This window comes from Dipodomys merriami, unplaced genomic scaffold (genome assembly GCF_024711535.1).
Source record: "Dipodomys merriami isolate MVZ:Mamm:240054 unplaced genomic scaffold, mDipMer1.0.p SCAF_6, whole genome shotgun sequence".
In the NCBI taxonomy this organism is placed as follows: domain Eukaryota; kingdom Metazoa; phylum Chordata; class Mammalia; order Rodentia; family Heteromyidae; genus Dipodomys; species Dipodomys merriami.
This window is the reverse complement of record NW_027206179.1, coordinates 67,716,542-68,745,438: the sequence shown is the minus strand read 5'-3', so window position 1 is coordinate 68,745,438 and position 1,028,897 is coordinate 67,716,542. Positions and strand designations below refer to the sequence as shown.

The following is a 1,028,897-nucleotide window of genomic DNA, read 5'->3' as shown; positions in this document are numbered from 1 at the left end:
CTGGAGGAGCCCCACTCTACCACTTCCTCCAGAATGTTTCTCTCTGCCCAGGACTGGCAGGGAAACCACAGCTTCCCGCATCCTATGTTGGTTGGTCTGTCATGGCTAGAGGTGTGGTTTACACTATGCCTCATGTGTATCAGGTATAAAGGAATCATGCCAATATAGTCATACAACTCCATGCCACCCTCCCTCCCCCCCCCCCCTGCCTACTACTCCTGGAACTACTGGCTGCTGTAATGGCTGAAGGTTTTGCCCATATAGGCTCATGGTGGCTGGGCCTGGCCTGAGACAGAGGGCCCTGACTTGAAGCAGGAGAAATCTTCTATTTGTAGCATTAGCCTCTATGTTGTACCTATATATAACTGGATAAAAGAGACTAAATGATAATGGTTCTATAGTTCTGAAGTGGAGCTAAGGAGAGAGAGGATAGGAAAGGGACAAGGTGTGGATGCAACACAAAATGAGGAAAGGCAGATTATGGGGTTAAGCACTGTGGCCCCTGGCCTTCCCTTCCCTCCCCATCCCTTTCCTTTCCTATCCTTCCCTTCGCTCTCCCTTCACTTCTCCTCCCCCTCTACTCTCCTCTTTTCTCTTCTCCATTCTCCTCTCCTCCCTTCCCCTTCCCTCTCCCTCTCTTCTTTCCTCCCTTCCCCCTTTTCCTGAAGATAGACCCCAGGACCTTGCATACACTAGGCAATCCCTCCACCACTGAGCAGTACCCTCAGTCCTGTCTTCCTTCCTTTAACAGACATCCTTTAACAGCCAGGGTTATTTCTTTTAACATCAATGCAATTCTGGCTCATATGGGTTTAAGTTTAGTGTCTGGAAATCTGAGGCTGATGACTTCTACACAACAACTTGTGTTCTGTCTTATGCCCTGAAAGATCAACACATGTCCATTGGGCAAATTTTAGCACATCAAGTAGACAAGGCCATAGAGCCAGCAATCCTGGCTAAGAATCAGAAGTCCTTGGCCTTTCTTTTGATTCAGCACTGAGGCTCCTCCCCTGTCATTTTACTTCCGGAGCCCATCAGATAAGACTGGTAAATACTAGAACAAACCCAGAGTTTCCTGAACACAGGGTCAGGCCTCCATCATATGTAAGCTCTGCCCAACACTGGTGGCTCAGGTCTGTAATCCTATATACTCAGGAGGCTGAGATCTGAGGATCATGGTTCAAAGCCAGCCTAGGCAGGAAACTCCATGAGACTCTTATCTCCCATGAACTAGCCCTCCCCTCAACAAAAAGCTGAGCTGGACACAGGTAGCTCATTCTTGTAATTCTAGCTACTCAGGTGATGAGAAGGCTAGCCCAGGCAGGAATGTCCATGAGACTTTAATCTCCAATTAACCACCTAAAAACTGGGAGTGGAGGTGTGGCTCAGTGGTAGAGCACCAACCTTGAGCAAAAAAGCTTAGGTATAGCCTCCAGGCCCTGAATTGAAACCCCATGACCAGCAAAAAACCCAAACAAACAAAAGTTGGAAGATGTAGTTTAAGTGGTACAATGCCAGCCTTCAGGGAAAAAGCTAAGATGCAGTACCTAGGTGCTGAGTTCAAGCCCCAGTTCTGGTACAAAAAAGAAAAAGCAAAGCTTTGTAATTTCCCCTCCCTCCAACTCCAGAAGTTTGGAGGCCATGAACCTTAGCTTTAAACCTCCCACAACATGCCTCCCCTTCCCCACCCAGCTCCATCTGTGCATTAAGCAATTTTTCTGTGTTAGAATCAAAGGTTCAAAAGATTAGTCAGTGCTCTGACTCTCGCTCTTTTCCACCTCACCCTCAGGAAGATTTCCCACTAATTCTTTGATCAAGGCATGTTCCCCTGACCCCTGGCATTTAAGTGTGGGCTTTGGGAAGCAGACCTGGCATTGAAATCTAGACAATTCCTCTTTTCATCTAGCTGCTATCACCCAGACATTGAAGTGAAGGTTCACATTGCAGAAGTCACCTCTTTATAATGTAAGTTCCTTACAAGTTCATACATCAGAGGGGTGCATCAGATTGGGGACCCAGTATCCTGTGTGCCCACCAAAGGGAAGGGTCAGTTATTTGTGTATGTGGTGTGTGTGTGTGTGTGTGTGTGTGTGTGTGTGTGTGTGTATGTGCAAGTCCTGGGGCTTGAACTTAGGGCCTGTTCCCCATCTTTCAGTTTTTTTGCTTAAGGGTTAGAGCTACCACTTGATTTAGGATGGTAAGACAAATCAAAGTTTGTTTTTTTGTGGGATTTTTTTGTTTTACTACACTCTAAGTAGATCAATTGATAGTAAGATGATATACGGCCAATGTAAGTGCAACTTAATTGTTCCAGAAATAAGACAAGAGCTAAGAGCCTGTGGATCATTCTTGCAACCCTGCTATTCAGGAGGCTGAGCTATGAAGACTGCAGTTCAAAGCCAGCCTGGGCAATAAAGTCTGAGAGACTCTTATCTCCAATGAACCACCAAAAAGCCAGAAGTGGAACTGTGTGGCTTAAATGGTAAAGCGCTAGTCTTGATCAGAAAAGCTCAGGGATGATACCCAGGCCCTGAGTTCAAGCCCCAGGACCAAAAAAAAATCTTCAAACTTCTCAGACTAGGTTAGTCAAATTCTCAAGGGACAGACATTGGGGAGAACATTTGTGGAAACTTCAGTTACCAAGTCATTTCCTCTCCCAGGTTTGACAGGTATTCATGTGAGATCTCTCTCTCTCTCTCTCTCTCTCTCTCTCTCTCTCTCTCTCTCTCTCTCTCTCTCTCTCTCTCTCTCCCTCACACACACACACACACACACACATACATACATACACACACACACACACTCTCTCTCTCTTTAACACACACACACACACACACAGAGAACATAGAAGGAATGCTCAGTGGTCATGGGTTTCTCAAACTATTACTGCAGCCATTTAGCACACGAATGAGAGTCCAGTTTACAAAGCAATTCAGACATTTGTCTGTAAATGTTGTTAGTTCCTGACACTGCCCTTCTGCCAGATAGAGAGTGAAAAGTCCTTGGGTATAAACTCCACTGGGGAGAAAAAGCTAGAAACATTAGAAAAGCTTAAAAAAGACTGCTACCGATGCCTTCTGATTTTATCTCCATTTGTAGTGTGCTGACAACACCATCATCTTTGAACATACTAGGCTTTAACTTTTAGTAGACTCAAATGCTAAGCTTGCAAGTTAGCTCCTGCCCCCAACCGCCCCCAACACCATTCCCAGGAAGCTTTGAATCTGGACCAGAAAGACTGAAGTATACATGAGGTGACTTATTAAACTGGCTCTTGTTTCCTGAGCCTTTCCTGTACTGGACATTTATCGCCTTCTTGGCTCACCTGTAGCTCCCCTTTTTCACTGGCCACATGGCAGGACCCTGTAGGGGCTACATTCAGGGGACCCAGTGTCCAGGGCACTGGCAGGGGGCTCAAAAGAGGGAGGCAGCCCAACATTGGTGGCTCAGGCCTATAATCCTAGCTATTCAGGTGGCTGAGATAAGAGAATCAAAGTCAGCCCAAGCAGGAAAGTCTGTGAGACTGTTATCTCCAATGAACCAGCAAAAAGCCAGAAGTTGAAGTATTGTTCTACTGGTAGAACACCAGCCTTGGGCAAAATGAGGCCCTGTTCAAGGAAGGAAGGGAAATGCTATTTCTCTGCTGTGTATCTTTCTTCTTTTCTTTCTTTTTTACCTCCCAGTCCTGTGGCTTGAACTCAAGGCTTGGGGGCTGTGCTTGAGCTTTTTCACTCAGGGTTAGAACTCTACCACTTGAGCCACAGCTCTACTTCTGGCTTTTTGGTGGTTAGTTGGAGGTAAGAGTCTCATGGACTTGTGGCTTTGAACCACAATCCTCAGATTTCAACTTTCTGAGTAGCTAGGATTACAGGCATAAGCCAACTAGCACCCGGCTAGTTGTGTATCTTAACTAAAAGTCACAAGACACCTTTAGGCAGCCCTCTTTTTCTTCAGGTCTGACTGCTTCATAGCTCTCTAAGCTAGAGTGTGTGACCCCATTGTCCCCATGGCTTCTGGTGGCCTGGAAACACCTTGTGTAAATGTTAGTCCCAGAGCGCTGAGTGCTTTCAACGGAAGGACACTCGAAGTTCTCAGAAGCAAAGTGTCTTTCCAGCCTTCTGACCTTCTTTTCCCTTCTTTGTCCCCAAGGCAGGCCACAGAAATTAGAATTCCCTTTTCCTCAAGGTAGTCACAGAAACAAGAACATTTGTCAGCCTTTGGACCCTGGAGTGGCCCTGAGGAAATCATTTGACCACCATGTCCAGTAGGAGGAGATCCTGAGACCTTCATGTCAGGGGTATCTATCCCAAGCTTGGGAGGCAGGGGGGAGGGGGAAGTGGGGGCGGGAAGAACGCCACCCAGAGGCCAAGAATGTCAGCAGGATCTTGGCTAAATCTCCCCTTGATCTGTTCACCATGAGATCATACCCTTTTGTTTCAGTACATTGTACCTAATCCCCGCACCTAGTTAAACACATAAATAGACTAAATGCCATGCTCAGCAGCTCAGGAGGCTAAGATCTGAGGAGCATGGTTCAAAGCCAGCCCAGCAAGTGTGACTCTTATTTCCCAATTAACCACCAAAAAGCTGGAAATGGAGCTATGGCTCAAGTGGTAGACTTGAGTAAAAATGGTAAGGGACAGCAGACAGTGCCCAGGCCCTGAGTTTAAGCTCCAGGACCAGTGTACACATGCAAGCACGCACACACACACATGCACACACAAATTAACTAAACAATGCCTTTCTCATGCTAACCTACTTTTTCTTATAGGAATGTCAGTGGTGACCCTTAGGATGGGGAGGGGGAGAAGAACTCTCTATAAGTATGTAAGAAACTCTTTTATTAATGTTCTTCCCGTTACCCTTCCACGTTCCACTGCCTGTCTGGCAAATGAAGTAAGGATCATTAACTTCATTTTCCACACTGCTTCTGAACTGATCTCAGAAAGGTGAAGGAATTTCCTCCAAGACCTCAGTTTAGATCATAGATGAGAGAGAGACAGAGACAAAGAGAGATGGAGGAGAGGGGGAGAGTAGGAGGGAGGGAGGGAGGGAGGGAGAGAGGGAACACATCTGTGGTACAGATTTATAAAGCACTGCACAGTTAACAAACCAGATAACAAAGCACACATTTTGCTCTTTCTTCTGTTTCAGCCCAGGAAAATTCTACAATGAATATAATCATCATTGGTTAAAAAAGTACTACCCAATTTCAAGTGAGGTGCAGTACAGGTTAAGATGTGTCTGAGAGTCCCTCCTCTTCTTGTCAATGTTACAAAAGATTTGTTTCAGACTGGCATTGGTGATTCATGCCTGTAATCCCAGGTATCATCATGGTTCAAAGCCAGCTCAGGAAGACAAATCCAGGAAACTCTTATCTCCAGTGAACCAGCACAAAACTGGAAGTGGAAGTGTGGCTCAAGTGGTAAAGCACCAGCCTTGAGTGAAAAAGCTAAGCAAGAAGGTAAAGCTCTGACTTCAAGCCCCAGTATAGGCAGACGTGTGCATGCATGTGTGTGCACACACACACAACTATTTCCACAGCCCACAAGATAGCTAACAGATACCCTACACCTCTAGTTACCCAGATACAAAACAACCACCATCAAAGGTTGCCAACAGCTCTATTACAGGGCTCATTGCAAGAGGGAGTCCTTACATTCTAGAAGGGCCCAGAAAAGGATGCAATTCTACAATTGTCCAGAGTGGAGAACTTTCTCCTGTCATTTCTAGGCTGGTTAGAGGAACATTGGAGAGACTCTATGGTCTGACGCCTGGCTCATCTGCTCTATTCCTATCTGTCCAGCAAGGACAGGGAAAGAGTCTGAAGCAGAAGAAAATGTAGCAGGTCCTAACAGCAGAGGATGCATGATCCTCTAGACAAAAAGGGTGTTGGAAATCCACAGTCCACCTTCTGCTCAGCCTTGATAATTCGTCCTGCCAATGGGCAGGGGCTCTGTTATTTCCAGGAACAGGGTTGGGTGTTCCTATGTACTACTGAATTCTGGCTGAAGTCTGGCTCCTTTCCTCCTCCCACCCCCCAAAAGTACACCTTCCCCTTTGGGTTTCCCAAAACACCTCCCCTTCCTTCTCCCTCATCCCCTCCAGAATGATCTCTGGCCTCCTTCTTGTTCCCAAGAAAAACTTGTAGCTCAGCACCAGTGGCTCACGCCTGCAATCCTAGCTACTTAGGAGGCTGAGATATAAGGATTGCAGTTAAAGCCAGTCTATGCAGACAAATTTGAGAGACTTTTATCTCCAATCAACCAGCAAGAAAACTGAAGTGGAACTGTGATTCAAGTGGTAGAATAACAACCTTGAGCGGTAAAAGCTAAGGGAGAGCTCTAAACCCTGAGTTTAAGCCCTAGTACAGGCACACCTGTGTGAGCACACATGCACACACGTGCACACACACACACACACACACACACACACACAATAAAACTATATGCAAACATTTAAAAATCTCAACTCAGGGCTGGGAAGGTGGCTCAGTGGTACAGCGCTTGCCTTGCATGCAAGAGGCCCTGGGTTCTGTTCCTCAGCACCACATAAGCAGAAAAAAGTCAGAAGTGGCGCTGTGGCTCAAGTGGTAGAGTGCTAACCTTGAGCTGAAGAACTCAGGGACAGCGCCCAGGCCCAGAGTTCAGCCCATACGACAAAAAAAAAAAAAAAAAAAAATCTCGACTCAGTCTAGCAAGCAGGGGCCCTGAGTCAGAACACCAGCAATGCAAAACAAAACAAAGGAAACCCCAAATCAGTTTATCAGCTGCCTTGTTTATAGAAACTCAGATATACACTACCAGCTTTTGTACTTTACAAACTGAGTCCCCAAACAGCCTGGATTGGGCAAAGGGTCAAAGGAAGCTGGTTAGAATTTGGACATATCCCTGGCTTGGAGTCTGCTTAGTACAGAACCCAACCCAAGGCCGTACCTAGCCTGGTGGCTCCCATAACCCCCTCCACTGGGGCCTTCCTTTCCCATGCGCTGTGCTCCCAGGTTATCTCAAGAGTTTGAAACTGGAAATGTGTTAGTTAATTAACAATGGCCATCTCTGGGTGGAGGAGCTTAAATAACTTATTTTCTGCTTTTAAACTTTCCGGTGTATTTCCCAAAGGGCCTCGGTTGCTTCTATCATTAAAACCCAAACAAACAAACAAACAAAACCACTCCTGTTATCCTTGCTTATCTTACTTTCTTCTGCCGGTGACTCTCTAGCCCAAAGCCTTCCACAATCTGTGCCTCTCACTCTCCAGAGAACACTCTGGCTTGTAGACTTTTGCCATGTATCTGCAAATGTCTCAGTACCTGTGTAGTCTCCAATACTAAACTCTTAAGAATCTAGCCAGGGACCAGTGGCTCACACCTAGTTACTCAGAAGGCTGAGATCTGATGATTAAAGGAAGCCAGGGCAGACAAATGCTGTAAACTCTTATCTCTAACCACCAAAAAGCTAGAAGTAGAGCTAGCCTTGAGCAAAAAAGCTCAGGGACAGAGTTCAGGCACTGAATTCAAACCCCAGGACTGACAACACACACACACACACACACACACACACACACACACACACACACACACACACACACACACACAAATCCTCTAAGAATCTGGTATCAAGGATGCTCAGACTCTACAAAGAAGCATATATGCAATTCAGCCATTCCTGCTTCCCTATATTTATACTGATACCCAAATCTCTGCATACTCAAGTCCCTTCTATGAAATGCACAGAAAATATGCACATCCTCTCATAAACATTAATTAATTTCTACTTGATTTGTACTTACTACAATGTAACTAGGATATATATGTACATATATGCCTATACTTTTTTTTGGTCTGTAAGAGAGCTTAAACTCAGGGCCTGGGTGCTGACCCTGAGCTCTTTTGCTCAAGGCTAGCACTCTACCACTTGGGCTACAGCATCACTTCCAGTTTTCTGGTGGTTAATTGGAGATAAGAGTCTCATAAGAACTGGCTTTGAACCATGATCCTCAGATTTCGGTCTGCTGTAGCTAGGATTACAGTCTTAAGTCACTGGCTTCCAGCTATTCTTTTTAAAATATTTTTTGGATGCTGGTAATGAGGCTTGAACTCAGGGCCAGGGCACTGTCCCTTCACTTTTTTTTGCTCAAGGATAGCACTCGACCACTTCAGCCACAGCTCCACTTCAGCTTTTTTGATGTTTAATTGGAGATAAAGACTTTACTGCTCAGGATGGCGTTTGAACCTCAATCTTCACATCTCAACTTCCTGAGTGCCTAGGATTACAAAAATAGTTGTCACACTATTATTTTAAGAATACTGATAAAAATTCCATACAGACACACGCTCAGAGCCCAAACTTTTCTATTCTCTGTTGAAATCCATGAATATGAGAGGCTATTACTTTTGTATTCAGATCTTAGGTGTTTTGGTTTTAGATTTTGCTGTTGTTGTTATTGTTATTTTTATCTGTCTTGAGGCTTGAACTCTAGGCCTGGGCACTGTCCCTGAGCTTTTCTTTTCTTTTCTTTTCTTTTTTGTACAAGGCTAGTGCTCTGCCACTTGAACTACAGCTCCACTTCAGGTTTGGTTTTGTTGGTTGTCAATTGTAGATTAAAGTCTAATAGACTTTCCTTGCTGGGCAGGCTTCGAACTACAGTCCTCAGATCTCAGCCCCTTGAGTAGCTAGGATTACAGTTGTGAGCCACCAGTGCCCAGCTCTAAGTATTTACTAAGCATTGACAGTCTTCTGAAGCACTTCCAAGAATTGGAGAGTGCTATCACACCCCACTTTACAGGTGAGAAGCAGGCTGGTGGTATAGTAATGCACCCAAGGTTGCTAAACTAATGATAAGCAGAGCCAGGTGAATCCAGGCAAGATGATCATGGAGATCTGACTCCTCATGGGAAAATGTGGGGCAGTTTATCTTACTTAGGGCTGCTGTGTATGTTCCAAAGGCAAAAAAAAAAAAGACAACTTGAGCCATAAATCTTCTTTAAAGCCAAACAACACAGGAGTAACCTGGGTGACCTCCCTAGCATGTCATTAGCAAAGATCAGGAGTTTTTCCCTTTCTGCTGGCTCTATTTCCTCCCAGACACACTCCACTCTCTCAATAACTATTAACCAGGAAATTATGCAGTGCCATAAAACCCTGATTAAATAAAAAATAAACCCAGGAGGAAGAAGAATCCTTAGAGTTTGGGAGAGGGGAGAGAGAGACAGAGATAGAGACAGACAGACAGACAGACAGACAGAGACAGAGAGAGAGAGCACAAGACAGGCCTGTAATACCAGCTACTCAGAAGGCTGAGATCTAAGGATCATGGTTTGAAGCCAGCCTGGGCAAGAAAGTCCATGAAACTCTTATATCCAACTAAAACAGCAGAAATCAGGACGTAGAGCTGTGGTCCAAGTGGCAAAGTGCTAGCCTTGAAGGAAAAAACTAATGGACAGCACCCAGGACCTAAGTTCAAGCCTCAATACTGGTAGGCGCATGCGTGTGCACACAGGGTGGCCTTAGGGCCTGGGAGTTGATCCATTTTCTTGCTAGACAGCTGAGATAAACAAATGGTGATTGTTTCTTGTTGCAGGGTTGAAAGGCTGGAGACAATTGTCTAAACACCACTCGCTGGAACATTCTCTCCAAGCATCCTTCTAGTTAGTTAAGGCTGGTGAACCTGCCCCATGGGGGACTCCAGCTGTCTAGGGCTGAATGATGTCTGCTTCCCCTGGCTTTTCCCTAGTGGCCTCTGGCAGACACTTCAGCTCAGCCCTGCTGTTTACAAAGCGGACAACAGATAAGACTCCCTGTAGTGATGGCTCAGCTTCAGACCAGCTTCAGATCTTAGTTAAAGTGCCAAAGTAGAAGAGACAGCTATTGAAAGCCAGCCTAGAGAAGCAGCTCCTTTTCTGAGCAAGCCATTGACTGCTGTTGCCTTTCTTTGTGTGTGTGTGTGTGTGTGTGTGTGTGTGTGTGTGTGTGTGTGTGTGTGTGTGTGTGTGTGTGTGTGTGTGTGTGTGTGTATGTAGGTCCTGGGTCTTGAACTCAGGGCCCAGGTATTTGTCCCTGAGATTCTTTTTGCTCTAGCTAGTGCTCTACAACTTGAGCCACAGCTCTACTTTCAGCTTTGTGATAGTTAATTGGAGATGAGTCTCAAAGACTTTGCTGCTGACTTCAACCCTTAATGCTCAGATCTCAGCCTCCTGAATAGCTAGAGTTGTAGGTGGGAGCCACTCACACCTGGCATTGTGGAGCCTATTTTTTGATGACAGTTGCTGGCACCATGCAGTGGCTACAACAAACACCCTCTCCTCCTGGTGAAGCAAAAGGATTCTTCAAAAATCTGGGTAAATAGCTGGGCACCAGTAGCTCATACCTATAATCCTAGTTACTCAAAAGGCTGTAAAACTTTTACCTCCAATAAAACCACCAGAAAACTGGAAGTGGCACTGTGGTTCAAGTGGTAGAGCGCTAGCCTTGAGCTGAAGAGCTCAGGAACAGCACTCAGACCCAGTGTTCAAGCCACAATAAAAAAAAAAAAGAAAGAAAAAGAAAAAGAAGAAATCTGGGTAAACACCCTGGAAGAATATTTCCATGGGCTGGGAATGTAGCTCAGTGTTAGAGTGCTTGCCTAGCATGCATGAAGCCCTGGATTTGATTCCTCAGTACGACATAAACAGAAAAGGCCAGAAGTGGCACTGTGGGTCAAGTGGTAAAGTGCTAGCCTTGAGCAAGAGAAGCTCAGGGACATTGTCCAGGCCCTGAGTTCAAGCCCCAGGACTGGGGGAAAAAAATGCCACAGCCTATCCCGTGAACCAGATGGCAGCTATTGAGGGGGAAAAAAGACTATTTTGGAGGTATATCTAGCTTATTTTTTGCTCACTAACAATTTGAAACATCTCTACTAAATTTATATCGTTTTCTCTTTTGAAGCAGTCCCAAGATTATCCTTGGCAAAATTTTTTGGTGTATGTGCCAGTACTGGAGCTTGAACTCTTGGCCTTGTATGCTCTTGCTTAAAGCTGGCATTTACATGAGCCATAGCTTTACTTCTGGCTTTTTGCTAGTTAATTGGAGATCAGAACTTCATGGACTTTTCAACCTGGTCTGGACTGGAAACTGGATCCTCAGATTTCAGCCTCCTGAGTAGCTAGGATTACAGGTGTAAGCTACTGGTATCCAGCCTTGGCAGGGATTTATAAGAACTTGAAAATAATCACCCAAATGAACATTGTTGAGGAATTTTATTTTTTCCAACTTCATTCCAAAAAGTATCTTTGCCTGATAGATAAAGGCTATGTGATTTGGGACAAGTTTACTTTTCTAAGGCTCCATTTTCCCCCTGTATAAAATGGAGATATAAATGAGTATAGGAATTCTGTGAATTAAATGAGGTGATCCAAGTCCTTCTTGGCATTGCTTAAGGGGTAACATTATATGTCATCCCCTCTGGCCAACAATTGCTTACCAAAGTGACTTTCCAAGTATGGCCTAGACCTGCAGCAGCAGCAGCACCACTAAAAATGATTGAAGATGATACTTTTTCTCATGTGGGTCCTAGGTTTGAATTCAGGGACTGAATGCTGTCCCTGAACTTGATTTTACTCAAGGCTAACACTCTACCACTTGAGCTGCATCTCTATTTCTGACTTTTTGGTGGTTAACTGGAGTCTCAACAGACTTCCTGCCCAGGCTGGCTTTGAACCTTGATCCTCAGATCTCAGCCTCCTGAGTAGCTAGAATTACAGCCACTGGCACCCAGCAAAGATGTCCTCTCTCTCTCTCTCTCTCTCTCTCTCTCTCTCTCTCTCTCTCTCTCTCTCTCTCTCTCTCTCTCTCTTTCTCTCTCTCTTTCTCTCTCTCTTTCTCTCTCTCTCTCTCTCTCTCTCTCTCTCTCTCTCTCTCTCTCTCTCTCTCTCTCTCTCTCTCTCTCACCTTATTTCCTTCCTGTCTTTCTGTCTTTCTTATCTTTCTTCTGTTGGTCTTGGTTGAACCCTGGCCCTGGGTGCTGACCCTGAGCTTTTTTGCTCAAGGATAGCATTCTACCATTTTGAGCCACAGCACCACTTTCAGTTTTCTAGTGGTTCATTGGAGATAAGAATCTCATGGACTTTCCCGCCCTGGCTGGCTTCAAGCCATGATCCTCAGATCTCGGCCTCCTGAGTAGCTAGGATTACAGGTGTGAGCCACCATTGCTTAGCTAAGATGTTACTTAGTCTTCATCCCTGAACACAGAATCAGTAAGTCAGGGGACCTCCCCCCCATGCCACCCCAGAGACTGAGGCAGGCGACAGGCCAAGAACCACATGCAGAGAACTTGGGGGCACAGCTGATGTGCATTTCATGATGGTTCTGAATTTTAGTGAATTGGACTCACATGCCTAGAAATTCCTTCCATCTTGAATATTTCCATGACTCACCCACACAGGCCAGAGTTGCCTATATTCCGGACAAATTTGGTAACAGCTATATCTTGAGCACATGCTGCTTTCCTGCTGTAAACTGGAAACAACTTATTGATTAATTAATGAGTATTTGTTAGAGAGTTCTTTCTTTAAAAAGGTGATGAAATCCTACAGTGGTGGGAAACACAGAACTGCTCGATTCAGAACCTGTCTTACAGTTGATGCTGGCTTTAATGTGCTATTCAGGCATCCTTCCAAGATGTTGGTTATTCTGTTTTTCTGTTTCAGATGTCTTCTCTCTTCTCTTTTCTTCCCCTTTGCCCTCTCTTCCCATCCCCTTCCCTTCCTTTCCCTCTCTCACTGTCTGCCTCTCTACTACTTTCTCTTGCTCCCTTCCTGTCTTTTTTTTTAAGGCAAGATTTCTCTATGTAGCCCTAGCTAGCCTGGAACTAAAAATCCTCTTGTTTCAATCTTCCCACTGCTAGAATTACAGGTATTCATCTCCTTGCCTGTCCCTTTTTTCTTTTTAATTTTTTTTATTTAAGGACCTGTCTCCTAAAGATTTTTCTGGTGATCCACTATTCTGTAGCACATCTGCATTATTAAAATCTACATTTGTCAGTCAACATTGCATGCGAGTACTTCTCCAGGAAGTAGAAATTAAATTATTTTCCACACCCAGTCTTGTGGAAAACATTTTTATGCTCAAGTAATCTGTATGAAAGATCAAACCCTTACCCACAGAGAACACTGCAAACCTATAATACGCCCTTGCTTATGTTTATATAACTGGATTTATTTGAAAAGATAGCATAAGTTGGTTTGCAGAAATAGTTCAGTAATCATCCTGTTCAAAAGAGAAATGAGAAGTCAGGTCACCAAAGAGAATTTGAACCAAAATAATTTTGTCTAAGATATTAAGGCACTGATGCAAATATATATTTACTCTTGGCAAGCTCAGATAATAGCCACACACAGTGGTTTACAAAACTCAGTCTTCAAGTGGACAATGTCCAGATGCCTTCTAAGTGCATAGTAAGAACATTATAGAGAAGAGGACCAGGAAGTTCCTCAGTGCCAGCATTTGAGTTACTTCCTGGGGAACATGTTTCCTGGTACCCAGGCTCTTAGGAAGCCAAACACTTATCTGTCACCCATCACACTAAGTAGCTTTTCCTGTTAAGTGAAGTCTGTCAACTTGAACTGTATACCATAAGAATTCTAGAAAGCTCTTACTATGATATGGATGTAATGTGTGCCTCCAAGATCCACAATACTAGTAGTTTGGTCCTCAGTGTAATAGTATTAGGTGGTAGGATCTTTAAAAGGTGAGACCTGTTGGTGGCTCACACCTGTAATCCTAGCTACAAGAGGCTGAGATCTGAGGGTCCTGGTTCAAAACCCACCCAAGCAGGAAAGTCCATGAGCCTCTTATATCCAATCAACCACCTAAAAGCTAGAAGTAGAGCTGTGACTAAAGTAGTAGAGTTCCAGCCCTGAGGAAAAAATGCTCAGAGGCCCCGAGTTCAAGCCCCAGGACACAGACACAGACACAGACACCCCCCCCACACACACAATCTATTGTAAAAGTGATTAGGTTAATGGGGTATTTCCTTGAAAGGGATTAATGTAGTTCTTGAGAGGGCCCCCAGTTAGTTCCTGCAAGAATGGGCTGTGTCAAAGGAGCCTGGCATCTTCCCCACATTTCTCCCTCTCACAAGGAACCATACACCGTGTTGTGATGTGGCCAGAAAACTCTGTAAGAGCAGAGTAGATATTAGCACCATGTTCTCTTTGATCTCCTATACTGCGAGCTAAGTGAACCTGCCTACAAATTACCCAACCTCAGGCATTTGGTTATTGCCACACAGAACCAATACAATACCTGTAGATATCTGCACTGTAGAACAAATGTCTTGGCAATCCAGCAGTGGAAATAGCACAAGGGAGAGTAAATGAAACACTAAGAATCTGGAGCAACAGAAGCAAAGACCAAGCACTTCAACAGCTAAATGTTAAGCAACTTCCAGAGGAAATGGAGGGCTGAGAAGACCCAGAGCAGGACTGAGACATTGGCGCCTCCTGCTGGGACACTAGTAGCTTACATACTATTTATTAGACTTGTAATGATGAACCATTTGCATTCAACCCATTGATTTAGTTAGCAAACACTGACTCTTATTTATTTATTTATTTATTTATTTATTTATTTATTTATTTATTTATTTATTTATTTATTTATTTATTATATTCCAGTCCTGGGGCCTGAACTCAGGGCCTGGGCACTGTGAGGTTTTGTGCTCACAACTAGTGCTCTATCACTTGAGCCACAGTTCCAATTCTGGTTTGTTTTTGTTTTGTTTTATGTTGTTCTGGAAGTTAATTGGAGATAAGAGCTTTATGGACTTTCTTGCTCAAGCTGGCTTCAAGCCATGATCCTCAGATCTCAGCTTCCTGAGTAGCTAGGATTACAGGTGAGAACCAGTGCCCAGCAACTATCTCTGTTTTAAATGTCACAGCACTGCATCTTTCCTAGGTGGGGGGATTTGCAGAATAAGCCTAAAGCAGGAGGCCATTAGTGTTCTGATTGGTGATAAAACATTGGTATGACTCATTGTACTTCATGTTGTGATTGCCAAAGAGGTGCATTGTGGGCACCAAGAGCAAGATGTTCACCCATCTGTCAAATTCAGGAAGAGGGAGCACTAGATGTGGAAAGTGAGTCAAACCACCTTGTTCTTCTGTAACTACAGAAAACTGTTTATTAAGATAGCATCTGGAGCCAGGTGCTGGTAGCTCCTGCCTGTAATCTTAGCTACTCAGAGGCCTGAGATCTAAGGATCACAGTTTGAAGCTAGCCCAGGCAGGAAAGTCAATGAAACTTACCTCCAATTAACCACCACAAAGCTGGAAGTGGCTCAAGTGGTAGAACACCAGCCTTGAACGAAAAAGGCCCTGAGTTCAAGCTTCTATACTGGCACACACACACAAAAAAATAGCACCTGGTCACAAATCTTCCAGAAGTATGCCAGGAGTGCCAAAAGAGAATGAAGTGAGGTTGAAAGGTGGAAGGGTAGGGGGAGGGTGAGAAGAGAATAGTTAACTGGCCAAAGGCACCTGCTGCTGAGAAAAAGACCAAAGAATGACCACTCACCAACCTTCCAGTGAGCCTTAAGTATAGTGTCCAGCTTATGATTTCAAGGCCTGGAGTTCCAGCCCCAGTATTAGCACTCAAAAGGGGCAGGTGCTGGTGGCTCATACTGGTAATCCTAGGTACCCCAGGCCCTGAAGAAAATGGGGGGAGAGGCTTAGAGAGAGATTTCTTTATTCTCTTACCCCAAGTTGGTTATGGGTTGGACGAATGTGTCCTTTCTGAGTGTAATCTCCTTTACGGCCTACAAAATTGTTGTTCTATTTTCATAGATTACATATCTATAAAACTCTTTCTTTTAGTTCTATGTCCACAGGATCCAGGATAGTGTCCAGCATACACTGGGTGCTCAATAAAGGTTTGATACATTAATAATAAAATTTCCCAGAAACTCTGCTTCTCCCTCACCTTTATATGTCAGAAAAGTTTAGGCCCTGGTAGGCAGCTGTGGCTCACCTGTAATCCTGGCTACTCATGATGCTGAGATCTGAGGACTGGGGTTTGAGTGCAGTCTGGGCAGAAAATTAACAACCCAAAAGCTGGAAGTGAAAGTATGGCTCAATAGGTAGAGAAGCGGCCTTGAACAGAATGCCAGGCAAGGGGCCCCAAATTCAAGGATCAGTACCAGCATAAACAAATACTAAACTAAACAATTGAAATTTGGGCCCAAGTCAAAGGATAGAGCAGATTCTAGTGAAGGATTTCATCCTTGCAGTCACCAGGGTAGGGACCAAGGGTTTTATAATTCACCATGGATATATTTTAACTTTTATTTGTGTGTGTATGTGGGGGGTCTTTTTCTGGAGATTGAACTTAGGGCTAGAGTGCTGTCCCTGAGCTTTTGTGCTTGAGGCTAGTGCTCTACCACTTGAGCCAGAGTTTCACTTGTGTGTGTGTGTGTGTGTGTGTGTGTGTGTGTGTGTGTGTGTGTGTGTGTAATTGGAGATGATTCTCACAAAGTTTTCTGCCCAGAGATTTTTTTTTTAGGCCAGTCCTGGGCTTGAACTCAGGGACTGGGCATTGTCCCTGAGCTTTTTGTTTGCTCAAGGCCAGCACTCTACCACTTAAGCCACAGCACCACTTCTGGCCTTTTCTGTTTCTGTGGTACTGAAGAATCAAACCCAGGACTTCATGCATGCTAGGCAAGCACTATACTACTAAGCCACATTCCCAGCCCACCAGAGATTTTTAATGTGATGTAAATTTGGACCTATTTTTACCTATCGTGGGCCTGCAATTGGGTCTCCTTCCTGATTTGCCCTGATTTTCCCCAAATCCCTATGGGATCCCTGCTCAAGGAGGGTGGTGGTGAGGGCTGAAGCCAGCTCTTCCCTATCGTTCCTGTGCCTTGATTGAGGTCTGGCTAGCAGAACTGAGCGGTGGAATGCTTTCAGAATAGTTTAGCAAAGCCTATACAACATGGACCCTGCTTCATTTTTCCCAGCCTGGCTTCCTCTGTGAGGAGCCCAGGAAGAGAAAGACACAAAGAGCCTCTGTTCCTCTTAAAAGCATCCATTATACAGTTAACAGGAAAGTCAGCCTTAAGTTGGAACACAATGGCATTCTTGCCCCCCTCCCCAATCAGATTTGCAAGTTTAAAAAGTATAATCTCCAGAGGTTGCAGGAAAATTAGTGAATAGAATATGTTTGGGAGAAAAAAGTATTTTTGAAAAATGGAAAAGCAATCAGCAATGTCTGCAAAAATTAGGAAAAAACAATTTAAAAAAACACTTTCATTCTTTTTTGTGTTTTCTTTTTCTTTTGTTGGTCATAAGGTCTGAACTCTGGGCCTATGCACTGTCCCTCAGCTCTTCAGCTCAAGGCTAGCACTTTACCACTTGAGCCACAGTACCACTTCTGCTTATGTGGTACTGAGGAATCGAACCCAGGGCCTCATACAAGCAAGGCAAGTACTCTACCACTAAGCCACCTTCCCAGCCCTAAAAAACACTTTGAGAAGATAGATTTGTTAAATCTGCTTTAGCTAGGCACTGGAGACTCACACTTATAACCCTAATTACTCAGGAGGCTGAGATGGAGGATCCAGATTAGAAACCAGCCCAGGTAGACAAGCCCATAATTCTCTTTATCTCCAATTAACCAGCAAAATACTTGAAGTTGAGCTGTGGCTTAAGTGATAGAGCCTTTATTAGAAAACAAAAAACAGATAAGAGTGTGAGGTTCTGATTTCAAGCCCCATTACTAGTGCATTACAGACACACATATACACACATACACAAAATCTGCTTTAACCATTACACAGTGTACATGTGCACTAACACATTACACAATACTCAGTAAGTACAAGTTTTTTTTTTTTTTCATTTTGTTTTTCCATTTGTTTTGGTGTCAGTACTGAGGCTTGAACTTAGGGGCTAGGTGATATTTTTGAGTTTTTCTGTACTAGGCTAGCACTATACCACTTTGAGCCACAGCTCCATTTCCAGCTTTTTGGTAGTTAATTAGAGATAAGAGTCTCACAGAATTTCCTTCCCCAGGCTGGCTTTGAACTGTGATCCTCAGATCTCAGCTTCCTGAGTAACTAGGTTTACATACATGAGCCACTGGTACCTGGAAGTACAAGTTTTATGGAGTTGCTTTGCTTTGAGTTTAGAAGAGAATATTAGGGACTAGACTTAGAACCTTATGCTTGCTAGGCCTCCAACCCCTTTTGTATTGGTCATGATTGAGACAGAGTCTTCTTTATGCCTGGGCCAAGCTGGGCTTCGAGCCTTCTACTTGTGCTTCTTCTTGATGCTGGAATGACAAGTGTGTACAATCACCCAGCCATTGTGTTTCTCTTCTAACAGGCATATGACACTGTGCCCAGCTCTTGATTAACATGAAGTCTGGTGAACAAAATTCTCTGATCTCCACCTCCAAGTAGCTAGTATTACAGGTTTCAGCCATTGTGCCTGGCCTTGTATTTATTTATTAATTAATTAATTAATTAATTTTATTTGAGTTAGAGTCTTGCTTTATAGGTCAGGATGACCTGAAACTCATATGAGGAGACCTTGGGATGGGTTTAGGGACTTTCTATCTCCCCTCTAGAAGGTGCAGGACTAGGCACCATCTTGGAAGAGAGCAAGACCACATCAGACACCAGACACAAAACCTGGTGGGACCTTGATCTTGAACCCTTACCCCTTGGAACTAAGAGAAATGAATTCCTACTATTTACAAGTTATCCAGTCTATAGTAATTTATCATTGTAGCACAAAAAATTTAAGTCAAGAACTTAATTAAAATTTGAGAGAGGAGCTGGTAACAGTGACTCAAGCCTATAAGCTACTATGTAGCTAAGAAGCTACTCAGGAAGCTAAGATTTGAAGACTGCAGTTGAAAGTCAGCCTGGGGAGGAAGGCCATGAGATTCTTATTTCCAATTAACCACTAAAAAGATGGAAGTGGAGTTGTGGCTAAAGTGGTAGAATACTAGCCTTGAGCTGAAAAGCTTAGAGACAGTGCCCAGATCCTGAGTTCAAGCCCCAGGATCAACACACACACACACACACACACACACACACACACACACACACACACACACACACACACACACACACACACACACACACACACACACACACACACACACACACACACACACACACACACACACACACACACACACACACACACACACACACACCCTAAAACAAAACAAAACAAAAAAACTTGAGAAGGGGCCCGAGATAAGGAAAGGATAATCTTTCATGCCTCAACACTCAAAAGATGTCACAGGAAATAAAATGATCAGAAGACAAATGCCCAGGCCTTACTCAGGCTTGTGAGCATCACTCAAATCCCAAACAGAAATGCCCGCCCTGGGACATCCATGGAAAGTCCCTCTCTACTTCCTGCTTGTTTCTGCCATGTATATAAATGATTTCAACTTTTAAAAAAGTCTAAAAATAAATGAAAAGCATCATTGTGCTTTTTCATTTCCCGTGTGGAACTCAAGGACCTGGAAATAGAATAAATACTTTTGGGGTTAGTGAAAGAGATGAATTTTCTCAGTGAACTTTCCATAAACTCAGACTTGACATCATTTCTAAAAAGGTATTTTTCTGAGGAAACCATTTTATTTAAAACTAGTGTGTTTGTTTTGATTCCTTTCTTGGACTTTGGATGTGTGTGTGTGTGAGAGAGAGAGAGAGAGACAGACAGACACGGACACAGAGAATATGTATGTGTATGAGTACTGGGACTTCAACTCAAGGTCTCATGCTCTCATTTAGCTAGTGCTCTGCCACTTGAACCATACTACACTTTCAACTTTTTGCTGGTTAATTGGAGATGAAATCTCTTGAATTTGTCTCTTGGGCTGTCTTTGAATCATGATCCTCAGATCTCAGCCCCGAGTACTTAGGATTACAGATGTGAGCCATAGATGCCAGGCTTTCCTTTGTTTTGTTTTGTTTTTTCCTTTTAAAATACTTGAGAATCATGTTTCTGACTTCTTGGGATAATTTAGTAGAGATTGTGTGTGTGTGTGTGTGTGTGTGAATGTGTGTGTGTGCGTGCGCGCGCACGTGAGCACACGTGTGTGTGCCAGTACTGGAGCTTGAACTTGGGGCTTTCTTCACTCAAGACTAGCACTCTACCACTAGAGCCACAGCTCTATTTCTGTGTTTTTAATGTCTAATTGGGGAACTTCCTGCCTAGGCTGGCTTTGAACCACGATCCTCAGACCCCAGCCTCCTGAGAAGCTAGGATTATAGGCTGCAGTAGAGGTTCTGATGTCATAGATATCTTCTGTCTACTCATGGCCTTCTCTGTGCCTGCATACCCACACCCACCAACACGGTGACTAAGCCAGAACTCTATGTTTTCTTTTTGCTTTCATTACACAAATTCTTCAGACGAACCCTTGAGTACCCAGCCATATTGTAATCATCTTCCATTACACTTTCCTTCCTTCCTTAATATATCTGCTTGATTTCTAGTATTTCCTTCTCTCAATAGAGCTGTAAGTGCTCTATTTATTCCATACACTGCTCTGGTAAGCATACATTTCTTCCTCCCTACCCTCTTCCCTTATCATCCTTTCATGTTGGAGCGAATCCGAAGTTTCCCAGAAATATAAACTCCAATGGAATCCCTATCAGTTAATCTGACAGGCCCACAGATATCAAGACATGGTTCCTTTGGGATTCATGATGTCCCGTTCATCAAAACTCACCCGATGGCTTATTTAGAATCTGTACTAAATGGAGGAACAAGATTTCTTCTTTCTTTTCTTTTTGTTGTTCCTTTCTCTACAAACTGACCCCATTCTTCTAGTTTCTTTGAGCAGCTCCTTGGTTATGCAGCTGCAGTGTGGAAATCTCTGTAATGTGGACATGGCCCTCACCTTGAACTTGTTTGTTAAGTTTGCTGTGGAGTGGGAACCAGCCCTGTCAACCCCAGCACCAGAGGATTTCACTCCGGGTGGGGTGCTGGAAACAATTATGGGATTGTTGATACTTAGACCAGGGCAGTACAATGTGACTGTTGTCCTAAGCGGCCACTGGCTGACCCACTGCTAAGCATGGCATTGGAAGACTTAGTCTGTGCTGTACAATCTGTCCATGAAGATAGGAAATGTGATTCCCATCCACTTCCATCAGGCCATTGCTTCCATTTTCAAGTACAAGGAAAAGTTAAGTATAGAGAAAAATAACTCTTGGTTTTAACAGATGAGAAATAAAAGATGGAAAAGATTTCTAAATAGCAAAGTCCCATGACCTGGATGGGTTTCACAACAGAAATTTATTTCTCATACTCCTGAGAGATTATGGGGGAAAAAGAAAAAAACGCTAGCTCAGGTAGACAAATCTGAGCAAAATCCAGAAGTGGAGGTATGGCACAAGTGGTAGAGTGTCATTGGTGAATAAAAAAAGAGAGCTCGAGGCACTGAGTTCAAGCCCCAGTCCTGGCACACACATGTGCGTATACGCACTTACACACATGTACACATGCACACACAGACAAATTCAAATATCTTTATAGTCATTCACAAAACCAAACTATTCACATTTCCATTACTGGAATTTTCTTCTTATCACTTATATACACAGTCAACAGCTTGTCCTGAACATTCTCAAACTTCCTTATTGCTCTCTGTTTCATGTTAAAATTTTTTACTTACAACTAGATGCCTATAATCCTAGCTACTCAGGTAGCTGAGAACGGAGGATCACAATTTGAAGCCAACCAGCCCAGGAAAGTCCGTAAGACTTTTTTTTTGTTGTTGTTGTTTTAAATTTTTTATTCCCTAGTTTCTTTTTTTTTAAATTTAATTTAATTTAATTTGTGAACATACTGTACAGAGGAGTTACAATTACATGGGCAGGATAATGCGTACATTTCTTACCAAGCATTGCAGCCTCCTCCTTTGTTTACCCTTCACATCCCTTCCCAGCCTCCCCCCTCTCCCCCAATCCTAATCCTTCTCCTCCCCCCCCCCACCGTTCTCCCCCCCCCCCCCACCGACGTTGTAATGCTCGTTTTGGACATGACAACTTGTACTTCTCATTGTTGCAACAGGTCCACCTGTATCCTTAAACAACTGGTTTTTCCCCATCTCCTTCCACAAGTTATACTGACATAAAATATAGTGAAAGCAGGGGTTATACTGTGGGGGAGGGACATACAAAGCAACAAAGAGATAATCTTATAAATGCATTAGAAACACATGCATGAAAGAAAAAAACATTAAAATACACATCTAAGGGTTGATTTTCCTGACATCACATTATCTGACCTTTTCCGCTTGACTCATACATATACTAGATATTACAAATAAGGGAAACCATGGGACCTATGTTTCTTTGGGCCTGGCTTACTTCACTTAATATAATTTTTTCCAAGTTTTTCCATTTCCTAACAAATGGGGCAATGTCATTCTTTCTGATGGAGGCATAGAATTCCATTGTGTATATATACCACATTTTCTTGATCCATTCATCTACTGAGGGGCATCTGGGTTGGTTCCATATCTTAGCTATGGTAAATAATGCTGCAATAAACATAGTTGTGCTGGTAGCTTTAGTGTGGTCTTGTTTGTAAACATTTGGGTAAATGCCCAAAAGTGGGATTGCTGGGTCATAGGGGAGTTCTGTGTGAAGTCTTTTGAGGAACCTCCATAGTCCGTAAGACTTTTTATTTTTTATTTTTTTATTTTTATTTTTTTTAGTCCGTAAGACTTTTATCTCCAATGAACCACCAAAAACTAGAAGTGAAGCTGTAGCTCAAGTAGTAGAGTGCTAGCCCTGAGCAAAAAAGCTTAAGGACAATGCCCAGACTCTGAGTTCAAGCCACAGTTCCAGCACACACACACACACACACACATATAAAAAAAATTTTTTTTAAAAGACCCTGCTATCTTCCACTCATCTAGTAGCTCATGTACAAAAGAGTTAATGGCCTACACAGTCCGCAGTAGCCAAAGCTCTATGTGTAAGGAACACAATCCACTCTGAGGTAGATACTATTTCTATCTTCATTCCAACCATGGGAATCTAAGGGATCATGTAGTCAAGCCAACTCCCTGAAAGAGTGCTTGTTTTGTGCCTCAATCTGGCCCTAGAGCTGAGGTTCCCCACGCCACCCCTACGCTGGTTGAAAAGCCTTCCTCGGCATAATGCTCGTTTATTAATGCAGCACCGGAACCTGGGAACCACAGCAGGACCCCATCACTCCCTCAACCTCCCCAGCTGCTCAGGACAGGGTCTAGCCCTGCAGTGCCACCCCCAGCTTGGTCCCCAGTGTCCCAGCACAGCTGTCCAGGGTCTACACAGGTGGTGGTGGCCAAGGCAAATTACAAGGCTGTCACAGTGTCCTGATTATTAGTGACATGCTGCAAACATCGGAGTAAAACTTGTTCTCAAAGATTGTCGTGTGTGTGTGTGCACATACACGCAGGCATGTGTGTGTGTGTGTGTGTGTGTGTGTGTGCAATGTCTTAAAGACTTTCTGTGAATGCTGAGTAACAAGTGGCAGAAGTGTACATACGTGTGTCTTGTTGGAAAACCGTATTTTAGCTCCTCTTCAATTCAGTAGATGAATCTGTTTTGATTCTATTAAATGGAGTCAGGCCCTATATGAAGCTGGGTGAAGTGCAGGGGTAAAGAGGTGAGTGGTGCTGCAGGATGGTGCCAACAGGGATGGGCAGAGGGCAGGCTGAGATGGAACCCAGTTGAGGAGGCTCACTTCTGGGGCCCAGCCAGCAGGAAGGCTCACTTCCGGGACCCAGACAGGAGAGAGGCCTACTTCTGGGACCTACCTAAGAGAAGGGAGGCCCACTTCTGAAACCAACCAAGAGGGAGGCCCACTTCTGGGACTGAGCCAGGACGGAGGTCCACTTCCAGGCCACAGCTGGGATAAGAAAGGCCTACTTCCTGTTGTTGGGTTTTAGAGGTCAAATCTTGGAATCTTTAGTTAAAAGGCAAGTGACTTCATGTTAGACTCCTGTCTCAAAGACCAGCAGCCCACAAATACGCTTAACACTATTAGGAAACTGAGCCATGAAGGCCAGAGAGGAAAGAAAGAACAAAAACAATACCAACAAACTAATTTGGCTCCAATGGAGGTCTGAACTGGGATGCCATGGTGACTGGAGAAGAGCCAGGAGCCAGGAGACAGGACAATGAACACAGAGATACATGGCATGGCGTAATGGTGCCTGAGCTGGGCTAGACCTAAATAGGTCAGGTCAGGGGACAGGGTCACGGGAAACTCCCAGTCCCAGGCACTGGACTGACAGGTTTAGTTTAGTAACCTATCATCCAAGTACACACCCCTGTCTCCAGGGATTCAGGTACGCCCATCACCTGGTGGGGGGAAGGGGAGCGGCTTCACCTTCCCCTACTATGAAGACAAGATGTCAGACCCTACCATCCACCATGTGGCCAAGATGGTGCTGGCCAGACCATGGCCCCATTTCATTCCAAAACCCAAGCAGGAGGGAGGCCTACTTCTGGGACCAGCTGAGAGAAGAGCAGGTTGACTTAAGGGCACTGAAATGAGAAAGGCTGGAATAAACAAAGCAATTACCCTAAACTGCTGCAGTCAGCCTACTTGCAGTAACTCCTGCTTGGCTAATGACTGAGGGAAGGGATGTCTATGACCTGTGACAGCCTGGGTGGGAGGACACCACCTCTGTTACCACCCCGAAAGAATGGAATTCCAGTTCTAGACATTGCTACTGTTCTGAAAGAAGATGAAACGTGGGGCTGGGAAAGTGGCTTAGTGTTAGAGTGCTCATATGCATGAAGCCCTGGGCTCAATTCCTCAGTACCACATAAGCAAAAAAAGCCAGAACTGGCGCTGTGGTTCACGTAGTAGAGCACCAGCTTTGAGCAAAAGAAGCTTGGAGACAGAGCCCAGGTCCTGAGTTCAAGCCCCAGGACTGGCCTAAATAAATAAATAAATAGAAGTTGGAAAGTTTCTGTGAAGAGATGGATAGGCTCCAGAGTGGTCTGCTCTGCTCTCCCTCCTCGTAGCCTTCCTCCCTTCCTTCACTGACACCAAAAATGTCACCACTAGCCAGTGTAGTTGGCTACATCTGTACGTGCATATCCAGGTACAGGTTCACCTCCAGTTAGGATGGGTTCTGTCCTGATTATATGTCCTGTGGAAATATCTCACATATGTGATATGTTGGAAAAATATGTAAATTATAAAATACATAAAATCATATATAATATATAAATATATACTATATTGAATTACATACAATATATAACAAACAGTATATAAAATAATATATACAAAATATAATAGATGTTAGGAAAGAACCTGCTCAAGATCTAATAGGTCAAAAATACATTTAATCCACCTACCTCATACCATGGTGTAGATGGCTGAGCAAGACTATCCACCATAATGAGAGAGGATCTGATTATCCATTACTAACCTGGGGCAAGAGCCAAAGCCAAAGTTTGAATTACAGTTTCTACTGAATGTAGATTGATTCCACATCATTGTAATGCTGAAAAACCATAAACTAAGTTTGGGATGTTCTGTATATAGATTCAGGTAGTGTGTTATGCATGTCATTTTATATCTATATATGCTCATGTAACCTATGTACTTAAATAATATACTTTGGTGTTCTGGTTGATGTTTTTGTATTATATGTTATGGAATAAATATAACACTGTTTTCAAATGATAAGTGTTTGAAAATTAGAAAAAAATACAGTAACTGTAACAGTTTAGTATCTGAAATATGTGATAACTTGATAACTACTCTTTTTTTAAATTTCTCATTTTGATATATTATCAAAGTCCTGGGGCTTGAGTTCAGGGCCTGGGCACTGTGCCTGAGCTTCTTTTTTTTCAAAGCTAGAACGCTACCACTTGAGCCACAGCTCCACTCCCAGTTTGTTGTTGTTGTTGTTATTAATTTGATATAAGAGTCTCCTTGACTTCTCTGCCCAGACTGTCTGCAGTAATCCTCAAATCGCAGCCTTCTGAGTAACTGGAGTTACAGGCATGAGCCACCAGCACCCAGCCTCTGTGAGCTGTTTTTGCTCAAGGCTGGTGCTCTACCATTTGAGTCACAGTTCCACTTCTGGCTTTTTTGCTGGTTAGGTGGAGATAAGAATCTCATGGCCTTTTCTGCCCAGGTTGATTTCAAACTGCAATCCTTAAATCTCATCCTCTAGAGCAGCTAGGATTACATGCATGAGCAATCAGCACCCTGTCAGGATTATTTTTAAAATGAAAATCATGACATAAGGGGCTGGGAAGGAGGCTCAGTGGTAGAGCACTTGCTTTGCATGCCTGAGGCCCTGGGTTCAATTCCTCAGCACCACATACGCAGGAAAAAAAAGCCAGAAGTGGCTCTGTGGCTCAAGTAGTAGAGCACTGGCCTTGAGCTGAAGAGCTGAGGGACAGCGGCCAGGCCCAGAGTTCAGGCCCCATGACCAGACCCCCCCCCCAAAAAAAAAGAAAGAAAATCATGACGTATTTCCTTAGATGATTACGCATAGAACATGAATCAAGCTAGAAGATTTCTCAAAAGGAGAGGGGAGAATGGGAAAAGAAAGAGGTCCATTGGAAAGTTTAATTACAATGTTTTCTCTTAGCCTTCTTGTAATTTATCCTTCATTTTAGATTCCTTTTACCTTTCCCAACGCTTATGGCTAACTGCTACCTATCACAATGCACATTACCATTACATAGGCTTTTGAAGAGGAAGAGACCTAGGCAGGCCCAAAGTGTACTCCTAACTTTGCTCACAGGAGCTCTTTTGGAAAATTATCCAATCTGCCTTTGGGTGCCTGTTTTTTGTTTGTTTGTTTGTTTGTTGTTGTTTGCCAGTCCTGGAGCTTGAACTTTGGGCCTGGGTGCTGTCCCTGAATTTTTTTGCTCAAGGCTAGCACTCTACTACTTTAGTCACAGTACCACTTCTGGCTTTTTCTGTTTCTGTGAGGAACCAAACCCAGGGCTTCGTGCACGCTAGGCAAACACTCTACCACTAAGCCACATTCCCAGCCTGGGCGACTGGGAATACGAGAAGAAGAAGACAGATGGACAGAACTCAGTTGTCTTTGTGTATCTGCTAGAGAAATACGGGGGGGGGGGGAATTAGAGGAAGGACAACATCTCTATAGACATATTTTAGGGTGCTTGAGAAGTTAATCTGAATGCTGGATTCAGAAGCACTAAGAGCAGGAGGGAATAGAAAGCTATTTTCTCTAAGTGCCACTCAAATCTCTAATGTGGATATAGCAGGAAACACAGAAGCTACTTAGGAGAAAGATTTGGTAAGGAAATCTGAGAGGAATCAGTCATAGAAATTAGCTTGTCACAGGCGTAATGTGCTGATGAGATACAACCAGGTTCCTTTGAAAACATTTTTTAAAATATTTTATTCTAAAGCACTGCCAGAGAAAGCCAGCCTTGAAAAAGAAAAGTCCAGGGCTCACTAAGTGGCCCTGTGAACAATCCTTTGGAACCAGTACTCAGACTGACAAAACAGAACTCCAGTATTTCTCCCCAAGTCACGCTCCAGCCCTTCCCCCTCTGTAACCATCACCTAGCTTAAAAAAACACTTTTGTTGGAATTAAGTGACTACATAAATTTCACAGTATTGTGGGATAGTGATACTTAGCTAAAGTCCCAAACCTCCACAGTTGCCATTATTGTGGTCTATAAAGCTTGTGAACTCTACACACTTTGAAAATACAACTATTTCTTCCAAATAGGGTGATGTGTACATTTCTTTCCTTTTGCCTAATGTAAGCAGTTCCCTCTTTCTCTCTCATTCCCTCTCTCCCATCGCTGCCCTTAAGCTGCTTAGTTCACATTCATCAATGTCTGGTACAGCTGATGGTTTCCTCTGCTGTGTTTTTTCACCCATTTCCCTCTGATTCTGTGCCCTCCTCCTAGCTCCCCTCAGGTGTGCATGAGTATACACCATATCTGAGGTAAAGAATGTAGAGTCATCTAAAAATGATGTGACAAATTAAAAAGAGGTCTTTTGTTTCTTTGAATTTAACAGCTGCGTATCAGGGAAACAATGCACCACCTGGCTTTTACAGTCATGTCTTTGCATTTCTTTGTAACTTTTTAAATTCAAGATCCCAGATATGAGCTTTTAAGCCTTTATTTTCTGTATGTGCCAGCACTGGGACTTGAACTCAGGGCCTCAAGTTCTCTCTTAGCTTTTTCATTAAAGGCTGGTGCTCTACGTGAACCTCCACTCACAGTAGTTTGCTGGTTAATTGGAGATAGGAGTATCTTAGATTTATCTGCCCAGACTGGCTTTGAACAGGGATCCTTAGATCTTAGTCTCCTAAGTAGCTACTTAGGAATGAGCTACTGGCACCATGCTGAGCATTTAGTCTTAATCTCTTATTTTATTTATTTATTATTTTTTTGGTCCGTGGTGAGGCCTGAATTCTGGGCCTGGGCACTGTCCCTCAGCTCTTCAGCTCAAGGCTAGCATTCTACCACTTAAGCCACAGCATCACTTCCAGCTTTTTCGGCTTATGTGGTGCTGAGGAATCGAACCCAGGGCCTCAGGCATGCAAGGCAAGCGCTCTACCACTTTGTCACCTTACCAGCCCTAGTCTTAATCTTTTAAAATGTCCAAGTTTCTTTGAATTTATGCAGTCCACTTTAACCCCCCCCTTTATTATTTGTCAATTTATTTGTTAAAACAAAACAAAATAGCTGGGTGCCAGTGACTCACGCCTATAATCCTAGCTACTCAGGAGGCTGAGATCTGAGGATTGCGATTCAAAGCCAGCCTGGGCAGAAAAGTCCCCATGAGATTCTTATCTCAAATAAACTACTCAAAAAAGCCAGAAGTGGCGCTGTGGCTCCAATGGCAGAGCACTAGCCTTGAGCACCAAGAGGTTCAGGGAGAGCACTCAGGTCCTGATTTCAAGCACCAGGATCAGCAAAACAAAACCAAACAAAACAGAAAAATGCCAAGGTCATATGAAAGTGGGTATAGGTAGGTCATGCCTGCAATCCTAGGTACTCAGGAGGGTGAGAATGGGAGGATTATGTTTGGAGGCCAGCTTAGGCAGAAAAGCCTCTGTAAACACAGAGAGAATCTGGGCTCGTTGGTACATGCCTGTAGTCCTAGTGATTCAAGAGACATGAAAATAGGCAAATTGCAGTTTAGACCCTACCTAAAAAATAACCTGGGGGCTAGAAAGGTGGCTCAGTGGTAGAGTGCTTGCCTCATATGCATGAAGCCCTGGGTTCGATTCCTCAGCACCACATAAATAGCCAGAAGTGGCGCTGTGGCTCAAGTGATAGAGCGCTAACCTTGAGCTGAAGAGCTGAGGGACGGTGCCCAGGCCCAGAGTTCAAACTCCACAACCGACCAAAAAAGAAACAAAAAATAACCTGTGAAAAACAGACTTGGAGGTATGGTGCAGTAGTCTCACATCAACTCAACAAGCATAAGACCCTGAGTTCAAACTCCAGTACTGAAAAGAAAAAAAAAGAAAGAAATGCAAAAGAAAAGAAAGAAAACCTGGGTTATAAGATACATAGAATTTTCCTGAACTGGAATTTTTCTAATCCACAGAAGGACGTCCAGGGCCTGGCTCGGGCTGAGATGAAGGCATCCTAAGATGCGGGGGCTTATCAGGACTGAGGACATGTCAGGATCCGCCATCCTCCAGACAGACACATATGTCACCTACTGTGAGGACTCCAGACACTTAGCCCCAGGCAGGCACATGGGATTACAGGCGTGCACAACCATGCCCAGCTACATCAACAATTAAATTTCTCTATAAAATTTTTTTTTATTACTGTACTAGGGCTAGAACCCTGGGCTCATGTTCTGTTTGACTTTTCCCCTCAAGGATGGTACTCTACCAGTCGAGCCACAGCTCCACTTCTAGCTCTTTTTTTGTTGGTTAAATAGATATAAGCATCTCATAGACTTTCTGCCTAGATTGGCTTCAAACCGTGATTCTCAGATCTCAGCCTCCTGAGTAGCTAGGGTTAGCCAGCATGTGGCTCTTTTTCTTTTCTTTTCTTCTTTTTTTCCTTTCCTTTCCTTCCTTTTCTCTTCTTTCTCTCTTCTGTGGCAGTACTGGGATTAAATTTGGGTCATCTGTGTTTGATAGTACTATCCCATTTGATCAACTGCCCAGTCCTAAACATTTTCCTACACCTTGACCTGGGACCCCAGAGTCACTGGGGTGGAAGGGATGGCACTATTTTAAGGAACTATTTCGAGTTTCAGTCATTTTCCATCAACTATGACATAATAAGAAATCCTCCATACAATTTGTGGGTGGGGATGGGAAGGGAAAATCAGGAGAGTACAAGGGAAGGGGTGACATTGTCTGGAAAGAAAAGTACTCATAACCTGACTTATGTCACTGTAACCCTTCTCTACATCACCTTTAAAATAACAATAAAACAATTAAAAATGAAATTCTCATTTGACCTAAACCCTTGGCTTCAGACACTCCAGCTCCTAAACCCCTGGATCTGCAGAGCAGAAGAGAGGCCTCTCGAGACCTTTAGCTGGAGTCTGGTCACAGGAAAGAACAAGCTTTAGAGGGAGAGAGGGCTGCAGATTGAGTTGATTACAAATGGCCACTGAGGTAACCCATCACCTCCACAGGAAATCTCCATAAAAGCCCAAGACAGGGTCTGGAGAGTATCTAGGTTGCTGAACCTTTGGAGATGCTGTGAGGGTGGTCCGCCTTCCCTCATTGCCCCTTGCATCCCTTAGTCTGGCATTTGTCTGCATTCTTTGTCATCTCCCTTCCAATGTGCTTCCTGGAGTCCCTCAAGCTGTCCTAGCAAATGAATCACACCCAAGGAGAAGACTGCGGGAATCCAGATTTATGGCTAATCAAGACAGTGTCAGAGCTGACATGAATTATGAGTCGGTGTTCTCTGGCTAAGAGAATTTCTTGATATATATTAGGGTGGGGGAGAGGACCCATGATGCAGTGACCCAAGCATTCATAGTGAATGGAGTGTGAATTAGAGAAAACAATTACCTTGTTTATTTGTGTTTCCATCTCTTAGAGAACAGTCTAATTAAAAAGCAGCTTTCCTAGCTAGGCATCATAGTGTATGCCTGTAATCCCAGAAATTTGGAAACTAAGTTCAAGAAAATGATGAGTTTAAGACCAGCCTGGGGTTAGATCGTGAAAGTATCTCACAAACCAACAAACAAATCCCTCCAGCAACTCCATCCCCAACCTTTCCCCCAAATTCTTTAGATTCAAATTACCCAAACAGAAACTCTATGGTAGGAGTCTGGGAATGTGTTTTGTTTGTTCGTTTGTTTTTTAACATCTTCTCTAAATGATTTCTATGTGTCTCAATGTTACTGAAAGCACCACACTGAGCTTTATTTATTTATTTATTTTCCCCTTCTGTGTCTAGTCAGACTCGATGACCAAGCTCAGGTCACTGGAGATCATTGAGAGGCGTGGGGTCTGTACTTCTTCACTTGGCCCTATTAAAGTCAGGACGGTGATAAGAGGAAAACAATTTGAGATGCCCTCAATTTAATTACAAGGGTCAGAAGATGGGAGGGAAGGGAGAGGAGGAAAATTAATTAGTTAACAAGCTGCAGGTCACATTCTTGAAGGTATATTAAAGCCTTAATGCAAATCCCATCATGACTGCTTTAGTCAGTGTCTCTACATCCTGTTCAAAACAGAGCCATCCAGAAGCAGCAATATCCTGTCCTATGCCAAAGCCTTTCCTGGTTCCTGGAGCTCTGTCTCTTTAGCTACAGCCACTATGGATTCCAACTTTCCCTCCTGCCTTTTCCTTATTTAAAAAATGCTCTCAGCCGTAGGGGGCTCACACTTGTCATCCTAGCTATTCAGGAGGCTGAGATCTGAGGATCACAGTTTGAAGCCAGCCCAGGAGAAAAGTACAAAGTAAATAAACAAATAGTAAATAAACAAGTTAATTAATTTTAGAAAGGAAGTTACTTATATGTGTGAAATAGGAATTTCATGGAAGTCAGTTAGTGGCTCTCAAGTCTTAGAGTGCATAATATGCTGTTAGGGAAATTACTAAAAGTTGAATCCCCCAAGGTGTTAGTGGCTCACGCCTGTAGTCCAAGCTACTCAGGAGGCTGAGATCTGAGGGTTGCAGTTCAAAGCCAGCCCAGGCAGGAAAGTCCATGAGAATCTTATCTCCAGTTATCCACTAGAAAGCAGGAACACTTTGAGCTGTGGGCTAATCTTGAGCAAAAGAGCTCAGGGGCAGAGCCCAGGCCCTGAATTCCACACTCCACAACTGACCAAAAAAATTAAAAAGTTGAATCCCAAATCTGAGATTTCAGTTTACCAGGGGAGAGAAAGATTCAGGCAGCTCTACTTTCAACAAGCATTCCAGAAGGATCTGACAGGTCCACAACCCAGGCTTTGAGAAGCAGCAGTCCAAGTGTTCTGATCACAGCCTGCTTCCATCTGACTATCCAATCCTTTCTTAAATTATAGCTTTAAAATAAATAAATAAATAAATAATATATTTAAGCTGGATACCAGTGGCTCACGCCTGAAATCCTAAATCTGCAGATCAGTGTTACAGCCTGGGCAGGAAAGTCCATTAAGACTCTTACCTCCCACGAACCAGCATAAAGCCGGAAGTGGAGGTGTAATTCAAGTGGTAGAGCTCCAGTTTCAAGCCCCCCCCAAAACGTAGCAAGAGCAAGAGGTTCTTAGTTTAAGCCCAAGTCCACTAGTACAAAGAAAAAACAACTGCCTAGAGCTAGTGGCTCATGCCTGTAATTCTAGCTACTCAGGAGGCTGAGATATGAGGATCATGGTTCCAAGTCAGCTGGGACGGGAAAGTCTGTGAGACTCTTATTTCCAATTAGTAACTAAAAAGCTGGACGTGGAGCTGTGGCTCAAATGGTAGAGAGCAAGCCTTGAGCATAACCGCTCAGGGACAGCACCTAGGTCCTGAGATCAAACCCCAGGACCAACACCAAAAAGAGAAAAAGAAAGAAAAGAAAAAAAGAACAAAAGAACAAACCTAAGGTATTGTAATGGTGAAAGGCTGCAAAGCACCCACTGTGGTATCAGCATGAGCACACCTTTGTTCAACTCAGGAAGGATGAAGAGTGTCCAGCCAAGACACAAAGAGACTGGCAGCTGTTCCCTATTGATGGTTTTCGGTGAGGTTGACCTTTTAACCCTATGAATTATAGGGGCTTGTTTATAGGGGTCAGATGGGAAAATGAGTGTACTGTTTATTGCTTTGGATAATAATTCAAGTACAATGTGACCTTGCTGACAAAATGGAGTGGTTCTTATGGTGTGATCTTCCCCAGAAGTCTGCAGAAAGAAGGATTTATTAGCCCACTCAGTCTGGTGCCCACAAATACGGTTCAGAAGGAAATAGATGTTTTTGTTGTTAGTGAACAGACAAAACATTTGAAAATTCAATTTTGCATGAGTGTTCTGGCTTATTCATACAGCTCTTAGTTCTTGCTTTCTCGGTGAATCCATACAATATTGCAAAGAGGGTATAACTCCCCATATAAAAATGCTCAAATCAGTCCAGAGGCACACATCTGTAATCCTAGCTACTCAGGAGGCTGAGATGGAAGGATCTCAGTTCAAGCTAGCCTGGGCAGGAAGGTTCGTGAGATTCTTATCTCCAATTAGCCACCAAAAAAAGCTGGTAATAGAGTTGTGGCTCAAGTGGTAAAGTACCAGCTTTGAGCAAAAACTCTAAAGGATAGTTCCCAGGCTCTGAGTTCAAGCCCCAGGACCAGTGTCCACGTATGTGCACGCATGCACACACACACATACACACACACACACACACACACACACACACACACACAACCTCAAATCAAATTACTAACCATGGCTGCCTTCCTTGTAAGCAACAAGCTAAAAACATAGAAATATTAAGCCGCAAAAATGGAGCAGTTTGAAAGGGAATACAAGAATAATAAATTTTCAAGAGTCAGAGGCCGGTGGCAAATATTCCCGGATGAAGATTCCTGTACAGTGTTATACAGAGTTCACTGCTAGCAGAAGCCAACAATGGCTAATTGCCACCGAAGGATCTTACTCCCTCATAAACTCTCTTTTAATTGCTTCCTGTGTTCTTCCATCATTACCACAAGCTTTAAAAATCCTGCCTCTCACTGACTTGTCTACTAAAATGAAAAGCATGATCTTTTCTCAGCATTCAAGTAGAACCAAGCAATTGAATTCAATAACTATGTTAGAGAACAAAGTAATAAAAGCCTAACTGAGGTGTGTGTGTGTGTGTGTGTGTGTGTGTGTGTGTGTAAACCCCTCCTAAAGTTGCCTCCCTTATAAAGTAGCCATGATGGCTAAAATTAAGACAATGGTTTCCTGTCGAAACCTCCCTCCCTCCTTCCCTTCCTTCCTTCCCTCTTTCTTTCTCTTTTCTTCCTACCTTTCTCCCTCCCGCCCACCTCTTTTCCCACCCCTCCCCTACTTTCCCCCACTCCCCCTTACTTTCTCTGTTGGTACCAGAGTCTCTCCCTGGCTCGGTTTTTTTCTCTGCTGGCTCTCTGCCACACCTCAGGGGACAGTGAGTTGATCCATAGCAGTCATTCCCTCCACCCCACCCCCGCCCAGCCCCTTATCAGGACCCCCCTCCCATCTCTAGCTATGCCCTGACCATGAGCTCCAGTACAGAGGAAGGAGCTCTGTGGACTCCCAGAATTTCTGGCTCCAGAGGAACCAAGCCAAGTTATAGATCAAAGGCTGGGGGTGTCAGAGGCCACTCCCCCACCTCTGGTGACCAGGACAAATATATAGGGAAATGGAAGATGGCAGAGTAGGCACAGTCCTGTCTGCTCCTGGAATGCTTTGGTTCCGCCCACTTCCTACAAACTCCACAGATGCACCTGCCCAAGGTCTGGAAGCCCTTAGGATCTTATTAAGATTGTAATAAGGTCAGGTACTTCTATAAGTGACTGGATTCTGCACATGCCCGAGGATCGCAAGCTATTTCTATTGCCTGCCTGCCTGCTGCCTGCCTTCCTTTCTTTTTGTGCCAGTCCTGGGGTTTGAACTCTCTGAGCTTCTTTGGCTCAAGGCTAATCCTCTATCACTGAGCCATAGTGCCACTTCTGGCTTTTTCTGTTTATGTGGTACTAAGGAATTGAACCCAGGGCTTCATCCATGTCAGACAAGCACCCTACCACTAAGCCACATTCCCAGCCCCTTCCTTTCTTCCTTCCTTCCTTCCTTCCTTCTTTTGGTGCTTGTACTGGAGCTTGAAATCTAGGCCTTGTGTTCTTGATTCGCTTTTTCATCTGGTGCTCTACCACTTGAGCCACACTTCCATTTCTGACTTTTTGCTGGTAGATAGCACAAACACAACACACAAGAATAAAAGAGAATGTGGAGGAGGAGGAAGAAGAGGAAGAAGAAGAAGGAGAAGAAGGAGAGGAAGAGGAAGATGACAGGGAGGAGGAGAAGGAGCAAGAACAGATAAAGAATTGGGACTCTCCACTCTGCAATGGTTTTAGGGAGACATCAAAATCCAGCCTCCCTCTTTCCCTGTCCATGCTTAGGAAGCAGCAAGTGAGGTATTTATCACAATCTCATCCTAGGTCTCATGATTAAGTTTGAAATTCTTTAGAATCCATCTCCAAAGTTTTGGTCTCGTGCATTGTCAAGCCCAGCTTCCTCTGACTCCCTGCTTGAATGTTTTTGCAAGAGGAGGAAGTCAGGGCTTTTGCCACCTCATAGATTATGGGTTAGCATTCAGCACTGTTTGAAGCATGGCTCTGACAACTCTTTTATTTTTTTTTAAATTTTTAAATGGTTGGTACCAGTACTGGGGCTTGAACTCAGGGCCTGGGTGCTGACCCTTTACCTTTCTGTTCAAGGCTAGTACTCTGCTACTTGAGCCACAGCTCCACTTCTGGCTTTTTGGTGGTTAATCACAGATAAGAGTCTCACAGACTTTTCTTTGTAGTCTGGCTTTGAACTGTGATCCTTAGATCTCAGCCTCCTGATGAGTTAGGATAACAGTTGAGAGCCACCAGCACCCAGCCATTCTATTGATCTTCATCTTTTCTTTTTCCTCCCTCCCTCCCTCTCTCCCTCCCTCCCTCCCTCCTTCCCTTCCTTCCTTCCTTCCTTCCTTCCTCTCTCTCTCTCTCTCTCTCTCTCTCTCTCTCTCTCTCTCTCTCTCTCTCTCTCTCTCTCTCTCTCTCTCTCTCTTTCTTTTGCCAGTTCTGGGGCTTGAACTCAGGGTGTGGGCACTGTCCTTGAGTTTCTTTTCTTTTCTTTTTTCCTTTTTTTTTGCTCAATGCTAGCACTCTACCACTTGAGCCACAGTGCCACTTCTGGCCTTTTCTATTTACGTGGTACTGAAGAATCTAACCTAGGGCTTCATGTGTGCTAGGCAAGTAGTCTACCACTAAGCCACATTCCCAGCCCCTTGATCTTCATCTTTAAAAAAAAAAATGAATTGTTTAAATAAGGATACAGGTGGACCCATCGCAATAATGAGATGTACAAGATGTTATGTCGAAAAATGAACTTTACAACTTTGGCGCGCGAGGGTGGGGGGTGGGGGGGCAGGGGGAGATGGGAAGGGATGGGAAGAGGAAACAAAGGAGGAGGCAACAATGCTTGATAAGAAATGTACTCATTACCTTGCCCACGTAATTGTAACCCCTCTGTACGGTATTTTCACAATAATAAAAAAAAAAGAAGCCTCTATGTTACATCTATCTGTCCCTGGTGGGTGAAACTCCCCTCTCTCCCTGAGTTTTCAAAAGAGGTTGACATTCATGAGCAAGGAGACCCCTTCCTAGCCTCCCACCCACCCGCCCCCACAGCAAACACTTCAAGGGGTGTCCTCGGGGTTCTGTGTGTGATCTCACCTTCTTCCCACCCACATCTTACCAATGAATTAAGTTGTTCAAGCTCCCTTTTTCCTCTAACACGTTGCTAAGTGACAGGAGAGAAATAGAACCGGGTTTAGGAGCTCATTACCATTCCAGGCACAAGGGACTCTTTCTCTCCCATCTCTTATTCCAAAGAGCAGGCGGGAAAATGCTTGTTCAAGTATGGTGGCAAGAACTCTCTTGTTTTCAGGACAGACAGTGGAGATGGCTGGCACTGAGCAGTGGCTTTTGCAATGTACACAAATGAGCACTGGTGGTAGAAATCCAGGGGACACATCATTCACTCGGTGACCAGGCAGATGTCCCCCAGAAGTGAGCCATTAAAGCTCCTGGTTTGAAAATAGCAAAAAGAATCGGCTCATCTCCATTTGGCTGGACTGGGAAATCACAAAGGAACCAGAGCTGGCTTTCTGTCTGAAAAATGACTCCTTGGATTTTCCCAGCAACCATTGCAGGACAGAAGAGAATGCCAAAGTTTTAATCCACTCTGATGAAAGCTTCAAAATAAGCTCCTTAATGTTGGTCTCTGAGCAAAGGATAGAAAAAGCCAGACTCGGAATTGAAATGGGGAAAGCCAGGCACCAGACACTCACGCCTGTAATCCTAGCTACTCAGGAGCCTACGATCTCAGAATTATGTTTGGAAGCCAATTCAGGCAGGAAAGTATCTCTAATCAACCACCAAAAAAGCCAGAAGTGGAGCTATGGCTCAAGTGGAAGAGTGCTAGCCTTGAGAAAAAAAAAAGCCCAGGGATACACCTAGGCCCTGAGTTCAGGTCCCAGGACCAGCACAAAAAGAAAGAAAAAAGAAAAGAAAAGAAGGAAGGAAAGAAAAGGGGGGAACTCAGAAACTTCCACCCTCTGCAGCTTTAGGGAATTCTAACCCGGATCTTGCCCGGAGTAGCTGTAGCCCTGTTACTCACCCGGGCACTTCAGGCCTAACCAGAATCACAGTGCCCCAAGCCATCATGGTTCTTTGTTAATGCCTTACAGGGTCTGGCTTTATTACACTGCCTGGGAGGTTGACCTTTGGTCACTGTTGGCCAGGACAAGGTGCTGTCCCCCACATCTTTTGTTGGGTGCTAAGAGTTGGTGTCACTCTACAGGACAAGCTGTGTCACCAGGCATCTGTTTGTGTCCTGAGATCTCAGGTGCTTGCCACTGTCTGGCTCAGGAATTTAACTGTACTGATGTTCTTAATACTTATAAGCACCTGGAGGATGGAGAGAAGGGGGTGGGTCCTGATAGCTGTAAACATGCTCCTTTTCTTTTTTCAATCCCCAGTACAGGGATTGAAATCAGGGCCTTAACACACTGTCCCTTAGCTTTTCATTGGTGATTAGGTGGAGATGACTCTCATGAACTTTTCTGCCCAGACTGGCAGTGAATTGAGATCCTCAGATCTTAGCCTCCTCAATAAGATTACAGCCATGAGCCACAGCACCTGGCTTAAACATGTGTTTTTTTTTTTTTTTGAGGTTTCAAATATATTTTATTCCTTCAATATATCACATTTTCATTAAGTATATAGGGCTTTCATTCAGCATTGATTATGAGTTGGTTTTGAAATAATTCAGTATTACAGAAGCTGGCATGATTACTGATCTCTCCATTCCTTTGGGGTGACCCTGCCAACTGGGGACAGGTTCCATTCGATTCCAACCTGTGTTGCTGTATAAGTCCATGTAGCAAGACAGAAAGCGATTCCACCAGCTAATATAGCATTACCATATTTGTCATGGAAATCAGGTGCTCTTTTCTGGTGACTCTGCCTTGCCATTGTTTGCTGAATGCTTCGAACTTGGAGACGACTTATAGCATTTTTGGCCAAGGAAAACATCGCAGACCAGTAGCTAAGACAAAAGCAACGGCGGCTGGGTTTGACCACGAGAATTCTCCTTAGGTACCCTTGCAAAGAACCCATGTGTTTTTGTTTTTGTTTTTTATGGTGGGGGGGAGAGGGTGTCAGTCTTGGGCTTGAACTCAGGGCCTGGGCACTGCTGCTGAGCTTTTTCACTCAAGGCTAGTGCTACTACACTGAGCCACAGTGCCATTTCTGGTTTTCTGGTGGTTAATTGGAGATAAGAGTTTCACAAGACTTTCCTGTCTGGCTGGTTTTGAGCCATAGACCTTTGAACCTCAGATCTAAGCCTCCTGAGTAGCTAGGATGATAGGCATGAACCATGGGCACTCAGCACCCTGTTTTTCAGATCTGTTTCCCTGCAAAGTGTGTGTGTGTGTGTGTGTGCGTGTGTTTAGATGTATATATCACAATGCAATATGCATATATATATATATATATATATATGCATATTGTGAGGCTTGAACTCAGGACCTTGGCACTGTCCCTGAGCCTCTTTGTGCTCAAGGCTAGTGTACTACCACTTGAGCCACAGTGCCATTTCTGGGTTTTGAGTGGTCCATTGTAGATAAGGAGTCTCACAGAGACTTTTCTGCCCAGGCTGGTTTGGAACCAAGATTCTCAGATCTCAGCTTCTTGAGTAGCTAGGATTGCAGGTGTAAGCCACCGGTGCCTGGCAATGTGATATATTAAGATAGGATCTTGCTTCTTGCCCAGGTGTGCACTTGGACCACAGTCCACCTATTTTGCCTTTAGTAGCTGGGAAAACAGGCATACCACCACACCTAGCTTCTTCAGTTGACATAGTGTCTTATGGACTTTCCTGCCTGGGATATCCTATTGTTATCATTCTCCTACATAGATGAGATGATAGACATATACCACCATGCCCAGATATTGGTTTTGAAGTCATTCATGTATGTTTGAGCTCGCCTTGAACTGTGATCCTCCCTTTCTTAGCCTCTTTCCCATATAGGTAGGATTGCAGGCATGAGCCATCAGTCTCTAGCTTATATTTTCCTAAGACAAATCTAATCATATTCACTAGTCCAGAGCTAAGGATAAATTGGAATTGTGTGAGTAATAGTTAATATTCTACTGTTATATCCATATTTGTAAGCACAGAATCTAAGCCTAAAACATGGGAAATAAATGCTGGACAAATGAATAAAACAAAACATTTATTTTTATCAAAAACTTTTCTTCCTGTACTTAGTGGAGTTTGCTAGAACTCTGGGTAGCAGAGATATCTGTAGAACAGGAGGAGAAAGAAAGGGGATGTTGGAGTTGGGCTTCACCCTCCAGACAGCTAATTTTACTCTTAGAGGGAGATAAGACTTAAAGCCAAATGCCAATGGTTCACATCTGTAATTCTGGCTACTCAGATCCAGAGGATTAAAGTTAGGAGCCAGCCCGGGCAGAAAAATCCATAAGACTCCATCTCAAAAATAACCAACAAAAAGCAGAGCTGGAGGCATGGCTCAGTGGTAGCGGACCAGCTGAACAAGTGTGAAGCCTTGAGTTCAATCCCCAATACTTCTCCCAAAAAAAGTCATAAATGAAATTGAAAACAGCCTACAATGTCCCTGGTAAAGTATAAAATTAACAAGTTCTGTAGGCTTTTATAATTCTATAGAAATTTGAAAGAAGATGAGTTTTGTGCTACCCGGTGGCTTCCAAAGTTAGGTCCATGGTATGTCAAGAGGTATAATTGATACTCTATGACACAGAAGCCATAGGCCAAATCCCAGACCTAATTGCAAATGTAAGGGCAAATTGCCCTCTGGAATGACAGATGGCATGTCTGAGCTAATGGACTCCAGAGCCCAGCCTCACAGCTCTTCACTGCAAACATGCTCAGAGCCATCCTTCCTCCCGTATCCTGTCTGCCCTGAGTGTTTGTAGAGAAAATCTGAGTATTTTCTTCTTTTTGTTGTTGTTTGGTGCCAGTCCTGGGACTTGGGCTAAAGACCTGGGCTCTGTCCCTAAGCTTTTATACTTAAGGCCACTGAAGCCATAGTTCCATTTCTGGCTTTTTGGTGGTTAATTGAAGTCTCATAGGCTTTCCTGCCCTGGCTGGCTTTGAACTGTGATCCTCAGATCTCAGCCACCTAAGTAGCCAAGATTATAGGCATGAGCCTCCAGGTCCTGGCTTAAACACAGCTTCATAAACCTTATAAGGATCACCTGTCAACCTGGAGAGGTAGGGACAGCATCCTGCTACAAGTTCCATAACATAAATACAAAGAATAGGTACTGAGGAAATAGGCCTTTCTTTACATTACTTTCTTAAGTGTCCCCAGAAGCCCAAGTATTAAATGTTTGGCCCCCATCTTGGAGCAGTTGGGGGGAGGTGGTGCCTTTAAGAGGTGAAGCCTTGCTGGGACCTCATGCCTATTCCTAGCTACTCAGGAGGCTGAGATCTCAGGTTTGAAACCAGCCTGAGCAAAAAAGTATCAGACTCTTTTATTTTATTTTTTTATTTTTGTTGGTTGTGGGGCTTGAGCTCTGGGCCTGGGTACTATCGCTGAGCTCTTCAGCTCAAAGTGAGCACTCTACCATTTGAGTCACCACTACTGGTTTTCTGGAGGTTAATTGGAGAGAAGAGTCTCACAGGCTTTCCTGCCTGGGCTAGCTTTGAACCATGATCCTCAGATCGCAGCCTCCTGAGTAGCTAGGGTTATAGGCATGAGCCATAGGTGCCCTGCTATGTATGAGACTTTTATCTCCATTTAAGCAACAACAACAAAGAAATGCAAGTGGATATGCAGCTCTAATGGTAGAGGGCTAGTCTTGAGCTAAAGAGCTAATAAGCAAGAACACTCCCAAGCTAGGTTTGAACCACAGTACCAGCAAAAGTGGGGCCTAGTATGGAAGAGTTTTGCTCAGTGGAGGTGTTTGACCCAAGGGCTCTCTCTCCTGCTCTTTCTCTCTCCCTCCCGCCCTCTCTTTCATTTTAGTCATTAGAGTAGCAGCTTTCTTCCCCCATGTGCTCTTCAGTATGAAGAAAAGAAAGAAGAAAGGAAAGAAAAAGAGAGAAGGGAAAGGAGGAAAGGAAAGAAAAAGAGAGAAGGGAAAGAAGGAAGGAGAAGAAGAAAGAAGGAAATGAATGAAGAAGGAATGAAGAAAGGAAGGGAGGGAAAGAAGAAAGGAGAAAAAGAAAGGAAGGAAGAAAGGAAGGAAAGAAATAAGTGGAAGTGAAGAGTTTTGTGTCTTTTTTTTTTGTTCTGCTTATGTGGTGCTGAGGAATCAAGCCCAGGGCCTCATGCATGCAAGGCAAGCGCTCTACCACTGCACCACCTTCCCAGAGTGTTTTGTGTCTTTTAAAACTTATACTTGAGTCTTGCCAGCTCCCAGCTAATCTCAACATGTAAGGAAACACCTGTTCCTGCACAACCCCCAGGTCCTGTCAGCTCCCAAGAATGGGAAGCCAATCCAGCCCCACAGGTGCCCTCTTGGGACACCTAGTGGCCATTGACAAAATTGCTCCCCTGTACTTGGTGGGCACTTTTATTTCCTTGTAAACAAAATAAAACCCACTGGGTCCAAGGTAAGAAAGGTCTACTCAAGCTCACAGTTCTGGTAAGTGATGCTAGCCCTTATTTCCTATAGATTATGTCCATTTAAATATTAATAATGTGGGAACTCAGGTGAGAGCTGAGCTCCAGTGGTTTATGCCAAGTCATCCTAGTTACCAGGAGGCTGAGATCTGAGGATCAAGGCTCAAAGCCTGTCCAGGCAGCAAAGTCTGTGAGACTCTTATCTCCAATTAACCAGGATCGTGGACCTAGACATTGTCCCTGAGCTCTTTTGTTCAAGGCTGGCACTCTACCACTTGAGTCATAGCACCACTTCCAGTTTTCAGAGCAGTTTATTGGAGATAAGAGTCTCATGGACGGGCTGGGAAGGTGGCTCAGTGGTAGGGCGCTTGCCTTGCATGCCTGAGGCCCTGGGTTCGATTCCTCAGCACCACATAAGCAAAAAGAAAAAAGCCAGAAGTGGTGCTGTGGCTCAAGCTGTAGAGCGCTAGCCTTGAGCTGAAGAGCTGAGGGACAGCGCCCAGGCCCAGAGTTCAGGCCCCACGACTGGACCCAAAAAAAAAGAGTCTCATGGACTTTTCTGACTGAGCTGGCTTTGAACCACTGGAAGTGGAGCTGCAGCTCAAGTGGTAGAGTATCATCCTTAAGTGAAAAAGCTAAGCAAGAAAACAAAGCCCTGAGTTCAATCCCCAGTATGAGGGTACATACTAAAAAGGAGCTCCAGGCCAGCTAGGCAAGGACAAGCGGTGGAGAGGCTGCTTTGTCCATGTGGTCATATCTAAACACAGTGATTTTCCAGCCTGTATTACTTATCCTTCACAGCTCTAGGACAGGCCTCTGGCATTGGAAATCTATGCCAATGTGTTTCCCATAAGACCTTATTCTGAATCTCATGATTATGAACTATAAGCAAGCAAAACTATTCTCACTGCTGAGACACTTGAAGTTTTATATGTAAAATAAGGACACCACAGGACCCATACGGATGGGTTGTATAGACCTAAAACAGGATGCTGAACCTTTTAGCCTAAAAAGCAGCTGGCAAAGTGAATCTAAGCGAATTACAGAGCAGGGCTGTTAGGCAAAGCAAAGAAAAAAAAATTAAAAGTCAAGGTTCTTAGTCCCAAAAATATCCTCACAGGAAGTTCAGTGGCAAATTTTCCTTGGAACACAGGAGACATGTTGTCTCAGTCAGGAGCTGGGCGGGGCTGTGGCTGAGACCAGGGGCCCAAGGAGGAAGATGGGTCAGGCCCTTGTGTTGCCAGCCAGCCCTGGCCCAAGGATGTGTCATCGGATCCAAAGGCGAAGTGTTGAATATTTATGTTACTTACAAAATGTCCTTTACACAAAGATGTGGTATAGAATATCTTTCTACATTTCCATCTCTTTCCTGTTATTAGGGCCCAGTATCCATGGTGAGGGGTCTTCCTGCACAAATGTCCCCATCTCTACCCCAGGAAGAGACGCTGTGGTGGAGAGTCCTAGCATCCCAATTGGGACATGTATATGCTACCTACGGATTAAAAAGGCAGAAAGTAACTGGGCGCTCCTGGCTCACGCCTGTAATCCTAGCTACTCTGGAGGCTGAGCTAGGAGGGTTGCTCTTTGAAGTCAGCCCAGGTAGAAAAGCCCCAGAGACTATTATCTCCAATTAACCACCAAAAAGCCAGAAGAAGAGCTGTGGCTCAAGTGGTAGAGTGCTAGCCTTGAGCAAAAAAGCTAAGGGACAGTGTCCAGGCCATGAGTTCAAGTCCTAGTACTGACACAAAAAACAGACAACTAGAAAAAGATAGAAAGTATCAGTAGTAAGAACTACAAATGTAAGCATTACTAGTTTAGAATTTAACATAAATATCAAAATCATTCTATGTGTATGTGGGATAACTAAAAATTGAACTCAGATATTCACATTTGTTAGGCAGATGCTCTGCCACTTGAGTCTTGGCCCCAGACTTTTGGCCTGAGCTATTTTTCAAATAGGGTCTGGCATTACCTCTGCATCCAGCATTTTACTGGTTAAGATGGGCTAAACATCTTTTTGCCTGGCTTAAACATTGGAGCCTCCAAATCTTTGCCTAGGATTACTGTCATCAACTACCATACCCAAACTTCAGATTCCCTTCCTTCCTCCCTCTCTTCTTCCCTCCCTCTCTTCTTCCCTCCCTCTCTCCTTCCCTCCCTCCATTCCTTCCTTCCTTCCTTCCTTCTATTTTCTTTTTCTTGTCTTTCTTTCTTCCAGTGCCAGTAATGCAGGTTAAATTCAAGGCCTCACATTCTCACTTGTGTTTTTCACCCAAGGTTCATGCTCTACCACTGAGCCACATCGCCACTTTTGACTTTTTTGTGCTGGTCCCAGGGCCTGAACTCAGGACCTAGACACTGTCCCTGAGCTCTTTTGCTCAAGGCTGGCACTCTACCACTTGAGCTTTAGCACCACTTCCAGTTTTCTGAGTGGTTTATCAGAGACAAGAGTCTCATGGACTTTCCTGACTGGGCTGGCTTTGAACCATGATCCTCAGATCTCAGCCTCCTGAGTAGCTAGGATTACAAGCATTAGTCACTGGTGCCCAGCATTTTCTTGACTTTTAAAGGCTCCTGTGGGCACTTCCCGCTTCTACCATCCCTTTAATAGTCGGTGCATTCATACTTTAGCATTAAGTTAGCATCATAACATAAATAGTACTGTTGGTATCCATGATTCTGCATCTTGGAATCCAATCTGTGTGTGTGTGTGTGTGTGTGTGTGTGTGTGTGTGTGTGTGTGTGTGTGTGTGTGTGTGTGTGTGTGTGTTCTTTCTTAAGCCTGGGCTGCAGTCTGCCTATTTGTGTTTCCCTTGTTGATGAAGATGACAGGTGCATGCCACCACATCCAGCCACTGATTGAGATGGAGTCTCAACAACTTTTATGCCCTGGCTGGCCTCTAACTTTGATCCCCTGATCTCTGCTTCTCAAGTAGTTAGAATTACAAGCTTGAGCTACCACATCCAGCTATCTCCTACTTTTAATTGTTTGTTAAATAACTTTACATTTCAGTCTCAACTTCCTCTTTGCTTTGGGGACATTCTGTGTGAGTGTCCCTCCCACCCCCATTTTCTAGTTATTAGCCATTTTCTAATTATTTAGACTTATCTTATTTTTTTTCTTTTTTGATGAGCACCAGTGGCTCACACCTGTAATCTTAGCTACTCAGAAGACTCTTATCTCCAATAAGCTACCAAGAAGCCAGAAGTGGAGCTGTGGCTCAAGTTGTAGAGCACTGGCCTTGTGCACAAAGAGGCATGGGGACAACACCCAGGCCCTGAGTCCAAGCCCCACAAGAGACCAAAAAAAAAAGTGTGTTGAGTGATAATGTGCCTTCCCTAGTGTGAATGGAAGTTATCCAATCCTGAAGGCCTGGACAGAACCAAAGGGGCACCATGTGAAGTGACCTCCAAGAAAAACACAAACAACAAAAGAGCCTGACACCAGTGGCTCGCTCAGGCCTGTGATCCTACCTACTAAGGAGGCTGAGATCTGAGGATCTCAGTGACAAGCCAGCCCAGGCAGGAAAGTCCTCAAGACTCTTATCTTCAATTAACCAGCAAAAAGTAAGACGTGGAGGTATGACTCAAATGGTAGAGCACCAGCCTTGAGTGAAAAAGCCAAGCAAAAGTGCAAGTTCCTGAGTTGAAGCCCAAGTACTGGTGCACACACGCACACACACACACACACACACACACACACACACACACGCACACACACACACACACACAAAATCAAAACAAACAAAAACCATACAATTCAAATGCCTGTCTTCATAAATCTTTGACTTGGAATAGAAGATGCAGGTGGAATAAATAGCTAAAGTGTACAACTGAAGATCCTCACAGAGAGAGAAGAGACACTGTAAGTAACACACACAGGTCATGGTTGAATATTAAATTTAGTTCTGCTATTTTAGGGAAGGCTTGAAGGTCATAAATCTCCTTATCTGATAAGAGGAAATAGGTCAGTTATTTAAAGAAGACAGGTTTTCAGATATGAATTTCCAAGGAACACTCCAGAAAAAACTTACACAAAAGTTTCATCCAAAGAGCTGGCATATGTGATATGAAGATGGAAATGAGAACCGTCACTTAACCCAGAGAAAACCTTACAAATTTAATTGTCTTAGGATTTGCTCCTAGAGAATGAGTTCAAAGAAAAATAAACAAAAGAATAAAAGAAAGAGAGACTTGGGACTTAAAAAGAGGACCAGGTAATGAGTAGGTCAGCCCGGGTGCACTGGCATAAGCCAAGCCTCTTCCTCTTCCTCCTCCTCCTCTACTTCCTCCTCTCCCTTCCCCTTTTCCTCCTCCCCCTTCCCCTGCTCTTCTTCCCCTTCTGTGCTGATACTAGGGACTTGAACTTGTGTAGTGTCCCTTAGCTTTCTGAATCAAGGCTGGCATGCTACCATTTGAGCCACAGTGCTACTTCCTCTGTGTGTGTGTGTGTGTGCGTGTGTGTGTGTGTGTGTGTGTGTGTGTGTGTGTGTGTGTGTGTGTATTAATTTGACATAAGAGTCTCATGGACTTTCCTGCCTGGGCTGGCTTTGAACCAGGAGTCTCAGATCTCAGCCTCCTGAGTAGCTAGAAGTATAGACTGGAGTCACAGGTGTGGTCCCCTGTTCTCTCTCTTCTTGAGCATAGTGTTTTCATCTCAGAAAAGCAGAAGCTGAGATCCTCTCCCTGCCTTCCTCCTTGAGAAATGAGAACTAACGTAATTTTTCTTTATATCACTTTCTCCTAGCAGACCATCAAAATGTAAAACCACCACAATAAAAACAGCAAAAAAAAAACCCACCTTTAATCCTAGCTACTCAGGAGGCTGATATCTGAGGATTGCACTTTAAAGCCAGTCCAAGAGGAAAGTCAGTGAGACTTTAATCTCTAATTAACCACCAAAAAGCCAGAAGTGGAGTTGTGGCTCAAGTAGGAAATCACCAGCCTTGCATGAAAAAACTAAGGGACAGAGTCCAGCTCTTGAGTTGAAGTCCCAGTATTAGATCCAAAACAGCAATAACAAATTCTCCAAAGCTTCCTTGTCCCTAAGACTGAGGGGCAATTAATGTGTCATTTACTTTCCTCCTGGTGGGGTAACATATTTATTCCATTTAGCATCCTTTCTAATTTTGTCAGGAAGGGTATTTATTAGAAAACCTCAACATATGACGAATCAACACAGAATTACAAAAAATATACTTCCAAAAAGTCATTTGGGGCTGAGATTATGGCTAAGTGGTAGAGTATGCTTGCCTAGTATACCCTGGGTTCAATTCCTTAGCACCACATAAACAGCAAAAGCTGGCAGTAGTGCTGTGGTTCAAATGGTAGAATACTAGCCTTGAGCAAAAATGTAGCTCAGGGATGGTGCTCAGGTCCTGAGTTCAAGTCCCAGGACTGTCAGAAAAAAAAGTCATCTTTCACTAGGCATTACACTTGCCCAGTATTCTGTCCTTTTCTTAGGGCAAAAGGTTATTAACAAGCTGGGTGCTAGTACCTCATGCTTGTAACGTTAGCTCCTTAGGAGGCCAAGATCTGAAGCTCATGGTTCAAAGCCAGCCCAGGCAGGAATGTCTATGCAACTCTTATCTCCAATTAACCACTAAAAAAAAAGGCCAGAAGTAGAACTGTGGTTCAAGTGGTCAAGGGCCAGCCTTGAATGAAAAAGCTCCCAGGGCCTGAGTTCAAGTTCTAGCGCGCACACACACACACACACACACACACACACACACACAAGGAAAAGACAAAAAGAGAGTGTGTGTGGCTTCTGGCAGTTGAGGACAGGTCCCCAATGACCTAAGCCTCCAGGAGACCCCGTCTCTTAAATGGTCCCCACAGGGGCAAGCTGAAGATGAAGCTTTATTACACAAGCCTGGATCAAAGCAACCATCATGGAAACTCTCTTCCTGTGTTCACCCTCAGCTGCCTAATTCCCTGTTTACTGCCATTGTCAAAGTGAATGTTCACAGCATGTCAACCAAGGCGTGTGAGCAACCAACACCATAGAGCAAGAACCATGGATCACACAAGAAATCCAGATGAGCTCACGAGACTTAAGATGAAAGATGGAAAGAATATCGCCAACAGCAAAATCAAATACTTGAGATTGAGAATGTTCCACCAAACTGAGCTTTTTCACTAACTGGTGCTCCGCCACTTGAGCCACAGCTCCACTTGTGGCTTTTTGCTGGTGAATTGGTGATAAGAATCTCATGGACTTTCCTGTTCTGGTTGGCTTTAAATCAGCATCCTCAGCTCTCAGCCTTGTGAGTAGCTAGGATTACAGGCACGGGCCACTGGTATCCAGTGAAAAACTTAATACATTTGTATTAGCATCCATTAGTTGTAAAAGGGAGCGGTTCACATGCAATTCAATGCACCCTGATCAACCTCACCCCCTCTATCATTCTCCTTCATTTCATTCCTGTTTCTTACAACAATTTCAGCTAGTGGCACACCTGTAATCCTAGCTACTCAGGAGGTTGAGATCTGAGGATTATGGTTCAAACCAACCAAAGGCAGCAAAAGCCATGAGGCTCTTACCTCCAACTAACCACAAGAAAAGCTGGGAGTAAAGCTGTGGTTCAAGTGGTAGAGAGCTAGCTAGCCTTAAGCATACAAACTCAGGGTCAGTGCCCAGACCCTGAGTTCAAGCATCAGGAATGGCACAAAAAGTGGCAAGTCGGGAGGAGGGGAAGATGGATGTTATACTCTTTCTTCTAGACAGAACAGTAGGGGACAAAAGAAGAAGGCAGCAGAGACTAAGGACCAAGCCGGGTGCCGGTGGCTCACGACTGTAATCCTAGCTAATGAGGAGGCTGAGATCTGAGGATCGAGGTTCAAAGCCAGCCCAGGCAGCAAAGTCCATGAAACTCTTATCTCTAATAAACCACCTGAAAAACTGGAAGTGGTGCTGTGGCTCAAGTGGTAGAGAGTTAGCCTTGAGCTGAAGAGCTGAGGGACAGAGCCCAGGCCCAGAGTTCAAGCTCAATGACTGACAAAAAAAAAAAAAAAAAAAAAGACTAAGAACCAGAAAAAGAGATAAAACATCCTTTGGTAAACAAGGCAGTTGCTGAGTTTCTAATTATTTTCTTTCTTTTTCTTTTTTTTTGGTCTGAGACTGAGACAAAAATCCAGTACCTGATGCTTTCAGTCATTGGCTGGCATTCTACCAACTGAGCCATGCCTCCGACCCCCTGAGTCTCCAATTCTAAATCCCTTCTGGCTTCGCAGATTCGCCCTGTCCTGGGGTGCAGGAGAGCTTGTGCTGTCAGTGTTCTCTTAGGACTGACTCATGACTCCTTGGAGAGTTCTTGTCTGTGACATCCCCTCCCTCCAGGGACCCTCGTGCTCCACAGGTGTGCTGGGGGACACTGTCCACACCAGTGGGGATGGAGATGGATGGGGCACCCCTCCCCCGTGAAAGGCAGAATGTGAAGTGAACAATCAGATTGTTTTAGAACTCTAATGACATCATAGCCTACCAAGCTTTGATTCATTGTCTGCAGAGGACAGAGAAAGTAAGGGTCCCTAATTACAGAGTGGCAGGCTATGGAACAATCTGAATTTTGTAGCAAGAGCCTGGCGCGTGTGTGTGTGTGTGTGTGTGTGTGTGTGTGTGTGTGTGTGTGTGTGTGTGTGTGTGTGTGTGTGTGTGTGTGTGCTGGTACTGGGGCTTGAATACAGAGCCTCACGCTCTTGCTTGGCTTTTTTCACTCAAGACTTGGCCCTCTACCACTTAAGACACAGCTCCACTTCCAGCTTTTTGCCAGTTAATGGGAGATAAGAGTCTCTTGGATTTTCTGTCCCAAGCTGTCTTCAAATGACGATCTTTAGATCTCTGCCTTCTGAGTTGCTAGGATTTCAGGCCTGAGTGGTCAGAGTCCAGTGTAGCCTGGCATTCCATGATCTCTGTCAGAGGGCATGTAAGAATCAGCCCTGGCTGCCCTGGGCAGCACTGGGCAACCTGGTCTAGATGGTTATCTGGGATGAGCTGGGTCCTCTGGATCCACATGCTCACCTTGAGCCAAGATTCAGATAGTTCATCCTGGGTAAAACACACAGTTTCCCAGATCACCCATGTCCACGTCATGCTCCTGATTTTAACTGGGCATTCCTAGGCCTTCATCAGCTTAAGACCAGAGGCTGGAAACTCCTGCCCATGGGCAGCCATCGCCTGGGTTTATATTTGCATAGTCACACTCCTACTGTCATTCATGGCTATGAACCTAGAAGATCATATGACCTAGAAGACCACCGAGCTTCCTGGAACAAGTCTGCTGATTCCGGTTAGAGGCTGTCTAGCCTCTCAACACTCAAGGAGACAGCTTGCTATAATGTCTGACAGAAGTTTCTCACTTCAGAAAGTCAAAAGGCACAAAAAGAAACCTAAGCATCTGTAATAAGTGCCTGTAAAATGTCTGAGAGAGCTGGGCGCCAGTAGCTCATATCTGTAAACCTGGCTACTGAGCAGGCTGAGATCTGAGGATCACAATTCAAAGCCAGCCTGGGTAGAAAAGTCCATGAGACTCTTATCTCCAATTAACTGCTGTAAAGACAGAAGCAGAGCTGTGGCCCTGGTAGTGGACCAGGCTTGAGTGAAAAAGCTGAAGAACAGCACACAGTCCTGGCACAAACAACAAAAAAGTATTCACTGGATTTAACTGCAGTACCCTAATTATCTACATAGGTTTTTCTTCTATAGCAATAAAATGATACCACTGCCTCCTACAATTCAAGTTAAATTCCATAGTCTAGATTCTCCAAATATTTCACCTCTAGATCTAGTGGTAAAGTTCAACTACATTTAGCTTAAGGACCAAAAGCACCCTCTTGTGGCCTTTCTGGGAAATAAGGATGATGGTTCCGTGAGAATACGCAAACCAGAATTTCAGTTTTATTGGTAGAAGTTAAATTTGAAGTGATTCTCAAGCAGCTTCCGTTTTGAGAATTTAAATAGATTGCCACACACTAGAAGTTTTATTTACCATAAGGACTTTATTATCATATCAGGGCAAAAATATAAACTGTTATTTCAAAATTTAGGACAATGGTTTCAATCATGAATCCCTTCAAATCTACTTTAAAAATATATGCCCAAGGCAAAACATGGTGTGCTGAACCAGCGTCACCCTTGTGTGGTGCACAGAAGACATGCCAACTGCCTCTGGGTGTTGTGCACTGTTAGCAGGGCACACAAGCCACTGTAAGGCCAGGCTGAGGCCCAAATGTCCCTGCCCTTGCCCAAACGGCCTCAGCCACCTGTGAAAACAAAACAAAACAAAATATATTTTGGTTTAAAGGTTAATAAAATATTCTGAGGCTTTAACTCAGAAAGCCCTTGGCTTTTTCACTCAAGTCTGGTACTCTACCATCTGAGCCACATCTCCACTACTGGCTTTTTAAAAATTGTTAATTATATATATACATATATATATATACGTATGCATATATATATATATATATATATATATGAATCTTATGGACTTTCCTGCTCAGGATGGCTTAGAACTGCTGTCCTCAGACCTCAGCCTCCTGAGTATCTAGGATGACAGGCATGAGCCATGTGTGTCTGGATAGGTCATTTAATAATGTGTTTACAGGCTGGACATGGTGGCAGGCACCTGTAATCCCAGCTCCCCAGGAGGTGGGGATTGGAAGACTAATGAGTTCAAGACCAGCTCAAAGACTTGGAGAACCTGTTGAAAAATGAAAGGGCTTGGGTGTGGCTTAAGGCACTTAGCTAGATTGTTTTTAGTCCCAACTCAACTCTCAGTACTTCACCACAGAAAACACCAAATCACAAAAACCCAGCAGAAATTTTAACTGGTTCCACACAGACCAAATTTGAAGTGGATTATACAGGATGTCATAAAAATCCATAGTATTTTTTAAAAGAAATAACAATTGTGTAACAGAGGGGTGCTTTCTTTTTTTTTTAACTGTATTTTTTTTGTCTTTTCTTTTTTGGTACTGGGGATCGAACCCAGGACATTGCACTTGCTAGGCAAGCGCTTTGCCACTGAGCTACATCCCAGCCCCAGAGGGGTGCTTTCTTTAGAAACACATTCATATTCATATTCCCTAAATATCACCCAAATTCCAACAAGTTTGGATCCCACTCAGATACACCTAGCTTCTCCTTCATCCTAACTTCTCAAAACATCTATGAAATGAAAATAAGTTTTCTTTATCACTAATTCTTGTTTCAAGCAAACTTGTTTTTTTAATTTTGAGGGGGGAGGGGGAAACTGTGAAGGGGATGCCTGTGGAATTGGGGGGCAGGGATGGACAGGGATGAAAGGGACAGAAGGCTTCTCCCCAAAGTACTGCCTGGGATCCCCGGGAAAGTTGGGGGAGACTGTCTCTCACAGTCCCCTCAGCTAAGCTCTACCTGTGCACATACCACCCGTGCACTGAATCGGAGTCCTAGGATCCTGATTGGCTGGGTTCCATTGAATGCTTTGGCATCTACCTGGTCGGGTAGTCCCTACCTCCATCAGCAAGTTTAAGTCCAGTCAACTCATGAATTCTTTTCTCACAACAAATACCAAATGATTCTGCAGGAGGATGTACAGACATTTGATTGGTTAACTGATTCATAAATATGCAAAACTTTGTTACCCAAATGCCATACAGAATGGTATGTTTTTTTCACAGGCAAACACAAATGCACCTATTAGCCACGTACCAGTGGCTCGTGCCTGCAATCTAGCTACTCAGACGGCTAAGATCTGTTGATCACAACAGTTCCAAGCCAGTCTGGACAGGAAAGACAATGAGACTCTTTTCTCCAATTAACTACCACAAAGCTGGAAGTGGCACTGTGACTCAAGTGGTAGAGACCTAGTCTTGAGCAAAAATCTTAGCAATGGTGCTCAGGCCCTGAGGTTCAAGTCAAACACACACACACACACACACACACACACACACACACACACACACACAATTAAACAATGTAGTTCAATGGAACCTGCAAGTGAAGGTCAATGTCAATGAAAGCCAGTGGTTGGCTCTACACGTGCATAATTCTTTTTTCCCCTTTAATTATTTATTATTATTGTAAAAGTGATGTCCAGGGGGGTTATAATTACGTAAGTCAGGCAAAGAGTACATTTCTTTGAGGAAAATGTCACCCCTCCCCTTGAACTCTCTCAGTTTACATGCACAATTCTTTGTTGGAATTGTAAAGTAACTGCCTTGCTAATACAAAGTGCATGATGGGTCTGTTAATAAGACAACTCTGGGCTTCAGAATGTTAGAAATAGCTCAAGATGTTGGGGTGTCGTGTAGGAATAAGGTTGCCAACTCCATATGACAAAGTTTACTTCCAGGCTGAGTATGTGACTTACTGATAGAGTGCTTGCCTCACGTGCATGAAGCCATAAGTTTTTTTTGGGGGGGGGTCTGGTCGTGGGGCCTGAACTCTGGGCCTGGGCACTGTCCCTCAGCTCTTCAGCTCAAGGCTAGCACTCTACCACTTCAGCCACAGCACCACATTGGCTTTTTTCTTTTTGCTTATGTGGTGCTGAGGAATGGAACCCAGGGCCTCAGGCATGCAAGGCAAGCACTCTACCACTGAGCCACCTTCCCAGCCCCAAAGCCATGAGTTCTATTCCTCAGCACCACATAAACAGAAAAGACCAGAAGTAGCACTGTGGCTCAAGTGATAAGAGTGCTAGCTTGAGCAAAAGAAGCTCAGGGACCGTGCCCAGGCCCTGAGTTCAAGCCCCAGGACTGGCAAATAATAATAATAATAATAATAATTACTTCTGCAGAAGGGTGCACCATCAGCCAAAATCTGGCAAGCAAGCACACAGAACAGGCAGGCTTTTTATGCCTAACCCAGCAGGCTCCACCTCTCTACTCAAATTGGCTGAGCCTCAGGATCACAATCTGCAAAAAGGTGTGGCCTAACTAGCAGGATGCAATTAAAAGTCAACGAGCTTCTAACAGGATGTCTTAAAGTGCTCAGGAAAAGGATGTATGTAAGTAGAATGTATTAGCAAGGGCCAAGCCACCTGACCAAAGCAGGAACTTTTCAAAAAACAAAAACAATTATCTAAGATTAACAGAAAGGAATAGAGCTAATTTGGTAGAAGGGATGCTTTTCTCACAAGAAGCATAATCCCATTTGAGCATAACAGAACACAAAATCAGTCATCGCTGTTTCCATGGGGATTGGTTCCTGGATTCCCCAAGCATACTGGTGTCTGTGGTGTGGGTGCTCAAGTCCTTCAAGTACACTAGAACAGCATTTACACAGAGGCTGTGCACATTCTGCCATGTTCCTTACATCATCTCTAAGTGGTTCATCCTAACGTAATAGGGAAACAGGACATGAAATAGAAGTCCACACTTACAGGCAGAATTTTTTTGCCGGTTGTGGGGCCTGGGTGCTATCCCTATGCCCTTCAGCTCAAGGCGAGCGCTCTACCACTTGAGCTACAGCGCCACTTCCAGTTTTCTAGTGGTTTATTGGAGATAAGAGTCTCACAGCCTTTCCTGTCCTGGCTGGCTTTGAACCATGATCCTCAGATCTCAGCCTCCTGAGTAGGTAGGATTACAGACATGAGCACCAGAGGCCGGCTAGGTAGGATTTCTTTTCTTTCTTTTTTTTTTGGGGGGGGATCCGGTCATGGGGCCTCAACTCTGGACCTGGGCGCTGTCCCTCAGCTCTTCAGCTCAAGGCTAGCGCTCTACCACTTGAGCCACAGCACCACTTCTGGCTTTTTTCTTTTTGCTTATGTGGTGCTGAGGAATCAAACCCAGGGCCTCATGCATGCAAGACAAGCGCTCTACCACTGAGCCACCTTCCCAGCCCCTAGGCAGATTTTTTAAAGAGTACTTTTTATCCTGGCTGGTTGAATTAGTGGGTAGAGGAACCCTCTTTTGTAGGTACAAATGGGAGGAGGGCTATCTATATACCATGTATGCTTAGGTGCATGCACCTAGGTGAACACTGAAGGATGGTCACCAAGCACCTGTGGTCACTTCTCCTTTGACCTTGTGTTTCCTGGAGAAATGTCATCTATCCAGAAGTATGAGCCCAAACAGGTGCTCAAGTAGCAAAGCAAGTGGCAATTACATAAGAAACAATGTACTTACTTGGCTTTCAGAACATCAGCTCTAAAGGTCAAGGGTGTGGAAGTCTTTATTAAGGAAGGGCTGGTGGGGGGTGGTAAATGCCAGTTATGCTGTTCTGCACAAAAGCAGGAATTCACTTCTCCATTGGCAAAAAATGCCTACGCTGTTCCCTTACCCAGCCTCAGATCCCTTTTTAAAGCTTGTTCTCAAAAATCGAAAAGAATGTGAATACACATTGGGACATGGCTCTCTATGTTTCCTGTGGCCTCAGATCCCTTAATAAGACATTCATCAGCGGCTCCTCTTCTGCTGGTTACTTGAAGGACAATCTTGTGAGCAAAAACCTTTCCAATTCCCTTACCAAGAGAAGGCTGAGATGCATGATTGCATTTCTTTATCAGATAAGAAGGCTAAGAAGTCACATTTTTTCACCTGCTAGCTTGCAAACATTGTTTCTTAAATATGAGCTCCTGGTTTAGATCTACCCTGGTAGGCTTCAACTGAGTATTTTTACTAGGAGCTTCTTCTATGATATAAAACAGTCCATCCAAGAGCCCCCCAATTCTTGTCTCAGAATACATTTAAATCTTTTAGGAGCATGGTGTCATCCATCCATCATCTATCCATTCACCATCCATCAATCCATCCATCATTCATCCATCCTTCATTCATCCATACATCTATCCATCCATCCATTCATCCATCCATTCATCCACCCTCCATCTATCCATCCATTCATCCCATCCATCCATCCATCCAGCATCCGGCATCCATCATTCATCCATCAATCCATCCATCCATCATCCATCTATCTATCCATTACCCACCCAATCACCTTCCATGACCCACCCATCCATTCTTCAATCCAGAGCTAGTAAATCTGTAAGAATTTATGAATTAAAAATCCTTTTGAAATGTGAGCATTCCATACAGGCAGACAAATAATAGAACTTCACTGCAATTGAATACTGGTGTTGTTTTCAGCATTCATTAACTCCTCCTCTCACAAGTTTGAGAAAGCAGAGGTCTTTCAAATAAAAGAGTGTTGTTTTTCTTTAAAAAGGAAAGCAAGTGGGCAAAGAAAACATACATGTACTACAAAGGTTGTGATGAAAAGAAGATAGGTAAGCTTCAAACACAGGACAATTCTTATTCATTTGATTCATCCTTGCATATAGCAGCTTGTAATTGTAATAATAAAAAAGCCAAAGTCTATAGGTGAACTTTACATTGTCACTGCTGCAAATCTGATGGAGAGATGAGGTTCTTATTCTAGCATGGGGGGTTGCAGGTGGTTGGCCTTTTGCTGTTTTCTGTTTTCCTATGGCACTCATTTGAAAAGTTTTGGGTTTGGGATAGTTTCAGATATTTGGATTAAGGATATTTAATATGTGATGATCAAAATGCCTGGTATATAATGTAAAAAAACAACATTGTACAGTTATCCTTCTACTACCAAAAAGTGCTTGAAGTGAATTATATGCAATTGAACCTGGGCTGGTGAATTATCAATACAGAATGAGAAAAAAACAGATTAAAAGGGCTTGGGAAAACAGGGAGCTAATGGCTCATGCCTAGCTACTCAGAAGGCTGAGATCTGAGGACTGTGGTTCAAAACCAGCCCAGACATGAAAGTCCATGAGACTCATCTCCAATTAACCAACAAAAAGTCAGAATTAGAGCTGGGCTTAAGTGGCAGAGTACCAGCCTTGAGCAAAAAAGTGGAGGGATAGGCCTTGAGAGAGAGAGAGAGAGAGGGGGGGGGGAGGAGGAAGGAAGGAAGGAAGGAAAGAAGGAAGGAAGGAAGGAAGGAAAAAAAGGAAACAAGGGTAGGTAGGTAGGTATGTGGGAGTCACCATGCCTGTAATCCTAGATACTCAGGAGGTTGAGGTCTGAGGATCATGTTTGAAGCCAGCCCAGGCTGGAAAGTCCATGAGACTCTTATCTCCAATAAGCTACTAAGGAAAAGCTAGAAGTGGTACTGTGGCTCAAGTGATAGCGTGCTAGCCTTGAACACAAAGGGGCTTAAGGATGATGCCAGGTCCAGTTCAAGCCCTGGGACCAGCGCAAAAAAAGACTAGGGGTGTGGCTTAAGCAGTGGAGGGTGGGGCTCAGCAGCAGGTGTGGGGTGTAAGTGGTAGAGGGCCTGTCTTACAAGTATAAAGCCCTGGGCTGGGAAGTTGGCTCAGTGGCAGAGCACTTGCCTTGCATGCCTGAGGCCCTGGGTTCGATTCCTCAGCACCACATAAGCAAAAAGAAAAAAGCCAGAAGTGGTGCTATGGCTCAAGTGGTAGAGCCCTACCCTTGAGCTGAAGAGCTGAGGGACAGCGCCCAGGCCCAGAGCTCAGGCCCCACGACCGGACCCTAAAAATAAATAAACAAGTATAAAGCCTTGAGTTCAAACCCCTACAACTCTCCTTTTCAGTCTGTTGCTTCAGTCTTAGGTTTTCTCAACTGCTCCTGGCTATTAACAAAGCCCCTTATGACTTCCAAGAAAAACTCCATTCTTTGATATATAACTCATTAAGTGAATTTAGGTCAGACTCTTTAGGAAGCTACTCATGCAACTCTCTTGTGTGCTCCCATTCATTGTCAATCTTTCGTTTCTTTCTTTTTTTTTTTTAATTGTGAAAATACCATACAGAGGGGTTACAATTTCATGGGCAAGATAATGAGTACATTCTTATCAAGCATTGTTGCATTTTCCCCTTCCCAACCCTTCCCATCACCCCCCCACCCCAAAGTTGTAAAGTTTGTTTTGTTCGTTTTTCGACATAATGACTTGTACATTTCATTGTTGCAATGGCCTTTTTTTTTTTTTTTTTTGTCGGTCATGGGGCTTGAACTCTGGGCTTGGGTGCTATCCCTGTGCTCTTCAGCTCAAGGCTAGTGCTCTACTGCTTGAGCCACAGCACCACTTCCAAGTTTTCTGAGTGGTTTATCGGAGATAAGAGTCTCATGAACTTGCCTACCTAGCTGGCTTTGAACTGTAATCCTCAGATCTCAGCCTCCTGAATAGCTGGGATTACAGGCGTGAGCCACCGGCACCCAGCTTTGTCAATCTTTCTTTAAGCTTGAATTCAGGACCTGGGCACTGTCCATGAGCTCTTTTGCTCAAGGCTAGCACTCTATCACTTTGAGCCACAGTGCCACTTTTGGTTTTTCTGGTGGTTAATTGGAGATACGAGTCTCACAGATTTTCCTTCTGGGCTGGGTTTGAACCATGGTCCTCAAATCTCAGTTAGGATGACAGGGATGAGCCCCCAGTGCCTGGCTTGTCAATCTTTTAGAAAGTTTGATTTACCTTCTCATGTAAAAGGGGTTTCCTTAAGGTTTAGTAATGAAATTGTTTTGGGTGTCAGAGAACTTACGTTTAGTTGGGGATTTCTATTACTGCTCCGTAAAAACAGTTTGAGTCAATGCTTTCCTTGAATTAGGTGGTCTCTCGTCTATACATGTACACCAATGAAAACAAATGGTGCATGGACACACACACACACACACACACACACACACACACACACACACACATACACACACACATCCTCTGTGAAATAGGATTTGGAATGACTGTAAATACTGCAGATTTCAAGATAAGACATCAGATTGGGACAACCGAGTCACCTCCCACTGCACTGGCTTCAGTCCACAAGCAGAGCCCATGGGGAAAGAAATCGTGGTGATTTCCTCTGCTCTCTCCCACATTCTAGAAAGGGAAGCATTTAGCTTTACCACTTCTAGGACTGTCTGTGGGGCTGCTGTGGCTTTGCATGTTCCTTTAATGGGGACCACTGGAGTTGAATCCTTGGTCCCCACAGGGTAGCCCTCTTGGGACATGTGGGAAGCTTTGGGGAGTGGAGACTGAGGTCCTTGGGTAATTGGGGGTGTGCTCTCGGAAGGCAGGTGTCCTGTATGGGTTATAAAAGGAGCAAGTGAGCCTAGTTACTCAGCAAGCTAAGATCTGAGGATCACCTTTTGAAGCCAGCCCAGGCAGGAAAATCCATACGAATCTTATCTCCAATTAAGCACCAAAAGAAGCTGGAAATGGAGCTGTGGCTCAAGTGGTACAGTGCCAACTTTGAGCAACAAAGCTCAGTGTCAGTGCCCAAGCTCTGAGTTCAAGTCCTAGGACCAGCACCAAAAAATAAAAAATAAAAACAAAAAACCCACAAACATACAACATAAATGTGGGCCTCCTGTGGTCTAATCCCGGGTGGAGATGGAACGGTTTGCTGCTTCTTGCTCATGCTCCACAGTTACCATTTGCACCTTGAGGTGAGGCCTCCCAGGGGCCACTGCCACAGAGCCTCTACAAGGGGGAGCTTAATGATCTTGCTCTCTTGGAAGCCTGACAGCTGTGTCAGTGTAGCAAAAGCTGAGTACTACAAAACCCAGCTTCCATGGGGACGGCCAAGACTGGGTCAGTAACAGGACAGGACTCCACACACCACCACTGGGAAGGCAGCGCTCAGGAACTCCTGGGAGAGTACAACCATAACCTGTGGGATGATCCGGGGTGTCCCATGAGTGTGTTCTCCCTTGACAAAGGGGGAGGGAGTCTTCCTTCAGGGACACTTAGGGGACTGGAGAATTGATGGGGCATGTGCGTGTGTGTGTGTGTGTGTGTGTGTGTGTGTGTGTGTGTGTGTGTGTGTGTGAATCCTGGGGCTTGCACTAAAGGCCTAGGTGCTGTCCCTGAGCTTTTTGCTCAAGGTGAGCACTCTACCACTTGAGCCACAGCTCCACTTCTGGCTTTTTGGTGATTATTTAGAGATGAGAGTCTCACAGACTTTCTTCCCAGGCTGGCATCAAACTGGGATGCTCAGATCTCAGCTCTCTGAGTGGTTAGGATTACAGGCATGAGCCACAGGCAATGGCTTACATTAGGATCTTTATAATGAGTTGAGGCAGTCTCCTAAAAGATAAAGTTCTATCTCTTAGGGCCTGTCAACATGAATTACTCTGAAGAATGAAGGGGTGGGGGAGGTCCTTGAAGATGACTAAGTTATGGTTTAGTGGTTCAGGCAAGACCTAATCCAGTAGGACTGTGTCCTGAAAGAAAGAGGAATGAGGACACACAGAGAGGGAAGAATGTGAAGACTGGGGAAAGAAAGGGCCTTCTGCAAGGTTGTCTACAGCTAAGAGAAAGTTCTGGAAGCCATCCTTTTTCACAGCCTCAGAAAGAACCTGATAAGGAGTAAATCTTTAAAAAAAATTTAAAAATACTGTGAGAAGAGAAAAATGTGATAATGTTCTCATGAAGCTAGTCCTTCCAGCTATGAGGAAGTGTCCTATAGCAGCCAATGGTCTTCTTAATAATGTATGGTCACCATGCCAGCTTTTGATCAATGGGGCTGAAAGATTTTGCTATTCTCAGGCAAAGCTTTTGCTTCACCTCCCAGCTGCAAGTGACTCCCACAGGCTGTGTTAAGAATGTCAAACAAAGGCATAATGCTCGCAACAGCCGGTAGAAAGAAAGATGAAAAAACCCCAATATCCCATCTGAGAAATGAACAAAAGAAATGAAGAGATAGTTGAGCACAGTAAAAGAAATATAATAGCTAGGTGTCTGTTGCTCAGGCCTGTACAGTCATCCCTCACAATATCATGGGTCCCTTTTGGCTTCACTGTATTATGGGTTTGGGTTTGTTTTTTTTTTTAATATCTAAGTAGTGATCCCTCACCTATTGGAGGAGCTGTGTACCAGAGACCCTCCCATGACAGGTGAGAGTCTGCAAAGTAGCAATAAGTGAACCGTGATATAGTGAGGGACAACTATCCAACGCTGCTATTTCGTGGATTTTTGCCTATGGCAGGGGTCTCTGGCAGTAACTCCTACCGTAGGCGAGGGGTTACTGTAATCCTAGCTACCCAGGAGGCTGAAATCTGAGGTTTATGGTTCAAAGCCAATCCAGGCAGGAAAGTTTGTGAAACTCATCTCCAATGAACCACCAAAAAGCTGGAAGTGGAGCAGTGGCTCCAATGGTAGAGACTAACCTTGAAAGAAAAGGCTAAAGGAAAGTGTGCGGCTCTGAATTCAAACCCCAGGACTTGCACACATGCATATGCACACACACACACACACACACACACACACACACACACACACACACACACACACACACACACACACACCACAGAAGAAAAGAAAAAACATAATGATCCCCAAACACTCGAGTTCATCCAAAATAAGAGAAATATAAACTAGAATTATACCAAGACAGGAACATAGATGAGGGAATTTGTGAATGCACTGTGTTGATGTAGGTATGTGTATGTGTGTGTGGGGGGGGGGGGAATAAATTCTCATAGGAAGTAGACATCAATAGTCTTCACAGAGTGCCCTAAATTGATATTCCAATTTGTTGGAATATTCCAGTATTCTAATAAATTCATATCAACTTTTGTTGCTTCAAATAAAATTTCATATTGATATGATTTTATATCCATATATACAAATATACTGTGAATATGAGTATACATTCACATATATGGATATATTATGAATGTTTTAAAATATATTATGAATATATGCATATACTTTTGCATATATTATGACTATATATTCCAGAATATTCACATCAAGAAATTGGGCCTGCAAATATCCTTACACATGTATGAAATATTTAAATTCCCAGTTATTCACTGGAACATAGAAAATGCCTGAAGGCTCAGGGGAATCACTCTGTGGTCTAGCTAGCTAGCATCACAGAACAAAATCCAAAGCTGCCAAGGGGAAAATCACTCACATGTTCACCAAAACAGATGAATGGATAAACAAAATGGGGAATATCTACACAATAAAAAGAAGTGGAATTGGGCTGGGATGTAGCTCAGTGGCAAAGCACTTGCCTAGCAAGTGCAACGTCCTGGGTTCAATCCCCAGTACCAAAAAAGAAAAGACCAAAAAAAAAAAAAAAAAAAAAAAGAAGTGGAATTCTGACAGATATTGAAACATGGATCAACCTTGATTGGGGACATTGTGATGGGTGAAATAATTCAGATACTAAAGGACAGATATTATTTGAGTTCATTCACATGAGCTACCTAGAACAATCACATTCATAAAGCACAGCAATGGTTGCTCAGGATTGCGCTGTGTGTATGTGTGTGTGTGTGTGTGTGTGTGTGTGTGTTAGTATTTAATAGCTGTGAGTTTCTTCTTTCCAAATGTGACACAGCCACTTATAGGAAAACTAATAGATAAGATCCCACGATTATACATTCTATAAACTAAAAGACACTCTTGGATTAGAAATCAGTGTTTCAGAGCTGGGTACCTGTGGCTCACATCTGTAATCCTAGCTACTCAGGAAGCTGAGATCTGAGGATCACAATTCAAAGCCAGCCCTAGAAGGAAAGGCTGTGAGACTAGGAAAAAAAAAAAAAAACTACTCAAAAAAGCCAGAAGCAGGGGCTGGGAAGTTGGCTCAGTGGTAGAGCGTTTGCCTTGCATGCCTGAGGTCCTGGGTTCGATTCTTCAGCACCACATAAGCAAAAAGAAAAAAGCCGGAAGTGACGCTGTGGCTCAAGTGGTAGAGCGCTAGCCTTGAGCTGAAAAGCTGAGGGATAGCACCTAGGCCCAGAGCTCAGGCCCCACAACGGGACCCCCCCCCCCAAAAAAGCCAGAAGCAGCACTGTGGCTCAAGTGGTAGCCTTGAGCAAAAGAAGCTCAGGGATAGCATCCAGGCTCTGAGTTCAAGCCCCAGGACTGTCAAAAAAAAAATCAATGTTTCATTTTACTAACAAGTTTCATTTCCTTTGATCCCTTAGTTCATATACAATGAATCTGCACACCTGTAATCCTAGGATCTCAGGATCATGGTGCAAAGCTAGCCCAGGCAGTAAAATCTGTGAGACTTCAATCAACTACCAAACAGCTGCAAGCAGAGATGTGGCTCAAATAGAAGAGTGTTAGCCTTGAGAAAAAAAGCTTAGGAACAGTGTCCAGGCCCTGAGTTCAAGCCCCAGGACCGACATGGAAAAATGCAGAAAGTAGAAATGGCTCTCTCATCTGTTCCTTCAGCCACGCTCTTTATTTGATGTCCTTCAGACCTGAGTAAACTTTCTCCAGGAAGCTTGAGGCCGACGTGCTGACAGCTAGATTCACTCTGGTTATGCAGAGCAGCAGTTTTTCTTTCAACTTTGGCTTATCCTGAGTGACTCCATTTGGGGCACAAATTTCAAGATAGAATGATGGTTCATCTAACATATAAAGTAAACACAAGATTTTAGGAGTGACCATTTGAACTTACTGGACTTCATCAAGACACAAAGTAGGGCAAGACAGTTGAAAAACAATCACCAGAAGTTGGACATTCTGAACGGACTAGACAAGAAACCCCGCAGGCAAATATTAGAAGAGGCACTTTTTTTTTTCTTTTTTTTGGTCAGTCGTGGGGCTTGAACTTTGGGCTTGGGTGCTGTCCCTCAGCTCTTCAGCTCAAGGCCAGCGCTCTACCGCTTGAGCCACAGCACCACTTGCAGTTTTCTAGTGGTTTATTGGAGATAAGAATCTCAGACTTTCCTGGCCAGGCTGGCTTTGAACTGTGATCCTCAGATCTCAGCCTCCTGAGTAGCTAGGATTACAGGCGTGAGCCACCAGCGCCCGGCTTAGAAGAGGCATTTCTAATTGCGCACAGCATACCACGTTGACCTGTTACTTCTTCATAGACCACCTGGTGTCCTTATTGCAGCCTCTGCCCAGGAGAGTGCCAGGTGACACATTCCCAAATGTCTTCAGACTCATCTCTGTGGGATCCCCTGAACCATCAATACTTCCCACTTGAATTTGGACATTTTGCATAGATATATCTCTGCAATTAGTGCATTAACTCAATCCCTGACCTCTTGCATGGATTCTGTCTCAACTACCGAGTTCTCTCTCTGCCCCTCTCCAGACTCCTGGAACCTATATATAATTGTGTGAAGTGTGGTATATGACCTTAGTGTTACAGACACTAGTAATCAACTGCCCATGTCCTGATTTCAAATGAAACCAGGAGAACCCAGCAAAGCAAAGTTGATGAGATCAACACAACCCTGGAATCTATTGGCATTCAATGAATTCTTACATTGTAGAAAGACCCAAGCTTCACGGTGTAGGTTTCTGGCAGAGCTTACTCAAGCAACTGGTTTAAAGACATCCACAGGTAGGATTTCTTGAGCCAGCCTTTCTGGTTTGAAGGAAAACCAAATTAAATAGCAGGAAAAGAAGCCCAGCAGTGTGACTCCATAGTAAAACATTTGCATAGCATGTACAAGGCCCTGGAGTCGATTCCCAGCACATCAAAAAAATAATAGTAGGAAAGAGCTCAGTTTGGGGTGTTGATAAAAAGAAATGTTAAAAGATAAATGTCCTGAAAATGAGAACATACAACCAGACAATGTGGTACCTTTTTATAATCTCAGCTCTAGGGAGACTAAGACTGGAAGATAGAGATTTCAAGACCAACTTGGGGTACATAGCACTACTCTGTCCCTGACACCTCAAAAAAAGAGGAGGAAGAAGAGGATGAAGACAGAGGAAAAGGGGGGGAAAAGGAAGAAAAGGAAAGGAGGAAGTAAGGAGGGAGAGGACAAAGGAAGGGAGAAGAAAGAAGGGGAAGAAAGGAGGAGAAAAGCAAGGAAGGAGAGACAGGAAGTAGAAAGCGAGGAAGATAGAGTGGTTCCTAGAGGAAAAAAGAGAAATGGTTTTCTGGCCATGATAACTCTGGCCAGAAAATAGAAAAGAAATCATCTGACTTCAGAAACATTTCAATCAAACAGAAAATATATACCATTATACACACACACACACACACACACACACACACACACACACACACAGAGTTATATATACCATATATATAGATATCACACATACATATACACCATTATATATACTATATATATAGATCTCACACACACACACACACACACACACACACACACACACACACACACACACACACAGAGCTCTAAGTTACCACTGACGAAGGTAAACAGCTCACTTCTCTGAACCTCCTGTGCATTGAATGGGCACACAGCCCTTCCTAGAGAGGGTGAGGACAACCACATGGCTAGTGAGCTGAGACTTGAGAGGTCCATCAGTCCAGACCAGGGTCCAACCATGCACTTCTAACTAGGACATGCCACAGGCTAGACTTCCCTTCTCCCTGAACTGTGAGGTGTTATTTTGCTTTGTTTCCTCATTCTCACTGGTCTTTTTTTCCTTTTGGTGCCAGTACTGGAGGTCCAACTCAGGGCCTGGGTGGGTGTTATCTTGGAACTTTTCCTCTCTCAAGACTGGTGTTCTATTACTTGAGCCACTGCTCCACTCTTGGCTTTTTGGTAGTTAATTGGCAATAAGAGTGTCACAGACTTTCCTGCAAGGGCTGACCTTGAACCAAGAGCCTCAGATTTCAGTCTCCTGAGTAGTTAGGGTTACAGGTGTGAGCCATTCCCCATGGCAGTATTGTTTTTCTCAATGGGTTTTTTTTTTTTTTAAAGTTTGTCAGTATATATTACCTTGAAAAAAAAAAAAAAAAAGGACACAAGCCGGGTGCCAGTAGCTCACGTCTGTCATCCTAGCTACTCAGGAGGCTGAGATCTGAGGATCGACGTTCAAAGCCAGCCCGGGCAGGAAAGCCTGTGAGAGACATCTCCAATTAACCACCAGAAAGCCGGAAGTGGCACTGTGGCTCAAGTGGTAGAGTGCTGGCCTTGAACTGAAGAGCTGAGGAACAGCGGCCAGGCCCAGAGTTCAAGCCCCACGAGGGACACAGAATACCTTTTACTTTTTCTTATCTTTTCAGAAAGGATCGTATAACTTTGTGATCTTCTATTAAATCACAATCCAAATTGTTGTCCAAAGCAGAATCTGATGGTATTAAGTACGTGGGAGCCTAGACGCCTGGTTACCTAATCATGGCTGCTACGCGTGGTGAGTTAACACCGCGGAAGACAAATGTCTAATTAAACCTCGACTCCTTGGCTCATCCTAGGGGCAAAATGTGGACAAAGAGGCCGGCTGTGGGGGCTCCTAAGCCCGAACTGGCGCCCGCGCGCCCCTGGTTGCCTGGCAACCTGGGCACGCTGCGGCGCGGCCCCGCCCCCGCTACCATGGCAACGCCACCAAGCTGGCGGGACTGGCTGGCTGTGGGCTCTGGGAGCCGAGAGCCGCGGGCCGCTGCCCGCCTCCTCCCCACCCGCTGCACCTGCTGCGGCCGCAGCAACTTTTCCAACTTCCGTAAGGAGCCTGATTGCATTGCCGGTTATCTCACTCCAAACCCGAGCATCTCCTCCGTGTTTACCCCCATTTCAGGAAAGGAAACGTTCCAACCACAGGTCCCGCGCAGCCCTGGCGCTCCTCCCTCACCGGTGCGCCCAAGGGCGGGGTTCCCCGGCCTGGGCCCCGCGCGCCCGAGTTCCCAGGGTCTCCCCAGGGCTCATGGTCAGCCCAGCTCGGTTCCAGCACCCGGGGCTGGCTATGGTGGGCTCTTCCCTAAAGGAAGTTTCCTTCTTTTCTGCTGGAAGGTCGGGGCGGCCGACTGGAGCCCCGGAAAAGTAGGTTGACTCAAGTTGAATTTCTTGCGGGGATTTCTCTGTTACTCCCTCCCTTATTGTTGAGTATTCATAAGGAGGAGTCGCTACCCCCCGTCCCCCTCTTTTGGCATCCTCCAGGATTGAGCAAAGTAGCAGGAAAATAACTGAGGGAAACCTAAATACTAAAGACATTGGTGTGTGTGTGTGTGTGTCTGTGTCTGTGTCTGTGTCTGTCTGTATTGGGGCTCGAACTCAAGAGTCTGGACACTGCCCTCTACCTTTTTCAATCAAAATTGGTGTTCTACCATTTTAGCCACAGCGCCACTTCTGGCTTTTTGCTGGTTAATTGGAGACAAGAGTCTCATGGACTTTTCTGCCTAAACTGTAACTGAACTGTGATCCTGAGATCTCTACCTCCTCAGTAGCTAGGATTAAAGGTGAGGGGCACCAGTGCCTGGCTTATCATTCTGTCCTTATACAAACATCGGAATGCTCCTTAATTCCAGCCTGTTGTCTTCCCTCCAGGGTCACAGCAGCGAGTGACAGGCAGAAAGGACAGACTTCTGTCCCTTTGTTCCCAGCCCTCCTGATTGTTCTGGGTGGGAAGTATATGTCCCTAGAGAGCTGAGCCCCACCTGTTTTCTGGGCAGTAGAAATTAGTGGAGAGGAACTTCCCTACCTCCTCTTCAAAATTGGTCTTCAGTCCTTCAGCAGCGCGCCCCCTGGAGGCTCCATAGCCACACAGCAACCCCACCTCTTCGCTATTTCTCTAATCAACATGGAGCATAAGGAAATTCCTCACAGCAGACCTCGTTGGTTTCCAATGCCTAGGAATATGTCACTCTAAATACAAACAGCAGAAACAATCACCAGAAGATTCTGAGGTTTCAAAGGCAGTTCTTAGCTAGATCAATCTTCAAATGCATAACGCTAGCCAGGCATTGGATTCTTGGGAGAATAAGAAAAATGCAAAAGATAGGACTTTAAAAAGTTTGACAGAAGAACGGATTTCAAGATGAAGTCACTCAGAGTGAGGGCGGCAGCCCTAGAATCAGCCTCTTTAAGGTATCCCCTGTAGATTGAGTGAGTGAGTAATTTGTAATCTTCTTTCTAGATTGGACCCCAGACTGTGGTTCTGTTCTAAGGACCTCTGCTAAGTTCTATGGGGTGATGCTATTTAAGGTGATTGAGTTTCAACTACCCATACTGGAATCCAGTTTTACTTTATATGCTTGGCAATGCTAAGTCATATCCTTCTAAGTGTTCTTGTTGTTCTTTTTACATCATTCTTTTGTCAAGAAAGAATTTTAGACAGCATGTGTAAATACATGCAACTCAAAGGCAAATGAAGCTGACGTCCGATGGATTACATTTGTAATCCTGGCTACTCAAGAGACAGAGATCTGGAGGATTACATTTTGAGGCCAGTCCAGGGTTTAAAAAAATTTATGAGATTCCACCTCCAATTAGCAGCCAGCAAAAAAGTTAGGCTAGAGGCATGGCTCAAGTGATAGAGCACCAGCCTAGCAAGCTAGCTAAACAAGAACACAAGGCCTGAGTTCAAGACCCTGTATTTCACAAGACCAACCAACCAACTGATTGGAAAAAAAACAATCTAACAAATAGATGAGGAAAATAAGACACACCTTAAAATAATAGAAAAATGAACTCACATGTAAATATCTTTACATCTATGTAAATTCACATATGTATATGTATTTTACATGATACTTTAAAAAGCAACCCTGAAAATGACTTCATAAATCTCTTTAGAAGATATTTACTTATAGATGGATACTGGTAGTACTCAGGAGGCTGAGATCTGAGAATCACAATTTGAAGCTAGTCCAGGCAGGAAAGTCTGTGAGACTCATCTCCAAATAGCTAGTAAAAAGCTGGAATTGGAGCTGTGGCTCAAGTGGCAGAGCGTTAATTCTGAGCACAAAATCTCAGGGATAGAGCCCAGACCAGGGCTGGTGCTGGAACGTGCACACACACACACACACACACACACACACACACACACACACACACACACACACACACACACTTTATTTACATTTTATTAGGGAATTTATTTGAGAAATCAATTTCCTTCAGCTCTTTTACTTCTTTTGCTAAAGTTTTATCTTCGTGACAATGTATTAAATAAAAATTGACTCCAATTATTACAGTGCCTATCAAGATCCTGAAAGACGGAATTCCAAATATATCTATGCTAATTACTTATCTCTGGCTGAGACAGGATGCCTGACATACACAAAAGGAGGAAAGATTGATTTTAGCTCACAAGTTTGGAGATTGTAGTTCATCATCACCCACTCCATTGTTCTTGGCAAAGAGCATAATGCCAGCATGTAGAAGAAGCTGCTGCTCACCTCCAAACAGACAGGAAGCCAAGAAAAGGAATACAGGGGAGGGGTCAAGGCAGAGCCCCCAAACATCCGCCTCCCAGTGACCTACCTGCCCTAGTGAGTCCCTATTCCCCTAGTAAAGTTTCTACCACCTCCTAAAATAGCACCACCAGCTGGAGACTAATTGTACAACAATATGAAGCTGTGGGAGAAAGCAGTAAATTTGGAGATTTCATCTTCCAGGATCTTGAGTTTTCAGCGTTGTGATCTGCACAACTGTGTGGCTTTCAAGTTCAGAATGAGATAATAGCAGAAAGAACCATGTCTAGGAGTTGTTTTTCTAGTGACCTGCTTCTTTCATCTACATTTAGGACCTGTTGTGGGGTGTTGGCTGACTTTTCTGACTTTGGCCATACATTTCTCTATGAACATAGTGCTTCTGGATTTAACATCAACTTATATTTACATGAAGGGTTAGGGAGCCACTGAAGTGGAAGAAGAAGGGGAAGAGGGAAAGGAGATTGAGTAGCTAAGATTACAGGTGTGGGCTACCCTCTCCGAGACAGCACCTGGGCCCTGAGTTCAAGCTGCAGAAATGGCTCACACACCCCAAAATAGCATGTTACTTATCCATAACTTACCTCCTCTGTTATACATTAAATCAGCTGTATATCTAGATATCTTACAATAATACAATGCAAATCTACAGGAAATCATCAGGTACTGTGTTATTTAGGAACTAAGTAAATAGTTTTCACATGTTCAGTCCAGATCTAATTTTTTTCAGCCAGTTCTGGGGCTTGATTTCTGGGCCCTGATGCTGTCCTTGAGTTTCTTTGAGCTCAAGGCCAGCACTCTACCACTTGAGCCACAGCCCCACTTCCACCTTTTTGGGGGGGGTGGGCTGTGGGGCTTGAACTCTGGGCATGGGTACGCTGTCTCTGAACTCTTCAGCTCAAGGCTAGCACTCTACCACATGAGCCAGTTCTGGTTTTCTGAGTGGTTCATTGGAGATAAAGAGTCTCATAGACTTTCCTGCCCAGGCTGGCTTTGAACCGTGATTCTCAGATCTCAGCCTCCTGAATAGCTAGGATTACAGGCGTGAGCCACTGGCACCCATACCTAATTTTTTTCTGAATATTTTCTATCTGTGCTTGATTGAATCTATAAAAATGGAACAGCTGTTGATGGATGTGAAAAGGCAATTTTATCATAAAAAGTATTTGTTCACCAGCCTAGAGATTGAAGAGTCTTATTATGGTAGGTCACAGTTACACATGCTTAAAATCCTAGGACTCGGGTCCTAAAGAGTTGGAGCCAGCCTGGGATGTACAGGAAGAGCCCTGTGTGTGTGTATGTGTGTGTGTGTGTGTGTGTGTGTGTGTGTGTGTGTGTGTGTGGTATGTGTGCATGCGCTCGTGTTAGGGGCTTGAATTCAGGACTGGGATGCTATCCTTGAGCTTAGTTCACTCAAGGTTGGTGCTCTACTACTTACTACGGCTTGGCTCCACTTCCAATTTTTTGTGAGTTTTTTTTGTAGCTTATTGAAGATAAGAGTCTCATGGACTTTCTTGCCTGGACTAGCTATGAAATGTAACCCTCAGATTTTAGCCTCCTGAGTAGCTAGGATTACAGGTGTGAGCCACCAGCACCCAGCTCAGAAAAAAAAAAAAGAATCTTGATACTATATACTACTGTATTGGATATTGTTGTCCATAAATCTTAACTCAGTTATCATTCTAGTTAGTTCTTTTCTGAGTATCTGTGCTTATGTGTGGTTAAAGTAAAATATATCTTCTATACTTGAAATAGCATGGAGGTGTATTGATTACTAAGTTGATGCACCAAGAAAATCAGAATAATTACATTTGAAGATCGTTTTTCTTTTTCTTTTTTGGGGGGCGGTGGTGGTCTGGTTGTGGCGCCTGAACTCTGGGCCTGGGTGCTGTCCCTCAGCTCTTCAGCTCAAGGCTAGCGCTCTACCACTTGAGCCACAGCGCCACTTCCGGCTTTTTTCTTTTTGCTTATGTGGTACTGAGGAATCGAACCCAGGGCCTCAGGCATGCAAGGCAAGCACTCTACCACTGAGCCACCTTCCCAGCCCTGAAGGTCTTTTTTCTAAGCTATTCAGACACAGAAGTCTCTGCACATGTCCAAAGGTAATATTATTCACATGAATTGATCTTATGATTGCTGGACCTGAACTTAAATACAAAGAAATGAAGGAGGAGACCATCAAAGTTCACTCATGTCTGCTGCACTGAATTCTTTTCAGCATCAAACATCTGCCTTGCCTGGGGACCTTAATTAAAGTCACCTTCTATCATTTCATCAAGTACCCAAGAGAAATAGGCACATAACCAACTGACAAGATCTGACAGTATTATTAGCTAGCAACGCCACACAGGATAACCCTTATACAGAATCCTCTCCTGATATTTGGCCATATAAAAACCTCCTGGCCCCTACCACATAGCTACAAAAGGAAGGGATGAGGTTTTTCTGGGATTCCTTAGTAAATTTGTCTCAAAAGGACTTAGAATTTTTTTTCTTCCAAAGCATCGATTATGACCGACTGCACATGTGGTCCCCTTGCTTTTCCTCCTTTCATTCTTGTTCATTTGTCCATCTAATAACTATTGATCCAGTAGCTATGTATGCAGCAAGATGTTCAACACCTGCAAGGTTTAAAAAAGAAAAGAAAACTCATCAGCTATAAGCCTTTAATCCAAATTATTTATGAGGCAGAAGCTACAGGACTGAGAATTCTAGGCCATCCTGAGCAAAGTTGCAAGACTGAAGAAGCTGGGCTAGGTGGCTCACAACTGTAATCCCAGCTACTGCTACTTCGGAAGCTGAGATCAGGAGGATTCCAGTTGGAGGCTAGCCCAAGCAAGGAAGTTCAGAAAACCCAATATCAACCAATAGAGAAGCTAGATAGTGGTAAGCACCTGCCATCCCAGCTACACAGGAAGAATCCATAGAAGGATTGTGTGGCCTGGGCCATCCCAGGCACAACAGGAGTCCTTATTTGAAGAATAAGGAATGCAAAGTAATAGGAGGCTTCAGTGGTAGAGCACCAGTCTAGCAAGTGAGAGGATCTCAGTTCATATTTCAGGACTGCCTGAAAAGAAGGAAGAGAAGGAGGAAGAAGAGGAAAGAAATATAAAGAAAAGATACAGAAAAAGAAAACGGTAAGGGCAAGAACATGGCTCCAGTGGTAGAGCACTCCTGTCATGTGCAAGGCCCTGGGTTCGATCCCTAGCACTGCACATTAAATAAAAAGAAACTGTCCAAACAGACATTGATAAATACTGGATGCCACTGTCTTCACACTATCATTGTAGCCACTCAGAAGCCGGTGATCTGAGGATCACTGGTTGAAGGCAACCCAGGCAGGAAAGTCCATGAGACTCTTATGTCCAATGAACCACCCAAACCCAGAAGTAGAGCTGTGGCTCGAGTGATAGAGTACTAGCCTTGAGCATGAAAGCTCAAAGACAGTGCTCAGGCCCTGAGTTCAAGCCCCAGGATGGCACACACACACACACACACACACACACACACACACACCAAACAAACAAACAAACAAACAAACAAACAAAAGTTCTGAGAAATGTGAAGATGATGCTACAAATTAAAATTACAGATCTGGAAGAAACCCAGGATTTTAGTGAGTGTTCAATTCTCTTCCCCTCAAGTGCTCAGTCCACAGCCTGGATGGAGGGGAAACTAGTCTGTACTTGATCTATCTGACTCCCGTCTCCTATCTAGTTACATAATACTATGCTTTTATTCTGTTGCCTGTCTTCCTTAATGAGGGAGAAAATGTATCACACTTTTTTTTTTGCCAGTGCTGGGGCTTGAACTCCGGGCCCTACTAGTTGACCCACAGCACCACTTCCAGCTTTTCCTGAGGAATTGAACCCAGGGCTTCATGAATGCTAGGCAAGCACTCTACCACCAAGCCATATTCCCAGCCCTTATCACACATTTTTAAGTAACCACATACCTCTTAGTACTTGCTTTTATAGTTCTACACTTTTTGTTTTGTTTTTTGGTGCTGATACTGGGGCTTAAACTTAGGGCCTTGTAATCTCAGTTGGCTTCTTCTCTTAAGGTTGACATTCTACTACTTGAGCCACCCTTTTGGCTTTTTCCTAGTTAGAGACAAAAGTGTCATGGCCTTTCCTGCCTGGGCAACTTTGAACCATATTCTCAGACCTCAGCTTCCTTTGTATCTAGGATTACTGGTGTGAGCCATCGGCACCTAGCTGAGCTAATTATTTGTAACTACTTATTTTTAGTCTTTCTGGTAGCTGATTTCCCTCATAATAAATAATACAGGATTTTTTTGTTTAATCACTTTTCAGTCTAGCAATGAATATCTTCCTGCTGCTGTAGATGAGAGGCTTTATTTATCTTCCCCACCATCTCTTCTGCTGGAGTATCATTCCTCTCTCTCTCAGTCTCTATCCCTCAGGAAATCCCTCTGGAGCACCTGTTACCTGTCCTAATAGAAGGCAGTTAGTGAATGATGGGAACAACTTGACAGTCCCAAGTGGCCCGCAGTCCCATGGATGACATGCCTGTCTCTGAAGAAAGGCCTGAAGCTCTGTTAGAACTACACGTCAGATCGGGTCATGTCACAGGATTCCCCTGTAGGTGATGCTAGCCAGTTGACATTTAACCAGAGCTGTCAAGCCCAGTCAATTCTAAAACATTCAAAAGGAAAGCAGTTTCTATGTACACAGGGACCACTCGCAAACCAAAAGATGGCCATTAATACTTATACATGAAACTGGTGCAGAAACCTGCATAAGCTTCTCTAAATTTGTACGTTGACATAAAGCAACTGAGGAAGCCAGATGTGGTGGGTATACCTGTAGTTCTAGCACGTGGGAGGCAGAAGCAGGAGGATCCAGAAATTCAAGGCCATCTGGGCTTCAGCCTAGGGAACAAAGTAAAAACTCATCTCAAAAATACATACATAGGTAGCTCAGTGGTAAAGTGCTTGTCTTGTATGCATGAGGCCCTGGGTTTGATTCCTCAGCACCACATAAACAGAAAAAGCTGGAAGTGGTGCTGTGGCACAAGTGGTAGAGCTCTAGCCTTGAGCTGAGGAGCTGAGGGACAGCGCCCAGGCCCAGAGTTCAGGCCCCACGACTGACAAAAAAATAAAACAAACAAACCATACATATATACATACATATGTATGTACTATGTACGTACATCATGGGATTCATGAATATCCATTTAGATTAATAGTCACTGTAATGAATAATTTTCATTGTGAAGAAATTAAAATGTTTTAGCAAGGCACCAGTAGCTACTCAGGAGGTTAAAGCCTACAAGTTCATAGTTCAAAGTCAGCCTGGCCAGGAAAGTCTCTAAGACTCTTACTTCAATTAACTACCAAAAAATGCCAGAAGTGGAGCTGTGGCTCAAGTAGTAGAGTACTTGCCTTAAGCACAAACCTCAGAAACAGTGCTCAGTCTCTGAATTCAAGCCCTAGGACCAGCGAGCATGTGCGCGCATGCGCACACAGCTCAGTTGATTGTAAATATAAGACTTTCAGATGGAACTCTCAGTTCAGTCCTATTGCGTGGTATATCTGTTTTTCCAGGAGTCCTGTGTTGACTCTATTTACTAGAGCTGTAAAGTATGCTTAATCAAAAGTTGAGGGTCATCCAATTTGTTCTCTTTTCTTTTTCTTCAAGATTTCATTTTATCTTGTTTGGCTATTTCAAGTTGTATGAATTTTCATGTGAATCTTAGGACCAACCTGTTAGGAAAGTATCTGGGCTTTTGAGAGGAGTAGTGTTAAATCTGTAGTTTACTTGGGAAATACCATTTTATCAGTATTAAATCTTCAAATCCATCAACAAAGATGGCTTTCCTTTTATTGTCATCTATATTAAGTTCTTTCAATATTTTTTGTAGTATCTCATATACAAAAGCTAGTATAAATATTTTGTGTATGTGTGTGCACACTGGTCCTGGGGCTAGAACTCAGGGCCTGAGCTTTTTTGCTCAGAGCTAGCACTCTACCACCTGAGCCACAGCTCCACTTCTGGCTTTTTGGTGGTTAGTTGGAGATAAGGGTCTCACTGGACTTTCCTGCTTGGGCTGGCTTCAAACTGCAATCTTCAGAACTTAGCTTCCTGAGTAGCTAAGATTACAGGCATGAGCCACTGGCACCCAGCCCTTTGACTCTTTTTGATGCTCTTGTGAATGAAATTTATTTATTTATTTATTTATTTTTGTGCTAATCCTGAGGTGTGGTATCTCTGAGTTTCTTTTGCTTAAGGACAGCCCTCTACCACTTGAGCCACAGCTTCATTTCCAGCTTTTTGGTAGTTTATTAGAGAGAAGAGTTTCACAGACTTTCCTGCCCAGGCTGTCTGTGAATCATGATCCTCAGATCTCAGCCTCCTGAGTAGCTAGGATTACAGGTATGAGCCACTGGCACCTGACTGTGAATGAAATTCTTTTAAATACTATTGAGATTTGAACTCAGGGCCTCCTTTTTGTTAGGCAGGTGGTCTACCACTAGAACCATACCTCTAGTACTTTTTGCTTTAGGTTTTTTTTTCATAACATACATTTTATTTTTTTTTATTGTGAAAATTCTGTACATCAAGCAGAAAAGGTCAGATAAGGTGATGTCAGGGAAATGAACCCTAAGATATGTATTCAAATGCTTTTTTTCTTTCATGCGATTGTTTCTAACACATTTATAAGATTATTTCTTTGTTGCTTTGTATGTCCCTCCCCCATGGTATAACCCCTGCTTTCACTGTATTTGATGTCGGTATAATTTGTGGAGGAGAAGGGGAAAAACAAATCGTTTAAATAGGGATACAGGTGGACCCATTGCAACAATGAGATGTACAAGTCGTTATGTCGAAAACAAACTTTACAACTTTGGTGGGGGGCCGGGAGGGTTGGGGGGGTGGGGGGAGGATGGGAAGGGATGGGAAGGGGAAACAAAGGAGGAGGCTACAATGCTTGATAAGAAATGTACTCATTATCTTGCCCATGTAATTGTAACCCCTCTGTACAGTATTTTCACAATAAAAAAAAGTCATCTGAACAAAAGATAGGAAAAAAATCAAATTAAAATAAATAAACTGTCCTGGTTTGTGTATCTTAAAAATAAAGAAAATACTGTACAGAGGGGTTACAATTACATGGGCAAGATAATGAGTACATCTTTTATCAAGCATTGTAGCCTCCTCCTTTGTTTCCCCTTAGTTTTTTTTGTTTTTGTTTTGTTTTGTTTTTTGGTTAGGTCTCAACCTTTTGCATGAGGACTCTTTTTTTTTTTGTATCACAATCTTTTTTTTTTTTTTTTTTTGGCCAGTTGTGGGGCCTGAACTCTGGGCCTCAACTCTGAGCCTTCTGCTCAAGGCTAGTACTCTATGACTTGAGCCACAGGACCATTTCTGGCTTTTTATGCTTATATGGTGCTGAGGAATAGAACCCAGGGCCTCATGCATGCAAGGCAAGCGCTCTACCACTGAGCCACCTTCCCAGTCCTAAATCACAATCTTTTTTTGGGGGGGGGAGGGGTCTGGTCATGGGGCCTGAACTCTGGGCCTGGGCACTGTCCCTCAGCTCTTCAGCTCCTGGCTAGAGCTCTACCACTTGAGCTACAGCGCCACTTCCAGCTTTTTTCTTTTTGCTTATGTGTTGCTGAGGAATCGAACCCAGGGCCTCAGGCATGCAAGGCAAGCACTCTACCACTGAGCCACCTTCCCAGCCCCCTAAATCACAATCTTTTACATATAACTTTCTTCATAATTGGGATCACAGGTGAATACCACCCCACCTGCTTTGTTGATTGAGATGGGGGTCTTCATAACTTTTGTTCATGCTAGCCTCTAACCAGAATTCTCTCAACCTCTATAGACTTTCCACATCCCTTGAAATTATTTTCTCAATCTTATATGAAAGAATTATTGCATAGAAAGCTGACCGATTTTTTTTTTGTCGGTCGTGGGGCTTGAACTCAGGGCCTGGGTGCTCAAGGCCAGCACTCTACCACTTAGAACCATAGCACCACTTCCAGATTTTGGATAGTTAATTGGAGATAAGATTCTCATGAGGACTTTTCTGCCTGGTGTGGCTTTGAACCATGATCCTCAGATCTCAGCCTCCTGAGTAGCCACCGGTGCCTGGTTCAATTGATTTTTATATTTGCTTTGGATATCATAGAGTCATACACATTTGTTGAAATACATTGAGTATTTCCCTTAAGAAACTGTGTGTGTGTGTGTGTGTGTGTGTGTGTGTGTGTGTGTGTGTGTGTGTGTGCCAGTCCTGGGGCTTGAACTCAGAGCCTTGTTGTTAATTCCTTAGCTTTTGAGCTCAAGGCTAGCACTTTACCATTTGAGCCACAGCTCCATTACTGGATTTTGTTGATTAACTGGAAATAAGAGTCTCATGGACTTTTCTGCCCAGGCTGCCTTCAAACAGTGATCTTCAAACCTTATCCACCTGAGTAGCTAGGATTGCAACTATGAGGTACCAGTGCTCAGACCCTTAAGATACTTTTAACTCAGAAAAAAAACCCTGATGAGCAATTTAAAAGCCTGAACAAGACAAGTCACTTTTTTAGAATGAGATGGTTAAAATAACTGAAAATACTAAAGGCTTATATCACAGGACCAATATGTCATTAAACAAGGTCCCATTCCTGGAGAGAGATGTTCAACAGAGTACCACCAATGACTGTCAATGGAAAAATAAAGCCATTTGATGGTTCTATTCCAAAGAGTTAAAAAGTGCCTCCTTAACTCTGCAGCTATAGTTAGGGAAGATGGTGTAGGCTACAACCTACATTCCACTGACATGCATTTCATCAAAACAAACTTGCCAACAAAAAGACATTTGTTTGCCTTTTTGAAACTTACCATGTCTTGTCAAATGCTTATTGAATTTGAACCTGTCATAATCAATGAGCACCCAAGTCCCAGACCCTTGGGCTTCACAATCCTGTTTTTGTTGTTCACATCTGGAGGACCACACCCCTCCTCCCTCATCCCTGCCCGCCGCCAGCCTGAGAATGAGTCTCAGCTGTCTTCGCCAAGCCTGTGATGTGAGAATTAGCAAGAGAGATGAGGTGCTCCATTTGTGTAGAACTTCTTGTAAACATAGAACAACCACTAGCAAGTTTCCTAACTCCTGAGACAGGCAGGCCATCTCTAGCACAAGTAAAACTCATTTGAGCCAGGTGCCTGTGGCTCATACCTGTAATCTTAGCTGCTCAGGAGGCTGAGATTTGAAGATCGAGGTTTGAAGCCACCTCAGGCCAGAAAGTCTGTGAGATTCTTGTTTCCAATTAATCGCCAAAAAGCCAGAAGTAAAGCTGTAGTTCAAATGGTAGAGTTCTAGCCATGAGCAATAAAGCTAAGGGACAGTGCCCAGGCCTTGAGTTCAAGCCCTAACACACACACACACACACACACATACACACACACACACACACACACACACACACACACACACACACACACTCATCTGATTCCTTCCAGAGAGCTCATGGCAGAGCAAATCTAAGGAACATTTATTTAGTAACTGCCTAATAGTTCCAGCAACTTCCATATCTAGATTTTTGTTTTGTTTTGTTTATTTTCAGTGCTGGGGATTGAACATAGGGCCTTTCACCTTCTAGCAATGTCCAGAACCCACAAGGCCCTTCCATCAATTTTCAAAATTCACAAGGACAGCTTTAAGCTTTAGTGCCTTCTAAAGACACTAGTGTTTGCACTCTTCGACCTGAAATGAAATGAAAATAGAGCAGAAAAGAGCAAACGTGTTCCACAGGCTAAATTCCTTTCCTTATTACCAGCACGATATGTTTTCAAAGCTATCAAGTCTCATCAGACCCTAGTCTAAAATGCTCTGAGTGAAACAGACCTGTATCTATTTAAGGCAACCTGCTTGTTCTTGGTCCTCTCACAGGAGTGGCTATGATGGAAAAAAAAATCTAGATGCTTCTGAGATTATTCATACAATTAACTTGAAAGAGCAGACCATTCAAATAGTATTAAGATTTGTTGAGTGACTATGCTCTCTGCATTGTCCCAGTATATTCTAACATGGTCCTCCATGTAATGAGATAATGAATCATTTGTAAAATTACTTTTAATCAAATTTTATTACACTGATCCTTTTACTAATTGATCTTGGGGACTGCTTGAATGAAACTTGATAAAATAATTTAATAAACCTCCCATATAGACAGGGTAAAAATAAAAAGCCATTCCTGTACATGTTCTGATTATTTTTTTCTTAACAGTTAAAAAGCCACCATAACAGGACAAGGAGCCCTATCTGTCATCTAGAATCCATTAGTAGCTACTTTGGCTAAGCCTTAAAACTAAGCTGTCATGTATCAATTACCTAGGAATGAGCTGACATTTGCCTCCTAGAAGCAGCACCATACACAGATTCAGGGAATTTGCTTGTCTGAATGTAGGTAGAGCACATACAATATTGACCTTTGTGGAAGCTGGGACTGTGTGTGTGTGTGTGTGTGTGTGTGTGTGTGTGTGTGTGTGTGTGTGTGTGTGTGTGTGTGTGTGTGTGTGTGTGTGTACTGGGCTCTAACTCAGGCCTCTTACTCTCATGTGCTTTTTTTTTGTTCAAGGCTGCTGCTCTACCAATTGAGCCACAGCTCCACTTCCAGATTTTTACTGGTTAATTGGAAAAATTTAATGAAATTAAAGGTCAGGCACCTGTAATCCTAGCTACTCAGGAGTCTGAAATCTGAAAATCAAGATTCCAAGCCATAGCCAAGTGCTGGTGGCTCATGACTGTAATCTTAGCTATTCAGGAGGCTGATAACTGAGGATCGAGGTTCAAAGCCAGCCCAGGCAGGAAAGTCTGTGAAACTCTTATCTCCAATCAACCACCAGAAAACCAGAAGTGGTGCTGTAGCTCATGTGGTAGAGGACCAGCCCTGAGAAGAAGCCAAAGAACAGCATCAGGCCCTCAGTTCAAGTCCCAATACAGACACATACATACACACACACACACACACACACACATACACACACACTGAAATTAAACTCAAGAAGTAGTCCTGCTACATAAGATCTTCATTTTCTATAAGAAATTTGTATCTACACAAACACTCTCAATAAAGTATTGACAGGAACTGACTACAGGGTATCATGAGGATATACAAACCAGTTGTGGTATTTGCATAGAATCTCCACACATGATCTAGTCTACACTTAATTCTCTCTAGATGACTTAGAATACTTACTGCAGCTCCCATGTGTTGCCTCATTGTGTGGGTTCAGCATAGTGTTTGGGGTGCAGTAGGTCTAAATTTTGCTTAGGGAGTTTTCTTGAGTCTCCTCCCCCCCAGACAATCAAATTGTGGTTACACAACTCACGTATACACAACCGTTACAGATACATATTATCATGGTATGTTAGATATTACATATTTAAATATATATCATGTGTTTCGTGTGTGTGTGTGTGTGTGTGTGTGTGTGTGTGTGTGTGTTTCCGCATGAGCCAGTCCTGGGGCTTGAACTCAGGGCCTGGGTACAGTCCTTGAGAATTTGTGCTCAAGTCTAGTGTTCTACAATTTGAGCCACACCTTCACTTCTGTCTTTATTTTTATGATTAATTGCAGATGAAAGTCTTATAGACTTTCCTGCATGGGCTAGATTTTAACTGTGAACCTCAAATCTCAGCTTCCTAAGTAGCTAGGATTGTTGGCAAGTATATATCTTAAATGTAAGTATGCATCTTAAATATTATTTTTGTGTGTGTGCAACTTCTATTGCTTGAATTCTTGCGGCCAAGCTATTGTGTGGCTTTTTCACTCAAGGCTGGACATTACCACTTGAGCCACACCTCCATTTCCTTAAATATACTTAAAGTAGAAAATATGCTAATATTAATAAATATATTAATATAAACAGGCTTAGATAAGCATATCATAACTTTATATTTCTTTGTATAGTAATTAGGTTTATACTTCAGCCATGGTTTTTTGTTGTTTTTAGTTTTTAGTTTTGTTTAGTTTTCTGCTAGTTCTGGGCTCAGACTAAGGATCTGAGCTCTGCCCCTGAGCTTTTTTACTCAAGGTTAATACTCTACCACTTCAGTCACAGCCCCATTTCTGGCTTTTTGGTGGTTAATTATAGATAAGAGTCTCACAGATTTTCCTGCTCAGTCTGGACTTGAATTTTGATCCTCAGATCTGAGTCTGGCTTTGACGAATATTGATCCTCAAATTTGTAGGTATGAACCACTGGCGCCTGGCTTTCAGTCATGTTTTATTTTGCTGTTCCTAAACTTTTGACTCAAGACCTTATGCTCACTAGACTAGTACTTTACTACTTAAGCCATGTCTCTAGCTCTCCTTTTTGCTTGTTATTTTGGAAACGAAGTTTATCAAAGTTTTCTGCTCTGACTGGCCTCAAGTCATGATCCTCTAGATCAACAGCCTCCCAAAGAGTATCTATGATTACAGGCATGAGCTACTGGTGCCCATCTGTATTTCAGTCTTTATATAAACAAGAACATATGCAGTCATACTGAGTGATTTCCTTCCAAAAATAAAATAAAGCCTTTAACAGTCATCAAAACAAACTGAATTTATCCTCCCTTGTCTAAGATAAAGGGTTGATATCTATTCTGAGACTCCTAAAATATTGAGCACCTCCCTCATCCAAGGTCTACATTCAATAAGAGGGACCCCATATTTCATAAAGTTTATTTTTATCTTGCATCAAAGGCAAAACTTCAAATAGCAAATCTTATTTCTTATTAAAGTAAGAGTTTCAACAGTGTAGGTAGTATTCATTTTCTGGAAATTAAGGCACACACACATAGCAATTGAATGAGGGGTTTGGGGAAGAGTGAGCTTTCCCACTTCTTTAAAATAGCAGGGTCCAATAACACTGAACAAAAGGTCATCCATTTCTTTCCATTCTACATAAGGGGAATGTTTTACCAGGCATCACAAAGCACCATAGGTTGTACTAAAACCTAGATACCTGCTCCAATCCTTTCCAGGCCTGCATCCCCTGCCTGGGTGATGCCTTACTGCTGCCACCTTGTGGACACCCCAGTCTCCACAATATTGATTAGAGGGCTCCCTTTTTTTCCCTCCCTTCCTCCCTCCCTTGCTTCCTCCCTCCCTTGCTTCCTCCCTCCCTTGCTTCCTCCCTCCCTTCCTTCCTTCCTTCCTTTCTTCCTTCCTTCCTTCCTTCCTTCTTTCTTTTTCTTTCTTTCATGCATGTCCTGAAGCTTGAACTCAGAGCCTGGGCCCTGTCCTTGAGTTTGTTTTTGCTCAAGGCTAGCTCTCTACCACTTGAGCTATATAGCTCCGCTTCCAGCTTTTTTTGGTGCTTACTTGGAGATAAGAGTCTCCTAGACTTTCCTGCTCAGGCTGGCTTGGACCAGCAATCCTTAGATCTCAGCCTCCCGAGTAGTTGAGATTACAGGCATGAGCCACCAGTGCCTGGCTGCTTTATTTTTGTGTGTAGGACTAGAATTGGGCCTTTCTCTCTCACTCAGCTTTCACTCACAACTGGTGCTCTACCAGTTGAGCCACACCTCCAAGTCTAGAGTTTTGCTGGTTAATTACAGAGTTAGACTTCTCTGCCTTAGGCTGGCTTTGAACCTAGATCTTTTAGGTCTTAGCCTTCTGAGATGCTAGGATTACAGCTAACTTGATTAGGTGATTTTAAACTCAATTACCTGCAAGTAATTAACCTCAGTTTCTGTGAGCCCCAATATGGCTACACTTGGGGCTATAGATGTGGCTTTTCCACACAGGCTGATGTCACAAAGAATGGCGCACGCTCACTGCTCTGTGTGTCCTGGAACAGCAATGACAGTTCTCTGTCAAGACCTCGGCCTGTCTCCCTCTCCACTCTGAAGATTTCAAGTCAGAAATAGGCTCAGAACCCACAGAACTTTTTTAATGGATATTTTTGTTGCTGCTGTTTGGGTTTTTGTTTTTGTTTTTGTTTTTGGTACCCTTCCATCTCTCCTCTCACGTTAAGCTTATTTCTTTACTTATTTATTTATTTATTTTTGTCGGTCATGGGGCTTGAAGTCCGGGCCTGGGTTCTGTCCCTCAGCTCTTCAGCGCAAGGCTAACATTCTGCCACTTGAGCCACAGCGCCACTTCTGGTTTTCTAGTGGTTTATTGGAGATAAGAGTCTCACAGACTTTCCCTCCCGGACTGGCTTTGAAGCAGCTGCTCAGATCTCAGCCAGCTGAGTAGCTAGGATTACAGGCGTGAGCCACCAGGGCTTGGCTAGTCTCTTTCTTTCTTTCTTTCTTTCTTTCTTTCTTTCTTTCTTTCTTTCTTTCTTTCTTTCTTTCTTTCTTCCTTCCTTCCTTCCTTCCTCCCTCCCTCCCTTTCTCTCTCCCTTCCTCCCTCTCTCTCTCTCTCTCTATCTCTCTTCCTTCCTTCCTTCCTTCCTTCCTTCCTTCCTTCCTCCCCTCCCTCCCTCCCTCCCTCCCTCCCTCCCTCCCTCCCTCCCTCTCTCTCTCTCTCTCTCTCTCTCTCTTTCTTTCTTTCTTTTCTTTCTCCATTGTAGGGCTTGAACTCTGGGCCCGGGCACTGTCCCTCAGCTCCTCAGCTAAAAGTGAGTGCTCTACCACTTGAGCACAGCGCCACTTCCGATTTTTTTTCTGAGTGGTTTATTGAAGAGTCTCACAGACTTTCCTGTCTGGGCTGGCTTTAAACTGCGATCCTCAGATCTCATCCTCCTGAGTAGCTAGGATTACAGGCATGAGCCACCGGCACCCAGCTGGCTAGTTTATTTCTTTACAATGGCATTATCTTTGGTTTCCTCTTCACCTTATGGTTGCCATTATAATCTTAGGGTCAGGCCGGTACCTAGCTCACTATGCAAGCAAGTTCCTAGTAATCTTTAACTCCAGGTCAAGTCAGATACCTGGCTTTGAACATGGACTATCGATAATTATTTTCTTCAGGTGGCTCAAGCTATTTATTTGGGAGGTGGAAATCGGAAGATCCAAGACTGGGCAGGGTAGCAAGTGTCTATAATCGCCAGCCACAGAGAGAAGCACAAATAGGAAAATCTCAGCCCAGCTCTTCCCAGGCATAAAAGGAGACCCCCCCCCACCTTGAAAATAATTGCCAAAAAAGGGAATGGAGGTGTGACTCAGGCAGAAGAGCACTGCCTGCCTGGCAAGCTCAAGGCTCTGAGTTAAATTCTCAATACCATCTATCAGTCAATACAGTAAAGACATTAGAAAGTCACATAGAGGTACAGAGTTGGGATTTGTGTGTGCGTAGGTGTGTGTGTGAGTGTATGTGTGTGTGCGAGTGTGAGTGTGCCAGTCCTGGGGCTCAAACTCAGGGCCTCTGAGGCTTTTTTTTTTTTTTTTTTTTTTTTTTTTTTGCTTCAAGCTAGCTCTCTACCTCTTGAACCACAGCTCCACTTCTGACTTTTGGGTGGTTACTGTTAGGGTCTATCACGATCATCCCAGGGGACCATGTGGAAGCAGGCGCCACAGGAGAAAGATTATTATAGGGTTTACTAGAGGAGCTCTATCTCCCCCTATGGCATCTGCCCCTATACAGCTGGCAGTTAGGTCTGGGGCTAGTAGTGAGGTAGGTATGTGCGCAGGTAGGTCTGGATGAAAAGAGGAAGTGGCCAGCTGTATGGCCAGAGCTCTAGGGCAGAGAGGAGTTCAGGTCTGGGGGGAGTTGAGACCCAGATGTGGGGATAATGCTATCAGTTACTTGGAGATAAGAGTCTCAAAAGCTTTCCTGCTCTGGCTGGCTTCAAACCACAATCCTCAGATCTCAGCCTCCTGAATAGCTAGGATTATAAACATGAGACTTCAGTTCCCATCTTGGGAATACTCTTTACAAAGGTAAGCTAAAGGTGTAGGGAATTCAGCCAATCAAAAACAATGCTCCAGGACTGAATTGGGAAAGCTGTCCTTAGATAAATTGCCAGGATAGGCCCCTTCTAGACCCCTTCCTTCTGAGCCATTAAGTTGAGAAAGGAGATGAGAAAGGAGGTTAGAGAAAAAGAGTGGGAGTGGAGAGGCAGCAAGAGGACTATAATACAACCTGGAACATCTTCACACCAGCACCCCTACTTTCTCTCCAAAACCAAAGGCATGTTTCCTTTTGCAGGGGGGGGGGCGAGGGGGAGGGAGGACGGCACGGGGCAGTACAGGGGCTTGAACTAAGGACTTGGGATCTGTCCCTTAACTTTTTCACTCAAGTTTGGAACTCTACTCCTTGAACCACAGCTCCACTTGTGGCTGTTTTGGTGGCTCATTGGTGATAAGAGTCTCACAGACTTTCCTCCCCAGTTGGCTTTGAACATGATTCTCAGATCTCACCCTCACTGAGTGGTTAGGATTACAGTTATAAGCCATGGGCACCCACCAGCTTTCCTTTTTCTTTGTCTTCCTGGGGATCTCAGCGAGCCACATTTCTATCCTAAGGTTGTAGAGCCCCTAAGTAACACATAATGTTGTGGGGCCACAGATATACTCAGGAGCACGTACACTGAAATTCTATCCATCAGGACTTAGGTGAGCTTTTTTCTTTTTCTGTTCTGTCCATACCCCAACTAAGAGCCCCTTGGAGCTCCTGCAGAGCCCAGTACTGCTTCTTAGCCATTCATTGTCCCTTCATTTCCTGTGGAGCTCTGCCCTCCTGTCTCCCCCAGGCTAGCCCTCCAATGCTCATTACTGGATCAGCCTCTCTGAGTTTGCATCCAACGCAATCAGTGCCAGCTGAATGCCTGAGCAGTCTCAGCATGTGGGGTCCAGCGCTGGCCAGGCCTTCACGTGTCACACCTCCTGCAGTTAAGAGTCGCCAAGCCCCTGAGGCCCTGGCTTCCCCCCCCCTCCCCCTTCTCCCCCATTTCCCAGACTTCCAAACAGATTTGCTGGCTCTACTCAGGCTTTGTTAGACAAGATTGCACATTGCTTAGCCTACTTCCTGCCATCTCTAAATCAGGCAGCATGAGTCTCCCCACCCCCACGGTCACCCCCAGCATCATCGGTCTCATCACTGCATGGGGGAGGGGAGGGAGGATTTTTCTTGGTTCTATCAGCTCTCCTCATCCATTGAGTCTATCGATCTGAGATTTTGAAAAAACAAACAAACAGAAAAGAAGCCACTTGTAATCCTAGCTGTTCAGGAGGTTGAGATCTGAGGATTGGGGTTTGAAGCCAACCCAGGGCAGAAAACTCCATGAGACTCTGATCTCCAATTAGCCACCCAAAAGACTAATGTAGATAGATAACACCAGCCACCAGCCTTGAACAGAGAAAGCCACAGAGAGTATAAGGCCTTGAGTTCAAGCCCCAATACCAGAATATATACATATATAAATAGTATATATATATATATATATATAGTATGTATATATATATATAGTATGTATATATAAAATTCATCCACATACTGAACACATGCAGACTTTTTTCATGTCATTTCCCAAACAATATTGTAGAACAACTATTTACATAGTGTTTCCATTATTGTTTGTTTTTGTTTGTTTTGTTTTCTTTGTTTGCTGGTCCTGGAGCTTGAACTAAGGGCCTCGGTGCTGTCCCTAAGCTTTATTGCTAAAGGGTAGTGTTCTACCACTTGAGCCTCAGCTCTACTGCTGGTTTTTTGCTGTTTAATTGGATACCAGAGTCTCACAGACTTTCCTGCATAGGCTAGCTTTGAACTATGATCTTCAAATCTTAGCTTCCTGAGTAACTAGGATTACAGGCATGAGCCACTTGGCACCCAGCCCATTGTGTTAGGTTTTAAACATCACCTGCAGATGTCTTAAAGTCTGAGGAGGAAGTATGTAGTTTCTGCATAAACAGTACATTTTTTTAAAATAAGGGATGGAGCATCCTTGGATTTTGGTGTCCAAGTGGATCTTGAAACTTAGTCTCTTGAGGATCCTGAGGGCCAACTGTTCATTTGTTTCCAGGAAACTTTCTATTTTCAGTTTTAAATGCTGCTGGGGAAATCTCCCCATGGTACCAGCTCCCTCAGATTGAATCCTTTCCATAAAGACTGTTTCTAAATATGGCAGTGACCTTGTTTCAGCAAAATTTATTAAGGAGAAATTGAAAAGCCAGAGGTTTATGGGAATGTGTAGATCTATATTTAGAAATCATCAAATAGATGTTTAGCTATCCAACTCATTCAGTGAAAAGCAACTGTGCAGGAGAAAGAGGCTCCAAGTAAGGGATTCTGATCCTGATTGTGGCGCCTCTGGGGTTGGATGTGGGGCCTTTCTATGTCTCTGCTTCTTCATTTGAAAATGACAGGTGTTGCTGGCTGAGTGCTGGTAGCTCAGCCTGGAATCCTAGCTAGGAGGCTGAGGTCTGAGGAGGAGGATATGAAGATTCTTATCTCCAATTAACCAGACTAATAAGAGTGGAGGTGTAGCTTGTGTGTTAGAGAGCCAGCCTTGAGTGGGAAAAGCCAAGCAAGGGTGTGAAGGCTCAAGTTCAAGCCCCAATTCTGGCACAAAGGAAAGAAAAGCCGGGCACCGGGTGGCTCACGTCTGTAATCCTGGCTACTCAGGAGGCTGAGATCTGAGGATCGCGGTTCAAAGCCTTCCCCAGGCAGGCTTTGACTCCTATCTCCAATAAACCACTAGAAAACCAGAAGTGGAGCCTGGAGGCTTCTGCCTGAAAAGAAGGAGGCTTCTGTAGGGTGGCTCCAGAAAGACATTTACAGCCTGTCCAGGTAAGGCTGGCCTGCAAGCAGACCACATATGAAGAAAACAGAATAGCGAAGAGTCTGATATTTTTTCCTAAAAAGGAAACATCTTACAAATATCCAATAAATACATGCAGAAACACCAAACATCTCTGACTAGAAAGGAAATGCCTGTCTAAACAGCAAGAGATCTCATCTCACGCCAGTGAGAATGGCCATCATTGAGAATGTGAACAAAAACAAATTCTGGTGGAGTTATGAGACATACTGTTGGTGAGAATGTAAACTAGTGCAAGCACTATGGAGGGTAGTATGGAGATTTCTCAAAAAACTAAATATAGAATGACCCTGTGATCCAGGGATATCACTCTTGGACACAGCTGAAAGAATAGAAAACGGGAAGTGGTGCTGTGGCTCAAGGGGTAGAGCACTAGCCTTGAGCAAGAAAGCTCAGGGACAGTGCCAGGGCCCTGAGTTCAATCACCATGACCAGCATCAAAAACAAAACAAAACAAAAAACAACAACAACAAAGTTTTATTTTCATCCCCAAGATTCTGATGTCATGGTTCAGAGGCTGAGATCAAGGACTCCAGTCTACATGAATACTTCCCATGTGATTCCAATATGAACCACCTGTGGATCGTGACATTAGGAAACCTGCAATTGGTGGTTCCTGCAGGGGTTTAGATGAGCAGTAAGTAAAAAGGATAATCTATATAAAATCGCTTTGTAACCTGACGATTGAAGGGATCCTTCACATCCATCCCAGGGGACCATGCGGAGGCAGGCAGGCACAGGAGAAAGATTATTACAAGGTTTATTGGAGGAGCCATATTTCCCCCAAGAGAGAGCACATGGCATCCTTCACTATCCAGGTAGCGTGAGTAGATGGGAGTTCAGGTGGGTCTGGGCGGAGAGAGGGCGGGGCCAGCTGTAGGGCAGGAACTCCAGGGCAGGGTGGAGCTCAGATCTGGGTGGAGCTAAGGACCAAAAGTAGGCATAATGCTTACAACTATACTATTAATCTACAGGATCATATAGAACTTCTATTACCCCCATACACCTTTTTGTAACCCCACTGAAACAGTCTAGATTCTTCACAAGTTCTATGCGTAATTGAGTAGTCTCATTATTTCGTTTGCCCCTTGCGGGTAGGTTTGATTGGCTTTTGTGGTGTTGGGGATAGAACCTAGGGCCTCAAACACACTAGACAAGTGCCCTACCACAAAATGGCCCCTCCACCCCAAGTCTTCTTTTTGGTCAGTTGTGGAACTTGAACTCAGGGCCTGAGTGATGTCCCTGAGCCCTTTTTGCTCAAGTCTAACTCTCTACCACACTGAGCCACAGCTCCAATTCTGGTTTTCTAGTGCTTAATTGGATTTAAAAGTCTCATGGACATTCCTGCTCAGGCTAGCTTCGAACCATAATCTTCAGATCTCAGCCTCCCAAGTAGCTAGGATTATAGTCATGAGCCACTAGCACTTGGTCATCCCAAATCTTTTAGGAAGTCTATAGTGTATTTTGTAGTCTAATTCTTACCATCTTTTTTGTGTGAGTGTTCTGGCCTTGAAGCTGGAACTCAGGGCCTAGACACTATCCCTGAAGATTTTGCTCAAGGCTGGTGCTCTACCACTTGAGCCACACCTCTACTTCCCAGCTTTTTGATGGCTCATTTGAGATAAGAATCTCACTGACTTTCCTGCCTAGACTGGGTTTGAAACTTGCTTCTCAGATCTCAGCCTCCAGACACTCTACCAGCTATGTATTATAAGGCCTTTTCAGTTTTTTTTTCTTTAAAACCCAAGGCTTGGGGCTGGGAAGGTGGCTCAGTGGCAGAGCGCTTGCCTTGCATACATGAGGCCCTGGGTTCTATTCCTCAGCACCACATAAGCAAAAAAGAAAAAAGCTGGAAGTGGCGCTGTGGCTCAAGTGGTAGAGCTCTAGCCTTGAGCTGAAGAGCTGAGGGACAGTGCCCAGGCCCAGAGTTCAGGTCCCATGACTGGATCCCCCCCCCCAAAAAAAAAAAACCAAGGCTTTCTTGATTTTCTGGCTTCACAAAGTATTTGTCAGTCACAATCAGTCCAGGTGCATTTTGCTTGCAACTAATTTTCTTCAAATCTTGGTGCTGTCAATCAAATCAAGAAAACTACTGTTGGTAAGCCCAGAGCTGTCACTAGCCCAGACTGGCAGCATAGTATCATGTAGAGTGTTCCCCAGGGGACTTTACTCCAGGCCCTGGGGCTGTGTTTGGTCAGTGCTGCTTTTCTTCTTGTTCTTGCTACTCCTCGTGTCACCCTTGGGAGACCTTCCCTTCACAGCGCCCCAGCAGGCAGATGCACTACCCGGATGAACTGGCTGGAGAGAAAGATTCACACAGACCTGGTTTTTGTCCTTCCCCATATCAGCTGTGCTTTGATGGATTCTTGTACTTGCCTCTTATTCCAAAGCAAATAGCTGTGCTGCTCTGTCAGCTCCAGCATCAGCCAGAGAACAGCCTGAAGTCAGTGTAAATAATTGACCCAGGAGACAATCATCCATATGGTTGAACCGTGTGCAGCAGAGTGAGGATAGAGCATTCCTGCCCCCACAACTGTGTCTGCACCCTAATTCAGTGGCACCAGCAACTACTCAGATGGGAACTTTGCAAGATGACACACCACCATGCTTTACGTTGCTGACTTTTAAAAATATATTGGCTCACATCTGTCATCTTCACAATTCAGGAGGCTGAGATCTGAGGATAGAGACTCAAAGCCAACCCGGGCAGAAAAGGCCATGAGACTTTTAATCTCCAAGAAACCATCAAAAAGCCAGAAGTAGAGATTCAGCCGCAAGTGGAAAAGTCAGGCAAGAGCACAAGGCCCTGAATTCAAGGCCCAGTACCAGCACACAAAAAGCTAAAGTAAAATAATATTTTTTAACAGTAAGGTTAAAAATTATGTCTCTGCACATTAAATATATATTAAATTATTCTACTCTACCCCATATATTTGTACAATTACTGTGTACCAACAATAAGAAAAACACATCAGGTGCTAATGAGACACCTGTAATCCTAGCTACTCAAGAGGCTGAAATCTGAGGATCATGGTTCAACACCAGTTAAGGCTGACAAATCCAAGAGACTTTCACCTCCAACTAACTAGCAAAAGCCAGAAGTGGAGTATGGCTCAAGTGGTAGAGCATCAGCCTTGAATGAAACAAAAAGCTAAGCAAGATTTCGAGGCTCTCAGGTCAAGCCTACTACCAGCACACATACGCACATGTGTGCACAAATAAAAAGAACAAGAATGTATTGGGCAGGTTGTATAACTAAGTGGCAAAGAAACTTCCTACCATCTGTGAGGCTGAGTTCCAACCCCAACAATAGGAAAAAAAGTATTAAAAATAATACAAATCAGCCAGCCATCTTAGGAGGCTGAGATCTGAGAATTTCAGTTCAAAACCAGCCCTAGACAGTCCCCACCAAGCCCAGCTTCTGACATTCTCCTCACAGGCTATTCCTGGGACCATAGGACCTGGAATTATCCACCTGAGGCGAGTAGACCAGTGGCTTGAAGAAGAGGAGAGGGAGACTCACATAAGAAGGCCAAGGAGAAGGAGAAGCACCCACCCAAGGAGACCCCTCTACTCCAGAGAGGGCAGATGTGTGGCATCAGGATAGAGATGCAATCTTGTCCCTGGGGCCCAAGGAACAGCCAGAGACTTTAGCATCCGTGGAAGAAGAACCACTAAGCATGTTTTCCCCTCCCTCTGGCCTCTGCTCCGTGTCCCCCCACCCTTACCACCTTCACACTCCACTCTCTCCCCAGTCCCTCTTTCCCCTTCCCCGCGTCGCCCCCTTGAACAGGGTCCTTCAACTTTGTCTCTTGAACCATTCCCCTCAAGAAAATATTTCATGTGATGCACTCACTTGTGCTTTGGCTACAGTGGCATCTCATAACTCAGGATAAAAGCAAAACAACAACAAAGGAAAACTAGAACTTTATGTTCAATAATAGCACATTGCAGGTTCAATTAAAAAGAAAACCAAACCAGCCCAGAAGAAAAGTCTGTAAGAATCTCCAATTAATCACCAAAAACTGAAAGTGGAGCTGTGGCTCAAGGGGTAGAGTGCTAGCCTTGAACAGAAAAGCTCAGAGACAGCACCCAAACCCGGAGTTCAAGTCCCAGGACTGGCACACATGCACGCACACATGTGCATGTGTGTGCGTGTGCGTGTGCACACACACACACACACGACGTCCTGAGGCATGAATGTGTTACATGTGGCTTGGGCATCCTGGAACAAACTGTAATATCCCGGGAATGGAGGCCATGTCGCTCCTGTGGTGTGGGAATGTGTTCTCCTTCCACGTTTATTAAAGATTGAGGACACACATTTATTTGATCTAGCAGAGTGAAGGTGTTTGGAGCCTTGTCTTTGTGAGATTATTGTCTTGAGAGGCAAGAGTCAATAGCTGAATGCATGATACCATGGAACTGAAGGTTCTGTTTTATCATATTTATTTTGGAAGGGGAAAAAAAGACTTTGCAGAGTAGCTATGGTGTTACTAGACTGGAAACAAATTTGAAAGTTCTATTCACATCAGATACTTACTAGAACACACCCACGGGAGGCAGTGTGGTCCTGAATGGTTCACAATGTTTCACAACTCAGATAAGGCTGATAGACATATCTGAAGTCTTGAATGTGGGGCTGTGATTTGACAGGGCTATTCATGGACTGGACCTGGTGCTAAAGGAGATGAGAGACCTCAGAAAGCAGGCGCTGGGGGTTGCAGGGATGGCTCAGGTGGTAGAGTGCTAGCCAACGAACAAACGTAAGCCCCAGATAGTGAGTTCAAGTCCTGATCAGAAAGAAAGAGTAGGTGAAGCAAGTAAGCTATAGGGAAAGAATATTAAAACCAATCCTCTCTCCTGGTCAGAGACACTCAGAAGTCTTATCTTCTCCCTAGCTGCCGTCATGACCACTCCTCTTTGGGGGGTAATTAGGGCTCAATTTGTAGTTAGGATTCTTCCTAGGGGCAGAAAAATGCCAGTTCTAACTAAGGCATAATCTATGCAGTCGAAACATATAAGTCTTTAGTTTGTTTGTTTGTTTGTTTGTTGCCACAAACTTGGAGACAACAAGTGGTTGGATCTTGTTTTGTTTATTTTTTTATCCAATCTGCTGCTCTATGTATTTTGATTGGGAAATTGAGGCCACTGATGTTTAATATTACTATAGAGAAATATGCTATGACAAACCTTAACTTAAGGCTTCACGCATATATGTTACATCTCATACTTAAAACTGTGGGATAGCAACCTTGTACATAAGCAACTCCTTTCTAAATCTCGGCCAAGTCATGATCTCTTATTTCCATAAAATCAATGCTCTAGCATTACCATGAACTGAATCCCACCCACATTCTCCAAGTCCTAGAAAACTGATTTTTTTAAAGTTGGTCCTGTGACTTGAACTCAGGTCCTGGGCTATATCCCTGAGGTTTTTTGCTCAGGGATAGCACTCTACAATTTGTGCCACAGCTCCTCTTCCAGTTTTTTGGTGGTTAATTGGAGATCAGAGTCTCATAAACTTTCCTGCTCAGGTTGGCTTTGAATCACAATCCTCAGATTTCAGCCTCCTGAGTAGCTACTACTACAAGCATGAACCTGGCTAAAAACTTGAGTCATCTAGCTCTAGCCTGTCATTTCCCTTGGCAGTACTCTCTGTCTGTCTGTCTGTCTGTGTCTGTCTGTCTGTCTCTGTCTCTCTCTCTCTTTGCTTTGCCACTTTACATTTGTGTATGTATCTTCATTCAATTCTTTGCTGGAGATGCCAAGAATCTGGGATCTCTACCTCCCTGGCTATCCACTAGTAATACTGGTATAGATCAGAAAAGATTTAGAAAATAATATTTTTCAAACTAGATGCTGGTGGCTCACGCCTGTAATCCTAGCTACTCAGGAGACTGAGATCTAAGGATCATGGTTCAAAGCCAGCCTGGTCAGGAAAATCTGTGAGACTCTTATCCAGAAAAACTGGTGCTGTGGCTCAAGAAGTAGTACCCTCGCTTTGAGCTGAAGAGCTCAGGGACAGCACCCAGACCCAGAGTTCAAGCCCCACAACCACCACCACCAACAACAACAAAAGAATATTCTTCAATTTTCTGATTCCTCAAAGTTGGTAAAACCTGGGAGGTTTGTAGCAAGCAACAAATCTCAGGTCCCAGCCTAGATTAGTAGAATTTGAAGCTGCACTTCAGCAAGATCTTGAAGGAGTCTGTACACGAATATCAGTTTCTATAGCCTGCCCTAGAAAAAAGATACAACCTACGGTAGAGACAGCAGAATTACAATGAACAAAATCCAGCCCAAGAAGATGCTGCTACAGAGTACCATCTGGACAATGATCATATCTTGTCTAAATAAACCTGCTCATTACTTTTTTCTGGAATTCTTCCTTACATAGAGTGTTTTGGTTTGAATGTGCTCTGAAGAACCTTCATGTGTTGGAAACTTAATTTCCAATTATGTCGGTGGTATTTGGAGGCGGGGCCCTTGAAAAGTAACTAGGGTTCAATGAAGGCTTGAGGGTGTGGCCGTGTGATAGAATTAGTGGCTTTATAAAAGAAGAGACTCACTGGGTGCCTGGCTCAATGCCTATAATCCTGACTACTCAGAAGGTTGAGATCTGAAGATTAGGGTTGGAAAGCAGCCTGGGCAATGCAAGTCAGTGAACCGCTTACCTCTGATTAATCATCAAAAAGCTGGAAGAAGTGTTGTGGCTCAAGTGGTAGAATATTAGCCTTGAGCACAAAAGCTCAGGGACAGTGCCCAAGCCTTGAGTTCAATCCCCAGGGCAAGCATTATAAAAGAGGAGAAAAGGAAAGAAGAGAAGAGACTCAAGCTGGCAAACTTACCTCCGTCTCTCCATGTGATAACCTCCACCAAGTAATAATGAAGCCAGAAGGCCTTTGGCAGAGGCCAGCACTGTGAAGGTAGACTTTCCAGTCTTCCAAAGAGTCAAACAAAACTCTATTGTTCAACCTTGCCTTAGGGGTTCAAGCCTATAATCCTGCCAGGGCAGGAAAATCCATAAGATTTTAATCTCTCATTTATCACCAAAAAGCCAAAAGTAGAGCTTTGGCTCCAGTGATGGAGAGCTAGCCTTGAGTAAAAAAGCTCAGGGACACAGCTCAGGTGTTGAGTTCAAGCCCCAGGACTGGCACCAAAAAAAAAAAAAACAATAAAATAAAACTTACCTAGCCTGTGATGTTCTGTTATAGCAGCATCAAGTAGACCAGGACACAGTCAGAAATCATCTGGTTTAGGAAATCTGATAGTAGTTCACATTTGTACAGTGCTAAGGCCATCTTCCAAGTGCTTTACTTGAATCATCTCATTTCATCCTCCCAACAATCCATAAGGGAGTCACTAAAATTCTCTCCATTGCACAGATGACAGAACCTGAGGCAGCCAGGTAAGGCCCACATACCTGGTGTACCAGAACTCAGATGAGGATAAAGAGAAGAGGCAAGGGTGTTCTGGGGTCATTCTCCTAGGTCTCCTATCCTCTCACTTTTCACCAAAACTTACCAACTGGTGGCTTAGGGATATGTCAGCTCATGAAGCTCAAGATGTGATCTGCAACTTCATATTTAGGTTCATTTCTTTTTAAAAATTACATATATTTACATGTATATATTTACATTTGCTCTCTCTAGCTTGCCATAGTCTCCACTGTTCTCGAAGGTCTTATTCCTGCTACCACTTTGTTCATCTTCTGCTTCAATCATCAAAGGACACACATCTCATTAGTCTCCTATGAATGACAGGCTTCACAAACATGAGAATTCAAGAAGGAGAATGTGTGCCTTCAGCTGGTCGCCTGGGTCACCTCCAGCTTCACATTGCCTGGGACCACCAGGTTGATTGCTTGTAGATTAGTACTTAGCTCATTGAGCATGCCAATCAATCAGAACTTAAAATACAGAAAAGAAAGCTGGGCACTGGTGGCTTATGTCAAATCAAGCTACTCAAGTTACTCAAGATCACCATCCAAAGAGTCCATGAGACTCTTATCTCCAATTGACCACCAGAAAGCCAGAAGTGATATAAGTTGGTAGAGTGTTATCCTTGAGCAAAAAAAAAAAAGCTCAGGGACAACACCCAGGCCCTGAGTACAAGCCCCAGGACTGGTGCATGCGCGCGCACACGCACACACACACACACACACACACACACACACACATTACAGAGTAGATATAAATATACAGAGAAGGTTGGGAAGCAGTACCCAGAGGAATAACACAGAAATGAGGACAGGAGAGCAACGTGAGAAACCCAGATTCCAGGAAGGAGGCCTTTCTGAAAACTCTGTGATTCACGATGATCCACAGACCAACCATTCCTGCAGAGCAAGCTGTTAGGAAATCCCTCTCTGCTTTGAATCAAACCTGTAGTTCCAAGTACTCTGGAAACTTGCCATGCTATATCAAGTAGCTGATTTCTTAATAAGCTAATTCATCTCCTTTTCCACCATAGCACTCTCTCGCCTTCATTCACCATCTGTTCCTTCTGAGTCTATACTGCTGGGTCCTTGCCAAGACATTCACAGGTTTGCCATGGGATACATGTGTGCAAAATGCTCCCCACCATAATCAGTGCCATAGAGATGTCTTTCCTCCTTTCTGCTTCTCAGATGTGTAAGCATTTGTGATACATGCATTGATATGACACTGAAATAGCTCTGTGTGTGTGTGTGTGTGTGTGTGTGTGTGTGTGTGTGTGTGTGTGTGTGTGTGTGTGTGTGTGTGTGTCCTGGGGCTTGAACTCAGGGCCTGGGCTTTGTTCCTGTGCATTTTTTGCTCAAGGCTAGCACTCTAAAACTTGAGCCTCAGCTCCACATCCAGCTTTGTGGTAGTTAATTGGAGATCAGAGTCTCATGGACTTCCCGGCTCAGGCTGGCTTCAAACTTGAATCATTAGCTCTTAGCCTCCTGAGTAGATAGGATGACAGGCGTGAGCCACCAGTGCCTAGCTAAAATTGACTATTTAAGGGGATAGAGCTGTGTTCCCTTGAAGGACAGTATCAATACAGTTTGATGGCACTAGAACTTTCTGTGGAAAAGATCAACATCTTCATATTTTCTACTTGTTAATTTGATCCTAAAATACAGTTATGACAATGAAGGATTAAACTTTTTTTGTTGGCCACTGGTAGCTAATTTGAAAAACAAATCTCTGTTTAAAGCAAGAGATTATGTTAGTTCACTTGTAAAAATTGTGAACGTTTATTTTATAGTCTTGGAATATTTTTATCTACTGGGAAGATAGCCATGAGAAAAAAAATAATCAAAGCTGAGTTTCATTTTGCGGATGAAGAAAAAGGTTTTCTGTTTTTCACTACTAATATCTTCATCAAGCATAAAATGTAACTACTAAATTCTGTCCTTAATAATACTTAATAATCTGGCTTGAGTATATATGTATGTGTAGGAAATAAATCCTATGTATAAAAAGAAGTTACTTTTTTTGTACTGTACTGGGGCTTGAACTCAGGGACTAGGCTCTGGTCCTTAGCCTTTTTGCTCAAGGCCTGTGCTCTACCACTTGAACCATATATTCATTTCCAGCTTCCTTTTTTGCCTGTCTTGGAGCTTGCACTCAGGGCCTGGGTGATGGGAATCTGCTTTGTTCTCATAGCTCCATGTTACTCCCCTCTCAGCCTAATTCTTTTTATGTATCCAAAGATCCTATATGACTTGTCTCTCCCCTCTTGGCCCCATCATTTTATGTATCTAAAGATGGAATATGAAGGATTGACCCCCTACCCTATTGTCCCAGGCCCATACAGACCTCAGGCAAAATCCCAGGTATGTGTGAACTTGTTTGAAGTGCAGGCAGGGCAATCCACCTAAGCCCAGCTGTAAACATCCCACTGTGGGCCCAAAAGAAAGGCCCCCACCTTCCTTGACCTAATGGGTTTTTTCATTAACCTCTGCCTTCTTGCTCTGACCTCCTATAAAAACCCAACTCCTGAGCTGGGTGCCAGTGGCCCTTGCCTGAAATCCTAGCTATTCAGGAGGCTGAGATCTGAGGATCATAGTTCAAAGCCAGCCTGGGCAGGAAAGTCTGTGAGATTTGTATCTCCAATAAAACCACCAGAAAACTGGAAGTGGCGCTGAGGCTCAAGTGGTAGAGAGCTAGCCTTGAGCTGAAAAGCTGAGGGACAGTGCCCAGGCCCAGAGTTCAAGCCCCATGACTGACAAAATAAAAACAAACAAACAAACAAACAAAAAAACCTAACTCCTGTCCCAACTCTTCGGCACAACCTCCAAACCCTTGGGAAGGTCTGTGCCCCTCGCTGCTCCTCAACAAACAGTCCTCACCCATTGATGATCAAGTCCAGCCTATTCCTTTCCCATTCTCCTCCATTTTCCTAACACTGGGCACTGTCCCTGAGATTCTTTTGCTCAAAGCTAGTGCTCTACCACTTGAGCTACAGCACCACTTCTGGCTTTTTCTGCTTATGTGGTACTGAGGAATCAAACCCAGGGCTTCATGAAACCACTAAGCCACATTCCCAGCCCTCATCTCCAGCTTCTTGATGCTTCATTGGAGATAAGAGTCTCATGAACTTCCTTGCCTTGTGTGGCTTCAACCACAATCCTAGATCTCAGCCACCTGAGTAGCTAGGATTACAGGCGTGAGCCACTGGCGCCCATCTTGAACAAGTATTTTAAATTTAGGAGCTAACCCAATAAGAGTAGCTATTCTGAGAATTTGGAATAATTTCACAATTGTTACATTTATTAAGGAAGCGTTGTCTTGTTATCATCCTCTCTCTTCCAGTTAATGTTATCATGTCATAGTTGCCATTTGTATATACACACACTGTATGTACAGTTTGTAAAACATCTGAAGGCACATCAAGTCTCCAGTTCTCCTATGTACTCTGTTTTATGGGGAAGAAACTAAGATGCAGCAACATAAAAAAATTATAGGTACATCCTAATTATTACAAATAAGGGAAACCATGCAACCTGTTTCATTGGGTCTGGCTTACTTCGCTTAGTATAATTTTTTCCAAGTCTTTCCATTTCCTTAAGAATGAGGCAGTGTCATTCTTTCTGATGGAAGCATAGAATTCTATTGTGAATATATACCACATTTTCTTGATCTATTCATCCACTGAGGGGCATCTGGGTTGATTATATATCTTGGCTATGGTAAATAAAGCTGCAATGAACATGGTTGTGCTGGTGGCTTTAGTGTAGTCTGGTTTGTAGTCAATTGGATAGATGCCCAAGAATGGGATTGCTAGGTCATAGGGAAGCTCTATTTTTAGTCTTTTAAGGAACCTCCATACTGCTATCCAGAGAGGTTGAACAAGTTTACATTCCCACCAACAGTATAGTAGTGTTTCCTTTTGGCCACATATCTGCCAGCATCAGTTATTGTTAGTTTTCTTGATAAGGGCTATTCTAACTGAGGTGAGGTAGTATTTCAATGTTGTTTTAATTTAGATTTCTTTTTCTTTTTTGGGGGGAGGGGGGCAGTCATGGGGCCTGAACTCTGGGCCTGGCTGCTGTGCCTCAGCTCTTCAACTCAAGCACTCTATACCACTTGAGCCACAGTGCCACTTCCAGTTTTGTCTGCTTATATGGTGCTGAGGAATTGAACCCAGGGCCTCATGCATGCAAGGCAAGCACTCTACCACTGAGCAACCTTCCCAGCCCCTGCATTTCTTTTTCTTTATGCCAATCCTGGGACTTGAACTCAGAGCGTGGGCACTGTCCCTGAGCCTCTTTGTTAAGCTCTACCATTTAAGCCTCAGCACCATTTCTGGCTTTTTTCTGAATAGCTTATTGGAGATAAGAGTCTCACGGGCTTTTTTGCCTGGGCTGGCTTTGAACTGTGATTCTCAGATCTCAGTTTCCTAAATAGCTAGGATTATAGGCTAGAGCCACCAGTGCCTGGCTAATTTGCTGATTTCTTTTATGGCCAGAGATGTTGAACATCTCTTCATGTGTCTATTGGCCATTCTTATTTCTTCTTCAAAAAAGTCTCCCTTTAAGTCTTTAGCTCATTTATTAATTGGGTTGTTGTTTGATTGAGGATTTGTTTTGGGAAAGTTTAATTTTTTTTTTTAGCTCAGAGTATATTTAGATAGGAAGCCTTTGTCTGATGTATAGCTAGTAAAGATCATTTCCCATTCTATGGGCTTTCTATTTATCTTGCTAGCTGTGTCCTCCATGCAGAAACTTCAATTTGATGCAATCCCATGATTTCCCTCATTTGTGATCATTAGAATGTGTCTATAAATCTGTCCGTAAACTCATTGGATAGTAAAAGGCTACAACTGGACATGATTAATTAAACAGCAATCAAAACAGTTACACAGTGAGGACAAAGGATATTCTTAGGAGAGGATTGCAAGGTCACAATAGCTATGTGCGTATGATCATATAAAATGATGCTTATCAAAATGAGCTCCAAGAAATGGAAGCAAGAGGTTTTTTATTGTACTGTTTGTGGTTCTTTTTTCATCTTCTTCTTTCCTTTTTTCTTTGTTTTATTCCCTTCTGTTGCTGTTTTTGTTTTATATACCCTTTGTCTATGTATATATGCTTATCTGATTTGGGGAGGGGAAGGGGAAGCATAGAAACAGTGGGACAAAGGGTGAACCAATTCAGCAGTGAAATAGACACTATGTTGGAAATGAACTATACAACTTTGGAGGGAGGAAAGTTGAGAAGGAAAAACAGGGTGAGAATGAGGGAGGGGGTGACACTGTTTAAGAGGAAATGTACTCATTACCTGATTTAAGTAACTGTAACCTCTCTGTACATCACCTTTATAATAAAAATTTTAAAGTAAAAAATAAAAGAAATTTTATAACTGAGCGCTGATGGCTCATGCCTCTCATTCTAGCTACTCAGAAGGTTGAGATCTGATTATCCAGATTCAAAGCCAGCTCAGTCAGAAAAGTCTGTGAGACTGTTGATCTCCAATTAACTCGTACAAACAAACAAACAAAAAGAAATGGAGGTGTTGCTTCAGTGGTAGAGTGCCAGCCTTGTGAAAAAGTTAAGGAGCAGTGGCCAAGCCCTGAGTTCAAATCTCAGTAGTGGTGCGTGTGCGCGCGCGTACACACACACACACACACACACACACACACACACACACACACACACACACATAGAAAGAGAAAGAGAAGGAAAAGAAAGGAAAGGAAAAGAAAAGAAAGAAAAGGAAGGGAAAAGAAGTCTACAAGGAACAAATGGCAAGTGACAGAGCTGAGATTTGAAAGTGAGCCATCGTATGAACTGTATTCCATGGTGGAACTGAACCTTTTTTTGTTTGTTTTTTGTTCTTTGATATTTACTTATTTATTTATTTATTTATTTATTACCAATCTTGGGCAGGCATGGTCCCTGAGCTTTTTTGCTCAAAGCTAGCATTCTACCACTTGAGTCACACTTCCACTTCTGGCTTTTTTTGGTGGTTAATTGGAGATAAGGGTCTTACAGACTTTGCTACTGGGGCTGGCTTTGAACTAAGATACTCAGATTTCAGTCTCCTGAGTCGTTAGAATTGCAAGCATGAGCCACCAGTGCCCAGCAAAGCACTGGACTTCTGAGCAAGAGTTTCCCATCAGAAACTGGACCTAAAGACTGGCTTGCCATTTACCACCGGAGATAGCCTTGGGCTCATTATTTAACCTCTTTGTTTCTGTTTCCTCATTTGCAGAATAGAAGTAATATTAGCTACAATGAAGAGTCCTCACGAGGATAAAATACAGTATATAAAGCACAAAAACTAGTTAGCCAAAGCTCTTACACTGGCCTTAGTGTGGATACAGAAAGCAGATCTTGATCTGTGACTGCCAGGGCATATTAGTGTAAAAGTAATGAATATATCAGAAAATCCTACCATCTAGGTCCATAGTGGAATGGCTATACAAGAAGGAAATTCAGTAGCAACTTTGAATATCTTCAAAACACCTCCCAGACTGGAAGCAATGGTGGTTTAAGGGTCTTTGCCAATTGCTTGTGGAAATAGCTCACAAACAGATTGGTTTTCCATTACTGCAGGTCTTATCTTTCCCCTGACTAAAGCTTTGTCTCCTTAGGCCTTATCATTAGCTCAAGGGATAACAGATAACTTTGGTTTACAATTCTACTTTAGTCGTGCCACACACACAAAAAATGTTTAAATCTGATAAGGCAAAATGCTACCATGTTTCAAAGCTCCCATTACATAATTCAAAGAGAGTTTAGAAGCTTTCCTTATTTGTATTAAATTATTCATAACATAACTCTTTTAAAATATTTAAACTTTCTTTTGGAGTAGTCACAGGAGAACGCTGATGGAAAAGCTCCGGGTGTGATGGAAAGCAATTTTCGAGATGCTGAGGCTAGGGGAAGTCAGGACAGAGAGGAAGTGCCCCCAACCCCCAAACTTCAAAGTAAAGCATTCTATATGCTCTACTTTATCCAACTAGGAGCGTTTCCTTTTGGGATTGAGAGTTTGCCAAGTGGAATTAATTTTTTTTCAAGTGTTGTTCTCAAGGAAGAGCTTTCCACAAAACACAAGCAAAGATATGAACTAGAGCCTGGCACCAGTGGCTTACATCTGTAAACCTAGCTGCTCAGGAGGTTAAGATCCAAGGATCACAGTTCAAAGCCAGTTCAGACAGGAAAGTCTGTGAGACTCTTATCTTCCAATTAACCACCAAAAAGCTGGTGGTAGAGCTGTGGCTCAAATGGTAGAGTGCTAGTCTTGAACCAGAAACCACAGGGACAGTAAATAGGCCTAGAATTTAAACCACAGGACTCAGAGAGAGAGAGAGAGAGAGAGAGAGAGAGAGAGAGAGAGAGAGAGAGAGAGAGAGAGAGAGAGAGATGTCAACTGGAAATGCCCTCCCTACAGCAAAGGAAAAAAGTCTCTCATTAGCAAAACACCAGGGTGCTACTAGCTAGACACTAATGCAGCTGGCACTAGTGAGAGAGGAGGATGATTCATTACCATGGTTACTGGTTCCAGAAATATTACCTTCAACAATCAGCATGCGCAGAGATTCTTTAAAGGGAGTGTCAAAATTGAACACTGTAAACAGCTCGTGAAAATTACTAATAGCTCAATGGTGAACTTACACAATGCTGCTTTCAGGACATGAAAACAGAGAGAGAAAGAGAGAGAGACAGAGAGAGAGAGCCCCCTGACAAATCCAGCATATCTCCCTGAGAATAATTGGGGAACAGTTACCTCCAGGGAAGGAGCTGCAGGCCCCTGGCATTGTGCAGGTTTGTGCACAGTGGATCTTGGTGGTATAAGACCTGTTCAGTTGGGAGTATTTACACAATCAACTTCTAGTTCATTAAATGAGCAGTCAAGTTTGCAACTGGACAGTCTTGAAAATGACTGCATAGGAATGCATTACAAAGTCCAGTGCTGTTACATATTGGAAACGAGAATGGGAGAAAAAAAAATCAAGAATGGACTGGGGTTGTAGCTCAGTGGTATAGCACCTGCCTACCATGTGCCGGGCCTGGGTTCATTCTCAGCACTGCCAAAAGAAAAGAAAGAAGAGAAGAGAGAAGATGAGAGGAAAGAAGAGGGGAAAGGAGGGGAGGGGGGAAGGGCAGAGAAAAGGAGAGGAAGGAGGGAAAGGCAAGGAAGAAAGGAGAAAGGAAAAGTAAGGAGGGAAAGGAAAGAAAGGGAAAGGGAAAGGGAAAGAAACAGGGAAGGAAGTTTAATTGTTAAGTGATGTGAAGTTTTCATCTTCAACTGCAGTGGATTCTTTGCCAAGTCTGGAAGCAAGAAAATAGATAACTGTCCCTGAGAAAGCTTTGATTTCGAGGATGGATCATTTATGTACACATTTTATTCTATTTCAAGCATGTCAGCAGCTTGAGGCAATCCACAGCACATCGGGCTGTCTAGTCCAAACTTGGCACATCCTAACGGTTCAGAGCACTCATTTCTAAGCCTCATTCATTTGAACATACTGCAATGGAAGCGTACCTACTGCTGCGTAGTTTCTTCATAAAAGGTCATTAAATTAATTAGTGTTATAAGATAGTAATCGGGATATCTCATTTAATTACAAGAACAGGAGAGTTTGAATCTTGAATTCCTCCACTTACTAATGAGTAGGTTTTTTAGTTTTCCTACTTGTAAAATGTGAATAAGATCTCCTCCCTGAAAGGATTATGGGCAACATCCACAGCCTGACACAGCACACATTCCCAACAAAAGTGAATTTTGTATAGAGCTAAGTGTGCCAGTACTCACCCGGTTGGCTTAATTGTGGACATCATCAGTCCAACATGGCCACCATGACTTTGGCCAAGATGGCCACCGTGATTTTAATGAAACAACAATAACAAAACACTTGTAACTGGGACATTTCTGGCTGTTACAACTGGATTGGGGAGTGCTATCAGCATCTATAAGGTGGAGGACAAGAATGCTGCTAACTATCCTGCAATAGGAAAGAGCCACCCCCACCCCCTCCTGCCCAAACACATACAGCAAAGGATGACCCACCTCCAAAGACCTTAGTGGAAAACTCTAAAGCAACCCAAATGGGTCATCTGTGTTCCTCTGTATCCTGAATACATATGCTCACAGATGTAATAATGTATTTTTTATTAGGTGGGAAAAAAGAGTGTTTGGGCTGGATGCCTTTCCCTCCTTCCTCTCCTCTTCTCTGCCCTTTTCCCTCCCTTCCCCTTCCCCTCCTCTCAACTCCTCTTTCCTCTCATCTGAGGATCACGGTTCAAAGCCAGCCTAGAAAGGAAAGTCCTTGAGACTCTTATCTCCAATAAACCACTCAGAAAACAGGAACTGGCACTGTGGCTAGAGTGCTAGCCTTGAGCTGAAGAGCTTGAGGGACAGTGCCCAGGCCCAGAGTTCAAGCCCCACAACCGACCAAAAAAAAAAAAAGTGTTTGGAGTAACCATGTGAAAAGTTACCTTTGTGGAAAAATTCTGTGGAGGAAATAAAAACAATTGTTACCAGGAGATTTCAGATGGTTTTTCCTTCTTTTCGCTTGCTTTTTGCAGTGCTGGGGATTGAATTCAGAATCTTGTACTGGTTAAGGAAGCACTCTATCAATGAGCTATGTCTCCAATCCTTAGTTTATAGAGATAGGGTCTCTATGTACCTAAAGCTATAGCACAAGCTTACCTTGAACTCACAATCCTTCCATTTCAGCCTTGTAGTACTGTAGGGATTACAGGTACCATCAACCCAACTGATTTCTCTTCTATACTGATTACTGTATTACTTTTGTAGCAAAGATAAAAGATGAATCATCCCAAGATTCAGCTGGTAATTTACACAAGTAACTTGAACAAAGGACTAAATGACTTTCAATTTCTCTCCAATTACCCAATGATCCAGTCTGTCTAGACCCAGTGCACTTAAAAATGCACGAGCTAAATCAAACTAGAAAATAGCATTTGTAAGGATAAGCAAATCCATTCATGTGAAAATAATTTAAGGAGAGTTTTTATATTTACTTTTTATTTTATTGTTCATTAAACCAGAAAATGATAGTAATTGCTGTAACTTACTAAGTTAGTACAGAAAAAAATTCTACTTTGACTGTTTTTACTTTTAAATAATTTTTTTTTTTGCCAGAATCTATTTTGACCTGCCCAAGTCATTAAAAATAATCAACCCATCTGTCTGTCTAAACAGAATCTATCAGAACAGTAGGGCTGAGGGGACAAAAAGCATTTAAAATTCCTTCTACACTGTAAGGAAGGTAACTTTCCTATCAACAAAAGAAAAAAATACATGCATTTACATTGAAATGAAGTAGTTGAACATCAGAAGCTATAATTGAAATGAGGTGAAAAAAGACAACACAAAAGCTTCATCAGCACAAAATGATTTTTAAAAAGAAAAGAAAAAGAAATCCTTTTCCCTGGAAGCCATTGAAAGGCTTAGATCCCCAAACACTACTAAAGAAGTAGTTATTCCCCAAGTCTTTAACGTGCAAGACACCATAAATGCATTTAGTCACTGTCAGCACAATGAGGACAATTTGCATATAATTTACATATAATCTTTTTACAGGCAGATTACAGCATTCACAAGTCTGTAGTAGTAGTAGTAGGAGGAGGAGGAGTTGTTATTTGCTCTTCCAAAGAGAAAGATCTATTGACTAATGAATTTCTTTCAGATGTGTCAGAGTTACATTGGCTCTTATTGTTTTTGCCTCTAACCAATGAATATTAGTAAGCTCATAAACTGATTTATATATTAACTCTCTGATCAGGATGAGGAGACATGACAACATCACCTTTAAAATGGTTAGAATGTGAGATTGAGTTTAGTGTGTTCTAGTAATAAATTCCAGTTATGGAATTATAAACTATTTTGTTAGTATGGGAAAGGTGTCCTGGCACAAATTAAAGGCAGCGTTCTGTGACAGATACAACTTATTCGATGTCTAATTTTTCTGTAATTATGTATTTATTTCTTCATCAATTCACTGATGCTGCATAGGAATGGCTCTGGGAAGCACAAATATAAACATACAATATGTTCACTTCTAGGCAAGCACATTGAAGGGCAATGACTTATGCTTGTGGGGATAAAAAGGAAGGAGCCTGAACCTTTAAATGATGGAACACTTCCCAGTCTCTTGAACAGTCAAATAAAACTCTATTGTATAAAATTTACCTTGATGGGGCACTGGTGGCTCACACCTGTAATTCCAGCTACTCAGGAGGCTGAGATCCGAAGAGTGAGGTTTAAAGCCAGCCCTGGCAAGCAAGCCTGTGAGACTATTATCTCCAATTAACTAAAAAATGCTGGAAGTGGAGTTGTGGCTCAAGTGGTAGAGCCCTAGTCTTGAGCACAAAAGCTTAAGGACACCTTCCAGACCCAGAGTTCAAGCTCTAGGACTGGCATAAAAATAAACAAAGTAAACAAATATGGTTTTTTTAAAAATCTAGTGCTCCATTATAGACCATCAAAAAAAAAAAAAAAACCCACTACTAATGAGCCTTCATAGTTTTGTTTATTTCAGACCCATTTGTCTTTCTATGTCAGAACTTATTGAATAACAATAAATCCACAAAACTGCATCAATAGCATTGACTTTAAGCCACCAAAGTCTTGATTCTACTTGATACTGTTAACAAGCACATGTTCTTTTATTCCATTTCAATTTTAAATACTATGATAAACTCTATGATACACATCACCCAATACTTCCCCTGAAGTAAAAAAAAAAAAAAAAAAAAGGCTTACAATACAGCTGAAGAGTTAAAACAGCTTCAGAGCTCAAAGAGGCATTTCTGATACATATTCCTACTTTGAAATGTAATGGAGCAGACTAAAACAAACTCACAAATTATATCTACACTGTTTTCAAAAAAGAACAAACTAGACAGGTGCTGGAGCCTGAGATTGAAGGATCCAGGTTCGAAGTCAGCCAAGGCAGAAAAATCTGTGAGACTTTTATCTCTAACTAACCAGCAAAAATCTGAAAGCAGAGATATGGTTCAAGTGATCAAGCCTTGAGCAGAAAAGCCAAACCACAGCTCTGAGCTTCACGTGCCATAATTGCACAGGATCTTACTGAAAGTAAGAGAAAGAGAGAAAGAAGTGGCACTGTGGCTCAAAGTGGTAGAGTGCTAGTCTTGAGCAAAAGAGCTCAGAGACAGAGCCCAGGCCTTGAGTTGAAGCCCTATGACTGACCAAAAAAAGAAAAAAAAATAACAAATTGCAATGTGATATATATAACATGATTGGTATGAAAGTTTAAATCTGAAATAATGCTATATGTTATATATGCATATGTATTATTAAAGGCAATATGTATTTTTAAAGGAAATATATGTATATATACAATTTATTATGTATAAATTTATTATACATAAGTTGTTATGAATGAATTATATGTAATTATACACAATTTACTTATACAATAGAATTGTAATTCTAGTTTTTCAGATCTTAATTGGGTTTGATTTGTGATTCTAGAATTGGACACTTCTCTGAACCTCTTCTGGTTGGAAAACAATTATGTACAGAAAACCAAACTAAGGCAGAGAAAAGAGAAATGGAGTAGGGAGACAGTGAGATCAATTATGCCTTAGTCTTTGCTTGATTTGAACGCTATTTAAACATTTGTCCTTCTAACACTGACTTGAGGCTAGACTGCTGTGATTGGCTGAAAGTTAACTATTTATTATGAGTATTTTCCTTAGGTTATAGTTCAAGTACAGACTTGAATATAGGTGATACATCTCAAGACACATTTAGTAAGGTTAAACAATATAATTAACAAAAAAATATACAAATATCACTACAGGATAGAGACTTTCTCTGGGGAAGCAGACATTCTTACATAATGGCCATGACCTTGAACTCCATTCAGACAAGTATGAGAGGCAGCAGTATGCTTCAATTATCTGTAAGATCGTGTGTGTGTGTGTGTGTGTGTATGTGTGTGTGTGAGAGAGAGAGAGAGAGAGAGAGAGAGAGAGAGAGAGAGAGAGAGTGTGTGTGTGTGTGTGTGTGCTTGTATTAGAGCTTGTACCCAGAACCTGGATGTTGTTCCTTAGCATTTTTGCTCAAGGCTGGTGTTAACCACTTGAGTCACATCTCCACTTCTGGTCTTTTGCTGGTTAATTGGGGATAAGAATCTCACAGCCTTTCCTGCCTTGGCTGGTTTCAAACCTTGATCCTCAGATCTCAGCCTCCTGAATAGCTAGGATTCCAGGTATGAGTCACCAGCGTGTATGTGACAAACCAATCAACAATCTAATATTGGTTTGGGGAACTGGATATCTATTAGGTTCATTTCTGAATTTTGTCATGTGTTGAAATATTTAATTATGAAAAATTAAAATAATGAAAAGAAAGTTTGAGGACAAATTTCTTTTAGAAGGACCCAGAATACCATTCCCAGGTTTCAAGTTTTATTAGCTAGACAGTAAGTGTTAGAGCAAGGTACAGCCTCCTTCTGAAAATTGCTCTCCAGCCACATAACCTGGATACAAAGGAAGATGCATCTAATGGTAGAAGTTGTTCTCTGACATTATAGAGAAATGTATAAGAATGAAGGTATGATGTGGGTAGCTCATGCCTATAGTCCTAGGTACTCAGGAGGCTGAAATCGGAGGATCAAGGTTGGAGGCCAGCTTGGGCAGACAAATCTGTTGAAACTCTTATCTCCAATTAGTCATCAAAAGCCAGAAGTAGAGGTATAGCTCTAGTGGTAAAGCAGCAGCCTTAAGCAGAAAAGCCAACCAATAGCAGCAGTACCAAAGCACAAAAAAACAATTGTTTAAAGAGTGGAAGCAACATAGTATAACCCTGCTTTCACTGTATTTGATGTTGGTATAATTTGTGGAGGGGAAGGGGAAAAACACGTCTTTTAAATAGGGATACAGGTGGACCCATTGCAACAATGAGATGTACAAGTGGTTATGTCGAAAACAAACTTTACAACTTTGGTGGGGGGGGGGGGGCGGGGAGGATTGGGTGGGGGGACAGGGGGAGGATGGGAAGGGATGGGAAGGGGAAACAAAGGAGGAGGCTACAATGCTTGATATGAAATGTATTCATTATCTTGCCCATGTAATTGTAACTCCTCTGTAGAGTATTTTCACAATAAAAAAAATTAAAATAAAAAAAAAAGAATGGAAGCAAAGCCCTTCCGTTTCAGTTTCTGAAACCTGATACTCCATCTCTGAGGTCTTATTCACAGACGTTCCCTGGGGATTATTGGAGCACTTTGTGTCCCATTTTACCACCAGGCTCTGGGCTTCATATGACTCAACTATTGATTTGCAGTAGAGAAGTTTCTGGTTACTGCAAGAGAATGAACAATAAAAACTGAGACCAGGAATGGGCTGCTAGTACTCATGCCTGCAATCCTAGTTACCCAAAAGACCAATGTCTAAGGATCTCAGTTCAAAGCCAGCCCAGGCAGATAAATCAAAGAGAGTACCTGAGAGTATCTCCAACTACCCAGACAAATCCACTTACCAGACAAAAGTCAGAAGTGGTAGGTAGTGTGGATCAAGTGATAGAGTGCTAGTCGAGTGAAAAAACTAAGCAAGAGCTTGCAGCCTTCAGTTCAACCTCCATACAGGCACAAAAATAACTATCTGGGTACTAGTAGCTCACATCTGTAATCCTAGCTACTGGGAGGCGGAGATCTAAGGATCACAGCTCAAAGCTAGTCAGGGCAGAAAATTTTCTAAGACTCTTAAGCAAGCAAGCAAGAGAAGGTGGGCAGACAGACAGGCAGGCAGGCAAAGAAAGAAAGAGAGAGAGAAAGAGAGAAAGAAAGAAAGAAAGAGAGAGAGAGAAAGAGAGAGAGAGAGAGAAAGAAAGGAAAGGAAGGAAGGAAGGAAGAAAGGAAGAAAGGAAGGAAGGAAGAAAGAAAGAAAGAAAGAAAGAAAGAAAGAAAGAAAGAAAGAAAGAAAGAAAGAAAGAAAGAAAGAGAGAGAGAGAGAGAAAGGAAGGAAAGAATATCTAAAATCAAAGTGTAGTGAGGCTCAAGTGGTAGAGTACCAGCCTTGAGCAAAAATGCCCAGAGACTGTGCCCAGGCCTTGAGTTCAAGCCCCAGAATTGGCGCACACACACACACACACACACACACACACACACACACACACACACACACACACACACCACCCCTAACTAAATAATACTAAATTTTAACAACTGAGGCCACAGAGAAGAAATCAAGCATCAAAAAAAATAAAACTCCTATTAAGAATATCCTATGGGAACAACATAAAATTAAAACTGAAAGCAGATTTTTATACAAATCTCATGGCAGTTCATCAGCCGTCCCTCTATTTTAAGCACTGGCTCAATTACATGTGATTACCATGAGCACACTCCCCCCACCCCCACACGGCACCCCCAACTGCAATGTGCTATGCTCATGCCTGCTTGAGAATCACTCCAAACCATGCTGTCACTTTTTCCTCTCCAAACTGTAAATGTGCCTGTATGAAAAGCATTTCTACTTCTTGGCTGTAACTTAGCAAATGCTCTGAGTAGGCCCCAGATGAGTCCTCTGGGGTAAGGCAGGAACCTCCTGCCTCTGTCAGTGCACCTTCAGTTCTGACTACCACTTCTGGCATTGGATATGTTTCTACTAACATTTACACATCATTCCACTACAACTCCCGGGCTGGCTAAGTTCTTTTTGTTGTGGTTTTGGTTTTGGTGGTACTGGGGATTAAACTCAGGACTCTGTATTTGGCCAGTCAAGTACTCAACCACACCACCAGCCTGTTCTTACATCTTTTCTTGCCATCTTTTCTTCCTTTCTCTCCCTGTCCCTCCCTCCCTTCTCCCTCCCTCCCTTCTCCCTCCCTCCCTCCCTCCCTTCCTGCCTTTCTTCTTTGCCACTAATGCCTGAGCACTGTCCCTTAGATTTTCTTTTTTTTTGGGGGGGGGGGTCCGGTTGTGGGGCCTGAACTCTGGGCCTGGGTACTGTCTCTCAGCTCTTCAGCTCAAGGCTAGCGCTCTACCAATTGAGCCACAGCGCCACCTCTGGCTTTTTTCTTTTTGCTTATATGGTGCTGAGGAATCAAACCCAGGGCCTCAGGCTTGCAAGGCAAGCGCTCTACCACTGAGCCACCTTCCCAGCCCCATGTCCCTTAGATTTTCTGTTCAAAGCTGTTGCACTACCACTTGAGCCACTCCCAATTTTTTGTTTGTTTGGTTTTGTTTTTTGTTTTTGTCGTTCGTGGGACTTGAACTCTGGGCCTGGGCACTGTCCCTCAGCTCTTCAGCTCAAGGCTAGCGCTCCACTACTTAAGTCACAGTGCCATTTCCAGTTTTCCGAGTGGTTGGCTTTGAACTGTGATCCTCAGATCTCAGTCTCCTGAGTAGCTAGGATTATAGGCATGAGCCACCTGGCACCCGGTTCACTCCCAGTTTTTGATGTTTAATTGAAGAGTCTCATGGTCTTTTCTGCCTAGACTGGCTTTGAACTACAATCCTCAGAATCCAGGTTTACAGGAGTGAGCCACCAGTGATTGGCTCATATTGATTATTTGCAAGGTAGTGTCTCTCTTTATGCCCAGGCTGTCCTGGTCTGCAGGTCTCCTATTTGTGTTTCCTTGTGTGGCTGGGGATGGGTGTGGGCGATTGCACTGAGCCACCGTGCGTCTCCTTGGAGCTGGGATCTCAGGCTGGTTTCATGGCAGTCCATACATGAGTTGAGATGGAGTCTTGAGAACTTCTATTTCTGGGGCTGACCTCCCAGGACAAGCCCCTTGCTGACCATAGGTAAGTAAAATGTCAGAACAGAACTATGACTAAAGAAGACTTTTTGTGTTTGATTCTAAGAGGCTGAGTCTGCTGTGGTCAGCAACTGGATAGCGGCAGCTGAAAATCAGAACCAATAAAATAAAAAGAGCAGAATAAGACACTCAGATGCATCCGGGAACCTTCCTGAAACTAGCCCTAATCCTTGGAATGACCACTACCAGAACCAGTGTCTTTCCTTTCCCTTCTAGTCAGTGAGCAGCATTCCGTCCCCTGCAGTTGGGAAGTGTCCCTAGCCCAATCCCCCTCCCATTCTCCATGGCAACCTGACCTGCCCTGTCCTTTCCAGCTTGTGTTACCCTCTCTACTCAGCCAAGAAAGAGGCCTCTTCCGCTCATTAGGAAAGAGAGAAAGCACAAGGCATGAAGACCTAAGCCAGTCACACCCCTGCCACTGCTGAGTGGCAAAAGACATCTTCCTTCTGCCCAGAGACATTCAACCACCTCTGTTCTCGACCCGTGTTCTTGCCTTTCTCTAAGACTTGGGCTTTTCTTCATTCTGTCTTCTGGCTCTCAATCTCTCCTGCTGCACAGTAGCTTTATTGTCAGTATTTGGATTTATAAGTGCCTCTCACAACAAAAGAAGAAAGAGGGCCAGGGCTGTCGTGATAGAGCATTTACCTAGCAAGTATAATACTTGGACTTCCACCCCCAGCACCATGAGATGAATAAGAATGAGGAAAAGGAGGAGAATGGGAGGAAGGAAGAAAAGAAGAAAAGAGGGAATGATGAAGAAAGGAAAGAAAGAAAGAGAGGAAGGAAGGAGATGGAGGAAGGAGAAATTAAGGGAAAGAGAGAAAGAAAAAGAAGGAGGGAGGGAGGGAGGGAAAGAAGCAAGAATGGAAGAAAGGCAAGGAGGAGAGAGGAAGGAGGGAAAGAAGGAAAGGGAGAGAGGAGGAAGGAGAAGAAGAAAGGAAGGAAAGAGGGGAATGAGGAATGAAGGGAGGAAGGAAGAGAAAGAAGAAAAAAGGAGGGAAATAAAGAAGGAAGAAAGGAAAGAAGGAGAGGGAAGAAGGAAGCAGAAGGAGGGCAGAAAGAAGAAAGGAACTTTCCTCCTTCTAGAAAATCAGCCTTCCATCCTTTTCTATCCTTTGCTTGGCCACACATTCTGTTCTCCACTGTTCTGTGTTCAGGGTACATTCCCATTATCCACTCACTTCTTAGCACACTGCAATTAAGATTCTGTCCCTCCACTTTCCTGAATCTGCCAAGTGCAGTAGCCTACTTTCAGCCTTTCCTTCCTCTTTCATGGTTGCCTGTGCTGATTTATCCGCCTCTGAGTAGCCTGGCAGATTCTCCCCTCATACATCTTACTGTTCCAGTCCAGCAAGTCTTCCTTTGCTTCCTATCCCTTAAGCCAGTGATGCAGAGCCTTTTCCAGATTAAAAAGCCTGCTGACAAGTTAACAAAGTTTAACTTTGGTTTCCATAGTGACTGCACTTTGCCTGGTACAGGCCAATGCACTACAGAGTACACTCCAGCCTGCCTGAGGGGGAACTCTTCTACTAGGACAAATAGTTCATATACTAGTGGGCAAGCCAGGCATTGGTGACTCATGCCTGTAATCCTAGCTACTCAGGAGGCTGAGATCTGAAGATTGAGGTTGAAAGCCAGCCAGGGCAGAAAAGTCTGTGAGACTTATCTATAATTAAGTACTAAAAAGCTGAAATTGAGGCTCTTAAAAAAAAAAGATAAAAAACCTTTGGACAGTGCTCAGGACTTGAGTTCAAGCGTGTGTGCATGCATGTATGTGTGTGCACATATGCTTGCACATGCATGCACGTGCGTGCACGGACACACACACACACACACCACACACACACACACACCAAACTGTGGGCAGGGTGGCAAACAAACTCCACTCTGCAGAATTGTTCTTCCAACTCAAATCTAACATCTTGTATCCAATACAAGAATGATTACCTCTACTAGGATCTGTGCTGGCAAATTAGGGTACCCTGTGCCCCACTATTCTTTCCTCCTGGTGACTCCATCCCAGATAAGTTTTCCAATGAGAAGTTTCTTGCTTTCACATGACCCATTTTCCAATGGAGGTGTCTCATGAGCTCATCTACCTGGAAGAAATTTCACCCAGACACTTCTCAAAAGGACTACAAATGTTCAATAAATATGTAAAGAAATGTTCATCATCCCTGGTCCTAAAGAAAATGCAAATCAACATGGCATTAAGATTCAATATCACTCCAGCTGGAATAGCTACCACTAAGAACACAAGCAAGCAACAACAAATGTTGGAGAAGATGTGTGGGAAAGGAACTCTTACACATTGTCAGTGGAATGCAAGCTCATGCAACCACTTTGGAAATCAGTATGGAGATTCCTCAGAGATGAGAAAAATAGATCTACCATACCATCCAACAATAGCACTCTTAGGCATTTATCTGCAGGAATGGAAGTCAGGATCTAATAGGGGCACATGCACATGCATGTTCATTGCAACTCCATTCACAAGAGCCAAGCTACAGAAACAGTCCAAATGTCCTACAACTGATAAACAGTTCGAAAAATGCAGTATGTAAATACAATGGAGTATTGCTCAGTCATAAAGAATGGAATCAAGTCACTTGTAGGGAAATGGAGAGATCTGGAAACCTTCAATATCAAGTGAAGCAAGAACAGTTTGGAAAGATAAAGGTAACCTGTTTACTCTCATATGTGGATACTAGGCCTAAAATACAAACACATATATAAACACACACAGGATTATATATACACACACATATATGATATATATGTATATACTTTGAATATATATGTATATACATATACATATACATGCATAGATGTATGTGCATATACATATACATGTATGTGTGCACATATGTATACATATGTATGTGTATAGCTGCACATGGATATGCACATGTGCATGTGTATACCTGTATGTGTATATGTATATTCACATGTACAAATGTGTACATGTGTTTGTATGTATGTGTGTGCGCCCATATGCATACATATGTATATACATATATATATATACAGACAAAAGCCAGGTATACACATGTCTATGATAACTTGGTGAACAATTAACATGCACTTCAACAAAAGTGAAAATTAGAAAGTTGAAATAGTCTTTGTCTGAAGTGTGGGTAGTTGAGTGGAGAGGGTGAAGAAGGGTGAATGGTTAAAATGCTTTATGTACATATGTGAAAGTACAGCAGTAAAGCTTGCTGGGACTGGTTTGGATGGAGGAAGGGGAGAATAGCACCCTCTGGTTCACTTAATTGATGCTAATGAAAATGGGAAAGAAAAGAAAGAAATCTTACCCAAAGTCTTAGTTGAAAAGAAGCTTGGACTTGCCTTCCATCTTTCTGACTTCTATGCCCTAAAGCAAAGGGGCTGTATATGAATCAATCTGCTGTGTAGACAGGTGATGTAAAAACAAAACCAGAGGTCAAAGATTAAGAGCCATCATCTAAATGTTAAATATCCACAGTACTTTAGAAAGGTGTTCAAATATTTTTAAAATTTGGCTTCTCAGTCTGTGTGTGTGTATGTGTGTGCCTGTCCTGGGGCTTAAACAGGGACCTGGGCACTGTCCCTGAGCTTTTTCACTAAAGGTTAGCATTCTACTACTTGAGCCACAGCTCCACTTCTGGCCTTTCTAGTGGACATAAGAGTCTCACGGACTTTCCTGCTGAACTGGCTTTGAACCACCATCCTCAGATCTTAGTCTCCTGAGTAGCTAGGCTTATAGGTGTGAGTAACTAACCCACAGCCAATGATTTCTAACTTTTAATAAGAAAAATAATTGATTGGCTCAGATAGTCAGCCATTTCAGGAATTGCGCTAGCTTTCTGACACTGATGTCCATGGGGACTCTGGATTGACTCCCTCGCAGTCAGCCCAACTCTCAGCCTTGCTCAGCAAATGCAGGACCTCCCTGCAGAGACTCATTGCCAGTGGCAATTTGCAGTTCCTTCTCCTACTGGAACACTGGGCACTTTCCCTCAAATATATCTAGCAACAGACATAGAGGTATGTGTCTTTGGTGCAATGCTTCTGCAAACCTAGATGGTACAGGTCAGTCACTCCAGGTTGCCTTGCCATTCAATTGAGAGATGCACTAAATACAGAACAGTTGTGTAAGGCTCCTGCTAGCCTGATGTGTACAGCAAATTTTTTGTTATATAAGTAGGAATACACTAAAATAACAATAAAGAACTGGGCACTGTTGGCTCATGCCTGTAATCCTAGCTACTCAGGAGACTGAGATCTGTAGATCATGGATTAAAGGAAAACCCATGAGACTCTCGTCTCCAATTAAATGCTAAAAAGCTAGAAGTGGCTCAAGTAGTAGAGCCTTAGCTTTGATTGAAAAAGCTAACGAATAGCTTCGAGGCTCTCAGTTCAAGCCTTAGTACTAGCACAAAAAATGAAATAAGTATAGTAAAATAACAATAAAGCACATAATATAGTAAATACAGGGACCAGGAGCATAGTTATCCTTGTTATTGTTAAGAACCATGTGCCACCCACCACTGAACGCTGTCAGTGCCACTGACAGCGTGTGTCTCTACTCACATAAAGAATGCATTGTGACACAATGTTACAATGGCTCCAGTGTTAGTGATAGGATTTTTATCAGATGTTATCATCTCTGTGTGTGTGTGTGTGTGTACTGTCCCTGAGCTTTTATTCTCAAGGCTAATGTTGTACCACTTAAGTCACAGTTCCACTTCTGGGTTTTGGTGCTTAATTTGAAAATATGAATCTCATAGACCTTCCTGTAGAGGCTGGCTTTGAACCACAATCCTCAGATCTCAGCCTCCTGAGTAGCTCTGATTACAGACATGAGCCACCAGCTCCCAGCTTAGCTATTATAATCCTATGGGACCGCTGTCACACATGTGGCCCATCATTGACCAGATCATTATTGTGTGGCTCATGACTACATATCTGGCTTGGTAGAAAGCATTCTTTTTTTTTTCAGATTACATCCCATAATTTTTGTGCTGGTCCTGGGGCTTGAACTCAGTTTTTTTCACTCTTGCTTCTTCACTGAAGGCTGGTGCTCTACTACATGAGCTATATATCTGCTTCTGGTTTTTGCTGATATCTTAGCCAAAAAAATCTTCTGGGTTTGTCTGCCCTGGCTGGCTTCAAATCATAGTCCTCAGATCTCAGCCTCCTGAGTAAGTAGAATTACAGGCCACTTGCTCTCAGAAGAATATGCTACCAAATATCAGGAAAAGAAAGTATCTAAGAAGGACTTTCTGTAAACTTTCTAATTAAACCCGTGGCTATTTTATAGATATACTTGAACTTCCTGCCTTGGGTGTGGTCTACCTCTCTCTGGATTTAGGATTCACACAGTTCCACTCTTCTAACTCTTCACAAAGAATGAACCCATCAAGGAGAAAACATGTTCATGCAAATGGGTGATAAAATATTGAAGACCATTTTGCAAAGCTTTGAAACATTTATAACAATTGAAAATAGGTTTAAAGAGTCAGCTAGCCTTTCCTTTTCTTTCTTGATAAAACTTTTGTGAGTATCTGCCAGGCCTGGGGCTTGAACTCAGGACCTCGGTGCTGTCCCTGAACTTCTTTTGCTCAAGGCTAACACTCTACTACTTGAACCACAGCTCCACTTTTGGATTTTGTGGTTAAATGGAGATAAGAGCCTCATGGACCTTCCTGACCAGGCTGGCTTCACACCTTGATTCTCAGGTCTCAGCCTTCTGAGTAACTAGGGTTGCAAGCATGAGTCACCAGTACCTGGCAAAAATGCTTATAATGAAGGCAAATGGATTTTTTAATCCAACAGAACTATTTTTTAATGTTTCACAATGGGGAAATCTCTTCTTCACATTTCACATCCATCAGAAACAAACACAGTTTGACACTGGGTGAGATGCACCTGACTTTCTACAACTCAGACAAGCCCTCTCCCACCCCAGTCTGGCTGTGGAGCCTTTCTCCTTAGATACTTCTTTTTTTTTAATCAGTCATGGGGCTTGAACTCCGGGCTTGGGTGCTATCCCTCAGCATTTCAGCTCAAGGCAACCTCTCTACTGCTTGAGCCACACCACCACTTCCAGTTTTCTAGTGGTTTATTGGAGATAAAAGTCTCATAGACTTTATTGCGCAGCTGGCTTTGAACCATGATCATGAGACCTCAGCCTCCTGAGTAGCTAAGATTACAGGCGTGAGCCACTGGCTCCCAGCTCTCCTTAGATACTTCTAACACAGGCTCCACCAGAAGATCTGCCTCCTTGTCCACCAAACGGGCAGTAGTTGTGCTGAGCCACCTTACTTGCCCTTCCACAAAGTGTTCAATGTGTTTCTCACTCATACTCAGGCCCAAGGGTACTATGGGAAAATACTGAGTGGGCCTCCAACCTCTTTCCCAAACCTGTCTCTGAGAATTCCCAATTAGGTGCTGACCAGTGGGTCCTGACCCCTCCCCAAAGTACTGAGATCAATCCCTAGCAACACTCCTTTGAGAAAACTCTAGTTTAAGTTTTGAGTATGGATTGATTCAGAGAGACCAAATATTCACAAAATAAACCAGGAAGTAAGTATAACAGGTAAATCAATTGAATATGCAAGCTATAGAACATCACACTGGTTTTCAAATTTTATTTATCTATTGATGAATAATAGGATGAATTTTTTTGCTGTTTGGACTGATAAAATTAAGCTCTTCTTTTCACCATATTCCAAAACTATTGCAACTTAACACTGTCATTAGCTATTTAAGAGTTAGCAAAGTGTTAGTATTTCTGGTCATCTGCCTAACCAGGGGTTTCCTGACCCTCTCAAAGTTTTAAAAATTCTCTAGAACAATGCCAAGAATGCAAGAAAGTACTATATAGTTACTAGGATAGTAATTATGAAGAACACAGTCAAAGACAAGCCAAATGGAAAGACCTATAAGGCTAGTTCTAGGAGGGTCCTGGGCATGGAGCTTCCAGGGCCCTCCCTGTGGAACTGGAAGATATAAACTTCTTGGCAAGAGGATATGTTCATCAACAGGGAAGCTCACCCGAGAAGCCTTAGTGTGCTGAGATTTTATTGTGGTTTCATGACACAGGCATGGTTGTTTAAATCATTGATCATTGACCATACCGTTTTTTGGGTTTGTCTACTTTCCATTATTGTAACAAATCTTTGAGATAAACCGCCTTATTAAGAAATAAGATTTATTTTGGCTCCTCATTTTCTAGATTTCTCATCATCTCCATGGTTGGTTGGCACCATTGCTTTTGGGCTTGTGGGGAGATGTAATGTTTTTGGCAGCGGTGCATAGAGGAGGAAGTTCTGCTCTCATGGTTATCAGGAAGCAAAAAGACATTGAAGGGTCCAGAGCCTAATATCCTTTCCAAGGCACATCCCCCAGTGACCTAACTTCCTCCCACGAGGCCCCACCTCTTAAACATACCAGCAGATACTGGCAACTAACACTTTAACAGACAAATTGAACTCAATCTCCAGTCCGCCTCTCCTCCCTAGAAGTTGAAAGACAGGAGGTTGAGCTGATATCACTTGGCTCAAATCCTAACCTTTTAATCACATTTTGATATTCTGGTATGACTAGCCCTATCTTAACACACCATGAATTCTATATGATTATAGTGTCCACTAGGGACCAACTAGATACTCTAGTTCCTTGGGAAGTTCTAAGAATTAGAACTGTCTCCCAGGAAACAGGAACAAAGACCAGACAAATACATTATTCTGCAATAATCCTCAAGAATATTAGTTCATCAGTATTAGTTAAGTGATTGCCTTGCATGAATCAGCACCACATAAGCAGAAAAAGCCAGAAGTGGTGCTGTTGCTCAAGTGGTAGAGAGCTAGCCTTGAGCTGAAGAGCTGAGTGACAGTGCCCAGGCCCAGAGTTCAGTCCCCACAACTGACAAAAAAAAAAAAGCCAAGTAAGAATGAGAGATCTTGAGCTAAAACCTCAAAGCCGACAAAAAAGAGACAGAGACACAGAAACAGACAGAAAGAGGACAAAGGGGGAACATATGGGGGAAAGAGGGAAGGAGAAAGAATGAAGAAAGGCAGAAGGGAGAAAGATGAAGGGAAGGAAGAAAGGAAAGAGGGAGGGACAGGAAAAGGGAAGAAGCAAAAGAACAAAGATGACAGGAAGAAGGAAAGATTAAAATAGAAAAGGCAATATGAAAAGAAATGATAGATTAAAAGATGCCAGCTCTTGGGCTGGGGGCCCTGTGGACCATCTGAAAGAGCAAAGCCAAATATAGCTTCATCTCTCATTGTTATTTAAAAACCTGGAAGTTAGTAAATATCAGAAGACTGTCACTGTCACCTATTTATCCTGAACAAAATAAATGCCGGACTTACTTGCCAGTCAATAGGGCTCTCCACCTAGCCAAAATTAAAATTTAAAAAAAAAATCCAGCTACCCCTTTGTACAACTAAAGGTGATTTTGAAAAAATAAAGAAAGGAAGAAAAAGAAAAAGAAATCCACTTGACACCCAATAGGAAGCTACACAATGGCAGGCAGAGCCATGTATCAGGCCTGGGCAGATCTGTAAGACTGAGAAAACAACATATGACATGTGCCTGCTGTCATGCAATCCCACGGGCCAAAGAAAGACTGAGAAGTTTTTTAAGAAACACATTGCCATCTGGAAAGATGTCCAAGACATGAATGTATGAGAAACTGGTGTCTTCTGGGAAATAAGGAGGTGCTAGCTGCTGACAGAAGCTGAGGACAGCATGGATTCATGCCTGCCAGCTTGTGGGGGTCAAGACAAGATGCGAAGATAGCCATGGTGCAGGGCATTTGCTTAGAAGATTATTTCACAAGCGTTTGCAAACACTTGTGAAATAATCTTACAGTCATGGCTCCCTGTGCATTCCATGAGAAGAGTGTCATTCTGGCTCACACCTCTAATCCTAGCTACTCAGGGGGCTGAGATCTGAGGAGCCTAGTTCAAAGTCAGCCTAGACAGACAAATCTGAGAGACTCTTATCTTCAATTAATCAGCACAAAGATGAAAGTGGAGGCATGAAAATGCTACCCAGACTTCCTGAGTTTAAGCCCTCCTTCCAGCACACAAAATAAAAGAAAAAAATTAAGTTTAAAGCAACCCATTCCTTGAGTTAGGATTGGGCACTGTCCTTGAGCTTTTTGGCTCAAGGCAATTGTTCTACCACTTGAACTACAGCTCCACTTGCAACTTTTGGTGACTAATTGGAGATGAGTCACATGAACTTTCTTACCTGGTCTGGCTTTCAACCTTGATCCTCAAATCTCAGCCTCCTGAGTAGCTAGGATTACAGGCGTGAGCCACTGGCGCCCAGCAGAAGAATAGGGGTTTTTACATGGCAAACCAGATAAGACCTACTTGACTATGAGCTATATAGTTTCACAGAACATTACATTCAGTTCTTTCCAATAGTTTACATGGAAATATTGAGTTCCATGACAGAGATGGCTTCCTAATTTCCTTGCTACTTTAGACAAAGCACTAAACAATGTTATCTCTTATCCTAGTCTCTTAAAGAAATTGTGCTGTATGGGTTGCAGCTGTGGCTGCGGTTCAAGTGGTAGCTAACCTGCCTAGTAAGTGGAGGCTCTGAGTTGAAGCCACAGTCCCATCCCCCTCCCAAAGAACAACCATAGTCCCACCCCCACCCCCCCTGCTAGAAAACAAGTTAGATTGGAATTGTCAAATCCATATGTTTGATGGAATCTTAGTTCTGCTCTCTGGGTTTTCTTAAAAAATTGTTTATTGAAATTAAGTCATTACATACATTTCACAATATTGTAGGAAAGTGATACTTAGCCAAAGTCATTCAACACATTTGAATCTTCACAATTGTCATTATCACAGTCTATAAAGCTTGTGAACTCTATAAACTTTGACAATACAATGATTTCTTCCAAATTGGGTGATATGTACATTATTTTCCTTTTGCTTAAGGTTCCCTCTTTCTCTCTCATTCCTTCCCTCCCATCGCTGCCCTTGAGTTGCTTAGTTCACTTGCATCAAGGTCCAATGTAGTCTATGTTTTTTGTTTGGTTGGATTGGATTTTTGAACTCAGGCCTTAGAGCTCACAAGGCAGGTGCTTTATGACTTGAGCCAAGTCCCTAGCCCTTGGTTTTACTGCTTTTGTTTTGCTTATGCTGGGCTTTAACTCAATGTCTCACACACTTGACTTCCTTGCGTGGTTGGTGCTCTACCAGTTGAGCCACATCTCCAGCTTGCCTTTTTGCTGGTTAATGAGAGATGGACTCTCTCAGACTGTTCTTCCTATGCTGTCTCGAATAACTATCATCCAGATCTCAGCCTCCTAAGTAGTTAAGATTAACAGGGATAAGCCAGCAGCACCCAACTTTGTCTGGTATTTTTAAGAAAAATATGTGCAAGAAAATTTCTTCTTACTCTGACCTTCTGAATTTCTATGAACACTTAATGCACGCTAGGTTTCCATTTGAAGTTGAAAGTAGTGATAGCTCAGGTCTGGCTTTTCTAGGAAACAACATCAAAGCAGTCACTTGCGGGCGCGGAGTTTATAGGTCGTCGGCATAGCTTTGGCAGAAGCTAGTGCCACATTTCACCCATTGCCTCCCAGCCTCACACAGAGCTTAGTATCTTGTCAGGCAAGAAGCCATCTAATGTCATATGTAATGAATGTGAGTTGTTTTTTGGTGTTTTTTGGGGTTTTTTAAATTTCCAGATGGAAAATTCTAACCAGAATGTGATATTCAGTCTGAGATCCTGAGAATCTGGCAGGCGCTGCCCCCTGAAAGGCCAAGAGAACCATCAGTCTTCTAAAAAGGGCCCCCTGCCAGGTGCAGAGGGTTCATGCCTACAAGCTTAGCTACTTAGGAGGCTGAGATCTGAGGATCCTGATTCAAAGTCAATCAAACAAGAAAGCCTGTGAGACTCTTATCTTCAATTACCTACGAGAAAAGACAGAAGTGGAGCTGTGGCTCAAGTGGTAGAGCACTAACATTGAACAAAGAAGCTCAATGAAGCTCAGCCCTGAGTTCAAGCCCCAGGAATGGCACAAAAAAATTTTAAAAAACTTAGGAGCTGGGAAGGTGGCTCAGTGGTAGAGCACTTGCCTTGCATGCATGAGGCCCTGGGTTCTATTCCTCAGCACCACATAAGCAGAAAAAGCCGGAAGAGGCACTGTGGCTCAAATGGTAGCGTGCTAGCCTTGAGCTGAAGAGCTGAGGGACAGCGCCCCAAGCCCAGAGTTCAAGACCTACAACTGATAAAACAAAAACAAAAAAACTTAAAGGCCTGTATGCCTTGACCAGCAAAGCTGATAATACTCAGGGCTTCGTGATATTTGGTTAGCATGCTATCATTGAGCCATATCTCTAGCCAAGTTTTTCACTGATTATTTTTAGGACAAGGTCTTGTTTCCTCCCTTTAGCCATGCATCAGTTTGCCCACATTGAGCTTGGTACACACTTTTATATCCAGCTTCCCTCTAGAGTTCACTAACTCTCCTGCTGAGCTGACCTGGCACCATGATCTTCCCTTCTCAGCCACTCATGTAGCTTGACATGACAGGTGCACATCACCCATATAGCTATGGGTTGAAAAGGGAGGGTTCCCAACTTTTCTAACCAAGCTAGCCTTGAACCATGATCCTCCCATTCATAGCTGCTTAAGTATCTAGGATTACAGGCATAAACCTAGGACAGAGAGCAATTTCAAGTGCCCTATAAGGACCTGCCATAGGAGTTATAAAGACAAGAGGACTTGAAATCAAACCAACCCTCAACTCAGAGATCTACAATGAGAAAGGGAAAAAAAAAGGCCTGAGCTTAGATGGGGATGTCCAATCAACTCCCTGATGCAGTACCAACACATATTTCACTTCTGGCTTTTGGGTGGTTAATTGGAGATAAGTGTCATGAATTCCTCACCAGGCTGGATTTGAACCTTAATCCTTAGTTCTCAGTCTCCTGAGTAATTAGGAGTATTAAGGAGATAGGGATCTAGTTGCAGCCACAAGCCCATCTGGAATGTCCCCCGCTATGGTTGGGATCTGGAATGTTCCTTCAAAGGCCCATATGCTAAAGGCTTAGTCACCAACCTGTAGTGCTATTGGGAAGAGGTAGATCATTTAAGGGGTGGAGCCTAATGGAAGGAAGTTAGGCCACGGGGGGGGGGGGCTGTCCTTAAAGGGGATATTGAACCTGGTCCCTCTTTTCTTTCTCACTTTGCCTGCCAGCTGTTAGGAGGTGAACAGATTTTCTCCTCCAACAGCTGAGCTGTACTGTGCTGCCTGCCTCAAGCTCAAGCAAGCATGGACTAAAACCTCTGAAATTATGAGCTAAAATAACATTTTCGACTTTTGTCACAGTAATGGAAAGTTGACTGATCCAATCCCTTTTCCCTTCCTTATACCTGTCACTCAACACTCCTGCTGACTTTGAGCACCTGACACGCCCTACAACGCTTTGTAGGAATCTGAGGATACAGAGCCTAGATGGTTGGGAAAATTCAAGGGCAAAATTTTGTGTGTGTGTCAGTTGAGGATCTTAAAATCAGGGCCTGGGAGTTGTCTTTTAAAAAAAAGTTTTTTTATTGTAAAGATATTGTACAGAGGGGTTACATTTACATGAGTAAGGTAATGAGTACATTTCCTATCAAGCATTGTTACCCCCTCTTTTGTTTTTCCCCTTCTATCCCTTTCCCTCCCACCTCCCCAACTCCTCCCCCCACCCCCATGCAAGTTGTAACCAGACACTATGTTAAAAATGAACAAAATGAACTTTATAACTAAGAGCTGTCTTGAACATTTTTGCTCAAGGCTAATGCCTCTACCACTTTGAGCCACCGCTCCAATTCTGGTTTTTGAGTGGTTAATTGGAGATGAGAGTCTCAAGGACTTTCCTGCCCAGGCTGGCTTTGAACCACGATCCTCAGATTTTCACCTCTGGAGTAACTAGGATTTCAGGTGTGAGCCACTGGCACCCAATAAGACCACTTTTTGTTTTTGTTTTTATATCCTTAGGTTCACAGTTGATACCTGAAGACTGAAGTTTTGTATACAATGAAAACAGCATATGAGTTCAAATCTACTCTGAACACTGCCTTAATTTGGCCTGCCCTGGCACCTGGCAGCTCCCCACACTCTCAGGGGCCATCTGTGTCAAATACATGGTATTTGAGGGCACAGTATCAGATAAGGTTGCGTTGGGACTGAGACCAATTTAAGAAGTGGTTATTAGCCAGGGACAGGTCTCATACCTGTAATCCTAGCACCTCAGGTGGCTGAGATCTGAGGATTGTGGTTGTAAGCCCACTGGGGTAGGAAAGTCCATAAGATACATCTTTAATTAGCAACCAAAAACAAAATAAAAAACAAAAATGGAGCTGTGGAATAAGTGGTGGGGTGCGAGCCCTGAGGTCAAGCCCCAGGACCAGTCCCCAAAATTAAAAATGAAAAAATGATTATTCAATTCCAGGATCCCACAGCCTACTAGAAGCAAAGCAAATCTCACCCCAGGTTTAGGAACTGAGGACAATCAAAAAGACAATACTTTTCCAGAACCCAGATCTTGCTCATTGGTTGCTCAAAATAGCAGATATTGCTCACTCAAGTGAATTCTTTTCTACCTCTGTGGACCACATAGTCTTCCAGAGTAAATGCACGATTTTGCCCCACGGTGCTGAGCTACCTGGTCACCTGAATTTAATTACAGTTGTGTATCATGGCCACACTTCTGATGGCTTGTGCAATAGATTCCATTCCAAAGGACTGTCATTGGTTTTTTTTTATCTGCCAAATCCCCAACCAAATCAGCCACTACCTTCCATATCTTCCACAAAGTTAGTCTTTTCTCCCTACCAGTTTTCTAATCATATATAGCCTTTTAGTGAATGACTAGTATATCTTGAAATAATACACATGCATATCTTTTAATAATACACATCATTTGTTTCTGCTTCTACACAAGCAGACTTCATTGTTTTACAACCTCACCCCATTAAGGAATTGATATCTACCCTGTACCTACTAAGCAAGTTCTTTGTTGAAGAATATTCCAGTCCCAACCTACAAAGATTTAATTTTGCTTTATTATCTTTAAGTAATTGTACAAAGGGATTTCAATTCAACAAAACAGTGTATAAGTCCAGTGCACCTTGATCAATGTTATCCCTTCCATGGTTCGCTTGAAGTTGTAGTTTTTGTAAATATCTTCCATATCTTGAAGTTATAATTTTTGTAACTGTCTTTTTTTAGGTAAAAACAATCATGGACACTCACCTTTCTGAAAATTAATATAACTATAAATTTAATAATAATATAATCAATATACTGATTAACATATTAACCAATGTATTCATATAACATATGATATATACAATACATATTTTATATTGTATTAATATAATAGATGCATTAATTATTATATTATAATTATATTAACACATGTGTCAATTATATATTATTATATAAAATATTTTATTCTATATTATATAATTAATATACTTATTAATTATAAATTAATATATTAATATAATTAATTATATATTATATATAATTATATTATATAATTATATAAAATATATTAATATAATATTATATAATTAATGCATTAGACAATTGATATAGTTATTAATTATAAATTAATAAATATATAGTATATAATATAGTATATGTTTATACTAAAATAATATATTAATTGATAATTAAAATAATATAACTAAAGTAGGCATAGTTACTCTAGAAATTAAATCTCATAATTTTCTCTCTCTCTCTCTCTCTCTCTCTCTCTCTCTCTCTCTCTCTCTCTCTCTCTTTTTGTCAGTTGTGGGTCTTGAACTCTGGGTCTGGGTGCTGTCTCTTAGCTCTTCAGCTCAAGGTGAGCACTCTACCACTTGAGCCACAGCACCACTTCTGGTTTTCTGGTGGTTTATTGGAGACAAGAGTCTCACAGACCTTCCTGCCCGGGCTGGCTTTAAACCATGATCCTCAGATCTCAGCCTCCTGAGTAGCCAAAATTACAGGCATGAACCACCAGTGCCCAGAGTTATTTTTCTTTTCTTTTCTTTTCTTTTTTTTTTGCAAGTCCTAGGGCTTGAAATCTGAGCCTGGGCACTGTCCCTGAGCTTCTTTGGCTCAAGGATAACCTCTACCACTTGTGCCATAGCACCACTTCCGGCTTTTTGTGGATAGTTTGTTGGAGATAAGAGCCTCATGGACTTTCTTGCCTGGGCTGGTTTCAAACCATGAACCTCAGATCTCAGCCCCCTGTGTAACTAGAATTATAGGCATGAGCCACGGATGCCCGGCCCATTAATTCTCATTTTATTTTATTTTATTTTTTTTGGGGGGGGTCCGGTCATGAGGCCTGAACTCTGGGTCTGGGCACTGTCCCTCAGCTCTTCAGCTCAAGGCTAGCGCTCTACCACTTGAGCCACAGTACCACTTCCGGATTTTTTCTTTTTGTTTATGTGGTGCTGGGGAATCAAACCAAGGACCTCGAGCATGCAAGGCAAGTGCTTTACCACTGAGCCACCTTCCCAGCCCTAATTCTCATTTTATAGGGTAGGAAACTATGGCTCACTGAAGTTAAGGAATTGACTCTCAGAGTTGGCATCTAACTCAAAACTCAAACCTAAATTCTCTTTGGTCCCAAACTTGATATTATTGTTTAAACTTAATTTGTTCCCAGAGGTTCTTGTACTAGATAATGTAGCTGCATTGAGTGGAATCTTTAAGAGACTAAATTTAGTGTAATTAAGCTGTGGGTCATCACCCTTGGAAGAGATTGAAGCAAGTCTCATGAGACTAGATCATTTCCCACAAGAATGTGTTGTTATAAGCAAGCCTGGCACATCTCCTAAATCCATCTTCTGTTCAACCTTTGCACATACTTCTGCCATAGCATGCCATTTGCCATGAAGTCCCCACAAGAGCCAAGCAGATACTAGCAGCCCATGCTTGTATATCTCCAGAACTGTGAGCTAAATAGACTTTTCTTTTTTTATAGCATGCTAGACCTTAAGTATTTTGTTATTGCAGCATACCACAGACTAATAAACTTGGGTTCTTTTTCTAAAATTATATCTTACTATTTCAAAGCATCTTTGAGCTTTAGTTTCCTCACTGGTCATTGAAGAAAGGGCAGATTGAGCCAGCTTATCTCCAAGTGCCTTCTATATTCAGTAATTCTAGAAAAAGGGGAGGAGAAAAGAGAAGAGGCAAGAGGAAGGGAAGGGGCAAAATAGAGGGAGTAGAAATTTTGTGAGCTTTCTCTTCTCCTGGGATTAGTGGCTCTCCTGGGATTAGTTACCATTAGTTATCACTTTGAAAGCTTTTCCTCCTCATGTTCTGCAGGCAAATTTTTTTCTTGGTTTTTCACTGTAAGCCTCTGTGGTGTGAACAAGCCCATTTTAAGGGAGGTATACTCAAAACAACCTATATAAAGTTCAACTCTTGTTTGTTTGCTTGTTTTTCAAATACGAAATGGCATAACCTCATTATTCCTGAACGGGAGTGGACATATACTATGAATTTGAACCTCTTTGATACAAGGAGTACACATCTACAATCAGAAACAACAAAGACCACACAAATAAATAAATAATTTGGCCAGGGGCTGCCAGTCACAGCATCCTGGCGGGCCCTACCCGGGACTGAAGACAGAAATATCCTAAGTGCAGGGCTCCAGAGCAGGGCTGGAGTAACACACACACTTTTCAAAAGGCAGCTGCCCACATCAGTCAGTTTTTCACTTGTTTACTAAGTGTAAGTAGAAACATGGGTCTCCCCTTGGTCTCTTCCAGACACACATTCATCACACACATCACACACAGAGGCACAATCATACACACTCATCACACAGACATAGACACATCACACGTCACACATGTAAATGCATTATACATAGACAAATCGCACACACCTCATGACTCACATACATGCACACATCACACACGTGTATATCATACACAGACAAATCATATATCACACACATTTCTCCCATCACACACATGCACATGCTATTTACATATATCAAACACATCCTATACATCACACACAGGCAATATATGCATACATCACACTCCTACATGGCACACACACACACATGCACACACACCCCATATGCCACATCACATGCTTGCAATCCATCACACACATTATTCACACACATCACACACAAAGACATCATACACAAATCATACACATACCACACATGTTGCACCTCCATCAGACATGACAGACATATACACATCATACATGCACACACATCATACACCTACCACATACCCACCACACACATCACACATAGACACATCACTCCACATACACGGCACACACATCATGCATACATGTCACATGCATCACACATTGGTATAATTTCTTTAAAAAATTGACCAGATTAGAAATAAAATTGATCCTGGAGAAATGAAAGGAGGAACAACATTTATTGACTGGATTCACCACCTCAGTCCAAACAGCAGCAATGTCCTTCATTTGAAGATGTGGAGGGAGATGCAGGTGTACCCTCAATCCCAGCTTCTTACATTCGTTAGAGACCAGCAACACAGCAACATGCCTGTGGCACATCTGCACAACGGGGAATTATCCCAACAAATGTACAAAATACCCAAAATAAAATATTTACAAGTTTAAAAATATAAACATTGATTCCTTTATCCCATTAAACCATTGGCATGGAGAAATAAGACCCTATTGCTATTTAGAATCTTATCTTTTAATGCAAAATAAGGTTTGAAAGAGACAATTTTGATGTTCATTTGGGGACAGAGGTGGGGCTTAGCATTTTATTAGAAAAATAATATCTATAAACCTACTAACAATTCTTCTCCTGTGCACAAAAATAATACAGCCAAAAGCTGGTCCACAAATGACAGGCCTGACTTTCGGGGAGGGGCGGGAAGGGGGGTATCTGAGGCTGGAAGTGTGGCCGAAGTGGTAGAGTACCACGCAATGAGTGAATCATCACATACAGCATTTGGAATCCTGGTCTCCAACAAAAGAAAGAAAGAAAGAGGAAGGAAGGAGAGAGGGAGAGAGGACCAAAGAGAAACAAGAAAAAGTCCTAATTATAGATATGGAGCCTTTCATTTGAATTTATCACTTGTGTGTGTGTGTGTGCGTGTGTGTGTGTGTGTGTGTGTGTGTGTGCATGTGTGTGTGTGTGTGTGTGTGTGTGTGTGTGTGTGTGTGTGTGTGTGTGCCGGTCCTGGGGCTTAAACTCAGGGCCTGGGCACAGTCCCTGAGCTTTTTTGCTCAAGGCTAGCCCTCTACTACTTGAGCCACAGCTCCATTCCAGCTTTTATTGGAGATATGAGTCATCTACCCAGGCCAGCTTAGAACTATGATCCTCAGATCTCAGCCTCCTGAGTAGCTAAGATTATAGGCATGACCCACCAGTGCCTGGCTCTTTATCGCTATTTTTTTTTTTAAATAACCTGCAATTGTTTCCATGACACTGATGAAGCTCATCTAAATTACTTGGCTGTACCAAAGTTGACAGGTGATGGGTGACAGGTAAAATGTTGGAACTGTGATGTCAAATCCTTTCTCTCCGATATTGATAAACCTTCCACTATGAATCAGCTCCTCCATCTTCTGCTAAATTTATCCCCAAAATTATGTGAGTGTTACAAAGTTCTTAGTCTCTCTACTTTATTTAAAAATAAAAGTACAGGGGAGGTAAACAGTTGTCAGAAAATCGAGAAAGAAGATCAATTAATTCTGCCTGACTACTTGTGGCTACTTCGTGATGTCTTAACAAGTTTTTGGTGTGTGCATACATTCCATGCTTTGTACTATTCAACCTGGTTTGTCTTTTTTTTAAAGGTATTTCTGCTGGAGTTGGTTAAACAAGCAAGTTCTGAAAATGTCTGCCAAAGTTTAGAGGGCTTCAAATAACCAGGAACCTGGGCTCTGTGATATTAAAAATGTGTTTTCTCACAGGGAGCAGAAAGCTCCTCAATTATTGAATAATTTCCAAATACCCCAGTTTATAACTCACCATAAAATAAGTAGGTATTTTATCTGGAAGTGTGGCATAGTGGTAGAGTTCTGGCCTACCAAGCACAATGATCCTTAGTTCCAATCCCAGTATTGCCAAAAAGGAAAGAAAGAAACCAATTACTGAGTTCTGGCCTTGAATTTCATTGCAGTAAGCTTTAATATTTTTAAAAGTGTCCAAATGTGTTATGTTCGTACACCATAAAATAATCTTATTAGTTGTAATAGCAATATAATTTCCAACTTAATTTTCCTAACTGCTAAAAGAGGTGTCAATAAAATCACATAGGAAAAAAAAAAAGCCAGGAGTATAACCTGCTGAGTTCAGTCTGAAATTGCATTGCTGACGATTTTGTAATAATAAAGCACTCATCAGAATCTGTAAGGATACTAGCTTTTGTAACTGGTAAATATAACCCTCAATTTTGACTGACCTAGGTAAGAAAAACATCTGCTTATTAAGTCTCTGAGATCATGCTTTTTAGACTTGTAGTTAATTTCGGTAATTTAGATGATTTGAAGGCTATGAACCAATTTTTTAAATTGAGTTTAGCTAGACACCAGTGACTCAGGTATGTAATCCTGCTCAGGAGGCTGAAATCTGAGGATCAAGACTCAAAAGCAGCCCCAGCAGGAATATCTGTGAAACTCTTATCTATAATAAACCACCAAAGAACCAGAAGTGGTGCTGTGGCTCAAGTGGTAGAGTGCTAGACTTGAGCAAAAAAGCTCAGGGACAGCACCCAAGCCCTGAGTTCAAACCCCACCACCAACAACAACATAAAATAAAATAAGCCTGACTTATGGAATCAGAGAGAATGGCAGTTATCAGGAACTGAGCTGTACATCATAAAATTTCTGCTATACCAACATGAATAACAGATATCTGTTCAACAGTGTATGTACAGAGAATAATAGCATTTTTTAAATTGAGAGTATAGATTCCATATTAGATATTCTTACTACAATTCAAAAAATAATTTGAAAATGCACACACGATACCCAGAACACACCTAGTCTAGACTTGAGGCAGGAAAAGAAAGGAATTGCATTTGGAATGATGGAAATCCAGTCTGGGAAGAAATAGTGCAGGGCACCATTGGTTCATGCCTGTAATCCTAGCTACTCAAAGAGCTGAGATCTGAGGATCTGATTCAAAGCCAGCCCAGGCAGGAAAGTCGGTAAGACACTTATCTCCAATTAATCACCAGAAAACCAGAAGTGGTGCTAAGGCTCAGCTAGCCTTAAGCAAAAGAGCTCAGGGACAGCACCTAGGTCCTAAATTCAGTCCCCAAGACTGACACAAACAAACAAAAGCAGAAGAGGTTTCTGTCTCTTCCCCATTGATCCCTGATGAAGAAGGATCCTGGGAAAGAAAGGAAGGCAAGTGTTAACTTGTCCTTGTGAGCACCATATATCTCTGATATCAGCTACGTAGTCTTGAGGAAGCTTTCCCAGTTAAAAGTATTAGGGATTTCAGCAATGCTTAGCTCTTGGGTGACCCACAGGACACTAGATAATTTGTAGTCCCATCCCAAAGACCAGAGAAAGAGAGTGAAGAAGAGATAGAAGGATAAAGACAGAGGAGACAATGATGGAAGAAAATTACAAATGAGCAACAACAAAAAGAAATGAATTAAAAGATGTCATAGTAGCAGGGCACAAGTGGCTCATGCTTGTCTTGTCCTCCTAGCTATTCAGGAGGCCGACATCTGAGGATTGTGATTTAAAGCCAGCCTGGTCAGGAAAGTCCAAAAAGTTGGAGGTGGAGGCGTGACTTATGTAGTAGAGCACCAATGTTGAGGGAAAAGATGTTATGCTAGAAAAGACAGAGCCTCCCTGCCAGGGATGTTAAAAAAATAAATATTTGTACAGCTACTAGCAGTTCCTGATACACAAATGTTAACCATTACTGTAATTACTAGGACTTTTAGAAAGAAAAGGACTTTTAGAAACAGAAGCATTATCACAAGTATTTAAAAAACAATTCAGTCACAACATAGCTGCCACATGAGCCCCAAGCTGAAAGGAGTTTTTTTTTTAATTTTTAACTATTAGATATAGCACATTGAATTGGGCAAATGTTTTACCTAAATGCTGCTCTGTTTCAGCTGGGTAGAGGGGCTTGACATTACTCCCCCTCCCTTGCTTCCTCTCTCTCTCTCTCTCTCTCTCTCTCTCTCTCTCTCTCTCTCTCTCTCTCTCCTTCCCTCCCTCCCCCCTCCCCCCTTCTCCCTCTCTTTCCCTCTCAGTTGTAAAAGGAACTGCTTTCCCTCAATCTTGAAGCTGGTGTTCTGAATCACCCCTAGAAATCACGTTCTGCAGAGAATGATCATGTTTCTTTTATCTGGCTCCTTTAAGCCATCCTCACTGTGGAAAGGCTTCTCAGGAGCAACACATACAGACAACTATCAGAAAGTCTTCAGATAGCTAAACATGGCTGGCTCACAACTGTAATCCTAGCTACTCAGGAGGCTGAGATCTCAGGATTGTGGTTAGAAGCCAGGCCAGGCAGGAAAGTCTACAAGTCTCTTTTCTCCAATTAACCACTCCCCACCAAAAAAAACAAAAAAACAACAACAAAAAAAAAACCAGATGTGGAGCTGTGGCTCAAGTAGTAGAGAGCTAGCATTAATGGGGGTGGGGAGAGCTAAAGGATAACCCTCCACACCCCAAGTGCAGATCCCCAGGCTGGCACAAAAATTCAATCTAAAAAAAAAAGTTCAAAGGAATCCTGTTAGAGTCTACTTTGATAACTGGGTCAGTGAAGGAAGGTCTATTTGCATACTCATTTAAATGCAAATACTTGAGAACTATTGAGACTGAATAAAACTTTTCAATGGGGCAAGTTATCACATTATTATATACTTATTGTATACTTGTATTTAAGTGGGCAGAACATTTTTTGTGGAAAATGTATGGAAAGAATGTTCTTCAGTTTCTATCTGGCTTCCTTGTTAGTGGGTAAAATAATAAAAATTTCTTCTATTATTTAAAATAGTAGGGAAGTTAATGTGATCAGAGTGTAATGTTTACATATATGAAAGATTTCATTGAAATACCTCACATTGTCGAATTAATGTGTGCTAATAAAAGCAAAAGGTATGGCAAGAAGAAAGTAAAAATGCCTGATGTAGAAAGACAAAAAAGATTTTTTTAAATGTTATAGTGAATAAAATTTCTCTCACTGGGTACTAATGAAAGAATAAATGCATTAACCACTTCTGCACTAAAGTAGAATGTTTTGAGTCACATTATGTCATAGATATTAAAGTCAGGCTTTCCTGTCAGCTATTAAACTGACAGAATTCCACCCAGCATTTGACTTAGCTTTTCCTCTCCCTAATTTTGTCAATTAAAAAAAAAAAGACACTAAGCCACTGAGTATCTTAGAGTCATACACAATGAGAAAATATTATTTTCTCTTATCTAATCTTTCCCTTAAAAACCCAGATAAACAATCCTCACAAGGTTTTTAGAGTATGCATTAGATAAAAACCACGGGTGACTCATACATGCAATCCTAGCTACTCAGGAGGCCAAGATCTAAGGATTCAGGTTCAAAGCCAGGAAGGAAAGTTCATAAACTCTGATCTCCAATTAACAACCAAAAAACTAGAAGTGGAGTTGTGGCTCAAGTGGTAGAGCACCAGTGTTGAGCACAAAAGCTCAGAGACCCTAAGCCCTGAGTTAAAACCCCAGAATTGACATTAAAAAAAAATGTAAATGTAGAAAATTCTAATCAACTATTCACAAACACAAAGAACAGCAAGTAGCTCTTGGCATAAGAAAGCAAATCCAATCCCTTCTATTTTGGGAAAAAGTAGGCCACACACCAATTCTGCCATTGAGAGACTTTCCATAAGGCCAGAAGGCCATTTAATTTATTTCCACAATCATTCATTTCACTGGTTGGGGTGCAAGTTTTAGAGATATACGCAATATAAAACAAGCCACAAAAACCATGGGAAAAAGAATTTTAAAAAGAAAGCACTTAAGTCCTTTATAATGACTTAACTGATGGGGAATTAAGGTAAAGTTTGCTAACATTTGCCTTGCAAAGAGAAGATGGTACAGTGGCATGAATATAGAAATTAGTCCATTTCTTTGGGTATGTCAAAAGGAACAGCTTTTACTATGACAGTATTCTTTTCCATGTACTCTTGATTATACAAGCAAACAAAAGACCAATTAAAGCTCAGCCATGGAGTTCTACACACACACACACACACACACACACACACACACACACACACACACACACATGTTCCTTGCAGGAAAATACATAAGCATTAAAGAGTCTTTGCTAAAATTGCTAGAAATAAAATACATCTTCTGTTTCATTTGCTAGGGGAAAATGTATTTTGAGTCTAAATAGTAGTACTGATGGAATATCAAATTCAAAAGCTCTCTCAAGGACAGAAACAGCTTCCAGAATATTTATAAATTGAAATAATTCTACATGTCTTTAATCTATTAATGTGTATTCAGTTGGGTGTCAACGTGCTTGTGAGCTGCTAGGGTAAATTCTTGATAAAGGGTTCAGAAAGCTTAAGGCTATGTCTACATGTAGAACCTCTTCTATAGATCTAAGGGAATTAAATATTACAACACTGCTTCGAAATAACATGAAGGATCTGAGACAATGTAATGACAACAAGCAATATAGGCATTTCGTAAACCTCTGTTTCCTTTTCTAACTGGATTGCATTTTAAAATTAGCAACATTATTTAAGCTACTAGCTTAAGCCTGCTTTTCTCTGATGTCTATTTATTTATTTCCTTTGCATTATTAAGATAAGCTTCAGTATATTTAATTTGGGATAGGGGGGAAAAGCCTCTAAAAACAAAATAGAAAAGCAACACAGGAGGCTGAGATCTGAGGATGGTGGTTTAAAGCCAGCCCAGGCAGGAAAGTCTGTGAGACTCTTATCATCGATTAAACTCACACACACACACACACACACACAGAGAGAGAGAGAGAGAGAGAGAGAGAGAGAGAGAGAGAGAGAGAGAGAGAGAGAGAGAGAGAGAGAGAGAGAAATTAAGCTGTGACTCAAATGGTAAAGCATTAGTCTTGAATGGAAAAAGCTAAGAACAGAACCCAAGCCCTGAGTTCAAACCCCAGTACACACACACACACACACACACACACACACACACACACACACACACACACACACACACAAGCAGCTCATTACTAGCAATCTTTCTGGGAAATGAGAGTTATAGAAATATTGGAGTCATCTTTACATGTATAGTGAATAATCTTTCTGATATGATGACTCAGTCCCAGTAGGAAGCACTGGCCTTTGAAGAATACACTGAAGTGCGAGGCAAAGAGGATATAATTTAAGCATTAGACATTAATAGCATTCTAGGAACTGTTTCACTTTACCATTCAAGCTGCTGAGGCATGTTAACAATCATATATATATATATATATATGAAAAAAATCTCGGTAGGATGGGTTTAGGATAATAAAACAAAAGTCAAATGACATTAAAAAGAATGTATTTTTCTATTGTTTTTCATCCTGTGGTCCTTATTCTGGCTCGCCCAACAGTGCATTTTGAATAGTTGAATTCAAAATTTTATAAACAAAATGTAAAAAACAATCTCTGCCAACCAATGTTTAGGGTTTGGGGGTTGGGGACAAACAGACTCTTAACTAAGACAAAGCCAAACCATTTCTCTAGGGTATTAACACAACATGTATATATTTTCTTGCTTTTTTGAGAACCAGACGATCCAATCAACCCAAACCAGCAGTGCTCCAGGTTCTATTACATAAAAGGACTTCCATGGTTTGTGGGGAGTCATCATAATGTAGCTATATGACCACATTTAAATTTTAGGTTATCGACAAGAGTATAAAAACCTTAACAGTGGGAGAAACTGTAAAATAGGTATTATCCACACACAAGAAAGTGGCAGCTTAGAAAGGTGAAAAAAAATACTGTACCTAATGGCATTTAGTTGAAATCTTTTCCCTGATTTTGATTTTTTTATTGAGGGAGGGTCTGTAGGGAGGGGCAGTTAGGGAGCGTTCTGAAAACAAAACACAGAAATCTACTCTGGGAACCTTTTATTTCTCCCCCAAATTATCTAAACCAACCAAACCAAAAGCTTGCCTTTATTTTCCTTGTAGCAGATCTTTACCTATTTGCATATCTAACCATTGGAAGTAGCAAAGTTTTCTGCCAATCAATAATTCCCTCTTCTTATGGGCTATGTACTACCTGGCTTTTTCTGCTTTCCAAATGTTTGTCACACAGTGATACAGCAAAGAGTCCTTTTTTGTGGTTGTTGTTTTTGTTTTTCCTGGAAAGAGAGGGAGGGAGGGAGGGAGAAAGGGAGGTAGGGAGAAATGGAGAGAGAGAAGAAAGGGAGGAAAGCAAGAGTGAGGGAAGGAGGGAAGGACTAATCCTCTGGTCTGCAATGATTACTCCCTCTGGCTCTAGCACTCATATTCTGGCATGACTTTTACTTAGATTTGGTTGCCTTAGTTTTTGTATTTTGTTGTTGTTGTTGTTTGTTTGTTTTTTTTAACAAGGGAAAGTAAAGGTGACTTCTGAGTGTTCCGCCATGTTGAAGGGGGGAGGAGGAGGAAGGAAAGCAAAAGGTTTTTAAAAAGAAGGAGGGGTGGGGTGGGGTGGGGAAAGTGCTTGAAAAGATTTCCCAGGGACTTATCTTGGATGGAGGATCATTGTAGCATCCCTCTTTCCAACGTTATCTCCCGCCCCAGTTTCCAGCCTGCCAAAGACCACCTGGGTCCCAGGCTGGGAAACAAGAGTAGTCCTATCTGAATTTCTTTAGAGAGAGCAAAGCATCCTTCCGTAGTTTCCAGGAACGAATTGCACACTCTCTGACACGTGGAACCTTTCATCTCCCTCTCGGAGCTCTCACAACTTTTTGGCACTGTCATGGCACGCAGCTGCCCGCACGGTGGTCCCAGCCAAGCCGCGGTTGCTCACCCTCCGGACCAGCACTTTAGAGACTGGGATTTTTGTTCTGGGCAGGTCGCTCCTGGATGGTGGTTGGGGTCCAACAGGCTGGCTGGATGGGAGGTTGGTGAGATGTTTGACGCTAATGGGGATCTTGGAGTCTTTCAGCAAACTGCCTGGTGTTCGCAATGGACAGGTGATGGTGCCTGGCACCACAGGCTTTAACCGGGACAAACAGGTGTTCTCCTCGCTGGCAGGAGGGGCGGCTGGGCTACCGTTGGGCTCCGTGTAGAGGTCATACAGGGCGTCCCCGCTGTCACTGTCCCGGGGCACACACGCCTTTTTGCTGCCGTTCACTCGGTCTTCCTCTGGACCAGGAGTGGTGGAGTCACAGTAGCCCTCATCACTGTTGGGGACCCCTTCTTGCGGCTCCTTCTCGGGGTGTCTGGGGTCCTCCTTGGCCTGGGGATCCATGGGAATCCGGTTGAGTCTCCTGCGCTTGACGGAGGACGCGTCCTTGGCGGCTTCCGCGCGCCTGGCATCTTTGGCTGTCTCTGGCACGATCGCCTTGGCTTCCTGGGCCATGGCTCCCTTCGCCACTCGGTCTTGGGGCCTGGCTTCTGGTGGGTCCTCCGTCTGGGAAAGCATGTCCCAGAATTCCTGCAGGTAAGTGTCACCCGCCCCGTCGGGGCTGGCCATCTCTTCTCCTCCTCCTTGGTAAGCAATCACGGTGGGGTTCTTTTTAGAGAGCAGGGCGGCTGCGGCGGCGGCGGCGTGGTGGCCTGACCCCGGCATGTGCTTGTCACAGCTGGAATCGGCCTCTTCTTCTTGATCTGCAATAATATCTCCACAGCCTGTAAGAGAGTCAAAGCTTTTCAGTGAAGTCACGTCAGAAAACATCAAACAAATACGATCGGCCGATGGGTCAGAGGGTGGGTCAACAGAGTAAGACAGGTCAGGGATGGCAGATGCCCGGCCACTGCCACACTCCGAGTCGACAGGGGGGACAGGCTTTATCAGAACATCACCTGTGCTGGGAGCCTCCTGAGCCGAGCCGACCTCATCCGCTCCGGGATCGGGGGGTGTCCAGGACTTCTCGGTGCGCGGGTGATGAGGATGGGGGTACCCCGTGGAGTCCTCCGCCCGGGGGTGCGTGTCGTGCGGACCCCGGGGGCTCTGGGCCTCGCGGCCCAGGCCGCGATCGGTGCTGGTGACGGTGGGGGTGGGCACCTCCTCTCCCCCTCCGCGCTCACCTGCGGGGTCTGGCGGGGTCTCCCGGCCGGTGGGGCTCTCGGGCTGGCCGGAGGCCCGGGCCGTTTCTTCCTTGACGCACTCGAGGCTGGCGGTGAGCGAGCCGGGGAGGAGGAGGCCGCCGGGGCTCGGGGCGCACGCCGCGGCCGCCGCCTCCTTCTCTCCATCCTTGCCGCCGCCGCCGCGCCTGTCCCTCTTGTGCCAACGCATACTGCTAAAAATCCCTCGCAGCCCCTTCTTTTGTTTGCCCGCAGCCTTGCCCGCGTCCGAGGGCTCGCCTCCCCGGCCGCTGTCCGGCCTGCCGCCGCCGTTCTTTTTCAAAAGGGAAAAGAAGCTGTGCGACTTGGCCACGGCGCTGTGGTGGTGGTTGGCCGGGGAGCTCCCGCCGCGCCCCTCGGGGGCTTTGGGGGCCCCCAGGCCGGCCCGGCCCCGGCCCGCCGCCCCATCCTCGCGGGCCGCCTCCTCCTCCTTCCGGCCGCTCTCCAGCACCGACACCGCCTCGGCTAAGCCGTCGTGCGTCCGGCTCTTCACCATCCCCGCCGGGCCCGAGCTTTTCCCATCCCCTTTGTGTTTGACCCCAAAAATGCTAGGCAGGGTGCTCCCCGTCTTCCTCTTCTTGAATAATTTGAAAGCTGCTTTGTTGATCTTCCCCGAGGGCTGCTCCGGAGCTGGCGTTTCCGAGGTACAATCGCAAGGTAAGTCCATGTCTGCCACCGTGAGACGACCCCGATCCCACCCCCGGCTTCCTCCGCCGCCGCCGCCGCTTTCTGCAGACCCCCGTGGACGCGCGCGCTCACTGTCAGCCGCCGCCGCCGCCGCCGCCGCCGCTCCCGCCCGTCTCCATGGCAACCGAGGGATTGGGGAGGAGGGCGGGCGGAGGGAGGGGCGGATAAGCAGCTTTCGTCAGCCCTGGGCTCCAGCCAGGCCACTGTCATCCGGATTCTAAATCAACCTGAGCCTCCCTGGCTGCTGCTGCTGCTGCTGCTGCTGCTGCTGCTGCTGCTGCTGCTGCTGCTGCTGCTGCAAGAAAACATACAGCAAAGACCAGCTCCCTCTCCACGCCTTCCTGCAAAAGGGCTTATATAATACCCTAACCCTCCCCGCCCAGCCCAGCCCAGCCCAGCCCAGCCGAGCTCACTTGGCTTTGACTCTACCTAGCAGGTGGGTGATGAGAGCCAACAACACAGCCTCTCCAGCTGACTGAAGACATTGAAATCGTAATTATGGCATTCAGAGTCCATCTACACTCACCCCAGGTCCTCTGACTCCTCCTCTAGATCGGCTCTTCCTGGGAGCCTCATCATGGATCTCTCTCTCTCTCTCTCTCTCTCTCTCTCTCTCTCTCTCTCTCTCTCTCTCTCTCTCTCTCTCTCCCTCCCTCCCTCCCTCCCTCCCTCCCTCCCTCTTTCCCTTCCTCCCTCCCTCCCTCTCTTTCCCTCCCTCCCTCCCTCCCTCCCTCCCTCTTTCCCTTCCTCCCTCCCTCCCTCTCTTTCCCTCCTTCCCTCCCTCTCTCCCTCTCTCTCTCTCTCTCTCTCTCTCTCACACACACACACACACACCACCACCACCACCACCACCACCACCACCACCACCACCACCACCACCATCACCACCACCACCACCACCAAAGCAAGTTAGGTAGCTCAATGCCCCCCCCCCAAAAAAACACATAAATATTCCTGAGCTGGGTGTCTGTGGCTCACTTGACATCTGAAGATTGAGGTTGAAAGCTAGCCTGGGGTGGGGGGGGGAGTCCACAAGACTTGTGGACTTCCCCCAAGACTCTTATCTCTAACTAGCAAAGTCATGGAAATGAATACATGGTTCAAGTGGTAGAGTGCCAGGCTTGAGTTAAAAAAAAAAAGCCAAGCAAAAGGCCCTGCATTCAAGGCCCAGTACTGCCATACACACACACACACACACACACACACACACACACACACACACACACACACACACAAATTTCCCATGTGTTAATCTTCATGCATCCTGGTGTCTTTCCCTTCACAAGCCTAGCAGGAATGAAGTGTACATTTACATCTTTCTGGACCAGGGCTCAATATGATCTTCAAATCAGTGTTGCATCCGTAATATTAGGGCTGTCATGTCTGCTACAAAAGCACTAGCCACCAGCCAGGCACCAACTTGCATCTCAGCAAAGAAAGCTCAACCAGCAGTTGCCTGGTCCTTCGAGGACATTGATGGCTTTCTTTCCCCAGACTCCAAGTGACAGAAGGCACAGCCCAGCTCACATTTGGTCACAACAGACTGAGCTGGCATTGACGGAGCTTGGAAACTGCACAGGTGGGCCTGGCGATCTGACTGGGGTTCTGCTCTCTCCTTTTCCTTTTAGTGAGATATTGCTTTATTCCTGATCGTTGCTAGTACCTCCCAAGTCTGACTTGTAGCTCAATTCCCTCTGTAGGGCAGGAAAAGCTGACATGGATCCTTGAGTGTCTAGGCACCCTTTAACAGCCCTGACCCAGGTGGGCTGGAGAAAAGGAAAAGCCCACCCAGGGAGCAGGCCCGTCAGGGTCTTTTCTGTGTTCTGACTTTGAAGGCAACCATTAACATTGTCATCTTGACATTTGCTTTCATGATCCCTGCTGAGGGCTTATAAGCAGAGAAAAGAAATCTGAAGAAGCACACACATCATTAATATATGTTGTGTATTATTCAACACTCGTGTTAAATACTATTCAATTATATATAGTACTTACACATAAACACAAATATCAGTCTCTTTCCTACTCATCGTAGGCTTTCTTTCCTTTCTTATTTCTCTTCCTTTCTCTTTCTCTTTTTCCTTCCTTTCACTTTCTCCCTTCCTTTCTTTTCCTTCCTTTCTTCCTTTACCTTTCTTTTTTCTCTTTCTCTTCTCTCTGTCTCTGTCTCTGTCTGTGTGTGTCTCTTTCGCCTTCGTGGTAATGGAGCTTGAACTCAGGACCTGGGCTCTGTCTCTGAGCTTTTTCACGCAAGTCCAACACTCTACCACTTGAGCCTTACCTCCAGTTCTGTCTTCTCATTGGTTAAATGGAAATAAGAGTCTCTTAGATTTATCTGCTGACCTCACATCATGATCCTCAGATCTTAGTCTCCTGAGTACCTGGAATTACAGGCATAAACCATTGGTGCCCAGCTCCTTTCTGTGGTTCTATTGTTTTTCTATCCCCTATACCTAAGGTACAGTGGCCTTCTAAACGTCAGCACATTGCTACCACTTACCAGTACCTCCCAAACATCCTCTTTGCTTCTGCTCTATTTAGCCAGAGCCACTCTGAGCAAATATCTCATTTCAGATTGCAGAACTGGATGGGGTCTTTTCAGTTGCCAGAATCAAAGCAGGCTTAGGGCAGCCAAAATGAGGGCAGAATGAGGCCAGATAGCAGAGGGTGAGCGGACAGCATGCCAGGGCTGTGGGTATGGATAAATGCAGGATTAGAGGGCAGCCAAAGCAGCAGTAGGAGTCATCTAATGCTAGCAGCAGAGCCAGGTGCTGGTGGCTGCAATCCTAGCTACTCAGGAGGCTGAGATCTGAGGATATCAGTTTGAAGCCAGCCCAGGCAAGAAAATCCATAGGAGACTCATCCACAATTAAGCACAAAAAGCCAGAAGTAGAGCTGTGGCTCAAGTGGTAGAATGTGAGCTTTGAGCAAAAGCAACTCTGGGCTAACACCCAGGTCCTGAGTTCAAGTCCAAGGACTGGCACCCCCCCACACACATATATATGAAATATAAATAAATATGAAAATACATATAATTTATATTCAAATATATCAATAAATACCAGCTCCTATATATATAAATTTTATATATATATATATATATATATATATATATATATATATATATATATATAAATACTAGCAGGATGCTGGGAAGATGGCTCAGTGGTAGAGTGCTTGTCTTGCATGCATGAAGCCCTGGGTTCGATTCCTTAAAAAGGCTGGAAGTGGCACTGTGGCTCAAGTGGTGGAGTGCTAGCCTTGAGCACTGAGAAACTCAGAGACAGTGCACAGACCTTGAGTTCAAGCCCCCGGACCGGCAAAACAAAACAAAACAAACAAACAAACAAAAAACAATACTAGCAGGAGAGGCAAGCAAGGCACAATGTGAAGTTGACCCACAGTGGTGAGGGAGGAGGCAAAGCACAGGAATTTGAGACAATGAGACTGGGAGAGGTAGGATTGATCCACCTCACTCTGGAACAGCGATTCAAAGCCTAAGTTCCAGTTCCTTGTCCTTAGGGCCCTTGCACTTTCTAGGCAAGTTATCTACCACTTGAGACCAGCCCTCCCTCCTTTTCACGTGGGGTCTTCGTCTATCTGGGCTGGCCTCAGACTATGATCCTCTTACTTCTGCCTCCTGCTTAGCTGGCATTATAGCAGTCTCTTACCAGGCTCTGCTTGTTTTCGAAGATAGGGTCTTGCTATCTTTTTAACTTGGCCTCCAGCCTCAATCTTCCTATCTCTACCTTCCCTGTAACTGAGATGAGAAATATCTGTGCTACCAGCATCTGCCTCTTGTACTCGTTTTATAAAGCTCTGCTTTGCCCTGTGCCTCCTCAGCAGACAGATGGCATGTGTTCACTATCCTGGGTAGTGCAGACTTGGGCCCTCTGCCCAAGTTCCTCATCCCTTTAGTTCCAGCAATTAGAGGAAGCCACTTTCTGCTTTCACATTTCCTTATCATAGTCTCTGGAATCACCCACTCCATCACCAGCTACTGTCATGGCTTTTGAAAACACACAAGAAGTCACTCTTGTGTCTTCAGGCCACTGTTGGTCTGTCCTTGTCCCTCATTTAAGTCCCCTGCCTAAGTCCCCATCATGATGACTCTCAGGTCCCTTAGCTCATTGGGGGACAGTGTCTCTCCCCACTCCTCTGGAGATTACCTCAGTGGAAGGTATGGAGCTCATTGTGTGTGTGTGTGTGTGTGTGTGTGTGTGTGTGTGTGTGTGTGTGTGTGTGTCTGTCTGTCTGTCTGTCTGTCTGTCTGTGCACATGAGCGCTAGTAATAGGCTAGAGCTTGAAGTCAGGTCCTCAAACTCTTGCTTGACTTTTTGGCTCAAGGCTGTTGCTCTACCACTTGAAGCACAACTGCACTTCTGGCATTTTTTGTGTGGCTAAGAGTCTCACAGACTTTCCTGCCCAGGCTAGCTTTGAACGGTGATTCTCAGATCTCAGCTTCTTCATTCAAGGCTGGTACTGTATCACTTGAGCCATGACTTCTTCTCAACTTGTTACTGGTTCTTTGGAGATAAGGGTCTTACAGAGTTTTCTTCCCAGGGATGGTTTTGAACACTGATCTTCACATCTCAGCCTCCTGAGTAGCCAGGATACTAGGTGTGAAACACCAGCACATCCAGCTAATCCATCCTTTTTCAAAGGAGAATTTGAGCGCTCCTGTGGGCTGGGTACTGACATGAACACACGTGACACCTGCCCTTGCCAGTGACCAGACCTCTGGCTTGGAGGTGATTTTTCCTCCTTTGGAAAAGAAAAAGACTCTGTTTTTCTTTATGATGGTGAATCCTCAAATAGCCAGGTTTTATTCTGCCACAGACCCTAACCACCTACTGGGTTTTCTTCACAGGCTTTGGGTTAAGACTCTGATCCATAGTCCTTCAGTTTTCATTTATGTTTCTTTTACCAACCATCCCAGCAAGGCTACTCTTTTTTTCAAAAGTCAGAAATCTCAGCCAACCTATTCATCTTGAATGGCTCCTGGATTCACACCACTGAGCTCACTAGCCACGCTAAGGATGGGACTTCTTTCCCCCCCCCCCTTTTCTTTTCATTTTAGCTTTCAGCAAAGACTGGAATCATGTGACCTGGCCCCAAGTAGCTCTCAATCCTGTATGTTGGGGGGCAAGGGGAGACAATGACTCAAATTGTCCCCTAGAAAGAGAATTGGGCTTTTCTAAACAAGCTTCCTTCTCCCAAGTGTCTGCTTTTATTTACTGGAAGATTGAAACTCTGAGTAGGAAATTTCTAGGTCAGCTCTACTTTGCTGTCAAAATAAAAAAAAAAATCTCTAGCCAAAAAGAACAGCAAAGCAATGGCCTGAGTTTTCTCGGTGTGACTTGTCTGATTACCCAATTATTATGGCTTAGATTAGGACGGATTAACCCCTGAGGTTGGACAGATGGAGAACGCTATTATAATGCCCCATGTGGGTTTTCAAAGTGGGGTATCAGTGAACACCTGTCCCCGTTTCTCGGGTTAGTCTGTCCTCATTTAGAGTCCTGAGTTTACCGGCTTTGAAGCTAGTATCTGAGGATACTGAATAGCCTAAGAAACAAGTGGAGCTCCCTGGCTGGCCCAGACATTCTGCCTTGCTGGCTGTCGGCCTCTGTCTCGTGCCATGCCCTAGATTGGCACAATGAAACAAAACATTTGGTTGAACTATAAGTGACTTTGAGGTTATCTCCTAGGGCCTGGGATATTTTCTGAGATCAGAGCAGACAGGAAAACTTTCTATTCCAAACCAGCTTTTCTTTTCTTCATAATTGAAGAACTAGCCAGTGCCTCCTTCTTAGAGCTTCTGTAATTAGGGGGCTACACTAGGAATTGTGTCTTTGTGATCGTAGCATCACCCTCTATGTCTGTGGCTCCCCCACCAACACTTTTGGGAAGATTAACACAGTTTCTGTATGCCCTTCCTGGGGGGAGGCCAAGGGACCTGTGTGTCTTCACCTTCTGGCATTGAATTCATAGGTAGAAAGGTACAATAAATAATCCATCAAATAATTGCTAAGACAACAGCACCTAGGCCCTGAGTTCAATCCCTAGTACTGGCAAAACAATTGGTCAAGGTGAGATATCTTCCTTTTATAGACAAGAAAAGCCTACTGGAGCTGGGCTGCACCAGTTACTTGCACCCGTGTCTCACACCCGTAATCAGGAGGCTGAGATCTGAGGATCAAGGTTCAAAACCATCTTCCACAGGAAAATCCATGCAACTCTTACCTCCAACTACCAGTGAAAAGCTGGAATTGGAGCTGTGACTCAAGTGGTAGAGTGCTAGCCTTGAGAAGAAAAACTCAGGGACATTACCTAGGCCCTGAGTTCAAGTCCCAGTACTAGCACATGATATCTGGACTCTAACAGCAAGGATTCTGACCATATGCCCACCTAGGTTGATCAGAATCCTTATATGTATACATTTTGTATATATATTCTTGATATATATATATATATATATATATATATATATATATATATATATTCTTGATCCTTTCGTGGGTTTTAGTGCATCTGAGCTATTTCCATGATTTGGCTATGGTTAATAGTTCATTTGTTTAATTAATTAATTTATTTATTTATTGGTGCCAGTCCTGGGTCTTGTACTCAGGGCCTGCACACTGTCCATGAGCTTTTTTTGCTCAAGGCTAACACTTTACTTGAGCCACAGCTCTGTTTCTGGCTTTTTAAAAGTAGTTTGTTGGACCTTGGGGAAGGAAGGGAGCGAAGGGATGGTAAGGGGAAAACAATGGAGGGGTAACAATGCTCAATAGGAAGTGTACTCATTACCTCACTCATGTAACTATAACCCTCTGTATAGTATCTTTACAATAAAAAAATTTTTTTAAAGTAGTTTATTGGAGATAAGAATCTCATGGACTTTCCTGCCCGTTGAGTCTCAGATCTCAGTTTTCTGAGTAGGTAGGATTACAGGCGTGAGCCCCTGGTGCCTAGCTTTCCTCATTCATTTTTTAGATGACCAAGAGAATCTTTCAAGGAATTCCTTTCTAGCTGTGTCTTAGAGCAGTCTCCACCTAGCTTCTGTTTTCCCACAAGTATTTGATGATTTTGTGATTTCTTGGAGTTGGGAGAAACGGCGAAGGGACTGTACATCGCAGATCTTTCGCTTACTCACCCTTCTTCATCGCGCAATGTCCTGAAGAAACTGACAGATTATTCCTCGTGCTTCTTCTCAAATCTTTTTTTCTCAAAAAAAAAACCCTCTATTTTCCCCCTAAAAGGAAGTCTTGTATCAATGGCTAATTATATACATTTCCTTTCAGATTATTGCATGAAGAAATTTTTGTGACATAGGGAAATGCTTAAGATAACAAGAGCAGAGGGGAAAAAGCTAGATAGTCTTAAAGCTACATCCAGTATAGTCTCGACTACAGAAAAAAGTATATTAAAAGGAAATTTAATCAAGTCACATGTTGGTGGCACATGCCTGTAGCTACTCAGGAGGCTGAGAACTGAAGATTGCCATTCAAAGCCAGCCAAATTAGTTTTCTTTCCCTTCCTTCCTTCTTTCCTTCCTTCTTTCCTTCCTTCCTTCCTTCCTTCCTCCTTCCTTTCTTTCTTTCTTTCTTTCTTTCTTTCTTTCTTTCTTTCTTGTTTCGTTCTTTTTTGTACAGGTTCTGGGTATTAACTAAGGACCTGGGCACTGTCCCTGGGCTTTTTTTGCTCAAGCCTAGTATTCTACCACTTGAGCCACAGCTCCACTTACAGCTTTTTGCTTATTAATTGGAGTTAAGAGTTTCACAGACTTAACTGCCCAGGCTGGCTCTGAAGCATGATCCTCACATCTGACTCCTAAATAGCTAGGATTACAGGCTTGAGCCACCAGTGCCCGGCCACAAAGACATTTGATGCAGCTTAAATCCTAGACTGATGCACCTTTTGAAATACTTGTTGATGACTACACATTTTATTTCATGAGTAGCTATTTCTATGAATTGTCTAGTATTGTATATGTGTATCCAGATAGGTCAAAAGGCCCTCACCTGGTAAATAATCCACTGCTGTGTGTGAAGTGTGGACAAAACCACAAAGACCATAACATAATTGTGCAGTTCAAAAGCTTGTACTAGGGCTGGTAATGTGGCTAGTGGTAGAGTCCTTGCCCAGCATGCATGAAGCCCTGGTTCAATTCCTCAGTATCACATCAACAGAAAAGGCCAGAAATCGCACTGTGGGTCAAGTGGTAGAGCACTAACCTTGAGCAAAAGACACTCAAGGACAGCACCTAGGCCTTGACATCAAGCTCCAGGACTGGCAAAAGAAAAATTGGTACTAGCTGGGTACTAATGGCTCACACCTGTAATTCAAGATACTCAGACAGGAGGCTAAAATCTGAGGATTAGGTTCAAAACCAGCCTGGGCAGGAAGGTCCATGAGATCCTTATCTCCAATTAACTCCCCCCACCCCCCCCCAAAAAAAAAGCCAGAAGTGGAAGTATGGCTCAAGTGGTAGAGAGTTATCCTTAAGCAAAAAACTAAAGGACATTGCCCAGGTCCTGAGTTCAAGCCCCAGGACCAGTATACACATGTGTGCATGCATGTGCACACAGAAACACACACACACACACACACACACACACACACACACACAGAGCTTTCACTGGTCATGTAAGTTGCACAGGGCCTGCACTGAGCTCATGTAGCTGGTCTTGCTGTAGAATTTTAACATGCATCAAATTAAAAACAAGAATGGTCAGCAGGGTCTCTCCTGAAAATAATCTTTGAAGTGGGATTGTTGGATGTGAGTCCTCTGGAAGTCAGTCTGGGAGGAGCCGGGCTTAGCCATGGAGAGCAGTCCTTTGAGACATGTCTGGGTGACAGATGTTCTCCCTGGTTGGCCGAAGAATTTAGCTGCAGAAATCGAATTTGGAGCTCCCTAATTAAGCTAATGAAGTCAACTCATTTTAATCTGTACTGGGTCTGGCTCTGATTAATCCTAGAATAAATAGATAATTGTGGTTCGGTGGCATATGTACCCCTTTTTATCTTCATACGCAAGCCAGGCAACATCTTTGTATGATTTCTTTTTTTAAAGAAAAAAGCAAAAAGAGTTGGGAACTTGGGAAAGGAACTGAATGTCCTGAGTCAAACTCAGAATTTGAGATGAAGGAAAATCAGTACACTAAAATGAATCAACACACTCCTATTTTACCAGTCTAAACTGTTTAAAAAAAAAAAAAAAAACCCACTCTTGCCTGTCCCTACAGCTATCCCTGCTTTATTTCTTAGAGGTTGCATTTGATACTGAGGTTTTCCTCCTTATTTTGAAAAATATAGATGAAACTCAGAGCCGATGGATTACACATATAATCCTAGCCACTCAGGAAGCTGAGATCTAAGGATCAAGGACAGGGCAGGAAAGTCTGTGAGACTTTTCTCTCCAATTAACCAGCAAAAACTGGAAGTACAGGTGTGATTCAAGTGGTAGAACGTCATTTTAGAACCAAAAAATGCTCAGAGACAGTGCCCAGGCTCTACGTTCAAGCCACAGGACCAGAACAACAACAAAAAGGAAAACACAAATGAATAATAAATGCTGTCACCCAGAAATGGCTCCTGAATCAGACATATAGCAAGTCCGGTCCACTTCCTTTGGCCTCTCAATCTATAAATTAGGAAAACTCACTAATTAACCTTTATACTCTTATTAGATTAATTCTCCAGATACATCTTCATAAAGTCAGAGAAACCTATAGAATCCTAACAACAAAGAGATCATTCTGTTTGATCCTTCCATCTTCTTGCCAGTCAGGATTATACTTTTAGGAAGCATTTTTCTTCCCTTTTCCTTTTCCTTTTCTTTCCCTTTCTTTCCTGTCCTTTCCTTTTCTTTCTTCCGTTCTTTCTTTTCTCTTTTCTACTCATGGGGCTTGAACTAAGGGCCTGGGTACTATCCCTGAGCTTTTTGTGCTCAAGATTCAAGACTAGTGCTCTACCACTTTGAGCCACAGCTCCACTTCCAATTTTCTGGTGGTTAATTGGAGATAAGGATCTCATAGACTTTCCTGCCTGAGCTGGCTTTGAACCACAATCCTCAGATCTCAGCCTCCTGAGTAACTAGGATTACAGATGTGAGCCACTGGCTCCCAGCTTTCCTTTCTTTCTTTTGCATTGGTCCTGGGACTTGAACTTAGGATATGGGAGAAGTCCCTTAGCTTTTTTCATTCAGTGCTAGTGCTGTGCCATTTGAGCCACACTCCACTTCTAGCTTTTTACTGGTTAATTGGAGATAAGAGTTTTGTGGACTTTCCTGCTCAGGCTGGCTTCAAACAGAGATCCTCAGATCTCAGCCTCCTACATAGCTAAATTAATAGGGATGGCCACCCACTGTCCAGCTTCTATCTTCTTTTCAAGTAATGGAAGCCAAGTTACTTATTGATTCATTTGCTAATTTTTTTTCTTTGACAGTATTGAGGATTGAGGATTGAACTCAGAGCCTTGTGCTTGCTTGGCTGATGATCTTTCTCTTGTGTCATAGCTCCAGCCCAAATCTTAAAAACAACAACCTAAATAAGCGTTTATCTAGTGTAGTCATCTCTCTTTAGAGAATCTTATTTCTACCTCCCCATTTGCAATTTAATTTCTAAATACCATTGTAAAATACAAGATCAGCTGAGCTACTCAGAAGTATCACAGTTTAAACACTGCCTGAGAAGAAAAGTACAATACATTCAATCTCCAATTAACCAGTTAAAGACCAGAAGTGGCCTCATATGGTAGTATGCTAACCTTGAATGAAAAAGCCAAGGGACAGCATCCAGGCCCTGAGGTCAAAACCCAGTACTTTTATGAGAGAGGGACAGGAATAAAGGGAGAGAGAGAGGGAGGGAGGAAGAGAGGGAGATGAAGAGAAGGAAGGAGAGGAAAAGAGAGAGAGGGGAGAAAGAGGGAGGAAGGGATGCGAGAGAGGAGGAGAGAAGAGAGGGAGAAGGGAGAGCAGAGAGAAGGGAAAAGGGAGGGAAGAAAAGAGGAAGGAAAATTGTTTCAAAACCACAACATAACCTCCTTCATTTTACCTTTAAAAGCTCTTGCCAGTGCTGGTGACTCACACCTGTTACTACTCAGGAGGCTGAGATCTGAAAATCATGACTTGAAACCAGCCCAGCTAGAAAAGTCTGTGAAACTCATCTCCAATTAACCACCGAAAAGCTGAAAATGGAAGTTTGGCTCAAGTAGTGGAGTACTAGGCTTAAGCAAAAACAGACAGCTCGCAGGCCCTGAATTCAAACACCAATACCAACACACACACACACACACACACACACACACACACACACACACACACACACACACACACACACACTTGTCTCCCTTTGTGAATTCACATATAGTTTGTGTCATGAATATTCCTATTTCAGATACATTTATCTTTGATGATAAATGTATTTGTTTGTTGCTAGTGTTTGCAGTTAAGTCTTTATGTACTTATCACTAAGTTCCAGGCAGTATTCCACAAGACCAACTACACCAACCATGTAGCTGTGAGCTGCTTTTTTTTTTCTTTCTTTTTGTGGGTCCTGGGGCTTGAACTCTGTCTGAGCCCTGTTCCTGAGCTTTTGCACTCAAGGCTAGCACTCTACCATTCAACCCACAGCTCCACTTGTAGCTTTCAATTTTTTATTTTTTGGTTAATGTGAGATAAGGGTCTCATGGACTTTTCTGCCTGGGCTGGCTTTGAACTGTGATCCTCAGATTTCAGCTTCCTGTGTAGACAGGATTATAAATGTGAGCCACCAGCAACAGCAACAGTGAGTTTTTGCTATAATAATGCTGAGTAACAAGTAGCCTCAAATCTCAGCAGGCCACAACCAAAGCCACTTCTACCTTTTTTTATGTATTTCTTCTGAATCTTTTTTTTTTTTTTTAATATCTGCCTGTACTGGGGCTTGAACTTAGGACTTTGAGGTCTTTTTTTTCTCTTGTGGCTAATGCTCTACCACTTGAATCATGTGTTGTTCTTGCTTTGCTTTTTCAGTCAACACTGGTGCTCTATCACTTGAACCATACCTCCACTTCTGGCTTTTTGCTGGTTTGAAATAAGAGTCTCTAAGCCGGGCACCGGTGGCTCACGCTTGTAATCCTAGCTACTCAGGAGGCTAGGATCTGAGGATAGCAGTTCAAAGCCAGCCCAGGCAGGAAAGTTCATGAGACTCTTATCTCCAATAAACCACTAGAAAACTGAAAGTGGTGCTGTGGTTCAAGCGGTAGAACACTCGCCTTGAGCTGAAGAGCACAAGGACAGTGCCCAAGCCCAGAGTTCAAGCCCCATGACCGACAAAAAAAAAAAAGACATAAGAGTCTCATAGACTTTTCTGGCTAGGTTGGCTTTGACCCATGATTCTCTGATCTCAGCCTGAGTGGCTAGGATAACAGATATGAGCCACCAGCACCTGATTTATATATTTCTTCACATAGAAACTTTCCTGGCACTCATAATTTCTGCATGATTGATGGGCTATCTTCGTAAGAGCCAGGAATTTGACTTCATTTGGTTAGCAAGGTCCTGTTTTTCCTAGTGTGGTTAGAGGCCCTCTGATCAGCCAGCCATAAGCAGCAGCTCTGCAGGTAGCCATGGGTAGCCTAGCTACTCAGGAGGCTGAGATCTAAGGATCACAGTTCAAAGCCAACCCAGCCAGGAAAGTTGGGAGATTCTTATATCCAGTGAAACACCAAAAAGCTGCAAGTAGAGGTGTGGCTCAAGTAGTAGAGCTCTAGTCTTGAGCAAAAAAAGCTCAGGGACAAGTCCCTGAGTTCAAGCCCCAAAATTGGTACACACACACACACACACACACACACACACACACACAAGTCACACAGCCCTCTAAACCAAGCCAGACATGCTTATTTCCTCCTTTTTTTTCCCCTCGCTGCCCAATCATGTGCTCATTATTACATAGGCTCAGGACAACAGCAGCAGGCTCCTTTGCTAAGTGTGTGTGTGATTACTGCAATTATCGCTAATGACAGCCCCTTCCTCCGGAATGCCTGGTGTGCTGTCTCATTAGAACCATCCATCCTGCAGGGCAGGGTATTTTGTGTGCATGTGCCTGCATGTTGTGTCCATGCCAGGCTTGGTCAGCTGTGCGGTGGCCTGTCCCCAAGGGTGGCCATCCTTTTGTAACCAACTATGGTGTTCCTATGCTGTAACAAGGCTGAGAATGTGGCACAATGCTCCATTCCCAGAGAGGACTCCTGTGGGTGATGATTTATCAAATTCCCATCAAAGATTTTGCTCCATGTTGAGCAACAGCTCCACTTCCTGTTTTGGTGGTTAATTGGAGATAAGAGTCTCAAGGACCTTCCTGCCTTGGCTGGCTTTGAACTGAAGACTCAGATCTTAGCCATCCCTAGAATTACAGGCGTGAGCAGCACCTAGCTTCTACACATTATTTTAAAACTAAGTATTAAAAGGGAAGAATGACAGTCTTCCTGTATAACAGTCAATGGGGAGAAAGTCTTAATAAAACGAACGACTCAGGTAATTAGTAGCAGAATAATTATATTGTTAGAAAATCTTGTCATCCCTAATGAAATGGTGGAGCTCAACAGTAATTACTAGTGACTCTTAGAAACTGTTAGGAGCAAAGGGGAGAGACAAGAAGTCTGTGACCAGAACAGAAGGTAGATTCTTTGTAGACTCCAGGAAAAAAAATTCAGACTGAAAAATTTGTTTTTAAGTCAAAGGGAGAAAATTGTGCATAGGGTGCATATTAGATCAGAGATATTATGGATATAATTTGGTTCAGTGTGGCAACGTTATGTTTTTTTTTTCTTTTTTCTTTATGCCTGACCTGGGGCTTGAACTCAGGGCCTAGGTACTGTCCTCGAGCTTTTTTTGCTCAAGCTTAGTGCTCTACCACTTGAGCCACAGCTCTACTTCTGGCTTTTTGGTGGTTAATGGGAGACAGGAGTCTCATGGACTTTCCTGCCTGCACTGGCTTCAAACAATGATCCTCAGCCTCCTGAGTAGCTAGGATTTACAGGTATAAATCACTGACACCCAGTTATTTTTTTTAATGATTTTATTATCTATTAGGTACATACTAAAGTACACACCCTGGCTGGGGGCAGTGGTTCATTCCTAGGATCCTCGTTACTCAGGAGGCTGAGAAACCAAGATGGAAGACAAATCTGAGAGAACTCATCTCAATTAAACTGGTGAACATACGACTTTCCTGCTTGGGTTGTTTTTCGAACCACCATCCTCAAATCTCAACCTCCTGAGTAGCTAGGAGATTCATCTCCAATTAACCACTAAAAAGCCAGAAGTGGAGCTGTGGCTTAAGTGGTAGAGTGCTAGCTTTGAGCAAAAAAGCTCACTAGCAGATCCCAGGTCCTGCCCTAGAACTGGCACCAAAAATTAAAAAAAATAAAATAAAACAACCCCCCCCAACAAATATAATTGAACAAATATACTGTAAGAAAATGTCTTTAAAGCTTATGAGCTTCTTTCTTTCTGAAATTGTTCATTTTGTATTTTCAGACTGATGGATTATGGGTATATAGGACAGCAGAAGGCAGAGCAAGGCTAAGGAAGGGCTATGTATGGTTGCTTTCTCTCCATACCTCATCTGTAGGACTCTGGTGAAGATCAGATGAGGGAATAAATAGCATTGCCTTTTAAATCTGGAGGGAACTGCATACATGAAGTATCTGGAGGTTTTTGTCCAGAAATCTCAGCAGGTACAGCCCCATTTCCTATTTAGTGACCACAGGACCTTGGTATACATACACAGCACCCCCCAGACTCTTTCTTCTTCATTTTGATCACCAGTATAAGCCTGCTCCTTCTAGATATTAAGAGAGTAAATGACAGGGAGTAGGAGAAGCTATGTACATAAGAAAGCTCTTCTCAAATGTAAGATGGGACCCTTCCTTGTTAGATAGATTTCTTTTTTCCCCCCTCAGTTGGCCCTCTTCCTTGCCTTACTGTGTCCCTAGGGCAGGAAGGAGAATTATGAAGGTTTCATGGGCTTTTTCAACTCTGTCTCAGACTTTTTCTCTGCTCATCTGCTGATGAAGCAGATGAGCCAGATTCCTGTCCATGGCAACTGGCCACAGAATCGCCATGACTACCATCAGGCCTCTGGAATGAATGTACGGCCCCCTATGTGAGCACAGAGAGAGGGTGTGACAGAGCGCTCTGCCTTCCTGACAGCCATTTTGGGGAGGAAACAGATGACTGATAAAATATTTCTGAAATAGTGATTCTGCCAATTGTGATCTAAAATAATATTTATGGAATATTCCAGGCTTTCAGTGAAAAGGGAGAGATGAGGGTCATAAATACACCATGGAAGCTCATTAGACGCCACGGTCCTGTGTCATAGCAAATGGGTCTGCAGCTCTGGGCTCCATTCATCACACCAACCCATGACTGTCTGGAGTACTAGAGTCCCTTTTGTGGGAGCCCACAAAAAGAGGACATTTATAACTCAGAAGTACAGAAGTCCGGTTAGGCCGCCAATATGTGGGGAAAGTGCTGGTGCCTGAAAATTTACAAAATGGTTTTGAGATGCTCCTCAACTATATGCCATGGGTTAAAAAGTACTGGAAAAAACACTGGGCGCACCTGTAATCCTAGCCACCTAGCAGGCTGAGATGCAAGGATCGCAGTTTGAAGCCAGCCAGCCAGGAAAGTCCATGAGATATGGTTCAAGGCACCAGGCTTGAATGAAAAAGCTCAGAGACAGAACCCAGGACCTGAGATCAAGCCCTGCACGCGTACACGCGCGCGCGCGCGCGCACACACACACACACACCAGTATTGGGAAAATGTAGTGTAACTTTCTCTTACTAGGCTTTACTGGATGAGCATTCTACCACTTCCCAATCAAGCTTGGAGTCCAAGCCTTTAGTACGTAGACTTTTGCAGACATTCCAGATGCAAAAAATAACAAGGTCTCTCATGACAACCTGTGATGCAAGAGAATGCCTCTCCCCAAGTGGTGACCCCCCACCCCTCCCCCGCACTGGTAACTGCAGAGGGGCTGATCTGATCAGCACCAACCCTAGATTTTTAGAGAAGTGACTGGGCCCGCCTGGATTTGGGGATCAGGGTGAGGGGGTCAGATGTACCAACATTGCATGGGGGTCTTTGCCATAGTGCTTGACTTCTCTGACTGTGTGTCTTTCCCAGTTTACAAGGGCACACATGGATCCCAGGCATATCTGGGTCCCCAGCATAGAGCCAAGAGGCCAGGACTCCCACAGAGCTGCCTCAATTTCCCACACATTTTGGAACTAGTAATGATTAATTACAGAGATGCCTTCAAAGGAAATGTATCCACACCACACTTGGGAGATGACTATTTATTTATATATTATTGTGTAATAGAGAATACCTAAGATGATTAATCAAAGACAATGTTCCTAATAAAGACAAAGGTCAGGGGTTGAGGAACCCTGTGTCAGGTCACAAGTATGGTCCTTTTAAGAGAGAGGTAAGCCATCCATTTGCTATTAAAAAGAACACCATGATGTTGGGTGCTGGTAATTCATGCCTATAATCTTAGCTACTTAGGAGGCTGAGATCTGAGGATTACAGTTTAAAAGTCAGCCTGGTCAGGAAAGTCTGTGAGACTTTTTTCTCTAATCATGAAAAAGCTGGAAGTTGAAGTATGGCTTAAGTAGTGTAGCACTAGCTTTGACCACAAAAGCCCATGGACAGTAACTAGGCCCTGAGTTCAAGACTCAGGACTGCACAAAAAAAAAAAAAAAAGGAAAAGAATCAGATAGTTGATATAGCACACTGATGTTGTGATAAATGTGAATGTAAGATGTGGAGAGTGAAAGAAATGGGAGATGGAGAATATAGAACTGTCTGAGCCAAGACTATTCTAGCCGGGCGCCGGTGGCTCACGCCTGTAATCCTAGCTACCCAGGAGGCTGAGATATCTGAGGATCATGGTTCAAAGCCAGCCTGGGCAGGAAAGTCCGTGAGACTCTTATCTCCAATAAACCACTAGAAAACCGGAAGTGGTGCTGTAGCTCAAGCGGTAGAGCACTCGCCTTGAGCTGAAGAGCGCAGGGACAGTGCCCAAGCCCAGAGTTCAAGCCCCACAACCGACCAAAAAAAAAAAAAAACAAACTATTCTAACATTACTGTAAAATTAAAGGCTTAGGGCCAGGCCTAGTGGTTCATGCCTATAATCATAGCTATGTAAGAGACAGAGATAGGGAATCTGGTTTTGAGGCCAGGCCACGTTAAAAAATATATTGAGACTGCATCTCAAAAAAAAAAAAAAATAAGCCAGACATGGTGGTTCATGCCTGTCTTCTAGTTACATGGGAGGCAGAGGTAAAAGGATGGTCCTAGATCAGCCCTTGGCAAAACTTGGAGACTACTTAAAGAATAACAAAACTAAAAAGGCTAGTTACTTAGGAAGCTAAGATCTAAGTATCACCATTCAAAGACAGCACAGGCAGAAAAGTTTGTGAGACTCATTTCCAATTAATCAATAAGAAGCCAGAAGTGGCTCAAGTACTGGATTACCAGCCTTGGACAAAAAGAAAAAAGCCCAGGGACAATACTCAGGCTCTGAGGCCCTAAGTTCAAGCCTCAGGACTGGCACAAACACACACACACAAAAATATTATTACTGGTATTAATTATAATACTCAAAAAAATTTTATAATACCATACAATTATATGTCATAGAATGATGTATATAATATAATACTATTAGTAATCATTATTATTAGTCTTATTATCTAGGGGCTGGGGATGTAGTATTGTGATAGAATACTTGTCTAGATTTGATCCCATATTTCTCTCCCCCCTCCATCTCTCTCTCTCTCTCTCTCTCTCTCTCTCACACACACACACACACACACACATACACACACAATTTAAAAACCTCAGATGAGCAGAAGCCAAAATAATCTTAGATCATTTACAGGGGACTATAGGGAACAGAAAATAGAAAAAAAAAGTCTAAGCCAGATGACACCTGTCACTTGTTCTTTCTAAGAACTACTAAGACAACACAAATTGAATGAAAAATAGATAATGACTTTACCCAACTCTAATTACCTCTGACTCAAGATTTGTGACAGTACCTGCCTCTATGTTCGGAGTCATTAATCACAAAAGATTAACTAGACACTGATTTCATTTAAATTTGGAGTGTCATTTTTGCCCACAGTTGAAGATGTCTCTGACCTGCAAGTCACTGTGTGTGTATATGTACACATGCGCGTGCATGCATGCATGCATGGGTGTGTGTGTGCGTGTGTGTGCGTGCACATGCCAGTAGTGGGGCTTGAACTCAGGGCTTGGGTGCTGTCCTTGAGTTTCTTTTTGCTCAAGACTAGCCCTCTACCACATGAGCTATAGTGTCACTGCTAGCTTTTTTTTGTTGGAAATAAGTGTCTCACAGACTTTCCTGGCCATATTAGCTTTGTACCAAGATCCTCAGCTCTTGAGTAGCTAGGATTGTGGACATGAGCTACCAATGCCTGATTTCCTGTAACTTTTTTGCTCAAACCTGGCATGCTATCACTTGAATCACAGCTCTATTCACAGACTTTCCTGCTTGGTCTAGCTCCAATCTGGGATCTTCAGCTCTCAACCTCTTGCATAGTTAAGATTATAAGCGTGAGCCACTGGTGCCCAGCTCTGCAAGTCACATTTGTATTAACAATAGAATAGAAATGTCCTTGCTATGGAAGAACTATGTTCATGGAAGGGTGATGAGTGGATACAAATTTCTCTCCAGTTCTGATCAGCAGAAAGAATGGTACCCATTAGCAACAGGACTAATCTTACAGATGAGAGCCTGTCTGCTGGGGATTTACAGTTCTAGAGCTTTGACTCCCAGAATACTGACTGGGGAAGACATAGCTGGGCACTGAGGACGACTGCTGTCTTCCCCACAGTAGAAATGACCTTGGCAACGGAGTGGCCTCTTTCCAAATCTGGCTACCATTTGAGTGACAGCTCAGCAGGAAACCCACTGAGCACAATGCAGGCCCTGTACTTCAAGGCCAATTTAGTAACCAACAGAACTTTTTTCCCAGGCCAAGAATGCTGGGCAGTGGCCCTTATTTCCGGCCCCCCTTTGGCTTCACTTCCCATTGTTGTCTTTCCTAATAAGCCAGCATTCACATATACATAGCATGGTCTTGATTGTGTAGTATTTGATTTTCACTTCTCAAGGAAGAAGCCATTTACCAAAGTCTACCATGGCACACAAGACAGAATTATGCACACAGGGAAGGTTACATCGTGTTAAGGATTTAGATTTGGTTCCGTTGCTTCCAGAAAGTCTTTGCAAAGTGCTGTCAGGCAAGGGGGAATTGAAGTCACCTGACTGGCACTGGAAAGGAGGTCAGTGGCTCTGTGATTGCCCTTGTAAATTTTACAGCATGGTATAAAACCGGAACCAAAAGAAAAAAATTCCTGAAAGTCCTGGTCTCCTGAAAGAGTTGCAGCTTTAAAAAAATGATTTTTTTTTCCTTGTATCAGTACTGGAGCTTGAACTCAGTGCCTCACACTCTCACCTGGCTTTTTCACTCAAAGCTGATAACCCTGTCACTTGAGCCATGGCTCCTCTTCTGGCTTTTTGTTAGTTGATTGGAGAGAAGAGCCTCACAGACTTTCCTGCTTGGACTAGCTCTGAACCATAATCCTCAGATTTCAGTTTCTTGAGGAGTTCTAAGTGTGACCACCAGCATCCAGCCAACTAATTTGTTTTCAAGCCATCCCTTAAATAGCACAAAGTGTACTGCACATTTTTTTACCCTTTTACACATTGATGCAACTATTTAATCTAAGGGACTCTTAGATCTTTTTTGACAGTACTGGGGTTTAAATTCAGATCCTTGCACTTGGTAAGCTGGAGCTCTAACTTGAGCCATGCCTCTACCTCAAGCCCAGCATTTTGCTGGTTAATTAGAGATTGGCACTAGTCTTGAGGGGGAAAAAAGCTCAGGGACAGTACCCAAGCCCCAGAACCAGAGGAAAAAAAAAAAAAGATTTGGTACTGGAACCATCGAAGCCATGAAAATATTGTCAATACTAAAGGTAAAGGAGGTGGGGCAAAATATCAGAGTAATCTACCTGCCTTCTAAAACATCTTTCCAAAATGTAAATCTGAAGTATAACTTGGACATGTGCTGTTTCAAATTCTTCAGATGGCTTAAGTTTCCCATCTAGCACCCACAACCAGCAGAATAAAGACCGCAGGATCTAGCTAACATCCATTCCCCACCTTGTCTTACAACTACCATTCCCATCAATGCCCTGGTACCAACAGTGCCCAAAATGCCCATGATTTTCCCAGTTCCTTTTTTTTTTAAATAACTAAACATTTATTTACTTTGCACTAAGACTTTATCTGAGTACATAACTAAATTGTTTCCACCACACCCCATCTTGAAGGGTTAGTTTGTGAATGTTATAAAGTAGATAGGAACCGTTTGAAGGACTGGAACCAACATTAACTAACAATGAACTACTTCCATCTAAATCATCATAAAAATGTTTAAGTAAAAAAAAAAGAAAAAGAAAAAAAAGATACAACGAGGGCCTTCAATAGAAAGATCCTCATTTCATCTAATATATTCGCTCTTGGTTAGACTGTAGCAAAATGGAAATAGCATTACTGTTAATACAAACTCCCACTCTAGCACATTGTACATACCTTGGTTCCAAGCCCATCCCCTGTGCCCTAATGCTTCCAACTCAATTATTTCCCAGCCTGTTGGGCCTGCGGACAAAGGAGTATGTAGATCTTCTCTTTGATATAGTCTTTGTTATAAGACTGGTATGTCTGGGTATCAGCTCGGTAAACAAGGCAACTGAGATCTGCCAGATCGTCGATAAAATCAAACAACTGACTGATATCATACGTGATCGAGGGGCTATTGGGATTCATTCTCTTCAGATGTTCTTCATACATTTGACAAACACCTTCCATGCATTCATTCACAGATTCATAGTCAGCTTTCTGGCCTCTTGGTAGGCTGCACCAGCAAAATGGTGTGAGACATCGCGCTAAACAACACCGCTGCCTCACACAAGCTCCTTCCCAGTTCTTTTGTGCTTATTCATCTCTCCATCCTGTGTCCTCCTTTTTTTTTTAACCTTTGCTGAATTCCTACTGGATCTCTAAAACTCAACCCAACTCCTGTTCTGCCTCTAGAACCTTCCTGACTCCTGTGCTCCTAAAGTGGATGATTATAGGGAAATGTTGCCAGCAGATTACTACTCACACTCTAATTTTCTTGTTTTATGTTCCTATTTCTGTTTTATTAAACTCTCCAGGGCAGGAACTACTAGTCTTATGTATTTACTTTTTCTTTTTCTTTTTGCTGGTCCTGGCTTGAACTCAGGGCCTAGGCACTGTCCCTGAGCTTCTTTGCCGGAAGGTGGCACTCTACCACTTGAGCCACAACACCATTTCCAGCTTTCTCTGAGTAGTTTATTGGAGATAAATGTCTCACAGACTTTTCTGCCCAGACTGGCTTTGACCCATGATCCTCAGATCTCAGCCTCCTGAGTAGCTAGGATTACAGGCACCTGGCCTATTTTTTAATAACATAAACAACATTTGTGCCATAGGTCATTCACTAAATAATCCTTCCTTCCTTCCTGTTAGTGTTATGCTCACCTTTGGTCCTCAGTTCCACCCAGACCTGGGCCCCCCTCTCATCCTGGAGTTCCCTCCATACAGCTGGCCCCTCCCTCTCTTTACCCAGACCCACCTGAACTCCCATCTACCTCACTTCCTGTCTCCCAGACCCTCCTGTTACCTGGATGGTGACATAGGCCATGTGCTTCCTCTTGGGGGAAAATATGGCTCCTCTAATAAACCTTATAATAATCTTTCTCCTATGCCTGCCTGCCTCTGTGTGGTCACCTGGGATGGATGTGTCTGATCCTCTTTCTCTCCCTCCCTCCCTCCCTCCCTTCTTTCTTTCCTTCCTTCCTCCTTCCCTTCCTTCCTTCCTGCCTTCCTCTTTCTGGGCCTATACTGGGGCTTGAAAGGACCTCACACTCATTTGGGTTTTTTGCTCAAAGCTGTTGCTCTACCACTTGAGCAACATCTCCACTTCCAGCTTTTTGCTGGTTAATTGGAGATAAGAGTCTCATGAACTTTTCTGAGCTGGCTTAGAACAGTGATCTTCAGATCTCAACCTCCTGAGTAGCTAAGATTACAGGCATGAGCCTCCAGTGCCTGAGCTATTCATTTTACCTTAAAGACAACATGAACTGGTCAGTTGGTTCATGAACCAGCCACTTTGCTAAGAATTTAATCCATATAGGTCTTAATTGTATGAGAGAATAGAAACCTTGTCAAAATAAAGTACACCTGGAACTGACATGTGGTCAGTCAAAAGGAGGAGAGGAACAGAGGTAGGTATAAATATTCTTTTTAGAGAGAGTAGCTTTCTCTTTTCCTTTTGTATCTTACCCATTAAATATATAGCCCTAGAAGGGCAACTGCTGCAAATTTTATTAGTTCAAATCAAAACCCCCAGAAATTCAAAAATGAAGGCTAAGCTAAAGGATTTGCAGTGGGAAAGGCTTTTTGAATACGTTAACAATGAAAGGTAAGAAATTAGGTCAGACTATGTGCTGTAGCTCACCTCTGTAATCCTAGCTACTCAGATCTCAAGTTGAGATCTGAACATTGTGGTTTGAAACCACCCTGGGCAGGAAAGTCAGGGATACCCTTATAAATTAAAATGGCAGTAGTAGAGGTGTGGCTCAAATGGTAGAGCACCAGCCCTGAGTGAAAAAGCAAAGGGACAGCTCCAGTTCAAGCTCCAGTTTTATTTCTGTGTTGTTTTAAATTGGAAAAAAATCAAGGAAAACAAGCACGAGGTCCTCCCAAAGAGAAAAGCACTTGGCTAGCAGCTGCAGAAAAATAGGAAAACATGCAACACTTTTGAGCATTGCACATTTTCTGAAAGCATTTGGCAAAGTGCCACCTGGCCTGGAACTGTCACCCAAGTACTCCTGGCAGGTGTCTTCAGAGCACAGGAACCTTTTTTGTTTTTTGTGTTTTTTTAAGTTTTTGTCAGTCATGGGGCTTGACCTATGGGCCTGGGTGCTGTCCCTGTGTTCTTCAGTTCAAGGCTAGCACTCTACCACTTGAGCCACAGCACCACTTCTGGTTTTCTGGTAGCTTGTTGGAGACAAGAATCTCAGGGACTTTCCTGCCCAGGCTGGCTTTGAACCGTGATCCTCAAATCTCAGCCTCCTGAGTAGCTAGGATTACAGGCAAGAGCCACCAGTACATGGCTTAAGTTCCTTTTTATTTATTTATTTTGTGTGCCAGTCCTGGGGCCTACTTCAGGGCCTGAGTCCTATCCCTGAGCTTTTTTGCTCAAGGTTAGAACTTTACCACTTGAGCCACAGCTCCACTTCCAACTTTTTTAAATGATTAATTGGAGATAAGAATCTCAGACTTTCTTGCCCAGGATGGTTTCAAAACACGATCCTCAGATCTCAGCCTTCTGTGTAATAGTGATTACAGGTGAACCACCAGCACCCAGCTTTAATATTATTAGTATTTTTTTTATTACTGTTAAGTAGTTGTACCAAGGGGTTTCATTTCAACATGTTAGCTTGTGAGTACAATACATTCCCCCACCCCCCCCATCACTTCAATCTACCTGGCTCCATATTCACATATCTACATTGAATTTTATGACTGCATTCATCCACCCTTCCTTTTTCCAAGCATCTGACCCCCTACCTTGATCTCAACCCCAACCCCACCTTGGCCAACTCATGTTCCAGCTTTCTGGTATTCATTTTGTTAAACTATATGATAGTTTTCAAAGGATACCATTGGATTCCTCTCCTGCTTATACCATATTTTAGTTAATATGTTGATGTATATATATGCATATGACTATATACATTTACATTTATAATTTAGATCTAACCTTTACATATGAAGGAAAACACGTGTCTCCTGTTTCTCTGAGCCTGACTTACTGTATAACATTTTTTCCAGGTCCATATATTTTTCTGCAAATGAACACAGGAGCCTTTAGTAATGCTACTTACCTTCATTGGCAAGCAAAAGAACAGTGAATGGACTCATTTAAGGGAATCCATTGTGCAGAAGATTAATTTGTGCGCTCTCCTCTTTCTTTCTTCCCCTCCTCTCTCTCTCTCTTCCCCTCCTCTCTCTCTGCCCCTCCTTTCTCTCTCTTCCCCTTTCTCTCATTCTTGCTAGTTATTGTTTTCTTGCCTCCTCCCCCTAAGGGCGTGTTCCTGTTCTGATTGGTTAAGGGGTGGATCTGTGTTGTGATTGGTTTTCTCACTTTGGAACTCAAGCATGGATTCTGCCCTAACCTATGATTGGAACACTACTGTGAACCGCACAGAAAGGACTCCTGATTGGATGGATGTCAGGGGTGGGGGCAGTACCCAGCTGAGTGCAGTCCCATCCCTGTTTCCTCCATGAAGAATCTGGGAGCCATCATGGATTTTCCCTGAGCTCACACCTGGGCCTTCTAACATGATGACCTAACACCAGTCTTGCTTAACCCCAAAGCTTAAAATTATCTTACTGAGTAAGTACTCAGGAGGCAGAGATCTGAGGATGGTGGTTCAAAGCCAGTCTGGCAGGAAACTCTCATCTCACATCTTCAATTAACCACTAGAAATATTGTAAAGTGGAGTCATGGCTCAAGTGGCAGAGTGCTATTCTTAAGCAATAAAAGCTCCAGGATAGTGCCCAGAGTCCCTGAGTTCAAAGCCCAGGACTGGCACCAAAAAGAAAAAGATAAGAAGTGCTAATGAAATAGAGAAAGCTCACTGGCCTCCCTTGCTTTATAGTCATTTTGGAATCACTTAGCTAAGCAATGTGTGACCTTCTGACATTTGGGTCATGAAGGCACCTCTGATTTGTGGGTCATGATAAACACGGAGGCCTAACTTGTTTTTCAGGAACTTGGGGGCCACTTTGGTGTATTTCAAATCCGATGAAACCACCAACTCTTCACTTGAGCTACACAGGTGTCTGAGGGAGGGCCTTAAACTCCACCCTTCTTGAACATTAATATACAATTTTTTGAACATTCATCCTGTGAAAAACCATGGACTTGATTACACATGTGCAGGCCCCAATGACCTGCCTTGTCCCCACACCTCAGGTCACACTGTTTCCTTCAACTCTGTCCTCTTCAGATTTGGAGCTTCTACCTCCCCATGTTTGTCTGAGTTGTCAATAAGTGACATTCACACATATCTTAAGTATTCATGTAACTGGGCAAAAAGAAAGCTTTGTATGACCCTTCTCTGGCTGTAGTGAGGACTTTTTTGTGCCTACACTCAAGCAGGACAAAATAAATAAAAGGCAACAACTTTACCCAGCACTGACCATTCACAATGGATCTCATACTTAAATGTTTGTAAAAATCAGCTGCAGAATCTGGTCTGTGGGGCCCACTCCAACATTTCAGATTCCTGTGATTTGGAGTCGGGCTCAAGAATCTACATTTTTAATGTTATGTCCTAAGTGATTCTAACAATTATTGAGGAACCTTCAGGAAAAAAGCACGGAGACTACCGGCTTACCTCCAAGCATCCAATACACTGTCAATCATTTAATATTCATAAAATAGCTTTTATCATTTAACAAACAAGTATTTGCACCAATATCATTAGGTGCCTCAAAAATACCGAACAACTTACCAGGATTGGTGGCTCATGCCTGTAATCCAAACTACTAAGAAGGCTGAGATCTGAGGATTATGGTTTTAAGCCAGTCAGGGCAGAAAAGTCCATGAGACTCTTACCTCTAATTAACCGACAAAAAGCTGGAAGTGAAGTCTGTTACTCTTCTCTATGTAGACAACTAGTATTTATTTATTTGTTTGTTTGTTTTGGGGTCCAGTTGTGGGGCCTGATCTCTGGGCCTGGGTGCTGTCCCTCAGCTCTTCAGCTCAAGGCTAGCACTCTACCTCTTGAGCCACAGTGCCACTTCCGGCTTTTTTCTTTTTTCTTATGTGGTGCTGAGAAATCAAACCCAGGGCCTCATGCATGCAAGGCAAGCACTCTACCACTGAGCCACCTTCCCAGCCCCCAACTAGTATTTATTTACTCCAAATTTTCCAACTTGGAATACTTTCGAAATTCTAAAACTGACCTGCAAAAAGTAAGTTTTTGCTAGCCTGACATCACATTCCTGCTCGGCTTCCCTACCCACCACATAGAATGCTTCTAGGAAAAGTTCCATTTCTATTTTTAAAATCAAAATTCCCTGTTAGTATTATGCTCATCTTTGGTCCTCAGCTCCACCCACACCTGTCCCCCTCCCATTCCTGGAGTTCCCTCCATACAGCTGGCCCCTCCCTCTCTCCGCCCAGACCCACCTGAACTCCCATCTACCTCACTTCCTATCCCCCAGACCCTCCTGCTATCTGGATGGGGGAAATATGGGTCCTGTAATAAACCTTATAATAATCTTTCTCCTGTGCCTGACTGCTTCTGCATGGTCTCCTGGGATGGATGTGTGGGTCTCCTTCATTTCCCAACCCTGCTTCATGCCCAGCTGACTTGTGCCAATCCTTACAGCCAATTTACCTTCTTCCGAGCAGTCCCTTTTCTCTCCATCTTGACATCAGACCTGTCTTTAGAGAGAAGCTCATCCTGAACCTATGTGGCTCAGTGGACGCAGTATTCCATGAAGAGGAAGCATTAATTGTAACAATCAAGTGAGAGGCTGTTGGTTGCATCCTCTCATTCTTTTAGCCCACAAACTACTATGGGATATAGGAATTACTTTTCTATCTACCAGGAGTCATTCATCAACAATCCTTAAGAGAAACGAAATGCTAAAAACTTACACTGTTAATGTAATGCATATGATCATTTGCGAGGCAGGGGGAAAGAAACCCACCACCACTACTTGATTCCCCCCAAAAGAAAAGCATTAGAAATGAAACATGAACATTTAATTGCTTTTAAATAATACATGAAATAATTTACATGCTATACATTCCAAGACACAATGAACACAAATCCAATTTTATAAGACATTGCTTTTTGCCAACATAAACCTTGTAGGTCACTTAGGATGCTGATTTTTCAGTCCACGTGTGGGCATGTAAACACATAAATATATTCTAAAGTTGAAGATTAAGGTAACTGATAAGCTGAATACAAGAAGTCTGCCATGAAGATTCTAAAACACAATGTGACTAGAACCAAGGCACGAAAGCTTCCCTTTGTGGTTATTCCTTTTCTAGGAAATAAGATGTTATTATTTGCTTACTATATTTTATAGCACACAGTTTAAGAAGCAGAATTGTTTCCTTATTACATAAGGTATTATAGAAATGAGCTGAAAAAATAAACAAATTAGAGAAGGTCGCATATAACATTGGCTGCATTCATATGGAAACGCTGTGTATGGTCAAAAAAACAGATATGGGTGGAATAAAGAGTCACTTGAGCAATCTGAGCAGATTTCAGAGTTTCTTGAATTGTACAGCCACAATGCCCAAACTCTTGAGTTGTAAAGTTAGCTGGGTAATACTGCTAATGCCAACTGACTTCTTTACTGTTAATATAAAGATATGGATTAGTAAAGAGTGTGAAAATACCAAGGTGAAATTAAACCCTTCCCAAGCTGCTTTTGTTAAACTAACTAGGCTCTCCTTAGTTTTCCTTCTACATTTAACAGAGAAGAAACAAAAATGTTCCACTTAAAAATTACTGCTTCAAGATTTATGCAACTAAGCAAAATCGGAACTATCTGTACTTCCCTTTTTACTTAAAAGTTTTTCGGCATACCAAAAGCTCAATGTGGGAAGACTACCAATATATTGGGAGATAAAGGGCATTTAAATAAAAATACATGTATGTACTATTCACTGTTTCAGGAACAAAAAGCTTAAGAGCTCTTCATACCTACACCATTATTAAAAGATTAAAGACAACCACAAAATGAGTCAATAGGATGCAGTAATCTATATTTTAAAAATCAGTGTGCTTATATGTGTCAATAATCTAAGCTGTAAATAAACCATCAAGCCAATTACAATCCAACAAAACCTTCCATTTCGTTCCTTTGAATCTGGAAGTGGGGTTAAATAAATGTACAACTTGTGCAACTGTGGATGCCAGAGAACGCAGTGTGTGGCCCCTGAAGTAATGACAGTGTTAATTCTGCACCCACAAAATAAGGCTGCCCAGAAGAGTAACAAAATATCTTCTAGTAGGTTTTCAAACTGAAGGGTAAAGAATACACTGAGAATTTATTTTAAGGCCCTCTTTAGAAATATTTTTCGTGGCACTTCAAAATTCACATCACTAAAAGGCAAAACATGTCACTATTCAGTTACACAGTCACATAATTAGAAGTACATGCCATGACAATAATTTGATAGGGATCATTTTGTCTGGTTTGCTTTCTAAAAGTTAAAATATACTTAGGAAAGCTATTCATGTTTGGCTGTAATTAACACAGAAACCATACAGAAATGTCATCTAGTGTACTGTGCAAATTGCGTTTTGAGGAAACTTGCCAAATAACACTCATTTCTTACAGAACTGATGGTCATTCTCCTTGCTAAAGAGATGTAATCAAACCTGACTTCTTTCTCTCACAACAAGGACAGTTATTATTCTGTCTTCAATTATTTACCTACTGCTAACCCCCAAGGTCATTATTACTTGAATCCCTTTGGCCATTTGCAGAGACCATCTTCACCATCACCTGCCTCTTGCACTGTAGTCAGTGCAGGACTAACAAGTCATTCTTGCCACGCCATACTCTAAGCTGACCACAGTAGGTTCTGACTTGGAAAACTCCTCGGCGTAGTCACTGTAGCGATTATCCGCGGGACTGCTGCCCTCTATGGTTCGAAGTGCATCACTCACAGGCAGCAGAGTCTGCTCTTTAAGACACAGGGAGGTTTTGAGGGGAGGTGATTCAGGATGAACTGAATGTAACAATTCTTTAGGGATGATGTCATCCGTTTGCTTATTTTTTCGTTGCTTGATTTTCTAAAACAAAAATTTGGGGAAAATATAACTACAAATATTATGTGGTCAGTCTAAACTAGGTGAAATAAAACGTATTCTTTTCAAATGTTCTACATATGATGCAAAAATAAATTTCAAAAACTTCATAATGGCTAGTGCACATGACAAGAGAATCATTTAAAATGCTAATCCAGAACTTTTGTAGTGGAAAATAATTATCTATGTTTTTATATTTATCAATCAAGCCGGCCAGACATGACTGTAAAACATCACCAGGCTTTCATATGTGAAAAGGGAATGTATTACACTAAAAGTCTGGCAAGTAAATATTTAAAAGACAGAAATGAACATGATACACTTTCCTAGCAGTGTCAACTACTAGCAATTGCAAGCTTAGCTCCAGGTCTTGCTACCTGGGTTTACAACGGTTTGCTAGCTGAACATGCTACTTAGAACACAAGAGAAGTATTTTTCTTTTTCTTTTTAATAGAATAGTGTTTAGAAGATGACATATATATCCTGTAGCAGGATATCATGCTGTTCCAATCTTTGTACTAATCTGGACAGTCTTCTCTTGTTACCCATATTCTGGGCCTGCTTTTCTTGAACACTCTTACAATTTGCCCACGTTGTTAGCTAAGATCACTAAGGGACATCTGCCCAAGGGGCAGACAAGAGTCATTGTCTTCAGTGTAAAAAGGTGTCCAGAGTTGGATTCTGGTGGCTATTACCTATAATCCTTGCTATTCAGGACACTGAGACCTGAGGATCGCAGTTCAAAGCTAGCCGGGGCAGTAAATCCAAGAGACTCTTACTTCCAATTAATCATCAGAAAACCAGAAGTGGTGCTGTGGCTCAAAGTGATAGAGCAATAGCCTTGAGCAAAAGAACTCATGGACAGTGCCAAATCCCTAAGTTCAAGCCCTATGACTGAGGAGAGAGAGAAAAAAAGAATTGTCCAGGATTTTTTTAAGCATAAAAATTGATAAATTTGACATGAAACTTCATAAAATCAGTATAGAATATATCATGAATCAAGTAGAAGAGAGTAGGCTGGACAGTTGTTTGTAATACACATTCACTAACAGAGAATTGCTATCTGTATATTACGAACTCTTGCAAACCAGTACAAAGCAAATGAACAAAAGTTTGATTAGTCCATTCACAGGAAGGGAATACCAAATGGTCAATAAACATGTTAAAGTCACTGAAATTCATTTGTAGTCATGGAAATCCTAAATATAGTAAATTAAACTAATATTAAAATTATATTAGAGACTTCAGAATACTTACAGATTCTAGATCTTCAATATCTTCCTCTAATTGTTTATTTTGCTCATTCATATTCAGAATTATATTGAATACAGACTGCCTAGGATGCAATGTTCGGTCAAACTGGTGATACATGTTTCTCCAAAACCTTTATCACAAAAAAAGAAGCTTTACTAAAACCTAATTAGACTGAAGTAATAAATTTTAATGTTTTACAATGTCTACAGTTCACTAGCCTGTTGTGTATTTTATGAATAATTGAGAAGAGCTCAAAGATTGCAAATACAATGATAAGGAGAAAAAAACATTATTTACCCTGATTTGATCATTATATAGTGTCACAGTACTAAAATATCACAATGTATCTCACAAATACATTTAATTATATGATAATCAAAAACATTTTTTTAATTTAAAGACTTGGAAATGGTAACTATCTTTTGGTCATTACACATTGTATATATGTATCCAATAATCACACTACACACTATGTATAATTTAAAAGATTCATTAAAATTTTTTTTTTTTTTTGTCGGTCATGGGGCTTGAACTCTGGGCCTGGGCGCTATCCCTCAGCTCTTCAGCTCAAGGCGCGCGCTCTACCACTTGAGCTACAGCGCCACTTCCAGTTTTCTGGTGGTTTATTGGAGATAGGAGTCTCACAGTCTTTCCCGCCTGGGCTGGCTTTGAACCGCGATTCTCAGATCTCAGCCTCCTGAGTAGCTAGGATTACAGGCGTGAGCCACCGGCGCCCAGCTCATTAAAATTTTTCAAGATTAAAAAAACTTTTAAAAATTAAAAGATTCATTAAATTATGTTTGAGAAAAATCAAATATAAAACTGCAATGATGCCAACTTACTTAAAATTGAAAGAGACTGTATTTGGCTCCAGAACCGTAAATTTCTGAGACTTGGAATTGTATAGAGGATTTAAGTATTTCTTTTCGTTATCCAAAAGAAATGGCCACAGGGAGTGAGTCTTCTCCTTCAATCTTAATAAGAGAAACAAAGATCTTGTTCAGAGATGCAAGTATTCATCTTTATAAACTAGAAAACTGCTTTCAAAGTAAAATTAAGTTTTAGGGTTTTCTTCAATCCACAGATTCATCTCCTGTCTATGAATTGTGTTTTTTTGTTTTGTTTTACTTTTCATAACCACATAATAAGGTGAATGCCATGTTTCTTGAACATAACACAGGTAGATCTTTTTTTTTTTTTTCTCAAAACCATATACACTTGACAGGATCCTCTCAGGCCACATAATTGCAAAGGTTGATCCTTGTTCTAGCTATTGCAGATAACTACACATTCAAACATGGGTTAAGACATTACTGTAGCTCCATTTGGTCTGATTTTCTTAACCCCCTATCTAGGGTACAATGTCAAGTATCATAGGGTAGGAACACAATTAAGTGGATACAAACAAGACAAACAGACGAAGTTAGGTCATGATGCAAGGTTCTAAGTGCCAGTTAAAATGCAAATCTGAGTGTGTAGTAAACCAGGAGTAGTGGTTCAGCCTGTAATTCCAGCACTCTGGAGTAGAAAGGGAGAGAAAGAAAACATGGGTAAAAGGCAGAATGGTTGTGAGGGACAAAGTGGACAATCTTCTCATTTTTCCATGATTCCAATAGGTGTCATCTTAGAGGAAGAAAACTATGAAATATTCATTTGCTTTTTCTTCTCTCTTCTTGTGCTGGTACTGGGCTTGAACTCAGGGCCTCATTGCTCTCATTTGGCTTTTTCACTCAAGGTTGGCACTCTACCACTTGAACCACAGCTCCACTTCCAGACATGAATGATGTCTGACAATCATATCTGCTGGTTAGTTGAAAATTAAAAGAATTTCACAGAATTTCCTGCCCAGACTTGCTTTGAACTGTGATTCTCAGATCTCAGCCTCCTGAGTTGATATGATTATAGACATAAGCTCCACTACCCTGCTCACAAACCAACACTTTAAAAAATCTACCACACGTTAAAACTAGTGATCAGTGTTTTCTTGGAAGCAGAATAATGTAAAGATTTGTCTGTTCTAAAATACATACTCAAGGAAGTGGCGCTGTAGCTCAAGTGGTAGAGCGCTCGCCTTGAGTTGAAGAGCTGAGGGACAACGCCCAGGCCCAGAGTTCAAGCCCCACAACCGACAAAAAAAAACAAAAAAACAAAAAACTAAAATACATACTTAAATTGAAAATCAGCATCACAGAAGTTTCTAGGGTACAGTAACAGTTTCTGTTCTTGGAGCTTGTTGCATAGGTGTGTGAGTCTGGAAAGACTAACTAGCCTGAACACTTATGCTATACATACTTTTCTACTGCTGTGAGGGTAAGAGACATTAGGAAGGTCCTTACATTCAGAAATAAGACAAGGGCTGGGAAGGTGGCTAGAGCACTTGCCTTGCGTGCATGAGGCCCTGGGTTCGATTCCTCAGCACCACATAAGCAAAAAGAAAAAAGCCAGAAGTGGTGCTGTGGCTCAACTGGTAGAGCGCTAGCCTTGAGCTGAAGAGCTGAGGGACAGCACCCAGGCCCAGAGTTCAGGCCCCACTACCGGACCCCCCCTAAAAAAAATAAATAAAAAGAAATACAGACAATAAAACCCATTAAGTTCAGTTCTATTTCATACTGTTAAGACATTTTGTTTAGACAACCACCATTTATGGTTGTAGGTCTTGTTATGAAGAAAATAAAAATAAATCTATTTAAATCAAACCATCTTACTTGAGTTCCTCTCTTTCCTTCTGACAATTTCCAAGGAAGTTCCCAAATTGACATGAATGAATATGTTCATGAATCTGAAGAAGAAATTCTTCATTGAATTCAAAAGCTTGTGGGAACTGTTCTGTCAAATGCCACACACATTCCAAGAACTGAGTAAACACTGGTGAGGCCTCCTTTGGGTCACCGTCCAAGTGGCCACACCTAAACCCCAGGAAAGCATAAGCATTCAGAAACATCTTGGAAAGAAATCCTGTATTAAAGAATCATAAATGTACACACCAATATAACACATAGTTATGTACTTAGTACATATATATAATACACACATAAAATAATCCTAAAACACTGTTACATAAGCACAAAAATAGCATTTTATTGAAGTCACTCATATCTATGAATTTTGTAATCACAATTTTTTTAATTTTACCAATACTGAGTTGAACTCAGGCCCTTCCGCTTGTTCAGCTTCCTTGCTCACCTAGCCCTCTATCAATTGAACCATACACCCAGTCCTATTTTTTTGCTGATTAGAGATGGAGTAACTTTTCTGCCTGAGCTAGAATGGAACCAGTTAGGATTACAGGCAAGAGCCACTAGCATTCAGCTTTGTAATCACAATTTTAACAAAGCTGTTACCTTCTAAATATTACAGAACAGGCCAAAATAATTGTAGCCATTTTTGGTTAATAACTAACCCTAAAAATTAATAAACATATTAGAAGTGAAAAAAATGAAAAAATAAATCTGACTTCATACAGCACTTTCATCTCCTGTTACACATGCAAATTCATAAAGGATAGAAACAGCTGGGCACTAGGGGCTGGGAAGGTGGCTCAGTGGTAGAGCGCTTGCCTTGCATGCATGAGGTCCTGGGTTCAATTCCTCAGCACCACATAAGCAAAAAGAAAAAAGCCGGAAGTGGCGCTGTGGCTCAAGTGGTAGAGTGCTAGCCTTGAGCTGAAGAGCTGAGGGACAGCGCCCAGGCCCAGAGTTCAGGCCCCACGACCGGACCAAAAAAAAGAAACAGCTGGGCACTAGTGGCTCATGCCTGTAATCCTAGATACTCAGGAGGCTGAGATCTGAGGACTGGGCAGGAAAAGTTTAGACTTTTATCTCCAATAACCTACCAAAAAAAACCCAAAAAAAACAAAAAAAAAACAGAAGTATAGCTGTGGCTCAAGTGGTAAAGCACTAGCCTTGAGCAAAAAAGAAGCACAGGGACAGCACTTACGCTCTTGGGTTCAAGCTCCAGGACACACGCACACATACACACCGACACAGAAATACTACAGTACTCTAATTTACATATAACCTTAGTGGTGCCAGGACTATCAACACACACTCGTGATCTCAACCCTGGGGAAGCTGAGGTAGAATGACCGTAAGCGTGAGGTCAGTCTGGCGTACACTGAGTTCTGGGTCAGTGTGGGCTATGAAACCCTACCTCAAAACCCACAAGGGAAAAAATGATTCTAAATATATTAATAGCCACTCACCTCTCTGAAAATTTATGTCCAAATGAGATCCAATCTTTTTCTATTAAAACCTTAACAGGAAAAAGAAAAAAATTCACTTTAACTATTTATAACAGAACAAAACAAAAACTACAAACAAAAAAAAACAGCCAGAGCTCAAGTTAGAGATAGGGCTAAAGAACAGTAGAAAAAGGAAAAAAACATAAAAAGTAATTTCATGACTAATTCAGTTGTATTTATACATTCTTAACTGAAGAGTGTACACTATAAAGCAGTATTACACTAAAAATTTTTTACATTAAAGATGACACAAGAAACCTACTCTAAGAAATAGAAACTAAAATGTTATAACAAGAGTTGACTCTGAGTAGAAGATGAAGGAAGTGTTTTAAACTTTTTGGCTCACTTGTACATTACTTGCATAAGCTTTTTTTCTGGAATTATGTTTCTTGAAGTGATTAAAAAGAACAAACATTGAGTATGGTGATAATCCCTGCACTGAAGAGGCTGAGGCAGGAGGATTTTAAATTTGAGGCCAACCTGGGCTACATAGCAAAATCCAGTGTCATTCATAAATAAATAAACAAGACCAATGAAAACAAATTCAAATCCAAATGTTATGCATCTACCCTCTTACATGAAATGTTTCCTCTGTCAAGGCTTCTCTACTTACCAAACTCACTGAAATATGTATTTTATATTTTCTTTCATTAGCTTCTATTAGTTTTACAAGGGAAGTTTCATTCTGACATATCCATATTTGTTTACAATGCACCCTAAATCATATTTACACTCTCCACTGCTCTCCTTCCTTCTCTCCCTACTTGTTAAAACAATTTCAACAGGTTTCATTATTCTATTCTCCTACATGCACGAAGTACTTCAATCATATTTGTCATCCTTCACCCTCACATTTCTTTCTTTTCTATGTCCACAAGATCCAGAATAGTGTCTGGCACACAGTAGGTGCGAGCTAAAGGTTTGATACATGATTAATTAATTTACCTGGAAACTCTGCTTTTCTATCACCTTCTTTTATGTCAGAGAAGCTTATAGGACTTACTTGCCATCTATTGTTCACACCTGTAATCCTAGCTACTCAGGAAGCTGAGATCTGAGGATTGGAGTTTGAAGCCAATCTGGGCAGAAAAGTCCAGAGACTCTTAATATCAATTAATCAGCCAAAAAAGCCAGAAGTGAAAGCACAGCTCAAGTGGTAGAGGCCCTGAGTTCAAGCACCAGTACCAGCATAAACAAATACAAAGCAAAACTATTGAAGAAAAGTTCTGGCCCAAATCAGAGGCTAGAGCAGATTCTGGTGAAGGATTTCACCCCTGCAGCAGCCAGGGAAGATAGGGGGCACCAAGAGTTTTAGAAATTTAGAAATGATTGTGTGTGTGCGTGTGTGTGTGTGTGTGCGTGTGTGTGCGTGTGCCACAGCTCCACTTCCAGCTTTTTGGCAGTTGACTGGAGATACGAGTTTCATAAACTTTCCTGCCCAGGCTAGCTTATTAGCTTAAGAACTACAATCTTCAGAGCTCAGCCTCCTGAGTAGCTAGGATTACAGATATTAGCCAATCAGCACTCTGCTTTGTGATTTTATTCCAATGCCTGGCAAACAACTGGAACCATATATGAAAAGAAAAACATAACTTATCTTATACTCCAAAAGTAAGTTGAACATTATTAGCTGTTTTCTTATTTGCATTTAGTCTGTCCCAAACTCAACATGTTAGCAGCACAAAATAATAGTGTGAAAAAGGGCTGGGGATTTTAAATCTTCCCTAGCTTTAACATGATACTGTATTTAATTATTGTATACTTAGGAAAAGTGTCTAATATCTTTTATTCACCATATATTAACAAATAAAGTTTGAAAGTTAATCTGATCATAAGCTATACTCAAAAAGCCAAAAATGTATGGTTGTGCTCATATGCAGAATTAGACCTAAAAGACATATATTTGTGGACATGTATATATAATATCTATAATGCCATTTCCACAAATATATGTATATATGAATATATATAAATAGATGTGAGTATATATATATATATATATGTACTTATAAACATACATACAGAGAACATGATTGTAACTATGGGATTATTTAGGAGGAAAGAAAAGGGAAAGGGAAAAAGAAGGATGGAAGGGAAGGAGTGACACTAATCAAGAAGCATTGTACTTATAACCTGAGTTGTGGAACTGTAACTTCTTTGAACAATTAATAATAATTTAAAAAAGAAAGATGGAGGCTAAATAATTTCTAAATACAGTGCAACTATATGTGAAAGATAGCATAAGGAATCTTGACCAATAGGAGGTTGGGGCAGGAAAAAAGAAAGCAACAGAGAAGATTATTCTGAGAAAACTAAAAACAATGAATGACAAGAAAGTAAAGTAGGCTGATAGGGGCATCCTTAGGAGTGAGGAGGGCAAATAGAAAGGCTGAACTAGGATGAATATGGTAAAAGTAGTTTGTATGCATGTATGAAAACAGAACAATGAAACATACTGCAACTGTTTCAAGTAGGGAAAGTGGGATGCAAGAGCATGATGTTGATCATAATATACCATATACACATGTAAAAGTGTCACAATAAAATCCTCCCTTGTACAACCAAAGTCGGCTACCAGGAAAGTTAGCTGGTAAATTAGCAAGTCAATTAACAAATACATTTTCAGAAAATTTTTGATAATGAAAAAAGATTTTAAAGGAAAAAAAATGTCCCATTTATGTCCTGAAAAAAAGTTGACCTTGGGTTGGGAAGTTGGCTCAGTGGTAGAGTGCTTGCCTTGCGTGCATGAAGCCCTAGGTTCAATTCCTCAGCACCACATAAGCAGAAATAGCTGGAAGTGGTGCTAGTGGTAGAGTGCTAGTCTTGAGCTGAAGAGCTAAGGGTCCCAGGCCCGGAGTTCAGGCCCCACAATCGACAAAAAAAAAAAAAAAAAAAAAACAAAAAAAAAAAAGTTAACCTGATCAGACATTAAAAATCAAACAAAAAACATTAGCTGGAGCTTTATCTTCACAATGGAAAAAAATCTGTTCAAAAAGAATTTTAAACTTCATAAATAAAATATGTCTACCATGTTATTATACTTAATGAATGGAAGTATTTAAGTAGAAAGTTCCCTCTAGAATATAACTTTCAAGTATTCTTATTTATGCCTTTTTGTTAGTATGTTATTTTTATAGATAAAAATGAGAAAATCTGAGTATTTCTATAGATACATTTTAGAGGTGGGAAAAAGGAAAGGCTTCTAAATCTTTATTTTTGCCACAGATACAGAAACCAGTGTGACTCAAGGTATCTCAGCCTCAGCAGTACTGATGTTTTAGGCCAGATAATTCTTTGTTATAGGGCCATCCTGTGCATGACATGATGCTTATTACCACTGTCTGCCAGCTGTACCACTGCTTTTAGTGTCTCCAAACATTGCCAAATGTCCCCTGGGGGAACAGAATCACTCCTGTCCAAGAACTACTGGCCTAAAACAATACATCCTTACCATGAATCCTTTAATTGTCCTGTAGTAGGAGTCCAATAAAAGTGAACCAAGGGAACAGACTTGGGAGGTCCTATCCCAACCGTCTGAGCAATGTACCAACACACTTGCATTTTCAAGCACTATTGCCTGAAAAGAAAGATAACATGCTTAGATTCAAACAGAATGCCTTTTATACATATCAGTAAATCTATTTACTTGAAAATCTATCAGGCATTGTATTTTTTAAAGTACTCTACCTGCAGTAATAATGTTACTATAGCATAATTCAAAAAGAAAAAGAAAAAAACAGAGATAGACAAGAATGTTTCAAAGAATTTGAGGATTTTAAGCATTTAGGGTAAGTGCTCCATGTTTTTAAAGCTCAAATTAAAGTGACCCAGAGTCAAAAACCAATGCCCAACAGGCTAAATCCACCCCTTCATAACCAATTTAAGTCTCCAAATCAAGTGAGAGATAAAGTTACTTTGGCTAAGAAGATTGCAGCATCCATAACAGCCTTGATATGGCGAAGCCATCCCGAGCTCTCCAAACCAGAATAGAAATCATTGACAGAGAGCCCTTTGGTACCATTCACTAAAAAAAAAATAGAGGTAAAAAAATTTCAATAAGAATGAGACAAGAGGATAATACGGTCCAAAAAGAAATACACTCTCTACCTCACTTATGTAATTATAAACCCTTTATGCATCACCTTTATAATAATAAAAAATTAAATTAAAAAATAAAGAATGAGGCTAGAAAGTTTCTACTTGTCTTATAGATTTTTCAAGGTGAGAAAATTGAGAAAGGAAAGGATAAAATAAATATGCAAGACTTTTTACAAAAGAAATATATTATCCCCTCTATACAGTATTTTCACAATAAAAAAAGAAATATGTTATTATTAGAATCTTAACAATTTGTTGGGTACACTTTTCTGTCCTTCCTTATGTGTTAAAAAAGTTCTAATACTGGGCTGGGAAGGTGGCTCAGTGGTAGGGCGCTTGCCTTGCATGCCTGAGGCCCTGGGTTCGATTCCTCAGCACCACATAAGCAAAAAGAAAAAAGCTGGAAGTGGTGCTGTGGCTCAAGTGGTAGAGCACTAGCCTTCAGCTGAAGAACTGAGGGACAGTGCCCAGGCCCAGAGTTCAGGCCCCACGACTGGACCCAAAAAAAAAAAGTTCTAATACTATTTAAAGCAATGTAAGAAATGTTTAATTAACATTTCATATTTTTAATTTTTAATTCTAAGTCATAATTGGAAAGATATCTTCATATTTAAGTGAAACAGTAGCATAAATATCCATTGTAATGATTACTCAAGAATCTCTTAATAACAAGTTTTTTAATAAAGCCATTAGAATTGTATTAATTAACAGATACTACCCAAATGTAGCTGCTGCAATGTGACCAGGTCAAAGTGAGATGCATTACAAATGTAAAATACACAATTGAGTTCTAAGACAATGAAAAGTACAATATCAATATTTTATACTGAATACATGTTAAAATTGTAATATAGTAAGAGACTATATAAATAATTTTACATGCTTATTTTTTAATGCAGCTTCTGGAAGTTTTAAAATTATATGAGAGGGCTGGGAAGGCGGCTCAGTGGTAAAGCGCTTGCCTTGCATGCCAGAGGCCCTGGGTTCGATTCCTCAGCACCACATAAGCAAAAAGAAAAAAAAGCCAGAAGTGGCGCTGTGGCTCAAGTGGTAGAGCGCTAGCCTTGAGCTGAAGAGCTGAGGGACAGTGTCCACACCCCAGAGTTCAGGCCCCACGACCGGACCCCAAAAAAAATAAAAAAAAATAAAAAAATAATTATATGAGATAAGCATTGTATTTCCATTGGACAGAGATATCTAAAAAGTAAAGCAATAATCATACCTTCCAACAATTTCTGAAGGCTGGATCTCATTACATGAATATTTTCTATTCCAACAAACTGAAATCTAATATTAGAATAGTTGTCTTCATTTTCATAACCTTTTCCAGCTGCTCTGTTGGCTATTGCATTCAGCTAAAATTTAAAATGTTAGACATTGAGAATCAAATTACTTTTATCTTTAAAATTAACTTACCAAAATGTCATAAAATCACTATATAAGACACATTTTAGCAAGAAGAGAACTTAAAGTACTCATCAAAAGTGAACATATTATCTGTTTTTTTTAAATAGGCAAGAATGTCACCTTATCAAAATACAAATAAAGTAATGATATGGCTGTTATGTAAAGGAAAATCTAGACAGGAAGTATCCACAAGTTCAAGAAACTATGTTTTTCGTCAGTTTCCCATATGTTTATCTCAATCTTAAATGACTTAAGAGTTAAGTAGAGTTGGAGAGCTTTTCATTTATAGAGTCAAACTGAGATTCACTTCTGAACAAGACTTGAAATCCCAAGGGGCCTGCAAATCCCATCTGAGATATGTGTATAGATTGGGGTCCACATGTCAGACATTACTGAAGGCGATGCAACTGTTTACAAAAGCACATATTTCACTAGCCTGATATACCTTTAAGAAATGTATAAAAAATGAACTTGTCTCTAGAGAAAATAGATTGCCATGGGCATTCATTATTAGACCATATTATGAGAGGTTCTGTGAGCATTTGGTATGCTTACTTTTTTCAGAATACGGTTTCCGATTTCATATAGTATGTTATTACAACTTATGAGGGTTATCTCATGAACATGGATAAAAATAAAATCTAAAACTAGAAAAGAAAACCCTTTCATTCTCTAGATGGGGGCTCTAAGTTTGTAACAAGTATAGTTAAGTTATATCTACTGACTTACTAGTTCACTGAGCACCTTTAACGATACTAAGGCAAATTAAGAGTGCTTAATTATTACTACTCAATAGCTTAGAAAAGCAAAGAAAGATATATTTTCTATGTAGAAGACAATTATTCATACAAATCACAATCAGACTTCATCTTCCAAAAGTTTGAGATTGCTGAGTGTGGCAGCTCAAGCCTGTAACCCTAGCTACTTGGGAGGCAGTTATTGGGGGATTGTGGTTCAAAAGCCAGCCTGGACAAGAAAAAAAGTTCACAAGACTCCATCTAAACCAATAGCTAGGTGCAGTGTTGCATGCCTGTTGTCCCTAGCCATGTGGGGAATAAGTAGGAAGATCAGTCTGCCAGCCTTAGTAATAAAGCAACATCCTTAAGAGTTATCAATGCAAAAAGGGCATGTGGAATGGCTTAAGTAGTAAAACACCTGCCTAGCAAGCACTAGGCTCTAAGTTCAATACTCAGTACCACCTTTCAAAAAGTTTTGTATTACAATCACATCTTATATCTAACATTAACTATTAATTAATCAATCCAGGTTATACAGAGTAGAATGACATTTTTCTTTTTTTCTTTTTTTTTGTTAGTTATGGGGCTTGAATCTGGGCTTGGGCGCTGTCCCTGTGCTCTTCAGTTCAAGGTGAGCGCTCTACCAATTGAGCCACAATACCACTTCTGGTTTTCTGGTGGTTAGTTGGAGTTAGTCTCACAGACTTTCCTGCCTGGGCTGGCTATGAACCTCGATCCTCAGATCTCAGCCTCCTGAGTAGCTAGGATTACAGGCGTGAGCCACCAGCACTCAGCAAAATTTTTCTTATAGAAGACATCACCAACACTTAACTCGTAGGAAAAGTCTTTTTTAAACAAGAGATGATAAATCACCAATTTCTAATTGTTACTATTTCCTACAATACTGTTTCAAATGACTCTCATCTTCTGTTTCTCTGTCAGCTCATCTAATGATGAAAATGACTCTAAAGCAACTATAATTCCCTCTGCAAGCTGCCTAAAATTGATTGTGTTCTATTTTGCTCACTCGCTTTTTCTCATCGCTTTCTCTTATTTTCTCATCATTCCAGATTTTTGAAGAAATCCTCACTATAATTCTGCCAATGTCCTTTTGTGTATCCCACCAGCTCTGCATGCGATGCTATAATAAAAATTAAAAGCAAAGTTAGCTATTACCATTTTAGATTTTAATGACTTTAACTGCAGATCCTACATGTATTGGCTGCTTAACTGTGCTCATAAAAATTAAAGAGGATTCTGACTTGGTCCCAGTGGTAAAAATTTATAGCCTTATACCATAGGTGTTTTATAGATTAACAATTTCCTGTCATTATTTTTAATGCTCTTGTTCAATGTTTCCTAGGCTAATTCACTGTTGTTACTTATTAAGATCTTATTATTTTAAAGCAAAGTATTTCACATTAAGAATGACATTAAAATTATAATTTTTCACAATACACAGTATTTCTTCACAATAACATAAGGTTTATACACTACCAAGAGTTCCCAGGGCTGGGTAGGTGGCTCAGTAGTAGAGTGCTTGCCTTGCATGCATGAGGCCCTGGGTTCAATTCCTTAGCACCACATAAGCAGAAAAATCTAGAAGTGGTGCTGTGGCTCAAGTGGTAGAGTGCTAGCCTTGAGCTGAAGAGCTGAGGGACAGTGCCCAGAGTTTGGGCTCCACGACGGGGTAGGGGTGGGGGGAGTTCCAATATGTCTTGGCACTGGTGAGGACTGCAGTTCGAAGCCAAACCAGGAAGGCAAGTCTGTGAGACTATTAATCACCAAAAGACTGGAAATGGAGATATGGCTCAAGTGGTAAAGTGAAAAAGCTAAAGGACAGCACTCTGGCCCTCAGTACCAGTGCATGTACATGCATACGCACACATACACATACATATTATATGTTGTAAATGAATATATATACATATATATACACATATATAATACATATATCGAATTCAGTTTTCTTAAAGTTATATAAATATATACCAAAAAAACATAATTTGCCACTGAATTATTGAGAACTGGTCTTCTAAGTTGGTATTCCTTAAAGGACTAATTTCTTTTGTATCATTAGCTTCCATTTATTTCAAACCAGGATTAAAGCAATTAAAGATAATGACATGAGCAGACTGCATGTATTTAAGATACATACTTTGGGCCTGGTATCCACAACGTACATGTAACGATTGACTGGGTTGGCTTTACTAATGGCTTGAAGCAAATGTTCATCTTCCAGACACCGGGCACTGAATCCTGACAGTGGCTGACTGCATCGACATATGGCAGCCTAATTTTAAAAAGACAGAAAACATATTATATAAAGATCTCTAAAATATGACTCAAAAATGCTTGAAATAAATGTCATCTATTTAAAAGTAAGATCACTAGAAGGTATTAAGTGTGAAATCTGATTTCATTAAATTCTATTTCAATACCTTGAGATTCCCTAAGTTTTCCCAATATCTTCTAAGAAAAGATATGACTCAAGCAGTACAGTGTCTGCTTAACAACACAAGCCTCTGAACTCAAGCCACAGTACTCTCTAAAACATAAGTGAAAGTCTCCACGTCGGTGGCTCACACCTGTAATCCTAGCTACTGAGATTGAGGGTCATGGTTTGAAGCCAGCCTACTCAGTAATTCCAAGGGACTATTTCCAATATCGAATACTACTCAGAGTATTACAAGTCAGGATACCATAAGGACATTTTCACATCCATGTTCACTGCTGCACTATTAACAACAGCCAAGTTATGGAAACAACCCAGATGCCCTACAAGAGACGAGTCAATCAAAAAAAAATGTGGTACATATACACAATGGGATTTTACTTATCCATCAGAATGAACATTATGCCATTTGGAAGGAAATGGACGAACCTAGAACAAATCATATTAAGTGAGGTAAGCCAAGCTCAAAGAGATAAATGGTTTATGTTTTCTCTCATATGAGGAAGCTAGATATAAAATACAACTGGACATGATAATTCACAAAGAGCTTTAAGCATTTACAAACAAATAAATTGACTAAAGGAAGGAGAAGGCACCCAAAGGTGTAACTTCTCTGAACATCTAAAGTACTATGTATCAAAATGAATTTCATGCTTTTTGTTGTTATTTTCCATAGTTGTTGTTGTTGGAGGTTGGGGGGTGAGGGGGGCAAAAGGAGGACATGGGAATGGAGGGAGGAAGGAGGAACAAATGCAGCCATTGTATTCAATATACACTATTGAAAAAAAAATGCACTACTCAACCTGTGGCAGGGACTGCAGGGGAAAAATGGAAGAAACCAAAGGAAGCTATGGCATTGTCCAAGAAGCACCATACTCATTCTTCGACATATGAAATTGTAACCCCTTTGTACAACTCCTTGATAATAACAACTTTTTTAAAAGGCCCGGTGCCAGCGGCTCGTGCCAGTAATCCTACTCAGGCATGAGATCTGAGGACTGAGGTTCAAAACGAGAGGTGGGGGGGGGGGAGAAGAGGAGAGGAGAGGACAGGACAGGGGAAAGGAAAGGGAAAAGGAAAGGGAAAGGGAAGGGAAGGGAAGGGAAGGGAAGGGAAGGGAAGGGAAGGGAAGGGAAGGGAAAGGGAAAGGGAAGGAAAGGAAAGGAGAGGAGTGCCACGCCACATACACTTGGTTGAAACTTTTGGAATGAAAGGTTCTGGACAGGAGTGGAGCCTGGCATAGACTCAAGCCCCAGGCATCCCCCAGGAGTTGGTGGAGAACTGGATTCCCTAAAAAAGACAATCTGGTCAGACTTAACCCATTGTTCTCTGAGAAAGAGACATTCCAGTGTGACTGCTGCTCACCACAGTGACCCAGGGCCCAGTGGCAGGATGCCTGCCCTGTGCCCTGACAAGTCCCACCTGGGAGAGCGTCTGTCCTGCCTCCAGGCCAATTCAGGCCTGCCATTGTATACAACAACTCTTGTTTCCTCCTCTAACAAGCAGCTCAGTATCCAACCACCATGGGAACCCAGTCCGAGAGGCACAATGGAGAGGAAGCTGCCGAAGCAAGCGTTTGGAAAGGAGCAGAGATCACAGCAGGCAAAGCAGCCATGAAGATGTGTCTGCAAGGAGTCCTTAGCTGGGTTCAGCAAAGAGAAGCCAGCACAGGTGGGCGGAGCACTTCCATAAAGCTGCCTGTGGTGGATAGATGGCTTCTAGTTTGACATGGACAACAGAATAAGGGACTGCAAGTTCAATGAACAGTCTCTGGCCAGAGAAACAAGGTCAAACACTTAAGTTTCTTCACTTCCAGTGGTTCCTGGTATTTCCAGCTGAGTGGACATCTTTCTGTGACCAGTGGGTGCCACGCCACCTTCTGCGGAGTCTGCGTGAGAGATTGTGTTGGACAAAGAGCTTCAAGGAAGCATGCCCCCAGGAAGGGGGTGTTGGTTCAAGGCTTCCCATACACTTGGCTGCACCTTTATAGCCTCTACCTTTATTCTTACTATACTCTTCTTGGCTGTACATTCGTTGCCTTTATTCTCGTTTTGGCTATTTTTCTATTGATCCATGAACAGAGCATGTTGTATTTTTCCAGTCCAATAGAGATGGCTTCTCTAAGTAATAAAGACTAAGGCCAAAGATTAAATGAGGGCAATCCCCCAATCAACCTATCATCTGATGTGAAGTTGCCTCCAGAAACTCCTACAACTTCACAAGCGGTTTTGCAGCTCACGAATAGTAAATATAGAGACTTAAAATTTCTAGATATGTCCAACAGACAAAATCAATAAACTAAACTAAGTTAGGAAGAGTTATCCCAGTAGTTTAGAGAGTTCTAAAAAAGAAGGGATCTCTGATTATAAAAGAAAAAGAAAGATTCTCCCAACAGTTATGATTAAGTTTAGTCCAACTTACGTTATAGGGAATAGATGGTGTTTTCACACAAAATATAAAGTTAGTGACATATTTCCTGAACCAACCAAGAACCATTTCCTTATACAGGAGCTTATAAAGATAAAATTAGTTGGATACAATTAAAAAGAGTATAATGTAAGTACAGCCCTGTCTTAGGTTTGTTAATTATTAAACATAAAAAAGGCTGAATAGATGACGTATTCTATTAAACAATATGCTAGACTTGTTTCGCACCACTTAGCTTAAACAGTTGGTGGGATAGTCTTTAATTTTCATGTAATTCATCAATGCTTTGCCTTTAAAAAATTGATTATGTGCTTAAATAAACAAAGAATCTATGTCACAATCACACACTGTATAAAAATGTTAATTCTCCTCAATAAAGATACACTCAGATGCAACTCTTTTGAGTCTGTGTCTGTTTGTCACTTCGCCGACTCCTTTGCCCACCTATCCCGAGATCCCTGTCCCGTCGGTCCCAGTGCTCTGGCTGAGCTGGTCCGTCGCAGAGGAGAGGAGAGGAAAGGAGAGGAAAGGAAAGGAAAGGAAAGAAGAGGAAAAGAGAGAGGCGAAAGGAAGGAAGGAAGGAAGGAAATAAATAATAAATGTGGTACATATGTACCATAGAATTGATTAGAAAGAATGTCATTTGTAGAGAAATGGATGAATCTAAAAAAAAAAATCATGTTAAGCCAGCCAGCCTGAGATAAATGCTGCATGTTTTAGATCCTATGTGGAAGCTAGATCTAAAATATAAATAACAACATGTACAAGGCTCAATGCATTTACACACAAACACACTGACAAAAGGTATACTTAGAGGTACAACTCCTCTGAACAACTAATGTACTGTTTATCAAAATGAATCCCAGGAAGTCAAAACATGTTTTGGGGGTATATAGTAAAAAGGGGAGTACAGAAATGGAGGAAGGAGAGGTGTGCAAATGTAGTCATTTTTTTTTTTTTTTTGCTGGTCGTGGGGCCTGAACTCTGGGCCTGGGCACTGTCCCTCAGCTCTTCAGCTCAAGGCTAGTTAGTGCTCTACTACTTGAGGCACAATGCCACTTCCAGCTTTTTCTGCTTATGTGGTGCTGAGGAATCGAACCCAGGGCCTCATGCATCCAAGACAAGCACTCTACCACTTAGCCAACTACCCAGCCCCGCAGTCGTTATCTTTAATGCACATTATGTAAAATTTAACTACATAACTTGAGGGTAGAAATCAGAGGGGGGAAAATGTGGAAGAATGAATGAAGAGGTGACATTGACCAAAAAAAAGCATTGTACTCATAACTGAACATATAGAATTATAATCCTTTTGTACAACTACTTAATAATAACCTGTAAAATTTTTAAAATTTAAAAAAGTAAGAGGTAATTAGCAGAACCTCCCCCTATGAAGAATATGTACATAGGGAATATTTAGCATGCAATAGCTTTTAGCCTATATCGTAAGTAGGCTAAAAAGATTAAGTTTTATTGCAATGAGTAATCCCTATACTGCCAATCCTGGAGGTGTAGAGCAATGGTGGCACACTTTTTTTATTATGTACAAAAAACTAGATTTGATCCCCAACAACACATACATACAAACATACATACACATACACACCACTAATAGTATCTCAGTATGAACATGCTTCCTTTCTACTACTTTCATTGAAAACTTTCAATCTTAAGAGCTTACTAATAAAATGGAAACCTTCAATGCCCTTGGTTGTCAAACTATCTGCTCTCCCACAGACAGACTACAAAGAGAAAAGAAAGGAAAACTTATCTTTTCACCAATTCAATTATTTTCCAGTCACTACTGAGAGGAAAAGGAATGATAAGGAAGATACAAAGTATGAACCTTCCTTTATTTCAGGGTAGTTTTATATTATAACTTCAAAAATGTAACTAAGTGAAAAGCCAGTGTATTTCTTTACAAATCTCCAAACAAAAGGTTCCTACCTTTTTGTCTTGATGATAGTAGGAAAGAACTGGGAATCTTCCCTTGCTCCGGAACTTGGAACTCCCAACAATTATTGGTTTGCTTGCTATCCAGGGTACATAAAGTTCCTTGGGGTAAGTTTCACAAATCTGCAAATAGCAAAACAAATAACTACTTGATTCACGGTTTAAAAATCATGAGGTTTAAAAAATTCCAAAACTTTAAAAACTCAAATGCAAGAACAGTTGTATATAGACAAATAGCACAATAAAGTATTGGAGGCATGGCTCCGGTGGTAGAGCATCAGCCAGACAAAGAGTGAAAGCATCAGATTAAGAATTCATTCAAATTCTAGCCTTGAACAAAAAAAAAAAAGAAAGGAAGGAAGGAAAGAAAAAGGAAAAACAAAGAAATACCATAACATGGCTCTTTGTACAATTAGTATATAGTAGCTTTAAAAAATCTTAAGAAAAGCATGTTACAATTCAGAGCACTTGCTACTATGACACTTTCTCTCTGGTCCTAACATCTTCTGAGTTTCTCCCAAAGGCATTAAGTTACCTTGTATTCTCTGTTGGCATCAGACAACTGCCAGTGTGAATTTGGCACTCCCATTCTCTTATATTCCTCAGCAAGGTCAATGAGGTGCCAACCTTGTAGCCGTTCTGAATCATTTTGTTTAGGATTATAAGAAAATGCATAGAGATCTTCATATTTTGCTACAGAATACAAAACACAAAACATTAATAATACACTATAAATAAAACCAAATACACTACAAATAAAAATTTTTTCTTTAAAACCTTCAGAGAGATAATATGTGAACATTCTTGAATTAAGTATTTTCTAAATTCTGTAATGCAAATGATTGCATCAAAAAGGCATACACATGATTCATTTAATCTGAGATTTAATTCCAAAGTTAAGGTTAATAAAGAATACAATTAGACTTGTATGCTAAATTCTGTATTGAAATTTTTCTTTTCTTAAATGTTAACTAAAAAATATACTCTTCCTATATACCCCTTTCCCAACATGAGATATGAAACAAAAACTGATACTAAAGCAATAAACTAGAGCTGATAAGGAACAATGGCAATCAATGTCCATGACCCCAGCATTTAGGAGGCTGAGACATAGGATTGCAAGTTCAAAGTCATTTTGGCTATACAGTGAGGCCCTATCTAAAAAAATAAAAGAAACAAAAAATTTAGAATTTCCAGGTGCCACTGGTTTATGCCTGTTACCCTAGCTACTAGGGAACTAAGATCTGCAGATCATGGCTTGAAGACAGTCCATGCAGTAAAGCCCATGAGGCTCTTATCTCCAATTAACCACCAAAAAGCCAGAAGTGGAGTGTGGCTCAAGTGATAGAATGATAGCCTTGAGCACAAAAGCTCAGGGATAGTACCTAGGCCCAGAGTTCAAGTCCCAAGACCACCACAAAACAAAAACCACTTAGAACTCTAGAGATGGCATACAGTACATGCTCTGTGCTGAGAAAAGATAAGTGAACATAAACCTGTTCTTAGAAACCCACTATTGAAATGTGCAATTTGTTGTCAAGAAGCTTTAAAAATGTTAACATAAATCTATGGTTCCTTTGGTCTACTATAAATGATTTATTATCCTTACTATTACCCTTACTTTGGATACCTTTCTTACAATTTAGATCAATAGTTTCTAATTATGTCTAGCCCATTTTGGGGAATGGAGAGTACACAAGAACTTGACTACCAGAATAACAAAGTATGAAATACTAATGAGATCTTAAAAGTGTCTTGGAGAACCCTTTACAAATTTAGCATGCCATGTTTCAGGCCCTAAGTACCATACCTTGTTTTGACAGTTGCAGTAGAGAGTTATAGATATCATGGCAATCTCTTTCCCTGGGAACAATGAAATGCACAGTCCTGAAATTCTTGCACTGAATCACAAGTGGGCATCCAGAAGTAGTCAAAGCAAGTTTCTCCACTGAGGCAATATGGTGATGTAATATCTACAGCATTAAAAAAAATTAAGAAACCAATGCAGAAAGGACTTAAAATTTATTTTCTTTCAGAGTACATAAATATTAAGAATGCCTTCCTCAAATAAAGTAAAAAATGTTATTTGGTGCACACTAATACTTAATATATCCAATAGCTTAATGTTTAAGCCAGAAATATGGGAGTCATCTGAGTGGATTAAAAAGTCCTACTATAAACTCAATATCTTGATGGTATTTTAAATGTATGATTACCATTCTTACTGCTACCAATAATACTTTACTACTAAAAACGTCTTTGCCAGTTAGGCACCGTGGCTCAGGCCTATAATCCTAACTACTTGGAGGCAGAGATTGGGGGATTGTGATTTGAGACTAGTCCAGGCATAAAAGTTCACAAGACTCAACAAATAGCTAGGTACATGGTAGAGACAATATGAGCCTATCATCTCAAACTAAGGAGGAAGCAAAATGGCTAGGCATAGTGGTATAAGCCTGTAATCCAAGCAACAAAAGGAAAGCAAATGCCAGTATCAAAGTCTAGGATGATTCAATAAAATGAAACACTAACTTAAAAATAACCGTCATAAGGCTGGGAATGTGGCTTAGTGGTAGAGTGCTTCCCTAGCATGCAAGAAGCCCTGAGTTTCATTCCTTTGTACCACATAAACAGAAAAAGCTGTAAGTGGTACTCATAATAAAGGATTAATTCGCAGAATGGTTCTAATTGTAGTGCTCCTGCCTAACAAGTATGAGGCTCTGGATTCAAATCCCAATACTGACCCCAAAAAGTCTATTTTCTCAATACTATTTTTTTTATTAATTTTGGAAAGGTGACATTAATCAAGATGCACTGTATTCATAAATATGTTGAATTACAACCCTTTATAAAACTACTTAAACATGGGGCAGGGAAGGTGGCTCAGTGGTAGAGCGCTTGCCTTGCATGCTTGAGGCCCTGGGTTCGATTCCTTAGCACCCATAAGCAAAAAAAAAGCCGGAAGTGGTGCTGTGGCTCAAGTGGTAGAGCGCTAGCCTTGAGCTGAAGAACTGAGGGGCAGCGCCCAGGCTCAGAGTTCAGGCCCACGACCGGACCCAAAATAAAAAACTACTTAAACACAGTAAGAGGAAAAGGAAAGGGAAAAAAAAAAAGGAAAAAAATTGTTGGGAAAAAAGTTGCTGGAAAAAAAAAAGGCTGGCTCATGCCTATAATCCTAGCTACTCAGAAAGTTGAGACCTAAGGATCACAGTTTAAAACCAGCCAGAACAAGAAAGTCCATGAGATGCTTATCTCCAATTAACCTCAAGAAAACCAGAAGTGGTGCTGTGGCTCTAAATGGTAGAGTGCTAGCCTTGAGCAAAAGAGCTCAAGGACAGTGTTCAGGCTCTGAGTTAAAAAAAAAAAAAATTCTGCCTGACACTGCTTAGATCTGAGGATCACGGTTTGAAGCCAGACTGGCCAAACAGATCTGAGAGACTCATTTATCTCCAATTAACCAGCAAAGAGCCACAACTGGAGGCATAGCTAAAGTGGTAAAGCACCAGCCATGAGTAAGCTAAGTGGGAGCACAGGACCTTGAATCCAAGTTCCAATTATGTCTCTCTCTCCTCTCTCTCCCTCTCTCTCTCTCTCTCTTTCACACACACACACACACACACACAATAAATTTAAATAAAATATACACAAAAATATAAAAAAGACAAGCCATACACTTAAACAAATGACATACATATCTGACAAAGTATTAAGATATAGAATTCTTATAAAATCAATAAAAAATGGCGTTGGAGAGGTAGCTCAGTGGTACAGCACTTGCCCAGCACGTGCAAGGTTCTGAGTACAATTATCTACACCACAAACACAAATCAAAAAAACAAGAGATAATAGAAAAAGAAAAGAAAACCCAATAACTGGACAGAAAGATAGAAGAACCAATAGAGATAGAAAGGAAAATGTCTTAGCCATCAGCAAGTTAACAACACAATTGTACAACCAAATACACAGACAAAAGTCTTTAAGTAGATAATGGCAATGTAAAACACTGAGGTAAAACAACGTAAAATATTCTGAGGATAAATCCAAAACATCATTTAATATACATATTTAAATATATTATCCTTAAATGAATATGTAAGTATATTACAGCTGTATATAAGTATATAATTAACAGTACATTATAAACAAAATCAGTATATTATATATTATGCTTATCCAAGACCTGTTACTCCCAGGCAAATATCTAAGATAAACTCTAAAACAGCTAGCTAGCTAGCTATACAAATAAAAGATTTTTACAGTATTAACTTTTCAACATCATGTGATTTAGAGGCACCAAAATGCCTACCCAGTCAAAAACCCAACTGTAACTTTTGGCTCTTTAAAACCTTCACTATTAATAGCCTGCTGATGACTGGACGTAAGTAAACATTACTAATAAATCAGTGACTAATGCATATTTTATATTGCATACATTACAAGCAATGAAAGGTAAGTAAGAATGACATCATTTTTACACTATGCAATTTCCTAAAGACAAGCATGAACTGTATCTTTTGCTGTTTTGGTTTTTTGATTTTTGTTTTTGCCATACTAAGGGTTGACCGCAGGGCATTGACATGGCTATAGCTGGCAAATGCCCTTCCACTTGAGCTACACCTCCAGCTCTTTGATAGTTTGTTTCAGAGACAGGGCATCCCCACTACCTTTACCCAGACATTTGTGATCCTCCTACTTCTCTACCTGTAAGTACTGAGATTACAGACACACAACCACATCCAGCCACTACTCAGTATTTGAAGTGGATATTCACAACACTTGAGCTCATACAATAACAATGGATGTAGTGACAAAATTATTACAGTAATACAGTATATAGTATACTATATGCAGCAATGATTTAATATTGCATGCTTACATTTCTCTATTATCTGTGCCTGTGTCAATTTTGATAAATTGTAACTATAATAGGTTTATATTTTATGGCAGTAAAAGACAAAATTACCTGCATACATTTAAGCATCCATGACAAACTTTTCATTGATTTATTCGATATTTGCATACTACTTATAACATTATTTTTTCAAAGTTACAAATCTCAAGAACAAAGTCAGCATATAAGTGGAACCATACAGATCAAATTCAGTCAGTATATTATTTGAGTCAACTATAGACTGTATTATACATACATTTTCAAGTATATTTATTTGTATAAATATGAAATGCTTGGCCTATCATATATATTGTAATCTTTTTTTTTTTTTTGGTCGGTCGTAGGGCTTGAACTCTGGGCCTGGGCGCTGTCCCTCGGCTCTTCAGCTCAAGGCGAGCGCTCTACCACTTGAGCTACACCGCCACTTCCGGTTTTCTGGTGGTTTATTGGAGATAGGAGTCTCACGGTTTCTCCTGCCCAGGCTGGCTTTGAACCGCGATCCTCAGATCTCAGCCTCCTGAGTAGCTAGGATTACAGGCGTGAGCCACCAGCGCCCGGCATATATTGTAATCTTTATAGTAACAAAACCTCATAAACACTATAATTCTAATTCCATATAAAAATACTGAAATATACTAAATAATCCATTCAATCTGTTAATATATTTCAATTTCTAAAAACTAAAAGTTAACAAGCAGGTACTTTCAGTTATTTAGAGGTAAAGAATCTGGTACCCTACAGAATTCCATATTACTCATACATCACTGATTATAGAACGAAGTTCTGGAGTAACTGAAAATATTTTTCTTGAGTATTATAGTTGTATGCCTATAATCCAAGCAAAGGTAGAGGCAGGATAACTGCATGTTGGAAAGTGGCTGAGCAACACAGAGTTGGAGGCCAGCCTGAATTATATAATGAGATCCTGTCTCAAAAAAATTTTTTGTTTTGAAGTAAGTAACAATGATTAAGATTTCTGTTATATATGTATTTATATTGTTATATATATTATATTGTATATATTTGTATTTGAACATATATATATTCAAAATAAACCAACAGTAGATCAGTCCATTTTTAGTACTATGGCAAACATTCCTTACCCAGGTTTCTTTTTGATGAGAGTCAATAAATAATAGATGTGTGGCTGTAAGATACAGTGTTCCCGTTAATGATTTGTTGCTGGTACTGAATCGGTCAAGTAATTTTACTTGTTCAACCTAAAAAAGAAAAAATTTTTATTTTTCATTTCAAAAGCAGTACAAATAATAGTTCTTTTTTTTTTTTGGGGGGGGGGGTCCAGTCGTGGGGCCTGAACTCTGGGCCTGGGCACTGTCCCTCAGCTCTTCAGCTCAAGGCTAGCGCTCTACCACTTGAGCCACAGCGCCACTTCCGGGTTTTTTCTTTTTGCTTATGTGGTGCTGAGGAATCGAACCCCAGGGCCTTGAGCATGCAAGGCGAGTACTCTACCACTGAGCCACCTTCCCAGCCCCAAATAATAGTTCTTTTTAAAATCCCAGGATCCATATGCATCATTTTCAATTTTCTCTTCATTTTGTGGTGAAATATAGGCCTTATTTAATGCTGAATGTTCAATTTAATCTACCTTTTGAGGGGACATGTATGTCACAAGTAACATAGATATTCTCTCATTACAAAATGTAACCAATATGGAAGAAGGCTAGAAACACATCAACATTAACAGTAAGAAGAGCAAGAAAAAGTCATGAGTATGAATAAGCAAAAAGTTTTTGTATCCCTGAGTCCTTTATCTGAGGTTTAAAAAATCAAGGATCACAATTCTAAGCCAGGCAGGAAAGTCCCCAAGACTCCACCTGCAAATTAACCAGCAAAAAGCTAGACTGAGCTGGGCGCTGGTGGCTCATGCCTCTAATCTCAGCTACTCAGGAGGCTGAGATCTGAGCTTCATGGTTCCAAAGCCAGCCCGGACTTTGGGCAGAAAAAGTCCGTGAGACTCTTTATCTTGAATAAACCACTCAGAAAACTGGAAGTGGTGCTGTGGCTCAAGTGGTAAAGTACTAGCCTTGAGCTGAAGAGCTGAGGGACAGCGCCGAGGCCCAGAGTTCAAGCCTCATGAACAACAACAACAAAAAGGCTAGGTTGAAAGTATCAATCAAATGGTAGAAGCGCCAGCCATGAACAAGAAAGCTGAGCAACCAAGAGGTCCTGAGTTCAAGGCCCAGTACTGCCAAAAACCAAGTATATAAAGTTATTAAGTTGTAAACTAAGACAATTAAATCAAGATGAGATAATTTTTTCTTTTTCTTTTTCTTTTTTTTTTTTTTGGGGGGGGGGGGTTTGTGGGGCTTGAACTCTGGGCCTGGGTGCTGTTCCTGAGCGCCTCAGCTCAAGGTGAGCTCTCTACCACTTGAGCCATAGCACAACTTCCAAGATTAGATAATGTTCAAGCTCTAGTTTAGATTCTACTCCCTTTACTATCCTACACCAAACACTTGTTATTCTGTGTCCAGTCTGAGCTTCCCTACATAGGACTCCTGTTTAGCTGATACAACCCTTCCTCAGAAAACGAATCTCCACTTTATGGCATGGCTTGCATCCTTCACAGCTCTGAATTCCCCTAGAACAGATTATGTCTATGCTGCACTGGCCTCCTGAAGGGCCTGAAGCAGTGAGGTGCACACTGTGTATTAATACTGGTACACACACACACACACACACGCTCTCTCTCTCCCCCCCCTCTTTCTCTCTCCTCTCTCTCTCTTTCTCTCTCTCTCTCTCTCTCTCAAATAATGTCATTGGAGTGGAGAGTAGGATTGGAATTGGTCAGGGATATACAGGAGACTACTATTTTGAAATTTTATGTCATTCTCCCTTATAAGGAAAAAAAGGGTAAAACAATCAACTACCAACTTAAAAAAAATCTACTTATAGTTATAGCAGCAGGTCGTAAACAGTCTTTTATATATTATAAACCTTCAAAACCAGAGAATTAACCATCTCATTGATTCTATTCTTTCCTCCCATATATATTTTCTCCCATATATATTACTAAAAAAACAACAAAATATCCTCATTAAAAATTGTTTCCCCGGGGCTGGGAGGGTGGCTCAGTGGTAGAGTGCTTGCCTTGCATGCCTGAGGCCCTGGGTTCGATTCCTCAGCACCACATAAGCAAAAAGAAAAAAGCCGGAAGTGGTGCTGTGGCTCAAGTGGTAGAACACTAGCCTTGAGCTGAAGAGCTGAGGGACAGCGCCCAGGCCCAGAGTTCAGGCCCCACAACAGGACCCCAAAAAAAAAAAATGTTTCCCCAAGGAAAAGTTAAGGAAAGAAAGGGTGACATTGTCCAAAACAGAAATGTACTCATGACCTGACCTATGAAATGGTTACCCTTACAACACCATAATAACAATAAAAATCTATTTTTAAAAATCTATTTTTAAAAAGACTGGTGAATGCCACTGTATATCCATTTGACAATCGTCATTATAGCAAGTCAAAGAAAATTTAAAAGAATTCAATGCACAAAGGCACAATGCTTATGTGCTTCTGATCATACAAAATAGTATCTATCCAAATGAATTCTAGGAAATGGGAACAAGAGGTTTTCTCTCTGTTGACTTTCCGTTTCCTTTCTTTTTGTCTTATTTATTCATTTATCTGTCTTTGGAAAGGTAAGGGGAAGCACAGAAATGGAGAGACAAAGAGTAAACAAATGCAGCAATGGTATTCACTAGACACCGTTAAAAATGGGTGGGCATGGGAGAGAAAAACTGGGAGGGAAGGTGTGACATTGTCCAAAAAGATATGTTCTCTTTATCTGACTTACTTAACTGTAACCCCTCTGTATATCACCTTTATGATAATAAAAAAATTTTTAGCCAGGCACTACAGTAGTTACTCAAAAGGCTGAGATCTGAGGATTTCGGTTCAAAGCCAGCCTGGGCAGACAGTTCAAAGCCAGTCTGTGAGACTCCTTATCTCTGAATTAACCACCAGAAAACCAGAAGTGCACTGTGGCTCAAGTGGAAGAGTGCTCTCCTTGAGCTGAAGAGCTCAGGAACAGCACCCAGGCCCAGAGTTCAGGCCCTATGACCAACCAAAAAAAATTTTTTTTAAGAATTTAATGTGGAACATTCTATGTGATGTAGTATGAAGTTTTAGAAATAGAATACAAAATTCTACACACACACACACACACACACACACACACACACACACACACACACACACACACACACACACACACGATATACGTTCTTAAAATTTTTTAAAATAGAGGCTCAGTGGTACAGTGCTTGCCTTGCATGCATGAGGCACTGAGTGATTCCTCAGCACCACATAAGCAGAAAAAGCCAGAAGTGGTGCTGTGGCTCAAGTGGTAGAGCTCTAGCCTAGAGCTGAAGAGCTGAGGGACAGCGCCCAGGCCCAGAGTTTAGGCCCCATGACTGGCAAAAGAATAATAACAATAATAAATAAATGTATAGAGAAATAAATGTAGCGATTATCTTTCTGCAGTAAAAGTTTTTTCTTATAATAACAAACACTGTTCACTAATTTTCTGTGCTATTAGTGGAAAATAGATCATTGCTCATATGGAAAAAAATAATAAATCTTATTAAAACAAAAAATTGCCTCCAAAGTAATCAATAATGGCCACTTAAAAGGCTTATAAGCTTCCCCCTTGCTCTTATTCCCACCAATGTAGTTCTCCAGAGAGTTTTTGCTTGAAACAGCATTTTTCAAATAAGTTAAAATTTTAAATGTAAAAATTAAAAATTTACAGATGTCCATCAATCAGCAAATGGATCAAGAAAATGTGGTATATATACACAACGGAATTTTACTCATCTATTAGAATGATATTGTACCATGCAGAGACTTGGAGAGATTTGGAAAAAATTGTATTGTGAAGCCAGGTGGCTGGTGACTCACGCCTGTAATCCTAGCTACTCAGGAGGCTGAGATTTGAGGATCACAGTTCAAATTCAGCCCGGGCAGGAAAGTCCATGAGACTCATCTCCAATTAACCACCAGAAAAGTATCACTGTGGCTCAAGTGGTAGGGTACTTGCCTTGAGCTGAAGAAGAGCTCAGGGACAGTGCCCAGGCCCAAAGTTCAAGCCCAATGACCAGGGTAGCAAAAGGAGGTAGACTAAGAGAAAGTAAGAGGATTGGGAAAGTGGCTCAGTGGTAGAGTGCTTGCCTTGAATGCATGAGGCCCTGGGTTCAATTCCTCAGTACCACATAAGCAGAAAAAGCCAGAAGTGGGGCTGTGGCTCAAGTGGTAGAACACTTGCCTTGAGCTGAAGAGCTCAGGGACGGCGCCCAGGCCCAGAGTTCAGGCCCCATGACCGGCAAAAATTTTTAAAAAAGAGAGAGAGAGAAAGACTGCATGGTTTCCCTTACTTGTGGTAGCTAGAATGTGACTATAAATCTGTAAGTAAATACACTAAGTGGTATGCAAGTGATCGCAAATGAATTAAGTGAAGTATAATAGACTATGGAGAGCTCAAATAGTATTATCTTTTAGAAAGACTAGGTCAAAGCCCAACAAAATCAACACTAAGACATGGGTACTTACTTCCAAGAGGGGAGATGGGGCAAGGGGAGAGAGGAAAACAAATGAATGAGGAAAGTGGGGAGGATGCAGTAAAAAAATTCATTGCATATACCACAAAACTAAGAAAAGCAAGAGAAGGGGTGGGCCAAAGGGGGTAAGGATGTTGAAGGGATGACACTAAAGATGCATTGTATTCATAAACTGCTTTGCTATTTGGCACCTCCTTTGTATAGCTACTTAAAGATCATTTAAAAATGACTTTTAAAAATTTAGCTGGACGTAAGTGGCCTGTAATACTAGCTTCTAAGGAGGTTGAGATCTGAGAATCACAATTTGAAACTAGCTCAGACAGAAAAATCCATGAAATTCTTATTTCCAATTACCCAGAAAAAAGTCAAAAGTGGAGCTGTGGCTCAAGAGGGTAGAGTGCCAGACTTGAGAGGAAAAACTAGGAGACAGCCCCTGATTTCTAGCCCCAGACACACACACACAAAAATTTATTTTTGATAAAAACTTGATTTGTAACATTCCAATGCTGAATTCACACTTTCCTCTGATACTCAGAAATACAATTTAGTTAACTCTGTTCTAACAGTTAATCTGACATACAAAAAGTATCTGATCAGTATACTTCGATCTGTAAGAAAACAGTAGAGCTAAACACGGTGGTACATGTCTATAATCCCAGCATTTGGGAGGCTGAGGCAGAAGGATTATGAATTCAAGGCCAATTTATACAGTGAGACTCACTCATACACACACACACACACACACACACACACACACACACACACACACACACACACACACACACACACACACACACACACACACACACACACACACACACACACACACACACACAAAGTAAATTAAAGACGAATGGATCCAAAAAAATGTGGTACCTATATATAAAGGAATTGTACACAGCCATTTTTACACAGCCATTAGAAATGATATGTCATTCACAGGGAAATGATGGTACTAGAATAAATCGTGTTAAGTGAAGTAAGCCAAGATCACAGAGACAAACCACATGATTTAAAATGCAATGGGCTATGACAAATTATACAGGATTCTAGACACTCACATACAGTGAGACCAAAAAGGACAGTCGTAGGAGAAAATCACCAAGTTTTAATACACAAGTACCTATTCATGTGTATATAAAATAATATACATACTGAAATGAACTCCAAAGATAAAAAACGAAGGACCTTTTCTTAATTTGTCTTTTTGTTCTCTTATGACTCTGTATTCTTTACCTCATATGTGGTGTATACATGTGCATATCTGAGGGAAAGTGGGGGGAAGGCACAGAATCAGTGGGAAATGGATGAAAACATGCAGTAGCAGAGCCTATTGCTGCACTGGGCATTGATGAAAGTGAACCATGTAACTTATGGATGGAGATAGGAGGGGAGGAATGGGAGAGAATAAGAGAAGAGATGATATTATGCAAAAGGAAGAAAATGTACTTATTACCTGACATATGTAAAGATAACTCGGCTGTATATCACCTCTAAAACAACAAAGTAATTTTTAAAAAGAGAGAAGTGGGAAAGAGGGAGGGAAGAAGGAAGAGGAAATGAAAAAGAAAAAATAGGAAAGCTTCCCACAAGCCTGAATGCAGATTTTTCTTGGATGTCAACATTTATTTCAATGTTCAAGGCTATTTATTCTTCACTGTGCCACACTGCAAACTGGACAGGTATAATCAAGAAGTGTTTATTCCTCTCCAGTTATGTTAGACTTGGTTAGAAAAGGCACTGAGCCAATGAAAACCATTTACCACCAACACAGTTTTCACCCACATTATTTCCTCAAGCAAGTAAAACCAAGTTTTAAGGACTCTAATAAAAAGGAGAACTAGTGAACATGTATGGAAATATGGTAATCTAACATATCAACACTACTTGGGCTAACAATTTGTGTCAACATTTTGTAGCACATTAAGTACCTAAGAAAATAATAAACTATAGTGGCAGCTAGTTTGTTTTTTTTTTTGGGGGGGGGGGGGGAATCCAGTCATGGGTCCTGAACTCTGGGTCTGGGCGCTGTCCCTCAGCTTTTCAGCTCAAGGCTAGCACTCTACCACTTGAGCCACAGCGCCACTTCCAGCTTTTTTCTTTTTGCTTATGTGGTGCTGAGGAATCCAACCCAGAGTCTCATGCATGCAAGGCAAGCACTCTACCACTGAGCCACCTTCCCAGCCCCAGCAGCTAGTTTTGAAAGGAAGGGTTACTAACTAAATAGGAAGTTTGTTTTAAAGAAGATGGTGGCAGTGAAATCCTAGCTATTCAGAACGCTGAGACCTAGAGGACTGTTGTTTAAAGTCCACATGGACCAAAAAGTCCAAGAGAATCTATTGCTAACTAGCAAAGAGCATGACTTAAGTAGTAAAACAAGCTAAGAGAACAGGATTGTCTTCAAGCCTCAGTACTCAGTACAGGCAATTTAAAAAAGAAAAAGTCCATGTGAAGTCTATTCTTAAAGATAATAATTATTTCTCCAATTATAAGACTTGTAAGGCTTTACAAGACAAGCAAGAAGTACTGTGTACAAACAAAACTTGTATATGCTGACAATAATCATACTTTTCTTTTGTATTGGACTTTATCCTCCCTGCTCATCCCCTGGCTGTATAGCCCCTGGCTCACAATTTTTCTCAAGGGTCCATTCTTGATATGATAGGAATCTTACCTACTGTCATTCTTTTAAACTTGCTCATTAGGGCTGGGAAGGTGGCTCAGTGGTAGAGCACTTACCTTGCATGCATGAGGCCCTGGGTTCGATTCCTCAGCACCACATAAGCAAAAAGAAAAAAGCCGGTAAGTGGCGGTATGGCTCAAGCTAGCCTTGAGCTGAAGAGCTGAGGGACAGCGCCCAGGCCCAGAGTTCAGGCCCCACGACCGGATTAAAAAACAACAACAACAAAAAAAAAAACCTGCTTATTAGTGACTCTCAGAACTGCATGTACAACTGTGCCCTCTCCTGAGTCATAAATACATATCTATGACTGTAATCTCTAACATAATACTAAGGACTTATTTTCTGCTACTACTATGTTAAGTGGTTAACACACTTTATTTCTTTTCACTTTCACAACTCCTATGTGGAGTCACTATCCTCAGCTATCTAGTAGCAGCTAGTTAAGTAGGACAGCACAGTTTTACCCATGAGTGGTCTGAATGCTGAGCTGGAATCCTTTACCCAGAATTATACTGTCATCACTTGGACATATTAAGAGCCATGTGAATTATACTAAAATAACTGATTTTCCCTGTCAGCCTTCACAAATATAATCACAATTGTGAAATACTATTATCCCACCTTCAGTGAGTCATCTACACTGGAAATCTAGAAATTGCCTTCTCTCTTCTTAACCAATAATGCTCCATCAATCACTGTAACCAGTTTCATCACCTAAACATTTCAAAACTGGCTCCTCCCACCATTATGAAAGCAATGCCTATCAGAATGAAAGCATCTATTCATCTACACATCTATTCATGTGTCTAGTCTCTCTCACTAAAGCCTCTAACATATCTGAGGACAAGAACAGTCTCTTTTCTTTCTGAATCACTATTCTGATGGCCAGAACACTGTTTGACATAAATGTTTATCAGCCTAAGATGACTGTCCCATAGGGGAAAACCAGAAAGTGATCACAATTTACCAGTGGTAACCTTTTCTCTTGAAATCAGTTAAGGGATTTATTAAATAGAGTTCTTTCATAATCCCATTATTCTCTTTCTTAGTTCTTTCAGCTATTTTCTTACACAGTGGATGAATTCTGAATGAACTGCAAACAAATAAAAAAAACTACTAGTAGAAAGCACAGTTAATATTCAGCTTGTCCAACTATTTATTTTAGTAATACAAAGTTCTCTATAGAGGTTCTCTCTTGCCATCTTATCACCCAGTCTGGGAATCATTCTTCTAAATCTATAAATCTTCTAAATCTAATATTATATCATTCTTTCTGGCTTAGGCTATATCAAGATGTTCTCTATAAATTTGGGTTGACAATAATATTTCCCAGCACTCTGATTCCCCCTAGTATTAGATTCAAAATTATTTAAAATCCCTCTGTTAGATCTGTAGTTTGGATCAACTATATTTAGGATTCAAAGACTGATTGGTCAAATGAATTTCCAAACCTTAGCAAAAGTCCTAGTCCCTAGCAGTTCCTCAACACCTCAAAGCCACTCAGTCATCTGAGAGGATGGGGACAAAGACTGTATTTAAGAAACTTAGTTGCTCATTCTTATGCAACTGTCAAGCTTTAATAGGGAATTAATCTGTCTTACTCTTAACTCAATTGAGCTAGCTTTCTTCTCTACCTTTAGTTGGTTTTGACAATATCTAAAGCCCCACCATGTCTAGTTCTCCACTTTTTAAAGAAACGGATTCACTTTAACCCTTTAAATACATAACTATTTTATGAATGCATGCATGCATGCACACACACACACACACACACACACACACACACACACACACACACTCAACAGACACATACATAAGACAGTAATCTTGTAATCCTAGCTACTCAGGATGCTGACTGAGATCTGAGGATCACGGTTTGAAGCCAGCCCAGGCAAGAAATTCCATGAGACTATTCTCTCCAATTACCTAGCAAAAAGCCAGAAATGGAGTTGTGGTTGAAGTGGTAGAGCACTAGCCTTGAATTTAAAAAAAAACTCAAGAACAGCACCCAGACCCTGAGTTCAAGCCCAAGGACTGGCACACACACAAAAAAAGAGCATGTACCTATATATCAGTATCAGGAAAGAGAGTTTACTCATTCACCAAATAAAAATTTACTGGCTTTGAATTCAAGGCCAACCTATCTGGGTCTCATTTCCTCATCTAAATAATAATAATAACAACAACAACTACTACTACTACTACTTCCTCAAAGACCTGCAGTAAAGTTGGATAATAAATGACAAGTATTTTATCCTCATTTGCCTGATAAAGACAATAAAGTGTACAAGTAAATGTTTGCAAAAATGACTATAGTTGTTAATCTGGTTGAGGGAGTTTGAGCTTTGCCATGTGTAGTTTATTCTAAGCGTTCAACAACTGGTAGAGGGAAGAATTCTAATACAAAACTTGCTAAAAGTAAGGGTTAAAAAATTGTCTTCATTAATAGGGATACACAGAAAATACAGAAATCTCAATAGAGGCAATTCAGCATTTATATCTCAATAAAGGAGGCACAGTACTTTATCTGATTAAAGAGAAATATGTAGTAAGGTACAGAGTCTGTGCTTATAGATGAAGATATACAAACAGATTTTTTGGTTGTTTTTTGGTTTGGGTTTTGGTTTTATCAGTCCTGAGGCTTGAACTCTGGGCCTGGACACTGTCCCTGAGTTCAGCTCAAGGCAAGTGCTCTATCACATGAGCCACAATGCCACTTCTGTTTTTCTGGTGGTTAATTGGAGATAAGAGTCTCACAGACTTTCCTGCCCAGGCTGGATTTGAACCATGGTCCTCAGATCTCAGCCTCCTGAGTGGCTAGGATTAAAGGTGTGAACCACCCGCACCAGCTACAAACAGGTTTTTAAGCATAATAGTCCATTACATATAGGATAGGGTTTTTAAGAGCATTCCAGTGTCAAATGGGAAAACAAAAACAAAAACAAAAATGCTGAGGTGGGTAGGAATAGCTTGGCTGGAAGGTAATGAAGTAATCTAGGGATGATTAAAGAAACAATAAGGCCTAGAAGCCCATTTGAGGCCAATCTTAAATAAAGCTGAGATCAAAAGGAAGAAAGAAAGAGTTTTGTCAATTTGTTTTAAAGATTTTACACTTGTCAAGACTGGCTGCAATGCTGGGACAGTGACTCAAACCTGTAATCCTTGCTACTTGGGAGTCTGCTATCTGAGGGATTGCCCTTTAAAGCCAGCCTTGGTAAATAACTTCAAGAGAGTGTCCAATTAACCAGCAAAAGTAGGAGTGTGTTTCAAGAGGTAGCCAGTCTTAAATGGAAAACACTAAGCCAGCCAGCATGTAGCCCTTTTCCTTTAAATTACTGGCATACAAATTTCAAACCAAAGACTTAAGTCAATTTTTTAAAGCAACTGTTTCATACTTCTTTATATGAAATACTTTACAGATTTGCTACAGGTTCTCCCCGAAGCATTTCCTAAAAATGTTTCAAGGCAGATGCTCATAAAGCAGTAACTATTCTAGGTCACTATCACTGAGGCACTATAAAAATAGGGCTAGAATTCTTAAAAGGACAAAAAGTAAATGGGGAAAGGATTTGGGAAAGGAAAGAGTAACTGAAGGACAATAGGCATCAGTGGCTCACACCTGTAATTTTAGCTGAGATCTGAAGAACATGGTTCGAAGCTAGCCTGACCAAGAAAGTCTATGAAACTGGTTATTTCCAATAACCACTAAAAAGCTAGAAGTAGAGCTGTGGCTTAAGTGGTAGAGCACCAGAAAAAGCTAAGGGATAATTGTCCAGGCCCTGAGTTCCAGCCCCAGTAATTGTTTAGAAAAAAATGAGTAACTAAAGGAAAACATGGGGCCAGAAGAAAGGATTGGGAGTATGTGGTTACTTTGGTGAAAGACTGTAAATGCCAATACACTTTTTTTTTTTTTTTTTTTGTCAGTTGTGAACTCTAGAACTCTGGGCCTGGGCACTGTCCCTCAGCTCTTCAGCTCAAGGCAAGAGCTCTACCACTTGAGCCACAAAGGCACTTTGGTTTTCTGGTGGTTAACTGGAGATGAGTCTCACGGACTTTCCTGAATCACGATTCTCAGATCTCAGCCTTTTGAGTAGGTAGGATTACAGGTGTGAATCACCGACACCCGGCATTTGAAAGTTGGTGTGACTTTTTTTTTTTTTGCCAGTCCTAGGGCTTGAACTCAGGGCCTCGGCACTGTCCTTGAGCCTTTCTGTGCTCAAGGCTAGCGCTCTACCACTTGAACCACAGCACCACTTCTATTTTTGGGGGGGTCTGGTCGTGGGGCCTGAACTCTGGGCCTGAGCGCTGTCCCTCAGCTCTTCAGCTCAAGGCTAGCGCTCTACCACTTGAGCCACAGCGCCACTTTTGGCTTTTTTCTTTTTGCTTATGTGGTGCTGAGGACTCGAACCCAGGGCCTCGTGCATGCAAGGCAAGCACTCTACCACTGAGCCACCTTCCCAGCCCTATAATAAAATTTTTTAAAATTATGTATTCCTAGTTCCTGATGTCTGATGGCATGAATTATCAATGGAATAATCACCTCAGACCATAAGTTCAGTTCTATCTTACTTAGCTTTTCTGTGATTTGAACAGTTATACTCCATCAGTGGCTTCCAATCTAAGAGTGAAAGCAAAGATTTTGTTTTGTTTTATTTTGGGTCCAGTCGTGGGCCTGAACTCTGAGCCTGGGTGCTGCCCCTCAGCTCTTCAGCTCAAGGCTAGCACTCTACCACTTGAGCCACAGCACCACTTCCAGCTGTTCTTTTGCTTATGGGTGCTGAGGAATCAAACCCAGGGCCTCAAGCATGCAAGGCAAGCGCTTTACCACTAAGCCACCTTCCCAGCCCCTGAAAGCAAAGATTTTAAAATAGCCTTGAAGGGTCTATAGTAACTTGTTCCTGTCCTCCATCTTTATTCTATTCTGCTCTTGTTCACTTACTCTGCTCCAGCTTTGTGTTTGGTTCACAGCTCCAAGTGACAGTCAAGAGCTGCACTGTTCATAAGTACAGCTTAGTACTGGCTAATATTGGGCTGCTGTTTAGAAAAGAACATTTATTACTTTTCACATACAGCTGTCTAAAAGAAAATCACTAAACAGTCATACAGTATTAGAGTTAATTCTTGATCATACCACCTAAACTACATAGAGCTCAAAAATGTTAGTAAGCTGGCTAATTAACATTGGTGGCTCACGCTTGTAATCAAAGATAGTCCAGGCAGGAAAGTAGGTGATGAAACTCTCCAAACCATTACCAAAAGGCCAGAAGTGAAGCTGTGGCTCAAGTGGAAGAATGCTAGCCTTGAGCAAAAAAGCTAATGGACAGTGGCCAGGCTTGGGGTACAAGCACTAATTTGGAAATATGTTAATAAACAACAAAGTTGTTTTAAACAAGTAACTTAATAAACAACAAAAAGTTAATATAACTAAAGCAACAAATTTTTTCATTACAAATTAATTATGTTCAGGCTGGGAAGGTGGCTCAGGGGTAGAGCGCTTGCCTTGCATGCATGAGGCCCTGGGTTCGATTCCTCAGCACCACATAAGCAAAAAGCAAAAAGCCAGAAGTGGCGCTGTGGCTCAAGTGGTAGAGCGTTAGCCTTGAGCTGAAGAGCTGAGGGACAGCGCCCAGGCCCAGAGTTCAGGTCCCACAACTAGACCCCCCCCAAAAAAACAAATTAATTATGTTCAGATAAAGGATATACATAATGGAAACAAAAAGTTGGCTATGAGCTGGGTGCCAGTGGCCTGTAATCTTGCTACTCAGGAGGCTGAGATCTGAGGGGGGTCATAGTTTGAAGCCAGCCCAGGCAGGCAGGAAAGACAGTGAGACTCTTATTTCCAGTTAATCACCCAAAAGTCAGAAGTGGAGTTATGGCTCAAGTGATAACAGTGATAGCCTTGAGTGAAAAAGCTCAGGCCCTGAGTTCAAGCCCCAGGACCAGTACCATAAAAAAAGGCTATTTCAAATGACTCTTAAAAGAATAAGCTCTTTTCCAAACAGATTAATAATCTAAAAACTGTTAGTCCTTTCAGCAATTATCATAATGCATTCCAAGGTCTGTGTCTGGCTTGCTGTTGTACACCCCACTGTCTAGTCAGTCAGTGCCTGGCACCTAAGATATACCTAGCAGTTTAACTGTGGTTTATGTAAACTCATTTAACATTATTCCAAAAGGAGTGATACAATGCTAGAAAAACAGCACACAGTAATAAAAGAGTATATTTGAAAAGGAATTTTATTAGAAAATTTATCAGAAATCTCTAATTTTTAAAAAGTCGCAAAAGACCTCAACTGCTGTGAAAAGATAAAGCTAAATGAGAATAACTTTAGGTAATTATTTACAAGAGTATACTAAAAGAAAAAAAACTACAACTATAAGAATAAAATAAAAAGCCAAGCACTGGTGGCTCATGCCTGTAATCCTAGCTACTCAGGAGGCTAAGATCTGAGGATTGTGGTTGGAAGCCAGGCCAGGCAGGAATGTCTCTAAGACTCTTTTTTTTTTGTCGGTCGTGGGGCTTGAACTCTGGGCCTGGGCGCTGTCCCTCAGCTCTTCAGCTCAAGGCAAGCACTCTACCACTTGAGCCACAGCACCACTTCCGGCTTTTTTCTTTTGTTTATGTGGTGCTGAGGAATTGAACCCAGGGCCTCAGGCATGCAAGGCAAGCGCTCTACCACTGAGCCACCTTCCCAGCCCCATCTCTAAGACTCTCCATTTAATCACAGAAATGTGACACACTCCTAGATACCATTAAGGACAATTAATAAATACTAGTTGAAATTTTTTTTTTAAAGCCAGAAGCAAAAGTGTGGTTCAAGTAGTAAAGCACTAGCCTTGAGCAAAAGGAGCTCAGGGACAGTGGCTAGGCTTAGAATTCAAGTCCAGGACTGGCAAAAAAAAATTATTCTCTCTCTCCCTCCCTCCCTCCCTCCCTCCCTCCCTCCCCCCCCCCCTCTCTCTCACACACACACACACACACAAATTGAAGAGGAAAGACTAAAGTAGTGAAGAGGTCTGTATTTCCCAATAGTGTTTACTATCATTCACTTAGGAATAGGATTTGTTTTGGACGATACAGTTCACTTTTACTACTTTTCTTTGGTGTACTACACACTGTAGCAAGCACAAGACAAAGCAAAGCAGAGATTCAAGCAGGGCACCAGTGGGTGGCTCACACCTAAATTTTACTCCTCCTCCTCCTCAGCTATTCAGGAAGCTGAGATCTGAGGATCCCGTTCAAAGCTAGTCCAGACAGAAAAACCTGAGAGCCATTTATCTCCAATTAACTAACCAGCCAAATTGGAGACACGAATAAAGTGGTAGTGCACTAGCTGAAAGCAAGAAAAAAATAGCCAAGTGAAGTCCTGAATTCAAGCTCTAGTAACCACACACACACACACACACACACACACACACACACACACACTACACACACACACACACTACACACACACACAGATGAGACTCCCAGGGGTATAAAAGAAGTCCCCTGCCATCTAAGGCACATCTGGAAAAACAGGATAAGAACCTGCCCCAGGAAAAGCATGCCATAAGGTCCACCATAGTACTCTTTTCACCTTTAATAGTTTGGTTATTTCCCTCATCACCCTTCTATTTTCAAACTTTCTCAGCAATTTTAATTCTTGAGTTAATTTACCTTTCTTCTCTTAAACCTGGAGGAGCAGTTACAAGGATCAGCAGTATTTCTAAACATTTTTTATCTAGATATACTCCTAGCCCTTGAATTATCATTTGCTTCTCCCCCTCTAAAAGCTGAAACCAAAGAAGATGTTTCATCTGTTTCTGTTTGGCTCATCTGTGCTCCATCAACACTTATGGATTTAATGTAATTTTTTTGGGGGGGGGTGGGGGTCTGGTCGTGGGGCCTGAACTCTGGGCCTGGGTGCTGTCCCTCAGCTCTTCAGCTCAAGGCTAGCACTCTACCACTTGAGCCACAGCGCCACTTCCGGCTTCTTTTTGCTTATGTGGTGCTGAGGACTCGAACCCAGGGCCTCAGGCATGCAAGGCAAGCGCTCTACCACTGAGCCACCTTCCCAGCCCCCTAATGTAATTTTTTAATTCAAGTTTTTTGAAGGAAAAACAGCATTTTTAAACAGGGTTAGTTTTCAGCATCTTCACAATGGGTGCCTGACTGGTCGAACCTCCACAATCTTAAAATATTTTTCAATTCTTCTAATCAGTTTTTCCTCCCTCACTAGGCTTAAATGATGCTGAAAACATAATCTTGTGATATTCTGATATTGTCATCCTTCTATCTTTAACTTCCTAACAGAATCATACAAATACTCATCCTCAAAATAAATGTCTTTTAGCATACAAAAACTAATCATGGGATTTTTTAAAAATTCCATATCAGAAAAGTTTCCACTGGACCTTAAATAAAACTTAACATCCCTGCTTCCCCTCCCTACTCAGGATGACTCCTGCTAAAGTGACTATAAAATGACTATATGGGTCCAAGCCTCAAGTTCGAAGCTCAAACGGAAACACCAGGTCTAGAGTAAGGTAGAGCCCACTGCTGGTCTGGGCTCCTCCAAAACTTGCATCATGAATCTGTGACACCGGACAATGCAACGTGAGCAAAGACTACCTTACACACACGGTAAAGTGAAGTTGGGGACCCGCTGGTTTTGCCGTAAAGGAAGCGGCCAACGGCTGGAACTATCCCCCCTCCTTCCCCCCCAAAACATGTTGAGTCCGGAGACCAGTGACTCACACCTGTTCATCCTAGCTATTCGGGAGGCTGAGATCTGAGAATCACGGTTCGAAGCCAGTCCAAGCAGGAAAGTCGGCGAGACTCTTCTCTCCTATTAAGTCTCCCCCCCCCCCAAAAAAAAAAGAAGCCGGAAGTGAGCTGTGGCTCAAGTGGTAGAGTGCTAGCCTTGAGCACAAACAGCTGGGGGACGGTGCCCAGGCCCTGAATTGAAGCCCCGGGGCTCGAACCAAATGATTATAATAAGAACCGAACTTGAAGCAGCCCCCATCTGGCCCAAGAAAGTGTAGCGCTAACAGGGCGGCGACCCATTTCCCCAGATTTTACCCCTAAGTTCCCTAAATTGCTTCAGAGCTGCCTGTCCCCCTGGGCCCAGGCCTCGGTCCCCCGTTATCCGAACTGGCAAGGTCCTCCCACCGAGCCCCGCCAGGCCCCGGGCCCGGCCCGGCGAGTTCCGGGCAAGAGCCCTCGTCGCCTCCCCCGGCGCCGAGTGACAGCCTAGAATACCTTGGTCGTCCGGATGTGCTCCATTCCGAGGAGACGACTGCCGGACGCCGATCTCACCGGCGAACCATGGAGCGACGGAAAACCGGGCGGTGACAGCGACCGAGACAGAGTCTGAGGGAACTCCCTCAACCGACCAGCGCCTCCGCCCCGTCAGCCCGCCCCAGACAGCCGCAACTGCGCAAGCGCGGCCGGCGAGCGTCGTCTCCTAGCAACGCTACTCAAACCCAGAGGCCAGTGGGAAGATGGAGAGTGGATGGGCACGTAATGTTGCCTGCGGAGAGAGGCGCTCTCATTGGTCCAAAACCGCCCCCACCTGACACAGCGCCTACCGCTGGTGGAGGACTAATACTGTACACCAATCATCCTAGGTGCGGCTGGGCAGCGTCAGCAGAGCCAGCCAGAACCTGGACACATGGCTGGAAGATGTTTCTTGGTTTGAAAATGGATCATGAGTAAAGGGAATTCGATGCGTAGAGGTCTCTGAAGTCCATTACTGTACCAACGGACGATACCAAAGTTAGAAACTATATATAGAGGAGAGTTCCAATGGTGTCACTCCTTTGAATTGCATAGTTTATTATTTTTTTTTAATGCCAGGAAGCTAGAACATGTGTTGTGCGAGGATGGGGGTGAGGGGAAGGAGGTAGAGCAGTGCAGAGAGGAAAGCAGTTCAATCATAATAATCACTGTAGCCAGGCTCAGTGGCTCAACGCCTGTAATCCTAGCTACTCAGGAGGCTGAGTTCTGAGGATCGTGGTTCAAAGCCAGCGTGAGTAGGAACATCCATAAGACTCTGATTTCCAATAAACCACTAGAAAACCGGACGTGGCGCTGTGACTCAAGTGGTAGAGCACTAGCCTTGAGCTGAAGAGCTCAGGGACAGTGCCCGGGCCCACAGTTCAAGCCCCACCACCGAGCCAAAAAAAAAAAAAAAAATCATTGTAGATATGTGAAAATAGAACCACATAAATGAGGATGGAAAGGATTTGACACTGATCAAGATACATTACGCTCACAAACTTACACATTAAAATGAAACCCCTTTATGTAACTACTTAAAACTAATTTTTAACTAGAACCTTTACGTGTAATTTGAAAAGCAACCTAGCTACTCACTGGGATTTATTCTAAGCAAATAATGTTTAATGTAATGTTATTTGAAACAAATTCTCAAATACTTCAGGATTTGTTATGTAAAGTACGATGTATTCATTAACGTTAGTACAAGGATTCCTTAAAAGTTATAGACCAAGCTGGTGTGTGGCTCACAGTTGTAATGCTAGCTTTCCAGAAACTGAGATCTAAAAAGCTGGTTTAAGCCAGCTCAGGCACGAAAGTCCATGGAATTCTTCTCTTCAATTAACCAACAAAAAGCCAAAAGTGGAGCTCAAGTGGTAGAACTAGACTTGAGGTAGGAATAACTTGAGCAAAAAAAGCTCAGGGACAGCACCCAATCCCTGAGTCCAAGCTCCAGGATGGGCACACAAAAAAGAAATTATAGAGGGATAGATATTACAGAGCCAAAGTATAGGTACTATATTATTGGAAAGATCAGGTTAACTATAGTACAGTAAGTTCAATATGACCATATTTTGTAATTTGTATTTATGAAAGTGAAAGGTTTCTATTTCTAGGTGGTAGGATTACAGATGACTTTTTGTTGTCATTATTGCTGTATTCCTCTAATACAGAAGTTACCAGGACAGAACATCTCTCCAGGGGATGCTTGGTGAGATACAGAGTCCTGTTTGGTTGTCTTGGCTGCCTTGGTTAGCGTTTGGGGGTATGGTATCTGGTGGGTCCAGGCTAGTTTAGCTGCAGAATATAATGCAGCAGAGAAGCCACCAACAGAGAATCATCCTGCCCATGATGTCAGCAGTGCAGGGGTGGAGATACTCTTCTCCAGGTTTTCTGAATCTTCTGCATTGATCACATTCACATTTGTAATTAGAAAATGATGGGTCAAGATGCTAAGGTCTGAGGATCATGGTTGAAAGCCAGCCTAGGCAGGAAAGATTCTTATCTCCAATGAAGTACAAAAATAGCCAGAAGTGGAGGTAAGGCTCAAGTGGTAGAGTACCACCTTTGGGGGGAAAAATAAGACTTAACAGTCAGGGCCCCTGAGTTTAAGCCCCTATCAACACAATAACAACATGAATGACTAAGATGTTTTGAAAAGTTTAGGAAGTGGGCTGGAGGATTTCCTCAGTGGCAGAGCAGGTATCTGGCTGAGGATTGCGTTGGATTTCCAGCACCAAAAAGAAAAAGGAAAGGGGGTAGAATTAGGATGGAAATTTTCTTATTGTGATTACATTACGAAGACCTAACATCTATTTTTTTCTTTCCTAAGTAAAAAAATTTTGTTCCACTTTGTTTCTTTTTATTCTAGTTGTTCTGGTGTTTTAAGCGCCTACTATAGGTTAAAAGCAATGCCAATGCAATGGAATTGCTTACTTAATTTAACAGCCTCTGCAGTGATGTTGCTATTTCTTGTGAGATATATATGTAATAAGGATTGAACATCTGAAAACCAGTTTTGGCAGTAACACCCCCACACACACACACACACATACACCTTACTGTCAAAAATAAATAGGAAAGTAACGGAGGTCTTTATTGAAGATGTTTTGAGAAAACAGGTAAGTTATACTACATAATACACAGCAAGTCTTTCAGAAGGAAAAAATCTTATTATTTTACCTCAAATTTGTATTTTACCCCATTCTCTCTCTCCCTATAATTTCACATTTATTAGATGCTCTCTTACAATCATAATGATCTTGACTAACATTTAGTAATTATCAAGTAACAAAGTGTACTGCCCTCCTTACAGTATGAGAAAAATACTATCACATTCCTCATGCCAAAGATGAGAAGAGTGAAATCTAGTGAAATGACTGGCCCCAAACCACACAGTAGATAAAACTAGATTCATGATACATAATATAAAGCCAGACAGTCTGACTCCCGAGTCTATATTCTTTACTATTCTATATTGATTTGCTTTTCAAAATCCCTATCAATGTTCCACTCAGTAATATGATAGCTTGGGAAAAAAATCACTCTACTTGGGCAAAATATAAAATCAATTTCTACACAGTAGCTCATAACAGATGAAGATAAAACTAACCTATAAAAGAAAGTACGCTCAGAGAGGTCAGCAGAATGCTGAAGTAGATTCTGTAAGAGGACAACTTCTAAATCAGATGAATTTAGTATCTGAGTTGATGAACTGCCAGGACATACAGCTCAGAAGCCAAAATGTGGATCCCATCCTACGTGAAGCCAGATGAGAAAGGGATTCAACCAGTCCAAGTCCCAGAGGACAGCAAGGCGATTTGACTTTATAATGAGAAAATGAGAAGAGGACAGATAATTACCTCTGCTGGAGATACATCAGTTCGTACATGGTCATCAGACAAATTTATATCTAGACTTATATCATCTACATGATCCCAAAATATTCAAGCTGACAACATAGTTTAAAGTGTTTGCTGTCAGTGCCCTAGAACTTTATTGTAGCAAACATAAATCCTTTTTGGTAGAACATGCCTCTGTAACTGACCTTCTATAATTCTTAGAAGTATTTCCAAGGAATATCAAAGTCATAATAAAATTAACAGACAAGGAAAAACTTCTCTAGATAATTGACAGGAACAAAATAATGATATTTTATAATTACCAGGCTTAGTTTATGAAAGAACTTTGCTTCATACATGTAAAACAAAGACCATAAAAGAGACAGGCACCAGTGATTCATACCTGTAATCCTAACTACTCAGGCAGTTGAGATCTGAGCATTGAGATTCAAAGCCAGCCCAAGGAGGAAAGTCTGTAAGACTCATATCTTTAATTAATCAACAAACCCTAGAAGTGGTACAGTGCTAACTTTGAGCAAAAAAAAAAAAAAAGTATAGGGGCGGCACTCAGGCCCTAAGTCCAAACTGCAGGACTTGCACCAATATAAAATAAAATAAATAAATAATAAGGGATTTAAAAAAATATCCAAAGAAGAAAAAAGATAGGTTACTGTGAATAATTCAAAACCAAAATTGAGATCTGACTCCTTATTAGCAACAGTGGAATCTGTGCAACATTGAAAGTTACTGGAGGTGACTGTTACTGTACCATGACTTTGCCAGAAACAAAACATATTTATGAAATTGGAAACTTTTATCCCAGATATCCTTTATTTCTTTTATAAAAGTTTCATTTTATAAGTTAAAGATTACAGAGTTCCAATATACTCCACAGCCAGTTTTTCCTATTGAAACAGATGACTGGGACACACCTCTTCCTAGGAGATAAGTTAGCTACTGTTAGAGCACTGTTAAATATTGTTAAAGTATTGCTTTACATAAGCCTTTGTTGTAAGCACCATTTGAGTGTGTGTGTGTATACGTGTGTTTGTGCATGTGCACACGCGTGCAGTGGTGATTTACACTCTGGGCCTGGGCACTATTCCTGGGCTGCTTCTCTTTTTTTTTCTTGGTTGTAGGACTTGAACTTGGCCTGGGAGCTGTCACTGAACTTTTTTTTTTGGTCAGTTGTGGGGCTTGAATTCCGGGCCTGGGCGCTGCTGTCCCTGAGCTCTTCAGCTCAAGGCTGGCACTCTACCACTTGAGCCACAGTGTCATTTCCAGTTTTCTGGTGGTTAATTGGAAATAAGAATCTCAGGGACTTTCCTGCCCAGGCTGGCTTTGAACCATGATCCTCAGATCTCAGCCTCCTGAGTAGCTAGGATTACAGGTGTGAGCCACCAGGGCCTGGCCCCTGAACTTTTTCACACACTCTATCACTTGAGCCACAGCTTCACTTCCAGTTTTCTGGTGGTTAACTAGAGATAAGAGTTTCATGGATGTTTGTATCCTGGCTGGCTTTGAACTGCAATCCTCAGATCTCAGCCACCCAACAAGGATTACAGGCATGATCCACCAGCACTCAACACCATCTTAAAAGTTTACTTTTCTCTTTAAAATGTTGGGAGTTAGGGAGACTTCCTAATTGCTAACTGCAAACTATTCTCCAGGGCCTGGAGGAGTACCAACCAACATCTAGACTACCATCATACCAATACTCAAGGCACAAGTCCAAATCCAGAACACACACTCTTGCAAGCATCTCCTATGAAACTCTTACCCCAGCTGGCACTTCTTTGGCCCAACAGAAGACCTATGGTTGGTACAAACACAACCCTTCGTTTGGATAAACAATTGAACCATGATTGGTACAAACATGAGTGGACTATAGTGTTTGGTACACACTCCTTTCTCCCTGCCTCTTTCTGTCTGTATAAGCTAGCTGCTCAACTTCCTTTGTGAAAGCAGCTAGGTAAGATCTTCCTGGCTTGTATAGTGCAAGGTTCCTATAAAGACTTCCATGGTCTTGCATACCTTTGCTATGCTGCCAACATTTAAAAAAAGGAGGGGGGAGTAATAGGTCTAAACTTTGTAAGTAAAAATCTAGAAACACAATAAATCAAAAAAGAATTGGGGGCTGGGAAGGTGGCTCAGTGGTAGAGTGCTTGCCTTGCATGCATGAGGCCCTAGGTTTGATTCCTTAGGACCATATAAGCAGAAAAAGCTGGAAGTGGCGCTGTGGCTCAAGTGATAGAGCACTAGCTTTGAGCTGAAGAGCTGAGGGATAGCGCCCAGGCCCAGAGTTCAGGCCCCACGACCAGAAAATAAAAATAAAAAAAGAATTGATAAATGGGACTACATCAAACTTAACCATTTATGCATGGCAAAGAACTTAGCTAACAAGCTAAATAGAGCACAGTATGGGAGATTTTTGCCTGCCAACCATCAGACAAGGGCCTAATATCCAAAATACTTAGAGCTAAAAAAATTGAACTCTCAAAAAATAAACCATCCAAAAAACAACCCAATTAATAAATGGGGTAATGGCAGAAGAATTCTCAGAAGAAGAAGCAAATATGGCCATAGAAAAAAAGTTCAATATTTCTGGCCATAAAGGAAATGCACATCAAATCAGGACTGTGGCTAGGCACTTGTGGCTCATACCTGTAGTCTTAGCTATTCAGGAGACTGAGATCTGAGAATTGCAGTTCAAAGCCAGCCTGAGCAGCAAAGTCTGTGAGACTCTTATCTCCAATTAACTACCAGAAAACTGGAAGTGGAGCTGTGGCTCAAAGTGGTAAAAGCACTAACTTTGAGCAAAAAGAGCTCAGGGACAGTGCCCAGGCCATGAGTTCAAGTCCCATGACAAAAAAAAGCCAAAAAAACAAAAACAACCCCCCCCACAAAAACAACATTGTGATTCCACTTCACCCCCGTTAGAATGGCCATTATCAAAACAAAAACAAAAACAAAAACAAAAACTAACAATAACAAATGCTGGCATTGATGTGGCCCAAAAGGGAATACTATTACACCGTTGGTGGGAATATAAACTTCTTCAGCCACTCTGGAATGCAGTATGAGATGTCCTCAAAAAACTAAACATAGAACTTCCCCGTGATCCACCAATTCTACTTCTAGGCATTTATCCAATAGAGTACCAAGAAGTATACACTAAAACCACTATCACAATCAAGTTTATTGCAGTATTATTTACCATAGCCAAGATAGGGAATCAGCCCAGATGCCCCTCAATGGATGCATGGATTAAGAAAATGTCGTATGTGTACACAATGGAATACTCATCCATTGGAAAGAATGACATTTAAAGACTTGTAAAGATAGGGAAAGGCTTGCAGAGTCTGTTTATAATAAGTGAAGTAAGCCAGACCCAGAGAAACATAGGTTGCATGGATTCCCTCACCAATGGGAATTAGATTGTGCCTATAAATCTAGAATTAAGCACACTGGGTGGCACCAAAAAGGTTAATTAACTGAAATAATAGAATATATGGAGATCACAAATAGGATAATTCTTTAGAAAGACTCAGTCAACACCTAACAAAATGATACTAGGAAAGGGTACTTGTAAGGGGGGTGGGAGGGCCATGTGGACAGGGGTAGAGGAATGAAGTGGGGAAATGAGAATGCATTGTATATGCCACAGGACTGAGAAAAATAAGGTAAGTTGTGGGTATAAGGGGGTATGAAGATGTTGAAAGGATGACATAGATCAAGATACATTGTATAAATCAATTGCTTTGCTAAATGGCAAAAATTCAATACATAACCTAAAAATTAAGAAAATGACAGAAGGGATGGGGGTGAGAATGTTAAAAGGGGTGACAATGATCAAGAGGCACTGTGTTCATAAACTACTCGGTGGAATGACAACTCCTTTGTACAGCCACCTAAAGGAAATAAAATATATTTAAATAAATATTATATGAGTTCTGGGGGGAGAAAAGAAAAGATAGAAGCAGCAGCAGTGTCAGGACAGAAGCTACCCTGGCAGCAGGCCTGGTGGAGAAAGCAGTAGAGTATCAGCCAGCAATAAAAGACGGTAACACTTAAGGCCTCAGGTCACTTGGGGGTATAAAGAGGTATAACACTTTAGCTGTCAATCATCTCATTTTTTTTTTTGGTCAGTCGTGGGGCTTGAACTCTGGGCTTGGGCACTGTCCCTGCGCTCTTCAGCTCAAGGCGAGCGCTCTACTACTTGAGCCACAGCACCACTTCGGGTTTTCCAGTGGGTTTTATTTCTTGCCCAGGCTGGCTTTGAACTGTGATCCTCAGATCTCAGCTTCCTGAGTAGCTAGGATTACAGGTATGAGCCACGGGCGCCTGGTTAATCATCTCATTTCTTATTGCTGCTGTCCACATCATCCACTATATGTCCTGCAAATATCAGCAAGGGCTGGAGATTCTTCTTGCCTACTTAGGATTTCTACCTCACAAAGGCAAATAAACCTCACTCAGTTATGAGATTGTGAGTGTGTGTGTGTGTGTGTGTGTGTGTGTGTGTGTGTGTGTATTTGCCAGTACTGGGGCTTGAACTCAGGCCTTCGACTCTTACTTGGCTTTTTCCACTCAAGGCTAGTGCTCTACTATTTGAGCTACACCTCCACTTTTAGCTTTTTGCTGGTTAACTGGAGATAGTCTCTTGGAATTATCTGCCTAGGCTGGGTTTGAACTATGATCCCTAGATCTCAGCCTTCTGAGTAGTTAGGATTACAGGCATGTGCCACCAGCATCTGGCTATGAACACCTTTTCTGAGTCCCTACTATCTCTGTGCATGGGTACCAGGATGTAATGCTTCTAGATTGACTTGTTTGCCTGCTTATAGCTGGCACTGTTAACATGACAGCACCCTGTGATCACCACTGATTATACTGGTTAGGATTATAGGATCTCTTGGCTCCTACTATACTTTTACAGATGCTCACCTTTCAGTGGCTCTTACATACATTTCATATATACATTTTAGTGGATCTTATCATACATTTCGTATATGCCAGATATTTTGCTCTTGCTAATTCAATTTCTTTTCTTTTTTTTTTTCTTTTTCTTTTTTTGCCAGTTATGGGGCCTGAACTCTGGGCCTGGGCGCTGTCCCTCAGCTCTTTAGCTCAAGGCGAGCACTCTACCACTAGAGCCACAGTGCCACTTCTGGCTTTTTCTGCTTATGTGGTGCTGAGGAATCGAATCCAGGGCCTCATGCATGCAAGGCAAGCACTCTACCACTGAGCCACCTTCCCAGCCCCCTAATTCAATTTCTTTAGGTTCTGGAATATTTTCCCACAAAAATTTCTGGATTTATCTTTTTAAACTATTTTCAGTCACAAGGAAATGTTTAGATTTTTAAGACAGTTCACTTACAGGTTACCCTGGAGTCATAGCATTTAGATCACTGAAATTTTAAAATTCACAGTATTTTATTCTTCTCCCTTTCAAGGACTGAAAATTCATCTCTCTCTCTCTCTCTCTCTCTCTCTCTCTCTCTCTCTCTCTCTCTCTCTCTCTCTCTCTCTCTCTCTCTCTCTCTCTCTCTCTCTCGCTCTTTCATCCTGGAGCCTGGGCACTGTTCCTAAGCCTTTTTGTGTTCAAGGTTAGCACTTGACCACTTGAGCCACAGCACCACTTCCAGCATTTTCTGAGTAGTTTATAGGAGATAAGAGCCTCTTGGACTTTTCTGCCTGGGCTAGCTTTGAATGCAATTCTCAGATCTCAGCTTCATGAGTAGCTATGATTACAGGCCTGAGCCACTGATACCCAGCTTGAAAATTTCTTCATAGCACAATTTAACTATCCCTTTAAAAAATCATTGTGATGGTGACTTGCAAAAATCCTTAAATACTATTTACCTTTAGTTATATAAAGACACAAGTAGTATATTAATTTGCTTGGGCTGTTATAACTAAATACCATAGAGTATAGTGGTTAAAATAAAACCTGTATTAATTATGTTCACAGCTCCTCAGCCCAGCGGCTCTGCCTGGAAGCCTTTCCTGATGATTTTAGAAGAGGGAAAGTAGGGTGAGCGAATGTCCTAGTCTCTAAATCTGCTCAGAAACCCTTGTATTTCAATTATAAGGCAAGTATTTAGGTCCTCGACACCTTACAGGTCCTTTAGTACCAGTAAAAGATGTGATCCTCCCCCGCATTCCTGGGCACCAGGTTCTACCCATTAGTTCATGCTGATGCCATTTGTTGGCTTTGCTGAGGAATAAGGGAATAAAGTTAGGGAGCCAGGGGGTGACTCCCCTAAATCCTTTTAGCACGGGACTGCAGGTAGCAGAGTTGGGGCTTGCGTGGAGAGGTTGTGAACTATTGTGTGTGTGTGTGTGGGGGGGAAACCGGGGCTTGAACTCAGGACCTGGGCTGCCTTGAGCTTTTTTACTCATACCTCGTCTGGATTTTTGGTGGCTAATTGGAGATAAGAGTCTCAGACTTAAAAAAAAAAAAATCTTTTTCCTGTCCAGGCTCATTGAGAACCTGGATCCTCAGATGTCAGCCTTCTGAGTAGCTAGGATTACAGGCGTGAGCCACGGGCACCTGGATGCACGTCCTTTTGAATAGGGAGTGGAGTAGAAGCAATACTTGAGATTCGTGAGCGCTAAAGTACGGATCCAGAGAGAAGAATTAGAAAAGAATTAGAAATAGTTACTCCGTGTCTGGTAACTTCTGGGCGCCTATCCCTTTAAGAGAGCAGGAGGTGCACGGTTTTTCTGGGCGCTGGAGCAGCGCGCTGAGCCGGCTCCACCCCTTACCCCATGCTACTCCCAAGGTTCCCTGCGCGCGACGAGCGCACTTCCGGTGGGCTTCAGGGCGCGAGCGGGGCTCACTTCCGGCGTGCTCCGGCGCGCTTACTCCACTCCCCACCTTCTTCCGGCCTTGCTTAGCCGGGCTTGAAATTCCCGCCGGGTCAGGCCTGGCCAGAGTTATGGTGCCCGGCCCACCTCGCCTCTGAGGGGGAGAGAAGCATCCCCAAGCCATTATCTGTTTGCTGACCTCAGCGAGCCCCTGGCAGCCATGTCCACGGGGTTCTTCGGGTCCGGGATGCTGGGCTCAACCACCTTGACAGCGGGCGGAACCAACACTGGCGGTGGTTTTTCCTTCGGGACCGGGACGGCTAGGTAATTAAGTTTGTTGGTCTTTCATAGCGAAGGCCTTTCTCCCCTGGCGAGGCTGCCTGCGCTCCGGGCCTCTCTCTTAACCTCTGGGTTTCTTTCTGGTGAACTTGGGTAGACGCATTTGCTGAGCCGCCAGCAAGCGCCAGGCCCTGGTGGCGGCCTGGTGGGAGCAGGAAAGGGGGTGTGTGTGGCCCGGGTGGCGGCCTGGTGAGAGCAGGAAAGGGTGTATGTGTTGTGTGTGTGTGTGTGTGTCCGTCCGTCCGTCCGTCCCCAGTCATCCATTGATGGCTCAGATCCATCATGCCCAAAGTGTGTGTGTGTGTGTGTGTGTGTGTGTGTGTGTGTGTGTGTGTGTCCCAGTCATCCATTGATGGCGCAGATCCGTCATGCCCTCCGTCCCCAGTCATCCATTGATGGCTTAGATCCATCATGCCCAAGGTGTGTGTGTGTGTGTGTGTGTGTGTGTCCCAGTCATCCATTGATGGCGCAGATCCGTCATGCCCTGTGAGCCAGGACGGTGGGGAGGGTTTAAGCTTTATACTTATGAATAGAATGAATGAAAAAAAGCCTTGTTATGGGTATTAGAGAAGATTAAGATAAAATTATTTAAGATTCCATTCAATATTTTCTTTAAGATTTCGGAGTGTGTGTATGTTTCTGTATGTATATATGTGTCTATGTGTATCCTGGGGTTTGAACTCAAGGCCAGGGTGCTGCCCCTGAGTTTTTTTGCTCAAGGCTACCATTCTAGCAATTGAGCTATCCTTGTGGCTTTCTTTGGTGATTAATTGGATATAAGAGTGTCACAGACTTTCCTGTTCTGACTGGTCTCAGATAGCCTCAGATTTCAGTTTCCTGAGTAGCATTATAGACAGGCATGAGCCACTGGCTCCGGGCTTAGTTTGCCTTTTGATGCTGCTGGTATTTGAGCTTAGGCACTAGAGACTGCAAGGGTTAGTACTCTAGCTTCCAGACTTTTTTTTTCCTAGTTAATTAGAACCTCCTGAATTTTTTTCCCTTTCTTGGCAGGCCTTGAACCAGAATCCTGCAGATCTCAGGTTCGTTAGTAGCTAGGATTACAGATTGTCTTATGTTTTTTTTTTTTTTTTTTCCAGTTCTCAGGGCTTGGGCACTGTCCCTGAGCTTCTTTTGCTCAAGGCTAGCCTTCTACCACTTGAGCCACAGTGCCACTTCCAGCTTTTTCTATTTATGTGGTACTGAGGAATCGAACCCAGGACTTCATGCATGCTAATTAAATAAACACTCTACCTCTAAGCCACATTCCCAGCCCCATGCTTTTTAATTTTTTTCTAACATGAGTTTTGCAAGTCTTTATGATCCATGCTACTTAACAGCATATATTGGTAATTTTGTGCAGTAATTGTTATGCATGGATGTTGTTTTGTGGCTCACATCATCTTTTACTTAAGTTACACAATGTAAGTGGTATGTCATCAAACTATTAGTCAAAAATATAACCAAGGAAAGTCCAGTATATAAAAATGATGAGGAAAGACTTTTTTTGTCGGTTGTGGGGCTTGAACTCTGGGCTTGGGTGCTGTCCCTCAGTTCTTCAGATCAAGGCGAGCGCTCTACCATTTGAGCCACAGCGCCACTTCTGATTTTCTAGTGGTTTATTGGAGATAAGAGTCTTAGGGACTTTACTGCCCGGGGTGGCTTTGAACTGTGATCCTTAGCTTTTAGCCTCCTGAGTAGCTAGGATTATAGGCGTGAGCCACCGGCATCTGGCAGGAAAGACTTTTTTTTGGGGGGGGTCCAGTCGTGGGGCCTGATCTCTGGGCCTGAGCACTGTCCCTCAGCTCTTCAGCTCAAGGCTAGCGCTCTACCACTTGAGCCACAGCGCCATTTCTGGCTTTTTTCTTCTTGCTCATGCTGTGCTGAGGAATCGAACCCAGGGCCTCATGCATGCAAGGCAAGTGCTCTACCACTTCCCAGCCCCAAGGAAAGACTATTTTAATGAAAGACTTAAGGTCTTTGGTTGGAACTCAAATTTTGAAGATAAAGGTGGGTGGAGCGCATAAAATCATGAAATAATTACCCTAAGGAGAGTGTATCTCCAGTCTTTTTTTTATTTTTTCCCCAGTTGTGGGGCCTGAAATCAGTATCTGGGCACTGACGCTGAGGTCTTTTTGCTTGATGCAAGTGCTCTACCACTTTGAGCCACAGCTCCAATTTTCTAGTGGTTAATAAGAAATAAAAGTCTCACGGATTGGGTTGGGAAGGTGGCTCAGTGGTAGAGTGCTTGCCTTGCATGCCTGAGGCCCTGGGTTCCATTCCAAAGCACCACATAAGCAAAAAGAAAAAAGCTGGAAGTGGTTGTGGCTCAAGTGGTAGAGTGCTAGCCTTGAGCTGAAGAGCTGAGGCACAGCGCCCAGGCCCAGAGTTCAGGCCCCACAACTGGACCACTCTCCCCCCAAAAAAAACGTCTCATGGATTTTACTGCCCATGCGGGCTTTGAACTTCAATTCTCAGATCTTAGCCTCTTGAGTAGCTAGGATTATAGACATGAGCTATCAGTGCTTGGCTTAGTATCTTCAATCTTTAAGGATGTGGTTGTAGAATTAAAAGGCAAAAGTAGGGGCTGGGAAGGTGGCTCAGTGGTAGAGCTCTTGCCTTGCATGTCTGAGGCCCTGGTTTTGATTCCTCAGCACCACAAAAGCAAAAAGAAAAAAGCCAGAAGTGGCGCTGTGGCTCAAGTGGTAAAGCGTTAGCCTTGAGAGGAAGAACTGAGGGACAGCACCCAGGCCCAGAGTTCAGGCCCCACGACTGGACACCCCCCCCCCAAAAAAAATAAAAGGCAAAAGTAGCTTCCATATTACCTATAGTTTTAAAAAGTGAGGACAGAGACTCCACAGTTGAAACCAGGTGCTAGTGACTCATGCCTGTACTTTTAGCTACTCAGGAGGCAGAGATTGGAAGAAAGTAAACCTCAAAAAAAACCAGAAGTGGAGCTGTGGGTCAGGTGGCAGAGCACCTGCCTTGAGCAGAACGAGCTATGGGAAAACTCGAAGGCCCAGAGTTTACACCCCAGTACTGGAAACAAAACAAGCAAGTCCTGATCATTTCACTTCTGAAGGTTCCATTTGTCTTAATTTCCTGTGCTAATCCGTCACTCCATATTGTTGTCATTCATGCAACAAATACATATTGGACAAATTCCAGTGTGTTAGGTTCTCTTAAATTATGAAATTTTACTTGGTTCTGTTTCTCTTTTTTGTTGTTGTTTTGTTTGTGCAGGTATTGAGGCTTAAATTCAGCCTTGCCTAGAGGCTTGCCTTTCTCCACTCACTGAGCCACACCTCCACTTCAAGCTTTTTGCTAGTTAATGGGAGATAAGAACTTTTTCTGTTGAGGGCTGTCTTTGAACCAGATACTCAGATCTCAGCCTCGGTAGCTGGGGTTACAGGCATGAGTTAGCAGCTCCTGGCTATATACTTGGTTCTTGACTCATCCCTTTCCCCTTCCCCCTTTTTAGTTCTTAGTTGATTTACTTGTTTTGTAGTTCTGGGGTTTGAACCTAGGACATCATGCTTGCTAAACAATGATCTACTAATGAACTACATCTCCCATCCTTTTGTCAGATGAAATTTCAGCCAGCCATCGTTCTTGTGTTATATAAAAACCTCTGTTTGAGTAATCCCAGCCTCTTATTATTATTATTATTTTTTGTCGGTGGTGGGGCTTGAGCTCTGGGCTTGGGCGCTATCCCTCAACTCTTCAGTTCAAGGCGAGCGCTCTACTACTTGAGCCACAGCACCACTTCTGGTTTTCTAGTGGTTTTTATTGGAGATAAGAGTCTCACGGACTTTCCTGCCCGGGTTGGCTTTGAACCGTGATCTTTAGATCTCAGCCTCCTGAGTAGCTAGGATTACAGGCGTGAGCCACAGGCTCCTGGCTTCAGCCTCTATCTTTTTTTTTGGGGGGGGGGTCTGGTTGTGGGGCCTGAACTCTGAGCCTGGGCGCTGTCCCTCAGCTCTTCAGCTTAAGGCTAGTGCCCTACCACTTGAGCCACAGTGCCACTTCCAGCTTTTTTTTTCTTTTCTTTTCTTTTTCTTTTTTTTTGCTTATGAGGTGCTGAGGAATCGAACTCAGGGCCTCATGCATGCAAGGCAAGCGCTCTACCACTGAGCCACCTTCCCAGCCCATTCAGCCTCTATCTTAAAATCTGCTTTTACTCCAAGTGCTGGTGACTCATCCTTATCTACTCTGGAGGCTGATATCTGAGGATCAAGGTTTGAAGCCAGCACTGTCATTAATGCCTGTGATAGTCTTATCTCCAATTAACTAGCAAAAAGCCACAAGTGGAGTTGTGGTTCAATTGGAAGAGCACTAGCCTTAAACTGCTCAGGGATAGTGACCAGGCCAGTTCAAGCCCCAGGATTACCCAGCTCCCCTACGATCCCAGAAAACAAAAAGTGATTTTATATCAGCCTTTCTCCTACATTTTAGTCATGATAGTATTGTTAAAGATTCTGCTACTCTTCTTTAATCATTTCCCCAGTCCTTAAAATGAAGTAACAAAATGAAAAAAAAAATATCTTCCTGTGGTCTTCAAGACTAGTGTAGTCTAGAATTCCATTTGGGGCCCATCTTCTCATTTCAGTGGTGTAGACCCACACTATAAAAACAAATAAATAAACATTTATGTTATCATCCAGTACATTCGCACAAATAAAACAGTTTCAGGCAAAGACATTTATTTATACTTTATGAGATGTACTTTGCAATTTTTTATGCTATTTCATTGAAAATGTTGCTTGTGACCTGTTAAATTAACTATACTTCTTTGATGGTTCTGATCTTAATTTGACAAGCATTGCCCAAGTAACATGCCTTTTTTTTTGAGTTTCTCAGGGGGAAGCTTCCGACTTTAGGGCTGTCCCCTCCCCTGTACCTAGCTAATACCCACTTATCTTTTGAGATTCAAACAGTCTCTTCATCCGAGAGGCATTTTCTGACCAGCTTGTCAGTTTGAGATTTTTCATTCTGGTAGATCATTCTATTAGATCACTTAGTTCTAATTGCTTGTATTATAATGATCACTTAGTTGTAACCATAGTTGTAATTAGTTTATTAAGATTATTGTTTGCTTGACCCCAAGTGTAGCAATAATTTTCACAGTAGTAGAGACCTTTTCTTACTGTTTGTTATTCCAGTAGACACAGAGCCTGGAGCTCTATACCTACTTTGTAAATGAATGAGTGGTTAATACCTGTGTTTCTCACTGTATGGAAACTTATAAGTTATTAACTACTCCTTCAATCCCTAAAACAGTGTCAGGTGTATAGAAACACAGAGGTTATTAATGAAGTCATGTTGAGTGAATGAGTTACTAACATGAAATCCAGACATAAGATGGAATGGATAAAATAATGAAAAGAAAGTAATGTGTCCACTAAGATGCTGGTTGGGAGGCCTATACTGTTCTTAGTGCTGCCTGGTGATTTTAAAGTCATTTGGGGTGAGTTACCCTCCATCTACTTGCAGTTCCTACATCTGGACAAGGGATACAGCAATAGTATTAATGTTCATGTATGAATGATTCAATTATGCCAATTATTTAGCATCATATTTAGCCCTTACTTAAGTGTTCAGTGAAGGGAAGTTGAAATGTCATTCTTAACTTGATGGTGTCCACTTTGCTCTGATACAACTTAATCCCATGAAGTCCTTGATAGAGAACACTGTAGCCCATCAATAATTGGTCAGATCTAGGGTAGCTTTTGTTTTCCTTTAAGTAAATTTCTTTGCTGCAGAAAATTTCTTTTGTTTCTCTTGTGCAAGTTGCTTTAAGTCATCTTTGTACTCTTTGCTATTGGGCTATATAATTTGTTTGGTTGAAGTTACAAGTATTCCTAATGATACCACTACTAACAACTCCTAGTTTTTTGAGCATGTGTGTGTGTGCTGGTCTTGGGCTTGAACTCAGGGCCTGGGTACTATCCCTGAGCTTTTGTGCTCAAAGTCAGCACTCCTCCACTTGAACCACAGCCCTATGCCCAGCTTTTTGTTGTTGTTGGACGTGGGGCTTGATCTCGGCCTGGTCACTGTCCCTGAGCTCTTCAGCTGAAGGCGAGCACTCTACTACATGAGCCACAGCGCCACTTCCAGTTTTCTGGTTGTTTATTGGATATGAGAGTTTCACGGACTTTCCTTCGTGGTCTGGCTTTGAACCATGATCCTCAGATCTAAGTTTCCTGAGTAGCTAGGATTATAGATATGAGCCACCAGTGCCTGGCTTACTCCCAGCTTTTTGGTGGTTAATTAGAGATAATAAAGAGTCTCGTGGATGGACTTTCTAGCCTCTGCTACCTTTGAACCTGGATCCTCAGATCTCAGCTTCCAGAGTAGCTAGTATTACAGGCATGAGCTACCAGTGTCTGGCTTAGTAACAGTACTTACTAATTTTCCTTCAATAATTTCGTGACATTTATTTTAAAACCCTGCTAAGTGGGTAGAATCGTGCCAATTTTGAAGATGAAGAAATAAAGATTAAAGAAAGTTAAATAATCCAGGTTCTGGTGGTTTAGGTTTATCATCCTATCTTCACTGGAGGCAGAGATCTGAGAATTGCAGTTCATAGCCAGCCCTAGGCAGAAAAATTTGTAAAACCCTTATCTCAAATTAGCCAGCAAAAATCCAGAATTGGAGGTGTGGCTCAAGTGGAATACCATCAGTGAGTGAGAGAGCCCAGCCCGAGCTTGAGCCTCTGAGTTTAAGCCCCCAGTATCTGCATCAAAAAAGGAAGGGAAGAGAAGGGAACAAGAGAGAAAAGGGAAGGAAGAAATAGTTAAGTAATAGCACACAGCTGTCAACACAGGACAGCTGGTGTTGGGACTTAGCTTGAAATTGCTGCCTCCTCCCTTGAGAAGTCCAAAGACTTTCAAGGCTGTTTTTTTTTAAAAAACATGTCATTGGATTCTCTTATGATGATTATGTCTTTTTTTTCCCCCCCATTACTGATGATTGCAGGCTAGGCTAGCCTTCTACCACTGAACTATATATGTACTCTCAGTCCTGGCCTTGAATTTGAGATTCTCCTGCTTCAGTGGCCTAGTAGCTGTAGCTATAGATATGTACCCCATATCTGGTGTGATATGTCTTTATAGGAGGTTAACAAAGGAAAGTTTTAAAAGTGAAATATATGATAAACCAGATTTTTTATTATATGCGTGTAGTTAGAATAGCTGTTAACTTTTTCCTTCATCCTTTTTCATTTTTATTTTCTATCTTTTTTGGGGGGGGTAGTGGTAGTACTGAGGTAGGTTTTCACTTGAGCCATGCCCCATAACCCTCTTTAGTTTTAGTTATTTTATTCATTTATATTTTTCACTTTTGCCTGAGGCCAGCCTGCCAATACTTCCCACATACATACCTGAGATTACTGGTATGTGCTACCAGACTCAGCTTATTTGTTGAGATGGAATTCCAGTAACTGTGCAGACTGGCCTCAAACCACAATCTTCCCAATCTCCATCTCTAGAAGAGCTAAGATTATAGATATGAGTCATCAAGCCCAGATTCTTGCATAGTCTTTGAAGTGTCAAATTGTGCAAAAATTGAGCCTCTTCTGAGGATTAGTAAGAACAAGGAAAAAGTTTCTAACTATTCAGTCATTTATTTTTACCAGCTGCAATTCTTACCATTCAGAAGCTCTCTAAAGAGAGGGTCTCTCATGAACACAATCATAATAGAGAGTAGTGATGCTTTGCACTTTGTTTTTGCCATAATATGACCACTCTGTCCCAACTTTTTATCTTTGGTAGCAAGATACTATGCCCATGAATATAATAATAGAGCAAGAGAAGTGGTAGTAAAGACAGCCTAGAATAACTTCCCATTTGTGGACATGCCTTTTTATGTGAATAGCTAAATTTAGAAACATGAGCTGAAGGAAGAGGGTCCATAATTGTAAGGTTTTCTATACCCATTTTAAAATGTGCTACATACCAAACAAAACCTGATAAAGTCAGAATATATGGGCCTTGCCCATGACTACTTTGAGGTCTGAAACCCTGATTGCTATAGACTTTGTTTTTGTTATTTTACTGGTACCAGGGCTTGAACTCTCCCTTGACTTTCTCTATCACTTGGTACTCTACCACTTGTGCCATGCTTGTCACTGTTTCTTTGTGGGCTGGCTTTGAACCATAGTTCTCCAGGTCTCAGCATTCTTAGCAGCTGGGATTGCAGGTATAAACCATAGGTTCCCATTTTGGAATTGTAAATTTTAGGAGTAATATTACATGTGAATTTATTATTAGGGAAAACAAAGCTCTTTCAACTTTACTGGTTTAAGGTAAATTTGTTAGTTTTTTTTATTTTAGATGTATTAGATATATGATATGAAAGAACAATAACTGTAGAGTTAATTTTTATTTCTCTGAAGAAACATTGGCTTTAGTAGACTGTTTTTCTTTTTTTTATAAACAAGCAACCCTTCCGTTGGACTCAGTTTTGGAACTCTTCCTGGAAGCACTACAACTCCAGCAACTACATCTGCTCCCTCCACTGGTTTTGGAACTGGCCTCTTTGGAACCAAGCCTGCCACTAGTTTCACTCTAGGAGGCACCAGCACAGGTGAGAAGGGGGCTTGAGAGGGTTCTTCTCCAGTATCCATAGTATCCCCCTTTTAGATTGATAGTAATAGAACTAAAAGTAAATATTAAGGTAAAAAGAGTACTTGGATTTGAATAAAAGGGTGAGTGATAGGCAGAGTCAATGGTTGTGATCTACTCTAGTAAAAGGAAGACTGAAACAGTTGAAGATCTCTTTCTTTAGCTATAATTAATTGAGATGATTTAAACTTTTGTGTTATGTCGTTTTCCTCGTAACTTAAACGAATTATTGTTCTATTCTTTTTCCCCTCATAGTTTACAAAACTGGAATATAGAAGAAAATCTGTAAAGAACTGGGTGTAGATTCCAGTACTGACTTTTAAAAGGAACTTTGAATACAGTTAAAAAGTGCATGTATTTATTTTCATCTTTTATTTCAGAAAAAATATTTTAAATACAGAAATATTTTTTAGTGTGGGAGTATATTTCACGATACTTTTTCAGTCGTTGGGCCCTTGAGAGGAAAAAGCACCAAACTATGTTTGAAGTCTTGGAATTAAGCCCTAGTTGTATCTTTACAAATAGTGATGGGTTGTGAGATATTAAGGAATTATATAATATCTAGGGGAAAAACTTTTTGTTACCAGTAAAATGATAATATTGTAGAACTGAGGATGTAGTTGTGATAGAACACCGCCTTAACATTTACAAGGTTCTGGGTTTGATCTCCAGCATAAATAAATAAATATATTAATTATTAGATGATATTCTAACATTTTTGTGTTTTATTTCGGCTCACAACCAATAGTTTTTATAGTGGTATGCATAAAGGAATGTGAGTACCTAGAGTGTCACTATGAATGTCAATAAATAATGAGTGACAGAGAATAGAAAGGAAAACAAGAAGTGGTTTTTTGTTGTTGTTGTTGGTGGTGGTGGTTGGTTGTGGGCCTTGAACTCAGGGCCTGGATGCTTTCCCTGAGCTCTTTTGCTCAAGATTTATATTCTACCACTTTGAGCCATGGCTCCATTTCCAGTTTTCTGGGGATAAGAGTCTTATGGACTTTACTGCCTGGGTTGGCTTTGAATCATGTCATCATCTCAGCCTCCTGAGTAGCTAGGATTACAGATGTTAGCTACCAGTGACAGTGAAAGAAGTAATTTTGAAAGGCCCTTAAACTGAGATTAAGAGAACCCTGTTCACTTGGATTCTACTTAGCTGTTAGCAGCAGAAAACAATGTATTTCTTTGTTTCCAACATTTTGGATAAGATTGGCTAAAGATCAGCAGTAGAGTTTTGTTTTCTGTGCTTAAAAAAAATTCATATGTAATAATTCTGAAGCACTGTTTTGGCAGGAACTTTCAGTTGTGTTGAGGGCAATCTAAAAGCATAGCTTATGATGACTTTTTTCTCAATGATTTTTGTAGGTCATTCATGCTTCCTTTCACTTACATATTTTGAGTAGCTACACTTTCCTAATTGTGATGGCTGAACAATATGGCTTGAACATTCAGTATTAGCTTATATTTGCAGTGGTGTTAATGCTCCTAACGGTAATGATATTAGAAATTAAGTGCATGAGCAAAATCAATCATCTCTTGAGAAATGAGGGAAATAGGCAGATAAATCAGATAAATCAATTTATCTCGTGCAATATGATAAACTTCTAATCAATGTAGGAAAGCACAATGGAAGGAAGAAATTAGGTTTATTTTGCAGTGGAAGCATTCTAGAGTAGACATGTACTTTCTCAACTAAAATAATCCTGGGGAATATGAAAAGAATTTTGTTCTTGGAACTTTAGGAGTTAGAAGTAGAAATGTTAAAATTGAGCTTTGAAGAAGAAGCTGAGACTGGGAAAGAAGGGGGCAGTTGTATGCTAGGTCTTTTAAAGATTAGAGCTAATGGGAACATTAAATTGATAGAATCAGCAGGATGTAATTGTTATTCTGAGATAATCAAGAGTGGAGCACAAACTGGAAGAGATTGGCAGATAAATTAAGTTCTTGTATTAGTTTTTGAAACAGTGAAATCACATTATGATTTTGATGTTCCCAGTAAATTAAGGTTATTTCTGAAGTAGAATTGGTTAAAATGCAGTGGAAGGAAGGGGTGTCAGGGAAACTTGTGGTTTCTGGCTTGAATAATTGAATTGACATGTGGGGGGTGGGGGTGGGGTTTGGTGTTTTTGTGCTTGTTTGTCTGTTTTGTGGGGAGATAAAGAGAAAGTCCATGGAGATATCAAGGTAGAACTGACCAGTGAGGATTCAGGTGGATACCGAGTTGACTTAGGTGTCTGTATATGAATGACCAGAGTGGTGAGTTCAGTGGGTAGGCAACAGCACAACTTTGTGGAGCATGATTTGAGAAAGGAAATTTATAAAATAAGACTGAAAGTGAATAGTGCCAGCAGGAGAAGGAAGAAAGCTGGTTGCTGGTAAAGACAGGAGCTAAAAATAGAGACTGGTTGTGTATATTTTAGAAGTTGTTTTTCTTTTGGAAATAAAGGGAAGGAAGGAGGTTAAAACTACTGTTGGTAAATCTTAGAGATGGAATTGAAATTGATCAACATTAATATTGACTGGGTTTGATTTTGCTTTCCTTAACCTGAAGTGCCATCTTTTCTATATTCACCATGATTTAATCCCAATATGTCTGTGGATAAACACCATTTTAGGTAAATCTAGAGATGGAATTGAAATTGATCAGCATTAATATTGACTGGATTTGATTTTGCTTTTCTTAACTTAAAGTGTCATCTTTTCTGTATTCACCATGATTTGATCTCAACTTTATATCATATTTTGTATATATATACATTATATATATGTCTGTAGGTGTGTATATATATTTATATGTATGTGTGTATATACATATGTATATAATTTATTTTTAATTTCTGTTGACATACAGGGTCACTTTTAGAGGTCCTGTTTGAAACAAGTGTAATATCTGTATATTAAAGGTAAAATGGATTTTTTAAAAAACAGGAACTGCAGCCACTACATCTGCATCTACAACAGGCTTCAGTCTAGGGTTCAATAAGCCTGCAGCATCTGCCACACCCTTTGCTCTGCCTATCACTTCTACCTCAGCCAGTGGTCTTACTCTTTCATCTGCTCTGACATCAACTCCAGCAGGTGAGGCAGAATGGGACAGAATTGAATTTAAGAGTGAATGGTTTGGTTGTTTAGTTAGAGAACATAACACTGGGGGTTGAAGCAGCAGGGGCCATTTTGAAATATGTTCTCTACTTTCAGAGCAAAGCATAGGAGAGGGTTAAAGAGGAGACATGTGAAGCCAGTATGGGCTAGTTCTTTTTATTTATTTATTTATTTATTTTTTTATTATATTTTTTTTGGTCCGGTCATGGGGCCTGAACTCTGGGCCTGAACGCTGTCCCTCAGCTCTTCAGCTCAAGGCTAGCGCTCTACCACTTGAGCCACAGCGCCACTTCCGGCTTTTTTCTTTTTTTGCTTATGTGGTGCTGAGGAATCGAACCCAGGGCCTCTGGCATGCAAGGCATGCGCTCTACCACTGAGCCACCTTCCCAGCCCTGGGCTAGTTCTTTTTATGCTTCCTGGTCGCCAGGAAAGATAGGTGCTTACCACCTTGCTCAGCTATTATACTTCCTTCCCCTGTAGCTAGAATAACAGGCGTATACCATCACACCCAGCCAGGTTTTGAGATGGGGTCATGTGAACATTTATTCCCAGGTTGGCCTTTAACTATGATTTCGTGATCTTTGCCTCTCATTTAATTTAATTTGATTCATTTGATTTTGAAGGTGGAATTGTAGCCTAGTTTGAAAGGGCATTATTGCTGCCTGGTACCATGCTAATTCTTATTGTTATTACTGAGTTTTGATTTAAACCTACTGTTTCTTCTTTACTTTTGTTTTTTATTTTTTATGTGTGCTATTCCCGGCGCTTGAACACAGGGCCTGGCTGTTGGCCCTGACCTTTCTTGCTCAAAGCTAGCATTCTACCAGTTGAATGCTCCACTTCCAGCTTTTTTGGTAGTTCATTGGAGATGAATTCATGAGCTGTTCCCCCCCAACCTCCATTGGAGATGGACTCGTGAGCTGGTTTTAAACCTTGATCTTCAGATCTTAACCTCCTGAGTAGCTAGGATTACAGGCATGAGTCACTGGTGCCCAGCTTATTTTACTAAGCTGTTATTCCTCCTTATCAAGTATATATGCTCATCTTCAACAGGTTATTTTTCTAGAGAGCCATTTTTGTCATGGAAATCAGTTTTTTTAAAAATGTAATTATGTTTTTCTGTGTGCTCCTATGTACCATTTCTACTTGAAGGCTTAGTATCTCATTTCTTACAGCATCCACAGGATTTACTCTAAACAATTTGGGAGGAACAGCAGCAACAACAACAACTGCATCAACTGGCCTTTCTTTAGGGGGAACCTTAGCAGGTTTGGGAGGTTCACTTTTCCAGAGTGCAAACACAGCAACATCAGGTAATTGATAGTATTTCTTCTCCATAACAGTGAACATTGTATTTAAATTTACTTTATTCTGATGTGTGCAGAACACTTTTTCTTTAATCTTTGCTAGTTTGTGTTAGTACTGGGGCTTGAACTTGGCCTGGGTCCTGTCCCTTAGCTTTTTCATTTGAGGCTGACTTACTCCCTATCACTTGAGCAGCAGCTCTACTTCTAGCTTTTAGCTGATTAATTGGGGGTCAGAGTTTCAGGGACTTGCCTGCCCAGACTGAACTTTGAGCATCAGATCTCTGCCTGCTGAGTAGCTAGCATTATAGGCATGAGTATTTAGTGCCTGGCTTGTTTTCCTTTTAATATAAAAACTGAACTGTAATGTTTTTTATATATAATTGGCCATCTTAGTTATACTTCAGGAATATATTTTTTCTCTTTCTCCGTACTGTCTGATTAGGTAAGTGAGAGACTATTTAAAAAGTCACAAAAGTGGCCTTTTTTTTTTCTTCTGTGCCAGTCCTGAGGCTTGAACTCAGAGCCTACACACTGTCCCTAAGCTTTTATGCCTAAGGATAACAATCTACCACTTGAATCACAGTTATACCTCTGGCTCTTTTTTGTATTTAATTGGTGGTAAGTGTCTCATGGAGTTTCCTGCTAGGGCTGGCTTTGAACAGCAGTTCACAGATCTCAGCCTCCCAGGTTGGCAGGATTACAGCATAGAGCCATCAGTGACCTACTTGAAACTTGTTTTTTTTTTTTTTTTTTTTTAAATACATGTCAGCTAAATAGTTTTGGGAACTGGAGGAATGATGGGTTGGAACTCCAGCCACATAAATGTATTAACATGCTTTCTGATTATACTTGGGCTAATTTTAATAACTTTAATTTTAATTTCAGAAGCTTTTTTTTTGTCGGTCGTGGGGCCTGAACTCTGGGCCTGGGTGCTTTCCTTGAGCTATTCAGCTCAAGGCTAGCACTATATTACTTGAGCCACAGTGCCACTTGCTTATGTGGTGTTGAGGAATTGAACCCAGGGCCTCATGCATGCAAGGCAGGCACTCTACCACTGAGCCACCTTCCCAGCCCAACTTCAGAAGTTTTGTGGAGCCTCGAATGTATCTAGTACTTGGTTGTATAGGAGAGAGGAAGGAATATGACTTGATGTTTTCTTAACAAAGCTATAGATGTTTTTGTCCTCTAGATACTACTTTGATGGAGAAAAACAGGTCATTAGAAGAGAAAGGAGAAAGATGGGATAGATAAACTAGAAATTATAGCGTTCAAATTTTCATTGTCTTCCAAGTACTAAGTTTTTTTTCATTGTTGGCTAATTTTGTAGATACAAATGCCTTCTAATCAAATCATGAGATGATTGTAACTAACTTACCATTTTTTGTAGGATTAAGTATTTAAACTATTTAAATACTATTAAAGTATTTAAATACTATTAAGTATTTAATTATAGAATGGTGAGACAATGGGTCATTTTATATCTTACTGAGATAGTAGGTATATACTGAGTATATACTTCGTTTGTATGTGTGTTGGGGAGTGTGCCCATGATTGAACACTGTCTCTCATGTGACTTGGTGAGCACCCTACCATTTGAGCCATTCCACAGCCTTTTTGTTTTGATTTAGGGTGTTGCTTCTGAGGTGGACTGGCCTTGAACCCACAATCCTCCTACCTCTGTTTCCTGAGTAGCTAGGATTACAGATATGTAACACCATATCCAGCTTTTTCTTAGGCTCTTCACATAATACTTAATGCTTATTTCATGCTTATGTTAACTGAAGGTGCTATTATTTTTTAGGAAATTACAGGTTCAGTATCTTTTCTGAAGTGATTGGAGCTATTAGTATTTATGCTTTGGAGTTTTCAGATTTGGGGATAGTTAAATATACTTTACCAGGTGAATATCAGCATAATGCTGATTTTTGTAACATTTCAGATTTTGGAACATTTCAGATTTTGGATTTTTGGATTAGGAATGCTTACCAGACATAATACTAGTTATTTAGCTATATTTACATCATAGATTGCCAGAATTTAAATCTAGTGTTCACTTGTTACATGCTACTAACTACTACTTAGTCTTTCTAAAATAACATCTTATCTTCTGTAAAAGAACCACAACTGTATCAGCTTAGGAATGCATGCATTTATAGAAACATAGGTTTATCAGCACAAGAGCTCTGAAATTTTGATAATCTCTTTGATTAACCATAATCTCCTTGATTCCTTTTGCCAGTGAAATAAGATTTGAATACTCAAGGTTATATCTTTAAATTTCTGGAGAGAACTTGGAGGATTGCACTTATAATTAATGAATATTATACTCAAATCCTATAAATTAATGCTAGAATAATTTAACAATATGCAATTCAAAATAAGACTGAAAAATAGGATGTATTGGGCTAGGAGTGTGGTAGAGTGCTTGCCTACCACAAGCCCTGGGTTCTATTTGTCAGTACCACATAAACAGAAAAAGGCCTTGAAGTAGCACTGTGGCTCAAGTGGTAGAGTGCTAGCTTTGAGCAAAAAGAAGCTCAGGGACAGTGCCCAGGCCCTGAGTTCAAACCTCAGGACTGGCAACCCCTCCCTCTCCCCCCTCCCCCCCCCCCACAAAAAAAAAACAACCAAAAACACAAAAAGATAAGATGTATTTACCTGAAAATATACCAACTGAAACTGCATTTGAAGAAAATGTTTTAAAAAAATAACGAAAATGAATGTTTGTGCATATCAAAGACTTCTTATAAAGTATTTCTGTGAAATTGGTTAATGATGCTTAGGTTATTTTCAGGGCTTGGACAGAATGCTTTAAGCTTGACGTTGGGAGCTCCAGCAGCCACTTCAACTACGGGCAATGAAGGACTTGGTGGTATAGATTTTAGTAGCTCATCAGATAAAAAGAGTAAGTAATGTTATTGTAATTTTAGAAAACTTCCCAACAATTCAGAATTCTTGTGTATGAAATCTCTAAATATGCAATAGAACAGTTTTATATAGGTTTCCATTATCATTTGTATTTTACAAATTGTACCAGGCATCTAAGCTTTTATTGTCTTAGTTTAGATCTGTGTGATGATCAAGTCTTACGCAGTTATCTAATGTGTACATTAACAAATACTTTTAAATTGGAATTATGATCCACAGATTTTGTAATCCATTTTACGTAACAGAAGCAATGTCAGTGTCAGTGGCTTGGGGTTGATTTTGTTTTACTCCAGAAAGGACTGTAGGAATCAGAGAAATGAAGAGTTAATTTTCCTTCTCTGTTCCTGTCCTCATCATCTTGTCTTAAGTGTAGACTTGACTTGAACAGCAGTAATAGGTAGAATAAATACACAAGATTACATGTACCTTCCCCCAGTTCCTCTTAATTGGTCATATCTGTCAAATGATTCCTCTTAATCTGTAGGATTTCTCTTTGTACTAATAGCTATCTCAGTTAGCTTTGGACCTACAGTATCAATGGGATTAAAACAGCATTCAATAAAGACGTTCAGCATAGACTGAGACATAGAGCTAAGAATGGCTTGGGCCCTTTTGAAGAGCTAACAGAAGTCAGTTGTAGCTGGAGCACAGAAAGATCATATGCCAGAGGTCATAAAGGGCTCAATATGTGCCACATTGGCTCTTATTATTATATTGAGGGCAACTGAGGTCTACTACAGCTATATGGGAATAACTGTAGGAATGCAAGAACAGGCCTGCAGAACTGTTAGAAGGATTTTGTAGTAGCAAGTAAATTAATGAGGCAAAGCTAGTAGATTAATAAGATCCATGGCAATTTAGAAACAAGCCCAAGTTCTACACAATTTGTTTTACATAAGTGTAATTGCAGTGCAAAAATGAGGTGTCAGTGACATCAGCTCTCCAAATTAGTGAATTATTTGGGGAAAAAAATTAAATCTCTTACTCTCATTAGCATGTCTCAGCAAATCTTAAGACATCACAAGGGTACTAATTTCACAGACATTAAACTGAAAGAAAAACCATTAGGATCAATGAGATATGGTCCATGTTTTTAAAAAATTATTATTTTTTCTGTTGGTTGTGGTGCTTAAACTCAGGGCCTAGGCACTGTCTCTGAGCTCTTTTGCTGTATTCTAGTTCTCTACCACTTTGAGCCGCAGTGCCAGTTCCCATTTCTGAGTGATTAACTGGAGATAAGAGTCTTCTCGGGAGCCACAGTGCCAGTTCCCATTTCTGAGTAATTAACTGGAGATAAGAGTCTCTCGGGGATTTCAAACCACAATCTTCAGATCTTAGCCACCAGAGTAGTTAGGATTATAGGCCTGAGCCACTGGAGCCAGACCTGGTCCATATTTTTGTAGAAGAGTATATTTGAACGGTCAAATGGAAGAGGTAAAATAAAGGCCTTTTTGTTTTTTGTTGGCTGTGGGGCTTGAACTCAGGACTTGAATGGTGTCCCTGAGCTTCTTTGTTCAAGGCTAGCACTCTACCACTTGGAGGCATAACTACTCCATTTCTAGTTTTCTGGTGCTTAATTGGAGATGAGAGTCTCAGGAACTTTGCTGCCCAGGCTGGCTTTGAACTGTGATCCTCAGATCTCAGCTTCTTGAGTAGCTAGGATTAGGCATAAGCCATCAGCAGCCAGCACGTACATGGTTTTTAAATGCTTCCCCCCCACTTATAAAAATACATTTCTGAAATAGAAATATTTTACATGGGTACAGTGTTTGAAATAGATGTATGAGGGGCTGGGAAGGTGGCTCAGTGGTAGAGCGCTTGCCTTGCATGCCTGAGGTCCTGGGTTCCATTCCTCAGCACCACATAAGAAAAAAAAAAGCCAGAAGTGGCGCTGTGGCTCAAGTGGTAGAGCGTTAGCCTTGAACAAAGAAGCTGAGGGACAGCGCCCAGGCCCAGAGTTCAGGCCCCACGACCGGACCAAAAAAAAAAAAAAAAGAAAGAAAGAAATAGATGTATGAGTTATGATAATATATGAGTCAAAGGATTCTTACATTTAAGTTAAAAAATACTTTAAATCAAGAAAAATAACTCATGACAAATGTAGAAGTTGTTATATGAGAAGGCACTGCACAAATAGAAAAATACATTTATCTGATGACCATTTGAAGAGAATGTTTACTTCACTAATATGGTAAGTGTGTTGAGGGCTGGGAAGGTGGCTCAGTGGTAGAGCACTTGCCTTGCATGCATGAGGCCCTGGGTTCGATTCCTCAGCACCACATAAGTAAAAAGAAAAAAGCCGGAAGTGGCGCTGTGGCTCAAGTGGTCTAGAGCGCTAGCCTTGAGCTGAAGAGCTGAGGGACAGCGCCCAGGCCCAGAGTTCAGGCCCCATGACTGGACACCCCCCCCCCCCCCAAAAAAAAAGAAATGTGTTGAAATTACAATTAGTTGATATTTTTCACCTGCATGACTGGCAAAGATTTTGTTTAAATGTCTGTTGTTGGGGAGTTAAAGTGAAGGTACTTGGTCTTGTGGCAGTTGAAAAGGTATGTAGGAACTTGTTTGAGGGGATTTCCAGATTGCATTAAGGAATTATTAGACTGGAGAAGTTTGGGTGATCTGAAAAAGAGTATCCAATTAAAAAAAGTGTTAAATAAGCTATATAGACTTAAACTGGTAGTCAGGGTATAAATTGTCCCATATTTTGTGGAAAACAGCTAAAACAGAACTTTTCTTATATATATATATATACATATATATATAAATATATAAATAAATATATATTATATATATATAAATATTTATTTATTTTTGATCCTGTAGTGGGGCCTGAACTCTGGGCCTGGGCGCTGTCCCTCAGCTCTTCATCTTAAGGCTAGCACTCTACCACTTGAGCCACAGCGCCACTTCTGCTTTTTTTTTTTTCTGTTTATGTGGTGCTGAGGAATTGAACCTAAGACCTCATGCATGCTAGGCAAGCACTCTACCACTGAGCCACCTTCCCAGCCCCAGAAGTTTTATTTTTTGCCAGTCTGGGGCCTGAGCACTGTCCCTGTGCTCCTTTTGCTCAAGGCTCGTGCTCTACCACTTGAGTCACAGCACCATTTCCAGCCTTTTCTGTTTATGGGGTCCTGAGGAATTGAACCTAGGGTTTTATGCATGATAGACAATCACTGTACCACGAAGCCACATTTCCAACCCCAGAAAATTTTTCTTGAAGAAATAGATGCAGGTCAGGTATATAACATGTCTACTTATGGGTTCATGTCTTAGTAATAATTCATTGTTTTTCTAAATACATGTCAAGTCATGACATTACTGTTGTTTTAACAAGCAAGCTAAAAACTGCTTTATTTAGTTCATATTTATATCTCAATTTGTGTCGATTTAAAACATTTGAATTGGATTGTTACCAATTTTTGCATCTTCTTGAATTTTCTAGGTGACAAAACAGGAACAAGACCAGAGTAAGTTTATATTTATAACTTTTAAGATATTTAAGAGTTTTACTTATGTAAGTATATTAGCAGGTATTGTTGGAAAAAAAATTTAAGTTAGTGTTTGTCTAGAATAAAATGTTATTTTATTGAAAGACTTATGAAATTACAAATCTTTATTTGTAGTCATAGAAAGTTAAAGCCGGGCGCCGGTGGCTCACACCTGTAATCCTAGCTACTCAGAAGGCTGAGATCTGAGGATCACAGTTCAAAGCCAGCCTGGGCAGGAAAGCCTTGAGACTCTTATCTCCAATAAAACCACTAGAAAACCAGAAGTGGTGCTGTGGCTCAAGTGGTAGAGCGCTCGTATTGAGCTGAAGAGCACAGGGACAGCACTCAAGCCCAGAGTTCAAGCCCCATGACTGACCAAAAAAAAAAACAAAACAAGAAAGTTAAAAAGCAGGGCTGGGAAGGTGGCTCAGTGGTAGAGTGCTTGCCTTGCATGCATGAGGCCCTGGGTTCAATTCCTTAGCACCACATAAACAGAAAAAGCCAGAAGTTGCATTGTGGCTCAAGTGGTAGAGCAGCAGCCTTGAGCTGAAGAGCTGAGGGACAGCGCCCAGGCCCAGAGTTCAGGCCCCACGACCGGACCTCCCTTCCCCCCCCCCCCAAAAAAAAAATCTAGTAAGTTGATTATGCTGGGCACCAGTGGCTCACTCCTGTAATCCTAGCTGCTCAGAAGGCTGAGATCTGAGGGTCATGGTTCAAAGCCAGCCTAGGCAGGAAAAGTCTCTGAGACTCTTATCTCCAGTAACCTACTCAGAAAATCAGAAGTGGGGCTGTGGCTCAAGTGGTAGAATGCTTGCCTTGAGCTGAAGAGCACAGGGATATCGTCCAAGCCCAGGACCAAAAAAAAAAAAAAAAAGAAGAAAAAGAAAAGAAAAGAAAGTTAAAAAGCATTTCTCTATAGAAAGGTAGTAGCAGACATCTCCCCAAATAATACAAATAAGCACAAGCACAGGTTTTTTTGTGTTTCTTTTCTTTTCTTTTCTTTTTTTTGGTTTCGTATTGATCCTTGCATGAGCTCCACTATTGAAGAATTATCTACACCCTTGGGCAGTGTTTGGGGTACTAGGATTTGAATTTAGAGACTTTACCACTTGAGCCACATATCCCATCCCCTCAGTTCTTTTCTCTCTTTTTCAAAAAAAAATTTATTGTCTATTAAAGATGCTATACAGAGAAATTGTAACCTCAGCAAGGTTGTTACATCAGTAAGGTCATGAGTACATTTCTTGTCAAGCATTGTTACCCCCTCCTTTGTTTTGTTTTTGAGATAAAGGTTTCAAAAGTTTTGTCTGAACTGTCTTTCCCTGGACCATGGTCCTACTATGCTGGGATTCCAGCAAATGGCACCACACTGGCTTGTTTGTTGAACTAAGGCTGCATTAACCTCCCCACCCTCCACTCCCAAGGCTGGCCTCAAACTTAAAACCTTTCTTATCTCTGTCTGTCCGAGCAGCTGGGATTACATATGCTTACTACCACAGCCAGTCTTACTGCGTCATTTTTATATGTATAAACTGCACACTGTTATTATTTCCTACATCTTCAGTGAACATGGTTTCATACATATGTTTGAAGAGGATTATTGTTTTTATTACCAGTTATCGTGATCATTTTTATTGCCAATTATATTTTCTCATCTAATTCCTGTTACTTGAGTTATTTTTTTAGCTCCCTATTAAGGGTAATAGAGATATTGTTGAATATCCCTTATACAAAATAAAGTTTTTCCAGTTTTGGATTTTTTTCATTTTGAAATGTTTGTATAAAATTTATAAGTTGAGCTTCCCTAATCCAAACTTTTAAAAGTTTAAATGAAGCAGCTCAGAGATTAAACTCTAGGGTTATAAAATCTTAAATTCTAGTTCATTACAGTAAGCTGAATTTAGTTGTTTCTGACTGACTGCATTAATCATTTGTGATTCCTTTGTTATCCATTTAAGATGTATTTTTCTTTTCCAAAAACAAATAAAAGTTAAAACAAATGAAGTTAAAAATAATGAAGTATTTTGAACCTCTTTTATGAGTTTTATAGAAATTAATTAAGCTTATTTAATTAGTGCTTTAATATTTTGTTTCTTCTTTTTTTTTTTTTTTCCGGTTGGTCATGGGGCTTGAACTCTAGGCCTGCGTGCTGTCCCTGAGCTCTTCAGCTCAAGGCTAGTGCTCTACCACTTGAGCCTCAGAGGTGCCACTTCTGGCCTTTTCTGTTTATGTGGTGCTGAGGAATTGAAACCAGGGCCTCATGCATATGAGGCAAGCACTCCGGCACTGAGCCACCTTTCCAGCCCCTGCCTTAATATTTTCAAATTAAAAATATCAGTTAAAGAGTCCTTGTAGAATCCTTCAGCCAGAGCAAACAGTTCAGCATCACATTCAATATGTAGTATTTTCTGATGTTAGGCATTTAGTTGTTTTCAAATATACTTACAACAGACACCAAGTCATTTTAGAAATCTTAGTGTCAAATAAATTGCTAAAATTATTTAACAAGTTAGGAAGTATATAGCTTTTTTCTTTTATAGAGAAGTTTTGAAGTCATCCAAAAAAAAGTATAAATGGAAAAAATTGTTGTAGTTTTAACACATGCTCTTAGAAAACTCACCTTCAGCTTTTTAAGAGTCTGTTGGTCTTTATGCATCTGTTACTTCTTTCTTAGGGATAGTAAAGCCCTGAAGGATGAAAACCTCCCTCCTGTCATCTGCCAGGATGTGGAAAATCTACAGTGAGTATCAAATGGAATTAGATAATTACTATTGGGAGAATTCTGGAATCTATTTTAGGGGAAACATTTCTTCCTCCTCTACATTTTAACTTGGGTTAAAATTTATTGTTTTTAAAAACATAAAAATAAAGATTATTTAACTACCATTCTATTAAAAAGTATGTGAATTATAGGTGAATTCTTAGTTTTTGTTTCTTAATATACTTAAGTTCAGTTTTGTTTACTATTTTAGGAAATTTGTGAAGGAACAAAAACAGGTCCAAGAAGAAATTAGTAGAATGTCTTCAAAAGCAATGCTTAAAGTCCAGGAGGATATTAAAGCCCTAAAGCAGCTTCTGTCATTGGCTGCCAGTGGACTGCAGAGAAACACCCTCAATATTGACAAATTGAAAGTAGAAACTGCTCAGGTATACCAACTTAGTTATTTTGCCACAAGATGCTTTGTACTTCTTTTTTTCTAAGATGAGAATGGGGATTGTATAATTGTAAACTTTGATACACATGTACTACAAGAAAACTAGATCGATCATTCATATAATGTTACTTGTTTTATTAAATATTACTGTATGAATCAGTATCCTAAGCAACTTTCATCTATTAACCTTGTTCAGTTTTCATGGCAGCTCTTTGAGGTGGATACTCTTATCTTCAGTATATAAAAAAAAAAAATAGAGAACTATGTCAGTAAGTTGAGAAGTCTGGATTCAGACCTAGTACTCCCAACTCTACAGTTATGCCCTTAGCTGTTTTGTTTCTTGAGTGGCTAAATTGATCTGTTACAGAAGAAGAAAACAGATTGAAAAATGTTTTCTAACCTATCAGTTATTAAATAGAAATTAAGCTATGCTTTGTATATAGTAAATTTGACTGCTGACTTGCTAGTCTTGGTTAGAGCCTAGTTGATGGAAATGGTAATGATGCCGTTATTTCTGTCATTCCTATCTATATGCTTTTCCCACTACGACACAATACAAAAATATACCAATTATTATAAGTTCTTAATCTACATCAGTGAGGAAGTAGGATGGTAAATGATTTGTGTTTATATATTGTAATTAAAGAATATACTCCATTTTATCATGACAGTCTAGACATCTTTCCCTAAAGTCTGTAATCTGTTGATAAGCATCATGTAATGCCTTTTTACTATGTTCTTGGTAAAATGATATTTTAAGTAAAAATTTTAAGGATGCTTATGTGTCTTTAAGTTAACTGCTAGTGAATGTGTTTTTTGTTGTTTTTGTTCTTGTTGTTGTTCTTGTTGTTGTTGTTCTTGTTTTTTGTTGTGGGGCTTGAATTCAGGGCCTGGGACTTGAATTCCTGAGCCCTTTTTTTACTCAAGACTAGTGCTCTTAAAGTTCTAATGACTTAAATATTAAGGGCTAGAAAACTGTAACTCACAGGCCAAATTCAGCCTTAAGTTTGTTATTTATACTTGTACCAGCTTTATTTGGGTATAATTAAAGTAAAATAATCTACACACCCAAAAAAAAAAAAAGATTAGTGCTCTACCAATTTTTTTTTTTTTCTTCAGGTAAGGGGTAGGTTTAATCATCGTTCTGGCCGGCACCAGGCTCTACCAATTTGAGCCACCCCACCACTTCCTAGAGAATGTTTTGGATCTCTTTAATAACTTACTAAAATAGTTCTTTTAAACTATGATGTTTACAGGCAGTTTCAGTAGTTTTTTTTTATTCTGTTAATAGATTTCCTGGTCTCTTACAAATTCTTTGATAATACACTATTCCCCTATAGTTCCTTCTCATTTATTTTCCCTTTATTGGCAGATAGGTACTTTCTAGGAAAAAGGTAATGTTAATTATGCTTTTAGACAAGAATATGGCACTAGAAAAATAATAGAGGGGCAAATGTGAGAAATGATTGTTACAGTAGGACTCATTGTAACTAAAACTAGGTAACTCCATTCACAAATACACATGGAACACTTTTGTATAGCAGATATGTTTAATAGTCTTGAGCGGCTAAAAGGCAATGGGGTTGTAAATAAAATGATAAAAGATATAAGTAGAGCATAAAGAGTTTAAAGAAAGAAGAAGGTTGGAGACCATTTGCTTATGGAAAAATATTTGAGCTGAGTTTAGAAAATGATAGGCTACACCAAAGAGATTTAAGTTTGTACTGTTATTTCCAACATTTAGGAATGGATGCATAGTATATAGTGAATTACCTATTGAAAAAAATATTAAGAATTCCTCCAGAGCCAGGTGCTCATGGCTTATATGTATATAATATTTTCAGGAGGCTGAGATCTGAAAATGAACCTTTGAAGCCTGTTAGAGCAGACAAATCTGAGAGACTGTTCTCTCCAGTTAACCACAAAAAGCTAGAGGTGAAGGCATGACTCAAGTGGTAGAGCACCAGCCATGAGTTCAAGCCACAGTACCAGACTTGATCAAAAAAGAATCCCTTAAGGGAGTTATCTATATTCCTTGGCCCCAAAACATTTTGTTCAAATAAAGCTTTTAAAGAAATAACAAGCAAATCTCTGATGAAGAGCAATATAGACCAACATGTTAAGTGTTTTATATACCTGATTGTTTTGGCAAGTAACATAACTAAGTAGAATGTTATTAGTTCTTTCTGTAGTTGGGTGCCATATTGTTTAGCAACATTTTAGTGCTGTGTTTAGTCATTCAGAGAATATGTTTTTTAAAATTATGTACTGGGACTTTAGACATTAGGGACCAAAAGTTACCTAGGGTAATCTAGGAAGGGTAATCTAGGGTAATCTATCAATGAGGGATAGTATGTTCCAGGTGGAAGTTATATTAGGGGCACTGAGTGCTCATGATGGTGTTCTTACAATATAGAGAATGATACCTCTATGTTGAATCTTGAAAAACAGATAATGGGCAAAAAAAACAGCAGTATGACGTAGGACTGCTTTACTTTGCTGCAGTGTCAGAGTCTAGATTTGGCAAAATTCATGTTTGATGATCCAGACCTTTCCAGGGCATTTGCATGCAAGTAACAGTTTAATAGTAAAAAGGAAATGCAGAGACATGGTGCTGGTAGCTCATGCCTATAGCCCTAGCTGAGATATAATAAAGATCACAATTTCGAAGCCTGCCCAGGCAGGGAAATCCTTAAGACTTATCTCTAATTACCCCAACAGAAGAACCCCAGGTGGACCTATAGCCAAGTGGTAGAGAGCTATCCTGGTTCAGGACAGCACCCAGACCCCAAGTTCAAGCCTTAGAACCAGCACACACACAAAAAAATAGATGTTTAAAAAGAGACTAAATTAGAGGTTGAAAAGCAGTGAAAAGATAGGAAAGTAGGATTTAAGGAAGTAAAATAATATTAGTATCACAAAATGATTGGGTAGAAGACAGAAATGGCACTGTGGAATAATGGTAGAAAATGGTTTGATATATAAGCTTTTTCTTTTTCTCTTTTTTTGGGGGAGGAAGGGGGTCAGTCATAGCAGCTGAACTCTGAGCCTGGGTGCCGCCCCTCAGCTCTTCAGCTCAAGGCTAGCGCTCTATCACTTGAGCCACAGCGCCACTTCCAGCTTTTTTTTTTTTTTTCCTGCTTATGTGGTGCTGAGGAATCGAACCCAGGGCCTCATGCATGCAAGGCAAGCACTCTACCACTGAGCCACCTTCCTTCCAGCCCCTATATGTAAGCTTTTAAAATACCAGTCTGACTATGTTGAATCCTCAGCAGTTCTAGCAGCATGGCATTGGGAAATGTATGTGGCTGTAACTATATATATATATATTTATATTGGTTGTGTTTTTTTTTTTTTATTGTGAAAATACTGTACAGAGGGGTTACAATTACATGGGCAAGATAATGAGTACATTTTATCAAGCATTGTAGCCTCCTCCTTTATTTCCCCTTCCCATCCCATCCTCCTCCACTCCCCCACCCAACTCTCCTCCTCCCGCCCCCCACCAAAGTTGTCACTATATTTCTTTATAAGAAAAGAAACATTATGTACTTCATAGGGCTATTATTGAGGTGTAACCAATAAAGCCTTCATCATAGGCCTTGAAGTATTATAAGCATCCAAATATTGTTGCCAACATCAGCTTACATTATTGTTTCTACTAATATACATTAGTATATTAAATTGTAGCATAGATTTTTCAATTAGAATTCTGTACAATTAAGTTCATGAATTGCACAGAATTCTACTCATAGTTCTTTAAATATATCAGCAGTTTATTAAGATTTTATAATAAAATTAGTTAAAAGTTTGTCTTCCTCTGAAAGAAACTTGAATAATTTATAAAGAGCTTAACCTATCTCTTAGGGAAGCATGAACCTCCAGCTGGTATTGCTTGAAATCTCTGTCCAGAAACAGTATTTTCAATTAGCTCTTAACTACCTTTTTTTTTTTTTAACCTCTGATACATTAGGAATTAAAGAATGCTGAAATAGCTTTAAGAACACAGAAAACACCACCTGGACTTCAACATGAAAATACAGCTCCTGCTGAGTAAGTTACTAGATTTTTCAAAACAAATGTTTCTAATTATAAGAAAGCATAATGGGCTAACGCTCAAATGATTGAGCATCTGCCTAGCAAGCACAGGTACCTGAGTTCAGACCCCTGTACTACAAGATTTTTAAAAGAGAGAAAGCAGAACAGTAGTAATATACAAGCTACATATTTCTAGTTTACTTTGTGGGCAGGCTGTATTAATATGAATTTTACATGGCCTTTTAAATTTATTTCTTCTAAGAACCCTAAGGCAATAGGTTGTTATTCCCATTTTACTGAAGGATAAGTGAAGGCTGAGATCTGAACTTTGAATCATTTTGATAGCTGGTATGTACCTGATGCTTACCAATTGTGGAACAGTTTACTCGGTACTGTCCATGCTGACCTCCAGTTACCGTATTCACAAAACCTCCACAGCTGTTACTGCAGGGTGGTGGTAAGAATACAGAGACATACAGGAGGTGAGTGGTTAGTTTGTCTGTTGGATTCCTGGCTGTGTTTTTTTCCTTTTAGCTTTTTATTATGCTACTATTTGGGACGTAAAAGTTTCAAGAATAGCACAAAAGTTTCCTGTGTGGATTTCATTTTGTTTCTTGTTCTCTGTATACATTTTTCCTTCAAAACAATTTACAAGTATTTTAGTGTGTTTTTCTTAAAAATTGGGATAATTGCTAATGTCCTAGTATAATTAACCAAAATAAGGAAACCTACAATGGAACTCCTGTTACCTTACTCAGATCAGTGTGTTATGTGCTTGCACTATACTTCCTCTGACTTGTTCCTCACACTGACAACAGTGCTACTTTCTCAAAAACCTTTTGAAGTTGCTTATTTCTTTTTTTTTTTTTTTTGGTCGGTCGTGGGGCCTGAACTCAGGGCCTGGGCGCTGTCCCTCATCTCTTCAGCTCAAGACTAGCGCTCTACCACTTGAGCCACAGCGCCACTTCTGGCTTTTTTTTTTTCTGCTTATGTGGTGCTGAGGAATCGAACCCAGGGCCTCAGGCATGTAAGGCAAGCGCTCTACCACTGAGCCATCTTCCCAGCCCGAAGTTGCTTATTTCTTATAGAAAATACTCACATTCCTCTATTACTATAAGAATGTAAGTATTTGGTTATAAAATCTGATTATTTCAGACTTACAAAAAATTGTAAAGATAGTATTTCCTTTCATACCTTTCCTTGCTTTCTCTTCCATAGTGTTAATATGTAACTGTAGTTATCACAACAGGAAATTAACATTGGTACAGTGTTACTGATTAAAACATTGAACTTACTGAAACTTTACAGCTGTTTACACCAGTGTGTTTTTTCAGATCCAGGATCCTGTTGAGGGTTCACATTGCATCTCTGTAATTTCTTCTTAAACTCCTATCTGTAATATTTATTGAGTCCTTCCTTATTTGGGGTGACCTGTTACTTCTAAAGACTATTAAGTTATTTAGTATTATATCCATTAATTTAGATTTGTGTCCCATGTTGAGAATAATGATAGGATGTTAATTTACAGTGTTTCTAAGTTTTTACTTCTGTGATATGATCTCTGAGTTATTTTATCTTTAAGTAGTTGTACCATTTCACAAATCAGTTTGAGTACAATGCACCTTGATTGATACCACACCTTTCAACAATTTTCCTCAACCCTCCTAAAGCAATCCCTCCCCTCAACTTTCCTAGTGTCATAGGCTATGTATTGACTATTATGACTGCATTCTCCCTCCCTTCCTCTCTTCATTTGTTTTTCTTTTTCTTTCTTTCTTTTTTTATTTTTTTTTGGGTCCAGTTGTGGGGCCTGATCTCTGGGCCTGGGTGCTGTCCCTCAGCTCTTCAGCTCAAGGCTAGCGCTCTATCACTTGAGCCACAGTGCCACTTCCGGCTTTTTCCTTTTTGCTTATGTGGTGCTGAGGAATCGAACCCAGGGCCTCATGCATGCAAGGCAAGCGCTCTACCACTGAGCCGCCTTCCCAGCCCTTCATTTGTTTTTCTTCCATAATTTGTGAATTATATATCAAACTAATTTAGGTGGGGAGTGAGAGAAAGTGGTAGAAAAATGAAGTAGGGGGCAATAAGTTCACAAGGAATGTACTTACTACCTTATGTAACTGTAACCCCTCTGTACATCACCTTGACAATAAAAATTTTTTTAAAAAAGGATTTAAAGGCCACATTCAAAAGAATGCATGTATTTATTTGGTATTTTGAATATAAAGAGAACATTGTTTTTAAAGTTTTTATCTGACTTTTAAAATGTATTTTTGTAGTTATTTCAGAATCTTGGTTCAGCAATTTGAGGTACAGCTTCAGCAGTATAGACAGCAGATTGAAGAACTAGAAAACCATCTTGCCACACAAGCAAATAATTCACATATAACTCCTCAAGGTAACATGCTTACTATGGAATTGCTTTGTGATAATATTATTTTAATGGTAAGAAAGAGACCAAACTCTCATTGTATAGAAGGTATATACTAGTGGCTGTCTTAAGCTATTGTAAGAAAATTCACTTAAACGTCTTTGATTTTCCTGTAAATACAAAATATTGCACTATGAGTGGTTACTGTTATGAAGAGGGCAAGTCTTAGGCCTGCCCCTTCTCAGATTACTGATACAGATGTCCTTCTCTTAATCTACTTTATCTGTCAGCTTTTCAAGTATGGGAACATAGATGGAGGCTTTTTTCCTACAAATTAACTATACCAAAAGCAGGACTTGAGTAGTAGAAAAATAAAATGGTTATATTTGTTTTACAATAAAATTTTCTTTTATAGATTTATCAATGGCTATGCAGAAAATTTATCAAACATTTGTAGCTTTAGCTGCACAACTTCAGTCTATTCATGAAAATGTTAAGGTAAGCGTTCATTGTCAATACATACATCTGGATGTCGAGATCCAAGTGTTCATTTGGGAATACATGTGGTTATGCTTAATACAGAAATAGTTCAAATTACATGTCATTGAAAAGACTTAAGATCCAGATACAGCCTTTGATAAAGGTCTGTTTTTCAAAAAGATCCAAGTGCCCAATACAGTCTGTACATTGGGAATCAGTATTTGTTTTACCCATCCTCTGTTGGATATTAATATTGTTCCCATCTCTTCACCACTATAAATAGCACTGCACAAGATAAACATTCCTAGCAAAACCTTTTGTACCAAATTAATATGATATGTATTTTAAATGTATGTTGGCCATAGCATTAAAAATTGACTTATAACATTTCTTTGTTCTGTTACTGTTACTGGTTTTAGAAGTACTGGTGTTTGAACTCAGGGCCTCATATTTGTTTTTTGTTTTTTGTTTTTTGTTTTTTTTGATCTGGTCGTGGGGCCTGAACTCTGGGCCTGGGCGCTGTCCCTCAGCTCTTCAGCTCAAGTAGCACTCTATCACTTGAGCCACAGTGCCAATTTTGGCTTTTTTTTTTCTACTTATGTGGTGCTGAGGAATCAAACCCAGGGCCTCATGCATGCAAGGCAAGCACTCTACCACTGAGCCAACTTCCCAGTCCCTCATATTTGTTTAGCTTACCTGCTTTAGTAGTACTCTACTACTTGAGTCATTCCTTCAACTTCCTTTCTTTGATCTAAATACAGGGAGCACTTAGTACTTATTAAATATGTGAGTAATTTATCACTTTTTTTTTTTTTCAGTTACTAAGGTTTGAATTTGGGGCTTTGTACTTGCTAGGTGCTTCACCACTTAAGCCATACCTCCAAACCAAAACTATTTTTATCTATTTTATCTATTTTTAACTATTTTTATTAACTATTTTTATTGTTAGTTTGAAGTATATTTTTTTACATGTATATTTTTTTTACATAATCAAGCAGAAATACACTTTTTCCACATAAGCAAGTATAAATTTTTATCCATGGTTTAGGAAATTCTTTAGAATTCAAAGCAGCTAAAAGCAAGTATGAAAAAATTGTATAGAACAATTTTTAATTGAGCTTATCAATATTTTAGAAGTTAACCATTTAAATAGCATCATTTTTTAAATGATAGCACATTTTAAGCCTTTTGCTTTTACAAATTTGAAACTTTAAGCCAAAATTTTATGAATTTTTATTAGATTTTCTTGGAAACCTAATCAGTCTGTAATAAACATTGTTTTAATTTGGTAAAGATGAAAATAGATGGGGCTGGGAAGGTGGCTCAGTGGTAGAGTGCCTGCCTTGCATGCCTGAGGCCCTGGGTTGGATTCCTTAGCACCACATAAGCAAAAAGAAAAAAGCCGGAAGTGGCACTGTGGCTCAAGTGGTAGAGCACTAGCCTTGAGCGGAAGAGCTGAGGGACAGCGCCCAGGCCCAGAGTTCAGGCCCCACGACTGGACGCCAAAAAAAAAAAAAAAAAAAAAAAAAAAAAGATGAAACTAGATTGTCACTTTAAAGTCTGTCTTAGGTTTTTGTTTTTGTTTTTGTTTTTTTGAGCTCTTCAGCTCAAGGCTAACACTCTACCACTTGAGCCACAGCGCCACTTCCGGCTTTTTTCTATTTGCTTATATGGTACTGAGGAATCGAACCCAGGGCCTCAGGCATGCAAGGCAGGCGCTCTACCACTAAGCCACCATCCCAGCCCCAAAAGTCTTAGTTATTATGCAGGTTTTCAACTAAGCCCAAAAGTAGAGCATGGCTGTTAAGAGGCACAGGAGCTCTCACCTCACTCAAGCCATGAGGGTCCATATCAGTTTGTTGAACCAGTTCTACTCTCTCAGAGCAGAATTTCTCCTTCCTGTTCAGTAAAGCGCACCCTAGATGTTATGTACACATTTTAACAGTAGGCTTTCTACTCTGCAGTTGGAAAAACATATGTTATTTGGTAACATGAGATTTTTATAAAATATAATAAACATAACCTGAATTTTTTTTTGTGGGGGGTGGGAGAGTGTTGGTTGTGGGACTTGAACTGTGGGCCTGAATGCTGCCCCTGAGCTCTTTAGCTGAAGGCCAGTGCTCTACCACTTGAGGCACAGCACAACTTCTGGTTTTCTGGTGGTTAATTGAAGATAAGAGTCTCACTGACTTTACTTCCTGGGCTGGCTTTGAGCCCTGATCCTCAGATCTTAGCCTTCTGAGTAGCTAGAATTATAGCTATGAGTCACTGGTGCCTGGTAACCTGAATGTTTTATCTCTTCTCTTGGTTTTGTTTTGTGCTGGTCCTGGGCCTAGAACTCAGAGCATGGGCTCTGTCCCTAAGTGTTTCTGCTAGCATTCTTACAGCTCTACTTCTGTCTTTTTTTTGTGTGCTTAATTAAAGAGAAGAGTCTCATGAGGTTTCCTGCCCAGGGTAGCTTTGAACCCTGCTCCTCAGATCTTATTATGCATCTGAAGGAGGACTAAAATCTGTGTGATACTTTATATGTGAATGTGCAAAAGTAGAAGATAGATGGGGGAGCTCAGCAACAATGTTTTCTTCACATTGCACACCTACTTCTGCCTCCTTACTTTCCCAACTTTTAGTTTTTAGGATGTCCAGTTACTCGTTTTGAAGTTTTAGAACATTAAATACAGACCACTCTATAAAAGGATGATGGTACTCTTAAATATTTTTCATTTTTTAAAATTATTATTTATTATTTTTTTTTTGTTGGTTGTGGTCCTTGAACTCACAGCCTGAGTTCTTTCACTCAAGACCAGTGTTCTACCACTTTGAGCCACAGCTTCACTTCTGGTTTTCTGGTGGTTAATTGGAGATAAGAATCTTAGGGATTTTCCTGCTCAGGCTGTCTATGAACCTTGGTCCTCAGATCTCAGCCATTTGAGTAGCTAGGAGTAGCTAGGCATGAGCCACCAGTGCCTGGCTTAAATTTTCATTATTAGTGTCACCATTTATTCCCCAGCAGGATTGAAGAAAGTAGTTTGATTTCTCATATAGGGCCAGAGAAATTTGTTGAAGCTGAAACTTTTTTAGTATTGTTACTTTGTTATGTCTAAAGTATTTGTTGTTTAGTTTTATTATTATTATTTTTTGCCAGTCCTGGGGCTTGAACTGAGAGCCTAGACACTGTCCTTGAGCTTCTTTTGCTCAAGGCAAGCACTCTATCACTTGAGCCGCTATGCCACTTCTGTTTTTTTTCTGTCTATGTGGTACTGAGTGAGGAATTGAACCCAGGGCTTCATGCATGCTAGACAAGCACTCTACCACTAAACCACATCTTCAGCCCTATGTCTAAAGTCTTCGATGTGTTACTGAAAGATTCCCTTACCATGAAAAAAACGCTTTTAAAAAACATTTACTTTAACAAAAAAATGTTAGGAAGTTGAAACATTTGTTGTTGAGTATAGTTATTAGAGCGAGGAGGGTAAATATATACTTTATATACACATGTACAATAGAACATAGCAGGTTGGTGAGCCTGGTTGGAGAATAGGGAGGAGAGGAGGAGAATCAAGAAGCATCATATTCATAAATGGACTTTTTGAAATGAAAGCTCCTTGTACACCTAATTGCCAATTAAAAAAAAAAAGCCTTAAGCTGGGTGCCATTGGCTCATGCCTGTAATTCTCAGGAGGCTGAGATCTGAATATGAAGGTTCAAAAGAGGAGAGAGTCCATGAGACTCTTATCTCCAATTAGCCATCAAAGAGCCCAGAGTAGAGCTGTGGCTTAAGTGACGGTGGTGCCCTTGAGCACAAAGCTCAGACATAGACCCCAGGCCTTCTGTTCAAGCCCCAGGACCGGTGACAAATGTTTAAAAAAGCTTTATATCGTAGGAAGAGCTTGAATGCTAGTTCATTCCAAGATTTCCTCAATATCAATTTGTCCTTTGTTTTAGTTCTGCTGCTCCTTGAATGTTGCAGCTTTCCATCTTCTAGAGTCTTCATTATCTTTCTTGATGGTTTTATGGTTTTCATCATAGAAGTCTTACATCTCCTTAATTAAGTTTACTCCTTAAGTATTGGATTTTATTTATTTATTTTTGTCATTTTGGGGGCTTGAACTCTGGGCCTGGGTGCTGTCCCTCAGCTCTTCAGCTCAAGGCTAGTGCTCTACCACTTGAGTCACAGCACCACTTCTGGTTTTCTGCTGGGTTATTGGAGATAAGAGTCTCAGGGACTTTCCTGCCTGGCTGGCTTTCAGCCTCCTTAGTAGCTAGAATTACAGGTGTGAGCCACCGGCGACCAGCTTCCTTTCTTCAGTCGATTGTTATTGTATAGAAGGCCACTAATTTTTTTTTATGTTTCCTGCCCAGTTCAAAACTGGGCAGGAAAGTCTGTGAGACTCTTATCTCCAATAAAGCATTCAGAAAACTGGAAGTGCCACCGTGGCTCAAGTGGTAGAGCGCTATCCTTGAGCTGAAGAGCTTAGGACAGCACCCAGGCCCAGAGTTCAAGCCCCACAACCACCAACAAAAAAGACTCTAGGGACTTTTCTGCCCCAGCTGGCTTTGAACTGTGATCCTCAGATCTCAGCCACCTGAGTAGCTAGGATTACAGGGGTGAGCCACTGGCACCCAGCTAGGATTTTTTTGTTGTTATTGCTTTTTTAATCAGATATAACAGTCTAGGGTGACAGTTATTTTCTTTCATGCTTTGGAATGCATAATTTCATGCCATTCTGACTTTCAGAGTTTATTTTATTTTATGGGTATGTTATGTATGCTGGTACTGGGGCTTGAATTCAGGGCCTCATGCTCACACTTGGGTTTTTTGCTCAAAGCTTGCATTCTTTTATACTTGAGCCACACTTCCACCAAGCTTTTTTCCTGCCCAGACTGGCTTTGAATCAGCATCCTCAAACCTTGGCTTCCTGAGTAGCTATGATTACAGGTGTGAGCCACCAGTACCTAGCTTAGAGTTATTTGGAGTTATCCTGTTAACTCTGATTGGTTTGCCTTTTATATGTGACTTGGTACTTCTTACAGCATATATGTACACATGTAGAATGGAACACAGCAGGTTTGTGAGCCTGGTTGGAGAATAGGGAGGGGAGGAAATGAAATGAAAGCTCCTTGTACACCTAATTGCCAATTAAAAAAAAGGAATTCTATATATGTACATACATATATACATATATACATATATATATGTATATATAGCATATTCTTAATGTTTTGAGTATACTGTGTCTTATAGAAGTTCTTTTCTATTTGTCTATTTGGTATCCTAAAAGCCTTCTGTATTTGGATGACTATCTCTTAAGATTTGGGAAATTTTCTGTTACTTTATTGAATATATTTTCTATGCCTTTAGCTTGTACTTCTTTTTTTCCTATGCTTATGAGTTATAAGTTTGATCTTTTAGTTATGTCTCAGTGTCTTTCATGTTGTACTCATACTTTATTATTTTTCTTTATGTTTATCTGAATGTTCTAAATCATCTCTCTTATTTTCAAGCCCTGATATTTATGTTCAGTTTTATCTAGTGTATTAGCTAGCTTTTCAACCTAATTTTCAAGTTACTCGGTTTTTCATTTCCAGAGTTTTAAATTTCATTTTTCACATATTCCATATCTTTATCGAATTCATCTTTATTGTCTTGCATTGCCCTGGTATTTCTTTTCCCTTGCTTGGAATTCATTCAGGTGTTTTTTTTTGTTTTTTTTTTTTTAATGTCTGCTTTATTTTATTTTTTATTTTTTTGAGTCCAGTCATGGGGCCTGAACTCTGGGCCTGGGCACTGTCCCTCAGCTCTTCAGCTCAAGGCTAGCGCTCTACCACTTGAGCCATAGCACACTTCCGGCTTTTTATTTTTTTGCTTATCTGGTGCTGAGGAATGGAACCCAGGGCCTCATGCATGCAAGGCAAGTGCTCTACCACTGAGCCACCTTCCCAGCCCTATGTCTACTTTAATTGCATTGAACATTCTTAATATTCTTTCTTGAGTTCATTGTCTTAAAATTATATCTAGGTCAGTATAATCAGGCAAAATCTTAACATGTTCAATAACTAATGCGAAATTAGTTCATTAGTGCTGAAAGGGTGAGTCCAGTAGTAACTCTGGGTGCATTCTGCCACTTCTTAGCTTCTGTTCACCTAATTAGATCATTTCTGTTATTATCTATGTTACATTGGATAACTTGGTCATTTTTCTGCCCTTAGGTATGCTAGCTCAACCATCTTCATTGAATAATAATGAAACAGTACTGATAAAGAGTGGGCTTTTATTATGCCCTCCACCTTCCCTCTGTGTACTTTAGCATGTCACCTAGCTTTTTATAGAAAACATTTAACAAGTCTATATTTAATGCTGGCTTTCGGTCTAAAAGTTATGAAAAGGTATGTATTTGAGAGAAAATTTCATGAAATTAATACTTAATACTACTCTGCTTATCTAAAAGTTTAGCTAATTTGTGGTAAATAACCCAGTATATGTGAGGTGGCATATTGTAAGATAAATATGACAAAAATAGGGAGCCCTTGTGCTACTCTCACACTCAAGACTTCTTGAATCAATATATATTACTTGCCTTCTAATTTACAGTTCACTACCATATAAATAATAGAGTTACTATGTTTGGGAACTTATCTCTGCTTGATGCATTTACTTGTTACCATCAGCATGGAACCTAAGGTTTTTTTTTTCCCTACTTCTTTAGGTGCTCAAGGAACAGTACCTTGGCTACCGGAAAATGTTCTTGGGAGATGCTGTAGATGTTTTTGAAGCCAGGCGAACAGAAGCTAAGAAGTGGCAGAATGCACCCAGAGTTACTACTGGACCCACCCCTTTCAGCACCATGCCAAATGCAGCAGCCGTTGCCATGGCTGCAACACTTACACAGCAGCAACAGCCTGCTACAGGTCTGAATGCATTCAAGTTATAGCTTCTTACTGTTCAAATGCAGAGCATTTATGTGCAGTTTTATATAAGTCTTCCTTTTGTGTGAGCACTGATAAAATTTCTATAAATAGCTGTTCCAGTACAATCCAAAAATTGTGATAGACACAATTATAAACATACCTGACAAGAAATGCAGGGTAGTCTAGCAATAATTATATATCAGATATTGAATATTGTGACTTTACATGTTTGCTGTATTGCTATAAAAGCCCTATAGAACATGGTGTTTCACTACTGAATTACACTTAAGAATAGTATTAGATTCTAAAATTGTGATTGTATCATTTATTGTTTTATAATCAGAGCTCATCCATTCATATGTTGCATTTTCATGTGTGAAACTGGTAGATGGTGCATTTTCATTTTCTCTACATAATGACTGCACCGTGCCCACATTCAGGGTGTTTATCGACTGAAGAGATATTGAAAAGATCATAATACATTTTATTTGTATGTATTTTGTCTGGAAATAATGCAGACTCTCTAAACCAAATTTTGAAGAAGATATACACTAGAATTATATCTTCTCAAAATGAATGACATAGCAACAGATAGATTTTTTTTTTTTTTTTTTGTTGGTCCTGGGTTTGAACTCAGGGCCTGGGCACTATGCCTGAGTTTTTTGTTTGTTTGTTTGTTTTGTTTTTTAACTCAAGCTAGCATTTTAATTCTTGAGCCACCATTCCATTTCTGGCTTTTGGGGGGGGATTAATTGGAGATAAAATTCTCAAGAACTTTCTTATTTGGGCTGGCTTTGAATCTCAATCCTCAGATCTTAGCCTCCTGAGTAGCTAGGATTATAGGCATCAGCCACTGATGCCCAGCTGGGACGATGTTTGAGAAGTGGATTGCACATGAAATAGCATCTGGGAAATTGGGCCGATAATTAGTGAAATCAGATCCTTTCAGTCCCAGTTTAATTCCACTTGTAGAAATATTCTTCATGGTGTAGTTTTATAGTATTTCATTTTATCTGTTGTCCTATTTATCAGGCTTGAAGTTGGTCATAGGAAAATGTAGTTTAGTGGATATAGTTTTTTTTGTCCTTTCATCATTTATAAATTTTTGAGTGGGCTTATTTATTCCATAGCATGTGTCTTCTAAGTAGTTCATATAATCCAGTAGTAAATTATAGTACAAAGGAAGTTTTTAACAGTATGTACTTAAATTGCATTCAGGCTGCCTGTACTAGAGAAACATCTCTGGTTGCTGTTGGCAGTTTAACGAAATCCTTCATGTTTGGAGATATCATTGCTTTGCCATCAGTGAAGGACTGATGATAGATTTATGCCAAATCCACTATATTCCGTGGCTGGACCATGTGAATAGTAGGTAACATAGGCACTAATTAGATGCTCTGTAGCTGGCTGGAATGTAGGGCTCTACTCTCCAGTATGGAGGGGAAAAGCCATTATGAAGTTGATTGCTCCAAAGAATCTATCCAATAATTACTATTATCAGTTCTCATGATTATAATCAAACCAACTTTAGTGCCATTTTACTTTTTTAAAACCAGTATTCACCCTAAAATAGATCAGAAGGCATGGGTTGGAGTATTTATTAAAATTAATTGGTTTCCTTGAATCAATAAATGAGAAGAGTCAGTTACCTGAACTGTTGTGTTCTACATGACCATACTATGGTGAATATCCAAGCATAAAGCAAAATCACTTGTCAGCTTTTTTATTAAAACTTTCTTGTGTAGGCTGTTTCATCTTGAGAAATTTTAGGCTTTCACTCATATTTTTGGCTGAAAGATATGGGGGAAAAATATCTATACATATAGTGCTGACTTTGTGCTAAGTTTAGGGGTTACCAAGAGAGATGATACAGGTAGGATCTTTTTTTCTGTGTGGTGGGTAGAAAACATGTAAACATTTGTTTAATTTGGAGTAATCATCCCAAAGAGTCCTTCAATTAGGTCATATGTTTTAATTTTGGTAGACACTTGCCAAGTGTGTGTGTGTATGTGTGTATATGTGTGTGTGTGTGTGTGTGTGTGTATGTGTGTATATACTGAGGCTTGAACTCAGGGCTTTGCACTCTCACTTGGCTTTTTCCCCTCATGCTGGAACTCTACTGCTAGAGCCATGCCTCTAGTTTCAGCTTTTTGGAGATAAGAGTCTTGTGGATTTGTCTGCCCAGACTGGGTTAGAACTGAGATCCTTAGATTTCAGCTTTCTGAGTTACTAGGATTATAGGAGTGAGCCACAGCTTGCTATGCTGTTTACTGCTTTTAGTACGCTTGCAATTTTGGAGTCTACTTAAGTGGCAAGAACTGAAATTAGTCATCTACATAGTCTTTAGCTGTGTTTTCAATTTGAGTTGTTGAGGTTTTAGGATCAAGAATTTAAACAGTAGTATTAACAATTTTGTATTGTAGCTCTCTTTTCCTTTTTTTCTGCCAGGGTCATTTGGATAGTTATATCAGCATTACAGGCCAGCTGATGAGAAACATTACATGTAATGTCTATTCTGTCTTGTACCAAATGACTTTGCTAGTCCATTCCCTTTAAGCCTTCCCATTCATAATGTCAGCTGTTAGTCATTAGTAACCTCACTGTGATTATGAGGTTCATTGGCTCTGGTAGGTAATGACTTTGTTAGTTTAACCATTTAGTGATGCCCCTATTTGTTGCATTTTATTATCTGCCCAGGGAGTTAATCCCTCATGAATTTAAGTGCCAGTAACAAATTTAAATCATCTAGATGAAGTTAGGTAGAGCTTCTACACTTTTTATACACCATTGGTGAAATGTATGAAATGTAAGTTATTAGAGGAGTTTCAGTTTTATTTGCATGTAGATTTATTTCATTAATGTAAATAGGGATAAATTAACCTTTCTTAGACTTGCCATTTGAAAGTAATTGCTCTGTTGTCTTCGGATAGACTTAAATGACTTAGACCCTTCTTCAGTTTATTAGTTTTTTTTTTGCCCTTAGTGGGGCTGGGGCTTAAACCCAGGACTTGGTATATGCTAAGCACTTGCTCTACCACTGAGCTACACCTCCAACCCCCAATTCTTTCTTAGTGAGAAAAATATATGATAGGGGTTAGGCATGTGTGATTTATGGCTGTTTGTTCTGAAGCAAGAATTGATGAAAAACCAGCAGTGAAATGAGCATCATCTATCTGTGGATAAGTTGCATGTTAGTGGATCTTGAGTGCACTTGTTTGCAAGTGTCTCTCAAGCTTCCTAAAATGCTTAGACTTTCACATTAGGCTTTTTCGTATAATCTTAATTTAGGGTAGGTTTTTTTGTTTCATTTTGTTTTTCAAGCTGGGGTTGGATTTTGCTGTAGTGTTTGACACTTCAAAGTTGTTGATGTTTACATAATAAGATTTTTCTCATGAGACTTAGCTGCTGTTTTTACAGCAAGCTGAGACATTTGTGAGGAATTTTGCTTTCTAGCTTTTAGTGAAGGTTTGGACGTTTAAGGTATAGTGTTAAATAGGAACCTTTTTAACATTTTAGTTTCTCGTGGTTTTGTGATTTTTGTTGTATTTAACAACCAAAGGAATATTCCCCATTAAATCAGTAAGAATAAAAAATTTCAAATTGGGAAAAAGGCATTTTTGGTATTTGGGGAAAAATTATTTTAAAAGATCACATAGGAACTAACAGCACTAATTATATTAGGCAATTTTGCTGATTGTGGAAATTTTTTAAAAAGAAAAATTAGCACTTTAATCCTTTATCTGTAATGGCAGTTTTACATTTAAGAAAGTAGAATATGTTCTGGCAAATATAAAGTACAGTGCTAAACTTGATTTTGTTGTATGTGACTATATCATATAGCAACTTTTGTAAAATGTTACTCTTTGTGAAGATTCACTTTAAGCAATCATTGGAATATATTACTATTAATTTGATTTTATGTGTGGAACTAAGAGCCTCTCATTAAGTGAGTATTCAAATCCCAAGCAGACTTGAATTGTTTACGTAACTTTTGCCTAAGGTATTTAAGATTCTGCTTTCTAATAGTGAAACTAATATACATATATATATGGTGACCAGAGTATAATATATGCTAATACTTTGGTGTGGGAGATATTTACCATGAGTTTTTACTATTTAAAAATGTTATACATTTGCCTACTAGTTTTATAAATGATCTTGCCTTCAGAATTTGTGTGAAGGTACAAAGCTCAGAATATCATGTATCTCTTGTGCAATGAAAAGTCTTGTCATTATTAGCTATGAGTCTTGAGATCTTGAATATAATGATTAGAGACACTGTTCTGTTGCTCTTCAAGTCAGACCCATCCACAACAAAAAACATGCTATTTGGGTGACTTATGACCTGTAAAGCTGAGGGCTGTGGTGTACATTATTCTTTAGGGTCTTCCACCAGCAGTGCCTCCTGTTAACACGTGATACTAAAGTCTTTCAATGTAAAAGAAACTGGACGTGTGTTTTCTACATATTATTTTTGTTAGAAATAAGAAAATGATATGCTTAGTTTCTTTTTCCTATAGTAACATTTTACAAAACAGCTGCTAGGCAGGTATTTATTCTCAATCTGAAACTGGATGTAAAATTTAAATTCTTTTTTTAATTTATTTTTTTAGGAGTAGTATTAAAAACTCTGGCTGCTATTAGTTGTTTTTATTTTCTGGATAAAAGCTATTTGGAAAGTCCAGTTTTTGTTCCAGAGTAGCAAATTGTAGTTCCTCCTCTTTTGTTGTTTTTTTCTTAATTCTTTATAATTTTACACTACCTTTTGAATATACAAACCTCATTCTTCATTGGACAACTTGAAGGCTTCGATTTCTTTTAAAATTTAAATGTTGATATGTGTATTACTTTGGCATTCCCTAAACTTTGAGATGCACTGATCACTGTGCTTGAAAAAGACAAGACTGAAGATTGTACTATTAAATTTATTGAGTAATTTTCATAAATTATTTATCAAATGAGAGATTTTTAGATTTTTGTATTCTGCTTAGTTTAAAAAAAATAGTTGCAAAGAGGGGCTAGTAAGTTTGATGCTATTCTTGACAAACAAACTCAGCCAAAAATCTTTAAAGTAGCATATGGGAAAAGGATGACACGTGGCTCTGTATCTGAGTACATTTTCCAGAATGTTGGAAAGGAGCTTCTGAAATGAAGTTGTGAATGTATTTGATATGTCAAGGTGCGCAGTGGTGCCTTTTGTAAATGTTCATTATCTATCATTTAATCAGGTGATAAGTGGTGTGATGTAGCAGAATATAAGAATAGAACTCAATCATCACTTTTTGTGAACAAGTTGGAATTGTCATGTTACTGTGTAATTGGTTTGCTTTAAAATGAACAATAAATTTAATAAAATTAAACATTGTCTTGTTTTTTATCTATTTATTATCTATACCTATATATAATATAGGAATATTATGCCTAGTTTATTAGGTACTTTTATGAAGTAACATAGTTTTGCCATGTTTGTGTCAATTTCTGGATCAATTAATTGATATTTGACTCTAGCACTAGGAGCTTGTTTAAAAAATAAAATGTAATTACCAGCTAGTTTATCAGAAGACAAATTGGGAGATCATAAAATAATTGTAGATCTATATCTAAAATAATTATAATTTCTGATATATTAAAGACTTCAGGTTATATAGTCAATTAAACTAATATTTTTCATTGCAGTAAGCCTCTTGTAATTGGATTCTTCTAGGCAGTTTTGTTTAAAAACTTTTTTGAGGAGGTAGATAAATTACTTGGGGCTGGTAAGTTAGATCAGAAAGACATCTTGAAAACAAAAGTTTTAAAATAGAATTTGTTAAAAGTAATCTCTGTTCTAGTTTTAAAATAATTTGGTAAAGAAACTTTAATCTTGAAAGAGTAAGGCAAATTTGTTTCCCCCCCATTTTTTTTCTTTTTCTTTTTCTTTCTTTCTTTCTTTTTTTTTTTTTTTTTACACCAGGGCCACAGCCATCTCTGGGAGTTAGTTTTGGAACGCCATTCGGCTCAGGTATTGGTACTGGCTTGCAATCAAGTGGCTTAGGTTCTTCAAACCTCGGAGGTACACTTTAACTTTTCTAATGTTTCATTGAACTATTATACATTTGAATTGATAACCTGCTTTTTAAAAAAAAAAATCTAAGAGAGTCTGCTGCTATTTTGGACGTTAAAGTTCTATCTAGCAAAAATGATTCTCTAAAAATAATCATTGCTTTCTAATGTTAGAGTTAGAACTTAAATCACTCCCATCTTCTGTGATTACTAAATCAAAAATGCATTTAAACTATCAGTGGTAGGGAGTTTCTATTCTCTAATCAGCATACTGAAATGAACTGGAGAATTCCTTACCTTTAATTGAATTTTTAAAATTTAGTAGTCTTAATATTTCTGGATGATTTACATTGTCTCCTGCATCCCTCAAAATGAGACTAAATGGGGAATTAATTTTGTTATGAATAGCTTGACTTGTGTCCATTTCTAAATACTTTAGGCAGATCTGACTGTATACATACTTAGAGGCATGAGTAGTTGAACTTACTTTAATAATCTCATAAATTAGTAAGGTCAGTTTTCAACAAAAACTCATGCTAAGTAAAAATGCACTCACAACTCTTTGATACAGATAATCTAGTATTAATTATATTTGACAATCACACTGTAGTCTGATGACTAAGGCTTATTTCCATTAAAATAGGAGAGGCCCCTAAGCTATCAAGATAATTCAATATAGACTCTGTCCTATAACTAAAATTATGGCAGGCAATCCAGTTCCCATAATCTATTATGTAACCCAGTTTGCCATTTTAAGAGTTAAAGGCACTGATAACTGTTCATCTCAATCACAGCATAACCTAAAAGGAATTTGAATGTGTTCATATAGAACACATGGGGAATTAGTCTTCAAGTACCTAGGATCTGTAAGTGAACAGATTTATTTAAAAATATTTAAATTGTAATAAAATAAGGAAAAACCTGCCCCATTTCATGTTTGCCACTGTTAACTAGGATAGTGTTGTGCTCAGAAGCTATTGCTATGGAATTGACTTGCAGTGACTAGCTTTTGTGTAGTTAGGCAGTTTCTCAATGGTTAAGATTATTAATCAAAAATGTTTCGGCATAGAGTAGAATAAAATTATCCTGTGGTAACTGCTATTTACAATGTGCATGTCATGCTTATTTATGAATTTAGTCAGTCTTTGTTTTTCAGAATAAATAGCCCTCAAGTAAATATATCTGTAACTTTATCCAAAACCTTCTTTGGATAGTCAGTGAAATTTCTAGCACTTTTGCAAGAAATATATCAAAAGTTTTAATACTTTTAAGGATTAAGGAGATTTCCTTGATAAATCCAGTGTTCTCAACACTGTATATATTAGACTTTGGTAATTTTGGTTTGACTTGTAAGTGTCCTTTAACCTGTGTTTTATGTACCATTGTATATTTTTCTATTACCCTTCCACCAGGATTTGGAACTAGCTCTGGTTTTGGATGCAGCACCACAGGGGCCTCCACATTTGGATTTGGAGCAACAAATAAACCCTCAGGAAGTCTTAGTGCAGGTTTGTGTGCTCCTGCCTGAGTCCAGGCAGACCTAAAGATGCAAATCATTGAAAATGCGTGTTGTGATTTCCAATAACCCTGAAAGAAGCATGCAAGCCTAAGTGATTATATAGCTTTCTCTCTTGTAGAAATTAAAGGGCAGGTGTGTAGATCTTTGTAATAAGACTTCTAAGTTTTACTTACTAAATAACACCTCTTAACTAAATGGAAATTTGTTTGATTTCTAGAAACTAACTCATGGTCAGTTTTCTCATTGTTGTGAAAATGAACTCATCATTGTGAAACTTCAGTTCAGCCCTTTTAGTTGTTGTTATTATATATCCAGAAAAACCATATTTAATCCAAAGAAATTTTCTTTGGCTAAAAATCCCTCTTGATTTTAAGAAAACAACAACCTTACAAATGATCATTCATTTGGTTCTATATTTCATTTTTGAAATGCATATAATCTGTTGGCTCTTTTAGTAAAAAGTTTCCAAATTTGGTCTGTTTTTCATTTACCCTGTACTCATAAATAATGACTTGTTTTAACGTGTAATGCATAGGGTTCAATGCATGTTGAAAAGACAGGCAAAACACTGTTAAAGGTGTGTTTAAAATTAGAGAATTTGAAGGAAATTCCATTTACTATTAGCTTAAAATCAGTACTTCCAAGTAGTATTATACAGAATTCAGTGGTTTCATGATTATAAGCTAAATATTGTGTTAGTTTCTGGGGCAGCTGTAGGACTTGGTCTTAATTATGTACAAGTTCTTATAATCACAGCAGTAAGTACTGACTGATTTTTGCTGTACTCATTGTCTTGAGCACTGTGAGCCAAAACCTCCCTGGAGGGCTTGGGGTACAAGGGTGGGTCCAGATATGATTAAAGTATCTCTTCTGCTTGATGCTAAAATACTCTCAGTGGGCTGAGGAGAAAGAAGCCTTGACGTAGCAAAGATTCTGGCACCCTGAGCTTTCCTGTAGATTGCAGTTATTGGTGATATGGTTTCTCTAGGCTTGCATCACTAAACTTCTGTCTCAAGGTGCCACTCAGTTGTTCACTAAATTATTTCCCTGTAAAATTTCTTGTATTCTGACGTGGAATCTAGAGGCCTAGGATATTTGTTATTCTTAGAAACTGTATATTCTTTCAGGTAGAAGAATTTATTGCTCATTCCCACTTTTCATATTTGTTTTTTTTGTTTGGTTTGTGATTTAACTTCTGATATGAATATTTTCTTCCCCAAACATAAGGCTTTGGCAGTTCAAGTACATCTGGGTTTAACTTCAGCAATCCTGGCATCACGGCATCAGCTGGTTTGACATTTGGGGTGTCCAATCCTGCCTCTGCAGGTTTTGGAACAGGAGGACAACTCCTTCAGTTGAAGAAACCTCCAGCTGGAAACAAAAGAGGAAAAAGATAAACACGGGTTGATATGCTGAGAGAATCCTTAGCAGGGTTGTTCATTCTATGAATCTATTTTTCTAATGATGCAATAATTGGATTGCATCCCAGATTTATAAAGTTTTGATATTTTTCCCTCTCTGGAATTGGAACTTACTTTGTTTGTCACACTGAACATCATCTTTCTTGTAAATCTTAAATACAGTTGTATTTTTTTCATTGTTTTTATTCTCCATGTAAGAAATGTTCTGATTACATTACTGATTGATAGTGGTAAAAGAGCCATTAACCTAAAATCTATAATTTAACCTAGTGTTAATAGTGGTGTTTGTTGATAAGGTTTATATTATGTGTATATATGCACATTGGTTTCTTATACAGACGGTATGAACTCTAGGGCCTATACTAGAATTAGTTTGTTCCTTGAAAAGGCCTTTTTGAACTACACTGCAGGGCATCTTGTGAATATGTAAGTAATTATATACAGAGTATTGCACACAATTGTGTGTGCATATAAAAATATAATTACACATAACTTTTGCCTCCGACTGTTCCCCTTTTCTAAGAGTATTCAAGTTTTCACTTTTAAAGCTTCAAATCCTCAATGCTTGTAGAATGGATCACTTAGAGTTACTCTGTCGATTCAGTTTTTTGCAAGACTTTTTCACGCTTATTGCCATAAATATATAACCGACTCAACTTCATTGCCCTAAGTTTTCTCCATTTTTGTCTCAACATTAGCCTTTAGCAGCTACTCCAAATGAAGAATGCTGTAAGACTCATCCACCAGATTTCAGCAAACTTTTATTACCCTGTATGTCCTCATGTTACTGCTAGGAGATCTTGTTTCCTTCTCTTGAGATGGACTTTTCAGAAGCGTGTTTGAACTCCAGACTGGTGTTCTGGTTCAAAGAGCTATCAAGCCAAATTGAATCTATGCAGGTGAAGGATGCACTGTTAGTTACTTCAGCGAGAACTTCTCTAGCTGTTCTAATACAGAGTTCCTTCTTAGAGGGCTATTGCTGTTGACACCAAATAGAATGGCTTCTCAGCCTTGTGATGTCTTAAGTGAATACCTAATTTGGAATAGAGAAAGTATTTTAAGAAAGAAAATTATTCTTTTTAACAAACTCTTCCCCAGTTACAATGAACAGAGCTCCAGATAGCACATAGCTTGTCAGGTTGCATCTGTATAATATTTGTCTGTGTTATTAGTAGTGGTGTTGAGTGCATGAGAACCCTTGGAAAGAGAACTGCCTTAGTCGTGATTCAGAGAGAAACCATTAGATAAGCCTGTTTATCTTAAAGTACAGTTTTCAGATAGGCTATAGACACAGAAGTCCAATGGAAATACTTTAATTTCTTACATGGAAGGTTTGTACATACTGTGCATCAGTGAATATTTTCAGAATTGTTTTCCCCAAGATACCTTTGTTTTTCTAAAATAGGTATGGTGTATATAAGTATGCGCACACATATATATTTTTAGTATAATGTTAGTTGGGTTTGATTATAAAAGTGGTGTCTTTTATTTCTCTGCTTTTAACAATGATTAATTAAGTTGATTTTTTTGCATCTTTATGCATTAAGATTAGGAAAATTATTTGTCTCTGAGCACTCAACTTGTTTTTATTGTTGTGTATCTCTAATATTGCAGTCCCCAAATCCAGATCAGGGGGGAGGTTAGGAAGAGCTGTGATCTTTGCATTTTCAATTACTGTCAGTTACGTACACAGTTAAACGTTTTTTTTTTTTAAGGATATTGCATTGTGTTACAAAAATATGAATATTTATATTTCTTGATGTTTTTGTTTATATACTTTGCATTTTCATATGTTGAACCACTGGAAATCTGTAACAGATTAATTTGTGATAGGAGTCTGAGTGTGTTGTTAACTGTCTTGTCTTCACTTTGTCCAGCGCCTATTATGGAAACAATAAAATCTATTGTGTCAGTTGCTTTGAATTTTTATAGGTGTCAGTAGTTGTTCTTACTATGTAATTTTATAATTGCTTTTTATTTGGTTGGTTTTAGTTTCCTAACACTATAGTGACTCATATATCTTGCTTGCTGTTTGTTTGTTTTTTTCTGGCCAAAGACTGAATACAGGACAGTAAGTTCTTTGTCACCTGATTTTTGTCTTCTCAAAATGGTGAACACACTAACATTGAGTATTATGTGAAAAGGAAAAGACTCCTTCTAGTAGACTCAGGTGAGCTCTCCCCAGACTATCCATGTCCACTTCAGGGCTTGGATGGATCTCTGCAGACCTTTCCAAAGTGTTCTTTTCATTATATGTGTGCACATGCCTGTTCTTGTTCCTTTTTTTCTTTGCTGTCCATCATTTTTTCCTCTTATTCTCTCAGCTCCTTTTTCTTTAACAAGTAATTTAAAAAAAAAAAAGTCATTCTGTGGTTTGTATATTTTCCCATCAGTGGTATATATCATCAGTCTCATTATGTGTCCGTGCACATAGATTTACATTTGTATCACAAGGATAAATAGAAGATGTCTAATGGTCAACTGTTCCCTATTGGTAGCAGTTAGACTCATTCTTTTTATTTTTTAAAATAATTATCTTTAGTTGTACAAAGGGGGTTTAGTTGAACAGTTGTGAATGCAGTGCATCTTGATTAGTGTCAAAATCTTACCCATCCTCTTGGTTTACCTGGTTCCATTTTTACATATGTACATTGAATAGTATGTCTGTATTTGTCCACTTTTCCTCTCTCCATTCATCTGTCCTCTCCCATTGACTTTACCCCCTAACCAACGCAACGCATTTTCTAGCTTCTTGGTATTTATTTTGTCAGCTGTTAGTTGTGTTTAATGTTTTTTTTTAGATTGATTCTGGAAGAATTGTTAAAAGGGTATAAAAGGTCCATATTTAGTGGAAGATTGTTTCTCTAAAATGTGATGCCAGTGTGTGAATACCAATATCCTAGCATTCTCTGTAATCCTGGTATTTATTATCCATCTGAATATTTGTGAGGTTGAACTTATAAACATAAGTATTTATACATATATATTGTCAGTGTACATATTCATTTAATTACATTTTACTGGCTTTGTCTATTTTATTCTAAGTTATTTAAGGTTTTCCTTAATGATATTTGGAGTTTTGTTAGTTGATTTTCTTTTTCCTGATGAGGTATTAAGTCACCTGGGTTCAGAACCTTGCCCTGCCCCTATATGATTTGGGGCGGGTTATCTAGCCTTTCAAGGTTTTAGTTTGATTGTCTAAAAATGAACTTTTCACTGGGTGCTGGTTACACACACCTGTAATCCTAGCTACTCAGGAGGCTGAGATCTGAGGATCTCGGTTCAAAGCCAGCCCAGGTAGGAAAGTCTGTGAGACTTTCTCTCCAGTTAATCACCAGAAAACTGGAAATGGGGCTGTGGCTCAAGTGGTAGAGCACTTGCCTTGAGCTGAAGAGCTTAGGGACAGTGCCCGGAGTTCAACTCCTCACCCCCCCTCCAGTGCCCCCCCCCAAAAAAAAAGATCTTATAGTGGACGTGTTATGCTAGTAACTTTAGGTAGGCCTTTGACCACTTGGGCCATGTCTCCCAGCCCACAATCTACTTTAAAGCACATGGGTAGTAAAAACCCTGATACTTTAGAAGCATCAATTATTCATGTACATACAGCTCCACTGTTGTAAATAACAGCTATATTTACCAAGTTTTGTTTTTTGTGTTGATGCTGGCATTTGAAAGCAGGGCCTTGTGCTCTTGTTTGATTTTTTCATTCAAGGCTGAGGCACACCTCCACTCTCCAGTTCTGGCTTTTTGGTAGATAATTTAAGCTATAAGAGCCTCCTGAGTAGCTAGGGTTACAAGTGTGAGCCAAGTATGGCGGGGTGGGGGGTGGGGGGGGCTAATCCTACGCTTTCCATATATTAGTGCATTTAATCCTTAGTGTGGGTACTATTGCAGATGAACTGGGAGCAGAGATATTAAATAACTTTTTTTTTTTTTTTGGTCAGTCATGAGGCTTGAACTCTGGGCTTGGGCACTGTCCCTCAGCTCTTCAGCTCAAGGCGAGCGCTCTACCATTTGAGCCACAGTGCCACTTCGGTTTTCTAGTGGTTTATTGGAGATAAGAGTCTCACAGACTTTCCTGCCCAGACTGGCTTTGAACCATGATCCTCAGATCTCAGCTTCCTGAATAGCTAGGGTTACAGGCGTGAGCCACGGGTGCCCGACTTTAGTAGTCACTCTTAAGTGGATGGGCCAAAGTTCAAGTGGAAGCAGGCTAGGTAGTCCTGTAACTCTTAATATCCACAAATTGCGTTTAAAAAAATAGATAATGATAAAATGATAAGCAGAAAATTGTAAGAGGAGATATCAATTCAGAAATAAAAAAAATTAGTAATAGGTGACTTGTATGCATATGATTGTCTAAAATAAATTTTTGGCACATATCACTTGTATACTGGAGGGAGGATTATTGTGACATTTGCGTATACTATCATTCTCCCAACAATTTCAATATATTTCATTGTTCTCTTTTCATATGCGCAAAATACTTAAACTGTATCCATCCCCATTCACACTCTCCATTGACTCTCCCCTCAACAGGGTCCTTCAATTTCTTTTTTTTTTGGTCGGTCGTGGGGCTTGAACTCTGGGCCTGGGCGCTGTCCTTCAGCTCTTCAGCTCAAGGCGAGCGCTCTACCACTTGAGCTACAGCGCCACTTCTGGTTTTCTGGTGGTTTATTGGAGATAGGAGTCTTGGTCTCTCCTGCCCGGGTTGGCTTTGAACCGCGATCCTCAGATCTCAGCCTCCTGAGTAGCTAGGATTACAGGCGTGAGCCACCAGCACCCGGCTCCTTCAATTTCTTGTGTGAAGATGATTTTGTATGTGTGTGCACACAGGTGGTCCTGGGGCTTAAACATAGGGCTTGGGCACTGTTACTAAGCTCTTTTGCTCATTACTAATCACTCTTAACATTTGAGCCACAGCTCCACTTATTGGTTTTTGGTGGTTAATTGGAGATAAGAGTCAGACTTTCCTACCTGAGCTGATTTCCAACTGCCATCCTCAGGTCTTATGAGTAAGGGTTACTGGTGTGAGCCACTGGCCCCCAGCCCTTATATGTTCTTAAGGATTGAGAAAGCTGTTGCCAGTGAACAGTAGACATTGATTTTCCATTGCCTTTGCAATTTTCTTGTAAAGTTGATTCGAGAATACCAGCTCATCCTAATTGACTGTATATACAGTTCTGTTTATACCACTTTGCTTTTTCTTTTCTTTCCTTTTTTTCTTTGGGGTGGGGGGTATCGGTTGTGGGGCTTGAACTCTGTACCTAGGCACTGTGTCTGAACTCTTCAGCTCAAGGTGAGCACTCTACCACTTGAGCCACCACACCACTTCCCATTTTCTGGTGTTTAATTGGAGATAAGAGTCTCATAGACTTTCCTGCCTGAGTTGGTTTTGAACCATGACCCTCAGATCTCAGCCTCCTGAGTAGCTGGGGTTACAGGCATGAGCCACCAGCACCCAGCTTTTTCTTTCTCTCTCTTCCTCTTCTCCTCCCCCTTTCTCTGTCTCTCTCTGTCTCTCTCTGTCTCTGTCTCTGTCTCTCTCTCTGTCTCTCTGTCTCTCTCTCTCTCTCTCTCTCTCTCTCTCTCTCTATATATATATATATATATATATATATATATATAATTTTTCATTTTTTGCTAGTCCTGGGGCTTGAATTCAATGCCTGGGTACTGTCCCTGAGCTTTTTTGTTTGAGACTAGCATCCTACCACTAGAGTCACAGCTCCACTTCTGGCTCTTATGTGGTTAATTGGAGATAAGAATGTCACCAGTTCTCCTGCCTGGGCTGGCTTTGAACTGCAGTCCTCAGATCTTAGCCCCCTAAGTGGCTAGGATAACAGGCATGAGCCACCAGTGCCCACCTCTGTGGGCATTACTTTGAAAACAAATAATACTACCGTCTTTTCACTGGACCTTCTAGGGTAGGCCGTGGCTAGATGTAATGATTTCATCTTAACTTTTTAAATGACCTATTGAAAAGTTTTGTTAAAACTGTCACTTAGACTCAAGTTCAGGTTTGGTTGTACACATGGTGGGTCTGTAATCTGGCACATAGGAGATAGAGGAAGAAGGATCTCGAGTTCTAGGCCAGTCCTGGCTTGGAGACCATGTTTCAAAAACTAAAGATGAAAAAAAATGATTTGCTAGATATATGCTAGATATATATTTTTCCCAACATTGTTATGTGTATATACATATTTAAATTACATAATTGAAAATTGTCCCTATTTTATAATATATAGATGTATTTTGATACAATTTTTGTCCCCAAGTTGATAGTCTAGTAAATTTATTAATCTTTTGAAAGTAGGCTATATTTCCCTTTTTAAATTCAGAGTTAATTTAAAGAAGGCAAGGGTAAAGTTAATTTTTAAAGGGCTGCTATTTTTGTTTGGCTTATGTTCATTATACAGAAGGAGATATCATTGTTACAGCTCCACATGTTTACATTTGTATTCCTCAACCTCAACAGGTTTCACTTAAGGCTAGTTCTGTACCACTTGATAACCACTTGAACAAATACTCTATTTTGACAGTGTTCCACCTCCATTCTTGCACAGCCCAATCCCCTTCTGCTGGCACCCACCCCCACCGACAACTATTACTCTTTTTCCACCTCCATTGAGACATAAAGACTCAACTGTTGCTATAAGATTTGCCAGAAAGGCAGCTATTTCCTCCCTCGCCATTTTGAAAAGACTAGTCTCTCCACATTTTTGCTCCTACTGCCAGAGAAAAAAGTAGTTTGAAAAAGCCCAGGGTTAATACTTTAATCCATCTGCCAAATAATTCACTTCTACCAGCCAATTTTGTTGGTCTTGTCTTTGTTGCTTGAGGTCATCTTGTGAAATTTTTAATGATGCTAATGGATTGAATGTTAAATTTTAAATTCTTTTTCATTTTAAGAAGTTTTTGTTTTTGACCCAGTACTGGGGCTTGAGCTTATCCCTTAGCCTTTTTTCTCAAGGCTGGTGTTACACCATTTCTGGCTTTTTGCTACTTAGTTGAAGAGTCTCAATTTGTCCAAGTTGGCTTTGTACTATAATCCTCAGATCTCCAACACGTAAGTAGCTAGGATTACATGTGTGTGAGCCACCAGCCCTCAGCTAGAAGTTCTAATTGGTCCTTTCAAAAGTTCCTTCCCACTTTTTGTTTATCACACTGTTTATTTTTAAGCGGATTTGACACTTATTTGTCATTGCTAATTCCAATATTCAAAATGATAGAGGTTCTGATTTTGTTGGCTTTCATTTGTATTTTTGCTGACATTTGTTCAGGATGAGTTGTGTGTCCCCTTGAATATTTTGTAATTACTGTTTGTAAACATATCTACAATGGAAATTCTGTGGAGCTAAAGATACGTTCTTCTTCAGGGCTTTTTGGAGACACATGTAGTGTGTTCCGCAGTTCCTTTTGAATCAGCCAGGAGCTGGTGTCTCAGACCTGTAATCACAGTTCCTCAGGGGCTGAGACCTGAGGATTGAGGTCCAAAGCCAGCCTAGGCAGACATCCATGAGACCTTTCTTGTGTGTGCTAGTGCTGGGGCTTGAACTCAGAGCTTGGGCACTGTCTCTGAGCTTCTTTTGCTTAAGGCTAGCACTCTACCACTCAAGCCACAGCGCCACTTCAGGCTTTTTTTGTTTATGTGTACTGAAAAATCGAACCCAGGGCTTCATGCTTGCTAGACAAGTACTCTGCCACTAAGGCATATTCCCAGTCCTGCATGAGACCTTTAAGCTCTAATTATCTATCAAAAAGCTAAAGGTGGAACTGTGGCTCAAGTAGTATTACACCAGCTTTGAGTGAAAAAGCCAGGCAATAACACAATGTCTTGAGTTCAAGACCCAGTACTGGTACACATGCGCGTGCACCAACACACACACACAAAGTAAAGGAGACTCAGAGCATAGTTTTCCTTTCAGAGTCACATGAGAGGCAAGTATTCTTTTGTGAAGCAGTATTTTCTTCGGTAATGATGTTGACAAGGTGTTGGCAGATCCCTATTATGGCTTATAGGCCGAATGCAGCTCACTGCCTGTTTTTGTAAATAAAGTTTTATTGGAACACAGCCATTCTGTTGGTTTCTATCTACTATACTTCTGTACTCTAATGGTAGAGTTAAGTAAGGACAGGTCATATGATCTGCTAAACCTAAACTAATCATAATTTGCTTACCTCCTGTTGTGGGCCTTTGTTAGGGGATTCTTTATTTTTACCATGTGTCAAATTAAGATGCAAAGCTGCTTTCTTGACAGATTCAAATGCCCATGGCTTAAGCAGGATCATTTGTTCCTTCATACAGTAGTCAAAGGAGCAGTTCAAAGTCAGTGAAGCTCAATGGAGTCAGAGGTCCAGACTCCTGAAAGTCACTCTACCAATCTGAGTCATAACCTTTGAATAGTGGAGTTATATTTGCTTTCCAGATTACAGAAAGAAAGGGGGTGAAGAGAATATCTCCTTTCGTGTGTGTGTGTGTGTGTGTGTGTGTGTGTGTGTGTGTGTGTGTGTCCATCCTGGGGTTTGTACTCAGAGCCTGGGTGCTGCCCCTGAGCTATTTTGCTCAAGACTAGTGCTTTACCACTTGAGCTACAGCTCCGTTCTGGCTTTTTGGAAGTTAATGGAAGAGTCTCATGAGCTTCCCTGCCCTCACTGGCTTCAAACAAGGATCCTCATATCTCAGCCTCAGTAGCTAGGATTATAAGCATGAGCCACTGGCATCTGTCTGGCACTTCCTTTCAAGAGATATCCTGAAGTTGCATACTTCACTTCTGCTCACATCATATTGGCCAGAATCTTGTCACACAGTGAGGCCGGGATTTGTAATTTATGTAAGCCATGGGTAAAGCAGGAGGGGATAATTTACTGGGAGGTGTTTAGTACAATACAGGGGCACGAGTGCCTGGATCTTGCTTGTTTCCTAGAACATGGTTGAAACCTCTAAATCTTTAATGATTGGCAATCACCAGTCCCAGTTCTCCACCTTCCACACACTTCCACTTCACCTTTGGCTCCAACAAATGACTGTTCTTTGTTAACTCTGATACATGCTTAAAAGATGAGTGTAACCAATGGGCACTGGTTACACCTGTAACCTTAGCTAGTCAGGAGGCTAAGCTCTAATGATCACAGTTCCGGGCTAGTCTTGGTAAGAAAGTCTGTAACTCTTTTCATTTAACCAGCAAAAAGCTACAAGTCTTGAGCAAAAAAGCTAAGCGACAATGCACCAGCTCTGTGTTCAAGCGTGGGTATCAGCACACACAAAAAAGTGTGTAACACCAGGGCTGGGGCAACAAAGTCTGTGAGACTCTTATCTCCAAATCAAATAAGCACCAAAAAAAGCCAAAGTGGAACTGTGGCTCAAGTGGTAGAATGTTAGCCTTGAGCATCAAAACTCGTAGGCCCTGAGTTCAAGCCCCAGGATGGACACACACACACACACACACACACACACACACACACACACACACACACACACACACACACACACACACACACACACACACACACACACACACACACACACACACACACACACACACACACACACACACACACACACACACACACACCAGCATGTAAAAAGTTGTAGGCATGAGCATCAAAACTCGGGGACAGCACCTAGGCCCTGAGTTCACACACACACACACACACCATTATGTAAAAAGTTGTAGCCATGAGCATCAAAACTCGGGGACAGCACCTAGGCCCTGAGTTCAAGCCCCAGGATCGGCGCACACACACACACACACACACCAGCATGTAGCATGTAAAAAGTTGTAGCCATCATTTTCAGATGCTTTGTAGATTTTTTAAGAGATCTAAATATTTCAAGATGGGAACCATATTTTATAACATAAAAAAGGTAGGGCTTGTTTTAAAAAATAGGTTTGTTAAGAGTGATTTTTCCACATCACTGTTTAAATCTGTATTAGTTGAACAACAAAAAAAAAAATGACCTATAGACTAGATTCTTTTCAACATTTTAGCTCCAAACAATAAATGTGCTCATTTCTGGATACAAGAGGAATTTTTTTCATTTCTATTTCTCTGTACTGTCTATACTATTTTATTTGCATTGGTTTAAAAGTAGTGATTATCTACTTTTAAAATCCTCTGCTTTCTGAGAGGATTAGTGGGACAGCAATTGTAAGCTAACTAGGAGTTTGGCAAGTAATTCTTCCTTGGTTGACAAGTAGTACAGTCTCCAAAATCGTGGCCATCAGCAACAAGACTGGGAGCCCTTGAGATATGGCAAATACAGTTGTGGATTGAACTTGTAACTTTCATCCAGATTTAAAGCCTGACAACTACTTCAAATAGTGAGCCACATTTAACTTAAGTATACTTGAAACATTTTAAGTACAGGAACTACATTTTCAATGGTAATTTTATGAAATATAAATGCAAACCAAGTATGTACCAAAAAGAAAACTTGGCATGCAAATTGAGAATTATTTAGGTACATACTCATCTTGGGTTTCAATAAAGTAGGAAATGAGTAGTGCAAATTGTTTTGATCTTATTTTATATTGATGTCTTGTTGAAATAATTGAGTTAGATAAAATTTATTATAATATTCAAGTTCACACTTCCTGTATTGTAATATGGTTAGGGATGTGTGTGTTACTGAGGGGGTGAACAAACCTAGGACTTGTGCATACCAAGTAAGCTCTAACACTGAGTTATTCCTCTCAAATTTCTTAATGTTGTTAGTATAAAATTTCACATTATTATTATTATATCTGAGACTGGGACTCAAGCTTGGTATCTGATGCGTTTGCTCATTGGCAGTAACCCTACCAGCTGAGTCATTCCTCTTACCCCTAAAAATTGACATTACATAAGTGGTTTGTTTTGTATTTTTCTCTGTCAGGGAGTTCTGCTTTAAATCATACTAACCATGATCCTACAGCCACATATAGTTTATGTACTTGAAAGAGAACTAAGTTGTAGATGTTTAATTTGCTGCTTTTTTTTTTTTTTTTTGCAGGAATTGGGTGAGAAGTGCTTGTATTAGGGCTTAACTTAGGGCCTGGGAGTTGTTTCTTAGCTTTTCCACTCAAAACTGGTTTTCTACCACTTAAGCCACAGCTCTACTTTAGTTCTTTTGGTGGTTAATTGGAAATAAGTGGTTCATAGACTTTCCTGCCCTGGTTGGCCTCGAACCTTTATCCTCAGATGTCAGTCTCCTGAGTAACTAGGTTTACAGGTGTGAGTCACCAACACTTACCTTAATTTGCTTCTTCAGTCCTTTATATGCATTCAACCTGGAGTTCTTGCTTTTATGGTCTGCACCCTGCTTCCTCATCAGAGTTTTGTTTGTTTTGTGTCAGACGTGGGGCTTGAACTCAGGGCCTGGGCACTGTCCCTGAGCTTTTTCGCTCAAGGTTAGTACTCTACCACTTGAGCCACAGCTCCACTTCTGGCATTTTGGGTGCTTAACCAGAGATAAGCGTCTCAATCCTAAGATCTCAACTTTGTGAGTAGCTAGGATTACAGGAATGAGTCGCTGACATCCAACATCATCGGGGTTCTTACAATTACCTTTTCAAAATGTGAACAGATCATCCTCTACCTCTTTTGTCAACTCCTCCCAAGGCCATCTCAGAACACTGTGCTTTTTCATACCATTTTATAGCTTTATTCACACCTCGGGTGAATCTTTCACCTGAAACAAATTGGTTCCCTCTCGCTACCATCTTCCTTCATCCTCTATCTCCTCCAGCAAAGTCAGTTTGCACCCCTTGTACTTTGACTAGACTTTGGACCTTACCATGCAGACTTGCCACACTGTATTTTCTAGTATTTGATGGCACATTTGTCTCCCTCCTTACATTGTAATCCCCAGAGCTTTGACTAGTTTTATTCTTGTGTTTGTTTTTGTATCATCAATAGTTAGATTGTAGAATTATATTCTACAAATATTAATATATTTATTAACTTAATTGGATAATTAATGCAATAAGAATTAATTCAGTAACACCCCCCCCCCCCATCCTACTGGCCTTAATTTACTTGTCTTGGAACTATGCTGCTAGAGTGAAAATCTCAGCCTTTCCATTTGACAGGTGTTTGACATTAGTCAGTTTATAACATCTTGCACATAAATAGTAAATGGAGATGATAATCATCAGTTAGGTTAATGATCAAACAAATGAGCTAATGTCATATTAAAAGTTCTTTAAATGTGTGCCTTATGCAGAAAGTAAGCATACAGTAAGAATTAACTGTTAGTGTGGTCGGAATACAGTCTAAACTATTTTTCTTTTTCTCTCAGGCTCCAAATCACACATTTTAACTGGATTTCGAAAGCCTAGTGTTACAGAAACCAATGAACTAGGAAGAAAAATCCAATTCTGAGCAGTCAATGAATCAACAAGTATCTACTTAGCAAGGAACTTCTAGCATTCATTTTGTGTTTCCTATTATTTAAGAAGTGCACATAAGACTTAAAGAGTTCCTGTGGTCAAGATGCTTGACTTTGATGTTTTGAATAATCTAATACATCATATTACTAGAATTGGGAATTAGGGCTAGACTTGGGAAGTAAGCCACTAAGCTATTCTGTATAATGGACTATGGAAAATTCACAGATGAAGTAGGAAAAGTTGATGTGAAATAAAACTCAAGTATAGTGAGTTAATATTTGTACTTTTATTATTTTATTTTAATTTACATTTATTTATGTATTTATATATTCATTTATTTTTTATACCAGTACTGGGGCTTGGACTCAGGGCCTGAGCACTGTCCCTAGGTTTTTATACTCAAGGCTGGCACTCTACCACTTGAACCACAGCTCTGGACTTTTGAAGGCTAATTGGAGATAAAAGTCTCACAGAGAAAAGTCTCCTACCCAGTCTGGCTTTGAACTGCGATCCTCAAATCTCAGCCTTGTAAGTAACTAGGATTATAGGCCTGAGCCACTGGTGCTTGGATGATAGACAAGTATTTATATAAGTATCCCTTGTAACTTGAGAACAGAACTCTAAATTAGCACTTAATCTGAGGAGCAGCAGTAAAGCTTCATTAACTTTTCATATTGTCATCTGGAAACAAGAAAGGGTTTCCCCCCCTTCCTTCTTCCCTCCTTTCCTCCCTCCCTTCCTCCCTCCCTCCTTCTACTCTCTTCCTTTCCTTTCCCTCCCTCCTTCTTTCCCTCCCTCCCTCCCTCCCTCCCTTCCTTCCTTCCTTCTTTCCTTTCTGCCAGTCCTTGGGCTTGAACTCAGTGCCTGAGCACGGTCGCTGAACTTTTTCACTCAAGGCTAGTGCTTTGAGCTGCAGTGCCACTTTTGGATTTTCTGGTGGTTGATTGGAGATAAGTCCCATTGACTTTCCAGCCTGGGCTGGCTTTGAACCATGATTCTTAATTCTCAACCTCCTGAGTGGCTATGATTACAGAGTTGAGCCACTGGCTTATTTTAATTCTTTAATGGACACAGAAAAGACATCTATACGCTTAGACTGCCTCACCATGACATTTCTTCTACAGAGTTCAGAACAATTACCTGTCCTGTTTCATTTGTCCTCTCAATCTCCTTGAGAGAAAAGGACTGCAACTTTTGCAGATTGAAGGGAATACATTTTGTGAGTGACCTACAAAGTTTATAATAGTGATTTAGGGCCAGAAAAAGCCTATTGTGAAAATTTGAGACACACAAAAGAAAGCCCATCACTCACTGAGTTTAAAATGTCAGCATCTCGTTTTTTTAGATGAAAAATCCCCCTAAATAAGATACAGAAATAGAAAGGAATACAGGAATAGAAAGGAAAATGTGTGTGTGTGTGTGTGTGTGTGTGTGTGTGTGTGTGTGTGTGTGATTTGAAAAAAGATGCAAATGTTACAGATTCCAAAGAAAAGAATATATTGGTCCAGGTGTTGGTAGCCCATGCCTGTAGTCTAAGCTACTCGGTGGACTGAGGTCTGATGATCATAGTTCAAACCTGGGCAGGGGAGTCTGTGAGATTCTTTTTTTTTTTTTTGGTCTGGTCATGGGGCCTGAACTCTGGGCCTGGGTGCTGTCCCTCAGCTCTTCAGCTCAAGTGCTCTACCACTTGAGCCACAGCACCACTTCCAGCTTTTTTTTCTGCTTATGTGGTGCTGAGGAATCAAACCCAGGGCCTCATGCATGCAAGGCAAGCGCTCTACCACTGAGCCACCTTCCCAGCTCTTCTGTGAAATTCTTTTCTCCAGTTAACCACTAGAAAACTGAAAGTGGCACTGTGGTTCAAAGTGATAGAGCGCTAGCCTTGAGCAAAAGAGCTCAGGAACAGTGCCCAGGCCTCAAGTTCAAGCCCCATGATGGAAAAAAAAAAAAACACCCAAAAAACAAACAAAACCTAACTGTCGGACAAAATGTGATTTAGCTATTTGGAAAGGAAAGTGGATTGAATTAGCATTTTTAAATTCTACATCATAGGCTAGTCAGAAAAATTGACAAGAGAGAGTTTAGTGTGGGAAGTAGGTTATAACATTAGTCAGCTTTCTTTTTTTGGAGGGGGGGGGTCCGGTCGTGGGGCCTGAACTCTGGGCCTGGGCACTATCCCTCAGCTCTTCAGCTCAAGGCTAGCGCTCTACCACCTGAGCCACAGCACCACTTCCAGCTTTTTTTCTTTTTGCTTATGTGGTGTTGAGGCATCGAACCCAGGGCCTCAGGCATGCAAGGCAAGCGCTCTACCACTGAGCCACCTTCCCAGCCCCATTACTCAGCTTTCTGTCACTGGGCAAAATACCTGAAATAAATCAACTTGCACAACGGAAAAGCTTATCTTTACTCATAGTTTCAGAGCTTTTGGTCCACTTAGCCCTTTTCCTTTGGGCCTGTGGTAACAAAGTTCGTTATTGGGAAACCAGGAAGTCCTGTTTACCTTCAGACAGCTGGGAAACCAGGAAGTCCTGTTTACCTTCAGACAGCTGGGAAACCAGGAAGTCCTGTTTACCTTCAGACAGCTGGGAAGGAGCTAGGATCTCAATGTCCTCTTTCAATACATATTCTCAGTGACTTAATTTTCTCCGACTAGTCTGCCACTTCCCAATAGTCCATAGCTGAGGGCCAACACATGGACCAGATCCAAATTCTAGAAATTTCATAGGTGTGAGAGAACAAAGTCCAAAGACAATTTTAACTCCAGGAAGCAGCTACTATGTCTGGATTGGGGCAATAAAAACCAACCAAACACAAACAACAACAACACAGGAGACGTAATCTGAGCATTGTAGTTTGAAACTAGCCCCGCCAGGAAAACTTCTTGTCTCTAAACTATTCAGAAAAAGATGGAAGTGGCACTGTGGCTCAAGTGCTAGCCTTGAGCAAAAGAAGCTCGGGGACACAGCCCAGACCCTGAGACACAGAAGATCCATAAAAATCAGCGGTTAGATTGTGTGTAAGGAGGACAGCTGCCTGTAGCTCTATTTTAGGAACATGGAAATGTCTACTGAGTTGAAGAAATACTCTTCTTGAAAAATTTACTTGCAGACATAAATCAGCCAACTTGAGAGAATATGGATCATCATCAAGGGACAAGTATAACATTTGGAATATAATTATAAAACAATACATTCTAGAAATCAGAAGAAGGACAGTATGAAAACAGGGCAAGAGTTGAAAAAAGCCCATAATCCTAGCCACACAGAAGGCTGAGATCTGATCATTGTTCAAAATCAGCCTGCCCAGGCTGAGACCCATCTCCAGTTGGCCACCAAAAACTGGAAATGGAGCTGTAGCTCAAGTGGTAGGGCACCAGCCTTGAGCAAAACAGTTCAAGTGCCCAGGTCCTGGATTCATACCCCAGTACTAGCACCAAAACAAGAGCTGAGGATAGAGCCCTTGCCTATTATGGTCAGTGCCCTGATTTTCATCCCAATATTCTGAAGAAAGAGAAGAAAGAGAAAAAAATGAGGAGGAGAAGAAAAGAAAGATTCCTAAACTATGTAATCCAGAAATCTTTTTTTTTTTTTTTTGGTCTGGTCGTGGGGCCTGAACTCTGGACCTGGGCACTGTCCCTCAGCTCTTCAGCTCAAGGCTAGCGCTCTACCACTTGAGCCACAGCGCCACTTGCGGTTTTTTTCTTTTTGCTTATGTGGTGCTGAGGAATCGAACTCAGGGCCTCATACATGCAAGGCAAGCCCTCTACCACTGAGCGACCTTCCCAGCCCCGTAATCCAGAAATCTTAAAGGCAAAGATTGTAAGGAATTTGTTAGCCTGACCATGAAGCCTTCCATCTTTGCTGGGCTCTGCTTTCCAACATCCTTTCTGATCCTTGGTGTTCTGCTTCCTGTCCATGTAGGCTCAGCTGCTGATTAGTCCGTGGCCACTTACTCTGTGTCCCAGCAGTGTGATTCTGGGGTACAGTACAGAAGAACTGAAGATAGTGGTAGTCCCCTGAGAAGACTGTTTAACCCTACACCATGGAGGATCCTGGGGCTTGCCTTCCCTGACTTGGCTTTCTGCCCACAGGGAGCACATAAATCTCTGTTTTAATCTCTTTTGTTTGTGTTTTGTGCCAGTACTGGGGATTGAACTCATTGCCTCATGATCTCATTTGGATTTTTCACTCTGGTTGTCTCTCTACTACTTGAGCTACTTCTGACTTTATTTTTTGTTGGTTGTGGGGCTTGAACTCAGTGCTTAGGTGCTGTCCCTGAGCTCTTTTTTGTTCAAGGCTAGTGCTCTACCATGTTGAGCCATAGCACCACTTCCAGTTTTCTGGTGGTAGCTCTCATGGACTTTCCTGCCTACGCTGGCTGTGAACCGAGATCTTAAGATCTCAGCCCCCTGAGATAGGTAGGACTAAGGCTTGAAGCACCAGAGCCTGGCATGTTAATCTGGATATCTACTGGATCCTCAGCATTTAGCCACTACTTTTCATTCATAAAATGGGCAGCTCCTTCTCTATCCATCATCTGAGGTAGGCATATTGCATAGACTTGCTTTTCAAAGTTCCATTACAAATGAAATGGTGTATATTGGTATCATCCCTTAGCGAGGGGACACAAATGGATTCATAACTGGCAAATATTCAATTTACTGTCCAAGGGAGGCTGCTGTAAAGTCACAGAAGATTGAGGGAGAAAGCTGAGCTGTATTGTAGTAAAAAGATGCTTCTGGGCCTCTGGGAACCCAGGACAGTTCTTGGGTGGCCTGCAACCTGGCAGGACATACAGGCAGTCTAGAAGGGACAGGTCATATCCCAGGTGAGGGGGGTGTGTGGGGGGGGGGGAGGTGGAAATCCTGTCAGCATTTACACTCACTTCCTGGCTGAGCAGTTATGGTGCACTTCTGTCCTGAGTGCACTTCTGTGACTCTGCCAAGATGGAACAGATAGCATTTGGGTTGTTAAATAATTCAGGATTGGTCTTGTTTAAAATATTCATCTCCTTTGCTGTTCCTCTTAAAACTCAGAGCAAGAATATCTAAAATAGGGGGAAGGAAAGATGGTGACCATTAATGTCACATGGGGCATCCAATGAACATATTTTTAGTGCACCAGGAATGATGAAGCAAATAGCAAGCCTACTGATCAGGCTGAAACTGAAAATACTGCTTTCTTGTGGTGCTTATGGAGGAAGTTGCAGCCTTCAGGAGCCAGACAGATTGCCAAGAGCGGCGCTTCCCCTTTGTGTGTACCACGACCTTCAGTGGGGTGAGGAGGAAGATTCAAACAAAGCCTCGATACTTTTCATAATATCTCTTCCTCTTCCTTCTCAACTCCTACTACTCCTTTCCCTCCTCATATCTTTCTTTCTCTTTTCTCCTTTTCTTCCTCCTGCACAACTTCTCCTGTTCCTCTTTTTCCCCTTCTTCATCTCCTCCTGTTTTTCCACCACCTCCTCCACTTCCTTCTCTTCCTCCTCTTCATCTCCTCAACTCCTACTACTCCTTTTCCTCCTCATCTTTTCTTCTTCTTCCTTCTCTTCTCATCTTTCTCCTTCACTCTTCTTCCTGTTCCTGTTCACCTTCTTCTCTTCCTGTTTTTCTTTCCCCACTTCCTCATCTCCTCCTTTTCCACCTTCTCCTCTTCTACTTCCTTCTCCTCCTCCCCTTCATCTCCTCTTCTTGCTTCTCTTCCTCATATTTCTCCCCTCTTTCTCCTCCTCATCTCATTTTCCTTCCCACCTTCTTTCTCTTCTTCCTCCTTTTCTTTATTCTCCTCTTCATCTCTTCCTCCTCTTCCTTCTCTACTCAGAGCCTTGTCCATGATAGGCAAGAACTCTCTTACTGAGCTACAGCTCTAGCCCTTGGTTTTCTGAGACAGGACCTCCTAAGTAGCTCATGATGGCCCCAAACTTCCCATCTTCCTACCCTAGGCTCTCAAATGCTGAGATTATAGGGTTATTCCATTAGGGTAAGGATACTCAGAGCTTCCCTACCCCCCACCCCCCAAAATACTAAGAGAATAATTCTGAGACATTCTGAACTAAACGACAGGTGGGATAATGAGGCAGGAAAGAGATAGGTGACAGTTTAGCTGTTAGCTTCAAGCCAAAGCAACAAAGGGAAAAAAACTGTTCCACATTCCTTTCCTGTGTGCTGGGAGGAATCTTAAATCACTTGCTTATTCTTTTGTCCATTGGACTTCTTTTCCAATTATTTCATAATATTAATAACATTATTATGAGTCCATCTTAAGTTTAATTTCTTTTTTCAGTATAGGGAGATATATATATATATATATAGTCAGTCGTGGGGCTTGAACTTGGCCTGGGCACTATCCACTTCAGCTCTTCAGCTCAAGGTGAACACTCTACCACTTGAGCCACAGTGACACTTCTGGTTTTCTGGTGGTTAATTGGAGATAAGAGTCTCACAGATGTTCCTACCCAGGCTGGCTTTGAACCATGATCCTCAAATATCAGCCTCCTGAGTAGCTAGGATTACAGTGGTGAGCCACTGGTGTCCGGGCTCTTTTTTCAGTATTTCAAAGCTCAAGATGAAGCTTAAAGCAAAATTCATAGATCATGATTATACAGTCTGATAGTCTTTCTAAAATTAAAAAAAAATTGGTACTACTGAGATTTGAACTCAGTACCATATGCTTGCTATAGGCAAGTACTCTACACTTAAGCCAAACTTTCAGTACCGTATTAATGGTCTAAACATATTTCCTTCCTAGTAAATGCAAAACCCAAACCTTTCTATAACCCTTGAAAGTTCCCTTGAGTTCTGACTCTTACAGTTTGTTCCGCTTCATCTTTTTTTCCTGTAGTATTTATTTTTAATTGTGAAAATACTGTACAGAGGGGTTATAATTACATGGGCAAGGTAATGAGTACATTTCTTATCAAGCATTGTTGCCTCCTCCTTTGTTTCCCCTTCCCATCCCTTCCCATCTTCCCCCCCACGGACCTCCCCCTCCCCCCCAGTTTTTTGCTTCATCTTAAACTTCATTAAAATGGAATCATATTGATCCACGGTTGGTGGCTCACACCTGTAATCCTAGCTACACAGGAGTCTGAGCTCTGAGGATCTTCAGCCTGGGCAGAATACGGTATCTGAGACTCTTATCTCCAATTAAGCAGCCAAAAGTTAGAGCTATGGCTCTATCCCCATTAACCACACAAAAACCAGAAGTAGAGGTGTGGCCCAAATGGTAAAACACCAGGTTTGCATACAAAAAACTAAGAGAGAGGGCTGGGAAGATGGCTCAGTGGTAGAGTGCTTGCCTTGCATGCCTGAGGCCCTGTGTTGGGTTCCTCAGCACCACATTAGCAGAAAAAGCTGGGAGTGGCACTGTGGCTCAAATGGTAGCATGCTAGCACTGAGCTGAAGAGCTGAGGGACAGCACCCAGGCCCAGAGTTCAGGCCTCATGACTAACAAAACCAAAAAACCAAAAAAACTAAGAGCATGAGACCTTGAGTTTAGGCCTCAGTACTAGAACACACACACACACACACACACACACACACACACACACACACACACACACACACACACACACACACACACACACACACACACACACCTTCTTGCTTTCATAAAAATGGAGGTTAAAATGTGCTCTCACACTCCCTGTTATTCTGAATTTTGCATCTCCTCTTCCTTCTGGTAGGCATGCTCATCTCCCTTGGTTCCAGCCCAGGCTCCCCCTGGCAACGGGGAAAGGATCTGTTCTCAAATTTAAGCCAAAGTTACTGGGTGATCCACAAAGGCATTCAGTCTAAGCCTAATAACAAACACCAGTCATGGCTTGCTTTGGTGTTTGTACCCATGACTTCCTTGAGGACCTCAAAGATAGGCTTGAAGTCTTCATTCGGTGAACAGTGTCAGGCTAATTTCTCCAAATGCCTCAGAAGGTAGTCAGATTGAAGAAATGAACCATGGAGATCATGCAAGTTCAAATGAAATATTGGCCTATTGCTCTCTGAAATCTATGCTGTGATCTTCAAAATGTGTCAAGTGAACTACATTAGCCTTTCGACAAAGTTGTCAGGCTAGTTTTGGTTATTGGATTAGAAACATGGAAACAGGAGCCACTGAAGTAAGGAGACTGGGTTTGAGCAATGGACCTTGATGCTGGAAAACACTCTTTGACTTGCAGACGTGTTTTGACTTAGTGGGCTCCAGAAAAGTCTTACTCTCCTTGGATGATTGGTTCTTGATTCCCCTTGATTGTGTCCACATTTGATTTGTTTTGGCTTATATTTAACACCTTTGTTATATTTGAGTGTTCGCTGTTTTTTTATTTACTTTGATTGTGTTCACATCTGATTTGCTTTCTACTTGGTTAAGATTAATTCCATGCACCTTGTGTGGTTTTGGGGTATATAAGCTGTGTGTCAGTTGTATTCAGGACAGTACGGCTTTGGGACTGGAGACACCTTGTTGCCCACTAGTGCCCCAATAAAGACTCCAAATTTGGCCTTTTAAGTAGATCTACCATATAATGCCATAACCCTGTTTTGTGATGGGGCTGCAGGAAATCAGGGTGAGCCCCTGGTCAGGCTATGGTAGCCCAGACAAATATCCTGCATTTAACATATTCTGTGTCTTTCTTGAAAATTAAAAAGAAACAGCTGAGCATTGATGGCTTACACTTGTAATCCTAGCTACTCAGGAGACTAAGATTATGAGGATTGTAGTTCAAAGCCAGCTAGGGCAGGAAGGTCCAGGAGACTCTTATCTTCAATGACCTAGCACAAAGCCAGAAGTTGAGCTGTGGCTCAAGTGATAGAGTGCTAACCTGAGTGGAAAAAGCTTAAAGACTGTACCCAGGCCCTGAGTTCAAGCCCCAAGACGCACACACAAACAAAACCATCAAATAAAAAAAGTACTACTTTTGTTCTCTTCTAGTTAGGGCCAAATTTGTTACCTATTGAGTCTAGAAAAAGAAAAAAAAACCTTCAAATCCCTTTGAAAATCCTGCTTGATTCCTCAGAGGTTTATCACGGGTGGCAAAGCCAGGGAGCCATTACTGGCACATTCTACACCTGCAATGCTTGGATTAACTCCAGTTTAAGGCTGTGCTCAGCTGTTAGACTTTTTGGGGAAACATCTCCAACTCTTGAAGCCGAGCTCAACAACTGAGACTTTTTATTTCCTTCAGCTTCTTGCTAAAGACCTTCTTCTTGCTGGGTGCCAGTGGCTCATGCCTGTAATTGTAGTTACTCAGGAGGCTGAGGTCTGAGGCTGGTTCAAAACCAGCCTGGGCAGGAAAGTCCATGAGACTCTTATCTCCAATTAACCACTAGAAAACCAGAAGTGGTGCTGTGGCTCAAGTGGTAGATCACTCGCCTTGAGCTGAAGAGCTGAGGGATAGCTTCCAGGCCCAGAGTTCAAGCCCCAAGTCCGACAAAAAAATAAAAATAAAAAAAGACCTACTTCTTATTAGAAATACCTGTTTTTCCCTGACAGTCTAGACTGAACAGATAAGAAATCCTGCTAGAAATTTACTGTCTTTGTGGACAGCTTAGACTTTTCTTTTCTTTTTGGTGCTGTACTGGAGCTTGAACTCAGAGCCTGGGCAGGTTTTTATGTTGAAAGCTGGCATTTTATCACGTAAGCCACAGCTCCATTTCTGGCTTTCTAGTGGTTAACTGAAGATGGACAGACTCAAGGACTTTTCTGTCTGGGCTGGTTTTGAACCTCATTGGCCCCTGGCTTTTTCCTCTTTTGAACTGTGCCCAAAAGGAGTAAGCACAGTTCACAGCTTAAGTGACAGGTAAAAATCAAACAAAAATAGATGGCATAGCTTTGAGACATCCCTCATCTCTTAAGAGCTGTTTTGCGTATTTGTGTGAATGTGTAAAGGCATGTTAAGGTCTTTCCTTAAAGGTGTGTGTGTGTGTGTGTGTGTGTGTGTGCCTGCGCATGCACTTGGTCGTTGTCCCAGAGATTTTGTGCTGAAGGCTAGTACTCTACCACTTGGGCCAGAGCTTTACTTCTGGCTCTTTGGTGGTTGCTGGAGATGAGACTCATAGACTTTCTTTGAATCTTGGTCCTCAGATTTCAACCTCCTGAGTAGCTAGGATGACAGGCGTAAGCCACCACCAGAGCCTAGGCCCCTTAGAGGTGCTTCTTAAAGGTGGGTGGGTGTGGGTGGTGCAGACCAGGACCTCTCTGAGCTCCGGGACCTCATATCAAATCAATCACCTGGGAAATACTTGTTCGATAGACCTAGCTCTCACCAGGCTAGACACGAAGGGACAGAGGCCACAAGAAAGTCCTGAAGGACCCAGGCAGCTCAATAGGTAGCAGACAGGTTCAGTCCGGAGGCACCCCGTTTTCTCCATCCTCCCGGCGGAGAGCCCTTCCCACCCCAACAGCACCCACCCGATTCCACCCTTCGCCTCCCTACAGTCCTTCCGGCCACTGGGAAGCCCCGATCGTGCGCGTGGCGGAGGCCTCCCCGCCTCGGGGCCGCTCCTCCTCCGCGGGCTCCGCCGCCGGCCGGTCCCCCGCCCCCGTGCGCCGCGCAGCCCGGGCCGGCGGGGGCCGCCGCTGTGGCGTCCTCGGCGCGCGGCTGTCGCATTGGCCGCGGCTGCTCGGAGGACGAGTTCGCCGCAGCCTCGGGCGGGCGGAGCAGGGCACCCGGGCCGGAGGTGTCCCGCCAGTCCTCAGTCCGGCTCGGCGCCGGCTCGCCCACAGCCCTGGCGCCCGGGGTCCCTGCGCCCAGCTCTGCCCGCAGCCCGAGCCGCTCGCCCGGGGTGTCGGAGCCCGGTACACGAGCGCGATGCTAAAGGGCGCTGGCCCGGACAAGGCTTTTAAGATGTCCCTGCCGCGAAGGGCGAGGATCGGCTCTGCTGTGGGTGAGCGGGGAGGGCGGGATGGAGAGGGGCGGGCGGGGGGGGGGCGGCGCGGAGAGCAGGGGCGCGGCGGGGAGGGAGGGGCGCGGGGGGGCGGTGCGGGGCGTCCGAGGTGACACTGCCCCGCCCTGCGCTCGGCCTCCCCCTCCCCCTTTCCTCCCCTCCCCTTTCCCCCGTCCTCCCTCCCTGCCGGGGCTTCTGGGGCGGCTGCAGGATTAGCTGGTGCCCAGTTCCGCTGGGCTGGAGCCTGGGGTGGGGCTGGACGCCACAGCACCTGCAAATCCCGAACGCCCTGTGCGGGGGAGGGGGGGGGAGGGGAGAGGGGCGGCTGTTAGAGACCCCCCCCCCCGCCATGCTGCCGTGGTACAGGTGCACGCGCGCACGCGCGCGGGCATAGGTGGATGTGTGTTTGTGTGTGCGCGCGCGCTCGCTCGCGCGTGCGTACCCGCCGCGCGCATGCCCGTGCGCCCTGCGCCGTGATGCACCAGACGGGAGTCACTGGACTCACAGGGGGCACCGTGGGCACCGCGGTGTGTATCATCTGCCAAGCTCCAAAGGGACCAGCTCAGAGAGAGCTCCTCGAAGTGTTTCCTGGGGCTCAGGTGCTCGTAGTCACCAGGTACTAGATCACCTTCACCCACACCAATACCGCATTGGAAAGTTGCACACACACACACACACACACACACACACTTTTCAAATGCAGTCTCTGTCCTCCCCCGCATTTCCTCAGCAGCCTTTGTGAGTTATATAACATGTTTTAAAATCATGATCTTGGAAGTCAGGTGTTGCTGCCGTTAGGCCAAAAGCTAGGTGATCTGGACGCTTAGATAATGCGAAATTGAAAACGGATCTTTAAAACCGTTTGATTAAAAAAAATCAGGATTCCCCCCCCCCCCCTTCTCCCTTGCATGTGTGAAAGGCAGATCTCTGACAGGAACGAAAGTTCAGGGTTTAGGTTTGGAGCTGGAGCTGGAGCTGGAGGAGCGGGGAGTGTCACCTGTCATCATGGTTTTGTTTAGATTTGTCAGTAGTTGAGTGATATGAGAGAGAGAAATGGCTTATTGGTCTTTTTGATCAGAGTGTATTAAACTTGAGTAATATAGGGCACTCATGATCGCAATCATTTTGGGGAGAATGCCCTCCTTTCTGAAAGGATCACCAGGCCAAGGTCAAGAGTAGAAAGCCTGCTCCTCAGTAGGGAGACATCTGGGAGGAATGGGAATAATGAAGCAAGGCAGAAGTTTGAAGGAGGAAGGTGGGCTCATTCTCTCTTTCCCCAAGTAGAGCCAAGGTGTTTGCGCATGCCTTGGGTGTGAGCTTATAAAAGAAGAGCACCAAAGGTGCATCCAATGTGAGAAACCAATTTGGAAAATGGCGAGAGCTGCCTAGGAGCAGGCTTGGGTTTGGGGGAGAGAGGTAAAGAAAAATGGGTTTGGACAACATTACACTTGAGGTGCTCACTAGAGACCCGCATGGAATGTTGTTCAGAGAGCTGAGCTTATGACTCTGGGGTCTGGGAGAGTTTTCAAAGCCAGAATGTAAAGTCAAGTGTTGTTGGATGGGCCCTTCTGTAAACTGTGCTAGGCCCTGAGTTCAGAGGCTTAATTATTGTGCAGCTGCTAAATGTCAAGGTGTGTGTGTGTGTGTGTGTGTGTGTGCGTGCGCACACGCGCGTGCGTATGCACACATGCGCCTATTCACTGGAGCTTGAACTGACAGTTTGGCACTGTCCCTTAGGTTTTTTGTTTTTTTCACTAGAGATTGGCACTCAACACCTGAGTCACAGCTCCATTTCTAGCTTTTTGCTGGTTCACAGGAGATAAGAGTCTCACAGATTTTCCTGTCCGGACTGGCTTCCCTCCCACCTTGATCCTCAGATCTGTCTCCTGAGTAGCTAGGATGACAGATGTTAGCCCATGGGTGCTTTGGCTGAAGTCTTAATACATTTTGAATAAGGTATTCACAAATTCACCTTGTACTGGGCCCTAGAATTAACCAGTGTCTGCAGTCCATTTGCATAGATGTAGCCCAGAAAAGAGGAGTCTGAGAGAGTCCTTGGCATCCAGTATTTGTGGTTGGGTGGGTTAAGGGCATCAGAAAGGGCCCGGGAAGATGGCCAACATGGATTTGACAGAAAGGTGTGCACAGAAGCCAGATGAAGCTGAGCCCTATGTGAAGGTCATTGGTGACCTTGGAAGAGATGCTGTTGGATATTGTGATGAAGAATGTCTGATAGAGTGAGCCAGGCGCTAGTGGCTCATGCCTGTAATCCTAGCTACTCAGGAGGCTAAGATCTGAGGATCATGGTTCAGAACCAGCCTGGGCAGGAAAGGCCATGAGACTCTTATCTCCAAAAACTCCTAGAAAACCAGAAGTGGCGCTGTGGCTCAAGTGGTAGAGCACTCACCTTGAGCTGAAGAGCTGAAGGACAGTGCCCAGGCCCCATGACCGACCGAAAAAAAGAAAAAAAGAAAAGGAAAAAGAATATCTGGTAGAGTGAGTAGGTACAAGGGAGAATAAGTCTGGAAACACTCTTAGATAAATTTTGTCAGAAAAGAAAGAAGAAGCAGGATGCCAGTGGCTCATACCTGTAATCCTAGTTATTCAGGAGGCTGAGATCTGAGGATCATGGTTCAAAGCCAGCCCAGGCAGTAAAGTCCATGAGACTCTTATCTCCAATTAACCACCAGAAAACCAGAAGTGGTGCTGTGGCTCAAAGTTGTAAAGTGCTAGCCTTGAGCAAAAAAGTACTACAACCCACAAAAAAAAAAAAAAAAAAAAAAAAAGAAGCAAATTGAATGGGAGCTTGAGGAAGATATGAGTTGAAGAGAGGATGTTTTAAGATTGATCTTGAAACAGTGTCAGAGCAGGAACATAGGGAAAAGTCACTGCACACTAGTGGCTCACATCTGTAATCCTAGCTACTTAAGGAGGCTCAGATCTGGGGATTTTAGTTCAAACCCAGCCCAGGGAGAAAAAAATCTCTGAAATATTTATTTCCAATTAACCACATAAAGCTGAAAATGGAGCTATGGTTCAAGTAGTAGAGAGCCTGCATTGAGCAAAAATGTTAAGTGACAGTGTCTAGTCCCTGAGTTCAAGCCTTAGTATAGGCACAAAAAAGAAAAACATAAATAATCCACCCCCAACTAAAAAAGCAGACTAGTGTCTGTAGGTTGGGGTGGGGTGCTTAGATTCTTGTATGCACCTCTTATAGCCTGCTCATGGTGGGTTCTTTTAGTCGAGGAAAGGAAACTGGCTGTAAACAGTCATTGATTTCACAGATATACTGTGCACTTTTCACTGTTTGGCAGGATGGAGATGGAGAGGTGAAGAAGGCTGGGTGCTTCCATGAAGTTCCAGGTCTAGGGGTTATTTACACATCATGCTCTGAGTGTGGTCAACTTTTACCTAGCTTCTAGATGACATGTATTGGCAAAGCACAGGATAGAAGGGGAAGTTAAACAGGCCATGTGTCTACAGTAAGGTGGGAATAAATGGTGGGGAGGGGGCCAGAAAGGAAGGTGTTGTTTTCTATGGATTTCAATTTCAGTGTGATCTAGGGCTGAAGCGGCCCTTCTGTTTTACTGATTTTTCTGAATTTGACTACATGAAAGATTAACAACAAGGGCTAGCAGACAGTTAAGTGGATCGGCTAAATATAGACCCTGGATGGCTGCAGATTCTTCAGAAACTGTCCTTAGAGTTCTGCTAAAAATCCCACACCTAATCCATCCCTCTCTCTTGCCCTCTCCTGGCCATTACAGGTACTTAAAAATCTTTATTATTGTTATTATTTATAATTTAAAAATATATTTTTTGTGCCAGTATTGGGCCTTGAACTCAGAGCCTGGATACTGTCCCTTAGGTTTTTTCCTCTCTCTCTCAAGACTGGGGCTCTACCACTTGAGCTACAGCTCCACTTCTGCTTTTTGCTGCTTAATTGGAAATAAGAGTCTCAGAGACTTTGCTGCCCAGACGGACTTTGAACACCAATCCTCAGATCTCAGTCTGTTGACTAGCTAGGATTACAGGCTTGAGCCACCAGCGCCCAGAGTGTTGTTTTGAAGTTGTTATCAGGGTATAGATGATTACAGAAAACACCAACCATCCTGGTCCTTCTAGTGTCTGTCAAGGGGATCTTTTCTGTTGAAAGTAGACTTGCCTTGTGGGCCTACAGGTGGTCAGTATGCCCTTAGTTGAGGGCTTCAGTTGTTTAATAATTGATTTAATTTTTACAATGGATACTTTATCTTAAGCCCTCATCTGACAGAGGTGCCAGCTAGACAAAAGGATTCAATTAAAGTTGTTCTCTGAAAAGTTTTCAAACATTTATGAGAGGATGTACATCCAGTGTGCCTCTAAAGAGGGGTCTCTGCCCTCCCTCCTTGGATATTCCAATTTACTAAATAAAACCTCTGGTCAATAATACCACACTGTGTACAAGATGTTATTTACATCCTTTGAGGCCAGTAAAAGTACTCAGGAAAATGTTAACAGCCATTAAGAAGGGCTAAAAATAAAAGTGATCTCAGGTCCATGACCTGGAAGTTTCTTCCTATCATTGTCAAGGGCAAATGCAGAGCAGAGCCCTTTCCAGGCTGGTAAAGAACAGCACGGGTGTAGGGAAGAGTCACGTCTGTATGACTCCCTGGTCCTGTGGAGTGAAACCAGGTTTAGTACCATATATCTGTAAGTCCCAGCTGTTTTGGAGGCTGAGGCAGGAAGATGATTTAAGTATAGGAATTTGGGGCCATGCTATGCATCACAGTGAGACATAGTCTCAAAAAACAAAACAAAACAACAACAACAACAAAACAGATGTTGGTGGCTCACGCCTGTAATCCTAACTATTCAGGAAGCTGAGATCTGAGGATCATGTTCAAATCCAACCACAGTAGGAAAGTCCATGAGACTCATCTCCAGTGAACCATCACAAGCTAGAAGTGGAGTTAGAGCTCAAGTGGTAGGGCCCCAACCTTGAGTAAAAGAGCTAAGACTCTGAGTTCAAACCTCAGTACACACACACACACACACACACACACGCACACACACACACACACACACACACACACACACACACACACAGAATGCTTATGAGAGACTGTCAATTTAGATGGTTGGTGGAGGGCTCAGTGTGTCAGCCTATCCTATACATACTTGTGTGTGTCTTGTTTATGTGTCTCTTGCTCTGGGAAGTTATCTGTTACCTTTCACTCTATTTCTATAAAAACCAAAATTAGAACTGTAACCTCTCTGTACATCACCTTTATAGTAACGGTAAAAATTTAAAAAATAGAAATCAGATGAGGTGTCGTCTATCATTCTAAAAAGTGAGTGACTACTGCCAGATATACATACACAGTATACACATACTCAGTAGCACATACCTATAATTCCAGCTATTCAGAAGGCTGAGTCTGAGGGTCATGTTTCACAGCTAGACCAGGCAAATAAATCCAAGAGAGGGGCTTATCACCAGTTAATCAGCAAAAAACAAAAACAAAAACAAAAAGCAAATTACCTCCTTCCAATCCTGGGGCTTAATCTCAGGCCTTGACACTGTCTCTTAACTATTTGAGCCACACCTCTACTTTTCCCTCATTACATTTGACTTCAAGATTTACCATTTGGAAATCAGTTTTCCACTCTCATATAATCTTTTGTGAACTAATGAAATAATTAATGTGTACACATTTTATAGAACATATCAGAGTCTTGCTTTACTGCCTTCAGACTCTGTATATGCTGTGTTAGCCAGATACAGAGCTGAGGACCCTGGGATTACTGAAAATATTTCAAGCAATATTACCAAGATTGATGATATGGCTAATGAGGATAGGCACATTGTTCTACAGAGCGAGTACTTCTGCTTTCTGGCATTTGGATACTAAGTTCACAGTCATGAGACTCAATATGTACATCATATTCTAAGGAGAAAGCAATGAAGGAAGTGTCTGCTGATATTGCCAGGGAGTGCACCAGGGGATCAGACTTCTTATCAGCTATTTTTAGCTGCATAATGATTATCCTTATTTAAGACTCTTCGATTTTCTTTATTGTGTTCTTCATTTGAGGGCACTGAGGAAGTATAACTGATTTTTAATACTACAGAATTTTTGCCTTTCAATCCCACATTGCTAGTTTCTGTACGTGTAGCTAATGAACTAGGTCTCAGGAGACTCCACCAGAAGCTGAGTTTTATTAATGAATCAATTAATGAATTGTTATTATCCTAAAGGAGTTGTACAAAGGGGTTTCAATTCAATATATATTGAGTTTTTGAGTATATTGCATTTTGATCAATGTCACCCCTTCCATCCTTCTTCCCCATCTCTCCCAACCCCATCTACCCTTGCAATTTAACTGGTTCCATTTTTCACATATATTATATTTATGTATATATACATATTATATTTGTCCATTCTTCCTCTCTCTATTCATCTACCCTCCTCCTCTTGACCTCCTTCCCCCACTACACATGTTCTCAGCTTCCTGATATTTTGTTAAACTGTTAATTCCTTCACTAGTGGAATCCTTTCCTGCACATACCATACTTTAGTTAATATGTTAATATATTTGTGTACATATGTGTATGGCCCCTTGTATATATGTATATGTGTATAGATGTATATATATATATATATATATATATATATATATATAATTTGAGACTAATACTTGAACTCAGTATCTGATGCTATAGCTCATTGGATAGCACTCTACCACCTGGCCATGCCTCCAACTCCTACATATATATAGTTATAATTTAGATCTAATTTCCCTATATGAGAGAAAACATGTCCATTGTCTCTCTGAGCCTGACTTACTTCATGTAACATGATTTTTCCAAGTCCATTCATTTCCCTGACACAATATTCTTCCTGATGAATGAACAGAATTTCATTATACATATCAATTACATTTTCTTTTTCTTTTTTTGTAGGTCATGGAGCTTGAACTCAGGGCCTGGACACTGTCCCTGAGCTTCTCTAGTCAAGGCTAGTGCTCTACCACATTGAGCCACAGCTTCACTTCCAGTTTTCTGGTGGCTAATTGAAGATAAGAGTCTCAGGGACTTTCCTGCCTGGGCTTCCTTTAAACCACAGTTCTTAGATCTCAGCCTCCTAAGTAGCTAGGATTACAAGTGTGAGCCACCAGTGTCCAGTGGGACTAGTAATCTTTTGCATAAATGCCTGACAGTAGAATCACTGGATCAAAAGGTAGTTTTCTATTTAGTTTTTTGAGGAATCTCCAGAAACAGATGAGTTTTAGCTGATCACAAATGTCTCCCTTGGACTGTGTTCCAGCCCTGCATGTCACTTCACGAAATGACTCTTTTGCTCATCTGTCCAGAAACAAATAGAAATACTCTGAACACCCATGCTCAGGCCTCTTTGGCTTTCTTTCTCTTTTCCTCATTGACTCTGCTTCATCCACTCTGAGGTCCTCACCAGAAGTGATGCCAGTGCCATAGCCTTGAACCCTTATAACTCCGAGCTAAATAGACCTCTTCTCTTTTATAAGAAGGTCAACTTCAGGTATTCCACTAGAGCAATAGAAAATGGTTTAATGCTGCATATAACAACAGTGTGTGTGTGTGTGTGTGTGTGTGTGTGTGTGTGTGTGTGTGTGTGTGTGTGTGTGTGTGTGTATGTGTTTGTGTGTGTGCATGTGCGCATGTGGGCACATGTGGCATTACTGAGGTTTAAACTCAAAGGCCTTCGAGTTTACACCTGGTTTTTTACTTAAGGCTAACACTCTACCACTTAAGCTCTACCTCTACTACTGGATTTTTTTTTTACCAGCCCCCTGAGTAGTTAGGATTACAGGTATAAGCCATTGGCATTTGGCTTATATTTATTAATTTTGCCCCTAATGATGGCTGGAGTTGATTAGTATTCATGTCTATTCTTCTCCATAGTTATTTCCAAACCAAAAGAAGTCAGCATAGTTTTATTTCTGTTCCCTTCCCAACTGTCCTCTTCCCTCATGGTCAAAATTACCTGAATGGGCCAGGAACCAGCTCACTAGCTCCTCAGGAAGCTGAGATCTGAGGATCAAGGGTTAAAGACAGCTCCGACAGACACATCTGAGAAACTCTCATCTCCAACTAAGTAGCAAAAAGCCAGAAGTAGAGGCATGGCTCAAAGGGTAGAGCACTAGCCATAGTGAAAAAGCTAAGCAAAAGCACAAGGCCCTGAGTTCAAGCCCTGGAACTATCTGCATGCACACCTGCACACACACACACACACATACACACACACACGCACGCACACACACACACACACACACACACACACACACATCACCTGAATTGTTACCCAGCTCACAGGTGTTTATGAATTTCTTTGCTTGCCATTGCATTCTTGTGTTTCATTCCTCTTGGTGAGGAGATACCTGGGGATCTTTTGGTGAGCATCTGGGAGTGTAAATGATCAGATTCTTTGTGTCCCTGAGAATGCGTTTGTGATGTCCTTTTGGTTAAGGGACAGTTTTGCTGAACATGGAATTCTAGATTCTGAATTACTTTCCTTCAGCACTTTAAAGATATTGCTTCATTATCTTCCTGTTCCCAGATTTGCTGATGTGCATCTATGTCAGTTTGATTCTTGTGCCTGTGCAGCTAAACTGTTGTTTTTAAAATTTGATTAGTTTGTAATGATATTGTCATTTGTGTGTGTGTGTATGTGTGTGTGTGCATGTGTGTGCACGCATATGTGCACCAGTCCTGGGGCTTGATCTCAGGGCCTGGGGACTGTCCTTGAGCTTTTTAACTCAAAGCTAGCACTCTATCCCTTGAGACATGGACCCACTTCTGCCTGTTGGGGGATTGGTTGGAGATAAGTCTTACAGACTTTTCCTGCCTAGCTGGCTTTGAACCTTGATCCTCAGATTTCACCCTTCTGAGTAGCTAGGATTATAGGCACAAGCCCCTGGTGCCCAGCAATATGGTCATTCTTGATGTTTCTGAAATTTCAGTCCCCTGGTCTCATTATCCCCCTCCCTCCTTTCTTCCCCGGTTGTTAGTTATGTACTCTGTGGTGGAGAATATGTCTTTCAGCCTAAGAACTATTGTTTGTCTTTCTGTTTTGGGGGAGAAATGATCAAGTGTCATGTCTTTGATGAGTCTTCTCTCCTCTCAACAACCCCTCCTTCCATACAAGTTAGACAAAGATGATGCCCAGATGATTCTTAGTAGATGTTGACCCCGACACTTCCTTCCTTAGGTATCCTGAGGGAACTTAGCTAATTCTCTCAGTCGAATCTTCCTTGTCTATAAAATGGCTGATAATGCCTCCTCCACACTGAGTTCTTGAGAGATTCCAACAAGATAAATATAGTGCACTATAAGTGTTTGTTATTGTTACAAAATTAATCATTGAAACGAGGACTAATGACATAATTGTTTCTGAATTGTTTCATGTAGCTAGAGCTACATGGCTCTGAGCTTCTATCTCTTTCATTTCATTTTGTCTGTAACTAAATCATATTTATCCTTTTCTGTGTCTCTGTATCTCTCTAGATCTCTGTCTCTGTCTCTGTCTCTGTCTCTTTTGTGCTAGGGCTTAAGCTTGGGGCCTGGGCACTGGTCCTTTGCTTTTTCATTCAATGCTGGTGCTTTACCATTTGAGCCATACCTCAACTTTCATCTTTTTACTGGTAAATTGGAGATAAGAGTCTCATGGTATTTCTTGCCAGGGCTGGCTTTGAACTGTGATCTTCAGATCCCAGCTTCCTGAGTAGCTAGGATTACAGGGTAAGTCATCCATCAACACCCAGTTTTAAGTGATTTTTTTAAATGAGAACAATGTAACTGTCAATTCCCTTGAGTCCTCTTAAGGAATCCAGGACAGGGGTTCACATATGGCAAGCACCCCTTCTGTAATGTCTTTTAATGTCCTCCCCTGGCAAGGCAACTACTTCAACAGATATAAAATAGATTATTTTCTTTCCCAGAGACCAAAATAAATCTACAGTGTTACAACTGGAGCTAGATTTTGTTCTTGTTGACCTCCTAAGGATATGCAAGTCATGAAACAAAGGGCAAATGTTTCCTTTCCTTAAGAACCAATGTGGAAAGTGAATAATGCTGCTGATCAGTTGATCAGCTGGTAGCTGCTTCTTTCATTGTTAATCTTCTTGTTGATTCTTCTACTAGAGACTCTTCAAAAACATGGGGGCAGGGATTCTGAATTTAGATTTGCTTTGCCTTTAGGATCTGGTACATTGGAGGCTCTCAATAACTATTGCTAAGTGATGAATAAATAAAAATGAATAAGCTGGGCGTTGGTGGCTCACACCTGTGATCCTAACTACTCAGGAGGCTGAGATCTGAGGGTTGCAGTTGGAAACCAACCTGAGAAGTACAGCTTGTGATACTCTTATACAAGTAACTACTAAGAAAAAAAGAACGAAACAAACAAACTGGAAGTGGAGCTATAGCTCAAGCCTTAGAGCACTAGCTTTGAACAAAAGTAGCTCAGGACAGCATTCAGGCCCCAGCACTGGAACTCCCCCTCCCCAATAATGAATAGATGATGGAAGAATGAGCAAGTAAATGGGCATGCAGATAACAGAGGGAAAACTGGATAGTGTTTAAGAGCTCAGGTAGAGAGAGACTATAGCAATTGGGAATAAGGGAGGAGATGTAGTTTAAATTGGATTTAGTACTAACAACAACAACAATAAAATAAGGCCATTATGATGGAATTTTGACTTTCTCAAGGCATTGTAACCACACAGAGTTCAAACATTATAGAAAGATGTAAACAGCTGAGCACTGGTGGTTCTTGCCTGTAAGCTTGGTGAATCAAAACCCAAGACAAAAGAAAAATCCAGGCAAGTCTGAGCTTTAAAAAAGACTTTATGCTGAGCCTGATGGATACCCAGTAAAAACAGGCAGCCCAAGAAAAGACCAGTTGTTGGTTGAGTTGATGCTGTAGGTCAGACCTAGCCTTGCCAGGCCTAAGAAGTGGACCAGAATATGCTACCCTAAAAAATGCCTTCTTTGCCATAAAGATTGCTTCAAGCTGAAGGCTACTAAGAAACAGCAGAACCAGGGGAAAGAAAAATCTCTGCCTTTCTCCTCTCTAGTTTAAAAGAAGACATAAATATCCATTTGTAAAGGTGTCTATGGGAAGAAGAGATAACAGTGTACTCTTATCAGTACAGAGCAGAGGGAATCAGATGACAAAAATGGCCTTTGTCTCCCATCAGCTTTCCCATATATTTACCTTCCTATAATTGCTGCCCCTAGCCTTACCTTTATCTTGGTGAAGCCCTACAATTTATCATTTGTTGTTGAAATGGTATAGAAGGCCTTTGGCCTATGTATTTCTTGGGGAATTTTTCTTTTGATATATGATATCCTTCCTGTATACTCAAGTAAGAAGTTACCAAAACAGCTTCACTTCCAGCCTTTTGGTGATTAATTGGAGCTAAGAGTTTCACTGACTTTCCTGCCCCATAGACTTTCAGCCACAGTCCTCAGGTCTCAGCTTCTTGAGTAGTTAGGATAACAGGAGTGAGCCATGGGTGCCTGGCAACAATAACAATGTCTTATGCATGTTTATACATGTGTACAAAGTCTAATGTTTATGACTATTACCTGTCTTATTTATTTTCAGACCAACAACTTCATTTTCGTAAGGATACTTCAGGATAGACAGTATTACTCTTGTCTACCACTGCAGGCAGAGTGGACACTGTTGCTACTCAGTCACCTCTCAATCTCACCCATAGCTTTGAAGCATCCTCCAGAAGCATCCTCCTCCCCTCCAGAGTTCCTCAAGGACAGGGATCAAGTGTCATCGTATTTGTATTTCTCAGACAGTCAGGTAGTGGTGAATCAGATCTGAGGATCTGAGGATCAGAGCTGAGATCTGATGATCACAGTTTGAAGCCAGCACTGGTAGGAAAGCCCATGAGATTCTTTTGTAATTTTCTGTACATTTTTATTGTAAAAATACTGAACAGAGGGGTTACAGTTACATGAGCAAGGTAATGAGTACATTTCCTATTGAGCGTTGTTGCCTCCTCCTTTGTTTTTCTCCTACCATCCCTTCCCTCCCACCTCCACAACTACTATTCCCTCCCAGACCTGTTGAAGTTGTAAAGTTCATTTTCAACATAGTGTCTTGTACATCTTATTGTTACAGTGGGCCAGCCTGTATCCCTATTTAAGCAGTCCAAGATTCTTATCCCCAATTAACCACCAAAAAGCCAGAATCAGAGTTGTGGCTTAAGTAGTAAAGTGCTAGCCTTGAGCAAAAAAGGTAAGGGAGAACACCAAGGCCCTGATATCAAGCCCCAGGACTGGCACCAAAAATAAAAAAGATAAGCTCTAATAAAATAGTAAAGACTGATGTAAGACATAGTATGATAAGATATCATTACTGTCAGCCTTTGTCTCTGCTTGAAAAGTTGGCTTCAATATACAGCAGTGATCACTGAGTGCCAGTTTGAAGACTGGCCTGAGGCATAGACCCACATGTAGATGGGAACTGGATTATCTGACTTACATGTTTAACCAGCTCCCTGGGATCTCAGCTACTGCCCATCATGGTTAAAACTTAATTGTTATTGGGTGGAAATTTTCAGAGGTGAGGCCTAGTGGAAGATTTTAGATAATCGGGTTTGGGCATTGTAGATGCAAACATACAGTATGTGCTCAGCGTATCAACATGGATACAGATGGGTTCAGTGGCTACCCTGTTTAGGCAAAGCAATTTGTCTTGTTGCCCTGAGGCTATTGGTGATTGGTAATTGCAAGCTTGGTAACAGCCAAGCACTCTAGATTTCTTGGAAGGGAAATCAGGCATGTGGTGAGTGTGCTGCCCAGCTGGGAAATGTTGCAGCTGCTTGACTCAGTACTCAGTACTCTCTTGCTAACATTTGTATACATTCTTCTTTTGCAAAGTTAAAATGGAAAGTATGCAGAAGCTCTTTAAAAGGTTTGGCTATTAGATGAATGAAAGGAACAATGTCTTTCATTGGAAAATATTAATAGGAGTATTTTTGTGCTGAGACTTGAACTCAGCACTATTCCTGAGCTTTTCACTCAGGTCTGGTGCTCTACTACTTGTGCCACTCCTCCATTTCTGCCTTTTTGCTGGTTAATTGGAGATAAGAGTCTCACACAGTTTTCTGCCCAAATTGGCTTCAAACCATGATCCTTAGATCTCAGCCTCCTGAGTAGCTAGGATTTTAGGTGTGAGCTTACTGGCTCCTGACTCATTTCTTAACCTGATATATAATAGCAAATGCTTCTATCAAGTTACAAATTCATCTAAACAAAGGGCCATCAGCAATATTCCTAATAAATGCTTTCTCAGGATGCAGCAAAAAGGCTCTTGTTTCCTTTAAGTGGAGGACAAAAGCCTTTTCTCTCCCCAAATAAACCATTTTCCATTAGTGTTCCATTTTGAGCAATGAGTACAATTTGGGCTAGATTGAGTGACAGAGATAAATGCTAGGGTTAAAGGGGAGAAAGCAATGGATGCATATGTGAGAGCAAGAGATCAGCCATGAGCAGGCTTCATTGTCTTTGCCTTCTCTGTGAATGAAATGACAGGACTTATTAACTGTCTCTTAAAAATAGCTCCTCCTCTTCTCTTCTGGTCAGCCCTGCCATTGGCTCCTAGGCTAGCACCAAAGGAAATGTATGACTTATTGGTTCAATCTTTGTTCTTTCTTCGCCTGTACATAAGGTAATAACTGAGTCAGGCTGGGTGTAAAGTTAAAAAAGGTCATGAAAATATAGTGTGTCCTTTCAAAATTCATATCAGGACTGGAGGTATAACTCAGTGTACATGGCTAGTACATCTGAGCATCTGAGTCCAAAGAAAGAGAAGGAGGAAGAGAAAGAGATGGAAAAGGAGGGGTTGGAAGAGGAAGAGATGGAGAAGAGTTGGAGAAGGAAGAGGAAGGGGAGATGGAAGAGGAGAAAGGGAGACAAGAAGGGGGAGAAGGAAGAAGAGATAAAGGAGGAGGAGAAAAAGGTGATGGAAGAGATGAAGGAGGAGATGGAGGATAAAGAGCAGGACAAAGATATGGGAAAGGAGGAGGAGATGGAAGAAGAGGTGGTGGCGGAGGAGGAGACAGAGAAAAAGATGGAGGAGGAGTCAGGTGCTGGTGGTTTATGTCTGTAATCCTAGCTATTCAGGAGGCTGAAATCTGAGGATTCCAGTTCAAAACCACGCCAGGTAGGAAACTTCATGAGACTCTTATTCCCAATTAACTACCTCAAAAAGCCAGAAGTGGAGCTCTGGCTCAAAGAGAAGCAGGGAAAGGAGATAGAAGAGGAAGAGATAGAGAAAACAGAAGAGATAGAGGAAATGGAAGACAAGGAAAAAGAGGTGATAGAAGGGATGGAGGAGGAAGAGGAGGAGAAAAAGAAGAATGATGAGATGGAGAGGGAAGAGTTGGAAGAGGAGATAGAGAACGAAAAGCAGGACAAGGAAATAGGAGGAAGAGAAGGAGGAGGAAGAGATGGAGGCAGAAGATGAGAGTGATTATGATTCATATTGAAATTGAATCCCCAGTACAACAGTATTAAGAGATGAGACTTTTAGGGGTACCCAGGCAATGAGTGAAGCCAGCTTCTGTTCTGTCTCAGTCTCTTCAGGTTGCTATGACAAAATACCTTAAAATGGAGAATGGAAAGGAATAGGGATTCCTTTCTCACAGTTCTAGAAGCTGAAAAGTCCAAGAATCAAGGTATTGGCAGATTCCCTTCCTGCTGAGTGCCTGGTTCCAAGCTGGAGTCTGTGGCTGCATTATGACTTGCTGGAAGGGACTGAAGAACTAAGCAGTTCTCACATGGTGGAAAAGATGGGGAAAAGAAGATGTGTTTGTGCCATTGAGTCCTCTCATAATGGTACCAATCTCTCTTATGAGAGCAGACCCCTTATACCCTAAAGGCTCTGTTTCTTTGTTCTTTTTTTAAATATAGTTTTAGTCAGGTAATGAGTACATTTCTTTTTTGGACATCGTCACCATTTCCTTCGCTTTCCTCCAGGCTCTTCCTTCTATAAGGTCCTACTTTGTAATACTATTACATTGGGGATTAAATTTTGATAAGAATTGTAGGGGGAAGCTGGGTGTCAGTGACTCATGTCTGTAATCCTAGCTACTCAGGAGGCTTAGATTTGAGGATCACAGTTCAAAGCCAGCCCAGGGAAAGAAAGTCTGTGAGACTCTTATCTACAATGAACCAACAAAAGGACAGAAGTGGAGACATGGCTCGAGTGGTAGAATATTAGACTTGAGTGAATAAAGGCCCTGAGTTTAAGCCACATTACCCAAATTAACTAACTAACTAAAGTGATCAGGATTATTTTGGTGGAAGGTAGAGTTTAACGTAATGATATCATGTAGACAATTCATACACAATGCTGATTAATAAGACTTTCATCCAGTCAGGCACCAGTGCCTCAGGACTATAATTCTAGCTACTCAGAAGGCTGAGATCTAGGGATTTCAATTAGAAGTTGGCCTGGGCAGGAAAGTCTGTGAAACTCTTAGCTCCATTTAATCACAAAGTGGGAAGCACATATGTGACTCGAGTGGTAGAGTGCTAGCCTTGAGTGAAAAAGCTCAGGGACAGTGCCTAGGCTCTGAGTTCAAGCCACAGGACTGACGCGTGCGTGCGCGTGTGCCCACATACACACACACACACACACACACACGATGTTTGTTCACTATTTTGCAATTTTTTTCTTGGTTATTCTAAAATGTAGATACCAGGTATACCATATGCAGTGACAAAAGATAGAAGTAAAATCATTCAGCAAGACCAATAATTCAGTATGACCTTCACTCAGTGTGATCTTACTATACATAAATATCTTCACTACCTTCCATTTGGTCTTTGGGAAATTTAGAGGGCGATAGAAACTTAACATTGAAGGAGAGAGGGCTCTTTCTTGCTTCAGCTGGAGATTATTTTTCAGTAGAAAAAATACCAGTTCCATACCAATAAAATTAAACTGATGACTGGATGCTTCAGCAGCCCAACCAACCACACCAGATCTGCCTACATCACCACACGGTCCCTGGGACAGAGGCCACAATGTGCAGTTATAGGGGCATGGCCAAGTGGTAGAGCACCAACCTTGAGCAAAGAAAGCTAAGGGGCTGGATGCCAGTGGCTAATTCCTGTAATCCTGGGTACGCAGGAGGCTGAGATCTAAGGATCATAGTTTGAAACCACTCTAGCAGGGAAGTCCCTGAGACTCTTATCTTCAATTAACTACCAGAAAGCTAGAGGTGGAGTTGTGGCTCAAGTGGTAGAATGCTAGCCTTGAGCACAAAAGCTCAGGGATAGCACCCAGGCCCTGAGTTCAAGCCTCAGTTACCCCCCGCCCCCAAAGCCAATGAATTGTACAGGTTATCACAGCCATCTGTATAGGATTTACTTTTTCTTTTTTTTAATGTAAAGGTGATGCACAAAGGGTTACAGTTACATAAATACAGCAATGAATACATTTCTTTTTGAATAGTATTACCCCCTCCCTCCTTTTCTTCCACTTTCCCTCCTTACCCCCAACTCCCCTTAGAAATGTCTTAGATAGACCCCCCCAAATCAAGCCCTCTACTTTTCTTTTTTTCTTTTTTATTGTAAAATTAGTGTACAGAGGGGTTACAATTACATGAGTAAGGTAATGAATACATTTCCTATGGAGCATTGTTACCTCCTTTGTTTTTTCCCTACTATCCCTTCCCTCCCCCCTTCCTCCTGCCCCCTCCCCCCCAAGTTCTAAAGTTCATTTTCAACATAGTGTCTTGTAGATCTTGAGAGCTTGTTTGGAGGTCCTAGCAGGGGAGCGCAGCTACTCGTATACCCTACACCAAAAACAGGTCCTCCTTTATTGGGGATGGTCGTCTTCTTCCACCAAGCACAGCTTCGGGAGGGACTTGGAGCAATGAGGGAGGAAGGGAACACCCGCCTAGCCAGCCAGTCAGCCGAATCAGCCCTGGCCATCAATGGGGTGACAGATGTCGCAGTCAGATTGCCCTCACATCTGCCCTCTACTTTTCTATGCCCAACAACTCCAAAGTGCTGTGGCTGTGACCAGAGACATGATGAGTCAAATGTATAAGCAACATTTCATTAAAAGTAAGCATATGTTAGAACAAATATTTTCAGGCCTTGTGCTCCTACCGGGGTCTGAAAAAAAATGTAATCACTATTTGTATTGATGGAACCACTTAAATCTCCCCATGTAGAGAGAAACCTTCCATGCAGAGGAATTAAAGATTTACTGTGTGTGTGTGTGTGTGTGTGTGTGTGTGTGTGTGTGTGTGTGTGTGTGTGTGTGTGTGTGTGTGTGTGTGTGTGTGTGTGTGTGTGTGTGTGTGTGTGTGTGTGTGTGTGTGTGTGTGTGTGTGTGTGTAGGGCCCTTAGTTTTTCTGCTTTAACTAGTGCTCTACCACTTCAATAACAGCTCTACTTCTGGCACCAGACTTGACCTTATAATATAATACATATGTGTGTGTGTGTGTGTGTGTGTGTATTTGTGTATGTGTATTTGTGTATGTGTATTTGTGCTAGTCCTGGGGCTTGAATTCAAGGCCTGGGCACTGTCCCTGAACTTTTACACTCAAGGCTAGCACTCTACTACTTGAGCCACAGTTCTACTTCGAGCTTTTTAGTGGCTAATCAAAGAGTCTCACAGATTTCCTACCCAGGCTGGCTTTGAACCATGATCCTTAGATCTCAGCCTCTTGCATAACTAAGATTACTGGCATGAGCCACCAGCACCTGGCTTAAAAGACTTTAGTTAGGGAATCTTTGCATCTATTATGCTTTGGGACTTTACTTTGGTTCCTTGATTAAGTAGTTCAAGGAAACTAATTTTACGTCTAGTTATTTTAATATCTGATTATTTAATATCTGATTACAAACAATATGATAATCTGGGAATTCTGCAAAGGGAACAGCTTAAATATAGACACAGTTGGATTTCTTTATTTTGAGAGGTGGAACATTGTCATGATCCTTGATTTTAGTGTGCAAACTTGGTTTGCAAATTCATGTATCATTTTGTAAAATTGCAACTTGAAAACCTATTTTCCTGAACTAGTATATATGCTCTGTGTGTGTGTGTGTGTGTGTGTGTGTGTGTGTGTGTGCGCGCGCGCGCGCTCTTCCTGGGGCTTAAACGCGGGCCTGGGCTCTGTCCTTTAGTGTTTTCACTTAAGGCTAGCACTCTACCACTTGAGCCATAGTTCTACTTTTCTGGCTTTTTAAGGGTTAATTGGAGATAACAGCCTCACAGGCTTTCTTTGAGCCATGATCTTCAGATTTCGGCCTCCTGAGTAGCTAAGGTGATGGGTGTGTGCCACCAGAGCCCTGCTTGCTCTATTGAAAATTTCCAGTAAAAGCCCTTATTTTTTCTGCAAACAACAGTTTCTGGAAATAAGACTACTGGCTAGCCCAGCAGGCCTGCTTTCATCTCAGCTGTAATATTAGTACACTATCTACTGAAATATTGACATAATGTCTGCAGGCTTAATAATAATGTCTATTGTGTCTATTTACAGAAAAGAAAATTTCTGGGTCTCATTTCCTTTGTGGGGAGGAAAGAGGGTGGTTATGGTTATCTTTTTATTTCTATAAACATAACCCTAAGCATAATTGCATTGAAGCATGAAAAAATGTAAAACAAAAAGACAAGATCCTAGATATCCAAGACTCAAGTTAAATTCCAAATACCATAGCAAATAACCAAGCTGAAATAAGACAGAGATGGTGAAACAGGCTGGAAGAGCCCGTGGAAAAAGTAACTCGGGGGAAAAAAAAGTCCTGTCTTATATCCGGCTTTTCAATGGATTCATGAAACTTGTGGGTTCCTCCTCTGAAGCACAGAGGATAACGAGGAGGACAAATTAAATATATTCTCATGAAACAGGACGCACAATCAGCAAGAACCACATGCTGCTCAAGTCTTGCCAATCAGGATAATAGGATTTTTGTACTTTACCAACATCTCATTACTTTATGGCAGGTAGCAGAGGTTAAGGTACAATCTAACTTCAGCTGCCTAAAGAGGCTGAACCATTAGTATAGTTAGCAATTCTCCAAAAGAAAGGGAATGCTATCTCGAATGGTACCTGCAATTAAATTTTCATGTGGGTCTTGTGGGAAAATCTTTTCTTTTTTTCTCTCTCTCCTTCTCCCTCTTCCTCTCATTTTTTATTCCCTCCCTCCTTTCCTTCCTTCCTCTTCTTCTTCTTCTTCCTCCTCCTCCTTTTCTTCTTCTTTCCTCCCTCCCTACCTCTCTCCCCCTCTCTTTCCTCTTTCCTTTCTTTCTTTCCTTCCTTCCTTTCTTTCTTTCCTTCCTTCCTTTCTTTTTTCTTTCTTTTCCTTCCTTCCTTCCTTCCTTTCTTCCTTCCTTCCTTCCTTCCTTTCTTTCTTTCTTCCTTCCTTTCTTTCTTTCTTTCTTTCTTTCTTTCTTTCTTTCTTTCTTTCTTTCTTTCTTTCTTTCTTTCTCTCTCTCCTTTTCTCTCTTTTTCTTTCTCTCTCTCTTTCTTTCTCTTTCTTTCTTATGTCTGTCTTTCTCTCCATCTCCTTCTTTCTGTATTTTTCTCCCTTTCCTTCTTCCTCTCTCTCTTTTTTTCTTTGGTCTTAGTACTAGTGTTTGAACTCAGGGCCTTACATTGAGCCTCACCTATACCTTCAGCTTTTTGCTGTGAATTAAAGTTAAGACCCTCATGGATTTTCCTGCTTAGGCTGACTTCAAATCTTGACCCTTAGGTCTCAGCCTCCTAAGTAGCTAGGATTATAGATGCAAGCCATGAGGGTCTAGCTTTAACTTAGAGCCAGACCAAACCCTTCTGGATTTAGTCAGAACTTACCATACTCAGGAATCGAAGCATCAAGTGGACTTTTATTCCCTCTTAGGTATACTCCCAAGCTTATTCAGGGTGAAGGCCCTAAGTGATCAGGCCTCTAGGACCTAAATGTTTTCTTCCATCAGTCTCCTTCCACCTTAGTTACACCCAGCTTTTATACCTCGCTTTGTCTCTGGTTGACCAAACCATTCCGTTGTTGACCTGCATGTTTGTTTGTCTCTCCATCTTGGATGTTCTTCTGTCATGGGCCTTAGGCTTTTATTTCAAATGTCATCTCTTTACAAATGCACTTGTCCATACTTGCCCATCTGATGTCAGACTCTTTGGTCCCTCTTTCTCCCCTCATCCTTTGCTCTCTCTATATAGACTCTACGATGTACATATTTGTTTGCTGGGTGCTCTCTGCCATCCAGGCTCCATGAACCAGGCATTGAGTTTGGCTTGGTGTTTCTACTGTAGATGAGAAATATTTGTGCAATGTATTATTGGGGTCATCTGTGAACTAGATTATCAGGATTATAACATTCCAATGAAAGAAATGGAAATATATTGTTTCCATATGTGAAGATGACAAAAGGAAACTCATTGAAAGCTGTTGAACAAACTCAGCCACTGGTGGCTCACACAACTACACAGGAGGCTGAGATCTGAGCATTGTGATTCAAAACCAGCCTGGGCAGCAAAGTCTGTGAGACTCCAATGGGGTCCTCTTAGAGGATGTCTCTTACAGAGTGAGGCTCCTCCTAGAGCTCCTCTCCTAGGCTTTGTGATGATTGCTTGATGGCTCATCATGTGCCCCCTGGCTCTTTTCTGTAGTTGAATGGGCACCCAGAGCATTATGGGAAGAAGAAGCATTTGAACAAGAGGATGGGGACAATAAACACTATGATGGGGCACATGTTACCTGCCATATGTGATGTCTATCTAGGTTTCTCTTTCTCTAGACACTACCTTAAAAAATCATAATTGTAACAAAATTTATTATAATTTTGGGATTTTTTTTTTTGTGAATGCTTGTTCGGGGCTTGAACATAGAGCCTAAGAGCTGTCCCTGAGCTTTTTTGGTCAAGGGCAGCACTTGAACCATAGCTCCATTTCTGGCTTTTTGGTGATTAACTGGAGATAAGAGTCTCACAGACTTTCCTGCCAAGGCTGGCTTTGAACCACATCCTCAGATCTCAGCCTCCTGAATAGATAGGATTATAGGTGTCAGCCACTGGCACCAGCTAGACCCCTAAAAGTTCCACTGTTCCTCACTATCACCACACTGGGGATCATACTTCTAATGAACACATAAATCTGGGGGACAAACCCACCCAAAACTACAGCAAATATGAATGTCCCTCCCTTTTCTGGCTTGTTTCTTAACTATAGTAGTACTTAAACAAACAAAATGCTTATGAATTGAGAACATTCATACAAAGAAGTCCTAAAGGACAGAGGTATCTTTGAATAAATGTCTTATTGATCTCTGTAATGTATTTTGGCGTAAGCATTTGCTCAATAGATGAAGGAATGTTTATTTAAAAAGTATTGATTTAGCTGGGTTGGGTGTGGCAAACCTGCAAGCCTGATGCTCAGGAGGCTGAGGTAGGAGAATCTCAAATCCAGGCCTAGCTAGGTAACAGAGCAAGACCCTGTCTCAATAAGTATTTAAATAGACAACACAATAATAAATATAATAAATACAATAGTAAGTTAAAACACAATGCATACATATAAAACATAAATATACAAATACATGAACAAAAGCACTGACTTGTTTTTAATGGTTCACTCAAATGTACAGGTAAACACTTGATGTCATTGTAGACATCAGTCAGTATATATTCTTGCCTTTCCTGTTTTGCTGTTAGCACTTTTTTTTGTGGGTCATAGGACTTGAACTCAGGTCCTAGGCATTGTTCCTGAGCTCTTTTCCTTAAGGTTAGCATTCTACCATAATGCTGCATCTAGTTTTCTAGTGGCTAATTGGAGATTGGAGTCTCAGTAGCTTTCTGCCCAGGCTAGCTTTGAACCTCAATCCTCAGATCTCAGCCTCCTAAGTAGCTAGGATTACATGTGTAAGCCACCAGTACCTTGCTGTTAGTACAATTTTCTAATCAGCAAAAATTGCTTGGATATACTGTCATAAGGAAATTTTTTATTGAAGTTTGTAAAGAATACATGTCTTCCTTATTACTTTTTTTAAAATTTAATTTTATTTTATTTGTGAACATACTGTACAGAGGGGTTACAATTACATGGGCAGGATAATGTATACATTTCTTACCAAGCATTGCACCCTCCTCCTTTGGTTTACCCTTCACATCCCTTCCAAGCCTCCCCCCTCCCCCCAATCCCAATCCTTCTCCTTCCCCCCCCCCCCCCCACCGACGTTGTAAAGCTCGTTTTGGACATGACAACTTGTACTTCTCATTGTTGCAACAGGTCCACCTGTATCCTTAAACAACTGGTTTTTCCCCATCTCCTCCACAAGTTATACTGACATCAAATATAGTGAAAGCAGAGGTTATACTGTGGGGGAGGGACCTTATTACTTTTTAATCAGTACTGAAGCTTGAACTAAAACCCTTGTCTCATGGATGGCACTCTACCACTTAAATCACCCCTCTAGCACTGCCTTTTGCTGGTTAATTGGACATATAGTCTTGTGGACTTTTCTACTTAGGCTTGCTTTGAGTTTTGATCCTTTGGATCTTAGCCACTGGAGTAGCTAGAATTACAGGTCTGAGCCAGTGCTGACTGGCTATTGGCTACCCTTTATTTATATAATATTTACCTATTATCTTTAAGTATTTGTACAAAGGAGTGTCTATTCAACATACTAGCTCTCATTTTTAAGTGATATATTCTATAGTATGAACATACAAAGATAATAAGTGATTCTTCAATGGTAGTTTTGGAAAATCTTGCTGAATGATTTTTAGACTCATATCCTTTTTTTCCTTTTCTTTTCCCCCTGTTTACTGGAGCTTGAACGAAGGCCTTGCACACACTTGCATTCTGCTCTTTCACTCAGGGCTGGAGCTCTACCACTTGTATCACAGCTCAGCTTTTTGGTGGTTAATTGAAGGTGAGAAACTCTCTGACTTGTCTGCCAAGGCTGGCTTCTAACCATGATCCTTAGATCTCAGCCTCCTGAGTAGTTAAGATTATAAGCATGAGCCACTGGTGGCTGTTGGGGGGGGGGGGTGAGTTGTAGCAAGGGTAACTGAATTCTTAAGCTTTGGCCCCATGTCTTTCTATGATCTTAAGCTGTGTCTTTCTGGAATTGGGTGAGTTGGGAGAAGGGAGAAGGAAGTGGTATGGAGTTTGGAAATTGCACTGTTTACCTTGCTTCAGGTCTATCAGGTGTTACTTGTCCTTGTGAATGAGAAATGCTCATGCTTGGTTCTTGTGTTTGGGCTGAAGTGCTTATTGTCCTTCTAGGACTCTTCTCCATTAAAAATTACACATTTGGTCCATTTGAATCTTGTTATAGTTATTGTTGTTTATTTTATTTAAGAACATCCAGTGGGAAGGAAGATGGGAAGTAGAGATGATGAAGTAAAGGGAGAATGTTATGAATTGCAATATATATGTGTATATATATATATATATATATATATATATATATATATATATAACATTTAAATGGAGGGTTGGTGGCACATACCTATAATCCAATCTACTCAGGAGGCTGCGATTTGAGGATCATGGTTTGAAGCCAGCCTAATATATATAGTACATTTAAATGGAGGGTTGGTGGCTCATACCTATAATCCAATCTACTCAGGAGGCTGCGATTTGAGGATCATGGTTTGAAGCCAGCCTAGATGGGAAATGTCCTTGAGACTTAACTCCCATGAACCAGCAAAAAGCTGGAAGTAGAGCTTTGACTCAAGTGATGGAACTTCAACCTTGAGTGAAAATAACTAAAGGATAGCACCCAGGCCCTAAGTTCAAGCTCCAGTACTCACACACACACACACACACACACACACACACACACACAAATACAAATGCACACTTGACCTTAGTAAATAGTAGGGTGGTCACTCCATCTGTGGGTAGGAGCTTTGTTAGAACTCTGGGGCTCTTGGAGCCCATGGATGGCACAAAGAACACTTAAGAGTTTGTTGATTATTCAAGACTCCCATTGGAGCTTACTGCCTGCATTGATTTGGGTGTGATGTGCCCCTCAAATTTTCTCATCCTGGTCAGGCACCAGTGGCTCATGCCCATAAGCCTACCTACTCACTCAGAGGCTGAGACCTGGAGGATTGCAGTTAGAAGCCAGCCCAGGCAGAAAAGTCCATGAGATTCTATCTCCAATTAACCAGCCAAATGTTGGACTGGAGGCATGGTATGCATGTCTGTGAGAAAAAGAAAAATCAGTGAGTTAGGGCTCAAGGCCCTGACTTCAAGCCTTCGTACCAGCACCCTGTTTTCACTATATTTGATGTCGGTGTAATTTGGGGAGGGGAAGGAAAAAAACAAAATGTTTAAATAGGGATACAGGTGGACCCATTGTAACAATGAGATGTACAAGATGCTATGTTAAAAAATGAACTTTACAGTTTAGGCGGAGTAGTGGGGGGGTAGAGGGGTGAGGGTGAAGGTGTGGAGTTGTGGAGATGGGAGGGAAGGGATATTAGGGGAAAAACAAAGAAGAAGGCAACAATGCTTGATAGGAAATGTACTCATTACCGTGCCCATGTAACTGTAACCTCTCTGTACAGTATTTTCACAATAAAAAACTTACTAAAAAAAAGAATGTTTTTCATCCTGAAAGCTTGGTCTCCAGGGTGACCGGGTAGAACCTTTAGGAAAGAGGGCTTAGTGGAAGATAGTTAGGTTACTCAAAATGCTGCCTTCCGAAAGGATTAATGTAGTTCTCTCAGGACTGACCCTTGGAATTCTCATGAGAGTGTATTGGTTATAAGGGAGGCCATCCCACTAGCTTAAACCCTTGAGTACTTGGTTGTTTTCCTTTCTGAGTTGTAATTGTAATCAGATGTGGCCACCTGATTGTGCAGTGCTGGCCTCCAAAACTGTAATCAAAATAAACATTTCTACTATAACTCAGCCTGGAGGATTTTGTCATAGCAACACAAAAAACATACTAATATACTGCAAAAGGAGGTATGATGAATAACCAAAGGACCAAGCCCTGGTCATTTTGCTGATGGCTAATCTCTTAGGCGAGAAGCCCAAATGGGCTTCCATACTTATCATATTACTTTCCCCAGCATGAATGTAATTCTGGTTCTTCTGACTTAGTGATTGAGATGGAGGTCTGGCTAACATTTTTTGCTCACATTCAATATCAAGCTGAAATTTTTCTGATCCCTACCTTCTGCAAAGCTCAGATTACAGCTATGTATCACTATACTGACCTTTCAGCATGATCTGTGTAGACTCTTCCTTCTGGAACCATCTAGCTTTAGACTTGAATGTAGTACTTCTCTGGAATAAATGTCACCAGAATTGATGGTTTAGGTTACTCCTTACTTTTTGTTGGGTTGGACTTACTGTTCCTTTTGAGTCTTTTTTGTACAGATAATGGATCTTGTGGGTTTTATCCCCCCATTGCGACATCCACTTATTGGAGTATATTGATTTCTATCTCTGTTCTTCTTTAAAAGGTTTGCATTAGGAAAACATACCATAGACTATTAATTTTAGAAACTGCTTTTGAAAAAGCATCTTATTTATTATTCCCTTAATTGTATCTTAAACACTTTGGGATAATGTTGCCTCATGAAGATTTTTCACAATTGAACAAAAACAGTTGTGTATTATTTTTGTTTGTTTTTGTGTCAGTACTGGGGTTTGAACTCAGGGCCTTTTGGTCTCACTTGACTTTTTCATTCAAGGCCAAAGCTTTACCACTTGAGCCACAACTCCACTTGCAGCTTTTTGCTATTTAATTTGAGATAAGAGTCTCAGGTACTTCTCTGCCAGGCTGGCTTTGAATGGTGATCCTCAGATCTCAGCCTCCTGAGTAGCTAGGATTACAGGTCTGAAGCTTCCTGTGTCCAGGTTCTCATGACGAATCCTCTAGAAGGATTTTCACTTTCTCCAAATAGTTAAAATCAATAAGAGATGAACTAGTAAATACAATCTCTATCTCTTAGCTTTGGGCCCAATTAGTTAGCAAATGCAAATTCACTACATGTCAGATTGTTCTATGTTGCTATTTTATTATCTTTCTCTGGTGCTGTGCGTGCATGCGTGCATGCATGCGCGCGTGTGCGTGTGTGTGTGTGTGTGTGTGTGTGTGTGTGTGTGTGTGTGTGTTTGTGGAAGAATTATTTACCTCACCTGTCAATGTGACATGAAATCTTATAGCAAAAAAGTAGTTTGAAATTAGGAAATACAGGAAGCTGGGAATACAGAAAAAAACCAGAAGTAAAAAAAGAAAATACATTTGGCTCACAGCCTCTAAGCAGCCAAAGCCAAAAGGGGGCACCATCCATCATGGTGATTAGATGGGTAAAATTCTGCTCTCAGATCAAAAGCTATTTTGATGCTGAATGTAGAATTGGAATTTTCCTTCAGTGATCCGAAGGAACCTGGATGATGAGTGGCCTCAAGTGTATAGGCAGCCAAGCTCCCCTACACTGCAGAACCCTGTGGAGGGCAGAGTACTCCGGGGAAAGTAGAATGTTGAACATTAGGTGATGGTTAGAAAGGCTGGGTGTGGTCCTAGGCTCTGTGGGGACTCATAACAGGGAGGTTAACAGAAGTCCAGCTACAGGATGGACAAGTGACAACTCACTGCTGTGTCCCCTTTCCTGGTTGTCTCTCATCGTGATCATTGGCTTCTTAGATCATTTTAGAAGAATCTTTGTTTTTCTGTGTTCTGGTCTTAAACCCAGGATCTTGGTGCTTGAACTCAGGACCAGGCTGCTGACTCTGGATTTTTTTTGCTCAAAGCTGGTGTTCTACCATGTGGGTAAAACCTCCATGTCCATTTTGGTGGTTAATTGGAAACTCTCTTGGATTTCTATGCCTATGCTTGCTTTGGACCAGCTCTCAACTTCTTGAGTAGCTAGGATCACAGATGTGCGCCACCAGTGCCTAGCTCTTGGCAACCCTTCTTAACAGTGATATGTGCCTGTCACTCTAATTATGTGTGAGTCTGAGTTTAGAAGTAACACCTCCAGGCCAGCCCAGGTAGGATATACTGTGAAATTCCATCTCATGAGCCTAGCAAGGAAATGAGACCTATTTAAAAAATAACCAGCCTCTCAAAAGGCTTGTGGCATGGCTTAGCAGTAGTACACCTGCCTAGAATGCGCCATCCAAATCAATTGCTTTTCTTTCTCCCTGCATTCAAATTCCATACCATTAATAAAATGTTCTCCATAATCCTGTGTATCTTGCTACCCTCCAAACCTATTTCTTATACTCAAGAGCTGTTTTCTGTCAGGTAAAATTAGAACACGACAGTCATCAGGCATGATATAATTCTCCCAGATTATCACGGATCAGCTGTGAGCTCTGTTAATACTTAGAAACCCATGAACATTTCTTTGTTCCTGCTGCTTTTTGAGGACAGAACAGCCATGCCCTTCGCCTATGGCTGGAGAAGATGCTGCGCTATAGGTAAATGATATCATCTATTTTTTTCATAAATGCAGATATGTCTTCTGTAAGTCAAGGGTGAAAAAGGATGGAGGCTGATACAAGCAGCAGCATTTAGAACAGCTGGTTGGAGTCTGCAATGAAATCATCTTGCCATTCCATGCCTTTTTTTGTTTTTTTTTTTGCAAGATGTCAATTATAGGTCATACAGCTTCAAATGAAGAAAAAGAAAGAAAAGAAAGAAGAAAAATGCAGCCTAGAGGAACACTTAGAGAATTCTTTTATCTGTTTCAAATTGTTAGCCAGATATCTCTTAAATGTGTTGAAACTCTTGAAGTAGCATTTGGCATTAGAAATGATGGAGCTGAAGATTTTAATGATTGGTAGGAAGATAGTAAAGAATTCCCTCCATACGTAGAAAGTTCTGTGGTTTCACAAATAGCTTGTTTATCTGAGCAATCGCCAGAGGAAAAGTCTGAGGTCAAAACTATAAGCTCACAATGGAGGATCATGATGTTCGCATTATTTTATTTTATTTTATTTTATTTTTGGTCCAGTCGTGGGGCCTGAACTCTGGGCCTGGGTGCTGTCCCTCAGCATTTCAGCTGAAGGCTGGCACTCTACCACTTGAGCCACAGCGCCACTTCTGGCTTTTTTCTTTTTGCTTATGTGGGGCTGAGGAATCGAACCCAGGGCCTCGAGCATGCAAGGCAAGCGTTCTACCACTGAACCACCTTCCCAGCCCCTTTATTTAATTTTTTTGTGTTACTACTGGGGCTTGAACTAAAGGTCTGGGCACTGTTACTTAACTTTTTCAATCGATAGGCTTTGAACCATAATCCACAGATCTCAGCCTCCTGAGCAGCTAGGATTTATAGGTATGGGCTATCAGCACCCCACTATAATTTTAAAGCTTTATAGTTGTAAACATTATGCAAGTAAATTGTATAAGTTAGTTAATTTTAGTTCTTCTCAGAAGGAAAGTGTTTGGGGGTCAGTATGATTAAGAGATATGGTGCTTAGCTTTCTTCAAGCAGGAAATGAGATTCTAACTTTGGCTTTAGACTTGCTTGTATTACAACATCTGGTATAGCGGGACAGGCTAGATCATTCTGTGAACAAAGTCAATGTCAGGGTGTTCACTTTTCCATAGAGTTCAGAGGATTTGTGTAAAGGCGGAACAGCCACTGAACAGATGGCTCGGCAGAGTTAAGAGAATAACTCTTCACAAAGGGATGAGAAATGAATTATGCAAATATTTACATAGCCTGAGGTTCTATGGATATTGAGTTGTTGTATCTGTCTTGTCATCAATTTATATTCCGTTCAAAGAATTGCTTTTTTGGGGGGGGAATTGGCTTTGGATTTAGAAACCCAAATAATAAGGAACTAGAGAGAAGTTATAGAAGGAAGTTCCAGCTGAGGTTATTGTAAGCAGTAAGAATAGCAAGAGTAAGAGCTAAGGCCCTGAGATAGGAATGAGTTAAGTGCTTGTGATAGACAGGGTAAGGCATTGTGTCCTGGTAGTTCATGGCAGTACTATGATTTAAACAAGGCCTGAATCACATAGGCCATTGCTATAGGCCCATCTTTAAAAGCTTGGCCTTTCATTTGGTGTCATTGGGAGGTGGTGGAACTTTGTGTGTGTGTGTGGGGGGGGTGTCTAGTTCTGGACCAAAACTCAGAGCCTGGGTGCTGTTTCTAAGGTTCCTTGCTCAAGGCTAGTGCTCTCCCATTTGAGCCACAGCTTAATTTCCGGCTTTTTTGGGTAGCTAATTGGAGATGAGTCTCACAGATTTTCCTTCCTCTGGCTGGCTTTGAACCTCAATCCTCAGACTTCAGCCTCCTAGGCTGATTTCATACTTGAACACTGGGAATAGCACCACAATGAACATAGGTACACAGACATCTCTACTGTGTGCTTAGATTCGTTATGGTATATACTCAGGAGTGATATAGCTGGATCATAGGATAGTTCTTTTTTCAGGGTAAGGCATTGAACTCTGAGCTTGGACTCTGTCCCTGAGATTTTTGTTCAGGACCAGCATCCTTCCACTTCCAGTTTTCTGGTGATTTATTGGAGATAAAGGTCTCATGGACTTTCTTGCCCGGGCTGGCTTTGAACCACAACTTCAGATCTCAGCCTCCTGAGTAGTAGGATTACAGTTGTGAGCCGCCAGAACTTTGCTATAGGATACTTCAATTATTTAGTTTTCCAATTTTCACGGTGGCTGCATTAGTCTACATTCCCACCAACAGTTTATAAGGACTTTGTTTTCCCTCCCCTACATCCAGTGAGAACATCTTTGACTTCTGTATTGTCCATCCAGAAATTCTGGAATTTCTGTTGCATGATTAACTTCCTGTTTGCTTTTCCTTATTCATTTGTTATTTGTTTGTTTGTTTTTTGCTGGCATACTTGACTTACTGGTTTTCCCTGTATGCTCTTGACTCAAGAATAGCTCAATTTTTAGTGCTTGAAATTTGCTTTTTCTGGCTGAAGCACTTGATACCATTGTTACTGACCACCCCTCAGGCCCGGGGGTTTAGAATGACTGTTGGGATTCTTATTCCCTCCCCGCCCCTCCCCTCCCCTACCCTTTCCACCCCTCCCCTCTCCTTTATTCTCTTCCCCTCCTCTCTTTTCTTTTCCCCTTCCGCCTCTCCTCTGTTTTTCTTAATTGTCTCTGGTTCTTTCCCTTCCCTTCTTTTCTAGGTGCCTGGCTCACACCTGCAATCCTATACTACTCGAAGGCTGAGATCTGAGGATCTCAGTTTGAAGCCAGCCTGGGAAGAAAAGTCTGTGAGACTCTTATTTCCAATTAACCAGCAAAAAGCCAAGAGTGGAGCTGTGGCTCAATTAGTAGATTTCCAGCCTTGAGAGAAAAGGTTAAAGGACAGAGCCCAGGCCTGAGTTCAAGCCTTAGTACCAACACAGACAGACAGACAGACAGACAGACAGACAGACAGACAGACAGACAGACAGAAAGACACACACACACACACACACACACACACACACACACACACACACACACACACACACACACACACACACACACACATTGGCCATTCTTATTTTCAGTGTTTCCTTTCCTTCCCCTCCCCTCTCCTCCCCTTCCCTTTCCCTTTCCCTTTCCCTCTCCCTTTCCCTTCCCCTTTCCCTTTCCCTCCCCTCCCCTCCCTTCCCTTCCCTGTTGCCCTCTCATTCCCTTCATTCTCCTCCCCTCTTTTCTCTTCTTGCCTGTTCCTTTTCCCCTCTTTTATTTTCTCCCTTCTCTCCTTTTCTTTTCTTTCCTTTTCATAGACTCTGGGAATATGCTTTTATTTTTTAGGGAAAAGACCTAAAATAATAAAATATTCAGTTAGTCAACAGATATTTGTCTTTTTATGGAAATTTCTTAAACCCCTTCCCCCAACTTACTTGTAATGGTTATATTAAGTGACTCTTAGGGTAACAACAACAAAAAATCAACTTGAATATTGAGATAGTTGCTAAATTACTCTGTAATGTGTGTGTGTGTGTGTGTGTGTGTGTGTGTGTGTGTGTGTGCGCGTGCGTGTGTGTGGGGCTTGAACTCAAGGCTTGGGTGCCATCTTTGAGTTTTTGTACTCAAGGCTAGTGCTCTATTGCTTGAACCACAGCTCCCTTTCCAGCTTTTTGGTGGTTAATTGGAGATAAGGGTCTCATAGACATTTCTGCTTGGGCTGGCTTTGAACCACAATCCTCAGATCTCAGCCTCCTGAGTAGCTAAGATTACAGATATAAACCATTGGTGCCTGGCCTCATTTTTTATCTCTAAAACTGTATCTTTCTCATATGATTATTGTGAGGAATAATACATACAGAATGTACAAGTATGCTTTGTATCCAAATTATTTATGACCTGTAAGTGACATGGAAGGCAATGAATTGATCTGGCAACACCAAATTGGATGAGAATATTGGGAGTCAGATGATCCATGTACACATTCTTTTTAAAGATTTTCCTGTATTTTGAGCATTCTCACTTTTGTGTCTGAGAAGAAAATGTGATATACAAAATGTCACATCATCAAGAAAGTCAGGAAAAGCCAGCATCCTAGGGAAAGTGTAGGTGGTGCCAGTGGGCGTGGGCATAGACGTGACTGACTTGCCCCTTGTGTTGACTGGCTCCAATCTAACTATACATGTATTATGCAGGTTGTATTAAGATGATAGATGGAAAAACGATGTTAGGGTCTTGATCCAGTGACAACATGTGAGAGGACACATACTATGTTGAACTGCATGGAAACTGGGATACTTGAAGCAAGTGAATATGCTTTTCCCTTGTGTATGACACTTGATCATGCTGGACTCAGAGCTCCCACCTTCCTGAGGAAGAGGAAAAGCAATGTCAAGAAACATCAAGTTGAATACAGCTCACACCTGTAATCCTAGCCACTTAGAAGGCTGAGATCTGAGGATCACAGTTCAAACATACCCTAGGCAGAAAAGCCTGTGAGGATCTTATCTCTAATTAACCAACAAAAAGCTGGAAGTAGAGGTGGAGCTTAAGTGGTAGAGGGCTAGCCTTGAGAGGAAAAAAAACCAACCCAAGTGAGAGCTCAAGGTCCTGAGTTGAAGTCCCAATACACACACAATTGACACATTATACCTTTTTAAAAATAGCAAGAGGGCTGGGAAGGTGGCTCAGTGGTAGAGCACTTGTCTTGCATGCCTGAGGCCCTGGGTTCGATTCCTCAGTACCACATAAACAGTAAAACCCAGAAGTGGTACTGTGGCTCAAGTAGTAGAGTGCTAACCTTGAGCAAACAAAGCTCAAGGATAGTGCTCAGGCTCTGAGTTCAAGCCCCAAGACTTAAAAACAAAAAAGAACATGCAAGCTAGCTAGCATTTTGTTTATGGGATTAATCTTCTGCTATTTTCTTTTATTTACAGCAGCAGCACTTGGACACTTAATCCTCAGCAGTTTTTTTTCATTGAAGCAGAGAATCTTTGCAGGGTTTTAGGGATTGTTCGGAGTCTGGAAAGAGAATGACATACAAGAATATGAAAAGCTGTCTCTGCCTTTGATCTTTTGAGAGGTGGAAAGGAGAGGGATGGAAATAAAGGAACAGTGTGACAAATTCTGGTTTTTATCTTCGGGGGAAAAATTCTCCAACCAGAGTGAGGAAGTTGGGTTAAGTGAGGAAACAACTGATAGGCACCAGAGATTTCCTGTCCCTCACCTGTCTGTCTGCTCTTTGAAGTGATCTGGGGCTGATTTGGAAAAGTCCTGGCAAGGCCTGATGGAGGGATGATGGACAGGCTAGAGGCAGAGCATGGCAGATATTTCACTGTCCACACAGGATAGACAGGAGCCTGGGTGAGGCACAGCAACTAGAATAATCAAAGGTTGAAGGCACCCATCAGGGAGGCTAAGGATTAGATCAGAAGAAGCAGAAGGTATTTCTGCCAAGGATCTCAACTCCTGCCCATATCTCCATCTCTGCCCTCATTTATCCAGCACTGTTTTTTTGTTTTGTTTTGATTTTGGTCAGTCGTGGGGCTTGAACTCTGGGCCTGGGCTCTGTCTCTCAGATCTTCAGCTCAAGGTGAATGCTCTACCACTTGAGCCATACTACCACTCTGGGTTTTCTGGTGGTTTATTGGAGATAAGAGTCTGTGTGTGAATGCCTAAAGTCCTGTATAATTGATCACGTCCCATGCAGCAGTGTTGAAAAGAGAGCAGCAAGAGGAGGGGTCAGGAGATCTGGGATTTGACACATCTCTATTCAAGAGAGAAGGGAAAGCAGCTTCCTCCCTTGTGCTTTCAGAACTGGGCTCAGGTCTCAACCAAGTAGACATTTCCATTTCTTCCATACGTCTCTGGAGGGGCTCCTCAGGAAATGGGATCAGATTAAGTTACCAAATTATCTATCAGGAGGTGTTTTTTCCTCTGTCTGCTTAAGGCAGAATGTGAAATTTTGTGTTCACTCAGCTATAAAATATGTCCTGAGGAGACAGAAGGGACAAAGGTGAGCATGGACATTATCTTTCTGAAGCTTTGGTTGAAAGATGGAACACAGGACTGGGGACATGGCTCCAGTGGTAGACTATTTGCATAGCAAGTGCAAAGCCTGGAGGAATTTAATCTTTAGTTTCTCTCTCTGTCTCTGTCTCTCTCTGTCTCTCTTTCTGTCTCTCTGTCTCTCTCTGTGTGTGTCTTTCTGTCTCTCTCTCTCTGCATGCTTTTTGTTTTTTGGTCCCGGGGCTTGAACTCAGGGCCTGCGTGCTATCCCTGAGTTTGTTTGTTTTCCCTTCAAGGCTAGCACTGTACCACTTGAGCCACAGCTCCACTTCTAGCCTTTTGGTGCTTAATCAGAGACAAGAGTTTCACACTTTACTGCCTGGACGGTCTTTGAACTCCGATCATCACATTTCAGCCTCCTGACTAAGATTACAGGTGTGAGCCACCCTTGGCGCTCTCTCGTGCGCTCCCCCCCCCACTCTCTCTCTCTCTCTCTCTCTCTCTCTCTCTCTCTCTCTCTCTCTCTCTCTCTCACACACACACACACACACACACATGTTGGAAGACAAAGTAGGAGCAGACAAATCCCATGGAATGATAAGGAAGCAGTGTTTAAGGCATAGCTGAGGTCGATGCTTTACACAGTAATCCTTCCCCAAGCAGAAGTGAAATTTAAGCTGAGGTCTGAATGACAGGAAGGCATTAGCAAAACAAAGACCAGAGCAGAGCGTTCTGGGTACAAGCAAAGATAGGCATCAAGTCCCTGGAGAGACATCAAGGTACCAAGTCCCTGGAGAGGGAAGAGAGTTGAAGTCTTTGAAGAATAGGGAGAAGGCCATTATGGCTGGAGCTTCTAGAATAAGAGGGAGTGGTCAGGGAGGTAGATACCAAAATCTGTGTATGTTCAAGTCCCCTACCAAAAAATGGCCTAGCAGCTGCATTAAACTTGTGCTCATCCTTTCAACAGAGCCCTGTTTTGTTTTTATTTTATTTTGGTACCAGGATTGGGGCTTGAACTCAGGGCCAGAGCACTCTCCCTTAATATTTTTGCTCAAGGCTGGTGCTCAACCACTTGAGCCATACCTCCACGTCTGGCTTTTTAATGGTTACTTGAAGATAATAATCTCACAAACTTTTCTGCCCTGGCTGACTTTGAACCATGATCCTCACATCTTAGCCTCCTGAGAAGCTAGGATTATTAAAGTGAGCCACTGGTACTTGGCTTAGACGTTCTGTGATTGTTGGTAAGGATTTCCTTTGGGTTCTGACCATTCAAGAGTTCTTAATTCTAATACTAACTGGCCAGAATGATTTCAAGTTCACCAGTGAGAACCCTGTCTTCCATGCATTGTGCTCTCTGTCGACACCAGCCACAAGCTCAGGGCTTCCCAAGCAAAACTGTCCTCCTCACCAACTGGATATGAAATTGAGTCCTTCAACCCCTTCAGAGGTTCAAGAAAATGCTATCCGTATAATTAGTTTTATTATAAGGGATGAGCCAGGACCAACCCAATAGAAAAACACATAGAGTGATAACTTCATGGTGAATTTACAACCCGGTTAGCTCACCTGGGCTTTGGTGTCCAGAGTTCTTTATTTGGTTTTACTATGTAGACATTATTAGTGGGGTCACTGGTTGTATGATTGAACACAAATCTTTAGTCAACCTAGAGGTAGGGAGGTTAGGCTGATTCAGCTGATTCAAAGCCCAACCCAGTAGTCACACGGTTAGTTTTCCTTGAGTGACCAGAAAAGCTACCAAAACTGGGTAAGGACCCTATCTTGATTTTGTCTTCTTAGCATAAGCCCAGGTATGCACATTAGGTCTACTGTGAATGTCGAAGATGCTGCTATGCTCCTATTAGATAGGAAATTTCAAGGCTTTAGAAGCTCCAGGAATCCAAGTCAAAGACCAGATAAATTCTTGTGTGTGTGCATGCACATACCCTCAAACTCCCAATCCTCTTGCCACAACATACCCGATACTATAGATGTGTGCTACCATACCAGGCCCATATAAATTCTTTGTCATATAATAATATCCAAATTAGTTGTGATTCAATTTGTACTGTAATTTTTTACTGTTTAAGAGATTGTGAGCTGGGAGCTGGTGGCTCATGCCTGTAATCCTAGCTACTCAGGAAGCTGAGATCTGAGGATCACGGTTCAAAGCCAACCTGGGCAAGAAGATCTGTGAGACTCTTATCTGCAATTAACCACCAGAAAATTAGAAGTAGAGCTGTGGCTCAAGCTGTAGAGCACTAGCCTTGAGCTCAAGAACTCAGGGACAGCTCCCAGGCCCAGAGTTCAAGCCCACAACTGACAAAAAAAAAAAAAAAAAAAAGGTTATGAATGAGTTATAGACTGTCTTAGGAGGGAAGATTAGGGTGTTTTATTTTCTTCCAGATCTCTGCTTTGAGATAGTAAAACTTTGTTAGGAAAATAGGCTAAATATCCTTGCACATTTTTTGAAGTTTGGAAGAGTTTGAGTTGAGGGAAAATACTAAAGTTTTGGAAGAAGAAATTTTTTTATTAGTTAAAGCAAGTAATGTAAGCAAGTAAATGTAATACTTTGCCTTCATTTTTATTACTTTGATTTTGTGTTTTTTAAAAAAAATTTAATATTATTGTCAAGGTGATATGTAGAGGGTTATAGTTACATACATAAGGTAGTGAGTACATTTCTTGTTGAACATTGTTGCCCTTTCATTTTGGGTTTAATTCCTTACTTTTAAGTTCTTAACTTCTTTGGAGCTAGTTTATTATTTTAATATTTATTTATGGATATATATCAAAATATTTTCCAATAAATGGTAAATTAAGAAATATGAGAAATATATTACTATAATATTAGTTAGGAAAGGATCTTTTATTTTATTATTATGCTTTTTTATGCTGGTCCTGGGCTTGAACTCAGCCTGAGAGCTGTCTCTGAGCTTTTTTTCCCTCAAGGGTAGCACTCTACCACTTGAGACACAGCTTTACTTCCAGCTTTTGGTGGTTAATTGGAGATAAGAGTCTCACAGACTTTCCTGCCTAGGCTGACTTCAAACCATAATCCTCAGATCTCAGCCTCGTGGGTAGCTAAAGTTATAGGCATGAACCACTGATGCCTGGCTATTTAACTTTATGTGCTCGTAATGGGGCTTAAACTCAGGGCCTCGTGCTTTCATTTGGCTTTTCCATACAAGGCTAGTGCTGTACCACTTAAGCCACACCTTCACTTCTGGAAAGGAGTTTTTTTTTTTCCTTCTTATGTGGTGCTGAGGAATCGAACCCAGTGCCTCATGCATGCCAGGCAAGCACTCTACCACTGAGCCACCTTCCCAGCCCCTGGAAAGGAGTTTTAAAAACCTGCTAGGATTATTATTTTATTGTATTTGCTAGTCCTGAATCTTGAACTCTGGGCCTAGTTGCTGTTCTTGAGTTTCTTTTGCTCAAGGCTAGTACTTTACCACTTGAACCACAGTGTACTTCCAACTTTTTCTGAGTAGTTAATTGGAGATAAGAATGTCATGGACATTCTTGCCCGGGCTGGATTCGAACTGTTATCCTCAGATTTCAGGATTACAGGTGTGAGCCACCAGTGTCCAGCAGGACTATTCTTTGTTGTTGCTGTTGTTGTTGGTCGTGGGACTTGAACTCCCGGCCTGGGTGCTGTCCCTGCGCTCTTCAGCTCAAGGCTGGTGCTCTACCGCTTGAGCCACAGTGCCACTTCCAGTTTTCTGTGGTTAATTGGAGATAAGACTCTCAGGGACTTTCCTGCCCCGGCTGGCTTTGAACCAGGATCCTCAGATCTCAGCTTCCTGAATAGCTAGGATTACGGGCGTGAGCCACTGGTGTCTGGCTCTTTTTTTTTTTTTAAACACATAATTTCCATCGAACTAGTTTATGTGTTGAGTAGAAATGAGCTATCATCCTGACTTTATGTGCTTACCTGCCAGGGAAAGATCTATTGCCCCTGTTTCCTAACCATGGAGTTCCATGTCTGTGTTGTTGGCGACACACTCATATGACTGACATGGAGAATTTGTGTGATTCAGTATAACAAAAACATACTACTGCTCAGCCCCCTGAGTAAAGAGATAAATAGGAATGCCAGAGCTTTGGAGCAGCTGAGTGGGTGTCCCTGTTTCTCCAGTGCTCTGTGTGGAGTTCCTAGGGTCCTGCAATAGCTAATCAGCATGTCCTATGACAATGTCCACCCATCATTTTATTTGTGGTCTCCTGGGCAGGCGGCAGGGGGTATTCTCTATCACCTCCCTTTTCTTTGTTCTTTCTTTCTTCCCTTCCCCCCTCCCTCCCTCCCTCCCTCTCCCTTCCTTCCTTCCTTCCTTCCTTCCTTTTCTTCCTTCCTGCCTGCCTCTCTCTCTCCTCTCTCTCTCTCTCTCTCTCTCTCTCTCTCTCTCTCTCTCTCTCTCTCTCTCTCTCTCTCTCTCTCTTTCTTTCCCAGTCCTGGAGCGTGAATTCAGGGCAGGGCCTCAACTTTCATACTCAATGCTAGCACTCTGCCATTTGAGCCACAGCTCTACTTCCAGTTTTTTGGTGATTAATTGGAGGTAAGAGTCTCACAAACTTTTCTGCTCTGGCTGGTTTTGAACTGCAATCCTCAGATCTCAGCCTCCTTAATAGCTAAGATTATATAGACCTGAGCCTGGCTCTTTTTTTGGTTGTTGTTATTTTTTTCTAATTGCCATTCACTTCTTTTTCCAGCCATGGCAAAAAATTCTAGAGAGAGGAGGATGACAGGAATTCTTTACCTGTCACCTTTCAGTGTCTTATAGGTTTCATTCAAGTCAACCAGCCCAGGTATTGGCATAAAGCCTTTCCTGCCTCCACCTAATGTCACCTGGGTCAGACATCGAAACACTTGGCAATCTGGGGTGATCTATACATGAATAATAATTTATTTCTCCTTTTTTCATCTCTGTGTGTGTGTGTGTGTGTGTGTGTGTGTGTGTGTGTGTGTGTGTGTGTATGTGGTGTGGGTGCTGGTCCTGAGGCATGAACTCAGGGCATGGGTGCTGTCCCTGAGCTTTTAAGGGCTAGTGCTCTACCACTTGTAGCTTTTTGCTGATTACTTGTAGATAAAAATCTTATGGACTTCCCTGCCTAGGCTGGCTTTAAGTCATGATCCTCACATCTCAGCTTTCTGGTGGCCCATCTCTCACTTTTCTTGCTCTTCTATCTTCCAATGCAAAAATAGGTTCTTTTATTATGTTAGTTGGGAGTTAGTTATGAGCAATTGATCGCAGTATAATGGAAACCCCAAACCCACCAAAACAACTGAGATTAAGGAGGGAACTAGATTTAAGATCCAAAAAGTTATAGGTTCTCCCTACAAAAGATTCAATAGGAAACTCCTTTTCTGCCTCCTGACTCCCTTAGCAAGAGGAAGAGGCACTCTAGAGACCCAGAGAATGTGTTTATCCATAGGTCATCCAGGTATAAAGATGGTTCTTGCTGGTTCCTGGAAGAAAGATTTGTAACAGCCTAATTTTGATCAAGTAACCATTGTTAGTCCTCCAAAGAGCTACAGTAGGATGATGTAGCTACCTAGGTATAGACTCTGGCTTGTATGTGGAAGGGGAAAGGTTCAATACCCAGATGAAGGAGAAATCCATTAGATCAGTGGCAGGGACATCTTTCAAAAGGCACTGATTACAGTCAGGCACTGGTATAGTTCACACCTGTAATCCAAGCTACTCAGGAGGCTGAGATCTGAAGATCACAGTTTGAAGCCAGCCCAGGTAAGAAAGTCTGTGAGACTCTTATCTCCAATTAATCATTAAAAAGTCAGGAGTGGAGGTTGTGGATCAAGTGGTAGGACACCAGGTTTCAGCAAAAAAGCTAAAGGATAAGAACCTAGGCAAGGTCAAACTCCAGTAATGCCACCTATCCCTCCAGAAATGTCACCTATCCCTCCAACTAAGGTACTAATTACATTAGACTTTTTTTTTTTTGCCGGTCCTGGGGCTTGAACTCAGGGCTTGATACTGTCCTTGAGCTTCTCTTGCTCAAGGCTAGTGCTCTACCACTTGAGCTCTCGTACCACTTCCTGCTTTTTCTGAGTAGTTCATTGGAGATAAGAGTTTCACAGACTTTTCTGTCCAGGCTGGCTTTAAACCATAATTCTCATATCTCAGCCTCCTGAGTAACTAGGATTATAGGCATGAGCCACCAGTGCCTGACTACATTAGACTTTTATTTCTTCATTTGACATGTACTTAACGATAACCTTCCATGTACTAGATATTATTTAGTGTGCTGGGGATTAAGCTCTGAGCTAGACAAGTACCTTCTTTCATAGTTTTGGCCATTAACTGTTGTATGCATTTCCATTTTATAGGATCAGACTTACTGCTAGTCTATTTGTTACCCTTGTTCTTTCAATCCTTTCCCTTTCTTTTGTTGTGCTTCTCCTCCCCCACAACTAATAGATATTTATTGAACTTCCACTGTCTGCTGACACTGTACCTATTTATATGGGGGAGTTGTAAGCATATACTCTTGTTTTGTTTGGTGGTATTTGCAAAATGCATTAACTCAGGATTTGACTTAAGAGTCTGAATTTGAAACCATGCTAATGTACTTTGCTATATATGGGATAAGATTTTGTTTTATTTTCCTTTAGGCAATACAAATTTGTGTTATTTTGAAAATGCAGGGGTAGGTCAAGGTGAGCCATTGAAATATAAGGAAGTTGAGTCTTGCAACAGAGAGCACTATGAACTACTTCTCTCTGATATAAAAATTTCCAACTCTGGCCCTGTTTAAGCATAGCAAGTTGAGCACTGGTGCCTGGGAGCTATTGGGGAGATATTGTTTCACTTTACTTCTCTTTTATTTGTGACCATATATTTTTACCCTGATATTAATTAACCAATATTCAAGTTTTCTTTCCTTTTTTTGTTCCTTTTTGTTGGTTGTGGGGCTTGAACTCTGGGCCTGGGCGCTGTCCCTGCGCTCTCCAGCTCAAGGCTAATGCTCTACCGTTTGAGCCATAGCGCCACTTCCAGTTTTCTGGTGGTTAATTGGAGATAAGCATCTCAAGGACTTTGCTGCCCAGGCAGGCTTTGAACTGCAACCCTCAGATATCAGTCTCCTGAGTAGCTAGGATTACAGGCATGAGCCACCAGTGCCTGGCCTCAAGTTTTATTTTCTGTGTGTGTGTGTGTGTGTGTGTGTGTGTGTGTGTGTGTGTGTGTGTGTATGCATGTGTGCTGTACTGGGGCTTGAACTCAGGGTCTTTGAATTCTTGCTTGGCTTTTTTGCTCAAGGTTACTACTTTACCATTTGAGCTATAGCTTTACTTCTAACTTTTTGCAGGTTAATTGGAGATAAGAGTTTCATGGACATCCCTCCCTGTGTTGGTTTCAAGATTTGATCCTCAAATCTCAGCCTGCTTAGTAGCTCAGGTTACATGCATGAGCCAAGGTGTCTGCCTTATTATTATCTCCAATTTTATTACTCCTAAGTATTCCTTTTTTCCTAGTCTTCTTCAAATTTCATTGTCTAATTTCCTTCCATTTTGTGGTTCACACATTCAATCTCCACTCTCCCCAAAAGTTTACTTCTAAAATATTTCTTATGTCTATAATCACCCCCATCACTCATTTCTCCAGCTAATTCATGCCTTCATCATCTTGCTACTGGACCATAGGCTCTGTTGTCCCCCTGTTAACCTTATGTACAAATTCTTTAAATTAGTTAATTAATCAAATTATTAAATTAATTAATTAGTGCCAGCACAGAGGCTTTACATTCTTGCTTGGCTTTTTCATTCAAGTCTGGGGCTATACTTCCAGCTGCTTAATTAGTGATCAAAATCTCATGTACTTTCCTGCCCTAGTGGCTTTGAACAATGATTCTCAGATTTAATTTTCTAAGTAGTTATGATTACAAGCATGAACCACTAGCACCTGGCTTTCAAGAGTACTGTTAACTACTTTGTCATAAACTGTTGCTCACTTGAATCAGCTGTAATCATGGTTATAACTTAAACTACTTAAGTTTTAAGTGCCTTAAACTACTTGGGGTTTTTGAAGTCAGGACATAAACCTTCTGCTTTGGGATTCCAGCAGTTTCTAACGTGACTCTCAGTTATGGCTTCTCATTAGCATTACTTACAATGTTAAGGGAATGTGGGGATGTGGGAAAAGTGGAACCCTATTACACTGTTGATGAGAATTAAACTGGTACAACCACTTTGGAAGACAGTTTGGAGATTCCTCAAAAGAATAAATGTAGAACTATCCTATGATCCAGTGATACCACTCTTGGGCATCTACCCAGAGCATTACAAGTCAGGATAGAGTAAAGACACTTGCATATTCATGTTTATTGCTGCACTATTCACCATAGACAAGTTATGGACATAGCCCAGATACCCCACAACAGATGAGAGGGTTAATAAAATGTGGTATATATATCCAATTGAATTTTATGTCATTTTCAGGGAAATAGATGGACCTGGAAAAAATTGTTAAGCAAAGTAAGTCAGTCTCAGAGAGACAAGGAATGTGTGTTTTCTCTTATATGTGGAAGTTAGATCTAAATTATAAATATATGTGTAAACATATAAGCATCATGTGCATATATAAGTGGCTCAGTGGTAGAGTGCTTGCCTTGCATGCATGAAGCCCTGGGTTCGATTCCTTAGCACCACATAAGCAGAAAAAGCCAGAAGTGGGACACTGTGGCTCAAGTGGTAGAGTGCTAGCCTTGAGCTGAAGAGCTGAGGGACAGCGCCCAAGCCCAGAGTTCAGGCTCCACAACCGAAAAATAACAAACAAACAAACAAAAAAGAAAGAAAACATGGCTAGAAAAAAAGCATGTGCATATATAAACAGATTAAAAAGTATGATATATGCAGGGGAGGATTCCAATGGTGTAACTTTGAACAACTAACTTACATTTTAACAAAATGAGTAGCAGGATGCTGAATTATGTGTTGTTGGAGTGGAGATTGGTAGACAAATGGGGAGAGAAAGCGTAGGCAAATGCAATCATAACATTCAATATACGTATGTGAAGATGGGTGGGGTTGGGAAAAATGGGGGAGAATGATGAAAGGGGTGACATTGATCAAGATGAAATGTATTCACAAAGGGGCATATTAAATGGAAACTCCTTTGTACAACTAGTTAAGGATAATAAAAATTTTTTTTTGAAGAAAGAAATAAGCTGGGCACTGGTGGCTTATAACTATAATCCTAGCTACTCAGGAGGCTGAGATCTGACGAGCACAGTTCAAAGCCAGCCTGGGCAGGAAAGTATATCTCTAGCCACCAAAAAGCTGTGGCTCAAGTGGCAGAGTGCTAGCTTTGAGTGTAAAAGCTCAGGGACAGCACCGAGGCTCTGAGTTCTAATCCCAGGACCTACACTACAAAAGAAAGAAAGAAAAAAGAGAGGAAGGAAGGAAGAAGGAAAGAAAGAAAAGGAGAGAAATGAAAGAAGGAAAGAAAGAAAAAAGGAAGAAAAAAAGGACAGAAAGAAAGAAAAAGGAAGAGAAAGAAACAAGAAGGGAACAGTAACAGTGAAATTTGTGAGGGTGTGGTCTAGGAATTAGGAAATAGTAGGAGCTCCCTTGGTGATACCAAGGGAGAGAAGAGAATAACATGCATAGAGGAGTTAACAGCCTTAGGTGAGTTCAATTCTGGAAGTGAACTATTTTGATCCCAACTAGTGTGTTGGTGTTGTATTTGGGGCTGTGTGTGTGTGTGTGTGTGTGTGTGTGTGTGTGTGTGTGTGTGTGTGTGTATGTCTACAGCTCTGTCTGGAGGCACTCAAAGATATCCATTATATGACTTGGCCCAAAATGATATATTCTACCAGCAAATGTGAGTGGCCATTATGTGCCAGGCACTGTTGTGGGAGCTGAGGTCACTGCAGCAGACCAAGCATCATGCCTGCTGTCCTGGATCTTACACTTTTGGGTACAGGAAGACAGACTTTCAGTAAATAATGTTAAGTAATGATAAATGCTGTGGGGGGGGGGGGAAACAAAACATGGTAAATGGCAGAGAGAAAAAAAAAGCCACAACACTTTTATATAATCCTTGTTGTAAAAATATTCTCCATCTGTCTTTAATGCTTTGAAACTCAGCCTAGGCTGGGGGTGTAGTGTAGTTCAGTGGTAGAACACTTGTCCAAGCCTATACAAAACCCTGGGTTCATTCCCAACACAACAACAAAAATCAAAATCAAAACAAACTAACAAACCCCACTTACCCTGATGGAAGTCCAAGAACCAGAGCTGGTGAGTTAGCCAGTGTGGGAAAAGTGGGACTCTTGCTTCTTGCTACTCCTGTTGACCATAAACATGGGGCTCAGTGGCCAGTAGTCTGGATAGAAAAACCCTGGACAACTAGTTAGACAATAGGGAAAGAGATGGGGATCAGGCCTGCAATGGAAACAGCCTGGGTGCCATGCACACACAAAAACGAGTCAACGAAGGAGGAGGTGCCATTGACCAAGAAACACTGCATTCATAACCTGATTTATGGAATTGTAACTGTTTGTATCACACATTAACAACAACAACAACAACAATAAAGTCAGTGAACTTGGCCTGTAGCCATGAACTCTGATGTCAACACTGTACTCACCAGATGCCCTAGCTTAGGTGAACCGAAAGGCTTTACCCCCCCACCCCACCAGGCTTATCAAACAAATTTCAAGATAGTATGTCAGCTCTTTTACATTTTGGTTACCCTCCTCTTATGTTAAAGATTGTAATCCTTATACTCTCTATAAGAAGATAATTTTGCCAAAACCTTATTTTTAAAATTTTCTTCATAACAATGACCAGTTTTCTTTCTAAGTGGGAAGTGATGGTTTACTCCAGTAAGATGTTAAGTTTTCTAAATGACAGGTAACATTACATTTTCTTTGATAGGTGAAAAAGTTGTCAGGTATTAGATAGACTATATTTATGGAGAGCAAGATAAAGTTCCATCCGTAGGCCTTTCATTTCTCCAGAATCTCTCTCCAAAAGTCAATTTTCAAGGAAGGTGGTCCTCTCCTCTGCATCCTACATGGTTGGAGAAGTGGTAATGACTTTGTGAGGGTGCATGTAACAATTCTAGCACAGGGTGTGAGTGTGTGTATGCACATCCTTCTCCAGGCTGACACCTCCCCAAGGTAAGGTGATCGGAAGTTTAGCGCTCCAGACAGACTTCACTACAGGACTGAAATCGATCTTATCTTAGGAGACAGGCTGGCATGTGTGGTAACCACAGAAACAGTAACTTAAGAAAGAGATGAAAGCTCATGCAGTGGGTCCCTAGCTTCTACACTCCTGAGATCAGGCAAATCTATGGAGAAAAGCAACCAGGTCCTTCCAGCTCGAGGTGGAAGCCTTTGCCACAGGGAAAAGGACTCTTTCTTTTCTTCTTTCTTTCTTTCTTTCTTTCTTTCTTTCTTTCTTTCTTTCTTTCTTTCTTTCTTTCTTTCTCTCTCTCTCTCTCTCTCTCTCTCTCTCTCTCTCTCTCTCTCTCTCTCTCTCTCTCTGTCTCTCTGTCTCTCTCTCTCTCTCTCTCTCTCTCCTCTTTGTCTGTCTGTCTGCTTTTCTCTTTTCTTTTCGTTCGTTCTTGTGCAGCCGGGTGCTGGTAGCTCACACCTGTAATCCTAGCTACTCAGGAGGCAAAGCAAGAAAGTCTGTGAGCTTCTTACTGACAATTATCAGCCCCAAAGTAGGAAGTGGAGCTGTGGATCAGGTGGTGGTGGAGCGCTAGCCTTGAGGCGGCGGCGGGAAAGTTCAGGCAGCAAACACACAAATCCCCTTCCACGACGACTGGACTCGGGGCATCTCCCAGTGGCCTTTCACCTGAGCGCGACCCAAACGCGCACAAGGCCCGCAGAGCAATTCCTGGGACTGAAGGAGATCCTTAGCCAGGTGAAGGTGTCTCTCTGGTTTGGCCTCATAATCTGGGGTCCAGAGGTCCTGACTGGCCCCTGCGCCCCTGCGGGGAGGGAGACTCGCCGCCCGCCCCCCGCCATCGCGGACACGGCCGCACGACGCGCGTCCCACTCCTCCCCGCGCCTCCCACTCCTCCCGCCCCACCCCAGGCGGCCGGGCTAGGGGCGGGGGGAGGCGGGAGGCTGCGCCGGCGGTGTGGGCGTGGCCTCGCTGGGTTGGGCATGGCTTGGCGGGGCGGAGTCTGCCGCGGCGGCGGCGGCGGCGGGCGGCCTCAGCGGCAACCGCGTCTCCTGAGGTACCTGGGGCGGCCTCAGCCTCGCCCGAGAGCATCCTCTTCCCAGCGCCGGTCCTCGCACGCAGCCCGCGCTCGCCAGCCTCCCTCCGTGCGCCCGAGGCTGACTTCTTTTGTGTTTTGTTTCCTACCCCGTGCCTCGTCTCCTCAGGACCCGTCCGTTCTTCTGCCGGCTACAAGAAGGCAGAGGATGAGATGTCCCGGGCCACGTCTGTTGGAGATCAGCCGGAGGCACCGGCCCGCACCATTTCCCTCAACCAACCGCAACTCAACAAATTCCGCGACAACCAGATCAGGTAGGAGAGGAGGCTGCGCAGAGACGCAGGTCGGCTGCAGTGGAGTCCTGGCTGGGAAGGATAGCTTTTACACACACGCACACACACCCGCACACGCGCGCGCACACACAGGCACGCACGCGTGCGCGCGCACACACACACCTAGCTGGTCCTCTCCATCCCGTCAGCGCCCGCACCTCAGCCCCGCTTCACCTCCCTAGCCGGCCCAGCCAATGGGGTCCTGGGAATTCACCATCCCTGCCTTCATCCGCCCCCCCTCCTGCTGTGCCCAGCCCTTCTGCAGGGCCCTCAGGAAGTTATTGTCCTGATGTCACCCACAGAAGTGTGGCACTTTTCTCTTTTCGTCCCCCCAGGCTGCCTTTCTAGAATTTCCCTGGGATCCCATTTTAATCCCCTTCCCCCTCGTGGATAGCTGTCCTGTGGTAGTTCCCAGCTCTAATGTGGGGAAATGCTTTAAAAGAGAATCCCGCACGTCCATCAGAGGACTCCCCATTCAGTCCTCAGTGGTTCATGACACTTGCCAAGAGGTTTGTTTGCTGGGAAATTTAACCCAGAGTTAGCAGAAGGTAACAATGAGAGTCTATCAACTCATGAAGCAGGCATTCTGAGCTCTAGATGAGGAAACTGAAGCGTAAGGATGAGAAATAATTTGCCTATGGTCCTGTAGTTACTTCATGGAAGAGCTGGAGACTAAGCCCATCCCTCTGATTAGCAAGCAAATGGTCTCTATCATACAAAGCTTTTTTGGTTTTGTTATTTTATTGTTTATTTTTATTTTTGACACAGGCATTTCATTTTCAAATTTCATTAAACTTTCAGGCCTAGATCATACCTCATAGCTCTGTAAGCTATTCAGAACACCGTGCTCTACAGAAAAGTTCATTGACGGATCATAGATTATTGATGAACCTGAATTCTAATCTAGTGTGCTTTCTTGAAAGTTTTGGGTAAAACTCTTTGTTGTTGTTAAGTGTTTGTGTATTCCACCAGCCCATTAGTGTTTTTACTGGTTGTTGGACATTGTTTACTGGCTGTTGGACATTGTTGTGGCTTGATAGGATTTGTGATAGAATAATATTGCGTATTGGGGCTGGGAAGGTGGCTCAGTGGTAGAGTGCTTGCCTTGCATGCATGAGGCCCTGGGTTCGATTCCTCAGCACCACATAAGCAAAAAGAAAAAAGCCGGAAGTGGCGCTGTGGCTCAAGTGGTAGAGTGCTAGCCTTGAGCTGAAGAGCTGAGGGACAGCGCCCAGGCCCAGAGTTCAGGCCCCACAACCGGACCCCCCCAAAAAAAGAATAATATTGCATATTGATGAGAAAGGAGTAACTTATTTATTTTTTATGGGAATGTTGATTGTGCTGGCATTATTTGAGGTTTCAAGAATGACCTTTGCAGGCTGGGAAGGTGGCTCAGTGGTAGAGCTCTTGCCTTGCATGCATGAGGCCCTGGATTTGATTCCTTAGCACTACATAAGCAAAAAAGAAAAAAGCCGGAAGTGGCGCTGTGGCTTAAGTGGTAGAGCGCTAGCCTTGAGCTGATGAGCTGAGGGACAGCGCCCAGGCCCCACGACCGCACCCCCCCCTAAAAAAGAAGAATGACCTTTGCTGGGTGCTGGTGGCCCACACCTATAATCCTAGCAGCTCAAGACTCTGAGGAGATCTGAGCATCCAGGTTCAAAGCGAGCTTGAGCAGAAAAAAATCTGAGAGACTCTTATTGCCAATTAACCATCAAAATGCCAGAAGTGGCTTAAGTGGTATAGTACCAGCCTTGAATGAAAGAGGCCCTGAGTTCAAGCCCCAGTATGAGCACACACACACACACATCCATCCCCCCTCCCACAACTTTTTTTTTGTTGTTGGTCATGGGGCTTGAACTCTGGGCCTGAATGCTGACTCTCAGCTCTTCAGCTCAAGGCTAGTGCTCTACCACTTGAGCCACTGCACCACTGCTAGTGTTCTGAGTGGTTTGTTGGAGATAAGAGTCTCACAGACTTTCCTGCCCGGGGTTGGCTTTGAACTGAGATCCTCAGATCTCAGCCTCCTGAGTGCTAGGATTACAGGCATGAGCTACTGGCGCCCGGCTCCCCCCACAACTTTTGATTGTATTCATTTCCTTACTTATGTAACTGTAACTCCTCTGTACATCACCTTTACAATAAAATAACAGAAAAAAGGAAAAAGACTTTTGAATATATTTTATTCTTTAAAAAGTATAGTTTTTGCATAGCTGCTTGAGTCCTCAATTCAGAGTGCATGGGCTTATTTTAAGATACAGAATATTGACTTCAGTGAATTACTTTACACATTGGGGTGGCTCTAATCAGGAAAATGGATAACAAGCCTTGGCAAAGACGTAGAGAAAGTGGAACCCTCACACATTGCTAATGGGAACGTAAACTAGTGCCACGGCTTGGGAAAGCAGTGTGGCTATTCCTTGAAAGGCTTCAATGTAAAGTTTCCAGGTGACCAGGAAAATCATTCAAAGCTATATATAACATAGGGAAATGAAAACAGGCTCCCACAAAACTTGTACAAAATGTTCATAACAACATTATTTATAATGGTCAATCCAAATGTCTGTCAAATGATGAATGAAAACATAAAAGTCTGGTATATCTATACAATGGAATGTTTTTTGAGAATGAAAAACGGATAGAATATGTATATGACAACATGGGTTAACCCACGATGTTTTACTAAATAAAAGAAACCAGCCATGAGAGGCTTGTACTAGCTGGGCTTTGGTAGCTTATGCCTGTAATCCTAGCTACTAAGGAGGCTCAGTCTTCGGATTGTGGTTCAAAGCCAGCCTTCACAGACAAATCTGTGAGATTCTTATCTCCAATTAACCTGCAAAAAGCTGGAAGTGAAAATGTGGCTCAAGTGGCAGAGCGCTTGAGTCAAGAATTTTGGAACGATAGGACCACATGGAGTTACTGAGGCTCATACTTGTCTACTGAATTAGGGATGTCTGATTCTTTGGCTGTTGAACACCTCAGGAGACCCGATTTCTCTGAAACAGAATTTGCTCACTTTCTCCTTCACCTCAAGCCCTTTCTGCTTTGAAACCTTGCAGTTTTGCCTTAGAATCTTGTCTCTGTGGGTGAATGGTGTTTTCTTTTTTACATGCAAGACTGGGGCTCCGATGCTTTACACTCAGACACCCTGTCACCTGAGCCATGTCTCCAACCCCAGCAATTGGTGTTTTGATTCAAGGCAGAAACAAAGGCTGGGAGTTTGATATGGAGGAGAGAGGTTGTGTTTGGGCCTGGTGAAGGTGATAGAGTTCATTTCTGGACAGGGATTTCAACACTCACTGTTAACGTTTAGAACTGGTGTGACTCAAGAAACAGGCTAGTTATAGTAACAATAAAAATGAAAATTAAAAAAAGACAAAAAAGAAAAAAGGCTGGGACCAAGGACATGCCTGGAAAGATGAATAATTTGACTTCTGCAGTAGACTGCGGGTTAGGTAATCCCAAGGAAAGCACTTCACAGGAACTCTAAATTCTAGGCAGTTCCATGAATTTCTAGAAGTGCTTTGGCTATATCTGCACATACTTCTCTAAACTTTGGTCTTGTTCTTTTTTATTTTTATTTTTTGTGCTGGTACTAGGGCTTGAACTCAAGGCCCTGGGTGCTATCCCTTAGCTTTTTCACTCAAGGCTGGTGTTCTACCATTTCAGCCATAGCTCCACCTCTAGCTTTTTGCTGGTTAAAGAGTCTCACAGAGCCGGGCGCCAGTGGCTCATGCCTGTAATCCTAGCTACTCAGGAGGCTGAGATCTGAGGATTGTGGTTCAAAGCCAGCCCCAGCCAGGGCAGGAAAGTCCGTGAGACTCTTATCTCCAATAAACCTCTAGAAAACCAGAAGTGGCGCTGTGGCTCATGCGGTAGAACACTCGCCTTGAGCTGAAGAGCACAGGGACAGCGCCCAAGCCCAGAGTTCAAGCCCCACAACTGACAAAAAAAAAAAAAAAAAAAAAAAAAAAAGAGTCTCACAGGTAGTTATTCTTGCCTATGCTGGCTTTGAACCATGATCTTCAGATCTCAGCCTCCTGAGTAGTTTAGGATTATAGGCCTGAACAAACAATGGATACTGGCTATTATTGGTCTTGTAATTGACAGTAATAATACCACCAGTGTCTGAGAGCTGTGGTATGTTTACTGACATTTTCCACAGTTGAGACTAATGAATTTGCATTATTATAATGGTAAAGAATTGTAAAGTAGTCTTTTTTTTTTTTTTTGGTCTTAGGGCTTGAACACAGGTCCTGGGTCTCTCTGGGCCCTTTTTGCTCAAGGCTAGCTCTTTTCCACTTTGAGCCACAGGGTCACTTCCTGAAGTAGTATTTTTTTCCTAAGCATTGATTCTCAAGAGCCTAATTTATGAGATCAGTAACTTTATTCTCTATAAATGGATAGTAATTAATGTACTATTTCAACATTCCTGTCTCCTTTTAAGTGTTTAAGTATATAATTCAACATTTCAAGTTACAATTTTCTGGGTACCAGTGGCTCATACCTGTTATCTTCAGGAGGCTAAGATCTGAGGATTGAGGTTTGAAGCCAGCCTGGGTAGACAAATCTAAGAAACTCTTATCTCCAGTTGACCAGCAAAGAGCCAGAAGTGGAGCTATGGTGCAAGGGGTAGAATGCCAGCCTTGAGTGGAAAATGTCAAGCAAGAGTTTGAGGCCTTGAGTTCAAGCTCCACATTAGCACTGACTGACTAAAGTTACAATTCAGCATTGTTTGGCATATTTATAGTTGACAGTAGAACAATGCCCCCCACAGTCAGCTTTAAAACAGTGTCATCACCTCCAAAAGATGTTCATCCTTTAGATACTCATCCTTCTAACTTTACAACCACAGTCTATTATGCTTCTCTATAGATCACCTGTTAGGGAACAGATGATATCATATCCTTTTATGTGCCTTAAGTGAAATGAGCTTGCTTTCCTTTTGTATATATAACTTTTAGATTTTCTTTATTTAGTCATTTTGTGCTAGTACTGAGGCTTGCACTCAGAGCTACAGTGCTTTCTCTTCATTTTTTTCTTTTTGGGTCTGGTTGTGGGGCCTGAACTCTGGGCTTGGGTGCTGTCCCTCAGCTCTTCAGCTCAAGGCAAGCGCTCTACCACTTGAGCCACAGCCCCACTTCTGGCTTTTTTCTTTCTTTTTTTTTTTTTGGTGGGTTGTGGGGCCTGAACTCTGGGCCTGGGCGCTGTCCCTCAGCTTTTCAGCTCAAGGTGAGCGCTCTACTTGAACCACAGTGCCACTTCTGGGTTTTTCTGCTTATGTGGTGCTGAGGAATTGAACCCAGGGCTTCATGCATGCAAGGCAAGCACTCTACCACTGAGCCACCTTCCCAGCCCCTGGCTTTTTTCTTTTTGCTTATGTGTTGCTGAGGAATCGAACCCAGGGCCTCATGCATGCAAGGCAAGCACTCTACCACTGAGCCACCTTCCCAGCCCCTTTCTCTTCATTTTTTTGCTCAAGGCTGTTGTTCTACAACTTGACCAAACTTTCACTCTGGCAGTTTGCTGGTTGAGATAAGAGTCTCACAGACTTTTTCTGCCCAGGCTGGCTTTGAACCTCAATCTTCCTATCTCAATCTCCTGAGTAGCTAGGATGACAGGTGTAAGCCACCATCACCTGGCCCTAACTTTTTTTTAAATACTCAAAGCTCAAATGTTTGATTCTCCAGTAAATATCTTGACATAATTTACTGATCAAAGGAGTGAGGAATATTTATGTCATCTATAGTCAGGCATATGCGATCTTTCTATGTGATTATGAGCATGCCATTTGAAACTGTGAATTTCAATGCTGAAGAGTTTTCTTCTGTGTTTGAAGTGAGGTCTTCAAAACAAGTTAGAAGTGTTTATAGATAACTTCTTTCTGAATGACTCATTCATTTCAGGTGGGCGTTTTAGTGAACAAAGAAGTCTTCATTAAAGCAAGAACTTGAGTTTTGTCAAATTATTGCATTTATTTAGGTTGATTTATCTTAAAAGGAAAATTGCTCAATATAAATATTTTTCTAGCTTTACCAATATGAGTTTAAAATAGAATATGACCATGATAGTAAAAGGAATTGAATACCATGGCCTAGATTTGTATGGGATTATTGTGTTATACAGGTTAAGCATCACCTATTCTGAATAGCACAAATCTAAAATGTTCCTAAACCTGAACTAATTTGAGTCACCACATGATGTCATAAGTGGGAGACTCCATATCTAACCTCATGTGGTGGGTCACAGTAAAAATGCATGCATCAACTTGAGTGCTGGTGGCTCATGCCTGTAATCCTAGCTACTCAGAAGACTGAGATCTGAGGACTGAGATTCAAAGGAAAGTCCGCAAGACTTTTATCTTCAATTAACCATCAGAAAACTGGAAGTGGCACTGTGGCTCAAGTGGTAGAGAGCTTGCCTTGAGCTGAAGAGCTTAGGGACAGCGCCCAGGCCCAGATAGAGTTCATGCCCTATGACCAACCAAAAAAAAAAGTTATTTTATTGTAAAGGTGATGTACGGAGGGGTTACAGATACATACGTAAGTTACATAAGTTACACATATATATTTCTAGTCAAACAGTGTTACCCCTCCCTCATTTTCTTCTATTTTCCATCCCCCAACCCCAACTCCCCTTCCCCCACTTGTGAAGTTGATTTCCAACAATGGTGTCTTGTAAGTATCACTGCTGCATTGGTTCACCATTTGTCCTGTGTCTCACCATTTTGTTCTTCCCCTTCCCTTCCCCAAATCAGACATATGTATATACAAGACATAAGGTACCAAAATAAAAAAACCATAACAACAGGGGATAAACCAAAGGAAAAAAATGAAAGAAAAAGAAATGTCTTCATATAGTACATTAAAACAAAAACAAAAAGAACCCTCTTGTTTCCATATCTTGGAGTTCATTTTGATTAGCATCATTTTATATGATCATATGTACAAAGCTATTGAGTTATTGTGATCCTCTGCTAGGACTATCCTAGACATACACTAATTATTACAAATGAGGAAAGACATGGAATCTATGTTTCTTTGGGTCTGGCTTCACTTAATGTGATCTTTCCCCCCAACTCTTTCCATTTCCTTACAAATGGGGAGATGCCATTCTTTCTGATGGAAACAATTCCATTGTGTATATATACCACATTTTCTTGATTCATTCATCTACTGAGGGGCATCTGGGTTGGTTCCATATCTTAGCTATGGTAAATAATGCTGCAGTGAACATAATTGTGCTGTTAGCTTTAGTGTGGCCTTGTTTGTGATCATTTGGGTAAATGCACAGGAGTGGAATTGCTGGATCATAGGAGAGCTCTATGTTTAGTCTTTTGAGGAACTTCCATACTGCTTTCCAGAGTGGTTGAACCAGTTTACACTCCCACCAATAGTGTAGTGGTATTACCTTTTTGCCACAGCCCTGCCAGCATCTGTTATTATTTGTTTTCTTGATAATGGCCATTCTAACTGGGGTGAGGTAGAATCTCAATGTAGTTCTGATTATCATTTCTTTTATGGCCAGAGATATCGAACATTTCTTCATGTGTCTATTAGCTAGTCTTACTTCTTCTCCAGAAAAGTCTCTTTAATTCTTTTTTTTTTAAATTTAATTTAATTTTAAAGGTGCTGTACAGAGGGGTTACAGTTACATGAGTAAGGTAATGAGTACATTTCTTGTCGAGCATTGTTATCTTCTCCTTGGTTTTCTTTTTAATTCTTTAGCCCACTTATTAAGGAGGTGGTTGTTTCTTTGAGGACTTGCTACTAGGGGGTTTAATTTTTTGAGTTCTAGGTATATTTTTGATATGAAGCCCTTGTCTGTTGTATAGTTAGTGAAGATCTTCTCCCAGTCTGTGGGCTTTCTATTTATCTTGCTAACTATGTCCTTTGCCATGCAGAAGCTCTGCAGTTTAATGCAAGTCCACTTATCCAGCCTTTCTTTGACTTGTTGTGTTTTTGGGTCTTTATTTAAGACGTTTCGACCTGTGCCAAGGAGCCCTAGTGTTATTTCATTTTTTTTGTGCTGCTCTGGGGCTTGAATTCAGGGCCTGGGCACTGTCCCTTAGCTTTATTTACTCAAGGCTATCCCTCTACCACTTTAGCCATTATTACCTGCTTTTTGGAGATGAGTTTCACAGACTTTCCTGCCTGGGGTTGCTTTGACCTGCAACTCTTAGATCTTAGCCTCTTAAGTAGCTAGGATTACAGGTGTGAGCCACTGGCACCCTTCTTCAGTCACTGTTTTTTTGTTTTTATTTTTGTTGGTCATGAGTCTTGAACTCTGGGCCTAGGCACTGTCCCTGCACTCTTCAGCTCAAGGCGAGTGCTCTACCGCTTGAGCTACAGTGCCACTTCTAGTTTTCTGGTGGTTTATTGGAGATAAGGGTCTCATGGACTTTTCTGCCGGGGTTGTCTTTGAACTTTGATTCTCAGATCTCAGCCTCCTGAATAGCTAAGATTACAGGCGTGAGCCACTGGTGTCCAGCTTCAGTCACTGTTTTTAAAAGCAAGGCTAACATATCCCTGATTTGAAACAATGGCTCTTGTTAAGTTTGGCAAAGCTAAAAATTATTCCATATCCAGATTAATTGTTGATGTTGGTACCCTACCCAGCTTCAATATTTCCCTCCTGTCTGTACTATTTTTACTTTAGAGGATGATATACTTGGTCGATCTTCAAACCAGACTCTATTTTCTGAATACAAGTGTCACAACAGATCAGGAATCCTTACTTTATAAAACACAATTAGGGCCATAGAAGATGCTTATAACTAGAAGTGTCATCTGTTTTGCATCCCTGGAAGGGCAACCTGTCTGATGAAAATATTAAAGTTGGGGAACCTTCATCAACATGTATTTCAGGTAGCCATTGAATATCTGAGCTTTCTTCAACTGTATTTTTAGAAGCAGAACACCTTTGTTTTCTCCTCCTCCTCCTCCTCCTCCTCCTCCTCCTCCTCCTCCTCCTCCTCCTCCTCCTCCTCCTCCTCCTCCTCCTCCTCCTCCTCCTCCTCCTCCTCCTCCTCCTCCTCCTCCTCCTTCTCCTTTCTTCTCCTTCTTCACCTTGAACTTAGGGCCTTGCACTCTTGCTGTCTTTTTTTGCTTAAGGCTGGTGCTGTACCACTTGAGCTACACCTCCACTTATAGCTTTTGCTGCTTAATTGGAAATAAGAGTCTCACAGACTTTTCAGCTCAGTCTGGCTTTAAACAGAGATCCTTAGATCTTAGCCTCCTGAATAGCTAGGATTACAGGTGCAAACCACCAGATCCAAACTGTAGTTTTATTCTTGACTTTTCTAAGGAATCAGCAGGTATCTAGGAGGATGGAGTTTTGCTTCTTTTCTTAAAATATAAAATCAAAGTGACCTTTAGGTGTGTAACAGCTTACTTTGAATTTGATCTCTATGTCATTCTCATTTTTATAAATAGATGAGTGCCTATGACTTGAGAAATTGACTCAGTTACTTCTTTCCATAATTCTAGGAACTTCTATCATTTTTTGTGAACTTGGGAGCATTTTATATTCTTATTGAATTAAGCATCAAAGATCAGTTAATGAGATAAGATTAAAATTTAGCTAGAATTGGAGTAGACTGAAGAGATATGATAACTAAATGGCATGTAGCTCCCTAAATTTGATGTAGGAAAAGAGAAAGGTAGGAGGGTAGGAACCTGGTGAACCTTGAACACAGGTCTGGAGTTGGATGTGTTAGATGAGTACTGTGCTTCCTGGTGTGATTTCCTTCCTGTCTACTATGTGCTGTGATGAAAAATATCACCATTATGGCAAAACTGAGTGAAAGACAGAAGGCAACTCATAATAGTTTTGCAAATGTCCTCTATGTGCACAATTTTCTCAAAAATTAAAAGAAAAACCAAATTAAACAAAGTATCTGGAGAATAGGAAATTAATGCTAAGCTCTCCATTCTCTGTTGGACACTTTGGTAAATATTTGAATGTTTTATTGAAAATAGACATGACTTCCAGCTGGGCTCTAATAGTTCATGCCTACAATCCTAGCTACTCAGGAGGTTGAGGATCATGGTTCAAAGCCAGCCCAGTCAGAAAGGTCTGTGAGACTCATATTTTCAGTTAACCAGCAAAAAACTAGAAGTGGAGGTTTGATTCAAGTGGTAGAATACCAGTCTTGAGTGAAAAAGGAGTGTGTCTGGGTCAAGCCCCAGTACTAGAACAAGGAGGGGTGTTTAAAAAGGATGGTGAGGTGATCAGAGAAGAAAGGGGTCAATATTGTCCCACAATGATTGTGCTAAGTTTAAGAGACCATACCACCTGGAGGAAGTGGCGCTGTAGCTCAAGTGGTAGAGCACTCGCCTTGAGCTGAAGAGCTGAGGGACAGCGCCCAGGCCCAGAGTTCAAGCCCCACGACCGACAAAAAAAAAAAAAAAAAAAAGAGACCATACCACCTGGAATCAAAGAACATTTCCTAAGTTCCCAGAAACACTCAACATATATCTGGGCTAGAATAGAAATAGGAAGAGTTGGTAGCACATGGACTGCAGAGAATCTTGTTTCTGTTGGGACCTGGGGCTTCAGAATAGAAAGCACCCTCAAAGGGTTTGCTCAATTACTTACGATGGAGTCACTCAATAAACAGCAGATGCTCTCTCAGAAATGTGACTCGGCAGCCCTTTCCAGAGGGACAGTGCTTAGAGAGAACAAAAGGGGATGTTTGACCATTGTTGGGATGCAGGGATGTTTTACAAAGAAAGTCCTGGAAATTCATGAGGTTGGGGTTGATCATTTAAATGCTGACCCAGTTCTTTGCTCATCAATGAAAGTCAGCTCTTCATAACTTAAATCAGAGAGTTCTAGCTACTTTTGCTGTTTTATGTGAAACACAATTTAAAAGATGATTTAGGGCTGGGCGCTGCTGGCTCATGCCTGTAATCCTAGCTACTCAGGAGGTTGAGATCTGAGGATCTCAGCTCAAAGCCAGCTTGGGCAGGAAAAGTCCATGAGACTCTTATCTCTAATAAACCACTCAGAAAGCCAAAAGTGGCACTGTGGCTCAAGTGGTAGAATACTCGTCTTGAGCTGAAAAGCTGAGAGACAGTGCCCAGAGTTGAAGCCCCACTACTAAAAAAAAAAAAAAAAAGATGATTTAGGGTTGAGGTTGGGAAGTTGGCAGTTATGGTGGATTATTCTCTGCCTGTCCTGAATATTTGTTACATTTACTATGGCTTGACAGGCTCTGGGAGAATTGGTTGTTCAGACCTGCATGAATAACAATATCAGCTGGAGAGGATTAGTGCATTTCTTCTTTAGAAGGTTTGATAATTATAGTCTATGAAATAAACTAACAATAGATTCACAGGGAGAAAGCCATAACAAATTTATTTGTGTATAGAAACGAGGGAGCCATACACAACATGCAAAAATGAAAGGAGGGGACAGAGGCTGCTGAGCTTTAGATACAGCTGAACAAGGGATAGTGGCTTTGGGCTTCAGGGATAATGGCGGTGGTGCTGGCTATGGAAGGTTGAGCAAAGGAGGTTCACATACTAGAATGGGGTTGTCTTGTGATGCAGATGGGGTCTCCTGAGTAACAGGCACCAGTAAATTTATCTTGAGTCAAGTGTCAGACACCTAAAAGTTGCTTCCAGTGAAAAGATCTTCAGCAGAAAAAGGAGTATTAGATATAAAAGCCTGCTACATTTACTGGTTGTTTATTTCACCAATATCATACATTTCTTCTACTAAAGGGCAGTCTCTTTGAGTCAGTCCCATCTGCAGTTTCTTAGAATTGCCATCTTTTTTTTTTTTTTTTTTGGGTCCGGTCATGGGCCCTGAACTCTGGGCCTGGGTGCTGTCCCTCAGCTCTTCAGCTCAAGGCTAGCGCTCTACCACTTGAGCCACAGTGCCACTTCCGGCTTTTTTTTTTCTTCTGCTTATGTGGTGCTGAGGAATAGAACCCAGGGCCTCAAGCATGCAAGGCAAGCTCACTACCACTGAGCCACCTTCCCAGCCCCAGAATCGCCATCTTGAAATATGTCAAAGAGATATGTTTTGGGGCATAATACATTGGGGTCCGACACCATTATGTAAGGACTCTGTCAATACCAGTGATCTCCAGACTTTGTGGATCACATGTGCTGTCAGGAAACGTTTCAGCACTATTTTTTTAATGCTTGAATCTAGGGCCTGGGTGCTGTCTTTGAGCTTTTGTGCTCAAGGCTAATGCTCTACCATTTGAGCCATAGTCCCACTGGTAGGTTTTTTGATGGGTATCTGGGAATAAGAGCTTTTCTGCTTGGGCTGGCTTTGAACCCTACTCTTCAGACCTCAGCTTCCTGAGTAGCTAGGATTACAGATGTGAGCCCCTGGTGTAGGGCTTTGCTGTACATTTAAGAAGCACACTAAGCTGCTGTTATTGCTCAGGGAAAACTGTGAGGCTGGAGTATTAGTGAAGTGTCCTTAGGGATGGCTAAAGTGGGGTTGTAAATACCTGGAGGTGTAGACACAGATGATTTCCAGAATTCCAGTTTTAGTGACAGGAAAGTTCTTGACACTGTCCTTGTTCTCAAGTTTTGTTTTATTTGGAGCTATTTTGAATAGTGGACTGGGAGCAGGCTGATTGATTTCATAGCAGGAGCAAACCCCCTTTCATCTCCATAGTAGACCAACCCAAAGAGATCAGAGGTCCATGGGTGTTCATCAGTGTGTCATGGAGATTATGTCTGTCTTGTGTCCTTTCTCAGCAAGGTGGGGATGTCACCAGCTCTACTCAAGAGACACCCTAATTTCTTTCTATTTCTAGGGGGTTTATTGTTAAGACATTCCACTTAGTGAACAAGAACTAGAGTGTCAGACCTCATAAAGTAGGAATCCAAGGCTCATATATCGAGTGTTGTGTAAGGGTGGGAATATTGTATTAATTAGTATTATATATTATTATAATACAATATTATAAAATATATACTATTAGTATTATATTAGTATATGTTAATATATAATATATTCACTATAATATATTCATTAATATTAGTATTGATTTTTTTGCCATGTATGTTGCTTAGTCTTATCTTTGATTAGATGAGATTGATAACTCAAACAGTCAAATCATAAATTGGGTGAAGCAGAGTAGATTTGAGTATCACTTTGTTCAAAGCATGTAGATTGCCTAGAGAATAAATATGCAGGCTAAAAAACAATATGCTAGATTTTTGGGCATTAGGTTTATGTGTGTAAGTTATTGTTAAAACAAGAAATTAAGCCTTCACTGATACCTCCTCCCTCAACCAAATACCATGGAATTCTTTACCATGGAATGACAAAAACCTTATACTTGGCCCAAATAGACAACTAGAATTTTATTGAATTTATCAAGTTTATTTATCTCCATTTCTCCCTGGTACCAGGGATTGAACTCAGGACTTCCAGAGTATGCTCTACCACTGAGAGACATCTCCAGATTCCCAAGTAGCAAGGATGACAGGCATGTGCCACCATGCTGTTTCTTCCCTTTTCCCCTTTCTTCTTTATGTGGGCCATCAGGGTTCCCCCCCCCAATTTGGACTCTGGTTTGACTATTTTTTAAAAAGTTTTATTGAATTATTCTACAGAGTCCAGCATTGAGTACAGGGAGTTCACAAACACGCTAGGTAGCCACAATAAATTAAGTTCCAAGAGAACAATATATACACATTCTATTCCAAGAGTGGGGACACAGCGTAGAGTGAGGGTGGGGTGGCTAGCTCTGAGGCACAGTGCATCTTGATCAGTGTCATTCTCCTCCATCATTCCCCATCTACCCATCCCCTCAATTTACCTAGTTCCATATGTACATCAACTATTTTGACTGTATTTACCCACCCTTTTTCTCTTCATTCACCTTGTCTTCCCCTCCTCCACAACATGTTTCAGCTTCTTGAAAGCTCTTCAAAGGAGTCTGGTTTGAATATTCTTAGGGACCTCAGAATTGTGAATAATATTTAATTTGAAATTTTTTCAAATAAAATAAGTGTGTGTGTGTGTGTGTGTGTGTGTGTGTGTGTGTGTAGACCAGTGCCAGTATTGGGGCTTGAATTCAGGACTTTATGCTCTCTCTTGTGTCCTCACTTGGTCTTTTTGCTCCAGGCTGGTGCTCTACCGCTTGAGCCTCTATCACTTGAGTTCCACTTCTGGCTTTTTGCTGGTTAATTGGAGATAAGAGTCTCATGGATTTTCCTGCTAGGCTGGGTTTGACCTGTGCCCTTAGATTTCAGCCTCTTGAACAGCTGGAATTATAGGTGTGAGCCATTGGTGCTTAGCAATAGTTAATTCAATTTATATTTTTTGTACATTTTTAATTGTAAAAATGCTGTACAGAAGGGTTACAGTTACATGAGCAAGGTAATGAGTACATTTTACATTTCCTATTGAGCATTGTTGCCTCCTCCTTTGTTTTCCTTCTACCATCCCTTCCCTCCCATCTCCACAACTACACCCTCCCCCACCCCCCCCCCCCCACCGAAGTTGTAAAGTTCATTTTCAACATAGTGTTTTGTACATTTCATTGTTACAATGGGTCAACCTGTATCCTGCATCCTTATTTAAGGATTAAGGATTTTGTTTTTTCCCTTCCCCTCTCTGAATTAGAGAAGTGTATATACAAGATGCAGGGCACCCCACATCACATACAGTGAAAACAGGGGTTATGCCGTGGGGGAGGAACATACAAAGCAACAAAGAAATCACATGGTACCTTATAAATATGTTAGAAACAATAGCAAGAAAGAAAAAAGATTCAATTTATAATTTTGTGTACTGCTACTGGAGCTTGCTACTGGGCATCAAGAGGTGAGCCTCAGAGCTCCACAGACAGGACTACACCCCACAGAGCAGGGCACTGAGAGGGGGTGTGCCGCCGGAGGGGCGTGCTTTGCCGCCGAAAGGGGCGGGATGTGCCACCGAAAAGGGTGGGGCATTGAGCCCCACATGGCGAGCAGCTTGGGGGAGGAGCACGAATGGCGGTTTGAAACCACTGGGGCGCAGCCTATCTGGGTATATATAGGCTGCGTGCTCCAAGGCCTGAGGAGAGGTTAGGGAGAATTCAGAGGGAAAAGTTAGTCTGGAAGGAGGAGAGCAGGAGTCCTGAGGAGAGTAGGGGAAAAACCATGAGTTCTGAGGGATGAAGGGAGAGGGACAAGGAGACTAGTAGGAGTGGAGGGAGAGGCAGCAGGAGGGAAAAAGCCTGCCTGAGCAGAGCAGGGCAGGGCAGCCTGTGATGGGCAGGCCAGCCCTTGAGAGGCCATTGGTGGGGGGGCATTTGGGACCTCCTCCAAAGGCCATTTGGGGCCTCCTTGAGAGGTCATTTGGGGCTTTTCGAGGAAGCCATTTGGGACCTCCCTCTAGAGAGGCCTGTGGAGAGGCGCCTCCCAGAGCAGAGCAGGGCAGGCCTGTGGAGAGGAGGAGAAAGGGAAGAAAAGGAAAAGCCTTCCCCTTTGGAAGTTTGGAGCTTTGGAGGTCTGAGGTTTGGAGGTTTGCAGACTGACTAATTTGGAGGTTTGCAGACCAACTAATAAAGGTCAGGGGGGTCAGGGCTGCCTATTGGAGGCTTGGATGTTTGGTGGTTGAGGCTGCTCTTGGTTATGGGTATTTAGCCCAGGACAAGGTAGTCTCAGGACCCCTTTCTGGTGTAAATAGTGTAAATAAACTTTTTTTTTTGTCCACTTTTTTTTTTTTTTTTTTTTTTTTGGGTCCGGTCGTGGGGCCTGAACTCTGGGCCTGGGCGCTGTCCCTCAGCTCTTCAGCTCAAGGCTAGCGCTCTACCACTTGAGCCACAGCGCCACTTCCGGCTTTTTTCTTTTTGCTTATGTGGTGCTGAGGAATCGAACCCAGGGCCTCGAGCATGCAAGGCAAGCGCTCTACCACTGAGCCACCTTCCCAGCCCTTTTGTCCACTTTTGACTATGCCTCGGTAGATTGATTGTCTTGCTCTCTGGAGGTCATAAGTCTAGCACTTTACCACTTTGAGCCACAGTGCTAATTCTGGTTTTCTGGTGGTTAATTGGAGATAAGAGTACCATGGAGTTTCCTGTTCAGGCTGGCTTTGAACTGTGATCCTGAGATCTCAGCCTCCTGTGTAGCTAGGATTACAGGAGTGAGCCACCAGCACCCTGCCTCATGATTATTGACATGACCTGGCCATATATGTAAGCCAAATATTGAAGATATTGTAATGTTAGGGAACATAATGTAACATAAGATCTCTACTCTCTACTGATACCTTTGCCAGTCTTCTCTCATCATTGGTAAATGTATATGTATAAGTGCCCATACTCTTAATGCTTATACTTATAATTCATATAGCTTAAACACAAACCTTGGTCTCCATGGGAACATTTGAATTCATCTCACAAAAGCATTCTAATGCCTTTATGGTAAGCAGGGGTTGAAAGTTCTTCGTTAACATTAAAGCTTCTTGTGACTCCCAGACATTGGTTCTAGATGTGGACTATCCATGAAAATCCTTTTGTCCTCAGGAAGCTGAGCTCTGAGGATCTCAATTGGAAGCCAACTGCAGTAGGAGAGGCCATGAGACTCTGATGGCTCATACCTATAGTTCTAATGATTCAGGAGGTTGAGATTTGAACATCCAGACTCAAAGTCAACCTTAACAGATAAATGTGAGAAACTCTTATCTCCAATTAACCACCAAAAAGCTGGAGCTGTGACTCAATTGTAGAGTGTTAGCCTTGAATGGAAAAAAAAAAATCAGAAACAGAGCCTACACCCCAAGTTCAAGCCACAGTACTGGGGGAAAATATATCAATATCAAATTGTTAAAAAAATACCTTTTGGCCCAGGGTATGTTCCCTGAAAAATGATTGAATATGACTCATATTGCACTGTACTGTCAGTGTGGATACTTGCATTTGCCCTTTGTTGTTTCTTCATGTTTACACCCCCAGGTTGCCAGTCATATCCCATTTCCTGTCTCAAGCACAAAACTCGCCTGGTTGTTGAGTCTAAGATAAGGTATTTTATTTTTAACTTTATATTACAGAAGAATAACTTAGGTGCATCTTGTCTGAGGGAGATTCTTGCTTATCCTCTGAAACCTTCACTTCTGTGACCTCATTGTGAGTGGTCCTCATCTCTTGTCATTTGCATCCGGTGGTGTATATTTCACAGACTCACTTGCAAGATTAAATGGGTTAATATGCATAAAGCACTTTAGTCAGGGTTGGCTGAGTGCCTTATGGATTTCAATATCGTCATTGTTTGCATTTTAGATTGTGTGTTTGAGAACTACTCTCCCACCTTCTTGGTACATACCACCTGCATTAAAAATAGACTTTGCATTATATTACTAGAGATTAAGAGGTAACAATGGGTGTGGTGGTGCACACCTGTAATAGCAGATATGAGAGGTAGAGGCAGAAGAATCATGAGTTAGAGGCAAAGGTATGAGACATTATCTCACAAACAAAAGCAAAAGGATTGAGGATGTGTGAAGCCCTGGGTTCAGTCTCCAGTATACAAAAAATTAAAAAATAAGAAAAAATAGAAGATAAGATGTTAGTTGGCTAGTAGGAGAATTGTATCAAGGAGCAAACTAGAATCACCATCATCATCATCATCGTCATCATTATTGCCAGTATTGGGGCTTCCACTCAGGACCATTTGCTCTTGCTCTGTCCTAGTTTGTCATCACAGCTGGCCTTTACCACTTGAACCACACCTCAACTTTCTCCTTTTTGCTGGTTAATTGGAGATAAGGGTCTCTTTCAGTTTGTCTGCCTGGGCTGGCATTGAACAGTGATCCTCAGATCTCAACCTCCTGAATAGCCAGGATAATAGGGGTGAGATGCAACACCTTGCTAACATTTTATTTTGGCAGTAATCTGAGTCTGAAGATTATTTCTAGTATTTGCCTGAGGTTATCAGGGATAGCTTTAAATTATTAAACACATAATAAAAAATTGCAGGGAAAATTGTCTTTTTTTTTTTTGTTTTATTTTGAGTTGCAAGGAGAGCTAGGTGCTGGTGGTTTATGCCTGTAATCTTAGCTACTTAGGAGACTGAGATCTTAAGATCTCAGTTCAAAACCAGCCTGGACAAAAAAGTCTGCGAGACTTTTATCTCTAATTGAACAGAAAAAAAAGCCAAAAGTTGGCCCAAGTGGTAGAGTGCTAGCTCTAGGTCAGGGACAACACCCAGGCCCCAAGTTCAAGCCACAGGACCAGTGTGCGCATATGCGTGCACATGAGTGAACATGTGCACACAAACACACAAATTGTAAGGAGAGGGAGAATAACATAGGGCTGGGGTAGAGCATTTATATAGCATGTGAGAGGCCATGATTGCTATCCCCAGCACTGCAAAAACAAATGAATGGGGATATAAAACATGATATATATCTTGGGTCAACTGGTATTGTTATTATCTCTGGAGATTTTTTTTTTATCCCATGACCCAACTCTTTAATGGCAGAGATGACTGTTTCAAGTGCCCCAGCATCTCTCAGACTTTCCAAAGGTGGTGGAACTTAGCATTGTACATCCTGTCTGTTTCTGTGTCTTGGACCTTTCCCTTCTGGATAATGAAGTCTGCCTCTATTTACATCCTCCCAGGCACAGAGCACAGTTCTGGACAATTTAAAGAGTAAACCTTTTGCAGAAAGACTTTGATTGTACAGGCAAAAGTTAGAAATGTAAAGAAAATAGGAATTTGGCTTAGCTTATTCTACAACTTTCTTAATTGCTCATTGAACACAGTAGAGAGTCTCTCCATGGTGTTGTGCAGTAACTTAAGGTCAGAAATTGATGTGTGTTTTTTGATGTTAGGCTTTTATGTACAAACTACTGATCAGGGATGCCTAGTCTAAGGCTTTTAATGCCATTTCTTCACCCTGAACTGATTGATATCTGCTCTCGGATGCAGGTTCATTGGGGATTTAATGCAGCAGTTGGCAACCTGAAGCCATTTATATCAGTTGAGGTTTAAAATCTGTTCATTCAACAAATTTATTTTTAGTATCTAGTGTGTACCTGCCACTGATGGATATTGGCAGTTAGAGGTGGAGAACTAGGCCTGGCTGAATCTGGATGCTTCTGACCTTCTTATTGTCCTTTAGATTTGAGGTCTGGTTGATGGAGGAGGATGATATAGACAGCATTCATGTTGGATCCTCCATTTTCAGGGCTAAGCTCCTAATGCCCTTTTCAGCCATTCTGCTCTTTGGCCCATGTCCATCAGACTCTTAAAAGTAGAGGTAGTTACAGGAAAGAAAGATTCAGAGCAGCTTTCAGTGTGTTTTGCCTGAACCACATGTGTTGCACTATATCTTACAGAGTTGCCTGTTACCAGGTTCATGCCTATAATCCTAGCTACTCAAGAAGCTGAAATATAAGGATCAATGTACAAAGATAGCCCTGGCAGGAAAGTCCATGAAACTCTTATCTCTAATAAACTTCTCCAAAGCCAGAAGTGGTTCAAGTGGTAGAGGGCCAGCCATGAGTGAAAAAGCTCTGGGACAGTCACAGGCTCTGATTTCAATCCTCAGGACTGGCAAGTTCACACACACACACATACACCCATACACACCCAAATACAAAGATACAATTTGCCTACGTTTTCAGAGCTTGTAGAAAACCAAAAGCAAGGCAGCATTCAAGAAGGGCAGTCAACCTGGGTGCAAACCAGAAGAGGTTGCAAGCCTGGTAAAAGTTTATTGATGAAACACTCCTCACTGCAGCTGGACTCAATCCACAACAATTACTATACTGTAATTACTATTTAGCATTAAAGATTATAGATACATTTTCATGTAAAGCAAATTTACTTTTCATGTATACTTTAATTTTACTACAGTGGTTGTAATAAAGCTTTAGTTTTATGTGTGTGTGTGTGTGTGTGTGTGTGTGTGTGTGTGTGTGTGTGTGTATGTGTGTATGTGTGTGTATTGGGGCTTAAATACAGAGCCCCATGCTTGTTTGACAAGTATTCTACTATTTGAGCTATACTTCTAGCCTAATTTAGTTGTTTAGTATTTGCTAATGATAATAAGTGACCATGTAACTTATTCTGGCATTTGCTATAGTTATACATTTTATTTTATTTTATTTATTTTATTTTTTCTGCTTTTTTATTGTGAAAATACTGTACTACATTTTATTTTAGAGTATATGCCTTCTACTTATTATAAAAATACTTTTCTGAAAACAGTGAGCCATGTTATACTCGAAGCAGCCTTGGACATGCCATGTTCACCTATGTCTTGATTGTATCTTGTGCTTGATTTAATCTCTTCTTTTGTTCATTATGGCTCTAGGGAGCTAGAGGCTTGCCAGACCCTGGTGGTTCATGCCTATAATCCTAGCTACTCAGGAAGCTGAGATCTGAGAATCACTGTTTGAAGCCAGCCTACGCAGGAAAGTCTGTGAGACTCATCTCCAATTAACCACCAAAAGGCCAGAAGCAGAGTTGTAACTCAAGTAGTACAACACCAGCTTTGATAAAAAAAGACAAAAGACAGTGTTTAGGCTCTGAGTTCAAGTCCTAGTACTAGCCTACACACACACACACACACACACACACACACACACACACACACACACACACACACACACACACACACACACACACACACACAGGCTACAGTACACATAATGTTCTATACATGGGTACCATATTGCTAAAGCTGTGCCATCTAGGTTGTATGTGTATACTGGATGATATTCATACAAAAGCAGACTTGCTTAAAGACATAGTTAAACACATGTGTCCCTGTTATTAATCAATAAACAAATGTGTATTGGTCCATTTGGAGTTTGTGATAGAGACAGGGCTGGGGTAGATTTGAAGACAATTTTATGGAAATATTTGTGGCAGTCTGAGCCATGAGTGGAAATGATGGTTCAATGTGTAAAGACTAGGGGCAGATCCTCAGAGATGAGCCCTATTTAAGTATAGAAAAGGAACCAGGAGAGGAGGGTACTAGAAGTGACAGATGGCCCTAGAGGAAGAAAGTGTAAATGTTAGCAGAGGTAGACAGAATTTCTTCAGATTGGCAGTTAGGACACAGAGAAATTTCAGTTAGAGGGAGTGTTAGAAACACAAAACCCTCTGGTGTCAGAAAATGAATAAACACACAAAAGATACAGGAGATTTCATCAAGACACTTTACCTCTGCACAGACGGGTGCTCTGCCTCTCTCCCCAGAGCTAGGCAGGCACTGCTCTGTTTTTATTCGAACCCAAGGGGTAATGTTGTCCCTTCTCCTTGTTGATAAGGAGGCAGGTTCCCATCATAGTTACAATTGGTGTCTAGAGTGATGGGGTATACAAGGAAGCTGGAAACACTTTAACCATCAGTAAAAAGTTCCCACTTAAAGGGGGTCTGTCTCATTACAGCTGACTGGGAACAGGGTGGCTGATGTTCATAATTGGAGGAAGTTGATGAAGTCAGTGGAAAGTTCCCACTCAAGGAGGGAAGGTCTGTTCTTTAATTCCATTGAGAAAGATTCACACCCCTGACATGACCAGCTGGTCACCAGCAATGCAGTTGAGTTAACAGTTTGAAGTCAAGAAGCAAATCATTCCAGGAAATACTAGCAGAATGGTGACTCGTATAAAATGGAGGCATTTTAGTTCGACAGAAAAGATAGCTTTTAATCATGGGAGTGTGGGACATGTGGGATGCCAGGCAGCAGAGAGTTGAAAGGTAATGGTTGATGGGTAGAGGCAGGGTAGAACTGTCCTCTTGAATGAAGTTGATAGTGAAGGGAAATGAAAAAAGTCTGGTGGTTGATTTGGAAGTGACTTGTTGTGAAAAAGTGATGTTTATAGGCAAAAGAGAGATGGACAGGCGAAAGATGCTGGATTCAGGGGAATAGGAAATTCTCAAGTGCAGTTTCTAGATTTGGGCATCAAGGTGAGAGACTTCTTTCTAAGACAGGATGGAAAGAATAGAGGGTAGTGAGGGCTGGCAGTCTGTACGTTGGCAGTTTGGGATATATCAAGTCCAGCTCAAAGCTCCACGAAAGGAGGAGGGAGTGGAGCTCTCAGGTGAAGGATGGGGAGGGTGGGGAGAGTCAGGGGAGACTGAGGGATTGGAATAGTCAATGTGGAACTAGGGAAAAGGAGTTGTACAAGGCCTGTGACAGAGAACTTGAGTGCTGGGGTGGGGGTGGGGGGACCCTGAGATGCATGCATCTAAGTTAATATTAAGGGACTAATTTAGTATTTTTTGTTTGAATAAAATATTTTAGTTTAACACTGATAATTAAAAGGAAATAAATACAAACAAAAAATCAGTCTGAATCTGCTGTATTGACTTAAAAATTTATTTACTTAGTATCTTTAATGTGCAAAGAGTGTTTTCATCCAACATGTCAATTTGTGAGTACAATGATGTATTATTATTATTATTCTTTATTTTGTGTTGGTCTTGGGGAATGAACTAAGGGTCTGGGTGCTGTCCCTGAGCTTTTATGATCAAGGCCAACACTCTACCACTTGGGCTACAGCCCCACTTCTGGCTTTTGGTGGTTTATTGAAGATAAAAAGCCCAGGCTGGTTTTGAACCACAGTCCTCATATTTCAGCCTCCTGAGTAGCTAAGATTACAGATGTGAACCACGAGTGCTTGGCTTACATTGACTTTTGTGTGTACTAGCTGTAATAATCTTCACTGGGGTGGGGGTGGGGATAAGGATGACTTTGACCTTTTCTGCCTCTGCAGAGGACTCTGATGCCAATATCAAAACATTCATAAATATTTTACTAGGTTCCTTGGGAAAACTGTACTGCAAAGGAAATGAAAGCATGTCTGACAGGGATGGATTTAAGGATTACATGATAGGAAAGGAGACTAGAGGGAACAATGATGTGATTTTGATTTGCCTTTTTTTTTTTTTTTGGTAATGGTCCTGGGATTGAACTCAAGGCCTGGGTGCTATTCCTGAGTATTTTTTTGCTCAAGGTTTGTACTCTACATTTAAGTCACAGCTCGATTTATGGCTTTTTGGTGGTTAATTGGAGATAAAAGTCTCATGAACTTTCCTACCCCAGCTGACTTTGAATCTTGATCCACAGATTTCCTCCTGAGTAGTTAGGATTACAGACATCATCCACTGACACCTGGCTTGTTTGGTTTTGAGTGGATGGGATCCATAGTATCCAAGATGTAGAAGATATAGAAAAGCTTGCTTTTCTGTATCTATAATTCACAAGACCTTCAATGTATTTGAATGAAAACATTATTATTATTATTATTATTATTTTGTCAGTTGTGGGGCTTGTACTCTGGGCCTGGGCGCTGTCCGTGAGCTCTTCAGCTCAAGGCTAGCACTCTACCACTTGAGCCACAGCATCGCTTCCAGCTTTTTCTGGTTATGTGGTGCTGAGGAATCAAACCCAGGCCTCATGCTTGCAAGGCAAGCATTCTACCACTGAGCCACCTTCCCAGCCCCTTAATAATTATTTTTAGGACCCTTTTGTATACATTGTTTTGGGATGACGTGTTTCAAATCCTTGTTCCTTGGATCCCATTGGACATTATGATTATATCTTCTGTCATAGCAATGTCAAAAGCTCACATAGGCCTGGTGCTGGTTGGCTCATGCCTCAGATCCTAGTTACTCAAGATGCTGAGATCTGAAGATTGTAGTGTAATGCCAGTCCATACAGGAAAATTCATTAAACTTTTTTCTCCAGTTACCCCCCAAAAAGCTGGAATTGGAGCTGTGGCACAAGTGGTAGAGCCCTAACCTTGAGTGGATAAAGCTTAGGTACAGTGCTCAGGCCCTGAGTTCAAACCTCAGGACCAGCATATACACACAAAAAGCTCACAAAGACACTCCCCTCCCCTCACTCTCCTAAATCGTTAGCCCATTTCCCCTAACCTTCTCTTTCAGGTCCTTGGAAATTCTTCTGACACTCATTTATTTATTCATTTACATTATATTTATTTATCTTTTTTCTTTTCTGAACTTCCAAAGGTTATACAAGGGAGTTCCAAATTACCATGGTCCATCTAAGTGTCCAGTGCTTTCTGTTTATAGTTACTCCTTCTATGATTCTTCTCTATCCTGTCTATTCCCTTCTCCATGCACATTTTTCACTTCCAGGAAAAGAAAGTGAGAGAGAAAAAGGGGAACTGTTTGGTAGATAGGGATAAAGAAGCCATGGACCTACCATGTGGCCTTTCATAACCTTTCTTATTCCCATAGTGCCTTGGGCTCCTGCTCAAATACTTCTTTCCATAAAACCCTGGGTGTCTGCTTAACCAATAAAAAGAGCCAGGGGGTGTGGCTTGCCATGAAGCAATCAGCAAAAGGCCCAGGGGAGGAGCTATAGGGGGAGCATCTTAGTATAAATCCACCCTCTAGAGGACTCCATTGGACTCCTCTTTAGACCTCTTTGGAGATGGAGTTTCTCTACTTTCTTCCATGGCTTTCCTTTCACTTTCAAATAATCTTACTCTGTTTACCTTAAACACCTTCCTGCTTTTTAATTCTTTAATGGTTAGAAGAAAGGAATCTGCTCCTAGATGGCATCAAAAGGTCTGACACTCAGGTTGAGTTACTATTTTATGTGAGGGGAAAGGCTACCTATGGCTACTGTTTGCATCACTTCTGAAGTCCTTGCTCTGGTCAGTAGACCAGCTGAAGCTACTATCTCAATCTACGGACTTTTCTGTGTGTATTCTCAGAATTTTGAATATGTGGAGATTGGTCTTTTTCCCCTCCCTCCCTCCTCCCTCCCTCCCTCCCTCCCTCCCTCCCTCCCTCCCTCCCTCCCTCCCTCCCTCCCTTCCTTCCTTCCTTCCTTCCTTCCTTCCTTCCTTCCTTCCTTCCTTCCTTCCTTCCTTCCTTCCTTCCTTCCTTCCCTTTCTCTTTCTCTCTCTCCTTCCCTCTTTTCACTCTTTTTCTTTCTCTCTCTTTCTGTTTCTCTCTTCTTTTTATTTCTGTCTCTCTCTTTCCTTTCTTTCTTGTATGTATGTATGCTGGTCCTGGGCCTGTGTGTTGTCCCTAAGAATTTTTGCTCAAGGCTATCACTCTGCCATTTGAGCCATAGCTTCACTTCTGGCTTTTTGGAGGTAAATTGGAGACAGGAGTCTCACAGATTTTTTGCTAGGGTTGGCTTTGAACTGTGAAAATCAGATCTCAGCCTCCTGTCTAGCTGACTAGTCACTGGCACATGGCTCATTAAGGAAATTAATATTCTGGTTCATCTCCTTATGACTGTAGGGTAATATCTGTCACTTTCCCCAGAGTAGTGTGTATCCTGGTTTTAAAATAATTGGATCATGAGAGTATGATATCCCTTATCTTGCCTCTTGCTCTCAAGTTTGCAGATGATAGAACTCTTATTAGGTTGGATATTCAGGATTTCTTTTTAAGGGAAGTGCGCAACAACTATTTCCTCATTATTACTAATAGATATTAGCATCTATCCCCTTCGTGTCTCTCTCAATCTCTCTGACTCAATCTCCCTCTCTCTCTCTGCATATTAACATATACTTTTTCCTTTTTCATCCAATTTCCCCCCCCCAAATAATATAAATGTCCTTAACTTATTTCCTTATATAAGAATTGTTTCCTTCAGTTTTTGTTAAAACTGTAATGTCCAGTATGTCATAAAGTTGGAATTATAAAATCATGTTTGTCAAATGGTGTATGTACCTTAGAAATATGTCCACACATACAATTTTACATTAAATTCAGGCTTCTTAAAATACAACCTGGACATAAATGCCTTCACTTCTTATTAAATTCGTTTAAAAATTACCTTAATTTAGTTGTACTTATTCTTCCTGAGGAGGCTCTGTTGTTTCTTTGGGATAGTTTGTCATAAAGATGTTTTAGATCAGCTCTATAGTCCGTCCTTCCTGAACCCAAGATGATTGTAAAGTGACTGAAGAGAGAATGGCTTTAGAGCAAAAAAGTACAAATTGGAGGCAGAGGTGCCAAACTTTTCTTCTATTTTTAGGCAATTCATAGTCCCAAGTAAGTCATTGGTGCCTTTCAGCAAAAGCAGCTTTTAAGCACCTCTTACATTCTGAATGCAGGAACAGAGGCACTGAAAGGACAAGTGGCTCCTGTAAGCAGGAGCTGGGATTAGAAACAGCATTTACCTCTCCCTTACCAGGTCTTTCTCTCTCTCATTAGCCTGTGCAAACTACATCGAAAAAATACTTGATGACTGCTTAATATAATGGACAATTGTTTGGAGATTTGCTGAGACTCCGATTTATATTTATCCTAGACAATACATTGTGATGATGTCCAGAGCTGTTTCATTCTTATTGCTGAATGTCTGTTATTATCTAGCCCAGAGAGGCTCATTTTGAGGGAGCCCACATTATTCTTTTCTCCTGATTTTAGGCCATCCATTGTATGGATGCTATAAGTGTGTGTGTGTGTGTGTGTGTGTGTGTGTGTGTGTGTGTGTGTGTGTGTGTGTGTGTGTGTGTGTGTGTGTGTGTGTGTGTGTGTGTGTGTGTGTGATTCCCAAACATACTTCATCCTTTCCTAACCAAAGCAAAATAAAAAACAGTCTCACTTCATTCTGGGCGGAGGACAGACACTTGCAGCTCATCTCTTATTTAGAAAGCCAGAAGGCCACAGTTTGGACATTGTTTGTTTCAGAAAAAAATGTATTTTTTTTTGTTTAGTGACAATACTCTAAAACAGAGCCCTCCTTGCTGTACCAATTGAGCTAGGCACCTGTAATTCAAAGGATGGCTGGTTGCCGGCCAGCAGGAGATGTTGGTGTGCAGAATGAGGAACTAATGATGGAGATAGATTATATTGGGGGACAGGGAGGAGGAGGTGTGGCCACAGTGGATGTGGAAGTGATGTAGAGCCTGGGAATCTCTCATGGTCTAAAGGAAGTGTGACTGGGGTGGATGAGGAGGTGACCTCAGAAGAAAAGGCAATGACTTCAGAGCCTAGGGGCCCTCCACGGCCCCCAAGTGTGCCAATTATCTGGGTTGCAGGTGCTGGGCAGGGACTTCTACAGAGGGCCATGTGTACACAAGTTGTTCATTTTCAACATAGTGACATAGAATATTTTTATTGATAATTTGTATATACATGTAGAAACTTCACCAGAAAATTAATGAAAATTAACTGAACCCTAGCCAGAAGACAGAATGAATTTATTTTTTTCCTAAAACTGATTATGAAATTATCATGGAAGAAGTTATTTAAGCAAATAGAATTTAAAATGTGGGAGACAATTTTTACAAAGTATCTGATTAAAAATATTTTCTGAGTATGGTGATGTATTTTCAGCTTACACGAATGTATGTCATATTGTAATTTTTAAATTCTGTTTTATGTTCAACTTTTTTGGTCGAATTTTCTTATAGTAAGGCCCCCAAATTTCATGTGTATTGTACACAGTTCCTTCCAGGCCCCACAAAATCTGAATATGAATATTTACGTGATAGTGAATTAAAGAGATGGAAATTAACTTTTTAGAATTTATTGGGGGAATCATTGATTACACATTATGTCTTTACTTGAAATGGTCTCCTGGTGGCTATATAAGACAAAGAAGCAGCATTCAGACTCTTCAATTTTGCTTTTTTGAGGACTTGTTACTAGTGATGGCTGAAGGACTGGAACTTACTTTGGCTATGGGAGTTGCTCTGGTGCTCTTGAACGCTGCAGAAAGCGTCACTGTAGGGTCCTGCCAGCAGAGGGCACTGTGCTGTTGTTCAGGGTGTGCCAGGAGCTATCAGTGTGTAAGGCACCTAGAGGGGGTTAAGAGAATTTATGTTTCTGTCAGTCAGTCAGTCAGTCAGTCAGTCAGTCAGTCAGTCAGTCAGTCAGTCAGTCAGTCTGTCTGTCTGTCTGTCTGTCTGCCTGCCTGCCTGCCTGCCTGCCTGTCTGTATGCTTGCCTGTCTGTCTGTATCTCTCTCACATATACACATCACTCTGTGATAAAGTGGATGGATGGATGGGCGATCTGTGTAGTCACGAGTAGAGAAATACTTGTTAGAGGAGATGACCTTTTGGGCTATTGACTCAGAAAGGAAAGATGTGGGTTGCTGGGAAAAACAAAGACACAAATTTTCTAGGACTTTGGCAGAGTTTGATAACTTATTAAAGGTTAGTATTTTTCATAATAAAATGATTTCCATTTAAAGAGGAATGATCTCCATTTCCCTGTGTGTGTGTGTGTGTGTGTGTGTGTGTGTGTATGTGTGTGTATGTGTGAGAGAGAGAGAAAGAGAGAGAGAGAGAAAGAGAGAGAGAGAGAGAGTGTGTTAGTTATAGGTCAGAGACTCTTATGCTGAAAGATGGATTGCTCATCTCAAAGGAAGATCCCAAGGGAATTTATCAAAATTGTGTATCTAGGGTGTGATACTAATGTTAGATGTATAATGTTAGGGCAGATTAGAGTCTCCTCTTACCCAATGTAGTCTCAGGTGTTGCTGGCAAGAGGAACTGGTTGTGGGGAGTAAAATCAGATAACAATGGTTACTAGACCTTTTTGTGGGAGCAGAACAAATTGAGTCCTTAACCTAATTTTATCTTCTAGTAAACAGCTGTCCTAAGAGAATCATGCCTATAATTAGCTAAAACAACAGCTGTTTCTAGGTAGCTATATCTGGATATGACTTACTTTTTATTTACAATATAAAACTATTCTTAAGATGACACATGTAGGTGGTTAAAAGTTCAAATAGTTGGAAGAGCTTAGCATGAGAATCAGGGATCTCCAGTCTTTTCTCTCCCATCTTGGTCTTCTTCTACCCAAGGCAGCTACTTTGAACGTTTTTTTTTCCCCCATATCTTCTGATGTGTTCCACCATATTTCAAAAACTTTTGAGTGGTCCACTTTGGTTTTATTTTGTCTTCCCAGAACTAGTTTCTGTTATGTCTTATAGCAGTACATAATAACTCTGATATATGTCCTGAGCCCTTAGCTCAGGAATCCCCTAGATATCTTGCTAGAATATATTTTAGTTAACAATAAGCATGGTGGCTCACACCTGTAATCCTAGCTACTAAGGATACTGAGATCTAAGGATCCCAGTCAGGCAGGAAAGTCCTGAGACTCTTATCTCTAATTAACCAGCAAAAATCTGGAAGTGGAGCTGTGGCTCAGCCTTGCATGAAAAAACCACAGTGAGAGCATGAGGCCCTGAGGCCCTGAGTTCGAGCCCCAGTCCTGGGTGCGTGTGGACACACACACAGATAAAGAACAGACTGCTTTTCTGTCTGACATCTTGATGAAGCCACAGCGGTCTCTCCTACTCTCCAGGCCTTGCGATGCTGCCCAAGGACGACAAGAAGAAGAAAGATGCTGGGAAGTCGGCCAAGAAAGACAAGGACCCAGTAAACAAGTCTGGGGGCAAAAGGCCAAGAAGAAGAAGTGGTCCAAAGGCAAAGTTAGGGATAAGCTCAACAACCTCATCCTGTTTGACAAAGCCACTTACGACAAACTCTGTACGGAAGTTCCAAACTATAAACTTGTAACCTCTGCTGTGGTTTCTGAGAGGCTGAAGATTCATGGCTCTCTGGCCAGGACAGCCCTTCAGGAGCTGCTTAGTAAAGGACTTATCACGTTAGTCTCATAGCACAGAGCTCAAGTAATTTACACTAGAAATACTAAAGGTGGAGATGCCCCCCGCTGCTGGTGAAGATGCATGAACAGATGCAATCAGCTGTACATTTGGAAAAATAAAATTTTATTACACCAATGAAAAAAAAAGAAAAAGAACAGCCTCAAAGTAATGCTTTCGGAGAGTAAGCTAGCAATCATATAGGCTAGTTTATTTTACCCACTAGGTTCTCAGTTTTTGTCTTTGATTTATTTAGTTATTTATTGACTGCTGTGTGCTATGTGCGAGGATCATATACATTCTTTATGTTCCCATAATCTGATCTATGGATAGAGAAATACAAATAGTTATCCTTCAGTATCCATGGCAGATTTGTTCTAGGACCTCTTGGATACTCATATTTAGAAAGATGAGTTCCCTTATATGAAAATAGTGTAGGGCTGGGAAGGTGGCTCAGTAGTAGAGCGCTTGCCTTGCATTCCTAAGGCCCTGGGTTCGATTCCTCAGTACCACATAAGCAAAAAGAAAAAAGCTGGAAGTGGCGCTGTGGCTCAAGTGGTAGAGTGCTAGCCTTGAGTTGAAGAGCTGAGGGACAGCACCCAGGCCTAGATTTCAGGCCCCATGACCGGACCCCCCCCAAAAAAAAATTAAAAAAAAGAAAATAGTGTAGGATTTGCACAGAACCTGACCTGTGAATATTCTGTACACTTTAAATCATCTCTAGTTGGCTTATAATGCCTAATACATTGTAAATGCTATGGAAAGAATTGTTTTACTGATTGTTAGGAAATAATGAAAAGAAAACATTTATACACGTATACATACATATGTATTTATGTATAAACATGTGTATAAATGTTTTCTTTTATGTATATGTATATATATTTATATATATGTATGTATTTATATACATAAATATGCATGTATTTATTTATTGCTAGTACTGAGGCTTGAGAATCAGGGCTTGGACTTTGCCCTTTAGCTTTTTCATGCAAGGTTGACCTTCTAGGATTTTAGCTATATCTCTACTTTTGGCTTTTTGCTGCTTAGTTAGAGATAAGAGTCTCATGGACTTTTCCTGCCCAGGCTGGCTTTGAACTATAATCCTCAGATCTTAGTGTCCTGAGTAGTTAGGATATAGGCATGAGCCACTAGCAACAGGGTCATCAATTTATATATACATATCTATGTATGTATATATGTAAGTATGCATACATGCATGCATGCATGTATGTATGCATGTATACTTATGTTGGTCCTGGAGCTTGAATTCAGAGTCTGGGCACTGTCTTTTGAGCTTCTTTTGCTCAAAGCTTGTGTTCTACCACAGTTCCACTTCCAGATTTTTGGTAATTTTTTTGAAATAAGAGTCCTATATATTTTCCTGCCTGGGCTGGCTTTGAATCACGATCTTAGCCTCCTGAGTAGCTAGGACTACAGGTGTGAGCCACTCTCAGCAGTGCATATCCCATAGGACTTGTTATGTGTATATACATAGGTTGTAGTATGTGGGGGAGGGGACGGTGGTAAATATTCCTGCTTATACTATGTGAAAACCGAACACATATATCAAATTTTTCATAGAGAGATGACATTGGAAGCTCCCTTGACAAGGTGTGCCCTTTAAAAAATACAGCTCTACTCCCCTACGACCCAGCAATCCCACTTCTGGGCTTTTATTCAAATGATCACAAACAAGGCCATACTAAAGCTACCAGTACAACTATGTTTATTGCAACATTATTCACCATAGCTAAGATATGGAACCAACCCAGATGCCCCTCAGTAGATGAATGGATCAAGAAAATGTGGTATATAAATACAATAGAATTATAGGCTTCCATCAGAAAGAATGACACCACCTCATTTGTTAGGAAATGGAAAAAATCATATTAAGTGAAGTAAGCAGATCCAAAGAAATATAGGGCCATGGTTTCCCTCATTTGCAATAATTAGTATATGTCTAGGATAATTTTATCTGATGTGCAGAAAAGCTCAAAAGCTATGTACATATGGCCATATAAGATGATGCTAAGGGGCTGGGAAGGTGGCTCAGTGGTAGAGCATTTGCCTTGCATGCCTGAGGCCCTGGGTTCGATTCCTCAGCACCACATAAGCAAAAAGCAAAAAGCTGGAAGTGGCGTTGTGGCTCAAGTGGTAGAGCGCTAGGCTTGAGCTGAAAAGCTGAGGGACAGCGCTTAGGCCCAGAGTTCAGGCCCCACGACCGGACCCCCCCCCCAAAAAAAAAGATGATGCTAAGCAAAATGAAACCCAATATATGGATACAAGAGGTCTTTGTTGTTGTTGTTTTTAATGTACTATGTGATTTTTGTTTCCTTTGTATGTTTTTCCCCCTATGGTATATCCCCTGTTGTCACTGTACTTGATTTTGGTACCCTGCATCTTATATATACATTTATCTAATTTGGGGAGGGGAAGGGGAATAAAAAAATGCTGAAACAAGGACACAGGATGACCCATTGTAACAATGATACTCACAAGACACTATATGGGAAGTGAACTTTACAACTTTGGGCTGGAGGAGTGAAGGAGGTAGGGGAGGGAAGGGATAGTGGGAGACAACAAAGGAGGGGGTAACAATGCTTGACAAGAAATGTACTCATTACCTTACTCATGTAACTGTAACCCCTCTGTACAGAATCTTTACAATAAAATAAAATTAAAAAATTAAAAAATGTAGCTCTATTAATGAGACTACAAAACAGTTTTCCTTGTTCTGAATTTAAAACTTTATTTTAAACACCAGGCTCATACCTGTAATCCTAGCTACTCAGGAGATTCAGATCTGAAGATTGAGGTTTAAATCCAGCTGTGGCAGGAAAATACATGAGACTGATCTCTAATTAACTAGCAAAAAGCCAGAAGTGGAGGTGTGGCTCAAGTTTTTGAGTGCCAGCCTTGGGCAAAAAGGCATAAGCATGAGGCACTGAGTTCAAGCCCTAGAACCTTTGCAAAAAACCAAAACCAACCAACCAACCAAACAAGAAAACAATTTGTCAAGTTTTAGAAACTTTGCTTTGCTATTGTTTTTTAGGGCTTACCTCTGTAACTCACAGTAGTATTTTTCTTTACACTGACAGTACGGCCAAGTACAGCGTGTTGACATTTCTACCTCGATTCTTGTATGAGCAGATTAGAAGAGCTGCTAATGCCTTCTTCCTCTTCATTGCCTTATTACAGGTAATGTCAAAAAGTTACTTAAAATTTGCCATCTCAATCATACAAAATGAGAGTTTCCTAATAGATTCCTAAATTGGAAAAGTGTTATAATATTTACATATTGTTTTGCCCATCCCCATCAAATCTTTGCTAATGTGCAACCTGTCTTAACAGAATGAATACCAGCAAGCTGAAACACGTTTTGTCTGGGTAGGGGGAGGGAGAGATTGTTAGGATATATGAATAGGGAGAGGCAGAGTGGCCAAGTGTAGTCATAATATTCAATGTACATATGTGAAAATGGAACCAGTTAACTTGAAGGGGGGATGGGTGGAGTTGGGAGGAATGGAAGAATGATGAAAGGGGTGGCATTGATCAACATGCATCGAACTCATAAATTGACATCTTGACTTGAAACCCCTTTGTACAAGCCTACTTGATAATAATAATAAAGAAAAAAACAACCATTGCTTGCTGTGTGAACAAAACATGCTCTTTGTATAAAACAGATGTGTTTTGGTATTGCCTCAAGGAAAATTACAATTTCTAAAAGAGGTATGGAAACACTGGTTCTCAAGGGGTTGTATGTCTGAACCTTTTTCTATTCCAAACTCATGGCTGAAGTTTAGATAGGTTTAAAAACAAGGCAATCATTTTTGTGCAACAGAAATGGAAAATCATTGCAAACAAGTGAGTCCTGAGTAACAGACTTCCTCTTGTCTCTTCCAGCAAATTCCAGATGTGTCTCCCACAGGAAGATACACCACCCTGGTGCCATTGATTATTATCCTAACAATTGCAGGCATCAAAGAGATTGTAGAAGATTTTGTAAGTTTTTGCTTTTGGGTAATTAAATATATTTCATGGTATAGAACTTATTACATATATACATTTCTTTGGACAACATGCCTAAGACAGAAAATAGCTTCAGTAGCCTCTAGATGAGGGATGGTATTTTTTAAAGAAGGGAACTCAGAATATCTTGAATACAGTGATCTGAAGTAGTTCTAATTTTGTTTTCAATTGTTGGATCTCTGGAACCCTTCTCTTTGAGAGGTATTACTATTGTTTCTTAAATCCTACGTTAAAGCTTGTTAATTTGGGTAGCAAATGTGCTGTCTAGGAAAATAGCATTGCCTTTGCTATCCCTAAAGTAAATTTATAGGAGTTTATCTCATAAGCTGGGTGCTGGTGGCTCACTAGCTACTCAGGTGGCTGAGATCTGGGTAGCATTGTTCAAAGCCAGCTAGGGCAGGGAAAGTCTGTGAGACTTTTATCTCCACTAAACTACTTTTAAAAAAAGCCCAAAGTGGGGCTGTGGCTAGCTGAGAGTAGGTATAGCACTCAGGCCCTGAGTTCAAGCTCAGGACTGGCATGCGAGCGCGCGCACATGCACACACACACACATACACACACTCGGATTTGTCACTTGGCATTTCCCCTGGGGTATCTCCAAATTCATTGGCTAAAACAATGTCCCTATTTTGTCTCCTTTTCCCTTCCTTTCTCTCATTCTTTCTTTTTCTCTGGTCCCTTCTTCTTTGCTTGCCCATCTATACACACTAGCTTTCTCACACACAAATGGTGGATAAGTAGTAAATTAATGTAAACTGAAAATTAAAATTGATTGTGATTGCTTCATTATATCAAACCATCCTTTTAGTCTGTTTATAAATAAATGAGAAGTAAGGCATTTTATACTTTACAGTCATTGTTAATTATTAGAACTAAAACATAGATAAATGAAGAGAAGAAAGCAGTAAAGGGGAGAATGCAGTAAAATAATTGTGCATATCCTACAAATTAAGGTTAGGAGGGATGGGTGAGAATGAATGCTGAAAGAGGTGACTGATCAAGATGCATATATAAACTGCTTTGTTAAATGGCAGCTCCTTTGTACAACTATTTAAAGATAATAAAAATATAAGGAACTTGGGCTGGGAAGGTGGCTCAGCGGTAGAGTGCATGCCTTGCAAGCATGAGGCCCTGGGTTCGATTCCTCAGCACCACATAAACAGAAAAAGCCGGAAGTGGCGCTGTGACTCCAGTGGTAGAGCGCTAGCCTTGAGCTGAAGAGCTGAGGGACAGTGCCCAGGCCCAGAGTTAATGCCCATGACCAGCAAAAAAAAAAAAAAGGTGAGGGCTTTCGGGCTGGGAAGATGGCTCAGTGGTAGAGCGCTTGCCTTGCATGCCTGAGGCCCTGGGTTCGATTCCTCAGCACCACATAAGCAAAATGAAAAAAGCCGGAAGTGGAGCTGTGACTCAAGTGGTAGAGCTCTAGCCTTGAGCTGAAGAGCTGAGGGACAGCGCCCAGGCCCAGAGTTCAGGCCCCACAACCGGACCCAAAAAAAAAAAAATAAAAATAAAAATATAAGGAACTAAAATATAATCACATCACCACAGTGGGTCTGTTTAAATGTTGTCAAAGATCGTAGATCATAAACCATGAAGCTGTATTGTACAACATTAGCATTGTAGTTTCTTGGCCTCCAGGTTTTTTTCTCCAGTCTTATTCTTTGTCATTTCAGTTATTCACTTGGAATTTTTGAATTTATGACTGTTTTTCTTTCTGTAACAGAAACGACATAAGGCAGACAATGCAGTTAATAAGAAGAAAACAATAGGTAAGATATCATTTTGTTCTACTCTTAAGATTAAGAACTGTATTTAAGGGATTCACAATAAGCAGTTAATGGTATGGATACAAATTAAGAAAATCACCTACAAGGGGCTGGGAAGGTGGCTTAGTGGTAGAGCTCATGCCTTGCATGCCAGAGGCCCTGGGTTCTATTCCTCAGCACCACATAAGCAAAAAGCAAAAAGCTGGAAGTGGCGCTGTGGCTCAAGTGGTAGAGCACTAGCCTTGAGCTGAAGAGCTGAGGACAGTGCCCAGGCCCAGAGTTCAGGCCCCACAACCAGACCAAAAAAAACAAACAAACAAAAAAGAAAATCACCTACAAAACACTTCAAAGAAATAATAACAAACAACACTTAGTCTTGATAGTTTAAACAGGATCTGAATAGATCTAAATAGGATTTCAAATTTTAGAAAAAGTTGTTAATTTTTAAGAATTGGACAGCTGGGGCTGGGAAGGTGGCTCAGTGGTAGAGCGCTTGCCTTGCATGCATGAGGCCCTGGGTTCAATTTCTCAGCACCACATAAGCAAAAAGAAAAAAGCTGGAAGTGGTGCTGTGGCTCAAGTGGTAGAGCGCTAGCCTTGAGCTAAAGAGCTGAGGGACAGCGCCCAGGCCCAGAGTTCAGGCCCCACGACTGAAAACCCCCCCCCCCCAAAAAAAGAATTGCACAGCATGTGTGTGTGTGTGTGTGTGTGTGTGTGTGTGTGTGTGTGTGTGTGTGTGTGTGTGTGTGTGTGTGTGTATGTGTGTATATGACTAGGATTTGAACTTAGGGCCTGGACGATGTCCCTGAGCTTTTTTGCTCAAGACTAGCACTCTACAACTTTAGCTGCAGCTCCACTTCTGTCTTTTTAGTGGTTAATTGGAAATAAGAATCTTACAGGCTTACCTTCCTGGGCTGGGTAATCTTACCATCCTAAGAAGGTAAGATTACATGAGTGAGTCACCATCACTCAGCAAGAACTTGGATAGTTGTTATGTACCCAAAAGGTCCAAGTATTCAAACGTTCTTATCCTTGGGTTATTCTTCCCTGCTTCTCTTTTCCTATTTTTTTTTCATTGTTTTATGTCAGATCTATCTGTCTATCTATATGTCTGTCTGTCATTGTCTATTTTGTTCTGGTACTGGGCCTAGAGTTTTTGCTTGGCTTTTTCTGCTCAAGGCTGGTGCTCTACCACTTGAGTCTCACTTCCATGTATACGTTTTTACTGGCTAGTTGGAGATAAGAATATCATGGACTTTTCTGCCTGAGCTGGAATCAAACCTCAATCTTCAGATCTCAGCCTCCTGAGTAGGTAGGATTATAAGCATGAGCCACATATGTTCAGCACATCAGATCTCTTGCTACAGTTGTTGCAGTTGTGTAACATCAGGCTTTTTTCCTGTTCTGTATTGAGTAGAATCAAACTTTACTTACATGTACACAAAAACATTTAGGTGTATATATTGAAGAGGTAGATTGGAGTTCCATTTTTTGTGGATGGTGATTTTATACCTTTCTCTGTAAGGGTATAATATATTAGAGATAATAAATGCAAGTATATAAGGAATTGTTTAGAGTTTTGGAAAACTTTATTTTAATTACTATCAGCACTAACTACTTCATTGTGTTTTATTATTCTTCTTTTACAGTGCTAAGAAATGGTATGTGGCACACCATTGTATGGAAAGAGGTAAAAACTATTTTTTAAACATGATATCAGAAAGCATTGTTTTAGAACTTACAGTGAATCCCTGGTGCTGAGGATATTGTAGTGGTTTTTTTTATTAAAGCTATTTCTATTTTATATATGTCTTTTATTAAAGCTCTCTCTATTTTATATATGTCTCTATTTTATATATGAATGTTTCCTCCTATCTGTCTCTTTGAGAATATACCCAGGGTGGTAGTTCACATAGTGAACTTCATTTCTTCTAATGGGTAGTTTGAATTCTCAAAGTATTTTCTCTCTTCTAACCCAACATGAGAAACATTGTTTTTTTTCTGGTCTTCTGTTTTTCTCTTCACCCAAATTCAAGTGTTAAAGTTGTAATTTGTAACTTTTGATATCCTCATTGCTATTTTTTTCATGCTCATATTTGTGATTCTAGTGCTCAGGAGGTTGAGATCCGAGGATTGTGATTCAAAGCCAGCCCAGGCAGGAAAGTCTGTGAGACTCTTTATCTCCAGCCAACTTCCAAAAAAAACTGCAAGAAGAGCTGTGGCTTAAGTGGTAGAGCATCAGCCTTGAGCACAAAAGCTCAGTGACAGCCCAGGCTTTGAGTTCAAGCCCCTAAACACACACACACACACAGTCACACTCACAGTCACCTTTAAGTACAAAGGTGTTTCAACTCCACATGTCAGTTTATGAGTACACAGAGTCCCGATTAGTGTGGCCCCTTTTGTTGTTATTCCTCCATCCATCCCAATTCCACATATCCTCTCATGTTACCTTGATTCCATTTTCAGATTTGTACATTGAATAATATGACCATATTTACCCATGCATCCTATCTTTGTCTATTTTCATTATTTTGGGTGAAAAGATTTTTACTAAAATACAGAGGTTTAAGGGTACTCCTTTGTTTTGGTCTCAAAGTCGGGGGTAACAGAACATGGCCAATAGCTTCTGCTCTTTACAATTGTACCAAGGAAGGTTTTTCTGCCTAGTTGTGGAGAATGTAAGCTCCAACCCAGAGAAACCACACAGACACACAGTCATGTAGAACAAAGAAAGAAAGGTTTATTGCCAGCAAAGGCATTGATAAGGCCATTTCTCACAGGGAGAAGTGGTGCCTGTCTTTGTCTGAGATGACTACATATAATGTGGGTGTGGGCAGGGGGAAGGGAGTGGGCTGAGGGAGGGGGGAGCTTGAGGTGCTAGGAGGTAGGGACCTTGGTGTGGATGTGTGGGCCCAGGACTTTATCATGGCTGGTTAGGATTTATGGCAGCTGCCCAAGTAGTAGATAAGGGCCCTGCAGCTGGCCAGATTTTCTGATTTAGTCAGTCTGGGTAGGTCTTAGAATATGTGTTTCTAAAAGGTGCATAGGAGAGGCTACTGCAACTGGTATGGTGAAAGGGACAAACAGTTCATCATAAAGCAGAATGCCCGCTGAGCCATGCAAAGGGGTGAAGCAGGTGCCTGGGCAGGTGTCTGGGAGGGGCACTAAATCCAGAGCTTCCAGTTCAGACATTCCTCAGCTGATGTTGTTCGCAACAGGGTGTCCAGGAGAGCCACCCAGAGCTCCATAACTCTTAAGTGGTACAGAGTGGAGTGGGAATATTGGAGAAGGAAGAGAAGAGCCCCTGAGCTCTGGCTGATGAGGAGGCAGCTCTAGGGCAGATTTCAGTGTCTCTGATCCACTTTGAGAGGATCCATTAGCTGTTTCACAGTTTAGAAACTAAAAGGACCCTATGAGGAAAGAGTGAGTTTAAACACTTATAAAAGATTTAGCCAGGCACTGGTGGCTCATGCCAGGATGTGGAGATCTGAGGATACCAGTTCAAAGCTGGTCTGTTCAGGAAAGCTCAGGAGACTCTTATCTTTAGCAAACTACCAAAAACCCCAAAACCAAAACCAAAAAACAACTAGTATATGTCTAAGACAAGCAGAAAAGGTCAGATAAGTTGATGTTAGGTGAAATGAATCCCAAGGTAAGTATTCAAATGTTTTTTCTTTCTTTCGATTGTTTCTAATATATTTACAAGCTGATTTCTTTGTTGCTTTGTATGTCCCTCCCCCAATGATATAACTCCTGCTTTCATTGTATTTGATGTTGGTATAATTTATGGAGGGGAAGGGCAAAAACAAACCATTTGAATAGGGATACAGGTGGACCCATTGCAACAATGAGATGTACAAGTTGTTACGTTGATAAACGAACTTTACAACTTTGGCTTGGGGGTGGTGGTGGTGGGGAGATGGGAAGGGATGGAAAGGGGAAATAAAGGCGGAGGCAACAATGCTTGATAAGAAATGTACTCATTACCTTGCCCATGTAATTGTAACCCCTCTGTATGATATTTTCACAATAAAAAATTAAAAACAAAAACAAAAACAAACCCAGAAATAGAGCTGTAGCTCAAGTGGTAGAGTCTTGAGAAAAAAACAAAACAAATGAAAAATACCCCCTCAGGGACAGTGCCCAGGCTGGACTTCAAGCCCCAGAAGGGCATCACACACACACAAAAAGATTTCTTTACCATTGTACTGTTTCTGTCAGATGGTGTCACACAAGGGACACTCATGTGTTACAGACATCAAATAGAAAGCCATCTTCAGAGTCCCAAACAAAGTAGTACTTGGCTATTGAGATTACAAATGCTTCTTTATTTTGAAGTATTTGAGTATGAAAGTAATAATTTCCCCTATTCCCCTACTTTCTAGCTTTTTAAAATTAATTACTTCTGTTTTTTTCTGTGTACATATAGGATTTTTTTATTTTATATATCACTTACTTTTTTCCTTTTTAAATTGTTGTCATAAAGGTGATACACAGAAGGGTTACAGTTATATAAGTCAAGTAAAGAGTACATTTCTTTTTGGACAGTGTAACCCCTTTTCAAAACACTTTCAACTTGTATAATTATCCCTCATTTTTGTAGGGATGGTTGTTAAAGTAGTTATATAGTATTGTCTTTATTATGGAATATGCTTAACTTACTGCCTTTAAATTGGATACTAACTTTTGCTTTGGATTGGTGCCCTAACATCAAATGCACAATGGTTCTACAAGTTGATTTGTACTTATTTTTTTTCTTTATAGTAAACTCATTACTTAAAGGTTCCCTAGCTGGGAGCCTGGTGGCTCATGTCTGTAATCCTAGCTACTCAGGAGGCTGAGATCTGAGGATCATGGTTCAAAACCAGCCCAGGCAGGAAGTCTGTGAGATTTATCTTTGATTAAAAACCCAAAAGCTGGAAATGGAACTCTGGCTTAAGTAGTAGAGTGCTAGTTTTGAGTGGAAAAAGCTGAGTCCCAGACCGGTACCAGACCCAAATCAAAACAAAACAAACAAAAAAACCCTAAAACCTTCTCACATATTTTGGCAAGCAGTTCACAGAATTCATACTACTAATAAGGCACCTTCAGGAACCTGCCTTAGTGTTCTTTTGTTTTTGTGTGGTGTAGGTTGTGGTGCTGGTGATAGAAACTAGGCTTCACATATACTAGGCAAATTGTCTAGCCCTCAACAAAAAAGTAAACTGGAAACTTGCTAGTGGATATGATCTAGTAGCCAGTAATTTATTTATTTTGTGCTGGTACTTGGCTTTACAGTCAAGGCTAGTGCTCTACCACTTGAGCCACAATTGCACTTTCAGCTTTTGGCTGGTTAATTGCAGATAAGAATAGCATGACTTTTCTGTCAGGGTGGCTTTGAAAAGTCTGCCCATATTCTGTAGGGTCTTCCCCCCAAATATGATAAATCCACAGTTGGTTGAATCTGTGGATGTAGAACCTGTGGATTCAGAGGGTGTCTGCCCCTTATAAGTTAGTAGTGTGTATTGAAGTCTTTTCCTTTTATAATTGTGGAGGCAAAGATTTGTGGTGTACACAATTTTTCCTTCACATATTTAACTGCCTTTATCACATTTGTGCTTTCTTTTCTTTCTTACCTCTCTGTCCCTGTCCCCTGGTCTCTAGGTGGCAGTGGGAGACATCGTGAAGGTCCTTAATGGCCAGTATCTTCCAGCTGACATGGTCCTGTTCTCCTCCAGGTCAGGTGTGCTAGTGGGCACAGTTCTTGAAATAAGTGTTAAGAACCTATTAAGTGACAACCACAGAAATCCTGAGTGACTTTTTATTGCCCCCTTTCAAACCCATGAATTACCATCTTTTCCCCTTACTTGTTCTAGCTGTTAAGTTGAGCATTCCTAATTAATGATAGTTGCAGATTTTGGAACCTTCTGGATTTCTGATTCAGTTAGGGATGTTGAGCTGTCTAATGCTAATCTTTTGAAATTGAAAGCAGTGAACAATCTAAAATATTTTGATGCCACACATTTTGGGTAAGAGAAAATTAACCTGTACTTTTGTCAATTGCCTTGTCTTGCCTTGACTCTTACTTTTCTTTCTCTCTTTCTTTCTTTTAGACTTAATCTGAACTACTCCTCCTTCTTCTCCTCCTCCTCCTCCTCTTCCTCCTCCTTCTCTTTCTCCTTTCTTCTTTCTTCTTTTTTTCTATGTTGTGCTTGTTTTGGGGCTTTAAGTCAGGACCTGGGTGCTGTCCCCAAGCCTTTTCTGTGCTCAAGGCTAGTGTTGGACCACTTGAGTCAGCTCCACTTCTGACTTTTTGGTGATTAATTAGAGACAAAAAGTCTCACAGATTTCTCTGTCCAGGCTGGCTTCCAATCTTGATCCTCAGATCTCAGCATTCTGAGTAGCTAGGATTAACTCTTCCTATAGGTACTGACTCATTTAGTTTCCTTGCTATTCTGGGAGATTTCTCATCAATGATGGGGACATCAACACAGTCGAGGGCAGGGAAGGTCCACTAGCCTCCAGGCTGAAGTTTATCTGTGATTCAGCATAGTACGTGATGGATCTAGCCAGCAGTCTATCTGGCACAAGTCAGTGCTGCTTATAAACAGCACTGACATGACCTACAGAGGATGTTTAGTTTTTATTCTCCTGTATTTGTCCTAAGTTTTAGTGTCATCTTCTCTCCTAGAAAAAGGTATCATCAGTGGCTCATGCCTGTAATCCTAGCTATTCATGAGGCTAAGATTAAAGGATCCCTGTTTGAAGCCAGCCTGTGAAGCCTGTGCAGGAAAGTCTAGGCAACTATTATTTCCAGTTAAGCTGGAAATGGAGCTGTGGTGCAAGTAGTAGAGTGCTAGCCTTGTTCAGTCATAGTATTCAAGCCCTGAGTTCAAACCCCAGGACCAGCGCACACACAAATAGGAACCAAAGCCTATGGAGGGGTGAAAAACATCATACACACAGGTGGGATTTATGATTGACCCACTTACTGGTAATGAGGAAACTTAGACATATGCAAATATAAATTACTTTATAGTTTGGTCTATGGGTCTTGGCTGTGACTCTCAGATCATGTGGATTTGATAGGGGATGTTTATCTGAGCTGAATCAGATTTTCAGGATGTTCAGTGTTTCTGAATGTGTATTTGTGTTGGACAGTCTGTAGAATACATTATACCATATCGTTCTAGTAACCCACGATAGTCTTTGTTCATACATGAGAAAACAAGGGCTCCAAGAGATTAAATGACTTGCTAAGGTCATGAGTTACTAGGTGATTTTAATGCATTGAATGGGTCTCAGAATTCATTCTCTTCACTACAGCTATACCATCTAAACCAGAAATAGGGATATAGCACCAATTATGGTTGTGTTTTCTCTTTAACTGTTTGGTACTGGCTAAAACATCTAATTTTAAGGACAGAATAATCAAAGAGATTAGATATTTTAGCCAGGCATCTCACACCTATAATCCTAGCTATGCAAGAGGCTAAGATATGAGGATCATGGTTCAAAGCCAACCTGGGCAGGAAAGTCCATGAGACTCTTATATCCAATTAATTAGCAAAAAGCTGGAATTGGAGGTGTGACTCAAGTAATAGAACACCGGCCTTGAGTGGAAAAGCTATAGGACAATGCCCAGGCCCTGGGTTCAACTTCTGGTACCAGCATACACCCCTCTCCCCCAAATTAGATGTTTTGATTTAAGAATTATCTTTTGACATTGCAACAAATTTTGGGAACACTAAGACTTGCCAAGCATGTATAGTGATCTTTCAACTGTGTTGGCTGTAATTTTCTTCATAACACTAGTTTGTGGTGGGTGTGCCTTGGGCAGGTCTTTCTGTCTAATGGAGATCCAGCCTCAGCCTTTGAGAATTCCTCCCACCCCTGCACTGGCTGGATCTTTGTTGGTGCATCACTGGTCTCAGTCAACCCATCCATCTCTGTCTCATCCACTTGAAGTCATTTCTATCTGCTTGAGACCAAATGGCCATTAAGTGGGCCCATGAAAGTAGATTATTTGGATATGCAATGTTGGATTAGTGTTGGGCACTGAAGAAGAGTGTGCATCTTCCTTTCTCATCAATTATGACTTCTAAAGTGATGGTTTATGACAATATATTTGAATTGCCTATCAGTTTCTATACATAGAGATTTTATGAGCTGTGAATTTGTAGAAAGGATATTACTCAAATTGGCCTTTTTTCTTTGTTCCTCTTCTTAGTGAACCTCAGGCAATGTGCTATGTTGAAACAGCTAATCTAGATGGGGAAACCAACCTTAAAATACGTCAGGTAAAGTCACCTTTATGATTTATGGTTTTATAGAGGCTGAAATTGCAAATATGGCCCCTTATGTACCAGCCAGTGTCTAGAGCAGACACAGGGAATAGACAAAGCCTCAATCCTAAAGTTTGTTGGAAATAAGATTCCAATTGTAGAATCTTGTATGTATTGTGTATAATATACTATATAATATATATTATATACAGTATTGTATATTACATACACTATTTCCTTGCCTCAAATAACTTTAAAAAAATTTGTGCTGTTTTTGGGGCTTGAACTCAGGGCCTAGGTACTGGACCAGAACTTCTTTGGCTCAAGGCTAGTTCTCTACCACTCTGAGCCCACAGTGCCACTTCTGGCCTTTTCTGAGTAGATTATTGGAGATAAGAATCTGATGGGCTTTCCTGTCTGAGCTAGCTTGGAACTGTGATTCTCATCTCTCAGCTCCTGAGTAGCTAGGATCACAGGTGGGAGACAACAGCTCACACATATACATGTTCATATATGTATACACACATACATACATACATACATACATATGTATACACAATTAGTCATACACAAATATTTTTAGCTTAAAAATACAGGTTTTCTATTTATTTAAAAATAACTTCAGGCCAGGTGCCAGTGACTCATGCTTGTAATCCTAGTTTTCAGGAGGCTGAGATCTGAAGATCACAGTTTGAAGCCACCTCAGCTGGGAAAGTCTGTGAGACTCTTGTCTCCAATTAACTTCCAAGAAAGTAAAAGAGGAGCTGTGGCTTGAGTGGTAGAGCACTAGCCTTGAGCAAAAAAAGCCCAGGGACAGTGCCTAGGCCCTCAGTTTAAGCCCTGCTATTGTGTTCTGAGACTGCTATTTATAGCATCATGATACTCCAAGTTGTCAAGGCATAGAGTAAAACCTCCATAAAGCTAAGTAACTTGTTTTTAACAGTGTTACTTATTACATAAAACAGATTCCTTATGTTTAACATTGTCTTCTGTATAAAATAAGCATGAATTTTAATTTGAAAATGTTTCAATTTCAACTCTAATTCTCTGGTTCAGTTACTTTTCCAAAACTGAGTTATATTCTATACATAATAGCCTGTGATAAAATTTAAGTTTTTTAAAGATTTTAAAAAACAAAACCTCTATCTTCTTGCAGTTTTAAAATGGCCCCAAAATGTAATTTCATACTTGTCTTACTTTATAGTACATTTTATTCTAATATGAAGAATAGTAGTCTGTAAGGTATAAGAATTTTAAGCATTTTAAACTGAGTGTTAGTGGTTCATGCCCACAATCCTAGCTACTCAGAAGGCTGGAATCTGAGGATCATTGTTCCAAGCCAGCCCTGGCAGGAAAGTCCATGAGACTCTATTCCCAAAAATATTCAGCTGGAGGTGTGGCTGAATTGGTAGAAGGCCAGCCAAACAAGCAAGCAAGCAAGCATGAGATCTGGAGTTCAAACCTACATACTGCCAAAAAATAAAAAAAAAAAAAAAATTAACATTCAACTCTTTTCTGTTACATAAACTTGAATTCAGTAATTTTGTTTACATATATTTCTTTAGATTGGCCAGGCATGGTAGCTCATACCTGTAATCCTAGCTATTCATGGGGTGAAGATTGTGGGAGGATTATGGCTCCAGGCTAGCCTGGGCAAAGATTAATGAGACCCCATCTCAATCAATAAATTGGGTGTGTATGCATCTGTCATCCTAGCTAGGCAAGAGGCATATGTAGGAAGATCATGGTCTTAGGATGGCCCTGGCAGAATCATAAGACCTCACTTGAAGAATAATTAAAACAAAAAGGGCTGGGAACATGGTTCAAGTGTTAGAGCTCCTGCCTAGCAAGTATGAGAACCTGAGTTTGAACCTCAGAATCATCCTCTCTAAAAGAGTTAATGATTCAGGTGATTGTTTCTAACACATTTATAAGATTATTTCTTTGTTGCTTTGTATGTACCTCCCCCATGGTATAACCCCTGCTTTCACTGTATTTGAGGTTGGTATAATTTGTGGAGGGGAAGGGAAAAAACAAATCGTTTAAATAGGGGTACAGGTGGATCCATTGCAACAATGAGATGTACAAGTCGTTATGTGGAAAAACGAACTTTACAACTTTGATGGGGGGGGGGGAGGAGGATTAGGTGGGGGGGTCGGGGGAAGGATGGGAAGGGATGGGAAGGGGAAACAAAGGAGGAGACTACAATGCTTGATAAGAAATGTACTCATTATCTTGCCCATGTAATTGTAACCCCTCTGTATGGTATTTTCACAATAAAAAAAAAGAAAATTTTAAGGAAAAAAAATAAAAGAGTTAATGAGGTTTGCTATAAAATTATATTTTTATGTATGTTTGGAACAAAACATTTAAAAGATTCCCATAAATAGAATAACAGTATTAGTGGGATTCCTTATTCTACCTTTATGACCACAGTTAGAGGCCAGCTAATAGTTCATGCCTTCTATAAGATGTGTTAATTATTACTTAAGCATAGTTATTCTCAGCACAAGGATGGGACCATCATCTTTGCCAAATTAAAATCTTTGATATTTTTGCACCTCATTGTTGTGCAGTTTATCAAAAGCAGCTGGATTTAATTTGCCAAATTATTGTATTATAGATAGCTCATTGTGCCTTATAACTGATGGAATATTGGAGAAGGATATTGCCCTTTAAATATGGGAGAGTGCGTTTATTTTTCTCTGTTGGTTTAACATTTTAGGGTTTGAGTCACACTGCTGACATGCAGACTCGAGAAGTGCTGATGAAACTAGCTGGAACTATAGAATGTGAAGGGCCCAATCGCCACCTCTATGACTTCACTGGGACCTTGCACTTGGATGGGAAAAGGTAACTCTGTCTCTCTGCTCCCTCCTTTCCTCCTTCTCTTCCTCTCTCTTTCCTTCCTCCCAATCCTGGGGCTTGAACTCAGAGCCTGGATACTATCCTTGAGCTGTTTTTGCTCAAGGGTGGTGCTCTGCCACTTGAGCCACCTCGCCACTTTCAGATTTTTGGTGGTTAATTTGAAAAAAGTCTCCTGGACTTTCCTGCTGGGGCTAACTTTGATCCTTAAAACTCAGCCTCCTGAGTAGCTGTAGGATTACAGGTGTGAGCCACTGGTGCCTGGCTTGGCTTTCATTTCTCATATCCAACCATTCTTTTTTTTTTTTTTTTTTTTTTGCCAATACTGGGGCTTGAATTGAGACCCTGGGCTGTGTCCTTGAGCCTATCTGTGCTCAAGTCTAGCTCTCTACCACTTGAGTCACAGAGCCACTTCTGGCTCTTTCTGTGTATGTGGTACTGAGGAATTAAACCCAGGGTTTCATGCATGCCAGGCAAGTGCTCTACCACTAAGCCACATTCCCAGCCTTCATATACAATCATTCTACATTTCAAATTTCTAACTAGAAGTCTCAAATTACTAAAATTCACTCAAGTGATTAATCATTAAGCCATTCTTGACAAATTTGATAGAAAAGGTTTATTGCATCTTGTTTTTCTTTTTTTTATTGTGAAAATACTGTACAGAGGGGTTACAATTACATGGGCAAGATAATGGGTACATTTCTTATCAAGCATTGTAGCCTCCTCCTTTGTTTCCCCTTCCCATCCCTTTTGTTTTTCTTCTTATAGAAGTCTATAATATAAATTTAGTTTCAGAAATGAATGTTTCAAGTTTTCTTTTTCTTAGCAGTTTCTTTTCTGAGTATTAACAGGGAAATAGGAAATAATTTTCTCTAACATTTATATAAAATAAACTAGAGCTGGATGCTAGTAGATAATGCCTGTAATCCTAGCTACTCAAGAGGCAGAGATCCTGAGGAACATGGTTCAAAGCCAGCTTGGGCAGGAAAGTCTGTGGACTTTATCTCCAATTATTTTCCAAAAATCCAAAAGTGGAGGGGTGGCTCAATTGGTATAGGGTTAGCCCTGAGCAAATAAAGCTCAGAGAAAGCACCCAGATTCTGAGTTCAAGCCCCAGTACTGGCATCAAACAAAACAAAAACAAAACACTATCAAAATCTTATTTTGTTTTCCATTCTGATGAATGGATAAAGAATATTGCTTAAATTTGACTGTAGGAAACATTTATTATGAGTTTATGCTTCAGGAGAAGTTAATATATGTTCGACTGTCATTAAATATAAATGTTGTTTTTTATTTTCAGCCCTGTTGCCCTTGGGCCTGACCAGATCTTATTAAGAGGTACACAACTTAGAAATACTCAGTGGGTCTTTGGCATTGTTGTTTATACTGGACATGACACCAAACTCATGCAGGTAAAATGTTTCTGTGCTGAGAAACAATATTGACTTCTTTTTACTCCTTTCTTTCTGTTCTAATGGAGGGTGGTATGCAGCTTTCACATTTAGGAAGCTCATTTGTCTATGAACCTAAACTAGGAAAGCTAGTGCTTTATTCTTAGATAGTTTCTTCTGGAGTTTTGTTGTTATTATCAAATATTTGTTTAGTCTGAAATATAAATGTTCTTTGTTAGACTTAAGAGGGACAATTGATTCTAACTTACTTTGTCTTCTGGACTTAAGTGGAGATTAGGTCAAATATTTTATCTCTCTTTAGTTCTCTTCGTTCCATTAATTAAAATTTTACCATAAATTCTTATTTAAATGAATTCTAGCCTTGTAAACTCAGTTAAAAATTGGGCTGGGAAGTTGGCTCAGTGGTAAAGTGCTTGCCTCACTTGCATGAAACCCTGGGTTCTATTCCTCAGTACCATATAAGCAGAAAAAAGTCAGAAGTGGCACTGTGGCTAAAGAGTACTAGACTTGAGCTGAAGAGCTGAGGGACAGCGCCTAGGCCCAGAGCTCAGCGCCTATGACCGACCAAAAAAAATGTTTTTGTTCATTATTTTTCGTGTATGCTAGTACTTGGTCTGGCTACTTAGCTGGTGTTCTACCATTTAAGCCACAGCTCCACTTCCAGGTTTTTGCTGGTTAATTTGAGAATAAGTCTCACAGTTTTGCCTGCCTTGGTTGGCTTTGAACTGTGATCATCTCAGCCTCCTGAGTTGTTAGGATTCTAGGTGTGAACCACCTGAGCCTGACTAAACTCAATTGTTTTTGAACCAAAGAAAAAAATATCATTTTAAAATGATTTTTCCCATTTTCCCTATAAATGGGTTTTTTCTCAAAATTTTGTTTGTGAATTTATAGCCCATGTTTATATTAAGGTCATATTTTGTCAGCCTGCTTTTGAAATTCTATATAAGTCAGTGTCTTGCTGTATCTGTTTTTACTTTTTGTGACTACACTAGGCATTTTATTTTGCTGGTAGCAGTTATTAATGAGAATTGGATTTTCTTCTCCAGTATTTTTATATAACTTCTAAAGCTCACAGTGGCTATTGGTCTTAATTAAAAATAGTGTTCATACACCAAGTCTTGTGTTGGACCATGTTGATATGACAGCAAAAAGCCAAATCAGGCCGGGCGCTGGTGGCTCACGCCTGTAATCCTAGCTACTCAGGAGGCTGAGATCTGAGGATCGCGGTTCAAAGCCAGCCTGGGTAGGAGAGACCGTGAGACTCCTATCTCCAATAAACCACCAGAAAACCGGAAGAGGCCCTGTAGCTCAAGTGGTAGAGCGCTCACCTTGAGCTGAAGAGCTGAGGGACAGTGCCCAGGCCCAGAGTTCAAGCCCCACGACCGACAAAAAAAAAAAAAAAAGCCAAATCATACTTTTGGGGAACCAGGTAGACTAAGGAATAATGTGATATTGTAAAGTAGAAGGATAATTGTAAAAAACAGTCTTGTGGATGTATATATAGAAGGTCATCCAACCCTGGCTGGTGGAGCTAGAGACCCGATCAGGAAGGAGATAGATTATTGTTTAGATCCCCTCCTCGAAGCCAGATAATAGAGAAATAAGAGTCAAATGATTAAGATAGACAAATGATAGAGCCCCAGTACACACCAGCTAGTTAATGCAATGAAGACAAGGAAGGCAATTAGGAATAGAAGGCTGGAGCAACTCCCTGAAGTTGAAGATAACTGTTAAGAGTTATTGAGTGACATGTAGACAAATATATAGAAACATTGTCTTTGAGTTTCCAATTGAAGTTGAGAGTTTCCAATGAGGGGAGACCTGAGGCTGAACCATGGCAGTACGAAGTAAAAGATCAAGCTGTGTCAGGCCATTTGTTGCTGAGCAGGAGAGAGTAAGGATTGGACAGATTGGTGCTAGGCTTTCCAAGATAGTTGAAAAAGGCAAGGCTGAGGGAGGGAGGAATTTCATGAGCTAGTTGCTTAAGGCTTCAGTGAGAGAGGAGAATTGTTAGGGGAATTCACTTGTATCTGTGAATTTTTAAACATACCACTAGAGGAACAAATGTCCAGAAGCATTGTAAATTCTTGAATATATACTCAGTAACACCAGATGCCAATTGATCTGAGTCTTACTGGAAATATTCTTTGTCTGGGGAAGGACTAGCCTGGTAAGGCAAGGAACAGAAGGAGAGTTCACAAAGCAAGAGGAAGATGTAAGGCACTCTAGGGAGGAGGGCTTCATGGAAGGTAGAAAAATGAATAGATAATTGCTAGTTCAGACCTAGCAGATTCTGGGGTGACAGATAAAGAGGTGCCCATGCAGTGATATCTCAGAATATTGTTTATTAAATAATTAATATTACAATTACCACCGTGGGATGAGGAATAAGTTTTACTGACAGATATGGTTAAGCTACTGTTCTTTCCCCCAAACCTCTGCTATTATAGGTTCAAATTAGCCCAGGGCAAACTTAAGGGAGTTCCAGGAAAATAGACAAAAAGACACATTCCAGGGGAATCAGAAAGTACTTAAACAGTTTCAGCAAGGGATCTAGGAATTTACTCACTAAAAATTGTATATTCTGGAACTCTGTCTTTTGACAGGAATTAATGAAAAAGGTCAAACTCGCATAAGCCTGTGCCTTTAGAGATAGGATAACCAACCAGGATATTCCCCTGATACCATTCATACTTCAAGCACACTGTCAAATCTCCTAAAACCCTCACAGAGCTCTAGGGTTCCCACAGTTAGTTAATGCTGAGAGACAAATATTGGTTAGATCAGGATGGTTCAGCATATCTAGGATGAGCCTTATCCAGCTTCCTGCTTGATTCTCATTCCTTCACAGCAGCTGATTATAATGTTTAATTTGTTGTTACTGAGTAGTTTGTGTGAATGGATAAGTTAGTGCTCTGCCATCTATTAAGTAACCTTGAACTTCTACAGCCAAGTGTCTGACGAAATACCTGGAGCACCACTGACCACAAACCACTGCCTTTTATGTTGAAGTGACAACATCTCATCATGAATGATGAGATTAGATTAGGGTAGGGCCCCAAGACTAGTTTTCAGATTGTACCGATTACAAACTTAAGCCCTTTTCTAGTTTCATTGTATACTGATGCTCTAGGCTAGTGCTCTACTTCTTGAGCCACAGCTCCACTTCTTGCTATTTCTTTGGCAGTTATTTGGAGTATTATGCACTTTCCTGGCCAGGCTGGCTTTGAACCACAATCATCAGATTTCAGTCTCCGGAGTAGTACAGGTGTGAGCCAGGAGTGCCCAGCTTGAAGGAACACTTTATCTATGTTTGTAATGTTTGACCACAGAACAGCAACTGCATTGCTTTAAAATTCTTAAATCCGAGCTTCTCTGCCTTTACCCTTCAGAGTTACTTCTGGCTCATGCTTAGTGTAGTTACATGTAGGTAATTTTCATTGTTCCTTTGCCTTTAGTTGATTTAGTGTGAAGACAAGCTATCACATTAATTATAGCAGATATGAACTGTACTATATCATGCATTGTTGTAAGTAATTCACACATATTAAGTCATTTATTTCTAAGTATGAGGAGAGTAGTAACATTTTTGTTATTTTATAAAAAACTGAGGCATGATGTCTAAGTAACCCCAGATTAGCAAACTAGAAAAAGATAGAGGTAGGATTCAGATCCAGGTAGGTAAACTCCACAGCTCTTGTTCTAACTAGCATTCTGCTCTCTGCTTCCTCAAGTAGTAACAAAATGTGTAATATATTAGATCTGATTTCAGCTTTCTCAAAAATTGGATGTTTTGTTTGACCTGTTTCTTTTTACAACTTCAATTGTAAAAAGAGTTTTTTTTAATGAATTTACAACTCTAGTAAGAATTTAACATTAAAAACTCATTGTAAAAGGTAGAAATAAATGGTCAAGGGAAGGGAATGAGTAGATGGAGCTTGACTTTCCACAAAGTTAATGTGTTAAAGCTTGAAGTTTTGGGGTGATTTCTGATTTTATTTATTCCTTACTTTATTTTTTTGCTGTTACTGAGATTTAAACTCAAGTTCTCAAAGTCTCCCTTAGTTTTTTCACTTAAAGCTGGTGCTCTACCACTTGAGCCATAGCTGAACTCCTAGCTTTTTGGTAGTTCATTGGAGATAAGAGTCTCATAGACTTTCCTGCGTGGCTGGCTTTGATCTTTGATCCTCAAATGTCCATCTCCTGAGTATCTAGGATTATAGGCATGAACCATTGGTGTCAGCTGTGGTTTCTGTTCTGTTGGAAGAAAGATAAATTTTCCTAACCCTTTTACAGGCTGGAATTCAACCACTGGAAGAGATCAGAAGTCAGTAACTAATGGGGTCATTGAAATGGGGGGGAGGTTGTAATTTTTTCCTGCCTGTGCATTTAGTGAATGCTTATTAGCTGTGATAAGATTATCTTTACTTTTTACAAGATAGTCTTGGAGAAAGTCTTCTGGTTCTTGACCCAAGACCACATATGCATGAATTGTTCCAGTCAACTTTGATTGATTATAAGATGGGCTTTGCTAATGAATTTTCATGTAGAGTCTAGAGGACTTTTTCTTTCCCTTCCTCAACACTATGGTCCATTCTAGTTAGGCTGATTTCCCCACCAGGAATGATGCTGTTCTGTTTTTTATGTGTTACCTTCCTGCCTATGATCTACTGCTTTTGACTCAGCTCTCTCTTTTTCTTTTTTTTTAATTTAATTTAATTTTATTTGTGAACATACTGTACAGAGGAGTTACAATTACATAGGCAGGATAATGCGTACATTTCTTACCAAGCATTGCAGCCAGCTCTCTCTTTTTCATGAGGTCCTTCCTGACTGTTCCTGCTCATTTCTTCTTCACACTCTTCCAAGGGGAACCTTTTGTCTGTCCATTTATTTTAAACACATACCTATATCTAATTTACATTATTATTATTATTATTATTATTATTATTATTATTATTTGTGTTTGTGTGTAACTTTACTGGGGTTTGAGCTCAAGGCTTGGGTGTTGTCCCTTAACATCTTTGCTCAAGGCTAAGCCACAGCACTATTTCTGACTTTTTGCCGGTTAATTTGGAATAACAGTCTTACAGACTTTCCTTCTTAGTCTGGCTTCAAACTATCATCCTAAGATCTTAGCCTCATGAGTAACTAGGATTACAGGTATGAGCCACTTATGCCTGGTTCTGTTTTATATTATTGATATGTATGTCTTATTATGTCTTTTTTTCCTTTAAGTGGGCTATTGGAGGAAAAAGTATTTCTTATATTTGGTCTAGAGCTGAGTTATTTCTTTGAAGGTCTTTTTAGCTTTTATTGCATAGGATCTTCAAGTTTCTCTCAAATGAACATTCTTCTGGTTTTCTTTGGTGACTTTTGTATTCTATAATAAATATGGCAAATGTTAGGCTAAGATGTAATAACGAGACGTACTGAATGAATCATGTAAAGTTAAAATGTGTTCTTTAAACTGTAGAAAGTCTAGAGCCCAATATACATTTAATTTTACTGATTATTTGGAAGAGAAATGCTCTTTTATTTTTTTCTTTGTGAAATTCCTTTGTCTTCCTTCCTTTTCTCCTTACCCATTGCCCCTTAGTCTGTTCTGTGACCCTTATTGACTTTTAATTGTCTTCCACAGAATTCTACCAAAGCACCTCTCAAAAGATCAAATGTTGAGAAAGTAACCAACGTGCAGATCCTGGTATTGTTTGGCATCCTCTTGGTCATGGCCTTGGTGAGCTCTGTGGGAGCCCTGTACTGGAATGGGTCTCATGATGGCAAGAACTGGTATATCCAGAAGATGGGTAAGTGTTGGGGTGGGTTGTTGCTTGTTGAAGTAGGACAAAGCTACCCATAAAAGATCAGTCTACATATGATATGTGATTGGTGACTGTGACAATTTTATACTTCCATTTGTAATGCTGTATAAAACACCAAGTTTTCAAGAAATGACAGGTGAGGAATCATGAGATGAAGGGAAAATGAACACGTTTGAGGAGTACTTTTTGCTTAAATGATGGTTTTTTAGATATTTTCTTTAGTTTTTTTTGGTGTGTGTGTATGGTTACTTTAGGGATTATAACATGAGAATTCTACTTTGAGTGAACCCTAAGTTAATTCTAGTAAAGGACAAACACATGACTCCAGTAAACTTGCATTTCCTCTTTTGTTTGTGCTATTATTGTCATACATTGCACATCTATATTATCATCCCAACAGTACAGGGCTATAATTATTGGCTTTTATAACCAATAAAAGAGAGCTGGGATGTAGCTCAGTGGCAAAGTGCTTGCTTAGCAAGTGTAACGTCCTGGGTTTGATCTCTAGTACTAAAAGAAAAAAGACAAAAAAGAAGCAAAAGGAAAAAAGTGTTTATGGGGTCATTTTGTTATTAATCTGTTTGTTTGCTATTCATTTGTCCCTGTGAATGATTTACCAGCTGGTATTGCTTTGCTTCAAATATCTTCATTGTCTCCTCACTCTTTTGTGTGTATTTATTTTATATATAAATATTAATACAAAGTACCTGTGTAATATATATATAAATCTGTATAGTGAACTCCAAAATGCATCTTTTGGTGCCAGTCAGGGGACTTGAGCTCCAGGCTGTTCCTGAGCTTGTTTGCTCAAGACAAATGCTCTACTGCTTGAACCACAACTTCATTTCTGCCTTTTTTGCTTGTTAATTGCGTCTGGGTTCTTACAATTTGGATTTGGATCTGGATCATGCTTTACAGGTGAAAACTGATAGCATGGTTCATGTATTATTCATTCTGCAGCATCATAGTTGGGGTAAGCAGACAGCACTAATACCATTATGGTATAACAGGCTTTGTGGGAATGAACACTTGAATTTCACCATCCTCCCAACATTGTTGGATCATTGACTTCAATTCCTATCAGATTCTGTTCTTTCTCATCTCTTTTTGATTATTTTTGTTTGGCCAAATTGTTGTGTGTTTTGAATTCAGGGCCTAGCCCTTTTGCTACACATTTTTGCTCATGACTGGTGCTCTACCATTTAAGCCATACCTCCAGTTTGGCCTTTTGCTGATTAATTGGAGATAAGAGTCTCACAGAATTTTCTGCCCAAGCTGACTTTAAACCGAAATCCTTAGATCTTAGCTAGTGTTACTGGTATGAGCCATCCATGTGGCTGAATGTTTTTTTATTCAGGAGTGGAGATTCTTTGATAGACCTCTCTCGAGATTCTTGGCTTTGGGTCATTCTAGGTTTCTTGCACTTTGGGTTTTAGGTTTTACCTCAGTTGTGTTTTATTCTTTGACACTGTATGCAGTGGCATGATGCATTGGGGCTGGAGTGCAAAATCAGAAAATTGAAACTTATTACTATGTAATTTTATTGTCAGACTGATATTTATGTCTAAATAAATGTATTCACAATGGTTGGGATTTAGAGCTCCTATCTGATAACTCCTTAATTCGGTAGGAGAACCAGATAGCAAAGTAATATGTCAGAGAAAAAGGGAACCAGCTGGAGAAGTGGAAATCTTGATAAGTGGAAAATGAAATGAGAGTTGGAGGCAGGAGGATTGAGAGTTTGAGACTAGTCAGGGCAAAAGCAAGACTTTATCTCCAAAACAAAACATAGAACATAAGAGCTCGTGGCTCCAGTGGTAGATCACTTGCTACCATGCACAAGGTGCTGGGTTCAACCCCCAGTAAATGATACACATACCCCTCCCCCCTCAAAATGAAAGGATGTTGGAAATGCTGGCTGATGTGTATCTGATCACCTTACTCTTTCCTGGCACCTTATTTGTTCATCACAATCACTCTCCAGAGCTCTAAGTGAATCAAACCATTACTATTTGACTTACTTTTCTGCTGTGGTTTGAAGCCATTACAAATTCCTAATCTCCATTCCCAGACTTCTGTTTTCTCCCTAAATATTGTCCTGTCTTGATTCCCACAATGTCAAATGAACACTCCTGTAGAAACTGTATCCCACTGTATGGCCACAAGGAAGGGTGTGTCTGCTTCCTCTTCTCGCCTCTAACCTCCAGGGAACAGTCAGCTCTATCTTCAGGGCTGTGTCTGAATAGTCTTTGTACTATTGCAGTCTGATACATAGCAGGTGCATACTATTTGTACCTCTAAACAAGCCAATGATAGGTTTATGCTGTGAATATTTATTTATTTATTTATTTATTTAGTGTCAGTACTGAGTCTTGAATTCAGAGCCTACTGCTCTTACTTTGCTTTTTCTACTCAAGACTGGCACTCTGCCACTTGGGTCACAGATCTACATTTGGCTTTTTGGTGGTTAGAGATAATAGTATCACTTCTAGCTTCCAACTGTCATTCTCAGATCTCAGCTTCCTGAGTATCTAGGATTACAGGTGTGAGCCACTGGCACGAGGCTCTGTTGTGAACATCCTTTAGATTAAAAAAATCCCAAATAACCAAGTGAAAAGAAACTAAATGGAGATACCACTTAAGCCTATATGGAGCTCTTGTTTCCTTGCACAGACACAAGCTCGGATAATTTTGGCTACAATCTGTTGACGTTCATCATCTTATACAACAATCTCATTCCCATCAGTCTGCTGGTGACTCTTGAGGTTGTGAAATATACTCAAGCCCTCTTTATAAACTGGGTAAGTTTTTGTTTTCTTTTGTGCTTGTCTGGGTTTTGAACTCAGAGCCAAGACCCTGTTCCTGAACCTTCTTGCTCAAGGTTAGCATTCTACCACTTGAGCCACAGATCCACTTCTGGCTTTTTGGTGGTTAATTGGAGATAAGAGTCTTATGGACCTTCCTTCCTGAGTTGGCTTTAAACTGTGATTCTCAGATCTTAGCATCCCAAGTAACTAGAATGAGAGGTGGGAATTATAGGCATGAGGAATGGGTGTCTTTCCATGCTTTGGCTACCTTTAAAGTCTCGTTAGTGCTAAGGAAAAGACCTCTTAGCTGTGCTCCTGTGAATTTTATTGAACCACGAAATTCACTGTGACAGTAAACTTGCATTTAGTTTTATGAGTGAAGGTGTGGGTTTTAAGGGACTGCCATGGTCATTGAGTCTTCATATAAGCAGCCAGTATTTGCAGACCAGGCCTCTTTTTTTCTTTTTCTTGTCCTGGTCCTAGGCCTTGAACTCAGGGCCTGGGCTCTGTTGCTGAGCTTTTTTTTCTTAAGCTTAGCACTCTACCACTTAGATCCTAACTCCAATTCTGGCTGTTGTTTGGTACTTTATTGGAGATAAGAGTTTCATGGACTTTCCTGCCCAGGCTAGCTTTGAACCATGATACTCATATCTCAGACTAGGATTATAGTAACTAGGATTATAGGCCTGAGCAATGGGCGCCCAGCCAGACCAAGCCTTTTATATAAATCTGATTGTGATCATCACAGCACTCCTGTGGATGAGGTAACTGAGCCCAGGCTAATGAATTAGTCTAGGTCATAAAATGATTATCTTATATAAAATGATTTCCATGTTTCCCCTTCTTGTTTACAAGCTGTATTTTTAACCCAATAGTAACTGTATTTTTCACCCCCAAATTAAAAATTAACATTTTTATTAAAATGAAAGGGTTTTAATATACTTGTCTTTAGCTTCTGTGTTAAATTGAATGAAATATTAATGGTATATAATTTCTAAAGAGCTCTCTCTCTCTCTTTCTGTCTTTTTCTCTGTCTCTCTTTTTCTCTCTCAGGACACAGATATGTATTACATAGGAAATGACACTCCTGCAATGGCAAGGACATCAAACCTTAATGAAGAGCTTGGGCAGGTGAGAACCTCTTTGGGAACCTCAGTAACAGAGACCTGAGCAGGAGGGAAGATGAATGATAGCAGAACCATGGAGAGATTTTGCAAGAATAGTTATGAATGAGTGTGATGATGCCATCTGAAGACCTGTATATATTATTTGAAAGTATGAATAAACGCAAGTGCAAATTTAGACTTGGTTTTGGAAACCTGGCTGCTATCCAGACATCACCTGCATAAAGCATACCATAGAACAATATAAGAATATAAAACAACATCATTTGGGACCCATTTAAAGTATTTATCAGAAGCAATAGACAAAGCAAGTAATGAATAAGATTCTCAGATATTTGAGTAACTCCACAAAGTAAAAATGTGGAGTTATTTGCAGGATATGTATTCCTGTCATAGCCCTGATTGTACTCTCTCTCTCTGTGTGTGTGTGTGTGTGTGTGTGTGTGTGTGTGTGTGTGTGTGTGTGTGTGTGTGTGTGTGTGTGTGTGTGTGTGTGTGTGTGTGTGTGTGTGTGTGTGTGTGTGTGTGTGTGTGTGTTGGTACTGGGGCTTGAACTCAGGCCCTAGACCCTGGCCATTGGCTTTTTTTTTAACCACTAGAACCACTTGAAGCTGTTGGGTGGTTAATTGGAGATGAGTCTCAATGACTTTACTGTCCAGGCTGGCTTCAAACTGGGATCCTCAGATCTCAGCCTCCTGTGTAGGTAGGATTATAGCCCTGAGCTATCAGTGTGAGGCAATATTTTGTTTGGAATATTTCAAACTCTTCTTCTCCTCCTCAATCCCTTTATCTTCACCTGAATTGTCTTTTTTTTTTTTACTGAAATTGGTATGAAGAATTATTTTTATTTATTTATCTATTTTGGTCCGGGGCTTGAACTCAGGGCTGAGGTGCTGTCCCTGAACATTTTTGCTCAAAGCTAGCACTCTACTGTGTGAACCACAGCTCTACTTTCAGCTTTTGGGTAATTAATTAGAGATAAGAGTCTTATGAACTTTCTTGCCTGGGCTGGCTTCAAACTGTGATCCTCAGATGTCTTCCTCCAGAGCAGTTTAGGATTATAGTTGTGAGCCATCAGTGCAAGACTATGTCTTTTTTTTAAAAATGAATTGCAGTTAAAGCTTGTGAATTCATTTTATACATCTCAAGCATCCCAACAACCCTGTGAGATAGGTGCTCTATTACTCCAAGCTTAACTCCAAGATACCTACCTGGTTGGTCAATGACAAATCCACTAACCTGCAGACTGCCTGTGCATATCTGGTCTCATGTTGTCCTGCACAGTGTAGAAACCATTACTTCCCCCTCCCACTTCCTCAGCAACCCTCTGTGAAGAGGCACGTGAGAGTGCTCATTCATCTGAGAGCTAGAAGAAGTATTATGTAGATACTTCTTTTTTTCTTTCCTTCCCTCCCTCCATCCTTCCTTCCTCCTTTCTTTCTCCCTTCCTTCCTTCCTTCCTTCCTTCCTTCCTTCCTTCCTTCCTTCCTTCCTTCCTTCCTTCCCTCCCTCCCTCCCTCCCTCCATCCTTCCTTCCTTCCTTCCTTCCTTCCTTCCTTCCTTCCTCCTGCCTGCTTGCTTGCTTTTTCTCTATTTCTTTCTCTCTTTCTCTCTCTCCTTTTTCCCTCCCTCCCTCCCTCCCTCCCTCCCTCCCTCCCTTCCTCCCTTCCTCCCTTCCTCCCTTCCTTCCTTCCTTCCTTCCTTCCTTCCTTCCTTCCTTCCTTCCTTCCTTCCTTCCTTCCTTCCTTCTGTGTTGGTCCTGGGGCTTGAACTCAGAGGCTGGCTGCTGTCCCAGAGCAAGTTTTTCCTCAAGACTAGCATTCTAACAGCTAAGCTACAGCTTTACTTCTAACCCTTTGGTGGTTAATTATAGATAAGAGTCTCACAGATTTTCCTGCCCAGGCTGGCTTCAAACAGCTGTTCTCAGATCTCAGCTTCCTGAGTAGCTAAGATTATAGGCATGAGCCACTGTGCTCAGTACCTTGGCACATTTCTACACAATTTGTATGTAGGGTTAGTTATAGAAAAAGATCTATGAATTGTCTAAACATTAAGTTTTTTGGGGTATTCATTTGTTTAGAGGACATCTTTACAGGATTCTAGACATTCATACAGTGAGACCAAAGGAGGATATTCTTAGGAGAGTATCACAAAGGATCAATGGCTATGTGCATATGATCATATAAAATTATATTTATCAAAATGAACTCTAAGAAATGGAAACAAGAGTTGTTTTTCCTTTGTTTCTATTTTTTGTTTTCTGTCCCTTTTGTCTTGTTTGTAAGCATAGCTGTTTTGGGGAAGATAAGGGGGAGCACAAAAATGGTAGGACCAAAGGTGAACAAATGCAGCAGAGAGACCCACTAGACACCATATTGAAAATGAACTATATAATTTGTGGGAGGGGAGAAGAGGGGAAAAACTGGGAGAAAGTGAGGGAAGGGGTGATACTGTTCAAAAAGGAATGTGCTCATTACCTGATTATATAACTGTAACCCCTTTGTAAATGTTCTTTACAATAAATAAATACATTTTCTTCAAAGAAATAAAAATTGTGGATGACTTCATTTATTGATATTTTCATCTTATTATCTTCTTGATGTGCATTTCTTTTATTTATTTTTAAAATTTAGGTAAAATATCTGTTTTCTGACAAGACTGGAACTCTGACATGCAACATCATGAACTTTAAGAAATGCAGCATTGCTGGGGTAACCTATGGGTGAGTGTTTATTCCTGGAAAGCTCACTTGTATGCTTCCAACAGAATTAATTTATTTTCAGCTAGTTGGTCAAGTATCTTGACTTGTTGGTATTTAGAAGAAATTTAGATATGTAGTTGCTATTAAATGTGTTTAAGACTGAATGGGTCTAAAATGAACAGTTAAAATATGCATTTTAAGGGGCTAGGAAGGTGGCTCAGTGGTAGAGCACTTGCCTTGCATGTATGAGGCCCTGGGTTCGATTCCTCAGCACCACATAAGCAAAAAGAAAAAAGCCGGAAGTGGCGCTGTGGCTCAAGTGGTAGAGCGCTAGTCTTGAGCTGAAGAGCTGAGGGACAGCTCCCAGGCCCAGAGTTCAGGCCCCAGGACCGGAACAAAAAAAAAACAAACAAAAAATATGAATTTTAACAGTTAAAATATGAATGATTTCTCTAAGTGTGAACTTAATAGGAAGTCCCAGGGATGTAGGTATATGTATTAAATCTAATCCTTCTCAGTTTCTTTCCCATGTTTTTATCTGGATGTTTGTGCTTTGATCAAAGTGTTGTGACCTTTGTTTTCCTTCTCTGGCAGTCACTTCCCAGAACTGACACGAGAGCCATCCTCAGATGATTTTTCGTAAGTAGATTCTAGCATACTTTGATGCTTTAGTGACACAGGCTCCAGAATTTTATATTAGGACTTCCCACCTGAATATTTATATATGTAAATGTAAGTTATATAAGTAATTTTGAAACTGAACCAAAATAAGATTTTTTATTGTCATGAAGTACTTGTACAAAGGGGTTTCAATTCGACATGTCAGTTTTTGAGTACAGTGCATTTTGATCAATGCCCCCCCTTTCCATTATTCTCCCCAAATCTATTTCAACCCTGCCTATTCCCAGGGTCTTGGCTTTTTACACAGGCACTCTAACATTTGAGCCTTACTCCCAACCCTTTTTTCTCTAGTTACTTTTTTCAGGTAGGGTCTCACAACTTTTGCATAGGTTGGCCTGGAATTGTTCTTCATACTTATACTTCCTTTGTAGCTAGTATAAAAGGCATGTGCCACTATACCCAGATTTTTCATTGAGTGGGGATCTCTCTAATTTTTTAGCCTTTTCCAACTCTTCTGATCTCTGCCTCCTAAGTAGCTAGAATAATAAGCATGAGCCACTGTATCCCGCCCCACACTTCAAAGACTTAACAGGTGCTGCATATTCTGTGAGTGGACACGTGTAGTAGAATACCTATTTATCATTGAAGTATTATATAGTCCTTTCTATTCTGTCTAGTCAACTCCCAGAACCCCAACTTCTTGAAAACTTGATTATTTTATTGTCTCTATAGTTAGCCTTTACAAGAATGTTGTAGTTAGAATCCTACAGCATGTAGGATTTTACTTTTATTTAGTAGTATGCTAGTAGTGTACATTTAAGATTCCTGCCCCGCCTGGGCTGGCTTTAAACCTTTATCCTCAGATCCCAGCCTCTTGTGCAGGTGAGATTGCATATTTAAGCCACCATTCCTGGCAACATGGTTCTTCTTGAACATAGATTCTTACTAGGTTTGAGTTACCTTTACAGGAACTTTGTTTCTTTAAACTGTATTGTGATGTGCAGAGAGGTAACAGTTACATTAATCAGGTAATGAATACATTTCTTTTTGAACAGTGTCACCCCTTCCCTCATTTTCTCCCAGTTTTTCCTTCCAACCCCCCCTCCAAAATTTAGTTTATTTTCAACATGGTATCTAGTGATTATCACTGTTTCATTCCTTCACTGTTTGTCCCATGACTTCTGTGTTCTCCCTATCCTCCCCCAAACAGATAAACTTACATACAAGACAAAAGGTAAAGAAAACAAAAAAGGACAAAGGAGGCAAAGGGATAAAGGAGAAAAAAAAAACAAGAAAAAAACCAAAACAATAAAAATCTTTTGTTTCCATTTCAATAAATATCATTTTAAATGGTCATATGCACATAGCTTTTGAGCCTTTGTGATCCTCTACTAAGAGTATCCTCTTTTGGTCTCACTGTGTGAATGTCCAGAGTCCTGTATATTTTATCATGTATAAATGTATTTTTTGTCTTTTACTAGCCAGTTTGTTTACTTATAGATTTATAAGCATATTCTAGTTACCACAAATGAAGGAAGCTATGCATCCTATTTAACCTATGGCTTATGGGAACTTTTGAATGAATGATTAGCTTTTCTTTTCTCTTACAGTCGAATGCCTCCACCACCTAGTGATTCCTGTGACTTTGATGATCCCAGGCTGTTGAAGAACATTGAAGATCAACATGTGAGTCTACTCTTTTACTTCCAGGATGTTAATGCAATAGTTTGTGGTCCCCATTACTTATACAGTGGTTATGTAGTCTGTTGAATGTTGTAGCATGAGAGCCTGGGAAGAGATGTTGGTTCAGTTTGATGATGTCAGTACTTGAGGAAAATGATCTTAAGCAAATGCTTTATGGTGGACACTGGACATTAATTAATTAATGTAAAACTGGATTTAAATATGTGATGAAGGTATACAACAGCACTCTTAAGATCAAGTCTTACTACAGATTTCTTTAAGAGTTCAGATTTCTGTTGCTTTGTAAACTGAATCACCCTACTATTTCTTTACAGTTATGAGTTTAGGAGGTCATGTCTTGAAAAGTAATTACATAACCTTTGCCCTTCCCCCCCATCCTCTCCCCCCCCCCCCTCCCCTGGGTACTGGAGCTTGGATTCAAGGCTTCAAGCTTACTCACGTTGCTTGTTTAACTGGCACTATACCACCTGAATCACACTTTCAGCCCAGCTTGTTGCCTGTTATTCTGGAGATAGAGTCTTTCAGACTTTTGTGCCCGGGCTGGCTTCAAACTGTGATCTTTAGATCTCAGCCTCCTGAGTAACTAGGTTTACAGGTGTGCACTGCACTGCTGACTAGGAAACCTTAAGAAAGAAATTTAAAATATAACAAGTAGCATTTGGTATATCCTATAGAAAAACTGGACAAGAGTTACACAGCAAATACATGCTATGTCTGTTATCCATCCATAAGTTTTTATGGGTAAGTCTTTGTAGCTATCCATCCATCTACTATTTATGTAAGGCATAGGGTTTTATTATGCAGCCCAGACTGGTCCTGAAATCTGGGCTCACTGATTCTTCTACCTTGGAATCCTTTATAGCTAGAATTATAGGCAGGTACCATGCCCAGTCATGTGTGTGTGTGTGTGTGTGTGTGTGTGTGTGTGTGTGTGTGTGTGTGTGTGTGTGTGTGTGTGTGTGTGTGTGTGTGTGTGTGTGTGTGTGTGTGTGTGTGTGTGTGTGTGTGTGTGTGTGTGTGTGTGCGTGCCAGTACTGGTGCTTGAACTCAGGGCCTGGGCTCTCCCTCAGATTTCTTGCTCACTGTTTGTACTCTACCACTTGAGCCCTGTCTGCAGTCTGGCATTTTGCCAGTTAATTAGAGATGAGTCTCACAGATTTTTTCTACCCAGGCTGGCTTTTATGATGATCATACAGGTCATAGTCTCCTGAGGAGTTAGAATTACAGACATTAGACTTGGAAGTCATTTTGTGGTGTTAGGAGAGGAGTCCCTTCCTTTTTCAGGAGTATCATGATTGCTGAGACTGCTGCGATGTGGGCATTGTAGCCACCCACCCACACTGAATGATATTTGCACCAAACAGATGTAGTGTGGCAAAGACATCACAGGCTAGAAGTAAGTCCTTATCAGGGAAGGAGATCCTCTGGTGGCCCACTGTGTGGCTGGAGTGGGCAAAGTAGACTTTTAATGGGTCTCACTACTCTTCCTGTGTTTGTTCTCAGCAATACTAGAGTGTGCCTTCTTTTCTGCCTTGAACTACCATTTCTTCCTGACTTTCTCTTCCATGTCCATGCCCACCTCCTTCTTTTCTTCCAAATCTTCTCCTTCTCTGTTATCAGTTTTCTGTTACTATAACAAATATCTGAGAGAAATCAACTTAATAAGAGCAAATGCTTATATTGGTTCACAGTTTTGGAGATTTTAGTCCATGACTGATTGGCTTTGATACTTTGGGCCTATGGTAGCAAATCATAGTAGGAGTCATGGCAAAGGAGACATGCTGCTCTGTATGGCTAAGAATAAGCAATAGGAAGTGGACATGGCTAGGATCCAAATATCCCCTTCAAAGGTAACAGCCCCAATGACCTAACTTCCTTTCCATTCGTTTGTACTACCTTCAATAGGACCAGCTTAAGGACCATTCTTTCAGCACACGAGCCTTTGGAGTACATTCTAGATACAAACTATATTCTCTTGAGCTAAATTTTCTCTTATGTTAATTAATGGAAAGGCCAGACAGGGGCAGCTCTTGTCTTCTTGACATGGAGACATTTTTATGAGTATTGAACCACCGGGACTTGTTGGGGTATTTAAATAATCTGTATACTCACAGCTCAGTAAAAGTACAACAGCATCATTGATTTGGGAATTTATTTTCTATTTTTTAGCCAAAGCTTACTTGCCTCGGTATAATATTTTTATGCTTTTTGGATCTGTAAAGCCTTCTGAGACCTTCTTCATCCATGCTACTGCATTAATGAAGCCCTTTCACATTTAACGTTTTCCTTCACTATAAATAAGGAAGAATATAGCTCAGTATTTTTCTTTTGGAAGACTTGGTGTTGGATTTAATTTACACAATGGATGTTTTCAGCAGTTTTAAACACAGGGTCTATTAGACCACTTGCTCATTTTTTGGGGCCAAAATATAGGTGGGGAGACAGAAGAGTCATTTGAGGATATTCAGTTATGCATGCCCCACATTTCATCCTGATTGTCTTGGGTCATAGAGGAAAATTAAAGCATTTGACCTGAGAAAACCCTTACTCTCTTCCCAAGGGAAGATTTCCACATACTGCAGGATTTCCCTTTTTCTTTCTGGGATATCACTTCTGCCTTTCTGGGTCCTGTTGTAAATCTTGTTTGGGCTGATTGCCAGGATAAGATTTGGCTTTTAGTCAGAAAATCACCTATAGAAGATTTCAAAGGACAATTATTGCAGTTGATTGATTGCATTACTCACCAGAGACTCAGGTTTGTGTGATACATTCACACAGGACCTGGGTGCTGCTCCTGAGCTTTTGTGCTCAAGGTAGAGAGACAGTGAAACTCTCTTCAGAGTCATTATGCCACAGACTCGTGAGTTTGAACCTTTAAGAAATTTTTTTTTTCAGTACTAGATACTGAACTCAAGAGTGTACTTACTAAGTAGGTGCTATATCGCTTGAGCCATTCCCCTAGTTCTTTTTTGGGTTGGTTATTTTTGAGATAAGGTCTCACTTTTTTTTGGTGCCAGGGCCTGAACACTGTCCCTGAGCTATTTTCCTCGAGACTAGTGCTCTATCACTTCAGCAACACTTCCATTTCTGGCTTTTTGGTGGTTAGTTGGAGACAAGCATCTCACAGATTTTCCGGCCCAGGCTGGCTTGGAATTATCCTTGTGAGTAGCTACATTTATAGGCATGAGCCACCAACACTCAGCAGTAGGGTTTCATTTTATGTCTGGACTATAGTCCTTCTACTTGTGCTTTCTCCTGCTGCTGGGATGACAGATGCACATGCCACCACTGCTCTCAACCATTGGTTGAGATGTAGGTTCTCCAATGAAATCCCCCTGCCCCCCCAGGCTGGCCTCCAGCTGCAATTCCCTTATCTTTGCCTCCCAAGTAGCTAGAATTACAGGCTTGAGGGTAGGAAAATTCTTTTTTAATCTATACATTACTAAAATACTTTGTGGCTGCAATTTGTTATACAAAACAATTTCAGAAATGTAGAAGATTTTTTTTTGTTAGTTACAAATAGAAAACATTCATTTCTAGGCATTTAGCATTTTGTGTCTATTTAAAAGTTAGTGACTAATTGGTAAATACTGTATGATTTCATTGATGTGGAATATACAGAAATGGTAAATTCATAGAAACAAGAGGAGAGACTACTGGGATTCTAGGGAAGCAGAAGATGAAGATGGGAGTTATGTTTTAATGGGTATAGAGTTTCTGTAAGGGATGATTTAAAAGTTTTGGGTATAGGTTGTGGTGATAGGTTCAGCATTTTGACTATATTTAATGCCACTGAATTGTACACTTAAGAATTGTGAAAATGATAAGCATTACGTGTACTGATGAGCATGTTATGAATGAACATACATAATTAAATGTGAACAATGAAAAACTCAGAACTTCTAAGATGTAGATACATATACATACATGCATAGTTCTTGAATTAAAGCAAAAAGAAAGGGAGGGTGAAGGAGGTAGGGAAAGGAAGAAGGATATAGGGAGAGAGTAAGGGAAAGGAAGGAAGGAAGAAAGGAGATAGAGAGGAAGAGAGACAAGGAGGAAGAAAAGGAGGGAAGATGAAGGAAGATAGGAAGACTATAAGGAAACAGAGGTGAGACAAGGAAACAACTTCATTGGCTACAAATTAGTCAGCCAACCAGCTTGTTATAGCTTAATTACTTATGGCCTCAGCCTAATTAGTTAATTGGCATTTGGTTTCTTGCAGCCTCTGAGAGCTCAATTATGAGATTAAGCTCCTAACATTTCTGAGGTTTCTTCTGATGATGCTCTGTGTAGGTGCTTAACCAAATCTACAGTCCCAAACTTTATTGAACATAGTGGATCACAGACGGTGACTCACTCAAGTTTTTGGAGCAAATGAAAATTAAGATATATCACCAGGAACCAATGGCTCACACTTATAATTCCAGCTACTTATGAAGCTAAGATCTGAGGATTGTAATTCAAAGCCAGCCCAGGTAGGAAAGTCTGTGAGACTCTCATCTCCAGTTAACCACCAAAAATAAGCTGGAAGTGAAGCTGTGGTTCAAGGGGTAAGAGTGCCAGCCTTGAGAAAAAAAAGCTCAAGGACAGTTCCCAGGCCCTGAATTCAAGCCCAAGGATTGGTGCACACACACGCATATGCACACACGCACACATGCACACACACACACACACACACACACACACACACACACACACACACACACACACACAAGTAGAGCTGTGGCTCAAGCAGTGGAGTGTTAGCCTTGAGCAAAAAACCTCAGGGACATTGCCCAGGCCAAGTTTAAGCCCCAGTTCTCACAAACACACACATATACACATTTGCATACCCCTAACCCCGAGACACACAAAAGATATAGGTCCTGTGTCAATAAAATTTAAAAACCTTTAATAATTGGGTGGCATGATGTATTCTTAGATTCTGCTTAAAATTTCAGGAATTTTTGCTTTTTAAGAAGAATAGAATGGTGCCAGTAGCTCATGCCTATAATCTTTAAGCCAGGAGGCTGAGATCCGAGGGTTGCAGTTTGAAGCCAGCCAAGAGAGCAAAATCCACAAGACTCTTATTTCCAATTGACTAGCAAGAAGCCAGAAGTGTATCTGTAGTACAAGTAGTAGAATGCCAGCCTCTAATGAGAAAGCTAAGGGACAGCACCCAGGCCTTGGGTTCAAGCCTCACTACTCTCTCTCTCTCTCTCTTTCTCTGTCTGTCTCTCTGTCTCTCTCTCCTCTTTCCCTCACACACAATATCTATCTATCTATCTGTCTGTCTGTCTGTCTGTCTGTCTGTCTGTCTGTCTGTCTGTCTGTCTGTCTATCTGGAGAAAGTGATTAAATATATATCTAGGACACTTTTGATTATTATTTTTATATGTAGAGTGATGGATGTCCTGCATTTCAGGTGTTTATTATACAGGCAAAAGTGAGACATGTTGTAGGATATAAGCCAGCACAGGATGATAAAAAATATATTTTGGAATGTCTTCTTTTTGAGATGCCCTGAGGTTACATCTGTGAGGAAAGCAGGTAACCTTTTTAGCCACCAGGATCTTGCTGGTGAGGTGCAGGAGCATGGGGATTGTGAGATGGGAGCAGGACTGGGAGCTATGGAAGTTTCAAGAAGATAGGAGATTGTGCTTGGCTGTTTCCTGATTTGCCATGCCGAGTCACAGAATAATGGGCTTCTCAGGGAAAGTGACTGAAGCCCAAGGGCCCAGTGAACTGGAGAGCCTGTTGTAGCAGATGGAAGGCCATGGTGAAGAGATGGGGAAAAGACATGCCTTGTTTGAAGACCACAGTGGCAGGAGGTGGGTTAGGTGGGAAGCTGGTGTCAGGTTTTGAGCACCTGATGTAAGATCTGGACCCTGTGTGACAGGGAGTTGGGGACCATTCTTGGATTTTTTTTTCTACTCCTGGTCCTTGAATTCAGGGCCTGGACCCTGGCCCTGAGCATTATTTGCTCAAGGCTAGCCACAGCTATACTTCCAGATTTGGGTGGTTAGTTTTAGCTAAGAGTCTCATGGACTTTCCTGCTTCGGCTGGCTTCAAACTGTGATCCTCAGATCTCAGCCTCCTGAGCAGCTAGAATTACAAGGGTGAGCCACTAGCACCTGGCCCATTCCTGGATTTTTTTTTTTTTTGTCAGTTATGGGGCCTGAACTCTGGGCCTAGGCATTGTCCCTCAGCTTTTCAGCTCAAGGTTAGCACTCCACTTCTTGAGCCACAGTGCCACTTCCAGCTTTTCCTGTTTATGTGGTACTGAGGAATCAAACCCAGGGCCTCATGCATGCAAGGAAAACACTCTTACCACTGAGCCACCTTCCCACTCCCCCATTCCTGGATTTTAAGGAGGGGACAACTTGAGTCTAGGTCTGATGTGTGTCAAGCAGCATTGTAACTGTCATACTAACTCAGTCTTTTGTTTTACAGCCCACAGCCCCTTGCATTCAGGAGTTCCTCACCTTGCTGGCTGTGTGCCACACTGTGGTTCCTGAGAAGGATGGAGACGATATCATCTACCAGGCCTCTTCTCCAGGTGAGGCTCCCAGTGGCTCTGTCCTGCTAGCCTTTTCCCTGGAGACTTGGGTGTTTGAGTTACATGTGGGAAATGAGGTATAGTCACTTTCCCCCTCTACCTGCTCCTCCCCCCATATTTGCCTCATGGTTACAAAAGTTCAAACCCAAGATAGCTTGCATTGAGCTCTCCTGATTCTAATAGCTATTTATTTATTCATTCATTTTTTTTTGGTGCCAGTCTTGGGTCCTAAACTCAGGACCTGGGTGCTGTTCCTAAGCTTTTGTGCTCAGGGCTAGCACTGTACCACTTGAGCTACAGCTCCACTTCCCACATTTTACTTGGTAATTAGCTGGAGATAGAAGTCTCACAGATTTTCCTGCCTTTGAACTGAGATCCTTAGATCTCAGCCTCCCCAGTAGCTAAGATTATAGGTGTGAGCCACCAGTGCCCAGATCATGGCTCCTTGATAGTGGGGGAAGTCTCAGATCACCTTGACCTTCCTAGAAGTTATTGAGCTAGACAGAGCTTTCAGGAGAGATCATGGCCAGCTCCTTTTTTCATCTGCCACATGTCATGGATAAGCTGTGTTACGTAATCTTTGCCACCTCCTGGGACTCTGATCATATGATATGGAGTCAAAGCATGGCCTTGATCAGAGATGTTTAGTCTATAGGAATTTTTACTTACGTTGTTTAGAGAGAACTTGATCCTAACCAAGAATAGCAGGTGTTTGAGAGGAATGGGGGGAGAAAGATGGAGGGAGTGACATTGATCAAGATAAATTGTACTCATAAACTGTCATGTTAAATTAAATCCCCTTTGTACAACCACTTAAAGATAAGGCAAAAACAGTACTCTTCCCCCCTCCCAAAGATAAAAAAGACTAGAAGGAGTGTAAATCACTCTTCTCCTAGTGAATTAGGTTAGGGTTTGAGTCCTATCTAGCAGAAGCCCTCATTTCAACTCTGGTGTTAGGAAGAGTGAATATACTTACCTCCTATGCCCTTTCTACTGTGCTGAGAATGTCAAGCTTCCTTAATCATGGTGTTGTTTATTTTGTGTGTATGTGTGTATACCTTTACTGGGGCTTGAACTCAGGGCCTGAGCACTGTCCCTTAGCTCTTTCCATCAAGGCTGGCACTCTATCACTTGAGCCATAACTTCACTTCTATTTATTTATTTGTTGGTGGTTAATTGAGGTAAGAATTCCTTAGTCTCTCCTGCCTGGGCTGACTTTGAACCATGATTTTTACTCAGATCATAGCTTCCCCAGTAGCTAGGGTTATAGGTGTGAGCGACTGGTGACTGTTTACATAGTGCGTGTTAATATGAAAAATAACACAACAGAATTTCCATGATGGGATTTGTCTGCATTTGACCAACTTGCTATTGACAGATGAGGCTGCTTTGGTGAAAGGAGCTAAGAAGCTGGGCTTTGTCTTCACAGGCAGAACGCCATATTCGGTCATCATAGAAGCGGTAAGGAACATATTTGTGCACATGCCTTACTTTTTTGGAAGATTGAACACTAGAAGTTGTATGTCTGTTGTAAATGGGATGGCTGAATTTCTACTTGTCTCTCAATGCAAATGACACTTGAAATTGTGGATACGTCAAGGGTGCTGTGTGATTGTGTTGGCTTATTCCTGCTAGTTTGTATTTCAGTGATTTCTCCCCTCCCTCCCTCCCTCCCTCCCTCCCTCCCTCCCTTCCCCCTTCCTTCCTTCCTTCCTTCCCTCCCTCCTTCCCTCCTTACTTCCTTCCCTCCTTCCTTCCTTTCCTGTGCTCATCCTGGCGCTTGAACTCAGAGCCTAGGCACTGTCCCTTAGCTTTATTTTTGCACAAAGCTGGTGTTCTACTAGTTGAACCACATTTCACTTCCAGCTTTTTGTTGAGTGGTTAATCGGAGACAGTAGTCTCATGGACTTTCCTGCCAGGATGTCTTTGAACTGTAATCTTAGTCAGCCTCTTGAGTAGCTAGGGTTACATGCATGATCCACTGGCACCTGGCTTTGTATTTTCTGCTTCTTTTTCTTTTTCTTTTTTTAATCTCCCTCCCCATGGGCTAAAGGAAGACATTTAATGACAGGAAGAAAAGTTCACAGCTTCAGTGTCTTTTCTCCAAAATTCTTGGGGCCAGGAGTATTTTGGATCTCACATTGTATTTCAGGCATGGGAATATTTGCATATATACAATGAGGTATCTTGAGATGAGAGACCCAAGACCGAGCATGAAATTTGTCTATGCTTCATGAACACTTTATACAGCATGAGGATAAGTGTGTACAGTAATTTTAGTGCTTTTTTCAGTCTGGGGCCTTACCTCAAGGCTGGGCACTGTCCTTTAGCTTTTTCACTTAAGGCTGGCACACTCCCATCTCCACTTCCAGCTTTTTTCTGGTTAATTGGAGATAACGGTCTCATGGACTTTTCTGCCCAGGTTTGTGTGGAACCATGATCCTCAGATCTCAGCCTCTTGAGAAGCTAGGATTACAGGTACCAGCCACCAGTGCCTACTACACTTGTGTGTGACTGTGACCAGTTACCTGAGGTCAGGTGTGGAATTATCTTCTTCTGGAATCATGTTGGTGCTAAAAGATGTTTAAGGGTGTTTTGGATTAGAAATGCTCAATATATATTAAATATAAGATCACACAGGGGCTCATAGAATGGCCTGCAGGAGATCAAGAAAAAGGTGCTTAGAACTGGTGAGACACTGGTATTAATGATGACAGTTGGAAGGGTAGTGTTTTACTACACTCTGGGTTCATGAGGACATTTGGGCAGTCACTTAATTCATCCTTATTCTCCACACCTCTTTAATGAACTTGAAGATCATTTTTCAGTTGGCAGTAGTCATTTGTTTTTCTTTTACCTATAAAATATCAAAGCCTATAAAATATATCTTACTTAAAATGCTATTTCTTTGGACATTCATGTTTCCTTGTAGTATAGAAAACAGACTGTGTTTATTTTAAACTTTATTTTAATCAACCAAGGGAATTTAGCTTCAGGAAATGTGCAATCATTAAAATGGAAGAGTGGAATGAAACACTGATTGAATATGGAATTTTCTTCTTAGTAACCTTTTTTTTAAATGAAGTCCCTTTCAAGAGAGTTATTTATGTACTTATTTTGGTGTGAGTGCTGGGGCTTGAACTCAGGGCATGGGTACTGTCCCTGACATTTTCTGCTCAAGGCTGGCACTACTACTTGAGCCACAGATCAAGTAGTAGTTTTGCCATGGTTAATTGGAGATAAGAGTCACAGACTTTCCGGCCCAGAATTGGCTTTGAACCTCAATCCTTAGGTTTTAGCTTCCTGAGTGACTAGGATTATAGGTTTGAGCCACAGGTGCCTAGCAGTTTCAGGAGAATTTTTTTTTTTGATCGGTCGTGGGGCTTGAACTCTGGGCTTGGGCGCTATCCCTCAGCTCTTCAGCTCAAGGCCAGCTCTCTGCTTGAGCCACAGCGCTACTTCTGGTTTTTGAGTGGTTTATTGGAGATAAGAGTCTCACAGACTTTCCAGCCCAGGCTGGCTTTGAACCTCGATCCTCAGATCTCAGCCTCCTGAGTAGCTAGGATTACAGATGTGAGCTACCAGCATCTGGCTTAGTTTCAGGAGAATTTGAACCTCCTACTGTAGAAATTTTAGTTGTATTATTGTTATTGCATGCAGTGTAAAAATGATAGTTGTGGGAGGCTAAGCATGAATGGCAGTACAGAAGATAAGAAAGCTGCTCTACTTGGCTCAGAATGCCAGATACATGTGGGGAGCAAAGAGCCTATGGCATGATCATATCCATGTTAAATGCCAGGTTGGCACCCTTCATTATTTTATTAAGGCTTAAAGGCCATATTTCTTGAAGTCATGCATGACTGCTTGATGAGTTAGGTCTCATAAATAATGGTTTAAGAAATCCCATTCAACCATTAATTCTGGGATACTATTAACCAATACTGGCCGCCAGTATTTACATGAAATGTCTTTGCTAATCATTGTACAGCTGAGCACATTAGCTTCGCATGGAGGTGGTTGAGGTAACCTTGGTTCAGAGACTGGGTGGCTACTAGAAGTAATCAATGGGTGCTGTCTAACAGGATTCTGACAGAGCTGAGACAGGCAGAGGAAAAGGGGGAAACTGGTGCATTCTGAGACGTGAATAAGGATAAATGAAAGCCACATTATATAGATCTTTGATTGTATTTTGTGATACAAGGAGGAAGGAGTTGTGGTGAGGAGAGGATGATTTAGTTATGGATTTGGTAATTGGTATGTGGCCTCAAGGATGAGCTCTTTTTCCTTTTCCTCCCTCCCTCCCTCCCTCCATCCCTCCCTCCCTTTCCCCTTCCTTCCTTCCTTCCTTCCTTCCCCCCTCTCCCTCCATCCTTCCCTCTCTCCCTTCCTTCCTTCCTTCCTCTTTCCCTTCCTTCTTTCCCTCCTTCCCACCTTCTCTTCCTCCTTTCCTTCCAGAGGAAAGACTTGTTTTTCTCATGATTTCAGTCCATCATGGTGGGGAAGATATGGTAGAGAGGATCGTATCATGGTGTCTGAGAGAGAGAGAGAGAGAGAGAGAGAGAGAGAGAGAGAGAGAGAGAGAGAGAGAGAGAGAGAGAGAGAGAGAGAGAGAGAGGGTCTGTTTGCATTCATTCTCCTTCTTTGCCTTTTATTCTCTCTGGGCCCCTAGCCTATGAGATACTGCTTCCCACATTCTGGGCAAGTCTTTTCTCAGGGACCTCCTCCAAGGCCTTGGACCAAGTCACAGGTTGCCTGGCTTCCCAGGCTTTCCTTTGAAATCTTGTTGCAAATCTTCATGACCCTATAACTCTTGCATTAGGTCCAGCTCTTTTTAAATTTTTATGTTTTTTATTAGCATATATTAATAGTACAGGGGGAGTTTACTCTGATCATTTCATAAATACGTACAGTATACTTTTGTTTTTGTGCTGGTACTGGGGCTTGTACTCAAGGTTTTGTACTCTTTCTTGTCTCTCAAGTCTGGCACTTTTCCAATTGAGCCATACCTTCACTTCCAGCTTTTTGCTGATTAATGGCTATAAGAGTCTCACAGACATTTTTTTTAACCCAGGCTGGCCTTGAGCCACAATTCTCAATCTCCGCCTCCTGAGTAGCTAGGATTACAAGTATGATCCACCAGCACCAGTATGTACAATATACTTTGAATAAGTTCATCCTCTCTCTTTCAGTTCTTTAACGCCCCCCCAAAAAAACCTCTTGCATTTTCCATGCCTCAAAAAACAGTATCACATAAATGACACCAATATGAGCTAGCACGAACTTGATCCATTTGCACCACAGCTTCAGTGGCCTCTGAATACCTAGGTGACTAAGTGTGATGAACTGAATCCTGCAAGGGGGGGGGGAGGACTTTCCTAAGCTCTTGTTTGTGTGCAGAGTGCTCTTTTTCTCATAGGAAAGTCTTTTAAATATAAAGTCAACATCAAGATACCATTCCTTTTGTCCTGATACAAAGTACTTGACATTTTAGGTGCCCATAATATATTCAGAAACCATACTGAATCACACTGTCAGGTAGCCAAATAGCAATCCTAGTTCTTCAGTACTCATGTTCTGTGTTACTTATTTCTCTAAATAAATGCCTGACAGAAACAACTTAAGGGAGATGGGATATATTTTGCTTACAATATAGAGTCCCTTATGACAGGGAGGGCATAGAGGAGCAGCTCTCATCATGGCAGCCGGGAAGTAAGGGTGATGAAAAACCTTAGCTCAGGATCCCAAGGTTTCTGATAGCGTTTTATAGCTTGTGTCATGTATCTTCATCACTTGTAAATGGCTATATCAGCCAACCACTAGGATAGCCATATAACTGAAGGGGGGTGGAGGGGGTGGGGGGGGAAGGGGACGTTTCTACCAGCAGAGGGAGCTCTAGACTTATGAGAAAACTATTCATTGCAAAGGCATTTGCCTTAAGGCCCCGGTTGTTTTGCATGTATGCACGTGTGTGCTTATGATTGGGGCACAATTGCTTGGAGAATTGAATACTTTTCACAATAGGTAACAACTTTTTCTTTCATAGATGGGACAGGAGCAGACATTTGGAATCCTTAATGTTTTGGAATTTTCCAGGTATGTTTCTCTTTCCTGTACTTGAAGTGAAATTATATTATATATATATAATATATCAAAATATATATCAAATTATATATATTAATATATATGTTGATATGTAATATCTCATTTATATTAGCATATATTTATATAACATAGATAATATATATTATATAGTCTATAAATACTCATATATATTCTACCACTTGGGCTATAGCTCCACTTCCAGCTTTTTGTTGGTTAATTGGAAGTAAGAGTCTTCTGAACTTTTCTGCTTAAGGTGGTTTCAAACCATAATCCTCAGAGTTCAGCTTCCTGAATAGCTGGGATTATAGATGTGAGCCACCAGAGCCCAGCTACTTAATAATACATTTAACAACTCTATCTGCATGTTTACATGATTGTACATTATGATTAGTAGTAAGTATTAAATATGGTAAACATATCCTACAAATCAAATTCCCTTTAGAATCTGTGGGTCTCATTAAAGAGAGTGAAGTATATAATTTTTCTGTATTTTTTGAGAGTAATATTGTGTTTCTATGTCTTCTTTTTAAAGTTTTTTTTTATTATTATAAAGGTAATGTAGAGAAGGGTTACAGTTATGTAAGTCACGTAATGAGTACATTTCTTTTTTTAAACTTTTTAATTGTGAAAATACTGTACAGAGGAGTTACAATTACATGGGCAAGATAATGAGTACATTTCTTATCAAGCATTGTAGCCTCCTCCTTTGTTTCCCCTTCCCATCCCTTCCCATCCTCCACCCCCCCCCCCCACCCCCCAATGAGAGTACATTTCTTTTTGGACGATATCACTCCCATGTTCTCTTTTTTTCCTTAAATTGTTCAGAGTGTGGTGGTCTAGCATCAGCAGCTGCAGATGTGTGTGCTCAGTTTAGAGAAAGTGATGACAGCATTGTTTTCATTGGTGCTGCCCAGATCCCATGAGGTTATGCCTCCATCTGAGCACTGGGTCAGATCAATTTGTTTTCACCAGAGACCTGGTCCTGTATACAGGGCTATTCTCCTGTATCTAAGTGGAAATATTCCTCTCCAGTGAAGTTTCTTTCTTTAAGACGTGGGGATATTTGTTAGCTTCTTTTGTTTTTCTTAAAAATTTCTATTTATTTATTTATTTTTATTGTAAGAATACCGTACAGAGGAGTTACGATTACGTGAGCAAGATAACAAGTATGTTTCTTATCAAGCATTTTTTTTGCCTCCTCTTTGTTTCCCCTTCCCATCCCTTCCTATACTCCCTCCCACCCCAACCTGATTTATTTATTTTTTAAATTCACATCTTTTTTGGTCTTTTTTTTTGTATCAGTACTGGGGCTTGATCTTCAGGATCTCAGGCTCTCACTTAGTTTTTTCTCTCCCAACTGGCACGCTACCACTTGAGCCAAATCTCCATTTCTGGCTTTTTGCTGGTTAATTGGAAAAAAGACTCTCTGGGATTTGTCTACCAGGCTTTAAACTTGTATCCTCAGAATTTAGCATAATGAGCAGCTAGGATTGTAGATGTGAACCATTAAGAACCATCAAGAAATCACATCTTTAATGTTTGTTCCTTTCTTTCTTTTGAACATTGAACTGTCAATATTAGCACAAGGTTTGGTTACTATCTCAAAGACATCTTTTCCTATTATTAAAATTAGATGGGTTTCAGTCACCTTTGTTAAATGATCTAAAATGATCAAAACATGATTGCCTGGCCTGTTTGATAGAGATCACTTTTTAAAATCCCCTTGTAAGAAATGCTTTCCATTTCCTAGTGGTAAGTTTTAGGATTGCAAGTTTGAATGTAACTGAGTCAGAAGCCAGCCCTTTGGCTTGACTATTCAACTAGAGAGGCATGGTTGATGGTTAATGACAACAAGCATTCAAGTGGGGGTGGGTTGCTGTGTTCCTGTGTGTGGAGGTCTCAGACATATTAGACATGTTTCCATATTTTTTGTGTCCCTGAAAACTTTCTTGTTGGGAAACTGTGCTGCTTTATGGCTCCATTAATGAATTAGCAGTTAATGTCCAGAAAAGGAAAAGGTGGAAAGGTCATTTAGATGTAATCAGGTGACTCTTGGTGAATACATGAGGATTTTTTTTTTGGGGGGTGGTACTAATATCTGAACTTGAACTCAGGGCCTTGACCTCTCACTTGACTTTCTTGCTCATGGCTCTCACTCTACCACTTGAGCCATGCCTCCATAGGCACCTTGCTTCTGATAATTATTTTTTAAAAGACATTCCCAGTGGACGCTGGTGGTCACACCTGTAATGTTAGCTAATTAGAAGACTGAGATCTGAGAATCACAGTTTGAAGCCAACCTGGGCAGGAAAGTCTGTGAGACTCTTGTCTCTACTTAATGACCAGAGAAGCTGAAAGTAGTGCTGTGGCTCAAGTGGTAGAGAGCTGGCCTTGAGCAAAGGAAGCTCAGAGACAGTGCCCATGTCCTGAATTCAAACCTAAAGATTTGTGCATGTGCGTGTGTACGTATGTGTGTGCTCGCATGCGTGCGCGTGTACACACACATACACACACACACAGTGTATTTAAGTTCAGTGCTAGAAACCTCTATTCTCTTCTAGTGATGGTTTAAGGATAGTTTGATTTAGTCACTTGTTTCTATTCCAATTAAAAGCAAACAACATTGAGGCTCTTTTGAAGTACACAGAATCTCCCACTGTTACTTACTGGGTATGTTACTTGATGTTTTTGAGCTGTAAAATTAAGAAGAATACTTGTAGAGTACTAGCAATTAGATGCATTTAGCCCAAGCTCAAAATTTTTATTTTTCAGCTCTCCTGCAAATCGTTGTACAGTGAATTTATGTGGGAGGGCAACTAGATATAAATGGAAAGAGAGTTATACAATTAAGCCGGGCTCTAGTGGCTCATGCCTGTAGTACTAGCTACTCAGGAAGCTGAGAACTAAGGATCGAGGTTCAGAGTCAAGTCAGGCAGAAAAAGTCTTTGAGACTCTTATCTCCAATGAACTAGCAAAAAGCCACAAGTAGGGGTGTGGCTCAAGTGGTAGCACACCAGTATTGAGCAAATAAACTAAGGGACATTGCCAGGGCCCTGAGTTCAAGCCCTAGTACCAGCACACATGCACAAAGAAGTATATAATTGAATTCTACTTTGTGGGAAAAAGTCTGGAGAAATGGAACTTAGCCATTTCTAAGATTACCACCAAAAGGTAGCAATCAAAATGAAAAGTTTGTGTGAAAATGGAAGTTTGGATTTATGTTCAGTTGGAAGACATGGTTTTTATAACAGACCAGTGATTACTTTTTATTTTAAAAAATTTTTACAGTGACAGAAAAAGAATGTCTGTAATTGTTCGAACTCCATCAGGACAACTGCGGCTCTATTGTAAAGGCGCTGTAAGTACCTGTGATGTCTGTCCTGTAGCAGATAGCTCTCAGCAGTTTGCCAGTATGTCACTTTGCTTTAGTGCTTTTGTCATTATACCCTGATTGTTGCCTGAAGTTGAGAAGCTTTTTCAGCAGGCCAATTGTAAAGCTAACTGTGGATAGCTGGCACAAGGCAGCACGTAAAGATGGAAAATTTGCCTTTAGCCAGTAGTTGGTTTCAGAAATGGAAGTTTGATTTGCCATACAAAATCTTTGGTGCCATACAAAATCTTTACAACTATGGTATTCAGTCTCTGGAAAGGTAAAATAATTTGTGCTATCTGTGATAATGTTCTTTACTCTGATAGATGTTTTCTAATAGCTATTCCTTCCTTCCTTCCTTCCTTCCTTCCTTCCTTCCTTCCTTCTTTCCTTCCTTCCTTCCTTCCTTCCTTCCTTCCTTCCTTCCTTCCTTCCTTCCTCCCTCCCTCCCTCCCCTCTTTCTCTTTCTTTCTTTCTTTCTTTTTTTCTTTCTTTCTTTCTTTCTTTCTTTCTTTCTTTCTTTCTTTCTTTCTTTCTTTCTTTCTTTCTTTCTTTCTTTCTTTCTTTCTTTCTTCTTCCTTTCTTCCTTTCTTCCCCCCTCTTCTTTTGCTGGTGCTAGGGCTTGAATTCAGGGCCTGAGCTTTTACACTCAAGGCTTATACTCTACCACTTGAGCCACAGCTCCACTTCTAGCTTGTATAAGAGTCTCATGGACTTCCACCTGTGCTAACTTCCAACTCTGATCCTCAGATCTCAGCCTCCTGAGTAGCTAGGATTACAGGCATGAGCCATCAGGGCCCAGCTACCTGTTCTTAATTATAGTTGGTTTATAGGTATAAGAGAGAAGATGTATGGCTGTGTTTTTACTGCTTTATTTGATCAGTTTCCCAGGTCAGGCTTTTTGTTCTGTGTCCCTTTTTATAACCAAACCCAAAAATGTTCTCTTTAAGGAAATATGTCATTGCTTATGAACTATACTTGTAAAACAATATCCTGTTAAATGATAGTCTTATCAGTAGAGGGAAATTATTGCTAAACTATTTCATGAGACTATGTCAAGAAAATGCTTATAAGCTAGGAGCTGCGATCACGCCTGTCATTCTAGCTACTCAGGAGGGTGAGATCTGAAGACCAAGGTTCAAATCCAGCCCAGGCAGACAAATTTGAGAGACTGTTATCTCCAGTTAGCTAGCAGAAAGCTGAAGGTGTGGCTCAAGTTGTAGGGTGCCAGGATTGGGTAAAAAAGTCAAGCAGGAGCATAAGGCCCTGAGTTTCAGCCCCAATATGGGAACACATGAAAAAAGTGTCCCCAAACCAAGCCAGGAAATTCTACAACTAACCTCATATGATGAATTACAATCAAAATGTAGACACAGTAAAAATATATCTAAATTTACCTTGGGCTATGGTTATAAGGTGCTTATGAAATATAGATGAGTTTTGTGTTTAGACTTAGGCCTCATCCCTGAGAAGTATCATATATGTAAATATCCTAAAATATGAAGAAAAAGCTAAATCTGAAACATTGTCATCCTAAGCATTTCAGATAGTGATATCCAGCCCATATACCCTTCCAGAGGTGAATCTTGGAAATATGTACAAGCACAGGCATTGTTGTATCCTTGACTATTCTTCTGGTCCCCAGAGTCCTTCCCAATTTGTTTTTACTTGACTTTTAAGATACATACCAGAAAAGGTTTTGTTGAACATGTCCATACTCAATTTTATTGCTCAAGAGCAGGCCTGAGCCCAGCCAAGAACTCTGTTCTTAGTTGCCCAGTCAAGTATTTTCATGTACATTAGATAAACACCTACAAAACAAAACCATGTTTAGTATGCCAAATGGGAGATGTGCTCAAGGGTTGGCCAGTGTGAAACACTTCATGGGAAATGTTTCCCTGTTTTATAGGATAACGTCATTTTTGAAAGACTTTCAAAAGACTCAAAGTACATGGAGGAAACATTGTGCCATCTGGAGTATTTTGCCACAGAAGGTGAGTTTCGGACATGCTATTTTTTTTTTTTTTTTGGGTCTGGTCGTGGGGCCTGAACTCTGGGCCTGGGGGCTATCCCTCAGCTCTTCAGCTTAAGGTTAGCACTCTACCACTTGAACCACAGTGCCACTTCCGGCTTTTTTCTTTTTGCTTATGTGGTACTGAGGAATCGAACCTAGGGCCTCAGGCATGCAAGGCAAGCACTCTACCACTGAGCCACCTTTCCAGCCCCTCGGACATGCTATTTTTAACCCTTAAACCTGTACTTTCAAATGTTCGTGAGTACTGCATGGGCAGGCAGTCATGTTCTGAAAAGATATGTCCTTTTTAAAATTAAGTTTTCAAATTATCTTTAAATAGTTGTACAAAGAGCTTTCAATTTAATATGCCGGTTTATTAGTACAGTGCATTGTGATCAATGTCACCCCTTTCATTATTCTCCCCCATCTCTCCCAACCCTGCCCAGCCCCTCAAGTTACCTGCTTCCACGTTCACATATGTACAGTGAATATTCTGGCTGTACACACTCATTCTTCCTCTCTCCTTTCATCTGCCCTTCCACCCTTTGACTCCCCTACCTCCCGAAAACATGTTTCAGTTTCCTGGTATACTTTTGTTGTTTGAAGGAGTTGCACCATTGTAATCCTCCCTGGTCAATAGCATACTTTAGGCAATATATTTATGTTTATATGCATATGACTCTGTATAGTTTATGTTTATAATTTATAAATGTAAGAGAATATATATATATAAATATAAGAGAAAACAAATTGTTTAAATAGGGATACAGGTGGACCCAGAGATGTCAAAAAACAAACATTACAACTTTGGCGGGGGTGGTGGGGGAGGGGGTGCGTGGAGGGGAGGATGGGAAGGGATGGGAAGGGGAAACAAAGGAGGAGGCAACAGTGCTTGATAAGAAATGTACTCATTACCTTGCCCATGTAATTGTAACCCCTCTGTACAGTATTTTCACACACAAAAAAATACTACTCAGCTACAAACACCAAAAAAAAAAAAAAAAAGAGAAAACATGTACCTTTTTTTTCTCAAGGAGCTTGATTTTTTTTCACTCAGATATGTCCTTTTTGTGCAACATTTGGCTTATTTCACAGAAATAGATTTTCCAAGTGGCCTCTTCATCCCTGCTCATCTATTTTCTGTGCCTATGGCAATGAGAAAGTAGGCAGCAAAGTTCCAATCTGTATATAAATCAGATCACTGCAGGGTACTCACTATACCAAAAACCATCTTGCAGTCAGTCTCATTCTGGGAAAATTCAGGTGATTATTGACACCCCCCCCCCCCGCCCCGCCCCATGCCCCCATCAGTCCAGGGGCTTAAACTTAGCCGAGCTTATTTTGCATGAGTCTAGTGCTCTATCACTTGAACCACAGCTTTACTTCTGGCTTTTTTTTTGAAGGTTTATTGGAGATTAGAATCTCAAGGACTTTCCTGTCCTGGCTAGCTTTGAACCGTGATCCTCAGATCTTAGCCTCCTAAGTAGCAAGGATTATAGGTGTGAGCCACCAGTGCCCAGCTTCCCTGACTTTCTTATTCTCCTATGACATTGGCTTCTCCATGACTTCAGGAGGGAATAAGTCACTGGGCCTACATTGAATAGGAAAGGAGCTCTTAGAATGTCTTCAGTCAACAATGACATCCACTTTCTCTGCTGGTGATGGTATTGATAGCAGGAGCCAGGCTTAACTGCAGATTGTGCTTTGTCACCATGGTGTGTTCCTATGGCTACACAAGCACGCATATGTGAGATGTGTGTTACACACACACACACACACACACACACACACACACACACACACACACACACACACACACACACACACACACACACACACACACACACACACACACACACACACACACACACCCCTATACCCTTGATCAGGCACAGCTGCCTGAAAATCCATTCTTTCATGAGAGCACAATTGGGCTTTTTGTGTCAGTTTCCAAGCATACTTCCTTCCCTTCTTCCTCTATTTACACACACACACACACACACACACACACACACACACACACACACACACACACACACACACACACACACACACACACACACACACACACACACACACACACACACACACACACACCCCTATACCCTTGATCAGGCACAGCTGCCTGAAAATCCATTCTTTCATGAGAGCACAATTGGGCTTTTTGTGTCAGTTTCCAAGCATACTTCCTTCCCTTCTTCCTCTATTTGCTGATTCCTGCCTACTGTACAGGTACATGTGGATCATGCACACCTTCCTTGGCTATGGAAAATGTATTCTTTTACATAGGCAATTTGTGCAAGAATATAGTAGCATTTTAAAATTTCCCTTTGTAGGTATATGACCTTAAAAGTATATGGCTTCTGGGCTGGGAAGGAAGGTGGCTCAGTGGTAGAGTGCTTTTGCATGAGGCCCTGGGTTCAATTCCTCAGCACCACATAAGCAGAAAAAGCTGGAAGTGGTGCTGTGGCTCATGTGGTAGAGCACTAGCCTTGAGCCTTGAGCTGAGGAACAGTGCCCAGGCCCAGAGTTCAGGCCCCACGACCGACCAAAAAAAAAAATTCTAGAATTCGAAAAGTATATGGCTTCTATAATTTCTTTTTTTGAGATCTAAAAAGGAGCCACATGGTGGGCTAGGAAGCAATGTATTCTGCTTGCCACAATTCACCAGTGGTTGTCTTGCAGGCTTGCGTACTCTTTGTGTGGCCTATGCTGATCTCTCTGAGAATGAGTATGAGGAGTGGCTAAAAGTCTACCAGGAAGCCAGCATCATACTGAAAGACAGAGCTCAGCGCTTGGAAGAATGTTATGAGATCATTGAGAAGGTAAACACACCCAGAGTAGTATCTTTTGTGCCCAGTGAAGGACTTAAGCTTCTACCTACTCAACAAAGTCTCTCAACAGAAATTCTGTTGTCCTATAATGAATACTTTTATTGTAAATGTTGTAATGTTAACTCATTTCTTTGCTTTATTGAATCTATCTATCTATCTATCTATCTATCTATCTATCTATCTATCTATCTATCTATCTATCTATCTATTATCTATCTATTATCTATCATCTATCTAACTATCTTTTTTTGTCAGTGCTGAGGCTTGAACTGAGAGCCTTTCTTTCTCACTTGGCTTTTTTGCTTGGATTTTTGGTTCAAGGCATGATTACTTGAGCCACAGCTCCACTTCCTGATATTTTCTGGTTAATAGGAGATAAGAGTCTCAAGAACTTTCCCGCCCAGGCTGTTTGGAATCCTGATCCTCAGATCTCAGCCTCCGGAGTAGTTAGAATCTAGTTAGTAGTAGTAGTTAGTAGTAGTTAGACATGAGCCACCAGCTCTCCCCCAGCTATTTCTTTACTTTGTTTACATGTGTTGTCTGAAAAGTGTAGCTACCCTCAGCTAAGTATTAATGATATTGTAATAAATATTAGTCAAAAACTGCATTGATGGCTTTCTGGCTTTTGGAAGATTAACCTTAATGAGCTTGCCCTATTGAGTTCTTTGAGCAATCAGAGTGTTAGGCTGGTTAGGAATTCTCACACTTATTTATGTTTTACTGTTGATAGTCCTTATTTCATAGTTTGATTTTGTTTTGTTTGTTTTTTAGTTTATCCCAGGCATTAAGTAGTTTTATACTATATGATCCCTTTGAATGTGGAAGCTAGATTTCAACTTTTTTAGTTCATATAAACAATCAATGGATTATTGATTTTCTAGTTTCTATAACTTTGAACCATTGCTTGCTTTTTGTTTGCTTTTACTTGTTAGTTCTCAAGTTTTATTTTATTATTATTTTTTGTAATAGTTCTTGGGCTTGAACTCAGGCTTGTCTTCTCTCTTGTTTCTTTTCTTTTTTCTCTCAAGGCTAGAACTCTAAAACTTGAGCCACACATCTACTTCCAGCTTTTAGAGATGAGTCCCTTGGATTTATCTGCCTGGGCTGGCTTTGGACCATGATCCTTAAATCTCAGCCTCTATGATTACAGGCATGTGCCACTGGGGCCTGGTCATACTTAGTTTTCACTTGAATTTTGTGTTTAATCATTTTAATGGAATCAAGGTAGAGGTAGAACTGAATCCAGGCATTTATTTGCCCTGCTTTACTATAGAAAAAAATAAAAGGCGTTGTGTTGCCTTTATCAAATTTTACTTAAACAGTCAAGGTTCTAGAACATGACAATGTTACTGGAAGAAGGTGTTTCTTATAATTACACCATATAGAGAGCCTATGTTTATAGCCAAATGAAAGGAAGTGACATATAGAAAAAACCTGATTGGTTACAATTAGCATTTTCCTTATATGGACAAGTTTCAGTCCCTGATTGGCAGGAGGTTCAACTCCTCTGATTGGCTAACATTATTTGGATATATTGTTAGGTTAAATAAGTTTGTTCCCACAGCACGTTAGGTTATAATTCACATGTATGGAGTCTACTTTGTGCCACATTTTATCAGCCAAGTATAAAAACAAGATCAGGCCAAACATAAAATGGAAATATCGCAAACTCTGTTTAGCATCTGAAAAATTGTTTAAATAGCTGTTTTAACTATGTGGTGCCTAGCTTATATATGGTGGATACATATGAGGTGGTTGAATTTTGCTGGTAACTACAATGTTGTGTAAAGACTCAGTAGAGGCTGGTAAGTGGTGGGGCAGACTGGTTTACATAGTTTGTCTGGGATCTGCTAGACCAATAGCCAAAGCCTGAAAACCTAGAGGTTCAAGCACATTGACACCCACTCTTAGCCTCAAATGGCTCTCCTGTGCATTGAAGAAACTGTAAGGGCAGCAGCTTGTAAGTCCTTAGCCTCAGATACTTCTGTGTTTTCTTCTCTAGCCATTTAATGGCACTTAGGATTTACCCAGAGCCTCAGTGCATGCTGAACTAATGCTCTGTGTCACTGTGTTGCATCTGTACCCCTCCAGCTTTCAATCCTGAGCATCACAAGTCTCTTATACCTATACTTACAGACAAATGTGGCATCTAGATTTGATAGTTTTCATAGGCTGAGTATTGTGATAGCTTATCCATTAGTGGAACAAGAGGGGTGGAGTCAAGCATTATTAATGCCAGGATAATCTACTTATGTTCTCTGCTGCTTGGATGATATCTACCTTTACTGCCCAAGTACTGAGAAATGAATGATGAGTGTTGGTTGCCTCTGTGTGTATGTGTGTGTGTGTGTGTGTGTGTGTGTGTGTGTGTGTGTGTGTGTGTGTGTGTGCGTGCCCATGCGTGTGCATGAAGTAGTTCCAACATGGTGAATACTTGGGCAATGCCACATACCTAGATATTATGAATCATCTACGACATGGGTTTAGTGTAGAAGAGTAAGGATAAGTGACTGAGAGCACTTCAATTGCCTGGGTCAGAGTTGTTATTAATGCTGATCTTAGGTCTGAACTAGTCTTTAATAGAAGCTACTTTTCATTCTAGAATTTACTATTACTTGGAGCTACAGCCATAGAAGATCGCCTTCAGGCCGGCGTTCCAGAAACCATTGCTACATTGCTGAAAGCAGAAATAAAAATATGGGTATTGACAGGAGACAAACAAGAAACTGCAATTAATATAGGTAATCATTTTTATTTATTTTATTTTTATTTATTTTTAATTTTTATTGCTATTATAAAGGTGATGCATGTAGGGGTTACAGTTACATTAGCCAGGTAAAGAGTACTTTTTTTTTTGGACAATGTCACCCCTTCTCTCATGCTCTCCTGGTTTTCCCTCCTATCTCCATCCATAAGTTGTATAGTTTATTTTCAACATAGTGTCTAGTGAGTGCTTCTGCTGCAGTTGTTTACCTTTTGTCCTTCCATTTCTGTGCCTCCCCTTACTCTCCCAAAGACATATAAATAAAGATGAAAAGAAAATATAAACAACAACAAAGAATAAACCTCTTGTTTCCATTTCCTGAAGTAATTAAAAAAATTCTGTAATGCTAATTTTGTGTGTGTGTGTGTGTGTGTGTGTGTGTGTGTGTGTGTGTGTGTGTGTGTGTGTGTGCGTGCGCGTGCGTGTGCGCACACATGGATAGACCTGTACTGGGGCATAAACTCAGGGCCTGGGCACTTGCCTTTAGATTCTTTATTCAGGCGTGACATTTCAGTGGTTAATTGGAGATTAGAATCTCACAGACTTTCCTTCATAGGCTGACTTTGAACCATGATCTTCAGATCTCAGCCTCCTGAATAGCTAAGATTACAGCTATGAGCCACTAGCACCTGTCTATTTTTATTTTTTTTAAGGAAATTAAATTCATCCCAGAAGGCCATGATCATTGGAAAGACAACTGATTCAACGGAGTAGGTTTGAAGAAAGAGATACATTTGATTAAGTTGACAGCATTCTAAAGAAACTACTTTGAACAGAACTGCAGTCACTTGATTTCAGCGTTTCTAGTAATTTTTCTCATGTGATTAATACATTAATAAATTGTGTAACACTTTTTTCCCTTCAGTGCTATGGATTGAACGGGGGGGGGGGGCTTCTTGCCTGCTAGGCAGTTGCTCTACATCAGACCCCAAAGTTACACAACTTTTTTTTTTGGTGGTATTAGTGTTTGAACTCAGGACTTCATGCTTGCTAGGCAAGTACTCAACCATTTGAATCACCTTCTCAGTCATTTTTGCTTTAGTTATTATTATTATTAATTCATTGCATAGGCTCTTGTGTTTTGCCCAGGCTGGCCTCCTATTCACACTTCCCATATAGCTGGAATGCTGACGCACATCACTATAACCAGTATATTGCCTGATAAAAGAGTCTTGCTAGCTCTAAGTAAGGTTTCTTTGAAGAAAGCAATAAGAAATCTAAATTTTCAACTTTTGAATTCTATATGCTATCTAAAAAAAGATTATTTTGTGCATTTTCCTGAGAAGGCATAGTAAGATAGTTTTGTCACCAAAAGCAGTTACATACATTAGGATTTCTTCCTCTCCTCTCCTTTCCTCTCCTCTCCTCTCCTCTCCTCTCCTCTCCTCTCCTCTCCTCTCCTCTCCTCTCCTCTCCTCTCCTCTCCTCTCTTCTACAGTACTGGGGTTGAATGTAAGGCCTTATGCTTGATAGGAAAGTGCTCTACCACTTGAACTATACTGCCCCTCTTGCTGTTTTGTTTTTCATATAAGGCCTCAGGCTTTTTTAGTCTAGCCTTGAACTGTTACCTTCCTGTTTCTGTCTCCCAAGTAATAGGGATTATAGGCATGTGCCACCAGACTTGGCCCTCCACCAAGCATTTCTTAGTTAATTTTTCTTGGTAAGTATTCTCAAGATGTTTCTTTGCTCACTTGTTATCTGTGTGTCAGCCACATCAAAATTTCTTCTTTGATGTTATTGAACATGTTGTTAGCAGTTAGGGACTGGTGATCTTTGAAAGAGCTTTGTCTGAACCATTCTTTGTTCACTCTCCCTTAGCATTTTCATACCTGAGCCATAGCTCCACTTCTAGCTTTTTGGTAGTTAATTGGAGATAAATGCCTCATGGACTCTTTGAAGCCTGGTATGGCTTCAAACCATGATCCTTAGATCTCAGCCTCCCAAGTAGCTAGAATTACAGGCACAAGACACTGACAGCCAGCTTGAAAGTTAAAAGAATTACTTTTTCTCAGTTGAACTCAGACCTTCACACATACTAGGTAGGCCCTCTACTGCTGACCTACATCTCTAGCTGAAGAATTTATTTATTAAGTAGTTGCACAAAGGGTTACAATGTCATAAGTCAGGTTGGAGAATTTATTTTTTTATGTAATTTTTCTTTTATATCTAGGAAATAAAAATACTTAGTCAAATTAAGTTCCAGGATATTTGTGTGTCTTATAACCTGTGAATTTTGTGCAGATAGACAAATTGTCTTGTTGGGAGAAATTTACTAGTTTGAAACTGGCTTGTTGCCCGGAGCCTGCAGGGCTGGGTTTCAGTTTGTACTAACTTGCTGCATTTTGAGGAGTCGGCACAATTTTCATTTTTAACTTAAAAATTTGGCATGGACTAGTCTAAAGTGAAATTTCAGATGTGGTCTCTGTGAATCATGTAGTTGTCATTTCCTTATTAGCACTGGATAAGACATCCATTAAATAGTTGTAGATAGATGTAGAGTTTCAGAGTCTATTTTTTTCCTAATGAATGTGGAATGAGTGAGAACAGAATCTCAATGTTCATTTCATCTCAGACTATTTCTGAGTTCTGATTTGGACTTCCTCAATATACTTAACTTTTATTATCCATCAATGGATACTTTTTCTTTCTGGCTGATAGTGGAGCCTGAAGTCAGAGTCTTACACTCTCAGTAGGCTTGCTTATGGCTCAGGTTGTACTCTTCCACTTGCACTGTTTGACTTTGTGCTGGTTAATTGGAGAGGGAGTCTCCCGAACTTTTCTATCTGAACTGGCTTCAAATAGTCATTCTCTGGATCTAAGCCTTCTAGGTATCTAGGATTACAAACATGTGCCCCTAGCATCTAGCTCATTTTATTTGATTATTTAATTTAATTTATTTTCTGTGCCTGTCTGGGACTTGAACTCAAACTCAGGGCCTGGGAGCTGTCTCTTTGCTTCTTCACTCAATGCTGGCCCTGTAACACTTGAGTTATAGCTAAAACTTCTGGCTTTTTTGGTGGTTAATTGGAGATAACAGTCTCAAGGACTTTCTTGCCTGGGCTAGCTTCAAACCATGATCCTCATATGTCAGCCTCCTGAGTACCTATGATACAAGCATGACCTACCGTACTTTGTGACTACCAGTAGCTAGTATGAGTTCATTATATATGACAGAATTCATAACAGAAATGAAACAGATAAGTTCATATGAATTGTAGTATAGAGGCTAAATATGCTGTTTGTAATAGTTACTAGTAAACATCAGATTTTTTTTATTGTGAAAATACTGTACAGAGGGGTTACAATTACATGGGCAAGACAATGAGTACATTTCTTATCAAGCATTGTAGCCTCCTCCTTTGTTTCCCCTTCCCATCCCTTCCCATCCTCCCCCCGCCCCCCCCACTCAATCCTCCTTCCTCCCCCCCCCGCACCAAAGTTGTAAAGTTCATATGTGTCAGATATTGTGCAAACCCCTTTCACAGCACTATGAGTGCATCCCAAGTAGATGGCCACAGATCCTGTAGATATATACATCCTAAAGATCAAACTAAACAGCAATATTGAGTAACTCAGTCTGGGCCACCTGAGTGTAAGGATGAATTTAAATCTGGCATGTAGTCATACTACATGATACCTTCTTCCCAGAAGGAAGACCAAAGAGGGGTTCACAGATGAGATAGGTAGAAAACTTGAGCCTTCAACAATTTTTTTTAAAGTACTTTATACTAGTGGCTCATGCCTATAATCCTGGCTACACAAGAGGATCGAGGTTAGAAGCCAGTCCTAGCAAAAAAAGTCTGTGAGACTCTTTATCTCTAATTAATCAGCAAAATGCTAGAAGTGGAGGTGTAGCTCAAGTGGTAGACTGCCAGCTTTGAGTGAAAAAGCTAAACAAGAGAGCTAGACTCCAAGTTCAAGCCCCATACCAGCATTTAAATAAATAAGTAAACAAATCAAGTCCTGCTTTGAGTAGTATAGGCTCTGTAATACTTTGATTTCTTGAGTGTTGATTATACTCAGGCAGTAGAAAGATGAAAAAATTTTTTGTAGTGTGCTGTTAATTTCATCTGTAGTAAAAAGTGAAATCTCAGGGATATTTCTCCCAGTCATTTTATGGTCGTCTTGTTAAATTGTCAGATTAAAGATCTAGACTTCAATTTATAAGTATGGTTTGACTTTTTCTACCTGGCTCTTCGCCAAGCGTTGATCTCATGTTATCCAAAAACATTAGAAATCAAATGCACAAAACTTGGATTGGCATGATATATTTTACTACATTGGTTAAATCACAGTTAACTAGGTTAAACTTCTGTGGTCTGTGTAGAGCAAATGTTCTGTGTGATAATTCTCTAAGAAAAAAAATCTCATGTCATTTTCCAAATTAAAAAAGTAAGCAAACAAACTAAGTAAGCAAACAAACTAATTTGTTTCTTCTCAGGAGGCTTTCGCTGTGTGTATTTAAGTTCACCCAAGTATCAGTAGTTTTATTTCTTGTCTCCCTATTCTCTTGCCAACCATGGTGACAAAAAACACTTAGGATTTTTCATAATATTGTGGTATAACTTCACTTGTCAAATGGCATTTTGCCTAAATTGCAAAAGCTAAAATAAAGCAGAAAGCTGGGACATAAAAATCAAGAGTTGTGTCTACAGCTGTTGTTCAAATAATATGCTACCAGCAAATCTTTTCACATTAGTTACAGTAATCCTCTACATTGTATGAAGTTGCTGGCAGTCTCTAAGGATGGAGGGTTAAGCCAAACATGGGGTTGATCCCTTTTGTCAGTGAAAGCAAAGTGTTGAGCCTCTCTTCTGGACCTCATCAAACAATGTGAGGGAAGGAAGAATGTATTTGCAAAATGTTAATAGTAACAAAGAATTGAACATCCATTTATTTTCTGTCCACCACTGTTGTTAAATTGATTGAGAATATACACATAATTGTTTCTTTTTTTCTCCCTCCTTTTTAGGAGGTATTTAACAAACATTTGCCATGTGGTATTATTCAGTTGCTTTAGTTTTTAGAAATACACGGTGGTTTTATAAGAGAAATGATCTCATTTCCATGACATAATGATTATTAAACAGCTTGTATGACATCTCTTTTGATATGGCTTTAAAAGATATTAACTTCATTTTTTTAAAAAGTTGTTTTTTTGCTTTAAAGTTTGTCTTCTGAGGTGCTTTACAAAATATATATATATATTTTTGGTCGGTCGTGGGGCTTGAACTCTGGGCCTGGGCGCTGTCCCTCAGCTCTTCAGCTCAAGGCGAGCGCTCTACCACTTGAGCTACAGCGCCACTTCCTACAAAATATTTTTTAAGTGACAATCATGAATGAAAAATATACTGTACATTGCAAAATAAATAAAAATATTACTTGTTCCATATTCCTTCCTCTCCCTCAGCCCAACAAAGTTTTTTATTTTGGACTGGTAGTGGGCTTTGAATTCAGGCCCTCACACTCCTCCTAGGTTCTTTCATTCAAGGCTGGTACTCTACTACTTGAGCCACAGCTCCACTTCTGACTTTTTTGACTGGCTTCAAACCATGATCCTCAGATCTCAGCCTCTTGAGTAACTAAGGTTACAGGTATGAGGTACAGGCAATTGGCTCACAAAGGTTCTTCTTGATCTTAATTTCTTCCCGTTTTAACTTCTGTTTTGTACTTGTGGTTGGGTTTTCCTAAGGATGAAAGTAGAATCTGCTGGGTAGAAAAGTCCCTTAGTTAAATGCCTGTCTCCTTTTTGTTTTTAAGTTCAATCTAGCATCACCAAGAATGCCTTTTGTGGATATTCCATGATGAAAACCCAGGCTGTTCCTTCTGGCTTTAGGAACAGAGTTGGCCCTTCTTTGAGATTGTACGCACATTATTTAAAGATTGAACTTTTGCCTACCGAATGACTTGTTTTTTTTTTTTTGGGGGGGGGTCCGGTCATAGGGCCTGAACTCTGGGCCTGGGCACTGTCCCTCAGCCCTTCAGCTCAAGGCTAGCGCTCTACCACTTGAGCCACAGCGCCACTTCCGGCTTTTTTCTTTTTGCTTATGTGGTACTGAGGAATCGAACCCAGGGCCTCAGGCATGCAAGGCAAGTGCTCTGCCACTGAGCCACCTTCCCAGCCCTGTTTTTTTATTTTTAAATTTATTGTAAACTTGTTTTATTTAATTGTTGATATATTATCTTGAGTTGTTAAGAAAAATACAGGTAGCAGGGGCCCATTTCCAAGGTAGATTTATTCCTTGTTCTTTCTCAATGACAGAAAATGGAGATGAGGCAGGTAGAAGGTACGTATTAATGCCAACCCTTCTCCAGGGGACTGAAAGGATGTGGAGTCATTTGAAAGACAGACTAGTACTTGGGAAGACACCATGGGTCTTGGGTTGCTTGAGTTGCCTGCTCCCCCACTAAACCTGTGGATTTGAGAGAGGAGAAGTCAGGAGGCTCTTGTCTTGGTCTGTGAGAGGTCCTTGGATAAAAAAGAACTTTATAGAAGTACGTTGCCTTCCAAGGAAGAGAAGAAGCAATTTCTCTTTACTTTGATTTAAAAATGCAATTGAAAATTGTGATACTAATCAGGAGGTTGAACTCAGGGCCTGAGTACTATCCTTTAGTATTTTTGCTCAAAGCTGGTACACTACCATTTAAACCACAGCTCACTTTCCAGCTCTTTCCTGGTTAATTGCAGATTAGAATCTCACACTTTCCTGCCCTGGCTAGCTTTGAATCTTGATCCTCAGATTTCAACCTTCTGAGTAGCTAGGATTACAGGCAAGAGCATATAACCCACTTTTTTTTATAAAGGAAATGCAGGATCTGGCAATTGCAATAGGCATGTTTATGCTGGTAAGAGCAACACTCAATTTCCTTTGTCTTCCTAAAGTGTTTGCTGTTATTTTAGATAATCTAAGGCTCATTTTAATGTTACACAAGGATTATGAGGCTAAAGAAAAATCCACAGAAAATGGACAAGTATTTGTTTTAGCTTTTACTTATAAAGACTTTCTCAACCAGGTCTATTTACACTGCCTACAAGAATCAAAATCAACTTAGGCTCACATTTTCTTCACTTTTTCCCTTTTCCTCAGTATGAATGGAAATAGGCAGACATAAGAAGGGAGGCTGAATTTGATCAGCTATCAAAGACTTAGGAATTCATGTGTTGTCCCTTTTCCATTTAGGATATTCCTGCCGATTGGTATCACAGAATATGGCTCTTATCCTACTGAAGGAGGATTCCTTGGATGTAAGTAGTTTTTCAAAAGTTGTATCTGATATAGTTTTATTAAATGTGTGGCTTGTTTCCACCATGACTGACAGTTTGCTTTTATTTGTGAAAAGCAATTATAAAACTACTGTGTTTAGTTTACTTATGTGTATGAGCAGATGTTTTATCCATAAAACATCAAAATATTCTAAGTTGAGAATATTGTCTTCTTCACTTAGAATTGTGCATTTGAAATGGGTTTGATTTGGTTTGAAATTTGGTTTGATTTTAATGGTCACTTATGAAATATTTACCTGAACTAATGGAACCAATTATGAAATGACTTATTAGAAATGGTGACTTCATTGTAGGTTACTAGAGTGTATTCTTTCTAGTAGAAACTTCAACATAAAGCTAATGCTTAAGTGTATGTAGTTATTTAAATTTATATAGTCATAGAGCTGGGCACTGGTGGTTAATGCCTAATAGCTACTTAGGAAGTTGAGATATAAGGATTGCTGTTTCCTGCCCAGGCAAGAAAGCCCATGAGACTCATATCCAATTAGCCATCAAAAAGCCAGAATTGGAGCTATGGCTCAAGTGGTAGAGCACCTGCTTTGAGCCAAAAAGCTAAGAGAAGGTCGAGACACTGAGTTCAAGCCCCAATACTGACCCGTTGCAACAATGAGAAGTACAAGTTGTTATGTCGAAAACGAACTTTACAACTTTGGTGGGGGGGGGCGGGGAGGATTGGGGGGGTGAGAGGGGAGGATGGGAAGGGATGGGAAGGGGAAACAAAGGAGGAGGCTACAATGCTTGATAAGAAATGTACTCATTATCTTGCCCATGTAATTGTAACCCCTCTGTACAGTATTTTCACAATAAAAAATAAATAAAAATTAAAAAAAATAAATTAAATTATGTGGTAATAGGATACATATGCATTTAACTTCCCAACACCAGATACCACTAGTTCACTGAAAATTGAACAACATGGTTCTCTAAGTACTTTATAGACAATTTTCTACTCCATCTTAGCATAAAACCACTGAAGATACTGGGCTGGGTAAACAATGATCTGTGAAGTTGTTTGATATGAAAATATGAGCTAACTATGAGATTTCATTTGTTAAGATTTCCAACAGGACTAAGTTCAGTGGCTCACACTTGTAATTTTAGAAACTCAGAAGATCTGAAGATTATGGTTCAAAGCCAGCCTGGGTTTTGAACCTATAATTCTACCTTCTCAAGATTTCTGAAGATTGCTGTGAAGATTGTGATTCAAATCCAGCTCAGGCAGGAAAGTTCTTGAAACTCTTATCGCCAGTTAGCTGCCCAAAAGCTGGAAGTGGAGTTGTGGCTCAAGTGGTGAAATGCTAGACTTGAGTGAAAAAGCTCAAGGATGACACCTAGGCAGGCCCTGAGTTCAAGCATCAGGATCAGCATAAACAAAACAAAACAAAAACAAAGACTTCTAACAAATTTCTATCACTTACCTGTAGCCACCATTCTATTCAGATTATTTAATGCTAGTGCTAAAAGTTGATGGAAGCGTTTGTTATGCTTTTCAAGGGAGGAAAGAAGTATTTACAGAAGTTTCTATTTGTGCAAATTGGGGAGGTGTCTACTGTGAAGACCAAGATGCTTTATATCCTTTCACCATCCCCAAGAATAGGAGGCAAGAACACAGTTCATAGTTCTGTGTGTTTCCAAGGCACTGCTGGCAAGATACCCCTCTCGATATGAGAGCTTCAAGGTTCAGCTCACGTGGCTGTTATCCTTGTTTGCATTGTTGTCTGTGTGCTACCTTTTGTAGAACATAACATGTCTGAGAAAATCATATATAACCTCTGAGATAATCATATAAAGAAAAGGCTTATTTTGGCACACAGTTTAGAAGTTACATTCTATGATTGGTTGGCTCCATTATTTTGGGCCTGTATGGAGGCAGCTCATCATGGTGGGAAAGTACAGTGATGAATAACCACTTGCTTCAAGGTTAGGAGACAAAAAGAAACAAGCAAACAAATTATCAAGGAAATAATTAAAAAGATAAAAAGGAAGAGGCAGAGACTAGGGTCCCCAGACTTCTTCAGGGGAGTGTCCTCAAAGACCTCTCATTAAGTTCTACCTCTGAAAGGTTCTACTACCTGTCAATAATGCCACTCTGAGAACCAAGTCTTTAACAAATGGGTTTTTGAGCATCATTCAACATTCAAACTATAGAAACCTATGGAGAACATCTTTGCTAGCTATAGCTCAAAAAATTACTCCCCTAGAGAATCAATAATCCAATTAATAAATGGGCAAAGGAGCTATACAGACACTTCTCAGAAAAAAGTATAAATAGCCAATAAAGACATGAAGAAATGATTACTATCTTTGGCTATAAGGAAATGCACACCAAAATAACAGTGGCCATCATCAAGAATACAAACAACAAAATGCAAAGAAAAAGGAATCCTACTTCACTGTTGGTAGGAATGTAAAGTAGTGCAACCACTATGGAAATTAGTATGGGAGTTTCTAAAAAATTAAAAAAGAGAAATCCCCCATGGTCCCACAGTATTACTCACGCTTTTATCCAAAAGGTTGTAAGTCAGGATACAATAAAACTGTTTGCACATCAATTATTGCAGTACTATATTTACCATAGCCAAGTTATGGAAATAGCTCAGATACACTATAACCAACGAATAGACTAAGAAAGTATAGTATATACACATACCCACATGTGCATGAGTATGCACAAACCCACACACACACCATTTTATTTATCCATCAAGAAAAATGAAACTATTATTTTTTAGGGAAATGAATGGACCTGGAAAAACTCATATTGAATGAAGTAAGCCTTATCTCAGGAGAGATAAGGGGCACATACTTTCCTTTATATATGGAAGTTAGATCTAAAATATAAACATATGAAAATATACAGAGCCATATGCATATATACTCTATCAAACTGAGTTAAGTATGAAATGTGCAGGGGTGGTTTCCATCGTGTAAGTGCTTTGAACTATTAACAATTAATATATGGCTAAAATATGTCTATGAGAGAAGTGAGTGCCAAGGGAAGAAAGAGGGTGGAAGAGTAGAGAGAGGAATGGTGGGTGAATACAATAATAATACTCAATGTACATATGTAAAATGGAACCAGGTAATTTAAGATTGGTGGGAATGGGATACATGAGAGTGGTGGAGAATGATGGAACGGATGACTTTAATCAAGATACATCGTTCAGGCACAGGTGCTGCAATCCTGGCTACTCAGGAGGCTGAGATCTAAGGATCACAGTTTGAAGCCAACTTGTGCAGGAAAGTCTGTGAGATTCTTACTTCCAATAAACTGTTCACCTCCACCCCCCAAAAAAACCCCCCCAGGAAGTGGAGCTGTGGCTCAAGTGGTAGAATGCTAGCCTTGAGCAAAAGAAGCTCAGGGATAGTATCCAGGCCCTGAGTTCAAACCTCAGGACAGCTAGCCAGACAGCTAGCCAGACAGCCAGACACACACACACACACACACACACACACAGATATATTGTACACATAACTGGACATGCTAATTGATATTCCTTGCACAACTATTTGAAGAGAATAACAGCAAAGAAGAAAGGAAAATAAGTCTGGAATTTTAGATCATGTCCCATCTTTTGGACTCTACTCTTATATGTTGTGGAGTACTAAGGAAACCTCCTTTGTATGCAAGGATCCCTCCCCATCAGCCCAGCCCTTCCTCTCACCATGGCCTTTCTTTGTCATTAGAAATACTGCATATATTTATGAAAATTGTGAAATACACCCTAACCATTTTAAGTGCACATTTCAATGGCATTAAGTACATTATAATTGTTATAGAACCATCACTAACCTCTATCCCTAGAGCCCTTTTTTTTTAATTGTCTAAAATTTTATACCCATTAAATTACATGCAGCATACCATCCCTACTTTCTCCCAGTCCCTAGAAGCCATTCTTTTTTTTCTATGATTTGGACTACTGTGTGTTGGTTAACTACCTTATATTATTGGTTTCCTATTGTGCATTTGATTGCTCTGGCTGACTTATTTCACTTAGCACGGTGGTCACATATTCCCTGATATTGTAGTATAAGATATAACTTTTTCCCCCTCAATATTTTTTTTTTGTCTTTTCAATTTTGGTACTAGGGATTAAACTCAGGGTGTTGAACTTGCTAGCCAAGTGTTTTACTGCTGTGCTCCCTCCCAGCCTGATTTCTTTCCTTTTTTAAGACTGAGTAGTATTCTCTTTTGTATGTGTATGGTTTGTGGATCTATTTATCTGTTGATGGTACTGGGATTGCCTCTACCTGTGGCTATTGTGAATAATACTGCTATGAGCATGAGTGGTTAAGTAACTCCTCAAGACCCTACTCTCAGTTCTTTAAGGGATGTACTTAGAGGTGAAGTTGATGAATAATATGGTAACTTGACATTCCACAATTTTTTTCTGTGTCCATCCTGGGGCTTGAACTTGGAGCCTGAGCATTGTCCCTGAGTGCTCTACCACTTGAGCCAAAGCTCCACTCTCAGCTTTTTGATGGTTAATTGGAGATAAGAGTCTTATAGACTTTTCTGTTCAGGCAGGCTTTGAGCCTTGATCCTCATATCTTGGCCTCTTAAGGAGCTAGGATTACAGGCATGAGCTACCAGCACCCTGCATTTTACTTTTTGAGGAGCAGCCATATTGTTTTCCACAGTGACAATTCATTGTACGTTTCTACCAGAAGTGTTGACAAAGGTTCTAACTTCTCTGCCTTAGCCAACACTTGCTTTTTCTTTGCCACCTACTTCTTCCTTCTTCCTTCTTCTTTCCTCTTGCTCTTCCTTCTCCTTTCTCTGAGCTGCTTTTTGCTTAAGGCTAGTGCTTTACCACTTCAGCTACAACTCCATTCCAGCTTTTTTTGAGTAGTTTACTGTAGATGTGTCTCATGGACTTTTCTTACTAGGCTGACTTTGAACCACAATTAGATCTCAGCCTCTTGAGTAGCTAGGATTACAGGTGTGAGTCACTGGTGCCTAGCCCTCCTCCCTTTTTTAATTTTTTTTATTTTTTTTCCTCCCTTTTTTTTTAATGGTTAGCTGTCCTAAAGAACATGAGAGTATTATCTTATTGTGGGTTTTGATTTGTATTTACCAAATAACAAATGATGACACAGGGCATCTTTTCATGTACTTTTTAGTCATTTGTAAATCATCTTTGGAGAAAACATATTTATTCTGTACTCAGGTTTTTCAATTAATTTTTTTGGCTCTTATCATTTATCTGTCTTCCTCTATAATCCCATAGGATGTAAGGTCTGTGAATAAGCGTCTGTTTTTTCCCCTTAAATTGGACAGCTTTACTTTCAAGACAATGCTTTTTATACACTAGGAACTCAGCCAATTAGATGTTTGAGTGAACAAATGAACAGACTTAGGATTATATTTTTTAGCTATAATAAGAATTTCTATTTAAAGTATGCTCACGAGATATGGAACAAGTGTACACTAATGTGAAGAGCAAGTTAGAAATCAACTGAGGCTCAGCAGTACATCTGTAGGAAAAAAAATAGAGATCCAGGGCTAAGGGTCCCCAGGCCCTCAGATGAGTCTGTACAGACTGAGTGCACATGAAGCTTCCCAGTTTCAAGGAATTCACAACATTACAGTAATGTCTCCTTTTTTAGGGCTAATACAGATGAACTTCTGTTTTCCCTTTTTTTGTGCCAGTCCTGGTGTTGGAACTCAGGACCTGGGTGCTATCCCTGAGCTTCTTTTGCTCAAGGCTAGCACTTTACCATTTGAGTCACATGTTCACTTCTAGCCTTTTGGTAGGAGTCTCATTGAATTTTCTACTGGGGCTGTCTTTGAACTGTGATTCTCAGATCTCAGCCTCCTCAGTAGTTATGATTACAGGCATGACTGGTGCCTGGCTTTATTCTCCCTTTTTGTAAGGTGTTTTTTGAATTAGCAAGATGGCTTCAGCCCTATAAGGCTTCCAGCCTTGCCTGAGCTTTCTGCTTCCCTGGGCCAATGAGTAGTGTCTGATGCCACACTGAGCTTTTCTCCTGTGTACCTGAGTTCCTTTTGTACAGTTTCTTAGGAAAGATTCTTCCTTAACTGGTTTTGAGCTTCATCTTTGAGTATAATAACTTTAATGTGTTCAGAGTAGAGGGTCACTTTGCTGTTTGATACTCAAATGGATTGGAGTCTATATTGCTGACTAATACATACTGAGGAAGAATCTTCTTTTCCTTCTCCTCCACTTCATTCTTTGTTTTTGTTAAAGGCATGCCTGTTATTAGATTTTCATTTGGTGAGTGTGGAAAACTAAAGGAGAAAATGAGGAAAGAGGTGACATTGTTCAAAAATAATTGTACTCATTACCTGACTTATGTAACTGTAACCCTTCTGAACATCCCCGTTAAAAAAAAAAGTAGTCTTAGGGCAATGAATTCGATAGCTAGTCAATGTTTAGTGGAATGCTTAAGTTGAATATTTATAGTCTTAGGAGTAAACAAGAAATGACAAGGGAAATGGACCCAAAACTGGAAGCATTGGGTTTAAATTAAGTTTCCATATTTCATTTCTCATTTAAGTGTGAGCAATGAGAACCTTATTTCAAAGATCCACAGCTGGTGTTCATCACCTTCACTTGACTGATGTCCAACAAGGACTCTAGATGTTACAGTGAGATTTTCCCCCCTGGGCTTGATCTTAGGGCCTGGGATCTGTTTCTTAGCTCTCTCAAGGCTATCATGTGAGCCACAGCTCCCCTATAGCATTTTGCTATAATTGTAGGTAAGAGTCTTAGGGGCTTCCCTGCTCTGATCTCAGCTTTCTGAATAGCTAAAGTTACAGGAATGAACCACTAGTGCCCACTACAGTGAAAATTTATTTCTATAATTTGAGATTTTTCAGGTTCTGACAAAATAATATTGGAGCTCTGTCATATAGGTGAGATTAGTGGTCTTTGAAATAAGGTGTGGCATATACCCCAGTAAAGGACTCGATGATATAGGCTGCTGGAAATAATGCAAATTTGTATTTTTAGGTCAAAAATTAGTAATGAGAAATTAGCCTTATTAGTAACACCCAAAGAATGCTACTGCTACCTTAAACCTTATCTTTGTCACACTGGGCCAGAAATGGCTGTGGCAGGCATGGCATGGATTAGAGAGGGAAATGTGGAGATCTGTAAGAAGAGTGTTTCTTCCCTAGGGTTTGTGCCTTTTCCTTGTTTTTAGACCTTTGTGAAATATAGCCATTCATCTGTACGAGTTAAGTGAATTTAGAAACTGGATTGGTTCTGGTTAAACTGACTCACAGATGTTGGCCTGAAAAGATCATTGAAAACAAGTGAATTGAGGGAAACAACAGTAGTGTAAACAGTTATGAATTGATGCCCTTGGCTTCTCAGTTATGCTAGTTCAAGCTGTACATCACCTACTTAGTATGGTAAATTAATAATCAGAACACACAAACTAATTTTACAATTACCCACAAAGGCTATTACCATTAGCTGTGAAATTTGCCATACATATATATGGTATCTGAAATATCTTGAGTATTATAGTATGAAATTATAACGATTAGTGAAGCCTTATAAGCTAAGAATCCTGAGTACCAAAATAAGAGCATTCATCATAGCTGGGTGTTGGTGGCCCATGCTTGTAATCATAGCTATTCACGAGGCTCAGATCTGAGGATTGAAGTTTGAAACCAGCCTGGGCAAGTAAGTCCATAAGGCTGTTATCTCCAAGTAAGCACCTGAAGTGGAGCTATGGCTCAAGTGGTAGAATGCTACCCTGGAGCAAAAAAGCTCAAGGACAGCACTCAAACCCTCATCACAACTGTTTACACTGTCGTTGTTTCCCTCAATTCACTTGTCTTCAACAATCTTTTCAAGCCAACATCTGTGAGTTCCAAAACCAGAACCAGCAAAAAAGAAATAAAAAGAATATTCAATATATGTATGTAAAAATGGAGCTAGAAAAATGGAGAGGATGGTTGGGAGAAATGGAAGAGTGATGCATTGTATTCACAAACTAACATGTGAACTGAAACTGTTTTGTACAACTTCTTAAGGATACTAATTAAGAAAAAGAGATATCTACCATTTGGTCTGGGGATGTGGTATAATAGGGTACTTGCTTAGCATGTGAGAGGACCTGGGTCAAAGGAAAGAAGTATCCTGGGCATGGTGGTACATGCTTATAATTCCAGCTACTTAAGAGGTTGAGGCAGTAGGATCACAAGTTCAATGACAGCCTTGTGAGAACCCATCTCAAAGTAAACAAGGGCAGGGGAGCTAAATGCAATAGCCTTGTAACACTAGCTACTCAGGAGGGTGACATTGTGAGATATAGTTTGAGGCTAGTTTGGGGTTGGGTGGGGGATTGTAAGATTCCATCTTAATGGAAGAAACAGTGTAGTAGCACAAACCTGTCATTCAAGCTACGGCAAGATGTGTAAAATATTAGGACTGTGGTCCAGGCATGGAACCTGGAACAAAGAAAGCCAGATCCTATCTCAAAATTAACCAGTTCCCTTGCTCCCCACAAAGGGGGATGGAGGTGTGGTTAATGCCTATCTAGCAAGCACAGGTCCTGAGTTCAACCCCCAGTGTTGCCAAAAGAAAAAGAAAAAAGGATATGGGAATGTTAGCTCAATGGTACATTGATTACATAGCTTGCACAGGACTCTTAGATTAAGCCATATACAGAAAAAGCCATTAGTATTCTGCAGTAAGAGATAGCACATCATAGCAACAATTGAATTGAATATGAATGGAAGACCTATGGAAAACCTTGCTAGGATTTTCTAAGGGACAAGTAATTGAAAAAAAAATTACAAAATTCACTACATATTTGGGTAGCTATTTCTAATATGTTAACTTACAGATTATGCCAAAGTCTGCTATTTTGTGTGAACCAACAAAGGAAAGACAAATTTGTTTTGGATGAAGCATTCTAGCATTCTTTTTTTTTGTGCCAGTCCTGGGGCTTGAACTCAGGGCTCAAGTACTGTCCCTGTCAAAGTGGTAGGCTGGCACTTGACCACTTTGAGCTACAGCTCCATTTCCAGTTTCTCAGTAGCTAATTGGAGAGGGGAGTCTCAAGGACTTTCCTTACCAGGCTGGCTTCAAACTGCAATTCTCAGATCTCAGACTCCTAGGAGGAGCTAGGATTATAGGCATGAGCCACCGGCACCTGGCTTGAAGCATTAATTCTTTAACAGAATGTTTTATGAAGTAAATATGCATAATCACTGATGGAATAATTGTTTAGGAATGACCATGGGATTGTGTAAAAGTCTTCATTGATACTGCTGGCAGAGTGTACCTTACACAGAGTCCCTGTGGCAGAGTGTGGCTATGAGGTTAAGTTCTCAGTGGAGGAACATGAGTGGAAGTGAGGTGTACAATGTCTGAGCGTCCCATTGAGAAAGAAATTGCTGCCTTGGTTTCCTTACTGGCTGGAAACTGCAGGAGCTGGTCACTGCAACTCTTGTGAAAGAGAATCTGTAGATTCCCTCTGAATTTTGTGTGCATGAAAAAAAAGTTTTGGAACATGTGGGCACCAGTGGCCTCATGTCTATAATCCTCCCTACTCAGGAAGCTGAGATATGAAGATTGAAGTTCGAAGCCAGCTTTGGCAGACAACTCTGGGAATCTCTCTCTCTCTCTCTCTCTCTCTCTCTCTCTCTCTCTCTCTCTCTCTCTCTCTCTCTCTCTCTGTCTCTCTCTCTCTCTGCTCTCTTTGTCTCTCTGTCTCTGTCTCTGTGTCTGTCTCTCTGTCTCTCTCTCTGTCTCTGTCTCTCTGTCTCTGTCTCTCTGTCTGTCTGTCTGTCTGTCTGTCTGTCTGTCTGTCTGTCTGTCTGTCTGTCTGTCTGTCTGTCTGTCTCTCTCTCTCTCTCTCTCTCTCTCTCTCTCTCTCTCTCTCTCTCTCTCTCTCTCTCTTTCTCGTGCTTGTCCTGAGGCTTTATCTACAATAAACTAGCTAAAACCTGGAAGTGGAGCTATGGCTCAAGCAGAATACCAGCTAAGACTGATAAAGCTAAGCTACAACATCCTTAGATCCAGCACACACACACACACACACACACACACACACACACACACACACACACACACACACACACACACACACACACACACACACACACACACACACACACACACACACACACACACACACACACCCATGGGAATGGGGGGTGATTAGAAAACTTCTAGGGATGCTTTACTTCTAGAACATTTGGTTTTAGTGCCTGAATCATGAGGTCCAGGAATCACCCTTGGTCCCTTTAAAAAAATCTGTGCAATCTGATAGGTTGAATTAGGTCATAGGTATAAATTGTGGCAGAGCATGTACATGTGGCTCCCATTGACAATAATAACAAGCCTTTGATGGATAGGGTAGCTGCTGCTGTAGTCTATAGCCAGGATCTAAGCTCAAGGGTGGTATAGGGATAATTGAAGCAATAACATTAAGATTAAATACATAATTGGAAATGATTTTGCAGAAGAAAGCTAAAGTCTAGTGTACATTGAAAAGGAAATTATTGCAGACATGTAAATAGCTTACTGTACACTTTAATTAGAGTTTTAGTAGAAGACAAGATTCAATTGATAAATCTCTATAAGAGATTCATATGGAAATGAAAATCTTGCTGTATAGATCCAAAAGTCCAAAAGCTATGATGACAAACTGAACTGTGAAATAGCTTCTTTTCCTTAAAGTGATCTGGGGAGGTTTTTTTTTGTTTTTTGTTTTTTTTGGGGGGTCTGGTCGTGGGGCCTGAACTCTGGGGCTGGGCACTGTCCCTCAGCTCTTCAGCTTAAAGCTAGGGCTCTACCACTTGAGCCACAGCACTACTTACGGCTTTTTCTTTTTGCTTATGTGGTGCTGAGGAATCGAACCCAGGGCCTCAGGCATGCAAGGCAAGCGCTCTACCACTGAGCCACCTTCCCAGCCCCATGGGGAGTTTTTGCCATATAAAATTTTAATACCTTTGTCTAATGGATTGTCTTTCTCTTATTCATGTGGCATTTGCAAAAGGAAGGTATTTTTTTCCTTAGGGGCTGATTATGTTTGTATCTCAAGTTGATTTTAGTCTTGAGATTTTCTGTTCCACTGAGTCTGTGAGAGATAATGTTGATTATTTCAGTAATTGTCAATGGATGGGATTAAAAAAATTAAAAAAAAATTTTTTGCCAGTCCTGGGGCTTGAACTCAGGGCTATGTTCTATCCCTGAATTGCTTTTGCTCAAGGTTAGTTTTCTATCCTTTGAGCCACAACTCCACTTATGGCTTTTTTGGTAGTTTAGTGGATATAAGAGCCTCACAGGTTTTCCTGCCTAGGCTGGCTTCAAATTGTGATCCTCAGATCTCAGTATCCTGAATAGTTAAGGTGCCAGGTAAGAGCCACCAGTGCCTGGCTTTGGATGGAATGCTTTTGTGAGTACTAAATGACTTGAAGAGTTGAGCAGAACAAACAAACAAAAAACCCACCCTAATTATTTGACAAAATGCTTTAAGAGGTGAATTAATGTTTTTCTACAAAGGATCTCATGGTAAGTACTTTAGGCTTTGTGGACCTTGTGCCATAATCTTCTTTATTTTACTTTAATAAGAATTAAAAATTCAGAAAAGATTGTAAACCATATAAAATAGTCAAGAAACTAGATTTGGCCTACGAACCATATTTACTAATCCCAAATTAGATATATAGTGTAGAAAAGAGTAATCATACAAAAATCCAGGGGAAAATTGAACACACAGAGTAGAATGAGATTCTTTACTAAAACCTTCATCAAAAACATAGAAGAAAAGAAAAGAAAGGCTGGGCAGAGGACATTTTGAGGACGTAAAGGATAGAAAATTTCTAAAAGTACTAGTAATTTTTAAAGATATCGATCTATATATCTAAAAAGTCTAATGAATTCTAAATAGGATCAGTAAAAACAGTCATCAAGCATATCATGGCAAATTGGAAAATATTTTAAAGCACAATTTTGCAGTTGGTAGGAATCTTAAGCAATGTCTCTGTTTTTAATAGAATAATGAGACAATTACTATTACCATACCAAAATAGGTACAACCTATTTCTCAGATACATTAATGAAGGGAGGGAGTGGAAATCAATGAGCCAATGGTTACATTTTGACTTTTTTGTGTGACGCTTGAACTTGGAGTTCCTTCCTTCCTTCCTTCCTTCCTTCCTTCCTTCCTTCCTTTCTTCCTTTCTTTCTTTCTTTCTTTCTTTCTTTCTTTCTTTCTTTCTTTCTTTCTTTCTTTCTTTCTTTCTTTCTTTCTTTCTTTCTTTCTTCTTTCTTTCTTATGTCTGGTGCTTTACCTCTTGAGCCTGCCTCCATGTCTCACTTTTTTGCTAGTTAATTGGAGATAGAGTCTCTTGGATTTGCCTATCTGGGATGGGTCTGAACCTTAATTCTCAGGTCTAACTCTCAGTAGCATGAGCTACTGTTATCCAGCTACATTGCCTTTTCTTTTTTCTTCTTCAGTGAAGTTGTGTACACTATTTTTGTTTGTTTGTTTTTGTTTGGTTGTGGGGCTTGAACTCTGGGCCTGGGCGCTGTCCCTCAGCTCTTCAGCTCAAGACGAGCGCTCTACCACTTGAGCCACAGTGCCACTTCTGGTTTTCTGGTGGTTTATTAGAGATAAGAGTCTTACAGAGGGGCTGGGAAGATGGCTCAGTGGTAGAGTGCTTGCCTCACCTGCATGAGGCCCTGGGTTTGATTCCTCAGTACCACATAAGCAGAAAAAACCAGAAGTGGCGTTGTGGCTCAAGTGGTAGAGCGCTAGCCTTGAGCTGAAGAGCCAAGGGACAGCACCCAGGCCCAGAGTTCAGACCATGACTGACAAAAAAAAAAAAAAAAGAGTCTCACGGAGTTTCCTGCCTGGGCTGGCTTTGAACCACAATTCTCAGATCTCAGCCTCCTGAGTAGCTAGGATTACAGGTGTGAGCCACCAGCACCAGGCTACACTGATTATTTTTGAGATAAAGTCTTGCTTCTTTATTTATAATTCTCAATATAGCTGATATAACAGGCATATATCAACATGCCAAGCTTTTGAAAATAATTATTAATGGAGATGGATTCTCATGGACTTTTTGCCTAGGCTTGTCTCAAATTTTAACTCTCCTGATCTCTACCTCCTGAAGAGCTAGGATTACAGGAGTGAGACATCAGTTCCTGGCTGTTCTACTGCTTTGAAGCTTTGAAAAGTTGTCTAAATTAGAAATGGTATAAAACAAATTTTCACTGAATCCAGAGCAAGTTTAACTTTAAACTAACTTTAAATTTATCTTTAAAGACTTTAACTCCACAGTGAGCCCAGTTTTGTCCTGTAAGACTGCATCTGACCTTGAACATATATTATATGTATAAAGTAGGACCTTCCAGAAATTTGGAAACTGCAAGATTGAATTTCTTATGAAGCGGGGGGAAAAAGGAAATAGTCAGAATGAGATAAGCAAGGAGAAGAAAGAAGGATGATGACTAGCAGAAGGAGGGAGACAGGGCAGGACAAGAAAGCAGATCAAGATCTAAAATTACTTCGTTTGAAGCCTAGAAAAGCAGAGAGTCCTGTCATGACCCTATGTAGGTCCTTCTCCTACTTTGGAAAAGGGTAAATCAATCTGAAATAAAAAAATGTTTATAATACTTATTGCCAGGTCATTACAGATCTGTCATTGTTACAGTATATTGGATTTTGCCAGAAAACCATGCAGACATCCAGGTACAAAGAACAAAGAAAAGGTTTATTGCCAGTAAAGGGACTGGCAAGACCCCTTCTCACAAGAGAGGAATTGTCTGAGGTGACCTATATAACCTACTGAGGCTTGGAGGGGCTAGAAGCGGGTAGGAAGCTGATTCCTTGGTATGGCCGTGTGGACCAGGGGCTTCATCATGGCGGATGAGGATTTATGGCTGCTGCCCAAGAAGTAGATTAGAGGCCCTGCAGCTGCCCAGACCTGAAGGTCACTCTAAGGGGCTCTTGCTGCTTTATGTAGTAGTAGCTGCCCCAGAGGAGTGCCATCTCATGGCAAAAGGAGGTTAGAGGCTGATTATTTACTGCCTTTACTATATGGGCCTAGTGTTGCCTGGGAAAGGAGCATGGTAAGCTGTGGAAAGGGGAAGGAGCATGCTAAACTATGGGAAGGGAGCTCACTGGGCTAAGTCATCAGATTTTTGAAGAGCAGATCACTTTCAAATAAGCATTGAAGCCCAACAGGAGGTGTCTAAATTAAATATATTTAATAGTAATAAGCAACTGAATTTTAAACAATACATTCCTAGATATATTATTTTCTCTTCAAAATAACTGAATTTAAGCTGGGCAACACTGGCTTATGCCTATAATCCTAGCTACTCAGGAGGCTGAGATCTGGAGGATCTTGGTTCAGTGCTAGCCCTGGAAGTAAAGTTCATGAGCTACACTGGAGCTTTGTCTCAAATGATAGAGTGCAAGCTAAGCAAGCTCAAAGCCCCAAGTTTAAATCCCCCCTAATTGAATTTGAACCAAAAAGCAGAGATGTGATTTTGTTTTTCTCAAAAGTTCTTCTCAGTATTAACTCAGAAATAGAAAAGATTTCCCCTCTTCATTTTTTCCTTTCTTTTCCTTTTACTTCTTCTTTGTTTTTGCCAGGCCTGGGGCTTGAACTCAGGCTTGTGTGTTCCCTCTAAGCCTTTTGTGTTCAAAGTTAGCATTCTACCACTTGAGCCACAATGCCACTTACTGCTTTTTGGCAGTTAACTGGAAATAAGAGTCTCACAGATTTTCCTTCCTGATGTGGCTTTGATCCTCAGATCTTGCCTTCTGAATAGCTAGGATTATAGACATGAACCACCAGTATGCAACATTTTTTTTTGTTTTTTAAGGACAGACTTGAAATGGTAAATAGGAAACCTATAAATTTACCATCTACATGTTATGTATATAATTTTATAGATAGTTTCATTTGCTGCCTCTTTCTCTCTCTCTGCCTGTGTTTGTCTCGTTTGTGGACATCAGGGAATTTTACCTTGATGGCAGTGAAGCCAACTTGGATCATGTTGCAACTATATTCCCCAAAGAGGTCTGGGTCTTTCTACACTTTCTCTATGACAGCTTAGTGGCTTTACCAAACACCTCCTCCACATCCTATCCATGGCATGTTGCATAGTGCCTACCTACTGTAGGTTCTCACTTTCATCAATGAATGTTTTTGCTGTATTAAGTTATGTTCCCTGATTCTTATTCCTAAGTAGCCCTAATCTTGTTCATGAGAACTAGTATTACTTCCTGACCTTGTCTACCTTGTTATCTCATTTCTCAAACTAAAATTAGATCTCTGTTTTAAAATTTTTTCTTAAATTTATTATTGTGCTAGTACTGGGGCTTGAACTCAAGGTGTGGACTTTATCTCTTAGCTTTTTCCTCTCAAGGCTAGTGCTCTACCACTTGAGCCACAGCTCCACTTCTGGCTTTTTGTTGGTTAATTGGAGATAAGTCTCATACAGTTTCCTGCCTAGACTGGCTTTGAACCGAGTAGCTAGGATTACAAGTAAGAGCCACTGGCACCTGGCTTGTGTACATTTTCCATAGCAGTTACATTGTAGATTATTGCATGGGAGTTGAACAGTGTGCTTTGTACCCAAGCATAAATTGCAATGCGTATGAGTTCTGATGACAATTGAGGTTTGTGTGCAATTATGTGTTTATCAAATTAGTGATTTATATTAGTAAGTACAAGTTGTGTGAATTACATGTGCCTCACGGGTGGTCTTGTCTCTGAGCTGCTTTTTGGAAAAATAGTCTATTTACTGAAATAAAATGAAGAGTACAATTTTCCTGGCACTCAGTCCTGTAGGAAATTCTTTGCTTTTATTTCAGTTCCTATAAGGTTAACCAACGATATTATTTAAAAGTAAATTCCTTCTATCTTTTATAGTGTGGTAGCTTTTTGGTATATGGAGTTTGCTGAGATCTATAAGATTTAGGTGTGTGTGTGTGTGTGTGTGTGTGTGTGTGTGTGTGTGTGTGTGTGTATGTGTGTATGCGTGCACACATGTGCATGCCAGCTGATACTAGGGCTTGAACTCAGGGCCTCAGTCTCTTGGTTGGCTTTTTCACCCAGGGCTAGAACTCTACCATTTGAACAATATGTCTCCTCCTGGATTTTTGCTGGTTAGCTGGAGATAAATGTTTCACAGGCTTTTCTGCCTGGGCTGGCCTCAGACATTGATCCTTAGATCTCAGCCTCCTGAGTAGCCAAGATTAAAAGGCACTGAGCCATTACTGCCTGCATATAAGCTTTTTTGAGTATAAATTGTCTCTATCTAAATATATATATATCAAAATGTTTTCTTCATCTTGCAAGTGCAAGGAATACTTACAGAAACAATGGATTACATATGATTTTTTTTTTGTCAGTCATGGGGCTTGAACTCTGGGCCAGGGTACTATCCCTCAACTCTTCAGCTCAAGGCTAGCCCTCTACCACTGGAGCCATAGCGCCACTTCCGATTTTCTGGTGGTTTATTGGAGATAAGAATTTCACTTTCCTGCCTGACTGGCTTTGAACAGTGATACTCAGGTCTCAGCCTCCTGAGTAGCTAGGATTACAGTCTTGAGCCATAGGCACCCGGTATGATCAGTTTTATATAGTCACATTTTTTTTTTTTGGCAGGGGTAGGGGGTGGTTGGTTGTGGGGCTTGAACTCTGGCTCTTTAGTTCAAGGCAAGTGCTACAGTTCCACTTCTGCCTTTTTCTGTTTATGTGGTGCTGAGGAATCAAACCCAGGGCTTTATGCCTGCTAGGCAAGCGCTCTACCACTGAGCCACCTTCCCAGACCCCATATAGTAACATTTTGGGTGAAAAGAATTTGAAGTAAGCAAGAATGAACAATGAGAAAATATACATTTTGTGGTAGGAAGAAAAAGTCATTGTTAATACACCTAATGATTGGTTTCTGCCTCAACAAATAGAAAATTGGAGATGCTCACTGTACAAATTACACACAAATTTAAGTTAATCAGAAGGCATGAGAAGTATAGCTTAAGTTAGAAAAAAATCTTCACAACTTTGGAATACTTTTGGAAAAAAGGAACAAATATAGTCTTTGTAACCATCAAGTATTAAAAAATGTTGCAGAAATGTACTAGTACAAATAAGCCTTAAAATGTATAGCCCATGATGTCCCAACTTTCTACACAGTGGAAAGTAATTATCTAAAATTACTTGAGCTACTATAATGATTGAACTCTAGCTGCTAATTGAACCTTCAGGTTTAAAAATACACAGGCCTCAGCAATTCAAATATTATTAAATTATACCATCTTGTGGGAACCCACGCCCCTGTGTTGGGGTGGTGAAGGGTGAAGGTCTCTGAGGAGGCAAGGGGAATGGGTGTCTTGTTACAGACTGTGTTTCTACAAAGCCTTTAGGAGTTGCTGATACTTAATTCTATAAGATGTTAAAAAAAAAGTAAGAGGTCTCTTGTGTCCCTTGACTGTTACTTTAAATTTTGTGTTCATCTTTAAAAAAATGGGATTGCATGAAACTGCAGAGCTTCTGCATGGCAAAGGACATAGCTAGCAAGATCAATAGAAAGCCCATGGATTGGGAGAAGATCTTCACTAGCCATACAACAGACAAGGGTCTCATATCTAAAATATACCTGGAACTCAAAAAATTAAATCCCCCAACAACAAATCCTCAAAGAAACAACTGCCTGATTAATAAGTGGACTAAACACTTAAAGAGAAACGTCTCTGAAGAGGAAATAAGAATGGCCAATAGACACATGTAGAAATGCTCAACTTCTCTAGCCATAAAAGAAAAGCAAATCAAAACAACATTGAGATTCCACCTCACCCCAATCAGAATGGCTATAATCAAGAATTCTAATAACAACAGATGCTGGAAGGGATGTGGACAGAAGGGAATCCTACTGCATTGTTGGTGGGAGTGTAAACTTGTTCAACCACTTTGGAAAGCAGTATGGAGGTTCCTCAAAAGAATCCACATAGAGTTCCCCTATGACCTGCAATCCCACTTTTGGGCATTTACCCACCCAAATGATCACAAACTAGGCCATACTAAGGCTACGAGCACAACTATATTTATCACAGCATTATTTACCATAGCTAAGATATGGAACCAACCCAGATGCCCCTCAGTAGATTAGTGGATCAAGAAAATGTGATATGTGTGTGTGTATACATATATATGTGTATATTCATATATATATATGTATGTATATATATGTATGTATATATATATATATATATATATATATATATATATATATATATATGAATTCTATGCCTCCATCAGAAAGAACGACATTGCCTCATTTGTTAGGAAATGGAAAGACTTGGAAAAAATTATATTAAGTGAAATAAGCTAGGCCCAAAGAAACATAGGTCCCATGGTTTCCTTTATTTGCAGTAACTAGTATATATCTAGGATAATCTTACCAGATGAACAGAAAAGGTCAAAAGCTATGTATATGTGACTGTATAAGATGATGCTAAGTGAAATGAACCCCAAGACAGGTACACAAGAGGTTTTTAATCTTTGTCACTGTTGTTTTTAATGTACTATGTGATTTTTTTTTTTTTTTAGTATGTTCTGCCCCTCCCTCCCCCCATTCCCGGTATAACCCCTGTTTTCACTGTATTTGATTCTGGTGCTCTGCATCTTGTATATACATTTTTCTAATCTGGGGAGGGGAAGGGAAATAACAAAATGCTGAAACAAGGATATAGGTTGACACATTGTAACAACAAGATATACAAGACACTGTGTTGAAAACAAACTTTACAATTTGGTGGGGGGAGGAGTTGGAGAGGTGGGAAGGGATGGGATGGTAGGGGAAAAACAAAGGAGGGGGTAACAATACTTGATAGGAAATGTATTCATTACCTTACCCATGTAACTGTAACTCCTCTGTACAGTATCTTTACAATAAAATATACATATTAAAATTAAATACAATTACTGAATGAACCAAATGGCACACATTGTCTATATAACCCAGTCACTTTTATTTAGTCCTCACTATAGCCTTCCATGTGACTGGCTATGTCTGTGTTGTACAGATGGGTCTGTTAGGCTCAGGTAACTTATCAAGTCACACAGCCAAGAAGAATTATGGATATCAAACCTTTGGTATTCAAGTAGTTTATTTCCCTGTGTCTCAGCTTTTTTGATGTTCTGAACTTTTTCTTTTATTTTTTTTAAATTGCTCTTACCAAGATTATGTGCAGAGGGGTTACAATTATATAACTCAAGAGTACATTTCTTTTTGGATAATCTCACCCATTCCCTAGCTCTCTCCCAGCATTTCACTCCCAACTGCACCCAAAAGTTGTATAGCTCATTTTCAATGTCATATCTAGTGAGTACCACTGCTGCATTTGTGTTCTGAACTTTAAAAAAATTTAAATTATATATTATTTATATTATTGAAAACATGCTGTACAGCAGGGTTATAGTTACATGAGTAAGGTAATGAGTACATTTTTTTCTTTCTTTCTTTCTTTCTTTCTTTCTTTCTTTTTTTTGTCAGTCATGGGGCCTGAACTCTGGGCTTGGGTGCTGTCCCTCAGCTCTTCAGCTCAAGGCTAGTGCTCTACCACTTGAGCCACAGCACCACTTCCTGTTTTTTCTGCTAATGTGGTGCTGAGGAATCGAACCCAGGGCCTCATGCATGCAAGGCAAGCACTCTACCACTGAGTCACCTTCCCAGCCCCTAATGAGTACATTTCTTATCGAGAATTGTTACCCCCTCCCATTATAGTGATAATTGAATCTAAAGAAAGTTTTCTGCTGTATTCTAAGATGAGGGAGTGATACTGAAAGATTATGAAACAGGAGGTTTATTCTTCGGTCCAACAAATGTACTGAGTATCTGGATTTGGGTACCTGGGAATGCACAGGATATAGAAAGTCCCTTAAGTGGATGTCTAAGTTTTGTTAGGTTGAGGTAAACAAATGATAGACCAAGATAGCATATATGCCTTCATGGACAATAGAAGAATCTTGTATGAAGGAGTGCTTTGAGTATTACAGGAAAGCAGGTGTCTTTAGATATAGGTGTCTATGTGGTCAATATCTAAGAGGTTCTCATCTATGCAGCCTATGTCTACACAGCCCACATCTGTCTAGCCTTTTGCTGTGTACTTGTGTTTATACAGTTTGAGTCTATGTGTTTTGTACTTATGGAGTCAACATATGTGTGGTCAATGTCTGTATAACCCATGTCTATATGGTCCATATCTATATGATCTGTGTCTATAAGTCCCTTCTTGTATTCTGTTCTTCTCTGTCTGTCCTATGTAGCTCTTCTCTTTGGGCTCAATCAATATAGGCCATAGGAAAATGCATGCTTCTGAAACCAAATTGGTATGTCATAGCTGAATGAGCTCCTAAATGTAGACTCAGTTCAAGTTGTAGAGCAGTTTGAACCCACCAAGATCTTGCTGCTATGCTGCTTTCATAAGAGCAGTTCTGGAGTGCTTTGAAATCAGTCATATCTCCCCATGTAGCCCATAAGGAAATATTTGCCTCACAAACCAAGCTACATCTTAGCTGAATGAGCTCCCCGCCCCCGCCACCCTACCCCCACCTCCAAGCCCTCAGGCTTGAACTCATGGTCTGGCACTATCTTTGAGCTTCTTTTGCTCAAGGCTAGTACTCTACCACTTGAGCCACAGTGCCACTTCTGGCCTTTTCTGTTTATGTGGCACTGAGGAATTGAACCCATTCATTCTAGGCAAGTATTCTACCATTAGGCCACATTCCTGGTCCCTGAATGAGCTTTTAAGGGTAAATTTCATTTCAAGGAGTAGAGTAACTGGAACCCACTAGGATCTTGTTTCTATTCTGCTTTCATAAAGAACAATTTCAAATTGCTTTAAAATCACACATTTCTTCATGTATAGCTCTTAGGGAAATATATGTGTCTGTGTAGCTAACAGACACATCCATGGGGCCTAGCATCCATGTAGCCCATGTCTATGCAGTTTGCATCTATGACACATCTGTGTAGCATGCATTTTGTTTCTGACATATATGTGTCCCAAAAGTGTATGGGTCTGTCATCTATGTGGCCCAATCCTATCTGGCTTACCCATTTATAGGCCACAGGAGTATATTCATGTCTATGAGGACTATGACTATGTGTCACAGATCTGTTTGGTAGATATGCAGAGTCTGCATTTCATGTCTTTCTTGGATCTGGTCTGTGCTATATGAGTCTATGTGACAGATGTTTATGTGCCTCACATTCATAAGACTTACATGTATGTATTCCTTGCCTATGCCCCTAATGCCTATCTGGCCCTTGACTGTACAGTGCATGTTTATGCAGCTCATTTATATGAGACCAGGGTCTCATGGAAGAGGCCACTAAATTGCACCTTCTAAAGGTGCCACCACATCTCAACAGTGCCATAAGCCTGTGATAAAGCCTTTAGTACATGAACTTTTGGAGAACAACTAAGATCTTACCCATTATAGACAAGGAAACTGGAGGAAGCACATATTTGTAGGCAAAAATGGCCTGGCCAGATGTCAGTGTGTCAATGGACAGACTGCCGTGTTGAATTCAGATATGACTGTGGCTGGAGATGCCAGCTCTCACCACTATGTCTCATATGTTCTATGAGCCAGGACACACTTGAAAACAAAAATGTTGTGTGTCAAGTGCATTGAGTGTATATGGCTGACACTGATTATATTGTCTGAGAAGTTGTGCTATCTATCAGAAGGTGACTTGGTAAACTTGGACTTGGAGTGGAAGGATGCTTCATTCAGAAATTTAAATATATAATGGTATCAGGTATATGTTCCTAGCTCAGACAGCCTGTCTACATACTCCCAGAACAGCTTCACTTTTACTGACAATAATTTTGCTAATCTTTCCTTGTAGACCATTCTCTGTGACCCACACTTTTTCCTCTTAGTGTTACTTGCTATAGTCAGGTAATGTTGAAATGCCCTACCCCAGAAACCATTCATTCTCCTTAAAATGATGTCATGCAGCTTCACATTATCCTTTGTGTTAGTTAATCCTGCTGCATTTCCAGTTCTGAATGAATATCTCCAACCTTCCACTCCTCTGTGCCTCTCTTTCTGCAGTCCATACTTGAAAATGAGCTAGTGTTTTTAGGCCTCTCCTGCCTTTGTTTGGTTCCTTTGTCTCAGTACTGGTTTTACCTTTCCTAATTCAGGTTGGGCAGCACTCTCTGTCAGTCTCCTACACCTGCTATGATTGATTGTCATACCCTACATGGTTTAAACAGCAGAAATTTATCATTACAATTTGGAAGCTGAAGGTCCAAGTTCAGCTCCCTCCTGAGAGTTCTGAGGGAGGAATCTATTCCCAGATCTCTTCCAACTTCTGGAGGCCTCAAGCACACTTGTCTCCCACTGTACAACTCTGTAAATTCCCCCTTTTCATAATAAGAGCACCAGTTCTGTTGGATTAGGGCCCACTTAAATGCCTCTATCTTAACTTGATTACCTACGCAGCCCCTAACTCCAAATAAGGTCCCACTCTGAAGGTAGGGCTTAGTATGTCTTTTATTGTGGAGCACAAGTCACCTCTAACCCTGTCCTTTCTTTCATAGCTCGGTGTGGACATTCATCATAAACATCCTCAGCCCTTGTGTGATACCTGATGCTCAGTCCTCTCTCATACAGGACCTAGCTTAGTTAATAAATAGGTCTGTTAGTCAACCGTCCCTGTAACTCTTCTGTCATATACATCCTCTGACTTGTTATTGTTCTTTTAAAAAATTTTTTATTTATTTTTTATTGTGAAAATACTGTACAGAGGGGTTACAATTACATGGGCAAGATAGTGAGTACATTTCTTATCAAGCATTGTAGCCTCCTCCTTTGTTTCCCCTTCCCATCCTTTCCCAGCCTCCCCCCCACCTCCCCAATCCTCCCCCCTCCAAAGTTGTAAAGTTTGTTTTCAACATGACAACTTGTACTTCTCATTGTTGCAACGATCTCTAGTGTCCTTGAAGGCAAGAAGCAAGAGCAGCTATGTCGCTTCCACCTTTGTACTTAGACTTCAGAGTGAACACATGACTATTACCAAGTGAATACCACATTTCTGACACTAGCTGTACACCATTGTAGCCACTTCAATTTAGGTATAGTTTGACTTGGAAAAAGATTGATTTAGGAAGGGCAATAGAATGGCAAACCATATAACTAAAAATATAAAAATTTAATGTTTTCTAATGTTAAAGCTAAAAACTATAGTGAGTTTGGTAGGGTGGCTCTCATCTGAGATTCAGGAGGGTTATGGTTCAAGGAAATGGTGTGCAAAAATATTGAGAGACTCTTTCTCAATCAGTTGCTGGGTTTGGTAGCATATGCTTGTCATCCAAGCTATGTGGGAGGCTGAAATCTGAAGGATTTCAATTCTAGCTAAGCCCAAGCAAAAATATCGGTGAGACTATCTCAACAGAAAGAAGTTGGGTGAGATGGCATGTGCCTGTCATCCCAGCTAGAGTGGAAAGTATAAAATAGGAGGATTGTGATCCAGGTGTAGGCCTATACAAATAAGTGAGATCCTAGTTCAAACTAACCAGTGCTATAGAGGGCTGCCATAGACCAGCCTAGCAAGTTCAAATCCCAATATGGTTTAAAAGAAAATTTACAACAAATGCATAGATTCTATTAGGTCTATATTCATGGTTTAAAAGATGAAAAATCCCTTCCAAGCTTCTTTAGGAATACCCTTTCATTTTGTATGAAGCAATAAATAGCTCAAGATGTAAATATCTTTATTTCACTGTATTGAAATGCTGCCAAATAGTTTATACTGGATAAAATGTTACATATACTATATGGCTAGTCTCTAACTTTGGAAGAGAGTGTTCTATTGGGCAGAAGCTAGCATAAACTGGGCAGCAGGGGCCAGCAGACATCATCTTTCATTCTTTCCTTTCTCATGGAGATCACCTCCTGTCTTCCCCTAACCACCGCACTTTCCTGTGATTTTATGCTTCATTTAGATAGCTTCTATGTTTCAGCCTAAAACCTCCGACCACAAAAAAGTCACTTAAGCACAAATTGATCTGATTTCATTAATTGGATCAATTAATTACTCATTTTATGCTAATATTCTTACTGTAATTGAGAGAGAATGTATGGAGTGCATAAAAGAGTAACATTATATCACAGATCATATGGCAGAGACAGTTTAATTTTATAATAAAAGCAGTGGCAATCTTTGACATAGACACTACCATTATTCAGTTAAGGGGTCTTCTTCCTCCTTCTCAGCAAGGGATGGGGAGGGAAAATCAGGCCTATGATTGGATATGCTTTACTTCAAATATTTTATTTCTAAATGAATTAAGACCATATGGTCACAGAAACCCCAAAAGTAGGTGGTTCCGGGATTTAATTTTGTGGCCTTGCAAGTATTGCTAGTTTTGTTTGCAAATAGTGGAGAATAATGCATGCATAGAACAATTTATAACTCACATGATCCATTGAGGAAACAAGCCCACTCCAGGTGCTGTATCTAGAGGAGAGAAGTGGCAGCATAGCTCTTCCATAGAGATGACTAATTAGTAGTCTCAGCCCTCTCCCTCTTTCATGTAACAACACTTATCTTTTGTGACACTAATTTCACAGTGTCAGTTTTCCTGCCAATTTGCGCCTGCCCTAATCCTCATTTCACATGCATCACCGCTCCTCTGTAATTGATGAATCTTGGCTTGAGGGGAATGATTTTATGTGACAGAGCTGTGGTTTGCTAAATGCAACTGGCTCTTATCCTCTCCTGAACAAAAAGACCTTCCAGATTGTTTCTTGAAAGAACAATTCCACAGGAAATCTTGACAACCCTTACGTTGAGACATATAAAATATGCTTCTTAATAAATACATGTTGATGCTAATCAGATAAATGTAGTGTTGAATGATAACCTAACCAAGACGATTGGTTAATGAACAGGATGTTTATTCTCTCTTAGTACTTTGGACATACCAAAGGCAACTGCATCATCTGTTGAAAAAAGATCCTAAAGAGTCTTATTTCTCTTCCTTCATTTCAAGTTACCAGAGCAATAACTACTTCTGGAACTGACATGAAGTATTTTCTAGGGATTAAGTCTGGTTCAAAGGCCTTCGGCTGTGCCTGAGGCCACAGGCTTCATGTATGTAATAAATGCAGGTCCCTCATTGTCACAGCTTAATTACAGTATTTACATCTTAGTTGTTGACCTTGGATTTTCTAGGACTTTGGGCTTGTTAAGCATGATTTGCTTTGCAGTTTCTGGCTCAGCAAGCAAATAACTTTTCTCAGATAATTGCTAAGGAAAACCAGATTTGTGGATTTGTGAGGTGGAAAACTGGTCTTCAGAACTGACAGCAGCCCTGTCCAATAGGGCATTCAGCAGTTACCAAACTTGAGTTGTGACCTATATTTCTTTTCTTGTCTTTCCTTCTTTGCTTCCTTTTTTTCCTTCCTTTTTCTGTCTCTCACCTCTCTTTCATGTGTAGTAATACCTAGACTGAATACTGTCCTTTAGCTCTTTTACTCAATGCTGATGTCCTGCCACTTGAGCCACACCTCTACTTATAGCTTTTTTGCTGATTAATTGGAGGTGTCTTACAGACTTTCCTGTTCAGTCTGGCTTTGAACCTCAGTCCTCATAGCTCAGTCTCCTGGGTAGCTAGGATTACAGGAATGAGACCCCAGCACCAGGCTATGACCTGTATTTTCAACATACCAGCTATATATAAATCAAGAGTTCCCACAATCCCTTCTTCTGATTTGATGATTTTCTACAATAGCCCAGGGAAATACTCCATTTATGTTTATCCATTTGTTGTAAAGGATATTGAAAGATTATTAGACTTTGCCAGAGAATGACGCAGACATCCAAATGAAAGATTATTAGACTTTGCCAGAGAACCACACAGAAATCCAGGTACAGAGAACAAAGAAAGGCTTATTGCTGGGAAAGTGGCTGACAAGACCCCTTCTCACGAGGGAGAAGTAAGAGGAAGCACCGGCTATTGTCTGAGGTGATCTATATAACCTAGGAGGCTTTGGAGGAGCTAGAAAGGGCAAGGAGGCGGAGACCCTGGTGTGGATGTGTAGACCAGGGGCTTCATCATGGCGGACTAGGATTTATGGCTGCTATCCAAATAGTAGATAAGGGGTCCTGCAGCTGCCCAGACCTGAAGTTCACTCTAAGGGGCTCCTATTGCCTTATGTGGTGGTAGCTGCCCCAGAGATGTGCCATCCCAAGGTAAAGGGGGCTGGAAGTTGAGTATTTACTGCCTTTACTACGTGGGCCTAGTGTTGCGTAGGAAGGGAGCATGCTAAGCTGTGGAGAAGGGAAGGAGTGTGCTTAGCTATAGGAAGGGAGCTCATTTCGCTAATAGGTATTATAAAAAGTATAGTGTGGGCTGGGAATGTGGCTTAGTGGTAGAGGGCTTGCCTTTCATGCATGAAGCCCTGGGTTCAATTCCTCAGTACCATATAAACAGAAAAGGCTGAAGTGGCGCTGTGGCTCAAGTGTTAGAGCGCTAGCCTTGAGCAAATGAAGCTCAAGAACAGTACCCAGGCTGTGAGTTCAAGCCCAAGGACTGGCAAAAAAAGTATTGTGTAAGAGATGCCCAGGGGAGGGTTAGTAGAAAGGGGTTTGAGATTTCTGTGCCTTCTAAGCATACCACTCTGCAGAAGCACCTATCCCTACAAATATGCTCAGTTGTTTGTTCAAAAGCTGTATGTATTTGTCAGATTTCCAATGTATTGACAAAATACCAGAAATAAACAACTTTAAAAGGAGGAAAGGTTTATTATATTTGGATCTTTTTTTTCTTAGGTTTTTGTCCATGGTTGACCCAGTTGTTTTGGGGCCTGTGACAAGACAGAACACCATAGGGACAGGAGTATGTGACTCCATGGTAGAGAGGGAGGAGGAGAGAGAGAGAGACCGGGAGGGAAGAAAGGAGGGGAGGAGAGATATAGAAAAAGGAAGAGGGAAGCAGAGCAGCAGAGAGGCAGAGAGACATGGAGTATGTAGTGGTGGTCCATGGAGGGGAGGAAAGGAGGAATGGGGTCCTTCAATCCCCTTCAGGGGCACACTCCAACTGACCTAACTTCATTCCTCTAATCTCTACCTCTTAAAAATTCTACCACCTCCTTAGAGCATCATCAGCTGGAGACCAAATCTATCAGTATATGACCTTTAAGTTCTAAATAGCCAGTGACTCATGCCTGTAATCCTAACTACTCAGAAGGCTGAGATCTGAAGATACTGGTTCAGTGTTAGTTGGGGCAGGAAAATCTGTGAGACTCTTATCTCCTATTAACCACCAAAAGGATGGAAGTGGAGCTGTGGCTCAAGTGGTGGAGCAATAGCCTTGACCACAAAAGCTCAGAGACAGTGTCCAGATCATGAGTTCCTGCACGCACATGCATGCGTGCACACACACACACAATCTAAAACTTATATAACACTCTCTGCACGCTGTTTTTTTGGATGCTTCATTGTATAGGTGTGATTGGTTAAGTCATTGGCCAACCTTCAGTCTCTCTCTGCTAGAAAGAGCTCAAAATCCTCTAACCTTGCCTTGATCTTTCCTGTGGCCAGGCCCTTATGTGCAGGTGCTGAGGAACTCCCAGTCACCAAACATCTTATCAGCACACAAAAGACACTCTTGCCACTCGAGAGATTCCAAGGACTTTAGGATCTGTGTGTCCAGAAATGAAAGTGAAGACAGAATATATATTTTACAGAATCTTTTTTTTCTATTTTTCACCAAGGCCCTCCTACTGTTTGCTCTGAGGATTCTGTCCTACATCTCAGACTCCAGGTTACTTCATTCACTCTTGAAGACCTTGAATGAAATCCTAGTTCACGAGCAGCTTGTTAGGTAGAGAGGACATTAATTAGCTAAGCAGGGAAACATGACCTGTGGACTATGTGGGCTAACTCCATGGAAAAAGTTTCAGAGCAAGATTGAGAGTCAGTGTTAAGTATGTCTTTAATTCTTTACTCAGCTGGGAAGTTGCCCTTCTCTATAGGAAACGGAGCTTCTTTGATTTTCCAGGTTTTTCCTCACTTTCCTAGCCACACCAGGGTTTACTCCTGGCAGATAATTTGGTTAAATATTTGTATGACTTAGTGACAAGTTGTTTTAGCTTTGTACTTTGTCACAACTAAGTCCCAAAGTAGTTTTTTAAAAAAGATCCTGCTGACTTGTTTAGTTCAGTTTCCGTTTGATCCCATCAGTAAAGAATAATGAAGTTAGCTTTCTCATAAGTATGATGAAATTCTTTATAATAACCTTTGGAGAACATTACCCACCTGGTCAAGTTTGCAAATGCAAACAAGTAGTCAAGTAAGCATGCACACAAGGTAAGTGAATCTCCCTTGCAGAACTGCATGTCAGGAGACCTCTTCTGGAGTATTCTTTATAGGTTCCAATGTCTTTTTCTCAGGATGATTAATTTTACACAGCAGTGTAGTGTCTAAGATGATGAATATAGGTATTATACATCATCAGATTTAGGAGAGCTTATTTGAATCCCAGCCCTATCCTCCATTCCAGAGAGAGAAATAAAGAGAGAAGGGTTGTGGGGAGGACAGAAAAAAAGAAAATAAGCAAGAAGACCACGACTTTGTCTTTTTAGAAATCTTATAGTTGGGCATTAAAGTTAATTTATCATTTTCTTCCTATCATTGCTCTTTCAATAGCAACCATAATAAGGAGTATGATGTAGTAGCCATTTCCTGTAAGTTGTAGGAAGATCTGCATCCCAGGAGGAGCTTAGATATAAAACAACTTGGCCTTTATCTTGGAACTAAGAGGACATAGCAGGAATGATTCCCTATATGTTTCTCTTGCTTTCTTTGTGATCTTACAACAGCCTGTGCAGAATTGGCTACACTATTGAACAAAAGATGACACATTTTTCTTTTTAGCATTAGTATATGAAAATTTCCAAATATATAGGGGCTAAAGTCCGGGAAGTTTATATAGCAAATGGGATTTGGGAATAGTCTAAATAACCTATCCCACTTCAAAAAGTACTGCTTCCATTAAAGTTTTTATTACTCGTTCACTTGACTCAAGAATCAAAGCAAATGACCTTTCTGAGATGTAATCTTTTACTCATGTATTTGGGAAAATAAATACAGAAGTAGCTTTCTGCACTGTATATGCTCTAAAATTTAGTTGCAAAAGTCAAGGTGGAGACATAGAAATGAACATAGAAATTTAATGAATAAAATAATAAAAAGAAAAGCAATAACTTGGCCTTAAAGTAACATTACTGGACTGGGGGTATAGCTCAAGTGGTAGACTACCTTTCTAGCAAGCATGAGTCTCTGAGTGCAAATCCCTGCTTAAATAAGTACATACATGCATATAGACAGAAATTAATAGACACAAAGACATAAAGACATAATACAGATATAAGTAAACACATAAGTATATACATAACATTCATTCAAGATCAAAGGGAAATAAGGTCTACCTTACAAATATTTTTTGTTGATGGAAAAGCAACATAAATATCTATAGTGATGGGTAAAAATATATTTTAGTGCTATGTCTAAAAAAATCTACTAAATTCTTCACCAGAAAACTTATGGATTTTCAGGATTGACCAAGCCAAGGATAAGAACCACATAGTCTTATACATCTTGTCAAATGCTTTTTCTGCATCTTTTGAGATAATCATGTGGTTCTTATCCTTGCTCTTGTTGATGTGATGAATTATATTAATTGATTTGTGTATATTGAACCAGCTTTGCATACCTGAAATGAATCCTGTTTGATAGTATTGTATGATTTTTTCGATGAATTGTTGAAGTCAATTGGCCAAAATTTTGTTAAGAAGTTTTGTATCAATGTTCATCAAAGGAATAGGTCTATCATTCTCTTTCTTTGATGAGTCCCTCCCTGGTCCTGTTTTTTTTTTTTTCCACTTCTGGACTTTTGGTTGCTAATTTGAGATAAATTCTCATAAACTTTCCTGCCTGGACTGGCTTTGAACCATGATCTTCAAATCTCTACCTCCTAAGTAGCTAAGATTACAAGTGTGAGTCACTCATGCTTGGCCTTTTTATTTCTATTTAATGAGAAATAATTGAAAGTTCCAAGCATTTTCATCATTTGCTTTCTCTAACACTCTTCATGTTTATTCACAGTTACAGTTAACTCTTTGGTCTTAGACTAATCATAAGTCTCCAGAGGGAGGTAAGGACAGTGAAGGCTTAACCTTGGAACAATTACTCCAGTGTTTAGCAATTAGTTTGGAAGCTATGAAAGCAATTACCCGTTCATCAGCCAGCACTTGGTTTCTTTATTTATTTGAGAACTGGTAAAATATCTCTCGCAATTGCTCTGATGAATGTTTCCTTGAATTGTAAAAAGCAAAGGAGCAAAACTAAGGAAAAGTGAATTTACATTACTGTACCTATTAGGTTTCAATGTTTCCAATATGTGTCAATTTCATCATATGTGCTGGAAACTGCTCTGTGATGGGGAACAGGTGACTAAAACCTTGATTCCAGGTTTAATATCATGAAGGATGACTACTCAGATATCATTTAAAAATATTGCAGTGGTGTGTGTGTGTGTGTGTGTGTGTGTGTGTGTGTGTGTGTGTGTGTGTGTGTGTGTGTGTGTGTGTGTGTGTGTGTGTGTGTGTGTGTGTGTGTGTGTGTGTGTGTGTGTGTGTGTTGGTCCTGGTGCTTGAATTCAGGGTCTAGGCACTAATCCTGAGCTTTTTTTGCTTAAGGGTAGCACTCTAGCACTTGAACCACAGCTCTTTTCTTTCAGCTTTTTGGTAGTTCATTGAAGATAAGAGTTTAATAGACTTTCCTGCCCATTTGGCTTCAAACTGTGATCCTCAGATCACAGCTTCCTGAATAGCTGGGATTACAGGTATGAGCCACCAGCACCCAGTTTAGATGTGTTTTTTTTTTTTTTTGTTTCTGTTTCTGTTTTTCTTTTAAACAGTGCATAGTTTTGTTTTGATTGGTTTTGAAACTGTTGAGTGATCTGTTGTTGGGTTTTACTTATTTTCACTCACCTTGATGTTTAGAAAGGGCTCCATGTTTTCACAAAGGTGTTTATTCTTAACACATTTCTGATGCTCTGTGGGTGACTTTCCTGTTTTTTTCTTAGGAATAGTGTTCTTGTGAGCACTCATTTATTTTTATTTTTATATTTTATACCAGTGTTAGGGCTTGAGTGCTATCTCTTAGCTATTTTCCTCAAGTTTGGTGCTCTACTATGTGAGCCACACCTCTGTTCTGGCTTTTTGCTGATTAACTGGAGATAAGAGTCTCATAAACTTTACTTCCTAGGCTGGCTTTAAACTGGGATCTTCAGATCTCAGTCTCCTGAGTAGCTAGGATTACAGGCATGAGCCTGTGTCCTTAATCTGTGCTGTTGGGTTGTAGGCTAAGAAAGTCATCTTCTCTAATTTTCCCCTTCTGCCTTCTTTGTCTCTGAAGAGAGAGTATTCCCCATCATGATGACATTATATAAATGATTCAATAAACTTATCACCTGAGATGTATGTATATGTGTACATCTATGTGTGTTTGCATGTGTGTTTTTCAGTACAAGAATTGAACATGTGCATCATGTGCATGTTAGCCAAGCATTTAGACCACTTGAGCTATACCCGGCTTCTTTTATTTTTATTTTTTTACATATAATTTTGTTGTTATCATTGAGGTATTTTACTCTATTTTTGAGATAGGATTTTTTCTACCTTTTTCTTTAGCTGGCTTCAAACTCAGGATTCCCCAGTAGCTGGGATTACAAGTGTGTACCATCACACCTAATTTAGTGATGCAGGCTATAATAATGCCTTGATCTTGAGAATTCTTCTCTAAATATATGCTCTCTGAGTACCTCTTAGTACCTCACTGTGTTCAAGAGACCCCACCAAAATTGATATAAATTACAGGTTACTTTAACTGCATGCTTTACTAAAGGGTAATGTGGATGGTCTATCGTGGGTGTCCTTTGGAGAGTGCCTCATATCATTCAGAGTATTCATATGGTAGCAGTTGAATGCTATCAGGATACTGTTGTACTGGAGATAACTGTGATTTATAGTCCCCACTGTAGAAAGATTAAGACACAGCCGGGAGGAACAGCTGTCATATGTCTCTTAACTGGACACAGAATCCTCACATTCCTTAGAACTGACCTTGAGCTTTAGCATGTCACTTTTCAAGCTCATAGCTCCAACTTTAACTGCTAAAGGCAAAGCGCACATGGAACCATGGAAGATCACCAGTAGTATAAACCAGGCTCTGTGGCTCACCCCTTGTAATCCTAGCTGCGTAGGAGGCTGAGTTTGAAGCCAGCTCAGGAAGACCAAGCTGAGAGACTCTTATCTCCAATTAACCAGGATAAAACCAGAAGTGCAGGTCGGGTTCAAGTGGTAGAGCCCCAGCCTTGAGAGAAAAAGCCTGGAGCAGTGCCCTGAGTTCAAGCCCCAGTACTAGCGCATGCATGCACACACACACACACACACACACACACAGACACACAGACACACACACACACACACACACACATGCACACATACACACACACATACACACACACGCACACAATTTAAAGTAAAAAAAAGAAAAGATATAACAAGCATTGATGAAAATGTGAAGGAAAGGGAACTTGTTTGTATTACTTTGGGGAATGTGAATTAGTACATTAAGGAAAATAATAGGGGATTATTCAAAGAATTAAAAACAGTTTTTCTTACTGGGTACCATTGGCTCATGCCTGCAATCCTAGTTACTCAGGAGGCTGAAGATCATAGTTCAAAGCCAGCCTGGGCAGGAAAATCCATGAGACTCTTATCCTCAATTAGTCATCAAAAAGCTGTAAGTGGAGCTCTGGTTCAAGTGGTAAAGGTACCAACTTTGAACAAAAGAGCTCAGCGACAGCCTTGAGTTCAAGCCTTAGGACTAGCACAACAACAGCAAAGTAGAATTTCTGGTTCTACAAATGTAAGTATATATGCAAAGGAACTGAAATACCTGTGTCAGAGAAGTCTGGTCTACCGTATCCATCTTGAAATAAACAAGACATAGAATTAACCTAGTGTCTACTAACATAAATGGTTAAAAAAATCATGGTACATGTGCACAATGGAATATTATTTAGTCTTTAAAAGTAGGAGTGTTTGCAACAACATGGAAGTACTTGGTAGACAATATGCTAAGAAAAATAAGCCAGGCACAGAATGACAAATACTTTCAAATATCACTTATATGTGAAATCAAAAGTTTGTAAAATTGTGATTACCAAGGCATGAAAATTGTGGAAATATTGGTCAAAGGTTACAAAATTTCAGTTAAATAAGAAGAATGACTTTGGGGGAGCTGGGAAGGAGGGTCAATGGTAGAGTACTTGCCTTGGTGCATCAGGCCCTGGGTTTGATTCCTCAGCACCACATAAGCAGAAAAATCTGGAAGTGGTGCTGTGGCCCAAGTGGTAGAGTATTAGCTGAGGGACAGCACCCAGGCCCAGAGTTCAAGCCCCACACCGACAAAAAAAAAAAAAAAAAGAAGAATGACTTTGGGAGATCTATTGCATGGCATGGTGATAGTATTTCATAACAACATCATATACTTGGTAATTGCTGAGAGTCCAATTTTAATATTCTTCCATATATATATATATGCAGTCTGTTACTTATGTCTTCTAATTTTGACATACTGAAAATTGATTCAAAATTTAAAGAGTATTATGTAAGCTAAGTAAACCATATTTGAGGTCGCAATCACTACAATGGGAAGAAAAGATTTATGATGTTCAATAAATTTTCTCATGGAAAATGTATATCCAGAGTGAAGAAAATTTACTTTGATATGTCATCCTTGACAATAGGTAGGCCAGTAGTTTTGTTACAATATTTGAATAAAAAATGATACTTGCTTCCTGTTATTCAAAGCATATCAAACCTACTTTGTGACTTACCGTGTAATTTAGCTGAGCACCAGTGGCTCACACTTGGCAAGCCCAGCTACTCAGAAGGCTGATATCTGACAATTTAGGATTGAAGCCAGGCTTGGAAGACAAATCTGAAAGATTCTTATCTCCAATTAACTAGCAAAAGCCAGAAGTGGAGCTGTGACTCAAATGGTAGAACACTAGCCTTGAGTGGAAAAAGCTAAGCAAGAGTATGAAACCCTGGGTTCAAACCCCAGTACCAGCACAAAAATCCAAAACAACAACCCAAACAAAAACCATATAATTTAGTTTACATTTGCTCATTAAAGTGAATGATTGTGCAAATGTAGAAACGTGCTATCATGTAAAAAACTTGAGATACCTGCTTTACTTGCTAAGTCTAATTTAATGATAGGTATATGATTTGGTTTTTCACGTGTAATTAACAGCATTATTTTCTAAAGAATTCCAGTTTTAGGAAATGGAGCCTTGAATTCAGTAAAAATTAAGACATAATAGAAACATTTGGATAGATTGGCCATTTGGTACCCAGCTCAGTGGTCTGGATGCATGAAGTAATGTCTTAGTAAGTCATCATTGATTGAATTACAGAGTTACCTCAGCAGACAGATATTTGTCTTTTGGTCTAAAATTCCCTAAGTTGTATATTTGAAAAACCAGAATTTAAAATAAATAGCTAGTACTAGTAGTTCACACCTGTAATCCTAGCTAATCAGAACATCTTAGAACATCTAATCTGAACATCTTAATTAAAAGGTAGCTTGGGCAGAAAAGTTTGTGACTCTTAGCTCCAATTAACCACCAAAAAGTGGAGCTGTAGATCAAGTGGTAGAATACCAGCCTTGAGTGAAAAAGTTAAGGTATAGGCTCCAGGCTTTGAGTTCAAGTCTCAGTACACATACACACACACACACACACACACACACACACACACACACACACACACACACACATACATACACATATATATGTGTATATATATATATATATATATATATATATGTTAAAAAATTGGGGAGGCAGATGTGCATCTAGAATTACAGAATGCAAATCCCAATATGAGTGATTCTAAATATGACTCTACCTCTTTGCCTGTTGGTGTATATGTTTTTTGTTTTTTTTTTTTATTTAGTCTATTGTCGCTGTGACGAGTACCCAGAGTAACAATTTTTAGGAGGAAAGAGTTACTTTGACTCACTGTTTCAGAGATTCCATTTCATAGTCAGCTAGTTCATTTATTTTTAGGTTTGTAACAAGACAGACACCTGAGAGAAGGCCATAGTAGAGGAAAGCTGCTCACCTCATGGTAACCAGGAAGCAAAGACAAGCATCTTTCTTTTCCTCTTATGCCGTCTAGGCCCCTAGCCTATAGGATGGTATAGTCCACATTCAGGATATGGACCTTAGTTATTTGTTTTTAGAAATACCCTTGCTAGTGCGCGCACACACACACCCACACACCCACCCAGAGGTACAAAGTGCTAATCTAGTCATCTCTCAATCTGATCAAGTTGATAAGAAAGATTAAACATCCCAAAGAGCTATCCTTACTTTGATCTTCCCTTTTCTAGATAAAAACATCTAGATACCCAGTCAATTTGCCTTTGCTTTTGAACACTCCAAAATCCGAGCAAAACCATGCTACTGTGAAGTTTCCAAAATGGTCCAACAAACCCAAAGGTATAACAAGTCCCTCTAAATCCTTTTTATTCTAAGACTGACCACAGTTCCTCATAGCCTGCTGGTTCCCTGATTACAAACAGCCAGGAAATCCAACATGGGTCTACTGTAGTCTGCTTCTAATAACTTGTGTTCTTTGAGATGTTATTACATAGTTACTTACTTTTTGTGTGAAAAATTAAAGGTAGAACCAGGTGCCAGTGGCTCATACTACTCAGGAGGCTGAAATCTAAGAATCAAAGACCAGGCAGCAAAATCCGTGAGACTCTGATCTCCAATTAACCATCAAATAGCTGAAAGTGAAGCTGTCTCTCAAGTGATAGAACACTACTTTGAGCAAAAAAGCTCAGGGACAGCACTTGAGCCCTGAGTTCAAGCCCCAGTACTGGCGCGTGTGCATGGGGTGTACGCGCACATGTGCGCACGCGCGCGCGCACACACACACACACACAAATTAAAGGTAGGAAAATCTATCATAGGTGGCAAGTTTATTAAAGGAATGTTGATGTTAAAACCAGTTCAATTCATTTAGGTATAAAACCATTTAACAAACAGTGTCCCTTGAAAGATTGTGTGCACTGGGAAAGCAGCTAAGTAACTCTAAGCTAGATTTACAGACATAGTTCAATTTACCTTGCAGATAGGAGGAAGAGATGACCCTTTGAGACCTACTTTGAAAAAGTCCATTTTCAAAGCTATTGATTGCACTGATTATAATCACAGCAGGTTTCAACCTGCTGTCCAAGTCTGGAACTTTAGAGGAGTTAAAATCAACAAACGTTCTGCGATCGAGTTTCATTTAATTAGAGTTTGCTGCCAAGTCATGATTTCAAGGCCAGGTTCTCTGCCAGGTGCCTTTCAACGGTGCCTGTCTGAGCTGGGGAGAACCTGCAAGATTGCTCTGGCCAGTGTTAAAGTCTTAAACCAAATCTCAGAGGCTTACGCTAAGATAAACTATCTCTGCTTTTTGGGGAATCAAATGTTTTGCTGCAAATGCATAGGGGCTGTGAAAGTAGGAAGACCCTTGGTAAGCTCTAACAATAGGCAAACATCGGTATCCATTTATGAGGAAAGTAGTGTATGGGATGGAGGTTGTGAGGGATAAGCAAATTTTTACTTTTTCAAGTTAATCTTTTAGGCAATATATTTGGACCTTTCTCTGGTCAGGGCTTTCTCCCTTTGGAAAGCAAACACTAAGCCTTCCCTTGCCAGCTTCATGCCATTCGATTAATAACATTTTCAATACTAAGACATCAATCTGGCAGCTTTCCCTTTGGGGAAATTTTGGAGAGAGTGACCTTCCATTTCTAATAAGCATGTTATTACATTGAGAATTACATTACTGAGAGCCAAACTACTCTCTTGAATTTGCTATTAGCTGTCTCACCTCCTTTTGATTTTTAATGAACTAGAACAAGTTGAAGCTAGTTGTTTCTAGTAAGACACAATAAGGAAGGAACTCAAAATCTTCTGTATAAAACCCCTTATTTTAGATAATTTTGACTCTTCCTAATGTTTGTAAAAGTCTTCTACAAAGTCTTCCTTCCTTCCTTTCTTCCTTTTTTCCTTCCTTCCTTCCTTCCTGCCTTCCTGCCTTCCTCTCCTTTTGCCAGTACTAAGGCTTGAACTCAGGGCCTCACACTGTTGCTTGCCTTTTTCATTCAAGGCTGGTGCTCTGCCATTTAAGCCATACCTCCACTTCCAGTTTATTTGCTGTTAATTGGAGATAAGAGTCTCATAAACTTTTCTGCCTGGCCTGGCTTCAAATTAAGATCCTCAGATCTCAGCCTCCTGAGTAGCTAGAATTACAGGCATGAGCACACAGTGCCTAGCACATATTTGTTTCTTAATTAAAATGGAGCAGGAAAACTCATTACCTTTACTCATTTTATGTTCAGATTCCTCTTCATACATGAGTTATTTTTCTTTTTTAAAGCAAAACCAGTTCTGTTCACTAAAACTGATTTTAAAATCCACATATATTATTTATGAGGCCTCAAATACCAAGAATGTATTGTGTAATACCAGACCTGTGAAGAGGGCTTAGTTTATCCTCTAGTAGAACTCACAGGTATATATCCAGCTTGAAGGCTGTGGTGCTGGGGATTATGTAAACTAATAGAAACCCAGATAGCAATTGAGAAATGACTAGAGAGCAAATTGGTGCCATTTTAATATCAAACTTGCAAATAAGACAGACCTTTTTATGATGTTGACATGGAGAAATGTCAGTTGAGAGCCAAAATGTAAACCACCACCCCACAATATAAATTGAAATTGAAAGGTATTCCAGCTTAATTAAGATTACTCAGTCAAATTATACAAAACATAGTTGAAAATTTGAGTGCATCCATATACGAAGTAATAAACAGTAAACAAATTGCAAAGCTAGAAATATCTTCTTCTTTTAACTAGACTTCTTGAGAGTAAGGCCTGCTGAGTAATCTTTTGGTTTTTGGCACCTAACACACCTACATAGTAAAATACCACACAGTTGCTAAGTTAAGTTATGGGATACAAGTTAGTATGTGTACACTAGCATGTGTGGGATGTGTAGTAGAAAAAGAAAAATTTTACTAAGGTTAATACATTGTTGCTACCTTTTCATCTTTTTATGTGTGTGTGTGTGCATACGCACACACACCTGTGCGCATGCATGTACTGATACTGGGGCTTTTGCTCAAGGCCTGGGCATTGTCCTTAAACTTTTTTGCTTAAGGCCATAGCACTGTAATGCTTGAACCATAGCTCCACTTCTGGCTTTTTAATGGTTAATTGGTGATAAGACTTTCACAGACTTTCCTGCCCTGACTGACTTCAAACCTTGATCCTAAGATCTCAGCTTCCTGAATTGCCAGAATTACAGGCATGAGCCACTGGTACCCAGTTTTTTCTTTAGTTCTTTTTTTTTTTTTGCCGGTCGTGGGACCTGAACTCTGGGCCTGGGCACTGTCCCTCAGCTCTTTAGCTTAAGGCTAGTGCTCTACCACTTGAGCCACAGCGCCATTTCTGGCTTTTTCTGCTCATATGGTGCTGAGGAATCGAACCCAGGGCCTCATGAATGCAAGGCAAGCACGCTACCCCTGAGCCAACTTCTCAGCCCCTTCTTTAGTTCTTTAACAATAGAATCACATATATTAGTGTTATTTGAATATGTTCTAACAACAGATCTGTAAGGACAGCCAATTTTTAAATGTACACAGTTGTATCTTTGAGAAACAGGGAGTGTTGACTTTATATTTAAGTGTGCTATTTAAATACTTTTACTATAATTAAGTTCCTTAGAGTTTAAAAATATTGTGATATGTGAAATCTCTGATGCAGGTTCATCACCTGGCCTAATGATCAGATATTCACTGTAGAAACCATCTATCCTGCTCTTTCATGCTCAGATTTTTGCTACTGGCCATGGTTAACCCCACCAAAATGAGGTATATATGTTAACTTCAAAGAATGCATGGTAGTAAAGGCCACAATTACTTTGCTGTTTGTACCATTATTGATTTTCATGAGAATCTTCCATTTAGATTTGCCTCATTGGTTTGTCTTTTAGACCTGGCTAGGTTAGCAACACCATTTTGGCTTTGACTATTATCTTCTACTGAGCACTGAGGAGCTTAAGACTGATCCATTTGTCATGCTCAATACCTAGTTATCTCAAGCTTTACACTCAGTAAAATGAAAATGCTTTAAGCAAACAGTGAAGAAATTATGATGATAGAACCATGGCTCTGGTGAGATATTTTCTTTTTTTCCCCCTCCCTCCCTCCCTCCCTCCCGCAATCCCTCCTCCCTCCCTCCCTCCCTTCCTCCTCCCTCCCTCCCTCCCTCTGTCCCTCCCTCCTTCCTTCCTTCCTTCCTTCCTTCCTTCCTTCCTTCCTTCCTTCCTTCCTTCCTTCCTTCCTTCCTTCTTTCCTTCCTTCCTTCCTTCCCCCCCCTCTCTTGCTAATACTGGGGCTTAAACTCAGGGCTTTGAGCTATCAATTGATTGGATCCACCACTTGAGCCATAGCTCTGGCCTTTTGCTGATTAATTGGAAATAAGAGTCTCATGGGCTTTTCTGTCCAGGCTGGCTTCAAACCACTATTCTCAGATCTCAGCCTGTTGGGATTACAGACATGAGCTATCAGCATCCATCTTCTAGAGAGACTTTCTTATGTCACTTAGGTAAAGAAAGAATTAACAGCTTGTTTAGCCTAATAGGTGAGTCACAAAGGCTGTTACCTCCTCCTTACTTCCTAGAAATAGGTATTCCCGAACCTATTTCTAACACTCCAGTGGACATCAAAGTCTGATTCAACACATTCTTAAGGAGTGATGAATACATTTATTGTTTATATACAGATATGCAGATATTTCAAAAGCATGTTATTTGATGAGCAAGTGGCTCACACCTATACTCTTAGCTACTCAGGAGGCTGGGATCTGAGGATCACAGTTCAACCTGGGCAGAAAAGTCTGTGAGACCTTACTCTTATCTCCAATTAACCAGCAAAAGCTGGAGGTAGAGGTGTAGCTCAAGTGATAGAGCAACAGCCTTGAGTAAAAAAAAAAAATCAAGTGAGGGTGTGTGAGTCCAAGCTCTAATACCAGCACAGAGGGCGGGGGGGAGGCAGAGAGAGAGGGGTGGGGAGGAAGAAGGAAAAAGAAGGAAGGAGGGAAGGAAGGAAGGAAGGAAGGGAAAGGAAGGAAGGCAGGCAGGCAGGCAAGCAAGCAAGCAAGCAGGCTGGCAGGCAGGCAAGCAGGCTGGCTGTCAGAAAGGACAAGGTATCAGTAAAGTGATTTTGTGAAACTTGGATTCTATGAAATCACCATTTGGAGATGTTTGATGAGAATCAGTGAGAGACCAAGGAGAAATTTATATGTTGAGGCTTTCAAGAAACAGAGATATTGGGCTGGGAAGGTAGCTCAGTGGTAGAGTATTTGCCTTGCATGCATGAGACCCTAGGTTCGATTCCTCAGCACCACATAAGCAGAAAAATTTGGAAGTGGTAGAAAGTTAGTCTTGAGCTGAAGGGCTGAAGGACAGCACCCAGGCCCAGAGTCCAAGCCCCAAAACCGACAAAAACAAATAAACAAACAAACAAAAGAAACAGAGATAGCATACAGAAGTGATTAATTCAGGAAATCAGTAACCAGACTGTTTGGATTCAAATCCTTGACAAATTACTTGTTTTCTATGCCTGTGAAATAGTATTCATAATAAAATGTACCAGGTTGATGATTTTGGAGATGAAAGGGAATTTGTTTCTATGAACATCTTAGAAGAGTGTATCCCATATTGTAAGCACTATTTGTTGTGACCAGTGGGCAGAAGTAGGATGGAAAGAAAGCTCACAAGAACATAGATGAAGTTATTCTGGGTCAGAGCCTCTTAACAAGATTTTTTAAGTTTCCCAAGATGCTTTCCTCCATTTTTAATTTATTTGTTTTGTTTTTTGCTGACACTGGGACTTGAACTCTGGACCTGAGTACTATCCATAGCTTTTTGCTTAAGTCTAGTGCTCTACCACTTAAGCCATACTTCTACTTCTAGCTTTTTCGGTGGTTAATTGAAGATAGTCTTATAGACTTTCTTGCCTGAGCTGGTTTTGAACCACTGTCTTCAACTCTCAGACTCCTAAGTTGCTAGGATTATAGTCATTAGCTTCCAGCACCCTGCTCTCTCTCTCTCTCTCTCTCTCTCTCTCTCTCTCTCTCTCTCTCTCTCTCTCTCTCTCTCTCTCTCTCTCTCTTATAAAGAAAACACTCGGAAACGAATTATATGATCACTGGTATCCTTCGTGTAGACTGTAGTTAATCTATAATAGATTCTGATTGCCTGATCAACTTTGATGATCTATTCAGTGAATTTTTTCCTCTTAATTTTAATCAAGCATGGATATAGTCGAACAATTTTTGGATTCTTTAGTATACAAAGAATAATTATTCTTGGAATGTTCTGTATGCCTGGAAAAATCCTGACTGGAAAGTAACAGTATTTCACTGTAGGTTGAAACAGTTATTTAGTGACACAAAATTCACAGTTGCTGGCCTAAAGTGATTTAGAAATTAATCTGAGAGGGGAAAAAAAGAACCCTTGACACAAACCTTGCTCTTCAGGAGATGGGTGTGAAATTGACTTTGGGCTGCAAATGAATCTTGAAACTCTCTGCTTACTATATCTAAAAAGGTGGTTTAGAAAGGGTTTAAAGAACCATTGGGGTAACCTATCATATCTGCATACCAAATCCTTTTGTAATATAAAAGAAAATCCTTATGTGCAACTACTAGCTCATTACCAAGCACCCTGTCCATGGAACAGCTATATGGATATATCCTAACTACAAAAGAAAGGTTCAATAACCAAAAGGGAACAAGGGGTTGGACACCTGACTCTGCCTACTGCCTTGTGCTGGTTGGGCAAGTGGCCATTTTAGACATCTAACCTAGGATGCATTTGCTCCATTTAGAAGGTTATATACATCAAGGCTCTGAAATCACACATAGTAAATGTCAGACTCAAGATTAAAATTCAGTTTTGAATGATTACTATGCTGGTGAGCTCTTGAATGTTAGTTGAATAGAACTCATGCCCTTAAAAGTTCTCTCAGAAAAAAAAAAGTTCTCTCAGAGTGAATGAACATTAATTCCAACCCCCCACTTTTTTTTGGTGCCATCATAGAGCTTAAACTCAGGGCCTGGACACTATCTCTGAGCTTTTGTGTTTAATGTTAGTGCTCTACCACTTGAGCCACAGTTTCTCTTCCAGCATTGTGCTGGTTAATTGGAGATAAGGGTCTCATGAATTTTCCTGCCTAGGCTGGCTTTGAACTAGGATTCTCAAGTTTCAGCCTCCCAAGTATATAGGATGATGTAAGTTCCTGGCACCCTTTTTTTTTTCTTGTAAGTTATTACAGACTCATTGTATCTGTGAAGTTAGAATTAACTTTTCTATTCTATTACTGAGCCAGTATTCTTTATGACTTAGCACATGAGAAAAGTAATCTTCAAAAAGAGGGTTGTAATTGAAATTGAGTCACAGAGGTGGAATATCCCAATTTAACCTGTCACCTGTTAATATTCCAATGTCCTCATGATCCATCTTCTTTTATGTCTTACTAAAGATAAATTGGGATAGAAGCTTTTATCTTGTGATCTGTGGGGTTTCATCCTAAATTTTCTTATTTTAAGGGTTATAGAGCAGCTGTCTTCTCAGAACTAGACTTTACTTTATTCCAGACTCATTGTCTGTTGATAGAATGAGACAAAGCACCTTTGACCCAACTAAGACTTGGCTATATATAACTTTACCGTGGTGCATAATGTCCAGAATTACTGTGAATTTTGCCTCTATTGTTTTCATCTGAGAGCAAACAGTTTTTGGACTCCTTACAAGGGATCTTTATTAACCACAAATGATTTAAAACCACCATCAAACCTGTTACATTTTAGGTGTTACTGTGGTAGAATGAAAAAAAGTAATGACTTTTCACTAGAAACTGTAGAAGTTAAAGATGAATTATCCAAATATGAATTTTCCTCTCTTGCATATTGAATCCAAGTTCTTAAATATTGATTAGGTTGTAAGAGAGAATAAGAGATTGGATAAAATGGTGGTAATTGTTGATTTTTTTCCCCCACTGACTTGACCCACTCCTCTTCCATAAGGGGCTTTGTGTCATGTGATTCTTCCCTCCTTGCTCAGCAGATTCACCTGTAGATGTCACCATCCAAAGGTGCCCTCTCTTAAATCTACTGTTAGATGTACTGGCACACATGGGCTTCCAGACACTACGTCAATAAGGATGCCCAAAATACACAGCAGTAGCTGTGGGACTTTGATTCCTCGAGCTGGAAAGCGAAATGCAATTTTGATGGGTTTGGCTCAAATGGACCAAATAAAACCTAATGTAGGTAGACAGAGGGGACCATAATATAAAGACCCGGAGACAACTGGAGATAGAATGTGGAGATGTGAAAGCTTTGTTTCCATTCCAGTCACTGCCATACTTATTTTCTGACTCCCTGAAATTCATTTTTGATTTTCTGCCTCATATCGCTTGACTGTAAACTTTTTCCTGAAGTATACAGGAAATTGCTACCAGTAATTGACTTGGAGGCTACAGAACTTTGACTGACTGATGTCATTCACAATAAAGCACAAAGTCTGTTGCATTTGGGTTTGTTGATCCACATTTGGATCCAGAATGTTGTAGAACTCAGAAAATATGGACCAGGTGGTACATGCCTGTAATCCTAGTTATGTGGTAAAATGAGAGGATCGTGGTTAGAGGCCCAAGATATGGGGCTTGTGGAGACAAATATTAATTGGTGGGTGTTTGTACAGTTCTGCCTGTGCTGGGTGAGGGCTTATTCTGAGTCAATTGGGGTACCTCCTCAGCCATTAAATCTTAAATTCCAGGCAAAGAATGTTAGTGAGGGTATCTTAAAAATCAGAAAGCTGGATGTAGTGGCTGAAGCCTATAATCCTAGCTACTCGGAGGTGGAGACTGTAGGAGTGCCATATGTTTGAGGCCAGTTTGGGCAGAAAATTTTGAAAGACTCCATCACAAACAATGACTAGCCACTGGTGTATGCCTGCCATTCACACTATGGGGGAAGCACAAAGAATGAGTGCTGTGAGGGAGGAGGGTTATAATGCTTCCTCTAGGTACACAGCATCAGAAATGAGTTAATAAACAGGTCTCTAAAAGCAAAGGAGGATATTTTTAGGAGAGGATGACAAGGGCTCAATAGCTTTGTGTGTATAATCATATAAAATAATGTGTATTAAAATGAACCCCAAGAAATGGAAACAAGAGGTTTTCTTGTGTGTGTGTGTGTTTTCTGTTTTTCCCCTTTTGTTGCTATTTTTGATTTCCGTACCTTTTGTCTTATATGTATATTTATCTGATTTGGGAAGGGTATGGAGAAGCACAGAAATGCTGGGACAAAGGGTGAACTAATTCAGCAGTGATATTCACTAGATACTAGGTTGTAAATGAAATATACAACTTGTGGGGGAGGGGGATTGGGAGAAAATTAGGGAAGAGGTGACACTGTTCAAAAAGAAATGTACTCATTGCCTGACTTATGTAACTGTAACCCCTCTGTACATCACCTTTACAATAAAAATTAAAATAAAGAAATGAGTTAACTAAGAGGACACCTAGCTGACATCCACTACAGAACTGATGGTTCCTAGAGAGGAGAAACCTCATCCACAGTTCAGTTACCCAAGGTGAAGTATTCTATGTTTTGTTTTGTTTTTGTGCTGGTACTGGGGCTTAAACTCTGGATTAGGGTGCTAATTAGCCTTTTCAAACTCAAGGCTGAAGTTGTACAACTTGAGCTCCACTTCCAACTTTTTGGTAGTTAATTGGAGATAAGAGTCTCACAAACTTTCCTTCTGGGCTGGCTTTGAACATTGATCCTCAGATCTCAGCCTCCTGAGTAGCCAGGAACACAAGGGTGAGCCAATAAGAACAACTAAGTTCATTTCTGGGAAATCTGTTAACTTTATTTCTTATGGACAGTTCTGTTAAGTGGCTTGTATCTGTTATGTTGGGGGCCTCTGGAAAGGCACAGGGAATCAGGTATGCAGTGAGGGGAGTGTCAAGCCAGTCCTTTGTCACTAGGCACCACTTTGGCATCACTGGATGATTATGCTTCACACATTTCCCTTTGTCCTATCTTTAAATGCTTTTATTTTATTTTATTTTATTTTTTGGGGCATCCAGTCGTGGGGCCTGAACTCTGGGCCTGGGCGCTGTCCCTCAGCTCTTCAGCTCAAGGCTAGTGCTCTACCACTTGAGCCACAGCGCCACTTCCGGCTTTTTTCTTTTTGCTTATGTGGTGCTGAGGAATCGAACCCAGGGCCTCATGCATGCAAGGGAAGCGCTCTACCACTGAGCCACCTTCCCAGCCCTAAATGCTTTTATTTTGTTTGAAGTGTTTCCTAGAGGAATAATGCAAGATACTTGGGCAAATGATACTTGTATTGTCCCTCTTATAAGTACTGCGCGCTAACCGATTGCGCTACTGGAGCTCCTGTATTGTCCCTCTTGATTTCATTTCAGTTTCTTCATATAAGACATTACAAAAAAATATTGTATATGTTTTGGTTTTTCTTTTTTTGGCTGTGTGCTGGTTCCAAGGATTGAACTCAGGACATAGGCACTGTCTGTGGTTTTTGCTCAAGGATAGTGCACTACCACTTGAGCCACAGCTCCACATCTGGAGAGAGAGAGAGAGAGAGAGAGAGAGAGAGAGAGAGAGAGAGAGAGAGAGAGAGAGAGAGAGAGAGAGAGAGAGAGAGAGAGAGAGAGAGAGAGAGAGAGAGAGAGAGAGAGAGAGAGAGAGAGAGAGAGTATGTGGTTAATTGAAGATAAGAGTCTCATGAACTTTCATGCCCAGGCTGTCTTTGATCTGTGATCCTCAGATCTCAGCCTCCTGAGGAGTTTGGATTACAAGTATGAGCCACTGGTGCCAGCTGGTCTTTTGTTCTTTTAAGCCTAAAACAACTTCTCTCTAAGATATTGGCTACATCATGACATCATTTCCATGTTTGCAGTTTTTCCATTCTTTTAGAGGTGGGAATTAAAGGCAAGAAGATATGCTTTTCTAACTAACATTTCTAAGAAGATTTTATATATAAACTAAAGAATTGATTTATAAAGACCATAACACTTAATTTTCTTTCCTTCTAAACTTCAAATTTGGCCTACCATTCTCTGAATTTATTTGTCAGTACCATTTTTGAAGTTGCCTTTCCTAATTTCCCAATAATGGTCTTGTCAAAATGAATTTGACTTTAGTAAAGGTTAAAGTCTATTTAGTAGGCCCCAGTCTTATTTTTTTAAGCTAATATTTGCCACAATTTCCTTTGCATGTGTTGGCTATTAAGAACATTTTAGGACTGTGAACCCACTTATTTAAGACTGGAAGAGACTGGGTTACAGAAGGGAAAAGAAGCAGTTACAGAGTGTGAAAGGAAATGGACAGGCTTAATTGATGGTTTGGAAGACATGAATTAAAAATAGGTACTGGTAGAAAAGAGGAAAGGACCAGATTAGAGACAAAAATTTTTGTTCAGCTGGTGATGTTCACAGTTAAGAGTCCTTGATCATTCTCTCACCAAGCTTTCTTTTCTGAATGAAAAGATAAATAGAAATGAGGTTAGATTTGAAAAGAAAACCACAGCTTCCTTAATTAGTGGTGACTCTATTCATCCCCTACCCTCTTTCCTGCCTGGGTGGAAGAGAGGGGAATGGAATGCTATCTTCTTGTTATTCCTGTCATTTTCAGGTTGTGCTATTAGCAGATCTCTGTACAAATTATGCCAGTGAATACTGCTGATATTCTATATGATCATTTAGCTTCTACTTGATACTTGTTCAGCTTCACAGAGATTCTGGATATGTTACAATGCTATGCTGAGCAAATGATACTAATGATGTAATGATACTAATGATGTAACTATAAAGCAAGGTCTGATTTCTGTGTACCACACAGGAAGTTGGATCTGGTTACTCCAAACCTATTATATATAATACTGATGTCATTATCAGGGTAGAAAGAAAATATTTTAACAAGGGGTACTGAAAATCATACCACCCTACCCATTTATCTTAATTGCATGCTATTTTACAAATTAGCATTTATACCTCTTTCTATACTCTGCTTTATTCCTTTTCTCAGCTTGCCCTTTTCTACCCAGACACAAATTCATCCCTATAATATTTTACCAGAACTCTTCTTGGAGAGTAGGGAAAATGGTTTAGGTTGATAAAAGATGTTTCACACCAATAGGAAGGAATGAAAAAAGGAAGGAAAGAAGGGAGGAAGGGAGGGAAGAGGGAAGGAAGAAAGGAGGAAGGAAGAAAAAAAGAAGGGAGGGAGGGAAAAAGAAACAGAATGAATTTATAGAAAGAATCCAGTAATTTAGCTGGATACCAGTGGCTCACAGCTGTAATCCTAGGAGTCTGAGATCAGAAGATCAAGGTTCAAAGCCAGCCTAGCCCAGAGTCCAAAAGCCTTCATCTCTAAAATAACCAATAAAGCTGGGCGCTGATGGATAATGTAATCACTCAATTGGGTAATCCTAGCTATTCAAGAGGTTGAAATCTGGGAATCAAGGTTCAAAGTCGTCCCCCTGCCCACAGACAAATCCAGGCAAATGAAGCTGTCGCTCAAGTGGTAGAGGGTCATTTGTGAGCAGGAAAGCCAAGTGAGAGCCAAAGGCCCTGAGTTCAAGTTCCAATATCCTCCTCACACCTGCAAAAAGCAGTGCTAGAGGCCTGGCTAATATGTTAGGAGTCCTAGTCAAGAAGCAAGCAAACTAAGTTAGTGCAAGTTCAAATCCCAGTAAAGGGGGAGAAAAAAACCAATAATTCAAAAGCTAAATATATAATCTTATTTGTCTGTGTGATTCTTGTTGTTCTTTGTTTCATGTAGGGAGAGAACTGTAAAAAATGGGGGAAAATAGGTGAAAGATGATATAGAACATTTGGTGAAAATTAAACAACCCATCTGCATGCTAAATCATCATCCAACTAATGCTTTTTAACAAACTGGTTTTCGTGGCTTGGCAAAGGAAACTCAGCTGCACAGTTGCCATCCTGGAAAATCCTGTTTGGTCTCGGTTTCACCATGGTAAGCTCCTGACATATGCGTGAGACAGGAATTTTCATGGTGTGGTATTTAAATGTATACCCAGCTATGCAAAATGGCTCTACTCTTCTGGCTCAAAGTAACATTTCCACAATTAAGAAGCTGCCAGACCCTCACCCCTTTGAGGGCTCATCCTGGCTATGTCTTTCCAGCCTCCTCTTAACAATGCAGCTGTTTGTCCCACAAGAAACTAAATGTTGTACAAAAACCTGTGTACTCTCTTTGTCAACCATGTGTGAGTCTATGCAAATTAGATCTTTTTATGATAATGCATTCTAAAATGATATATTATTTCCATTCCAGTAATTCTCAGGCTCCGAAAACAAGTCATTAATTTTCTAAAATTTGCTGAGACAAGTTGGCTTGCATGGCTGTTGGCTCTGTCCTTTAGGTTTTATAGTTCAAAGATGATGCTTTACCACTTGAACCACAGCTCCAGCTTTATGGTGGTTCATGGGAAATAAGAGTCTCATAGACTTTCTTACCCAGGTTGTCTATATCATCAGGTCACAGCCTCCTGAGTAGCTAGGATTACAGGCATGAGTCACCAGCACCCAGCTCTTAGTATCTTTTATAAAGTACCTAACTGTTTCAGTCTCTACTTCTCTCTGCTGAGTGGTAGGAGGAATCTATTGGTTCCATATCCACTGGTACAGCAACTAGAGTTATTACTTACAAACCGCAAAAGAGTTTTGCTTGCTTGCTTGCTTGCTTTCTTGCTTGCTTCCTTCCTTCTTTCCACTGTCTTTTTTTCTTTCTCTTTTTCTTCTTCTTTTCTTTCTCTGTGCCAGTACCAAGGCTTGACCTCAGGGCCTGGGTGCTGTCCCTTTTTTTTGCTCAAGGCTGGTGCTCTAGCACTTGAGCCACAGTTTCGCTTGGTCTTTTAAAGCAGGTTAGTACAGCTCCGGGTAGAACCATCTCTCCTTTGATTCTCTGCATTGGTAACGTGTTTATTACTTCCCAACCCCAGCAACAGACTCATTCCCCCCTGCTCCAGAGTACATAAAATCCTCAGCTGATTTAGAGAGCTAAATGAGATTGAAACATCAAGCTAAAGAGGGTTCTTGGGAGCTTTCTTTCCATTCCCAAGTTCTTGGCTACCAAGAGAGTGAAACTTGTTATGTATTTATTCATTTATTTATTTTTGGTGCCAGTACTGGGACTTAAACCAGGGTCTGGGCCTATCCCTTAATCTCCTAACTGAGTTGGCTTTGAACTGTGATCTTCAGATCTCAGCTTCCTCAGTGGGCCATTAACACAGGACAAGACTTGAATAATATTTAAAACTATAATCTGGTTACAGTAGTAAATAGAATAGAACTCGAGGTGGGGGGTGAGGTGGATAATTGCTTGTAGGATTAAATAATTTTCCATCTATCTCCAGAAGATCATTTTATCAGTGACCTTTTGAACATATCAGGATCATTGGGCATTTGTAAGTAGTTTGAATGCAGTCATTATATTCAATGTACATATGTGAAAGTTCAAGCAGGTAACTTAAGTGGAAGGGTAGGGTTGGGAGGGAAGAGGTAGCATTGATCAAGATGAATTGTACTAACAATCTGGCATTTTGCATTGACACTCCATTTTATAACTATTTAAAGATAGTAAAATTAAATTTTAAAAATGAAAGTGAACAACAGCTTCCAAATGAATATAAGGCAGCTGCAGACTCCACCCCCACCTATTCTTCTATATTTTTATGGGAGTTTTGGGGAGCCAAATGGGCATAATCCTGCCATTTCTTGTTCTCTTTGTCCTCAGTTTCCAGTTGCTTGCCTGGATATCCTCTCAGATCATTAGCAATCTGCTTTGTAAAGATGAACAGATGAAGCTGATATGGTAGAGCCTTGAGGCCCTAACAGGACAGAGTGTTGGAATGACAGCAATGTCCTGTCTGTCATGTTGGCTTTTTTAGTAGGATTTGCATGGAGTGACCTGTCATGCCAGATGGTTGGCTGGGTGAAGCTGGATTGAGTTTGTTTGGAATCATTGCTCATCAGTTTGTCAATATTTTTTTTCTTTTTAAATTGTGCCAGTATTGGGCCTTGAACTCAGGGCCTAGGCACTGTCCCTGAGCTTTTTAGGCACAAAGCTAGTACTCTACCACTCCAGCTCCAGCTCTATTTCTGGCTTGTTGGATGTTAATTGGAGATAAGAATCTCATGGGCTTTCCTGTTTGGGGCTGGTTTTAAACTGTGATCCTTAGATTTCAGCTACTGAATAGCTAGGATTATAGGCATGTGCCACCAGTACCTGGCCTCCATTTTTATAAGGAATTTGAGAAATTGTGAATTTTGTATTCAAAGGGCTCCTGAAACCAATGCTTTGAGGATACTAAAGGATGATCATATAATGTACCTATATTTAATTAAGAATGAACTGGGGTATTTTTACTCAAATTATTAACATTTGAACATACAAAACCCTGTCACTACATTAGCAGCATCCAGGCCTACCAATTGGAAATAAGCTTATCCAATCAACAGAGCCCAGGAGAGTGTATCCAGTGCATCCTCTGACACTTACGCCCTCTGAAATACATTCATCAAAACATAATTAAATCTCAGGTCTTTTGCTGGGCAGTGGTGGTTCACACCTGTAATAGAACTATAACCCTAGCTATTCAAGAGGCTGAGATCTGAATATCACTGTAGCCAGCCAGGACAGGAGAATCTCTAGGACTCTAATCTCCAATTAACCACCAAAAAAGCTGGAAGTGGAGCTGTGGCTCAAGTGGTAAAACTATCCTTGAGCAAAACAAAAGCTTAGACATAGCACTCAGGTCCAACCCTCAGAACACACACACACACACACACACACACACACACACACACACACACACACACACACACACACACACACACACACACACACACACACACACACACACACACACACACACACACACACACACACACACACACACACACACCCTCAGGTCATCTAAAACATGTATGTACAATATTCTACTTTCAGAGTCCTCTCCCACTTGAAATGGAATGATTCTATATTCTATCAAATCTATAGAAGAGCTGGGAGCTTGTACCTATAATCTTAGCTACTCAGTAATCTGAGATCTGGAGGATCACAGTTTGAGGCTAGCCTGGGCAGAAAATTTTGTGAAATTCTATCTCCAAAATAATCACCAAAAAGCAAGACTGGAGTGTGGCTCAAGTGACAAGAGTATCAGCCATGCAAGCAAACTGAGCAAGGGCCTGAGTTCAAGCCCTATTACTACCACCAAAAAAAAAAAAAAAAAAAGAATGACCATGTATGCATTTAAAATGAAGATATCAGGGCCAAGATTGGAGATGTAACTCAATGTCTGAGGGCTTTCCCAGCATGTTAGTGGCTCATGGTTCAATTCTCAGCACTTCAAAACAGTAAAAAAGTTACCCTTAGCCAGTAGTGACTCATGCTTGTAATCCTAGCTACTCAGGATGCTGAAATCTGAAGATCATAGCTCAAAGCCTGCCTGAGCAGGACAGCCTATGATACTCTTATCTCCAGTTAATCACCAAAAAGTGGAAAGTAGAGCTGTGACTTGAGTTCTACCATTCAAATTCTACCATCCTTGAGCAAAACAGCTAAGAGACAGCACCCAGGCCCTAGTACCAGCACATGTGCATGCCTGTGTGTGCATGCACACACCCCCACAAACAAAAACAACCCCCCCCACAGACCTTTGTCTGAGGAGTATGGTAAGAAAATAACCATGTGATATCAGGCTTTATGCAGAAGTATGAGATTTAATAAAGTTCAGAGACCACACGTGAAATTACCTCAGGGAATTCTCATCACTGTCTGGCAATGGGTATCATTTTACGCGAACATGGCATACCACCTTTTTAGCTTTACTAGCCTTGACATGCTTCATTGGGAATGCATGATTTTATGTGTCTAGGTTAAAAAAATGTGGGTTTTACCAAATGGATAGGAACAGATTGACAGCATATGAAGGGATTATTTTACATTGTGTATATTCTTCGTGTAAACTAAGTATTTTTGTGTTTGTCTTGGTGAGAGGGTAAACATATTAATGGGGGATCAAAACCTCTGGTTGCTATAGTCATTTGGCAAGTTGGCTCTCAAATAAAAAAAAAAGGTGTCTTGTGTTTTGTGTTCTTATTCTTTTTGAATTACTTAGGAAAGCTTTCACTTCTTGTTTCATGTTCTTTTCCTAGGACATTGGTGTTAGGCAGAGTGATTTCTTCTTCTTTCCAGAGAAAAGAAAATCTACCCAGATCCCTGTGAGGCATCTTTCCAGGATTCTCTTGCTGTTCTCACCACGCCACTACCCTGCACCCCCAAATTGTCTTTCTGTCCTTCTGTATCAGACAGCTATTTATAAAGATCTTCCATTGTCCCACCCAGTCTAGATATAAGCTTTCTACTATAGTCTCTCCCCTAGCCATATGAAATAACAAAGTAATTAAAATTAAATTAAGATTTGGTGTGTGTGTGTGTGTGTGTGTGTGTGTGTGTATGTATGTGTGTATGTGTGTACCTGTGCTAGTACTGGGGTTTGGATTCAGAATCTCACTCTCTACCACTTGAACCACACTTCCGCTTTCGGCTTTTTATTGGTTAATTGTAGATAATAGTCTGATGGGCATTTCTTCCCAGCTGGGAAGAGTTAGTCTATCTTGGTATTTATACTCAACATGGAATAATTCAGGCCAAAACTGTTGCTGTATATAAGTCAAAGCTATACAACAGTCTTAAAACTGTGTTTTAGATAACATACAGTATCAAAGCAGGCCTAGCCTCTTCTCCTAAGTACAGAGTTAACTGTATACCCTTTATATAGGTTTCAATTTTTTCATATTCATCATTCCTTTGCATGTGTGTGCATTTATGCATGCATGCATGCGTGTGTGTGTGTGTGTGTGTGTGTGTGTGTGTGTGTGTGTGTGTGTGTTCTGGAGCTTGAATTTAGGGCTTAGGTCTTGTCCCTTAGCTTTTCGCTCAAGGCTGGTGCTCTACCACTTAAACCACAGATCTACTTATGGATTTTGGTGGTTAATTGGAGATGAAAATCTTACAAACTTTCCTTCCTGTGGTTGGCTTTGAACCACAATCTTCTGATCTTTGCTTCCTGAGTAGCATGAGCCACTGGTGCCTACCTCCCTCCTGTGTACTTTTTAAATTAGGTAGAGTAGAGAGAGTTTGGGATAACTGGTCTAGTTGGTTGTGGTCTAGTGCACTCTCTAACTCATAGATAGGTGATGGAATAAAATCTAGGCCCAAAGAACTACCTGGCCTTTTGCTGATTGATATGTAGAAGAAATCATGTGAACTAGAAGCAGAATGAATACCTATCAGTTTCTGTGCTTAATTGTAGCTGAAAAAAAGCAAAGTTAAAAGTAAAAACAAGAACAAAACACTTCTTGGTGGCTCATATCTGTAATTCACTCAGGAGCATAAAATCTACAGATTGAGGTTTGAAGCCAACATATGTAGGAAAGTTTGTGAGGTTTCTCTCCAATTAACCAGGAAGAAACAGAAAGTGGAGCTGTGGCTCAAGTGGTGGTAGATTACCAGCTTTGAGCTAGCGGATAGTGACCAGGCTTTGAATTCATGCCTCAGTACCAGCACGTACACACACGCATGCGTGCATGTACACACACACACACACATGCACACACACACACACACACACACATACACACAAACACACCTTAAAAGTGTATCCTTTTCTTGATGATTTTGTCTCTTTATTTAGTAAGTGAGATTATGTGGCTTTATTGAAGATACTGGTTTCTTTTGGCCACCCTGCCTTTCTAAGGGCAGTCTTCTTACCCTGGCCCTGTTCCTTGTAAGTTTCTGTGGTTAACTGGATCCTTCATCCAGCTCCCTCTACAAACACCTTCTAGTTTTGAGAGATGCTAATCAGGAATAAGATCCTTTCCCACATCTGGCTCTGGGACCCTAGTCCCCTTCCAGATGAGTGACCAGGGCAGCCTGACACACTGTCTGGCAGTTGTTTTTCTTAGGTGTATTGCTGCTTTAATTGGCCGCAGTTCTCTTTGTCACAAGTGTTCTTCGAACTCATATGTGATTAACTCCCTTGCCCTCCCATTGAGGGTGCATTACTCTTGCCAGGGGCACAACGTTGGCCCTTTGGCTGGCTCTGCTGTTCCCTTGCTGATACTTGCTGAGCTTGTGCAGGCCTGCTGCTGATTGAGTTACAGCCTGGAAAAGGTTGAACTGGGTTCTCAGCTACAAGATGTCTTTACTTGAAGCTTTTGCAATGTTAGGCCTGCCCTGAGGATTCACATGTGTGTATTGGTTTTCAAGAACATGAAAGCATTCTCTACTAGTAGGTGGAAAATTACTTTAGGACTATGAGGTAGTACTGTCTTGGGGCTAAAGCTAGGAGTTGGTTTGTGGTACATGTTTCTGGAAGGTTTCCCTTCTTTTATTGACTTTCATTTACACCAAATCATCATAGGTTTGGGTTTTTTCTCCCCTCCCTCCATCCCATTTTACTTTCTTTTTAAAAAAGTTTTATTGTGCAAATATTGTGCAGAGGGGTTACAATCACATGATCAAGGTAATGAGTACATTTCTTATCAAGCATTGTTGCCTCCTCCTTTGTTTTTCCCCTACTGTCCCTTCCTTCCCATCTCCATAATTACATTTCCGCCCTCCCTGCCTGTTTATCCTCCCCCCCTAAATTGTAAAGTTCATTTTTTCGATGTAGCGTCTTGTACATCTCATTGCTGCAATGGGTCAACCTGTATCCCTATTTAAACAATTTGTTTTTTCTCTTCCCCTCCACAAATTATACCAACATCAAATACAGTGAAAATGGGTTATACCGTGGGGGAGGGACATACAAAGCAACAACAAAAATCATGTGGTAACTTGTAAATACATTAGAAACAATAGCAAGAAAGAGAAAACCACATGTGTCCTTATCTTGGGATTCATTTCACTTAACATCATCTTATCTGATCTTTTCTGTTTCTCTCAGATATATACTAGTTATTGCAAATAAGGGAAACCATGGGACCTATGTTTCTTTGGGCCTGGCTTACTTCACTTAATATAATTTTTTCCATATCTTTACATTTTATAACAAATGGGGCAATGCCATTCTTTCTGATGGAGGCATAGAATTCCATTGTGTATATATACCACATTTTCTTGATCCATTCATCTACTAAGGGGCATCTGGGTTGGTACCATATCTTAGCTATGGTAAATAATGCTGCAATAAACATAGTTGTGCTGGTAGCTTTAGTATGGTCTTGTTTGTGATCATTTGGGTGGGTAAATGCCCCAAAGTGGAATTGCTGGGTCATAGGAGAGCTCTATGTGGAGTCTTTTGAGGAACTTCCATACTACTTTCCAAAGTGGTTGAACAAGTTAACACTCCCACCAACAATGCAGTAAGGTTCCCTTCTGGCCACATCCCTTCCAGCATCTGTTGTTGTTAGAGTTCTTGATCATAGCCATTCTAACTAGGGTGAGGTGGTATCTCAATGTTGTTTTGATTTGCATTTCTTTTATGGCTAAGGAGGTTGAGCATTTCTTCGTGTGTCTATTGGCTATCTTTCTTTCCTCTTCAGAGAAGTTTCTCTTTAAAGCTTTTTTTTTTTTTTTCAGTCGTGGTGCTTGAACTCTGGGCCTGGGCACTCTCCCTGCACTCTTCAGCTCAAGGCAAGTTCTCTACCACTTGAGCCATGGCATCACTTCCTCATGCACGTGAGGCAAGCACTCTACCACTGAGCCACCTTCCCAGTCCCCTTCTCTTTAAATCTTTAGCTCACTTATTTATTGGGCAGTTGTTTCTTTGAGGATTTGTTGTTGGGGAATTTACTTTTTTGAGTTCCAGGTATATTTTAGATATGAGACCCTTGTCTATTGTATGGCTAGTGAAGATCTCCCAATCCATGGGCTTCCTGTTGATCTTGCTATGTCCTTGGCCATGCAGAAGCTCTGCAACTTCATGCAATCCCATTTGTCCAACATTTTTTTCTTGATTTGTTGTGTTTCTGGGTCTCTATTAAAAAAATTTCGCTTGTGCCAAGGAGACCTAGGGATTCTCCTATTCTGTCCTGTAATGTTTTCTGTGTCTGCTTTGACTCTGAGGTCTTTGATCCATTTGGAGTTGATTCTGGTGCAGGGTAACATATAAGGATCTAACTTTAGTTTTCTATGAGTGATTAACCAATTTTGCTAGCACCATTTACTGAAGAGGCTGTCTTCCTTCCATTCTATTTTTTTTTTTTAGCTCCCTTATGGAAGATTAGGAGGCTGTAGGTCTGTGGGTTCATTTCTGAGTTTTCAGTTCTATTCATTGGTCCTGCCCCTCCCCTTTTCTTTCTTTTCTTTCTTTCTCTTTTCTTTCTTTTTGTCAGTTGTAGGGCTTGAACTCAGGGCCTGGGTATAGTTCTTAAGCTCTTTTGCTCAAGGCTACTGCTCTACCACTTTGAGCCACAGCTCCACTTCTGATTTTTCTGGTGGTTAATTGGTGATAAGAGTTTCATGGATTTTCCTGCTAAGGATGGCTTTGAACCATGATGCTTACTCAGATCATGAGTAGCTAAGATTACAATTGTGAGTCACCAGTGTCTGGATCCTCCCTTCTCTTCCCTTTCCTTTTCCCTTTCCCTTCCCCTTTCCCTTCCCTTTCCATTTCCCATCCTTTCCCTTCCCTTCCTTTCTCTTCTCTTCTCCTTCCCCTTCCCCTTCCCCTTCCCTTCCCTTCTCCCTCCCTCTTCTCCCCCTCCTCCCTCCTTCTACTCTCTCCATATCCCCCCCCCCTCCTTCTTGGTCAGTACTGAAACCTGAACTCAGGGACTCTTGCTCTCACTTGGCTTTTTCTCTCAAGGCTTATCTTCTACTATCTCCACTTCTGGATTTTTTTTTTTTTTTTGCTGGTTAATTGTGAGATAAGAGTCTTACAGATATGTCTTCTGCTGCTTGTTGTGAACCACAATCTTCAGATCTCAGCCTCCTGAGCAGCTGTGACTACAGGTATAAGCTATCAGAGCCAACCTTTGCTTTGGGTTTTCAAGAAGAAATTCTTGCAATCAGAGATTTGGTACTACTTGCCTTAAAAAGTTGTAAGCTCGGGGCTGGGAAGGTGGCTCAGTGGTAGAGTGCTTGCCTTGCATGCCTGAGGCCCTGGGATTGATTCCTCAGCACCACATAAGCAAAAAAAAAAAAGCCAGAAGTGGTGCTGTGGCTCAAGTGGTAGAGTGCTAGCCTTAAGGGACAGCGTCCAGGCCCAGACTTCAGGCCCCACGACAGGAACCCCCCCCCCAAAAAAAAAGTTGTAAGCTCACCAGGCACTGATGGCTCACACCTATAATCCTAGCTAGTCAGGAGGCTAAAATCTGAGAATTGCAGGTTGAAATCAGCCTCATTGGGCAGGAAAGTCCATGAGACTCTTCAGTAAATTAGCAGAAAAAACCAGAAATGGCACTGTGACTCAAGTGGTAGAGCAGTAGCCTTTAGCACAAGAGGCTCAGGGAGAGTACGTAGGCCCAGAGTTCAAGCCCCAGGACTGACAAAAAAAAGTTGTGATCTCTACTAATGTAAACCATCACAGAGAGGATAGAAGAATGAGAAAATACAGTAATTGTATTCAGCATACAATATTTGAAAATTGAACTACATAATTTGAGGGTATGGATAGGATGAGAAAAGACAGGAAAAGATGGAAAGGGTGACATTGATCAAGATACCTTGTACTGCTTATAACCTGGCTTGTGAAATCAAACTCCTTTGTACAACTACTTAATTAAAAGAAATCACAGACCAAGGAAGTAAGCATGAAACTGGACATTAAACATTTCATCTGAAAGACCCTAAAAGAAAAATGATTTGTTCATATATGACAGATTGAGCCAGGTATCAGGGCTCATGTTTGTAATCTTAGCTACTTAGGAAGCTTAACATCAGATGATTGTTGTTCAAAGGTAGCTTGGGAAAGAAAGTCTGTGACACTCTTATCTCCAGTTGACCAGCAAGTGGTAGAGTACCAGTTGAGAAAACCTAAGATATGCCCATGCCCTGAGTTCAAGCCCCAGTACAGGAACACAAAAAAGTGAATAAATAAAACTAATAGTGAAAGGTTCAAAGGCTTGAGAGGTAATACAATTGCTAAAAGCATAGGTTGAAGAGATGGTATTAACTATTGGGGCCTGGAGTCTGTGTTGTCTTAGAGACTACCTTTAGCAGAATAACGTTTGTCTGTTTCAAGTTTATTGAATGAACAATCCAAGTACTGAATGATTCTGTTTCATCTTTTTTGATCTTCCTGAAACATTTTTGCTCCTAGGTTTCTCTTACTGGCAGAAAGTTGTTAAGTTACCCCAGGCCTTGGAAAGTTGTCGCCCTTTCATATACTTCTCTGCTTCTTTTTTTTTCCAATGAAAGTGTTGATCTCAAGACAACTTGAGGTCTGAGGCTGCCTGCACTGATCTGATTGAGTCCAAGAGTGCTCTATTCCCTGCCTACGGCCTTCTCTAAAGGCCCTATCAGGTTCATCCACTGTTGTGAATGAAAATAATCAGTGGGTGAAAACACAAAATTAGAAACCTCTTGGTATATTTATTTCTATGTCTGATGAATTCTGATTTAAAGCAGACTTCGTTTCAAGTTATGTGAAAAGTAGGTTGTTTGGGGATCACTGATGAATCAATATTTCCTTCCCTCCTCCCGCAGAAAATCTATTTAAAGCAAAGGTCAAGTCTGGGCTGCATTTAGAGCCTATTAAATGTAAGTTTTGGAGAATAGAGCCAGTGCTTTTATATTCTCTATGCAGTTTCAAGCACGAATGTGTGTGTGTGTGTGTGTGTGTGTGTGTGTGTGTGTGTGTGTGTGTGTGTGTGTGTGTGTGTGTGTGTGTGTGTGTGTGTGTGTGTGTGTGTGTGTGTGTAAGGGAGAGAGAGATGAGGGGCACTCTAGTCTTTTGAAAACCATTATTTTCCACTTATTCTTGGCATTTATGACCTCTTTTGTTCTGAAAAATGGTTTGGAACCTGGAATGTATAAAAAATGCACAAATCTAGCTGGGTGCTGATGGATCATGTCTGTAATCCTAGCTACTCAGGAGGTTGAAAATTGAAGATTGTTTTTGAAGCCTGTTTGGGCAGGAATATTTGTCTCCAATTAGCCAACAAAGAAAGAAGCAAAACAAAAATCAGAAGTGGAGCTGTGGTCAAGTGGTAGAGCACCAGCCTTGAGTGAAAAAGCTAAGAGCTCCCAGACCTTGAGTTCAAACACCAGTACCAACACAAACACACACAGACACACAGACACACAGACACATACAATGCATAAATCTGAGCTTTCATGGAACTTAGAGTTTATTCAACTTAGTAATAATTTAAACCTTCAAAATTATCTCTGAAGAGTTTAGTGGGCTTTGAATTATACCTAGAAAGGGTATATAAATCAGCACCTCTCATTTAATTAGCATGATTAAAAATTGAACTTATCAAGCCTGCTTTCCTACCTCTCTTCTTTCATCTCTACTTAGCTCTGGCTTTCTTCCCTCTCTACGTAGTTTGTCCAGCCTTGGTCTAAGTTGACAGCCCCTGACATCAACCCTTCCTAACCTTCCATGCTACCATCTGGAAAACTGTCCCTGTGAAGCCTCCATTCCCATCACTTGCTTGGTCTAGAATTCATTAGGTAAATGGGACTTGGCACAGTCTCTGAACTTCACTCTGCTTCCCATTTCTACCTTCTCTCAGCCATCATTTCAGATTCGAATATATTTTATAGCCCAACTCTATGATTGGTCCTGAAGATATAATCAAGACTCAGCCAAATCTACCCTGAGCAATAGGAACCAGTATACAAAGACACATGCACCTCCATGTTTATTGCAGCACTGCTCACAATAGCCAAGATTTGGAAACAATCCAGATGCCCCACTACTGATGAATGGATCCAAAAATTGTGGTACCTATATAAAATGGAATATTATGCAGCCATTAGAAAGGATAAAATAATGGCATTTGCAGGGAAATGGATGGAAGTAGAGCAGATTATTTTGAGTGAAGTAAGCCAAGAACAAAGAGACAAACGGCACATGGTTTCCCTGATATGTGGATGCTAAAGCCAAAATATAAGGACAAAATACAAGCCAAAATACAAAGGACAGCCACCCATTTTGTTATCATTGCTAGATGACTCCATGTTGTAGACAATGTATATGGTAGATATATTCATGAAACAGAGGGAAGCCAGTAGGAGGAACAGAATAAGTGGGAACAGCCTACACTGAGCAAAAGGAAAAAAATGTAAACATCACCTGATGTAGAAAAAATAACTTGTATTGTCAAAGCTCATAGAATTCACAAACTGTATAGACCATGATAATGACAATTTGCCTTGTGAAAGTTAAAATGTGTTTGTGACTTTATCACTACTATACTATACTGTGAAAAATGTGAAATTTATATAATCACCTAATCTCAAAGAAAAAAAGTGAGAGAAGGGATGGATTAAGAGAGATGGGTGACAATGTTGTCAGACACTTTGTACTCATATACTGTTTTGTAGCATGGGAACATCTTTGTACAACTACTTAAAGATTTTTTTTTAAAAAAAGACTCAGCCAATAAAAATCCCTGATCCAGCCAGGCACTGGTGGCTCATGCCTATAATTCTAGCTATTCAGGAGGCTGAGATATGAGGATGGAGGTTTGAAGCCTGCCCAGGCAGAAAGTCCATGACACTTGCATATCATTTAATCAAAACAAAACAAAATGAAAAAGTAGTAGAGTGCTAGCCTTGAGCAAAAAAGCTCAGTCACAGTGTCCAAATTCTGAGTTCAAGCCCCAGGACTGGCATATACCCACAGAAAGTTTAGTTTCTAAAGATATTCCTGTGTCTGGTGAGAATGTGGACCTGTGTCTCAGATACTACAGTTTTACAAAGAGAAGTAGTATTCTCAGTAGACATCTCTTGGTTTTTAATTTTTTTTTAAATTCTTGGCTTAAAAGAACTTTTTCTTAGACATGAATATGTGCAAGGGGAGGTATTTTGGAGGAACCATCAGTAGGGCCAAGAGAGTGATTGAAGTTTATTTTATACATGTCTGAAGATGTCACGATAAACCTATTGTCTTTTGTTGTTGTTTTTATTTTTTGTGCCTGTCCTGGGGGTTGAACTCAGTCTGGGCACTGTCCTTGAGCTTTTTTACTAATGGCTAGCACTCTATCACTTGAACCACAGCTCCACTTTTGGCTTTTAGGTGCTTAATTGAAGCTAAGAGTCCCATGGACTTTCCTGCTGGCTTCTAATCACCATCCTCATATCTTAGCCCCCTGAATAGCTAGGATTACAGGTGTGAGCCACTGGTGCCCAGCTTTCTTTTTTTTTTTTTTTAATTATTATCCTCATGTAGTTGTCCAAAGTGATTTTATTTTTACATGTCAGTTTGTGAATACAATGCATCATGATCAGCATCACCCTTTCTTTCATAGCTCTCCCAACCCCCCCTTGTTTTTATTTTTTGACAGTGCTAGTTACTCAGAAGGCTGAGCTCTGAGCATCACAGTTTGAAGCCAGCCCAGATAGGAGAGTCCTTGACACTCTTTTTTTTTTTTTTTTTTGTCGGTCATGGGGCTTGAACTCTGGGCTTGGGTGCTGTCCCTCAGCTCTTCAGCTCAAGGCGAGCACTCTACCACTTGAGCCACAGCGCCACTTCCGGTTTTCTGGTGGTTTATTGGAGATAGGAGTCTCACGGTCTCTCCTGCCCGGGCTGGCTTTGAACCGCGATCCTCAGATCTCAGCCTCCTGAGTAGCTAGGATTACAGGCGTGAGCCACCAGCGCCCGGCTTCCTTGACACTCTTACCTCTAGTTAATCACCAAAAATAAAAGCCAGAAGTGGAGGTGTGGCTCAAGCAGTAGAGTGCTAGCCATGAGGAAAAGGAGCTCAGACAGTTCCTAGGCCCTGAATTCAAGTTCTAGGGCTGGTGTACCCACTGGAAAAGAAAGTATAGTCAGTTCTGTTTATCTTCAGTTTCTATCTTGGCCAATTTCAACTAGCCATGAATTGAAAATAGTTGGGTAAAATGTATCTGTGTAAAACATGTACAGATTTTTAATTTTCTTGTCATTGTTAACAGTAGCTAACTACTTACCTGGAATTTACAGATAAACCTAGGTGGTATATAAATCCTTCTACCTTTATATAAGGGACATGAATGTCCACAGACTTTGCTGTCCCAAGACGTTCCAGAACCACTCCTCTCCCTCTCCACACTGAGGGCCGACTATATTTCCAAGTGTAAATATGGTAACCACATAAATATGTGACCTTTTTCTCACATAGTAAAGGATTTGTAGCCAGCTATTGTTTCCTCTCACTGAATTCTCTCTGGACCCCAACCCCTGTGGCTTCAAAGGACAGTGGGAATGTCCCTTTAGCAAGTGATTCCTGTTACTGAGTGCTTGTGGGTGGCAAGCCTTTCCTGACAAATGTGAGCCTGTGGTCCCATGTTCTTCACCTGGCTATGACCTTCATGCCTATTTGTACAGCCTACCCTTGCCACAGAGATGTTTTAAAAAACATTTTTGAGGTCTCTTATCACTGTTTTATACCTGAGGTATTTTCTCACTTTTGCAAGTTTTATCGAGGCTTTTTTTTGCAGCTCCAAAGGCATATTTCAGACAATGGAGAATTTTTCTTTTTCTTTTCCTTTTTATGCAGGAACTCAGGGCCTGTGTGCTGTCCTCTATTTAACTTTTTTGCTCAAGGTTGGTGCTTTATTACTTGAGCCACAGCTTTACTTCTGGCTCTTTAGTGGTTAATAGGAGATACGAGCCTCACAGATTTTCCTGCCCAGGTTAGCTTTAACCACAATCCTCAGATCTCAGTCTTTTGAGTAGTTGAGGGGTTAAAGGCATGAGCCACCAGCACCCACTGGGGCTTGTACTCTTTTTTTTGTTTGTTTGCTGGTCCTGGAGCCTGAACTCAGTGCCTGGGCACTGTCCCTGGGTTCTATCACTTGACCCACAGTGCCACTTTTGGCTTTTTCTGTTTATGTGGTATTGAGGAATTGAAATCAGGGCTTCATGCATGCTAGGCAAGCACTCTACCACTAAGCCACGTTTCCAGCCCAGGCCTTGCACTCTTGACACTCCTGCCTCAGCGTTCTGAGTACTTGTATTAAAGGCATACATCATTGCACCCAGCTACTCATATTTTTTTCCTTTGCCATTTTTATTAGCTGTCTGTATAAGGCTGAACCCAGCTTAGGTACATTATCATTCCTCTAAGAGCCATGAAACTTTAGAATCAGCAAGTGATCACTTTATTTTCAAAATACTAAAGTTAAAAGTTTTTATCTCCAAAGGGAAGGCAATTAATTAAGATGACTGTTCATTTTCTGTGGCATCAAATACTTAGCAGAGGTTATTGAAGAAACCATCAGATTATCATGAAAGCAAATAAGTATTATCTTTGGCCTTGTGCTACTTATGATGAGCTGATTTTTATGACATGGCAAATATTAGCATTTGTCCTTGGGATGTAGACCTTAGTGAAATTAGCATGTCTTTCTTTGATAACGTTTATTTGACTTACTGAATCACATAAAATACTCTAAAAATACTCTGCAGACTGGGTGGGGTGCTAAGTGCCTATTATCCCAACCTATGAAGGAAATATAATGGCTTGGCACAGTACCAAATCTGTCATCCCAGAGACAAAGGGAACAAAGGGAAAAACAAATAAGAGGATCACAGTCCAGGCCACCTGGGCATAGAGCAAGACCTTATCTTGAAAATGATGCAAAAAGGGACTGAAATCTTGGCACTGGTAGCCATGCCTGTTTAATTCTAGCTACCCAGGAAGATATTATCTTAGGACTGAGGTTCAAAGTTATTCTGGGAAGGAAAGACCATGAGATTCTTATCTCCAATTAAACACCAATAAAAGCCAGAGATAGAGCTGTGACTGAAGTAGTAGAGTACTAGCCATGGCTCAAGTAATAGAGTAATAGCTTTGAACAAAAAAGCTCAGGGACAGTGCCCAGGCTCTGTGTTCAAGCCCCAGGACCACTGCTTCCACAACACACACAAAGGGACTGGAAGCCAACCAGGTACCGGTAGTTCACACCTGTAATTTTAACTCCTCAAGAGGCTGAAATCTGAGGTAGGAAAGTCAGTGAGACTCTTTTCTTGAATTAATCGCCTAAAAAAGCTAGATGTGGAGCTGTGGCTTAAGTGGTAGAGCCCTAGCCTTGAGCACGAAAGTGTCCAGGCCTCAAGTTCAAGCCTCACAACTGGGACTGATAGTTTCAAGTGCTAAAGTACCTGCATAGCACACATGAGACCCTGAGTCCAACCCCAATTCCACCAAAAACCCCAAAACCATTCTGTTGGCTATAATTGTCTAGAAATTAATTCCTAAAGGATTCCTTCCTTTTTTATTTCCTCCTTTCCTTTTTTCTTGTTTTTTTTTTTTTTTGTCAGCTGGTATTGGGGCTTGAACTCAGAGCCTTGCTTAGATTCTTCACTCATGGCTGGTACTTTGCAACTTGAGGTATACCTCACTTTCAGCTTTTAGCTGGTTAATTGGAGATAAAGAGTTTCTCAGAGTTTCTCTTCCTGGGTTAACTTCAAACCACAATTCTCAGATCTCAGACTTCTGAGTAGCTAGGATTATAGATGTGAGCCAGGAGTTGCTGGCAAAAGTTTCTTTTTAAATTTATAAATGATACCAATAGTGTGTGGTTTAGTCTTTTAAATTCCTACAAGAATTAAGAGGACTTAAAAAAAAGCAAGTGCAGGCTAAATTTGAAAACTTCATCTTCAAAGGTTTATAAAATTAAACAATCAAGCTAAAGTTCATAGTAAAATGATTCCTGGCTAGTGTGAAGATATTAAATGTGGTGGGTGATTCACTGGGTCACTGAGAATCAGTGATTTCTGGAAATCCTAGTCTAGGCAAATATGTGACAAACAACTGTTCCGTGGAATTACAGAGATCATATTATATGGGCTAATGGCTCACAAGTGAAAATTTCACATTCTTTTTTTTTAACATGTCATTTTTAAAATTTCACATTCTTCTTGCAAGAGAGTCACACTTGGAAATAATTTTCCTATAGGAAAAAAAGATTTTCTCTAAGAAGAATTCTATATTTTAAAAATGTTTTAAAAGATCCATATGAAGATTTAATTAATGCTTCTTAAAGCATATAAATTACTTTTGAGATCTGATTATGCCCAGCTATTCAAGAGTATATTTTTATGTTTAGAAAGTGAAAATACATTATATAATATATATTTTTATATAGATCCATAAAATATATTCATTTATACATGTCATTTTCTGTGAAGCTTTCTGGAAAATTCCAGTAGTTTATAAAATATGACTAATAGTTAAACTTGTAATATGGTACACATCAAATATTTAATAAAAACACAATTACACAGGAATCATTTTTATTCACATATTCAGAGTACAATTTTATTTGGGGCTAGATTAAAAATAATATAAATATGTAAGCTTGGAAAAAGATGTATTATTTACTCATCAGAAAACAAAAGAATATAATATATTCAATTAGCACTGAGGAGAATTTCTAGTGCTAAAATAAAAATCTAGTTTTTGGGGAAAATAAATTATACTTGCTATATTCACTTTTTAATATCTTTTGAGCAGTGAAAAGAATTATGTATTTCAGGGAATTTTTATTTTTTAAAGCAAATTTGACAGAGCATATTTGAGCTCTGTCAAAATTGCTAGGCACATTTTCTTTCAATAAATAGTGGTGATGGATAGTTTTCAAAGTTTCTGTGCTCCGAAGCTTAAGTGAATAAATAGTTTCTTTCTCCTAAGTGTTGCTTGTTCCGTTAGCAGCTCAGCCAGTTTTCTCTCCTATACCACTTCCTGAGTCTCTCTTCTACCACCGTCTGGCCTGCCGTTTAAGAAAAATGTGGATCTTTCAGAGATTTGGGATGTAAAAACACATAGGAGGAAGAGGAGCAGGAAGAAGAAAATAAGGAAGAGAAAAAAGAGAATATATTAGAATATGGGATATTTCAGCTACCCTACAATAAGATGCTGAGACAGAATGGTCCCACATCGATATTATTAATTCCCCCAACAAAAAATGCCTTCCAATCTCTATCTGAATGATTTTTCTTACATTTCTCAAAATTTACACTTAATTCAGTAAGTGTTAAAATGAAATTCACTAATATTATGCTAATTAGCTTGATTTAGATATTCTACTATGTGATGTATTTTTAAAATATGTGTATAATAAAATATATACAATCTCATTTGTCCATTAAAAAAGTAAAAGCTCCAAAACATGTTCAATGTTATTAGTTATTTGGGAACTATAAATTAAAACCAACCCTGAATTCTAACATTACATAACCACTAGAACATCTAAAATGGGAAAGCTCACAAGTGTTAGTAAAGATGAAGAATGAAAGCTTGCAAGTGTTAGTAAAGATGAAGAATGGCTGGAAAGTTCCTCAATGACTTATGGGACCCCCATATGGCACAGACACTTTGGAAAACAGTCTTGTGGTTTCTGTAAAGTTAAATATATACTTGTGGAGGATGTTAGGCAGTTTACTGTTTTGTGACATATTACTTGAAACATACAGTTTATAAGGACAAAAGTTAATTTTGGTTCATAGTTACAAAAGCTTCACTCCATGTTTGGTGTGCCATATTGCTTTTGGACACATGGAGAGCCAGTGCATCATGGAAACACATGGAGGAGGAAGCTACTTGACTCATGGAGGCCAGAAAGGACAGGGGTTAGGGAAGGAAGAGGGAAATGAGAGAGATGTAAGAGGAAGGAGGAGAGAGAGAGAGAGAGAGAGAGAGAGAGAGAGAGAGAGAGAGAGAGAGAGAGAGAGAGAGAGAGAGAGAGAGAGAGTGATGGAAGTGACAGAGAAATGGAAAGAAGAGAGACTATCTTCTACTATCTCCTTTAAAAATACAACCCCAATGACCTAACTTACCTCCCTTAGGTTCTACCTCCAAAAGCTTGCACCACTTCCCAATAGTGCCCCCTAGGAAGAAGATCAAGTATTTAACACGAGCCTCTGGGAGACAGTCAAGATCTAAATTATCACACCCTATGTGTATGGTATGACTAGATAAGTCTAACCTTAGGTTTCTACTCAAAAGAAATAAAAAACACATGTCTATATAAAGAGTAGTACACAAATACTTATAGTAGAATGTTCATAATATCCTCAAACAGCATCATCTTGTAGTTTGAGTTTCCAGAAGATAGACAGACACACAGATAGATAGATAGATAGATAGATAGATAGATAGATAGATAGATAGATAGATAGATAGATAGATAGATAGATAGATGATAGAACTATTAAAGGGGATTTATTAGATTGACTCACAGTTGGATGTTGTAATTCTGGAGAGACAGAGAACCTACTCAGCTACTCAGTCTAAAAATCTGGAATCCTCAGACAAAGGGAGCCAATGATGCAGCCCTAGTCAAAGGCTGATAGTCAGGAAGTCCTGGAGAGTCATCAGAGTAAACCTGTGTTGAAAAGTTGAAGAAGCTAGAGTCTGATGTCTCAGCAAAAGTAACAGCAATAGACATTCACATAGAGTGGAGCTTACACACTGTCTGGCTTCCTTTTTCTTCTGTGTGAGTGTGTGTGTGTGTGTGTGTGTGTGTGTGTGTGTGTGTGTGTGTGTGTGTATGAGAGAGAGAAAGAGCGAGAGAGAGCGAGAGAGAGCCTTATACTCTATTTTATTCAAGGCTGACACTGTCACTTGAGCCATACCTCCACTTCTGGCTTTTTGCTGGTTAACTGGAAATAAGAATCTGAGATTTATCTGCTCAGGCTGGCCTTTGAATTTAAGTGCTCATATATTAGCCTTCTGAGTAGCTAGGATTATAGGTATGAGCTACTGGCATCCGGATTTTCTTCCATTTTTATTCCATCTGATCCCTGGCATATTAGATGGTGGCTTCTCTCAAGTCAAGGTGGTGTCCTATCATTCTACTCCCTACAGTCTAGGTAGGCCCACAGATTTACCCAGAAATGTTGCCTTCCTAATTTCCCTGGCATCTTTCAATCCATCCAAGTTAACAATGAAGATTAAGCAGCACACTGTGCCCAAATGTACAATTTCAGATGAACCTAACTAACTTAATAGTGGTTTATTCATATAGTAGAATGAATAATTTCATTGTATTCTAATGCATGCTAAAATGTGACACTACTGCAATAGGGAATAAATATAATTGATTCATGCAAAAATATTGAATGACTCTCAAAGCATTGCTAAGTGGATAATAGGCCTGACAGAAGAGACTACAAACTATGTTTCTATTTGGATGACTTTCTAAGAAGAGACAAAACTACAATGTCAGAAATAAGGTCAGACAGGTTGGCCTGCAGAGTTACCAGAGGAATGATGGGACTTCTCTGTTCTGATTGTATAGAGCTTTACAGAACTTTGGTAAAACCCCATAAATTGTTTGGACTACCTTATTGTATGATGATTATACCCCAAGAAAGCTAATTAGTGAAAAGAATAATAATATTATAGTAAACACGTCTGTGGAAGATTTCAGGATAGTGTGAATTTAATATATTGGACCAATTTATTATGAGAAGGTAATACTATTTTTGGCCATAAATTTTCTGGTAGATAGGGATTTATAAAAGCATGAAATCAGGTGAGGAGTGGTAAAACATAGCCTGAGGGTTCTAGACTGCTACCCAGGTACTTATAGACAAGAAGTAATGTCTCTTGAAAAATGTTGATTATTATCATCTTGTCCTTTTTGAAGTTTTTTTCTTATTTCATCTTATTATTTGTAATTTAATTTTTATTATCCTTAAATAGTTGTACAAAGGGGTTTTAATTCAACGTGTCAGTGTATGAGAACAATGCACCCTGATCAGATCACCCCTTCTAGTGTCCTCATCCCATCCCCACCATCATCTCAAGTTTCTTAGTCCCATTTTCTCATATATGCATCGAATAGTATGACTGTATCTGCCCACCATTCCTCTCTCCACTCTTTTCCTTCTTCCCTTTATTTCCCACCTCCTTCTAACAAAACATGTTTCGGCTTCCCAGTATTCATTTTGTTAAACTGTTAGTGGAAATCCACCTCTGCTTATACTATACTTCAGTCAGTTTGTATCTCTTGGCTATTAATATTATAGGACATAGTTGAAAATTGACACATTTAGCAGAAATTTCTTTCTTTGTACTTATCAGCTTCATATTTAGGGATATTCATAGATCAGAGCATAACAAATCTTCAGAGCAAATCTTCCAGCTCTGTCTGTCTCCAGCAGAGGCCATGTGCATCTATTCTGAGGTCAGCCCTGGTGGCCTGTGTTAGTTCATAAAGGGTTTGCTGTGTAAGAGTCTTTGGTTCTGTTTGTGTTATAACTATTAATTTCCATAAATGCAAATGCATGGGGAATATTTGGGCCGTTAAGGAAGAGGTGTGGTTATACTGAGAATGAATTTGAGTAAAAAGGAAAAGGTGGCAGAAGTGGTGGATACAGCTGCCCCAGCTCTGAAAAGCCTATACCTTGGGAATAAAACTCTGTAGAACCAGAGGTGCTGGAGTGAAAAAAGGCAGAGCCAAGAGTCAGAAAAGTGCTGGCAAAATAAACATACAGAATGGAAAAACAAACAAACAAAACAAAAAACCCCTCAAACCAAGCCAGGCACTGGTGACTCACTCCTATAATCCACAGGAGACTGAAATCTGAGGATTGGGATTTGAAGCCAACCTGGGCAGAAAAGTCTGTGAGGCTCTTATCTTCAATTAACCACCAAACAGCCAGAAGTGGAGCTATGGATCAAGTAATAAAGAACCAGCCTTGAGCAAAACACCTAAGCAAGTTGGGCAGTGGTGTCTCATGCTTGTAATCTTAGCTTCTCAAGAAGCTGAGGACTGAGGGTCAAAGCTAAGCCAGGCAGGAAAGTCCATAAGACTCTTATCTCTAATTAATCACCAAATGCCAGACATGGGGGAGGAAAAGCTCAGGGACAGCACCAGGCTCTTAGTTCAAGCCCTAGAACAAATAATTAAAAAATAAAAAAAAGAGACAATACCTCCAAGCCCCCTAAAATTAAAAAGAAAGAAAGAAGGAAGAAAAGAAAGAAACCCTCTATGAACTAGAAGATGTACATTACTGTTAGACATTTATTTGTCCAAGGTTAATTCAAGATCAGGCTCTCTGTTTCTCAATGTAATGGCTAAGTATGGTTTGGTGGAAGTGTAACTGATGAAACTTGAACCAGCCTGGCTTTTCCGTTGGTCAGCTCAGAGCCCTTGGGAATTTGCAGAACATCAAAGTGAAGGCTGAGGCAGCTGTTGCTACCCATGGCATCTAAGAAACCCCTTCTGGCCCTGTGAAGGCTCCTGCCTCCACATATTTCCATGTGGCTGGAACTCTTTGCATGCTGAAGAAAGATTTCCTGCCACCTGTAGATTTGTAGAAATGCATGCAAGTTCTAGAAATGTCCATCTCTCCTGGTTTGTTTTCTAAATCTAAAGTGATTAACAATGAGTAATGATTAACCACCTGAGTAATGCTCTCTGCTCATAGGTTTAATAGGTCTTTTAAAAGATATTTTTAGGTTTCCTCCCTTTATTATTTCATTTATGGTTTGAATCAACTCTAAAACAAAGTTTAAATGCCTTAAAATGGAATATCTACCCAGGTTTTGGTATAATTTTAACTGCTCAGGAGGCTGAAATCTGAGGATCATGGTTTGACCCCAGCCTGGGCAAGATAGTCCTTGAGACTCTTATCTCCTATTTGTAAAAGTCAGAAGTACAGCTGTGGCTCATGTGGTAGAATGCTAGCTTTGAGCAGAAAAACAAAGGTACAGTGCTCAGGCCCTGTACCCAGGAAACATCCTCTGCCCCCAAATATTTTCTGGGTTTAGATGGCACATACCTTAATATTCCTCCAGGGTCCATCAGATGAGCCTGTATAAACCAGCAGCTATACAAATATCCTTGAGGACACAAAGTCATGTGTCTATGGTGTTTATTTAGTTTTATTTTATTTTATTTTTATGTGTGCCAGTACTGGGGCTTGAACTGAGTGCTTGTTGCTGTCACTTGGCCTTTTCACTCAAGGCTGGTACTCTACCACTTGAGCCATACCTCCACTTTTAGCTTTTTGCTGGTTAACTGGAGGAAAGAGTCTCATATACTTTTCTGCTGAAGATGGCTTTGAACTGCAATCATCAGATCTCAGCCTCCTGAGTAGATAGGCCCCCAACACTCAGTTTAGTTTTATTTTAGACATTGGAAATGGAATGACAAACACCAACCTTGCCATAAGAAATACAAGGTCATTAGAGAAATGTGAAGAGGGTAGACCGTTCAGCATGGCTAAGGGGACAATCATCGGTTACAGTCACCTATTTGGGCAAAAAAGTGAGCTTTTAATGCAAAGGAATATGAAATTATAGAACATGAATGAACAGCTGGAAATATATAGTCCCATATTAACACCTAGAAGGCAAATTCTAATGAAGGATTTTGGAATGTTTCTTATCTTTCTGGGAATGAAACTCCAAGCCCCAATTCCCTATGCCTCTTATAACAGCTAAGTCCATTGTAACTTTTAGTAATTGGTTTTTTATTAAACTAAGAGAGTGTAGTATAAATTTTTTAGCAAGTGGGCTAAATAGGTATTAACAGACCCTGGGATCCAACCACAATTTGTAACATGGTTCCTTTGGGAAAATGGATTCTAAGTGCCCAATAACTACCTTACAAATAGACTTTTGAATCATAGTCCGTTGGAGAATAAGGAACTGTTTGTGATGGTAATACCTTCCATTGGCTTGTGTGAGAACTGCACAGAAGGGACCTATATCCTGCCATATGTATGTGGTGAGCCCTGCTAGTCTGGGTTTGATCAAATATTATTGCTGAGTAGGCATGGAAGTTGTAGGAATGAAACCGAAAGCAGAGGTGAGAGAGAAGTCCAATAGAGAGCTGAAAGGATGAATCTACAGAGGTTTAGGTGGTAGGGAATGCTTTTAATCTCCAAGGCAATAGTGGGATTCTGAGCAGATGAAATGGAGTAGAGGGGAGCATAGGAAGGAAAGCAACTTAGGAGTAGAAGTAGCTGAAGGCCAAAAAATCCAGAAGCAGCTAGTAAGAATCAAGAACAGATTATTTGTTTGTTTATTTACTTTTGTGTTGGTCCTAGGGCTTGAACCCAGGGCTAGCAAATGACTGTCATGGATATTAAAGGAAATTGAGTCAAAACTTGGATATCTCAATTCATTTGTGATTCAACATATGCATTGAGCACTTTTTAAACATTTAATTTTATTGTCAAGGAGATGTAAGAAGGGTTACAGTTACATATGTAAGGTGGTGAGTACATTTCTTGTCAAACATTGTTACCCCTCCCTCATTTTTCTCCCACTTTTCCTCTCCCTCAGTGCCCCCCCCCAAGTTGTAAAGTTCATTTCCAATGAATGTCTTGTATCACTATTGCATTGGTTCACACTTTGCCATGAGTTAACATGATCAGAAGTTAGTGAAAGGAGTCACTGCCTTTATCAGATTTACAATTTAATGTAATTCCAACCAAATACAAAAATGAGCCAAAGGTTATTAGGGCATGGTAGTGGTGATATATAGAATACACTCCTAGGAGAATATTAAGCTTGCCTTATTTCATTGTGGGCATTTTTTTGCCTTCATTGTATTTTAAGATTTTAAGAAATCCCTTTGCACAACTACTTAAAGATAATTTCTAAAAAAATTTTAAAAGTTGGGCCCCCAGTGGCTCATACTTGTAATCCTAGCTACTCAGGTGGCTAACATCTAAGAATCCAGCCAAGGCAGGAAAGTCCATGAGATTTATCTCCAATTAACCAACAAAAACCTGGAAGTAGAACCGTGGCTCAAGTGGTAGAATGTTAGTCTTGAGCAAAAAATTCTAAGGGACAGTTCATAGTTCCTGAATTCAAGCCTCAGTGATCTCTCTCTCTCTCTCTCTCTCTCTCTCTCTCTCTCTCTCTCTCTCTCTCTCTCTCTCTCTCTCTCTCTTTCTCTCTCTTTCCTCTCTCTCTCTCATCGCCTCTCTCTTTCACACACATACACACTTAAAATTTTTTAAAAAAAGATTTATGAGGTAGATTGCATGAAACACATCTTTTTTTAAAAAGTCAATATTAGAGCATGTAGCCACTCATAACTATATTTTGGTTAGTTGACTAAAATAGTTTTGACTTACATATCTACTTAATTGAGTTAACATGGCTACTTTGTGTTTTATTATGTGAAAAAATCTCTGGCCATGAAATTATCAGTGTGAAATTTTCCTAGTTACTGTAGTATAATTTAATAATTTTGGCTCTCTCCTAGTAAGTGGCCAAGATATCTATATCTCCCACACATCCACTTCCCAGCTCCAGGAAGCCTGGGTCCTGCTCATCTGAGAATGTTCCTGAAAGTTGGTGTGGTCAAAATGTAACCCCTAATCATATAGTGTTGGGGGTGGGGTGGGGGTCCAAAGAGAGGTGATTGTGTCATGAAATTTCACTTTCATGAATGCATTAATGCCAATTAGAAAAGAAATTGAGACTTCAAGTTTGATCACTCAGACTGGCTTGCCTTCCTTTTCCCTCTGCCATAGGGTGACACAATACGGAAACTTCTTGGTCTTAGGCTTTCAAGTTGCCATAACCATGAGTCAATAGACATATTCATTATACGTTTCCCAGACTCAGGGATTCTGTGAGAGTAACACATAACAGACTCAGATTGTGGTTTTCTCCCACAAGAAGATGGTGGAAACTCTTTCTTACTTTGTAATAGCTTCTATCTTCATTATAACTAAGGGGGGAAAGATATCTGTTCATTAAACATACTTCTTTAAGATTACAGTTTATATAATCATATTATAAATTACAAGAAAATGTAAAACTTTGTACCAAAATGACTATCATCCAGACAAAATAATTTCAGACTTTTGTGCTTGATAAACTAAACCACATACATACATACATACATACATACATACACATAAATGCACACACACATACACACACACTTTTTTGTGTGTGCCTGTCCTGGAGCTTGAACGCTGGACCTAGATACTGTCCCTGAGTTCTTTTGCTCAAGGTTAGCACTCTACTACTTGAGCCACACCTCCACTTTTAGATTTTTTTGGTAGTTAAGTGGAGATAAGAATCTCATGGACCTTTCTGCCTAGGCTGGTTCTGAACCATGATCTTTAGATCTCAGCCTGCTGACTAGCTATGATGACGTGTGAGCCACTGGTGTCCTGCTTAAACTATAGTTTGATTAGTCAAAAATCTCCTTGTAGTTAAGCTAGATTTCCTGAACATGTACTGATAAATTCCCTGAGATGGTCAAAACAACTTTTTTTTTACAAAAATCTTTTTTCTGAACTTCAAATAGTTATACAAGGGATTACAATTTAATGGGCCTATCTAAGTGTCTAGAGTTTATTGATCAGATTCACCTCTTCCATCATTCTCCCCTATCCTATCTGCCTTTTCCCTACTCATTTAGAACTTCTTTGTTTTAAGCCATAAAAGATGGATCCAGGTTTTAATTCCATGTAACAAGACACCACACTAAGGTGCTTATTTAGGATAGAAGTAATATATTTTGGTAGGTTTGGGTAGTTTAAGTAGACATTTTCCATATATGTAAAAACAGTTAATTTCTTATTCTGATGATAACATGGAGAAAATGGTTTAATCTGATCTCAAATGGAATAGAAATTAATCTTTTTTTTTTTTTGGTCCGGTTGTGGGGCCTGAACTCTGGGCCTGGGCGCTGTCCCTCAGCTCTTCACCTCAAGGCTAGCGCTTTACCACTTGAGCCACAGCGCCACACCACTTGAGCCACAGCGCCACTTCCAGCTTTTTTCTTTTTGCTTATATGGTACTGAGGAATCAAACCCAGGGCCTCATGCATGCAAGGCAAGCACTCTACCACTGAGCCACCTTCCAAGCCCCCTAGAAATTAATCTTTTATGTATATATATATATATATATATATATATATATATATATGTGTGTGTATGTGTTTATGTATATATCTTTTGGAGTTTGTAAAGATTGCCTTTTAGAAAGTGAGACATAGTTGTGTTTACCATTTGGATTTCAGTAATACTATCTTTTGAACCATAAATAACATTTGTTTCTATGGAATTTCTACTTTGGGACATCAGATATAAGGAGATATAAGGATCTTAAAATCCTTAGATTGCATTTCTGGTGGAAGAAAGTTACAAGTTCTGGATCAACCAAACACCCCAAACAAAGTGATGATTGTAAATATCAAATGAATCCCACTCTGAGAATGGTGTGCATTACTTGTGTGTGTGTGTGTGTGTGTGTGTGTGTGCGTGTGCATGTGTGTGTGTGTGTGTGTGTGTGTGTGTGTGTGTGTTTGATGATACTGGGGCTTGAACTCAGGACCTGGGCCTTGTCCCTTAGCTTTTTTGCTCAAGACTAGTGCTCAACCACTTAAGTGCCATAACTCCACTTCTGACTTTTCAGTGGTTTATTAGAGATAAAAGTCTCAGAGACTTTCTTGCTTGGGCTGGCTTTGAACTGTGAACTTCAGATCCCAGCCTCCTGAATAGCTAGGATGACAGGCGTGAGCCTGAATACCCAGCTGAGTACAATGACTTTTAATGTGTTGTGTTACCAGGTTGAACAGTTTGTATTTCTCCATGTTCTGCTTTCAAAGAACTTACCTTGGAGTTCTGTTAAGCATACATATGTGATTCCCTTCTACTCTTGTTCCAGGCAACCAGGGCAGCCATCACTCAGCACTGCACAGATCTTGGCAATTTGCTAGGCAAAGAGAATGACATAGCACTCATCATCGATGGTCATACGCTGAAGTATGCTCTGTCCTTCGAAGTCAGGAGAAGCTTCCTGGACTTGGCACTCTCATGCAAAGCAGTCATATGCTGCAGGTAGGAATATCCAGATGGGCCCAATTGGTGTGTATCATGTATCTGATAGTGTGTCCTCTGGGCTTTATTAGAAGAAATCAGCGCAAGAAAATTTCAGGCTTTAGGCTTTAGGTCTAGGGGTGGGGACAATACAAATCCATCTTTAATTGTTGGTATGCATATTTTCTCAGTGATAATGATGTGTGTGGGGGTGTATGAGAGAGAGAGAGTGTACAGGGTTTTGAATTCAGGAACTGTCCCTCTTTGCTTTGGCTTTTACACTGAAGGCTAGAGCTCTGTCACTTCAGCTACACCTCTACTTCTGGCTTTTTCATGGTTAATTGGAGGTGAGTCCCACAGGTTTGTTTGCCTGCCCTAGCTTTGAACCACAATCTTCACTAACATCTCAGCATCTTGAGAAGCTAGGTTTACAGGCATGAACCATCAGTGCTTGGCAAGCATTTTATACTTTTATTGTCTTTGGAGAAGATATGAGAGGCAAAAACTAGGATTTGTAGTAATATTCATGGTGGGAGATGAATTTATAACATTCTGCCTTGAGCCAGTATGAGCAGTTAACAGGGTCCTACCTATTTGGTTCTTTATTGCAGATGTCAGAGTTCAACTTTAAGATTTGTGAGGTGTGGAGGCCTCTTTCCTAATGTTCAGGGGCTATTTATTTTCAAGCTATAAGGTGCTTGGGTCAAGTTGATATCATGCCATGGTTTGTGTTATTGTGCCATGGTTGGTTCCTCCTGGAATCTGGGAAGGCTTTTTATTAGGGAGGGCATTGTTAACATTCATTTGACTACAGGTACATGGATGTCCAGTTCTGATGAATACTTAAAAGTCAATTATAAAGAAGACAGATTTCTAGCTTAGTATCAGTGGCTCCTACATGTTAATCCTAGCTACTCAGGAGGCTGGGATCTGAGGATCCCTGTTCAAAGCCAGCCCAGGCAGTAAAATCTGTAAGATTCTTCAATCACCCACCAGAAAGCTGGAAGTAGAGCTGTGGTTCAAGTTACCAGTAGAGCACCAACCTTGAGCAAAAAAGCTAAAGGACAGTGCCCAGGCCCTGAGTTTAAGCCCTGGTATGGGCAAAAAAAAAGAAAACTTGAGAAAGATGAATGGTTACCAAAAGCCAAGAACTGGCTGATGGCAAACAGGTAGAAAAAAAAGGGATGGGAAAAATCCCTTTGTAAATAAAGTGTATAGGTACTGATTGGGTGAATTTCTCCATGTGGGCACTTCCTGTTTTGTTACAAAGCTATAAGTCATGGTGAGTCACTTCTGCCTGTCAAACCCTAACATTAACCAAGAAGACATCTTATCTTCCAGCTTATTGGTGGCAGAAACAAACAGAAATAACAGAAACAACAAAAACAATGCAGGAATATACTGGTAAAGTGTATCACAAAGCAAACATGCTAAAATCTTTCAAGGGGAAATCAAAAGTTTTTCAAAGGGAAATCAAAACATGTGTGTTTGGATTCTCAGGGGAGAACCAGGAATGCCTTAGGCTTTACAGAAACATGCTCTCTTCTGACCAGGTGCTTGATGCTAAATAAAACCATCTCCTTCCCCCTTCTTGCTTTGGCTGCCTTCACAGGGGCTTTGTGTGTCACACAGGCTGTATGCTTAAGGACATTTCAGGCATGAGTTCAAACTACAGTTGGCACGGAAAAAGGAAATTTCAAATTAAATACTGTGACTGTCTACCAAATAGAGGCATAACCTGAAAGAAAGAATCAAGGAGAGTTCACTCTTTTCTTGCTCTCAGGGGCATTTCTTGGCTGATCTCACACTTTGGATGAAAAATAAAATGGCATGTACTTAAAAAAAAAACTCCTGCACTACATAAGTACTTATGGTTCATTGAGAATTTAAATGTGAGCTAAATTTAATATGTGGCTTCCTACGTAAGATCAACCTGGATTTTCACTTTTTGTCTTTAAAATATAATCATTGTAGGAGTTATATTATTCTCTAAGAACAGGAAAAGGGTTTCTTTTTCAGATCATAACTTTTCATAATGTGTTTTTAAAATCAGTATTGATTCAGAGATGGGCAAATATAGTGTAAAAATGGGTAACTTCAAATTAAAACAATTTTAATCAGGCATCAGTGGCTCATGCCTATAATCTTAGCTACTTAGGAGGTGAAAATTGTGGCTCTGAGTCATCCCAGGCAGGAAAGTCTGTGAAACTTTTATCTCCAATTAGCCACTAAAAAGCCAGAAGTAGCCGAGCGCTGGTGGCTCACGCCTATAATCCTAGCTACTCAGGAGGCTGAGATCTGAGGATCGTGGTTCAAAGCCAGCCCTGGCAGGAGAGACCGTGAGACTCCTATCTCCAATAAACCACTAGAAAACCGGAAGTGGCGCTGTAGTTCAAGTGGTAGAGTGCTCGCCTTGAGCTGAAGAGCTGAGGGACAGCGCCCAGGCCCAGAGTTCAAGCCCCACGACCGACCAAAAAAAAAAAAAAAAAAGCCAGAAGTAGAGCTGTAGCTCAGTTGTAGAGTACCTGGGGTGGAAAAAGTTGAGTGACAATGGCTAGGCCCAGAGTTCAAGCCCTAGGACCAAAATAGATAAATAAAAATTTAAATAAAAAATTGTAGAAAATGAAGGGAACAAGACAGAGCTTATTAAATATTTTGCTGAAATGAGAATCATACAAAAAATCAAATTAAATTTAAAAATATAGAAAGTCCTCAAAAACCCAGAAGTGGTAGTGTGGCTCAAGTATTAGAGCACAAGCCTTGAGCAAAAAAAGCTAAACAAGAGTGCCAGGTCCTCAGTTCAAGTCCCAGTACTAGCATAAAAAATAAGGTTTAATTAATTAATTAAAAGAGAATCATAAAATTTTACTAATTATATATTGTTATTAATAGATATTTGCCATTTAGCTAAAATCTTAGTAAGGTCCTAATATGGTCAGCAGGATGCTAAATAGCACACACACACATACACATAAGTAAATAAGATGAGAATCATACGGTTTTGCTAATTATATGTCGTTATACTTAAATATTTTTCATTTATCTAAACTCCTAGTAAGGTCATAATGTGGTGAGCAGGATGGTGACTGGTGTGTACTGTGCTACTGTGCTATAAATTATTGCTGTGAACTGGTCTGTCCCAGATGTCTCTCATCTGTGGGCTTAATGTTTGCAGTCTACATTTCTAGGTGTGTTCCCAGGTATTAGTTGAGAAAAAAGAAACAGGAGGTGATCTTTGCTCTTCAGCACAAATAGTATCAAATATGTCATACTATTATCCTCGCTTCTCTGCATCTCCTCTATACTTTAGCTTTTTGGAATCAGGACCTCTTTGAGGCTAATATCCTTCACATTCCTATTTTGCTATATGCAACAGATTCATTTCCTTTTAGCATTTGTGTGTGTGTGTGTGTGTGTGTGTGTGTGTGTGTGTGTGTGTGTGTGTGTTTGCGTGCGCTTGCATGTGCGCATGCCAGGTTTTTTTTTGTATGTATGTGTGTGTATGTGCCAGTCCTTAGGCTTGAACTCAGAGCCTGAGCATTGTCCCTGAACTTTTGTGCTCAAGGCTAGAATTCTACCACTTGAGCCACAGCTCCACTTCTGGCAGTTTTTTGGGTGCTTAATTGGAGAGAAAAGTCTCATGGTCGTTCCTACCCAGCTGGCTTTGAATTGTGGTTCTTAGATCTCAGTTTCCTGAGTAGTTAGGAGTGAGCTACAGGTTCCTGGCTCTAGCATTTGTTTTTAGTGATTCCTCCTTTGAGAGATTTTCTTCTCTGACATCTTTTTCTTCTCCCTGTTGATTCTACTCCTTTTTTTTTGGACTCTCTGAAAGCTTCTGAAATGCTTTCCCAAGGACTTAAGACTCTGGCTGTATCATATTCCCACTCTGAATCTTATTCATATGTGAATTCTGTTTGCTTACTTATTTTCCCATTCTGGGCTTGAACTCAGGGCCTGAGCACTGTCCCTTAATTTTTCCATTCCATGCTAGGATGCTACCACTAGGATGATAGTTCCATTTCTGGCTTTATGCCAGTTAATTGAAGAGAACAGTCTCATGGACTTTCCCTTTCTGGGCTCATTTTGAAGCATAACCCTCAGATCTTCGCCTCCTGAATAGCTAAGTTTATAAGCATGACACACCAGCTCCTGGCTGCATTTCTGTCTATTGTTCTAGCTTGTCTATCTTATACATTGTGGTTCTTTATATCAACATTATGTAGAATCATCTGGAGAAACTTAAGAAAATATTACCCTTGGCCACATAATAAGTGTACTAAATCACAAAGCACGTCTAATTTTAGGATTGTACCCAAAAGGATTAACAACAGGAACTCAGTCAAATACTTACATGTTTGTTTGTAGCAGCCTCTCTTGGTCACAATAGCCAAGAGATGGAGACAACTCAGTTCATGATTAAATAAATAAAATGCAATATATCCATACAATAGAATGTTATTTAGCCACAAAAAGAAGCAGGTTGAATAAAATAAAATAGCTATAAATAAGAAGACATATTATGTAGTCCCACTCATATGAAATATTCAGAATAGATGAATCCACAGGGAGCTGATGGTAGAAGGGATGTGGAATGATTGTGTCCCTGGTACAGGATGATTGCATCACAAACAGAGGACTTCCTTTTAGAGATGATGAAATGCTGTGGGTGATGGTTGAACAGCATTTTGCTTATGGTCAGGACACTAGAGTTTTATACTTTAGCATGGTTAATTTTGTGTTCTGTGAATTTTACTTCAATAAAAATATACTAACTAGGGGCTGGGAAGGTGGCTCAGTGGTAGAGCGCTTGCCTTGCATGCATGAGGCCCTGGGTTCAATTCCTCAGCACCATATAAGCAAAAAGAAAAAAGCTGGAAGTGGTGCTGTGGCTCAAGTGGTAGAACGCTAGCCTTGAGCTGAAGAGCTGAGGGACAGTGCCCAGGCCCAGAGTTCAGACCCCACGACCGGACCCCTTCCCCCCAAAATATATATATACTAACTACTTAGAATTGCGAGATCTGAGGATCACAGTTAGAAGCCAGCCCAGGCAGGAAAGTTCATGAGACTCTTATCTCCAATTAGCCACCAAATAGCCAGAACTGGAAGTATGGTTCAAGTGGTAGTGCACCAGCCTTGAGGGAAAAAAGCTCAGGGACAGCACTTAGTCTGCGTTTAAGTTCTAGGATCAGCACACACTAAACAAACCAACCAACCAACAAGCCAAGCACTAGTGACTCATGCTTGTATCCTAGCAGTTCAAGAGACTGAGATCTGAGGATTGTTGAGGAAAGCCAGGCCAGGCAGAAAAGTCCATGAGACTCTTATTTTCAATTAACCACCAAAAAGCTAGAACTGGAAGCTGTGGCTCAAGAGCTAGAGCATTTACCTTGAGCACTAAAGCTCAGGGACAGCACCCAGGCCCTGAGTTCAAGCCCTTGGATTGGTGCGTGCATGCATTCTCTCTCTCTCTCTCTCTCTCTCTCGCGTGCACGCTCACACACACACACACATACATGGGTAAAATAATTAATTGAAATGAAATGTTTGATGAAGAAAACAAAATGAAGTATTTGAATGGCATTGGTCAAGTGAAAACAATTTTTTTTAAAAGATTTTGATTCATAACCTCTTCCTGTCCACACCTCCCCCCCCAAAAAAAAAAATCAGTAAATTGGAGCTTTAGGAATTTTACCAATACTCTGGTTAATTCCCCTGAGCAGTTAGGGTTAAGAAACAGTGACCACTCCAACCTGCTTGTCTTCTGTGGTCTCTGTATTGAATTCCAGACCTGAGATCCAGCTGTGCCCATGACTTTTATCCCCTATCACTGGGCACCTTAAATTCAAAATGTTGTTGAGCAGAATGAGTTATAACCTTTGTGGCTATGTCTATCCTCTCCTGCACACCATAAGAGCAAAATTAGTTATTTGAAATTTAAAATTCCTATCTTTTCATTTTGTTGATCCTTGATTTTATAATGAGTAAATAAAGGCCTTTGATAAATCATATCATGTTGCCATGAGCTCAACAAGTAATGGAAGAAGTAGCCTAGTATCTTAGATATGGGTTGTGTCAGGTCAGCCTGTGCTAACCTAATTGTGTCAGCTGCTTCAGTCACATATCTTTTACTCTTAGGATTCACAATAGTATGTCAAAGCTTTTTGCTTTTACCCTAGTTTTCAAGCTGTAGAATGTTTACAAGTTTTCGGAATTTATCATTTCTCCAAAGGAATTACAGTCATGTTGAAAATGTATAACCCCTTTTATATCACCTTTATAATAACAATAAAAAATTAAAAAAAGAAAATATGTAAGCCATTTTTAATATATCCCAGAAAATTTTTTTTGTGTTCTCTTACTCCTTTTCTCAATTGTCCTTTTTTTCTTTGAAGCCCTTTATTGTTTGTCAAAATGGAGATAAAGTTTTGTTGCAAGACTACCAGGGGGTATAGGCAAACTTTGACCTCTTGGGACCATTCAGAAATCTTTAAGTGACTGTGTCTCATCAGGAAGCAAGTCATGAAAAAATCATCAGTGTCTTCCTGTAAGGAAGTCAGCAATGGCCTCTGTGAACTCCCCTGCAAGTACAGGTGATGCTGGTGGCCCCAAGCATCCACTAGCCAGTGGATGTGATTTATGACTGCATTTCTGGGCAAAAGATGGAGGAAAGGGAAAGCCTCACAGCAGGGATTTCCAATGGATGTGCAAATTAAGAGCTTTAGAAGACATCATTTATTTTCTTTAATATGTTTAGACTAGTGTCTCTCAAGAGAGAGTCATGGCTAAACATTCAAAATCTACTGTGATACTGTGGAAATAAAGACAGTTGAGAGAAAAAGGCAATGGGCTCACTGCATGTCTTATAAGACTTTGGGAGTTTGTATTTTTCTAGCTCTTAGAGTGATTTATAATTCTTGTTAAAAAAGTTAGAAATTAGAAATTCGAACACAAGAAGAAAGAAAAAAGGCATTTACAATGTCACCAACTAAATGATTCACTGTTAAGATTTGGTGCTAAAACCCAGACTTCATTCTGTGAAAATACTTTTTTTTGGTAAAACTTCAAAGAGTGGTTACAACTGTTCACAATATGCAAACTGAAAGGGTGTAAACAGTTTTGACAGTAGAAATCACAATGTAATGTAAATTTGTTTTTAGAAAAACGCAATAAATATTTTTATCTATTTTTAGTTGCTGGATGTTAGATCCAGTTTTAAACTATTATAGGATTATGATTTGTATGTGTGTGTTTATACACACATGCATGCATGCATGAATACACATGCTGGTACTGGGCTTGAACTCAGGGTTTCACACTCTCCTTTGTCTTTTTCTGCTCAAGGCTGACACTCTACCACTTGAACCATACCTTTACTTCTGGCTTTTTGCTGGTTAAGTGGAAATAAGTGTTTCACTGATAGAACTGGCTTTGAACCATGATCCTGAGATCTCAGCCTCCTGAGTAGCTAGGGTTACAGGTGTGAGCCACATGTGTCTTTGAAAATTTCTATCCCTAATTGTTGCTAAGATGTGATGATGTCCATAAAATATTGCTGTTAACTACATGTAAATATATAACAAGATTTGAGCTTTTCTTCTGAGAAAGGGAAGTTTGGTTTTTTTCTTTTTTTTATTATTGTGAAAATACTGTACAGAGGGGTTACAATTACATGGGCAAGATAATGAGTACATTTCTTATCAAGCATTGTTGCCTCCTCCTTTGTTTCACCATACCATCCCTTCCCCGCTCCACCCCCACTCTGCAGCTTTTTCTTCTTCCTACTGTTCCCAGGGTTACTAGTGAACCACATCTACTTGGCTTTCACTGCTGTCACAGACTTTCCTTTCTTTTTCAATTTACTTTTTGGTGCCAGTAGTGGGGCTTGAACTTACAGCCTCAGGCCTCATACTTTCTAGGCTTTTTGGCTCTGCTGGTGCTCTATCATTTGAGTCACACATCCAGTCTAACATTTTGGGAAGTTTTTATTTTTTTAAAAAAAGGATGGCCAATAGACACATGAAGAAATGTTCAACATCCCTAGCCATAAAAGAAATGCAAATCAAAACAACATTGAGATATCACCTCACCCCAGTTAGAACAGCAAAAATCAAGAACTCTAACAACAACAGATGCTGGAGGGGATGTGGACAGAAAGGAACCTTACTTCATTGTTGGTGGGAATGTAAACTTGTTCAACCGCTTTGGAAAGCAGTATGGAGGTTCCTCAAAAGACTTCACATAGAGCTCCCCTATGACCCAGCAATCCCACTTTTGGGCATTTACCTAAATGTTTACAAACAAGACCACACTAAAGCTACCAGCACAACTATGTTTATTGCAGCATTATTTACCATAGCTAAGATATGGAACCAACCCAGATGCCCCTCAGTAGATGAATGGATCAAGAAAATGTGGTATATATACACAATGGAATTCTATGCCTCCATCAGAAAGAATGACATTGCCCCATTTGTTAGGAAATGGAAAAACTTGGAAAAAATTATATTAAGTGAAGTAAGATAGGCCCAAAGAAACATAGGTCCCATGGTTTCCCTTATTTGCAATATCTAGTATATGTATGAGTCAAGCGGAAAAGGTCAGATAATGTGATGTCAGGAAAATGAACCCTTAGATATGTATTTTAATGTTTTTTTTTCTTTCATGCATGTGTTTCTAACGCATTTATAAGATTATCTCTTTGTTGCTTTGTATGTCCCTCCCCCACAGTATAACCCCTGCTTTCACTATATTTGATGTCAGTATAACTTGTGGAGGAGATGGGGAAAAACCAGTTGTTTAAGGATACAGGTGGACCTGTTGCAACAATGAGAAGTACAAGTTGTCATGTCCAAAACGAGCTTTACAACGTCCGTGCGGTGGGGGGGGGGGGAGAAGGGGGGGAAGGAGAAGGATTGGGATTGGGGGGGGAGGCGGGAGGCTGGGAAGGGATGTGAAGGGTAAACAAAGGAGGAGGCTGCAATGCTTGGTAAGAAATGTACGCATTATCCTGCCCATGTAATTGTAACCCCTCTGTACAGTATGTTCACAAATAAAATAAAATAAAATAAAATAAAATAAAACTTAATATAAGAGAGAAATGACCAGCAGCCTTGTCTCTGTAGGGAAAAACTTATTTCCCTTTGTTGAACAGAGTAAGTTGGATTCTAAATCCCAGTTTGGGCATGAATATACATTTTCTCACATACACAAAGGAAAAGAAAATCATCATAGGCTGATGTATTGAACAGAACTGCACAGTATTTAAAGGCTTCATTAGATACCTGGCTCAGCCTTCTACCTTGTTCTAGACTCAAGTTATCACATAATCTATATCCAAAAATCTTTGCACTCTTCCTCTGATTAATGAGGCATGAGGGATAAGAGGAAAACAGAACACTGAGCATTTTGTGTGTGGCATTGTTAGTAATCTACATACAGATTTATGTCAAAACTGAGTTCAGGCTTAGTAATTAGAATTGTACACCAATTGTGTTTTGCTTGGCCTCCATATTGGTAGGGATCCAATCACACAATTGCTAAAATAAAACTTTTCTTTACCTTTTTTCATTGATGTGATTTCTCAGCATCGTGCATGTTTTAGTTCTATGCCAGCTTTCTATTTATTCAAGGGAGCATTATTAACTTGTCGAGGTTGTAAGACTATCCTTGGGCTGTTTGAAGTATGATGGCTTAACAGATATTTGCACATTTCTTGATTAAATGTAATTAAGGTGGAATTCATTTTTAGGCAGGCCTTTTTTCTCCATTTAGCTCTAACATAAAGACTGTTGCTTGAATGATTAAGTCAATTTTCTTTGGTCCTTGCTGGCTTTATTGTTAACTCTGCTAAAGAAGAGTGTGCTCTTTAGCATTATCTTGAGTAAAAACAATTTCTAAGTCTTAAAGCTTAAAAATGCTTTTTCTGCTGGTATGTTAGCCAGATGCTAATAGTTTACACCTCTAAGCCTAGCTACTCAGGAGGCTGACATCTTAGAATGACAGTTTGAAGCCAGCTCAGACAGGAAAGACTATGAGACTCTAATCTCCAATTAATGAACAAAAAGTGAGAAGTGGAGATGTAACTCTAGTGGTAGAGTGCTAGCCTTGAGCAAATCTAAGGGCTAACACATAGTCCCTGAGTTCAAGACCCAGTGACAGCACACATACCCCCCACACACACCTAAATAAATATTTACTACAAGATAAAAATTAGGAAGCTCTTCTATCAGAAAATCTGCTATAAGCAACCAAACCAAAAAGACATTTCTACCATGGGAGTTGGTCCATAATAATATATTTTGTAATTAATTGGGAGCACATCTGTAGGAGGTCACTTTTCCTCTGAAATAGAACCATTTTTTTTGTGTGGTTCTGAAACATAATTTATGTGGCAGAAGTTGCCTTCAATTGCTTGTCACATTAGTGTTTCTAGACTAGAAGCTTGGTTACCAACAGGGGCTACAGAAGCAACCTTTTCTTTTTTTCTTTCTTTTTTTTTGGGGGGGTCCAGTGGTGGGGCCTGAACTCTGGGCCTCAGCTCTTCAGCTCAAGGCTAGTGCTCTACCACTTGAGCCACAGCGCCACTTCCGGCTTTTTTTCCTGCTTAAATCGAACCCAGGGCCTCAAGCATGCAAGGCAAGTGCTCTTCTACTGCGCCACCTTCCCAGCCCCAGAAGCAACCTTTTCTTTTGTACGGTAGTCTAGGAATTAAGCTAATAGGGTCTCTGAGCTCCCATACATCTGCTTTTAACACACCGGGACCCAGAAGAACTTACAGAAATGTCACTTTTTAAGTGTTTCTCTTATTTTCCCCTCCTTTCATCATGTTCATGAGTGATTAATTCACTACTGTCATTCTTGACAATATTTCTTGCCAAATAAAACAGGGTGATATGAGGCTGAACTGTGGTTCAAAACTCTGAAGCAGAAGCTCATAATATTTGGCATCTTTCTTAGCATGAAAACAAACCAGAAACCTGGGGGCAGGATGTTAAGAACAGTGCTTAATTAAACATGTGGTATATATCATGAATATTTATGCCCCAAAGTCTTGCCTTGTAACAGTAGTTGTACTTAAAAGGCCTTTTTTCTTCTCTTTCTATGAAATAGTTTACTATGTGCTTCATTAGTACAAAAAGTGTCCTGTTAACTTGGATTATGAAATAAACCTTCCCTGCTCCTGACAATGATAACACCTTTCTGATGGAGAAAGTAAAATCCTTCTTAGGTTAATTAGTCCCAAAGAAAATTATGTTTTCCATTTTCCTGCCTAGGCACCTGACTCTTGGCTCATTTATCATTTCTTGATTTATCAATGCTTTCCTCTTCCTGATTCTGACAGCCAGGATTCTGCCTTTGAAAACCACTTAACATACTCTATCCTGGAAACTTGACCATCCTCCAGCAATGTTAGTTTAGGAGTTATACTGGTTCTTCCTCATGGTGAGCACACACTTCTCTGGTTGGTCTCTTACTTGTTTAGAGAGGAAACAAATGACAAATAAAAGACATACATTGAAGACGTTTGCTTCTCAAAGTTCTTGACACTATTTTTCTTTTGGTTCCATCTAGGCCCATCACTGTCCACAGCTGCTATGTCAAGGGATAGAGCGAATTAAAGTTGCTGGGTTGAGGGAGCCTATGGTGACTTCTAAGCTTTATTACCACTGTCATCTGCAGAGTTCTGTGGGGTCAACAGAGACTGATGGCCACTGCTGAATGATTTGATTTCAGTTGTTGTTAAACAGTTGACTGAGTTCTGCCACAGTTCCAGGGCCAAATTGTCTCTAGTGGTTTTGTTCCTGACAGACCTGCACATGAGAAGTGGGGAAGACAGATAGCTATCCCCAGCCCGACCCTCCCATCCACTTCCCAATTCCTGGGTCATCTGAGAAAAACAGAGCATTTTTTCTCTTTCTCCTTGTAAGCAGCATTCTTACTGCTGTCTTTCACCACTTAGACACACCAGTCATTAAAGACCAAAGTAAATATACCAACTTGAAGATAATCCTTTTATAAATATACAAGCCTCAAGTTAAAACCGTCTGTCCATCGTTTGTGCAGTTTTTCTCCCTGTTATTTGTTTTAATGGATGGGTGTTATTTGAAGATACCAGAGCTTGAGAAATTAAAAGTCCTGCTATCATAATATTTTGCTTTTTTTTTTTTTTTTTTACAAATTCTTGAACCAAAATGTCCTATTTTCTCCTGAGAAGATCATAATGAATACATATTGAATTATATTTTCCTGCAACAGAAAAGAATAACAGTAGGGAATAAAAGTTGCTGTGTAAAAATATGAGAATACATTTAAGTTCACTGTTTCTGATGCTGTCTGTCAAGAGCTGAACTTTAAATTATTAAAAAACCTGACACTAAATATCATGCTAATGTAGAAAGAGATGAATCTTTTAAAGGGTAAAATAAAACCCAAATGGTGAATAATGTTACTTTTCTTTTCCTTTTGTTTCTTTTTAATTAACACAACGTATTTATACATATTTATGGAGTATGGTACAATAATCTGATATATGAATACAGCCTATTGAAGTTAGGTAATAAAGCATTTCTATCTCAAACCTTTATAATTTCTATGTCTTGGAATCTTCATATGCTGCTTTTATAGTTATTTTGAAATATATCATAAATTGTTCTATGCTGTAGTTGTTCCTCTCCTGGGGGATAGAATGCTAGAATTAGTTGCTCCTATGAAATATTTTTATATTCCTTAGGATTCCTCTCTCAAACCTTCTTCCTCACTTTTTCTGTCTCTAGTGACTGGTGACTGCCATTCTACTTTCTTCTATGAGATTGATTTTTTTTTTTAGTTTCTACAAATGAGCTAAAAAAATCAATCTCCTGGCTTATTTCATTTAATGTGATATTCTCCAGATCTGTCCACATTACCACAAATGACAGAATGTCCTTCTTTTTGTGCAAGAATAATATTCATCTATGTATTCTTTATCCATTCATCTACCGATGATACTGTCTAATAGCCAGATACAGTCTTTCTGGTGCTTATGGAATGCTAGTTTTTGGTTAGTCATTGTAATGTGTGTTGTTTCCAACAGACCTGAGAACATGAGCCTGCTTTAGTCTAATGTATTTTCAATGTCTTTAGTTTTGCCAGCTGAGGTTGTATAAGTAGTGCCCATTAGAAAAGGATTCTCTCTCTCTCTCTCTCTCTCTCTCTCTCTCTCTCTCTCTCTCTCTCTCTCTCTCTCTCTCTCTCCATATATATATACACACACTTTTATTAACTTTAAGTAGTTGTACAAAGAAGTTACTTCTCAACAAATCAATTTATGAATACAATGCATCTTGATAAATGTTGCCCCTTTCATCATTTTCTACCATTCTTCCCAACCTAATCCCTCCCATTCATTTTCTTAATCTCATAGGATATGCATTGAATATCATGACCACATTCTTGGCTCTCTTCCTCTTTTCATTCATCTATCCCCACTTTCCCTTGATTTCCTCCCATACCCTCAAGTACCAGTTTCCTGGTTTTCATTTTGTTGGACTATGAGTTAATTTTCTAAGGAATTATACTATTTGAATTCTCACCTGCAAATACTATACTTCAGGTAATACATTTGTGTGCACTTGCATTCAACTTCATATGTGTTTACTTGTACATTTATAAATTTGTTCTAGCTCCTACATTTGAGATAAAACATGTCCCTTATCTCTCTGGGCCTGATTTACTTAGCATAATTCTTTTCCAGGTCCATCCCTTTTGTTGCAAATGATGTAATATCATTCTTCCTAATGGATGGGTAAAGTTCCAGTACACACACACACACACACACACACACACACACACACACACACACACACACACACACACACACACACACACCATGTTTTCTTGATCCATTTGTGCACTGAAGGGCATCTGAGCTGTTTCCATACCTTCCTTTTACCCATGTCTCCATGTATACTTAACCACAAGGAGTCTTCATCTTCTAAGTGTTGAGGTTGTTTTCTATTGGTTCAGTGCTACTGCTGCTAGGAGCCTGGAGAACAAGCCTTGTAAGGAATTCTTCCTACTAGGTGCACACTCAGGTGAGGGGGAAATTTGGAAGTGAAGGATTCTTTGGGAGAGGCCAGACCTTAAGCTTTCAGGCTGAATCATAGGCCTATTTTACATGCCACTAATGGCAAGGCTGATTTGGTTTTGCTGAGTAGTCCGAGAGACTAGATAATACCTGAGAGGCATACAGGTGATCTTGTCTACTAGGGTTTAGCATAGAATGCTGTGAAAACTAGTACTAATCTACATCACTCAGGTATTCGTCATCAAAATTCTCACGGTAGCTCTTTTTGATCAGCTGGAGTTTCCCTAATAAGGTCTGAGTTTGTGTGTGCAAAAAAAGAGTTGGGAAGTGGGGTGGAGGAAGATGGGTGAGTAGAATTGCCTAGACAGGAGATAATAGCCTTAGAAATATTCCCCTGCATAAGGTGCCTGGGAATTCTTTGTGTTTAAAACCATGCTATTCCAACAAAGATAAGTTATGGCACTTGATAAGAAGCAAAAAAGTAAAAAACTAGAAAGAATTCAGTCTTGAAGCTCTAAAGCTATTGCATTTAATTTATAATGCCACATCTGTCATTAAAACGATCTGAAGATTAACTTGATTTATTTTTGTCTTAATACAAGTTAGCGAAGTTAGCAATATAATCCTTAAAATATAGCTAGTGTTCTTTGTGTCAAATTCCCTTCTTTCTGACATTTAATGATGCATCTTTCTCTTTACTCAAGTCCTGGCTTTGATAGCTGTTCTGTAAGTTGAAAACAGCAGACATTAGCCAGAAGCCAGTGGCTCATGCTTGTTATCCTAGCTACTTGGGAGGCTGAGATCTGAGGATCATGATTCAAAGCCAGTCTGGGCAGGAAAGTCTGTGACGCTCTTTATCTATCTCCAATTAATCACCAAAAGCTAGAAGTAGAGCTGTAGCTCAAGTGGTAAACACTAGCCTTGAGCAAAAATGTTCAGGACAGACTCCAGGCCCTGAATTCAAGCACCAGGACCAACACACACTCAGGGACAGTGCCTGAGTTCAAGCCCCAGTATCAGCACCAAAGAGAGAGGGGGAGGGGGAAAGGCATTGCTTCTGATTCCAACTTGAAAGGTATCAAAATAATAATTCTGCATAACACACTTCATGATTCTCACTAGATCCGTTTTTTCCTGATAGGACTTAGAAATTCCACCAGTTCTTCTGTAAGTACCTCAGTCAAATATTTAGTAAAGTAATGTGGAGGAGAAAATCCAGGTATAATAAAATAGCTCTCTCAGAATCTCAGCCCTTGTACAGGAAAGGACTGTAGTTCTTTCTGGGAGTGAGATCAGCCCTCACCTTCCCACCTCCGTTGATGAGGTCTGCCCTGATCTTGTAGCATGTGTTTAATTTCTAGATCTCCAATAGTGTGCTAAGTATATGATATGAGCAGGTGGAGTTGAAAAACTTAAACTTGCTTGCCGTTGGCATTTTAATTTCTTTCCTCTTAGTATGCAATATATTGTTTTATTATAGAGCTTAAAAGTCCAGACTGAGAAGGAAAAGGAAATAATATTGTATGCAAGTAGCTAGGGGGTTACATGGAACAGATGGCAAGAGGCCACTGGCCATGGTGTGTGTATACTTGAAATTATGAAATTATGCTCTGTGTTCCCAGCACTTGATTCTTTTAATTTTGGTACTAGGTAGGTGATTATATTTTAATTGATGTAGTGATGTGGGTTTTAGGGCCCTATAGTAATGTTGAGAAAGTTGGTTGAGGTCACTTTTTGTCATTATAAAGCAAAGTAAATATTTCAAAATTGAGTCTTCAAATTAGACACTTTTGGTTCATGCTACCTGTATGGAATTCTACTACTCAGGAGGCATTGATCAGAGAATCCCAATTGAAAGCTAGCTATAGGCAGGAATGTCTACAAGACTATCTCTAGTTAGCCAGCAAAAAAGCTGTATCAGAGGTTAGGGCTGAATCAAGTGTTAGGGCACCAGCCACAAGCAAGAAAGCCAAGTGAGAAAATGAAATCCTGAATTGAAGCTTTGGTACCAATGCTTGTGCATGTACACTCATACACACTCACTCACTCACAGACCTCTGAGTGTTGGAGTAAGTTCCTTGAGTTGGATTAGGCCTTGAACTTTGTTTTGCTGCTGTGCTACTGTATCTAGAGCAAAACTAATTTTTCTTTAATTTTATTTTCTTTTTGCCTGAAGAGTTGCCAAAAACATCTGAGACAGAATGTGACTTTAAGAAAGGATTATTTTTAGCCAAGAATACCAAAGATGAAAGCACCAGTAAATTGTTTTACTTTTTTGTTGTTGTTGTTTTTGTTGATCATAGGCCTGAACTCTGGGCCTGGGCACTGTTCCTCAGCTCTTCAGCTCAAGGCTAGCACTCTACCACTTGAGCCATAACACCACTTCCGGCCTTTTCTGCTTATGTAGTGCTGAGGAATCGAACCCAGGGCCTCATGCATCCAAGGCAATCACTCTTCCACTCAGCTACTTCCAAGCCCCATTTTACATTTTTAAAATAGTTTAAAAATAAAGGTCCCAGCTGGGTGTCAGTGGCTCACACCTGTAATCATAGTTACTTAGGAGGCTGAGATATGAGGATCGTGGTTCAAAGCCAGCCTGGGCAGGAATGTCCGTGAGACTCTTATCTCCAATAAATCACTCAGAAAACTGGAAATGGTGCTGTGGCTCAAGAGGTAGAGCTCTAGCCTTGAGCAGAAGAGCAAAGGGACAGTGCCCAGGCCCCGAGTTCAAGCCCCATAACTGACAAAAAAAAAGTCCCTGTATTTCTTTTAGAAGATTTAATTAGAAGAATTTAGAAGAATAGTATTTAGAAAAATAGTAACTATGTAATAAGAGGTGGGTCAAATATTTACAGTAAGTGAGGTTGTACTATTTTGTACAGTATGGCTTATTGCAGAAAATGGTACAATGGATTAAACCTTGAATGTTTGCTCAAGGTTTCTTAAGTTTAATTCATGTTAATTCATGTGCCTGGAATATATTTATTCGTAGTGTTACATAAAGTTCCATTGTATGAAAATTAGCACAACTTATTTTATTATTCTCCTGTCAATAGACCTTCGACTTATTGCCAGACATTGGCTATTATATACTATAGGGCTACAAAAATAGTAAATGTCAACTTGTGCAAATATTTTTCCAATGTATAATACTTGAGAGCAGAACTGCTTAGTAGTGAGAACCATGCATTTTTTAACTTGACCAAATAATACCCAATTATAGTCTGAAGTGAATTGCCAGGAGTTTATTAAAGTTTCTTAGATCTACATCTTTGCCAAGACTTACACTGAAGGTGTTTTAAATTTTGCCAGCATTACAAGTGTGAAATGGTATCTCCTTGTTCTAATTTTCTACTTCCATACTACCTCATGAAATGATAGTTTTTGCCTTAGAGTTTCTTACTTTAAATCAACTTGCCCACAATGCATTTCTTTCAGGTACCACTTGCCTATTACATTTTTCCCTATGTTCTCCTATTTGGATTTTTCTGTATGCCATTGCAGCATCATTTATCTAGAGTTTGTTATTGGAGGATCTATGTAGCTTTCTACATTTTAGAATGTTCCTTTCTATAGCGTGTGTGGTGATTTTCATTGTTTAGGGTGAATGGAGAAGAGGAGAAATTGTTTCTGAGCTATAGTACTAGGCAGAGTTCCAAAATGGTGGCAGAATTTCTATACTCTTGTGGAAACCCTCTGAATAATCCCCAAACTGCAGATACAAACTAGGCTTATATAATGGGTTTATCTACATGCTTAGGTCCTGTTACATGGTAGAGGACTTTAAGAAGAGTACTGGACACTGATGGTTCAGGCCTGTTGTTTGCTACTCAGGAGGTTGAGTTCTGAGGATCATGTTTTGAAGTCAGCCCCGCAGGTAAGTCCCTGAATCCCTTGTCTCCAGTGAACCAGCAAAAAGCTGGAAGTAGAGGTATGAATGGCTCAAGAGTGCCAACCTTGAGAAAAAAATCTAAGGGACTGCACACAGGCTCTGAGACCAAGCTCTAGAACCAGCACAAAAAAAAAAAGAAAAGAAAAGGAAACAAAAGAGAAATTATCTTCCTGGGTATGACCGACCTATCACACAAGTCCTTTAAATCCTGGTCAAAGAGGTTGAGAATGTAACTCAGTATAGAGAGAGTTTCACATATTCAAGGCCCCAGTTTTCATTCTTAGTACCTCAAATCAACCAACCAACCAATCAACCAACCAACCAATCAATCTAAGCTAAGAGAACAGATACTGAAAATGAATAGAGCTAGAGGCATAGCTCAGTAACTCAGGAAGAATGATATCCTGAAGTAGATAGAGCAGGAATACTGGGAGGGAGACTTAATAGGAAAAAGCAATGGAAGAATGAACTCTTGCTGTGCAGGATACATTTCTGAGTTTATTGTCAGGCCTTGCACTGTCGGTTAACAACTTGATATTGTTACTGACAGGACTTTCTCTTTTCTCTTCTGTTATTCCATACATTTACATAAGAACATTTCCTTATTATTATTATAAATTGCCTTCTTGTTTCTGGTGTCTGAGAGTGGCCCTTCAAATTGATGGTACCATTGAGAAGTAATCAGCTGATGGGAGTAAGGGCATAAATGTGCATATGATACAGTTAAAATAAATCAGAGTGGTTTCTGGCTTAGAGATAAGTTTTGTAGCTTTGACATCTCCAAAAGGACCTCTAAAGAGCAAGCTGATGATTTCATGTAGATTGTGTTATTCACTCTAAAACCTGCATATATTGAACACTTACATTGTACTGGGGCTTATGCACAAATTTTTATATGTACTATTTATTTAATTTACCTAAAAGAACCATTTTTTCTGATAAGAAAATGGAAGCTCTAAGCTGGGCACTGGTGGCTCACGCCTGTAATCCTAGCTACTCAGGAGGCTGAGATCTGAAAATCGCAGTTCAAAGCCAGCCTGGGCAGGACTCTTATCTCCAATAAACCACTAGAAAACCGGAAGTGGTGCTGTGGCTCAAGCGGTAGAGTGCTCACCTTGAGCTGAAGAGCACAAACACAGCGCCCAAGCCGAGTTCAAGCCCCACAACCTACTGAAAAAAAAGGAAGCTCAACGGGGAGTATATGGCTCATGACTGTCATCCTTGCTACTCAAGAGACTGAGATCTGAGGGTTGAGGTTCGAAGCTAGCCCAAGCAGAAAGTCCATAAGGCTTTTATATCCAAGTAACCAACAAAAAGCCAAAAGTGGAAGTGTGTCTCAAGTGGTAGAATGCTAGCCTTAAGCTAAGGGACAGTGTGTCTAGATCTTGAGTTCAAGCCCACTACTGACACAAAAGGAAGGAAGGAAGGAAGGAAGGAAGGAAGGAAGGAAGGAAGGAAGGAAGGAAGGAAGGAAGGAAGGAAGGAAGGAAGGAAGGAAGGAAGGAAGGAAGGAAGGAAGGAAGGAAGGAAGGAAGGAAGGAAGGAAGGAAGGAAGGAAGGCAGGCAGGCAGGCAAAATAGAAGGGAGGGAAAAGAAGGATGAATGGAAGCTTAGAAAAAGTGAATGATGTCACAAGGAAATACTCATTATGGTTGCATGTTTGATACCTTTAGTGCATATATAGATACACATTGAATAGAAAAATGTAGAAAGTGAAAGTAAAGTATTTTTGACTATTCTATTTCAAATATATCAGTGGTATTTATCATTTAAAGAAATCCTTTAGTGAATTATTTTGTAAAGGTAATAGTTTTCTGATTTGTGTAAAACAGATGACAATGATTTTTTGGGCAAAAATTAGGGAACATTGTGTGGAGGGGTAGGAAGGATCAGGGAGCCATAGCAGGTGTCCCTATAACTTTATACAAAGCAGAGAAGCAGAACAGCTGAGACTTGGAGTGACAGAATTTTAGATCCCCATGTCCACTGTCACAAATTGCAACAAACCTAGTGGTTTCAAACAACAGAGCTGTTCTGAGCTTTTGTTTTTCATGTTTTCTCTTTTCTTTCTTTCTTTTTCCTTTTGCTGCCTGTCCTATGGCTTGAATTTAGGGCCTGGGCTCTGTCCCTGAACTTCTTTTGCTCAAGACAGGCACTCTACTATTTGAGCAACAGCTCCATTTATGGCTTTTGGTAGTCAATTGGATTAGAGTGTCAAGGACTTTCCTGCCCAGGCTGACTTCAAATTATGATCCTTAGATCTCAGGCTCTGAGTAGCTAAGAGTACTATTGTGAGCCACGAGTACCAGCTCAGTTTTGTTCTCTTACGGTCCTGGAAGTTCCAAGAAGAGAACCCATTTTCTTGTGTTTTTCAGTTTGTGGCAATGTTGAATTCTAACAGGTGTTTTAAATCACAAATTCCTTGTCTTTTGGTCCCTCTGTTCATCTTCAGAAATGCATCTGACTGACCTTTGCTCCTATCATCATGAAGCCTATTTGGTAGTGAAACCCTTTTCTGTGGATACTTGGGATTATGTTTAGAGCCTAATAGGCAATCCCAGATAATTTCTCCATCTCAAGATTCTTAATCTAATTATAGATATAAGCTTTTTTTTGCCATATAAGGTAAGAGGAAATTTGTGGGTTCTACATTAGTATATGGATGTGTTTGAAGGTACTAGTCAGCCTACCATGGTTTTCCTAGAAGGACATAGGATTTTTAAAAAAAATATTTTTATTTTTTAAATTTCATTTTATTGTAAATTTCATTTTATTGTATAGTTACATTAGTAATGTAATGAATACATTCCTTGTAGAGCATTGTTACCCCCTCCTTTGTTTTTCTCCTACTATTCCTTCCCTCCCCCCTCCTCCTTCCCTCCCTGCTCCCAAAGTTGTAAAGTTCTTTTCCAACATAATGTCTTGTGAGTCTCATTGTTGCAATAGGTCATTCTGTGCCCTTGTTACAGCATTTTGTTATTCCCTTTCCCATCCCCAAATTAGATAAATGTATGCATAAGATGCAGGGTACCAAAATCAAATACAGTGACAACAAGGGATATACCATAGGGGGAAGAATATACAAAAGAAACAAAAGAAAATCACATAGTACATTAAAAATAACAACAACAAAGAAAAACCTCTAGCATCATCTTATATGGTCATATGTACATAGCTTTTGAGCTTTTCTGCTCATCTGATAAGATTATTCTAGATATATACTCATTATTGCAAATGAAGGAAACCAGGGGATCTATATTTCTTTGGGTCTGGCTTACTTCACCTAATAAGATTTCCAAGTCTTTCCATTTCCTAACAAATGTGGCGGCATCATTCTTTCTGATAGAAGCATAGAATTCCATTATATACATATGTATAATATGTATATATATATATATATATATATATATATATATATATATACATATCACATTTTTTTTGATCTACTCATCTACTGAGGGGCCAAGATAGAGGAATCAGGACATAGGCTTTAATCCATGCATTCTAAGGAGTCTTTCTTATTGGATGAAGGTTAAATTTACCAATGTCTACAGGAAAAATATCTTGTACTATGAATGCTGGGAGACAGGCCCAATAAGGATAAGCAATAATCATCCCAAGGAGGAAAAAGAGTGTGTAGATTCATGTACGTGGATACAGTAAGACTATTTTTCTTTGTCTTTTCAATGTAGTAACTGATGTCTTCAGTGTTGTATCTTAAGTGTTCTCTAGTTGGGATATGCATATAAATGTAACTTGACAGCCAGGTGCTTGTGGCTCATGCCTGTAATCCTAGCTACTTAGGAGAATGAGACCTGAGAATCATGGTTCAAAGTCAGCCCAGAAAGTCCATGAGACTCTTACCTCCAATTAACCACCAAAAAGACAAAAGTGAAGTTGTGGTTTAAATGGTAGAATGCTAGCCTTGAGGGGAAAAAAAAAAACCCCTCAGGGACAGTGCCCAGGACTGGCACAATAAAGAAAAAAAAATTTACTCTTACACATTATGTGATAAGCTTTGTGAGTCAAGATATGTTGCTTAGCCTATTGAACATTACAGGAAGAAGTTTGAATCTTTGGGTGAATGGCATTTTATAACACAAAACTGTGTGTTCTCCAAAAAACGAAACTATAGATAGCTAACCTAGTGACTTAAGCAACATTGCTATGTATATGTTTTCTTTCTGTCCTTTAGGGGTTTGAGGTGTGACTCAGTTGGTTGAGCACTAGCCAGAGAGCAAAAGTAGCAGGGTATGGAGTTCAAGTAGCAGGGTATAGAGTTCAAGTGCCTATTTTGGACCTAAAAAAAAAAAGGAAAAGAGAGATAAATTTGTTCTGTGTGTGTGTGTGTGTGTGTGTGTGTGCGTGTGCGTGTGCATGTGTGTGTGTGTGTGTGTGTGTGTGTGTGTGTGTGTATGTGTGTGTGTTTGCTCTAGGCTTGAACTCATGTCTTGGGAGCTCTGTCCCTGAGCTTTTTGCTCAAGGCTAGCACTCTACCACTTAAGCCATTCCTCCACTTCTACCTTTTTGGTGGTTTTTGTTTGTTCGTTTGCGTGTTTGTTTGGTCGGTTGTGGGGCTTGAACTCTGAGCCAGGGTGTTATCCCTGGGCTCTTCAGCTCAAAGCAGGCACTCTACCACTTGAGCCACAGCGCCACTTCTGGTTTTCTGGTGTTTAATTGGAGATAAAGAGTCTCACAGACTTTTCTTGTCTGGGCTGGCTTTGAACTGCAGTCCTCAGATCTCAGCCTCCTAAATAGCTAAGATTACAGGCATGAGACACCAGCGCCCAGTTCTTTGGTGTTTTTTTTTTTTTTTTTTTTTTTTGACTTTCTTTTCCCTGGCTACCTTCAAACCAAGATCTCCAGATCTCAACCTCCTGAGTATCCTCCTGTGTAGGATTACAGACATAAATCACCAGCACCCAACTATATTGGCAATTTTAAAGAGAAAACTTGGCCAGGTCTTTTCACTATATGATACACAAAATGATTGGAAATGTTCATGACTATTGACAATCATTCCACAATGAATTTTCTCAGAAGGTTTCTTCTCTATTTCTCCTGTTCGTCTGTCCTTTCTTCCTTCCTTCCTTCCTTCCTTCCTTCCTTCCTTCCTTCCTTCCTTCCTTCCTTCCTTTCTTTCCTTCTTTCTGTCTGTCTCTCTCCCTCTCTCCTTCCCTCCCTTCCTTTCTTTTTTTGTCTCCCTTCCTTCCTTCCTTCCTTCCTTCCTTCCTTCCTTCCTTCCTTCCTTCCTTCCTTCCTTCCTTCCTTTCTTCCTTCCTTTCTCTTTCTTTCTTTCGTTCTTTCATTCATTCTTTCTTTAGATGCATACTACAGATGAGTAATACAATACAAACTCAAAAGAGTCCTCCAGCCACAAAAACACATGGGATGTTTTTCTATATAATATTTCACATTAAATGTAATTGTAGATTAACTTTTATAGAGAAAATATTTATTCAGGCCAAATAGACTTAAATCCTTTCATTTCCTCCAGTCTGACAAAGCACTGGGAATATACTCCCCTTTGCAATTTCCTACCCATTTGCTTCAGTTATGGACAGAACATTAACTGTGTAAAAAAAATCTTGCACATGGGAGACAGAAATCTTAAATTAGCCAGAACCCTGGCCAATTCTATACACACAGTCATGGAGTAGAGATCTTGAACCCACCACTGAGGCTCACAAAGGAGTCACTTGACTGACCCTTTTCACCTGTGTGAGCTTCCTGCATCACTAAGTTCTCAGAGCTGGAGGGCCATGAGGACTGGGTTGTCCACAAGATGCCTTCTCACTCTAAGCTTGCACACACAGCTCATCTTTCAAAGAATCACATACTGTGTCTAATTGAGTTAAAACCAAAGTCTGTTTTTATAATCTTTATCAAATGTCAAAACCTCAGAATAAATTTAATGACATCTAAATTCCCAGGGTGAACCCTCAGATCCAGGGTTGGAAGGGAAACACACCTGGCTTTGAATCTTGCTTTGCCAATCACTAGCTGTGAGATTGAAATCGGGTTTTTAAAGTTCAGTCCCAGAGTCAAGGAGTCCCATGATAGGTCTGGGCCACTTGCCCTCCAAATGTAAAATAAAGAGACGTGGTGAAGGGAAGAGAAAGATTTATTACATGGCAGCCATGGGAAGACAGCACTTCCATACATCTTCAGCCATCTTCAAGGGTCCAGACACTGGCCTCAGGTTACATAGGAAGACTTGGGACAGGAAGTGAGAAAGGTATGCAAAGTTAAAACAATCTCAAGTCACTGGTATGACCTAGTTGAGCATAAGCTCAGTCTTTGTCATTGGATGGGTTCTGGAAAATAGTTATCAAGTTATTACTGGAACAGAACAAGAACAAAGTCATCTCCTGAGTCTTTAACTGTTTCCTTTAAGACAATAAGATTAAGCCATTGCTTGTGTGAGGTGCAGTTTGCCTTCCACACAAGATACTTCTCAATGAGTCTGATCTTTCCAGAAGCCCAAGATGATTGCAGAAGGACTGAAGTGAGATCAAGAGGCACAGATACAAAGTTGAGGGACTTTTAGTTCTTTCACAGGGCCTGGCAATAGGCAATAGGTTGCCTATTACAGGACCTTTGCTGAACACTGGCTGAAACCTATTTTCACATTCGATGTCTAGCATAGCCCAGCCTTGTGTTAGGGAGAAACTTCTGCCTGATTATTATCCTTACAGCATCTGATGCTCCCACTTAATGGGGTTTAAATAGTCATTTGTCCAATCTGTCACACTTGGGAAATTTACCAAAGCTAAATGCCTAAATAATGATACAGGTTGACCCATTTTAACAATGAGATGTGTAAAACACTATGTTGAAAAGGAACTTTACAACTTCGGCGAGAGGGGTTGTATTTGTGGAGGTGGGAGGAAAGGGATAGTAGGGGGAAAACAAAGGAGGAGGCAACAATGCTCAATAGGAAATGTACTTTGCTCATGTAACTGTAACCCCTCTGTACAGCAGTTTTACAATAAAAAACATACCAAAAAAAAAGAATCTGGTCTCAGGCCAATGATGACATCATTTATTTGAAATCTATGATGATACCAGCAGTCTTCCCTGGGTTTAATATCATTATTAAGTAATAGGAGCAATAATATTCCTTTAGCTAGACATGAAGCAAGTCAATCTTACCATATACCTGTTAAATTTTAGTTGTTGTTTGATCTCTTCCACTTCCTCTTCCTCTTCCTCTTTCTCCTCTATCCCCCCCCCCCACTTTTTCTTTCATTTTTGTGCCACTACTGGGACTTAAAGTCAGAGTCCTGAGTTTTTTTGTGCTCAAGACTAGCACGCTACTACTTGAGCCACAGCTCTACTTCTGGCTTTTTGGTGGTTATTTGGAGAATTTCATGGCTTTTCCTGCCCTGGCTTTTTGTTGTTGTTGTTGTTCTTTTATTAGGATTTTTTAAAAAATTTAATTTTATTGTCAAAGTGATGTACAGAGGGGTTACAGTTACATACTTAAGGTAGTGAGTACATTTCTTGTCAAACATCATTACTCCCTCCCACTTCCCAGGCTGGTTTTGAACAATGATTCTCAGATCTCAGCCTCCTGAGTAGGTAGGAATACAGGCATGAACCAGTGCCTGTATGGTGTTTTATTTCTGTTTCCTATTTTTCCTTTGTTTATTTGTTCAACAGGGCAAAATTTAGCAAGGGTGATAAGATAGAAGGTTCTCCTCCCCTATAGCATTTCATAAACTGCAGTTAAAGTGAAATCAGAATCTAAGGAAAACACAAGACGTTTCCATGCATCAATAAGTAGGTGCATTTGCTAAATTTGATTGTTTTTTCTCCTGAGTCTTTCATAAGCAAATGCACTTCCTGACTGAAAGGAATGTAGTCCACAGTCCCTCCCAAACTTGTTCTGTTCCCATGGTACATAATTTGCTAGAAAACAAAAATCATATGACATCAGATATGGACAGATATGTTTGCCTTCAACACCATCAAATTGATTTTAGTTTTGAAGAACTGAAAGGAACCAATAGAGTTTGGCAGGTTGAGCTGAGTGAGGACAAATGACTATGATACACCTTGTTTCCTGCTTTTTCCAATAGGGTTTAAAATGTAACAAGCATTAACAGCACTCAGATGGTATCTTTTGCCCTCCCTAGGATTCATAGCCTCAGTGACATATTCTCTGTGACTCAAATAGTTTTCAGTGCTGATTTCTCAATAGTTAAGGTGAGCCTCGTTATTCTGGTACATCTTCTAAGTGTTTACAGTTTTTCACTTTTTTTTTTTTGATGCTGATACTGGGAGTTGAATTCAGTACCTTGTGCTCTTGCTTAGCTTTTTCACTCAAAGCTGGTGCTCTACCACTTGAGCCACACCTCTACTTCTAGCCGTTTGCTGGTTAATTAGACATGAAATTCTCATCACCTTTTCCTGCCCTGGCTGGCTTTCAACCCTGAGTCTCAAATCTCAGTCTCCTGAGTAACTAGAATGACAAACTTGAGCCACCAGTGCCTGAGTAAAGAAGTAATTTTCTGTGGGACAGTATTGTGCTTGAAATAGTTCCCATCCATGTGTCCTTAGTAATATATTCAGTGTGTCTATGGCCTGAGTTGATTTAATATACTTAATGTTTATGGAATGGAGTTTATGTTTTATGAATGAGTTAGCTAGCTTGTTGAGATAAACTCATCTGTCTAACTAGATATATACATATATTTTTTTCTCCAGTAAACAATCTAACCTATTGCTTGAAAAGAATGCATCACATCCCATATTATTGCTGCTTTTGTCCTATAGGTGTGAATGAACTTTGAAGGCACATACATTAGGAAGTTATTAAAAATTTATTGAAAGTGTTGTACAAAATTCTTGCCCAACACATAGAATGATTATACCTTCTGCAGGTTTTTTTTTGTCTCAATGGTGTAAAATTGAATGGGGAGGAGTGGAGCATAATGAGCCAATAAAGGACAATTTTACACACCTTCCTGGTAAAATGTAGAAGATGGAATTGTGTCTTGGAAGTGGTAGGTGCCTAATAAGAAACAGTCTGCCTCACAGCAGGTGTTCCGATTAACCAAGAAGTTAGTTTATTGCATAGTAAAGAATGGCATGATGGCTTATATTTTCAAAATAAAGCTAGATTTTGGGAAGTTTAGGGGGCATTTCCCCTCCCTATAGATGTAGCCAAGTGCCAGTGGCTCATGCCTGTAATCCTAGCTCCTCAGGAGCCCAGGTAGGAAAGTCTTATCTCCAGTTAAACACCAAAAAGTTATAAATAGAGGTATAACTCAAATGATAGAGTGCTAGCCTTGAGCAGAAAAGCTCAGGGACAGTGCTCAGGCCCTGAATTCAAGCCCCAAGACCAACACAAAATAAAAAAAGTGAGATTTGAAAAAAAAATAATGGGGGAAATAGTAATCACCTATGATGTTGCCACTGGTTGCTCTCATTTTCTTATAGATATTTGTTGTTTGTCTGTGTCTATATGTATATGTATATTATGTTTTGTACAATGTGACTTGTTATGCATTGTTATGCATTTTCTATAATGATACATCTGTCAGCAGACTGGGTGCTATGGGCATCAGTATTTGAAAATTACATTCTTCCCCCTAGGAACTTTTGCCGTTTAATTTGTGCAAATGTGGAAGTTATTTCTCATTTATTATGTTCTTCATACTTTGCCAGGCCTCTCACATACCATATTTTAATAGAATTCGTAAAGGAGATGGTAGACAGGAGTTCAAAGTATTATAACATTTACTCTGATATAAGGCCAGCTATTAACACAAAAAATATCAATCATGGTCCAAAGAGATATCTTGAGAAGTTCCATCTTTTTTTTTTTTCCTCAAAAATTGCTGCCCCAGTTCTCTCAAACTGTTTAACGGCCTCTTGGAAACAAAACTATAAACCACACAGAGTGTTTATTTCTCATTAACAGCAATTGTTTTGTGTGTAGGTGAGTACTGGTGCTTGAATTCAGGGCCTAGACACTATCTCAGGCTTTTAGCTCAAGACTAGATGGAACTCTACCACTTAAGCAACAGAGAGTCTCATGGACTTGCCTGCCTGGCTGGCTTTGAATTTTGATCCTCAGCTCTCAGCTTCCTGAATAGCTAAGATTATGGCCGTGAGCTCCTAGTTTATTGTTAGTATCATCATTTTCCCCCTGTCCACCTAGCCCCTTGCTAATTCTCTTGGTGCCAGCCTCTAAGGGGTCAGGATGCCCTGCAGAGCTGGGTTTAGATTCCCAAATCTCACAAATACAATCAGGTACGTTCTCTCTTGCCTTGTTTAACTGTGTTGCCTCTTTTTTCCCCCCTTTTTTTCTCCCTCCCCATCTCTTTATCCCCTTTGGCTGGTAGCTGCTTAAGTTTAATCTTTAAGAAAGTTCTAGGGTACTGGAATTTTGTTATATCCTGTATTCCCATTCTGAAGTCTATCTCGATGGCTGGGCATGTGAACTCAGCCAGTAGTAAATGATAAAAATATGTTGTAATCGAGGAAGGGAGGCCAGAAGGAGGAATGCAGCCTAGGAAGTCAAAAGGGATTTGTGGTGAAGTGTGGGAAGGGGCCTCTAGCCTGGAGGGCCCCAACAAATGTGTCTGTGTATCCTAAACACTTCTGTTTTCAGCTGGCTTGCTTCTGCTAACAGTTTCTCAATTTACATACATAAGAACTACAGGCAAAATGACTTCAAATCAAGGGCACATGCCACTTGGATCCATGCCAACTTTTATTTTCAGCTGACAACTCTTTGGATGTAATACAAGATTTAGGGTTGTTTGTTTCTCCTAATGAGGTGGCAAGATCAGTCTGCATCTGTCACATCTGTTCTGCACAGGATGTCTGAATAGTGATTTGTTGAAGAAACTTACCCTTTCAAAAGTCTAAAAATAGTGTGTATTGCGGAACTGGAAATTAGACCTATTGTAAGTAAACTTTCCCCCGCTTCCTAGCCAATACAAGAGAAAGCATTTTCCAAAGGTCGATGGGGCTGGGTACCCATGGTTTATAATCCTAATTACTCAGGACATCGAGACCTGAGGATCATGGTTCAAAGCCCACCCAAGCAGGAAAGCCCAGTCACCAAAAAGCTGGAAGTGGAGCTGTGAATCAAGTGGTAGAGTGCCAGCTTTGAGCACAAAAACTTAGGGACAGTGCACAGGCCCTGAGTTCAAGCCCCAGGACCAGCACACACACACACACACACACACACACACACACACACACACACAAATACACACACACACACACAAAGATGATGGGCATGTGAGATTGGTGGAATAAGTATTTTTCTTTTCTCTTGAACTTCTAGAGCAGAAGAGCAGTATCATAAATTTGAGGAAGGGAAGGAAATCAAATGTCTCAGGTTTATCCCATCTCAACCATAGACCATGAAAGTTGAATATCAATCCTCCATGATACTGGCAAGTGCAGGTCCTGGGCTATCTTGGAGATTCTGGGAGTGCTAGGAGGTGCTACCAATTGCTCATCAGATGCTTTGAGCTCATCTTACTAACCCCAATAAAACTTGATGACTTAAGGGAAATATAAGTTATGCTAGAGAATAGTAATATCTAATAAATATAAATAATACCATCAAATTTGTCTGGAAGAAAAAAACATTGTGCAGCAGAAAGGTTTAAGGAGTAGAAGTCATGGATTCTTTGTGTGTGTGTGTGTGTGTGTGTGTGTGTGTGTATGCGCATGCACACATGTGCACCCTGGTACTGGGACTTGTACTTAAGGCCTAGGTGCTATCCCTTAGTTTTTTGTTTTTGGAATTTTTTGGTCAACAATGGTGCTCTTCCACTTGAGCCACACCTCCACTTCTGGCTTTTTGTTGGCTAATTGGAAATAAGATTCTCATACATTTTTTGTTTGTTTTTGCCATGGCTGGCTTTGAACTTCAATTCTCAGATCTCAGCTTCCTGAGCAACTCTAATTACAGGCTTGAGCCACTATCTAGTAGAACCTATGGAATTTTACTTGAGTAATTCGTTCAACAGAGAGAAATTTGAGTATAGTAAAGATATAATGTAGACAGAAGTTTTCCTCCTTTTAAAAAATTTTAACAAAGTTTTGAGCCTTTTGTATTGCAAAATATATCATCCGGACTTGGGAAAGAGTCACACAGATGGAAAATAGTAGAAAGGCAGTAAATAATACCTCATAAATGACAGGGTAACCAACTACTTGTAGCTTGATGTTGTGGGGTTTGTAAGATACATCCTTTTTTATTTAAGGAAGAATAAACTTCATGCTGATGAGGTTGGCAGATGATCCTGGATCAGGAGAGATTTCAAGAATCCGGAAGGGCAGAAATATTATAATTATACCTTAAGGAGATGAAAATAAAGGCAGGAAATAGAAAAATGAGATACAGCTTAGAAAATGTACACTAATTCAACTGGGAAAAAATAATGTAAAACGCAGAACCCAAGTCAACTGAAGAAATGTGTACCCAAATGCCCAAGAAGAGCATTTGAGAGCATCCCTTTAACTTCCAAACAGTGCAAGGGATGACCACTGGGGCCACCCACATGGTTCATCCTTAGATGATTAATTCTGCAGATGGATGGCCAACAGTATTTATTTTAGTTTCTATAACTCTATGATTTAAGACATACAATATCTAAGAGATAAATTGTCAGACAGACATTGCTAAGAAATTGGTTGGGTTGCAGTAGTTTAAAAGATATAATTTTCCATAGAAGATTCTGGTGTGTCAGGTGCGGGTGGTAATCTGTAATCCCAGCTACTTAAGAGTTTCAGATCTGAAGATCATGGTTTGAAGCCAACCTGATTAGGAAAGTCCATGAGAATATCTCCAATTAACTACCAAAAAGCCAGAAGTTGAGCTGTGCTCAAGTGGTAGAGTGCTAGCCTTGCAAGCCCTGGAACCAACACACACACACACACACACACACACACACACACACACACACACACACACACACACACACACAAATTTCTTTTTTTTAAAATTTAAAATTTAAAATTTTATTTGTGAACATACTGTACAGAGGAGTTACAATTACATGGGCAGGATAATGCGTACATTTCTTACCAAGCATTGCAGCCTCCTCCTTTGTTTACCCTTCACATCCCTTCCCAGCCTCCCGCCTCCCCCCCCAATCCCAATCCCAATCCTTCTCCTTCCCCCCCCTTCCCCCCCCCCCCTGCACCGACGTTGTAAAGCTCGTTTTGGACATGACAACTTGTACTTCTCATTGTTGCAACAGGTCCACCTGTATCCTTAAACAACTGGTTTTCCCCATCTCCTCCACAAGTTATACTGACATCAAATATAGTGAAAGCAGGGGTTATACTGTGGGGGAGGGACATACAAAGCAACAAAGAGATAATCTTATAAATGCGTTAGAAACACATGCATGAAAGAAAAAAACATTAAAATACATATCTAAGGGTTCATTTTCCTGACATCACATTATCTGACCTTTTCCGCTTGACTCATACATATACTAGATATTACAAATAAGGGAAACCATGGGACCTATGTTTCTTTGGGCCTGGCTTACTTCACTTAATATAATTTTTTCCAAGTTTTTCCATTTCTTAACAAATGGGGCAATGTCATTCTTTCTGATGGAGGAATAGAATTCCATTGTGTATCTATACCACATTTTCTTGATCCATTCATCTACTGAGGGGCATCTGGGTTGGTTCCAGATCTTAGCTATGGTAAATAATGCTGCAATAAACATAGTTGTGCTGGTAGCTTTAGTGTGGTCTTGTTTGTAAACATATGGGTAAATGCCCAAAAGTGGGATTGCTGGGTCATAGGGGAGTTCTATGTGAAGTCTTTTGAGGAACCTCCATACTGCTTTCCAAAGTGGTTGAACAAGTTTACATTCCCACCAACAATGAAGTAAGGTTCCTTTCTGTCCACATCCCCTCCAGCATCTGTTGTTGTTAGAGTTCTTGATTTTTGCCGTTCTAACTGGAGTGAGGTGATATCTCAATGTTGTTTTGATTTGCATTTCTTTTATGGCTAGGGATGTTGAACATTTCTTCATGTGTTTATTGGCCATCCTTCTTTCTTCTTCAGAGAAGTTTCTCTTTAAGTCTTTCACCCACTTATTTATTGGGCAGTTGTTTCTTTGAGGATTTGTTGTTGGGGGGTTTAATTTTTTGAGTTCCAAGTATATTTTAGATATGAGACCCTTGTCCGTTGTATGGCTAGTAAAGATCTTCTCCCAATCTGTGGGCTTTCTATTGATCTTGCTAGCTATGTCATTTGCCCTGCAGAAGCTCTGCAACTTTATGCAATCCCATTTGTCCAACCTTTCTTTGATTTGTTGTGTTTCCGGGTCTCTATTCAGAAAATTTCGGCCTGAGCCAAGGAGACCTAGGGTTTCTCCTATTCCATCCTGTAATGTTTTCAGAGACACACACAAATTTCTAATGTATGCATGGATATTAAGGTCCAACAAGGTTAATTTATAAGCTCACTTAATATGCTCGTGACCAATAGGTAATTATGGTATATAGACCTTCAGCATTTTATCTTCATTAGCCTATATTTATCCACCTTTCTTAAAAAGAGCTATAGTATGGGGCTGGGAAGGTGGCTCAGTGGTAGAGCACTTGCCTTGCATGCATGAGGCCCTGGGTTCGATTCCTCAGCACCACATAAGCAGAAAAAAAAAGCTGAAAGTGGCACTGTGGCTTAAGTAGTAGAGCGCTAGCCTTGAGCTGAAATGCTGAGGGACAGTGCCCAGGTCCAGGCCCACTACCGGACCCAGCAAACAAAATAAAAGAGCTATAGTACATGAGACTATTTTAAAAACTTAACACTTAAAGTACATATAGCCTTTAAAAAGTATATAGAGGCCAAGTGCCAGTGGCTCACACCTGTAACCCTAGCTACTCAGGAGGCTGAAATCTGAGGATCATGGTTCAAAGCCAGCCCAGACAGAAAAGTCGGTGAGACTCTTGTCTCTACTAAAACACTAGAAAACAGGAAGTTGTACTGTGACTGAAGAGCACAGGGACAGCGCCCAAGTCCAGAGTTCAAGCCCCACGACGAACTCTCTCTCTCTCTATATATATATATATCCTTTAAGAAACATACATATTTTAAGAAAGCAAATGAGTTTTCAAATTTAAGGTATTGGTTTGTTCTTTGTTTGTGTATGTGCTGTTAGTGATAAGGGATTTTCTGTTGTTTTCGGTGGACAGAACCCACATAGGCCTTCAGGATCTGAAGCTACGGTGACAGCAATGTAGCAGGCAACATCTGCTTAGTTTGCATCTCAGCAGCAGTCAACACCTGCTTAGTACTCCAGTTCAGCATCAGACAATGCCTGCTAGTGTTGTAACTTCATTGCTGCACTGCTGATGTAGCTTCCTCAGGTTCTTGAATTCAATGAATTAAAAATGGAAAGTAGGACAAAGGAAGATGAGTGTGAGAAATTTTATTCAGTAGAGAAGTATCTTAATTGAAGGTCTGCCTGCTCTTCCAATGTGTGTTTTTGTATCTCTGTCTATCTTCTGCTTCCCCCAAAGTGGCTGAATCTAGGGATATTTACACCCTGAGCTGTGCTCTAATTGATTGACCCTATTATAATTAGGTAGTTTGGAAGGTGGCTTTTTATTGGTCAAATTCTTTTATTTATATATCATTGTAAAGATGCTGTACAGAGGGGTTACAGTTACATGAGTAAGGCAATGAGTACATTACTTGTCAATCATTGTTACCCCTTCCCTTCCTTGTTGTCCCACTATCTTTTCCCTCCCCCACCTCCGCCACTCCTCCTTTCTCGTACCCTCCCCCCCACCAAGTTGTAAAGTTCAGTTCCAATATATTGTCCTGTGGATATCCTTGTTGCAATGGTCAAATTCTACAGCACTGACTGGTTGTTGGTTTCCTATTCAAGTCCTTTCTTCATATCTTTTCCTCAAGGTCATGAGAAGTTTATCAAACTTTAAAAGGCTTTGGAGGGACAGAGGTATGATGCTATAAAAAAAAATCTCGTTTGCATCTGGTTGTTGGCCTACTAGGCCAGGGTCCCTGGGTCCTAAATAATTAACTCTCACTAGGATGCCTCTTCATACATAGTAAGCAAGAGCTCTTCCACTGAGCTACATTCTCAGGTCTCAAATTTAGTTTTTACAAGTTTTTACACACACAACATATATCACATACATGATATTATATACATAGCTATCTATATCTATAATTTATAGCTATATATAGGAAAGCTGTCTGTATGATAGTATCATATATATGATACACATTGATATATATGATAAAACAGTGTAGATGCTCTTCCCTTTACCATGGTGTTACCTCTCAAGATGACTATTGTAAGTTCAAATATTGTCAGCCAAAATACATTTAAAGGCAGGCTTTGGTGGCTCACACCTGTGCTCCTAACTACTCAGGAGGCTGAGATTTGAGGATCTCACCTTGAAGCCAGTCCAAGTATAAATGTTTGTGAGATTCTTATTTAAAAAATGAACAGAAGTAAAGCTGCGGCTCAAGTGGTAGAGTACTAACCTTGAGTGAAAAAGCTAAGGGATAGCACCCAGGCCCTGAGTTCAAGCCCCAGTAACAACAACAACAACAACAACAACAACACACACACACACACACACACACACACACACTTAATTGACCTTACCCTACCAAACAGCTTAGTGTGGCCTATCTTAATTACACTCAGTATATTTTCATTAGTCTACAGTTGGGTAAAGTCTTCTCATAAAAAGGCTATTTTACAATAAAATGTTAACTATCACATGTAAATTTTTGATTACTAAAAAGTGAAAACAATCTATATGTTGTAAATTTGCCCTCACTGCCATTATTTTACTGAAGTTCTAACCCCCTACCTCAGAATGTGACTTTGAAAATAAAGTAAATTCAGATATAGTTAGTAAGATAAAGTCACTAAGATGGGTCCTAATCCAACATGTCCTTAACAATAAGGGTAAACTTAGGCAGAGATAGGCACATAAGGAGAATGTCTGTGCAGATAATGGCAGAGACCCCATGATACCTCTGCCAATAAATGCCAAAGATTATTACCAAACCACTAGAATCCAGGAGAACAATCTGATCTAAGATAATCCCTTAGCTGGGTGCTGGTGGCTCACACCTTTATTTGTAGCTATTCAGGAGGCTGAGATCTGATGATCATGGTTCAGCCTGGGCAAGAAAGTTTTTGAGACTCTATCTCCATTTACCCACCAAATAGCTATAAGTGGAGCCATGGCTCAAGTGGTAGAGTGCCAGCTTTGAGTAAAAAAGCCAAATAAAAGCATTAAGTCCTGTACCAGCACACACACACACACACACACACACACACACACACACACACACACACACACACACACACACACACACACACACACACACACACACACACACACACACACACACACACACACACACACACACACACACACACACACACACCCTCACCTAGCCTTCATCTTGATCTCTGACTTCTAAGCTGGAGAAATGTGAGACTTGTGCTGTATATGTCACCCAGTTTATGGTACTTTATTATAAAGGACCAAGGAAACCAATAAAAATGGAGATGATAGGGGCTGGGATGGTGGCTCAGTGGTAGAGTGCTTGCCTTGCATGCATGAGGCCCTGGGTTTGATTCTTCAGCACCACATACACAGAAAAAGCTGGAAGTGGTGCTATAGCTCAAGTGGTAGAGTGCTAGCCTTGAGCTAAAGAGGGGCAGCACCCAGGCCCAGAGTTCAACAACAACAACAACAACAAAGGAGATGATATCATGAAGGAGAATTCTAGAAATTTCTCAAAGTGGAAGGTAGCCCAGTTCAGGCAAAGGAAGGACATCATAGGAATTGTTTCCATGGTGGGTGGTCAACAAAAGCTGGGAGCAGAGCTTTGCCTTTTACACGTGAAATTTGCCAGTCACTTTTGTTTTTCATTTGTAATGGGAGATGCTGTGCCAAGTTCTAGCAGATGTGAGAAAGGAAAACCTTGAAAAGAAATATTAGACAGATGTGTCCTGAGGTGTTGAACAGCAGACTTGTGTCCACAGTGATTTGTTCTGAAGCTTTCAACAAGCTGATCGGTTTCATCCACTTCACCTGTTGCTGAGTTTTTCTTAACCTTGGCAAAAATACTAATTAGTTGTGAAAACTTATATTGATGAATGGGCTAAAGGGCCTCTGAAGAACACCCCATACTATCGGGTAACAGTTGATTTATTCATGGATGGACTGTTTTAGGAAAGAGTATTTCAGGTTATAAGAAAATTTGAAATATTGGAGGATGTAAGTTAATCTTGTGAAAACACTGTATACTGTCACTTAGTGTAATATAAACATTTAAAGTTGTTAATTAACTAATATGAATCTGTTTCAGTGCGTTTTTTGGTTGGTCCTGGGGTGTGAACTCAGGCTGGATACTGTCCCTGAGTTTTTGTGTTCAAAGCTAGTGCTCTACTACTTGAGCTACAGATCTGCTTCCAGCTTCTGGTTAGAAGTGGTTAATTGGAGATAAGAGTTTCAAGGACTCCTACCTAGTGGGCTTTGAACCATGATCCTCAGACCTCAGCCTGCTAAAATTACAGGCATGCCACTGGTGCCCAGATGCTTTAGTACCTTTTGGCACATTATTATCTTCCAGTAGATGATTTTTATTGATGAGAGAAGAGAGTGAAATGCATATACTCAGATTATGAATTTTCTTAGTTGTCTAACTTGTTTTTAGTTTCTCACTTTTATAAGCCAATATAAATGCAGTAGATTTTATTTAACCCTGAAAGTATAGAAATAATGTTTTTTATGTCATGCACTCATGTTTCATCACTTGTAAAATAAACACTGTTGCTTGCACTCCCTGTGTGACTTGACCATTCCTTGATCACATGTATTAATATTCTTGGGGAGGTCATGTTTCAAGCTGCCCAAATAATGCAGGTTTGTGGTCAGAGACATTGATGGGAAATAGGAAAATGAACATGTTTTTGCATATTTTGTTTTAGAACATACCTTCCTTAGTCTTTCCAAGAGATGGGAGAGACAAGAAGTTAACTTTCATGCACAGTGTTGCATATTTTGAAATTATGACATTCTTATTTCATCAGTGATACTAGTAATTGGGAGGTAATAGTGGAGGGATCATTAGATTAGCAATCAAGGTAGTATTATTGATCTTGCCTAAGCTATGTCCTTATCCCAGATATTGGTTAAAAATCTCTAAAGCCATTGTGGAGGGCTGGGAGTGTAGCTTCGTGGTAGTGTGCATGCTTAGTATGCTTGAGGTCCTGTGTTCCATAGCAGTTTTTTGGGGAAAAACCTATTGCTGTTGGGCACTGGTGGCTCACACCTGTAATCCTACATACTCAGGAGGCTGATATCTGAGGATCATAGTTCAAAGCCAGCCTGGGCAGAAAAGTCTGAGACTTTTGTTTCCAACTAATCACCAAAAATCCAGAAGTGGGGAGGTGGCTCAATGGCAGGATACCAGCCTTGAGCAAAAATAGCACCAAGGCCCTGAGTTTAAGCCGTATCTGCAGCACCCACCCACCCCCAAACCACTGTAGTGATGGTATCCTGCCTCAGATGGTATTAATTATAAAAATGGCATTTTAAGACATTCTGTAAAATTAATGTTTATTCATCCTGAGAAAAATGCTTGTCATCATCACTTGCACAAGTTTCAGAGAAACTTTTAGAGAAAGGAACCTTCGGTATATATTTCAGATAACATAGTTCCCATTCTTGCAGATAATCCTTTGCAGATAATAAAACGAACATGAATACTGTGTTTTTGTGTTGAATTTTGTGCTTCGAGGATGTCCATAGGGACACAGTAGTTTGGGGTCCTTGCTCTTCTGGTTTGCCTTTGGAACTTAATGGATGACACTGAATGCTGAGGACATACCATGTTTACCTTTGTTTTTCCTGACATGAACAGGAGGGACCATGTGCTTTAAGACACATGGCAGTAAGTGTCAACAGGAAGTGATATGTATGCTCCTTGGCAGAGAAGCTAGCCTTGGAGTCAAAGCTAATTTGTAATTAGCTTTTCCTTATATCCTGTTTTGGTTTCCAAACATGGACATGAGGTATCTTAGTCCCAAGTACTTGACATGGACATTTGATTGGTATTGTTTTCAGTGTTCCATCACAAAGGCTCTTGGAACTCTTGGACTTAAGCCTACTGCATTGGCTTAGCATATGTCCATCTGCGCACTGGCCCAAGATCTGTGACTAAGCATGAAATTTTCCTGGTAACTAAAGGTGTGCTGAAGTGCTTATGTGTAGAATAACTATGAGTTCTAAATAAGATTTTTAGCAGGCAAATAGGAACATAGGAATGATTTTACACATCCTACTTTGAAATCCTAGTAATGCAATAAATGTTTTTGTTGTTCTTACTGCGTGTATGTGTGTGTCCCTAAACTTTTTGCAGGCTAGCATAACACTCTACCACTTGAGCCACAGCTCCACTTCCAGCTTTTGTGGTGTGTAATTAGAGATAAGAATCTTATGAACTTTTCTGCCCTGGCTAGCTTCAAGTTGTGATCCTCAGATCTCAGCCTCCTTTAGTAGGAGGTGTGTGTGCCACAGGTGCCCAGCTTACAACAAATCTTTTGTTTATGCTAAAAGGAACATTTTCAAAAAAGAGAAAATATAAATATGAATCTCCATCTGACAGAATACCTGGCAGAGACCTAGTGATTCTCCATCCTACCATGTTGTGCTCTTATATCAACTTTGGATGCTCATTGAGGTTGACTCATACCACTGCAACAAGCCTTTTAAAGGTATCCTTCAGCACCCAAGAGATTCAAATAACACTCTGAAAGGATTTAGAATATCACTTGAGCCACAGTTCCATTTCTGCCTTTTTGCTCATTAATTGGAGGCAGAAATCTCATGGGCTTTCTGCTTGGGCTTGCTTTTACTACAGTCCTCAAATCTCAGCCTGCTAAGTAACTAGGATTGCAGACATAGCCACCAGCACCTAGATAAGACAGATGTTATTTATGCTATCATAACATGTTGCAACAATAGCTCAGCATCTTACAATTCTAGCTGAAGAACAAAAGAAAAGTGTATGAAATACCAAAGCTATTAGCAAGTCAATTTGAAAGCAACTGTTGCAATCAGAGTCAGAATCAATGTGGAATAATTCATGTGTGTTCCTCAACATCTATTTTCAATACTGATTGCATCTCCAGCTTCTTGGCCTGTGCTTTCAAAGTCCCCCGTGACTGGAGCACTGTGATATAACACATTCGCTGTATTTTGGAGAATGGCAGAGCCCACTGAGGATCACATTTATTCTCTGTTGCATTCCTGCTTCCTCTGTAATGTGAGAGCCCTTCTTCCTGTGTTTCCTGATCTCACCCAAGAGTTTTAAGATTATTTTTTAATGAGAGATAGTATCACCATCTTTGAAATGATGTAAAAGGAAGATTTTTGTTTTTTTTTTTTCTGTTTTTACACAAGAGAATGCAAAGTGAGAATCAGGGTGAACTCTTGTCCATCCCATCTGTAACTCATTTCTTGTTTTCATTAGTAATGATGAAATTAGAGTCATTTTAGAACCAAGCTCTTAAGCAGGCAGATGTGTCTGTATGTGTCTGTATGTGTTTGGGCACATAGATCTTCATGAACGAAGCAGACGTATGGAAAGTTAGTAGAGGATACAGTGTTCATGTTTGCAATGACAGGTGTCTGTGTTCTTTGTAGAGAAGAGTTTAGAAAGACCAAGAGTTGATTGGATTGTTTGGCAGATGTAGGAAAGAGAATTGTGAAGGACCTTTTGCACTGCAGTTTGTACTCAGAACTTTGCATTTTTTATGTAGGTACTCTGCCGATGAGCTAGCCATTTTTTGCACTGGTTATGTCTGAGGTAGGTTTTTTACTTTTTTCCCCAGGCCCATACTTGGACCATGATTCTCTACTTATATGCTTCACTGGGATGACAGGCATAAACCACCATGCTCAACCTCTATTGAGATGGAGTCTCCAGGATTTTCTTCCTGGGCTGGCCTAGACCTATGATCCTCTGATCTCAGCCTCATACACAGATGTGGTGGCAGGCTTGTGTCACCATATCTAGCCATTAATTGGGAAGGAGTCTCAAGTGTATTCCTAAGCTGGCCTCAAACTGTTGCTAGGATTACAGGACTAACCATTGGTACCTGGCTGTAAAGGTTCCTCGATCCGTGTGTGTGTGTGTGTGTGTGTGTGTGTGTGTACGCGTGCGCACGCACATGCGCATGCACATGTGGAACACATGCACGTGTGTGAACACATGCACATGCATATGTTTTGTCTTTTTTTCCTACTGTGTCTGGAGCTTTAACACAGGGACTAGGTGCTGTCCCTTAGCTTTTTGCTCATTAATTGGAGATAAGAGTCCCATAAGCTTTTTTGCCTAGGCTGTTATGGATTATGATCCTCAGATCTCAGCTTCCTGAGTAGCTAGGATTACAGGCATGAGCCACTGGCACTCAGATTCACATGTTTTGTTTTGTTTTTTTAATGTCTTTTACGTACACACTCTGGTAATTTTTATAGAGCAGTCTCAGCCAGTTAGGCTTATTTGTGAGGTGAGCTTTATGGTACTGTGTGGTTTGTGCTAGAACAAAGGTGGTAAGTTTTAGAGAAGAGTGGATAAGGGGCACTGCAGATAGTGTAGCATAGATTAGATATGCAGTCTCCCCATTTTTCTCACACTTCTAGTTACCCCTGGTCAACTGTGAACCAAAAATATTAAGTAGAAAGTTTCAGAAGTGAAATATTTTTGTATGTGTGCTGGTCCTGGGACTTGAACTCAGGGCCTGGGTACTGTTTCTGAGCTTTTTGGTTCCAAGCTAGTGCTGTACTACTTGAGCCACAGCTTCACTTCTGGCTTTTTGGTGGCAATTGGAGATAAGAGACTCAAGGACTTTTCTGTCCATGCTGACTTTGAACCATGATTCTCAGGTCTCAGCCTCCTGAAATAGCTAGCATTACAGGTATGAGCTACCGGCACCTGGCTTTATTTATGTGTTTTAAATTGAGTGGCATGATTAAATCTCACAACTCTCTGTCCAGAGTGTGAATCACCCTTTTCTCCCAGAGTATTCACACTATGCATACTACTATGTGCCAATCACTTAGTAACCACCTCAGTTCCCAGGTCTCCTGTCACAGTATCACAATGCGTGTATTCTAGTAATACTTATTGTACAAGAGTAGTGATTCTGGCAACTTAGATAAACCAAGGTGAAGTAGGAAAGTGTAAAGAGGAAAACCAGAACTTAAGGTTGCTGTTATAAGAGAGGATCTTCTGTCTGTGAAACCCTAACAAAGGAAAGAAATGAGTGATAATTTTGTTGATAAACCTCAAAACTAAAAAAAAAAAAAAGTATGATAACAGTACACGATAAGTGCTTAGTTAAGACAGAAACGGCATTAAACCTGTATGTAACTATAGAAAAAGATATGATATCCAAAGTGGAGGTGTGACTCAAGTGGTAGAGCACCAGCCTAGAGCAGAAAAAGCCAAGAAAAAGTGATGCTCTAAGCTCAAGCCCTAGAACTGGCACAAGCACGCATGTGCTCTCTCTCTCTCTCTCTCACACACACACATGCTAGTCTCTGGTGGCTTACACGTGTAATCTTTGCTACTTAGCAGGATGAGATCTGAGGATCATAGTTTGAAGCCAGCTCAAACAGAAAAGTTTGGGAGACTCTTAACCAGCACAAAGCTGGTATATGAGGTATGGTTCAAGTGGTAGAGCACCAGCCTTGAGTGAAAAAAAGAAAACAAGCAAGAGTATAAGACCCTGAGTTCAAGCTCCAGTACTAGTACAAAAGAAAAAGAAAAGAAAGAAAGACATATCTATAGGGCTTGCTACTATTAGTGATTTCAAGCATGGAAGAAGAGATCTTGGCAATGTATCTCCTCTAAAGTGTACAGAAAGGATGGATGTTTGGTTTTTGTTGTTGTTGTTATTTTTTTTTTATTTTGGTGCCAGTCTTGGAGCTTGAAGTCAGGGCTTAGGTGCTGTCCTTGAGCTTTTTTGCTCAAGGGCAGAGCTGTAGTTGAACCATAGCTCCGGCTCCACTTCTGACATTTTTTTGTCTTTTGGGAGTTAATTTTTTTTGGTGGTTAGTTGGAGTTAAGAATCTCATGATCAAATATAGTGAAAGCGGGGGTTACACTGTGGGGGAGGGACATACAAAGCAACAAAGAAATAATCTTATAAATGCGTTAGAAACATATGCATGAAAGAAACGAAAACATTAAAATACATATTTAAGGGTTCATTTTCCTAACATCACATTATCTGACCTTTTCTGCTTGACTCATACCTATACTAGATATTGCAAATAAGGGAAACCATGGGACCTATGCTTCTTTGGGCCTGGCTTACTTCACTTAATATAATTTTTTCCAAGCCTTTCCATTTCCTAACAAATGGGGAAATGTCATTCTTTCTGATGGAGGCATAGAATTCCATTGTGTATATATACCACATTTTCTTGATCCATTCATCTACTGAGGGGCATCTGGGTTGGTTCCAGATCTTAGCTATGGTAAATAATGCTGCAATAAACATAGTTGTGCTGGTAGCTTTAGTGTGGTCTTGTTTGTAAACATTTGGGTAAATGCCCAAAAGTGGGATTGCTGGATCATAGGGGAGATCTATGTGAAGTCTTTTGAGGAACCTCCATACTGCTTTCCAAAGTGGTTGAACAAGTTTACATTCCCACCAACAATGAAGTAAGGTTCCTTTCTGTCCACATCCCCTCCAGCATCTGTTGTTGTTAGAGTTCTCGATTTTTGCTGTTCTAACTGGAGTGAGGTGATATCTCAATGTTGTTTTGATTTGCATTTCTTTTATGGCTAGGGATGTTGAACATTGGAGGAGATGGGGGCAAACAAGTCGTTTAAGGATTCAGGTGGACCTGTTGCAACAATGAGAAGTACAAAATGTCATGTCAAAACCAGCTTTACAAAGTCGGTGGGGGGGGAGGAGGGGGGTATAATTGGGTGGGGGGAGGGGGGAGGCTGGGAAGGGAGGTGAAGGGTAAACAAAGGAGGAGGCTGCAATGCTTGGTAAGAAATGTATGCATTATCCTGCCCATGTAATTGTAGCCCCTCTGTACAGTATGTTCTCAAATAAAATAAAATAATATTAAAAAAAAAAAAAGAATCTCATGATCTTTCCTGCATGGGCTGGCTACGAACTGTGATCCTCTGAATGGCTAGGATTAGAAATATGAGCCACTAGGACACAGCTAAATTTTGAATTTTTAATAAGCTAATATCTTTAGCTAACTTCATTCACATGCTATTATATAGTATATAAAATATTTTGTGGCAAAGAGATTTTGTTGCATTAGAGTTTGTAAGCTAACTTTGCTGATCATTCAGAGGGTACTGAACCAGGGTAGGTTGCTTTTTTTTTTTTTTATGTGTCAGTCATGTGGCTTGAACTCTGGGTGTGGGAGCTGTCCTTGAACTTTTTGCTTAAGGCTAGCATTCTGCCACTTGAACTAAAACTCCACTTCTGTTTTTTTGGTGGTTAATTGGAGATTAAGAGTCTCACAGACTTTCCTACACGTGCTGGCTTTGAACTGCAATCCTCAGATCTCAAACTTCTGAGTAGTTAGGATTATAGGCATGAGGCACTGGCGCCAGGCTCACAGTAGGTTTTACTTCCAGTTTGAAAACCAAGTCACTGAGAGGAGAACATGTGCACAATATTTTCAAAACAGTACTGCCTCCAAACAGTCTGTTTTGAAACAGTCATACTGAATGTCATGAATGGGTCCAGTGGTTAAAAAGAAGGAACTTTCACCCAGAGTACAAAAATTATTTTCTGATGGAAAGAGGTGATAAGAATTTTTCCCCTATGCGATTTCATGTTGAAAATATTTCAGCAAAGTGGTCAGAGTCCTGCCAAACTGTTTTGAATATATTTTTTTAAAAAGAACTGTTTTGAGTGACCTGATTTTTCTCTGCCTGACACATCTGAAGTTTCTTAAAGCTTTCTGGAACCTTTTTTTTCTGTTTAAAATGTTATATAAACTCTTTGGTTTGACCATTGAATGAAATGTTATGACATTTAAAGAAGAAAAAAATCCTATAAGCATTAATCAATGTAAGATATTTGTTTCTCTTTCATTCGACCCCATCCAGCTTTAATCCTAACATACACCACACTGTAGGCATCGACCGCCTGTGTAATTGTTTAGTAGAGAATGGGGTTTGATGTCTTGTGCTTTTGGTGCTGGCAAATTAATCAAAAGAAGTTCCTGTTCTACTGGGCATTAGTATGGGCTTAAAAGTCTCTGCTTCAGGGTCTGTTCATCAACTGAAATGCTTTTAAGCCCCAACTAGAGAGTAAACATTGACTGTGGTCGCTTTGAGGTGAGCAGTGACTGTGACTGCTCAAACTGGGAAGGAGACTGTTTGTATTAGCAGTATTCTGACTTGGGTTACAGCATTTTCAAGATATTTTTTTCTTCCTTTTTATTTCAATGCGTTTCATTTTGGTGAAGTGCCACCCTCCTGCCATCACCACCACATGAAAATCTCAAGGATCAGGATGATGTTTATTTCTTTGTATTGGAATGCCTTGAAAGTAAGAATATGTATAGAAACCAATGCTTGTTACTAAAGGACTGTGAAGTCATAGCAGATACCAGCATAGATTATAACCAATGTGACATTGTGGATCCTTGGTATTGTGTGTGTGTGGTGTGTGTGTGTGTGTGTGTGTGTGTGTGTGTGTGTGTGTGTGTGTGTGTGTGTGTGTGTGTGTGTGTGTGTGTGTGTGTGTGTGTGTGTGTGTGTACTGGGGCTTGAACTCAGGGGCCTAGATGCTGTCCCTGAGTTTTTTCACTCAAGATTACCTGGAACTCTACCACTGAGCCACATCCCCACTTCTGGCTTTTATAGGTTAATTGGAGATGAGAGTCTCATTGACTTTCCTGTCCAGGATGGCTTTGAATTGCACTCTTTACAGTTCAGCCTTCTGAATAGCTAGGATTACAGGCATGAGGCATCAGTGCCCAGCTGATCCTTGAGATTTTCATGTTGTTCTGGTAGATAAAAAGTGGACACTTTTATTATGATTGGTGCTATTTGTGTCAAATATTGAGCCAGGCCCCATAGGTATTAAAGGAGATGGTCTTTTGTTCACAGCATTTCATCATGGTGAAGAAAAGCATGTTGGTGGTTGTCTTCGGGGGAGAGTCCTGGGTGGTATGTTTAATGGGCTTGGGGGAGTTACAAGAGAATACTGGTTAGGCTAGTTGGGGAGAGGGGGAAATGAGAAGAGTAGTACCTTGAGTCAGAGAGACCTCTTCCAAGGAGGAGATGACATTGGAAGTAATCTTCAAAATGGAGCCCACGTTAGCAAAGTAGAGACTGGAAGCTAGGGAACTGGAGATAGGGGTGTTTGTCAGGAGAAAATAAAAATCAGAGCAGCAAGTTTGTGGATGGGTGGAACATGTGAGCTGTATGTGAGCTGTCCTAATTGTGTCTAGATGCATTCGTTGTCAGAGCAGGGTGTGGCCAGGGTCCCCTTGAGTTTGGTCTCTTGATCCAGGAGAGCTGAGGACTTTTAGAAGCAGACCAATGGGCAGCTTCATCTTTCGAACAGATCAAGTCTGCAGTGTAGACAGAGGAATGTGATATCCTATCATAAGCAAGTGGATCCTTGTTCTCTGGAACAGTATAGAAATAAAGCCAGGAAAAGAAAAACAATTGAGCAGAAGAGAAATTCTTACGAAGTGAAAGTACAGGTCACTCACATGAGTGAGCTGGGGACCCAGAAATCAGTAGTCTGTTTAGGCTGTGTATATGGGATCTCTTTTTTTTTTTCCCCCTCTCCTCTTAAGTTGGGTCCATCCCCAAGACCTACTTGTTGGTTTGATTTAGGGGCATGGGCACAACTAGGCTAAGGAATATTTGGGAGATTTCCAGGAATTGGAGACTGGGCAGAGATTCAGGAGTATCAGTATCCAGGAGTGTGGATAAACACATAATCAGGAGTCTCCCAACTGGCTTCTGAGAAGGTTGATTGGAAGGCGACCACAGTCAGCTCTCTGGGATGCTGATAGGGCCCCTAAAGGAGGGTCCCAACACAACTGTCATGAGGTCACTGACTACATTATTTTCCATCAAGGCCACTGACAAGGGCTTTGTCTATCAAGTGGACAACAGAAAACCCAGTGCATTTATTCAGATTTTCTGTGAAAATAGAAACATCAAGAGGTAAATGGATATTTTGTTCATCATTGAATAGAGTGAATGATGGAAGTTAATGGTAGTGGTATTTCCTTTCATGTTTGAGCTTTGACATCTGAATGTGCTTTTTAAATACATATTTCTATTGTAAAGATACTGTACAGAGGGGTTACAGTTACATGGGCAAGGTAATGAGTCCATTTCCTATTGAGCATTGTTACTTCCTCTTTTGTTTTCCCCCTACCATCCCTGCATAGTAGAGTACTGCCTTAAACAAAAAAGCTCAAGGACAGTGCCCATGCCCTGAGTTCAAGCCCCAGCACCAGCACATACACAAAATTGCAGCCACACTCGAGAGGCTCAGGTCCATAATCCTAACTACTTAGGAGGCTGACATTTGAGCATCGAAGCCAGCCCAGGTAGAAAAGTCCATGAGACACTTATCTCCTATTAACCAGCAAAGAGCCAGAAGTGGAGTTGAGGCTTAAGTAGTACAATGGAACTATGAGTGAAAAAGCTAAGGTAAAGCAGTCAGGTTTTGGGTTTAAGCTCCAAAACTAGTAGGAAAAAAAGTTAAAAAAAAATCTAACTTTTGGAACAGTCAGCCATGTGATGAGGAGGGTAAATTCTATAAGAAACTCAAACCTTTGTTATAAAATAAGCTTTCTGGTAGGTGATTTTGCCCAACTGTGGGTAATGGATATGTTCTGAGCACAATGAAGTCAGGTAAAATATACTATAATGTTCAGTAAGCTAGATATATTAATGCATTCTCCATCTTTTTATTTTATTTTATTTTTTTTGGGTCTGGTCGTGGGCCTGAACTCTGGACCTGGGCGCTGTCCCTCAGCTCTTCAGCTGAAGGCTAGTGCTCTACCACTCGAGCCACAGCGCCACTTCCAGCTTTTTTCTTTTTGCTTATGTGGTGCTGAGGAATTGAACTCAGGGCCTCAGCTATGCAAGGCAAGTGCTCTACCACTGAGCCACCTTCCCAGCCCCTCTCCATCTTAAGTCCAAGTGTGTCTACAACATAACTGTTTGTAGACTTATTGAAGTCCAACTTAAAGGCCCTACATGGAAGTTTCCTGTAGGCCAAGTCTCAAGGACTCTTCCTTATCTGTAGCTCCTGAACCCTTCAAAATTTGTCCAACCACTAAAATAAGGAGGTCAACAGTTTTCTGCTGCTGTCTGCTCCAAGCTGCCAAACTGTTTTGCCCACCTTCCATCTGGAGGTCAGATGGCTTTGCTCTGTGTCAAGAACACTGTGTGGACATTTCTAGTTTCTCAGGGCCCCTCTTGTACAATTTTAAAAATGAACTGATTTTAAATCAGTGCATTTAAATATTGGGAGTTTGGGAACTTGTGTTACTTCTGATGGTTGCCTGATTTATGAATGTCAATATCATAGTTAGATGGGCAGAAAAAGTTAAAAAATCTTGTTATAAAATAGGTTTTCAAAGACAGACATTGGTGGCTCACATCTGTACTTCAGGAGACTATGATCTGAAAATTATAGTTTGAAGCCAGCCTGGGGAGGAAAGTCTATGAGACTTTTATCTTCAACTACCCACCAAAAACACAGAAGTAGAGCTGTGGCTCAAGTGGTACAGCACCAGCCTTGAATGAAAAACCTAAGGGATGGTACCAGGCTCTGAGTTCAAGCCACAGGATTGGCACCAAAAAAGAGCCTTTTCTATTTTATAGGGAATAAAAGAAAATCCTCTACTATTCTCTGTGTATAAAATTTCTATTTTGAAAAAGTTGCTTGGACAAAGAAATAGAAATCATTTTTATTTGTTTTTTTATTATCGTTGAGTAGTTGCACAAAGGGTTTCAATTAACATGTCAGTTTATGAGTACAATGTATCATAGTCAATGGCATCTCTTCCATGGTTCTTCCCCTCCATCTAGCCACACCCATCCCCTCTCGTTACCCAGTTCTATTTTCAAATATGTACACTGAATATTATAATTATGCTCACTATCATTCCTTTCTGTATTCATTCCCCAGATACTGCTTAGGTTCTACTCCCCTGTAACAAAACATGTTTCAGCCAGTAGAAATCCTTTTGAAATTATGTTGATAGCTTAGTAAAGTGTTCTATTTTTAGGGGCAATATATCTGTTTGTAAAGTTTGATAATTGTTGTTCTAAGTGTCCAAGTATAAAAATGATTTCATGTGTGTGTGTGTGTATGTGTGTATGTGTACTGCTGATGGGGCTTGAACTCAGGGCCTTGCTCTCTCTATTGACTACTTTGCTCTTGGTTGGTGCTCTACCACTTCTGCAACACCTCCAGTTCCAGTTCTTTGTGGTGACTTGGAGATAAGAGTCTCTTGGACTTGTCTTCTTGGACTAGCTTTGAATCAGTATCCTCAGATCTCAGCCTCCTGAATTAGAGTTACAGGCATGAGCCACCAGCATTCAACTTGATATTTTTTCTTTGTGCATTGCAGAAATGTTTAACTACAAAGACACTTGTGGGTTCACAGCTAGTACTACTGTCTTCAGGGTACAAAGGTCCCATTTTCCTGGGGAAATTTAGCTTACCCTATAAATGTGATTTATTTAGTGGGTTTCCTGATTTCTCCTGCAGCCTTCCCTGTGGTTCACTGAAAGCAACTCAATTAACCTTCCACACCCTAGGGTTGTTTGGAATTCAACCTGATCAACAGATGTCTAGCAAAAATATTTGGAAAAAATTGCATCTGTACTAAATAAATATAGCCTTCTCATTCTTGTCATTATTCCTTAAGCAATGCAACAAATCAATTACTTAATAGTGTTTATATTTGTGAGCAATCTAGGGGTGATTGAAAATACAGCCATCCTTTGAGATCTTTGAGGGATTGCTTCCTGAGGCCGACTGTATATGTCCACTGGTCATTTGCACATAGCATAGAAGGGTCCTTGTCATCAGCATTATGTACTTTTAGTCTATTTCGTTTGGGCCAAATTTGTTTCAAGAGTTCCCTCTACTCAAGTTGCTTTTTGTGTTGGTCTAGGTCCACTGCTTCTGTCCATGCTTTTATAACCAGCTCTGGGGAAGTCTTCTGTTTTCTTCTCCTTCTCTTTTCTCCCCTCCTCTTATGTGTCCTTAGCTGAGCTGTATGTTCCAGGAGTGCTCACAGGAGTGATTTCTAAACAGGTCCTATCTTCCACCAGAGCATGGATTAGTAATACCAGGTTTGCCTACCATGAGGTCTTTGGGCATTTCCATAGTACTTTTTTCAAAGCTGCCTTCATGCTCATTTGCTAAAAGAAGAACCAGACAAGGCTGGGTACATTTATAGCTTCACACACTGTTATACGTGAAAGCTCTCCTGACAGACCACACACATCCAAGACCACTATATGAAAGAGAGGTGGGTAATACTGGGAAGTGAAGACCAGAAAGCAAGAGTGAATGCTTATGGTTGTGGCCCTACATTGCTCCACCCACACATGTGTATAAATTCATCTCTAGCTCACTTCCAGTCCTTAGTTCAGTGCTGATTCATACTAATGTTAGCCAGACATACTGGGACATGTGGTTTCTGACTTCATTCTGTTCCATGTACTCTACATATAAGAGCAATTTATCATTACAAATCTAAAAAAATCTCTTTTCAGTGTGGATCCATTTAAAAATATGTCTTGTAGCAGCTCAGGGGCTATGAATTGAGGTGGATATTGGAGCTGTGATATCAATCTCTAGTAGAGGTGATCAAGGAAAATGACAAATACTATCCAGTACCAGCTCAGGGCCATGGATGGAGGTAGACATTGGAGTCTGTGGTATCAGTCTCTGGGGAAAGTGATCAAGGAAAATGATCCTCAGCTTAGAGGGTTGGCCACTGGAGCTCTGTGACTTTGTGTCTCCATTTCCTTCTTGGAGATATTTTGCCATTGGATCTGGCAGGCACATGTGAGTAAATGTGGTAATATGTGACTATGACTGTATGAACCTGATTGTGTGAAAGGTCTCCTCATTCCTTGTGCTTGGGGAGCATTTAAAAGACAAGAGCCACCTGCATCAGAACTCAGGAAAAGTTAAGTCCCCAGAGCCAGGGAAAAATCCACTTCCTTCCCTAACATAGCATCTGGAAGAAATATAAATGGGTGTTTCCTAATTACCGTTAAAGTGCATTAAGGCCAACATTCCTATATGTTTTTCTGTCCTTTGTTCACACAAGGACTTGAAAAGAAATCACTCTTCTTGCACAGCCTTGGATCTATGTGACGTGGTGAGAGCTGGGTTCCTTGAGAATTCTGCCTCAGTCAGAACTAGCACCTGCCTTGTTCTTTTCACAGAGCAGGAGGCCTGCTGGTGGCAATCAGTTGCTTGATGCACTATTTGTTTATGCCTCTTGGCATGCAACAAGAAGTCCCAAAATGTGCAAAGAAAACTAACAGTTATTACCTTGTCCTAGTCACTACTCTGCTCTGCCCAGAATATCAAGTCAAAAAGAGTGGACTCCTCACCTTACTGGCTGTCCTTTTTTCCACGACGCAGCAAAATACTTCTCCTTTTCAATGGTTCCAGTGGGAAAAATATATTTGAGGCGTTTTTTTTTTGTTGTTCACTTATTTCTTTTAAGCTTTTGCTGATGTGACTTAATAGAATGAAGCTAGCTATTGGGAAGACAGACAAAATTATCTTTTTGATAGTACAAAAATGTCTTTCCCTCCATTGAAAATGAATACCTTGAGTTGTAGAAAAACTTCAGTGCAAGATTTATACTCAAAATACCACTGTGTAAATAAAAGATCCTGCAGAATTGTCTTATGTCTAAAAAGAGGCCAGAGAGAGGTCTTACCTCTTAAAATTTTTCAGAAAGAATAGAATTTAATTTAACTTGTTTATTTAATATTTAATAACAATTATTTGAGGTATAATATCTGTTTAGGTCTTATTTTATAATGTATCAGCAGATAGTTAATGCATGATGTAAGAATAATGAGATTTCAGTCAGACACTAGTGGCTCATGCCTATAATCCTAGCTACTTAGGAGGCTGAGATTTGATGATTGTGGTTCAAAGCCAACCCAGGTAGGAAGGTCTGTGAGACCCTGATCTCCAATTAACCATTAAAACAATCCCAAAATGGAGATGTGGCTCAAGTGGTAGAGTACCAGACTTGAGTGAGAAAACTGAGAGATAGTATCCTGGTCCTGAGTTCAAGCTCAGTATCAGTGCATGCATGCCTGTGTGCATGCAAACACATACACACACAGCACAGGTTTTAGAGCTTAAAAGCATTAGAAATCATCTTTGTTGGTCTCTTCACAGAGTAGGAAAAAGAAGAAAAGTAGAAGCAGGGATCCTGTTGTGGCCTATCTTAGGCTCCTTCTCCCTAGGTACATTTATTGCACTGACTTTCTTCACTTTATTTGTTCATATATCACCATCCCATAAGTTATGTCCATCCTTCTGCATAGCTCTGATATCCTAAGGAGCATACTAAAGATATCTAGGACAGAGAATGTCTTGACTCTTTAAGCAATAGGGTATAGTAGTGTATGGTATTTCCTGAGTAGTCCATAGAGTCATAAACACATTTCCTATGCGTTGGCTATCATCATCTTGACCCTTAGATCACCAAACCTGGTCTGGATCTTACCTAGATGTGACAGGATGCTCTATACCAAAATAAAAACATTCCCTGAAGATACAAAGGACATGAGTACACGCTGTTGTCCCCTTTATATATGTCAGTATGTGCCTGCCCCCATGCCTTGGGCACTGGCCATCTTTTTTCTTTAAGAGGGTGGCCAATCCTATTTTAGACACACCCTCTGTCACATTTCCTTAGTTCAGGCTCAGTTTGGTTGGTGACTGTTTTCAGCTGAGAGGTGTATGGTACCGGTATAGATAGTTGTAAGACTATTTCAGAAAGAGAATTAAAAACCTTTTCTTACTAAAGATGGGAGCCCTTGCTATTTTGTGTTCTCAAGTCTCCTCTCCTCCCCCACACTACTAACACTACCATATCTCAAGTTTCTTGGCTGGAACTTTGTTCATTTTGAACTCCTGCTCTGAAGCCAACACTAATCCAGAGACCAGCTATGATCTCTCCCTTCCAAGCTCTGAGCTTGGCCTCTGGTCTGAAAGGCAAGTGTCTCCATGGATCCATACTGTTACTGTCAGTCACACTGAATGTGGCAGGTGTTAGTGGGATTGGCCCTGCCCATCAAACCATGGCAACAGCAAACATGAATTTTAGGTGGTGGTTGTTAATTACAAAAGGCAGTAACTTGAGAAATTTTGCTATTGGTGTAAAATTTTCTCTGAAAAGCATAGGTATCAGATGAAACTGAAGATGAAATTTGGCCTCTCCTCTGAACAAGGACTTTCATCAATCCAGAACCTTCACCTGATACTCTTCTTTGATCGAAACTATAAGGCTGACTGGGTACTAATGTCTCACACCTATTATTCTAGCTACTCAGAAGGCTGAGATCTGAGGATCACAGTTCAAAACCAACTGCTGTCAGGAAAGTCTGTGAGATTCGTATCTATAATTAATCACCAAAAGTCTGTAAGTAGAGCTGTGGTACATGTAGTAGGATACAAACCTTGAGCAGAAAAGCTCAGAAATAGTGCCCAGTCCCTGAGTTAAAGCCCCAGTACACACACACACACACACACACACACACACACACACACACACACACACACACACACACACACACACACACACACACACACACACACACACACACACACACATAAAAACCTTCAAGGCCATCATTACTCACTGACCCTTCCTTGAACATGAAATGGAAACAAGTATAAGTAAGAAGGAGAAAGAAAAGAGAGCTATGTTTGAAATCTACAAAACCCTTACCAGAAAAACTAAGCATAATTCAGCAAACATTTGTTGTTAACTATTATGTTTGTGCTAAGGTATCTAAAGATAAATAAAACAAATTTCTAATGCCAAGTAGATCATGACCTAATTATGGAAATAGAAGATTATAGCCAGCTACATTTTGTATCAGACATTGTCCAAGGAAATATCATTATCGTGGAATTAATCTATTCAAAGAGCAAGCGATCTTTTTTTGTTATTATAAGAGGCTTTGAGTTTTAAAAGGCATGCATGTTATTTAGAAGGAAAATCTTTTTTGTAACTCATTTCCATTCCTGCCCCACAAATTCCATTCTTAAATTTAAAAGATGGAAAAAGAACTGGGTGCTTATAGCTCATGCTTGTAATCCTAGCTACTCAGAGGCTGGGATCTGAGGACCAAGATTCAAAGCCAGCCTAGGCAGAAGGTCTGTGAAATTCTTATCTCCAAACAACCACTAAAAAGCCAGAAATGAAGCTGTGGCTCAAGTTCTAGAGCACCAGTCTTGAGTAAAAGAGCTGAGGGACAGCACCCAGGCTCTGAGTTCAAGTACTAGTACTTGTGCAACAAAATAATAATTACTGCTGCTGCTACTACTACTACTACTACTTATTGTTAGTGGTAGTAGTAGTATTTTATTACTGTTATTATAAAAGTTGATCCAGGCTTCAGTGGCTCATGCCAGTTAGCTTAGCTACCCAGAAGACTGATATCTGAGGATAGCAGTTCAAAGCCAGCCTGGGGGCAAGAAAGTCTGTGAGACTCTTATCTCCAATTAATTACCCTAAAGCCAGAAATGGAGCTGTGGCTTATGTGGTAGAACACCAGTCTTGAGTGAAAAAGCTTAGGGACAGTACCCAGGCCCTGAGTTCAAGTCCTAGGCTTGGTATGCACACATATACATGCACACACACAGACACAGACACACAGACACACAGACACACACACACACACACACACAGAAAGAAAATAGGAAAAAACCACTTTGATCCACAGACTACCCACTCTGGCTCTAAGTGCTCTTGATTACAAAGATTAGAACTGCAATAAGAGTCAGAATTAGACAGGCTGGCCCACTTTTCCAGAGCTCAGGTAGTTAGTTTGGTGTATATTTTGGCTTGGGAATCAGATGACCTTTTGTTTGAGGCACAGGTTTCAGGTGAAAGGCAGGTGTAATTAAAGTCACTGCAAGTCATCATTAATTTTCAGTGGTGTATGAGCTCATGTAGCTTGCTTGGTCCAGCAGGAGCCATAAGTCCGCTCTGAAATGTCAAAAACTCAAGCACTTCTCAGTTTTCCTCTCAGCTCTGTTTCCTCTTCCAACCTTTTCTTACAGCAGAGGTCAGGCACACTGTTTTTGAAATACAAGTGAAATTTGCAGTAGAGAACAATGCATGTATGTTAACATCAAGGAAGGCAGACACTCCTGAGAGGGCCTTAATAAAGCATTTCAAGGAAGCAGAGTATCAAATTCATGCTTTTTGTGCTAAAAACATTAGGGTATTTAAATGTGTTATTCTAATCCCAGTTTCAACCTGGGAACAGAAGGATTTATTTAAATCCCAGCCTTCCATTCTTTGCAAGCTAGTACAGGACAGACTGCCTGAATGAGTTGCTTTCAGTGAATATCAACCAATATGTAATGCACAACATACAATCCATTCAGCTTTTACCCAAAGTGAGCTTGCCCAGATCCTAAAATGTTCCACACCATTTCCTGAGGTTAGGTGTTCAGAAGCAAGACTTCTGTCTGAGCATCCCTTTCTTTAATTGCTTGGTTTCCTGAAGATTCGATAAAATTGTCATAGACACAAGTACAGACACATAAATTCTAAACCCCCACCTCTTGGAAGCAGAGGATCTGTGTTTCAAAGAGAGTCCTTACTCAGTTGCAGAGTAAAATGATCTTGAGCAGACAGGGTGTCCTCCCTTTTTCTCAGAGGCCCCCTCTGCAGGTCTCGGCTGTGAAGCAGCATTCACATGAGGCTGTAAGGCAGGATCGAGTTATAAAGTTTTTGTTGGATTTATAAAGAATATCAAGTTGCCTGGACTGCTTACAGCCATAGGATAGTTGATCTGCAAGTACCAGAAAGAATATTTACAGTATGCTGAAAGCAGCCACGGGATGCCATAATTAAAGATCAGTCAGACAGACAGGCAGGCAGACTGACAGATATACAGATAGACCCATCTCTGAATCAGTTGTTCACATTTCCTTTTAAAATTCCTGGTTTGGTTTTATTTTGTTTGTGCCATTACTAGGGGTTTGAGCTCAGTGCCTCCCACTCTCACAGCTCTAGGCCATTGTTCTACCACTTGAGCAATACTTCTACTTCTGGCTACTATCTGGATAATTGGATATAAGAGTCTTATTGACTTTTCTGCTTAGGCTGGTTTTGACCCATAATCCTCAGATCCCAGCCTCCTGATTAGCTAAGATTATAGGCATGAGTCACTAACACCTGACAAAAATTCTTATTTTGGGGAGGAATGTTCAGAGTGTTAAATTAAGATTTAACTGTGGGTTTTTAGATAGGTTTTTTTTTTTTTAATAATTGAGTGGATAGAGATATATAGCTCAGTGGAGAGTGTTTGCCTTAGGCTAGATCCCCAACACACAGAGGGGGAAAAAGAAATACAATGATTAATATTTGAGCTCTGGGTAGGTTGGGCATCCAAAAGCAGATACTTAAGGAAAAATACTTATAGAAAAGATTATATTTTTTGGAGAATATAGTGTATGTATTTGTAGCACTAAGATCATCAAATTTTCTTAAATATCTAAAATAAAATCATAGAAGTCACAGACTTTCCTGCCTGGGCTGGCTTCATACCATGATCCTCATATCTCAGCCCCCTGAGTAGATAGGATTACAGGCATGAGACACCTGCACCCAGTTTTCTAAAGAATATTTTTAAAGCTCTTTTCTCTTTTGTGGAGGTCAAAAGAGTGTTCAAATCCAGTTATTAAAAGTTGAGTTATTGCAGGTGGTTCATGCCTATATTTATAACACACAGGAAGTTTTGAAATTCTTCCTCAAAAAGCAGTTACAACTGAGTGCCAGTAGCTCATGCCTGTAAATCTGCTACTCAGGAAGCTGAGATCTGAGGATTGCAGTTCAAAGCCATCCTGAGTAGGAAAGTCCATGCGACTCTTATCTCCAATTAACAACCCCAAAAAAGATAGAAGTGGAGCTGTGGCTCAAGTGGCTCTGAGCAAAAAGCTAAGAGACAGCACCCAGGCCCTGAGTTCAAGCTCCAAGGCCGGCACCAAATAAATAAATAAGCAAGCACACACACAAAGAAATAAACAGTTATATATAAAGGAACTATTCTGACTATAGAAATGAGTATCTCAGTATTTCTTTGAAAATGGATACTTATACTCTTGTGGAAATAAACGTTTTCTTTCTTTCTTTTTTTTTTTTTATTGTGATAATACCGTACAGACCAGTTACAATTACATGGGCAAGATAATGAGTACATTTTCTTTTTTTAAATTTTATTTTATTTGTGAACATACTGTACAGAGGGGTTACAATTACATGGGCAGGATAATGCATACATTTCTTACCAAGCATTGCAGCCTCCTCCTTTGTTTACCCTTCACATCCCTTCCCAGCCTCCCCCCTCCCCCCCTCCCCCGTCCCAAACCTACTCCCCCCCCTGCCCCCCCCCTCCCGGCACCGATGTTGTAAAGCTCCTTTTGAACATGACAACTTATACTTCTCATTGTTGCAACAGGTCCACCTGTATCCTTAAACGACTTGTTTTTCCCCATCTCCTCCACAAGTTATACTGACAACAAATATAGTGAAAGCAGGGGTTATACTGTGGGGGAAGGACATACAAAGCAACAAAGAAATAATCTTGTAAATGCGTTAGAAACACATGCATGAAAGAAAAAAACATTAAAATACATATCTAAGGGTTCATTTTCCTAACATCACATTATCTAACCTTTTCCGCTTGACTCATACATATACTAGATATTGCAACCTAGCCATAAAAGAAATGCAAATCAAAACAACATTGAGATACCACCTCACTCCAGTTAGAATGGCAAAAATCAAGAACTCTAACAACAACAGATGCTGGAGGGGATGTGGACAGAAGGGAACCTTACTTCATTGTTGGTGGGAATGTAAACTTGTTCAACCACTTTGGAAAGCAGTATGGAGGTTCCTCAAAAGACTCCACATAGAACTCCCCTATGACCCAGCAATCCCACTTTTGGGCATTTACCCAAATGTTTACAAACAAGACCACACTAAAGCTACCAGCACAACTATGTTTATTGCAGCATTATTTACCATAGCTAAGATCTGGAACCAACCCAGATGCCCCTCAGTAGATGAATGGATCAAGAAAATGTGGTATATATACACAATGGAATTCTATGCCTCCATCAGAAAGAATGACATTGCCCCATTTGTTAGGAAATGGAAAGACTTGGAAAAAATTATATTAAACGAAGTAAGCCAGGCCCAAAGAAACATAGGCCCCATGGAAATAAACTTTTATACCTATAAGATGCCATAGGAATATTAAGACTTCTGAAATTTTGAACTTTGACATATGTCCAAATATTTAAATTCCTAAATTTGTCAATACAAAACGCCATCGCTGCCTATTTCTTTCCTCCCTTTTTCAGTCCAAGAAAAAGAACACTATGGCTGATAGAAAAATACAGGGACACAATGACCTTTTTATTACTGAAAGTGACTGGATCATCCCACCAAAGATTATAGTCATTTCATGTAATTTTTTAAAATTAGCACTAAAAATACAATTCATCCTCTTATAGAATGTATTCTACAAGACACAGGATATGATAGTTATTAGAAGTGTCAAGGTACTACTGAAGTATATTATATTGTGAAAAAATATGATTCTGGGCTTAAAATCATGTGTAGAGAACAAACACATGGTAAACTATTAAACATGAATACTCTGACTCACATCACCTTTTATTGCTGAGACCATTTGGAAAGACTTGGTGTTTGGCAAGCTGGTATCTGTCAAACTCTCAAAGTACTTATGCCTGATGATATGTAGGAGCTAATGGTTGGTTTATAATAGTTATAATATGATATAGTTATGTATCATATATATAGTTATAATATGATCTAAAGAGGTAAGGGGAAGAAAAGACTAGGCTCACAAGAGCTTATGCAAGATGATATATAGGAGCTAATGGTTGGCTTATAATAGTCATAATAGTTATAATATGATATAGTTATATATCATACATATATAGTTATGACCTAAAAAGAAAAAAACTAGACTTACATGATAGCCTTTTCCAGACAGCCCTTTGTAAAGCCAATGATTATTGCTACCCATTTGTTATAAAGAACTGTCAGAAAAAGCCTGGAATGGTTTTAGAGATATTAGCAGGAAACAGAATCAAGACCACCAGCATATTAGTCAGAAAGTTTGCAAACAGTGTCTATCCATAGATCACAGGAAAATAAAATAGGATTTTATAAAAATTTATTTCCCTTGAGTGATAAATTTGGATGTCATGGACACATCCAGTCTTTTTCTCTCCATCTATCAGTAGTTTTTCAAAACTAACCAATTGGATGTTCTTAGTTCTATAATTTATGTGAAACTGTAATCTAGTTATAATTTAACAATTCTTTGGCATAGAACTGCATGATGATGATGATGATGATGATGATGATGATGATGATGATGATGATTTCATGCCAGTCCTGGGGCTTGAACTCAGGATCTGTTCATTGTCTCCGAGCTTTTTTTGATCAAGACTGGTGCACTACCACAGCTCCACTTCCAGCTTTTTTCTTAGTTTATTGGAGATAAGAGTCTCACAGACTTTCCTGCCTGAGCTGGCTTCAAACCACAATCCTTAGATCTTAGCCTCCTGAGTAGCTAGGATTACAGTCATGAGCTACCAGCACCTGACATATGTATATATATATGTGCATATATATATATATATATATATATGAGTTTAATGAACCATGGATCAACAAAAAGAAAACATTATTTTACAAGAATACAAAAGCAAGAGTATACTAATAAGCTAATGGAATGATAAGTCTAGAAATACATATACATATTACATATTCATATTTATAAAATATGTATATGTGAGCACTTAATTTATGAGAACCATAGCACTACAAAGCAGTGAAGAATAGAGAATGGTCAGGAGACAACTGGTTAAACAAATAGATGAGTAAAACTTTATTCTCTATTCTCTACAGTATACAATACTGATACTACTTAAGTAGTTATAAAAAGAGGTTTAAGTTAGAACTGTATTTTTCATTATTTGTAGATATAATTAGAAATTCAGTTGGTCTTGGAAGCATGGTGTGTGTTGTGTGTGTGTGTGTGTGTGTGTGTGCGCGCGCACACACTCACGTGCGTGCGTGCGTGCATCTGTGCTGGGGCTTGAACTCAGGGAATGGGCACTATTCCTTAGCTTTTTTGCTGAAGTATCATATTCTGCCATTTGAACCACAGTTCCACTTTTGGTTATTTGCTAATTAACTGGAGACGAAAGTGTCATGGACTCCTTTGCTTGGTCTGGCTTCAAATCATCATTCTCACATTTCAGCCCCTGGGTAGCAAGGGTTATAGGCACAAGCCACCAACACCCATCAGAACCATGATTTTGATTATCATTGTTTATTAAGTATCTGTGGTATAAACCCTTGCATTTGGTGTTATGGGTAAAGTGAGGGGAAGAAAAGATGGGAAAGAAATGAAAGTACCTTCCTTGATTACAGAGAGAAAATATTTCATTGGAATAATGTTAGAGTCAATTCTTGGAACCTTAGTGGTCTGGATTATACTATCTTTTAGAGTTGGAGAATGAAGAGACACTTTAATCATAGGATTTAAAAAAATATTTTGGTCAAGAATCAAGTGCAATTTTGAAATATATTTTTGTCCTGGTACTGGCCTGAACTCAGGGCCTGGGTGCTGTCTCTTAGCTTTATCACTCAAGGCTGGCACTCTACCAATTGAGCCACAACCCCACTTTCAGCTTTTTGCTGGTTAATTGGAAATCAATGTCTCATGGACTTTTCTACTTTGAACCTCGATCCTTAGATCTCAACCTCTTGAATTGAGATTGGATTAAGCTAGGATTGGATTGTAGGCATGTGTTACTGCCACTTGGCTGAAATAATTTATTGAAGGGAGACTCCATGGTACCTTTGTCTTAGAGGAGATTCTGGGATTGTAAGAATATTTTCAAAGAAATACCAGCCAAAACTCATATTAACTAGGTTTGTGTTTAACAGTAAAGCAGAATCTATGTGCATATAAAGCTTGAGAAAGAGGGGATGGCATTCAATGATTTTATTAATTAATGACCACATTGCTATGGCAATTTTATATGCATCATGTGCTATAAATAAGCTTTGGACTGTTAAGAACTTGAGGTATTGTCAAGGCCAGTGCTAGCCATGTGAGTATAGTCTTTGAACCAGCAACTTCAGCAGTACCTAGGGGACGATTAGAAATATATATTGACAGGCCTCTTTCCCAGTTCTCTGATTGAGAGCCTGTGTCTTTACAAGCTAAGTGATTTTGGTTTCATTTGACATTTGAGATCAAGACTAGTGCTTTTTTCCTTTTAGTCATAGAAATGAAGGCAGTTGGAAGTCCAGTTAGGAAAAGCATTTAATTAAATGCTAATTAGTAAGTCTTTTGTGGAGGTAGGGGGGTGGCTGATCCTTTGTTGGATGGTTCCTGGGTAGAGATTTTGTAATTCCTCTGGTTTAGATAAGCACGGTATTACTGATCAATAATCTAGGTCCAGCTACTCTTTGACAGCTGAGCACAGAGGAGTTGTGTGAATTTGCTTACATCAGAATTGGGAAACTCATTCTGACAGATTTTGTAGGTCAAATAGATTAATACATGGCCATTAATTCTATTAAAATACAACTGTTCATACTTAAGTATTATGTTTGAAATAACTTTGGAAAGCTAGTTTAAAAACATCAGTGATACATGTCCTTAAAATGAGATGCTCTAGCTGGTGTCAGTGGCTCACACCTGTAATCCTAGCTACTTGGGAGGCTAAGATCAGACGATTGCAGTTCAAAACCAGCCCAGGAAGAAAAGTCTGAGACTTTTATCTCCAGTTAACTATCAAAAAGCCAGAAGTGTGGGGCTGTGGCTCAAGTAGTAGAGTGCTAGCCTTGAGCAAAGAAGCTCAGGGACATTGCCCTAGCACTGAATTCAAGCCCCATGACCAGCACAAAGCAGGGGGGATGGGCAGAATACAGATTATCTATCTCTCTGGTATCTATCAGATATATATAGAGGGGGGGAGGGAGAAAGAGAGAGACCTGATATCTATCATCTATGTGATATATAGAGTTATCTATCATCTATCTCTCTGATAAGTAGAGAGATATAGTGTCTATCTGATATCTATTTACCTATTTGATATCTATCCTTTATCTGATATATATATAGATCTATCTACCTGATATACATTGAGATCTATCTGATGTCTATCATCTATCTATCTGATATACACATGGAAAGATGGTATCTATCTGATATCTACCTGATATCTATTTGATATCTATCATCTATCTGATACACATACTGAGAGATATCTACCATCTATCTAGAATATATATATAGTCTGATATTTATTGCCTCATTTGAGAATCTATTGTGTTATCCAAAAAAATAGATAAGATACCTACCTCCATAGCTGATTGAAATCTTTGAGTTTATCTTTTCAACCTTAATGTACCAGATAGTTTATAGAAATACTCCAGGTACCTTGTTCCATTCAGATGTGGTCTGGAGTTCTTATTTTATGAGATGAACATATTACATACTGGGGAATGCTTATTAAATGTGGTGTGTGATTCTAGGTCACAAATTAAGATTGAGAAAGGTCTGGGTTTTGCTTGGTGGTAACTTGGCATACTAAAAAGCTACATATGGATGACATGGAATAGTGCCTATTCAGTTCTGCAGAAATTAGCTGTTTGACATCTGTTTTGAACCCCGAGTGTATGTTAGACTTATGCTTTCTCAAGGCATTGCAGCTGAGGGCGTAATAAATTCTTGATGAGAATTTCATGCTCCTAAAACACTGGGATATATGACTTGCTTTATATACCGCTTACTTTAACTTGTTGGAAAAAGGCAGCTGTTGTATAATCATCTAGTGCACTGTAAGCCATTCTAATCATGACTTGACTGACTTACTTCATACTCAAATCCCAGAGAGCCAAACAGAGTCTATTTGACTTGCAGTTTATCTCTTGCTGGTTGGCTGATTGTGACAACCTCTGTGTTAGCCAGCTTTCTGTTACTATAATAAAATACCTGGTATAATCAACTTATTTGGAGGAAGCTTTATTTTCGCTCACAGTTCTGGAGGTTTGGGTCCATGATTGATTTAGCTTGGTTATTTGGGCCTGTGGTGAGGCAGAGCATTATGATCAGGAGTGTATGGTAGACCAATGATATTCACTTTAGGGGCCAAAAAAAAAAACAAAAGGAAGAAGTATCTGGGGTCTGATGATCACCCTTCGAGTCAAACTCCCAATGCTTTAAAGACTTCTCACTGGACACCACCTTTTAAAGGCTCCACTATCACTCAGTAACTTCAAGCTGGGGACAAGTCTTTAATATGTGGCCATTTGCAGGACACTTTAGATCCAAACTTAAGATTCCTCTTGATAGAAGAAAAGCAGCAACTTTTAGCTCAAAAAGTACCCTTGATCTATTTAGCTCCCTCCTATCCCAATTGTATGGTTCTTTCAATTGCTTACTATGTGAAATAACCAAGATACCCCCATAGATTTCCTTTCTCTCTGAACCCCTGTTTTGTTGATGAAAGGCCAACTTTCTTGATGACTTGAATGACATACACACCTGAGCTACAGCCACAAGCCTATCCAGAACTGGTCATGTTTCTATTCCCCACTCTCTTACATTATCTTTGTGGATGCAGAAGATTTGAAGAGTAAATGATGGCCTCATTAGGTGATATTCCACTCCACTGGATGAATAATCACATAAAGAGTAATTACTGTAATTAGATAGAGAAGTACTTTTTGTAAAGATTTAACAGTTTAGAATTTGAGCTAAATAATTTCTTATATTCTAATGGTTGTTTTCATAATATTGTCTGGTTTTCTATTTTGATCAACCACTTCATTATGAATAGGACTGTGTTTGAGAATTGTAGATTAATAGTCATAAATCTCTTCCTGGAGAAGTTGAGGAATCATGAAGTACGGGTATCATTCCTTAATCCCTGGTTGAAATAGTCCCTCTCATTCAGGGGCTGCTTTTATCTTTCTCTTCTGCATTATGCTTAAGTATTGTTCAGTTCTTGTAGACTTTCTGCTCCTAGGATTCCTTTTCTGAAATTCTTCTGCCCTGACTGCTCTTCAAATAAAATTCTACCTCTAGGTAGAGGTAAAGAAGTATCTCTTCTTTCCTCTTGGTCTGGCCCTCTTCCTGGACTTTATTTGTGGCCCACCAATTTTCTTTCTTTTCTATATAAGCAGTTTACAGACCAATCCCTTGCCAGTCTTATGTATATGACATATAACAAAGCACAAATGGGGTTCTTCCTAGTACTCTAATTTATTGGGAAGACACTCTCAAAGACAAGTGACTAGCTTAATTCCATGCATCATTCAGCAGGACAAATGATCTCTTGAAGGGTTTGTTCATATGGTTGGTTCTCAGTGAGCTGGGTGATTGCGAATAGGCTGTATTTTAAGTTAGTTTGGAGTTGGGTGTTTCATCTGTGAAACTGGCAAACACTTGAAAGCCACAAGCTACTGTTTTCTGAAAGCTTCTTTGCACATGAGCATCAAACATATGGATTGGATTTGGAGATTATTCAATAACTGCCTTTTTTTCTGGTACTGAGACTTGAACTCAAGGCCTGCGCACTATCCCTTAACTTTTATGTCCAAGTCTACTGCCCTAACACTTGAGCCACAGCTTTACTTCTGAATTTTTTGGTAGTTTATTGGAGAAAAGAGTCTCAAGGACTTTCCTGCCTAGGCTGTCTTTGAACTCCAATCTTCAGATTTCTGCCTCCAGAGTAGCTAGGATTACAGAATGAACCACCAGCACGTGGTAATAAAGCAGCAGAATGTGGAGTGAAATTGTTTACCACTGGAAGGATGTTGATCCTCACCATTTCTCTCCTTTCTCTTACAGAGTGTCTCCTCTGCAAAAGTCTGAGATAGTGGATGTGGTGAAGAAGCGGGTAAAGGCCATCACTCTCGCCATTGGAGATGGTGCCAATGATGTCGGGATGATCCAAACAGCCCATGTGGGTGTAGGGATCAGCGGCAATGAGGGCATGCAGGCCACCAACAACTCGGATTACGCCATTGCACAGGTCAGCCATATGATAACCGGCGGTCATGTGCTAGGCTTCAGAACCTAGTATTTGATCTATAGTTCTGTGCCCCACCTTTCTGAGCTAGTGTATTCAGCTTTCCCTGTTGTTTTGATCTTATGTAGCTCTAAGGCTTCCTCTTGCCAATTGTGTTTGCTTTGGCCAGTAATGGTCAAAGCTGGTCCCACTATTCTGTCATCCAGGTGATGTGTTTGCTTTTTCTGACAGATAGGCATCTGGTCCTGCTAAAATTCTCCTCTGCCCTCTGCTGCATGCTGCTGCTGCTGCTGCTTCTGCTGCTCCTCCTCCTCTTCCCCATCCTCCTCTCCTCCTTCTTTTTCTTTTTTGTGCTTGTTCTGGGGTTTGGACTCAGAGCCTAAACACCATCCCTTAGCTTTTTTGCTCAAGGCTGATGCTCTACCACTTGAATAACACCTCCACTTCTGGATTGTAGGTGGTTAATTTGGAAATGAGAGTCTCATAGACTTTTCTGTTGGGGCTGGCCTTGTACCATGATCCTCAGATCTCAACTTTCTGTGGTAGCTAGGATTATAGGCATGAGCACCAGTGTTCAGTGTCTACTGTTTCTGGTATGTATCTTCTGTTCAGAACAGCTGTGCTTGTAACCCCCATTCTCTACCATGCCCTCCAGGCATCTCCTGGTGCTGGCATGTGGTGGTTAGGCATTTAATATCAGGGAAGGGCAGTGATTTATAGTTTTCCTGCCCTCCAGTCATCGTGACTGCCCAGGACCACAGCTGTGAGATGAATTGCTGACAACCTGGGCCAGGGTTGGCACAGGTCTGGCCCCATGGTCAGTAACAAAGTACCTTCTATAGTCTGGCCAAGTCCATTCCATTCCTCTCTGATGTGAGCATTGTGGTTATTGCACAGGTGGTCTGAGGATGAAAGAAATAGCCATTCCTTAAAGACATCTACAGATGAAGAAGAGCCACCCTTGTGACCCCTTGTGGGACATATCTAAGTTACTGGCATGTTGATGAGTCAGAAATCTAGACGTCCCAGGGAACACAGAAAATTTCCTCTTATCTCTAGATCACAGTTTTTATGGCTAAATGCATGGTTGTTGGTTGGTTAGGGAGAGCTTCCACATAACTTCTTGTTTAGGTTTTTAAAGAATGCAATGACTAGCCAGGTACCCATGGCTCACATGTGTAAGCCTAGCTACTCAAGAAGCTAAGCAGGATCAGATGCCTATCTGTCAGGAAAAGCAAACACATCACCTGAATGACAGAATAGTGGGATCAGCTTTGACCATGACTGGCCAAAGCTAAGCTATAAGGATTGAAGTTTAAAGCCAGCCAGGGCAGAAAAATTAGTGAGATTTTTAAAAATTTTTTAAATTTTTTTTTGTCAGTCATAGGGCTTGAACTATAGGCCTGGGCGCTGTCCCTCTGCTCTTCAGCTCAAGGCAAGTGCTCTACCACTTAAGCCATAGCACCACTTCCAGTTTTCTTGTGGTTAATTGGAGATAAGAGTTTCATGGACTTTCCTGCCTGGGCTGGCTTTGAACTGTGCGCAACCCTCAGATCTCAGTCTCTTGAGTAGCTAGGATTACAGGTGTGAGCCACCAATGCCCAGCTTGTGATACCTTTTATCTCTAATTAACTACCCAAGAGCCAGAGTAGAGGTATGGCTGAGGAGACAGATCACCAACCTTGAGCTAAAAAGCTAAGGGACAGCACCCAGGCCCTGAGATCAAGCTGCAGTACTAGCACAAACACACAAAAAAGAATGCATTAGGCATAAACCACATGATTCCAATGAATAGTGGTATTGTTCCCTTTTGAGCTGAAATCAGGGACTGCATATAAAATTCGAACAAGCTTTTTGCAGTCCCAAGGCTTGGAGGCCAATCCTTGGAATCTTGGGATTGTCTATCCCCAAAGGAGGATAACTTCTTATGGTTTTATAAAAATATATTTATTTTTTATTGTAAAGATTCTGTACAGAGGGGTTACAGTTACATGAGTAAGGTAGTAAGTACATTTCCTATGGAACATTGTTACCCCCTCCTTTGTTTTTCCCCTACCATCTCTTCCCTCCCCTCCTCTCCAACTACCCTCCCCTAAGTTGTAAAGTTCAAGATATTGTCTTGTACATATCATTGTTACAACAGATCAAACTGTATCCTTTTTTCAGCATTTTGTTATTTCTCTTCCCCTCCCCAAATTAGAAAAATGTATATACAAGATGCAGGGCACCAGAAGCAAATACAGTGAAAACAGGAGTTACATGGGGGAAGAACATACAAAAGAAACAAAAAATCGCATAGTACATTATAAGTACATTAAAAACAACAGCAACAAAGATAAAACCTCTTGTGTCCCTATTTTGGGGTTTATTTCACTTAGCATCAACCTCTTATGTTTAAAAAAATCCATGGGGCTCTGAAAAGTACATGTAATTAATTTTGTCCCTTGATTGATTTCAAATCCCTAAATCTGCAAAGAAATTCTTGAGAGAGAACAAGAATTCTTGAGGGTGACATTGATCAAGAGGCATATAAATTGAGGTGTTGAGTTGAAATTCCTTTGATGACTATTAAAAGATTTAAAAAAATAAAATGAGCCAGGTGCCAGTGGCTCACACATGTAATCCTGGCTATTCAGGAGACTGAGATCTGAGAATTGATAGTTGAAACCAGTCCAGGCAGGAAATTCCAGGAGAATCACTCTTTTTTGTTTTAATTACATGAGCAAGGTAATGAGTACATTTCTTTTTTTTTCTTATCAAGCATTGTTGCCTCCTCTTTTGCTTCCCCTTACCATCCTTGCCCTCCCTTCCCCTCCATCCCCCCATCTTGTACATCTCATTGTTGCAATGGGTCCACCTGTATCCCTATTTAAACAATTTGTTTTTTCTCTTCTCCACTAATTATACCAACATCAAATACAGTGAAAGCAGGGGTTATACTGTGGGGGAGGGACATACAAAGCAACAAAGAAATAATCTTATAAATATGTTAGAAACAATAGCAAGAAAGGAAAAACATTTGAGTCCTTATCTTGGGGTTCATTTCCCTAACATCAACTTATCTGACCGTTTCTGCTTATCTCAGACATATACTAGTTATTGTAAATAAGGGAAACCATGGGACCTATGTTTCTTTGGGCCTGGCTTACTTCACTTAATATAATTTGTACTCATGGACTTCCAGGAGACTCTTATCTCCAAATAACCAGCATAAGCCAGAAGTGGAGGTATGTCTCAAGTAGAGCATAAGGTATGAATGAAAAAGCCAGGGCATGGTACCTGAGTTTAAGCCCAAGACTGGCACACACACACACAAAAGAGAGAAATAAAAAGTTAATTTTTAAAAACATAATTCCTGAAGTAGAAGAAGTTCTAATTTTACAGGTGGGAAAACTGGAGTTTCATTGCATAGAGTGACCTACTTCAGATCCAAGCACATGTTCAAGTTTGTTGAAAGACTATGTGAACTTGGGAACTGCTGCACACACCTGCCCAAGTGCTTTCCCTAATACACAGCCCTGTGGGAATCGCATTTCCTGTTAGCCATCAGCAACTGTGGATGTTATACACTCCAGCGTTATTAAATACTTGAGTTATAACATCATGTGGCTACAAAGGATCTTAAGAGGTTTCCTAGGAGTTCCAGGCAAATATTTGCCTGTCCTTTCCTTTAAAATGTCTAGGGAAGGGAGATTCCATGAGTTGCTTTATTGAAAGCTTATACTAATAGAGTATGAGATCTCAGCAATTGTTCTTGTCCAATAGAAAGCATCAAAGAAAGGTGAAAGGTTTTAGAAGTCATTTGGGGGTTTCTCCAGGCTCTCCAGGTTGTCACCTCTGCGAAATGAACCAATGGAGACCACATGTCTCCTTTGATTCCAATTTGTCCTATCCTCTGTCTCTGGGCATAATTAGGATGGGATGTTCTTATTTCAGGGCTGACTTTGTTCCAGCCTTCCCTCCTACCTTCTACCCAACACCAAGCTTCTGGCTTCTTAATTACTATACAAGAAATGTCATGCTTGGATGAATTCTTTGCCCCAATTAACAAACATCTCTGTCTGCTTTTAGTGTTTGTTTTTTGTTTGTTTATTTGTTTGTTGTGCCAAGACTGGGGCTTGAAATCAGCCTCCCTCACTGCTTTCATTTGTTTGTTTGTTTTTGTTCAAGTCTTGTACTCTACTTCCAACCTTTTGCTGGTTAATTAAGAGATAAGAGTCACTCAGATTTGTCTGCCTGGGCTGGCTTCAAATTGAGATTCATTCTCAAATCTCAGCCTCCTGAGTAGCTAGGATTACAGGGGAGAACCACTATTGCCTGTCTCTTTGAATGTATATGTGTGTGCACATGTGCACAATGTGTTTTGTGCCAGTCCTGAGGCTTGCATTAAGGGCCTGGGAAATGTTCCTGAGCTTTATTTTGCTCTACTAGAGTCACAACTCACTTCCAGCCTTTTTTGTGGTTAATTTGAAATAGGAATCTCATACAGCTGGCTTTGAACCACAGTCCTCAGGTCTAAGCCTCCTGAGTAGCTAGGATTACAGGCATGAGCCACCAGTGCCCAGTTCTGTATGCTTTTTATACATTCAAGGCTAGCATTCTATCACTTGAGGCACAGCTCCAGTTCTGGCTTTTTGGTGATTAGAGACAAGAGTCTCATGGACTTTCCTGCCCAGGGTGCCTTTGAACTGTGATCTTCAGATCTTACTTTTCTGAGTTGCTAGGACTACAGTCGTGAGACACTTGCACCTGGCTAAGAAATGCATTTTTTATTGCATTTATGAGTATGCACTCTGTAAGCAAATGGATATATACTTCAAAGACTTGCTCCAGAAACTTAGAGAATTCTGGTTTTACTTATGTGTGCTGCCTTCCCTGGGCTTTCACACACAGAGGGAACCCCAGGCCTGTCCTTGAGGCTTCTTTTGCTGCCTTGACCTGATCAATGTGGACTGCATGGTGGTGTAATGGTGTGCCTGCAGCCCTGAGCTTCCTGTCCTTCTCCCAGTGAATCATGTCTGCCCCCTGCCTTCTTAATGTTCCCTGAATGGCCTTTTGAAGACAGCATTTTGATTTAGGATGTGTTCTTTTTTATTTTTCCTGGAAACAAATTATTGTAGTGCTCAGGTTGTAGCTTTCAGGATGACTGAAGCAGATGTTCTTGGTGCCCATTGATATTTAACACCAGGGCATCCAGGTCAAATGCAAACTTCCTTTATATTTGTTTAGCTAGTTATTTTTATGATCCCTCATTCCCCTTTGGAATCTTTAATGAGCTTTTATGGGAGGTTTGTTTTTCCATATATACTCACTGTCATTTTTAACTTGCCCTCCAGATTCAGAGTGTGGGGATGAATGGCTGTGCCTTCCCTGATTAGAAAGAACTTGAAATGTACCTTTACCTGGGACATAATTCTTCTGTGCTAATGGGGATTAATGTATAATTTCCTCTTGCAAAGAAATGTGTTTTGAAACATAACAGGTTTTACCCTGAGTAGCTAGGATTACAGGTAAGAGCCACAGGCACCTGGACATGTGTATCTGGGTTTTTTTGTTTGCTTTGTTTTTTTTGTTGTTGTTTTTAAAGGCACTATTGCTTGAGCATCCCCATCCCTGTCCCTTGATCCTGTAGTTACCATAAATCTGTGATTGGATTATTTAGTCAGATGGCTTCTCTCTCTCCCTCTCTCTCTTTCTCCTTTCCTTCCCTTCTTCCCTCTGTCCTTCCTTCCTTTCTCTTTCTCTCTCTTTCTGTCTCTCGGTCTGTCTGTTTCTCCCTCCCTTCCTTCCTTCCTTCCTTCCTTCCTTCCTTCCTTCCTTCCTTCCTTCCTTCCTTCCTTCCTTCCTTCCTTCCTTCCTTCCTTCCTTCCTTTCCTTCCTTCCTTTCCTTCCTTTCTTTCCTTCTGTGTCTCACAGACTTTCCTGCTTGGCCTGGCTTCAAACTGCAATCCTCATATCTCAGCCTCATGAATAGCCAGGATTATAGGCATGAGCCACTGGTGCCTTGTTTGTGTGTGTGTGTGTGTGTGTGTGTGTGTGTGTGTGTGTGTGTGTGTGTGTGTGTGTGTGTGTGTGTGTGTGTGTGTGTGTGTGTGTGTGCCCGCACGCCAATCCTGGGCATTCAATCAGGGCCTGAGTGCTATTCATGAGCTTTTTGGCTCAAGGCTAATGCTCTACCAATTGAGCCACAACTCCATTTCCTGCTTTTTGGTTAGTTAATTGGAGATAGAATTCTCATAGGCTTTCTTGTTTGGTCTGGCTTCAAACCTTGATCCTCAGATCTCAGCTAGATTACAGGCATGAGCCACTAGCACCTTGCTTGGTCACCTTCTTATAATATGTGAAAAGCATTAGCTTAAATAAAATTCCATGAAGTGGCAATGAGAACAGAGACTTATTTCTGAAAAGTTATTATCTAGCCAATTCAAGAGATTTTCCTTGTTCTCAATATCCTGAAAGTTTCTCCTATAGGAATAGTTTCCATGGGTTACCTCCAGAATTTACTTTTCTCTCCCTGCCTTCTGTTTTCTACTTATCAGAACATTTAGTACCTTTTAAAAAAAAAACATTCCTAGAGTTTTTTACTCAGGGTTTGGGTACTGTCCCTTCACTTCTTTTGCTCAAAGATAGCCTTCTACCTCTTGAGCCACAGCTCCACTTATAGCTTTTTTGGTAGTTTATTGAAGATAAGAGTCTCACAGGTTTTCCTGCTCAAACTAGCTTTGATCCATGATCCTCAGATCTCAGCCTCATGAGTAGCTAGGTGTATAGGTGTGGTGCCTGGCCTTTTAATATCTTTTCTTTCCTCACAGTCTCTTCTGAACTTTGTGCTCTTGCTTTTCAGTTTTCCTACCTGGAGAAACTCCTTTTGGTCCATGGAGCCTGGAGCTACAACCGGGTGACCAAGTGCATACTATACTGTTTCTATAAGAATGTGGTCCTCTACATCATTGAGGTAATAAAGGGGTGCTTTTTAGCTCGGGGGTGGGGTGGATAGGCTTCTCCATCTGGGGACATTAAAAAAACAAGGGTATTATTAATGCCAAAGCAAAAAGTGTTGAAACTTACAAAAATCTGAGTCACACAGTCTCCTTTGAAGCTGATTCTACTTTCCCAGGTCTAGATCCTTATGTGGAATATCAAAGCCTTTTTTCCATGCCCAGCATGCCTTCCTGGCTCTGCCTTGCTCTCTTTTTCCCTAGTGGTCCTAGAGGGCTTCTTCCCCTGCCTCTGTCTGTGCTGTGGTGAAATGTCACTGCTATTCATGAGATCCTCTTCCAAGGATGGTGTCAGATCAACCAGTGTGATTAGCAGTACAACCAGACTTTCTTGGATGTGGAGACATGAGCCTGGTTTCTGCAGTCTCTTTCTTTTCTCTCTTTCTTTTCTCTCTCTCTCTCTCTCCCTTCCTTTCTTCCTTCCTTCCTTCCTTCCTTCCTTCCTTCCTTCCTTCCTTCCTTCCTTCCTTCCTTCTTTCCTTCCTTCCTTCCTTTCTTCCTTCCTTCCTTCCTTCCCCTTCCTTCCTTTCTTCCTTCCTTCCTTCCTTCCCCTTCCTTCCTCCTTCCTTCTTTCCCTTCCCTTCCCTTCCTTCCCTTCCCTCCCTTCCCTTCCCTTCCCTTCCTTCCCTCCCTCCCTCCCTCCCTTCTTTCTTTCTTTCCCCCCTCTCATGTGCACTCTCTCTCTCCTCTCTCTCTCTCTCTCTCTGTCTCTGTCTCTCTCTCTCTTCATTGTGCTAGTCCTGGAGTTTGAACTCAGGTCCTGGACACTGTCTCTGAGCTTTTTAGCTCAAGGCTATCATTCTTTCACTTGGCCACAGTTCTACTACCAGCCTTTTAGTGGTACATTGTAGACAAGAGTCTCACAGACTTACCTGCCCAGGCTGGCTTTGAACTGAGACCCTCAGTTATCAACCTACTGAGTAATTGGGATTATAGGTGTGAGTTGCTGACTCTCAGCTCCCTGCTATGTTTCTTTTGGAATCTGTGTGTCCCTGAATACCCCTTCACAGATCCTGGGTTATTTGGCCACCAATGCTTATGTAAGGGGGGTGGGCAGGAGCAGAGGGGACAGGGAAGAAAAAAACCCAGCAAGATGATAATTTGAAACATTTCAGTGAGTTTATATTCCATTGTCCAACAATTTTTTAGGATGCTGATTCAGTTGTAAGTGTGCTTGCCCCACAGTGGGGCCCAGAAAGAGGTGCAGAAGGCATTTTATGTTTGATACTCATGGAATTGAACATCTCCTCCTTCCCCTTAAGCTTAGCTCTGTGTTAAGGTATAGCCTTTATAAAAAAATTAAAGGACTGGGTTCTGTCGAGCTTTTATGTTCAAGGCTAGCATTCTACCCCTTGACCCATAGCTCAACTTCTGGCTTTTTGGTAGTTAATGGGAGACAAGAGTCTTACACACTTTTCTGCCCAGTCTAGCTTTGAACCACCACACTCAGATCTCAGCCTTCTTAGTAGCAAAGATTTCAGGCATAAGCCACCAGCCTCTGGCCAGACACAGCTTGTGAAGCCATTATGGTGGGTGGATTTCCAAGTAAGTTTAGAAAAGGAATAGGCAATTACTTTATGGAGCAAAGTTAATTGTTAATGGTGTTTTAATATCTCCTTCTTTTATGGTTTGAGTTCTCAAGGCTTAGGAAAAACAATAATTAAGTCACATACTAAAACTAACTTTTCCAATGTAGTCTCTTAAAATTCTCAACCCAGGTATTTTAACACAAGGCTTACTAGTGTTAAGGTGACGAACAATATCTTGATCATCTTGTTTACTTTTTGTGAATGAGTCATTCATCATATATACAATTTCACATCAATCATTTGATAGCCTAACTATGAAAGAGTGGCTTAATGAGCTGTGCAAGTTGTTGACTATACAAGACTACCCAGCCAGGGGCTGGGAACGTGGCTCAGTGGTAGAGTGCTTGCCTTGCATGCATGAGGCCCTGGGTTTGATTCCTCAGCACCACATAAGCAAAAAGAAAAAGCTGGAAGTGGCACTGTGGCTCAAGTGGTAGAGCACTAGTCTTGAGCTGAAGAGCTGAGGGACAGCGCCCAGGCCCAGAGTTCAGGCCCCACAACCAGACCCCCCCCCAAAAAAAGATTACCCAGCCAAAGGTGTACGTGGGGCAGAGAAATAGCTGTTCTTCTCTCTATTCCCCAAACCTTCTTGGAGCCTACCTGGGAACAGCCATGCATTTTCCTAATTTACACAAAGGACAGCCTCTTTGTCAAGTTGTTTAGCCATGATCAAACTGCATCTTCAATGAAGATGGGAATTCACACAGAAAGTAGAGGTGTGGTTCAAGGGATAGAACACTAACTTTGAGCAAAACAGCCAAACAAGAGAGTATGAGGGCCTGGTTCAAACCCTAGTATACACATGTATGCATGCACACACACACACACACACACACACACACACACACACACACACACACACACACACACACACACACACATCACTGCCATCACCACCACCACTAACACCACCACCAACAGTAACAAAACAAGAACAAAAATCAACTCTGAACACTAGGAGCTACCTTAATTATTAAAGAATCTTACAAGTGAGCCACAGAGATCTGGTTAAAGTTGTAAAACCTGTCCTGTTCTTCCTCATTTCTCTCCTTCATAGGAGATAAAGCTATCTGCCTTTGTAAGCAGAGAAGTTATTGCTCTGGAAAGAAAACATGCAACAGGACTTTGAGAGGTTTGAAGATGTAAGATTTGAGATTAATTCCAGAATAGGAAGGCTGCAATAAAAAACAGCGAAAAGAGTTTATAATTTGTTCATTTTGTATTGTAATATTGAAGTCCATCACCTCCTAGTAAGGACAAAAAAGACATTAGTACAATATGAGTTTTTATAGTTGTTATCTTCTTCCTGCTCTCATTTTCACAATTCCCTTTTAGCACTTAAAGATGTCTGTCCCCTCTCCTCCTGCCAGATATTTCACATCCCATGATAGGAGTCACTCCTAAATGTCACTTGGGGTCAGAGATAACGGTATAAAAGGCATTAAGATCGTGATTCCTATGTGCCATCCCAAGTTTTCCCAGCATGCTTGATTCCTGCAGCTGCTAGCTTTACAAGGTTTCTTCATAATCTGGTTTTCTTCACCATCAGCAGATTACAGATGGTCTAGACTTTGTGTCGAGACATTCCAACTCGAGCTCCCAACCCTTTCACTTTCCAGAGCATCCCTGGAGCCCTTCTTAGTCATTTACACCTACTATCTTGCTTTTTATTTTATTTATTTATTTTTTTAAACTTCAACTGGGTTGAGGCTGAAGAGAGGACAATTTTAGTCTCACTGAAAAGTACGATTTGGAACAAGGCCCTTAAAGTTCTGTGTGAGTGACCTCCAATTATTTTGATTTGAGCTAAGTAACAATTATTAAATTACCTTCTCCACATGGCTTTTCAAACATTCTTTATACATTTGAAAAGAAATGGAGAAAGTCTTCATTAGTCTATGTTGAGCTTTCTGTTGAGTGTTTTTAGAAGATATTCATTGGAAAATTACAAAAACAAAACCCTTGCTGGGGGTCATTGTCTCACAGCTGTGATCCCTGCTTTTTGGTAGGCTGAGATCTGAGGATTACACAGTCCAAAGCCATCCCAAAAAGAAAAGCCAGTGAGATGCTTATCTCTGATTAACTACTAAAAAGCCAAAAGTGGTGATAAGACCCAAGTAGTTGAGCACTAGTTTTGAGCAGAAAAGTTCAGGGACAGTGCTTAGGCCCTGAGCTCAAACCCCAGGCCTAGGGAAAGGAATAAAAAAACAACCAACCAACAAATAACCCTTGTCCAATCCTGTGGCAAGAGCATTGACTCAGACATTGTCTGCTGGTACCAGCTCATTTGCCTACATTGGCATCTACTGGTGGCTCGTCTATAAACATAGCTACTCAGGAGGCTGGGATCAGAGATTCACAGTTCAAAGCTAGGCAGAAAAGTCTGTGAGACTCTTTATCTCCATTTAACCACCAAAAACCCAGAAGTGGAGGTGTGGCTTGAGTGGTAGAGTACCATCTTTGAGTGAATAAGCTAAAATAAAGGACAATTGCCCAGCATCAGCATAAAAACATTTAAGTTAAAATAGCTATTTTAGTGTGTTTTGAACAGTGATATCAAAGCTTATTATAAACTGATTTTCTCATGTGCAAAAAAATACTAAAAGTGCCTTCATAATTATTTGTTCAAGTGAGAATAAGTTAAATACATTACTTATTTCTCTTAAGTGGCTTTCTCATAACTCAAAGAAAGACCCCTTGCAATAGCCAGTATGTTCTGATCTCAAATATCCTCTTATATAACTACCAGTCATTTAACAGTGCAGTCTAAAAGCAATTTGGCAAATTAAATTACACATGTGTGCAGGCGCTCGTATGGACACACACACGCACACACACATGCATTACAGCCTTAACTATTATTATGAGGATCATTATATGATTTAAATTGCCAATAAAGACTATAACCCTGTGATGTAATGAAATCTACTCATTTGGTAGACCTACCTATAAAAATGAGTTTTTCTATCCAAGAAACACATGGACATGTTCTCATTGCTATATAGAACAAACCAGAAGTCTTCTCCATTTACTTCCTTTTACATATTATTTAGCCTGACCTTTTTTCTATACATCTAAGAAGATAGATGTTTACTTCCTTTTACATATTATTTAGCCTGACCTTTTTTCTATGCATCTAAGAAGATAGATGTTTTTAGTTAAATGTTGTCATACTGTACTATATTTTGCAATTCATGTTTTACAAAAACATAAAAAAGCATTTTGAGGCTGTTTCCCTTTACTACCCTGTCAGCATATAACATCTCACTGTTTTACCAATTCTTGCATTTAGTAAATGCAAATTGTCATCTCAAAACATACCAACTTTCTATCTAGTAAATAGTCCACCAAAATGATGTTGATAAAATTAGATCACTTTCACCACAGTGCCTTGAATGTAACATGTGCCAATTACAGGTATTTTTAAAAATCTGTACAGCAGGCTCTTTGTTGGTGTCAGATTTTATTTAGTACTGGTTGAATGTACCACATAAAATGTGTTCAGGCCAAAGTCACCATTGGTTGATGTGATTTAATAAGATCTGTTAGGTGCTGGTGGCTTATTCCTGTGATCCTTATTCAAGCAGGCTGAGATCTGAAGATCTCAGTTTGAAACCAGCCTGGACAGGAAAGTCATGAGACTATTATCTCTAATTAACCACCAAACAAGCTGGAAGTGGAGCTGTGGTTCAAGTGGTAGAGTGTTAGTATTGAACAAAAAAGCTCAGGGACAGCACCCAGGCCCTGAGTTTAAGCTTCAGGACTGGAACAGAATAAAAGTGAAACAAAGCATGGAGTCTGTGGTTTCATGGTAATAATAAGTAGAACTAAAAATATATAAAAACCTTTGCCTCCATCTCCTTAGAATTTAATTTAGTACCGTTTACCTGGATGATGGCAAAAAAGTATACTTTCTCAACTATGTCTAAAGCAGCCCAGGTTGGCTTCAAGCTGTAATCTTCAGATGTCAGCCTCCTTGAGTATCTTAGATTACAGGTATAAACCAGCATCAATGGGCTCCATGGTTTAGTCTTGACACAAAGGCATTTCATTATGTCAAAAGATGAAATTACAGATGGGTAAGCATTCCTTTTAGAGTATATGCATCTGGCTTGGCAGATGTGCCTTTAAAGATTCTGATAGGATTTCAGGGGCTAAATGAGCAGTTTCCAGCTGAATGTGAATTTATTAATAGACAAGAAGCAAATTGAACATAAGACATATAAGTCTTTCTGCAGAAGCTATGACCTCAACAAGCACACGGGCCATCACATTTCTAGTGGTCAACAGCTCTGGAATAGGTGGAATATGAAGACCAAGACCAGTTCCAGCCTAGTGGAAGGGAAGGTGGGAGAGGTGAAGGTAGCATACATGTCACAGTGGCTGTGTGCACAGGAAAGCCTTCAGTGCCAACCTAACATCAAGAGCATCCTGGACTTTATGATTTCTTGGGCAGTTCTTGTGTGCTAATAGTGTGTGTGGTGTGGTGTGGTGTGGGGTGGTGTGTGTGTGTGTGTGTGTGTGTGTGTGTGTGTGTGTGTGTGTGTGTGTGTGTGTGTGTGTGTGTGTGTGTGTGTCTGTGTCTGTGTCTGTGTCTGTGTCTGTGTCTGTGTCTGTGTGTTGGTATTGGGCTTGAACCCAGGGCCTGCGTACTGTTTCTTTAGCTTTTTTTCACTCAAGGCTAGCTGGCATTCTACTACTTGAGCCATAGTTCTACTTCTGGATTTTTCCTGGTTAACTGAAGATAAAAGTCTCATGGATTTCACTGCCCCAGCTATATTTGAATTGTGATCCTCAGATCTCAACCTCTTGAGTAGCTAGGATTATACCAGCGCCCTGCCTTGTGCCAATAACTTGAGCATAAAGTGTTGAAGAGAAAACTTTTTTGGAAAATTAATTTAAAACCATCTGAAGTCTACTTCTTTAGCCTCCTCTTTATCAGGCATTCTGTGGTGATGAGGGAAGGTTGAACAAAGATAGCCGTTGAATTGCACCCACAGCCGCTGCAGTAGGCCAGCGTGCCGTCATGGCGCCTCTGTCCTCGCTGGGCGCACGGAGAGCAGCCTCAGGAATCTTACAGCCTCTGAATATTTTGGTGTCTTCAACTTACAGAAACTGCTTCAAGAATGTCTTAATTCTATACTGTTCCCCCTGGCATTTCAGTCATATTCAGACACCAGTTGTTTCCTCTGCTTCCCAACTTGTCACATCTGTCAGAAACCTGACATGCGGGCATACTGCAACAGTCTTTAATAGACTGGCCCCTTTGGTTCCCAGTGTCCTGAAGTTGCCAGTCAGAAATGTTACATACGGCAGTACACAAAAAGGCAAAAGAAATCTATCAATTTCTTCGACTTCATTCTGGCCTTTGGCTAAGGAGAAAGGCTGGTTATAAGAAAAAAATTATGGAAGAAGACAAGTGCAAGAAAAAAAACACTTGAGAGAAATAGTGTTCTGCAATAAAACCCAGAGTAAACTCTTACATAAAATGACAACGTTATGCTGGGATGTTGGCTCAGTGGTAGAGCGCTTGCCTTGCATGCCTGAGGCCCTGGGTTCGATTCCTCAGCACCACATAAGCAAAAAGAAAAAAGCTGGAAGTGGCACTGTGGCTCAAGTGGTAGAGCACTAGCCTTGAGCTGAAGAGCTGAGGGACAGTGCTCTGGCCCAGAGTTCAGGCCCCATGACTGGACCCCCCCCCCAAAAAAATGACATCTTTCTGGAGAAGAGAAACTGGTATGCTGATGATCCTTATCAGAAATATCATGATCAAACAAACCTAAAAGTGTACATCAGAAATTTTACATTTTCCAATTATTGATAATGTCTATATGACGTCCCTGAAAAATAAAAGTACAAAACAAGATGTAAATTGTGTGAACATTAAATTTATGAAAATGTTAAAACTTAATGGATTAAACATTCAAGTTTGCATTATTTTACAAAATGGAAATGGCTTCATTGGAACAGGCTGTTTCAATTATACTTACTTAGTTACAAGGTATCTCAAATGAGGAAGACCATAACAAGTCAGTAAAGGTAGTAAGCTCAAGTACTATGTCATATTTTAAAGATATATGTGTGGCAACTCAAGAGCCACCTCTCCAACTGGATCCATGAAGCATGCTTCACTCCTTTGTCTCAGGAAGGGCAGAGATTGCTCATCAGGGGAGGGGGCATTTTTATGCTATTCTAGACATGGAACTCTACTTTGTGGATTCTGCACATGCACTGACCTCTAATTCTCAGCTTTTGCTTACTGTCCTGTTCTTGTAATAATTCAAGGCTTTTGGGGGCCCTAGAGTACCTTGGTGGGACAGGACTGGAGACCAGCACTTCACTATGCAGAAATGGGCTGAAATAGAAGGGATGATGGGCACCCTGTTTAGGAGGGATTTCATACATAGAATTCTTGTTTTGGATAGGATGGCTTATCAAAACTAGTTCTATAACTTGACAGTAAAACAGCTGTTGTTACAAAACTTGAAAAGTCACCTGAGTGTCCTTCAAGTACATGTGTAATTTAGGAAGTACATAGATAGTGTATTGACATATATGGATAATGTATAGAACATCTACATGTCCACAATACTGGGCACATAGCTGCAAAACTCAACATCATAACAACTTTACAAAGAAGATGCCGTTTGTGTTATCCCTAATTTAAATTTGATGAAAATAAACCCTGAAACTTAGGGAAGGTTAATTACCCTAAAGTGTAGCTATTAGGTTCCCAAACCCCAATCCGATTCCTTGGAATTCTGTATATTTCACTTACTTAGTCTTCTAACCACATAAGAAAATTAATGTCTTAATCAACAAGTGACTTTAGTCACGTTGTAAGTTCGCAGTACTTCAAAACACTTTCAACACAGCTTTTAAATTTTGTAACATTGTTTTTCTGGTGGTAATCTTCCATTGACATTGATCCTGTCTTGGTACATGAATAAATGAATGGATCTCAAAAAAAACAAAAACAAAAACATGGCTGTTGAAAGAGAGTAGGGAATTCAACTAAGAAGTCTCAAGGCAGGGCTGGGAAGGTGGCTCAGTGGCAGAACGCTTGCCTTGCATGCATGAGGCCCTGGGTTCAATTCCTCAGCACCACATAAGCAGAAAAAAAGCCAGAAGTGGTGCTGTGGCTCAAGTGGTAGAGCGCTAGCCTTAAGCTGAAGAGCTGAGGGACAGCACTCAGGCCCAGAGTTCAGACCCACGACCGGATTCCCCGCCCCCCCCCCCAAAAAAAAAGAAGTCTCAAGGTTATAATACATTGTGGTGACTGCTGGCTTACAGAAGACTATCTGCACTGAGAACCTGAAGTAGGGGTGCTTTACAGGGAGAGTGGAATGGGACCTTTGGGTCACAGGATGAAATGAACTAAGATTGAAGGGTGGGTAGGAACTGATCAGATAAAAGGAAAAGTGATCCTAGCTGAGATCTGAGGACTGAGTTCAAAGCCAGCCTAGGCAGGAAAGTCCATGAGACTCATCTCCAATAAACCACCAAAAAGCCAGGAGTAGTAGTGTGGCTTAAGAGGTAGAATGCTAGCCTTGAGTGAAAAAGTTAAGGATCAGGGTCCAAGTCCTGAATTCAAGCCCCAGTAACTGCACAGAAAGAAAGCAAGAAAGAAAGGAAGAAAAAGGAAAGACAGGAAGGGGAAGAAGAAAGGAAAGAAAATAGGAGGAAAGGCAAGACAAGACCAGGGCAAGAGAAGGGCAGATCATTTTGCCAGAGGGGCTAGCACCTGTCTTTCCCATTCAGACTCCGTGTTTTGATTCTAGCTCTGTGATAAATGTCAAAAGTTAGCTGAGCCCTTGGCCAGCCAAAGAGGTTTTATATTTCAGTTGGAAGATGGCTGTAGAACTAGTTTGGCATGTGGCTTAGGAATGTTCTCTTTAAGGCCAGTTGGTTGGGTGCTAATGGATAGAGCTAGGAGTTGATTAGCAAAAGGTGGGCAGAGGGTTGGAGGGGGCATGGAGGATGTCAGTGTAAAGCCAGAGAAATACTAGCAGTCTAGAGGGATTCCTCAGCAAGATCCACAATCACTTTGAACTTTATAAAAATAGACTCTTGCTGCCTTTTACATGTGACAACGTATGCTTATTTTTAATGATGTTATTGCAGCTGCTTTACCTGAAAGGATCATTATAAAAATCTAGTTTTTTTTTTAAAGAAAGCATTTAAGCATGGATGGTTTAAAAATTGAGTCTTTGAAACTCTATAAAATGTTTAAATCACCTTGGGGGGGAAAAGTGGACATCAAGAAACAAAATTGATACAAAAAACTTATTGAGCCATGCAAACTTTGAGAGGTCAGCCAAGCATTGAGGCTGTGCTTTATCATCAGAGCTATGGTGCTCTCTCTCTCTCTCTCTCTCTCTCTCTCTCTCTCTCTCTCTCTCTCTCTCTCTCTCTCTCTCTCTCTCTCTCTCTCTCTCTCTCTCTCTCTCTCTGTCTCTCTGTCTCTCTCTTCCCCCCTCTGTTTTTGTGTGTATGTGTGTCTGTCTTGGTCTCTGTCTCTCTATCTCTGTCTTTCTGTCTCTGTCTCTCTTTCTCTCTGTGTCTCTCTCTGTTTTTCTTCCTGCTTATTATTGGACAGAAATAAAATTAAGCCCCAGGGCTGAGAAAGTGGCTCAGTGGTAAAGTGTTTGCTTCCTCATGCATGAGGACCTGGATTCGATTCCTCAGCACCATATAAACAGAAAAACCCAGAAGTGGTGCTGTGGCTCAAGTGGTAGAGCATTAGCCTTGGGCTGAAGAGCACAGGGAGAGCACCCAGCCCAGAGTTCCAGCCCTATGACCAAAAAAGAAAAGTCCCAGTATAGGGATCCCACATTTTTTTTGGTATGTGTGCTGGTACAGAGCTTGAACTTAGGGCCTCTCACTATTATTATTATTATTATTATTATTATTATTATTATTATTATTATTATTATTTTGTTAGTAGAATAATTTTTAATTCAGAAAAATAAAGTTATCTAATCACACACAGGTGGGGGATAGGTAGGGAGGAAGTATTTGTCCATCTTTCCCTTGCCCCCAGCCCATATGATTTTGGCATCTATAAGGGATATTGGATAATATCCCTTGGCAGTCATGCTGACAGTGACATTGAAGGTGGGGGCTGCCAGTACTCTTGGTACAAAGATCCATGGTGAGTCCCTTAGCCTGTAGCAATGAATCTCAGATCACAGAACATTTCTGGACTCCAAGTGTCAGCCCATTCATAAAAACTGGTCTTTGCCAACCAAACACCAACTTCAGAGTTTGGGCCAGGTATCTTTGCCTCTGGATGAGGAAGGAAGCCTTTGGGGACTTTCTCTGGAAAAGTTGAAAACTTTTTTTGTGAAGCAGCATGAGAGTAGGCATACACTAGGTGAGCCAGCTCTCCTTTAGTTATCCCAGGGAACCTTTCTCCCCTCCCTTCCTTATATCCTAAGCCCCTGCTTGCTTTTATTATTATTGTTTTGTTTGTTTGGGGCTCAAAGTTGGTGGTTCAACACTTGAGCCACAGCTCTGCTTCCTGCTTTTTGGTGGTTTATTCAAGATTTTTAAAAAGTCTCATGGGCTCTTTGGTCTAGCCTGGCTTTGAACTACCACCCTCAGATCTCAACCTCCTGAGTAGCTATGATTGCAGGCATGAGCAGCTAGGATTATAGGTATGAGCCACCAGCTCCAATCCCACATTGTGTTTAGATACTTTTGTACCTTGCTTCCCTCCTTCTTGCACTCAGTGGCAGCACCCATATATCCTAGAATTGGCTGCTGATAGTGTAGTGTTATTTTTATTTAGCAATAAAGGATCATTCCTTTACAACTTTGCCCCCTACAGGGCAGGAAAAAAAGGGATCTGTAGATAGATTGAACATACTGTAGAGATAAACATGGGAGAATCTACTGCATGTTTTGCTTTTTATTGTTTTTATATGCTTTTTTAATATTTTTTCATTCCATTTTTGATGATTATTTGTATTATTTTTCAATATGGCTATTTTTTATTGTAAAAATACTGTAAAGAGGGGTTATAGTTACATGCGTAAAATAATGAGTACATTTCCTATGAAGCATTGTTACCTCCTCCTTTGCTTTGTTTGTTTTTGTCAGGTTTTGTTTTCATTTGTTAAGCTACTGTATAAGAGAGGTTTTGCTTGGGGTGGCTCAGTGGTAGAGCGCTTGCCTTGCATGCATGAGGCCCTGGGTTTGATTCCTCAGCACCACATAAGCAAAAGGAAAAAAAACTGGAAGTGGCGCTGTGGCTCAAGTGGTAGAGTGCTAACCTTGAGCTGAAGAGCTGAGGGACAGTGCCCAGGCCCAGAGTTCAGGCCCCACGACTGGACCCTCCCCCCCCCCAAAAAAGAGAGGTTTTGCTTAGGTATCATATTATGTGTCTTTCATTTTATGAAATGCCTTTCTAATCTAAATTAGATCTTTCAGACAACTGCGTCCTTCAAGTATACTAGAAGTTAAGTATATATATTCAATTTGTCCAACATCATCTTTTTCCATATGTATGCCAGTACTGAGGCCTGAACTTAGGGCCTGGTACTGTCTCTTAGCTTTTTTTGCTTAAGACTGGAGCTCTACCACTTGAGCCATACCTCTACTTCTGGATTTTTGGTGGCTAATTGGAGATAAGAGTCTCACAGACTTTCCAGCTGGGGCTGGCTTCAAACCATGATCCTGACCTGAGTAGTTAGAATTGCAAGTGAGCCACTAGCACCTGGTTTCAACTTTATCTTTGGGAGAATGAAGGATAATTTTTATTTCATTCTTTAAACATATTCTTATTGGCACAACTTTTATCCTGGCCAAAACTCCAAAATAGATTTAGCCAGGTGCTAGTGGCTCACACCTGTGGTCCTAGATACTCAGGAGGCTGAGATCTGAGGATCATGGTTTGAAGCCATCCCTGACAGGAAAGTCTATTGGATTCTTATCTCCAATTAATCATCAAAAAGCCAAAATGGAGCTGTAGCTCAGGTGGTAGAGTATATATAGCCTTGAGCAAAAAAAGCTCAGGACAGTGCCTAGACCCAGAGTGCAAGCCCCAGAATTGGCACACATACATATACAAAGATTTTAATTCTTGTAAAGCTTATTGTACCAACATTTTTTCCTATTGAACTTTTTCTCACCCATTTTAAATTTTTAGTGGTATTTCCTTTGTTCTGATTTCTTCTGTCAATCAGCACTTGCTTCCCTACAACGTAGGACATCAGATAGCGTCTCATTTCACAAATAAGTTCTGTGAAGTATGCCAGTTGATCATGACTGTTTGTCTATTTTTATCTCTGTACACCCAAGGAGCACCATCCTGATCAACTATGTTACTGTGTTACTTGGAATAGAGGAATAGAGCTTCTATTGTAGGAAAACCTCTGTGAAAACAGAAAGAACACATCCTGTAGTAGGTGAAGAAGAAGATCATAGGAGTCCAGGGGTATTCCAAACACATTACATCCCTTGTGGAAAATGAATCTCAGTGTGACAGTTGTTTGCTTATGGGGGATCCTGAGCAGTGATGTCTTCTCCTCTGCAGTCTGATCTAAATTTATTATCCTGATGTAAAGATGTAGCTTTTGTCTCCCAGGCTTAAAATGCTTTTGTGTATGAAAATATGATATACATTTCTTTCCTTTCTTTTTGTTGTGCCAGTCTTGGGGTTTAAACACAGGGCCTAGGCACTATCCTGAGGTTTACTCAATGCTAATGCTATACCACCAGAACCACATCTCCACTTCTGACTTTCGGATGATTAATTGGAGATAAAAGTTTCATAAACTTTCCTGCCTGAAGCTAGGTGCTGGTGGCGCATGCCTGTAACCCTAGCTACTCAGGAGGCTGAGATCTGAGGATTGTGGTTCAAAGCCAGCCCCGTGCAGTAAAGTCCATGAGACTCTTATCTCCAATAAACCACCAGAAAACCAGAACTGACACCGTGGCTCAAGTGGTAGAGTGCTAGCCTTGAGTTGAAGAGCTGAGGGACAGCACCCAGGCCCAGAGTTCAAGCTCCACCACCCAAAACAAAAACAAACAAAAACTTTCCTGCCTGAGCTGTCTTCAAACTGTGATCCTCAGATCTCAACCTCCTACTAGGATAACAGACATAAGCCACTGGCACCTGGCAACATACATTTCTTATGTCAAACTCAACTCATCTGCCTTCTTGCTGGACTTGGTGCCTTTGACCTTTAGTTCAATAAGCTATTTATATGTATCACATCAGAAGCTCATCTCTCTCTAGTAAGTGTTTATACTTTAAGTCATAACTAATCTCTGCTACATTCTGACAGTTTGTTTGAGCAGCTAGATTGGTTTTCCAACAGATATCTTAGACATTTTGAATGCCCTCTGCTTCTCAAGTTCAGGGTCTTGGCAGGTTGAGTGGGCTATTAAAAGAAGGGTCAGAAACTGGAGTAATGTGAATGCTTTTTAATTTTTGGTTGGGTTTCCAAACCAACCAGTGGCAACCTATTAAATGCTGCTTGTATCTCCAGAGCATGCCAGTAAAATATTGATTAAAATATTGGCCTCTTTAATCCAGGGATTATAGGATAATGTTTATTACTAAGTTCCTTGAACTAAGACGAATGTTGGTATGGTAAGCTTTTTGTCAGGCCCTTGACATTTGAAAGATTTTTCCTCCCATAACATAAGCTATTAACTAGAAGCTTTAGCCTCCTTATTAACCTTCCACTTGAAGATGTCCTTTATTCTTTTGAAGTTGTTTATTAGAACACTACTTTCTCTTCATTTACATATAAGGTTTAATTTGCATGAAGCAAATTTAACTCTTTTTCAATACACACCTCTTCTGAGTCTCAATAAATGCATACAGCAATGGGGTTACTTCTGTACTCAAATCCAAATCAGCCCATGACTCTAGAAATTCCTAGTTCCCTTTGCAGTCAGCTCCATCCCTGCCCCTGAGGGCAATTGATTCATTTTCTTTCTTTTTTTATATATGTTTTTATTGTAAAAATACTATACAGATGGGCTACATGAGTAAGGTAATGAGTACATTTCCTATCAAGCATTGTTACCTCCTCCTTTGTTTTTCCCCTACCATCCCTTCCCTCCAACCTACACAACTACACTTCTCCTCCCACACTCCTCCCCGCACTCCCACCTGAATTGCATCTCATTGTTATAATGGGTCAACCTGTATCCCTATTTAAGCATTTTGTTTTTTCCCTTTCCCTCCCCAAATTAGAGAATTGTATATAAGATGCAGGGCACCAATATCAAATACAGTGAAAACAGGGGCTATACCATGGGGGAGGAACACACAAAGAAACAAAAAAATCACATGGTACATTATAAATATATTAGAAACAATAGCAAGAAATAAAAAACCATTTCACTTATCATCATCATATCTGGTCATATGTACATAGCTTTTGACCTTTTCTGCTTGTCCTAGATATATACTAGTTATTGCAAATAAGGGAAACCATAGGACCTATGTTTCTTTGGGCCTGGCTTACTTCACTTAATATAATTTTTTTCAAGTCTTTCCATTTCCTAACAAATGGGGCAATGCCATTCTTTCTGATGGAAGGAAGCATAGAATTCCATTATACATACCACATTTCTTGATCCATTCATCTACTGAGGGGCATCTGGGTTGGTTCCATGGTTTAGCTGTGGTAAACAATGCTGCAATAAACATAGTTGTGCTGGTAGCTTTAGTTTGGTCTTGTTTGTGATCATTTGGGTAAATGCCCAAAAGTGGGATTGCTGGGTCATAGGGGAGCTCTGTGTGGAGTCTTTTGAGGAACCTCCATACTACTTTCCAAAGTGGTTGAACAAGTTTATACTCCCACCAACAATGCAGTAGGGTTCCCTTCTGTCCACATCCCCTCCAGCATCTGTTGTTGTTAGAGTTCTTGATTATAGCCATTCTAATTGGGGTGAGGTGAAATCTCAGTGTTGTTTTGATTTGCATTTCTTTTATGGCTAGAGAGGTTGAGCATTTCTTCATTTGTCTATTGGCCCTTCTTATTTCCTCTTCAGATAAGTTTCTCTTTAAGTCTTTAGCCCACTTATTTATTGGGCAGTTGTTTCTTTGAAGATTTGTTGTTGGGGGATTTACTTTTTTGAGTTCCGAATATATTTTACATATGACACCATTATCCATTGTACGGCTAGTGAAGATCTCCCAATCCATGGGCTTTCTATTGATCTTGCTAGCTCTGTCCTTTGCCATGCAGAAGCTCTGCAGCTTCATGCAATCCCATTTGTCCAACCTTTCTTTGCTTTGTTGTGTTTCTGGGCCTCTATTAAGAAAATTTCGGCCTTTGCCAAGGAGATCTAGGGTTTCTCCTATTCCTTCCTGTAATGTTTAGAGCATGTCTGCTTTGACTTTGAGGTCTTTGATCTATTGGAGTTGATTCTGGTGGAGGGTGATATATACAGATCTAGTTTTAGGTTTCTACAGGTGATTAACCAATTTTGCAAGCAGCATTTACTAAAGAGGCTGTCTTTCTTCCATTCTATATTTTTAGCTCCCTTATGGAAGATTAGGTGGCTATAGGCCTGTGGGTTCAATTCTGGGTTTTCGATTCTATTCCATTGGTCCTGAGGTCTGTTCTTGTGCCAGTACCAAGCTGTTTTGATTACTATGGCTTTGTAGTAGAGTTTGAAATTCGGTATTGATATTCCTCCTGCACTGTTCTTTTAAGGACTGTTTTTGCTATTCAGGGTCTTTTATTGTTCCATATGAATTTTTGGATTGCTTTCTCTATTTCATTGAAGAATGAGTTTGGAATATTGATAGGTGTAACATTGATAGATAGCCTTTGGAAGTATTGCCATTTTCACGAGGTTTATCCTTCCAATCCAGGAGCATGGGAGGTTTTTCCACTTCCTAAGTTCTGCTTTGATTTCCTTTTTCAGTTTTTTGAAGTTTTCATTGTAGAGGTCCTTCACTTCTTTAGTTAAGTTGATTCCTAGGTATTTTATTTTTTTGTGGGACTATTACAAAAGGAGTTGCTTTCCTGATTTCAGCCACACTCTTATTGTTGGCATACAGAAAAGCCTGGAAACATCACCACAGAAGCAACCAAGATTCAGAACATTATAAGGGAATGCTTCTCAAACCTTTATTCTGATAAGTTTGAGAATCTGGAAGAAATGGATGATTTACTAGTAAATATTGACATGCTGAAACTAAACCAAGATGAGTTAAATCAATCTAACAGACCCATATTTAAGCATCAAAATAGAAACAGCATTAAGAGAACTCCCATCTAAGAAAAACTCAGGACCAGCTGGTTTTTCAGCTGAATTCTACAGGGCCTTCAAAGCAGAACCCAAACCAATACTCCTCCAACTCTTCAATGAAATTGGAAGTTCACTACTGAACTCTTTCTATGAAGCCATTGTAACCCTCATCCCAAAACCAGGCAGGGACTCATTCGAGAACTATAGACCCATTTCTTTGATTAAAATTGATGCAAAACTTATCAACAAAATTTTGGCCAATTGACTTCAACAATTCATCAAAAAAAATCATACACCACAATCAAACAGGATTCATTTCAGGGATGCAAAGCTGGCTCAGTATATGCAAATCAATTAATATAATTCATCACATCAATAAGAACAAGGATGAGAACACATGGTTATCTCAATAGATGCAGAAAAAGCATTTGACAAAATCCAACACCCTTTATGATGAAGGTTCTGGAAAAACTAGGAATCCAGGGAACATTCCTCAATACAATAAAGGCTGTATATGACAAACTTACAGCCAGCATTATACTTAATGGTGAAAAATTAAAGCCATTTCCTCTTAACTCAGGAATGAGACAAGGATGTCCACTCTCTCCACTTCTCTTCAATTTAGTATTAGAATGCCTAGCTACAGCAATTAGACAAGATGCAAATATAAAGGGGATCCAAATAGGGAAAGCTGAAGTAAAACTCTCCCTCTTTGCAGATGACATGATCTTGTATTTAAAGAATCCTATGGACTCCACTCCCAAATTACTTGAGTTGATTCAAAACTTAGGCAAAGTAGCAGGGTATAAAATTAACCCTCAAAAATCAATGGCTTTTCTGTATGCCAACTGGTTTATTTTCTTGCCCTATAGTCTGCCTTTCTCAAAATACCAAATGGTATTGTTCAATATGTAGTATTCTGATTCTGGCTTCTTTTACTTAGTATATAGTATGCTTGACATTCATCATTGCTGCTGTGGGTTTCAGTAACTTATCTTCTGTTACTTTTTTTGTTTTTTGCTGGTCTTGGAGTTTGAACTCAGAGCCTGAGTGCTGTCCATGAATTTCTTTTGCTTGAAGCTAGTGCTCTACCACTTCAGACACAGTGCCACTTCTGACTGTGGACAATTTTTGGACTTTTCTGCCCGGGCTGTCTTCAAATTGTCATCCTCAGATGTCAGCCTCCTGAGAAGTTAGGATTACAGGCATGAGCCACCAGTGCCTGGTTGTTTTGTTACTTTTTAGCTACTAAGTATATACAATTAGACAAGACATACCACAGTGTGCTGATTTATCTACTCATTGAAGGACTGTTAGGAATTAAGTCGTCTTTGCACAGTAATTTTAGTGTTTTAGTAAAAAAAAAAAAGACTTTTACTTCACTTGGCAAATACACACCAAAAGATACTAAAAAGTCATAAGTATTTCTCTCTTGAGCTCATTGCCATTTCTATACCTTCTTTGGTGAACTGTCTCTTTAAATCTCTTATTGTAGTGCATATTTTTAGACAGAGTATTTGCTCATTAGCAAGACTAGAATTTCCCAGAGTGTGGTCAGCACAATATATGAGGGACTTACAGATCTGTTTAGCTTTCCCAGAGGATTTTATTTTATTTTATGTGTGGGTATTGGGACTTGATCTCAGGCCCTGAGTGTTGTCCCTTAGCTTTTTTGCTCAAGGCTGGACTTCCAGCTTTTTTATTTATTTTCTTATTGTCAAGGTGATGTACAGAGGGGTTACAGCTACCTAAGTAAGGTAGTGATTACATTTCTTGTCTAACTTTTTACCCCCTCCCCCATTATTCTGCTTCCGTCCTGCCCTCCAATCCCCCCCCAAGTTGTATAGTTCTTTTCCAACATATTGTCTTGTGAGTATCACTGTTGCATAGGTTCTCCCTTTGTCCTTTGTCTCACCATTTTATTGTTCCCCTTCCCTTCCCTAGTTCAGATAAACGTATATACAATACTCAGGGTACCAAAATCAAATACAGTGACAACAGTGGATAAACCATGGGGGGGGGAGGGAGGGACGAAATCTCGTAGTATTTTGAGAACAACAACAACAACAACAAAGAAAACCCTCTTGTGTCCATATCTTGGAGTTCATTTCACTTAACATCATCTTATATGGCCATATATACAGAGCTATTGAGCTATTCTGCTCATCTGCTAAGATTATCTTAGATGTATACTAATTATTGCAAATAAGGGAAACCAGGGACATATGTTTCTTTGGGTCTGCCTTACTTCACTTAGTATGATTTTTTTCCAACTCCTAACATTTCCTTATAAATTGGGCAATAGTATTTTTTCTGATGGAAGCATAGAATTCCTCTATCTATCTATCTATCTATCTATCTATCTATCTATCTATCTATCTATCTATCTATCTCACTCACATTTTCTTGATCCATTTATCTACTTAGGGACATTCATCTACTTAGGTACCATATCTTAGATATGGTAAATAATGCTGTGATAAACATAGGTGTGTTGGTAGCTTTAGTGTGGCCTTGTTCGTGGTCATTTAGGTAAATGCCCAGAAGTGGTATTGCTGGATCATAGGGGAGCTTTATGTGCAGTCTTTTGAGCACCCTCCATACTGCTTTCTAGAGTGGGTGATCGAGTTTACACTCCCACCAAAGGGTCCCCTTTTGGCCACATCCCCTCCAGCATCTGTTGTTATTAGATTTTTTGATTATAGCCATTCTAACTGGGGTGAGGTGGAATCTCAATTTTTTTTTTGTCAGTTGTGGGGGCTGAACTCTGGGCCTAGGTGCTGTCCCTCACCTCTTCAGCTCAAGACTAGAGCCCTACCACTTGAGTCATAGTGCCACTTCTGGCTTTTTTCTGCTTATGTGGTGCTGAGGAATCAAACCCAGGGCCTCAAGCATGCGAGGCAAGCACTGAGCCAACTACCTAGCCCCTCAATGTTGTTTTTTTTTTTAATTTTAATTTTTATTTTTTGTGAACATACTGTATAGAGGGGTTACAATTACATGGGCAAGATAATGAGTACATTTCTTATCAAGCATTGCAGCCTCCTCCTTTGTTTACCCTTCACATCCCTTCTCAATGTTGTTTTGATTTGCATTTCTGTTATGGCCAGAGATGTTGAGCATTTCTTTATGTGTCTATTGGCCATTCTTATTTCATCTTCAGAGAAGTCTCTCTTTAAGTGTTTAGGCCACTTATTAATGGGCAGTTGCTTTTTGAGAATTTGGTTTTTTTTTTTATTTAATTCTTTGAGTTCTAAGTATATTTTAGATATGAGACCCTTTTCTGTTGTATGGCTAGTGAAGATCTTCTTCCAATCTGTGGGTTTTCTGCTGATCTTGCTAGCTGTCACTTCCAGCTTTTTACTGGTTAACTGGAGATAAGGGTCTTATGGACTTTTTTGCCCAGTTGGGCTTCAAACCATGAGCCTTAGATCTGTGTCCTCACTAGCTAGAATGATAGGCATAAACCACTGACATCTGGCTGTGGATTTGCTTTTATACCATATTTTCCTTTCTCCTAAAACTAGTCTCTGACAGCATTCCTAGTCTCAGCCCCGTTGTATAATTGAATGTCTACTTATCTGTATAATCAGATGTCTATTTCCATTTTAGGCAGCAAAAGGCATAGTTTTGGGCTTTTTCTTTTTGGTGTTCTTCTGGTCACACTAGAGCTTTCTGGAACAGCTGTGTCACCTTGGAAAACAGAAGAATAAAGGTCATCTGTTCTCTTCCCTTCCTGTCAGTTTCTATCTTCCTTACTTGGGTTATGTGAAACAAAGTCAAGCAAGAGCTTTGCCCTTGAAACCTCTGGTTCTGTATCACAGTTGTCCAGGACCCTCCGCCTCTTTAGTTTCTCATGGTTGAAGAATTCAGGATTCCCTTACCTTCTCTCCCCCACCACCTGGTTTTTATGAACCAGTGGCCAGAAAGTTACTGGAGTCCAGGAAAGGGCTTGAGTTTGATCAGAATAGTGTTGGTGATGATGGCAGTAGAAGGGAGAGTTAGCTGATGCCCAGCTCTTGCCAGACCTTCCTGTAGAGAAGCAAAATTAGGAGCCATGGACTCGGTTTTTCTTAGAACCATTCTTCCCTTGGTGGTCTCACTAGTGATTATTGTGAGCGTGGCACACGCAGTCAGACAACCCAGGAAACTGAGTAGCTCCAGTCTTGCAAACCTGTACCCCCTAATTCTGATACTATCTAGGTTTGGGGTTCATTTTTCTCTACACATTAAAGAATTAAAGTTCAGGAAAGTGTTTAAATCAGATAGAGTAGGTTTGTTTAAAACTAAAAGAAACAGTCAGGTTCTGGTGGCTCAAGCCTCCTATCTACTGAGGAAGCTGAGATCTGAGGATCACAATTTGAAGCCAGCCTGGGCAAGAAGTCCATGAGACTCGTATCTCAAATTAACCAGAAATGGAATGTGGCTCAAGTGGTAGATCACTAGCCAGAAGCATAAAAGCTCATGGTCAGCGCCTAGGCCAAGTTAGAGCCCCCAAGAACTATGCCTTCCCCCACCCCACTCCTACTCACACACAAAGTAAAACACCAAAACAGACTCCTCTCCTCCAGGAGGGAATCTCAAACCAGATGTCCATAGAGTCTCAGGATTCACTTTATATTGGGTCCCAAGCTACCACCATATTCCTGATCTGGCCATATTCCTGATCTGATTGGTTGAGACATGGACATGTGTTATGAGGAATGTCATGGCTGGTTACCCTGCCTCAGAGCATGAATGCAAAAGTTTCTCTATGATCGGATTCCCTCGATATGAATATGGAAGGGGCTCTAGATTGGATGGGAACTGGGGGAATGTGCACTTAGTTATGACTGTGAATTTGCATGTGTTTGAGGTCCAGAGTCCACAGGGCCTGATGGGTATTCGCTCTGTCATTCCTACCACCATGTTGGAGCCAGTCCCAGCCTTCATCATATATACTCAATTATCTATCTGGGAAGGCCTAACTTTCTCCACCTAGATACACACAGGGAAAGAATCCATCCCGGCCATCCCAGGGGACCAACTACGTGGAGGCAGGCACTATACAGGTGGTAGCTTATCCAGGTGGTAGTTTGTAACTCTGGGGATAGAGGTATGATACTCTGCCTACACAAGTATCTCTGGGTGGCAAGTGGGAGTGACCAGCTATCCTGGTGGAAACTCTAGGTCAGGGAGGACCTCAGGTCTTGGTGGAGTTGGGGACTATAGGCTACCCTGGAAAAGGTAGTGGGAGTGGCTGAGGACCTGAGGTGGGGAGAATACTAACACACACTACTCTCAACTTCAGGGTATTTTTCTGTCAGATAGGCTAATAGAAGTATAGTCATCAAACCACTTGTGAAGAGAAAGTGAAGTCATATAGGAAAAGCTTTGACAGTGCCAATCACATAGTGATCCTGGAATTAACCATTAACATTATATAAGTATTTTGGTATTTGACTGACCATGTACAACCATAGCATTGTAATGGGCTTGTGGCTTTTCTTATCCAGGCACATACCTAGTTCAAGATTCTGCCTCCCAAAGGCCAGGTATGATGCTGCATGCCTATAAACCCAGGTACTCAGGAAGTGGAATAATAGGAGGTTATCAGTCCTAGGCCTGTCAAGGTTTGTGAGACCCTATATGAAAATAAACAAAAAGCAACAAGTCTGGGGCCTGGCTTAAGTGACAAATGTTTGCCTGGAAAGTACAAAGCTTTGAGTTCATGAGTAATAAGGATAAAGATTGCAATGTCTGCTAGAAACCAGTGGCTCACACCTATAATCTTAACGACTTAGGAGGCTGAGATCTGAGGATTCGAGTTTGAAGCCAGCCGTGGCGGAAAAGTCCATGAGATTATTATCTCCAATTAACCACCAAAAAGCCAGAAGTACAGCTCTGGGTCAAGTGGTAGAGCATCAGTCTTGAACAAATAAGGCTAAGGGGCAGCACCTAGGCCCCTCGCTCAAGCCTCAGAACCATCTCTCTCTCTCTCTCTCACACACACACACACACACACACATGCACACACACATACACACATGCATGCATGCATGCACATAAACACACACAAATTGCAAGGTCCTAATGCAGTAGAGATGTATACTGAATACATTAAAAATATTTTTTTGCAGCAATAAAGTTTGAACCTAACACTTTCTCAGCATTCTTGTTCATGGCTGGTACTCTACTACTTCAGCCATGCCTCTAGCCTTGCTTTTTGCTGAGTAATTGCAGATGGATTCTCATGGACTTTTTTTTCCTGGATTGGCTTTGAACCAAAATCCTCTGGATCTCTGCCTCCTAGCTAGGATTACAGGAATGAGCCACTGGTGCCTGACTCAAATGTTGAGTAAAGTATAGGGGGAGAATGCAGTAACAAATTCATTGTATATCCTACAAAATTAAGAAGAGTGAGGTAAAGTATGGTTTGGGAGGGGTGGGTGAAAATGATGAAAGGAGTAACATTGTTCTAGACAATTGTATGCATAAATTACTTTGTTGAAAGGCAATTCCTTTGTGTAACTACTTAAAGATAACAAAAATATTTTTTAAATTAAAAAGGCTTTGATTTCAATGCCCAGTACACAATGTGTGTGTGTATGTGTGTGTATGTGTGTGTGTGTGTGTGTGTGTGTGTGTGTGTGTGTATGCAAATCACAAACCTTGTGACAGCCATTATCCTCTGCTAAAATATTATGGGGAAGAAGATAAGTCTCCCCTTGCTACATCTTCAGACAGTTCTTCGTTTTGGCCTTTAACATAGCTTCTATTATACATTATAACCCTATGTCTTCACCACAAAGAAAATAACCACAATTATTAACTAAGTTGACTTGCTTCCTGCTTACATGGCTAATAGATGAGACACTTATAAAATACCTGAGTTCTGGTACTGTTGGCCCCCTGTTGACAACTAAGAATTATTCACACATCATCGGTAGCCTCATCTTCTTCATTAACCCGTGGTAACATTTACAGATTTCATTAATTAGTCTCGATACCCTAACACTTCCACATTTGGCTTGAGTTTCATCAAGAGCAGGTGAATGATCCGGTTGGTGACTCACAACTTTAACCCTAGGGACTCACCAGGCTGAGAACTGAGTACTAAGATTCAAAATTACCCCCATCAGGAAATACCATGAAACTCCTATCTCTAATTAACCACCAAAAAGCCAGAAGTGAAAACGTGGCTCAAGTTGCAGAGTGCCAGTCTTAAGAGAAAAAGCTAAGCTACAGCACCCAGGCCACAAGTTCAAACCCTAGTACCAGCACATGAAAAAAAAATTAAATTTAATTAAGGTCAAATTAAATCATTTGACCTTAAATGTAAAATCAGTGTGACTAAGTGGAAGGCCTTCCCCATTTGGGGGAGGGAATATGTATACAGAAATAAATATATGCATATATTCATATGCATAGTTCTGTGCATTCTTATAGTAAAATAAAAGTCCCAGAAAGATTATTTAAACAAGGAAACTATGACTAACCTAAAAACATGTTTGAGAAAATAACCTTAAAATCTTAAAAATTCACATATTCAGCAATAATGTATTAGATGTTAATGACCATAGTTATACAATTAATTTGGGACTGGTACATAGACAGACAGATAGAGGATCCCAAAACATATTCAAACACAACTAGATCTTTGGCTAAAAATAAAGCTGACATTTGAGATGAGCAAGTAAGTCTGAGATGCTTTATATAATTGCAAGAGTACCATTCTAGGTCCTTTGGAAAAATACAGCATTGGATTCATTTCCCCACTTCATTCTTGTAACGAAAATTAATTCCAATGGTAGAGCATTAGCCTTGAGTGAAAAGCTTGGGCACAGTACCCATACCCTGAGTTCAAACTCCAGGCCCAGCACACATACACACAAAGCCATGATATCAAGAGATAATGCATTTACTTGGTTCAAAAGTTGAAAACACTATTGAACATTCAACATAGATCTGGTCTTGTCTCTGACCAACCACACCCTGCAGTCCTGATATGCACAATTTCAGATACAGGGTGGGAGCAAGGTTTTCCTCACCATGCCCTTTTCCCTCACACAGGAGGTTGCATGTTAGAGATTAACTTAATAGCATACCCCACCTATCTTTCAATTTCAGTTCTAGAAGGCATTCTCATTCTTTTCCAGTTGCAGAGTGTTCCATGAGGTAAGTGGTGTATCTAACCAGACCCCTATTGATGGACACTTGATTTTTCACCAACTTCAGCTTTTTCCTATTATAAACAGCTGCAGTATTGGATAAAGTGTAAAAAATAGGGTTTCGTGTCAAAGTTGTCATAGCATGAATAACTTTGAGAACAGACACAAGGGGAAATGAAGACAGAAACACAGAAGAAAGGTTCTCTAGGAAGCAACATAGAAGCGATGAGTAGAATTTTAGACCACAGCCTCTACTGGGTCTTAGTTGCAAGCCACAAGAGTGAATAAACTTCAGAAGACCTGAGCCCTAGCAGAGAATGCAACAGAGGCATGTACTTCCTACTGAGCCCTGACCCAGTCCATATCTGTGAGCTGTGATAACATTATCATTGTCTGACCACTGAACTTGGGAGTAGCTTGTGAAGAAGCCATAATTAACTAGTACTATAACTTTTGGTATGTGTGTGTGTATGTGTGTGTTACCAATATTGGGGCTTGAACTCAGGGCCTGGCCACTATCTCTTAACTTTTTGCACTACACTAGCACTCTCCCACTTGAGCTATACCTTCACTTCCAGTTTTTGTTGGTTAATTGAAGATAAGAGTCTCATCAATTTTTCTGCCTGGGCTGGTTTTGAACCATAAACCTCATCTCTTGAGTAGCTCAATTTAAAGGTTTGAGCCACCAGTGCTTAGCTTCTTTTCCCGTTCTTCAGAAATTAGATGGTTCAAGGATGTTGGAATAGAGATTTTTTGTCATACCATTGGACCATCACAGTTTTATGTTTCTTAATATTTTGGAGTTGTAAGAAGATGATAGTTGGAATGGCCATGTTTATATAGATTTCCTTGACCTTTAAGTATCAATGTCACAGCAAACCATAAGCTATAATGTATAAATACAAAATCCTTCTGTGTGCAATTTAGCACGTTTAGCCAATTTCTTTTCCATATTCACTCAGTGACAGCTGACGACATTTCTTTAGGATGACAGATTGTCAGCATACCCACGTAGGTTGTCTTAGATGTATATTTTTAGCAAAATAGAAAATTTCTTAATAAATTTCTCTCTGAAATTTATTGAGAAGAATTATTACTCTATGTGTCAAACTTACAGATCCTTTTGTTTGGGGGTTATAGCCAACCTAAATTAATAATAATTAACTGGTATCTTATAAAATAATTTAGTTTACTAAAAAATTACAGTACCTATTAGAATATAGCTATTGATAAATAGTAAATTTATCTGATATATTCATGGCCTAAGATTAAAAAATATTAAGCAATCTAGAATTTTTTTCATCCTTTATTGCATTTTATTAGTTAACTCATCTGTCCTTTTCAAAGGGCTAATTAAAATTTTGGCACCATTGGCTCACCCCTGTAATCCTAGCTACTCAGGAGACTGAGATCTGAGGATTGAGGTTTGAAGCTAGCCCAGATGGAAAAGCCCATGAGACTCTTATCTCGTTACAGAGAAAACTAGAGGTGGAACTGTGGCTCAAGTAGTAGAGCATCAGCCTTGAGTGAAAAAGCCAAGCAAAGAATGTGAATGGATTCAACCCTATGTACTGACAGACACACACACACACAGATCAGAAAGTTAAAGGCACTTGTTGATGGGTGTGTGTGTGGGTATGTGTGTGTGTGTGTGAAAGAGAGAGAAATGGAGAGGGAGAGAGAGAGAGAGAGAGAGAGAGAGAGAGAGAGAGAGAGAGAGAGAGAGAGAGAGAGAGAGAGAGAGAGAGAGTGCTCAAACTAAAATCTCTGTACCCTGGCAAAGAAAGAAGTTCTCATTTTTCTCTGGGAAATAGTAAACAGCTTCTAGAGCCCATGAATCCCACCAGCTTGCAACAGCAAGCATTCTTCAGTGGGATTCTGGGTAGGGTAGTTCTGGATAAGTCTACCCATGTCCTATGGGAATGTGGCCTCTGGTGGCTGAACAGATACTAGGACTCCTGCCATCTTCCCCAACCTCCTAATGGAAACCTGGCTCTCAAACAGAGACATTTGTATCCTCTAGGATAGGAATAGGCATTGTGACCACATCGATGGCAGGAATTAGACTTGGAATGATAATTTCCAAATCTATAGTAGCAAAAAGGAGCCATGTGAAAATAGAACTAGCAAATCATAATTTCAGGTACAAATGCAATGCTACTTGCAGTTTTTCTTCCGACCCTAAATTGTACCCCATGGCAAAGCTGTGCCTGGTTCTTCTCTCAGCTTCCTTCAGCACGAACAAAGACATTTGAAACTTTATTTACTGGGCCACTGTAAGTTTATGCTTGGAAATATGATTATTAAGCATTTTTAGTAACTAAGAGAACATTTTTAAGGATAAAGAGTGACATTTCATGGCATAGAAAGTTATCTGTACAAATATGTGACTTAGAAAAGTCTGGAATGACCAAAAAAAACATATACGTGCATAAATGTTTGCATTTGAGTTGCAAATGTATGGATGATATTCTCTACTCACTTTATAGATTTCTTAAATGTTCTAAAATGGCATGCTGGTTTTTATTATCAGGAAAACACACATATAAATAATCCATGTATGTCTTTGAGTAGATGCCATAGTGAAAGGGGTTAGAAGAAAGGGAATCAGAAGTTATGGCTAGGATATATGTTTAAAAACAAAATAATCCACTGAGCACCTGGCTTTCACTCATGAAATCCTAGCTACTCAGGGAATTGAGATCTGAGGATTTACAGTTCGAGGCTAGCCTGGGCAGACTAATATTAATAAAAATGGAAAAGTAAACCAAATTAAGAGCATACTAAGAAAGTCTTATTTCCAGGTCACCAGCTAAAAGCTGGAAGTGAAAGTGTGGCTCAAGTAGTAGAGCACTGATCTTGCATGAAAAAGCTAAGTGAGCCTGGTGACAGTGGCTCACACTTGTAATCCTAGTTATTCAGGAGTTGGAGATCTGAGGATAGCAGTTCAAAACCATCCTGGGTGTGAAAGTCTGTAAGACTCTTATCTGCAGTTAACCACCAAAAAAGCTAGAAGTAAAGCTGTTGCTCAAATGGTAGAGCATTAACCATGAGCAGAAATGGTCAGAGATAGTGCCAGGCCTTGGAATAGCCATAGAGTATTATTAACTAATGGTTTCAACAGTGAAAAGAGGCTTACCATCCTGGGATCTTACATAAAAAATCATTGAGTTGCCCAACTCTGCATTAATATTGGGTTAAGGTAGTAGAATGCATCCTTTAGGGTCAAAAATTGCTGAAATCTTACCTGTCAGAAAAAAAATACACTTCCATTTAAGCCATGGAACTTGAAATCTCAGCTCTAATCTTGCTTGGATCTTGGGGGTGTTTATAGAAGAACATAAGAACACTGGTTGTGTGAATAACACATAAAAGTTCCAACTGAAAAAGAAATCTGACTGGGAGAAAGATAATGAAAATATACCTGCCTGGGTCTCCCACCTTTGAGCAATAGGGTCTGTTCTTGGTCTATGTGTTTCCTCATCTGAGATGGCATCTTGCTTTAAGGCTCTCTTCATGTCTGATAAGGAGTCCAGACATGCTTGCCTGGCATGGGATCATGTTCTGACCCAACTAAAAGATTCTTTTGTTTCTCAGCTTCAAGCCAAGCTTCTTGCAAACAACATAATTTTATTCTTCAGCATTGCCCCATAGCTCCAAACACATAACTTCTTTTGAAACCGATAGAGGTTGATTAATTAACTAATTAATTTGGTGTGCTTTTCCAATTTTATTAGTATATATTACTTGTACAAAGAGGGTTCATTGTGATATTTCCACACACGTGTACAACATACCCCAATTAAATTCAACCTCCTTTAGCTTCCTTTCATCCCCCCTCAAACAATTTCAATAGGTTTCATTGTTCAATTTTCATGTATGTGTATAAAGTTCTTCAACCATATTTGCCTGCACAACCCTCTCCTTTTCCCCAGTTTCTTTCACTGGTACTCACCTACAAACAACCTGTTTTATATTCTTGTCATTTATTTTTTCTGGGCTTTTGCTTTTATTTTCCCTGTCATTTATTGTCAAGACTAGACTCCCAATATGAGAGAACACAAAGTATTTGTCTTTCTCAGTCTAGCTTATTTCTCTTCACATGATGATCTTTAATTCCATTCATTTTCTTGTAAACAACATAATTTTCATTCTTTATTTATGACTGAGTAGTATTCTGTGTATATAACATATTTTCTTTATCCATTCATCAGTTGATGGGTAACTAGGCTGAGTCCCTATTTTGGTTAATAAACAGTGCTGCTATAAACATGAGTATGCAGGTATTTCTACTGAATGTAGACTTTTATTCCTTAGGATTTATGCCAAGGGCAGGAGTGGTATAGCAAGAAGTTTGGTAGTTCTATTTTTAACATTTTTAAGCAACCTCCATACTAATTTCCATAGTGGCCACACTAATTTACATTCCCACCAACAGTATGAAGGAGAACATTTTTTCTCCCATATCCTTGCCAGATTTGGTGGTTGGTTGTTTCCTTGATGGCAGCCATTTTGACTAGGATGAGATGGAATCTTCTTGTTTGCATATGCATTACCATATGACTGAAGATGTTGAACATTTCTTTAGATATTTGTTAACCACTTTCATTTCTTTTGAAAACTGTTCAATTTACTTGCCCATTTATTAATTTGATCATTTGTTTATTTGAATACTTAACGGTTGAAGCTGTTTATATACTTTGGATATTAATCTTGTGTCTGATGAATAACTGGCAAAGATTTTTCTCCTATTCTTTAGATTATCTTTTGATTCTAGAATTGTTTCCTCTGCTCTACAGAAGCTTTTTAATTCAATGTAATCTAATGTTTCAATTCTTCACCTGGTTTTCTGAGCAATTGAGGTTCTTCAAGGGTTTTCCCTGTGTTTTCCTGTAGCATTTTCAAATGTTCAAGTGTTGCATTAAGATTTTGAATCCATTTTAAATTATTTTTTATAAAAAGTAATAGATGGGGACCTAATTTCAGACTTCTACAAGTAGATATCCGGTTTTCCCAACACTATTTGTTAGAGACTGTCTTTTATCTAATGTATGTTTTTTGACAAGTTAAAAAAAATAAAATGGCAACATTAGCTTAGGAGTCTCTCTGGATCATTTATTCTGTTGGTCTATGTGTTTGTTTTTATGTTAGGACCTTGCTATTTTAGCTACAATTGTTATGTGGTATAATTTGAAGTTAGGTATTGTGATATCTCCAGCATTGTTCTTTTTGCTTAGGTTTGCTTTGGCTATTCAGGGTTTTTCTTGGCTCCAAAAGCATTTTAGATTGACTTTATTTTCTATTTCTGTGAAAAATGACATTGGGATTTTGATGAAAACTGCATTGAATCTGTTAATGGCTTTGAGTGATATACTATTTTTTGCAATATTAATTCTTCTAATACATAAACATGTGTCAGAATGGTTTATACCTTTCATTGTAGGAGTGTTTTTACCTAATTAAATTTACTCCTAGGTATTTAAATTTGTTTGTTGGGACTATTGTGAATGAAGTTATTTCCCTGGGTTTTGGGTTGTTGTTTTAGTTTCTCTCAGATTGTTTGTTATTAGTATGGAGAAAAGCTAAAAATGTCTCTTAAAAATGAACTGTTCCCCTTCTCCTTTACTGAGATGGTTTCAAGGTGTTGCCATTCTTCTTACCTTCACAGTGCTTTCAAGGGAGTGGGTGCCCCAAGCCTAATATGGCATTGCTACCAACATACCTGTTATAGACTGGGCTGCTAAATGCCTTCTTAACTCAGTGGTTCAAAGGTGAATTCTGTGAACTTAAGGTCATAGCCCCTGTCCAAAGGGGCTTCTAACAGTAAACAAAACAGAGCTTTAAAAAAATCTGTTTAGAAGCAAAAAGTGAGGCATTAAACAGTTAAACACTGCCCCCAGGTTTTTAACATTTAAATTATTGGAATGATAACTCCAATAATGGTTATTTCAACCCACTGATGTTAAACATTCATGTGCCAGCTTCTGTTTTCTTGTTTGTGAATTCTCAGTGCTTTTGCTAAGGATTTTATTAAGGTATCTTCTTCTCTCTTTTCTTCAATTTTTAAATTTTGTTTTAAAGTGAAGCAAGAAGGATAACATTGTTCAAAAAGAAATGTATTCAATTTATGTAACTGTAATCCTTTTGTACATCAACTTTACATGAGGCACACCTCTGCCTCTGACTTTTTGGTGTTTAATTGGGAATAAAAGTCTCTCAGATTTCTTTGTCCAAGTTGGCTTTTAACCATCCTCAGATCTCTGCCTCCTGAGTTGCTAAGATTACAGGCATCAGCCACCAGCACCCAGCTACAACTTGTCTTTGCTAGCCACCAAAGAGGGCACGAAGTGGTATGCCATTGGGTTTTGATTTAGATTTTCCTAATGGCTAATGATGTTGAGCATCTTTTCCTGTGTATTGTGTTCATTTTTGCATATCACTTAACGATCTCTATTCAGATCCCCTTTTCTTAAAAAATTAGGTATAACCCCGATTTTCACTGTATTTGATTCCGGTGCCCTGCATCTTGTATATACAATTTTCTAATTTGGGGAGGGAAAGGAAAAAAAACAAAATGCTTAAATAGGGATTCAGGTTGACCTATTGTAAAATGAGATGTACAAGACACTATGTTAAAAATGAACTTTACAACTTCAGGCACAGGAGGTGGGGGAGAGAAGGAGAGTTGGGGAGGTAGAGAGGGAAGGTATGGTAGGGAAAAACAAAGGAGGGGGTAACAATGCCCAATAGGAAATGTACTCATTACCTTAATCGTGTTACTGTAACCCCTCTGTACAACATTTTTACAATAAAAATATATATGAAAAATTAGATTATCTAGCTTTCTTATTGAGCTATGAACATTTTTATATATTTTGGATACAAAGAGGATCGAAGTTCAAAACCAATCTGGGCACAAAAGTCTCCAATTTACCAGGAAAAAGTTGGAAGTAAAATGGAGTTCAAGTTGTAGAGTGCCAGCTTTTAGTGTAAAAGCTAAAGGATGGTAACTTGGCCCTAGTACCAGTATAAAAACTAACAAAAGACTAGATTTTGAAACAAAAAAATCAACAAGTCTATTTTGGACATGTTCAGTTTTTAGAGGTCAAAACAATAGATTTTTCACTTTAAATAAGACACTTCATTTTTAATAGCAATATGATAATGTGTTTACTAAACTCATGTTTTATATACATTGAGCTAACATTTTATATACAAGCCAAGTCATTGTGAAAATCAGATGATTTATAATACAGTACTTATTCAACCATGTAATAATTTAATATTATGTGTGTTTTTCATGTCTAGTTCTTAAGACACTGCGCTTCTTTCTGAGATTTGTATTCTTTAGATCTTTTGCAAGTCTCTGGAAAAAAATCTCTTCACTCTTTTTTTGTTTCTTTTTATGTTCCTCCCCCGTGGTTTAACCCCTGTTTTCACTGTATTTGATGTCGGTGCCCTGCATCTTGTATATACACTTCTCTAATTCGGGGAGGGGAAGGGAAAAAACAAAATGCTTAAATAGGGATACAGGTTGACCCATTGTAACAATGAGATGTACAAAACAGTTCGTTGAAAACGAACTGTACAACTTTGGCAGGGCTGGGGTAGCGGGGTAGTTGTAGAGGTGGGAGGGAAGGGATGGTAGGGGAAAAACAAAGGAGGAGGCAACGATGCTTGATAGGAAATGTACTCATTACCTTGTTCATGTAACTGTAATCCCTCTGTACAGTATTTTTACAATAAAAAACATACAAAAAATCTCTTTACTCTGGAAATATGGCTTGTCATGTGATCTGTTTTAATTACCACAGAGATTTCTCAAAGTTAAATCATGGGTATTAAGACTGTAGGTATCTGAAAGTAGCTAATATGCTTTAATAGATGTTTCTGATATATAAAAAGCTCTTAGGATCAAAACAATAAAATGAAAAACAGGTGTTTTTTTGTTTTTGTTTTTCCAAAGCATGCCAGTACTTAAACTCAGGACCTGAGCGCTGTCCCTGACTTTTGTGTTCAAGGCTAGATAGTGCTCTACTACTTGAGCCACAGTTCCACTGCGTTTTAGTAGTTAATTGGAGATAAGATTCCCACTGACATTTATTGCCCAGGCTGGCTTTAAACCTCTGTCCTCAGATCTCATCCTCCTGAGTAGCTAGGATTACAGGTGGGTGCCAGAAGCTTCCAGCTCAGAAGATAGTTTGAGCCTGGGTTCAAAAGCAATTATGTTTTATTCAGAATGCTCTCATTTCTTGCCCTAATATTAGGATAGCTTTTGGATCAAGTGCTAATGAAACTATCTCTAAATGTGTAGCATGTACCCAGTATTGTACATGGTAAACCAATAGCTCATGTTTGGAAAAGAAAACAATGCAAAACATTAAAAGAGGCCAGACCCTGGTGGCTGACATTTGAGGATCTCTGTTCAAAACCAGCCTGGGCAGGAAAGTCTGTGAAACTCTTATTTCCAAATAACCACAAAAAGCTGGAAGAGAGCTATGGCTCAAGTGGTAGAGTGCCAGCCTTGAGTGAAAACACTAAGGGATAGTACCAGGCCCTGAGGTCAAGTGCCAGTACCCCCATTAAAAAATAAAGAAAATTTATACCTTCCCCTTCCTTGTCCATAGCTGTGTGTGTGACACGTGATTTTAGGGTCAGTGTACTTGATAGTTCTTTTGTCCTCTCTGGTACATAGGAAATGAAATGAGCTTCCTGAGAAGAGTGAATTAAAAGAGAGAAAGAGAGAGAGAAAATAACAATTGTAAAGGGATTAAATGGTCTGTTTCACTCAAGAGAAATAAAGCAAAACACACCTAGAGACAGGATTATAGTTTTTCCTTTCAAATGGATTTAGTGTGATAGCTATAAATTATTGTGTTCACTACCTACTCATTTTTTGAGGAGAGAGGGTTGTTGTTGTGCCAATACTGGGGCTTGAACTCAGGGCTTCCCACTCTTGCTTAGCTTTGCTGGTGGTCTTCCACTGAGCCACACCTCCATTTCCAAATCAGAGCTGTTGATTCTTCTGTTTCAAAACCTATTCTTTTGTTTGTTTTGTTTCTGTAGGTTCTGGGGCTTGAACTCAGTGCCAAGGCACTGTCCCTTAGTTTTTACGCTCAAGGCTATTGTTCTACAGGCTGTGGAGCTCCAGCTCCACTCTGGCTTTTTGCTGGTGGACTTTTTTTCTTGTGGACTTTTCTACCTAGGCTGGCTTCAAATTATGATCCTCAAACCTCAGCCTCCTGAGTAGCATTATAGGCATGAGCCAACATCACCCAGCCTACCTTTTACAGCTTTAACGTGCTGACAACTCTCCATGGGTCCATTTTTTTCTCTTAAATTAATGTATATGAATTGTACATAGTAAAGGGTTTATTCTGTTATTTCTATCTGTATACAATGTGCTTTAATAATGTTACATCCATCTTTATACTTTTGTTTCTCATTTTCTTCCCCCTTTTTCCTTTCCCTTCCACCTTCCTCATAGTCTCCATCTGTTTTTTTTTACCTTGTTTTATTTTTTTGCTTTGTTTTCTCCTTCACTTCCACAAATGAGAGGAGACATGCCATACTTGTCTTGTAAAACTGGCTTATTTCACTTTAATGATCTCCAGTTCCATTGTGTTCATTTTTTTATTTTGCAGACGATATAATTTCATACTTTTAATGGCCTAGTAAAACTCTATTGTGCAAATATACACCAAGGTTTTTTTTTAACCCATTTATCCATCAGTGGACCACTACAATGGTTCTATAATTTGGCTAGTTTGAATAGTACCATTATAAATATGGATATACAGTAAACCAGTTTTGAGTCTTTTATGCAAATACCCTGAAGTGATATGACTGGTCATATAGGAATTCCATTTTTAATTGTTTGAGGAGTCTCTATTCTGACTTCTATAATGGCTGCACTAATTTACATTCCCACTAGTTGTGAATAAGAATTTCTTCTTTCAGCCAGGTGCTGGTGGCTCATGTCTGTAATCTTAGCTACTCAGGATACTGAATGCTGACGATCATGATTCAAGTCAGCCTGGACAGTAAAGTCCATGGCACTCTTATCTCCAGTAAACCACCAAAAAAGCTAGAAGTAGCATTATGGCTCAAGTGGTAGAGTGCTAGTCTTAAGCAAAAAAGCTCAGAGACAGCACACAGGCCTGTAAGTTCAAGCCCCAGGACTAGCACACATGCACAAAAAAGAATTCCTTCTTTTTTTGCACCTTTGCCAGCCAGAATTCGTTGTTATGATTTCTTGATGATAGCTATTTGGACTGGAGTGAGGGGGAATCTCAGTGTAGTATTGATTTATATTTCCCTGTGTGCTAAGGATATTAAATGTTTCTTCATGTATTTATTATTTATTTGTACTTCTTCCTTTTAAAAGTTTATCAAGTTCAGTTCATTTACCCATTCATTGATTGAATTATTTCTTGTTTTAGTTTTTCAAGTTCTTTATATTCTAGTAGATATTAATCCTGTCAGATGAATAGTTGGCAAGAATTTTCCCCAATTCTGTAGGCCATCTTTTCACTCTGGTTATCGTGTCCTTTGATGTGAGGAAGTATTTTTATGCAGTCTCATTTGTAAGTTCTTCCTATTAGCTCCTGAGCTACTGGAGTCCTGTTTTTTTTTTTAAATTGCCTATGCCTTTGTCTTACAGTATGCATACTTTGCAGTAAGATCTTTGATTCATTTTGAGTTAAGTTTTGCTGAGTATCAGAAGTAAGGGTTTCACATTGCAACAATGAGATGTACAAGTTGTTATGTCAAAAACGAACTTTACAACTTTGGTGGGGGGGAGCATTGGGGGGGGCTGGGAGAGGGAGGATGGAAAGGGATGGGAAGGGGAAACAAAAGAGGAGGCTACAATGCTTGCCCATGTAATTGTAACCCCTCTGTACAGTATTTCTCAATAAAAAAAAAATTAAAAAAAAAAAGAATTAAGGGTTTCATTTTAGCCCTTTAAATGTGGACATCACCCAGTTTTCCCAGCAACCACTGCAAGCTGTGTGCCAGCATATCCTGGTCTGTGATGTCTTCAAACTTATGATGATGGCTGGGGTAGATCAGAACCCCCACAGCAGAATAATCCATGGGTCCTGTCTTCCCAGACTTCTCATTCTGGAATTTTGCCCAGTGGGTCCCACTCCCAACAGTAGTTTCTCCCTGCAAGGAGATGACTGAGACCTTCCTCAGTAGCTAGGCCAGAACTCTGACAGCACTCAGTGAAATGGGCCAAACTTTGAAGTTTTTCAATGCTGATGCCAAGAATTTTTACTAAAAGAGTCAGTCCTACCTCTGTTTCAACTCAAAATCTTTCACAGTGTTTTTGCTTTTCCTGTCCCCAGATGTTGGGGGGAAGAGAGCATCTTCCCTGGTGCCTCTGTTTTGCAGTCATATTTTGCAACAACAGCAGCAATATGTGACTAGTCTGTAATACTAAAAAATTTCTAGCTGGGCGCCGGTGGCTCATGCCTGTAATCCTAGTTACTCAGGAGGCTGAGATCTGAGGATTGAGGATCAAAGCCAGCCAGGGCTGGAAAGGCTGTGAAACTCTTATCTCCAATAACCCACTAGAAAACCGGAAGTGGCACTGTAGCTCAAGTGGTAGAGTGCTAGCCTTGAGCTGAAGGGCTGAGGGACAGTGCCCAGGCCCAGAGTTCAGGCCCCACGACCAAAAAAAAAATTCTAGACAGTTCAAATGCAGAGACAATCATAGCTCAGTGAGAGGAATGGGACATTTGAGAAAAAGAAAGAGGCAGGAGGGTAGGAAAAGCCCAGTCTAACCTTCACTTATAAGCCAGTTAGTTGTTTCTTAGACCATTTTTTATTTTTAAACAGTTATTTATGTGATTAGTTTATACTATCAAATCATTGAAGTTTTCCCAGCTTTTTGAATGTAAATATTAAGGGATAGACCTATGATTATGTTTACAGTTTATTCCATCATTTGGTTTTAAGCTTGCACTTTAAATTTTGATTATAGTGTTATGGTTAAGAATCCTAAAGGACTAATCTAATAGAGAGTTGTGCAAAATTGTTGTCATTTGGTTCCCTTAAAAAAAGATTTCCATAACTGTATTAAAAGATATTGGCATCTTAATTGAAAGGAAGATTTTTTTTCCTTCCTAATTATATATACTGAGTGAGATGTAATAACAAGATTTTAAATTGATAATCACTGTGAAGAATGCACTTGGCAGTGAGATACAAGATCAGTGGTGGAACCTTGGCAGCAGAAAAACACAAAATATCAGTGTCAAATGTGGAAATAACCAGTACCAACTAGTCAATGATTTGCATAACATTTTGGGTAAAATATGATCAATTACATTATAATTTTAATGTAATCAAAATAAAACATATAGTTCACTGGAAACTCAAATGTATGTATGTATACAAATGCCTTATCCTTCCAAGTACGGGGATTATAGCTGTGTACCATTCTACTGGCTCCTTTAGTTTCTAGTTGCCTTGCTTTTTGTAGAAAAATTGCCTTTCTTTTGGTAATTCATGTACTTTTAATACTTTCCTTATGTTCCAGTACACTATTTTGCTGATTCTCTCATCTACCTTCTTCTACCAAAGGGAAGGCCTCCCCTGTATTCTTCAGCTAGACTCTCTGCTCTACAGGCCCTTGCTTGCTGCTAAATTTTTACTATCTTTGACTCTTTCCAAGGGGATACTGGTTCCTGGACTATTTGTCTTCCTTGCTGTGTTTCCTTATGTATCTGAAGTGCATATCTCAGTAGATTCTTTAGAAATGCTACATGCATATGTAGTCTGATACATTGGGTAGTAACTTTAAAATCTTCGTTCTATCAGCACCAGTGACTCATACCTGTAATCCTATTCAGGAAGCTGAGACTTGAGGATCATGATTCAAAGCCAGCAGCAGAAGGAAAGTCAATGAGACTCTTCAGTTAACCACCAAAAAGCCAGAAGTAGAGCTGTGGATCAAGTGGTAGAGTGCTAGCCTTGATCACAAAAGCTCAGTGATAGTGCCAAGCCCTGAGTTCAAGCCTCAGGACAGGCACAAAAGGTAGATACACTTGATATAAAATTGTAGACTGAATTGCTTTATTCTCAAAAATTGGTGTTCTTTAGCTTTCTTCTGATTGGCTAGAGAGATACTCAATATGACTCTGATTTTTCAAATCTCTAAACTCTGGGATTCTTTTCTGTTTTCTCTCTATGTTTAGTGTTCTGAAATTTACAAGAATGTCTGTATCTGTATAGTCCTCTTTTCCTCAATATGCCTTATAACTTAGACATTTGTTTCCTTTAGTCTAAAATTTTTACTATGCTATTTTTTGTAAACTTCTCTTTTCTGTTTTCTACATTGTATCTTTCTACAACTTGATCATATATTATACTTTAATTATATTCTATGCTCCTTTATTTCATTTAATTTAATCTATCGTATTCTTTTATTCTCTTGGATATTTCCTTGGTTTACCCTCTAGTCTCAACATTAAATTTTGGGGGTCCATTTGTAAGCAATATATTTATTACCTTTTTATATGCAAGCATTTTACAAAATTTCCATTTTCTCCATTGTTTATAGTAATATTCTGATATTAGCTCATGAATTCATATCATTTAATACCTTTTTAAAAATATGTAATAAATTTTATTTGAATTTTTGTTTATCTGTTTTTGTCTAAGTGCCTCTTTCTTTTTAGAAAGTGCTTATTAGAATCCCCAGTGGGACTTACTCTTTTTTTTTTTTTTTTTTTTGGTTGGTCATGGGCTTGAAGTCTGGGCTTGGGCACTGTCCCTGTGCTCTTCAGCTCAAGGCGAGAGCTCCACCACTTGAGCCACAGCACCACTTCCAGTTTTCTAGTGGCTTATTGGAGATAAGAGTCTCACAAACTTTCCTGCCCGGGCTGGCTTTTGAACCGGGATCCTCAGATCTCAGCCTCCTGAGTAGCTAGGATTACAGGCACCCGGCTACTCTTTTTTTTTAATACTTTTTTTTTTTGTAAAAATACTGTACAGAGAGGTTACATCATGAGCAAGGTAATGAGCACATTTCCTGTCAAGCATTGTTACCTCCTCCTTTGTTTTTCCCCTACCATACCTTCCCTCCCACCGCCACAACTACACTCTCCCCATCCCCCCCTCCCCCACCTAAATTGTAAAGTTCGTTTTCAACATAGTGTCTTTTACATCTGATTGTTACAATGGGTCAACCTGTATCCCTATTTAAGCATTTTGTTTTCCCTTCCCCTCTCCAAATTAGAGAAGTGTATATACAAGATTCAGGGCACCGACATCAAATACATTGAAAACTGGGGTTATACCATGGGGGAGGAACATACAAAGAAACAAAAAAAATCACATGGTACATCATAAGTTAGAAACAATAGCAAGAAATAAAAAAAACACTTGCGTCCCAATCTTGGGGTTCATTTCACTTAACATCATCTTATCTGGTCATATGTACATAGCTTTTGACCTTTTCTTCCTTAATTAAAAAAAAATCTAAGTTGGGTGCCAGTGGTTCATATGTATGATCCTAGCTTCTCAGTTGGCTGAAACCTGAGGATAGTGCTTCAAAGTCAACCCAGGCAGAAAAGTCCAGGAGACTCTTATCTCCATTTAATCACCAAAAAAGCCAAAAAAGACTTGTGGCTCCAGTTGGTAGAGCACTAGCCTTGAGCAAAATAGCTCAGGGACAGCACCACAAGTTCAAGCCCCAGAACTGGCACAAAAAAGAAAGGAAAATTCTACTGGGTCTTAAACTATTATGAAATCATAAATATATACATGTATAGATGCTTAAACTAGACAAATTACTATATGAATGTTTAAAATTTATTTTCAATAATTTACATTCTTTTCCAAATATTAAAAAGCCATGATTAAGCATAAGGTAATAAAATGGTGACTCATAGTAGCTGTACTGCAAGTACTTTAATAAATCACTTTTGTCTTTCTGAAAATAGAGCAAAGGAAAGGGAGAAGAAAATTTTCTCAAAAAGCATTCAAGAATGAGTTTTCTCTGTGAAGCTTTAAGTTGAATCTGCCCTGTAGTGATAACTTTCCAAAGCCTGGCCAGACTGGATCCGTGGTCCTAAGAGAAATGGCGTCTTCCATTAACTTTCTTTCTGAGATGGTAGTGTTAAACCTCCTGAACTGGCCTCCATTTGAGTACCTTTAAGTTGCCACATCTCAGTACTAAAACTTGATATAGGTAGATTATTCCTAATCATAATTTCAAAATTCAAAACTATTAGCACTTGCATGATCAAACAAGTAGACAATTGCACACCTGACCTCGTGTGACAGATCATAGTCAAACACAAGTGCACTAAAAATACTGTATAAAATTTCCTCCAGAACATGTGCATAGATAAGTAGTTGGGAAGGTAGATAGACAGATAACAGATAACAGATAATAGATAATAGATAGATAGATAGATAGATAGATAATAATACATAAATAAATTTCATACTTAGACCCAGGTTCCATCCTGATCTATCTCATTATGTTAATGCATATATTTCAAAAGCCAAAAATAAAACTCTGAAATCTGAAATAGTTTTCTCGAAAGCATTTTAAATAAGGATAGCCAATCTGTAGCTGAGATTTCTGGGGCATAACTACTAGGAGGAAGGAAGAGTGAGCAAGTGCCTTCACTATGTACACCACAATATTAGTTTTTCTCCAGTAGGTGTGTGTGTGTGTGTGTGTGTGTGTGTGTGTGTGTGTGTGTGTGTGTGTGTGTGTGTGTGTGTGTGTGTGTGTGTGTGTTGTACCTGGGGCTTGAACTCAGAGCCTGGGCACTGTCCCAAAGCTAATACTTTACCGCTTGAGCCACAGCACCACATCTAGCTTTTTGTGGTTAATTAGGGATAAGAGTTTCAAGGACTTTCTTACCCAAGCTGTCTTTGAACCACAATCCTCAGATCTCAGCCTTCTGAGTAGCAAGAATTACAGGCATGTTCCACTAGTACCCAGTGCCTTTGTAGTTTTTGATCAGGTGGAATGGCAAGATTGTTGGGCTAACCAGAGCTCATGTACTAAGTCCTCCTCCATAGCTATTCTCAGTATTGTTCTGGAGGGGGGCTGTGTGTCCTTGTTCTGGTTAATCATGTGGAAGTGAAAGTCTGTGGCCATCGACAAATATTTGCTTTGTATTAACATAAATGAACTACACATTTTAAAGTACCACTCATAAAATATACTAGAAAGTCTCATTTTTGCTTCTTCCTCTGGCCTTTGACCTGTACATGTTACTGTTACCTACAACACATACATGGCCCTTTTTTCGTTTATAACATACTGGGACTCAGGGATTTGTGTTTGTCAGGTAGCAACTCTACAACTTGAGCCATACCCCCAGCTCCTTATGTTTGTATATACCTGGGCTGACCTGGACAGTAATCCTCTATTTGTGTTGTAGCTGGGATGACAAGTGTTTGTTACCACATCTAGCTTTTTGTTGGTTGAGATGGGGTCTCAAGAACTCCCCCTCCCTTGGCTGGCCTTCTACCACAATTCTCCTGATCTCCACACCTAGAGTAGCTAGGAATAATAATAATGATAATGATAATAATAATAATACTGAAACATGTGATATACATTTGAGAACCTTATTCACTGAGAACACAGTATAAACAAGGTAACCCTATATAAGAGAACTGTTTTATTAAATGATAATGTAATAACAAAAAACTGTACCAATGAAGTATTTGTATTTTCCTCAAATCTTTTTGAGTATATTGAGTAGAAGAGATGCATTTAAATGAGCACCTAGTTGGGTCCTTTTACGTGATTAGGAACCTCATGGCACATACAGCTTTTTGGTATACTTCCTAAAAGTGAAGAAAAAAAAAGGTACTTGGTTATAAAATGCCTTTGAAGGTCAATGGTATCTCTTTCTTTGCTTTTAGAAAGCTTGAAAAATGACCTACTAATGATGTCAGTAGATAGATGATTTCAAATTACTTCAGAAGTACAACACCCTCTTATTTCTGGCACATGGTTCAGGAGACTGATGGATCTTTTCTGACACTGCATTGCTGTTTATGTGTGCACTGGCTTTGTCAGAGCTCAGATCTATAGAAGGAAGAGTGGCGATGCAATGATGAACTTTGTGTCAATTCAGCAATTGACAGTGTTTATCCATATCATGAACTAAAGGGCCAGGGTGGATGCAGTCCCATCTTGTCTTAAGGGATGTTGTTTCAATGAAATCTTACTTATTACTTAATATCTATCAAAATGTATTTTAGTCAATTGTATACTAGTAAAAATTATAATAGAAACGCAACCCAATTTAAATTTCAATGTTACAAACACAATCTAAAAATTTGTGTGTATGGACCAGTACTGGAGCTTGAACTCAGGGCCTCATTCTCTCACTTAGCTCTTTCACTCAAGGCTGGCATTCTACCACTTGAGCTGCAACTTCACTTCCAGGTTTTTGCTGGTTAATTTGAGATAAGAGTCTTATGAGCTCTACTACCCAGGCTGGCTTCAAACTGTGATCCTCAGATCTCCTCCTCCTTGAGTAGCTAGGATTGCAGGCATGAGCCACCAGAGCTTGGGTTTCACAAGTATTTTTAAACCAGTGTTCATAGTAAGGTTATTCACAGCTACCAAAAAGAAAGATGGATGAAATTAGGTGTGAACATCAGGTGGCATTTTACTCAGCCTTAAAAATCAAATGAAGTTCTGGCCAGGTGCCAGTGCTTCATGCCTATAATCCTAGCTATTCAGGAGTCTGAGATTTGAGAGTCAAAGTTCAAAACCAACCCAGGGAGGAAAAGTTCTTGAGTCTCTTATCTCCAATTAACCACCCAAAAGCCAGAAGTAGAAGTGTGTGGCTCGAGTGAAAATGCTAAAGAACAGTGCCCAGGCCCTGAGTTCAAGCCCCAGTGATAGCATAAAAACAAAGTGTGATCCAATATGAATGAATAAATCTTTTTGTCAAATTATATAAGCCAGACAGAAAGGAAATATTATATTATTTCCATTACACAAGTCCAAAGCTATAGGGACAGAACATAAAATGGTGGTTAGTGGAGACAGGACAGAAGGAGGGAGTTATTGGATGATTACAGAATTTTATTCTGATAGGGGAAATAGCTTTGAAAGTGGATAGCAGGGATGGTCACACAATCAGTGTTCTTAGTGCCAGTGAACACACACTTGAAAAGTGGTTAAAATCGTATTTTATCAGAATATATTGAGATCATTGTGGGTTTTTTCAGATTTGCATATTTGTTTTTCATATTTCTTTTGGGAAATATTTCAACTATTTGGAAAACACCAGCTCATGTATTTCATGAAAGAGCCCATGTCCTTTCATTTTCCTTATTTGAGTCACCTGCCAAATAACACTTGTTATGTTGGCACTTAAGTTGCTCCCTTTACCTTAAGGCCCCACCCCTACCTCATTGAAGATTGGCATTAGACTCTGTGACAAGTGCCTACCACCTTTGAAAGACTGTGCTAACCAACTTCTCCAGACAGAAGTCATTTCTCCCTCCATGTCCTTCAAAGAAGTTTTTCAAGACACTGATACATTGCCATGCCTACCACATCTCATTCACCTTCATACCACCTGCCTAAAACATAGAGTGTAATTTGAAACAATATCTTACTAAATAATTCAAGAACTAAAATTATTTTAGAAAAAAAGCGTACCTATGATACTTTCCTTGCATCCCTTCTCGGAGAGAGTAGACAAAACTTTTCCTATCACTTTCAGAATAAAATAAGACAGAAAGTCCATGGAAAGACTTAATGGAGGAGGGAAAAGGAGGGCAAACACCTAAATTCTACTCTCTTCTTGCCCATCCTGCTGTATGGAACCAGGTACTAAATCTTACTTGTCACAAAATTAAGAGCTTGGCTTTATTGGTTATAAAACATGTCTTCAAGCATTTGTCATAGGTCCTGCTCATAAATGAAATGATCTTATACATATTTTTGCTATCCCTTATGTTGTAAAGCTCCTGCCACTGTTCTAACACCAAAAGGTTGGAAACAGCTGTGTCATTAATGAACGATAGCAGATCCTAACCAGTCACCTCCAGATGAAAGGCTCGTTATTTCCTTACTGGTCTCCAGAGCTATTTGGTCCCCTAGCAAGCCAGCATGGGATTTGAAATGAGGAGTCTAAGCCTTGAACTATTAAAAAAAAATTACCTAGTCCTTGACACAATTTGTAGAGATTACATTGTGTTGTGCCAAGAATTCCTTATTAAAAATCAATTTAATTGTGCATACTTCATCTGGTCGGTATTATGGTCTTTTATAGGGGCGAAAACACCGTTTTGTATTTACCTGATGGTCTGTAATAGCATGAAATTCTTTTTGTGGGTTTTCCCCCCCAGAAACAGAGGCATTCTGTAGTGGTGAGAAATTCATAATTAAAGAAATTTGAAAAATGTTTAGCAGACTTTCCTATTCCAACTGTTCCAATGCTAAAGCATTCAACTTTTATATCATTTGATATTTTAATGAAAAAGAACTTAAAATTTATATATGAGCATCTCATACCATGTTTATTTGCATACAATAATTCCCACTTCATTTCAAATTTCCTTTGGAAAATAGTCTACCTTACCCCATTATTATTAATTTGTAGGGTTTTTGTTGTTACTGTTGTTGTTGTTGATGATGGTCCTGGGGTCTGAGTGTTGCCCTTGAGCCTCTTTGTGCTCAAGGTTAGCACTGGATAACGTGGGCCACAGTGCCACTTCTGGCTTTTTCTGAGTAGTTTATTGGAGATAAGAATTTCACAGATTTTTCTTCCTGGCCTGGCTTCAAACTGAAATCCTCAGGTCTCAGCCTCTTGAGTAGCTAAAATAGCCATCAGTACCCAGCTTGTTTGTTTGTTTGTTTGTTTTTTTAATCTTGTTCTTGTGCTAGTCTGCCCTGGGCACTGTCCCTGAGATTTTTTGCTAAAGGGTGGCACTCTACCACCACTTTAACCACAACTCTACTTCCAGTTGTTTTTCAAGGAATTTGATAATTCACCTTTTTGCCTATATGGTCTCAACCAACCCAATTAACAAAAGATTGTGATATTAGTATTGCAGGGAATTATTTTGTTGTACAAAATGAGGGTGATTTTTATAGCACATTTTCCATAACAGTTTGTGCTCTAATTTTTAAAAAAGATCCTTTTGCATTTGAGGAGAGAGATCTGGGTAATTTTCCTAGTGAGGTTTTTAATCTCTTCATATGCTTTTTTGTTAAATGTTTTGTTGATATTACAATCTTAAACAATCTGTGACATAGTAAATTAGTGCCACAAATACTGATTTGAGATGCTTGGTGGGGGGGGGGGGGGAGAAAGTCATGGAGTTTACTACTAGTACCGAAGTCCTTATTTTTGTGCCAGTCCTGGGGCCAGGAACTGTTCCTGAGCATTTTTATTTTCTACCAATTGAGCCACAGCCATACTTCCAGCTCTTTGGTGGTTAATTGGAGATAAGAATCTCACAGACTTTCCTGCCTACGATGGTTTTGAACTATGATCCTTAGATCTCAGCTCCTGAGTAGCTAGGATTATAGGTATGAGCTACTAGTGCCTGGCTACCTGCAGTTTTTAAGTTATCTTTTTCTGTGGTGGGGGAGGGAACCACAGTCTTTTTCATCTTCTCTGTGCCAGGATTTTCTCATTTGGGAAAGGGAAATAATGGCCCTTTGTTAGGACTGTGATGAAGTTTAAATGGGCTAATCCATTCACTGTGCTGCAAGATTCTGGAAAAAGGGTAAGCAATAAATACATGTTCACTTTAATCATCATCAAAAAGAGCTAAAACAATAGTTCTGCAGAATGACTTTCTTTTCATTTGTTCATAAAAACAATGAAGATTGGGCACATTTATTGGAGACAAAGCACTTAAGAGCTTAATCTTGTCCTGGGTTCACTTTATGTGAGTTTTCCTCTTTAACATTAAGTATTACTATCCTCTATGCATATATTTATTGAGTACCTATTGTGTGCAGGGACTGACTAGTATCTCTTTGATTACAGATATGCAGTTGTCTCTAGCTACATAGGATAGCAAGATTACAGAGAAAAAAATGAAATATGGTCAGGTGCCAGTGACTCATACCTATAATCACAGCTACTCAGAAAGTTGAGATCTGAGAATCATATTTTGAAGCCATCTCAGGCAAAAAATTCTATGATTCCTTTTTTTTGTGTGGTTGTGGCCCTGAGTGTTCTCCCTGAGCTCTTCAGCTCAAGGTGTGCACTCTACCACTTGAGCCACAGCACCACTTCCTCTTTTCTCCTTTTTACCACCAAAATACTGGAAATGGAGCTGTGGCACAAGTGGTAGAGTACTCTTAGTAAAAGCTCAGAGACAGCACCCAGACTCTGAGTTCAAGCCCCAACTGGCACACAGACACAGACACACTTTCACTATTTTTTTTTCTTTTTTTTTTGCTCATGGGGCTTGAACTCTGGGCTTGGGCGCTGTCCCTCAGCTCTTTAGCTCAAGGCGAGTGCTCTACCGCTTGAGCCACAGCACGACTCCCAGTTTTTGAGTGATTTATTGGAGATAAGAGTCTCACGGACTTTCCTGCCCGGGCTGGCTTTTGAACCATCATCCTCGTATCTCAGCCTCCTGAGTAGCTAGGATTACGGGCGTGCGCCACCAGCACAGGGCTTGTTTTACTCTTTTTATATATGTGTGTTTGCCATTCATGGGGCTTGAACTTTGGGCCTGAGCATTGTCCCTTTCTCACTCAACGCTGGTGCTCTACCACTCCACTTGAGCCATACCTCCATTTGTGGCTTTTTGTGGTTAATTAGAGATAAGAGTCTCATGGCCTTTCCTGCCCTGGCTATGATTCTCCTATCCCAGCCTCCTGATTAGCTAATATTACAAGCATGAACCACTGGACAGCTTGAAAGAACTTATTTTTAATGTCAGACATTATGTACAAATTGGTAGATCATAGTGTTACTGCCCCTTTACTGAGAAATGATATGACTAATATAGTTAATAATTCCATTTTAAGCTTCTACCACAGAGCCTGGAAGAAATGGTTAAAGACATGTTCCTCTGGGGATTGTCCACAGCATCCTCAGCCATGCAGATGCTGAACTGAATCTTTGCTTTCTACCCACTCATTTCCATTTAGCTCCCGCCCTTGAATTGTGACCATGATGAAAAAAAAAAAAAAAAGATGGAGGAACAGGCCATCCTTTTCCCAAAGTTCATAGTCATCTGTGAAATATGTGGGCTGTTAGTTGAGAACCTGAAAGTGGTGACAGGTACGGTTCCCCTGAGGCTGCGCACTGGCGACGGCACCTCCAGACAGGAGCCTCTGCCATTAGCCAAGATGGTTACTGCGTTTTTGGCAGCCAAGCAAAAGTTAAAGCAAAGAATGATCTTTTTTTCCAAGAAGGAAAAAGCTGTTTAATAAGTTGGGTCAGTTTGCTCATAACAGCAGTACATTTGAGGACCCAAACCCCAGCAGCTTGGCCAGCAGCAGTAACTGGCAAGCCTCCCGCCAAACCAACAATTCAGAGACCATCCAGCCAGAGCCTGGCTCTGAGTTTTGACTGCATTCATTGAAGAGCATTCCTAGTTAATAAGAAAGTTAATGCAGAGGAATCTCTTCCACCCCCTTCCCTCCCTCTATTAAAAAAAAAAAAAGTGAAATTCAGTGGTTTAAGCAACTTGCCATGCAAGTAACTGTGCATAGGGGTTTGGGGTAGGATGAGGGGTTGTCAGGCCATCTGTTTTCATCTAGGCCTGTGTGTTTTGTATATGCATTTGGGAACTCATTGCCTCCCTCTCATATAACCTTCATGCTGAGGAACTGGGTGGTACTGTTGTTTCTGTGTATGAATTAGCATTTATATATGACTAATGTGGAAGCCTGATTTTATAATGTGTCAGAGAGGCATCGTGTACCTGTCTCATGAATAAGTAAAATAAAAACTAAATACATTGCTATAAATGTTTAAAAATACAGTGGGAGTTTGTCCCCTCCCCCCGTTTTACCCTTGGAAACCTTACCAAAATGAAATTGAATTTGAAAGTTCTCAATGGAAACAAAACAAAAAAAAAAAAAAAGAAAAAAAGAAAGGAAATACCTAGCCCATTCACTTTGGGCTAGGTTTTTTGTTTTTTTGTTTTTTTGTTTTGCCTATTTTATTTATTTGGGATTTTTCCTCTACCAAGAAAATAGTTCCAATCAAATAAGCAAGCCTCGTCGTGTAATGATGGGCAGTTTGAAGGCAAAATGAAAGGGAAATGGAAATGTTGAGGATTGTGTGTTTATAGTTTTCCAGAGATGGCAACAACTGGGACTAACAAAAATTAGCACAAACATTTCAAAAGTCTGATGAAATGTGGCAGAATCCAATCCCTAGCTGTTTAGAGGAGATGCCCCAACAGTCAGTTAATCTAAGTGAATAGTCAGAGATGAACACAGTTCCTGATTGTTTGGAACTGGAGGGATGGTAAATTTCTACTTTCTGTTTTTTGTTGTTTTGTGTTTGTGTGTGTGTGTGTGTGTGTGTGTGTGTGTGTGTGTGTGTGTGTGTGTGTGTGTGTGTGTGTGTGCGTGCGCGCGCGCGCGCACGCCAATACAAGGCCTGGGTACTGTCCTTTAGCATTTTCACTAGAGGCTAGCATTCTACTACTTGAGCCACAGTTTGACTTCCAGCTTTTTGGTGATTAATTGGAACTCACAGACTTTCCTGTCCAGGCTAGCTTTGAACCTTGATCCTCAAATATCATCTTTGTGAGTAGTTAGGATTATAGGTATGAGCCAGTGACTGGCTATACTTTCTTTTTTGATAGAGAATGGGGTTGTTTTGTTTTGACTTATTTTGAGGTAAAGGGTAAGAGACAGGTCTTTCCATGTAGCTCAGACTGACCTTAAACTCCTAAGAGCTGGGATTATAGACTTGAGCCATTTCTGGCTTATGTCTTGATTTTTCATTTTAATGATACATCTGTGAGCTTTTTCTCTGACAGTGTATATGGATTTCTATTATTCTTTTGTGTATATGTGCCAGTTCTAGGGCATGAACTTAGGGTTTCCCACTCTCCCTTGGCTTTTCCCATTCAAGACTGACTCTCTACCACTGGAGCCACACTTCTACTTCTAGCTTTTTGCTGGTTAACTGGAGATAAGTCTCTGGGATTTGTCTGCCCAGCCTGGCTTCAAACTGGGATCCTCAGAGATCAGTCTCCTGAGTAACTATGATTATAATTATAAGCCATTAGTACTTAGCTTACATTAATCTTTTTAATGTCTATATAATATTTCATCAAATGAGTGAGCTATTATTTATTTTACCACCTATCAACATACATGCAGATTTTAGTGTTCTATCTTTCCAAATAATGTCAAAGCCAACCTGCATATTATTAAGAATAAGTAAAAGTGCAGCCCTAAAAGAGAAATCATTGAGTCAAAGAAAATGTACATTAAACTTATTTGTAGAAAATTCTATACTACTAGCTGAATATTTGAATTCTATTTTCCTTATATTTTTGTCCATCATATAAATTAAAAAATAGTAATTGTGTGTATTCTAATAAAAATGATATTTCTAAGTGCTCAGTGGTACAGTGCTAGCCTAGCAGGTGCAAGGCCCTGGGTTTTATCCCTAGAACTGAAAGAGATAAAGAAAGGGATGGGGAGGGGAGAAGAGAAAATGGGAGGGGGGGTAGAGTAAAAAGGGAGGAGAATATAGAGAGATTTCCTCCATTTATATCCAAGTTTTCTTTTCCCCTGAAAACACAGTGGATATACTCTTAGCATATCTTTCTAGCCTCTTACAGGGCAGTTTCATTCTGATTTACATATTAAGGAAACCAGGCCTTTGATTGTACTGTGGATCAATTTTCTTTCAATTTTATTAATACTTTTCTCTATGGAAATTAATTACTGTGCTAAATATTTACCTTTCTTGAGGATACTCTTAGGAGAGGAACAGAAAGGCAAAATACCTATGTGCATTTAATCATGCAGAATAATATTTACCAAAATGAACTCCAGGAAATGAAAACAAGAGGGATTTTTTTTCTGTTTTGCTGTTTTATTTTCCTTTCCTTTTTGTTCTGTTTGTTTCTTTGTATGTCTTTGGGAGTGTAAAGGGAAGCACAGAAATGGAGAGAGAAAGGGTGAAGAAATGCAGCACTGGTACTCACTCGCTGAACACAGTGTTGAAAATGAACTATACAACTTATAGGTGGTGATGGGAGGTTAAAACTAGGAGAGAGGGAGAGAAGGAGTTACATTGTCCAAAAAAAGTGTACTCTTAGCCAGGCACTGATGGTTCATGCCTATAGTCTAGCTACTTAGGAAGCTGAGATCTGAGAGTCATGGTTTGAAGCCAGCGGGGCAGGAAGGTTTGTGAGAGTCTTTCATCTCCAGTGACCTACAAAACAAAAACAAAAAAACTGGAAGTGGAGCTGTGGCTCAAGTGGTAGAGCACTAGCCTGGAGCACAAAAGCTCAGGGACAGCACCTCAGCCCAGAGAGCCCAGAACTAGCAAAAAAACTTGTACTCTTTACTTGATTTATGTAACTGTAACCCTTCTGTATATCACCTTTATAATAACAATAAAAATTTTAATAAAATATTTACCTTTCTTTCTGACATTCTGGTCTTACACTTACTTTTTTGCAAAAAAAAAAAATAACATTTCATTCATTTCTTTCAGAGTTTGGCTTTGTGTATGTGTGTGCCAGTACTGGGACTTGACTTGAACTCAGGGCCTGGGTGCTATCCCTGAGCTTTTTTGCTTAAGGCTAGGACTCTACCACTTGAGCCAGAGCTCCAAATCTGTGAAATTCTTAGCTCCAATTAACCATACACAAAAACAGCTAGAAGTGGAGCTGTGACTCAAGCAGTAGAGAACTAGACTTAAGCAAGGAAAGTCTTAGGGGCAGCATCTAGGCCCTGAGTTTAAGCCCTAGTAGAGGCACAGAAAGAAGGGGACAGGGAGAGGGAGAGGGAGAGGGAGAGGGAAAGGGAGAGAGAAAAGGGAAGGGAAGAGAAGAGAAGGGAAGGCAAGGGAGAAAGACAAAAAGAAAGAAGGAAAGAAAGCAAGGAAGGAAGAAAGAAGGAAAGGAAAAGGAAGGAAGGAAGGAAGGAAGGAAAGAAGGAAGGACAGAAAATACTAGGACTTGTTAGAATTAGGAAGCAAATTTTGAAAAAAATATGAGTCAGGAAAATTTCTGGGGTGGGTTGTTATGGCAGAACTATTGCCCATTAGGTTCTACCATAATAATAATTAATAATAATACATTTGGGCGGCTTTGATTTTTACCTCACTCAACTAGAGTCTGTGATTGTATGGGATTTTGAGTCCCAATAGGTATTTATTGGAAAGGAAGAGTCAGCATGTGTTACAAAATGATTAGAAAAGGGGAAAGGAAGTATTTGGGTACAGAAAAATTAATAACAAAATAAAACATGCCAAAGCTGGGATCATCAAAGCCCAAGGGAACTTTAGTCTGCAGGGATCAGAGAAAGGACAGATGGTTACACACTTTGCCATCTTCCCTCCCCATAAAGTCAAGATTTCTCACAAAAGCTTTGGTTTCTAGCAGTAAACATGGTGTTACATTCGTCCATCTCCTAATAAACAGTTTTGTGGCCACTTTGACATAATGTTTTTTCACCTGGGTACAAGTTCCTGAGTGACTTGAACATACATTAATTTTCTCTTCCAGGTCTCTGAATGCCCCACTTTCTGCATGGAAAGCCCAAATTGCTTCCCTCTAGTATTACACAAGTAGTTTTGGTCACAAATGTCATGTTTGAGACAAGGGTCTCATATCTAAAATATACCTGGAACTCAAAAAATTAAATCTCCCCAAAACAAATCTTCAAAGAAACAACTGCCCAATAAATAAGTGGGCTAAAGATTTAAAGAGAAACTTCTCTGAAGAGGAAAGAAGGGTGGCCAATAGACACATGAAGAAATGCTCAACCTCCCTAGCCATAAAAGAAATGCAAATCAAAACAACATTGAGATACCACCTCACCCCAGTTAGCATGGCTATAGTCAAGAACTCTAATAACAACAGATGCTGGAGGGGATGTGGACAGAAGGGAACCTTACTGCATTGTTGGTGGGAGTGTAACCTTGTTCAACCACTTTGGAAAGCAGTATGGAGGTTCCTCAAAAGACTCCACCTAGGGCTCCCCTATGACCCAGAAATCCCACTTTTGGGCATTTACCCAAAGGATCACAAACAAAGCCACACTAAAGCTACCAGCACGACTATGTTTACTGCAGCATTATTTATCATAGCTAAGATATGGAACCAACCCAGATGCCCCTCAGAAAATGTGGTATATATACACAATGGAATTCTATGCCTCCATTAGAAAGAATGGCATTGCCCCATTTGTTAGGAAATGGAAAGCCTTGGAAAAAAATATATTAAGTTAAGTGAAGTAAGCCAGGCCCAAAGAAACATAGGTCCCCATGGTTTCCCTTATTTGCAATAACTATTTATGTCTGAGTCAAGCAGAAAAGGTCAGATAAGTTTATCTTAGGGAAATGAACCCTAAGACATGTATTCAAATGTTTTTTTCTTTCAGGTGATTGTTTCTAACACATTTATAAGATTATTTCTTTGTTGCTTTGTATGTCCCTCCCCCATGGTATAACCCCTGCTTTCACTGTATTTGAGGTTGGTATAATTTGTGGAGGGGAAGGGATAAAACAAATCTTTTAAATAGGGATACAGGTGGATCCATTGCAACAATGAGATGTATAAGTCATTATGTGGAAAAACGAACTTTACAACTTTGGTGGGGGGGGGAGGAGAATTGGGTGGGGGGGTGGGGAGAGGATGGAAGGGATGGGAAGGGGAAACAAAGGAGGAGACTACAATGCTTGATAAGAAATGTACTCATTATCTTGCCCATGTAATTGTAATCCCTCTGTACAGTATTTTCACAATAAAAAATAATATATATATATATATATATATATATATATATATATATGTCATGTTTGGTGAGAATTAGATTTTAAAAAATTTACTCAGGTTGGGAACAAGCTGGGGGGTGGAGCCCTAGTGTCTTTACAATCTTTATATATGTAAAAGTTGAAGAGATACTCCAAGAATTAACTGTATATGGGCACATAGGTTTTCTTTTGAAGGAGAAATGGTTAGAATAGGACTCATTTTTTTAGGAAAGATCTAGTACAAAATGGGAAATAAGGGAACTCACAGAAGAAAAACTATTGTTAAAGATCTTCACTTTAGAAGTCACTCCAACTTAGTTTCAGATACTTTCATCTAGTGCAGAACCTTCTATCAAAGATGCTTTGGCTATTTTTCTCAATTCTAAAAGAAGTTTGTAAGCAATAACTCCCCCCCAAAGAACACAGAGAAAGACATATACATCATTATTTATACAAACAAGGCACCTAGCAATTACAAATGCAGAAACTCAGTAACATTGTATGGGATTTTTTTAATTTATTGTGAAAATACTGTATAGAGGGGTTACAATTACATGGGCAAGATAATGCATATATTTCTTATCAAGCATTGTAGCCTCCTCCTTTATTTCCCCTTCCCATCCCTTCCCATCCTTCCCCCGCTCCCCCACCCAATCCTCCCTGCCCCCCCCCACACACCAAAGTTGTAAAGTTCGTTTTCAACATAACGACTTGTACATATCATTGTTGCAATGGGTCCGCCTATATCCCTATTTAAACAATTTGTTTTTCCTCTTCCCCTCCACAAATTATACCAACATCAAATACAGTGAAAGCAGGAGTTATACTATGGGGGAGGGTATGGGATATTTTTTTAAGTCTACTACTAGTCATTAGAATCCTGCATGACTGTAGCTAAATTCTACTAGATTCTAAATGGAAGGACTTTGTACCCCATATTGTGATGTGTTTATTTTGAGTCTAGTCTCTGCACATTGATCTGATGGCTCATCTCTTCTTCCATTCCCTCTTCATCATCGGACTCCCTCCATATGTTCTGCTGATTGTACTTGAATGATCTTTCCTTCGCTAATGTGGTTTTCTTCCCTTGTTGTTTGGCACTAATTATATTCTTCGCAATTTGCTTTGTAGTTATTTATGGTCAATCATGAATTGTAGACTACTCAAAGGCATGAATAACAATCCAGCATTTTATCTAATTATATATCCTATACCTCCCCAAAGGATGACTTGAGAATATTTGTTCCATATTATTCTGCTTTGCATTTGTTAAGGTGGTGGTCAACAGGAAAAGAGGCTCTATGTTTTGAAACAAATCATATTGACCAAATCAAATGTATAGGGAAAAAACATGAAGAGATTCTTCCAATCACAATGTGAACACAACACATATTAAGTATAAATTAATTATTTTCTTGTCTGCAAGCCTGTACACATAGCCTCTTAAAATTGATGTCTTCAGCAAGGCTTCAGTGGCTCATGCCTATAATCCTAGCTACCTAGGAGGCTGAGATCTGAGGAGAATGGTTCAGAGTCAGCCCAGGCAGAAAAGTCCATGTGACTCTTCCCTCAAATTAACACCAAAAAAGCTGAATGTGGAACTATGGCTCATGTGATAGAGCACAAGCCTTGAGGAGACAGCACTCAGGTCCTGGCACAAAAAAGAATTGAAGTCTTCAATATAAATTTTTATTAAAATTTTGATAGTTGTGATATATTGGGAATTCAAGGAAAGAACTACTGCCATGATCCTGGGGCTCATTATCCATTAGCAGTTGTGTCCAGCTGGTGGTCCACATTCCCCAGTCCTTTAGTGAATGGAAACAGTTAGGTCAATATTGATCTAAAAACTTCATGAACTTTCTCTTCTCTTTCAGCTTTGGTTCGCCTTTGTTAATGGATTTTCTGGGCAGATTTTGTTTGAGCGTTGGTGCATCGGCTTGTACAATGTGGTAAGCAGTACTCCTTCTCTATCTGATAGCATACAGAACTTCAGGAACATTCCTTCACTGTTTATGTCTGGGAAGTGTATCTAAGCCAATCATCTGTATGCTTTGCAGGCAACACAAATATATCTTCAGGGCCTTGGCTGGTGAGACACATCCTGCAGAAGCCCAAACTCTGCACACATGGTTTCAATCATAGCAGATCATTCCTGAATAACCCATGAAATTATTAACCCATATGTCTTGGTAATAGACGCTTGTTAACCCCCTTACAAAACGCCTGTGCAACATTTTCGTGTTTTCATCTCAAGTAAAAATATTCTGAACGACATCTAAAATTCCCTCCATTTCATAATTTGACTTCTGATTTCTGAAATGTAAATATCACTCTGTAGTATATGATCTAGTGTCCTGTGTATCCTTTCTTGAGAGAGTATCACTACTTTGAAAGAATATTTTCTTCTACTGTTAGTGACTAAGTAATTAATTCTGACTTCCAGTTGCTGTGGAGAATGGTAATCAGCTCTTGATTTTTTTTTGGTAACTCTCATGATTTTCTGCTTTATTTTTCTTTACTTGGCTGTGATGAATTCAAAAGCTAGGAAGAAATATAAACTATGAGCTAGAATGGCTCAGTAGCTTAGATTGCTTGTTTTCATTACATGGCAAGAAAAAAAATCCAAAAGACTACAGTAGAGACTCCCAATCAAAAGATGTGCTGCTGGACATCAGTAGCTCATGCCTGTAATCCTAGCTACTCAGGAGGCTAAGATGCTGACAGTCACGGTTCAATGTTAGCCATGGCAGGAAAATCCATGAAACTCTTATCTCCAACTACCAAACCAAGAAGTAGAGCTGTGGCTCAAGTGGTATAGCATCATCTTTGAGCAAAAATTTTCAGGGACAGTGCCCAGTCCCTGAGTTCAAGTCCCAAGACCAGCACAAAAAAATTTAATAAAAGCAGTACCATCTTTTGAGCTATTGTCTTCTATTTGCCTTTAACCCTAACATTGGACTGCTATGCTCTGTGGGAGTTTACCTGATAAAGCAGCCAGCACAGAGAGTGTACTCTCCCAAACACGTCATAATATACCTTGTGGTTATTGTGTACATTGGTGACTGGATATTTCTATCATCCCTTTTTTCTGAAGAGCTACTGGGTATAAAATGCTGAGCATAATAGCATGTTGTGGTCCTGTGTGACTTACTATAAGTGAAAAAGATTGGATGTGTAGACTCAGATGTTGATAATGCTGCATCTGGTCTTGACTTTGGACTGTGATGTCAGATAGCAACTGTGTTATTTCCAATTGCAGTACACATTTGTGCTAATGACCTAAAAGGCAAAAGGTCAATGGAGATGAGAACAAGACTGAGCAGATGCTTTAGAAAACTCCTCCAACTGCCTACCCCATAGACTTCACCATTAAGATTTAAGGGGAGAACTCTACAACTTGTGGGTGGAGACAGGAGGGAAAAACTGGGAGAGAGTGAGGGTAGGGGTGACATTGTCCAAAAAGAAGTGTAGTTATTACCTGACATATATAACTGTATATCACCTGTATAAAAACAGTAAAACATTTTAAAAAGAACTAAGAGGAGACAAACCTAGCTTTCCAAGGTTTGAAACTCTGTGTGTGTGTGTGTGTGTGTGTGTGTGTGTGTGTGCGCGCGCACGGGCGCGCGCGCGCTGCTCCTGGGGCTTGGGCTTGAACTCAGAGCCTGTATGCTGTCCCTGAGCCTTTATGCTCAAGGCCTGGTACTGTACCACTGGAGCCTCTTCCAACTTTTTGTTGTCCTTGTTTTGGTGCTTAATTAGAGGCAAGTGTCTCATGGAATATTTTGTTTGGGCTGGCTTTGAACCACAATCCTCAGATCTCAGCTCCTAGGATTATAAGTATGAGCAACAGCACCCAGCTAGGATGTGCAACTCCTTGAGTAAGTCAAAGTTATGCTAGGATTTGAGGAAAGGATGCTTATTATATCCTTTTTGCTGTGGTGACTATATCCTTAATGATTCCACCCTGGAAAAGGTTGTGTCATAGGGCTGACTCCTCACAGGGAGCCAGGCCACACCCATCTTAACAGTGGCTGAACCCTAGAAGGCTCTTGCTTTTAGAGCTAAGTAAGTACAGGCCTGAAATACATGTCACTTACTTACAGGATGGGTGGATTTTGGTCCTGTTTTTAAGCTTAGGCTGTGAGAAAAAGCTGTCTTTTCTGTCAAACCAAAAATGTCTCCATCTTGCAACAACTCATCATATTCTATACTGATGTTTCCTGGAATTATTTGTTTCTTAACTTCAAACAGTATCAGCTGTGTTGTTTATAATCAGTCAGTAGTGTCAAGGGTATAAGTCCTTATCAATGAGTGGGAACTTTCACAAATGATTGTAGTGCTTTTTCACTTCCTTGTATCAGTCTACCAACCTGGTAACCAATTGTGAATAGGAGGTGAGCCTGACTCCTTGACAAGGAGAGGCAGCTTGGGTTGAGATAAAAAACTGAGCAGATACCCTGCCTGGTATGCCTGCCTAAATCTGTGGAGAGTGGCTATGCAGAAGTAAATTGCCTTGATGAGATCTCCTTTATCTCTTGTGTGTCTCCATTTCTGCCATGAAGGCAGGTTTGTTTGTTTGTTTGTTTTAGCTCTGTACAGCATTGGGCAATTCAAATGAATCTAATACATCTTATTGACTTCATATAGGTGTAGATAGGCTGAAAGACAATGTTGATCAAACTAAGGCCTACACACACCCCTTACCCAGGGTTTGAGGTTTTTTTTTTTTTAATTTTTTAAAAACATCCATTTGAAAGAATAATATTTTGTCATTTGCAGGGAAATGGATGGACCTAGAAAATATGATGTTAAGTGAAGTAAGCCATACTCAGAAAAGGCAAATGGCACGTTTGTTCTCTCATATATAGAAGTTGTTCGTACAAGTAGGCATGGTAATTTATACAGGGTTCAATGCATTTATATACAAACTAACTGAGTACAGGAGAGTATACTTACTTAGGGCATGAATCCAAAGGCATAACTCCTCTGAACAACTGAAGTATGGTTTATCAAAACAAATACCAGGAAGTAGAAACAGTTTTGGGAGACAAAAAGAGGGGCACTGGAATGGAGGTATACAATATAAAAGAAATGAACTACGTAACTTGTGGGTAAGGATTGGAGGGGAAAATGATGAACAGAGAAAGGGGTGATGTTAACCAAGAAGTATTGCACTCATAACTTAAGGAATTGTAACTGTTTTATACAATTACTTGGTAATAACAATAAAAAAGAGAAAAATGCAGATTCATGAGCCCCCTACTGACTTAACAAAGAGTATCTCAGAGATGCTGCCTTAAAAACAGACTTTCCTAGTAATTGTCATGCATGTGACAGACAGTTTAAGATCCATAGTGACCTCTGATCTGTCGGTTTGGAATATGGTGTATGGAATATGGTATTTGGAATATGTGTATCCCCTGAGCAGTAGAATCCAAGGTAAAATGACTCTAAGCTACCAAAATCCATAGACCAGCCATTGCAGTAAATGCCAGGAAGAACTAGGAGGGAAGATATTTTCCTATGGGATGGTCAAGGATCCAAGAATCTATAAATCTCTCTGAATGAGAATGCTAGAAGGACCAAAACTTTTGAGAAGATTGATGTATATTAGTTCACTTTGGGGTGCTATATGAAAATATGGGAGACTATATACTTTATAACTGAAAAAAAAGTTTACTTAGGTCAGAGTTTGGGAGGTTGGAAATCCAAGCAAGATCAGACAATCTAAGATGTTTTACATCAATGAGCCCCTTTCTCAGCCAGCCATTGGCTGATTACAACACAGCAGGGGACCAGTCCTATCAGGTGGCTTCACTTTTTGCCAACTCACTGCCAAGAGAACTAACTCACTTCCCTTTTGAGGGTAAAGATCCCTAATCTAATCACTTTCCACTAAGCTCCATCTTTTAATGCCTCCGCCACTCAACCATGCCACATAGAGACCTTTGGGGAAACACACCATATTTAAGCCATAGGTGGAGATTTTTCTCAGGGAAATAAATTGCTCTTATTTTGAAATAAATTGAAAACAGAAAAGTTACCCCGATCCATCCTTTGTTAGCACCTTGCCTCCATTTATATGTCATCCACACATCTGCATACATATGCACATTGATTCTGAGTGAGTTGAGAGTGTTACAAGTAACATGGTTGTCATCTTAGGATTTAACACTACAGTATAAATCACAGTATTTCAATATATAAATATATATAAACAGTATATCCATATATATAAACCACAGTGTATCAATCAAATTAGAAACATTTAACATGAATACAATATTATTATCTTTCCCATGTTAGTCCATATACCAGTCTTGCCATTACTTTTCCAATAATATCTTATTTAGCTTCTTTTCTTTCAGTCCACGATCTTTCTAGAGACTCATTGCTTTGAGTTCACATCTGGGCTGATTTCTTCTTTGCCTTTTCTTTAAATAGTATTTCTCTTCTGCTTTTTCATTTTCTGTCCTTATTTTTTATTTTGATTCCCCAAGCCAGCTACAGTAACTAATCATTGTTTCTCTTAATTCTTAGAACATGTTAAAGTGCATTAAAGCAAACTTGAAAAGTTGACGGTTTTCCTAAATCATGAGTTCACACTGTCCCATTAGACCCCAATTCTATTCATTTCCCCTTATTTGTGATTTCATTTACTCACTGTTAACTATGATCTAAAAGTATTAAGTGAAAATAATTTATAAGTTTTAACTTTCCTGATAATTTGTCATTATAATTGTTCTCATTCATTAATATTTACTGTTTAATCTCTTACTGTGTCTAATTTGTAAGTTGAACTTTATCATAGTTGAAAAAACTAGACTAGAGACTACTAAAAGACCACTAAAACAATTGCCAGTAGAGGGAAACAAATCATTGGAATCTTTCTTTAAAAAAAAAAAAAAAAAAAGCACAGCTTTAGTATAGTCTTGTTTGTGATCGTTTGGGTAAATGCCCAAAAGTGGGATTGCTGGGTCATAGGGGAGCTCTATGTGGAGTCTTTTGAGGAACCTCCATACTGACTATACTAAAGCTACCAGCACAACTATGTTTATTGCAGCATTATTTACCATAGCTAAGATAGGGAACCAACCCAGATGCCCCTCAGTAGATGAATGGATCAAGAAAATGTGGTATATATACACAGTGGAATTCTATGCCTCCATCAGAAAGAATGACATTGCCCCATTTGTTAGGAAATGGAAGGACTTGGAAAAAATTATATTAAGTGAAGTAAGCCAGGCCCAAAGAAACATAGGTCCCATGGTTTCCCTTATTTTTGTCTGAGTCAAGCAGAAAAGGTCAGATAAGTTGATGTTAGGAGAATGAACCCCCAAGATAAGTATTCAAATGTTTCTTTTCTTTCATGCAATTGTTTCTAACATACTTATAAGATGATTTCTATGTTGCTTTGTATGTCCCTCCCCCACGGCATAACCCCTGTTTTCACTGTATTTGATGTTGGTATAATTTGTGGAGGGGAAGGGAAAAAACAAATCTTTTAAATAGGGATACAGGTGGACCCATTGCAACAATGAGATGTACACGTCATTATGTCGAAAAACGAACTTTACAACTTTCGGGGTGGGGGGGAGGATGGGAAGGGAGGGGAAGGGGAAACGAGGAGGCAACAATGCTTGATAAGAAATGTACTCATTATCTTGCCCATGTAATTGTAACTCCTCTATACTGTATTTGCACAATAAAAAAATAAAATAATTTTTTTTAAAAAGCACAAGCAGCAGGGAACTGATGGTTCACACCTATAATTCTAGCTACTGGGGAGGCTGAGATCTGAGGATTACAATTCAAAATCAGCAGAGCAAAAAAAGTCCATGAGACTCTTAACTCCAATTAACCACAAAAATAGCAGAGTGGAGCTGTAGCTCAAGTGGTAGAGCACCAACGTTGAGTGAGAAAGCTAGGATACACCCAGACCCTGATTTCATGCCTCCATACCTTCGCACACACACACAAAAGGCCAACATCTTAGATACTGTGAACTCAGTGTCCCAGAGGCTCTGTGTCTTAGCTAATCACCATCCTGTGGTCTTACAGGTTCTCCCCAATGTCTTTATGATACTTGGGAACTTTGTAAGGGGTGCTCTTCTTAAAGGGCTTCCTGGAGAATCCCTTCCCTATGTTCTTTTTATATATTTTTTTTGTTTAAGTCCTGGGGCTTGAACTCAGGGCCAGGGTGTTATCCTTAAACTATTTGGGGGTAAGGATTCCTCAAGGTAGCACTCCATGCTTGTATCACAGCTCCACTTCCAGCTTTTTTGTGTGCCTGTGGTTAATTGGACATAAGAGTATTGTAGGCTTCTCTGCCCTGGCTGGCTTCTAACTGTGACCCTCAGATCTCAGCCTCCCCAGTAGCTAGGCTATAGATATGAACTACCAGTACCTGGCCTTTCCCATTTTCTTTTTCTTTTTTTTTTTTAAATTGTTAGTATAAAGGTGATGTATAGATGGTTACAATTACATAAGTCATGTAATGAATATGTTTCTTTTTAGACAATGTCACCTCTTCCCTTGCTCTTTCCCCCCATTTTCTTTCTTTTTTTTTTTTTTTTTTCCGGTCGTGGGGCCTGTACTCTGGGCCTGGGCGCTGTCCCTCAGCTCTTCAGCTCAAGGCTAGCGCTCTACCACTTGAGCCACAGTACCACTTCTGGCTTTTTTTTTTCTTTTTGCGTACGTGGTGCTGAGAAATCGAACCCAGGGCCTCAGGCATGCAAGGCAAGCACTCTACCACTGAGCCACCTTCCCAGCCCTCCCCCCATTTTCTTTATCTTCCAGCCAAGTCTAGTACTGTTCAAGTCACATATAACAATAAAAGACTGCTTTCCCAGACTTACCCTTCTTCAGCTCTGTGGTTATGAGTAATTTTGTAGACTTCTGTGTTATATATGTTTATCTATATGCTGGTCACCCTGCTACCCCAGGTCACCAACTCTACTTGAAGTCAGAGACCTGCTTTCTCTTCTCTACTTTTCTCTCCTGTTTTTAAATCTATGGTGCTTGTCATACAATTGGCCCATCTTTCATCCCAATAGATGTCTGCTGAATGACTAAATGGACAAAGTACCTCATGATTCCTGAACTTTGAGGATACAATGAAGTAAGAAAGTTGGGAAATTGTGCTTGGCCAGTGCTGACAGAAAATAGGAAACTTCCCAGACTCTGATGTAAATCTCCATCACTGTTCAGCCTACAAAGGAGGGCAGTTGTTCATTGATAGCTCAACTCATCGAATGTTCACAATGTTGTTTTTAATGTTCAATGGATTCATTTTACACAGATCAACAGTGAAAACTGGTGGTTCATTTATTTCTTTGTCCGGTGGGTGTCTGGAAGGTGTTTGAATCATAGAGTCTCAAGTTTGGACTTGAGTGGAAGATAAGTCATCATTTCAAAGAACTACAAGGTAGAAGGCCGTTCCTAATTGTTCATTGTCTCCCACACAGATCTTCACTGCATTGCCACCCTTCACATTGGGAATTTTTGAGAGGTCTTGCACTCAAGAGAGCATGCTCAGGTTCCCACAGCTCTACAAAATCACTCAGAATGCTGAAGGCTTCAACACAAAGGTAAACAATGTGATCACAAAGAGCTGTCAACTCAGGAAGGCATAGCCCTGCCTGCACCTTCAGGCAGGTATCTGTGGCTCAGCCTAGTCATCTGCCTATGAAATAATGTGACACTTGAAAGAAAGCAATGGAGAAACACTGAGACCATGACAGCCTTCCTTCAGATAGCAAGTCCAGGGAGCTAGACAGCCCTCTAAGGTGATCGATCCTCATGTTGTGCATTCAGTTCCAGTGGGCTGACTCCTTCCCTCTTTTCTTTATCACTTTGACCTTTCCTGTCAAAGAAAACAGCTGCAATCCTGCATTGATACCTCTTAAGAGCCTGTCTAACCCTTACTGTATTTTTCATTTTAAAAGAAGATCTTTCTTTAGCTAGAAAGATTGGCTAGATACAAACACAGGAATTAAATCAGTGATAGTTTTTTAATTTTTTAACTGAAAAATCAGAAAACAGAAAGCATCTAGGCACAGGTTGAGCATCCTGTATCTGATGTTTAGGACCAGAAGTGTTTTAGAATTCATAGGATTTTTTTTAAATTTAGGAATATTTATATTTTTATGTATATAATGATATCTCCTAGATATAATACATATATATCATTTATACTGCATATTATAAATAGTATATAATATTTAATATTATACAATATAAAATAAAATGTTTATTATATATAATAAAATGATATGACACAGGGCTAGTCTCCAAGTCTAAATGTAAACTTTATTTACATATTTATTTATACACATAGCCTGCAAGTAATTTTTGCATAAAAATTTTAATAAGTTTGAGGGATTTTCCACTTATGGTCTCACTCAGATTTCGAGTATTTTGGATTTGGGATTTTCAGATTAGGGATGTTCAATCTGAATCTGTGTAGACTATCCTGAGGAGTCAGTGGTTGTATATGAAAGGGACTGAACAAACTTGAATGGCAAAAAGGACTGATCAGTCCTGCAAGGAGTGGCAGACTGGCAGAGTGCTGCCTGCCTAAGGGGAAGCCCCTGACTTTCCTGTAGAGGAAGTAGGGCACGAAAGCAATGTAGCCATGATTCTGTGTGGGAGGGATTAAGGAAGTTTAAATAAAGGCCCAGCCAGGCACCATAGATAGATAGATAGATAGATAGATAGATAGATAGATAGATAGATAGATAGATAGATAGATAGATAGATAGATAGATAGATAGAGCTACATAAGATTGACTTATACAGATTGACAGATAAAAGATGTTTAAATATCTGGCTAGCTAGATATAGACATTTAGGCATCTAGACATAGATATATAGATCTATCTGATATATTTAGCAGTACAGGTTTTGTAGTAAAAGTGCTATCTGGAGATCATCCAATCATCTGGGTGTAAATGGGAAAAGCAGTTGTTTCTTGGTGTTTTCATGAGTTAGAGATTAGCATGCTCCCTACAGAATCTTATAGCCCACTGCTAGGAGCTCCCACAATGCACCATTTGCTGTGAACTGCACCGAGTTTCAGGGTCTGGCCTCGCTGACTCACTTGTCTGTCTTCCCACAGGTTTTCTGGGGTCACTGCATCAATGCCTTGGTCCACTCCCTCATCCTCTTCTGGTTTCCAATGAAAGCGCTGGAACATGGTAATGGCTTCATGACTCCAACTGTCAGCAAGTAGCTGACTGTTCCTCTGCTGCTGGTGTGTTCTTAGTTTTCCCCCAGTTCTGCACAAGTGATCACAGAGTATACTATAGAGGAAAAATATACCTAAAATCAAATGAGAGTTGGTTCCAGGTCTATAATGAATAGGCTTAAACAGTTCTGGCCTTGAAAACTCATTTTCTTTGGAGTTGATTACATAAATACTATAATTTCTAAACTCTGATTGTAATAACCGTTCTAGTCTTTAACATTGAAAGGGGCATTACATTATCACAATATGCAATTGCCTCTTGTCCATGAGTCTAAAACCTTCTGTTAGCTACTTGAACTTCCATTTTCCAAGCCTCCAATACTTCTATGCAGAATCATTCAGATCCTGTAAGAGTAAGCTTAGTCTTTGTTTGCTAAGTCTCCTTAACATACACCTTTGGAAGCTATAATTTGGTCAATGACTGATGCTCCAGATTGGTTCAGTCCTTCTGTCCAGCCCCTAGGGGACCAGTGTGTCTGTTTGTTCGTACTTAAAAAAAATTATATACTTCTTTCATTGTCTTTCAGTATTTGTACAAAATGGTTTCAATTCAATGTGTTAGTTTAGGAATAGAATGCATCTTGATCCATGTCACCCTTTCCATTTGTTTTTCCCTAATGTATTCACACTTTTGTGGATTTGTGTGTGTGTGTGGTGTATTCTGGTGTATCCTGAATTCAGGACCTAGGTGTGGTTAATTACACATAAGAGTCTCACAGACTCTTCTGCCCAGGCTAACTTTGAATCCTGATCCTGATTTTAGCCTCCTCCTGAATAGCAAACATTACAGATGTGAACCACCAGTACCTGGATGATCATATTTCTTGATATATATAAAATATGGCATCTATATCAAGAGATGTATCTGGCATCTGAGAAGATGAAAATGTATTATCTTTTATCCCTCTCCAACAATCATAATCCCCAAGAAGGGAAAATACTGCAAATGTTGAACAGACACTTCCTGTGATTGTTCAAAGATGATAGTTTCCAAGTGTCTATGTTGCAGTGTTAGTGTGGGATTTTTGTGGGGATTTTGCATGTGTGTGTGTGTGTGTGTGTGTATGTGTGTTGTTGTTGTTGTTGTTATTGTTGTTGTTTTGCTTCAAACAGAAATGACTCATCCTCACTGATATTCTTCAACCTAAACACTGACAAGAATTCATGCATTCATAGTTGATTAGAGCCTGTGACCTCTTCCTGAAGTGTTATCTTAACTCCTTTGCTTTCAAGGATCCTTAAATCATTTTCTGTGCTTTATTTTTGGCCCTAATGGATTTAATTGGTTTAAAGGTGATTCTAGAATGAAGAGATTATAGGGGGAAGAGTGTTGGGTATGATTTCAATTCAGAAGCTGTGGATCCTGGGTGGTCAAAGCATCATTATCAAGTGTGTGACTTGCAGAGAAACAATTGTGGTGACTTCCCTCTTATAATGTGGCCCTGGTTTGTATATATAGAAAGAGACTGTCACAGTATTGCAAGTTCAACAAAACAGGAATATGTTATCAAATTCAATTGCCTGTTTATGAGTGTTGATGTCCTATATACTAGTGAGTTCTTACTACATTCTTATTTTTTTGTTTTTGAGACAAATCTCACTATGTAGCCTACGCTAGCCTCACTCATAATCCTCATGCCTTATCCTCCTCAGTGGCTAGGATTACTCTGTTTTGTTTTGTACGAGTCCTGGGGCTTGAATTCAGGGCCTGAGCAGTGTCCTAAGCATTTTTGACTCAAGGCTCATGCTCTACCACTTGAGCCACCGATCCACTTTCAGCATTTGGTAGTAAATTGGAGATAAGTGTCTCATGGACTCATCTGCCCAAGCTGGCTTTGAACCTGGATCCTCAGATCACACCCTCTTGAGTAGCTAGTTACAGATGTGAGCCACCAGTACCTAACTAGGGAAAGAAATATTCCTGAGAAGGTGTGGGTAGATTGTTTATTTCCTAGAAGGTTTCCAAAAATTTTTGCTTTACTTACTTTTTGTGTAGTTTTTGGAGAGACTTTTCAAAGCACACTTTTGCTGATGGAGTTTGTGATGTTCCATTTCCAAGTTTGAAAATAAATTTTTCCACTAAAGCAAGTCAATAAATCAGATTTTCCCCCCAGCCTTCTGAACCTCAAGCTCCTGTTCATAGTCTGCTTCTTCCCTCCACCACACACACACACACACACACACACACACACACACACACACACACACACACACACACACACACACTGGCACTTTAATCTGAAAAGTGACTCTAGGTCAAGACCATATATATCACCTTTGTAGGTGCTGAGATTCATCAAGGCCCTTGGTGTCAGGCCATACTTGGGATTTCTGTTGGCATTTCTAGTCTGCATAGCTTAACAACCCTCCTCAAGGTGGAATGTGGTCTTTGGCAAAAGAATGGAAAAACCACTTTTGATTTGAAAAAGTATTTTCAGATTTTTCTTAATGGAATTTTAGAAAGAGGTGATGGCAAAGAGAAGTACTTAACAGGACAGAAAGCTTCTTTGAGAATACTGATCCTGGTTCTCAAGAGTCTTTTAAGAAACAGATCAATGCTTGTATGTTGACATTAAGTAAGAAGCAAAATCTTTCAACATTTTTAGAAAAGGCATTTTGGGACTTTCGAACTTTTAAAAAATAAATGGTGGAGGTGGAGGTATGGCTCAAGTGGTAGAATGCCAACCTTGAGCAATAAAAATCTAAAGAACACCACCTTGGCCTTGTTCAAGCTCTAGAACTGCCACTAAATAAATGAAAAATAAATACATAAATAAATAAAATGTGCTACTATAAGATTGTATATAAAATAAAACTTAGTATACCTCTTTTGCCAGAGTAATGTTGAGTCATATTAGCCACTTTTTATATTAAATTTTTATTGTTATTATAAAGGTGATGTACACAAGGGTTACCACTTTATAAGTCAGGTAATGAGTACATTTCTTTTCAGACAATGTCACCTTTTCCTTTTGCTCTCTCCCAGATTTTCCCTTCCATGCACATATTAGCCCCTTTTGTTCCATATTTCGTTATTATAAACTTAAGTGTCTTATAGCATATGAATCTTAATAATTTACATTGTAAATTATTGTCAACCTTCTCATTAAAAAAAAAGAGGATGATAAGGACATTATACCAAAATCCTCCTAGATTTAGTTCTAGGGACATAGTAGTATATGCAATGTAAGAGATTAATTTCTTGAACCTAGAGAAAGCAGGTCTTAAACAAGAAGTATTACCAAAGATGAGGATTCAGACAAAGTGTGGTGCTTACCCTTGTAATCCCAGCATCTCAGGAGGAAGATATCAGGAGGATCAGGGTTCAAGCTAACCTGGGAAAAAGTAAGACCTCATCTCAAAAAAATGATGAGATATAGTAGTGTGTCCCTATCATTCCAGCTATGTGCAAGGTGTAAATGGGAGGATCACAGTTCAGTATAGGATGCTATCCAAAAAGTAACTAAAACAAAAAATGGGCTGGAAGTGTGACTTAAATGGCAGAGCAATGTCTAACAAGTATGAAGCCTTTCATATAAACCAGCACCATACACCCCCTCAAAAATAATTTAAAACTTTAAAAGAGGAAGGGTCAATTTAAGTAGAATGTATCCTAAGGAAATATAACTTGGGCTTTGAAACTATTTTGAAGCCATGTGTCAGTGGCTTGTGCCTTAATCCTAGCTACTTAGGAGGCTGAGAGCTGAGGATCACAATTTGAAGCCAGCCCAGGCAGGAAACATGGTGAGATTCTTATCTCCAATTAATCACCAAAAAAGCTGGAAATAGAGCTGTGGCTCAAGTGGTAAAGTGCTGGATTTGAGCACATAAGCTCAGGAACAGTGCCCGGGGCGCTCACATGTGCTTATACACACACACACACACACACACACACACACACACACACACACACAGAGTCATAAAGACTGCTTCCAAGAGAATGTGGAAACAGACTTGAAAGATGAGCACAAATAAAGAAAAGAGTGGACAGATAAGAAAAGTTATAGTGAAGGGTAAACCAAAGGAGGAGGGTGCAATGCTTGGTAAGAAATGTACGCATTATCCTGCCCATGTAATTGTAACCCCTCTGTACAGTATGTTCACAAATAAAATAAAATTAAATTTAAAAAAATAAATAAAAAAAAGAAAAGTTACAACTTTCAGGATCAGCCCAGGGTAAGGACAATTGAAGAGGAAGAAGGCATGGAGGAAATGGGGCACAAGGGCAGGACTTAGGAGACAATTCCTTGAGTTGGTGTGGATGAGGGAAGGGTGCTCAAACTCTTCTGGACCTTTGGAATAGATGGGCCTTTCAGAATATAATTGTCACGGGAGTTATGTGTGTGATAGAAATGTACGAGTTTAAAAGAAGCAAGGAGCTATCTCTAACAGTCTCTAATAGTCTGTTATACTATACTATACAGATCTGCCCAAATACTGCATTTTAAAATCAGGTCTCTGAAACAAACAAAGCACTGGCATTTGTTCCAAGTAACTGCCAGCTGGGTACTAGTGGCTCGCATCTATGGTCCTAGCTACTCAGAAGGCTGAGATCTGAGGATCACAGATCAAAGCCAGTCCAGGCAGACACATCTTCAGTTGACCAGCAAAAATCCAGAAATGAAGTTGTGATTCAAGTAGTAGGGCATCAGCCTTGAGTAGAAAAGCAAAGTGAGACCATTTTCACCTGTCTCAGACATATACTAGTTATTGCAAATAAGAGAAACCATGGTTCTATCTTTCTTTGTGCCTGGTTTACTTCACTTAATATAATTTTTTCCAAGTCTTTCCATTTCCTAACAAATGGGGCAATGTCATTCTTTCTGATGGAGGCATAGAATTCCATTGTGTATACATACCACATTTTCTTGATCCATTCATCTACTGAGGGGCATCCGGATTGGTTCCATATCTTAGCTATGGTCAATAATGCTACAATAAACATAGTTGTTCTGGTAGCTTTAGTATGGTCTTGTGCAGAAATGGTCAGATAAGTTGATGTTAAGCGAAATGAACCCCAAGTTAAGGACTCGAATGTTTTTCCTTTCTTGCTATTGTGTCTAACATATTTATATTTCTTTGTTGCTTTGTATATCCCTCCCCCACAGTATAACCCCTGTTTTCACGGTGTTTGATATTGGTATAATTTGTGGAGGGGAAGGGAAAAAACAAATTGTTTAAATAGGGATATAGGTGGACCCACTGCACCAATGAGATGTACAAGATGTTATGTCGAAAATGAACTTTACAACTTTGGCAGTGGGGGGGGGGGGAGTGAGGGAGGGGAGATGGGAAGGGATGGGAAGGGGAAACAAAGGAGGAGGCAACAGGCTTGATAAGGAATGCACTCATTACCTTGCCCAAGTAATTGTAACCCCTCTGTACAGTATTTTCACAATAAAGAAAAGAAAAGTGAGAGCACAAGGCCCTGAGTTCAAGTCCCAATACCAGCAAACACTAATTATGTGTATAGTTTAGAAAGGGTATGAAGTGAATGTAAAAGATTCAGGAAGACATGAACGTTTAAAGGGCCAATAAGGGGACTAGCCAGTCAGTGTGACTAATGCCATCTGGGAACCCCTGCTGAGAAGACAGAACTAGAAGTTTATAAAGTACTAAAACATACATGCAGTGACAGAAACTTTTTTTAAACTAAGGATTAGAAAGACAAGATTTCTTTCAGAAAGACTTTGAGAGTTCTATACATTGAAGTAAAATTTATAAATTCGAAGTAACTCATTCATTGCTAATCAAATCATAGTATGTTTAAAATGGAAGCAAGATTTCAAGTTCAAGTGCAAGACTGATTTCTTGTTTTGTTTTAAATACAGGAATGAAGTGCTCAAGAGAAGCCCTGACTTTTGAGATTACTTTCTTTATTCCGTGTGTTTATGTGTGTGTATGTTCTAGTACTGGAGCTTGAACTCAGGGCCTCACATTCTCACTGGGCTTTTCCACTCAATGATGATCCTCTACCACTGGACTCACACCTCTACTTCTGGCTTTTGCTAATAAATTGGAAATAAGAATCTGTTGAACTTGTCTGCCCAGGCTGGCTTTGAATGGTGATCCTCAGATCTTAGCTTTATGAGTAGTTAGGAATCTAGGAATGAGCCACTAGTACTCAGCATCCAGACTTCATTCTTATATCATCAACAGGAAGCTGAACTGAGGGGCTTCACTCAAGAAAGGTTTATTTCCCACCCATGCCACTATCCCGTGGAGAAATACAGTGGTCATGGACACATTTACTATTTTTTCCTTATTTTCTATATCCTTGGTACTAGAGTATTTAGGACTTGATCCAAGAGAAATCACCCCTCCAAGAAGTAAAATTAAGTGACCACGCTGCAATCATACCTTTGAGATATATGTGTATATGGGAATGTATATGTGTGTATGTGTGTATAGATATTTAGACATAGCTGTAAATATAGATATACATATATACACATGCATATATACATATACATGTATATGTATATATACATAGATGTACACATATATCCATACATCATATAGACACTTACATGTACATATATATGTACAAACCAACCTCCAGGAATATCTTCATCAGATTCTCACATCCCAAGCTTATATTCACCTGCCCTAAAAAAGTCCAGAAAACCAGTGAACCAGCCAACATGGGAGCACCCCTCCTCTCCTCACCCCCCACTTAAAATCCATCTTGAAGCTTTCTTACATGACATGCCTAGCCTCCTGTTTCTAATTGTAGGAAACTCTTAGAATCTACTCTTCTTGCCAGTCCAGGCAGGAAAGTCCACGAGAGTCTTATCTTCAACAAACTACCAAAAAGCTGGATGTGGATCTGTGGTTCAAGTGATAGAACACTAGCTTTGAGCAAAACAAAGATCAGGGATAGTACGCAAGCCATGAATTCAAGTCCTAGGACCAGTATACACAGGAGTCTAGTTATTTTTACCTGTCTCCAGCTTGAAGAGATCTATAAATTTTTCTCACATTGTATTGGCTTAACAGAGGACTCTACGTAGGTACTGAAAGCTGGAGAATGCCACTTAACCTGTACACAGGCATCCGAAATTGGTTTGTAGTCTCATTAAGTGACTGGCATCAGCAGTCAAAATTACTTTCCCTCATTTTTGCTGTGTGTGTGTGTGTGTGTGTGTGTGTGTGTGTGTGTGTGTGTGTGTGTGTGTGTGTGTGTGTGTGTGTGTGTGTGTGTGTGTGTGTGTGTGTGTGTGTGTGTGTGTGTGTGTGTGTGTGTGTACATGCCAGTCTTGGGGCTTGAACTCAGGGCCTGAGTGCTGTCCTTACTCAAGGGTAGGACTTTACCACTTGAGCCACAGCTCCACTTCTGGCTTTTGGGTAGTTTATTGAAGATAAGAGTCTCACAGACTTTCCTGCCAAGCTGACTTCAAACCAAGATCTTCAGATCTCAGCGTCCTGAATAGCTCACCAGTATGAGCCACTGGTCCCTGACTTTGCTTCATCTTTCAAATCTATTTTTAGTCAACAAAGGGGGAGGGAAAGATTGAAATTTGAGTTCCGTAGCTTTAACTTCATCCAGCTGAAATGTTAGCAGAGAGGAGAAGAAAAAAAAAAGTCCAGCAAAAGGCTTACACAACCAGGAACTTAACCCAACATTGGTTATGAGTGTAATTATAATCACTAACACTTGTATAAACCCTCCTTTGCAGAAAACCCTTTCCAAGATTTCATACCATTCTTTACAAAGAAAGGAACAAGTAAAGTATGCAGTATTGGGAGCCGAAATGATAGTTGTTGATGATAGCAAGCTAGTTCTAAAAGTTTATTTATAAGTGAGATACCTGAAACTTTTACTACAGCTACGTCCTTGATAGAAATCTGGGAGTAGCCTCCTCTGGGCCTCTAGATTCTTATAAGACCTGAAGAGTGAGGCCAAGGGGGTGGGGAGCTAGTTCATATTCTGGAATCTGCACTGCTCTAAAATTGTGCTGTTAAAAATTGTTGAAGCAAAATGGAGAGAAAAGGAAGCAGGAACTTGGCATCTGTTCTCTGACCAAAATGTCTTGGCAAAAACCTTATTGTTAAGGCAGTGGTACTTGTCCTCCCCATCTTTCCTACTATATTCTGTACACTTGAAATGCCTGTGGCTGCCATTTTGGCTGATCCCTGATTTGTTCTCCATCAGAAAAAAAAGATACTCATAAATCCTCCCATCTGGTTTCATGATTAGTAAACCCTCTTTTTTTTTCTGTATGGCACAATACCATACTTTTGCTTTGTCTTTACCGCTTCCCTTTTGTCAGAGCCATTCTTGAAATATATTTTGTGGTTTGGCTGGATGGTGATGTAATGTTGTTTTTAATGAGCATTTTATTGAAATGGCATCTTTATAAAAAATATCATCAACCCATCATGTGCTGGTGACTCCCACCTGTAGTTGTAGCTACTCAAGAGGCTAAGATCTGAAGATTATGGTTGAAAGCCAGCCTGAGCAGGAAAGTTCTTCAGATTCTTGTCTCCAATTAATCAGCAAAAAAACTTGAAGTGGAGGTGTGGCTCAAGTTGTAGAGCACCATCTTTGAGGAGAAAAAAACAACAACAAGTAAGGGATAATGCTCAGAACCTGAGTTCCCAGTACCAACACACACACACACTCACACACACACACACACACACACACAGTATAATCAAGATAAAACTTTGGAAGTTTCTTGATCATCCTATCTATTTGGAAAATGAGGCATACGTTTCTTACAAATCATGACGTTTTCCCACAAGTATTTTCAAAGTTGTTTCTGCAAGTGACATTTTGGAAGCTGCTTCTTCTAAGTGTGGAGGGCCCATGTGGCTTTTATCCAGTTGCTCACAAGAGTGTGTTGCAGTGACTCAGATCTCATTTGTTACATACTACGTTATGTTGGTACCTGGATTTATCTAGAAATAATTGCAAATAATGGAAGTCTGGAAGAACAGCTGCCTTGAGCCAGGGTACCCTGAAGCCACAAGATTGTCTTATGTCTCAGATTCAGTATGTTCTTTCCATCTAAGTATTTAATAGGCACTGTCATTAAAGTAGATTTTACATCTTGTGCAGTCCAAGATCAGTCTACAAGGGATTCAGTGTTTCATCTTTTTCTTCTTTGCCCTGTAGAAATCATTTTAGACTTTGGAGACAGGCAACAAAGGCTTTCTTTCTCAGCTCAGTCCTCATACAAAGGTAGATCTGATCAAGATTTGTGAAAGGCTCAGTGATCCCAGGCAGGTTCAGTTAAAAGCCAGCTGTTCTCAAGCAGTGAGCAGGTGAATTCTTCTCACCTTTCTCCTTGCTCTTTTTAAAGCTTTTGTGTGATAATGATGGGTTTCTGTTAGGAAGAGCTCAACTCCCTTGCTGGTTAGGAAGATGAGAAACAAAGGTTGGGTGAGATCATATGTCTCACTGTGCACTTGAGTTGGATTTCTTTCACTGGGACCTTTCTAGAGGTTTGTATGGCTTGACCCTTGTTGACCTCTATTCTGGCCCCACTCCCACTCATCAGCTCACCTTTCAACCCTGAGTCCACCTCCTTGCAGCTGGCTTCCCTAAAATGTCCATTACCCTGACATTGTTTCCACCCCCATCCCCCATATCCGTCTGTCCTATCCCCAGAGTTGCTGTCTCATAAAGAATGTTCTTAGGAGAATATCTTGGTTTACTCAATGGTGGACAATAATGTCTGCTTTCAGTGACCAACTAGTTACCTAAGTTTGGGAGCTTGACCCTCTTTCAAAAAAAGTTCACTTGAAAACTTTGACTAAAATAAAGACAGCAAAAAATGTCAGGAAAGATACTTTCCTGGGAGGAGTGGCAGAATCAGTGTTGAAATTAAGCAAAGTGGGAATCTATTTTCTTTTTTGCCAGTGCTGGGACTTGAGCTCAGGGCCTCATGCTCTCTTTTGGCTTTTTTGCTTAAGGCTGGCATTCTACCACTTGAGTCACACTTCTACTTCTAGCCTTTTGGTGGTTAGTTGGAGATAAAAAGTAGCAGAGACTTTTCTGCCTGGGCTAGCTTCAGTCACAGTCCTCAGATCTCTACAACCTGAGTAGCTAGGATTACAGGTGTGAGCCACCTTCCTGGCTTGGAAGATTATTTTGTAAGAAACCTGCATCAGAGATAAGATGGGTGATTGAATTATGCTTTTCTGTTCTTGAATTGTCAGCAAGCTGTGGCTATGAATGTTTTCATCCACTGATATTTTCCTGGGAGGAGCTGACAATTTTAAATGCAGAACTGTGTGCATAGAACAGTTCCCTGGAAATCTTCCCACTGGGCTATGTGCAAAGCAATGATGGTGGCTTGTTTGGATGATATTGTAATTTCATAGGCTCTTGAGGAGTCCCAGAATCTAAAGTTGGTTTGGGAGTTTCTCCTCCAAGGGAATAAATTATTTCCAGATGCTATTAGTTTTGATTAAAGAAGTAGATACTATTTCCTGCACTGAGAAATGAAAATGTGCTGGCTGAGTTTATCCCACCAAAATGATGAGCTGAAATATCAGATTTATCCTATCTTTACCAAAAGTTGAATGCTCAGATTACCCGAAGTGTAAACATCTCATTGAACATCAGTAGTGTTGACTCAGGGCATCTAAGAAATGAATGCAGTGTCAAACTCTAGATATTATGGTGGGAAAACTGTCCTTCAGGTTTCCCTGTTTCATTTTCTGCCAGATTTTCAACATCCTGCTCAATAGTCTTCAGCACCCTCCCCTGTGGAGATAACTGTCTCCATAAATCAGCAATCAGCATCAAGGTAATCAAAGAGCTTTCCCCTTGTGAAGGGCCCTAGCTTCATGAGTTGTGTGAATTTTGTACTCTACACAGACTCCGTATGGATCCCCTTCCAGGGTCCTATGGCCGCTTCTGCCACTATATTGACACTGAAGAACTGACATATCAGGGTCGGGTCCTTTGTCTCTATAGTTTTAAAGAATGGGGTCCAGGGACACAGAGGCAGAAGTAAAGGTGGCAAAGATTTAATGAAGAAAACAGAACTTCCACTAGATAGGAAGGGTACCAAGAGAGAGTGCTGCCTGGGGTATGTTGTACAGAGGTTAATAATTGCTCTCTCTCTCTAGGTGAGAGCTATGTGACTCTGAAGATCATTGGACAGCCTGTAGGCCATAGCAGCCCTCAGACCCAATCAAAGGCTCCACACAGCCTGCATGAGCTCTCCATGTGTCATTTAGCCCCTCTGACTGGATGCCCATGCTGGTGTACTGTTCTGGGGTCCATTGTTTAGGTGTAAGTCTTCCAGGGGCCATGATGTTCAGGGGCCCTGAATACATGACTGCCCAAGATCATGGTGATGGGACTCGTTGAAGTCTAACATGCACACAGGCCATTATGAGGAATACGCAACCTCTATGGGAGGCAGTCCTTTGCCCTGATTGCCTAGCCATACTTTTTTTTTTTTAATCTGCTTTCAACATTTTTTCCCTCCTTACCTTAGTTGAAGAGATAGGCTTTCCTTCTACTCCCTACATTCTTTTTTTTAACTCCACCCCAGTTGATGTGGACCTTTTGTATTTCTGTTTGTGTTTCTTTACTTACAAGGTTTACTCCACTCCAGCCAGTTACTCCCTACATTCTTATGTTGTTATTCCACCTCCTATTTTCTTTCCTCTCATGTAATGTTTTTCAACCAGAGATGATTTTGCCCCCAGTAAACTTTCAGCAATGCCTGGAGTGATTTTGTTAGTTTGTTGTTGTCATTGTGACACAGGGTCTTACTATCTATATAGCTCCAACTTGAAATCCTTCTGTCTCAGTCTTCCAAGGGCTGAGATTATAGGCATGTACTACCATACCCAGCATGATTGTACTAAGAGGGTACTAAAGGTATCTACTAGGTAGAGGGCAAGAATGCTATCAGACATGCACAGGGCAGAATTATTTGGCAAACAGGCATGATGAGAGTAGAGCTACATATTTTCTCTCATATGTGGCCTGAGTATAAGTGTAATTGCTGGAGATTGGGCCTAGGGGAGGGAGATGATAGAGGCTGGATTTGATTGGTGAATGCTGTAGGTCTGTATTGGGGAATTGTCCTGGATCTCATTAGTGTGTACAGTTCACAAAGAGATAGATCACAGATAAACTAAAATATTAGAGAGAGAAAAAAGAAAAGAATTGATAAGGTCTAGAGATAGATCTGATCCTTTTCTATGCCCTTGAAAGAATAAAAAGGCAAACAGAGTATGTTTATTTGAAGGTGAAAGGAAAACCACGAATGTGAGTAAGAAGAATTAGCAGACTCCCCCAGTGAAGAGGGGACCAACCTGTAACCCCAAGAGAAAAAGTCTGAGACTTCTTTGTCTGTTCTGCTAGATATTTGGCCTTAGTCCCCTCCTTCTTGGAGGATGTGTCTTTGGTTTGATTTGTTAAGTAGTGATCACACACTGTCAAAGACTTTTCTAATTGGATGTAAGCTTTTGTGTGGTTTGGACCCCTCCCATCCTGGGCAAAAATGAGAGGGCTTTTGCATCTGGTTAAAGCATATTTTCTAGGACTTGGCACCTGCTGACCCAGGACAGGATCAAGACAGGTGATTTATTGTCCTTTCTTTGTTTCCTACCATGTCAGCCTTTGTTCCAGTTGCTTTTCTATCCTTAACTGTCTAACAAGGGCCAAATACCTGTTTCTCAGAATTGTTTGGCAACATGTCAATAGTGTCAAGAGTAAAAAACTCTGGACAAAGAAAATATCCTTGCTGGGCACTAGTGGCTCTGGTGGCTTACACCTCTAATTCTTGCTATTCAGGAGGTTGAGATCTGAGGATATCAGTTCAAAGCCAGCCCAGGCAGGAAAATCTGAGAGACTCTTATCTCCAGCTAACCATCAGAAAACCAGAAGATGAAAAGTAAATGTAAACTTGGAAATATATCATTGCAGGCTCTGAATCAATATATTATTATTTCACGTCTGTGTTTATTTATTGGGTTTTTTTTTGGGGGGGGTGGCTTGAATTCAGGGCCTGGCATAGTCTCTTAGCTCTTTTGCTGAAAGCTGATACTCTACCACTTGATTCATAGTTCCACTTGTCCTTTTTGGTGGTTAATTGGAGATAAGAGTCTCACAGATTTTCCTACCTGGGCTGGCTGAACCATAATCCTCAGATCTAAGTCTCCTGATTAGTTAGATCATACCTGTCATCCTATTCTTATTTTTCATTTTAAAGCAAGGCAAAAAAGATTTTAATATTTTTATATAAAATATAAGTTTCCGTGCAGATCAGGAAATTGGATTTTGTTTGTTTGCTTCATTTGCAGAGGATATAAGATGAAAAACTAAGAGTCACTAAGGGAACATGTTTTTGTAATCACATAAAATTCAGTTTAAAATGTCCTAAACATTTTGATGTTCCTAAAGTTTCATTTTCATGTTCTGCATAAAATAGGTTACCATCCCTTAGAAGTTAATGATAATTTCTTTGTTTTTTTCAGATACTCCATTGGCCAGTGGTCACGCCACAGACTACCTATTTGTTGGAAATATTGTTTACACGGTAGGTTTATCTCTTTATAAGTCCTTCTTAAATGACACATGTGTGAGTGATACCTATTGAATTCCTTTTATAAGGTTTTCTTTGTTATAATTCTTTATGGTAAATCTTTTGTTGCTGTTTTGCACTGGTCCTGGGGCTTGAAGCTTGAACTAATAAGTACATGAACACTCTCTCTGAGCTTTTTGGCTTTATGCTGGAATTCTGTCACCAAAGCTTCACCTCCACATCTGGCTTCTGGGTGGTTATTTGGTGATAAGAGTCTCACAGACTTTCCTGTCTCAGCTGGCTTCAAACCATGATCCTCATATCTCAGCCTCCTGAGTAGCTAATATCACAGGTATGAGCCACTAGTGCCCAGCTATGGCAAATATTGATGTTTTTAGATTTCTTAAAGTTCAGAATGGTTAAGAAATGCTCACATCATTGTTTAGCAAAGATTTAGACAGTTAGAATTCCTAGCCAAGGTGTAAATGGATTTCCCTCCTTCAAATAACTGTTCATAATCACAGCATATTCAGAAAGGGGATTTTTGTCCCCAGATCATCTAAGATACTCACTGTAATAGGGGCATTTCTTGAAATAAACCTGCTTGTTTGCTCCTTAAAAACAACCCCTGGAGGCTGGGTAGCAGTGAATCAAGTCTGTAATCCTAGTTACTCAGGAGGCTGAAACCTGAGGATTGAAGTTCAAAGCCAGCCAGAGTAGGAAAGTTCCTGAGACTCTTATCTCTAGTTAACCATTAAAAAACCAGAAGTAGAGGTATGGCTCAAGTGGCAAAGCACTTGACATAAGCAAAATAAACGTCAGAGACAGTGCCCAGGTCCTGAGTTCAAGCCCCAGGACCAGCACAAATAAAAACAGTCCTTGGAGAGTTAGCTACCAAGATAGCATTTTTGAAAGCATTAGCAGCCTTGAAATTAGCTCTGGAAAAACTGGTATTTGTCATTGAAAGACCTTTCTTAAACACTCCTCTTTCTTTTCACAGTATGTTGTGGTCACAGTTTGTCTAAAGGCTGGTTTGGAGACAACAGCTTGGACGAAAGTAAGTTATTTTTCTTTCCAATACAGATAGTTATATGCTGTAATTTCTTTTTATGCCTTGGGAAGTTATGGAAACAGCCCAGATACCCCACAATAGATGAGTTGATCAAAAAAATGAGGTACTTATACACAATGGGATCTTAGTCATCTATTAGAAAAAATAATACTATGTCATTTGCAGAGAAATGGCTGGGTTTAGAACAAATTGTGTCAACTGAGAAAAGCCAGTTCAGAGAGACAAAAGGCTCATGTTTTTTCTCATATGTGGAAGTTAGATCTAAAATACAACTGAACATTGTAGCTTAAATAGGGCTGTGTGCATTTATACACAAACAGACTAAAGGAAGATAACCTTAAGGGAAGAACTCAAAGGTATAACTCCTTGAACATCTAAATACTATTTATCAAAATGAATTCCAGGAAATGGGAACATGGTGGGTTATTATTACTTTTAGTGTTGCTTGTTTGGGGGTTTGGTCCTTTGTTGTTGTTGTTGTCTTTTTATGGGACCAAAAGGGGACACAGGAATAGAGGGAGGAAAGATGAACAAGTGCAGTCATGATATTCAATGTGTACTGTGTAAAAAATGAACTATGCAACTTGAAGGCAGGGATAAAAGGAGGAAACTGGGGAAAAGTGGAGGAAAAGGATGGTGGCATTGTCCAAGAAAAATTGTACTCATTACCTGATTGATGGAACTGTAACTCCACTGTGGTAGAGCACTAACCTTTATCCAAAATGCTCAGGGACAGCATCCAGGCCCTGAGTTCAAACCTGAAGACCAGCACCAAATAAACACATGAAAACCCAAAAAACTTAACTAATGGTTTGGGTTGTTGGAAATAGAGAGAAATGAAGGATTATTTTAAGGAAAGGGGGTTGAAGATGTGTCTCAAGCACCTGCCTGGCAAGCACAAAGCCTGATATCAAATTCCAGTATCTCAAAAAAGAACACTAAGAAAAAAATTTTAACAACTCCCTAGATACTTAAGGGAGCATTAAAAAGTGATATGCAAGTTGATCTCATGAAGTAGAGCAGAATTTAGTGGTCACCAGTGCCTAGGAAGAGGCAGAGGAGGAAGAGGATGGACAGAAGGTGGCTGATCATACAGGGTACAGTTAGATGGGAGGAATAATTTTTAATATTCTTTAGGACATAGAGCAAGTATGGTTAATGATAATTAAATGTATATTTCAAAACAACTAGAAGACAGTATTTTGAATGTTCCCAACACAAAATATAATATGCTTATGATATGGATATGCTAATTACCCTAGTCTAATCATAATCCATTTTATATATATATATATATATATATATATATATATATATATATATATACATGTACTGGATTATCACACTGTATTCCACAACTATGCCAATGAAAATTTAAAATGACCTAAGTAAAATATATTTAAAGTTTAAAAGATATATATCCACCATGGTTTCCCTTATTTGCAATATCTAGTATATGTATGAGTCAAGCGGAAAAGGTCAGATAATATGTCAGGAAAATGAACCCTTAGATATGTATCTTAAGGTTTTTTTTCTTTCATGCATGTGTTTCTAACGCATTTATAAGATTATCTCTTTGTTGCTTTGTATGTCCCTCCCCCACAGTATAACCCCTGCTTTCACTATATTTGATGTCAGTATAACTTGAGGAGGAGATGGGGAAAAACCAGTTGTTTAAGGATACAGGTGGACCTGTTGCAACAATGAGAAGTACAAGTTGTCATGTCCAAAACGAACTTTACAACGTCGGTGGGGGGGGGGAAGGGGGGGAAGGAGAAGGATTGGGATTGGGGGGGAGGGGGGAGGCTGGGAAGGGATGTGAAGGGTAAACAAAAGGAGGAGGCTGCAATGCTTGGTAAGAAATGTACGCATTATCCTGCCCATGTAATTGTAACCCCTTTGTACAGTATGTTCACAAATTTAAAAAAAATTATAAAAAGAAAAAAAAAGATACATATCCATTTTAGATTGTGTGTGTGTGTGTGTGTGTGTGTGTGTGTGTGTGTGTGTGTGTGTGTGTGTGTGTGTGTGTGTGTGTGTGTGTGTGTGTGTGTGTGTGTGTGTGTGTGTGTATTGCTGGCCCTGAGGCTTGAACTCAGATTCTGGGCTCTGTCCCTAAGCTTTTGTGCTTGAAGCTAGTGCTCCACCACTGGGACCATTGTTCTACTTCTGGCTTTTTGGAGATTAAAAATTGGAGATAAAAAGCCTCAGAGGCTAGCTTCAAACCATGATTCCCAGATCTCAGCTTCCAGAGCAGCCTGTTTTAGACTTTCTTTTTAAAATCTTTGAAAAATTAATGAGAAATTTAGAATCTCAAAATTATAAACAAATTAACCATTTACCTGCTGTCAGTCCGATGACTCTCACTAAATCATTATTTTATACAGCCCCAAGGTGGAGCAGACATTAGAGGTGTTCTAAATTGTGTTTGCTCTAGCTAGGGCATAGATCATACCAGAGAAGGTCAGCTGGGACAGAAAGCACTTTTATTTCCATGATAGTGTCCTGTCACTAGTGACTTCAACTCATCATTTAAAAATCCAAGACAAACTGAGCACTGGTGGCTCACACCTCTAATCCTAGCTACTCCAGAAGCTGAGATCTGAGCATTATGGTCAGAAGCAAGCTTGGATAGGAAGGTCTGTGAGAATCTTATCTCCAATTAACCCCCAAAAAGCTGGAAGTAGAGTGTGCACACATGCATGAACACATGCATGGGCGTGTGCACACGTGCGCGTGCACACGTGCATACACACAAACACATTCCAGGACAAGGGAGTTAGAAAAATGAACTTTCCATTGACTTGGAGAGTTGGAGGGTTGTCACAATCTTTCCATCAGAAAAGGTGGCTCAATCAGGGATCCTACAGCTATGTTGGATTGAGTGGAAAGGGAAGCTTCACTACCAACAAATGAGGCCTATCTGAACATTTATTATTTCTTTTGCAGTTCAGTCACCTGGCAGTGTGGGGAAGCATGTTGATCTGGTTGGTGTTTTTTGGTGTCTACTCAACTATCTGGCCTACTATTCCCATTGCTCCAGACATGAAAGGACAGGTCAGTACCACAAACGATGGGCTCTTTCTTATGCAGTGATATTTGTATGTGTATGAATGAGTAGGCTTCTATCTTGTGACTATCAACTTCAGGAAAGGCCATTGTTACCCAAGTCTATCAAAACTTATCAAGAGTTTGACCAATCAAAGCACCTGGAAGAGGCTGTCCAGTTCATTGAAATTGCATTTGATCATTTAAGTGTTGGGAAATTTTTCACCATCAGTCCTCTAACTTACCAAGTATGTACATGTGTAACAAATTTTGTGTTAATTACAAACAGCACTGCTATGGATTGCCATGGTCCTTGGAAAACCAGAGCCACTTTGAATCATTCATTAGTCAGTGGTTATATGAATGAGAGGTTCAAAGTTAAATGCATGCATAATTGGTAATTAGTCACCTGTGAGAGATAAAACTAGTAACCAGATCAACAGTGATCCAATATCACATTCGACTTTTTGAGTTAGACAGACTAGGACTGATTGAAGGCCTTTATACTCTTTGGAATATGCTCTGCTTTGTCGCTTTCTTCTTCTTTCTCTTTTTCTAGAGAAAAAGAGATAGAGCTTGAACTTAGGGTCTGGATATTGTTCCACTTGACTGACAGCTCTACTTCCAGCTTTCTTGGTAGTTAATTGGAAATAAGTCTCACAAACTTTTCTGCCCTGGTTAGCTTTGAACAGCAATCCTCAGATTTTGGCCTCCTGAGTTAGGATGTCAAGCATGAGCCTTCAGCACCCATCTCACTTGGAGAATTTTATGAGTAATGGATCTGCCAGCTGACAGGTTGTGTGTCAGTTAGGTGCAACTGGAAAGTGAAGCCTTTTTGAAATTTCCTGTGTGTCCCCCATAGCACTGCTGTGGCGAGCCCTCTGTGTCCATTCCTTTGGGAAACTCTAATTGCAAATAGATGAATTAGGCTGGTTGCCAACTCTCACTACCAACAAGCGATTCAGTGGGTCCAAGCTTGTCATGCAGCTACTTAACATGCTCTTGTTCTCATTTGATGAATTCTGTCTGCTTGCAGGTCTATATGGTTTCAAGGTTTAGCTTAATGGTGAATATGCATAGGGTCATGGACTGTATATGATCTAATGATGTCATAGACATTGGAGTTTGTATATGTTTCCACTATAATGTTCAAACAAGAAAACCACTTAATGATGTATTTCCCAGGACATAGCCTAGACATTAAGCAGTATCTGTGGTAAGCTGTTCCTATCATCCAAAAGCAATTATCTTATTAAATTATAGTTCACTTTATATAAACACTTTTACTGGAACAATTTTATTTTTACCTTTTTTTAAAATTTGAGTTGTTTCAGCAGGAAGGTAATGAGTGTGTGTGTGTGTGTGTGTGTGTGTGTGTGTGTGTGTGTGTGTGTGTGTGTGTGTGTGTGTGTGTGTGTGTGTCTTTAACTCAGGGCCTGGCTGCTTTCCCCTGAGCTTTTTAAATCAAGACTGGTGTTCTACCACTGGAGCCACAGCTCTACTTCCAGCCTTTTTGCTGGTTAATTGGTGATAGTCCCATGGACTTTCCTGCCTGGGCTAGCTTTGAACTACGATTCTCAGATCTCAGCCTCCTGAGTAGCTAGAAAAACAGTCGGTACTCAATTCCTTTCTATGTTGATTCAACAATTTGCTAGTCTTTGGAAAAGTGGCAAGGAAGCATTAGACAATTTTTTTAAACCATTTTAGAGAGCCACTTGTGTAGATAGTAGCTAAACTAGCCTGAAGTCTCAAAAAGACTTTCTGCTGCCCCATGGGGAATCCAATGTATGTCATAGAGAGGGTGCCTAAGGCCAGGTACATCCGTGAGGAAAGACTTAAATGGGAAACTGTTGAAAATATACCCAAATCACGTCCACTTCTTGAGCTCTAGGCTTGTAGATGCCTAGGAGTGAGGGCATTCTTGGAAAGAGCTGCTTTTTAAAAACTATTAGCTGAATTCTTGTGGCTCAGCCTCCTCAAGGGGCTGAGATCTGAGGATCATGGTTCTAACCCAGCACCAGCAGAAAAATCTATCTATAAGATTTTTATTTCCAATTAATCAGCAAAAAGACAGAAGTAGAGGTGTGGCTCAAATGGTAGAGTGTGAGCCTTGAGTAACAGTAGCTAAGGGAGACCTACCAACATAAACAAATAATTACTATGATTTTCAAAAGTACTTCTAACAATTTTTATAAACCATTTTTATAGCTGACTTTGCAGTGGGTTTTGGCAAAGAAACATGGTTCTTTGAAGTTCTAGAAATAAACAAGTGTCTAATAGTAAATAGCATTTCTCCCCCCAAGAGCCAGAGACAGCCTGGACACACAGGATGTTCTGTGTGTTCATGATATCTTCAACCATTGAAAAGCTGCATTGTTTCTTCCAAGAGTTTCCTGAATGAATGTGATTAAATATTTCTTTGTCTTGTCCATTAAATTTGAAATTTTCTCACGGGAGTAGAAGGCAAGTCTTCCCTGGAGGGCAAAGGAAAGAAAGGACTATAGAATTAAAAGATCTGTTCTCCACTGTCAAAGAGTTTTTATCTTCTCCATGGCACCTCATGATATGATATAAGAAATGACACCAGATAACAAGCCAGAAGTTCTGTGGAAGATTTTGAAGTCGAAGAAATCATTCACATATTTTACAGTATTCAGGGAATTTTAAAAGACATCCATTTTTTCTAGGACCATGCTTAGCTCTACAGTAGATTCAAAGTTCAGCTGTGGGCTGGGATGGTGGCTCAGTGGTAGAGTGCTTGCCTTGCATGCATGAGGCCCTGGGTTTGATTCCTCATAAGCAGATTCCTCATAAGCACCACATAAGCAGAAAAAGGTGGAAGTGGTGCTGTGGCTCAAGTGGTAGAGTGCTAGCCTTGAGCTAAAGAGCTGAGGGCCAGTGCCCAGACCCAGAGTTTAAGCCCCACGACCAACCAAAAAAAAAAAAAAATGCTGGGTGCCGGTGGCTCATGCCTATAATCCTAGCTACTCAGGAGGCTGAGATCTGAGGATCACAGTTCAAAGCCAGTTTGGGAAGGAAAGCCATGAGACTTTTCAATTAAACACCAGAAAACTGGAAGTGGTGCTGTGGTTCAAAGAGCGCTTGCCTTGAGCTGAAGAGCTGAAGGACAGCACCCAGGCCCAGAGTTCAAGCCCCACAACTGACAAAAAAAAAAGTTCAGCTTGCCTGGGTGCCGTAGTTTACAGCTATTATCCTAGCTACTCAAGAGGATCTGTGAGGATCTGAGGATTATAGCTGGAAGCCATCCCAGACAGAAAAGACTATGAAACTCTTAACCCCAATTAACCATTAGAAAGCAAGACATGAAGCTGTGGCTCAAGTAGTAGAGCACTAATATTGAGTACAAAACTCAGGGACAGTGCCCAAGTCGCAAGTTGAAGCTCCAGGACTGGCACACAAAAAAAATTAAAAACCTCAACTTGTGTACTCTGATTAGTGTCAGGGTGTTCAAGAACTGATGATACTTTCCCTAGGGGAACTTGTGAACACTGTAAACCTCTCCATAATGGCTTAAATGCTTCAAAGTAGAAAATAACAAGTCCCAGACCCCTGCTTTCACTGTATTTGATGTTGGTATAATTTGTGGAGTGGAAGGGAAAAAAACGAGTTGTTTAAATAGGTATACAGGCAGACCCATTGCAACAATGAGAGGTACAAGATGTTATGTCAAAAAACGAACTTTACAATTTTGGCGCAGGGGGAGTGTGGGGGGGAATGGGAAGGGATAGGAAGGGGAAACAAAGGAGGAGGCAACAATGCTTGATCAAAAAATGTACTTATTTTCAAGCCCCACGACCGACCAAAAAAAAAAAAAATGTACTTATTGCTGGTGATGGTGGCTCACGCCTGTAATCCTAGCTACTCAGGAGGCTAAGATCTGAGGATCATGGTTCAAAGTCAGCCTGGGCAGGAAAAGTCCGTGAGACTCTTATCTCCAATAAGCCACTAGAAAACTGGAAGTGACGCTGTGGCTCAAGCAGTAGAGCGCTTGCCTTGAGCTGAAGAGCTGAGGGACAGCGCCTAGGCCTAGAGTTCAAGCCCCACGACTGACAAAAAAAAAAAAAAATGTACTCATTACCTTGCTCATGTAATTGTAACCCCTCTGTACAATATTTTCACAAAAAAAAATAACAAGTTACAGTAGCTCACTCCCATCCCTAGGTTCCTTGCTGATGCACAGCTTTGAGTTAGAGAGGAGGAAAACTGGTTCTAGAGTCAGATAAGGAAATGCACTTACATTTTCATCATGCATTTCTCAGGACTTCTGACTTGAGTGTGTGAGGAGAAGACATGAACTTCATCTTTGCTCAAAATTCAAGAAACCTGGCTAAGCTCTTGCCCAAGCTAAAGCCATGTGGCCTTCACACATTTCTTATCCTGTGGTAACTTCTTGATCTGCAAAATCAGAATCATATTACCTACCCTAATTAAGAGGATTTTGGAGGTAACTTAGGGGAAATGGAAAGCATACATGCTCTTCTCTTTTCTGGACAGTTGAAACTATATATGGAAACATTGCTACGATTGAAACTTCTAATGTTTTTAGCTAAACAATTTTAACTTTGTGCGTGTGCACGAACATGCATGTCTATGTCCCTTAGAGGTTTTGCTTTTTGTTTTGTTTTGTTTGTATCAGTCCTGGGGCTTGAACTCGGGGCCAGAACACTGTTCCTAAGCATTTTTCACTCAAAGCTAACACTACCATGTGAAGAACAGTTCCATTTCCAGCTTTTTGGTAGTTACTTGGTGATAAAAGTGTCATGGGCTTTCCTACTCAGGCTGACTTCAAACTGCAATCCTCAGGTCTCAGCCTCCTGAGTTGCTAGGATTACAGGTATGAGCCAATGGCAGCCAAAAGTCCCTTAGGTTCTTTTGTTTGTTTATTTGTTTTTGTTTTTTAACCCAGTCAAGGCTGGTGCTCTACCACTTGAGCTACACCTCCACTTTGAAAAGGTTTTGGTGATTAATTGGATATAAGAGTCTCATAAACATTTCCTCTAGGGCTAGCATTGAACCTCAATCCTCAGTAGCCAGGATCCCCAAGTAGCCAGGAGTTACCAGCAAGAGCTACCAGCACCAACCTGCTGAAATGTTTTTTAGTAAAGTCCATTGACCACTTGTATCAAAATCATATGAGTAAAACCACAAGGTTCCCCTAGAATACATGTGCTTGTAACACACACACACACACACACACACACACACACACACACACACACACACACACACACACACACACACACACACACACACACACACACACACACACACACACACACACACACACACACACACACACACACACACACACACACACACACACACACACTGAATCAGAATCTCTGGGTATGAAGTCCCAGTATCTGGAGTTTAATAAATCTCCAGGCAATTCTTTCCTTTAAAGTTTTGGGGACTGGTGCTCTGATATATTATTCCATTACAGTGTTTTAGCTTGTGTTAAATGTGATGGGAGAAGATGGTCCACTGAAAATATCCACAGCTGATTGCATTCGCAGGGGCAGGGTTTATGCGAGATACACCAGGTATACATGTGAGTGTTCAGGCAGCTGGCTTTCTAAATAGGGAATTATACCAAAGACATTACGTGGCTCAGCATGGAAAAATACTCCTCACCAGTGCTGCTGATTTTCCTTCAAAGTCCTTTTCATTGCTAGTTAAAGAGAAGGAAAAAGCTCTTTCACTTCAAAGCTTACAAACTGCGAACTCTGACTCCAGTGCCAAGTACCAAGTCCAAGCCAGTTTCTGGCATATGGCAGGCTTACATTTTTTTTCTTTTAATTCTAACAACAAGAATGGGTTTGTTTTTATCTTTGTTTTGGTGCGGATCCTGTGGCTTGAACTCAGGGTCTGTGTGCTGTCCTTGAGCCACTTCCTCTCAAGGCTAGAACAGTACCACTGGAGCCACAGCCTACCTGCAGACTTTTTTGGTAGTTTATTGGAGATAAGAGTCTCGTGGGTTTTTTCTGCCCAGGTTGGCTCTGAACCACAATCTTCAGATCTCAGCCTCCCGAGTAGCTGGAGTTACAGGCTTGAGCCACCAGTACCATCCTGATGAGTTTGCTTTATGAGCTTTTAGCTATACTTGGAAATACACAATGCCCATAGAAATGAACTAAAAGTAAACAGAGGAACCATGGATTGTCATTTTGCCATCATCAAATTAAAGTGATTCCTACTCTTCTTCGATTTCACACCCATTCTGGGATTTCACCAACCATTCTGAACAAAGGCATACGGATGGCCATATTAAAATATAAGTGGATTTCTTTTTCAATTGCTGGTGCTCCAGGAAATAAACTGATTAAGTGAATGAAATGGTCATGTTGATAGCCATCTTCCTCAGCTCTGGTTCCATAGGAAGGTATATAAAGATGGGAATGAATGGCCTAAGGGAGGTCAGATAAGGATTTGTCCTCAAGTTAACACCTGTGATATAGGGCATGTTGTCTTCAGTGTCCATCCTCTTTCACCCTTTCCCAGAGGTTCCCAGTTTGTATTCATTTGCATATTATGATTTATTCATGAAGCCTAGAACCTTTGGGGATCTAGTCCTACAAGTAACTACAAAGGAGAATTTAATTCTATGTGCCCCTCTTCATGGACTGTAATGAGTGTTTCAAAAGTGTGGAGGGAGACACAGGAGACATTTGCTAGGAGGTTATGGTAGAGAACTATGTTTGCTTTCAAAAGAAATCCATCCAAGACTTGGCCTTCATTTCTGAATAGTGTGGATGCTATAGTTTGGATCTTGAATATCCTCCAAAAGCTCAGTTGCTCACTTATGCTTTTGTTGGGGAGTGTTGAAGCATTTAATGGTTGAGACCTAGAGAGATATCTTTAGGTCATTGCACACTTACCCCTTTTCTACTCTTTTCTTTTGGGGGTCCGGTCGTGAGGTCTGAACTCTGGGCCTGGGCACTGTCCCTCAGCTCTTCAGCTCAAGGCTAGCGCTCTACAACTTGAGCCACAGCGCCACTTCCAGCTTTTTTTTTCTTTTTGCTTATGTGGTGCTGAGGAATCGAACCCAGGGCCTCAGGCATGCAAGGCAAGCGCTCTACCACTGAGCCAACTTCCCAGCCCCACTCTTTTCTTTTGCTTCCTGGAAATTAGGTGAAAATGATTTTACTTTGCCATCCACTCCTTCCAGTGCACAAGTTTGAAGCAAAAAAAACAAAAAAAACTGTGGGCCTAAATAACCTTTTCTCTTGATGAGTTGGCTGTCTCCAGTATTTGCTGTAGAGTTAGTAGATTGCCAGTTCTTCAGATACTAAGATGAAAATCACCCTCAGAATGCTACTTCTGGTGTGAAAGAAAGCCTAGAAAAGGAAAAAAGAAACTCCAAAAATCTCTGATGAAGTATTTGAGGGAACAAAGATGCTTTTCCTGAAGCCCACCCCAGATTACGTTCTGCAAGTCACCAGTGCATGTGCTTTGGGTGTCAAATACACAAAGGGAAAATTGCTTTATCCAAGTCTGGGTGTTGGTTGTGATATTTTTCTTCTGTTTTCAAGTACACAATAAATCGATGAAATAGATAATTTTTTTAATACAGGCTTAAGGTTTTAGTGAGCACATTTTTACTATGTTACCATATTAGAAGCTGCTGATCAACAGGAATTAGGCTAAAGAATTATTTTCATGGTCCAATTATTAACATTTGTATAATATCCCAGAAACACCAATGTGAATGTTTGAAGCTAATTGGAATTATCTTCAACATAGCAGTATTGGATAAGACTGACCCCGTTTTCTTCAAATACTAGACTTCTGAGGCCTGTCACCTACCTAAAGAGAAGTCAGTCAGTCTCATAGAGTAACAGATTCTTCAGCAGAGACACACTTCTGGGCTTAAAATAACATCTGTATTTTTGCACAGTGTTCTCAAGTATTGAACTTGGTTGAAGTATTCCGTGATACCCAGTTTACAGTTTAGATTTTTGCTTTGTATTGTGTTTGTGTGTGGGTGTATGGATGTGTGGGTGTGCATGTGTGCACGTGCACCTTTCCTACTTGAACTCAGGGCCTGGGCATTGCTCCTGAGCTTCTTTTGCTCAAGGCTAGTGCTCTACCACTTAAACCACAGCTCTACTTCCAGCTTTTGGGTAGAGATAAGAGTTCCATGGATTTTCCTGACAGGGCTGGCTTTGAACTTCAATCCTCAGATCTCAGTCTCCTGTGTAACTAGGGTTATATGCATGAGCTTCTGGTGCCCAGCATGCATTTAGTTTTGTATAGAACAGTAAGACAGACTTCAAAAAAGGAACTTGCTATATTTCTGTATATCATGTCTGAATAGATAGCAATACAAGCAGAATTGAGAGGAGGAGACTTCTTGTTTCTCTTGTACATTTGACTCTTGTCCCCAACATTCCAGGTATGTGTTGGTCCTCCTAGATCCATCTTCCCAATAATCCTTGACTATACCAGTTACCAGAACCATTAATAGTAATAATAACAAGAATAATATAATAACAGCCACTTCAGAAGTATTTACTTACCAGTGCTATCTAGATGAGTTCCTATAGGCCTATAAATATTTGGGTTCTATAATCAGACAATTTCACCATCCATCCAACGGTTATGTGAAAGGCCAAGTTGTTTTCATTTTTCACCTTCTGGAAGAAACAAAAGAAAAAGCTCAAAGGAGTGTCAGCTTTCTGTGTACAGCCAGCATCTAACCTGCTTCTTTTCAAGCCTTCAAGGAGCAACAACACTGATCTGGAATGAAGTGGCCATCAATTTTCTTTCTACTTCTTTTTAATATACTTCTTTCTACTTTTCTATGTCATTCTATGTTCTTTCAAATTTCTGTCTGCTCCCATCAGTGTACATGGTCTTCAACTGATGCCTGAGACATTTACAAAGTCAAACCTTTCATTTGTAATATGCATTCTTACATGATTTCTGAGCTTCAGTTTTTGTCAGGTAGGTGACATTAATAGTATATATCTCTGGATTTAATAGGAAATTAAGAAAAATAAGGCATACAAATAATAATAAATAATGTTTGTTGAACAATTACCATGTATCAGACAAAATACAGCCATCCTCAATAGAAGATTTGTTTCAAATCTGTTCCAGAGAGCAAAATCTGAGGACACCTGTGTCTCTTATATAAAATGGTGTATTTACACAAAATCTGTATGCATCATCTTGTGGTTTTGTGTCATCTCTGTATGAGTTATCAAACCTAATACAACGTGAGTACTATGTAAATAGTTATTATTATTATGGGAATAACTAAAAAAACAAGGCTGAATACATTCAGTAGAGGCACCCATGTGGGCGCATATATGTACACTTGCTGGCACTCTACTACTTGAACCACAGCTCTACTTCTGATTTGGAGTGCTTAATTAGAGATAAGAACCTCACAGACTTTCCTGCCTGAGCTGGCCTCGAACTGCACTTCTCAGATCTCAGCTTAAGGATTACAGCTGTGAGCCACCAGTGCCCAGATGCTTTTATTTAATCTTCAGTGAAATGCCTTGTAAGCAATCAAACTTTAAACACATCAGTGTTGAGTTTAGAGGCATAAACATTAGTTGGGTTTGTGCCACATTTTTTGCCATGGGTCCCAGTGTTCTCTGTGATAAAGCAAGTTTCAAACAACAAGATATTTTTTAAGTCCATTGTGGAAAGCCTTAATTTAGGGACACCCAGTTCTCCCTCCCTCTTTTCCCATACACAGTTTTCTGACTATTTTATGTTGGTCTCTCTTTCAAGGATGCTATGTGTTCATTAGAAGCCAGGCGGCTTTGATTGTGAGTTATTTTTCTCTTCACTTAGAAGTTTTGTTGTGGTGCTGCCAATTGTCATTCATTCTAATGTTAATCTTTAAAATATCTGTCAGTGAATTTAAATACATATTATGTGCTGATTTTGTCTGTTTGTAATATTTATGTTCAGTGGTCACAGAATATGTTTGATGTGGATTTGAATTTTTCCTTTCACATAACATGTGGAAATGTGTTTGTGGGCTGCTCTTGCTCAGACTCTGTGCAGGGCTTTGCCTGTCCAACAATTAACAGTGAGAAATGGCATTGTCTGATGTTGGGTAACCCTCTCTGCAAGTCCCCCATTCAGAGACAGAAGGGTCTTTCAGTTAGCTCTATTTGAAGGGGACAAAGATGCCTAAGAAAGGCCATCAAGCCAAGGATATCAGCAAGAAACCATGACCACAGTGGGTTAGAGAAGGAAGAAAATAGAAACCTACTACACTATTAAGCATGAGACAGGTTTTTTTTCTGATTTGCCTAAATGATAATACAAAGCTCATCATGGGATGGGCACTGGTGGCTCACACCTGTAATCCTAGCTATTCTGGAGGCTGAAATCTGAGGATCACAGTTTAAAGCCATCTGGGGCAGGAAAGCCCAGGAGATTCTCAAATCTCCGGTTAACCACTAGAAGGCCAGAAGTGATAACTGAAGTCTGTTCTCTAAATAGTTCCGTCATTAGCTCTGTGTGTGTGTTGTGTGCACGTGCGTGTGTGCACGTGTGAGCATGCCTACATGTGCTCACCAGTACTAGGGATTGAACTCAGGGTCTCTGTACTGTCCCTTAGCTTTCCTCTCAAGGTTTGTGCTGTCACTTGAGCCACACCTCCAATTCTGGCCTTTTGTTGGTTAATTGGAGATAGAAGTGTCACTGATTTTTCTTCAGAGGTTGGTTTCAAACTATGAACCTCAGATCTCAACCTACTGGGTGGTTAGAGTTATAGACTTGGGCCACTGGCACCCAGCTATTTGTTTTTAAGATGTGTAGGTCAGGCTGGCCTGGAACTCTGGGTAGCTACAGGCTGGTCTAGAACTCATGATCCTCATGCCTTACCCTTCTAAATGCTGAGAATACAGGAATGTCCCACCACTCCCACTTTGGTTGGTTGTTTTTTGTTTTTAGAGGGAAGGTGGCTTAATCAAGAAAATGTCAGGCATAGGGTTTAGTAGCAGCTGAAACCTGATAAATCTAAGTGATTTCATGGATGAAGTAAACTTTGATTGGGGAGTTGTTCTGTGGTAGAAGAGGTACTGGGAATAGACTTAATGGGCTGAACGAGCCTGGTCCTGAGAGCTGAAAGAGGTGTTGAATAAAGTGATCTAGCAAAAGATAAAAACATGGAAGACTGGAAGTCTCTCTGACATTCTATTTAAAGGAAAAAATAAATACAGTGATCTGTGTGTTTGCGTGTCCAGGAAAGCTGGAAGTAGTGGATGGGAAGTGGGGAGGAAGGAGATAGTGATTGATGAGTGATGGAGGACAGGATTGCATGTGAGGCTATGATGAAGAAGGCCTGGTAGAGCAGGAGATCTGGAAGGAGAGGGGAGGACATAGAGCAGGAGATCTGGAAGGAGAGGGTAGGACATTGTTGTGCAGGAAATGACTGGTTGTTGAGAAAGTTCCTTAGGTTTGGCCCCAAGAAAGAATCAGAGACCATCAAAAAAGTTTCTGCAACATAGTAAGTATGAGTGTGACTTTTTATGATGAAAGTTGGAAAAAGTAATTTTAGAAATGAAAGGAAAGAGAGGGAATATGAGTAGTCTTGTTCAAGCTTTTAATATGAGCCCTTAAAGAAAATCCCTGTCCAGTCTGTTTATTTAAGAGAAAGACAGAGACGGAGATAGAGAAAGAAATGGGAGGCAGGGCAGGCAGGAAAGGACAGAGGAGACAGTGAAAGCATGAGAGATATGAAAGATGAAAAAGAAAAAAGAAAACTCATCAACTGTTTACAGAGAAATAATGAGTTGGGGCATTATAGCTATTTTCTGTAATGTAAATATAATTGTTATAAATAAGATCTTTTATCTCTGAGATGAGCATGGTTTTGGAAAATAATTTTGCCAAAATGGTGTGTGTGTGCAGGGAGGGGTATGTGGAGTAAATCTTCTTTGGCTTTGTCATCTGTGGATTGAATCCAAGATCCTGAGCATGCTAAGCAAGTACGCTACCACTGAGCTGCATCTCCAGCTCTCGATTTTTGTCAAACAGGGTCTCACTATGTAGCCCATACTAGATTCACCACACCTGGCAAAAGCTTTATTTTGAACAGGAAATATGAACTCAAAAAGCAACTATATATAGTTAACAAAGTTTGTCTACTTGTGGATTTATTGATTGTAAAAGAAAAATGAGCCCTTAATCCCATCCCTGAATGTTTACAGTGGTTTAAATTTAATACGATAAGCTTAATGGAGTAGTATTCTCATATCTAACATGAAAGTGAATTTGATTCAAGGCTTTTATATACTCCTTGTGACTTAGGTCATCTTTATGACATAGGGCCACCCACCAGATGCTATTTTAGGCCACTTTCTTTCTCCAAAAAAACAAAAAAATTTTGAGGGGGGAGTAATTCTTCTTTATTCTCAGTCCTTATGGGACTGCCAGAATTGAAAGTGCTGTTCTTAGAATTGATAGTCCAAGTGGTCAAAACAGCTGAACTGTTTTTATTTGATTTCATTTTTTTTTAATTAGAGGATGAAATGAGCTTCTCAAATGTAGAAAACTAAAGTAACATATCTGCAAAGAAGCTGTGTTATTCAAGAACTCTCCAGGTCATTGTTTCAGTTCACAGAACTGGTGTATGCATCTGTGTATAAACGGTATATTTATGCTTTGTGTTCTCTGAAGTTAGTTCTCCATTGTCCTGGTGCCCTCTGACCCTGACACCTTTACTCCTCCCTTCATTTCTAGTCTTTCAGAACATCTCCTCTTCCCCTGCTCCTTAAAACAACTGCCTTTTGAGACTCTTACTTGGAGGTTTACATTTCAGTTTCAGTTCAAAATCTGAGCCAGCTCTAGTTTTTCCAAGAGACGCCTCTCAAGCTGTATATACAGAAATCACCATCACTGTGAAATCTAAAGCCATTTTACAGCACCCCCACAATCTCCAGAGTCATTGCTTAGAAAGCAGCCCTGTTCATTAAGGTCTCATTAAAGGACGTTACTTACTACATTCAACTGCTGACAAAGGCAAAAGAGACTCCTTTTCTAGACTTCTTAACAGAGCCTCTATTGTACACAGAAGGGACTTGAGATGAGAATGTCATTCTTAGATGATTGCCCAAGAAAATAACTAATTTGCTAAATAGGTTATAAAGGAAAGGTTAGCAGTCTAACCACTTGATTCCACTTGGCATTGGGAGGAAAGGGGGTTCAGTAGTCTGCTTAAAATGGAAGCCTTGCAGACAGTCTATCTGATACACGAAGAGGGTCTTATCCTAGAAGCACTTAAAAAACAGATGTCTTAGGAAGAAGAGAACAACTAGGACATGAGCCAAGAGAATCTTGACCCAGATACTACTATTCAGGGTCCTTCAGAAATACAGTTACCTATGGGAATTTTTAAAATGTAGTTTGCTTTAAAGCATATAGCTAAGATGTCAGGCACTGAGGCTCATACCTATAATCCTAGCTACTCAGGAAGCTAAGATTTGAGAGTTCTAAGCCATCCTAGACAAGAAAAAGACTCTTATCTCCAATTAGCCAGCAAAAGTCCAGAAGTGGATCTTTGGCTCACATGGTAAAGCACCACCCTTGATTGAAAAAGTTGAGAGATAGTTCCCAAGCTCTGAGTTCAAGTCTCAGTACTGGCACGCATGTACACATGCACGCCTGCGTGCTCACACGCACGCACACACACACACACACACACACACACACAAGTAATAGTGATGATGATGATGATGGTGATGATGATGATGATGATGATGGTGACGATGATAATAATACATGGAAGAGTCATCAACATCTATCTTTTCATTCCCTCAAAGGTATTCATCATTTAGTTAATCTTTTCAACAGAAGCCATTGACTTTTCCAGGAAAGGAATTTGTAGTCTTTGTGGTTTGGAATAAAAAGGTGGTTGATTTTCCTGGTTTCTGGAATATGTTTTATGATATTTTCAATCTTTCCTCAAGAAAATCCCCAAATCTACTTTTCTTTGCAAAATTCAACATGAAAGCCTTTTTCTATTCAAGGAGCCAAAAAGTGAGTTTGTGTGAACCTAGGCAAACAGTTTCAGGTCCAAGTTTACCGTTTCAGGCCCAAGGGTGGGATGTCTATTTCTAGAGGTATATTTTACATGTGTTCCAACCCAAGAAGAATGAAACCCCAGCACATTCACACCCGTTTTCAAATATATTAATTTACTTTTTGTTTTAGAAGGAATTTTTTTTCTCCCTGCCCTCTTTTTAATCCATTTCCACACTTGGTAGAATGTGCAGGGACTCCTGCCAGGATAACTAGCTAAGGAATAGAGCAGTAATACACAGGAGATCTGTCGGCTGCATTTCTCAGACTTCAGAGAAAGCTACTTGCACTGTGACTTTGGCATAGCACACAGGAAATTCCTCATTGGTCTGCCCAATGCAATAAACAGACCTCCTGCATCTAACCACATCCATGCTGAAGTTTCTCATGTGGGGTTACTTTAGCTTTGTGTGTAAAAGTTACAGGTCCCAGCATTCCTGTTCTACACTTTCTTTAGCTCCTAAGCTTTGGAATTTATGTAAGGACGGGGTTTAGGGGCTAATAGGATATGTGATTTTTCTGTGGTTTTATGCACTGGAAAAAAGTAGACAAGGTAAAGGCCTCCCTATATAGAGAGAAGTGATTGTGTGTGCGTGTGTGTGTATGAACATATGCATATTCTCATGCTCCCATACCATAGAGGAGCTTGAGCTCAGGGCCTCTTGTGCTGCATTGGCTTTTCCAATCAAGGCTGGCATTCTACCATAGCTCCACTTCCAGCTATTTGCTGACTATTTACAGATAAAAGATTCAGGGAGTTTTCTGACTAGGCTGGCTTTGACCAATGGCATTCTCCTGAGTAGCTAGGATTATAGGTGGGTGCCACAGGTGTCTGTCTTTTTCATGTATGAGGAGCCACCCAAAAACCATGGATTGAAAATTCTTAGGAAAAAAATTACATCTGTACTGAAAGTCTACAGACTATTCTCACTGTAACCTGAGCAATATACTATAACAACTATTTATATAGCTTTTGCATTGCATGATATATTACGAGATAATTTAAAGTACATGGAAGAAGAGCGCACCAGTGGCTCATGCCTGTAGTCCTAGCTACTGAGAAGGCTAAAATCTGAGGATTGTGATTTGAAGCCAGCCTGAGCAGAAAAGTCTATGAGATTCTTATCTTCAAATAGCAACCAAAAAGCCAGAAATGAAGCTATGGCTTAAGTGGTAGAGTGCTAGCCTTGAGCACGTGGATATGCACATGGCACACACACACACACACACATACACACACACACACATACACACACACACATACACACACACACACACACACACAGAGACAAAGTATATAGAAGGATGTACCTCAGTTCTTTGCAAAGCCTATACCATTTTTATAATAAAGAGACAGTTTCATCTTCCATGACATCAGCTTGAGCAGAAATCGCTATTTGTGCTTTGGCTACTCATCAGGGACAGTGCTTATTACTGCAGGTGAGTTCTTTAGGAACCCCCCCCCCCGCTGTTCAAAGTATGGTCCCCCAGATGAGTAGTCCTGACATCATCAGAGACATCCTGAGCCACTCCCCACTCCCCACTCCAGGAAGGCCACCAGGGGAGGTGTGAGGGAAGAAGCAGGCTGCCAGAGTTGCAAAGAGAAAAGAGGGCTAGGAAGGACACTGCCTGAGTTAAATTATGCTCATTAATTCAATTTGAGGCAGGAATGTGTGTAAATAAACGGCTAGCAGCTGCAGACACTCTGTGTCCTGCCGTGCTTGGGCAGGAATGCAGGAAGGGACCAGTGGACTCCAAGGCAGGACTCAGCATATGTGGATAGCAGAGCCACAATGGGACCATGAGATAATGACAGCAGGGCTGGTATTAATGTTATTCGCATTAGGGAGCCTTTAAATACATAGTTAAATACCAAATCAAGTGAAACTGGAGAGGCTGTCCTGTCTTAGATAAAATCTTCATTCTTCAGAAAGATTAAGTTTAGTTGACTTCTCCCTCCTCTTAAAAAAAAAAAAATTGCTAGGCACCCTAGGCTTGTGCCTATAATCCTAGCTACTCAGGAGGCTGAGATCTGAAGACAAAGGTTCAAAGCTAGCCTGCGTAAGAGAAGGCTATGAGAGACTCTTATTTTTGTACTTTTTATTGTAAAAATACAGTACAGAGGGGTTATAGTTACATGAGCAAGATAGTGAGTACATTTCCGATCAAGCATTGTTGCCTTCTCCTTTGTTTTTCCCCTACCATCCCTTCCCTCCCCCCTCCACAACTACTCCTTCACTCACCCCCTTGCTGCCAAATTTGTAAAGTTCATTTCAACATAGTGTCTTGTACATCTATTGTTACAATGGGTCAACCTGTATCCCTATTTAAACATTTTGTTTTTTCCCTTCCCCTCCCCGAATTAGAGAATTGTATATATACAAGATGCAGGGCACCAACATCAAATAGAATGAAAATAGGGGTTATACTGTGGGGGAGGAACATACAAAGCAACACAAAATCACGTGTTATATTATAAATATGTTAGAAACAATAGCAAGAAAGAAAAAAGATATTTGTATCCCTATCTTGGAGTTCATTTCACTTAGCATCATCTTATCTGGTCATATGTACATAGCTTTGGGCCTTTTCTGCTTGTCCTAGACATTTATTTACTAGTTGTTGCAAATAAGGGAAACCATGGGACTTTTGTTTCTTTGGGCCTATCTTACTTCACTTAATATAATTTTTTTCCAAGTCTTTCCATTTCCTAACAAATGGAGCAATGTCATTCTTTCTGATGGAGGCATAGAATTCCTGTGTGTGTGTGTGTGTGTGTGTGTGTGTGTGTGTGTGTGTGTGTGTGTGTGTGTGTGTGTGTGTGTGTGTATCACATTTTCTTGATCCATTCATCTACTGAGGGGCATCTGGGTTGGTTCCATATCTTAGCTATGGTAAATAATGCTGCAATAAACATAGTTGTGCTGGTAGCTTTAGTATGGTCTTGTTTGTAAACATTTCGGTAAAAGCTCAAAAGCAGGATTGCTGGGTCATAGGGGAGCTCTATGTGGAGGAGTCTTTTGAGGAACCTCCATACTGCTTTCCAAAGTGGTTGAATAAGTTTACACTCCCACCAACAATGCAGTAAGGTTCCCTTCTGGCCACATCCCTTCCAGCATCTGTTGTTGTTAGAGGTCTTGATTATAGCCATTCTAACTGGGGTGAGGTGGTACCTCAATGTTGTTTTCATTTGTGTTTCTTTTATGGCTAGAGAGGTTGAGCATTTCTTCATTTGTCTATTGGCCCTTCTTATTTCCTCTTCAGATAAGTTTCTCTTTAAGTCTTTAGCCCACTTATTTATCAGGCAGTTGTTTTGTTGAGGATTTGTTGTTGGGGGATTTACTTTTTTGAGTTCCAATTATATTTTACATATGACACCCTTGTCTGTTGTATGGCTAGTGAAGATCTTCTCCCAATCTGTGGTCTATTGATCTTGCTAGCTATGTCCTTTGCCATGCAGAAGCTCTGCAGCTTCATGCAATCCCATTTGTACAATCTTTCTTTGATTTGTTGTGTTTCTGGATCTCTATTAAGAAAGTTTAGGACTGTGCCAAGGAGACCTAGGGTTTCTTCTATTCCATCCTGTAATGTTTTCAGGGAATCTGCTTTGACTCTGAGGTCTTTGATGCATTTGGAGTTGATTCTGGTGCAGGGTGATATATAAGGATCTAGCTTTAGTTTTCTACAAGTGATTAACCAATTTTGCCAGCAGCATTTACTGAAGAGGCTGTCTTTCTTCCATTCTATATTTTTAGCTCCCTTGTGGAAGATTAGGTGGCTATAGGCAAGTGGGTTCAATTCTGGGTTTTCGATTCTATTCCATTGGTTCTGATGTCTGTTCTTGTGCCAGTACCAAGCTGTTTTGATTACTATAGCTTTATAGTAGAGTTTGAAATTTGATATTGATATTCCTCCAGCACTGTTCTTTCCTTTAAGGATTGTTTTTGCCATTCAGGGTCTTTTATTGTTCCATATGAATTTTTGGATTGCTTCTCCTATTTCATTAAAGAATGAGGTTGGAATATTGATAGGTATCGCATTGAATTTGTAGATAGCCTTGGGAAGTATTGCCATTTTCACGATGTTGATCATTCCAATGCAAGATCATGAAAGGTTTTTCTACTTCCTAAGTTCTGCTTTGATTTCCTTTTTCAGGTTTTTAAAGTTTTCATCATAGAGGTCCTTCACTTCTTTAGTTAACTCCTAAGTATTTTATTTTTTTATGGGGCTATTACAAAAGGAGTTGCTTTCCTGATTTCAGCTACACTCTTCTCATTGTTGGCATAGAGAAAAGCTATTGATTTTGGGGGGACAATTTTATACCCTCCTACTTTGCCAAAGTTTCAAATCAGCTTGAGTAATTTGGGAGTGGAGTTCATGGGATTCTTTAAATACAAGATCGTGTCCTCTGCAAAGAGGGAGAGTTTTACTTCATCTTTTCCTATTTGGATCCCCTTTATGTTTGCATCTTGTCTTATTGCTGTAGCTAGGGATTCTAATACTAGGTTGAGACAATCATGTGGTTCTTATCCTTGCTCTTGTTGATATGATGAATTATATTAATTGATTTGCTCATATTGAACCAGCTTTGCATCCCTGAAATGAATCCTGTTTGATCATGGTGTATAATTTTTTTGGTGAGTTGTTGAAGTCAGTTGGCCAAAATTTTGTTGAGAAGTTTTACATCAACATTCATCAAAGAAATGGGTCTATAGTTCTCTTTCTTTGATGAGTCCCTGCCTGGTTTTGGGATGAGGGTTACAATGGCTTCCTAGAAAGAGTTCCTTAATGAACTTTTGGCTATGAGACTCTTATCTCCAGCTAAGCACAAAAAAATTAAAACAACCCCAAAATGAAACGGAGCTGTGGCTCAAGTGGTAGAATACTAGCCTTGAGCAAAAAAAAACTCAGGGACAGCACCTAGGCCCTGAGTTGAAGCCCCAAGACTGTCACACACACACACACACACACACACACACACACACACACACACACACACACACACACACACACACACTACAGTTCTGATTTCCCAGGGGTTAACATGCAGAGAATGTGTATAGTCACATACAGGCTGGCAATGACACGTTCAAATTCACTTTGTTCTATTCAGAACTGTTCTTCTCTGTTTTTCCTAGACCCATGTTTGTCCAGGGAAAAAAATTTTATTCTATAGATAAAGAATAATTCCATTATGCCATAAATACATAAAATGTGTATAAGCCTAATTTTTTTTGTGTGCTGGTCCTTGGACTTGAACTCAGGGCCAAAAATCTACCATCACTGGAGCTGGCACTCTACTTGAGCCATAGACCCAGTCATAGTGATTTTTTGTTTGTTTTGGGGGGGGGGGTTTGGTTGGCTTTTTTAGTTAATTTAAGATAAGAGTCTCGTGGGCTTTCTTGCCCAGGCCAGCTTCAAACCACAATCCTCAGACCTTAGCTTCCTGAGTAGGTAGGATTAGCCACTGGTTCCCAGATTAGGCCTAATCTTTTTACATTCATGAACTGTTTTAGAAGGAGGTGAGGCTAAGTGGTCATCACCAGCTAATACTCATTAAATCCCATGTGGTATGGATGGACAAAGACACTTGCTTAACTGTTAAGTGGTTCTCATTTGTACTGTTAGTTCTTAAGAAGCTCCTCAGCTATTATTTACTCTGAACAGAAAGAAGTTCTGTTTACCAACTTAAAAATTAGCCACAAGTCCCTGCCCACTAGTGCAATGGCTTTTAGTGAAAATTATGTGTGTGTATGTGTGTGTGTGTGTGTGTATGCACACATGTGCACATGTGCATGTGTGAATATGCACCAGCACTGGGGCTTGACCTCAGAGCCTGGCACTCTCTTAGATTTTTCTGATCAAGGCTAGCATTCTGGCTTTTGGATGATTAATTTGAGTTAAGACTTTCCTGCCTGAGTTGGCTTCGAACCTTGATCCTCAGATCTCAGCCTCCCAAGTAGCTAGGATTATGGACTTGAGCCCTTGAACCTGGTTTTGTACTGTTCTTTCTAGAAGCTCCTTGGGCATTGTTTATTTTAAAGAGATACCTGTTTGTCAACTTAAAATTAGTCACAGGATCCTACCCACCAGTAGAATGGCTTTAAATTAAAAGAAATTAATTATATCTGCAAATGTTTGCTTGACTTCTTCTGTGCCTGGAGTGTTGATGATGATGGTGATGATGATGATGACGACATTAACCATAGAATAGACACTTTATTGAGTACTTTACACATCATACTTTATTCTGTAAAAAAAAAATTAGGAGCCTGTTCATGGTCACAGAGCTTGGAAGGAGACTTGGGAGTGCCTGCAAGCTGCCCCTGGGGCTCTGAAAGCATCCAGCAATATCCAGCAATAGCTCTTTTTCAATCACTACTGACACTCCCTCCCCATCATGCCTTGTGCCTCCTCTGTGCTCTAGAGCCTGCTGCGTAATTTTATTATGAAAAACTGATTTTATTATTATAGATCAATGTATGTGCAAGTCTCTCTCATTGGATTTGGAATTTCAGAGAAGAGTCTGGCAGAGAATAGACCTGCAGTGAGCAATGCTTTGTCCCTCCTGCTGCTGAAAAATACTTGTTGTCAGAAAGAATTAATTTAGTTCTTGTAGGGTCTACATTAGTTCTTGCAAGAGAATTTATATCAAAAAGCAGTGTGTGTGTGTGTGTGTGTGTGTGTGTGTGTGTGTGTGTGTGTGTGTGTGTGTGTGTGTGTGTGTGTGTGTGTGTGTGTATGCACTGGTACTGTGGGGCTTGAACTCAAAGCCTGGGTACTGTCCCTTAACATTTTCAATCTAACCTGGCACTCTACCACTTGATCCACACTGCCACTTCTGGCTTTTGAGTTGTTAACTCGAGATTAGAACCTTGTGGACTTTTCTGCCCAGTCTGGCTTTGAACAGCAGTCTTCAAATCCTAGCCTCCTAAGTAGCTAGGATTACAGGTATGAGCCACCAGCACCCATCTCCACATCCTTCTTTCTGTCTCCTGTGCTTCTTTCCTTCTATAATTTCATCTAGGATGACTAGCACACTCCTTGAAAGGTATCCATGAGGGCTAAATCTACTCTCAACATAGATTAGTGAGAGGTAAAGTCACCAGCAGCTTAAGTACATCAGACCTGTGCCAAAGAATTTCTTATCCCACTGTTTCTGATTATGACATTTTTCTCCCTATTAATTTTATAGTTTTGTTTCTCTTTGAATTAAAACAATCAGAACTTGATATGAAGGGAACTCAATCAGAGCTGAGTTATTTATGGAGCCAAGGCATTTATCCTCTTTTAAAATTGGCCTTTACAAAGCCATGGGGATTGTTTTTATGAATTACATCTTAATGATGTGTTTATTTACCTAGTCTCACACAATTCTCTTTAGATCTGGGTAATCTGATATTAAACTTGTAATAACCAAGATTTCTATTGAAAGAAGGGACATTTCAAAGAAAAGCAAAAGGAATTGTGGGTTCCAACTTCCAGACTGAGACTCTAAATAAAACTATACAGAAGAGGAGAAGGAAACGGAAGAGTAATTCTCCTCTGGGCAGTGCTGGCAACCTCTGTTGAAAAATCTATTTTCCAGCAGCATTTGGATGGATGAAGTTTTTTCCTAAGAATATTACAATAGCTAGCTTTGTAATTGACAGACAATATTAAAGCAACTCTTAGAGCTGGTACTGGGACTTTAATTCAGTGCCTCAAGCTTTTGCTTGCTGTTTTGGCTCAAGGCTAATGCTACAACTCATGCCATAGCTCTACTTCCAGTTTTTTGGTGGTTGATTGAAATGTCTGCTCTGGTCTGGCTTCAAACCATGATCCTCAGATCTCAGCTTACTGAGTAACTAGGATTATGACATGAGCCACCAACACTCGGCAAAGTATATATTTAATAAGGTAGTTTTCCAAATCAACTACCATGATATCTGTCCCACCCCCACCATGAAAGAAAAGTTGGAATGTGAGATTGGTGATGGTGGAATAAAATATGTGTTGCTGGCATTAGATCATAAATCAAAATTTGCTCTTACATGGAAATGGTGGCACATGGCTCTTTCTGGGTTTGACTGTACCTGTCCTGTGCTTTTATAATTGGAAGAGGATTGTGGTCCTCTGTTTTATGCACATTATCTGCTGAATGCCCTCCTACCTGACAGCTATCCTATTTGGGGATCACATCTGCAGGCAAAGTCTGTATTTTGAGTCCAGACTCAGAGCATGAAAAACAGCTGTTACCACATACACCCTCCATATATCTTACGTGTTCCATAGCTGCTGGGTTCAGAGAGCAAGCAGAGGCATCTGAAGGTTTAAACAAGTGGGCCAAAGCATTACCCAGACTACTCTGTAGAAATCTGCTCCAATTGGCAGCCCTGAGTTGCTTTGTGCCATCTGGTAGCTGTTCAGAGACTTATAGGAAAAATAGTCATGAGACTCAGGATCTTCTCCAGAGGGAAAAGAACTGAGATTTACTGCCGTGAGAGTGGAAAATTACAAGCAAAGCACCAGGAGGTTTCCAATCCTTATTTATTATTCTATAGGCTTTGCATACTACTGCTGCCTGTTCATTACAGAATCCTATTTACAAAGAAAATGGTAATCATCATTAGCAACAGCTGGTCAATTAGCAGATACAGAACATATTTCTTTACTTAGACAAGTCAATGAAATATAATGTATGAGATGTTTCTATAAACATCCGTGTAGTGTGAATCATTTGTAGAAAGCTCCAAACTTTGGCTGGAGACTGATGGCTCATGCCATATTTCTAGCTACTCAGGAGGCTGAGATTTAAGGATCACAGTTCAAAGCCAGCCAGGAAGTCAAATCTGAGATTCTTATTTCCACTTAACCAGCAAAAAAACAGAAATTGAGGTTTTGCTCAAGTGGTAGAGCACTAACCTGGGGCAGAAAAGCCAAGTAAGAGCACTGAGACTCTGAGTTCAAGTGTTAGTAAAGTACTACTCTGCACCTCATCCCCCTGTCAAAAAAAAAAAAGTCAAGAAAAGAAAAAGAAAAAGAAATGCTCCAAAACTTGCAAAACTAATATAGTCAGAACAATGTTTATCCTTGAGTACAGGGAGGATACACTAGAAAAAGAAAAGGTATGAGGAAGTTTCTGCTAAGGTCATGGATTTTGTTTGCTTTTAATCTGAGTTCTACATGCATGATCTTTGCATTTTGCAAATATAAATGGTACCTTGATTTTTTACAAAAAAAAAAAGATTACATTAAAAAAATAATGTAAGAAGCCAAGTGTGGTGGTACAGACCTGGAGTCCCAAGACTCAAGAGTCTGAGATAGAAGGATGGCAAGTTTTAGCCTGGGCTCCCTAGTGAATTCAAGGCCATCTTGGGCTGCTTAGCAAAACCCCAAACACTAAGAGTCAAAAACACAGCTCCACTTATGATTTTTGCTGGTTGATTGGAGATAAGAGTCTCACAAACTTTTCTGCCTGGGCTGACTTGGAACTGTTATCCTCACATCTGAGCCTCCTGAATACTGAGGATTATATATAAGAGCCACTGGCCACCAGGCTTGAATTTCATTATCCAATTTCTAATGTATAAAGTTGAAATGACTTTAGAAATGAAATGATTTTATGGTGTCAAAAAACTGATGACGGTAGGTGGATTTTTTTTCTCTGTTTTGGGTTTTGTTTGTTTTGGATAGAGGACTACTTAAGAAAGAATCCTACTGTACTTTAAAAAAACAAAAACAAAAACATTGCAGTGTGGGCTGGTGACAACTCTTTCTCCCCTTACTTGAAGCCTGACAGTTAATGACCTATGCTTTTAAGAGGACACTTATTTGTGACTTGACTCTCATTTTAATGTACATTTTAGCTTTCTTCTTGTTGGGTGTTATGATTGCTTCTACATCCTCCATGCTAGAGGCATATTCACCTTCATGGTGGCTGATGACCTACAGCCCTTTCTCTCTTCATCATCCCATTCCTTCATCTTAATCCCAAGATATAATTCTTTCCTCTCTCTCTTGACCATATTTTCATGACTATGTCGCTGGACAGTGTTACTTCATAGCGCTTACATAGTTTGAAAGATGTGTGTGTGTGTGTGTGTGTGCACGTGTGCACGTGTGCACGTGTGTGTGCTTGTTCTGGAACACTGGGGCTTGAACTTGGGACCTGGATACTGTCCCTTAGCTTTCTCACTCAAGATTGGTACTCTGCCACTTGAGCCACAGTTATACTTCCAGCTCTTTGATGGTCAATTGGAGATAAGAGTGTCATGAACTTTTCTGCCCCAGCTGGCTTCAAACCTCTTTCCTCACTGGGCACTGGTGGCTAACACCTATAATCCTAGCTAAAGATCTAAAGATCGTGGTTCAAACCCAGCTCGGGCAGGAAAGTCCATGAGACTCTTATCTCCAATAAACCACGAGAAAACTGGAAGTGGTGCTGTGGCTCAAGTGGTAGAGCGCTAGCCTTGAGCTGAAGAGCTGAGGGACAGCGCCCAGGCCCAGAGTTCACGCCCCATCACCAAAAAACAAAACAAAACAAACAAACAAAAAAAACCCACCTCTATCCGCAGATCTTAGCCTCCTGAAGAGCTAGGATTACAGGCATGAACCACCAGCATCTGGCAAAGTTTCTTAATTTTTACATACACTTTTACAAGTTTGTTATAATAAAAATAATCTTCATTTATATTCAGGGAGAATAAATGTAAGCTGTTTTTCTCTCCCTGTTAAATGTTTGTTTTTCCACCCCCTCATCCACACATACATTTGGTCTACTTTTTTAATGATCAGACATTGTAGAAACTGCATTTAGGGGGACTAAAATGCTACCTTACTAAACATTGGTGTTTTGTTTTGTTTTGTATTTGTATTGAAGCTTGAACTCAGAGCCTGTCCCATAGCTTTTTTGCTCAAGGCTAGACTCTACTACTTAAGCTACAGCTCCACTTTCAGGGGGTTTTTTGGTGGTTAATAGGAGATAAAAGTCTGATCATGGGCTTTTCTGGGCTGGCTTCAAACTACAATCCTCAGACTTCAGCCTCCTGACTAGCTAGCAAAACAGGCATGACTGCCAGTGTCCAGCAAACCACTGTTTTTTTAAAATTATTATTATTGTTTTTTAAATGCCTTTGAGATAAAATGATTTTGAGCCTAAGTCCATCATGTTAGAAATAATAAAGCATTTGGAAACTTTTTCTTTTGGTAGTAGAAGCCTTTTATTGCCAGAAATGAATACCCCGTAGAGCTGAAGAAAGCCCTGTGAAATTTAGCTTTTAAAAACAAAGCTGTGTTGAAGTTCTATAGCAACAGAAGGGATTGCTTAAAAATGACATGGCAGATGTTAGGGAATTTGTTTTAAAGCATGACTCTCAGGTGAAGTCATGTTTGCCTAGTTACAACCTGGAACACATTTTTACAGCTCAGCAGAACTCTAAAATTGAAGGTCTGCTGGGATAAAGAGTGCAGCTTGAGTCAGGCGCCAGTGGCACACGCCTGTAACCCTACTACTCAAGAGGCTGAGGTCTGAAGATTGACATTCAAAACCAGCCCAGGCAAGAAAGTCTGTGAGACTCTTATCTCGAATTTACCACCGAAAAGCCAGAAGTAGAGCAGTGGCTTCAGTGGTAGAGGCCTAGCTTTAATTGGAAAAACCAGGTGATTATAGGCATGAGCCACCAGCACCCAGTATCCATTATTTTTTATATACACATCTCAGAGGTCATTTTTAGAAAGGAATAATAATGCATGCTTTAAATTGACATTGATAGTGATAATTTTAAAAAGCAAATGTGGAGGGCTGAGGTTTCAAAGTTAAATTCTGTTTCACTCCCAAGTTTATTAGCTAAGCTAATAAAACCATGGAAACTTCTTGTAGACTGTTAGCTGGAAAACAATCTCAGACAGGATGTGGTGATTATTTGTAAGTGATCATTACTCTCAGACAATAGATCATCACCAGACGCTCAAGGGATTATTCCCTTCTAAACACAGATGGCAAAATGATTTGAATGAACATATAGTATGTACAGCATAGAAACACTGACTCTCCTGCCAAATTTGGAGATGTGTAAGTGAAGCTCATTCACAGTAATTTAGTTATATTAACCTAGATTCAAACTCAGTTAAAGGAACTAGCCCAATAGTGATTTAAAAATAAACACATAAAAAGCCAGTCATGGTGGCTGACACTTGTAATCTAGCTAGTCAGGAGGCTGAGGGTTGGGATTCAAAGCCAGCCTTGGCAGGGAAGTCCATGTGATTCGTCTCTCCATTTAATTAGCAAAAAGCCAGAAGTGGTGCTATGTCTTAAACGGTAGAGTACATGTTAACCTTGAGCAAAAAAGTTCAAGAACAGTGCCCAGGTCTTGAGTTCAATCCTCAGGACTAGAACACCCACACACAAAGGTACCAAGAAAAATTTGGCAATCAGATGGATTAAGATTTTTAAAGGATGGTGAAAAACTTCAGAAGATAGCTTAGCAGATCTACGGGGAAACATTTCCCCATACCATCATCTCTGCTTTCCTAAAAACAAATACAATTCTAGTCAGAAGACATTCTCTGACTGGAGTGCCATGATGAGAATGTGTGTGTGTGTGTGTGTGTGTGTGTGTGTGTGTGTGTGAACTTACATATTAACATTTCAGTTATATCTCCTTCACTTTATCCAAAACTCTGAAATACATTGCACAGTTTCCAGTACAAGTAGATGGGTTAGTTGTCCAAATGAGTAGTGTTTTTGAACTAGGCCATCTAACTTCTAGGAAACATGGTATTTGGTGGAAAAAAATAGAGCATAGCTATTAAGTTCAGTATTGAATTATGTTGGTACTGAGACTTGAACTTAGGGCTCTTCCTCTTGCTTGTCTTTTGTACCCAACTGGTTTCTACCAGTTGAATCACATCTCTATTTCTGGCTTTTTGCTGGTTAATTGGAGGTAAGAGTCTCATGCACTTTCCTGCCCAGGCTGGCTTTGAACTGATCCTCAGATCTCAATCTCTTGAGTAGCTAGGATTATAGGCATGAGCCCCCAGTGCTCAGTGTTCTGTTTAAGTCTATGTTCCCCTTCATGGATTTTCTTGATGCTTTCCTTGGCCTTGGCAAAGCCCCCTGGCTAAACTGGCTCTCTCTTCTCTTCCTTCCCTTCATCTCAGCCTGCTCTACAGTAAGTATCCAGACTACCTTGCTTCCCACCAACCCTACCCTTTTTTATGTCCTTCCCTCCATCCTGGCCCCTCTAAATCTCTTCTCAACCCATCCTTTTAGAACCCAAATCACCTATGTCAATCACTAATCTATTCAGAAGCCCACAGTGATTTCCAGCCTCTTGAAGAGTTCACATTCAAGTCCTTCTTTGAGCCAGGTACCAGTGGCTCATACCAGAAATCCTAGTAACTCAGGAAGCACCATGTTTGAAAATATTCTCTCGGCCTCAGGTGCTGATGGCTTACACCTATAGTCTTCACTACTGAAGAGACTGAGATCTGAGGATTGACGTTCAAAGCCAGCTTGGTCAAACAAATCTGAGAGCCATCAGTGCCTGGCTTCCCTGAGCTTTTTGCTCAACACTCCCACTCTACCACTTGAGCCACAGCTCCACTTCTGGCTTTTGGTGATGAATTAGAAATAAGAGTCTCACAGCCTTTACTGACTGGTCTGGCTTTGAAAAGATCCTCAGATCTCAGCCTCCTAAGTAACTAGGATTACAGTCATGAGCCACTAGTGCCAGGCACTAGTCATTCTTTAAAGGGACTTTCAAGACCTGATACCAGCTGGATCCTTGAGGGACTTTTCACCAGCCACTCACCTGCCTGCTTTTAGCACCTATGGAAGTACAGCTCATTTCTGTCTTACCAAATGCCATTTTTTTCTGCCTTAAATGCTTCCTTCCCTTTGTCACCTGGGTGAATGATAAAGTCTTGACTCAAATGTCAGTGTTTAAGTATAATGTCCCCTTACGACTTCTTTTCCTCCACACCCTTCTCCAGTATTAGTGATCACTCTTATATCATATATCCTATCCATATCATTTTACATAATCCACCCTCCTCACATCTGCTTCTCATTACATTCTAGATTCCTAGCAGATAATGAGAACATTCCTTCATTTTCTCCTGATGTCTACCTAATTATTAATGTGACATATTTATTCCAACCTTCTGAAATTCTTATGCTAACGTCAGCCCATATTGTGTACTATTCATTGAATGTTTCAACTTTCCATTGAGACCTTAACTTAAACCTCAACTTTATATATTAAAACTCATCCTATCTCTTCCTCATTCCTCCCCCGCCACACACACACATACACACCCTTTTTCTGGTCATTCATAGGGCTTGAACTCAGGGCCCGGGCATTGTCCCTGAGCTTTTTCGCTCAAGTCTAGTGCTCTACCACTTTCAGCCAATGCTCCACTTCTGGTTTTATAGTGGTTAACTGGAAATAAGAGTCTGATAGATTTCCTGCCAGGGCTAGCTTTGAACCATGATCCTTAGATCTCAGTCTCCTGAGTAGTTAGGATTACAAGCATGAGCATGAGCGACTAGTGCCCAGCACCTCATCCCTTTTACAATACTTTCTTAAGTTGGGAGATGCAACTCAGTAGTAGGGCACTTGGCTAACATGTGAGGCTCTGGGTTTGAACTTCAGTATAGCCACAACAAATTCTTCTTTTTATCTTCTGACTCTAGTTGTGCCAAATCTCTGGTCATCTCTGAACTCCTCTCCCAATGTTTGCCCAGTCTTTTCATGCTGTTGATTTTCTTCCTTATCCTGGTGGAAACCTTTCTATATTTTATTATTTCCTATTTTCCTGCCTTTGATTTCTCCTGTATAGAATTATCACTTTGGCAGGTACCTTGGCTCATACTTGTAATCCTAGCTGCTCAGAAGGCTGAGATATAAGGATACAGCTCAAAGCCAAGAAAGTCATTGAGACTCTTTTCTCCAATTCACCACCAAAAAGCCAGAAGTAGAGCATAGCACAAGTGGTAGAGTGCCAGCCTTGAGTGAAAAAGTTCAGGGAAAGTGTCCATGACCTGAGTTCAAGTCCCAGTACTACCACCACACACACACACAAAAAAAGAACTACAACCTTGACCTTTTTCAAAGACAATGGTCATCATTACCCTCCACTAAAAATCTATAATGATTTCCTGTTTCTCTTCCAGAATTATTTAATGGTACCCCATCTTCAGGGACTCCCACAGAATACCCCATCATCATGATTTCCAGTATTCCAAAGCCTGCTTTAAAGTGGGGGTCATCTCCTTTCTTTTTTGCCTTTGATAAGAGAGATACTCCCCACCTCACTTCTCTGGCCATGTCTCTTTCCTGTTTTTTCTTGTCCTTGTTCCTTTCTCTGGTCATGGTCTTCTCTTTCTTCTTCTATGCTGGTTCTGTGTGTGTGTGTGTGTGTGTGTGTGTGTGTGTGTGTGTGTGTGTGTGTGTGTGTGTGTGTGTGTGTGTGTGTGTGTGTGTGTTGGGGGAGGAAAGCTATGTGTATATGCCTATATGATTTTTATTAAGGCTTGAACTCAGGGTCTGGGCACTATCTCTTCGCTTTTTCCACTCAAGGTTTGAGCTCTGCTACCTGAGCCACACCTCCATTTCCAGATTTTTGGTGGTTTATTGAAGATAAGGGTCTCATGCATTTTCTGTCCAGGCTGGCTTTGAACCTTGATCCTCAGATTTCAGCTTCCTGAGTAGTTAGGATTAGACATGAGCCACCAGCATCTGGTTTAAAGATAGCTTTTCAGCACCAGTGATTTCTATGAAAATATACTTCCTTTGTTCCTACATTATTACCTGAGATTTTTAAATACATCAGCTTCTGTACTTGGCCTAAGTCAATCTTCTTGTGTGTGGATTATAAGGGATTCTATTCTGAGCACTGAGGTTCTGGTGACACTGATTTAGGTTTCACCTATGGAATTATCCTGTCCACCTGGGATTACAGAGGAAATGAGAAGTTCCCAATTAGCCAGCCCCTATAGTAGATTTTAGATACTTATATCTTTCGTGAAAGTATTGAAGCAGTGATTGTCCTCCCGGTTTAGCAGACACAAGGATGCCCTTGAGGCCTGGGTCGCTTTTGGTGTCTTGTTACAGCATTTTCTACAGTAGCTGTTCTGTTTTAAGGCCAATACACTCCACAAATTCCAGACACCCCATGGCTGCTACAGTTGTTCAACCACTGGTGACTTCAGGCTTCACTTGGCTCAGGCCTACAGGGAGCTGAGCCAAAGCTGACATGACTTACAGTTCCAGCAACAAGTTCCAAACAGAAAAGAACACACACACACACACACACACACACACACACACACACACACACACACACGCACACACACACACACATTTCAAATACCAACCGACTACTGGATTCATCCAAAGAGGAAAAAGACTTACTTAGAGTTTGTGGGTGGACTCTATGATCCTGGTTACTTCAGTAACACTTTAGTTTTTCTTTAAAATTTTATTATCTTTAAGTAGTTGTACCAAGGGGTTTCAATTCAACAGGTCAGTTTATGACTATAGTGACAGTTTACGAGTTTATGAGGCTTGATCACTATCACCCCTTTCATTATTCTCCCCTATCTCTCCCCTATCATCCAGCCCCACAAGGTAACTGGTTCCATTTTCCATATGTATGTTGAATATTATGACTGTATTCACTTACTCTTTCTTTCTCAATTTGGTTGCCCCTCCTCCCCTTGGCCTACTTTCTTAACTCTCCTTTTTCTCTGGGGACAGTGGGATACTCAGTGGTTTTTAAATAATTCTGGTGTGTGATGCTTAACTTTTAAATAACAAGCCTATAAAAAGCAGTAAATGTTCATTTGGACCACAGTAAAAGCGAACAGGGATAAGAAGCATAAAACACTGAATAGTTTATGTGTGACTTTAAATCAGTGTTCAAATTTTTCGACTTTATAACATGTAGCTAGAACTCTGTGGACTTTTTGTGTGTCTATGTGCTGAGCCTAAGGCTTGAACTCCAGGCCTGGGAGCTGTCACTTGGCTTCTAGCACTAGTCACTTAGCTCTAGGCTAGTGCTCTAACAATTTGAGCCATAGGTTCACTTCTGACTTTTTGATGATTGAGTGGAAATAAGAGTCTCACTGACTTTTCTGCCTAGGCTGGCTCTGAACTTTCATTCTCACATCTCAGCATCCTCAGTAGCCAGGATTACACAGGTGAGCCACTGATGCATTGCTCAAACTTTAAGAATTCTTATTGACTATTAATACAGATACACATTAAATATTCATTCAAACCAACTATATTTTAGCTGTGTAGGAAAACTTTACAAACATAGTTGGACCTGTGGAATGATTGATTTTCTTATCCTTTTAACTTCCTTGTAAATAATATACCATATATATTAAACATATATACTATATATTTAAATTGCCTAGTAATAAATAATTCTACAGTAATAGTTAAATGACATGAGTTCAAAAATAATATAGCTGGTAAAATAATATAACTTTAACTGACTTTGTGTCATATTTTATTTTATATTGGTTTTTAACCATTTTAACTATCTAATTAGATAGTAGCTATTACCATTATCTATCTCTAGAATTTTATTTTATTTTTTGTCCCAATACTGGGGTGTGAAGTCAAGGCCTGGATGCTGTACCAGCTTTTTCTCTTAAGGCTGGTGTTCTACCACTTGAGCCACTCCTCCACTTCTGACTTTTTGCTAGTTAATTGGAGATGAGATCATGGATTTGTTGTATGGGCTGGCTTTGAACTGTGCTCCTCAGATCTTTGCCTCCTTAGTAGGTAGGATTATAGGCATGTACCTTCAGTACCCAGTTCCATCTCTAGAATTTTCTAATTGTCATAAACACATCAGAACCCCTCAAACAGTAACTCCCTATTTATTCCCATTTTAACTTCTATTAAATTCCCATCAATAATAGATTTGCATATTGTAGGCACTTAATCTAAGTGGAATCATACAATATTTCTCCCTTGTGTCTGACATCTTTCTTATCATATGTTTCCTAAGTTCATTCTTGTTGTAGTACATGTCAAGACATGCTTCACTCCTTGTGAAGGTGAATTCTGTGCCTTTTTACCCATTCATATATTGATGGACATTTGGTTCTTGTAAGCAATGCTATGAATGGGGATGTACTGGTTTGTTTTAGTGTTTGTATGTGTGTGTGAGAGAGAGAGTGGGGAGGGGGAAGGAGGGGAGGGTGTACGGGGGATTGAACTCAGGACCTTGTACTCTTCCCTAGCTTTTTCGCTCAAGGCTGGAATTCTACCACTTGTGCCACAGCTCTACTTCTGGCTTTTTGGTGGCTATTTGGTAATAAGAGTCTCACAAGCTTTCCTGCAAGGGCTGGCTTTGAACTACCATCCTCAGATCTCAGCATCTTGGATAGCTAGAATTACAGGTGTGAGCCCTTAGCACCCAGTGAATGTTCATTGAGTATTAAATCTTACTTCATTTCCATCTTTTCTTATAGTAAGAACTACCTTTGACAAGAATATTAAAAAATATTAAATGTCTTGATCTTTATGGTACTTTAATGGACATAAAACTCTTAAACTAAAATTCTGGTCACCTAGTTGGATAATACATACATGATTATAAACTTTATCTTAAGCCATTCACAGCACCTCTAAATGATTAAGCAAATGTAAAACAAAAATTAAGCGTTACCTCTCAGCCCCTTTAGGAAAAGCTGGGAGTTTTGTGAGAAAGTTGTTTGTGAGTCTATGATGCTTTGCTTATGAAGAGTCCACATGCAAGAGTTAAGGAGTCTTCTTGTGGCCTCAAATCATTTGAGATATGGAGTCCAGGCTCTTAAGCAAATAGCCCTGGGGAGCACATCCACATGGCTTCAAAAGTTTCATGCAGAACTGAGGTTGGGTTTGAAGTAGAGCTGTTACATCTCTTGTGTCATGCATGACCCTAGCTGGTGAGAGTTGGGATGCAGGGGAGGGCAACAACAGATTCAGTTTTGTTTTTGTTAAAAAAAAATTAATTCTTGTATTTATAAAAAGAAACATGGAACATAAGATTTCTGCTATATTTGAAACTAGGTTTTTAGATCCCAGGCCTAAATTAGGTCCAGCAATTCATAGACACCAAATAAAGAGATACGATGAAAGGCAGTGAAAGGAGATTTATTGCGTATCAACCACGGGAAGACAGCACTTCCGTGCATCTTCAGCTGTCTTCAGAAGTACAGACATCGGCTGAGGCTAAATAGAATTGGGGAGGGGGGCAAGAAAGGTGTGCATAGTTAAACAGTCCCAAGTGGAATGTATGTCCAGCTTGATCTTTCCCAGTGTGAATTCAAGAGAGGTTATTACTTTAGTACTGGATAGAACAGGAATGGGGTAGTATCCTGCGTTTGGGGCTTTAATATAAGAAAAAAGACATTGCTTGTTGGAGGGGGCAGTTTTGCCTTTCATTCAAGAAGGTTTATCTGAGTGTTTTTTTCCCTTCTGCATACAAGGTGATTGCAAAGGGACTGCAGCAGAGAATAGCTCAGATCAAAGGGCACAGATCCAAAGTTGGGGGAGTTTTAGTGAATTCACAGGGCACAGCAAAAGCATCTTTTAACTTGCCTCATATATTTAGCTTGTGCTGAGATGTGTGTTGGAACCTGATTAGCATTTCCTCTATTGTTTTTCATTCCTAACTAGTTTTACTCACAAAGATTGAAGGACGGTTGTAGTTTCACCTCAATTTCATCAAATCTGAATACATTAATAACAACTGAGTTTATAATAAAGAATTGTGACCTTTCAAATGATCTTAGCTGTCTGCTCTGTCACATTCTGCTTTCTAAGAGAAGTACTAATTCATGTTAAGTCCGCCTGAGAGATTTGTTTAATGAGCAGATTAAAAGAATGATTATTACTCTCTTAATTTTCTTTTTTTTTTCTTTTCTTTTTTTTTTTTATTTTTAAGGAAGGGCTTCTTGTGATGGCCCTCTGATATTTGGCAGGGAAACACAAAATGGTCTTTTTTTTTTTTAATTACCCCTGCAGGGTCACTGAGACCCAAGCTGTTTGCTTCATTAAACTCCTGTGGATTCTTCAGAACCCACCCCTCCAATCTACCCTGACACAATTGTATCTAAATTAGCATCTGACTGACACACATACACATACACTCTCCTTTCTCTCCCCTTTCTATGTCCCCTGCTGATAGGGATTGGTAAAAGATGTTAATTGGTCTAACTTGGCTCAGAACAATAGAATTGCCAAATTGACAAAAGGACCAATGTTTCTTTCAAAGCTCATCCAGATTCACCCGCAAGTACCTCTTTTAATTACTAAGAATTATTGTAATGCCTGGTCAATGGAATAATTGACCCTCAACAGCTAGGTCTTATTCTATAACAAATAATGGCTCAAGCCTAGTCAGATGAGCAGGTAGGAGGGTGATTTGCTGAGACTGAAAAGAAATTTTCGCAGACAGAATTCTGTGATGTACCAAGACTGCTCAGTGGGAGTCCAGAAAGGGGACTAATTTGGGCTTCCTTGGGAGAAATGTGCTGAGTTGCTGCTACTGTACTGTAAGAATCATAAGGAATCAAGAGGGAAGTTTGGAAAGAGTGATTCGTTTGACAGGTTGGAGCTTCTGTGGTCAAGTGATTGGTTTCCACTTTGGAAAACCCAAGATTCCCTTCAACTTATACCCCAGCAGAGTGTGTGTGTGTGTGTGTGTGTGTGTGTGTGTGTGCGCGCGCGCGCGCGCGCACGCACGCACGTGTGCATGCCTGGGCACAGTCCCTGAGCAGTTTTGCTCAAGGCTAGTGCTATAACCACTTGAGCCTCAGCTCCTTTCCAGCTTTTTGAAGATTAATTGGAAATAATAGTCTCATGGACTTTCCTTCCCTAGCTGGCTTTGGAAGGTGATCCTCAGATCTCAACTTCTTGATTAGGATTACAGGTGTAAGCCATCAACACCCAGACCTCAGCTCCATTTTTGGAAGGAGTCATTTCCTTTTTAGATTGCCAGGTAAATGACATAGTCCCAACACAGTCCCAACTCACTCTTTATCACTGATCATTAGGTGTCTTAAAAATAATTTTGCTGGGCTGGGAAAGTGGCTTAGTGGTAGAGTGCTTGCCTAGCATGCATGAAGCCCTGAGTTTGATTCCTCAGTACCACAGAAACAGAAAAAGCTAAAAGTGCTGCTGTGACTCAAGTGGTAGAGTGCTAACCTTGAGCAAAAGAAGCTCAAGGATAGTACCCAGGCCCTGAGTTCAAGCCCCACGACTGGCAATAAAAATTTAAAAAAAAATAATTTTGTTTGTTTGGCAAGGGTGGCTCATTCTTGTAACCTTAGCTACACAGGAAGCTGCAGCCAGCCGAGGCAATAAAATCCCCTGAGACTCTTATGTCCAATTAACCACCAAAAAAGTAGGATGTAGAGCTATGGCTCAAGTAGCAGAGTGCCAGTTTTGAGTGAAAAAAGCTAAGGGATAGTGCCCAAGTCTTGAGTTCACAACCTAGTACCCCCCCACACACACAATAGTAAGTAATTGCTTGATATTTTGCTCTTGAAGAATTTGTCTCAAAACTTGCCCATGTAATTGTAACCCCTCTGTACAGTATTTTCACAATAAAAATAAATAAATAAAAGAATTTGTCTCAAAAAATTAACTGTAGAAAAGCTGGCACTGTAGCTCAATGGTAGAACACTTAGCTGGAATGCAGGAAGTCCAGAGTTCAATCCCCTGGTCCTGCTTGGGTGTACATGGTGGGTTCAGGAGGGAAACTATGGGGGAAAAGCAGCCTTTATATTCATTTGGGCATATAAATTATTTTTGAACAAGTTTTATTGTGTGTAGTTGAAGTTTACAACATGATGTTATGGGTGCATATAGATTAATAGTTACTGCAATAAAATAGAATAATTTATCATCTCAGGGAATTACTTTTGTGTGTGTGTGTATGTGTGTGTGTGTGTGTGTGTGTGTGTGTGTGTGTGTGTGTGTGGTCATGCACATCAGTCATGAGATACAAACTCAGGGCCTGGTGCTGTCCCTGAGCATTTTTGCTCAAGGCTAGTACTCTATCACTTGAGCCACAGCTCCACTTGCAGCTTTTTCTTTGGCTGGTTAATTGGAGATAAAAGTGTCAAGAATGTTCCATCTAGCTTTGAATCTCAATCCTCAGATTACAGTCTCCTGAGTAGGATTACAGGTGTGAGCCACTGGCGCCAGGCAGAAGTTACTTTTGTGCTGGTGCTAGAGTTTGAACTCATGGACTGGGCGCAATTTCTTAGCTTTTTCACCCAAGATTGGTGCTCCACCACTTGAGCCACACCTCCTCCATTTCTGGTTTTTTGTTGGTTTATTGGTAATAAGAGGCTTACAGACTTTCCTGCCTAGACTGGCTTTGAATGGCAATCCTTAGATCTTAGTTTTCTGAGGAGCCATTGGCACCCTGCTACATTTTTTTTTGTAACAGGAGCAGCTAAAATTCATTTATTTAACAACAACAAAAAATCCCCAGCTTTATACAATTTTATTAACTTTAGTCCTTCCTTATGTACTTCCAAAATAAATGCATAGATAGATAGATAAAGATCAAACCTTGCACATGCTAAGCTTCTACTACTACAATCTAGCCCTATATATCTTCTCTGCTTTATCCTTTCACCTAAATCTTACTCCATACAGATACATACCTTTACAGAGAAGTTAGATCAAGCAATATTTTTTCTTTTTTTTCTTTTTGTATCTGGCTTATTTCACTTAGCATAAAGCTCTTCAAGACCATTCATCATGTAGTAAATGGCAGTGTGTGTGTGTGTGTGTGTGTGTGTGTGTGTGTGTGTGTGAAAAGAAACTTAGTTCTTTTTGTGTGCCTATCAATGGACCCTTGTAAATATTGCTGCAGGGAATATGAAGTCCTGATATCTTTGTGAGATAGAGATTTCATCTCTTTTGGGGATGTACTGAAAAGGGAGAATTGTGATTTCTTTAGGAACCTCCATTTGCTTTTCCATTTGCTTGTATGCATGTAAAATTGGTATCAAAATTATGGAAAACTATATGGTGGTTCCTTATAGAATTCCCTTATAATCTAGCACTCTCACTTCTGGTAATTTGACCTAATATCAATATATGAGTATGTTGAAGAAATGGCTACACATCCTCATTCATTAAAGTGCTATTCAAAAAGACCCAAGTCATAGAATCAACCTAACTATCCATCAGTAGATGAATGGATAAAGTACTAAACTAAGATAAATAGACAGATACATACATACCTACAAGCAAACATAAATAGGTAGCTAGATAGATGAATGGATAATGTAGATACATAGACAACAGATAGATAAGATGAATGGATAGACACATGCATGCATGCATACATCTCTTACATACATACATACACACACAGATACATGGATGATAAATGAGTCTGGATTTAACCAGGATCACCGAAGCTATGTTAGTCCATGTATTTATCATATTGTCCTTTTAAGAAAGTAGTTGTATGGGGCTGGGATGTAGCTCAGTGGCAAAGCACTTGCCTAGTAAGTGCAACGTCCTGGGTTCGATCCCCAGTACCAAAAAAAAGAAAAAGAAAAAAAAAAAAGAAAGTAGTTGTAGAAATGATAGAAAGGGCTGAAAAATAATTTTTAAAAAAACAGAGGAAAATAACAACCTGAAGTCCCCACCGTCCTCAGCTGGAAGGAAGAAGGGATTAGATGGGCCATATCATCAGGGCCAAGTAGCTGGACCTCTCCGTGGAGCTGGACCCCTTCGGGCCCCGTCCAGTAAGAGAGGAAGCATAGGCTAAAGATGGCAGTTTCTGGAGACCTCAGGCATAGAGAGAGAGATCCTGGCTTCTCTCTTCCCCCGCCCCTCCCTCTATTCTCTTGCCAGAGTATCCCACTGGCAGAACCTAGTTGGAACTACTAGAAAACACAGGCCACATGAGTTGGTCCCTGCAGGGCCAGTACAGAATGGACTTCAGTGCAAGAGAGACCAAGTACAGAAACAGGAGGAGTCTGTTTCCTGAATGTGTTTGGGCTGCCTTAAAACAAGGACCTCATCTTATTTGCTTTTGCAACCATGGTGCCTAGCACTAAGTAAGGCTTCATAAATATTTAGTGAGATGAAATCAACATAAAAGTTTTCACCACAGACTAAAACGATAGTGTTCCCTACAACATATAGTTTCCATTTATCATAATGTTGAAATAAAAACATGAAACTCTTCATGAGGTTTTGTGTTTCTTTATGAAAATCATGCATTTTCTGTAACTATTTACCTAAACCCAGGCTTGAGTTCAATCTCAACCCTGTTCCTCTACATACATTAAACCAGTGCTATTTATCAGCTCTGGCTGAGTTTTGAAAGTATTTTCTACCAACTGTGCATCAGATTAAATACAGGAAGGGGAATGGAGACATTGCTTTAATAAATGCTAACAATGTGAGAGAAAGGGAAGAGGAAAAACAATATTGTGGGCAGTTTTCACATAGTTCATCCTAAAACTACTTTTGTACAGGCTCCTCCTTCCTCCCTTCCTCCTTCCCTCCCTCCATTCCTTCCTTCCCTCTTTTCTTTCATTATTCCTTCCTTCTTTCCTTTCTTTCCCTTTCTTCCTTCCTTCCTTTCTCTCCTCCCCCCTCTTTCTTTCTCTTTCTCACTCCTTTCCTCCCTCCCTCCCTCTCCCTGTCCCTCACCCTCTCCCTCTCTTTCTCTCTCTCTTTCTTTCTCTCTTCCTCTCTCTCTCTCTCTCTTTCTCTATCCCTCCCTTCCTTCCTTCCTTCCTTCCTTCCTTCCTTTCTTTTCTTTTCTTTTCTTTTCTTTTCTTTCTTTCTTTCTTTCTTTCTTTCTTTCTTTCTTTCTTTCTTTCTTTCTTTCTTCTTTCTTTCTTTCTTTCTTTCTTTCTTTCTTTCTTTCTTTCTTTCTTTCTTTCTTTCTTTCTTTCTTTCTTTCTTTCTTTCTTTCTTTCTTTCTTTCTTTCCCATTCAGGACCTGGGGCACTCTCCTTTAGCATTTTCACTCAAGGCTGGCACTCTACCACTTGATCCACAGCTCCACTTATGGCTTTCTTCTGGTTGATTAGAGATAAAAGTGTCATCAACATTCCTAACTGGGCTGGCTTCAAACTGCAATCCTAAGGTCTCAGTAGCTAAGATTACAGTCATGAGGCACCAGCATCAGGCTCCTTTTTCTGTTTGTCTTCATCTCTTTTTACCTCTAATGGGTCTGCTGTAATATTTCTCCTATACTTCTTTTATTAGATTATTTTAGGCTTGAATTCAAAAGTCATATATTGGACACATACTGAGTGTTAGACGGTATCCAAGACATATTTCTTTCTTTTCCTTTTTTTTTTTCCCTTAGCACCTATGGCCTTTCCATGTGTCCAAGGGTTCTCACTCTAAAGTCAATTAATCTCACATGTATTTGACTCTTTAGTGCATGAACAGATCACCAGGCTTGGATCTAATCACTCATACCTGGTCCTGAACATTAGAGACCCTGAGCTCATCTTCTAGACCTTCACCTCCAGGACAGTGACCTCCTCTGCTGTCATAGATACAGTTACCCAAGTTACTCCAAATGTTAGGCATAATGACTTTTATCCTAACTTTCTCCCTCTTTTCTTTCCTTCCCCTCCTTCTTTCTTTTGTCCAATTAAAGACTTTGAGGGCTGGGTTATAGTTCACTGCTAGAACGGTAGCACTAGGTTCCATCCTCCATACCAAGAATAAAACAAAACAACAGAAAAAATTAGCAAAGATAGTAGACATTAGTGGCTGTAATCCTAGCTGCTCAGGAGGCTGAGTTCTGAGAATTGCAGTTTGAAGGCAGCTAGGGGCAAACAAATTAGAGAGACTCTTACTGCCAATTAACCAGCAAAAACCCAGAAGAGAGTTGTGGCTCAGCAAAAAATGTTAGGAGGGACAGGGCCCAGGCCCTGAGTTCAAGCCCCAGTACCAGCACCGGAAAAAAACAAAACAACAACAACAACAACAACAAGCGAGATATGGAATAACTAACTCAGCATCACAGAACCATTTGTCTGTATAGGGCTGCAATTTAAGGTCAAAATTTGACTTTGGATCTGCTCACTACACTATATTACCAATTTTACTTTATCATGCACTACATAATCAAGTGGTGGTTTCAGCAATTAGAATTCATCTAAATATAAGTTTAGGAATAATCACTAATGTTGACCTAAATTTCTAGAAAATTCCATCTTGGTGAAGTTTAAAAATAATGATGATTGTCACTGTGCTAATTAAAGATGTGTTTATTTTTCCCAGTAAATAATTTCTTGGTAATGTGATGTATTACTTTCAAATGCTAATAGATGTACCATAGGCATAGGGTGTCATAGAATCAGAAAACTGATTCAATTAGAAAATTTTATAAGACCAGAAAATATGTTTTATTTTGTGATTATTAGAGGCCTCAAATGATGGTGGACCACAAAGAAAGAAGACGAGAAAAAAATAAGAAAAGGCAGATGTTTGAAGAGAATAATTATCTGTAGAAGGACATATGCTTTTAGAGTCAGTATGTCTTTTATGAAGTGAAAATCCTGGCCAAACCACATAAATGGACTGAAACTGACTACCAGATAAGGAGCATATGAGAAATACAAGGGTACTAGTTCAGCCCCAAGGAAACTTTCCAAAGCATTCCAGTTAAATAGAAGGGAAAAAATAGAGCACTTCAAGATTCTAGATGTACACCATTCGGACTCAGGCAGTTTCCTTGGGAAGAATGATCGATTCCTGACCTAAGAGGCAGGGAAATTTGTAACCAGAAATGAGCAAGCCAAAATGTCAAGAGTTGCTGATTGGGCTGCAAATGCTTCCAGCTATAGGAGACTCAAATGAAAGGTTACTCACTGCTGGTGGTATATCATCGTACAAAAAGCCAGACCTAGCTGGGCGCCAGTGGCATAATCCTAACTACTCAGGAGGCTGAGATCTGAGGATCTCGGTTCAAAGCCAGCCCAGGCAGGAAAGCCCGTGAGACTCTTATCTCCAATAAACCACTCAAAAACTGGAAGTGGCGCTGTGGCTCAAGCGGTAGAGTGCTCGCCTTGAGCTGAAGAGCACAGGGACAGTGCCCAGGCCCAGAGTTCAAGCCCCACAACCAACAACAACAACAAAGCCAGACTTGTCACTCTCTAATCCTAGCTACTCAGAAGATGGAGATCTGAGGATGGTAGTTCAAAGCCAGCCTGGGCAGGAAAATCTGTGAGACTCTTATCCCCAATTAACTAGTAAAAAGCTAGAAGTGAGCTGTGGCTCAAATGGTAGAGTACTATTCTTGAACAAAAGCTCAAGAATGGTTCTCAGATCCTGAACTGACCCTGAACAGTGCCCTAGAACTGGCACAAAAAAATAAAAGCCAGACCTATGACAAAACACAGGAAACAGACCAATGTGGTATCAAACAACTGACAGTATAAAAAGTATGTAAAGCTGGTAGCTCACACCTGTAATCCTAGCTACTCAGTAGACTGAGATCTAAGGGTCAAGGTTCAAAGCCAGCTCAGGCAGGAAAAATCTATATGAATATTATCTTCAATTAGCCACCTAAAAGCTAGAAGGTGAGCTGTGGCTCAAGTAGTAGAGCACCAATTTTGAGTGAAAAAGCTAAGGACAGTGCTTAAGCACTGAGTTCAAGCCCCAGTACCAGGGCAAGTGTGCACACATGCAGAGTATGATACGTAAGGCACTCTTTTTTTATGTTCTACATGCCAGTATTGGAGCTTGAAATTGGGGCCTCTCACACTCCTCTTTGGCTTTTTCCCCCAATATACCACAGTTCCACTTCCAGCTTTTTGATGATGAATTGTTTTTGTTTTTGTTTTTATGGGTCATGGGGCTTGAACTCTGGGCTTGGGTGCTATTCCTCAGCTCTTCAGCTCAAGACAAGCACTCTACCACTTGAGCCACAGAACTACTTCTGGTTTTCTAGTGGTTAATTGGAGATAAGAGTCTCACAGATTTTCCTGCCCAGGCTAGCTTCAAACTGTGATCCTCAGATCTCTGCCTCATGAGTAGCTAGGATGACAGATGTGAGCCATCAGTTCCTGGCAATGGGAAATTTTTATTCTAAGGTGGGGATTTGACTGGCATTTGCTAACATATGTAAGGCCCTGTATTCCCTCCTTAGCATAAGTTGAAAAAAATTAAAACAAGGAGGGTTTTTTGTTTTGTTTTGTTTTGTTTTAAGTAACATGCAGAATTTGGCTAATCTGAATTGAGCACATCCCCCAGGCTGATTTCTGGCTATTTGGAACAAAAGATATTTTCTTTCTTTTTTTTTTTTTTTTTACAAGAACAAACATGGTTGATCTTACTAAGTACAGCATTGTCTCTGGCCCAAACTGAGGGTTGGTGACAGGGTGATGAGATCTTTAGATCCTGAAATTTCAGTGAACCACAAATAGAAGGAAATGTTGACAAGGATCACTTTATGGAATTGCAACTATTTCCAAAGATGACAGAAAGGGACATCTGTTTCCAGTCAGTGGGCAGGGCAGTTGGCTTCCTGAAGGCAGCTGCCTGCTCCCCACCCCCATGGGAGACCACCAAGTGCTCAGAGGTTATAAATAGGCCTTTATTGGAGCCTCTTCTGACAGCACTGAGCAGAAGGGTTAGCAGTTTTTCTCATCCTTTTTCTGGCTGGTTCTTAGAATTAGCAGGCCACGTCTCACATGCCTGCAAGTGTCCAGTTATACCACACAAAGGTGTGGGCTTCCCCAAAAGGGAGAGGTTTAGGCATCACACATTTGTTCCTCATCTGTTCATGTCTCCAGTGACTACAAACCATCAGTGTGCCTTAAGACTGTAACAGGCACCAATGCTAATCCTCCTAGCCTTGTTCCCTGAGCCTTGTCTGCGTGGAAGACCCGAGAATTCCTTCTTATGTGGGAAACCAATCTCCAATTCTGGTCTAACTAGGGTGGACTCTTTTTCCCTCCAGCTCCAAGGGAGAAGGAATCAGGAGGGGTAAACACAGACAGATTTGTTAACCTGTTCACTTCACAAAGCAAAAGGACTGCCCTAGGCCAGAGGCTGGTAGCTCATGCCTATAATTCCAGGAGTCAGGAGACTAAGATCTGAGGGTCATAGTTTGAAGCCAACCTGGGAAAGAACTGTGAGACTCTTAGCTCCAATTAGCCACCAAAAAGCTGGGAGTAGAAGTGTGGCTCAAGTGGTAGAATACCAGCCTTGAACAAAAATGCTTAGGGACAGTGCCCTGGCCATGAGTTCAAGCCCAGTGCCAACACATACACACACACACACACACACACACACACACACACACACACACACACACACACACACACACACACACACACACACACACACACACACCACACCACACCACATACACCACACACACCACAGAGGACTGCCCTAGAAACACTTCTCAGTGGCAACCTACAGTGAAAAATAGCATTCTTCCTCCCATCAGAGGTTTGGTGGTTCTGTTTGGCTGAACTGTAATAGTAAGGTTTTCCCAAACACAGATCCACCAGTGTTGCCAAGAGCAACACTGATATACTTGCCAGATCAGTTAGCCTTTCTAAAATATTTTACTCAAGTCTTTTAGTAAAATTTATTTTTTGCCTACTGCAAGCCAGTAGTGCCCAACAAAGGAGACAGAACGACTGAACGTGGCTTCTAGTCACAGAGGTCCAGCCTTGGTACTCAAGGGCACAGCTAGGCACTTGTAGCTCATGCCTATCATCTTGACTACTCAGGAGACTGAGATCTGAAGATGGCAGTTTGAAGCTAGCCTGGGCAGTAAAGTCCACAAGACCCTTATTTCCAATTAGCCAAGCCTTAAGTTGAAGACATAGTGTGTATATATGTGTGTGTGTATATACACTATGTCTCTCTCTCTCTTTCTCTCTCTCTATATATATAATTATATTACCAGTCATAAATAAGTTACATTTTAAATTATTACAGAACTAGTATAATTTATATTTAGTTGAGTCTCAGAAGTGTTTAGAACAATGAATGAATGGGTAATCTGCAAATGACTTGACAATAACTTCTAAGAAAGCCAAGGGGAAACCATAGCAACAATAAACAATTCATTTTCCCAGAATTTTCTAGAGCTTCTCTCTCTTTCTTCCCTTCTCTTCCCCTGGGAGCTGATTTTATGCTTCCTTTTCCTCCTGCCCATCCTCTATTCTGGGGCCCTTCTTCTCCTTTTCTGTGGTCGTGTGAACAGTCTGCTCTGATTCAGAAACACAAATGCTAGCTCAGTATTGCCCTCTCCACCCCACTGCATGACTGGTCTCTGTGCTTCAGAAGCACACAGCTCTACCATTGATCCTGAGCTACTCAATAACCCAGGCATAAAAGCATTTAATAAAGAAAACATAAGGACTGTGGGCATAGCTTAGTAGTAGAGTATGTACTTATATAGTAAGGTCTTGGTTTTGATCCTCTCATCAGAAAATAACTAAATAAAAAATCTGACTGAACATTCCTAATCTGAAAAGGTAAAATTTGATATGTAAGGTACTTTATGAATGTTTCATTCTGTAAAAAAAAATGTGTGCACATATTTTACAATCTGGCAGGGGGAGGGCACCCTGAAATTGAAACATTTCTGTTCCTAAGCATTTAAGAAAGGGATACTCAACTTTATCACCTTCCTTGAACAAAAGTTTGACTTTTTTAATTTCAAGAGTGAATTTTTTCACTGTTTAAAAGCAAATCAAAGCCAGACGCCAGTGGCTCATGCTTATTATCCTACCTACTAAGGAGGCTGAGACTGCAGTTCAAAGCCAGCATGACAATACACTCTCATCTCCATTTAACCACCAAAAAGCCAGAAAAGTAGCCATGTTTTAAGTGATAGAGTGCTGACTTTGAGCAAAATAAGCTCAGGGACAACACCCAGGCCCTGAGTTCAAACCTCAGGACTGGTACACACACACATACACACACACACACACACACACACACACACACACACACACACACACACACACACACACACACACACACACACAATCAAGGTTAGGTATATAATCCCACAATGCTTATACTCCTGTCTACTTGGGAGGCAGATATTGTATAGATCATGATATGAAGCCAACCTGGGAAAAAGGTTCTAGAGACCCCACCTCAAATAATAAACTAGTTGTGGTACTATATGACTGTAAACCCAGCAATGCTAGAGGCAGAGGTAGGAGGATCTCCATCTAAGACAAGCCCAGGCAAAGAACCAAGATGCTATTCCCAAAATAACTAAAGGAGAAAAGAGCTGGAGTTGTAGCTCAAGTGGTAGAGCATCTACTAGCAAGTATAAGATCCTGAGTTCAAATCCTAGTACCAAAAAATAAACATAAATCAGATTTGACTATTAGGAAGCTCAGAATATCCCCAAATACAAAATAGTCTAATAGCTATATACATTAGCATTCTTAACTATTTTTTTTTCATAATGCCAGTTTGGTATCTTCAAGTATAAGTCCATTGTTGGGCTAATAACATTTAAAAAGAAATTATAGAACATGTGGCAGTGTTGGAAAATACATGTCTCTATGCCCAGAAATGTTAAAAGTTTGAATATTCATAAATTAACTAAGTTACTCATTGGTTATTAGTTCTTCATTTTACATTAACGATATGCAAATCCTCATAGATTCTTGGTCTATCCAGACCAAACAAATCTGGACTTTTTTTTTTTTTTTTTTTTTTTTGGTCATGGGGCCTGAACTTGGCCTGAGCACTGTTCCTCAGCAATTCAGCTTAAGGCTAGCACTCTACCACTTGAGCCACAGTGCCACTTCTGGTTTTTTGAGTGGTTTATTGGAGATAAGACTCTCACGGCCTTTCCTGCCCGGGCTGCCTTTAAGCCATGATCCTCAGTCTCAGAAAGAATAGAAATATTTTTTATTAATAAGTTTTTTATTGTGAAAATACAGTACAGAGGGGTTACAATTACATGAGCAAGGTAATGAGTACATTTCTTATCAAGCAAAATTTTTGCCTCCTCCTGTTTCCCCTTACCATCTCTGCCCCCACATGCCAAAGTTGTAAAGTTTGTTTTTCAACATACATCTTGTACATCTCGTTGCAATGGGTCCACCTGTATCCCTATTTAAACAATTTATTTTTTTCCTTCCCCTCCACAAATTATACCAACATCAAATATGGTGAAAACAGAGGTTATACCATGGGGGAGGGACATACAAAGCAACAAAGAAATCATCTTATAAATATGTTAGAAACAATACCAAGAAGGAAAAACTATTTGAGTCCTTATCTTGGGGTTCATTTCACCTAACATCAACTTATCTGACCATTTGCTTGTCTCAGACATATACTAGTTATTGCAAATAAGGGAAATCATGGGACCTATGTTTCTTTGGATCTGGCTTACTTCACTTAATATAATTTTTTCCAAGTCTTTCCATTTCCTAACAAATGGGGCAATGTCATTCTTTCTGATGGAGTCATAGAATCCCATTGTGTATATATACCACATTCTTTTGATCCATTCATTTACTGAGGGGCATCTGGGTTGGTTCCATATCTTAGCTATGGTAAATAATGCTGCAATAAACATAGTTGTGCTGGTAGCTTTAGTATGGCCTTGTTTGTGATCATTTGGGTAAATGCCCAAAAGTGGGATTGCTGGGTCATAGGGGAGCTCTATGTGGAGTCTTTTGAGGAACCTCCATACCATTTTCCAAAGTGGTTGAACAAGTTTACACTCCCACCAGCAATGCAGTAGGTTCCTTTCTGTCCACAAACCCTCCATCATCTGTTATTATTGGAGTTCTTGATTATAGCCATTCTACTGGGGTGAGGTGGTATCTCAATGTTGTTTTGATCTGCATTTCTTTTATGGCTAGGGAGCTTGAGTATTTCTTCATGTGTCTATTGGCCATCCTTCTTTCCTCTTCAGAGAAGTTTCTCTTTAAGTCTTTAGCCCACTTATTTATTGGGCAGTTGTTTCTTTGAGGATTTGTTTTTGGGGGATTTAATTTTTTGAGTTCCAGGTATATTTTAGATATGAGACCCTTGTCCATTGTATGGCTAGTGAAGATTTTCTCCCAATAAGAATAGAAATATTAAATTTTCACTAGTATGCTCATTGTCAAATATCAATGCAGGGCACCTGTGTCTCATACCTGTAATTCTAGCTCCTCAGGAGGCTAAGATCTGAGGATCATGGTTCAAAGCCAGTGTAGCCAGGAAAGTTCATGAGACAAATATCTCCAATTACCCACCAAAAGCACAAACAAAAGCATAACCACTGGAAGTGGAGGTGTGACTCAAGCAGTTAGAAGAACGTTAGCTTTGAGTGAAAAGACTAAGGGACAGCACGAGGTCCTGAGTTCATGCCCCAATACTTATACACATAAAAAAGGAAGGAAGGAAAGGGAGAGGGGGAGGAAGGGGGAAGAAAAGTCAATGCTGGTCTTTCTCATGCTTTCTTCCTTCCTCCCTGGGGTAGGGGAAAAGCCTGGATGGGACTGTATGTGATTTCTCCTCTCCAAAATGTGCTTGATTTAGCTTTATGTTTATACCATTCATCTTCTTTTGCTTCAAACATTTTATATAGAGACAGCTTTGAAAGAAGAACACCCACACTGGGTACAACTCCATTCATTTTTCTTAGGTTTTGGCTTGCATTACAATGCTTTTTAATATTCATGAGGTTTGAAAAAAATAAACATCCTTGATTTTTTTTCCTCTGAATGAAAATGGTAGGGTTTTAAACCCCAGAGTAAGGGCTTTAGACATCTGCTTTGTCCCTATCAAAGGGAAAGTGGCCGAAGGAGGGCTTCTTACCCATTCATGGGCTCCTCAGAGAACGTGCCTAGGGCCTAAGGGATGCTGGGAGGGGGAGGAAAGAGTCAGCTGACATACATGCATATCACAGGCCGCCAGTGGTTCATGCTTGTGATCTTAGCTACTCAGGAGGCTGAGATCCAAGGATCACTGTTCAAAGCCAGCTCAGGCAGGAAAGTCCAATTAACTACAAAAAAAGTCTGAGCCGGGCGCCGGTGGCTCACGCCTGTAATCCTAGCTACTCAGGAGGCTGAGATCTGAGAATCGCGGTTCAAAGCCAGCCCGGGCAGGAAAGACCGTGAGACTCCTATCTCCAATAAACCACTAGAAAACCGGAAGTGGCGCTGTAGCTCAAGTGGTAGAGCGCTCGCCTTGAGCTGAAGAGCTGAGGGACAGCGCCCAAGCCCAGAGTTCAAGCCCCATGACCGACAAAAAAAAAAAAAAAAAAAAAAAAAAAAAAAAAAAGTCTGAAAGTGGAGCTGTGGCTCAAGTAGTAGATGCTAGTCTTGAGCAAAGAAGCTCAGGGACAGACAGGGCCCAGGCCCTGAGTTCAAGCCCCAAGACTAGCACAAAAAATACATACATATATATATATATATATATATATATATATATATATATATATATATATATATATATGTTCCTTTGGGATAACTGATGCTAGGATCCTTTCAGCTTATGAAAACTTATATTATTTGTCACTGAAGATATGTAAGATCATTTATTCAGTTAATTTACATGTTAAATTAGCATCACTAGAAACTTCTCAGTCCTCTGTCCTTACTTTTCATGCCCCTGTATAGTCCACCCCCTCTAAATTGATTTAAATCAATGCTTTAAATATTTTAAGGACTATTGGTGTAAGAACTTTACATAATTTTGAGAGCCAATCTTTTCAGTAAAATAATTTTTTAAGTTCTGATTTTAAAAGGTGATATTTCATGCTCATACCTATAATCCTAGTTATTCAGGAGGTTGAGCTATGAAGATCTTGGCTCAAAGCCAGCCTGGGGAGTAAATTCTGTGACAGTCTTATCTCCCATTAACCCAGATGTGGAGCTCAAGTGGTAAAGTGCCAGCCTTGACTGAAAAAGCTAAGCAAGAGTGTGAACCCTGAGCTCAAGCCCCCACTACTAGCACAAAATCAAACAAACAAAAACTATTACTGTTCTAACCTTCCTACAATAACTGGCTGAATTTGTCTACTCTATCAGATGGTTGTAGTATCTGTACAGTAATTAGTTTAAAATTACTTCAAGTTACCAGGTGCTGATGGCTCACACCTGTAACTCTAGGTACTCTGGAGTTTGAGATAAGAGGATCATGGTTCAAAACCACCCAGGGAGGAAACTATATCAGATTCCTATCTCCAATTAACCACAAAATAAAGACTGGAAGTGAGGCTCTGGCTCAAGTGGTAAAGCACTAACCCGGAGCAAAAAAAGCGCGCGCGCACACACACACACACACACACACACACACACACACACACACAGTCCAGAGTGGCATCTGAGAAAGGGTGGTGTCAGGGCCTATAATCACTTTCCTATAGGAGTGATCTTGACATGACTTGAGCCCCCTCCTACAGCAGGAAACAGTTTACTAAAGTAAATTGGTTCCACTGGTCCAGCAGATGTTGTACTGAATTTAGATGTCAGTGAGGAATGAAAAGGAATAGTCTTCTGGTGTGGTCCCTGGAAATGCACACTGACTCCAACCTTTTGGAATTGATGTAAGCAGAATGCCAGGGAGCTTTCTGTGGGAGGAGTCCCTGTGTTTTGTTGCAACTTCCCACAAGAAAGAAACCTTTTCATCACTTGGGTAATTGCTGTCCCCTCCCTGCAAAGGAAAATAAACAGAAAAATTTCCCTTTGGGGTTGACAGAGCATCAGCTGGGCCTGTTCAAGTGAAGTATCAAACCCAGAATATTTGCACCTTGGGGTCCTTGGCGTCAACGGCTACAGGTTTTCTTTCCACCTCATTTTAGTGTGCTTGAGAGTCTTTGGAGGCTTTAATTAAAACTGCAGGGGAGCCAAAGTAAGCGTTTAAAGGAACTGTTTTGATGCTTCAAAACCCCAAGCAAACAGAATCTGGATTATTCAATTAGGTATGCTTATGGGATTTGTCTTGGGTGTTTTGATTGCTCAAAGCTTACTGAAGTCAGTCATGGGCTTTAGACCTGAAAGGAACCACAGTTAATGGTCCCCCAATTTCACTTTGCATCTTCTGATTTAGGCTTCCTATTCCCAGGATACAACTGTTGAGCTGTGCATGAACTTTTACTCCCCACTTCCATTTCCTCAGGTTCTCCTTCCGCTGATACCAGATTTCGTGACGAGGGTGGCTGGGTTTCCCATCCCAGTTTTTCTGCCTGGCTTAGCTGTCACAGAGATTTCCTTCCTGTTTTTTACTAGTGGTCTTGGCTGTAATGTGACATAGGTTACCTGACAAGCAGCATGGCACCGTGGTTGAAAACACAGTCTCATAGCCAGGCACCAGTAGCTCATACTTGTAATCCTGTGTACTCAGGAGACTGAGATCTGAGACCACAGTTTGAAGCCAGCCTGAACAGAAAAGCCCATGAGATTCTTATTTCTAATAATCACCAAAAAGCTGGAAGTAGAGGTATAATTCAAGTGGTAGAGTCTTGAGTGATAAAGCTAAGGAGCATGCCCTTGCCCTGAGTTCAAGCCACAGGTCCCCCTATGGAATGCTTTTTTTGTCTACTTGAGCTTAGATATGTCCACCTAAATTCTTTGTGCAAAACTCAGGATAAGGGTGGTAGAAATTGTACAAGCATATGGCATTTACCATGTTCATTCAGTTTTTTAAAATCATTTTGGATGCCTGGCTGAAATGTGTACTCAATAGACAGATGTAGGTCTCTCCTGCAAGCAGCAGTCAGTGAACTGGGAGAGTTGTGCATTTACTTTCTCAAAGGTATAGGGTGACTCCACTAAAGTGCTGCACACAGGCCCAGTCTAAAGTAGCTCAAAGGTCCTGGGACAGACCCATATACAAGCTGAGTTGGTGGGGAATCAGTGCTTGCCACTGGGCTTATCCAACAAGCAGGTTCAATGACAAGCATTTCTTCAGGAAGTCTGGCAGCCAAATTACATCCTGTGACTCCTGTCCTGAAGATCAAGTGAGATTGCCAGGGGAATTTATTGCCAGGATCCTGTGGCTCCTGAGGGCTCAGGTATCTGGCCTGATTATAGCACACTGCAGGCCTGTCAGAGAGTGGTTACTTCTGACTAACCAGCTCAAAATAGTGCCATGAGCAGAGGCTGAACTTAATACCTAACTGCCAGAAAGCCACCCAAGAAGGAAGCCTTACCTGATTCTGACTTGAGACCCCAAACAAAAATAGTGTATTTTTACCAACTGCTGTGACCTGGGCCTCAACTTCCTTTTCAGATTTATAGCCCTAACAAAGTAGACCATGTAGAAATTACATGCATGGTTAGCCTCTGTAGAAAAGTTTTCCCCTTCAATGTTTCTAGTGAACCCATTAACAAGTATTAGGCTTGAATCCCAATAAGGTAATGGGACATTTAGTAGCAGTCAAAGCAATGAATATTGTAAAATTCTCCATCACCAGCAATGAATAGGACTCCACCCAGCCTCCCATTGGTGGTGCCCAATCCAAAGATGGGAAATGTACAAGTTACTATCAGCCCTAGAAATTTGGATTTTGCCAACAGATACTGCGACTTCTGGAATCTGAACTGCTATTCTCAATCCCTAATCTCACCAAAAAAAACCCAAAAAGTTCACATTTTGTTAGGGTGTGTTCTAAGCAGGTGTTTCCTCTATGTCATAAATGGTTTATGCTGGAGCCATGCTTATGTCAGGCATGTTCAGCTGAAAACACAGGCCCAGCTGATGCCCTGTGAGCAGGCGCATTTGCTCATCGAAGAGCCAGCCCTGGCTGGTTCCCATGCTGGTCAGTACTGGACATAGAACAGATGTTAGGGATTATAAAGAAAGGATTCAGGGGAATCCATGGGCCCCCAGCATCTGAGGAAGTAATTCATTGTAGAGACACAAACAGGCCCTGCTGAACCTACATTGAAGAGCTCAAGGAAATAAACCTCAGTGGGCCTGCAAATCAGGACTCAAAGCTAACGTTTTCCTAAGGTTCTTTAATTGAGAGAAAATAGTAACGAATCATATTCAAGTCAAGCAAAGATGAAGAAAGGGAAAAAAGAATTCCAGGCCCAGGAATTTTTATTTGAATGTTAATTTATGAAGTAGTTAGATAGAGGATCTTAGTTAGTATGTAAGCACCACAGCAAAACTCTCTCCTGATTCCATGGACAGTCTGTAGAGCATTGAAAGCTTCCTGCTCCTCTGGACAAAGTCCCCAATTTGTCACAGGGCTCTTTCTTCCTGGTCAGTCCTCTTTGACCAGGAGTGTCTCTGTCTTTCTCTGTCTGTCGCTCTCTCTTTTATCCACAAGTAGTTGTCCAATTTACCCATTTATGTGTATCTTATCAGAGTCAGTCACCCCTTCCATCATTCCTCCTCCCCTTCCCCACCCCTTCTTCACCAGTCACATTAAATTTTCATTCCTGTAAATATATATATATACATATATATGAGACTATATTTGTCCACTTTTCCCTTTTCCATTAATCATCACCTTCTCCTTAATGCCTCATCATTCAACACACGTTTCAGCTTCCTGATATTTTTTTAAAACTATCTGTTAATTGTTCAAAGTGTTTAATCCAAGGAGTTTCACTTCTGCACGTAGTATCTTCAGTCAAGTTATATATGTGCCCCTGGAATGTTTACACGGGAGGTTTTATTTTGCTTCTAAGATCCACATATGAGAGAAAATGTGTATCTTTTTTCTTTCTGGTCTTAACTTAATTCAGTTTGATATTTTCCAGATCTACCCATTACCCTGCAAATGACATAATTTTGTTCTCCCTGGTGACTCCCATTGTAGCCACATTTTCTTGATCCATTTGTCTATTGTAGGGTATCTGGGAAATTTCTATTGTGAATAGTGCTTGCAATGAACATGGCATACAAGTGTCTTATACAGCATCCTGTCTTGCAATCTTTTGGTTAAATGCCCAGCAGTATTGCTGGACCATAGGGTTGTTCAATATTTAAGATTTTTGAGGAATCTCCATACTGATTTCCATAGTGGTTGTGCTAATTTGCATTCCCACCAACAGTGTGTTGACCTGGATTCTCTTTGTCTAGCTGTTCTAGTGGTCATTTTATCTACCTTTAAACTCCTGTCCCACTGCCCAAGACTAGCAGGGGTCTGCAGCCTAGAACAATGAAGGGTGGGGCAGTTGTGTGTCTGCTCAGTGACTCACTTGCACACCATAGCAGTACTCATTGGGTAGTTAGCCAAAGATATCTTCCTATTTTCTGTGTGTGTATGTGTGTGTGTGTGTGTGTGTGTGTGTGTGTGTGTGTGTGTGTGTGTGTGTGTGAGAGTGATGTATTAGGGCTCAAACCCTGGGCCTTGCACATGCTAATAAGCAAGAGTTCTAACCACTGAGCTATGTCCCAGGACCTGACAGCTATATTTCATTCTGTCAGCTTAGTAAAGCTAAGTTTTATGCGTCCTATAGCAACCCAAATATATTGGTTAGCATGTTTTACTACCTGTTGATAGGTAACAATCAAGTCACAGAGAAAACAGTTGAGATGATGAGAATTTTCATGCCTTGGTCATAGTCATCTAAAATAAATTTAGAAATAAGCCCAAGTATTTAAATAAGGATTCCAAGAGGTATTGAATTCACAAGACATCTCTTTTTCAGTTTTGATCTTCATTGGTTCCATTGCCAATATATTCATAACACAGGGAGTATTTCAGTAGGAAAAAATGACAAAGATGTATGTTCTTCTGTGACTGCCTTAGAGTGGACTTGGTATAGGGTGACTATTTTTCCAAGAATATAGTATATATGTCTTTTTTCTCCCCAGGGAAAATATAGAAATATTTCTGCTAAGGAAAAATCAAGTTGTTCATCAGGAAAACAACGTAACTGTTTTTAATGAAAAAGGATAACAGTCATAAAATTGTCAATAATTGACAAAATGTTATAGCAAATAAACAAGTAAAGCCATGAGAAAAACCAACCAACTCAATGCCAGTAGTTCATGCCTATAATCCTATCTACTCAGGAGGCTGACATATGAGGATAATGGTTCAGAGTCAGCACAGACAAATGTGAGGCTCGTTCTTCCAATTAACCAGAAAAAAGGCCAAAAGTGGAGGTGGGGCTCAAGTGGTAGATCCCTAGCCTTGAGTGAAAAATCCAAGCGAGAACACAAAGTCTGAGTTCTAACCCCAGTTTGGGCACGTGGGTGCGAACGCACACACACACACACACACACACACACACACACACACACACACACACATACACACACACACACACACACACACACCCTGTATCTTTGCAATAAATATTCTACAAATCAAAATCTCAAGTGCATTAGTAGGATTCATTCCTTAACCAGCTAAGAGGTTTTTTTTCCCCTTATCTTTCTGAGCAGCAACTCAAAATAACCTCAGTGGTTTTATATTTGAAAAACTGCAGGAAAAATAATAATTGTTATATTTTGCTTCATTTTCTCTGAAAACATCTTCAGTGTTCCAAAAGTGATAAACAGAAGACAGGTCTGTAAAGCACATGTGCGTGCGTGCGCGCGTGCACGTACACACACACACACACACACACACCTCAAAGGGAAACAAAGATATAGGAAAAGTACAGATGATTTCATGAAGAATATACAGTGTTGAGTATTATTGACATACTCACCCAATTTTAAAATGAGATGTCATAAGCAGAAGGCTTTGTATAGAAGAATCACTTGAAAGTTTTGAAATGGCCTAGCTACTCAGTAGGCTGAGATTAGAGGATCCAGGGTCAGAGCAAACCTCAACAGGAAAGTCCATGAGATACTTCTCTCCAATTAACCACCAAAAAGCCAGAGGTGGAGCTGTGGCTCAAATGGTAGAGCACCAGCCTTGAGTGAAAAAGCTCAGAGATGGTGCCTAGCCCCTGAGTGCAAGCCTTAATAGTGGCACCAATTTTTTTTTGAAATGAAGATATATGGAAAAGATAAATTGAAGTAGATTGCAAAGGGAAATGTGTAGCTAAGGCATTTCCATTAGGGTTTGATGGGGGAAAAATGTGGATCTGTTTTATGTATATTTTCCAGAATGACCTGGTAAAGAAAGTCAAAAGTACATTAATTAAATTTACAGAGCCAAAAAAGGTGAAGCCCCAGGAGATTTAGATGTAAAATATACAGATGGACTGAGGGAGATCAGAGGAAGTGAACAAACTTTTACAACATGATATTCTGCTTGGAAATATGCAAGAGAATTCAATGGGGAATATTACCCAGAAGACAGATAGCTGGTTTAAAGAAAAAGTTAATAATATGTTGAGTCTGAAAAACTACAGACCAAAGCCAGGAAATTGCAAAGTTATGGATCCCACAGTAACTGTAAATTAGCCCCATTGCACACATAGTATTTCATATTACGATCTGTGGTGTTAACTTTCACGCCTAAACATACATGCTTGTATGTTTTGCCTGAATTATGGTTGTAGTAACAGGAGCAAAGGTATAAACAGGACAGGACTGGATTGCCTGTTCCCATGTCAGGTCAGCTAGCAGCTTCAGAGCCAAGCTGCTCTTACAACTTGAAACAATAAGCACAGGGAGATAAACTTGGATCCAAAGTCAGATTGTTCATGGAGCTAGGAAAGTCTGTACATTCCTTGATGATTGCAGAGAAGTCTTGAGTACTGACGGTGAGAGCATCTTCAACATGCTCCACAGACAAAGCACTCCTGGTTTCTGTTTTCCTTTGCTTGCCTTTATTGAATTACTCCATCTTTTACTAATTTGATCTTCTTGCCTATTTTGGGCCTCCCTCTCCCCACCAGTACAATTTTTCCTCTCTGTAGAACCCTTTCTCTTTGTGGTCTAAAATGTCTTTCTTTTTCTTTCTTTCTTTCTTTTCTTTCTTTCTTTTCTTTCTTTCTTTTGTTCTTTCTTTCTTTCCTTCTTTCTTCTTCCTTCCCTTCCTTCCTTCCTTCCTTCCTTCCTTCCTTCCTTCCTTCCTTCCTTCCTTTCTTCCTTTCTTTCTTTCTTTCTTTCTTTCTTTCTTTCTTTCTTTCTTTCTTTCTTTCTTTCTTTCTTTCTTTCTCTTTCTTTCTTTCTTTCTTTCTTGGTCATGGAGCTTGAACTCTGGGCCTGGGCACTGTCCCTGAGCTCTTCAACTCAAGGCTAGCCCTCTACCATTTGCAGTACTACTTCCAGTTTTCTAAGTGGTTTATTGGAGATAATATCTCATAGACTTTCCTGCCTGGGCTGGCTTTCAGCCACGATCCTCAGATCTCAGCCTCCTGAGTAGCTAGGATTACAGGCATGAGCCTGGCTAGAATGTCTTTCTTTTAAATTATCCAAGCCACTTATCTGGTTGTTTCTTCATCTTTTTTTTAAAAAAAAATTTAGTAGCATTGTTTAGTCAACATCTTCAGTTTATGTTCTAGCATATCTCTAACTTCAGACATAGTACTAGAATGTAGGAATCCATAGATTTCTTCCTGAATTGCTATCCAAGACTTCTCTCAGAGCATCTAATGCTTTTCCTTATAAGAGAACTGCACTGATTGATTTCTCATTCTCCTTTCAGACAGTTGCCATATCACTGGAAACTTTTTAACTCATACGATTAATTCCTTTATCAGGTCTTCATAATCCCTAGTCTCCTCAGCTCCTAGGAAGTCCCTTCTCTGAAACCACCTCCCATCCATGGCAAGGCACCACTTCGAACCTGATCTTTGAAATCTGTCTTCTCCAGGCTCTTGCAGCTGCTTTCCCTCTCCGCTCACAGCAATCCCTATTCTTGTGTTTCTTCAGGCTGTCATTCCCACTGAGACTGAGCTCATCATTGTCATCATCCATCATCCACCTTACAGCCTGTGAACATTCTCTCATCAATTCTCCCAGTCTTCATCTTCTTTTCCCAATGGAGCTCCAGAGTCAGTCACTTCAGTATGCCTAATTCTTGTCCTTGCTTCTCTTTCTCTTTTTGGTTGCCTATCATTCCCTTCCAATTCTATCGTTTAACTCTGTGTGGGGCTGTTTGGAATTTTCATGGAAAGTCAAAGAATTTAGATCCTGAACACAATCATCTATTCATGACCTGTCATGGTCTTATATATCTCACTTCCTATTTCCCAAGCAAGTGTTTGAAAGGTTTGTGATTTGTTTGTTGTTTGGTCTGAGCAGATGGTTGTACCTTCTTCCTACCAATGGAAACCACTTTTGAAACCTTCAACAGCTTCCTCAACACCTAGAAACTTTCACGGCTTTATCTACTAATGCTTTGTTAGTGGTATTATTTAGTCAGCATCTATAGTATATGTCCTAACAAATATCTAAACTTTAGACATAGGACTCAGATACAGGAGTCCACAGATTTCTTTCCAGAAGGAGGATAAGGACTGTTCTCTGAGCTAAAAACTGGCCCATAGCTGGGCACCAGTGGCTCATTCCTATAATCCTAGCTACTCAGGAGGCTGAGATCTGAGGATTGCAGTTTGAAGCCATCTGAGCAGAAAAGGATCATGAGACGCTTATCTCCAATTTTCCACTCAAAAACAGAAAGTGGAGCTGTGGCTTAAATTGGTAGAGTGCTTGCCTTGATCAAAAAATGTTCAAGCCCCACAACTGACAAAGCAAAGCAAAACAAAACAAAAAACTGAAGCCAGCCACTGGTGGCTCACACCTGTAATCCTAGCTACTCAGGAGGCTGAGATCTGAGAAGTACAGTTTAAAGCCAGCCCCGGCAGAAAAGTCTATGTAACCTTAGCTACAAAAAAAATGCCAAAAGTGGAGCTGTGGTTCAACTGGTAGAGCACTAGACTTGAGGGGAAAAGCTATGCAAGAGGGCAAGGCCCTAAATGCAAGCCACAGTACTGGCATAAGAACAAACAAAAGATCAATCAAACAAAAAAGAAACTTAAAACTATGGTGTGAAAGACGTAGTTAAAAACAGCAATGTATATATATAGAGAGAGAGACAGACAGACAGAGACAGAGAGAGGCAGAGGCAGAGAGAAAATCAGAAGGAGAGAGAGAGAATTAGAGGCAGAGACAGAGAATATGCAGAAGAGATCCCAAGGGAGCACCGAGCTGCTGCTAAATTTCAGTTGCAGTTGTCAGATCTAAAGAAAACATTGGAGAAAATATCTCTTGAAGGGGGTCTATGGATTATTCTGTTCTGGGCAGGCTGCTGAGGGGTGGACGATGGCCAGCTGGCAGGGCCTCAGACGCCTGGTACCATGCGCCAGCTACTGAGCTCATTTGCTCCAGCTAAGTCATTTTACAGGCAGCCCAGCCTCAAGATTAGCACAAGGCTTCATGCAGATGTTCTGGAGGAGGGAGAACAAGGCAGAATCAGAGAGAAGGAAGCAGTGTGGGCTTTCATTTTGAAGGTTGAACCCTAGGACTTCTTGGGGGTCTGATTAAATGGAATGCCTGAAGAGTATAAACAGCTAAACAGATAGTAGATATGATGGCCCTGGGAAGTAGGCCACAGTGCTATCTTGATTTCAGGGAGAGAAATTGAGGCACTGTGGGGTTAACAGGCCTGTATAAGAATTGTAGTCAAGGACACAGAGGTGCAGGACCATTGGAATTCAAAACCCTCGCTCTGAGCTCAGCCATGGAGACTAAGAAATTCATGGTTCACAGTAATGACCAAGAGAAACCTGCATCTCAGGAAGGACGTAATATAATTGTGGTCAATTTGAGGCCTTTCCATGTCTAGCCCAGCATGCCTACCTCCTCCTTCCACAGTTGATGAAGGCCTAGGTGGCCCTATGGATAACCTAATATTCAACCTATTTTCAATTGCAGGCATATATTCCTGACTGAATTCTACTGTCATTGAACCTTCCCATGAAAATCCCTCCAACAGGAGAGGAGAGAGGACACAGGCCAGAATCTGGGTCTCCTGTGCCATTGAGTCTCAAAAGGGATAGTTAATTGTTAGGCCTTGGTGCTCACACCTGTAATCCTAGCTACTCAGGAGGCTAAGATATGAGGATCTAGATTCAAAGCCATCCCAGGAAATGAATTCATGAGATGCTCATCTCCAATTAACCAGCAAAAAAAAATCTGGAAGTAGAGCTGTGGCTCAAGTAATAGAGCACCAGCCATAAGTGTGTGTGTGGGGGGGGGAAGCCAAGCAAGAGCAAGAGGCCTTAATTTGAAGCCTAGTACCAAGAAGAATCTAGAGGCAGTGGGGGAGGGGGGGTGGGGAGTATGGGGGGCAGGGGAAGAATAGTTAGATTATTCAAACCATGTTCTGAAGATGTTGTTGGCTTTACTATAATGTAACCTTTTTCTTAGATCTGCAGGATGAGATTAAAGATCCAGGAAAACATTTTATTGCTTTATCACGCAGTTTGATGATACTGCCAGCACAGCCAGATTTTTGTTTCTGTTGCTTGAGACGAGGTCTCCCTATGCAGCCCAGAAGCCTTGAATTCAGATCCTCCTTACCTCAGCCTCCTGAAGGGCTGAAATTACAGCTATGTGTCACACTACCTAGCTCCTATTACCTTGTTAAAGGGATTCGAAAGGCTCAAAGAAGTTGAGAGAGGCTTTTCTGTGAGATAAAACACCTCATATTTAGGATATGTTTCTGTTTGTCTATGTCACATAAATTAAGTGTTTTTATGTTCATGTAGAGGAGAAAAGGGGAGGTTAGGAAGATTAGGCTTCCCACATGGTTCCTATTAGGCCACCTGCATGACCAGCTTAGCTCTCCAGGTGGGAGATGTCTCTAACACCATAGAGATGTTTATTGTCTGTTTTCAGCTGTGGCCTCTGTCTGTAGGAAAGTCTGGTGGTCTCTAGCTCTGAAATCCCTTTGCATGCTTTGATAAGGATGAGATAAGCAGATGAGGTTATTCTATGTAGTTCAACTCTGTGTGATGAAGGAGACCTCATTCACTCCTTAGCCTCAACCACAGTTCTGGAACACAATTTGTGCTTGAAATGTCCCTCCTCTTCCTGTGCTGAGACACAGCCTTTCAACAATTAATATTGTTCCTGAACAATTACAATCTCTCTCACTTCCTCTCTCCCTCTCTGTCTGTCTCTCTCTCTCTGTGTCTCTCTCTCTCTCTCTCTCTTTCTGTCTCTCCCTTCTCCCCCTCTTTCCTTCCCCCCCCCTCTCTGGCAATACTTGAGCTTGAACTTAGGGTCTAGCACATTCTTTCCTTGCTTGATCAGCTGGTACTCTACCACTTAAACCATACCTCTAGCCCTGATTTTTACTGGTTGTTTTGGAGATGGAGTCTTAGGAACTATTCAGCTCAGGCTGACTTGGACCCTCAATCCTCAGATCTCACCTCCTAAATAGCTAGGATTACAGGCCTGAGGCACCAGCGCCCACCTCTCTAATTTTTTAACCTAATTCCTTGTCAAAACTCATTCAGGGAGCCAGGTGCTGTGGCTAATGCCTGTAATTTTAGCTACTCACGAGGCTGAAATCTGAGGATTGTGATTTGAAGCCAGCCCAAGCAGAAAAGTCTGTGAGAATCTTATCTCCAATTAGGCAGCTAAAAGCAGGAAGTGGTGACATGGCTCAAATAGTCCATGAGATGTTTTGAAAAAAAATGACCTTCCAGCATTCATATCAGGTCAGGTGATGGCATATAGACATGTTCTTCTGCCCTATCACTGTCTGACCATTTTCCTTTTTCTTTTTCTTTTTGACACCAATACTAGAGCTTGAACCCCAGGGCCAGGGCAATCTTCCTTACTCATTCTCTTAGCTTATTTGCTCAAGACTGGCACAGGTAAGCCACACTTCTACTTCCAGCTGTTTGCTGGTTAACTGGAGATAACAATCTCACAGACTTTCTACCTGGACTGATTTCAAACCTTGATCCTCAGATCTGAGCCTCCTGAGTGACTAGAATTATAGGAATGAGCCAGCAGCACCCAGCATCCTGTCCTAAATTTCGTAGTTTCATGTTGAACCTAATATTCCGAGTGATCAGGGATCATCTTTTTTTTTTTTCAGGAGGTTGGCAGATAGTTTTGCTATATCCACACAGTGCCAACCTGGACTTTTCATATAAACACTAAGATAACAACATGGAAATAACACTTGTTAGAAGTGCCTGTAATCATACAATATGCACAGATAAGCAGCTTTCCTCCACCCCAGGAAGCATAAGTTTTTGAAGCCACAACCTCACCCCTGGAGAGGAATCACAGCCGGTGAAGTCTTGTCCACCTGACAGCTGCCCCCTTGCAGGAGAGAGAAAATTTACCTGTGGATTCTCAATGAACATTGCTTTCTCTCTGATTTTTACTGTTGTTGGTCAAGGGGCTTGAACTCAGAGCCTGGGCACTGTCCTTGAGGTTTTTTTGCTCAAGGCTAACACTCTACCACTTTGAACCTCAGCTCCACTTCTGGTTTTCTGGTGGTTAATTGGAGATAAATCTCATGGACTTCCTTACCTGGGCTGGCTTCAAACTGCAAACCTCAGATTCCTCAAGATCTCAGCCTCCTCATTAGCTAGGATTACAGGCATGAGCCATTGGTGCCCAGCTGAGCATTGCTTTCTTTATGTGTTGTTTCTGAAAGATGAGAATATATAAATTGTGTATTTTAAGCCACCAGAGCTAGTTTTAAACCACCCCCATCTTTTACCTAGGAAATTAGAGTCCCTCATCCCAGAGTATATTCCCTATCTTGTTTTCCCATACCACATCCTGAGTAACCATGCCCTGTCTCAAGCGCAACTTAGTTTAATTATCATAAATATCAAGAACCTCAAGGCAATGGTGGCTCATGTCTGTAATCCTAGCTACTCAGGAGGCTGAGATCTTGAGGATCATGGTTCATAAGCCAGCCCAGGAAGGAAAGTCCATGAAACTCTTATCTCCAGTTAACCAGTAAAAAGCCAGAAATGGAGCTGTGGGTCAAGTGACAGTGCCCAGGCACTGAGTTCAAGTTCCAGACACACACCCCAAGAGCCACAAGCAGGACTTTGTGATGGGTTGCAGCTGTAAAGAGCTTAGCTGGGTGGCCAGGATTGGAACAGGGCATGCTGTGAGGACACACCTCAGATGGAGAAGCAGCATGAACAGAAGATAGAAATCAAAATAATGAGCTGATGCAGAGGTGCCAGCTTGGTGAGGGTGACCCCAGCTCTCCTTAGGCAGCTTTAAGACAGGTACTCTAGGATCTGATTCTCAACCCCTCCCATATCTATGAGAGTCCCTAATGCTAATAGCACCCCGCCACTCTGTTCTCCCTTCTTCTGCAAATCTCACCACTCTGTGGAATGACTTCTAGTCAAAACATATTTATAACCAGGCACTGGTGGCTCACTCCTGTAATCCTAGCTGCTCAGGAGGTGAGATCTAAGAATCAAGACTCCAGCTAAGGCAGGAAAGTCTCTGGGACTCCTATCTCCAATTAACCACTGAAAAACCAGAAGTGGAGGTGTGGCTCAAGTAGTAGAGCAGCAGCCTTGAGTAAAAAAAAAGCTCAGGGACAGCGTCCAGTGCCATGACAGACACAAAAATATATCTAGCTCTGGAGTCAAATGAATGAGAACTCCAAAAAAGAAAACCCAGGTCACTTTAACTGACCCCTTTCCTAGATAGACACCCTTTAGGTCAGCTTGTTGATGGCTGGCCAGTTTCATGCTCTTAATCTTGTCTTAAAACCAGAATTGAAAGAATCTACTCTCCAGCCTCCATTTCTGTTCTGAGAACTTTCCTCCTTTCCTCTGCTTTTGTTCAAAGCTTCTCCATCACCTAATTTTTAAGTTTAGCACCATAGTTCATTCTCTTCTGCAAAACCCCCTCTCTCTCTGACCTCCCAAACCATCCAGATTCAGCCAAGGAAATCCCATTGAACTCTGTATCCTGCAGGGACAGATCTTGGAAAGCTGAGCAATGAGGATTGATGTTCACACACAGCAAGGGAAGGAAAATTGTGACATTCTTTATCTCCAATTAACCACCAAAATGCTGGAAGTGGAGCTGTGGCTCAAATAATAGGGTGCTATCTATTCTTGAGTGAAAAGGGCAGATGGGAAAGAGGCCCTGAGTTCAAGCCCTTGAATTCAAGCCCTACACACACACACACACACACACACACACACACACACACACACACACACACACACACACACACACACACACACACACACACACACACACACACACACACACACACACACACACACACACACACACACACACCAAAAAAACAAAAAACAGAAATAATAACCTATTCATCCATTTGTGATTTCTGTTTCTTTCAGGCAACTATGGTCCTGAGCTCTGCACACTTCTGGTTGGGATTATTTCTGGTTCCTACTGCATGTCTGTTGGAAGATGTGGCATGGAGAGCGTAAGTGGAAAATGAAGCAGTAACCCAAGGTCTTTCTCATCCATTCTTACAATTTATCCTCACAAGAGTCTCGCCAAAGGGTATCAAGAGCTATGAGAGTTCTGAAGAATCAGTCTCCTGCCACTTTTCAAAGAAACATTTGTTCTTGTTTTGCTTATATTTTTAAACTTTACTTCATCTTGAAAATATAGACAGTGGCTCATGCCTATAATACTAACTACTCAGGAGACTGAGAACTGAGGATCAAAGTTCAAAAGCCAGCCTGGGCAGGGAAGTCCTTGAGACTCTTATCTCTAATTAACCAGCAAAAAGCCAGAAGTAGAAGTATGGATCAAATGGTGGAATGCCAGCCCTGAGCAAAAAAGCTAAGGGATAGCATCCAAGCCCTGAGTTCAAGCACAAAGTATCAAGATAATGTAAATTTTAATTATAATCAGGAATAAAAAAGAAGAGATTACTCAAAATTAAGAAGATACTGGTTTTTAGGTTGAGTGGACCCAATTTCTCCTACAGGTAGCTGCCAACTTTCCCCAAAATTAAGACTTCTAGTTTGGTTTTACTTTGGGCAGCATCAATTATTTCAGAGCCCTGAGATAGAGAATTGTGACTTTAATCCAAACCTTCCAGAAAAAGACATTAGATTTCATTTTTACCTCCCTGTTCTTCCCACATCATGAGAATTATTCTTACCTGACAGTTAAGAATGTCTTCTGAAAAAAAGTCTTCATTTTGGCATTTTCTTGACAATTAATGATAACGCACACAGGGAACAAGGGATGGAGAGAGACTTTTATAGCATATCTTTTATGTTTATTTTTCTTATGCTCACTAAAGTTTTCCACAATTACTAAAAATTAAGTAATTTTAACTACTTAAGTACTTGCATTTCTCCATAATTTCATTTATCTGCTAAAGCTATGTTTTATAAATGACAGGATAGAAACTCTTGGAAAGGAAGGGTAGACTATAGCCAGGAAAGATATGTTCTCAATCTAATTGATGCACTGTAAGCAAATATTCATTTTTATTATTTTCTCTTTGAACCAGTAGGCCTAGTTGGGGTATGATCTGTTTATTTCCCAGCTGAACTGCTCCAGTTTTGCAAAGAGCAGTTTGTTTTAGGTAAATACAGCATGAATTTAGCGACTACCAATGGCTTTTTCTAATTAAGAAATAGAAACATGCTGATAAACTCATTTCAGACCAACTCAATTCAGCTCTCCTCAATTAATGTCAAGAAAACATTTTTATTTTTGAGACTACTTTTGCCAACTGAGATTTTTCACAAACATTATCTTTCTTTCATTTCAAAGAAAATGTTGGAGTCAGAGGTCTAGTGGCTCACACCCTAGCTACTTATGAGGCTGAGATCTGAGAATCATGGTTCAAAACCAGCCCAGACAGGAAAGTCCATGAAGACTCCAATTAATCACCAAATGCTAGAAGTGGAACTGGCCTCAAGTGGTAGCTTTGAGAAATAAAAAAGATAAAAAGAAAGAAAAGCTTGGGGACAGCAGAACTGGCACCAATAAAAGGGAGGCTGAAGTATGAGAATCAAAGTTCAAAGCCAGCCCAGGCAATAAAAGTCTATGACACTCTTATTCTCAATTAGCCAGCAAAAAGCTTGAAAATGAAATGTGGAGGACCAACCTTGAGCAAAAAAGCTAAGGGACTGTGCCCCAATACTGGCACACACACAAAAAAAAGAGGCTTAAAGATGTTAGTAGCTTAGGCAAGCTCTATGTTTGTTTCTCTGAATCTTTTCCAAGTATGTTCCAAATCCGAGGTCCCTATCACTATGAAGCAAATTATTCCCTCCAACAAGATTTTATTTAGGACCCGTTTGTAGGAGGGGCTCTATAAAATTAGCACCATTTACATTTTAACAAGGAGAAATCAGATGACACTGCTTCCAGCTTTAACATATGGAAAGAATAAAAAAGTCACTTCCTTTCCAAGGAGCTTGCCAGCTGGGCTGAAGCCGGGCCCCAGGGCCTTGCACAGAATCTGGGAGAGAGCAGGGTTACTCTAGCACAGTAGGGAGAGCCTCTGCCACGGCTGGGTGGCTCAGACACAACTTTTCCCAAGAGTAACATCTCAGCTTTGGGCTGACCAGAAGGAGTCTTACTGGCTTTCAGAAGCACTTCCTGAAATGTATTTTGTTTGTCATATTTTATTTAGGGGAGCACCCCTCTGAAGTCTGTGCTCAAAGCATATCCCAAGTAGTCATATCTATTTAACTAACCTTCTAAACTTCAGTCACCCCTCTCCTACAAAGAAGAGTTTGTGAATTTACTTAGGGATTGCACCTCTCACCATGAGATCCATAGTCCATCTCTTGTTAGACCCCCAAGTCTGAAATTCTTTGTCCTGACAACAAATTCAGCAGCCTCTTCCCAAGAAAAGGAAGTATATTGTGAACTCTGGTGAGACTATGCTGCCTTACCTGTGATGTCTTGTTTTTGTGTGTGTGTGTGTGTGTGTGTGTGTGTGTTGTTGTTGTTGTTGTTGTTGCTGTTGTTTTTGAAGATTGCATTTTTTAATTATCTTTAAGTAGTTGCAAACTTTTTTTTTTGAGACAAGGTTCAAAGGGTCTTACATATTAGTTCAAACTGGCCTGGAACTCTTAGTCCTACTGCCTTAACTTCTCTCTCCCAAATGCTGGGATTGAAGGCATGCACTACCACGTTCATCTTGCATCCTCTTTTGGGAAGGCTTTTGAATTCCAACATAGGGCAGGCCTGCCTTTTCAAGTAGATTTCAAGGAGCATCTATGAAATGCTTCATCTTTTGGCATTTTCCCCCTCTCTCTTTGCCCAGTTTCTCGCTTCCATTTTAGAACCTGGGCTGCTAAAAGAGTAAGAAAAGAAAAACTAAATGAGGTAATTCAGTCACTTTTTCCATAAAGTCTGTCAACTTTCTGGATGAAAATTTGTTATTAGACTGTCTTAAGTCAGTTGATTTGGAGCACCATTATAAAAGCCTGCTCTATTATTCTACTCACTAAAATTTCTATGAAGGACTAAAGTACCCTATCTTATATGAAAGTAATTTATTATAAGTGATCCCTGGCTAATGAGTAGTCTTACTAGAAGCAAGAAGTATAAATTATCCAGAACTATTTTAACATTCTTTGGCTTATACTTGTCTAATATGTCTACATGTGACAGCATGCTTAGGTAAGCTGGCATTTATAGATTCTCAACTAGTAGAAATTTGTTGGTACTGCTCTATAAAACAAAAATACCCAAGTGCCAGTGGCTCATGTCTGAAATCCTAGCTACTCAGGAGGCTGAGATTTGAGGAATGTGGTATAAAACCAACCTGAATAGAAAAGTCTAGAGACTTTTATCTCCAGGTAACCACCGAAATGCCAGAACTGGAGCTGTGGCTCAAGTGGTAGAGTTCTAGCCTTGAGCAAAGAAGCTCAGGGATACTGCACAGGCCCTGAATTCAAGCCCCAACACCAGCATGCACGCGTGCTTATGCATTCATGTACATGTGCATGTGTATGCACACACACACACACACACACACACACACACACACACACACACACTATTAATATAAAACTCAAGGCCACTGAGCACAGAAGATCCAGTTTTCTTTAATCTGTGTATCTCCTGTCTTTATACCAAGCCCCCTAATTCTGCAATGATATCATTTCCCTTGTCTAATCCCAGATAGGCAGTTAAGTGACAATAAGCAATAAGCAATTTCTCTAGACAAATGGTCTTTGATTTTTTTTTCAGGTTTCTAACCAAACTAATTTATCTGGAAACATATTACGTTTCCATTTTCATCCATGGATAGAATATAACATTTCCTTTGGACTTGCTATCCTGGTGTGTAAAAGGAATTCTGAGGCAAAAAGATGGGAAAAGTTAGATTATTTATTCAAAAATCCTTAAGAAGATATGGAAAAATGAGGGAGTGGGTAACAAGTTCAACAAGAAATGTGCTTTTTTTTGGGGGGGGGTCCAGTCTTGGGGCCTGAACTCTGGGCCTGGGCGCTGTCCCTCAGCTCTTCAGCTCAAGGCTAGTGCTCTACCACTTGAGCCACAGCGCCACTTCCGGCTGTTTTTTCTTTTTGCTTATGCGGTGCTGAGGAATCGACCCCAGGGCCTCAGGCATGCAAGGCAAGCGCTCTACCACTGAGCCACCTTCCCAGCCCCAAGAAATATACTTATTACCTTACTTACGTAACTGTAACCCCTCTGTACATAACCTTGACAAAAAAAAATAATAATAATAATAAAAAAGAAGAAGACATGGAAGTAGAGGGGCCAACTTGGGAAGAGAAAGGATTTGGGAGGAGAGGGATTAAAATGATCCAAGTATGTTCTATGCACTTATGAAAATCTCACAAAAAAACACTTTTTACTTGTTTGTTCTTGTGTGGGTATTGGGCTTGAACTCAGGGCTTGGTTGCTGCCCCTTAGTCTTTTCTCCCAAGGCTAACACTACTGCTTGAGCCACAGCTCCATTTCTGTTTTTTTTTTTTTTTCTGGTTAATTTGAGATAAGAGTTTCACAGACTTTTCTGCTGGGTCTGGCTTTGAACCTCAGTCTTCAGCCTCCTGAGTAGCTATGATTACAGGTATGAGTCACCAGTACTCAGCTGACAGAAGAGATGCTTAGATTCATTTTTCTCAGGCTTTTTAGGTAAAGCTGCTTGAAAAAAGGGTTTGAAAATGCTGACTTTCTTTCTAATCAAGTGTTTTGTGCAGAAAAAGGAGCTGAATTCTTCCCAAAGTGGCAGGCCAGGACTCTATAACCACAGAGTTTCTCAGGTTAACTCACAAGAGCCAGCCAATTTGGAACTGCTGTCAAATTGCTCTGATAACTCTTGGACATGAGTGCATTTGCACCTTTGAAAGTATAGAGGTGTCTCATAGAGAGACCATTGACCTCTAAGGTTATTTAGTGGCTGAGTAAAAACTGGCAATATCAATGTACCAAGTGACAAACTTTTCTTGGCTAAGCTACAGATTGCCAGTGTTTTAGGACTACTGGTTCAGCCTTTCTACTTCAAGCCACCTTTTTAGTGACCTCTGTCTCTGCTTGGCCCTGAAGATAACATTACAGATCAATCTAGAGGTTGACCATCCTGTGCAGGAAAAGGGGAAGAAGAGGATGGATTGAAACCCCTTCAAACTAGACACATTCCCCTGGTTCCTGTATATTTGGGTGATTTTGAATAGAATGAGACATATTACTCAATTGGTTTATTATCAGTATAGATCTTTAAGCTACTGATTTTTTTTAAAAGGCTAGGGCTAGGAAGGTGGCTCTGTAGTAGAGTGCTTGTCTTGCATGCATGAGGCCCTGGGTTCGATTCCTCATCACCACATAAGCAGAAAAAGCTGGAAGTGGCACTGTGGCTCAAGTGGTAGAGTACTAGCCTTGAGCTGAAGAGGTAAGGGCCCAGAGTTCAGGTCCCATGGCCTACAAAAAAAAAAGTTAGAGCCCACTATATTCAGTAATATTGGACAGCATCCATTTGGACATCCTCTTTTTATTTGAACATTCTTTTTGATGGTCTCTTTGCCAACAAAACTGTTAGCCTTTTTTCCCCCATTTATTATTTAAATGAAAGATTCCACAGTCTCTGCTTTGAACTGCGGGATATTATCAATATGGATGAAGTCTGTAGATAGTGTTTAAAGTAATTAAGGTATGATGTGTGAAAACCTGTGTGGTTTTCCTCTTGTTTACTTTGTGGGGAAGGATGACAGACACACATACCATGTCTCAGTGCTAACGCTCCAGTACAGATTAACATGGAGTGCTGGATGACTTGGCTTTATCTAAATAGGCTTTCTGGCCTTGAAAGAGGAAGGTGAGTGAGGGAAATGAGATTCCAAAGACAGCCCACATCCTCAGAATATTGCTAGGATACCATTTTCACTCCCATGCAGCACAGTTGGTTGTTTGTGTTCATGTGTATGTCTGTGTATGTGTATGTTCTAGTACTAGAACTTGAACTCAGAGCCTCATGTTTCCACCCAGCTTTCCACTCAAAAGTGGTGCTCTACCACTTGAGTCACAGTTCCATTTTAGGCTTTTTTGCCGGTTAATTGAAGATAGAGTCTCATCTGTCTTTCTAGGCTGGCTCAGCCCTCTGATTGCTAGGATTACAGGTGCAAACCATGGGTGCCTGGCTGCCATCTTTCTTTTTAATTGGCACCTACTTGTACATATTTATGAGGTACAAAGTGGTAATTGATTCAACATGCAAGAGTTTAGACGCAATTCCAAAAGACCCTGAGAAGCAGCCAATTATTTGAACATTGTGAGGCTTTCTTATTAGATTTACCAGGAAAAGGGGAACAGGGAGCTCTTCTACTGTTCAAGAAGAGCTGGACCGCTGGGCCTACCTGTAATCCTAGCTATTCAGGAGGGTGAATCTGAGGATCCAGATTTGAAACCAGTCTGGAGAGGAAAGTCCATGAGACTCTTATCTCCAAGTAACTACCAAAAACCAGCCAGGAGTTGGGAGTTGGCTCAAGTGGTAGAATGTTAGCCTTGAGCAAAAAAAGCTAGGGACAGTGCCCAAGCTGAATTCAAGCCTCACAATTGGCACAAAATGAAACAATTTTTTTAAAATTAAAGCTGAGCACTCAAGCTGAGTTCCCTTGTGGTAGGAAAAATATGACTTACAGGTGGTATTTCCTATTAGTCATGTGACTAGGGCCCCCGCACATGTGGGCTTTAATGGCAAGTCATTGACAGGGAAGGATGAAAAAGCTGTTGATTCCAAACTTCAGGCCAAGGTTAATGTACCTCTGGCATAGTAAACCCCACCCTAACCCCACCCTTGGTCTGGCAATAGCTTCTTCCATATGAAGAAAGGAGAAGGTGGTCTTAATTAACCCTTGGGGCTCTCTGATGTAGTCCAGTAAGGACCAAGGGACCAGCACCATTCATGAGGAAAAGTCTAAAATACTTTCCAGATCCTATAGTGAAAAGCTCTAGGACCAGCCAGGTGACTTGTGCATGTAATCCTAACTACTCTGGAGGCTGAGATTGAGGGTCATGGTTCAAAGCCAGCTGGCAGAAAAGTCTGTGAGACTTTTATCTCCCAATTAACCACTGAAGAGCTGGAAGTAGAGCTGTGACTCAAATGATACTAGCCTTGAGCAAAAATAACTCAGGGACAGCATTCACACCTTAAGCTCAAGCCCTGGCTGGCACTAAAATAAAATAAAATAATGGAGGCTGAAATATGAGGACCTCCCCTAGCCTGGGCAGCAGAAAAATCTGAGAGATTCTTATCCCAATTAACCACCAAAGAGCCAGAAGTAGAGGCATGGATCAAATGGTACAGCAATACCCTTGAACTAAAAACATAAGAGAAAGTGTCCAATTCCTGAGTTTAAGTTCTTATAGTACCAAGAGAAAGAAAGAGAGATGGGGAGGAGAGAGGGGAGGAAGGAAGAAAGGAAGGAAGGAAAGGAAGGAAGGAAGGAAGGAAGGAAGGGAGGGAGGGAGGAAGGAAGGGAGGAAGGAAGGGAGGGAAGGAGGAAAGGAGAGAGGAAAGAAGGAAGGGAGGGAGGGAGGAAAAGAGGGAGGGAGGAAGGGAGGGAGGTACGGAGAGAGGGAGGGAGGAAGGGAGGGAGGGAAGAGAAGGAAGGAAGAAAGGAGGGAAGAGAAGGAAGGAAGAAAGGAGGGAAGAGAAGGAAGGAGGGAAGAGAAGGAAGGAGGGAAGGAAGGAAGGAAGGAAGGAAGGAAGGAAGGAAAGAAGGAAGGAAGGAAAAAAGAAAGGAGGAGAGAAATAAAGAAAAAGAAGGAAGAAACTAAGTAAAAGAAGGAAGGAAGAAAGTAAGTAAAAGAGAGAAAGGAAAGAAGGGAAGAAGGGAGGAAAGGAGAAAACCAGGACCAGTTTCTGGGTTTTCACAGACCATGGTCTTTGGCCTGATTAGCTGGATCCTGAGCCAAGTTCAGAAACCTCATTCTCTCTAGAGAAATGACCTTGACCTTCAAGGTCTAGGTGTCATCTGTGGTACTCCAATGATTCAGGCTGTGGAGGTGGAAATTGTGTTGTATGTTAAGACCATGAATATTCCATGTCTGCCTCACCCAGGGGCCTCCTGCTGTGGTAGAAGAGGGTAGGCAGCCATTCTTCACAGGTCCATCAAAGTCACATGCCATATTTTTTTCTTCCTTGTCCTCCTGCCACAGGGCCAAGCACACTTGCAAGAAGACATTGCTGGAGGAAGTGCAGGAGCTGGAAACCAAGTCCAGAGTGATGGGAAGAGCAATGCTACGGGACAGCAATGGGAAGAGGTGGGCACCTGCATCCAAATGTGTATGGACACCCACTTTCCTAGGCCTCTCCCCGTATCTCCTGCCCATAGTTCTTCTCCCTGTCTTGAGTTTGAAGCATTTATGTCATTTAAGTTACACTCTCTCAGCAGCCACTCAGAATTTGACTTTCTGGGGCTATCCTCAAGTTTCTTTCCGGGCAGAGGAGTTGGACGTGAACAAAATATGCATAAAATTGATGCTATGCAATATTATCTTATAGCTGAAGAGTTCAGGACTACAGAGGGTCTATAAAACAGGAGATAAGAGTCTCAAGGACTTTCTTGCCTTGAGACTCTTATCTCCAGTTAACCAACAAAATGTCAGAAGTGGAGCTGGGAGAGTACATTTGTTTGGAAAAAACTGTGTACTACCAAAGATTTTCTTGACCTAGGAACATTTACAAAAATAGAAAACCATTGCTGTGTTAGGGATATGAAATCTCTAGAATATTCTGAGTGATACTCTCCTAAGTACATTTAGAGAAATCTGTAGCTAAGTATGAATGAAAAAAAGATCTAGAAGTTGAGCACATCTAGAAATTTTGTTTGGCCTTAATTTATATTTATTTGGACCTTTCTTTTTCTTAGTCATGGGGCTTGAACTCAGGGCCTGGGTGCTTTTGCTCCAGGCTAGCGCTCTACCGTGTGAGCCACAGCACCATTTTCTGGTTTTCTGGTGATTAATTGGAGATAAGAGTCTCAAAGACTTTCCTGCCTGGGCTAGCATTGAACCACAATCCTCAGATTTCAGCTTCCTGAGTAATTAGGATTACAGACAGGTGTGAATGAGTATCTGTTTTGTTGGTTTTTTTGTTTTGTTTTGTTTGGTGGTGGTACTGGTGTCTGAACTCAGGGCCTTACACTGGCTAGGTTGATATTCTACCACTTGAACCGTGCCCTCTAGTTGAAACGTGTGTGTGTGTGTGTGTGTGTGTGTGTGTGTGTGTGTGTGTGTGTGTGTGTGTGTGCGCTTGTACTGGGGCTTGAACTCAGGACTTCACACTCAGTATTTTTATTCAAGACTGATGCTCTATCATCTGAGTCATACTTCTACTTCTGGCTTTTTGCTGGTGGCTAGCTGAAGATAAGAGTCTCTGAGCAGCTAGGATTACACCAGGCTAAGTGTGAATTCTACCTGAACTACATGCAAGCTAATCATATAATGGGACTATCTCTTCATTGGTCATAGAAGGATAATACTATATTTTTTTAATTGAGAAGGTGGAGATAGGAAGTGTGAAGCAATGTATACAACATAGCACCCTTCTTGTGCTATGCTGTATACATATTAAAAGGGAGTGGTAACTTTCATCCTTGAAAGAAAACTTTTACTCTCTTTGCTTGTTGACAAAAAAATGTCTTTATTTTTTTTTTCTTTTTAGTATTTTGTGGTACTGTACCACTGAACTACATCCCCAGACTTTGGTATTTTGAGACAGTCTCAGCATGTAGCCCAGACTGGCCTCAAACTCAGGATCTTCCTGCCTCAGCTTCCCAAGGGCCAGGATTATTCAGCTGTTATTTGGTTCACATGTGTGTGTGGTTTTTTTTTTTTTTTGGGGGGGGGGGGGGTTGCTGGAATAACCAGGAGTTTATACACGCTGGACAAATACTATTAACACTGAAAACCACACCCCTACATTTTGAGAATGTAACTTTTTTTTTTTTTTTTTTTTTTGTCGGTCGTGGGGCTTGAACTCTGGGCCTGGGCGCTGTCCCTCAGCTCTTCAGCTCAAGGCAAGCGCTCTACCACTTGAGCTACAGCGCCACTTCCGGTTTTTCTGGTGGTTTATTGGAGATAGGAGTCTCACGGTCTCTCTTGCCCGGGCTGGCTTTGAACCGCGATCCTCAGATCTCAGCCTCCTGAGTAGCTAGGATTACAGGCGTGAGCCACCAGCGCCCGGCGAGAATGTAACTTTTAAAACCCACTTACTAAAATTCACTTTCAAATGTTCAAAGGGCTATCAGAAGATAGAGTTAAAATGTGGCTTCCTGCCTGCTCTATTTAAAAATCTCTTGTCTTTTTGGTAAGGTGCAGGACCTTGTAGGTGATATGATCATGGGTACTCATGCACATACGCGTGTATGAGTGTGTAAGTGAGTGTATGCACACTCCATTTGGTTAGTCTTTCCTTTCCTCTTGGTCCAAGTACAATGCTGGCTTCATTGTGGAGCTGCCAGCCAGAAGATAGCTAGGAACTCCACCTACCCACCCTCCTCCACTCTTGCTCTTTGCTTTACTCTTTCCAAATTGCTCCTGATTTTCTGGGTGGTCCATATCAGACTAGATAATGGTGGCATGCTCCTCTCTTCAAATTGATTTTGTCCTCTGTTATGCCTCACAATTCTTTCTTCTCTTTCTTTCCTTCCTTCCTCCTTCCTTCCTTCCTTCCTTCCTTCCTTTCTTTTCTGTTCTTTTCTTTCTGTGCTGGTACTGGAGCTTGCACTCAGGGCCTGAGTCCTATCCCTTAAACTTTGCACTCAAAGCTAACACACTATCACTTGAACCACACTTCTACTTCCAGCGTTTTACCTGTTAATTGAAGATAAGAGTCTCGTGGACTTTTCCAGCTAGCTTTGAACATGATCCTCAGATCTCAGCATCGTGGGTAGCTAGGATTACCAGCATGAGGCAGTGGAACCTGGCTGGTTTGTTTTGTTTTGCTTTGCTTTTGTGTTTTGTTTTGGTGTGAAAGATAAATCTACCCATAGCCTCTTAACTCTATAGATGTAACATAAACAAATGTCCAAAATGTCACATAAAATGACAAACTGCCCAGCGCCGGTGGCTCACGCCTGTAATCCTAGCTACTGAAGAGGCTGAGATCTGAGGATCACGGTTCAAAGCCAGCCCAGGCAGGAAAGTTTGTGAGACTCTTATCTCCAATAAACCACTAGAAAACAGGAAGTCGTGCTGTGGCTCAAGCAGTAGAGCGCTCGACTTGAGCTGAAGAGTGCAGGGACAGCTCTCAAGCCCAGAGTTCAAGCCCCACAACCGACAAAAAAAAAAAAAATAGATGACAAACTGTCTCCATCCCCCTTTCTTTTCTTCTTCCTTAGTGTGCAGTAGGGAGTATTCGTTAGTATTTTAGGTATTGTGACAAATAATAAAAAATGAATATATTTTCAAAAATATCTCATGGTGGAATCAGGTTTAATCTGACTATTCAACAAGGACACCCTAGATTCTTCCCTCTGGTATGGTTGGTGGAAGCTGAGTAGGATGAACCCAGGGATGATTTTCTCCAGTTTCAAAGGTCAAGCAGGTAGCTGTCCCTGCCTTCACCAGGCAGGGCAGATTCTCTTCCTTAAGTGTCCCTCCACCCCTAGCCCCACCAGCCAGGATTCTTCTCCTTCCTCCTTCTCCCCTCCACTTACATGAGGCTCACTGTGTCTTAAGTAGAGGTAGCCATGTGTCTGACTTTGAAACATCTGGGAGCAAAAGCTATAGCATGTCTCCCTTTGGTTCGTGTTCTTTGTCAGCACTGATGTATGGCCCTGTGACTGAGGACTGAGGCCAGAGGCCCAAATGGAGATGACCCAATCCCCTCCCCTACCTGACTTTGCTACACTCTTGGGCTTACCCTACTTCCCAAGTATCTATGCAGACTACCTCTAGCTGGCCTGGGCCTGGGATTGGTCTGATAATTTTAGTGAAGTATGGCTTACTGAGGAACAGGGGACAGTTCTTGCAACCCACTGCAGGATTTCCAAGCACTCCACAGGTCTCCCTCCTAGCCTCATGAACCAATTGTTTAAACTTTTTTAAAGCAAAACAGCACAATAATCTCCAATTCATCCTAAATGAATACTTAATTCAGAAGTATCCACTGGGCTGAGATCCTTAAACACAAATCTTTGCTCTCCAAATTAGTGTTTAAGTGCTGGAGTATGGACTTCAGTGGCGGATGCATGATTGGCATGTGCAAAGCCACAACACAGATGGATGGATAGATCCATGGATGCATGCATGGATAACTATATGGATGGTCAATGACTGAATAGATGGATGGATGGATGGGTAGGTGGGTGGATGGATAGAAGGATGATGAGTGGGTGAATGGATGACTGAAAGACTGGGTAGATGCAAAAACAAATGTGTATACATGCACAAATGAACAAACAAATGTTTATGGAACTCTTGGGTATTGTCAAACATTTAAGTCAAAATTGGCACAGCTGTCATATGGGGCAGGCTCATAGCAAACCTCCCCTGTGAAAGCCACCCACTTTATTGCAGTGTTTCTCCAATGTTGACTTTATATCCTTTCAGGGGAAAAAAAGTTTTTATTAGAGTACCAGCTGTTGGCATCACACAGCTCTGCCATCCCTTTATTTCCCTCCTGGCTTTATCCAAACTTTGCTCCTAAAACAACTATTTGTTTTTTATTGGCCAAAAGGATAGGAAATGATGGCATAGTTTCAGCAAACTTCTCCAGGCCAGGTGGCAAATGTCTGCTTCCAGCACCTGGTTGAGATTTGCTTGCTTTCCAGCTGCATTTTTTTTTTTTTTTTGGCATGGCTGTGTCATGAAGCAGAGCAATAAGACCCAGTGGCCAGAGAGACAGATAGATGGACAGGTGGACAGATAGACAGACAGGATTTAGGTTCCAAGCTCTGCCACTCACTTAGCTGTGTGACCTCCAAACTTATTAACTTCTCGGAACTCTCCTTTTCTCATCATGGCGTTGCTTCAAGAGCTTAACACTTATGTAGACATTCAGAAAGTATTTCTACCTTATCTCATGCTCTGTCTTAAAAACTGAGGAATAATTAAATTTCAGTAGCTATCCTTATGAGCTCTGAGCCTTTCCCTCAACTCAGTCATCTTTAAAGGCCTTTCCTTAAAGAAAAAGTTAAATTATATAAGCTAGGTGTAGTGATACCTATCTGTAGTCCTGCCTTTTGGGAAGCTGAGACCAGCATTTGAGGCCAGACTGGACAACAGAGCAAGATACAATCTCAAATAAAAAAAGAAAAACCTAGTCAAATATTCAAACACACACAATAGTAGGAAGACTTCCATGTCATTATGCCAAGCAAGATCCAACAATTATTTTTACCTGGTTTATTTTACTTATCCCTTTTTTTGCCCTCATATCATTTTTGTTTGCTGAAACATATGAAGCAAATCCTATACATCACTACAACTCATCCTTGAATAGTTCAGGATCCATCCAAATAGTACATCATAACATCTATTAAGACAAATATGGTATTTAATCTTAAATATAAACATTGTAATACCAGGGTTCTTGATCACACATGATAATTTATTATTAATTGTTAATTAACAATACATGTATAGGTTCAATTAAGCAGATTCTGGATGGCCTGGTTTGTGTTTTTTGGGGGCAGACTGGTTTGTGTTGGAATGAAAAGAAGGTCCTAACATCTGGTTTCTATGTTTCTCGAGTCTCTCCTCCTCTTGAGTTTTTAGTTAGTTTAGTTTAGTTAATTGTTTGTTTTTCCACACTCTAGGATTGACCTTAGGGCCTGGGCATAATCCTTTAGCTTTTTTGCTCAAGCACTTGAGCCATAGCCCCATTCTAGATTTTTACTGGCTAATTGGAGATAAGTGAGTGTTTCATAGATTTTCCTGCTTGGGCTGGGTTCAAATCATGATTCTCAGATTTCAGCCTCCTGAGTAGCTATGATTATAAGCATGAGCCACCAGTGCCCAGCTTAAATTCTTTTATTATTAAATTCCTTTATTATTAAATGTCATGGACTTAACAGACATCACAACCCCATTTTATCATAGGACTGTCACTCTAGTGTTTTCCATGGGGAAAAAGAGAAGCAAACTTCAGAGAGGCCTCATCTCTGCTCAGTGCCATCTCACTAGAGACAAAGACCAGCCTGAATGTCCTTACTGTAGGCTTTACTGCACAAAGCCATGATATTGAGAATCATCTGGACGCTTCCCTTTATTACTTTGTCTTTATTAGCAGGCCAGGAAAAGCACATGACTCCAGGACGCCAGAAGTGATGGCAGCCTGGCCAGCAAGGTCTGATGAAAGGGGCAAAGTTGTTAAACCCACATGCAGAATTTGAAAAAACATAGTTCCCTTTTCGATCCCTACCTGTAAGAGAAAACTTGGATAGTAGAAACCATACCCTCACACCAAAGAATATGGAAGCCAGGGATCTGATAAGATTGAAACCAATAAAGGTAAAAGAATTCATATAAGTTATTAAGTGTTTTGATATGGTTTAAGCAGTGAGCAGCTTTATTTGAGGAATCACCTTCAATGGGGTCTAGGTTGGTCTAAAACAAGTTAATGTTTGGAGGGGAGAAATGCTAGCCAGACCTTTAGATTTGACCTCAGGGTCTGGGCATAATCTGAGAGAGTTCTTATGAAAACAACTAGAGTAGCAACAATACTGAGAAGCCAATTAACTCTCTAGCTCTGCTGACAAACACAGGTAAGAAGATGCATTAGTGGAACAAAGGAGGTAAATGATCCAGGAAATTACACAGTGCTGACTGGATTAGCCAGATGGGGATTTCTGAGAACTGCATCCTGGGAACTAGCAGGCCAGGAGGAGGAGGAAGACAGCAAATAAACTCTTTGGCGAGGAAAACACATCATTAGCATGTAATTAATGCCTAAGCTACTATGTCAACCCAAAATAATTTATTTTGTTATATTATGGAAGGGTTAGATCTCAAGAGCTTTTGTTTTTTTATGAACTAATGCTTAATAATTAAGAAAAAATTACAGGCTGGGGATGTAGCTTAGTGGTGGAGTGCTTGCCTAGCATGCGTGAAACTTGGGTTCAATTCCTCAGTACCACATAAACTGAAAAGGCCAGAAGTGGTGCTGTGGCTCAAGTGGTAGAGTGCTAGCCTTGAGGAAAAGAAGCTCAGACACAGTGCCCAGGTCCTGAGTTCAAGCCCCAGGACTGGCAAAAAAAGAAAAAGAAAGAAAGAAAGAAAGAGAGAGAGGGAAGGAAGGAAGGAGAAAGAAAGAGAGAGAGTGATAAAGAAAAGAAAGAGAAAGAAAAGAAAAAGAAAGCAAGCAAGAAAGAAAGAAAAAGAATTGCAGGCTGGGCGTCCATGGCTCATTCCTGTAATTGTAGCTACTCAGCAGGCTGAGATCTGAAGATTGAGGTTCAGAGCTAGTCCAGGTTTGAAAGTCCATATTGAGGTTTGAAGCCAGTCCAGGCAGGAAAGTTCACGAGGCTCCTATCTTTAATAAACTATTCCTCCCAAAAAGCCAGAAGTAGAGCTTAAAATGGAAGAGTACTAGCCTTGAGCAAAAAAAGTTCAAGGACGCAGGCCCTGAGTTCAAGCCCCAACATGCATACTCTCTCTCTGTCTCTCTGTCTCTCTGTCTCTCTGTCTCTCTGTCTCTCTGTCTCTCTGTCTCTCTCTCTCTCTCTTTCTGTCTCTCTCTCTCTCTCTATGTGTGTGTGTGTTGGTATGTGTACATGCATACATATATGTACACATATGTATTTTTAAATGGTGCATTCAATGTATTAGAAATACTATCCAGATCTTGAATGTGACCTATTGCAGTGATGTGGAGGGAATGGAAGGGTGAGGGAGACAGGAAATGGGTATAGGGAGTCTGTGTCAGTCAGTGGTCTGTTGACAACTCAGCTACTGTGAAGGAAATCTCTCCCAAATACCCTCCCTCCTAGTGACAAGATTGTATTTCCAGGTGTCTGAGTATATTTACTTTTGAACCATGACTCAACATAGTTCCATATCTATTTTCTCTATTTACCAACAAAACTTCCTTTCAACAATCTTTTTAAGCTGAGTGCAGGTGGCTCACACCTGAAATCCCAGCCACTCAAGAGTCTGAGATCTGAGGATTGCAGTGCCAAGCTAGCAAGAGAGTCTGTGAGACTCTTATCTCCAATTAAGCAGCAAAAGGCTGTAAGTGAAGCTGTGGCACAAGCTGGTGGAGTACTAGCCTTGAATGGAAAAGCATTGGTGATACCACCCTGGATCTGAGTTCAAGCCCCAGTACTGGCACCAAAAATTAAGTTAAAAAAATTACTCTAGCTAAACATTTCATGTCAGTACCAAACTGACCAGTGCTGGTAGCATACTCCATCCCTTTTAAACTACAAATGAAATACTTAATTTTTAAAAAATGCTTTTATTTAATGCCTTTTGAGCAGCATAGAAACATTTTTGTTGTTGCATACAGTATATTTGAATAGTGATAAAGGCACATTCCAGGCAGGGATTAATTCCTAAGGAGGTTCTTAAAGGGTCTTGCTAATCACTTTTCTGCTTCATTATCAAGGAGTTGTTTGCTTTTCTATTTGACTCTTCTATCTTCCCTTCTTTCCAACTGTGATAGATCTTTGAGAATAAGACATTCCTCCAGGCAGCTGAAAGCAGATGAGTAGACAACCAACTGTGTGTGTGTGTGTGTGTGTGTGTGTGTGTGTGTGTGTGTGTGTGTGTGTGTGTGTGTGTGTGTGTGTGTGTGTGTGTGTGTGTGTGTGTTCGTGCTAGGGCTTGACCTCAAGGACTAGGCATTCTCCCTTAGCTTTTTCACTCAAAGCTGTCATTCTACCACTTGAACCACATTTCCACTTCCGGATTTTTGCTGGTTAATAGGATATAAGAGTCTCACAGACTCTCCTATCCAGGCTGACTTCATTTGAACTGAAATCCTTAGATCTCAGCCTCCTGAATAGCTAGAATTACAGGTGTAAGCAACGGATTCTCAACCCAGGCCTGGTCTTAAGGTAAGGAAATTCCATCTCTGCCTAGCACTTGGGTAGCCAAGTAAATTCCGGCTTGGTAACAGGTAAATTTAACATCATTGACCTGTAGTTGACACAAACATACAGAATATGTAAAAATTAGCACTAAAAGAGTGTTTATGTAGCAAGAATTTTTAAAAATTGGATTTATTGGGAACTTTTTCTTTCTGTTAATAGAAGCAAAAATTTTAAAAGAAACAAAACCCTCCTCTTGGCTCTAAAATACATTAGCTTGAGTCTCAGATTGTGTAGACCAGGACACAGGACTGTCTGCTTATCGAAGAGCCTTGATTGGGAGCTATTCCCACAATCTCACATGGCAGTGGTAACATAATTTTTCAGAGTTTTTTTTTTTCTGGCAATTTTTCAAGCTCAGAGCACTAAAGGTGGTAGTAATTGGATGTTCCGGGTACTAATGAGTAAACATGTTGCAAATGGTACCAAGTGACCTAATAAGAGTGAGTTATCTACTCATCTATGCAACAGGAATTTATTATTACATATGAAAACAGGGGCGGTGCCAAGCCTGGATGTGGTCAAAAACAAGAGGGAAAGATCCTCCCCCTATCATTAGAGACCATGTGCCAGATGAGGAGTCAGTCAATGACTAGGTATTGGTGCTAGCAGGAAAGAGAAGAAAAGGCTGTTTTCCTCACTCTTTACAGAGTTCAGGCTGACATCCCCGGTAACAAAACACAGATTAATAAGAGAATAGCACAACATATTTGTTCTTCAACATTTGACCTGCCATGAAAGTCTTTAGAAATGAAGACCCAAAGATCAGTCCAGGAAGAATTGTGTATTGTTTTGCTTACATTTTTTTGTGTGCCAATACTAGGACTTGAAATCAGGGCCCTGAACTCTCACTTGGCTTTTTCGCTCAAGGCTAGCATGCTACCACTTGAGCCACAGCTCTACTTCCAGCTTTTATTTATTTATTTATTTAATGGTTAATTGGAAATACAGATCTTACAGACTTTCCTGCCTGGGCTAGCTTCAAACAGAGATTCTAAGATCTCAGCCTCCTGAGTAGCTAGGATTACAGGAGTGAGCTGCCAGGTCCCGGCTTCTGCTTATATTCTGTGATGTATGGATAACTATATAGAACTATAGACAAAAAAAAAAGGAGCTGTGATCTAATTGTACTCAACTTGAAGAAGGCCTCTCTTGTAGCAGAACCACTTTGGAAAGAAGTTTTTTGATCCATTTGAGAGCAAGTAGACCAGAGAATTTAAGACCAAGCTTCATCCAAGCACCTTGAAATCCTAGCTTCTCAAGAGGGTGAGATCTGAGGATAGTGGTTTGGGTAGGAAATTCTGTGAGTTGTTTTTTATCTCCAGTTAACCATGAGAAAGCCTGAAGTGAAGGTGTGGCTCAAGTAATAGAGCACCACCCTTGAGCACAAAAAGCACTCTAGGACCTGACTTCAAGATTCAACGTAAGTCCCCCCTACAACCCCCGCCAGCCTCGAAAAAGACCAAGCTTCACCTACAAAAGTGAAGAGGGTCACAGTGACCTTATTACTCCTCAGACACTCACAATTTGTTGAAATTCCAAGACTCTGAGATTGTGTGATCATTGTTTTCCTGTTATATAAATGGCTTATTTAGAGAGACACTTGGGTCAACCCATACACTTTGAGGAGAATAAATTCATTGTGCAGGCAAGACAATGCTCACCTATCCCAGTGCTCCAGAGGTGAGTCAGGAAGGTTGCAGACTAGAAGCTAGCATGGGCTATATAGTGAGACAGTATCTAAGAGGCAGAACAAAAAGAAGGAAGGAAGCAAAGAAGTGGGAGGAATGAAGCAAGGAGAAAAAGAAGTTAGACTTGTTGCTATTGTTACTTTTTATGTTATATATCCATATATGAATGCTGCTTAGAAAAAGAGCGACTTAAAGTTACAGCCTTCCCAATCAAAGTCCTATTTGTAAGATCAGAAAAAAGGAACCTTTCATTTGCCATCCTTGTAAGAGCAAATTTACTTGAAAGTATTTGTGGGTTTCAGTATATTTAGATTTGATATATATTGTATGAAACATAATATATTATTTTTACATGTATAGAAAATATAATTTAAAAACTACTTATTGAAAGAATAGCCAATTGTACTATAAACCAAAAAGCATTTCTAACTCAATTTGGTCACGAAATCCAGATGGATAGATTGCTTGTTTTCAGTGTTTACTAAAATATACATTTTTAAAAAGAGTAAAACATATTAATTATCCTTATATCATATATTTAGTTTAGAAACATAAACAATGATTTCCAATATGGGGCTTTTTTAAGTTCAAATATGTAGTTTAAACAAGAATTTTGCATGGCATTCATTGCATTTACTGACAAATACAACCTTTTATTATTAGGGGCTTCAAACATTTAATCTCTCACGCTCATTCATCAAACAAAGAGCTTATATGTTAGATATTCAAGGTATTTCTAGAAAGATCAGTTGTTTTGTTTATTAAAACACTGATCTATCACCAAGGCCTTTTGTATTTCCCTTTTCTTTCTCCCTTTGTTCCACTATTCAGAAAGCATTTGCTTTCTAAGGACAGGAACTTGATGAAAACACTTTTGTCCTGTGGAACTTGGGCCTCATTGTCTAAGTTGTTATCTTTCACCGTCCTCACAAATCTTTTGAAAACCAAAGAATTGTGTAAGTTGTTAGAGGCTGGAGACCAAGCCTCTTTGCACGTTACCTATTCATGCACACACACAGCCCCTTTCACACAATGCAAAAGAGGACGGACCCAGAAACTCTGAAAAGCAAGAAACCTAGAGCCTGGTTCCCCAATCGTATATGCTGCCACATTGCTAGACTAGTTGATTAAATCCTGTGAGCATGCATTTACAGACATTCTGTATCCTGGAGAATTTAAGACTCAACAGTTTTTCAAAATAAAGTCCAAAGGAGCTTTCACTTGATAAAACCCAAAGTAAAGCGTATAACCACACATTTTTGCCATACTTTGGCTCTGTTTCTTGGACCCAGAAACCCTGAAGTTGAAATACAACTGGCTGAAGACAGCATTCATTCTCAAAAGTTTTTCACTGTAGTTTCTTCAGAATTTGGAAATAAAAAGACGCAGATCCTCAAAAAACAAAACAAAACAAAAAACAATTCACTTATATCTGTTTACTTTTGCAAAGAATGTCTAAGGGCATTCTCTTGATCAACTGAGAATTCTTCCATGAGGCCTAGCAACAGCCATCCGCCTGTATGAACACGAGACCCATGGTTCTTATTGTTATATATAGAGTGACAGATTCATCTTCTTCATTCTTCCATGAGGAAGAATTCCTCCTGTATGAAATTTAGATCCTTGCTTTTTATTGTTCCATATCTCTCCTCCTCCTCCTTCCTTCTCCTTTTCTTCTCCTTTCTCTTCTTCTTCTTCATCTTCTTCCTCTTCCCTCCTCTTTTTTCTCCTCATTCCATTTCTTCTGTTAATCCTCTTCCTCCTTCTAATTTTAATCTCTTTGAATATGTGTGTGTGTATGTGTGTGTGTGTGTGTGTGTGTGTGTGTGTGTGTGTGTGTGTGTGTGTATCTAGCAGTGGAATTCCTTGTTAGTTGAGGACACTCCATACTGTTTCCACAATGGCTGAACTTTTGTACATCCCCACCCACAGTATATAAAGGTCACGCTTTATCTTAAAAAACTCTTTTCAGGGTAAAGGTGCATCTTACTCCATTCAGTAAAGTGAAATTGTGTTTTACATTCCTAACTCATACCCTTTATGGAAGATCCATAAAATTCTCCCTAGAGAAGACCAAGGTACAGCACATGAACAATTAATTTCAAACACTTCAGCATGTAAATAATTTCAGAACCCACAGGGCTGGGTTTTTTCCTCCATCCCACTTGGAGTGGAAAGGGCATTATGCTTTCCCTTCCTTTGTGTGCATCCTGTTATTTTTTTCCTTCTGTGTCTTCCACATCGTCATCACATCCCGAGTTGCCATGCATCTTTCTGCAGCCTGGAGAAACTTAGAGAAAAGGAATATGGCTAGACTTGTCAAGACAGCCTCATATCCTGGGCCCAGGTGAGGCTATTCAGAAGGACCTCTTTTTCCATGTGGAATACAGGAGCAAGTAAGGATATGAACAATCACATCCCTTTGAAATTTTTGAAAGAAATTGTGTGCCAGAATTCCTGAGCAAGCCCAGCGACTGCTCCTCCACCTGGAGAAAGGCACACAGTTGAGCCCTTCAGTACTGTCTGTACACGTGCCAATCAGATGTACATGAACTGTTAGGATAGCTATGAGTCAGGACATTGGCACCATCACTATCCTGAAGCTTCTGCTTTAAACACAAAGCCCAGAGAGATTTCAAAATGTTGCAAGATCATTCGGGGCCACCAGCCATGCATGGTGGGGGTCATGTTTCTTTAGCCCTACCATGGGCAGCATTTTTTTTTTTTTTTTGTCTATCATGGGACCTGAACTCTGGGCCTGGGCGCTGCCCCTCAGCTCTACAGCTCAAGGCTAGTGTTCTACTACTTGATCCACAGCACTACTTCCGTCTTTTTCTGCTTATGTGGTGCTGAGGAATGGAACCCAGGGCCTCATACATGCAAAGCAAGCTCTCTAACTCTGACCTACCTTCCCAGCCCCCTGTGGAAATCATTCTTGATCTGACCTTTCAAAATACACCAAATGTCAGGTGCTGGTGGCTCGTACCTGTAATCCTAGCTACTCAGGAGTCTATGATTGTGGTTTAAAACCAATCCCAGGCGGACAAACCTGGGAGAATCTTAGCTCCATTTAACCACTCAAAAGTCAGAAATTGATCTATGGCTCAAGTGGTAGAGTGCCTAAATTGAGTGAAAAATCTAAGGGACAGTGTCCAGGCCCCTAGTTCAGTCCCTAGTACCAGCGGAAAAACAAAACAAAAAAACAGAAAGAATATCCTCTGATTGAATTTGTGTCATTGGCTGAAGTGAAGCCCTCTAAGAAATAACATAGTTAAGATCTGAGGATTTCCACCCACAACCCTTATGCAGAGAGTGTATTGTCTTCCCCACACATGGGACCTCTGCTCCCTTTTCTAAGGAGTCAGCACCAAGCAGGCCCCAGCCTTCCTTTTCTTCCTTGTGAGTCTCCTGGGGGTCTTTAGCTACAAGTGTGATCTCTGGCTGGACATGCAGGTTAGGCTGTGCCAAGCACCTTGAATAGCTCATTATCACTAATTAGTGCTTAGGAGATTAATCAGTGTGAAGCTCATCCTTCTTTAATGACTTCAGCAACTGAGTCAGGGGGTCCTTGCAGCCAACTTTGAATTATTCTGTTTGTTTGCATGCTTATTTGAATGTGTAAAGTCAGATGTTTACTGCCTCTGACTGCATGCATTGAAGAAATGCTAGAAAAATAGACAGAGTGGAGAAAAGGGATTGTATTTAACTTGCAGCTTAATGAAGCCTTGAAAATCTGCTATTTTAAAAGGCTGGAGTAGTCACGAGAAGTGGGGGAGAGAAATCAACAGTTTCAAAGTTGCTGGGAATTTTCTTAATGATAAGCAATTTGCTGCTGTTGTTTAAATTCAAAGTTTACATTCAAAGAATTTAACTGATTAAAAAATAGGTCTGAGGATCCTTTTCTGGTTCATAAGTGTGATGATTGGGTCTCATGCCCTTACATGACATGTGCCTCCCTCTAAACCTTGTTATGACATGGGCACGTTACCCGACTCATGTGAAAAAAAAAATAGGACTGAGAAAGGAAGGAAAAGAAAGAAGGAAGGAAGGAAGGAAGGAAGGAAGGAAGGAAGGAAGGAAGGAAGGAAGGAAGGAAGGAAAGAAAGAATCCCTCTCAGTGTGCCAATCCTGGGATTTGAACTCAGGGCTTGGGCACTGTCCCAGAGTTTTTGTGCTCAAGGCTAGCACTCTGCTATTTGAACCACAGCTCTATCAGCTTTAAAAAAAAATTGAGATAAGAGTGTTATGGACTTCTGTGCAGGCTGACTTCGAACCAGTTGCAAACCACTGGTGCCTGGCCCTCAGTCTTAATTTTTTTTTTTTTGTCTTTAAATGGTTAGTTGTACAAAAGGGTTTCAACTCAAAATGTCAGTTTGTGAGTATAATGCATCTTGGTCAGTCACCCCTTCTACCCTTCTCCCTACCCCTACCATCTATCCAAACTCCTCCCATCTTCTTAAGTTACCTGGCTCCATTTTCACATGTGCCCATTGAATATGACAACTGAACTCACCCCCTTCCTACTCAGTCTTCACATATAAATACTAGGCATTCTTTCTTTCTTCTTTCTTTCTTTCTTCTTTCTCCTTCCTTCCTTCCTTCCTTTCTTTCTCTCTTTCTCTCTTTCTCTCTTTCTCTCTTTCTCTCTTTCTTTCTTTCTTTCTTTGTCATGGAGCTTGAACTCTGGGCCTGGGCACTGTCCCTAAGCTCTTCAACTCAAGGCAAGCCCTCTACCACTTGAGCCACAGCGTTACTTCAGTTTTCTGGTGGTTAATTGAAGAGTCTCACGGAGTTTACTGCCTAGTCTGGCTTTGAACCATAATCCTTAGATCTCAGCCTCCTGAGTAGCTAGGATTACAGGTGTGAGCCACTGGCGCCCAGCTAATAGGTGTTTTATTCAAGTCACATTTAGTTTTTAGTGTTTCACACAATGAAGACATCCACTACACCATCTGGATTTAAATTCCAGCCCAATAGAGGCTCCTCCACTCCTTATCTGTGACCACCACATACTTTTTTTTTTTCTAGTTGTGGAGCTTGAACTCTGGGCTTGGGCGCTATCCCTCACCTCTTCAGCTCAAGGCGAGTGCTCTACTGCTTGAGCCACAGCGCCACTTCCAGTTTTCTAGTGGTTTATTGGAGATAAGAGTCTCACAGACTTTCCTGCCCAGGCTGGCTTTGAACCGTGATCCTCAGATCTCAGCCTCCTGAGTAGCTAGGATTACAGGCGCCCAGCTGACCACTGCATACTTTTAAGTTTATCTTCACTTTTTATAAATAACCCTCCTACCTTCTCCAGATATAGAGATGATGCTCTTTGCTTCAGGAAAGGGTATACTGTGTACCTAGACCCAAATCACACTACCTACTGAACAACAAAGTCACTCAGCCAGTTATTCTCTTACAAAGTTAGGGTGCCCTATAGCCCTTGGTTACAAAGAGGATCCCAGCTGGACATTGGTGGCTCATACTCAAGAGGCTTAAATCTGAGGACCTCAGTTCAAAGCCAGCCCAGGCAGGAAATTCTGTGAGATTATCTCCAATTAACCATCAAAAAGCTGGAAGAAGAGCTGTGGCTCACGTGGTAGATCTCTAGCCTTTAGCAAAAAGCTCAGGGACAGCTCCCTAAATCCAAGGCCCAGAACCAGCTCCAGAAAGGAAAAAAAAAAGAGAAAGAAATTGTGTTCAAGAAGAAGCCACAGTCTTTTGCATTTATGATTTAAGCAAAATCATGGCAGAGCACTTTCAGCGTATGGAGCTGAATTGTCATGATTACATTTTCAATGATTAATTTTGTGATTTGCCACAATGGTGTTTTGTTTTGTCCTGTCCCCCTGTTGAAAAATACACAGAATAAAGATTATTCTTTATCCCACCTCACCCAGGCCCGTTCAGCCTAAAACATCCTATTTTGCCCGGGGCTTCCCTGGGGTCAGCCAGGTGCCCTGCTAATTTATCTGTTCCTAGCAGCCCTGTGACTCCAATCTGACCTCTTCACAGGCTCACCAGCTACACCATAGAGCTCAGCCCCTGGCAAGTCATGGGATGAGGTAATGGTTTCCACATGTGTCAGGGCTGTCATTCGGCTAATGAGGTCAGAAGGTGGTGCTGGTTGAGCAGCCTCTCACTCAGGTGGCATGCCAGTTGGAGATGGAGAAAAGACTCTCCCCACCTCTTAGAGGAAGCCTAGCTAGACAGTATTTCTCAGCACTGTTTAGAAAGGGATGGCATCTAGGAAACTGAAGGATATACATAAAATATGTGTGTAGATGTGTGTGTGTGCACATGTGCACACATGCCAGTACTGTACTGAGGCTTGAACTCAGGGCCTTAAGTTCTTGCTTGGCTTTTCCATTCAAGGCTGGCATTTTACCCCTTGAATCAGACCTCCAGTTCCAGAGTAGACTTTTTGAAGGGCAGTTATCTCTGGTGTTTATAAAATAAATATAACTCTTACCTTATCAGAATCTTAAATGAGAAAGTCTATTTGTTATGTTCCTCAGGACCTAAGTGTGTTTAACTAACAAGGCTTAGATAAGTCTAGAATATACTTGAGATCAAAAGATTCTCATTTCCCAGTGTTCAGACTCGAAGGAGTAAAATAAGTTAAGACTTGATAAATCAGCTATGACCTATCATTCTCTAAGGATCCTTACAACTAGGTTAGGATTTCAATGGCCTGGTGAGTTTGTAGATGTGTGGTTTTACCAGGGGGAAAGGGAAGACTGGGCAGACTTTTAAGGAACCTGTCACATGTACATCTTATGTTGTTACTGATTTTAGTTTTTGAGGTTCCCCCCACCATGCTGGGAACTGACCCCAGCACCTTGCACCTGCGATTCAACTGCTCTGCAATTGAACCTCCCCCAGCCCCTATCTACATTTTCACAACTCTCCAGTAGCTCACTGAAAAGTGAGTTTTTAAACATAGCTATTAGATACTTTGCATTTTTTTGGTACTAGTACTAGGTTTTAACTCAAGGGAGCACTGTGCTTTAGCTATATTTACCCAAGGTTAGTGCTCTACCACTTGAGCCAAGCTTCTACTTCCAGCTTGTTGTTTGTTTGTTTCTTTTTTTTGGGGGGGGGGAGTTAATTAGAGATACAAGTCTCACAGATTCCCCCTCCCCCCAGGCTTGCTTCAACCACAACCCTCAGATCTCAACCTCCAGAGTAGCTAGCATTACAGACACAAGCCACTGGCACTCAGGTAGTTATTAGACTTTGGTATTGTTGTGCCTGCCATGAATTCTTATCAGGTGTGGCAACTGCTGATGGGATCTGCAAATCAGATTGGCGGTCACACATACCCTCCCCTCCCAGCTGGTGGTCTGCCTGTGGCAGTGAGACCTATGTTGCTTTTACACAAATAGCTCCCCAATAGAAATATGGACCCAGAGTTTATTTTTCACCAGCATAACACTTATCCACTCTCCACTGGTTCTTAGACTGATCACTTTTCAAGACAGGAACCTAACAGAAGGTATGTGATCTTCTTTGTAGAAAGAGTCCATTTCAAAGGCTTGTGAAAGCTTGGGTTTCACAAACCACATTTACCTGGGGTGAGTTGTGTTGATGTAACACCTTTTACCCTGGTGGATTCTGGTTTGTGTATCTGCTTACAGTAGCAAAGAAACAAACAGAATTCTAAAAGAACAACTTTAATTCCAACATCCTTCCCTTGTAACTGTGAAGATGGCAGCAGTTTAGGTAGAGAAGGGAATTTATCTTTGCTTTGGGACCGCTTCTTCATCCCTTTTGTTTTTTAGCTGGATTTTTAAAAATTGTAATGAAGTTCTCATAAAATGTATCAAGTGTACATTCATGCCCACTGGTGGCTCACACCTGTCACCCTGGTTACCCAGGAGGCTGAGAGGATCTGAGGATCCTTGCTCAAAGCTAGCTCTAGTATGAAAGGCTATGCAATTCTTGATATTCTTATCTCCCATTAACTAGCAAAAAGTCAGAAATAGAGCTGTGGCTCAAGTGGTAGAACACCAGCTTTGAGTGAAAAAAGCCAAGCAGTTGTTCAAAACCTAATACATGTGTGTGTGCACATGCACGCTCATGCACACACACACACACACATATACACACACACACAAAACAGTAACCCAAAAAAGAAAAAAGGAAACAGTGTACATTCAGTAGCATTTAGTACATTTACAGTGCTATACAACCATCACCACTGTTTTAAGTACCTTCATTTCACACAAAGGGAACCCATATTTTATAAGCAGTCTCCCCTCCCCCTTACTGTACCCTCTTCCCCAACCCTTCCCCCTCTTTACCCATTCCCCTTGCCCTAGCAACCATTGATCTGTTTTCTCTCACTCCATATTTGCCTATTCTGGACATTTCTTCTAATCCTATATGGCTTTGGGGTTGGGTATGATGTTTTCACAGTTTGTCTATGTTGCATCATGTATTGTAGTTTAATTCTTTTATATGACTGAATAATATTCCATTGTGTGGCTAGACCATGTATTGTTTATATACATATGGATGTTTATAAACATATATAAACTTCTATGGATGGACACTTGGCTTGTGTTCACTCTGGACTCTTAGGAATCATGCTGGTATGTATAATGTATGCACATATCAATTTGGTCCATTTTGTATTCTTTTGGGCATATCCCTAAGAGTGCAATTTATGACTGGTAAGGTGATTCTGTTTGACTAATTGAAGGACAGTAGCTTCTCATTTTATAGTCCCATAAGGGATGTGACAGGATTTCTGTTCCTCCACCTCCTCCCCAGGGGGTTGTTGTAGTTGTGTTTGTTGACTATGTTTGTTACAAATTCTTTTGGGGACTTGAATTCAGTGCCTGGGCACTGTCCTTGAGCTCTTTTTGCTCAAGGCTAGTACTCTACCATTTGAATCAAAGCTCTACCTCTGACTTTTTGGTGGTAAATTGGAGTCTCAAGGTTTTCCTTCTCAGGCTGGCTTCAAACTCTGATCTTCAGACTGCAGCCTCCTGAGTAGCTAGAATTACAGGCCTGAGCCACCAGTGCCCAACTATTTGTTGTTTTTATAAGCCATCCTGATAGATATGTGATAATATTTCATTATGGTTTTGATTGACACTCTCCAAATGACTAATAATGTTGGGTATCTTTTCACATGCTTCTTGAGCATGGGGTATATACTTTGTATTACTATCAAATCTTTTGCCCATTTTTGAGTTTTGGGTGTTTTTTGTTGTTGTTGTTGATCTTGCGGCTTGAACTCTGGGCCTGGGTGTGGTTCCTCAGCTCTTCAGCTCAAGGCTAGCACTCTACCACTTGAGCCACAGTGCCACTTCCTGTTTTCTGGTGGTTTATTGGAGATGAGACTCTCTTGACCTTCCTGACCGGGCTGGCTTTGAACCTTGATCCTCAGATCTCAGCATCCTGAGTAGCTAGGATTACAGGCGTGAGCCACCAGAGCCCAGCTTCTTTTGCCCATTTTTAAATTGGATTATCTTTTTGCTTTTTGGTTGTAAGAGTTATTGATACATTCATATGTAGGGTATATTTATACCTTTTGGATAGTAGACTCATATATATTGTATATATCATCTTTTATCCCTTCTTGTGTTTATTTTTCATTTTTTGATGGACATAAGATTTTATTTACATATGTATTTATTATGAATTTATTTACTTATTTTATGGAGGGTCTTGCTATGTTTACTAGGCTTGCCTCAAACTCTTGGGTCCAGGCAATCTTCCTGCCTTAGCCTACCAAGTTGCTGGGACTACAGCTGTGTGTCACCTGTAGTCTATTCTTTCTTTCGTTACTTGTGTTTTGAGTACAGGGAAACAGTATAGACATGAATAATATTGTGATTTAAATGAAAACATATTGGATAATTTAACCATAGTTTGGGTAAAAGGGACATAAAGGAGAAAAGGATCTGAAAAATGTGGTGGAGATTTAGAGATGCAGAAGATAGAATAAGAACTCCAGGAAAGCAAGTAGAGAACAAAGGAAAGGCAAACCTGCAAAGCAGCTTTCCAGGCCGAAGCAACTGAGCAAATTACAAAAACAAATTTTTACCTGTGTTGTCATAAAACTACAAAACATCAAAGGAAAACAGAACTGTTGTAAAAGCCACCAGGAAGAGCCAGAGGATTTGGACCAAATAGCAATCAAATTAAGTATGCTTCAGTGCTGAACACAAGAAGAGTCAGGACAATTGGAATCTGATATTCAGAATCTTCATTCTGCTCATGAAGCTCATTCACTTGGGTGCTGTGGGCTCACTTGTGTAACACTAGCTTCTCAGGAGGCTGAGATATGAGGGTCATGATTTGAGGCCAGCAGGGGCAGGAAACTCTATGAGACTCAAGTGATAAAGCACCAGCCTTAAGCAAAAAAAATTCAGAGATAGTTCTCAGGCCATGAGTGCAAGCTCCAGTAGGGACACACACACACACACACACACACACACACACACACACACACACACACACACACACACACACACACACACACACACACACACACACCATACCACACCACACCACACAAGCTACACACAAATGAAGTTATTCCTCACTCCTCTGAAGGGTGTTAAGGTGACCTGGATTTGGGTTGTGTTTATTCTCCTTGCAGGATGAACGAGAGAGACCGCCTGCTAAAGAGGCTCAGCAGGAAGACACCTCCAACCCTTTTCCGTGGTGGTTCCATCCAGCAGTGTGTCTCACGTGAGTAGATGCCATCAGCAAGGCAAGGTGCTTTTGCAACCCACTCCCTGCTCTCTTGGCCTTCCCTGTGAGGTTAAGAAGACAATGTCTAGAAGAAGAAGCACACATGAGGAAGCCTGAAGAATCCTACACATATATTATAAGTATTGATGGATTTCTATGTAGGTCGGGAAAGCTCCACCTGTCAATGAGATTTGCAGACTTTCTCAGGGAAAGACAAGGCAGGTAGTCAGGCATTAGTGGCACACACCTCTAATCCTAGCTACTCAGAGGCTGAGATCTGAGGATTGCAGTTTGAAGCCAATTCAGGCAGCAAAAAGTTAACTAGCAAAAAGCCAGAAGTGGAGCTGTGGCTCAAATAGTAGAACAACAGCCTTGAGCAGAAAAACGAAGGGACAGGTGCCAGATCCTCAGTTCAAGTCCTAGTACTGCCATATAAACACATGCACGCACGCACACACACACACACACACACACACACACACACACACACACACACACACACAAATGAAAGAGGAAGGAAGGAAGGAAGGAAGGAAGGAAGGAAGGAAGGAAGGAAGGAAGGAAGGAAGGAAGGAAAAGAAAGAGAAGGTAGGCAAAGCACTTCAATCTGCTCCCTCTATTTGGAAGAAATATTTCTGAATGCTTTAACACCCCAGGAAATAGTTGGTGCCAACCCAAGAGCACAAGGAGAGTCATAAGTCAGAAGAGTGGCTCATGGCTGTTACCCAAGATTGAGGTCAGGTTAGGACACTTCATTGCCATCTTCAAGAACCTTCAGGGCTCCTGTCCCAGCTCTACAACTTTTTTTTTTTTTTTTTTTTTTGGATCTGGTCGTGGGGCCTGAACTCTGGGTCTGGGCGCTGTCCCTCAGCTCTTCAGCTCAAGGCTAGCGCTCTACCACTTGAGCCACAGCGCCACTTCCGGCTTTTTTTTTCTTTTTGCTTATGTGGTGCTGAGGAATCGAATCCAGGGCCTCATGCATGCAAGGCAAGCACTCTACCACTGAGCCACCGTCCCAGCCCCCAGCCCTACAACTTTTTGTGACCTCAGGGCAGTTGTTTAACCTCTCTGTTTCTGTATCTATAAAATGAGAAGAGGACAACCTGAGGATTAAATGAGATTTATTATATATAATATTTTTGTATGTATTAATGTATTACATAGTATTTGTTTACATTATATGGTATACATCATGCATAATATATTATGCATATTATATAATGTATTATATAAGATTTATTGTGCATATTATATATTATTTTTAGATATTATATGAAGAGTGTCTAAACTAGTTCATCATATATCTATAGATTGAGATATATGTGTATATATGCATATATATAAAATGTCTAAACCAGTTCCAGAGCTCCAGACTGTAAGAGAATCAAGTAAATATTAAATATTTGCCACTAGCTGCATGAACTTAGTATTTGTTGAAATTTCTGTTTTCTCCTCTGGAGAGAAAAATGGAATTATAGTAATATTCATCCTTATGCATTTACAAAATGATGAGTTTAAAGCCTAACTCACAACCTTTATTTTGTAGAGCCAAGCTATCTGCCTAACAAATCTCTCAAAATAACTGTAGCAAGAATATATATATATACATATATATATAATATGTGCATAATTGAAAGCTGAGGGAGAACTTCCATGGGACAATGGCAACACTGTGTGTGTGTGAGAGAGAGAAAGAGAAAGAGACAGAGACAAAGACAGAGACAGAGACAAAGAGAGCGTCCTGGGGCTTGAGTTCAGTGCCCGGGCACTGTCCCTGAGCTTTTTGGATCAAGGCTGGTTGCTCTACCACTTGAACCACTCCACTTCTATCTTTTTTTCTGGTTAATTGGAGATAAGAATCTCACAGGCTTTCCTATAATCATCAGATCTCAGCCTCCTGGGTAGATAGGATTATAGGTGTGAGCTACCAGCACCTGGCCTAATGTTGAAGACTCAACAGGACCCCTTCAAATGTCTTGTTCTCTTCTTCCCTCCCCCACCCCAAAAAATATAGCCAAAAAGTAACCCAAAACCTTAATGAACAGAAGGTTGTCTAGCCAAGGAAGAGCCAAGCAAGGACTAGAAGCCTTCTGTCTTGCCTCCAGTACTTCAGCCATGGGCTCCCATCTCCCAAATTGGAAGCTGACAGCAGACAAAGCCCTCTTGTGAGTGGGAAGCCCCATAGTCCCCTGCCTGTCACAAAAGTATTTAAAGAATGACTCGGGAAGACCTACCCTTGATCCCGAGGACTTCCTTCAGGCTGAGGGGCTTCCACTGGTTACCTAAGAGCCACGGCCACAATGGGAGACAGGATGGCCATTCTGGCTGAGGACAGCTGCTGAGTGACCACACAGGAACCATAGCACACACCATTGTTACTCGCTGCACTCTACTTTGAAGCCACTCAGAGGTGTGTCCTGTTGAAGCTCCCTAAAAATGTTTCCCCAGTCACTTAGGTAGGGATTTAAGGCAGGGCTTGTGCCCAAGAGAGGCGGAAGCTGGTCTGTGCCAGCAGTTAGTGGTTTCCTCATACCTCATGGGTAAGTTCCAAGCAACTTGGCCAAAATCCAAAAGCTCTTGGTGAACGGAGATGAGAAGTGACGTTTGCTCCTCAAGGATCAGGAGATCCGGTGAGGACATCACACAACCTTCGTGGAGGCTGCCCTATGGAATCTCAAGGGCACTGGCGGTGGGCCCGAGCCTCCGCTCAGTGACCTGCTCCATCTTGTGCCTGGATATCAGGAGGGCCCCACTAGGCAGAGAGCTGCCTTCCAGGGCCTACTGCATGGTGGGGTTTTCTGGTCTGTGAGTTTGGATTTGTTGAGCATAGAAATGAACAAGCAGAGAAAAACTCTTCTGACTTATTCCTTGGCTACACTGGCTTGCTCGTTCTGCCTTCACTGAAATACGATTGCTCCCTCTATCCCTACCTCTCTCTGTCTCTCTTTCTCTCTCTACATGTGTGTGTGTGTGTGTGTGTGTGTGTGTGTGTGTGTGTGTGTTTGTGTGTCTGTCTGTCTGTCTTTCTCTATCAGTGTCTGTCTTCCTTTTGGTCTCCCTCTAGCTCTGTCTGTCTTTCTGTCTCTGTCTCCTTCTGTCTCTGTTTCTTGCTCTTTCTATATGTATCTCTGCTAGACCTCTCTGTTTCTGTCTCTGTGTCTCTCTGTGTCTGCGCTATCTCTCTTTTGTCTCTGACTCTGTCTGTCTGTCTGTCTCCCTCCCTCCTTTCCATGACCACTTGGTCTGGCTCTTCTCCTTGCAGCCTAGCACCCAGCCCTCAGTGGACCCCCTCCCAGACTAGCTCTTCTTCCAGGGTCACCCACCCAGGCGTCTGGGCTGAGTTGCATCTGGCAGACATGCTCTCTTAAAAAGCCAGGAAACTAGCTCAAGGACAGAGATTCTGTGGCACATAGAGTAACACTCAGCCCAGAGTCCTTTCCTGTACTTCATATCTCCCACATCCTCACAAACTGTCCCCTACTATTGATAGAAGAGTCTTTTCCTCTTCAAGCCAAATACCTGAGAAATGTACAAACAACCCAGGAGATGTCACTTGGACACAATTTTTTATTTCTTTTTCTCCTTGTAGAGTCTGACAAGGCGCAGGGCGTTGGTGGCTCAGACCTGTAATCCTAGCTACTCAGGAGGCTGAGATCTGAGGATTGCCATTCAGAGCCAGCCCGAGCAGGAAAGTCTGTGAAACTTTCATCTCCAATAAACCACTAGAAAACTGGAAGTGGCGCTGTGGCTCAAGCGGTAGAGCGCTCGCCTTGAGCTGAAGAACGCAGGGACAGCACCCAAGCTTAGAGTTCAAGCCCCACGACTGACAAAAAAAAAAAAAGAGTCTGACAAGGGTTGGGCTCATGCCTGTCGTCCTAGCTACTCAGGAGGCTGAGATCTGAGGATCATAGTTTGAAACCAGCCTGTGCAGGAAAGTTCCAATTAACCAGGGGAAAAAAGCCAAAAGCAAAGCTGTGAGTCAAATGGTAGAGCACCAGAAAAAAAAAAAACCTCAGGGACAGCAACAGGCCCTGAGTTCACATTCCAGAACTGATCCCAAAAGTAAACAATTCAAAAATTAAAAACTAAAAGAGAGATGGGACTTTTAAGAGAAAAATAGCTCCTTTGATCCTAGACTTTTTAGCCTCCAGAATAAAACTCCAAAATAAACTCCTCTGGTTTGTCATGTTCTCCATCCAGGGTATTGTGTTATTCCCCCAGAAACCCAGACTAAGCCCTTCCTTCTCAGAACCATTCTCAGCCCAGCTGCAGTAACACCCTGCCACACTGCCCTCTTACCTAGAATCCCTTTCTCTATCACAGGTTTCTTCATGTCAGGCATACAAAAGCAAGGCTGAGAAAGCCACGCGTCACACCACACAGTTCATCCATGGTCTCCCCCAAAGCTGCTTATCCTGCTGCTCCCCTCCTCATTAACCCTTTCCTCCTATGTGCTTCCCTTTAAGATGGATATGCCTTTTCTCAAGAAGAGCATGGAGCTGTAACTCAGGAAGAAATAGTCCGGGCTTACGATACCACCAAAAAGAAATCAAGGAAGAAATAAGACTGGACTGTTCCCCATGGAGTCCCTGGGAAGAAATGTGGTTGTTTGCTCACAGTGTTCATATGTCTTTGTCAGAAGAGACTGGCGGTGGCAGAAACAACCAGAAAACACATTTCTGTGGCCTTAGCCAACAACCAGTTTATTAAGTGATCTGTTCCCTTGCAATCTCAAGAGTATAGACAGCTTTTGCTTCCGACTTGTCTGCAGTGCTTGGCTGAACTTTTGTTTATGTTCTTCTGAAGCATTCAACTGTGCTGTGTGAGGTGTGAAATTAAAAACATTATGTTTCATTTATATATATATGTGTGTGTGTATATATATATATATATATATATATATATATATATATATATATATATATACACACACACACACATATACATTTTTTAATGCCAGTTTAGGGCTTGAACACAGGGCCTGAATGCTGTCTCTTAGCTTTATCCCTCAAGGCTGGTGCTCTACCACTTGAGCCACACTTCCACTTTTGGCTTTTTGCTGGTTCATTGGAGATAAGAGCCTCATGGATTTTCCTCTCCAGGCTGACTTTGAACTGCAGTCCTCAGATCCCAGCAGCCTGAGTAGCTAGGGCTAAAGGCGTGAATAACAGTGTCCAGCATGTTTCACAAATATTTACACATCAGTACTTGTTGTTTCTGGGAGACAGGGAGCATTTTCTGTCCTGTGGAACTGGACCAGGAAGTGCTCACTTCCTGTTTGGTTAACTCTCAGATGATGCGGAACTTGTAGTCTATGAACCTCACTTTTGGTAGGTTGGTGACTGGCTCACTTGCTTTGATTCCTGTTTCATTTGTATGATTCCTGTTTGTGTGGTATAAACTTCCTGATTGCAATGAAATCACAAAAATCTACATCTGGACTATAAACCAGAGCACATATCTATGAACCTTTTAAGCCACATTTGTACCGTGAGAACCGGTCCATGCCCATGAAGTCTTGTGTAGCAGGTGCTGGTTGGCACATTCTACCAATGCTGCCCATGCTTCCCACCCTCAGACCTGCCTGGCTAGCACCTGGGCTTGGCGCATGACAGCTGGTGGGCCACTAACCCGATTCTGCCCTTCCCGTTCCACCACAGATTCAGATATGGATGTGAGAAACCCTTCCATCCACCACTCTTTTGTGGTCTAGAACTGAAGAGAAACAGCTATTCTGAATCTGTTCTGATGTTTACGTGCCTCTTTATGACAAGGGAATTCTGCAGGTCAGGGTGGTGTTGGACCAAGGTCTGTTGGGGTTCTGGGCATATACTTCCCAATTAGCCCTTTGGCAGCCATGTTCTATTCCTGGGGGTGTTCAGAATGAGTTGTAGACTTTCACTTTTGGGAAATGAGGACTTTCCACCATGTCTGCCTAGTGAAGGAACACACCTGTCCCCCATTGCAGCTCTAGACCTAGAAGGGGAGATAACCGCAGGAGGTCACAGGCAGTGAGGGAGGCCAGGAAGTGGAGTGCAGCAGTCTTCAGAAACTGATGAAGGACACACAACAGTTGTGTTGGAGGCCAACACAGAGGACCTTTTCCACCACATTCTGCTTGGGACAAACTCTAGGTCATAGCTGAGGGTCTGACAATCATCACCATCAGCCTCTTGTATATAGGAGCTTAGACAAGACTTTGCCATGCAGGTGTGTGTGTGTGTGTGTGTGTGTGTGTGTGTGTGTGTGTGTGTGTGTGTGTGTGTGTGTGTGTGTGTGTGTGTGTGTGTGTGTGTGTGTGTGTGTGTGTGTGTGTGTGTGTGTGTGTGTGTTCTACCCTTGAGCCATAACTCCCCTATTCTGGTTTTTTGCTGATTAATTAGATAAGAGTCTAGGTGACTTTTCTGCCTGGGCTTATTTTGAACCACTGTTCTCAGATCTCAGCCTTCTGAGTAGACAGATGTGACAGATGTGAGCCACCAGCACATGCAGTTTTCTTTTGTGCCAGTCCTGGGACTTGAACTCAGGGGTTGGGCACTGTCCCTGAGCAATTTTGCTCAAGGCTAGCTTTCCACCATTTGAACCACAGCTCCACTTCTAACTTTTTTGTGGTTAATTTTTTGTGGTTAGTTGGAGATGAGTTTTGTGGACTTTCCTTTGTGAGCTGTCTTCAAACACCAATCCTCAGATCTCAGCGTCCTGAGGAGCCATGCAGGTTTAATGGGCTGCTATTATTCGATAAGAAGGCACAGCTCTTCTGAGGAACGCTGTGCTAACTTAGGAAATAAAACAATTTTTAAATATTTTTTTAACATTTTATTTTTACATTATTTTGTATTTTGCTTTCTAGCCCTTCTTTTGGGAGAACATCCACAATTATTAGACATTGAAACAATTCCCCACTTTGCATGAACTGAAAAAATTATATTAACTGATGAGATGCCCAGGATGAAGAGAGAGAGAGAGAGAGAGAGAGAGAGTCTGAGGACAGGAAGGATGCTGGAGTTAACGGAGAAGGACGAGACTTGGAAGGGAAAGTTCCTCTTCCTTATTCCCTTCCTGAAGCAAATAAAATGTAAACACTGAAACACTCAGCAAGATGGATTCTTGAAAGATAACCACATCAGAATGACACAAGGAAACATGCCCTCACCAGCACCATAAGCCATGCTGTATGTCTGTATTGCACATCGAGGAAAAAAAAGAAAAACTAGAATCCAATGTACTGTAGGCATCTTAACTATTTGGTTTTATTTGGGGCTATAAGCTTATTTTGAAAAAAAAATTATAAAACTCAGTTCTTTGCCAGGAACCAATGACTCATGCTTATAATCCTAGCTACTCAGGAGGCTGAGATCTGAGGATCACAGTTTGAAGCCAGCTGGGGCAGGAAAATACATGAGACTTTCATCTCCAGGTAAGCCTCCAAAAAGCGAAAGAGTTCAGAGCCAGCACCTGGGCCCTGAGTTCAAGCTCCAGTGAGGCACAGAGAGATAGAGAGAGAGAGAGAAGAGAGAGAGAGAGAGAGAGAGAGAGAGAGAGAGAGAGAGAGAGAGAGAGAGAGAGAGAGAGAGAGAGAGAGAGAGAGAGAGAGAGAGACCCTTGATACTTAGTCTTTCCTTGAATCCTTTCAAATCAGATTTATGTTTGAGAGTTTATTTAATTTATTTTATTTTACTTTAATTTGTGTGTGTGTGTGAGTGCATGCACTATCCCTTAGCTTTTTCCACTCAAGGCTGGCACTCTACTACTTGAGCCACTGTTCCACTTCCAGCTTTTTGGTGGTTAATTGGATATAAAAATCCTATGTACTTTCCTGCCTAGGCTGGCTTTGAACCACATCTTCAGATCTCAACTTCTTGAGTAGCTAGGACTACAGGCATGAGCCATAGGCACCTACTTCACTTTTTTTTGTTTTATGTTAAAGTACATTTTACATTTTCTGAGATCAAACTGGTTTCTTTTGAGAAGTAGGCAACACATTTTGCAATAATTAGGTGTACACACCAAAATATTTCTAGAAAGGATGTCATCTCTCTTCCTCTCCCTCTCCTTCCCCCTACCCCCTCTCATGATTAAGTTTTCTTGTAGCCAAATGACTAAATTGGATTTCTAGGCCTTGTTCTATCTTTAAAATGAGGCCACACACAGCCCCTCTCTAGGCAGTGGGTCCCCTGGACTGGGTTACATATACTGGCTGTCAAATCAGTAGAAATGTCACATGGGGGTTGTCATCACTCAGCCACACAGTGACTTCCAGGCTGGTAGGGGCTGCCTCTGGTTTGGGTAAACTGGCAGTCCCCAGTCAGGCCAACTCTTGGGTTAATGCTGCATGCTGTGAGAGTGGCTCTTCTTTGAAATGATCTCCTGATGGGAAATCTACATCCTCTGAAATTAGCTGATTCTTCTGCTACACCACGCATGTTCACAAGGCGGGTGATACAAAACGCACTGATCTCTATCACTCAGAATTAGCTTAGCACTGCTGATCAGAGAGGGCTGTGTCACTTTAAGGAGGTACAGCTGATGTAGCTAACCCATTACAATATAGAACATTCCAGACTTTTTTCTTAACCAGTATTATCTCCTCCTGGCTCTCAGGAAACATGTACACATGCAAAAATGAAAATAGGATGGCTTGTTGTTTTGTTTTGGAGTTGTTTTGTTGTTGGTGGTGGTGTTATAGAAAAAGAAAATAGTGTTGCTTTGACATTTATAGAGAAATATTCTTAAAAAGAAATCTGAGTTTCTGCAGAGAAAAGCTGAGGACTCTGATGAGATTTACTTTTCCTTGACAAGGCTTCAGGTTTGCATAGGAAGGCAGCTGGCAGGGGAAATCAGCAGTAACTTGACAAGAAGCAGTGAATGATTAAAAGAAAAAAATGATTCTAGGTAGCTAATGTCTGAAAATGCATGTGAGTATGTCACCTATATATACATAGGTAAATTATATCCATACACACACACACACACACACACACACACACACACACACACACACATATGGGAATAATGTCTAACTGCATATGGCTATTTAATCTATTTCTACCTATGTAGTGTATAATCTAGATATATCATTTATATAGAGAGTATGCATCATCTATATAGTGTATCCTCTAAGGTTGATTTTTTTTAAAGAGGCTATAGTCCATATCTTCCATTTTTGAAACAATGTGTGTGTGTGTGTGTGTGTGTGTGTGTGTGTATGATGTGTGTGTGTGTGTGTGTGTGTGTGTGTGTGTGTGTGTGTGTGTGTGTAGTTCTGGGGCTTGAACAGGAGTCTGGGTGCTGTCCCTGAGCGCTTTTTAAATTTTTTTATCATTATCTTCAAGTAGTTGTGCAAAGGAGTTGCCTTTAACAAAGCAGTTTATGAATATAACATATCTTGGTCAATGTCACCCTTTGCAACATCTCACCCACCTGTGCTTTTCTTTGTTCAAGGCTAGCACTCTACTATTCAAGCCACAGCTCCACTTCCAGCTTTTCGGTAATTAGAGACAAGAGTCCCAGGCTGGCTTTGAGCTGTGATGTGATTTCTAAGTGGGAAGAAATGATATGGAACCAGCATAAGGCCAGGAGAGCATGACAGAAAGACTAGCTCACCTCTTTCCCCAGCCTATGTGGGAATCACGGGGCTCACCCTCAGACAAACACCTCTACTCTTTCCCCGCAGAGGAAAGACAAAAGAATGATTCTTTTTCACATTCAAATTGCCTCTTTTTTTTTTTTTTTCAAACGACAGACAATCTCTCTGGCTGCCTCTGAGATATCTATTTGGCTCTTTCTCCCAGGCACCAGACCAAGAAAAACAGGCTTCCAAGATTAGCCCATAGGCATTTCTTCTGACCTGGCTAAAGAAAGAAAGGAGACCTGTTTGTTTTAAAAGTCAGGAACAAAGTGTCAGGTGGCTGTGATTTATGGCAGAAATAGGAAGAAGAAAGTTGAAATCATAGCACTATCCAAATAACCCTGCCCAGGAAACTGAGAGGTCAAGAGAGCTTATCAAGTTTGTCAAGGTAAGTTCTTCTGTGTAGATTGGGAAAGGCTGGAAGGGAGAGAAACAAGAGCAGGCTGTGGATTAATATACCACAGGACTGGATCCAATTGTGTTTTTGGACATTACAGGAAAATCAATAAACACTAATTAAAAAAAAAAAAAAACTAAAGGAAGCCTGCCTACTCATGGCATTTCTATCTAACCAACAAGATCCCTGCTTCAGATGCCATAAATACAGACAATTAGTGTCAATTAAGGGGGAACAAATCCTGTAAAGGCTTGTCTGGGTTTTTTTGTTTGTTGTTTTGTGTCCTAAAGCTTGAACTCAGGGCCTAGTGGCTGTAGCTGAACTTCTTTTGCTCAAAGCTAGTGTTCTACCACTAGAGCCACACAGCTCCACTTCTGGCTTTTGTGGTAGTTTATTGAAGGGTTTCATGGTCTTTCCTGCCTGGGCTGCCTTTGAATATCAACCCTCAGATCTCAGCCTCCTGAGGAGCTAGGATCACTGGTGTGGGCTATCACTGGCATCCAGTTTGTTTGCTTATTGGCTAATACAATTAAAATTAGGATGCAACTCCTGATCCTCTCTGCTGATTCCTCCCCCATGTTTCCAGTGAGACCACGTCCAGAGCTGTACCAGGCCTCTTTCAACCCTGGCCTCCTCCTTCAGGTGGACCCAGGCAGCACCAACCTGGGCCAACTATGAATAGAGGAGACCTTCCTTTCTTCTGGCAGGTGACTGAATTGCTGTTTGAAGGCAGCATCTTTGTAGTGTCCCCTGTTGCAATCAAAGCCATGCACTCTGTCACAAGTCACATCTGTGCTGAGATTATTCAAATGTTGTTTGCTTTGGGGAGGGTTTAATCTGGCTCTGCAGAGGGGTACATGCTGAGGGGGAGGGGAGGAACATTTAATTGGATTCCAGCAGAACAATGGACACTTACAGGGTTTTGGGGGTGTCTTGGTCTTGTTCCCTCCTTCCAGAAGTGTAACTATTTTCCAATCCTGTTCATGTCCTCTGGTTGTTCTAGAACAGCAGCCCCCAAGAATGGAGCTGGGGTCCCTCCTGGAAACCTTTTTGTATGTTGGGAGATGTTTGGAGAATTTCCTGATTTATAGCCCTGATCAATTCTGTTGACTGGTATATGTCTGTCTGCACAAACCTGTTTCAAATAAATCTTTTGTTAATGGAGAGAATTGGTTAGTGTTTTACTTTGGAATTTCTTTTTCCACTGATTAATAATTACTGCCACCGGGAATTGGGGCTGTAGACCACAGGACTTGGTTAGTAGGTACAGATTCCGTAGGAGGGCAGAGTGTTGGAATTGCAGATGAACTTGAACTCGCTCCCCCTTCATGAGAAGAGTGCACAGAGCCCCATGCTGAGTTTGAATATGTCCACTCAAAGGACTGTGCCTAGAAAACCTTCCTTCTTTCTCTTTTTGGTTCAACTCAGCACCCTTGTAAACTGTGGTGGGGTAGTTCCAATTCTATCATCCAATCTGAAGTCATGACAAGTTATCCAATGCTACAAATAGATCCCAGGGCTTTGGGCATATTGGACAAGTATGCTACTATTGGCTAACCTTAGGCTGATGTGTGTGTGTGTGTGTGTGTGTGTGTGTGTGTGTGTGTGTGTGTGTGTGTGTGTGTCTGTTTAAAGAAAGGGAAGACACTTCTATCCATTCTCTACAGGTATAGATTTTTCAGATTAAATATGTCCTTAATATGAAAATGCAAAATCTGAAATATTCCAAACTCTAAAGCTTTGCTTTTGTATTGGGGATGGAAACATTCCAGATTTGATAAAATATTGTAAAATCCAAAGCTTTTTGTCTTTTTGCATTTTGTATGGAACTTCAAGCCTCACATATGTTCGGCAAGCACCCAATCATTGAGCTATTTTCCCAGCCCCAAATCCCAGCTCAAGATGATATCACAAATGGAAAAAAAATAAACATACCATAAGACTTTATTTCTTGACATTATTAAAGATAATTTATTAAAATTTCCTTCAGGCAATATATATAAAGTGTATACGAAATAGATATTTAGCATTGGGTCCCATCCCTGAAATATTTCATGAAATATATACAAATATTCTCAAACCCGAGAAATTGCGAAATTGGAAATATTTTTGTTCCCAAGCATTTGCTCCATTCCCAAAGAGAAAATAGACCCCTTCACTTAGCAACACTGCAAGCAGCAAACACATCCAGTCTAGCTCACAAGCAGCAAGTGCTCATTTGTTAAAAGTAATCGATGAGCTGCCATGTGCAGTGGCTCATGTCTGTAATTCTAGCTTCTTAGGAGGCTGAGATCTGAGAATTGTGATTTAAAGCCAGCCTGAGCAGAAAAGTCCATGAGACGCTTACCTCCGTGTAACTACCAAAAAGCAGGTTATGGCTCAAGTGGGAGAGCACTAGACTTGAGCATAAAAACTCAGGATGGCTCCCAGATGCTGAGTTCAAACCTCAGGGCCAACATACATGCGTGCATGCGTGCACACACACACACACACACACACACACAAAATAATACAAAATATTGACCTTAGAGTCCATCTTTAGCTGCTATTAAGTGTGCAATTTGGGATTACAGAGCAATAGGTATTAAAAGGAAATATGTCCAGACTGTGTTTAGACCAATAACCTAACCCCGAGGCTTGAATCTAAATGGGCTTTACAAAGTAAATAATGCTGTCAATACTTCTTCTTCTATTCTGAAAAAAAGTTTTGATTTCAACTATCCTAAATTAATTGCAGAGCAACTCTTTCTGATTTTTTTCACCACTTTCCCCAACAGTGTCCTGCATACTTGGTTGTATAAGATTAAAAGCCGTCTACCTGATGGGGTGGAACTCAGTGGTAGAGCTTTTGCTTAGCACTTGGCCGCAAAGAGCCAGAAGCAGTTGTGGTTCAAGTAGCACAGCTCCTGTCTTAGAAAAAGCAAAGGGACAATGCCCAGGCCCTGAGTGCAAGCTCCAGGGTACACACACACACACACACACACACACACACACACACACAAATTCAGCTTTTGGCTGAGCTAGGACTAAGAAGGTACAAGGCCCTGAGTTCTATCACCTCCTCCACTAGACTTCCTAACTCAATTTGTGTGTGTGTGTGTGTGTGTGTGTGTGTGTGTGTGTGAACTGGGGCTTGAACTCAGAGCCTCTTGGTCTCCTCTGGATTTTTCACTCACGGCTGATATTCCACTTACCCCTTTTTTTCTGGTTAATTGGAGATAAGCATCTCATACTTTCCTGCTAGGGCTGCCTGCAAACTTCAGTCTTCAGATCTCAGCTTCCTGAGTAGCTAAGATTACAGACATGAACCACTGGTGCCCAGCTAGTGATAAGGTCTTCTAAGTTACATTTCAAGCCATCTTTCAACCCTCAGCCACACTCTAAAGGATTTCTTTCATTGTGGTTTGGATCAGGAAGGTCCCCTGAAAGGTCCATATGTTCAAAGGTTTAACCCCTGCCCATGCACTAACGCTAGGGGGTGGAAGCCTTAAGAGGTAGTGCCAAGAGATCTTCCTGTCACTGAGGATGCGTCCTTGAATATTGACACCCTGATTCTTTCTCCTCCTGCTCTGTCTTGATGTCCCACCCTGAAGGGAATGGTTTGCTTTGCCATAGGTTCCCACTATGATATCCTGTCCTTACCACAGGCCCCAAAGCAACAGCAATAGACCAGAACTTCTGAAGCAGCGTACCTGGATGGACCTTTCCTCTTTATAGGTTCATTGCCTCAGGACTTAACAGTGGCAGAAAACTGGCTGACACTGCTTTCATGCTTTCCAACAAGCCTTAGAAATCAAGCTCTAAGAATTGGAAGCCGCCGGGCACCGGTGGCTCACGCCTATAATCCTAGCTACTCAGGAGGCTGAGATCAGAAGATCGAGGTTCAAAGCCAGCCCGGGCAGGAAAGTCCGTGAAACTCTTATCTCCAATAAACCACCAGAAAACCGGAAGTGGCGCTGTAGCTCAAGTGGTAGAGAGCTAGCCTTGAGCTGAAGAGCTGAGGGACAGTGCCCAGGCCCAGAGTTCAAGCCCCATGACCAAACAACAATAACAACAAAGGGAAGCCTTTCCCTGGGGATCTGTGTGCCAGCTTATCATCTACATTCCAAAGAACAGCAAGGAAAGCAACAGGGCAATGGCTCTGTCACCCCATGAAGGCAGCCCCTGCGGCCCTGGGGTGCTTGAATATGGGCCTTGTGCACTGGATCATGCTTTGACTGGAAAGCCCAGGACTCCTGGGAGCAGTAGTCTCAGAAGTTCTAGTAGAGAGGCTTTTGAGGGTGGAAGTGTGGCTCAGATGGTAGAGCCAGTGAGCAAAAATGTCATGTACCAAGTTCAAGTCCCAGTCTCAGACTTAAAAGAAAAGAAAAAGGTTTCTTAGCTCTCGGACAGACAACACACGGCAGCTAAGCTGAGACTAAAACGACCTAAGGAACTTTCCCTCTGGCACATACACAGTTGTCAGAGAGTGGGTTTTGTCTTGTCTCGAAAAGAGAAAAAAAAGTTACAACTTCACAAACCTTCTATGGCACTATTAGAGCTACTTTGACAAATTCTTAAGATTAAAAAAAAAAAAAAAAGGATCTGGGAGCTGGTGGCTCACACCTGTAACCCTAGCTACTCATGAAGCTGAGCTCTAAGGGTCATGGGTCAATGCCAGCCTGGGCAGAAGAGTTTGTGAGATTCTTATCTCCAATTAAGCACCACAAAAGTTGAAAGTTTAAGCTGTGGGTTTTAGTGGTAGAGGGAAAGAGGCAAAGGAGATCAAGAGGCCCTATGTTTGAGCCCCAGAACTGGTGCACACTCACAGAAAAAATTGAATTATAAAGTCAGGTGTGTGGAGGGAGTGTGGGGGGAAGGTGTGGGGATGGAACTCAGGGCCTTGTACCTGCTCAGTCTATACTTCACTAATGAGATAAGCCTCAGCCAGAAGATGAACTGTCTTTTTTTTTTTTTTTTGGTGGGTCCTGGGGCTTGAACTCTGGGCTTCGGCGCTGTCCCTCAGCTCTTCAGCTCAAGGCAAGCACTCTACTGCTTGAGCCACAGGGCCATTTCCAGTTTTCTAGTGGTTTATTGGAGATTAGAGTCTCACTGACTTTCCTTGCCCGGGCTGGCTTTGAACCGTGATCCTCAGATCTCAGCCTAATCAGTAGCTAGGATTACAGGTGTGAGCCACAGGCGCCGGCTTGTCTTTGATTTTTGTGCAAGTGCTGGAGTTTGAACTCAGGGCTTGAGCTCTGTCCCTGAACTGTTTTTGCTGAAGACTAGCACTCTACCACTTGAGCCACAACACCACTTCTGGATTTTTGGTGATTAATTGGAGATAAGAGTCTCAGGGACTTTTGTGCTCAGGCTGGCTTCAAACTGCAATCCTCAGTCTCAGCATTCTGCGTAACTAGGATTATAAACATGAGTCACCAGCACCTGGATTCTCTAAAAGTCATCTACCTGTATCTACTTCATCGTGTTCAAGGAAACAGGCCAGCAGCTACATATGTGTACTTCTACACATGACTGCACAGCAACCTTTGGGTGTGAATGGGCCTCCCTTCTAAGCAGGCAGGTTCTCTTGGCTCTCAGTTGTGTACTGAGCTCAGGAAATTGGAAAATGGGATTGTATTACGACATTTTTCTAGTGCTGGAGGCTCATGTCTGTAATAACAGGAGGCTGAGCTCTGAGGATCAGAGTTTAAAGCCAGCCCTAGAAAGAAAAATCTATGAGATTCTTTTTTTTGGGTCCAGTCGTGGGGCCTGAACTCTGGGCCTGGGCGCTGTCTCTCAGCTCTTCAGCTCAAGGCTAGCGCTCTACCACTTGAGCCACAGCACCACTTCCGGCTTTTTTCTTTTTGCTTATGTGGTGCTGAGGAATCGAACCCAGGGCCTCATGCATGCAAGGCAAGCACTCTACCACTGAGCCACCTTCCCAGCCCTCTATGAGATTCTTATCTCCAATTAACCAGCAAAAAAGCCAGAAGTGGAGGTATGGCTTAAGAGGTAGAGCACCAGCCTTGAGCAAAACACCAAATGGAAATGTGAAACCCTGAATTCAAGCCCCAGTATCAGCACAAAACAAAGAAACAAAGAAAAAGGTAGAAAGAAAGAGGAAGGAAGAAAGGAAGGAAGGAAGCAAGCAAGGAAGGAAGGAAGGAAGGAAGAAAGAAAGGAAGGAAGGAAAATAGGAAGGAAAGAAGGAAGAAAAAACAAGAGCAGGCTCTTGGTTCCAGAAAGCAAGATTTATGACATTTATGAATTATAACCTATTAATAGATATACTAGATTATCTGAAAAATTACCAAATGCAACAAAAACAAAACAATTTTTAAAAAATTCTCCAAGAAATCACACCTTATAATATTTATTAAAAAGTAAAACGGCTTTTCTCTGCCTTTGGTTATTAAAATTCTTTTTGGATTGGGTACTTCGCTTGATACCAATTGCCAAACATGGTTTAATGTTATGCAGCCACGAGATGACAGACAGATCAAAGAATAGGTGGCAGACAGCTGTACCTATAACTGTGTAAAACATCAATATCATGCTGCACAAATACTAGTTTAATTACAAATCTTGGGTTTTGCTAGAAGTTGGAAGTTTTCTTGCACATACTTAAACTTGGTTTTTTAATCAGTAAATGATACACAGTCTCATTCGAACTTAACAGTTCAAAACATTAGCCAAAAATACAATGCTGATTGAGGCTTGTAAGAAAAAAAAAGACCAAGAAAGGCAATTTATCTTTGAACAGCTTTCTCTCCATTCCACTGTCCCAGCTGCAGGAAAAATAAGCCATTTTTGATTAACAAGATTAAAAAAAAAAAAAACAAAAAAACCTTATTACTTGCAAAGTAACTCATGTCTGAACTTTACATTCCACCCCAAGTTTTGAATAATGGTTGAAGAGCCTATTAGCCAAGTTAAAAGGCTTAGGCTAATTAATCGTTAGCCAAGAAACATATTTCTTGGGTAACAAAACACATTTCTTTGAATTTTTATAAATAAAACAAGAAAATGTTTAAGAACTAGGCAAATATATGGATCTTTGTTTATTGCTATGGTGATTATCTGCCTTCAGTACTATATGGACAATATAGTACTTATAGAAAACCAATTGTAATAAAATGCCAGGTTACAACTCACACCAAAACTGAAAATCTTTCAGAGAGTAGCGGGTAATAGCTTACAATTTCAATTTAAAACAAAACAAAACAAAAATACAAAAACGCTATAGCCGGGCATTGGTGGCTTACTTCTGTAATCCTAGCTACTTTGGAGGCTGAGATCTGAGGATTCAGGTTTGAAGCCAACCCAAGCAGTAAAGTCTGTAAGACTCTTTTCTCTAATTAGCCAGCAAAAATCTGGAAGTGGCACTATGGCTCAAATAGTAGAGTGACAGCCTTGAGTGAAAAGCCAAGCAAAAGCAAGAGACCCTGAATTCAAGCCCCAATATCAGCACACAAAAAGAAACAATATTCTAATTACTTTTCAGATGTCCCTGTGGAACATCAAAAGATTAAAAGAGACTATTAAGACGGGGCAGCAGAGGGGCTGGGAAGGTGGCTCAGTGGTAGAGCGCTTGCCTTGCATGCATGAGGCCCTGGGTTCGATTCCTCAGCACCACATAAGCAAAAAGAAAAAAAAGCCGGAAGTGGCGCTGTGACTTAAGTGGTAGATAGAGCGCTCGCCTTGAGCTGAAGAGCTGAGAGACAGTGCCCAGGCCCAGAGTTCAGCACCACGACTGACAAAAGAAAAAAAGGGGGTGGGGTGGGCAGGAGCAGGTGCTGGTGGCTCACACCTGTAATCCGAGCTACTTAGGAGGCTGGGTTCTGGGAGTTGGGAATTGCTGTTTGAAGCCAACTGGGGCAGGAAAGTCTGTGAGACTTTTATTTCCAATTAACCAGAAAAAAAAAAAAAAAAGCTGGAAGTGGTGCTGTGGCTCAAGTGTTTGAGCACTAGCCTTGAGTAAGAAAGCTCAGGGACCGTGGCCAGGCCCCAAGTTCAAGCCCCAGGACAAGCACCAAAAGAATTTAAAATATAAAAAAAGAATGAACAGGAGATACTGATAAACATGTTTGTACTCACAATCTGACTTGTTGAATTGAAACCTCCTTGTGCAATTACTCAAAGACAATAATAAAGAAGAAAAGGGGAATGAAACAGTTTTATTACCCCATCCTCTACTCCAAGATTAAAATACCAGATTTCTAAAATGTCTCATTAATTAAGGAACTATGTCATTTGTCTCTTTAGAAAATCATTTTCGTAATAAGATCTCTACATAAGGTAAAAAAAATGTTTTTAAAGCACAAAATAGACCCCAACAAAACACAAACATAGATAAAATATATCTTCTTAAAATTAAGATGTGCCTTTGGAATTACAAATTGACAATCTCATAAAGTTCAAATTGGTTTCTTTCTTTATAATAATTGTATTCTTTATATTCTCCCTTCAACCTTGGAAGCTTTTTTTTTGATGACCCAGGTAAAAAGGAGTAACAGGTATCTGTTCTTGTAAAATGAAATAATAATATTATTAATAACATAATAAAAATCCCTTCATCTATCAGTCTAGAAAATTCTTCTGATGACCACACCTCAAGGGCACTTTGAGGCTCAGGCATCTGCCATGTATAACTAACAGTGGCGGCTTTTCCATCATGAATCAGGGACACACCAGGACACCACAAGCCTGGCAAGGCTAATTCAGAGATGCTTTTATATAAGTTAGGAGCAAATGAAGCCATCCGAAAGAAGAATGCCATGAAAAAAAATCACCAACACGTGCAGAATTCCACCTCAAGAATCTCTTCCAGTTTCCCTTGGTCTTCTAAAGCAATGAATCCACGTTAGGTGTCAGACCGGGCTATACGGTCACTGCGGGGTACATCTTCTGCTCACTGTTGGCATGGGGAAAGGGAGGCTGCACCTGCCTGAAGCCCGGCTGCAGGCCATCCAGGAAGGGTGGCACGGGCGTCATGGGCACAGCATCATGTTGCACGGTGTACCCCACGTAAGGGGGGTGCAGGTACTGCCCTTGGTGCGGCACAATCTGCGTGGCCTGCTGACAGTTCAGCACGGAGAAATTCGTGGGCATGTTGACATACACGTTGTTCATGGTCCCCTCCGGTAAGCAGCAGTTGGTTTGTGACCTGGTTGGGGGTGCCCGGGCCCCTGAGTTGGCACTGGAACTGGAACTGGCAGCTGTGCTTGACTGGCGAGAGGATGAACCCCGGGAGGTGCTGGCACTGGGGATCATGGGGATGGTTTCCATTAGCCGGTTGCCCCCGGGGGCTCGGCTCTGTTGGGGTTCTTGCTTGGGCCGGAGACATCTGCAGCAACAGGCTGCTACGAGGGACCCCAAGATGATAAAGGCGACAAAGACGGAGCCCACGATGAGGAAGGGTACATAGATGGGGACTGAGAACAAAGGACAAATACAACGTTATGATTTACTGGGAGAACACCAGGAAAGTAGTGAGGGATATGACTGGCCATGGCCGGTGCGTGGGGCTGACACTCAGAATTGAAGATCCTGTGCCAGGCCAGCCTGCCCATTGCTAGCAGGGCACCACATGTGCAGCCTTTGCCAAGTGCTAGGGAACAGTGCCAAGATCTTATAAGCATGGTACATTGGCTCCCAGAAGCTAAATTGTTCATATTTACAGTTAGGTCCTCCAGTGGCACTGACTGAGGTAGGTACCAGGCTTGATGAGATATAGGCATAATGTGCTAAGATTGCTATTATGCTCAAGTCCAAAGTGGAGGTGTGGCTCAAGTGGTAGAGCACCAGTCTTGATCAAAAAAGCTAAGCAAAGCTGTGCACCAGTGGTTCATGCCTATTATCCTAGCTATGCAAGAGATCAGAGGATTACAGTTTAAAGCTAGCCTGGGCAAGAAAGTCATGAAACTCATCTCCAGTTAAACACTGAAAAAAGCCAAAAGTGGAGCTGTGGCTCAAGTGGTAGAGCAACCTCCTTAAGCAAAAAAAGCTCGAGGGTAGAGCTGGGGCCCTGAATATAAATCCCAGGACGAGCCCACACACCAGACAATCTCAACAAGAGTTAAAGGCCTTAAATTCAAGCCTCAGTACTAAACTCTCTCTCTCTCTCTCTCTCTCTCTCTCTCTCTCTCTCTCTCTCTCTCTCTCTCTCTCTCTCTCTCTCTCTCTCTCTCTCTCGTGCACGTGCACGCAAGCTCCAATGGAAGGAGAGTGACAGAGTGGATGAATCTGATAATCTCTCTCTCTCTCTCTCTCTCTCTCTCTCTCTCTCTCTCTCTCTCGTGCACGCAAGCTCCAATGGAAGGAGAGTGACAGAGTGGATGAATCTGATAAAGGCACATGGTATGCCTATATAAACAAGTCAAAATGAAATCACTTCGTACAATTAACTGATGCTAATAAACTATGTAAAATAAGCTGGATGCTGGTGGCTCACACCTGTAATCCTAGCTACTCAGGAGGATAAGATCTTCAGGATCACAGTTTGAGGCCAGCCCAGGTAGAAAAACCTGTGTCTCATATCTTCAATTAATCAACAAAAAGCTAGAAGTGGAGGTGTGGTCAAACTGGTAGATTACCAGCCTTGAGCAGAAAAAGCCAAGCCAGAGTTCAAGACCCAATACCAGCACAAAACAATGTAAAAGTACTTTGAAATTATGTACAAAATATTTCTTAAAAAGACCTATTTTTTTCAAGTTGGGCACCAACTTGACTCATGCCTGTAGTCCTACCTACTCAGGAAACTGAGATCTGAGGGTCAGGGTTCCAAATCAGCCCAGACAGGAAAGTCGGTGAGACTCTTATCTCCAATCAATCATCAAAAAGCTGAAAGTTGAGCTGTGGTTCGAGTGGTACAGCATTAAGCTCAAGGACACTGACCGGGCCCTGAGGACCCGGACCAACACACACACACACACACACACACACACACACACACACACACACACACACACACACACACACACACACACACACACACACACACACACACACACACACACACACACACACACACACACGTGCTTTTGGGAGCCACAGGGCAGCAACTGTAAAGATTTTCTTTGGGGACAGAGCTGGCAGGATGAGCCTGCAGAACCTGTTCTCTGGTGGGCTTCTGCCCATTTCTCTGGCTTTTTTTTTTTAAGGGGTAGAGATGCTGATACACTCCAGTCCTCCCCGTATTTCTCATTAAAAAAAAATACATAAAAGCAGGCCCCTACTTGGTTTCACTGGCATTGGCATAGCACTGCTAGCATTTTCAAATGTACCTCCCCCCACCCCCCAAGAATCACAGGGAAATAATTCATTACAAGGAAAACATACTTCACAGGTGTAGAACCACAGGCTGACAGTGAACGTTTTGCTAAGGAACACAGCCAAGTCTATACAGAGTGTCCCTTCAGGAAGGGAAGGCTCCGAACCCACTCTGAGTACAGCTGGCCCCCATAGCAAGGCTACTTAAATGCCACCACTGCAGCCCAACTGTGGAGGATCAGAGTCCCGGGAGGCCAAGCTTTCCCTCACATGCTTCCTATTTTCCAAATGAAGATACCAGCCCCCAGAAATGTTACCAAGAGGTAAAAAATAATAACACAGAACATGGATATATATATATATATATATATATATATATATATATATATATCCTAACTCTATAGCAAAAACTAGCTGAACCTAGTTTCAGTTTGCATAATGAGTTTTGGGGAGAAATAACTGTTCTCTATCCAGGATTTTTAATTGGAAGTATAAAAAGGAAAAAAAATTAACGACACAGGGGTAAAAGAATGCCATGCTAATCTAAGCCCCCACCTCCTGGCTTAATTAGGTAAGATGTCCTTTAGTGCAAAAGCAATGGGGGAAGAAACAGAATTTTTGAGGAGAAAGATTTAAAGGTAGAATGAACAAGCCACCCCACCCCCTTGCAACGGCAAGCATCGTGAGAGTGTACTGCCCTCCCGATCTGCTTAACTTTTTAGACTAATTTTTTAAGTTTTTAAGAGATGGTTGACAAGCCCATATTGACAGACATCTTATTGTGGCAGTTCAGGCTTTGGCTCCAATAGGGCTTTATTCCCAGACCACACACTCTGCAAATCTGAGCTTGCATTTTAAGATGCTGCTACCTTTTCTAGATTTACCCTCACTCCTCTCTTCAGACGCAATAAGATACAATAAGCAGAACAATTAGAGTAGCACAGAAACTACCTAGTGCCAATGCTCAAGGCAACTCCAATTCTGGTCTGCTTAGGGTGTTGGGGGGAAAAGAAGCCAGTCGACACAGGGGCTGCAGAACAAGGATGAATTTTTTGCTTTTGGGTCAGGTTTGGTATTTTGCTTCTACCCCTCCACCTCAGAAACATCTAGGGATCTGCGCAGATCGTGGGGCGAGAGGGGGGGGGCAGGGGTAGTCTGGGAAGATTCCCAGCCAAAGGATGGAATGCCACTACCAAATTCATTTACAGATTTCTTTTCCAAATTTGGCTTGGACAGTTCAAAAAAAAAAATCAGCTACTCGGGAGGCTGAGATCTGAGTTTGGAACAGCAAAACCAGCCTGGTGAGACAAATCCAAGAGACTCTTACCTCCAATGAACCAGCAAAATGCTGAAAGCGGAGGTGTGGCTCAACTCGTAGAGTACCAGCTTTAAAGGAGAAAACTAAGCAAGAGACCAAGGCCCTGAGTTCAAGCCCCAGTACCAACACACACACACACACATAAAACAAAGAATAATGCCACAAAGAACAAATTTGGACCCTGCTCCATTGTGATCTGGAGTGATCATCAGAACAGGCCACAAACCCGCAGGGCAGCAGAGCGTGCCTTCCTCCTAAAATGCCTTCCAGAAAGCGTCCCCACGCGGGCCATTTCCTCCGGTGTCTCCCAAGAAATGAAACTTAACGTGGAGACTCGTGAGCGGAGGGAGAGAGCCAAGGAGCCTGCACAGCAGAATCCTGGACTGTGAGCGCTGTCTGCCCAAACTGCCTTAGGTGTGTGGTTTTCCTTGAAAAAAAAAAAATCCAATCTACACCATCCTTTCATCTGACAGGGAAACTGAGGCACAGGTGTGTGTGCGCGCGTGCGCTCGCACCAGCCCTCGAGCAGGCTTGAACTTAGGGCCTAAAGGAACTATCCTTGAGCTTTTTTGTTACTCTACCCCTTGAGCTTCTAGCATTTGAGTGGTTTAATTGGAGATAAAGAATCGCATGGACTTTCCCATCTGGGCTGGGCTCCGAACGCCGATCTTCAGATCTCAGCCTCCTGCGTGGCAGCAGCCATCCGTGCACCCCGACTAGCTCATACAAACGGAAGGGGGAAATACCTTTCAGCTCCTCCTCCAGGTTCCTTTCCCCTCTCCACGCTAGCCATCGGGCCCCGCTGCCACCCCCTCCACCCCGGGGAACAAAGGGGAGCTGGGGGGGCGGGGTGTCCCGTACCTGCTGAGCCATCCGGAACGTCCTTGTCGGCCCGGCCCGGTTCGCCCGCGCCCTGCTGGCGGTCGTTGTCACAGCCGCCCTGGTCCAGGCGCGCCTCGGCGCTGGAACAGCAGTACCGCAAGGCGCAGCTGCCGCAGCAGATGGTGGCGTCGCCGCCGTCGAAGCGCTCGGGGCACTGGAAGCCGAGGCGCCAGACGCCCTGCGCGTCCAGCCAGCCGTGGCAGTACTCACCGCCCGCGCGCGCGCCCGCCGCCAGCGCCGCCGCCAGCAGCAGCTGCAGCAGCGACGCCCACTGCCCCGACGGGGCGGCCGCAGGGCGCTGTCGGCCCCACATGGCCCCACCCTGGGGTGCCAGGCGACCCGTCTCCACAAAGACGCCGAGCCGTTTCCTTTCCAGAAGTTTCCGTCCTGGCGAACCCGAGATCTCCTTGCCGCCGCCGCCGCCTCCGGAAGGTCCCTTTGGGCCCCGGGATAGGGGCACCGTCAGCTCCCCTCTTGCTCGAGTCCCCGCCTCCACCCTGAAGTTGGGGTGTAGATCTAGGGGCTGCTAAGTCATCCTCTACCGGGCTTTGCGATCACGTGGCACTGGCCGTTGCAACTCTTGGGGTGCAGATCAGAGGATCTTTGGGGCTCCCCGTCCCTTAATTCCTGGAGGCGCCACCGACCGCGGCACCCTCCCTACCGGGGACGACCGACCCCCGGGGTGACTGCAGGACCCACAAGGTGCAGGTCCCGCCGCACGCCGCGTTTAAGACTCGGGGTCCCACGCGCAACTCGGGTGCATCTCTCCTTTATTCGCCTCTGGAGCGCCGAGGAAGGGCGAAGGCGGCGCGCGAGGCTGCGGGCAGCAAGTGCAGCGGCCGGCCGCGCTTGGGGCCCCGAGCCCCGGACTCGATCCGCATGGCTCCCGCCGTCTCCCGGCAGGCGATCCCGCGGTCTCCGCTCCTCGCTCCCCGCCCTGGGTCTGCAAAGCCGACGAGCGATGGTCTCGGCGCACGCCGGGCCCCGGAGCGTCCGGAACGCGAGCGAGCGAGCGAGGGTCCGGCGCGACGCCGCGGCTCGTCCCGGGCAGCTCGCGGGGTCGGCGGCTGCTGCTGGGCGCGGATCCAGGCGGGCTGCGCGCTCGGCCCCGGATCTCCGGCTTGTGCAGCGCGGTCCTCACGGGGCCAGGAGATCTCTGTTCCCCCTGGCTGGTGCGCCCTCGGGCGGTGCACACCGACCGAAGCCTCTCTCGGAAGTTTTCAGTACTCGGGGCTCCAGGAGAAGCGGAGCCGCGCTGCAGCCGCCCGCGCGCCCGCCTCGCCCGACCCGCCGGCCCCGCCGCGCCGCGCCGCGTTCTTATGAGAGGCCGGCGGCGGCTCCCGGCGCGCATGCGTGCTGCTGAATCCCTCAGCCCGGGACTCCCAGGCTGACGCTGGACAGCCTTCACTTTCTGACTCGAAAAGGTGTGTCCGTAGAAGGGGCACACCAGAAACCATCATTTATAACATGCAGCGCGCCATGCATATCATCCTAACTGCGCAAGGGGCTGAGAGCTGATGATCCTGATTCGAAGCCAGCCTGGACAAGAAAGTCCACGAGACTCCCCCACTGACCAGCAAAAAGTTGGAAGTGGGGGTGGAGCCCAAGTGGTATCGCACCAGCCCTGAGTGAAAACGCTCAGGGATACTGCCCAGGCCCTGACTTCAGTACACGCGCACACACACGCACACGCGCGCACACACACGCAAGCGCACACACACGCACACGCACACACACACACACGCACACACACGTCTTTAAACTTGCTTAGTGAAGATTGTTGGCATTTACCATTCGCTTTGACTCTGCAGACTTCTCAAGGGATTTCCACTGGTTCCCATTTTACAGGTTGTAAGTAGTGATCAGCGCTGCTCCAGCAGCTGATGTTCAGCCTCAGGGAATCTGGGGCCTGGGGACGGAGGATAGAGAACTCAGGTGCAGGTGGCAGCGATCTCTTTCACCTGCCTGGGGGCTTCCTAGCTGGACTGGAGTTCTAGCACAAAGCAGAATGAGCAAAGTTCAGCAGGGGCACCATGAGTTCATTTTGGCCAGGATCCGTGTCACTTTTATTATTATTATTATTAATTTTTATTTTGGGGTGCAGCGATTATTGGCTTCCAGCAAGAAGGAGCCCGTGATGTCGACAGCTGCAGTCGGGGAGAAAAGGAGGTTGGACCACACGAAAAATCTGGCTTTGGTGAAGGAGAGATTAATAGCGTCTCTCTTGTGGAAACGGAAAGGACAGGTGCTGGAGCTATTGAAGTGGTAGCGAATCTTTGTCGCCGTTTCCTGTTTCCCACAGGGCCAGCGTTAAGCGGGCCTGATACCGGGTCAGTGAAGCTCCTCCATGTGCTGCTGGCCTCCCTGTCTCAGGGGTACACAAACACAACGCAATTTTATTCGCGGCCAAGACCGTTTGGTTTAACTAACCATTGGTTGGGTACTTCAGAAGAAGCCTCAGCCTGGAGCTGGTGGCTCCTGCCTGTAATCTTAGCTACTCAAGAAGCTGAGATCTAATGATCCTGGTTAAGCCAGCCCAGGCAGATAAATCGGAATCTCTTATCTCCAATCAACAAACAAAAAGCTAAAAGTGGAAATGTGGCTCCAGTGGTAGAGTGCCAGCCTTGAGTGAAAAAGCTAAGTGAGAAGTGAGGCCCTCATTACAGAAATAAACAAAACAGGAAGCCTCAGACATTGATCATTGTTTCTCCACTCACTCCAGCAGGTCATATCAAGGAAAACCATAACCTCCCAAATAAAGCCCTTATTCTTCTCAGCTACCTTCTCTCCAGACATTGCATCTTAATTTCCTGTAGCTTTTGTTGGAGTTTTGTTTTTTAGCCATACATATTACATATGTGGATATGTAATATGTATCTGCCTGCCTCTGTCTGCTTGCCTGTCTTCTCTCTCTCTCTCTTATATATATACATGATACATACACACACACATATGTATTATTCTATCTATCTTTTGCAATGCTGGGCCCTGAGTCCAGGGCTTTGTGCATGCTAGTCAATGAAGTTTAAAATCACATATATTTAAATATGTATTTTAAGGCACTCAAATGATCACAAATTCTGCATCAAGTTACTCTTCATTCAACAAGTGCATCATCGTTAAGCACTTCCAAGGCAATGTGCTCTTTGTTGGACACTGAGGATTCACCAACAAGCCAGAGATCTTGGCCATTCCCTTCAAAAACAGCCTAAAGTTTCAGAGGGTAAACAGTTTGGTCAGGGTCAAAGAACTGAATAAGCAAAGAATGACAAGTATGATAAAGGCCACAAGTGGTGATGTGTTGGGTCAGGTTAGGTTAGAGAAGTTGGATAGAGAGAGGCAGAAAAATCACTAGAGGTTGGGGATTTAAAATTAGGCCAAGAGAAGGCAAGGAAAGGCTAAATTATTCTGTGTGTGTCTTCCTCTTTCTTTCTCTTTTTGTCTTCCTTCTTTCCCTTCCCATCCTTCTCCTTTCTTCCTTCCCTCCTTCTTTCTTTCCTTCTTTCCTTCCTGCCTTCTTTCCTTCCTTCTCTCCTTCCTTCCTTCCTCCCCCTCCCTCCCTCTCCTGTTCTTTTTCTTCCTTTCCTTCCTTCCTTCCTTCCTTCCTTCCTTCCTTCCTTCCTTCCTTCCTTCCTTCCTTCCTTCCTTTCTTGCTTTCTTTCTCTCTCCTCTCTCTCTCTCCTCTCTCTCTCTCTCTCTCTCTCTCTCTCTCTCTCTCTCTCTCTCTCTCTCTCTCTCTCTCTCTCTCTCTCTCTCTCTCTCTCTCTCTCTCTCTCTCTCTCTCTCTCTCTCGCTTGCTTTCCTGGAGCTTGAACTCAGGGAGCTGTCCCTTAACTTTTTCTCTCAAGGCTAGTGCTCTACCACTTGAGCCACAACTCTACTTCTGGCTATTTGCTGGTTAAATGGACATAAGAGTCTCACAGACTTTTTTCTGCCTGGGCTGGCTTTGAACCAGGATCTTCAGATCTCAGCTTCCCAAGTAACAAGGATTGCTACTGTGAGCCACTGGCACACAGCTTGAATCATTTTCTTAGATGATGCTGTTAGGTAACATTTATTGAGGGCTTACTATTTTCCAGGCATTGTGCCAAGAGCTTCATGCCCATATTTTTATTGAATCCTCACAGCAACCCAACAAAGCAAACATAGTAACTATCCTCAGTGACTGGAGGATAAGCACCAAAATAGAGTCACAAGTGACCTGGATTGCACCCAGTTTTACTCAGTCACCATGGTGAGTGCTACTGGAGCCCCAGGATTACCTGGGAGCTACCAATCACTGCATTGTTTGGTTTCATTTCTCTGGGGTAACATAAGCTGATTTAAGTGGTAGTCAGTAGTCGGAGGGTTAATGCTTTAAGTACTTTTTTTCTCTGTGTGTGTACCCTACCTAGGACTTAAACTCAGGGCCTGGGCACTATTCCTGAATGATTTTGCTCAAGGATCTACCAATTGTACCACAGATCTACTTCTGGCTTTTGCTTATTAATTGGAGATCAGAATTTCACAGATTCCTGTCTGGGCTGACTTTGAAACACGATCCTCAGATCTCTGCCTTCCAAGTAGCTAGAATTACAGATGTGAGCCACTGGTGCCCGCTTTTAGTAATTTTCTTTAAAAAGTTGATTCCGGACATTTATACTTAGTGCAGACAGTACCTGTGCCACCCTGCCTTCTCCTATGCCTTAATTCACTTCTGTAAAACACAGTTGGTCAGAATTTATGAAGAAATTGCTAACTATTGCATATTGGAATTGATTGGTTGAGCTGGTAATACCACTATTTAAATACAATGCTTTCCCCCAAAAGTCTACAATTTACTTCATTCCACCCCTCTTCCTTACGGTGCTGGGGATTGAACACCAGAGGAAGTACCATGCCACTGAGCCAAAGCCCCCTCACCTTCCCCATTTATTACATGTGAAGAAAGCTGGGTGCTGATGCTGGTGGCTCACACCTATAATCCTAGCTATTTGGGAGGCTGAGATCTGAGAATCAAGGTTTGAAGCCAGCCCTAACAGGAAAGTCGATGAAACTCTTACATCCAACTAACCAGCAAAGGGGAGATATGGCTCAAGTGAGAGTTCTTGCTTGGAGCAAAACAAGCCCAGCAGATTTCAAGTCCCAGTCCTCAGAAAGGAAGGAAGGAAGGAAGGAAGGAAGGAAGGAAGGAAGGAAGGAAGGAAGGAAGGAAGGAAGGAAGGAAGGAAGGAAGGAAGGAAGGAAGGGAGGGAGGGAGGGAGGGAGGGAGGGAGGGAGGGAGGGAGGGAAGGAGGGAGGGAGGGAGGGAAGAAGGAAGGAAGAAAGAGAGGGGGAGGGAGGAAAAGAAAGAAAGGAAGAAAGAGGAGAGAGAAAGAAAGAGGAGACAAGAGGAGAGAGAAAGAAGGAGAAAAAAGAAAGAAAAAGGACAGAAAGAAAGAGAGGCGAGGAAAAGAGAGAAAAAGAGAAAGAAAGAAAGAAAGAAGGAAAGGAAGGAAGGAAAGAGAGAGGGAGGAAGAGAGAAGAAAGGAAAAAGAAAAGGAAGGGGAGGAGAAAGAGAAAGAAGAAAGGAGAAGCGCGTTTTATCATTTTCTGTGTTGATTTAGTTTATGCTGTTATTTTATGCAGTGATGGTCTTCAGTGCTCACAGGTCCCTATGTTTCCTGTCTCTTCCTCTGACTCATTTTTACATTTTTCTTTGTGTCTCTAATGTGTATATTGAAATTTGATAAAACTGGTTGTTAGTTACACGTGAGTTTCTCTACAGTAAACGCTACTGGAAGATATTAAGATGATCTTGTTCCAGAGGAAATAAAAAGAAATTCCCTCACGATTTCTAATAGGAAGCCTAAAATGCTTTACTAGTCTCTGCTGAGAAACTCTAACTAGTAATCATAACATACAGGTAGTAGCAATAATTTATTATAATCAAAATGAAATGCCAGGCAGTCTGCCAAAAGATATTTAAACACATATAAAAGTATGCACCCTCTCTTAAAAAGTTGAATTCTACAGACATTCCATGTGTATTTTTAGGTTATTTTGCCTTTTAGTAGGTGCCCATATAGAAATGTGTGCATATATATGTATATATGAATAAAACACAATCTGTTCTTAAAGAAGACTTTTGATATTTTCAATAGTACATGCTGAAAATCTTATACATAAAGAAATAATTAGGGCTGGGGATGTAATTAGCGACAGAATGCTTGCCTAGTATATGCAATGTGCTGGGTCCCACCCCATTGGAATTGACTGACTGAATGAATGAGTGAATAGATTAAGTGAAGTGATTCATTATAACCTTGCTAGCAGAGTTGATACAGATCATCTGGAGGCAATCAGAGTTTACTCGGCAGGCAGTTGTATAAGGTGTAGGCTTTCCCAGGCTTTTCTACAGGTTCCTGCACAATCTTTGGAGGCCCTTGCCATCTGTGCACCATTAGCAATCTGTTTAGGAAGAACAGTTTTCACTCTGTTCATTCATGCTTTTCCTTTCCTTTTCATAACTAGGAGCAGTATTGAAAAATGTACATTTGCTCAACTGTTATATATATAATTTTTTAATATTTTGTGTGTGGCATTACTGAGGCTTGAACTCAGGGCCTCTAGTTCTCACTTAGCATTTTTGCTCAAGGGTAGTGCTCCACCACTTGAGCTACAGCTCCACTTTTGACTTTTGCTGGTTAATTGGAGATAAGAATTTCATGCACTTTCTGCTTGGGCTGGCTTCAAACTGAAACCTCAGATCTCAGCCTCTTGAGTACTAGGATTACAACCATGAACCATCAGTACTCAGCTTCTCTAAGTCATTTTATCACAAGTCTAACCACTAGCTTTTTCCCCCCATCTTTCATTTTCGAAGAACTGATTTCTTACGTTACACAAATGAGATGCCGTATCTTACCAGGAAGCATAAACAACTCACTAGCATTCTTAATTTCTCTAACCAATTTCCTTTTTGGTGCACAGCCATTTGATATTTCATAAAGCTTACATATTTTCAGTTATTTTATTCCTGGATGCTGGTTAATTTATGTTGGATCCATGTAGTCCTAAAGCAAATACTGGAAAAAATGAAAAACAGGAAAAGTATAGAAAGATTTAAGATAATTATCATTGTGTATAAAGAAAATAAACTTCATTGGTTTGCTTTAAAATTGTACTTAGCTATGTGAAGAAATGTGCTGGTTTTGGAAGTCAGTGGTAGATTCTTGTCTAGGAAGTATAAGGCCTGAGTTTGATCTCCAGTATTTCAAACAACAGCAAATTTTGCTAAGCCTTACAATATAGTCTAGGCCCCAGTGGATGGGGTCTAGACTAGTGAAATATTGAAGATTTCACTCTTTTATTCTTTGAATTATACCATACAATATAACAATCTCAATGTTTGCAATGAAGAAAGAAGTAGATAGGGTTCATATTTGATCCTGTGACACTAAGAAAACTTATTTTCTCAAGCAAATATAACATGGGTTTTTTTTGATCCAAGACTAGGACTTAAACTCAGTACCTGATGCTTTGGCTCCAACCCTAAATAAAACACTGTTAATCATTATAAAATTGTGGGTTTCTATGAAATGTAGAAGAGATTCCAATTGTATCTTTTTGTGTGTTTGTGTGGGCCAGTTCTGAGGCTTGAACTCAGAGCCTTGTCCTTTCACTTCATTTTTTTTCTCTCTACCATTTTAGCTACACCTCCCTTTCTGGCTTTTTGCTGGTTAATTGGAGATAAGAGTCTCACAGATTTGTCTGCCCAGGCTGACTTTAAACTAGGATCCTCAGAACTCAACCTCCTGAGTAGCTAGGATGACAGGCTTAAGCTATGGGAACCCAACCTTCCAATAATATTTTAGCTCAAGTTTGGGAATAACATGAATTTTTAATTTAATTTTAATTTTTTGGCCATGTGGGGGTTTAGACTTGGGATCTGGAAAATGTTAGGAAAGTGCTCTAGCACTGAGTCCCCTCCCTACCCTACCCTTGTATTTTCTTAGTGCTTTTGAGAATGAGGAACAGAGAAGGAAAGAGTAACTTTGTGCCCAGAGGCCACAGGAGACCAGGTGCATGATGAAAGCCAGTTCATCTGTCCAAGTCATGATTCTAACTCTGGTACACATGAAACCAGCCAGGGTCGGTTTCAGAGGTAGGCAATTTACATTTATTAACTGAGTCAAGCAAATTGGACAGTTTAAGTGAGCACGTAATGAATGGCAACATAAATATGCTGGGCCCAAGAAATGGTCATATTTATGAGGTGTGATAAAATCTGTCTCCCTCTGCTTGGTGGGATCTCAGAAGACACAAATGAATGCAGTGGTACTGACTAATTTCTGACTTCTGGGATGCTATTTCAGATGTCCTTGAGCATCCAATGGAGAGTGAAGAACGAATGCAAAGAAGCAAAACATAAGACAAAAAAAGTGAAGCACCATGGCAAAATTGGGTAAACACCTATAGAAAACTAAAGTTTTACCACTGCACCAGAATCAACTCCAAATGTATTAGAGTCCTCCAAGTCAAAGCAGACACCCTGAAAACATTACAGGAAGGAACAGGAGAAATACTAGGGCTCTTGGCACAGCCCAAATGTTCTTAATAGAGACCCAGAAATACAACAAATCAAAGAAAGGTTGGACAAATGGGATTGCATGAAATTGCAGAGCTTCTGCATGGCCAAGGACATAGCTAGCAAGCTCAATAGAAAGCCCCTGGATTGGGAGATCTTCACTAGCCATATAATGGACAAAGGTCTCATATCTAAAATATAGTTAGAACTCAAAAAATTAAAAACCCCCAACAACAAATCCTCAAACAAACAACTACCTGATAAATAAGTGGGCTAAAGACTTAGAGAGAGACTTCTCTGAAGAGGAAATAAGAAGGGCCAATAGACACACGAAGAAATGCTCAACTTCTTTAGCCATAAAAGAAATGCAAATCAAAACAACATTGAGATTCCATCGCACCCCAATTGGAATGGCTTTAATCAACAACTCTAATAACAAAAGATGATGGAGGGGATGTGGACAGAAGGGAACCTACTGCATTGTTGGTGGGAGTGTAAACTTGCTCAACCACTTTGGAAAGTAGTATGGAGGTTCCTCAAAAGACTCCACATAGAGCTCCCCTGTAACCCAGCAAGCCTACTTCTGGGCATTTATGCAAATGATCACAAACAAGGCCATGGTAAAGCTACCAGCACAACTATGTTTATCACAGTATTATTTACCATAGCTAAGATATGGAACCAACCCAGAAGCCCCTCAATAGATGAATGAATCAAGAAAATGTGATACACACACACACACACACACACACACACACACACACACACACACACACACACACACACACACACACACACACACACACACACACACTGGAATTCTGTGCTTCCATCAGAAAGATTATTACCCATTTGTTAAGAATTGGAAAGACTTGGAAAAAATTATATTAAGTGAAATAAGCCAGGCCCAAAAAAACATAAGTCCCATGGTTTCCCTTATTGGCAATAACTAGTATAAGTCTAGGACAAGGAGAAAAGGTCAAAAGCTATGTACATAAGACCATATAAGATGATGTTAAGCAACATGAACCCCAAGCTAGGGACACAAGTATTTTTTTTCTTGCTTGCTATTGTTTTCAATGTATTTATAATGTTCTGTGTGACTTTTTTGTTTCTTTTCTATGCTCCTTCCCCATGGTATAACCACTGTTTTCACTGTATTTGATTCCTGTGTCCAGTATATACATTTTTCTAATTTGGGGAGGGGAAGGGAAAAAACAAAATGCTTAAATAGGGATAGAGGTTGACCCCCTTATAACAATGAGAAGTATAACATGCTATGTTAAAAACAAACTTTACAACATAGACAGGGGGTGGGGCTAGGAGGGGAGGAGTTGGGGAGGTGGGGAAGGAAGGGATGGTAGGGGAGAGCTAACAATGCTTGATAGGAAATGTGCTCATTGCCTTACTCATGTAACTGTACAGTATTTTTACAATTAAAAAAGTATTTTTTAAAAAAGTGAAGCACTAGTGGTTCACGTCTGTGATCCTAGCTAGTCAGGAGGATGAGATCTAAAGATCAAAGCCAACCTTGGCAGGAAAGTCTGTGACACTCTTATGTTTTATTATTATTATTAGTAGTAGTAGTCATGGGACTTGAACTCGGGGCTTAGGCTTTGTCCCTGAGCTTTTATAAATCAAGATTAGTGCTCTACCACTTTAAGCCACAGCTCCACTTTTGGTTTTCTGGTGGTTAATTGGAGGTAAGAGTCTCACAGACTTTCTTGCCCAAGCTAGTTTCAAACCTCAATCCTCACATCTCAGCCTGCTGAGTAGCTAGGATGACAGGCGTGAGCCACCAGCGCCCACCCATGGGACTCACCGTCAAGTAATCATAAAAAAGCCAGAAGTGTAGCTGTGGCTCAAGAGGTCAAGTATCAGCTTTGAGTGAAACAGCTCAGAGACAGTATCTCAGGCACTGAGTTCAAGCCCCAATACCAGCATAAGAAAGAAAAAGAGAAAAATAAAACTTTGATATTCAAATAATACCGTGCACAATACATCTCCATAGTTTTCAAATTAATGTCAATTGTGTATAATTTCGCAATCAGCTATAGATCTCAGTCAACTTCAGTTTTCTACTGATACTTTTTTTTCTCCTAAAAAGTGGGTTCGAGCCTCTAGATTTCATCAAATGATCAAATCATAACCTGTCTGGACGACCCAAGCACACTAGGAAATCTGTTTTTCTTTTGATTTTACTTTTTTACTTGCAAATAATTTCAAACTTTAGTGGGAAAGTTGCAAGAAGAAGAAGAGTCACAAAGAACAGCTCTACATACTCTTGCACCAGGATCAGCAAACTGCTAAATAAGACATGCGCAAACAACACACAAAGGACCGGGGACTGCCGTGTACATGTGACACCTACATGTCAGCATGGCTACTTGCGTGTGTTCAGGAGCTAGAGCCTACTGACCAATAAGGTATGCTTTCCCTGTATTCCCAAGCAGAAAAGTAACAGCAAAGGAAAATCAGATCTCCTACTTCCCTTGGAGCATCCAGACATGGCCTGACTCGACCTTGGAATAAGGCCCAGAGGCCCTCACCCACTTTCTAGAGAGAAAATATCCCTTTACTGAGTCTGTAGCTGATTGTGAAATTAAACACAATTGGCATTTATTTAACATTGTCAAATGTAAATCATGTGCTTGTTAAGTCATTCCTTGGCTAACGCACTTCTAACGGCTTAGTTTACTCTGCACCCACCACCAAACCAAACTTTGGGCTCTAAGAATGGCATTGAAGCATAAAGCCGGGTGCTGGTGGCTTCAGCACCAAGGCCCAAAGTGCAAGGCCCACTACTGGCATTTTTTTTTAAGTTAAGGAAAACCAGGTTCACACCTGTAATTTCAGCTATCTAGGAGGCTGAGATTCGAGAATTAAGTTTTGAAGCCAGTCTGGGCAGAAATGACATAGGAATTTTACCTCTAATTAACCAGGAAAAAAGCTGGAAGTGGAGCTCAAATGTTATAGTGCTAGCCCTGTATGAAAAAGCTAAGGGATAGTGTCCAGTGCTTTAGTTTAAGCCCAAGTATCAAATGAAGAAAGAGAAAGGAAGAAAAGGAAAAAAGAAAGGAAGGAAGGAAGGAAGGAAGGAAGGAAGGAAGGAAGGAAGGAAGGCAGGTAGGCATGCAGGCAGGCAGGAAGGAGGAAGGAAGTTAGGGAGGGAGGGAAAAGAAAGGAAAGGAAAGGAGGGAGAGAAAGAAAGAAAAAAAAGAAAGAAAGAGAGAGAAAGAGAAAGAAACAAAGAAAGAAAGAAAGAAAAAAGGAAGGAAGGAAGAGAAAAGAGAGAGAAAAAAAGAAAGAGGGATGCGTGCTTCTAGAATGCCAACTTGGGAGTCCAGGCTTTCACAGCCAGGCAGTGAGGTCAGCGAGGAAGCCATGGGACTGAAAGCTGGGAGCTGAGCACAGGGCATAGTTAGAATAATCATATTATCATGATTTTACTTTAAATATTAGGCAATTTTTCCCCAGGTCACCACCTTGAGGTCTGAGCTTCTTGATGGCAGATGGATAGACAGGTAGATAGTAGAGGGCTTTGAGCTTAGGACCTCATTCTTGCTAGGCTGGTGTTCTACCACTTGAGCCACACCTCTGTCTCTGCTTTTGGATGGTTATTTTGGAGTGGACTCTAGTGACGTTTTCTAGCTAATAGGCCTCAAACTGCAACCCTACAAATCTCAGCCTCCTGAGTATCTAGGATTATAGGCATGAGCCACTGGCACCTGGGATAATGAATCTTTATATCTTCCATATCTTCTTTCTGAATAAATTCAGAATAAGCAGTGGCAATGTGAAGATTGTAGGTAGTAAAATCATACTGTAGAAGAGATTCACATGCTCAGTGAAATTTTATATGTTCTTATTCCAAAACCAAAACAGCAACTGTGAGACGCCAATTTTTTAACTGTAGTAACTTTTGTTGCTTAAATGCAAGTGTCTGAGTTCAAAAAAGTTCACTGTCGAGCTGGGAAGGTGGCTCAGTGGTAGAGCACTTGCCTTGCATGCATGAGGCCCTGGGTTCGATTCCTCAGCACCACATAAGCAAAAAGAAAAAAAAAGCCGGAAGTGATGCTGTGGCTCAAGTGATAGAGCACTAGCCTTGAGCTGAAGGGCTGAGGGACAGCGCCCAGGCTCAGAGTTCAGGTCCCACAACCGGACCCCCTCCAAAAAATTCACTGTCTCTGCGCTTTTTTTTTTCTTTCCCTCAAGACTAGCATCCTATCACTTGTACCACAGCTCTATTTCCAGCCTTTGGTGGTTATTCAGAGATAAAAGTCCCACAGAATTTCTTTCCCAGACTAGCTTTGAACACTGATCCTCAGCTCTCAGCCTGAAGACACTCCTGAATATATCCCAATTAACCATCAAAAGGTTGGAAATGGAGATGTGACAAGTGGTAGAGTAGCCGGGTGTGGTGGCCCATGCCTGTAATCTTAGCAGATACTCAAGAGGCTGAGATCTGAGGATCGTGGTTCAAAGCCAGCCCAGGCAGGAAAGTCTATGAGACTCTTATTTCCAATAAACCACCAGAAAACTGGAAGTGGCACTGTGGCTCAAGTGGTAGAGCACTAGCCTTGAGCTGAAGAGCTGAGGGACAGTGCGCAGGCCCAGAGTTCAAGCCCCACGACCGGAGAAAAACAAAACAAAACAAAACAAAACAAAAACATAAAACAAGACAAGTGGTAGAGTGCCAGTTTTGAGTGTGAAAGTGTGAAAAAGCAGGAGGGAGAGCGTGAGACCTGAGTTCAAGCACCAGTACCAGCACACACTTACAAAGTAACATTTCATTTAAGCTTTCTTTTTTTTTTTTAATTCTATTTTCTTAAGGAAAAATACTTGGAAATTCTTCAAATTTTTATGGTTGCTTCAAAACTATCATCTGAATCTTGTCATTTAGGATTTCACAAGGAGGAAAACCTTCTAAATCTTTCCACAGTAAGGCCATGGGAGATCCTCTTTGATCCACACAGAATAAAAAAGACAAGGGAGAAGAGTAGAATATTTACCTTAAAAAGGATACCTTCCCTACCAGTCACAATCAACAGTGGGTTGGCTGGAGAAATCTGTTATTAGTAGAGAAAAATGTCCTTAAAAATATCAAGTTTATAGCACTTCACGGATTGGGAAAAGAATGTCATTGTGGTACTGCAGATCAAACCCACCACCTTGGGCAGCATGGAGAGCACAGGTCCCACCCCGAAGCCGCTCCATGGCCATCAGGGACAGAATGGCATAGGGTAGCTAGCAACCCAGCTGGGTCTGCCCCGGGGCCCCTCCCTCTCCTTGGCGTGCTGGAGGCTGGCCAGCAGCTCGCCTACTCCTTCAGGCCTCTGGCCGCCCCGATGAGGTCAAAGTACTTTGTACATATGTCATGTGCAAAATATTCCCCAGCAAAGTGCTTTGCCTGCAGCTGTGAAATTGATTAGTGGCTTGAAAATCCCTGAAGAGTGTCTCTCCCAGCACCTGGAGTTGCTATTTTGAAACGGGACAAGAAAAGAGACTGGCTAGGGGAAAAGACTATGTGCGTTATGTATGGAGGAGGGGGGGAGGGAGGGTTAAGTCCGAGAGCTTGCACAAATGAAAAAGAAATGTGCACAGCAGTATGATATTTGAGTGTGTGTGTGTGTGTGTGTGTGTGTGTGTGTATCTTGAACTCAGGGTGTAGATAACTGTCCCTGAGCTTTTTTGATCAAGACTGGAACTCTGTCACTTGAGCTACATCTCTGATTCCAGCTTTTTGGTGATTAATTGGAGATAAGCGTCTCATGGACTTTCCTGCCTGGGCTGGCTTTGAACTGAAATCCTCAGATCTCAGCCTCCTGAGTAGTTAGGATTTCAGGCGTGAGCCACTGGTACCTGACTTACTTTTTAATTTTAAATGATCTTTATATAGCTGTGTAAAGGCATTTCAATTCAAACACCACTTCATGAGTACAATGCATCTATAGTCTTTTGTTGTTGTTGTTGTCCAAATAGCCTGAACAAAGCTTCATTGTTCCAAAGACTGTTCTGAAATCAGTCTTTCTGGCACTTAGGACTGTAGAGTTGGGAGGTGTGCTTCTTTGCTGACTGCTTGGCCAGAATGATCTGTTTGTAATGTGCAACACTTCTGTTAAATGGTGGTGAGAAACTAAAAATTCCTTATAGAACAGACAGGGCAGATTCTAGTAATGACTCAAGTCTGGATTTTCTTTTTCCCTCCAAGTTCATTGCTCTCCCTAAGAATGAATTTAGTGGAAGCGTGCCAATCATATATAGCCTATGGACACTCAGCCTGCTTGTTTGGTATCACGTCCCACAAGTGCGTTGTACCTTGACCCTGCACACACGCACTGACCATATCCTGGAGGGCAGATCTTGTGCTAAACACTGCAGAGAAAAAAAAAATACAAAGGCAATGTCAACAGGAAGGAGACAAATGCGATTTAAGTAGGATATGGGGAACGCACAAGGGGTGATCACCCAAAAAGATCTAGCCATTCTCCTTTCTGTCCTATGACACATGCATCCAATAACAAAAATCACAGCTGTAAGGAAAAAGCATAACAAACATTAAAAAAAAAATTTGATTGTGAAAATACCATACAGAGGGGTTACAATTACATGGGCAAGGTAATGAGTACATTTCTTACCAAGCATTGTAGCCTCCTCCTTTGTTTCCTCTTCCCATTCCTTCCCATCCCCCCCCAAAGTTGTAAAGTTCATTTTCGACATAATGACTTGTACATCTCATTGTTGCAATGGGTCCACCTGTATCCCTATTCAATCGGTTTGTTTTTTCCCTTCCCCTCCACAAATTATACAAACATCAAATACAGTGAAAGCAGGGGTTATACTGTGGGGGAGGGACATACAAAGCAACAAAGAAATCATCTTATAAATATGTAACTAACATATTTAATCAAAGGTGACCGAACATGCTTCAGAAATGAAGACCCAGAGACCCAGAGAAACCTTTCCATTTTAACGCACAGGTGGATGTGGGAGGGGGGACACACAGGGTTCTCTGGAATGTACCGTCTTTGGGGGATAAAGGAGAAGTGGGGCGGGGTAGAAGAGGAAAAGAAGAGAGAGAGAGAAAGAGAGGGACTTTCTGTTTTATGCTGTTGCTTTGGAGTGAAGGGTGTTTTCTGATTTCTATTCTGTCCGGGGGAGTGGGAGGCAGGAGATAAGACAGGTGATTGGAGGCCCTCCTCATCTTCTCAAGTTTCATGCCACCTCCTCCACTTGAGATACCACGCACGGAACCTCAACTGGAGGCACCATGGCGCTAGTTCACCCACGGCACCCAGGAGTGGAGAGGCTTCCTCCCAGAGAACTGCATTGGGAGTCTGTCGTTTGTTTCCTGCTAGTTGCACAATAAGCGCTAGCTCACCCCAAACAGGTGATATCTATCCAATCTAAGTAGGTAGACACTTTAGACAGGACAAACTTACTGCAGTTAGATCCCTGGAAAATGAAACCATCTAGTCAAGTTTTTTTGAAACTTCCAAGGGAATCAAGAAAGAACAGAAAGAGTAATTATTATTAAAATTGTATGCATTATTAAAACATATTTATATGTAATAGCATATAGGATATGTGATTATATATTATGTTATGTTATATATTATATTTTACATTATACTATATATTACATAATTATATGTAATTATCATAATATACTACATATATTATAGAATTATATTTCACATATACAAAACATGCATAATATAAAATACAATAATATAGTATTTTACAAATATAAACATAACCCTATTAAAATAACTATAAAGATAATAACATTAATAATATTATATTAATTATACTTGTATTTTTACATTAATAAAATTAATCCTTATAGTTATAAATTTAATTATTTTTATGTTACAATAAGGATCATGCAATAAATGTTTATCATTTATAGCCACTCATTATACAATAAATCATATGTCAACATTATCATTCCAATGATACTTACTAGGTTAAAGCTGTGAAATTCAGCGGACACATTAGGATGAACACATCTTACTATTCTCAAACGGAAAGATACAGCTTAGCAAAGGAGACAATGCCTCTGGGACAGTTACATGAAATAAGCAAGAGAAATGTTATTCCATCGGCACAGATGCTTTATTTTCAGCTGATGCAGAGCCAATGAGATGTTTACAGAATGCAGGAAGAAAATCAAGATTCACAATAGAATACAAAATATCCCAAAACAAATACAACTATTACACATGGGAAAACTATGCACGTCTAGCATTGGAAGTACGTGTGCCTTGTCTTCACAATGTAGGCAAGGGGGCTGAGAGGAGGCGGAAAGGCTCTACTGCCCCCTGGTGTCCATTGCTCTGGATTGCAACGTTCCAAAGGTTTTGAATCATTCAGAGAAAGGATCCCTATAGACTTTTCCATAACCCAGAACAACTGCTACAGTGGTAAGTGAATTTTAACTCCCTGCCCTCGTTTATAAAAGATTTATTCTATCTTAATTATGGTGAGGAAGAGGAGGAAAATTAACAATAAATCAAATATGAAAGCACAGGAATCCAGAAAGCCTGGTGTTCGCTGGCTTTGGCTTTGAGGTGAGAGCAGCTGTAAAATGGAGCTAATAAAGGGTGGGAAAAGGAGCTTGTAGATATGACCAGAGGGCTTAAATCAATGGACGTATGTGTGAAGACACCTTCTGAAATCATTAAAAGAAGGACAGGGACAAGGTGTGTCTGTCATAGGCAGGACAGCTGAGACCAGAGTCAGATGGAAAAGGCTGAGAATTCCACTTCACAGGCAGGCCTGTGGGAGGAAGAGGAAGCTGAATGGCTGGGGAAATTGGAAGTGGCTCCACTCTACCTCAGATCCGATTCATACACTAGAACACACATGTACCAGGATAGTCAGAAAAGCAAAATCAAACAAGAAAATGGTTTGTATATATTTGCCCTTACCAGTTGTATTAGAAGCTTTTGAAACATGGTGGAATTTAGTCTAAAAAGCACAAACAAAATTAAAAGTGGGACAAGAAGCCATGTGCTGGTGGCTTAAAATTGTATCCTAGCTATTTAGGAGTCTGAGATCTGAGGACTATGGTTTGAAGCCAGCCCTGGCAGTGAGGTCCACATGATTCTTGTCTCCAATTAACACCAAAAAGCCAGAAATGGAAGTGTGTGGCTCAAGTGATAAAGCACCAGCCTTGAGCAAAAAAGCTAAAGACAGTGCCCAGGCCCTAAGTTAAGCTCTAGTGCCAGCACAAAAACTCACAAACAGCAAAAGAAAAAACAAAAGAAAAAGAATTAGATTCACAGCCCATAATTCAAATCTGTGAATCAAATACTGTTCTATTGGCCCACCAGATGTTTTATTTTAGAGTCAGTGAGATGTTTACTGAGTGCAGGAGGAAAATCAAGACTCACAATAGAAAACTGTACCAACTGGTATGGGGTGGGGGAGTGGACAGGCGGATGAACTCTAAATACAGCTATGACCCTGGAAAAGCTACAGAAGTCTGGCATTGGAAGTGTGCCATGACTTCACAATGCAGGCAACAGGGCTGGAGCAGAGAAGGAAAGTCTCTACTGCCCCCTGGTGCCCATTTCTCTGGATTGTAGTGTTCCAAAAGTTTTCAGTCATTCCAGAGATTCTTGTAGTTTTCCTTAACCCAAAACAATTCACAGTAACTGAATTTCAATTTCAACCCTTATTGATGACAGACTTTCTCCATGATAATAATTAAATATCTAAGTGTGGTAGAAGCTGTGGCTTAAACAAAATGAGTGATATATCCCAGACCAAACCTAGGGAAATATCCAGAGAACCATGTAAAATTGGAGTCACACAATTTTATCTTGTGAGTGACATCCCATCCCTCTGGGAGGAGATTCTGCTGGGGCGTGCACATGTGCTAACACATGGGGATGAGGAGGGGGCGTGCACATGTGCTAACACATGGGGATGAGGAGGCTATTGAAGGAACTGCCACTCCAAGCAAGTAATAAATTGTGTGCCATTTGCTAGGATGAGTGGGGCTCCATTTCTTACAAAGTTCAGAGAGGGTAGTGTAAGACTGATACCTGGGCTTATTGCGGTCCATCTCTCTTGAAAACATTCACATGTTTGCCACTTCATCTTTCTTGTCGCAGTTTGTGATAATTATATTTTTTGTGCAGCTATTGGAGCTTGAACTCAGAGCCTGACATTGACCCTTAGGGGTTTTCTTGGTTGGTTGGTTGGTTGGTTTACTCAAAGTTTACTCAAAGTGGGCTTTACCACTTGAGCCCCAGTTCCACTTCTAGCTTTTTGATAGTTCACTGGGGATGTCTTATGGACCTTTCTGCCTAGGCAGGCTTCAAATCATGATCTTCATATCTCAGCCTTTTGAGAGTATCTAGGATTCCAATACTAGCTCATGAAATCCTGACATGAGCCATTGGAAACAAGTTAATAATTATGTTCTTTTTAAAAGTATTCTGTTATTGTCACACTTAATTTTGTAAGGAAAACTTTTATTTTGTTGATGTACCTATTCTGTGGTAGAGATAAGATCCCAGGCCCTGTACATGCTAGGAAAGTAATGATCAAACACATTTCTAGCCTTTGTCATAACTTTAAATTGTGTGTGTGTGTGTGTGTGTGTGTATGTGTGTGTATGTGTGTGTAGAGAGAGAAAGAGAGAGAAAGACAGAAAGAGAGAGAGAGAGAAAAAAAATATCCTGGGGCTTGAACACAAAACATGGGTGCTGTTCCTTAGCCTTGGTGTTGAAGCCTAGTGCTCTACCACTTGAGCCACAGCTCCACTTCCAAATTTTTTTTTGAAGTTGTTACTGATGTCTATGGTCAAGAAACAACATTTGATAAAATAAATAATATATGAATAAGAACAACAACAATAAAAATCACATCTCTTGAACATGAAACCAGTATTAGAATAGGAATCGAGGAAAAAATTTCTATTTAATGATGGGAAATTGCCATGATATATCTCAAGAGTTCTTAAAAGAACCTTATAAGGCTAGATACTTAAGTATCAAGTAAAGTGTAAATGATGGTGTGGAATTCCTAGTATTATTCTATATGTTTTGTTTGGTTCATGAATATTTTCTTCATAAAATGAAATATTTTAAGATTTTGTGACATGCAAAGACTACTACTTGCAGCATATTGTCTTCAATACTTTTGAATAGTGAAATGCTACTATTACTTGGAGTTAATGTATTATTTAGCAGTTTTCTTTTTTTTGCATTTTTTAAAATTTAATTTAATTTTATTTGTGAACATACTGTACAGAGGAGTTACAATTACATGGGCAGGATAATGCGTACATTTCTTACCAAGCATTGCAGCCTCCTCCTTTGTTTACCCTTCACATCCCTTCCCAGCCTCCCCCCTTCCCCCCAATCCCAATCACTTCCAAATTTTTGCTGCTGGTTAATTAGAGATAAGAGTTTCCCTGTCTTTCCTTCCCTGGGCTGGCTTAGAACTACAATCTTCAGATCTTAGCCTCTTGAGTAGTTAGCTGAAATGATAGGTGTGAGCCACAACCTGGCTTTTAAATTATATCTTAAACCTCTGGGTCTCTTTCATCATTTAGATTTTATGTCTTATGAATTCTTACCTCATTTTATCCTCCTAGTCTATTGACTTTTCTTGGTTTTCCATTTTTAAGCGTGTTAATATTTTATTCTGATTAATTCATGTCTTCTCATAAATGGAAAAACATATAATACATTGTTTTTATAGTATATGTCCTCTGCTTAACCTAGTAGACTAAATTTCAATGTCCTTCTACAGTTTTTCTATGCTCAATTTTATTGAATTTGTATCTTTTCTAGTCTAACCACAACATCTTTTTTTTTTTTTTTTAATTTTGGTTGGTCGTGGGCCTTGAACTCTGGGCCTGAACGCTGTCCTTCAGCTTTTCAGCTCCAGGCTAGCGCTCTACTACTTGAGCGATAGCATCACTTCTGGTTTTCTGGTGGTTTATTGGCGATCAGAGTTTCACAGACTTTCCTGCCCGGGCTGGCTTTGAACCGCGATCCTCAGATCTCAGCCTCCTGAGTAGCTAGGATTACAGGCTTGAGCCACAGGTGCCCGGCCCACAACATCTTTTATATGGAATTTTTGTCTTTAATTGCCTTAAATTACAAATTATTTTCTCTACTTGAATCTTTTTCTCTAAGAAGTTGGCAAAAAAGCACCATCAATCACACACACTTTAGTTCCACAATTGTGTGCTTCTGAAAAGCTGCTTAAAGACAATCCTGAATGATAAGTTAGTGTTCTTAGTAAAGAATTCAAAAATAAAGTGTAGGTTGCTATTGTATCCTATCACACTCATTTTAAAAAGCATCTGAACTTACAAATCAATTATAAAATGTGAGAAGTGTTAAATATTCTTTGACATTTATACATACACCATACTAAAATGTCTTTCAACAAGTAAAAGGCAGATGTCAGATATAGGGTATTCTTATTAATTTGGCATAGTCTAGACCAAAAATATAAACACTGCTTCTTCATCTCCAACCATTGCCCTTAACTGGTTAATGAGTATAAATTAAAACACAGGTGAATTTGCTTGGTTCTGAGACAGTGAAGTGATTTCCCCCAGTATTTCAACATGTTTTCATAACCATGTATATAAACCTGAACACAAAAGCGATCTTTGATAGATTTGGAGGTGTTATTATTCCTTATCTTTTTGAAACATTATTACTAAGTCCAATTATATCACAGAGAGGGAAAATAATGATAGTATTTACTGAGCTGATTTTACTATTTTTAAAAAAGCTCATATTCACTTAACCACAGCCAGTTTTACTTAAATCAGAACTGTCCAACAAAAATATTCTGTCAGTCATTTATGATGTAAATTCTGATGTTAGAGAGCCATTAAATTATGGTATGCATTTTTAAAGCCATGAGACATTTGTTTTGCAATAAATAAATAAAGCAGGGCTGGGAAGGTGGCTCAGTGGTAGAGCACTTGCCTTGCATGCCTGAGGCCCTGCGTTCGAGTCCTCAGCACCACATAAGCAAAAAAGAAAAAAGCCGGAAGTGGCGCTGTGGCTCAAGTGGTAGAGCACTTGAGCTGAAGATCTAAGGGAAGCGCCCAGGCCCAGAGTTTAGGCCCCACGACCAGACCCTTCCCCCCCCCCCAAAAAAATGAAGCAGTAGCTATTACTCATTTGTAATGTGTTTGCAATATGCTATCAAATCTGCCCTTTCTCCCGTCTTAATGCCAGCAAAGATAATTTTGTTCCAAAGACTCCATCAGAGCACCGTCTCCTCAGGTGATGCCTTTGTTGTGGGTATCTGTGTAAGAGAGTGCAGCTGTTTGACCTGTCGTCTGGCCAAACACAGACCACAAAGAGTAGATCCAGTCTTGTGTTTGCCTCCCTTTCCAAGATGTAGCACGGGGCACACTTCTAGACAAAAATCTTGCCTTTCTCAACATCACCCGTTTTAAATTCATTCTTTCATGGCTACCACACGAAGAAAGCCACTCTAGCCCAAGAACACGCTATGGACTGGTGTTGATGCTAACCATAACATCTTCAAGGACAAATTCGTTATCTTTTTGTATATATACCATGAATATCAGACACTTATTTCCTTCTTATTCACACCTTCACTTGCTTCACAGGTTTCCTGTGGTTTATAATTGCCTTCTCCCTTTCCCTCCTTTGTTAATAAAGAAATAGTTGTTTTTGCAAGTGGCACAGTACCACTTGACCAATACCCCCCAATCCTTTTTCACTTTTACAGATAGGAACTTGAGCTTTTATCCAGGAGTCTCTGATCCTCCTACCTTTGCCTCCTGGATAGCTGGGGTTGCAGAAGTAGGCCACCAGACCTGGCTTATCTGTTTGCTTTTTGAGATACAGTCTTCCTATCACTTTTCGAGTGGGGAGAGAAGGTGGGCCTTCCATAGTGATCTTTCCAGTTCTACTTCTCATGTAGCGGGGACTATAGATTTGTCTGCCTGGACTGATTTCCAGTCTGGTTCCTCAGACTTCAGCATTCCTGAATAGCCAGTAGTATAGGAGCCCAGCCAGGAAATCAATGTGCTATTACAAGATGAGATAGTTTGGGAAGCTGGAGTAGGTCAGGACAGCCTGGACAACAGGAGGGAAGAGTGCTAAGGGGATGAAGCAGCGTCCCTCCATTCCATTCATGGCTCCTGTGAGCAAGAGTAAGAGGAGCTCATGGCATGGCCGTGGCCCACAGATGTGAGCAGTGAAGGAAGTGCACATGCCTGGCATTCATGTCCGGGATGGGTTAGGAAGGACAGGGGCAGGTGAGCCAGGGCCTTATCTTCCCTTCCTGGCTTCAGTGTAGCTGACATCCTACTTGTATTGCGCCATCTACTTCATCTGGAGTCTTGAAAACACCAAGTTCTTGAATGGCCCTTTCCCTCACTTTATTAGGCCCCATGACATCTTTTTGTTTTCCTTTCCCCAAAACAACGTGTATTTCAAACCCATTTGAAATATTATATTCAGGTTTGAAATATTATATTCAGGCTGAATGGATAAATTATGTCACACACCGAGGAAAGAAAAAAAATACTTAAAGCAAAAGAGGGTCCTCTTGTTATTTTATTCCTGTGACCCAGTGAAGCGGCTGGTCTGAGCCTCACACAAAAGGGCTGCTCCCTCCACACTCAGTGGAAAACATGAGCTTTGGAGACTTGATCCGAACCTTCATCAACCAAGGATGAAGTCTTCTGAGAAGTCTTGGATTCTATTAGAGAGGTGTTATAGCAACGGACCAGTTCTTCCTGAGTGATCACAGACTGTTCTGTTTGAGAAAATGCGTACCCATCTGAAGAGCAAAGACAAGAGACCATGTTAGGGGTGCTAGAGGCTGAGCTGGGGAATCTCTGGGATGGCCAGCAAGGAAAGATGGGAGGCAGGCATGCTACCAATGGAGTAGTGTAAACCTGGTTGTATTACAACCACTTAGGGAACTCTTCAAACAATAACTATTCTGGGTTCACAGGTTAATCTGTAAGGGGTTGGGGGACACTGGAAGTTACAGTGTATGTGGGGGAAGGGGGAGTTGTTTGGTTTGGGTGTTTTTTGTGTTGGTCCTGGGGCTTGAACTCAGGGCTCAAGGCTAGCACGCTACTATTGAGCCACAGCTCCACTTCTGGCTTTTTGGTGGCTAATTAGAGATAAAGAGTCTCATGGACTTTCCTTTCCTGGCTGGCTTCAAACCTTTGTGTCTTCTTATTCCCATTTAAATGTTAACAGATCATTGAAATGTTTGCTCTGCTTTTTTCTTGTCTGGTTCATCCTTTCCTCTTCCCGACTGACTCTAGGAGGAGGGAAAGAAGTGAAGTGGTGGACACAGGACAGGCTAAAGAAGGAAGTGTGTGTGTGTGTTCTGTGTGTGGGTATATGTGTCCAAGTGAGAAGCACTGACTCATCCAAAGAAGCATGTATGTACATTGGAAGCATAGAAAAACATACGTAGTAAGAGAATCTAGACATTAAAAAATTTGACAACTTTCTATGAACACCTTGAACAAAGGGGAGAGTTTGGTCTCACACCTGATAAAGATCAATGGTTCTTTGTGACTATCTTTTTGTTTGGCTTGTTTCCTTTCCTCATACAGAATTTGGCTTTACTATTGCCAAATAGGTTAGGAAAGGCCTAAGCCTCCCACCAGATGCTATTAGATACATTTGTTATTAAAGGAAAATGAAAAGATGTAAGCCTGTTGCTGACGCCTGTAATCTTGGCTACTCAGGAGGCTGAGATCTGAGGGCTGTACTTTGAAGCCAGCCTCGGCAGAAAAGCCCGTGATACTCTATCTCCACCCAGCCAGGAAAAAAGCTCACATAGCAGAGTGCCAGTCTGGAGCAAAAAAAGCCAATTAAGAGCTCCAGCCCAGAGTTTAAGCCCCTACACCAACACACACACACACACACACACACACACACACACACACACACACACACACACACACACACACACACATACACACACACACACACTTTAGATAGAACTGGGCTATATTAACTCTATGCCAAAAAAAAGTATGCAAGATTTCTTGGGTAAAAATAATTTGGAGCTAACATCGTGTTTACCTTTAAAACGGTACAATACAAATCTGTCCGAATTTTGAAGACAGAAAGATTTATGTGTATGGGTTGCATGATTTAGGAAGGAGAAACTAGGAATGAATCTTTTCAAGTTGTACTCTTTAGAACAAACACTACTTCCTCAAACCTAAATGACTTCTTTCCCTATTAAAAAAAAAAAAAAAAAACAATAGTCAGCCAGGCACTGGTGGCTCACACCTGTAATCCTAGTTACTCAGGAGCCTGAGGTCTGAGGACTGAAGTTTGAAACCAGCAGGGAAGTCCATGTGATTCTTATCTACAATTAATTACCAAAATAAATACAGAATACATATATAACCCGGAAGTGGAACTGTGGCTCAAGTGTAAAGCACCAACCTGAGTGAAAAAGCTAAGGGACTGAGTTCAAGCCCTGGTATCTGTACACACGCACACACACGCGCACACACACACACAAATAAAGTGTTACAATACTTTCATTTGTCTTTCATAACTGTAATTAGCTTACCATGGTAATCACTTTTGAATGCACGGCTTGGTGGCCTTAACTATGTTCACTTCCATTTCCAAAATTCCTTTATTCTTGCAAAACTGGAAGTCTATCCATAAAACATATTCCCACCAGCCACTGTCTGCCTTGATGACTGTGACTGTTTTAAATACCACATATAAATGGGACCACAGGCTTATTTCATGTAGCCTAATGGCCCCAAATGAAATGACCCAATTGTCATTCTTGTAAGCAGCTGGAGTTTCTGTGTCACAACCTACGTAACAGTGCATTACTTACGCGGGGCGTGTATATCCACAGAATTGTTCCGGAGACTGACCTCACAAGGACGGGGTAAGATTTGTAAACTTCCTAGTGTTGTCCTGAAAGTCAATCAAATATAGGCTGGCATTAGTTCATTCAAACAGATTTCAAAGAAATTAAACAATTAAACTCTCTCATACTGGGGACTGACTGCTTGTATATTGAATATAGAATGATCTTCAGTTTCAACAAAGTATTGCTTTTAAAATACTGTTTTGCTTTGAGCATTTCATTGTATTTTTTTGGGGGGGGGGTCCAGTCGTGAGGCCTGAACCCTGGGCCTGGGCGCTGTCCCTCAGCTCTTCAGCTCAAGGCTAGCACTCTACCACTTGAGCCACAGCACCACTTCGGGCTTTTTTTCTCTTTTTGCTTATGTGATGCTAAGGAATCAAACCCAGGGCCTCAGGCATGCAAGGTAAGTGCTCTACCACTGAGCCAACTTTCCAGCCCTTCATTGTGGTTTGGCTTTTATGATAGTACTGGGACTTGAACTCAGGGCTTGGGTACTATTCCTTAGCTTTTTCTCTCAAGGTTGGTGTTCTCCCTCATGGGCCATATCTCCATTTCTGGCTTTTAGCTATTTAGTTGGAGATAAGAATCCCACACACTTTTCTGCCCTGGGTGTCTTTGGACAGCTTTAGATCTCAGCCTCCTGAGTATCTTGGATTCAAGGCATGAGCCTTTCTTCAATACAACTTTCTGTTCCTTTCAAATAGTTGAACTGAATTGTAAATGCCTTGCTAACCCTCTGGCTTCCCAGAACACCTTAAAGATTTTATATCTTTAAAAGCTCTGTCCCAACTTCCTTTTTGAATGGAAAGATGTCAAGAAGGGTCAGTGAAGACATTTGGAGGATTTCCTCCTGGAGCCCCTGAAACTTGTGAGACCACAGTAGAAAATCAAGTGTAGGACTTTCGAAATGCTAAACACTCAGATCATTTCCTGACCTTGCCCCTCCAAGGGAGGGGAATTAGGGAAGTTTATTATTTTTTTTTCTTTTCTCCTATAAACTAAAAGATGTGACTTAAAAAATACTCATTTAATCTGGCCTGACATGTTTTCTTTCTGTGTGTCACCAGGCCTCAGGAAGGGCTGGAAGGGAAGGTGGAAGGAAGAACAGCAAAAATGAGTTCGTGTGTGTGTATGTGTGTGTGTGTGTGTGTGTGTGTGTGTGTGTGTGTGTGTGTGTGTGTGTGTGTGTGTGTGTGTGTGTGTGTGTGTGTGTGTGTGTGTGTGTGTGTGTGTGTGTGTGCTAGTCTTAGGACTTGAACTCAGGGCTTGGTCAGTATCTACCACTTGAGCCACACCTCCACTTCCAGCTTTTTGATGGTTAACTGAGGTAAGAGTGTCACCAACGTTCCTTCCTTGGCTGGCTTTGAACTGCAATCTTCAGATTTCAGCCTCCCGAGTAGCTAGGAGGCACGAGGCCCAGTTGAGAATTTATTCTTAATTCAAACCAGGATTAAAAACAGCAGCCATATAATATAATAACAAAGTAAAATATCTCAGACATTACATATGAACTATGTAATATATACAACATATAATACATACATATATATGTATATATGTTATTAGAAACCTAACTGAGGACCTTGGCTTGTGCCCGACTATTTGAGCCACACAACCCAGTCCTGTGGCTCCGAGTTTGTTTCTCAGATAGGCTCTCTGGTAACTTTTACCCAGACTAACCAATCTAACCATAATCCTCCAGTCTCTGCTTTCTGAGTGGCTGGGATTACAGCCATGTGCTGTCACGCCTGGTGCGGAACTCTTTCCCCACAACGTCACTTACTAGGGGTTGCCAACTCTGATGTATGAAATCTGTTTCTTTTCATGTGCTTATCATTTTCACTTCTTATTTTGACAAAAGTTGAAAATATTCTAAGTTTGAGGGCCAAATGTATTTCCTTTGCTATGAACTGTTAGTCTATCCTTTGCCTACTATTTTATTGTTTGATGGCCTTTTTCTTGCTGATTTCTAGAAACTACCCAAACATTCAAACACTTGATCTGTTTAGTAGCTTGTTCTTCTGTTTATGCAAGCTTTCTTTTTGTATGTGTATATTGTGTTTTGACTTTGGTTGTGGCTTCTTACATGGAAGTTAATTTGGTGTATTATAAAAATGCATGGATCAACTCCAGGAAATAGAAATGATTTTTTTGTTTCTTCTTTGTTGTGGTTTTTGTTTTTCTTTCTTTTGTTTGTTTATCTGTCTGTGGGAGAATAAGGGGAGGCACAGAAATGATGGTACGAAGGTGAGAAGTGGTACTCACTAGACACTGTGCTGAAAATGAACCATGCAACTCGTGGATGAGGACAGAAAGGAAAAACTGGGAGGGGAAGGGGTGACATTGTTCAAAAAGAAATGTACTCTTTACCTGGCTTATATGACCCTAACCTCTGTGTGTGTCACCTTTGCAATAACAATAAATAATTTTTTAAAATGCTGCTGGTAACTGGTTCACACCTATAATCCTTCCTACTCAGGAGGCTGAGATCTGCAGATCAAGCTTCAAAGCCAGCCAGGCAGAAAAGTCCTTGAGACTCATATGTCCAATTAATCAACAAAAGTCCAGAAGTGGAGCTGTGGCTCAAATTTTAGAGTGCAGGCTCACACCTGTAATCCTAGCTACTCAGGAGACTGAAATCTGAGGATGGCAGTTCAAAGCCAGCCCAGGCAGGAAAGTCTGTGAGACACTTGTCTCCAATAAACCAATAGAAAATTGGAAGTGGCACTATAACTCAAGTGGTAGAGCCTTGAGTTGAAGAGCTCAGGGACAGTGCCCAGGCCGAGTTCAAGCCCCACAACCACCACCACCAACAACAAAATGTGTGAAAAGAGTACAAACAAAGCCAAGTGAGAGCACAAAGACCTGAGTTCAAGCTTCAAAACTGGTTCACGTGCGTGCGCATACAGACACAGACACACACACAGACACACAGACACAGACACACACATACACACAAGTTCAGTGCTATAAGTCCTCACAAATGTTAATTACTGTGTCCCCATCTCTCAAATCTAGATTTTGATGGATTTATTTTATATCTGTAATCTTTCTCTTTCAACTTTCTAGTTGAAATCTGCAGTTTCTATCATGATGGACTCATTTTTTTTTCCATTCTAAAATTCACTTAACATACATCTGTTGCTGAGTTTTGTGCATCCTGTGCAGGGGAGGAGACTGCACTGAGGGGCAACATGAAGGGGACTGTGCCTGTTTGTCAAGCGCTGGCGGAACCTGGGAAAGCCTGCAAGTTCTGGCGAGGAGAAGGTGGGAGAAAGAACAAGGAGTAAGCGATCTTCATCGAAACCAGGGTGAGAGAAAAGACTTACCTCTTCCTAAACACCTGAGATACATCAGCTCCTGTAATTTGTCTGCTTTCCAGCTCCCGAATTTCTTCTAGAAGACTTTTGTTGTGGGTATTTTTAAGCCTATAGCATGTGGGAATAGAAAACAATATAACGTATGAGCTTAGTTTGTTTTGTGGTAGTGGGGTTTGACCATCTTTGCTAGGCTGGGAGAGTTAACGCTACCCTTTCTTACTTCAGTTACTTTCAGGTAGGGTCTTGCGTTTTTCCGCAGATCTGGCATAGGATTGCAGTCCTCCTACCTACGCCCTCCTGTGTAGCTGGGATCACAGACACATGCCAACCACACTTAGCTTATTTGTTGAGATGGGGATCTCAGTAAATTTTTGCCAGGACTAGACTTAAACTTGGATCCTAATGATCACTGTTTCCTGAGTAATTGGAATTACAGGTATGCGCTACTCTGTGGGTCCCTTCAATGGCAATAGTAACCAAATAGTATTTTTATTTGGGAATCGAAATGTTTACATTTCAAGAAGAGATGAGACCTAGAACCAGTGATAGTGCAGGCATGATCCTCAAGAGACATGTGGTTTAGTTCATCCCTGGGAATTGATACTTACATTCCAATATGGATTATGGGATTGGAACCCATAATCCTTCCCTTTTGTCAAAGAATTTGTTTGCATTGTAGAGCAAAGAGAGGAGCTGTCCCTCCAACATTAACTCCTAGGTTCATATTTTGAGATTCATATTTTGGGTTCATACTTTTCAGTGTATCTCTGACACTTGCAGCCTGGCCCTTGCTCACTGCAAGTGAGCAACGTGGGAATCAATGAAGCCACTGCAGAGTGTAATAATTATGCATCTACCCATCTCTGCCCAGAACCTCATGTCTACTCTCAGGATCATAGAGTACAACCATATTAATACTTTCATTCCATTATCCACTGCTATCTTTGGTTAACAAATTAATACCAAAATAAAGACTTTATCAAGCAACTTCTCTCTCTTTCTCTCCTTCTTCCCCTACCTCCTGCTCTCCCTATGTCTCGGTCTCTGTCTCTCTGGTTCTGTCTGTCTCTCTCTGTCTCTCTGTCTCACTGTCTGTCTGTCTCTCTCTCTCACACACATATACACACATATAGAGGGAGAGGGAGGATTAGGAGAATAGGAGACACCAAGAAGAAATGAAGAGGGAAATAAATCTGATATATTTGGGGGTAAAACAGTGGGAAAGATCTAGGCTCTACAAATGGTAGAATACATTTAAGAATTAGATAAGAACCAGGTGCTCACACCTGTAATCCTAGCTACCTAGGAGGCTGAGGATTGTGGTTTAAAGCCAGTTGGGGCAGGATAGTCCATTAGACTCTTAGCTCCAATTAACCACCAGAAAGCCAGAAGTAGAGCTGTGGCTCAAGAGATCTAACTTTGAGCATAAAGGAGCTCAGGGACAATGCCTAGGCCCAGAGTTCAAGCCCCAGGACTTGCAACAGAAGAAGAAAAAGGAGGAGGAGGAGGAGGAGGAGGAGGAGGAAGAGGAGGAGGAGGAGGAGGAGGAGGAAAAGAGGAGGAGGAAAAGAGGAGGAGGAGTAGGAGTAGGAGGAGGAGGAGGAGGAGGAGGAGGAAGAAGAATTCAATAAGGAAAAGCAAAAACTGAAATTGCCTCTTCCAGTCTAAAGCTTGCGCCATTCATCAGTTAGTTTCAATTTACCATGCTTGCAGGGTGAGGAGCCTTTCTCTTCCAAGGGCCATGTGATATTTATAGCATCATCTGCGAGCCATACAAAATGATTAGTACAAGCATTCTCAGGAAGCTGATGAGAAGCATAGGAGAAATGGAAATGTCTGTCTTCTCATGTACTAAATCATTTCGACGGCCTGATGTGACCCCTGGGCCTGATGCTCTCCACCACTGCTACAGCTCTGATGTTAATGAAATAGAACACATATAATAATTCATACTCTAAATGAATTGCTTCTGTTTTTAAAACCTTAACACTTCTTGAAACATTAGCCCTAATAATAAGGATGTCAAGGTTTTATAATACCTCGTTTTAATATCTGAGGATCTTATTTTAAGATCTGAATACTTCAGTTTGAACCCAGTCCTGTCAGGAAAATCTGTGAGATTCTTATCTCCAATTAACCATAAAAAAGCCAGAGGTGGAGGTGTGGCTCAAGTGGTAGAGCACCAAATTACTATCCCTGAGTGAAAAAGCCATGCTTATAAGAGCCCAAGGCTCTGAGTTCAAGCCCCAGTACTGCACACAAAAAATAGGTTTATGGTTTTCCTTGCATTTGGTTAAAAAACTTGAGATTCTCTAATCTAATATTTAAGTACTTAGGGGAAACTATATTTGATAGATTCTTACTCCAATTTTTTTTGAAAGAGTGAAGGATACTTTTCTATTGAGTATATCCCTTTTGTTGCTGTCTTTGTATTCCTCCCTTTTTTCTCTCCCTCCCTTCCTTCCTTACTTTTATTACAGTACTGGGGCTTGAACTCAGGAACTTGCACTTGATCAATTTGCTTGCTTAAAGCTGGTGCTCTACTATTTGAACTATGCTGGAAACCCCACCTTTTTTTGGTTAACTGAGGTGGAGTCTTGCCTATGGTTTTCTTCCTGGGCTCACCATCTTCCAGCTCTAAGCCCGCTAAGAAGCTAAGATTATAGGTGTGAGCCACTGGTGACCAGCTTTATTTCTTAGTTTTTAATCTGTGACCCTCTGGCATCCAGTCTGGCTCCTTTAATACAGATAAAAGTGATGCAGGTCACACTTCTAAAGAGTGGAGGGGTGCAGCCGAGTGCCGGTGGCTCACGCCTGTAATCCTAGCTACTCAGGAGGCTGAGATCTGAGGATCACGGTTCAAAGACAGCCCAGGCAGAAAAGTCCATGAGAATCTTATCTCAAATTAACTACCAGAAAACTGGAAGTGGCACTGTGGCTCAAGTGGTAGAGCACTTGCCTTGAGATGAAGAGCTGAGGACAGCGCCCAGGCCCAAAGTTCAAGCCTCACGACTGACCAAAAAAAAAAAAAAAAGAGTGGAGGGGTGCAATTGCTTTCAGGAAAAACAATCATAAACAAGACATTCTATGCACTCTTCCATGTGTTTGAGTTCTAAATATTTTTTCTCTCTAAAAGCAAAGCTGAGAGCCATATCATTCAATATTCACAAAATGGCACTCAGTTTACTTTGAAAGATGTACATACAACTGGAAAAGGGTAAACACGAAGATCTATGTCTTAATTACCACTTCACTTTTCAACTTACGATTTCCAAAATACATTTGGAATCAAGCATATAACAGGGACTATGAAAAGGCCCAGCCAGAAATATGGACATATCAGTGTCACATTGGCCTGCAAAGAAACAGATATAAAGAAAATTAAAGAACAATCCTTTAGTTCACCAGTATTGAGTATTTGTGCAACCATTTTCTCTTTCCCACCACAACTGGTGATTTGGGAAAGAAAATAGGCAATTATAGACAACTTGAACTGTACAGATGCACAAAAAACAGATGGGAAGATGGGCGCTAGTGGTTCACGCCTATAATCCTAGCTCCTCAGGGAGCTGAGATCTGAGGATTGCAGTTTGAAGTCAGCCCAAATAGAAAAGTTTCTATTCTGGTGACAGTGTTTTCTCTTTTTTTTTCTCTTAATCATCTTGTTAGGGGCTTACCAATTTTATTTAAACTTTTCAAAGACTCAACTCAGTTGTGAAATTGTTTCCCATTTCTTATCCTAATTATCCCTTGAAAAGAAACAAATCCTACATACTCACAACTATCAGTAGCTCAATATCTCATTTTACTAGCCAGCCTGCTTTCAGTTGTGTAATTTTAAAAGAATGTCCCTTATTCTTTTTATTCTCCTTGTTCTATTTCCCTCCCCACCCCGACTCCACCATGTGAGGGAACCCAAGAATGTTGAGCTACATCGTAACCATTTTATGTCATGTACAGCGCCAGGTGAGATTATAATGCCCGTCTCTCTTTGCTGACCATGTGAATGGAGGAATATTCTGGACAGCAAGGAATATCTGGACACTTAACACAAGGACACCAGAAAATGTGCAGGCCACCATCTGGCAAAAGGGAACTGGTACATCCGCAAGTCCATGCTCAGGAACTTTTCTCGACAAATTCATCTTCCCTGCTGGGAGCAGGACTGGACTTTTTTTTCTCAGTCCTGGCCCTGGGGCTTGAACTTTAGGCCTGAGTGCTGTTCTTGAGCATTTTGTTCAAGGCTGGTACTCTATCACTTGAGTCATACCTCCACTTCCAGCATTTTGCTGGTTAATAGGAGATAGTCTCATAAACTTTCCTGCTCAGGCTGGCTTCAAACTGCAACCCTTTAACTAGGCTTATGGGCATGAGTTACTGCCACCCAGCTTAGGACTATACTTTTTGTCTTGAGATATCGGATGGTCCTTATTTTGCCTCACAAAATTAATAAAACTTTATGCCTCCTTTTCTCCAAAACCCTCATTATTTATGAACTGATGTTTGAGTTCATAGTACTAAATTTCCACTTTTTAGCCTCATTGTTTCCTTTTTCTAGTTTTCTTAGGTTTGATTCTTCTTTTTTTTTAAATTTTATTTGGTCGGTCATGGGACTTAAACTCCAGGCCTGGGCGCTGTCCCTCAGCTCTTCAGCTCAAGGCTAGTACTCTACCACTTGAGCCACAGCACCACTCTCAGTTTTCTGGTAGTTGATTGGAGATAAGAGTCTCATAGACTTTCCTGCCTGGGCAGGCTTTGAACCGTGATCCTCAGATCTCAGCCTCCTGAGTAGATAAGATTATAGGCATGAGCCACCGGTGCCTAGATGATTATTCTTTTTTTTTTCTTTTTTTTGTCAGTTGTGGGTCTTGAACGTGGGGCCTGGGCATTGTCTCTGAGCTTTTGCGCTCAAGGCTTAGCACTCTACTACTTTGAGCTACACCACTACTTCTGGTTTTCTGGTGGTTAACTGGAGATAAGAGTCTCACAGAGGGCTGGGAAGGTGGCTCAGTGGTAGAGCGCTTGCCTTGCATGCCTGAGGCCCTGGGTTCGATTCCTCAGCACCACATAAGCAAAAGGAAAAAAGCCGGAAGTGGCACTGTGGCTCAAGTGGTAGAACGCTAGCCTTGAGCTGAAGGGCTGAGGGACAGCGCCCAGGCCCAGAGTTCAGGCCCCATGACCGGACCCAAAAAAAAAAAAAAAAAAAAAAAGAGTCTCACAGACTTTTCCTGCCTGAGCTTACTTTGAACTGCAATCCTAAAATCTCAGCCTCCTGAGAAGCTAGGGTTACAGGCATGAGCCACTGGTACTTAGCAGTTTGATTATTCATTATATAGCTTTTTGAGCTGGATAAAATAAGCCATTGGTCTTTTTCCAGGATCTTTTCTAATACATGTATATAAGCTTAAAATTATCCTGATAAGAAAGTGTTTTGCTAGACATTACCAGATGATTAGATATTTTTATTTAAGTCATTTTTTTCCAGTGCCAGAACTATAATTTCCTTTGTCTTTCTCAATTTGGGTTTCAGATGCTCTTCAGTTTTTTCTTTGAATTTCCTAACAGAAGACAAAATGGTTGATCTGAGAATGTTCTCTATAGATGATAGATACATTATGCTAAAAATTTCCCTTTGAAGACTTGTAGACTTTAAGTATTATGTCTATTGATTTCTTGCTGATGGTTTCAAATAAGTCTTTTCTCGTGTTCGGTTTCTACCACTCTTTGTCAGGTTGTTTCAACATCAGCTATTTAGTCACAGTTGAAGAAGGATGCCCCTCACCCACTCTCTTTCTTTCTTTTCTTTTCTTTTTTTGGTACAGTACTGGAGCTTGAACTCAGGGACTCTTGTTTTTCCTTAGCTTTTTTGTCTAAGGCTGTTGCTTTACCACTTGAGCCACATCCACTTGCCATTTTTTAGTGGTTCATTGGAGATAAGAGTGTCATGGACTTTCCTGTTTGAGCTGGCTTTGAACTGTCATTTGCAGATTTCAGCCTCCTGAGTAGCTAGGATTATAGGTGTGAGTCACTGGCACATGGCTAATTTTTACCTTTTCTTCCTCAACTGTGAAAATAGGTGACACCAACTTTTATTGTTAATGAAACTTGATTTTCATGAAGACTATAAAAACACTAATACATGGTAAAACTAACCTGTCCTTTCATTTCTGGAGCAATACGTATGACAGGCCATAAGGAAGAGTAAATGGTGTAAAACACCAGCCAGATGACCATGCTTCCCCAAATTGCCACATGGCTGAACTGTAGAAAGAAGAGGAACAGAGAAACACTTTAATATTCTCTATTTAAAAGAAAATCTTTTCTTATATATTATGTTTTAGCTGGGTGCCAGTGGCTCACAGCACTAACTCAGGAGGCTGAAATGTGAGGTCATAGTTTGAAACCAACCTGCACAGACAAATCCAGGAGACTCTTACCTCCAATTAAGCAGCAAAAAGCCAGGAGTGGAGGTATGGTTCCTGTGGTAGAGAAAAAGCCAAGTGGGAGCACAAGGCCCTGAGTTCAAGCTGCAGTACACACACACACACACACACACACACACACACACACACACACACACACACACACACATACTTTACTTTTCCTCTCTCTCTCCTCTCACTGATCATCCCCCCCAGCTAGTCCCCATTTTGCACTTATGTCCCATTACTGATTGTCCTGATCATCATCATTTTAAGTCTATAGTCCACAAATGAGTAAGAATATGCCATGTTTAGCTTTCTGCATTTGGCTTATCTCATTCAACATTGTGATTGCCATCCCCTTCCATCTTTGAAAAAATTTATAGCAGCTAACAAAATATATTTGTCTATGTCATGTGTTCACGTGTGAAAATATGCATGATCTTTCCATTACTTGCTATCTGAGATCTTCCAACATTCTTCTCAGAATACTTTGCTGTGACTCTAAGAACTTACTGTTTTGAATATGTGAAATGATCATCAATACTCCATTCACTCACACCAAGGGACACCCTGGGTCTTCAGTGAGAATGGTCAACTCTCAGAAGACGTCTATCCAAGTGGAGGGTTATTTAATAAGACCATCTTCTGCTTACTTTATTGACACACAGAAAATCAAAAGTCTGAACAGAAATCAGCTAGAGAGGTAAAACTCTGACCAACTAATAGTTAATCTGTATAAATAGTTCTGAGACAACAATAAAAATTTGTGACTCTAGCTGGGTGCCAGTGATTCATGACTGTAAACCTAGCTACTCAGGAGTCTGAGAGCTAAGGATTGAAGTTTAAAGCCAGCTTGGGCATGAAAGTCCATCAAACTCTTAGCTCCAGTCAATCACAGAAAAAGCCAGATGTGGTAGAGCATGAGCCTTTAGCAAAAGGAGTTTAGGGACAGTACCCAGGCCTTGAGTTCAAGCCCCAGGACTAGCAAAAAAAAAAAAAAAAAGTCTTAGATTGAACTACAAATGTGGGTCTGGTAGAGACTCTTGGCTGAAAGTTCATGTCTGGATCTGTGTACCAAATTCTGTAATTGCCAATACTAATGATCCTTTTCATAATCTAATTGTTGGTTTGGGTTTGTATTAGCAGAGGAATTATTTGGGTAAGTCATGTAGATTTATTATTATCACATAAAGAAGATGATTAGCTACACTAGGTGAACTTTGAGGCCTGAGTGCTCTTGTCTTGCTAGGTGCTGGCACTTACTGTTCACTACTTGTGTCTGAATATTACAAGGGAAAACTCAATGTGCTATGTCTCAAAGTATTGATATGTACTTATGAATCATCTTCAAAGGCATTTTTTTTATAATCCATTAGTCAAATGATTCCTCTCTGTTTAGAGTAAAAGCACTTGTCTCTGCAGGGGGAGGGGATGGCCCCCAGTGAGCGTGAGGATGGCAGAGCTCTGCTCATAACTTGGAACATCTGAAACTTTCAACATGTGGTACATCCTCATGTCATCATTCCCTCACTGCTCATGTCATGCCCTGACTGCATTCTGACTCAGGGTGTCCTCAGGTGGGTCTCTGTTGGGACGAGGCTGTTGTGGCGGGCCATTGTGCTTGTTCTCTCTCTTCCTCTGCCACTCCCTGCACCTAAGCAGTGGTGCTATGGATTGAATCGAGCACTTTATTTATTTTTTGGGGGGTCTGGTCGTGGGGCCTGAACTCTGGGCCTGGGCGCTGTCCCTCAGCTCTTCAGCTCAAGGCTAGTGATGTACCACTTGAGCCACAGCACCACTTCGGGCTTTTTTTCTTTTTGCTTATGTGGTGCTGAGGAATCGAACCCACGGCCTCAGGCATGCAAGGCAAGCGCTCTACCACTGAGCCACCTTCCCAGCCCAAATCAAGCACTTTATTACTAAGCTACATCTCCAGGCCCTTTCCCATTTTCCTTTTCTCTCTCTCATTCTTTTTTCTTTCTCTTTCTTTCTTTCCTTCCTTTCTTCCTCCCTCCGTCTCCCCCCTCTATTTCTATTTTGGTATCAGTCCTAGGGCTTGAACTCAGGGCCTGTCCCTGAGAATTTTTGCTCAAGGCTAGTGCATTCTACCACTTGAGTCACAGCTCCACGTCCAGCTTTTTGGTGGTTAATTGTACATAAGCATTTCATGGGCTTTGCTGCCCAGGCTGTGTTTGAACTGTGTTCCTCAGATCTCAGCCTCCTCATTAGCTTGAAATACTAGCACCTGGCCTCTTCTTCCATTGTTTTTTAATGCTTTTTTAAAAAAAATTTCATTGTAAAGATGTTGTACAAAGGGGTTACAGTTACATGAGTAAGGTAATGAGTACATTTCTTGTTACCCCTCCTTTGTTTTTCTTCCAACTATCCCTTCCCTTCCCCATTTCCCACCCCCCCCCCACCGTGGCCAAAGTTGTAAAGATCATTTCCAACATAATGTCTTGTGAGTATCATTGTTGCAATGGGTCATCCTGTGCCCTTGTTTCAGCATTTTGTTATTCCCCTTCCCCTCCCCAAATCTGATAAATGTATATACAAGATGCAGGATGCCAAAATCAAATACAGTGACAACAGGGGATATATCATAGGAGGAAGAACATACGAAAAAAACAAAAAAATCACATAGTACATTAAAAATAACAACAACAAAGAAAAACCTCTTGTGTCCCTATCTTGGGGTTCATTTCACTTAGCATCATATTATATGGTTATATGTACATAGCTTTTGAGCTTTTCTGCTCAGCCAACAGACACATGAAGAAATGCTCAACATCTCTGGCCATAGAAGAAATGCAAATCAAAACAACACTGAGATTTCACCTCACCCCAGTTAGAATGGCTATAATCAAGAACTCTAATAACAACAGTTGCTGGAGGGGATGTGGCTAGAAGGGAACCCTACTGCATTGTTGGTGGGAATGTAAACTTGTTCAACCACTTTGGAAAGTAGTATGGAGGTTCCTTAAAAGACTCCACATAGAACTCCCCTATAGCCCAGCAATCCCACTCCTGGCATTTACTCAAATGATCACAAACAAGACCATACGAAAGCTACCAGCACAACTATGTTTACTGCAGCATTATTTACCATAGCTAAGATATGGAACCAACCCAGATGCCCCTCAGTAGATGAATGGATCAAGAAAATGGAATTCTATGCTTCCATGAGATAGAACGACACTGCTCCATTTGTTAGGAAATGGAAAAACTTAGAAAAAATCATATTAAGTGAAGTAAGCCAGACCCAAAGAAATATTTGTCCATGATTTCCCTTATTTGCAGTAACTAGTATATGTCTAGGATATTCTTCCATTCTTTTTTTTTTCTTCCATTCTTTTAAGACAAGTTTTTACAGCTACTGGAATGGACTCCAAACTTGTAATCCTCCAGTCTCTGCCTCCTGAGTAGCTGAAATTATAGGCATGTACCATCAGGCCTGGCTCCAGCATCTTCTTTCCCAGCGAAGAAGTCTTCCTTTTACACACATTCTCCAGCTTCCCCACAAGGCACAGTAGTATATAGGCAAGAGGAGGAAACAGTTATCTTTCCCAACCTTCATGTTATTTGTGTGTGTGTATGTGTGCATTTGTGCTGGGTCTGGAGTTTGAAGTGCCTAGCATTTGCTTAGCTTTTCCACTCAAGGCTAGTGCTCTACTACTTGAGTCATGCCTCTATTTCTGTTTTTTGGCAATTCATTTCAGAGTCTCTTGGCTTTGTTTGCCCAGGATGGCTTTGAACAGCAATCTTTACGTCTCTGTCTCCCTCATAGTTAGGATAACAGGCATGAGTCATTATCAGTGCCTAACTTTAAGAAATGTTCTTATTGGAGAAAATTTAACCACTAAGAAAAAGAAATACCAATTTATTATATGTTTAAATCATATTCAGGTGATATGTCACATTTATACTTTATATTTTTATGAGATGCCAATTAAATACATCTGTTCATACTAAATGGTGGTGTACAGTTGGGAAGACTGCATAAGTTTGAACCCTAAACTTATTTCAGCAGGGAAGAAAAAGATGTATATATTGTATGGTTTAAGCTCTCCTAATACACATCCATTTTTTTCATAAACCCAGCATTTTTGGTGGTTCTGGGAATCAAACCTAAGGCTTTTCATATTCTAGGCAAGCATTTTACCACGAAGCTAAATTTTCAGCTCATCACATACATTTTTTGAGTATTAGCTGGAAATGAACTCATTCCGAGCTATGCATGTCTGTGTGTATAATTTATAAAAACAAATTGTAAAAAATTTTAAGTTTAGTTGGGTACCAGTGGCTCATGTCTGTAATCCTAGCTACTTGGGAGGCAAAGATCTGAAGATGATCATGGTCCAAAGCAAGCCCAGGAAAGAAAGTTTGTGAGATTCTTTTTTTTTTGGGTCCGGTCGTGGGGCCTGAACTCTGGGCCTGGGCGCTTTCCCTCAGCTCTTCAGCTCAAGGCTAGCACTCTACCACTTGAGCCACAGCACCACTTCCAGCTTCTTTTTTCTTTTTGCTTATGTGGTGCTGAGGAATCAAACCCAGGGCCTCATGCATGCAAGGCAAGCGCTCTACCACTGAGCCACCTTCCCAGCCCATTTTGTGAGATTCTTATCTCCAGTTTACCACCAGAAAACCAGAAGTGGCACTGGGGTTCAAAGTGGTAGAGCACCAGCCTTGAGCACAAAAACTCAGGGAGAGTGCCCAGGCCCTGATTTCAAATCTCATGACTGGCCAAAAAAAAAACAACAACCCAAAAACCAAAAAACAACTGTAAGTTTATAGAAAATAAAATTATTTAGTAATAACCTAAGGAAATTTTTATGTCAGTAAATATACAAGTATGCATATTTTCATAGTAGTATTTTTAGAAATAACAGATATTCATATCATGAAATGTAACAAAGTCAATAAATTAAATAGAAAAATGTGAAAAATCTATGAGTAAGTGAAAAGAGTAAGCTTCAAAGTAGGTAAATTATCCTATTTTTTGTTAAAAAATAGTCTATATGGAGCAAGGATTTCAAAGTTTCTAAAACATCAATACCATTCACACCAAAAGGTACAATGTATATTTTTTGCCTTTTTCAATTCTCTGTAGTTGAATAATAATAATAATAAATGTGACATCTCAGGTAATAGCATGCTTATCTAAAGTATTTCAAGTGCAAGTTAGAATATAAATATGCCTTCATCCAATTTAAAGCATTGTTTAAATATGTGAAACCAAATAAAGTAGAATATGGAGACCAGAGAAAGGCTTATTATTTGCCTAAGCTTGAGAGCAAATCGGCATATAAACCAGAAGAGCGGATACGGGGGAAATCCTGAAGCATACTCACATTATTCCAGGACATTGTCTCCAAGCCAGCTTTCAGACAAACCGTAACAACTACATACTGTGTGACGGAGAGGGGGAAAAGAATGGAAAAATGAATTAAAACTTTTCACTGGAAACCACATCCACCCACTTCTTTTGGACCTTCATTTCTATCTGGCAGATTCTGCTGCCATTGGTTGGTAAGTGTTCTTTCTGTTAGGTTTTAGTTCTGGGGAGACTTTCTTATCCAAGTTTAGAAACCTCCTAACATATAACTCAAATTGACATGCATATATATGCTTGTATATATATATATATATAATATGTATACATATACCAATATATGTGGATGTATACATATACATACATGTGTATACATTTGTGTGTATACCAATTTCAGAAAAGTTGGTTTCTTTACAATATTGAGTCTTTTAGTCAAGGAATATTGTTTCCAATAAAGTTTTAGAATTTTTTTCCCAGCAAGTGTGTGAATATTATTCACTACATTTATTCCTGGTTTCCATATGATTAATACCATTACAAAATGGTATTCTACATTTTTAAATTTTTTAATATTCTTATATATTGAAATATAATTGATCTTCAAATAGTTGTCATTATCTATTAATCTGATCATTTCTTTTCATTCATTAATTGTAATTTTTTGTGCTGGAACTAGAGCTTGAACCCAGGGCTTCACTCTTTCATTAGGCTTATTGGCTCAAAGCTGGTGCTCTACCACTTGAGCCACACCTCCACTTCTGGTTTTCGGCTGGTTAATGGGAAATAAGCATCTTATGGACTAAACTGCCCTGGCTGACGTTGAACCACAATCCTCAGATCTCAGGCTCCTGAGTAATGAAGGTTACAGGTATGAGCTACCAATGCTTGGCTTAATTGTAATATTTTATCTACTGAACTTTTTGTACTTTCCATGTATGCACAGATACCATCTAATGGTATCTGACGAAAAATTTATATCAGTAAATACACAAGTATACATGTTTGTAGAATTATTTGTAAAATAACACATTTATTTTTAGAAATAACAGAAATATTCATATCATGGAATGTAACAAAGTCAATAAAGTAAACAGAAAAATGTGAAAAAATCTATGAATAAATGAAAAGAGGACGTTTCAAACTAGGTAAATTATCCTATTTCCTACTCTTAAAGCTGCACTTCTTTTTTTTTCTTATCTTTTTGTATTAAAACTGTGTTGCCATGTTCAAGAGAGCTGGTCATATGGGACTTTCAGAGCCAGACATGGTAGCTGGAGCATACTTATAATCACAGCACTTTGGAGGATCATGAGTGTGGGATCAGCCTGGGCTAAATAGTGAGTTCAGGCCAACCTAGGCTAACACCCCAAGACTCTGGTTCAAAGACAAAACAATTCAAGAGACTGCTTTTATGAAACACTATGTGATTTTGCTACAAAATGTGTTGTTATGCAGCAACAGATGAGTGATATACTGACCGTTTTAAATCCTACTTCCTTTGTTTCAATCTCCAATGTCAATATTCTTGCAAGTTTCCATCCTCATACAAGCTACGCTAAAGCCCTTTACCTGAAGAGTTCCAAGGCTATATCCCTACCTACCTCTTAAAGTTCATCTTTACCATTATTCCAATTTCCTTCCCCCAAATCAGTTTGTTCTGTGCTGTTATTCAGCAGCTTTTTCTAATTTCCAGAGAGCACCAGGATTGTCTCCACCTTGGTCATTTGGGCTTAGAATCTTTCTCCAGCTCCTCAACCTTCCAATCAGTACATTAGAAGGGGTGGGCTAGTAACCTCACGTTGAGGTCTCAGGACTTCATCACAGGGCTAAGAACAAATGTAATGTTCCCTAATGGACTGATTAAGTGAGGGTATTATTCACACAGCATCCTTGAAAAGAAAGGGTAGAGATTTATGGACTGATTTGAACTTACCATCAAGCAGTATAACATAGCTAAAAGCAAGATTGTCGCAGAGCACTACCTACATATACAAAAGGGGTGGTGGTGGTGCTGGATGGTAACATATTTCATATGAGCCCTACATTCTATTATTGTAAATAGTTCTAGAACTGTAGAATTAACTATGTACTACATGTGCAATTAACTTTGTGCTTTAGCAATTGCTACAGTAGTTTCTTCTCGGAAAAAGATATGAATGTAAGTTTTAAAATTCACAGGATACTGTGATAGAATGGTTGATGTTCAATTCCATTTTTCAATTAGAAAGAAGGAAAATGATATAAAGTACCTGGATGACGATCTTACCGTATAGACGAAATTACCAAGAAACAAATAATCTGTAGTATACCCATGCTGCAGGACGACATCTGAAAAGTGGAAGAGTCATTTTCAGATCTTTCTGGAGTCTGAAACATAGACTTTGGTTTTTTTTTTTAACCAAACAGAACCTATACTGGACATCAAAAATACTTATGAATTTTGGGCTATATTCTTAAATTACTGTCCGTGACATCATCGCTTCCTATATCACAAATGGAAAATTCTTCCACCTTTTACTCCCTGCAATGACCTATCAGGCAACAAATGCAGAAACCAATGACCAGAATATGGGACAATGAAAATCACAAGGAGTATGGTGGATGTGATTACCAAACCTGGATTAAGCCACTTTGTAGAATCTGTCCATTAAAAGTCCAAGTAGCTAGATAACAAGAAACTTTCACAACTTTGTCATAGTATGTCTTTTCTAGAATCACTAGTAACTCAGTATTTTGAAATTATGGTAGAATTTCCTAATGTTTTTCTAACAGTGCTAAATCTGCTGAAAATCCTATTATCTCAAGTTTAGGATGATTTCTCCTTATGTTCTCTACTCTTAAAAATGTTCTTAAATAAATGTGAGTTGGTTACTGGCTACAGGTGGTTCAAGCCTGTAATCCTAACTACTCAGGAGGCTGAGGATCCAGGTTTGAAGCCAGCCCAGGCTGAAATGTCTATGAGGTTCTTATCTCCAATTAACTAAAAAACAAATCAGAATAATTGAGCTCAAGTCCCTTGAGCTGGTATTCAGTTCAGGAGTTTACACTCCAAAATTGCCATTATTAACTAAGACTAGAAGGCAAATATATATAAAATTCTTGTACTGGACTTGCACACAGCAGCATCTCATGCTCTGTTCTCATTTGGCTTTTTCATTCAAAGCTGGTACTTGATTACTTGAGCCATACCTCTACTTCAGGCTTTTTGCTGATTAATTTGTTTTTCCTGGCTGGCTTCAAATTTGGATCCTCAGATCCAGCTAGGACAGACATGAGCCATTGGCATCTGGCCTTCATGTAATGTTATTTTGAAAATTACATAGCAGGAAAAGGAGTATTGGTCTAATAATGAAGTATATGGAGAAAATTTTTTTTTTGGGTCCGGTCGTGGGGCCTGAACTCTGGGCCTGGACGCTGTCCCTCAGCTCTTCAGCTCAAGGCTAGTGCTCTACCACTTGAGCCACAGCACCACTTCCGGCTTTATTCCTTTAGCTTATGTGGTGCTGAGGAATCGAACCCAGGGCCTCAGGCATGCAAGGCATGCGCTTCTACCACTGAGCCAACTTCCCAGCCCTATGGCGAAATTTTTATGTAGTTTTATTAACCCATGACATTGTCTTACTTGACACATTATGTTTTGGATGCGAATTCAAATTTACCATTAAGAGACATCTCTGATTCGTTAGAGATGTGTTTGCTATCAGAATTCTTGATTCAAGTATTGGAGATTAGCAACAAATGCATGTGTGGCCTCAAGTTATGTGTCAGAGGCAAAGAGAATGGGTTCTAAATGTCATCTGATAAGTGTTCAAACTGCCATATGTTAGTCCAAGGAATGTCTAGGTTTAGATAGATGTTTTATTTTTTCCTAAGTTGCTTTTATCTTTCCTGCCATTCTTTCTATGTACACACATAGAAACACATAAAGTCAGAGTGAGAAGAACACAGAGTGCTGAATGTTTAAAACAACATTGCTATTACCATGCTGCATCATTTTTGTGGGAAACCAGAAAAGAATGAAGGAGTGAAGCAAAGCCCACATGCACTGGATCCAAAACACCTACAAGACAGCAAAGCAAGCAATCAGGGTACAAGCTTCGTTTATGCCTGAAAATAGATAACACTGTGAAGTGCGTTTGCTCTGTGTATGCTTTCCTGGAGACAGAAAAACTCTACTTTTTTATCTCCTTTAAAAGGAATATAGGATAATATTGAATAATATGTGGAAATATGGCATAATATTACTTGGAATTATACTATAATATTGATATAGAACAGGACACAATTATTATAAGGATATATCCTATACTTCATATGATATACTTTGATCTTTTGTCTTTTTTTGGGGGGGGGTACAGTTGTGGGGCCTGAACTCTGGGCCTGGGCGCTGTCCCTCAGCTCTTCAGCTCAAGGCTAGCGCTCTACCACTTGAGCCACAGCACTACTTCAGGCTTTTTTCTTTTTGCTTATGTGGTGCTGAGGAATCGAACCCAGGACCTCATGCATGCAAGGCAAGCGCTCTACCACTGAGCCACCTTCCCAGCCCTACTTTGATCTTTTACATCAACACTCTGACCTTCATTCACAATCATTTCTTTTTTTTTTTAATTGTCAAGGTGTTGGTTACACAAGTAAGGTAATAAGTACATTTCTTTTCAAACTTGTTACTTCTCTCTCTCTCTCTCTCTCTCTCTCTCTCTCTCTCTCTCTCTCTCTCTCTCTCTCTCTCTCTCTCTCTCTCTTTTATTCCTTCTTTGTACTGGGGCTTGAACTGAGGGCCTTGAGCTCTCTCAGCTTTTTTGCTCACAGTTGATCATCTACCACTTGAGCCAAGCCTCCAGTTCTCACAATTTTCTTAAAGGAAATCTCAGTGATGAAAAATTTCTAGGTTCAATTAAAGGTATATATTAGTGATAGAAACAACAGAAATAATTCTTTGTTCTTTCAATTTTAAAATATAAGTTATCACATTTTCCAGAAAGTCTTATAAGTAGACTTTAAGTTGTATAATATCTGTAGCAACTACTCAAAGGAATTTTGTTATTATAACAATAGTCTGCTATTGATAACATGTAATTTCCAATGATATTTTATTGTTTCATTTATAAAACAGGATGAGGGCTGAATTTGTCTCATAGATCACTGTTTGGTGATGATCCTACAATTAGTGCAAGAAACTCACGGAACTCCAATAGCTCCAGGAAGAACAGGACAGAGGAAGTAATAAAATCATAGTGAAATGTTGCTATCCAGAAATATAAAAGAAAATCATAGAAAGAGCCACATGGAAAAATTACATTACGTACAGAATCATACAGATGAGAATGATGGCAATTTCACACCAAGACGGTACACACATGAAGACATCGGAAAACACCGAACACACAAAATGCAAAACACAAAACCTACCTAGACTTTTCAACCAAGTGCCAAGTGTAAATATGAGTACTATCCTCCAAAGGTTCATATATAAAAGTTTTGTTACAATCTTATATGGAAACTTCAGATCATTTCAGAGGCACTGGAATGTACCAAGACTCTGGCCTGTACCCTCTCTCTTTCTCTCTCTTTTTGGCTCAAGATATAAATAGTTTGCTTCAACACATGTTCCATCTCATTGATAACCAGAGGCCCAAAGCTATGGAGACACTCAATCTTGAATTGAAAACTCCAGAACCCTCAACTAATTGCCCTGGTCATTTCTTTGTAATGACCTGAAGCTCACTAATACCCTAAAGAAATTCAAACATTAAGTGAATTCTAAGACTGAAAAAAAAAACCAAAATGAAATGAAGGATATGCAATTAAGTAACAATTTTAAAAGTTTGAAACAAAACTATAACAGAAATTCTAGACATGAATAGATCACTAAGTGAAATAAAAACATAGGTTAGCTGTTATGGTGGCCAATGTTTGTAATCCCTAGCTATATGAGGGAGAAGGGTCACAATTTAAGGCCATCCTGGATAAAACAACAAACAAGCCAGACATGGTAGCATGTATCTAATACTTCAGCTACTGGCAGGTAAGAGGATCATGGTCTGAGGTAAGCTCTGGGGAGAAGTATGAGATCTTTTCTGGAAAATAAACTAAAATAAGTGACAACTGGTGATATGACTTAAGCAGCAGAGTAGCTAGTGGGAGTCCCTGAGTTTAAACCCTAGTAGTATCAAAAAGACTCAGCAGCCATTCTGGTAGACTGGAACAATACAGAGATACAATATTGGGGTTTGAAAGCAAAGTACATTTATTAGAACATGTAGATGTGATTATTTATCAAGGATACAGATGTTTCTCCAACAAACAATGGAGAATACATAGCCTTGACATCTAGTGTTGGGAATTCTGGATCTTCTATACTGAATATAGAAGATCCCCATTTCACACCCTGTCCTTAATTCAAAGTAGATCAAAGATGTAAATGTTAGGCTGAAACACTGAAACTTAGGAGAAGACCCTTGAAGATACAGGTAAAAGTAATATCTTTCTAAGTAGGACTGCAACTGCTCAGGAAATGTAAGGAAGAATTAAAACAAAGGTTTCTAAATTAAAAAGCTCTTTCACCTCAAAGGAAACAATTATAAGAATGAAGAGACAAACAAGAATGAAGAGACAAACCAGAATGAGAGAAAACTTTTCATGGCTACTGATTGGATAAAGAAATAATATCCAGAAATATACAAAGAACTGGAAGGTTAAACATCAATCCAATTAATAACTGAGCAAATGAATAGTTTTGAAGAAGTAAAAAGGAACAGTAAATATATGAAGTAGTGGTCAACATTCTTAGCCATAAAGAAAATGCAAAGAAACAACCACCCCATTAATAAGGGTGAAAGAATTAAAAAGAGACTTCTCTGGAGAGGAAATAAGAATAGCTAATAGACACAAGAAGAAATGTTCAACATCTCTGGCCATAAAAGAAATGCAAATCAAAACCACATTGAGATTCCCTCTCACCTCAGTTAGAATGGCCATTATCAAGAAAACAAATAATAACAGATGCTGGTGGGGATGCAGATAAAAGGGAAAGCTACTACACTGTTGGTGGGAGCATAAACTGGTTCTAGAAAGCAGTATGGAGGTTCCTCAAAAGACTAAACATAGAGGCCGGAAATATGGCTTAGTGGTAGAGTGCTTGCTTAGCATGAATGAAGCCCTGGGTTTGATTCCTTAGTACCACATAAACAGAAAAAGATGGAAGTGGTGCTGTGGGTCAAGTGGTAGAATGTGAGCCTTGAGCAATCAGAGCTCAGGGACAATGCCAGGCCCTGAGTTCAGGCCTCAGGACTGACCAAAAAAAAAAAAAAAAGACTAAATATAGACCTTCCTTATGACCCAGCAACCCCACTCCTGGGCATTTACCCAAATGATCATGAACAAGGCCACACTAAAGCTACCAACACAACTATGTTCATTGCAGCATTATTTATAATAGCTAAGATATGGAACCAACCCAGATGCCCCTCAGTAGATGAATAGATCACGAAAGTGTCACACACACACACACACACACACACACACACACACACACACACACACACACACACGCACAATGGAATTCTGTGCTTCCATCAAAAACAATGACATTGCCCCATTCGTAAGGAACTGGAAAGACTTGGAAAAAATCCTATTTAGTAAAGCAAGCCATGGTTTCCCTCATTTGTAACAATTAGTATATGTCTAGGATAGTCCTAGCAGAGGATCACAATAGCTCAATAACTATGTTCATATGATCATATTAAATGATCCTAATTGAAATGAACTCCAAGATAGGGAAATGACAGGGTTTTTTTTTGTTTCTTTGTCTTTGTTTTTTAATGTACTATATGAAATTATTTCTTTTTTTTTCATTTTTTTCTTGTTTATCTCCTGTTGTCACTGTTTTTGATTTTGGTACCCTGTGTCTTGTATACGTTTATCTGATTTGGGAAGAGAAAGTGAATAACAAAATAGTGAGACAAAGGACAAAGGGTGAACCAATGCAACAGCAATACTCACAAAACACTATGTTGGAGATGAACTTTACAACTTGGTGGGAGAGGAGTCGAGGGGGGGAGGGAAAGTGGGGAAAAACAAGAGAGGGGATAACCATGTTTGACAAGAAATGTACTCATGACCTTACTTATGTAACTGTAACCCCCTGACATCACTTTTAAATTAAATAATACAAAAAAAGAAAATGCAAATTAAAGTGTCACACACAAAAAAATCTAGTCAGGCACCATGGCTCACACCTGTAATCCTAGCTATTCAGGAGGAGATCTGAGGATCACAGTTCAAAGCCAGCCAGATCAGGGAAGTCCTTTCATCTTCAATTAACCACCAAAAGCCAAAGGGAGCTGTGGCTTAAGCGGTCGAGTGCAAGCCTTGAGCACAAAAGCTCAGGGGCAGTGCCTAGGCAGTTAAGTTCAAGCCCCAGAAGTGGTAATCACCCCATCCAGAATGGCAATCAGTATGAAAACTACAAATGTTGGCAAAGATTCAATGGGAAAAGGAACTGTGGGTGGTAATGTAAATTAGTATACCTACTATGGAAATCACCATGGAAGTACATCAAAACACTAAACAAAGACCTACCTTGCCCCTGCTATACCACTCACGTAACCACTCATGGGCATAGGCCAGTTCCCTCCAGCAGATGCCCTAACAAATGAAAAATTACTCATGCAACAATATTTTTACCCAGGAGAGCGAGGAATGAGTTTAGCCAACAGACATAATTAATAGAAAGGAGTCTTTCCCATCCTCTACTTTTAAGGAATCAGACAGGACATGGATTGGTTTTGGTTATACATAGAAAAGCCCATTCCAAGGGACAGATAATACAGTATCAGGATGCATGCAGTGAGCTAAGTACACACAGGCACTCATCCACCTTCTGACAGGATTACTGTGGGTTGTCAGAGGTCCGGTGTCTTTACTCAGATGACCTGTCACACAACCAGCAGTTTTCTGCTGATTCAGGCTTTCTCCATCCTGCCAGTCATAGTTCCCAAGGGGCTTTAGGAGTCTATCAGACATATGTATGAAGGCATGTATATCAACATAAAACAGAAATACCCTTTTGTATAATTAATTTATGTTAATGAGATAATTTTCTTGTGTACTGGGCTTGAATTTGGGGCTGAGGCACTGTTCCCAAGCTGCTTTTGCTCAAGGCCAGTGCTGTACCTCTTGAGCCATGGCTCTACTTCTGGCTTTTTGTGATTAATTGTAGCTAATAATGTCACAGATTTGTCTGTTTAGGCTGGTTTCAAACAATGATTCTCAGATATTAGCCTCCTGAGCAGCTAGGATTATAGACACAAGCAAGCCACCAGCACCCAGTCTAATAAAATAACTTAAGCAAGATATGAACAATACCACACACAAGGTACTTACAAAATATGAAATAAACACGCATGAAAACAAAACATCAAAAGTTAGGAGAGAAATGGAAATATACTGTTAATTTACTTACAGTGTATGTTTAGTATTTTATCACTCCAAAGTAGACTATAATAAATGTATATAAACCCCAGTGCAACTTTTTTTTTTTTTTTGGTCGGTCATGGGGCTTGAACTCTGGGCCTGGGCGCTGTCCCTCAGCTCTTCAGCTTAAGGCGAGTGCCCTACCACTTGAGCTACAGCGCCACTTTCGGTTTTCTGGTGGTTTATTGGAGATAGGAGTCTCACGGTCTCTCCTGCCTGGGCTGGCTTTGAACCGCGATTCTCAGATCTCAGCTTCCTGAGTAGCTAGGATTATAGGCGTGAGCCACCAGCGCCTGGCCCCAGTGCAACTTCTAAGATATAAAAATGAAGAGTTATCTCTAAAGACAACAAATAATTTGGAATTGATAAAAAGTACTTTTATCTGAAAGCAGACAGAAAAATTATAGGTAAGACAAATAGAGCTGGGGGTATAAGTCAATGGTAGAGTACTTGCCTAGTGAGTTCAAGGCTCTGGGTTCAATCCCTGGCCCTATGTTAAAGATCAAATAAAATGGCAAGATGGTAAACTCAAACCTAGCCATATCAAGAAGTATATTGAGCTGGGCACTATTGGCTTATGCCTATAATCCTAGCTAATCAGGAGGCTGAGGATCATAGCTCAAAGCCAATCCCAGCATGAAAGTCTGTGAGATTCTTCTCTCCAATTAACCTCAAAAAAAAAAAAAAATCCAGAAATGGAGCTGTGTCTCTGAGACTCCTCTCTCCAGTTAACCTCCAAAAAAAGCCAAAATTGGAGCTGTGTGTCAAGTGGTAGAGTGCTAACCTCAAATGCAAAAAGCTCAAGGACAGCACCCAAGCAAGGACCGACACCAAAAAAAAAAAAAGACCAAAAACCATATTAAATATTAAATGTGAGTGCTTTAAATATCCAGCTAACATGGTAACAGGCTAGACATCAAAGCAAATGTACAAGTTCCCAACAATAAACTTAAATATGAAAATACAGATAAGCAAGAGGAGTTAAAGTGATATATTACATGAATGTAGATTTTGAACAAAGAATACTACAAGGAAAAACAAAGGTCATTTTATTGATGAAAGGGTCAATTAGAGAATGTAACAATCATGTCTCACCTGAAACTCTACCTTACCCCCTTCAATTTCATCTTTATCCTCCCCAGGAACTCTTATCAAATACCATGCTGCAAGTTTAGTGTACCATCTGAGTCATATACATCTTTCTCCTTCATAAAGTCATTTTCCCCCATCGTCCATGTACTGTTATTTCTATTATTTGAATCTTCATTTCTAAGATAAACTAAACTAGCAGGAACAGGACACAGACTAAATCCTTTTGTGTTTTAAAAATTACTTTTTTTCTAAAGCATCAGAAAAGGAAGAGTCCAAAGGTATGTTTCAAACAAAAAGTTGAAATGAAAGACAACTATACATTTTCCATTTACCTTTGTGTTGAAAGCTTCCCCGTTTTGTGAAATAGTGTAGAGTTCTGGGTATTTGAGAAGGCTCGATTCACTGCAGCACCGCTCAAAGATTCCCAGAGCCAAAGGTGGTAATGAAGTGAAAATCTGCATAGAAAATAAAGATCTTAAAAAAAGGAGCTCTTAGACTGTAACTGAGTAAATAATACTGTAAAATGTCAATTTCCTTGCTTTGGTAAGATAACATTTTATGATTATTAAGGTATAAGGAAAGCTAGATAGAGGATACAGAGAACTCTCAACCTCTTTTGCAACTTTTGATAAGAGATGAAAATGGATTACTATTTAATACAAACTTCTTGCACAGATAAATTTTTAACCCAGAGATTCTAAAAGACACAGACTATAAACATAAAAATAGGTAAATTTAAATTATGCTATTAAGTGAATGGGCTTATGTATGTAAAGTCAGTTTACAAGTGTGAAAAACAAGCTGGGTGCTGGGTGGTTCACAGCTGTAATCCTAACTGCTTTGGAGTCTGAGATCTGAGAATCTCAGTTTGAAGCCAGCCTGGGAAGGAAAGATTACGAAGGTCTTATCTCCAACTAACCTCCAGAAAGGTCTTGTCTCCAATTAACCTCCAGAAAAAGCAGAAGTGGCACTGTGTCTCAACTGGTAGAGTGCTAACCTTGAGCAAAATTGAGCCCTAGGAACCCCCTGACCACCCCCCCCCACACCTGCGTGTGCACGGGTATGTGTGTGTGTGTGTGTGTGTGTGTGTGTGTGTGTGTGTGTGTGTGTGTGTGTGTGAAAGCACTGGACAAGAACAGAATAAAGAGGTTTCAGATACCACCACACCTGGGGGACACATTTCATTCACTTACTCTGGAACGATGTGCTGTGTGTGAAAATAGGAGTATAGTTTGAGCTTCTCCAAGATTTGTCCCAGCAGCAAAGGCCCTATAGTTTTATTTGTGTTGCCTGCTAAGTGCACAGATGATGAGCTTAGATACACATCCCAGACAAAAAGTGAAGGAATGTTCCTGAAGTTCTGTATGCTATCTGATAGAGGAGGACCGCTTACCACATTGTACAAGCTGATGCACCAACGCTCAAACAAAATCTGCCCAGAAAATCCATTAACAAAGGTGAACCAAAGCTGGAAGAAAAGACAGCCAAATGAAGCAGTCTGTCAAAGTTATCCTAACAATAGCTGTTAATTAAAAGGAAGTGGTGGGTTGGGCTGTCAATCTAGAGGACTTGGTCTAGTAAGTGCAAGTCCCTGAGTTCTATTCCTGCACCAAGGAAAAGGAAAAAGGAAAGTAACACAGAAAAAAACACACTCTCCATTGGTAGAGCAAGTAGAGAGTAATTTTAGAGGGCTATATAAGTGTCCCTTCATAAATTATGACTGACAGAGCTTATTACTTATGATTTTAAAATGCCAATTACTTTGAATCTTTGTCCTAAAGTATCCATTTGTTACAGGACACGTTACAACAAATCTCTCAAATCAAGAAACAAAGGTAAATTTGTAACAAGTAAAATCTGTATGTGTTCTATGGGAATCGTTACCAAAAAATCATTTATAAATCACGCATTTTTACATGTTGTATTTTATATGCTGTTTGCTATGATGTTCCTCTGAACTAACGTTTGAGTAGCATCTCTCACATTTTGATTCACTACAGTTTCATATGCATTCAATCCAAAAATTCTAATTTTTCCTTTGACTTCTTTCTTCATGGGTTATTTTGAAGTTTGTTACTTAGTCTTCAAATATTTGGGAATTTTCCAGAGAGATTTCTTGGTTTAATGTGTAAGTTGCTTCTATTATATTCACAGAAGATGCTTGGTATGGCTTGAGTCACTTTAATCATATTGAAATTTGTTTTACATGGCTCAAATTATAGCTACCTTGTTAAACACAGTGTTTACTCTAAGATCATTGTTTTTATAATAAGAGAGAAGAAGTCAAGCACAGAAGTCCCAGCTACTCAGGAGGCTGAGATCTGAAGACTGGGTTTGGAAGCCAGTCCAAACCAACATATTTTAGATACTCTTATCTCCAGTTAACCAGCAAGAATCTGAAAGTGGAGGTATGGCTCCAGTTGTAGAGCATTATCTGAGTGAAAAAGTTGATAAATAACATGAGAACCTGAGTTCAATTGACCTAAGAAAATTTTGTTTTAACATGAAAAAGTCTTACTAACTACTAAGCCTGTCATCAGGAGAAAAAAAGAAGGAAAAAAAGACTTAATTCCTCAATGATAGAAAAAGAAATCATTTCCTTTCTTACCCCAATCATGTACAGCACTACATTTTTGTAGAAACAATACAATATGCATTTGGTCACTCGAAAATAATTCCAAGCTCCATGGACCAATAGAAGCTTCTCCAAGTAGCTAAACTGCAAGGCAGAAACAACAGTCAATGCAAGTTCAAACCCACAAAGTGTCATTTTCTAAGTATTTTGTGACCTGGCAGTTCCCTCTTAGAATGTGTTTTTAAATGGCATAAAGACAAGTGTCAAGTCAGATTTTCTGTCACTGTGATAAAAGACCTGAGATAATCATAAAGCTGAGCAATCACAAGAGAGGGAAGATTTATTTTGATTTACAGCTTCAGAGGCTTCAGTCTATGGTTAACTGCCTCTGTTGCTCTATTTGGCCTAGGGTGAGGCCCTATACTGAAATGGGAGGGCTTAGAGGAGGAAGCTCCTCACCTCATGGCGGCCAGCAAGGAAAGAGTAAAAGAGGAACAGGCTGGGTCTCAATCCATGAAAGCAGGAGACTATCAGAACTGATCTAGTTCAAATATGAGGCCTGGTGTTTCTCTTCTATGTTGGAGGAACTCAGGAATGCATGGTATGGAACTGAGGGTGTTCCTCAGTGGTAAAGCATTTGTTTAACTATATGTAAGACCTTATGTTCAAACCCTAGTACTGTACATGAGAAAATGACTTGTCTGTTATTGACATTCTAGCTTTAGCATCTACTTACTATGTAGATGGATTACAAAATCAGATAGCATCTCAGAGAGAGCTATAGTTACGGACAGCCCCAGATAGGAAAAATCCTAGAGTCCTGTGGCTACTCCTAGGTTGCTTTTGGAGGATTACATGTAGTTCATGAATTCAGCAAGAATGAAAAAATCTGTTAATCATTCAAGTGTGATTGAAAACATTATAGTTAATAAAAGCCAGTATCAAATTATTGGTTAAAATACTATATCCTTTAAAAGCCAAAATACTAAGCTATAGAAACTGGGAAGGTGTTTTGATGAAATAGAAAAGGTTATAGTATCATGCTGATGAATGCTAATAACCAGTTAAGGTTGGATTAGCAAATAATTTTTTTTTTTTGGGTCCAGTCGTGGGGCCTGAACTCTGGGCCTGGGCGCTGTCCCTCAGCTCTTCAGCTCAAAGCTAGCGCTCTACCACTTGAGCCACAGCGCCACTTCTGGCTTTTTTCTTTTTGCTTATGTGGTGCTGAGGAATCGAATCCAGGGCCTTAGGGATGCAAGGCAAGCGTTCTACCACTGAGCCACCTTCCCTGCCCCTCCAAATATATAACTTTCTAGAAAAGTCAAAGCAAAGCTATGGAAACAGCAAATTCATCAGTGTATTTCTGGAATTGCACGGATGTGGGGGATGAATAGGCAGACCACAGAGTTTTAAGGAAACAGCTCTGCATATTATAAAGGAAGATGCATGTCATTCTACCTTTGCCCAAGCCCACAGAACATACAACATAAAGACTGAACACTAATGTAAACAGTAGACTTGTGGTACTATAGACTTAAGGTAACCAATTACAACAAAGGTACAACTCTGGTATATTGATAATGGAGGAGGCTGGGTATGTCTGAGAGGAGGAGTAGGAGAATCTCTGTACTGTCTACTCAATTTTACTGTGAACCTAAAATTGTTTTTTTTAAAGCAAAATATAGGCACTAATGGCTAACATCTGTAATCCTAGCTACTCAAGAGATCTGAGGATCATGATTTGAATCTAGCCAGGGCTATGAGACTCTTGTCTCCAATAAACTACTCAAAAAAGAAAAGCTACTAAACTACCCTATATAAGGTCTAACCCAGGGCCAGACACTCTCTTTTTGCCAGCCACGTAGAGTGCCAACCTTGCCTGGTCCCAGCAGGTCTACTAAATAAACCTAACCCTTACCTGAATACCACGTGTGTGGTGCTGTTCTTACTCAGCTACCTCTTTTTAAAAACGTGACTCCTAAAATGTTCAGGACTCCTCAGTGACTAAATCTGAAGATATTGAAATGGCTGAAATTTGGACAAAGAATTCAAAAGTCTAGTTTTAAAAATGATCAATGATAGCCATTATCCAGGAAACAAACAATAAGGATGCAGCCAAAAAAAAAAAAAGAAAGAAAAAGAATCCTAATAAACTGTTGGTCCCAATGTAATCTTGTTCAACCTATCCGGAAAGGAGTGTGGAAGTTCCTCAAAAAAATTAAACATAAAACTATCCTATGACAGGGCTGGGAAGGTGGCTCAGTGGTAGAGCGCTTGCCTTGCATGCCAGAGGCCCTGGGTTCGATTCCTCAGCACCATATAAGCAAAAAGAAAAAAGCCGGAAGTGGCGCTGTGGCGCACTAGCCTTGAACTGAAGAGCTGAGGGACAGTGCCCAGGCCCAGAGTTCAGGCCCCACGACCGGACCCAAAAAAAAAAAACAAAAAAAAACCCAAAAAAAACTATCCTATGACTCAGTAATTCCAATCCTGGGCATTTACCTAAAAGAAACCAGGACACAAAATAAATAAAAAATAATTAAATAAAAATGATCCATGACCTCAAAAGGGATTCAAATAAACATATGCATGAAGAAAAAAAGTAAATTCAAGACTCAGATTGCAAAAACAAATTCTAATTCTCAAAGCAAACTCTTCAAAAAATACCTTTTTAAAAAAAAAGTGAGATTGTATAATAAATCTTTATTGGAGACCACAAAGGGAATGCTGAGTGGAGCCAGACAGAAGGAATGGGAGTCCAAGGAAACCATAACCAATCAACTAAGTGATTTGAGAATAAACACTCAACACCAAATTAAGGAAGTAAAGAAGTTCATATAATATCTAAAACAAAGCTCCAACAAAGAATTTGAAGTCATCAAAGCCGACCAAATAGAAGGAAAAGAAATAAAAAGCAAAGTAGAAAGGCTTGACAGGAGGGAAGGTGGCTCAGTGGTAGAGCACTTGCCTTGCATGCCTGAGGCCATGGGTTCGGTTCCTCAGCACCACATAAGCAAAAAGAAAAAAGCCGGAAGTGGCTCTGTGGCTCAAGTGGTAGGGCCCTAGCCTTGAGCTGAAGAGCTGAGGGACAGCGCCCAGGCCCGGAGTTCAGGCCCCATGACTGGACCCAAAAACAACAACAACAACAAAAAGAAAGTCTTAACAGTAGGTTAGACCATGAAGAAGATCGAATCTCGGGCATTGAAGATAGCCTAGATATTATAGAGAAAGAACATATAACCATCCAAGACAAATCCAAGAAATATGATAGATCTATCCAACACTTGGAAGACACCATCAGAGGGCCTAATCTGAGGATAATGGGTGTAGAGGAGCACCTAGAAACAGAAGGTAATGGTCTAGGAAATTTGTTTAACAGGATCCTAGCAGAGAACTTCCCAAACATGCAAAAAGATAAGCATATTCAGATACAAGAAGCTTTTAGAATTCCAAATAGACCAGACCAGAACAGGACTTCCCACCTTCCAATTATAATCCACACAGGATCAATTCAGACCAAGAAAAGGTTCCTTAAAGCTGTCAAGGAGAAAAGATCAATTGCCTACAAAGGGAAACCAATTAGAATCACCTCAGATTTCTTTTTTTTTTTAATTTAATTTAATTTTATTTGTGAACACACTGTACAGAGGAGTTACAATTACATGGGCAGGATAATGCATACATTTCTTACCAAGCATTGCAGCCTCCTCCTTTGTTTACCCTTCACATCCCTTCCCAGCCTTCCCCCTCCCCCCCAATCCCAATCCTTCTCCTTCCCCCCCCTTCCCCCCCCCCCCCCCCCCGCACCGACGTTGTAAAGCTAGTTTTGGACATGACAACTTGTACTTCTCATTGTTGCAACAGGTCCACCTGTACCCTTAAACAACTGGTTTTTCCCCATCTCCTCCACAAGTTATACTGACATCAAATATAGTGAAAGCAGGGGTTATACTGTGAGGGAGGGATATACAAAGTAACAAAGAGATAATCTTATAAATGCGTTAGAAACACATGCATGAAAGAAAAAAAACATTAAAATACACATCTAAGGGTTCATTTTCCTGACATCACATTATCTGACCTTTTCCGCTTGACTCATACATATACTAGATATTACAAATAAGGGAAACCATGGGACCTATGTTTCTTTGGGCCTGGCTTACTTCACTTAATATAACTTTTTCCAAGTTTTTCCATTTCCTAACAAATGGGGCAATGTCATTCTTTCTGATGGAGGCATAGAATTCCATTGTGTATATATACCACATTTTCTTGATCCATTCATCTACTGAGGGGCATCTGGGTTGGTTCCATATCTTAGCTAGGGTAAATAATGCTGCGATAAACATAGTTGTGCTGGTAGGTTTAGTGTGGTCTTGTTTGTAAACATTTGGGTAAATTCCCAAAAGTGGGATTGCTGGGTCATAGGGGAGTTCTATGTGAAGTCTTTTGAGGAACCTCCATACTGCTTTCCAAAGTGGTTGAACAAGTTTACATTCCCACCAACAATGAAGTAAGGTTCCTTTCTGTCCACATCCCCTCAAGCATCTGTTGTTGTTAGAGTTCTTGATTTTTGCCGTTCTAACTGCAGTGAGGTGATATCTCAATGTTGTTTTGATTTGCATTTCTTTTATGGCTAGGGATGTTGAAGATTTCTTCATGTGTCTATTGGCCATCCTTCTTTCTTCTTCAGAGAAGTTTCTCTTTAAGACTTTCGCCCACTTATTTATTGGGCAGTTGTTTCTTTGCGGATTTGTTGTTGGGGGGTTTAGTTTTTTGAGTTCCAAGTATATTTTAGATATGAGACCCTTGTCCATTGTATGGCTAGTAAAGATATCTCAGATTTCTTAGCAGAGACAATCAAAGCAAAAAGAGCCAGGAATGATGTATGCCACGCCCTAAAGACAAACAACTATCAACCAAGAATACTGTATCTAGCTAAACTCTTCTTCATAACCAAAGGTCAAATAAAAACCTTCCATAGCAAAGAAAAACTGAAACAATCTCCACCAAACCAGCCCTACAAAAGATTCTTAAAGATGTCCTACACATAGAAAACCAACAAAACCACAGTAAAGGCCAAGAAACCACACCCAAACTGAGAATCCAAGAACCATAGGAAGAACCCAGTTGCCACAGCCCCCAAGAAGGTGGATAACATGGCAGGAACTCGCAAATACCTCTCAGTCCAATCTATCAATATTAACGGACTTAACTCTCCAATTAAGCGACATAGTCTGTCTACTTGGATTAAAAAGCAAGATCCTTCTATTTGCTGCCTTCAGGAATCACACCTTACCCATAAAAACAAACACATTTTCAATGTGAAAGGCTGGAACAAAATCTACCAAGCAAATGGCCCCCATAAACTGGCAGGAGTTGCAATCCTAATATCAGATAAAATAGACTTCAAATTAAAATTAGTGAGAAGAAATAAAGAAGGTCACTACATACTAATTAAGGCATCTCTCCTACAGGAGGATAGTACAATTCTAAATATCTACTCACCAAACAACAGAGCACCCAAATTTATCCAAGAAATGCTACTTTCCCTCAAAGGTCACATAGATGCAAAGACATTAATTGTTGGGGAATTTAACACACCACTATCCCCACTAGATAGATCAACTCGGCAAAAACTCACCAGAAAAACCCTTGACCTAAACAACTGCATAGATCAACTAGATTTAACAGACATCTAGCAAATATTTCACCCAGCAGCATCAGAATACATGTTTTTCTCAGCAGCACATGGAACATTTTCCAAAATAGACCACAAAGAGAACTTGTCCAAATTCAGAAACATTGAATTCCAGACCACAAGGGAATAAAATTAGAACTCAACACCAAAAGCCACCAAAGAAAGTCCTGTAACACATGGAGGCTGAACAACACACTGTTGAATCACCAGTGGGTCATGGAAGAGATCAGAAAGGAAATTCAAATGTTCATGATATTCAACAAAAAAGAACACACAAATTACCAGCTCCTCTGGGACACAGCAAAGGCAGTACACAGAGGCAAGTTTATAGCTCCAAGCTTCTACATCAACAGATTGGAGAGATCTAAAACTATCAATTTAATGAGACATCTGAACCTCCTTGAAAAAGAGCAGCAAGATAAACCCCAATCCAATATACGGAAAGAAATAATTGAAATTAAATCAGAATTAAATGAATTAGAATCCAAAAAACCATAGAATCAACAAAACAAAGAGTTGGTTCTTCGAAAAAATTAACAAAATTGACAGACCCTTAGCAAATCTTACCAGAAAAAGAAGAGAACACACCCAAATAAATAAACTTAGAGATGAGAATGGAAAGATCACCACAGAAACAACCAAGATTCAGAACATTATAAGGGAATACTTCTCAAACTTTTATGTTAATAAGTTTGAGAATTTGGCAGAAATGGACCTTTTCCTAGCAAATATTGACATGCCAAAACTAAACCAAGATGAGTTAAATGATCTTAACAGGCCCATATCAAGCATTGAAATAGAAACAGCAATAAGAGTCCTCCCAGGTAACAAAAGCCCAGGACCAGATGGTTTTACATCGGAATTCTACAAGGCCTTCAAAGCAGAACTCACACCAATACTCCTTCAACTCTTCAATGAAATTGAAAGAGAAAATTCACTACCAATTTCATTCTATGAAGCTATAATAACCCTCATCCCAAAACCAGGCAGGGACTCATCAAAGAAAGAGAACTATAGACCCATTTCATTGATGAACATTGATGCAAAACTTCTCAACAAAATTTTGGCCAATTGACTTCAATAACTCATCAAAAAATTCATACACTACAATCAAACAGGATTCATTTCAGAGATGCAAAGCTGGTTCAATATATACAAATCAATTAATATAATTCATCACATCAACAAGAACAAGGATAAGAAACACATGGTTATCTCAATCAATGAGGAAAAAGCATTTGACAAGATCCAACACCCCTTTTTGATGAAGGTCCTGGAAAAATTAGAAATCCAGAGAACATTCCTCAATACAATAAAGGATGTATACAACAAACCTACAGCCAGCATTATACTTAATGGTAAAAAAGTAAAGCCATTTCCCCTTAACTCAGGAACGAGACAAGGATGTCCACTCTCTCCACTTCTCTTCAATCTAGTATTAGAAAGCCTAGCTACAGCAATAAGACAAGCTGCAAACATAAAAGGGATCCAAATAGGGAAAGATGAAGTAAAACTCTCCCTCTTTGCAGATGACATGATTTTGTATTTAAAGAATCCCATGGACTCCACTCCCAAATTACTCAAGCTGATTCAAAACTTTGGCAAAGTAGCAGGGTATAAAATTAATCCTCAAAAATCAATGGCTTTTCTGTATGTCAACAATGAGAAAAGCGTGGCTGAAATCAGGAAAGCAACTCCATTCATAATAGCATTACAAAAAATAAAATACCTAGGAATTAATTTAACCAAAGAAGTGAAGAACCTCTATGATGAAAACTTTAAAAACCTGAAAAAGGAAATCAAAACAAAGTGGAAAAAGCTCCCATGCTCCTGGATTGGAAGGATCAACATCATGAAAATGGCTATCTACAAATTCAATGTGATACCTATCAATATTCCAACCTCATTCTTCAAGGAAATACAAGAGGCAATCCAAAAATTCATATGGAACAATAAAAGACCCTGAATAGTAAAAAAAATCCTTAACAGAAAGAACAGTGCTGGAGGAATATCAATACCTAATTTCAAACTACTACAAAGTCATAGTAATCAAAACATCTTGGTACTGGCACAAGAACAGACCTCAGGACCAATGGAATAGAATTGAAAACCCAGAAATGAATCCACAGACCTATAGCCATCTAATTTTCAATAAGGGAGCTAAAAAAATAGAATGGAAGAAAGACAGCCTCTTCAGTAAATGGTGCTGGCAAAACTGGTTAACTACTTGTAGAAAACTAAAGCTAGATCCTTATATATCACCCTGCACCAGAATCAACTCCAAATGGATCAAAGACCTCGGAGTTAAAGCAGACCCTCTAAAAACATTACAGGATGGAATAGGAGAAACCCTAGGTGGTCTTGGCACAGGCTGAAATTCTCTTAAGTGACCCAGAAACACAACAAATCAAAGAAAGGTTGGACAAATGGTATTGCATAAAATTGCAGAGCTTCTGCATGGCCAAGGACATAGCTAACAAGATCAATAGAAAGCCCATGGATTAGGAGAAGATCTTCACTAGCCATACATCAGACAAGGGTCTCATATCTAAAATATACCTAGAACTCAAAAAATTAAATCCCCCAACAACAAATCTTCAAAGAAACAACTGCCCGAATAATAAGTGAGCTAAAGACTTACAGAAAAACTTCTCTGAAGAGGAAAGAAGGATGGCCAATAGACACATGAAGAAATGCTCAACCTCCCTAGCCATAAAAGAAATGCAAATCAAAACAACATTGAGATACCACCTCACCCCAGTTAGAATGGCTAGAATCAAGAACTCTAATAACAACAGATGCTGGAGGGAATGTGGACAGAAGGGAACCTTACTGCATTGTTGGTGGGAGTGTCAATTTGTTCAACCACTTTGGAAAGCAGTATGGAGGTTCCTCAAAAGACTGCACATAGAACTCCCCTTTGACCCAGCAATCCCACTTTTGGGCATTTACCCAAATGTTCACAAACAAGACCACACTAAAACTACCAGCACAACTATGATTATTGCAGCATTATTTACCATAGCTAAGATATGGAACCAACCCAGATGCCCCTCAGTAGATGAATGGATCAAGAAAATGTGGTATATATACACAATGGAATTCTATACCTCCATCAGAAATAATGACATTGTCCCATTTGTTAGGAAATGGAAAGACTTGGAAAAAAATTAGATTAAGTGAAGTAAGCCAGGCCCAAAGAAACATATGTCCCATGTTTGCCTTATTTGCAATAACTAGTATATGTCTGAAACAAGCAGAAATGGTCAGATAAGTTGTTGTTAGGCAAAATGAACCCTAAGATAAGTATTCAAATGTTTTTTTCTTTCATGCGATTGTCTCTAACATATTTATAAGATGATTTTTTTTATTGCTTTGTATGTCCCTCCCCCATAGTATAACCCGTTTTCCCTGTATTTGATGTTGGTATAATTCGTGGAGGGGAACGGAAAAAACAAAATTGTTTAAATAGGCATACAGGTGGGCCCATTACAACAATGAGATGTACAAGTCCTTATGTCCAAAAATGAACTTTACAAGTTTGCAAGGGGTGGGGGTGAGGGTGATGGGAAGGGATGGGAAGGGAAACAAAGGAGGAGGCAATAATGCTTGGTAAGAAATGTACTCATGGGCTGGGAAGATGGCTCAGTGGTAGAGCACTTGCTTTGCATGCCTGAGGCCCTGGGTTCGATTCCCCAGCACCACATTAGCAAAAAGGAAAAAAGCTGGAAGTGGCACTGTGGCTCAAGTGGTAGAGTGCTAGCGTTGCGCTGAAGAGCTGAGGGACAGAGCCCAGGCCTAGAGTTGAGGCCCCATGACTGGACCCCCACCCCCCAAAAAATAAGAAATGTACTCATTACCTTGCCCATGTAATTGTAATCCCGCTGTACAGTATTTTCATTATAAAAAAATAAATATTTATTGAGAGACCACATTGTGAAACATAGTACAGATTAGGGAGAAAGAAGATTTTGCAGTTTGGCCACCTCCCTGGCTGATCAAAGTAATTCTCTACTGCTCCAAAGTGTATAAAGAAAAAAATACCTAATGAATCCTAATTGTACAGGGTGGTTCACTTAGCCATCAGCTTAGAGAAGTGGGGTGGGCCTGAGAGGCAGACCAAAGATCTTTAATACCTTCCAGGCCTAGCAGGTATCTTCTGAGACTGACCTGTGCGATGGAGTAATCTGAGTTGTTGGTGGCCTGCATGCCCTCATTTCCACTGATTCCCACACCCACATGAGCCGTCTGGATCATACTGACGTCATTGGCGCCATCCCCCACAGCAAGCGTGATAGCCTGTACGTGCTTCTTAACCATGCCCACGATTTCAGCCTTCTGAAGGGGGGTCATCCTGAAAAAGAAGACAGGAACAACCACTTTGATTGTCATACTTGGATTCGATGTACTTCACAATCTTTACAAAAAATAACAGTAATCTGTACATAGCTGTATTAAAATGGCTGTTATTGGTTAATTTCTTAATTAATTTTTCTTCTTACTTTATGTTTTGGAGGCAAGATCTCATACTGTAGGCCAGGCTAGCTTCAAACTTGCCATGGAGTCCAAGCTGGTCTTAAATTCACTATATAGTCCACCTGACTTTTAATTTACCATCTTTCTTCCTTAGTTTCCTCAGTGCTGAGATTACAGGAGTATACCACTGAGTTCCCAATTTTTTAGTTAAACCTTTTTTAAGTGCAAAATTGTTCCCAATCATCTCTCAGAAATGAAACAAAGACACATTACACATTAACCGGTTCAATATATCAACAGAAGTATGTATCAGTTGCTAAGCATAAACGTAGATCAGTTCTTTAATTTATTGTTTTTCCTACAAATCCCTTACTGTCTAAAGCTAATCTACTATATTAATTTACATTACCTTTTTACAGGGGAAGAGAAAAAAAGGTTTCTTGATTCTGATGCTATCTGAAAATATTCTCCCAAACTGAGCACTGGTGGCTCACATCTATAATTCTAGTTAGTCGGGAGGCTGAGATCTGAGGATCATGGTTCAAAACCAGCCCAGGCAGACTGTGAGATTCTTATCTGCAATTAACCACCAGAAAAGTCATAAGTATAGGAGCTGTGCCTCAACTGGTAGTGTGTTAACCTTGAGCAAAAAAGCTGAGTGACAATGCCCAGGCCATGAGTTCAAATCCAGTGACCAGCACATATATATATATTTTTTTCACCCAAAATGTGATATGTGATGTATCCTTTGAAAATTAAACTATATTCCTCTGAATTTTAATCATTCTGGGAAATTAAAAAACATGAAGTATCAGCAAAGAGAGTCCAAGTAATGCTATGGTGACTAACAAAAAAAGCTAAGCAACATAACACAACAAATGTTTATTTCTGTCTCATGCTATGTGTCCAATGAAGATTAACATCTATTGCTCCTTTATCCCTTCAGATACGCTACAAAAACAAATTTCATAATATTAAACAATTTCAGGCTAGCAAACCTTGTCTGCCCCTGAAATATTTACGAAATATCAAGGATGTCCAGGTGCTGTGGCTCATGCTTATAGTCCTTCCTACTCAGATGGCTGAGATCTCACAACTACAGATGGAAGGAAGCCCAGGCAGATGAAACCTCAAGACTTTTATGTCCAATTCACCAAAAATCAGCTAGAAGTGGAGGTGTGGCTCAAGTGGCATAGCACCAGCTGTGAGTTTGAAAAAGCCAATTGAAAGTATAAGGACATGAGTTGAAATCCTAGTTCCAGTGAAAGAAGGTAGGAAGGAAGGAAGGAAGAAAGGAAGGAAGGAAGGAAGGAAGGAAAAAAGGATGAAAAGCAAAACTTTTTTCTCTTATTTATCATTTCACCTACTCAATAATTTTGGTATCAAAACTCCTTCAAAACTCCCTTACCGGGATATACAAAAGATTCTGTTTTCTAGCAGGCAACTTAATACTTCCTGTCAAAACAGCTCCTAAGAATGAAATTAAAATTAAATTAAATTAGAGAAGTAGCCAAGATACTGGAGAGAAGCCATTGATACTCTCCAGCATTTCCGCAACTTGGAAGCAAAACAAACAGAAAACAGCTTCTCAGCAAGGTTTTGAAGCTGAAATTCAAAGCCACTAGGTAGGGAGAAACTGCTATGGCAAAGCCACTATGATCCTCCAGGGGACCTGGAACTGTAAAGCATTTAAAAAGATGTTTTCTCTGAAAAATACTGACTCCGTAGTGAGGCTCATAAACTAAAAGCAAGATAAAGGTTAGGAGTTACAATCCCCTACAATTTTAGCTAACTCATAACTCATCCTCTCCTAGAGTTACTCTGCTGCCATCTTGGAAGCCAGGAAGGAATGGAAAAGAACGGTCATGATGCCAGGAAGCAATGACTCTTATAACAAGACATCACTTGGTCAATTCTGAGACAATGAACTGTCAGACCACATAGAACATACCTGTGACTGAGACATTTTAACTATTCGTACTTTCCCTCCTACTCTTAATTCCTTGTCTACTTAAACCTATAACTCATGTATGTGTCCTTTGGATGGCTGAAGATGTACTGAAATGCCATCTTCCCAAGCATGACTGTGGCTGCATAAGCCATGTAACAAGCCTTCTTTCTCTGCATGTCATCTTGCCTCTTTTTTTGGTGTATGAGGGCAAATGGCTGGACCTGACCTGTGGACTCCTGGACTTTTCAGTGTGTAGTCTAAAACTCTGGCTTCAGAAGCAGCTTGAAAATGATGTGAATGAGGTATTGGGTGGAAACTCTTCAAGTCAAAACAAGAATCTTTGAGAGTCATCTCAGTTATATTAGTCCAAGGGGCATTTGATTTTTATTTTATTTTTTTATTATTTTTGTGTTCATGTGATACTAAGGAATCAAACCCAGGACCTCATGCATGGTAGGCAAGCACATCTCCCGGCTCCACCCCTGCCCCTTTTTTTATTGATGCCGGTCTTGAGGCTTGAATCTTTTGGTGATTAATTGGAAATAAGAATCTTATGAGCTGGTGAGGGTGGCTCATGCTTGCAATCCTAGCTACCTAGGAGACTGATATCTGAGGATTGTGATTCAAGCCAGTCCTAGCAAGAAAGTCCATGAGGCTCCTTTTGGTGAGATGAGGCATCATGAATTTTTCTTTCTAGGATGGTCCAGAATTCTCCCAATCTTGGCTTCCCATGTAGTATTACAACTATAAACCACTATGCACAGCCATGGGTTAAGAAGAGGTCTTGTGAAATTTTCTGGTTGGACTAGGTTTGAACCATGATCTTCCAATTCTCACTTCCAAGGTTTCTGGGATTAAAAATACAAGCTTTAGCTGGGCACCAGTGGCTTACACCTGTAATCCTAGCTACTCAGGAGGCTGAGATCTGAGGATCACAGTTCAAAACCAGACTGGGCAAGAAAGTCTGTGAGACTCTTATCTCCAATTAACCACCAGAAAACCTCAAGTGGCCCTGTGGCTCAAGTGGTAGAGTACTAGCCTTATGCTGAAGAGCTGAGGGACAGAGCCTAGGCCCAGAATTCAAGACCCACGGCTGACAAAAAAAGCAAGCCTTCCCTACATTGAAATTAACCCCTACATTATCCTATAAACATTCTAGTTCCGTGCTTTTATAACTTTATTTTGGGAGTGGTTGGTGATTATAATTGTGTTACAATAATGGTTTTTTTTATTGCTGTTGGCTTCCTTTCCTCTAAGTAGCAGTGAAATACATAATACAACTTAGCAGATGTGAAATTACAATGGAAAATAAGTAACGAGAAAGCAAAAATCCTCCAAAGTCAACAACTAACTCTACAGTAATAGTCACTAAAGATAATTAAGTGGATAAAATCTCAGATAAGGAATTTAAAAGAATGATTAATGAAAACAGAGGATAGCCATATATACCTGAATGAATTCAAAGAGAATTTAAGTAAGCAACTGAAAGAATTAAAAGAGAATACAAAGAAGCAGCTAAGTGAACTAAGACAAAGCACGATATGGAAGAATTCAATAAAAATATAGGAATTCTAAAAAAAATTTAGATCCTGGAAATGAAAAAAGCACAATAATTCAAGTAAAAACTTGTTGAAAGCTTTACACACACACACACACACACACACACACTGAGTCAGATTGAAGATAAAATATCAGAGTTTGAAGACCAAGTAGATGAATTAGAACACTGAAATAAAGATAAAAAATATAAGAAAAAATCATCAAAACATATAAAACCTCCAAGACTCCATTAAAAGACCAAATCCGTAAGTTATAACATGAGACATAAGTATGGGGATATCACAATAAATACCAATGATATTCTGGAGATCATCAGAGCCTCTTTTGGAGTCTAATTTGCAAAGAGAAGACTCTTTTGGAGCATGAAGTGGGAGTTTTTTTAAAAAAGATAGGTGGGTGTGATTGAAGTGCTTTATGTGACTATTTTAATAGAATAATAACAAATTGAAAATTGTATAAAAAGGTGGGGATATGAAAGAGTAATATATTTGAATAATAATGTTTGAAATGAACTTTACAATTTGCAGGGGGAGGGCAGAAGGAGGAGGGAAAACTGGAGAAAATAAGGGAGAAAGTAACACTATTTGAAAATAAATGTACTCATTACCTTACTTATGTAATTGTAACCCTTCTGTACATCACCTTTATGATACAATTATTTTTTAAGAAAAGAAAAAGTATTTTTAAGAAAGAAAGAATAATATAGAAATAATGAATTTTATCAAATACATTTAATGTGTTTACAAACATCACAATTAAGCCACTGTACAATTAATAGGCACTAACTGAAAGTATTAAATAACCCCCAGAGAGTTCCTTGATTAAAGTGAACTATAACTTTTGGACTTGGTGTGGTGGTATATGACTATAATCCCAGCCATGCAGAAGGCAGAAAAGTAGGAAGATCATAGTCTGAGCAGGCCAGACCAGGGATCTGGAACTTTGGGTGATCTTTGAGCTAAATAAAATAATCATATCTGGAAGTTCAGTTCACTAATATTTTATTTTTTTTTGTCAGTCATGGGGCCTGAACTCTGGGCCTGGGTGCTGTCCCTCAGCTCTTCAGCTCAAGGCTAGCGCTCTACCTCTGCAGCCACAGTGCCACTTCCGGTTTTCTGAGTGGTTTATTGGAGATAATGGTCTCACAGACTTTCCTGCCCCGGCTGGCTTTGAACTGCGATCATCCTGAGCAGCTAGGATTACAGCCGTGAGCCACTGGTACCCGGTCTATCACCAATATTTTAACTTCTTCTTCTTCTTTTTTTTTTTTTTGTCAGTCATGGGGCCTGGGCACTGTCCCTCAGCTCTTCAGCTCAAGGCCAGTGCTCTACCACTTGAGCTACAGCACCACTTCTGGCTTTTCCTGTTTATTTGGTGCTGAGGCATCAAACCCAGGGCTGCATGCATCTGAGGCAAGTACTTTATCACTGAGCCACCTTCCTGGCCTTTTCACCAATATTTTAATAATTGGTTCACCATTATTTTCATTGAGAAACAAGGAACAACTCTTGTAAATGGTTCCATTATCTTGTCAGTTCTAGTCAATTTAGTTACAGATGCTTTGGCTTTGTTTTGTTTTGTTTTTTTTGCCAGTCATGGGGCTTGAGGGGCTGGGTGTTTAGCCCAGTGCGTGCAAGGCCCTGGGTTTGGTCCTCAGCCCTGAAAAAATAAAAAGCTACAAAAGACCAGTCATGGGGCTTGAACACAGGGCCTGCCTTGACACGGTCCATGATTTGCTCAAAGCCAGCTCTCTACCACTTTGAGCCCCAACTCCACTTCTGTTTTTCAAGTAGTTAATTGGAGATAAGAATCTCATTGACTTTCCTGCCCTGGCTGGCTCTGAACCAATTCCTGAGATCTAAACAAGGATTATGGGTATGACCCACCAGCACCTGGTGGCTGCTTTGGCTCTTCTGAAAACCAATTTTGTTTTAATACAACATTAGTTTTCCCCTAGACTTCAGTGGATTTTCCCAGATTTGCCCCTCATTGGACATAAACTTGTTTTTTTTTGTTTTTTTTTTTTTTGTTTTTTGTCGGTTGTGGGGCTTAAACTCTGGGCTTGGGTACTGTCCCTGCACTCTACTGCTTGAGCCACAGCACCACTACCTTCTTTCCAGTGTGGGCTGGGTTTGAACTGAGATCCTCAGATCTCAGCCTCCTGAGTAGGTAGGATTACAGGCATGAGCAACCCATGCCTGGCTCAGACCTTTGTTTTGACTAGACATGTCTTTTGTCTTGCCATACATCAACAAGCACTTTTACCACTGAAAATTTATAACTTGGTTTAGTAAATCTTTAATTTTTAGTAATCTAAATTTAATCTTTAGTAAATCTTTTTTTTTTTTTCATCCAGTCGTGGGGCCTGAACTCTGGGCCTGGGCTCTCTCCCTTAGCTCTTCAGCTCAAGGCTAGCACTCTACCACTTGAGCCACAGCACCACTTCCGGCTTTTTTCTTTTTGCTTATGTGGTGCTGAGGAATCGAACCCAGGACCTCGAGCATGCAAGGCAAGCGCTCTACCACTGAGCCACCTTCCCAGCCCCAGTAAATCTTTTTTTTTTTCCAGTCCTGGAGCTTGAATTCAGGGCCTAGGCACTGTCCCTGAGCTTCTTTTGCTCAAGGCTAGCACTCTACTGCTTAAGCCACAGCGCCACTTCTAGCTTTTTCTGTTTATATGATACTGAGGAATGGAACCCAGGGCTTCGTGCATGGTAGGTAAGTACTCCACCCCTAAGCCACCTTCCCAGCCCAATCTTTAGTAGATCTTAATCCTGACAATTAGAATAAAATACAGACTTTTGCATTTCAGTTTGAGCATAGAAATTTTCCAAGTAGCAACTTTTCCTCAACAAAACTTCCATTGCTGTTTATATATTTTTTTTCTGTAAAGAGTAATGTGTACACAATAGCAGGGGCAGCGAATGTCTTCTTACCTACAGCATAATACTGTTCTACAGGAGAGAGCCAAAGTTAGGAACTTCCTCTGAATGTCAAAATTGAGGGCATGTTTCAATGTTTCGCCATCAATGATTAGGGCCACGCCATTCTCTTTGCCTAACATACAGCCAAACTCTTGACAATTCTCATCAATCATTTGTTTTGTTGCCTAAAACAGAGGAGGAAAAGAAGTAACTTTATGTTGCTCATTTTAAATATAAATGAATAGACACCTGAATAAAGCTAGTGGGCTGAGGTATGCTTTGGCTTCATTCTTCTTTTATAAACCTTACTGATAGGGAGCTAGGCACTGCTGGCTCATACTTATCATCCTACATACTCAGGGGAGGTGAGATCTGAGACCTGAGCCAGCCCAGGCGGGAAAGTTCATGACACTCTTCACTTCAATTAACCATCAAAATCCAGAAATGGAGATGTGGCTGAAGTGGTAGAGTGCCAGCCTTGAGAGAAAAAGCCAAATGAGAGCTCTAGGACCTGAATTCAAAAACTAATGCTAGCATTAAAAAAAAAAAATCACCAATGGGGCAGAAGATATAGCTCAGTTGTACAATGTATGCTTAAGCAAATGCAAAGGCCTTCACTCAATTCTTGGTACCAAAACAAAAATCAGTAAACTGGTGTCAAAAAGTAAATAAAAGATTGCTTGAAATGTCTCCCTCCACTCCACAGTATTGATTTGAATGGCTTTGTCATTGCCAATTGGTCCTGGTTATAGATATAGATGGTAATGGATCAGGCCTGGCATTTCATTTCCAGGCAGGCAATGCCTAGGTGAGGGGCGCAGAGGAGTAGCAGTAGCAGGAGAAGGAGTGGTTTATCCTGACACTAAGCAGCCTAGCCATAACCTATCCTGTTCTTTCAAGTACGCCAATGGCATGTGTTTTGATAAAATCATGCTAATTGCCACAGTTTACAAACAAGAAGTTCAGCTAGTTCATAACCTCACTACCGGTATAGACTTCATGCTCCAACAAAAATAATCAATGGGAAGTGGATCAAAATTCAGATATGGAATCTAGCTCTATCACAAAGTCAGATTAGAGAATTGCATATGATATCACAAGGAGTGACAAATTCAACCACTAGACTGTCTAGTTAGAAGATGCCTACCAGCATTCTAATTTCAGCTATTTTATTGGAAAAGAAGTGATTTAAAAAGCCCTGTGCTAGTGTCTCATGTCTGTAATCCTAGCTATTCCTGAAGCTGATATCTAAGGATTGTTGTTTGAAACAAAACTGTGCAGAAAAGTCTGTACAACTTTTACTTACAATTAACCAGCAAAAAGCCAGAAGTGGAAGGTTGACTCAAGTGGTAGAGCACCAGCCTTGAGTGAAAATTAGAGTGTGCCAGACTTGAGCAAAATAGCTAAGCTAGAGTTCAAGGCCCTAAGCTTGAGAGCAGCACACACACACACACACACACACACACACACACACACAAAGTGATTTAGAATCTAGAAGAAATTGATGAGAGATGAAAGAAACTGATGTACGGATGATCACATTTTATGATTATATGAAAATTCAGTATCAAACAGAGACAGAAATAACCCACACAGACAGAAGATTAATGCTTGCCTAGGACCAAAAAATGGGGAGAAGCATAAGAATCTTTTTCAGAGTTGACAAAACAATCAAAAATTTATTGCAGGGTTTTTCACACATATCTGTGCATATATTAAAATCCATTTTACTCAGATGATTTACATGCTCTCTCAATCAATAATGCTGTGTTCCTGAGAACAAATTCACATCATTAGGGAAATATAGAAGTGTGTAATAGCAAACCAGAAAGGTTTTTGAAAAATATTTAGTAGATGGAAACAGAATATAGAGTAGATATCTAAAAAGATGTCTGTCACTGACTTATATAGCAAAGACAGACATCACTCAACTTAAGATATGGGTACCGCTTCCCTTAGCATTTTATCTCACTCTATTCTGTGTTCTTGAATATTTTATCCTTTAGGTATAGCCATCACACATCACATGCAATTGTACGGGAGAAAGGGTAGAAGGGAGGAAAATTCAGAACGTGGATTGTAATGGCTGATAACACAGTAGTCACCCAGGGACTTCTTCCTTAATGGCTTTTAAAACTATTTCCCACTCTCCAAGATGTTCTCAGCCATTCAGCCTCATCTTAACCAGATCCTAGGAATGAGCCTTCATAGTACAGGGGAATATAATACATTTGGCTTCTTCATATACAAAATGGGAGGGATAGTCAGCAAGGGGCATTTCTCTGAAAATGCCACGTTAGTGTTGAAAATACTGCAGATAGACTGACTAGAACCTCAGGATTATGCAGAGATAAATGTTGCACAGGTTCTGTTGGACTATTTATTACCAGCCTCTGTGTCACATTGAACATCTTTGTGACTATTAGGTAAAACTTCGCCTTGAGCTGAAGAGCTGAGGGATAGCGCCCAAGCTCAGAGTTCAAGCCCCAAGACTGACAAAAAAAAACAAAAACCTTTTAGAATGTATTCTTAAACTTTAACAAACTGACTCTATAATGCTAGAATGTTAACATTTTAAATCTGTGTAAGAGATTTCCTTACTGGTCTGTAACTCAATTACATGATGCCCCTACTAATGTATTAGCCAAATGCATTGACCAGAGACTTTCTTCTGCTCTGTGACTACATGTAATCTCATCCAGAATAATCTGAATCCATGTTCTAGAGCTATGGTCACTCATACTGGGCTCCATAGAGCAAGAGCTGTGTTTTGCCTTCTCACAAGTAATTTTAAAACACAAGAAAAATCAACATCTGAGAGACTAAGCAAGCATAAGAATTAGGTTGAGATGGAGGTCTGGCTCAGTTGGTAGAGTGCTAGCCAAAGAGCAAAAGCATCAGGTTACTGAGCTTGAGTCCCAGTCTCAGATCAAAAAAATAAAAAATACAAAAGAAGAAGAATTAGATTGAAATATGACACAGATAGGGTTCTTGTGTTTTCTTCTCCAGCCAGGCTGAGACTGCAATCCTCCTACTTATGCCTCCCAGTAGCTAGGATTATAGGTGCATAACACTGTGTCTGACTTGTAAGTTGAAATGATCTCACTCATATTTAGCTGATCTAGATCTGCCATCCTCCTTATCTTCACCTTCTGAGTAGCTTCAGTTACAGATATACTTAAAGAAAAATAAGGATCTGAGTCCTAGATTTGGTATAGCATCCGGGTGGTGACAAAGGAAAACTCTCAACCAGGTTGGAGCATGAGAACTCACCAGAGGCAGAAAGCAGCAGCAACCTGACAGAATTTAGAGATGTGGAGGCAAAAAAAAAATGGGGGAAAAGCAAGACTTTCCAATGGATTAGAGTCTGAGTTCAAAGTAATCTTACATAAATTTTTAAGGAGTTGAGATACCCCCGCCAGTAACAATATTAATATTTATTTAATTTTATTATTACTTTATTATATTTATTATTAATTTTTATTAATAATTGAGTTTGTTTTTTTAATCACTTACCTCAAATGAATTTGCATTCATATGGATACGAGGCACATTCCCTGATATGAGTTTGCAGGAATAGGCTGTAAGGAGAATGATAAAGATGTCTTATTTGAACATTCAATGTTTTCCACAAGCACCTCTTCTTTTTTCTTTTCTTATTTTTCAGTCTTGGGGCTTGAACTCAAGGCTCTATCACTTGAGCCAGAGCACCACTTCTGACTTTTGGTGGTTAGATGAAAATAAGAATCTCTCAGATTTCCCTGGCCAGGATGACATGGAACTGCCATCCTCAGATCTCAGCCTCTTGAGTTATTATATTGCTTTTTTTTTCATTCCTTCCCTCCCTCCCTCTTTCCCTCTCTCTCCTTCTTTCTCTCTCTCTCCCCTCTTTCCTTCTCTCTCTCTCTCTGTCCTGTGGCTATTTCAAAGCCTAGTATCCCATAATAAAAAACCAAGCAAGGTGTTAACAGAAGGAAAAGGAATGAAAATGTTCATTTTAATCTTAGCATACAACTTAAATAGAAATGTATTAGAACTGGGCGCTGGTGGTTCACACCTGTAATTCTAGCTACTCAGGAGGCTGAGATCTGAGGATCATGAATCAAAGCCAGCACCAGAAAACCAAAAGTAGCTCTGTGGCTCAAGTGGTAGAGTGCTTGCCTTGAGTTCAGGGACAGCACCTAGGCCCACGAGTCACCAAAACAAAACAAAAAAATAAACAAATGTATTAGAAGTTGACTACACCTAATGAATAAAGATAATAAGATCTTAACACTTCTGTGGACTTTTTTTTTTATTATTTCTGGACATGTACTTAAATCCAGGCTTTATAATTATTCCAACTCTGAATCTCTCAAATTCTACTCTATCAAACTGCTATCTCAACCTTGTTATGATGAGTAGATAAACTCTTAAGAGCTTTAGAAGAAAGTAAAGATTAGTTAAGGGAAGAGTCTTTATTAGGTACAAATACAAGCTCACATCTCTAACTAGAATGAAACTGTTCCTGGAGATACACTGCCCTTACTATTATTTACCTTCATACAAGAAATGATTTAAAAACAAATGGAACAGGTCCTTGAGAAGTTGCCTACTAGCCAGTTGCTTCCTCCTCCCCTATCCCCCCAAAATGTTCCTAAAGGGATAGGATTTGAGAGATTGAGTAAGGGAAGGAATGAGCCTTGCTGTACAAAATAGTAACAGGCAATGATTTAATACTAAGAGCAAAGTCTGCCAAATATTGAGCAAGGCAGAACAGCATGTCTCTCCCTTCTTACAAGTTCTATTTTTATCTCTGAGAATTAATGACCACCCTAAGGAGATGGTATGTGTACACAACTCTGTGTTAAATCCCAAAGTTGTCTACTAGCTTACTCTTTAGACTATTTTATTATAACGTGTGTGTGTGTGTGTGTGTGTGTGTGTGTATGTGTGTCCTAGGTCTTGAACTCAGGCCCTATGTGATATTACTAAATTTTTTAATCAAGTCTAGTACTCTCCTACTTGAACTACAGATTTACTTCCAGGATTCTGGTGACTAAATGGAGATAAGAATCTCATGGACTTTCCTGCCCAGACTGGCTTCAAACCCCAACCCTCAGATAATAGCCTCCTGAGGATTTAGGATTACAGGAATTAGCTACCAGTGCCTGGCTATTTTCTTATAACCTAAAAAATTACTTAATTTTATTTTTTGGTCAGTCATAGAAGTTGAACTCAGGTCCGAGGTACTGTCCCTGAACCTTTTTGCTCAAAGCTAGTACTCCACCTTTGAGCCACAGCTCCATTTCTGGTTTTCTAGTGGTTAATTGGAGATAAAAGTCACATGGATTTTCCTGCCTGTGCTGGCTTCCAACAGCAATCCTAAGATATCAGCCTCCTAAGTATATAGGATTATAGGTGTGAGCCACTGGTACCTGGCTTATTATAATTTTTTATGTCTAGGATTTAGTCATGAGCCACCAGTACCTAGCTGATAAAATAGTTTGGAAAATAAACTTTTGCACATCAATAATGGATTATTCTTGGGATAATTTTTCTAAGGACTTGACTCTTCACATAAATCTGTTTTGTATAGGTTGGAATTGAATTCCTTTTGGATATTAATATACTATATTCTTATAAGTTTATAAGTCTCTTAGTCAATTGGAAATCCATTCTTAGTGGAAATGTATATGGTATGATTTTTTTAAGCTTTTCCAAACATGTACAGACACAAAGAAACAAAAGTGACCTCTAATTGCTACAGATTGAGAATGTCTGCTTGCCTACTTTATTGCCATCTGTTCAAGTACGAGGAAAACATAGGTTGAAATTTTTGTCCTTTCCATTCATTATTGGATCATCTAAAACTTCCTAATGCAAGCTTCTTTCTTTCAAATGAAATGATCTTTACATTCAATTTGTACTTCAAAGTCTGCACATTTTTGCTTTTTTGGTTGCAGTGGTTTCTCAAAGTCAGAGACAGTAACCAAAAGGTATTTTTTTTTTTTTTTTGGTCATGGGGCCTGAACTCTGGGCCTGGGCGCTGTCCCTCAGCACTTCAGCTCAAGGCAAGCACTCTACCACTTGAGCCATAGCACCACTTCTGGTTTTCTGGTGGTTAATTGGAGATGAGAGTCTCAGGGACGGAGCACCAGTGGCTCATGCCTGTAATCCTAGCTACTCAGGAGGCTGAGATCTGAGTATTGCAGTTCAAAGCCAACAAAGCAGAAAAAGTCCATGAGACTCTTTTTTTTTAATTAAGTTTTTTTATTGCGAAAATACTGTACAAAGGAATTACAGTTACATGAGCGAGGTAATGAGTACATTTCGTATCCAGCATTGTTGCCACCTCCTTTGTGTGAGACTCTTATCTCCAATAAACTACTCCGAAAACTGGAAGTGGCTCTATGTCTCAAGTGGTAGAGCACTAGCCTTGAGCTGAAGAGCTAAGGGACAGCGCCCAGGCCCAGAGTTCAAGCCCCACGACCGACAAAAAAAAAAAGTGTCACAGGCTTTTCTGCCCCGGCTGGCTTTGAACCATGATCATCTGATCTCAGCCTCTTGAGTAGTTAGAATTATAGGCATGAGCCACCTGTGCCCAGCTAAAGGTAATTTTTATATAGTATATAGTATATTTTGTGAGTGTGCTGGTACTGGGGCTCAGTCTCAGGGTCTGGGGGCTGTCCCTCAGCTTTTTGCTTAAAGCTGGAGCTCTACCTCTTGAGCTACTCTCTCTACTTGCAGCTTTTTGCTGGTTAATTGAAGATAGGATTTTCATACATCTTCCCATTTTGGCTGTCTTTGTACCTAAATTCTCAGATTTCAGCCTTTTGAATGGCTCAGATTTTAGGCACTGGCACCAGGTTTATGTAGTATTTTTTAGTGCATTTGAGGTCAGGTGCAGAATTTTCCCCCTGTGCTATCATGTTGGCATGATAGTCTCAGGGGTTTGACTGTCTTCAGCTTCAGCTTTTTGGATTAGGGATTCTCTGCCTGTATTGATACACTAATTGTCATGGCATGTGACTACTTAGGGCACAGAGCAGAAGCTCATTGTTGTTGTTGTTGTTGCTGCTGTTTGTCGGTTGTGGGGCTTGAATTCTGGGCTTGGGCGCTGTCCCTGCACTCTTCAGCTCAAGGCAAGCACTTTACTGCTTGAGCCACAGCGTTACTTCCAGTTTTCTAGTGATTTATTGGAGACAAGAGTCTCGTGTACTTTCCTGCCTGCGCTGGCTTTGAACCGTGATCCTCAGATCTCAGCCTCCTGAGTAGCTAGGATTACAGGCGTGAGCCATGGGTGCCCAGCTCAGAAGCTCATTATTGAGGCATGTTATCAGAAGCTCTCAGAAGGTAACAGAATTCCATGCTGGTCTGAAAACATGCAGCACATTTGAACGTAGTCTGTTTTCATCTGTGACCACTGTCACAAACAAATCCTAGCCTATCAATTCCTGCTAAATCCTAGTCAAAATGTATTCCTTGACCATGACCCACCCCGTGTATATAATTATTGTCTGGTGGTAACTCAAATGATGCTCAAAACCATCATTATATTTAGGCAGGCAGTGAATAGTGTTTACAATGTCTTCACTCTGCCCAATACTTTAGAAAGAACAGTGCCATTTCATTTAGTTCTTGTAACCCATGGATGTACTGTGATCATCTTTATGTAATAAGAAAGTAGTGTTGAAAAACTTATCCTCAAAGGCACTAGTTTATAAAAAGTACAGCAAAAGATTCAGGTTCAAACTCTGGTCCTTCTAACTACAATGCTCAAGATTTTCGGCCACCACCCTCTTCATTGCTCTTTCAAAGAGGTAAAGAGCTCAGAGCCAGGAGCTCATGCATGCCAGTCTCTCTCCTGAAGAGACCAAGAAGGGGAGGATTGAGGTTTGAAGGCAACCCAGGAAGAAAGTCTGTGAGACTCTTATTTCTAATTAACCACCAAAAACTCAGACATGGAGCTGTGGCTCAAGTAGTAGAATAGCAGCCTTGGGTAGCAAAACTAAAGGACTGCACCCAGGCCCTGAGTTCAAGTGCCAGTAAACAGGAAAAAAAAATCAAACACCTTTTTTACACCTGTTACCTATGTTAATTGCAGTTTCTTGTTTATCTCCTGTCAACACCCAAATTTTTATGTTTGCTCTCAGTAAAGTTGATATGGTTTCTGGAACGCCGGCTTGAAGACGATCTTCAATGGCTGTGGCTCCAAGCAGCATAAAGTCCTAGATGTTTTTTGAAAGAGTATTACTAATTAAAGGTTCAAAAATAAGATGGAATGAATTAGGAAACACAGATATATAGCCTAATTGTTTATGTAACTTCTATGTATGTCCACACATTTTTCCATTCTTTTCATTTTTCTATTTGTACTACAGTGAGAGCAATCCAGCATGCAGACATTCTTATTGACAATAAACCTACAGTAAAGATAAAGACACATATATATTAAAAGTGAAGGGATGGAGAAATATATATTGTACCATCCTAACACAAATAAAAGGCAAGATTACCGTATTCATTTCAGAGAAAACATACTGTAAGAAAGGAAAATTATCAAGTACAAAAGCCAGGTGCCAATGGCTAACATCTGTAATCCTAGCTACTTAGGAGGATGAGATCTGAGGATTGCAGTTCAAAGCCAGTCCAAGCAGGAAAGTCCATGAGATTCTTTTCTCCAATTAGCCACCAAAAAGCCAGAAGGAGAGCTGTGGCTCAAGTGGTAGAGTGCTAGCCTTGAGCAAAAGCTCAAGGGATAGCACCCAGGCTGTGGGTTCAAGCCCCAGGACCACCACACACACACACACACACACACACACACACACACACACACACACAGACACACACACACACACACACACACACACACACACACACACACACACACACACACACACACACACACACACACACACACACACGGCCAAACCATTTGATAGACATTTACCCAGGGAAGACAGATGAATAATCAACAGACATATGAAAAGACCCTCAATATTAATCACTAAAGAAATGAAATTAAAACCATAGTGAGATGTAATTTCATAGCCAGTAGGATGATTATAATCAATAAAGGACAGTAACAGTAGTTGATGAAGATGGGAAAAAATTAGAACTTTTATATGTTAGGACTGAGACTACACAACAGTGTGGTCACTTTGAAAAACAATCTGACAGCTACACAAATAATTATCTATGTAGTTACCACATGACCTCACAATTCCACTTCTAAGCATATGCCCAAGATAATTGAAAGTATGTGCCTGCCTGAAATTATTCATAATAGCTGTGAAGTAGAAATAACTTAAATGTCCATGAACAGATGAATGGTTAAATATGTGGCACATCTTTCTTATGGAGTATTATTCAGAATTGAAAAGAAAGTAAGTACTGATACATGCTACAATATGGATAAACCATGAAAGTATTAAGCCAGGGGAAAGGAGCAAGTCATACAGGACTCTAGGCATTCACATACAGTGTGAAGACCAAAGGAGGATATTCTTAGGAGAGGAACACAAAGGCACAATGCCTTTGTGTCTCTAATCATATAATATTTGCCAAAATGAATTAAAAAATCAGAAAAAAGGAAGCAAGTCACTAAAGAATGCATATCATATAAGTCCACTTATAATTTTCAGTAATTTTTAAAAACTTATTATGAAGGTGATGTACAGAGGGGTTACTTATAATTCTAGTTGTCTGAAAGAGGCAAACTGATAGGGATAGAAAGCAGATGGGTAGTTGCATAGGGCTAGAAGTGGAGAAATGGAAGAACCGTGTGAATAATCGTGGTTATGGGGTTTTGTGGGAAATGTTGAAACTATTCTATTTTCATTGTTTGATGGGTATGCAAATGTGAACATAGTTATGATATGTTACAGTATATTTAATGGGACTCTTGATTTCAAATACAGAAATTATCTTCCTTACCATTCCCCCAACAAGAAAAGAATTTAAAATCTTATGATTCCCTAAGGGGAAAATAAGAAGCAAAGGTATTGGACTAAGAGCTTGGAAAAGGGCCAGAAAATACCCCCATAGTTAGCTGGGGCTAACTATGTTCTGGTTAAACATTTTTAAGAATAAAATGCAGAGTTTATTGGCCCAAAGGAACAGAAGAACTCTAAGCCAAGAATATAAGGAAAAGATTGCCTAAAGATCAATGAAATTTCAGAGGCTCTAGCAGAAATAAATTCACTATGACCTCATAGTGATACTCTCCAACTCATAACACTGCCCTGGAGAAAAGGAACACACAGAACACCCAATGCAAATGCATTCAAACTTACATTAGAACTCATAAGACTATTCAAAGATATGGGTGAAAAGTGCTCCCGATGTTTTATTGTTAAGTGCTCCCAATTTGTCATGTGAAAAATTCATGCTTCAAGCATGTGGTGAACACATGCTAACTGTAATGCAGAATGTATGCCTTCAACATATGTAACTGAATAATACAGAACAAATAAGAACACACACATATAAAGACAGAGGCTGGAAGTGTATACATCAGACCCTGCTCATTCCCCCGCACTGTAGATGATTATGCATTATTCTAGCTTATTTTTCCATAATGAGCACTACAAAGTTTTGACTGGAAGAAGTACAAAAACAGTTGTAAGACTTTAGCAGTTTCAGGATATGATTCAGAAACAGTTTGATACAGGTGGAAGAAACCCACCAAACTTTCACTGATTTTATATCACTGACAAGTAGATTTCCTTCCTGTGTTGCTCTCAATTGACTTACCTTTTCAATGATATCGTAGCAATCCTCCAGTTTTTTAATTCGGTCATATAAGTTGGTGCTAGCTTTCTCATACTCCTTCAGCCAGTGCTCATATTCCTCCTCAGTTAAATCAGCATAAGCTACACAGAGAGTTCTCAGACCTGCGAGATCATGGCATGGCATAGTTCTATGACTAGCAACCAGGGAAAAGTCGAACATGAGGGGGAAAAATATCCAAAAGCATTGTTTTTGGCAGTATTTTTTTTATTTGGTTTTGTCATACTAGAGTTTTAAGTCAGAGTCTTGAACTTACTAAGAAGGTGTTTTACCATCTGAACCATACCTCTAAGCCCTTTTGACTTTATTTTTTGAATAGGGAATCCCACTGATTCCCTAGGCCAGTCTGGAATTCAGTACTTCTGTTTTAGCTTCCTGAGTATCCGTGATGACAGGTATATGCCACTGTGTCCAGCTTTTATTGGTTAAGATGAGCTCTCATAAGCTTTTTTGTGGTCGGTCATGGGGCTTGAACTCTGGGCCTGGGCGCTGTCCCTCAGCTCTTCAGCTCAAGGCTAGTGCTCTACCACTTGAGCCACAGCACCACCTCTGGTGGTTTATTGGAGATAAGAGTCTCCTGGACTTTTCCTGCCCAGGCTGGCTTTGAACCTCAATCCTCAGATCTCAGCCTTCTGAGTAGCTAGGATTACAAGTCGTGAGCCACCAGCGCCCAGCTTCTCGTAAGCTTTTTTGCTAAGGCTAGTCTCAAACTGCAATGTTCCCGTTTCTCTGCCTCCTGAGCAGCTAGCACGATAGGCATGAATCCACTGTATGGATAGTAGCAATGTTTTAAAACCAGGGCCTTGTGCACACTAGGCAGGTGCTCTACATTTGAGTGACACCTCCAGCCTTTTCTGTTTTTAATTATTTCTCAGTAGGGTTTTGTACTTTTCCTGGGATGACTGAACCTCAATCCTTCTCTGCCTCTAGCAGACCTAGTATTTGAATTAAGAGTCTGCCCCGGGGCTGGGAAGGTGGCTCAGTGGTAGAGTGCTTGCCTTGCATGCATGAGGCCCTGGGTTTGATTCCTCAGCACCACATAAGCAGAAAGAAAAAAGCCGGAAGTGGTGCTGTGGCTCAGGTGGTAGAGCACTAGTCTTGAGCTGAAGAGCTGAGGGACAGTGCCCAGGCTCAGAGTTCAGGCCCCACAACCCGACCTGCCCCTCCAAAAAAAGAGTCTGCCCCACGACCGACAAAAAAAAAAAAAAAAAAAAGAGTCTTGCTAACTTTTGCCCAGGTTGACCTCTAACAATGATCCTCCTGTCTCTGGCTACTGAATAGCTGGGTTTATAGGCATGAGCTACTGCAACCACAGGAAAATCTAGAAGTAGTTTGTATATACTTGATATGGCCTGCTCATCATGCCCCAGCTCCTTTCCTTACTCCTCCTGTGCTATGCCTGCTTGTCTATATAGTTCCAGGTTCTCCTATCTCTATATCTTGCATGGAGAGCCATACAGGTCTATCTTCTTTAAGTCTCTGCCTAAAACACTGCCTCATACCTTACCCTGTTTTATTTTCTTAATTATCATCATAATACTTAGCACCACCTGATATTATCTACTTGTTGATTAATCCCTTCAAGATTTGAGCTTTATAGGTTTATTTACTGCTAGGCTAGAGGTTTATAACAGTATATACAACTTAATAGATTCCCAATAATTGTTTGTTGAATGAATGAATGAATGCTCAGTTTTTCTGTTATGGTCAAATAATTTCTAAATTAACAGAATATTAATTTTTTTTTTTGTCAGTCGTGGGGCTTGAACTCTGGGCTTGGGCACTGTCCTTGCGTTCTTCAGCTCAAGGTGAGCTCTCTACCGCTTGAGCAACAGTGCCACTTCCGGTTTTCTAGTGGTTTATTGGAGATAAGAGTCTCATAAGAGTCTCACGGACTTTCCTGCTGGCTTTGAACTGCGATCCTCAGATCTCAGCATCTTGAGTAGCTAGGATTACAGGTGTGAGCCACCGGTGCCCGGCTCAGAATATTAATTTAAACTAGATTTTGTGAGAAAAAAATTTTTAAATACTAAGTGTACTATACTTCAATGACTCAGAAAAAATATCCATACTTGGAGATTCCTTAGAAATTAACTGTCTATAGAATACATGCATGTTGCTCTGTATAATACTGTTCTTCCTGTATGTTTCTACATATTTCAGCCTGTGTACAGCACATCTATATCTTAGGATTCCAATGAAATCAGGTGCCAGCAGCTCATACCTGTAAGTCTAGCTACTCAGGAAGTTGATAACTGAGGATCACAGTTCAAAGCTAGCCCAGGCAGAAAAGTCTATGAAATTCAAAAATCTAGAAGTGGAGGTATGGTTCAAGTGATAGAACACCATCCTTGAGCAAGAGTGAAAGTTCCTTAGTTCAAACCTCAGTCCTGGCACAAAATGAAAGCTAAAGGGAAGTGGAGGGCGGAAAGAAGAAAGTAAGGGAGGGGAAAAAGAGAAGGATAGAGTGGGGAGAGAAAGAAAGAGAAGGAAAGGAAGGAACAGAGGGAAGGAGGGAGGTAGAGAGGATGGAGGGATGAAATGATAAGACTGTAATGAAATATCCAAATTACAATGTGAAAAACTGAACTACTGAACTTGATCGTAGGGACAGGATAGGGAAGGATGGGGCAGAGCCATGGGAGGAGGGACATTGACTGAAATTCATTATACTCATAACCTGAGTTCTGGAACTGGAACTCCTTTGTACAGCTACTTAATAATAAGAAATTCACTTTTTAAAATAAAACAATATTTTCAAAAGGACTCTAAGAATCTTTACTTACCATTTGTAGCAAAATATTCCAGATGGCTTAATGTGTCCTCCACAAACTCAGAATTTTTTGAAAGTCTCTCATAAATCACTGCATCCTATATTATTTTAAAAAAAGACTCCTTGTGATTAACATTTTATACAAAGATTCAAATCCAAATTCCAAATGCTGCTTTAGAATCTTGTTAGTTCTAAGAAGTGTGAAGAGTTGGAGCAGCCACAAGGAAAAGACAATTCCAGAATTTCAGAGATAAGATTTTAAGGTTGAATTGCTCTACTCTAAGCTAAAATGTTATAGTTGCTGATTGGGCTGCAAATGGTTCCAGCTATGTGAGATTCAGATGACAAGGTTACTCACTGCTGGTAGGTTATACAAAGAAGCTAAATGATGCTGGCTGTTAGTGGTTCACACCTGTAATCCTAGCTACTCAGAAGGCTGACATCTGAGGATTGCAGTTTGATGCCAGCCTAGGCAAGAAAGCCTTATCTCCAATAAACCACTCAGAAAAAGCTGGAAGTGGCCCCGTGGCTCAAGTTGTAGAGTGCTAGCCTTGAGCAAAATGAATAGTATCCAGGCCCTGAGTTCAAGTCCCAGAACTGCTCCCTTCCCCACCATTTCCCAAAAATCCAGACCTATGGCAAAACACAGGAAATAGATGAATGTGGTATCAAAAATCCAACAGTATAAAAAGTATGTTACCAGCCAGGCCCCAGTGGCTTAAGCCTCTAAGTGAGTATTGAATCGTAATACTTACTGCCCCTTTGCAGTAGAGCCGAAGCTGGCCCATGGGGGTCCGGACAATTACAGACATTCTTTTCCTGTTGCTAGAACAATATTTTTTTAAGTATCATTACTTTCCGTTTTCTTCAGTACATGGTGCAGACACACACACACACACACACACACACACACACACACACACACACACACACACACACACACACACACACACACACACACACACACACACACACACACACAAAAAGCTAATCAGAAGAATTTCAGTAGTTCAAGTCCTTAGCTGACAGTGAAAAGGTCAACATGTTTCTTCAACTGCCACTATTTCCTTTTTCTAAACAAACTAAACAAACTCGAGTTCTAATTATAAACCACAGTATCTTTTCTAGTTCTACTTAAGAATGAAAAGACAATTCTGAAGTGTTGGTGATTCCTCCCTATAATCCTAGCTTCATAGGAGTCTGAGATTTGGGGAATCATGCTTTGAATCTCCATCTTCAATTAACCAGCCAAAAGCTGGGCTGCAAGTATGGCTTAAGTGGCAGAGCACCAGCTATGAGCAAAGAAAACTGAGAGCATGAGGCCCTGAGTTCAAGCCCTGGTACCAACACACACACACACACACACACACACACACACACACACACACACACACGTAAAAGTGCTGTAAATAGGAAATGAACTACTCAATAATAATAAAAATTAGAAAAATAAAAATTAAAAGAGAATTGGAAAAAAAACACAAAGCAGATCATAATTTCCTGCTAATAACTAATATGCCTCCCTTAGAAAAAAATCAAATTCCTATAAAGACCCTGTAAAGCCTACTTGGGATTTACCAAACCTATCTCCTGGACTCCCGCTCCTTCTATATCCTGGCACCATATTGATCCCATGGTGGTTCTGGACACCAGAAAAATCTCCCCAGCGCCTTGGATCCAGCTGTATCTATCTGCCAAGGAGTGAATGTGCCCTTTCCACTTAGTTACCTGGCTGCCTCTTCCCATCTTTCCAAATTCTACCTGAATTACACCCCCAGAGCTAAGTGAAAATTTTGATGACATACAATAACTGATCTACTAGTAGTCAAATATTAAGAAAGGGGAAAGCTAGAATGATCCATGAGATATATCTTATTGTCATAAAGATTTTTTTAAAGAGACTTTCCTGTGTGTGTACAAGGGGGAAAATTGGAGCTTTTAATCAAGTTGGAAGACTTGTGTCATTTAAGAATAATCGGCTTGCAGGGCAATAGTGGCTCACACCTATTATCCTACTACTTAGGAGGCTGAGATCTGAGGATCGAGGTTCAAAGCCAGCCCAGGCAGGCAAGGCCGTGAGACTCTTATCTCCAATAAGCCACCAGAAAACTGGAAATGGTGCTGTAGCTCAAGTGGCAGAGCACTTACCTTGAGCTGAAGAGCTCAGGGACAGCGCCCAGGCCCAGAGTTCAAGCCCCACGACCAACCGACCAAAAAAAAAAAAAAAAAAAAAAAAGGAATCTGGCTTTCAGAGGAGCTAATCATCTACTTCTGCATGGCCTTCTCTACACTTTTAGATTCCACATTAGAAATGATCAGATTAGGAAATGTGACTTTTTGTGTCTTATTCAAAGCTCAATGAGATTAACACCACAATATCATCACAATGAGTTCTGAAGAACCATATGTGTCTGCTAAAGCAGCAGACAGTATAAGAAAGAAGGGGGCTGGGAAGGTGGCTCAGTGGTAGAGTGCTTGCCTTGCATGCCTGAGGCCCTGGGTTTGATTCCTCAGCACCACATAAGCAGAAAAAGCCGGAAGTAGTACTTGTAGCTCAAATGGTAGAGTGCTCACCTTGAGCTGAAGAGAGCTGAGGGACAGTGTCCAGGCCCAGAGTTCAGGCCCTATGACTGGCAAAAAAAAAAGAAAAAAAAGAAAGAAAGAAAGAAAAAGGAAGAAAGAGAGAGAGAAAGAAAGAAAGAAAGAAAGAAAGAAGAAAGAAAGAAAGAAGGGAGAAAGAAAGGAAGGAAGAAAGGAAGAAAGAAAGAAAAGAAAGGAAGGAAGGAAGGAAGAAAGAAAGAAAGAAAGAAAGAAAAGAAAGACTTGGACACCTCATTTTTCCTTTAGAAAAAAAAGGCAGGTGCTGGTGGTTCACACTTGAAATCCTAGCTACTCAGGAGGCTGAGATCTGAGGATTGCAGTTGGAAGTCTTAAGTGAAAAAGCTAAGTGCAAGTGTGAGGCCTTGAGCTCAAGCCGCAGTATCGGCAACAACAAAAAAAGGAGAGGACAGGAGAGGAAAGGACAGGAGAGGAGAGGAGAGAAGAGGAGAGGAGAGGAGGGGAAGGGAGGGGAGGGGAGGGGAGGAAGGGGAGGGGAGGGGAGGGGAGAAGGAGGGGAGAGGAGAGGGGGAGAGGAGAGGAGAGAAGAGGGGAGGAGAGGAGAGGAAGAAGGAAAAAGGGAAGGAAGGAAGGGAGGGAGGGAGGGAGGGAGTCAAGGAGGGGGAAGAGAGGAAGAAAAAAATTAACTCATTGATAACTTTTAAAAACATTTATCCGTGAAAATAATTTTCAATGTTCATCCTGTCGTCCACTATTTAGGAAGCACTTCCTTGGCCCCAGACACTGTGTGGGGGAGGTACTTCCCATCTTCAGGGGCTGAGGCCATTAGGTAATGACAGATTTGAAATACAACTATGACCTTAATAAGTGTTATCGAGAGAGATGTGCAGACCCTTAGGAAACCAGCAAAGGGAAGTCTGGCCTGAAAAGTTCTCTGAAAAGCTGAGAAGTGACGTGAAATTTCAAGGCAGAGGCTAGACTTTCCTGGCTCTGCATTGGAGTTTGGTCTCTGTTACCAGATCCCAGCTGGAATGAATTGTAAACATACATGAACTGTACAAGACAGCTTACCTAGAAAACTCAAGGATATTAAGGACTTCAAAAGTGAAGCTTTCTCCCATCTACAAGAAGATAAAACAACACATTCTTACCTGAGAAATGAAATTTTCATTTTGCAAATTAATTCACTCCTTCCCATCAAAAAATGACATTTTACCCTCTAAATATTTATCTTTTTCAAAATACACATTTGCCTGCAAATCTGACGATTGCACCTTCCTCTGGTAAAAGCACTTTGTGCAAGGCCAGCAAGTGAGAGACCTTGAGTTCCAATTCAGGTATCCCCTTCCAAAACAAGGCATGATTTGCCAGCTGCAACTTGGGCACTTAAAACACAAAGCTTTCTACCAATACCTATTTAGGACAGAAGCATTTCTCTTTCAATATGGAATTTATACTGTTAGATCTGATTATCACAGGTTGAGCCAGCCCAGGGGGTAAAGCCCAAGCCTGTGAGACTCTTGTTTCCAATTAACTAGCCAAAATTCAGAAGTGTGAGGGGCAACAAAGGAAGGGGTGACATTGACCAAGAAGTATTATACTCATGACCTGATTCATGGAATTGCAAGCCCTTTATACAACTACTTAACACAAATAAATTTAAAAGACCAGAAGAGATGTGTCTCATCTCCTGAAAAGCCAAGTAAGAGTATGAGGCCTTGAGTTCAAACCCCATTCATTGGTCCATTGCTGTCTGCTAATTGTCTCATTTACTAAATGAATCCCCAGTCACCTGATAGTGTTCATGCACTGTTTCTTTCTTTTCTTTTTTTGCTGCAATACTGGGGCTTGAACTCAGGGACTGGGGTCTGTTCCAGAGCTTTTATGCTAAAGGCTAGCACTCTGCCACTTGAGTCACACCTCCGATTCTGGCTTCTTGGTAGTAGTTAAATGGAGCTAAGAGTCTCATGGACTTTCCTGCACAGTCTGGTTTTGAATCTCAGTCTTCAGCTCTTAGCTTCCTGAGTAGTTAGGATTTCAGGTGTGAGCCACAGATGCCTGCCTATATAGTTTTTGATGGTCTGATGATTTTAACACCTTTAGATAGTCACTTGAGTTGTTCACTTTCTGTGTTCTGGACATGGGTTTAAATTACTTTGTTTAGTAACTCACAGGATCCTTGAATGGACCGTGCAGTATGTACAACAATAGAACTGAGGAGCAGGTGAGGAAAGGCCCCTGAGAATGGTCATAGGGAAGGGGTGGAGCCAGGTAAGCCTCCCATTGCTTCCAGGCCCCTGCTGGGAACCACCACACACTTCTCCCTGTCTAGACAAGCCTTCCTGTGTGAAGCACTCAGCAGTGTCTTACTCACGGTTTCTATGGTGACAGAGTAAGGTGTTCTGGTGGTGAAAACAAACCCAAGATTTTTTGCTCCTTTCACTAAAGCTGCCTCATCTGTTAATAAATGGATTGTATTAATTGAGACTGAACAAATGTATTGACACCACAATACATCTAAAACAGACTTCTATCCTCTGGCACTGATATATATCGGTTTTTCAACATGGCTTTCTTTTTTATTTTTGTTTTTTTGGTCAGTTGCGGGGCCTGAACTCTGGGCCTGGGCACTGTCCCTCAGCTCTTCAGCTCAAGGCTAGCGCTGTACCACTTGAGCCCCAGTGCCACTTCCGGCTTTTTCTGCTTATATGGTGCTGAGGAATCGAACCCAGGGCCTTAGGCATGCAAGGCAAGCACTCTACCACTGAGCATCCTTCCCAGCCCCACATGCCTTTCTTTTAAAAGATGCTTTTATCTTTAACTTAAAAAACTTCATTATGTTTTGCATTTAGGTTTGCAAAAAATTCAACTAGTATACACAGATAGGTTTTTAAACCTAAGAGAAAATTGAAATCCCTTTGTACAACTGAGGATAATGAAATAAAAAAATAGAATAAAATAATAAAGGCATTTAGAGGAAACTAAAAGAGAAAGAAAAATAACAAAATTATCCAACTCTCCACCACCATCACCAGTACACAATTTGGAGTTATTTCTTTTTACCCCATTTTTTCCAAATTATTTTTTTAATTTTAATTTTTTTATTGTGAAAATACTGTACAGAGGGGTTACAATTACATGGGTAAGATAATGAGTACATTTCTTATCAAGCATTGTAGCCTCCTCCTTTGTTTCCCATTCCATCCCTTCCCATCCTCCCCTTGCCCCCATTTCCAAATTATTTTTAAGTAGCTCTACAAAGGGATTTCAATTTAACATGTCAGTTTATGAGTACAGCCACTTTCATAATTCTTCCCAATCTTTCTCAAACCCATCCATCACTCCAAATTTCCTGCTTCCATTTTCACATATGTATATTTAATATTATGACTGTATTCCCTCTCTCTTCCTCTCTCCATTTGTCTGTTCCTTTTCTCCTTGACCTCCTCCTTCCACGACAAATATTCCAGCTTCCTGGGATTCATTCTGCTAAACTGTAAGCTAGTTGTTCAAAGAAAGTATACCATTGGAATTCTTCCCTGAATTTACCATATATCAGTGAATATGTTTGTGTATGTAAATGAATGACCCTTTTTATGTTTTCATATAGAACATGGCTTTTTTATGTTGGGGACACTAGTGGCTCATGCCTGTAATCCTAGCTATTCAGGAGGCTGAGATCTGAGGAAGGCAGTACAAAGCTAGCATGAGCAGAAGAGTCCATGAGACTCTTATTTCCGATTAATCAACAAAAAGCTGGAAGTGGAGGTGTGGCTCAAGTGATGTAGTACCAACCTTGAGCTAAAATGGTAAGGGACCTAGCCTTGAGTTCAAGCTCTATCACACACACACACACACACACACACACACACACACACACACACACACACACACACACACACACACACACACACACACACACACACACACACACACACACACACACACACACACACACACACACACACACACACACACACACACACACACACACACACACACACCCCTCTACTGTTTTTTTATCCAAAGCAACTTATCCAACCTTCTTAATACCATTGTGTTCATGAAAGAGGAAGTTTGGTCAAAAAGGGCCTCTTTTAGTTGAACTAAGATGAAACTACCACACTGATGGAAGTATTATTCAAAACAACCTTATGTGTTCTCAGTGCCATTAACAACACCCCAATAAGATGTTGGGGGGCCTTAACCTCTGCTGTATTAGAGTTATACCCAAACACATCACTGAGCCTGAAACAGTACTGCTCCAGCCTTTTAAAGTATCTTTGGGGTAGGAGAGAAGAAGTCCTGGGGCCTGTAGAACAGCTCAAAGCTGCTGTGACCTGTGAGAACCCCAGAGAAAGCAAAAGGCAGGAGCCATGGAGGACATCAGAGGCCCACCACCAGCCAGCAGGAGCTGTACATTCACCCTCACACATGAAACCATGACACCTACCTGGGGAGGAAGCCTGGTAGATGATGTTATTCCCCTCTTTCTCAGGGATAACTGTGTGGCACACACATAACAGGGTAAAAAATTCTTTTATGTATCCTTCTGTGGGCTAGAAAATAAAAGGCACAGAACTAGTTTCTTCTCCCTCTAGTTCCCTAGTTCCATTTTCACATAATTGCATGAAGTATTATGATTATATTCTCTTATCCTTCCTCTATTTAGTTGTCCCTTTGAACATGGCTCTTTCTTCCTAGATTCTGAAAACTGTACCTTTTAGAATGCCATATACACATATATATTTAATATAAACATATAATATATATTTATGTATATATATTAATTAAAGTGAGATAACATGGAATTTAGGGAGAAAATAACAGACTTACATGGCCTTTCTCAAAGTTCTCTAATAATGCAGGATCATTAAATTCATAAGAAGATGACATCTGGCTATAAGAAAGGATAGAGAAAATTATTATTATTATTATTATTATTATTATTATTATTATTATTATTATTATTATTATGCCATTACTGGGAATTAAACTCAGGACCTTGTACTCTCTCTTAGCTTTTTCTGCTAACACTTTATCACTTGAGCCATGAATCCACTTCTGGTATTTTGGTAGTTAACTGGAAATAAGTCTCATGGACTCTCTTGAATGGGCTGGCTTCAAACCATGATCCTCAGATCTCAGCCTCTTAAATAGCTAGGATTACAGGTGTGAGCCACCCATGCTTTGATGGGACTAGTCAATATCAAAAGGATCTAAAGTAAACGAATTCCTTCCTCTTGTGTTTTAAGGAAGATCACAACTAGAGATGACAGATCTATAGAAAATATTTACAAGTTTTGTCAAGTGACACACTCCTGGGCTTTAACGACAGAGGCATTACAAGATGCTTAGATGGCCTTGAAAGCCGTATGCAGGTTGATCATCCCCAACCCCAAACTCTGAAACCTGAAATGCCCCGGAATCCTAACTTTTTGAATCTCACTCTGATGCCATAGCTGAAAAATGTCCCTACCAATGAAATTTTCTTCACATACATAATTATATTTTAAAGCTATCTAAAAATCACATTTAAAAAGGATTAAATTCTACTATCCTATAGCAATTATTTACTGTGTAATTAAATACAGCTGGAAGAGAGGAGTATCCTCAACATAAAGAAGCAATAAATGCTACAATGATGCATATACCAATTACCCTGATCTGATCATTACATCTCATATACATGTATTAAAGTAGCACAGTGTATTCCATAAATATGTCATTATTATATGTCAATTAAAATCTAAAATGATATAAAATCACTTTCAGGCTAGGTATACAAGATGTATATGAAAGAAAGATGGATTTTATGTTCAGATTCGGTCCAATCCTAAAGTTATCTCATTCTATATAAACAAATGTGAAGAAAATTTTCAAAATCTGAAACACTTCTGGTCCCAAGCATTTCAGATGAGAGAAACTTAGCCTGTAGTTATATGCAATTTATAAGAAAGTTTCAAAGCCATATATTATTCTCTGAACACCACACAGCAAAGATCTGTCCAGGGATGCTCCCCAGGAACTCCATTTGAGGTATGGACAAGAAGAAGGTGCCATCAAGCACTGGTAGCTCACACTTGTAATCCCAGCTATTCAGGCAGCTCAAAGCCAGTGTAGGCAGACAACTCCAAGATACTCTTATCTTCAACGAAGCAGCAAAAAGCTAAGTGTGGAGGTATGCATGACTCAAGTGGTTGCACCACGCTCAAGTGAAAAAGCTTATCAAGAACATGAGTTCATGCCTCAGTACCAGAAAAAATAAAATTGTTCACAAGGAAAAAGAACAAATAGACAGGAAAATGGTCTATACCTGCATTTTTGGGGACAGACGTCACTTGTGTCTGAGTGATCCCTAAAGGAAAGCAAGGGGGAAAATATGTTTCACAAAAGTCTAAAACGGTAGGATTTCTCATCATATATAAATTTGACAACTGCAAGTTTCCCTTTCAGCTGCAATATATTTCAGTCTCACTCAGAGATAGCTATGGTATTAGAAATTCAGGCAAGTCTTAGAATAAATAAAAAATTAATGTACACTAAGAAAAATGAATTTCCTAAATATGGCACAGTACCAGCTCTCTCTCTCTCTCTCTCTCTCTCTCTCTCTCTCTCTCTCTCTCTCTCTCTCTCTCTCTCTCTCTCTCTCACACACACACACACACACACACACACAAATGGCAATAAATGTACTTACCCATAAATTATGCCTGCAATGGTACATTTCTTAAATGTCATAATATTGCAGGTAAGAGTTCCTGTTTTATCAGTAAATAAGTATTTTACCTAAAGAAAAAAAGTGAACATGAGAGATAATGTAAGTTTAAAGTATATTTACAAAGCAAAGACAATTAAGATGATGTATGTTCTCTCTAAATCCTCAAATATGTGGTTTTAAGAAAGTAAAAAAAAAAGAACTTGGCTCAAAAGATTTTATCTTCAATATTTTTCTATTAAGTGTTTAGTTAGTATTTTTAATTATTTTGAAGGACATTATTTCCTCTGTTATAAGCTATATAACAAACTATATGGTAATAGGCAAAGTAAACTTTAAGCTATCAAAATTAAGAAAATCAGAAGTCCAAGCTCATTTTCCTTCAAAGAAAAATTTCATTTTAAGTATCTAGAAAATGGATCGTTTTATCTTTAGTTGGCATTTTGGTTTGCGCAAGCTTTCTTTAGAGTCTTCTTTTCAGCGTCTGTCTCCTTGCCTAACCCTAGAAGACTCTTACCTGCCCAAGCTCTTCATTAAGATTAGATGTTCTAGCCATGGCATAGATATTATTTTCTTGAAAATGCATATCCTCATCCTGTGAGAAATGGAAAACAAAGATTCAGAACCAGATTGAGAACTAGGCTTATGATTCCTTCAAAGATTTCACTGCCATGGATCTTTCTTTGACACTGATGTTTAGAAAATGCAGGATCAGATGCTAATGCTTTTCCCATGTGTTAGGAGAATCAAACAGGACAGGCAGTGCCTTCTAGAAAGATATTTTGATGTTTGGATGATCTAGGAGTGCAAGACATGGCTTGGATATCAGCACTGCATCAGCCAAGCCCTGGGTTTTGAGGAGGTTACTTGACATCTCTGCATCTCAGCTGCCACATCTATCAAATGGGAACAACAATTTGGACTCAAGTACTTAGGAGAAATTAAATGAAATGCATTTGAATGTGGTCTGTCTCACCTTGCATGATTATAATAGTATTCCCAGTTGGAATGTGGCTCAGTGGTAGTGCAATGACCAGCAATAGTGAGGCCGTGAGGTCATCCCCAGCAAAACCACAACAACCAAAGAAAGTATTCCCTTTCAAATCATGGCAAGTCAATGATAGAGTGAGAGAATAACTATTTTTAATTTCTATTTTTTATTGTTATTATAAATTGAGGGGCTGGGAAGGTGGCTCAGCAGTAGAGTGCTTGCCTCTCATGCATGAGGCCCTGGGCTCAATTCCTCAGAAAAGGCCGGAAGTGGCGCTGTGGCTCACAGTAGTAGAGCACTAGTCTTGAGCTGAAGAGCTCAGGGACAGTGTCTAGGCCTAGACTTCAAGCCCCACAACGACCAAAAAAAAAAAGTGATGTAGAAAGGGAGTTACCATTTCATAAGTGAGGTAAAGAGTATATTTCTTTGTGTACGATGTTATCTCTTCCCTCATTCTTTTTTGTTTTTTTTTTTTTTAATTTTTTTAATTGTGAAAACACCGTATAGAGGGGTTACCATTACATGGGCAAGATAATGAGTACATTTCTTTTCAAGCATTATTGCCTCCTCCTTTGTTTCCCCATCTCTTCCCTCACTCTCTCACAGTTTTTCCATCCCATCCCTATCCACAAGTTGTATATTAATTTTCAACAGAGTGTCTAGTGAGTACCACTGCTACATTTCTTCACCCTTTGCCCCTCCATTTCTGTGCCTCTCCTGTACCCTCCCAAAGTCAGATAAACAAACAAGACAAAAAGAAAAGAAAACAAAAGGGACAAACAATAAAACCTCATTTCCATTTCCTGGAGTTCATTTCAATAAATATTATGTTATATGATCAGAGGCACATATGCATTGTGCCTTTGTGTTCCTCCCCTAAAAGTTTCCTTCTCACTGTGTGTGAATGCCTTGAGGTCTGTATAAATTATCATGTCCCATGATATTTGAGATCTAGCTTCTGCATATGAGAATATATTTTTAACATGAGGCAGCCAGCCATAATTTTTTGACAAAGAAAGTAAATATTTAAGAAATAAAATGGTCAGATTTTTCATCTTACATGTGGAGCCTAGACTTAAATGATAGACAGGTCAATATGTATATATGTACACATATACACACAGAATATGATTATAATTTATGGGATTCTTTGGACAGATGTGGCAGACAAAGGGAAAGAACAATGGAGGGTGAATAATATCCAAGTACATTGTGTTTGTGAGGATAATATAAGAACATTCACTAAAACGGTTGTATAATAGAGCAGTAGGAGCAACGTGGAAAGAGTGAACAGTAGAAAGACAAATGGCACATATTTTCTCTCATATGTGGATGTAAATTATAAATATACATGAAAACATATACAGGGTCATATGCATAAAAATATTCACTAATGTATGGTAAACAAAGGAGGATCCAATGGTGTAATTCTTTTTTAAAAAAACAACCACACACACAGTTTAACAAAATAAATACCAGGAAGCTAAAACATGTGTTATGGAAGGGAGGGGGGGTCAAAGGGAGGGGAGGGGGAGAGGAGAAAGACAAATGGAGAGAGGATGAGACAAATACACTCATTATATTTAATGTTCATACATGAAAAGAGAACCAGGTAACTTGAGGGGATGGGTAGGGTTGGAAGAGATGGGAAGAATGACTGGAAGGGGTAACACTGATCAAGACACATTGTACTCATAAATTAACATGCTGAATTGAAACCCCTTTGTACAACTACTTAAAGAAAATAAAAAAAGAGTAATAGAATGTTTCGATGCATTTGTGAAATACCACAGTGAAACCCTTTGTACAATCAATATACACTAAAATTGAGTTACAAGAATATATAATAGATTGTTTTGAGGGGTGGGTAGCAGTGAGACGGGGAAAGAGAGGGGAAAAGGTGTAGGAATGTGATTATCTACTTGTGTGAATAATAACCTGTTGAAATCATTTGTAGAAGGGGGAGAGGGAATGAGGGAGAGTAGTAGAGGGTGAATTTGATCACTAAACATTGTATATATGTATAGAAATATCACAATGAAACCACCTTGTACAACTCACACATGCTAATTAAAAAGTGTGAAAATAACTACTTAAGGATATAATTTTAAGTGGAAATTTCATATTCAAACTGGATAATTAGTTCAGTCCTCAATTTACTAGTTATTAATGACAGTGAATATGTACAGTTGTCATCTAAGAAAGTGCTTCCTTAAGTTAAAGTGATTGTAGACTTTCATCTTGGTTATTCTTGGCAAAAGTCCTAAGTCTACAAGACTCATCTACTGTATTGAGTATCATGGATTTTAGTGAATTAACTATCTCTATACTTGCTATTAGTGTGTGTGTGTGTGTGTGTGTGTGTGTTTGTGTGTGTGTGCGCTTGTCCTGAGGCTTGAACTCAGGCCCTGGGTACTGTCCCTGAGTTTTTCTGCTCAAGAATATCACATTATCACTTGAGCTACAATCTGTTTTGTTTATTTTTGTTTTTGGTTTTTATGGGGGTGCTCATCCTGGGGCTTGAACTCAGGGCATGGTTGCTATCCCTGAACTTTTGGGCTAGTACTCTACCACTCAAGCCACAGCTCTACTTCTGGCTTTTTGGTGGTTAGTTGAAGATAAGAGTCTCATGGACTTCCTACCCAGACTGGTCCTGAACTGTGATGTTCAGATCTCAGCCTTCTGAGTAACTAGGCTTACAGGCATGAGCTACCAGCATTCAGCTCACCTCTGGTGGGGAGGGGGATGGAGGGGAGGGATTAGTTGTTCATTGGAGGTAAGAATACCATTGACTTTTCCTGCTGGGCTGGCTTAGCATGGTGAGCCTCAGATCTCAGCCTCTTGAGTAGCTAGGATTACAGGCATGAGCCACCAGTGGCAAGCTATACTTGCTATTATGAATCTACTATATCTGAAATCTGAAATATCTGAAAAATATACATGAAATGATGATACCCTAAAGATGAACTTAAAGTGGCCCAGAAGTACCGCTGAGCCACGGAAACACCACTAGTGGTTGTTTCCTGTTGAAGCATACCCAGGCCATCGACAACACCAGCCCCAACTTAGTGACATTAGTCTTTACAAATCAAACAAAAACTTGAGAGAATTTTTGAGGGGGTTGAGTTTTTTATTTTCATACTCACCCAGTTTATAAACTGAGCCTGAGTAAATTTCACAATCTCCAGAGTTACGAGTAGACTGATGGGAATGAGATTGTGGTACAAAATGATGAACACCAAGCTATCCAAGGCAAAGATGTGAGGGCTGTAACCTGCAGAAGAAAATCATAAGAACTTGGTTACAGCATTATCTGTCTTGTTTGCATGATCATATTGTTCAAATTGTGGGAAATCATTATTCAAAGTGCACAGAAATACAAAAATGGGTTGGTTGCTTTTGGTGTGTGTGCCAGTACTGGGACTTGATCTCAGGGCTTCATAGTTGCTTGACTTTTTTACTCATGGCCACTGTTCTACCACTTGAGCCACACCTCTGCCTCTGGGTTTTTGCTGGGGAATTGGAGAAAAGAGTCTGATGGATTTGTTTGTCCCAGCGGGCTTCAACCTATGATCTTCAGATGCCAGCAACACCTCTTGAGTAGCTGGCATTACAGGCATGAGCCACCAGCACCTAGGCAAAAAACAAACCAAGAAAACCAAACCAAAAAACCTGCTTTTTTCTTATTAAACACCAGTCACATAATGAGACAAATAAGCACTGAGATTCAAGAATGCAGTCTGCTGCCTGAGAAAGTTGGCCCAGTAGAAATGGTATGCAACAAATTCAAGTACAATAGCAACAGCACAAAAATGGGGCATATGTATGTAATGTGTGTATGTGCACGTGTACATATACATAAATACATGTTATTTGTAATGTGTATAAATAACTATGAGGTTTGAAATGCAAAGAAAAAACAGGACTAGGAGGCTCATATAAAAGCAAGCAAATATGATACTCTGTAAAATTCATAGCTGTATTTGATTTCTCTTTTTTTTTCTTTTTTTAATTGGTTGTGGGGCTTGAACTCTGGGACTGGGCACTGTCCCTGAGCTCTTCAGCTCAAGGCTAGTGCTCTAACATGTGAGGCACAGCACTACTTCCAGTTTTCTGAGTGGTTTATTGGAGATTAGAGTCTCACAGACTTTCCTGCTTGACTGGCTTTGAACCATAATCCTCAGATCTTAGCCTCTTGAGTAGCTAGGATTACAGGCATAAACCACCAGCACCCGGCAACTGCAAACTGCACTTGATTTTTTTTATGGGGCTTGAATTCTGAACCTGGGTGCTGTCTCTCAGCTCTTCAGCTCAAAGTTAGCACTCTACCACTTGAGCCACAGTGCCACTTCCAGCTTTTTCTGTTTATGTGGTACTGAGGAATTGAACCCAGGGCCTCATGCATGCTAGGCAAGCACTCCTATCACTGAACCACCTTCCCAGCCCCTGCACTTGATTTTTAAAGAGTAACTGTTGGATGAAGTAATATTCCTATGAAAATTCAACATAGAAGATGGAGGTGTGGCTCATGTGGTATAGCTTCAATCTTGAGCAAAAGAGCCAAGCAAGGGCAAAGAAGCCCTGAGTTCAAATCACAGTTCAGACATACACATACCTTCTGTTCAACAGGGGAAGTAAGTTTGAAGATGTACTATATAGTATGATGGTTCTCATTAATAATAAAGTACTGTATAATTGAAAACTGCTTTTTAAAAGTAGTATTTGCCAGGTGCTTGTGGCTCACATCTGTATTCCTAGCTACTCAGAAGGCTGAGATCTGAGGGTATCGCAGTTCAAAGCCAGCCTGGGCAGGAAAGGCTGTGAGACTCTTATCTCCAAAAAAGCACCAGAAAACTGGAAGTGGCGCTGTGGCTCAAGTGTAGAGTGCTTGCATTGAGCTGAAGAGCTGAGGGATAATGCCCAGCACAGAGTTCAAGCCCCACAACAGACAAAAATAGTTTTTTTTTTTTAACAATGCTCTTAGTCCAAGAAAATCCGAGGTATGTGAAGTATGTATTAAGTAACCTGGTTAGATCACTTCACCATGTATACATATATTAAAATAGCATACTGTACTTCATGTGCACATGTAATATATATATATATATATATATAAAACAATTCATAATGGATATGTACTTGTGTGTGTACACATAATATCACAATCTCAGTTATATAGCAAGGTGTTGTCTTTTTTAAAAATCTTAAGGGAATATTCTCTTATACTAATTTATTAATCACTTTCTCAAAAATAAATGGACTAACACAGAACTACCTTATGATCCAGTGATACAATTCTTGGGCATCTATCCAGAATATTATACAGTAAAGGTTATTATACAGGATACAGTAAAGATACTTGCACACCCATGTTCACCAGAGCCAAGATGCCAAATTATGTCAAGAGACCAGATGCCCTATAATGGATGAGTGAATTTAAAAAACTGTGATATGTTGAAGCACCACAACTAACAAAAAAAGAAAGAAAATGTGATATATATGTATATATATACAGCCATGTATATATACACATAATATATACCCTATATGTATACTTTTCCATTGTAAAAAAATAAATTTACAATAGCTTACTCATCTGTCAGAAAGAATAATATGTCATATGTAGGGAATTGGATGGAACTGGAAATGCTGAATGTTGAATGTTGAATATAGTCAGGCTCAAAGAGATAAAGGATGCATGGAAAGTTAGATCTAAATTAGAAATGTACATATGAAAACACAAGGTCATATGCATATATACACAAACTAATTGACCAAAGTTTGGTCCACACAAATGGGAAGAATCCAATGGTGTAACTCCTATGAACAACAAACTTACAATTTAACAAAATAAATACCAAAAAGCATGTTTCATTTGGGGAGGTAGGCCAAGTGGAGAGAAGTAGACAAATGGGAAAGGGAAAGAAAAGTAGGTGAAATTAGTCATTATATTCAATGTACATATGTGAAAATCTGAACCAGGTAACTTGACAAGATGGATAGAGTTAGGAGAGAATAATAGGGTTAGTGAGAATGCTAGAAGGCGTGACACTGATCAAGATGCATTGTACTCATAAACTTATCTGTTGAGCTGAAATCCCTTTGTAAAATTACATAAAGAAAACAATAATAAAAATGGACCTGTGAGAATAAGTGCTCTTCTTTTTAAACAAAAGATGCAAACAAGTCTCTTTACAAGTCACTTAATATTTTTATTGTTAAGTTGTTGCACAAAGAAGTTTCAGTTCCTTGTCAATATCACGCCTTCCATTATTCTCCCCATTTTTCCTCCTATAAGTCATTACAAGGCATAGTAACCTCCAGCAAAGGCAGCTTCTGCCCACCCTTTGATATTTACCCTTCCTCTTTATGTACCACATATCCATGTTGTACATTTGATTCCAGTACATTGCTCCGGCACAGCTCACCATGGACATGACCAACAGAAACAGGAACAAAGCCAGGATCTGGAGGTTGGTCACTTTCTCAACCTGTGATTTCTTCAGAGGTGATTTGACAGCATTCTGTACAATAGCAAATGTACATACATGCATGCACACTTTGACACACAAATCCGGCAAAACATAAGTCCATGAGTACAGAGTCACATAAACCCATCAAAACAAAACACAAAAATGATCAAAAGGGATTGTGGTATACAAACAAGATAACTGTGCTATATATAATACATAACCAATAAGAAATATTTTCAAAAGTCAAATGAAATAGTTAAAACTGGAGATGAAATAGGAACCTCCTTTCAAATTTCAAATTATGAACAGAAATCATTAGACTTCTGAATTTAAAAGATAAACACTAGAGTCTGGCACTAATGGCTGATGCCTCGCTACTTAGAAGGCTAAGATCTGAGGATCATAGTTGGAAAGCTGCCTGGAATCAAAAGGTCTGTTACACTCTTATCCCCAATTAATCACCCCAAAAAAGTCAGGGCATGGCTGGGGTAGTACAGCACAAGCCTTGAGGGAAAAAAAAAAAAGCAAGACTCACGCAAGAGCTTGAGTCCCTTAATTCAAGCCCTAGTACTGAGACACACACACACACACACACACACACACACACACACACACACACACACACACACACACACACACACACACACACACACACACACACACACACAGAGCACATAGCATACACACAAAAGATACTAAACCCAGATCATTTACCTGCATTAACTTGGTTTCAGATCCAGTGTAAATGATGACACCAATGATCCATTGAGTATTTCTCAGCTGGGTTCCTCTTAGCAAGACTTGGTCAGGCCCAATTGGAACAGGGCTAAATTAAAATTTTTTAAAAGATATGTTGAGCCATGTGCTGGTGGCTCACACCTGTAATCTTAGCTACTTGGGAGACTGAGATATGAGGATCGAGGTTCAAAGTCAACCCAGGCAGGAAAATCCGTAAGACTCTTATCTCCAATTAACAATCTAAAAACCAGAAGTGTAGCTGTGGCCTAAAGTGGTAAACACTAGAGATGAGCAGAAAAGCTCGGATGCAGTACATAGGCCCTGAGTTCAAGCCCTACAACCAAAAAAGAAGGCAAGTTGTTACAGTTTAACAAAATGACTACCAGAAAACTGGTACATGTGTTCTGGAAGAGGGAAGTCCATGAGTGCAGAGAGGAAAGTGGGCAAATGTAGTCATAATATTCAGTGTACATATGTGACAATGGACCAGGTAAGTGGAGAGGATGAGTGAGGCTGGGAAAGAAGAGGTGAGGAAGAAGGATTAAAGAGGTGACACTGATCAAGATGTGTGTACTCACAGACTGACTGTGGAATTGAAACCCATTTGGAAAACTACTTAATAAAAAAAATAGTAATAAAGGTCAGGTGCTGGTGGCTCATGCATATAATCCTAGGCAACTCAATAGGCTGAGATCTGAGGATTGTGGCTCAAAGCCAGCCCAAGAGAGAAAGTCTTCATGAGATTCCTATCTCTTATTAACATACAGAAAACCAGAAGTGGCTCTGTGGTTCAAAGTGATAGGATAGTTGCCTTAAATGAAAAAGCTTAGGGACAGTGCCCAGGCCCTGAGTTCAAGTCCCACTAACAACAACAACAACAACAACAACAACAACAACAATAATTATAATTAGCTGGGCACCTGTGACTCATACCTGTAATCTCAGCTACTCAGCAGGATGAGGACTGAAGATTGCAGTGGGAAGCCAGCCCAGGCAGAAAATTCCAAGAGACTGTTATTTCCAATTAACCAGCAAAACTGGAAGTGGAGGTGTATAGGTCAAATGGTAGAGCACAGACTTCAACAAAAAGGCTAACCAAGAGGGAGAGGCCCTGAGTTCAAGCCCCAATATCAAAAAAATGCATGCATGCACACGCATTCATGTGCACACACACACACACACACACACACACACACACACACACACACACACACACACACTGATTTCTTAGCTTGTGATGTAATGAGTTTGCTCTGCTAAGAATTCCCATTCCCATAATGATGTGCTGCCCTGACCTAAAGTAATGGGGATCATGCAACCTTGAACTGGACTCTCCAGAACCATTAGCCACAATAACCTTTTCCTCCTTATTAGTTAATTGCCTCAAGTATTATATTTTCCTCCCATATTCAAGAATTTTGTTGTTGTTGTTGGTCGTGGGGCTTGACCTCAGTGCCAGGGCACTGTCCCTGACCTTATTTGCTCAAGGCCAGTGATCTACCACTTGGAGCCACAGCTCCACTTCCAGTTTTTGAGTGGTTAATTGGAGATAAAGCGTCTTACAGGGACTTTTTTCCCTGAGCTGGCTTCAAACAAAGATCCTTAGATCACAGCTTCCTGAGTAGCTAGGATTCAAGCATAAGCCACTGGCTCCTGATTTTTTTTTTTTTAAAAGAACAATTATATAGGTGCATCAGGATATTTCAATGGCAAGTAAAATATTAACAAGTGATTCATTCACAGGGCAAAGATTTCCATGCATTATGTTCCATAAGAGAGAAAAAGTTAAGGAAAAAGATCATACCTTCTATCATTTAAACGCAAGTTTCCAACAAAGCTACTGAAATGGCGGTTAGGTTCTTCACATTCAATTTTTCCATGTAGATTTGATAATTGGTTTTCTGTTTGCATTGCAGCTGTTTCTGGCAAGGCCTATGAAATAAAAGCCAAAAGAGAGGAAAAGAAAATACAATTGTAAGGTACTATGGCAAAGTTCCATATCTCTAGGCATTAACAAAAGATGATATTAAGAGTTAGTAATTAAAATATTAGTACTTAGTATTATAGTTACTAGTTACTAACATAATATACATTACATTTTAACATAAACTGTGCTATGAGATGTCAAATAATCATTTTGCCAATGTCTTTATGTGCCTGTAACTAGATCTTGAACTCAGTGCCAGGTACTAGCTTTTAGCCTTTTTCTTTTTAAGATTGAGGCTCTATCACTTGAGTTACAGCTTCACTTCCAGCTTTCTGTTGATTAATTGGAGATAAGAGGTGAAAATATTTTCATCTTGTCTACTAAAAAGATTATTTTTAGCCAAGCACCGGTGGCTCACATATAATCCTAGCTTCTCAAGTAGCTGAGATCTGATGATTGCAGTTAAAAGCCAGCCCAGGCAGGAAAAGCTGTGAGCGTTTTTTCTCCAATTAAACACCACAAAAATCAGAAATGAAGTGGTAGCTCAATTGGTAGAGCTCTAGCCCTGAGCCAAAGAAGCTCAGAGACATTGCCTAGGCCCTGAGTTAAAGTCCCAGGATGGCACAAAAGAAAAATCGTTTTCGAAAGTGTAACCACAATAATCACTGTTTGAAATGGTTATGCACATAGGGGCTGACATTAAACCCTGGGTTCCCTTTGGAATAGCAAGGCTCCAGAGCATTGCTTCCAAACTTTGATACATTAAGTTCCTTTTAGAATTCCAGTGGAAATACAAATTGTTGTGATCCATTTCCCAGAGTTTGTTTAGGATTCACTGGATCTGCAATCCTAAAAGTTGCTATAGGACAATGATGATAATGATGATGTTAAGGTCCAGAGATCCAACTTTGAAAATCAATGGCCCTGAGAGTACTTCAGCATAATTAGTAGGCTTAACTTTCCAGAGGAAAGATGCAAAGCACTTTCAAGACAACAAGAAGCATATTCTTATCAGTCTTTTTGAGTAGAAATACAAGATGCAGGAAATATTAAAGTATTGGAAAGAAAAGACCTTTATCTGTAGAATATTACATCTTTGCAAATGTCAAACAGATGTAAAATTTTAATCCAAATATGTCCATATATATATATTTTTTTAAGATCTCAGAAATTCTGATACTTCTAAATCCATAAAGAAATGAATTTCCATTCATCAGAAGATATCTTAAAGCCCAAAAAACAAAAACGAGGAAACAAAACAGAGTAGCTTGGAATCCTAGCTATACAGGAGAGTGAAATCAGATCACAGTTCAAAGCCAATCTAAGCAGAAAAATCCATGAGACTCTTATCTCCAGTTAACCAGCAAAAAACCAGATAAGGTTTAATTGGTAAGGCAGTTCTGAGATAGTTCTCAGGCCCTGAATTCAAGTCCTATTACCAGCACCAAAAGAAAGAAAGAAAAGAGCCAGGTGCTGGTAACTCATGCCTCTGATCTTAGCTACTCAGAAGGCTAAAATCTTAGAATTGTGGTTCAAAGCCAGCCCGGGCAGGAGAGACCATGAGACTCCTATCTCCAATAAACCACCAGAAAACCGGAAGTGGTGCTGTAGCTCAAGTGGTAGAGTGCTCGCCTTGAGCTGAAGAGCTGAGGGACAGCGCCCAGGCCCAGAGTTCAAGCCCCATGGCCGACAAAAAAAAAAAAAAAAAATTATCTGAATAGGCCTATCTTTTTGCATGTTTGGGAAGTTTTCTGCTAGCATCCTGTTAAACAAATTTCCTAGACCATTAACTTCTGTCTCTAGGTGCTCCTCTACACCCATTATCCTTAGATTAGGCCTTCTGATGGAGTCTTCCAAGTGTTGAATAGATCTATCATATTTCTTGGATTTGTCTTGGATAGTTGTATGTTCTTTCTCTATAATTTCTAGGCTGTCTTCAATCTCCGAGATTCGATCTTCTGCATGGTCTAACCTACTATCAAGACTTTCTACTTTGTTTTTTATTTCTTTTCCTTCTAGTTGTTTGGCTTTGATGGTTTCAAATTCTTTGTTGGAGCTTTGTTTTAGATCTTGTATGAACTTCTTTACTTCCTTAATTTGGTGTTCAGTGTTTATTCTCAAATCACTTAGTTGATTAGTTATGGTTTCCTTGGACTCCCATTCCTTCTCGTGGGCTCCATTCAGCATTTCCTCTGTGGTATCCCTGACTTCTTTTAGCTCTCTCTTTATGGATTCCATGAATGCCTTTAGTGATCTTTGTGTGTTCTCATCCTGCTCTCTCAATTCCTGTATTACTCTTTGATTAGCTTCAAAGAAATGCAAATCAAAACAACATTGAGATACCACCTCACCCCAGTTAGAATGGCTAGAATCAAGAACTCTAATAACAACAGATGCTGGAGGGGATTTGGACAGAAGGGAAACTTACTGCATTGTTGGTGTGAGTGTAAACTTGTTCAACCACTTTGGAAAGCAGTATGGAGGTTCCTCAAAAGACTCCACATAGAGCTCCCCTATGACCCACCAATCCCACTTTGGGCATTTACCCAAATGTTCACAAACAAGACCACACTAAAGCTACCAGCACAACTATGTTTATTACAGCCTTATTTACCATACCTAAGATATGGAACCAACCCAGATGCCCCTCAGTAGATGAGTGGATCAAGAAAATATGGTATATATACACAATGGAATTCTATGCCTCCATCAGAAAGAATGACATTGCCCCATTTGTTAGGAAATGGAAAGATTTGGAAAAAATTATATTAAGTAAAGTAAGCCAGGCCCAAGGAAACATAGGTCCCATAGTTTCCCTTATTTGCAATAACTAGTATATGTCTGAGTCAAGCAGAAAAGGTCAGATAAGTTGATGTTAGGGAAATGAACCCTAAGATATATATTCAAATGTTTTTTTCTTTCATGTGATTGTTTCTAACACATTTATAAGATGATTTCTTTGTTGCTTTGTATGTCCCTCCCCCACGGTATAACCCCTGCCTTCACTGTATTTGATGTTGGTCTAATTTGTGGAGGGGAAGGGAAAAAACAAATCGTTTAAATAGGGATACAGGTGGACCCATTGCAACAATGAGATGTACCAGTTATGTTGAAAACTAACTTTACAACTTTGGTGCGGGGGGCGGGGGGAGGGCTGAGGGAGGGGGAAGCATATAGAGTTGGGGATGGGGGGGATGATGGGAAGGGATGGGAAGGGGAAACAAATGAGGAGGCTACAATTCTTATAAGAAATGTACTCATTATGTTGTCCATGTAATTGTAACCCCTCTGTATGGTATTTTCACAATAAAAAAATAAAAATAAAACAAAAAAAGTAATTGCCTTAGCCCATTGATAGATGCTGAAGAAAAGAGCAGAAAGTTGACAAGCATTGTAGAAAAAATTACCAAACTTCAAATATAAAGAAACTTCCCAAATATGATCAAAGATATCTACCAAAATCTGAAAGCAAATATTATGCTTGACTTAAACAATGCAAAAAACATGTCAAGAAGTAACTGCTTCTAAATAATTGTTTTCAATTGCTCTCAAGTTTCTACACAGTACCATGAAATGGAAATAAAGAAACGAGATACTTCTCTTAGAAAAGTGTCAGAAAAGACCTATATTTAAGAACAAGCAGGAACAGTAAATTGGGCAGTAAATAGGCATAAAGATTTAGAACCTCAAATCTTTTTCTAACATGTTTTTCCACTTTAAGGCTCTGTAATAAATACTTCAAGCTGGTTTTTCTTTTTAAATCTTTTGCTGGGCACTAGTAGCTCATGTCTGTAATGCCAGCTATCAGGAAACTAAGCTCTGAGTATCCTGGGTCAAAGACAGCCCAGGCAGGAAAGTTTGTAAGACTCTTATTTCCAAAAAGAAAAAAAGCCAGAAGTAGAGCTCTTGCAAGTGTGAGCCTTGAGCAAAATAAAAGCTCAAGGACAGTGCCCTTGCCCTGAGTTCAAGGCCCCATGATGGTACACACACACAAAAAAAATTATTTTTGAGACTTTTTGGAAAAGAACTGACTACCTGAAAAATCCTATACATTTGACTTAAATAATGTATGAGAGCTTAGTAAAGTGGTTGTATATAAGATCAATATATAAAAAGACCTTGCCAGTTGATTATACCATTCACTCACAAGAGAATATATGGCTCTGAGATAAACATTTGGATAAGGCTTGTGGTGCGCATACATTTTCATTTCAATGAGGTAAATCTATAGGGGTGCAATTATGAGTCCAATAATGGGTGCATGCTTAATTTTGCATAAAAACTGCCATACCACTGGCCTAAAATCATGGGACTAACTGATCATGTACTGGAATCCTCAAAATTGTGAACTGAAATACATTTCTTCTCTTTTGTGATTTGATTATCTTAGATGTGTTGTGATAATGATGAACAACTGGTTAAGGTAATGCTCTATACCAAGGTGACTCTTCCTTTCTGTCCCACTCTTTCTATGAGGTTTTATAACGAATGCATATTGAAGTTGGTCAAATTATGCTGATTGATAAGAACACATGATTTTTCTTCTTAAATCAGTTAGGTATTCACACAGAATGATTTTTCAATTGGTAAGACAATTCTGTATGTCTAGAACACAGCTTTATAATTTGTTTAATAATAGTTTAATTTTTTTTTGTTGTTGTTGGTCGTGGGGGCTGAACTCTAGGCCTGGGTACTGTCCCTCAGCTCTTCAGCTCAGGGTTAGCACCCTACCACTTGAACCACAGCGCCACTTCCGGTGGAATAAAACCCAGGGCCTTATGCATGCAAGGCAAGCACTCTACCCCTGAGTCAACTTCCCAGCTCAATAGTTTAATTTTTATCAATTTTATTTTTTTGTTTATGTGATACCAAGGAATTGAACTCAGGGTTTCATGCAAGCATTCTACCAACAAGCCACAGCTCCACTTCTGTTTTGGGTGGGGGGTTTTTTTTGGTAGTTAATTGGAGATAAGAGTCACACTGACTTTACTGCCTGGGCTGGCTTCGATCTGAGATCCTCAGACCTGTCTCCTGAGTAGCCAGGATTACAGGCATGAGCCACTGGCTCCCAGCTCATCTCTGCATTCTTAATCATAACTTTCTCTAAAATTCAAGTGGTAAATTTAAAAGGAGTGGTATATAAAGTCACCCAGTACTCCTTAGACACTCTTCTCAGTCTACTTAAAATATTTAGCCATTACTGTGGCTTTATCACCAAAGCATTAATAGAAAGAGATTCAAAACAATCTTTATAAAGGTGTGAGATCCTTTACCACCTAAGTTCTATGGCATATATTTTTTCTAGCAATTAAAAGGATTAACCTAGTTCTTCCCAGTAGTAGTAGTAGTAGTAGTAGTAGTAGTAGTAGTAGTGGTAAAACAGTATCATTTGATGTAGATAAATTACATCCATTGTGGAAAATCAACCGGTACCTGACAAAACCTGACACAGTGGTTCAGGTATGAAATTAGGATGGGAAAAGGTGTCTTTACCTGCCGTATTTTTAGATTTGTCTCTCCATCCAGATTTGCTGTTGCAATATAACACATCGAATAAGGTTCACTGACAAAAATAGAGCAAATAATATTAATAACTCTTCATAAAATTATTTGTGTGTATGTGTGCATGTATGCATCCTAGCACCTGTATTGGGGCTCGAACTCACACTCTTCCTTAGTTTTTTCTGTTTGTGGCTGGCATTCTACTGCTTAAGAAACATCTGCACTTCTAACTTATTGCTAGTTAATTAGATATAAGCATTTCTCAGACTTGTCTGCCCAGGCTGGCTTTGAACCAAGTTCCTCAGATCTCAGCCTCCTGAGTAGCTAACATTATAGATGTGAGACACCAGTGTCTAGCTCAAATTATTTTCTGAGTAATGCAAAGCATGACATGTAACCTATATCAATAACAATTCCTCAGATTTGAAAGAACTGAAAAGTACTACTTTTGCAGAATGTATTAGCAATATGAGGCCACCAGCCTAGAATTCCTCTTGTAGAATGGCTTGGTATGAAAAGTCTCACTTTACAGTCCTGATCAGCTTTAAGCTCAGACAGAAAAGCTGCTAAGGACAAAATGTTCCACAGTTCTGTTACCTTCTAAAGTGTGTCCATTGTAATAGCAAAGACCCAGGCTCTAGGACTTGAGGATATATTTATATCTTCCCATGAAAGTGTATACAATCTAGGAGCTCCAAAATAAAAGCTACATTTAAGATGTCTCTTTTCCCATCTAACCCAAACATTTAGGAAAGCAAGGCACTGAAATAGCAACATTTGCCTTGTCAGATTTCATTCCATGTCACATGCTAAATACAAACTATTGACTGAAGAGTTCATTTGTTCATTAGCTGAACTATCATGTTTAAGAGAATATCATTTCTTGTAATTTACTAACCCAATCCTTATCTGTGATTTTTCTCACTGTAGTTTCAGTTACTCATAATTCACCACAGTTCAATGTACATCAATTGGAAAATTTCAGAAATAAGTAATTCACAAGTTTTCAATTATGTACCATTACATGATGAAATCAACACATCATCCTGCTGGTGTGAGTTATCCCTTTGTTCAGGATGCATAGGCTGTAAATACTACTTAATTTTTAGTCATTTAGCAGTTGTCTAGTTTTGTTTTGTTTTTGTCAGTCATGGGGCTTGAACTCTGGGCCTGGGCACTGTCACTCAGCTCTTCAGCTCAAGGCTAGCACTCTATCACTTGAGTCACAGTGCCACTAAGTTGTCTAGGTTACAAGATCAAGTGTCACAGTATTGGGATATCTGTATTCAAGTAACCCTCACGTAGGAGCTTAACACTATATCATAATGCCCGTCAGTTATCTCGCTTTATTATATATTATGTAATGAGGGCATTACATAATAGCATATAATCACAGAAGAAGGGTGAATAAGACATTTTGAGTGAGAAACCACATTCACATAACTTGTATATGCGGTTACAAATGTTATTAGTTTAATTGTAATTTTATCATTAGTTATAGTTGTTAAATGCCTAATATACCTAATTCATAAAACTTAACTGGGTGCCAATGGCTCATGCCTGTAATCCTAGCTATTCAGGAGCCTGAGATCTGAGGATTGCAGTTTCAAAGACAATGCTGTAGAAAAGTCTAATTGTTTACCAAAACAAGTCAGAAGTGGAGCTGTGACTCAAGTGGTAGAGTGTTAGCCTTGAGCTAAAAGGCTCAGGAACAGCACCAGGCCCTGATTCAAGGCCCAGGAGCAGCTTTCACACACACACACACACACACACACACACACACACACACACACACACACACACACACACATACACACACACACACGCACGCACGCACGCACGCACGCACGCGCACACACACACACACGCACACACACACACACACACACACACACACACACACACACACACACACACACACCTTCAGAGAAAAATTCAGTATTGGTCCCAGATTGCCCTCTAGGACTTCAGTTAACTCTGGGCTTTCTGTTTTTCTTTTCTTTCTTTTTTTGAGTGTGTATATGGTTCTGGAGTTTCAACTCAGAACCTTGTTCTTGCACTTTACCACTGTAGCCACACCCTCATTGCTTTTGGTTTGTTTTTCAAATAAGGTCCAGGCTATCACAGATCCTGATTATACTTCTTGTGTCATGGGGCTATGACAAGTGCACACCACTACATCCAGCTTTTATTGGCTCAGATAGATTCTTGCTAATTTTTTTCTGGCCTGGCTTCAAACAGTGTTCCTCCCAATCTCTGCCTCCTGAGCAGCTAAGATTACAGACATAAATCATTGTGTCCAGGATGTTTTCTTACTTGCAAGTCAGCTCAAATAACATTTAGAGAAGTGCACACATGTCTTTAAAAAATAAGAACAGGGAGAATCACTTAAAATATAATCCTATAAAACTATAAGGAAATTAAAGCCCACGAATAAATAATTTTTGTCTTCACTTTACTTTCCCCTGAATCTCTCCCCCCACTAAAGATTAGTTCTCATACAATGAGCACCTTTAAAGGAAATAAAATAAGGTGTTAAAATGACATACAGATTATAGAAATAAACCCAGCCTCCTAGATGACACAACACTCTGAGACAAATCCAAGAGAGAAATAGATAGCAATGACAGTTAAATTCCTTTGTCCACTGGGCTCATTGATAGCATAAAACAAAGTGTATTTGTCAGAGATAAGAGCTTGTATATTATTTTTTCCAGAAGCTTAGAGAATATCTCCAGAATGAATCAATCTCTTTCCTAGAGAATTCCATGCTCTATGACAATGTATATTTAGGAAGATGGAAACATTTTTGGATCTCTTGAAATGGCTGAGACTTGACCTGGGGACTCAGCTTATCAACATATCAAATGCTGCTGTGTTATCATTATGGTTACCCACCAACACTCTATTCTGCCTGGTGTTCTTACCATAGAAGGGGAAAAGGGGAAGATTCCTTGAAGAATACAACACAGGAGGAAAATGGAGGTGATAAAATAGGACTTAATGGAAAAAACATATCATCAATAGGTAGTCTTGTATAAAGTTCTCTCTCAGAAGCTAGGCACTGGTGGCTTATACTTTTTGTCCTAGCTACTCAGGAGGCTGAAATTTGAGGGCCATGGTTCAAAGTCAGCAGGAGCAGGAAAGTCTATGAGACTCTTATATCCAATTAACTACCAAAAAGCTAAAGTGGACCTGTGAATCAAGTAGTAGAGTGCTAGCTTTGAGTTGAAAAAGCCAAATGAGAGCACAAAGCACTGAGTTCCAGCTCCAGTACTGGCACACAAAAAAGTTCTGTATCAGGAAGGTGTTAAGGCAATATAGTTTTACATAAAGAATAGAGGCTGTGTTTTTAAATTTAGTCTTAATACAGCTCACTTAGTGCGACAGAGCAAATCGTTTAATTTCTGAGCTTGTCACTATGCTTTCAGAATGGAAATACCTCCAAATTGCCATAAGTCTATTTAGTTTGGTTTAATGTCTGTATAAATTACACAAGGATGGAATTACTCTGAGAATCAGAATAGAAGAAAATATGTTTGGGGAAATTACAGTAAGGATAGTAAAAGTATGAATCATAGGTCATCAAAATTTGCCCCACAGGCTACATGTGGCCCCCCAATTGCTTTCATTAAGTTTTATGGAATACAGCCATATCCATTTATTTGAGTAGTGCCTATGGCTGCTTTCTACGTTACAAAGATGGACTTGAACAGTTCCAAGATGCTGTCTGGCTCACAAAGTTGATCCATTTGTTATCTACCTACTTCCAGAGGGGGAAAAAGTGGAGTCTCTGATCTCTATTAAGATCAAAAGAATGAGCTAGGGGGAAATGTATCTTCTGCCCCTGGTTTTCTTAACATTTCCAATTCAGAATAGCCGTTCCTTAAATGTCTATGAACAGAACTAACCTGGAGGAAATCAGGACCATATCTGCAGGAAGGAACTCGCCACTGCAAGTTTTCACAATGTCACCCACGTGGACCTTTTAAACCAGGAAAGAGAAGAGCAAAGTGTGAATGATAAAATCACAAATGGAAGCAAAACATGCCAAATGTTCTCAAGAAAAGTACATAAAGGTGAGTATAGTACGGAGTTCCTTTAGTCATTCTAATAAATTTCAGCTGTATTTGAACAATTTTATTCCTTGATGAATCCATTCCTTGAAAACAGGGGGGAGGGGTTCTTGGGTGGTTGATATTTTGAGGGGGGGCAATGGTTTTGTTTTGGTTTGGAGGTACTGGGGTCTGAACTCAAGGCTTTGCTTTCAGCAGGCAGTGTATCACTTGAGCCATGTTCCTAGCCCTTGTGTGCTTTAGACATTTTGGGATAGGGTCTTGCATTCATGTCTCGGCTACCTGGACCTTTATTTCCCTTCCTGAGTAGCTAGGATAACAGGCGAACCACCATGCCCAGCTATTGCCTGAGACAGGGTTTCCCTAACTTTTTGCTTTGAATTGTCATCCTCCCCCTACTGTATAACGGAGATGGTTGTTTTAGAGCCAGGCATGGTGACTCTCAAACAGTTGTTTTGAATCAGGGGTGAATTTGTTTTCCCAATTCACACCTATGGTAATGGGGGGAGCTAAAGGTACTGGCATCTAGTGGGTAGATGCCAAAAAATGGAATCCAGTGAAATAAAACACAATGCACGAGAAAATCCCACAACAAAGAATGATGTGGCCCCAAATAGCAGTAGTACAATAATAGCGTGGGTTACAATTAGAATTTGAGGCTGGGAGGTGTGTGCCTCATTGATAGAATGCTTGGCTAGCCTGCACAAGGCCCAGAGAAACAATGCTGATGCACAAAGTTACACACCTGTGGACCTGACACAGATCTGCCAAAAGCCAGTGCCATCAAGTCTTACAAATGACCTTTTTTTTTTTTCTTTTGTCCATGGCATTCCCAAATCAACCTACCTGTCCTTGGTGATGTTTCTTGCCTTAGCATTCTATTGGATGGTACTGTGCAGGTGGTATAGAAAGAAGTCAGAGCCAGGCGCCGATGGCTCACGCCTGTAATCCTACCTACTCAGGAGGTTGAGATCTGAGGCTTGTGGTTCAAAGCCAGCCCAGGCAGGAAAGTCCATGTGACTCTTATTTCCAATTAACCACCAGAAAACAGAAAGTAGTGCTGTGACTCAAGTGGTAGAGTACTCATCTTGAGCTGAAGAGCTCAAGGATAACAACCAGGCCCAGAGTTCAAGCCCCACAACCGACAAAAGAAAAAAGAAAAAAAGAAAATAAAAAAGGTTTCAGAACAAGAATTCTTGTTTTGTATCTGTGGCTGCTTGACTTCTTCCACCAGAGCAAAGGATTAGGATAAATTATAACTGAGTTCTCAAGCCACTGTCTTAGTTCATTTTCTGCTGCTATAAGAAGATACCCAAGCCTGTAATCCCAGCTACTCAAGAGCTGAGATCTGAAGATCAAGGTTCGAAGCCAGCCTGGGCAGGAAAGTCCATGAGACTCTTATTAACTACCTACAATTAGCTACCAGAAAACCAGAAGTACAGCTGTGGCTCAAGTGGTAGAGTTCTAGTCTTAAGCAAAAACACTCAGAGACAGTGCCTAGGCCCTGCGTTTAAGAGGTTTGTTCTGGAGGTTTGAGAACATGGCACCAGCATCTCCTGAGCTCTGGTGAGGGTCCTCTGGGTGGTCTCAGAAGATGGAAGATGATACAAATATGTGTTGAAGAGACCATCTGGTGAGATCAGAAGCTGGAGAACTTCAAGCTGACTCCTTTGTAACAACTTTCACAGGGTCTTATAGGAACATCATTAATCCCTGATAAGTACTATATTAATGACTGAACCATTTTCTACTAGGTCCCATATTCCACCTCAGTACTCTGGGAACCAATCTTTTGGCACATAAACCTTATCAATCATCTCCTGAGTGAGAATCACCACTACAGACTCACTTCTTCCCTCCTCCCCTGGTTTCCTATTCACAGAAATCAGACTACCACTCACTGATCTAGCTCCCCTGGATTCCGATGCTCAAAATGAAGAGTTATCTCTCAATAGTTTACTTGTTTGAATTCCAAAAAGAGGAGCAAAATACAGGTGTTGGGGGCTCATGCCTTTTATACTAGCTACTCAGCAACTTTGAGGCTTAAGGTTCAAACCTACCATGAGCAAAAACTCTTATCTTCAGTTAACCAGCAAAAATCCAGAAGTAGTGGTATGGCTCAAATGGTAGAATGCCAGTCTTGAGTTAAAAGCCAAGTGAGAACATGAGATCCTGAGTTCAAGCCTCAATACTAGCCCAAATCAATGACTTAATTAATCAATTAATTAAAAAATTAAAAAGAGGAGCAAAATAGAGCCACTTGGGTCACCCACTTGATATGAGGGAAAGCAATATTGATGATATTGAGAAATAAAATTTAAAAAAATCATCCTGAGTGGGCTATCGAAAGACCTTCACATGGGTCATCAATTAATTATTGATGAGGACAAAGTCAGAACCTAGACCCTCAAAACATTCAGCTCGGTTTTATTCTACTAGGATGTGAATGTTTGTCTTTTTGCTATTCTCCACAAATATACTATGCTGAAATTTAACTTCCAAAGTACTAGCAGTAGGAAGTGGGGCCTTTAGGAAGTGGTGAGTAGGCCAGGATGGTAGATCTCTCACAAATGGAATTAGTGTCCTTATAAAGTAGCTACCTTGCTTCTTTCGCCATGTGGGGACATGGCTGTAAGTCATCACCTGTGGGGAACCAGGTCCTCCCCAGATATTACCAGTACCTTGATCTTGGACTTTCCAACCTCTAGAATTATGAGAAATAAATTTCCGTGGTCTATAACTCATCCAGTCTAAGGGAATCCAATACAGCAGCCTAAAAGAACTAAGATATTTTCCAAAGGGAAATAATGGTAACAAAATTCCCTGAGATATTACCATGGAAAAGCTGACTTGTGTCCTGAACAACAGTATAGAAAGCATGATCTCTAAATAGTATATGTAGCGATGCAAAGATGTCACCAAGGCAAATTAAAGGAAAAAAACAACAACAACATGTAAGGCTGGGTGCTAGTAGCTCATGCCTCTAATCCTAGCTAGTCAGGAGGCTGAGATTTGAGGATCATGGTTTGAAGCCAGTGGGGGCAGAAAAAGTCCATGAGATTCTTTCTCCAATTAACCACCAAAACAGTCTGAAGTGGAGGTGTAGCTCAAGTGGTAGAACACTATTCTTGAGCAAAAACAGCTCAAGGCTCTGGGTTGCCCAGGCTCTGGGTTCAAGCCCCAGAACCAGCAAAAAATATTTATTTTAATGTGACCTCTAACCAGACAGACTTGAGCTCAAATCCCATTTTCACCAGATACTAGCTATGTAACTTAGAGTGAGATACTCAGTTTCCCTTTCCTCATCTATAAAATAGAGACAGTATTGTGATTCTTAAAAATGTGTTTCACAGGTAACAATGTGTGCCTTTAAATACCAGGTAGATGATTATTCAGTTTAAATACATTCTTACCTCTTTCCACGTGATCGTGTGCCATGAATTCTGTCTTAAGACTGGAAAATAAATAACTATATGTTAATTGTAATTACCATATTAAAATAAAAAATAATTACAAGATGCTTTTTCCAAAAACTAAACGTGTTTCTTTTCATTGTTGGTATACAAAAAATGAAATACTTAGGTCTAAATTTAACCAAGTAGGTAAAAGACCTCTGTAATGAATACTATATACTTGGGCCAGTGTTGATATCCTCCTGTTTGTGCTTCCCTGAGTCCCTGGGTAGGACAGGTATGTGCCAATGTCTCCAGCCATTGTACTTTCCCCTATCTGGGACAAGTGGACAGTAATACATCCACCTACTGATTGAGATGGAGTTTCTTGAACTTCTTTATGTTTGGTGTGGCCTGGAACAGTGAGGACCCAGCTCTGCCTCCTAAGAAACTAAAATTATAGGCTTGAGCCATTGCACTGGCTATATTATTAAATTTCATCAGATTTCAGAGTCAATTCTAGTAACCCTAGAACCAGCTCAGAAGTCTATTTCCTGTTCTCTTCTGTGTTCTCCAGAAAAACACCACCATACATAGACATCCATATGTATTATATATGTATTTACATATGCAGTCAACTCGCCATCTTTATGAGTTTCATATTCATAGATTCAGCCAACTAAGGATATTTTATATCTAGTTAGGTCAAATAGTAATACAAATATAAAGATATATGGTAGATAAGATAGATGATAGAGAGAGAGAGAGACAAGACACACAGACAGACAAACAGAGGTTGGAGATGGCATGGCTTGGGAAAAGTGTCAGATACCCAGTCAAGTCTGTCTCAAACCAAAACAAAGAGGATAAACAGTAGATAGACAGACAGATAGATGTTCTGATATCTATTATAAAGAAGTGGCTCACACAATTACAAAGGGTCCAAAGTCCCAAGATCTGCTGAGGTGGCAAGCTCAGTTCTAGTCTAAAAGCTGACATCCTGATTTGAATGCCATTAGGAAGAAAGAATTCTCTCTTAGGGGTGTCAGCCTTTTTGTTCTATTCTGGATTTTGACTGAAAACATGAAACTCATATGTGGAGGTCAATGTATATGATTTACTCTATCTAAAGATAATCTAATGATCAATTTTACCCTAAAATATTTGCAGAGAAACACCCACAATAATGTCTGACCAAAAACCTAAGCACAATGTAGCCCAGGTTAAGTTGAAACATGAAATAGAAGCCATCATACTTACCTAATGTAGTCTTGGAATTCACTAATTTGTCTGCCTTATGTCGCTTCTATTATGGGGGGGAAATTCATTACATCAAAAGCTCACAATGAATAATTCAGTTCATATTAGAAATTATAGTACATTTAAGAAAAAAAGAGAAGAGCCGGGCGCCAATGGCCCATACCTATAATCTTAGCTACTCAAGGGGCTGAGATCTCAGGATCTCGATTCAAAGCCAGCAGGAACAAGAAAGTCCATGAGACTCTTATCTCCAATAAACCACCAGAAAACCAGAAGTAGTACTGTGGCTCAAGTGGTAGAGCACTAGCCTTGAGCTGAAGAGCTAAGGGACAGCACCCAGGCTCAGAGTTCAAGCCCTACGACTGACAAACAAAAAAAAAGAAAGAAAGAAAGAAAAAGAAAAAAAAAACAGAAGCGTACAGCCTAATTGTTTTGTTTGTTTGTTTGTTTTGCCAGTCCAGGGGCTTGAACTCAGGGCCTGGGCACTGTCCCTGAGCTTCTTTTGTTCAAGGCTAGCACTCTACCACTTGAGCCACAGCGCCACTTGTGACTTTTTCTGTTTAAGTGGTACTGAGGAATCAAACCCAGGGCTTGCTTCATGCATGCAAGGCAAACACCCTACCACTAAGCCACATTCCCAGTTCCCAACAGTCTAATTGTAAATTGGCTGTAATTGATTAAAATTTCCTTGTGCCTTCCTATGACTCCCTAAGCTGAGCTCATGGAAAGGAGTATAGCAATGTGGCTAAGTATACACAGAGATCCTCAGATCTCAGCCTCCTACGTAGCTAGGATTAGGGGCATGAGCTACCAGCACCTGGCCTTACTGGTTGATTGTTGTTGTTTCTAATGGACCTTGGTGTCATCTCTGCATCACTGCATAGAATATTTAAAGAACATGCTTTCTATACTGTTGCTCAGGACCCTGGAGCCAGCCTTCCATGTTGACATCCCAACTCTCTCCCTCACTGAGGCAGATTGAGCTGTGTCTCAAAAAGATGAGCAGAAAGTCTCTCTCTCTCTTTCTCCCTCCCTCCCTCCCTCTCTCTCTCTCTCTCTCTCTCTCTCTCTCTCTCTCTCTCTCCCTCCCTCTCTCTCTCTCTCTCTCTCTCTCTCTCTCTCTCTCTCTCTCTCTCTCTCTCTCTCTCTCTCTCACACACACACACACACACACACACACACACACACAGTCCATGTACCTTGCACAAAGTAAGTACTACTCGAAATGTTAGCACGCTACATATTGTTTATAGTGACATTTGGTTAAACACATAACAATTCTGGAACATACACACACACACACACACACACACACACACACAGTCCATGTACCTTGCACAAAGTAAGTACTACTCGAAATGTTAGCACGCTACATATTGTTTATAGTGACATTTGGTTAAACACATAACAATTCTGGAACACACACACACACACACACACACACACACACACACACACACACACACACACACACACACACACACACACACACACCAGCCTAAACCTAAAGCTTCTGATAAATTTGAAACAATTCTATAACTAGTGTACCAATGATAAATTAATGAAAAAACTAACACTGCATAGATTTTTCTGGGGACATCTTTTCACAGGATAATAGGAATCACATAAAGGCAGGAGAGTGACAATAGCTAGCAATTTTGCCAAAGAAGAATTAGGATTATGAGGAATGAGGAGATTGCCGTGGGGGCCCCAGCCACAGCAGGTATGGTGATAGCAAGCAGAAAACAATAGTCAATAGCCCTTGGTGCCTGTCAAAAGACCAAAGGATAGATGAAGACAACATACAAAGTGTTTGCACCACCCTCTAGCCATTTAAGACTTTCACCTAGGCTAACTTATGCCTCCAATTATCTACTGTTGTCTCCAGTGATACTGCACTAGTTCTTATGATAGCTAAAGACAGTTCTATGATAGCTGAGTCTCTCAAAGATATAAATCAAAGTGTAGCTAGGTGCCAGTGGATCAAGCCTATAATCTTAGCTACTTAGGAGGCTATGAGAATCATATATATGAGAATCACTGTTCAAAGCTAGTCCATAAGAATCTGATCTACAATTAACCACCAAAAAGTCAGAAATGGAAGTGCAGTTCAAGTGGTAGAGTGCTAGCCCTAAGCAAAAAACCTCAGGAACAGTGGCCAGGCCCTAAGTTCAAGCCCCAGGACTGGTACACACACAAATACACGTACACACACACAGATACATAACAAATACTATATGATTTTTAATTTGAAACCTCAAAGTATTTGATCACACTAGCTATAAACTTAAAAGAATTATGTCAGCTCTAACCAACTGCCTAGAAAAGAAAAAAGAAAAAAATAGCAAATGAACCTTGATTAAATAAAGGCAATAGTCTTAAGAGCATTTCATTATAAAACAGGAAACTCACATAGTCTTCTATAACTTCTTTGATGCCTGAAATTGTAAGAATAATCACCAAAGGCAAGAGAGTTGTATATTTTCCTGTTGGAGATACATCTGGGATTTGCTGCAAAATAATTAGAATTACTCATAGTGGGATAATAAAATCTTTATTATAGTTTGTTCACATACAAAGACACGCTACTAGTGGAATGACTAAGGACATGAAGACAAAGGACACATTAGATAATGATGGGATATAGCATATAAAAACTACCCCTGAGTGTGACACTCATGACCATCCTTGGCAAAGTTGACAGTGAAACTGCTCACCATGTTTACAAAGAAATTATGTTTATAAGGAAATAGTTCAAACATAAGAATATTTTTAACTAACATCTTCTAAAAACAGTTACATTCAGTTGGCCACTTTACCTGAACCTAATTTCTTTTGTGTATATGTATGTTTATATGTGTACATGCACACGTGTGCATAATGCACATATGCCAGTACTAGGACTTGAAGTCAGGATCTGGACACTGTTCCTTAGCTTTTAACTTCAAGGTTAGCACTCTACCACTTGAACCACTGCTCCACTTCTAGTTAACTGGAGATAAGACTCTCATGGATTTATCTACCTGGACTGATTTTGAACCTCGGTCCTCAGATTTCAGCCCTTTGAGTAGCTGGGATTACAGGTGTGAGCCACTGGCGCCCAGCAAACCTCATTTCTTTTTGAGGCAGAGAAAGAAAAAAATAGGAAGCTCAGGAAAGTGATGCTTCCTAGGTACACATTAAACTGTGGATCATGAAACATCAAATGTTCAACATCAATTATGTAAGTTATGAGAAATAAAGATGTAAACAAACTGGTAGACCCCTTTCCCTTCCCTTTCCTTTCCTCCCTTCCTTCTCTCTTTTTTTATAGTACTCCAGTTTGAAATCAAGGTCTTGCACTTGCTTAATGAATGTTCAATACTTGAGTCACCCTCTTGACCTTTTGCTTTAGTTATTTTTCAGATAGGCTTTCTGGCTTTTGTTCAAGGCTAGCCTCAGAACACAATCCTACCACCTCTGCCTCCAAAGTATCTGGTTTTACAGGCACACACTGTGCCTGGCTTACTGTTGTTCATTGCCAATACTAAGGCCTGAACTCAGGTCTTGGGTGCTGTCTCTTACTTTTTCACTTAAGGCTGGTCCTTGACCACTTAGGCTACAGATCCACTTCAGGCTTTTTGGTGATAAATTGGAGGAAAAAAGTTTCAGGGATTTTCCTGCCCAGGCTGATTTTGAAATGTGACGCTCCGATCTCAGTTTCCTGAATAGCTAAGATTACAGGCATAAGCCACTAGCATCTAGCTAAAGGATGGTTTTTAGCTGGAATTTTGTTTGTTTGTCTGTTGTTCTTTTTGTTGGGTTGTGGGGCTTAAACTCTGGGCCTGGGCACTGTCCCTGAGCTCTTCAGCTCAAAGGCAAGTGTTCTACCATTTGAGCCATAATGCCTGGTGGTTTATTGGAGATAAGAGTCTCACAGACTATCTAGTATAGGTATGAGTCAAGTGGAAAAGGTCAGATAATGTGATGTTAGGAAAATGAACCCTTAAATATGTATTTTAATGTTTTCGTTTCTTTCATGCATGTGTTTCTAACGCATTTATAAGATTATTTCTTTGTTGCTTTGTATGTCCCTCCCCCACAGTGTAACCCCCGCTTTCACTATATTTGATGTCAGTATAACATGTGGAGGAGATGGGGACAAACAAGTCGTTTAAGGATTCAGGTGGACCTGTTGCAACAATGAGAAGTACAAAATATCATGTCAAAACCAGCTTTACAATGTCGGTGTGGGGGGGGGGAGGGGGGTATAATTGGGTGGGGGGGAGGGGGGTATAATTGGGTGGGGGGAGGGGGGTAAAATTGGGTGGGGGGAGGGGGGAGGCGGGGAAGGGAAGTGAAGGGTAAACAAAGGAGGAGGCTGCAATGCTTGGTAAGAAATGTATGCATTATCCTGCCCATGTAATTGTAGCCCCTCTGTACAGTATGTTCTCAAATAAAATAAAATACAATTAAAAAAAAATAAAAAAAAAAAAGAGTCTCACAGACTTTCTTGCCCAGGTTAGCTTTGAACCATAATCCTCAGATCTCAACCTCCTGAGTAGCTAGGATCTCAGGTGTGAGCCACCAGCACACAGTTTAAGCTGGAATGTTTTAAGAGAAAGAGGAGAATATGGACAGATTAGTGCTCTCTATATTTATACTAACCATAAATGCCAAGGTCTGGAGAAAAGAAAACCTGGGAATTGTGAAGCTATTTTCCTGGTTGGTCTGTGGGATTTATGCTGAAAAAATATGGCTGAATAAACAAGGATAAACCAGATTATGGATAGCTTTTAATTTAACTGTTTGGAAAAGATGGTATTTTAAGCTACTATGTTATTCACTCCAGAATATAATAATAAAATTATCATATGACTAAGGTGACATAATGACCAAAGTCACTTCAGAAGCATTTCATTAAAGATTTCAATCAAGATGACCTATATATCAATTTGTTTCTTTAAAATCAACATATTTTTCAATCCAAAAATGTAGTTTCAATATCCTATAAAAATCCTGCACAGCCAGGCAGTGGTGGCTCATGTACACTACTCAGGAGGCTGAGACCTGATGATTGCAGTTCAAAGACAGCCTGGGCAGGAAAGTCTGTGAGACATTTTTTTTTGTTGGTCGTGGGGCTTGACTCTGGGCTTGGGCGCTATCCCTCAGCTCTTCAGCTCAAGGCGAGTGCTCTACCACTTGAGCCACAGCACCACTTCCAGTTTTTTAGTGGTTTATTGGAAATAAGAGACTCATGGAGTTTTCTGCTCAGGCTGGCTTTGAACCATGATCCTCAGATCTCAGCCTCCTGAGTAGTTAGGATTACAGGCGCGAGCCACCGGCACTCAGCTACATGAGACTCTTATCTCCAATAAACCACCAGAAAACTGGAAGTGGTGCTGTGGCTCAAATGGTAGAGTGCTAGCCTTAAGCTGAAGAGCTGAGGGACAGTGCCCAGGTCCAGAGTTCAAGCCCCTCAACCGACCAAAAAAAAAAATCCTGTGCATTCTCTTCTTCTAGTACTTAAATGTATTATCTGTCTCAAATTTTTATGAAAACACAGCTGAACTGGAGAAAGTGAAGAGATGCCCAACTTAACACTCCAACCTCTCCTAGGCTGCTTCATCTGGATGGAAGGGGGGTGGGGGGAGGGAAGAGATTAGGAAAGGAAACTCTGAGGAGGTTGCTCCAAGGCTTGGCAATTGAGGGGCAGGAAGATCTGCTGCCTATCTTGCAAATGAGAGTGTTCAAGATAATGCTCTGCCATCAACAAAACACTTTGTTAATGAGTCTGTGATAACAAAATGCTTACTATAACTAAACAATAGTCTTCAAAACTTACACACCCACAAATATGTATGCACAATACCATCTTACTGTTCATTAAAAATCAGAAAGACAGTGCAACAAGACACTGTTGGTTGTTTGACATGAGAATCTTGTAGAGGGACTATTTTTCATCTAGTTTTCCATTATCTTTCTACTTATCTATAATCATGAGTTGGCCTAACACCTGATAAAATTCACTTCAAATGTTAACAATGTTCACATGTCACTATGTTTTAGCAGAGGAGGAAAAGGTATATTCAAAACAAATTTTCCACTTTTAAAAGTAGACAGACAATAATTTGTCCTCCAAAAATGACTGTATTGATGTGATAAGACCTGCGAATCATAGGTAACTAGGAAGGAGTGTTCCAAATGTTGGTTTGGGCAGTTTGTTCTCTTGGCCTCAAATCCAGTCTTTCTTCTCTCTGTTCAACATTGGGGCCCACCATGGAGGACTGGGGAAGTGAAGGAATAGAGAAGACGGGTGGAGGAGAGTAAAATGGTTGGAAATCAAAAGACTTTGAATTAAGTAATGATCATTCAAACTACTTTGGAAGACTGTTCCATCTACAACTGGCCTATGCAGCCTGATTTGGTTCACACTTTAGGCGAAGTACTCTGGAATCCTCATTCCTGCTCCCCAGCAGAGGCCGCTCTCAGCCTTTAGGAAATCAATACATCCTAGGAAGAAGCCATTTCTCTCAAGGCAGCCCAAGGCGCCGGAATGGAGAATACAGTGGGTGTGGCTTTGGGCTGAGAGAGTGGAGCTTCAGACTCATGCTCCTGCAAAGCTGTCCTGCTGTCAGTCTCCTTGTCTTGTTTGCAGAAGCACTACTGCTCCCAAGTTCCTTCCATTGCTTCTGGGCTTTGCGTGGGGAAAACGCAGGCTCTCTCACCTGAAACCCTGACCTTCCAGGCCTCCTGCACCCTCATTAATGCCCACAGAACTCAAGCACCCAGGATGGGGATCCACACCTAAGGGCCCTGGCAGGGGGAGGAGAGGTGGGACCAGGCCACTTACGTGTGAGTGTTAGTAAAACCCTTAGGTTGGGAGGGCATTTATGGAATATTTCCCCTTTAAAGCCCTGATCTGCTGTGTTTCTTCCTCCAGGGACTCAGTAGAGGTGAGAGTTTTAGGTGTCCAGTCCACACAATGACCTCAAAGTCTGGGCAGTATCTCCTAGGTGAACAGTTGGGAGGGAGAACCAGGGAAAATAAATAAATTTAAAAAATTCTAAGCTTGACATCTATAATCCTAGCTACTCTGGAGGCTGAGATCTGAGGATCGAGGTTGTAAAACAGCCAGGTTAGGCAAGTCAGTAGGATTCTTATCTCCAATTAACCACAAAAAATAAATTAAAAAAAAATCTCATGAAAGCCCAATGAGGTTTTGCAAGCATTTTGAGTCTAACAAGGTATTCAAAAAATGTTACCTGCAGTATAGTAATGAACAGGAAGAATGCATTGGCAGTTTTGCCAAATTGTAGGTACAAATATCGAGGCAGAAACGACCACATGCTATACTTGGTTGTGCTGTAAGGGCAAAGAAAAACACCACGGTCAGATCATATTCTGAACTCTAGACATTCACAGAAAACATGCAATGCTACAACTATACAAAAATAGATCAGAAGCTAGGCACTACACATGTATCAAGGTACACTGAACTCAACTATGACATGTGAAATTGAACTCCCTTTGTATGACACTTAAAGGTAAATTTTGATTAAAATACCTACTAAATGTTGGAGAATACTTTTAAATGAAAGTGCACCAACATGTAGAGATAGTAAACAAGAAAGGGAGAAAAGAGGAAGAATTTTTCATATTAATATAGGACACAGCTGAGTTGAATAAATAGAAAAAAAGATCACTTTGATGGTGTGTGTGTGTGTGTGTGTGTGTGTGTGTGTGTGTGTGTGCACGCACGTGCGTGGGCTTTAAACCCCCTTGATTTGTTGGGAAAAAACACTCTTCCTTCCTTTTCCCTTCTGAAGTATCATTGTTTTTTTTTCTTACCTGATTGAGTTGTGACAAAAAGTGTTCTTAATAGGGTCATTGATGTAAATGGAGCGATGTTGGGACATTTCTGAGCTTTGGGTAAATTGGTTCCAGACCATCCTTTTTTGAACCTTCTGAATGCCCAAGGAGAAATGTATATTCCTGCAGTAAAAAAGGCACAAGAACATGATACAGAAAAACAAAAGCTGGCAGACTTCTAGCTGCAGCTGTATTGGGCTCCCTGACACAGACTCTCTCCTGACTTTCAATTCTCTTCCTACCCCTCCTCCCCACCCCTCACATCAGTCATCCTGGCCAGGAAAGGAGAGCAGGCTTGGATTGAATGGACCATAGCAGCTCTCTGCCACCTTGCAGACTCCTATGTCTCTCCCAGTTTGCAGAATGGGCTGGCTCTGTCAGGGCAGAAAGAAACAAAGGTGACAGATCACAAGGGCAGAAGATAAGGGAAAGGGAAACAGAAGGAAGGCAGGAGAGGGGGGAGGGGACAGGAGATTCCACACGCAAGTGTTTTGACTAAAGAGCAGCAGCTCCTAGACCAGAAAGAAGCTCCCTAACCAAAGCCACCTTAATGTTCTTAGTTTGATTAAACATTAAACAGGTGCTTTTATTCACCTGAAACTTCAGAAAACAGTCACAGATTCTTTGTCTAATCCCTTTGAAATGTGTTTAAATGTTCTTTTAAAGGCCTCTTGTAAGCTTAAGGCCCAGGGAATGTTTTTCTACAGGAGAGTTGGAGTGTTTCTTTGAACTCCTGCCCTCAAGGAAGGTGATCTGTCACCCCATCACCTATTTTGGAAGGTAGGAACCTGTTAGTGGGTGCCTTGCTCCAAATTGTGTAGTTTTCTCTTGGCACGAAGATAAAAACTTACTCTTGCTGGGCTGGTGGCTCGTGCCTAGCTACTCAGGAGGCTGAGATCTGAGGATCTTGTTTCAAAGCCAGCCAGGGGAAGAAAAGTCCCCATGAGACTCTTATCTCCAATTAACTACTCAAAAACCAGAAGTATTGCTGTGGTTCACATGGTAAAGAACTAGTCTTGAGCACATAGAAGCCCAAAGACAGTGCCCAGGCCCCACAACCAAGTTTTCCTTTGGTACAATTTTTAACTCCAAGCCAGGCACTGGTGGCTCATGCTAATAATCCTAGCTACTCTGGAGGATCATAGATTAAAGCCAGCCTGGGAAGGAAAGTCTATGAGACTTTCACACTAACCACCAAAAGCCAGAAGTAGAGCTACGGCTTAAGTGGTTGAGTTCAAGACCAAGTACTAGCACCAAAAAATAAAAATCTAGGTAACTTCAACATTTAAAAAAAAAAAAGGCAATCAAGCCTGACTTGGGAAAATGGGATCACCCCACAGTTATTCCCATAGACTAATAATGACACCCAGTAGTTAAGAATCTCCATAACTGTCCAGCTCTCCCCACACCAGCCACAGCCCCTATGGCCTCTAGACAGAAATGCCAGGATCCTGGCAGCTCCCAGCTCCACCTCACAGGCCAGTGGGTATCAAAGGCCAAGTGACCTCAGTGCTGATTGGGCTGCAAACACTTGAGGAGTTGACAAGGAGGGGCCCAGGTTAAACCACTGAATGGACCCAGACCCTGCCCTCAACCATTTCTGACCCCTATGGTCTTCCAGATTGTTCCCACAGTTCCTACTTGCAGTATCCACACCAGCAGCAGTAGGAGTAGATGCAGACAGACTTGAAGCTTCTGCAGGATCCCTCAGCACTGTGGTGCTAGAAAGGTTTGAAGCTCCCCTGTGCTCCTCCCACAAGTGCTTCTGATTAGATAGCTCTGTAGCACCTCTGATTGGCTACAAATCTAGGACCTGCCCCTTGAATCCTGAGTTATGGGAAAGTGAGTGATCCCATTCCAGGGTGAGTTCTTCCAAAATGAGATTCAAGGACAGGCTTCTCTCTGGGGGGACCATCTTAATGAGTGAGTTCAAGCTGCAGGACCACCATCATCAACAACAATAAAAGTCTTCACTAAGGTGAAAATGTGAGTGCTCCTTATCCTGAAGCTTCATTGGTTCTCTGATCACAGTTTCTGGTCATGATCCGGTGTTGTGAGCCTGGAGATATATATGTCCAGTTCATTTCTTGGAAGCTCCCATTTCATCCCAATCACATCGATACATCTGTAGTGAAACCCTAGGTTCTGAATAGCTTTCCATTTTAAGTAGTCTTAACTGTTGAGCCCATCTAAAGCTGTCCTGACCACTTGAAATAGTCTTCCAGGAAAGACTCTGATACCTTAGACAAAGACTATGTCTCTTTTGTCCGTTTCTGTTTTTCCCAACCTGTCACACCACCTGCTCAATGAGAACAGGCACTGAATATTCTAAACCGACCATCACGTTTTGCAAATATTAGGGGAGGCCTTAGCAAATCTCTGAGAAATCTACATATACACAGACACAGGGATACATGAATGCTAATGCCATCCTTACCACAAGAGGGAGATTCCTTGTCATACTGTTTTTGGAAAAATGGCTCAAAGTAGAATTTTGGAGGATTTTATTATATAAGTATTATATAAGAATAGCTGTTGAGAGAAGTAAAGATGACGTTGTATAATTTTCTGTCTTTTTTATGATTCAACTTTTTTTCTGGTCTTGGAGCTTGAACTCAGGGCCTACGTGTTGTCCCTGAGTTTTTGCTCAAGGCTAGTGCTTCTACTGCTCCATTTCCTCTGTGTGTGTGTGTGTGTGTGTGTGTGTGTGGTTAATTGGAGATAAGTGTCTAATGGACTTTGAGGCTAGCTTTAAACCATGATCCTTAGGTCTCAGACTCCTGAGTGGCTAAGATTACAGGAATGAGCCACAGGCACATAGATTTTTTAACTCTTGATTTTTTTTTTTTTTTTTTTTTGCCGGTTGTGGGGCCTGAACTCTGGGCCTGAGCACTGTCCCTCAGCTCTTTAGCTCAAGGCTGGTGCTCTACCACTTGAGCCACAGCTCCACTTCTGGCTTTTTCTGCTTATGTGGTACTGAGGAATCTAACCCAGGGCCTCATGCATGGAAGGAAAGCACTCTACCACTGAGCCACCTTCCCAGCCCTGGTTTAAGTCTTTATAGGTAAAGAAAGCAATAAAACTAGTAATATTGATAATATGATTATAAACACTATAATCCATTAGCTTGGAGGTAGAAAAAGAACAACCAAAGTTTGAGGCCAACTCAGGAAAAGTTAGCACTGACTTCATCTGAATATTAAAAAAAATAAAAAGGACTGGAGGCATGGCTCAAGTATAGATAATTTACAACTTTCATTACTGCAAAACAAATAGGAAAGAACTAAATAAAACATTAATCATGTTTTGGAATATAGAGACATTAAAAAGTGTGACTCATCAACAGATGATGATGGTAGTTCTCAAAAACCTAAGTGGTACAAAAAGATAGATATATCTTTATGTGTAAACATTTTTAGGTCATACCTAAGGTCAAGTGTGATAGTTACATACCTTTAATCCCAGCACTTGGGAGGCCAAAGAAAGAGGATTCTAAGTAAGTTTGAGGCTGGCCTGGGCTACATAGTGCCCTTATCTCAAAACAACCATACAAATCAGCAAACAAAACCATACATATAGTCACTCATATAGTTTCATATATAAAAGTAGAATCAAAATCATGTAAATGTATTCAAAATACAAAATAGTAGTTGTAAGGGTTAAGCGTAATGGGAACAAGCCTGGAGATAATGGTTAAAGGGTTTCTGCTTTATTTCTGATGCTTCCTTTTTATGTTTGGGTTTTTTTTAAGGGATGGAGAAAATCCTGAAAGCAAATATAACAACATGCCTGTGGTTGTTTATTCTGAATGGTGAAAAATAAGCATTTGTTGAATTTTATACACACACACACACACACACACACACACACACACACACACACACACACACACACGCTCAACAATATAGTTGGTTGACAATCACCAAATATTTATAATTCAAGCAACTAGAATAGTTACTAGGGGATTGGAGGCATAGCTCAGTAAGTACTAGCTAATGAATGAAGGCATCAGGTACAAAGTTTGAGTTCAAGTCTCAGAACAAAAAAAGAGAGAATGGAGTTTTTAAGCAGTAGGTAAATTTGGAGCCTTTAAGATTTCATCCTTCCAATGCCTGCCTCCCAGGATTTCTAGGACAAGACCCTGGAATGAATCCAGAAGGACAAGTCAGAGACAGCCTGAGTGAGACTGGGACAGTTGAGAATGTAAGCCGAGTCAGTTACAGTAACTGTTGTTGAGAGGCTGTCCCTTTGGTTAAAAAGGGACAGCAAAATGGAACAAGTACTCACCCCTCTTCAGCTGAACAGGCTACTTTGGATTAGAAAATGGATTCATTAGTGTTCATATCCTGAAGGTTCTTAAGTAGCATATAGAGGCCTAATGATCAGATTGTGGCCCCCAGCCATTACTGGGAGAGGCAAACCTTCCCAGCTGGCCTCTGACAGTTCCGGCAGTTGAGGGCTCTGTACCTCTCCTCCAGGCCTATGCTTCTAAGCCAGGGCAGCCGGGATTCCAGATTACATCCTCATGGCCTGCTCTCTCCCTGTCTATTCCCTGAATTACCTCCATTGTGTCCACTCAGCATAGAAGGATCAAAGAAACTTATTGCTTTCAGAAGTGCGTCCATGTCTCTTCCAAGTGGTGGAAAAAAGTATGAGTGCACCTTACCAAGGAGTGAGTCCACCATGAGACAGAACCTCACTTGATGATCACGTTAAGCTCCATTTGGCTATCTATATCTATATGTGTATATACGTGTGTGTGTGTGTGTGTGTGTGTGTGTGTGTGTGTGTATATATATATATATATATATATAAAATAAATGCTGCTTGGCTGGATGCTATAATCTTAGCTACTCAGGAGGCTGAGATCTGAGGATCAGAGTTTAAAGCCAGCCTAGGCACTAGAGTTCATGAGACTCTTATCTCCAATTAACCACCAATAAGCCCAAAGTGGGGGTGTGGCTCAATTGGCAGAGCAACAGTGTTGAGCAAAAAAGCTCAGGGATGGCACCCAGGCCCAGAGTTCAAGCCCTAGGACCAACCAGCACCAGAAAAAAATGCTGATCCTTAATGATATACATACATTGAATTATCTTTGTGTTTCCAACACAGCAAATTGAGCATGCCAAGGTCTTCCTCTTTGCCTAGCTAAGACTGCTTCCCCCATCAGTCATGGGGCCCGAACTCAGGACCTGGATGCAATCTTTGAGGTCTTTTGTTTAAGCCTATTAGTGCTCTACCACTTTGGGTTTTTAGGTGGTTAACTGGAGATAAGTTCCAAGGACTTTGCTGCCTGGACTGGCTTTAACCCACTATCCTCAGATCTCAGCCCCCTGGGTAGCTGGGATTACAGGTGTGGGCCACCATACCCAGCTGCTAAGACTCCTTTGTAAGTCTTCTTTGTCCAAAGGTACTACCTGTGGCAGGCTGGAATCATTTCCATTTGCTAAGACTAAACAGAATATTAAAACTGCATTGCCAAAAAAATAAGTAGTGTATGAAAAACCACAGAGAATTTGACTAGAGGAACATTGTGCCATATAATGCACTCAACAATAATAAATAAAATACACTAACAAATTCTGAATCCAGTAATCTTCACATCTGTCTTTTCTTTTTTCTTTTCTTTTTGTCGGTTGTGGGGCTTGAACTCTGGACCTGGGTGCTGTCCCTCAGTTCAAGGAAAGCATTCTATCACTTGAGCCACAGTGTCTCTTCTGTTTTTCTGGTGGTTTATTGGAAATAAGAGTCTTGCCAACTTTCCTTCCCGGGCTGGCTTTGAACTGTGATCCTCAGATCTCAGCCACCTGAGTAGGTAAGATTACATGCATGAGCCACTGACACCAGCTAATCTTCACATCTTAATAAGACTGTAAGGTCTGTACCAGGACACCTCCCTACCTCTTGGCTAAGTTTCCACCCAGTATCTGTTACCTAGGTAACTGGCACACCTAGAAGCGGTCACCTTCCCCTCCTGCTAGGTGACATCCTGGGCCACCTCTGGTCACTTGCCTCCCATCTAACCTTAGGAGGGTCCCAGACCCTGAGGTCACATCCAGATCCAGTGTGGCCACACCTTTCCCCCACCTGGCCACACCTCTTCCTGTCCCTGGATAAGTCCTGGCCCAGGGGTGGGTCGCCCCTTTTCCTTTTCAGCCATGTTTCTCTACCAGGCATGGCAGGGGCAGGAGTTCGGTAAATAAACTTCTTTTCCTGCCTGAATAGCACATGGTGTTCTCTTCATCAGCTACCTAATGAAACCTACCTATTTAATATACTTTACAATTAGCAACTAACATACAACTAATACAACAGGTACTTAGAAATTGCTTTTGTCAAATGCACCAACTCTTCATTTGGGTCTGTAAATGCCCAGTAAGTTCCTACAAACAGGATTAAAGTGTTGGCATATTTGCCTCTGTTTTTCATCTCTCCCTTCCATCTCTCCTAGGGCTTGAACTCAGGACCTTGAGGATCTACTACCTAAGCCATAGTTATACATCCAGCTTTTGGGTGGTTAATTGGAGATGAGTCTTGTGGACTTTCCTGACAGGCTGGCTTTGAATCATAATCTTCAGATCTCAGCCTCGTGAGTAGCTAGGATTACAGGTGTGAATCACGGGTACTGGGCTTGTATGTATCCTTTATTCTGGGCTGCAGGTGTGAAGCCCGAACAAAATATAGCAATTTTAGGTTTGGATTCCATTTTGTCCAGGAAATGTGCCAGCAACTCCCCTTGATCCCCTTGGGCCCAAATTCCAGGAACCCTCTACGGTAAATTCTACTAACTATAGCTAATCAGCAGATAACAGGAAAAACCCAAAGTTCCAGATGTTCCTGCAAGTTAAAGACCACTTGGTCGAGGCTCAGACCATCTGATTTAGCCAGTCATTTCGAAGACCATCAACCCTATGAACCAGCCAATCCCCAGTACCTGATCAGTTCCTGCCACTGGTTATGCTAATCATCTTTTAGAATTATTTTATGATTTTCCTGCGGTACGATATGATTTGTTAAGTGTTGCAATGACACATAGAAGTCCCTAAAAACCCTATAAAAACCCTGCTAGAGGAAGGGTCAGGGTTCACAATTTCTGACTTGCTGCATCAGGGAAAGTTTGTGAGTCCTGCTCAAACTGTAATAAACAACTCTTGTGCATTTACATCAGCAATGGCTCCCTGGTGGTCTTTGCGGGGTGGGGGGATGGGGGGGGGAAGGGATCTATGGCCTGGTACTTCACAGGCACCTTGGATCTTGTCACAACCCGCCTCGTGCTCCTTAATCCGCTGCAATGAGGAGCAAGACAACAGAGATAGACAGGACCATGCACCTGAGACTTGGGGGACTAGGGGACCTGTAGCCTTCTACTGGCAACAGATCCTAAGGTTCCATTAACCAAGGTTTTTATTGGTCTTGTGCAAGGAAGTAATGTATAAACTTCAACATGTGACAATATTTTGTATACAAGTGGTAGGTGACCTGCTTATTCTGGGAAGGAGAGCTAAACAGTGAGCAGCCTTCAATTTGCATATCTACCCTTAGGCTCCCACATGGTTTAGGGTGGAAGCTGAGTTCCCCATTAAGCCAGGACTGATTGACCTTTCCTGGAAAACTCTCAGCATTCCAGTATATTGGGAGAAGGCATTCCAACTCCCACTCCTTTAAGGGTATCACAGCTTGGGTTTTCAGGCTCTCACAGATCTTGTGACATCTTGGCATATTTTGACATTAGCTGCAGCTATTGTCCCAGTCATCATTTTCTAATGCCTATACTGGGCTTGAACTCAAGGCCTGAACACTGTCTCTTAACTTTTCTGCTCAAGGTTGGAGCTACACCTCTATTTCCAGCTTTTTGCTGGCTAATTGAACATAAAAGTTTCACAGACTTTTCTGCCTAGGCTGGCTTTGATTCTTAGATTCCCCCTTGTTAGCAGCTAGGATTACAAGCATGAGCTACCAAAGCCTGACTTCCAGGGCTTGAACTTTCTTATCCTGACAAGGCCTGTTCGGTCTGACCAATCCTGAGATAAAGATAGTTGAATCAGACTGATTAGCTATGCATTTATCTTGCCCTTTTCCTATATAACCTGTAAGCTCAAAGATAGACTTAGAGTCACTGGCCTCCCTTGACTGTGTTTCTAATATGGTCAGGTTGATTAAATATCATTTCTCTGCTTTCTACCTATCTCTTTAATGGGCAGAGTAGGACTAGTGGTTGTTAGGTAAATTAGATTGGCAGCCGAGCCAGGTGCCAGTGGCTCATGCCTGTAATCCTACCTTCTCAGGAGGCTGAGATCTGAGGATCATGGTTCAAAGCCAGCCCAGCAGGAAAGTCAGTGAGACTCTTATCTCCAATAAACAACTAGAAAACCGGAAGTGGCACTGTGGATCAAGGGGTAGAGCTCTTCTTACCTCCAGCTGAAGAGCTGAGGGATAGCGCCCAAGCTCAGAATTCAAGCCCTACAACTGACATAAACAAATAAATTAATACATTAATTGGCAGCCGAGGAAAGAGAGCAGCACGTGGTATTCAGGCAAGGGAAAGGTTTATTTGCAGGCTGCCTCTGGTCAAGTTGGAAGCCCATGCAGCAGGAATAAAAAGGGACTTCTCAAGGCCAGGGGCGGAAGGTGTGGCTACACTGGACGGATGTGACTTCAGGGAGTGGGGGGTGACTGCCTCCAAGTGTGTTGGTTACCTAGGTAACACAGGTACTAGGCAGAGACTTAACTAAGAGGAGGGAGGAGTCCGCTCCACCTTCCCAGGGTAGAGTTTACAGTGGTCAGATCTGAAGATCATGATTCAGAGAGCCAGTCAGGGAAGTCCATGAGACTCATCCAGTTTAAAAAACCTGGAAACAAAACTATGGCTTAAGTGGCAGAGCACCAGCACTGAGAGAAAGAGTCAAACAAGAGTGCAAGACCCTGAATTCAAGCCCCAGAAGAGATAAGACTAGTGATCTGTTGAGACTTTTGCCCTAAAAAGACCCTTTACTACACTAAAAGAATGTGAAAGCACATGAGCCAGCTCACAGGAAACTTACTGGTATTTCAACAATATTATTGTTTACATAGGAGTATACTGTGGCACTTGTAATTGTGATAGAGTGAAATCAGGTAAAGCAGGAATTAATAACTATTAACCAGCTGGAGTCAGAGATTTTGCTCTAAACTCTAGTAACACTAGTGGTACTGTTGCTTGAGCCAGATCTGCTGGCATGTATCTGAATATAAAGATCCCAGAGTTTTCTCTAAATACTGTAGTGATAGGGCTGGGAAGGTGGCTCAGTTGTAGAGTGCTTGCCTTGCATGCATGAGGCCCTGGGTTTGATTCCTCAGTACCACATAAGCAGAAAAAGCCGGAAGTGGCTGTGTGGCTCAAGGGATATAGTGCCAGCCTTGAGCAAAAGAAACTCAGGGACAGTGCCCAGGCCGAGAGTTCAGGCCCCATAACCAACAAAATAACTAAATAATTACTGTAGTGATACTAGATTCTACATGTTGAAGTTAGAATCATAGAGCTTTCTCAGTGCCATACTCTGTCTCTCTGAAAGAATATAAAATTCTCTGCTAGAAGATACTGGTCTGAAGTCTTGGGGCATACTAAATAGCTATATGTGGCTTTATTCTTTGGTTATGAAGGCATTAAAATTGATTAAACATATTATTCTTCACTAGTGCAAAGCACTGGAGTCTTTTGTATAAACATCACCATCGGCAGATTAGCTGCTGAAATAGCTTTGTGATGATTTTTTTTTTATTGTGAAAATACTGTACAGAGGGGTTACAATTACATGGGCAAGATAATGAGTACATTTCTTATCAAGCATTGTTGCCTCCTCCTTTGTTTTCCCTTCTCATCCCTTCCCATCTTCCCCCGCCCCCCCACCCAATCCTCCCCCCCACCCAATCCTCCCCCCCCGCACCCCCTCCCCCGCAAGAAAGTTGTAAAGTTCATTTTCGACATAACAACTTGTACATCTCATTGTTGCAATGGGTCCACCTGTATCCCTATTTAAACGATTTGTTTTTCCCCTTCCCCTCCACAAATTATACCGACATCAAATACAGTGAAAGCAGGGGTTATACTGTGGGGGAGGGACATGCTTTGTGATGATTTTTATCATCATTGACCAGAAGTTTCTGTGAATGTCTTCATAGCTTAATAATATGTCAACATCATGTATCAACATGTTGATATTGCATGTCAACATATTGCAGTAACCCATAAACCTCTCAAACTTTTCAGGTTTTGATCTTTACATCACAAACAGATAAAATCCCAACTGAAGAAGGGCACCAAGTAACTCCAAACAGAATTAGAGATACAAGGGGAGCTGAGGGAAGGAGGTCCAGGCTCTAAGTACAGTAAAATGAGGAAACTGTTAGGTTGTGAAAAGGGGTAGCTGCTAGATTATCTCACAAGGAACAATGTGCACTTCCAAAAGGGCAGGGGTGAGGGTGACTTGGATGGCCCTGTTAGGGAGTGGGGGAATTAGTAAGCCATGAAGGCAGCATTGGGTTATTACAACAAAGCTGATTCCGATCAGTAATGACATCATTTGAATATGCCAATGTATCCTTTCACAGCTTCTTTCCCTCATTTGAATATGCCAATGTATTCTTTCACAGCTTCTTTCCCTCTCTTCCTTACCCCTCTCCCTCTCTTCCTCCTTCCCTCCCTTCCCTTCTTCCTTTGGATAGCTGGAAGCCTATAGCTCCCCTAGTTCATGTGCATGAGAATGTCTGAGTACTAGCAGATTCCAGAATAAAATACCCACCCTATCTCACCATTTCCATTAGCCACCAGGGTCACCACAGTGTCCTTCACAGGTCATCCTGATGAAAGGGAACCCTTTCTGAAAACTGCAGTTTATGGATTTTCTAGGCTTGAGTAAGGAAACTATATTAATGACCAAAAGAGTTCCTGGGCCGGAGTTTGAATGACCTTGACCGTGATCTCCATTTTGCCAATAATCACTCTCCCATATCTTCCCCAGAGAAGGATCCACCTGATCTCTCCAAATGCCCGATTCCACCTACTACATATCTCATAACATAGACAAGCACTAAAAAGTAGACACAGCCTTACAAATTATCCTAGAAATTTCTGGACCTCTGTGTCTGCTCATCTCAAATGCAAAATTTCCACCCGTGGTGGGGCAGGGAGTGCAATCTGGGCCTTTGATTCCTGTTACAATTTATTAATAGGTATTAATTTTTTGGAAGGGAGGGAGAAAGGGGGAGAAGAAAGGATAGGGGGAGAAGGGGAGGAAGGTGGACAGGAGGGGAAAGAGGAGAAAGAAAAGGAGGAAGAGAAAGAAGGGGAAACGGGAGGGGAAGGGGAAGGAGGAGGAGAAAGGAGTGGGGAAGAGGGAGAGGGAGAATATGTTCAGAAGCTGAATTCAACTGGATCTTGGAGGACACAGGAAAAAGGAAGAGTAGATCCAAGGCAGGGGTCTTCATACCAAACTTAGTAATACTCAACCCAAGGGGAAGATTGAGGGAAATAATACTCTAGAGAGAAGCTGAATTGAATTCAGGCCAGGCTTTCTTCAGTTCAGGTCCAGGGATGAGAGTTTATAGGACATACTAAGGACAGAGACAAATAATAGGAAGGTAGGGTGGAGTTAGGGCTCTAGCTCAGGAGATATCATGAACACCGTAGAGGAAAAGGAGTCTTCCCCCTAAAACCAAGACCAGGTCTCAGTCCAGGCCTAGATTTTTCCCTCCCCATCCAAAAGAGCTCTTCACTGTGCCCTCTCCATACCCTTTCTTGCCCTTATTCCCTCTCTTCCATTGCCTCCTAGTCCTCCCACAGCTGGTCGCCATCCCAGCCTCATTCTCTCCTGGGCACCATTGTTCTGAAGCCCACCCTCCACCCCCTTTGTCTCCCAGCCACGCCTTCAATCTCCCACCCAGACACCCGCGCCCCTTCCTGCACCAGCACCCCAACCTCCATGTGCAATGGGAGTCACCCACATGCTTCCTTCTCTCCAACTCCCCACCTCTATTCAACCCCAGGGAACTCTCCAGAGTCCGCAGGTGCCACAGCCATGAGATCTCACCAGATCTCGCTTTCCCCTATATCCTCTTCCGTTCCCAGAGAACTGTCCAGACTCCGTGCACCTCACAGCCTTGAGATCTTGGGAGAGCTTTCCCCCTCCGTCCCCCCTCTGTCCCCCCCTCCACCTCCAAGGAACTTTTCAGATTCCCTGTGCACCATATTCACAAGACCTTGTGACAGCTCCCGGGCTGCCATCCCTTTCCAGCCTCAGGGAACTTTCCAGACCCCATGCGCACCACGCCTGCAAGGTCTCAACAGCTCACACTCTCCAGGGAACTTTGCAGACGCCAGAGCGCCACATCTGGGAGATCTCGCGAGAGTTCGTGGAGAAGAGACTTGAAGCTGATTGGTTGATGGGGCGCTCGGCCCCAGGGATGTAGGGAGCTGGCTAAGTCCCGGTCAGTTTCCTTGCTCAGAGGTGGCCGGCCGCGGTTGGGGGAGGAGTGCTGCGAACACCAGGAGGGGCCGTGTGCAGAGGAAAAGGTAGATTCGAAGTGTTTCCTGCCCTTCCTCACTGGGTGACCTTGGCCTTCATCCTGTCACCTCTCCCTTTCAGGTCCCTATTGGCTTTCTGTGTGTCTCTCTCTTCTTCTAGGACTTGAACACAAGTCCTGGACGCTGTCCCTTAGCTTTATTGCTGCAGGCTGGCTCTCTACCACTTGAGCCAAAGCTCTACTTCTGGCTTTTTGCTGGTTAATGGGTGTCTCACAGACTTTCCTGCAGGCTGGCTTCGAACCACAATCTTCAGCTCTTGGCCTCTTGAGTCACTAGAATTACAGATGTAAGCCATCAGCACTCAGCCCCAGTCGTTGTTGTTTTTATCCTTTTGTTTTGTTTTTTGTTTTTACCTAAACCTGGGTTATTTAGTAGTGGAATTTGAAGGAAAGATTTTCTTTCCAGTCACAATATGTACAACTTAAGGGAATCCAGTGGGGGGGAAAATCACACTAAGTAGTTTTAAACGGAAAAATACATCGAGAGCCAAGGCCTCTGGACTTGGAGGTGGGGGGGGGGGCGTTTAATAAGGTGCTTTCCTGGACATGCAGACCCTCAGGTGCTGGAAGAGAGGGTCCCTCCAGAAGGTACAGGGGTGTGCAGAAGGAGGTGGAGGATTACCACACTGCAGGACAGCATTCAGTGTCTTTCAGAGAATGGTCACTTGTGACCAACACAAGGTCTGTCACTCAAATTTACCTCAAGTTCCACTCAAAGAAACTGATGCTGAAATTTGGAGATAGAGTCGGGCGCCTGTAGCTCAGGCCTATAATCCAGAGGCTGAGATCTGAGGATCACTCCAGGCAGCAAAGTCTGTGAGATTCTTACCTCCAATTAACTACCAGAAAACCAGAAGTGGTGCTGTGGCTCCAGTGATAGAGTGCTCACCTTGAGCTGAAGAGCCAGGGACAGGGCTCAGGCCCAGAGTTCAAGCCCCATGACCAACAACAACAACAAAAAAGATAGAAAGGGAGGCCTTGGAGCTGGGTGTGGAGCCCGCACACCTGTAATCCAAGATTTAGGAAGAATGAAGGGTTCAAGGCCAATCTGGACTTCATAGAGACTTTGTGTCAAAAAATATTTAATAAGCTGCATAGAGTCCCTCAAAAGCTATTAAATAAATAATAAAAATGAAACATCATTTGGTATTGTCCCTGACAAAGTATAGAAGGCAGTAATGGAATACTTAGCCTAACTTAAGAATTTCAGAATCATTTTTAGTCAAGCCTGGGCTATATAGAGACTGTCTCAAAAATATTAAGTAAATTAAAAATCATATATATATATATATGTATATATATACACACACATCACTTGGTAGTACACCTTGAAAAAATATAGAAGTCTTTAATGGAACACATAACCTAATGAAAGATTTTCAGAATTTTTCAGTCTTTTTATAACTTTGTGCAAAGGCGGGGGGGGGGGAGGGAGGGTGAAGAGTGCACTGTGGCTTGAACTGAGGGCCTTGGGGCTCTTGTTCAGCTTGCTTCTGGCTGGCACTGACATACTACCATTCAAGTCATGTCTCCCTCCAGCCCGGCTTTTTGCTCACAGGCTTTTTGGCCCTGGCTGGCTTCAAATCATGATTCCCTCATCTCAGCTTTATTTTTTATACCAGATGCACATTTGGGTAATTTTGAAAATGAATAAGATTTTGTTAATAGTTAAAATGACATCCCAAACAGTGGCAAAAAAGGCTAAAGTAAAACACATATTTTTGGAGGGGCTAGGATTGATTGCTCTAGTGTTGGAATTCAGTAGATATTTTATAGGAAGGGTAAAATGGGCTCCATATTCAAAGCAACTAGAAGTTTTACTCTCATACTTGGATTTGGTGCTAACTTCTTCACAGGAAGAAAGGGGTCTATTGTACTGATATGGGTATTTTCTAGATGTCCAGGGCAGACAGAAGATATGCTTGTTCTTTTTCTGCTGCCTGCTGGAGGTTGACACATGCCAGATGATGTGAGTAAAAACAGTTGTAGGTTGGTCTGCCTGAGATAATATGGGCAGAACTATCTCATCCACAGCAACTAACTCGTGCTGTTTGGCTGCTACCACAGTTGGAGGATCCTCTTTCCCAGCTGATATGAGTAGAGCCAGCTGGAAAACCACAGCAGTGGGAATCTGGGGCTAGCTGGGAATTGGGGATCAGAGTGGTCCCCTATCCAATATTGGTTTGCACTAGGTACCTGGTGTCACTTATGACACCTCCCGCCCCAAGGAATGGTGAGAAGCATTTTGGTCAGATTTGAGGGTTGGTCCAGTATTTTTATGTACAGACAAGCAGCCCTCCCCAAGATTCCTGAGGCCTGAGCCAATAGAAGTTGGGCAATAGCAAGAAAGCATTTTGTATACTCTCAAGTGAGTTGGTAAGTAGGATGGGGTTGGCTATGGAATGTGGCTGCCTAGTTACTTTGATTCTAAGCTCTCTTTTTTTCCAGCTCTGTTTGCCAAGGAGGTGAACAGAGGTATTTTTCTTGAGTCTCTTCCTCAGACAGGATCTCTATAAAGAACTCCTGGGCTTTTGACTGCTTCTTACCCCACTATCTCTGTCAGCCAGTGCCTCAGCTTCCAGGAGATAGTGGAAGATCTAGACCCACCCCTAACTCATTACCAGGTAAGTGACACTAGATGAATCAATTTTACCTCTCAGGTTCTCCAACTGATCACCTTGTTGAATATTAGTATTTATATCCTTAGATGTTGTCAGGCACAAATGCCCATAAATATTTTCCTAGGAACCCCAGGGGTTATTGTTACCTGTCACTAATGCAAAACATTAGATTTGAGACAGTCACAGGGAGTGATGAAAAACATGCTTCAGTTCCACAAAGAAAATGCAAACATAGAGACAAACACAGACACACATGTGCACAGATGTATATACAAAAGCAGATATAAATACAAGTGCACATGAACAAGACTGGACCCATATGGTCGGAATATTTGTATCCTCCCCCAAATTATCTACAAAAATTTCAACCTAAAGGTAATGTCATTGGAAGTGGGGCCTTTTCTGATATGGTTCAGTTTTTTTTCTGTCTCTCCTTTAAAAAAAATACTACTTTAAGGGTTTTGTTGGTGAGCTGAGGATTGAACTCAGGACTTTCTACTTACCACAAAGTGTTCTACCATTTAAGCAATGCCTCCAGCCATTGTTTTTACTCATAAAAAAATTACACCTTCTCAAACACTCTTTACACTATTCAGCTATTGAACTAACCTTGCATTCCCAAGATAAATCCCTCTAGCTCATGGTGTAGAATTCTTTCTGTGTATTACTGGGTTTGGTTTTCTAGTGTTCCAATAAGAGTTCTGTGTCTGTTCATAAGGATGTTTTCAGTACTTTTATTCTCTTGAAAATACAGGCCTCATAGAGTTGGGAAATATTTCCTACTTTGTATGTTTATGAGTTTATGAATTTATGGTTTCAATTGGGGGGGCAGTTTTGGGCTTGAATTCTGGGCCTGGGCCCTGTCCCTGAGCTCTTCAGCTCAAGGCAAGAGCTCTATCACTTGAGCCACAGCACCACTTCCAGTTTCTGGAGGTTAATTTGAGATAAGAGTCTCACAGACTTTCCTGTCCAGGCTGGCTTTGAATCACGATCCTCAGATCTCCGCCTCCTTAGTAGCTAGGATTACAGGCGTGAGCCATTGGCGCCCAGCTCAATTCTTTTATAATATTTTGTTAGAATTCCTGGGAAGCTATCTGACATAGCTTTTCTTTTTGTTGTTGTTGGTCATGGGGCTTGAACTCTGGGCCTGTGCTCTGTCGCTGAGCTCTTTAGCTGGAAGCTAGTGCTCTACCACCTGAGCCACAGTGCCACTTCCAGTTTTCTGCTTGTTTATTGGAGATAAGAGTCTCATAGACTTTCCTGCCTGGGCTGGCTTTGAACCACGATCCTCAGATCTCAGCCTCCTGAGTAGCTAGGATTACAGGCATGAGCCACCGGTGCCCGGCTTTGACAGAAGCTTTTCTTTGTGAGAAGTATCTTCATTGTTTGTGTGTGCACATGTGTGTATTTGTGTGTGTATGTATGTATGTACAATTGTGTATGCACATGCCAGTACTGGTGCTTGAACTCAGGGCCTGAGTACTGTCTCTAAGCTATTTTGCTCAAGACTAACACTCTACCACCTGAGCCACAACTCTACTTCTACCTTTTTTTTTTGCTGGTTAATTGGAGATATAAGCCTACTGTACTTTTTCTGTGTAGGCTGGCTTCCAATCATGATCCTTAGTTCTCAGCCTCCTGAATAGCTAGGATAACAGGCATGAGACACTGGCACTTGGCAGTATATTCTGTATTAATGAAAATCTCTTGTAAAAGTCCTTTTACATTTGTTCCTTAGCCAGTTTGTATCTTCCAGAGATCTCCAGAAATATAAAACTAGAAAATGTATAAGGTGATTTGGCTTATGTAATTATGAAGGCAGTAAACTTTCAAAGGTTATCTCTTGAACTATTATACTACAGAAGTTGTTATAAGGCTCTATACTTCAATAAAAGTACTATGGCTTCAGAACCGGAAGCTAATCTAAACTGAAGACCTGAGAACCAGGCCTAACATTACATTGTCAAAAGGCTGGAGAGCTTGAAGAGTGGGACAAGGTAGACATTCTAGCTCCAGGAGAGGGAAAGGATGAGAATGATTCACTTTTCCTCTGCCTCTTTCATATTAAGTTGTTTTATGTGGCACACAATTCTCCTAACAATTATACACTTTTTCCAGTCCTGGGGCTTGGACTAGGGCTTGGGCACTTCTTTCGCTCAAGGCTAGCATTCTACCACTTGAGCCAGAACACCACTTTCAGATTTTTCTGTTTATGTGGTACCGAGGAATCAAACCCAGGGCTTCATGAATGCTAGGCAAACATTCTTCCACTAAGCCCCATTCTCAGCCCCACAATTATACTTTTTTTTTTTTTTTTTACTTTTTTTTTGTGAAAATATGGTACAGGGGGGTTACAATTACATGGGCAAGATAATGAGTACATTTCTTATCAAGCATTGTAGCCTCCTCCTTTGTTTCCCTTTCCCATCCCTTCCCATCCTCCCCACCTCTTGCCCCCCCACCCAATCCTCCCCGCGGCCCCCCACCCCCCCAACCAAAGTTGTAAAGTTCGTTTTCGACATGACCACTTGTACATCTCATTATACTTTTAATTGGTCTTGTTTTCTTTTTCTTTCCTCTTAATGAACGGATATGTGATTTAATCAGTTGAAACCAGAAAGTTAACAAACACCTGTTACTAAGATTCACTTCACAGAGATCTAGTAATCTAATCTGATTTTATTTTTCCATTGGAAACTTGGAGCTGCAAAGGGGTGATCTGCCAAGAAAGGCCTTTGATAGAGCTTCTGACCTAGAGGAAGGACCCAGAGACCTTTCATATTGGTTTCTGTGGTCTGTGCCAGGATCTTTTCTGAGGTTTGGGAAGATGACTCTGTACCACACCTGGGTTGGTGACTCGGGAACATCAACTTTAACCAACCTTAACCTTGCCTTGCCTTTTTTGCTTTTTTCCCACCAAGCTTGCCTCTGTGCTGTTTGCCTTAATTTTATTTCTGCTTCTTAATGATATTATACACAGGCTTGAAAGGAATTCTTAACTTATTTTTGGAAAGACATCTAATTTGTAGGAATTTCACTAGATAACATTATACATATTTAATATATTACCATAGTTATAATTTGTAGCATTTATGATTTGGGTTTTTTCCATATAGCTGTATTATACTTTTTTAACCAAATTTTTTTTTTTTGTCATGGGGGCTGAACTCTGGACCTGGGCACTGTCCATCAGCTCTTCACCCCAAGGCTAGCGCCCTACCACTTGAGCGACAAAACCACTTCTGGCTTCTTTCTGCTTATGTGGTACTGAGGAATCAAACCCAGGGCCTCATGCATGCGAGACAAGCACTCTACCACTGAGCCACCTTCCCAGCCCCTAACCAAATCTTTTTAAATGCAAATATATTTTCTTTTTTTCTGTTTTTTTTTTTTGTGAAAATACTGTACAGAGGGGTTACAAATACATGGGCAAGATAATGAGTACATTTCTTATCAAGCATTGTAGCCTCCTCCTTTGTTTCCCTTCCCCTCCCATCCTCCCCATGCCCTCCATCCAACCCTCCTCCCCCCCTCCACCGAAGTTGAAAGTTCATTTTTGACATAATGACTTGTACGTCTCATTGTTGCAATGGGTCCACCTGTATCCCTAGTTAAATGATTTGTTTTTTACCTTCCCCTCCACAAATTATACCAATATCAAATACAGTGAAAGCAAGGGTTATACCATAGGGGAGGGACATACAAAGCAACAAAGAAATAATCTTATAAATGTGTTAGAAACAATCACATGAAAGAAAAATCATTTGAATATATATCTTAGGGTTCATTTCCCTAACATCAACTTATCTGACTATTTCTGCTTGACTCAGACATATACTAGTTATTGCAAATAAGGGAAATCATGGGACCTATGTTTCTTTGGGCCTAGCTTACTTCACTTAATATAATTTTTTCCAAGTCTTTCCATTTCCTAACAAATGGGGCAATGCCATTCTTTCTGATGGAGGCATAGAATTCCATTGTGTATATATACCACATTTTCTTGATCCATTCATCTACTGAGGGGCATCTGGGTTGGTTCCATATCTTAGCTATGGTAAGTAATGCTGCAATAAACATAGTTGTGCTGGTAGCTTTAGTATGGTCTTCTTTGTGATCATTTGGGTAAATGCCCAAAGTGGGATTGGTGGGTCATAGGGGAGCTCTATGTGGAATCTTTTGAGGAACCTCCATACTGCTTTCCAAAGTGGTTGAACAAATTTACACTCCCACCAACAATGCAGTAAGGTTCCCTTCTGTCCACATCCCCTCCAGCATCTGTTGTTATTAGAGTTCTTGATTCTAGCCATTCTAACTGGGGTGAGGTGGTATCTCAATGTTGTTTTGATTTGCATTTCTTTTATGGCTAGTGAGGTTGAGCATTTCTTCATGTGTCTATTGGCCATCCTTCTTTCCTCTTCAGAGAAGTTTTTCTGTAAGTCTTTAGCCCACTTATTATTTGGGCAGTTGTTTCTTTGAAGATTTGTTGTTTGGGGATTTAATTTTTTGAGTTCCAGGTATATTTTAGATATGAGACCCTTGTCCATTGTATGACTAGTGAAGATCTTCTCCCAATCCGAGGACTTTCTATTGGTCTTGCTAGCTATGTCCTTTGCTATGCAGAAGCTCTGCAATTTCATGTAATACCATTTGTCCAACCTTTCTTTGATTTGTTGTGTTTCTGTGTCTCTATTAAGAAAATTTTGGTCTGTGCCAAGGAGACCTAGAGTTTCTCCTATTCCATCCTGTAATGTTTTCAGAGTGTCTGCTTTGACTCCGAGGTCTTTGATCCATTTGGAGTTGATTCTGGTTCAGGGTGATATATAAGGATCTAGCTTTAGTTTTCTACAAGTTGTTAACCAATTTTGCCAGCACCATTTACTGAAGAGGCTGTCTTTCTTCCATTCTTTTTTTTTAGCTCCCTTTTCAAAGATTAGATGGCTATAGGTGCAAATATATTTTCTTAATTTTTTTTTTTTGCCAGTCATGGGGCTTGAACTCAGGGATTGGGCCCTGTCCCCCAGCTCTTCAACTCAAAGCTAATGCCCTACCACTTGAGCCACAGCACCACTTCTGGCTTTTTTCTGATTATGTGGTGCTGAGGAATTGAACCTAGGGTCTCATGCAGGTGAGGCAAGCACTCTACCACTGAGCCAACTTCCCAGCCCCTAACAAATCTTTTTTAATGTAAATATCTTTTCTTAATTTTTTTTGCCACTCATTGGGGCTTGAATTCAGGGCCTGGGCACTGTCCCTGAGCTCTGTGTGTGTGTGTGTGTGTGTGTGTGTGTGTGTGTGTGTGTGTGTGTGTGTGTGTGTGTGTGTGTGTGTGTGTGTGTGTGTGTGTGTGTGTGTGTGTGTGTGTGTGTGTGTGTGTGTGTGTGTGTGTGTGTGTGTGTGTGTGTGTGTGTGTGTGTGTGTGTGTGCCTGGACACTGTCCCTCAGCTCTTCAGCTCAAGGCTAGTGCTCCACTACTTGAGCCACAGTGCCACTTCCAGCTGTTTTTGCTTATGTGGTGCTGAGGAATGGAACCCAGGGCCTCATGCATGCAAGGCTAGCACTGTACCACGGAGCCACCTTCCCAGCCCCCCTTAGCTTCTTTTGCTCGAGGCTAGCATTCTACCACTTGAGCCACAGCACCATTTCCAGCTTTTTCTGTTTATGTGGTACTGAGGAATCAAACCCAGGACTTCATGCATGCTAGGCAAGCACTCTACCACTAAGCCACATTCCCAGCCCAAATGCTATGTTTTAAAGTATATGTTAGCTTGATGTAGTTATCCTACATTACATATGGATTTCAAAATATGCACAAACATACAATTTTTGTCAGTTAAGAATATTTTGAAGCCAAGCATTATGCATCTGTCTTTTCCACCTGACTTTATTTGTTGAAGCAGAGTGGGCTGTGCTGGGCTGTGTGATATTCCCAGTACCATAGTCCTTGGGTAGTGCGGGTAAGCATCCCTAACCTTAGAATGTGAAACCCAAAATGCTCTAAAATCTAAAACTTTCTGAATGCCACCGTGATGCCCCAAGTGGAAGGTTCTGTTATGAAGCTTTGTTTCATGCACATAATTGTTTAAAACTATTTAAGTTATATATTAAACATACATGAGTTTTGTTTTTAAACTTGAACCTCATTCTCAAGATACCTCTTTATGAAGCAGGTATTCTAGAATCCAGAATCCCAGACACTTCTGGTACCACACACACATTTTGAGAAACTATAGTTTCAAACTTCTCCTGCCCCCACGAGGACCAAGTCTGCTTTCTGTCTCCGCAGCAATCACTTCCCAAGAAGGCTAGAATTAACTGGAACAGTTGGTGGATATAGGAAGGAGCCAGGGATCATCTGTTCCCTTCTTAGCACTGGGGCAGATGCTGGTACTGCAGAGACAAAGCTGTTGTTCTGTGGCCTCTGAGTACAGAATAGAATTTGGGAAAACTTCAGACTCACCTATTAGTGCCAGAGCAGTGATGTCAGTCCTTTGACAGGTGGGAGATGGATTGCTCATGCTTGGTCTGAGAAGGCTGTCTCGTTCCCTACATGTTTCTGCAGCATCATATTTGGAGCAGATTCATCAGGATGAGTGTGTGTGGCCCACCAAGACTTCTGGAGCTGGCTGTGCAAAGCCTGCTGAAGGATGAGGCCTTAGCTATTGCAGCTCTGGAGTTGCTGCCCATGGAGCTCTTTCCACCTCTGTTCGTGGCTGCCTATTCTGGGAGACAAAGTAAAACACTAAAAGCAATGGTGCAGGCCTGGCCCTTTGTTTGCCTGCCTCTGGGAGCCTTGATGAAGGAAAAGCAGTTTCATCAGGAGAACTTCCAAGCTGTGCTCAGTGGCCTGGATGCACTGCTTTCTCAGGAGGTTCGCCCCAGGTGAGGGTGACATGGCTGTGGTCAGGGGCATGGAGGACAGGGACTTTGTGTGATGCTCTTGAGGAAGCCATTGCTGATGTCTCTCTTCTAAAAATGGGCCGCCGATTTAAGGTACATGCAACTGAAGGCACCACCAGATAGTGTACATGCAGCTGAAGGAAAAAATGCCATTCTTTCTCAATGGCACTTAAACGTATGAAAAGCAGAGGCTGGGAGTGTATCTCCATGATAGAGTACTTGAGTAATATTTTAGAAAGCCTGGGTTCAAAGCACAGCACTGTAAAACAAAGTGAAATAAGAGAGAGGAGAGTAAGGAAAGAAAGGTCCCAGGGAGGATCTTGGGAGTAGAGATCTTTCTAGAAGTAGAATCGAGAAAGGAAGGCCCCTTAAGGAATAGAGCAGCTGATTTCTGGAGTTCAAGTCAGAGAAATGCTTATTGACTGTGCCCTGAGACTCCTGCTCTTACTTGGAATTTATTACCTTTTTTGCCATAGGCGTTGGAGACTACAAGTGCTGGACTTACGCAAGAATGCCCATCAGAACTTCTGGACTGTGTGGTCTGATACCAGGGCTAGTCTGTGCTCATTGATGGTGTCAGAGGATACTCGGCCAGTGAAGACAAAGAAAAAAGTGAATGGTTCCAGGATAAGGGCAGAACAAGCTTTGGTGCCTGTGGAGGTGTTCATAGATTTGTCCCTAAAGAAAGGCAGCTGTGATCAATTGCTCACCTCCCTTATTGAAAAGGTGAAGCAAAAGAAAGGTTTACTGCACCTATGTTGTAAGAAGCTGAGTATTTTTAGAGTTCCTTTGCAAAATATTAAGTTGGTTGTAAAAATGATACGGCTGGACTCTGTCCAGGATTTAGAAGTGAGTTGTACCTGGACCCTGTCCAACCTGGGGAATTTTGCTCCTCATTTGGGCCAGATGTGTGATTTGCATAGACTTGTGCTCTCCTACATCCATATATCTCTATACACATCTCAGGAAGAGGAAGAGCATTGTGTCCACCAGTTCAGCTCTCAATTCTTGAGTCTGCATCACCTCCAGGAACTGTGTTTGGATTCCATCCCCTTCCTCCAAGGCCGCCTTCACCATGTGCTCAGGTAAGTAAGGGCTAGAGCTTGCCAGAGCAAGACTTCCTTCATTACAGAAGCAATAGTGAGCATCTACTCTATGCCAGACATGAGGCAAGAATGAGCAAGTCCTTGAAATCAGAATATTTTCCTATACCCAGGTTGGCATTACATAACTTGCCCAGTAAAGGTACTACCCAAATGAAGGTTGCAGGTTGTCTCAATGTTTTATATGGCCAAGAATACCACAACACAGGCTGGATGAATTATTTTAAAAATAGATTTATTTGGGTTCCAAGTTGTAGTCCAAATTTGAGGGGCTACATCCAGTAATGAGTATCTTAATGGCAGTGCAAGGCATTATGACAAAAGACTCCTAACTATGCTGGCCATGGTGGCATTTACCTATAATCCCAGGAATTGGGTGGCTGAGGAAGTAGTTTGAGTAGCCATAGCAAGTTTGAGTTTGAGTCCAGCCAGGGAGACAGTCTCAAAAATATAAAGGAAGGAAGTGTAGGGAGAACTAGCCAAATCAGTTTTTATAGTGAAACTACTTTTGAGATAAGTCATTACTCCCAAGGATAAATCTGTAAAAAGTCCCATCTGATACCACCTCTGAATGTCTTAAATGGGGATTAACTTTCAATATGAATTTTTGGAGGGATGAACCATGTTGAGAACTATAAACTTAGATACATGCTAGTAACAGTGGCTTCCTTAGTAAACTATTTTGAATGATTTGGCTGTGAGGAAGTTAGTTTTGGGAATTTTCCTTAGGAAATGACTCTTAAGATGACCAAAATAAGTGGTGAGGCACTAAAGAAAAATGTTTCTATTTTCAATTGTATGCTCCTCCCAGCCTTTTCAGATTAATCCTCTTCCTTTAAACCGCCCTCAGATTTCCCACCTATATAGGATAGTTTGGAACCTAGATTAAAGAATGTGTTGGAAATGAATGATTCATTTTAGGTGGAAGATCAGGAGTGAGGAACTGTAAACAGTGATAGGTAGCTTGCCGATAACACAAAGATCGAAGGTGATCTCCGCAGGCTGGCATCCCCCTTTGCACGTTGCTAACATTTCATGAATGTTTTATGGTAGCCTCCTCGTACACTGAGATATAGGTAGCTTAGGCCCATGCATTGGCTAAAGGAAGACTGAACTGGAAGTGTGTTGTTTCTTTTCAAATTATTTTTCCTAATATTGTTGTGTCTCAGAAAATAAAATTCACTGTGAAGTCCTTCCTTGCTTGAGATGGGCTGAGGCTTTTTTGTAAGCAATGTCTCTTCATTATCCTGCTTTGCTCTCACAATACCTTGAGGTATATGTTTTACTCTGCTCAGCAGACGAGCAAAGGGAGTTCAAAATTTCATTCACTCGACCCAATCACACAAAATAATGGGGAAAGGGCTCCAGTCATCTTGGCCTGCTTTGAATGCCCCTTTAACAATGTGGCATATTAAAGGTTGGCTATTGACTTAACAGCTGGATCCTCTCCACCAGCTTCTACCCACTTTCACCAGTCCCTAGCACTAATTGTTCTGTTTCTCTCCAGGTGCCTAATGAGCTCTTTGAAGATCCTCTGGATCACTAATTGCCTGCTTTTGGAATCAGACTTGATGTACCTGTCCCAGTGCCCCAACATCAGTGAGCTAAAGGACCTTGATTTAAGTGGAGTCAATTTAACTAGCATAAGTCTTGAGCCGCTTCGAGATCTGCTAGAGAGAGTCTCCACCACCCTCCAGACTCTGGGGTTAATTGATTGTGGGATTGTAGATCACCAACTTACTGTTATCCTGCCTTCCCTGAACCACTGCTCTCAGCTCACAGCCCTTAAGTTATATGGTAATCCAATCTCCATGTCCATGCTAAAGAATCTCCAGTGCCAAAACATTAGGCTGATCAATCTAAGCTATATGCTGTATCCTGGACCATTGGAGAGTAACCAGGATATTCCCGGTAATTTCCACCTGGAGAGATTTGCCCACCTGCATAACAAGCTGAAATGGATGCTGCATGAGTTGGGGCAGGCCAACATGGACTGGTTCAGTAGCAACCCTTGTTATCATTGTGGTGACAGTACTTTCTATGACCCATAGCCTATTCTGTGCCCTGGTACTTGCCTGCTTAGCTGAGTGCACCTATCCACAGCTTTATTTGGCACTTGGACACCAAAGCTCCGACTATAAATTCTAGAAAAAACTTCAGAAGCCACAGTTGTTGAGATCTTAAGGGAGATGCATCTTATAGAATTAGAAATAGGAACGTGAATTTTAGAGGGGGATTTTGGCAAGGGAGGTACATGTGGGAGTTTGCCTCAAATGGATGGTTGTAAAGAAATGACCAGCAATAAAAGGAACCTTAATATAAACCATTTGCTACACTTCTATAGTTTAGTCCTCTAGAATGTTCTAATTAAATGAGCAGTCACTGAGGATCTATGGTGTATATACACATGCTGTGCTGCACAAACTACTGCCCACAACCTCATGACACCATTTACACCATTCCCACTACACAGTTCTCTCTGAGTATCTATTGCCTCCTTGCTTCTATCTGTATCTGGTCAGTGGATGACTTACACAAGTAACATTCTTAGAATCATGGTGCTAAGAGTTCTTCATAGGCTGTCACTGTTACCTGCAGAGACCTGTACTCCCTCTTCCTGTTCCCTGGTGGATTCATAGCCTTGGTTCCCATCTCTTGGCTGTTAGGTATAGGACTTCACTGTGCAGAAGTCATGCAGCAGGTAGAAACTTCTAACCTTTACCCTAATCCTTTCCCTAGTCTTTCTTTTCTTCTTATTTAAAATATTTTTATTGTAAACTCCTCTATACAGAGGAGTTACAGTTACATGAGTAAGGTAATGAGTACATTTTCTATTGAGCATTGTTACCCCCTCCTTTGTTTTTCCCCTACAGTCCCTTCCTTTCCCACCTCCTCATCTCTTCTCCCTTGACCCAAGTTGTAAAGTTCTTTCAACATAGTGTCTTGTACATCTTACTGTTACAATGAGTCAACCCATATCCTTGTTTCAGCATTTTGTTATTTCCCTTTCCCTCCCCAAATTAGAAAAATGTATATACAAGATGCAGGGCACCGACATCAAATACAGTGAAAACAGGGGTTATACCCTGGGCGAAGAACGTGCATTAACAGCTCACACATGTAATTCTAGATACTCAGACTGAGATCTGAGGATCATGATTCAAAGCCAATCTGGACAGGATGGTCCATGAGACACTTACCTCCAATAAACTACCAAAATGCTAGAAATAGAGATGTGGCTTAAATGGCAGAGTGCCAGCCTGTGGAGCACACATTGCTATTTCTGAGAGGAGTGAATATTGAAATTGTAAATTCACTGATGTATCTGAAAAATAGGAACAAGTCTTAATTTTCTTCAGATATACCTTGTTCCAGCATCACTTAAAATAGACCCAAGTTGGGCTGAGAAGGTGGCTCAATGATAGGGTGCTTGCATGAAGCCCTGGGTTCAATTCCCCAGTACCACATAAGCAGAAAAAAGACAGAAGTGGTGTTATGGCTCAAATGGTAGAGCACTGGCCTTGAGCTGAATAGCTAAGGGACAGTGCCCAGGCCCAGAGTTCAGGCCCCATGACCGACCAAAAAAAGAAAAGATATAGTTCCAAGTTACAGGGAAAACAGCCTATGTGAAATCTGAAGAAAGTCTATGAAGTGACTATGAAATGAAATCCAGAGAAGATGAACAAAGAAAAGGCATTGCATAGCTTCAGATTTGCTTTTCTCAAGGGGTCATATATGCAACTTCTATTGTCACTGTGAGGGTTCACAAGTTCATGTACTAATTTAAAGTATTCATCAGATTGCCTTGACATAGGTGGTTAAATCCAAGATAGTAATTATAATTCTATGCCTGATGGAAGTAAGGAAGAAAGCAAACACAGCTGCTGTATGGCTTTGTCCATTGTTGCTGCTCTAACAAAACTATGCAAGCTGGATCATATATAAATGATAGAAATTTCTCAAAATTCTGAAGGCTTGGAATGAATATGCACAATATACATTTATGTAGAAAAGCATGTGAAAGGACACTTATTTAGTTGTTTTGATTGTTGATTTTGTGTGTGCTGGTCCTGGTCCTTGGACTCAGGGCCTGAGCACTATCCCTGAGCTTTTATACTCAAAGCTAGTACTCTACTACTTGAGCCACAGCTCTGTTTCTGGCTATCTGTTGATGGTTAATTGGAGACAAAAGTGTCCCAGAGATTTCTGCCTGGGCTGGCTTTGAACTGTAATTCTCAGATTTCAGCATCCTGAGTAGGTAGGAATATAGGCATGAACCACTGGCACCCAGCTAAGAGACTAGATTTAAATTTTATCTTTATATTTATTATTAGTGTTAAGTAGTTGTACAAAAGGATTATAATTCTATGTCAGGTTATGAATACAATGCTTCTTGGTCAGTCTGATCCTAGTTTTTAAAATTTGATGAGGTTTTAAACTATTTGTGCGGAATTATCTCAAATACGGTCTAGATATCATTTATAGGAGTGCTAATATAATGAAAAATTGGGGTGAATTAAACCCTCACTTCCCAAGTACTTTTTGGGTAATTATATTGGAAAAGACTTGCAGAAAAAAGGCTCAGTTCTGAGGCAATCCAACACTGGTACCCAGGTCTGGGACGTCAGAGGGTGCTGTGGAATTGGTTCTGAGGGGACCCTTGAAGGATGGACCACGCCACTCAGCTTTCTCTGGTGTATTGGACAAGCTGATTCATTACTGCTCTGCACTTTGCTATGCCTGTTTACGCTATATTACTGTTTTTGTGTTGTTTCATTATTATTTGCTGGTTCTGGGGCTTGAACTCAGGGCTGCTGTCCCTGAGATTCTTTTGTTCAAGGCTAGCACTCTACCACTTGAGTCATAGCTCCTCTTCCAGCTTTTTTTTGCTGGTTAATTGGAGATAAGAGAGTTTCTTGCTCTGGCTGGCTTCAAACCACAATCCTCAGATCTCAGCCTCTTAAGTAGCTAGGATTCTAGGCATGAGCCACCAGTGCCCAGCTTTATGTATTGTTTTCTATGATTGTCTGATCCTGGGTCTCTTCCCCTATTACTTCTGATTCATGTCCTGTGTTCCCAACCTTCTCCTACTACTCCCAATCATGGAGTTTCTTGACCAGGCCTAGGTAGATGGAATTGTTGAGAGAGTAGCCAGAATATTTTTGCCAGAATTAAGTGCTTCAAAGGGACCCCAGGACAGCTCTGTGACAAGCCCATTATGGCCTGAACTCCAGCTTTGCTCATTGCTGTTCCAAAACGGGAAGGTGACCACAACTTGGGTCTCAGGGTAGACCATGGAGTGCCTCTGTGCTTTGGACGTTTGCACCTTACCATTGTAATGCACTAAGAGGGTGGAGATTTAATCTGATTTATTCGGTAGGCCCCTTTGGGAGGTGATTAGGATTAGGTAGGATTGTTAAGAGTAGGGCCACCATAACTAAATCCAGGTGGCCTCATAAGACCAGAAGACTCAGACCTGTACTCCTTATCCCTTTTCATGTGATATGCTGTGCTACCTAAGACTCTGCCAGCAAGAAAAACCCAGCAGGTGTGACTTCTCAAACCTCCAGCCCTGTAAGTGGAATAAACCTGTATTTTATAAAGCTCCCTAGCTTCATAGCAATGAAAATGGTCAAACACAGTCATGTATGAAAACTCTGCCTTGGTACTAGAAGACTTGGCCATCCTTGGTCATTTTGTCTTGTAATAGAAACATCAGTGTGAGTTATATGATGCCTAGAACTAACATCTCAGTGAGCAAACTACAAACCATGACGAATAGTATTTTACCCTCAGATGTCCAAAGCCAATCCTGGCTTCTAGTTCTTTCAATATGGCTTCCCAGAGCTTCTCTGGCCTGTTGTCTAATTCTGTTATCATGGGACAATGCTTGGTTTCTATATGTAGACACAGATCAGCCACCTGTTGCCCTTGCCCAGACAGTTTTTCTGCTGTCACTGTCTGTGACAATGCCATGGCAGGGAGGCTTCTGCTATTGGTACTAAGGATCTTGAGATTTTCTTGAATCTGAGTAAGCCATTGTTAAGAGCAAGCTCTCAGCTTGGCCATTTCTGCAAAGACAATGTGTATTGCAGGAGATAATCTCTCCAGGGTAAATAGCAGTGAGAGATGATGGTGACTTACTGAACCTTGTCCTGGGCCCTCTGTGATCCCCTGAAGACAACAGAATCCAGGGGCAACTCCTCTTATGATCCTCACGATCTTATGATCCTCCTTTTATGATACTAATCCTAATCTTGATGACCCCTAACTCTGATCCAGGTGAATTGGATTCTTTCCACTGTGATCTCAGTTATGAAAAAGAAAAATGTAACTTTCTCAGTACATCTGGTAACTTTGCTGATAGTTTTAAATTGAATCATTATATAGTATGTGACACAAAACATACAGACCACATATATAATGGTGATGCCATAAGATTTAACTGCTTAGTGATGTCAAAGCCATCTTTACATTGTGTAAAGGTACTATGTGATGTTCTCACAATGGCAAAATCACACAGACACAATTCTCAGAATATATCCTCATCCTTAAGGAACATCTGACTGTATGTAGATATTTCTTTTGTTGTTGTTTGGTCAGCCTGGGCACTGTCCCTCAGCTATTCAGTTCAAGGTGAGCGCTCTGCCACTTGAGCCACAGAGCCACTTCCAGTTTTCTGGTGATTAATTGGAGGTAAGAATCTCATAGACTTTCCTGCCTGGACTGGCTTTGAACCACGATCATCATATCTCAGCCTCCTGAGTAGCTAGGATTACAGGCGTGAGCCACTGGTACCCAGCTGTAAGTAGATATTTCTGTACATTAACAATTAATAATCCTTCAAAAAAGTTCAGAAAACAATTCTGTTTATAAGAGCATTCATAAGAATACTTATGAATGGATTTAACAAGGAAGGATAGGTCTGATGATTTGTACTTCCATTATTTTATTTATTTTTTGCCAGTCCTGGGGCTTGACCTCAGAACCTGGGCACTATTCCAGAGCTGGTTTTGCTCAGGGCTAGTGTTCTACCACTTGAGCCACAGCACCACTTCCAGGCTTTTCTGTGTATATGGTACTAAGGAACCGAATCGAGGGCTTCATGCATGCTAGAAAAGCACTCTACCACTAAGCCACATTCCCAGTCCCAAAATGTTTTTTTGTTGTTGTTGTCAGTCATGAGGCTTGAACGCTGGGCCTGGGCTGTCCCGTAGCTCTTCAGCTCAAGGCTAGTGCTCTACCACTTGAGCCACAGTGCCACTTCCTGTGCTCCCATTTTTTAAAGACACAAATAAATAGAATAGTATTTGTAAATTCATGAGTTGGAAGTCTTCCCAAAGTGATCTACAGATGCAATATCATTTCTGTCAGAATTCCAATGCTAAGATGAGGCTATAGCTCAGGGTGGAGCATTGGCTTAGCCTTGGAGAGGCCTTGGTTTGAAGCAATCGTTCACTGGCAGATGATGGAATAAAGAATGTTTGTGGTGTATACACAAATATTACTCAGTCCCAACAAATCTTAACACTTATAACAGGATGGATGAAACTAGAGGACATTATGTTAAATAAAATAAGCCAGTCACCAAGTGATAAAAACTGAACGATTCAATATTTTGAAGTACCTAAAATACTGAATCATATAACATTTAAAGTATCTAAAAGTATCTATCATGTAACATTTAAGGGATCTGAAACTACATAAAGTATCTAAAATAGCCAAATATGTAGAATATATAGAATCAGAGAGTGGAATAGTGGTTCTCAGGGATTGGAGAAAAGGAAATGAAGAAAATTGCTCTTTAATTAAAGTATGAAGTTTCAGTTAAGTAACATGACCAAGATCAACTTTACCAAACTTGTATCCATAATTAGCAGTATTGTATTGCAGTTATTATTATTTTTTTTGGTAGATTTTTTTTAAATTTTATTTTATTTTATTTGAGAACATACTGTACAGAGGGGCTACAATTACATGGGCAGGATAATGCATACATTTCTTACCAAGCATTGCAGCCTCCTCCTTTGTTTACCCTTCACCTCCCTTCCCAGCCTCCCCCCTCCCTCCACCCAATTATACCCCCCTCCCCCCCCCCACACCGACATTGCAAAGTTGGTTTTGACATGACATTTTGTACTTCTCATTGTTGTATTGCAGTTATTATTGTGTGCCAGTACTGTTGCTTGAACTCAGGGTCTGGGTGCTGTCCCTTTTTCATTCAAGGCTGGTGCTCTATCACTTAGCAACAGCCTCACTTCTGGGCTTTTTGGTGGTTAATTGGAGATAAGAATCTCATAAGCTTTCCTACCCAAACTAGCTTTGAATCTTGATCCTTAAATCTCAGCCTCCTGAGTAGGTAGGATTATAGGTTTGAGCCACCAGCATGTGGCAAGGCTTTTTTGATGGTGCTGGGACTTGAACTAAGATCTCATACTTACTGAACATGGTCCCTTCCACTTAAGTCATACCCTCAACTTTATTTGGTTTAGTTTGTTTTTTAGAGAGGATCTGGCTTTTTGCCCACAGTCAGCCTTGGACTACAAGGATCTCTGCTTCCCAAATGGCTGAGATTTCAGGTGTGTTCAACCAGGCTTGGTCTTAAAAGCTGTATGTTAAATGTTCTTACTGAAAGAGAAAACAAGGAAATTTTTGGAGCTGATAGTCACATTTAGTATCCTGTGGGGTCAATCTGTAATGAGATCACTGCTCCAAGTTCAGCAATATGCACATTAAATATTCTACATACATATATATTATAGTTCTAGTATTTTGATTTGGATGCTTTGCTGCCTATGCAATTTATAGTTTCAACAAATACCTATAAAAATGTGAATGTAGAAACTAACAAGGTAGTCTTAAAATTCATATGAAAATGCATATGAAATGCATATATATATATATATATATATATATGTTGGAAGAGTCATACTTTCTCATTTTAAAACATGATAGGGCTAGAAGTGTGGGCCAGGAGTATCATGAGTAAGATCCATCCTCAGAAAAAGACAACAAAAATGCCCATATCTGTAAAGCTACAATAGTCAAGTCCACATAAAACTGGTATAAGGCTAGACACAGAGACTAATGGAAGAGACTTGAAAGTTCAGAAATAAAACTTCACATGTTGGCCAGTTGATTTTCAACAAAATCATTGTAGCAAAATCATTCAGTGAAAGAAAGAAAACATCTTTTCCACAAATGGCTACAGGACAATTAGGTATTTATAGGCAACTGGCTCTCTACCTCATACCTCATGGAAAAGCCAGTTAAAATTAGATCAAAGACTTACCTGTAACAGCTATAACAATCAAAATCCTGAAAGTAGAAGAAAAGCAGATATTTACAATCTTGGCTTTGGCAATGAATTTTTAGACATGAAACCAAAGTCATGGGATACAAAAATAAATAATATATCATTAAAACATTTTAGCTGTGCACCTGTGGCTGATGCATATAATCCTAGCTACTCAGGAGGCTGAGATCTGAGGATTGCGGTTCAAAGTCAGCACAGGCAGGAAAGTCCATGAGACTCTTATCTCCAATTAACCACTCAGAAAACTGGAAGTGGCACTGTGGCTTAAGTGGTAGAGAGTGCTAGCCTTGAGCTGAAGAACTGAGGGACAGCACCAAGGCCCAGAGTTCAAGCCCCATGACCAAAAAAAAAAAAAAAAACCCCAAAAACATTTTGTACCTCAAAAATAGCATCAAGACAAAATAAATACAACTTTCCAAATGGAAGAAAATATTTCACAGTCATACATCTCATATATTAATCTTTAATATACCAGATGCTGATCACTCATGCTCCAAATCCTAGCTCTTCAGGAGGCTGAGATCTGAGGATTATTGTTCAAAGCCAGCCCAGGCAGAAAAACCTATGAGATTCTTATCTTCAATTAACTACCAAAAAATCAATAATGGAGCTGTGGATCAGTGATAGAATGCCAGCCTTGAGTAAAAAAGCTCAGGGATAGTGCCTAGTCCCTGAGTTTGAGCCCTGTTGACCAACACCCCCCACCAAAAAAAAAGACATACTGAGAACAGTAAAATAACATTTACAATAGTAAAGTCAATTCTTTTTGGAAAATTTTTTCAGATATTGCTTTACAAAACCTAAGTCAGAAAGTACCTCAAAACAAGCTTAGCATCAGAGAAACATAAACCAAGGCTACAGGATAAATTTGACTTCATACCTACCAGTTTAACTCTCATAAAAAATAAAAAATACAATGAGTTGGCACTGAGGTAGAGAAATTAGAAAAATCATACACTTCTGATGCAAATATAAAGGAAACAGTTGGGAGTAAAAAGTCCTCAAAATTAACCACCAGAAAACCAGAAGCAGCACTGTGATTCAAGTGGTACAGTGCTAGCCTTGAGCAACAAAAAAGTTCAGGGACAATACCAAGGCCCTGAGTTCAAGTCCCACAATTGACAAAAAGAAACTGAGCACAAAAAGAACCCCCAAAGACAGTGCCACTGAAATATTCAGCTACTTACTGATCAGTATATTTGCATGGCAAAGAACCACTGTAAAAACAATTAGAGGGAATTGTGCCTAGTACCTGATTCATGAAGGACTTGAACAAATTATTTTATGTTCATTTTATTGGTAAGTTTCTTAAAACAATAATTAAACCTTATGCAAACATACAGGACATTTTCTTTCTTTTTTTTTTTTTTTTGTCGGTTGTGGTGCTTGAACTCTGGGCTTAGTCACACTCTTCAGCTCAAGGTGAGCACTATACAGCTTGAGCCACAGCACCACTTCCGGTTTTCTGAGTAGTTAATTGGAGATAAGAATCTCACAGATTTTCCTGCCTGGGCTGGCTTTGAACTGAGATCCTCAGATCATAGCCTTCTGGGTAGCTAGGATTACAGGAGTGAGCCACCAGCACCTGGCTAGGACATTTTCATTGTAGCCTTTATCATTGTCTTCCTCATTGAAATCTTTAGAAAATAATTTTAATATAAATACAAAAAATGAAGTGTCTCTAGAAGAGCTATGTGACTCTCAAGATCATTGGACAGCCTGTTGGCCATAGCAGTCCCCAGACTCAGAGGCTCCACACTTCCTGCATGAGTTCTCCATGTGTTGTTTAGCCCCTCTGACTGATGCCCATTCTGGTACACTCTCCTGGGGTCCAATCAGTCTATGGCTATGTGTAAGTTTTCCAGGGGCCATGAAAGGATGTTCAGGGTCCCACTCGTGTGACTGCTCAAGATCATGGCGCTGTGATGTTTAGGGTATTGTACACAGGACTGCTCAAGGCCATAGAAAAGGATGGAAAACTTCAGAGGTAGGTGGGGTGGGGTGGGGGTGGAGGCTTTTCTCTGATTGCCTTGCCAGGCTCTTTTTCTGTTCTCACCAGCTACTCAGGAGGCTAAGATCTGAGGATCAAGATTCAAAGCTATTCCAGGCAGGAAAGTCTATGAGACTCTTATCTTCCATTAACAAACAAAAATCCAGAAGTGGAACTGTGGCTCAAGTGATAGAGCACCAGCCTTGAGTGAAAAAGGCCAGTGAGAGCTCAAGGACCAGAGTTTAAGCTCCAGGACACTCATTTCTCTCTCTCTCTCTCTCTCTCTCTCTCTCTCTCTCTCTCTCTCTCTCTCTCTCTCTCTCTCTCTCTCTCTCTCTCTCTCTCTCTCTCTCTCTCTCTCTCTCTCTTCACACTTACACACACACACACACCCCATTCCCAACATCAACAGACTCATGGGGGACCCCCAGGAAGATCACCAGGAACATGGTGGCTCAGTCTGAATCATAGCTCTGCCCATCAAACCATACAGATGGCTTGTGTCTAAAGAGACGTCTGCAAAGATCTTGTTCAAAGCTTCTATAGTGTACATAATCCATTTGGCTTCAAAGGATGGTAGATGCCAGAGTTGGGCAAAGTAGGAATAATAGCTTGGATTGAGAGTGTTTGGCAAACTAGAGGAGGACTGGGAAGAGACCCAATAACCATCATGCCCCCACCTTCCCAAGAGGGGAAGATGAGCTGTGATCCTCCAAGTCAGGGCTCTCATGCCTTGATAATCAGAGGGGTATATCTCAGTGTGAGATCTCAAAGAGCAAAAGGCCCAGCCATTGGATGGCCAACTTTGTAGTCTGATTCAACAGGTATGTGACCTTAGAATCAGCTTGGCCCAGCAAAATCATTTCCTTATCCAAACTCTGTTCTCCACCAAATGGCAAAATTTCTAGATTCTCCCCCACTTGAATGCAGGCCCCTCACATTAGTGCTTGTTCCCCTTTACTCTCTGAACTCTAGGCATTTCTCAACATAGTCACCATATCCTACTGCTGTAAATGAATGTTTCATCCAGAGAACATAGTAAAATAACAATGAAGGCACCAAGAACCTTGACTAAGCAAAGAGATGTAGTTCGAATCAGGAAGTCTACTGAGTAGCTGGGATTACAGGCGTGAACCACCAGCACCTGGCAAAACATCTTGTTTTAATGAAACAAAAAATTGTTATTAAGAGACAATATGCGGGCTGGCTATTGATGGATCACACTGTAATCCTAGCTACTCAGGAGGCTGAGATCTGAGGCTAGCAGTTTAAAGCCAGCCTGGGAAGCAAAGTCTGTGAGACTCTTATATCCAGTTATACACACAAAAAAAGCTGGTTATGGAGCTGTGACTCAAGTAGTAGAGCACTGGTCTTGAGCAGAAAAGTGCAGGGACAGAACTGACACCCTGAGTTCAAGCTGCAGCACTGACACACACAAAAAAAAACCACACATAAAAACACTTTTATAGTTTGTCTCAAAATGAGGCACATTGGATAAACAAAAATTCTGACTCAACTGACTTAATGCCCAAAGAAATCAGTGGAGGTGATTATTTAGGTGATCATGGAAGTTCAGCCCTCTTCTTTGCCAGTTGCTCATTTGATCTTGATAAGCAACTACAAGGACAGGCAGCATATATATTTCCTTCAATGAGAATGAATCCCTATGGCAACCTTTGAATCCATTTTTATTTTCCTCAAATATGTGCAACAAGGTCATGGAAAATGCATTCACAGAAAGGGCTAGTGACATCTTCCTGGTAAATGTGTTGAATGCATACTTCCCAGTCAAACATTGATAATTTGATTGTTATCTGCCACTTAGATATCTAAACTGCGGTAAGTCATAGGAAACTGGATCTTGCATTCTGCACCACATAAAAAAATACAGAGTTGGCCACTGGTGACTCATGCCTGTAATTCCAGCTACTCAGAAGACTGAGGTCTGAGGATCATGGTTCAAAATTCTATGACACTCTTCTCTCCAATAAACTACTCAGAAAGAGCTGGAATTGGTGCTGTGGCTCAAGTGATGGAGTGCTGTCTTGAGTACAGAGAGATCCAGGGACATCACCTGGACCCACAGTTCAAGCCTAGGACCATCAAAAAAATAATATAATACAAACTGTGTAGAAATAGTCAATTTAACTGAGACAATATAGAAAGCCAGTTCATGCCCAGGCACCATTGGTTCATGCTTGTAATCCCAACTACTCAGGAGGCTGAGATCTGAGGATTTTGGCTCAGCTTGGACAGGAAAGTCTGTGAGACTCTTATTTCCAAATAACTACTAAAAAGCCAGAAATGGAGTTGTGGCTCAAAGCCATAGAATACTAGCCTTGAGGACAAAAGCTCAGGATTTGCACCCAGGCCCTGAGTTCCAGCCCTAAGACCAGCATTTAAAAAAAAAGAGGGCTGGGAAGGTGGCTTAGTGGTAGGGTGCTTGCCAAGCACGCACGAATCCCTCGGTTCAATTCCACAGTATCACATATACAGAAAAGGCCAGAAGTGGTGCTGTGGCTCAGTGGTAGAGCTCTATCCTTGAGCAAAAGCAGCTCAGGGACAATACCAAAGCCCTGAGTTGAAGCCCCCTGACTGGCAAAAAAAAAAAAAAAAAAAAGAAGAAGAAGAAGAAGAAGAAGAAGAAACACTAGCACAACCCAGTAACACTGTGATTGATGGTATTTGATGTTTTAAGATCAAAGCCATATGTGGCTTGGATTGTCCTTTAATTTTCCTTTATCAATTCCCTACTCTATAATGCAGAAATATAAATACAATCTGCTTATGAGATTAAATAAATACTTAGGGAAAAGAGAGAAGAAAAATGAATGGGACTACGTAAGTCCCACCTACTGTGTATCTGGAAGAATCAGGAGAACTTAAATACTGATGGCCTTTGAAGACAGATTGGTGACAAGTCAGGGGAGAACACAGCCTTAGCTTTTGATACTGGTAGGGGCTGTAAGCTCATGGAAAAATCTGGTATCCTGTGTTGCTAAGGAGAACCTGTCATTATCAGAACTAACTCAAACTGATATTGCCAGAACCATCTTGCAAATCAGTTTTGAGAAAATGTAACCATGGAGGTAAACTCAAAATGTTCTCCTGTCTATAAGGCTCAGACTTCAGAGTAGGAAGTCCTCTGGGCCTCCGGCATAAGAAACCTGAGTTCTCCAATGCTCTACGTGTGGCTTGGTGCTTTCCCATCAGTTTGCGCAAGAGTGTGGTGAAAGCTGGTCAGACTAGGAGCTCTGACTCCTACTTCATGGAGTTGATAGGTCACTGAAATTTGGATTGTGATTTCTGTGAAGTTACAACAGTAGACAATAATTAAATGCAGGCGGGGAACATAGCTGGTTCCTGAATACCTGAGACCACTAACTCATAGGCTAGAAAGTCAATCCACAGGACTCTTTTTTTTTTTTTGTCAGTCGTGGGGCCTGAACTCTGGGCCTGGGCAATGTCTCTCAGCGCTTCAGCTCAAGGCTAACGCTCTACCACTGGACCCATAAAACTTCTGGCTTTTTTTTTCTGCTTATGTGGTGCTGAGGAATCGAACCCAGGGCCTCATGCATGCAAGCCAAGCACTCTACCACTGAGCCACCTACCCAGCCCACACAAAGGACGCTCTACCAAGAAATTTCCTCAAAAATCTTTCTGCCCTAAGTTGGCAAGAAGATGATGTCTTAGAGGAAATAACCACTTCCAGAGACCAATCCAGATCCTGAGTCAACTCTTGGCTCTACATTTCAATTGGTGGCCCCAAAGACATCACCTTTACCCCCAGATGAAGTCTTGATGAACACCCCAGGGCCCAATTCCCCTCCTTCCAGCAGTGACCCCCCCCCCCAAATGACCAGTGTTCTACTCAGCTGCCAACTGACTTGGAACTCAGGACATTCCAAGCAGGTGTCTTAACTGCCAAGTCCAGAGGAGAAGGAGTTAAGCTTATGAAACTGGAGGGGTAGCTACTAGGCTGGGACTTAGATGGTTCAGAGGAAGTTTATAGGCTTATAATGTACATTAAATCAAGATCAAACCCATTCACTGAACCACTCTGAACTAACTGGATAGCTGTCGACATGCTGGTGGTAGAAAGCCAGGCCCACTTAGCCTGGAAGAGGGACTTTCTTTCCTTAGTTCCTTGCTCTATTAGGAGAATGGTCATAGTGTTTCCTTAACAGCCTTGTGTTGTGCAGCTTAATATAGCAAAGGAGGAAAATTGGCTGGTACTTGCTAAATGTACCTAAGTGTTCCAGCTTACAAAACTGGAGGGGTAGCTACTAGGCTGGGACTTAGATGGTTCAGAGAAAGTTTATGGGCTCGTAGGGTATGTTAAATCAAGGTCAAAGCCATTCACTGAGCCACTCTGAAATAACTGGATAGCTGTCAACATGCTGGTGGTGGAAAGCCAGGTCCCACTTAGCCTGGAAGAGAGACTTTCTTTCCTCAGTTCCTTGCTCTATTAGGAGAATGGTCATAGTGTTTCCTTAATAGCCTTGTGTTGTGCAGCTGAATATAGCAAAGGAGGAAAATTGGCTGGTACTTGCTAAATGTACCTAAGTGTTCCAGTATTGAAGTCTTGTGAGTCAGACATGGGTGGGACCAGGGAAAACTAGGTAGCTCAAAGTCATCGATGAGGGATGTGATGTTTGGTTAAGTAACCAAAGATAGAGCTGCATTGATTCTCCAGTGGAGTTTCCCCCTTCCCCCATCCCTGCACATCAGCCCTATGGGATGGACAGAGTAAGAGATATTCCTCGTTTTGGGTTTTTGTTTTTTTTTTTTTTTTTTTTTTTTACCATCAATGAAGTGTCTTTCTCAGAGTCACATATTGAGGGGGAAATCTAGTTGGGTTGGTTCACTGAAGAGAGAGACATATCTCTGAACTTGAGTTCCCCTAAGATCTGTTTCTGGACTCCAGAGACAATGCCTCCCTGAATGCCATTTCCCAAATTTTCTCACTTCAAGAATGCTCTGGGGAAAAGAGTAGATGGCATTATAAGAGAAGGAATCACGGCTGACCCAACCTCCTGCCTTTAGGTTTCAACCCTGACTGAAAAAGCTGTCACTTTTCTCAAACAGGGAAGCCCTTGAAGAACTAGAGGAAGTCCACTGTGGGTCCTTCCTCCCCAGCATCTTTATATATGAAGTGAGCCTCCTGGAGGTCGAGTGACCCCCTGGGGGAACAGTGTGGTCTGCTTGGCTCCCAAATGGCCTCAGAATCCTGTCCTTCCCAAGATATCCTACTCAACAAGGCACCACCATATTGAAATGGCTTAGTCTTTGACTGACTATCCCATCCCCTAAGTGAACACTTAGTGCCAGTAATAGGGGGAGGTAAAATGCGCAAAGTGGGTCTGTTCAATATATGCTGAGGTAATTTAAGTGAGAAAGGAGATGTACCCAATGTCTTCTCTCTGCTGATCTGAGCAACTGCCTGAGCAGGTTGAGAAGACATGGCTGAGAATGCATGAGCAGGGGTCAACCTGTTCTGAGCATGCGCCTTCCTGCTCATGTTCTTCCTCACCAAAATTCAGTGCTATAGTTTTCATTCTGCCTAGACCTGCAAAGTCTCCTCTTAAGAGTCTTCCATCTACTCCCTAGCTACTTGCCTGTGATCTCCACCACATGACCCTTTCTGAGGACCACATAGGCCCTGCTATCACAAATGTACCCTCTGACTCCAAATGCCCACTCTACTGACCCGAGACATAGTCCATCCTTCCTACCCTCTCAGCAATGCCCAAACTGCAGGGATCATGTCTTTTTTAATGCTAAGGTCATCCCCACTGAAATTCTAATTTCTTTTCTAAACATTGCTGAGTCTAGATTGCTAATGTGTCAGATATTGAGATACCTTCAGAGACATTTGGTCTCTAAATTTGTATTTCCTATAATGTCTTTGGCTGGGTTGGCACCAAGATTTGTCCTGATCCAAGGGGAGATGATTGGGTTGCGGGGGGAGGGGGGAGTATATAGGAGATGGGCCTCATTTCCACTTGAAATATTTGGTGTGGTTTATTTTATATAGTTTAGATGAAAAGCTCCAAGGCTTGACAGTTATTTTGCAGCCAAGTTTTGTCTTCCTGCTTTAAATACATGTATGAAAGTTTCTGACTCCCAGTTGGCCACTGAACTGTCTTTAAATCTCCAAAATGACCTTGTGTGTATGGAGAGGATCATAGCTGAGTTATGAGGCTAGAAGAGTGAAATCAACCCATGTGTATTTTGAGCCCAGTGATGACAATTAGCACCTCTAGGCATTGGCAATGCCCTCCCTGTGAGGACCCACGAGAGAGACTCCACTAAGATTCCTGCTTCAGAAGAAAGATTGAGGCAAGGCAAGATTCCCCAGAGAAATTTCATTATAAGCATTGTCCCCACAAAGGTTCTTTACGGTCTTTCTAGGCTTCTTTTGCCTATGTATATATATGTTAGTGCCCAGACAAATATAAAGTCATAGACAATCCTTCATTTCAGGTTTAAAAAAAAACCCTTCATCATAGAACATATTTCTGAAACTTGTTGTGAATCAGTTCAATGTAAAATTAACTATCGCTAGTTTAAAAGGGAGAAGGAGGACAATCACCAAGGTGGCTCCTGTTCCTTCCCCTCAAGGGCTTAGTTTGAGCTTCCTATTTGGGGTAGGGTAGAGGGGAGAGATATTTCCCCTCATCTGAGGCCAAGTATTTCAGGTGTCATGCTAGGAATCAACAATGCATGAGTGCTAGCCCACAAGGAGATAGACAAAGAAGGAGAAAGATTCACTGGGTAAATTTTAGTTCAGTTGGAAAAAGAGAGTCATTTAGACAATTGAACTTACCAGAACATTCCATTGAAATCTACCTTACCCACACCTGTCATTAGCAAGTGAAGCAGGTGGACACAGAGGATTTACATTGCTCATGAATTATTCAGGAGCCTTAATTGTTGTGACACTAACTGTGATAGTATAAGGCAAAGGAGAGAGCAGGCCAGAAGTCCCCCAGCTTTGGAAGGTGACCTTGATCTGACCACGGGGCTCAGGTTCACGGGCACCAAATTCTGACTTGCTGTTTTAACTGTTGAAGACATTTTCTGTTCTCAGATTGTCTTTGAATGTCCTGTCCTCCAAGGAGCAAATGCCTAGAGCATTCTCACCCAGGCAGCCTCAGAAGCTGCACCCCCTTGACAATGAACTTGAAGTGGGAATTGGAATTGTAGGATCCAGGGGTGGAAAGTCCACATCCCACATACCTGGGGACTAGGAGGCCTAAGGAACAAACAGGGAGAAGTCATGGTCTGCCCTGCCCTTTGTACCCTCTGTGGAATCCATGATCAGCCCCCCCCCCATGTTAAATGAGGACAACTTCTTGGAGCTCTTTATTCTCTACACATAATGATTATTCTCTCCACATCCCTTCTCAAGCCTCTTCTCCCTATGCCTTTAAATTTTAAGACAAAACCATTATAATAATGGTTATTAAAAATAATATATTTTATGGCTTAATGTATCTTATTCTGGTGTCCCAGAAGAATAGAGAAAGCACTGCTAGTTAAAAATATAGCCTATTTGTTTTTATTTTTGTTGGAGGTAGAAAATGAAAAGTACACGGTTAACTCAAAATCCTTAGTATCCCAAGTTAACACTGGCATCGGATTTTCTTTCACATGTGTGCTTGGTTAAGACATTTGCCTACATATGAGAAGTCTGTGCAAGCTCAGCTTGAGATACAGTGGCATGAAGTTAACTTCAACTCTATATGGGGATTCACAGAATTCTAGTGCTTGGGCAAATCACAGTGGGTTTTAGATCACATAATGTCTCCTTATTGGGTGCCATGACATTGCAAAGTCTTCATGTGTCTGCCAAGCTGAGAAAAGTGGGTTTCTTTACTTCTCTTCTTCAAATCCATTGAAATTTTCACAACTCACCCAATGGGAAGAATTTCTTGACAACTGAAAGGAAAAGAGTAATCCCGCAAGTCCATAGCCTTCCCAATACAGGAGAAATGCTTGTGTGAATGAGAGGATCAGAATTAGACTTGTCTGGAGTTCCTTGCAGCGTGCAGGAAAACTCAGTATTTTGACCCTCCACACCCATTCCCAGTCAACTCACTGCCTGGCCAATCAGAATTGCTCAGAGTGATCTAAATGTAAAGCCTGGGGCAAAGCTAAAAAAGGTAGAGTGCACACAAGTCACACTGGTGGATCACACCAGAGCAAAACAGCTCAGGGACAGTGCCCAGGCTCTGAGTTCAAGCTCCAGGACCAGCACAAAATTAAGGAAACGGAGAGCTGGAAGGAGATTTCTATAGACAATGGGGTCCAAGGATCTTGACTGCCTGCATGAGATGAGCACCTTCAGGATGAAATTTATAAAGCTGAAAGAGGGAATGGAGTTCAAAATAGGCACTTAGATATAAGAAAGAGAGATTTAAAAGGATATGAAGGATTCAGACACTGGTGGCTCATGCCTATAATCCTAGGTACTCAGGAGGCTGAAATTTGAGGCTGCCAGTCCAAAGCCAACCCCAACAGGAAGGTTCAAAGACTTTATCTCCAATTAACCATTAATACGTAGCAAGGCTCAGGTGGTAGAGTGCTAGCCTTGAGCCAAATAGTTCAAGGACAATGCCCAGGCCCTGAGGTCAAACCCTAAGATTGTCACAAAAAAAAAAAAAAGTTATGAAGGAGAAATATAAGTTACATGTAGGTTGTAGCTGCCTTGGTCATCTTCTCAATGGCCATGAGCAAGGACAAAAAGTTGAGGTTAAAATGCAAACTCTTGCTTTCAAAGAACTGTATCATTTCGTTTCAACACCCTCCCCATCTTCATATGCCTTTTTTCAAGGCCGACAGGGTTTCCCTCCTAGTACAAGGGAGGTAGACTCTGATCTCCAACGCATTTTCCCTGCCCTGAAGTTCTTCTACAGTGACACAGCAAAGAATGCTTGGGACATTCTCTTCTTCCAAGAGGATAGCAGTGTCTCTATGACTTTTTGTTTATGACACTGAATCTCTTTTACTCCCCTCCCTTCCCTGCCCTGCTTGCTTTCTTCTGGAGAATATCTGTTCCCTTCTTCCTCCAAGCCAAAACTCCTGTCATATAATCCTGCATTATAAGTAGCTGAGAGAAAACATTGAGATTAATCTATCTCCACTCCAAGAAATCAATGACCATCTCTTCCTAAATCAGGAAAGGTTTGACATGGGCTTGGGGCTGTGGTGAGTCCTGTGATGGCAATGACAACTCAATCTGCACATGCATGACTCCCTTGGAAAATACTAAAATGGAATCCCCAAATCAATCCCATATATCTGAATCATTATAAATGGTGAACACAAGTTTAGATAGTTAGGATGACTCATTCAAATGTCCATCTGAAAGTGAGGCAAAGAATTGGAACCATGTAAACAAAGCAGATCAATCAGGATTTTCATGGAATCCAGAGTGGACTGGGAGGTTGGGGCACTGGGCAGACCTGAAACAGGAAATAGGCCAGGCAGGGACCTGGCTGGTGTATGGGAACACAGTTGTACTGTCTGCCTAATGGAGTGGTCTGAAAGTAGCCAGGGATCTCCTAGTTTGGTTTCCAAGTGGCCCCTCCTGGGTCAAGTGAATGCTAAACCCAGAAATTCCACAATCGCACAATCCTCAGGCATTGCTTCCTGGTCATAAGAGCCACTGCACACAAGCCTCATAAATGGGAAATTTGAGAGCTCAGCTAATGAAGCTGACATGGACCCAATTTATGCTTCTCCCTCACTTCTCCAAGGCAATGGGATTACAGCAATCACAGATGAAATTTTCTTGATCCCAACAGCCCCAGTAGTGCCTTGTAATTCAGGAGTGGTATTAAGGACAGGAAGGAAAAGGACTACTCCTTAGTACTAAAAGTGCCAGAGGTAGAGAGCTGACTTCTTACCATGTTCTTCCAGATGATAGAGCAGCTTTGTCTCCAGCATCAAGCTTGTAATAAAATCACCAAACTCATCAAAATTACCAAAACCCCATCCAAAAGTCTGTTGGGCACAGTTCCCAGGAGTCGCCAGGAACATCCCTGGCTTTGACATCTTCTGAAAATAACCTCTCCTCCTGGGGAGAAAGTAATCTTTTAGCTACTAGAGAAACAAAGGACACAAACTCAGCCCACTTAGAACCCAGAAAAACAAATATCTGGAACTATTAGGTCACTGAGATATGACAAGAGCCCTTCAGACTTCTTAACCTATTTCTTTTTTTCTTTCTGATTTCATACTCCACTTCCTCAGTCTCCAAAATCACAGTAAGTGACCAGACTGTCACTACCCACCCCTTCTCTGCCCTGAGCCACACCTTCTATTGAGCCCTTAAGAGTGTTTGAAACATCCTTATTTGCTGTTGGAGTCCCATAGATGCTCTGTATAAACTCTTCACGATATCATAATAGCCAGTGTTAGAGAATGGTCCTCCCATTTTTCCCTACACAGTTGAGGTCATGGTGGCTCTCATACTACTCATTCCTCTGGCCTGTTACACCCTCTGTAGGCCTATGGAATCAGACACCTTCAACAAGACATTGATAAACAAATGCTGACTGCCAAGTTAGGGAGAGGAGGAGCCAAAGGGTTGCCTTTGATCTTCTCACTCACCCTTAGCTATTGATAGGCTCTGATCTCCAATCTCATCAAACTGAAGCTCTCACATTTCATATCACATGAATTCAGCAAGGCCCAACAGAGTGTTCTCAAAGACTGAGAAATAAATGCTAGACATACACTATGAAATATGCTGGGCAGTGGCTTAGAACTATAGAACATTGGAAATCTTGCTAATGTTGGCCAAGGGATTTGGAGTCTAATTTTCACTAGAACTAATTAATTGGTCAATGAAATAAATGAGTTAAACAGAATAGCTGGGTAGTTGGCTTCACATTGGATAGGTCAATCCTAGAGTCTCCAAGTTGAGGGAAAATGTGACTCTACCCTGGCTCTGCCTTGTAGACAAATTGTGCTCACTGGAACAGATCGTTCATTTGTCAGGTCCTCCAAGAGGCAACATCTACAAAACTTGAGGACACTAAAACTATGAGGTCAACATATTGTCTCAGATGGCCTCACAGCTATGACCTAGTATAAACAAAGATGATGAGCAAGGCCCTGTGTAGACACAGAGCATTGGTTGGTGGAGTAGGGTGGGATACACTGTTGTCTTGAGGAGCACACACTCCTGCTCTCTGGTGCTGTGTGTAACTCCATGCAGGTATCTGTCTTGATGTAGCATGTATCAGATGAGGAGGGAACCTTTCTAGACTTGGGTGAAGTCCCAGCACAGAGGAGGGGAATAGTTATTAGATTCTCACAGGGATCAAGGCAGGTGGCCAAAGACTGAACACAAAAATAAAGAAGGTCATGAAGAAAATACAGACTTTGCCCTCACAGTGACTAACCAAGGCCCCAATTCCTCTCCTCATGAGTAGAACACAGAGTTTGGAAATGCCAACTGAAAGACAGGCCAGAAACCCTGTCAAGGTCATGTCTTTCAGGGACATCAAGAGGATAGCAAAACCACTTGGGCTGTGGGATCACATATCACTGAGCTCCCCTTATACTGGAGTACGAGAGGTACCCTTTACTTTCCTGACACCTAGAATGTTCTACAGCTTCCCCGATAGTAGAACTTCTCTGCTACCTTTTCGTTTAAATGCTATCTGGGCCAAACAGACATTTGTTTAAGGATGTCTATATAAGGATTAATTGATTGGTAACTTCTAGAATTAGATTTTAAAAATAGGTACTGGTTCCTATCTAGGCCCTAGGGAGAACAGGTCTGGCAATCTATTTGTGCCTACCCTGACACCTAATCCTTCTCTGCAGATCTATGTTCTTTATGGTTGGGTAGCTCTTTCTGGATTTCTAGAGCCTTTGATCTTAGGAGTTCTCATTTTTAGGGGTGGCACTGTGGCTCAAGCGGTAGAGCAGTCGCCTTGAGCTATAGAGCAGAAGGACAGCGTCCAAGCCCAGAATTCAAACCCCACAACCGACAAAAAAAAAAGTTCTCATTTTTAACAGTCAGTCACAGAAGATATCCCATCAAGCACCACTGGAAAAAATATTATAGTCAGAAAAGAATTTAGGGCAAATCCTATGATGTAAATCTCATCGAGGAAGTAACTTGATATCTTTTAGTCAGGATGTCACATATTTTTGTTTAAAAGTTATTATCCTATTAAAATAACTATCCTATTAAAATATAAAGTATCACATGGCATTCATGATCCAAAAGGATCATTAGATGTGATATTCCTATAACTATGTTGAGGTGAGTCCATATGAAGGCCTTGGAATGCAAGAATCTTCCTCAAGTACTAGCTTTGAATGTGACTGGGGGTTCTCTGCAACCAAAGCTGAGTTTCTCTTTTGCCTGCGTTGAAATGGAAAGCCTTCCTCTCTCCTAGACAGGGAGTTACCAGCCCCCTGCCCTGATCTTCAGTCCCCCAGGAAGACCTCCTGCTTCCCTTTCTATTTCTCATACTGCTATTGTCCAGTGTACAGGAAACATGGTAGTTATAAAGACTAGCGATGGATTTTTCCATCAGATGAAGTGAATTTCCTGTTCTTGACAACTTATCTGAAGAAAAATACTAGTCTCTTATGAAGAAAGCTGGAATAAAGTTGCCCTCATGGGCTGGGAAGGTGGCTCAATGGTAAGAGTGCTTGCCTTGCATACAGCCTGGGTTTGATTCTGCAGCACCCATAAACAGAAAGAGCTGGAAATGGTGCTGTGGATCAAGTAGTAGACTGCTGGTCTTGAGCTGGAGTTGAGAGACAGCACCCAGGCTGAGAGTCCAGGCCTCAGGACAGGCAAAAAAAAAAGTTGCTCCTAATCCTGCATATAGGCTCCTCCTCTCAAATACTTACCTACATGTAGATAGGTGGTAATTGTAAGGACTCGCTACCAAGGGAAGAAATCCTTCCCTGCTTTCCCTGCATTAAGAGAGGCTGAGGTTTCCTCCTAAGGTTCTTCATAACAGAAATGTTTATGCAGATATGGAGAGTCTAAAGGAAGCTGCAAATGTGGAAATACATACTTTGAAGAGATGAAAGTAATTGAGGGAACAGTACTGCAGTACCCAGTACAAGAAGGATCATTAAGCTGGGAACCAATCCTAGCTACTCAAGAGGCTGAGATCTAAGGATCTCAGCAAAAAGGCAGAAGTGGCGCTGTGGCCAAATGATAGAGTACCATCCCTGAGCCAAAAAGCTATGGAACAGTGCTCAGGCTCTGAGTGCAAAACTAAATACTGGCACGCATGTGTGTGCATGCGTGCACGCACATGCATGCGCGCGTACACACACACACACACACACACACACACACACACACACACACACACACACACACACAAATGGGACTCTTTAAAGTTACTGTTTCCGTAATAGGAATCCTGAGATAGCATTTGTCCACTGTAAATATTTTTCTAGATAGAAATAGTCATATTTTCTCCCTTGGTATATTCTCCCTTGGTATATGGAGGTATATTGGGTATACAAGAAATAGCACATATTTTTAAAAGAAAAATAAAGGATACATCTGGTCCCTGTCCCTAGTTTCCACTAAAGAGCTTTAAAAGGCCTGGAGATTGCATGCCCGAGGTGCTGATGGTGTGGCTCAGTTGGTAGAGCGCTAGCCAGTGAGTGAAAGCATCAGGTACTGAGTTCATGTTCTGGTCTTGGACCTAAAGAATCAAGTATGAAATCATGGAAGAAGCTGGGAAGTAGTGGCTGTAGGCTTAGCTACTCAGGAAGCTGAGATCTGGATCATGGTTTAAAGCCAGCCTAGGCAGGAAAGTCTGAGAAGACTCCAATTAACTACCAAAAAGCCAGAAGTGGAGCTGTGGTTCAAGTGGGGGAATACCAGCCTTGAGCCAAAAAGCTCAAGGACAGAGGCCAAGTCCTGAGTTGAAGCTCCAGTATCCAGTAGTGACACATACCCACAAAACAAAAAGGCAGAAAGCCAAATAACAACTCCATGAATGGGTGGCAATGACTTTTGAACAAACTGACCTCCAAGGAAGGAAAAAGGCTAGAGATTAACTTCAATCTGATGGCCAATGCTTTTCATCAATTGCATCTGGGTGTGAAACTAAGTGCTTTCTTGGTTGGGGAGCACTGAGGAGTAGGAAACAAGGTATCCTTTGACCCTACCAAGAAGGGCCAGAGTGCTCTGATTTGGACCTTCTTCAGATGTCACCTAATTATACTCTTTAGGTTAAAGCTATGGTTGCCAATATGGTTACTTCGCCAGTTATCTGAGTCATTTCTAATGAACTACTAATCTCAGGGTATATTGAGACTCCCTAATACATTACTAATCTGTCTAAAAAGTTAGGATGAGCTAAGCCACTGAATTTCAACTGGTTTCTGATACAGAGACAGTCTTGTGTAGGACTTTGCCTTGAATTTCAACTGGTTTCTGATCTAAAGACAGTCTTGTGTAGGACTTCGCCTTGAATTTCAACTGGTTTCTGATCTAAAGATAGTCTTGGGTAACACTTTGCCTTCAATTTGTGGCATCTAATTCTAACTCTTAGCTAGGGACTGGTGGCCTGATATCTATAATCTCAGCTACTCAAGAAGCTGAGATCTGAGGATCATACTTCAAAGCCAGCCTGGGCAAGAAAGTCTGTGAGACTTTTTAACAACTGGTATCTTAATTGGGTGTCAAATATGGAATTCTCTAGAACAGCCCTCAGTGTAATTTGTGATTGGAAAGAGAGAAGTTGAGAGAGTGGGGGCCAACTGTCCTTAGATTCACATAGCAGGAAAAACAGCAACTATTTGTCCACCAGCCAATTTAAATCTCAACCAATGGACTTGAGAGATGACAGATCTAAATTCCTGGGAGTTGGTTTCCAAGCTAATGAAGAAATACAAAAAAAAAAAAAATAAGAAAAAACTATACATTCCCTTGGCTATTGTCATGTGTAGTAGCTAAAACAAAATCATAGAAAGAGTTAGGTGTTGGTGGCCCATGCCTGTAAGCCCAGCTGTTCAGGAGGCTGAGATCTGAGTGTCACAGTTCTAAACCAGCCTAGGCATGAAAGTCCCTGAGACTCTTATCTTAAAAAGCCAGAAGTGGAGCTGTGGCACAAGTGGTAGAGCACTGGCCTTGAGCAAAAGTACTCAGTGTGAGTGCACAGGTCCTGAGTTAAAGCCGCAGGACACACTCTCTCTCTCTCTCTCTCTCTCTCTCTCTCTCTCTCTCTCTCTCTCTCTCTCTCTCTCTCTCTCTCTCTCTCTCTCTCTCTCTCTCTCATCTGTCTGTTTTTTTTTGGTCAGTTGCGGCGCTTGAACTCTGGGCTTGGGCATTATCCCTCAGCTTTTCAGCTCAAGGTGAGCGCTCTACCGCTTGAGCCACAGTGCCACTTCCTCTCTCTCTCTTTCTCTCTCTCTCTTTCTCTTTCTCTCTCTCTCTCTCTCTCTCTCTCTCTCTCTCTCTCACACACACACACACACACACACACACACACACAGAAACACAGAAAAGGAAGGAGGGAAGGAAGGAAGGAAGGAAGGAAGGAAGGAAGGAAGGAAGGAAGGAAGGAAGGAAGGAAGGAAGGAAAAAAACGCTGGGTCTGATGATAAACTAAACTCATAATTCAGTCCATCTGATCAATGTCATCTTGCCTCAAAATTGTCCCCAAACTAGGCAATGGTGGCTTGCGTCTGTAATCCTAGCTACTCATGAGGATGAGATCTGAGGATCACAGTAAAAGCCAGTCTTGGCAGGAACCTCTGTGAGACTCAGATTTCCACCAGAAAACTGGAAGTGGTGCTGTGAATCAAGTGGTAGAGCGCTCACCTTGAGTTGAAAAACTCAGCAACAGAGTCCAGGCTCAGAGTTCAAGCCCCATGACCGACCAAAAACAAAACAAAAAAACTGTCCCCAAAAGGAAATAGCTGCTTACCCTGAAGGGAGTCTGAGTATAGGAAGAGCAAAAGAGACATGACTGACACATGGATGAGCAGTATGATGACATTTTTCATTTTGTGATTTGCTGGTCTCAGCTTCTCAAAGAACAATTACTAAGTCAGGTGCCCATGGCTCATGCCTGTAATCCTATTTACTCAGGGGGCTGAGATCTGAGGGTTGTACTTCAAAGCCAGCCTGGGCAAGAAAGTCTGTGAGACTTTTATCTCTCAGTGCCAGAAAAGTCAGAATGGCGGCAGAAGTAGTAGAGTGCTAACTTTGAGCAACATAGCTAGCTCATAGATGGTGCCCAGGCTCCAGAGTTCAATAAGGAGGAACAGGAGGAGGGAGCACAAGGAGGAGAAGCGGGAGGAGGTGGCAGCAGCACTAAAGTGGTTGCAGTAAAGTAGATGTGATGCTGGCTCCTTTGGGGCAAGAGTTTTGGGTTTGATACTTTGGTTGACACAGGACACATTCACCCCACCAGGGCAATGGGTCTTCACAGATGACTACACGTGATCCAGGAGAAAAGCAGGTGATTCTGAAGGGGACAGGTAACCTTTCTGGGCTTTACACTGAGAAAGAATACTCCCTCTGTAATTTCAAATGGATCCCCCAGATAAGACAGTCGTTGGAGTAGGCAAGATGTGCTAGACTTCTAGCCTCTGTGTTGAACCCCAGGTATCAATCCACTAAAGATCCAGGGAGGAGTAAGTGCTGTGGTTCAGTTCTCTTTCTCATAGGCACCCATGCCACAAGCTACATTATTATGACTATAACCATCTGAAAAGGCCTATAGGATTTTTCTTTCTCATTTTCTCATTGCAAGTCTTAGGGAAAGTAATAAAAAAATATAGTAGCAGCCAGGCACCGGTGGCTCATGCCTGTAATCCTAGCTACTCAGCATGCTGAGATCTGAGGATCAAGGTTCAAAGCCAGACAAGGAAGGAAAGTCCGTGAGACCCTTATCTCCAATAAACCACTAGAAAACCAGAAGTGGTGCTGTGGCCCAAGCGGTAGAGCGTTTGCCTTGAGCTGAAGACAGGGACAGCGCCCAAGCCCAGAGTTCAGACCCACAACCACAGAGTTGAGGCCCACAACCAACAACAACAACAAAAATACACTAACAATCAAAAATTTGGTAAGCTAGGTGCCAATTGCTCACATTTGTAATCCTAGCTACCCATGAGGCTGAAATCTGAGGATGGTTGATCAAAGCCAGCCTGGGCAAGAAAGTCCATGAAAAACTTCTCTCCAATTAACCACCAAAAAGCCATAAATGGCACTATGGCTCAAGTAGTAGTGAACTAGTCTTATCAGAAAAGCTCAGGGGCAGAGTCCCAAGCCCTGAGTTCAAGTTCCAGGACTGATACAAAAAAAAGAAAAGGAAAGGAAAGAAAAGAAAAGAAAAGATAGGGAAAGTCAGAAGGGAGAGACTGGAATCATCTCAGCAAGTTTGAAATTGTCACTGGTTGGTTAGTTGACTGTTTTATGCCCATATTGGGCTTCAATGCAGAGCCTCATGCTCTTGATTGGTGTTTTCACTCAAAGCCGGTGTTCTAGCATTTGAGCCATGCCTCTACTTCCTGACCATGTTTTCTAAGAAATGGAATGAATAATGCTCACATTGATGAGATGAGACGGTGATCTTTGTGGAGAATTGGCAAAGTCTTGAGTGGCCACTGGTGTCTTCTACTAGTGTCCCAAACATGTTTTATATGGCTCTATTTACCTTGGTTTGGAGAAAAAAATAATATAGTTTCATTGTTCTTATTAAGGTGTTGTACAGAGGGCTTACCATTTCGTAAGTCAGGTAGAGTACGTTTCTTTTTTGGATGCCACCCTTCCTTCACTTTCTCCCAGTTACCCACTCCTTTCCTGACCACAAGTTGCATAGTTCATTTTCCACATAGTGTATACTAAGTACCATGACTGAATTTGTCCACCCTTCCTCTTTCCACTTCTGCTTCCAGTAAAAAAAAACAAAAATAAAAGTTTCCAATTCCTGGAGTTCATTTTGATAAGTACTATTTCAAATGTTCAGAATTCGGTTTCTATAACATGGCTATTGTGAATAGTGCAGCAATGAACATGGGTATACATGTATACATGTATACATGTAATGACCTGGGGAGATACCCAAGGGTGGTATGGCTGGATCATAGAGAAGTTCTATGTTATTATTATTTAACCACCAATATCCAATATGAATCATTTCAACATATTTCAATGAATGATTATTGAGACATTTTATACATTATGGTGTACTTGGTGTATATTTTTTAGTTGCAGCACATCTCTCCATTTGGAATATCCACAAAATTTTCTTCGCATTTATTCAATTTAATGTTTTCTTTTTTTTTCATTATTTAGAGAATACTTTATTAGTTTCTGTAATCAAACCCACGTAGATAAGACCTTACTTCTTTTTTTTTTCTCTTGGTGCCAATACTAGTTTTGAACTCAGGATCTGAGCTTTTTATTTTTTTTTTCTAGGCTAGTACTAACCACTTGAGCCTCAACTCCATTTCTGGCTTTGGTGGTTAATTGGAGATAAAAGTGTCCCAAACTTTCCTGCTCTGGTGGCATCAAACTGTAATCCTCAGATCTCAGCCTCCTGATTAGCTAGGATTATAGGCATGAGCCACCAGTGCCCAACTAATGTTTTGATTTTTTGTTAAAGTTTTATTCTGATTTCTTTCTTCAATATGCCTACTATGGCATTTTAACATAGATACTAGAAAATTCACTACTGCTGGTATAAAATTAAACGCATTTTGAAAATTGCAAATTTATGAATATACAATCATATAGCATAAAACAATGTGTTTCAAATAATGTGAATCTATTCCCTCAAATAATAACTCTATGCAACAACATAAAATATCCTACCCCTCCCAGATTCCATTGTGAAGAACTTTGTCTTTTGTCATAGCCCTAAGCACTGGACTTTCCCTTCTGACTTCCAGCTTTAATAGTTTTTTTTGTTTCAGGTTTTATTCTGATGCTCACTTCCATATCCTCACTGTGGTCTTTGGACATACAAACCAGGTGTCAATGGTTCACACAATCTCAGGAGGTTAAGATATCAGGATTGTGGTTCAAAGCCAGCCTGGACAGGAATGTTTGGGAGACTCTCATCTCCAATTATCCACCAAAAAGTCCAAAGTGCTAGCCTTGCATAAAATAAAAAAGCTCAAGGACAGTGCCCAGGCTTGAGTTCAAGACCACAACTGGCATTAACAAAAACAAAGCAAAGCAAAACAAAAAACCCATCAAACTCACTATTGCTGGGAGAGAGTTGGATGCATTTTGATAGATGCACAAATACAATAACATATAGCAAGAAATACTGAATATCACTAATATGATCATACAGAAACTCTTAAGATTATAATTAATATATAAATGAACTTCATGAAATAACTAAAACACAAAACAATTATCGTGAGTATAACAAACCAACTTATATCATCTCCCCCAATTCCTTTGTATAGAATTTGCTCTTTTGCACTAACCTTCCCTGGGTCTCTTCCTCCTCTGGCAAACGATAGTCTGCTGATATCCCTAGAATTTGGGTCACTTCTTAGCAGTCTGTGCTGAATCTCTGTCGCTGAGAGAATGCCACCTAGCTGCTGTGACCTAATGTGCCATAATAGGACAGGAGTCTCACGTGGACAGCCTTTGATCACTCTGCCGTCTATTAGCAAGGACTTACAGTAGTAGGGACTGAGTAGCAGGCATGGAATGGCAGAGACAAGGTAGCAAGGACTAGGATGGCAGGGATACGGAGGCAGAGACAGGTAGCAGGGACACAGTGTAGGAGGGAGGAAGGGAGGGAATAAAGTGGAGGCAGAGATTGGGGAGGTAAGAACAGGGGGGCAAAAACAGAGGAGCAAGGATAGGTCAGCAAGGATTAGGGCAACAGAGCCAAATGTGGGCCAGAGACACAGCCCCGCCTTTCCAGATTTGGCTGTGGGATCTTCAGGCAACCTCTACTTCCAAATCCTTCTCCAACAACCCCTGGGGAGGCAAGGGTTGTTCAAAGCTTTGCGCTGGCACTCTGCCATCTTGGACAGAAGCTGCAAGATCTCCCTTGTACTGAGGATCTCCAGAAGGAAATGCCCCCATGGCTGTAGGACAGGTCCCACATAGTATGAGTGCCTCAACTCTTCAAAACCTCAATGCTCCTCCCGTGACCACGGGGCCCCAAGGGATCTGGCATGAGCTCAGCAGGAGGGTTCTGGGTGGCTGACAGCTTCTGGCCCTGGCATTCTGGGTGCTCCCCAGCAAGGGGCATTAGCAGCTCCTGAAGCTCCTCCTCATCCTCTCTCTGGGTTGGGCAGGCTGGCTGGCCTGCCTTAGATGAACCATGTCAGTCTCCAGCTCTAATCCATGCTCTGTCTCCTCTGTCATGATATCCAACTGCCACATGTTGGGCCCTCCATCTTCACATCCTTTAACTTGTGCTTCTTTTCACTTTGTGGTTTTGGCATCTAGTCCTTTGGGGTTGCCATCCTCTGTCCAATGGTTGTTGGAACATTTGGTTTTGACCTGGAGGTCCACATTCACTTAAGACTTGATGGGGCAGTTCTGTCTGCTCCCGGATTTTCAGCTTCATGCCAGTTTTCTCACTCAAGAGAAATTGCTGCCTCTCCTGCAGCTTTGAGTTGTGGTCCTCTAGGTCACCATAGTTCCTGGTCTTCTTGTGTAGCTGCAGCTTCGCATCATCCAGGTCTTAGTGAGCTCTAAGTTGCTCCTGTCTGTTTGATTATATGTGGTGGAGACTACAATGTCATCTCCAGCTCTATGATGCACTCATGCAAAGCCTGAAGGCAGCTGGAAGACCCTCATGCTCTAAAGCTCTCTAGTTGGCCACTTGTCAGGGCAGAGCCCAAATCACATTGCTCTGAGAGCAGAATATGTATTGTTAGCTTGTGGAGGGCACCATCTTTCCTCAGAGCCCCCTGCTAACAGGCCATCATCTGGTGGCATCTTCTCTGTTTCTCCAGTTGATCCTGCATGTCTCCCTTTTGCTGCATCAAGGAGGTTTTTTTTTTTCCATTTCCTCCCTGAGCTGCTGGTTTTGCAGATAGCTCAAGGCTAAGGCAGCTGCCAGCTCCTAGAAGTGTCTGTTCATATTCTCCAGCTTCTCCGGAGATATGGAGCCTGGACATAGATTGGAGACTCAGGTACAATACCATGGACTTGTGGAGAGTTGATCTAGACTCCTGGTATGTGGTAGTCTCATGGTCAGAGTGGTAAGGTTAGGACTATTGCTTCTATGTTTCACTTTTTGAGAAACCTTCAGACTGCCTTCCAAAGAGGTTAGTTTATATTTTCTCCATTTCAATTGGTTCCTTTTTCTCCACATCCCTGCCAGCATTTGTTATTGTTCAATTTCTTGATGTTGGCCAGTCTAACGGGTTGAAGTGGAATTTCAGTTGTCTTGGTTTGCATTTCCTTTATAGCCAGGGATGTTGAGTATTTTCTTATGTGTCTATTTGCCATTTTTTACTTCTTCTTAGAAGTCTCTCTTTAGTTCATTTGCCTTTTATTGATTGGTTTATTAAGGGTTATTTTGAGAGGAAGTAAATTTCTTGAGCTCCTTGTGTTTTTTGCCTATTAGGTATTTGTTGGATGTATTCCTCGTAAAGATCATCTCCCAGTCTATTGGTTGCCTTTTTAGGTTAGTAACTATGTGTTTTGCTGTGCAGATTTTTTTTATTTTGATGTTATCCCATTTGTTAAGTCTCTCTCCTATTTGCTGTGCCTGCGAACTCTTCAAGAAGTGTCTGTGGCTAGGTGTTTGTGGTTTACATCTATAATCCTTCACTACTTGGGAGGATGAGATCTGAGGATCACAGTTCTTGGAAGCCAGCCCAGGCAGGAAAGTCCATGAGACTCTTTATCTCCAATTAACCTCCAAAAAAGCCAGAAGTGTGCTGTGCTCAAGGATCTGGTATATGTGCACAATGGAACTCTACTCATCCATCAGAAAGAATGATATTGCACCATTGATAAAGAAATGTTCATGGCTGGGAAGGTGGCTCAGTGGTAGAGCACTTGCCTTGCATGCATGAGGCCCTGGGTTCGATTCCTCAGCACCACATAAGCAAAAAGAAAAAAGCCGGAAATGGTACTGTGGCTCAAGTGGTAGAGCGCTAGCCTTGAGCTGAAGAGCTGAGGGACAGCGCCCAGACCCAGAGTTCAGGTCCCACGGCCGGACCCAAAAAAAAAAAAAAAAAAAAAAAGAAATGTTCAGACTTAGAAAAAAATTTATGAGGCAGAGTAAGCCAGAGCCAAAGAAATATAGGCTGCATTGTTTCCCTCATTTGTGGTAACTACATTGTGCCTATCTCTACAACTAAACACACTGAATGATTAACACACACACACACATCCTGGGACATGATAAATTATATAGGACTTTAGACATTCACACACTGAAGCAAAAGGAGAATATGCATAGGAGTGATTGAAAAAGGCTCAATAGCTGTATGCATATGATTATATAAAATATTTTACGAAATGAACTCCATGAAAAGAAACGAGAAAAAAAAGAAATGAGACAATTTTTAGTTGCCATTGTGGCTGTTTTTGTTTTCTTTTCCTTTTGTCCTGTTTGTTAGTTTGTATTTGGGAGGATAATGGAGCACAGAAAAGGCAGAACAAGGACAAACAAATACAACAGTGGAACTCACTAGACACCATGTGGAAAATGAACTGGATATATTACCGGTGGGGATGGGAGGAAAACACTAGGAAAGAGCAAGGAAAGGGGAGATACGGCTCAAAAAGAATTGTACTCATTACCCATACCTGATTCAAATAAGTGTAACCCCTCTGTATATCAACTTTATAATAACAAATTAAAAAAAAAAACTCAAGTAGCCAGGTCCTGGTGATTCACACTTGTGATTGTAGCTACTCAGAAGGCTGAGATTTGAGAATCATGGCTCAAAGCTAGCCTGAGCAGCAAAGTCTATAAAATTCTTATCTCCAATTAACCTCAAGAAAATCAGAAATGGAGCTGTGGCTCAAAGTGTTCGAAACTACCTTTGAGCACAAAAACTTAGGGACAGCACCCTGAATTTAAAAAAAAAAAAAGATCAGGGATAGCACCCAGACACTGAGTCCAAGCCTTAGTAGTGGTACAAATGAAAAAACAAAATCTAATCAGGGAGTATTATTCAGTGGTAACATACCCATCATAGAGTATAGAATTTAGGCCAGGGAAAAACTGGAACTGGAGTTGTGACTCAAGTGGTAAAGATAGTCTTGAGCAAAAAAATTGAAGAAAGAGCATGAGCCCTTGAGTTCAAGCATCAGTAACTACAAATAAAATTGTACTAATTTACCTAAAACCCAGCAAAGGTAGAATCACCAAGGAATATTGTTGGGCATGTTTTTTTATTGTTGTTGGTTGTGGGGCTTGAACTCTGGGCCTGAGCACTGTCCCTCAGCTTTTCGGCTCAAGGCTAGCACTCTACCACTTGAGCCACAGTGCCACTTCCGGTTTTCTAGTGATTTATTGGAGATAAGAGTCTCACAGACTTTCTAGCCCTGGCTGGCTTTGAACCTCAATCCTCAGATCTCAGCCTCCTGAGTAGCTAGGATTACAGGCGTGAGCCACCATCACCCAGCTTATTGGGCATATTTTTAAAATAAAACTTAGGTGAAATAGCTGGGTGTCAGTGGCTCATCTATAATCCTAGCTATTCAGAAGGATAAGGTCTGAGGATCATGATTCCAAGCCAACCTGGGTAGAAAAATCCATGAGACTCCTATCTCCTATTAAATCACCAAAAAGCCAGAAATGGAGGTGTGGCTCAAGAGGAAGAGTACTAGCCTTAAGCACAAAAGCTCAGGGACAGCACCCAGGCCCTTGGTTCAAGCCCCCAGTATGGGCATAGATAGAGATACAGAGATAATAGATATAGATACATGCAAAATTATTAAATTCAAATAAATAAGCTTTCTAACACAGCATCACAAAATGAGCAGTGTATTATTGAATAATTAGAATCCAACACTTTTAATAAAATACCTAAATTTAAGAATAAAGGACAGTGGGAAGGAAGGGATGGTAGGGGAAAAACAAAGGAGAAGGCAGCCATGCTTGATAGGAAATGTACTCATTGCCTTGCTTGTGTAACTGTAACCCCTCTATACAGTATTTTTTACAATGAGAAACGTATAAAAATAAAATGAATGAAGCACAAATAAAACGTCAATAGCAAACATAAATACATGGAATATATTTCGATGAATGTACAGGGGATGTTAGAAATATGAGAATGTTTTCCTTTTTAAAAATGGTATAGTGCCCCAAAGTAGCATGCCCAAAATAGATGTGGCTTCTCCTGATCCACCTCCTCCTACTTCTCTTCCTTCACCTTCTGCTGCTGCTGCTCTTTCTGCTGTTCCTCCTCCTCCTCCTCCTGCTCCACCTTTTCCTTCTCCTCTTTCTCAACCTTTCGTTCCTTCTCCTACTTCTCCTTCCCACCTTTTCCTTCTCCTCTTTCTCAACCTTTTGTTCCTCCTCCTACTCTACCTTCTCTTCCTCCTCCTCCTTCTCCTCCTTCTTTTTTTCTTTCTCTACTTTCTTCTTCTCCTCCTCTCCCCTTTCCACCTTCTCCTCCTTTCTCTACCTTCTGCTCCCCATCTACATCTTCATTCTTTACCATTTCCTCCTCTTTTCTACCTTCTACTTCTCCTCCACCTTCTCCTCCTCTTTCTCTACTTAATGCTGCTCCACCTCATTCACCTCTTCCTTTTCCTGCTTTTCTTCCTCCACTTCTTCCTTCTCATCTTCTACCTCCTCCTCCTCCTCCTCCTCCTCCTCCTCCTCCTCCTCCTCCTCCTCCTCCTCCTCCTCCTCCTCCTCCTCTTTCTTCTCCTCCGTTCTTTGCCCTCTGCATCTCTCCTTTAAAATACTCTGGCACAATCTACTTCCCTTGGTAGTGCACAGGGGACTCTTCACATATAGCAGTAATGGCTGTGTGTTCCTTGGATTCCTTATCGGGCAGGGCATGCTCACTATCTGAATGCCACACCTGTTGGGATGCCTCAATTTTTCAATTGCCTAGTCCATTTGACCCAACTCTAGCAAATGAGATCTGGTTGGAGGTCCTAAATCCGGATTCATGGTGCTAGTTTCTTACCATAAAATTTAACAGATAGCCCCTTGGAAGTGACTGGAGCTTGAGATGTATGGACCAGAGTTGCTGCAGGATCATGACCTGGAGGATCTGAAGTGGTTAATAATGGTTCTTCAGGGCTGGGAATGTGGTTTAGCGGTAGAGTACTTGCCTAGCATGCATGAAGCCCTGAGTTCCATTCCTCAGTACAACATAAATAGGAAAAGCTGGAAGTGGCACTGTGGCTCAAGTGGTAGAGTGCTAGCCTTAGAAAAAGAAGCTGAGGGACAGTGCCCAGGCCCTGAGTTCAAGCCCCAGGACTGACAAAAATAATAATAGCCTTTCAAATCTGTAATTTAAAAATGGCCTCCAAAAATACTGCAATGTGAAAAAGAAGAAACAATGAAGGTCTGAAAAAGATGAAGAAGCAGTGCCTGCCTAGAGAATTTGAAGTAGAGAAAGTAGTGGGATGACATGAGTAGATGGCCAGGAAGAACATCTCCTGCAATGGAAGGGATTTTCAGATGCTGATAATACCTAGGAATTGGAAAATTTACATTGTGCCGACTTAATCATGGTTTTCATAAATTCTCAAGAAGCTAGTTTTTCTGCCAGTGAATGTGATGATAACACATCAAATCATAAAAGAGGTACTGTTGACAACTCAAGTGGCTTTGCCAGGGGTCTTGAGCCTGAATGAATAATTGGTGTCACAGAACGCAATGGAGAATTGATATTCTTCATGAAGTGAAAAAATTCCTATGAAGCTGAGTTGGTGCTGGCAAAAGAGGCTATTAAATGCCCTCAAATTGTAACTGCTTTTTATGAATAGAGACTATATTGGCCCAGAAGATTTGAGTTATTATGTGTAAAAATTATATATATGAAATGCATATAACATATACCTTATGAGTCTTGATTTTTTTATTAATGGTGGGAAGCAGTAACTATATTCCATAAAATTAAGTTTGATAAAAAGCACATTTTGACTAATACATTGTTTTCTCATGCAAATACAAGTAATAAAACCTTGTAGGCAGATACCTAATAAAACATATTAGCTTAATGAAGCAATTAGAGCAATAAGCAAGAGAATGGAACTACTATTGTATAATCATGTCTTAACATGATTCTGTTAACACAGTATGGAACAAATAACCTTTTTGGACATAGAAGTGATCATTTTCTTATAAAATAGAAGTATATTATTTGAAAATGTGACAGATAAGCATCTTCAGGTTAACATCAAGCCCTAAAATATCCAGAAGTATACATGATGAGGATGATATATAGGATATATCTTCTATATAACATATGTTGAATAGAAATAGATAACTAAACAAGCATGCCCGTAGCATTTTAAGGCATGAAAATTATTAAGAGGAAATATGTTAGAGGATTTGGCAATATAGTAATGTAAAGGCAGGAATTTGGTATATTTTTAAGAAAAGATTGAAGAGTGCATAATATTCTCAAAACTGTAAGTGAGAAATGGAAGGGGTGACTTTTATCAAGATGCTTTGTATTCATAAACCGATACGTTATATTGATACCTTTTTGTACAACTATTTAAGAGATATTTAAAAATTATATTTAAGAAACTAAATAATAGTAAGTACAGATTCAATTGGAAGCACTGAAAATACACAGAATAAAACTCAAATTGCAATGACTTTAAAGCTACAAAAGAATTTTTAAATCATTTTTTAATTGCAGATACCAGAAGTTCATGTTTATAATCCTAGCTACTCAGGAGGTTGAGATTTGAGGATTGTGGTTCAAAGGCAGCCCAGTCAGGAAAGTCTGTGAGACTCCATTTAACCACCAAAAAGCCAGAAGTGAAAGTATAGCTCAAGTGATAGAGCACTAGACTTGAGCCAAAGAAGCTAAGGAGGCTCCCAGGCCCTGAGTTCAAGCCCCAGGACTGGCACAAAAGAAAGAAAATACTGATCCATTGAAGTAATTCCTATAACACAAACTCTCTCACAAGACAAATAGTACAGAATTGCCCCTCTAAATGCTCTTTGTATTTTAGGAAACACCTATGTTTATTGTGCAAAAGGTTCATCTCTCCTACAATGTGCTTTACTTCTACTTCCATGCAGAGAATTTTGCTCTGCCCTTAAGATGATGTAGCAATGTGGGGGGAAAATGCAACTTAATGGTTATTCCTGCACTGGAAGCCAAGATGGAGAGCCACCATGACATCTCCTTGCTTCTATGGTACACAGGCAGGAAGTTGACCCCATTGCTGAGGTGCAGCATGCTGAATGTCAGGAACTTGGCTTCACTGAAGGTGTCAAGCAAGTTTCTGCCAAAAAAGACACAGTGAAACTGGCCAGTGCCTGGACAGTGCCCAGGTATCCCAGGACACCATACAAGGCAGTGATGGAGATACGGCCATGTTCTGAGTATGCCTCTATGTCAATAATGGGGGAGATATTCCCACCCAAATTCCATAGAGTTATTTGGACCAAGGTACAGATGGCGATGATGAAGTTAGGTGTCCCTAATATCAGCAACTGCTGCATTCTTCTCCCTGGAGAAATGACCTTGAAAGTCAGAATCACAGTAGTGGTTTTGGCCTACATAGTAGAAAATGTCGGAGTTCATACAATTCCAAATGTGGTCTGCTGGAGGATGCAAGGGACTCTGTTGGGATGACCAAGACCTAGCAAGAAAGAGAAAACAGCAGGTGAAGGAGATGAGCAAGAGGTAGCTGAGAGTCCAGTTACTGACCTTGACAATGGGCTTGTCTTGATGGGTCACAAAAAATCCCAAGGACAGTAACTGTGAATGCAGAGAAGCAGAGAGCCAAGCAAGCCAGAGCCATCCCCAGAGTCTTCATAAGTCAGAAAGATTACTACTTTTACTAGCAGGCAGTGATTTTGTTCTATTTGGCATACTAGTGACCTGGACATCCCAGACACTGGTCCATCTCTGGTGAGGAGTCAGAATTATCATTAGCCCTTGGTTAGCACTTTCATTTCTCCACAGCCCGCTTACCTAAAGCAGTTAGTTATTATATTAGACAAATTATATAATTATTGCTTTAGACCCTAAATAAAATAATGCTGAGTAGGAAATACCTCCAAATTAATGCTGCTTGTGTTCTTTTGGGGGTGTGTGTGTGTGTGTGTGTGTGTGTGAGTGTGTGTGTGTGTGTGTGTGTGTGTGTGTGTGTGTGTGTGTGTGTGTGTGTGTGTGTGTGTGTGTGTGAAATAATTCGGGGCCTTATACTTTTAATTTGGCTTTTCCATTCAGGGCTAGACCCTTAAGCCACAGGTCCACTCCCAACTTTTGAGTGGCTAAAGTTAAGAATTTCATGGAGTTTTCTGCCTGGCTGGCTTTAAACCTTGATCCTCAGATCTCAGCCTCCTTGAGTAACTAGGATTATATCCTCAAGCCACCAATGCCTCACCTCTGCCTGTATTCTTTTGTTTTAGTTTTGTTTCTGGTACTGTGGCTTAAACTCTGGGCCTGCCTGGGTGCTGTCCCTGGGCTTCTTGCTCAAGCTGAGCATTCTACCACTTAAGCCACAGGGCCACTTCTGGACTTTTTGAGTAGTTTATTGGAGATAAGAGTCTCACAGAGTTTCCTGCCAAGGCTGGCTTTGAACTGCAATGCTCAGATCTCTGCCTCGTTAGTAGCTGGGATTACAGGCATGAACCACCAGCACCCAGTTCTTGCCTGTGTTTTTAAACTAAGCTATCATTTCTTCTCAGGATTTGCTTTTCATCTGACTGACAGTATTTTTTCATTCTCAAAAGTTTAAAACATAGACCTATCTCATTATTTTGAGCATGGATCAAGATGCATTTTTCTTTCAAAGTGGCATGCTGAATTGAAACCCCTTTGTACAACTACTAGACACTATGTTGAAAATGAATTATACGACTTGTGGTTGGGGACAGGAGGAAAAAAAACTAGGAGAGTGAAGGAAGAAGGGGTGACATTGTCCCAAAGAAATGTACTCATTTCTTATGAAACTGTAACCCTTTTGTATATCACCTTTATAATAACAATTAAAAATTTTAAAGATAATGTCTATCTGCTATGGTCTATGCTTATTCATTCAAAAATAGACATTTCATTTATTCAGAAATATGAGCACGTAAAATATCAAGGAGATAAACTGATAAATTCTAGGGAGCAGTGAGAGCCAAAGTAACCCCACCATCTTGTGCTAGACTGCCCTCAGAACAACCCCGAGAGAAAAAACAAAACAAAACAAAACCTGCCCACCCTTAAGAAATGGAACAAGGGCTGGGAAGGTGGTAAAGCGCTTCTCTTGCATGCCAGAGGCCCTGGGTTCGATTCCTCAGCACCACATAAGCAAAAATAAAAAAGCCGGAAGTGGCGCTGTGGCTCAAGTGGTAGAGTGCTAGCCTTGAGCTGAAGAGCTGAGGGACAGCACCCAGGCCCAGAGTTCAGGCCCCATGATGGGACCCCCCTCCCAAAAGAAACGGAACAATTGCCCAGGTATTCCAGGAACAGAACGGGTTTGCAACCATGGGACCATCAAACGTGGATCAATCGTATAATCTCTGCAAAAATCTACCAAATGTGTTACTACCTGTGTGGAAATCCCCTAAACTTGTTTGTTCCATACTATAAAAGTCAAAATGATTTTAGGTTTGGGGCCTCTTAACGTCACTGGTTACTGGGTGCAGGGAGGACCGAGCTCCAGCTTGCAAATGAACTTACTCTTTTGCTGTTTGTGTTGGTCATGATCTCTGGTGGTCTTTTGGGGGTCCCACGTCTGTGTATTACAGTAGTAATCATTATGGGGTGAATGCCTTCTAATCTAATAACATGTTAGAGTTTTCTTCTCAAACATTGAGATTTGATGGCAGTTGCCTGAGTTACTACATTAATTTGGAGAATATTGTTTTCTGAGTCCTTCCATCCAGATACATGCTTTGAGCCTACCATTATTCCACTGTTTTTTCTACAATTAATTCCATGAGTCAGAATTTTTATTCCCAGGTATTTTTATTTTTATTTTTTTTAATTGTGAAAATACTGTACAGAGGGGTTACAATTACATGGGCAAGATAATGCGTACATTTCTTATCAAGCATTGTGGCCTCCTCCTTTGTTTCGCTTTTCCATCCCTTTATTTCCAGGTATTTTATAGTAGCCATCTGTAACAAGTTCATTGATGCCTTTTGCCTCTCTGAGCAGCACTGTGGCAGTTGGCAAGAACAAGTGCCTTAGGAAAGGTGGCAGAAGGGTGATATGATGGAGAGTTAGAGATGAATTAGAGTATTTGACTTGCCCTGTATAAGGCAGACAATGAATTAATCTAATGATATGATGGGGAATTAGAAATGAACTGTAGTAATTAAACTGTGAAGTGAATGATGAATGGATTTAAAATATGAACTAAGCTTCCTGTGGATAAGACTTTCTTGGTACCTAACTAGTTAGCTTTAGTAACTCTATCACTGCTCTTTCCTGAACCTGGTGTGCCCCAACCAAGATGAGCCATTAAAATCCTTTGTTCTATTCCTGGAGCTTCCTGGGGAATCCAATGAATCCCCAGCTCAGGCCCGAGAAAGTGAATGGTGTCCTTGGGTGGGAAGCTTATACATAAAGCTGGCATGGTGGTTGATGGGAATCTGAAAAGTAGCTTTATGACACATGATTGTACCTCCCCTTCTCCTCCTCCCCCGCCCCTGCTGAGTGATGTTTAAAAGGCCAAGGTGGAACCGGGTGCAGATGGCTCACGCCTGTAATCCTAGCTACACAGGAGGCTGAGATCTAGGATCACGGTTCAAAGCCAGCCCAGGCAGGAAAGTCCGTGAAACTCTTATCTCCAATAAACCACCAGAAAACCGGAAGTGGTGCTGTGCCTCAAGTGGTAGAGTGCTAGCCTTGAGCTGAAGAGCTGAGGGACAGCTCTCAGGCCCAGAGTTCAAGCCCCATGATGGACAAAAAGAAAAAAGAAAAAAAGAAAAGGTCAAGGTGGGCCACCTCCTGAGCCGTCTCCTGGGAATCTGACCTCAGGTGTGGTCCTGACTCATCTGTGTTCCATCCCTCAATAAAATCTTCTAGGTTTTAATTGCCGGTGGTGTGGTCTAGCTGTTACCCTTCTCCTACTACAAGGGGAGCCAAGAAGACAGACGTAGGATCCATTTTCTAAGAAAGATTGACATGATGTGAAAGCACCAGCTATATTCAATGTAATAAATAACAGGAAAACACTAGTCATGAGGACTAAAGGAATCAAAATCGCATCTGTTGGCCTGCAGGATCCAGTGTTTGAAGTGGTCTGGCTGATCTGCGGAACTATGAAGTGGCATTTAGAAATTTCAAGCTAAATACTGAGGTGTTCAGGGCAAGACTGCCTGACCAACATCCATGACATGGATCTCACCTGGGACATAGTGTGCTTCCTGGTCAGAAAACAACAGGCCATGATTGAAGTTCATGATGATGTCAAGACTGAAAATGGTTATTTGCTTCATCTGTTCTGTGTTGGTTTTACTAAAAAAAAAAAAAACAACACTACAGCCAGACATCAAGAGGTCTGCCAAATCCAGAAGAAAATGATGGAAATCATGACTGGAGAAGTGCAGACAAATGGCTTGAAAGAAGTAGTTAATACCTTGATTGCAGACAGCATTGGGAAAGACATGGAAAAGGCTTGCAGGTCTATTTATCAATGTCTTTGTTAGAAAAGTAAAAATGCTGAAGAAACCCAAGTTTGAACTGGGAAATCTCATGAACCTTCATGGTGAAAAGGTGGTAGTTGTGGAAAAGCTAATGGGGATGAGACTGGTGCTAAAATTGAGTGAGTTGATGGATATGAATCATCAGTCCAAGAAGAATTGAAAAGCTCAGAGACACCATCCAGGCCCAGAGTTCAAGGCCCATGACCGACAAAAAAGAAATAAAATGATGGTAGTGGATATATTGATATATTGACCACTGAAGAACAAATATTTGTTGTGACCAGGTCACAGGACCCCCACCAAGAAGACCACCGAGACTCAGACTTTACAGCTGTTTTAAGGTTTTATTTAGATGGGCTGCAGCTCGGGCCTCATCCTACACTCCGACACAGTGGACCCTAAGAGGAGAGCCCAGAGCTAAAGATTTGCAGTGTTTATAAAAGCACACAACCAACCAGGTGTTTGGATTACCACCATGTGTTGCTCTGCTAGACAGAATTTGCTGATCTTAGGTTTAGTTTAAACAAGTAACAGTGGTCAATGCCTCAAAACTTTAACCCTTCATATTTATGTTGAAAGATCATAGATCTATTTATCTTTTTCTAGGTTTATAAAACTTCTTCTGTACCATCAAGATGAATGCACTTTTCACTTTTGTTCTCTTTAAATCATGCCTTTCTTTTCCAAGCTGATGTTGGAATTTCAGCCAGTCTACGTCTACTTTTCTTCTTCATCATCATCATTCTCTATCACAGGCCAAAGCTGATGACCTGATTACTTTGTCATATGGTCTTCAACCACATAATGATGATCTTGACTATGGAAGAGGTTGAGTTGCAGAATTCAAATATTAGGCAAGGTTTTACATAAACAAGTGATGAGAAGCCTTCCCATTTGTACCACCTGCCTCTTGATTATCATCCAGGCAATTACTATTAATCCCAATATCCCCTGGTTGGCTGAATTAAAACATAAATTAAAAGCACAAGTGGTCCAAGCCAGGTGCCAGAGGCTCACACTGAAGAGCCAAGGTAACTTCAATTTGAGATTAACCCTACCATCTTGTGCTAGGCTGCCTTCAGAGTTACCCCAAAAGAGAAAGACAGTTCTCAGAAAAACCGCAGGTTGCCACCAACTCTGCCCACCCTTAAGAGTTCAGAAAATGGTAGTACCATCAGGGTGGACTCAAAACTCAGTATTATGCAATTTTTAACCAATCATGTAACTGCTTTTGTGGAAATCCCCAAAACTTACTGCTTGTGTGGAAATCCCCTGAACTTGTATGTTCAATACTATAAATGCTGTGCTAATTTTGTGCTCAGGGCCTTTCAGCCTCACCAGTTGTTTGCTGTGTGCATGGAGGACCAAGCTAGCTCGCAATAAACACCTCACTGTTGATTACATCGATCTTCGTCTCTGGTGATCTTCTTGGGGTCCTGAACTCGAGTATTTCATTGGGGGCTCATCCGGGATTCTCCTTATAAGCCCACCCAGACATCCAATTGAGAGGTGGAGAAAACCCAGTAAGTTAAGGCATTGCCGATTTGTAATTTTCTGTACTCTGGTTTGCCTGCAGGTTCTGGTTTGTGGTCGGCAGAGGGCCCTGGTGGACACACTATAGGGCCTCCGCTGAGGTCTGTGGGAGAGTCCCTGGAGGGGCGTGGAATCCCCTCATTTCTGGAGGGACATGGAATCCCCTCACTTTGATAAGGCAAAGCGGGTCGCTCCTGCGACTTGGCCTCTGGAGAGACATGGAATCCCCTCACTTGGAAGGCCAACGTCTTTTGGTGCAATGTGCAGTGCGTCTTTGTCTTAAGTTGTGTCTTTGTGTTGATCTGTTATTTGAGGTTTATCTTAGCTTAGGCCTTGGCCCAAGAGGGTCTGAATATGGGGGAGAATCTGCCAGTCTGAGGAAATGGCCGCTAGGGACTTATTTCCCTTGCCCCAAGATGACTGGGACGTCTCTTCCGCCTTGGAAGGTCCCTGGGTCAACATTTGCAGGACTCTAAAAGTAAAATCCTCTGGAGGTGAGTAGAAGGGGTTGATAGAATTTGAGTCCCACTTGTAAATGTTGGTGAGATGTCACCCCATTCACTGAGATCTGATTGTTTCCTGAGGTAGGGAAGTTTGGGGTCATAGTGGAAGGCTCACTCAGCAGATCCTTGGTTGTTGTCTTGTTTGGTTTTGTTTTACAATTGGTACCAGTTTTAAATATGGATCCTTGGTTTTTGTGTTTATTTGTGTTTTTGTTACTTATTTGAACATCTCTGGGGGAATAAAAATGCCAGCCTCTGGCTGGGCTTGGTCACAGAGAAGGCTGTGTGCCAGGTTTTGACTTTTCAGCTAGTCCTGACAATGTAACAATTTGTAAAGTGCTCTTGTCTAAAATTGGATAAAAATCAGGCCAGTTTAGTTTCAGTTGCCCCCCACCCCCACCCCCAAGACTTCCTCCAACAGAAGGGATTTAAAAGACCAATTGGTGAAATGTCTAACTAAGCCCTGGGAAAAATGAAGCTCAATAAATGTACTTAGTTTAAAAGAAATACTGTCTTTAATTTTTGTTTGAAAACTTAGAAAAATGTACATACAACAATTTTGATATTGCGTGCTTAAAGAGTTGTGTGTGTGTTTTGTATGTGTTTGTGAACATGTTCAAGATAGAAATTGTCAACATACTGAAACAATTGGGTGAGTTTAAGTTTAAAATTCAAAAGGTTATAAGGTTTGTATATTACCAAAAATTTTTCACATTGTTATAATTGTCTTTTTATGGATTTTTTTAACTTGAAAATTAGAAAATCTGATATTTCAAAATCTAATATTTTAAAATGCATAAGGCTGTTTATACTGTAATTAAGTTATCTGGCTTAACAAAAATGCATTGGGGATAAATATTAGAAATTTAAATGTAAAGATTAGTTTAACAATGTCAAAGATGTTACCTGTTCTGTCTGTTTAAAATTGTGTATTTCATTCAAGAACCAAGAGAAAAGAAAGAGGAGAAACTTAGAAGCCAACAGGAGACCCATCTTTAGGAGTGAAAGGTGAAGAGGCAGAAGTGCAGTTCAGCTGGTCATGCAAGGTGGAACAGGCCCTGGGAGGAGTCCACCCATAGTGAAAGAGGGCAAGCTGGCACAAATGCAGTTCATCTAACCCTAAAGAGTCAGATTGGGTGCGTGCCCATTCCATAAGGGGGAGGGGGGCAAGTGGCCCATCTTTATTCTGTCCCTTTTCCCTGCAGATAGACACTGGAAACATGATGGTAAAAATGAGTGATGTGATGATCTGATTAGCATTGCTAAAACTGCCCCTTGGATGTGTTAAAATTAAGAAGGCCTTAAAAAGGGGGATAAATGTTTATCTGTATAATGTGATTTGTTCTCAATGATATTCTGCAATTGGATATATTATTTTAAGCTTCTTGGTACAATGATGGTGATTATAATTCTTGCATTAAGGAAAAATTGTTATTTGAGTTTAAAAGTTTTAATGTGTATCTGTTTTAAAACAAACAGCCAAGATGCAATGAGTGACACCTAGCCTTGAGAGTTCAAGGGATTTTTCAAAATGCAACTAAAAACTAAAGTATAGAATATTAAAACAGATTAATTGGAGGCTTAAAAAATAGAAATGGGGGGCTGGGAAAGTGGCTCAGTGGTAGAGCATTTGCCTTACATGCATGAGGCCCTGGGTTCGATTCCTCAGTGCCACATAAGCAAAAAGAAAAAAGTCAGAAATGGCATGTGGCTCAAGTGGTAGAGCGCTAGCCTTGAGCTGAAGAGCTGAGAGACAGCACTCAGGCCCAGAGTTCAGGCCCCACAACTGGACCCCTCCCCCAAAAAATTAGAAATGGATTTTTGTATATACAATTTAAAAGTAAAATTGTTCTAAACATTTGCCCCAAAGTGCAAAAAGGAAAAGTTAAGATTACCAAAATAATTGCTTGATTCCTATTTGTTTGCTCTAACAGGTTTTTTATTTTTATTTTTTGTAACAGTTCCCAGCAGGCCCACAAAAAGGAATGAGGATTTTTGTAAGTTTGTCAGATGTAACTTTGGCTCTTAATAAGTTTCAGGTAAGAGCATGCTTAAAAGCTACTTCTATGTTGACCACCTTGTTGCTTTTAATTGGAATAAAGTGGCCTTTTATGAGACTCGCTGATCTACAAACTGGTTCGAAGCCAGCCTGGGCAGAAAAAGGTCCCTGTGAGACTGTCACCTCTACTCAGGCAGCAGAAGGCTGAAAGAGCAAGCAGAGTTGCTTTAGGACTCAAAATGGCAGAGTGCTAGCCTTGAGCTATAGAGCTGAGGGACAGCACTCAGGCCCTGAGTTCAATCAAGTCCAACAACCAACTAAGGGAAATGCCAGTGAGGCATTTTTCCCAGTGTGAAGACACTCCTGGGACAAAAGCAATGGAGGAGCATCCAGAGGCAGTAAGCCACTGCTTGGATGGCAGAAATAATGTCAGATCCTAGAGTCATTTGTGCATGGCCCTTCAAAAATTGGTCAGAGCCAGGAGGTCATGGGAAGATAGTTTGTAAGCATGCCGGAACAGGAACTTGCCAGTCCTCTGTGATAGTAGTAAAAAGCTAAGGTTATAAAATGTGGAGGATAGTTTAAATCTCAACCCCTGTATGTGCCAAAAGCTCTAACTGGCAGTAACTTTTGAGCTGACACCAGCTACATGAAATTCAAATGCTCAGGGAAAAAGTTTGTAAACCTGGGAGTGTGTTTCTATTGACATCTGTCTGAAGGCTTGCATAGGTAACTTAGGTATTGTTAGGATCACTAGAGATCACATTCCTAAGCCATCCAGAAAGATGCTTTTGCAAAGCAGAATGCTAAATAAGCTGCACTGCTGTAGCCAGAGAAAATGTTTGTGCATTTGTCAAAAATTAAAATATTGTTCTTAATGACATCAAACCCTGGTAAACCTCTTTGTAAAATAGACTAAGGTTATAGGTTCCTGGCTAGGTAGGATCAACACCCCTGAGTCAGCTTGAAGAAGTTACAGAAGATGAATCTTCACCCATCATCCCCTTTTAAGAACAAGGGACCAGAATCACTTTTAGTACAGGCCTGAGCCCTCTATATCTGCCTAGAAAATCCTAGCCTTATTAAAAGTACTGTCTAGTTTAAAAAGTTGTCATCTTGGTAAATTGTCCTGGGCTATTGTCTAAATGGTCTTAAAAACTAGTGTGGTCACAGCCTGCCAAGCCTATGCAATGTATCCTTAAGCAGTCTGTGTAGGAATTTGCAGCTCAGCACGAGGTATGACAGTCCCTTTGAGCCACTGAGAGACCCTGCTGCTGCTGCTGCTACACACCGTTAATGGGTAAAGTTCAACGACAGCCTGACAGTCACCTGGAGGAAATCGTTACCCTACATCGTTACCCTGACCACCTTCACCGTGGTAAAAATAGAGTGAACTCCTGCCTGATTCCATCACCTGAGACTGCATCCCGGTTGAAAGCTGCTAAAATTAAGATCTTGTGGGACATTCTTTTGGTGATATCCAGTAACCCTCTCTACTCCCACAGTGGATATTGGGGGCAAGGATATCACTGGCTTGCCTTGGGCACTTCAGCGTCACAGCCTAGTTTGGCTCTGGTATGGTAATAACCTGCTTCCTCCCGGGTGTGTGTTAAAGATAAAGAAGAGATATTTATTTTTTAAATCAATGGAGGTAGTAAGAGGAATTTGACCCAGCCCTACTCTTAGCCTTAAAATCTTAGTAAGCTTCTCCATCCCAGTGGTGCCTTGAGAATATTCTGAGATAACTTGGTTCCACAAGCCACAGGAAAAATGGGCAGTTTTAAACTTCAGCCTCAAAGATTGTAAAGAAGAAGAGGGTAGTAAAGAAAGCTTTGGGAAAGGAATTGGGGGCAAAATGGTATCCTTGGATAAAAAAGGATTTAAAAAGTAAGGATTGTCTTAAAATGTTTGTAAAGAAGACAAAGCTCAGAAAGTTTATGTAGGTAGCAAATGGTATTGTTATGCCAAGGTCGCAGGACCTTCCCTCCCCCCGCAAGAAGACCACCGAGAGTCAGACTCTACAGCTGTTTTATTTAAATAGGATGCAGCTCGGGCCTCGTCCTACACTCCGACACAGCGGAGGCTAGGAGGAGAGCCCCGAGCTAAGGATTTGCAGGTCTTATATAGGCACATAATCAACCACCACGTGTTGCTTTGCTAGACAGAAACAAGCAACAAGTGGTGGTCACTGCCTCAAACTTTAACCTTTCAGTATGAGTATGTCTTAAAATTGGAGCTTACGAGTACAGCTCATGTAAAATTAAGTTAGCTGTGATATATGGCGTCAGGACTGGTGGAAGAAAATTTAAAGGCCTTTGATACTGTTGTTTGTTACTCATCGGTTCTAGTATATTCAACAGACTGGTGTCCTTTGTAAAAGAGAGGATCAGCACTATTAGTCCAACTATTAGTTCTGAGATCCCAATACCAAAATGTAAATATAAAAGACTGTGCCAATTAGGGGACCATGATTGACCCTCAATTTTCTAGAAGAGGAGGGAATGAAGAGCCAAAGTAACTTCAACTTGAGATTAACCCCACCACCTTGTGCTAGGCTGCCCTCAGAGTAACCCGGAAGAGAAAGAGAGTTTTCAGAAAAACTGCAGGTGGCCACCAACCCTGCCCACCCTTAAGAGTTCAGAAAAAGGGCAGTGCAGTCAGGGTGGACTCAAAACTCAGTACTATGCAATTTTTAACCAATCATGTAACTGCTTGTGTGGAAATCCCCAAAACTTACTGTTTGTGTGGAAATCCCCTGACCTTGTTTGTTCAATACTATAAAAAGCTGTGCTAATTTTGTGCTCCGGGCCTCTCAGCATCACCAGTTGTTTGCTGTGTGCGCGGAGGACCGAGCTAGCTCGCAATAAACACCTCACTGTTGATTACACTGATCTTGGTCTCTGGTGGTCTTTTTCAGGTCCTGAACTTGAGCGTTTCAACACCTATAATCCTAGTTACCCAGGAGGCTGATCACGGTTTGGAGCCAGGCCGAGCAGAAAAGTCTTCATGAGACTCTTGGCTACAATTACCCTTAACTCAAAAAAGCTGGAAGAAGCGCTGTGGCTCAAGTGGTAGAGTGCTAGTTTTGAGCACAAAAAAGCTCAGAGGCAGCACCCAGGCCCACAACCAACCCCAACTCCCCCCCCTTCCGCCCCTGCCAAAAAAAAATATGATCCACACTCTCCTCTGTATATGGCTTCTCATTTTTTCTTTCACTAGTAACTGGTGATGATACCAGTGTGACTCAGATCACAGAAGGTCAGTAAATCCTGCTTGCCTTTCCCCATGAACCACTTCACAAGGGGATTGATTTTAACAGCGACAGTATTCAGAGATGTCTTCCTGTCTTGCTGTTCTCCAGTGCACACATGGCAATTTCCTTGTTCATGCATCAGAAGCAATCTCAGCATATTCATAGCCCCAGTCCATCCCAAGGATCCTCTCTAGAGAAAAAGCCCACCTGGACAATCCTGCTGTTACTGAGCTTCTTTGTAATCATGTACTGGGTGGATTTCATCATCTCATCCATCTCAGTGTTATTGGGTATATGGTCAAGTCTTGCTGACTGTTCAGAAGCATGTACTCAATGTCTATCTCTCGGCCATTTGGTCCAAATAAAAATTCTGAAAACATTACTCAAAATGCTATTTATTTAGTTATTTATTTTTAGCTGTCTCTTGGCTTGAACTCTGAGCCTAGATGCTGTTCCTGGGCATCTTTTGGTCAAGGCTAGTGTTTTACCACTTGAGTCACAGTGCCACTTTCAGCTTTGTGATAAATTGGAAATGAGTCTCACAGACTTTCCTGTCTGGGCTGGCTTTGAACTGAGAGCCTCCTGGGTAGTTATGGTTCCAGGCATAAGACACCAGCAACCAGCCCATTATTTTTTTTTTCTTTTTAAGTAATAATGGAAGCCAGGTACAAGTGGCTCATGCCCCTAAGCTACTCAGGAGGTTGAGATCTGAGAAACATGGTTTAAATCCAACCCTGGCAGGAAAGTCTATGAGATTTATATCTCCAATTAACCACCAAAAGCCAGAGGTGGAGCTATAGCTCAAGTGGTAGAGCACTAGCCTGAAGCAAAAGGCACTTAGTCCAGACAGAGCCAAGGCTCTTAGTTCAAATCCCAAGACTAGGACAAAAAAATAATAATGATGGAAAATTTTTTCTGAAAAGTAAGATTCTTCTCACTTTGGTTAAATTGTTCATGTAACAGTACTGGACTTTATAAAAATCTAATGTGTCTGTGTGTATGTGTTTGTGTGCACACACTTGAACCACACTTCGTTTTTTTTTTATGATTGGTAGAATTACATTTATTCTCAAAAGTACCTTGAAGCTCATGCTGCTGTGTATGTACTTCCTTTAGCTCAATGTAGGCAATGACTATTTCATATCAAGTCTCATATACATTTCAGTTATTGTGAAGTACACTTTTAAGATGATCCTAATGTTTTAATTTTAATTTTTTTTTTTTTGTTCATCGTGGGACTTGAAATCTAGGCCTAGGTGAGCTCTTCAGCTTAAGGCCAGTGCTCTACCACTTGAGCCACAGTGCCACTTCCAGCCTTTTCAGTTTATGTGGTGCTAAGGAATTGAACCCAGGGTCTCATGCATGTGAGGCAAGCGCTCTACTGCTGAGCCACCTTCCTAGCCCCTCAATGTTTTTATTTTTGAAAATGTTTTAATTATCAGCAATATTTATATTTTGCTAACTACTTTGTTATAGTTTAATATTATGTGTGAACATCCTGAATTCATATACATAATGAGAATTTGGATTTTTCATTTTAACCAGATACCTAATGAGACTTACACATTTCTCTAGTCATACTTACTGGAGTTACTGAATATGATTAAAAATAAAAATATATATGTAAGTTTTTTAGTGTGGCATTCACATTTTCTACCATAACCAAGATAATGGGAATAAACATTGCCTATATTACATTTTTGTCACAGGAAAACTGGGGATCTATTTTTTTCACAAGAGCAGATTACACTCATTACTACTAATAACAGTAACTCTTTAATACTTAATTGTCTTGAACATTTAACTGTTCAATAATTCAGCTTTTCCTACATTATATCCCAGGCCCTAGTAATAACCATTCCACAATCTATAGCTATAATTTGACCTTTTGTAGATTTAAATATAAATGAGAGTGATGTAGTATTAACTTTTCTGAATCTAGTTTATTGAACTAATTATCATGCTGTCAAGTTTCCTCTGTATTAAAAACAGGCCGGGCACCAGTGGCTCACGCCTGCAATCCTAGCTATTCAGGAGGCTGAAATCTGAGGATCATGGTTCAAAGACAGCCTGGGCAGGAAAGTCCTTGAGAGTCTTATCTCCAATAAAACACTCAAAAACCGGAAGTAGCACTGTGGTTCAATCGGTAGAGCACTCGCCTTGAGCTGAAGAGCTGAGGGTCAGCATCCAGGCCCAGAGTTCAAGCCCCACAACTGACCAAAAAAACAAAAAAACAAAAACAAAAAACAAAACTCAGGCATGCACAAGCTTGTAATGCCAGTTCTCAGAGACAGAGGCAGGAAAATCATAAGTTAATGACTGTGTGAGCCACACAGAGACACTTTGCACCCCAAAAGAGAAAATTTAGGCTAGGTGCCAGTGGCTCACACCTGCAATCTTAGCTATTCGAAGGCTGAGATCTGAGAATCGCAATTCAAAACCAGCCCAGATAGACAAATTCATGAGGCTTTTATCTCCAATTAACCAGCAAGAATCCAGAAGTGGAGATGTATCTCAGTGGTGCGGTGCCAACCTTGACAACTAAAGCTAAGTAAGAGTGCAAAGCCCTAAGTTCAACCTCCAGTACACCCCACACCCACAAATTCAGAACTTTCTTAAATAACTTTATATATGATGTATGCACATCATATAAGTATATTTACATTTTATATGTATATATACAATGGTTTCTTCATCTACTAATGAACAATTCTTGTTCTTAGTTATAAGTGATATTGCATGAACATTAAGTGTGGATATCTCTGAGTATGAATATTCTGTGGATGTATTTGAAAAAGTAAAATTGTTGGATCACACTTTGAAATTTACAATTATACTTTGAATGTTTGTGAAAAACACCCTACTGTTTTTCTAAATGCCAGTACTAATATATATTCCTACTAAAAAGATAAATGTTCCATTTTTGACACAGCCTAATATTTGCTCTATTTTGAGATTTTTTTTTTATTTTTATTTTTTCTGTTGATTGTGGGGTTTGAACTACTCTGGGCCCGGGGACTGTTCCTCAGATCTTCAGCTCAAAGCAAGTGCTCTACCACGTGAGCCACAGCACCACTTCTGGTTCTCTGGTGGTTAATTGGAGATAAGAGTCTCATGGACTTTCCTGCCCAGGCTGGTTTTGAACAATCCTCAGATCTCAGCCTCCTGAATAGCTAGTACTACAGCCTATTTTGAGATTTTGACAAAAGCCATTCTAGTGTATAAAAGGTGTAATCTCATTTTGGTTTAGATTTGTATTCACTGATCATTTATAGTATTGAACATCTGTGTGTGTGTGTGTGTGTGTGTGTGTGTGTGTGTGTGTGTGTGTGTGTACGAGTTTGTGCCAGCATAAGGGCTTTGAACTCAGAGCCTGATCATGCTGTTTCTTAGCTTTTTCACTCAAGGCTGACTCTGCCACTTGAACAACTGCTTTATTTCTACCTCTTTGGTGGTTAATTGGAGACAAGAGTCTGGCTTAAGCCACAATCCTCAGATCTTATCCTCCTGAGTAGTGTGTGTTTACATGTATGAACCATGAGCACCTATTGTTTTAAAAGGTATGTTCAGATATTTTTTCCCTTTTCCCACTTTTTTTTTGCTGGTGTTTTTTTTTGGGGGGGTTTGAACTCTGGGCCCGAGTATGTATCTGTACCTTAGTTATTTTATTCAAGGCTGGAGCTCTACCACATGAGCCACAACTCCAGTTTTGGCCTTTTGATGGTTCATTGGAGATAAGAGACTCATGGACTTTCCTGCCCAGGCTGGCTTAGAATCACAATCCTCAGATCTCAGCCTTCTGAGAGGTTGAGCCATTGGTGCCCAGCTCCCCAATTCATTTTTAAGCAGATGTGAGTTATACAAAATAATGGGTTTCATTGATACTTTCATGAATGTTTAGAATATACTTTGATCACATTCACCCAGGTCCAATTCCTCATCCCAAATATTCATGTTTCTATTTCCAGGTTGTTTGTAAATCTACATGTGAGAGTAAACATGTGATACCTGTATTTCAAAGTATGCCTTATTTCATTGAACACAATGATCTCTAGTTCCATTTATCTTTCTGTAAACATCATTATTTCATTCTTTCTGTCTGAATAAAACTCCATTGTCTATCTAAACCTCAAATTTATTGTCTATTCTCCCATTGGCAGGCATCTAGGCTGATACCATAACTGGTATATTATGGCTAGTGTGTCAATAAACTTGAGTGTGCATGTATATTTATAGTAAGTGGACTTACATTCCTTTGGGTATGTACCCAAAAGTGGTATAGCTGGATTACAGAGATATCATCATTCTATTCTTAGATTATTGAAGATTCACCACACTACCATAGTGTGTAGACTAATTTCAATTGTTACCAACACTGTGCAACTGAATTCCTTGCATCCTCTTCAGAGTACTCTTTGAGGCTGTGCCTCGTAGGTTTCAGGGCCTTTGAGGAGGCATGGTCCTCTGTGCAGCTTGGTCCTCATGAAGGCAGGTTGTCATCTGTAAGGCAGAATGCTCCACAAAGCAGGATCCTCAATGAGGCAGAAGTCTCTCTGATGCAGGACTCTGTATGAGGCATGACCAATTCTATAAGAAGAAGGCAAAGCTATTATTCAGGGCTATCTTTTATAATGCAGGGTCCTCTTTGAAGTATGGTCCTCTGAGCCATGGTTATTTTTATAAGGAACAGACATGATTTGGGGTAATTTCCTCTTTAATGTCACTGGGTACTGATAGCTCACACATGTCATCCCAGCTACTCAGGAGGCTGAGATTTGAGTATAGTGGTTCAAAGCCAGCACAGGCAGGAAAATCTATGACACTCATATCTCCAATAAACAACCCCAAAATCCAGAAGTAGGAGTATGGTTCAAGTGGTAGAGAGCCCTTCTTTAACCAAAAGCAGCTCAAGAACAGCACCCAGGCCCTGAGTTCAAGCCCCAACACTAGCACAACAACAAAAAAAATGGCTGTTTATGAAGCATGACCTTCTAGGAAACAGGGCCCTCTAAGAGGCAGATTCTATTATGAGCCAGGTAAGCATTGTTAGGCAGGACCTTCATCCTGTGATGCAGGATCCTCCAAGGTAGGGATGTCCCCTACAGAGGACACTCAATTAGGCAGGGTCTTCTGAGGAAGGCTCCTTTTTGATGCATGGCATCTATGACCCAGGGTCCTCTGATATAGGACTATTATTTGTGTGGCAGAGCTATCTTCTATGAGACCATGTTCTGAGGCTTAAACCCTTTAAGATTGGGGGGTCTCTTCTATGTAGCAAAGGCCCTATATTAGGTAGGAACCTCTATGAAATAACGTCATCTTATGGGACAGAGGCATCTATGAGCCAAGACAGGATCTTTTAGTGGCAGGCACCTCTAGGAGGCAGATTGCTCTAGGATTCAGGGCTGTTCTTTGTGATGCCTGGTTCCTGTTTGAGTCAGGGACCTCTGTATTCTATTAACCAGAGCCTTCAGTAAGACAAGGAAGTCAGGAATCCTCTATGAGAGAGAGCCCACTTTGTGACAGTGCCCTTTGACACAGGGCTATCCACTCTGAGGCAATATCTTCCATGAGCCTGGGTCCTCCCTTAGGCTCCTCCATAAGCAAGGGCTCTCTTTGAGGCAGGATCCTCTATGAAGTAGGGTTTTCTGTGTGTCCTGGTCTTCTATGATGAAGGTCTATGCCTCTATGAGGAAGGCCTGTCCTTTATGGATCAGGATCCTCCATGAAACATGGTCCTCTATTCAGAAAGGTCCTATGGGGAGAAGGTTCCATCATGGACCATGGCACAGGATCCTTTATAAAGCACAACCCTCTGAGACAGAGACTCCTGAGAAGCAAGGCCTTCTTTGTGGCAGTGTCTTCTATGATTCTATGAGAATGAGCCTTCTATAAGATAAAGCAGAGCTGTATTCTTTGAAGCAGTGTTTTCCATGATGGAAGGCCCCTTTTTTTCAGGCAAGGCTTTCCTCTATGGGGCAAGACCTCCAATATGCAGGATCTTTTATGAGACAAGAGTCTTTTAGGAGTCAAGACCCTCTGATACAGGGTCCTCTATGAGGCAAGGCCATTTTTGAAGCACGTCCTCTAGAACCCAGAAGCCTCTATAAGACAGAGCCCTCTATGAGGTTGGGCCTTACTTTCTAATTCAGAGTCCTCTTTGAGGCAAGTGAGATTGCAGGAAGAGTCCTCAATAAGACATCATCTTCTGAGACAAGACCCATTATGAGGTAGTCACCTATCCCTATGAGACTGAGTATTCTCTTATTCAGTCTCCTGAAGGAGGGCTACTGTCTAGGATGCAGCATTCTCAATGAGGCAATGTGAGGTAATGTGATCTGAAGCAGGGATATCCTTTTCTTTCTTTGTATCTATCAAATACATTTTATTACCTGATTTATCAGAGAAACATCTTAGCTCTGAGTATATGAACCTAAACTATTCTTCCTATAATAAATAGGTTAGGAAAATATCCTAAAGTAGCTGGGGGCAACTTACATTATGTTACTGCATATATAATATGTTAGGAATGTCAGAGACACTTGAAAACTCACTATAGAAACTAACTTTAGAAACAAACCAGTTACTTTCATTCTAATGTAAATTAATATTTATGTGCATACACATAAATATAAAAATTATCGTGTTGAGTGGCTGTTTATGAGAAATGGTTACAAATTCATTAGCTTAATTTTGTACTTAACAATTCAATCATTTGGGGTATAAACAAAAGTCAGTGCATTCATCAACTCCATAGAGTCAGATATTCAGGCATACTCTAATAAAGAACCTTCCTCAACATCACAGGCATTGTACAGAAAGAATACATGTACTCTGATATAATTCCTACTCCATAAGCAGACCAGACAGCACTTGGCTTTCTTTTAAAATAGCTTAATAAAAGAAATACATAAACGCATATTTGCTAAAAAAAAAAAAAGTATTTTAAAATGACATCAACATTAAAACCTGCTCACTGAGAAGAGCCTGTTGAATGTAATTCCTGTTTTGAAATGCCGTTAATAGTTCAGAATATTGCCTTGTGAAGTTTGAATAAAGATGTGGTTGATGTAAAGACCAGATAGAGTATTTAATTTCATCTCATATGCAATTTAGATATAATCCTCTGATCAGCTGTTCGATGTAAATGGATCTCCTTGAAACTTGCTATGCACCTTAAAATTATCTATAATAAAGTTCCCCAACCATCATTATTATTCATAAATTAAAACATATTGATCATTCAGAAAAGGTTTAGTACAAAATATAGAAATGTTACTGCATAATTTTTTGTGAAGATAATTGACATTGCTAGACTAGACCGTCAGTGATGGGCTACTGTTATTTCAGTTGTGTTGTCAAATTTATTAGAAAGTTAAAAAGAAAAATTTCTGATAGCTGCCTTTGTTAGCTGGTTTTAAAATTTGTAATAAAATGGGACATAATATCCATGCATAAATACATGGAATCAAGTAAGCTGCACAATAGATAAGCTTAGAGAACACCAGAATACACCAGAGTAGTCACCAGAGTGAAAAGTCTTCCACTACAAAAAAAGGGAAGAAGCCCAGCGCCAGTGGCTCATATCTGTAATCCTAGCTACTCAGGAGGCTGAGCTCTACCTCCTCACACTTTCCATCACATGCCGCTCCCGCCAGCCTCCAGATCCTCGCTGGGCCAGGGCAGCGATGGCCAGGACAGGCAAAGCCTGCTGCTGAGGCTGCCATGCCTCAGCTTCTGCCTCCCACTGACCTGCTCCCTGAAGGAAGGGCGCTGCTTCCCCCAGTCAGCCAGGGATGTCCTTCCAAGGAATGGCCCGGCTGTGAGGGATATGCAGTCCTCTATGAGGCAAGCCCTGCATCACTGAGGACCCTGCCTGATACAAGTCCCTGCTTAATAGCACATCACTTCATAATGAACTGTGCCTCAGAACCTTGTGTCACGTGGGATCCTGCATCATAGAGGACAGCTCTGAACCATTGTGGGCTCTGCCTCATAAAGGCTCTTGCCACAAAGATGGCCTGGGCTTGAGGCTGGGCATCGGTGGCTCACATCTGCAATCCTAGCTACTTAGAAGGCTGAGATCTGAGAATCACCATTCAAAGCTAGCCCAGGTAGGAAAGTCCAGGAGACTTTTCTCTCCAATTAATGATGAAAAAGCTGAACATGGCTCAAGTGGTAGAGCACTAGCTTTGAACAAAAAAGCTAACAACAGTGCCAAAAAACACAGCTTAGATTGGTGGCCCTACCTCATAGAGGGCTTTGGTCTAAAGAGGGCCCTGCCTCAAGAAGGCCCTGACTCCTCATAGGAGGACCATGGCTCACATAAGACACTTGATAAAGGTCTTTGTCTGAGAGAGTCATGCCTTATCAAGGCCATTCCAACATCACATGACCCTGCTTTCAACGCTGACCTTGCCTCATGTATCACACTACTTCCAAGAAGATGCTTCATACAGTACACTGCTTCATAGAGAACGTCTTTCCCATGGAAGAACCCTGATGCATTGAGTCCATCCTTCTCCCAGAGGAACCTGCCTCAATAGAAATAGATAGAGCTTTATAGAGGGCCTTTTCTCATAGTTTCCTGACTCACAGAAAGTCCTGCATCATACTAGACTGCACGGCCCCAAAAGATCTGGCCTCATAGAGAAATCCCAGCATGAGAAGAACCCAACATAAATAGTACACTTCCTCATAGTAGACAGACCCACTTATAGGGACTTACATTGAAGAGGACTGGACACTGGTTGCTCAAGCTTGTAATCCTAGCTACTCAGGAGGCTGAGATCTGAGGATCATAGTCCCAAACCTGTTTGGGCAGAAAAGTCCATGAGATTCTTATTTTCAATTAACCACCAAAAGTGGAGCTGTGTCTCAAGTACTAGAGGGCCAGCCTTGAGCAAAAAAGCCAGGGATAGTGTTGTACTCAGACTCAAGACCCCCCGAAGACCACCAGAGACCAAGATCAATGTAACCAGCTAAAGAGTCATTTATTGCAAGCTCGAGCTTGGCCCTCTGCGCACCAGATAACTGGTGACCCCAAGAAGCCTTGAGCCCAGGGTTACAGCACTTTTTATACTCTTTTTAGGGAGGGCAGGGACTTTGCATACATCATAGCATCTTGTAACTTATCACTACACATCGCAGGAAAGTCATAAAACAATTCTATAGTATAATTGGCGCACTACAAAGCGGGACAGGACCAGAAAAAGGTTGTTGGTTAGATCAAAGGGCTGAGGTATTTTAAACTGGTTGGCTCCCACCACAGGGGAGTCTCAAGGAGATACATGCTGAACTGCAGGGCTCCTTTCTCAAACAAACACCACCTGTGGTCTGACTGCTGGGTCACCATGCTCTCCAGCACCTGTCTGAGGGTTTTCCCAAGGACTGTTTATGTCCCTAGTCGCCCGGGAATTGTTTTTTCTGTTCATTCCCAGGTCGGGCTCATGGTCAGCTGCAAAACTCATACCTCCCAAGATGGTTACTAGCTCAAGATGGAGTCACCCAGGCCTCAGGCTCCTCATTCCCCCTTTCTTATATGCACCTTAAGGGCCAATCATGGTCCTTATGGGCACACATGGGAACCAGTTGATATTGAGCCTTTAAGACCATCAGTTGTACACTGTTAATGCGTTCTCTAACAAACATCACTAGCCGGTTTACAACACAGGACCGACTGTGAGTAACAAAATCAACAGTACCAAAGGCCCTTACATTTTCTTCCACAAGTCCTGACTCTGTATATCACAGCTAAGTTAATTTACCAGCTGTACTCATAAGCTCCAATTTTAAGACATACTATTTGCTACATACTTAAACTTTCTGAGGTTCCTTACTTTTCAAATCTTTTTTTTTTTTTTTATCCAAAGGGGATACCATTTTTCCCCAATTCCTTTCCCAAGGCTTTCTTTACTCTTCTTTTTTACAATTCCTTGAGCTAGAGTTTAAAACTGCCCATTTTTCCTTTGGCTTGCAGAACCAAGTTATCTCAGAACAGCCTCAAGGCACCACTGGGATGGAGAAGCTTGCTAGATTTTACCAGAGCCAAACTAGGCTGTGACCCTGAAGTGCCTAAGGCAAGCCAGTGATATCTTAACCCCCAATATCCACTGTGGGAGTAGAAGGGGTTACTGGATATCACCAAAAGACTGTCCCACAAGATCTTAGTTTTAGCAGCTTTCTACCAGGAAGCAGTCTTAGGTGATGGAATCAGGCAGGAGTTCAGTCCACTTTTTCCACAGTGGAGGTGGTCAGGGTAACGATGTAGATTTCCTCCAGGTGACTGTCAGGCTGCAGCAGCAGCAGCAGCAGCAGGGTCTCTCGGTGGCTCCAAGGGACTGTCACACCTCATGCTGGGCTGCAAATTCCTACACAGACTGGTTAAGGATACATTGCATAGGCTTGGCAGGCTCTGACCCCACTAGTTTTTAAGACTATTTAGACAATAGCCCAGGACAATTTACCAAGATGACAACTTTTTAAACTAGATAGTTCTTTTAATAAGGCAGATTTTCTAGGCAATACAGGCTCAGGCCTGTACTGTTTCCCATGCCTTTTTCTTCTGTCTATTTTACCACATTTTTTTAAGTGACTCTGGTCCCTTGTTCTTAAAAGGGGATGATGGGCAAAGATTTATCTTTTTTTAAGCTGACTCAGGGGTGTTGATCCTACCTAGACAGGAACCTATACCTTAGCCTATTTTACAAGGAGGTTACCAGGGTTTGATGTCATTAAGAACAATATTTTAACTTTTGACAAATACACAAACCTTTTCTCCAGCTACAGCAGTGTAGCTTGTTTAGCACTCTGGTTTGTAAAAGCATCTTTCTGGATGGCTTAGGAATGTGATCTCTAGTGATCCTAACAATGCCTAAGTTACTTGTGCAGGCTTTCAGACAGATGTCAATAGAAACACACTCTCAGGTTTTCAAACTTTTTTCTGAGCAGATGAATTTCATGTAGCTGGTGTCAGCTCAAAAGTTACTGCCAATTAGGGCTTTTGGCACATACAGGGGTTGAGATTTAAACTATCCCCCACATTTTATAACTTTAGCTTTTGACTACTATCACAGACGATGGCCAGTTCCTGCCCTTTACAAGGTAGATAGTCATGGACATTAGGCATGCTTACAAACTATCTTCCCATGACCTCCTGGCACTGACCAATTTTTGAAGGGCCATGCACAAATAACTCTAGAATCTGACATTATTTCTGCCATCCAAGCAGTGGCTTACTGCCTCTGGATGCTCCTCCATTGCTTTTGTCCCAGAAGTGTCTTCTCCACACTGGGAAAAATGCCTCACTGGCATTTCCCTTAGTTGGTTGCTGGACTTAAACTTGGGGCCTGAGTGCTGTCCCTCAGCTCTACAGCTCAAGTCCAGCAATCTGTCACTTTGAGTCCCAAAGCAACTCTTCTTGCTCTTTCAGCCTTCTGCTGGCTGAGTAGAGGTGACAATCTCACAGGGACCTTTTCTGCCCGGGCTGGCTTTGAACCAGTGCAGATCAATGAGTCTTAAAAAAGGCCACTTTACTCCAATTAAAAGCAACAAGGTGGTCAACATAGAAGTAGCTTTTAAGCATGCTCTTACTTGAAACTTATTAAGAGCCAACGTTACATCTGACAAACTTGTAAGAATCCTCTGTACTTTGCTCTAGGCTTGCTGGAAACTGTTTTAAAAAAAAACTATAAGAGCAAACTGGAATAGCAATTATTTTGGTAATCCTAATTTTTAAGCCTCTTTTTAATCTCTTTTAATACTTCATACTTTTAGTTTTCATTTGCGTTTTGAAAAGATCCCTTGAAATCTTGAGGCCAAGTGTTACTCATTGTCTCTTGGCTGCTCGTTTTAAAACAGATACACATTAAAACTTTTAAACCCAAATGACAATTTTTCCTTAATGCAAGAATTACAATCACCATCACTGTACCAAGAAGCTATACTTAACACCTTTATGACTTTTAAAAACATATCCTAATTGTAGAATATCATTGAAAGCAAGTCACATTATACAAATAAACTTTTTAACCCTCTTTTTAACGCCTTCTTAATTTTAATTTTAACACATCCAAGGGGCATTTTTAGCAATGCTTATCAGATCATCACATCACTCATTTTTACCATCATGTTTCCAGTGTCTATCTGCAGGGAAAGAGGACAAAATAAAGATGGTCCACTTGTGCCCCCACTCCCCCTGCTTATGGAATGGGCATGCACCCAATCTGACTCTTTAGGGTTAGATGAGCTGCATTTGTGCCAGCTTGCCCTCTTTTACCATGTGTGGACTCCTCCCAGGGCCTGTCCCAACACCCATAACTGGCTGAACTGCACTTCTGCCTGTTCACCCCTCACCCCTAAAGATAGGTCTTCTGTTGGCTTCTAAGTTTTCCCCGTCTTTTCTCTTGGTTCTTGAAATATACAGTTTTACACAGACAGAACAGGTAACGTCTTTGACAGTGTTAAACTAACCTTTACGTTTAAATTTCTAATATTTATCCCCATATTTTAGCCAAGGGAACTAAATCCCAAACAGTCAATGCATTTTTGTTATGCCAGATATCTTGATTACAGTGTAAACAGCATTATGTAGTTTAAAATTAGATTTTAAAATACCAGATTTTCTAATTTTCAAGTTAAGGAATCCTTAAAAAGCCTTTTAAAACAATGTGAAGATTCTTTAAAATTTTTGGTAATGTCCAAACCTCATAACCATTTGAATTTTAAACTTAAACTCACCCAATTGTTAGAGCATGCTGACAATTCTTATCTTGAACATGTTCACAAACACATACAAAACACACACAGATACTAAAGCGTGCAAAAATCAAAATCAGTTGTACGTAAATTTTCTAAAGTTTTTAAACAAAAATTTAAGACAATATTTCTTTTAAACGAAGTACCTTTGTTGAGCTTCATTTTCCCAAGGCTTGCTTGTTTAGCAAGGCATTTCACCAATCAGTCTTTTGAATCCCTTTTGTTAGAGGAAGGTTGGGGGACAGGGGTCACTTGAAACTAAACTGGCCAGATTTTTACCCAATTTTGACAAACGTACTTTACAAATTGTTAAGCTGTCTGGAGCAGCTGAAAGTCCAGACCAGGCTCACTGCTATCTACACCCTTGCCTCTCCTCCAGCAGCCTCCACTGGGAGAAGGTGCAGCCTGAGGCTTGTCCATGCCCCGCCTCTTGGCTGCTGTAACACAAGGGGGGGACTTAGCAGGTCTGTGACCAAGCCCAGTGGGAGGCTGGGACTTTTATTCACCCAGAGATGTTCAAATAAATAACAAAAACACAGATAAACACAAAAACCAAGGATTCAAATTTAAAACTGGTACCAATTCTAAACAGAACTAGACAAGACAACAACCAAAGGCTGAGTTGGGGACTAATAGGCCCCCAGTTTATCCCTACCAGAAAACTCTGTGCCATTTTCAAGCTGAATCCAGAGTTTGCCGAGTTAACCTGCCACTCTCACCCAGAACTTTCCTACCTCAGAAAACAGAACAGAAACCACACCAAAGTATAGACAGACAAGTGTCCACAAAGGCAAAATCAGGTCTCAGTGAATGGGGCCACATCTCACCACTACTCACTTACTAGGTGACTCGAACCCCCTCTACTCACCTCCGGAGGATATTTCTTTTAGATTCCTGCAAACGGTGACCCAGGGACCTTCCAAAGTGGAGGAGAATTCCCAGTCATCTTGGGGCAAGCAAGGGAAAGAAGTCCCTAGCGGCCGTCCCCTCAGACTGAAAGGTTCTCCCCCATACTCGGACCCCCTGGGCCAAGGCCCAAGGCTAAGATCTTGCTGGTGTCACTTGTAGGTGGTCAGTGGCAGTTTCATCTGGCTCCAAGCTCTCCCTGCCAGCCCTTTCAAGTTATTTTTAGATCCTCCAGGTTCTTCGCCCCCTCCTGCCCCCCCTTCTGGATCCAAAGAGGGTAGAGGAGGTAGCAGTGAAGGGAAGGGAGGGAGGTCAGTTTAAAGTGCAAGTAAAAAAGAAGGAGCTAGAGAGAAACAGATATTAAGGGGGTGTTAGCCAGTCTCCTCTGAGCCCTCACATCAGGATGAATCTGGGAGGAGAAACATTCCAAGAATTCCAAAAGACACACACACAAAACACTGAACACTGAGACAAGACACGTTCACAGTGTGCGTGTTGTAGACTGTCAGTCAGAAAGTGCCGGACTACAGATGGGCCAAGTGTCCTCATTAGTGGACAGTCTACCCTGTAAGCTATCAGTCAGAAAGTGCCGGACTCAAACGTCCACACTAGTGGATAGTTTACCCTGAGGGAGTCTGGGGGACGTCTCCCACCGGCCCCGTTGGCTGTCTTATAGCGCGTGGGCCACGACCTCTTGCCAACCCAATACAAAATCTGCAGGCAACTCAAATACCAGCGAATTTCAGAGCGGCAATGCCTCTACTTACCGGCCATTTCTTGCGACTCTCTGATCAGGCGTTAGGGTGGGTTTATAAGGGGGATCCCGGACGAGGCCCCATATTATGTTGTACTCAGACTCGAGACCCCCCAAAGACCACCAGAGACCAAGATCAATGTAAACAGCAAAAGAGTCGTTTACTGCAAGCTCGAGCTTGGTCCTCTGTGCACCAGATAACTGGTGACCCCAAGAAGCCCCGAGCCCAGGGTTACAGCACTTTTTATACTCTTTTTAGGGAGGGCAGGGACTTTGCATACATCATAGCATCTTGTAACATATCACTACACATCGCAGGAAAGTCATAAAACTATAATATAATTGGTGCACTACAAAGCGGGACAGGACCAGAAAAAGGTTGTTGGTTAGATCAAAGGGCTGGGGTATTTTAAACTGGTTGGCTCCCACCACAGGGGAGTCTCAAGGATTTAAGTGCTGAACTGCAGGGTTCCTTTCTCAAACAAACACCACCTGTGGTCTGACTGCTGGGTCACCATGCCCTCCAGCACCTGTCTGAGGGTTTTCCCAAGGACTGTTTAAGTCCCTAGTCACCCCAGGAATTTTTTTTTCTGTTCATTCCCAGGTCGGGCTCATGGTCAGCTGCATAACTCATACCTCCCAAGATGGTTACTAGCTCAAGATGGAGTCACCAGGCCTCAGGCTCCTCAATAGCAGCTAGGCCTGAATTCTCTAGGACTCCAGGATTCACGAAAGAAAGGAAGGAAGGAAGGAAGAAAGAAAGAAAGAAAGAAAGAAAGAAAGAAAGAAAGAAAGAAAGAAAGAAAGAAAGAAAGAAAGAAAGAAAGAAAGAAAGAAAGAATAGCTAGGATTACAGGCTGAAACTCTGCCCCACTTGGAGATCAATTAAACCCCAAAACTTAAAAAAAAATAGGCATAAACTGGTGACGCATATACCTGTAATCCTAGACTGAGGTCTGAGGATCACAATTCCAACCCAGCCCAAGAATGTGAAGTGCATGAAACTCTATAACTAACCACCAAAAAAGCTGAAGTGGATCTGTGGCTCAACTGGTAGAGTGAGCCTTGAGTTAAAAAAGCTGAGACAGCACCCAGGCCTTCACTGAGTTTAAGCTCCTAGTGCCAGAACAAAAAAGAAGGAGGAGTAGGAGAAGGAGGAAGAAGGAAGAAGGAGGAAGGAGGAGGAGCAGGAGCAGGAGGAGGAGGAGGAGAAGGAAGGAAGGAAGGAAGGAAGGAAGGAAGGAAGGAAGGAAGGAAGGAAGGAAGGAAGGAAGGAAGGAAGGAAGGAAAGAAGGAAGGAAAGAAGGGAAATCTGGAACAAATTCTGCTGTATACAATATCCCAAGGCTGAGCCAGGTCCACCATAGAGGGTAAGGCCTGAACTGACAGATGTTTTACTGGATTCTTACCCTCTAAACCACTCAGCCCGAGAAATGAACCCAATCTGGTGACTCAGGCCTGGGGGTGGGGCTATGCTACACTGAGTCAATCACAAAGGCTGTTTCTGATTGGCTAATATAGCAGAGGCTTCACCAATGGCCCAATGAAAAGTGTCAATGGGAGGAGCCCCCCTCCCACTACTGATAAAGGTGGAGTTTCATCTTGGAGGTAAAGGGAGGTGGGACCAGGTGGGAGAAAGATGTGGCCATATCGGATCTGGATGTGACCTCAGCAGATGCGGATGGACCTCCTGTAGTTGTGTCAGTTGCCTCCGGATCGGGTAACCCAGGTACTGGGAGAAGACTTGACCGCAAGGAGAGAGGAGTCTGCCCGCCATCCAGCCATCCAGGAGTGGAGAAAAGACAGAAGGCTGGGTAAACCACACACCCACTGCTCCCTCTATGCATAAACTCCATAAAAAAAATCAGGAGTCTTTCCCAGGATGGATCCCCCATTGCCACATGACCTGGGCTGAATTCACCTCTCCTGGAACAGACAGGATAGATAGAACAGGATGGACAGGACTCCTCAGACTCCAGGTTCCCGCCCCCACCGAGCCTGGCCCCCGCCCTTCTTGCAGGCCACTGAGTGAAGTGGCTCCCTCTTGACTAGTGGGTCCTGATTATGGCCACCACAGACCCAGGTAAGCTCCCTGCCTCTTCCCTTTCCATCAGCGCCGCCCCCTCCCATCCTAGATGTGTGGCAGCTTCCGGTTCCAAGATCCTTCCCCTCACCCACCCCACGTTCCTCATTCCAGAGGAGCTTCCCACTCATCATTTCCCACTTCCCATGTATTCGGCTGTCCTCATTTATGATCCTGACAGTCACTAGACACCAAGAAAACTGTGGAACCAGTTTGAAACCAGCCCCGATAGTTAGGTTTGTGCGACTGGTAAGCCACCAAAACGTCGGAAGCACAGCTGTGGCTCAAGTGGTGGAGAGTGCTAGCTTTAAGTGAAAAAGCTAAGAAACAGATAAGGTCCAGGCTCTGAGTTCAAATTCCAGGACCCCACTGCAGTAGCTGGTGGTGACCGCAGCAGTCTCAGTAAAATTGGTGACTCAGGTTTTATTGATGGAGTTTTATGCAGAAAGGGAGCAGTGGGTGTTGGTTTCCCCAGCCTTCTGTCTTTTCTCCTGGTTTTCCTACTGTAATGTCCACTCCTGGATGACCGGCAGACTCCTCCCTCCTAGTGGCCAAGTCTCCGCCCAATACCTGTGTTACCTAGGCAACTGGCACACCTGGAGGAGGCCACCCCTGCATCTGCCTAGGTCACATCCAGATCCGATGTGGCCACAACTTTCTCCCACCTGATCCCACCTGCGCTTACCTTGCCCTACCTCCCTTTACCTGGCCACATCTCCTCCACCCTACCCTAGGTGAGGCCTGGTCCAGAGCCAGACTTCCCTTTTTCCAGCCACGTGGAGTGCCAACCTGGCCCAGCTGGTTGGCAGAATAAACTTATCCCTTGGTTGAATACCACATGCGTGGTGGTGTTCTTACCTGGGAGCCTCTTTCATTACCTAACACCTATGAGCCTTTCAGGTTCAAGGGAAGCAGAATTGAAATACCACCGGCCAGTCCCATTCTGCGTGCTGCCAAGATAAATATGTGAATTTCCACCTATCTCCCACATTGTTATACACATTAGAAATGTGCATCCATATGCACACATACTTGTTTGGTGTTGGAGAGACTATTGTCCTCTCTGACATGTCACTGTCCTCAGACTTGTTTCTGAATGTTGATATTGTATGTGTGTGTGTGTGTGTGTGTGTGTGTGTGTGTGTGTGTGTGTGTGTGTGTGTGTCCGTCTGTCCGTCTGTGCACTCATGTGGACCCATTTGCTCAATATGGACTTGGATACTGACCTTGAACTTTGCACTTAAAGCTGATGGTCCTCCACTTGTGCCACAGTGCCACTTCCTGCTTTGGGGTAGCTTATTGGAGATAAGAGTCTCACCAGGATCTTCCAATTTCATCCTCCTGAGTAGCTAGTGAGAGGCCTTAGCCAAAGTACAGCCATTCTGGACTTAGACTCCATTTTGAAGGCCTTTACTAAAAGTATCCATTGTGCAGGCCTTTACCAAAAGTGCCCGTTGTAAAGACTTTTACCAAAAGTAAGAACTCAGGTTCCTGGAAAAACTTCAAAATGTCCCAATAACATTCTGCCCATAACTCTCCTAGCAATAGCCATCAGCTGGTGACAGATGTTTCTTAAGATAGCATAGTTAACATATTTTGCTGCTTAGCTGCTTTAGCCAATAAGATTGTTACAAGACTTAGTTACTAAATGTCAACCAATCATGTAACTGCTAAGTTGGAAACCCTCTACCCTTGCTGTAACCACAATAAAAACCTTGCTAAACTGGAAGTCAGGGCTCTCAACTCTGACTTGCTGTGTAGGACTCGCTGCATCAGTGACGGTTGTGAGTCCAGGCTTGAGCTTGCAATAAACGAATCTCATGTGCTTGTATCAGAATCGGCTCCATGGTGGTCTTTGGGGGAGCCTTATCTGGGTATAACATTAGGATTATAGGCCTATGTCCCTGGCAACAGACTAAATGTTGACTTTTAGTTCTTATCTTTTTAAAATTGTATTATAAAGTTGATGTACAGAGAGGTTACCATTCCATAAGTCAGTAATGAGTCCATTTCTTTTTGGACATATCACTTTCCTTTGCTGTCTCCCATTCTTCCATCTCATCCCTGCCCTGTATAATTCATTTTCAACATGGTGTCAACTGAATATCACTACTGCATTTATTCACCATTTGTGCCTCCATTTTTGTGTCATCCTGTTTGTCCCCAAAAGACAGATAAAGGAACAAACAAACAAAAATCTTGTTTCCATTTCCTGGAATTCATTTTGATAAATATTTTTATATGATGTGTGGATGTTAATTCTTTGAACCTTGATTCATAATCTTTCAACAAGATGTGAACACTTAAATTAATAAATTGCAATTCTTTATTCCTTTTAAGATTATTTTGTTGAAGAGGACACATTTCAGGATTAACCAAAGTGTATTTCTAATACAGATTAGTTTACCCAGGTAAATAAGCAATAAACCACAGTGCAGCTCTTTTAACCTAGGACTCAGGTTTTAATAACAAACTCCATTTCCATCAATGGACATGTGGTAACCATCAAAGAGGTTGTAAAAATAAATCCCAGCTGGGTGCAGGTAGCTCACACCAGTAATGCTAACTACTCATGAGGCTGAGGTCTGAGGATCACAGTTTGAAGCCAATCCAGGCAGGAAAGGCCATTAGAATCTTATCTTCAAGTAACCACCAGAAAAAGCCAGAAGTGGCACTGTTAGCCCAATGAGCTCCCTTCCCATAGCTTAGCATGCTCCTTTCTCCTTCCACAGCTTGGCATGCGCCCTTCCTAGGCAACACTAAGCCCACTTAGCCAAGGTAGTAAATAATCAGCCTCCAAACTCTGTTTGCCTTGAGATGGCACTCCTCTGGAGTACCTATCGCCATATAAGTCAGCAAGAGCCCCTTAGTGTGACCTTCAGGTCCGGGCAGCTGCAGAACCCCTTATCTACTACTTGGGCAGCAGCCATAAATCCTAGTCAACCATGATGAAGCCGCTGGTTCTCATGTCTACACAAGAGTCTCTGTTTCCTAGCCCCTTCTAGCCCCTCCTAGCCTCAGTAGGTTATATAGGTCACCTCAGACAATAGCTGGCACTTCTTCTCACTCCTCTCTTCTGAGAAGGGATCTTGCTGATCCCTTTGCTGACAATAAACCTTTCTTTGTTCTGTGTACCTGGATGTCTGCATGGTTTTCTGGCAAAAGTCTAATATAACAGTGGTACATTGACCAGGAACTAGTTCTCCTCTTGGTGAACTTGTTCTTCCCTCTCTTGGGAGGGGAATGTGTGTGTGGGGGAATCATATCTGTCCCAAGGGGCTGGTTCTCCACTTCTGTGATAGTCTTCCTCTCATCCTGAGAGTTACAACCCCAGAGCCTGGACATTTGCCAGCCAGACAGAGCCACAGCACAGCCTCCTCCTGCCCCAAGCACTCTCCCACATCCAAACACCGGTCTTCCTTCATCTGCATGGGGTAAGTGGACTTGGGATTCCTATGGTGACTTTCTATTCTTTCTTTACTTTTATCTAGACTCGTGGTGCCAACTTTTCTTAACCCCCCCAGACCTGAGGCTCGGGACACAGGAGTCAGGTGATGACCTCACCGCTGTCTCCTGCCACTTTATTCGTAGGACCAAGACATTTTGTGGACACCTAGATTGTTTGGGGCCTCACGTCACCAATGGGCAATTCTCAATCTAAACCCCCATTTGACTCCCCCTTGGGGTGCGTACTGGCCAATATGCTCTCTCCACCTAGCTCCTGGCCTTAAGCACAGGCACCTTGCCTCATTAATCTGTACAACTGGGCATGGCCTGATTATGACCTAGGGAGTCTATCCAAATGACCACTTAATGGCACCTTTGACCCCATCATTATTTGGGATTTAGTCCACTCTTGTGAGTGTTCAGAAAATGGAACCCATCCTCCCATTTCTTCACTCTCTAACTACCTCCAGAGTAAAAACCCTCTCTCTCTCCCTCCCTCTCCCTCTCCCTTGCCCTCCCTCTCTCTCTCTCTCTCTCTCTCTCTCTCTCTCTCTCTCTCTCTCTCTCTCTCTCTCTCTCTCTCTCTCTCTCTCTCTCTCTGCCACTGTATTTATGCCCTTATAATTTACACATTAAATTCTCCCTCTCAGGGCCAAACTGTTTTCAAACTCTCTCCCTCCCACCTTCCCTAAAGTTTCTGTTGCCACTGTAGTCTCTGGCCTCTCAACCCCTCCCCCTTCCAACTTCTCAGGGTCCCAGCCACCTGCACAGCTCTCTCCTCGCTCTCCCTCTCCGGCCTTGGCTCTAGCAGCCCCCCTCAGCCCCTCCTCCCCCTCCAGCTCTCCATCCTCCCTTCTTCCTTTCTGCAGCTCCTCCTATAGCTCCTCCCATGGGCCGTCACCATCTCAGCCCCTTCTCCCTCTTCACTCCCTCCTATCTTCTCAGTGGTTCCTCCTCCCCATCAAGCTCTCAAGACCAATGCCCTCCTCTCTCAGCGTGGCACTGCTCCTCATTCCAAGCCTCAGAGGCCCCTCCCCTTTCCAAGCCCCCTATACTCATTCTGCTCCACCCCCCTCCCAACACACACAAACTTGTCCTACACTGCCCAGAAGTCCTACTCTGCTATAAATCTCCCAGCCATCTCCTCTAACTTTTCTTGTCTGGTATCAACTCCCTCCCTCCCTCCCTCACCCCCCCCCCCATGATCTCCAGACTGGAGATCATTTCCCACTAAATTGCCTCCACTTCTGCTGACAGCCATTTGACTTGTACCCTGAGCATGAGATGCAGACAGGGTCCAAGGACAGCCCCCCCCCATTCCCTCTCAAGGGCTGAGAAGGTGGTTCAGTGGTAGAGCGCTTGCCTTGCATGCATGAGGCCCTGGGTTCAATTCCTCAGCACCACATAAGCAGAAAAAAAAAGCAGGAAGTGGTGCTGTGGCTCAAGTGGTAGAGCGCTAGCCTTGAGCTGAAGAGCTGAGGGACAGTGCCTAGGCCCAGAGTTCAGGCCCCATGATCGGACCCCCCCCTAAAAAAAAAAAAAAATTCCCTCTCAAGGGCCAGCCATCCTGGATCAGTGGTTCCTATTGTACATTCTTCCTCTCTGTAGCCCGTTTGGAGTCTCTAAACTAAAACTGTTGGTCTACTACAAAATCCTTCTGCTAACCTCTGTCCCTGCCTCCCTGCCTGCCTTTCTGTGTGGACATAAACCTTACATTTCCTAACTCCCTTCTCTGGCCAACACCTTCTTTCCTTCTACACCCTAAATAAGCGGCCCTCTGCCCTGTCTGTCATTAATCCATCACTGGCAGTAGCTGGCTGGCTAACACACTGGACCAGCTTCTCTCCTGCTTTTCCTTTTACTGCTCTCTCCTTTTCCCACCCAAAAATGTCTCTAAGACTCAGACAATAATTCAGTTACTTTCTTTTTCCTAAGTCCACTCACTTTGGTGTCTAAATTGTTAATTTTTCCCTTAAGCCAAATTCTCTGGGAGGCTTCAAATAAAAATCCCTCCCTCTTCCCTCTTCCCTATCAAATACCTCTATCCAATCAGCTCCTCTCCTTAAAAAACCTGCTCACCCACCCCCTCCCCCAATTCTATTTACAGGCCTTAGAAACTGACACCTAAAAAAAAGACAAAAGACACATGGTGGGTTTTCTACAAACCCCCTCCCACTCTACCACCAACCTTACTCTTCTTCACTCTTCTAGGTGTTCAGTGATCAATTCATATTCTGATATGCCTTGCTAACAAAATTACTGCCTCTCCTCACAGGCCCTGTAAACTGAGATCCAGCCATCTACTATATTTTGTTAACAAAGATGTCTAAACTTATTCTATTGTCAAAGTTATAATTCTAAGTAACTTTTTACAGCCATCCTGGTAACTTTTGCTAAAAAAAAATTCTCCACCCCATGCTATAATTCTACATTAACTCTCTAAATGCCTAAAATCACCAGCTTCTAAATAGCCTCTAAGTTTACCCTTTTTAGGCCTAAAACAGCTCCGGCATCAAGAAGACGCCATGCCATGTGTCTCCATGTTCACTCTGGGTGGCTTGTCTCCTTCTCTGATCACCATGGCGACCCACTTCAGCTCTCCATTGGAGATGAATTGGTTTGTTGCTTTGTTTTTCTTCCTTCTATCTTCTCTGGCCTATCAATGGGTTCCAAGATTTGATACTTTAACAGGTGGCTTCTCCTTTTTCCCAATTTATTAAAATCCCAGTACCAAGAGAGCATCTGGGTTCATTAAAGCCACTGGCAGATGGCCTCATTGGGCCAGCTGCCAGGTGATGGAAACCCCTACAGGGGGAGGTGCACCCCCTGACAAATTTCAGGGTCCTGTGGTCTTTCCACCACTCTGACAACCAGCGCATTGATGCTAGACATGCCATCCAAACATTTTTGTTGTGAGTCACTCAAAACACCTTTCAGAAGTCTCTGTTTCTTCATCCTGTTTTATGTTTATCTATTTGTCTAAAACTGGGGCATCAATTCTTCAGTTTGTTTTTGTGTCTCTAGGAAAAAAAAGAGCCTACTATGTGCTATGTTCCCTCCTGCAAGAAGGCAGTTGGGAGCATGCATGCAGCTGAGAACCTGGTTCAAACAACTAACCAAATGCCTTGCTAACACGACCAAACCCTAAAAAAATGAGCTTCAGCTAAAGTGCTTTTAAAAAAAAAAGATTTTGTCTTAAATCTTGGTCATCTACAAGAGTAAGATTGACAAAGAGATCTCTTGCCACTAAAAATTATTCACAATATATATACATGTTCAAGATAAAAACTGTCATCTGTGATAAAGAAAACCACTAAAAAATGTAAACCAAGAGGAAAGTTAGTAAAAAGACTTTGAAAAGGGAAACTGAGGAAACGCCTTTGGATAAAAAAGTGTTTAGAAAGTAAGAATTGTCTTAAATGTTTTTTCCAAAATGGAAAAGTTTAAAAATTAACTCCAGAAGTTTCGAGTAGGTGTAATAATAGCAAAAATTAAAATTAAATAAATAAAAATAAATCCCCAACTGCTTCTATCAATGGGAAAGCCGTTTGTTGACTCATAGCATAAAAGAGGACTACTGGGACATACCCAGGAGTGGGACCTCTGATGGAGGATGGCTCACAATTTTCTCATCTTGTTGGATTTCTACTTTAAAAAAAATCAGTCATGGGGATTGAATTTAGGTCCTGGAGCTGTCCCTGAGCTCTTCCAGCCACTTCCATGGTTATCCATTTAATTGGCAGCATCTTCTCTATCAGAATTCCTCCAGACAGTTGTCTATACTGTTTGAATCTGGAACTCCAGAGGCACTGCGGCTTTCCACCACAGATTACCCAGTTTGTGTGTGTAAAGTATATTCCTGATAGCTGAAGAAGGCCAAATCACAGTACAGGAAAAGTGAAATCAAGAAGCTTTTAAAAAATATGTTTTGTTTATAAGAATACTGTACAGAGAGGTTACAGTTACACGAGTAAGGTAATGAGTACATTTCCTATTGAGCCTAGTTACTTCCTCATTTGTTTTCCCTTACCATCCCTTCCCTCCCAAAATCATCCCTCCCCCCACCCCGAAGTTGTAAAGTTCGTTTTCAACATAGTATCTTGTACATCCCATTGTTTCGATAGGTCAACCTGTATCCTTACTTAAACATTTTGTTTTTTCCCTTTCCCTCCCCAAATTAGAAAAATGTATATACATGATCAGGGCACCAACATCAAATACAGTGAAAACAGGGGTTATACCATGGGGGAGGAACATACAAAGAAACAAAAAAAATCACATAGTGCATTATAAGTACATTAAAAACAATAACAAAAAAGAAAAACACAACTTGTGTCCCTATCTTGGGGTTCATTTCACTTAACATCATCTTATATAGCTTTTGACCTTTTCTGCTTGTCCTAGACATATACTATTTATTACAAATAAGGGAAACCATGGGGCCTATGTTTCTTTGGGCCTGGCTTACTTCAATTAATATAATTTTGTCCAAGTCTTTCCATTTCCTAACAAATGGGGTGATGTCATTCTTTCTGATGGATGCATCGAATTCCATTGTGTATATATACCACATTTTCATCTACTGAGGGGCATCTGGGTTGGTTCCATATCTTTGCTATAGTAAATAATGCTGCAATAAACATAGCCATGCTGATCACATTAGTATAGCATTATTTGTGATCATTTGGGTAAATACCCAAAAGTGGGATTGCTGGGTCATAGGGGAGCTCTATATGGAGTCTTTTGAGGAACCTCCATACTACTTTCCAAAGTGGTTGAACAAGTTTACACTCCCACCAACAATGTAGTAGGGTTCCCTTTTGGTCACATCTCCTCCAGCATCTGTTTTATGAGATTTCTTGATTATAGCTATTCTAACTGGGGTATGCAGTACTGGTGACCTGAAAGGAAGTTATCTTTCTGTGGAGAATTAAAACTCAGGTGTTTCTGCTTGATGGTGTTAGGGTTATAGAACTTGAAGACACTCAACATAGCCTACAGTTACTCATATTACTCTAGTTTGTTGATATTTGAAGTCTGAATTGGCCCACTGTTGTGGCATGCCAGTAAATACTTCAGTAACAGTTTCAAAGCCAACAAAATCAGTTAATGGAGAAACCTCTGGTGGTTCCCTTTCTTTCTTTTTACTTCCTTTATCAGTGCTCGAGAAATATAAATACTATTTCTGATTTTTATCTCTCCCTCCCCAGTCCAACCAGAGTCACAAGTTTCAAAATGGCTGATAAAGAATCTTTACTGGGCTGGGGAAGGTAGCTCAGAGGTAGAGTGTTTGCCTTGCATGCATGAGGCCCTGGGTTCAATTCCTCAGCACCACATAAGCAGAAAAAGCCAGAAGTGGTGCTGTGGCTCAAGTGGTAGAGAGCTAGCCTTGAGCTGAAGAGCTGAGGGATAGCGCCCAGGCCCAGAGTTCAGGCCCCACGATTGGCAAAAAAGAATCTTTACCTCTGGTGCAAAATATGATATTGCTCATCTGCACATGATATGGTGCTGGAGGCTTGTCATCCAGTTCTCCATTCTCAGACATGAATCAGAATTATGAAGAGGCCATAAAATCCAACTATCATACAGCTTGATATTTATTCAAATAGGCTGAAGCCACTGCATAAAACCCTGCTTGCAAGATTCTGTCATCCCAGCTACTTGGGGGGCTGATGCAAAAGAATCTCTTGAGCCCAGGAGCTTGATACCATCCTTGGCATCATCATGGGGAGAGCAGGTTACATGCAAGAAAATATCCCTGGTCCCTGCCCTGATGAGGACCTTGTGAAGAGCAAGGGTTCAGTCCCAGATGGGTTGGAGGGCCAAAAGGGGAGCAGCTCCTAAGCCCTGAGCAGCCCCAGCACCAGCTAGGAGAGAGAGGTCTGGGCCAGGGGGGGAGGCAGAAGAGCTGCTGCAATAATTAGCCACGTTTCTGGAGGCAGGCAGGGGCCAGACGTTGATTCTTAAGTGAAAGGTTGATTTATATCTGACCGTGACTGATTTATGCGAGCATTAACAGGAGGAAACCTTGTTTGGGAGAAACTCTTTTTTTTTTTTTTCTAATGAAGGTAAGGGTAGAATCAAATTAGAGGGGAGCCATGGTATAGGATAGTAAAAGTAGTGCCTACTCTAGAAATGCTTTATGTATTCAGGGAACTGGAGCTTGGACTTAGATGCTGTCTCTCAGATTGTTTGCTAAGGCTAGCACTCTACTACTTGAACTACACATCTCCATCTATCTTTTTGCTGTTTTATTGGAGATAAGTGTTTAAACATTTATCATGAGATGTGGACTGATTACAAAATTTGCACAGATTATGCTCAGTGTAAGTGGTGTCAGAATTGAATAATAAGACACTCAGATGGTGGATGACTGATTAGTGTTCTAAAACACCGCATAGAGTAGTTAAAAGCCATAGCAGGCTAGGACAGCACAGGTCATAGCCTTTAAAGAACAAACACAAGTGGTAGAGCACAAGCTTTGCACAAAAAAGCTAAAAGACAATATCTAGGCCTTTAGTTTAAACCCAATCCTGCACACATGCACACACACACACACACACACACACACACACACACACACACTCACACACACACACACCCAAAAATGAGAATATACAAAGTATATTTCTGGCACAGAGATCCTAAAGTGCTCTGAAATTTGATAACCAATGGGAGTGTCTTTGATTCTTTCCATAAGCTGCTTGCAAATGTGTGAATGCATGGAAATGAACTGTCACAAAGTGACACCTGTGTGTAGCTTTAAAGAGGGGACGGGAAGCCTGGCAACCATGGCGTAACCCTCACTACTCAGGATGCTGAGCTCTAAAGACCTCCGTTATCTTGGGTATGAAAGTCCATTAGACAGCAGGGTGCTAGTGGCTCACGCCTGCAATCCTAGCTACTCAGAAGGCTGAGATCTGAGGATCACAGTTCAAACCCAGCCCATGTAGGAATGTCCGTGAGACTCTTATCTCCAATTAACCACCAGAAAACCGGAAGTGGTGCTGTGGCTCAATTGGTAGAGCGCTAGCCTTGAGCTGAAGAGCACCGGGATAGAGCCTGAGCTCAGAGTTCAAGCCCCATGACCACCACCACCACCAACAACAACAAAAAGAAAGTCCATGAGACTCCAAAACAGTTTAAGGGACACAGCAGTAGGCTCTTACAAGCACTAGTCCCAGTACAAGCACAATGGGATTGAGGACAGGACTAGGTACCAGATAGGCAAATCATGTTAAGGACTGGATGGAGACTGTATAAGTGTGACAAATTCTAGCACTTGTACAGATTGAATTAAGCCTGAGCAGTGTGAGAACTGAATTGCAGGGTGCTGGATAACTAAGCAGTGTTCAAAAATCACACATTAGTTGTCGTAAGTGATAGAAGACAAATAGAGCACAGGTCACAGCCTTCAAAGATTCTAGGAGAGTGTTTCATGAATGGGAATGGCTAAGTTTAGGCTGAAGGAGAAAATGTTTCCTAATGATAGGAGAGGTTCCATTTCCTGGATGCTAAAGTTTTCCTCACTATCTCCCTAGAGTGAGCTGTGCTGTGTTGCACCAGCCCAATGCCATGGCTTCCTTCAAACCATGGGCCAAGTAGGCTACTTCCTAGAGCAGCTTTGCTTTTTTCCTTTTAGCATCTTCTCTGTCTCTGTCTGTCTCTGTGTCTCTCTCTCTCCCTGTCTGTCTCTGATTTTGGCACTGTCTGACCTTTTTAGCTCACTTTCTTCCTGTCCCACCCTTAAGGAGCACTAGAATTACTGATTGGTGGGGAGAAAAAGCCAAGAGAATTACTATGTGGAGGATTAAAATCTGGTGATTAATAAATGGGTACTATACGGAAAATACAACATACGATCTTTTTAATGAGATGAGTCGGCCTTGGGGCGCTGCGCCTTGGGGTTCAGCCCGGCTCGGGCGTCGGTAAACACCCCGGGGCCACCCCGGGGCGAGCCAGTGGCGGCGGCGGACCCCGAGAGGGACCGAGAGGGGCGCTCCGGGACCGCGCGGGGGAGGCGGCTGGCGGTGGAGGAGCGGCGGACCTCCTCTCGTCCTAGGCGGCGCAGCCATGGACGACAGCAAGGTGGTAGGTGGCCAAGTGGAGAAACCAGGCAGGCAGGGCCAAAATTGACCTGCGAGCAACCTGGAGAGGAGCCGGCAGAGTGCCCGAGTGCCCGGGAGCGCCGTGCCCGGAAGCAGCGCGGATCCCGGTACCTGGAGCAGCTGGTGTGCAGCGGAGAGCCTCCACGTGCGCCCTCCAAGGAGAGCTGGACCACGGGAAGCGCCCTTCTGATCGAGGCCCTGCTCACTGCCCTGGAGCAGAGCGAATCTCAGAGCACCGGCCGGCTCCGCCAGCAATTCCGGGTGGAGGTCTGGGAGTTGCTCTGATGGCCGCCAGGGACGCCCTGGGCCCAACTCGGTGGGCAGCATCCGCCAGTTGTGCAAGCAGCGGAGTTCCCGCCCTCACCCCACCACACCCACCACGGTCAGGTGTGGTGATGCTCCAACACAGGGAATAGAAAACGGGGGAGGACTGGGCCTTGGTACTTGAGCTCCACATGGCTGCTCGGGTTCATTGATGCTCTTTCCCTGTAACTGTGCGCATGGGCGCAGTGCATACATGCGTATGCACGTGTGTGTGTGTGTGTGTGTGTGTGTATGTGTGTGACCTCCTCTCCTTTTGGTCACCCCAGAAAGAGAAACCAAAGGGGCTGAGGACGAACTAGGTGCTGGGTCTTTATGTTGACTTGAGTGGCTCCTGTCAGCCATTCCAACATAAGCATTAGTAGTGAATCTACAGCCTGTTGTTACAACCCACACCTGCGTTCCACAATGCACATGTCAGCAAAACCCACTGGAGGCCCCGTGCAGCCCAGGTCTTGGCCCCTGCTGACTTCCCAGCTGTACTTATGGTTTTGCCGTGGCCTAGTGGACATATGGAGAGTGTCACATTTGATTATTATTTGTGTGTGTGTGTGTGTGTGTGTGGTGGGGGGGTCATGGGGCCTGAACTCTGGGCCTGGGCACTGTCCCTCAGCTCTTCAGCTCAAGGCTAGCGCTCTACCACTTGAGCCACAGCGCCACTTCCGGCTTTTTTTCTGCTTATGTGGTGCTGAGGAATCAAACCCAGGGCCTCATGCATGCGAGGCAAGCACTCTACCACTGAGCCACCTTCCCAGCCCCACATTTGATTGTTTTTAGTTGTTTAATGAGTTTTTTATTGTGAAAATACTGTAGAAGGGTTACAACCACATGAGCAAGGAAATGAGTACATTTTTTTAAATTTTACATATACCATTGGAATATAGATTTTATTAATTTATTTCCAATTATGAAGTATGTCTTTTTTTATTGTGAAAATACCATACAGAGGGGTTACAATTACATGGGCAAGGTATTGAGTACATTTCTTATCAAGCATTGTTGCCTCCTCCTTTGTTTCCCCTTCCCATCCCCCCAAAAAGTTGTACATAGGTCCCATGGTTTCCCTTATTTGCAATAACTAGTATATGTCTGAGACAAGCAGAAAAGGTCAGATAAATTGATGTCAGGCAAAATGAACCCCAAGATAAGGACTCAAATGGTTTTTCTTTCTTGCGATTGTTTCTAACGTATTTATAAGATGCTTTCTTTGTTGCTTTGTATGTCCCCCACGGTATAACCCCTGCTTTCACTGTATTTGATGTTGGTATAGTTTGTGGAGGGGAAGGGAAAAAACAAATTGTTTAAATAGGGATACAGGTGGACCCATTGCAACAATTAGATGTAGAAGTCAAAAAACATTTCTTATCAGGCATTGTTGCCTCCTCCTTTGTTTTTCCCCTACCATCCCTTCCCTCCCATCTCCACAACTACACTCCCCCTCCCCCTCTGCCCCACATTTGAGGATGGGGAGGAGGAGGCAGAGGGGGCAGGGTGGTGAGGCAGGCAGGGGCCAGGCAGGCATGGTTGTGCTCAGTTCCCATCTTCCAAGCCAGGGATGGCTGCCATGGGTCTGCCCATGCAGGCCCAGGAGCCTTCATTCCTGTGATTGCCACCGGTGCCCTGTCCTGTCACCCTAATGAAGACCGTGTCAGCTGGGTTCTCCTCTTCCCTCTCCTCCCCTCTCCTCCTCTCCCCTCCCCTCCCCTCCTGCAGGCACTAGAAGAAACAGACTCAGGCCTGGCCTGTGCACCGTCTGCGCTCGGGTGAGCGCGGCCTTCTGCGCTCGGGTGAGCGCGGCCAGCTGGTCGAGTTTCTGCGTTGAGTTCCCAGGTGATTCATGTCTTCCTAGGGCCATGCTGGAAACAGAGTGGAGTTGGCTGACCGCGCTCAAGGACGCGGCCTCAGACTTAAAGGCGGCTTCGGATTGACCACCAGTCAACTCAACTCCCTGGTCTGTTTTGTTCCTAACTCTGTGCTGGATTTAGTGCCTTTTGATGGGCTGGAGTCATTTCAAAGCAAACATTCCAAAGTGAGCGTGGAGGAGCCCCTGTCTGGTGGTCCCTGTACCCGGGGCACGATTTATTTGACTTTTATTTGACTTGGTATTTTAGACCTGATCAGAACGAGAGAATCTCCTGGGCTTGAAAAGGGAATTCTGATTGCCTTGGGAATGGCAGCCTGGAAGCATGTGTTCTCTTTAATTGAAGCCATGGGACCTGCCTCCCCTTTGTCTCTTCCCCTTCTTCCCTCCCTCCCTCCCCTCCCCTCTTCTCCCTTCCTCTCTCTGGGCAGGGCATGTGAGGTGGTGCCCCTGCTCATCCACTGAGCAAAGCCCCTACCCTGCCCCACAGAGAAAGGTAGGAAAGTGGGAAGGCCTGGTATGCACCCCAGAGACTTGCCAGAATTTCACGGAGTGCAACCAGCCAGGCCAGGGCTTAGGGCCTAGGGCCTAGGTGAAGTCAGAAATCTCTCTGTTCTATCTAAATCATAACTATCACTGTTTGCCAACTAATTGACAAAACTCAAGTCACCAGTTAGCATTTTATTTTATCCTATCATCTTTGAATTATGATAGATCTTATTTGGCTAATTACAGAAAGTATAGGTTTAAACTGGACTTAACCTTTAGTTAAAGGCAAATAAAACTTAAAAATACAAGTGCTGTATTTCACAAATCAGCTGTGTAATATCACTTACCTCTTTTGTTCTCCAAAGGATGACAATGTGTCGGGAGCCAAAAGGGACTCTCTCAACATGATAGGCTTGACTATCTCACTGGAACATCTTGGCTGAGTTTACAGAACCACTTTCAGGAATCCTACCCTTTCACCCTGCCCTATGCAAACATCCTGCAGCTGCTATGGCCAATGAAAAAGCTTCCTTAACGGCCAATGAAAAAGCTTCCTTATTCCAAGCATATAAATACCCCTGTGTGAAAAATAAAAATTTGCAGCTTGATCAGAATCCCTGTCTTGCTGTCATTCTTCGTGTCTCTTGTCCCTTCATTCCTTCTTGCTTAGGTTCACTGCCCTCGTTGACGTCCTGCGGGTCGGGACACTCATCTCCAATAAACCACTAGAAAACGGGAAGTGATACTGTGGCTCAAGCAGTAGACCGCTCACTTTGAGCTGATAGAGCTGAGGGACAGCACCCAAGCCCAGAGTTCAAGCCCCACAACCGACCAAAAAAAAAATTAAAAGCTTTTTAATGTTTGTATTTGCCTATTATATCATTGCTTATCTGCTTATTGAACTTAGTACATGAATCCATAAAATTAAAAACAAAGAAAAAGAAAAATCAAACACACAAAACAACTGCCTGTTTCCTTTCCTGGAGATCAGCTTGATATTATTTTATAAATAAACAGTCTGTGTGTGTGTGTGTGTGTGTGTGTGTGTGTGTGTGTGTGTGTGTGTGTGTGTGTGTGTGTGTATGTGTGTGTTGGTACTAGGGTTTGAACTCAGGGCCTTATGCTCTCCCTTAGCTATTTCTACTCAAGGCTAGTTCCCAAGAACATGAGCTCTACTTGTGTCTTTTTGCCTTTCACTAAGTGGGCCCCCTCCTCTACTTTGGGCAATGATGGCAAAGCTCGCTCAAGAGCACTGCACAGTGATCCTGCAGGCCAGCACAGAGTTGCCCTCTGTCTCCTGTTACTAGCCTCTTCTGTCATGTATTGGGCTGTGATCCTTTCAGAGAACCATTTTTTTTAAATTTTTGTTGTTAATATAAAGGTTATGTACAGAGGGGTTACAATGATAAAAGTCAGATACTGAGTACATTTCTTGGTGGAAAACATTACCGGTGCCATCTGGGGCTTGAACTCAGGCCTTTGGCATTGTCCCTCTGCTTTTTCTTTTTCTTTTTTTTTTTTTTTGTTGGTCGTAAAGGCCTGAACTGTCCTTCAGTTCTTCAGCTCAAGGCTAGCGCTCTACCAGTAGAGCCACAGCCCACTTCCAGCTTTTTTCTGCTTATGTGGTGCTGAGGAATCGAACTCAGGGCCTCATACATGCAAGGCAAGCACTCTACCACTGAGCCACCTTCCCATCCCCCTTTGCTTTTTCTTTCAAGAGTAGTACTCTAGTAATTATGCCATAATTCCACTTTTGGTTTTTTTGGGGGGGTTAACTAGTGATAAAAGTCTCATGGGCGGCAGGCACCGGTGGCTCACACCTGTAATCCTAGCTACTCAGGAGGCTGAGATCTGAGGATCATGGTTCAAAGCCAGTCCGGGCAGGAAAGTCTGTGAGACTCTTTTTCTTTTTCTTTTTTTTTTTTTTTTGGGGGGGGGTGTCCGGTTGTGGAGCCTGAACTCTGGGCTTGGGCACTGTCCCTCAGCTCTTCAGCTCAAGGCTAGCACTCTACCATTTAAGCCACAGCACCACTTCTGGCTTTTTTTTTTCTGCATATGTGGTGCTGAGGAATCAAACCCAGAGCCTCAAGCATGCAAGGCAAGTGCTCTACCACTGAGCCACCTTCCCAGCCCTCTGTGAGACTCTTATCTCCAATAAACCACTAGAAAACTGGAAGTGGCGCTGTGGCTCAAGCGGTAGAGCAGTTACCTTGAGCTGAGGAGTGCAGGGATAGAGCCCAAGCCCAGAGTTTAAGCCCCATGACTGACCAAAAAAAAAAAAAAAAAAGTCTCATGGGCTTTTCTGCCTTCGTGGAGTGCCAGTCATGATCCTCTGATCTCAGCCTACTGAAATTAGGATTATTGGTGCCTCTCTCTCCCCTGGGCCTTGGTGTGGCCAATCTAGGAAGGTGGACTAATGAGTGTTATTCCCCTGATATCAGGCCACCAGACTGCACTCACTCCTAAAGCAGGGGGCCTTAAGGTCATATGTGGGTACGTTTTGGTGGCCACACTTGGGGGTATGAAGAAGATGGAGGCCTCAAATGGTTTTCTACACACTGCAGTGCCCATGATGAACATTCTAGAGGGTGATCCCACCCCAGTGACCACAGTGTTGAGGGGATACCCTACAATAGGGGATGTAGTAACAAAAGCACATAGATCAATAGCTGGGTGAGACATTACACAAATCCTTGGTGACCAGTCTGTATAGGAAGCAAAGTTGGGAATCCCGACGTGGCAGTGCCTCCTGGGTTGTTATTTCCCTTCATTGTACCTCAGTTTCCAGATGTACAATATGGATTTCCGGATTCCCACTTTGTACTCTTCATTAGGAAGACTGTATGAAGTAGTCCTTGTTAGAATCTTCAAAAAGTCAGTTGCCTGTGGCTCCTGACTGTGATCCAAATTGTTCAGGAAGCTGAGATCTGAGGATTGTGATTGAAAGCTAGCCCTCACAGAAAATGTTCTTAGGACTCAAATCTCCAATTAAGCACATAAAAGCTGGAAGTGGAGCTGTGGATCAAGTGGTAGAGTGATAGACTGGAGCAAAAGAGTACCCCTTGTGCTTTAGAGCCTCTGTCACCTGAGTTCAAGCTGTAGCTCTGCCACAAAACAAACCAAAATAAAACCCTGCATAGAACTTCACCAACACATGCCATTTCTTCCTTCACCCCAGCCCCTTTGCAGGATCTTTTAAGAAAAATAAGTCTCATGAGATTGGCAGAAAGGAAGCAACCTTGGTAGAAATGATCGCTTGTCTCAGCCTGCCCTAAGAGAAGGCTCTATTGAGCATGTAGATTACAACAGGTTAAGTCTCCACTGGACATAAAAATCACCCCAGGATTTGGTCACCCCCTCCCTTGTTTCTTTTTGGTTCCTTATTGGAGGATTACTCAGGTGGATCATTACATGCAACATTCTGGATGTATTGAAGGACACCTTGGGGTCACAATTTGTATGGGACCTCACTAGCAATGGAATGACAATTAAGTGCCTTTGACTGGGGGTTTTGGATGGACAAGACATGGCTAGAGCTTGAGAACTATTGACACATACTGTAAGTGGAGGCAGAGTGGAATAGCTTAAGGGCCTGCTGGTATCCTGATGTACATTGTGTCCCAGACATCTGGGTGTTCAAATGGTGCACTAAAATGGCTGTTGCCTATGAGTAGCGTATGCAGAAAACCTCTTGGACACTATGGGGTACTGCAGACTGGGACAATTAACAGAATGACATGGGGAGTAGGGCCAGTCCCTGGCACTAATGATGCTTGATTTTTCAGAACCTATTCTGGGAGCCCCTTAACCATGTGGCCAGACTATCCCAAGATCTACTGAGTAGGAAACAGAGCTACCATAGCCTGTCCTAAATGCTTTGAAGGCTGAGAGACATGTTGTCCTATGTTGTCTTATCCTCCCTCTGCTCAGTGAGAGCCTTTCTTCCTGGCAGCCTATCCAATAGATCTTTCCCCTTCCTAGTGACAAAAATCCAACCCAAAGCATTGGTACTTACTGGACACCATGTTGAAAATGAACTATACAACTTGTGTTTGGAATGGAAAAGAAAGCTGTAAAGAATGGGGGAAGGGATGTCATTGCCCACAAAAGAAATGAACTTTTTTTGGGGGGGGAGGGTCTGGTCGTAGGGCCTGAACTTTGGGCCTGGGCACTGTCCCTCAGCTCTTAAGCTCAAGGTTAGTGCTCTACCACTTGAGCCACAGCACCCCTTCCGGCTTTTTTTTTTCTGCTTATGTGGTGCTGAGGAATCAAACCCAGAGCTTCATGCATGCAAGGCAAGCGCTCTACCACTGAGCCACCTTCCCAGCCCAAGAAATGTATTCTTTTTAGGCTATTATGGCTGGGGAAGGTGGGGACTTTCAGTTAAGCCCACAATGGAATACTGATGGGCAGGCTTAGGTTGGTTTGCCTTCCTGTACATCAACATGTCTTCTCATACCTGGGTTTTGCCTGGTGTCCGTATGCATCTAGGTTAATAGGGTGGCGTCAACCCTTCATATTTCATGTTTAGATACATAAGAACATTGGGCCAAGAGGGCAGAGCTAAGTCCTTCATATAGAGTATTTAGATAGATAAAAAGATTGGGCTGGAAAAGAGGCCAGAAAAGAGGTCAGACTCTCCTTTGGAAATTCTTTGTCCTGTCCTGTTTGAAGTTTAGAGTGTAAATGGTCTTGTTTGGTGGGTTTTATAGTGGGGTACCCTCTTGATACAGCAATCTGTCTCTTTCAGATAGGGTTCATCATACATTTCAGGTAAAGCCAGGTATGAGGTTTTACTGAGAACCAGGAGGGGTTCTTAGGGGAGGGTGGTCAGTGGGCCATGGGAGCAGCATGGAGTTATAACAAAGCAGATTCCCGTGGGAATCTGCTCTCTCTCTCTCTCTCTCTCCTCTCTCTCTCTCTCTCTCTCTCTCTCTCTCTCTCTCTCTCTCTCTCTCTCTCTCCCCCCACGCACACACAAATATATGTATATATATATATATATATATATATATATATATATATATATATATATATATAGTGCTCTATAAATTATCCCAAGGCTGAGTTAGAACTGTCCCCAGGTTAAAGCTTGAACTGACAAGAAATACTGCACTGGATTCTTTTTTTAAAAATTTATTTTATTTTATTTGTGAACATACTGTACAGAGGGGTTACAATTACATGGGCAGGATAATGCGTACATTTCTTGCCAAGCATTGCAGCCTCCTACTTTGTTTATCCTTCACATCCCTTCCCAGCCTCCCCCCTCCCCCCCCCCCAGTCCCAATCCTTCTCCTCCCCTGCCCCCCGCCATAGTCCCTAGCCATAAAAGAAATGCAAATCAAAACAACATTGAGATACCACCTCACTCCAGTTAGAATGGCAAAAATCAAGAACTCTAACAACAACAGATGTTGGAGGGGATGTGGACAGAAGGGAACCTTACTTCATTGTTGGTGGGAATGTAAACTTGTTCAACCACTTTGGAAAGCAGTATGGAGGTTCCTCAAAAGACTCCACATAGAACTCCCCTATGACCCAGCAATCCCACTTTTGGGCATTTACCCAAATGTTTACAAACAAGACCACACTAAAGCTATCAGCACAACTATGTTTATTGCAGCATTAATCACCATAGCTAAGATCTGGAACCAACCCAGATGCCCCTCAGTAGATGAATGGATCAAGAAAATGTGGTATATATACACAATGGAATTCTATGCCTCCATCAGAAAGAATGGCATTGCCCCATTTGTTAGGAAATGGAAAGACTTGGAACAAATTATATTAAGTGAAGTAAGCCAGGCCCAAAGAAACATAGGCCCCATGGTTTCCCTTATTTGCAATATGTAGTATATGTATGAGTCAAGCGGAAAAGGTCAGATAATGTGATGTTAGGAAAATGAACCCTTAGATATGTATTTTAATGCACCGGATTCTTTCCGTTTAACTCCACTCAGCCAGTTCAATGAACCCAACCTGGTCCTGAGGGGTGGGGTCTGCCACACTGAGCCAATCACAAAGGCTGTTTCTGATTGGCTAACTGTAAGAGATTCTTCAGGAACGGCCCAATGAGAAGCGACACTTGTAGGAACCCCCCGCCCTTCCTCCCTGCTGCAGGACGTCCGGGCTGTTTGAACCCGTGGGAGCCAATTTCATTCAGTTTCTGGTGCGGGGTCTGCGCAGGTCACAGCCTCTGCCATGGAGCTCCGGGAATCTCGGCGCCCGGGCGTTGTCTGTCTATGCTCTTTCGCGTAAAGCTAGCGTTCTCTAGCACTTGGGCCACTGCAGGGTTCTGACGTTTTGGGGCTTAGACTCTCGCAGACTTACCTCTCCGGTTTCCAGCCTGGTTTCGCGGGTCTTTTGGTGTGCAGTGACTGCGGATCCTAGCGAGGACAGCGGGATACACAGCGAGCGGGGAACGGTGAGCGCGCCCGCCGCTCTGCAGCCGGGATCCCGTGTGCTGGGGGTGGGGGGTGGGTGGAGGAGGGTCGGGGGGGAGGGGGGAGGGTGTTGGAAGTCTGGAGTTGTGTGTGTTTTGGGGGGGAGGGAATTGTTGGAACCGGAAGTGGCGGGGCGCTGACCCGGGCCTCTTCGGGGCCTGACCACGTCCAGTAGTGAAGACTAAATCGGTGGTTCCTCAGCTCCCAGCGGCCTGCAAGCAGGGCTGGAGCGGGGCTTTGTGGCAGTCCTAGGAGTGCTGTCGTATCCATCCTGTCTGATCCAGGACGGCAATGGCGCATCTATCCTGGGAACAACTCCTGATTTATTGATGGAGAGAATGTATCTACTTAGGATTTGTATGTGGGGAGAATGAGCGGGGGGCGAGGGGAGGGGGTGTGCTAGACTTCTAGTTTTCCTATGAGACTCTGCAGTCTCAAGGGAAGGAGGATTCAAATCCCACATCCAGTCCCATTCTGAGTGCTACCAAGATAAATAGGCCGATTTCCACCTGTCTCTCACATTTCCAAACACATTAGAAATGGGGATCTATATGGACATGTGATTGGGGTGTTGGAGGGGAGACCTGTTGTCCTCTTACCTGTTACCGTCCTTAGTCATTTTTCTCGATATTTGTGTGTGAGTGAATGAGTATGAATGTGAGAAAAGGTGTGCAGTTCTGCGAACTGTGTTCAGGGCCTGGATACTGTCCCTGAGCTTGAGTCAAGGCTGCTGCTCTATCACTAATGTCACAGTTGTCCCTACTACTTTTTAGTATCTAGTTAAAGATAAGAATCTCACTGATGTGGGGGCTGGGAAGGTGGCTCAGTGGTAGAGTGCTTGCCTTGCATGCATGAGGCCCTAGGTTCGAGTCCTCAGCACCACATAGGCAAAAAGAAAAAAAAGCCAGAAGTGGTGCTGTGGCTCAAGTGGTAGAGCACTAGCCTTGAGCTGAAGAGCTGAGGGACAGCGCCCAGGCCCAGAGTTCAGGCCCCACAACCAGACCCCCCCCCCAAAAAAAAATCTCACTGATGTTCCTGCCTAATCTAGTTTCTGCTTTGAAATGGGATCTTCAAACCTCATCTCTTGAGCAGCTAGGATTACAAGCCGGTAATCTCCCCCCTAGCAACTTTTGGTTTTCTTTTGGTTTTCATATTTTAAAAACTGTTAATATGAAGGTGATGTACAGAGGGCTTACTATTCCATAAGGCACTAATGTGTACATTTCCTTTTGAACACTGTCACTCTTTCCTTTGCTCTCTCCCAGTTTCCTCCTTCCACTCCTATCCTGTACAATTCCTTTTCAACATACTGTCTACTGAGTATCACTGCTACATTTGTTTACCTTTGTTTCTCCATTTCTGTACCCTCCCTATTTTCCCCAAAAGACTGCTAAAGGAAAAAGCAAGCCAAAAAGAATCTTGTTTCCATTTCCTGGAATTCATTTTAGTAAATCATATTACATATGATCAGAGTAGGGGTTGATTCCTGTTTTCCTTTGAGCCTTGATTCATGTTTAATTGTTCTTTCAACAAGATGTGAACACTGTAAAATGAGTCACAATTTTGTATTCCTTTTAAGATTATCTGGTAATGTCAATAAGGAGACACAATGTATTAAAAACCAGTACCAACCTGTGTGTTGTCTAGAAATGTGCTTACTCTACCACTGAGCCACCTTCCCAGCCCCTAGAGGTTTTTATTTGTGCTGGGCCTTATGCTTGCACTCAGGCCAAACAGGGCTGTCCTTGAGATTGTTTTTCTTAAGGCTAGCACTCCACTAATTGAGCCCAGCTCCACTTTTGCTTTTTGGTGGTTAATTGGAGATAAGAAACTTTGGGACTTTCCCAGACTGACTCTGTAGTGGGATCTTCAAATTTCAGCCTCCTTAACCGGTTAGCTAGGATTACAGACCCCAACTGTAGCTTGAAGATTTAAAAGTAAGAATGTAAATAAATAAATAAATGAAGTTTTGAAAAGCTGGGCACTGTTGGTTCATGACAGTAATCCTGGCTACTCAAGAGCCTGAGATCTGAGGTTCATCATTCAAACCCAGCTTTGGGAAGGAAAGTCTATGAGACTCTTTTTGCCCATTAACCATCAACAGACCTGGAAGTTGAGTTGTGGCTCAAGTGGTAGAGCACTTGCCTTGAGCTAATAAGCTCAGGATCAACATCCAGGCCCTGAGTTTAGCCTGGTACCTGCACTGATGTACATTTACACACACACACACACACACACACACACACATGAGAAGATGGCTGTCAGTAACAAATTCTGCTGTATAAATGATCCCAAGACAGCTCAGGTCCACCCCAGAGACTAAAGGCTTAATTGACAAGATATGTTTTCCTGGATTCTTTCCTCTATGTCCATTCAGCCAGTCTGAATCCAGTCTGTTCACTCAGGCCTTGGGGGTGGGGCTGTGGTACAAAGGCTGTTTCTGATTGGCTAATTGTAAGAGGGGCTTCATGAACCACCCAATAAGGAGTGTCACTGGTAAAAGATGCATTCTGCTGAGGAAGGTGGGGACTGTTTCATTCCGAAGGTGCCAATTTTGTTCAGACTCTGATGCCCAGCTGCTGTTGGGATACAGCTGGGATGTGTATGTCTTAGTTTGTTTGCTTAAAGCTAGTGCTGTCTACCACTTGAGCTACAGATCTGCTTTTGTCATTTTCTCATAGACTTAACTTTGCAGCTGGTTTGTTTTAAGGCTGGTTTGGCAGGTTTTGGTGTCCAGTGAGTGTCAGGATCATTAGCAAGGACATTGGAATGCACAGGGAGTGGGAAATGATGAGTGCTGAGGATCCTGTGGGGTCCAGGATCAGGAGTAGAAAGGGGAGAGGAGGCTGTTGGAATTGAAAGCTGCTTCATATCTGGTGTGGTGTGGGGAAGGAGATATTGGCACTGGAAGTTCCCTGGCTCTTATGTTGGCCTGTTATTATGCCTCACCATGCACCCATCCATTGTCATAGGGGGCTGGAGGGTGGGGGCAGTGGTTCTTCAGGGCTCAGCAGCCTGCAAGAAGGGCTTGTACAGGGCTGGCTAGAAAGCAGGCAACCTGGAGTCCTAGGAGAGCTGCCCATCTTATCCTGTCTCCTGTCTGCTCCAGGAGAGGTGAATTCAGCAGAGGCTGCACCACTGGCTGATTGATCCTGGAAAAAGTCTCCCAACTTATTGATGGAGGTTTGTAGGGAGAAGGAACAGTGAGATGTGGCATCCCCAGTCTTCTTTTTCCTAAGAGACTTCCAGCTTTAAGGGAACCAGGATTTAAATCCCATTCTGAGTGCTACCAACATAAATATCTGATTTCCACTTACGCTCACATTGTCAGACACATTGGAAATGGGGATCCATGCGCACATGTGATTAGTGTTGGAGAGGAGACCTGCGATCCTCTCTGACATGTTACAACACATCTGTTTTCAAAACTTTTTCACTTTCTTATTTCCCTACTGATTTTTTTCTTTAATTTGTATTTTTAAATAAGTTTTAGAAAACTTGTAAACTCTAACAACATGGTTTTAGAAAATACTCTGTATTTATGCCACCAACAAACAGAACTCCCATTCTTGAGCATAAATAGATAGGTAAGCAAGAACAGAACACATTTAGATCAGTGTTAGCAAGGCCTTCTGCTAATACAGCAACTCAGTTGAGCTGGTGATAAACCTCAAAGTTGTCAGTGACCTTCAGCTAAGTTGTTGTTTTTTGTTTTTTTGTTTTTTTCTTGGTCGGTCATGGAGCTTGAACTCTGGGCTTGGGCACTGTCCCTCAGCTTTTCAGCTCTAGGCCAGTGTGCTACCGCTTGAGCCACAGCACCACTTCCGGACTTTCCTGTCCAGGCTGGCTTTGAACCTCCATCCTCAGATCTCAGCCTCCTGAGTAGCTAGAATTACAGGCATGAGCCCGGCACCTGGCACTCAGCTAAGTTTTTGATAAACTGCAAAGCTGTTTGAGTAAGTGGAGAGATGTCCTTTTGCTTTTTGGTAAAAATAAGACACTAAGGCCTATGAAGACATTGAATGAATTCCAGAAATCTGTAACCTTGACCTTTCAGTGAGAGAAAGAATTTCTGAAAAAATTAAGAATCCATATCTTTTTTTTTTTTTTTTTGGTCGGTCGTGGGGCTTGAACTCTGGGCCTGGGCGCTGTCCCTGCACTCTTCAGCTCAAGGCCAGTGCTCTACCACTTGAGCCACAGCACCACTTCTAGAATCCATATCTTGAAGTGAATAGACTGAAGAAAGATAAAAGGAATTGATTACTATCTGAGTCCCAATAAACATGGACAGGTTTGTTTTGGGGTATGCTGTCTGTCCATGTGCTCCCATTAATGGATTTTGGAATTGGGAGAGAACACAGAGATGAAGAGAGAGACGAAGGGGGGTTGGTGGGAAAGAGAGACTAGTCTCAGTGTGTTTGCCATCTAGTCACTGTCCCAGAGACCCTAGGTTCCTCACATGCACCATTAGAGAAGGCCTTAGTGGGGACAAAGGAACCCAGACCTGCTCATTCTAGTAGTTGAAGGAGGACAAGGGCTTCTCTCCCAGGCCAGTCCATTTTCCAGTGTCCCCATGCATCTACAAACTTGGCAAAGCTTAGAGAGGGGCTATGGGTTTGGGCAAGCCCTTGTCCAGTGTCTATCTTTGTCCAAACAGAAGCAGGCCCCAGGAGGATCAGGCAGACCCAAGGCTTGTTTTGGGGGTCCTCTGACAGAGTCCAGTGTAATTTGGGGCTCATGGCAGGTTGTAAAAGGTGATGTTTAAGATGTCTCCTAATTTTTTTGTCTCCTCATCCTGATTGTTAAAGACTGAAGACCACATTAAGTAGCTTTTGTTGGACCTTTGGGAGCCCTGCTCTAGCTGTTGCCGTTTTATGCTGATATCTGGGGTGGATTGGCTGATAAATTTAATGTGGACAAAACTGTCCCTGCAGGGAGCTCTGATCTAGTTGTGGAGGAGGGCACGGGCAGGGAAGTCTGGGAGGATAAGAAGGTTGTCAGCTGTGAGAATGTGGAGGGTGGAAGGAATGTCAACATGATGGAGTTTTCTTAGAGGGAGGGGACAGGTTCAGCTGAGAGAATCTGGACTGCAGATCAAGATGAATGTAGTGAGGAGTGAAGAAGGAAAAAAATGCTGGTGCAGAGGCAACTTCCCACAACCTGCTGCTGTGTTTCCGTTTAAGAAGTTGTTGAACTGATTGGTATTGGGGCCAAATGAAGGAAGAGAGGTAATATAATTTCCAAGACTTTTAGATCCCTGATAAGACAGCTGAATGAAATTTACAGGAACGAAATTTGATAGCTGATATTGCAAGGGAAAAAAGCAGAGATGGACACTCTTGTTTAAGGCATCCCCAACCAGAGTATTCAGTGAAGGCAAGAGCCAGAATGCTTTACTCAATAAAGGAACATCTCCACTTATTTCCAAAGGATACGTACTGAGGTCTGGACCATCTCTGAGCCAAGCACACCAGCAGATCGACAATTGTGATAGTGGACGGGGTCTTGCTCAGGATGCCCACATGGGACTACAGGGAACACTTACCCACTCCAACGGGTGAGGATGAGGTGGTCAGTGGTGCATGCAGGAGAAAAAACATAGTGAACCGACTTGTCTTGGAGTTCTCAAAAGGAAGGCCAGATAGCAGAAGGAAAGAGTACAACAGACTTGATGGCAAATAGCCTCTGATCTGTGGGTCTGGAGAACAGTATAGTCAGAGGCGGGAAAGCAAGAGAGAAGTTCCCAGTGGTCTTAGAATTAAGTTTACCAGTCAAATCTATGTACACCTACATAAAGATCTAGCCGTGGCAGTGAGGTGGCAAGAACTTAGGTTTGCAATTACGTTCTGGCAGCTGTTAAGCCAAAGTAAGCACCGTCTCTCTCCGAAAGACACTGGTGAGGAATGACACAGAAGGGAGATGAAGAAAGAGAGAGAAAGTGGACAGAGTACCCTATAAGGCAGGAGTCCGCTGGGAGCTCCATTCCAGATTTCAAAACCACTCATGAGGAAACTGAGTCATGAGGGTATTAGAATAAAGAAAGAGCAGAAAGTAAACTCAACAGACCAACGGGCTTTATTCTGGAATGAAGCCTGAAGTGTCCATCAGCCTGGTTGAAGGGGAAATGATGCACCTCCTTTACAAATAGGATCACTCTAAGTATTAGGTAGAAATAGTTCCTCTCAATTGAAAATCCCTTTGCGGGGTCACAGCATAAAAGTGGACTACTGGGACATACGCCATGAATGTGGTCTCTCACAGGATGGAAATCCCTCTAGTGGTCATGAGGCCCACAGTCTTCTTATCTGGCTTTTCTATTTTATCAGGGCATCTTCTTTATCATAATTCCTCCAGACAACTGTTCACAGGTAGGAAGCACCACAGCTTTCCACCAGAAATATACCTGCTTATGTCTGTGAATTAATTTAGTGAGGGGTGTAGAAGGCCAAGTAACAGTTCAAGGAAAATAAAATCAAGAACTTCATTGGAAACAGAGGCCATTAAGTATACTAGATGCAAGTTTTATTATAGTATTTTCCTCAGTTTTCAACAATTTTCTGTTACCAGTAGAAAATATCATTTCACCTTATACCCGCATATCTCTCTGTCTCTCTGTCTCTCCCTCTCTCCCTCCTCCCTCCCCCCTTCCCGCCCTCCTCCTGTCCTGCTCTCTTGCTCTCTCTTTCTTTCTCTCCCTTTTTCTTTTGGTTAGTTGTGGGACTTAAACTCTGGATCAGGGTGCTGTCCCTGAACCTCTTTGTGCTCAAAGCCAGCACTCTACCTCTTGAGCCGCAGCACCACTTTTGGATTTTGAGTGGTCAATTGGAGATAAGAGTCTCTCTGGGACTTTTCTGCTTGGGCTGGCTTGGAAACCTAATCCTCAGACCTCAGCCTCCTTGGTAGTTAGGATTACAGGTGTGAACCACTGGTACCCAGTATATATCTGCATCTTAACAGATATGAGGGCACCAATAGGAAATAACTCTCCCATTTTCCCCCAAAATACTCCAAAACAGGATTTTTTTTGGGGGGGGGGTCAGTTGTGGGGCCTGAGCTCTGGGCCTGGGCGCTGTCCTTCAGCTCTTCAGCTCAAGGCTAGCATTCTACCACTTGAGCCACAGCGCCACTTCTGGCCTTTTCTGCTTATGTGGTGCTGAGGAATGAAACCCAAAGCCTCATGCATGCCAGGCAAGCACTCTACCACTGAGCCAATTTCCCATCCCAGGCAAACTATTTTTATTTCTCATTTGTACAATTGCAGGATGCCTTAGTGATATGAAGTTCCTTGGGAGAGTATGCTGGGAAGAAAATGCCAAAATTGATCATAGATCTTTTCCTATTACATGGTTCCAGGCATGTCAGAATAGACAGTACCACCTGCAAAAGTAAAAGAGCAGAGCAAGAGAAGGAAAAGAGGAGAGGAGGTAGAGATGATGTGAGCATAGAGGGCAATCTAGTAATTAATACTACAGGTCACAGACCATTTTTTATATGTATTTTTTATTGTAAAGATACTGTACAGAGGGGTTAGTTACATGAGTAAGGAAATGAGTACATTTCCTATGGAGCATTGTTACCCCCTCCTTTGTTTTTCCCCTACTATCCCTTCCCTACCCCCCTCCCCAACTCCTCCCTCCCCACCTGCCCCCCCACGCCTGAAGATGTAAAGTTTGTTTGCAACATAGTGTCTTGTCACAGACCATTTTTTATGTTAAAAATTTGAAATATAAAAACCATCACAATAAGCACATTTCACTTTTCTTTTTACATGAATATTGTACTTATTTGAAAAAAATGCAATTAAAGTCAAATGATTCCATCAACAGGTACTTTTGTTTAAGTTATCAAAGTAATGAATTGGGAGCATGGCAACTTAGGATATATTTTTAGTGTACTGGTCATAAGCTACATCAATACAAAAGTGATACTTTTTTTTCATGACTCTAGAACTCACCAAAGTTCAAGTGTCTCATTGGTTTTATTCGCTTGACATTTCTTTCCTTTTAAAGTAGAAAATTGTCAAGTTTCAAATTCTGAAATTTCAATGGTGGTATAGTACTTGCTTGTGCAGGTATATGAGGGTATTTGTGAAAGATAGAACATAAAATTGTAACATATACAGAAACTGATGCCAAATGAAGGGTTAATAAGAGAGAAGGAAATGACAGTGGCAGCAACCAATATCAGCAAGCCCAAGTTAGACAAGAAACTATTTGGCTCCTGAAGCTAAATCTGAAAGGAGAAACAGGCAGAAAGGAAAATAGAACTGTAAGAACAGTCAGTGGGATTATTTTTCTCAATGATTTAATTATATAAATTATTAGTCCTCTTTCTTTCTTCCTTCCTTCCTTCCTTCCTTCCTTCCTTCCTTCCTTTCTTTCTTTCTTTCTTTCTTTCTTTCTTTCTCTCTCTTTCTCTCTCTCTTTCTTTCTCTCCTTCTTTCTCTCTTCCTTTCTTTTTCTTTTTGCCAGTCGTGGGGCCTGAACTCTGGGCCTGGGCGCTGTCCCTCACCTCTTCAGCTCAAGGCTAGCACTCTACCACTTGAGCCACAGTGCCATTTCCAGCATTTTCTGCTTATGTGGTATTGAGGAATTGAACCCAGGGCCTCATTCATGCAAGGCAAACACTGAGCCACCTTCCCAGCCCCTATTAATCCTCTTTCTACACATGAAACTAGTCAAAGTCACCACTATGAAATTTCTAAAATTGACTCACATATTTAGAAAAGAGAGAGACAGAGTGAGGCAAAAAAAATACCATACTTTTTTCCCTGTCTTGTCAGTTCAAAGTCTGAAGTGAAGTACTACACATACCAATACAAAATGTGCAGAAGGTTTTCTTGAGCACTGGAATTCGATTTCATCCTGTGTATCATGGGTAAAGCAGATGACATGCAAGAAAATGTATCTAGTCCCTGCCCTGTTGAGGAGCTCCTGAAGGGCTGGGAAGTTGCTGCATGTGGGTAACTCTGAAGGTGAGCTGTGAAACCTGGAAAAGGTTTGAGAGGTCTAGACACTGCCTGAAAAGCACTTGGAACCTTGAGAGCTGACCATGAAAGAGTTAAAGGAGACAGCTCTGGGAGGGTAAGAGACTGGATTGCCATCCCCTCCACCCTTTTTACTTGGACCAGTTGCTGTGCCAGGAACTTTCACAAGTTAACCTTGGGCTAAATAGACACCATGTCTGGACTTTTCCTGGGCTGCAATCTCCTGTCTCAATAGAATAAGAAAACCAGTGTGTTTCACAAACTATGTTTTAGCTCAGATTGTAATATTAATAGAGATGCTTTACTCCTTGCATGTATTCATGGTTACCTTCCTTGTGTGAAATCAAGTAAATATGCTTGCTTGTGGGAATTTGGGGCCCAAGTACGGGAGAGCCGTGGGACTCCTGGTCTCCCCCTTATCAGCCTGTGTCTCTGTTTTCTAATTTTCTTTGGCCCAGTATCCATCCCGATACCTCAGGTTGTGATTACCAACAGCCATAGCTCCTTAAGAGGTCTTTAATGAAATGAAACTGCTCACACAATGTAGGCTGGGGCCACCAATCTACTCTCATTGGAGCTTTCACCTTTCCCAAGTCAAAACTTCTTTACTACCTCTGGTGGCCATCTCCCACCTGGATGGTACATGTAAACTTGGGCAGAATGTGCCAGACCCAGAGCTGCAGCTGCTCTTGCCTTCTTTTTCTATTTTTGTGAAAGGCCAGTCCTGGGACTTAGGTTTAGGGCAGTGTCGTGTCCCCTTTGGTTTTTCACTCAAAGCTAGTGCTCTGCCACTTGAGTTCCCTACCAGATTTTTTTTTGCCAGTCCTGGGGCTTGAACCCTGGGCCTAGGCACTGTCTTTAGCTCAAGGCTAGCACTTTACCACTTGAGCCACAGCACTAGTTCTGGCTTTTCTTTTTTTCTTTTGATTGTGAACATACCATACAGAGGGGTTACAATTACATGGGCAAAGTAATGAGTACATTTCTTATCAAGCATTGTTGCCTCCTCCTTTGTTTCCCCTACCCATCCCTTCCCATTGCTCCCCTGCCACCCCCTTCTCCACCCCCCAGGGCCAAAAGTTCTGGCTTTTTTCTGTGTATGTGGTGCTGAGGAATCGAACCCAGGGCTTCACTGCATGTAAGGCAAGCACTCTACCACTACGCCACATTCCCAGTCCCTACTCCCAGATTTTTGCTGGTTCACTAGATATCAGAGTCTCATGGACTGGCTTGCCTGGCCTATCATTCAACCATGATCCTCGCATCTCAGCCTCTGTAGTAACTGGGAGTATAGACATGAGCTACTGGCTCCAGTTTCATGAATGTCTTTTAGTCATCTCCCTTCCGGCCACTGTGCTTGAGGTCTCTCAGGACACCTGGAACTAAGATTGCTCTTCGTTTCCAAAGGCCCTAAGTACTTAAGTCTCAAACAGAAGACCCCTACCAAGATGGCCCTTTCTTCAGATTTCTGAGCTATGGTAAAGATAATAATCTTTTCCCTTGCAGATGTGTCATGTCCCATGCTGGGATGAACAGTCACTATCCTGCCAGATCAAAACCTATAGCAAGGCTCACAGTAGAAGTGGTGTTGCTTAGCTAAGTCTGTCATATTGATTACTTTGTGATGTTGGTGTCAGACTTACCCTTCAAGGAGCCAGGGCTGGAGCTGCAGACTTCAGTTTCTGCCATCATGTTTGCATTTACTTGCTTGTCAATTGTCCTATCAGCCTTTCATAGGTTTGGGTGCTCTTCTTTTGCTCTTACAATTCTTTTTTGTCAGTATTGGGTTTTGATCTCAGTGCCTGAATGCTGCTCCTGAATGTTTTTGCCCAAGTGTAGTGCTCTACCCTTTGAGCCACACCACAGCTTCACTCCAGACATTTTTGGTGATGAACTGGAGATAAAGAGTCTCACAGAGTTTCCTGCCCAGGCTGACTTAGAACTGTGATCCTCAGATCTCAGCCTCCTGCGTAACCAGGATTACAGGCATGAGCCACCAGCACCCGGCCTTTTTCCTACTTTTAGTTTTATCCCTGTATGGTTATACACCGAGCAGTATTCTTTTAGTATAGGTCCTTGGAAGTTTCAAAAGCAATTAGTGAATTTTTTTAGATGAAATCTCATAGCATCTTTCTTTGCCTTAGTATGTTTGCCAAATGTATAAGGTTAGACACAACCTATTTCTTCATTTGTTAAAGGCCTGATGTTGGGGCCTTTTTTCCAAACAGTGAAATATACTGGAGAAACAAATCCATAGTACATTCTCAGGACATTGATAGATATTCAGGACTGCAGACATTCACAAATAGTGAGACCAAAGGAGGATATTCTTAGGAGAAGAACACAAAGTTGTAATGCCTTTGTGCATCTGATCATTTAAAATATTATTTATCGAAATGAGCTTCAGGAAATGGAAATGAGATTTTATTCTTGTTTTATTTTGTCTTCTTTCTTTGTGGATTTATCTGTCTTTGGCAGGTTAAGGAGGAAACAAATCAACAAGGGGTGAATAAATGCAGCAGTGGTACTCATTAGACTATGTTATATTATAAATAAACAACTTGTATGTGGGGATGGGAAGGTAAAGGAGAAGTGAGGAAAGGTTTGATACTGTCAAAAATGAAATGTACTCAGTACCTGACTTATATAACTGTAACGACTCTGTACATCACCTTTAGGATAATAATTTAAAAAAAAATATGGCAAGTGGCCAGATACCGGTGGCTTAGATCTTCAGTTTTAGGTACTCAAATTAGTAGAGTATATGTATCATTTGCCATTCTGTTCATACATAACTGAAAATATGTTATAGTGTTTTACACATTTCCCTTTGTGTTTAGTGAATTCAGGGCCATGGAACTTAGTATGTGCAAACTTATCTGGATTAGATAGGTCTTCCTTGTGTATTTTTCATATATAAGTTCATTCATTAGTGTACTGACCACAGTAATCCTTTAATTTGTCTTACATTGCAGATATTTTTCTTCTTTGCTTTCTTTTGTCTCCCTTCATTTTCTTTTTTTTGTTGCTTTTTTTGGGGGGGGGGGCAGTCGTGGGGCCTGAACGCTGGGCCTGGGCGTTGTCCCTCAGCTCTTCAGCTCAAGATTAGCGCTCTACCACTTGAGCCACAGCGCCATTTCCAGCTTTTTTTTTTCTGCTTATGTGGTGCTGAAGAATCGAACCCAGGGCCTCATGCATACAAGGCAAGCACTTAACCACTGAGCCACCTTCCCAGCCCCTCCCTTCATTTTCATATATTAAACTTCTCCATTGCTTGGGCATTCATTCTTACAGTCAAAGTTCTATTTCCTGATACTTTCTGTTGTTCTATGATGGGGACAGTATTGAGACAGGAGTGTTAGGAGATGAGTCTGGAACTTAGCCAGATGCCCATGATTATTCCAATAAGGACTGATTTCCTTTCCTTTAATCTATTTTGCTAATCTCTTTGTGCAAAATCATCTATGTGGATTAGACAAACTTCATTCTTTTGTATGTGCTGCAATAGTATTCTTGCTATTTAGCCCTTTCTTCCTATCTTGGCTTTAAAGTAGTGCGAGAATTACAAGTTTGTGTGGAGGAAAAAAGAGAATAGAATTATTATGTGAGAAGTACTAAAGGGAAAATTAGTCCTGTGAATATAAGTGTTTAACTATATGGACAACTCTGTCTATATCTATCTATCTATACTTATTTAGTTAATAAAATTAGTTTAATTTCCACTTCTGTGACTTTAACTCTTTGTTTTGGAATTGCATGTGGAATATTTTAGGAGACTATAACCTTTGAGGATGTGGCCATAAATTTTACCCCGGAAGAATGGACTTTGCTAAAACTTTGTCAAAAGAAGCTCTACAGAGATGTGATGTTGGAAACCTTGACAAACCTGGCCTCTATAGGTAAATAGTCCCTCACTTAACCAGTGTCCTGTTCATGCCTTTAAGTAATATTGCATGATTTGAAATGAAAATGGAACATCTGGGTGAATATACCAATGTGAATGTACCATGATCACATGATGCATGATTATAGTTGGGAGTCTTCATATGTTTTCTGTAGTGTTTGTTGAAGGAATAAATGACTTCTATGTTTTGTATTTTAGAAAAGAAGCAGGAAAAAGAAAATACTGAAGTTAACTACAAAAATCCCAGGGCAGAAGTAAGGTAATTGTACTAACCAGAGATAGTACTGCCTTTCAAATAATGTAGAGTGGCGGGAAATTTTGAAACGAAGCAAATGATACAAATACGTAAGACAGAAATGGATTCAATCTTAGAAAAATTTTCTTTTAAGTTATGTACAAATGGAGTTCCCAAATTTGAAAATTCAGAAACCTAAACAAAATATGCCAGGATGAAGACCATTTGGAGAACACCATGAAGGCTCAGGAGACACTTTCTAATGCTTTAATGTTTTTAAAAAAGTTTGTCCCTGTGTTTTTTTTTTGTTTTGGTTTTTACAGAACTCAATATTTAGAGAGACATTATGAAGATGAAGAAGATATCCAATGTGACAAAGCCTTCCAACAGAATGTAGAACACAGTGTGAATAAGAAAATTTTACCCAGAGTAGCACCTGTCAAAAACTCTGTGTTTGGAGAAACCTTCCTTGCTCATTTACCCATGGGTATCCCTTTCAGAGCATGCACACGACGAATATATTTCCAGAATCAAGAATGTGTAGAGATCCCCAACACTCATACAGAATGTGGGAGCTCCTGCAGGAAATACCAGGGGCAAATTGGCTATAGAATGCACAAGGAGGAAAGTCCATTTGCAGCTAATCAATGTAAAAACTCCTTAAGCCATTCCAGTTTCTTTCACAGAAAAGAGAAGATGGACACAGAAGTTAAACAGTGTTGTGAATGTATGCATTGTAGAACATCTTGTTCTAACTCCAGTACCCTTCAAGAACACAAGAATTCACCTTAGTGAAAAACTGTATGGATGTAAGGAATGTGGGAAAACGTTCAATTTTTATTGTAATCTTCAAAAACATGAAGGAATTCACATTGGAGAGAAATCATATATATGAAAGCAATGTGGGAAATCATTCATTCTTCCTCATTACCTTCGAATACATGAAAGAACTCACATTGGAGAGAAATTCTACAGATGTAAGCACTGTGGGAAAACCTTCACTTCTTCTACTTACTGTAAAATGCATGAAAAAATTCACACTGGAGAGAAACCCTATGAATGTAAGCAATGTGGGAAATCCTTCCCTTTCTCTAGTCACCTTAAAACACATGCAAGAACTCACACTGGGGAGAAACACTACAAATGTAAGCATTGTGGGAAAACCTTCACTTCCTCTAGTTCCCGTACAATACATGAAAAAATTCACACTGGAGAGAAACCCTACAAATGTAAGCAGTGTGGGAAAACTTTCACTTGTTCCAGATACCTTAAATCACATGAAAAAATTCACATTGTAGAGAAATCCTATGGATGTAAGCAATGTGGGAAAACCTTCCTTCTTCCTCATTACCTTAAAACACATGAAAGAACTCACACTGGAGACAAACCCTATGGATGTAGGCAATGTGGGAAATTTTTCCATTCCTCTAGTCACCTTACAACCCATGAAAGAATTCATACTGGCGAGAAACCCTACAGATGTAAGCAATGTGGGAAAACCTTCACTTCCTCTAGTCACTGTAAAATACATGAAAAAAGTCACAATAAAGAGAATCCCTATATGTAAGCAATGTGGGAAAACCTGCACTCTCTCTGTAAAATCCATGAAAGAATTCACACTAGAGAGAAACCCCATGGATGGAAGCAATGCAGGAAAACCTTCCCTTCCAGTTACTGTAAAATACAAGAAAAAAGTCATAGTCATGCTAGGGAGAAAGCCTACAGATGTAAGCAATGTGGGAAAACCTTCCCTTCCCCTAGTTACCTTAAAGCACACAAAATAATTCACACTGGAGACAAACCCTGTGGTTGTAAGCAATGTGGGAAATAATTCCTTTTCTCTAGTAAATTGAAAACCCATGAAAATACACCAGTGAGAAACCCCATGGATGTAAGCAATGTGGGAAAAATACTCCTTTTTTATTATAAAGGTGATGTACAGAAGTGTTACAAGAATACATTTCAGAAAGAGTACATTTCTTTTGTGCCAATGTCACCCCTTTTTCATTCTCTCCCAGTATTTCCCTTCCATTCCCAACCACAATTTGTATTCATTTTCAGTATAGTGTCCAGTGAGTACCACTGCTTTTGGCTGAATTCTTGACATGGAGTAGAGGAAACACCATTTGGGCTGGCTTTCAGGAGAGGCTCTCACTGAGCCCAAGGAAGACAAAACTGTAGGAAACATCTCTCCTTGCCATCCACACAGTTTGTGGACATTATATTGTAGCCCTGGCTCCTGCTCAAGACGTCATAGTATAGTTTGGCTACCTGGTTAAGTTGGGCTCCCAGAATAGGATCTGGAAGATCAAGCTGTTAGTATCCTGGACCATCCTGTTTAATGTCCTGGTTTGCTGTGACCTCTAGTGTCCAATCTGTTTTGTGCATAACTGCCCAATGGCAAGCTACCAGGTTCAGTGCATGATAGGAACACCAAGGTATCCAGGACACCAGGTACATATAGATACCAGCATTACACAGTCATTAGAAAGTGTAATATGCCCTTTGCAGGGAAATGGATGAACCTAGAATAAATCATGTTAAATGAGGTAAGCCAAGTTCCAAAAGAAAATGACCCATGTTTTCTCTGATATGCAGATGTTAGATCTCAAATACACTGGGATAGCCTGTGACCATACACTAACATCAACTCAAAATGGATTAAAGACCTCAACACCAAACCTGAAACTGAAAATACTGCAAGACAGAGTAGAATAAACTCTTGATCTTACAGGCACAGGCAGGAGCTTGCTGAACAGAGTCCAAGGGTCACAACAAATTGGAGAGATACTTGACAAATGGGACTACCTTAAAATAAAAAGTTTCTTACAGCTAAAGACATAGCTACCAAACTAGAAAGACAGCCAACCAATTAGGAAAAGATATTTACCAGCAATATATCAGACAAAGGCCTAATATCCATTATGTACAGGGAACTCAAGAAACTAATCCCTCCCAAATCTAACAAGCCAATCATCAAAGGGAAAGGGAGCTAAAGAAAGACTTCTCAGAAAAGATAAAAATGGCAAGGAAACACTTCTTCATCAATCCTGGCTGTAAAGGAAATGCAAATAAAGACAACTCTGAAATACCACCGTATCCCAGTCAGATTGGCCTATATGCTAAATTTAGACAAAGACAAATGCTGGTGGGGATGTGGAAAAAGAGGAACCCTACTGCACTGCTGGTGGGAATGTACACAAATACAACCACTCTGGAAAGCAGTCTGGAGGTTCCTCAGAAAACTAGACATAGACCTGCCATAGACCCAGCCATACCACTCCTAGGCATCTACTCTGAGCATCAGGAAGCAGGATACAAGGACACATGCACCTCCATGTTCATTGCTGCACTGTTCACAATAGCCAAGATATGGAAACAAGTGCCTATATACAATGAGCTATTATGCAGCCATTAGAAAAGACAAAATAATGACATTTGCAGGGAAATGGATGAAACTAAAACAAATGTTGAGCAAAATAAGCCAAGATCAGAGAGACATGCGACATTGTCTCCCTGATCTGTGATGTTAAATACAAAACACAAGATATGGCAAATAGGACTCAAGAAACAAAGGACCTCTCCTTAATTTGTCATATCATTTTTAGATGACTCCATGTTTGCCTCATATATGGTATATACTCGTGCACATCTGAGGGGAGCTAGGAGGAGGAGGGCACAGAATCAGAAGGAAACAGGTGAAAAAAATACAACAAAGGGAACCATCAGCGACACTGGACATTGATGAAAGTGAACTAAGCAACTCTAGGGCAGCAATGGGAGGGAGGAAATGAGAGAGAAAGGGAACAGCTTACACTAAGCAAAAGGAAAGAAATGTACCTATCACCTTATTTACAAGAAATAGTTATCAAAGTTTGTAGAGTTCATAAGCTTTATAGACCATGATAATGACAATTCTCCTTGTGAAGGTTAAAATTTGTGACTTTAGCTAAATATCACTATCCCACAATACTTTGAAGTTTACGTAATCACTTAGAAAAATACACTGGGATATGATAAGTTATACAGGAATTTAGACACACATAGTGAGACCAAATGAAGATACTCTTAGAGGATAAACACAAATGTGCAATGCCTATGTGCCTTTTTATAATACATGCACACAAATAAGCAAACAATGGTAACAATGTTTTGTTTTCTTTTTTGTGATGCTTCTGTTTTATTATCTTCATGTCTGATTTATCATTGTTTCTATCTTTGGAAATGTGTGAGAGGACACAGAACTTGAATGAACAAGCATGAAAAAGTCCACCAGTGGAGCTCACTGGACACTGGTGAACGTGAACTATACAACTCATGGGCGGAAATCGAAGGGGGGGTGACTGGGAGAGTTAGGGAATGTACTTAGGGAAATGTACTCATTACCCAACTAATTTGAATTCCTCTGTACCTCACCACTATAATAAAATTTAAGGAAAAGTCATGTGCTGGCAGGGCAGTCAGGACCTACCCCTGGTCTCCACATTCAGTGTCCCCACAGGACTGTGTTTGGGACACTACATAACACATTCTGCCACCACCAAATCCCATCCAGCCCAGCATGTGTGAACCAACACTCAAGCCAATTGAGAGTTGAGAAAAGAAGGCATCTTAATATACAAAGGCCAAAGGGAGGATGACAGCTGTGCATGCAGGAAAGGGAGACAGGCCAGGGCCAGTAAAGAGTTGCTTGTAGGGACCTGGCCCCTGATGGCAAGAATTCCTTACATGTCAGATTGCAGCTCTGGTGCTCCCCAGTCTTCAAGTGCCCTTCCCATCCTTCCAGCCTAATGCTGCTACCACCTCCTTTATTATCTGAGTCTCATCCCAGAAGCAGCCAAGCATGGATCTGGGTGGAACAGGTGGTATGTGCCTTTTGGCCTGCCAGGTTATAAGTCTCATGTACAGCAGCCTGAGTTTCTGGGGTATAAAGACATGCTGATAATCAGTCTGCTGTGTCCTGCTACTCTCCTTGAGACAAAGGACTCGGCTGGGCTGTCACAGTGGAGGAACTTTAGCCAGGAATAAAGTTCCTCACTATGCCTGCCTTTGTAAGCCACAAAGGTGCCTGAGGCCAACCAGATGGTGTTATAAAGGAGCAGGGATAGAGAGGGGAAGTTGGGAGACAAGGGAGAAGCAATTGGATAAGAAAAATTGTGTGTGTGTGTGTGTGTGTGTGTGTGTGTGTGTGTGTGTGT

The 1,028,897-nt window shown here is 41.0% G+C and overlaps 8 protein-coding genes, 2 long non-coding RNA genes, 1 other non-coding gene and 4 pseudogenes across 22 annotated transcripts; 8 read left to right on the top strand and 7 right to left on the bottom strand.

The window, feature by feature from the left end:
• Positions 1–63,429: 63,429 nt before the first annotated feature.
• Positions 63,430–66,437, bottom strand: LOC138813565 (uncharacterized). Its single transcript, XR_011367848.1, has 3 exons — positions 66,317–66,437; positions 64,489–64,590; positions 63,430–63,619 (listed from the first exon to the last, which is right to left on the bottom strand). It is a non-coding gene; the product is annotated as an uncharacterized lncRNA (long non-coding RNA).
• Positions 66,438–133,555: 67,118 nt separating this feature from the next.
• Positions 133,556–141,123, bottom strand: Amer2 (APC membrane recruitment protein 2). Its single transcript, XM_070003321.1, has 4 exons — positions 141,076–141,123; positions 140,469–140,536; positions 139,294–140,354; positions 133,556–139,119 (listed from the first exon to the last, which is right to left on the bottom strand). The coding sequence occupies exons 1-4, from the start codon at positions 141,121–141,123 to the stop codon at positions 138,224–138,226; spliced, it is 2,073 nt and encodes a 690-aa protein (XP_069859422.1). The 3' UTR covers positions 133,556–138,223.
• Positions 141,124–160,951: 19,828 nt separating this feature from the next.
• Positions 160,952–161,606, bottom strand: LOC138813564 (enhancer of rudimentary homolog pseudogene; annotated as a pseudogene).
• A 5,584-nt stretch (positions 161,607–167,190) lies between these two features.
• Positions 167,191–210,410, bottom strand: Mtmr6 (myotubularin related protein 6). Of its 2 annotated transcripts, XM_070003100.1 has the most exons (15): positions 210,236–210,410; positions 193,842–193,958; positions 189,658–189,820; positions 188,383–188,540; positions 187,842–187,970; positions 183,171–183,305; positions 182,040–182,153; positions 180,091–180,223; positions 178,685–178,794; positions 178,222–178,347; positions 174,732–174,781; positions 173,236–173,436; positions 171,373–171,504; positions 170,534–170,660; positions 167,191–169,261 (listed from the first exon to the last, which is right to left on the bottom strand). In XM_070003100.1, the coding sequence occupies exons 1-15, from the start codon at positions 210,257–210,259 to the stop codon at positions 169,001–169,003; spliced, it is 1,980 nt and encodes a 659-aa protein (XP_069859201.1). In that variant the 5' UTR covers positions 210,260–210,410; the 3' UTR covers positions 167,191–169,000. The 2 variants fall into 2 exon arrangements, with proteins under 2 accessions (XP_069859201.1, XP_069859203.1); XM_070003102.1 differs by lacking the exon at positions 182,040–182,153 and having other exon boundaries at positions 210,236–210,409.
• Positions 210,411–220,459: 10,049 nt separating this feature from the next.
• Nup58 (nucleoporin 58) lies at positions 220,460–278,740 on the top strand. 2 transcript variants are annotated; one of them, XM_070003099.1, is made up of 15 exons: positions 220,460–220,731; positions 229,184–229,329; positions 232,299–232,448; positions 233,648–233,785; positions 236,574–236,684; positions 240,150–240,174; positions 242,870–242,935; positions 243,168–243,342; positions 247,324–247,403; positions 249,668–249,786; positions 250,175–250,257; positions 256,944–257,145; positions 263,099–263,197; positions 264,600–264,695; positions 278,411–278,740. In XM_070003099.1, the coding sequence occupies exons 1-15, from the start codon at positions 220,628–220,630 to the stop codon at positions 278,491–278,493; spliced, it is 1,677 nt and encodes a 558-aa protein (XP_069859200.1). In that variant the 5' UTR covers positions 220,460–220,627; the 3' UTR covers positions 278,494–278,740. The 2 variants fall into 2 exon arrangements, with proteins under 2 accessions (XP_069859200.1, XP_069859199.1); XM_070003098.1 differs by lacking the exon at positions 278,411–278,740 and adding an exon at positions 265,934–268,056.
• Positions 278,741–289,249: 10,509 nt separating this feature from the next.
• Positions 289,250–755,729, top strand: Atp8a2 (ATPase phospholipid transporting 8A2). The gene is made up of 37 exons (XM_070003097.1): positions 289,250–289,380; positions 335,178–335,322; positions 367,976–368,075; positions 368,784–368,882; positions 370,633–370,678; positions 372,325–372,365; positions 376,322–376,395; positions 378,888–378,957; positions 381,668–381,795; positions 383,114–383,225; positions 388,870–389,035; positions 391,724–391,851; positions 392,911–392,988; positions 395,615–395,703; positions 396,277–396,321; positions 397,914–397,989; positions 404,443–404,548; positions 405,927–406,009; positions 410,592–410,641; positions 413,939–414,008; positions 415,930–416,014; positions 418,720–418,859; positions 421,471–421,609; positions 428,814–428,878; positions 504,982–505,154; positions 569,343–569,526; positions 576,368–576,478; positions 631,301–631,375; positions 638,897–639,019; positions 640,549–640,627; positions 654,130–654,191; positions 655,177–655,233; positions 658,198–658,305; positions 721,544–721,632; positions 729,816–729,920; positions 750,989–751,080; positions 755,550–755,729. Exons 1-37 carry the CDS (start codon positions 289,305–289,307, stop codon positions 755,645–755,647), a joined length of 3,567 nt encoding a protein of 1,188 aa, XP_069859198.1. The 5' UTR covers positions 289,250–289,304; the 3' UTR covers positions 755,648–755,729.
• On the top strand, positions 364,582–364,962 carry LOC138813562 (small ribosomal subunit protein eS25 pseudogene; annotated as a pseudogene).
• Positions 583,137–583,931, top strand: LOC138813593 (large ribosomal subunit protein bL35m pseudogene; annotated as a pseudogene).
• On the top strand, positions 744,280–744,383 carry LOC138814386 (small nucleolar RNA U13). The gene has a single exon (XR_011367967.1). It is a non-coding gene; the product is annotated as a small nucleolar RNA U13 (small nucleolar RNA).
• An 11,716-nt stretch (positions 755,730–767,445) lies between the features above and the next one.
• Shisa2 (shisa family member 2) lies at positions 767,446–775,439 on the bottom strand. Its single transcript, XM_070003096.1, has 2 exons — positions 774,541–775,439; positions 767,446–770,524 (listed from the first exon to the last, which is right to left on the bottom strand). Exons 1-2 carry the CDS (start codon positions 774,872–774,874, stop codon positions 769,971–769,973), a joined length of 888 nt encoding a protein of 295 aa, XP_069859197.1. The 5' UTR covers positions 774,875–775,439; the 3' UTR covers positions 767,446–769,970.
• A 22,243-nt stretch (positions 775,440–797,682) lies between these two features.
• On the bottom strand, positions 797,683–912,143 carry LOC138814154 (phospholipid-transporting ATPase IB-like). 3 transcript variants are annotated; one of them, XM_070003094.1, is made up of 38 exons: positions 904,152–904,304; positions 900,194–900,238; positions 899,844–899,987; positions 899,258–899,357; positions 894,426–894,524; positions 892,014–892,059; positions 890,775–890,815; positions 887,197–887,270; positions 883,277–883,346; positions 877,661–877,788; positions 875,833–875,944; positions 875,004–875,169; positions 871,792–871,919; positions 868,172–868,249; positions 867,637–867,725; positions 867,253–867,294; positions 865,773–865,836; positions 865,390–865,495; positions 863,311–863,393; positions 862,008–862,057; positions 859,133–859,202; positions 858,391–858,475; positions 855,569–855,708; positions 852,903–853,041; positions 848,348–848,412; positions 844,844–845,016; positions 838,092–838,275; positions 828,257–828,367; positions 827,042–827,116; positions 825,981–826,103; positions 819,064–819,142; positions 817,349–817,410; positions 815,102–815,158; positions 809,482–809,589; positions 806,595–806,683; positions 803,338–803,436; positions 799,973–800,055; positions 797,683–797,917 (listed from the first exon to the last, which is right to left on the bottom strand). In XM_070003094.1, exons 3-38 carry the CDS (start codon positions 899,942–899,944, stop codon positions 797,757–797,759), a joined length of 3,480 nt encoding a protein of 1,159 aa, XP_069859195.1. In that variant the 5' UTR covers positions 899,945–899,987; positions 900,194–900,238; positions 904,152–904,304; the 3' UTR covers positions 797,683–797,756. The 3 variants fall into 3 exon arrangements, with proteins under 3 accessions (XP_069859195.1, XP_069859196.1, XP_069859194.1); XM_070003095.1 differs by lacking the exons at positions 900,194–900,238; positions 904,152–904,304 and adding an exon at positions 912,099–912,143; XM_070003093.1 differs by lacking the exon at positions 900,194–900,238.
• Positions 912,144–912,315: 172 nt separating this feature from the next.
• LOC138813561 (melanoma antigen preferentially expressed in tumors-like) lies at positions 912,316–925,352 on the top strand. 7 transcript variants are annotated; one of them, XM_070001986.1, is made up of 6 exons: positions 912,316–912,411; positions 914,924–915,046; positions 921,606–921,925; positions 922,420–922,669; positions 922,910–923,028; positions 924,554–925,352. In XM_070001986.1, the coding sequence occupies exons 3-6, from the start codon at positions 921,633–921,635 to the stop codon at positions 925,095–925,097; spliced, it is 1,206 nt and encodes a 401-aa protein (XP_069858087.1). In that variant the 5' UTR covers positions 912,316–912,411; positions 914,924–915,046; positions 921,606–921,632; the 3' UTR covers positions 925,098–925,352. The 7 variants fall into 7 exon arrangements, with proteins under 7 accessions (XP_069858087.1, XP_069858084.1, XP_069858085.1 ...); XM_070001983.1 differs by adding an exon at positions 914,319–914,391 and having other exon boundaries at positions 922,420–923,028; XM_070001984.1 differs by having other exon boundaries at positions 914,986–915,046; positions 922,420–923,028.
• Positions 925,353–961,655: 36,303 nt separating this feature from the next.
• LOC138813592 (small ribosomal subunit protein eS1 pseudogene) lies at positions 961,656–966,426 on the top strand (annotated as a pseudogene).
• Positions 966,427–973,881: 7,455 nt separating this feature from the next.
• LOC138814153 (uncharacterized) lies at positions 973,882–987,355 on the bottom strand. 2 transcript variants are annotated; one of them, XR_011367910.1, is made up of 3 exons: positions 987,028–987,355; positions 982,132–982,215; positions 973,882–977,990 (listed from the first exon to the last, which is right to left on the bottom strand). It is a non-coding gene; the product is annotated as an uncharacterized lncRNA (long non-coding RNA). The 2 variants fall into 2 exon arrangements; XR_011367909.1 differs by lacking the exon at positions 987,028–987,355 and adding an exon at positions 986,306–986,516.
• Positions 987,356–1,010,270: 22,915 nt separating this feature from the next.
• On the top strand, positions 1,010,271–1,028,323 carry LOC138814152 (zinc finger protein 799-like). The gene is made up of 4 exons (XM_070003092.1): positions 1,010,271–1,010,555; positions 1,023,333–1,023,459; positions 1,023,663–1,023,723; positions 1,024,023–1,028,323. Exons 2-4 carry the CDS (start codon positions 1,023,426–1,023,428, stop codon positions 1,024,489–1,024,491), a joined length of 564 nt encoding a protein of 187 aa, XP_069859193.1. The 5' UTR covers positions 1,010,271–1,010,555; positions 1,023,333–1,023,425; the 3' UTR covers positions 1,024,492–1,028,323.
• The last annotated feature ends 574 nt before the right edge of the window (positions 1,028,324–1,028,897 follow it).

Coding starts and splice junctions, on each gene's coding strand:
- Nup58 (XM_070003098.1), top strand. CDS start 220,628: ATGTCCACGGGGTTCTTCGGGTCCGGGATGCTGGGCTCAACCACCTTG. Junction 229,330..232,298: donor TCTAGGAGGCACCAGCACAG/GTGAGAAGGGGG, acceptor TTTAAAAAACAG/GAACTGCAGCCACTACATCT. Junction 232,449..233,647: donor TCTGACATCAACTCCAGCAG/GTGAGGCAGAAT, acceptor CATTTCTTACAG/CATCCACAGGATTTACTCTA.
- Amer2 (XM_070003321.1), bottom strand. CDS start 141,123: ATGGTGGTGGTGGTGGTGGTGGTGGTGGTGGTGGTGGTGGTGGTGGTG. Junction 140,537..141,075: donor TGGTGGTGGTGGTGGTGGTG/GTGTGTGTGTGT, acceptor GTTTTCTTGCAG/CAGCAGCAGCAGCAGCAGCA. Junction 140,355..140,468: donor CAGCAGCCAGGGAGGCTCAG/GTTGATTTAGAA, acceptor GTTGCCATGGAG/ACGGGCGGGAGCGGCGGCGG.
- LOC138814154 (XM_070003095.1), bottom strand. CDS start 899,944: ATGGTCTGGAACCAATTTACCCAAAGCTCAGAAATGTCCCAACATCGC. Junction 890,816..892,013: donor GAATTCCAAGACTACATTAG/GTAAGTATGATG, acceptor TTTATTTTCCAG/TCTTAAGACAGAATTCATGG. Junction 887,271..890,774: donor ACACGATCACGTGGAAAGAG/GTAAGAATGTAT, acceptor CTGGTTTAAAAG/GTCCACGTGGGTGACATTGT.
- Mtmr6 (XM_070003100.1), bottom strand. CDS start 210,259: ATGGAGCACATCCGGACGACCAAG. Junction 183,306..187,841: donor ACTATCATCAAGACAAAAAG/GTAGGAACCTTT, acceptor TTTTAAAATTAG/GCTGCCATATGTCGATGCAG. Junction 170,661..171,372: donor ACAGTCTCTTTCAATTTTAA/GTAAGTTGGCAT, acceptor TTTGTGATAAAG/GTTTTGGAGAAACATGTATC.
- LOC138813561 (XM_070001985.1), top strand. CDS start 921,633: ATGAGTGTGTGTGGCCCACCAAGACTTCTGGAGCTGGCTGTGCAAAGC. Junction 921,926..922,419: donor TCTCAGGAGGTTCGCCCCAG/GTGAGGGTGACA, acceptor TTTTTGCCATAG/GCGTTGGAGACTACAAGTGC. Junction 923,029..924,553: donor CGCCTTCACCATGTGCTCAG/GTAAGTAAGGGC, acceptor GTTTCTCTCCAG/GTGCCTAATGAGCTCTTTGA.
- Shisa2 (XM_070003096.1), bottom strand. CDS start 774,874: ATGTGGGGCCGACAGCGCCCTGCGGCCGCCCCGTCGGGGCAGTGGGCG. Junction 770,525..774,540: donor CGTTCCGGATGGCTCAGCAG/GTACGGGACACC, acceptor CTTTGTTCTCAG/TCCCCATCTATGTACCCTTC.
- Atp8a2 (XM_070003097.1), top strand. CDS start 289,305: ATGCTAAAGGGCGCTGGCCCGGACAAGGCTTTTAAGATGTCCCTGCCG. Junction 289,381..335,177: donor GAGGATCGGCTCTGCTGTGG/GTGAGCGGGGAG, acceptor TCGTCTCCTCAG/GACCCGTCCGTTCTTCTGCC. Junction 392,989..395,614: donor TTAATGAAGAGCTTGGGCAG/GTGAGAACCTCT, acceptor TTTAAAATTTAG/GTAAAATATCTGTTTTCTGA.
- LOC138814152 (XM_070003092.1), top strand. CDS start 1,023,426: ATGTTGGAAACCTTGACAAACCTGGCCTCTATAG. Junction 1,023,460..1,023,662: donor GACAAACCTGGCCTCTATAG/GTAAATAGTCCC, acceptor TTTGTATTTTAG/AAAAGAAGCAGGAAAAAGAA. Junction 1,023,724..1,024,022: donor AATCCCAGGGCAGAAGTAAG/GTAATTGTACTA, acceptor TGGTTTTTACAG/AACTCAATATTTAGAGAGAC.